Source organism: Halichoerus grypus, chromosome 14, assembly GCF_964656455.1.
Source record: "Halichoerus grypus chromosome 14, mHalGry1.hap1.1, whole genome shotgun sequence".
In the NCBI taxonomy this organism is placed as follows: domain Eukaryota; kingdom Metazoa; phylum Chordata; class Mammalia; order Carnivora; family Phocidae; genus Halichoerus; species Halichoerus grypus.
Window position 1 is genome coordinate 54,810,231 of NC_135725.1, and position 1,153,433 is coordinate 55,963,663.

General features: G+C 35.8%; 2 long non-coding RNA genes, 1 other non-coding gene and 3 pseudogenes across 5 annotated transcripts; 1 reads left to right on the forward strand and 5 right to left on the reverse strand.

Annotated features, from left to right (window-relative positions):
- Positions 1-1,670: 1,670 nt before the first annotated feature.
- LOC144380153 (uncharacterized) lies at positions 1,671-135,943 on the reverse strand. The gene is made up of 3 exons (XR_013443975.1): positions 135,901-135,943; positions 1,920-2,095; positions 1,671-1,762 (listed from the first exon to the last, which is right to left on the reverse strand). It is a non-coding gene; the product is annotated as an uncharacterized LOC144380153 (long non-coding RNA).
- A 140,624-nt stretch (positions 135,944-276,567) lies between these two features.
- Positions 276,568-968,036, reverse strand: LOC144380151 (uncharacterized). Of its 3 annotated transcripts, none has more exons than XR_013443970.1 (5): positions 967,865-968,036; positions 761,036-761,210; positions 574,570-574,659; positions 349,164-349,259; positions 276,568-277,830 (listed from the first exon to the last, which is right to left on the reverse strand). It is a non-coding gene; the product is annotated as an uncharacterized LOC144380151 (long non-coding RNA). The 3 variants fall into 3 exon arrangements; XR_013443972.1 differs by lacking the exon at positions 761,036-761,210 and adding an exon at positions 908,846-908,985; XR_013443971.1 differs by lacking the exon at positions 967,865-968,036 and adding an exon at positions 966,232-966,822.
- On the reverse strand, positions 378,195-415,713 carry LOC118544030 (ras-related C3 botulinum toxin substrate 1 pseudogene; annotated as a pseudogene).
- On the reverse strand, positions 417,918-418,681 carry LOC118544029 (calmodulin pseudogene; annotated as a pseudogene).
- On the forward strand, positions 601,973-602,109 carry LOC118555630 (U2 spliceosomal RNA; annotated as a pseudogene).
- LOC118533501 (U6 spliceosomal RNA) lies at positions 693,306-693,412 on the reverse strand. The gene has a single exon (XR_004916259.1). It is a non-coding gene; the product is annotated as a U6 spliceosomal RNA (small nuclear RNA).
- Positions 968,037-1,153,433: the final 185,397 nt, after the last annotated feature.

Consider the following 1,153,433-nt stretch of genomic DNA (forward strand, 5'->3'; position numbering starts at 1 on the left):
GGTTACAGTCTTTTAGCTGGACAACTACTAGTGTTGTTGAAAATACAGAGAAATAAGAATACAGATATACTGTTGGTGGGAATGTAAAACGTTGCAGTCACTTCGGAAAATTCTCTGGTAGCTCCTGTAATGTTTAAGGATATCGTTTCCATATGACCCAGCCATCCTACTTGTAGGTATATACCCAAGAGAAATTAATACATATATCCAGACAAAAACTTGCACATGAATGTTTATAACAACACTATATGGCCAAAGGTGGAAACAATCAGATTGGATAACAGAATGGATAAACAATATATGGTATACACATGCTATGGAATATTTAGACATAAAAGGAATGAAATACTGATATATGCTACAAGATGGATAAATCTTGAAAACATATGGTAAGTTAAAGTAGTCACAAAAGACCACATACTATTTGACTGCATTGATATGAAATGTCCAGAACAGAAAAATATATAGAGATGAAAAGTAGATTAGTGGTTGCTTAGGGATGAGCATGGGAATGGAAGGGACACAGGAATGATAGTCACAGGGCACAGGGTTTCTTCTGAGGTGATTAAAATGTTGTACAATTAACTGTGGGGATGGTTGCACATATCTGTGACTATACTAAAAGAACATTGAATTGCAGTTGATAAATGGGTGAATTGTATGGTATGCAAATTATATCTCAATAAAATCATTCAAAAATAGTCAACTAATACAAACTTCATTGTAAAAATAAAAAATATTTAACACTGTATTTCTGAAAGGTTAAATAAAGAAGAAAAATTCATGACAACACCACTATTAAAAGTAAATATATTCTTCTAAACTGTGTATGTGTTGCTTAACTTTCTCAATACCTGTGACATCACTGGTATGTTAAAATAAAAATAAAGAGACCAGCCTTGAAAATTCCCTGAGCAGACAAAACCTGTTTAGTTACACAAGCGACACTTCATTTAACTATTTTGTAAGACTATCTTCACCTGGGTCATTTCTTGTTTATGCCTCTGGAAATCATAAGCAAAATTTAAACTGTTTCCCCAAAAGGATATGAAGTAACCTCTAACCAATTCCCTATCATTTAAAGAAAAACTTAATATTATAACCAATTGCTATGAAGAAGAAACAGCCACGGCCTCCTCACTGCATAAGCTGCTTGAGAACAACATACCCCTGAGCCTCATTCCATGTTTGGTTTGAGTACTCCCTGTTGGCCAACTGTCTTTTTGTTGTGTGCACAATAAACTTTTACTAATTACTACTTCAGTGATTCACTGGTTTTACTTCTATTATTTCTGAACTTTTGACAGTTCGGATAAAGCATTTCTTAGTGATAGTCAATAGCTCCTTAAAGCTCTCGTGCAGATGCTTGGAAATCAATTCCCTTTTCTTTTTTGCCAAATGTAATACACCTGTACCATGGTGGCTGATACACTTAGTTGACTAGAGAGATTCCAGTTTGCAGTTCTTTTATCTTTGTTCCACTAACACTCTATTATTCCTATTTAATTTAATATTATCACTTGGCTATAAAAATTTTATTCTAGCTTCTATATGAACATCTACTGCAAAATATCAAATAGCTTGACAGCAGAAACATAAAACAAAATTTATTTCGACTTAACCATTAATAAGGTATGCCCCAATTAGTGGGGAAAAAATTACAGAACTTACTTGTCACAGGTTGGTTTCGTTGAGAAGTAGAGTCTGGGGCAGAAAGTAGAGAGCAGGAAATTTATTAATGAATTCTCCTGGGGTCAATAGCCTTGGATGAGGGGAAAAGGATCTTGAATCACAGGAAGAAGTCAAGCTGCAAAACACTTCCAATGGAATGGCTCAGCCATCTTTGGAAGGAGTGCTGAAGACGGAAAAACCCACCAGAGACATCCAGACATGAGACAAGAAAGCAGGATACTTTTTACCTGTGTTGAGCAATCACTGGATGTGAATCAGTCAAGGATGAGGTCATGACCCTTGACGATGATCTGCAACTGAGGCAACCATGCAACATCAAGGGAGTAATCTCCGATAAAGGTTGACAGCTGAGTGCTGGATGCCATCCGCACTCACAGCAGCTGGGCTGGTAAAACCTTTATTTCTGGAGAGGAAGAAAGGCATTACAGCTCAAGATCATCATACTGCTAAAAGAAATATTTATTGCTCAAAACACAATGTGGTAAACTAAATTAATACTTAATAAACTACTTCTAAATGAAATACAATAAAACATAAGGCTATGATAACTCCACATACAGGTACTTCTTTTGAAAATTCATCTGTCGGTCTTATAATTGACCATTTGAAGATAGGGTTGCTTTTTCTCTGCTTTTCAGATTTTCTGTGTTTTTCTTTCTTTTCTTTTTTTTTTTTTAGCAATTTACAAGAATTTTCCTAGGTGTTGTTTTCTATGTACTCATCATAATTGAGGATTGTAGCTTCCCCTGAATCTTTGATTTTTTGTTTTTTGGTTTTTGTTGTTGTTGTTGTTGTTGTTTGCCCTGCCTCACTCCACTTGGCCTTATCTCCTAGTACTTTAATCAGGATAGTTGACACTTTAATTTTTGTCCCAAATGTTTCTTAGGCTCTTTTCTCCATTTTCTATTATTTTCCTTCCCAGCCGTAGTAACCTATTTTACTTATAGTTTACTAATTCTTTTTGTTCTTCCAATCTGCTGTTAAAACCATATATTGAGTTATTAATCATTGCATTTTATTTTATTTTTAGATTATTTGATTTATTATTTGCTGTGTTCCAGTTTTCTAATGAAAGTTTTCATCTTGTTAGGTAGAGTGAGTTACAGCTATTTTAATGCTTTTAGTAACTCCCAAATCTTGGTCCTATGTGGGTCTATTTTTGTTGAATGTACTTCTGTTGGTTTTAGATAACTTAGTACTGCATTTAGATGTCTAGTAATTTTTCGTGTAATGATGGTCACTATTTGAACAATTTTACAGGTTCTGAATGATGTTATCTTCTTCTAGAAAGCATTTAATTTTTATCTGACAATTCTAAAGGTGTGCTAGAACCTGAAATTCAGACTTCATGGGACTGATCTATTTATGGTTTTTTTACTAGTAGTACATAGTTTTTAGGGGACTCAATTAGAGACCTGGAATATTGATTAGAGGTACTCACACTGGGCATCCTCAGTACCATTTCAAACCCAAATTCTATAAGACAAACAAAAATTCTGCTTAGTTTCCACAGCTCTTAGCTTTCTTCTTCTGTTTGCTGTCTTGGCCTCTTATTCCATGCAGATAAAAAATAGGAAAATGCCACAGAAGGATAAGTGGTATTGAATATTGAATTATCCTCTCTGTTGTTCTCTTTTCTTCAGAACCTTGGCCTCTCACTTTTTACCCATCTTTGATACCCTATCCTTCAATGTTTATGTTTTCGCCCTATGATAGTAAGGAAAGCACTAGGCTTCTACTTTCTTCTTGGTCTACCTGCTCTCTGTTGCTTATAGATGAGCAAATTCCCTAAGGGGAGAAATGGCAGCGAATGTCTGGTGTATTTTAATGAATCTCCCACTAAAGAAAATAAATATTCTTGGGGCACCTGGGTGGCTCAGTTGGTTAAGCGACTGCCTTCGGCTCAGGTCATGATCCTGGAGTCCCGGGATCGAGTCCCACATCAGGCTCCCTGCTCAGCAGGGAGTCTGCTTCTCCCTCTGACCCTCCTCCCTCTCATGCTCTCTGTCTCTCATTCTCTCTCTCTCGCAAATAAATAAAATCTTAAAAAAAAAAAAAAGAAAATAAATATTCACTTCTGAGCTTTTCATGAGATGAAAATGAGGGTGTGTGACCTATCCTGGGCTTTGAATCGGGAATAAGTGATACAAAACAGCAGTGAATACTGAAAAAAATGAGAGTCACAGCAACAACCCAACTATAGGGCAAGATTATATCCATCAGTTTTGGTGGCATTGTCATAATGCCAGCAGAGATGATGAGTGTCTAGGGCCTCTAATATTGGGTCAGCTGAATCTAGTGCTCAGAGTTCTGAGCGGTGATGTGCTCACTAGGCTGATTCTATGACATGTTTTGCTTGTGGTTCTGATGATGAGTAGCCTCTAAGCTACTCTCAACATTTCCAGCAATTTGGTGTGATAGCCAGTAAACTCACAATAAATTAGTTCCTGCTGTTTGTGCAGAATGAATTTTATTGCATTCAACTAATTTATACACTCACCAATAATATATGGCGATTTCCCAATACTCTATTATTGGACTTTGAGACTGTGGTCCATTAGACAGGTGGAAAACTACATCATTATGTTAATTTTTATCCAATTCAGTGAAATGTTTTACAGTAATCTTCCCATTTAACACTTATTAAAATCTTTTGATGTAGGTGCTAGCATCATCTCTGTTCTACAATTGAGGAAACAAATATCTGGAAATATAAAGTGATTTGCCCAATAAACTATAGCAAATGGGTAGGAAGCTAGGATTTCAACCCAAGTAGCCTGACTACATAGCTTAGGTACTATGCTTCAGTGGTTCATTTAATATAAAATACCTTTATTTATTCACTGTATTGATTGATTGATATTTTTCATGTTGTTGATTTATAATATTTTTAAAGTAAGAAAACAAAATGAAGGTAATCTTGTTTTATAATTATAATAAAGACAATAAAATTGAATTATTATTATATATATATATATATTTTTTTAAAGATTTTATTTATTTGACAGAGAGAGATAGCGAGAGCAGGAACACAAGCAGGGGGAGTGGGAGAGGGAGAAGCAGGCTTCCCGCCGAGCAGGGAGCCCGATGTGGGACTCGATCCCGGGACCCCGGGATCATGACCTGAGCCGAAGGCAGACGCTTAACGACTGAGCCACCCAGGCGCCCTGAATTATTATTATAGAACCTTAAATATATAATCAGTGCATAACTTAATACAAAAAAGTTCAAATTAATTAGAAAACTAAAAGAACATATAAATAATTAACAAATTAATAAATATAAATAATAAATTTGGTCTGGTATTTTAGGTGCGCCAAACTGGTAAAATGTATAAAACAAATACATAGTTGCTGAACACCTATGTTTTCTAGCAAATTTTTCTTTATATATATTTAGAAAATGTTGTACATGTATATACACAAACACATGTATATTTGATGTATGTTTGCATACATGTATATTTATATGTATTTTGGCAAATCTTTTGAACTATAATCCTGTAATCATACAAAGAGAGAATATTTTTAAAACATTAAAAAAATAATAAACATAAAAATACCTTAGCCTGAAAGGATTTCTTGTGGCCGGTCTTGAAAGGGATTATCTACTCTGCTAGAGAAACAAATCACAATAGGAATTTTTGGTAAATGAATCAACACTATACATCCTCTATGTAGAAATCAAATAAGAGTATGTTCTCTGAAAATATCTCCACTCCCTAATGAATTATAAATAGATGCTATACATGTTTACATGTTTTATCTGTGTCTTAAAGCCATTTTGAGGTTATGATGATACAATGTAATTCTTATTATATTTCCTCAACTTAATGTTTGTCCATTGTTAAAATTCTGAGTATAACATCCAGAACAAGATCTCAATTTTCTTATCCTTTCCATTGTTTTCTCTTCTTTGAAAATTTCTTACACTAATACCCAAAGCTTTATACTATGACAAACACCAAAGCTATGCCATGTTTGCAGATTGCTTATTCTTTTGAAAATATGATCATTCTTATTGCCATTACCTATGTTCTTACTTGGACTGCTCCATTCATATCCCCCATATGTGAAGAAACAAAATAATCTCCCAGCCAGAAGCTACTAACTCTTCTTCTCAATTCAGACATTACAAGCATTTTTAATTTTGACCAGAATTCTACCAATGTTTTGGTTTTGGGTTTTAATAAAAAGAGAAAGTGGTGAGAAAACATGATTTCAGCACACTACTGGATGTGGAAGGAAACACGTTTTCTATTTCTCTTGAGAATAATGCATTTCTGTCTTCCTAGGAAAAGACTGATTGCTTTTGGCCATAGCAATAAGTAACTACCTGAGTCAGTTATAAGTCCATCATATTTGATCAATGACAACTTCCTTCAGTAGTACACTTCTTAGAAATCAGTCAAGCAGCGATAGCTTTTTTTCCACAGCCCAGCCCAGCCTTTTAAACGTCAGCCAATTAGAAAGACACTCCACTTGACAAGATGCTTTCACAGCTAGGGTTCGGCCAATCCCTAAACACTCCCACTTCTCAAAGTCTGCCAATCCTTGAGGGCCCCACTTCCTTGAAGTCTATGTAAGATTAGCTCTTGGCTTTTCCTTTCTTCCTAAGAAAAGACTGATTGATAAAACAAAATAATATGGCTTTTCTTTCAGGCAGTGAGTGATAGTCTCTTCCCTTCTGCACTCTTCAATAAAACTATAACTAAATATTCTCTACTTTTAATGTCATACTGTGCAAGAAAAGGTTATGGGTTCCTTGAGTGAAGAAACCCACTCCTATACCTATATTTCTTCCTACATCATTAGGCATAACTTATTGAACATTGCGGGCTGTAGGTAACTCAACTCACTGAAAAATATTTGAGTCTCAAAGTATCTTAGGTGTCATACAATCCAGTGGTGTCCAAACTTTGGATTTTAGCAGGTTTCCTTAGAAGAAAATTTCATACCAAAATAACTTGTAACTAAAAAGGCATAATGTCTCTGGGAGAAGCTATGGAAGGGGAAGCTAACCCTCTCCTATTTGTTCTGTTATGTACTTCACCTTTCTTAGGGTTCACATGCTTCTTTATATCAGCTGAGACTTTGCTGAATAGAGTTTCAACCACTGATAGGTTTCTATCCCCTCAACTTAAAGATACAGAATGTCAGGCCCCCGTGACTTCCTCACAACCATATTAATTACATACAAATAAAAATCTTTCTTTCCTGGGACTGACTGAATATCCATTTCAGGCAATTCTTTTGATTATGCCTTTCTAAAATATATGATCATTTTTATTCATGTGGATTCATTGATGTATATGATGCTAGGTATATTTTGCTTAATTTTATCTTTTAAAACTATATTTAAAAACTATAGTAATCCAAACAGTGTGGTAGTGGCATAAAGATAGACACAGATCAATAGAAGAGAATGGGGAACACAGAAATAAACATAGACATATATGATCAACTAATACCTGACAAAGGAGTCAAGAATACTCAATGGAAAAAAGATAGTTAAATAAATAGTGCTGGGAAAACAGGATATTCACATAATAAAAGATAAAACTAGACCCCTACTTATTACCACTCATAAAAATTAGCTCAAAATAGATTATAGACTGAAAGGTAAGAGCTGAAACCATAAACCTCCTAGAAGAAAACACAGGTGAAAAGCTCCTTGACATTGGTCTTGACAATGACCTTTTTGGATATGACACCTAAAGCAGATGCAACAAAATAAAAAATAAACAAGTGAGACTACATTAAACTAAAAAGCTTCTGCAATGAAAAAGAAATAATCAACAAAATGAAAAGGCAACTTAGGAAATGGGAGAAAATTTTTGCAAAGCTGATAAGATGCTAATATCCAAAATATATAAAGAAGTTATATCTTAAAAGTTCTCATCACAAGAAAACAAATTTCTAATTATATGAGGTGATGGATGTTAACTAAAATTATAATGATGATCATTTCACAATATATACATATATCAAATCATTATGGTATATACCTTAAACTTATACAATGTTATATGTTAATTATATCTCAATAAAACTGGAAAAACTGGAAAAATGAATACATACTAGAATATTTATTTTGCTTCCTCTATTTACTCACATATTTTCAGTAAGTTTATTGTGATTTTCATCTTTGTTCATATTATCTAAAACTAAAATTTATAATAATTTTGCATGCATTTCTCTATTATATCTCATTGCATTGAGATAAACATCACAATATTAATAACAATGAAAGTTGAATCTCATTTTATTTGTAATTCTAGTGAGAAGTATATCTGATAAGGAAAATCTGTGAACTAAGATGGCTGACCGAGCCAGCAAGAGAGTCCTAGTCCTTGCCCCGGGGCTCTTCCAGGTTCTTCTCCCTGCTCTGCTTTCCACGTGCACCAATCCGGGTTCTTCTCCCTGCCCACTTCGCGCATGCACCAAAAGTGCCAAGTATGTGGAAGTAGAAGTGTATAAATTGCCCCCTTTGTCTGTTCTCGTGGCTCAGACCTTTGGACATCACTCTCCTCTGAGCCACTGGCATTAAATAAACCTCCTATCCTCCAAGATCTCCGAGTGCCACTTGGTTCTTCCATTGGGCGATCCAGTCCAGGTTCCGTAACATTTGGTTCCCTGACCGGGAAACCCAACCACGCTGGCCCATTGTTGCCACCAGTTTGGGGGCAATGGCAGGGCGGTGACAGAACGAGGGATCCTAACGGAGAAGGTGCGCCCTGCCTAATTTTCGGCAGTTTCCCTCCCTGGTCGTCTCAGGTCAGCCCCACTCTGCTGTTCCCACCAGACTTGAGGAGACTTGGCAGGTGAGGACCTGGTCCCAACGTTGGATTCTGGTAAGGCCTGGGGCCCCAGGACCCAGACAGGCCCACCCCCATTGGGGTGGAAGGGGAGGCTGATCACCTCCCAGAGACCTCTTAGAGGTCTCACAGGTAGGGATTCCCAGGGAGGGAATGTAATAACTTCTGGAGTGTGAATGTGTGAGTGTGCAGTCCAACCTGGCTTTCTCAAGCAGACTGATTCTGTGACTCCATGGGCAGGCACACTTAAGGTCCCCAGAAGCCTACGGAGTCTGAGTGGGCCCATCTGTGATTCCGTGGTGAACGGCACATGGTCTATGGCGGCATCGGAATAGTTTCCAATCATAAGTCACAACGCTGAGACCCCTACAGCTAAGCATCACCTAAGCTCCTTCAGGACATGGCCAGACAGGCATCTGATTGGTCTCCTCATCTCAGGAGGCACTCCCCACCACCCCCCACGCCACCACACATGGGGACATCACCATGGGGTCAGGGCAGAGTAAACCTACGGTTCTAGAGACCATGATCCAAAATTTCAAGAAGGGGTTTTCCGGAGACTATGGAGTCAGGATGAACCCCGGCAAGCTGAGAACCCTATGTGAATTGGAATGGCCCACCTTTGATGTTGGGTGACCTTCAGAAGGGACACTGGATGTCCCAATGATTCATCGAGTATGGCGAGTCGTAACAGGAGAACCAGGACACCCTGACCAGTTTCCGTACATTGACTCCTGGCTAGGAATTCCTCAGACCCTTCCCCCCTGGGTGTGATTCTCTTGCAATAGGCAGGGACAGGCCAGAGTCTTAATCGCCTCATCCAAGCAATCTAAAGAAAATCAGCAAAAGCCCCAGTCTCCACAAATCCTAGCCGGAAATCCCAAGGATGAACCGAACCTGCCCCCACCATATATACCCCCAAGACCATCTACACCTGGCCCTTCAGGTCCAGACACTCCACCGCCATCAGTTTCACCAGCACCCCCAGGCCCAAAGGATCCACTTTCTCCAGGACCAGCAACGAGGCTGCACCCCAGGCCGGGCAAAAGCGCCCTCCAAATGCCGGTAGGAGAGACGTGGGAAACCAAGAGGCGTGATGAAGACGGGATGGTCCAACCCGGCTGTTCCATGATGTATTATCAGCCCTTCTCCACCACCGACCTCCTCAATTGGAAACATAACACCCCATCCTACTCTGAGAAACCACAGGCCATGGTAGACCTCATAGAATCCCTCTTCCAGAGTCATCAGCCAACCTGGGAAGACTGCCAGCAGTTACTCCACACCCTGTTTAACACAGAGGAAAGGAGGAGAATAATGAAAGGTGCATGGCAGTACCTGGAAGAGCACGCACCAGCGGGAGTCATCAACCCTGCTGCCAGGGCTAATACAGCTGCACCGAAAGAGCGCCCAGCATGGGACTTCACCACAACCAACGGACAGGCCCACACCCACTGGTACCAGTTACAAGGAAGAACCCCAAGAGGAGGACCTCATAGGACTTGCAGGAATGGACTCAGACTGAGGGGGACTGGGCTCTTTCCTCATTGGCCCCCATGAGCCATGGTCAGAATGAAGGTGGGGGGCCAACCAGTGACTTTTATGGTTGATACTGGGGCCGAGCACTCTGTTGTCACCTCCCCAGTGGCCCCTTTGAGCAAAAGGACTGCAACCATCCTTGGGGCCACAGGACGCAGGTGATACAACAACCCTTTTGCCAGGCTTGCCAGTGTGAACTTGGGGGCCACAAGGTCTGATGTGAATTCTTTCATCTGCCTGATTGCCCCACCCCTCTCCTGGGCCAAGACATACTCTCCAAGCTTAGGGCTCAGATAACCTTTGAGCCCACTGGACACACTAGTCTCTGATTGAACCCAAGGCAAGAGGAGACGGGGTCTCTGAACAGGTCTGGCCAAATTGCCTAAGCCCAGTCGTGTGTGAAATGCTTCAGAACATTTGATGGAGACAAAGTGGAGCAACCAAAATTGAGATCATGAGACAGGCCTGGGGTCTGGAATTTGCGGAGGTTGGAGGACCTGGGGGTCAAGTCAGCCTTCTCTAACAAGGCAAGATCTCCAGCTGTTTAGGTTCTTTACCTTCACAGAGCACCTTTCCCTGTCATCTCTGGGTGGTGGGAGGTTGGGGCGAGCAACCTCGCCTCTCAGGTAGGGAGAGGCAGGGAACACTGGCTCTTCTGGAGAGGACTGGGGCAAGGAAGTCAGGGGAGGAACCCTACTAAGATGAAAACAGAGAAGAGGTCAGATCAAAAGCCAAGCTACTACACTGTTCAAAGGCAGATTCCAGTTGTCTGTCTGGGGTAGGGCTGACACTGGTGATTTAAACAAGATACCCCAGGCGATACAGATCCTGCTGGTCCACTGGCCGCACCCTGAACAGCAAGGCTTAGACACTGTTTCCAAACCTCCTTTATAAGAGTCACTGGGAGAACCTTGTTAAAAAGGCAACTATTTGGGGGATGGGGTAGCCAGGTGATGGGTATTACGGAGGGCACGTGTTGTGATGAGCACTGGGTGTAATACAATCCAGCCTATGCAAACCAAAATGGGTGGGATGGGGGGAATATCCCAGAAGCTGTGTGTTTAAAAAGCAACCCCCAGGGGCACCTAAGTGGCTCAGAAAAAAAAAATGTGGATGACCTCCTCCTCACCAGTGACACACAAGAGGCACAAAAGGCACCAAGGTCCTCCTACAGCTCCTGTCAGACCCGGGATACCGAGCCTCATGGAAGGCACAAATCTGCCAACAACAGGTCTGATACCTTGGTTTTCTCCTCACCCAAGGGAAAAGAGAACTAGGGCCGGAGAGGAAAAGGATCATGATCTCCCTGCCACAGCCGCAGACAAAAAGGGGCCTACGAGAATTCCTGGGGGCTGCAGGATTCTGCCACATCTGGATCCTTGGGTTCTCGGCCATAGCAAGACCCCTTTATGATCTCTTAGGGGGATCAGATTGAGAACCCCCCAGCCTGGACTGAAAAGGAAAAAATAGCTCTTGGGGTACTCATCCAGACTGTTGGACCCTGGCAATGGCCAGTTGTTTACCTGTCAAAGAAGCTGGACCCCATGGCAGTGGGATGGCCACCATGCCTCAGGGCACTGGCAGCCACAGTCCTACTCATCAAGGAGGCAGACAAACTTACCCTGGGGCAAGAACTTAACGTCAAGATCCCTCATGCTGTTGTGTCCCTCATGAACACACAGGGACACTGCTTCCTTTCCAACTCTTGGCTAGCACAATACCAAGGTCTAAGTCTACATGAACCGTCCAGATCTGCGGGATCAAGCCCTAAAGAATCCAGAGCTCACGCTGTTCAGTGATGGCAGCAGTTACCTACAAGAGGGTGCCCGGAAAGCGGGTTATGCAGTAACCACAACCACTGAAGTCCTAGAAGCTAAGGCATTACCAGCTGGATGGTCAGCTCAACAGGCTGAATTATATGCCTTAGTCTGAGCCCTCACCCTCAGCGAAGGCAAGCGAGTCAACATCTACACTGACTCTTGGTACGCCTTTGTTATTGTACATATACTTGGAGCCATCTGCAAGGAAAGGGTCCTCCTAACCACAGCAGGAAAAGCTATAAAAACAAGGAGATACTGTGACTCCTCTAAGCCGTCTGGTTTCCAAAGGAAGTAGCAATCCTGCACTGTAAGGGACACTAGAAAGGAGAGGACCCCATAGTGAGTGGAAATCGTCTGGCAGATGAGGCAGCCAAAACTGCAGCCAGTGAGGACATGGACAGAGCCCCTTCCCTCACCATGGCCCTAACAGCCCTGGAAGAAGTCCCTCCACCCAGTTACACTAAAAAGGAAAAGGAATGGGCCACGGCTGAGGGGGCCACCCTGACTGAAAAGGGATGGTGGATGATGCCAGATGGGTGCATCTTTGTTCCAACAGCAGCTGGAGGGCATCTAGTCAAGGAGCACCACTGATTCACTCATCTGGGAAAAACTGCATTAGAGGCCCTTCTCAAGAAGCACTACTACATTACGTCAGTCAGCTGCCAGTATTATGCTGAGCAATGAGTGAACAATGCATAACATGTACTAAAAATAATGCTTGGTCAGCACCACAGTGTCTAGAGGATGGGAGCAAACCCCTTCGAAGATCTAGAGGTAGACTTCACAGATGTGTAGCCGAACAGGGGGTTCAAATAATCTCCTAGTAATAGTATGCACATACTCTGGGTGGGTTGAAGCCTTCCCAACCAGGACGGATCAAAGCCAGGAAGTAGCTAAAGTCCTCTTGCGGGAGATCATGCCCCAGTTTGGCCTGCCATTAACAATCCATAGTGACAATGGACCCGCATTTGTGGCAGACATTGTACAGGCTTTGACCAAATCTCTCAACATCACCTGTAGACTCCACACCGCTTACCGGTCCCAAAGTTCAGGGGAAGTAGAGCGAATGAATCGCACCCTCAAGGGAACCTTAGCAAAGTTTTATCAGGAGACTAACTTCCATGGCCGGATCTGCTACCCCTAGCTCTCCTGCGTGCTCGCTGCGTGCCCAGGACATCAGGTTTCTCCCCATTCAAATTAATATATGGATGGCCCATACTTGGGAAGCCTTCCAGGAAACTTGCATCAGGTTGGAGATAAAGAGATAAAGGAGCAGCTTCAGGCCCTGGGGGCCACCCTAAATAAACTACAAAAGTACACCTTTGAGAGGGCCCCAATCTCCTTACGATCTCAGGTACACTCCTTCCAGACAGGGGACACAGTTTGGGTCAAAGATTAGAAGAAAGAAGAAAGCTCACCATTCAGATGAGGAGCTGTGCCAGTAGACAGTCCAGCCAGACTTCACGAACCCACTCCGGCTTCACCTTCGATGAGACCCCACCAACTGATGGACACATGCTCACCGTGATCCCTGGTTCTCATCAGCATGATTTCCCTCATCTTGGGAGTCGGACTCTACACTGTTGCCCCTCCTGACTGGACTTTCCCCCAGAGGCTTCTACCTAAGGTCATAGATCCCACTTTTATTGGCCCTCTGCTGTCAACTCCTGAGTGCATTTCACCATGGATTTCCTGGCCCCAGTCAGTCCTGGTCTTCTGCTACCTGGTGTGCTGTTAAATTTATGATTAAGTCCATGTTCACCCCAAGCCTTGCAGTCAACCCTCAGAGTCAAACAGAATGATGCTCTCTAAACTAGGTGTTTAAAGGGGCATCAAAGGGAGGTATGATAAGGAAAAATCTGTGTCCTAAGATGGTGGACCAAGCCAGCGAGAGTCCCAGTCCTTGTCCCGCGGCTCTTCTGGGTTCTTGTCCCTGCCCCGCAGTGCCAAGTATGTGGAAGTAGAAGTCTATAAATTGTCCCCTTTGTTTGTGCTCAGGGTTCAGACCTTTGGAGACCACTCTCCTCTGAGCTCGCCATCGTTAAATAAACCTCCTATCCTCCAATATCTCCGTGTGCCATTTGGTTCTTCCATCAGGTGATCCAGTCCAGGTTCCATAACGTTATCATTTACTTTGTTATAAATATTTTCATTCTTTTGTAAAAAAAATTCTGTATTTTTCTCTAGGAGATTTTATTAAGTGTTAAATTAATAAATTTTAATTAATACATTCAACAAATACATATTGACCATCTCTCATGCACTAGGAACTCGTATAAGCACTTGAAACATGTCATTGAACCAGACAGAGGAAGCCAGTGTGGCTGGGTAGAGTATACAAGGGGGAGAAAATAATACATGAGTTGAAAATGGTGAAATGAGGCCAGACTATGCAGCACCAGTCCTATATGCAGGCCTTTGATCTGACTCAAATGGTGAACTAGTGCAGGATATAGGGTCTGTGCTAAAGAGTGATCTGATACGCTCAGAACTGTTAGAAAGTTCTTAGAGTAAACTAATCAAAAGATAAGAGATAATGGTAAGCTTGGACCAGAATGGCCAATAAAGTTTGTACAGGAGTTGGGTGTAGGGCATAATGGGGGAACTAGAGAGGGAGAGGGAGGGAGAGGGAGGGAGAGGGAGGGAGAGGGAGGGAGAGGGAGGGAGAGAGAGGGGGGGAGAGAGAGAGAGAGAGAGAGATCAAGGATGGCCTTGAGGTTTGTGGTTTGAGGGAGTTACTAACACCTGAAGAAAAGGAATATGGAGGTAGATCAGGCTCATGGGGACAAGATTAGGAGACCAGCTAGATAGGCTGAGTTAGAGATATCAATTAGGCACACAAAAGGAGATGATAGTTCAACAAACCTGTCTTAATTTCAGGCTGGAGATAACATAAAATATATGGACAATCAACATATAAATAGAATTTTTAGTGATAATAAATAAACAAGAGTAAAAGACCAACAAATGAACCCTGAGGCACTGGGACTTTAAGAGGTCTGCAAAATCTAGAACTACAAAGGAGTCTGAGGGGCAATCAGGGAGGTAAGAAGAAAACCAGGAGAGTGGGTCCAAGAAGCCAAGTGAGGGACTTTTTTTTTTTTTTTTGAGTGAGTGTATCAAATAAGGCTTAGATGTCATAGAAGATTATACTTGAGAAATATTCATTAAATCTAATAACTTGAGGGTCACCGATAATTTTGACAAAAAGAGATTTGATGGTCTCATTAGAATGGGAGTATAAATGGTTCCTTCAGGGAGTTAAAGATGATATGATATGAATGGAAAATATTAATTTGTCAAGTGAATTTGAGCAATGCTGTGTTAAATAATATCGAACCTGTCTCTTTTGAATAACACTCAATAGACTTTCTAATACACAAATGCTGTGAATTTCCCTGGAGCTTATAGTAAGCAGTTCTGGTGACACTTAATGGCAAAGGTTTTTTTGTATTCCAAAACATATGCAGAAATAGTGTTTAATACTTTTGAAACTATAATCTTGTAGTCACTCATGTCTCTGGATTTTAAGAGAATCATATGAAAAGAATGATTGGCAAAGCAAAGCCAGCTTAAATACCTAGAGTTTTCTAATTATGTTTAATTGGCTATATAAATTATATGCTTTTAAGTTACTTGCGAAGTCTTCTTTAGTTCCTACCATGGTGTAGGTTTAATTCACCTAGTCAATTATATTTATGTCCTAAAATTTCTGAATTTAAATAATACCTCTACGTATTGCTAAGTAAGGGTATCTAAGCAAAATAAAGAAACAACCAGACTGAAAGCAATCTCCTGGTTCCTCAGCTGGGAAGATAACTAATCAAATGCCTGACATAATGACATTCCAATGATCTCACACTGTAATTCCAGCAATCCTTCACAAAACCCCTTAAGGTTTCATACTCTCAAGCTCATGGATTTTTTTTCTTTCCCGAATTAAATATACACAATGTATGACTTCTCATCAGATGTACTAGTTTTAAAATGGCAATTCTACTATTCAAGGCAGGAACTCATAATTGTGTTTCTAATAGCAACACCAGTCACTTTCTGATGTTGGCACCGATCTCTGTTCAGTTCATGTCCCATGCGGTACAAGCTGGAGCATTTACTGTGCATTCTCCTGGGTGTACAGAAGCATCAGACTACCTGTTCTCATAGATTATAATAAAACTACCTCAAGTGAACTTTTGCAGCAAGGCGGCAACCCGTGCTTTCATGTCACAGGTGTTAAAAAGGAAAGTAAAGGACATGAATAGAATTTGGCATGTAGATAAATTTGCCTTTTAGTTTTATTTAAGGTCCTAGGGAGGGGTTATGCAAATAAAAGAAAATGCAAATTGAGAAAATGAATTCAGAAAATTACCATATACTTTGTTATGCCCTAATATCTCCAATAGAATCAAATTTTACCAATTTAGGCCAATGGAAGGGACAGCCAGTCTCCATTAATAAAACCCAAATTCATGTATTAATTTATTCATACATACATGCATTATGTATGTATAAATTCATTCTACACATATAGACTGTCCTGAGGCATATTAAAAAGCATACTATCCCAGGTCATAATCATAATAACCCTTTGAGACAGGCATTATTCTCATTTAATATGTAAGGAAAATGAAGAAAAGGGAATATTTCAATTGTGTCATGTTCAACATCAATATTTCAATAGACATTGGTTGCCTAACCTGTAGGTTTCTGTCACCAAATTCCTTGTTTAAAAAATGCAACTCTAATTTTGACGAGTTATGGGAATATGTATGTTTCATGGTCCCGTCCCAGATAAAGGGGTTAAATGTTAATTACTGGAAACCAACCTTGGTAATTCTATTCCTGTGATCATAGGGATGACATAGCCTAAACTAATGAGATAGAAAGGAGACTTTTGGGGATGTTTTCTTTGCTTTTATAAACAACACAGGATAATGACTATCTTCTAGGCTTTGCACATATTTGTGTTTGGACATGATGCTGGGAACTGGTGTATCCAAATAGCAACCATACAACACAAGTCACGAGAACTACATAGAAGTTGATCAGACTCCTGCACCATTAACTTCCTTTATATTAATTGTATCAACTTATGCTATAACAGTTTACCTCGGACTTCTGATTATTTCAGATTATTGGTGTCTTTAATGTATCATCAGAATGTCTTTTACTTGCCAGTAGAAGCATCTGACAGAGCTACTAAATGTTGGAACAGTAATTTAAAACTATAACCTGTGATTCAAAATAGTGGGTTCTTGACATTGCAAAATGTGAGTTTATTTTAACATTTAACATTTACATGTATGTTGAAGTGGAATATTGATTAAAATAGTTTTTTTTCTGATTTTCAGTTCATATAGTACAATTAATGAATTTTGGTGCTTAAAAAGAGCATACATATGAACAATCCCAGCCACCTCTATTTAACTTAAAAAAAAAAACTTATGCCCAAATCTAGTTAGTTGAAAATTCACCTCTTTTGGGGCACCTGGGTGGCTCAGTCAGTTAAGCGTCTGCCTTCGGCTCAGGTCATGATCCCAGGGTCCTGGGATCGAGCCCTGCATCAGGCTCCCTGCTCCGCGGGAAGCCTGCTTCTCCCTCTCCCTCTGCTGCTCCCCCTACCTGTGCTGTCTCTTTCTCTCTGTCAAATTAATAGATAAAATCTTAAAAAAAAAAAAAAATTCACCTCTTTTGTCCCCATGTCATTAAATTAAGTAAAACTTGGGTTTAACCTACAGTGCATGAAAAATAACTATGGTTTATCAGGTAAAAAACACTTTTCTCTTTTAGCCTTATCATTATTAAGCATTAAATGGAATAAATAATATGTTAATATATTTGATGAGATTAAATGATATTACACATATAAAATTACTAGCACATATTAGCTGCCAATAAATATTATTTTTATACATACCCTTTTATGCAAAGAATGTTCTGTAAAATTATAATTCCAAGAAATAGGCTTGAGGAATGGGTACTGTGGTTAAATATATTTGTACTACACAATGCATTGCAGGTCTTTCCTTTAGAATTAAAAATCAACACATTATGGGGCGCCTGGGTGGCTCAGTCATTAAGCGTCTGCCTTCGGCTCAGGTCATGATCCCAGGGTCCTGGGATCGAGCCCCGCATCGGGCTCCCTGCTCAGTGGGGAGCCTGCTTCTCCCTCTCCCACTCCCCCTGCTTGTGTTCCCTCTCTCACTGTGTCTCTCTCTGTCAAATTAAAAAAAAAAAAATCTTTAAAAAAAAAAAAAAATCAACACATTAGAAGCACCTGGGTAACTCAGTTGGTTAACTGTCTGACTCTTGATCTCTGCTCAGATCTTGATCTCAGGGTCTTGATCTCGGGGTCATGAATTCAAGCCCCGTATTGTGCTCCACACTGTGTGTGGAGCCTACTTAAAAAACAAACAAACAAACAAAAAATCAACATATTAAAGTCTCTGAGAAGTTTGGGAGTAAAAGGATCTATATTTATTATCTACTGCTGCATATTTTTGTTACTTCAAAATTTAGCATTGAAAAACAATAAACATATAACATCTCCCACAAGTTCTCTGGATCAGAAATCTGGGAGCAGTTTGGGGGACTCTTTCTAGATCAGTCCCTGGTGAGATTGTCATCTGAGGGCTTGACTGAAGCTGGAGGATCTGATTTCAAGGTGGTTCACTCATTCATCTGGCATATCAATGCAGATCATTGGCATAAGGACTCAGTTGTTACATGGATCTCTCCACAGAGCTGCTAAAGACTTCACATGGTAGTTAAATTCTTCCAAAACAAGCAATCTATAGAATGAAGCAAGGAGGAAGCTACAACGTCTTTTATAAACTAATCTGGGAATTTACACATTTTTGCCATATGCTATTCATTAGAAGCCAGTGAACTAAGTGCAATCCATATTGATGAAAAGAGTTTTATCCCTACTTCTTAAAGGGAAGAAGAGAAAAGTATCATGGATATACTGTTTTTGTTTTTGTTTTTAAGATTTATTTACTTATTTTAGAGACACAGAGAGAGAAAGGGAGAGAGGGAGAACACATGAGTGCGGGGAAGGGCAGACGGAGAGAATCTTAGCAGGCTCCATGCCCTGGGCAGAGTCAACTCGGGGCTCGATCTCATGACCCTGAGATCATGACCTGAGCCAAAATCAAGAGTCAGGTGCTTAACCAATTGAGCCACCAAGGCTCCCCAAATCATGGATATACTGTTAAACAACCACAGGATCTGTGTGTAACTTAATTTAATCTAGATTTTCCTAAACTCATGTGACCTTAGAACTCTTTTTTAGGGAGGAGGGACAAATGGGGGAAAGAGAGAGAGAGGGAGAGAAAGAATCTTAAGCGGGTTCCACACCCAGTGCACAACCCGACACAGGGCTTGATCTCACAACCCTGAGATCATGACCTGAGCCAAAATCAAGAGTCAGATGCTTAACTGACTGAGCCACCCAGGTGCCCCCAGAACTCTATTTTAAAATGACATGGTTTAAGAATTCCCTTTAGGTACTTTTTTTTTTTTTTAACTTCCAAAATTTTTTTTTATTAACATATAACGTGTTATTTGTTTCAGGGATACAGGTCTGTGATTCATCAGTCTTACATAATTCACAGCGCTCACCATAGCACATACCCTCCCCAATGTCCATCACCCAACCACCCCATCCCTCCCACCCCCCACCACTCCAGCAACCCTCAGTTTGTTTCCTGAGATTAAGAGTCTCTTATGGTTTGTCTCCCTCTCTGGTTTCATCTTGTTTCATTTTTCCATCTCTTCCCCTATGATCCTCTGCCTTGTTTCTCAAATTCCACATATCAGTGAGATCATATGATGCATGTCTTTCTCTGATTGACTTATTTCGCTTAGCATAATACCCTCTAGTTCCATCCATGTTGTTGCAAATGGCAAGATTTCATTCCTTTTGATGGCTGCATAATATTCCATTGTGTATATATACCACATCTTCTTTATCCATTCATCTGTTGATGGACATGTAGGCTCTTTCCATAGTTTGGCTATTGTGGACATTTCTGCTATAAACATTGGGGTGCACGTGCCCCTTCGGATCCTTACATTTGTATCTTTGGGGTAAATACCCAGTAGTGCAATTGCTGCCTTTAGGTACTCTTGACATAACATAATTCTATCTGGTTTAATTAAAAGAAGTAAATGAGGAAACCGTGTCATGAGAAAATAAAGAGTTTGAATATTTCTAAAATATTTAAGGAGTTTCACTATTTGTTTTTAAATATTTCTTTGATATGTTTGTTACTCATTTGCTTCTAATAATTTATAACTATTGATCATGATCTGAATTGATAATCATGATTTTCAAACTATACAAATGGACATAAAAAGACACATTTTGGAGAACCACTTTCTAACTATGATTTGGTATATGCTGTTATATTTTTAAGTTTTAAATGGTATTATTAAGTACATTGATAGGGCCACTATCCTGGAATGTGATGACATTATAGGAAGAGGAAATAATTAGTTATTAATAGCAGAGTGGTTCTGTTTCCTCATCAGCTCTTAGATTAGTAAAATGGGACATTTGTTAATAAAATACTCTCCTTACCACAAGGCCAAGGAACACCTTGACTAATAGAATCCTAAAAATCCCGTAGTCCTGTCTGTAACATAGGATTTATAACCTGAAGAGATTCCTTGAAGACTTTACATGTCTACTTCCTGGTAGGCAAGAGCTTAGGAACATAAATGCCCTTGTCTTGAATAATGAGTTTCAGGCAGCTTGAGTTCCTCATGTCTCTCTAAGATGTATGTGTCAACAAAATCATAGTCACTTGGGATCCAGGATCATTAGGAGATTTTTAATATCTGCTATCATCAGAGGATAATAACTAGAAAAACAGCAAGATATATAACACAAATGTAAACATGCACAAACACAGGATGTACTCACTGGAATTTAGAAAACAAGATAAAACATAGTTGCACATTCTCTGTTTTGTAGAGAAGACAGAACATAAGAAAACCAATTGTTAGACTTTAACTGTCCATAGATTGCAGTTGCTTTCTTTATCTACTGTTTTTTTTCTTACTCAGGTTTTAGCTATTCTGTGCCCCATGTAGCCCCATCACTAAGAACTGTACCTCTGGGAAATGACAATTTTCCACAAGAGCAATTTTTATATCTAAAAGACAAGGGGAATATGAGAAGAATGGTTGTTGCTGTTAAAGATGTCCTCAGGATTATAAACTGCATTATGCAGTCATGAACTTCTGTATTAATGTCATTTAACCTTTGGCAATATTAGTCTAGAGAGGATCTTGTGAAGGATGGTACATTAACTTTTAGAAGTGATGGGCTGTGATATTCCTGCTGTGATACTGAATGGCATAGGCTGAACTTCAGCCCAGCCTTCTAAAGACATAAGATATTTTCTCTCCACAGGGCAAAGCTTACCTACAGAGGGCAGAGCTGTGAATTCAGATAGTTCGACCTGTCCTTTGAACAGGACATAATGGTGCCATTTTAAAATGGATTCTATAAAATATCTCACTTTCCTGGTTATGGGCCACCATATTTTTAACTCTTTCATCCATCAATTTATTTATTCTATAGAACCTGAGAACCCACAGTGCTTATATAATATAAATATTATTACTGCAAAATTCTACACATTTCCAAACTATTCAGAAAAAAAAACCCACCAAACAAATAGTTGAAACATAATGAGATTAAGGCTTTAGTAGCAGTTTATACAAATTACTGAGAGAATAGAAAAGATAGGTAGGATCAAGGCATGAAGAAAGCATTCCTTCTAGGGAAATTAATGATCAAACTGATGGGTGGGGAAAAGAACAAGGCAATGAATATGGACCTGGAGTCAGATCAAAATTAAATTACTGCTCTTCTATTTTCTGAACGACTTTTGACCTATTTCATTTGGTCATTTAACCTCATGGAATTTTAGTCAACTCACACTGCTAACAAATATTCCATTTCTTCATTTTTATGTCCCGGCAGCAACTTAAAAATGGAAATTCAACATAATTCCAAAAACTGTAAAGTATGTGTCCTAAATATTTCTCTGCATATCCTCTTTTTGTCTCAATGACTTGTAACTTAGTCCAGACTCTTCAGCAATTCACATGTGAGTTAGCACGGATTTCTAACCACGCAGTTCGATCAAAGTCCTCCTCCTGCCATGTAACATTCTCCACAATGTGATTCACATGATTTTTCTGAGAAATCTGTCTATATAAATTTTGCATAGAAACTGTGAATGACTGCCGGTTTTTTTTTATGATGAAGTCAATACTAACGTAGCACTCACAACCATTCCTATTTGACTTAGTTTTTCTTTTTCTCTCTTTTTTTAAAGATTTGTTTGTTATTATGGTTTACAGTTTCTATATATTTATATTATCTACTTTATTAATTATATTTTAGTCTTTTTATAGCTTTTCTGAGGCATAATTAATATAGGAAACACTACACATATGTAATACATACAATTTGATGAATTTGGACATACGCATACACTTGTGATACCATCACCACCATCAAAGTAATAAACATATCCATCATCTCCAAAGTTGCCCTGTGTCACTTTGTCTCTCCTCAACCACTCTAAACCATCTTCTGCCACAAACATTCCTCACTGCACCAGCCATAATAATAAATTATAGTAGCATTTATTGATTGCTTTCTCTCTGTCAAGCACTGTACTAAATATTTTACCAACTTTTCATGCTTAAAAGGAGTTTCTAGGTTAGTGAGTATATTTATCCTAGTTTCGTAGATGAAACCAGTGTAACAATTTAGTAACTGACCAGACTACACAGCAGGTATTTGGGTGGGGGGGTGGCACGCCAATTTGAACCTAGGTACTTTCCCTATAGAGTCCTTAATTGTACATCACTGTAAATACACTGATTTGAGGTCCTTTGAATGTCCTTATTTCCGCATCCATATCATTTTCAATACGCTCTTCCTGATAAGTCTTTACATAATTCTACTAATGCAAAAACTTCACAATTGGGCTCAAGTGCCTTCTCTTCCAAAAAGGTTTTCTTTATTCCCTGACCTTGTCCACACTGAAATCTATGCAAGTATCTAGCAGACTCCTCCATCAGCCTGTAACTATCCTGAGAGTAGCGGTGCTAAACTTTTACCTCTTTATTACATGGCAAAATCTCTCTAAATATTCACTGAGTTAATTTAGTAAACAATTATAAAACTTTATAGTATCATGTTAATTTATTTGTCCCACATACTTACTAACCATCTTTTTATGTGTCCTCCAACACCCTATTCAGTCCTTTTTCCATACATACAACTAGATGATCCCTTTAAAAGCATAAGTCAAATTATATTTTTCCCTTGCTTAAAAATCTGCTATGGTTTACTGTGACGTTTATAATAAAATCTACTCACTTCGTCCTTCAAGAGTTAAAGCATGCAGCCTCTGCCACTCTCTGACCTCCTTACTCTTCCCACCTTTTACTATCTTCAAGACATCCCATTACCTTCAAGACAGCCCATTCTCTCCCTGTTCTCTGAATATGCCAACTTTATCCTCTTTGCAACAACTGCAAAATAAGTTGTAATGTGAAGTATGAGAATTATCCATGAAGAATAATTGGAATAGGACAAGTGAGGATAACAGAGATGGAACATATTAAAAATTTGTAAAGGTATAATGGTTAGAGTTTAGTCACCTATTGATATGGAGAAGAGAGTATTAATGTTGATGGTTTATTTGCCCTGAGTGACTAAATTAATAGTGTTAATACTGAATCTTACAGAATTTTAAGAAAAGAAGCATACTTAAGGGCTAGAGTTTGGGGGATGATACTATTTTAGAACTACTGTGTTCTAAGTGTCTATGAAGCATCCTATTAGAGATGGACAATCTGGACTTGGCTATATTTTTCTGGAGCTAAGAAGATATAGTGAAGAGGAAATGTATTTGAAGCATTTGAAGTGGATGTGATTGTCCAAAAAATAGTTAATGTAAGAATGAAGTTAACAATAGACCTGGGAGAAGAAATGGGAACAAGAGAATGAGTGAGAGATCCCTTTTGAGATACGTGCTGCAATGGTGGTAGGCATGGTCATACACTACAAAAGGCAAGTACAAGCAGAATGGGCAAGAGCTAGAGATCGGGACAGATGCCACCTACGAGTGCACACTACTGCTTTCCTCTGTGCCGCACACCATGATTTTAAGTCTCAAAGAACAAAGGATCCTGAAATACAGGCAGGGGATGGGAGAGCCACTTCTCTCCATCTCCTTTCTCATTGCAATTCCACAAACACTTGAAAATTTTCCACATGCCAACCAGAGAACTACGTAGTCTCATTCGGCCTTTGTAAAGGCGTAACTCCTAGTGTCCTGAGGTTCTTTCTTTGTGATGATTTGATTTTTACCATGTCTTTTCCAGGTGCCAGTGAACTCAAAGATATTTTGGCTCCAGGCAAATGTGTCTAATATTGGGCATCTGCATACAGCCTCTCTTGAAGAAGCCACAGTTTGTAAAATGTTACCAATGAATTTTATTGTACTATTGTGCAATTACGGATGGGGATGACAGGATATATACAATCATGAAAATACTGGGTTTTTGTTTCTAGGCAAAGAATAAATTCAAAAAAGTTGACAATTACTAATACTATAAAATGCACAGGAAGCTGTAGCTTTCAAAGGCTTAAACAAATATTCAAAATAAAGATCATCTTGAGAGGAAATACATTCTTCTATTTGTGTGTGTTAAAATGTAATGCTCACTGCTTATGAACAATTTTGGCCAAAAAGGAAAAATAAAATAAAAAAATATATATCCATTATCATCCCTGGCAATTATGTTACAAAGATGTTTTTAAGGCTTCTAAATTCAAGTTGAAAAAAAATAAAAACGTAAAAATACATTTATTAAAAATGACAAAAATATTTTCATTTCAAGCAATTATTTGAAATAAAAGTAGAAATATGTATTATCTGGACACAGTATCTGTAGTCAATTACAGAAGTGAAAGTCTGACTTGCTAGACTGGCCTGAATTATTTGAGAGGTTAGCCATATTAAGTAATTAATATTCAGATTATCACTGTGACTGAAACTGGTGTGTAAATAGCTTAATTTGTGACTAACTGCCTCTATACCTTGGGAGTAGAACACTTAAAGGGACCAACCAATGCCTTCACTAGTTAGTGTTTTTAAAGTGTTTCCTGGGACTCAGGGCTCTGTGGGTACAGGAATGTCCTTCCACTCAGCCTTTGAACTCTACAGAAGATGAAAAGCCAGTGTTGAGAATACAGACGTCGTTTAATTTTAAGTCATAAGTCTTCTCTAACAGAGTACTGTATTTGATCCATAACGAATCTAGCATTTTAGACTGAGTGGAACTGGACCGAGAGACGAAATGTGAAGCAAATCTTTTGGGTCATTTGGAGAACTACATAGAGAGGAATTCCGGAAATATACCCTCACTAATCACTTGATACAATACCTGGAATAAATAGTGAAAAATGTGATTTATAGGAGTGAAGTTCAATTATGTTAGAGCGCTCCCAAATAAATGATATAAACCTCCAGGAAAAGAAAAATAAGTAAGGATAATGATAACAAATATTTAACTTAAGCACTTTACTTTATGACACAATGAAAACTTAAATTTCAATGGAGGAGCGCCTGGGTGGCTCAGTTGGTTAAGCAACTGCCTTTGGCTCAGGTCATGTTCACAGGGTTCTGGGATCAAGCCCCGCATCTGGCTCCTTGCTCAGCGGGGAGCCTGCTTCTCCCTCTCCCTCTACCTGCTACTCCACCTGCTTGTGCTCTCTCTCTCTAATAAATAAAAATTCTTTAAAAAAAATAAATTTCAATGGAAACACATTAAAAAATTCCTGTGTCCTTTTCCTTGTGATATTGAAAATATGAATTCAAATACACCTTCAAAAACAAGATGTACAAAAAAATGTTCACGGCAGTGAATGATTCACTAATTGGTTCTCTGCTAGAAACAACATGAAAACCAACTTCCTTAAAGTTTAAGGTTCTTTTCTATATGAAAATTTGACTCACTGTTCTCCAATAATTTAAAAACTGGAAAAAATCCTTCAAGACTTAAAGGAGAGGGGCGCCTGGGTGGCTCAGTCGTTAAGCGTCTGCCTTCGGCTCGGGTCGTGATCTCAGGGTCCTGGGATCAAGCCCTGCATTGGGCTCCCTGCTCAGCGAGAAGCCTGCTTCTCCCTCTCCCACTCCCCTTGCTCCTGTTCCCTCTCTCGCTGTGTCTCACTCTGTCAAATAAATAAATAAAATCTTAAAAAAAAAGACTTAAAGGAGACAGGCAGGGCAATAACATCAACTGCAACTGAAAAATAAAAGTGTCAGTTTGAGAATAGACTGTAAGAAAAAATGTATTATTCTTTGTAATGTAGATCAGCATTTTCTAAATCTAGATTAAACCCATATGGAATGCTCTGACAAACAGGAGCAGTAAGGGGTTAGTTTAATGTAGCCAAACAGTTTTAAAAATAATAAGAATTACTGTACTAATTTCTTAGACTATCATAGTGATCACTGAGTTAAGAAATCAGTTTTATTTTTTAAATTGTCAATTTCTAAGCTTATTTGACCACAGATCTCTCTTTTGTTCATATAACAACTATTATTACCACCCTAAAATTGTATTTGGCAGATGCATGTGAGAAACATTAGGCCATCACATTAAAAAATCATTGAATTTATGATGAAATTTGCTAATGTATTCCCATTTGGAAAGAAGTATATTTCTAGCTTTTTGGACTTACTTCATCCACTCTTTCTGTACCTTCATTTCATTACTTCCTGTATCTATACTTCCCTTTGGGTTTGCAGTATTATCTTCTAAGCCTAGACTTGTATTTCCACAAATACAGAATTTTAATAGGAGCTTAAAAGGTCCTAGGTCCCCAAATTATTTCTCTCTCCATCTGTCTTAACCAAAATTGAATAGTTTTACACACACACACACACACACACACGCAATCTTTATGGCACACTCTTGCTCAAAAGACACCAATAGATAACTATTAGTAACAAGGTCAAACCTGATCAAAGTTCCCACGTCCACCTCATCTCCCATTCTTGCCCACACAGATGTTGCAGGGAGCCACAGCAGTCTGCTCCTCATGCTATGAAGATGTGAGAGTTACTGAGTCTTCCTGAGAAGTTTTGATATACGCCTTCTCCTGCCTTGTAATAGTCTTCTCTATTTCAGATCTTGAGGTCCAACTTGCTGAGCTTTTTTCTCGAATCTGATTCTGACTCATGGTAGTGCCTTCTTTCTCTGAATCCATAATACTGCTTTCTATGCCCCAGTTGTGCGGCATTTAAACAGGCTTTGCCTTGTTCTATGTAATTGTTTCCTTATAGTGTTTCTTGAATTTTAAAGCACTTTTACTAAATCTACTTCTTGAAGTTTACCAATCCAGAGTTTACTTGTTCGTATTTATTCACTAAGCAAACATCGTTGAGGACCTGATATATTCTAAAAGTCTGCCACAAGTCCCCTGAAAATTCAAAGATAAAACAACCTTTTTCCTACTTTTGGAGAGCTCATAGTCTAATAGTGAAGCTATAAAACAAAACAAAACAAAACAGATAATTATACTACACTGTATTTCCTTGTCACAGAGCCCTGCATAGATGGTGTAATCTATGACTTTATATAGAGAGTAACAAAAATGTATTAAAAAGTCCTTATTTTCAGGCACTGTATAAGGCATTTATAGATAAATAACATGACATGCTCAATTAATAAACATGGTGCCAAGAATATAATAAACACTTCAAAAAGATCTGTTTTTAAAATGTGCATTTGAGTTATCATTAATGCTATTTTAGTTATTCCACTCTGCATACCTATAAGATAGAGGGTGCTTGTAACTTTTAAGATAAGGAAATTGGGCACAGGTCTATTTAAATAAAATTACTTAACCTATGATCATCCAGCTAGCATTTAACAGATGTAGAACTTAAACTCATCATCTTAATTTTAGAATCTGTATTTTTTTTCCTGTAAGTAACCTTGACAATTGACATTTCCCTCAGTGACACTCTTAAGTAAGAACGTGTCTGAGTAAACACCATCTTAATGTTCATATGAGGAAAGCTTCTTATAATTTTCTTGGTCTCTCATTTCTTTTTTCATGCTCTAAAAGAAATGTTTCAAACAAGAGGCAGAGAATGAAAATATTAGTATTAGAGTGTGGCTACCTTTTTTTCCCCCTTAGAGTTTAACCTGACTATAGGGTTCAATCATAGAGAGACCCATTTAGTTAGCTCTGAAAATAGTAGGTGTCATTTGAGGAAATTTAACAGAGAGGGAAGAGGCAAGATGATTTGAACAATAAGAGTAAATCCACCTGCACCATTTTAAATCAAAACCATTTATTTGAAACTGGCACTTTGGCTTTTTAAATGCTGAGATGATCAGCTAATTTTCTTCACATTTTAGAGAATATGTGGATCACATGACAACTAGGGAGATTCCTGTCCAATAGGACCTTTTTAACAGTGCAACATTCAGAGTCTCTCCAATTAGACCTAAATTGGTAAAAATCCTTTGAATTCCACATCCTAGTCAATCAGTAGTTCCTAAAAGATTCACTATAATCCTTCATCAACCAGGAAATAAATAAAATGTGTTTGTTAGAACCACCCAAAAGTGAACCCATAATATGTCTTTTTTATAATTAATATTATCAAATATATATAATTATTATCATTAATCAATGATGTACTTCATACCATGCCATGCATTAAACTGTATTAAACACTTTACAAACATGATCTCAATTTTATTAACTCTATGAGGTAGCAATTAGTATTCTCTACCATTTGATACATGCCAAAATGGAGCCTTAGTTTGATATCTAATCTAATCGGTGGCAGAGCCTCGTTATGGACCATGTTCGTTGATACCAGAACCTGAACTCTTAACCAGCTGTACAAACTATTTATAAATACAGTTAGTTAAGAATGTGTGTGGAAAGAATACATAAAAGAGATTGTTGAAGAAGAAAAATACCTTTTGAAAATGTAGTCTCAGCTGAAGTTTTAGTTCTTACTTATTTCATTATGTATCTAAGTTATTCAACTGAAATCACCCGGGTAAGCTCGGCTTGCTTTCATACACTTTCTTTTCTTCAGAGCACTGTTATACCAGTGAGTGCTAGAGAGCTTTTTCCTAGCTATCTGATCTTTAGGATTTCTGAATCTCTGGTGCAGAGTCAGCTGTAGTTTCATTAGAAATATGGGAAACTTAAGATTTGTTTTTCATCAAATAGGATGAAAGGTATTGGGAAGCATGTCATGTTATTATGTCTGCCTTATAAGATTCGAGTCATAGTATCCAGCAGGAAAAAAAAGTACATTCGTTCTATAGCAAGATCTTTTGGGCTATACACCACACAAATCCAAAACAAACTAAGAAATAAAGTTACGATTTTTTTTACCCACCATTATGAGATTTAAACCTTCATCTTTAGAGAAAAGCACCAATATATTTTTTTCACTCCTGATGCTTACTCAAGACAGAGTTGTGCGTGCCCAGGCTTTCCTCACAGCCAATCTCTGGCTCAAAATAACTCTAAAGCAAAATGGGTTACACATGGCATGCTGCAAGGGTTGTAGTATTAATATTATTGGAAGTTGAAAAAGGGCTAAGGATATCAGTATCTGATTTTTATGTATAAATATGAATAGTTAATTTTTCTAAACCACCCAGTCTAGAAGAAACTGATTTCTGTTAGCCCTATCCCCAACTAAAATATTAAATAATGGAACATGCTGTTCGCAATGTTCTTATCCTAATAAGATTTTAAAAAGTGCTACCCTTAAATTCCACCCTTATGAAACATTAGTCTGGAAAACTCAGTTTGCTGAACAAATATGAATACATGCATTTTCGTAGTTTCATGTTTATAAATTGCTTTTATACCCTTTATCTCATTTGCTTCTCACAACAGCTTGTAAATCAGACAAACATGGATCAGAACCATTTTATAGTCATTACTTATGCTCAAAGAAGTCATTACTTATGCTCAAAGAAGTAAAGGGACCTCCCTAGTACACACAGGTTGTAAAAACAAAGACGAGAATCTACCCTAGCTCCTCTCAGTGCATTTGTTCATCTATTATTCAATATTACTCTTCAAAAGAATAAATACTGTGTTAACGAATCTGTAATACTTACATAATCTGAAATACCAAAATGTATATTTTAAGCCAAAACTACCTCATAACTTTTTACATACATTCTAGACAGAGTCAAAAGAATAATTTTTATAGCTCTTTTTAAATTTAAAAAAATAAGGTCTATTTAATATCATAGTGAGAGATAGCATTGGCTAATTTATTCTATAATGTGGTCATGAATCATGCTTTATTTATAAAAAAACTCATTTACTTATGTTCTAAAGAAAAATACATAGCTATTTTGAAGCTTCAGGGCCATAATAAATGTATATTTTAAGATTTTATTTATTTATTTGAGAGAGAGAGAGCATAAGCAGGGGGAGGGGTTGAGGGGGAGGGAGAAGCAGGCTCCCTGCTGAGCAGGGAGCCCAACATGGGGCTTGATCCCAGGACCCTGGGATCATGAACTGAGCCGAAGGCAGACGCTTAATGTCTGAGCCACTCAGGTGCCCCAAGAGCAAAAGATTTTAGAAATAATTCCCAAATCTGCATTGCTCCTAAATTCTCAGGAATCAGTGCAAAGTTAGCAATATCAAACAATACAACAGATATCACTGTTAAAGAACTTCTGCCTAGTTTAAATGTTATTAAAAATCAATACACAGCTGGAAAGTATGGCTTAAGTATATGTAAAAAAATAAGTCAGTGGGCTTGTCTTAGAAGATAAGTCTGATGAACATATGACATTGGCATATGAATAACTTTCAATGCAATCTATATTGCAAAATATCCAACAATTTCTCATATGGTGTGTGTATTTTGTCATCACATCTGGCCTATTTGTGTTTTCCTCTGAAAATCCATGCAGTATAAATAGACACAATGGACACAATAAAGTAAGATGGAGAATAATTAACAGCTCTAAGCATATGGGATTACAAAAAGCTATGTCAAGGGTAACAGAAACAAAAGTTATACCACATGTTATTTGGTCTTTTAAGTTAATCTTTATGATGAATCGTTCTGTAGGAAAGTTATTTTCTTCAGGATCATCCTTGACTCCAATGAAACAAGAGAATAGACAATTAGAATTTCAAAAATGACAGGGTTCATCTTACCAAAGCAGCCAAGAAATATCTATCAATGGCCTAGTATGCATGGAAAACTATTCAAGACCCTGTAGTCTTAATGTTGAACAAGATGTAATTGGTATCAATTCTCAAGATGCCTGCTTTGGGAAAACAAATAAATTAAGTGCTCACATAAAAAGAAATACAATAATTAGAAATTATTCTCTAAAGAAAGCAAACTGGTATGGACTTAAAGGGTCTTAGCTTTTAGGATGATATTTAAACTAAGAACTGAAATTAAATGTTGGAATCAATAAAGTAGTTTTAAATCTGACAAAAAGAATTTTCGAGAGAACATGTACAAAGGCCAGCAGGTGATAAATACTTGTTATATTTGAAGAACTGATAGTAGACTGTAGGTAGGACAATAGATTAGAGCTGAGTGAGCAAGAAGAAAAAAAGGTTAAAAGGGCCAGGGGGTGAGCTAGGAGAAAAAGCATGAGAAAAATCATTCAGAACCATGGTAACAAGTTTGAATTTTGTGTTAAGCACAATGGGAATTCACTGAATGATTGTAAACAGGGGCGTGCTGTGATATCATTTATGCTTTTAAAAGACAAATCCGGGATTTCCTCTTACGCCTATTATGTAGAAAGCTAGACAGTGCATTGCTCCTGAAATAACAAAAAAAGATGATCTACAAATCAGAATTTTCTTGACCACATCAGAGAGCTCAGAACACTGGCTACTAAATTAGTCTAAAGTCCAAGGGGAATGTGATGGTTAATTTTGTGTCCATTTGACCGGGACACAGAGCATCCAAATATTTGGTCAAACGTTATTTTTGGGTGTGTCTGAGATTACGTTTCTGGACAAGATCAGCATTTCAATCTGCAGGCTGAGTAAAGCAGATTGCCCTTCCTGATGTGGGTGCATATCAACCAGTCTGTTGAGGGTAGAATTAACAGAAAGACAGAGGAAAGAAGAATTGTTCTCTGCCTGACTGGATGAGCTAGGGTATTGGTCTTTTCTTGCACTTAGGCTGACATTTACACCATCACCTCTCTTGGCTTTTTAGGCCTTTGGAATTGAACTGAAACTACACCAGCAGCTTTCCTGCACCTCCGGCTTTCAGATGGCAGATCATGGGATGTCTCAGCCTTTATAATGCATGAGGCAATTCCTTATATATTGAATTATATATATTGAGTCAATTCCTTATATATTGAATATATATCAAACTATATGACTATAACTGTAACTATACCTGAATGGATATATGAACTGCCAGAACTTTTGTAGAGTTCAGAAGATAAGGGAAACCACATTATAAGAAGTAAGAAGAAATAAGGTAAAATATTAATGAACGCTTTGGGTTCAAGTGTGGACTGATGTGTCCCTTGGAGTAAGTGAGTATCCAGACACAGGAGGATTTTGCATTAACTCACAGTCTTTTTCCACAAGCTGTCATTAGGTGCTCACAAGAAAAATCTATGAGGAAGAACTAGAGAGTGCCTCTCTGTGGTTCAGGAATGAAAATGAATAGCTACCACTTCAGAAAAACCCGGCAAACCCTCTGTCATGTGAAACAAAAGCCTTAGCTAGTAGAGGAGCGTAAGGAAACCCTTAAATTGATAAAACACTGGAAGAATCCCTTAAAGAGGGAAGGGGAAAAAAACTTTAATCCTGGGAAGAGGGACAGAAAAGCATCCTGGGCTGGTGTGAAGTCTAATAACGCTGGGAGAAGAGTAGGAAGGCCCATACCAGGAACAAACAGAGACACAAGGAACAGTTTGGCTGCCCCTAGGAGACAGTCAGGAACATTAACAAAGTCCCATCCTGAGATCCAAGCACAAAGAACCTACTTAAGGCTGAGGCTGTGGGGGCAAACAGCCCACCTCCACTGCTGCAGCTGGAACCTAGCACCAGATACCAAGCTGTGGTGAGCGGCTTACCACAGGACATGGAAAGAGACCTACAGAGCGCAGAGGCACAGGGACAAGTGAAGCTGATGCTGAAGACCGAATTTTAAGTTAACCCCTCCAGTAAGCCAGCCCTACCATACATGCAAGAAAATGGTAATATACTACTGTAAACATGTTAAGCCTATCAAATGTAGCCATAAAAACAACAAAAAAAGTAAAAATCCATTACTATTTAGTTGACTGGATTCTCCCTAACTGACTTAGAAAAAGGAGTGGGGATCCTGACAGTTGGAATGGGATGTGAGGGAAGACCCTGGTGAAGCAGGGGCATTGAGCTCCTAAATTCTGATGGGTGTTTGCCAGTGGAAGAGTCCTCTCCACTCCCACCCAGTGAAGTACCCTCTCCAGCCACAGTAGAAGTACACTCTCTGCTCCATTAAGGGGATGAATTCTGCAACCTAGCCATACCTCACCTCTTTGCTTCTATCTCTTACTAGACTCAAGTCCCAGCAGGCACCTAAAAGTGGGATAGAAAGTGTGACACATGAAGAGGTACACTATACTCCAAAAGAACTGCTTGAGTTTCTTCATTTAACAAAGTCATAACAGGACCCCATGTGGATGCTTATCAAAGGGTGATCTCAGCAGAAGGAGATTTTAATAATCAAGTAAACAAAATGACCCATTCTGTGGCCACCAGTCAGCCTCATTCCCCAGCTACCTCTGTCATTGCCTAATGGGCTCATAAAGTGGCCATGGAGGCAGATATGGAGGTTACGCATGGGCTCAGCAACAAGGAAATCTAATCACCAAGGCCAACCTGATTATAACCACTGCTGGGTGCCCAATCTGCCCGCAAAGTACCCTACAAAATGACACTGTTCACCAGTGTGATCAGCCAGCTACCTGATGGCAGGTTGATGACATCGGACCACGTCTATCATGGAAGGGCAATGTTTTGTTTCATTCTTACAGGAATAGATGTTTACTCTGGATACAGATTTGTCTTCCTTGCACACAGTGTCTTTGCCAAAACCATCAGTCATAGACTTACAAAATGCTTACCCACCATTATGTTATTCCACATAGCACTGCTACTGATCAAGGAACTGATCAGTGTTTTACAAGTTTTATAAGTGTTTTATATACAGATGGATTACATAAACTCATTTCATTCTCAATACAGCCACATGAAATGAGACCTTTTACTATTACAATATTACAAATGAGGAAAAACTATGACTGTAAGTGGGTAACTGATTTGCCCCAACTCACACATTTATCAAATATCAGTGGGTTGGTTGAAGATCCATGCTTTTATAGACATACTTTTAAGTAATGGGTTGGATATATGAATCTTGAACTCCACAAGTAAGATTGGAAATGTAATTTGAACTATTTTCAGAAACTGTGGTATTTTGATTCATAAATATGAATGAGATATTTTTAGGCCAGAGTGTTTGTAGAAAAGATAAGGAAGCCAACCTCTAAGCTCTGGGCCTAGAATTTAGGTAGAAAAGTGGAGGTAGCAAAGAAGGTTAAGAAGCAATGGCTCCTAATACAGGGGGAAAGTGGATAGTATAGTGTCATGAAATCAAACTAGAGGTATTTCAGGTAGAGGACAGTCAACTGGCTAATAACATCGAGAGGCTAAAATAGGTGGCATTACAGTATTATACTAAGGCAGGCCACTGTCACAAAAAAAGACCTCCTGAAAGACTGTTTTGTTGTTGCTGGTGCTTGTTTGAATGGTTTTTTTGCCTGCTGTCATGTTCAACTCTGAGGATGAGTATCCTAAGTCTGCAAAGAGCCCTGTTCCAGAGTCCTAGGTAGTTTCTTTTGTGTAGCTCTGTCATCACCTAGAGCACTGCATGCTTTTTAAGGGCTTTCCATTATGTTTAGGTTGCAGCCACTGGAAAGGGAGAAAGAATGAAGATGCCATACCCATAGCCTTGGGGCCTATATTCTACTTCCACTGGAGCTAAGTTACTTTTATATAGCCCTATATAACTACAAGAAAAATACAAAAATAAAGTCTAATCATGTTGCCTTAGAAGTAAGGGAGAATAGATTGTGTTTAACAGATAATCTTAGTCATAGTAACCTGTGAGTATAGTTTTGTAGAAATATTCAGATACCTAGTCATTAACTTAATCATTATTCAGTCACTCATTCATGTAACTGTATCAACAAACATTATCTTCCACCCATTACGTTCCAGGCACCCCAGCAATCTGATTATTTGAATAAATATTATTTGAGGCACTTTCCCCCAGATCCCCTTTTTAAAATAAATTGAGATTTCAAGTAACTGTATTCCCACTTCTCTTCCCTCCAAAACCCCTAAACTATGTATATATTTATCAATTTTATATTATCAAAAGATAGATTAAAAATTGAAAAAATCCTTCTGCCTAAAATGATATGGGCAATAATATTTAAAGTATACCAGTTGTTAAATGCATTTATGATAACATGAAATATCCACAGCAGAATTTAGCACATCATAAAAAACATAGCAACACAATTTTAAAGTAATTGGTAATAAACCAAAAAGATATTTATAAGAAAACTAATAAAAATTTCTGTAGGACATGAAGAATACATGAAGAAACAAAAGATTATCTGGATGAGACAATTTAATTTTAAAGACATCAGGTTTTTTTCCAAATTAATGTAAATATTCAATATAATCTCAGCCATTATTAGTATAAACATACATATAATTTTGTGCTGCTATGTTTCCAGGAACCTGTATTATGGAAATTCTTCTATACAACATAGATGTGTGTGTGTGTGTGTGTGTGTGTATGTGTGTGTGTGTGGTGTGTATGTATGTGTGTATGTACTGTGGCAGTTTATACATTTATCACAGTGGCTTATTACAGAAATGGTCAAAGACATTATACCACTTCTACAGCATTGAATAACTTACAGCTATTTAAATAATTGAATATAAAATATGTACAATATTATATGTGTATACATAGATATAAAGAAAGATGCATAGTAAAAAGTCATCAATTATACAAACCAAAATGGTAGGTGTTAGGTTATCTCCGAAGAAAGCAGCAAAGTTGCACAGGGCCAAGGGAAGAGAAATTTAACCTTTAATTCACACAGCTGGAATCTTTTAAACAAGCATGTGTTGCTCTTGAAATTAAAAACAAAATTTCTGAAAGGAGACATCTAATGTCACTCTTCTCTTGTGCAGCTATTTGAGGAACTTTTTTTTTTTTTTTTTTTTTTAGCTTCTTCCAAACTAATGCTCTGGATAAGAAGTTATGACAGTTTAAAACATAAGATGATTTATTTTATGACAACAAATATAAAGAATTAGATATACTCTTTATTTCATCTATAGAACTTATTTAAGGAAGCTTATGGAAGATGAAAAAATACAACCCAGGGCAGCACATGTCTTTTTTTTCACTTTGTCTCTTGGTTTATTATCTGCTTAGTCAGCCAAGGATAAAAGCTTATGATCTTAAATGGCATCAATCCTACAGATCATTAGATCATGCACCAAAATTAAAAATCAGGGAGAATATTCAAGGGGACCTGACCTCGTTGAGGAGTGAGGAGCTTGTCCCCATCATAGACAATAGCTGGATTTTACAATAAGATGATAAGCAGAGCTTTATATTAGAAGGAGCTTCTGCTTGCTCTCTAAAGGCTTATTACTACAGCCTCTGCAGCATTTCACGCCTCTTACAAAACTTCACTCTGTCTGCGTACTTCTATAATGAGTTCTAAATGCAAACTGAGGCTGGGAAAGGGAGAAAAAATAAAAATAAAATAAAATTACTGTGAAAGAAATTTATCTACAAATAAAAGTCAAATAATTAAAATACTGTTAAATAGGCCAAATGTTAGCTTACAATATTGACTCAATATTATTAAACTAGTCGATACTAAAAAGGTCAAATGAAGTTATATTCTCCAGTGGCTAGCTTTACTCTTAGATTCTCTAGTATGATGCACTTCATTTAAGTTTGGGGGCCAACCGAAAGTACTTTCCCAGGAAGTTTTTCTTCAAGACCTAATGTTGTCTGTGTTAAGGTTATTATTATAGGTAATTAAAACAATATCTTGCTACCAATGTGATGACGTTAGGAACAAGCTTGTGTGACGGACTTTTCTGGGTTCTGGGACTATAAAGGGAATCAGAAACTTGGTTTAGTAATCCCAATATTTTCCAATATATGTGTTTAATGCTCTAAGTTTCTATGTAAGAATTGTTTTGTTTGTTGGCTGCATCCCAGAAATTTTAAGTTCTATTTTCACTTGGTTTGAAATGGTTTTTAACTTCACTTGAGACTTCATTGATTCATGTGTCGTTTGAGAGTCTGTTGCATAATTTCCAAATATTTTGGAATTTTCCAACTATCTTTCAGTTATTGATTCCTAGTTTAATTTCATTGCTGTCTAAGAACATACACTATATGATTTCTATTCTTTTAGATTTATTAAGTTGTGTTTTATGGCCTGGTATATGGTCACTCTTGGTGAACGACTGTTTTGTGAGACCTTGAGAATATATATTCTTTTGTTGTTGAATGGAGCATTCTATAAATGTCAATTAGATCACATTGATTGATATTGCTGTTCAGGTCAACTATATACTTATTGATTTTCTGTCTGCTTGATCTACCAATCACTGATGGGGGGTAGTTTTGAGATCCTCAACCATGGTTATAGACTTATCTGTTTCTTCTTATTACACTCTTTTGCCTTACCTATTTTGATGTTCTGTAGATTAGTGTGTTCCCATTTAAGATCGTAGTGTTTTTGGAGAGAATAAACCCCTTGATCATTATCTATTTCTTCTCTTTATTTCCAATAAATGTCCATGTTATAAAGACTAGATTGTGTGAAATTACTCAAGCTACTTTATTTTGTTTAGAAGGTTTTAGTATGGTGTATCTTTCTTCATCCTTCTATTTATTCAGAATCATATTTAAAGTGAGTTTTGTATTAGGCAGCATATTCTTGGGTTTATACATACATATATGTATTTTATATAAATAAATCCATTCTAATAATCTGTCTTTCAATTGGTGTACTTAGGTAATTCATATTTAAAGTAAGATTTAATACACTTGCATTAACATATACTATATTTTTATCTGTTTTCTACTCATCCCCAGAGATTTTCTGCCTTCTCTTGTTTTTATTGAATATGTTATGATTCCACTTTATATCTTTTCTAAGTGGATCAATACTTCTTTGAAAAAAATAGTGGTTGCCCTAGAGTTTACAGTATACACTTTTAACTAATTTAAGTCTTCCTTCAATCAATACTATTTTGCTTCATATGTAGTCCAGATACCAAATAACAAAATATTCCCAATTCATCTCTCCTGTCTTGTGACATTGATACAATTTATTTCACTTATCCATGGGCTATAACCATTCAATAAGTTGCCACTCTCATTAGTTTAAACAAATCAATCGTGTTTTAAATCAATTAAGAATAAGAAAACTCAAGTATTTTAATTCACCTTCATTTATTCCTTGTGCAGTACTCTCTCTTTCTTATCTAAAACTGTATTTCTTTCTATCCAAAGAAACTTGTAACACTCCTTGAAAGGCAGGTGTTCTAGCAATGAATTGCCTTGGTTATTGTCTGAGAAAGTTTTTATTTCTCCTTCAATTTTTAAGGAGAATTTCACTGCATATTCTAGGCTGGTGTGCGTTTTTCTTCTTTTATCACTTTATGTATGTCACTCCACTCTCTTGCTCTAAGTTTTTGATATAATTTTGATGAAAAGTCTGATGTAATTCCTATCTTTGTTCTTCTGTAGATAAGGTTCCCCACCTCCCTACTAACCCCAGATTGTTTTCAAGATTTTATTTTTATATTTCCTGCACATGGACTATGATATGACTGGCATAGTTACTTTTGTATTATTTTGTTTTGTGTTCTCTGAGCTTCCTGGATATGTGGTGTGGTGTCTGTCATTAATTTTGACAGTTCTTGGTCTAAAGACTTCAAATATTTTTCTGTCCCATTTTCCCTTTCTTCTCCTTTAGATATCCTAATTATACACATCACACATTTTGAAACTGCCCCACCGTTCTTAGAAATTCTCTTCATTTTTAGAAGTTTCTATTGATCTATCTTCAAGCTCACTGCTTATTTCTTCAGCCATATTTCATGTACTAATGAGCTCATCAAAGGCATTCTATAATTTCTGTTTCAGGGTTTTTTATTTCTAGCACTTTCTTTGATTATTTCTTAGAATTTCATTCTCTCCTTATATCCATTTGTCCTTATATATTATCTATTTTTTCAATTACAGCCTTTAGTATATTAATCATATTCACTTTAAATTCCATGTTTGATAACTCCAACATACATGTCATAACTAAGTCTGGTTCTGATGCTTGTTTTATCTCTTTAGACTGTGTTTTGTTTGCTTTCAGCATGCCTTATAATTTTTTGTTGAAAGCTGGACCTGTATTAGATAATAGGAACTGAGATAAATAGATCTCTAATGGGGAAATTCATGTTGATCTACCTGGAATTTAGGCTTTTGTGTTTAATATTTGCTGTAGCTGTAGATGACAGAGGCTTAAAATTCCTTTAGCATCTTTGTTTTGGTCTCCTCTCCTTTGTGTGGGTTTCACCAAAATCTCTTCTTTCACAGAGTGTCTATGTCTTGCTGCAATTTCAGCTGTAACACACTTTTAATATATTAGAGCCTTGTTGATATGGTGGTAAAGTGAGGGTGAAGGGCCCTGGCTCTGGTCTGTGAACTTTACAAGTGTTTCTTTCTATATAGCTTTCTCCTCTCCTTCATTTAGTTCAGACAGGAAGATGGGAGAGGACTGTAGTGAGAAGAATGCCCTCCTCCTACCACTCTGGGACAGACTCAGATCAAGTCTTTCTCCTAGAGTAGTAGGCCTTTCTAATGGAGAAGAATCTGGATATATTTCACAAGGGTTACTTTTCTCACTCTCACTGTCATAGCCAGGAGGGGTCTTTCCCAAATTTCCCCTTTAAGAACATGGTGGCATTCATGGAGATAAAGTGTGACCTCCCCCACCTATGACTGCAGCCCCCAGGAGTTTCTCACTCTCTCACTGCTCCACACTCAGCCCCCAGCAAGTTTTTCCAAAATTACTACTTAATTTTTCCACCCACTTATTTCTCTAGCAGTTTCTACTGTAGGTAAATGGATCTTTGCTCTCTCTGGATTTGCCTGACTCTCCAGATCTTGGGATACATTTTCTTTTTTTTTTTTTTTTTTTTAAAGATTTTATTTATTTATTTGAGAAAGAGAGAATGAGAGAGAGAGCATGAGATGGGGGAGGGTCAGAGGGAGAAGCAGACTCCCCACCGAGCAGGGAGCCCGATGCGGGACTCGATTCTGGGACTCCAGGATCATGACCTGAGCCGAAGGCAGTCGCCCAACCAACTGAGCCACCCAGGCGCCCGGGATACATTTTCTTCCCTACAAACTTAGTTCTTTGATGGGCCCCCCCAAATTCCCTGATTTTTGGTTTGTCCTCCTTTTTCTTGGTGTAAGGATGAGAATGACAACTTTTAAGCTCTATATTTTAAAGCTCATTCAAAGTCTAATTTACTTTTGATGGTGAAGAGAGGCCTCATTAAGTAGATGCTAGTTAATTTAAGACCTTTATGACAAAGCAGTTCTAGCCTAGTGACAATAAAGGGGAAGAGCATTCTATGCAAAGCAAACATTACATCCAAAGCCTCTGAGAAGGAAAGGCTAAGCAAGTTCAAATCCAGTGTGCCTGGGACATAACAAGTGAGTGGGAGAGTATCAGAAAAATAAGTTAATGATGCAGAAGGGGGCAAGAAGAGATAAGTTACTCTAGGTCATGATACGAAATAGATTTTCTTCTAAATGTATTGGAAAATTACTGGAAGGTTTATGCAAGAGAATGACATTGTCTGGTTCATCTTTTAAAAAGTGGCTTTGGCTACTATGTGGCATAACAATTGTTCTAGGGTAAGAGCAGGTGAAGAAAGACTAATTGGGAATTTACTAGAATAACTTAATGAAGATGAGAGTCGAACTAAAGCTGTAGCAGTAAAAAAAGGTAAGAAAGAGATACATTGGAATTTTTTTTTTTTAAGATTTTACTTATTTATTTGAGAGAGAGAAAGAGAGATAGAGACAGAGCAAAAGCAGGGTGGAGGGGCAGAGGGAGAAGCACACTCCCCGCTGAGCAGGGAGCCTGACACGGGGCTCAATCCCAGGACCCCAGGACACCAAGATCATGACCTGAGTTGAAGGCAGACTCTCAACTGACTGAGCCACCCAGGCACCCCACTGGGAAATTTTTTAGAGACAGAAAGAGAACGGCTTTCCGACATAACTGACTGGGAAAAGTAGGGAGAGGGGGAAGCTAACTGGTGAACATTATTATGGGAAAAGACCTGAGAGGGATCCTAGATTAATTCATTGCCACATTAATCAAACAAAGTTGTCCACAGAGATTATAAAAATTGACCAAAGGTAAAAAACTAGCATGATCACTGCTCAAAATTCGATGATCTTCATAACAGTCAGGCCCTTCAGTCATCATTACACTTTGCTTTACTCAATTATTTCTGAGCATTTTTATTTATGCATAAAATAAGATATTTCTACCTCAACCTTATTTATATATACCATTCCCTTTCTTCATCACTTTTAAAATGAGCTGCAAGCTAGACTCTAGTTTCTTTAAAAGTTTATAAGTGTTAGATAATCCTTTCATAATTGACACAATGAGTTAATTTTGGCAAAAATTAAAGTGAAAATAAGACAAAGACTCAACCAGATAACATTAAATGGTGTCACTGTAACAATGACTCAGAAAGAAAGAGAAATTTTATACTACAGCACCAGGTAAATGTCTTAAACACACAGCACAGTGAACCTTGCCAATTACTTTATAAAGAACGTTATCTATAGTCCAATGTAAATTCAAATGCACCTATGAACTGTGATTGAATCAATTAAATGCATATGCAAAAGTGAAGGTTTAAGATATGCAATTGCAATTTGCAATGCTTGGAAAAGTATCTGCCTTTAACTTGTTCTAAATCTTCACACTCATTTTGGGGTTTGACCCTATCTATATTATAGTGCTTTAAATAATAAAGTGCTAGCATAATTTTGCCAATGGGAAAAGCCTATAGAAATAGTCCTTAGCTGTATAAAGAGAAATACTTATTCTGTAGGATTGGTGAATAGGCTAGCATAATTTTGCCAATGGAAAAGCCTCTAGAAATAATCCTTAGTTGCATAAACAGAAATGTTGATTCAATAGGATTTTATAGGATAGGTATACAAGTTACCCAATAACCTGTGAACGTTGTTATCTTAACTTTGAATATAACTGAAATTTTTGAAGAGTAAGCATTAATACTTCAGTTGTAAAAATAGCTATTATGTATTGTGTGCTATTGGCCAGGCATTCTCTTAAGTATTTTACATGAATTATTTAAATCTAACCTATGAGTGGAATTTCTTTTTCACCCTCACTTTTTAATGAAAAATATGAGACACTAACAGATTATATTACTTATATAATATCACACTTCCAGTAATTTTAGGAGCCAAGACTGAAACCAAAATAATCTGACTCCAGAATCTGTGCTCTCAATCAACTGCCATACCGCCTTCCTGTTGCATCATATTGTCTTCTTGTTCTATACTGGATTGTCCCCACTTTGTTATACTATTCTTCACAAAGGAATTGAAAAAAAAAAAAAGGACTACTTTTAGGTACAATTATGAAATAAGATTAGAACAAAGAGAATATATTTGTACTTATCATCCACCTGTTTCTTCATTCACCTATTATCCAACCAAAATTTCTTGAGCAGCTCTCAGGCATTGTGACAAGATAGGAGAACACTGAAATTAAAGACAGTCATTATATTCAAGTAGTTTTAAGTCCATGAGATGTCTACAGAAATCTGCATAATATTTTATTTTATTATGTTATGTTAATCATCATACATTACATCATTAGTTTTTGATGTAGTGTTCCATGATTCATTGTTTGCGTATAACACCCAGTGCTCCATGCAGTACGTGCCCTCCTTAATACCCATCACCAGGCTAACCCCTCCCCCCACCCGCTCCCCTTTAGAACCCTCAGTTTGTTTCTCAGAGTCCGTAGTCTCTCATGGTTCGTCTCCCCCTCCGATTTCCCCCCCTTCATTCTTCCCTTCCTGCTATCTTCTTTTTTTTTATTTTTAACATATAATGTATTATTTGTTTCAGAGGTACAGATCTGTGATTCAAAGGTCTTGCACACTTCACAGCGCTCACCATAGCACGTACCCTCCCCAATGTCTATCACCCAGCCACCCCATCCCTCCCACCCCACCCCCCACTCCAGCAACCCTCAGTTTGTTTCCTGAGATTAAGAATTCCTCATATCAGTGAGATCATACGATACATGTCTTTCTCTGATTGACTTATTTCGCTCAGCATAATACCCTCCAGAAATCTGAATATTGGTCCTTGGTCAAACAGTATCAGTACCGCCTGGAGGTTTGATAGTAATCCACAATCTTGGGTTCCATCCCAGATCTATTGAATCAGAACTTGCATTTTAATAAGAGCCCTGGATAATTTGCATGCACACTAAAGTTTGAGAAGCAGTGACATAAAGATATGGACGCTGAATGTCTATGTTCCACAGACACACTTGCACATGTTGCTTGTTAGAGCTCCCTTTTGCATTCATCAAGGTGCACAGACATAGTAGTACGTCTATGCATCTTGATAAGTAGTATCTCTTTGAGGACCTACAGTGAGGTCATGAGCCCCACTCACAGGGAATAGCTGATACTGCTCGAGTGGAAAGTATTAGAGCCAGGATAATTTTTGCCACGCATCTGTTCTGTTTATATTTGGCTTTAGTGGTCAGAATTTTCTATTATGCAAGATGAGAAGAAAGAGGTTAAGTGAAAGAGATGTCTACATCTAAACAAGAAGGATTTGGATTGTTCAGACAGCCAGCAGAATAATATTAACGTTAACAACAGGGCGCAGAAAATTATACCCAATGATAAGTTAGCATAATAATGACAGAGACACAATTAATATGCAGATACCAGCACCCCAGGAAATTCATCCCTCACTCCAAAATAATATGAAATTATTGAGCACGTGTGAAGTCATGCAATGAGCCATTTTAATTACTAGATCTGATCATTATAGAATGTAGGTTGCTATGTGACGAAAGATACTAAGAAGGGACTTTAATGTTGGAAGTGCTTAGATTACACAAGCTTTTGCAAAAGTTCATTACTAATACTTTGGGCTGTCTTTGGTTGACTTGTTACAAACAGCTATGCTATATGTGTGGTCAAAGTCAATAAAACAGATTTTCCAAATTAATCTGGCCACTAACCAAATGCTAAACCTTTAAACTGGTGATGGGTATTAAAGAGGGCACATTCTACATGGAGCACTGGGTGTTATACGCAAATAATGAATCATGGAACACTACATCAAAAACTAATGATGTAATCTATGGTGATTAACATAAAAAAAACTAGGACAAAATTTTGAAAGGTAAAAACAATCAAGCCTTTTCAGGATATTTATTGAGAAACTAAACTCTAGAGACATGAATAAGTGAAGGTCACCTCTATGATTCTTAGCCCCCAGATAAACTTCTACTATCTCTCAGGTAGTTCCATAAGACACTCTCTTCTCTAGCTATACAAAATTTCTAGATAAATATTGTAGATTTATTAGAATTGAAAAGCCAGAAGCTAAGAGAGAAGAGGAATGAAACATAGTCATGGACATGGATATTTGTTAGAAAATATTTACAGTATGCAGAGCAGGACCTGACACAAAGTGGAGTTAACAAGAATCCATCTTTTTGTGTGAAATTTGATAGTCAAAAACAACTAAATAAAGCCTCATTGCCCCACTAAAATGAATACAAAATTTTCTTTCTGCTAAAGCATTAGTAACTTAAAATTCAAATTGGTAAAAACATACATTTGCTTAGCATGTGTCATACCTTGCAGAATGTCTTTATGTGCATCACAGATTATTAGTTGGGAAGAGTAAATCATTAGTTTGTTGTACTATATTAGTGATTTATCTCAACTATGGAATTTACCAGTATTTTAAATGGAATTTAACTCCTCACTCTGCCATTTTCAGGGTGTGAGATCTTAGTTAACTTAGTTTCCTCATCTATAATCTAAGATCATAATATCTACTTCATAGAGTAGGTATTCAAAATATAAACCAATTCAAAAGGGTTAAGAGGCCCAAAGAGACAAACATGTAATGTTCTCTCAGGTGCTAATTCTCACATGTTAATAAAATTATTCATGTTCTGAGCTGCCATCTGAATTTTCTCTATCGATTACAATTGAATCCATCAGTTTCTTTTCCTATTTACCTTGGTGTGCATGACTAGTGCCCTTACTACTTCCTTTTGTTTTTTCCAAAATGACAACTGCTTTTCTTCATCACATAAGTGGGCATTCACTTTTGGCCCAAGGAAATAATACTCACTAGAACAACATTTAGTCTGAGTAGCCCTTTCAACGAATCCAAGGCATAGCTATCTGTCTGCCACTAAGAAAGTGGATTACTGCAAGGATTCTTACTATTATAAGAGTCATGTCAGAAAGAGTTATTGATTTATTGTCAAAAGAAACAAACTCATGTTGAAAGCACCTGGAAATCAATTTCATCATTTTTTTTAAAGATTTTATTTATTTGACAGAGAGAGACACAGCGAGAGGAGCACAAGTAGGGGGAGTGGGAGAGGGAGAAGCAGGCTTCCCGCCGAGCAGGGAGCCCGATGCGGGGCTCGATCCCAGGACCCTGGGATCATGACCTGAGCCGAAGGCAGACGCTTAACGACTGAGCCACCTAGGCACCCCTCAATTTCATCATTCTTAAATACAACTTTTCCAAATGAAATGTGCAATTGATACAGAGCTCACAAATTAGAGAGTGTGATATATGCATACTAATTTGAGGATACACTCTGTCCTAAATGCTTTCATATTCGCCAGTACCATGATCCTCGCTTTATAATGTTCTATCCCATGGATAAAATATAGTGACAAGGAGAATTTATGGTCTAGCTATAACAATCCATACTTACATATACACGCACATATACAGATATACAAATACACATACACAGCCATATGTACATTATATATATAAAACAAAAGTGTATTCATATATTCCTTCTCTAATTATGTTTTATAAAATTAGAACCACAAAACAGAGGAATAAAGAAATTTTACTATAAAAATAAGGGCTTATCTTCGTTTCTGTTCCCTAGGCCAAGGAATAAGATCTAGCCTAAGTTGAGCTCCCTTCTCTGCTATTTTGCTGATATCACCCAAGTATATATGTTTGATTATAATGTAGTCTTTAGAATAATACATTCTTTTTTTTAAAGATTTTATTTATTTATTTATTTATTTGAGAGAGAGAGAGAGAGAAACAGCATGAGAGGGGAGAGGGTCAGAGGGAGAAGCAGGCTCCCCGCCGAGCCAGGAGCCCGACGCGGGACTCGATCCCAGAACTCCGGGATCATGACCTGAGCCAAAGGCAGTCGCCCAACCAACTGAGCCACCCAGGATAATACATTCTACATGTGGTCCTGTAATTTGGGGGAAAATAACATTGGTGAACATATATGCATTCCCTTCATTTCAAGACTCTCAGAATTAACTGAATCTCTTTAAAGTAAATGTCCTACACTGGCATATGTGTACTCTTCTCATTATTACAGGTTTTCTATTCTAATTATTTTATGTTATCTCATATTTATGTACCTAGAAAGTAATGTAAAAATTCTTATAAATAAATCTAAGGTATAAATTAATACAAAAGAACAGGTAAGATATGTAATTAAGCTCAACTGAGAGTGGTAAATGTTTGCTGATTACCTAGAATAAAGTAATCCCTGAATTCTTCTCACACTTCCCATGAAGTCATAAGAATTTTTTTAAAAAACAATTTATGAGGAAAAAATATTTTAAACTAAAAATCATTATTAAAATCTCTATTTTGGAGAGCACAAGGGTCAACCACACCGTTAATAATATTTTGAGCTACCTTCAAATTACATCTGATGTACATAACACTCTGTAATTCTTTGTGCCATTTATCAAATTAGTCAAAGTCCCTTCTCTCAAAGAATACTGAAGTTTAAGCAAGCCTAAAGTATTTAAAATATAGCTAAGAAGATTTTCATAATTCATAAATAAGTTTCTTCAACTTTGTGCTTGTTAGTCACAGTGGGTATTGCTAGAATGATCACACTAGCACAGCATGTCCTCTGGGTTTATCTAGCACTAATTACTCAAGTGACCTTCTAGCTCACAAAGTCAAAATGTCACATTAACATTTGTATTTCCTTTGATGTGCTTGCCAGACTTAGAAATGCACAGTGCTATAAATTGTACACAAACGTGCTACACACATACCCCCTTCCCAGTGGCAGAGTGGGGACAATTTTCTGACACATTTGTAAAGTTAACTAATAAAAGCATTAACACAAATCTTCCAAATGTAAGACAATGAAGGGAGATGAGAACAACACATTTGAAAACATTTCCTTTTCCTAAAGAACAGCTTTTCAGAGCATATGCCAGAAATAACCCTAACTAGGAGGACTATTAGCTAAGAAAATTGTTAAATCCTAACCCTAGGAAATAGGCATTGATTTCTGTATAGAGACTGAGACTATAGCTTGCCGTGGAACTCCTTTTTTGGGGGCAAACATGACTCTGAGCATGGTACCATTTTTAGTGCCAATAGATATCTGCACAGGACATTTTGATGAAAGAACAAAGGATGTATTCTTCAGTTGGAGTGAGTTTGCTATTTCACTCTAATTGTAAGGTGATGACTAAATATATCTCCCCCATTACAAGTCAGAATAGCTGAAGAATTCACAGGAAATTTCATTTCAAAGACTTCATGAAGGCTGGGGAATGGTGAGGTGGGTGAGGAATTTTAGTCATCACGACATTCAAAATGAGACAAGATCTCCCAGTGGAATTCTAAGATGCGATGGCTCTAATTTTAATGCAAGTCATTTTAAAGTTAAAGTCTTCATTATTCATTAGAACCTTGGAGTTTCAAAATGTGAACTTTGTGCTTCTTACCACCCTATTAAACAGAAAAGTACTTGCAGATGGATATTTTTTAAAATTTAAATCTCTAAAGCTATAAACTGGATACCCCAAATGTTACCCCCAATTATGTGCAGTTCATATTATATAGATAGGATCCAAATATTAAGGCAGGATTTCTTTCTCTCACTTTTTTTTTTAATTAAACAAACTCTATTACCATCAGCTATTAGAAAATCACTGCATTACAGTTTATAAAAGAAAACTGTGGAAAGGTGGGAGAGTCAAAGGGAATAAAGGTGAGGAGATTCATGTTGAACACATGAGCACAGAGACTGATACCTGCTTCCTGTATAAAGATTTGTGAAAATGGAAGACCAACAAGCAGAGCACCAGGCAGTAAAGCAAACATCATGCACAGCATAGATGGCCTAGGTCCATGGCTGTTACAATCTGCCTCGTTCTTAGGCTCTAATGTTATTTCAGAAAATACAGTTTTCCTCAGTCATTCTTGTAATTCCATGTGCAGTCTCTGAGAAGAGTGAGGGGGCAGATGTAAGACTGATCAGTTGACTGCTGATATTATACATAGTAAGATACCACCCTTCATTTTTCTAAAAGTTCAAATAATAATATTGTATGTGAATGCATATTTTTATAATAGAAGTATGAAATCTCCAGCTCTATACATAATTCATCATAGTGATTTCCTCTAGGGAGGAAAAGAGAGCTTTGTGAAGGAAAAGGTAACATAAAGGACTTAACATTTATATCCAATATTTTATTTTATAATAAATAGTATCTGGATCAATTATAATATAATGATAGCATTTATTTTGGGTGGTTTCAGAATGAATGTTTGCAACTTTACTCTTGATACATACTGACTTTTTAAAATATAAAAGATAGGGTGCACTTTCCAATTCTGGGACAAAATGATATAGACTCCCATTCCCCTGTTTTTCCACTTGAAATACAAGTTAATACAAGTTAATCTAACAATCACAGAAAATAGAAAGGTGGAAATAATCTAAAAACTGGAAAGAAGACAGTGGATTGACTAGGAATGTTGAGACTTAAAGAATAATACAGTGGTGAGTTCCATGGGTTGTTAAATCTTCCATACAACACGAACTGCGCAGCAGAGAGACCTGCAACCATGAATGGCCAATAGGCATAGGCATAAGAGAGAGACAGAGAGAGGGAGCAGGGAAGAGAGGAAGTGGGGAGAAAGAGAGAGAAGAAAGAAAGAATAAAGGAAGGGAAGAAAGGAGGAAAGGGGGAAGGAAGAAAAGAGCAGAGGAAAAGAAAAAGCCTCTACTCTCTGGCCAAAAAAATAGGGAAGAGGAATTGAGGAGGTGCCTAATGGGAAGATCTATAGCTAGTGTCAGCAGTATCCTAATCTGCCAGCAGAAGAAGGGCTAACCTTTGTCCCAAGATGTTCCCAAAACAGTGCAACAGTGGAACTGGGCAGGCTGACTCAACCCATGCCTCACAGCCATAGACAGAAGACAAGCTCTTCTTATAGAACTGGAGATGACAACAGGTCCAGTATTTCCTGGACCTTCACCCACTTGCAAAAAGCAACCTTAAACCAATGTCTCCCTATCCTCTACACTAGAGTGGTGGTCACCCAGACACAGTAACTCCTGCCTTCTACATAGCTGCAAATGATGACTCAGGTCAGGTACCACCAACCCTCCACTCAATGGCAAAGGCAATTCCTTCCAGGATCTCCTGAACCTCTACCCAGTAACAGAGAACCACCCAACCACACAGCACCTGGTCCTCCACCCAGTGTTAGTAGGCTGTCAAGGTGGGGGCTTTCTCCCCAGCACTACTGGCAAAAATAGAATGGGAAGACAATTGGCACTGGATGGCCAGGGAAAAGGCCAGGGGAAACACTCTCTGTCATAAATTTCTGGAATCTATCAGCACCCTCCTCCAGCCTAAGGACACTGTGGACCAGGAAAATACCTTCTTCTCCACAGGTTGCACCAGCAGAAATCTCATCTGAGCTCAAGTGAAACCAGATGAAAATAGCATTGCAAGGGCCCAGTAAACTAAATTGCCATCAGAACTACAGCCCACAAATTAAGTCAAAACCAACATATTAAACAGGCAAATGCCTGCTAAAATAAAAGATTAAAATAGAACTAAGAATCTCCTAATATAATACAAAATGTCTAAGATACTTGAAAATCACTCATCATACCAAGAACCAGGAAAATCACAGTATGAATGAGAAAATACAATCAACAAATGCCAACACTAAAATGAATCTGATACTGGGATTACCTAATGAAGACTATCAAAAAAGTGCTTCAACAATCAATTGCACATTCTTCTGAAACAAATGAAGGAAAAAAAAAAACTCTCAACAAGAAGTTTTTAAAAGATAAACAAATGAATACTGCAGGATTGAAAAAAAATACTAATTCAATTACCAAAATAAAAATCTTTTGGATGGTTTCAACTGTAGAATGGAAATGACAGAAGACTCAAGGAAATTTATGATGATAAATATAAATTACTTAATTTTAAGGAGAGAAAGAAGATAGATTGAAAAGAAAATTAACAGAGGCTCAGGGTTTTACTGAACATAAGAACTAACATTTATACTTTGGTGTCCCAAAAGGACAGGAGAGACATGAGACTGACAAAAAGTGTGAAGAAACAATGGTTAAAATTTTCTCAAATTTGATGAAGACATAAAGACAGAGGCTCAGGAGGCTGAGAGAACTGCAAACAGGATAAATCTGAAGATATCTATGCCAATGTACTCCTTAATTAAACTTCTGGGCTAAAGACAAAGAAAGAAATGTTAAAAGCAACCAGAAGGAAATAGCATACTACCCGTGGAAACATGTTAACTCAAATGACCTCAGATTTCTCATCTGAAACGAGGCCGACCAGTGGGAAGTGAGAAAATATTTTTCAACTGCTGAACAAAGATAACAGCGAGACAAAAATTATTTATTTGGCAAAAATATACTTTAGGAGTAAGAGAGAAATAAAGACAATCTCAGAAGGAAAATTAAAATAATTTGTCACTAGCAGATCTTCCCTTAAAAAATGGCTAAAGGAAGCTGTCTAGTTAGAAAGGTAATGAGAGTTGGAATGGCAAAAAACGAAAAACAAAAAGACCAAACAAAAAAGCCCCAAACCAAAACCAAACCAAAACAACCCAAAAAGCAAGCAGATTAGGGACTAGAAGGGTAAATATAATAGACTATCCTCCTCATGAGTTTCTTAGATCATATTTGATGGTTCTAGCAAATCATGACATATACTGTGGTGTTCAATGTATGTAAGAGAATCTATTGACACAATTACATTTAAGAAATGGGGAGAGGAAAGGAAACTAAGTGGAAATAAGATTTCAACATTTACTAAAATTTGGAAAATGTCAAGAAGGATAGGCTGTGGTAAGTTACGTATTGTATCCCTAGAGCAACCACTAAGGAAATGAAATAAAGTGCTGTATTTAGAAATACCATAAATGTAAAAAGATGAAATTCTATAGAAACTCTCAAGTAACCCACAGGAAAGCAAGAAAAGGGAAACAAAGACATAAGAAATAATGAAACAAGCCAAACATAAAAATGTGAGACTTAAATCTAACATATTCATAATTACTTTAAATGTAAATGTTTTAAATATACCAACTAAAAGAAATTGAAAGAGTATATTCAATACTCCACTCAAATTAATTGATGGAACTAGTAGGCAAATAATTCACAATTCTAAGACACTCACCAAAATAGACCATATTCTGGTTCACAAAAGAAATCTCAATGAATTTTTAAAAAATGAAATCATATAAGGCATGTTACCTAATGATAAGTAAATCAATCTGAGAAAAAACAGGAAAATTTAAAGCAATTGGAAATTAAACAACACATCTCTAAATAATCCATGGATTAAAAGGAATTCTCAAACATAGCTTAAAAGATACATAGAACTAGGGGTGTCTGGGTGACTCAGTTAAGCATCTGCCTTGGGCTCAGGTCATGATCCCAGGGTCCTGGGATCAAGCCCCATGTCTGGCTCCCTGCTCAGCGGGGAGTCTGCCTCTCCCTCTGTCCCTCCCCCTGCTCATGCTCTATCTCTCTTACTCAAATAAATAAATAAAACCTTAAAAAAAAGATACATAGAACTAAATATAAATGAAAATACAAAGAGAGTGCTCAAGTAAAGCACTTGGGGTTGGGAGGCAGAGGGAGAGAAAGAATCCCAAGCAGACTCCCCACCAAGCCTGGAGCCCAACATGGGCTTGATCTCAGGACCCTGAAATCATGACCTGAGCCGATATTAAGAGTCGGAGGCTCAACTGACTGAGCCACCCAGGCGCCCCTTCCTTTTCTTTATCACCTAATCTGTTACTAAATTAGCCATTTCTTCCTTTGAAAGATTTCCTAATTAGATTTACTCATTAAAGCTTCCCCGTCTCTTATTCCATTCCAACTTCATGCTCAGTTTTTGGTTTTATTACTTTATGTTTCAACTGAAAAAAGAAAAAAACTAATTATCCTCTTTGATGTCTGCCTTTGTGCTATACCCTAAAATAGTCATGCAAGCAGCACACGGATCTTACAATGCTACTCCTCTCCTGTCATTCCACTCAAATGTAAGTACAGTGCTCCTCCTCTCCTTGGTGACAGTATCAGTTCCAAACCATCCTATCCCATCCCATTCCATCACTTAGCAGGATCTTATCACACAAAATATACTTCCTCTGTTCTTTGTGTCTGCTCCTCTTGGTACCACATAAGTATTATTCCTCAACCGTTGTGCCTTTCCATTGTAAATCATAACCAACATTCCCATGAAATTTTCTATTGTCTCTTCCATCTATAAAATTATACTTCATATATGAGGTTGTAGCTGGCATGAAGCTTTCACTTCAGGTCCTTCAGCTTCAAATATCATGCTCTTCATTCTATTTAACTAGCTAATAAAACATAATAATAAAGACTTGGTAAATAATTCCATTCTCTTAAAAATATAAACTATTATATTACATACCCTTTTGCTCTATGTTATTGTTCTAATTAAAATCTACCTAATTTGGGGGTGCCTGGGTGGCTCATTTGGTTGAGCATCTGCCTTCTGCTCAGGTCATGATCCCAAAGTCCTGGGATTGCCCTTCATAGGGCTCCCTGCTTAGCGGGGGGGTGGGGGGGGCGTCTGCTTCTTCCTCTCCCTTTGCCCCTCCCCTGACTTGTGCTTGCTCTCTCTCTCTCAAATAAATAAAATCTTTAAAAGAATAAAATCTATCAAATTTTGAAAGTTTGATGTCTCTATTGTCTGGATGTGACAAAATACTCTTCACAGGAATTCAGACTCTCCTACCCTAAACCATTTACTTCTTTTAAGTGTTAGCAAATAGATTAGACATCCATATTTAACATATTTTTAAATTGCAAAGCCAACACACACACACACACACACACACACACACACACACACACACACGGAAAATTGAATTTGAAAATGACAGACCTATTTTACTTCTTCTAATTTGATAATTTGCTAGGATATAAAGCCCAAAGTACTTAAGCATTCAATTCAAATGTAAAGTGCTTTATGGAATTTCAGCTTACCTCTAAGCAATAATTTTTTTTATATACATCATAGTTTATTAAGAAGTGGCTTTTTAAATCAGTACTTTTTTGCCAAATCTAGTGGAGTGGCAATTTAATCATTGGTCATTTAAAAATTTTTTAGAACCAGATTCATAATGTATTTTTATACATTTTGTATTGATTTCAGTTAAACTAATTTTTTCCAATATATGATTCATTTTCATTTCATATAAATGATACTCTGTAATCTAGAATGGCTGTTATATTGTCTTACATCTAAAAATATTTTTATACAAGTCAAAATATACATTTTGCCTTATATGATGCAAAATAAACAGACATATAGCTGTTCCATTTAACACAGTATTTTATAAATGCAATAACATATATAATTCTTATTCCATTTAGCACACCATTTCCAACCTCATTCTTTATATGGGTTTTTATTAGAATATTAAAAAATTGCTTAGATCAAAGACAGCATTAAAGCTCTGAACCATTTTTATGTTTATGAAAAATTAAAGAGCATTTCATAGTGACAGTGGTTGCCATTTGGTTAGAATCTGGCAATTCTAAGGTCTGATCAAAACCAGAAATATAAAATAGTAGGTGTTGCCAACCAAACTTAAAATCACACTGTAGATTGTATGGTAAGAACTGCGCTAAGGTGACTTTTTAAAAACTTTATACATTGTATTGTATTAAACTGATAGGCTAGGTTTTTCTTTTGATGTAGATTTCCATGTCACGGCACAATGACTATAAAGAGCTCTAAACCATATTGGATTGTTTTTATGCCTTGATAGTGTCTCCAGTTACATACATATATGATTATATCATGTTACAAAGTTCAAGAAAATTGTACAGGATTGTGTCATTGCAATGTCTTCTATTGGGGAAAGCAAGAATTTTTTTTTTTAAGATTTTATTTATTTGAGAGAGAGAGAGCACGAGCCAGGGGGAAGGGCAGAGGGAGAGGGAGAAGCAGACTCCCAGCTGATCAGGGAGCCCCATGTGGGGCTAGATCCCAGGACCCTGAGATCATGACCTGAGCCAAAGGCAGTCACTTAACTAACTGAGCCACCCAGGTGTCCCAAGATTTCCGGTTTTTTAATGCAGATCTCAGTATGGGTGTGACTAAAAATAAGTTTTATGAAATCAGTTTTCAAAATATAGTTGCTTTATATAGGTATATATCCATATAAATTTTATCTTTAAAAAATCTATTCCATTACCTTGGTTTCCTATTTTGGAAAACTAGGTAACTAAGCTCATTTTTAAGTTTGTGATTTTATGATTTTATGGCTGTCTACTTTCATTGATTTACAGGGAAAAACAAAATGGTTGTTTTCTAAAACTCAAAGAATGGATCTGCTTAAGGGGTATTCAGATATGTTCCAGGCTCAAGAGCATATTCCAAAACTGGAGGTCCATACACATGCAGATTTATTTAATTACAATAAAGTTGGAAACTAAGTTTCTGTGTTTTTCAGCCTATCTTACTACAGCTCTCTTTTCTCATACTACTCCCATTCTTGGAAACTTCTGATCTACAAATTTATACTATCCAATATTTATGTGCCTTGATTGTCTTACAGAATAATGTTGTGATGGATTTATTTGAGATCAAGTTTCAGAAATGCTGTAATAATATAGCCTTGCAGTTCTGAAACTGCCTCTTTTAATAATATCAGTTTAGCTGGGAGTAAACGTTCATAATTTAAATCTATGGTATAATTCAGAATAGACTAAAAGATTCATCTAAGGACTTACTTGATATCCATTATCATGAATATGTTCTTACAGCTGACTGTGCTCTTGTATTTAGAGAACAAAATGCCGCCTCTATTACTGGTAAGTGGGGAATGCAAAAACAGGACAAAAAGACTAATCTCTCATAATATCTGTAACAAGTCAAAATTTAATTGTTGAAAGCATTTGGAAGACTGCACATTTCCAATTGCTTCAAAGTAAGTAAGAAGTTGTAATGGTAAGTTTGTGAAAGACTTTCAGTTTGTTCTACATAATGTATATTTAGAAGTAATAAAGTATATGTATCAGAAGATAGGCCATCAACATTCTGGGAGTAAAGAAGCATTCAACAGAGAAATGCACACAAACAAGCATACATTCTGACCCTAGACATCTAAAATATTACATAAATCTATTGTAAAATTTGTACCAAGTCTGAGGGTTTGCAAAATAGTAAAATCATTAGTTAACATTTTATCATGCTAATAAATTATATATCAAAATGAAACTCAGGTTGATAAATTACATAACAAAAAGAAACTAAGTCCTAACTAATTCACTGCTTCTTATCTTTGTGACTCTAAAGACTACTCTTCAGGTAATCCATGTAATCAAGTGCTTATGATAATGCTTAATCAACAAAACATTCAATAAAAGAAAGCATTGTTCCTTTGATTTTATGTAACATTAGAGAATGACTGAATATTTTTGTTAGCAAAGTACAACGTATGTACAATGAAATGTACACATCTTGTATTCAACTTGATGAATTTTGGAAAAAATTGTGTGTACCCATAAAATCACCAGGCAAACTTGGGGCATAGAACTTTTCCACTATTCCCAGCAATTCCCTTCTGCAACTACCCAGACAATCCAACCTCCACCTAGGGGCAGTCACTGTTCTAATTTTGCTCTGGATTCTTTAAAAATTTTCTCTTCATTTCTCAGCCCTTTGATTATGATGTACCTAGATTTTTACTCCTTTGCATTTAATATTGGAATGTGGTGAACTTGGGCTTGTATGTTTTTGCATTGTTTTTCAGCAGATTTGGGAAGTACTTGCACACCAGTTTTTCAAATATTTTTATGTTACATTCTATCTTCATTCTAGAAATCCTATGTTTGTTATACAGTGTGATAATTTCCAAAATAGTCCGTGATTATGTACTCTTTTTTGTCAATGTTTTTCTCTCTGTTCTTGAGATTGAGTAATTTCCTCTTATCTTTAATTTGCTGATACTTTCTTCCACCATCTACAATTTACTGTTAGTTTCATCCAGTAAGATTTTTCTACTTTATATATTGCTCTTTTCAATTCTAGAACTTTTTTGACTCTTTATGGTTATGTTTACCAGTTGAAATTCTTCCTCTGTTTATTCATTATGGCAAATGTTTCCTTTAAGTCTTTGAACATGTGTATAATGGCTGCTTTAAAATTCTTGCCTGTTACAGTTTCCATTGACTTTTGTTTTTTTAAGATTATATTTATTTATTTGACAGAGAGAGAGAGAGCACAAGCAGGGGGAGCTGCAGGCAGAGGGAGAGGGAGAAGCAGGCTCCCTGCTGAACAGGACCCTGGGATCATGACCCAAGCCGAAAGCAGACGCTTAACCGACTGAGCCACCCAGGCACCCTGCTTTTGTTTTTCTTGACCTGGAATCATATTGTTCCTGTTTCTTCACTTGTCTGGTAATTTTTCATAGATACAATACATGGTGATAGATGGACTGTTGACAGTCCAGATACTGCTATTATCCTCTATAAATCTTTTATTTCCATTTTAATAGATGGTTAACTTGGCTGGATCTCAATTCCTAATTCTGGGTCTTCTGCTCCCTATTTTCCACCTTTGAACTATTGCTTTCTATTGTATTTCTTATTATTTTCTTCACTAATGAACAGTACAGTGGTCAGCCAAAGTTCTGATTTAGTTCCTATAAAGATTTTGGGGATACTTCCTCTGCAGTATCCTTCTCTAGAGTCTCCCCCCGCCCTTACTTTCCAGACATTCTTACAGTTTTGCACTCTGTTCTCTGACTCCCTAGGTGGACTGAAGCTTTCTCTTTGAGTTTCAGATATCCCATACCAAAGAAAGATTTCTTCATACTCCATTGACTTCAGATAGTTGGATTTTCTTTTTCTGGTTTTTGTTTTATGTATATTTTGTCTAGTAATATGTGAAGGAGAGTTAATATATTTCATAACCTGATCTCCCTTACTTTCATTGTTAGGTATTTCAAAAATCTGGAATTCTGGACTGACATTTATTTTTCTGTCAGCATTTGAAAAATATGATACCATTGTCTTCTGGCCTCTCTTGTTTCTAATGAAGAAGACAATGATGATACTTGTCATGGTTCCTTGGTATGTCATATTTTCCCCATTCTGGCTGCTTTTAATACCATTTTCTTTGTTATTAGTTTAAGAATTCTGATTATGATATGTTTAGGTACACTTAAAAAAGATTGCTGTCACTGAGAATCCAGCATCTTGAGTTGGGAACTTTAATAAATGTGAAAAACTACTGTTATGGGCTAAATTGTATGTCCCCCAAATTCATATTTTATGTCCTAATTCCCAGTACCTCAGATATTACTATATTTGGAGATAGTCATTAGAGTGGGCCCTAATTCAGTATGACTGGTGCCCATATAAGAAGGCATTAGGACACAGACACAGAGGAAAAGGCATGGGGAGGCCAAGGGAAAAGATGGCCATATAAAAGCCAAAGAGAGAAGCCTCAGAAGAAATCAACCCTGCTAACACTTTGATTTTGGACTTTTAGTGTCCAGAATTGTGACAAAAGAAATGTATATTGTTTAAGCAACCCCGTCTGTAGTACTTTGTTAAAGTAGCCCCAGCAAACTAATACAATTACTTTCAAACATCTGTTTGTAAACTTTAGGTCTATTCTCTTTTCTCTCCTCTAGGGCACAAATTAGATACCAGTGTGGTATAATTCCTATTGATAGCACATTTACTAAGACTTTGTTCTCTGGGCCTGATCTGGTCTTTTCCTTCTTTCCTTCCTTCCTTTCTTTTCCTTTGTAAAATCTTGATTTAGATATAATCTACAAAGCATACAATTGATTGGATGAAATTGTACATTTCAATGTTTTTTTAGTATATTCATAGAGTTGTAAAACCATCACAATAATCTAATTTAAAAAAAAAAATTTTAAACCCAAAGAAACCATGTATCCATTTTCAGCTACTCCCCATTACCCCTCTACCTCACAACCACAGGCATCCATTAATATTATTCTCTCTCTGTATATATGTCTATTCTGGGCAGTTTACATAAATGGATTGGATTCAATTCCTAGCAGCAGTGTATAGGGTTTCTAATTTTTTCTTCTTAACATTCTTTATTATCTTTCTTAGTATAGCCATCATAGAAGTTGTAAAGTTGTATCTTATTGTGGTTTTGATTTTCATTTCCCCAATGGCTAAGGATCCTAAGCATCTTTTTATGTGGTTACTAAACACTTGTGTATCTTCTTTGAAGAAATGTATATGCAGAGTTTTTGCAAATGTTTTAATTTTGTTTTCTTTTTAAAAAATTTTTATTTAAATTTAATTCACTTAACATATAGTGTTTATTACTTTCAGGGGTAGAATTTAGTGATTAATCAGTTGCATATAACATCCAGTGCTCATTACATCAAGTGCTCTCCTTAATGCCCATCACCCAGTTATCCCATCCCCCCTCACCTCCCCTCCAGCAACCCTCAGTTTGTTTCCTACAGTTAAGAGTCTTGGGGTACGGAGGTGGCTCAGTGGGTTAAGTGTCTGCCTTTGGCTCAGGTCATGATCCCAGGGATCCTAGGATCAAGCCTCATGTCAGGCTCCCTGCTCAGCGGGGAGTTGCTTCTCCTTCTGTCCCTCCCCCACTCATGCTCTCTCCCTCCCTTTCTCTCTCTCAAATAAAAAATCTTAAAAAAAAAAGTCTCTCATGGTTTGCCACACTCTCTGTTTTCGTCATATTTTTCCTTCCCTTCTCCTACGTTCATCTGTTTTGTTTCTTAAATTCCACCTATGAGTGAAATCATATGGTACTTGTCTTTCTGTGACTGACTTATTTTGCTTAGCATGTTCTCTTTTTATAACTGAATTTTAAGAGTCCTTTTATGTTCTGGATACAAGTCCTTTATCAGATATATGATTCATGAATATTTTTTACAATTCTGTGGGTTGTTATAATTTTATTGTTAGTATCTTTGTAGCACAAAATATTTTAATTTTGATGAAGTCCACTTTATCTTTTTTTCTTTTGTTGCTCATCTTTTTGTGTTGTATTTAGAAATGCTTTGCTTAATCCCAAATCATAAAATTGTACTTAGTTGTTTTTGTTTAAGTGTTTTATAACTTTAGCTCTTACATTTAGGCCCTTGCTCCATTTTTGTCTCTTATCATTATTATTATTATATTATTATTTGTATATGGTGTGGAGGGTCCAACCTCATTCTTTTACATGTGTGTATCCAGTTGTTCCAACACAATTTTATGAATATAATAAAAAACAACAACAACTATTCTTTCCCATTGAATCCCTTGGCATGGGGTTTATTCCTCTTATTGTGGTTTTCATTTCCTGGAATTTTCATTTACATCCTCATTTACATTCGTGCTGATTCACCCCCCCCCACCACCACCCAAAATTCCTGCATGGTATTCTCCTTTTCCAAATAAGCCTTTGATACATTTATAATAATTATTTTAAAGTCTCTATCTGCTAATTTGAATATCTGGGCTATCTCTGTATCTGCTCTGTTTGTTTCCCTTGTTAACCATGTGCCAAATATTCTTGCTTCTTCACATGTCTCATTATTTTTTTTTTTTAAAGATTTTATTTATTTATTCATGAGAGACAGAGAGAGAGAGAGAGAGGCAGAGGGAGAAGCAGGCTCCCAAGGAGCAGAGAGCCCGATGTGGGACTCGATCCCAGGACCCTGGGATCATGACCTGAGCCGAAGGCAGACGCTTAACCATCTGAGCCACCCAGGCGCCCTCTCATTATTTTTTATTTATGCTGAATAAAGTGGGTAAGTGAACAGTTGAGATCAAAGTAAGTAATATTTATCTCCAGAAAATGACATGCTCCCTCTTGTCAGGCTTCTAGTAATGGGTGAACAATTAATTTCATTTGTATTTTTCTTACTTTGTGTCTTTGCTCATCTTCAGATGGATTTACTTTGATACTGGCTCTAGACGTGTTGCGAGATTACACATCACTATCCTTTCAGAAGTGTTTGGAAAATGAATACCCACAAGACTCTGGAAATCAGTATCTCTCTCTCTCTCTCTGCTTTTTTGCTTTTTTTAACCCAGTTGCCAGCTTTTTGGATTACAGATGAGTTTTCTTCACTAATCTTATTCCGGCTTTTTTTACCACAGAACATCTTATCATCTCTTGCTGTCTTGTCCCCAGCTATTAGAAGCTGCTAACTTGGGGCGCCTGGGTGGCTCAGTCGTTACGCATCTGCCTTCGGCTCAGGTCATGGTCCCAGGGTCCTGGGATCGAGCCCCGCATCGGGCTTCCTGCTCGGCGGGGAGTCTGCTTCTCCCTCTCCCACTCCCCCTGCTTGTGTTCCCTCTCTCGCTGTGTCTCTCTCTGTCAAATAAATAAATAAAATCTTTAAAATAAATAAATAAATAATAAAAAAAAAAGAAGCTGCTAACTTATGCTTGGTTAGGTACAACGTTGCATTGATGGGATTTCTGAGACCTCTACTGCTATGCACATAGTCTTTACCAGGCCACTGTTTTGGACTTAATCCAGTTCCCAGAAGTTTCCAATGGTTTCTTTCAGCTCTTCTGCCCAGAACTTTCAGAATATACTTGGTGAAAGAATGTGGAAGAGTTAACAGATAGGTGCAGGTTTGTTCTGTGATTTGTTGCCTTAGTATGTAAATGAACTATGATAATGTAGCTTGTCCAGATTCCTTATATAGTAAGAGGTAAAGTCTCTTGCAACATTATACATCCTAATTAAAGTAGAAGTCTAAATCATTCTATATGTTTGAAAGTAATGGAAATTTTGGTTTCTAATTATACCTTTCAATATATATGCATCTCTTTTCATTTTTGGTTGTCTGTATTTTTAATAAGAATAACTTGTATGTCTTCAGCATAGGTATTAAAATATCTACCAGTTCACAAGTAAGGATAATGGATCCAAGGATGCTGAGAATATACTTCACTCTTAATAAAGAATTTGTAACAAAGATAGTTTAGAGAATTTAGTTTTTGTCAAAGATTTGAGATGACCAAAACAAGAGAAGCAGGCCTTGGGCAGTGGAGACATGTGGAAATATGTTCTAAATCATGATGCAGTGACCCTAAGTAACAAATCATAATAATAAACTTGATTGCAAGTGAGTACTTTTCTGAATGTTAGAGATAAATTGAATGGCAGACCATATAGAATCTACATTTTTTACTTCTATAATGAAATTCATGTTAGTTTAAACATAAATTTTGTTTCCTTCAAAGTTATAAATATAATTCTAATGTGAATTCAAGACTAATACTAAGGAATCCTACTTTACAACCCACTGAATGCTTCAGAACATGGGGGTGACATAATTGTGGGCATTGTCCTAGTCAAGGTCCAATAACACCTGAAATAGAAATGGACTTAACCTGATTATTTATATTTTTATTAAACTCATTTGACTATTAGCAGACTTTAATTATAGTAGCTAATAGCATATTATCTTCTTGCCCACAGACAATTTGTGTAAAAAAATGGATAAAAGCAATTTGAAGAAAATAAGGTGTTTTAAAGAACAATTTAACTAAAAAATAATAGAAAACATAACCTATTTTTTCTATTTTTCTACTTTGTCTACTATCAAAATGTTCAGCGCAAAATGGTAAGCATTTGTTCAACTGTTTAAGCATTTTATTCTCACCTATTTTTCAGAAATGTTTAGATGATTTTATTTTCTTATTTCTAATTTTTCCTTAGTTTCCATTTTACAAGACTTTATAAATTTGATATATGGCTGGTTTTTCTCAGTCACAAGTTCACAATATTTTAAGCATGTATTTTATCATTATCCATTAATGTAAAGATACACTCATTTTATATTAATGAACATTTTAGCTTAATTTTTTTCATAAATTCATCTCATTATAATTAAAAGTAAAAGTAAAAAGATAGGTAATACCTTTTTATAAAACTTAAATATCTTCAAAATCCAAATATTTTTTTAAAAAGCTCTCCATTTATATGACCCAAAATATCAACAATGAAGAAAAATGAACAGTAATTACTTCAACCAAATAGGCAACTCATTATTTAGATTATAAACTATGTTGTCACTTCCATTCTATCCACAAAGAAATTTTGAAAGTTGGCGTGAAGTATATACTGAATAAAAATGAAAATGAGGAAAGAAAAAAATGAATATACAACCAAAGACTCAAACTGGGATACACTTTCCCAGAAAACACTAATTCTACTTTAATTATAGAAAGTATGTGGATTAAATGAGAATATCATTATTACACACTATTAATTAACAAGCTAAACAAAAGAAAGTGGGTAAGAACAGATCTTTGGAAGTGTTTTCTGTCACAAAACTATCTGTGTTTTTCATTGATGTCGAATTGAAACATCCATCTTGAAAAAGCCTAGTATCCTCTTTCTCATGATTACCATTCAAATTCTCAAAAAGGCCCAGTTTTTGAAAATCTTATAAATAGTACGAATACCAAGAGTAGTTTAGGAGAAAATTACAGGATAAATCCCTTACTCTAACATCCACATTCAGGTTTCCAAACACTCCAAAGAGATAAAAGAAGAAATAAAGAAAAATGTCTTTTACATTGTATATCATTACAAAGAATTTCCATAAAAGTTATTTTTTTGTTGTAAAGACATGAGTTGGTTTAACCAATGTTTCTAGATCATAATTTAGTCTAACTACAAGGTAAGTAAGTAAAATGCATCAATGTTAAATAGTCTCATTTTTCACCTCTACTCAGCACAAATAAATTTTATACTATAAGTATAAAAAATAGACAAATATGTTCTTGCAAAGTGCTTCATAAGTTCATAAATCTTAAGTTAGTACACAGCTTTTAAAAAAGCTCTATTTAGTAAAATAGGCACCTAAGTTTTAAATGCTGTTACCATCAGGGAATTGATATAAAAACCTGCCTCACAGAATCTTCATCACTAGATTTGTTGAGAAAGTAATAGAAGATAATTATTACATAACTGTTTACTTATTTACTGGCAAAACTGGATTCTTCTTAAATACCTGGGATTGCATACTCAGTTTAGAATCAACATTTGCTCCTTTTGCTTCAGCCAAATTGAAAGCATTTGGAAATTCAAAATAATCTGAAAGCAGGATGTATCACTCATATTGTATTTAAATGTTGTCTCTAATCATAGTCAGCCCAAACTAAAAAACAAAAACAAAAACAAATGGGAATCTACGTGAGGCAGAGCAAATGGGTTGGAAACACTTAAAAAATGTATTGAAGCTCTGGAATGCACTACCACCATGTATAATCAACTCTGGAGTAAATGAAAAGTAAACCAGGCAGCTACATTTCAGAAACTCCTGTCATCCAGATTTATGTGGCTACTCTAAACGGATCCGGGCCAGCTTCATGAACACGTGACCATGCAGTGCCACATAGGGACTCAGAAAGGTCCCACACTGTTTAATGCTCTCCTTTCACTATCTTTAAATTCTTAACAACTTAATCTTTGAACTGTGTTTTGACAGTAAAGTCTGTTGGGACAATGAAACAAGAGCATGAGCAGAGAAGATACGTACAGTAACTGTGTCGTCACGTGAAAGATAACTTGTAGCTACTTTTCTCTTCTGTCCTTCCTTACTCATCAGTATGCTGAAGGTAGAGAGTGCTGGTAGAGTTTACATGAGTCAAGTAGTGAAATATAAACTGTTGAGTTAGTTTAGTGGAGCATTTCCATGGTTCTAATAAGAACAAAATATACTTGTATGCATGAGCTACAAAATACAAATTGTGTCATTTGGTTATTCCACATTATAAGCAAAATGCTCTTATATCTGTATTTAAAATTGGAATTCCACAATATAAAGATGAATAGTGAAATTCATACTAATTATTTAAAATTTTAATTTTACATTACCTAGAATGACTTTAAATAGCAAATGAAAAGCACCATGACAATTTGAAGGACAGACACCACGGAAGAAAGGGAAAAAAGCTTTATTTTGTAGTATCATTAACAGTATTTTTCTTGGATTTTAAAATAAGGGGCCCATATTTTTATTTTGGACTGAGGTCTGCAAATTGTATAGCCAGCCCCTAAAACTTACGGCTTGTGTTGAGAGTTTGGCTAAGTCACTCCATGCTCTTACTCTCTCAGTATTCATTTTGTTTGGCCAAAAAGCTTGCAGGGACCTTACACTGACATCAGCCCCCTCACTCAAGAGCACGCCCTATAGAGGAGACTGCAAAGTTACAAGCAAATGTAAGATCCTGATACGACTTCCCCAAAAGCCCTTGTGATCAATAGTCTCCTCTGCCCCCCAGGGCCTTCCCCTTTTGCACCCCTACAGAGTTTACCAAAACTCTGCTCTTTCTGGTTTGAACTGACCAATCCAGTCTCAGCCCAGGAACGCCAGCACTCCACCCACAGACCTCAATTAAGGCATCTGCACCAGATCCAACCTCTCTCTCTCCCTGCCACCTGCCTTGACCTCCCAGAATGGTTCCTCAAAGGGTGCTGTGTACTTCCTCCATGACCTGTGAGTAATAAACTTGTCTATTTCACTTTCTCTTCTGGTCTGTTGTTGAACTTCATTTCATCATTCAGCACCCTATGCTCCATGTAGTGAATGCTAATTCAACAAAGTTATAACAACTTGGTTTACCGTTTGTAATCCACCCCTGTTTATTCACTCTATGTCCAGGGTAAAGCATGTCACCATTCTTCATTTCCATCCTAATGCTAGTGTTTCTTTAAGGACAATTTCAAGTTTTTAATGGGTATTTCTGAGCAAGTTTCATTTTCCTTCTTTTCTGACTTTTTTTCATGGCCCCTGTCCTACTGTCTGACACTTAAAAATGTTTCTTTCATGGAGCACTGGGTGTTATACGCAAACAATGAATCATGGAACACTACATCAAAAACTAATGATGTAATGTATGGTGATTAACATAACATAATAAAAAATAAATAAATACATAAAATCTTCAAAAAAAAAGTTTATTTCACCATCCTGGCCTTGTGCGCTCTTCTTTTTCTAAATAATCTCACAAATTTATTTTCTAATCCCATGACCTCACTATATCTTGTTCCTCCATGTATCCTTATCAAACTTCTCCTTACTTCAAACTTATATTCCCTTATTCAACAATCATAGCTTTTTGATTCACATTTTACTCTTCCAGAATCATTATCGCCAATATTTGTCTATTTATTTACTTTATTAAAAAAAAGTCTTCTGCATAATGCTATGGGTAACAAAATATTAAAAGTTTAAATACCTTTCCCTGAATAAATATAGATTTATGCAATCCTTATCAAAGTACCAGTGAGTATTTTGTGTCAAGGTGATTTCAAAATTCATATGGAAACAAAACTGTCTAAAAATAGCTAAAGCAATATTGAAAATGGAGTATAAATCCAAGAAATTTAGATGATCGTATATCAAGATTTATCATAAAGTTAATATAATTAAGACAGTGTGATATTTTTGTAAGGATAAACAAAACAGACAAAATACGGAAAATAAAAATTTCACTTCATTTATGATAAAAAAAATAATAGCACTGTAGTGCCAGTGTCTTTTCCAAATGGAAAACACGAATTTTGACCATGAATTTTACTCCACGCATCACAATTCCAAATTCAATATTAGATCCAAATGAAAACATAATCAAGTTCCTAAAAGAAAACATTACAAGACTACTATCATGCTCTTAATTTTCTTACACAAGTGAAACAAGACAATAACCACAAAGTGAAAGATAACACTCTATTAAAATTTAAAACTTTCAATAAAAGCATGAAGAGAGTGAAAATGAGTCTCAATATGATAAATATATTTGCAATAGAATAAACAACAGAGGACCCATATACTGAAATAGAAACAACTAATACTGATGAAAGAGAGAGATAGAGAAATAATTTCTCTTTAATGCATGGTGGATGATTCCTTTGATCTACCTCTCACTGACCTGTCTTAACTAGTCAAAGAGTTAAAACAGACACTGAGTTAAAAGGAGAACGGACAAGGTAGTTCCTGAAAATAGATAGATTTATAGTAGGAGATAATTATAGATAGGTAAATACAGAAAATAGATTATATATTGCTAATAATTAGCTATTAATAAAATTGGTAATTATTAATAAATGAAATTTTTAATAGTTTAAGGCCATTACTTATTCTTATATCAATACGATTTTAATTGAAAATAAATAAAATTATTAATAATCAAGGTAATTACTCATTCATGTGCATTGCTAAAGTGTATCTTTTTTAAAAAAGATTTTTATTTATTAATTTGAGAGAAAGAGAGAGAGAGAGAGCATGAGCAGGGGGAGGGGCAGAGAGAGAGGGAGAAGCAGACTTCCCACTGAATCACTGAATAGGGAGCCCGATGTGGGACTCGACATTGGGCTCCACCCCAGGACCCTGGGATAATGACCCGAGCCATCCAGGTGCCCCTAAAGTATATCTTCTAAGAATCAGAAGTTTTAATCGAATTTCCACATGTCAAATAAGTCATTTATTGTCTGATTTTCTAGTCCCCACCTTATTACCTGTGTTACCGAATTAGTGGTACTTGATTTCTGATTATAGAATATTGAATATTTATTAGTAAAACCATGTGCATTACTTTTTCCCTTAACCTAAATTTTGGGAAACTGTCAATATATGAACTATTTTGAAATATTCTTCCCAGTGCTTCCCTTGTTTATTGAAACTTAAAAAAAAAAGACTTTTAAAGAGAAAATTCATTCAATGGACAAAAAGAATTAAAAATTACATGCAATTCAATATCTGGGTATATTCCCTGTATTCTCCATTTTGCAACAGTTCCTACTTTCTACCTTAGTATTTTAATGTCTGATGATTTGATTCTTCCTGTCCGTCTCCATTGGTACTTATTGGTGGATACCAACCCACAACTGTCAACTAAAAATCTTACTGAACCTCTGTACCTACATTCCTAAGATTAACTGCTTTCATATTATTCGAAGGTCCCTCAAACAACCATGTTTATTTAGGAAGTATTGTGTGCAGAACCCTTTGCTAGGCACTATTAAAATCTACATTTAACTGACACCTAGAAGATGACTCATGTTAGTTCACAAATAACACAAAATACTATTCAACTATTTAATTACTTAATATTAAGAGATTTTCCAGCTGATGTCATAGATTTCATCCATTTCAGATTCCATATTTTTATTTATTTCAGTGAAGAATAATTTTTCTAAATATAACTCCATAGTAATATACTTTTTGGTCTGTTTTCAAGTAGAGACATATGACTTTAGACTCAACAGAATTCTTTTTTTTCCAACTTTTCCTTTCACATACTTTTCAGAAGTTCTTTGGAATATGATTTTAAAAATTGAAATATAATTGACACCTACCATTATATTAGTTTCAGGTGTACAAAATGATTTGATATTTTTATGTCAAAATGATCACCAAAATAAGTCTAGTCAACATCCATCACCACAAACAGATTCAATTTTGCTTTTCCTTCTGATAAGAACTTTTAAGATTTCTCTTAGCAATTTTCAAATATACAATGTAGTATTATTAACTATAGTCATCATGCTGTTCATTATATCCTGGAACTTATTTATTTTATAACTGGAAGATTTTATCTTTTGACCCCCTTCACCGATTTCACCCACCCCTCATCCTCTCCTCTGGCACCCACCAATCTGTTCTACATTGTATCTATGAGTTCCTTTTTGTTTTGTTTTGTTTCTGTCCATTTTTAGTTCCACATATAAGTGAGATCATATGTGTGCCTTTCTCTCTCTGGCTTATTTCACTTAGCGTAATATCTTTAAGGTATATCCATGGTGTCACCTGGCAAGATTTCCTTCTTTTTATGGCTGAATAATATTCCATTGTAGCTATATACCACAATTTTTCTTTTTTTTTCTTTTAAGATTTCATTTATTTATCTGTCAGAGAGAGAGAGAGAGCACAAGCAGGGTGAGCGGCAGAGGAGAGGGAGAAGCAGGCTCTCTGCTGAACAAGGAACCTGATACGGGACTTGATCCCAGGACCCTGGGATCACGACCCGAGCCAAAGGCAGACGCTTAACCAACTGAGCCACCCAGGAGTCCCTATACCACACTTTCTTTACCCATTCCTCCAATGATGAACATTTAGGTTGCTTCCATGTCTTTGGTAGTGTAAATAATGCTGCAATAAGCATGGGGGTACAGATAGCTTTAATATATGAAACACATTCTTAGGTTTGTCTTTTGCTTTACCTACGATCCTGTTTCTTCTGCTTTTTAGATGATTTTATACTTACAGAATTATTAACAATTAAAAGGTTTTTTTCAGTAATAAAAATATGCAATGCCTTTTAGGTTCATAAAGAGCATCTTACACATCACACTTCAGTTAATAATCCAGCATGGTCACGCAAGTGGAAAAGCACTCACCATAAAATTTTATTTTAGCAATTAATATCAAAATAATGTTTATGGAAAAATGTTCCTTATTTTCTTCCTTCTGTATACTGACTCATCTTTCTGACGTTTTATATTTTACAATTTTGTTTTGTTATACCTGATAAAATAAAATTTAGGAGTTTTACAAATCCTCTTAAATTGTAAAAACAAAGGTTATCATGCCTATTTATCTATGCAATATTTGTTATCTTAACACGTATGTATATAACATTTATTTAAATCTAATACTTAAATTCATGTAAGCTAATAATCTACTATATACTTTAATATTCAATATCCTTTACAAGTTAATATCATCTAAAATGTTAGTCTAGTGGTAGCCTTAAAGAAAACTAAGTTTTCATTGTTTCATTTTGCTGCTAACCTATCTCTTTTGTTCTGCCATCTGCTACATATCCCTAGACTATAATGACGTTCAATTCTTTAAATTACAAATATTTATTTACCTGTCATTCTGGACCTCTTCTCTCTGAGCCTCTTGAGAGCAGGAAAATGAATGTTAGTTGGGTTTTCTTAACCCACACAACCTTGCATATAATAAGTTTTCTGCTAAGTTTTGATTAATGAATGAATGAATGCATGAATGGGAATCAATATCTGTCCTCTGCCTATGGGGTTTGTGTAACAATTTTTATGCATTTTAAATTGAACTAAAATTGTCATAGGGGATTTAAGGAATTATCTTTTTGGAGTGGAGTCTATATGAAAGTGTACCATATATAATGTCATATTTACCCAAATATATAGCATTCCAGGAATGCTCAGTTGATTTTGTATCCTTTAATTCTAGCAAATGCATTCTTGCTCATCTTCTTCTTTTTTTAACTTAAAGTTATATTTCTTTTTTAAATACACAAAAGCAATTCAGGCTATTAGTGGCTATGGGGAGTTGGAAGAGGAGAATAGTAGCATGGACAGGATGAGATATAAAGGCATGTTCTGGGATGCCGCTAATATTCTGGGTGCTGGTTATATGCATATGTTCACTTTGTAAAATAAATCATCATGGGGGATATACTCATAAATTGGGGACTCTTCTGTAAATACATTTTAATAAAAATTGTAACAAAAAAGTGTTTCCTTTATGTCTTTAAAAAAATACAACAAATCACTAGATTTTTTCTTTTTTGAAACTGTTCTCATACTGTTGCTTAGACATGGGACAAATGCTGCTACACAGAGAATAACTATTAGTAAATTAACTAATTGGGAGTGATTATTATGATTCCAATTTCTACCAGAAAAATTTGCTTCCTCAAACTGATGGCTACTGAGTTTATTGCTGATAGCCTTTCAAAGATAATGCGATTTCATCTTTCAAATTGCTCAATCTGCAATCAAACTGCAATCATTATTTTCAAATAATTTTAGTTCATTGACAAAAGCTTTTGTTTTTCTTTAAAATTTTTATTTTATGTTGGTAAGAACACTTAATCTTTTACCAAAAATCTACCTTCTTAACCATTTTTAAATGTACAATGCATTATTGTTGGCTATAGGTACAATGTTGTACAGCAGATCTCAAGAGCTTGTCCATCTTAAGCAAAATGTTGCTGTTGCTATGAAAAACAATACTGAGGTGCCTCAAAAAATTAAAAATAGAACTACAGCATATGATCCAGCAATCCCACTTTTGGTTATTTATCCAAATGAATTGAAATCAGGATCTCAAAGAGATAAAAGCATTGCCATGTTCATTGTAGCAATATTCACAGTAGCCAAGATGTGAACGGAACCTAAATGTCCATCGCGACAGATAAATGGATAGAGAAAATGATATTCACACACAGCAGAAAACTTTTCAGCCTTAAAAAAGGGAAAAAAAAATATTCTACTTTATGTCACAATATGGATGAACCTTGAAGATGTTATGCTAAGTGAAATACACTGGTCACAGAAAGACAAGTACTATACAATTCCACTTTAAGAGTATATAACAGGGCACCTGGATGGCTCAGTTGGTCTTGATCTCAGCTCAGGTCTTGATCTCAGGGTGGTGAGTTCAAGCCCCATGTTGGGGAACTCACTTAAAAAAAAAAAAAAAGCGGCATCTAAAATAGTCAAATTCATAGAATCAAGAGTGGTATGGTGGTTCCCAGAGGCTGGCGGGAAAGGAAAACTGGGTAGTTACTAAGAAATCAGTTTTTAAAAATCTTAATAGATTTTACTGTTCTTATGGTCTTCAGAATTAGTAGTAGAATAAATCAATTTGCTCCTGTTTACTCCCCTTTTAGAAACAATCTAATAATCAATTTTTATTTTGTGTTTCATCATCTTATCAGTAAATGAAAAAATAAGTAAAATTCTAGTTCTAGTCCTATGCTTGTGTTATTTCAATGATAAATGCATCAGTGTTACTAATTTTAAATGTTCACTCTGGCACTAAACAAGGATAATACAAACCTAGAGACTATCACTTGTGAAATGAATGTTATTAACAAAGGTTTCTTTGCATAACTACTAACATATAATTGAGAGTATAATTTTACCTATGAAAATTGCTTTCTACAACTTGTCATCGTTTTACACATATACAGGGTAATCACATCATTTTTTTCCAATGAAAGGAAATTGTAAAAATGCAGGAATGAGTTTACTTTGGAAGTTACAATCACTTAGAACAATTTAATCCCAATTATATGGATAAATTTATGCATGAAATGTTCTATTATATGTGAATAAAATGTTTCTTTTGACAGTTCTGGGTACAGAGATTGTCCATAAACGTAATCTCAAACAAACACATACACACACAAATACATAACCATAAAGTAAATTGTTTAATGATAGAGAATATATCTAATTTCCTACCTTAATTTTTTTCACATCTCTTTGTACATTGGTTTACCCTACTTGTCCAAAATAACCTTTGATGACTACAAATTTTCCTTATAGATCCAACTCCTACCTCTCATTTTCTCAGAATAAATCATCTATTTTTCTGCTTTGCTACCGTACCTCACACACACGTCTATAATTGTGCAGAAATACAATAATGCCATATCAAGTGGAATACATGTATCAGATTCCCCCTTGATATTAGAAGTACTGCTAGGAGATGATAAATCTTATTCTTGTTTATATTCATAGCTCTAAGGACAAAGCTTGGCATATACTTGTTCAGCAAGTATTTATTGATTAGATACATGTTCACTCTAACATTTAGAAAATAATAACTTTCAAAAGTTGATTCTATTAAAAGTCAAATTCATATCACTTTAATTATTTTATCACAATTATGATCTAGTATAAATACATACACACTAGAGTAATACAAATCCAAAGCACACATGATACATACCCTAAGTATGATATACAAATTTAATCAAGTATGGGAAATGGGGGCCACCATATCAGTACTGGGAATGGTCAAAATAGCACAAAAGGAGAATTCACTCATCTGAAATTAATTTACAAAGCAAGACTCTAAGTGCTTATTATGAAAGCAGAGTTTATTTTCTTTAAATGAAAATAAGTAACTCATCAATTCACCACCTCATTTTTTTGTATTCCTTTTTCTTTTTTATTATGTTATGTTAATCACCATACATTACATCATTAGTTTTTGATGTAGTGTTCCATGATTTATTGTTTGTGTACATGCCCTCTTTAATACCCATCACCAGGCTAACCCATCCCCCCCACCCCCCACCCCTAGAACCCTCAGTTTGTTTCTCAGAGTCCATAGTCTCTCATGGTTCGTTCCCCCTTTCAATGTTTATAGCAGCAATGTCCACAATAGCCAAACTATGGAAAGAGCCAAGATGTCCATCGACAGAGGAATGGATAAAGAAGATGCAGTATATATATATATATATATATATATACGATGGAATATTATGCAGCCATCAAAAGGAATGAAATCTTGCCATTTGCAACAACGTGGATGGAACTGGAGGGTATTATGCTGAGTGAAATAAGTCAATCAGAGAAAGACATGCATCATATGATCTCACTGATACGAGGAATTCTTAATCTCAGGAAACAAACTGAGGGTTGCTGGAGTGGTGGGGGGTGGGAGGGATGGGGTGGCTGGGTGATAAACATTGGGGAGTTTATTGCTATGGTGAGTGCTGTGAATTTTGTATTCCTTTTTAAAGTAAAAGCAATATATAAGTAATATATAACCATTGGTAAGAAATGCACAAAATATAGAAAAGAGTAAAGAACCAATTTTAAAAATAAACTGTACTCCTACAACATAGAGATATATATTCTAACGTAAAAAAAAATGGTGCATTTCAATTCAAACATTTGTGAATAGGTATATGTGTGTGTTCATGTGTATTCACAAAAATCGTTGGTATAATGTGAACCATATGGAAATAAGGTTTTTGTAGTCTGTTCATTGTGTCTCATTATCAAGTCCCTATTTAAAAGTAAAAATTAAAAAATAATATAAATATAAAGCTAAATGTAAAATTTTAAAGTATTTAAAAATTCTGTCATATTTCAATACCTGCATTATAGTTTATTACATGTATGAACTGCAGTTTAATTAACTGACTCCTTTAATTAGATTTAGTGCATACTTTTAAAATATATTTGTTTATAAATTATCCTCTTATTAATAATCTTTGCATAAATCTATGCTGAGATTTCTAAAATAATCCTTTATGGGACTCAGATTTAAGGCTATCTACATTTTTAAGGATAAGACTGAAGGATATCTACTTCTGGATTTAGAAGAGTCAATGTTTTCACTACACAGATCAGGTAAGCTATTGACTAAGCAGGTATTGTTATGAGTATCAGAATTCTGCAATGAACTCTGAGTCCAAATATTAATGAAAAGGTTTTACTGATACTCCATATACTGTTAATTGGAGACTAAATTAAATATATGTTTTGCAGAGTCAGAGTTTGATATTCATCAGCAGTACTGAGTATGGGAATCAATATCAGGCTTCTTCATCACTCAAAAAAGAAGATGCAGTTGATTATAAGAAAATCTATTCATTTTTATTTCCTTAAGGCTTAATGTAAATAGTATGGATCACTCTAACAGCAAAAGACATAATAGGAAGTAACATAAAATACATTAAATATACAAGAATAGGGCATATTATAGCACTGTGTGAAACACATAATGTTAGTGGGTTTTCTTGTTTGATTTTCTTTTATTTCAGTTTTAGTGCCTCTTAGATTTTAGAAACTACTTCCAATAGCACAAAATTGTAAAAACAGACTCTTTAGTTGGAATCTCCCAGTACATAATGACATGAAAAGTACCCTCATTTTGTGATTTCCTGTTAGAGAGATTAGGTTTGCTCAAATTTTCTTAAATCCCAAACTAGCATATAATAAACTGAATGAGAAAGAGTTTTGAGGGACTGGTGAGATCTACACTGCTTTTTAATATATAAACAGATTGATAATTACATAATTCAATTGTATCTGTGCTAACTGAAAAACATAACACAGATTACCTATTACTGTGTTCTAAGTATTTTCATAAGAGATCATGGAACAGAATTTATCTCAGAGGCTTGTCTTTCTATACTACACGATCACTACATCTATTTCTTTATACATATAGAAAATGTGAATGACACAGTCCTGAGTAACTAAGCACACTGTGTGAAAATATAATTACGCTAAAATTGCATTTTTCTTCCAGTTTTAAAATTACTTCTGATGTTAAACTATTGGGAAGCAAGGCAAGTAATATAGGTCCCAATTGCACAACTCTTTGACGTCATGGAAAATAAGCATTAAAATTAGATCCCAGCTGAACAAGGACAAGTCACTGGAGTGGAGTGAGCATTTTGATGCAAATGGAAAGAGAAAGACTTCCTGTAATAGTGAAAGAAGCAATGAACCTGAGCAAAGAATGACTATCTGTGAGAATCCTGTACTCACATATAGAATACACAGCTCCTATCTCTTCTTAGGCTCTGTCCAAACTCATTAGAAAGCTAATTGCAACTGTCCATTCAAATACTGGAGAACAGCAATTGTTTTTTCCCCTTTCCTTCCTATTCCATTCACAGGTAATCTCTCTACTATGTCTGCTTAAGATAAGGGAAGAACATGCAAACTTTGAATTCCGTGTAACCACTGGACTATTTACTGCTAGAATGAAATAGAATCTACTGTATTTAAAGTAGATTTAATTTTTTAAGGCACTATAATTCTTGGTGGGACTTAGGGTATGTTAACGGTAAAACTGTTAGGAGAGGATTTCTTTTCTGAGAAGCCAAATCAATGCAAGTCATTTTTAAATAGTCTTGGCATTCACAGAATTAATCCTTTAACATGCTCCATTGCAAAAATTTGTCTCTACCTTAGACATTTAAGGGTGTATTCCTCACAGCGATTATGACTGGAACTCAACTGTCATCATTATGACAACTGTAGTTTTATTATTAGCTTTCTAATATAATTATCATAATTACCCTACTGAGTTATTTTTTATGTAGCTAAAATATGTGATATGCTGAGCATTTTAAACTAACATGTAAATCTGACATAAAGGTGTGTTCCTTAATACAAATTAAAAATGATAGGGTAGAATAAACAATAGTTTTGGAGTTAGAGTCCTAGCTCTGATACCTTCTGTGTGATAGTTCATCAACTTTAAAATGGAAATAAAATACCAGCAACACAGTATTATTTCAAATTAAATAAGGCATTTCCAATGATGTCAGATAGAGCGATTTCCTATTATATATATTTTTATATCTTTACAATCCTGAAGCCCTTTCTCAAACTTCTCTTTCATGTATCAAATTTATGTTTTTCCCCCCAGATAACCATTTATATTTATGTTCTCCAGACTGTTCAAAACATTTTTTGAAGACCTTCTCAAATGTCACTATCCGCAGTCAAAGGACTTTTTTCCTACATAAGTTTCCATAGCTTATGGTAAACCATATAGAAGGAAAAAAGTGCTTATTTTCCCCCTATAATCTCTGATGGGCATCTTTTAAATAATTTTACCCCCCAAAACAACTACATATAGATTCCTTATCATCACAGAATACTGTATAACCACTAAAGTTGAAATCAACTGAAACACTGACATAACTGTAAATATGATCTTCAAGGCCTTCTTTAAGTCATTGACCACTTTATAACATTAATTCAGGATAATAAATAACTTTTCTTATTTATCTACATTTTCATGTACAACTCAAAAGTTGTTTGCAAGTTTCAAGACTATTATTATTTACCTTCATCTAATTTGACCATATTTTGCTTTCTTATTTCTTACTAACCCATAATTATATCAAATAGCAGAGGATAAACAAACTTTCTAAGTACTTGTTGCAGTCATTTTGTTGTTGCTGTTGTTACAGTCATTTTTAAACACCAAATGCTATATTATTTTGCTTTGCATAAAAAAGAAGATTCCTGATGCTAATTATAAATCATTATTTATCAGCCTTCAGTAGAAGATCAAAAATCAAAAAATCATCCTAAACACCCCAGAAATTGATCTGAAGACTGACAGAACAAACTCCACAACTAAAAGAAGAGAAGAGGCTACATCAAAGAAGGTAGGAAGTGCAGAGATGGAGTAAAAGACGTCAGTGAGACCCTTACCACAGAGATAAGAGAGTTAAAAAAGAATCAGTGAAAGATGAAGAATTCAGTAAACAAGACTGGAAATGGGCTTGATGCAATGAACAGCAGGCTGGAAGAAGCTGAGGAACAAATTAGTGACCTAGAAGACAAAATAATGGAAAATAATGAAGGTGAACAAAAGGAGGAGTTATGCAACACGAGAATAGACTTAGAGAACTCCGTGACTCCATCAACTGTAATAACATTTATATTATAGGAGTCCCAGGAGAAAAAGAAAGAGAAAAGGGGGCAGAAATTTTATTTTAAGAAATAATAACAGACAATTTCCCTAATTTGGGGAAGGAAACAGACATCCAGATCCAGGAGGCACAGAAAACTTCCATCAAAATCAACAAAAGCAGGCCAACACCAAGACATATTGTAATTAAATTTGCAAAATATAGTGATAAAGAAAAAAATCTTAAAAGCAGTAAGATAAAAGAAGTCCTTAACTTACAAGGGAATTCCCATAAAGTTATCTGGAGATATCTCAACAGAAATATGGCAAGCCAGAAGGAAATGGTATGATATTTCGAAGTGCTGAATGGGAAGAATCTGTAGCCAAGAATACTCTATCCAGTAAGGCTATCATTCAGAATAGAAGGAAAGATAAAGTTTCCCAGCCAAAAATTAAAAAAACAAAACAAACAAACAAACAAAAAAACAACTAAAGGAGTTCGTGACCATGAAACCAGCCCTGTAAGAAATATTAAAGTGGACCCTCTGAGTGTAAAGGAGAGACCAATGTGACAAAGACAAGAAGAAATCAGAGAAATCTCCAGAAACAATGACAAAACAAGTAATAAGATGGCACTAAATACATATTTGTCAATAATTACTTTGAATGTAAATGGAATGAATGCTCTGATCAAAAGATATAGAGTGTCAGAATGGATAAAAAACCAACACCCATCTATATGCTGCCTAAAAGAGACTTATTTTATTTATTTTTAAAGATTTATTTATTTATTTCAGAGACAGAGAGAGAGAGAGAGAACCACTGGGGGAGGGGCAGAGGGAGAGGGAGAATCCTAAACATACTCCCTGAGTGCAGAACCCAATGTAGGACTTGATCCCAGGACCCCAAGATCATGACCTGAGCTGAAACCAAGAGTTGGATGCTCAACTGACTGAGCCACCCAAGCACCCCTAAAAGAGACTCATTTTAGATCTAAAGACACATGCAGATTGAAAGTGAGGGTCTTCGAAAAGAAAATTAATAATCCAATTAAAAAATGGGCAGAAAACATGAATAGACATTTTTCCAAAGAAGACATACAGATGGACAACAGACACATGAAAAGACATTCAACATCAGTGATCATCAGGGAAATACAAATCAAAACTACGAGAAATCACCTCACACCTGTCAGAATGGCTAAAATCAACAACACAAGAAACAACAGGTTTTGACAAAGATGTGGAGACAGGGGAACCCTCTTGCTCTGTTGTTAGGAATGCAAACTGGTGCAGCCACTGTGGAAAACAGTATAGAGGTTCCTCAAAAAGTTACAATAGAATTAGTGCTACTATTTTAACTACTAAATAGTTAAAAATAATACTACTACCCAGCAACTGCACTACAATTACTCAAAGAATACAAATATACTAATTCAAAGGGATACATGCATCCTGACATATATAGCAGCATTATCTATAATAGCCAAATTATGGAATCAGTTCAAGTGTCCGTCAACTTCTGAATCAATAAAGAAGTGAGATACATATATATGTATCTGATATATATACAAATTGAACTGATTCCATACACACACACAATGGAATATTACACAGCCATAAATAAGAATGAAATCTTGTCATTTACAATGACATGGATGGAGCTAGAGAGTATTATGCTAAGCAAAATAAGTTAGAGAAAGACAAATACCAAATGATTTCACTCATATGTAGAATTTAAGAAACGAAACTTATGAGCAAAAGTAAAGAAAAAGAGAGAAAGGCAAACCAAGAAACAGAATGTTACCTATAGAGAACAAATTGATAGTTACCAGAGGGGAGGTGGGTGGGGGATGGGTGAAATAGGTGATGGGGATTAAAGAGTTCACTTGTTGTGATGAGCACTGGGTGTTGTATGCAAGTGTTGAATCACTATATTGTACATCTGAAACTAATATTACGGTGTATATTAATGAACTGGAATTTAAATAAAAACTTCAAAAAGTACGAAATAAAATTAAAAAATTGAAATCCAAAATTATTACATTATGTCAAAAAGTGTATTTATACTGGTTTTAATTTTTTTTAAAAAATAAAAAAGTTAAAAAAATAAATACTTGATTATTTAAAAAATAAAATGAATATAGTTTTTTAGCTGCAAATAGCATAGTATTGTTCTAGAATCTTTGGGGCCAATCCTGTGATTCTATGACTGTGGCTTGCCATAAGCTTCACATGGCATCTTTTCTAACCGGTGATACCTCAAATACCGTAGAGTCTGCCTACTTGTATGGCCCAAGCAATAGTGATGCTTGCACCTCAGCCTGAATGTGCTGTAAAGCCCTTTTATTCTACAAGCCCCACTCAAGTGGTAGTCTTTCATGTTATCCAGTATATGAATTGAAATAGTATTTCAATATATGGGATATGCTGCCTCCAGAATCTGAAAAGGCTTACTGGGTATTATATTTACTTTTTTTCTGTCTTCATGGTAGGAAATTCAAGGTATAATAAATTAACTCATACTTTGAAAGGGACATTCTAGTTCAGATCTGATCAATGGACCCTTAAAAATTTTACTGATGCCGCAGGCTACTGATTCTTCATAAGGATTATCTTTCATTTCTGGAATATATATATATATATATATGTCTTATCCAGTTCTCTAAGGTGCTAGCCACTTCTTGTTCATCTAACCTAATGAACATAATATGAAGGAGGTTGAGCAATATAATGTTCTACAGAATATTCAGATAGTTCAGATTTCTTCAGACTATATTATGACATATAGCTGGATAATTAACATACCTCTGGGGTAAAACCTTAAATGCACATTTTTGTCCACTCCATGTGACTACAAAATTTCTCATCCCTTTTTCTGATCTGAATAAAAAACAATGCATTTGTCAAATTAGTGGCCACATATTATGTGCCTGAGGCATTTTAAATCTACTCTAATGAAGATATACATCTAGCAGAGCGGCTTCAACTGTGGAGGAGGTGTGGTGAGGGTTTATTTCATTGAGTTTGAAGGCTGCTGTTATACTCCAGTATTCATCTGATTTTGAAGGACCCAAGTTGTTAATAAAATAAGGACATAATGAAGATAACCACCATGCATTATTAGATCTTTAAAGGTGACCCTCATTTCCAGAATCCCCTAAAGATACAGTATTAGTTTTTATTTACTGTAATGACCAGAGGTGGGAGTTTCAGAGGCTTTCACATGCTCTCTTCTAGTATAATAACCTTTACCTTGCAGGCCGTGAACTCAGTGGGTGGGTTATGCCAACCACTAAGTTTGCACATCCCAATTATACTTTTGGAAATGGGCATGTAATCATCAAGTGAATCTGAAGATCTAGTAGATCCAATGTGAACCAGACCTTCTCTAGAACTCCAGATATTATCCAGCTCTAATTTATCCCAACTTTGAGAAGGGCCATCAGTATCAATGTCAAACCAGACCTATGTTCCATAATCCTCAAAACCTTTGGGTACTTTATATTACCTTTGTATAATTACCTGAGTAAATGGTTTAACATCTCTTTAGGAAGGACTGGGAGATAATTCTAGCATATACCTGCTATGATGTTATGAGGTCCTTCTTCCTGGGACTTGGTTTCCTTTTGGCCAAATGGGTTTTGGAATTGAAAACTGGCTCAGAACTAGAAACTGGGCAATGGATCACCACTTCTTATTTTGGTGCCTGTTCTAAGGCTTCCGGTTATGCATCCTTGTGTCTTCTGATGACAAAGCTGAATTGTACTCTTTGGGGATGACTATATATATTTGGTCCTAGGGATTTTGTGTTCTTTTAACCGTGTCCTTAATGCTTTGCAGTTCTTGATCATTTGGCTGTCACTCCATCTATGTCATTTATAATAATTTTATCCATCCTACTTCTTGGGTTAACAACATGGCCTCTGTAATGTTAGGGTTTTATGGCCTCTTCCGCCTATAATCTTGCCACAGAGAAAAGAGCCACCGCTAAATTTTTTACCAACACATACCTTATATACTTTGTAAATAAGGAACCCTCTGTGCAATCTGGTGTGTCTTTTAGACTTATATAGTTTATCTATTTCAGAATGGCCACTTCTTGAAGCTTTTAAATTCCTTCCTCTACCATCTGCCACAGTGATCCTGGTATTTCAACTTTCCTGACAATATGCCATCACTTTCTCTATCTTCTAGGATCTATCCAAGTAGCAAGTTGAGATTATCTCCTAAGTATGGCTCGATTTTTCAATCCTGTCTCTTCAGAGAATTATCTCCCTATTCTACATGCGGGCTCCCTTGATTAAGCAATTTTAGATCCTGCCACACATGTACCCTCCTGCTTCTTCAAGTACATGACGCCAAGGTTTTGCAGCTCCTTTGGAATATAGTTCATTTCTTCTGTTATTAGATCTAGCACATTCAAAGCTAGGTTATGCTCCAACTTGACCTTACTTATAGCCCAGTGGATAGTATGGGAAGTAAGAACAAATACTATGAGGGACTGAAGAATAATTTTAAAGAAATTTTTAATAAAAATCTATTCTTGATCTTGTTCTTTTCAACACTGGCATAACTAATTTGGCAGAGAATTCATTCTAAAAATATTTGTGAGTGAGAAATGAAAAAGAAAAAAAGCAAATGCACTAAAAATAGATTGGGTTGCTAAAATAGAAGCATTTTCCAAGTTTAGCAAAACGAAAGTTAAGAGGCTTCTCACAGCAAAGGAAACAACTAATAAAGTGAAAAGACAACCTATGGCATGGGAAAAAAAATACTTGCAAGCCACATATCTGATAACAGTTTACAAAAACAAAAACAAACCAAAAAACACACAAAAACTAATAACACAATTAAAAATGGGCTAACAGACATATCCTCAAAGAAGACATACAAGTGGCCAACAGATATATGAAAAAAATACTCAGCAGCGGTAATCATCAGGAAAATGCAAATCAAAACTACAATGCAATATCACCTCCTACCTGACAGGATGTCTACTAAAAAAAAAAAAAAAAGAAAAAGAAAAAGAAAAAGATATATGTTGGTGAGGATGTGGAGAAACTGGAACCCTTGCACTGTTGTTGATAGAAATAAAAAAACAGCCTATCTTCTACAGAAAATAGTATGAGGAGGTCCCTCAAAAAATTAAATATAGAACTACCATATGATCCAGCAATCCCACCTGTGTGTATTAATCCAAAAGAATTTAAGTTAGAATCTTAAAGGTATATTACCATACCAATGCTCATTGTAGCAGCTTTCATAATAGCCAAGGTATGGAAACAAATGTCCACTGGCAGAGGAATAAATAAGGAAAATGTGGTATATACATACAATGGAATAGTATACAGCCTTAGAAAATTCTGCTATGTGCCACAACATAGATGAATCTTGAGGATGTTATACTAAGTGAAATAAGCCAGTCAAAGAAAGACAAATACTGCATGATTCCACTTATATGAGGTATCAAAATAGTCAAATTTATATAATCAAGGGTGGAATGGTCATTTCTAGGGGGTAGGGGGATGTGAGAAATGATAAGTTACTAATCAATGGGCATAAAGTTTCAGTTGAACAAGATGAAGAGCTCTAGAGATATGCTGTACCTATGGTCAACAATAATGTATTTAACATTTTAAAAAAGATTTAAGAGGATAGATCCCACATTAAGTGTCCTTTCCAACATAAAATAATAAAAGGGAAGTTAATAGGATCAAGTATTAAATACAAAATTGAATATAAAAAACAGCAAATATGCAAGTGAAATATGGAGGTACATGAATATGAAATACAAAGAGTCAAAATCATAGTGTTGTTTCCCTATAGAGATACTTAAACATCTGTTATACAGAAGAACTTCTTTTTCTCTCCTCAGTAAATAGGATAAATACATGCCTGATGCTGAAAATGTTGATAAGTCTCCTTCCTTTTAAATTCTGACCTTACCTACTATATGGGGATATTATCTAATATCCTTAAAGGCCTAAGATATTAGTTATAAATTGTCACTCAATTATAGCTTCCTTTTCTTGCATACACTGGATTGTCTTCATTCAAATTACTTACAAGAGAGGACTAAAGGTATAATATTTCATAACTCATTTATAGCAATAGCTATTGTCTTAGTTTGCTTCAGCTGCCTTAAGAAAATACATTAGGGGCACCAGGGTGGCTCAGTCAGCCACCGGGGTGGCTCAGTCACTGACTATTTACTCAGTCAGTTATCAATGCAGATAAGCGTCTGCATTGGGCTCCCTGCCTGCTCAGCGGGGAGTCTGTTTCTCCCTCTCCCTCTGCCCTCCCCCTTGCTCTTGCATGCTCTCTCTCCAATAAATAAACAAAATCTTAAAAAAAAAAAAAAAAAAAGAAAAGAAAATACCTTATACTGGGTGACTTAAACAACAGACATTTGTTTTTCACAATTCTGGAGCCTGGGAAGTACAAGGTGAAGGTTCTACCATTTGTGAGGGCCCTCTTTCTGACTCATAGATGGACACCTTCTTACTGCCTCTCACATGGAAAAGAGAGTGAAATCTGGTCTCTCTTAGTTTTCTTATAGGGACATAAATCCCATCATGAGCCCTATCCTTACAATCTCCTCTAAACCTAATTATCTCTAAGTCCCACCTCTAAATATCATCACACTGGGAACTAAGGCTTCAACATATACATTTTGGGGGAACACAGACATTCACAGATATGACAGCTATTTCTTAAGAAAAAAAAAAACAATTAGGAGTGACATTAGCATCATAGCTAAATAAGGCATCCCTTGTTCATGTTCCTCATCTTAGCTACAAAAAAGTAGCAAGCATCCATGGACAAAAGTGTCTATGTGAGAGCTATGGGATCCATCATCATATGCCAAAGGACCAGGAGGAGTCTTGCCCAACTATGTGTCAGGTAATAAATATACAGATCTCAGTCCTGGCAGTGGACTTTGTAGTGGCCCAGGAACTGGCATCAGCCCCTCTCAGCTCTAGCCTAAGAGCCCATGGCAAACACTATCTTAGACAGTTACCCATGGATGAGAGAGCCTTTGTACCAGAGGAGTGCCAGCATACCACTGGAGGAAAAAAAAAAAAAAAAATACAAGTTTGTTTGCATTGGAGAGGGCTACCTGGAATAGTTTTACTTTACCTACATCACCCCTACCCCAAGGTGGCACAAAGCTCAGGACTAAGGATCTTCCTGGTCTGTGATTTTTCCTTTGGAGGAAAGAGAATGTGTGAGGTAGCATCAGGCTTCCCAAACTGTGTGAAATGCTGCCGAAGGGGCTCATTTCTCTCTCACTCCATCAAAGGTACTGAATCACTGGCTACAAGACTGGAGGGCAGGAATGCTAAGAGGGTGTCAGATAGGACTCTCAAAAGGTATTAAAGGGATACAGATCCTATGAACTATGTTACAGATTCTATCAAGAAACATTAGTTAAGTCTATACCTATCGCTATTTACTCTAAATGTAAATAAATTGAATTCTCAATTCAAATGGCAGAAAGTGGCTGGATGTATTAAAAACAAAACAACCACCACCACAAAAAAACAAGACCCAACGATCTGCTGCCTAAAACACACTCACATCAGCTTTAAGGACACACATAGTCTCAAAGCTAAGACATGGAAAAAGATATCCTAAGTAAGTGGAAACCAAAAAAGAGCAGGAGTAGCTAAACTTATATCAGGGAAGATATTTTTTTAAAAAGATTTTATTTATTTATTTATGAAGAAAGAGAGAGAGCACAGGGGGAGGTGCAGAGGAGAGGGAGAGAAAGAATCTCAAGCAGACTCTGTGCTGAGCATGGAGCTTGTCTCAGGGCCCAATCTCACAACACTGAGATCATGGCCTAAGCCAAAATCAAGAGTTGGATGCTCACCTGACTGAGCCACCCAGGCACCCCTCAGGAAAAATACTCTTTAAGCCAAAAACTGTAGCAAGAGACTAAGACATTTTTTATATAAAGATAAAGGGGTCAATCCATTAAGAAGATATAACAATCTAAATATGTATCTAGGTAACATCAAAGCACTCAATTATGTTAAGTAATACTAACAAATCTGATTGGAGATATACACAACAATATAATAATACTGGGGACTTCAATACTGTGCTTTCAAAAACTGATAAATCATCTAGACAGATAATCAATAAGGAAATGTTGGACTTGAAACATATGTCAGAATAAATAGACTTAACAGGGGTGCCTGGGTGGCCCAGATGGTTAAGTGTCTGCCTTCGGCTCAGGTCATGATCCCAGGGTCCTGGGATTGAGCCCTGCATCGGGCTCCCTGCTCAGCGGGGGGGCCTGCTTCTCCCCCTCCCTCTGCTTCTCCCCCTGCTCATATTCTCTCTCTCTCTGTATCTCTGTGTCTTGAATGAATAAATAAAAAAATCTTCAAAAAAAATAAATAGACTTAACAGACATATACAGACCATTCCATCCAACAGCAACAGACCACATTCTCCTCAAGTGTATATGGAACATCCCCCAGGACAGGTCAAATAATAGGTCACAAAACAAGTCTTAGCAATATAAGACTGAAATATGTCAAGTATCTTCTCTCACCACAATGATATGAAACTAAATATTAATACAGAAGAAAAGCTGAAAAATTCCAAACATGAATATTGAACAAAGCACTCCTGAATAACCAATGTATCAAAAAAATCAAAAGAAAAAAAATATCTTGAAACAAACAAAAATCGAAATAATATACCAAATTCTATGAGATGCAGTAAAAGCAGTTCTAAGAGGGAAATATACAGTAATAAATGCCTACCTTAAGAAAAAAAAATATCTCAACTAAACTAACTTTATATCTCAACAAACAAGAAAAAGAACAAACTAATCCTAAATTTAACAGAAGGAAGGGAATAACAAAGATAAAAGCATAAGTAAATGTAGTTGAGATCAGAGAAACAAAAGATCAATAAAACTAGAGCTGTTTTTTTTTGAAAAGATAAACAAAATTGACACACTTTTAACTAGACTAAGAAAAAAAGAAAGAAGACTCAAATGAACATCATTAGAAATGAAAGAGGAGACATTACAACACAAAAGTACAAAAAAAAATCGTAAAAGGTTACTATGAACAATAATAGGCTAACAAATTGGATAAACTTAAAAGAAATAGTTAAACTGCTATAAACATCCAACCTACTGAGGTTATTCAAGAACTAGAAGATCTGAACAGACCAATAATGAGTAAGGAGATTACTAAATAATCCAAAATCTCCCAACAAAGTAAAATCAAGGACTGATTATTTCCCTGGTGAACCCAACCAAACATTAAAAAATTAACACCAATCCTTCTCAAAATCTTCCAAAGAAATGAGGAGGAGTGAACACTCTCAAATTCATTTTACAAGGCCAGTATTACCCTGATACCAAAGCCAGGTAAGGACACTATGAGAAAAAAGAGTATAGGCCAATATTCCTGATAAATATAGATGCAAATATTAGCAAACCAAATTCAACAGTACATTAAAAGGATCACACACCATGATAAAGTCAGATTTATCCCTGCGATGCAAAGATGATTTGCAAATATTTTCTTCCATTACTTAACATCCAAAATATATAAAGAACTCATACAACTCAATTGCAAAGACAATGATTAAAAAATGGGCAGAGGAAAACAATGGAAAGAGCCTAGATGTCCATCAACAGATGAATGGATAAAGAAAATGTGGTATATATATACACACAACGGAATATTATGGAGCCATCAAAAAATGATATCTTGCTATTTGCAATGATGTGGATGGAACTAGAGGGTATTATGCTAAGCGAAATAAACCAATCAGGGAAAGACAAGTATCATATGATCTCACTGATATGAGGAATGTGAGAAACAAGACAGAGTATCATAGGGGAAGGGAGGGGAGTGGAGTGGAGGGGGGTGGGAGGGATAGGGTGGCTGGGTGATGGACATTGGGGAGGGTATGTACTATGGTGAGTGCTGTGAATTGTGTAAGACTGACGACTCACAGACCTGTACCCCTGAAACAAATAATACATTATATGTTAATAAAAAAAATAAAAATAAAAAAATAAACCTTTAAGTGTACAACACTATTGTTTTAAAAAAATGGGCAGAGGAAGTGAATAGACATTTTTCCAAAGAAGGCATACAAATGGCCAACATTTACATGAAATGATACTCAAGATCACTAATCATCAAGGAAATGCAAATCAAAACCACAAAGAGATATCATTTCACACCAGGTAGAATGGCTATCAAAAAAAAAAAAAAAAAAAAGACAAGGGACAAGTGTTAGCTAGATGTGGAGAAAAGGGAAGCCTTATACATTGTTGGTGGGAATGTGAATTGGTGCAGCCACTATGGAAAACAATATGGAGGTTCCTCAAAATAAAAACAACCATCATATGATCTACCAGCCCTACTTCTGGTCATATATCCAAAGGAAATAAAATCACTATCTCAAAGAGATATTACATTCCCATGTTTATTGCAGCATTAGTCCCAATGGCCAAGTTATGGAAACAACCTAAGTATTCTACAGATGAAAGGATAAAGAGAATGGATATGACTTATCATTCAGTCATAAAAGGATATCATTGATATATAAATAGAGATATAGATAATAGATATAGATATCACTCAATCATAAGAGGAAGGAAATCTTGCCATTTGCAACAACATGGATGGACCTTGAGCACATTATGTTAAATGAAATAAATCAGACAGAGGACTAATACTGGATAATCTCACATATGTGAGATTTTAAAAAAGCTGAACTCGTAGAATGGGAAAGTAGAATGGGTTTGTGGGGTTGGAAGTGGGGGAAACGTTGTTCAAAGGGTATGAATTTCAAGTTATAAGACAAAGAGGTTCTGGGAGGTAATATACAGCATGGTGATTATAATTTACCATACTGTATTTATATTTATGAAAGTTGCTAAGAGAGGAGATCTTAAATGTTATCACCATAAAAAAACTATGGAAAGAGCCAAGATGTCCATTGACAGATGAATGGATAAAGAAGATGTGGTATATATATACAATGGAATATTATGCAGCCATCAAAAGGAATGAAATCTTGCCATTTGCAACGACGTGGATGGAACTGGAGGGTATTATGCTGAGCGAAATAAGTCAATCAGAGAAAGACATGCATCATATGATCTCACTGATATGAGGAATTCTTAATCTCAGGAAACAAACTGAGGGTTGCTGGAGTGGTGGGGGGTGGGAGGGATGGGGTGGCTGGGTGATAGACATTGGGGAGGGTATGTGCTATGGTGAGCGCTGTGAATTGTGTAAGACTGTTGAATCACAGACCTGTACCTCTGAAACAAATAATACATTATGTGTTAAAAAAAAAAAAAAGAAGAAGACAGTAGGAAGGGAAAAATGAAGGGGGGGAAATCGGAGGGGGAGATGAACCATGAGAGACTATGGACTCTGAGAAACTGAGGGTTCTGGGGGGGTGGGGGATGGGTTAGCCTGGTGATGGGTATTAAAGAGGGCATGTACTGAATGGAGCACTGGGTGCTGTATGCAAACAATGAATCATGGAACACTACATCAAAAACTAATGATGTAATGTATAGTGATTAACATAACAATAAAATAAAAATTTTAAAAAATGGTAATTCTATGAGGTCATGGAAATATTAACTAATGTTACTCTGGTAATCATTTCACAATACCCAATCAACATATTGTATAACTTAAGCTTACACAATATTACATGTGAATTATATCTCAATAAATCTGGAAAATGTTAATGCTACATTGAAATATTAAGGATGCAAACAACAGCTGATGACTAGAGACAATTTCACCATAGTAACATCCCTCCAAATATGATATATTGAGATCCTATGGTATTTATAATGTAAAATTTGCACATTACCAGACTGAGGGCATGAGAATATTTGGAAGGCACACCCTGCATCTAATGCTTTATTAGGATCTTATTCTTCCATCCTAATTTGCCACAGTCCTATATTCACTTCAAATCCTAAGAAGAATGAAATATAACACATAAAGAGGGCATGTATACACAGGGAATTTTGCACAAACTGACCATGTGTACATCTAATTATCTCTTTAAAATATTCAAGTCAGATTAAAAAAAAAAAAAAAAGTAACAAAACGTCAGGACCAAAAGATGCCCTAGGCTGTGGTTCAAACAGGAGGATAAAAATAGTAATAGGTCCAGATTCCTGCTGAAAGATTTGTTATTTTCTTCTTTTGAAACATAAACAATCTGCCCATAAGTAATCGTACAAGCAAGCTGTAAAACTACTCTTCAGTCTTTTTTTTTTTTTTTTTTCAGCAGGGCTTTGCAGAATTGATTTATACTCACATTGTACCTATCACTATGTCAAGACAGTTTCCCAGGAATCTCCATCAGTAACTGGTTATTTTAATACAACACTGAATAGGCTGATATGTATTTTATATATGCCTTAAAAATGCCTATTCAAGAACTAAAGCCTCTAATATCATTTACTACTTTACTTTTGTGATTTTGTTATATAAAAATAATGTAAAATACAAATGTATTTCTAATTTCTATATTGGAAGATGAATCTTTTTTTGGTATAGGGTTTCCCTCATGTCATTCAATTAAAATAATGCACATTATTTTATCTGTTGTCTGCTACATTACACTTTAGAACTCCAAAGACAGTTTTAATAGTCTACTGTGCAATCTGCCATTCCTGATATTTTGACATTCGTATGCAGGGTATTTATTCATATGTTTTTGCTTTGTTGCTCAAAAAATTACTTTTATACTCTAGAGTTCTGCATCATGACTCTCAAGCGGCCTTGGACAAGCATGGGTAAATCACTGCATTGGCACCATCATAAAGATAAGTGTTTTCTACACTCAGAGTGAAAGATCCTATCAAAACAATTACCTACCTGTGTTCTGAAAGAGAGAAAGAAACATGATGATGGAATCGGAGCAGTAGGTGCCATGTTAATCCCTGTCACTCTTCCTATGGGAGGAATAGTGGTGAGGTGTTTATACCATTTTTCTTTTTGTCAGACTGTCTCTTCATGCACATTTCAGCTTCATCACTTACTAGCTATGTCCTTCTGTAAGTTAATCGATATCCTTGAGTCTCAGGTTTTCAATAAAAATACTCTATCACTCCTTTCATCTCATGTTGTCTGACCAAAATAAATAAATACAAATATACATACATACATACATATGTAACAAAAAAAAATTGGGAAAATCACAAGTACTTGATTTCTCTGTTCTTATTTATACTAGGGCAGTTTTGTACTAGTGGATAAAATTGAATGTCAGAATAGATGGGTAGAAGCTAAGTATTCATGATCATTAACCTAGCTTGCCTATAAATTTTACTATGCTTTTATGGCCCCTGAATTACAAAATGCAATGACCATTACACTTTTATCTACTTTTCTTCAAATCTCCATGCATCCATCTGGATCCTCACCGCATGTCTTTCTTACTGGCAGAGGATTATCTAACATTGTATGTTCTATAGATATCTGGAGCTGTAGATATAAACTCAATTATCAGACATGTAAGTATAGCAATACCTGCACTCAAATTATCCTATTTGTTTAAACACAAGAGTGTTTATCAGTTAAATAAAGGCTTGTAAATTTTATTAGTATTTTCTTAGTAAGCTTGTTTTGTTAATATATTTACTGTTTCTATTCTCTATTTCATTATTTTTTGTTTTAATTTTATCATTTCCTTCTTTCCATTTATTGTGGGTGTAGTTTGCTTTTATTTTTCTAGTTTCTTAACACGGACTTAGGTTTTTTGGGTTTTAGTGTTTTTTTTTTTTTTTAGCTGAAAGATAATTAACATATAATATCCTATTAGTTTCAGGTGTGCATTGCAGTGATTGAACATTATTATATATTGTGAAATGATCCCCATGATAATTCTACTAGACATCTGTCATCAAAGTTAATACAATATTATTGACTATATTCCCTATGCATTATATCACCATCACTTACTTATTTCATAACTGGAAGTTTATGGCTCTTAATCCCCCTCACTCATTTGCCTACCCTCCCAAGCCCTCTTCCTCTGGTAACCAACAGTTTGTATTCTGTGTCTAGAAGTCTGTTTTTGTTTTGTTTTGTTTGTATTTTTTTAGATTCCACACATAAATGAAATCATGTGGTATTTGTCTTTCTCTGATTTATTTCACTTACCATAATACCTTCTAGATATATCCATGTTGTCACATGTGACAAGATTCCAATATTTCTAGTGATGGGGTAACATTCCGTTGTATATATATACCACATTTTCTTTACCTACTCCTCTATCAATAGACATTAGTTTGCTTCCATATCTTGGTTATTGTATATAATGCTGCAATGAATATAGGGGTGAATATATATCTCTTCATTTTGGTGCTTTTTGGTTTTTTCAGATAAATACTGATACATGGAATTATTGGATCATATAGTTCTATTTTTCAATTTTTAGTTCTATTTTTAAATTTTTTTAATTTTATTTTTAATTTTTAAGGAACCTCCTTAATGTATACCATAGTGGCTGCACCAATTCAATTAGCAATTTGAAATATCTCTTTTCTTCAATATAGCTAGTTACAGATAAGTATCCCTATTAGCACTGCTTTAGCTGCAATCCATAAAGTTTTAGTATGCTGTGTTTTGTTTTCATTCATCACAAGGTATTTTCTTTTTTTTTTTTTTTTTTTTTTAAAGATTTTATTCATTTGACAGAGAGAGACATAGCGAGAGAGGGAACACAAGCAGGGGGAGTGGGAGAGGGAGAAGCAGGCTTCCCGCTGAGCAGGGAGCCCGATGCGGGGCTCGATCCCAGGACCCTGGGATCATGACCTGAGCTGAAGGCAGACGCTTAATGACTGAGCCACCCAGGCGCCCCATCACAAGGTATTTTCTAATTTCTGTTCTGGTTTTCTCTTTGACCTGTTGTTTTTATGATTGTTGTCTTCAACATCCACAGAATTGTGAATTCTTCCAATTTCTTTCTGCTATTTTCTAACTCCCTTGCACTGAGGTCTAAGAACATACTTTGTATGATTTCAATCTTTTTAGACTTGAAATGTGTTTTATCACCTCATATACGGTTCATCCTGAAAAAAGTTCCGTGTATATTTGACAAGAATATATATCCTGCAGATGTGAGGGTATTCTATAATATGTGTCTGTATCTCTAATTGTGTTATAGTGTTATTGTATATATTCAAGGTCACCGATTCTTTCTTCTGTTAGCTCAAATCTGTTGAGTACTCAGTGAATCTTTTCATTTTAGTTATTGTACTTTCCAACTTGATAATTTCTATTTGGTTCTCTTTTGTAATTTCTGTATCTTTATTGACATGTTTTCTTTGTTGAGATATCATTCTCATATTTTCCAATAGCTCTTTAGAAATGGTTTCCATATTTTTAAACATATTTAAAATAGGCAACTTAATTTTTTTATTAAATCCAATATCTGGGCTGACCCTAGAACAGTTTCTATTGACTGCTTCTTTTCCCCGTGTATGGGCCATAATTTGTTTCTTTACATATCTCATATCTTTTTTATTGAAAATTTGAAATTTTAAATAATACAATGTGACAAGTATGGAAATCAGATTCTCCCTTCTCCATAAGGTTTGTTGTTATTGCTGTTTATTTAAGTACTTGCTTTCCTGAACTAATTCTGTGAAGCCTGAGTTCTTTGTTAGCAGTAGCTACTGAAGTCCTAGCTCAGTTAATGTAGTGGTCACGTAATGACTTCAGAGATGACCTCAGTTTCCTCAAATAAGTAAGTCTTCTAGTATTTGCCAAGCGAATCCATGTGCACTTTAGGCATGCCTTCATTGCTCAGGAAGGCAGTTTATGGCTCTGGTTAGATTTCTTTTCTGTTCTTTCTTTTTTTTTTTTTAGATTTCATTTTTGACTACATAAAGACAAAGTCAGCTACAGGTGAGAGCCAAGGGCCTTCTCGGCTTTCCTCAGGAGACACACATTTCTGGACGTGCACAGTCTTACATATGCATGTAGTTTTCTAGACTCCCAGGAATATGTTGGAGCCTTTCAAAGTCTCCTTTGGACATCTCCTTCCCTAGTTTTTTCCCTTTGAATAAGCATCAGTCTGACATTTTCCTCAACGTTTATTACTGTCTGAGGCAGCTGCAGTGTTACCCAATTAACTGCTGATTGTCTTTGAAAATGCACCCAAGGTTAGCTCGGGAATGTCTATGAATGAGATCAAATAAAGATAAGCCTGGTGAGTAATAGGGTTTTCCAGGGAAGTTTTATACAGGTCCAGTAATGACCACTCTCTGGATATGGGGCTTTGGAGGAGATTAAATTCTGTTTAGTTATCTCCTAGGCTTCTAGGCTGCTGGCTTACAGCATCATTTCTGGCTGTTGGTTTTCAAAGCTATCCCAGAGCTGAAGAAAAAAAGGACTAAAATAGAAAAAGTTACAATGCCACAAAGCTCACTATTCTTACTGAATTTAACCATTCTTTCGAGTAAATGCTCCCAGAGTTTTGCAAGTTTTGATTGACTTCTTAAGTTCTGAAAATATTGGTTATGACAATTTTTGCCAATGTACTGATGCTTTTATTAAGAAGAGGAGTTTTGGAGGTCCTTTCTCCACCATTCCCACTAAGGTCTGTATGTCCATCTTTTATACCTTTATATATATAGTGTTAGTTTAGGTTTTTTTGTTTTTTGTTTTTATTTCCATTTCCTTTCTTCTTCAAGAAAATAAGTTTTATATTTATTTTATTTTGTAGTCTTCCACATCTATTATCTACACTATAATTATTGTATACGTCTCTCCCACTTAAAGTCTTATAGTTTCTTGACTGTATTTGCAGTCATATTTGCTTTATTATTCTTAATTTCCCATTTAACTCTTAACATTTAAATTTTTATATAAATATTTATATTTTCACCTCTGCTTCTTTTAATCTCTGTCTCTTTTCTCAGAATCTCTTTTTGAGGTCATATACTCTTTGAAAAAAAATAGCCTGGAATTTCTTTGAAATTTTAGAAATAGTTCTCCTGAACTCTACTCCTATTTCACTGAAAATCACCTTCGGAAAAATATTTTTATCTCCCATTTGCAAGTGTTTGTTCCTGCCTTTTCCCCCCAGTATCAATGTATAAGTTTCTTAAAAGTTGTTAATCATTATTACTCATTTTTTGAACGGGGGCAGTTTTCCTGAAAACTATTATGATGAAGAATGAGAGAAAAAAATTACAGTTTCAATTCACATTTGTTGTACCCAACTGCATCTCACCAAATATGATTTACTTTGCCCTATGAGCTCACCTTCATTCAATTTTTAGCATTTAATATTCACTGTGGTTCTGGAAAAGCTTCTTATAACCACAAGCACTTGGTGTTGTCTGGCCTTTGCTACCTCATCTTTCCTTTCTTCACTTTGAGGAAATCTGGAAGTCTGAACCAGAGACTATTAACATGGTACTACCTCCCATCCACAATCACGTATTTATATAGATCTAGGTCTCTGCACTGGGACTTGTCCATGCTCCTTGATCTCACTGTTTTAGTCAATAATTTTTGGATATATATTTCCTTTCTTTCTCTTTCTTTCTTTCTTTCTTTCTTTCTTTCTTTCTTTCTTTCTTTCTTTCTTTCTTTTTCTTTCTTTCTCTCTCTCTCTCTTTCTCTTTTTCTCTCTTTCTCTCTCTCTCTCAGAGGGGGAGGGAGAAGCAGAGGGAGAGAGAGAGAGTCTTAAGCAGGCTCCCTGCCCAGTTCAGAGCCCAACATGGGGCTCAATCTCACAACGTTGAGATCATGACCTGAGCCGAAATCAAGAATTGGACGAGTAACCGAATGAGCCACCAGGTGCCCCTGGATATATATTTCTGTTTGGTGACATTTAATTAAATAATAATTGGTTTTAGGGGCACCTGGGTGGCTCAGTCGGTTAAGTGTCTGCCTTTGGCTCAGGTCATGATCCTGGGGTTCCTGGCACAGAGCCCTGAGTCAGGCTCCCTGCTCCGCAGAGGGAGTCTGCTTCTCCCTCTCCCTTTGCCCCTCTCCCCTGCTTGTGCTCTCTCTCTCTCTCTAAAATAAATAAATAAAATCTCTAAAAAAAATAATTGGCTTTACTGATTAATATCTGAGGAGGTACTGTTTTATCTCAATATTTCCTTCATTTTTAATCCATCTATTCCAGTATATGGCACATACAAATAACATTTTACAATTATGGATGACAGCTCCCTTCCTGTTTATTAAAACATGAAAATTGTTCCTCCCTCCCTTTCTTCCTCTTTTTTTTTGTTTCCCTCCTTCCTACCTTCTTTGTTTATTTCTTCATTTATTTGTTGCCATAAGTAAATTCCAAAAAATAGGCTTAAGGACATAATATCAATATTAACTTATCTTTAACAAGAAGTCTTCTTTAATAACAATGAAAAAACATTAATGAAAGGAAAAAATATCTTTCAGTACATCAGTGATCTTTACCAAACTCTTAAAACCTTAGTATTAAGACTTCCATTAAGTATTGCCACTTCTGTTACTTCTCATCTTCTCACCCCTCAACACACCCCACACTCAACAACATCCCACTGAAATAGGTCTCCTTAAATTTGATTGTTTTCTACATATATATATATATATTCCTTTACATTTATATATATATTATATTTATATATATATATATAATTTCACTTGACACTTCAGCAGCATTAAAAAATGATTTTTCCTTTCTCTTGAAATGTTATCTTTATTAGACTTGAAGAGATTAATTTTTATAGTTGATTTTTTCTATTGCACTATGCCTTCTTCTCAGTGTTTTTTTTACCTTGTCATATTTCTCTTACTTTTGGTCATCTTAATAATTCAGTCAAAGTCCTCTTTTTCTCTTATTCTGAGTGCTTTTCTTAATTTAAACCACAACCATTTTTTAGGCAAATCATTTATATAATGACACATACCATATTTATATTCCCTTTTCAAACTTCTCTGAAGTCTACATTTCTAATATCCTGACTACTCACTTCTCCACAGGTACCTCAGGTTTAATATGACCCAACAAACTCAGTATCTGCCTAAAGAAGAAAAATTTATTGGTCCTACTGGTATATTTTATCTGAGCGAGTAGTACATCTGTGAACATAATTTTACAAGTGAGAAACCAAGGATAATACAAAAGCCTCATATGTGATATCTTCTTGTATCTCAATAGTCATCCCCCCATCGATGTCATTTATCCATAATTCCTAAATATTTTTGAATTTCTAAAAACTGTAGTAAATATTCAGGCCGAAAAGTACATAAGTATATGTAGCTGGGTTAATATTCCCAAATTGATCAAATTGCTGTCGAATTTTGTCAAATGTTTTTGTCTATGTCTATTGAAATGTCCATAAATTATTTTTATCTCTTCATATAATGGCAAACAATTCATTTTTGAATGTTGAATGCATCTCGCCTTCCTAGAGTAATCCTGACTGTATCATAATATATGGTCCTTCTTAGAAATTTCTGGAATTGATTTACTAATACTTCATTAAGGATATTTACATTTATGTTCATGAGGGATATTGGTCTGCAGTTTCTTTGCTTATATTTTTATCTCGTTTTGGTATCGAGATGAAGCAAACTTATATAATGATTCACAGAAGTCTTCTTTTCTATTTTCTAGAAATTTCTGTGTAGAATTTTTTTCTTAAATGTTTGGTAGAATTCAACAATGAAACAATCTGGGCAGTGTTTTTCTTTATGGTCATGTTTAAATTATGTATTTAAATTAAATATATATATATATATAGTAGTAAATGGGTTATCAGGTTTTTTCTTCAGTGAGAGGGATATGTCTTTCTAGGAATTTGCCCATGTAAGTTATCAAATTTATTGGTATAAAGTCATTTATAATATTACTTTGTTTTTTAATATCTCTAGGATCAATCGTTGTAAGTCATCTTTATTTCCTGATACTTCAAACTCTTCTTTTATTTTATAAATTAACAAATTATAACCCACTCCAAGATTTTAAACATAGTTTTTCATAATCTTTTCATCAGTTTGATTTTTTGTTATTGTTCTGATACTGAAATAACTTGAAATTTATGTCTGTGAATGCAATGATTCAATTACTCCTTCACAATTCCTAATAAAATAGATGGCTAATTGCCATAAAACATAATTTTTCATACTCTATCTTCTCTACATTGATTTGAGTAGCTGTGCTCATCATACTACATTTACACATATTCAAGTGTCTGTTTCAAGATATATGAATCTAGTTCAATCACCTAAGAATGAATTTTTATTTCATTACTATATTTTAATCATTATATCTGAATATATTTCTTGTCAATCATCCTTCCGTTTTTCTTTTTTTTCTTATTCTTTCAAATCGTCTTTGCATTTCTTTGTCTTTTCTTTTGCTTCCTAAATTAATTTTAGAATTAGACTGTCAGTTTTACACAGGGAAAAATTCCTGTTATGATTCTAAGTTTAAACTGAAACAAAAAGATTAATTGAGAATTATGACATTGCTTTATTTTTTCATCTTTTAAAATATTTTAGTTATTTATTTGAGAAAGAGAGAGAGCGAGAGAGCAAAGCGCAAGGGAGACAAAGAAGCAGGCTCCCCACTGAGCAGGGAGCTCAATGCTGGGCTCAGTCCCAGGACCCTGAGATCATGACTTGAGCCCAAGGCAGGAGCCTAACCCACCTAGCCACCCACGCAGCCCAAATGATTTTTTCATTTAAATCACTTGGATATCTTTAAGGAATAGCTAGTTTTTCTATATTAGAGGCAGAGCCTTATGATTATCATTTAAAATTTTTAAATGCCTAATAGAGAGAAAATATTGAGACTTTACCAAACGTATAGCAAACCTGATAAAAGATTCCTCTCAACAGACAAAAGCTTTGGCAAACTTACCTAAAATCAAAATTAAATACTCAACAAATAATTTTAAAATAATTGTTAACAGGATGTACCCCTGTAACTTTTGCCAGCTACAAAATGGTTTGAATTCTTGCATAAAAATGAAAACATTCCTAGATGGTATATCAGTCATGGTTCAACTAGAGAAAAAGAGAAGAGGATATATATATATGTATGTATGTATGTATGTGTGTGTATATATAGAGAGAGATGGAGGGAGAGAGACTATGTACAGTGTGTTTGCATGTGCATATATGTGTGTATAGACAGATACATACATACATAGATACATAGATACATAGATACAGAGAGGGAATGGGAATAGGAGATTGAGAGGCTGATCGAGAGATAAAAAAGGAAAGGAATTTCCTTATGTAACTGTGACAGCTGGCTAAGCAAGTCCAAATCCAAAGGGCAGGCCAATCAAGAGGGGAACACCAGCAGACTGGAACTTACAATTACTGGTACAGGTAAAAGCTGCTGTCTACAGGTAGAATTTCTTTCTGTCTCTTTTTCTGTTCTTCTCTGTCTCTCTTGGGGAAACTTCAGACATGTTTTAAGGTCTTTTAACTGATTGATTCAGGCCCAGCAAGACTAACCAGGATAACTTTCCTTTAAGTCAACTGATCAGTGACATTAATTACATCTGCAAAATACCTCCACAGCAACAACTAGATTGTTTGTTTGAATAGCTGGGGACTTAGCTTACCTAACCTGTCACATATAAAAAGACCATCATCTCTACAAATACAGAGATGATTAAAAAAAAATGCTATTTCAATTGTGAAAATTTTGTCAGAAAATTATGTGGATTTTTAAAAGTAAAATTCTTCAGTAAGTCACCAAACTATTTTTCACAGAATATGAGAGTTTTCTAATAGTTTCAAAATCCAACAGATTCCCAATATGAAAAAGATTAAGTTTTTTCTTCTTCACAAAAAAAGACAAATAAAACACACATCCTCACCCTGAGGAACTTTGTAATCTTGTAAAGAGAGATACAGAATGAAACTCAGACACACAGACACCCGAACACACACACACACACACAAAGAAATAAAAAGAACTAAAACTCATGTTTCCTGATAATGAAATACTAGTTGAAAACTAGTAACTTAAAAGAAAACCTGATACCTCACAAATATGCCTTTGTTTTTAAAGCTTAGATTTTTTTTTAAGAGGTTGGTCTGTTCTCTCAAGAACAGTTTGGGAGCACGGTTACAAAACAAACAGCCTAATTAAGCCCTCACTGTATGTACGCTTTACTAATGTGGTACCATTTATAAAAGCAGATGCCTTTCTGAGGAAAGAAAAAACAATTAAGGACAGACCTTCTAACTGATAGGCGTAAAACTATGGAGACAATATTGTACTTGCAAAAACAAAATCATCCTTGTAAATACACATGGGGACATAAAATGAGGTTTTAACACAGTGGGGATTAAGTAGGAGCACAGTATCAATTGGCACTCTCCTTGTTTGCTTCTAAAAATGCCTGCTAGTGCGTCAAAATGTCATTAGACATGAAGTTTCAAAGATTAGATACAACTCCTCCTTTTAAAGTGTTTTATATATTTTAGGAAAAAATACATTATATATACAAAGGTTGTATAAAGCCAATGAAGAATTTAAAACAATATATTGAAAGTGAAAATTTGGCAATAAAACATTCCTTTTAATATTCTCAACTTCCCTACTCCCTAGGTGTGACTCTTATTGCAGGTCATCTGATACTTTTCCCCTTAGTTTTCTTTTTACCTAAATGATTTATGAATGTTTCTCTAGATCACATTGTGTAATTTGCCTTGTTTTGAACATTTTATGTGTCAAATCGTACTATACATATTCTTTTTACTTTTGACTCCTTTGCTCAAATTTATGTTTATGAGATTCATTTAATGTTCTTGCAGGTAGCTGTAATTTCATTCAGTCTCTTTACTTATAGTATTCCATTGTAAAACCACATCACACTTTGTTAATTTTGTTAATGTTGAACATTTAGATTTGCTGATGAATTTCATTGGCATTCCTTGCCAGTTCAGTTTTTTTTTTTTTTTTTTAAGATTTTATTTATTTGAGAGAGAGAGAGTGAGAGAAAGAGCACAAGCAGGGGCAGAAAGAGAGGGAGAAGCAGACTCCCCACTAAGCAGGGAGTCTGACATGGGGCTTGATCCCAGGACTCTGGGATCATGACCTAAGCTGAAGGCAGACATATAACTGACTGAGCCACCCAGGTGCCCCAACCACTTCAGTTTAAGTATGGTGTTTTAATGGTTTATATCTAACTTATTTTTGTTTTCTGCATTTCCAGCTATAATTAATAATGTTATTTTCTCAGACTCATAATTTTTTTTGTAAAGTAATAAATAATTTTACCATGTGATAGTTATAAAAAGTGAGATGTCTGGTTCAAAATAGGATATACCCAGTAGCTCACACCCAGTAACTCATAACTTCTCACAGGAAAAAAAGCTTACAATAATACTGAAATCTAGATTCACAAATTCATAGCAAAACCTAGGAGAAACTGAAATTATTTTTAAGAGAGATGGAGAACATTCTATGAGTGTTCAATTTTTAAATATCCTAAATTTGATTCATGAATAAGGTGATCTAAAACAGAAGAAAATTCATGTTTTCTTAAATTATTTTCCTCTTAGAATAAGTGACTGTCTCCATGCGATAGTGGAGTCCAATATTTGTATCTATGCAAATCTGATCTGTGCAGTGGCGAAGTAATATTTGTCTCTCTTGTTTTGCACACACAGATATTCACATAATGTAGTTCATTAAGAAATTCCATTAAGCATAAACTGTAATACAGTATTAATTAGAAATGAGTGAATTTCTTAGAATTCTCTCCACAGATACTTATAGCTTATATATGAGAGATTTCTTGTCTTTCAAGGGAGTACTAATGACTATCCCCCAAGGAACACATAACCTATCAAAGAAATGAAAATCTTACAACAACACCAACAGTTAAAGTATCAGGTGGTGGAGGATCCACTTCTAGGATGAGGAGGTCCATGGACTCAAACTTTAGTGAAACAGATATAACTGGCAAAAATTACTTAAAAAAAATGAAGTCTCTGGAAATTGTCTTAGAGGCACAGAACAAATGAATAAACATTTATTCAAGATAACCTAGTAAATCTTGTTAAGAACAGTGAGATCTGTAGCACTGGAGCTATGAGTTGCCCCCACTCACCCTCTCCCCTACCAGCCAATGGAACAGAAGCTCCATTCCAAGCAAAGGTTGCCAAGAAGGTGGGTTTACAAACTCCCCAGCTCCAATCCATGGCTACGGTAGCTCCCTGGGAGGGACAAGCTTTATCATTTCTCCTTACCCTTCCTTCTGAGTTGCAGAATCTATATTCCAGGTAATTATAATTGAGAGGTAGGAACTCCCCCCCACCTTCTATCACGCATGCATAATGTAAAGCTCTACCTCAGGCATAGCAAGCCAAGAATACTGAGGCCTTGATTGCCCTCAGCTTAGTTCATTCATAGGGCAGACGTCCCAAGTTTGGAAAAGCAATCTAAAAAGACCAGAGGTTCCTACTCCCACCAGCGTCCTGATTAGCAAGTAGAGATGTCAGTATGAGAGAAGCAAACTACCACTGATATACCCAACTTCAGAGCAGTGACTCTGAGAGATTTGGCTGAGGGAGAGAGGCAAACTGACTTTAAGTAGAACAGAGTGTAGGAAATTGAAGCCTAAGAGTGCCCTCAGAAACAACGGAGATGTTGTTGGTAAGTAATTAATAGGATACTGTTAGCTCAATGAAAGCAAGGAGCTAAACTAGGCTATCAGTTTACCAGAGAGACTAGACAAATAGCCAAGAAGAACTACACAGAAAATACATATAAATACATCTATGTGTGTATACATGTGTGTATAAATAAATATATATAAAAATCACACACAAAAAATGAAATATTACTCAGCCATATAAAAGAAAGAATCCTGATTTTTGTGACAACATGGATGGACCATAGGCACATTATGCTAAGTGAAATAGGTTAGACAAAGACAAATACTATATGTTCTCACACTGAGATCTGAAAAAATAAACTCAAAGAAATTAAGGGTAGAAGATGGTTGCCAGAGGCGAGGGATTGGGGAAATGGGGAGATGTTGGTTAAAAGGTACAAAATACTAACTATAAGATGAATAGATTCTGGGTATCTATGTACAGCATAGTGACTATAATTAATAGTACTGCATTATATATTTGAAAGTTGTTTAAGAGTAAATCTTAGAAGTTATCACCACACACACACACACAAATTATAATTATGTGAGGTGACTAACCTTTTCGTGATAATCATGTCCCAGTATATATGTGTATAAAATCATCACAATGTACACCTTAAGCTTACATATGTTTTATATAAATAATATCTCAATAAAACTGGGAGAAAAAAAAGAGCTATCCTGAAGTCAAAGACTGGACTCAAAAACTTCAAAGAAGTCTGAATTAATTGGATAAGACTTTTAAAAAAAAGAGTGATCAGTAGAAAATCAGTGGAATCAAATAGCTAAGTACCATGCCAACAGAGGCAAAGTGTTTAACAAAAAGATAAAGAAAACATATGTCAAAATTGATAAAACCACTGGAATCCCAGGTGACTGTATGTAGGCCAAGGCTGGATCCTCTAAAGACAGACAGCAAAAACATAAAAATACCAGGGATGTAGACTTAACATAAAAATGTCCAGCCAAGTCACTAGGCAAATAAACAACCAAACAAAAAAACACCACCACCATAACAATGAAGTATGTGTTTCAGTATCCAGAGTTGCTACAATACATAATCTTAAATGTCCAACTTTTAGAAAAGAAAAATACGAGACATGTAAGGGAACAGGAAAGTATCATCTCTATATAGGAAGAAACAAAACAAAACAGGAGCAGAAACTGCCTGCAAAAAGACCCTAGTGCTATGTATAATAGACAAATACTCAAATCAACTATTATAAATATGTTAAAAATTATAGAAAAACCATGTTTAAAGAAGTAAAGGTATGATGACAATATCTCATAAAATAGTAAATATTGAGAGACAGACATTATTTTTAAAATGGAAATTAGAAGTTGGAAAGTACACTAAATGAACTGCAAATTCAACTAGAGGAGATAAAAGGAAGATTTAAACCGGCAAAAGAAGCAATCAGCAAACTTGATGACAGATCAATAGAGATTATCCAATCTAAAGAAAAAACAGAAAAAGAAAGGAAAAACGAACAGTGCTCCAGAGAAATGTGTGACATTGTTATATACCTACATATGTGTAATGGAAATGCCAAAAAGGGAGGAGAGAAGGGTAAAAAAAAAAATGTTTGCAAAAATAATGGCCGAGGGGTGCCTGATTGGCATAGTTGGTTAAGTGTCTGACTCTTGGTTTCAGCCCAGGTCGTGATCTCAGGGTCATGATATCAAGCCCCGCAGTGGGATCCACACTGAGCAGGGAGTCTGCTTGGGATTCTCTCTCCCTCCACCTCTGCACCCCCGCCCCCGCTCATGCACGCATGCACTCTCTCTCTCTTAAAAAAAATAAATCTTAAAAAAAAAAAATCTTAAAAAAAAATAATGCCTGAAATCGCCCCCAATTTGATGAAAAGTAGTAATCTAGACATCCAAGATGGTCAACAAACTCTGAGTAAAATAAATGCCAAGAGATCCTTAGCTAGGCACACCATGGTAAAAATGTTGAAAATCAAAATCGAAGTGAAAATTTTGAAAGTAGCAAGAGGAAAACCAATCTTCTTGTACAAGAAACCTCAATAAGATTAAAGCTGACTTCTCTTCAGGAACAACGAAAGTGAGAAAAACTGTTGAAAATTTTTTAAAACTTGTCATTTATAAACCATATTCAATGAAACTATCTTTCAAAACTGAAAATGAACTGAAACATTCCCACATAAACAAAAAACTGATAAAATTTGTTGCTAAGAGAACTACTTGTTAAAAATATTAAAATGAATTCTTAAGGGTGAAATTTCATGACCTTAGACAATAACTTGCAATATACACACAAGAAGAAAGATCACCAAAAAGAGTAATTACGTAATAATGAATGACAATATAAATGCATATTTTTTCTTACTTCTCTGAAGTGAGTTAAAAAACACACACACATGCGTAAACAAACAAAAAGCAGAATCAGACCTATAAATACAGAGAACAGTGATAGTTGCTACAGGGGAGAGGGTGGGGGTGGGCAAAATGGATGAAGGGGAGAGGGAAGTACAGGCTTCAAGTTACGTAATGAATAAGCCACACGAATAAAAGGCACAAAATAAGGAATACGTCAATGATACTGTAATAGTGATATAATAGGGCAGATGGTAGCTACACACAGAGAAACAATAAATAATAAATTAAAAAATAATTGTAAAACATTACATATAATTGTATTATGGGGCATATAACATAGAAATGTAATATGTTTGATAATATCACAAAGGATATGTTTGGGGGCAAAGTCATCTTACAATTAGAAAATATCAAAAGATAATAACTTGAATCAATAAACACATAAAAACCTAGTAAATAATCTTATGTACTTGCTTTCCTTTGTTCTCTCAGCTTTTTAAAAAAGACATAATATTACAGACACCAATATTAAAAAGTAAGCTTGCAAGTCTCATTCTTTGCAGATGATATGATACTTTATGTGGAAAACCCAAAAGACTCCACCCCAAAACTGCTAGAACTCATACAGGAATTCAGTAAAGTGGCAGGATATAAAATCAATGCACAGAAATCATTGGCATTCCTATACACCAACAACAAGACAGAAGAAAGAGAAATTAAGGGGTTGATCCCATTTACAATTGCACCCAAAACCATAAGATACCTAGGAATAAATCTAAGCAAAGAGGCAAAGAATCTGGACTCAGATAACTATAAAATACTCATGAAAGAAATTGAGAAAGACACAAAGAAATGGAAAAATGTTCCATGCTCATGGATTGGAAGAACAAATATTGTGAAGATGTCAATGCTACCTAGAGCAATCTACACATTCAATGCAATCCCTATCAAAACACCATCCACTTTTTTCAAAGAAATGGAACAAAGAATCCTAAAATCTGTATGGAACCAGAAAAGACCTCGAATAGCCAGAGGAATGTTGAAAAGGAAAAGCAAAGCTGGTGGCATCACAATTCCAGACTTCAAGGTCTATTACAAAGCTGTCATCATCAAGACAGTATGGTACTGGCACAAAAACAGACACATAGATCAATGGAACAGAATAGAGAGCCCAGAAATGGACCCTCAACTCTATGGTCAACTAATCTTTGACAAAGCAGGAAAGAATGTCCAATGGAAAAAAGTCTCTTCAACAAATGGTGTTGGGAAAATTGGACAGCCACATGCAGAAGAATGAAACTGGACCATTTCCTTACACCACACACAAAAATAGACTCCAAATGGTTGAAAGACCTCAATGTGAGACAGGAGTCCATCAACATCCTAAAGGAGAACACAGGCAACAACCTCTTTGACCTCAGCCGCAGCAACTTCTTCCTAGAAATATCGCCAAAGGCAAAGGCAGCAAGGGCAAAAATGAACTACTGGGACTTCATCAAGATAAAAAGCTTTTGCACAGCAAAAGAAACAGTCAACAAAACCAAAAGACAACCGACAGAATGGGAGAAGATATTTGCAAATGACATATCAGATAAAGGGCTAGTATCCAAAATCTATAAAGAACTTATCAAACTCAACACCCAAAGAACAAATGATCCAATCAAGAAATGGGCAGAAGACATGAACAGACATTTTTCCAAAGAAGACATCCAAATGGCCAACAGACACATGAAAAAGTGCTCAGCATCGCTCGGCATCAGGGAAATCCAAATCAAAACCTCAATGAGGTATCACCTCACACCAGTCAAGAATGGCTTAAATTAACAAGTCAGGAAATGACAGATGTTGGCAGGGATGGGGAGAAAGGGGAACCCTCCTACACTGTTGGTGGGAATGCAAGCTGGTGCAGCCACTCTGGAAAACAGGATGGAGGTTCCTCAAAAAGTTGAAAATAGAGCTACCCTACAACCCAGCAATTGCACTACTGGGTATTTACCCCAAAGATACAAATGTAGGGATCCAAAGGGGTATGTGCACCCTTATGTTTATAGCAGCAATGTCCACACTAGCCAAACTGTGGAAAGAGCCAAGATGTCCACTGACAGATGAATGGATAAAGAAGAAGTGGTATATATATGCAATGGAATATTATGCAGCCATCAAAAGGAATGAAATCTTGCCTTTTGCAACGACATGGATGGAACTGGAGGGTGTTATGCTGAGTGAAATAAGTCAATCAGAGAAAGACATGTATCATTTGACCTCACTGATATGAGGAATTCTTAATCTCAGGAAACAAACTGAGGGTTGCTGGAGTGGTGGGGGCTAGGAGGGATGGGGTGGCTGGGTGATAGACATTGGGGAGGGTATGTGCTATGGTGAGCGCTGTGAATTGTGCAAGACTGTTGAATCACAGATCTGCACCTCTGAAACAAATAATACATTATATGTTAAAAAAAAAAAAAAGAAGAAGATAGCAGGAGGGGAAGAACGAAGGGGGGCAAATCGGAGGGGGAGAAGAACCATAAGAGACGATGGACTCTGAAAAACAAACTGAGGGTTCTAGAGGGGAGGGGGGTGGGAGGATGGGTTAGCCTGGTGATGGGTATTGAGGAGGGCACGTTCTGCATGGAGCACTGGGTGTTATGCACAAACAATAAATCATGGAACACTATATCTAAAACTAATGATGTAATGTATGGGGATTAACATAATAATAAAAAAATTTTAAAAAAAAAGAAGAAGATAGCAGGAGGGGAAGAATGAAGGAGGAGAAATTGGAGGGGGAGACAAACCATGAGAGATGATGAACTCTGAAAAACAAACTGAGGGTTCTAGAGGGGAGGGCGGTGGGAGGATGGGTTAGCCTGGTGATGGGTATTAAAGAAGGCATGTTCTGCATGGAGCACTGGGTGTTATATGCAAACAATGAATCATGGAACACTACTTCAAAACCTAATGATGTAATGTATTGTGATTAACATAACATAATAATAAAAAACAAAAAAATTTAAAAATTTAAAAAATTAAAAAAATAAAACACAAAAAGTATGCTTGCATTTGTAGCATATAGATATATAATGTGTATTACATTACTCACATAAAAACAGGGAAGAGGCAAAAGAGCTGTGTAAGAATAATATTTCTATATCTAGATGGAATTAAGTTTATAAATCTGAATGAAGTAGATTATAAAATAAGACATATATGGTAAGCCATTGAACAATCACAGAGAAAGTAGCTTAAAAAAGAGACTGAGGGGCGCCTGCATGGTTCAGTTGGTTGAGCTCCAACTCTGGGTCATGGCTCAGATCATGGTCTCAGGGTTGTGAGATCAAGCCACGTGGGGCTCTGTGCTCAGTGGGGAGAGTCTGCTTGAGACTCTCTCCCTCTCCTTCTGCCCCTCCCCCATCTCTAAAAATAAATAAATCTTTAAAACAAATAAACTGAGGGGCGCCTGGGTGGCTCAGTCGGTTAAGCGGCTGCCTTCCGCTCAGGTCATGATCCCAGGGTCCTGGGATCGAGCCCCACATTGGGCTCCCTGCTCAGTGGAGAGTCTGCTTCTCCCTCTCCCTCTGCTTGCCTCTCTGCCTACTTGTGCTCTCTATCTCTCTGTCAAATAAATAAATAAAATCTTTAAAAAAAACAAAAAAAACCCAAACTGAACAAAATCCTTAACAAAGTTAAATGTTACACTAGAAAATATTTAGTTAATGGAAAAGAAAGGAGTAAAGGAGGAACAGAGAGACATGTGGAAAACAAAATTAAAATGGCAGACATCAATCCAGTATCAGCAGGATTATTAAGTGTGGATGGTTTAAACAAGGCAATCAAATTGCAGAGTTTGTCAGGATTAAAAACAAGACCCAGCTCTATTTAGTCTGTAGGAGATACACTTTAAATGGAATATTATAAATTATAAAGAATGGGAAAAGATAGAATATGCAAACAGCAAACATAAGAAAAGATCAAATGGTTCTACTATCAGACAAAACAGACTTTAAGAACAAAAATTCTGGTAGTGATATAGAGGTATATTTTTGAGAGTTATTTTCAAATGATAAAATAATCGATTTATAAGAAAGATATAACATTGTAAACATATATTTTCCTAATGACAGAGTCTCAAAACACACAAAGCACAAACGGATAGCACTAAAAGGAGAAATATGCAATTCAATCATAATAGCTGAAGAATGAAATACTCTTTTTATTTTTTAAATTTTTTTTTTAACTTATTTATTTGACAGAGAGAGAGACAGCGAGAGAGGGAACACAAGCAGGGGGAGTGGGAGATGGAGAAGCAGGCTTCCCACAGGGCAGGGAGCCCGATGCAGAGCTCGATCCCAGGACCCTGGGATCATGACCTGAGCCGAAGGCAGAAGCCTAATGACCGAGCCACCCAGGCGTCCCACAATACTCCTCTTTAAATAGTGGCTAGAACAACAAGTCAGAAGATCAAAAAGGAAAGAGAGGAGTTAAAACACACCATGAGACAAGCAGACCTAACAAACATCCATACAGCACCCTGCCTGACACAGCTGAGGACACATTTTTAAATCATGAAATTATTTTCTGTGAACAATAAGTGAATTTAGAAGTCAATAAAGAATTTCTGGAATTCACAAATATGTAGAAATTAAACAATACACTCCTTATATAATCATAAAGTAAATCAAAATATGTTGAGATGAACAAAAATAAAAACATAGGATGCAACTAAGGGTGAATACAATGCTTTATAGCTATAAATGTTTATGTTAAGAAAGAATAAATAGCTCAAGTCAATAACTTAAGATTTGGAGGAAGAAAAGCAAACTATATCTGAAGCAAGCAGAAGGAAGTTAATCATAAATATTAAAGCGGAAATTAAGGAAATTGAGAATAGGAAAACAATAGAATCAAGAAAACTAAAATTTAATTATTTGTAATATCAACAAAATTGACAAAACTTTAGATTAATCAAGGAAAAAGAGAATAACAGCAAGACATTGTTGATCTTACAGATATAAAAATGACTGTATGAGATTACTTTGAACAACTGTATGTTAATAGATAACTTGGATGAACTAGAAAAGTTCCTAGAAAACACAGAGTACCAAAATTGACTCAAGAAGAAATAAAAAATATCAATAGACCTATACCAGGTACAGAGACTGGATTAGTGGTGAAATTATTACACACACACACACACACACACACACAGTCTAGGTCCAGATAGCTCAATGGCAAACTCTATCAAATATTTGAAGAATAATCAATAATTCTCCATACACTGTTCATAAAAATTGGAAGAGGAAAAAAAAAAAAAAACACTTCCCAACTCATTCTGTGAGGCCAGTGTTAGCCAGGTAATAAGCCAGGGAAATATCTCTCAAGAAAAGAAAGCTACAAAGTTCTTGTATTAATACTTTACAAAAATGCCCAATAAGATTCCAGCAAACCAAATCCAATGACATATAAAAAGGAATATATACCATGATCAAGTGGCATTTATCAAGAATAAAAGGCTGACTTAACATCCAAATATCAAAATAATATATTATGTAATGTAATATACTGTATTTAATATATGATACTATAATATAATGTGATATATTATATTACTAGGTATATTATATGTGTATCTATATACTATATGACTAGAATAAAGGATAAAAATCACATGATCATCTCAATATTGTGGTTCAATAAATTGTCCTCATGCTTAAAGATAGCTACTAGAGCTTCATCATACCAAGTTTCAGAGAGCAGGAGGTAGCAGTCAGGATATGGCCCTTCTTTTAAGAATGCTACATAAAATATACATATTATTCTGCTTATCCAATTTGCCTAACTAATTGCAGAACCTGAAAATATTGCAATAAGTTTGAAAAATTGAGTCTTTTATCTGAGGCAGCAAATTTAGGAGGCAATTAACAGTCTAAGCCACAGATAATTAAGGTTCCTTCAGAAAAGAACATGATTATTCACAATAAGTAAATAAACTGAAAAGAGAAACGAGACTATAGGGAGAAAAAAACTGATATTAAAGATAACAGCAGATTTGCAAGAAAGAAAAACTCAGAGACATAATCAAGAAGCTGCAGTCACACTAATTAGACTATTGAGGTTGAACACCAATAATCAATCAAAGTTCTAATATTAGAATGAAATTAGAAGTTAAATCAGAAATTTTCAAAGTAAGGCCAGATGAATTTCAATTACCTTACTCTGCATAATGGCTTCCTTGTTTCCTTCTGTCCCAGAAAATTGATATAAATATTAAATATGATTATAAATATGTCAGCATTTATAGCTCGGCTACGTAGAAGTGCTTAGAATTAAAAGACGGGGGAAAGAATGTGATCTATCTCTATATCTACCTCTCTCTCTATTAGAGAAGAGAAACATTTAATTAGAGAAACACTTAATGTTTGGAATACAGTGAATTGGGATCAGATCATGGCCTATTTGGAATATCAAAAAAGAAAAAGAATCCAAAAGTTACGAATTGTGAGGTAATTTATCCTGTCTTCCACAGAGTTAACATTCAGCAAGCTAAATACTATATACTCCAGCTTGCACTCCCCAGAGACTCTAAAGGCCACAGACATAGAGGAATGGAGCCTAAACATTTATTTAGTTCAAATGATGAAATATCTTTGCATGCATTAATTAAATGAACCTTCATCTATCAGGTTAGTACAAATATTATCTCCATTATGTAGCTGAGGCAATTGAAGAAGAATGAAATCAAGTAAATTCCCTAAAATCTTATAGCTCCTGCTTGGAAATGATGGAGCCAGGACCCAACTTTGTTTGAGTGGCTCCAGAGCTTTCTCTCAAATATTTCACTAATAGCCTACCCTGGTAATCTGAACATTTGCGAAATTAGGCCGTTTTTGTCATGGAAGCCAAGGAGAAGAATCATTTGAGGAAAGGAGTGATTACAAGTTTAAAATATTGCAGAGAGATACAAGATTGAAATATTTCTATGTAAGTGGCAACAAGGTAGTATAATGAAGCTGGGTAATTTTATATCACATTTAGATAGCAATTAATTATGTGAAGGAAGACATTTTAATTTCAATCAATCCTTCTGAAAATGAGAGGAGAGAAAGAGACTGACAGAAAAAGCTCCAGGGCATGAGTGGGGTACTGATGTAGGATTAAGCCAAGTATTTTTTAACATGGCTGAAATGTCATCATTTTAAAATACTGATGGTATGAAGCTTTCAATGGATGAGAGAGGGTGAAATTATTGGTAAGAAACTTGGGGTGCACAATATACAGTCTTACATCCAGTTAAATCATTGTTATGCTTATTATGCTTATTTAAATAGTTTACTGCCAAATCAAGTGGGATATATACCCATATATTTATTTAGTGAATAATACTGAATATATATGTATAGTCAATATATATGCATATATAATAGAATTATATATATGTGTATATAATAGATACACATATGTACCTCCCAATACACAAATATGTATGCTATATACCATTTTTAATCTGGATATTTCTCTCTTGGATATTTCTCTCTTAGGACTACCATCACCTTTTTCCTGTGTTGGGTCTAGTTTGTCCCAGACCTGATGACTACACACTTTATTCCCCCCCACCCTCACTTTGCTAAATCAAATCTCATATTAACTACTAAGAAGTGATTGAATGGAAAGACATTTTTGAACTCATGTGTTGGAAACTATCCAATTTTACCCTGAAATTGGATAAAGTTTGAGGCTTGGAATAAGAATTCTAGAATAAAAATAATTTTCCTTAGAACTTAAAAAGCATAATCCAAATCATCAATTTTCAAAAACTGCTACTTAGAAAACAAACATGGTTGTAATTCTGTTGCATTGTATGTGATTATGTTTAATCCTCCAGGACATTTTAGACTCTTTTTTTCTGTATTCCTAAAAGTCATAAGGAATCTCATGACTTTTTTTCAGGAAGACAATCAACCCTTATAAGAAATTCTTATATTCTACAAACTTTCCCCCTCCCCCATTATTCATGTATTTGTTTGTTTTCTACTATCTGCTTTTTGTCTCCTTCTGAAATCATCATTAATGTTTGAACAAAAACTTTATTCTCAACTTATTTGATCCCTTTTCACCTAATTGTTCATCTTTTTGTTTTGTGTGTTTCTTTCAGGAAAAGTTCTTTCATTTTATTCTGTAGCACTGCAATTATTATTATATTTAATTTGGCTAATATACTTTCCAAAAGATAGATATTATCTCTTAGCATTTCTTTTTATTTTAATGGATGATATAACTTCTCTGATGTCTTTGAAGATATGAATTTCATTTGATTTGTTAAGTGTTTATATATAAGTTTTCATTTGAACACAGTTTAATAAGAAAAAATAGTTCTGAATGATGATATATAACATCAGAAATCTCTAGACTAGATCATTCTATTGTCACTTTAACTAAACAAAGAGCCACATGTCCCAGAACTCCCTTCCTTGTATTATTCCAAGTAAAATTTGGTCAAAATAACTAGTTTGAGATTTGGAAGACAGAGAAAAAGCAAGAGATTGTACTCCCTGAATGTTCACATTGTTATATCTGTTAACAAATAGATGTAGAAATGCCCAAAAGATTCAAGATGGTCCTTGATCACCACTATGTGTATAGATCTTGCCAATAAGCCTGCTGAAAAAGTGTTCTCTTGTTAATCACAAGACATTTAGTTGTGGATCCTCAGAGGCAACAATTTCCTCTAGACTGCTCTTCCAGGTCCCCCTTTCTGGCTCTCCTTTGTGATTAAATTTTCTGGTCTTCTCAGATTGATAGATTGTTGGTATCTTTAATCTTCCAATTCTACCTTTAAGACCTTCATATCTTATATGGTTCTTCCCACAGATGTATAGGTCTAATGCCTATATTAAATAAATTATTTAATAACTCATAATAGACTCTGTGATAAAATACTTATAAACTGGGTATCCTTGTTTTGTGCCAGATTTTACAAGGCAAGTAAATAATATTTCAACATTGAGTGTGATTAGGTGTTTTGTAAATGCCAATTATCAGATTAACAATTTTCTATTTCTAGTCCGCTAAGTGTCTTTTAATAAATGACAGTGTAATCAAATAAACTTTTTTGAGATAATTAACATGTTTTTTATATCTTGTTTTTAATGGATAATCACACTGGTTTTTGAATAAACAAAACTCACATTTTTGGAATAAATCTTATATTTATTGTGACAATTCAGTTTGCTAATGATTTGTTTATGAGTTTTTATATTCATGTTCATGAGTTAAATTTCCTTTAATTTTCATATATGTGTAATGTCCTCAGGCTAGTATCAGAGTTATACTAGTCTCAAAATTTAAGATTAGTATTTTTTTAAAGATTTATTTATTTTGAGACAGAGACAGAGACAGAGAGAGAGTGCATGCACATGCATGAGCGGGGGAACTGGCAGAGGGAGAGAGAGGGAAGAGAAGCAGACTCCCTGCTGAATATGGAGCCTGACATGAGGCTCAATCTCACAACCCTGAGATCATGACCTGAGCTTAAATCAAGCGCTGGACTTAACTGAATGAGCCACCCAGGTGCCCCTTAAGATTGGTATGTCTTCTTTCAATAGTTATAGTTTTTCTTCATGGGGAATTTTTTTAATTCAAAATTTAACAACTATGAGATTACCTACATTTTTTATTTCTTCTTCTGTCAATTTGGTAAGATGTTTCTTCAAAAAATGTATCTATTTTGTCTGGATTTTTGTATGTATTGACATAAATTTAATTTTCTTATCTTTTTTTAGTGTGGGAAGGGCTTGAAATGGTTTCTTATTCTTGGCTTTGGAATTTATATTTTCACATTTTAAATCAACCTGACTGAAGATTTATCGATTTATTGTTCTTTTAAAAAACAACTTTTGACTGTTGATTTTATCTTATGTTCGTTCCCTATTTTATTTTAATTTACATTTGTTAATTTTCTTCTTTCTTTGGTTTTATTAGCTATTATTATTCTACCTTATTGATACAACAGCTTAAAAATTTTATTTTTATATATTTTTTCTTTTCTAATATGCACAATTAAACTTATGAATTTCTCTCAAGTCACTAATTTAGCCATATCCCACACTTTTTTTTAAGGATACATTTTTAGACAGTTTTAGGTTCACAGCAAAACTGAGGGGAAAATACAGATATTTCCCATATACCCCCTGCCCCCACATATGCATAGCCTTCCACTTATCAACATCCCCACCACTGTGCTACATTTGTTATAACTGATGAACATTATAATCACTAAAGTCCACAGTTTACAGTATGGATCAATCTTGATGCTGTACATTCTATGGGTTTGCATAAACATATAATAACATGTATTATCATTATGATACCATACAGACTATTTCACTGCTCTAAAAATCCTCTGTGCTCTGCCTATTAATCCCTCTCCCTTGCAACTGCTGATTGTTTTTTACTGTCTCCATTGTTTCGCCTTTTCCTGAATGTCATTTAGTTGGAATCATACAGTCTATAACCTTTTCAGATTGGCTTCTATTAAATATACATTTAAGTTTCCTCTACGATTTTACATGGATTGATAGCTCATTTTTTTAGTGCTGAATAATTTCCATTTTCGTATCACAGTTTATTTATCCATTCACTTATGAGTAGACATTGTGGTGGCTTCCAAGTCTGGCAATAATGAATAAAGCTTCTAAAAATATGTGTGTACAAGTTTTTGTGTGGGCATAAGTTTTCAACTCCATTAGGTAGATACCAAAAAGCATGATTGCTGGATTGTATGGTAATAGTGTATAGTTCTGTAAGAAACTGTCTTCCAAAGTGGTAACATCACTTGACATTTCCACCAGCAATGAATGAAAGCTCTTATGGCTCCACATCCTCACCAGCATTTGGTGCTATCAGCATGTCAGATTTTGGCCATTCTATACGTGTATAGTGGTATCTTGTTGTTTTAATTTGCATTTCTTGAGGACATATGCTATGGAATGCCTTTTTATATGCTTATTTGCCGTCTATATATCCTCTTGGGTGAGATGTCTATTCAAGCCTTTGACTCATTGATTAATCAAACTGTTTTCTTATTGTTGAGTTTTATGAATTCTTTGTATATATTAGATAGTCTTTTACTGGATGTGTCTTTTTTAAAAGATTTATTTATTTGAGAAAGAGAGAGAGAGCGCATGCACGAGAACAGAGGAGGGGCAGAGGGAGAGGCAGAAGCAGACTCTCTGCTGAGCAGGGAGCCCAATGTGGGGCTCGATCCCAGGACTCTGGGATCATGACCTGAGCCAAAGACAGACGCTTAACTGACTGAGACACCCAAATGCCTTGAACGTGTCTTTTAGAAATATTTTCTCCTAGTCTGTAGCTTGTCTTCTAATTCTCTTGACACTGTCTTTTGCAAAGCAGAAAATTGTAATTTTAATGAAGACCATCTTATCTATTATTTCTTTGATTTTGCCCTTGGTGTTATACCTAAAAAGTCATCATCAAACTCAAGGTCATCTAGGTTTTCTATTATGTCATTTTCTATGAGTTTTATAGCTTTGTGTTTTTAAATTGAGGTCTGTAATTCATTTTTTTTTTTTAAATCTTGTCTTTTTGGACTATAATCCATTTTGAGTTCATTTTTGTGAAGGATGTAAGGTCTGTGTCATGATTTATTTTTTATTTTTTTGCCTGTGGCTATACAGTTATTTCAGTGCCCCACACAATTTGATATGTTCTATACTCATATTCAGTTCCAAACACTTTCTAATTTCCTTTGTGTATTATTTAAACCTTAACTCATGGACTATTTAGTATATATACTTTTTGGATTGGAAGTTAATGTTTTTAATATTTTTCTTCCAAGTTTCTATTTAAATTCAAGTTAATTAACATATAGTGTAGTAATAGTTTCAGGAGTAGAATTTAGTGATCCATTACTTACATATAACACCCAGTGCTCATCACAAAAAGAGCCCTCCTTAATGTCCATCACCCATTTAAGCCCATTCCGCCACCTACTTCCCCTCCAGCAACCCTCAGTTTGTTCTCTATATTTAAGGGGCTTGTATGGTTTGCCTCCTTTTCTGTTTTTATCTTTTTCCTTCCCTTCCCCTATGTTCATCTGTTTTGCTTCTTAAATTTCAAATATGAGTGAAATCATATGCTATTTATCTTTCTCTGACTAATTTCACTTAGCATAATACATTCTAGTTCCATCCATATTGTTACAAATGGCAAGATTTCATTCTCTTTGATGGCTGAGTAATATTCCATGATATTACTAGATATTATAGTTTGGCTATTGTTGATAATGCTGCCATAAACACTGTGGTGCATGTACCCCTTCAAATCTGTATTTTTGTTTTTTTTTTTTGTTTTTTTTTTTTGCGAGAGAGAGAATGAGAGAGAGCACGAGAGGGAGGAGGGTTAGAGGGAGAAGCAGACTCCCCGCTGAACAGGGAGCCCGATGTGGGACTCGATCCCGGGACTCCAGGATCATGACCTGAGCCGAAGGCAGTCGCTTAACCAACTGAGCCACCCAGGCGCCCTGTATTTTTGTATCTTTTGGGTAAATATCTAGTATTGCAACTGCTGGGTCATACGGTAAAGTATATTTTCAATATTTTCCAAATGTAATCCCTGGAAGTGCTTGTCTACTTCTAGTTCATATATACTTCAAAAGTACAACTTTGGAGGGTTCAGTAAGATTTTATAAAACACATTTAGGAAAAGTTTTTTTTTAGATGAGGGATAACTACAGGGTTTTCTACCAAATAAACCAAAAGATGCAAAAAAAAAAAAAAATGGCAGAGACTTGTGATCTAGTAAGATATACCAGTCATAGAAGAAAAATTGCCATCAAGATCTGTGTTTAGGGATGACTCAATTTGAAGGACACAGATATCTAGAAGACAGTTATCATCTAAAAAACTGAATATTCTTTAGTGTGAAAGTATGTGCTCAGAGGAGATAGGGGGATGTTCCTCTACAAAAATTTAAAGACTATCAATGAACATGTTCTTGCAAAGCAGTTTCCATGTTCAAGAATGGGAACTTTCTTAGAAATTAAACATTTTTTCTATTGGACTAAGGCTGTCAAAATTTCTGCTGTGAAAAATATTCCTTGAAACAAAATTCTTCATTGAAATATGGTTTTGGATACTGGATAGAAGTGGGAGAGGATTTGTACAAGAGTCCTAGATATGGTAAAAACTGCTATATTCCTCTATCTTTTTTTTCTTTTAGTGTGTCTAGTTTTGAAAAGATAAAGGGAAAATAAAAGAGTGACTTACTATTGGGTCTGTGGCAACACAATGAAACATCTACAAAACCCTGAAAAATAAGGATCATATAACTACTCAGGAGACTTGCACCACAATCTTAAATAGTTCCCATTCTCAATTAATGCTTTGAGATTAAGGAGAGAAAAATTAATCAAATAATTAAAAATGAGTCACTAAAATTAAAGTAAAACATAAATAAAGATCCCTCTTTACTTAATTTTACTAGATGTAGGATATGTAATACAGATAATATTATCTCTGATCTCAATGAAATTATAGACTCAACCATCAGGCAACTGCCAATTACAAACAAATTATAAACTACAGGAGGATACAAAATGTAATCCTCCATGTCTACTGTGATTTAGGAAATAGAGTACAGACTTATAGAGGCATATGCTATGGTTACAAAGTTCAGAGGGATAAGCCTGATGTTTTATTGATCCGATATGAGTAATACAATTTATAACCTATTTAAAGAAATCTTGGTCAGTTTTTATTCTGTTGAAACTGAATGCCATAAAGAAATAGTTGAAGTGTCTCAACATGACCCTTTTTAAAGTCAGAATTAGTCATATAATATAAATGGATACTATTTATGAGTGCAAATGGACACACTGACATACAAATAACAATTATATTTCAGAATATATATTGTTCACAAACTTAAAATGTGTGATTACACTAGTGTTAACAAAGATTAGAAAGGAAAACATTTTTGTAACAGAAGACTAAATGTTACAATATTCAGTACTAGTTCAAAGTGTTATTAGCTATGGCTATAGCATACTTTTAGTGTTTATATTCAGGTTCACTAAAAAAGACAGTTTTAAATACCTTCAAAAGATTCCTCTCTAGTAAGTACATAAATATTGAAGATGTATAATTCCTTGCATATAACTTTATAAATATTTTAACAGAGAAATAAAAGAGAGATGCTGATTTAAAGTTACTTTGAATTTCCTGTATTTTCTTACCATATTTTACCGAATGCAACATTAATGTTATAGGATGCCTATGTATGAGACATAAATTGCTTGCAAATAGTTAAATTGAATCACTCACTCCTAGACAATTTATTTGAATAAAGTAAAACATGCTTCTGTAGCCAACTAACTTTTATATACTTGTACAAAGTAGGGAACTATATTTAATCACAATTGTAACAGTCTGACGTCAGAATATTGCCAGTTTTAATTTTTTTCTATAGTTTTCCCTAAAATTAAAAATGTATATGTAAAAAGTCTCTCCAACTATAACATAATACATGATACTGAAGCATAGTATATCAATTTTAAAAGAGTGAAAAATGTTCTTTGTTCTTCTTTCAGATTGGCTATAGTAAAACAATTGCCAAAATCGTATGTTGCAAGTGTATTAGAAAAGGGTAGGGAAAGGAGGAGCAAGATGGCAGAGGAGCAGGAGACCTAAATTTTGTCTGGTCCCAGGAGTTCAGCTAGATAGGGATCAAACCATTCTGAACACCTACAAACTCAACAGGAGATCAAAGAAAAGAAGAGCAGCAACTCTCTGAACAGAAAAGCGACCACTTTCTGGAAGGTAGGATGGGAGGAGAAGTGAATCCGAGGCGATATTCGGGAGGATAGACAGCGGGGGAGGGGGCCTCCATCGGCCGCTACCAGCAAGTGATGGAGTTGCAGAGCACAAAATCGGAACTTTTAGAAGTTGGCTCTGCTACAGTGGCTAAGTGGGGGTGGAACCCTCGCTGGGACAATGTGGTCTCAGGACCCTTGGGGTCACAGAAAGAGCAGGGGTGCCTGAGTGTGGCAGAGCGCCCAGGTATGGAAGCAGGGAGCCAGCTGCAGAGACAGAGCCGAGGAGTGGGCTCTCAGCTTGGGGTTGCCATAAACCATGATCCGCGGCACAGTTGGACAACTGCGCTTCCAGCAGGGACCCAAAAAGCAGCTGATCCGGGGAGACCCCCCTTCTTCCCCTGGAGGAGCAGTGCTAGAGTGCACCGCAGAGATCTGCTGGGTTTGGAGACTCCAAACGGGGTTGGGTGCCAGAGATAGAAATGCTTGGTCACAGGCTGGGTGAGCGCGCAATGCGGCCAGAGACCGGGGAGATGGGAATGACTGACTGCTTTTCTCTGGGGGCTCATTGAGGAGAGGGGCCCCGGATTCTCGGTTCCTCCAGGGCGGAGATTGGGAGGCCACCATTTTCACTCTTGTGCTCCAAAGCTGTATGGAAAGCTTGCAGGGAACAAAAGCTATGGAGAGCAAACCTGAGCAGATTACTTAGCCGGGCTGGCAAGGGCTGGGCAATTCCGCCTCCAGCAAAGACATTTAAGAACCATGGCAACAGGCCCCTTCCCCAGATCAGCAAGAACAGTCAGTCAAGACCAAGTTTACCAATCAATGAGAACGGCAGAACTCAGTGCTGGGGAATACAGAACATAGAATTCATGGCTTTTTTCCCCCTGATTCCTTAGTCTTTCAAAGTTAATTTTTTTCATTTTCTTTTTTTTCATTCTCTATTTTTTTTTGAATTTTTCTTTTTCCATTTTTCAACGAACATCTTATCAATCCCTTTTTAAAAAATCCTTTTTATTTTTCATTTTTTAGAGTCAGATTCTATCCCTTCATAGTAGTTAACCTTATCTTTGGTATATATATAAGTTTTTCTCTCTTTAAAATTTTGGGCTACAGTTTCTACAAACAGACCAAAATATACCCTAAATCTCTAGTGTATGGCTTTGTTCTAGTCTCCTGCCTGATCACATTCTCTCCTTTTTTTTTTAAATTTCTCTTCTTTTTTCAACCAACTTATCAATTCCTTTTATAAAACCTTTTATAATTTTCATATTTACAGTCATATTCCAATGCTTCATCATATTTACCCTTTATCTTGTACATAAATAAGCTATTCTTTCTTTAAAATTTTGGGAGGCACTTTCTTCTAACAGACCAAAATACACCCAAAATCTAGTGTGCAGCACTGATCTATTCACTAGCCTGATCATATTTGATCATATTCTTTTTTTTTTATCTTTTATCTTTTTCTTTTTCTTTTTCATTTCTTTTCCTTTCTTTTCCCCCGGTTTCAGGTCTCTTCTGATTTTTTCAGCATATATTTTTCTGGGGTCATAGTTACCCTGTTAGCATTTTGTTCTCTCATTCATCTATTCTCCTCTGGACAAAATGACAAGACAGAAAAAATCACCTCAACAAAAAGAACAAGAGGCAGTACCTAATCAATATAGATATTAGTAAGATACTGGAACTAGAGTTCAGAACGACAATTATAAAGATACGAGCTGGGCTTGAAAAAAGCATGGAGGATATTAGAGAAACCCTTTCTGGAGAAATAAAAGAACTAAAATCTAACCAAGTCAAAATCAAAAAGGCTATTAATGAGGTGCAATCAAAAATGGAGGCTCTAACTGCTAGGATAAATGAGGCAGAAGAGAGAATTAGCGATATAGAAGACCAAATGATGGAAAATAAAGAAGCTGAGAAAAAGAGAGATCAACAACTACTGGATCATGAGGGCAGATTTGAGAGATAAGTGATACCATAAGATGAAACAATATTAAAATAATTGGGATCCCAGAAGAAGAAGAAAGAGAGAGAGGGGCAGAAGGTATATTGGAGCAAATTATAGCAGAGAACTTCCCTAATTTGGGGAAGGAAACAGGCATCAAAATCCAGGAGGCACAGAGAACCCCTCTCAAAATCAATAAAAATAGGTCAACACCCCAACATCTAATAGTAAAACTTACGAGTCTCAGAGACAAAGAGAAAATCCTGAGAGCAGCTCAGGACAAGAGATCTGTAACCAACAAAGGTAGAAACATTAGACTGGCAACAGACCTATCCACAGAGACCTGGCAGGCCAGAAAGGACTGGCATGATATATTCAGAGCACTAAACGAGAAAAATATGCAGCCAAGAATATTATATCCAGCTAGGCTGTCACTGAAAAGAGAAGGAGAGATAAAAAGCTTCCAGGACAAACAAAAACTAAAGGAATTTGCAAACACAAAACAGGCCTACAAGAAATATTGAAAGGGGTCCTCTAAGCAAAGAGAGAGCCTAAAAGCAACATAGACCAGAAAGGAACACAGACAATATACAGTAACAGTCACCTTGCAGGCAAGACAATGGCACTGAATTCCTATCTTTCAATAGTTACCCTGAATGTAAATGGGCTAAATGCCCCAATCAAAAGACACAGGCTATCAGATTGGATAAAAAAACAAGACCCATCAATATGCTGTCTGCAAGAGACTCATTTTAGACCCAAAGACACCTCCAGAATGAAAGTGAGGGGGTGGAAAACTATTTACCATGCTAATGGACATCAAAAGAAAGCTGGGGTGGCAATCCTTATATCAGACAAATTAGATTTTAAACCAAAGACTATAATAAGAGATGAGGAAGGACACTATATCATACTTAAAGGGTCTATGCAACAAGAAGATCTAACGATTGTAAATATCTATGCCCTAACATGGGAGAAACCAGTTATAAGCCAATTGATAACAAAAGCAAAGAAACACATTGACAACAATACAATAGTAGTAGGGGACTTTAACACCCCCCTCACTGAAATGGACAGATCATCTAAGCAAAAGATCAACAAGGAAATAAAGACTTTAAATGATACACTGGAACAAATGGACTTCACAGATACATTCAGAACTTTCCATCCCAAAGCAATGGAATACATATTCTTCTCTAGTGGCCTTGGAACATTCTCCAGAATAGATCACATCCTAGGTCACAAATCAGGTCTCAACCGGTACCAAAAGACTGGGATCATTCCCTGCCTATTTTCAGACCACAATGCTTTGAAACTAAAACTCAATCACAAGAGGAAAGTCGAAAGAACTCAAATACATGGAAGCTAAAGAGCATCCTACTAAAGAATGAATGGGTCAACCAGGAAATTAAAGAAAAATTAAAATAATTCATAGAAACAAAAGAAAATGAAAACACAACAGTTCAAAACCTTTGGGATGCAGCAAAGGCGGTCCTAAGAGGAAAGTATATAGCGATACAAGCCCTTCTCAAGAAACAAGAATGGTATCAAATATACAACCTAACCCTATACCTAAAGGAGCTGGAGAAAGAACAGCAAATAAAGCCTAAACCCAGCAGGAGAACAGAAATAATAAAGATCAGAGCAGAAATCAATGAAATAGAAATCAAAAGAACAGTAGAACAAATCAACAAAACAAGGAGCTGGTTCTTTGAAAGAATTAATAAGATTGATAAACCCCTGGCCAGACTTATCAAAAAGGAGGAATGACCCAAATCAACAAAATCACGAATGAAAGAGGAGAGATCACAACCAACACCAAAGAAATACAAACACTTATAAGAACATACTATGAGCAATTATATGCCAGCAAATTAGATAATCTGGAAGAAATGGATGCATTCCTAGAGATGTACAATCCACCAAAACTGAACCAGGAAGAAATAGAAAACCTAAACAGACCCATAACCACTAAGGAAATAGAAGCAGTCATCAAAAATCTCCCAACAAGCAAGCACCCAGGGCCAGATGGCTTCCCAGGGGAATTCTACCAAACATTTAAAGAAGAATTCATACCTATTCTTCTGAAACTGTTCCAAAAAATAGAAATGGAAGGAAAACTTCCAAACTCATTTTAAGAGGCCACCATTACTTTGATCCCAAAACCAGACAAAGACCCCATCAAAAAGGAGAATTACAGACCAATATCCCTGATGAACATGGATGCAAAAATTCTCACCAAAATACTAGCCAATAGGATCCAACAGTACATTAAAAGGATTATTGTCCACAACCAAGTGGATTTATCCCTGGGCTGCAAGGTTGGTTCAACATCGCAAATAAATCAATGTGATGCAATACATTAATAAAAGAAAGAACAAGAACCATTTGATCCTCTCAATAGATGCAGAAAAAGCATTTGACAAAGTACAGCATCCTTTCTTGATCAAATCTCTTCAGAGTATAGGGATAGATGGTCCATACCTCAATATCATAAAAGCCATCTTTGAAAAACCCACAGTGAATATCATTCTCAATGGGGAAAAACTGAGAGCTTTCCCCCTAAGGTCATGAACAGGGCAGGGATGTCCACTATCACCACTGCTATTCAACATAGTACTAGAAGTCTTAGCCACAGCAATCAGAGAACAAAAAGAAATCAAAGGCATCCAACTCGGCAAAGAAGAAGTCAAAGTCTCACTCTTTGCAGATGATATGATACTTTATGTGGAAAACCCAAAAGACTCCACCCCAAAACTGCTAGAACTCATACAGGAATTCAGTAAAGTGGAAGGATATAAAATCAATGCACAGAAATCAGTGGCATTGCTATACACCAACAACAAGACAGAAGAAAGAGAAATTAAGGAGTCGATCCCATTTACAATTGCACCCAAAACCATAAGATAGCTAGGAATAAATCTAACCAAAGAGGCAAAGGATCTGTACTCAGAAAACTATAAAATACTCATGAAAGAAATTGAGGAAGACACAAAGAAATGGAAAAACGTTCCATGCTCATGGATTGGAAGAACAAATATTGTGAAGATGTCAATGCTACCTAGAGCAATCTACACATTCAATGGAATCCCTATCAAAATACCATTCACTTTTTTCAAAGAAATGGAACAAATAGTCCTAAAATTTGTATGGACCCAGAAAAAACCCTGAATAGCCAGAGGAATGTTGAAAAAGAAAAGCAAAGCTGGTGGCATCACAATTCTGGACTTCAAGCTCTATTATAAAGCTGTCATCATCAAGACAGTATGGTACTGGCACAAAAACAGACACATAGATCAATGGAACAGAATGGAGAGCCCAGAAATGGACCCTCAACTCTATGGTCAACTAATCTTCGACAAGGCAGGAAAGAATGTCTAATGGAAACAAGACAGTCTCTTCAACAAATGGTGTTGGGAAAATTGGACAGCCACATGCAGAAGAATGAAACTGGACCACTTCCTTACACTACACACACAAATAGACTCAAAATGGATGAAAGACCTAAATGTGAGACAGGAGTCCATCAACATCCTAAAGGAGAATACAGGCAACAACCTCTTTGACCTCAGCCACAGCAACTTTTTCCTAGAAACATCTCCAAAGGCAAGGGAAGCAAGGGCAAAAATGAACTCTTGGGACTTCATCAAGATAAAAAGCTTTTGCACAGCAAAAGAAACAGCAACAAAACCAAAAGACAACTGACAGAATGGGAGAAGATATTTGCAAATGACATATCAGATTAAGGGCTAATACCCCAAATCTATAAAGAACTTCTTAAACTCAACACCCAGTCAAGAAATGGGCAGAAGGCATGAAAGACATTTTTCCAAAGAAGACATCCAAATGGCCAACAGACCCATGAAAAACTGTTCAACATCGCTGGCATCAGGGAAATCCAAATCAAAACCTCAATGAGATACCATCTCACACCAGTCAGAATGGCTAAAATTAACAAGTCAGGAAACAACAGATGTTGGTGGGGATGTGGAGAAAGGGGAACCCTCCTACACTGTTGGTGGGAATGCAAGCTGGTGCAGCCACTCTGGAAAACAGGATGGAGGTTCCTCAAATAGTTGAAAATAGAGCTACCCTACGACCCAGCAATTGCACTACTGGGTATTTACCCCAAAGATACAATGTAGGGATTCGAAGAGGTACGTGCACCCCAATGTTTATACAGGCAATATCCACAATAGCCAAGCTATGGAAAGAGCCAAGATGTCCATTGACAGAGGAATGGATAAAGAAGAAGTGGTATATATATATATACAATGGAATATTATGCAGCCATCAAAAGGAATGAAATCTTGCCATTTGCAACAACGTGGGTGGAACTGGAGGGTATTATGCTGAGCGAAATAAGTCAATCAGAGAAAGACATGTATCATATGACCTCACTGATATGAGGAATTCTTAATCTCAGGAAACAAAATGAGGGTTGCTGGAGCGGTGGGAGTGGGAGGGATGGGGTGGCTGGGTGATAGACATTGGGGAGGGTATGTGCTATGGTGAGCACTGTGAACTGTGTAGGACTGTTGAAGCACAGACCTGTACCTCTGAAACGAATAATACATTTTATGTTTAAAAAATAAAATAATATAGCAGGACGGGAAAAATGAAGGGGGGGAATTGGAGGGGGAGACGAACCATGAGAGACTATGGACTCTGAGAAACAAACTGAGAGTTCTAGAGGTGAGGGGGTTGGGGGGATGGGTTAGCCTGGTGATGGGTACTAAAGAGGGCATGTATTGAATGGAGTACTGGGTGTTATATGCAAACAATGAATCATGGAACACTACATCAGAAACTAATGATGTAATGTATGGTGATTAACATAACATAATAAAATAAAATTAAAAAACATAAAATACAGACTTAAAAAAAATAAAAATAAAAGGGTAGGGCATGGCACAAATGAAGAAAAACACATAGGAGAATAAACAAATGAGTTTTCTCTCAGCCATGTGCCAAATTCTGCTTATTGACTGGCTCTTCTCCATGTAGTGATTCATGGAACTGTGCCACTTTCAGTGTAGAACCTAATGCCAATCTTTATCTACAGCAAGTCACCAGAAAAGAAAATGAGAAAATGTAGGAGACATATTTTTTCATTAAAAGTGCTATCCCAAATTGATAAGCCCTCCACACATCCATGCTGTCTTCTGTATATCCACAAAGGGGAGACCAGAGACAGTTCAAACAATCTACACAACCCTAGTTAAATGAGGACCGTAATCTCCCCAACCCACACATAGATCCATCAGAAAAGGCTGAAACACCAATTGGCTCAAAATGTTTGATCACAAACTCGAATCGATTGTTAGTCGACACCTAAGCAGTATAGACTAAGACCACTAAAACTCATCCTAGGCCACCTCTAAAATCCTAAATTTTAAAAATGAAAACGAGGTTAACAGCAACAGCAACCGCAAACTGAAAAGAGACATCAGTGGCCATACACTGCAGAGGAGACTGGGTAGATTTAGACAAGTAAAGTTACTAAAAACACAAACAAATCAAGAAACATTAAAACAATGAAATAAACACAGAGAAAATAATCCAAAATTGTTGATATTATCTAAAAATGCTTAGTTTTAAACAACTAGAAGGAATATGAAATATCCAGGGAAACAGAAAAGTGTGCCCAGTACTCTGAAAATATAACAGTCAAAAACACTCTCACCGAGAGTCCCAGATGTTGTATTTAGTGGATAAATACTTAGTAGGCATTAGGCATTTGGACTTCTCTCTATACATTCAAATGTATACATATCTAAATATTGTTATTTTTCACACCCTAAATACTAGTCTTGATAGTAACTTGCATATCCCCACATTTAGACAGATAAAATTTTAACATGGAAATTTAGTATGTATATAATATATTCAAATATTTTCTAATTCTTGGATATTTAGATTATTAAAGTTTTAAGAAAGCATTCTACAAACAAAATTCTTGTAATACATATTTCAATATCTACTATAATTTTAGACAATATACCAAGCACACAATAAAAATTAAACTCACAAATAAGCAGGAAAATGAGATTCATAGTTAAGAAAAAATCAATATACATACTTATTGACAATTTGTATGCTAAACATTTGGGTTATATTTTTCCTCCAATTTTTGAATATTATTAATAAAGCTACAGTGAACATTCTTATACTGGGATAATAGCATAACAGTATCATTACAGAGTAGATGTTTGTGCCCCCTCAAAATTCCTATATTGAAATCTGAACCCTGATCATGATGGTGTTTAGAGGTGGAGTCTTTGAGAGGTGGTTAGATTTAGATGAGGTCATGGGAATGGAGCCCTGATGGGATTGGTGACTTTCTAAAAAGAGTAAGGGACCAGAGCTCTTTCTTTCCTTATTATGTGAGGATACAATGAGAAGACAGGTGCCTGTAAACCAGGAAGAGGTTCTCACCAGAACCCAAACATAGTGCCACTTTGATCTCACACTTCCCAGTCTCCAGAACTATGAGAAATAAATGTTTATTTCCTGAGCTGCCCAGTCTAAGGTAGTTTTGTTACATCAGACGAAATTAACAAAAACAAGTATCTTTTGAGGTGGTAAGTGTTCTATATCCTGATGCTAGATTTAGTTACCCAGATGCATACTTTTTGGTTTTTATTTATTTATTTATTTATTTGGGGGGGGAGAGTGAGAGGGAGAGAATCTTAACCAGGCCCAGCATGCAGCCCAACATAGGGCTCTATCTCATGAGCCTCAGATCATGACCTGAGACAAAATCAAGAGTTGAACATTTAACTGACAGAGCCACCCAGGCGCCCCAAGATGCTAACTTTTGTCAAAACTCATCAACCTACATACTTTAAATATTTCATTTTATTTTATAGCTTATATTAGTAGTTGATCTAAGAATTTTCAAAAGTCAAGGATGAAATATTTACAACATTTAAAAAAGTTAATTTAAAGACTTTATTCAAAGCAGGAAAAGACCAGGAATAAAATGGAAAATTGGACAAAGAACTGAAATACAAAAATGTTTAAACCTATGAAAATAGGTTTAACCTTTTTTTACTCATAAGTTTAGCAAAGAACAAATGATCTGTAACATCACTGAAAAGATGCTATGACGGTCACCCTTGCATTTATAGTACAAATAAAATTGCCCCCACCACTACATAGGGGAATTCAGCAATATTTATTGGAATATAAAATGTATATGCCCTTTGTTTACCAGTAAAAGAACTTTAAAATTCATGCCCTCACACCTCTTACTTTAAAATGGAGAAGCAGCTAAGAGAGAAAAGTCATATATATAAAATATATATTATATATACTTATACATATTTTTCATATAACTATAACATAGTTACATGAAGAATTGAAAAGCAAGATAAGATAATTAAGAATCCCAGGGCTGCTGGTTGAGATAAAATGATGAAAAAAGTCTTTTCTGAGGAGGAGACTTTCAAGCAGTGATACAAATGAAGTCACGAGTGAGTTTCTAGGTTGATGGGACTAGAATGTCATGAGGATTGAATGAGGTTAACTTATTCAAGAATCAATAAGGAGTTCAGTGTGTTGGACACCATAAAGCAAGACATAAAAGGGTAGGAGATGACATTAAACATATTATCTGGGGATTAGGCCCTGTTAGGACTAATAGAACCTGGTAAGGATTACATTTTTAATATGATAAAAACATGATGGAGTGAGACAGTGATTTTAAGTGGATCTGTCCAGCTTGTGGAGAAAAGTTTAAAGGAAGCCAAGAGTGGAGGCAAGAAGATGGGTTAGAAGGTTACTGCATTATTCTCGGTAAACAAATATTTTGGTTTAGGATGGGATGTTACCAATTGAAGAGGTGAAATGTGGTTGAATTTAGAATATATTATGAATGCACTACTGACCTGATATAGTATGGTTTATGAGAGTAAGAGAGGAGTTTAAAATATTTTCTAGAGGACTGGAGCAAGATGGCGGAGGAGTAGGAGACCTGGATTTCGTCTGCTCTCAGGAATTCAGCTGGATAGGGATCAAACCATTCTGAACACCTACAAACTCAACAGGAGATCGAAGAAAAGAATAGCAACAACTCTCTGAACAGAAAAGCGACCACTTTCTGGAAGGTAGGACGTGCGGAGAAGTGAATCCAAGGCGTTATTCGGGAGAATAGACGGCGGGGGAGGGGCCTCCGTCGGCCGCTTCTGGCAAGTGATAGAGCCGCGGAGCACAAAATCGGAACTTTTAGAAGTCTGCTCCGCTGAGGGACGTCACTCTGGTGGCAAAGTGGGGGGTGGAACCCTCGCGGGACAGTGTGGTCTCAGGACCCTCGGGGTCACAGAAAGACCGGGGGTGCCTGAGTGCGGCAGAGCTCCCAGGTACCGGAGCAGGGAAGCCAGCTGCAGAGACGGAGCCCAGGCGCGGGCTCTCAGCTCGGGGTTGTCATAAACCGTGATCCGCGGCACAGTCGGGCCACTGCTCTTCCAGCAGGGACCCAACAAGCGGCAGATCCGGGGAGACTCACCTTCTTCCCCCGGGAGGAGAGGTGCGGGAGCGCACCGCGGGGATCTGCTGGGTTTGGAGACTCCAACCGGGGTCGGGTGCCAGATAGAAAGGCGCGGTCACAGGCCGGGTGAGCGCGGAGTGCGGCCGGAGACCGGGGAGACGGGAGTGACTGACTGCTTTTCTCTGGGGGCTCGCTGAGGAGCGGGACCCCAAGTTCTCGGCTTCTCTGGGGCGGAGACTGGGAGGCCGCCATTTTCACTCTCCGCCTCCAAAGCTGTACGAAAAGCTTGCAGGGAACAAAAGCTCCGGAGAGCAAACCCGAGCAGATTACTTAGCCCGGACCAGCAAGGGCGGGGCAATTCCGCCTCCGGCAAAGACATTTGGGAACCACGGCAACAGGCCCCTCCCCCAGAAGATCAGCGAGAACAGCCAGCCAAGACCAAGTTTACCGATCAGTGAGAACGGCAGAACTCCAGCGCTAGGGGAATACTGCACATAGAATTCATGGCTTTTTTACCATGATTCTTTAGTCTTTCAAAGTTAATTATTTTTTTTAACTGTCTTTTTTTCTTTTTTCCTTTTTTATTTTTTTTTTTTTTTTGAATTTTTCTTTTTCCCTTTTTCAACCAACATCTTATCAATCCCTTTTTTAAAAAAAAACATTTTTATTTTTCATTTTTAAAGTCATATTCTATCCCTTCATAGTAGTTACCCATATTTTTGGCATATATGTATAAGTTGTTCTCTCTTTAAAATCTTGAGATAGTTTCTTCTAACGGATCAAAATATACTCTAAATCTCTAGTGTATGGTTTTTTTCTACTCCCCTGCCTGATCACATTCTCTCCCTTTCTTCTTTCTTTTTTTTTTTAATCCTCTTCTTTCTTTTTTCAAACAACTTATCAAATCCTTTTTTAAAATTTTTTATAATTTCCATCTTTACAGTCATATTCCATCCCTTCATCATATCAACCCTTATTTTTGTACATATATAAGTTTTTCTTTCTTTAAAATTTTGGGAGGGACTTTCTTTTAACAGACCAAAATACACCCCAAATCTAGTGTGTGGCACTGATCTATAATCCAGCCTGATCATATTTGATCACATTCTGTTTTTGTTTTGTTTTGTTTTGTTCTGCTTTTGTTTGTTTTTATCTTTATCTTTTTCTTTTTTCTTTCTTTCTTTCCTTTTCTTTTTTCTCTCTTTCCCTTTCTTTTCCCACTGCTTCAGGTCTTTTCTGATTTGTTTAGAGTATATTTTCTGGGGACGTTGTTACCCTGCTAGCATTTTGTTCTCTCATTAATCTATTCTCCTCTGCACAAAATGACAAGACGGAAAAAATCACCTCAACAAAAAGAACAAGAGGTAGTACCGACTGCCAGGGACCTACTCAATACGGACATTAGTACGATGTCAGATCTAGAGTTCAGAATCATCACTTTAAAGATACTAGCTGGGCTTGAAAAAAACATGGAAGTTATTAGAGAAACCTTTCTGGAGAAGTAAAAGAACTAAAATCTAACCAAGTAGAAATCAAAAAGGCTATCAATGAGGTGCAATCAAATATGGGGGCGCTAACTGCTAGAATAAATGAGGCAGAAGAAAGAATCAGTGAGATAGAAGACCAAATGATGGAAAATAAAGAAGCTGAGAAAAAGAGAGATAAACAACTACTGGATCACGAGGGCAGAATTCGAGAGATAAACGATACCATAAGATGAAACAACATTAGAATAATTGGGATCCCAGAAGAAGAAGAAAGAGAGAGAGGGGCAGAAGGTATAATGGAGCAAATTATAGCAGAGAACTTCCCTAATTTGGGGAAGGAAACAGGCATCAAAATCCAGGAAGCACAGAGAACCCCTCTCAAAATCAAGAAAAATAGGTCAACACCCCGACATCTAATAGTAAAACTTACGAGTCTCAGAGACAAAGAGAAAATCCTGAAAGCAGCTCGGGAGAAGAGATATGTAACCTACAATGGTAGAAACATTAGATTGGCAACAGACTTATCCACAGAGACCTGGCAGGCCAGAAAGGACTGGCAGGACATATTCAGAGCACTAAATGAGAAAAATATGCAGCCAAGAATACTATATCCAGCTAGGCTGTCATTGAAAATTGAAGGAGAGATAAAAAGCTTCCAGGACAAACAAAAACTAAAGGAATTTGCAAACACGAAACCAGCCCTATAACAAATATTGAACAGGGGTCCTCTAAGCAAAGAGAGAGCCTAAAAGCAACATAGACCAGAAAGGAACACAAACAATATACAGTAACAGTCACTTTACAGGCAATACAATGGCACTGAATTCCTATCTTTCAATAGTTACCCTGAATGTAAATGGGCTAAATGCCCCAATCAAAAGACACAGGCTATCAGATTGGATTAAAAAACAAGACCCATCGATATGCTGTCTGCAAGAGACTCATTTTAGACCCAAAGACACCCCCAGATTGAAAGTGAGGGGGTGGAAAACCATTTACCATGCTAATGGACACCAAAAGAAAGCTGGGGTGGCAATCCTTATATTAGACAAATTAGATTTTAAACCGAAGACTGTAATAAGAGATGAGGAAGGACACTATATCCTACTTAAAGGGTCTATCCAACAAGAAGATCTAAGAATTGTAAATATCTATGCCCCTAACATGGGAGCAGCCAATTATATAAGGCAATTAATAACAAAAGCAAAGAAACACATCGACAACAATACAATAATAGTGGGGGACTTTAACACCCCCCTCACTGAAATGGACAGATCGTCTAAGCAAAAGATCAACAAGGAAATAAAGACTTTAAATGACACACTAGACCAAATGGACTTCACAGACATATTCAGAACATTCCATCCCAAAGCAACGGAATACACATTCTTCTCTAGTGCCCATGGAACATTCTCCAGAATCGATCACATCCTAGGTCATAAATCAGGTCTCAACCGGTACCAGAAGATTGGGATCATCCCCTGCCTATTTTCAGACCACAATGCTTTGAAACTAGAACTCAATCACAAGAGGAAAGTCGGAAAGAACTCAAATACATGGAGGCTAAAGAGCATCCTACTGAAGAATGAATGGGTCAACCAGGAAATTAAAGAAGAATTAAAAAAATTCATGGAAACCAATGAAAATGAAAACACAACTATTCAAAATCTTTGGGATACAGCAAAGGCAGTCCTAAGAGGAAAGTATATAGCAATACAAGCCTTTCTCAAGAAACAAGAAAGGTCTCAAGTACACAACCTAACCCTACACCTAAAGGAGCTGGAGAAAGAACAGCAAATAAAGCCTAAACCCAGCAGGAGAAGAGAAATCATAAAGATCAGAGCAGAAATCAATGAAATAGAAACCAAAAGAACAGTAGAACAGATCAACGAAACTAGGAGCTGGTTCTTTGAAAGAATTAACAAGATTGATAAGCCCCTGGCCAGACTTATCAAAAAGAAAAGAGAAATGACCCAAATCAACAAAATCATGAATGAAAGAGGAGAAATCACAACCAACACCAAAGAAATACAAACAATTATAAGAACATATTATGAGCAACTCTATGCCAGCAAATTAGATAACCTGGAAGTAATGGATGCATTCCTAGAGATGTATCAACTACCAAAACTGAACCAGGAAGAAATAGAACACCTGAACAGACCTATAACCACTAAGGAAATAGAAGCAGTCATCAAAAATCTCCCAAAACACAAAAGCCCAGGGCCAGATGGCTTCCCAGGGGAATTCTACCAAACATTTCAAGAAGAATTAATACCTATCCTTCTGAAACTGTTCCAAAAAATAGAAATGGAAGGAAAACTTCCAAACTCATTTTATGAGGCCAGCATTACCTTGATCCCAAAACCAGACAAAGACCCCATCAAAAAGGAGAATTACAGACCAATATCCCTGATGAACATGGATGCAAAAATTCTCACCAAAATACTACCCAATAGGATCCAACAGTACATTAAAAAGATTATTCACCACGACCAAGTCGGATTTATCCCTGGGCTGCAAGGTTGGTTCAACATCCGCAAATCAATCAACGTGATACAATACATTAACAAAAGAAAGAACAAGAATCATATGATCCTCTCAATAGATGTAGAAAAAGCATTTGACAAAGTACAGCATCCTTTCTTGATCAAAACTCTTCAGAGTATAGGCATAGAGGGTACATACCTCAATATCATAAAAGCCATCTATGAAAAACCCACAGCGAATATCATTCTCAATGGGGAAAAACTGAGAGCTTTCCCCCTAAGGTCAGGAACGCGGCAGGGATGTCCACTATCACCACTGCTATTCAACATAGTATTGGAAGTCCTAGCCACAGCAATCAGACAACAAAAAGAAATCAAAGGCATCCAAATTGGCAAAGAAGAAGTCAAACTCTCACTCTTTGCAGATGATATGATACTTTATGTGGAAAATCCCAAAGACTCCACCCCAAAACTGCTAGAACTCATACAGGAATTCAGTCAAGTGGCAGGATATAAAATCAATGCACAGAAGTCAGTGGCATTCCTATACACCAACAACAAGTCAGAAGAAAGAGAAATTAAGGAGTCGATCCCATTTACAATTGCACCCAAAACCATAAGATACCTAGGAATAAATCTAACCAAAGAGGCAAAGGATCTGTACTCAGAAAACTATAAAATACTCATGAAAGAAATTGAGGAAGACACAAAGAAATGGAAAAATGTTCCATGCTCATGGATTGGAAGAACAAATATTGTGAAGATGTCAATGCTACCTAGAGCAATCTACACATTCAATGCAATCCCCATCAAAATACCATCCACTTTCTTCAAAGAAATGGAACAAATAATCCTAAAATTTGTATGGAACCAGAAAAGACCCCGCATAGCCAGAGGAATGTTGAAAAAGAAAAGCAAAGCTGGCGGCATCACAATTCCGGACTTCCAGCTCTACTACAAAGCTGTCATCATCAAGACAGTATGGTACTGGCACAAAAACAGACACATAGATCAATGGAACAGAATAGAGAGCCCAGAAATGGACCCTCAACTCTATGGTCAACTAATCTTTGACAAAGCAGGAAAGAATGTCCAATGGAAAAAAGACAGTCTCTTCAACAAATGGTGTTGGGAAAATTGGACAGCCACATGCAGAAGAATGAAACTGGACCATTTCCTTACACCACACACAAAAATAGACTCCAAATGGTTGAAAGACCTCAATGTGAGACAGGAGTCCATCAAAATCCTAAAGGAGAACACAGGCAGCAACCTCTTCGACCTCAGCCGCAGCAACTTCTTCCTAGAAACATCGCCAAAGGCAAGGGAAGCAAGGGCAAAAATGAACTCTTGGGACTTCATCAAGATAAAAAGCTTTTGCAAAGCAAAGGAAACAGTCAACAAAACCAAAAGACAACTGACAGAATGGGAGAAGATATTTGCAAATGACATATCAGATAAAGGGCTAGTATCCAAAATCTATAAAGAACTCATCAAACTCAACACCAAAAGAACAAAGAATCCAATCAAGAAATGGGCAGAAGACATGAACAGACATTTCTCCAAAGAAGACATCCAAATGGCCAACAGACACATGAAAAAGTGTTCAATATCGCTCGGCATCAGGGAAATCCAAATCAAAACCTCAATGAGATACCACCTCACACCAGTCAGAATGGCTAAAATTAAAAAGTCAGGAAATGACAGATGTTGGCGGGGATGCGGAGAAAGGGGAACCCTCCTACACTGTTGGTGGGAATGCAAGCTGGTGCAGCCACTCTGGAAAACAGTATGGAGGTTCCTCAAAAAGCTGAAAATAGAGCTACCATATGATCCAGCAATTGCACTCCTGGGTATTTACCCCAAAGATACAAAAGTAGGGACCCAAAAGGGTACGTGCACCCCGATGTTTATAGCAGCAATGTCCACAATAGCCAAACTGTGGAAAGAGCCAAGATGTCCATCAACAGATGAATGGATAAAGAAGATGTGGTATATATATACAATGGAATATTATGCAGCCATCAAAAGGAATAAGATCTTGCCATTTGCAATGACGTGGATGGAACTGGAGGGTATTATGCTGAGCGAAATAAGTCAAACAGAGAAAGACATGTATCATATGACCTCACTGATATGAGGAATTCTTAATCTCAGGAAACAAACTGAGGGTTGCTGGAGTGGGGGGTGGGGTGGGAGGGATGGGGTGACTGGGTGTTGGACACTGGGGAGGGTATGTGTTCTGGTAAGCGCTGTGAATTGTGCAAGACTGTTGAATCTCAGATCTGTACCTCTGAAACAAATAATGCAATATATGTTAAGAAAGAAAAAAAGAAGAAGAAGAATGTAGCAGGAGGGGAAGAATGAAGGGGGGGAAATCGGAGGGGGAGAAGAACCATGAGAGACAATGGACTCTGAAAAACAAACTGAGGGTTCTAGAGGGGAGGGGGTTGGGAGGATGGGTTAGCCTGGTGATGGGTATTGAGGAGGGCACGTTCTGCATGGAGCACTGGGTGTTATGCACAAACAATGAATCATGGAACACTATATCTAAAACTAATGATGTAATGTATGGGGATTAACATAACAATAAAAAAATTTAAAAAAATATATATTTTCTAGAAGAACTTGTAGTTCTACTCACTGAGTAGGCTTTGTAGGGGGAAACAAGAGTTCAGTTTTATGGATGGTAACTTTAAGATGGTTATTATAGGCCCAAGTAGTGATGTACGGTACCTGGTTCCATATATGAGTAGTTAATTCAGGGCAGTGGTAGAGCTAGATGGGATCATCCAGTGAAGATGTGCACCTGAAAGGAGAAATATTTCATTGGCAAAAGCCTGGGACACTCCAACAATCGGAAGGTAAAGCAGTAAAAAGCAGATGTCAGCAGAAGAGACCAAAAAGGAGCGGCCAAAATTTCAGGAAAAAACAAAACAAAACAAAACAAAAAACATGAGGATATGATATCCTGGTAGCTGAGATTTTAAAAAAAAGTTTTTTTTTAAAAATTTATTTATCTCTTTGTTTTAATGTAGGGAGTGATCGACTGCCTCTAAATACTACTGAAGAGTTGACTAAGGTAAGAGCATTGGAATTTCACAATGTGAAGGTTACTGTTGACTTGCCATGAGCTGTTTTTGTCCAGTGATAAAGATAAACTCCTGATTGAGAAAATGAGAGCTGAAAAATTAGAATTAGCAAATATAGATTAGTCTTCAGTGAGTTTAGCTTTCAATAATAGCAAACAATAGCAGAGAAATGGCATAGGAGCCAAAGAGCGATTTGATGTTGATAAATGCTTTTCCAAATTTGTAGTCTGGTTAGAATGACCCACTAGAGAGAGAAAATTGGTGCTGTAGGAAAAGAAGAAAAATATTCCCAGAGAAGAACTGAGTCACTGAATGGGCAAAAGTGGATGGGATTTATTGTAGTTTTTTAGCTTGGGCTGCCATAACAAAACGCCATAGGCTAGGTGGCTTAAAAAACCGAAATTTATCTTCTCACAGTTCTGGTAATTGCAGATCAGGATGGCATATGGTAGGTTTCTGGTGAGAGTTGTTTTGTTTTGTTTTTTTTCTAGTTTACAGACAGTGACCTTCTCACTGTGCTCTTCATGACTAGAGAGAGGGGGAGGGGAGGGAGAGAGACAAAAAAGAGGGAGGTAGGGAGAAGAGAAAGGGAGGTCAATCTCCAGTGTCTCTTCTTATAATGGCACTAATTCCATCATGAGGACCCCCCCCCATGACCTCATTTCACCAAATTGCCTTCCAAAAGCTCCATTCCTAAATATCATATGAGTGGGGGTTAGAATTTCCACATACGAATTTTGGGGAACACAATTCAGTCCAAAGTGTCATTGATAGAAGCATAGGCATATTTTGGGGGGATATATGCCCTTAGGTTGGCAGATCCAGTAAAATATTTTATTTTTCTTATAAATGTGGTTATGTATTTTTATTTTGATGTATTTCTAAGCCATTTTTATTTCCTTCCCTTTGCCCAGAAAACTCAAGGTGTGTGTGTGTCTATGAATAGTTATATTTATATTTATACTTTTATTAACATAGAATACTGCTGAAATAAGAAAAATCCATTAACAGAGATCGGATCCACTGCATTTATTTCCTTATTATCTGTCTTACTCATAATTCTGTGAATTCTAAAAGTTCATTAACATATATACTTATATATACATATTATATATACAGGCATTACATATATTGTAGAGGAATACAAAGTAGAAAAAATGTGGAAGAGAGAAAGAAACAGAGATTGAAGCTTCTGCCATGCTTCCTAACACAATAGTCCTTGGTATATAGTATGCATTCAATAAATAATTCTAAAAATTAATAATAATGCCTAAATAGAGATTGAAATTAGTATGCTGTTTTGTAAGCACTTTTCAGAGCTTCTATTGAATGTGAAGCATTAATCTGTTATACATTTCTTTGAAATCAAGTTTAATGTATTTCATACATTTATAGTATAGAACTTTAATTTGAAGTGCAAAATTTCAACAAAATACCTTTCTTCCGCTTTACAAATTACGCTATGTTTCAACCACTAGATCCTACATCTCATATCTTTTGGCACTGAATTAAAAGAAGGAAAAGAGGAGGAAAAATAGACTACTAATCAGAAAAAGCAGGGCCACAGCAACCACCTTGTTAGTGTCAAATTTTAATTTTCTCATTTGCAAGGAATTTCAACTGCATCAGTAGATGGGTTCTTCATGCACATGCCTCTTCTGGCTTTGAAATGCTGTTCCAAGGGGCTCACAAAATAATCAGCCCCTTTGAAATCATTTGGCTAGAGCTAAGTAAGTCCTAGTTCCAATTATATTAATGAAGCAGTAAAGGGAACTGCTCATTTGGGAGCTGCACTAAAGCGTTCAATTGTTGCTTGTACAGCAGTCTGCAAGATATCCATGTCAGTATCTTAGAATTCTATAGATAAAACAATTTGTCTCGGTTAGTCTTTATATGTAATAAGATGCCTAGGGTTAATAAATCTGTATGATTTTATTAGTTTATCAATGAAATTCAAATTTATGTATTTAATGATTGTCCAAAGCCCATCAAAATAGAGAATTTATGAATTATAATATGCGGACCACTGTAGCCTTGTTGAATTATGAAGTTTTATATGAGTCTAATGACATTCACGGTGGTTGATGTGAATTAGCTTTGGGTTGTACTTCTGTAACCCACCACATCCTCCCTTCATTCTTCTGTATATCGTCTATTGTCAGCTATTTTGGCCATTGTGCTTGTCTTATCTGAAAGAGAGGGATTAGTTGCTTGCTGAAAGATTTTATTACTGATCTGATTTTAAAGATGAAATTAAATATAGGAAGTTTAATTATTTCTCATGAACTATGCGAAAGCTGATCACTCCATTACATCTCTCTAGGCCTAGTGGTCAGAGTTAATCTCATTCTTTCCCACATTCATATTTCACAACTTTTTCTCTAGTATGTTATTTCAACATTATGGAGGATTTCTTTTTTGGGTGAGTTATTAGGGAAACGTATGTCTTCTTCATTAAAGTGATCTTCAGGGGCATAGAAGACTACCTTTCACTTCAACTAACTGTTCAACTCAGTGTTCTCCATGGGACATCATCATGATGGCTCTGATTGATCACTGTACTACAGTAAATTACTGAAAGTTCTATGAACGAGATAGAGCACGGTACTTATACCACTCCACTATATCTAACAAGTATAGATCTTATATTTTCTATATTATACCACCCTAAAAATTCATTTAATGCTTGACCCTTTCTGGTTAAAAATCAAATTTTTTCCAGCAAGTTCTATATATATATATATGTGTGTGTGCATGTATACATACACATATAGTTTATATATATTATATATATATATATATATATATATAGAATTCTAATATATTGACATGGTTATCTTGCAGGCTGCCAGATATATATATATGTATTCCAAATACAAAGTGATGATCAGCTAATTCACATATGTCTGTGAATTCCTGCCTCCTCTTTTTCATTTGTTTCCATTGTAAGAGCATTGCAATAAAAGAAGGAAGCAGAACAAATCCGGGAGACTTTAGACTACAAAGATCAATAGGTTGTATGTTGTCATATATATACAGAAGCAATGAAACATGGATCTAAAGATAAATGATCACTTGTTAGGTCCTTATAAATCAAAAAGAAAGAAAATACAAGAATATTTAAGTTAAATAATAATTTGCTCAGAAATAGGTATTTAAAAGGTATTACCTTTAATTTTGATGTGGTGGGAATTATGCCTTCAATACACCTGAATTCTATACACACACACACACACACATACCTACATTAATTTTATATATACATATATAAACATGTTCAATTTAGGACGTTCATAAAATACTGGAAAGTTTAACACTCACTCAAAATAACCATAACCAACCCATAATGTTACCACCACAGGAAACATCATTAACAAATTTGAGGTATTTTGAATTTTTTGCAGATCTGACTCTCTGTAAATGGTGCTGAGTATGACCTTTGGAATCTGTCCAGCTCTTATACTTATTGACTGTGTTATATTGGATGAGTTATTTAACCACTGAATATTTAAGACTGAAATTTTATCGGAAAAATGAAGAAGGTAAATGTAATATGTGCTAATCAAAATGTGTGAAACTTTAGCTGTTGTAGCTCTGATACCAAAGGTGGGGATGATAACAAAGATGATGATGATGATGATGAATTCTGCCCCAAAGTAGCAAAATTGGAAAAAAAACTCATAAACCAACAAAATTATTCCTATAGGCATAAATCAAATGCATATCTATATAATAACTTTTATTTAGTTGAAGACTTTGGAAATGAGTTACAATAAATTAAAATATACTGGCAAGTGGGGTTAAGCTAAATAAATAAATAAATAAAATAAAATGTTGGAAAGAAATCCTAGGATTGCTCTTCTGAAAGCCTAAGACATTTGGACATGAAATTCATCTTGTATTCTACTGCTCCTTTTCTGTTCTTATAAGTACAGTGGATTCCCTCTTCACTAGGAAAAACCTGCTAAAGGTTTTAGTTGTATTTATTGCTTGGCCAGAAATAGTCTAAGGTCTACATTTAATGTGGGAAGCAGGATAACCAAATCTAGGCCAGTGTTGTTGGTGAAAGAAGGAGAAGACAAAGAAGAAGGGGAAGAAAGAAGAGATGGTAAAGAAAATGGGTTTGGGGGAAGGAGAGAAAGGGAGATAGAAAGTATGTTGGGAAGAAAAGGGGAAGAGATAATAATAAAAAGGCAGTAATAGGGGCACTTGGGTGGCTCAGTCGTTAAGTGTCTGCCTTCGGGTCAGGTCATGAACCCAGAATCCAGCCCCACATTGGGCTCCCTGCTCAGCGGGAAGCCTGCTTCTCCCTCTCCCACTCCCCCTGCTTGTGTTCCCTCTCTCGCTGTGTCTCTGTCAAATAAATAAATAAAATCTTAAAAAAAAGAAAAAAAGGCAGTAATAATTTTGTATATGAAAGAGCTTTACATCTTCAATATCCAATTAATATTTGATTAACAAGAATCAATTTCTTAAAAAAATTCTCTTATGCAAGTGGATATTTATGTACACATGACTTAAAGCAGCATTCTGGAGTGCAGTGGTTTTCACACTGTATTCCACAAAATTCTATCACTGCAGATGTACAACATGACTTCACATGGTAGGTTTAGGGGTTGCTATGAAAATCTGAATGAGAGTAGGTTCTTTATTACCACTCTAAGGTGCAGAAGTTTGTTAATTCCTTTGTAGATATTCAACTTGAAAAAAAAAAAAAAACGGTGGAGAGGAAAAAAATTGAAAATCCTGGAAAGAAGGAAAATTAGAATTTTTAAAGAAATATAAAAGCTCCTCATTTTTAAAAACCATAGCATCATTGAAGCCATATAATATATGATTTGGCCCCCTTGCATGTGGTATTGACATAAGTTGAATAAGGTATAATAAGTTGAATAAGGTATAATACTCACTTTTGTGGAGACAGAATATGAATCCATATGCTATCAGGTAACCCCTTTTCCAGAGATGTGTATTTTAAAAAACTATCATGCATAGTTACTATTGCTATATATGTACGTTTCAAAAAGTGTCTTGAATGTAAAAGGATGTGAGAATTTTTTTCATAGCCAATTAGTTGTACTGCCTACCAAAATCAAACAAACAAACAAACAAACAAACAAACAAACGTAAGTCCCAGTTCTTAAAAAAGTATGCAGCTGGGCATGCTGGCCCAGTATTAACCTCAGGGAACTCACCTCCCTTCAGTGTTTCAGAGATTCACCAATTCCAGCACTGATATTAAACTGCCTGACTTTCTGCCAGGGCATTGTGTTTTCTCATGCCTCCAAAACATGCAGAAGTATTTCTCTGTAATTAGAATGCTACCTTCCTAAGAAAGCAACTTTCTAGATGCAGCTTGAATTAATGCCCCAGACTGAGTTATACACTTTTTCCTTTGTGTTTTATTAGTATCCTCATAATAGTTGTATAACTAGTCACATTTTAATATAATGACCTGATAACTATAAGAGACTACTGTCTTTATCTTAGTATTTTTTCTGTGAAGACACTTGGCACTTATTACACAACATTTATGTTTTTGTGTGACCCCTGATACTCTCAGCTTTAATATAACTTTTTATATAATTTATTTTATCCACTAGATTGAGCTCAGAAAGGGGGATAATTTAGTTATACCTAGGGAGGTTTGGGATCCTATATTCCTGCACTGTATTTGAAGATGTATTTCAAAGTAATTACAGTACTCTAAGATTCCATGGGTGAGTGAGTACATTCTGAAATTATTAATGTAACACTCTAAGTCCTAAACTGTTCCCAACACATAGGTTTTATCACAGAAAGGAGTTTGCAAAGTGTGATTGTTTAGTTTTATGTGTCAACATGGCTGGGCTACAGTATCCAGCTATTTAAATCAAGCACTAATCTAGGTGCTGCTGTGAAAGCATTTTGTAGCTGTAGTTAACATCTACAATCAGTTGATTTTAAGTAGTTTAACCTTCATAACGTGGGTGGACTTTTTCGAATCAGTTGAAAGGCCTTTAGAGCAAAAACTAGAGAGGTTTTTCAAAGAAGAAATTCTGCCTCAAGACTGCAGGCACAAATCCTGTCTTGCTTTCAAATCATGCAGTTCTAATCTTCATGCTTGCCCTCCGCAGATTTTGAACTTGCTTGCCCCCACAATCACATTGAAGTCCCCACAATCACAATGCTTGCCCCCACAATCACATTGAACCAATTTAAGTGAAACACACACACACAGACACACACACACACACACACAGAGTTGACCCTTGAACAACAGGGGTTTAAACTAGATGGGTCCACTTATATAAAGATTTTCAATAACTATGGTACTATAATGTAAATGTATTTTCTCATCCTGCTTTTCTTAATAACATTTACTTTTTCTGGCTTATTTTAAGAATACAGTATATAATACATAAAAAATACGTGTTAATCAACTTTATGCTATTGGTAAGGCTTCTGGTCAAGAGTAGGCTATTGGTAGTTATGTTTTGGGGCAGTCCAAAGTTATATATAGGTTTTTGACTGTTAGAACCCCTAACCCCCACACTGTTCAAGTATCAACTGTATGTTGTATGTGTATGCATGTGTGTGTGTGTGTATATATATATATATTTGGGGTTTTTTTGCCCTCTCTGGAGAACCCTGATACACACAGAATAATGAGTTACAAAGAATAAAACAAACAAACAAACAAAAAACAGGTAGCATAATAAATGTTAATGTTTTCAGCTTCAGTACAAAGTGAAAAAAATGTAAAATTAATGGTCTGATAATAGCACTAAATACTCAAGATACAGACTTTTAAGACCATGCTTTGGTTGAGTCCATGTGATGCTTATATATCAAAAATGTAAATGTGCAATCAGATAACAAATGACCACCTTATATTCACATTAAGCAAGAAAACAAAGAACATAAAGCAAACATAACATTTCTTACTTTTAAACCTTGCAGTATTTAGGCTGCTAGATGTAGTATCTGGTAGTAATAATTTAACACATTGCACTAAGCTTACATTTAGATGTCAAGAAGTAAGCCGTCCAAATGAAATGCAGAAAAAACCATTATTATGCTCTAAAATATGTAAAGGAACAATATAGCATGTTCTTTTAACTGTTTATTACACCAGAACCTCTTGGTTTCTTTTCTCAAAGGAGACAGAAAGGGAGGGATGGAGGAGGAGAAGGGGAAGGGGGAGAAAGGGGAGGAAGAGGTGCAGGATGGGGAGGAGAAAAGGAAGAGGGGGAAGAAGGGGAGGAGGAGAGAAATGTATTTTTATTTTATTTTATTTTATTTTAAAGATTTTATTTATTCATTTGACAGAGAGAGAGAGACAGCGAGAGAGGGAACACAAGCAGGGGGAGTGGGAGAGGGAGAAGCAGGCTTCCTGTGGAGCAGGGAGCCCGATGCGGGGCTGGATCCCAGGACCCTGGGATCATGACCTGAGCGGAAGGCAGACGCTTAATGACTGAGCCACCCAGGCACCCCTTTTTATTTTATTAATAGAGAGACTATTTTTAATATTTAAGTGTCCTTGGGGACTGCATCATGTATTTATAAAAAAATTTACATTTTCCCACCCACTTTTGACAGTTATCATGTATTTCTATTTTTTTAATTCACATTGCATTCCCAAAACTGTATTGCATTTCTATGATTGTTTCTGACAGACCCTGGCCTGTTACTCAATTATCTGCACATAACTGATGACTTTCACACAAATGCTAAACCTCAAAGATTCGAAAACAAATCCTGGCCAAGGTATGAAATGTGTCAGAATTCTTAGCCTCATGGTAGGTTTACTTCAGATTTGGAATGGGGAGTATTTGTGTAGAGAGCCCTGTGAGTGCCCATGGTGCTCAGTCATTAGCCTGTTCCTATTCTTTACCATACTGACCCAAACCAAAAAACTAGGCTTCTGCCAACTTTTTCTGCATCTAGTTTTAGTTTTTCGCTAGGTGGAAATTCCTGTCAGAACCTCAGATCCTGGAAATAGTGTCCTTGGTGAGTAATACATTACCTACCAACCTAAATAAACACTTTCTCTAGGAAACTGTATTTTCTCCCCATTTCCCCGATAAACTGACCTTCTCCATGCTTTCAGTGGATGAATTTTTTAGACTCTTTGGGTAGCTAACTATATTCTTCAAGAATCTGAGAAACTAACAACTTAGCCCAACCAATCCTATCTAGTATCATCTTTCTTATTCCTCCCCACATCTTGGTGTTAGGGCCCTAGCATGCCTGAAACCTAAATCAAACTGAATAATAAAAGTATGCTTTCAATTACTTCAGAGATTGTAAACATAATAGAATATACACTATGAAGTTAAAATTATATAGACAAAAATGATAGTTTCAACAAAGACTTCCTATTCCTCTAAAGTTCGTAACTGTGCATTACTTAACTAACTAGAATATTTATCTTCAAGGTTAGTATCTATTGAATATAGACTTAAATAACTATCACTTATATCACTTATATCACTAGTAATAAAAACCTAGTAAAACGCCAATATTGTGTGAAAAAGACCCTGCAAAAATGGATTGTTTTAAAACACAAGAAAATTATATAATGTCAGGTTCATTGTTTCCAAGGAACTTATAAGTGAGGAAACAGAATAGTCAATGTGAAAGACTATATAGCCAGTTTTGGCACAAAAACAGACACATAGATCAATGGAACAGAATAGAGAGCCCAGAAATGGACCCTCAACTCTATGGTCAACTAATCTTCGACAAAGCAGGAAAGAACGTCCAATGGAAAAAAGACAGTCTCTTCAACAAATGGTGTTGGGAAAATTGGACAGCCACATGCAGAAGAATGAAACTGGACCATTTCCTTACACCATATACAAAAATAGACTCAAAATGGATGAAAGACCTAAATATGAGACAGGAATCCATCAAAATCCTTGAGGAGAACAAAGGCAGCAACCTCTTCAACCTTGACTGCAGCAACTGCTTCCTAGACACATCACCAAAGGCAAGGGAAGCAAGGACAAAAATGAACTCTTGGGACTTCATCAAGATAAAAAGCTTTTGCACAGCAAAAGAAACAGTCAACAAAACCAAAAACAACTGACAGAATGGGAGAAGATATTTGTAAATGACATATCAGATAAAGGGCTAGTATCCAAAATCTATAAAGAACTTACCAAACTCAACACCCAGAGAACAAATAATCCAATCAAGAAATGGGCAGAAGACATGAACAGACATTTCTCCAAAGAAGACATCCAAATGGCCAACAGACACATGAAAAAGTGCTCAACATCGCTCGGCATCAGGGAAATCCAAATCAAAACCTCAATGAGATAGCACCTCACACCAGTCAGAAGGGCTAAAATTAACAAGTCAGGAAATGACAGATGTTGGCGAGGATGCAGAGAAAGGGGAACCCTCTTACACTGTTGGTGGGAATGCAAGCTGGTGCAGCCACTCTGGAAAACAGTATGGAGGTTCCTCAAAAAGTTGAAAATAGAGCTACCCTATGACCCAGCAATTGCACTACTGGGTATTTACCCCAAAGATATAAATGTAGTGATCCGAAGGGGCATGTGCACCCCAATGTTTATAGCAGCAATATCCACAATAGCCAAACTACAGAAAGAGCTTATATGTCCATCAACAGATGAATGGATAAAGAAAATGTGGTATATATACACAATGGAATATTATGCAGCCAACAAAAAAAATGAAATTTTACCATTTGCAATGACGTGGATAGAACTAGAGGGTATTATGCTAAGCAAAATAACTCAGTCAGAGAAAGAGAATTATCATATGATCTCACTCATATGAGGAATTTGAGAAACAAGACAGGGGATCATAGGGGAAGGGAGGGAAAAATGAAACAAGATGAAACCAGAGGGGGAGACAAACCATAAGAGACTCTTAATCTCAGGAAACAAACTGAGGGTTGCTGGAGTGGAAGGGGGTGGGAGGGATGGGGTGGCTGGGTGATGGACACTGGGGAGGGTATGTGCTATGGTGAGCGCTGTGAACTGTGTAAGACTGATAAATCACAGACCCATACCCCTGAAACAAATAATACATTATATATTTAAAAAATTTAAAGAAAAGAATATATAGCCAGTTTCGAAGACAGTTTTGTACATACAATGAGTAATCCATAAGAACAAGAATTTCTCTACATCTCTAACTAACTAGTTTTCCTCAATTTTTACACTTCTGTCAAAGTATGTGGAAGGTAAATGCAATATTCATGATTTTCTAAACCAGCTACTTTATTTTACAGATGGACAGAAAGCCATCAATTAGAGATTATACTTTTTGAAAAGTTTTAAAATACAATGTCTGGTTAAAACCTTTGTGCCAGATGAATTTCCTACCTTGGCATAAATCAACATCTATGGCCACCTTATACTCTGTCAACCACTCAGCACAGTTAGGTGTTTATTAACATTTACAATGAATATAAATGAGTAAATAACCTTTGCTAGGCAAGAAACACCATGATGAACAGTAGTGAATAGTTCGTAATTTTCTTCACGGACTTCACTGCACTTCATCTTTTTATGATTAGATTGGGCTTATTATTATAAGACAGCACATGAACAAACAAATTATAAATTACAGATTTGAGATATGTGTTTTACACACTCCATAGTCAGCTTTCTCTTTTTCCTCATGGAATCCTATACAAGGAAAAGGCTTGTACAGAATGTAGGGTCCTACTCATATGCTTTGTATTCATTAGGATATTGGTTTGCTTTCTTCACCAGAGGCTAAACAGAAATCTGAGCTGGTAAGGCAGTCCAGAAAGATAACAATGTCCTGCAAGGTCCCACAAAGGCTCAGGCTCCTCTCTCTTAACTACAGGGTGTCCAGCACTCATAGTAGGTACTCAATAAATATTTTGAGTGAGTGAATGAATGCTTGAATGAATGATATAATCTATGTGCTTGCTCTTCCTCTCAAATAAACCCTCTCTCCTACACACACACACATACATACATACACACACACACAGTGGTAAAACAGGACAGACTTTAATTTAAACAAAGACTACCAAGCTCTGGCAGTGCTATAACACAATAAACGGATGATATGTTTATTTCACCCAACACTTAGTTTCATTAGGTAAATAGCTGCATATGCTAGAACTTCTAGTGTCTGCGAGTCTCTGTTTTCCTAGAATACACTACGGGATGTAATTCTTGTTGTAGATGACATGACCCATATCTATCTACTTGTTAAGGCATATGCTTTCAAAAGAAAGGATTTTATAAAATGCCTTTTATCAGGATCAAGGATGTACACAATCCGTTTTTCTTCAGATATAAGCAGGGAAATACAGAAATAATAGGAATTGGCTAGTCAGTTTTTGAAAAAAAAAAAAAAGTTACCATCTCTGAATCACTACACCAATAGTAATGTTTCAATTTTTATAGATATGATACTCCTTTAAATATGGACATCATAGGGGTGCCTGGGTGGCACAGTTGGTTAAGTGTCCAATTCTTGGTTTCAGCTTAGGTCATGATCTCAGGGTTGTAAGGTCGAGCCCCGCGATGTGCTCTGTGTTCAGCGTGGGGTCTGCTTGAGATTCTCTTTCCCTCTCCCTCTGCCCTTCCCCCCCCACCGCCAATAAATAAATCTTAAAGAAAATGGACATGATACTCCATACTATTGTGGCTTTCTTATCATATATATAAATCATGTTTATACCTCTTACATGTATTTATATTACACATAAACTATGTTTATACTTCTTATAATATATAAAAGTATTAAGGTAGGATACCTGCAGACAACTCAAAAATACAAAATATAAAAATATTTTTTGAGATAGGAACATCTTATTAAATCAAAGGCCTTCATCTCCAACATCTTATAGGAAAAGAGATTTTATATAAATTTTACAGGTTTCCAGAATGCTAAATAATGAATTTCCTAATCAATTTTTCCTGATGAGTTTTGGGTTTAACTACAGAAGATCTACAATCTTTATTTCTAATATGACTTTGGATAAAGTCCATTAGCAGTAATTTAGTAAACAAAGAAAGAATCTCTATGGATTCAGAATATGTTAAAGTAGGCACTCAATGATGCTCCTCAAATTAAATGCAAATTATTACATACATTAATTGCCAAATAACTCTAAGAGTTATGTCAGAAATCTCCTGAGAAATATTAAGGTTTAAATTTTACTAAAGTCATCAGGTTATAGGAAAGGGTCATGTTTAAGGAAATACTGTGCATAATTACAACAATTATTTTCAGAGAAATTTGATACTCTAAACAGGTATGATAAAAATTATAATTCTTTCTCTTTTATTCATTATTAATGCTTTAAATCAGTGGTTCTTGATGAGGGGTAATTTTGTCCTCCCCCCGCTTCCCACTAAGGAGACATTTGGCCATGTCTTAGAGATATTTTGTCATGACTCGAGAATTGCTACTGACATCTAGTGGGCAATACAATGGCACTAAATTCATATCTTTCAATAGTTACCCTGAATGTAAATGGGCTAAATGGCCCAATGAAAAGACACAGGCTATCAGATTGGATTAAAAAACAAGATCCATCAATATGCTGTCTGCAAGAGACTCATTTTAGACCCAAAGACACTCCCAGATTGAAAGTGAGGGGGTGGAAAACCATTTACCATGCTAACGGACACCAAAAGAAAGCTGGGGTGGCAATCCTTATATCAGACAAATTAGATTTTAAACCAAAGACTGTAATAAGAGATGATGAAGGACACTATATCCTATTTAAAGGGTCTATCCGACAAGAAGATCTAACAATTGTAAATATCTATGCCCCTAACATGGGAGCAGCCAATTATATAAGGCAATTAATAACAAAAGAAAAGAAACACATCAACAACATTACAATAATAGTGGGGGACTTTAACACGCCCCCCTCACTGAAATGGACAGATCATCTAAGCAAAAGCTCAACAAGGAAATAAAGACTTTAAATGACACACTGGAACAAATGGACTTCACAGATATATTCAGAACTTTCCATTCAAAGCAACAGAATACACATTCTTCTCTAGTGCCCACAGAACGTTCTCCCAAATAGATCACATCCTAGGTCACAAATCGGGTCCCAACCGGTACCAAAAGATTGGGATCATTCCCTGCCTATTTTCAGACCACAATGCTTTGAAATTAGAATTCAATCACAAGAGGAAAGTCGAAAGAACTCAAATACATGGAGGCTAAAGAGTATCCTACTAAAGAATGGATGGGTCAACCAGGAAATTAAAGAAGAATTAAAATAATTCATGGAAACAAATGAAAATGAAAACACAACAGTTCAAAACCTTTGGGATGCAGCAAAGGCGGTCCTAAGAGGAAAGTATATAGCGATACAAGCCCTTCTCAAGAAACAAGAATGGTATCAAATATACAACCTAACTCTACACCTAAAGGAGCTGGAGAAAGAACAGCAAATAAAGCCTAAACCCAGCAGGAGAAGAGAAATAATAAAGATCAGAGCAGAAATCAATGAAACAGAAACCAAAAGAACAGTAGAACAGATCAACGAAACTATGAGCTGGTTCTCTGAAAGAATTAATAAGATTGATAAACCCCTGGCCAGACTTATCAAAAAGAAAAGAGAAATGACCCAAATAAATAAAATCACGAATGAAAGGGGAGAGATCACAACCAACACCAAAGAAATACAAACAATTATAAGAACATACTATGAGCAACTACATGCCAGCAAATTAGATAATCTGGAAGAAATGGATGCATTCCTAGAGATGTACAATCCACCAAAACTGAACCAGGAAGAAATAGAAAACCTAAACAGACCCATAACCACTAAGGAAATGGAAGCAGTCATCAAAAAGCTCCCAACAAACAAGCACCCAGGGCCAGATGGCTTCCCAGGGGAATTCTACCAAACATTTAAAGAAGAATTAATACCTATTCTTCTGAAACTCTTCCAAAAAATAGAAATGGAAGGAAAACATCCAAACTCATTTTATGAGGCCACCATTACCTTGATCCCAAAACCAGACAAAACCCCATCAAAAGGGAGAATTACAGACCAATATCCCTGATGAACATGGATGCAAAAATTCTCACCAAAATACTAGCCAATAGGATTCAACAGTACATTAAAAGGATTATTCACAACGACCAAGTGGGATTTATCCCTGGGCTGTAAGTTTGGTTCAACATCGCAAATCAATCAATTGCAATACATTAATAAAAGAAAGAACAAGAAACATATAATCCTCTCAATAGATTCAGAGAAAGCATTTGACAAAGTACAGCAGCCTTTCTTGATCAAATCTCTTCAGAGTATAGGGATAGATGGTCCATACCTCAATATCATAAAAGCCATCTATGAAAAACCTACAGCGAATATCATTCCCAATGGGGAAAAATTAAGAGCTTTCCCCCTAAGGTCACGAACACAGGAGGGATGTCCACTAACATCACTGCTATTCAACATAGTACTAGAAGTCCTAGCCACAGCAATCAGACAACAAAAAGAAACAAAAGGCATCCAAATTGGCAAAGAAGTCAAATTCTCACTCTTTGCAGATGATATGATACTTTATGTGGAAAACCCAAAAGACTCCACCCTAAAACTGCTAGAACTCATACAGGAATTCAGTAAAGTGGCAGGATATAAAATCAATGCACAGAAATCACTGGCATTGCTATACACCAACAACAAGACAGAAGAAAGAGAAATTAAGGAGTCGATCCCATTTACAATTGCACCCAAAACTATAAGATACCTAGAATAAATCTAACCAAAGAGGCAAAGGATCTGTACTCAGAAAACTATAAAATACTCATGAAAGAAGTTGAGGAAGACACAAAGAAATGGAAAAACGTTCCATGCTCATGGATTGGAAGAACAAATATTGTGAAGATGTCAATGCTACCTAGAGCAATCTACACATTCAATGCAATCCCTATCAAAACACCATCCACTTTTTTCAAAGAAATGGAACAAAGAATCCTAAAATCTGTATGGAACCAGAAAAGACCCCGAATAACCCGAGGAATGTTGAAAAAGAAAAGCAAAGCTGGCGGCATCACAATTCCAGACTTCCAGCTCTATTACAAAGCTGTCATCATCAAGACAGTATGGTACTGGCACAAAAACAGACACATAGATCAGTGGAACAGAATAGAGAGCCCAGAAATGGACCCTCAACTCTATGGTCAACTCTTCTTTGACAAAGCAGGAAAGAATGTCCAATGGAAACAAGACAGTCTCTTCAACAAATGGTGTTGGGAAAATTGGACAGCCACATGCAGAAGAATGAAACTGGATGATTTCCTTACACCACACACACAAATAGACTCAAAATGGATGAAAGACCTAAATATGAGACAGGAGTCCATCAAAATCCTAGAGGAGAACACAGGCAGCAACCTCTTCAACCTCAGCCGCAGCAACTTCTTCCTAGAAACATCGCCAAAGGCAAGGGAAGCAAGGGCAAAAATGAACTCTTGGGACTTCATCGAGATAAAAAGCTTTTGCACAGCAAAAGAAACAGTCAACAAAACCAAAAACAACCGACAGAATGGGAGAAGATATTTGCAAATGACATATCAGATAAAGGGCTAGTATCCAAAATCTATAAAGAACTTACCAAACTCAACACCCAAAGAACAAATGATCCAATCAAGAAATGGGCAGAAGACATGAACAGACATTTCTCCAAAGAAGACATCCAAATGGCCAACAGACACATGAAAAAGTGCTCAACATCGTTCAGCATCAGGGAAATCCAAATCCAAAACCTCAATGAGCTAGCACCTCACACCAGTCAGAATGGCTAAAATTAACAAGTCAGGAAACAACAGATGTTGGCAAGGATGCGGATAAAGGGGAGCCCTCCTACACTGTTGGTGGGAATGCAAGCTGGTGCAGCCACTCTGGAAAACAGTATGGGGGTTCCTCAAAATGTTGAAAATAGAGCTACCATACAACCCAGCAATTACACTACTGGGTATTTACCCCAAAGATACAAATATAGGGATCCGAAGGGGTACATGTACCCCAATGTTTATAGCAGCAATATCCACGATAGCCAAACTATGGAAAGAGCCAAGATGTCCATCAACAGATAAGTGGATAAAGAAGAAGTGGTATATATATACAATGGAATATTATGCAGCCATCAAAAAAACCTGAAATCTTGCCATTTGCGATGACGTGGATGGAACTGGAGGGTATTATGCTGAGTGAAATAAGTCAATCAGAGAAAAACATGTATCATATGACCTCACTGATATGAAGAATTCTTAATCTCAGGAAACAAACTGAGGGTTGCTGGAGTGGTGGGGGGTGGGAGGGATGGAGTGGCTGGGTGATAGACATTGGGGAGGGTATGTGCTATGGTGAGCGCTGTGAATTGTGTAAGACTGTTGAATCACTGACCTGTACGTCTGAAACAAATAATACGTTATATGTTAAAAAAAAAAAAAAGAAGAAGAAGAAGAAGATAGTAGGAAGGGAAAAATGAAGGGAAGGAAATCGGAGGGGGAGACAAACCATGAGAGACTATGGACTCTGAGAAACAAACTGAGGGTTCTAGAGGGGAGGGGATTGGAGGATGGGTTAGCCTGGTGATGGTATTAAAGAGGGCACGTATTGAATGGAGCACTGGGTGTTATACGCGAACAATGAATCATGGAACACGACATCAATAATAAATAAATATATAAATAGGAAAAAAAATGCAAATTTATAGTGCATATCTGAAAAAAACCTAGTAGCGAATAGTGGCATCAATTAGTAGGACTTTGCATGCCCTATGACCCCAGCAATATTCAGGAATTGGAGGCACTATATATATTTAAAAATGAGGGCTAAAAATTTGTAGCTGAAAATAAGATTAGTTGTACATTTTTCTGAGAAAACTTTATTTTTCCCTATCTTCTTCCAATCCTCAAAAAAGCAGAATAAACTTTAGTCTCCTGAGAGTATTAACTGGAGAAATTGCAGTTATGAACACCAAGTCTAGTGTGAGATCAGGGGTGATGTTCTGCATTTAATATTAGTGCAACAATCATTCCCCCAACCCTTGACTCCGAAAATACTGTCTGGAAACTTATTATAACCTTAACCTCAATGCAAACCTACTAAAGATATACTATCATTCAACTGATCTGCCTAACAGAAAACATCTGACCTTAGGGGTTGATTAAATTAAAAAACCTAATTCACTCACAATGAGGCTTATCATGTATCACTTAGCCCATCCCTAAAGAAAGCACACCCACATACAAATTTTGTGTTTATTCTTCAATCTCAAAGCTAAGCCATAGTTTAAAAACGCCAAATATTTAAGAAAAGTCTGACATGAAAAGCATGGACTATGAGAAATAAGAGGATAAAAGGATTTTAAGATAAAAGGAAAATGCAAATAATAGAATACATTTTAAAACAATAATTAATAATTCAGAGAAAACATATGCATACATTAAAAAAGAATATAAGGAAATAATAAGGGAACAGAGAATGAAAAGAGGCCTTGGAAATTATATATAATTCCAAATATAATGACAAAGAACATAATAAGAATGTAATGACAAAACATAATATTCATAGACATTTGGAAAAATAGTGTTGCCAGAAACAGAAAAATGAAAAGAAAAAAAATCTATTAAAAAGTAAAGAAAAAATATTTTGTAAAGGTATAATCAGTCCAGGAAGGTCAATATACAAAGAAGAGTAGTTCTATGACTTAAATTGAAAAAATTATAAAAGATCAAAATGGCCTACATAATGTGGTAGTCATTATGTGATATTAATCTAAAGATACAAATATATTGAGAGTAAAGAGAAGAGAAATACTCACAAAGGGTGGTGGCAGGCTGAAAAAGAGTTAAATCCTTACCTTCTAAATCAAATTAAGATGTGATAGATTATATATATAGTAAAAATATCAAGTAGTAGCCCTACACATAAGGAGTAGGTGTATTTCATAGTTTACACTAATGAAAACTAAAAGTATTATGGTATATAAATTAAAGTATTATACAATAGAGTGAATGAAATAAGTTATGTATATTATCATATAAATACCATGGAAATACTGAATGAATAAAATTTCACAATAATCTCATATCAGTTTCATTTGTCTGCAAGTAAAAATAAAAACTTCCCAAATCATCTCAATAATAATAAAATTTGTCATTCCATTTTTAAAGAACTTTAGTACTTGTTCGAGATTTTTTTTTAAATTTTATTTATTTGAGAGAGATAACAAGATTGAGAGAATGAGTGGGGGGAGGGGTAGAGGAGCAGGGAGCCCGCAATGGGACTTGGTCCCAGCACCCTGGGATTATGACCTGAGCTGAAGGTAGATGCTTACCTGACTGAGTCACCCAGGCACCCAAGATTTTTGATTAAGTCAGTAATTCAATGATATTGGTAGGTCCCAATTCTTTCCACCTCTCTTCTTTGTTAGTTTTAAGAGATGGCTTCACTTTTAGGCTAGTAACAAATTGAATATGGAAATACCAGGCATTATGACAGATTTGACAGAATTAGGTGACAAGATAGAATGTCTTCATGTTTTTCTTAGTAGAGAAAAATATTTTCTGAAAGGAAACTCTCACCCAGGAAACTCTCCTATGTTATTGGTCCCAATTAAATCACAATGTGTAGTAATATGGAAAGATTCGGAGTTGTTCAAAAAAAAAGATGACCATGAAGGGAAAGTAGCACTCAATAAGCTTGAGAAAACAAAATAAATGTCTATGAGTATATACATACATATATATGTGTGTGAAAAGTCATACAGATATATACATCTGTGTCATAAAAATGCATGGCATATGCAAACTACAAGATAATTTACAAAGAGAAGGGAGGATATTAGGCTGTCAAAGAGGACACAAGGTGGACCTCAGTTGTGTGTATTGCACTTCATTGATTTAAAAAGATTTTATAAATCTGAAATAGAAAAATGTTAAGATATACTAAATATCGTCTGCACATAATGAGCAATCTTCCATGCATTTTATCTACAGTCGATATAGTAAATAGAAAATGGGAAAATATGAAGGAATGCCTATATATTAGAATGTTTAGAGGATTAAGAGTACACAGGAAAAATATTATATAAAATAATACCATTACATAAAGTTAGCCAGAATAAGTCTATCACATCCTAAAATTTTGAAAATTCCAAAGTAATGATCATTTGTTGTGCCACAAAAGTATATAACTTTTAATCATTAAGATGATTCCAGTTCAGGGGTGCCTGGGTGGCTCAGTCTGTTGAGCCTCCGACTTTTGGTTTTGGCTCAGGGTCCTAGAATGGATCCCCGCCGTATCCCCGCTGTGCTGCTTGAAAGATTCTCTTCCTCTGCCCCTCCCCCAACTCACGTGCGCACCTTTTTTCTCTCTCAAATAAATAAATCTTTGAAAAAACAGATGATTCCAATTCAATAATAAATAAGAATATAAATGAACCAATCCCACTGGAATGTAAATTGGTATAGCTATTGTGAAAACAGTATGGAGGTTCGTCAAAAAACTAAAATCAGAACTACTGTATGATATAGCAATTTCAAACCAAAAGAAATGAAATCAGTACCTCAAAGAGATATCTGTGCTCCCATGTTCACTGCAACATTATTCACGATACCTAATATATGAAAACAATCTAGAAAATATAGTATCTGGAATTATGTGACAAATTTGTTACAAATCTCTCAGTCTCCTCAAAATAAAATTTTTATAAGAAAACACAAACTTTACCTTTACCTCATGAGAACTAGCTATTTCAAAAACTGTGTAAAAAACTTGACAAATCTTCGCCCCAAAAAAAGTTTGAAAAAATTCTTTGACAAAAATGTCAAGAATTACCATTTAAGTCACCTATGTTAAAGAAGCATTGTGCAAAGTCAAAAACTACCATATTAAGACCATACACCTCTAGCGGTGCAGAACGTGTGCACCTGTGCAAGGCCACACACTATCAGGAGCAACAAGAGCGAAAACGTGTAAGCTACTGGTCCTTGACTAAAAGTGGCACAGAATTGTTAACTTCCTAAATCATGACCAAATGGAATTTATCTCAGGAATGCAAGGTTGGGTTAACATCAGAAAATGAATCAATGTTACATTCTACATCAAAAGAGTACAGAACAGGGGCGTCTGGGTGGCTCAGTTGGTTGGGCGGCTGCCTTCGGCTCAGGTCATGATCCTGGAGTCCCTGGATCAAGTCCCCTGTCGGGCTCCCTGCTCGGCGGGTGGTCTGCTTCTCCCTCTGACCCTCCCCCCTCTCATGTGCTCTCTCTCTCTCAAATAAATAAATAAGATCTTTAAAAAAAAAAAAGTACAGAACAAAAACTCCAAAATCATCTCACTGGATGAAGAAACATCTGACAAAATCCAATACTTACTTATAATAAAAATTCTCAATAAACTAGGAATAGAAATATGAAAATATAACATGTGAAGATGGGAAAAGATTAGAGCTAACATCATATTTAGTGTGAGAGACTAAATACGTTATTCCTAAAATCAGGATAAAGGCAAGAATAGCTACTCTCAACATTTTTATTCAGCATCATACTGAAGGACCTAGGAAAATAAAGAAAATAAGGCAAGTAAGGAAAATAAATAAGTGTAACCTGAATTGGAAAGGAAGAAAAACTGACTTTATCCCCAAATTACATGATTTTGTAGAAGAGTAACAGAAATAGTGATTTAATCCATTCTAACCCATTCTGTGGTGGTAGAGGCAGGGCTTCCAACCATAAATGTTTTACTAGACGAAATGGCACCTGAGCTTAATATTGAACCATGATTAATACTTTCAGTTTAAGAGGTTTTTGGAAGAGAAATCGAGAGAGAGAGAGGGAGAGGGAAAAAATTGAGAACATGGTATGTGTGAGAAATCCCAAGCTCTTCAATGTGGCCAAAGTGAACAGTGTAAGGTAAGAATGATTAGAAAGATTAACAGAAGCTAAACAAAGGATGAATATTTACCTCTGTACCGTGGTTGATGGAAATTACTACAGTTTTCTAAAACATGTGGTGTCATTCGCATTAAAAAAAAAAATCACTTGGGTGATTTTTGGATGATAATTTGAGAAAGACATTACTGGCAACACAAAGACAATGTAGCTAGGTGACAGAGAACTTCAGACAATGAATGGTGGGGACTTCAATCATGACTTCAGTAACAGAGATGGAGAAGAGGAAATATTTCTTCCGACATGTAGAATGTAATATCAGCTGAGCTTTATGATTAATGGGTTTGGATAGATGAGGAAAAGAAGAGACACTGATGCTTCAAGCTTGGGTGACAAGGTCAAGGTTGTCTCATTACAGAAGAAAACATTGGTTTGGAAAAGGATGGATCAAGAGGACACCTTTCATTTGAGATATGTTAAGCTTAAAATGCCTGTCAGTCAAAGTACAAATGTATGGTAGAGAGTTAAATATATAGCTTTAAAGATCTTAATAAATCTATGAATAATGTTGTTCTGGAAATAAAATTCTAAGGAAGTGGAAGTAAACAGCAAAAGCATGGTAACTGATACCCTATAATGAAATCAGAAGTGAGAAGAACAGAGCCAAATATAAAATACTAAGGAGTAATTACATATAAGGTCATATAATAGTGCATAAAGAGAGACCAGTGCATGAGAAGGAGGAGGAGAAGTGGATAGAGAGAAGGGGAGAAGCTGAAGGAGGAAGAGGAGAAGCATAAGGAGAAGGAAAAGAAGAAATGTTTAGATATATGTAAAGATAATCAAAATACAGAATTTTAAGAAGGTAGAAATGGCGAATCACCCAATATGGCAAAGAACAAACGAGATTCATTCCACGTAACATTAGAAAGTTTACTGCTCAACTTAGTAAGAAGCGTTTAAACAGAATGATGAGAGAAGCCACGTGACAGTAGTTTTAAGACTGAGACAAAAAAGAGGAATTGTTCAGAATGAGCTACCGGCACAAGTAGTTTAATTTAATAATCAACTACCCACAACTAATAATCATCAAGGGATAATCCAAGGGAATATAAGCAAGAGATTTCACAGCTGCCTGTGATGTATTTCTTCCTTGAGAACCAGTTACTCTTGTTATCACTGCTGTATTTTTGCTATTAATAGAGGAAAACGGCATTACAGAAGATGAAATAAGGAGCCCACAAATAGAAAAATATTCTGAATGTCAGACAGATATTAATGACTATTAAAAATTATATAAATCAGTTGCAAGTGAAGATCTAATAAGTTTTTTAAGTGTTTCTGGTCTTTGAAAAATTATTTTATTATAAATATTTTCTTGTTAGTCACAGATAATAATTTCTAAATAAGTGAGGAGAGTTCAATTTGAGTTTCATTTTTATGGGAAAAAGATAAGGCATTTAATTTGAAAATTCTCTTAAATGACAAAATGAATCATTTTTTTTCTAACTCAAACATGTATATAAATATGTAGGTGTTAATGTAATATAATACTCCACAAATAAAGCAATTTGGTGACAGTAATCATTTAAAGCAGTCTAAATTATGGATAGAATTTTAATCTGTTTATCTATAAGATAAATAAATGTAACTAATTTAAAGTATAATTACATTGGAATTTGGGTTATTATGATTCTGTTAACAATATGTTGGTTTATTGTGGATAAAATATCAACTGCATGAAAAGTTATTTCTTTTCGTGAGTTAACACTCAATAGAGTGGAAGGAAAAGCATAAAAATTTCTACTGAAAAGAAGCTCCTTATTCATGTTTCCATATAGTATAATTTATTTTGTAAAACAACAATGATAAAAATAATTGCAAGACTCCCACTCAAATAAATAATCACAGTGATTTCCCAAAGGAAAAAGAAAATTCCTCTAAAGCAGCTTGGGTGTACTCTACTGCTTTTATTTTTAATATGTTTGTGAATATATTATGTAATATTTTGAATTTTCCAGGTAATTCTTTTCACTCTAACATCTATCTTATTTTGTAAACTTTCACTTCAGGAAATAATTAAGAGTTATAATTAAATGAAAAGAGGAAAAACTTGATAAGGATTTCTGAGGGGGGACAAAATTGTTTGTTTTTTTTTTTTCCTTTTATTTAATCAATAATCTCTCCCTACTGAAGATACCCACGATCAAAAACAGAGCAAAACTCCCAAACAGCAATGCAGTATGTGGTGTGTGGGCTATTTTCCTAGTAGCAAATCTTATAAAATGTATCCTTTCATTTGCATGTCTAAAACATTATGCCTGTATCTAACAGATTAGAATAATAATTTTTCCACAGAATTGCTAGGTCACAATTCAAGGATTCCTGAACTGGGAAGGGACATGTAATTGCTGTAAGCCAGTTAAGGATTATGCAGTTCTTTAAACTTGTGCAAAGTTCACTGCCTATCACAAAACTCCACTCTGCATAATATGCATATAGCCTGGCATTTCCTTAGACCTCAGTAGGTCTAGTCATGCCCTTGGGAGAGCTATGTTGTGACAGCTGGAAGGCAATTAGTTGGGGTATAGAATAAGCTGCTGCAACGACAACAACAAAAAATCATAGAAAACAATGGAAAAAATTAAAGAGAATCTTTTTTTCTCACATAGTAGCCCAAAGTTAGGAGGGGATTCCCAGGTTTGCAACATAATTTTGCCATTGTCAACATGTGCTTCTATCCTTGCATCCAAGACAGTGCTCCAGTTCTTGCAATTTCCACCCAAATGGAAGAAAAGAAAAATAAAGGGTAGGAAGAATTCAAAAATTCTTTTTGAAATTATGGTTAAGCCAACAGTTCATACCAAAATAATGGTATATAGCCTAGCACAATTTCAAAATTAATTTTTCTTTCTTCCCTTCCAAAAACGGATCCATGTTTTAGAGAAGTTACAGTTGCTGGGTTACAGTTGGAAGAGAAGAGGGGAAAGTATTTCTTCTGCTTGCTAACTAGTCTGTCCTTGTTGCACAGACTTCTTTATCCTCAGTACAAAGTCTGGGTTCTGTCTGACCTCTGAATCTCTCCCACAACCACTCTCTAGGGTCTAGGGGCTTCCTAAATTGCCCCACCCAGTCCAAGATAGACAGCTTCTGCCTCCAAGGTATGCAGGCCCCTGCTCTTGCTAGCATTACCCTCTCAAGTGCCCTAAAGGAATCAGACCTTTAAGATCAAGTTCAAATTTAGAGTTACTGAGCTCCTCCGCAATTCTGCATAGGAACATGGTAATATAAGTAGAGCAGACGCCAGGGTCCCTTCTTTTCCTATAATCAGGTTCATTCCACAGATTTCAAGGGCTTCCTTCAAACCTGCCCAAATAGTTATTCTTTACCTAGCCTTCAGGTATAGATATTACAATTACTAGCTCCATCCCATAAGATAGCATGGGAGAAGTGGGCTGCACAAGACCTAAAACCAGGCTGGGGGGTTTGGGGGCAGAGACTTTCTAACAATTTCCCCAGAGACTGGTCTAAAAGGCAGGGCAAGTCCCTTTGACCCCAAGCTCCTTTGCTGCAGAGGAAAGCCAGAGAAAGGCCCCGTCAATACATGGAGCTACACTAGGACCCTCCTACTTGTCCACAGTCAGTGCTGATACTGTGGGACTGTAAAGGAGACACACTTAACCAGACGAAAACATGTGAATGGAACACTGCAGGGAGGCATGTGTGTGGGCTTGGCTTTGAAAGATGAGTACATCTGGGGGAAGACATCTCTTTTCTATAAACCCCAAACTGGTCAGGATCCATATTCCAGTTCTTGGTGGCTATTAATCTTCCAGCCATAACCTCCCTTCTCTGTTAGAATATTGTTTTGAAATATTTGAATCACTGAGTGTTCATAAGTTTTTCTCTTTCAGTCATTCTTATTTCTTCAGTCGCTTTTTTTCTTTGTTTTACTTTACGTTCTACTCAGATTTAATTTTAATTTGATTCTGCTTTTTCTCCTTAACATAAATATCCTCTTTCTAACTTTGATTCCCACTCTCTTTTTCCCACCCACACACTTTCCCGTAGTATCAATTTTCCTTCTAAAGATCTCCATTAACCTTTGTTAACACACGTTAATAAGTGTTAATCATCAACAATTTGAAATAAGGAATGTAAGAAATACAGACAGAGGGAACAGAAGAAGTGGACTGGGTTTTCTCCAATTCCTGTGATGATGTCTATCACCAATAATCATTAGTGTAGATACTATATGCCAAGACAATAGATTCTCAAATTAATAATAAATACCCTTTATTAAAAATAAACACATTAAAAATATTTAGAGCAAAAATCACAAATCTCTGTCTTACCACTCATTGGTTTATATTGTTTACATGTTTGAGTATCTTCACAGATTGTAAAGACCTTAGGTCTTTAAGTTTATCTTATTTACCTTTAAGTTTAACAAAGTACCTGGTACATGGTACATGGAGAAGGCTAATTATCTGGTATTAAGTTATGTGTTTCTTTAATTTATGTTACCCCCAATTTCTTGTCAACAAAATTAAAGCAGCTACTGCTAAGTATATAAATAGTAGCTTTAAGAAAAGGATGGTAAAAAAAAAAAAGTATAACTCTTTGCTTTTGAACCTTTCTAAACTTTCTGAAAATTGTTAGCAGAGCAAAATCTTGAAAGCCACATAATATTTGCCAGAACTAGTTCCTTAAGAGGTACAGGGGGAAATTATGAAAATCCCAGGCCTTCAAAAGGAATATGTAAGTAGTTGAAAGGATTGGAACAAAAAAGAAGGCCTTCAAAATTTATGAAAGAACAATTTAGAGTTTCTTCCACAACTAGGTGTTATCTAGGAGCATAGATTATAAGTAGATAATGCCACAGGGACAAAGGAAAACTGCCCATATACTTCAGGATGACTTAGAACTGAGTGGAGTCTAGCAAGAAATAGTACAACCATGGACAGCCACTTAAATCATCCCTGACCCAATGCTACATTGTAGGCCTCCTGGAAACCCACATATCACCTTACAGGATGAGCATGAATTAGAGAGAGAGATAAATACTAACTCATTTAATAGGGACAGCAAAAAGAGTGAGTATAGACCGGCAGTGCTGAAGTTAGGAAAATTATTCCATGAGCCAACTTAGTCTCAGTTACAAGAAATCAGGATTACATATATTTATACATAAAATTTATGTTTTTAGGATTTTTTAGCTACTATGAAACAACAGTGATATTTAAATGATTGGATAATTTCTTACAAACTTAAGTTTGACACAAGGTTTGATCTCCTGTATCTGACACAATCTCCCAAATGCAAATCTCATTTCAACTCACTCTTATGGATCCAGGCTCCAGTTTCTTTCCCAACATCTAATTGCTATCAGTATTAACATTTCCATAGGTTAAAGCCCCTTTATCTGTTTGCCAACCCCTTATTAAAATTTTGTCCCAGTTTTCCTTGCACATTTGCATCACTAAGATACATTTAGCCGCAAGCAATAGAAGCCTAATGAACGTAGGCATAAGTGCTATAGATTTGAGTTTTTTGTATTTACTTAATAAGAGGTTTGAAGGCTGATTATATCAGGTTTAGTGTAATACTACTGCCAAGGGACTGGGATCTTTTCAGATTCTAAGTGGACCATACATAGCTGTTGAGTTTTTAATCATGAAATTTTTCTACTCATGTGGTCACAGGGTAGCTGGTGTAGCTTCAGACACTTCTCAGGTACAAGGAAGAAAGAGGAAAAAGAATGGTGCCAGGGAAGAAATCTCTAGCATCTTTGTGTTAACGTTTGGCGAAGACTATCCCTGAACTTTCCTAGTAGGCTTCTCCTTATGTTTCATTGGCCATAAGTAGGTCAAATAATGATCCCTAACTCTCAGGGATGTCGAGGGAAAAAAAAACTATCTTCACAAGGATTGTTACATTAGTTTGATTTGTTTGTATTTTAAGATTTATTTATTTTATTTGAGAGACAGAACACGAGAGGGAGGGGCAGAGAGAGTCTGAAGCAGACTCTACGCTGAGCACGGAGCCTGATGTGGGGCTTGATCTCAAAACCCTGAGATCACCACTTGAGCCAAAACCAAGAGTCAGATGCTTTAACCAAACAGTACCACCCAGACACCCCGCTACATTAGTTTTGGACAGAATCAGAGTTCAATAAGCTCAGACAGCAACAAAGTATGTATTCCTCTTGTTTGTGATGAATTCTAAAGATCATGTCTCTAGCTTTTCTAACAGAAAGTTATATTCATTTTCTTCATTCTAAAAGTCTATAATTTCAAATGATATTCCAAATGAACTTGTACAATATCTTCGTTGTTTATGCATGCTGAGACATGTTTCTTATCTTTCCAGAAGTCAACATGGTAGCCCAAGGAAAATAATTGTATGAAGCCAATTGGAATAAGATTGTCTCCTTCCCAAACTACCACTATTTGGCTCAGAAGTAAATTCTACCAGATCGTACCACTTATCAACACAATACTTCTGGTTTCTAGAGGTGAATTAAAACTTTACAATTTAAATGCATATGAAAATACATGATTCAGATGGTTGCCTACAATTTCAATGAGTTCTGCCTTCTGAAAACTTTTCATCAACAATACCAAAAACACCCTAATTTTCTCTTTCACGGATAAAAGCCTCTAAAATTCTGGAAACATAATTTTCTGTATTGGTTCAAAATCTCAAGATAAGAATTATTTCTGTTTCACTGTCTTGAAAAACCAGTGCACCAAAGTTATCTAATACAGGATGTATTGTCACTTTAAACGCATGAAAATCAGATTACACATTCATTAAATATCATATTGTAAAATACTACAAGAAAATGTTACCATTTTTATATATGTATTGAGAATATAGATAAAATACCACCTTAACTTTTTTTTTAATCAATTACCTTTACCAAGTTTTACTGACAAAGGAAGAAAGATATTCAGATAGTGAATGGTCCAGAGATATTCCTTACCACTTCATAATTTTTTTCTAAGAGCAGCCCATACCCAAATGTATGTGGGAAAGAGATGAAGCAACCTGGATTATAACATGGAGAAGTTACATTATTAGTGAGTGACTGTTTTACTGTCATACAATTTTTAAAGTGAACAATTTTTAAATAGATTTTACTCTTACAGAAGATTAATTTAGAGTCTGAATCATTATAATCTTTAGTGAGTTATAAAGGTCAAATGCCACAGTCAACAATTCAAAGTTAGTTAATGTCTGTCCCTCAAAACTTTACATTTATTTTCTTAATATCTACAGTTTCCATTCTTTAGGCAAAATATATCAGTCACAGCACTTTATTCTTGTGCTTATGTGTTTCATACCTACATGTTTAGATTTGGTCCCAGATCCTCAAATGATTGCCTTAGTTCAGAAATGCTATTTTGCAGGAAATTTTAAAAAGCTCATAAATACTACTAGTTTCCACATACTACTTTGATTACAAATTGTTTTACCCTTTATCTACCCTCCACAGTTCTTACCTTGCCATCTTTTATTTATTTATAGCAATCCTGGAAAGCCAAACCACTGGATGCCCCACCTTGATTTTGATTATGCTTCCAGTTCTCAAATTAATCAGATAAAAATAGAGGGACCCATTTCACCAGTAAAGTCATTCAAGATATTCAAGGAATTCTTTCTTTGTCCCAGCCTTGGATTCATGTCTCTCAACTAAAAAAGATACAAAAGCTACTGTGAATGGAAGTTCACTCCAAATGACAATGTTAAACTAAGGCTCTCTCTAAGAGCCCCCAGAAGCACGTAATGGCATGAGGTAGAAATCTTCCCCAGAACCTTGGACCAAGCAGATGAAATCATGAGGTCATAATTTTCCATCCAAGATGTCAGAACAAGACACCATAGGATTCCCTTTCCTATTTTCGATTGTCACCATTTTTACTGTCCTTTGTATATCCTTTTTCTCTATCCTCATTGTAACTGCAATCTTCTATGATGAACCTTACATTGTACTATCTCCTCTTGCTCCTCCTCCTCCTCACCCAAGTAGTCTTTTTTTTTTTTTTTTTTAAGATTTTATTTATTTGCAGATAGAGACACAGCGAGAGAGGGAACACAAGCAGGGGGAGTGGGAGAGGGAGAAGCAGGCTTCCTGTGGAGCCGGGGTGCCCGATGTGGGGCTCGGTCTGAGGACCCTGGGATCATGACCTGAGCCAAAGGCAGACACTCTAATGATTGAGCCACCCAGGCGCCCCACCCAAGTAGTCTTTTAATGATAGCCATCCCTTGTCCCACCAGGGACCCCAGAATCTATGGCATTCTTTCACTCGACTTGTCTCAAAATCTTATAATACTATTTCTTGATTGCTGCTTATATACTACTTTTCCTTTGGAAGCCTCAGCTTCCCCCAAATTGCTAAACCTATCTCCAATTTAAGGGCATTCTTTGTGTTAACACTAGGGAACTTTGCTTTTTTTCTGTAGATTTCAAAAGGAATATTCTTCAACTTTAATACTTTTCAAAAGAATGACCTATGCTTCTACCTTAACATAACCAAGGGTCCCTTCTATGAACCTAAGTTTTTGCAATTACAACTAGTTTTCTGCCAATACCTACTCTATAATTATAGGAGGCATTCCTTACCTTGTTCTATGTATCTAATAATAGATTCTGATGATCTTGAGCACAATTTTACCTGGTATATTTGGAACTGTCCATCCTGCTACAAAAACCTGAGAATTCTTCTCATCCCAATTGTATGGGACAGTGTCTCCATCAAAAGAACTCATATGAAGTCTAAAATACAAATCTATGGGCAATTATTCTCATGAGCATTGCATAGCCCCTGATAAAACGTATTTTATTTGTGGCAACTGTGCCTATAAGTATCTGCCTATTAACTGGCCTAGAACCTATTTAGTTAACCTAATCAGTTCTTATCTAATCTTTATAAAAACTGACTTCTTTTCTTACCTTAACTACTTTGTTGCCTCTTATTTAAGTTTTCCCGACACTAAATGATCCCAAAGGTCAAAACTGTGTTACACCTATAAGTTTAGGTGCAAACCCTAGTTCCAAAAGGAGGATGTGGCCTTCTTTTTTTTTTTACTAGGTTCTCAAGAAGCTTTAGAACAAGAGTCTAAGAGACTGAAAGTAAACCTGTAAGAGTTAACTACCAAAGCAATTCATGTATGAGCAACTTTGGTGACTGCAGCTCTGGAAAATAACCAGGGCTATGGACAATCTTACCGAAACCAACATCATTGCTAGAGAACTATGGGAGCTCCAGTGAGTGGTTCCCTAAAATGGAGTGGCATCGGGTACGGCTGTGGCTTCTCATGGTAGCTGTCAGAAGTGACTGCTGTACATATATTCCCCGCAACTTCTCTGCTGTCTATGCCACCACCAAAAATATTCAGACTGTAAAACAGGAAATTTACTAGATCTCCACTGTCTTCATTCTATCATCTAAAGACATTTCAGGTCCAACCTCTTAGGATATTCTCAACTAGCTCCCTTCAAATCTCAAATTTTGTTTTTATTACTTTATTCAACCTTTAATAATTAATTAGTCTTTTGAGGCTAACAAGAACATGAAGGTCAGCCCCACTCTAAAAACCATGTTTGCAAAACTTAATTTCACAATGACTTGGATTCTTTTTTTTATTTTTTTAATTTTATTTTTTTATTATTATGTTATGTTAATCACCATACATTACATCATTAGTTTTTGATGTAGTGCTCGATTCTAACCATAGCAGTGTTTAAGGGCAGGTTTTGTTTTAAACAGCAAGGGGTAGGAGGCTGTTCACAATTACCTATAATTTATCCATTGACCCGACTTGATCAAACTTTAGTCAGGCTTTTCTCCTCCCCTAAGGCCCCTGAACTTTGGCTCACCAAGATTAAGTAAGCACTAAGGTGCAGAACATCTCTCCTTAACAGCTCATTCCAAGAATGAACCAACTTCCAAGAAAAACATTTCCTGCTGAAGCATCCTACTTTTCCACCTGTTCACTCCACCACCTATCCTTTTCACCCACAAAGTTTCTGCTAGGCCTACTTTCTCTTCTCTATAAAAGAAAAATCTTTCCCTGTTTGATTTTGAGACACTTTGTACATCCTGAGATGGAAGCATTCTCCCTACCGCAATACTCTTTTTGAATAAAGCTTCTCTTTATCTAAGTTGGGATTTATTTTTAAATCACACCAGTAAGCTTGGAAGAGGTCCTGCACCTCAGATGTTGATTGCAGCCTTTAAGACACTAATCGTCTTAGCTAGGCTGTGATTGGACTCCTGACACACAGAAATATAAGATAATAAGTGTGTGTTGTTTTAAGCCACTAAGCTTGTAGTAATTTGTTACATAAAAACAAAATCAATAAATGTAGAAATGCACATGAACTTCAGTCCCAGTATAGAACACAATTTAAGCCTGTTTTTTTTTTTAAACAGAAAAACTACCTTAAGCATTTAATATATTCCATGTAATTATTTTCTTCTGTGTTTTACTTTATGTTAACTAGAAAAATTCTTTATTCTAATTTACTATAGTTAATATAATAGTCTCTACTGATTCAAATCAAATTTACATTAAAAAAAAGCTTTAAAAATGAATTATAACATTTAAAATAAACTCTTCTGGGAGATGCCTTGGGAGTGATGATATTTCATGACTAAGATATTTCCCATCTACACATATGAAAAACTATTATAATGTTTACTTAAAATTGATATTGCATACATTATTTGGATACAGAAGTACTTCCCATAGTACATTACATCTACAAATGAAAAAAATGTTCTGTTGGTTGAACAGTAATATTCAATTAAAGTAAATATTAGCAGACATGATCTCCAATTCGTTTTCATTAGTGGAGCCTTTTCAGGCAGATTAGGAAATCAGGAGATCACTTGGTAGAGACGATAATGTGGGGACATAGTACAAAGATGGTTCTGACATTTAGTAAATATTTTTGTGAGACAACAAAGCTAAATTTTAGAAATTCAGTTTTGACTTGGTTAATAAGCAGATGCTTATTTTTACCAGTTGTGCAGTGGTTCTCACAGACCATTACTGTGGTGATTTATTGAAGTTCGTTTAATCTTATCCAGATGTACCTGGAGATATTCTTTAAATTGTAATTTTAGAAAAAAATATATTTAAATATTTGAACCGGAAGTCCATTTTATACATATTCTGTGACTTGCTGAACTGATATAGAATCCTGGATTCCCTTTGTCCCTTGCAGGAACTGTTAAGGATGTTCAAGGAAATAGCCAGTCATCCACTAGGACATACCCAAGTTCTTCATGCTAGCAGAGTGTAGCTCAGAGGAGCACAAGAGGCTGAAATTGTAACAATAATAATGAGGTTTTTCAATTGTATCCAACAATGAAAGAACTGAGAATATGAATGTTTCAGCATGTTCTTCCCTATTTGTTACAAGAAATTTAAGGATAGTCAAGGATGTGTTATTTTGTTAAGACAACAAATACACAACGCTTTCTCCAGTGTGCTGTGGATTAAGTTTGTAAAAGGGAGCTATTGTTATTTGTGCCTCAAGACGCAAAAAGTAAAGTTGACATAAAAAGGGTGACAAACTTGTATAACTACATACACAATTTTTAAACATGCCCACCATAAAATTCTTAAAAGGAAATACACATTTGCAATTTTTTAGTAACAGATATGTTCAATAAGCGGCAAACCGTACATGAACTTCAAATATCTGAGAGCTTGGCCTCATAGAAAACAAAAAGAAAAGCCAACGTATTGTAATGAATTCACCATATTTTGAATTGTTTTAAAATATTTTATTTATTTATTTGACAGAGAGAGACAAAGCAAGAGAGGGAACACAAGCAGGGGGAGTGGGAGAGGGAGAAGCAGGCTTCCCACGGAGCAGGGAGCCCGATGCAGGGCTCGATCCCAGGACCATGGGATCATGACCTGAGCCGAAGGCAGACGTTTAAAGACTGAGCCACCCAGGCACCCCTATATTTTGAATCTTTAATATAAATGATATAAAACTTATTTTTTTAGGAGTAGCATAAGGCAAAAATTAAAAGGACAGCTGCTCATAACAATGTCTTCTTTCCCAAGTCATCAGTAATAAGAAATCAAATAAATTTAGGTAAATGAATAGATGTAGCCTCTGTCACTGATAGCTTAAAAGAAATAGGACTTAAAAATTATTTTACGAATTTTCTAATGTAGAAAATGTAATGCATCCCTACTCTAGTGTCTAAGCTGGCTCTCATATTGAGACAAGAATATAACAATAAAAATAATATTCATTTAATGTTTGTCAGGTAAGTATTATAAGCATTTTAAATATGCTTTCTTTTTTAGCCTTCCAAACAACCTTATGAGGTAGGCACTGTTATTATGCCTATTTTACAGTTAGGGCAACTGAGGCTCAGAGAGATTAAGATTAATTTACCAAAGATTCATAACCAGTTGTAGAAGACTTCACCTACTCTATGCATTCTCACAAAGGTCAGCTGAGATTAGGCAAAGTGCTGCAAAATGAAGAACCGAAGAACCATTCATTCTCCGACCCTTGGGTCCCTTCCTGCTCCCTCATTAGCATCTATCCCATATTCTGTCGGGTTCCATGCGACACCAGGTGCCAACCAACATTCTCATATAAAGGGATTTGAGAGACATTCTTCCTTTCATTAAAACTCACTCATTGCCGTGTGTTTCTCAGAGAATGTGTAGTTTTAGTGCTTTCCCTATAATCATCCCATGAGAGTGGCCTCTTTTTTGAAGTTCCGTGCGACCCCCCCATCTATGGGGAAGTTATGAGGAGAGGGGATATGGGAGGCAGACGGTTTCGTAGCTGTGCACGATGGCACTTCTGAGAGCACAGCTGCCCTTTGCCGCTGCCTTTGCTCGGCAGCCTCGGGCTCTCTTCTCTCGCTTCAAGCCTGCAGATACTGCCAGCCATGATCCGGCTGCTGTGGTCTAAGAAGGGTTCATCCACACAGGTCCCAGAACTTCTGCTGCCTCAAGCCTGCCGAGAGCCGGGCTACAAAACAACTGTTGCGTGAAGCTATCACCTCACGGATGTCGATCTGTGAGAGGAACTGTACAAAGGTTTCTGAGGCCGGGAAATGCCAGGACAGAGCCAAGTCTTAATGCGGCTTCTTTGTCAGGTGACACTTAGAGGTGGTTTCAAAACTACTTTCTCTGGTCACCAAATCACTAGATTTTAGGCACGCTCCCCCTTGATAATCTATATCAATTTATTTATGAATTTTGCATCTAAAGTAGCCTCTTATGTTCATTCCAATCTCACAAATGGAATTTAAGAAGGATGAGATAAAAAAATTGTCATTTATTCCAGAATCCCTACGCAATCCTTTGTTTTTGTCAAAATGAGCACACAATACACTTTGAAGACTGCCACTCCAGAAGTCTCAAAGAGTCTGACTTCTCATAAACTCATTTTTAATCTCTCTTGATTTATTTCCTTTCTGGTACTGCTGATTTCCCCCTGCTTTATCCTAAATGTAGTCTGTCTTCTTAGAGTCACTTGGGATTGTCCACTTGGCTTTACTGTCAGTTTCATGTTATTTGTGGAATTATTTTAGATTCATGTTTTACTTCATATGGACATGCTAGAAAGAACTCCAGGCCCGGAAGTCATAAACATGACATTATCAAAACATAGGTGTATGAAAATAAATGTAGATGTAAAGTTGATAATGCTTTATTCATTCTCTGATTCTATAAATATTTGAGGGCCTACTATGAGCCAGACAATACTCTATTGAATGAGGGTCAGCAGTAAAAAGAAATGAAAAAGCAAAATCTGCACTCCTATAGAGCTTGCATCCTACTGGGCAGAGAGAAAAACATAAATAGATAAACACACACACACAAATATGCAAAGGGGCAATAAGTTGTATGAAAGTACAGATGATTTTATATGGTTACTTAGGGAACAAATTATGGAAACAGACTGTCGGGTTTTAACTGGCAGGCGCCAGACTGGCACCCCTCCCTTCACTTATAGCTTAGCTGTGTGACAAGGGACACGTTAAGTCTCTGCATGTCTATTCCCTAGTTTCTAAGTCATGGAATATCCCAATGTTGTTGTGGGTATTCAATAAATTAATATTTGTAAAACAGAACAGTGCTTTATGGGCTAGCTATATTGCAATAAGTGTTAGCTACAATTATAAATAAAGGAAAAAGAAAGTGTATTAGGAGAATGGTGTGAAGCTTGGGGAAATGCTATTTTACATAGGTTGGTCATGGAAGAAAATCCTTAGGATAATGAGGTCGTACTGTACTTGATCAAAAATATGTATAATGGATAGGGGCACCTGGGTGGCTCAGTTGGTTAAGCGACTGCCTTCGGCTCAGGTCATGATCCTGGAGTCCCGGGATCAAGTCCCGCATCGGGCTCCCTGCTCAGCGGGGAGTCTGCTTCTCCCTCTGACCCTCCCCCTGCTCGTGCTATCTCATTCTCTCTCAAATAAATTAATAAAAAAATCTTTAAAAAAAAATATGTATAATGGTATTTTATGTATAAGATCATGCTAGTGCCCTGGGTTTCTGAAATAGTAGTAATTTCTCCCTCTTGTAGTCTTAAAATTTGAATCTCAGTTTGAACAATAAATTGTGGGTTCACTCTATTGTATGTAATGGAGAACTAACGCCATGCAAAAAAGACAAAGCTACATAATCATTTGGGAAGTTACAAATATTGATTTTGTGTTAATGGATAAAATATATGCATTAAGTTGTCACCTGGAATAATAATACATATCTTATTACTTAATACTTCAGATAAACCTGAATATCATTTTTCTTTTTTTTTTTAAGATTTTATTTATTTGTCAGAGAGAGAGCAAGAAAGAGCATAAGCAGGGGGAGTGGCAGGCAGAGCAGGCAGAGAGAGAGAAGCAAGCTCCCTGCTGAGCAAGGAGCCCGATGTGGGGCTCGGATCCTGGGCTCATGACCTGAGCCGAAGGAAGATGCTTAACTGACTGAGCCAGCCAGGTGTCCCTCATTTATTTCTTTTTTAAAAACATGAAGCATCTTAATAAACTCTATATGTACTGATTACATACAGGACAAATCATACAGATCTCCCCACAAAGAAATTTATCATCTGACAGGTAGCATGTATCATCTATCATATAACAAGAAAACACATTTGTGAATAAAGCACAATAGACATTGTGAGAGAAATCTAGGAGAGAAAGTGAGCTGATTTTGGAAATGTACAGAATGAGAACACCGGCGCTTTGCTGTGAACCAGACTTAAACCTGTCCCAGCATCAAAGCGTATGCTATGAACTTCCCAGATTTGGGTTACGGAGCTATATTTCATTACAGTAAGTTTGGTACATATATGAATAGTCTCCAGATTTGGCTGCTCGAGCTGTACGTTTTTCCACCTCCAACAATCACAAAATTGGAGGTGTCATTAGTCTCTACCTGGTACCCTTTTTCTTTTGTTCTTCTAATACCACTAATATCCTTTCACAGACCTTGAACAGGAACACTAAGTGGGATTTAATTACTTGTGCCCAAAATTATACACCTTTTCCTCTATTCCTGCATGAGAAAGACTAATCAAACTGTCATTCAGCATTATCTTCATTTCGGATATGCGATGTCTTTGGAATTTTTTCCTTGGAATCCGGCTTACTGTCACAAGCCATGAAAAACAACCAATTTTTAATTTAACACAAGAACTGCAGTCTAATGTATTCTCCAATATATCACTGTTTTCAGAAACCCATGATTTTGGCCAAGTTACTCAAGGAAATTTTTAAAACATGAGATTCTTGTTACATAAGCTTACAAACATTTTATGCTGAAAAATACCCGATAATATGAATCAATAATTACAGAAAAACTAGAAGGGTACAAAATCCTCACTTTCCCCATGTAGGGAGCTTCTGTATTAAAGGGCACCTTACCTTAGCTGGTTAGCCCGAATCCAGAGCTCAGGACTCCGAGTCCAAGTCCTCTTTCCACTATTCCAGCTCAGGTTGATGATGTCTCTTCTCAAACCATGACAAGGAAAACGAAACAAAACACCACATTTTGTTGGTTCCTTAGAACCAAAGAGCTTTTCTGTGGTCTCCTTTAACCACAAAATAACCAGTGCCGGACGCTGGGCCCACCTGTGCTGTGAGGGGAAGGTGGGAGAAACGAAGGGCCTGCGGCAGCACAGAACAAGCCGGAAGCCCATCGGGCAGCTCCAGCCCAGGTGCAGCTCCTGCGGAGAGGGAGGGGTTGAGTTTATTGGAAGCAGCAGCTGAGCTGGCAGTTCCAGGAGTCCTCTATTAAGAGGAGGCAGAGAACTTGGTGAAGTTTGAGGTGAAGGAGGACAAACCCATTGTATAACCTCCAGGACTCCAACAAGATTTCCCAGATTTCCAGCTTGTAAGAAGCCTGTCCTCGGCAGATGTACGCAATAGGTCAGGAACAGTTCCTGGAATTTGAGTATCTGACCAAGCAAGTGGAGCTTCTGAGGCATCAAAAATAGCATGCAAAGGGTTATGGGCAATAGATGTCATAGCAAGGGAAGTGGAGAGAAACATCCAAGGCATTATAATTAAAGATTCTAAATCTAGCTGAAACAACTGCTGCCTACAAACCAATGTGGATAGTCTCCAGAACCAGTGAGAGCCATTGAAAACTTTTGGCCAGGGGGATCAGAACCAGGAGAGATGTGACCCGTAGAAATCAGAGCACAACTTCTCATGTCTGTCACAGCATCATGTCCCATGGGGAAAGGCAAAATGAAAACCACCACATACCACTGGGCAAATATCTTTCCATAGTATTCTTATAGAAGACAAAAGAACATCTATGAGAATTGGGTATCTGCAAAGATTATCATAAAGTATTGAAGATCAAACAGAAAATTTGGATGAAAGTCATTATTGGAAAAAGCAAAAAGATTTTTCTGAGTTAAGATTGGTTTGGTCAATGAGATGGCTGAGTTCCAAAAGATGTCTATACCATTCACTTTCTGAAAGTACGTAAGTATATAATAAAGACAACAAAAGCATGAAGGCCAAAGATGATAGCAATGTTCTGAAAATTGGTAAATTTTACATGCTATCGAATATGGGGTCAATAAAAGGATTCTGGTAAATCCTACTAGTAATGTAACATGGCTCTATGTAACACACTGAAGCTGATTTTTTTGTCTAGTGAAAATTCCATGAACAGTACTCATGAGACTTGCTAAATAAAGTATACCATCGAAAGGACAAAATGAGGGGCACCTGGGTGGCTCAGTCAGTTAAGCGTCTGCCTTCGGCTTCAGGCCTAGGGTCCTGAAATCAAGCCCCATGCCGGTAAATACTTACTAGTGCAATTGCTGGGTCGTAGGGTAGCTCTATTTTTAACTTCTTGAGGAATTCCATACTGTTTTCCAGAGTGGCTGCACCAGCTTGCATTCCCACCAACAGTGTAAGAGGGTTCCCCTTTCTCCGCATCCTCGCCAACATTCGTTGTTTCTGTCTTGTTAATTTTAGCCATTCCGACTGGTGTGAGGTGGTATCTCATTGTGGTTTTGATTTCTATTTCCCTGATGCCATGTGATGTGGTGCATTTTTTCATGTGTCTGCTGGCCATTTGTATGTCTTCTTTGGAGAAATGTCTGTTCATGTCTTCTCCCCCTTTCTTGGCTGGATTATTTATCTTCTACATATGACTGTCCAATTTCTTCATTTCTTTCATTACTTACCAGTGTGGTTTTCACTTAAGATAATTGTGATTCCCAAGAAATGTTTTGGAAAAATGGGGAGGAATGTTTTTAGTTATCACAAGCATTGTAGATAGTGGCTTTAACTAGGTGAAGATAATTTTGCTAGATATAGTTTGATACATGGATCACTTACTTATAAGTAATCAAGAATTGTTCTACATCCTCTCCAACCTTCCAGCATCACTACAGAAAATCATTTAGGTGAAAAAAAACACTGTAATTTTTGGAGGTAAAACACAAATCTCTTTCACATTTTTCCCAGTTATAAGTTGAGCTTTCAGAAATGCATTGATTGTATAGTTCAAGGAGATGTTGAATGTTTTGTTTTAATCTTACTAGAGATGATTACTCTAGCTGAAGGTATGTAACCTTAAGTAAATCTGCAGAACCCCTTTTGAGATGTAACATAACATATTCACAGCTTTCAGAGACACCTTTGGTGAGCCATTTACATGGACATCTTTGTTGGGTCATTCTGCTACAACAGTTGACTAGCTGTGGTTTGATAGCTGATCCTAACCTCTGGCCTTTATCTATTTCTTCTCTGCCTTCTTACCCATTCTCTGCCACACAAAGTCCAGGGCTGAGTAAGAACTGGAAAATATGCTGGAATGCCCATTACCAAGATCTTAATGTCCTATTCTTTCTTAAATGCACAACCTAATTTTGTGTTATGGTCAATGTCTTTAACATCTTTACAATTATTCTCTGTTCTTTCTAAGGTGGTTACTAAGTAAAAATGAGAACATACTTATATGTTGATATGCCATGAATAGCCCTCAAAATTATTTTTGCCCTTTAGAATCCTATGTAACATATGCTTTTTTAGGAGCAAAATTGTTTTATTTAGTAGGAACAATATTTTTTTTAAAAAGCCAGATATTCAGATTAAAAAAAAAAAGTAATGCATCTGAAATGCTATTAGGCAAGATAATTGTATTTTCTGTCATTGCAGTAAATGTAACAGTAACATGAAGCTATAGACATAAAATTTACCCTAATAAGTCATTATTCCAGGGACATGTTGAATATTTTCAATAGTAATTTTCAATTAATGCTCATTTGTACAGTAAAAGAATTAATAGTGAATAAGACAAAGCAATGAAGCAGTGTCAATGAAGTTAAATATTTTTTAAAGCTTAGAGAAATAAATTGTTTTTGAGTGTTTAAATATGATTTATATTCCTTGGAAATTATGTTTTCATTATTCTTTTTTAAAGATTTATTTATTTATTTATTTGAGAGAGAGAGAGAGAGAGCACAAGCAGGAGGGGCAGAGGGACAGGGAATCTCAAGCAGACTCTGTGCTGAGTGCAGAGTCCATCGCAGGGCTCAGTCCCAGGACCCTGAGATCATGACCTGAGCCAAAATCAAGAGTTGGAGGCTTAACTGACTGCACCACCCAGGCGCCCCTATGTTTTCATTATTTTAATGTAATCTGCTAGCCACAGAATTTCTTTCAACTCCTTGCAATTACGTCAGTATCATCTAAAGTCTGTGGATGTCTTAATTTTAAAAGATCTAGAAATACTAAATAAATCAAGAAATAAATCAAGAAATAATTTAAAAATTTTGAGTTTTATTCGTATTCTATCATAAATTTTACTTTTACAAAAAATATTTTCTTTCTTGAATAAAATATTGTTTCTAACATAATTGTAATGGCATTCATGAAAAAATAATTAACACTTGTTAGTCCTCTGCTATGGGCAAGTCATGAATTAGATGCTGTATAGAAGCAATTACTTTAAATCATCACAACAATTCTATTGGGCAGACGATTTATAATCACTATTATATTACTTAGGAAATTTTGGCTTGTAATGGTTAATAGAAGTCCAAGGTTTTGGAGCTGATAAGTAGAAGACCCAGGTCTGTTTGAAACCACCAACTGTGTTCTTCATCTAAAAGCAAACCTATCTTAAAATATGAATCTGCCTATCTGTAAAAATGTAGACAGAATGGTGATGTACTGACTAAAAATGTAACTAACTAAAAATGTAATAAAAAAAGTCTGTTATAATTTTTACCAAGCAGGCTGGCACTATTGGTAAAGTTCGGTGGGAGTGGAGAAGGTTGCCCTGTGGGGGTCATAAGTGCCTATGACCGTCCATTGTCATCACTGGATTCTGCTATTGATCATCTTTGGAACTTCACAGGGCAATGTGGAATCAACCTTACCGAGAAACATAATTTCAGATCACTATGTGGTAGAAGGGAACTGCTGTTACTTACTGAAAAACAGCTCTCACACTCATTTTTAAGTCTTTTCTTTTGAACAGTTATGTTATTTTTGAGGGGAAGTAAGATTTTTGTTTTTCACTCTGAAAACCTGTCACGTGCTATACACATTGAGTAAGTGGCATATTTTATTCTATTCCTATGTATAGTTTGTGTGTAGAGGATGCATGTGTCATGTGAATGAAATGAACTGTATAAATAACATTATTCCATATGATATTAAAGTAAACCACAAGGCTGAAGTGAACTTTAACAAGGTAATCTTTTCAAAAAGGAACACAGACTATCCTGACTCTATGTTTTATTAGTATTAAAATACAGATACTTGAGGAAGCCAAAAGTAAAATAAAAATGCAAGTTTTTCTTATTTGTTTTAGGGCTGGTATATTTTTTTTTCTTTGAAAAGTTGGTTATGCTTTATATATTGCAATTCCAAATAATAATGATTTTGATCCAGGTCAGATGATGCATGATTCTAGAAAATGCCAATAAGCAATAGATGATTTAAAAAAAAAAAAGCAACTTATTTTACTCTTTCGTTAGGTTAAAAAATATTTACACTCAAATTTACTCATACATTATGAGTTTTTGCAGTCAGTATAGATATATTGCATGTGTACCATCTATTATTATTTCAAATGAAAAAAGTCCACAATTACAGTCCTGGCTCCAACCTGCTCTCCTTTCAGTGCACTGACCATCTTTGACTTGGACTCAACACAGTGCCTTATAAATTTTATGATCAAAACTTCCAAAATACACATTTAAAAATTTTTAACATTAGTATGTGGTGTATTAATGTTATATATATCAATGTTATTTCTTGTCTCCTCAGAACTCTTGCCCTGAATTTCCATTGAGAGGTCTTGAAATGACCTTAAAACCAGCATTGTAGAAGTAATTTTTTATTTTCTTTTTTACCAACTCCAAACCTTGATTCTTGTAGTTCTGTTCATTGAACCACCATTCTCCAATTCTCCCAGGCTAAAAATGTGCTATTGTCATTGATTCGTCCATAGTCTTTTCTCCTGGTAGCTAACTAGCCAATAGATCTTGCTGACTGAGTCTGCCTTCAGCGTACCACTTGGAGTCATCTCTTTCTTTCTATTCCCCTTGCCACAACCAACATTCATGCCACTTTTACCTCTCACTCTGCATAGCTCCTTAAATTCACTGTCCTTTGAAACACACACACAAACAGTCCTATCTCTCTATCAATCTATAAAATAATTAGAATTGAAAGATAACTCCACTAGGGCTTTATGTGTGCTATAACTTTTGGAAAATTACTTAAACCCTTGAAATTCATTTTTTAGCCAGTAAATGGCAATGATAATATCTAACCCAAAAAGCTAATATGAAGATTAAATATTTTTATAAACATATTAGTCTTATGGAAATATGACCATAATTGGCAATATTATTCCTTCACTGTTTTGTCTTTAGTCTACTCTTTCTTCAATCAACCCATTATTTATTTAGTCATTTATTTATCTCTTCAACAAATAACCATTTGTTTGAGAGGCATTAAGTGAGGTTCTGGAAGTATGGATTGGGTTTATGTGAATTTGAAATTACACTGTTAAGTCTGTTATTTCTCACAACAGATTAAAGGCAGTTCAGTTCCAGAGCCCACAGCGTATAATTACTCTCTCTCTCTTTCTGATTTGGTCCCTGGCCTTAAGGAGTACATTTCACACCAGGGTAACAACTGTATGTTAGTCCTATAATGTTTAAAATACTATTACAGAAGTATTTACAGTATTTTTCAGTACATAGGGTATATTTAAATCAGAATAAAAGTTAGGGAAAGACTTTTAAAGCAGGTGACACTGGACCTGATCCCTAACAGACAGTATAAATTGGTTAAACAAGTAAAGGGTGCGTAGAAGACAGATAAAATTGTATGTAAGGATGTACATACAGGGAATAGTATCCAATATTCAAGCCCTTAATTCTAGATCGGGGCTATAACTATTAAGAGAGACTGGTATTGTTTAGAGATTATTGGAATCTAATCATGAAGATGATATAGATCATTTTAAGTGTGTGTGTAGGAGAGAGAATTATTTTTAAGGTGTTTTTTTTTTTAAGATTTTAGTTATTTATTTGACAGAGAGAGACACAGCGAGAGAGGGAACACAAGTGGGGGGAGTGGGAGAGGGAGAAGCAGGCTTCCTGCTGAGCAGGGAGCCCGATGTGGGGCTCGAACCCAGGACCCTGGGATCATGACCTGAGCCGAAGGCAGACGCTTAACGACTGAGCCACCCAGGCGCCCCAAGAGAGAATTATTTTTAACTTTGAGATGAATATATGCCAAATATGAACAGGTACTGCAAGCATTTTTTAGAAAGCAGCTTGTCTTAGTTTGTGTTCCTGGGAAACAGTCTCTGAGACAATGATTTGCCTGAAGGATGTTTACTTGGAGTACTCTGGGTAACAACATCTATGAGGGCGTGAGCGAGTGGACTAGTTATTTCATGTGGGCTATCTCTGGGGAAAGGATTTAACTGTGGGTAAGCTGTGAAGGGCAATTCCAGCAGAAGGATTCAGATGTCTACCATAAACACATACCCTTTCTGACTGTCGGGGGAAGTGCCTCAGTCCTTAGGTGAGATCTTTGTGGAAAAATACAGCATCCGGATGCCTGGGTGCCTCAGTTGGTTAAGCATCTGCCTTCGGCTCAGGACATGATCCCAGGGTCCTGGGATCAAGTCCTGCATTGGGCTCCTTGCTCAGCAGGAAGCCTGCTTCTCCCTCTGCCTGCCGCTCCCCCTGCTTGTGCTCTCTCTCTCTCTGACAAATAAGTAAAATCTTTTTAAAAAAGAGCGAAAAATACAGCATCTACAAGATTCTATATATTACCCACTTAGGACCCACTTACTGCATATAATACAGTCATCCACCTGGGAACAACTCTTACAGGGTTCATGTTGCTCTCTCTTTCTGGGTAAACTCAAAAAAGGAAGGATAGGAGGGTAAATCAGTGTCCCTGCCCCTGCCTCTAGTCTTGGTGCCTTCGTTGGTACCAGTCATCTTTCTCCATTATTCTAGATCTTCTTCATTAGAAGTTCCTTTCACCCTTAATCAGTACCTATGCTAGATTATATTACACCAGATGACTATAGCAGTGGTATGACTCAGACACAGATCCTCAGAACTGTCACCTTGCCCTTGCAAGATTGTAACTGCTGCACTTGTCCACCTAATGTCCAAAGTGGATAGGTAAGTAACAAGACCCACTCCCCATAAATCACCTTGTCACTAAAAATATTATTGTATAACAGCATCCCTACCACTGCCTAATGATCAGTTATTATACTGTTTATTTACCATTTAACGTAGCCAGGAGATGGCGACTCCTTTCTGTGACTGCTTTTCTCTTGCTGCAAGGAACTTAAGATTACCATGACTAAAATTAAATGGAACCCTTGAGGACCCCTGATGAAAGTGTTCCTTCTCCAGAACCAAGACCTATAGTTAGCAGTTCCTAGATTTGCATGGCAGAGGGGGGAGGGGGATAAATTCTCAAGTACGAATGAGAGTAAACAAGGTCGCTGTTACTTTCTTTTCTTGGTTTCTTCTACTCACTGGCATCAAGAAACAATATAATTTTATTGCTGCAGATTGTATACTATCTCCTAGAGGATGATGCCCAATTCTCACAAGGTATCATCTCACAAGCTGACACCTCAACTGCCTCTTAAAAGGACTCCTCCATCAGGATGTTAGCTTCTGGGTGGTATGCTATAAGCTAGGACCAGTGTATCCTGTAGTTATTCACCCATTCTTCATTTACTTTGCTGAATGCTGATCTCTTGATCCAAGGAAATGTTATGTGAAATATGAAGTCAGTGGACCAAGCACTCTGAAGTCTTCATATGCCAGTGCAGACTGAAGTATTTTTTCCTTATTCTTTATTTATAAGATTGAAATGCATAATGAGCCACATCTAAACAGCCTACACAAAATGTTCGTTCTCCAAATTGCATGTGCAAATCTCATTATTTCATTGAAAATCTATGTTTTTCAACCAAAGGTATTAGGAACATTACTGAACCCTGTTCTGCACAGTTTACATAATATTAATGCATTTTTTATTTAAAATAACTGAGCAAGAAATTTTTGGAATTTCTTTGGAAGAGAAATATCAATGAAGACCACAACCATTATCTAAACTGTAAGTACCTGGAGAAAGACAGAACAATGAATCAGAAGAAGAGAAACAGCACTTTCCCCATTGCTCTACTGAATTTATTATTTTCAGAAAATATCATTTACCCTCCACGAGTCAGACTGAAATTGAATTGTTTTCTCAAGATGCACTCATGATAATGCCTTCTATTTTCCCAACACATATAAGGTATTATGTCAGTTTGGTGGAGAATGTGATCTTTGAATTGAGTCTTTTGGAATGCACAGGAAAAGTAAAGGAAAAGGGAGGTAGGTGACTAAGGAGTTGGAAACAGGTTGGGAAAGTATATGAGAACCACTTTTTTAAGCAAGTTGAATGCCAGGCTAAGGAGAGTAACTTTTATCTTGTTTTAAAGAAAATGCATGTAAGGTCTCTAAACGGTGATCAGAATGCTGTGACAGAGATCTTAATCTGAAAAAAGTATAGGGAGTAGAACTTAGGAAATAATAATCTGCATGTATGTGGCGAACTCTTTGCTAGGTTACAAAGCTGATTATGACTGTTTCCTTTAGAAACTTATCACATGATAGGGTATCTGTGATTTTTGCATCACGCCACATCCTTTGTGTAATAATGCCATGTGCTCTGCCCCATATCTCCTTCCACTTTTTGTTTTTGCCACTGTTGCAATAATTCCCAGGTACAGCATGATAGCACCTCACACATCATCACAGCTGAACTGTCCTAGAGCTTTTCTGATTTAAAAGCTTAGGGATGCACAGAACAGTCCGTTAGGCACTCGAGACAAGTGCAACCTGAAGGGGTGAGGCAGTTAGCTCTGCTATAGGCCAACTATTGCCCTTGAATACAAGAGCTCTTTTTCCATCATTCAGGCAGAAAATTCTAAGGTGCATTCGACATTGCTCCTCTCAAGTATCTGAAAGGATCAAGCCACATTTGCCCACAATTGCGAAGAACTCTAGAATAGTGGCTTTCTTTCTTCTAATTCTCTAGACTCAGACTCCCACTCCTGTTTCCTAGGATCACTTCCTGACAAACTGCCTGAATACAGCTACATATCTAGTCTCCGCTCTAGTGGTGGTGGTAGAGGAGGCGCCAAGGCCTAGATGAGGTTTAAATATGAAATTCATAAATTATTTGGGATGCATCCTAGACCAATGCAGGCAATTCAAAAAGATTACCAAAATACTGTAAGATTAATCAAGCATCGAATTATATCTAGATGGTATAACTTCTGTATTTGTAGTTTAACTGATTACATTATATATGGTACCAAAAAATTCTCTTCCTCATTAAAGTATCGCAATTAAATATTTAATTACAACAGAAATTTAGTGCAATACTCAGAAATTACTATTCTTTAGAGAAAGACAATTAAAGCTAGTATTTTAATCCAACAGTATTATTACTCAACTGCTTCATTTAAAAAAAGGGAAAACACTGACTCTAGGGTCTTGAAGAAAAAGTTTTGAAAGCGGGATGGGGGCAATACCTCTAGCAGACAGCAAGTTGGCTACTGTGGAAGAGCCTTAGCAAAGTTCTCATAAACCACAGTGAGATACACAGCATGCAACCTTTGTCAGATGGCATCTCTGGTACATTTTTGTGACTTTTCTATTGTTGTTTCTTAGTTTTTCCTTCAGTATACAAGGCATAATGTTAAATATATCTCCAAAATTCCAACAACATCATCTTAGGAGAGAACATTTATGAAAAACCCATGAAAGCAATTTAGGTAACTAGATTTAGTGAAAAGTTGCAAAATGCATGGGATTTGGTGAGGATCTTCTCCTCTTACTCTATAATCAGCAGCAACTTACTTAAGGCCAAACTCTGGGGCTTCTGTCTCTGTTACATATAAAAGCTACTATTATACTTATTTTAAAGTCTAGTGTTCTTTAGGCCTGTAGGATATTAAAATCCTAAAGTGCTAAAAAAATCATCAGCACATTTTCAAAACTGCATTATTACTGCAATTACTGTTTTGTGTTTTAGAGTACTTTAAGGCTTATAAAGTATATTTGTATAAAATATTTGAACCTCACAATGATTTCAAAATGTAATAAGTAAATACTATTAATTTCACGTATAAGCAAAGCAACTTATGGTTCCAATAGGTTATGAGAAAAGCCAGTTTTGAACCAAGATCTTTAATTTTCTAAGTTTTCACAGATCTACAAAATGGAGGAATTCTTGGAAGAAGGAACGGTTCTCTGTGAGGCAAAATCAATACGTACAAGTTATCATCCAGGCAGCCGATGAACAACTTTGAAATGAAGTCTTTCATTCACCTCTCCCTCAGTTAGAGATAAAATTGGAAATCACTGCTGATGGCAAGGTTAGACTCTTACCAGTAAACAACTGTCCAGGTCTACAGGGAGATATAGTTATCATATAATTACAGCTTTTCAAGTCACTATTAAATGGTACCTTCTTAAAACAGACTTTAGAAATGTGAAAGGTTTGCCTGTTTGCCTATTTGATTTAATGAAACAATTTTTTTTAGCAAGGACTTTTTGTATACTTGCATCTCTGTATTGTTTTTAATGAAAAAATATACTCTAATTTCTTTTTTTAAATAATATATTGCAATCCTAGAAGATTGTCCTTTGAGGCCCCAAAGAGACAAAAGATACCATGGCCTCAAAATTAGGTTTATTGTGAATCATCAGCAGTAGGAGAATGTTCACAAATACCCGTAAAGCAGAAGATAGGAGGATCATTAGAATGGATTAATTCAATATTCATGTTTGAAATGCCTATTGAGAGAAACAAACTGCAACCTCTTTAACAATGTAGTATTGCTTTTTTAAAATGTGAACAATGTCTACTCAGGTTAATCACATACAAAATTAGCATTTGAAGAAGGAAGTGTATCCTCCCTTGATTTATAGTTAAGATTAACATGTCTTTATTCCATCATAGGCAAATGACATTTTAATTTCTTACATAATTCTTAAAAATAGGATTCCAAAAGTGACTGTTATAAGGAGTAGGGAACTTAAATCACATTAGCCATGTTTTAGTCCAGGCCCAAATGATTCATACTTACATTAATGGTCAAATTACCTAGCTCTCTTAAGTCTTATACTCCTCTTGTATGGGATTAGATATACTAATGTATTTTATGTACAGAATTATTTTATATTGGTATGAGAAAATGATTTTAAAATGTGTTTTCAAAAATGGTTAGCACTGTAAAAATAAGATATCCTATCTATTTTTATTATGAACAGTCCAAATTGTTTAACGAGGTATGATCCTCTGATCCACAATCCATGTTATATTTCAGAAATATCAGGTCTCTTCACTGAAATAAGAAAACCTTTAAGCATTTGGGTATGTCTTCCACCTATCACTAAACCTTGATTTCAATAAAAAATACGTATTACATTTTTCTTGCCCCTCCTTCAAGATGTGTTATGACTGTTGCCTTTAAATGAAAAGCCATATGCAGAATTATTAAAGATCGGTGCACTGATTTTTAATTAATCCTATATCACTTTTTCATTTTTGATTAGTCAGCTATAACGGACTAACAATTACCAAGCCAAAACAAAAGTGTCCCTAAAATGACCACAAAATGTACTACATACCTAATTCTTCTTGAATGTAGTGGGTATTGGGCTCACAAAAAAAAATAAATATAAGTGTGAGGATGGGGTTTTGGGGTTATTATAGGAGCTTTGCAACCACCTAACTGAGCGAATTTTGACAAGTCACATTATCTCTCTGGATCTTTTTTTCCTATGCGATCAAATCTGTACCTTTCTGTCTTGAAAGATATTTTTCTGTCAAGATATCATGTTCATTTTATTCTCATATTTGATAGCTTTTCTAGCCAATTAAAAGATTTTGTTTCCAAAACTAACTATATCATATGGTTAGTGTAAATATGATGGTATAAGTTTTTTTTTTATTATGTTATGTTAATCACCATACATTACATCATTAGTTTTTGACGTAGTGTTCCATGATTCATTGTTTGCGTATAACACCCAGTGCTCCATGCAGAACGTGCCCTCTTTAATACCCATCTCCAGGTTAACCCATCCTCCCACCCCCTTCCCCTCTGGAACCCTCAGTTTGTTTCTTAGGGTCCATAGTCTCTCATGGTTCGTCTCCCCCTCCGATTCCCCCCCTTCATTTTTCCCTTCCTGCTATCTTTTTCTTTCTTTCTTTCTTTCTTTCTTTTTAAACATATAATATATTATTTGTTTCAGAGGTACAGGTCTGTGATTCAACAGTCTTACACAATATGATGATATAAGTTTTAGGAAAAAATTAAGCTAAATGGAAATGAAATGTATCATTAAGAAATATTAGAGGAAGAGAACCCAGAAATGGCCCTCAACTCTATGGTCAACTAATCTTCAAGAAAACAGGAAAGAATATCCAATGGAAAAAAGACAGTCTCTTCACAAATGGTGTTGGAAAAGTTGGACAGCCACATGCTGAAGAATGAAACTGGACCACTTTCTTATACCACAGACAAAAATAGACTCAAAATGGATGAAAGGCCTAAATGTGAGACAAGAATCCATCAAAATCCCAGAGGAGAACACAGGCAGCAACAACTTTGACCTTGGTCACAGCAAGTTCTTGCTAGACACGTCTCCAGAGGCAAGGAAAACAAAAGCAAAAATGAACTATTGGGACTTCATCAGGATAAAAAAACTTTTGCACAGCAAAGGAAACAATCAACAAGACTAAAAGTAGAGTGATGAGGGGCACCTGGGCAGCTCAATTGGTTAAGTGTCCAACTCCTAATTTCATCTCAGGTCATGATCTCAGGGTCGTGAGTTGGAGCTCCCACCCCATCCCCACCCTTATCCCACATTGGACTCCTCACTTAGTGGGAGTCTGCTTGAGATTCTCTCTCTCTCCCTCTGACCCTCCCCCAGCTCACGCATACTCTCTCTCAAATAAATCTTTTTTAAAAAAAAAAGGTAGAGTGATGATACGTCTCCAAAAAAAAAAAAAAAAAAGACATAAGCCCTTTGAACTGAGAGGACTAGGAGAAAAGGAGAGGGTAGTACAATAGTAGTTTTTTGGAAAATGCAAAGTGAAATGGAACTTTAACTGGTAGATTTAGCTCATCCAATTAAGCAGAAACCCAAGCAGCACAGAGGAAATAGAGATTCAATTCTACTTACATGAAATAATTCCCTAAAACTTTAGTAGTTCCAGAAGTAAAAATAGGGAATACAAGAACAGAGAAAATCATCAACAAAATAATTAAAGACAACTTTCCAAAATTAAAAGTAAAAAGTTACCAGACAGAAAGGACCCACCTGATGCTCAGAAAATTAATTAAATAAAATCTCATGATCATTATTTCAGAACATTAGAGACAGAGAGATCAGAGAAAAGTCTGCAAGTTTTCTCATGGAAAATAGGGGTAAAGAATACATGTATAAGGAGTGTGAATGATTTTAACTTTGGAATTCCCATTAACAACATTGGATGTTGGAGTCATTGGGATAATGCCTTCAAAGTTTTGCAAAAGCTTATTTTCTAGCCTAGAATTCTATACCCAAACATTAGTCAAATGTCAGGGTAAATTAAAGACATTGTCAAATATTCAAGATCTGAAAAACTAACTGCCCACATATAGCCTTTCTGAAGAAGTGACTACAAATTAACCTCCATCAAAACGAGAAAGCAAATAAAGATCAACAAATACATGAGACATACAACCCAAATCCAACACAGGAGAGAAGCAAAAGCATATCCCCCAGGAACGGTAAATGCATATCCTGTAAATCAGATAAATGAGTCTGAATACCAATTTGGAGCAGGTCAAAATGCACATAGGGGAAAAAACAAACAGGTAAGCAGTCATCATAGAAACCTCTGATTAGATGGAATTGAAGAACTAGTCTCAATGTTCTAAAACATTATTCTGTTATTTAAGGTTCATGACTTTTTTTTTTTCTGTGACCAGCAATAAACATGATTAAGCCCACTGAATTTTAAACCAAATTACTGTTAATTATTCTTTATGTGAAAATTTCTATGTATTTCTCCTTCAGAAAGAATGTCACAGTATAGCACTATAGTTGTAATATCCAGAGAACAATAACAATGGATGTTTTTTATTTCTAACAGATAAAACATCCTTTAACTTGTTTATTGAGGTATTTATGATCCATCTAATATTTTTGTGAATAATAATAAATATACTTAGAAATGTGTATTGTTTGGATATTTTAAGAGTAAACTAGTGAGATATGGTCACTGAAAACTCCTTACGGCATAATGATATAACCCAAAGATTAAAGGAAGATTCAATATAATCTTTAATACTATCAAGACACTGTGTTTTAAATACTGGCAACCACAATGTATATGATCATGAGCTATAGTATGTGGTTCTTAAAACATTTAATAGTTTCATTGAAAGCCCTTTTCAAATTAACAAGAAATGAAATATTTTTAGCAAGAAGTCATTGTTTTGAAGTATCCATTTCCTTTCTTTTAGTCCTCAAATACTGGTTAATTGAGAAATTTTATTACAGACATGATGAAAAAAATCTGAATTATTAGGTACTAGAATTCAGAAGTAAAGCTGATTAATTATATTAAACTGAGTTGTCAAAAACTTAGATCCAAGTGGGTTTTCTTTGTTTTTTGTTAGTGTTTGTCAAACCAAATTTAGCTATATATCTCAGCAGTTAGGGAAATACATAAGATTTCCACTTCACTGTTATTTGTGCATGGAAAAAATAAAAGAACATTTATAGAAGATTAATTGGGTAAACAGAACTGAAAATTATTGTCTTCCAACATGAACAATTAGGTGTGCAGCAGAAATGAATATAATATGAAGAATCAAGGTTCATTTCTCAGCTCCTGCCACATACAGCTGGATTAATATTACTGTATCTCCATTTGCTGAAATAGGATTACATAAAGAAAATTCAAGCCTATGGGGAAATTCTATGAGATCAGCTTTTGAACAGGTTCAATTTAAGGAGTGAGTAGATCATAAATATATCCATTAAGCAATTGGATTCTAGGGTAGTGCTCATGGGAGAAATATGAATTAGGAAGTAGATACAAAGTCAGAAGTAGGTGAGTCCATTAAATAACCCAAAGAGAATATATAGATTAATCCTAAAATTGGACTAAGATATAATCCTGGGAAATACCAATATTTAAGTTGTGGTTGAAAAACTTAATGTCCAGATAGTAGAACACAATCCACAATAAAACAGCATTCTAGAAGCCAGTAGAAGAATGTGTTTCAAGGGCTAATGACCAACAATAGCAAGCACTTAAGAGAGAGAACTTTGTTAGTTTGGTAAGATTAATAATGAGTATGGGAAATAAGTTTTAGTGCATGATGATAAACAGAGGCACTGAACAGAGATAACTATTTAAATAAGCATGCCAGAAAACCACCTGTGACTGAGAGTTAGTCCAACTCTATAGTTCCAGAAAGGAGGGATGCAGCAAAGAAGTTGAGCTTCCAGAAACGTGTCATCATCCTAAAGGTGTTTTTTGGGGAAAAACAGTGGAATCATAAAAAACAAAACAAAACAAAACAAAAACAAACAAACAAAAAAAACTAGGTACCAATTCTCTGTTCCAAATTCTACATTATTTCTGATATTACAGGATACTTATATAGTGCTTACCATGTTCCAGGCACTCTTCCAAATGCTAAACACTTACTAAGATGTAAATTTGTGATAGGGCGCCTGGGTGGCTCAGTCCTTTAAGCGTCTGCCTTCTGCTCAGGTCATGATCCCAGGGTCCTGGGATCGAGTCCTGTGTTGGGCTCCCTGCTCAGCGGGAAGTCTGCTTCTCCCTCTGCCCCTCCCCCTGCTTGTACTCTCTCTCTCTCTCAAAAATAAATAAACAAAATCTTTAAAAAAAAATTGTGATAATTACTATACAAGGTAGGTTGTAGTTCTTACCATCATCTCTTATTTTACTTACTCTACACTTCAAAGGAAATGGATACTAGAACCAGGACATGACCCTAGCCTATTTGATCCAGAAAATATGCTCCTAAATGTTCTTAGCCCCTTTTTTCCCTTTTGTGTAACAAACTATATTTATTGGCTAACTAAAAGAACGAAAACATGGTAGATAGGAATTAGGAAGAAAGAACTATGGCTTGGTGCATGAATTAGCATCAATAATCCTGGATCAGTTCTTGTATCTGCCTTTCCTTCTCTCAAGTATTACTAATCATCAGACTTAAGCCTTTTACATAAATGATCACCTTCAGCTTCCCCAAATGGCAAGATCTTCTTCATTTATAAATGCTATAATCATCACATGGCAGGTTACTACATACCCATCAGTTCAAATTATAGTAATTGATTTTTGAAATTATTGGTCATATGAAGGAAAATGCTTCCAAACAGTAAAAGCAGCTTTGGTTTCTGAAAATAGAAAAAAAAAAAAAGAGCATGTCTAAGAGTAGAGAATGAATATTAAAAGTGACAATATTATAATATCCCAAAGCTTATGTTCAGATAAATAAATTTCTGAAAGAAATCATTTGTTTTAGAAAAAAGATTAATAGGCCATAATGTACAAAGTTGTCAAGGTGATAGTAGAACATAGCATATAAAATTAATAACAGTAAGCAGGGCATTATTTGACATATAAATAAAATAGATACATGATGGATGGATGGATATAAATAGATAAAAATATAGAAACAAAAGCAATAGATATTTATCACTACTATATCTCTGTATTAGTTTGCTAGGTTTCCTTAACCTAAGTGGCTTGCAAAAGGAAAGATATATCTAACAGTTCTGGAGGCCAGAAGTCTGAGATCAAAATGTGAATATATATCTGTTTTAAAAAGGGGTTAAAAATAAACATCAAATTCTGCATAATGGTTATTCCTGGGAAGAAATAGGGAATGGAGTAAAAAAAAAAAAAAAGAGAGAGAGTGCATAAGATAACAGTAATGGCTTAGTTATTAGGTAATACAGCCATTTAAAATATCATCCTTCAGAAACAACATAGTAGTTTTAAAATTATACTCCAGAGTCTTACTCCCTGAGTTCAAACCCTTGTGTTTATACTGAGTAGCTTTACATTTTCGGGAAATTCATAAATCTCTCTATATTAGGTTCCTTTCTAAAAATGTAAATAAAAGTAACACCTTCCTTCTGTATATATTTAATGATATGATAGTTGTAAGGCATTTGGAATTGTGCCTTACGTATTGTAAGCATTTTAGGAATGTGTGCCAAATAAAAATACAGCATTATATTATTTAAATAAAATCAAATACACGTCATGAAAATAGCATTCATAAAGAATTGTAATTAATTCAATTATTTGTGACTGAGTACCACAGGATGGGAAGAATGTGGTGAGGGAAAATAGCAAGAAACATGTTAACATTTATACAATCCATGTCTTTTTAGATAGAAATGTACAATTTATGATTTTTTATTTGGTGGAGGGACAGTTTGTAAAACTGTCGTTTTTCCTAAAATTAATTTTAACTATAAGGGTGTAAGCTGTTCACAGCAGGAGAGATGCCTCATTTTTCTGTTAACCTCCCTCAGACAGTGTTCAGAAATCTCTTCCACACAAGGAAAATTTAACCATTGTCATGCTCTTATTATTAAGCCTCAAATCACAATATTTGTTATAATCAGTTATTCAACAACAGACCAGGAATGGAGCCCTGGGCAATGGAAAGTGAGAGGCTAAATGTATCACCACCATCCATTCCCAAGAGCACACAAGAATGGACGGGATAGGGAATACAGCTAACATTATGCACCTTAGACGTTATATCATCTTTGCAACAGACACCATTTCCACCTCCAACTCTCATCCTTTTTCTAAAACTGAACAGCATGTGGCTTTGTATGTGTCTCTGTCTAATAGCTCCACTCGTCCTTTTGTTTATATCTGTTCTTGGGTCATAGTTTTCCTACTTGTATACTTTTTTAAAAATTTTATTTTGTGTCCATTAGCATAGCAATCTAACTGTAAAATTACGTATGGCAGATTGGGGGTTGGATCTAGGGCTTGGGATTTGTAGGAAAGACAGAGCAAATGCACACTGATAGGAAAGAACTGAAGATGGTGATGAGAAAATGGTCCAAATGATTAAGCAGATAGTTTTAAGGACAGCAAGACATGTTAGAATCCGAGTAAAAATTTGAAGTTCTTTGGTGTCTGAAGTCTCTAAGAAATCAGAGAGTAGTGAGAATGAAAAGAGTAAAGGGATAGCAAGACAGATTGCTGTGATCAAAAATTGGGATACTGAGGGGGTCTGAGTGGATCAGTTGGTTGAGCATCTGACTTTGGGTCGTGGGAATGAGCCCTGTGTCTGGCTCTATGCTTAGTGGGGAGTTTGCTTGAAGATTCTCTCCCTCTGCCCCTCTCCCCAAATAAATAAATCTTCAGAAAAAAAAAAAAAAAGATTGGGGTATTGAGTTTTAATATAAAGTATCCTTTCACTAGTTAATTGTGTTCATTGACCATTATTTATCAACTACTAATTTGTGCCAAGCCTTGTTCTAAACAAAGTCTTGAACATAAAAGACAAACATTCCTGAATTCCTGATGCTTATGTTCTATTAGAAGGAAATAGAAATAAACAAAATAACATATTTAGACTATGTTATTGGAGGAAAAGAAACACTGATGGGCATAGGGAGTATCAAGAGAGGTAGTAACATTAAATAGGGTGATTGGGAAAGGCTTCACTAAAGACACACTAGGATAAAAAACCTTAAGAATATGAGGGAATAAACTAAGCAGATATCTTGAGAAAGAGCATTCCAGAGAGAGTGAACAGAAGTGCAAAGGCTGAGCTCAGAGGGGGTGCCTGGCAAGTGTGAGCTACAGCAAACTGGCCTCTGTTATCAGCTGAAAGGGAAACATGTATTCTAACAGGTTTATCTGGGTTAGTGCTACAATGTTTCACTACTATTTTGGAAAAGAGAATGACAAACAAAAAATATAATTTAAAAATACATAGGGCACCTGGGTGGCTCAGTAGATTAGGCATCTGCCTTCAGCTCGGGTCATGGTCTCAGGGTCCTGATCGAGTCCCGTATCAGGCTCCCTGCTCAGCGGGAGCCTGCTTCTCCCTCTGCCTCTGCCCCTCCCCTTGCTTGTGCTCTCTCTCTCACTCTCTCAAATAAATAAATAAGGTCTTTTAAAAAGTACATTAAAAGTTTTCTTCTAAAAATAAAATCTACTTAAATTGTCCCAAGATTGTTTGACATATTCATTAAACAAAAAAATAAATGAGGTTTGGTCATGAGCCTTTGGTCAAATAACAGGTTAAGGGCGAAGTGGTCTCCTTTCCATTAGTGACATAGAGCAGAGTAGCAGAAGAAAGCCATATGAACACCTGAAGAAAATCACAAACAGGAAATAACATGCACTTTAAAAAAATCTTCCTTTTTTCTATACACAATTTTAAGTGCCTCTGGGGACCCTGGAGCACTCCTCCCTTCTGCCCTACTTTGGTTCACTGACTTCTATACAGACTGAGACTCTGACCTCCTTGGGGTATCTCATTTCAGATGCCAGCTAGGTCCATGTATAGCCATAATTGTTCTAGAAGTAAACACTATTTATTTTTATACCTCCTAACCTATCATCTATGTGACCATTCAAATTAAAACATCCTTAACATCCCCGACCTTTATACATAAGCTATTTTTCTGTGTGGCAGGGCAGTGATGAAGAAAAACAATTCGGAACATTGTCTGCCATTCCTTTGCTCACTCATTGGTCCCAAGGACACACAGTTCTTAATCGAAGGTTCCAAAGAATCCTGGTCCTTATGATCTAACAAACAGAGGATGAATGGAAAATGCTCTTCTGTGTACATAATCTATTATCTGAATACAACTTATCTCTCTATTCATTCCTACCAGGGGAGGTATTAAAAAGCCAGGGATAAAGGAAACAGGCAGAAGACACCCACTGCCTTGATCCTAACCATCTTAACCATCTCACCTTGAATCAGGGACTTAGTCTTTTATCACCTTTTTTCTTTAGGATTAAGGATGATTCTACAAAAATGATATGCAGAGATAGGATCACTACAAGATTAATAGATGTATCTTTATCTCTAATATAAAATTCCAGTATCTTTCAAATCAATATAACAGCAGGAGATAAACACAGAAGGTGCACACACATGCGCGTGCACACCCCTTTGAAATGGTTGTCCTGAGTGGAAGCTGGTACAAGGAGTAGGAACACTCTTTCCGACAGTGTGCAAGCAAAATATAACTGTCGAGTCTGTATGAAACAGACAAAGCAATTTTGTGAAAAAGTTTACAAAAGAGTTAAATAATTAAACTTACACGATAATATATGTGTGCATTTTTATAAAATAATTCAGTTCAGCTAATGCATCTTAATAGCCAATATTAGAGAATAGCTACCATTTTTTACTCTTAAGCTGCTTTATTTGTGTGCAGAATTGTAAAGAATTGAGAATGCATTATCGAAAAATTTCCCATAATAATGAAAAATGTTAAATGTTTAAACAAGTAGCCAGAGTTGGATATTAGTCCTCTTAGGTTAGGATACCTAAAAAAAAAAAAAAAAAAAAAAGAAGAAGAAGAAATGTAAAAGTGAGCTTACCAAAATTATGTGTCACATATTAACATTTAATATATGTTTTTAACAAAAATATAAAAATAAAATAAAATTTAAAACCCTAGCGTAGATGATAGTTATAGACAACCTAGCAGAGAAGACATGTTAACTAATAATCTGCAACGTAACATAGAAAGTACTATTCTAAAACTATAAGCGAATGTTATATGTGTACAGAGGAAGAAACACACTTGTTCCTAAGTTATAAACATGATTCAATTATTTGTCTTTGTATGATTTTCTTAAATATGTCTACCAATATCATCATATATTATAAAATTATTTGACACATAGCCTTTTCCTCAACTACAAATTTACCACTGTATACCATTTGAGGTCATTAAAAAAGTAAGCAAATTAAGTTTCTAAATCTAAACTTTATTGTAGAAAAATCCTTTCAATTTTCTCAGATTTCCCATGTTGATATGTTTATCATGGTTAGTAAATAGCTAAATGGTACTTACTCTCAGTTTCTGATCACCACTCACTTTTTTTTTTTTTTTTTGGCCAAATAAGAACTGGTTCCAGGAGCACAGAATTATGTGTTTTTTTAATTGTAAAACATTATTGGACAGTATAAGCAAAGTATTCATATATCAAAAATTAAAAATTATCTAATATCATTATTCAAATACTGCATACCTAATAAGCTTTGCCTGATTTACACAAAAATATAAAGGCAAATGGTTTTCAGTTATACTACATATCTCTTAAGAAAAAATAAGAGATTTGTGACTTTCTTAGGACAAATGTGTTTTAAAGGAGAAAATTCAGAAGAAAGTTCCACATCTTATAATTTTTATGTAAAGTGCTATTTTACCCACAAAAAAAGACCTTATACTGTCTTTCTCTCTTCCTCTCTCTCTCGCCTTTCTCTCTTTCTTTCCCTTTTTCCTTCTCTTTCTCTCTCTCTCTTTTTTTTTTCTGTGAAAAGGACCCAGGCTTTTGATAACTTATGGCTCTCTGGAAAAAGCCTATTCTATTCTTATATTCAGCTCCCTATGCTTTCTATACTAGATTCAGAGTATTCTAGGTCTGTTTTCAGGAAATAAAATGCATTTTTACTACTAATCTGTCTTTTCAAATATAAAATACTTAACATTTTATGTTTAAGCCAAGAAATAACTTAATTCTTGAGAGTTTTTTCTTTTTGATGTTACTGACTATACTCTTTCAAATCATTTTTTTCCTTGGATTTCCATTCCCTAATTTTAGACACAAAAATAGAATTTTAGACAATTTTAACGATTAATATTTTTTTTTTTTAAGATTTTATCCATCCAAGATTTTCTTTTGACACCACTAAGATGAGCAGACTACACTGCATAATGCATGTTTAATCTTCTGGAACCTTCAATGGTTTAAAAATGGCAGTGAATATAATGACAAACCTTGACCTAAAATAAGTGTAACTTTGTTTCTAGAATACAGAATTGTTTCTACTGGAAAACTATGTTCACAATTTCAGTTGTCTTTTACCTGAATGTAAACGTTATTGTTAATTAATACTAATATTTTTATTGACTAATTTACTATTTTCATAAAGACAGTGTTTCAGAAAAGGAGAGAAATTATATAGAACAACAAATACAATAGCCACGAAAATCAACATTACTCATAAAAGTGCCATCCACATGACGGAGACTTTAAGAAATCTTTTTAAGATATTTTGGAGTTAATGCCAAGTTAAAGATAGAATAGAAGGCATAACTAGAGAGACAGAGTTCAATATTTTCATGCAAAAAATATTAGTATATAGATCAGATCCACAGCAGAACCACGGTATCTCTCAGATGCACTCTCAGTTCTTCAGTTCTTCCCCCCCCACCCCGCCCACCAAGTCTTCATAGTTGGCTTATATCAGAGAAAACGACCTCTGGTTTTCTTATTATTTTACCTTTCTTGTTGCAAAGAGCCGCAGAGTGACCATATAACAATGCTTGGTGCAGAGCGACTGGTTATTCGTTCCCTTTTTTTTTCCTATTTCTTTTTTTTTTTTAATTTTATTTTATTATGTTATGTTTATCACCACACATCATTAGTTTTTGATGTAGTGTTCCATGATCCACTGTTTGAGTATAACACCCAGTGCTCCATTCAATACGTGCCCTCTTTAATACCCATCACTAGGCTAACCCATCCCCCCACCCCTCTCCCCTCTAGAACCCTCAGTTTGTTTCTCAGAGTCCATAGTCTCTCATGGTTCGTCTTCCCCTCCGATTTCCCCCCTTCATTTTTCCCTTCCTACTATCTTCTTTTTTTTTAAACATATAATGTATTATTTGTTTCAGAGGTACAGGTCTGTGATTCAACAGTCTTGCACAATTCACAGCGCTCACCATAGCATACACCCTCCCTTTTAAGCCCAGGTGAGGTCACAGATCAACTGCTACCAACTTATCATTCCCACACACTTACATCTTCATAAATGGCTTAAAATAATAAACCCTCCTTGAGTTATCTTACATTGACTTTTCTGATTTTTTTTTTTATATTGGGACACTGACTCATATCCTATAGTTAGTGACACTGAGATTACTAACCCAAACACCTCATTTTGCAGGTGAAGGTACTGAGTCTCAGCAATGTTAAATAACTTAAGGAATGGTCAAAATGCGCATTATTGATCAATGTTACACTTTTATCTAGTTTCTGCTGTTTTTAGCATCATTTCTTAACCTTCACCATCTGTCAGACTAGCCCTGTGAGTGTTGAAGCACACTGATTTCCCAGGTATACCCTGCAGATTTGCCTGTGGGCCAATGAGACTGAATCGCAATGTCTGGGTCATGTTATACCAATATCAGACCAAAACTTGGGAGATGGAGAATTTAGGACATTTATGGAATTACATTTAAATGCAAAACAGTCTGAAATTAATAATCCAATTATGATACTAGAGGATAGACTACATTAAAAGAGATAGCAAGACAGAAATTGTGATAATAAGAAAAAAATGTAATGAACCAGGTGACTAAGGAGCAACAGAACTTAAATTTTTTAAAATGTAATTCTTTTTCTGGAAAATCGATTACAAGACTATGAAAATTAACCAAATTACCAAGATTACCAAAGCACTGATTTTATAGACTAATGGGTTTACTAAATATAAGGCGAAGTAAAGGATATATTCTGATAAAATTCCAGTAAAATTTCTGAATTAAAATTAGAAGTTTAAAACCATAACAATTTTATAACCAAGAAACATAGTACTTCTACAATCAATGATATATAGGTAAATAATTGCAACTATAAATATTAAAACAAAGAACTAGAGATCATCCAAGAAACCGTAATGAATCTTTATTAAAAAACAAAACAGAACTATGGGGTGCCTGGGTGGCTCAATTGTTTAAGCATCTGCCTTGGGCTTAGGTCATGATCCCAGGGTCCTGGGACTGAGCCCGTATGGGGGCTCCCCACTCAGCAGGGAGTCTGCTTCTCCTTCTCCCTTTGCCCCTCCCCCCTGCTCCTGCTCTCTCTCAAATAAATAAATAAAATCTTAAAAAAAAAAAAAACTAAACTAAAAAACAGATGAAAAGAGAATGATGATATATAGTTGCTGGATGTACATATACTTCAGAAACATGATGGTGGAAGATCTGCTAGCGAGGAAGATTATGATACATAATCACAGATGTAGGGGAAGAATGAGAAAGGAGCCACATTATGTAGAAAGTAGAATGAAATTTCAAGAAAGCTAGATGCTCCACATTGGCAAATAGTGTAGAGTAAGTGAGAAGTAACAACATAAGTTTCAAGAAAAAAAAAAAAAAGGAATTAGTAAACATTCCTCAGGGAAAATGCAAATTATTTGGTTTCCACAAGATGCTTTTAAAAATCCATTTTATTAGTTATTCATGCATATTTTCCCATAAATAATGTTAATATTGCCAAAAATGTACACTTATTTTATTGTATGAGGAAAGAGGAAAGAAATACAGCTTTTGTTTAATTAGAATAGCAGAAAGCTCAGACCAAAAAACTGATGTTAAGGACTGAATTTTTACATTAATGTTCACTTTTCATAATAAGTATGGTATAAAAGCGTTAAAGTTAAAAAGGAACTCACTGCCTTGATTTTCTTCATAGTGTATTTCATTACTTTTTGTATGCTAATATCTTATAAGTGAGGAAAAAATAACCCTAAAGTGAAATATTCAGGTCATATAGGGGAGCACTTTAATACTTTCTTTCCTAAAACCACTCATCCTGTTTAGTATATTCACACATTATTTTTCAATCAACTCTTGCAATGATTCATCATGAAATCCCATAGCCATAAAAATGTATTTCTGTGTCCCACAGCAATAATGAAATTCTAAAACTAATTTTTCTCTCTTTTCTCCTTGGGTAGAAATATTCTATTTGTAAAAATGCAGTTGTCAACATTCATATTCAACTTGAACTGATATGTTGCTAAACCTTAAAATGGAAAAAAGAAAGTTAAAGCATAAACTTGAAGGCGTATAATTTCTTATTAAATACATAAATTCTTTTCTAGGAAATATGAATTCAATTATTGAGTGTTTCCTTTGATATGCCTACAATTTAATGTGGCTGATGTTATTTTTTGTTTACTTTTGAAGGCAGGATTAAAAACCAAATTGGTTGTTAAACCATTGTACACATTAAAATTATCCACATAAACACACTGGTGCTTTTATACACATTGTTAAAAATATGCTCATACTGTTAACCCAAACGGCGAGTAAATTATGCTCATGAAATAAAAATACACTATGGTCTGTGGACTTTCTACATTATCTAACTTAAACCCAAAACCTTAATGGAGTTTATTATTATTCTAGCTTTACAAATGAATAAACTGGGATTTAAAGTGTATTAGATTGCCAAAAACACACAACCATTAAACCATGAAAACACAACTTGAAACCGGGTCTTCATGACACCAGAATTCAGGTTCTTTATGGTGTATCTTGCTGTACCAGAAACCATTTTCTGCATTTGTTATATAAAGGAGTACAATTGACTAGACTGCAAACTCACAGTACTTTGTCTCTCAAATCAATAAAGTCAGCCGGCAAAACGGGTTAAGACTCAGTTTGAGTAACACTGCATAGTTTGTGAAGATCTCTCACATCCTTATTATCAAAATTCTGTGAGTTTTCATTTTTTTAGCCCGTTCTACAGAGAAGTCTGCTTGGACAGAGATTTTAGCTGAACTGCTTCAAGTTTCACAGCTAGTGATTTCTATATTACAGGGACTTAGAGACGCACTGTCTCCCTAATAACAACAAAAAGTCTAAATAAGACAAAAGAAGCCCTCTTTTCTTAACCCTACCTCTGCCATGTTTCCCCCACCAATAAATAAGTAAATAAATAAAAATTAATAATAATAAATAATAAAAGCCCTGAAATTACCAAAGAAAAATGTGTATATACCAAAGAAAAATGTACATTTGTTTAAGAAGCTATGAGTGCCAAAATTTTATGTCTACAATCAATGGGATCAAATTAAAGAACATCACTGTAAGCCAATTCTCCAAATTTGCTTCTGAGAAAGAAGTCTAAGGACTTGTCATGGCAGTTAAGAAGTAGAGATAATACACTGATTACCCTCTAATTTGGAGGCAGTAGAACTTTAAGCAAGTTTCATTTGTAAAACATATAAAGACCATTATTGAGTTGGCTTTATCATTCTAAAATGGAATCATTAACATTTAATTTTTCAAACTTAAATGTTTACTAGTGATTTTCTTTAACATATATCTTAGGACAAGATTGAATAATGAAGAAGTCCTCCATTAATTATCAGAATACCTTTTATTAATGTGTGGTTTAATGATATCTTTTCCTTACAATAGTACTCTCTGTCCATTTATAGACAGGCGTACAATAGATAGAGTGACTTGAGTCTGTGATTATTAAAAGGGAAAGGAAAGAAAAAAAGAGATAATGCACTACTTACCTTCTTTTTCCTCTATCGCACACCCTCCACCATATCCCATCCCATCCAGCCTCAGGGAAACTCCTTGAGGGTTCCAGCGACTAACTGTGAACACCTTTCTATAGCAGTACATCATTAATTTGTAATTCACTACTTCTCATACTGCAAATGAGAGCTGAAATGTTCCTCCGTGGTTGTGTTCTGATCTATTTATTGACCAGGTTTAGGTGTTGCTTTGTACCCCCAATTCCCAATACAGCATCTTATACAGAGTACTTATGCAATGTTTGTGGATTAAATTAATGTTGAATGTGAGGTAAAAATTTCCCCTGTAAATTAGGTTAAAATGTTTGCAGTCTTCAAAATGGTTGAGAAAATGCATTATTAAAATAAACAAAATATTTCTCTGCAAAACAAAACTTTGCAATATTCTAAAATCATTGCTGTCTGTTCTGTGACACATCTTTACTCAAGTCCAGATGTAGGGGTTTAAAATCTTTGAATATAATAAAATTAAAAGTTTCATATACTTATTTATATTCTGAACTGCTTTTGCCCTATCCATATTAATGAAGCAGCCAGATTCTTACTGTATTTGCCCTGATATGCCTTCAAAAGGTGGACATATTAATTTTGAGCCTTCTAGGAAACAATCTGGTTAAATAAGAAACTTGAATTAAACATTAAAGGAAAAACGCAACTTTATTGTTAAAAAAAGATATACAGGAAGTCTGCATACATATATCCATCATTTTTGTATTTCTATTAAGAATCAAGACAGTTTGTATTAAAGTGTGCTTCTATACAATATATGTTCTTCCCCAAAGCTAAGGGATCTCTGGTAGGGACACACAGATCTGGAAGTTGATAACCGTATTACATAACTATATTGACTACATTTCTCAAGATAGAAATTTACCATTTGTGAACCTAAATGTTCTCAAATTCTTTCAAGGCAGTGCTCCCGTATCCATTTCTTTTTATTATGACTAGTCATCTTCCCATGAATCTGAACATTACCTCACCCACTTGCCGCCTCCTTCTATCTCTAAGATTGATTATGGCTGACATTCTCAGCAGTCAAAACATCTTGCAAATGACTTCTTAGCCTGGAGAGCCCAACCAAAATGATGTTCACTTCACTGCCTGCCTAGCTTGTCTCCCATCTAGCCATTGAAGCATTTACAAGAACACTTCTATTAAATTTGTTCCAACATGTGTTCAATTAGATGAAATCTTCTTAAATATTGTAGTAGATGTGAGTTGGGAAAATGCTAAATTGCCTCTGTATTTGTTAAGTATAGTCTCAAAGGTAGAAGAAGCCCATATTATATCATTGGATTCAAGCAATAAAATGAAGATTTTTTTTAAAAAATTTGCTTATGTATATACATTGTTTTATTTTCTAGCTATAGTAGAATATATTAAAGAAGCTAAATATAAAGTGGTAGCCCTGGGTGAAATGTCATGCTTTATTTTCTATTTATTACTTTAATGAGAACATAGAAAAATGTACCTTACCATTTTGATGGTAAGAGTGACCGAATTAAAAATCAACTTAAAGACATCATTTAATCTCCTTATTCAATAAATAGTAAGCTAAATAGTGCCTACTTGTTTTGTCAAATAGAGGATACACTTAGGATTAATGCATTGTTACTCAGAGAACAGAGAGAAAACTTCAAATAACATGACAAACAGATTATATTAATACTACATGCTGTAGATCAATATTTGCTTTTCTTAATAGAAAATAACAGACATTATTTAATGAAAAGGGTCCTTTAGAGGTTATTTAAGATGGTAGTAAAATACCTGGAACTTCTGAAATAGTAAAATAAAAATGACCTAAAACATTGTGTCTGGTAAATTCACAATGCCTAAGGTGGTAGTGGTAGTAGTGGGATTGCCTATGATTGATTGATTGATTGAATTTGTTTGTTTACTAAGCTGATTCTTGTCACTTTTCTAATCTCACTATGCAGCACATAGATGCATTTAAATAATATACAGTGTTAAGTGTAGAAAACTGTGTACTTTTTTTTAAACAGGTTATTTGCTTCTTTTAAAAGATTTTATTTATTTATTTGAGAGAGGGAGAGAGAGTGAGAGAGCATGAGAGAGGGAGGGTCAGAGGGAGAAGCAGACTCCCTGCTGAGCAGGGAGCCCGATGTGGGACTCGATCCTGGGACCCTGGGATCATGACCCGAGCCGAAGGCAGATGCTTAACTGACCAAGCCACGCAGGCGCCCGAAAACTGTGTACTTTTTAATGAGACACTTTTCAACATTATTCCTTGCCATCCTAATGTTGGACATTTACTTATATATATTTCACTCTTGAGGATCTTATTTGTTAATCTATGAGCCAAAATTGAAAATATGGCTACATATTGGTGGATTTAAAAAAAAAATCTGTGTAAATTTTGATGATGCATTTTCTAGGGAGAATATTAGAGCTTCCATTAGATTCTTTAGAGGTCTGTGATTTTATTTTTTCTAATTTTTTAAAAGATTTTACTCATTTATTTGACAGAGACAGCAAGCGAGACAGCACAAGCAGGGGGAACAGCAGAGGAAGAGGGAGAAGCAGGCTCCCCGCTGAATAGGGAGCCTAGATGCGGGCTTGATCCCAGGACTCTGGGAACATGACCTGAGCTGAAGGCAGACACTTAACCAACTGAGCCACCCAGGCACCCTTAGAGGTCTGTGATTTTAACATAAAGAATCACTCTTCTAAGTATTGTGTGATTGATATTTAAGTCATAAATCATTTGGAATGTATAGTGCACAATTTAAGGTCAGATATTATTTTATTCCATATATGTAAGGACTCCTGAATTTACAATCTTTTTATCCTTTTTATTTTATTAATTTGGTTTATCTTTATTCCGAAATGATGTAAACTAGTTTTGAAACCATTTGTAAAAGACTAAAATGAATATGATGAATCCAGAGCAATGATAAAAAAAGGGTTTAAAGAAGAAAAAATAATAAATGTCTTGTTAAAATGATTAAAATGGTCTCAAATTTGGCTCTGAGGTTCCTAGAAACTAAAGTAAAAAGTATAATCAATTACAGAAAGCAAGATAAAATCATACTGACCTAGATTGGGAAATTATCTTTGGTGGTTTTTCCTAAGCATAAAACAATTACATTATAAGGATTCTCAGCCCCAGCTTTCCCTTACCCTGACTCTATGTAACTAGTTCCACGCACCAATCTACGTGGTAAAAACGTATCCTGGTAAGAACAGCAGACCAGAACCTTCTGCAGGATGATATGGAAGGAGAGCGATTATTCCGTATGTGAAAGAATGAAAGACTACACAGGTGAGGAAGAACACTAGCACCTGAGAGAAGGTAAGGTGTAGAGATAGCAGCTGCTATTATAAAGAGCAAATAAAAAACGATGAGGTAAGATACTCTAAAGAAAGTGTTTCCTCTGTACTTTGCAATGCACTTGCCACCTTCTGAAGAACGCTGGTTCCCTGAGAAACTTTAGAAGCTTCTGGAACTAGACTTTGGGGTGAAGTGATTGGTTACATCAAACTGCCTTAACCCATATTTGGGCTTACAGGAAAAGAATACCTGGGTTAAATGAAAACCACTGTTAATTTAAAACGTTATATGATACACCAAAAACTAATGATGTAATATATGGTGATTAACATAACATAATAAAAAAATAAAAAATAAAATAAAATAAAACATTATACGAGTCAGCTTGGCCAGCTTTCTTTCCCATGGCTCCTTGTTTGCGCTTTGAAAACAAGAGTATTTCCTCCATTCAAACAAATGTGCTTGAGAAAGTTTTAATAAAATGAGCAATGAATGGGCAGCAGAAGAAACCAGAAGCTGCTAATGACATACCAGATAACAAAACCTGGGTATTCGACAACTGCTCACATGAAGAAGATCTTTCTTACTTCATAACTGTTATGTATTAGCATATATATTCTTAACTCTTTGTGCTAGCACATATTCAAAGTTGACGGTTTTAATCTTTTTAAATCACATATATTTTTTAAATTATAGAAAACAATGAAAAAACAAAAAAAAATGTGTAACATTTTCTTGTATTTCCTTTCAGTATTTTTCTCTGTATCTGTATGTGGTACTAATTGTAGGTGCACGCTTTTATCCTAAAATGTAACATATGCAACTTCTGAAGTTACTCCAAAACTTAATCAATGTAATATGACATACAGTGTATTATTTTATACCATTATAGAGTGCCAGCCTAGGCTTTTTTTTTGGTTAATTAGATCTTAGTTTGAAATAAGAAAAAATTTTATGCAATTAGGTAAATATTGTCCCATTCACAGTCCAGCTAATATATGTTTTGGATAAAGTGAAAATATTAACATTAATAGAAATGTGATTTTAAATAATGACAGCAAGTCCCCTGAAATTAACCATGTGAATAGTAATTTTTCCTACAGGCAATGTAGATATTTAAACATTGTTCTTTTCAGGTAATGTTTTATATATCAACGGTATATGCTTTATTATCATCTTATAAAAACCCTGTTAATAAAAATGAACAAAAATGCTTATTTATATAACTATGGTTCTGCAAAAGCATCCAACATTTATAAAGCAGTTAATTTTAGTTTAGAACATTTAATTCCCTCTTTAATTTATAAATATACTTAACAAATGGAAACACTTAAAATGACAAAATCTTGTATGGTATATCTTTTGCCCAACTTGCATCAGTAATATAACAATCTGGACATTCTGATCAATAATTTTCTTTATTAACGTCTGTGCTGATAGAAGATAAAACCTCCTTCTATATACAGGCTGACTCACTGTCCCCGACGATTTTCCCATTTATAGTTTTTTTAAACAGTTTTTATTATAAAATTATGTATAAAATTGGATTGAAAAAGAAATTGAGACGACATAATTTCTATATGTTAGAGCACAAAATTCATCACTTGTTTCTCTTAAACAATGTCTACAGTAGTTCTAATGTGGAGCAAAACAATTAGTATTTTGTAAATATTGATATAGCACAAGGGATTAGGTTGTGAAATTAGCAACCTAATTTACAAGAATCAGATATAAAGTTAAGATAAAGCTTTACTAATAAATTTAAGGACAAGTATTTTACAGGCACAGATAAAACAGAGAGTAGCCTAGGACCACCTTCACATCTCCTCCGTATTTCCTTGCATCTTAGGATGTGCTCCGGCTCAGATTAAAATATGAAATTTCTAAGTGAGATATGTTGTCATTGCTTATCAAAAGAGTATTATTTTGATCATGAAAATCTCCATTTTATCTCCAGACTGATATATCTTGCTTGATATTTTATAGAAAGTCACGTGCCACAAATCTATAGATTCAGATTTACTTACCTTCAGTAATCCAGACAAACTAGGTACAACCTGCTAAAGCATTCTGTAGATGAGGAGAGTTTGCCAGGGACCTGTTATTGCAGATTTATAAGACATTTGACCATGTCTTTTTCCTTTATTTCCTAGAGACTCTCCCAATAAAAGAAAAGAATGGCTTGAAGGTCGGCTGACAATTTTTTTTTTCCTTTACAAAGATCTATTATGTGTCAGGCACTTACTGGATCATATTTTATTTTATTTTATTTTTTACTGGATCATATTTTAGATTAATTCTCAAAACACCCCTATAAAATTGTGCACATAACTGAGTAAATTTTTAAACATTTAAAAATATCTTAGTTCAAATTAAGTTCAGGCAAAATGTCCTAGAGTAGTGAATAATATTCAGCTCTCTGAACACCTGATATATCCTCCATAGGTGGGCTCAACAACAAGAAGAGATTAAAAGGAAAGAAGCAGATGGGAAGTGAAAAAAATGGAGAAACCAAGTAATGTGTACAAGTTCATATTTTAGGTAATTATATTAATTTTAGAATTAGAAATACTTTATAGTTAGCTTTTACTAATTAGCTTTAGCTTCCTGAACCTTTGAAAAAACAGTATTACTAAATTTATTGAAAATTACATCTTTTATTTTAATAAGAAATGATATTTTTATCAAAATCTCTTAAAATACATCTTTTCTAGTTAACATTTATTTTACTTTATTATATTTATTTGTATTATTATTTTTCTCAAATAATTCTAATCTGTTAGATATATTAATCCCATATCCTGACAGTGGATAGTCTCAAATGAATTCATTACAGAAGCGTTGTACAACCAGTGCTCAAACCTCAGTTTATTTATAAAAGATGATTATAATTCATCCTTTATGTTTTGAAAAGATAATAATAGGAATTCAATGGGAAAAATAATCTTCTTATAACTTCTGCATATAAACTCACAATATTTTCCCAAGGTCATGTGCATACATTATGCCTAATGTCAATCAGTAAGATCCCCAGTGCACCAAACATTAAGAAACAATCCTGGTGCCATATGGAATGTTTGCACTCTGTGGGTCCAGAACAGCATGAGAAGATACATTTTACTTCTTTTTTTCTGAACTCCTTTAAAATCATAAAAAAATATTTAGCTACCAAAATTATGAAGAAATAATAGAGTGCATTCTATAGTTTATGAAGAGTTGAGTTTGGTTAGATTGTATCCTGAAAATTCTATTTTAAAATTTCATGGTAGACAGTATTATTGTTTATACCTAGTCTCTTCTCTCCCTTGGAGAAAATTTTATATTCCATCTGGAAGGACAAAACATTTGGCATATGAATTGCTTTAGGTATGAAAGATGAAGAGAAGTGATATGTGTCACCTCTGGGCATAAATTTCAAGAGCTGAGATTTCCTCCCTTCACTTGAGTCCCAGGTTGAAGATGTGAAGCACAGCCATGGCCACATCTTAATAGATAAGTAGTTTGATTAAACTTGTATTGTTCTAAGTCACTGAGATCTTTTTTCTTTTTTTAAAATTTAAATTCAATTAGCCAACATATAGTATATCATTAGTTTCACATGCAGAGTTCAATAACTCATCAGTTGCATATAACACCCAAGCTCATCACATCACATGCCCTCCTTAATGCCCATTACCCAGTTGTCTCATCCCTGCACCCACCTCCCCTTCCACAACCCTCAGTTTGAAGGTTTTTTAAATTATCATGCAAAACCTAAGCTTCTTTGAATTATAGTCATGTTTATATATTTCATCTTTTTAACTTTTCCCTCATAGGTCTAGCATTCTCATATTCCCCACTTATATAATTTATCCATGAATATTAATTTGAGATGTACCTAGTGTTAGAGGCCATAATAGGAAACTTACATTGTTAAGACTGTTGGAACTCTGCTAATGATGATGGTGCTATAAGTCTCCAATGAACACTAGAAATCTCTACCAAGTAATTTCTCAGCCCCCCTCCCCCCATATCCTAAGTGTTAGTCATAAACTGATCATTTTAGGTTTGCTACCCAAATCTGATTCTCATATCCCTGATAATTTATCTCTTCTATATTTGGAAATCTATCAAGTGAAAAATGTTAAAATATTGTGAATTTCATACACACACACATACACACACACACACACTCACATATATATTACTTCATTTAATCCTCATACAACCCTATGAAGTAGATATACTGCATCTATTAAAAACATATTAGAGATGAGGACACTGCCTGGTAGTATTCCTTTTATCCTCAATCATAATATTTTACATTCCTCTGTCATAATATTCATCACAACTATACTAAGTCATTTACATCTTATGGGTTATTTTTCCTGCTAGAATATGAACTTCAATTAGACAGATCTTGACAATGCTAAGTGTTCAATTACTATTTGTTGCATGCATCAGTGGATTGGGAATGCAATTAATTAACCAAATATGTTGAGGTTTTTACATGGTATGCAACAGGTCTGAATCAGTCATCTTTGCATATTGTTCTGCGTTTGAGGCCATCTTTCCTTGAGGATTATATATTGACATAAGAAACATGCTTTCATGCTTTTGCTGTGTAATGTCCATCACAGCTGGAATCTCAGAAAGACTGAACCTACTGAATGACTCAGAACAAGCTCTCTAACCATCTTTTCACACTTCCATTATTTTAAATGAGTATGTTCTTTTCTAGGTTTCATGTTGGAAAACATTTTATAAATATATTCATATCAATTTGTCAGTAACTTACAGCATCATAATGACTATAAATAATGATATGCTTGATAGAGAAAATACTTTAACCCAAATAAACTGAATTTGAAGGAAAATCTCAGACATACGTGGACTACCTAGTTTGTGAAAATAAGAATACTCAAATTATCCTGAAAGCATACTGCAAGGAAAAGTATATACTTTATTTTGTTTCATTTGTATAATGTCCCTTCCCTTATCATGTCTAATATAAGAAAAGATGACATTCTAAAGGATTGAAGTCAGAGTATCAAATTTTTGTGTGAAACCTCTGATTTTTAAACCCTGTCACTAAGCCTTCTTTTTATGATCACAATTTACAGGGTTTTTTTTCTTTTTAAGATTTTATTTATTTATTTATTTGACAGAGAGAGAGACAGCGAGAGAGGGAACACAAGCAGGGGGAGTGGGGGAGGGAGAAGCAGGCTTCCCATGGAGCAGGGAGCCCGATGCTGGGCTCGATCCCAGGACCCTGGGATCATGACCTGAGTGGAAGGCAGACGTTTAACAACTGAGCCACCCAGGTGCCCCACGATTTACATGTTTTTACAAGAATAAATAGCACTTATTTTGTCATTTATATTTGTAAATTATGACCTAGAATTTCAGGGTTTCTTTAATACCCAGAGTTATATCACTAGTAAAAGCTTCACATGAGTTCTAACCATATTTAGCTTCATTCCAAATGTCACTCACAAATGTATAATATATATTGATAAAGAGAAATATAATATACAGGACCTATACTATAATTAGAGATTTATTTTTACCCATAGGAATACTAACAGGGGATAATAGAAAGGTAATCAGATTCTACAATCTGTTATCGGGATATATTTTTACCTAAAGCCATCAACAAACATACGTTTAATTTAGAGGCATGGCAAGCTCGACGGTGTCAGAATATAAGCTTCATTAGATCGGTATTTCATTAATTTGTTCTCTGCAGTATCTCCAACGAAGAATATGTAGCATATAGATACTTAATAAGTATTTCTCAAAAAGAATGATCAAAGTGGGTATCTGTTTCAAAAAGTTATTATTGTTGATATTAAACAGGTTGCTCTACACAAAGAAGGGAGAAAAAGTCTTCAAAACACTGAGATTAACAAATATTAAAAAATAAAGGTGAAAAGATGCTTTTGAAATTCAAGAAGTATCCAACTCTGTTGTAAATTTGGAATTTGAAGTGGAGTCAGAAATATGAGGCTGAAGAGAACATCTAAATGCCCCTTTTAAGTGAATCTGAGCGGTGGGGTCTGTAGGCAAGACCCAGGCTGAGGAGAGTCAGCAATGGACAAAGTCAAGAGGGAAACAGAAAACAAAACAGAGAATAATGCAAACTGCACGAGAGAATGTGGAAATTCCAAAGATTTAAAGGAAAAATCAGAAACGGGCTGGAAGTCAGGACAAGACTTCGGAATAGAAACAAAAAATGGTGTAGGGATAAAAACAGTCTAGGAAAGACTGAGGAATGCTTAGTACAAATGATAAAAAGAACAGAGCAGATTTTGTAATTTGCCCCTACTCGGGAAACCAGGAAAGGGCAGCCGTCAAGTGTTAGATCATGAACTATCTTGTGGCCAACCTAGGAAATTTGAACTTTATTTGGAAGACTATGGGGAGCTCTTGAAGGATTTTTAGCTGGGAAGTGACATGATTAGTTTTGTGCTTTATAAAGGTCACTCTGGCAGCTGTGCAGACCGTGTAATTGAGAATGGTAATAAACTTGGAACACAGAATTTAGACTTTCCTGGAGTAATTAAATTAAACCTTCTTTAATGAACAAGAACACTATTACTAAACATTCAGATCAATATATAAAACTTAATCAATAAAAAACACAAGAATTTCTGTTAGAGAAATCAAATCAACAGGCCTGTTTATGTAAGCAATTTCATTGTGCATTTAAAACCAGTAAAGCATATAATAAACTTGTTCTATCTTTGTCTTACCCTAACTCCAGCTCTGATTTACAAGTTGCTTCAGACTGGATACAAAATTAATATTATGAAAGGTGCTTTAAGTGCTTGCATGAAATTTGTTTCACAGATGTCCAAGCTCCTTGCAGTATACATGTATCCCCAACCTCCCTTAAATGGTGAAGGACTTCAAGTGGCAAGGACTCCGAAACCTCCATGGATAGACCACTGCTTCTCCAATCTTATATTAACAAAAACTTGCTGTTCTTTTCCCTGTACCTATTTTTTCAGTACGTGTGCTGGGGTTCAAAAAATGATGCTTTAGAAATGAATCTTCTGTTGACTTCTTGAAATAAGATGAAACATTTATTTTTTTCAAGTAATATCTATTCTTCAATAGCCTTTCAGTGAGCTATACATTTAAACGTTTCAGCAATAATTCTCAGTCGCAATGCATAATGTTAACAGAGAGAATAACTAAATTTGGTGCCTAAATGTTTATTTCTGGTTTCTATGGCTGACAAATAGTAAAATTTTCTTAAGTTAAAATTTGCAGTAGGAAAATAAGGGTCCATGCTGATCTCAAGAAATCTTAACTAGAAGCTTACTATCGTCACCTTTCCTTCAAATATTTAAGGAAATGTGTTATTGTGACATGCTCCACTTGGCAAGAAACTGGGGTAATCCAGCATCCTTGGGATTACTTATGTAAAAAAATAGGAATATAGATCTTACTGCTCAAGATTAATATTTTTCTATTTTTTATTTCTGTTTCTAAACAACAACAAAAGGATTCGCCCTCATTCAAGAAAATGGCTCAGTTCTTCTTAGGCTTAACTAATCTGCATACAAAATAAATCTAGGTTGAAAGCACTTGAGATGAACTGGCCTCACAAGCTAAACTGAAATATTGTATCTGGATGCTATAATTTTACCTTATATTTAACGTTCATTGAACCAATAGTAACTTTGTGTGCTATGGAAATAAGAATGGACCTCATGTTCAAAGCTAAGAATTAGAATTACAACCAAACCTTTTCTGTAGAATCGATATCTAGATTTGTTAGGGGTGCTGTTAAAGACGCAGTGAGTCCTTGGCTGAATGTGGTGTTAAATAAGGCCACAGCTTGCTAATTCGTATCGCCTCTGGCAGGAAAAGCAATAATTGTCCACTTTGAAAAATTTCTTTAAAAGTTCACATTTATGAAACTCAATGCACTTTCCAATAGAAATCTGGAGTAAATTGAAACTATCTTATTTTAAAATCCAATTTGAGTAGTTCTGCTTCCTTTCTCCAAGAAGAGCTTTCAATATATTATTCCATTCAGTGATAAAAGTGATGGTAGGGTAATAAAACAATTGAAACTTAATGAAAAGCTGTGAGCAACTTCTCTAATGCAACAGAACATTTTCTGTTCCCAACAGTGTCCTTGTAATTTCACAAGACTGAATAAAGAATTTAATAAACACTCAAATATAAATATGTGCCATTTTCGACCTTCAATTAAATTGAGTTGTATTAATAATGAAGTAATAAAATCCTCATCCATTTTTCTCTTGGATATGGAATTCCAAATAAGTATATGCTATTTGAGAACACATTTTCAAACTGAAAATTTAAAATTGTGAACTCTGTGAAATCATTTGAATGATCTAAGTAGGAAAAAAAACAAATAAATGTAATACCAAATTTCAGTATCTAATATGGAATAAGGTGAAATTTTCTTCTTGATATTGCCTCCTGGTATCTTAAGGAAAAGGCACTTCAAAGACTCATTCCACTTTCCCAGATCCTGTCATTATTACAAAAAACAAAACAAAACAAAAACAACAACAATAAAACCAATGGGGACATTCTTAATTTTAGAAAAAATAACTATTTAGTTAGTAAGTAATAATTTGCAATACAACAAGAATGCATAATAATGTAATTAAGATACTCTTAATTGTTTCTCTTGACCTCCCCTGGTGATCTTGTACCACAGAAAGTCAACGTCTTCCACAATTTTTCAGATATAGACAGACTGAGATCAGAAATTTTGTCGCTAAATGGTGGGCAATATGGAGAGCCCAGTCCTCTTAATTGGTTGTGCTAAATATGAATAATTTTTAGAGATCCTTTTTTAAAAAGATTTTATTTATTTATTTGACAGAGAGAGAGAGCAGGAGAGCACAAGCAGGGGGACCAGCAGGCAGAGGGAGAGGGAGAAGCAGGCTCCCCGCCGAGCAGGGAGCCCGATGCGGGATCATGACCTGAGCCAAAGGCAGTTGCTTAGCCAACTGAACCAGCCAACACCCCTAATTTTTAGAGATCCTAATTTATCATTCCCTGCTTAAAGGACACTACCATGTTCAAGTCCTGTCAGCTACCTGCAGAACGGATCAGAAAAGTGATACTATTATTTCTACAATGTCCTTATTTCTGCTCAGAGATAATGATAATTGCCTTCTGGAGTTTTATAGTTTTCCTATCCTTCTTTTACTGTTTAGCTTTGTACACTTTCCTTACCCTTTAAAAAAAAAAAAAAAAAGCTCAAATGGCATATAGTGGGTGATGCAGTACATCACTAGAATTCCCTCTTCAGTACTAAAATGCTGAGATGCTAGAAATGTTGCTTCTGATTGACTAAGTTGAATTATTTTGAAACTTTCCATGTGGAAGACTCCTCTCCAAGGACACAAACCCTCCAGAGAGCAGTCCATATCAAATGAGTGGCCATAGTGTGGAGTAAAAGGGATAAACCCCTTACCTCAAAGACAGATTATGAACAGGATCAGATGAGATCTTCGTTAAAACTGCATCAGAGTTCAGTGCTTACCTTTGCCCATTATTTACTTCTTCCTTCACTTCCTCACAAATCTCGACCCTGAGGCACTCCCTAGTATACCTGTTGCATGTGAATCCTCATCTTCCTCCCAGAGAACTGAGATCTACAACAAGTGGGGTCAGGCATGGTCTAGGGAACCAAACTCTAAAATGGGATTTGGGAGTTAGATCCCTTATTGGCTGGATGATAATGAGGACCACATTATGAGTGACAGGGGTGGCCCTGAAAATCTTTGGCATCCTGTAACAATGTATTTTCAAAAACTTTTAACAATAGTAGATGAAAGGATTCCAATGCAAAGAAGGCACTGATAGGCTTTACAAGGGCAAAATTAAAGCAGTAATTCTAAATACAATGGAAGTTAGTGGCACTAGCTGGGTAGAATTAATGCATCAAAGACTGGCAAAGAAAACCTGAAGGTGATTAATTGCCAACTAAAGGTGAAGTGTGAAAACCAGGAGACTTCTTTGGCAAGATATAAAGAGACAGTTACCTCCTATAGAAGGAAGTTTGAAAAGTCTAAAGATTGGAGTAGCAGATTTCCTAAAACTTGTCAAGCAAGGCTAAGTTAGACTCAAGTGGTTTTATCCACTCTCCCAGTCTCTGTCTTTTGGTTAGTGCATTTAGACCATATGCATTGAAGGTAATTATTATTAATATGTTAGCACTTGTCTACCCTTTTTAAAAATTTTCCTTCTGTTTGTTTCCTTTTGTTGTCTTCCCCTTATTTCTCTCTCTTTCTCTCTCTTTTTTTCCTTCCTGTGGGTTACAGCTTCTCCCTCCCCCATCTATTTGAACTTGATTTATTTATGAAATGTTTTGGTGTATTTCTCTGTGTGGTTTTGTATAATTTCTCTGGGCATTGCAGTATGTGACTTACTGCACATGTGACTTACTGCAATCTACTGATGTCTACAATTTATTTACACTTCATGTGAAGTGTGGAAATGAGGTCCATTTAACTTCCTCACTTAAAAATAATACTGTTTTGAGTATCAGATGGTTTTTCTCATAGAATATAATTTATAAAATACACAAGGAAAAATAATAGGCTATTGTATATACAAATATCTCTGTTCTTTCCATTGTTTATTTTTCCTTCCTGATGCTTCAAGTTTCTTTTTTTATCATTTCATTTTTGCTTGAAGAACTCTCTCTAGCCAGTCTTTAAAGATAGTTCTGTTAATGACAGATTCTTTTTATTTTCCTTTGCCTGAGAATGTCTTTATTTCTTCTTCATTTTTGAATAATAGTTTTAGCGGACATACAAGCCACAGTTGACAATTCCTTTTTTGCAGAGTTTGAAAAACACTGTGTAACTTCCGTCTGGCCTCCCTCATTTTGGATGACAAACCCAGAATCATTTGAATTTGTGTTCTCCTCAGGCATTACATTGTTTCCCCTTAACTGTTTTTAGGACTTAGTCTTTAGTTTTCAGAAGTTTAATTACAATGTGTATTGGCATGGATTCCTTTGGGTTTACCCTGTTTAGGGTTCACTCAACTTCTTAAATCTTTAGATTTGTGTCATTTGCCAAATTTGGGAAGTTACTTCTTTGAACACTCTTTTAGCCTCACTCTTTCTCCTCTCCTCTGGGACTCATGATATGAATGTTGGATCTTTTGTTGTTCCACAGATCCCTGAAGCCCTGTCCTTTTCTTTTTTTCCCATTTTACAATCTCTTCTCTTTGTTACTGAGATTGAATAGCTTTTATTGATCTATCCTCCAATTCACTATTCTATTCTTTGTCATCTTCACTCTCCTACAGAGCTCACCCAGCAAGATGTTTTTTTAAAAACTGTTAGTGTATTTTTTTAGTTCCGTATGTTTCATTTGTAGCTTTTTTTTGTAGCTTTTCTATGTCTATTTGCTAAAAGGTTCTTTTATTTTTTCATTTTCAAGACAATTTTTAATTGATTATTCAAAAAATTCTATTTGGGCTTCTTTAAAGTCCTTGTCAGATGCCATCAATATGGTTCATCTCAGTGTTTTCATCAGCTGACTGTCTTGTGTCACACAAGTTGTTATTTTCTTGGTTCTTGACACGACGGGTGATTTTTTATTTGTACTGGACATTTTTTCTATGATGTTAGGAGACTCAGGGTCCTATTTAAATCTTTTATTTTAAGAGGACGTCACCCTGTTTAAGTGTAGCAGGCGGGTCCTAACCTATATTTGTATGCTGTGGTTGCAATGACAGTTTAATTTTTAGAGCCTTTGCAGTGTTATTTTCTCTTTGGTATCTGATGCTGATGGTGCTCTCACTGATGTCTGCTGGTACTGCCTACAGGGGTTAAAGGGGCTTCCATAGGCTGAGTAATCATATGTCCTTTGGCGGTAAAGGGTAATCTCAGGCCTTCGAGCCTAAGAGACTTCCCAGGCTTGGATGCTTGCTTCTGAGGGTCCATCCTGCTGATACTTCCCACCCATCTCACTCTTTCTGGGTGTGAGAGGGAAGTCCCAGGCCCACAGGGACTAAGAGGCTTTCTGGGCCAAGCCAACTTCTGTGGCTGAGTACCTCCTGCCTGTTCCATCCACCTATGTCTGTCTCTCAGCACAAAAGGGAATCCTCAGGCTTGGTGAGTAAAGGAGCACTTCTTTGACCATTTCTCTTCATTAGCTCTCCCCTACCAATCCTCCTTTCAGGAGGTGTCAGCTCACCTAATGTCAGAGGGATTCCTGATCCATCTAGAGGAGGGAGGAGTCTCCCTGAGCTGCCTTTTGTTCCCATGCCAGGGATCAGACAGGAATGGGGAGGAGCAGGGAGAAACAGCTCTTCATCATCCTATACAGACTGAGAGGGCTCCACCAATGTTCAATGAAAGAGAACATTAAAAAATACCATTTTTTGGTATCTAAAAAATAGAACATTTTTTTAGAACAAAGAAGGGTTTCCTTGCCTAGAAAAAGATAATCTTATTCATTACCCTGAAAACACTGAATATTGGAGCCTCGTATGTAAAATAAAAGAAACCTCTTGGTATTATGCAGCAATTTATGCCATATAAAAATGCTTTACAAAATTTTTCTACATGTCATCCTCAGAGAAGCCCAGAAAGGTGGCCAAATATTGGAGTCAAAGTGGTTGTCACCTAAGGAAATGCAAAAAACTTTTATTCAAAGTTAAGGCAATATTTAAAATTCTTCCCGATGCAATTTTCTGCAATCTAAGCTTTCAGATGTTCTCAGGTCTGTCTCTGGAGTTTGGCCAAAGATATGATTAGCTATTGTCAATGTCTAATAATAGTCGTCCATCTGTCTTCTCTCATCCTAGTGACAAGGAAAAACTAAACTGCAACTGAATAAGGAGCACTACAACGGTGCCCATTGAGACTCAGAGTCCCTGATGACATGGAGGAAAACAAACAAACAAGCAGAAAACCACCTTGGCCATAGGGAAACCTGAGAAATAAGGACTACATGAGCCAGATGACAGAAGACAGAGGATTAAAGGACATCTGTGTCTGTGTCAAAAAGAGATATTGCTGTGCCAAAGCTACAGTTTTGCTGGAAAACATCTGTTATATGCATACTGTGCTTATTAATGCTTCAAATGAAAAAGCCCGGTTGCTAATCCTAAACTGAGACCAGTATGGTATTTGAAAATGGGTCAGAAAATTTAGAGTGTATACAGGGCTTAGATCTTGAAACTTGCTATTTAGCTTCTGCATGCAGCTACTCCGGCCACCCCAGCTGATATGCAGCAGTCTCTGTGATGTCCCAAGCAAGTGAGAGAATCAAATTCAACCAGACATCATTGAATCATTGCCTGCATAGGACTACGAAATACAGAGACAGGTGAGGTTTCTTGAACACTCTCTTTAGGCAATCTTGGAAGATAAGAGAGTAAAGAAGAAGGATGTATTCTACTTGGAAATCTAGGGAGTAACATAAATATCCATCCGCCCAAGATAGTTTATAGAACACCTCTGCCAATGGAATGGTCAAGGTAACCTTGAACTTTATTCCAGTTCAGTAGTTTCTGGTTCTTCAGCAAAACAGAAGATGAGGCAGGGCTCAAACTTAAGAATGCTGAGCCAACCATTCTGTGAGGCTTACCCTGACATCTCTCTGGAGAAACACCACATCTGACTGGCACTGGAAGCTTGTTATATCTCTGCCTTCCTTGCTTATCATATGCAGTTGATGTTTTCCTCAAAGTCATGGCAGGATGCTGTCTGTACTAAGGTGATAGATGTAAAACTACCTTATAAGAATTAGTCTGGATTACTGGTTTGAAATAGTCCCTGATGAATATGCCAACATTTGTGTTGAACGTGCAATATTCCTTGATATTCCTATAATGAGAAGTGACTTCCCTGGAGCCAATATTTCTCTAATTTTCCCAAGTTTCTCTGGTACCCTCGGGGATATGAGCCATAAGGCTTAGAAGCCAGTGCTTTGGGGCTGCAACCTGCTGGCCAGAAGCCTGAGACTGTGCACACCGCCAGCTAGCTTACTCAGGGCCAGCTGGCAGGCGGGGGTGTGGGGACAGATGCATCTTATAAATGGACATCTGTGGAAGGGCTGCACTCCAGGCCTTCCAGGCTGGCATGGGATCAAAGGGACCATTCTTCTTCCTTGATGATGGGAAGTGCAACCTAACCAAAGATGCAATATCTAGTTGGCAGAGGAAAGGCTGAGATACTAAATAGGTCAAAATTGCAATCTCTCAACCCCATGACTTTCACAGGAAAAAAAAATCCCCCTAGAATAGTGATTTTTTTGCCTTTCCTTCATCTACAGAATCAAAATAATAATGAGTTGCGGGGGAAAAAAAAAACTTTTTGTTTTGTGTAGTTCCCCAAAGAACAAATGTTATATATGTGTATTTACATACACTGCATATGTTGATACAGGTACATGTGTTTATGTATATAAGTGGATATATGCTCAGGTATATATATATATCTACACATAAACATCCATATATGTTGTGTGTGTGTGTGTGTAGAGAAAGAGAGTATATGTTCTTAATATTTCAGAGAAAATCCCAGTATGTTTAAGTTCTCAAGTTTTAAACATGTCTGAGCAATAACTGGTAAATGACTTTGTGGGACAGAACTCAAAAGCCTTTCATGAGAGACTGATGATATTCCTATGAGAGATTAGTCTTAGTAGAGCAAATTGTCAAGAAGACAACTAGGCCCATAGAAAAGCCCTAGTCCATTGTTTCCACAGACACAGACTCAATCAACATGCTTAGGTATACAAACATGCACACACAGAGCATCCTGAATAAGTTATGAAATGTGATGGATTAAACAAAGACATTCTGACTCCCTTAGGACAGCATTTCACAGAGGTTTTTGTAAGTGTGTGTGTGTATGTAATAAATGCCCATGATGAGGCTATTAGTATGTCCTGTTCCCCTGAATTTTTCTGATCAAGAATAGGGTCACAGAACAACATGTAGCAAATGCTGAACTGATAAATGGAGGATGGAGTGAGTCTTATTTATGGCATGAAGTTTAAGAAGGAAACATGTCTCTTGATTCAGTCTGGTAAGAACTGTCTGAGTACAAATCACAGGAGGAAGCAGCAGGGAGGGAAGAATTGGAGCAGGTACTGAACTGCTCAGAGAGCTGTGTGCCATTGCAGCACCAAGAACACCACGAACACTGCTGGGACCCATACTGTTGGGGTTTCAGTGCTTCCCTGTGGAAGACAGCTCCACTTGAGGACAGTGAAGTCTCCAGAGAACATGCTCTCCTTAGCACGTGGAAACCAGCAGAGAAGAGGAATGCCTCGTGGAAGCTGGCAGCATTCAACAGCATTGGTGTCTATGCCAACCAAACACCTGGGACGCCTAAGACCGTGCAGCTGGGCCCAGATGCGGTGATTCCTGGCAGACCTCTTGGTCCTCAGCAGGAGTTCTGGTGCATTAAAGAAAGAAGTAGCAATGGTAGTAAGCAGTTGTGACGGTGCCCAGGAACACACGATGCCTGATAAGATGCACCCATGCTCCGCAAAGCAGCTGGAAGTCTTCCCTGGAAGCAGTGAAAAGGTGAACCTTCCTGACTAACGGCCGTGATACCTGGTGGCTGGAATGCTATCTAGCCGCAGGGTCGATGACTACAGGAGGGGGTGCCGCCCGTCAAAAACAGCAGTGCTCAGGAGCAGAGCCAACAGGCCACAGCAGGTGCCGCAAGCACATTCAGGCCCTGGTGCGCAGCAATGTGGGTCTTGTCCAAGCAGATAGATACGGAGTTTAATTTCTTGTACGATATAAATTGCCTCCTGTTTGCGCTCTGAACTACTCTGGGCTATCTGTCAGTGGGATGGAGTCTAACTCAACAGACAGGATTATAATTTTATATGTCAAACTCTAAAGAACTGTTTTTTTTTTCCTCCAGTAAAATTTTATTTCTCACAATGTAATATCAATAATATGACTTAAAATAGAAATTTGGGGTATAAGAAAAAGTTATAAAATATATCTGGCATATTGATATAGACATTGGATGAGTAAAGAAGTCTGAGCAACTGAAAAACCAATGTTGGTACAGCTCATATTAATATAATTCTGCCTGAAAGATGTCCATTTATTATGCATATAAAGAGGGATATTCCTTTAGAATGCAATATTTGGCAATAACATAGTATATGTAAGTTTTCTTATTTTAAAAAATTGTACAGATTTTCAAGAGTTTCGCTGTTTGGCCACACTAGAATATGCTTGGGATAGGAAAGTAGGTATGTGTTCATGCATCCAAAAAACATTTCAAACATTAATTTAGAGCTTACTATATCTGAAGCTCTCTGCTTTTCCCTGAGAAGAAAAAGAGTGGTACAGAGTCCATGCAAGGCAGAACCTCAAAGATTAGCAGTGCTGTCAAACTGGGGGAGAGGGAAGGATACATAAATGGGCCACAGTGATGTGGGTGGATAGGTTCCGTGGTAGATATACATATAGATTACTCTGAGATTACAGAGGGAGGAAAAACTAATCAAGGGTATTAGGAAAGATATCAGAGCAAGGTGACATTAATGCTGAGCCCTGAAGGGTAATTAGAAATCTTGCCAGCAGAGAATGTGAATGAAAAGTAGGCCAAGCAGTGGGAACATTGCATAAAAGGCATAGTTTGTCAAAGGACACAAGACATTCAGGGAATCCTAAATAGATAAACAGGACCAGAACACAGGCTCTGTCCAAAAAGGACAGAGGGAGGAGGAGTGGACATTACATTATAGTAAATGAGAAGCAGTATAAATTTGAAGTTATATTTAAAAGTAAGCAGAGAAACAGGTTAAGGGATTACCGTAAAATGCCAGTTAAGAAATAATGAAGCGGTGAAGCAAGGTAGTGGAGATATGCGAGAGACAGAATCTAGATATACTGATGAGGTAGAATATGGCTTCGGGGTAATGAAGAGGGAGTCACGATGACCCCCAAGTTTTAGCTGGATCCTTAGAAGAACTCTCTTAAAAAGGTGTAAACTCAGGGGCACCTGGGTGGTGCAGTCGGTCAAGCTCAGGTCATGATCTCAGGGTTGTGAGGCTGGGCTCTGTGCTCAGCACAGGGTCTGCTTGAGATTCTCTCTCCCTCTCCTTCTGCCCCTCCCACTCATGCTCACTCTCTCTCTCTCTAAAATAAAAATAAATCTTAAGAAAACACTAAAAACAAGGTGTAAACTCTAAGGAAGAATACATTTGAAAGAGAAATATGAGCTCTGTGTTGGACCTACTAAGTTTGATATTTGCTGATTGATTGCCCTTGGTTTCACTGTCTAACTAAGATCTCAAAAACTGAGATCTGTAATCCACAAGGATTATGAGCACCAGAAAAATAGATTTTGAAATCAATTGACCTGTACACATATACAGTCATTGAAGACACAGGGATAGACAAGATGGGCTGGAGAACGTGTGAAGTGCAGGTGAGTGCTGTTGCATCCCTTATGACCCTTCCTCCTGCTTTTTAATGCTGCCTCCTTCCCAGTTGTGTTTGGATAATCCTGTCTTCCTCCTCATGGCCATGTGCTTGTCTGTACAGTGGTGGGGTTAGAAATAAGCATGTGTTCACTTCTAAACAATGAGAATGAAGAAGAATCTGTGCATTTGGGGGCAGGACTGGAAGGATCGGTGCTGGTTATTGGAAAGATGTCTTCTCTACAAAAAGAGGCAGAAGAGATGAAAGTTAAATAAAACATCCCAATTCTTCCCAAGAAATGTTATACAAGTTTATTTTAGGAACATACATCTAATTAGTAGTTTCAGTATTTTCTTTTATTAAATAGTTGTGTGTATATGTGTTGCGAGTATACATGTAAAGGGACAGAGATTAGTGCCCCATAAGTTGTGCATTTATTCAGAAAATATATAGCACTCATACCAGGCATGAGGTATATAGGCTATTATTAAACAAAAAAATAAATAAATATATCCTCTTCACTTTCCTAATAACTCATGATCCAGCAAGAGGAAAAAACATACATTTAAATAATTATAGTACATGGAATAATTAGAGAAATAAAGGTAAGGGGAATCATACACCAAGTGTTTTACACATAGTGTCTCATTTAATTTTCTAATCTATATTTTATAGGAAAATGATCAAAACTTGCAAGTGTGGGTTAATCTTCCCTAGGTGAATCAGCTATTAAATAGTTCCCTTGGGATTAAACTTTAGGGTTCTCTCTTGTCAAAGGAATTTTAGTGACTCAGAAAGGTGCTAAAGGCTTTATTCAGCTGAGGCTTGTGAGGGAGACATGCATAGCAGGTGCTCTCTGAGTAGAAGCTGGGTCGAACTTCTATGGGTTGAAAAGCTGAGAGGAGAACTTGTTCTGTGATATGGCTCAGTTAGTTTAGTTTTCATCTTTAACTGCTGGAAAACTTGTGCTTAGAATGTTTGGATATTGAGTATTATTCCAGTTTTTCATGCCTCTTACTTGGTATCTCTGACACAATCCCATCCTGATAATTGACAAAACAGTCAAGAGCTTTTTTCTTTTAATTGTTTTCAGCAATTATGGTTTATCAATGTTCAGAATCAGTGAGGGGGAGTTGCAAAAAAAAAAAGAAGGCTGGGGAGAGAAAAGAAAAAGGAGAAGGAAGCCAAGTTTGATGGCAAGGGAAAGTGAAGAGCCTGTTTTAAACATTTGCAGTTTGATACCCAAATCTCTTTTCTATGATAGTTCTTTGCCGCACTGATTTGACTTGCCCTTGACGTGTAGAATCTACCTGTGTGAACGAAGAAGCAGCAACAAATAACTATCTGAGAGAGAAGTTTCAGGCATCATAGAGGAGACGACATAGGATTTAAGGTTATAGAGATAAGTAGTAGTTCAGCAGGTAGACAAAGCAGAAGCAAAGGATCATGAGCCAGCACGGTATCTTGGGAAGAGTCTTAGAATCACTAGCAAAAAAGACATAGGACTGAATGATAGAAAATGAGGACATAAATATTACTTGGAATTACTAAAATTCAACATGACAAAAATGAAGACTAGAGACATGCTTGGGAATTAATAATTTTCTGATCAGGGGTGTCTGGATGGTTCAGTTCGTAGAGCATGTAACTCTTGATATCAGGGTTGTGAGTTTGAGCCCCACACTGGGTGGAGAGATTACTTAAAGATTATATATATATACTTTCTGTTCACAGTCAGGTTTAGTATGTGACTTCAAATCCATTGTCCTAGACAGGTAATGAAGGATCAATAAAAATTTAGAAAAAATCCATTCCAGAGGTAATGTGAACCCCAGAGCAAAGGTGAGCTAGAAATATCAGAGGGAAGAGAAATAGCACATGGGCAAAAGGTTCAGTGAGAGATTTTACTCATATAAATTCTTCTGATGCTTGAAAAGCAGCTTAATGTCACGATATAGCACATGGATTCTTGAGCCCTGAAGAGATTCCAGAGCCAGAATCCCTGGGTTCAAATCTTAGCATTGGCATTTACCAGCTATATGACATTGAGTTATTTAAATGTAAGGAAATTGCATAACTATTTCATATAGTTGTTACAAAGAGTCCCTGACCTAAGATACTTAAAATTCTTAAAATACTGTTGGACAAGTAATGCTTGTTACCGCCTATTAATTTAGCAAAGTGACCATATTTGCCGGAGAGCAGTGATTCTTAAAATGCATTTCCCAGACCAGGAGTATCAACATTTCCCGGAAACTCTCAGAAATGGAAATAACTTGAGCCCTATCCCAGACCTATGGAATAAAAAACCGCAGAGTGGAGAGCGCAGCAATTTGAGTTTCAACCTGCCTTCTTGGTGATTCCGTAAACCATAATGTTTGAGAACTACTGTATTAGAGCCCCTTAAAGTTATAGTAATACCTATGAAAAGTAGGGCCATTTTTAAAGCAGGTTTTAAACTAGAGTGTGGCAAGACTAATTATGTCAAATTATGGCCACAGTATTGGCCATATGTAAATACACACAAGATGTATGTCTCTCACTAAACGTCTAGTAATTTGTTGCTTTGAGTTAAGCAGTGCTGCTATAGATGTCCTCTTTTTATAATACAAATGGTCCTGAGTAAATAACATTGTTAGGGAGGCTGTAAGACAAATCCAACTTAACATTTAACAAGAATAGTATAATTTACAAAGTCATTCCTTACAATAGCTTTAAAATTATACATGGGAAGCATTATTATTACTTTTATTTTAAGATTAGAAAATGAGAGTTAGAAATTTAAAATGATTTGACGAGGGGCTCCTGGGTGGCTCAGTTGGTTAAGAAGCTGACTTGCGATTTCAGCTCAGGTCATGATCTCATGGGTCACGAGACTGAGCCCTGTGTCAGGCTGTGCCCTCAGTAGGGCGTCTGCTTGAGATTTTTCTCCCTCTGCCCCTCTCCCTCCCTCTGTCTCTCAAAATAAATAAATAAATCTTTAAAAATAAATAAATGATTTGACTAGAATCATAAGGTTGACAACTGGACTTGGGATAGTTGGTCAATATACCAAGAACATGTGACCTAAATATTGTTAAAATTTCCATAATACCCAAAGCAATCTACAAATTTAATACATCTCTATCAAAATACCAACAGCATTTTTCACAGAAATAGAACAAACAATCCTAAAATTTGTATGTAACCATAGAAGACCTGAAATAGCCAAGCAATTTTGAAAAAGAAAAACAAAACTGGAGGTATCACAATTCCAGATTTAAAGTTATATTACAAAGCAGTAGTAATTAAAACAGTATGGTACTGGCATAAAAGTAGACACATAGATCAATGGAATAGAATAGAAAACCCAGAAATAAACCCATAATTATATGTCAATTAATTTCTTTAAAAGGAGGCAAGAATATGCAGTGGGAAAAAGTCTCTTCAACAAATGGTGTTGGGAAAACTGGATAGCCATAGGCAAAAGAATGAAACTGGACCACTTTCTTTCACCACACACAAAAATAAATTCAAAATCGATTAAAGACCTAATGTGAGACCCGAAACCATAAAAATCCTTGAAGAGAGCCCAAAATCTGACATTGACCATAGCAAAGTTTTTCTAGATAAGTCTCCTCAGGCAAGGGAAATAAAACCAAAATAAAACTATTGGGACTACAAAAAAAAAAAAAAAAAGCTTCTGCACAGCCAAAGAAACAATCAAGACTAAAAGGCAACCTACTAAATGAGAGAAGATATTTGTGAATGAGGTATCTGATAAAGGGTTAGTATGCCAACAGAACTCAATACCCAAAATACAAATAATCCATTAAAAAATGGGCAGAAGACATGAACAGACATTTCTCTAAAGAGGACATACAGATGGCCAACAGATGCATGAAAAGATGCTCAACATCACTCATCATCAGGGAAATGCAAATAAAAACTACAATGAGGTATCACTTCATACCAATCAGGATGGCTAAAATTAAAAACACAAAAACAAGTGTAGGCGAAGATGTGGAGAAAAAAGAAACCCTCATGCAATGTTAGTGGGAATGCAAATTGGTGCAACCATTGTGGAAAACTATATGGATGTTCCTCAAAAAATTAAAAATAGAACTACCCTATGATCCAGTAATTGGACTACTGGGTATTTACCCAAAAATATGAAAACGCTAATTTGAAGGGATACATGCACTCCTGTGTTTATTACTGCATTATTTACAATACTCAAGATATAGAAGCAGCCCAAGTGTCTATCCATATGTGAGTGGATAAAGAAGAGGTGGTAGATATATACAATGGAATATTATTCAGGCATAAAAAAGAATGAAATCTTGCCATTTGTATCAACACAGATAGCTGAGCAAAATAAGTCAGAGAAAGACAAATACCATCTGATCTCACTCATATGTGGAATTTAAGAAACAAAACAAATGAACAAAAAAATAAGAGAGAGAAAGAGAGAGAGAAACCAAGAAACAGACTCATAACTATAAAGAACAAACTGATGGTTCTCAGAGGGTGGGTGGGGGATGGGTGAAATAGGTGATGAGGATTGAAGAGTACACTTATCATGATGAAAAAATAAAAAAAGAACAAGTGACCTTGTAGGTAAAACAGCTCCTTAATCCCATCCGACTTCCTTATATTCAAAGATTATTAGAACTCTGATTTTAGTTCTTTTCAATAAGTTAGGTGCTATAATTGGGTAGATTTCATGTACTTTGGGGCCACCAAAGAACTAGATTATCTCAAGTTCCTTTAAGTCCAGTTTTTCTTGTACCTACCGCCTCCTTGTCTCTTACCACACTCTGCATGCATGCAAGTGACTTTGACAAATAAAAATTGTCAGGTTCTAGTTTTGATTTTGCACATCATTTTACTACGCTATTTAGATAGTAAATAAATGCTATTCTATTAGATGTTATTCTAATGTTACTTAGACATTCACCTTTCATGTTGATTAGTTGTAGGTATTCAATATTTTCTGTCATTCCTCATATTAGATGTGCTTGTCCCATGATTGTCTTCTATCAGTGTTCAATCTAATAATTCAACCCACTCAAATGATTGAATTAATCATTTGGTCAAAAAATATTAAGTGCACCAGGTGCCACTTTGAAAACTAAAGAGATGATGAGCAATTCCAGGCCATATGGCAGACTGAATTGACAAAAAATAATCCCTCTCTTATTTCAAGCATAGCAAACCTCTCTACAGTAACTCCATGTGCCTTGAAATTGGAATAATATCTTCTAAATATTGAAGGGAAATAGTTACAGACTGAGAATTCTATACCAGTTAAACTGTCATTCAAGCTAAAGGAAACAATAAAAACATTTAAGACTAACAAAAACAGTTTTCCACTTAGAGATCCTTGCTAAAGGAGCTAATAACAAATTTTCACAGAGGGAAACAAGTGAGGAAAAAGAAGTGAGATATGAGAACCAACGGTGGATAATAAATTGGCAAATATAAAAAAATTAAAAATTAAAAATTAAATTGGCAAACATTGTGGAATCTAAATTAATACTGACTGTAAAAATAGATAGTATCTCGGGTTTAAAACTAAGGTCCTACTAATAAAATGACATGGAGAAATGTGATCATATTCATATTCCAAGGCCCTTATTAAATATAGTAAGATGAAAGCAATTTGATTAAAATATGTATATTAAAAATTATAAACATAACCACTTATAGAAGAGAAATTGAATGATTTCTCAGCCAGTATAAGAAATAAAAGAGGAAAAGGGAGCCTGTTCAATAGAACAGAATACTGGAAATATTAAATGTTTATTTAATAACAAATAAATGTTAAAATAAATAAGTGAGGGTAGCAAGGAATATAAATAGTAACTATTATTATTTATGTGTCTATCTTTATATATTAAATGTACAAAATGGACTTGTAGGATATCTTGTTCTGAAGATAGCAGGGGAGAGAGCTCAGGGAGGTAAACAAAGTTATTTAAACTTTGTATGCAATATTTAATTTATTTAAATAACATTTGAAAAAATAAAATGTCAACATTTATTAATTTTGGTTAATTGATACTCTATAATCTATTAAATATTTTCTGTACTTTCCTAATATAAAAAATTTTAATGCAAAAAACAAACAAAATTGGTTTTGTTTTTGGTTGTACTTTGTTTTTGACTAAAAATGTTAAGTTTATAAATTATAAAACAGTCATACTGTTGGATCTAAATTTGAACCCTATATAAGTTTGTTTTAAATAATTTTAGTTTCAATTATATAAAATTATTTTCTGATCAAGAAATTCCCCTGGACTTGGTAGAAATCAGAGCTAACAATGGCTACATTCTAACCTCAGAATCCTAGAAGTGTGGACACAGATCTATATGGCAGGGAGAAAAGTTTACTTGCATAATCAAGTATGAATGTTCTTATGTGTCCTTAAGAAAAGGTAACCTTGAGAGAAGGATTTCACCTCATTTTGCTAATTATTGTTTAGCACACTAGGTATCACTGTGCTGGGAGTTTGAACCACATGGGAATTTTTATTTTAGGATGATATAGTTCCAATACAGTGAATCTTGACTTTTCAAGATACACCAGTAAATCAGTGATATATTATTAAAATGGAGAAGTAAGTTCTCCATTAAATTAAAAATGGAGAATTAAATAAAGTTTGGTTGGGGCGCCTGGCTGGCTCAGTCGGTTAATTGACTGCCTTCGGCTCAGGTCATGATCCTGGAGTCCCGGAATCGAGTCCTGCATCGGGCTCCCCGCTCAGCGGGGAGTCTGCTTCTCCCTCTGACCCTCCCCCCTCTCATACTGTATCTTATTCTCTCTCTCAAATAAATAAATAAAATCTTTAAAAAATAAATAAATAAATAAATAAATAAATAAATAAATAAAGTTTGGTTGTAATAGCAACAAAAATGGAAGGGGGAATATATTGGGATAGAAAATAATTAGTACTTGTTATAAATAATGTGACCATATATTTATTATACAATCCAAAACACATTTGGCAACAAAAGGAAGTACTTCCTAGTTCCTCGTCAGATTACAAGAAAACAGGCATAAAACAAGAGTTTCATGTGCAAACTCTACCTATAAAATGTTTTCTCACATTTTCTAGATAATGCCCTGCAATGATATTAAAAGAGGAAAGAGGTAGGTTATATTTTAATCAGAGACAGGAACTCCAGGATATTTACAAATTAGAATAGTATATTGTACACCCAAAACTAATGTAACATTGTACATCAACGATACTCAAATTAAAAAATAATAATACATAAATTATTAATATGGAAATACTTCCAGTTATTTTATTTTATACATTTTGGGTAATAGGAGTTAAACAGATCCAGAGTAGAAGCAACAATCTAACAGTCTATATTTCATAATTTCTTGATTTCCAATATTCCTGTAGGTAAAAAGTAACTGGAACAAAAGAGCATTTATTTGTTGTGCTTATTTATTTAATCATTATTTATGTATGCCAGAATCTATTTAAAAAAATCATTTGAATTCACTTACAATAACCTCATATATATAAATAGAAAAATATAAAATATAAGCATCTAGGAAATATAAAAGCAGAAGAGGGGCCCAAATTAAGGTAGGGGAGGAGAGTTCACATAGATTTAGAATGTAAGGGCTGATGGTATTTCTGTGTTTGGATTCCAAATTTGCTTTAAACTTCCTGGCTACAATATAAAATACAAAGAAGACATGGTCAGTTTTGTTGTTTGCATAGCAGTGAAGAAAAAAAGACTATATATATATATATTATACATATATGTATATATGTGCTTGTAGATACATATCTTTTTCTTCAGGGCTACACAATGGGTATACACACACACATACATACGCGCATATATATACACACATACATACCTGTAGATACATGTATACGTACACTAGCGTGCACATAGTCACTAATACGCACATTATTTAAATAGAAACAAAACTTTTCATAGACTGATTTATAATTTGTAAATTCTTTTTTTAAAAATTTTATTTATTTATTTGAGAAAGAGAGAGAGGGATAGCACAAGCAGGGGGAGCAGCAGAGGGAGAGGAAGAAGCAAACTCCCCTCTGAGCAGGAAGCCCGATGCAGGACTCGATCCCTGGGGTCATGACCTGAGCCGAAGGCAGATGCTTAAATGACTGAGCCACCCAGGTGCCCCTGATTTCTAATTTCTAAAACAGATTTTTTAAAATGAGAGTTTCAATTTAGAGGCACTGAATGATGTAGTGGAAAATGTTCTCTGTTTTTGTTTTTAAAGCCGTTTTTTTTAGTATCAATCAAACATGGGAACACTCATTCATTTATTTGCTCAGTTATCATGTGTTCATTGATTGCCTGCTGGTTTGAGGCAACACACTAAGTACTTAGGTGCAGAAGTGAGCAACTTAGATATGTTTGGTATATCTAGAAAGTTAATCTATTTGGGAATCTAATTATATAACCACACAGATAAAATATAATTAAAAGTAAGGCTTATGTAGTAGTATGGGGATATACATATACATCCGAATAGATCTGCATCTACATATCACTATATATCTGTCTTTGTCTCTGTCTCTCTTTTTCGGTCTCTTTCTCTCCCTTCGTCTCTTTCTCTCCATATATATATAGATAGACAGACATATATAAGCATGCTGCCTCAGACCCTCACTAGTGTGTATAAAGATAAGATATAGATACAGATATGTATATACATATATGATGTTGTCAAATTCATATTATATTTTTCAAGGGAGAGGGACTCCACAATCAATTATAGTTTAAATTAGCAAAAGATATTCAGATATATGCTATGTCTATTCATCATAGATTATGAGATCAAAATAAAATTGATGTTGAAATCAATACTAAAATGGACCCCAATGACAAACTGTGCATTAGTTCACTGTCATGCACTTTGTATTTTTACTTTTATCCCTCATTCACCCTTGATGAGATGTGTTACTCCCCATAACATAATGTACACTCCAAGTACAAAGATTCTATCTCCTAGTAGTCATAAATATTATAAATAATAGATATCTAAACACATGCATTAGTAAGCTGAAGTCAATGATGATTAGACAAGTTGAATAAATGAAAAATAACTGTTAATAATCCACTACAGGAAACATAAAAAAAATTCCAAACCACAGCCATTTCATTCAAGTATAAGACAATGACACACAGATCACTTTTAAGTCAGTCAACATGCAGTGTAAAGATAAAAATCCAATATATAATTAGACATGGAAATGAATACAAAGTAGGAGAATATGAACGAGAAAAGGTGCTAAGAGTTCAAAAAATAATTTAAAAGACATGGCTTATTTCTTCTAGGTGAACTCTCTCATCTTGCATTTCCCTGACAACTGCTACTCAGAATTGTTCTAGATGCTACAAATTTTTAAAGCAGATATGGTTGTTATTTCTTGATTCTGTCATATGCATGTAAATCATGTATATGACATATCCATAGAGGAATGATTTCTGTCATTTATATAATTCTATTTCATATTCTCCCCTTTTTCTCTTGGAATTGGTTTTTATAACTTATCCATCTTTTCCCAGTTGTTTCTGTTAGTCTCTCTTTTTCTTTTTTTTTTTTTTTCACATTTGTGAGTAAGCAAAATGCTGGTTTCTCTTGCTTCACAATTTGATATTTTCATTGTTGCTGTCAGTGTTGCATCTCCAGACTATGACAACCAAGATAGTCACTTATTCTGAAAACCAATCACATTAATATTCTTTATCTCATTGCTCAGTGCCTCCTAAGGACAAACATGCCATAAAATAGTACCTATAAATCAAATTTAAGTGTACTGCAGAGGTAATGGGGATTGTAAAAATGTCATGCTTTGGCAGTGGTTGAGTGGAGAATGACCCATTATCATATTAAAGTGATAAAAACTATGTGATAAAACATGTAAAGATTGTAACATTTCTGCTTCTGGGTAGCCTAGGAGATTTAGATCAAAGTTATAGCATCAGATTGAGTTCCAATAATTTAAAAATAAATTGAATTTTCAAAAAATTGAGGAATTTAAAAGTATTTATTTTCCTCTGTATGAGATTTAGATTTATTAAAGTCAAATAACTATAGTATATTAATGTGTAATATATTTGGGAGGACGTTTGTGATAAAAAGTTTCCATAATCTATAAATTGCTGTGTAAGGTAACAGGGATAAGAAGAAATATTTGCAAGTGTTGTTAAAGGAATTACTTTCAGACCACATAGTGGCATTCAGAATAAACTACTTTCACATTAAAAAAACAAAAACATACAGCTGTCCATGCAATATATTGATATATGGTTTAGTCATCATATATGGTTAACTCGTGCTTGAACTGGAGGCAGATAAAGAAATGAGGCCTGTTAATTACAACCAGGTAGAAAATTTTCTCAGAACTTGGAAAAAAATCACAAATGTTACTGTGGACCAGAAGTGAATACTAACAAATTACTCCTGTCAATATAAAGCTTCAAAGGACTCCCAAAACAAAAACAAAAACAAAACAAGTTTTCTAGCCACAAGGAATTTCATCCAATAATGGGATATTGGATCATCTTATTGTCCAATTAGTTGGATCCTTTGGTCAACCAAATTATAGCAATTACATTGCTGACCTCACAAGCTTTAAGTAAAGAACAATTTTGTTGAGAGCATCTAATTGTATGGCATACATACACCCCATTATGAAATCAACATGAAATTAGAGTATATGTACATAGAAACAGGGAAAATAGTAGCTTTCTTTCCCAAATATCTAATTAGTTACAAATTATAGCTTACTGCTAAATAGACAAAATAAGGAATGTACTTCCTCAATAAATACAGATTTGATATTATGCTCTAACTAAATGTAAGAACACTATTTGAACAAAAATGGCTCACATATGACTTTATCCAAATATTACCTTTCAGATGAAGAACTGAACTAAATGATGCATTAACTGCACACATACATTTTGAAATGCAGAGAAATTCTTGTTTACCTTTTATACAGAAGTATACATGAATAAAACATACCCTTTGTAGCAATTACTGAAGTTGTAACATATTACTTTTTTCTGGCTGAACACTTCGGAAACAACTTGGTTTTCAAATCATTCAGGCCTGGCCTATAAAGCAGCATTGAATGAAAGATAAGTTATTTACTTTTTGAATCAAATTTACTCAGAATGAGCAAATACTAGAAGATGCGTGACTTTTAAGGAGCAGATACAAGATCCCTTTTCTTATTAATTTAAACTTCCCCATATTGGAACACAATTCTCTATGGTTTTCTTGCATTTATGCACATCTTGCGAGCAAAGACACTAACAACTTTTCTTTCACATTATCATTTCAAGAATGATTGAAGAGCAAAAACCTGAATGATAGAAATAGTATCACTTTCCAGACCAAAGGGAAGATTTCTTTTCTCTTCGTATTTCCCTGCGGGGAAAAGATCAGGCAGCTTTACTGAAGCTTATTATCAAAGGTTCATAAGTTGTGTTGAGTTCTTCAGCTGTGACACAAATCTACTGTGTGCACTGTACCCACATGGGCTTGTCCAAGTCTTCCCTACGGGACTTAAGAGACATCAGGAACCACCACGAACATGAAGCTCATGGGACTTGCTGTGCAATGAGTAATAAAATCTTTGTCTCTGACCCAGGAGACTCGAGTCTCTTACCAGCGTCCATGAAACTGTGTCAAGCTAACATGTTAGCTTGTAAGTAAGGTAAAAATCTCAGACTCTTTGCAGTTCTTGAAAGTACCCAAATACAAATTCCCAAATACTCAGTGGTTCTCAGATGATGGCATATTAGACAACAGGGATAAAAACCACATATTATGACAACAAATTTGTTAAAAAGAAATGCATATAAGTGGTTATGATGTGTATAAAGTCTACCACAGTTTGTAACCTAAAGCTCTGAAATTTAATTAAAAATGGGTTGGCATGTCATAGTAAAAATAAAAACTGTTTTAGCTGAATGGCAAACTGATTGAGATCTGTATAATTACCTGAATTACTACACTAAAACCAGAATTCAATAGCTCTGGGGTACTAACAGACCAAGTCATCTGAAGAATTGTCCTATTTTGGAAGGCACATAAAAAGAAACAAACGAATAAAAACAGTGCTTTTGTTCTGGCTTTTTTTTTTTTTGTAGAAAATTATAAACTGTATTTGCTAATGTAGAAACTGTTATTATTTAATTGGTAGACATATCCCCAGTGCATTTATGCTAAGACATAATTGATAGTTTACTCTTCTCTTAAATACTCCTGACCTATGCATGTAACAATTACATTAAGACATTGTTGCATACAACTGTGACTCTGTGGTTCTAGCATTTTCTGTTTCTGACAATTTGTTGGAGATAAATGACCTCCTTTTATCAGCTAAATTGTGCGCCCTCCCAAACTGTGCTCCCTTTTCACCTCCACTACCTCAAAATGTATTTGGAGATAAGTTATTTTAAAAAGTAAAACGAGGTCCTTAGGGTGGGCCCTAATCCAATGTGACTGGAGTCCTTGTAAGAGGAAGAGATGAGGACACAGACACGCACAGCGGGGAAAACCAAGTGAAGATAAAAAAGAAGATAGTCACTTGCAAGCTAAAAAGAGAGTACCATACTCAGAAGAAACCAACCCTGCCAACACTTTCTTCTCAGACTATCTAGCCTCTAGAGCTGTGAAAAAATAAATTTCTTTTTGTTAAGCCACTGGTCTGTGGTACTTTGTTATGGCAACATTAGCAAATGAATACACTTTCCTTATACCTATTTTTTTTGACATCTGTAAATAAAGAAATACCACTATATATGTTTTAATATTTATGGAAAATTTAAATAAGGCAATATATTCCAAGTATCTACTATATCCCTAACAGAGAATGAGTGCTCAGTGAAATCTTAGAACCCTCTTTCCTCCTCTAAGAATTTGAACAGAATTTTGTACCCAAGGAGAAAATCCTAAAGATGAGTAATGTGTGTCCTGCTGCCTTCATCTGCTAAAGATATAGTAAAGGAAAACACAAATACCTACTGGAATGAGAAAAGATATTGTAGGTATCTGACATGATTTAGACCCCAAGAAAGATGTGTTGGATATCACATCTGAGGGCAAAAAAATGGGTGTCAATGGGTATTCTGAAATTTCAAGCACAGGAATATTTAGAACTATAATACAAAGTCAGGATTATGAGAGAATTTTTTAGTGTAGACTAATGAATTTGATTTTTAAACAGTTCAAGTATAAAATGCCTAAATGTCTACAGGAATATTTGTTAGACCATCAGGGTAATTGTCCAGATTAAAGAGGTGCTGGCAACTTAAAAATAATCGCGAATTTAATATTTAGAGGGAGGGGTTGGTTAAAGTTTAAGGTCAGGTTATCAGAGGAAGGAGTTTAGAAAACAAAATCCTTGTAGTTTAAAAATGCAATTGGGAGATGTGAAGACACAGCAGCAGTCACACAAAAATAAAGGCTTAATGAAACATGACACAGTCTAAGAGAACATAGAATTAGACTCTAAACAGAGAAGGGAATCTTCAAGAATCTACATGTTTCTGAAGTAGAACTGCAGTTCTCAGGGAACAGGTAGAATATTAGAGAAGAATCTCAAGATTACAGTTTGCACCATTGTGATAGAAAATGCTTTGTCACTGTTTACTTGGTTTGCTCTTCCATCCCTTACTCTATTCATAGGGAGAAAGACATTGATGCCATGAAGGAGTCTCTTTTGCTGAGCACTTTGTCAGGTTTGTAGAGGTAAATTTGGAAATGGTATATTTCCCCATGACAGACCTGATGACACTTGATATCAAGCCTTTAGGAGAATGGAAAGATTCTTACATAAAAGGAGGAGGGTAGTTTTTCAAGTGCCTGAAAGTGAAATACATCTCTTTGTATTTAAATATAATTTTAAAAAGACCATGAAGAGCAGATACAAGTGAAATCTAAAGGAGGAACAACGAGTTATGTTATCAGTGTCTTTACTTAATCCCCCAAATTACAAAGAAATTAGACTAAAACTCATGCAATGGTTTTCACAGAGACATCTTTAACGTGGCTGACTGTGCACAGTGTGATACATTTTGGAAAAAAAGAAAATCTCAATACAAGAACACAGACACTATCCCCACAGAAAAATAAACAGCAGAAATCTCAAAAATTTGGGGAGAGGGTCACTCAGTTATAGGCTATAGAACTGGACCATATTTATGCCTCTCATACATGGATTCTGGAAGGTTGACACCAAGAGACTTCCTGATAGCTAAATTACAATAGAAAAAGTGGCAGAGAAGGCAGCAAGGTGGGATAGTTCAAGTAGTGTCACAGGGATGGTTGTCTATGCTTTAAATACTAATATTTGAAAATGCGTTTAAATTTCCACAGTTGATTTTTGTTGTTTATGGTAGGGGTGAGGTATGAGAAGGCTAACTTTGCTATGCATATTGAAAGAGACTGCTAGACTGCTAGTTATTTTGATTAAAAAAAAAGTGCTGCTTAGCTCAAAATAATAGCCTTTTTAAGGGCCATGAGACTTCATTGTTCCAAATGCAAGAAACAGATTAGGTCATAATTCTACACAAAACTATTCTTTACCCATGTTGTAATTTGCATGCATTTGAATTTTCAGCAAAAGTGTTTTTTTTCCAAAAAACTCGGGAAGCATAGCTATGAGTAAAAATAGAACTGATTTATTGGCAAGAATTACTAAGTAAAGGACTCTTAATTTTAAATGTATTTATACAGTTGCAAAGATAATTTACACATTCTCTGATCATAGACAAAGAAACCGGTGGGAGAACAAGGAAAGTAATTCTCTTCTACAAGATCCTCTTATCCCTGGTATAATTAGGACAATATTGGCCATGCTTTTCTGTGGTGATCAATACTGACAAATGAAGAATTTTTTTGAAATTTAGTGAAATTCCTTTTTGGACCACTGATAATTCACATTATTAGGTATCCTTCCTGCATCTGTTTGAATATTCTCCAGCATATTACGTTAATCCAGTCTTATGCATGTACATAAACTAATATTTACACATACATAAATACAAAGTACAAGCCTACTTCTTAATGTGCAACCAGTAACAAGATTAAGTTTTTCTTTTGACTATCAGATTTAGGATAAAGCTGCTTATTTACTACCTTTTTGTATTTTTTTCTGTGCTGTGTTTCTAATAGCCATTATGAATATAAAATAGCTTTGCCTGGTCATTGCCAGCCAGTTAAGATGTGTTCAGAAAACGCATTTTACACACAAGGCATTACAGTCTTCCTAAACTATGTCTGGAAATGAATTTTGGTTCACGGAATAGATGGGATAGAGGGACAATCAACAAATGAAATTGAGATTCTATAAAATAGAAAATTATTTCTTTTAAAACTTTCAAATATTGAATTAATCAAAAACTAAAACTACTGATTTCTTTCCTTGTCAACATCCCTTCAGTTTATACAAGGTATAAAGAAATGTCAAAAACTGTAAGATTAATCAACTCAACAAATACTTATGTTATAATTAAGTTCCAATTTCAATGCTATGTAAAATACGGAATGATAATTTTCACGTCGTTTATGTTTATACTGCTATTGGTGATGGAAAATAAAGGCTTAATTACAGTACCATAGAATAAGTGCTAATAAAAACAATTTTTATGGGGCTGTTATATCAGAAAATATTTATTGGGGCTAGAATCACAAATGTGGAATGATGTCTATAACCATAAGTACACTTTTAAGTGAATTATTTTGAAATACATGCCGGAAATATTTTCTTCCTCAAACTTTTATCATCCTAGAGTCATTAGTGCATGTCAAGTATGATATAATGTAAACAGTAGAATTAAAAAGCAAGATTCTAAACTCTATGCCTAGTCCTGCCAGTATCTCTTATGTTGTTCTCATGAATAAGTTGTCTTCATTTTTTAAAATGAGGTCACTGAAATTGATCAGTGTCTGTGGAGCTTTAGGATTTCCCAGAGATGCCTAAGTCCCCAGAGAGAAATTCGCTGCAACCCTTACTTTAATAAGATCAAATCTGCTTTGACCTATTTTTATAATAGTTAGAAAATATTTCACATGGAAAAGCAGTTTCATTGGTTAAATTAATTTGAAAAGAAGTAAATGATATTTAGGTCCTTGCTGATCCAAGCACAATGAGAATCTAGCAAACTAGAAAATGAATTTCTATGACAACCAGGTCAAAAAAAGTTAAAGTAAATTTAATTTTTGCTTGAAACTTAAACAAAATAAAAAAATAACATCTCTAATCAAATCAAGATAATTTGATATGATTTCATTGCAATATATATTTATTTGGATATCCAAATTGGGAAAGCTCAATAAACAAGTAAATGATTACAGGTTGCACATATATATATATATATATTTTTTTTTTAATATTTTATTTATTTATTTTGAAAGAGAGAGTAGGAGAGAGAGAGAACACATGTAGAGGGGAAGGGCAGAGGCAGAGGGAGAAGTGGACTCCTTGCTGAGCATGGACCCCCCCGGGATCATGACCTGAGCTGAAGGTAGATGCTTAACCGAATGAACCACCCAAACACCTTATATACTCTGTTCTTGTTATTCGATCAGATTAAGATTCACTCTGCCTTTGTTATAAGAACATGGCTATTTTTTATTCTAAGCCCTTATTAAAAAACATAACATATATCAAGTTTAAACCAACATTTAGAAACTTAGAGAATTAGCTATTTGTATTTACGTTGGAGGGATTGTACTGTTATGCCTTCCCCTAAGCACTGGCTCCCTAAAATTTTTGCTGAAGTGGCAAGTCCCTGACTTTACAGGGTTTATCACCCACCATCTACCATTCAGGTGTCTTATCATGGCATCTATTATACCAAGGCATGATGTTATTGGTGTATTAGATTAATGTGATGTTTTGATGTTTCTTGGGATATGTAAGTGGCCTAAATCTTTTGTAACTATAGTATGACAGAGGGCAAGATATTTAGCTTAGCCCTGGTTCAAAATTGTGAATGCATATTTTTGTTCATTCAACACAATGGCAACTGTTTGTCTCTCTTCTCTAACTGGAATAGAGAACAATACATCTGTCATATCAATGGCCAAATATCATATACCTGAGGTCTTATTAATCTGAGCAACAATACTGTATTCTGCAGGGTAGCTGTGATTTGAATTGCCAATTGGTTGAGTAATCATCCTCCTGAATCCTGGTTTCTACAGAAGCCAGACGGGTTAATTAGATGTAAAGTATGATAAGGACAACCCTCCTCACACCACTGAGATCTTTAAAGGTGACACTTATGCCCATTGTTGACATTTTCTTCCACTCTGGCATGCATATTATTTTTATTCACTATCTTGACTACTGGGAGGAAGAGATTCAGAGGCTTCCATCTGGCCTTCCTCACTATGACAGCTCTTATCCCACAGGCCAAGGACCCAGTGTCAGAATTTATATCTGGGGCCTGGGTAAACTACAACTAAGTAGGTCACTGAACCAGTGAACTTTATCTGGGACTTCACTTATTACTTGACCCCTATATATTCCTACTCCATGAGGGTGTGGGGTCAATGCTTCTAGGTCTCCAGTTATCAACGTCAACTCAGACTCATTGTGCAACAGTCTTGAAATGTCCTAGTTTTCCCCTGTGCTCACAATAAATACAACTAAGTAAATTGCTATAGGTCTCTTTGGGGCAGGGCTGGAGTAATCATTACAAGATACACATGATGTAGGGCGCCTGGGTGGCTCAGTTGGTTAAGCGACTGCCTTCGGCTCAGGTCATGATCCTGGAGTCCCTGGATCGAGTCCCGCATCGGTCTCCCTGCTCGGCAGGGAGTCTGCTTCTCCCTCAGACCCTCCCGACCCTCCCCCCTCTCATGTGCTCTCTCTCTCAGTCTCTCTCTCTCAAATAAATAAATAAAATCTTAAAAAAAAAAAAAAGATACACATGATGTAGTATTGTAAGGCCATTCCTCTTGGGGGCTGGCCACCTTTTCAGTCAATAAACTCCATACCCAAATATTGACTCAAGCTAAGAAACTCAAAAACGGATTGTGACTTATTATTAGGGCAATTGTTCTAAACTTCTCGATCCTAAAAGTGTGCCTTCTTCTACCTGTAGATGTTAAGTAGCATCTTCATTTGCTTCATGTATTTTGCCCCTGAGACAGAACACCATGTTCTATTAACCACCTCCGAAACTCTCTGCAGGTACAGCCCCATGGCAGTCCCTCCAACCTTGCCATTTGCTATGATAAGTTATGAGCTGCCATTTGACATTTATTACTCTGGAGATCTGCCAGCCCCATTGCTATTAATAAGCCAAACTCTGAGACTATCTTTCCTATCATCAGCCCTAATCTAAAGAAAAGAACCAACACTGGACTTAGTAATACTGTTATCCATTTTATCAGTGCATTCTCAAACTGACTGACATCATGGGAACTGTCTGAACCATCCCTGCAATCTTTCTGCCAATATAAAACTTTTCCAAAAATAAAATACTTATTAAATGTTTAGAAATCTATAAGATAGTGTTATAGAGGAGATTCACAGAAGTATTTATATTTAAAATGTATATATTTATTTAATCTCTGAAAATATATTACATAAAATGTAAAAATTCTTGAAGGACAACTATGTAATTTGGTTATTTCATCTTAATTAAGCATTTGTAATACTTTTGTAAGTAGGAAGACAGGACATTTCCAGTTCAGAGAACTTGTATAAAATGAGAAAGACATGATCAAAATTCTCTCCTGTTGAATTGATCAGAATATTTTTTTCCTTTTTTCCCCCATTATTATTCTTATGAGAAAACAAAGTTTCTTAATTTACTGTTGGAACTGTTGAAAGACACAGAAGTCAGAACATTTTCAGTTAAATTGTTTCATCTTCAAATTAAATGTTGCTGAATTTCCAATATACTTCATTTTAAGGACATTAGGGCTGGTTATAATCTTGAAATTGCTTGGAATAATTGATCCTTTGCTGAATCACTTGTTAAGGATGAGGAAATGAGCTTTCTTCACTACATATTATGTGCATAATTGGTGGCATGTTTATAGTTTCTGAATATGTAATGCTCTAAGGAGAATTATGAATTCTAGTATTATAGTGAGAATGTTGGTTGATATAGTGAAGATGTTAACAATACTTTATTTTGGCAAAACTTTGAAAAATCAATAGTGCCTAATCATGTGATTTGCATGGCTTTTCAAAACTTAGTGACTTTATAAATTGGTGAGATAACTTGAAAAATTACTATTGTTTCAGTTCAATGTCTTGTGAAGCAATTTCACTGATGAAAATAATAGAATTTACTTTGGCAAATTTATTCAGCTTTAACTTTGCTCTTTATGCCTTTTAATTTTAAAAATTAGGTGAAAATAACTTTAACACATGTATATTATGTGTACACACTCAACCTTTAGTGCATATATATTCTCATGTTAATTAATTGAAAAAAGTTTTCACTGAGCACTTACTCTAGACTATTCATTAAATACATTTGGGTATAAATAAATAAACAATATATCTTGTTAGCCTTGAATTACACTCAGTACAGTGGAGAGAAAAATACAGAGAAGCATATCAGGTCACTAATTTTTATGCTTGCCTGAAAATTACACCTTGAGGGATAAAATAAACTACTCTAAGAAATCCAGGAAAACTGTAAAGTAAGGGTAGACTAATTGTAATAAATAAAGAGTATAATAGGATGGTAGGCAGAAATAACATTTGATGCACCTGATTTGCTTGACCCAGAAGTTAGGACTTCTTATCAATAGGGAAAGTAAGACTATTGAAAGATGTTGTGGCAGTTTTAAGTTATGTTTTTAAAATCAGTACTTTTTAATGGAAACAACTTGACCAAAAATCTGTCACAGAATTTTGAGACCTATTAAAACAAAAGTTTAATGAAAAAAAAAAAACTATTAAAAGATGTGTACAACCAAAAAACATAAAATTTAAAAAGTTAACTCTTGCAGTTGTGCAGATAACAAATTATTAAACATTAGAAGTCAAAAAAATGCTGGCATTTATTGCAATAATTCAGGTGAGCAACATAGCAACGTTACGTAGACAATGTAAAAAGAAGATAGTGTTGATGTACATAAAGTTAGAAAGAAGAAAAAGAAATGAGTGGAGAGAAAAGAACATCTCAAGATATTTGGGCAGTAAACCGGAGATGGTATCATTGTGGAAAGAAAACAGAAGTGCCTAAAACAACTACTTTGGACATCAATAACCTTCAGAGAGAGCTGTTACGTCAACTGTGTTCAACCTTCTCTCCTAGTTTATCGATGTGTCCATATTTCTTAAGATCATTTTTGCAGTAATACACATGGTGTTTCTCAATTTATAATTATATAATTTGTTTAAAGGTAGCTAATAAAATGTTTAGATACTTAGTCTTTATTTTTTATAGACAGTATAAATATTTTTTAAAATATTTGAATTTAACTATTTAAAATGAAAATTCCATTTATTAGGACACCATTGTAATAATTTGCTGAACAAAATTTACACACACATATTTAATTTTTAAAATTAAAGTTATCGCATATGGTATGTTCCTAATAAACAAATAGAGAAAAATCAGTTGTCATAATTAGAAGAGATTATCAATAATAACTTACTTATATTGTGAAAAAGCAAAAGTGCCCATCATGTAAAACATCCTCAAACAAATTTTGCTAACTTAATAATGGAACATACATATTTATACATACAAGATGAGAAGTAAATTACAAGTTTATCTTTTTCAGGATATATGGAAAATGCAAGTTTTAACCAAACATCATCACATACACTTATATTCATAATTTAGAATAGGCTTTTCATGTATTCCTGAATGACCATATATATTTTGAAGATTTATTTATTTTAAAGAGGGTGCACGCACATGTGTGTGCGCACGCAGAGGGGTGGGGGAGGGGCGGAGAAAGAATTCCTGAACCGACTACATGCTGAGCCTGAGCCCGAGCCCATGGCGGGGGAGGGGGGGGGGTAGGCGGCTCCAGATCATGGCTCATGAAATCATGACCTGAGGAGAAAGCAAGAGCCACATGCTCAACTGACTGCGCCACCCAGGAGCCCCCTGAATGACCATATTAATATGCTAAAAAGTACCATTTTGATTTGGATTTCTTTGTTCAGGGAACCAATGGTTTAGATTTGCTCATTAATAAATGTACATGTAATGTAATCTAGCCTGAAAGCATGATGTAGTAAAATGTTTCTAGATAAGGTTTCAGAAGCCATGAATATGAACCGTGGTTTGCAATTAATGTCTGTGTGACCTGGGTAAGTCACTTAATTTTTCTGAAAAAATTTTTTTTTATTAAGGAAGTTTAGCATCCTTTAAGGAATTTGGTAATGGAGACTAAGAATGACAGTCCATAATACTACTGGACATAGCTGAATACATAGATCAAATAACACAGTAATTTTTGCTTCACACAACAAATAATTTCTAAGTGATAGATATGTACAAGGCAATATTGAAGTTATTGATGATTCAGCAAGGAAATAAAACAAAGTCCCTGTTTATATTTCCACATATTCTGAAGGGGAGATTAACGGGACTTGTTTTAATGTATCTTTTTAAATTTCTCTGTACATTTTATTGTCTGCAGTCCATTTAAGCATGTGTGAAATTGCCCCGGATAATAAATATCCTTGGATTTGTAGTTCTTAGTTCAACCATATTTTTAGTGTTGATTAGAACACAAAAGATTCTCAGCTCTGTGAACAGTCCCCATGTTGTTCAGTTTACACCCCTCCCAGCCCTGTAGCTCTTTGTGAAGCTACATGACGTTTCTCCCTATGCCTCATACACTTAGTAACATTCTCAAGAGCCATCTATGTAGATTTCTGGCCTTTTTTTCTCTATGTACCTCTTTCTTATTTATATTATTTTCCCTAAAAATCCAGCTATCTGTACCTTACCAAACTCCAAACTGTCTCTTAAACTCAGTGAAATTACCATGCACTACTTGCATCCTCCCTCCTTGTGCTGAAGTCCAGAAAGTGCCTCTCAGCAGAAGTTGGGTGATTCCTGTCCTAGCTTTTCAGTTGTCCAATGCTGGAAACTCATTTCTCCAATTTTCTTATTGTTTAGAGTAGGAGGTTAAGTATAATATCTGTTAATCCACCCTGATCTGACACAATTCTCTACCTCTTTTTCAAAATTATCTATTTGATTATTTTTATGAAGTTAAATTCCCTTTTGAATTGATCTACATATTCATCTAATTTGTCCATTTTTCTATATTTTCAAGAACATATCAAAGTTATTTTATTTATTTTTTTAATATTTTTATTTATTCATTAGACAGAAAGAGGAAGCACAAGTGGGGAAGAGGCAGAGGGAGAGGGAGAAGCAGGCTCCCCAGTGAGCTGGGAGCCTGACATAGTACTTGATCCCAGGACCTGGATGGAGATCACGACCTGAGCCAAAGGCAGACACTTAACTGTCTGAGCCACCAGGCACCCCCAAAGTTATTTTAAAGTCAATCTTCTATATACAACCTCTAAGTCATTTGTGGATCTGCTTTTTTTTTTAAGATTTATTTATTTTAGAGAGAGAAAGAGAGAAAGAAAGTGGGGGGGGGCAGAGGGAGAGAATCTCAATCAGGCTCCACACTGAGCGCAGTCTGATGCCCTATCTCATGACCTTGAGGTCAGGGCCCTGAGATCACGACCTGAGCTGAAACTAAGAGTTGGATGCTTAACTGATTGTGCCACCCAGGTGCCTCTGTGGAGCTGCTTCTATTGTTTCTATTTCCTTTTACTTTTCAGTAATGATTACTTGCCTCTTCATATGTCTAATTATGTTAGGTTGTATGGTGGGACTTTACAGGCAGAAGACTCCCTTGACCACATAATCATTTACTAAGAAGGTTTGTCTGTACATATATTAAAACAACAAGGAACTGGTAATCTCAAAACACTTAATGGGTTTTGTTGTGTTTTGTTTGCAGTTTTAGGAAAACCAGTGAACTGCTTTAGTCCTTTTTTCTGGTATGTGAATCTCTTAGATTTTCATTAAAAATTCACAGGGTTGTCTCTTCTTAGCCCTAAAAACTATGAGAAATTCAATTTGTGCCCTCCCTTTAAAATAACCACAACAACAAAACAATTTGCCCTTCAAATGTTTTCTCTAATTCTCCAGACTCCTGACCACTCAATTTCAAAACGTGACAGATTTCTTGAGTGAAAAAAAAACAGCTACGTGCTGGAAACAGGGTACCTCTCTCAGGCTGGTGTTTGCTTATGTAAACCTCAGGGGACTGTAGGAGATTTCATTCTGCCTTTCCTATTTATCTGGCTTAGCTTTCTGGCCTCCCATGTGGATCCACAACTGAACAAATGACCCTTGAGGAAAGCAGCTACATCTTTACAATTTGCAGCTAGTCACTTGCAACCACCACAGTGCTGGTTTTTCTTAAGCCCATCAATCAGGGGTCTTCCCAAGCCAAAACCAAATTTCAGATGATGCCTGAAATTAGCAAATGTCCAAGGGGAAAAAGTACATAGAAATAATAGATCATTTTAGAAGAGTTTTTCCTCTCTCTGATATTTTAAAATCATTTAGTTCTTCTTGGTGCCATAGCTCCCTAAGGACTATGATATGATTTTTGTAACTTCATCTCACTTTTTTTAGTTGTTTCAGTTGGAATGTTGGCATGCTATGATATACTATATCCTACTTGGAAGCAAAATTCTGTATTGTGTTTTTACTTTCAATAATTATATTTTTTAGATCAAGAATCTCTATTTTTCTTTTTTTTCTTAATTTCAGATCTTCTTGGTCATTCTTTATGGACTCTTGCACCTGCTTATGTTTTCAAGTTTTTCTTTTATTTTTGAATAAACACATTTTTTCATATCTAGTGTCTCATAAATCTCCTCTCTTAAAGTCTTTGTGGATTTTTTTCCAATATATGATGTTAATATTTGTTGTATGATTCTTTTATGCTAAATTGTTGTTGTTGTTGCTGTTTTAACTATGATCTGTTGTCTTCTTTAAGGTTATCCACAGGAATTCTTTTAGGACTGGGTGGAAGTTAAGCTTCTCCACAAAGAACTTAAGATTTTCTGCTAATAATCCTTCTGGAAGCACTACCAAACTGCAAGTACTTTAATATTTTTTTTCAAGATTTATTTATTTATTTGAAGGAGAGCCAGAGCACTTACACGCACGTGAGCGGGGGAGGGGCAGAGGAAGAGAGAGAATCTCAAGCAGACCCTGTGAGCCACCCAGGTGCCCCAATATTTTTTTTCTCGAGATTTTTCAGACAAAATAGCATGAAGTGGCACAAAAAATACTGTATATGGGCCATCTTATGGTTAGAAATTTCAGAAGTGATGGGATGGCTGGGTGATAGACACTGGGGAGGGTATGTGCTATGGTGAGCGCTGTGAATTGTGCAAGACTGTTGAATCACAGATCTGTACCTCTGAAACAAATAATACATTATATGTTAAGAAAAAAAAAAAAGAAGAAGAAGATAGCAGGAGGGGAAGAATGAAGGGGGGGAAATCGGAGGGGGAGACGAACCATGAGAGACTATGGACTCTGAAAAACAGACTGGGGGTTCTAGAGGGGAGGAGGGTGGGAGAGTGGGTTGGCCTGGTGATGGGTATTAAAGAAGGTACGTTCTGCATGGAGCACTGGGTGTTATGCACAAACAATGAATCGTGGAACACTACATCAAAAACTAATGATGTAATGTATGGTGATTAACATAACAATAAAAAATTTAAAAAAAAGAAGTGATTTACTTTCTCCTACTCTGTTCCAAGGTGGAGACATATTTTCTTTCTATTTTCTATTTCATATTTTATTTCATATTTTTCTTTCTATTATAGACTATACAAAATTAAAGATTGAATAAATTATAGACTACTTTGTAGTTGTTCCAGATTTGACACATGTAGTTGTTTCTTCCATTATGTGACATGTGAGAGTAGACTAATTTTTTTTTTTTTAAGATTTTGTTTTGTTTATTTGAGAGAACGAGTGGGGGTAGGGCTGAGAGAAAGGGAGGGGAGAAATAGACTCCCAACTGAGCTCGGAGCCAGAGGAGGGGCTCCATCCCCTGACCCTAAGATCACCATGTGAGCCCAAAACCAAAAATTAGATGCTCAATGGACTGAGTCATCCAGGCGCCCAAGAGTAGACTAATTCAATGTAACATTGCCTTTTAACAGTAAATGCATAAGGCTAAAGGTCCTTGTTAAAACACAACAAAGTGGGGAGCACCTGGGTGGCTCAGTCCGTTAAGTGTCTGCCTTAGGCTCAGGTCATGATCCCAGGGTCCTGGGATCGAGCCCCGCATCGGGCTCCCTGCTCCGCGGGAAGCCTTCTTCTCCCTCTCCCTCTGCTGCTACCCCCCTGCTTGTGCTGTCTTGCTCTCTCTCTCTCTGTCAAATAAATAAATAAAATCTTAAAAAAAAAATGACAAAGTGGATTTAACTTGCACTTCAAAAAAATCTGTCTAAAGAAAAGAATGCATAGTTTATAAGTTGTAAGGACTGCAGCTTTTGGTAAGATATTGTAGTTGAAGTCATAACAGAAAACCTGCTGGAAGCTGGAAATGTGAAATTGGTTTTCCAAAAGTGTAAAGTGAATGTTATTGCATTGCAATTTGGCAGTATAACAAAATAATATGAAAGCATTATTGTTTCTCATGCTGATCAAAATTCAGACAAAATAATAGATCCATACATATTGGCATTTTTATTACAATACTTTTTAATGATGTACTTGTTTCTCAAGTATAAGATACTATTCATTATGCCACAGATTCAAATAAAATTCAAAGAAATATCCCTTAAATTAGACATTTTACACAAAAGAAACATAACATGATTCTGGCCCAGTTTTTAACATTTTTCAAGAGTCATGCTTTCTTTATTATTAATATAATTCACTTTATATTTGCTATCCTTAACAAAATTTGAATTAAAATGTAGATGAGGAGTTACCCTACCGTTGAAACATTATAAATCTTAAATACCAGGTATTAATTATTTTATTTGTTAAAATATCACTTTACAAAATGTAAAATTTATGACTCTAATGGAAATATAAAATAAGCACATATAAAAAATAGTATTTAACTAAGTAACGATGCCTCCAGTAACATGTTAAAACCATTCCATTGAAGATTTAAGAAGCTGATTGTTTATAGCCAATGTTATAATTACATTGTTACAAACATAGTTCCTGTGCAATAGGACCAGAAGCATAATCTTTGGAGTTTATCTGTCCACTAGATAGAAATCATTTGCTTGTCTACCTGACAAAAATCTTTTTCTTTTCTACTACTTCTACACGTATGAATAACCCTTGATAGTTAAGGAGCTTAGCATGCACTGAAGAATCATCTTGGTGGTAACATCTTTTGCCTGTATTTATCTTTTAGCTTTATAAATTATATTTTTATTGTTTTTTATGTATGAAGTTTTCATTTATACACAGTAAAATGTATATTAAGTGTATATCTTGAGGACATTTTCATAGTTTTATTTATGTATAATTAACATATAACACATTGCACATATGCCAAGTGTACAGATGAAAATTGACATTTGTATTTCCATTAAATAATCACTCCACAAACAGAACATGTCCGTCACCCCAAAAACTTCCTAGTTCCCCTTGGCAATCCCCTCTCAATAATTTGCATATGGATATCTAATTGATTAAGCATTATTTGTTTAAAATATTATCCATATGCCATGAATTGGCTTTGAAACTTTGTTGAAAAATAAGTGTCCATACACAGAATCTATTTCTGGTCTTTTTATGCTGTTCTTTTTGTCTGTCTTTGCACTAGTACCACACCATCTTGATTGCTGTAACTTTCTAAGTCTTGAAACCAGGCAGTGTTAGTTCTCTCTACATTTGGTGGATCTCTTTCAAAGTGATTTGGCATTCTAGGTCCTTTGCATTCTTATGTGAATTTTAGAATAACTTTATTTCTAAACAAAACAAAACAAAACAAAAAAAACAAAAACAAAGAAAACCAACTAAATGATCATATGGTTTTTATCCTTTCTTATATTGATGTGGTGTATGATGTTGATTGATTTGCAAATATTGAACCACCCTGGCAACCCAGGAATAAATCCCACTTGATCGTGGTGAATGATTTTTTTTTTAATGTATTACTGCTTTGCTAGTATTTTGTTGAGAATTTTTTGCATCCATGTTCGTCAGGGACATAGCCCTGTAGTTCTGTTTTTCAGTGGAGTCTTGATCTCGTTTTGGTATGAGGGTAATACTGGCATCACAGAATGAGGTTGGAAGTTTTTTTTCTTTTTCTATTTTTTGTAATAGTCTGAGAAGAGGGGCGCCTGGGTGGCTCAGTCATTAAACGTCTGCCTTCGGCTCAGGTCATGATCCCAGGGTCCTGGGATCGAGCCCCGCATCGGGCTCCCTGCTCAGCGGGAAGCCTGCTTCTCCCTCTCCCACTCCCTCTGCTTGTATTCCCTCTCTCGCTGTGTCTCTCTCTGTCAAATAAATAAATAAAATCTTAAAAAAAAAAAAAAAGGTCTGAGAAGAATAGGTATTAACTCTTCTTTACATGTTTAGTAGAATTCCCCTGTGAAGCCATTTGGCCTGCAATTCTGTTTGTTAGTTTTTTGATTACTGATTCAATTTCTTTGCTAGTAACTGGTAATTTCAAGTTTTTTTATCTCTTCCTGATTCAGTTTTGGTAGTTTTATGTTTCTAGGAATTTATTCATTTCTTCCAGGTTGTCCAATTTGTTGGCATACAGTTTTTCACAAGGTTCTCTTATAATTGTATTTCTGTGTCACTAGTTGTTATTTCTCCTCTCCCATTTGTGCTTTTATTTATTTGGGTCCTTTCTCTTTTCTTTTTCATAAGTCTAGCTAGAGGTGTATCAATTTTATTATTTTTTTCAAAGAACAAGCTCTTAGTTTCATTGATCTGTTCTATTATTTTGTTTTGTTTTAGTTTCCATATCATTTATTTCTGCTCTAATCTTTATTATCTCCATCTTCCTGCTGGTTATAGGGTTCATTTATTGCTCCATTTCTAGCTCCTCTCAGTGTAAGGTTACTTGAGATTTATTTTGCTTCCTAAGGTAGACCTGTATAGCTATATACGACCCTCTTAAGACCACTGCTAATGTGTCTGAAAGGTTTTGAACTGTTGTGTTTTCATTTTCATTTGTTTCCATTTTTTTTTTTTTCATTTCTTCTTTGATTTCCTGGTTGACTCACACTCATTGTTTAATAGGATACTGTTTAACCCCCATGTATTTGTGGTCTTTTCAAATTTTTTCTTATGGCTGACTTCTAGTTTCATAGCACTGTGGTCAGAAAATAAAGCATTTGATAAAGTACAATATCCATTCATGATAAAAAGCCTCAAAAAGTAGGTTTAGAGAGAACATATTTCAACACAATAAAGGCCTTATATGAAAAACCCACAGCTAGGTGCCTGGGTGGCTCAGTCGGTTAGGTGTCTGCCTTCAGCTCAGGTCATGATCCCAGGGTCCTGGAATCAAGTCCCGTGCCAGGCTCCCTGCTCAGTGGGGAGTCTGCTTCTCCCTCTCCTTCTGCCCCTCCCCCTGCTTGTGCTCTCTCTCTCTTTCTCTCAAATAAATAAAATATTTTTAAAAAGAAAAAGAAAAACCTACAGCTAATATGATGTTCAATGGGGAAAAACTTAGAGCTTTTCCTCTATAGTAAGGAATAAGACAAGGATGTCCATTCCCACCATTGTTATTTAACATGTACTAGAAGTCCTAGCCTCAGCAATCAGACAACAAAAAGAAATAAAAGGCATCCAGATCAGCAAGGAAGAAGTCAAACTTCATTATTTGCAGATAGATGACTCTTTATAGAAAACCTGAAAGACTCCACAAAAAACTGCTAGAACTGATACAAGAATTCAGCAATGTCACAGGATATAAAATCAATGTACAGAAATCTGTTGCATTTCTATACACCAGTAATGAAGCAGGAGAAAGAGAAATTAAGGAACAAAACCCATTTACAATTGCCCCCAAAACAATAAGTTACCTAGGAATAAAGCTAACCAAAGAGGTGAAAGACCTGTACTCTGAAAACTATAAAACACTGATGAAAGAAATTGAAGATTACATGAAGAAACGGAAAAACATTCCATGCTAATGGATTAGACAGACAAATATTGTTAAAATGTCTGTACTACCCAAAGCAATTTACACATTTAATGCAATCCCTATCAAAATACCAAGAGCATTTTTCACAGAGCTAGAACAAACAATCCTAAAATTTGTATGAAACCACAAAAGACCTCAAATAGCCAAAGCAACCTTGAAAAAGAAAAGCAAAGCTGAAGGTATCACCATTCTGGACAGCAAGTTATATTACAAAGCTGTAGTGATCAAGATAGATGGTACTGGCACAAAAATAGACAAATAGATCAATGGAACAGAACAGAAAACCCAGAAATGAACCCACAACTATATGGCCAATTAATTTTCAACAAAGCAGGAAAGAATATCCAGTGGGAAAAGAGAGTCTCTTCAACAAATAGTGTTGGGAAAACTGGCAACATACAAAAGAAGAAATTGGACCACTTTTTTATACCACACACACAAATAAATTCAAAATGGGGAGCAAGATGGCGGAGGAGTAGGAGACCTGGATTTCGTCTCCTCTCAGGAATTCAGCTGGATAGGGATCAAACCATTCTGAACACCTACAAACTCAACAGGAGATCGATGAAAAGAATAGCAACAACTCTCTGAACAGAAAAGCGACCACTTTCTGGAAGGTAGGACGTGCGGAGAAGTGAATCCTAGGTGATATTCGGGAGGATAGACGGCGGGGGAGGGGCCTCCGTCGGCCGCTTCTGGCAAGTGATAGAGCCACGGAGCACAAAATCGGAACTTTTAGAAGTCTGCTCCGCTGAGGGACGTCACTCTGGTGGCGAAGTGGGGGGTGGAACCCTCACGGGACAGTGTGGTCTCAGGACCCTCGGGGTCACAGAAAGACCGGGGGTGCCTGAGTGCAGCAGAGCTCCCAGGTATCAGAGCAGGGAAGCCGGCTGCAGAGACGGAGCCCAGGTGCGGGCTCTCAGCTCGGGGTTGCCATAAACCGTGATCCGCGGCACAGTCGGGCCACTGCTCCTCCAGCAGGGACCCAACAAGCGGCAGATCCGGGGAGACTCACCTTCTTCCCCCGGGAGAAGAGGTGCGGGAGCGCACCGCGGGGATCTGCTGGGTTTGGAGACTCCACCTGGGGTCGGGTGCCAGATAGAAAGGCGCGGTCACAGGCCGGGTGAGCGCGGAGTGTGCCCAGGACCGGGGAGACAAGAGTGACTGACTGCTTTTCTCTGGGGGCTCGCTGAGGAGCGGGACCCCGAGTTCTCGGCTCCTCCGGGGCGGAGACTGGGAGGCCGCCATTTTCACTCTCCGCCTCCAAAGCTGTACGGAAAGCTTGCAGGGAACAAAAGCTCCGGAGAGCAAACCCGAGCAGATTACTTAGCCCGGACCGGCAAGGGCGGGGCAATTTTGCCTCCGGCAAAGACATTTGGGAACCACAGCAACAGGCCCCTCCCCCAGAAGATCAGCGAGAACAGCCAGCCAAGACCAAGTTTACCGATCAATGAGAACGGCAGAACTCCAGCGCTAGGGGAATACTGCACATAGAATTCATGGCTTTTTTACCATGATTCTTTAGTCTTTCAAAGTTAATTATTTTTTTTAACTGTCTTTTTTTCTTTTTTCCTTTTTTCTTTTTTTTTGAATTTTTCTTTTTCCCTTTTTCAACCAACATCTTATCAATCCCTTTTTTAAAAAAAAACATTTTTATTTTTCATTTTTAAAGTCATATTCTATCCCTTCATAGTAGTTACCCGTATTTTTGGCATATATATATATAAGTTGTTCTCTCTATAAAATCTTGAGATAGTTTCTTCTAACAGATCAAAATATACTCTAAATCTCTAGTGTATGGTTTTTTTTCTACTCCCCTGCCTGATCACATTCTCTCCCTTTTTTCTTTCTTTTTTTTTTTTTTAATCCTCTTCTTTCTTCTTTCAAACAACTTATCAAATCCTTTTTTAAAATTTTTTATAATTTCCATCTTTACAGTCATATTCCATCCCTTCATCATATCAACCCTTATTTTTGTACATATATAAGTTTTTCTTTCTTTAAAATTTTGGGAGGGACTTTCTTTTAACAGACCGAAATACACCCAAAATCTAGTGTGTGGCACTGATCTATAATCCAGCCTGATCATATTTGATCACATTCTGTTTTTGTTTTGTTTTGTTTTGTTCTGCTTTTGTTTGTTTTTATCTTTATCTTTTTCTTTTTTCTTTCTTTCTTTCCTTTTCTTTTTTCTCTCTTTCCCTTTCTTTTCCCACTGCTTCAGGTCTTTTCTGATTTGTTTAGAGTATATTTTCTGGGGACGTTGTTACCCTGCTAGCATTTTGTTCTCTCATTAATCTATTCTCCTCTGCACAAAATGACAAGACGGAAAAAATCACCTCAACAAAAAGAACAAGAGGTAGTACCGACTGCCAGGGACCTACTCAATACGGACATTAGTACGATGTCAGATCTAGAGTTCAGAATCATCACTTTAAAGATGCTACCTGGGCTTGAAAAAAACATGGAAGTTATTAGAGAAACCCTTTCTGGAGAAGTAAAAGAACTAAAATCTAACCAAGTAGAAATCAAAAAGGCTATCAATGAGGTGCAATCAAATATGGGGGCACTAACTGCTAGGATAAATGAGGCAGAAGAAAGAATCAGTGAGATAGAAGACCAAATGATGGAAAATAAAGAAGCTGAGAAAAAGAGAGATAAACATCTACTGGATCACGAGGGCAGAATTCGAGAGATAAACGATACCATAAGACGAAACAACATTAGAATAATTGGGATCCCAGAAGAAGAAGAAAGAGAGAGAGGGGCAGAAGGTATAATGGAGCAAATTATAGCAGAGAACTTCCCGATTTGGGGAAGGAAACAGGCATCAAAATCCAGGAAGCACAGAGAACCCCTCTCAAAATCAAGAAAAATAGGTCAACACCCCGACATCTAATAGTAAAACTTACGAGTCTCAGAGACAAAGAGAAAATCCTGAAAGCAGCTCGGGAGAAGAGATATGTAACCTACAATGGTAGAAACATTAGATTGGCAACAGACTTATCCACAGAGACCTGGCAGGCCAGAAAGGACTGGCAGGACATATTCAGAGCACTAAATGAGAAAAATATGCAGCCAAGAATACTATATCCAGCTAGGCTGTCATTGAAAATTGAAGGAGAGATAAAAAGCTTCCAGGACAAACAAAAACTAAAGGAATTTGCAAACACGAAACCAGCCCTATAACAAATATTGAACAGGGGTCCTCTAAGCAAAGAGAGAGCCTAAAAGCAACATAGACCAGAAAGGAACACAAACAATATACAGTAACAGTCACTTTACAGGCAATACAATGGCACTGAATTCCTATCTTTCAATAGTTACCCTGAATGTAAATGGGCTAAATGCCCCAATCAAAAGACACAGGCTATCAGATTGGATTAAAAAACAAGACCCATCGATATGCTGTCTGCAAGAGACTCATTTTAGACCCAAAGACACCCCCAAATTGAAAGTGAGGGGGTGGAAAACCATTTACCATGCTAATGGACACCAAAAGAAAGCTGGGGTGGCAATCCTTATATTAGACAAATTAGATTTTAAACCGAAGACTGTAATAAGAGATGAGGAAGGACACTATATCCTACTTAAAGGGTCTATCCAACAAGAAGATCTAAGAATTGTAAATATCTATGCCCCTAACATGGGAGCAGCCAATTATATAAGGCAATTAATAACAAAAGCAAAGAAACACATTGACAACAATACAATAATAGTGGGGGACTTTAACACCCCCCTCACTGAAATGGACAGATCGTCTAAGGAAAAGATCAACAAGGAAATAAAGACTTTAAATGACACACTGGACCAAATGGACTTCACAGACATATTCAGAACATTCCATCCCAAAGCAACGGAATACACATTCTTCTCTAGTGCCCATGGAACATTCTCCAGAATCGATCACATCCTAGGTCATAAATCAGGTCTCAACCGGTACCAGAAGATTGGGATCATCCCCTGCCTATTTTCAGACCACAATGCTTTGAAACTAGAACTCAATCACAAGAGGAAAGTCGGAAAGAACTCAAATACATGGAGGCTAAAGAGCATCCTACTGAAGAATGAATGGGTCAACCAGGAAATTAAAGAAGAATTAAAAAAATTCATGGAAACCAATGAAAATGAAAACACAACTATTCAAAATCTTTGGGATACAGCAAAGGCAGTCCTAAGAGGAAAGTATATAGCAATACAAGCCTTTCTCAAGAAACAAGAAAGGTCTCAAGTACACAACCTAACCCTACACCTAAAGGAGCTGGAGAAAGAACAGCAAATAAAGCCTAAACCCAGCAGGAGAAGAGAAATCATAAAGATCAGAGCAGAAATCAATGAAATAGAAACCAAAAGAACAGTAGAACAGATCAACGAAACTAGGAGCTGGTTCTTTGAAAGAATTAACAAGATTGATAAGCCCCTGGCCAGACTTATCAAAAAGAAAAGAGAAATGACCCAAATCAACAAAATCATGAATGAAAGAGGAGAAATCACAACCAACACCAAAGAAATACAAACAATTATAAGAACATATTATGAGCAACTCTATGCCAGCAAATTAGATAACCTGGAAGTAATGGATGCATTCCTAGAGATGTATCAACTACCAAAACTGAACCAGGAAGAAATAGAACACCTGAACAGACCTATAACCACTAAGGAAATTGAAGCAGTCATCAAAAATCTCCCAAAACACAAAAGCCCAGGGCCAGATGGCTTCCCAGGGGAATTCTACCAAACATTTCAAGAAGAATTAATACCTATCCTTCTGAAACTGTTCCAAAAAATAGAAATGGAAGGAAAACTTCCAAACTCATTTTATGAGGCCAGCATTACCTTGATCCCAAAACCAGACAAAGACCCCATCAAAAAGGAGAATTACAGACCAATATCCCTGATGAACATGGATGCAAAAATTCTCACCAAAATACTAGCCAATAGGATTCAACAGTACATTAAAAGGATTATTCACCACAACCAAGTCGGATTTATCCCTGGGCTGCAAGGTTGGTTCAACATCCGCAAATCAATCAACGTGATACAATACATTAACAAAAGAAAGAACAAGAATCATATGATCCTCTCAATAGATGCAGAAAAAGCATTTGACAAAGTACAGCATCCTTTCTTGATCAAAACTCTTCAGAGTATAGGCATAGAGGGTACATACCTCAATATCATAAAAGCCATCTATGAAAAACCCACAGCGAATATCATTCTCAATGGGGAAAAACTGAGAGCTTTCCCCCTAAGGTCAGGAACGCGGCAGGGATGTCCACTATCACTACTGCTATTCAACATAGTATTGGAAGTCCTAGCCACAGCAATCAGACAACAAAAAGAAATCAAAGGCATCCAAATTGGCAAAGAAGAAGTCAAACTCTCACTCTTTGCAGATGATATGATACTTTATGTGGAAAATCCCAAAGACTCCACCCCAAAACTGCTAGAACTCATACAGGAATTCAGTCAAGTGGCAGGATATAAAATCAATGCACAGAAGTCAGTGGCATTCCTATACACCAACAACAAGTCAGAAGAAAGAGAAATTAAGGAGTCGATCCCATTTACAATTGCACCCAAAACCATAAGATACCTAGGCATAAATCTAACCAAAGAGGCAAAGGATCTGTACTCAGAAAACTATAAAATACTCATGAAAGAAATTGAGGAAGACACAAAGAAATGGAAAAATGTTCCATGCTCATGGATTGGAAGAACAAATATTGTGAAGATGTCAATGCTACCTAGAGCAATCTACACATTCAATGCAATCCCCATCAAAATACCATCCACTTTCTTCAAAGAAATGGAACAAATAATCTTAAAATTTGTATGGAACCAGAAAAGACCCCGCATAGCCAGAGGAATGTTGAAAAAGAAAAGCAAAGCTGGCGGCATCACAATTCCGGACTTCCAGCTCTACTACAAAGCTGTCATCATCAAGACAGTATGGTACTGGCACAAAAACAGACACATAGATCAATGGAACAGAATAGAGAGCCCAGAAATGGACCCTCAACTCTATGGTCAACTAATCTTTGACAAAGCAGGAAAGAATGTCCAATGGAAAAAAGACAGTCTCTTCAACAAATGGTGTTGGGAAAATTGGACAGCCACATGCAGAAGAATGAAACTGGACCATTTCCTTACACCACACACAAAAATAGACTCCAAATGGTTGAAAGACCTCAATGTGAGACAGGAGTCCATCAAAATCCTAAAGGAGAACACAGGCAGCAACCTCTTCGACCTCAGCCGCAGCAACTTCTTCCTAGAAACATCGCCAAAGGCAAGGGAAGCAAGGGCAAAAATGAACTATTGGGACTTCAGCAAGATAAAAAGCTTTTGCAAAGCAAAGGAAACAGTCAACAAAACCAAAAGACAACTGACAGAATGGGAGAAGATATTTGCAAATGACATATCAGATAAAGGGCTAGTATCCAAAATCTATAAAGAACTCATCAAACTCAACACCAAAAGAACAAATGATCCAATCAAGAAATGGGCAGAAAACATGAACAGACATTTTTCCAAAGAAGACATCCAAATGGCCAACAGACACATGAAAAAGTGTTCAATATCGCTCAGCATCAGGGAAATCCAAATCAAAACCTCAATGAGGTATCACCTCACACCAGTCAGAATGGCTAAAATTAACAAGTCAGGAAATGACAGATGTTGGCGGGGATGCGGAGAAAGGGGAACCCTCCTACACTGTTGGTGGGAATGCAAGCTGGTGCAGCCACTCTGGAAAACAGTATGGAGGTTCCTCAAAAAGTTGAAAATAGAGCTACCATATGATCCAGCAATTGCACTACTGGGTATTTACCCCAAAGATACAAAAGTAGGGACCCGAAAGGCTACATGCACCCCAATGTTTATAGCAGCAATGTCCACAATAGCCAAACTGTGGAAAGAGCCAAGATGTCCATCAACAGATGAATGGATAAAGAAGAAGTGGTATATATATACAATGGAATATTATGCAGCCATCAAAAGGAATAAGATCTTGCCATTTGCAACGACGTGGATGGAACTGGAGGGTATTATGCTGAGCGAAATAAGTCAAACAGAGAAAGACATGTATCATATGACCTCACTGATATGAGGAATTCTTAATCTCAGGAAACAAACTGAGGGTTGCTGGAGTGGGGGGTGGGGTGGGAGGGATGGGGTGACTGGGTGATGGACACTGGGGAGGGTATGTGTTCTGGTAAGCGCTGTGAATTGTGCAAGACTGTTGAATCTCAGATCTGTACCTCTGAAACAAATAATGCAATATATGTTAAGAAAGAAAAAAAGAAGAAGAAGAATGTAGCAGGAGGGGAAGAATGAAGGGGGGGAAATCGGAGGGGGAGAAGAACCATGAGAGACAATGGACTCTGAAAAACAAACTGAGGGTTCTAGAGGGGAGGGGGGTGGGAGGATGGGTTAGCCTGGTGATGGGTATTGAGGAGGGCACGTTCTGCATGGAGCACTGGGTGTTATGCACAAACAATGAATCATGGAACACTATATCTAAAACTAATGATGTAATGTTTGGGGATTAACATAACAATAAAAAATTAAAAATAAAAATAAAAATAAAAAAAAAAACAAATAAATTCAAAATGGATGAAAGACCTAACTGTGAGTCAGGAAACCATAAAAGTCCTAAAGGAGAACACAGTTAGCAACCTCTCTGAGACCAGCTGTAGCAACTTCTTTCTAGATATGTCCCCTGAGTCAAGGGAAAAAAAGCGAAAATAAACTATTGGGACTTCATTGAAATAAAACGCTTCTGTACAATGAAGGGAGCAATCAACAAAACTAAAAGGCAACCTATGGAATGGGAGAAGAGATTTGCAAATGACATATGTGATAAAGGGCTAGTATTTAAAATATATAAAGGATTTATAAAGCTCAATACCCCAAAAATGAATAATCCTATTAAAAATGGGCAGAAGACATGAATAAACTTTTTTTCCAAAGGAGACAGAGAGATTGCCAACAGACACATATAAAGATGCTCAACATCACTCATCATCAGGGAAATATAAATCAAAATGACAATGAGATATCACCTCACACCTGTCAGAATGGTTAAACTCAAAAACACAAGAAACAACAGGTATTGGTAAGGATGCGGAGAAAGAGGAACCCTCTTGCACTGCTGGTGGGAATGCAAACTGGTAGAGACACTCTGGAAAACATTCTGGAAGCGCCTCAAAAATTTAAAAATAGAACTACCCTATGATCCAGCAATTGCACTACTAGGTATTTACCCAAAGAATACAAAAATACTAATTCGAAGGGATACATGCACCCTGATGTTTGTAACAGAATTAACTACAAATTATGGAAAGAACCCAAGTGTCCATCGATTGATGAATGGATAAAGAAGAGCTTTATATATAAGCTGCCATTAAATTAAAAAATTTAAAAATTTAAAAATAAATAAATTTAAAAAAATAAATAGAAATTATAGATATATACAATGGAATATTATTCAGCCATAGAAAGAATGAAATTTCACCATTTGCAACAACATGAGTGGAGCTAGAGAGTATTAGGCTAAGCAAAATAAGTCGGTCAGAGAAAGACAAAAACCATATGATTTCACTCATATGTGGAGTTTAAGAAACCAAACAAATGAGCAAAGAGGAAAAAAAAAAAGAGAGGCAAACCAAGAAATAGACTCTCAACCATAGAGAACAATCTGATAGTTACCAGAGGGGAGGTGAATGGGGGATGGGTGAAATAGGTGATGGGGATTAAGGAGTGCACTTGTTGTGATGAGCACCGATTGCTATACGTAAGTGTAGAATCACTATATTCTATACCTAAAACTAATGTAACACTGTATGTTAACTAAGTGGAATTTAAATAAAAACAATAATATTAAAAATAAATAAATAAATCATTTTTAATTTCTCTTAGCAATATTTTGTAGTTTTTAGTGTACAGATATTCTCCATCTTTTTTCTGATTTATTCTTTTTTTTTTTTTTTTAATTTACTTATTTGACAGAGAGATAGCACAAGTAGGCAGAGCGGCAGGCAGAGGGAAAGGGAGAAGCAGGCTCTCTGCTGAGCAGGGAGCCCGATGCGGGGCTCGATCCCAGGACCCTGGGATCATGACTTGAGCCAAAGGCAGCCGCTTAACTGACTGAGCCACCCAGGCGCCCCTTTCTGATTTATTCTTAAGTACTACATATTTTGATATTATTATAAATGTTATTGTTTTTTCATTTTTTTCTTATTATTCATTGCCAGATAGTTTTAACAGACAATTTAATTGGATGATATAATTGAACTTCAAAATTAAATATTTACATTTATATATATATATATTTTTTTCTAAGTCTAGGATACTGACTCTGTATCATATATTAAGTTATAATCTCATTCAATACCACTCAGCATGATTATAAGGTCAATGTATACACATACAAGTCACATTTCAGTGTATTTAACAACATTACAAAACTCTCAGATTGCCTATACTTTTAGAAAACTGGAATAATAAAAGAATATAAATACAAGCTCGAAGTAGATGTATCATTACTTATGAAAATTACCTATATATTGCTGTAACCACTTTTAAGTCTATGTTGATATTCTCATTCTTAATTTCGTCCTTTTGAATTTCTCTTGCACTGATTATTGACTTGTGTTTCAATTCCTCCTTTTTTCCCCAGAACCTACTTTCTAATGTTTTGCTATCTTAAAATTTAAAAAGCACAATAACACTGTATTTTACTTTGTACTAAAAATATAAACATCTCCAAAATAAATGAAATCAAGGAGTTGAACAGATATTTGCACACTCATGTTCATAGCAGTATTATTCACAATAACCAAAGGGTTACCAGAGGGGAGGTAAGCAATCCAAGTGTCTTTGGGCAAATAAATGGATAAACAAAATGTGTTATATACATATAATGGAATATTATTCAGCCTTAAAAAGAAGGAAAATTCTGACAAATACTGCAGTGTAGATGAACCCTGACAACATTATGCTAAGTGAAATAAACTAGTCACAAAAAGACAAAAATATTGTATTATTCCACTTATATGAGTTACTTAGAGTAGCCACATTCATAGAGTCAGAAAGCAGTATGGTGGTTATCAGGAGCTAGGGGAAGGGAAGAATGGAGTTAGTATTTAATGGGCAACAGTTTTAGTTGGAGAAGAAAAATGTTTTAGAGATGGATGGTGGTGATGGTTTCACAACAGTGTGAATAGAGTTAATGTCACAGAACTTAAACATGGTTTAAAAAGTAAATTTTATGTTATGTCTATTTTACCAGAATAAAAAATGCAAACCCAGCATAGACATAGAATATATTTTATAGAGTTTGGTGATAATATCTTAATGTTTTTAGACATTTAATAATTCAAGAGCCATAATTTCAGATAAGGCAGTCCAAGACTTCCCAATGTAGAGTGACCAAAAAAACCCTATAAACAGTTGACATTTTTCAATCAGATTTGTTAGGAAAAATTTATAAAAATTTATAAAACTGGACAATTTTGTTTATCCTTATTACTGTATTTTTTTAAAAAGATTTTTGTTTATTTATTTGAGAGAGAGCAAGAGCGAGAGAGCATGAGCAGGATGAAGGGCAGAGGGAGAAGCAGACTCCAGGCTGAGCAGGGAGCCTGATGTGCGGCTCGATCCCAGGACTCTGGGATCATGACCCGAGCTGAAGGCAGACATTTAACTGACTGAGCCACCCAGGAGCCCCTTTATTACTGTAGTCTTATTTCTAGTAACTGAAGTGTGAAAAAATACTATTAAGTGGACCAACGTTGCCTTATCATATAGCCTATGTCACATAAGTAAAATATTAAAGTAAAAAAAAAACTTTTTACCTACTATTAATTGCATTAATAGAATGCAATTCAAATAATACTGACCTGATCTCCTTATCTGATAGAATTTTTTTTCTTAATAGGATTTCAGCCCTTCAAACCAATCATCTAAACTTTATTTATGTTTAATGAGATGCTATACAAATTTGAGTTAATAGCACAGAATTTTACAAGATCAAAAATCTTCTTCTAGAGCCATTTCAAGTTCTTTCTAAGCTACTCAAGAGGCAACTGGTTCTCCATAAATTATATCACCTACCTTTACAGGATTAAGAAAAAATGTGTTGGGTATGCAATGTTAGCCTCAGTGTTAGCTAAGTAAATTAACGTGGAATAAAGCTTTGCTCTTAAAAAATTATTACAGGAAGATCTTCATATTTGGTTTCTTCAAGTGAAACATATTTATGAAGTTTAATACCCTTCTGGAGGAAAATGTCTGGGGAAAATACAGAAACACTGAAGGGCCTTAAGCATCTTTCCCAAAGCTTCACAACTTCTTTTCAGATAGATCTGTGTAATGCCAAGCTCCCAGGGCTCCCACGAATAAAGGTGGTTGAGATTCCTGACTGGATAGCAGAGATTCTCAGTGGAACCCTTTCCCCCTCTAGTGCCTATGTATCAGTATAAAACCTCTATAAACTGTAGTTAGCTATTTAACCTAAATCACAATAACAAAATATTTCATCCTAGATGAAGCAGTTCCTCTGATATTTAATTTTCATGATGGATACATTTGCTGAGCTCCAAAAATGTCTCATAGCTACAGGATTCTAAGTAACCTAGAAAAATAAAGAAAGAGAGAGAGAGAGAGAGAGAATGATGCTTTCTGTTATTGTAACTAAACATAATTATTTTCTGCTAATCTAATTAAAATTAGAGGTATTAACATTTGTATCTTCAAGATAAATTTAGAATCATGAATAAATTAATTTGCTGAAGTGTTTAAGCTGACTTGAAATCCCAGTGTCATGTTAAATAAAGCATATAAGTTGAAGTATACGATAGAAAATTTTAGCCCACATTAACCATAACCTCAAAGCTGGGTTGAGTTTGAGCCTAGCAACTCAGAGGCCTCCTAACATCTATGATGTACATTTAGCGGGGATTGATTTTCCTATCATCATATGTCCAGCATAGTGTGAATTTCAGAATTCCAAAAATCCTATGGTATTTGGGAAAATTACTCAATATTTCTATGATTCCATACCCTTCTTTAAAATACAAGGGTAATAATAGTACCTAGATATTCAGCTCTTAAAATATGATGTATATCAAATGAATCATAGTCCCTGGCATATAGTTATTTTTCAATAAATACTTACCATTGTTTTAGTACAGGCAGAATAATTGGGTTGTAATAATGATGACACTGTTCTCCTCATGCTAGCCCATGAATGAACACAAAAGATATATATATTTAACTGCCTCTAGAAAAATTTATTTTCACATTAGAGCACTACTATGCCCAAATTGAAAGTATTCTATACTCAGAGTAAAAAAAAACTATACATGAATGTTTTAATATCAGAATTCATAAGTGAACTTGAGAAAAAGGATAGAAAAATGTTGTAAGACCTTGTGGCATCAGAAGAAATTACAGGGAATCTTTCTACTCACCTGGGATTTGAAAAGGTTGGAAAAATCTAAAGGTTGACCCTGATGAGTTTTTGAGAAAAATATAGTCTATCACCGTTTAAGAGAGACTAATCAGTCAAAGCAATTTTTAAGAAAATATCGTGAAGGGAGAGAACATGAAATGGGGAAGATCAGGTATGTAATTATTATAATAATCTAGACATGAGATCATAAGCATTAAGAGTGGTGGTTTGTTGAAGGGGGACAATAGTTTGAAGAGCCATTTTTTGTTCAGTCTAGAGAGAATTTTACATTTTGAACCAGCACCATATGGTGCTAAGGTTAATATCCCAAATATACTGGCACTTTTAGTCTCAATCAAAACACTCTATTCACATAAATGATGACTATCTGTACCTGATTTGCTGCTGAAATACCAAACTGGGACTTAAGAAAAATAATGTCAGAGTTGTGAGAAGCTTAAATTGAAAATAATGATCCAATTCAACTTATCATTATTGAAATAAGAAAAATGAAGACACAAAATAGGTAATTATATGAGCATTTGCCTCTCTCCCAGGAATCAAATACCACAAGTTGATGAGAAAAGGGCAGGAAATTATCTGATACCATGAACCCAACAAAAGTCCACTGTGTCAGAGGGATAGTAGAAAAAAAACCACATCAGCCTTTAGAGAAGCTCAGGAAGGCCCACGTTACTCTCCCTTCCTCTGGTTCTGAGTCCAGGCAAAGGATCACTGCTCTGCAGGGAGGTATAGAAAAAAATACTTCTGCGCCATTAGAGGGACAAAAAAAATATTTTTGGGCCTAGTAAACTGAACTAATCAATGCAGAGATGTGCTACTGCTGTGGAGGGTGGGAACACCTCCAGCCAGCGGCCTCAGGCGAAGCTACCCTGCTCCTGATAAGGGAAAAGAAAAACTGTTTCCCCTTATGTGTGGAGAAGGAAACTTGCCATGATACAATGCAGAGGCTTATTACCACTGAGGATGAAGGAGGGATAATTTTTTTTTATTGCAAAAATGCAATATAGATAAAAGATATCATCTGGTTCCCTTGAGAGTGAGAGTTAGGGAATGCTGTGAATGACTCACTTGTGAGTCTGACTCCGAGGCTGGCTTATGAGTGCCCTGAATCATCCTCCTGCCTCCAACATGGATTTTGTGTCTTGTCACAGCAATGGTGTGCTATGGCTAGAGGAGTAGCTGGACTGTGAAGAGAGAGCATCTCTGTGACACAGGCATACATGCTGAAAGAACACTGTGCTGGAAACCTGGGTGACTCAGTGGGTTAAGCATCTGCCTTCAGCTCAGCCCAGGGTCCTGGGCTCGAGGCCCGTGTCGGGCTCCCTGCTCTTGCAGGGAGTCTGCTTCTCCCTCTGCCCCTCCTCCCACCCATTCTCTCAATCTCTCTCTCTCTCTTTCAAATAAATAAATAAAATCTAAAAAAAAAAAGAGAGAGAAAGAAAGAACACTGTGCCACAAGAACACTGACATGTACCCTCCCGAGCTCCATGCCACACACTAGGCACAAGATAGTAGCAACCTACTACTGGAGGAATTTTAATGATATGGTTTACTGAATGTTAACAACAACCACAGCAAAACCCAACCCAGGCCAACAACTGAATGTATTAACCCAACCCTTGCCCTGGGCATAAATATGTATTTCATGATTTACTATTCTTTTATACCTAATGCTCTGCCTCCCTTTAGAGATTAGGAGACTCATATAAAAGCAAGAAAAACAAAACAAAACAAACATTGTCAAGGGATAAAGATATCAACAGGATTAGACTCAGATAACACAGATGTTAGAACTCACATGCAAATACTTTAAAATAATAATGATTAAATTGTTAAAGAATCTAGGGGAAAAAACAGACACCATGCATAGACATGGAGAATTTCTACAGAGATGAAAAATAAGTCAAATGCAAATGCTAGAAACAAATGAAAACATGACAGCAAGATGAAGAATTACATCATATCAGCAAGCTCATTAACAAACTAGTCAGAGCTGAGGAACGAAACAGTATATTTTATAATACAAATTTGATTTGAATACAAATCAAAATAAAGCAAAACAAAACAAAAACATGAAAAGAATCCAAAAATTAAGTGATAATATAAAATGGACTAAAATACATTTAATTGGAAACCCAGAAGGAAAGAGTGAGACTGGGATAGGAAAAAAAAAAAATTGAAGAGATGGTAGATAATTTTGAACATAATTGAAAAACAACAAATCATAGATCAATAAACTCAGAGAAGCCCCAAGAAGGATTAAAAGAAAAATCAAACATACCAAGAATAATCATATCTAACATGTTAAAAATCAAAGAGAAAATAATCTTGAATTCAGACACAGGAGAAAAAAAAGGGACATTACCTACAGGCAAACAAAACAAACATTCCAATGACCTGCTTGCCAGCAATTCTGTGAACCAGAAGTCAATGATATAAAATGTTAAAACAAAACAAAACAAAACAAAAAAAGGAGAAAAGTCAACCTACAATTCTATACCCATCAAATATATAGCTCAAAAATAACAATGAAATGAAGACGTTTCCAGAGAAATAAATGCTGAAAGAGTTCACTGCCAACAGGTTTGCACTAAAATAAATGTTAAAAAAATTTTCTTAAGGCAAAAGGAGTATGAAAACAGATGCAAACTGAAACTACATAAGGAAATAAAGAGCACAAGAAAGGATAAAAATAAGAATTGAAAAAAACGCAACTCTTTTTCATTATTCTAAAGATAATTGATTGCCTACATAAAAATAGTGACTTTGTACCAGGGAGATTACAACATTTGAGAGTATGATGCATGACAAAACTATTATAGGATATGAGAGGGAAGAAACAGAAATTATATTTGAAAGATTTTATACCACATGACAGTTTGAATGATATAAATTTTAGGTCACTGTAATAGGTTAAAATATATACTGAAATCCCCAGAGAAACACATAAATTTTAAAAAGGTGGTTTATATAGTCATTTTTCTATTGAATTTAATTTTTATTTTTTAAAGTAGTTGTTTTGCTTTTACATATGTAGTGAAATGATTTCTTAAGTATCAATACTTTGACAATTCGTGACAATGACAAATTAATTTCTTTCCATCTAAATAATACTTTTAAAACTAAATATTAAAATAACTATTTAAAAATTCCATCGTAACATCAGGACGTATGTTCGAAGTAATAATTTACCTTGTTGCAAATGGCAAGGTTTCATTTTTCGATGGCCACATAATATTCCATTCTACCCACACACACACATACACACACATATATATATACCACATGTTCTTTATCCATTCATCTGGATGGACATCTAGGTTCTTTCCATAGTTTGGCTATTGTGGAAATTGCTGCTATAAACCATTGGGGTGCATGTGCCCCTTCGGATCACATTTGTATCTTTGGGGTAAATACCCAGTAGTGCAATTGCTGGGTCATAGGGTAGCTCTATTTTCAATGACGTGGATGGAACTAGAGGGTATTATGCTAAGCGAAATAAGTCAATCAGAGAAAGACAATTATCATATGGTCTTACTGATATGTGGAATTTGAGAAACAAGGCAGAGGATCATAGGGGAAGAGAGGAAAAAATGAAACAAGATGAAACCAGAGAGGGAGACAAACCATAAGAGACTCTTAATCTCAGGAAACAAACTGAGGGTTGCTGGAGGGGAGGGGGGTGAGAGGGATGGGGTGCTGGGGGATGGACACTGGGGAGGGTATGTGCTATGGTGAACGCTGTGAATTGTGTAAGACTGATGAATCACAGACCTGTACCCCTGAAACAAATAATACATTATATGTTGATTTAAAAAATATATTTAAAAAATTTAAAAAAGAAGTTAAAATTTAAAATTAGTATGGATCACATTAAAGTTTTCTGTTATTTTCTTAGGTCATTTCAATTAACTTCAGTCTCACACCTAATATCGACTTGGGGCCGCATAAAGGTTACATAAAGGAGTGCCTGGTATGAGCATTCTGAGAAGAGCTCTCACAGTAAAGAGTTCCTGAGAATATGTGCTGTTAGTTAAATCCTGCTACAATCTCCAAAAAGTAACACATTCTTCTTTCCTCTGAAGATAAATTCCGTATGACTTGGAGAAAGTCCTTATATTTTGATCTCTCTCTCCTTCATAATATTCATGAATATTTGAAACAAAGGCAGTAGATTCAACAGGTTCAAAGCCTAAAATAATTTGAGTTTCTCTGTGTGTGTTTCTTGCTCTATTTTTTTGCAGTACATTTTATTTTTATTCCACAACATACCAAATTTCTTTACTTTTCAGCTTCCTGGTGCAGTAACTTTATAAGAATTTTTATCACACTGAATACTGCAGCATAATCAGTCCTGTCATCACTTAAGGATTCTTCACAAATTCTTATTTTCTCAAAAGTAAGGTGTGATCAAGATGCTGTATTAGTCTGGGTTCTCCAGAGTATCAGACAATATGATATATAGAGAGATGTAGATATATATGAGATTTATTATAGGAATTGATCTGCATGATTATGAGGGCCAAGAAGGCTCATGAATGCTGTCTGTAAGCTGGAAGACCAGGGAAGTTGGTGGTGTAATTCAGTCTGAGGTGACGGCCTGAGAATCAAGGGTGCAGATGGTATAAGTCCCAGCCTGAGTTCAAAAGTTCTGAGAATCAGGAGCGCAGATATTGGAGGATGAGAGAAAAATCCAAGCAAGGTGCAAATTTCCTCTTCTTCAGCCTTTTTGTTCTATTCAGACCCTCAACAGATTAGATGATGCCTAACCTCAATGGTAAGGATGATCTTCTTTACTCAGCCTACTAGTTCAAATACTAACGTCTTCTAAAAAAAACCCTCACATACACATACAGGAATAATGTTTTACCAGCTGTCTGGGCAGTCCTTAGCCCAGTCAAACTGACCTATAAAATTAGCCATCACAGATGTGTACACTAATATAAAAATTAAAGTTCTGGCTAGAATATCAGTTTACTCTGTAAATTACTTTTCTACTACAGATGTCGCTTTTAAAGGTTATTGAAATTGATTGATATGAAGTCTCTGCTTCAAATCATGGTGGAATAACAGAGAGCGGATTTATCATTACACATGAAACAACTAAAATAACAGAAAAGACACATGAAACAACAGGTCCAGCAAAACACTAGACCTCTGGCAACAAAGCACAGTAATGCCAGAGATAAGAACAATGAATAAGGTAAGCTCTACGATTACCCCCGCTTATTGCCTAGACAGTTTCCAGGCTTCCGTGAAAAGTTTTGTGGTTGTGGGGGAAGATGGAATGTATTCTCCTTGAGTTTAGTAAACAAAAGTGATAATCTAGTGAGACAAGTGGGTAGAGGTCAGATAGCAGAGTCATGGAGACTAGAGAAGTGCCAAGAGTGAGAACTCTGAAAATCTGGAGGGAGCCCTCAAGTACTCAACAAAAAATGTGATCAACACACATGTGTGTTAACTAGCAGTAGCTGAGGAAGCAGACACCTGGAGGAATTAGAGATATAAGATGATAAGGGAGTACTGCACCTGCTGCTCACCAAGTACTGGATATAGCAATTGTTTCCACCAGCCAGAATGGAATTGCACCTCGCCTACAAGAGTCATAAGGGTTCTGTTTTAGTAGTGGGTGATTATTAGCCATAAACAAAACACTACTTTGTTCACACCTAACAATTTTTAAAAGCAAGATCTGACAAGATCAAACTTTTTCTAAGTAGTTTAACTGCCATATAGGATAGAGTTCAAAAATATTGTTAGGAATAAAAAAAAATTTAAAAGTCAACAAGGTGAAATTCATAGTGTCGGAAATCTGATGAAGCATTACCAGATATGCAATGGAAAAGAAGAATATAGCCCATATAAGAGAAAAACAAATGCATCAAAACCAAGTCAGAAGTATTTCAGGTTTTAGAAATATCCAACTAGTTGCATGATGTCATAGAATAATTTTTCCAACTGTATTCCAATTGTTCAAAAAGCCAAAGTAAAGATCAAACATATTCAATAGAGAAAGGAAATAGATATTAAAAACACCCAAATGAAGGTTAGTTCTAAGGATGAAAACTATAGTGTCTGGGATGAAAAGTACAATGATGGGAAATAACTTGAATAAATAAATAGCAAGAAAAACAATAAAAAATAACACAAAGACAGAAGACCCTCTCCTAAGGGTGGGGAGGGCAGTAGGAGAAGAAGAAAGTTTCAGTTACTGTAGTGCAACTTCAAGTTACAAAATATACATGTAATTGGACTTGCCTAATGGAGTAGAGAGAGGAAGAAAAGAAAAAACTAACCCAAGAATGATACTACACCAAATACATCAAAATCAAATTGCATAAAACCAGTGATAGAGAATCTTAAAGGCAGCCAGAGAAAAATGGCACAGTATGCACAGAAGAACAAAGATAAAAATGAGAGTAAATTTCTGGTTAGAAACAGAAGTGAAAAGACAATAAAGCAACATCTTTAAAATACTTAAACAAAAAGAATATCTGTCAATTTAGTATTCTATAATCAATAAAAAATATTTTTAAAATGAAGGCAAATTGAAGACTATTTCAAGTATACAAAAACTGAAGAAATTCATCACCATTACAAGAAATACTGGAGTCCTAATGCAGAAGATAAATGATATCAAATTTATATATATATATATATATATGGGTATGAACAAAGAAACAAATAATACAAGGCATAGTATACATATAGGTAAATATATTATTATTTTTCTTATTACTTAAATGTCTTTAAAATATAACTGTTTAGGGGCGCCTGGGTGGCTCAGTTGGTTAAGCGACTGCCTTCGGCTCAGGTCATGATCCTGGAGTCCCTGGATCGAGTCCCGCATCGGGCTCCCTGCTCGGCAGGGAGTCTGCTTCTCCCTCTCCCGCTCCCCCCCTCATGCTCTCTCTCTCATTCTCTCTCTCTCAAATAATAAAATAAAATAAAATCTTTAAAAAAAAAATGAAAATAAAAAAAATAAAATATAACTGTTTCAACAAAAATAAAAATAGTATAATATATAGTTTATACTGCACATAGAAGTAAAGTATACGCAACAACATAGACATTAAATGGGAAGAAATGGAAATACATTGTTTTAATGTTCTTATATTGGAATGGTTTACTGTTACTTAAGGTTAACTGTGGTAAGTTAAAGTTGTACACTATAAACCCTAAAGCAACCACTAAAAGAAAAAAAATGCTATTAGCGAATAAGCCAACAAAGATGGTCAAATCTGAATCATAAAAAAGAAAAATACTCACCTACAAGAAAGCAACTTTAAATACAAAAACAAAATTAGGTTGCATGTAAAAATACGAGAAAATATACTGTGTTTACAGTAGTCACAAGAGAGCTGGGTAGCTATATTAATATGAAAGTAAATTTCAAATCAAAGAATATAACCAGGAGAAAAAAAAAGTCATCTCATAATATTTAAGGGGTCAATTTAGCAAATAAACAAAGTGATCCTAAGCATTTATGCATCCAATAAAAAATGTTCAACATATATGTAGAAAAATGAGTAACAGTCTTTTCACCAAATGCTTGCTGGAACAAGAGTGAACTTCAATTGAAAAAAAGTGAACTTCAATCTAGTCATTACATTATATAGACAAAAGCAGTAAAAGTGGATGACACACCTAAATATAAAATCTAAAACTATACAATTTCTATATTAAAACATAAGATACAATCCTTATAAACCTTGGGGTTAGGCAAAGATTTCTTAGATTTGATATCAAAAGCCCAATCCATAAGACACAAGTTGATAAAATGAAGTTCATCAAAACCTTCTGCTCTTTGAGAGATAATGTTAAGAGAATTAAAAGTCAAGCCACAGACTGGAGAAACATTTGCAAATCATATATATGAAAAAGTACTTGTGTCAAGGATATACAAGGAACTCTCAAAATACAATAAGAACATAAACAATCCAATAAAAATGGGTAAAAATATACAGATGGCAAATACATACATTATTATTAATATTACCCAAAGAATACAAGAACACTAATTCAAAGGGATACATGCATCCCTATGTTTATAGCAGCATTATTTACAATAGCCAAGACATGGAAGCAGCCCAGGTATCCATCGATTAATGAATGGATAAAGAAGATGTGGTGTACATATACAATGGAATATTATTCAGTCATAAAAAAGAATGAAATCTTGCTATTTGCAACGACATGGATGGAGCTAGAGAGTATAATGCTAAGTGAAATAAGTCAGGCAAAGACAGATACCATATGATTTCGCTCATATATGGAATTCAAGAAACAAATGAGCAAAGGTGAAAAAAAGAGAGAGAGAAAGAGGGAGAAAAACAAGAAACAGACTCTTAATTATAGAGAACAATCTGATGGTTACCAGAGGGGAGGTGGGTGGGTGGATGGGTGAAATAGGTGATGGGGATTGAGGAGTGAACTTGTGATGAGCACTGGGTGATGTATGGAAGTGCTGAATCACTATATTGTACACCAGAAACTAATATAACACTGTAAGTTAACTAACTGGAATTAAAATTCAAACTTAAAAAAAAAAGCTTAATATCATTAGTCACCAGAGAAATGCAAATTAAATCCACAGTGAAACAGTATACCTGCTCTAAAGGCCAAAATTAAAAAGATTGGCTATATCTAATGTCAGTGAGAATATAGAGAGATACGGACTCCTAAACACTGTTGTGTGAGTATAAAGTGGACAAACTGTTTGGAAAATGGTTTGTCAAATTATTTATTTGTTGTTTTTTTTATTATTATGTTATGTTCATCACCATACATTACATCATTAGTTTTTGATGTAGTGTTCCATGATTCATTGTTTGCGTATAACACCCAGTGCCCCCCCACCCCCTTCCCCTCTAGAACCCTCAGTTTGTTTCTCAGAGTCCATCGTCTCTCATGGTTCATCTCCCCCTCTGATCTCCCCCTTCATTCTTCCCCACCTGCTATCTTCTTCTTCTTCTTTTTTTTTTTTTTTAACACATAATGTATTATTTGTTTCAGAGGTACAGGTCTGTGATTCAACAGCCTTACACAATTCACAGCGCTCACCATAGCACATACCCTCCCCAATGTCTATCACCCAGCGACCCCATCCCTCCCACCCCCCACCACTCCAGCAACCCTCAGTTTGTTTCCTGAGATTAAGAATTCCTCATATCAGTGAGGTCATGTTTTTTAATTAAACACATACCTACCATATATGAAGCCATTCCACTGCTAGTGAAAATGAAGGTATGAAACGTATGTCCATTCACTGGCTTATACATGAATGTGCATAGCAGTTTTCTTTGTAACAGTCAAAACTGGAAACAATCCATATGTCCACTGACAGATGAATATGCTGTCACAAACACAGTGGTGTATGTATATATAATGACATACTACTCAGAATTAAAAACAGAAATGGTAATACATGTAGCAACATGGCTAAATCTCAATTATGATGAGTGATTAAAAGCAGTCAAAAAGGGGGCACCTGGGTGGTTCAATTGGTTAAACATCTGTCTTGGGCTCAGGTCATGATCTTGGGGTCCAGGGATGGAGCCCTGCATTGGGCTCCCTGCTCAGTGGCAAGTCTGCATCTCCCTCTCCTTCTCCACCTCTCGCTCTGCCCCTCTCCTTCTGCCTCTCTCCCCTGCTCCTGCTCTCCCTCTCTCTCAAATAAGTAAAATCTTAAAAAAAAATAAAAGCAGTCAGAAAGCATACATACTGTATTATTCCATTTATATGGACATGTAAACTCATGTACAGTGACTGAAGGTGGGTTTGTGGTTGCCTGAGGATGGGGTGAGGATGAGCAGGAGGAGGGAATAGAAATTAAGAAAACTATTGCTATGTTAAAGATATGCTCATTGATTCTGTATATCCTGCTTTCTGATTCAAATAATAAAACACTGCGCTAATGGCCATTATATAGAATACTGCCACCTTTGCATATAGCTATAATTAGCCCTGATCTTATACCAACTGGATATCTTAGGATAATTAGGACTTTGTAAAAGAGGGAGGCATTGTAAAACTAGAAAATTGGACAAATAAGTAATAATGTAGAAGGCTTTTGATATAAGAAATGATGGCACTTCCTTTTTTTCTATTACCTTTACTTTAACTTGTGAAATCTCTCCTGTTCTTTATAATTAGCCCTGTTTGGAAATCAAAAAAATTTTTTAAAATGCTACTTAAAACCAAATAAATGCACTAACAGAAACGGTTTTACATAAGAAAATGGGCATTGTTGCTCTTTCTTCTAAGTATTGAGATAGCATTTCAATGTCTTTGAAATTAGCTGATAAAGAATTGAATTTTCAACTACATTATTTTGTTTATAAGATTGATTTTCTTACTACTTCTTTAACAATAGTCTTCAAACTATTGCCCACCTATTTTAAAGTCTACATGCCAAATAAATTGAAATAAACTTTTTTCTTTAAAATAGGTTATTTCATTAATCATAAAGTTCTTAATTTCCTTTTCAAGCAATTAATGCTATGCAGTTGTAGTTAGTACAGTGAACTGCTAAGAAACAGTGTCAGTCCTTTAAAGAGCCATACATATTGCAGTCCATTCTGTATCACTGACTTTAAACCTTTGATTATTGATACTTCATGTTGTCAGTAAGGCTCCTTCACAACAGCTGAGTGACTTTAATACATGCTTTTTTAGAGTAACATTTCCCTCAAGACCCTTAGTTTAATTCAGATTGACTGACTTCTTGGTCAGTAGAAGTTGCCAGAATCATGTCATTGTGCTTTGCATCTAGTCTTGGTCTTCCAGAAACCTACAGGGTTTTAAGATGTTCAGAAAACACCTCATGTTTTCTTTCTAGGTCCTCTTTTTCATGTCCCTCTCCACCCTTGTCAGTATCTGCACTGAGAAAATTGCCTAGGAACTCCCACTATCTTTAAAATGGAAAAACAAAATTGACTGAGGGAGACAAGCCAAGGAAAGTCTGCTTTGATTGACCTCCGGCCATGGTAGACAGCAATCACTGCAGAACGCAGCTTTCTGCGTTCTGATTTTTAAAAATCTGAAAAAAACTATAATAGCATGAACTCATTCCTTTGGGTACTAAACAGCTTTGCAATAATTTAGGAGATTAGGTGGTATTACTAGGTTAAAATAATATGGATAAGACATTTGGTAATAATATGTAAAAATTATGTAGATAAAACAATTAAAAGTAAATGTTATCAGATAATCAGGAAACAGCAAAAATATGTAGATGTATATCTGTAATTCTCTCTTAGTAGAAGTAATATTTAATATAAAATTTGTAAGTAAACAGCAATTATGCATATTAAGCTTTAATTTTCCATTCATATTTCTGCTCATATTCATATTCATCATATTTCAAATAGAAGAGGTGCTTCTTTGAAAAAAAAACACTTCAGTGTTGATTAATTCTGTAGATTAGGGGAAATGAGTGAAGTTAGTCTACATTTCTGTACTTCATGTATATCAGAGGTAAGGAATGTGTTTAATTTTGTTTGGATAAAACTGAAATATAAGGGTTCAATGAATGCGTAGAAAATGTGTTGGAATAATAGTTGGAATTCATCATTAAAACCAGACCTATGAAGACCTAGTGGTTTGCATTATGGCTTCTAATCTCTGAACATTTGGGCATTTATGAGTTCAATCCCAAAGAACCAACTATGAGTATGCACTTATTCTCCACAGGAAGCTAAGGTTTTCCTGTCCTAGGTCACACTGTTTGAGCTGACAAGCTCCTTTTCCATAATGAATGTAAGAGTTTTGTTCCTGATGTGGCAATACTCTCCAGGGGTTTAGCAATTCAGAAATGAAACATTTTGATTTTTAAAATGGTTCAGGGACAAGCCGTATAGCAGAGCTAGAGGCAACCAGAAGCTGCTCAGGGAAAAAGCTTAGATGCTCTTTGGGAAGAAACCCTAGCTGCTACAATACTGGCTATAATGTCAAATTACCCCTTTACAACCTCAGTTTCCCACTCCTGAGAGAGTTCTATAAGACTCTGGAATAGCTACTACTTCTTGGCAGCTCTTCTAATGTTTAGCAGCTGCTGACTCTTCAACGGCATGTATGGCAATGACACGTACTCAAGAACCTACTGACCTCTGGACTTAGTATTATCCACTTACTTCTGAGAAAATTAAACTAACAGGAAGGAAACAGGTTCCTACCACCTTGGGAGATGCCATCGGAGGACAGGAAAATGGGAGGAGCTTCAAACCCCTGAGCATTCTGGGAGATTAATGGACCTTGGCAGTCATTCTCAAACTGACAAACAAAAACCGTTGTTATTTTCACATTATTCAAAGGCTTTTTCCCTTAAAAATCCCAGGAGTGTCTCCACAGTAGCACTTCACTAATCATGTAGAAAGCATGGGCATGTATGCAGAATAAATTCAGATATTAAGCTGAAGTAAATTCTCACTGAGGCACTTACAGAAGACAAGCCGCTTGTGGAGAATGCCAACAATGTTACAATGGAGAGCAAATATTACTTACCCTGTCTGAATGCTTTGGAGAGTAATGACGTTCAGAATATTTTATTTCTTTTATGTTGTCCCAGTTGCAAAAAGAAAATAGAATTCCCAGTATAGATCTCTTAAGTTTATACATATTAAATAGCACAAAAGGAAGGACATATATCAGTGTTGTGTAAAAACAATAATAAAATAGTCAAACCCTAGCTAAAGAGAAGAAATTTGTCAGGTTTATTGTGAGAGGTTTGTGGGAATTTAATGTTGACAAATATTCTAAGAAGATTTCCTCTAATTTCTAAACTCTTGTTCTTTAAATAAGTTCAAAGGCTCATTTAATAAGTGAGTGGAAATGGAAAAAGATTAAAAAGAGAATTTGGATGGGATAGAATTTAAAATTAAGCTAACTACGTACATTTATTTCTATCCTTTAAGGAAACAGGTTTTTGCTACAATATGAGAGATTTACCCTGAATTAAAAATAAAGTCCTAAAATATGGGTTGTCTAAAATAGATTCTTTTTTTTTTTTTAGAGAAGGGTAATAACAGGATGTGGCCTTTAAGACAATAATACATTCTAAAATGATAAAAAAAGAATTAACACAGCATTATAAATGTAAGGTGTAATAAAGCCTTCTTTGCCTCAAAAGTCAATAATTGGAGAAGAATCAGAAAAAAAAGCATCAAATATTAGATTTTAGTTTAAAAAAATATTTTCTAATATTCAGTAGATACTTTAAGGAGAAAAACTGTTAAGTCATTTGCCCTGATCCCATTCCCTTCCCTTTGAGGAATAACATATTCCTTGAGGCTACTGGAGAAACCAAAAACAAAGGCAGAGAAACAGTAGACTTAATGGTATCAGAATTTTAGAGGAGGGGTCTGCATTGTCTCTCCCTGGGAATAAGCTTCAGTGGAAATGGTGAAAGCTCCCAAAGAAGTGACTTCCAAAACAGACCCACATCTCAATCCCAGGTGAACACGGAGGAGATAGAGCCTTCCTTCAAACCGCCTGAGCTACCCAAGCTTGAGTTCAGCAGAGCAAGGAATGATACAGTGAGGATGTCAGAGACAAAGAGGGCCAAAGACAACTCCATCATTCTTCCTGCAGTCCCAGGTTGGCAAAGGGTTTAGAACTAACATTATATACTCCAAGCGTGTAAATTTATAAAATTAGAAAGAGAGAGAGAATTAGGAAATACTGTAGTAGTGAAAACAGATACAATGGGGGTATGGTAGCCTATAAAGGGATGATGAGGAATACAAATACCAGTATGGAGGGATGACCATGTTTGAAGATCTTATCCAGTCATGTGCCCAAAATACCACAATGCTACCCAAGCACCTAGATACTTCCTTAGGATTAAAAAAAAAAAAAATAGATAATAGGAATTCTAAATAGGCTGAGTTTATTTTTAAATTGACTAGAGAATCCTGATGTTATTGAAATCATTATATGACAAGGGAAAGCATTCTATTTTTGGACAAAATATGGGCTTGAAATTTTAAAAAAGATAAAAGCTTTATTTCTATGTAATTGAATTTATGACCTGAGAAACTTATCAGCACAATATAATGATAACCAACATTTATTAGAGAATTAACATTTACAGAATATGGCAAGTTCTAAAGTACTAATTTATGTTTTTAAAATAAGCCATAAGATGAGCATTATGATTATATCCATTTTACAGATAAACATGCTCAGAGAGAGTAAATAACTACCCCAGGCTACTAAATAGGTAGAGAAAGAAGGTTTTGAATTCAAGCTGTCTGACTCCAGACTCTGGATTTCTAAGCACCATGTGTTGTATTATTATAAATAAATTGATGCATTATGGACTAAAAACTAAATAAGATAAAATAACAAACATAACAGAGGTAAAATATGTAGTATGAATACAATACATACAGGGATTTATAATAAACTACGATATTTTGAAACCTTGTTTAGTTTTGTTTATATTTTTAATATTCCCGGAGCCTTAGAAATAGAAGACAAGGTGTCATTTCCTGAGTGTTCAGGGTACTTGTTTATTATCAGGTTTTGTTTCTCTAGTTTCATGACAGCAAGACCTTGAAATCAACTGGCTGTGGATGAATGATTGGGATGGGAAAGTCATGTATGAATCCTAGTTTTTGTTTTCTTTGTTGTTTTTTCAGATCCAGAACAGTTGAATAATAATTTTATTTACTGACGTAAAGAACTGTGAAAAAGTGATACCTTTGGGTAGAAGATGTTGATTCCCGTTTTTAAAAAAATAGCATGTGGGGTTCCTATAATATAGATGAATGGAATTATTCAGTCATAAATGAATGTAAAGTTCCATGTCATGAGCACACTATGAAGGCTGTCTTTCCACATGATCAGCTTTATTCAATCACAAAGCAAAGTTAAATCACAACTATAAAGCAGGTTCAGGATTCCAAACTCATATGACACTTCACCATGTGATTCAACGTGGCTTCTTACACAGCACACAGAGCAGGACAGAAGACAAGCCACACAACAAACAAGATGACAGAGGGTGCAGGAAGTTAAGGAACCAGACGCGAAGTCAGTCTGTGGACGCGCAGTTGAGATAAGGCCTCCGTCTGGTCCGGGTCAGGTCTCCGCACTTACTGCTTCTGACGTTCAAGCAGTGAAGGATCTCCGCTCTGTTCGGAGATGAATGGAGCAGAGCCTTTGGGGCCAGTTGCCTTTTTTAAGTGGTCAGACATAGAGGGGTCAGGTCTGAAGAGTCTGACAGTTTGCTGCCAAAATCCTTCCCTTTTTAAAGGGATTTAATCAGCTAGGGTCTCTGCAGACCTCCTCTGGTTCTGCTCACTATCAGTTCTGGGGGGTCAGCTGACGTTGGTCCCGGCGGTATCTCCTAGCTGCGGTCCCTTAACTGCTTGCGTCATTGCTTGACACGGGCTCCTGCTTGCCCTGAGAGACTCCATTTTGCTCTCTAAACTCCAAGTTCAGGAGAGCAAGGCATAGAGTTGAGAGCGAATAGGATGTTTGGAGAGAAATAGAGAGAGTGTAAAGCTGAGGGCTTAGGACAGAGTCACGGGAATACCGATACTGGAGGAGTGGGCGCATGAGGATAAGGGGCTCCCAGAGACTCAGAAGTGGGAACACAGGAGGGAAACTAGGAGAGAACAGAGGCAAAGAAGTCAAGGGAGTTTCAAGGACAGAGTAGTCTGTTTTGTTTGCAATATCTAGCAACCTGATCTCAGTAGTGTTGTCATTATTGACATGTGGTTCAATGGTGATTTTGTGAGAATAACTGAACTTTTGGGTGCAAATATGCAGACTATTGAGTTGGAAATGAAGAAATAGATATATAAATTTGGACAAAATCTAACCATTGTATATCTTAAAAGACCATGCTGTTTTGTGTATTATCCTGATTCTGAAATTTTAAACTTTGAGCATGAGATAACAAATTCATTTTCCAATGCTCCATGGGATCTCTGTTTTCCCTACTATTTGGAGAAAGAGGCTACTCTATAAAATTGTGTTCCAGATTCCCTTTATGTTTAGTTAAGAGCCTGAAAAACATGGGATTGGACATGGAACTGGTTGTTTGGTGAGTGTCTGAGCAATCTGTGGTTAGAGGTGACAATGATAGTAAATTTATATCATTAATGAAGAAAAATATTTCTGACTTTTTAAATTAAAAGCACCATTTCTCAAAAAATTCCTGTCTAGATGGCATATTATAATTTGATTAGTATACAAGAGTGATAGTAAATAGATTGTTAACAATTGTGTTTTATCTTCTAAGCTTTAAACCCTTCAATCAAAAGTATCTTGAATTGCCTATGAACACTTCTAGAGGTTCTTAAAAAATTTGGGGAAAAGTCAAATAGAAATAAATTCTGGGGATAAAATTTCTTGGTATATGATGCCTTTTACCATAGAAAAAAATAAAGAATACAAAATAAAATTCACTAGGTCTCTTTTCTGATCTCTATTTCCATTTTCCAACTTTCTTAATTTCACAATTCATTGAGAAAACAATCACATTCACTCTTGCATTTTGTATGGATCCTTCTGTCCATCACATTTTTCAGAAACCGTTAGAGGTCTAAGATACTCATATTTAGGAAAATAATTTTTATTCTGCATTTTAAGTGTCAATTTATTTATAAATGTTTAATTTTAATTTGAATTTCATCTCTTTCTCTAAGTAATATACCCTCTAGAAATGCCAATGAATTCAGTTAAAATAAGATAACACATTTTATAAAATAGTTCTTTGCTCTTTATTTAATCTTTCTAGGTTTTTATTTCTGTCATCTTAGGGTTCTGTGAACATGGAGGACACTTTTTTTTTTTTTTCCCCAACAGATGGAAAACAGATATTGAGGAGATTAAAGGACACATCTACTCTGGAATGCTGTTTCTCCAACAGAATATGTCTTTGGGTGTTTGCAGACGTCAAAGCATGCTCCAGTTAGGCTTCACAGTTTCACTTTGTTGAACTATTTTGAGATTGATTTTCACATGTTCTTATTTCTTTTTTCTAAAACTAATTCATACTATAAGAGTATCTTGGCCAATGTGAGACTTGTAGTGAACATTCTTTTTTTTTTTTTTTTTTTTCCCTGCCTGCTCTACATTCTCCCCACCTTATGCTATTACTAGCACTTTATTTTTTACTTCGGGGAAATATCTTTTCTCTTTTCCAGTTGAGTCTGCCTTTGCTATCAGGCATGAGGCCCCCTCCTTAGAATTAACTCCACCAGAGAATCTTGACTCCAGCCTGGCTATTTCTATTACCTCCTATGTCTGTGTTATTACTGAGCCATTAGTCATTAAATCCAGTTTGGTGTACGAAGAACCCTCTCCCCACTTTTATTCCTTCAGCTGGTTTGACATGTATTTATTTTTACTTGCAAACAGAAGATTTTTCACTGACTTAGAACTCAAATTTTCTGACCTCTAAGACCAACCATTTTACATTATACCTCTATGAGAATAGTATCTTTTTGCTATATTTTGCATGTATCCTCTCCTTGGCCTTATCTCCCTATTCTATTATTTTGAAGTTATATTCAGGCATTCATGTCTCCATCATATAGGCAGCTATATGCATAGTTTTCATTTAAAAAAAAAGTCATCTTGGTGTTTTTTTTTATTTCATCATTGTAAATCATCCCAAGGACCATTATTTTTTCATTGATAGAATTTTAATTATCATAACTTAAACCTTCTATAGTAGACATATCTTTATTTTTTTTTAGGATTTTAAAATGTACTTATATTTAAGCACTAAGGTTCATCCCCCAAATAAGATTCTAGATATCATAGAAAACATGGAAATTGAAGCCCTAGATTGTTAATGGGCCTCCCAGAAATGATCTCAAGTTCACCATTGTACATAGTGGTGTAGTGGACATGAAGACTTGAAACGAAGTTGTCATCAGGCTGCAGGGCCAGTTGGGGAGTAGATAAGGTTGACGACATATCTTTCTCTTAATTCTGCGCTTCAGTTTGCATTTTAAATATAATTTTTAAAATAGTACATATTGAACATCTGTATCATATACCTGAGGCCCAAGTATCTCTTGATATAACAATATTGCCTTTATTCTCTTTATTTTTTATAGATTTCAGTTGTAAACTATATACAAGGGAAGTTTTTATCAATATATATTTTAACAATATATATTTTGTCAATATATATTTAGCAAGCCAGATTTAATTACCTAGGCAAAGAATCGCCTCATAATAATTCCTGATGTGGGGTTTTCAATCTAGTCACAATCTTTCTAAGTGATCATCTGAAGACAACAAATGAAATACGGAATTATTTCATTTTGATTTATTTCCATAACTCAGAAGACAAATTATAGCCTGTGACACCAATGTATAACAAAAAACCCTAAGTTATTTCCTTAGCATATGTCTGAAAATTAATGGATACATAATCAGAAAAGCACTTACTTTTATGAAGGTCCTCTATAAGATATAGATTATAACTAGAAAAATGGACTTAAACTATATAAAGCTAAATTACTATAAGTCCCATTTCTTCTTCTTGGTTGCCCATCTATGAAGCAATCACTATGGCCTGGAGAAGTCAGGTTGCTCAGGTTTGAGTCAAATGCTCTAATTTTATAAACTACGTAGAAATCTAATTTAACAGAAAAAGATGTCTTGAGGAGAGGAATTAGCATGGTTTCCCAGATGGGTTTCAGGTACTAATAGCCCAAAGGAAAGTAAATATATTGGAAGGACCTAAACTATGCATGTCCACTACAAAAAGAGAATGAGAGGCTTCTGGTTAAATATAAATCATCTCTCTCCGTTCTCTTACCTTGGTTAATGGACTGCTTGCACAAAAAGACCCTGTCTCAAACCTGCCTTTATGGAACTCTCACAAAAACCACATGTATGTTGTACAGACACACAGTTCATGGTGAAAATATTTTTTTATTAATTCGTTGTCAATCCCTAAGATAAGAGCATATTTATGTCATCTTTCCTAAATTTACTTAACAGAAGAATCATTTAGACATGTGGCATCATTGCATAGGAATGTGCCTTTGCCTGAAAAATTCTTAACCATGCTCTTGAGCCTGAAATACTAGATCAGATATAAAGAGGATTGCACATTTCAAGAAATGGTATATTCCAAGCACTCATTTTTAAAAAAACTAACTCTGTTTATATGAAAAGTGACTCCAAATATCTTACATATGCCTTTATATAATATGTCCTTTATAAACAAACTTATACATACTACCCTCAAAAATATCTCAGTATTTATCTATTTCAGAGTACTGATATAACTGACTAGATCATTTAAACTAATCTTATGAAATAAAAGGGATCCATACATTTCAATTTTAGGGTGGAAAAAATATAGCCTGCAAGTCATTTTACCAAATAGAAACATGCAAAATCTTTATCCAGTCATAATAAAATTGCTCCTATTTACTGTTAACACTCCACAGGTTTTATAAGGTCAGCAAAAAGAGATCATTTCACAATAAAACCTGATGGCCAAAAGCATCTACCTTACTTAAACTAACATAAGACCTATTAAGCATAAATTTCTTATGAAATACAACACACACACACACTTTCCCCAGAAATTTCTTTAAACCAAGATATGATATGTTTTACACTTTATAATTAGACCTAAAATCCATCAGTTGCAACATTATTTATTGCTAATTTTCAACTTGTAAACCAGGACTTTTATCACTGCTCTTCCATCCTCTTAGTCTAATTTCTTATCCGAATAAAATAACCTATCAGTGCAAACTGGATGAGACATCTTACTATCTTTTGTGAAACCATCTCAAGAACCTTCTGTTCTCACAGTGCTAGTATAAGAATGGAAATCTAGTAAATTTGACAATATCATAATTGTAAAACCCTTCCTTCTCATGAGCCACACAGTCAATCCACAGCATGATTCCAAAGATAGTTAACATAAAGCAGACAGTAAAATCTTATGAGGTAGTATTTGTGAGAAAACAATCACTATTCAATTTAAATATATATATACTATTGATTCATAAATATTATATACAGTCATATAACAAACACATATCACATAAATGAATCATGAACATTCAGAGTATATTATATTTAGTCACATAGAAATGAAAAGACCAAAAACACATATTTATATGACTTAAATGATTTGAAAATAACTTTATTGGATAGCATTGCTATATAAATGCTAGTGTAAATGCTGACAAAACTGATAATCTTATTTCCTACATTCAAATTAAATATTACATATTCCCTCACAGTATAAATACTGAAAAAACGCAACACAAATGGTTCAAGAAAGAAGGCAAAAACTATTGTAAGTATTTCATTATGGGGAAATTTAATACAAAGGATAGGCTTCATACCAGGAAAGGGCTTAAGAGGGAACCCAGGCATTAGTAACAGCAGGAAGCTCCTATCATCCTAAGAGCTAGAGGAACAGCAGGAGGTACTAGAACACAAAATCAGGGCCATCTGATGAGAACCCGGACATGGCCTACCGTGTGCTACAGAGAGTAAAGACAGGTAACAGAGGACTTAGTTGTTTGTTTTTTTTTCCTCCCCTTCCTGTCTTACCCTCCACAAATGCCTTCTATTGGCCAGACCTATCCAGGAAATAGGTGCACTACATATGGAAGGGACTGTTATCTGTGATAGAAAGCAGAGTAGGAGAAAGTCAGCTGTATAGCAAACAAGCATAATAAGTGCCTATTTGTGAAAGAAAAAAAAAAAAGAATAATGAGCCATTTTTCAGTTATCAAAGAAAATCTGGGATTTGGACAAAATGATATAGCCCATTTTGAAGTGTTTTAAAGCCCAAATAATTTACATTCCTTATTGTAGTAATTTACTACTCAGCTAACTTTGTTAGGAGGCAGCGTATCTTGGGTCTGGGGAGCAACAAACTGTTGTATCAAAAATCTTAATTAGAAATTCATTTCCAAAAGTATTCCTATTTTGAAATCACTGTTCACTTATAACCAGATTCCATCCAATTGAAACATTGATTTTTCTACTTTTTCTTAAAGAAGAATGAAAATTTTCTCCTATCCATTTCTGTATAATGCAATACATACTTAGTCCACTGCAACAAATGAGCATGTTGAGAAAGGTAAGAATTACACATTCTTTAACAAAAAGCTATGAGGGGCACCTGGGTGGCTCAGTCCATTGTGTGACTGACTCTTGGTTTCGGCTCAGGTCATGATCTTATGGGTGGTGAGATCAAGCCCTGCGTGGGGCTCCACACTCAGCCGGGAGTCTTCTCGAAGATTCTCTCCCTCTGCTCCTTCCCCCACATGCGCTCTCTCTCCCTTTCTCTCTCTCCCTCCCACTAAAATAAATAGATAAATCTTTTTAAAAAGCTATGAAAATGGAATTTCAAAATTCAAAGACAATTACCATTTAGAAAAGCACTTCAAAAAGGAAAAACTTTTGTATAAATCAAACAATATATGTAGTATCTATATGTTGAAAACTGTAAGACATTAATAAAAAAATAAAAAAGATATAAATAAATGGTAAGATAAACAATGCTCATAGATTGGAAGACTAAATATTAAGATGTCAACTCTCTGCTCTTTGATTTATAGATTCAATGCAATCTTGACCAATATAACAGCAAGACTTTTTTTATAGATACAGATGATCTAATTTTAAAAAGTTATATGGAAAAGCAAAAAGACTAGAGTACCCAAGACAATTCTGAAAAAGAAAAACAGTGTCTGAGGTTTCATACTACCCAATTTCAAGACTATGAAGCTACAGTAATCAAGGGAGTATGGTATTCACAAAAGGGGAGACACTTATATCAGTGGAACAGAATAGAGAAGCCAGAAATGATCCTACCTAAAAATGTCAACTGATTTCTCATAAAGTTGCAAAGACAATGCAAGGAAGAATGTTTTCAACAGACAATATTGGAACAATTGGATTTCCATATGCTATAATAATGAACCATGACACATACCTCCTTTACACAAAAATAAACTTAAAATGGATCACAGATATAAAAGTAAAATGAAAAATTATAAAATATACTGAAAAACACATGAAATAAAATATTTGTGACCTTAGGTTTTATGAAGATAAATTGAACACTATAAAAAATTAAAAACTTTGCTTTGTGAAACTCAACTGTTAATAGAATAAAAGAGAAGCTAATAACTGGGAAAAATATTTGTAAATCATATATCTGACAAAGGACTTATATCTAGAACATTTAGGTTTCTCTTAAAATGGAACAATAAATATAAATAAAAATTGGACAAAAGATCTGAAACAGACACTCCACCAAAGAATGTATACAAATGCAAATAAATCTATGAAAAGTTTCTCTACATCATTTGTCATTAGAGAAACTGAATTAAAACAATGAGACACTACAACACATAGATTAAAATACATAATATTAAAATAACTAGCAATATCATTGTTTTGGCAAGAATGTAGAGCAACTGAACTCTCAATTAATGCAGGTGGTAATGAAAAAATGATGTAGCTACTTTGGAAAACAATTTGGCAGTTTCTTATAAAGTTAATCATGTACTTGCTTTATAAAGCAGCAAAGCAACTCCTAAATATTTACCCAACAAAAAATATATAAATCTGTATCCATACAAATCTGTGTATAAGTATTTGTAGCAGCTTGATTTATTATTGCTCAAATCTGTAAATAGCCCAAATCTAAATTGACTGGTGAATGGGTAGCCATATCCTGGTATATCCATAAAGTAGAAGAGCACATATTATTATATGTAAGAATGTACTACTGACATGTTCAGAATGAATCCCAGCTGCATTATGGTATGTGAATAAAACTCTGCTTTTATCCTGTATAATTTAATGTATCTAACTTTCTGGAAAAAAGCAAATAACAGGGTAGAAAACAGGTGAGTGATAAGTGGCTGGGAGGGGGTATGGGATTAATTTCCAGGAACATGGAGAAACTTTTTGGGGTGATGAATATAATCTACACATTGATTGTGATGATGACTATATGACTGTATACCTTTGTCAAAACTTAGTGAATGTTACTATTGGTGAATAAACTTCCAGTCACCTGACTAAAAATGGAGTAAAAATAAATAAAACTAAATTACCATGTATTGCCAAGGTGTTGAACTGGATCACTAATGCAGTGTTAGTGGGGATGTTAAATTTACAAATAGTAGTATGTATTATTTGATATTATCTATAAAAGTTGAACACAAGGATACCTATGAACCAGTAATTTCATGAGAAGGTAAGTAATCAACAGAAATGTATATACAAAAAAACATACACAAGTGAAACCCATGATACTACTATTTCCAATAGTCTTAAATTGGAAACAACTGAAATGTGTATCAGGAATAGAAAGGAGCATCTGTATTTTTGATAATATTTCTTTGCTTGGGTGCTCTCTCATGCATGTTTTTGCTTTGTTAAAATTCATCAAATTGAATTACAAGGCAATTCATGAATTCAACTACCATGTAAGTTTCTTATGGATTCTTACATCTTCATCCATGTTTTCCTAAGAACTAATACAGTCCGTGGTACCTAATGGATGCACAATACATTTTTGAATAGTGAATTAATGCCTGAATGAAATGAAAGAGGAAGGAAGGAAGGAAGGAAGGAAGGAAGGAAGGAAGGAAGGAAAGAAGGAAGGAAGGAAGGAAGGAAGAAGGAAGGAAGGAAAGAAGGAAGGAAAAGGAGAGAGGGAGGCAGGGAGGTTGGTTGGTTGGGAGGGAGGTTGGGAGGGAAAAAAAAAGAAGGAAGGAAGGACTTTCAGACCTGTCAGAGCATTTTAAAAATTTATTTTAAAACCATATTCAAAATTATATATTTATTTTAATAAAAACTTTTTCTGGTCTAGAATATACTCAGAATTAATTCTGGAGAATAACATTACTTTTCTAAAGTCAAACTGAATTACATTATTATAAATATTTCATTTCAACACACTGATTTACATTCCAATAAATCTTTGTATATGTTGCTGAAAACCTGAAATAGCTGGTAACTAGTTTTATATATATACCTATATTTCTTTAAACTTTAAGTTATTTATTCATTGCTTGGCTTTTGCTAGTACTTCATTCAAACATGATATCCAGATACTAAAATTTAATCTACTATATCATTTTCTATATGTAAAAATTATTTATGTCTGCATAGTTAATTTTGTTAATACAAACAGTGCTTTTTCCATCTATGTTGAATGCAATGAATTTTCTTTTCTGTAAGCAGTCCCAGTAAGTAACACTGGCATGGTGAAATTAACTTTTATAGAAATTAAAATTATTGATTGAATCTGAAGCTGCCGAGCAAGGATTCTGTTCAACTTTTATAAAAAGCAAAGGTAGGAATGGAAGTAAAGGTTGTTATGTAATATTTATAAAATGAAGATGAAAAAACTGTATTTTTGTGACCATCACTGTCCAAGAATAAGAGGAGTACTACTCATTTCTGCCATTATATCTGAATGCTATCTTGAAATGATATTATATCAGTACTTTTCTGTGATCTTTTGCGTCCTCCTGTGTTAAAATAATTGTGACAGGTGTAGAAATCTTCTAAAAAGCCTATAAATCAAGATTAGGACTCTGAATTTTATGTCCAAAAATCCTTCAGTTGCCTCTAATAAATCTTACGCTTTTTTGTCTTTTTAAGAATAAATCTCTATTTTTCTATTTAATCATTGGATGTGTTTGTATAAAGCAAATCATTTTATTTCATCCATTTTGCAAAGAGGGAAAAATAATAAAATGACAAATTTTTAATTAATAAGTTAATGAGTTCTCATTTTTTACTGATCAGTAACCAGTAATATTAGTAATTAGTAATATGGTTATTTTCCATCAAAATAAATGATATAGTATGAAAGCTAAAAGTAATGAGTTAGCCAAACCTGAAATTTACTATGTGTTTTCCTACTCTCAGCCTCTGATGTAATTTTATGGAAGGAATTATTTGTCATGTTAACTTTATTAACTATGGTATAATGCCAGATTTCTGTAAAATGGCCTTATATTTCTTCCTCCAATTTTTAAGATAGAAGTTCAGGAACTATTGATTTTTTCAGTTTTTCCATTCATTAAAAGTAATGTCATAGACACTTAATATTTAAATTTCCAATCCTGAAGTATTTACATTTTTAAATAAGTGATATAATTTTATACCTATGATCATATAAAATGTATAAATTATTTATTATATTTTAATATGACATCTACATTTAATAATTAAGAATTACTGCATGCAATTACTGCAAATAACCTTCAGCTACTCATGTTCTTGTCATAATCAACTTCTTTAATTTCCCCTTTGATGTTTCAAAAGAAGTGATAAACTTCCCAAATGGCATTAATGAGAGCAATAGAGGAGTGGTTTTATGTGTTCATGGAAAAAATTAGAAATAATTTACACTCTAGGGAAAAGGAAACATGCATAAGACAATGTGGACAATAACTATCACTGATGTATTAAGCTAATTTCACAATTATTATATTATCCTAATTATATAATTAAATATTGTGCCAATTACATAATTAAACTTATTCTAATTATATAATTGCACAATACCTTTGAAATACTTAAAAACAAGATGTTCATGGCATTCACATTTGTTTAGGTACTAGAGTATCATCTGAACCCTAAATCATAGAAAGGAGTCTTTTCATTTATAACCTTGAAAATATGTTTGGATATTAGGTAGAACATAGTGGTCCCTGAAAATGCATGTGTTTTCCTGTTATTTCCTAACTCCCTTGCACTTAGGCAGGGCCATGTGATTATTTCTGGTCAATAGTCAGTGAAAAGAAGTGTCATTTGTCACTCTGGGGGCAATGCATTGAAGACCTTCAACTTTCTCTTATCCTGTTCTGGTGACCTGGAACTACATTCTATAAAATGCAGCTACAGCCTGTGTCCTTCAGTGATGCCGGAGCAAATTCCCAGTCCTCAGACATGCCTGACTGTGTAAGAAATAAGCAATACCTGAAGAGTTATTGAGGATAAAACTACTGAGAATTTATGCATGTTATTGTTGCAGTATAACCTAATCTAATTTAAACAATATAAACCAAAATTAAAAAGTCAGTGACCTCCCCTACACACACACACACACACACACACACACTCCTTTTACTCTAGTTCTCCTGATAATCTATCAATAATCTTCTGAAATATTTATATGGGCTAGAAAAAATGGAATTCGGTACCTATGTTATAAGCTCTTCTACTGCTTTTTTTCCCTTCAGAATTATCTTAGGTTTCCTAAATTGTTGAGGTGTGGGATTGGGGTTATAATATTATGTGTATTATATATTCTTTTATAATTTGAATAAATGAAAGACTTGTGTTTCTGTTAATCTAACTGTGAAGTTAATAATTATTTAGCAGTCTATGGAACATGATTGAAATTCAGCACTAAATAGTTAAGAAAATGTATTTAATTGCTTTAACAATAGAGAAGAATAGAGTTAGATTTAGGGACTCATCAATGTTTTTCCACCTCTACTTGTTAGCACTGCATTTCTGTGTTGGCTTGCTTTTTACCAAGTGCTAAAGCTTTTCCAACTGAAAGGAGAGAGGTGGGTGGGGACCCAGTAGCGACACCAAAAAGAAATAAGGAAGAGAATTCTTGATATTCTAAGTAAGTCTGTGGGGGGGGGGGGGCGCGGGGGGGGGGTAATACGGAACACTAATTTTTAATAGGGATTTACTGCTTTTTTCTTGAGGGTAACTTGAATGATCTTAACAGGAACACGTTTTTAGTTTAGTTTAGTTTTTATTATTTATATATTCATGTGTTCAGATTTTCTAAGTTTTATCTCTTGACCTAGTTGAACAAAGTGAAAAGTATAATTGAATTGGTAAATAAAGTAAGGTCACTTCTTATGGGAATTTAGGGTTTTCCTGACTGATGCACTGTTCTGAATACATTTGAAAACTTCTGATGAAATATTCAAAGTCTAAAGAAACTACCCAGATTTTTTCTGAGGATTCAGAGGAATCTATCTCATTGAAATTGGAAATAATTGTTACCACCATAAATATATTCACAAGTGTTTTATATGTTTTTCTATACAAATATTTCATAAATTAGTCCAGTAATTACTACATCTAAAGTCTTCTTTTAACACTTTTCACTGACTCATATAGTAAAGCCAAACTGTCAGAGATTCTATAGGGAAATATTTGGTATTAATGTGAATATAAAAGTCAAGACTTTCTGATTGATACATAAGCATGCTGCTTGGAAAAGGAGCAAAAGAAAGCCATTCTGTTACTTAGGAACATTATTGACATCATTATCATGCATTTATTGCACCGTTTATCATGAGGGCAACTTTAAAGAAGTAATTCTGTAATTTAATGTATTAATTAGTCATCTGTGGTCCTTTTATCCTTTGTTTTCCATGTTTTTATTTCTAAAACTTGTTTTAGGAGCTCAAGGCCAGGTTGGCTAAACAAAATACATTTAAAAACAATGCTAAATCTTGGAGTTATACCTCAAAATGAAAGTAGACAAATATATACACAAATATCTTCAAGGTGTGAGAAAAATGTTGAGGTTGATAGTTTTTGCATTTGGACATCTAATTGTTCCAACAAAATTTATTGAAAAGACAATCCTTTCTTCGTGAAACTAAAATTGAACTTTTGTTAAAAATCAGTTGACTATATTTATGTAGATTTATTTTTGAGCTCTTCATTCTATTCCATTAATATTTTTGTCCTTTGCCAATACAACGCTGTCTTGATGATTGTAACATTATGATAATTGTGAAATCGATTCACAGGAGTCCTCCAAGTTTATTTTACATATTTAGAATCCTCTTGCTTAGTCTAGTTACCTTGCTTTTCCACACAATTTTGAACTAGCTTGTAAATATCCATATACATGATTTCTAGGTGTTGATTGAGAAAGCTTAATCGGTAGCTCTAAACGGAGAAATTAATATCGTAGCAAATCAAATCCTACAGTTAATATGGATATGTGACATTTAAAATTATGTAAGTACTTGCCTTACATTTTCATTTTTTATCATTGTTCTAGAGCCTAAAAATACAGGCTTGATTTTTGGTTGAGGCCACTCTTTGAGGATTCCATTATAAAAAGAAAAATTTAATACACAGATTGTGTCAATAGATTATTTTAGCCTTTCTACATGCCTAATTATGCCGCATAGTATGAACAGCTTTCATTTTTCCTTTCCAACATGCATTAATATTTCTAAAGAAAACTGATGATGAATATGCAATTTTTGCACAGTGTGTGTCAAAATTTACCATCAACCCTTGGTTCAGTGTGTCTTGTCAAGATGAAAAGCATAAATTACATATCTGCTCATGAACTATTAGGATTTCTTTAAAAAGTGATTAGTCACTTTTAATATTGATCCATCGCCTATTTCCTAACTTCTATTTTGTCTTGACCAAACCATAGTCAGGTTTCTCTCATGCCCACCGATCCCTGTATTCCAGGCTGGCAAGAACTGAAATAGGAATGTGCCCTCTTATGAGCTTAGCCCAAGAACTGACCATAGAGAGACATATTTCTTGCCAAAACATATGTGTTCTGCTTACTCTTTCTTTTTGTTCAGCTTCCCCTTATTTATTTCTTATCCATGAAAGACAAAAAAATTTTTTTTTAGTTTGAATTGTTACAATCATCAAGGCAATTACAGTTCCTGAATTAGGAGCATCATCCTATTCAATAGTCTTTCTGTATGAATTCCCACCTTATCTGGATTTGTTTTTATTTGACAAAATAGTTGTATCAATGACAATGGTGCATTACTCTATCACTTTCTTACCTAGGATTTTTCAAAAAGTGAGATTTTTAAACTGAATATAATCATTTTTTATTTCATCATTTAGCATTCACATACTAAGAAGTGCTGCCCATCTTTAATGTTCCAGTTCTATTAAAACCAGAACTTCAGAAAAATTTTAATGCCTCTACCTTTACATCATTATAATTAGAGATTCACAAAGAATATCAGTGAATTCCATTATTTTTATTTTCATTCAAAACATAGATGTAAGTAAATGGTTTGGAGGGTTTTTTTTGTTTTTGTTTTTTCAGTCAAAGATATGCTTGACATTATTTTAATGGCTATTTCAAATTCAGTTAAGTTTAGTTTGACAAGAAAGTATTTGTTTTGAGTGATAATCTACCATAGCATTTGATAGAGAACCATGCTGTGGTAAATAAAGACCATACTCAATTAAGAAATATGACTGAATCAAAATAAGATGAAATATTCTACAATATAAAACAGAAAATACAGTTGGCAAAATTCATCCACTTACCTGCTTTAAAGCAAGGTCAGCTAACTTTCTTCAGAGAGCTTTGAGGGTCATTTGGTCTCTATAGCAACAGTGAACTCTGCTGTTACAGAATGAATACAGCCACAGATATGACATAAAATGAATAAGCATGGATCTATTTTCATAAAAATGGATGTATACTGAAATTTGAACTTTATATAATTGTAAATGTGTCACAAAATATTACTCTTTCCCACTTTTCCAACCATTTAAGTATGCAAACCTCATTCTTAGCCCTTGGCTGCTCTCTATCAGGTGGCACACCAGATTTAACATGGAGGCCTCGCTTTCTGACTCCTGCTTTGGGGAAACAGAAGGACAATTTTCTGTGATGAAGCTGATATTAAATAAATCTTTAAAACAAATCAGCATAGCAGTATGCACTATCTCTCTTTTCTGTCCATCTCCAAAGGGATTTGAAAAATGTCTGAGCTTTTAAAGGATTACTGTATACATCAAATACTGTCCTGCAATTAGGGTTGCTGGATAACAGGATGCCAGTTAAATTTCAATTTCAGATAAAAATCAAATAAATTTTAGTTTATTACATATGACCCAAATATTGCATAGGTCACACATATAGGTAACTTCAAAATTAATAGGTCCTTTTTCTCCTTCCTAAATCTAGCAACTTTGCCTGAAACAGTATTTAACTGTTAATATAATTGTGTTCTCTACATTTTGTTTGAATCTTGTTCAAAATCAATAGGAAATCTCTGAAATTATTCAAAGGATGAACAGCAAAGGAACTTCAGACATGGAAGACTTTATAGAATTTCCATTATCATAAACAAAGCTTGCAAAAAGGAAGTCATTAAAATTTATCCCTATGGGCACCTGGGGGGCTCAGTCGGTTAAGTGTATGCCTTCGGCTCAGGTCATGATCTCAGGGTCCTGGGATGGAGTTCCGTGTTGGGCTCCCTGCTCAGCAGGGAGTCTACTTCTCCCTCTGCCCCTGCCTCTGCCCCCACTCATGCTTTCTCTATCTCTATCTCAAATAAATAAAAAAATCTTAAAAAATAAAATAAATAAAATAAAATTTATCCCTATAATAGCAAGCAGGGAACTGCAGATTAAAGTATGAGAGGAACATACAATTAAAGTATGAGAGTCCAAATAAGTAAAATATTTAATTTGAACATCTACAATTAAACTTGGGGAGAATCTTTTAATGAAGTTTCTATTTTGAACTGGAAATTTATGATCTATACTAGAATAAAATGAAATTGAGAGAGCCTATGATTTTATAGCATTTATTTATGATATACAATCAAAATAATTCCAAATAGAGACAACTTATGTGATCAGTTTTGACTTACAACTATGTATCATTAAGAAAAATGCTTAGCATAAAAGCACAACTCTACTGAAATATTTAGACTAAAATATTCAATACAAAAATTAGAAGAATATCCTTCATATAGAATAGGTGATAAAGTATTTTCTCAAAACTACAATGATCTACAAAGAAAATTAATCAAAAATGTCAACATTTTTAAATGCATTAACCATACAAAGAAACTGAAAAAAATTGTAAATAAGGCTATGGAAAGACTAAAACTAGAAGACTATATTGAAAGGAAAATGTACTTTTTTCTGATGTCAACACAAAATACTGAGCTGATTTTAGACACTGATATGATATGGCTAGGAATCTGAAAACAAATGCATTAATATATAACAAGAATCTGTTTATGTTATTTTTAATATACATAAGATATGATGCAATTATTTTAGCTGTCCTTAATATACTGATATATATTTTATTTCATGACTACTTTTCATGTCAGAAATAGTTATTTAAAAGGATTATTTTCCTAATAGACTCACTCCATTGATATGCAAATATTTGAAAATTAGTATCATAAATATTTTAATGTTTCTTTTACTCTAAAAAAAAAGTTCTACTTTGAACAGTAAATCATATGGCTATCCTAACGTTTATTCATTCAAGCTCAATTTAATACTTTTCTGTAATGATATCCTTGATCAGGATGGACCAGCTTCTCAGTACTACTGTACTCAGAATAACAGATAAAATTATGTATATAATTGTATATATTTAAAATGTTATGTGAACAATGCATTTTATATATTTATCTGAATGCCAGCCTCTTCCATGAGATTCTTCAGGATATATTTAATTCCTATTTTTATTTCTAGCTTCTAAAATACTACATGCAATATTTCTCAATATATATTTATTGAGTTGAACTTGAGTCATAGTTCTAGAAACAGAATTAATAAGGTTTGAATTTTCAGTGTAAATTCATTTTCTGTTTAAGTTTTAGTTTTAAGATTACACATCTTTGGTTTTGGTATAATAATGAGCATACACTGTTGGAGATATATTGGATATAATTTTTCTTGCATGTTCCTACATAGAAAAATAAAATACTGGGGTTGGCAGAAATGGTTATATACCTTGAGATAGGCTGCACAGCCCTCTCCAGCCCCAGGCAAGAGAAAATAACAGGTGTGTTTTTATGTTTTTTTTTTTTTAGCCTATCGTGTCAAGAAATGGAGATGCCCTTACTGTCAGCATAGTATATTACATTTATTTATTTAGTGAAACTCTACCTGTTTCCACAATATATTTGAATATATTTACTACAAAGATGCTATTTTAAAACTAAAAATTGTATTTGTATTGGCAATATATGTAGTAAGGTCATACAAGTAAGAAAGTATTGATAGCATCATGCTTCTTTCCTTCAACTAATGCCTTTCTTACGTCATTTAATGTTTTCTTCGGTAGTTCATCCATATACAGACAATACAGAAGTTATTGTTGATATTGTATGAAATTAATTTTTGGTTTATAACCTTATTTTTTTATGTCTGACTTATGACATGCAGAAATTCAACTGTTTATCATCATCTGGGTGACATGGAGTCATGATAATATTTAAGTATATATACTATTTGTTAAAAGAGAAGGGAAATTTTAAAGAGAATCAACAAACTAAATTAACCATCTAGTAAGAAAATTCAAGTAAGTATGAAAACTTTACAAAATTATACTTGGAAATAAATGTATGCCATTTTAGGGGCACCTGGGTGGCTCAGTTGGTTAAGCGACTGCCTTCGGCTCAGGATCAGGATATATATTTTTTCTATTCCATGTGATTGAAAAAAATAAATTAATTCATCTACTACCAGCAGAATGGGCAATCATGACAATTAGAATGTGTTTCAATTTTATTTCAAAGCTAATCTAAGACATATTTTTAGATAAGAAAAAAGTCTTTGAAACACTGTGTGTTTTGGGGCAAAAAGCAGAGCAAAACTTAATATATGTATAAATTATGGGTTTTGTAAGTTTGTAGCTACTTAATTTTTACAGAACTGTAGCTCTATTTGGGCATATACATATGTAAATATACTAATTGTTTGCTCCCATCAAGGATTAGCTATGTATATACATGTGTACATTAACTGTTATCCCACAAATTCCTTGAACACATTTCATTAATTGTTGAATCTATCACCAGCCCCTCACAGAGTGTCTCATACGCAATGGAAGTGAAATGTCTATGTTTTTTTTTTTTAAAGATTTTATTTATTTATTTGACAGAGAGAGACACAGCAAGAGAGGGAACACAAGCAGGGGGAGTGGGAGAGGGAGAAGCAGGCTTCCCGCTGAGCAGAGAGCCAGATGTGGGACTCGATCCCAGGACCCTGGGATCATGACCTGAGCCAAAGGCAGACGCTTAACGACTGAGCCACCCAGGTGCCCCAAAATGTCTATGGTTTTGAATTAAACTTTTGACAAACTAATAGTCTTTTCCTTAACTTCCTTAATTCCTACTGTGTCTTTGTCTCTTCTTCATTTCAAATAAGGTTGACAAAAACAGTTCTGTAAATTCACTGATTCTGGAATAAGATAAGCAGCATTCTCTGAAAAGGCAAAGATTATTTGTGTCCTCTTATTCAATATAATGATAAAGGTTAACAGCAAATATTTTTCAGTTGGTACGTTAGTACTATGTAATTTGTTAATATATGTGCCTTATTTTAAGAGTTGTCATAAAATTTTTTTGAAGAGAAGTTGATTTGGTATACCTTCAAAGCCTGTCTCGGTCTTATTTTGTCATTAAATAATTTTAGGCCTATTTTAAGTTTTCAAGTTAATTTCCAATTGGTGGTAGAAAATTAGATTCAGTAAGTAATCCTGTAAATGGCATATTTGTTCCTTCTTGCTGTTTTTAAATCATAGCAAATCAGTAAAAAGAAAAAATTTCTCAGAGAAAGATAAGGAAGGATGAGGCAATAAACTCCTTTAATACTTATTTTTTTCTTTGGTAAAGAAAATGCTGTGTTAATACTTTAAGAGTAGAGTGGTTTTTTTCAACATTCTCCTAATTCTACAGAAATGAATTATGTTATTCACATTTAATTCAAAATAGATTTTGTTTCTACCTAATAATTTCCTAGGGTGTCAAGATTAATATAACCCGGAAAATATGTACAATATGGATACAGGATACTTAAAAATAATAGAAGCACTTCATTGTCATAGAAAATTCAATAGTTTTCCTAAAATTGATCTAATCTTCTGGAAGAAAATACATTTCTCTCAAATCAAATAAAGGTTGATTTATACTAATCAGGTTATACTAATCACCACCAGCACCAAAAAACCCAGCAGGTTATATGCCTAAATACAATTTACATATATATTAGCAAACCCAACTGGTATTCTTCGTTGTCCAAAGAGCTGATGTGCAAAACTAACGATTTAAAGAAGACATCCTCTTCTATCCCTTGACAGAACTTCACTTGAGCTATTTAATATTATTGAGCTTCCAACAATAACAGTTAGATTATTATCTTCCAGCTAGTTTCTTACAAGAAAAAATATGTTCTATCAGTCAGTCAGTACAAAAAATGAATAACCAAGAAATGGTTACTATTTCTGATTTGAAGTAAAGGTCAAGACTAAGAAATGCCTTATATGGAAATTTATAGCATGCCCGACATTATGATAAGAAAATTGTGTGCAATGCCTCAGCTATTTCATCCTATTTAACTATGAGAATGTACTATTATCATGCCTATTATAAGGATGGACATACTTAGATCAAGTGTGGTTTGTCCACATGATGTGTAAAAGGAATAGACAAAATTTATGTTCTCTAACCCAAAAGCTTCAATCTTAACACTCAACATTTAATTAACCAGAGAGAAAAACCCAATATATTTCAGTGAAAGAAATTTAGAAAATATAATTCTCCAAATGAGAATATATTATATGCTATGCTTCTTCACCACATCCAGATAATGAGGTAAACACTTTAAATCCTCAATGGACACAACTAGTCTATTGCTAGTAACAAAGCAGAGTCAAAGATGTATTCAAAATCAGTGATTGTTGAACCACCATACCTGTAGATGGAATATGACAGACTACTATGCTTCCCTCAAACAAACAAATAACAACAGTAAGAAACAAGACTGAGTTTTTTTTTAAATCTGCTATTTATTTCTTCTTGCCTTCCATTTTTATTTAAAATGAAAAACAATGCAAAAAGTGTATTCTAAATTGACAACTGAGAATATATACTGTAAAATTACATGAAATCATATTATTTATTTCCAAATAGTGTCTTGTTTTAGTGTTTCATTCTCCTAATTTGAATTTTAAATTATTATATAATAATGTAGCAACATGAAAGTAAGGACTTTGTCTTGTTCACACCTTGCAATACTCCATTACATTTATTGAATGAAAAAATTACAACAGTGGTCTACTTCTAATATACTTATTAAGAATTCAACATGTGGGACAATAATATATGATTTTAGTATTTCAAATATATTTGAATTGTTAAAAAAAAAAAAACAACTGAGGGTTCTAGAGGAGAAGGGGGTGGGGGAATGGGTTAGCCTGGTGATGGGTATTAAGGAGGGCACGTTCTGCATGGAGCACCGGGGGTTATACGCAAACAATGAATCATGGAACACTACATCAAAAACTAATGATGTAATGTATGGTGATTAACATAACATAATAATAAAAAAAACTGATTTCATTTTAAATAACTGAAAGAAATTCAAAAGATTATCTTTAAATAATGAGACGTCCTGGGCGCCTGGGTGGTTCAGTTGGTTAAGCGACTGCCTTCGGCTCAGGTCATGATCCTGGAGTCCCAGGATCGAGTCCTGCATCGGACTCCCTGCTCAGCGGGGAGTCTGCTTCTCCCTCTGACCCTCCCCACTCTCATGCTCTCTCTATCTCTCTCAAATAAATAAAATCTTAAAAAAATAATTAGATTTCCTAATTAATTCTATTTAATTGTATTTACTTGATTTGGTAGTATTTTAAAGTAAAAAAAAAATCCATTTTAAAAATGAAGTTCAGGGGCACCTGGGTGGCTCAGACAGTTAAGCGTCTGCCTTCGGCTCAGGTCATGATCCCAAGGTCCTGGGATCGAGTTCCATGTCGGGCTTTCTGCTCAGCGGGGAGTCTGCTTCTCCCTCTGCCTCTGTCTGCCACTCCCCCTGCTTGTGCTCTCTCTGTCAAATAAGTAAATAAAATATCTTAAAAAAATAAAAAATAAAAAAATAAAATAAATAAAATTGAAGTTCATTGAAACACGCATTGAAAGGTTATTTATATGAATTTTTAAGCAGTTAAATATTTTATTAATTACTTGAGTATCATATTTTCCCTTTTTTTCTAATAAACATCATCTTTTAGACTAGTGTTAGAGAAAATTTGCAAAGGTAATGCATGGAATTCTCTTAGCATTACGTCTCTTTCCCCTATTATAAACATCTTTTTTAGTATGACACATTTGCTATAATTGATACAATATTGATTTATTATTATTAACTGAAGCCCACACTTCACTTATTTCTTTAATTTTTGCCTTCTGTTACAGGACTTTTTTAGTGATTGCCCTTTAAATGTATTTTGAGTACATTTTTTATTTTGAATTAATTTTAGATCTACAGAAAATCTGAAATAATACAGAGAGATTCTCTTTTTTTGAATATTCATCATACCTTAATTTAAACCAATAAAAGTGAAAATTAAAACAAAAATATATAATTCTATATTGAACACTAAATGCTACTACCGTGTTATATGCAACTAGTGAATCAACACTACATCAAATACTAATGATGTACTATATGCTGGCTAACTGAACATAATAAAAAAGTTTTTTAAATGCTATTACCAAAAAGACCTATAAAAATGTAACTCACTGAAGAACTAGTCTTTATTAATAAATAAGGGTATAAATTATACTGACTCACATGAATATTTTTTGATAACTTAGTAAACATTTTAATTATAGCTGTGAATGATGGAAAGTAGGTTGGATCATGGACAGGAATATCAGGGTTTGAACCCAGTGTCTTTCATTTTCTAGCTCTGCTGGATTTGAGTAAGTCACAAAATATGAGTTTCAGTTTCATTCTTATAAAATGGGATAATCATTCCTATCCTATCTCACTGGGTTGTTGTGAGGGCCACATATGGAAAACAGTCTCAATTTTAAAGTTCTATAGAGCGCAAAGATTTGTATTTGCTAGAGATCAGATCAGATCCTTTCCATCCTATTTCCAAAATGTCTTCCTGGCACTGCACAAAATATAGAAATTCATACTGAAAATACAAAAACAAAGAGATCAAACAACATCAAAAAAATCATACCGTTATTGAGCAAACCTTGTGATGAAATGACTGCACACTGCAACAAAGGATTCTATATAACTGGGATTCCAAAGTCCAGCTAGATGCGTGTTATTGTCAAGCCTGAATTCAGAAATCTTCAACATTTAGCTTTTTCATAACTTAACCCATTGCCTCTTATAATTGTATTTCTGTAGTGTTGGTTATTATTTCTCATCTCTCATTTGTGATTTTATTTATTGGGTCCTTTCTCTTTTCTTTTTGATATCTGGTTAGAGGTTTATCAATTTCATTAATTTTTTCAAAGAACCAGCTCCTGGTTTCATTCATCTGTTCAGGAGAGATTCTTTATATTCTTCAACCAGTTCCCCCTAGTGAAGCATCTTACATTACCATGGTAACTATGTCAAAACAAAGCATTAGTACATTATTATTAACTGAACTCCATACTTGATTCAGACTTCACCAGGTTTTACATTAAGTCCCTTTTTCCTCTTACAGGATCCCATGCAGGACATCATATTACAATTAGTTCTTATGTCTCCTTAGTCTTTTCTAGTTTAAGGCTGTTTCTCTGTCTTTCCTTGTTTTTCATGAACTTGACAGGGAAGTAAATCATTAAGTCTAGCACATCTTCAAGGGGAGAATTAAGTTCTATTTCCCAAAGATAAGACTATCTACTCATGCAGATATATTTTATCCATTAGGTTATAATCCAATACCACATTATTTATTTTGTTGCTCAAATTTTTCCAGCTTTGGTCGTTTGCACTACCAGCTCCAGTTGGTTCCAGAAAACAAAAAAAGTGCTTAGAATTTTTGTGATGTGGCATTTTTGAACAGATTACATTTTCATTTTAATTTACACTGTGGTTTATGAAATGGTGTCAGAAATTAGTCATGACTTAATCACTTTTTCAGATGACTCTTTAAGAAGTACTCCACCATAAGAAATGCAGATAAGGAGACAAATCATAACTTTCTGCATTTATATATTTTATTTATCCTATTTTATATGGGAAAGCAGTGTGTCTGTGTTTCCATACATATTTACACCTGTAAATGTCTATATATGTTTATATGCAACAACATATATGATGAACATCAACAGAATAAAGAACTATAATCCTGCAGATGGGAAAACAGAATCTACTAAATAAATGCCTTTAGAATGTATCCAGAAGATTCAAGGAGCTGAGACTTGGAGAAAGAGTGGGGTATGGGCAGTCTGTCACCCAAGACATTGGTTGTAGAAAAGACCAGTTAGATCTGTCCCATGTTCTCAGAGCTACTGCCTTCCTGAAGACAGTTTAGTGTTTCCTTCTTTGAGGAAGCTGTCCAATAATATTAAATTCCATGAGAGCTAGTGACATATCTCACTTATTTATTGCTACAATAACAACTCATAATAAAATGTCTGTTTAGCGCATTTTATTCTGCCATCCCAGGTAAACTGGAACTAACTGTGCAGAATCCTCTTCATTGCATAGTTTTGGGGTAGCATAGGATATAAGAAACATTTTGCTCGTGATTTGGAAGGATGAGTGAAGCTACAGTCATCTTTTTGCATAGAGAAAGTAATGCAGAGCAGAAGGCACTCCTGCAGATCCTTGTCACCTATGTCCCAGTTCTGCATTTTGGCTCAGGAGAGCAGATGGTCCACAGCTCCTCCAACTCCTAACAGATCTTCAGCTCAAGCTTCTCTGATTCGTGGGCCAAGAGTTGGTAAGGCATCAACTTTGCCCACAAGACATCCTAGTCATTAAAATCGAGGCTTGGAAGAGGTGATATTACATTGAAGCTTCCATTTTGTCCTGATATTTTCCACTACAGCCTTGCAGCCTTCCAGCGGAGCCTTCCAGTTTGTGCTTGCTTTTTCTATTTGCTTCCAATTTCTGCTCCTGACAGCCTGACCAGTACCAGACAAAGAAACGCAGCTCGATACAGTCTTTTAACCAGATCCCAGCATTAGTTAGATCTCTATAATAAATCTTTGATTATTTATTTATTTATCTTTGATTATTTAAAAATCTCCAGTGTTCTGGTTTAACCATCACTGATAAAGTTTAATACTATTTTAAACTCCTTTTTTTAAATATTTTATTTATTTAATTAATTAATTAATTTATTTATTTAATTTCTTTATTTAAGAGAGAGAGGGGGAGGGAGGGCACAAGCAGGGGGAACAGCAGGGGGAGAGGAAGAAGCAGGCTCCCGCCAAGCAGGGAGCCTGATGTGGGGCTCGATCCCAGGACCCCGGGGGACCATGACCTAAGCCAAAGGCAGACGTTTAACCAACTGAGCCACCAAGGTGCCCCAAAACTTCTAATAAATATTAATGAAGAAATCCTTTAGATGATCTTTGTATCTCTAATGTCTAGAATGAAGACTGTCATGAGGTATAAGCTCAGAAATTCTTTTTTGAATAAATGTAAAATAAATGATTGACATAATCAATCAGAGCCCCCAAAAAACACATTAAGTGGGAAAACACATTAAAGTGGGAAGCAGGGGACCTTGGAGAGGACTGCCATGATTTATTTCTATATAAAAATCTCTAAAGAGATTTTCAGGCATATAATAAAAGAAGAATATTAAAGATTGGGTTGAGAAAAGATGGTTATTCAAAGAATGGAATTATTATTCACTATACTATCTGTCTAGTTTGCTCATTTATTTATGAAAGAATTAGTAAAAGAAATACTGGAGGCTAAATATTGTATGATTTGATGTATTATGAAATACATTAAGTGATGGACACAGTTGGATGCTCTCAAAGAACCACTGATTTTTCTGAATAACTGTCAATAAACTAACTGTAAAAGCACAGAAAGCCGTGTCAAAACCCTAGAGATGGTACTTTATCTTTATAGAAGACAAGTTATGCTTAAATGAATCATATTAAAAACCTTGGAGCAAAGTTTCAGATCACAATAATGTCTTCCTTCATATTTCTTTCAAAATGTATTCAAATGCATCAAAAGATAGTGCTGGAAAACAGTAACAAATGTTCAGACTATACTAATAAACACATCAGATTGCGGAAAGTTCTAAAATCCTCTTTATAGAAATAAGTATTTTAGATATTGTGATAAGAAGAAATCTGGATAACATTCTTACAATTGGTAAAGTACTGTGTTTCTATGGCAATTTTGGTCTTGAAAAGATTGTGAAAGGAACACATCTTACATGAAAATAAGCTTGCCATGATAAATACCTCCATAAGACAATTCTGTCCATTTCAAATGCAGTTCAAATTATATATATATTCTCATTTTTATAGAACGTATACATATACAAATATATCAACATTAATTCCAAATGAGAGAACCAAATTATCTGTCTAAAATATTATGAATAAGCAAACTATACAGTCATATAGCGATATACTAGGGAGCAATAAAAAAGGATGAACTACTGCCACTCAGGACAACATGGATAAATATCATAAACATAATACTGAACAATGGAATCAGATCACAAAAGAGTATATACAATATGCTTTCAATTATATAAGTTTCAAAACAGGCAAAGGGACCAATGTTATTAGAGATCAAGATAGAGAGTACCCTTTCTTGGGAATTAATGATTGGAAGAAGGCAACGGGGATTTGGGGTTCAATATTTTCTTTTTCCAAGTTCAGTCTGTAGAAAATCCATTGGGATATATATCTGTGATTTGTATATTTTATATGCTTACTCTACTCCAATATTATATGGAAAATATATGCAAATTGGAGAAAATAACAATGTAGCAAAAATGATTCTCAAGAAGTTTTATATTTCATCTTTTTCACTAAACAAATGAAATTTGTTAGCAAGAGATTATCTTGCGAACAAACTCAGCCAAATTTATTTGTGAAACAAGGAACTAAAGGTTTACTTCTCCTTAAAAAAAGATATTATCTTGCATCTTTATTATCTTGCATCCTTGTTAAAACTATGAATGTATTAAAGGGTATGTGCACCCCTATGTTTATAGCAGCAATGTCCACAATAGCCAAACTATGGAAAGAGCCAAGATGTTCATCGACAGATGAATGGATAAAGAAGATGTAGTATAATATATATACAATGGAATATTATGCAGCCATCAAAAAAAAAAACAAAATCTTGCCATTTGCAATGATGTGGATGGAACTAGAGGATATTATGCTAAGTGAAATAAGTCAATCAGAGAAAGACATGTATCATATGACCTCACTGATATGAGGAATTCTTAATCTCAGGAAACAAACTGAGGGTTGCTGGAGTGGTAGGGGGGTGGGAGGGATGGGGTGGCTAGGTGATAGACATGAGGGAGGGTATGTGCTATGGTGAGTGCTGTGAATTGTGTAAGACTGTTGAATCGCAGACCTGTACCTCTGAAACAAATAATACATCATATGTTAAAAAAAAAAAAAAAAGATAGTAGGAAGGGAAAAATGAAGGGGGGAAATCGGAGGGGGAGATGAACCATGAAAGACTATGGACTCTGAGAAACAAACTGAGGGTTCTAGAGCGGAGGGGGTGGGGGGATTGGTTAGCCTGGTGATGGGTATTAAAGAGGGCATGTACTGAACGGAGCACTGGGTGTTATATGCAAACAATGAATCATGGAACACTATATCAAAAACTAATGATGTATGGTGATTAACATAATAAAATAAAATTTAAAAAAAAAGAATAGAAGACAGAGAGGGAGGGAGGGTTTTGAATTCACTAGCAGCTAAAGAACCTGAAGAGACATGTTTTGCAACTAATGAGAACTGCATTTTAGTGTGAGTCAAAAATAACAATAAACTGGAATATACCACTTTAAAAAAAAAACTATGAGTGTATTGAAATGATGAATGTATTTGATCCCCATTACATAGTTTTCTCTGATTCAATAACATTTCGATGGTTGAGTAGTCAAATAAACCATACTATTTTCTCCAAGTATATGAATTATACACACATAGTTTCAACTTGTCATTGTTTGGTATCCAAATTGTTCTTTAATGAATTTGTGAAACAAATCATTTTTTTTTAATTATCAAGCAGACCTAATTTCTAAAAGAGAAGTTTAGATGAAAGATCTTAAGGTAAATCAATTATTTAAAAAATTTTTCAACATCAGATACACTCACACACACACACACACACACAAACACACACACACACACACACACACACACACACTTCATAATTGACCCTTCCTCTCCGCAGAGAAGCCCGGATGTCTCAAGAAGTTACCTTGCTTAATATCATGGGAAAATATCATAATACGTTTAACCAATTTACAACCCTTTAATCCAAGTAAAAGCATTTGCATATCAGAGTAAGTGGTATCTCAGGTTACTTGCAGGAGTCCCCTCACCCCCAAGGACCTCCTATAGCTAGAGAGAAAAAGCAATTCTGTGAACATAAGTATATGACCAGCTATATAATTTGTGGGACCTAGTGCAAAATGAAAATGTGGCACCCTTGTTCAGTATTATTAAGGATTTCAAGATCATAATTGTAGAGGATTAAACCAAGTGCAGAGCCCTCCTAGGAACATGATATCCTGAGACTGCACAGGTCATAAACCCATGATTCATCCATGCACAAGTATTTTGTTCCCTATAGTCTTTTCTGTATACATTTTTAAAAACTGTAATACTACTATACAAAATAAGAGAAAAATGCTGTTATTTGATGTCATTTTAGACTCAGTTTTAGTCAATAATACGCACTGCAATATTTTCTTTATTTAGAACAATTCCTCAATTGTACCTTAGTATGTTGTAGGCTACACAAATTTTCTCTGATGCTTGGGTTTGGAACAAGAATTTAAATGTGTGTCATCTACCATCACAAAAAGCTGAAAATTAAACTAAGAATAGCTACATTACTCATCTTTCACTGTTAACATATATTGTAGTCATGATTATGTTCTATGTTCAATTAAAAAGAAACCAAGAAATATTAAGTGCCAATTCTACATTCTATGAGGCATAAAAATCCCAGAATTTTCACTTCTCACAACTCTAAATAACCAAGAAGAAAAATCCATTCAAACAGCACACTGTTCCCTTTCATACTTTTATTACCTTTATACTGCTAGTTATATAAAGTACACTGAATTAGTAACAACAACTAAACCTCTTGCCTTTTTACAGAGTACTGCATATAGTATTAATGGCAAATAAATCTATTTAAACTATTTTAAATACAACTAATTTTGAGAAAAATGAATAGCTTCTTTTTTGTATTATAATATATAATCTTATTTAAATAATGAAAAAGAACATTTAAGGGAGGATTAAAAAGAAACACGTTGCTCTATCCAAGATTAACATTGATAAAGTTTTTAATGTGTTTCCTTCTTGACTTTTTTTAAATTTGGGAATTATTTAATAATTAAATTTTTTACTAAAATCTCTTTTTGATATCTTTCAGCAAATATTTAAAATATTTCCATACTTTGAACTCATTAAACACATATAACAGAGAAATAATCTTGGTAAGATGTAAATAATTCAATTTTTTTGGTATAATAATGGACTTCATTGCTTTAGATTCTGGAATGCACTTGCAAGTAGTCATTCAATATGTCTTAAATGATAGTAGAATCATCTTACTAGGTAAAGTAAAAGATAGGAAAATAATAAAAGCAACAAACCCTGCTTTTTAACTTCAAAGTGATAGTGGGTTTGATACAATTAACTGAGTCCCCTGAAATGTGACTCAGTGGCAGAAAATCTATTAGCAATTTTTAATTAATTAAGGCACCTCTTTGTCCATACTAAAGAAAACATAATAATAAAAGTGTGGAATACTGAATTTTAAACAGCTGTTAAGATTTGCATCAACCTCATTAGAAAAGCCTCAGGAAGGTTCTCCACAGATTTTATGGTTGTACAACAAGTGACAATAAAATCTGTGAGTTAGTGAAACTCCCAAAAGTAAATTTGATAGAAAATTATCTATGTTTCACAGAGCAAAAATAACATGTCCACTTAGCTCTTCAAAAATGAATATAAGGGGCACCTGGGTGGCTCACTTGGTTAAGCACCTGCATTAGGCTCAGGTCCGGATCTCATGGTCTGGGATCCAGCCTTGCATCAGGCTTCCTGCTCAGCAGGGAGTCTGCTTCTCCCTCTGCTTCCGCCCCTCCCCACCCTACTTGTACTGTCTCCTTCTCTCTCTCTCTCTCAAATAAATAAAATCCTTATATAATGAATATAGTGATATGTACATCGAGGGAACAAAATTTTCACTTTTCACAGTTCTAAATAATTGGAAAGAAAAACCCAACTAGGGGCGCCTGGGTGGCTCAGTCACTTAAGCATCTGCCTTTTGTTCAGGTCATGATCCCAGAATCCCAGGATGGAGCCCCACATTGGGCTCCCTGCTCAGCAGGGAATCTGCTTCTCCCTCTACCAGTCTCGTGTTCTCCCTCACTCTCTTTCTCTCTCAAATAAATAAATAAAATATTAAAAAAGAATAGAAAAACCCAACTAAACAGCACATTAAATGTTTCCCACTGTTTCTACTTTACCTTCATAATGGTAGTTATTAAGCAGGTTGAGTTAGTTACAAAAACTAGACCCCTTGAGGTTATACAGAATATTGTCTATATTATATGCATGTGGCAACTATGTCCAATATGGATGTCAACAGCAACATACCAATGTTCTAGGAAAGCAGGAGAATTACAACAACAAAAGAGCACTGAAAATACAGTTTATTCACTTAATCTTTCATTCAATGCTTATTGATCATTTACCAACAAGGGTGACTGTTCAAAATTCATTTTCCATTCTTAGCTTAAAATCCACCATGGGTTTCTAATGTCTTCACAATAAAAACTAAACTCTTAAACAGAGCCTCTAAAGACCCTTCCCTAAGTCATGGCTCTTGCCATCCTCGTATCTGTAAATATCTATATATGTCCTCATCATAGAATTCCTCAAAATCACTTCTTAGGATTAGTGAGGTATTTTGCTTTTATGCTTTTCTTCATACTGTTCCCACTTGTTTCTTTTTATTTAAAAGCTTGGAAGTCCTTCTAGACCTATGACTGTTTATAAGTCAAATAAATCATTAACTCTTTGGACAATTTTCAACTCCCTGCCACTGCACTGCATCCTCTTTCTGCACTGTCTCGATGGAAAAGTGAACCGACCTGGCAGGTGGAATTTCTTCCACCAACTTCCAGCTCTGAACTAGATCCCATTCTGCTCTAGCTTGACAGAGATAACACTGGGACCAGAGCAATTGTGAAACCCTTTATATACAATAAACTTATGATTAAAAATGGTCTTTTACTTGAAGCAGTCTAATAGAGATATTCTCAAGGCTTTCTTATGGTCCCCTCCTTAGCAATGTCCAGTTTGATTTTCCTCTTAGACTTCTCTCTTTTGTAGCTAAAAGCTCTGCTTTTTTTTTTCCTCCCCAGTGGGACACTTAAATTGTGAAATTGCAAAACAGCAGTCAATATTGATTTCCAAAGGAAAACTTAGGTTGACATAGAATAACTGCGTCATCAAACTAATTAAGAATAAATGAACAGATGTTAGGATAAATGAAATTACAATACACAGTTCTAAAATTATAATTTGAATAAAGCTATATTTTTTTAAAAAGAAAGAAGGTGAAAAGAAGGAAAGAATAATGAAAGAACGAAAGAAAGAACTAATGAACGAAAGGAAGGAAGGAAGGAGGGAAGGAAGGAAGGAAGGAAGGAAGGAAGGAAAGAAAGCAGCAAGTACAATAATTCAAGAAGAAAAAAGATCCCATGGTACTATTTGCCTTTTTTCCTTCTTATCCGTCACACTCAGAACTTCTCTTTCTAAACAGAAATAACAGAATTTAAAATACAAATGATTTATGAGAAAGCTTGAGCACCAATAAAACATAAACCAAAAAGACCTTAATCCTGAGAAAAACAAAACATTTCAGACTTCATTTTATGAGACTATGAATAGATACCTCAGCCAATTGAAGAAAATCTCTGTTTGACTCCTGTCTCCCCAAAGAATCAGGGCCTGCTTTGTGACTTTCTGTACTGTAATACCTTGCCATTCGTTATAGCTTAATTCAGATTTTTATTTTTCTGATGAAACAGAAATATGTGCAGATATATGGAAGTAGACTGTGCTAAAAAGTTTAATGTAGATTTATGTAAACTCATTATTGTTAAATACTATTGGAGATTGTGTTTGAGGACCATGCTAAAGCAGTTTTGCTCTGTTAGAAGTTCTGTTTTTAACTTCTAAGGCAGCACCTAGAGGACTGTGTCAAGTTGATTTTCCGAAAAAAGGATTTGAACATAAATTTTGAGTAAAACTCTAATTTTAAAAAATATTCTGTGGATGACATAATTATAATTTAAAAATATTTTGTAGCAGTATTGGATGACATGAAATACTTTTTTTTTCTTTTTGTATTTTTTCTTTGGCATAAATAACACTGCTGCCATACCTAGTACTTAGAGTAACGGGGACGTGTTAATTGACTCTCGCCTTCCAAAGTACAGATACAAAATGTGGATGACATCAGTGCAAACAAGACTACTTTTTAAGTGGCTTCTAGGTCAAGGACACAAGGCTATTTCAGGTGCTTTAGATCAACAAAGTACACATGCATCTGAAGAGGATCCTAAAATGTAGTTACATAAGTATATTCTAGACAAGGACTTGCTTTCAAAGGCAATTCTGTTCTAAAGTTTATTGATATTTTTATCGCCATTTCATTTCTACAACAGAGAGATCATTTCTGGCGATGTTATACATTGACTAAATGAGAAAATATTTTAGTATATATTTTAAATATGATGAATATACATTCAGCATTAGTTAATTTTAGTCAATAAAGAGTTAAGTTTCAAATTATAACCTCCGTAGATCAGTATATAATGGCCTAGAATTTAAATACCATGTAAGAACCGAGGCATAATTATGAAACAGATTTCTAATATTATCTCAGGAATTACAAGCATGTTAAATGAGTCATTAAATTAGACACAGAGAAATAGAGATATAAATATTGAAGCAATAATTTCTTCTGCAGACTTGTCAAATGAGCATCCCTACAGAACAGATTTCTATCACTAGTGCTCCATCATTTTCTCTAGGGCTGTGGGTCCTGCCTAACACTTGTTTTCTTACTTGAGCTTTATTTTTATCACTTATTACAATGAAAAGAGAAATACTGAATAACAAAATTATAGTTTATTTTTAAATCTTCTGAAGCAGTTGGAGAGACAATGTATATTTTAGCTGATGGTTGACATTTAATGTGTATATTTGTAGTGAACATGGCAACAAGAACATATTCTAAGATGTTTTGTGGTTAGAACCTGCTTGTATAAACAAATAGTATTTTGATTTTCTGACAAATTGTCAGTTAATTTCATATATTTATTAACTCTCACTCAGAAGGTAACACTTTATGTATTTACAAAATTGAGGTGAGACAGAGTGTTTATCCTACAACTATTTCCATAAATGCCTTTCAAATTCAAAGAATTAAGTCTTGAGATTACAATTTGCAGATCATTTTTAAAAGAATGCAATCTCTTGGGGCACCTGGGTGGCTCAGTCAGTTAAGTATCTGCCTTCAGCTCAGGTCATGATCCCAGGGTCCTGAGATCGAGTCCTGCATTGGGCTCCCTGCTCTGTGGGGAGTCTGCTTCTCTCTCTACCCTTCCCCCCTGCTTGTGATTTCTCTCTTTCTCCCTCCCTAATAAATAAATAAAATCTTTAAAAAAAAAAAGAATGCAATCTCTTGAAAGGTGTTTTGCAAACAGCAGTTTTTAATTTTATGCTCTGCCACATATTCCTACTTTTATGACTACAAAAAAGACACACAATCTATTTAGAGTGTATAATACACTAAAAGATGGAGTTCTATAATTCATAATTCAAGGTGATTTCAGAAATAAGATAGTACTAACTATGAGATTAGTTTCACTGGTTAGATGGTCCTCAACATGGGCTTCAGGGAATGCTTGTAATGATAACATGGTAACGAATATTCACATGCCTTAAAATTTACAAAGCACTTTCCTATACATTATATTCAATAATTTCATGACATTAGCAAATATTATCTGAATTTACTGCTTAGGAAACTGAGGTTCAGCCAAGTTGAGACCCACTCAAGATTATACAGCTAATAATTGCCAGTCAATATTTTAAACCAGTACTGGGGCACCTGAGTGGCTCAGTCGGTTAAGCATCTGCCTTCGGCTCAGGTCATGATCCCAGGGTCTTGGGATCGAGCCCCATGTCAGGCTCCCTGCTCAGTGGGAAGCCTGCTTCTCCCTCTCCTACTCCCCCTGCTTGTGTTCCCTCTCTCGCTGTCTCTCTCTGTCAAATAAATAAATAAAATCTTTAAAAAAATATATTTTAAACCAGTACTTATGACAGTAAAACCACATTCTATATGCTACAGTAAGTTGCCTCCAATTTAAATATTATATGTAACTAATGAATCATTGAACACTACATCAAAAACTAATGATACAGTGGCTAACTGAACATAATAAAAAATAAATATGATGGGGCATATTGGAGTGTTAGCATTAAGACCCCCATTCTAGGGGCGCCTGGGTGGTTCAGTCAGGTAAGAATCTGCCTTCAGCTCAGATCATGATCCCAGGGTCCTGGGATTGAGCCCCACATAGGGCTCTCTGCTCAGTGGGGAGTCTGCTTCTCCCTGTGCCTCTCCCCCCGCCCATGCATGTTCGCTCGCTCTCTAATAAATAAATAAAATCTTAAAAAAAAAAAAGACCCCCATTCTATTTTTCTGTTTGTTACGTTTTGCTCACTAATGCAACATGCAGAGAGTGAAGGACGTTATCATGGATAGTTACTAGATAAAAAAACAGGTTTATTAAATTGCTTTTCAAATATATTCATTAATGATACTACTTAATCTCATAGCTATGTGTTTTCAGTTAAAATTGAATTGAATAAGAATATTTGAATGCTAACCTAGTAGGCATTACTTTAATTGAAAGCCTGAGGGATTAAATAATATTTTTTTAAGGAGAAAGGAGAGAAGGAAAAAGAGGAAGAAAACTATTATATGATCTTTATGAGGAGTTAGCATTTTGCTTGTACGAGAGGCACTGATGCGTGGGGTTACGAGTACAGTCTCGGTATGGGACTGTATGTGCCACTTCCTAGCTATGTGAACTTTGACCCTTCTTTTAAACTCTCTTTGACCTAATTTCTTCACTTATACAACAGACATGCTAATATAAATAGCTCATGAAAGTATACACCTGCATCTAGGTGAAGAATTTAGAATAGGACCTGATACATACTAAGCATTCTGCAAATATCAGCTATTGATAGTATGCATGTTTTAGTTTGTGTGTAAATAGCTAAAACAGTTAAAAGTATGAAATGTCTAAACTTTATTGTTTTATCTGGCTAATGCTATCATCCTATTGATATAAACAAATTGTATGTCACAAAAGTATTCTACAAATTGCAGAAGTATGCACACATTGTCCGGGATAACAGATAAACTCCTGAGTATCACTCATGATACTCTGTTACTATACAGTCACTAGCATAAATTAGGTTTTGTGCTTGCTTTTAATAAGCACTATAGTAACATTTTGGATTGATTAATTAGCTTATTGATTGAAGAACAACTGGAAAATTTACTTACTACCTTATTTCAACTCTTTCCTGTTTTATTTTTTTTTTAAGATTTTATTTATATATTTGACAGAATGAGAAAGAGTGAGAGAGTACAAGCAGGGGCAGCGGCAGGCAGAGGGGGAGGGAGAAGCAGGCTTCCTGCCTGAGCCTAAGGCAGACGTTTAACCGACTGAGCCACCCAGGCACCCCTCTTTCTTGTTTTAAAACAAGATAGGCTCTAACAAGTATCATTCATTAGTCCAGAATTCTGAACAAGAATAACTGTAAGCTGTTGCATTTGAAGTCTGAAATAAAGTATGTTCTACATGTGTGTAAATGTAACATATAAAAAATAACTTTAAATTAATAGGCACAATCAAGTGCTTGTCATGCAACAAGTGCCTTACATACATGACCTTTATAAAGCTCTACAAAGGATATATTATTATCTATACTCTTTTGATGGCTCAGAAAAATAAATTTCAGAAAGATGAAGGGATTTCCCTAAAGCAAGAGCTAGAAAATTGAGGATTTGGGATTTGAACTGTGCCACTTTTACGTTTCCTTTGAAAGATAACATTGAAGAGTCTTTGTCTATTGGGACAAAATTTGGTGAGAATTTGGGTCAACTGTAGAAAATTATAAGCAAAATTGGAGGAAAATGCAATGGTTTATCATGAATTTGGGGGGAATAAAAATCCATAATATATAAGTCTTTAGAATATGTCTTTTGTTCCCCATGATTTTTTAGAATTCCACCTTAAAATATTTTAAAATACACTTTTTAATCCGTTGCATTTTTGGAGTAGCACTCCTTTTCTTGTTTTTGATATTTATTGATTAAATTTAATAATCTTGTATAAGTATAGTTGTTTTTAAACTAGATTTTAGGCTTTTGCTTTCAATAGGCATCCCATGGTTAAAAATCTTGTACATATTGTCCATTCTAAAAAATGTACTGTGATTTTAAACCTATGTTACATAAATATGCATAGACACTTAACCTACTTGTAGAAACTTTATCCAAAATATATACTATATTATATACAATAGAAATAAAGGCATATCATATATATGTATGTATTTTTCTATTTCAAATATTAGCTATCATGTTGATAATCACCTTAAAAGTATACAAACTTGATTATTTAGGGAGGGTTTATTTTCATAGTTCATAACTTTAGTATTATCTTTATTTATAAATATCTTCACAGTTTAAAAAGTGATTTCACACTTAAAATTGGATACTTATTTATTACAATTATTTTGTAAATAGCTTTACAAGAAACACTTTTATTTTTCAACCATAGAACTAAAATGAATTATACCACTATGTGACTCTGGGTCTACACTCAGATGCTATATTTGTGTGTGTTAGATTCCTTTTTTGTATTATGTATTTATAATAGCATTTTTGTTGGTAGGAACTGAGTGTAAAAGTTAAGATATAAATATTTGCTAAATTGTTACTCTGGATTATATTACTAGATTTTTAAAAATTCTGTGTATTTTTAGAAGTGTCAATTCTATAAAAGTACGCTTCTTCTATATAGACATAATTCTCTACATATATACGTCGTTTATACAGACATATATATATGCAAATGCATAAGTTTTCCATGTAATGATACGTAGATATTTATTTGTTTTGATTTAATGCTTTTTTTCTTCTGCTAGATTTTTTGCCAGTTACATGATCTCCTTGATTTTTTTCCCCCAGAAATAAACCAATGATCACAAACTCATGAAAACCAACAAAAACAGTAGGCGAAATTTAGACAGTCTTTGAAATAATACAGAGATAATTTATATTTTGAATCAACTAAGTCATAAAATAACTAATCTTGGGCGCCTGGGTGGCTCAGTTGGTTAAGTGACTGCCTTCGGCTCAGGTCATGATCCTGGAGTCCCTGGATCGAGTCCCGCATCGGGCTCCCTGCTCGGCAGGGAGTCTGCTTCTGCCTCTGACCCTCCCCCCTCTCATGTGTTCTCTCTCATTCTCTCTCTCTCAAATAAATAAATAAAATCTTTAAAAAAAAAAAAATAAAAAAAAAAAATAACTAATCTTATTAAAATTCATGGCCAATTCAATCAACAACAAAGAAACTCAAGCTGACGTCATCAAACAGTGCTGCACAGTTGCTTCGACACTAGCTTGCCATAATAAGACATGATGTATCACGATAGAGGTATGCACAACTAATTACTATCTTCAGTGGCAATTTTGAGGAATTTGAGATTTACTGTTATTTTATCTTTCCCTCACTTACATTTTAACCTCAGCAATTCCCCACCATCTGGTGAACCATGCTCTCCTGTCCAACAAAGTCTAGATCTCAGCTCAGGAGTTGGGGGCAATCTTCACTGAGTGGTTTATCTCAGATCTAGGAGTAGCGGCTGCTCTTTATATCTGTTATTACTGTACAGAGTGATCTCTACTTGTTATTTACCAATCCTTCATTACTCTTTTTGACATGGGTAATAATTCTTGTGGTGGCTCTAGAGAGATGAGGAATCAAGATTGGGTTTTCTTTTTTCTGTTTTAATGGGATAGAATTACATACTTTGGGGAATACTTCACCGTAGAAGGAAAAATAAATGGCACATGAAAGAGAAAGAAGAAGCAATATTCTTAAGTTGTCAGGGGATATAAGTAAGCTCTTTTGAATAAGATTAGGGGTTGTCCCTAGCTAAGGCACTGAGTATATTTACATAGTAGCAAAAGGGAAGGCAGTAGGTAGTCGTAAGTGAAGCTGGTGGGTGGGTATGATGGTAAAACCTAAACAGGTTCCCTTCTCATTAAATTTAGTTTACTGGTAAAAGAGGAAATAAGGCCAACATCTGAGAATACAAGAGTATAGTAGACGGTGTAAGTTTGAGGAAATAGGATGTAGTATTTTAGCAGGAGAATGGGAAAGCACATAGACAAGGGAAATATAGAATGATGCATTGGGGACCCACTTGTGGTATGCAAATCATGAATTTAGAGTGGGACCGGTCAGCGGAGTTGTGAGTATGTACTGTAAATGTTACATTTAGTTGCACTCATGCAGACTGGGGCTGTATTTTTAAGAAACTAAAGTTATATGATTGAGGAACAGGGGGTTTGTGTTAGTATGAATGCCATTAATGATAAATGATTGATCATGAAATTCCAAGTGAGGAAGAAGAGAGGTGAAGGCATGATTGGGTGGAAGACAATGAAAAGTGGTTGGATCCAAGGGTCAATGTGCTTGGATGTTTGGGATAGTGTTGGAGTTGGGAAATCAGAGAGCATGACCTGGAAATGCAGGGGGCGGTATTTGAAAATGCAGTGTTTGAAATTGATTATAGATAGGTTGCAGTTTAATGATAATGAAAAAGCTTAAGTCATATTGCTAAAAATTAAAAGATCACAAAAGGTGAGAAAAGTAACTTTAAGCAAGTGGAGTTCTAGATTATTGGAATTATCATCTCTATGGATGATACATGGTGATCCTTGAAAACAGAGAGACTGATTGCCTGAGAAAATTAAGCAAAATAATGCATGTAAAATCGTATTTTTTTATTTGTTGAGCTAGTTGAGAGTTTCAGTTGTATATTGATTTGATAAATTTATTAATATATATGCTACAAAAATAAGTCAGAATTTAGAATGTATACTACAAAGGCAATTTTTCTTTTCTGTTCATTGAATAACCAAACATTATTGATGAGAGTCAGGTAAAGTTTCCCCAGTACAGATATAAATATATAACACTATTTGACAAATCATAAATGATCAATTAAAACAAAAGGCTTTTTTTAATCTCATAAACTTATTTAAATGAATATGGGATATATATGAAATAAGGAAAGTTGGCAAATGTTAGGATTTTATAACCTGGTTATCAGAATTCTTAACCCATTCTAACCCGGTTATTAAAATTTTGGATGTTTTCTGTATCTTAGTTCTACATTCCTAATAAGTAGTTATTGCCATTTTTAGCCAAAAGATGATTGATTTTTTGCACTGTGTTACTATATATGTTTTAAGTAATTTCACAAATACTTACTGATCAGTAGGTCAAAAAAAATTCTAGTTGAAGCCAATGTCCTAAGTACTTAGATAATTTGCCATGAATCAGATAGCTTTCTAACTACCATTAAATCATTCTTTTTGTTTGTTTATTTTGCTGGTGGGAAAATGTTCTATTCCAATCACTTTTATTAGAAAATGTAAGAAATTATAAAATTATGACTCTTATACAATGGTATGCTTATCATTAGAGCCTTTAATAAATTGGAAAGTGTATTTAAGATTGGTTTATTTTTTATTGTTATATACTGAAAGAATACAAGCATGATCCAAATTTAATGTAAGAGCAATCTGGATATACTATTGATAAAAACATTTACATGTTGTTTTTCAGTTCCAGCTACCTTTAATAGCAAGCCAAATTAAATCTAAACCAAAGGGGCGCCTGGGTGGCTCAGTTGGTTAAGCGACTGCCTTCGGCCCAGGTCATGATCCCAGGGTCCTGGGATCGAGCCCCACATTGGGCTCCCTGCTCTGCAGGAAGCCTGCTGCTCCCTCTCCCACTCCCCCTGCTTGCGTTCCCTCTCTCGCTGTCTCTCTCTGTTAAATAAATAAATAAATAAAATCTTTAAAAAAAATAAATCTAAACCAAAGATTTTAATTTAGTATATACTATGTTCAAGTAATTTGCTTGATATTAGGAAATCCTTAAACATTGTAAAAGGGGTAGGTGTCATTATATATATCTTTGGTAAGGAGTAGAAAAACTGTAATCTTTGGGGAAGGATTTTAAGGCTTAGAATTAATGGAAAATATAAATAAATAAATATTAGGACTTAAACATTTCAAATGATATGTGTTAACACTTAAAAAAAAAGCAAAATTACTTTAAACAGAACAAAATCCAACCAAATTTTAATTTTTTGCAAATAAAGGGTGAAAAAAATATTAATGTCTTTGACATATAATATTCACAAAATTCAATAAAATGACCATAAATATTTCCCAATAGAAACACTGGTAAGGGAAAAGGAGGAAGAGGGTTGGGATCCAAGACTTAAGTAGAGCCTTCTCTTAAACTCTTAATGTAGAAAAGTGAGAAAGGTCAGTTCTCCAGCTTCTGTGAGAGACGAGAAAAGTGGCACTCTCTTTGAAAGGCAGCTTTAAATTTTAGTGAAGCAACTATGAAGCTCCAAATATTGAAGACATGAGTGCTTTGTAATCAATAAAATGTGATTACAAACAACAAAGTAGAAGATTTCAGTATGTTTTTGTCTCATGAGAGCAAATCCCAAGGTCATATAACTGATTGGATTTGGATGATGGTGGGGTTACTAATAAGATTAAGTTTTCATTTATGAAGCTATAATTAAATTAGAAACAAGAGGCTGAAGAAATTGTCACTGAGGGTGATGATTGGGCATAATATAATGCACAAATTAGAAGTGATTATATTAGTCAGGGTTCTCCAGAGAATAAAACCAGTAAGATAGATAGATAGATAGATACATACATACATATATACATATTATAGATGGGTAATACAGATACACATAGATATACAGATATGTAGATATAGATACACAGTTACATACATACATATACACATTTGTAGAGAGAGATTTATTTTGAGGAGTTGGCTCATGAAATTATGGATAATTGGAAATAAGTCCCACGGAACTACTACTATCTGTAAGCTGGAGACCCAGGAAGCTGGGGTTGTAGTTACAGTGAAATCCTGAAGGCCTGAAAACCAGGGGAGCCAATAGTATAAACCCCAGTTGGAATCTGAAGGCCTGAGAACTAGGACTGCCAAGTCTGAGGGCAGAAGAAGATGGATGTCCCAGTACAAACAGAATGCAATTCCCCCTTCCTCCATCTATTGTTCTATTCAATCCTTCAAAAGATTGGATGACGCCCACTCACTTGGTGAGGGCAATCTTTACTCAGTCTACAGATTCAGATTTTAATTTCTTCTGGAAACACCCTCACAGACACGCCCATAAATAATGTTTTACCAGCTACTGAGGTATCCATCACAATAATATAATAAGTATGCTGTTAGGGAGATTTTAAAATTACTGAATAGGCCTAGTTTAGAAATTAGTTTCAGGGTCTCAGTTCTAGCTTCACTGAAATTTTACACTGTTACATCTTACTAATGCAATCTGTTTGATAGTGATCACTTGCCCCATCTTCCAGTAGATATGGAGAGTGCTGATAATTTGAGCATGACAGCCATTTTCTGTGTCGTGAAACTTAAAAAACATTTATAAATCATTTTATTTTCCTATTCTCTAGGTTACTAATTGAATACTGTATTAATACTATATTCCAGCATTCATTAGTTTTAATACTTCTTTGTTAGCTAATTTACAAATATTTCTAATTAAAATAGTCGAGCGTAGTTCAACAATCTTTTACCATTCTGCAATACTGTAGAATATTATAATATAAATTATTTGTGTTTAGTTTCAATTGTCTTTAATTGTCCAAATATGTCTTAGGTAAGGGGTTAAGCTTGAAATACATCCTTCATTTTCTTTTTCTGGAAGCTATGTTTAAATTTTAACAGAGCAGACAGAAACTTGCTCCCAATAACTTTAGAAAAGTAATTTCACAGTATGACGCCTTGGTATTTTCAGAATTGATTTAGATTCAATAATTCAGTTACTAGGACCTTCAGTCTTGAATCAGTCCCTACTAGTGCTGCCTTTGACCATCATAGATTCCAGGTAGTCTATTTGCCTGCCAAGTCTAATGTTTCATCATAAATCTCTACCTTGTTAATTCACATAGCTGACCTTGTTCTTCCTCAAAATATTATGGGCTATCCTTACCCTTTATGTGTAGCCTCAGATTTCAGCCTGTTAATTTTCCTCTTTTAAAATGTCCCTACTCATCTGGAAAAACAAAGATTTTAGGCTAGTATTTTAGTTTAAATTCTTGCTGCAATTTATTACAGTTCCAAGCAAGTCCTTGAATCATTCATGCTAAGGAGGTTTGCTGTCAGACTGACAGCTGGATTTGTAATGTCAATAGAGGTAAACTATCAGAAATATGCCATTAGCTTTTCTTTCAATCCATTTTAAAGGAAAATACAGAAGGAAAGGGGGAATTTTAATGCACAAGAAATAAGTGAAGTATATCTTAAATGGTTTGTAATGGTTTTTGTTAACCACTGATTACCAAAATCCAATTGCAATCTTCTCAGTGATTATAAGGACCTAAATGTTCAAGAATTCTATTTGCTATAAATGCCACAGGGAAATGGTTACATGAAAGAGCAGGAACATAAACCAGCTGACAGCTATTTTGTGACTGAATTGACTGTAATGTCAATCAAAATATTCTGCATCCAAGTGGAAAAACTAGTCTTAAGTGCCAGTAGGTGTTTATGGGTTGATTTATCTTATATCTGCTTTCTTTAACCAGGAAACTCCATAAGTAGACATTAATTCTTTTAGTTCAAGTCATATATCCTGGAGTACCTATTTGATTGTTAATGCTATAATCAGTCATCACAACCTTAGGTTAAATCTGTCAACTGGACAGTCACCAAGATAGAAATGGAAAGTAGCCTAGTTTAATTTTATGCAAATTTCACAGGGAGAAGGGAGAACTCTAGCATATGGGGTTTTCTCTGGTGAGTATACACATATTTGAGACCTGATTCTGATCAATGCCACAATAGAGAGGTCGCTAATTAGGTGGATGGAGCCTTTAATATAACACTCTTCGTTTTAACCCAGCCTTACTACTCCCTTTGTATCCTAATGTTCAGACTTGGTCTTTGAAGTCTTTTGGGCTTGAGGACCATTCTTGACTCTACCATACTGACTCTAAATGCTTCTCAATTATTTCAACTTGAAGTCAATACTGGTTGCTTTGAGTAAACCCACTGAATTCATTCATCCTCTGAGGTTCAACACAATAACCAACCCAGTTAAGTCCACTAGGAACAAATTACTTCCAACCTATAATATGGGTAAAGCAGATTAATAATAAGGCAGTTTCTGTCTTTTATTTATATGAATTAAATTATGTAAGTAAATTAATTAAATTATATAAATGACCTCAATAAAGCATGATATATCCATACATGATAAATGATGCAAACTTATAAATATACAAATTTCTTAAATTAGAAAACATTTTTAAACAAAGATCAATAAAAGTAAAACTTGTTATTTATCTTTATCTCTTCATAAAATAGGCAAGGATGAAACAATAAAATGACAATAAATTTTCTTTAGGTGGTGAGATTATAGGAGAATCTAAGATTTATTGTTCCTAGAATTCTTTGTCATTGTCTTAAGTTTCTATTTTCTATAAATTTCGTTGATTACATTTATCCCTCCCCAGTACACACATACATAATCAAATGCTGTCAAATGAAAGACTATGAATACACCTCAAGTAGAGGGGTATGCCACAAGGGTACAGATATAAATAAAACTTTCTAGGGAAAAACCCTAAAAGCAGAGGAGTAGTATAAAGCACTGCAATAACCATAGCTCAGTGTCTCACACTTTAAGTTAGGTTTAGATAACCTGTATGCTCACTGGTCAACATTATAATTGTACACATTACACTCTGAACATAATGTTGTTTGAGAAACCTTCAATCTCAGCAGCTTAAAATGATAGCCTTTAATTTAGCTCATAAAGCTTCAAGTAGACAATTTACCTAGATTTGGCCAGGCAAATTTTCTGGTCATGTTTGGGATCACTCACATGCCTGGGACTTAGCTGGTTATCATTTGGGAAAAAAGAGGTAATTAGGCCATGCATTTCTTTTCTCCCAGCAGCCTAGTTTGGAAATCATCTTTTATTAGAGATGGAAAAGTTCAAGAACAGAAAATTGACATGTGAAAAAGCTTCTTATGGTATCACATTTACAATGATTCCTTTGAACAAAGGGAGTCATAAGACTTAGTTCAAAGTCAGAGAAGCAGGACTCTGTACATTTATCTGGCAAAGGGTACCTATATAGGGAAGAATGAAAAAATTGGGGCCATTAACATCAACCTAACACAGAATATCTATGTAGCAATGCAAATTTCCTAATCTGGGAACTGGCCTTATTAAAACAGGCCAGACTTTAGAACCCAATGATTGTTATCAACCTCTACTTCTCAAGCTAGCTCAGATGTGCTGAATCAGATCTGCTAAGTTACTAAAAAAATATAGTTAATGAGCTTCTAGCCTTATAAATTTGTGTCTCCTCTGTCCACCTTTGGTCCATGGGCACTCATTAAATATCTCTATTGGCTCTTATTTGTGACAGGTCATTGATTTTTCCACAGTGATGTCTGAGGGGGAGGCATACAAAAGACCCCGTGAAGCTGGGTCACATGGGAAGTAAAGTCTTTAGCCATACCAAGGCACCTGTCAACATGAATTAGGAGCTATCTGTCAATACTCAGAATAATAAAAAGTTATTCAAACTCTTTTGACTCTACACAAGTCTTCTAGGGTTACATATATGTGTTCATTCACAACCAATCAAGATCCATCACTTTATGCCCTATGATGGGATGAACCATAGTAATGTTTGTTTTTCCACAACAATCAATTCCACAGAGTTACTAGGATTTCCATTTCTCAAGGCAAGGTTAATGTTCAATTTCATATAAGTCTGTTATCCCAATCTAGGTAATACAAACCATGAATACATTCACTGAGGTCACATTAGTTATCCGTAAATCTACTGAAGTCAAAGCAAGCAAAAAATGAACTGTTGATCAGTTGAGATTTTTTAAAAAAGGAGTTTCTTTTTGTTTCTCTTTGGGGAAAAAATAAGCATAAAATGTTCTTCCAACTTCCTTCATTGTCCTCCTAATTTCCATGTGTAGGATCTCATCCAACATGGGGGGAGGTGCGGCCATGCTGATTAGAATTGCAATGCATTGATACCTTAATTTTTTCTAACTAATATCATTCCTACATTTCTTCTTGTTGAATATAGCTAGAGCTTTCATATCTCATGCAAATATCTTTTTTTTTTCCAGAATATATCACAATTTTCTTCAGGGTGATCTTTTTTACTCATTTCCTAAGACATTTATGTTTGTGCACTATTACAGAGATGTTCACACGCTAGAAGAAACTACAAACATACTTTCGCTTAAATTTGCCTTTTTTTTGAAATCAGTTCCATCAAGACTATCAAGTTTAACTGGGTAAAATGGTCACTATATTACCCCACCCTCTATGAGTGGGTGGAGTGACCACATGCTCCACTTGGCTAAGATCCTGGGGGTGGCTCAGAGAATTCTGCTATAGATACTAATATGGTGTCAGCAAAAGTATGTATCCACCACCAAAGATCTAAAGCAAACGGGTAATCTGAAAGTAAGTAAATCTTACTGTATAAGAAATTTCCAGCTTGACAGGCTACTGGTATGCAGAGAAAAGGAAGCAATAGTTCTAACTGTGAAGAAGAAGAAACAAGCAGACAAACACACAAATATACAAACAAGCAAATACCACAAGAATTTATGGGTTTTATGGCCAAAAGGTGAAGGATGGAAGTTCAAGAAGCAAGGGAAGTTAGTCAAGATGGGACATGCTATCAAAAAACAACAGCAAAACAGATGGGCTGATTAAGCACATACACACAATAGATGTGACTGCTCCACTAGAACCAGATTTAGACAAGCTAGAGTGAACTAATTAAAATGTATAATTGAGATGCCAATTGAGGGGAATCATATAAATTGCTCAATTAAACCTAGAGAAGGCAGAAAAAGAGGAAGACAAGAAACGGAGGACAATTACAGAATTAATGCTATGAATTAACTGCAGTGAAAACAATTACAAACATGGTAGAGTAGTTAGGGTCTCTTAGGCAAGGTTAAATTAGTCTGCAGCACAGCTCTTGGCTTCCCCTATCCAAAATGGCCAAGACAAGGTAATACTGATGATCCAATGCAGGCTGAAAAGTTTTAAAGAGGTGTAGTTGGAGTTTAAGTAAAAAAAAACCCAGTGGTCGTGAATATAAGCTCCTGAATCTGACACGTAAGATGATAATCTCACTTAGGTGAATTCACGTGGGTAAATCTCAAATGATCATCTTTATTCCCTTTCATAGTGGCAGTTACAACTTTTCTGGGGCATAAAATCAGTAACAATTGTGGTTAGAGGTGAACGGGAAGGATAAAAGTGAAGCTAAGAATTTCTTAACTTTCATTATTCAACATTGTATGGAAATAGGGTTGCTGATCACAAGGAAAACAGAGATTATCTTGTATTCCTTTACGGGATATGTTACAGACTTCTTGAAAATTGTGGGTTTTGTGTTTTTTTTGTTTTTTTTTTTTTGCAAGCCAATCTGAGTTTACTTTAATGAGATTCAAAGAATATTACCTCAGTAGTAATTTTCTATTTTTAAAAGGTCACATTTAATTAGAAATATGAAAATAACTAATTGAAATAATATACTGATCACTTAAAGATGTTACATGATAACACCTTATACACTAAGCATGATTTTATTTAAAAATGTGACCTTGTGGAAATGGAGCCATTTGAAATAAAAGGGGCATGACAATATGTCTACAAAATTATTAGAAATTCTTATCAAATAATATCTTCAAGAAATAGATGGGGGACACAATTTTATGGAGAGGGCACACACACAAAAATAGAAGAAATAAGTTAAAAATGAAAACTTTTGTTCTTCAAAGGCATCATTAAGCAAATGAAAATGTAAGCTGGATGCTGGTCATACGTCTGATCATGAACTTTTCTTCTAGAATATATAAAAATATAAATAACTCAAACAATTCAATTTAAAAAAGACATACAACTAAAATTGACAAAATATTTTCAATATATATTTACAAAAGAATATATTGACAGTAATCACATGAAAAGATGTTCAACTTTATTAGTCATTGGGGAAATTCAAATTAAAGTCAGAATAAGATAATTTTACCTAATACCCAGAATGACTAAAACTAAAAAGATAAAAAAGAAAGTTTTATCAAGGATGTGGAACAACTGAAGATCTTACTTTCACATTTCAGTGGAAATATAAAACGATACAATCGTTTTGGGAAACATTTTCACTGGCATTATTTAATGAAGTTAAACATAGTCCTACCCAATAATCTAGCAATTCTACTGCTAAGTATTTACCAAAAAAAACCACGTTTATTTTAAAAAGCCACACCCAAAATATACATGCAGCTTGTATTCATTTTCTATCACTGTAACAAATTACCAAAACCCGATCGACTTAGAATACCTTCCAATTATTATCTCACAGTTCTATAAGTCAGAAGTACACGTAGGCATGACTGAGTTCTCTCAGTGTTTCACAAGGTGGAAATCAAGATCTTGGCTAGGTTACTTTACAAAGTATCTGGGAAAGAGTATACTTCCAATTTCATTCAGGTTGTTGATAGATTTCAGTTCTGCATAGCTACAAGACAGACACCCCCTACCCCAATTTCCTTGCTGGATGTCATCTGAAGGTTTCATTCAGCTCCTACAAGCTAGTCTTGGTCCGCTTTGTGCTGCATTTGCAAAGCCTACAAACCTTCTTTTATAGCTTTAACCAACTTACGTTGGAAGTTTCAGTAATTGGCATTTAAGTAAAGGCATACGGTATTAGGGGCCTCCTTGAAGGGGCTCTGGGCATAGGTCTACTAAGCATATTGGATTGAATTTTATGCCTCAATTTTGGCATAAGCCATAGGTGACAATTTTAGCATTAGGCATGGGAACGACTCTTAGCCCATGAACTTGTTGTGTATCTCAGGCAGGCATCAGACCCTATTCTATAGAGTGCTCAAGAAAAAAAAAAAAAAAAGATAACCTGTGCAATATGTGAGCCTATTGGGTTGTTGCTCAAGTGAAAGAACAGTTAATGTGGCTTGCTGATGTCCACACTCCTGAAATCAAATAGCTCACTAGGATCCTACAAAAAGCCTCTGTTGCTGCCTATGCCTCCTTCACCAAAATAGAACCTGATCCTCAGAGTTATTGAGCAAAACCACCATGGTCCTCCCAAGGCATAGATTCCAAACAGTGGGCCACAGAAGTTTCACGTCCACCACTCTGAACGGGACAGAGAATGCTATCATTCTATCAAATAACTGGGAAATATACTGACAAAGGCTCTGGGTTTCATTGAGCAGCAGGGCTCATAAAAATGACAAGGGGTTAATTCAAACCCAATCTATAAACTCAGTAAACTAAAAATGTCTGTGGGGAAGGCCCCTAAATATGATGATACTGATTTGGAAGTCTCTGAAAGCATAATCTCCTAAGATGCATTTTACATACTTAGTACATAAAAAGGCAAAGTTACTCACAAAGGAAAAAAAAAAGACAATGAGCTATGGCGCCACACCAAATAAAAGGCCCCACCAACTTAATAAATATGTCTGTGTGTTATTTGGTCAGTCAAGGTCTGTTACATCATGACACCGTCAAGAAACAATTCCTGACCCCCTCAGGACCCACAATATAAGCCCAACTTAATGCAGGCCAGTTTGTGTTCTGGAGGCAATGCACTACTCATTTATACATTATACTTAAACCCACTTACGTGGATATTCCTGAACTGGCCCAGTTAGAATGTCACCACTACAACAAAAGACTAAAATCTGCCCAAACTGCAATGCAACAGACTGTATGTATGTTCATGACCCCATGAACTCCTTCCTTGCAGAAGCTGTAGCAGTCTACTTTTGTGTGTCCTGGGGTCTCTGGACCAACTAAGAATTTCTAGTACAAAAGGTGTCCTTCTTGGCTCTGCACTACACACCATTAGAACTCCAATTACTAGCTGCACAGTGGGTTCTTGTGGAGACAGAGGCTATTACATACCCTAAGCCTATGACATCCCATATCTTGCTGCCCATTATGCCTGGGGTCATGGAGGCGTCACCTGCACTTTTGGCAAAGCCATCGAGCCCTCCTTGTTAAAAAGAAAGTGTTACCTATAGCATAGACTAGAATTTGGGACTTCTGGTATAACTGTCTCACCTAGAGTGGAAAATGGTTTCCCTCGTCCTCAGTTTCTTGCCAGTTATGATGAAACTGTTGAAGTTCACTCCTCTCCCACACTCATCTCCCATGTAGGGAACACCTTAAGATTAAGTGTACAGAAAAAGGAACCTGTTTACTTTGTGAATGGTAATGGCACCACCACACATGATAAAACCTCTCAGCAGAGCTGCTGCCACCCATCTCCTTACCAGGATGTCCCTGATCAAAAACAGTACCCAAAAGTCAGAAAAAATGGCTGGATTTCCAGCAGTCACCTTACACCTAGAAGAGTCCCTGACTAACAATGGGTTCCATCTGAAATTTCTACAGATTCTTGGACCACTGCCAATGGTCTGCTGTCTGGTCCAACCAATGGCAATAATTCTTCATCCAATTTGCTCCTTTGGGGTAAAGGACTCTAGCATTTTCTTGCCCTAGAGACACACGAATATCTAAATTAAGGTCAAACATGTCTCTGCACTTCTAAAGCCATAAGGCAACAAGATGTTCCTTAGTCAGGCAGAAAGAAATATGACCTGATAAATATATAAATAGAAACTTTTTCTATTTTATTTTTCATGATTCAAATGCTTTATTTTATAAATTAAAAAGCACATAAAATAGTATGCATATTACAAACTTTAAAATATTATGCATAAACCCTATACATTATATTCATATATCACCTTATAAAGCCTATATTCATGTGTGCATGCACACACTCCTTATTGTGTGCTTTAAATTAGTTGATGCTCATTATTATAAATTAAAAACTCATGCCATTATCAATACCAGATAAAAATGCATGTAAGTACTTATCAAAGTGTCTAGCATATCATAAACACTAAATAAAAAGTAATTTCTATTATTTTTCTCTACCAATAGACTATTAACTCTATGAGAACAAAGACCTGTACCCCTTTTACTTAGTATTATAACCCTGGTACTTGACGTAAGACCTACAATATAATACATGCAATATGTTTGTTAGATGAGCACGAACAACAGTTCACACATACACATACACACACACATATGTATTTAGTTTTTCAACATGTGCTTTTTTTAGTGTAATTACTAAAGAGTTTATTGAAATAGTAAAATTTAGCATTTCCTTTACCATGTCTTTTTCAATTAGGCATAGCTCTTTACATTTAATTTCAAATTCATTTCTCTCAATATCTCTCAGACACATTTAGAATATGTAGATATGTAAAAAAAAAAAATGGAAGCATCATTTTAACAAATGGGTCAAATCCTTTCAAGAAATGCAAGCATCTCATCCAGTGAGATCTTGAAATAGTTCCATGAAGAATAAAACATACAGGGCAGCAGTGGGTATTATACGCAAACAAGGAATCATGGAACGCTACATCAAAAACTAATGATGTAATGTATGGTGATTGACATAACATAATAAAAAAAACATACAGGGCAGAAATGAAACATCCTTTGTTGCAAATAGGTTTTTACACACAGCATTTGAACACAATCAACTAACTTTTTGGGCTTCCATTTCTGTATTTGAAAAGCAAATTGATTCAAGTATCTTATTTCTATATTTTTTATTCCAATTCATTGCAATTCCATTGCCCCCAATTCAATCTATACCATTCTCTTTTCAATCCACACCATTTTGATGAAACCCTTACCACATTATCAGACACTGTCAGCTGAAGACAGGAAGGGTAAGACAGGATTCCAAGAAACATGGCCACACTGCTCATTCATTTATGTGCTATGGATGTTTTTGTGCTATGATAGCAGAGTTAAGGAGCTGCAACAGAAACCATGTATCCTTCACAGACTAGAATATTTGCTATGTGGCCCTTGAGAGAAAAGTTTGCCAAGCTCTGTTGTAGACCATAACAATAACCTCCCACATCTTAATCCATCCTCATTATTTATCCACAAACCTGGAGATTCAGATTTAGCATGTCTCAAGCCCTCGCCAATGGATTTTAAAGCATAGGTACCAAACTGATTCTGAGATTTCTTTTTTCTGTGCCCTTTCCCAAGCCCACCATTCCATGCTTCCAACTGAGGATCTCTGACCTAAACGTGCAATGCTCAGAGGATATGCATTAACACACCATGTAAAATATAAAAGCAGCCGTGTAATTTCACTAGAATGAGGCTACTTGGACATACTCATCTGTCCCTTAGGGGTTCAGCTATGTCTAGTCTGTAAATGAAAAATAAAGGAAAACACACAAAGCTCTCTAGTAACTACAGCAAAGCATTCAGCATAGAAGAGAACAAAGCAAAAAAATAACTTCAAAAAATATTAGCTTTACCTTTAAATATTTATCAACAAAATCCCCTTACAAAATTTGTTGCAAAAACACTGTCTGAAAACTCAAAATTTGCCTCTGAAGTGGATAAAATCTCTTCCTAAGTCCTTAAAAACACAAACCTTAGAGAATTCCAGAATCCACCTAACCGTTCAACACAAATAATCCTACAAGCCACCCTTCACCCATATATAATAAATTCTATAAATAAGTGTAGATTATGTTATTTTACTGTTCATCCTCTCATCTTTGGAAATGTTTCTTTGGTACATTTAAATATAATGTGGTATTGTGAAGTTGAAAATCAGAATCTGAATTACCAATACTATTCCAGATATTCTAAATTTTCCTTTTATTACTCTTTGCTGCTCATCTGTTTGTAAAAGGACCATAAAGACTTTTTTTACTACCTTGTAATTGTGCATTGGCAATATAACATTTTTTACTTCCCAACTCCCATTTTAATGCAAATTATCATAATATACCCATATTTAAAATTAAAGTATCATGCCCAAAATTCTGTGTTTGTGTGTACACACGTGTGCATGTGTGTTGGGGATAGTGTGTGTTTGCTTCATTTTAGGTCTCTATTATAAGTTTAATCATCCTCTTCTAATTAAATGGAAATATTTATAATAGGATCATTAAAAAGGAAAACTGGGTGCTAAATAAGAAATATTTCTAGGAAAGCTGACCTTTTCCCAAAAGCTGGGAGTAAGCAAAATGGATGTTATTTTGTTAACATTTCTCAAAATGATAGAGTTAACCTTTTATGGAAGATGGCAAAAATCTGAGCAGTTTTCATCTTGTTACAATGTAGCTCCAAAGTTTCTAATGTCATAGAACTGAGAGAGAGCAGTGCTATTATCAAATACCTACTATGATGGGTTTCCTTTCCTTTGGGGATTTGGGGAAGCTAGTGATGAATCAAATTATTAAAATTTCTTTATCATTCTTTTTTTTCTACAAACTCTGGTCTCACTCTTCTTCATCCAGACTTTTAGTACCTGCCATTAACTTACTTTGAACCAAAGAAGTAGGTTTAATTAAAAATGTATAAATTAGGGGCGCCTGGGTCGCTCAGTCGTTAAGTGTCTGCCTTCAGCTCAACATGATCCCAGGGTCCCGGGATCGAGCCCCACATTGGGTTCCCTGCTCAGCGGGGAGTCTGCTTCTCCCTCACCCTCTGCCTGCCTCTCTGCCTACTTGTGCTCTCCCTCTCTCTCTGGCAAATAAATAAATAAAATCTTTTCAAAAAATGTATAAATTAATAAAGAAAATACGTAAATTGCTTTGTAAGAGTAAAAAATCGTTCAAATATTTTTAAATGAAATATATACAATAATACACATACGTACATTCACATCTACAAATGCACGTTTTTATTTATATTTATTTTGTGCTTCTGTCTTAATATTAATTTCAGGGAGATTATAATAAAACCACAATGAGAGAAGACCAATAATTAATTTACCCAGATCAAAATAATACCTCCACTTAAATAGGTCACAGGGATGAAAAATACAGCATTGGGAATATATTGATAGTACTGTGATAACACTGTGTGGTTGCAGATGGTGACCATACCTAATCACAGTGAGCACTGTATAAGGTACAGCATTGTCGATTCCCAATGTTGTATACCTGAAATTAATATAATGTTGTACACTAATTATACTTCAATAAAAAAAATAGTAAAGATGTAGTAAAGAAGGAGGAACAAAATACCATTAATGTAGTAAAGAAGGAGGAAAAAACTCTAGCTTTCAGCACAAGCTAAAATTTTCCAGCATCATTCACTGAAAGGGAAACTTAATCAATTATACAGCTCTCAATTTTCAGTGAAAAAGAAAAAGAACCTTGCTCACCAGAAGATATTAACTGTTTTGTTTTGTTTTTTTCCTGATACTTATCTCTCAGGAAAATGTATCTCCAGTCTCTCTAATCTCTCTATAAAAATCACTGAGCAAAATAATGGAAGCTATCCTAAAGAACTCTTCTACAACTCTTAGGCTACTTAGAGAGCTGTTTCTTATATTAGCACCTGGTCACAGCTGAAGGGACAGAGCTCACTCATAATTCTCTCCATACCATGTTAGGGGAGGACAGGAAATATGATCTGGATTTTAATTTTCGATGTTTTACCTTAACACTTGAATAAAGATTAATGTTCTCTTTTATGTGTGGAATGTTGGTTCTAAATTTCATTGTTATTTCAGATAAGCAGACTATTTTGGATACTTCAGATGAGACAATTTTAAGGTAAAATGTAGCTATTTATGGAATTCAGCCTATCTGCGGACACAGATGTCAAATACTCCCAGGAATCTTACTGAAAATCTGGTTTCAAGGTGCAGTTTGTAATCCTTACTCTATAGCACAAAGAACCAAAGTGCATCTCTAAGTAATTTTGAACAGGCCAGCACCATGATGGGTATAATGAAAGATTTGTTAGCCAAATTCCATCCCCACATTGTTTAATAAATATACTATCATTTACATTTTTAAAGACATCATTTGAATGCTAAGGTACATGACTTTTATGAAAATATAATTTAGATATTCTAAATGACAGTAAATGAACAAAAGCTTTAGTTCTATCTCATGGTTTCCTGTGAAAAGTAGTATTGAAGGTATTATTAAAGATGTGGGTCTTCCTGCTGCTCATCAGGAAAGATGTGTCATTTTCAACTATAAATTATTCCAAATTATTTAGGCAAAATTTTATCTTAGAGAGCATTTGGATAAGAAATCTCAGAGCTGCTGCCTCTAAAAGAGAAACCTGGTGGGTTTCGCTATGAGTGGGGGGAAGTAGTAGAGAATATTCCAGTGGCAATGATATACTTTGGAGTTACTAATAAATAATGTATGGTATAGATAGGATAATTCTTTTTCCTATATTTTATGGACTATATCTGAGAACAATCATACTGAACATTTTTTTTTTCAGTTTAAAGCACTGAAAGCCAACATGTGGAACAAGAAAGAACTTACTAAGGCCTAAAGGAATTTTTTTTGAAAATAACACAAGTAATCACATTTTCCATAGTCAAAGATGTTCAGCTATATACAGTCAGGGAAATTCCCATTCATGTAAAAAAATGAGGAGAAATTGGGCAGAAAGTACTCTTTTGATATGAGTAGATGCATGTGTGTATGTACACGCAGGAGGGAGACCAGAGACACACAGGAGGACGCACAAGGACACACAGCACAGCACCGAAAATCTGCCAGGTATTCACAGGTTTATAGTAACATATACAGGATTTATGAAGTTCAAGACGTTGTTAATGCTGTTTGGGTATTCTCAAGGAGTTTCTGCATCTACATCTAACACATAATATTGCATTTGTTTAAACTGTCTTTTTTTATATTTTGGTAAAGTGTTCTGTAATGCCATTTTTAACTACTTAAAACTGGAAAAACTAGGACTGCTTTACAAATTAAAAATGAAAAGCAGCTTAAGTATGTCATCTAGTCAAGGTATCCTTTACTGGGCTAACCATTCATATTAACCCTGATCAGTTGTGACATAATCAAGCCCAGTTGGCAGGACAGATGTAATTTAGTGAGAGTGTTAATATTCCTAGCAAAAAACTATAATATATCAACTATACACAGACCTTATTGTTTCTTGTTCTTACAAACATTTGCAAAGTGTCCCTATCTATGCAGAGGTTTATCAATAGTTAGACGTAGATGGTATAACTTTGAAACCCAGCTAAACTTTAGTGACATTTCAGGTAAAAATTTTATCATAATTTATCTGGTATCTGTAATGGTACAAAAGTAATACCCCCCTCCTTTTACCCCTGGTTACAGACATGGGAAACCATTTAAAAAAATAAAAGGCCTGATCAGTTATAGGTGACTATGCTTTGGATATAAATAGACTGAAACTTTCATTTTCCCGGGACTTGAGCAGAGAATCAGTTTGTCAGTGACAAACTTTCCCCATTTGGGCACCAAGAGTTCATTCACCTTGTGGCTACATCATCCCCAAAAGCCTTGTCATTTTCTATATGAAGCCATTCAAAAAAGAAAAAGTATGAAAGCCCAAACATGGGAAGCTTCAATGTGACAAGCCTCAGGGCACACATCCCTTCCACTGTCATCTCATTACTTAACATTCAGGCAGATAGCCATACCCGAGAGCAAGAGAGTCTGGAAAATGCTGTCTAGCTGCATGCCCCACGAAAATGGGAGAACGGGTTTTGTTGACAGCTAACAGTCTCTCCCGCAGATTCTGAGTTAAATTCTATAATAAGCATACAAAACAAAGGACCCTTACTGTTATGGATCTTAATAATCGTGATTGTCTCATATTTTAACTTCGCTTTATGTTAAAGTACTTATTTTTTTTTAATGTTTTCATTGTAACTCACCCAATCCCTGCAAAATGTAGGTGAGGTGGGTGGTGTCAAGTCCATAGTTTAATCTAAGTGAACCGTGAACAGAATTCAAGTGTTGTCCCTCTAGATATACAAACACCATTTTGGAAGGTGTAGTCTATTCCTAGAAACACTTCCCCCAAAATACAGAATAATTGGGTTTTTCCTAGTTCTGATAAAACACGAAGGGCAATCACAGTGGGTATGAATACATGATGATTTAGCGTTCAAGGGAAAGAGAGATAGGAAGTAGGGTGATAAAATACTCTAACATCAGTAAATAATATTTTTAAAAGTTTGAGATACAAAATTCCAATTCTTTGGAAGAATAGCAAGTACTGCTTTCAGCAAAACATGGAGACTTTTACAAAACAAATAACAAAACCTAGAATTCTTTCAGCACGTTTTAAGTATTTAGCTGGTATTACTCCTAAGATTTGTGGCTTGGTATTGAGTATCCCAAGTTGAATTTAGACAACTTATTTTTTTTTAATTCAAAGATAATGGTAGTTATTGCAATTGTGCTTGATTAATTTTCTAGTTCTAGGATGAGAACTTGGAATAATTGCTGTTTAACTTAAATATGCCAAACACTCATTTAAGTTTTAAAAGTTCTTATATCATTGTCATTATTTTTAATTGCATTCCTGTATATTTTTAAAATGAAAATCCAGTTTAAATTCCTATCAAAAACATCATATGTGTGAATTACAGAATAATAAAACCATTTTGATCTTGAAAACACTAGGTCTTGTATTATTTCTTTCAAAATATAGTTACCTAGGAAACACTTCAAATTTCTTCATGAGGTGTGAACTGTGGACAAATTTTTGAAATGAGTATCTTTGCCTGAAAAATAGGAAATTTGGCCTTCAATGTTCTTTGTTCTTAAAATGTAGATTAATTTAAAACAAGAATGATGTTCTCTTACATAAGTAAATGAAATTATATCTTTGAAATTTTATCAGTGATAGCCTTGAAGCAATGCTTCTGAGAAGTACGGCAAAATGCATCTCCCTAAATAGGAATAGAATATAAATCCAGAGTTCCGGCCTGATTGTATAAAGTGCCAGACAGGGAAGAAGAGAACAAAGTCTAATGTTTCTGTTTTATGTGTGGAGTAAGTTTCTTACATCAGTCACATATAGCTTTCAATACCAATCTCTTCCCTGTGAAGTTGGATAAATCAATCCAATGAGTGGTGACATTTTAGTCTGTCACAAATTGCTGTTTTTATGTGTAACAAGTCATTAACTTGAAAATGATTAAAAATATAAGTACATGGATAATGAAAAAAAAGATAATGTATAACATCCATGCCTTTAAAGAGTTGACTAGTTAAAAAGAATAAAGGCCATGTGATAAAAATGCCAAGTGTGTGGTTGAAGCAATAGAATTTTATCAAGATTTGCATTGATCTAATTGATCTATTTTACAGTCCACTTCTATTTTTATTAATTCTTAAATAACTTAATAAAATGTTTTTGTGTTAGTTCGTTGTCAGCAAAATATAATTTTAAAAGTCCATGTCAAAATCCAAAGATTATCCCTTTAATAAGTCTATAATTTTAATTAAAAATAAATTTTGTACCAACCTCACAACCATTTCTTATAAGACATGATAAAATTCTTGACACTGTATCAGTGACCCTTCCCAGGTAGGGTCAAGAAATAAATTAGAATTTTTGAATCTTTGGTAGGGATAGATAGACCTGAAGTAAATGAATCCTTTGACAAAGCACAGTCAACAATTTTTTTAGAAGTACAAATTATGAAATACAGAGAAATTAAAATATTCTTGAGGGATGCACTAATGAGCAAACATTAGTGAGAAAAGAAATATTATATATTAAGGATAATTTTATCTTTATACTCTAAGTTGAGGTTTCCCATATAAGCTATCAGGCAACAATTAAATTTGAATTTCAGATAAACAACAAACATTTTTTCACTACAAGTATGCATCAAGTATTGCACAGGACAGGCTTATCCTAAAAAGAAAAAAAAGTACGTTATCTGAAATTCAAATTTAATTGTAAGTCTTGTATTTTTATTTGATAAATGTCACAACCCCAGAATCTTAAGTATTTCTGGTTTTTTTGTGTGTTACAGGGACACACAATCATTAGAAAATGCAACAATGTACAAACAAAAATCAAACACCAAAATCTAGGAACATATAGTCTTTTTCAGAATTTGGACTATTTTATATTTTAAAAAAGAATATATGCCATATATTAGGTAACACCAAAGAGTGGGATTAGCAGCAACACAAAATCAATCACTTAAATATTTCTGTAGCAAAATATGAACATTAAATGGATTAAATACATGTTTAAATAGAATAAGGTCCATTCAGATTTTGCCACCAAATCAGCCGTAGGTACTAAACCTATAAAGAAACTATTCTGAGGACTTTGAGATCATGGATTTCCGATAAGTGGCTTTAATTATGCAGACTACTTTAATGACACAATTTCCATCTTTCAATTATTCAAGCATCAGTTCTCAGGAATAGGTTAGTCTCTGTTTCTTTAATTTTCTCCCTTCCCTGAAGAGGTTGGCTTCTTCCCCAAGGATGGGATGTATACATTATGCTTTGATCATAGAGCAGATCTTGTTTGCCTCTCACCTACATGACTCTCAGGATCTTTTGCCATCCCAAGAAATTCTCTGATCTGACCTGATCCTTTTATCCCAGCTGGAGAGTAAGGGTAGAGGGAGAGACTGACTAGGCAGTTAAATTTATGATATAAATTCAGTTTGCTACTTGGAATGCAGGAAGGTCAGTTACTTAGCAATGGGGTATAGTTGAATGTGATGGTGAATACTGAAATTTGTCATGCTTACTGCCTTGTCATAGGACCTCTGAAAGTTACTTAACTCTTCTGTTAATTGGCCATTGTCAAATTCAGGTAAATACTGTACAGTGTAAGCAGGGTAACAGTCTTTTGCTCTCAACACATAGAAGATCTACACCTTCTTTATCAGTTGGGTAAGACATGGATATTCCCCATCACCCAAATAACACATTATTAGATATAAAATACATATTATTAGATATGAAGAACTGAAGACAGTTGACTTCTATCTGCTATAAAGTAGATGAGAGTGTAAGTTTTATTAATGTTAATGAATATGTTCTTTAATAGCTAGGAAACCATTTCCACCATGTTCTTGCCTCTTTCTCAGTTTTTCTCTTCCTTGTTATCTCACATCTAGACATCTAAGAAGTGACTCTAACATCATGAATTCAACTGAGATGCTAATTTCAGATTAATACTATTACAGGAAGACAGCTATAAGACAATTTACTAAAGTATTGAACTGAATGGTTTTTGTGTGTGATTATGTTATTGTTTTGTTGTTGTTGTTGTTTTTAATGAAAGTTATAATAGCGTCTGTAGACAGATGTATGGCCCAATAAGTAAATGGAAGCCAAGAATATTCAATAACCTACAAGATGAATAAAATAATAATGTTGATAGCTATCAAAACAGAATTCAAAGCCCCAAATTGCCATGCTGGGGTGGAAAAGTCCACTTTTACATTCATTATAGGAACATGGCCAAAGGTAGAAAGTATCTTTCTTTGTTAAGGTTTTCAAGTAATTTCAGCCCCTCTCCCATCTAAACATCTTGACACCATAAACCCAGGCTTCTTAAACTAAATACTTTGGAGATTTTAGTAATATCAATCTCAGCAGCATATAATTCCCACAGAAATCTCTGAGGTAGTTAATAACATTTAATAATATGGTATTACATATTAGGACATTTTCTTATAAACAATTTTGTATTTTGTTTGAGCATAATCAATGGCAAAAGAGTTTCACCATGATTATTCTATACTCATGTTTTAACTCTACTTTTAATTTGTCCATAAAGTATTGTAATGTCAGTTTTCAACCATATTTCCAACAATTTTATTTCACTTAGATATTTAGTAGGTTTTTTTTCACTTATTAGAGTGAAGAATTAAAGAAAAAATTCAAGCCACTATCCAGAACAATGAATACTTTGCAGAAAAAGACTGAGATTTAATATTTAGGAAGGATTGGGCGCCTGGGTGGCTCAGTTGGTTGAGCGACTGCCTTCGGCTCAGGTCATGATCCTGGAGTCCCTGGATCGAGTCCCGCATCGGGCTCCCTGCTCGGCAGGGAGTCTGCTTCTCCCTCTGACCCTCCCCCCTCTCATGTACTCGCTCTCTCTCATTCTCTCTCTCTCTCAAATAAATAAAATCTTTAAAAAAAAAAAAAAATATTTAGGAAGGATTTCTACTCACTGACTGAAGTTCCTTTCTTCCATAAAAGGTTGGTATCTTTTCAAGAGTGTGATATACTTTGTAGATTAAGTGTTTTTCTCTTACTTATGTAAACCTTGTGGTCCTTTTGCCATCTAAAAAAATTATCAAATCTGATCCAATCCTCTTTTACTTAAAAATCTTTTATTTATTCTACCAAGTAACTTTCAGCCTGGCTTCTCAAAATTTTTCGAGAATCAACTGAGATAATGTATAGGAACCCATCATGAAAACACTGAAGCACTAACAAAGTTAAAAAGTGCTATTTCTGGGGGTGCCTGGGTGGTTCAGCTGTTAAGTGTCTGCCTTCGGCTCAGGTCATGATCCCAGGGGCTCAGGTCATGACTCCAGGGTCCTGGGATCGAGCCCCACATCAGGCTCCCTGCTCAGTGGGAAGCCTGCTTCTCCCACTCCCACTCCACCTGCTGTGTTCCCTCTCTCGCTGTGTCTCTCTCTGTCAAATAAATAAATAAAAAATCTTTTAAAAAAATGCTATTTCTGGATAAGAGTGAAGTAAAAAAAAGTAAAGTAAGATAACGTATGTATGTGGAAATGTTTCGTTAAGCAACATGTACTATCATAAATCTAATAATAATGTTCAACAGGTAAAAAAAAAAAATCTAACTGCTGTATTGTTTTTAAAAGCACTATGCCCATTCCCAAGGCCTTGAAAAGGCATTATTATACCAATTCCCTCATTTTTTAAATTTCTTTGTTATTTATTATTTATTATTTATTACTTCCACCTCTAACATGAGAAAATACACACATATATTTTTTTAAGGATAGGATTCTGTCTTACTCTTATGCATTTATCCTCAGCACACAGGATGAAAAACACATATATCCTTAAAAAAAAAGTCCAGTCATTAAACATATTTTTGATAAATTTGGCTTGTAAGAAAATGTTGCTTCCAACCGAACAGTAAGATCAAAGTAGATAATCTACAAAATTTTGTTTTTGAGCCCATCATACACTTACAGTCACAAAGCAACCCAGTGAACTAAAATTCAAAGGATAACATTAGTTTCCTTTGACACTATAAGCTGTTTAAAGAAGGGGCATCTGGGTGCCTCAGTCAGCTAAGTAACTGGCTCTTGATTTCTGCTCAGGTCATGATCTTGGCTAAGGTCATGATCTCAAGGTCCTGAGATCAAGCCCCAAGTCTGGCTCTGTGCTGAATGTGGAACGTGCTTGAGATTCTCTATTTCTCCCTCTCCCCCTCCCCCCAACTCATGTGCTCTTGTGTGCTCGCTCTCTCTCTCCCTCTCAAAAAAAAAAAAAAATTAAAAAAAATTAAAGTATGAAGAATAAGGGGCACCTGGGTGGCTCAGTCAGTTAAGTGTCCAATTCTTGATTTCGGCTCAAGTCATGATCTCAGGGTCCTGAGATTGAGCCCTGCATCAGGAGAGATTCCACTCAACGGGGAGTCTGCTTGAGATTCTCTCTCCTCCTCCCCCTATCCCTCCCCCCTCAAATAAATAAACCTTTTTTTTTAAGTATGAAGAATAAAATAAATTTTAAAGCTTTTTTTTTAAGATTTTATTTACTTATTTGACACAGAGAGCAAGAGAGAGAGAGAGAGCACATGCAGGGGGAGCCGCAGAGAGAGAGGGAGAAGCAGACTCCCCGCTGAGCAGGGAGCCCGACTTGGGGCTTGATCCCGGGACCCCGGGATCATTACCTGAGCCGAAGGCAGATGCTTAACCGAATGAACCACCCAGGTGCCCCAATTTTATAGCTTTCCTACAACAAATATATATGAAAATAAGAACGTAAAGTACAGTACACTAAATACATTGTCATGAAGTCCATAAATTGGAAATCCATTATTATGAAGTCCTTAGCTTTTTTTGTTAGTATAGTAGCTTTTGATGCAGACTGGGATAACTTTAAAATTAATTTTGTAATGCCCAAAGAAACCAATAAAAAATAAGACAAAGAAGAACAGATAAAAATTCATTAGAGAAGATGAAAGGAAATGCTGTAAGTAATTTACCAAAAAATAACATAGAAAATTAAAAACAGAGGAAACAAGAGAATATGGAAAATATGGAAATCAAATATCAAAATTTAAAATCCAAATATATCAATAATTAAATTAAATGAATCAAAGATCCCAATTAACAGGTAACACATCATAATACATAAAAAGCACGAAGAACTACGTGCTTACAAGACATAAATTTAAACATTAAGAAACAGTAATTTGAAAGTAAATGGCTGGAAAAAAATTACCACACAAACTAAGCAGGAGAAAGCCAATGTGACTTACTAATATCAGACAAAATAAAATTCAAGATAGAGTATTACCATAGATAAAAGGAGTCCTTTTTTTAATATTTCAAGTTTTTGTTTACATTTTAGTTAATATACAGTGTAATATTAGTTTCAAGAGTAGAATTTAATGATTCATCACTTAAATATAACACCCTGCGCTCATCACAAGTGCCCTCCTTAATACTCATCACCCATTTAGCCCATCCCCACCCACCTCTCACCATGAACCCTCAGTTTGTTCTCATCCTTAATAGTCTCTTCGATTTGCCTCCCTCTCTTTCTTTTTTTTTCCTTTCCCAAACAATGTAAATGGAGCTAGAATGTATTATGCTAAGCAAAATAAGTCAGAGAAAGACAAATACCATATGAGTTCACTCATATGTGGAATTTAAAAGAATCATTTTGCAGTAAAGGAGTAGACGGTTAGTTAAGAAAACATCATACTAAATGTTTATTTACCCTAAAATCAATTTTCTGGGTATAGGAGAAAAAAAATTAACAAAGCTAAAGGGAACTAGGCACAAATCTCTCAATCATTATTGAACACATTATCATACCTCTTAATAAATATAAAAAGCAGAAAAAAATCCATAAGGATGTGGAAGATTAGAACTCTACCTACCTTAGTAGTTGAAACTCAACCTCATTAGCCATCATAGAAACGCAAAGTTAACCTCAGTGAGGCACAGGAGATACACACTAAAATGGGGAAATGGAAATGCTGATAACACTGTAGAAGATGTGGTACAACCAGAATTTTCATATAAGGCTGATAGGAACACAAAATGTTTCATATATATTGTATGTAATTTCCATTTTAAGAGGCTACATAATTCCACTCCTAGACATTTATCCAAAAGAATGAAAAACTAGGTCTACAAGAATCCTTTTAAGGAATGTTCATTATAGGCTTATTCATAAAAGCCAAAGACTGGAAATAATGCAGACTTCTACCATAAAGTAAATGTATAAGCAAATTATAATATATTAATACAGGGGAATACTACTCAGAACTAGAAAGAATGAGTTACTGTTAGATCTAACAGTATCAATAATCTCACAAATATTATAAAGAATGAATGAAGCTAGGAGTAAGAGTATATACTACATAATTCCACTTATATGAAATTACAGAAAAGGCAAAACTAAACAATGGTGTTAGAAATTAGATAAAGGGTTTCTTTTTTTTTTTTTTAAGATTTTATTTATTTATTTGACAGAGCGAGACACAGCAACAGAGGGAACACAAGCAGGGGGAGTAGGAGAGGGAGAAGCAGGCTTCCCACGGAGCAGGGAGCCGGATGCGGAGTCAATCCCAGGAACTCTGGAATCATGACCTGAGCCAAAGGCAGACGCCTAATGACTGAGCCACCCAGGTGCCTCTAGATCAAGGGTTTCTCATTGGTAGGGGTCTTGTCTGGCTTGACCAGAAAGGCATACATGGAAACTCCATAGGGTAATGGACATATTCTGTGTCTTAATATTTAGTCATCAAGTTTGATTAAATGATACGGTTAGGATGTGAGCATTTCATAATATGTAAACTACATCACAGAAAAGTTCTGAAATTTGTGTAAAATTTATCACTTTTTAAAAATATTATTAAGGGGGAGGAGCAAGATGGCAGAGGAGTAGGAGACCTGGATTTCGTCTGGTCTCAGGAATTCAGCTGGATAGGGATCAAACCATTCTGAACACCTACAAACTCAACAGGAGATCGAAGAAAAGAATAGCAACAACTCTCTGAACAGAAAAGCGACCACTTTCTGGAAGGTAGGACATGCGGAAAAGTGAATCCAAGGCAATATTCGGGAGGATAGACGGCGGGGGAGGGGGCCTCCATAGGCCGCTTCTGGCAAGTGATAGAGCAGCTGAGCACAAAATCAGAACTTTTAGAAGTCGGCTCTGCTGAGGGACGTTGCTCCAGTGGCTAAGTGGGGGGTGGAACCCTCTCTGGGACAGTGTGGTCTCAGGTCCCTCGGGGTCACAGAAAGACCCGGGGGGGCCTGAGTGCAGCAGAGCTCCCAAGCATCAGAGCTCCCAAGTATTGGAACGGGGAAGCCGGCTGCAGAGACAGAGCTGAGGAACGGGCTCACAGCTCGGGGTTGCCAAAAAACTGTGATCCGAGGCACAGTCAGGCCACTGCTCCTCCAGCAGGGACCCAACAAGCGGCAGATCCAGGGAGACTCCCCTTCCTCCCCTGGGAGGAGCAGCACGGGAGCGCACCGCAGGGATCTGCTGGGTTTGGAGACTCCACATAGGGTCGTGTGCCAGAGATAGAAATGCTCGGTTACAGGCCGGGTGAGCACGGAGTGCGGCCAGAGACTGGGGAGATGGGAGTGATTGACTGCTTTTCTCTGGGGGCTCATTGAGGAGTGGGGCCCCAAATTCTCGGCTCCTCCGGGGCAGAGATTGGGAGGCCACCATTTTCACTCTTGTGCTCCAAAGCTGTACAGAAAGCTTGCAGGGAACAAAAGCTCCTGAGAGCAAACCTGAGCAGATGACTTAGTCCAGACCTGGCAAGGGAGGGGCAATTCCGCCTCTGGCAAAGACATTTGGGAACCACGGCAACAGGCCCCTCCCCCAGAAGATCAGCGAGAACAGCCAGCCAAGACCAAGTTTACCGATCAATGAGAATGGCAGAACTCCAGCGCTAGGGGAATACTGCACATAGAATTCATGGCTTTTTTACCATGATTCTTTAGTCTTTCAAAGTTAATTCTTTTTTTTTTAACTGTCTTTTCTTTTCTTTTTTTTTTTTTTTGAATTTTTCTTTTTCCCTTTTTCAACCAACATCTTATCAACCCATTTTTAAAAAATAGTTTTTATTTTTCATTTTTAAAGCCATATTCTATCCCTTCATAGTAGTTACCCTTATTTTGGTATATATATATATATGTTGTTCTCTTTTTAAAAATTTTAAGATACAGTTTCATCTAACAGATCAAAATATACCCTAAATCTCTAGTGTATGGCTTTGTTCAAGTCGCCTGCCTAATCACATTCTCTCCCTTTTTTTTTTTTAAATGCTCTTCTTTCTTTTTTCAACCAACTTCTATCTTATCAATTCCTTATATAATATCTTTAATAATTTTCATCTTTACAGTCATATTGCATCCCTTCATCATACTAACCTTTATTTTTGTATATATATAAGTTTTTCTTTCTTTAAAATTTTGGGAAGCACCTTCTTCTAACAGACCAAAATACACCCAAAATCTAGTGTGTGGCACTGATCTATGCACTAGCCTGATCATATTTGATCACATTCTGTTTTGTTTTGTTTTGTTTTTCTTTGTTTTTAGCTTTTTCTTTTTCATTCTTTTTTCCCTTTTCTTTCTTCTTTCCTTCCCTTTTTTTTCCCCCACCAGTTTCAGGTCTTTTCTGATTTGTTTAGTGTATATTTTCTGGGGACGTTGTTACCCTGTTAGCATTTTGTTCTCTCATTCATCTATTCTCCTCTGGACAAAATGACAAGATGGAAAAAATCACCTCAACAAAAAGAACAAGAGGCAGTACCGACTGCCAGGGACCTACTCAATACGGACATTAGTAAGATGTGGGAACTAGAGTTCAGAATGATAATTTCAAAGATACTAGCTGGGCTTGAAAAAAGCATGGAAGTTATTAGAGAAACCCCTTCTGGATAAATAAAAGAACTAAAATCTAACCAAGTCAAAATCAAAAAGGCTATTAATGAGGTGCTATCAAAAATGGGAGCTCTAACTGCTAGGATAAATGAGGCAGAAGAGAGAATCAGTGATATAGAAGACCAAATGATGGAAAATAAAGAAGCTGAGAAAAAGAGAGGTAAACAACTACTGGATCACGAGGGCAGAATTTGAGAGATAAGTGACACTGTAAGACGAAACAACATTAGAATAATTGGGATCCCAGAAGAAGAAGAAAGACAGAGAGGTGCAGAAGGTATATTGGAGCAAACTATGCAGAGGACTTCCCTAATTTGGGGAAGGAAACAGGCATCAAAATCCAGGAGGCACAGAGAACCCCTCTCAAAATCAAGAAAAATAGGTCAATACCCCGACATCTAATAGTAAAACTTACGAGTCTCAGAGACAAACAGAAAATCCTGAAAGCAGCTCGGGAGAAGAGATATGTAACCTACAATGGTAGAAACATTAGATTGGGAACAGACCTATCCACAGAGACCTGGCAGGCCAGAAAGGACTGGCAGGATATATTCAGAGCACTAAATGAGAAAAATATGCAGCCAAGAATACTATATCCGGCTAGGCTGTCATTGAAAAGAGAAGGACAGATAAAAAGCTTCCAAGACAAACAAAAACTAAAGGAATTTGCAAACATGAAACCAGCCCTACAAGAAATCTTGAAAGGGGTCCTCTAAGCAAAGAGAGAGCCTAAAAGCAACACAGACCAGAAAGGAACACAGACAATAAACAGTAACAGTCACCTTATGGCAATACAATGGCACTAAATTTGTATCTTCAAATAGTTACCCTGAATGTAAATGGGCTAAATGCCCCAATCAAAAGACACAGGCTATCAGATTGGATAAAAAAACAAGATCCATTAATATACTGCCTAAAAAGACTCATTTTAGACCCAAAGACACCCCCAGGATGAAAGTGAAGGGGTTGAAAACCATTTACCATGCTAATGGACACCAAAAGAAAGCTGGGGTGGCAATCCTTCTATCAGACAAATTAGATTTTAAACCAAAGACTATAATAAGAGATGAGGAAGGACATTATATCCTACTTAAAGGGTCTATCCAACAAGAAGATCTAACAACTGTAAATAACTATGCCCCTAACATGAGAGCAGCCAATTATATAAGCCAATTAATAATAAATGCAAAGAAACACATTGACAACAATACAGAAATAGTGGTGGACTTTAACACCCCCCTTAATTGAAATGGACAGATCATCTAAGCAAAAGATCAACAAGGAAATAAAGATTCTAAATGACACTGGATCAAATGGACTTCACAGATATATTCAGAACATTCCATCCCAAAACAACAGAATACAGATTCTTCTCTAGTACCCATGGAACATTCTCCAGAATAGATCACATCCTAGGTCACAAATCAGGTCTCAACCGGTACCAAAAGATTGGGATCATTACCTGCCTATTTTCAGACCACAATGCTTTGAAACTAGAACTCAATCACAAGAGGAAAGTCAGAAAGAACTCAAATACATGGAGGCTAAAGAGCATCCTACTGAAGAATGAAGGGGTCAACCAGGAAATTAGAGAAGAATTAAAAAATTAATGGAAACAAATGAAAATGAAAACACAACTGTTCAAAATCTTTGGGATACAGCAAAGGCAGTCCTAAGAGGAAAGTATATAGCTATACAAGCCTTTCTCAAGAAACAAGAAAGGTCTCAAGTACACAACCTAACCCTACACCTAAAGGAGCTGGAGAAAGAACAGCAAATAAAGCCTAAACCCAGCAGGAGAAGAGAAATAATAAAGATCAGAGCAGAAATCAATGAAATAGAAACCAAAAGAACAGTAGAACAGATCAACGAAACTAGGAGCTGGTTCTTTGAAAGAATTAACAAGATTGATAAACCCCTGGCCAGACTTATCAAAAAGAAAAGAGAAAGGACCCAAACCAACAAAATCATGAATGAAAGAGGAGAGATCACAACCAACACCAAAGAAATACAAACAATTATAAGAACATATTATGAGCAACTCTATGCCAGCAAATTAGATAATCTGGAAGAAATGGATGCATTCCTAGAGATGTACGAACTACCAAAACTGAACCAGGAAGAAATAGAAAACCTGAACAGACTTATAACCACTAAGGAAATTGAAAGTGTAATAAAAAATCTCCCAACAAACAAAAGCCCAGGGCCAAATGGCTTTCCAGGGGAATTCTACCAAACATTTAAAGAAGAATTCATACCTATCCTTCTGAAACTGTTCCAAAAAATAAAAATGGAAGGAAAAGTTCCAAACTCGTTTTATGAGGCCACCATTAGCTTGATCCCCAAACCAGACAGAGACCCCATCAAAAAGGAGAATTACCAATATCCTTGATGAACATGGATGCAAAAATTCTCACCAAAATACTAGCCAATAGGATCCAACAGTACATTAAAAGGATTATTAACCACGACCAAGTGGGATTTATCCCTGGGCTGCAAGGTTGGTTCAACAACCACAAATCAATCAATGTGATACAATACATTAACCAAAGAAAGAACAAGAACCATATGATCCTCTCAATAGATGCAGGAAAAGCATTTGACAAAGTACAGCATCCTTTCTTGATCAAAACTTTTCACAGTATAGGGATAGAGGGTCCATACCTCAATATCATAAAAGCCATCTATGAAAAACCTACAACGAATATCATTCTCAATGAGGAAAAACTGAGAGCTTTCCCCCTAAGGTCAGGAACACAACAGGGATGTCCATTATCACCACTGCTATTCAACATAGTATTAGAAGTCCTAGCCACAGCAATCAGACAACAAAAAGAAATCAAAGGCATCCGAATTGGAGAAGAAGAAGTCAAACTCTCACTCTTTGCAGATGATATGATACTTTATGTGGAAAACCCAAAAGACTCCACCCCAAAACTGCTAGAACTCATACAGGAATTCAGTAAAGTGGCAGGATATAAAATCAATGCACAGAAATCAGTGGCATTCCTATACATCAACAACAAGACAGAAGAAAGAGAAATTAAGGAGTCAATCCCATTTACAGTTGCACCCAAAACCATAAGATACCTAGGAATCAATCTAACCGAAGAGGCAAAGAATCTGTACTCAGAAAACTATAAAATACTCATGAAAGAAGTTGAGGAAGACACAAAGAAATGGAAAAACGTTCCATGCTCATGGATTGGAAGAACAAATATTGTGAAGATGTCAATGCTACCTAGAGCAATCTACACATTCAATGCAATCCCCATAAAAATAACATCCACATTTTTCAAAGAAATGGAACAAATAATCCTAAAATTTGTATGGAACCAGAAAAGACCCCGCATAGCCAGAGGAATGTTAAAAAGAAAAGCAAAGCTGGCGGCAGCACAATTCCGGACTTCCAGCTCTGTTACAAAGCTGTCATCATCAAGACACTATGGTACTTGCACAAAAACAGACACATAGATCACTGGAACAGAATAGAGAGCCCAGAAATGGACCCTCAACTCTACGGTCAACTAATCTTCGACAAAGCAGGAAAGAACATCCAATGGAAAAGACAGTCTCTTCAACAAATGGTGTTGGGAAAATTGGACAGCCACATGCAGAAGAATGAAACTGTACCATTTCCTTACACCACACACAAAAATAGACTCAAAGTGCATGAAAGACCTAAATGTGAGACAGGAGTTCTTCAAAATCCTAGAGGAGAACACAGGCAGCAACCTCTTTGACCTCAGCCGCAGCAACTTCTTCCTAGAAATATCGCCAAAGGCAAGGGAAGCAAGGGCAAAAATGAACTCTTGGGACCTCATCAAGATAAAAAGCTTTTGCACACCAAAAGAAACAGTCAACAAAACCAAAAGACAACCAACAGAATGGGAGAAGATATTTACAAATGACATATCAGATAAAGCGCTAGTATCCAAAATCTACAAAGAACTTATCAAACTCAACACCCAAAGAACAAATGATCCAATCAAGAAAGGGGCAGAAGACATGAACAGACATTTCTCCAAAGAAAACATCCAAATGGCCAACAGACACATGAAAAAGTGTTCAACATCGCTTGGCATCAGGGAATTCCAAATCAAAACCCCAATGGGATATCACCTCACACCAGTCAGAATGGCTAAAATTAACAAGTCAGGAAATGACAGATGTTGGCGGGGATGAGGAAAGGGGAACCCTCCTACACTGTTGGTGGGAATGCACGCTGGTGCAGCCGCTCTGGAAAACAGTATGGAGGTTCCTCAAAAAGTTGAAAATAGAGCTACCATATGATCCAGCAATTGCACTACTGGGTATTTACCCCAAGGATACAAATGTAGTAATCCGAAGGGGTACGTGCACCCCGATATTTATAGCAGCAATGTCCACAATAGCCAAACTGTGGAAAGAGCCAAGATGTCCATCGACAGATGAATGGATAAAGAAGAAGTGGTATATATATACAATGGAATATTATGCAGCCATCAAAAGGAATGAAATCTTACCATTTGCAACGACATCATGGAACTGGAGAGTGTTATGCTGAGCAAAATAAGTCAATCAGAGAAAGACATGTATCATATGACCTCACTGATATGAGGAATTCCTAATCTCAGGAAACAAACTGAGTGTTGCTGGAGTGGTCAGTGTTGGGAGGGATGGGGCGGCTGGCTGATAAACACTGGGGAGGGTATGTGCTATGGTGAGCGCTGTGAATTGTGCAAGAGTACTGAATCACAGGTCTGTACCTCTGAAACAAATAGTACATTATATGTTAAAAAAAAAAAAAAAAAAAGATAGTAGAAGGGGAAGAATGAAGGAGGGGAAATTGGAGGCGGAGACAAACCATGAGATCGATGGACTCTGAAAAACAAACTGAGGGTCTTGAGGGGATGGGGGTAGGAGGATGGGTTAGCCTGGTGATGGGTATTAAAGAGGGCACGTACTGCATGGAGCACTGGGTGTTATACGCAAACAATGAATCAGGGAACACTACTTCAAAAACTAATGATGTAATATATGGTGATTAGCATAAAATAATAATAAAAAATAAATAAATAAAAATATCAATTAAAATGCCTTAAGGAATGCTGGCAGGAATGGTGGAAGCCTGATTTTACATAAAAGCTCCAAATATCAACAATATGACCCAACCTTAAATTTAGAAAAAAAAAGAAAAAAGATTAAGAAAGACAGTCACTTCCTTCAATAGCAAACAGAGTTGGTACCATTCCATGTATGTATTCACCTCCTCTGTGTTTCTCCATAAAAAGACTGTAACTGACCTGAGGATAGTCCTATTTATTTTAAGGGTGAAGACAGAACATTTACTAATACAGTAGATGGGACCTTCTGACTTAGGGCTTTTCAGTCAGAGATTTTTGATATTCATTTAAAATATTCTCCTAGTACCCTCAGCTTTAAGTTATTAACAAGTAGGAAAATACCCTAATCTGAGAAAAAGAAAGGCAGAAAGGGAAACAGAAGTCTTGAAAGTTATCACAGACCAAATGTAAAAACAGAAGCCAAAAATGATAGTCACTTTCTACTATGTGAATAGTATCTTTAATTATTTCTTTTGAAAATATTAAATTGATCAAACCAGATGTGTATCTACCTATAACATTTTCGGCTAAGGTAATCAAACAGTTACACTATTAGTGACAAATATATCTCACAACCAATACGGAGCCCAAATTCCAAAATAACAGTTACAGACAGACTGCTGTGTACTAGAATATTGAGAAATTAATGATGGTGCTGATGATAACAATGATGAAGAACAGGATATTTAAATCTCTTCCTCTTAGTGACCACTTACTATGTGCCAAGCATTCTCCAAACACTTCTTCTAATTCTTCTTCATTATGTGATTCAACTGTTAGCATAATCTTTCAGTGAAAGTATTATCTTCTTTTAAAATAGAGAAAATTGATGCTCTAAAATATAAATGCTTAAAGTACCACAGGTAATAAGTTAATAAATTTGAGATCAAACTTAGATTCAAACTTGGTTCTGTCTTATAACGTGACTATGTATTTAACCACGACTACATATAACCTCTCAAACAGTAATCACCATATCCTTGAAAAATAAAATTAATAATCATGCTTTATGCACTTTTGTATCCCTAGCATAAAGCATGACCATGGCAAAGAGGAGGTCACGTATATAAATAGTTCCTAAATTGATCTGTACAAAATTAAAAAAAATTAAAGAAAAGAAAGACAGAGGAAAAAAGAAGACACATTTTGGCCTCAAACAAGCAATATCATTTCCACAGAATATGAAGAGGAAAAAAAGGGAGCTTCTTTGCTTTTATTTTTTTTCCTTTAATCTTTTGATCTGAAGGTCAGGTACTTATAAGGGTGCTTGCAAAGACTTCAAAGGACTGTACTTGAAGTAGACTTTGGAAACAGCATCTATTTCTTCTCTGAGATTAGAATGAAAGGTTGCTCATTGTCTTACCTGTTCATGAGACTCAGAGAGAAGAGCAAATCTAAAAGTTTTGAAGATGAAATACAGTGGTAGCCTGTCTTCATTAACTTCCTTTAGCCCACAGACCTACCAAAGGAACAGAACAAAAATATACTTTAATGAAAGCTTGGAGTATCCTCATCCTGTGTTAAGAATACGTAAAGTATTTTCAACTTGTACAATTCTTCAGCATCCTAATTAAGTCATACTTATTTTACTATTAACACAATAGATTTCTGGGGTAAAAACAAAATAAAACAAAATAATCCAGATTTGGAATTGGCATATTTTACAAACAGAAGATTGGTTTATAATAACATTTAAAAATAATTTTTAAATTCATTTATAGTAATTTTTACTCTTGAAAAATGTTTAGGATCAAATGTGAGCATATTTAAATCCTGCAAAATTTTTTAAGATAAGAAACCTACAGGAAAATACACATTTCCAGATATTGCTAGGAGGTCAAACCCAGATTTTTTTTTTCCAAAAAAGAAAATGTATGCAAGATATTATAAAAATCATTTTTCATTTAAATGAAAAGAATCACAATGAAGAAAGTGGAAATTACAAGAGAGAACATCTATATTTCTAGTGATCATGTCAGATAGAGCAATAGTCAGAGAAACATGTACTCTTAAATTATTATTCATATATGAGGCATTTCATCTCATGTTTAAACTGTCTTAATTTGTGGATGAATACCCGTTTTGGAAGAGCTTAACACACACTTTTCCAGCAGGGTCTTTCTATGCCTCTCTGGTTATACAGTCAAGCCAAACTGAAAAAACAGACCAGGTGAAAGTCATCATCAAACAAACTGACCCAGAAAAGTTTTAGACTTTCAACAGGAAAGCTTTAGACTTTACCAGAATATTCAAGCTTATTTGTTAGATGGTTAGTTAATCCTTATCCTGACCAAATCAAAGCGAGATATCCAGGTGTGCTTAGAAGTAGCATAAATCTCTTCCAAACTAAATGTAATTCTAACCTTTCAACCTTTGACCGTAAGATACTAAAAAAGGAACAGGAAATTAAACCCAAAATAAGTAGGAGAAGTGACATATTAAATAGAAGAGAAATCAATGGCAAAGAAGGCAAATAATGAAAATTAACAAATTCAAAGTTAATTGTTAAAGATTCATAAAATTAATCCCCAGCAAGAATGAAGAGATACATAAAAAAAGAGAACAGAAAAAAGATGGAAGATGCCCATTGTCTGATTTCAAGGCTTACAAAGAGGTACAGAGGTCAATAAAGTGTGGTATTCATGTTAGGGTAGGGAAACATAGCAATAGGACATTATGAATTCTAGAACTAGACCTGCATATACATGATCAGTTAATTTTTGTGAACAAGACAATTTATTGAGGATAAGGCAGTATTCAAGAAATGGTTCTTGTACCTCACAAGGGTTTCCAATTCAGAACTGGTCTAATCCAGAAAGATGCTGATTTCATTATCTAATTTCATTCATTTCTGCCATTACACTTTTGGAGTCCAAAGTTGTGTTTGCGCACACACACACACACACATGCGGGCATACACATAATATATATAAATATATACTACATATACAGTTTTCATTTTTCTCACAACTCATTTTTTCATATGCCTCACATTTCATATGTATGTATATATGCATGTCTCATCAAGGAATGTGAGGTTTTTATCCTCTCTAAAAGTTTTTATTTTCCATTAAAGAGGAATCTGAGAGGATGGTCAATGCATCTTGAGAGTGAAATACGTTTCAGATCTTTTAACATCAGTCAAATCAGGAATTATTCTCTCCGTATATTCCATTTTAAATTGTTTCTACCACAGGCAGGATTTATAGATGAAATATATTTTCATTTCCCCTGGTATGGCAGATTAAGTGAGGTATGTAGTTAAGTTATTGGAAGTTCACAAATGAGTTTTGGATAGAAATCTATGTGGATTTTATCTCTAAATTTTTATAACACATATACCGTTAGTAGTGTCCCATTGTGTTCTATAATTGGTCACTGTTTTTATGCAACAAATACTTATTAATAGCTGTTCTATTCAAAACACCATTTCACGGATCACCAGTGGTAAACGTGTTCCAAAAAAGTTGAAACTGTTTTAGGACATCCGTTTTTCCCCCCTATCTATTTAAAGTTACAACAGAAGATTTTAAAGGCAAATACAGAAGATAACATAGTTGTGGACATAGCTCTTTTAATATTGAGAAGACTGGGTTTTCTTAAGCAATCAAAAACCTGACAAAAACAACATGAAGAACAGTCGATTGTTAAGTCCCCGAATTTTTGTTTTCCAGGTAGATTGCCCAAAAAGTTAAAAAAAAACTTTCATAATCTCTCATTAAGAGCAGAGTAGTAATTCAAGAAGACTATCCTTTTAACAGAGAAAAAAACCTAACCGTGTACCACTCTACTTTTGATATTAAAACTCATTAAAAAATCAAATAAATCCATTCCAATCTTAGCCAGTTTAACTACACATAAAATTACTTTCTCAAGATTCTTTTTCCACAATCCTTCCACAAGTTTTTTGTATTCATTCAGATTTTTATGTTTTTTCTCTTTCTCATTCTGGAACAAATGGTGATTCGGCTTCCCTTTACTTTTCTTTACACAATTGTTTCTTTACAGTCCTATTATTTCTAAATAGTTTTGATTTAATTATTTATTGATTAAAATTCTTAACCCTTAGAATCCTTAATTCCTAGTAAAAACTACAAAGTAAATTGAGAAATTTTATACCAGCATTCTGTGAATTGGCAAATTTATAAATACTTTCCTAATTCCCAGAAGTATTTTCTTCCTCATAGTAAATTTTTCAGTGTGGCACAAAGTATGTTTACTAATAGGCCCAATTAGCTTTAGTTCCTCTGTAAAAGTAAGCCAAAAGCAGATAAACCTATGTTCAGTAATTGATGTTTCAGTATTTTATCTTAGTTAGAAATGATCTACATAGTCAATAGATACCCATCATTCAACTATCTCATTATAGCTTTAGCTTTCAAGTTACCAAAAGGATTTTGGAAACTCTTTTTAAGTAGATATATCATAAAATATAATTATTGTTGAAAAAGTTCATATATAAACTTTAAATCTGTTTAATTTACTTGTTCTTAACAATTATGTTTAAATTACTCATGAAAATTGCATGAGACATTAAACAGCTTAATCACCGTAAGTTATCTCTCCTGCTGACAAATTCTATAACCTGCGTTTATCTGACTTTCAGTAAATCTAGGTAGAGTACTAGTTGTATCTGCATTACATTTAATATTGATAACTCTAAAAACATGCCTTAATGTCTTCGTAAGATTTTGCCATTTTTGTACGTATCTACAGCTTCTAGGACCTCAGTTCTTAACGTAAAATAAGTAAGTGTACTGAAAGGTGGCAGAAGTAACTCTTTGAAACTTGAGTATCTCCTATCTTCGGCTAAGCCTCGGGTATCTCAGAGACAGATTAATACCCAGGAAGTATGTGCTGCTGGATTGGGGATTTGACAATGTACCTCATTGCATAGACATTTTCTTGAGGTTGACTGGTGACCTAGTATCAATCTAACCTATTCCTTGGCCAACTTACCCTAGCACAGGAATTTTAAGGTAGATGGCAAGTACTCTAACAGCTTTTAAGTGCTAGACACATGCCCACCAATTTCACGGCTTTGGCTTTTAAGATTCCCATTAGCAATAGATCTATTATTCCTTTCATGAAGTTTATTTATACTGGCAGATGCCCTAATGGCTTTTAATAGTCTGACTTGTGCCTAGTTAGATTTTGATATGTCATTCGTCAAAAAAGTCTGAATTTCTTATCTTAATTGATTTCCCCAAGTACCCCAGTGGTTTATGCTGTGGACTTACTTGGAGGCTTTGTGAATCCCATAATGACTATCATGTTGCTTTCTTTAGATTGAGAGGCACCTTTTTTTTTTCCCCCCTTGTTAAAATAATCCTTCCTAATTCAACCAGACTTACTGTTTCTGGCTACCTGTGCAGTTTCTGAGACCTGTCAGAACTTCCCAAAGGTGCTTACCTCATAGATGAGTCAGCCACAAACCCAAATGTTTTGGCCCCCTAAGTCTCATTGTGAGAAATCTGGAGTCTCTCACACCCCAATTTTCCATCCTGAAAGATTGGGACAAACAAACTCAAAGAGCTCAGAAGGCAAAATAAGCAGAGCTCAGTCTGAAGGAAGCTTAGCAGAGATCCTGGAGAGCAGCCCGAGAGGCAGAGAACCAAAGGCCTCAGTGGGTATTTTCACCTGCATCTGGGAGCCATCCCCAGAATCTTCAGCAGCTGTCTTCCCATCTCATCGCCAAAACTGTCAAATGGCAAAACTAAAACAATTTTAAGAAAAAATAGTCCATGGATTAGGGGAGTACAGTGCCTCACAAGCTGCGGAGCACTCTTCCTAGGTGACGTGGGGCAAGAGCAAGTTTTAAAGAGCATTAGCAGAGGCAACACAGAAATGGAATGATTGGCTAAGAGGCTGGAGGTCTCCTTTTAAGGGGAGCAGGTCCTATTTTCTAGAGTAAGGCAAACTAGCTAGAGCTGAGTTGGAGGACTGTGATTGGTGGATGTTAGGTTTCCCTGTGTGCCAGGTGTTTCCTGTAAGTGTAGGCTGACAGGTTTAGATTTGTGATGTGGGCTGGGCCACTAGGGTGGCCTCCATTTGTGGGTCCCAACATACAAATTAACTTTATTACTGAGCAGTTCCACTCCTAGGTATATATTCAATAGAAACGCATTCATAGGTGTACGAAACTTCATGGTTAAAATATTCGTAGCAGCTTAATTTGACTAAAACTAGAAACAATCCCCTTGTCCATGAATAGTAAAATCAGTTAATTGTGGTATAATCTATACATTTGATTACTCTAGAGCAATAAAGAGAAAGAGACTCTGGCCCACCACAACAACATATGAATCTCACAAATGTTATGTTGAAGAACAGAAGTGAGACTTAAATGAATATGTAATTTATATTCCAATTTTATAAATTTTGTAAACAGATGCAATTAATCTATTGTGCAGACTGTTAATTCTGGGTGGTTAGTGACTGGGTGGGGGTAGTGAAATATATGTGATCTGGTTAGTTGTTTTTGGTAAAAATGTATGGATTCAAGTTTATGTAGATTTTTTATAGGCATAGATTTCAATGAAAGATGTGCTTAATAAATAAGTAAAAATATAATTCAGAGGAGAATGGTAGTTTGAAGCAGGGCAGTAATATGAGAAGTAGTTGAATCTATTTTGAAGGTAGAGGCAAATTATATTGTGAAAATTGAATGTGTACTATGAGATAAATTACAGTTGTCTTCTGAGAAGAAAGTTAAACGTGTCATTCAAAAGAAGAAGAAGCAGAGTTTTAGAAGATCATATACTTGGTTTGTAACATGCTAAATTACATTTGCTTTTAATAATCACTATAGATCAAGTTGGAAACTTTTATATACCCAGCCACAGTTCAGAAGGGAAATTTTGGAAAAAAATAAATAAACAGCAAAGATGAAAGAAAAAAAATAATCAAAAAGGATATACATAGCAAATATGAAACCAAAAGAAATTTGGCCTATCCATAGTAGTATTATGTAACTACTCTCCATTGTTTTGTGTGTGTGTTTTAAGAGAGAGAGAGAGGTGGGGAAGATAAAGAGGGAGATGGAGAGAGAGAGAATCTGAAGCAGGGGTCAACCTGGGGCTCAATCTCAAAACCCTGAGATCATGACCTGAGCCAAAATCGAGCCAGATGCTTAAACAACTGAGCCACCCAGCTACCCTCTCCATTGTTAAGAGAATTTTTACAGATCGAGAGGGCAAATACATACTTATAAAATATAAAGTTAAAATTCACAGAATTATTTACATACCTCTCTCAGAAAATAGCAATTAAGCAGACAAAAAGCCAAACAAATAATAGTTTGGATGTACTATACTTGAAAAGCACAAATAACACATTTGGTCTGACTGTATAGAATACTAACTATAACACAGACTATGTATGTTCTTTTCAAGCATGTTTGAAACATTTTTTCCAATGGAATACATAAGCCATAAAGCAAATATCAAAAATATGAAAGGCTCATACTCATCAGATCTCTAAAGACAATGCATCTTTGTTAAACGTTGGTAAGCTTAGACACTGGTGTAAAATGAGACAGTCTATTTTTTATTTCCAATATCCCATATCCATGGGGAGACATATAATAGGATACAATCAGGAGTGTTTCTGTATGGATGATGAATTATATATAACCATAGTTGTAAATGAATAATAAAATATGTACTTAAATATATTTGGGAAAAAAAACTAAATAAACCATGGATCAAAAATACCATAAAAATTGGGGCGCCTGGGTGGCTCAGTCGTTGAGCGTCTGCCTTCGGCTCAGGTCATGATCCCAGGGTCCTGGGATCGAGCCCCGCATCGTGCTCCCTGCTCAGCGGGAAGCCTGCTTCTCCCTCTCCCACTCCCCCTGCTTGTGTTCCCTCTCTTGCTGTCTCTCTCTCTCTGTTGAAAAATAAATAAAATTTTTAAAAAAAAAATAAAAAAATAAAAAAATAAAATAAAAAATAAAAATAAAAAAAATACCATAAAAATTATAAAATACTTAGAACTGAACAATAATAAATTTCTATAAATCATCTAAACTGGTTTTTTAAGGCAACAGTTTTTTGTTCTCAGAGCTCCTTTACAATCTTAGACATTACTGAAAAAACTAAGAGCTTTTGTACATATAGGTATTAACTTTCAATATTTTCAGTATTCAGAATTAAAGCTGAGAAATTTTTAAAACACAGTATTACAGAAGCACAATATATGAACATACTAAATAGCAACATGAATGAATCAATTTCTTTTTTTTTTAAGATTTTATTTATTTACTTGACAGAGACACAGTGAGAGAGGGAACACAAGCAGGGGGAGTGGGAGAGGGAGAAGCAGGCTCCCCGCTGAGCAGGGAGCCCAATGTGGGGCTCGATCCCAGGACCCCGGGATCATGATCTGAGCCAAAGGCAGACGCTTAACGATTGAGCCACCCAGGTGCCCCGAATGAATCAATTTTTAATTTACCAAAGCCTCATCTTGAGAGAACTCATGATCTCCATTTTTCTCCCAAACTGGTTACATCTATTTATCGTGCTTATTTAATATCTTCCTCCTTCTCATGTCATATTGCTAAGATTACAGTTTTAGAGCTGTGAGATATTGCTGATCCTAGCTACTTCAATGTTAAAATGTGGCTTGGCCATGAGCCACAGCTTGATTTGCCTTAGACAAGCCTGCCTACCAGCCCAGGGAAAGATTAATTGCTTCCATGGTTTTTCTTTTACAGTTCCTTACATGAGGCTTCACATTCTGGACCCCAGGGCCCTTGTAAAATAGCCAAATCAAAAATAGAAGATATTTTATTCTATCCTTCATCCACTTGGTTCCCATAGGCAGTGAACTGAAATTTTTAAAAATGTAGGAAATTAGGGAAGAGAAAATATCTTTAATAAAACCATGGCTCTCTTCCTATTTCAAGTGTTTTTGCATTCTGGCTACATATTATATTTGGCACAGGGGCCAATTCTTTAGAAGAGATATTCTCAAGGTAAACAAATGAGAAGTCATCAGCTTTGACACCACTTCAATATTTATAGATTTCAAGCAGGTATATAACTGCAATATCCCCTCCAGTGCCTACTTCCTTTTTTGGAAAAACTGAAACAAAACTGCTTCACTTGCTGCCATAGAGATGCTCAACAGTGGCTGTCTTTCATCTCGACAGATTATCTCTCCCTTAACTCTCCTTGCAGGTATTTTTGTTGTTTTTGACTTATTAGCCCTAGTAATTTCCAAAAGGTTCACTTAAGAATGGATCTTTTGGCCCTTGTTTCAGGTTTGCTTTCTCATTTAGGAGAGGACCTACTCAAAGTTCCTCAAGTATATTAAACAAATTAATGGAGAAATCTCATTAGCAGTGAACGAGGCTTTTTCAAGGCTCAAAAATCATTAAGTTTTAAATGATGGTCAAGACTCTCACAATATTCCCTGATAACTGGGGACCTCATTGATGACATTACTTTCTCCTGCTCGTTTAAACACAAATACAGTAATCACAGTGATGCAGATAGATCTTAGGGTGGCCCCTATGCATCCATCTCCAGGTGTTCACATGTTTGTGCAATCCAATTCTCTTGAACGTAGATGAGAGTTGTGATTTGTTTCCAACCAATGGAATACAGCAAAGGTGATGAGATATACTTAATCATATGTGTGTGATTACACAACAGTGTAGCACCATCTTGCCTGAATCAATCTCTCTGTCTCTCTGTCTCCCTCTCTCCATTCTTAGCTTTGAAGAAGCAAGCTTTCATGAGTCCTACAACTGTAAAGAAATTAATTTTCTGATAACAACCTAAGAAAGTTTAGAAGCAGATCCTTCCCCAGTCAAGCCCTTGATGAGAATCCAGCCCTGGATGACACATTGCTTATAGCTTTATGAGAATCTAGGCAAAGGATCCAGCCAAGTCATGCCCAGATCCCTGACCCACCATGACTGAGAGGAAATATATGTATATTGTCTTAAGCCACTGAATTTGTTGTAACTCGTTTTGAAGCAAAGAAAACTAACATACACAGCATCTTCACTTTCAGTCAAAAAAGTGATATTTTTCTGTTTTATTTTCCCCAAACTTTTTTTTTATTTAAAGATTTTATTTATTTCTTTGACAGAGAGAGACACAGAGAGAGAGGGAACACAAGCAGGGGGAGTGGGAGAGGGAGAAGCAGGCTTCCCGCTGAGCCGAGAGCCTGATGTGGGGCTCAATCCCAGGACCCTGGGATCATGACCTGAGCCAAAGGCAGACGCTTAGCGACTGAGCCACCAAGGCGCCCCCAAAGTAAACTTTTCACTGACCCAGTTCTAATAGTGTCTGTGCTATTTTAGTGCTGGAGACCATATGAATTTTTGGTTACAGTGATAGAGCCATTCCTTTTATTTATGCAAGAGTGCAGGAATGTAGAATTACTGAAAAGTAGATATCACACTAAAATCATTATTTAATTTAATCTTAAGAGGCTGTTGGAAGAATCATCAAAATTCCCTACCATTTCCCTGTACTAAATTATAACCTATACCATTTTAAATGTATTTATTCTATTTTTATTAAAATTAAACATATATTATGCATAGCTACATTCTAAATAAAAGTATTCTAATAGTTGGGGACCTCATGCAGAATATTTACAAATATTACTGACTTAACAATATTAAATTACATAAACAAGTAATATTGATAACTCAGTATTGTCTCTAAAATAGGGAAATTAATGGAACAGGCTTTTCATATAATTGCATAAGGAAAATCCCCCAAAAAGTCAATCCTAATTAGGAATTTGGTGCTCTTTGCAATAGATAAAATAATATTTGATGAAACATTATTTTATATGGAATTAAAAACATATATTTCATATAAAGACAGCTATCAGATTATCTATTTTAAGCATGTATTTTTATAAAACCCATAAATAAATAGAAATAAAAAAGATCTAGCTGGTTACTGAAGGTAGTCAGAAAGCTGGCCAAACGTGGAAATAAAAAGATCTACATTTAAAGGTCAAGAAAGCAAAAATGCACAATTATTTTCCACACTTAAATTCCAAGAAACAATATGTTGGTAAGAATTTCAAGAATAGATACAGGAGTGAGAAGCTGAAACAGACAAAACTGACAGCATAAAGCACCCATCAAACAGAACTTAGTCAAATAATTTTCATTTATTCAATTGTAACACAGGGGTGCTCTGAGAGGGCAGGTAAGCAATGGTTTCTATCTAGAGATAAGAGTCAGAGAAAGTATCCTGAAAATAGTGAAGGGTGAAGAGTGAAATTTAATGATTCTCAGGGTAATTAAAGTACTAGGCTGTAAGACATGACTCACCTGTTTAATTATCCCAATTATTTCTAAAAAGAAAAGACCTGTGGTAACAATACTAACTAACAGAACAATGCTCAGATACCTGGTAGACTAAAATTTGATGCTTCATTCATAGCTGAGTCTGCAAGGGAGTGTAATTTTCTACTGATTTTGTGTTTGTTTGATTTTTCTCATTATATCCTGTTGAAAATTCAAGTCCAGCTAACTAATATAAATTCTTCCTGGGGCAGAATTTATGTTTATAAAAAAATAAATACCAGTACAGACATAAATAAGATGCATATGGGAAAATACTAGGTTTGAGGTTTCACATGATATACAGTATCATATAATACAAAACTACAATAACTGATAGAGCTTTGCTTCAACAGCTCAGATGAACTATGTAAGAAGAACATATTATCAAATTTGGAAAGATGTGTTTTAATAACATTGATGATAATCACCTTTATAATATGAACCGGTATTTTTCATTTATTTAAATTCAAGTTAGTTAATATATAGTATATTATTAGTTTCAGGGTAGAGTTTAGTGATTTACCAGTTGCATATAACACCCAGTGCTCATTACATCAAGTGCCCTCCTTAATGCCCTTCACCCAATTACCCCATCCCCCCACCCATGTCCCCTCCAGCAACCCTCAGTTTGTTCCCTATGGTTAAGAATCTCTTATGGTTTGCCTTTCTGGTATTTACTAAGGTACATGTTTTACTCATCCTTAACAAGACTTGCCACTTATTTTTATTTTTATTTTTATTTTTTTTATTTTCATGCTTTTTGTTTTATTTACTTTTTTTTTAATTTTTTATTGTTATGTTAATCCCCATACATTACATCATTAGTTTTAGATATAGTGCCATTTATTTTTAAACATTTTATTGTTTAAGTATGTTTTATATATAGTGAAATGCAGATATCTTAAATGTTCAGTTCAATATAATTTGAAAATTTCATACACTGTTGTAACCAACCCAAAACAAGTTATTGAGAAACATAATCACCACAAAGAGTCTATTTTTGACAGTTTCCAATCAATTCTATTCACCTACCCAAAGACCACCACCTCACCATAGGCTGGTTATTATAAATAACCAGTGGAATCATACAGTATCCACTATTTTTGTGTTCGAGTTCCTTTAATCTGCATATTGATTTTTAAATTAATTTGTCTTTGATTCAGTTGTTCTTTTTATTTCTTCATTGTATTTAAATGTAGAAATTTATCTATACTTGGTCATCTAAATTTAAGAACATTCTTGAATGAGTTTGTGTGTGTGTGTGTGCACATGGGTATATACACTCATGTGTATGTGTACATATATTTTCATTTATCTTGAATAAGTGGTAGGATATTGAATTACTGAACCATAAAACAGGTGTATATTTAACTTTCTAGGAAACTGTTAACTAATTCTCCAAGGTGATTGTACCATTTTTACTACCCACCATCAATGAATGAACATATCCTATGTTTCCCATACACAAAAACATTTGACATTATTAATCTTTTTCTATTTAAGCCCTCCCAATCTGTATATTAAAAGACTGTAATTTTTATTTACTTTTTTAAGTTTTTATTTAAATTCTAGTTAGTTAACGTATAATGTAATATTGGTTTCAGGAATAGAATTTAGTGATTCATCACTTAACATATAACACTCAGGGCTCATCACAAGTGCCCTCCTTAGCACTGATCACCCATTTAGCCCATCCCCCGTCCACCTCCCTCCATCAACCCTCAGCTTGTTCTCTATTGTTAAGAGTCTCTTATGGTTTGCCTCCCTCTTTTTTTTTCTTTCCTTTCCCTTATGTTCATCTGTTTTGTTTCTTAAATTCCACATATGAGTGAAATCATATGGTATTTGTCTTTCTCTGACAAATTTCATTTAGCATAATACACTCTAGCTCCATCCACATTATTGCAAATGGCAAGATTTCATTCTTTTCTGATGGCATATATCATTGTGTGTGTATATATATATATACTAATCTTCTTTATCCATTCATTAGTCAATGGACTTTTGGGCTCTTTCAAGAATTTGGCTATTATTGATAATGCTGCTATAAACATCAGGGTGCATGTGCCTCTTCAAATCAGTATTTTTGTATCCTTTGGGTAAATATCCAGTAGTGCAGTTGCTGGTGGGAATGCAAATTGGTCCAGCCACTCTGGAAAACAGGATAGAGGTTCCTCAGAAAGTTAAAAATACAACTACCTTACCACCCAGCAATTGTTATTTTGGTTTTTTTGGTTGTTTGTTTTAAAGATTTTGTTATTTATTTATGAAAGAAAGAGTGTGAATGTGGGGGGAGAAGCTGAGGGAGAGGGACAAGCAGACCCATGCTGAGTAGAGAGCCCAACTTGAGGCTTGATCTCAAGACTCTGAGATCATGACCTGAGCCAAAACCAAGAGTCATATGCAACCCACTGAGCCACCAAGGCACCCCAATTATTATTTTGTTTTTATTGCATTTACCTAATGATACATTTTATCAACTTTTTCATGTGCTTATTGACTATACACACATTTTAAACCTGCATTCTAGTCATTTTTCCTTTTATTCCTCTACTGAATTGACTTGTACTTTGTTCAAATAAATAACTACATACTTCAGTCCATCTGCAAACAATCTGTTTCTGATCCACTGATCTAGTTTTTAATGCTTAAACCTTATTATACTCTCTTAATGATTATAGCTTTTAATAAACCTTTAAATCATATAGAAGTGGGAAAATATTCCATGCTCATGGATTGGAAGAACAAATATTGTTAAAATGTCCATACTATCCAAAGTAATTTACACATTTAATGCAATCCTATGAAAATACCACCCACATTTTTCATAAAGCTAGAACAAACAATCCTAAAATTTGCATGGGGCCACAAAATACCCCGAAGAGCCAGAGCAACCTTGAAGAAAAGCAAAGCAAAGCTGGAGGCATCACAATTCCAGACTTCAAGTTATAGTACAGAGCTGTACTAATCAAGACAGTATGGTACTGGCACAAAAATAGACACATAGATCAATGGAACCAAATAGAAAACCCAGAAATGAACCCACAGCTATATGGTCAATTAATCTTCAACAAAACAGGAAGAATATCCAGTGGGAAAAAGACAGTCTCTTCAACAAATGGTATTAGGAAAACTGGTCAGCAACATGCAAAAGAAGAAACTGGACCACTTTCTTATACCATACACAAAAATAAATTCAAAATGAATTAAAGACCCAAATGTGAGACAGGAAACCATAAAAATCCTAGAGGAGAACCACAGGCAGTGTGACCTCTCTGACACCAACCATAGCAATTTCTCACTAGATATGTTTCCTGAGGCAAGGAAACAAAAGCAAAAATAAATTGTTAGGACTTCATCAAGATAAAAAGTTTCTGCACAGTGAAGGAAACCATGAACAAAACTGAAAGGCAGCCTATGGAATGGGAGAAGATATTTGCAAATGACATATCTGATAAAGGGTTAGTATCCAAAATCTATAAATAACTTAGAAAACTAAATACCCAAAAATGAATAACCCAATCAAAAATCGGCAGAAGATATGAATAGACATTTTTCAAAAAAAGACATACAGATGGCCAACAGACACATAAAAAGATGCTCAACAACACCAATCAATAGGGAAATACAAATCAAAACGACAATGAGATATCACCTCACACCTGTCAGAATGGCTAAAATTAACAATATGATAAGCAACAGGTGCTGGTGAGGATGTGGAGAAAGGGGAACCCTCTTGCACTGTTGGTGGGAATGCCAACTAGTACAGTCACTGTGGTAAACAGTATGGAGTTTTCTCAAAAAGTTAAAAATAGAACTACCCTATGATCCAGCACTTGCACTACTAGGTATTTACCCAAAGAATACAAAAATACTAATTCAAAGGGTTATAGGTAACCAGATGTTTATGACAGAATTATCTCCAATAGCCAAATTATGGAAGAAGTAGTGTTATAATATTCCATATTATATTCCATACACGATGGAATATTACTCAGCTATAAAAAAAGAATGAAATCTTGCCATTTGCAATGACGAGGATAGAGCTAGGGAGTATTATGCTAAGCGAAATAAGTCAGTGAGAGAAAGACGGGGGAGGTGGGTGCAGGATGGGGGAAATAGGGGGTGGGGATTAAGGAGTGAACTTGATGTGAAGAGCAATGGGTGCTATATGGAAGTGCTGAATCACTATATTATACATTTGAAACTAATATTACACTGTATGTTAACTAATGGGAATTTAAATAAAAACTTAAAAAATACATAAATTAGTTAAATGAATAAATCAGTGAATGAATTTAGGCATTAGGACAAAGAGACTTTTAGTCTCTTAAAAAAATCATATACTCCAATTTTGTTCTATTTTTTCCTTCAAGAATACTTTTCCTGTTCAATCCTTCACATTTTCATATAAAATGATTTTTGCACTTCTTACAGTGAAGGAGATTTGGAGAAAAATTATATTTCTTTTTGAGTACATATGCTTTTACTTTGTTTTCATATTTGAATGGCATCTTATTTGGACATAGAATTCTACTTTTTCTTCCTTTTAACCATGACTCTAATATCACCAAGAACACACTTCTAGTCCATCGTTAGTGCAGCAAGGAAGGTTGTACATCATGAGGAAGCATGGGGCCTTTCTGTAGGAAATATAAGGAAGACTAGGGTGACTTTCCAAATCTTAATGAGAAGAGAAACTTGATATTATTATCTTTATTATAGTTGATGCATTTCAGTGTTTGCATATGCTATTAATAACTGAAGAGAAAAATTCAAAAGTTTCCATTGTTATAGGTGCTTCCATCACTGAACTACTTACACAGGATATATTTATTTTTCACCTCAACAGAAAGAGCTCCTGACATTTTCTTATAAAGAAAATTTATAGAAACTGAAATTGTTCAAAGCTTCTTCAGGGTAAGGAGGGATATGGTCACTCTCTGCTACTTGGGAAGAAATCAAGATAGAATTTATTTGATGCAAAAAAAAAAATATGTCATACCCATAAAGAACTTTGACTAACTCTAATAAAATCTTTTTATTTCTAACATTGTCAATGAAATTCTATGCAATGATGAGCTTCCCTCTAAGAAGCTGCTCTTAAAACATCTGTCTCAATAAACTAGTGCAACTCCACAGATTTTTTTTTAAATGCCTTAGCTTATTCCAGAGGGACAAACCAAATTAAATTAGATTCCAGAACTTAATCTTTTTTACTTCATTTTTATTTATGTTTCAAGTTTTTGTTTAAATTCTAGTTAGTTAACATATAGTGTAATATTAGTTTCAGGAGTAGAATTTAGTGATTTATCACTTATATATAACACCCAGTGCTCATCACATCAAGTGCCCTCAATATTTTAATGATACTTTGCTACATCATTTACTTATCACTTAATTCAATCAATCATTTATCATATCCTTCTAGAACAAAGCATTCCTGTACCTTCTATCTTCTCATTTCAATAACTCATCCTGGAGTTCTTATAGGAAAGATAATGAAATGTAGAATTGTGGTCTATCCATTGTTCCATTATATATAGCCACTAGGAGATATATTCTTTTCCAACAAAATCATTATTCATAGCATCAATAAAGAATTCCATTTGAGCAACAAAGATGGACATTGTACAAAATAGCAATCATGTAACAACAGCAGCCTCTTGTATCTTCCTAAGTTTGAGTCCCATTCCTGTGCCAAGAAGTACAAAATCACTTATCTTGACTCCCAGAGATTTTCTAAAACACATTCGTAGCTATACCTCCTCCTGCTCACTGATATAAACAAAACAAAACAAAAACCAATTAACCAACCAAACGAAAAACCTTCTTGAACACTGAAATTTGGATTGTCAAAAGACCAAATCTGGGGAGACTTTGAAAAGGCTGAATTTAAAGTATTAAGATAGAATCTCTCTGCCAGTATGCTCTCAAGTCTTCCCTTTACAGGCCCTCAAATCAGATTATGTTGTTGAGAAAATGTGAGAAAAATGTGTAACTTAGGACTACCACTGCTTCTAAATGACAGTTTTTCTTTGCCGGACTATAGCTCTTATAAACTTGCAAAGAATATAGGTTTATGATAGCAAGGAAAATATTCCTCTTAGCCCAGTATATTTCTGACTGGGCTAAAAGGAATACTTTTAACTTCTCTTCAGTTGTCTTATGTACTACATAACCTTAACAATTTAGATAACCAGAGATTTGGATTATTCCACTTAAAGAAATAGCCATGTATTTTATTCATGTCCTTAAATGCATTAATTTTTAAGTTTAATCTTACCAGTTGTATTCTTCTTTGAAATTCACCAGGCATATTCTAAAAATATTTTCTCACGCCATATTGTCTTCATCCCCTTTATTAAAGTTATTTTTGATTATTCAATAATATGGAAATAAATGCCCTTTGAAACATGTGATTGAATATTATTAAATAGACTAAATTAACACTTTTTTCCTGATTTTTGTAGAACTATTTCATTGATAAATCCACGTTTTCTGAAATCTGTACTTACTTTTTAAAAGATTTTATTAATTAATTTATTTATTTTAAAGGGAGTGTGCAAGTGGGGGGAGGAGCAGAGGGGGAGGGAAAAGGAGGGGGAAAGAATCTCAAGTAGACTGTGGGCTAAGCATGGAGCCCGACGTGGGGTTTGATCTCAAGACCCTGAGATCATGACCTGAGCCAAAACCAAGAGTCAAAGGCTTTACTGACTGAGCCACCCAAGCTCCCCTAAAATCTATACTTATTTTTAAACGTATGTGAAAGCTCAGAAAGAAAGATCAAGATTCTCCCTCCTCAATCCATCCATATTTATAAAATAAGGTAGTTTTTCCAGTTTCAATCTCCCTAATCCCCAAACCAAAATCTATACTAGTTGTAAAATTTGTATGTTATTACTTGAATGCAGTTCCCTATTGCCATATTAATTTCACCCATCTGGCCTCAGCAGCTACAGGTTCTGGTTGGTTATAATTGTGGGGGAAATTATGAGAAGAGTTAGCGTAATAAATTATATACCCTGATGCTCCAGTTGATCCTGATAGCATCTTTCTGTTCTGTCATCCATTCTAGATTTCCCTCAGACTCGGCTATTCCGTCAACTGCCTAGTTTTTTTTCTTAGTGAGGTAAGCAAAAATCATTGCTGAGTGGTCTAAGCCCATTATTACTATGATGCTGAGTGGTCTAAGCCCATTATTACCATGACCTTATTAGGTCATAGTTGCTCCACTTGCCAATTTACAGTTAAAATTGGAAATGGGAGAACAGTAAGATGCCCCATTGGATTAAGTGAGGGCTAAACATATTTTTTTTTTCCATCCTCATTATGTAGCAAAAGCCCTTCTTCCCATGATGGTCAGGGACCAATTTGTTGTTTTCTCTGGAGAGCTCTAATACTGATGTCAATAGCTGTCTAAAAGTTTTGAAACATTTTGGAAGATGTAAAGTTAATGAGTTTGAATTTATAGACAAGCCAGAATGAGAAATCCTCAAACAACACAGGATTATGGAATGAGCTGCTGAAACAATCAGTAACAGATTTCCAAACTGAGCCCTGAGAAAATCAGTAATTTGTCAGGACAGGAGCAGGAAATGGAGAGCAAGAGCAGATTCTGTAGCTGACTGCTACACAGGAATAATGTTCCCTCTAACAGTCAAAGGAATTTAAAATGAAATGTTATCTGATTGGGAAAAATGGTAACTTTCAAGATTGTTTTTATGAATACTATTATATATTACTGATAAATTTTGTTAAATTAGAACAAAAATTAATATTGGATATAATTCTAAATATATTCACAATTAATATTCACTCTGAAGATAATGATTGTGCTTTTGGTAAAATATGTTTTCATATGGAGAGAATTAAAATTAAGTGGTAGAAATACACATTGAAATTCAGATAATCTTGAATCTAGGCTTGGTTAAGTTCTTTTTTATTGAAAGTTGAAAGAAGATTAAAGTAAAAATAGAATATTATTTTATAGACTAAATTTTAGAGAAAAGTTCTATAAGTTACATAGCTTAACTTAACATCCTACATGATCTTAGAAGTCTGTTAAGCTCAGCTGAGTTTCTTTGTTACTCTGGAAACTGGATCAGTATGTTCTCCCCTATGCCTGAAACAGTTTTTAACAAGAGAAGGAACAAGATATACTTTTCTAGAGTTACCGAAGATAAGTATTTGAGCCTTTGAAATCAGATTTACGTTTTGCAATTAATACTCTTCAGCTCTTATTAGACTTTGTTTTAGAATTTGATTATTACTACTAGTACAATAGAACTATCCATATAGCATTTTACAAAAGATCATTTTATTATTATTATTACTAATTTACTGGTGTTTTAGATGTAGAAAACAGTCTGGTTACTATGAACATCTGGAGCATGCTGTCTGTTCACAGCCATTTGGAGACTTCTCTCACAGTGTGTGTGGGTAGTCATACATACATATATATGTTAAAGCCTGAGAAGATTCATTCTCCCTTGAATTCTGATAGCATCACTTTTGATAAATTAAATATGGTCACAATAAACAAGGCAGACACTTAGGAAATTTAGGAAATTTTATGACAAAAGCCATCTCCAAGTGAATTTTAACAGTCATACCATTGTAACTCCTCCACAAGGTGTTCACAATAAAAAAACGGCAGAATTTTTTAAGTTATTCTTATTTTTTTAATTTTTATCTCTTATTTTTATTATATGCATTATATGTATTATTTTAAGGTGGCAGTGACATAGGAAACATCTTTATTTGCCATCAAATACATTGTGTGGCGAAAACTATGTAAGTGAAATATGAAAATTATCCTAAGAGGTTTGTAAATTAATCAATTCAGTGATTGAATCTTAAGAGAAAGGTGCTTAAATTCTACATTCAAGTAGAATTATGAAAGTAATTACCAAAAATAATATAATTATATTTAATGTAAATACTACTGTACTATATAGCATTGCTTAAAATATATGAAGTCCTCAGTTTATTTATTAGTATTATCACCACTGATTTAAAACAACTGTTAAATTGTTAAGCATATGTCTATATCTGAACTCCATCTATATCTGTATCTATATAAAACATCGCAGTTAAAAATACAGGTTAGCAATAATGCCCTACTTATGTGGTACAAAAGAGGTGGGCAGAGATTCAAAAGGGAAATCAATTACTATACAATGCACAAAACTAGCAAAAATTTAGAAATTTGTTAAAAGATAAATTTGAAAGAAAGGAAACAGAGAAAGAACCCAATAGGCTTCTGGAATATTTTTCATTCTTGGAGTTATGGATGTAAAGTGAACCAAGACTTTAGAGGTGGACTGCACAAATTCAAAAACTCTTTGTGAAAATGTTCCAGGAGCAACTTGGTAGTGTCTGAATTGTTTCATTGTCTCAAAAACTGAATTACGTATGCAACTGACAAACTCAGTTTAACACATAGGGATATGTACTTCTTATTTCCCTAACTTACTTTGTCCAAAATATGAGTAGTTAACATCTATGTTGCCTCGTCTTGTTGACATCATGAACTGAACGGAGACTTTTATTTGATCAGAAGAACCCCATTATCAGTGTAAAGAGGCTTTGGAGAGGAGGCATTAAATTAAGCTGCTACTTAGATAATTTCCTTTACCTTTTAGCAGGTCAGTCCAGAGTGAGTGATGGAAACAAGTCAAAATGGAAAACACTTAATATCAGCTCTTGAAGTTTAACTGACACAGAAGCCCCGTTTGCTTTTGATTATTGTTTTAAGGGCTCGACTTCTGGAGAAAATAATTTGAACAATTTAATTCCATGGAATTAATTAAATATATCAAGAGACACAGATCTTTTGCCTGGTATGTGCATTAGCTGTCAGGGAAAAAAAAGAAATAAAATAGAGGGATTATTCAAATGACAAAAATAAAAATTCCATTTAATCCCTTCCCAATATAGGGAAGAGAAATTGTATCTGTGTACTTCTAATGAAGACTATCGCTGTGATATAGCTAAACATGAAAATTATCAGTAAGGCAAAGTGTCTATAGCCCTTTACAAATATAAGCATACAAACTCTCAAGAAATTTATCAGAATAATTATCACCTGTCTATACCATTTGCTATTAATTCTAGCAATGGGAAATAATCCTGGTGTTTTGTTGAGTTTGAGAATTTAATTCACTTTATTATGTGGTAGAGTTTATATGCACCAAATCTAAAAATAACCTGGGATCTAGAAAAATTGTGTTCTTTTTTTATTTTTAAGTTTTTACGGACAGGGACAATTTAGTTCCAGACAGTTTATTATGGAGAACACTTGAGAGTAGGGAGAGAATTAGTCTCTCTGCTACGTTAAAACTTTTTTCTCAAGGTGGTGTTGGGGAAGAAGGAGTTTTTCAAAATGTGTTTAAGGTTATATATTGATATGATAGATTAATAATGAATACTATAAAAGTGATAAAGAAAATAGCATAAAATACTATGAGAAAATTTGTGAAATGGTAGCCCTTTTTTTATTCTATCCCACAACCACTCAATATCTCAGATGTGCTTCTTGCAATGACCTGCTCCCAGGTTCCTTGTTTTATCTCTCTACAATATTAAAATCTCAGTCTTTGCCCCTGTTTCTGTGCTTCTAACATCCATTTATAAATGATTGATTCCATTTCTAATTTCAGCAATTTTCACGTTTAGGATTAGGAAGTTGGAGGGAAAGACGCAAAACATGATGATCACAGAAATTTGAGTTAAAAATTATAAAGGTGGAAAAAGGACTCTGAATCCAGAAAATGAGTTGTCAGAAATAAGCCAGAGAATCTGGGGCACCGCTATCCTATTCCTGCAAAGTCCTACTACCCACAAAATTCATTTAGACGGCTAGGTCCATTGAAAATTGGTTAGTTTAATGGACATTTTGTGCCTGTCAAATGGACATCATTCTTCTCCTGGTAGTCTAAATTTTCTTTTACGGCACTATCACACCTTCGTTTCTTTCTTATCTCTGAAGTATTTCATATTTTCCTTGACACAGGTGCAGCAGTATATATTAATGCTGAGTATCTATTTACCAAATGTAGCTGAAATTATAATCTAATATCATTTGTGACTCAAGAGTTTTGAAAGAGATTGACTCTACCTCACGGCAGCAAAAGTAAGTAAACATTTCTTGGCCAATAACAGACATTCAGAGATTTATAAGCCTCTGCCACTTTCATTGGTTAAGGTATAGTTGCTTAACCCAAGTCAGATAAGAGACTTAATAAAAGAACTTGGTTGGAATCACTGAGACAGAAAATCTTTATTTCCTTCACAAAAGCTAACTGTAAAAGTATTATGTATTTGGAGTTGCTGAGGGCTATTGGATAGAGAGGCACACATGACAATGAATCCACTCTGAGGAATTATGAAGCAGGAGATATAGAGAGAGATTCAATTGATGGTGTTATTTGAGCCTCTGCTTTAACGCAAATGAAAATGTCAAACTGAACATGAAATTTTAAGTTTTCAAAGGCTGCAATATCCCATTATTGCTTAAGTCAGTTTGGTTTTCCATCAAGGGAAGCAAAGAATCATGAGTAATGAAATAAATAATTACTGATGAAATGATATTAATATCTTTTTCTCAATTACAGTAATATTAACTCTATTAATCTACTTGGTCATAAATATTTTAAAATATTATAAAGCACAAGGAAATCAAATGTTGGTGTTTAGTGGAAGGTATTTCTACATTGCATAGCAACCATACAAAATTAAAACAAAGTAAAACAGAACGTATCAGTAATTTAAGACAAAATTATTTGATCAACAATTTCCCTTTAAAAAATTCTAAATATATCATTTGTCTACATTGGTATCTATCAAAAATAAAAGTTTATAATTATTATTTTAAGTTCCAGTAACATGGGCAGTTCATTTTTTTATTGATATAACTATATTCATGTAAAAGTAGTATTATCTTGTGTCTTGGCAATCCAAATCATAAACACTGAAAAGGAAAGCTATATCCAAATATATTTATTCTGCTTCATTTGTAAACTTGTAAATAAATAATTAAAAGTACAAAGTGAGTTCTAAGACTATATAAGAATAATCATTTTAATTAAGGAAAAATGTAGTTTAATGCTATGACAAATTTAACAACTATTGACTGCATAAAGCCTAACTTAAAACTTGTATTAATATGTTTTAGATTTGTTTTATTATATTTCCAACTTATACTTTGAACCCAATCAAATTGTAATTTAGAAAACCAATTTGCTTGTAGGTTTAGCTCTGAATCAGGTGCTGTATGTACTTGGTTCCTACCCACCAATCTGCAAGGAGATCATGGCATAAACTGACTTTAAGGTATAAATGTTTGTCAGTATCTAAGCATAAATTAGGTACCTCCTAAAAATACCTAATGTAATTTTCTCTTGGCAAATGCAAGACTTTACCCCTCAAAGTCTGATTAACATTTTGTAATTCAAGCTAGACTAATGTCAATGTACACCAAACTGAGATTAATCATTTTCTAATTAACAGTTTTTCATTATTTACTTAAACTAACTAGAGCCACTAAGATTTAGCTGTTTCTAATTTTCTTTTATGACATGTATAAGATATATGGCTATTTTGTTATTTTAATACAGCTTGGCAGATTTAGAGCTCCAGTTCTTTGTGAGTTTCATAATAGAGGGTTCTCATGTGTTTCTTTGTGTCTCCCCATCCTCAAGCAAAATGTCCGACAAGAGTTCAGTACATGCGTTTAATGAATGAATGAATACCTACTAAATCATATATCTTTGTGGTTCTTTATTATACATTATTTCTGTGTGTTTGTTAGAAATTATTAAGGACCTTATAACAAAAATGTCATCGACCAGACAAGTTGGTTTTTGATGAATGACTAACAGATCAATATTCCTCTGTGTGTGTGGTGTTATTCACATTTATTTTATTGAAAGCTGTTTTCCATTTATATGAAAGTACAAATATCTAGAGAGGGAGGAGCACTCTAAAATCATAACAATGATGGAAGCTATATCACTTCACTGAGAAATAGATAGATGAGAATTACAATTAAACAAAGGCTACATGCCAACAAAAGAATAATGAAGCAAAAGCCATAAAAGTCCTAAGTTGTTTTTTTTTAAGAAATAGAATAAAAAAACAAGAATCTGTTTTCCTTTAACTTAAGAGCCTGATGTATGTTAAGCATGTTTAAGCATGTCATATTACCAAGGTAAAGCTAAAATCTGTAGTAATACTGAAATCTTCTATCATTTTAAATTATTTAGGTTACTGAAGTAAAAAGAGTACTAGACTACTAGACTAGACTGGCATTTACAATAACCAGCTACGATTCTGGCATTGTGCATCACTAGGTATGTAAACTTGAGGAATACTTAAAGCTCAGAAGGACTCATTTCCCTCTTTTGTAAATTAAGAATAACATCAGGAACACAAAAATGATAATAATATTATCTGTTTAGCCAAACTTAAATATGGGGGTATAATGGCCTCATTGTTACACCTACCTTGCAAGGTATTCTAATGGGCATTTTTTTATACCTATGTCATTTAATAAGAATGAATATACTATAAGATACCAATAATTATCCTTACTGTACAAACAAGTTTTACAACACACTTCACCTACTATAAGTTCATTACACAGAATTATTAACATAATACATCCAGATTCTTTGTTGAATAAAATGGAGAGCAGAAATTACATCCATAATGTGTTTCAAGTCATCAGTTGTAACTCTGTCACCCATGCTTATTTATTCATGAAGCTTAATTAGTTATATTTGCCAGACTCCCAAGAGAGATCCTGAGCTTCATGAAGAAAGTATCACATCTAAGTTATTAACAGAGTCCCAAAGTACATAATAGAAACTAAGAGATAGAAAGTATTTGATAGGTGATATAAATGTCCACTTGGATTTTTGTTTGGTTTGATTTTATTTTTATTTTCCCCTCACTGGATAATGTAATCAGTTATAAAGTACATTTAGGTACCTCACATACAGAGGGCTTTTTTAATTCACTTTATCATTAACATCATGTATTACAAATTATGTATATATTTATATAATATTTTTCCTTTGGTTTCAAATACAACATTTACCAGATAGAAAATTCTTATATATAATTGACTGGTTACTTGAACTATTCTTGAACCAGAACCATGTTTATTAAGTTAAAATAATATTATAACATATTTGACACTTTGATGAGAAAAATTTCTTATTACTCTTCTTTTTTGGAGTGATTCTGGCTATTTTCACTTTTTAAAATTTGTCCAGATAAGATTATAATCATTTATAAACTTTAGAATTATGTTTGGATTTTTGTAATTTTATAAATGCATTTGGATTGAATTTACATTTAATAATTACCCATATAAGAACATAGTATACTTCCATTTATTTGGGATCTCTTTTGAGTCTATATTAAAGTTTTATTATAGTCACCATAGGTCTTGAACAATTTAAATTTTTTAACGTGTTTTAATTTTGTATTGTATTGAATGAGCTTCTTGCCCTCATATTCTCTAAATTTTTATGAATTATAAAGCTAGATGGCTACCTAAAAATTCTTACTCTATTACTGTTAGTTTTCAAAAAACACAACTTTTAATTGTAAGTATTAACAGTTTGACTTTTTATCTTTAGTTACCTATATGTCCTTAAATTTTATTTTATGTCTTTTTAAACAGCTTTAAATAGAAGATCTACTGCATACTCCTAAAGTCTGAGACCACTCAATATGTCATTTTGCACATCTCTCAAAAACAAAACAGAACATAAAAAAAACTTGTCCCTTTAACAAAAACTTAAGACGAAGTTGGAAGGTCTATGTATGGCCCGGACTCACTCCAGGCACTGACTACACAATCAGCAGTCCAGAGAACCACATTCTGGTCAATAAGAGAATACCCTTAACATGGCTGGAACTATTTGAGGTTTGCCTTCTTGTAAACAGAACAAAAAGTTCAAACAGAATGGGAAATTATAAAGGCACTCAGAGGCCTGAGACAGAGGGAAAGGTACTCTAAACCAAAACCTACACTTTGTAACACACTATTATGATCCCTGTCTCTCTTTTGTTTTCCTTCTGTGATAGTTTTTCAGGAAAATTCAGCCAAATGTTCTAAGATGATGCAATGAAATGGATTCTTGTCTCCCTGTTACTTACAACTTTATTTGAATTAAAGAAGAGTTCTACCCTTGGGTAGGGGGAAAGTGGGATACAGTTGGGGCAGAGGTTATCAGAATTTAAACACCTACAGTGCATTTGTTTATCACCAATTGACTTGTAGCTTTATATGACCATTGATTCCTCACAGTCTCTATCAAGTGTCTAAAGCCTGATTTCTTCTTTCCCCTCTGAATATATATTACTAATAAGTTCCCCAGGTATTGTTTGTATTCAGAATGTCTGCAAATTTAATGTGATGGGGAATGAGGATCACAAGAAAAACAGGCAATGCTGCTTTGTCTCATCCCTCATCATTTGATAAGGAAGTAGCTTCCACAGCAAGATCTTAAAGAGCCTGGGTCTTGTTTCATTACCTTGTTTGTGCTTTTTTCAGTTGAGACCTACAAGACTGCACTTTGGACCAGAAAATAGACTTACTGAAGACCATGGGGACCGTGGTGTCTGTTATTCTTCAAGATCTCTTATTGTTATAATAGGAAATCTATTCCCACTACCACCCTGAACTAGTTAGTGCCATTGAGAAGCCAAAGGTAAGCAGAATATGGACTCAAATTCATACAGGGGTTTTTAAAAGTTGGAGGAAACAGGCTTCTTTGGAAACTTTTTAAGTTGTAGAGGACCTTGTTTCTAAACATTTTCTGTCAGGACACATGTAGCACCCAGAAACCCAAGAAGTTTCCCCACCTCTGTGTGGGAGGTGGGAGTAGGACATGTTAGGGAGAGAAGGTAGAGATTCTGTCTCATTGCTTTGAATCTTGTCTGAACCTTGTATAAGGTAGTAGATTCCTCTACTTGGTAGCCAATTGCTATGTGACCTTTCAGAAGTCAACTTCTATTTATTTTGCTTAAAAATAGAGAAATTTATCTTTTATAATCACATGCCATTATTTTTTCATTCTTTTCTGTTTCATACTTGTACTTAGGAATAGTGGTAGAGAAACAGAATCTACAACTATCTGGCTATTACATAAAGGAATTAAAAAATGATTCCTATAGCTGAAGAGACTATCTGCTGTGGTGGTAGAGCACAGGAGCTTTTCAACAGCATGAATTGGAATCAAATCCAATATCTAACAAGTCTGTTAAGTGCCTGACATGTAACATTCCAAACATCACCATCATCACCACCACCACCACCACCACCATCATATCATCCACAATTATCTAACTACAGTGGAGACATGATGACACTGTTAGGTAGTTAGTTAGGCATGAAGGAGGAGAGATAAAGCAGATGATGGCCACACCCTCAGAATCCCCCCTCCTCCCCCCAGGGCTAACAGCCACACCTTCAGAGCCACCTCTAAGGGCTAACACAACAGGAAAGGCCTAGCCACAGAGCTGGCTCAAAAGCCACAAGGGGACTTCTAAGAGCCAAGCATGCATACAAAAATGCAACTTGCCCTTAAGTACCTTTAAGGTCACAAGGAAAGTTCATTAGACACTCATAAATATATAATACACAAATAAATACAATTATAACAGAATGCATCATGGGTAGGCACATGCGCAGAAGCCAAAATGTTGTATAACCACCAGCTGTCAATCAAAGATGTCAATCAAAGCAAATTTCCATATGCAGAAAGCAGGCTTAAAAGGAAGAAGCTAGAGCTTCCTACACCATTGCCACTCTTGGACCAGCAGTACACTTTCACCTTTGAAAATGTACTATACTCATCTACTCAATAAACTCCATCTCCCCATTCTGGTCTTGGGTCTCCAATGCTTTGGTGCATTTGCAACAAGAACTGAGCGACCCAGTAACATAACAACTATCTGTCCTTTAAGGTGAAATCCATCACATGTATTTTAGCGTTTCTGGAAAATCTTTTGACAATTTTTGAGTAATCTGTTGTTAGACTACTGAGATCTAACAGCCTGATATCCATCTTCTTCTGGTTAACCTTGCAAAACCATAGACATACAAGGCAGAAGGTGCTATGGGGACAGAAACTGTCTCAACCAGCCATTCTGGGATCTGTCTTTTAACATTACTGAGTCTAGAAACTTTTGTCTATCCAATCATGGTGAGGTAGAAAATACTAGTAAAGCAATCAGGGTTTATTGGCCCACTGACCCCTGGTCATCTTTTCTGCTCCCCAATTTTGTGTGAATTCAGAGCTCTTATTACTAATGGTTTATCTAGGGGCAGAGAAACTAGAGACCTTTTGCTGTGATATTGCTCCCTATCTCAACAACTATCATCAGCACCAGAAAATTATTAATTTGGCTGGGCTTTAAATCAATTCCCTAAAAATAAGTTCCCTGAAAACCAATGTTTAGAAAGTCAGTTTGCCAAATATCAATTTGCTGAACCAGAAACTTGTTCAAAACAGACAACTCCTTCAACGGTATTCACTCTAGCCATTCTACCTTTGAGTACAGGGACAGACAGTGGATGGGGTGAGGGCATAGTACAGAAAAGGGCAGCACAAAGGAAGATGGTGAATGAATTCCTAACAGAGCCCTAAAAGGCCTTTTGAAGAATGGGAAGCCTAGCCTAACATGGTGGTAACCTCACAGCATCACTCAACTTGGTCGTCAACTCAGTCAACCCTAGGAAAAGGCATCATGAGGAAAGAAAAGTGTGAAAGGCAGTTGCTGAAACACAATGCCACAAGGATGATAAAAATTTTCTATTTTTTCTCTAGGTTACATGCCTCAGGAAGCATGAGAGTAGGCAGATCTACTCATATCTGTATCCTTTACATGTGGGCCCATGTTTAATCTTTATCAGGCACTCAATCAAAATTAGAAAAATGAAGAATGAATTAATAAATAAATATACAAATACTGAATAAATTATTAAAAGTTATAGTGGATCTATAATTTGGCAGGCGGCAAGAAAAATCCCCTTATGATATGACAATTTTTGGATTCTTGAGTGGGATAAGAAGAGCTTTGATTAGTCTTCAATTAATTTTTTTCCAAAATTAAGGCCTGCTGGACATCTACCTAGGTTGAATAAATATTTTCAGTTTGATTATTCTTATGCAGAAGGTTTTCTTGCTACGTGACTGTTAGCTGAATGATTCGGTCCAAGGCTCAGGATTCTTGTCTAGTTTTTAGACCCAGAAAAATTGAGAAGGACTATGTTTGATGTAGATGTATATATTTTGTGGGGGGCAGATTAAAGAATCTGTAGTTTTTCTGTGTAATATAAAGAATAATCTGAAACAAAGGGAAAGTTTTTCTTCATCTCTTCCTAGCAGACTGTGGCCACCTGGGGAAATTACTAACTTTTTTTAAGATCAAAGTTTTATTTATTTATTTATTTATTTATTTATTTATTTATTTATTGGAAATATACAAAAAGCAATCCTATGTTCTTGAAATAACTGATGTTGATGGGTTGGCATGTATCCTTCTACAGATTTTCTGTATTCAGAAAGCAAGTGCTGGCTCTAAGTAGGACAAATGGATAAATGGGTTTCCTCTTTCTGTCAGCCCTGGCAATAGATCAGAAGCTCAGGATTTATCAGAAACTAGATGAAAATAAACAAGACATCTATTACTCACTAAGAGGTATCTGCTCATATACTGTACACAGTTATATGTCATTATTGTTTCTCGATGAGTTCATAAATGCACTATTGTCTGTTTAAACTCATCAAAGTTTGGGCCCCTTTCTTGTAGTAGTACATAACATAGGATGTTACCTATTTCATGAATACAGCAAATAAAAAAGCAGTTTTTTAATGGGCACAAGTGCGCCCTACAGGGCTATACACCTGGACACAATGCACAGGTAGCAAACAAAATGCCCATCTCCTGTTATCCCTGAAAAAGAATTGACTGCATACCTTCCCAGCTGCTGCCTGAGGGTCCAGCTTCTAATCATCCTACATCTGTGATGAGTCGGTATACCTTTAACTATTGGAAGCCACTAAGAACAAAGACAGAAGCTTGTACAGTCACAAAGGTTTGAGAGACAACCAGGAGTTCAGGCCAATCTGATTGACAAGGTTCATCTCCTCCAGGAGACCAATCTGCCAAGACTGGAAGAAGGCGCTGATTTATCTAATGTGCAGAAACCAATACAGAGAGTCAAGAAAAATGAAGGAAAAGAGAAATATTTTCCAAACAGAACAAGAAACTTCTTACTTTCAAACTATTTTTAAAGCTTAGTTTTAATCAAAACAGTATGGTATTGGCATAAAAGCAGACCCACAGATCAATGGAACAGAATGGAAAATCAAGAACTAAATCCATGTGTACATGGTCAGTCAATTTACCATAAAGTAGCCAAGACTATCAAATGGAGAAAAAAATAGTTGTTCAATAAATGGTATTAGGATCACTGGATATCCACATGCAAAAGCATGAAACTGGACACCAAACACAACATACACCATACACAAAAATCAACCTAAAGTGTATTAAAGACTTGAGTGTGACACCTGAAACCATAAAAATCCTAGAAGAAAATAGAGGGGGTAAGCTCCTTAACATTGGTCTTGACAATGATTTTTAGGATTTGACACCAAAATCAAAGGCAAAAAAGCAAAATAAACAAATGTGACTACAGCTTCTGTACAGCAAAAGAAATCATAAACAAAATAAGACAACCTAGGTAATGGGAGAAAATATTTGCAAATCATAAATCTAATATGGAGTTAATATGCAAATTATGCAAGGAATTCATTTGCAAACAAACAATAAATTTTAAAACTGGGCAAAGGACCTAAATAAACATTTTTCCAAAGAAGAAACACAAACGATTAACAAGTTTTTGCAAAGGTGCTCAACATCACTATCATCAAGAAAATGGATTCAAAACATTAAGATACCACCTCACACCTGTTAAGATTTCTATTATCAAAAAGACAAAAGATCAGATGTTGACTACACTTGTGGTGAGCGTTGAGTAATATATAGAATTGTTGAACCACAATGTTGTACATCTGAAACTAATATAACATTGTATGTTAATTATACTTCAATAATAAACATTTTAAACAAAACAAAACAAAAAAACATAACAACACCTGGTGATGATGAAAGGAAAAGGGAAGGCTTGTACCCTGTCTGTAGTAATATGGTACAGTCACAATGGAAAACAATATGGTGGTTCCTGAAAAAATTAAAATTGAACTACCATATGATCCAGGAATCCCACTCTGGATCTATATTCAAAGAAGACAAAATCATTATTTTATTTTATTTTTTAAGATTTTATTTATTTATTTGACAAAAAGAGAGAGAGTGAGAGCAGGAACACAAGCAGGGGTTGTGGGAAAGGGAGAAGCAGGCTTCCCGCAGAGCAGGGAACCTGATGCGGGGCTGGATCCCAGGACCCTGGGATCATGACCTGAGCTGAAAGCAGACGCTTAATGACTGAGCCACCCAGGTGCCTCATTATTTTAAAGGTATATCTGTACTCCCATATTCATCGCAGCATTATTCACACTAGCTGAGGTATGGAAACAACACAAATCTTTATTTACAGATGAATGTAGAAAGAAAATGCTGTATATATACATAATAGAATATTACTCATTTAAAAAAAAAAAGAAGGAAATCCTGCCATTTGAAACAACATGGATGAATCTGGAGTGCCTTGTGCTAAGTGAAATAAGCCAGAGAGAGACAAATATTGTTCAGTATCACTTATATGTGGAATCTTTAAAAATAAAAACAAAAATAGAGCATTGAATGGTGACTTCCAAGGTCTGGGGAGTTGGTAGAAATAGGGAGAACTGGTGAAAGTGTACAAATTTCTAATTGCAAGATGAATAAGATCTGAGGATCTAAACTATAACAAGGTGGCTACAATTTATAATATTCTACTGTTTCACTGAAATTTACTAAGAATATAACAAGTATTCTCACCAAAATTTTTAAAAAGGTAAATACATGAGATGATGTATATATTAATTAATTCAACTGGCAATCCTTTCATGATGTATATCAAATTATTACTCTTGTACAGAATAAATATACTTTTATTTGTCAATTATACCTCAGTAAGACTAAAAAAAAGAAACTTGAGAGAGCAAAAAAAATCACAGAGGTGGGTTAAGAATGCCATCTTTGTTCAAATATTTTATAAAGTTAGCTCTTCACTATGAAATTAGGGAGTAAACAGGTATTTCATAAGGCTCTGATACAAAGATATTATGAACAATGTGATATATATTTTGTTATATGAGTATATTTTAAGTATGTTCTGATAAAAGTAAATACAAAAAACACTGATATATTTCATGTAGGAAAGTGAATAAATTATTTAGGTTTGTATAAAGGTGCAAATTACAGAAGACCTGACAAAAAGTTACATAGAGAATTTATTTTTTTCATTGAAATAAAAATTCTGAAGGCACAAGGGCACCTGGGTGGTGAAGGTAGTTAGATGTCCCACTCTTGGTTTCAGCTCAAGCCATGATCTCAGAATGAGATCAGCCCCGCATTGGGGTCGGGCTCCACACTCAGCGGAGAGTCTGCTGGAGATACTCTCTCAGTCTCACTCTGCTCCTCCCTGCCGCTCTCTCTCTAATAAATAAATAAATCTTAAAATAAAATTCTGAAGGCACAAATCTTAAGCATGATGTAGCTCTTAAAGGAAGTCATAAAAATAAAACTACTTCTACCTTTCTGCCCCATCACTATCATCAGCATGTGGTGTTTGTAGCCTCTCTCTCCCTCTCTCTCCATATACAGATATCTCTATCTATATATTCCATTTTAGCAAAAGAGACCCAATAGCTTTTGATAACATGAACCAGCAGTATAAAAGTTCCCATTATAAACATAGCAATGGAAATCAGGTTGTTGGGTATGGGATGAAACAGATATTTGGTGAATGAACATATTTACAATAATAATTTTAAGATATAAAATATACTTTGGTTGTATTTCTTAGTTCCACTTCATGAAAACCACTAGTTTTATTGTGCATCCATTTATTCACACAATAAATGATTAAGCTTTTTTTAATATCATAATCTATTGTTCCATAATTTAAAAACAAACAAATTGGGGTGCCTGGGTGGCTCAGTCGGTTAAGCGGCTGCCTTCGGCTCAGGTCATGATCCCAGGGTCCTGGGATCGAGCCCCACGTTGGGCTCCCAGCTCAGTGGAGAACCTGCTTCTTCCTCTCCCTCTCCCTGCTGTTCTGCCTACTTGTGCTCTCTCTCTCTGTCAAATAAATAAAATCTTTAAAAAAAATAAAATAAAAAATAAATAAAAAATAAAAACAAACAAATTTACTGAAACAGTGGTCATACTTAAAAGCATTATATTACTTAGATTGATTATTAATTTAAATCCTGTCTCTCTTTCCAAGCCAGAAGTCTTATGAACTTTTTTTTTTCCAGTAGTCAAATGCAAATTCTGTTACAGTGACACTTTTTGGAGAATTTATCCTTGGAATTTAGATTTTGTTCATAAGCCCTCTGCTGAGGCTTGCTAGAAGCCTAGAAATAAACAGAAGAAGGCCTATCTGTTAGAGGATGACAAGGAAAAGACCTTGGCTAGATAGCTAAGAGGTTTACGAGAATTCCACTAGAAATATTCCATAGCCAACAGACCAATGTAAGCTCATAACCTAGGCCACATGCAACAATTTTATGTTGGTGGTATAAATAAAATTAAGTTTGGGTTTTTTGTCCAATAGTTCAATCTAATGGAAATATCCAGAAGGCAGTTAGAAAAATCAATCTAGAGTTCTACTGACAGATATACTTTGAAGTACAAGCTATAAAGTCATTAATATAGCAGTCAAGTTATCAGTAGAGATATGTTCACACAGATAATCAGACAAAAGAAGAAAGAAATTAATGAACTCAGAGGACACCAGTACTGTTTTGATTAGAAAATCTGACCAATTAAATAGTTTTCTACCAAGTATATATTTTGTCCATTAGCACTTCCCAATAGGAACTTGTTGGAGTTAAAAATAGTGTCAGTAGTCAGGACCATTATATTATACAACTTTAGAAGAAGCTATTCACATTATGCCATATATATATATATATATATATATTTTTTTTTTTTTTTTTTAATTTGAGTACTGGGGTGCCTGTGTGGCTCAGTTGGCATCTGACTCTTGATTATGGCTCAGGTAATAATCTCAGGGTTGTAAGATGGAGCCCTACATTGGGCTCCGCACTGGGCTTAAGATTTTCTCTCTCTCCCTCTCTCTCTCTCCCCCTCTCTAAAAAAATAAATAAATAAAAATAAAAAATAAATTTGAGTACTCATGTCTAAAGTATGTGCTAATTAGATCAAACCACATTATGTGCTTTTTTTTTTCCATTAAAATCCTACCTAAAATCCTTCCTATTTGTATTTCCATGTTTATGTGAGGTCTTTGAGTTAAGAGAATGTTCCATTCTTTATATCCTAACAAACAAACCAGAGTCAGCTGTAACTCAAGAGGCACACTCTATGTTTAGCTAACCAATGAGACTGAATGTTCATATTAAGATTATTTTTGCTTCTGACTGGTTTCAGCTCCTTAAAAGCATAGAATCGGTAACAAAAATTTACTGGGTATAGCCTAGACTTCAGCCACATATTTTTACTTCATTTTAATTATTGGTATTCAGGAAAATAGGCACTATTTTGTCACAAAAACAATACTTCAGTGACCTAATTAATAAATTAATTTCATATTTCATATTTTCTGAGATTCTAATGTGCATCAGCAGGGAAGCTCCTCTCTCCAGTCACTCTAGTTCCTGGGCTCCTTTCATCGTTTTATGCTTGTAGCGAGAAAGAATGGTGGTGGAAAAGGCATTAATTGCTTTTAAGTGCCTCAAAACAGAAGTGATGCATATTACTTTTTCTCTCCATCCACTGACAAAACTAGTCACATGGCCCCATTTTAAATGGAAGGGAGGCTGCGACATATGGGCAGAGGAATATTTGCTGAGCACTGAGTATCTGCCACAGCGTACTACTAGCTAGATTAGACTCATATGGATCTCCATTTCCTGTAAAACATTCCTTTTATCTGACAATATTTGGTTAAAGAACAGGCATAGAAGGTTCCTCAAAAAGTTGAAAATAGAGCTACCATATGATCCAGCAATTGCACTCCTGGGTATTTACCCCAAAGATACAAAAGTAGGGACCCGAAAGGCTACGTGCACCCCGATGTTTATAGCAGCAATGTCCACAATAGCCAAACTGTGGAAAGAGCCAAGATGTCCATCAACAGATGAATGGATAAAGAAGATGTGGTATATATATACAATGGAATATTATGCAGCCATCAAAAGGAATGAGATCTTGCCATTTGCAACGACGTGGATGGAACTGGAGGGTATTATGCTGAGCGAAATAAGTCAAACAGAGAAAGACATGTATCATATGACCTCACTGATATGAGGAATTCTTAATCTCAGGAAACAAACTGAGGGTTGCTGGAGTGGGGGGTGGGGTGGGAGGGATGGGGTGACTGGGTGATGGACGCTGGGGAGGGTATGTGTTCTGGTAAGCGCTGTGAATTGTGCAAGACTGTTGAATCTCAGATCTGTACCTCTGAAACAAATAATGCAATATATGTTAAGAAAGAAAAAAAGAAGAAGAAGAATGTAGCAGGAGGGGAAGAATGAAGGGGGGGAAATCGGAGGGGGAGAAGAACCATGAGAGACGATGGACTCTGAAAAACAAACTGAGGGTTCTAGAGGGGAGGGGGTTGGGCGGATGGGTTAGCCTGGTGATGGGTATTGAGGAGGGCACGTTCTGCATGGAGCACTGGGTGTTATGCACAAACAATGAATCATGGAACACTATATCTAAAACTAATGATGTAATGTATGGGGATTAACATAACAATAAAAAATTTAAATAAGAGAAATAAAAAAAAAAAAAAAGAACAGGCATAGACTCTCAACCAGACTTAATTAATCCTCATTTTGAAATCCAGGTGTATACTAAAAAAATTATCCAACAAATGTTGACTCAATAACAATTTTCCATAATTTCATCGGTTATTCACCTCAGGTTTCATTTATGCATCTGCTGTGTCATTATCTGAGTTCATTATAACATTAGCTTTCAAATTTAATAGACCATTACATAAGAAAGAAAGGTACTAATTATAGAGGTTTATTGTTGCAACATAGTTCACCACAGGAATAGTATTATATGAATGCTTTTATCTTTGAAATGAGCTTGCTATAAAATAATTAAAAAAATAAGTAAATATGTCAATAAAATCATAAAAATTTATTTTCATGTTTAAATATAACTTTCTTGTGTCATGACTATGATAAATAATTAGAAGTATTATTAATTAGAAGATAAATAATTAAAAGTATATTAATCCAAATTGGGATGATAAGTATTCACATGCATCATTTTTGAGAATTTAAACTTTAGGAAGAACAAATATAATCAGATTGGTCAAAATTATTCTTCATATCAGTAATACAGATTTCAAACAGTATTCCTAGTTAACCCAGCACCAAGTCCAATTTTGAGATCCTTTGATTTTAGTAGAAAATGTCTTATGATTTGTGAGATCCAGAAAAAGAGCAGCAACTGCTTTGTATGACTTAGGCTAAATTTATAAATCATTAAATGGAAAATATGACATTTCAATTTTTGATATTATATTTTTGGAAGTTAATTAAAGTATATTGCAAGTGCCTTTTCAACTTTAACTTCAAGGGTACTGCTACACAGTCATCACTACATATGTGTGTCACATCCTTCTATAGATGGTAAATCAATAGGGTGTAAAGACTTTTAAAATATTTCAATTATGAAAAAGGAAAGATATTTATAAAATGGGATTTGTCAGAAATGTATTCTGTTCTTCCTTAATTCAAATATAAATATCTATAAAACACTAACAAGAAGGTCATTTTAATGCTGTTAAATATGAGGCACATTTTATTAAAAACATTACATGCCAAACAATTTATTAGCAATGTAACATACAGTATTATTTAATCATATAATAAGATATGCGGTAAACAGTATTATTCCCACTTTTTTTCATTTAGAATATGGTGCAATTTAGTTAAGATCATATAATTATAAAAGTTATAGGCAGACCCTTTACTCATTTCTGCCTAAAGCCCATGTTTTTTTTCATTAACACATGTATTGGATCATCCAAATGAGACATCTGAAAAGAGGATTTAACATAAATTGCTAGTAAAACCTGACTTTATGATAGATAAAAAGGAGAGGAGCCAAATCACAGTATTGCTTAAAGGAATCATGCACAAATGGAATTATATATAGATATTTCACTGACCCTATCCTCGAGAAGTTAACAAATGTGTCAGATAGAATGCTTAAAAGAGAAGTAGGTGATTGAAAGTGTACATGATCATAAAATATAAAAGGGGTGGAGGAGCAGCTTCAAGAGGATGATCTGGTCAATTATATTAAATTATGGGAAGGTTGGGAAAGAAAAAGATTTGGCCCGGGAAGTCAATGTTATCACACAATTAGGAGACCACCAATAACTTTATCAGAGTTTGATGACAAACAAATATAACCATTTTAAATACAGAATGATTTAGTATATAGAGTTTACACAAACTATGGAAGGACTGGAAGAGAAAAGGACAGTAAACTGCTCTCAGGAAATATCAAAGTATAAATATCTCAACTCTGCAGCCAGTGAATCCAGCTCTCTAGAGCATTTAAATGAATGATTCTCCTGAAAACCTCCAGAATCAAAGAAAAGTTCCTGCTGATGTTCTGAGCTGTCTGCTCCTGGTGAGTGTGATTCCAACTGCTGGACTACAAGTGGTTCTCTGTAGGAGTCCAAAGTCAAGGGGAGCTACTACTGATATTCGAAACTGTCTGTCTACAACTGCCATCACAAAATACTAGCTTTTATTCCTCTTCCACTTCCCGATATTTGATTAAATGCTTCTCATTGGTTGACTCTAAGGGCCAAGATTCTGGAAAACGTAGTTTCAGCCTTCTCCCCAAAATGCAAAGGAGAATGCTGAAGGAGGCAACAGTGCTGAGTTGACAAAGGCAATTCAGCACAATGGCTCAGGAGGTGCTGAAATTGGAAGCCAGATTGCAAAGAATAAATAAACCAATTTGAAACAGAAAAGTACATGCACTGATAGAAGATTACTCTTTAGGGAGATCTGGCAAACATGGAAACTGAATAATGAAGGGAAAATTTTCCTTGATGCTTCTCATTGATTGTAGTGTGGCAAAACTTGTGGACAGAATTATAAGACCTGGATGATCTGGATGATGAGAAAAAAGGGCAAAATACCTGTTCATTGGTAGATGAATGGATAAAAAGGGTGTGAGATATATATATAATATATATATATGTTATATATGTCCAAATCACATATGTGATTTGTGTATGTATGTGTGTATACACACACACACACACACCAGAATATTACTCAGTCATAAAAAATAATGAAATCTTGTTATTTATAACATGGATAGACCTAGAGAGTATTACACTAAGTGAAATAAGTCATACAGACAAAGACAAATACCATATTATTTCACTTATATGTGGAATCTAAGAAACAAAACAAATGAACAAACAAAGAGATTTAAAAACCAAGAACAAACCGGTGGCTGCCAGAGGGGAGAGGAGTAGGGAAACCAGTGAAATAGGAGAACAGGATTAAAAGATACAAACTTCCAGTTATAAAATAAGTTACAGAGATGAAAATTACAACATAGGGGATATAGTCAATAATATTGTAATAATGTTGTATGGTGACAGAGGTGACTACACTTATGGTGAGCGCTGAGTAATTATCAAATCACTATGTTATAGAATGGAAAGTAATATAACACTGTATGTTATACTTCAATAAAAATTTTTTAAAGGGTAAAATACAATGACAATTGAAAGATTAATGCTTGAGGAAAAAAGTAAATATATGAAAAGCAAAATCAGAAAGGGAAATTTCATTTGATGAGTCTAACAAGGAACTCATTTTTTTCTCATAAAATTAATAGAAAACTGATTTATTTGGGACAATCTTTTGGCACTGCTAATTTAGAAGGATGTTTACATTGGGTGATACATTTTCCCTAGCCTCTTTTGTACCTCTAAAATTTCATAACGAATATAAATGTAGCAAGCAACAAGAGTACTAACAGTTGATAACTTTCTAATGTCTCGTAAGTGTCAAGGAATATACAGTACACATATACATCTAATGTCTCCTAAATATAAACAACAATATAATCTTAAATCATGGAAATGAAAATATTAAAATGAAGTTTTCTATTGATTGGGCACATGCCACTTTGGTGCACTACCCTTTTAGATTTTCAAATTACTAAGTAACAATCACCTCAGACACCTCTCTCCACTAGGAAGAAATTTAAGATGAAAAAAAATGGAATTGTGATATAAAAAGAAGGTGTAGCAAATACTATTTAGAATCTGAAATGCTGCTGCATTTTAATGTGTATTTGGACAAGACACTATAGGTTACAGAGAAAGGAAGAGGAATTTATGAGTTTCTGAAGAAAGTTGCATGATTTGAAATCTCTCAAGATCTCCAATGATGTGGAGTGTTTTAATTCATTAAAAAGACACTGTTCATCTTGAACATCATGATTACCTAGGATTATGCATCCCTTAGGCTGAAGTAAAGTCGTAACTATAGACACATGAAACAGGCTTTTTATTATGCAACACTAAATAAAAAGTGAAAGTGGCTAGAAGTTATCAAAAGGACAATTTCAGTTCAATGTAAATATACTCTTCTGAAAACTAGAAACTTTTGTATTTGAGAAAAATATCAATACATAGGATTGATAACCACCAAAAATAGTATTTCTTAAAATACGTTTGGTGAAGATTTAGTTTAGCTCATGCTCCACTGAATATAGTCCCATGACAGAGTAATATATATATTCATATATTAAATATGTCACATACATATGTACACCTACACATGATTATATCATATACTGCATATGTATAATTATGTTATCGACAATAGTGTATATACATATATGAACACACACACACACACGGTACAGCATAGCCACTAGCAATCAAAACAGACATTGCCATAACCACCTTAAGGTGATCGTAGAACCTCTTAATTATCAGTCCCAATTTTATGAAAACATGAATTTGTGAAATCTTGCTCTATATACACCTCTCTTAGTGATTTATAAATAACATTAGATTATTAAGGCTCTGGGAAGATCTATATTTATGGAACATGTTTAATTATAATACTTCCGTGTTTCCTAAAAGTATTCAGCTTGACAACTCATTTATCCTGATTTTTTTAAATCTATGCTCTATAAAACATTTTGGGGGAATTAATAATCTATAATTATGTAGTGTTTCCATTGGATAGTAATGTTTTTCTCAGCTTCAGTGGATCTATGTTTTGTAGTCAGTCAGCAGAATCAGGATAGACATCACCTGAAATTTGGTTCAGATGTAAAGGCTGATGACATTTTACATACCCAGATAATCTGAGAGGAAGTTTTTTAATCACATGAGGTATTTGTGGATAGACCTAGACACAAACTAGCAGGTCTGAGCTGGCTTGGGCAAAGCAGAGGTTGTAGGCTGGGCATTTATAGTGATGAGGAGATGGGACTGTGGTAAAATTCGTTACTGTGGTTTAAATTCCCTCTCTGTACCAAAGGAGGAGGTGCTTGTGCTTTATTATCAGCTTGTCCAGATACAAGGCCAAAGGAGAAAAGAAGAGTGAGGCATAAAAGAAGTTAGTAGTCAAATATCAATAATGGACTCATTTATTTTATTACATTTACTACAATTCACTCCCTGTTGCTTGATGACTGACATGTGCCATGTCTCATTTAATTGAAGCTGCATTTAAGCATAAATCTTGGAACCATATGCCTGTGTAACCATCTATAATGAAAGTGAGAAGACCTTGGAAGAACATAAGCATCCAATTACCCTAAATAGTTGAGGAGAGCCAGGAAAAGACACCCATGAAGTTCAAGGCACTTGTTTAAATACCCTAGTGATATTGTTGACTTTAACCTGTTGTCTCATTTGTTAGAACATTTGAGCAACTTTGCCTGTATTGTTTGTCCATATGCAGCAATAAGTTCAGTGCACCCAAACTCCATGCCCCAGTCACTAGAAAATTTTATTTTAGTATTTTTATTTCCAAAGCTTAGCTGGCTGGTGGATAGTCTAATGCTAGACCTTTATCAGCAACCATAGTTGCCTGAGAGGGTAGCCCTTCATTTATAATTTTGAGGGTATAAGTGTTTGAATCATACATGTGGATATTATTTTGGACAGTTCTTGAAAGGCATCAATTTAATTTTTTTGTATAATATTGTGGATTCTGAAAGCAGAACAGTGTCCCACAGTGTGATCAGCAGAATGGAGTAACTAGCAACAATACAGTACCCTTGAAAACAAGATTGGTGTGGTTTGTTTAGGGACAGGAGCTCAAGAGGATATAGTTAGCCCTAAATGCAGATGGTACAACTAAAAATAAGAGGAGAAATCTGAGGAAAATTAATAAATTAGCTCAGAAGGACAATAAAACCATTAACCTTTGGAGGATAAAACCTTGAACCAAGAATGTATGTGTTGCTATATCAGCTTTAGCATTAAATTGAGTCTGATGTGGGCAGAGACAGGTGAGATCTTAATTTGAATCTTTGTTACCTGGAAGTCAGGAATTCCTAAAATTCTTTACCCAAAAAGGGGCAGCCTTGAATAAAAAGTGTTTGTTTTTGTTGTTGTTATTGTTTGGGGTTTTTTGGTGATGGCCTGACCAAATGACTAGCTAGCCTATTGACAATGGCCTAGGAGTCTGTGAAGATTTACTATTTGGGCCAATTGTTGGCCAAGGTATCCCCCAATGCTAATGTGACTGTCTGGAATTTGGCCTATTATGCTTAGGATTGGGTTCCATCCTTTACCAAGAATGTTCTAGTTTGGGGATGAAAAGCAGCAGTTCTCTAGTGAGCTCTACAACGTGTGACTGTGGTACTTCTTCTCTTAAAGTATTATGAACACATTTACTCTTCACTCAGTTGATTCCAAGGGGCTCCTCAGGTAGCCAAGGAGTCTAGGAGAGAGGTGATCTCCAATCCATGCTCATGTCCTTAAACTCCAATATCAAAACTTTCAATTTAAGTCAGCAAAATTTTGAAAGAGGCTCAACAGGACTCAAATGCAGCACAATGCAGCACAACTCAAAATGAAAGCTTATCAGCAAGCAGCAGAGCCATTCCACACGTGTGCAGAGCAAACCAAGAGCCGCAGAAAAAAGATGTCAAGGAATGGTGGCCATAGCTTAGAGCATGCCAATACAATCCTCCTCAGTATGCCAAGCCTTCTACACCCCATGGAAGTAGAATGGACTGACACCTGAAATTTTGTTTACTATCAAAACTGATGACATTCCACACACCAACGAAATTTGACAGAAAGTTTACTATTCACAAGTGGGATGGCTGGTGAGAGCTGGTTAGGTATAAGGAGGTTTGGTCTCACTTGGGCAAACTATAGGAAATGAGTAGTTTGGGAAAAGGCTGGACTGGGGACAAGTTCCCGCGCATGGGAGGTTTAAATTTCGAATCAGTGCCAAAGGAGAAAATACACATGTGAGTACTTTCTCATCAGTCTGTCTAAATGTGGTACCAAAGGGAAAGGGAAGGAGAGACTTCAAAGTCAGTGGTTAAACATCAAAAAGGGAGTCAGATTCTTTATTATAATATTCCAAGTCTAAGAAAATGTAACTCTGAATATACTGCTGCTACAACTACTTATTATATTAGTGATAGTAATGATATTTATTGTGTGATGTCTAGTGTCTTCTATGTGCCAGGCAACATGCCACACATTTTAATACATATTATTATTTATTGTCACAACCTTAACAAAAAACTATTATCATTATTCCCATATTTGAGGAAGATGAGGATTGGAAAGGTTATTTGGAGACCACAAATTTTACTCAAGGCTTAAGACTCAACAATTATTCACAATCATATATTTTACTTTGTAAAATCCCCTTCTTTCTCAACTAAGATAGATGCAGATTTTAGAACATTATATTTCAATTGCTTAATATCTTCCTGGTTTGTATTTTATAGAAAATCTTATGAATTCTTGCTTTATTCATTTAAGATTTCTCATAATTTATAGCTGTGCTCATGTAGGAGTTTTTTTAATGTACATGTGGAAACAATTTGATTAGGAAATCTGTATTCGGTATAAATAAAATATATACACATATATACACCCATATCTAATATGTATATATGATATGTAGTATTTAATATATTTTATTTCATTTTTTCAGATATCTTAAATAAAATATGAATATCAAGGTATATTCAACACTAATGTGCTTACCATTCATATTACAACTTCTTTACCATTACTGACTAGCAGTCCCTTTAGGAGGTATAAGTTAGTAAAGTTTTCCTACACAAAACAAGAATGATCACGATTCACATTTTCTAAGGACATTTTATTTCCTATTTATGGTTAGAAGCTGTATCTTATTTGCAAAAACTAATTAACTTATTTCTCAGGATAAAATCCAGGCTTTTTATTTGCATAATATCCTGCTGGGAATGGTTAGAACCTGGCATTATTTCTCACCACCTTTTTCTTCCTTTTTCTTTTTTTTTTTTTTTTTTGCATCAGTGAATGTGAGTATGTTAATAAGGACAATACGGAATTTATTTGCAACTGACTTTTGCATTTACTTTTTCTTGGTGTCAAGGATTCAGAAGCTAATGAATACTAATTTAAAATAAATATGCTTTTAGAAAGCTATGAACTGCTTTTTATTATGTAACATGTTGAGGTCTTTACCATTGATCAGGGAGACTTGGCCCATTATTCTATCTACAGGTAGATCAGAGTAATGACCCAGGAAGTCACAGAAAAATAAAAATTTGCATAGCTTGCTTTATATTAGTCTTATCCCTACTGCTAAAAGTAGTAAACTTAAGGTGTACTGATTTTAGGCCAATAGAATGAATTCAGATTCTTAAACTGGTTTTATATAGTGCATTGTCTTAATATTGAAAAACATAAATGGGCCATGTTGTATACATTAACACAACAATGTTTTTAGAACTGATAAGAATTATTCTTATCTCTCCTGCATTTCGAATTACAGGATAATACTTAAGCCAGCAAGCTGCATAGTCCTGGGCATTAAGATAACTTTAGGTTGATTATGTGGTTTAGTAATTGATTAATGATAAACATTTTTATTAAAACTACATCTTGCTAAGCACATATTAAATATTATTTTGAATTTCAGGATATATTTAAAGACTAATTCATAATAGCTGACCTTAAAGACAAGCAATATGAGATTATCAGAAACCTGCAGGTATAAAGGAAAGGAGATAAAAATCACTCTGTGGGCTAATAATAAATTCAAATATGAATCCATGGTCACTAGCCTATGGAAGCAAAACTTTTTTTTTTTCTCCTTTTCCCTTCCTTTTATACAATCATATGTATTGTTTACACACGACTATATGTATTGAAAAAAATCAGTTTGAAACTGATTAAAACTACTAACACTAACTCAGATTCAACATTATTTGGAATGAATATAATTTCTGATATATTATTTTTGCTACTAAATATATTTGTTTATTAATGAATAAGAAGTCTATTATTCAGAACATACAATCTTGCTTGTGCATAATATTCAAGCAAGTTACTTTTACAAATACTACTAATGCTATATAACTTGTTACTAAAACAGGGTTTGGGTTAAACACAAATTTTACAGTTTGATATGGGTCATAAAATCTGGAGGAAAATGTGGTACATTCATATATTTTTAAACACTGGAAAATAGTTTAAATCAATAAATAATACCAATCAGTAAAACTATTGCAATTCTAAGCAAAAAAGAATATCTCTTGGTGCTACTGTTTATCTTGCACAATTTTCTTTTTTCTTTTTCTTTTTTAAGATTTAATTTATTTATTTGACAGAGAGAGAGAGAGAGCAGAGCAAGGGAGCAGCAGAGGGAGAGGGAGAAGCAGGCTCCCTGCTGGGCAGGGAGCCCGATGTGTGGCTCCATCCCAGGATCCTGGGATCATGACCTGAGCTGAAGGTAGACACTCAACCAACTGAGACACCCAGGCACCCCTATCTTGCACAATTTTCTATTAATTGCATTTTTTTCTTTAACATTTATTCTTCCCCAGAAAACAGGCAAACAAATGTTGGCACATCTGGGTTGAATTCTAATTTTTTGTTTCTCTAGAATGGGTTCTCTGGTACATTGAGGGCAGAGCCCTTTCCATTCCTTTGAGACTAAAGAAGTCACTTTGCTATGGTATTTTTAATTCACTCGGTCAAGGCTTATGGGTTTTAAGATTACTCAATAATTGTTACTTTTGAAACATGAGGTCACTCATTATTTACATTTGGCCAGATGCTAGAATATTTTAATTGTTTTGATTCTTGATAAAGTTCATTATTCAAATAATATTTTTAGATTATTGAGGCTTTTTAAATAAATATTGCCATACATAGGAGATCTTTTTCACAAACTATGCTGTGGAATGGGTAATCATTTATGTATAAATTTTAACATTCAGAGCATAAATGATTTGTGTATGACTAAAATATAAAACACTATAAACAGCACAGAAATACATCAATTCCCCATTCATGATTATTAGGGAAGAGAGAATTGCATAGATTTTCATGAAGCAAATATTTAAGAATGTGGTCTAATATTTTTAAAGTCTGTTTTTGTTTTTTTATTCCTATATATATTTTTATTATGATCAATTAGCCAACATTAGTGGTTGTATGGTTTTACACTTCCACCAGCAGTGTTTAAGAGTCTACTTCCTTTATATCAACAGTTGGTAAGGACAGATTTTCTTTTTTAATTTAGCTAATATATATACTATTTTAGCCTGTAGTACACTCATTTAGGTGTGCAGTAGTAACTCACTGTGCTCCTCCTATAGTTTTTGGCTAAGGCACATGATCTAGATTTCTTTCCAGCAGGCAATTAAATCTGAATTTAAAAAGTGAATAATACTCTATTTTCAAAATAAGGGAAGAATTACCTTAGTAACCTAGTAATTAACAAATATCCATCCCCCTAAGCTGTGAATTCTGTTTTAAATTTATTTATACTGTGGAAAGAGCCGAGATGCCCTTCAACAGATGAATGGATAGAGAAGATGTGGTCCATATATACAATTGAATATTACTCAGCCATCAGAAAAGATGAATACCCAACTTTTACATCAACATGGATGGGACTGGAGATTATGCTAAGTGAAATAAGTCAAGCAGAGAAAGTCAATTATCATATGGTTTCACTTATTTGTGGAACATAAGGAATAGCATGGAGGACATTAGGAGAAGGAAGGGAAAAATGAAAGGGGGGGGGAATCGGAGGGAGAGACAAACCATGAGAGACTACGGACTCCGAGAAACAAACTGAGGGTTATAGACGGGAGGGAGGTGGGGGGATGGGTTAGCCCGGTGATGGGTATTAAGGAGGGCACGTACTGCGTGGAGCACTGGGTGTTATATGAAAACAATGAATCGTGGATCATTACATCAAAAACTAATGATGTATTTTATGGTGACTAACATAACAATAAAATTAGATTAAATTAAAAAAATAAATTTATTTATGCAGCATGCTTTCTGAATATTCTTCTTCCCTTCCTCCGATAAAGAAATTCCTTTCTTTTTTTCAAACACAAGTATATTCTCACATTCTTAGTGAAGCTACTCTTGATTTACCCCTGGTCACAATAATTGTTTTTCAGCATTAGATTTTTCTTTTTCTTTGGTATCTACGAAATGCATATACACTATTGTTTCCACACCTGAGACAGTGAATTATAATTATTATTGATAAACCTGTTTCCCCCAGTACATGATTTTTGTATTCTTTTAATACCACCACAGATCAAACCAGACAAATGAGAACAGATTGTAAAATGTGAGGCAGTAATTTCTTAGAAAATCCTATAATTTTGAGACCTGAAAGGATAGTTTTTTATAAGACTGAACAAATTTAAGCTTAATAATTTTATCATTTTTTCCTGGCTATAAATTGCAAAAACATAGAAATACACAAAGTTTTTTAAAAAGTCAATGAAATCATCTGAATGCCACAAACTAGAAATGAACACAATTAACATTAACATATTTTTCAGATGCTAGACATATATTTTATTTTAACTGTTAACCATTTCTCTTTTTAGCTTTTTTGGTAATTATCATCAAAATTTTACATTTTTTATTTGTGACTCTTGACCTGAAGTTATAAAACTTAGATGCATTCTATTAACTTTGTATTAAAAGTGAGCTGTTCAGTGAGTTTATATCACCAGATAAACCTGCTTTTCCATGGGGCGCCTGTGTGGCTCAGTCTGTTGAGCATCTCACTCTTGATTTCAGCTGAGGTCATGATCTCAGGGTCCTGGGATCAAGCCCTGACTTGTCTCCCTGATAGTGGGAGTTCCTAGGCAAATTTGCTCAGTGCAGATCCTGACAAGAGTGGAAAGAGATATGAAAAAGAAAGAAAACACGAGGTATTTCCTGAACATTTTAAAATTATGTAGGTTTTTTGCAAGACTGAGACTATATCCAAAGCACAATGATAATTAACTTAAGATGTCCAGTTAGTATAATAAGATGAGGGCTAATTACAGCTATACGCAAAGGTGGCAATATTCTATATAATGGCCATTAGCACGTTTTATTATTTGAATCAGAAAGCAGAATATACAGAATCAATATCTTTAACATAGCAATAATCCCTTTCTATTCCCTACTCCTGCTCATCCTCACCCCATCCTTAGGCAACCACAAAACCACCTTCAGTCACTGTTCATGAGTTTAAATGTCCATATAAATGGAATCATACAGTATGTATGCTTTTTGACTGCTTTCAATCACTCAGCATAATTAAGATTTAGCCATGTTGCTACATGTATTAATATTTCTATTTTTAATTTTGAGTATTATGCCATTATATATACATACACCACTGTGTATTTTGACAGCATATTTATGTCAGTTGATATATGGATTGTTTCCAGTTTTGGCTATTACAAAGAAAACTGCTATGCACATTCATGTATAAGACACATTCATGTCCTTTCACATATGCTTACATGCCTTCATGTCCACTAGCAGTGGAATGGCTTCATATATGGTAGGTATGTGTTTAATTAAAAAAACAAATAAATAAAATGACAAAACACTTTTCAAACTGTCCATTTTACATTCACACAGCAATCAATCTCATTGACATTAGATATAGCCAATCTTTTTAATATTTGCCTTTGGAATAGGCATACTGTTTTATTGTGGTTTTAATTTGCATTTCTCTGATGACTAATGATATTAAGCATCTTTCTTTTTAAGCCTTTATTTTGATTCCAGTTAGTTAACCTATAGTGTTATATTAGTTTCTGGTGTACAATATAGTGATTCAACACTTCCATACATCACCAGGTGTTCATCACCACAAGTGTCCCCCTTGAATCCCCATCACCTATTTCACCCATCCACCTACCCACCTCCCTTCCGGTAATCATCTGATTGTTCTCCAGGATGCCTTGGTGGCTCAGTTGGTTAAGCGTCTCCCTTAGGCTCAGGTCATGATCTCAGGGTCCTGGGATCGAGTCCTGCATTGGGCTCCCTGCTCAGTGGAGAGCCTGATTCTCCCTCTGCCTGCAGCTCCCCCTGCTTCAGCTCTCTCTCTCTCATACAAATAAATAAAAAAATCTTAAAGAAAAATGATCAGATTGTTCCCTATAATTAAGAGTCTGTTTCTTGCTTTGTCTCTCTTTTTTCCCCCCTTTTCTCATTTGTTTCTTAAATTCTACATATGAGTGAAATTATATGGTATTCATCTTTCTCTGAATGATTTATTTCAATTGGCATTATACTCTCTAGCTCCATCCATGTTGTTGCAAATGGCAAGATTTCATTCTTTTTTATGGGTGAATAATATTCCACTCCATCCATCCACACACACACACACACACATCTTCTTTATCTATTCATCTTCTTTATCTATTCATAAATCAATGGACACTTGGGCTGCCTCCATATCTTGGCTATTACAAATAATGCTGCTATAAGCATAGGGATGCATGTATCCCTTTGAATTAGTGTTCTTGTATTCTCTGGGTGATATTAAGCATCTTGACATGTATTTATTTGCCATCTGAATATTTTTACCCATTTTTATTGGATTATGTACTTATTATATTTTGAGAGTTCCTTATATATCCTTAAAACAAGGATTTTACCATATATATGATTTGCAAATGTTTCTCCAGTCTCTGGTTTGACTTTTAATTCTCTAAACATTACATTTCAAAAAGCAGAAGCTATTAGTTTTAATGAACTTCACTTTATCAATTTGTGTCTTATGGATTGGGCTTTTGATATCAAATCTAAGAAATCTTTTCTTAATCCCAAGGTTTATAAGGATTGTATCCTATGTTTTAATACAGAAATTGTATAGTTTTAGATTTTATATTTAGGTGTGTTTTCCACTTTGAGTGCTTTTGCATATATAATGTGATGACTGGATTGAAGTTCACTCTTTTCCAATACTCTCTTGTTCCAGCAGCATTTGATAAAAAGACTATTATTCATTTTGTAACATATATGTTGAACATTTGTCATTGGATGCATAAATGCTTAGGATTCCTTTGTCTGTTTGCTAAATTGACCCCTTAAATATTATGAGATGACTTTTTTCTTCTGGTCATAATCTTTGATCTGAAATTTACTTTGATATTAACATAGCTACCCAGCTCTCTTGTAACTACTGTAAATACAGTATAGTTTTTCATATTTTTACATGCAACCTAATTTTTTTAAGATTTATTTATTAGAGAGAGAGAAAGAGACAGAGCATGAACAGGGGGAGGAGGAGAGGGAGAGGAAGAGAGAGAATCCTCAAGCAGACTCCCTGCTGAGTGTGGAGCCCAGCTAGGGGTTGAGGTCATGACCTGAGCCGAAATGAAGAGCTGGCCGCTTAACCAACTGAGCCACCCAGGCGCCCCTAATTTTTTTTTTTTTTTTTTTTTTTTTACTTAAAGTTGCTTTCTTGTAGGAAGCATGTTGTCAATTCTTGTCTTTTTATCCAATCTGACAATTTCTGCCTTCTGATGGGGGGATTTAGATCATTTATCTTTAATATAGTTTTTAATATGATGAAGTTTCATTCTACCAGCTTTCTCTTTGTTTCTTACCTTTCCCATAAGTTCCCCTTTCCCTTTACGTCTGATTCTCTGATTATTTCTCTGATTATTTTTCTTTTTTATGATTCAGATTTTATCACCTTTGTTGGCTTATTGGTGAATAGCATTTTTTTTTCTTTTAGTGGTTGCTTTAGGGTTTATAGTGTACAACTTTAACTTAACATAGTTAGCCTTAAGTAATAAATAAATAAACAGGTTGACTCTGCACTACTATAAAAGAATGAAAACATCATCATCTGTACACAAGACTCTATCTCCCTCTCTACCACTCAGATATAAGACAGATATATCCATTTCATAATGCTTTAATTTAGAAAATGGACTATCTCATATCTAAGTATGTTTAGTGTGCTTGTATAAGTGCTGATTATATAAATTAAAAACAGTATAAATAGCATCCCCAATATTATGAGAATTTAAATACACCTTTCTACTGAACAGGGTAATGCGATTACATCAATAAAAATAGTATATAATTTCATATGACTGTATTTATGAAATCTGAAAGAGACCAGTGCAGGTATGAAGAGCAGATGGGTGTGCTTTTTTAAAACACCTGTGAAAGCGGAGGAAGGAAAGATGGCAGAGGAGTAGGAGACCTGGATTTCGTCTGGTCTCAGGAATTCAGCTGGATAGGGATCAAACCATTCTGAACACCTACAAACTCAACAGGAGATCGAAGAAAAGAATAGCAACAATTCTCTGAACAGAAAAGCGACCACTTTCTGGAAGGTAGGACGTGCGGAGAAGTGAATCCGAGGCGTTATTCGGGAGGATAGACGGCGGGGGAGGGGCCTCCGTCGGCCGCTTCTGGCAAGTGATAGAGCCGCGGAGCACAAAATCGGAACTTTTAGAAGTCGGCTCCGCTGAGGGACGTCACTCTGGTGGCTAAGTGGGGGGTGGAACCCTCGCGGGACAGTGTGGTCTCAGGACCCTCGGGGTCACAGAAAGACCGGGGGTGCCTGAGTGCGGCAGAGCTCCCAGGTATCGGAGCAGGGAAGCCGGCTGCAGAGACGGAGCCCAGGCGCGGGCTCTCAGCTCTGGGTTGTCATAGACCGTGATCCGCGGCACAGTCGGGCCACTGCTCCTCCATCAGGGACCCAACAAGCGGCAGATCCGGGGAGACTCACCTTCTTCCCCCGGGAGGAGAGGTGCGGGAGCGCACCGCGGGGATCTGCTGGGTTTGGAGACCACCGGGAGTCGGGTGCCAGAGACGGAAATGCGCAGTCACAGGCCGGGTGAGCACGGAGTGCGGCCAGAGACCAGGGAGACGGGAGTGACTGACTGCTTTTCTCTGGGGGCGCACTGAGGAGCGGGACCCCGAGTTCTCGGCTCCTCCGGGGCAGAGACTGGGAGGCCGCCATTTTCACTCTCCACCTCCAAAGCTGTATGGAAAGCTTGCAGGGAACAAAAGCTCCCGAGAGCAAACCCGAGCAGATTACTTAGCCCGGACCGGGCAAGGGCGGGGCAGTTCCGCCTCCGGCAGAGACATTTGGAAACCACGGCAACAGGCCCCTCCCCCAGAAGATCAGCGAGAACAGCCAGCCAAGACCAGGTTTACCGATCAGTGAGAATGGCAGAACTCCAGCGCTAGGGGAATACTGTGCATAGAATTCATGGCTTTTTTACCACGATTCTGTAGTCTTTCAAAGTTAATTATTTTTTTCTAATTGTCTTTTTTTCTTTTTTTTTGAATTTTTCTTTTTCCCTTTTTCAACCAACATCTTATCAACCCCTTTTTTAAAAAAAAAACATTTTTATTTTTCATTTTTAAAGTCATATTCTATCCCTTCATAGTAGTTACCCGTATTTTTGGCATATATATATAAGTTGTTCTCTCTTTAAAATCTTGAGATAGTTTCTTCTAACAGATCAAAATATACTCTAAATCTCTAGTGTATGCTTTTTTTCTACTCCCCTGCCTGATCACATTCTCTCCCTTTTTTCTTTCTTTTTTTTTTTTTAATCCTCTTCTTCCTTTTTTCAAACAACTTATCAAATCCTTTTTTAAAATTTTTTATAATTTCCATCTTTACAGTCATATTCCATCCCTTCATCATATCAACCCTTATTTTTGTACATATGTAAGTTTTTCTTTCTTTAAAATTTTGGGAGGGACTTTCTTTTAACAGACCAAAATACACCCAAAATCTAGTGTGTGGCACTGATCTATAAACCAGCCTGATCATATTTGATCACATTCTGTTTTTGTTTTGTTTTGTTCTGCTTTTGTTTGTTTTTATCTTTATCTTTTTCTTTTTTCTTTTTTTCTTTCTTTTTCTTTTTTCTCTCTTTCCCTTTCTTTTCCCACTGCTTCAGGTCTTTTCTGATTTGTTTAGAGTATATTTTCTGGGGACGTTGCTACCCTGCTTGCATTTTGTTCTCTCATTAATCTATTCTCCTCTGCACAAAATGACAAGACGGAAAAAATCACCTCAACAAAAAGAACAAGAGGTAGTACCGACTGCCAGGGACCTACTCAATACGGACATTAGTACGATGTCAGATCTAGAGTTCAGAATCATCACTTTAAAGATACTAGCTGGGCTTGAAAAAAGCATGGAAGTTATTAGAGAAACCCTTTCTGGAGAAGTAAAAGAACTAAAATCGAACCAAGTAGAAATCAAAAAGGCTATTAATGAGGTGCAATCAAATATGGGGGCGCTAACTGCTAGGATAAATGAGGCAGAAGAAAGAATCAGTGAGATAGAAGACCAAATGATGGAAAATAAAGAAGCTGAGAAAAAGAGAGATAAACAACTACTGGATCACGAGGGCAGAATTCGAGAGATAAACGATACCATAAGACGAAACAACATTAGAATAATTGGGATCCCAGAAGAAGAAGAAAGAGAGAGAGGGGCAGAAGGTATAATGGAGCAAATTATAGCAGAGAACTTCCCGATTTGGGGAAGGAAACAGGCATCAAAATCCAGGAAGCACAGAGAACCCCTCTCAAAATCAATAAAAATAGATCAACACCCCGACATCTAATAGTAAAACTTACAAGTCTCAGAGACAAAGAGAAAATCCTGAAAGCAGCTCGGGAGAAGAGATATGTAACCTACAATGGTAGAAACATTAGATTGGCAACAGACTTATCCAAAGAGACCTGGCAGGCCAGAAAGGACTGGCAGGACATATTCAGAGCACTAAATGAGAGAAATATGCAGCCAAGAATACTATATCCAGCTAGGCTGTCATTGAAAATTGAAGGAGAGATAAAAAGCTTCCAGGACAAACAAAAACTAAAGGAATTTGCAAACACGAAACCAGCCCTACAAGAAATCTTGAAAGGGGTCCTCTAAGCAAAGAGAGAGCCTAAAAGCAACATAGACGAGAAAGGAACACAAACAATATACAGTAACAGTCACTTTACAGGCAATACAATGGCACTGAATTCCTATCTTTCAATAGTTACCCTGAATGTAAATGGGCTAAATGCCCCAATCAAAAGACACAGGCTATCAGATTGGATTAAAAAACAAGACCCATCGATATGCTGTCTGCAAGAGACTCATTTTAGACCCAAAGACACCCCCAGATTGAAAGTGAGGGGGTGGAAAACCATTTACCATGCTAATGGACACCAAAAGAAAGCTGGCGTGGCAATCCTTATATCAGACAAATTAGATTTTAAACCAAAGACTGTAATAAGAGATGAGGAAGGACACTATATCCTACTTAAAGGATCTATCCAACAAGAAGATCTAACAATTGTAAATATCTATGCCCCTAACATGGGAGCAGCCAATTATATAAGGCAATTAATAACAAAAGCAAAGAAACACATTGACAACAATACAATAATAGTGGGGGACTTTAACACCCCCCTCACTGAAATGGACAGATCGTCTAAGCAAAAGCTCAACAAGGAAATAAAGACTTTAAATGACACACTGGACCAAATGGACTTCACAGACATATTCAGAACATTCCATCCCAAAGCAACGGAATACACATTCTTCTCTAGTGCCCATGGAACATTCTCCAGAATAGATCACATCCTAGGTCATAAATCAGGTCTCAACCGGTACCAGAAGATTGGGATCATCCCCTGCCTATTTTCAGACCACAATGCTTTGAAACTAGAACTCAATCACAAGAGGAAAGTCGGAAAGAACTCAAATACATGGAGGCTAAAGAGCATCCTACTGAAAAATGAATGGGTCAACCAGGAAATTAAAGAAGAATTAAAAAAATTCATGGAAACCAATGAAAATGAAAACACAACTATTCAAAATCTTTGGGATGCAGCAAAGGCAGTCCTAAGAGGAAAGTATATAGCAATACAAGCCTTTCTCAAGAAACAAGAAAGGTCTCAAGTACACAACCTAACCCTACACCTAAAGGAGCTGGAGAAAGAACAGCAAATAAAGCCTAAACCCAGCAGGAGAAGAGAAATAATAAAGATCAGAGCAGAAATCAATGAAATAGAAACCAAAAGAACAGTAGAACAGATCAACGAAACTAGGAGCTGGTTCTTTGAAAGAATTAACAAGATTGATAAGCCCCTGGCCAGACTTATCAAAAAGAAAAGACAAATGACCCAAATCAACAAAATCATGAATGAAAGAGGAGAAATCACAACCAACACCAAAGAAATACAAACAATTATAAGAACATATTATGAGCAACTCTATGCCCGCAAATTAGATAACCTGGAAGTAATGGATGCATTCCTAGAGATGTATCAACTACCAAAACTGAACCAGGAAGAAATAGAACACCTGAACAGACCTATAACCACTAAGGAAATAGAAGCAGTCATCAAAAATCTCCCAAAACACAAAAGCCCAGGGCCAGATGGCTTCCCAGGGGAATTCTACCAAACATTTCAAGAAGAATTAATACCTATCCTTCTGAAACTGTTCCAAAAAATAGAAATGGAAGGAAAACTTCCAAACTCATTTTATGAGGCCAGCATTACCTTGATCCCAAAACCAGACAAAGACCCCATCAAAAAGGAGAATTACAGACCAATATCCCTGATGAACATGGATGCAAAAATTCTCACCAAAATACTAGCCAATAGGATCCAACAGTACATTAAAAGGATTATTCACCACGACCAAGTCGGATTTATCCCTGGGCTGCAAGGTTGGTTCAACATCCGCAAATCAATCAACGTGATACAATACATTAACAAAAGAAAGAACAAGAATCATATGATCCTCTCAATAGATGCAGAAAAAGCATTTGACAAAGTACAGCATCCTTTCTTGATCAAAACTCTTCAGAGTATAGGGATAGAGGGTACATACCTCAATATCATAAAAGCCATCTATGAAAAACCTACAGCGAATATCATTCTCAATAGGGAAAAACTGAGAGCTTTCCCCCTAAGGTCAGGAACATGGCAGGGATGTCCACTATCACCACTGATATTCAACATAGTATTGGAAGTCCTAGCCACAGCAATCAGACAACAAAAAGAAATCAAAGGCATCCAAATTGGCAAAGAAGAAGTCAAACTCTCACTCTTTGCAGATGATATGATACTTTATGTGGAAAATCCCAAAGACTCCACCCCAAAACTGCTAGAACTCATACAGGAATTCAGTCAAGTGGCAGGATATAAAATCAATGCACAGAAGTCAGTGGCATTCCTATACACCAACAACAAGTCAGAAGAAAGAGAAATTAAGGAGTCGATCCCATTTACAATTGCACCCAAAACCATAAGATACCTAGGAATAAATCTAACCAAAGAGGCAAAGGATCTGTACTCAGAAAACTATAAAATACTCATGAAAGAAATTGAGGAAGACACAAAGAAATGGAAAAACGTTCCATACTCATGGATTGGAAGAACAAATATCGTGAAGATGTCAATCCTACCTAGAGCAATCTACACATTCAATGCAATCCCCATCAAAATACCACCCACTTTCTTCAAAGAAATGGAACAAATAATCCTAAAATTTGTATGGAACCAGAAAAGACCCCGCATAGCCAGAGGAATGTTGAAAAAGAAAAGCAAAGCTGGCGGCATCACAATTCCAGACTTCCAGCTCTACTACAAAGCTGTCATCATCAAGACAGTATGGTACTGGCACAAAAACAGACACATAGATCAATGGAACAGAATAGAGAGCCCAGAAATGGACCCTCAACTATATGGTCAACTAATCTTTGACAAAGCAGGAAAGAATGTCCAATGGAAAAAAGACAGTCTCTTCAACAAATGGTGTTGGGAAAATTGGACAGCCACATGCAGAAGAATGAAACTGGACCATTTCCTTACACCACACACAAAAATAGACTCCAAATGGTTGAAAGACCTAAATGTGAGACAGGAGTCCATCAAAATCCTAAAGGAGAACACAGGCAGCAACCTCTTTGACCTCAGCCGCAGCAACTTCTTCCTAGAAACATCGCCAAAGGCAAGGGAAGCAAGGGCAAAAATGAACTCTTGGGACTTCATCAAGATAAAAAGCTTTTGCAAAGCAAAGGAAACAGTCAACAAAACCAAAAGGCAACCGAGAGAATGGGAGAAGATATTTGCAAATGACATATCAGATAAAGGGCTAGTATCCAAAATCTATAAAGAACTCATCAAACTCAACACCAAAAGAACAAGAATCCAATCAAGAAATGGGCAGAAGACATGAACAGACATTTTTCCAAAGAAGACATCCAAACGGCCAACAGACAGATGAAAAAGTGTTCAATATCGCTCGGCATCAGGGAAATCCAAATCAAAACCTCAATGAGATACCACCTCACACCAGTCAGAATGGCTAAAATTAACAAGTCAGGAAATGACAGATGTTGGCGGGGATGCGGAGAAAGGGGAACCCTCCTACACTGTTGGTGGGAATGCAAGCTGGTGCAGCCACTCTGGAAAACAGTAGGGAGGTTCCTCAAAAAGTTGAAAATAGAGCTACCATATGATCCAGCAATTGCACTCCTGGGTATTTACCCCAAAGATACAAAAGTAGGGACCCGAAAGGCTACGTGCACCCCGATGTTTATAGCAGCAATGTCCACAATAGCCAAACTGTGGAAAGAGCCAAGATGTCCATCAACAGATGAATGGATAAAGAAGAAGTGGTATATATATACAATGGAATATTATGCAGCCATCAAAAGGAATGAGATCTTGCCATTTGCAACGACGTGGATGGAACTGGAGGGTATTATGCTGAGCGAAATAAGTCAAACAGAGAAAGACATGTATCATATGACCTCACTGATATGAGGAATTCTTAATCTCAGGAAACAAACTGAGGGTTGCTAGAGTGGGGGGTGGGGTGGGAGGGATGGGGTGACTGGGTGATGGACACTGGGGAGGGTATGTGTTCTGGTAAGCGCTGTGAATTGTGCAAGACTGTTGAATCTCAGATCTGTACCTCTGAAACAAATAATGCAATAGATGTTAAGAAAGAAAAAAAGAAGAAGAAGAATGTAGCAGGAGGGGAAGAATGAAGGGGGGGAAATCGGAGGGGGAGAAGAACCATGAGAGACGATGGACTCTGAAAAACAAACTGAGGGTTCTAGAGGGGAGGGGGGTGGGAGGATGGGTTAGCCTGGTGATGGGTATTGAGGAGGGCACGTTCTGCATGGAGCACTGGGTGTTATGCACAAACAATGAATCATGGAACACTATATCTAAAACTAATGATGTAATGTATGGGGATTAACATAACAATAAAAAAATTTAAAAAAAGAAAACACCTATGAAAACTCAAAATTGTGTCATGATTTTGCTCTATATTTTCAATATTTTCTATATGTCTTGGTTATCTCTTAGATTTTTAAATGCCTTTCCACTGACAAAATTTACATATATTTTTAATTATAACGTTAAGGTTTTTTCATTTGCTTTATCATACAATCACCTCTTTCACATGCTGAATTGAGCCAATGGCTATGGAGGTCCATTGCTTCCCTCTCTGTTTTGCTTGCTTTTTGTTGCATTCTAGTTGTGACTTGCTATTTTCTGAATCACAATTATGATCATTCTTATATTTCAGTTTCATTTTGGTAATGTATACCTTTGACTAATATTTCAGAATAGTTTGGTGAGAGAAAAACTTTCCTCAGCCTATGAATCTTCAATACCTTTATTCTGCATTCATATATGAATACCATCTGGCTAAGTATATAAGTCTAAATTCAAATGTATTTTGACTCAGAACCTTGAGGGCAAAGATTGAATGCCTCCTGAAGACTCATATTGTTGAAGACAAATCTGGAGCCAAAATGATCCTATTTTTTTATAAAAACTTTATCAGGAAGCTTTGTAGAAATTTTTGCTTATCCTTAGATATTATTTAATTTTACTACGATCCATGGATCTCTCTTCATCGTTTTCTTTAACTCATTCTGCTTAGCATTTTTTTATGACTCAAGAATTTATTAAGTCATACATCAAAACATACTGCTAATTGCAGTAGCAAAAGATCAATGTAAAACCACTTGAGAATTCTGCAGCTGTCAATTTAAAAAAATTTGTTCTAGCGGTTGAAAGGTCCAACCTTGTATTCTTGCCAGTGGGTAAGCTGTACAGAACTGCATTAGCACGGACTTACAGAACCCTCACAGAATGACCACCTCAAAGATGAATTAAATGCCCAGTTTCAAGAGGGATGGCAGTCAGGTCTAAGAAAAAGGAAAAGCCTAAAGACAGTGATAATACCAACCTTTCTTCATCATTTACTGCACTTGACAGAAATTAACCTTTTAAAATTTTACCCATGACACTTTTACTCAGCTTAATTATGACATGTACAACGTAGTGTAAATTAACCTCCAGATTTTGTCAAAATACTGTCTTCATTCTTTGATCATGACAGGTGCTGCACACATCCCACCCCAGTCGGCCCACAGCTAGAGCAGATACTTCATTAGAAGGACAGGGGAGTAAGAGGTCTATTCAAAATCTCAGCAAAAGTGAATATGCAGTTTTGTTGTTGTTGCGGTTATTGCTGTGTGTTTTTTTTTAAGTCTCACTACAAAATCAAATAAAAAAGATTGATTCAAAGAGTTGAGTCATTACACTCATTCCATTTTGACATACAGTACAGTGTTAGGGAATGGACAAGGGTTGATAAATTATGCGGGGTTAGATGGCAACATTTCATAAAGGAGGCTGTGCTGCTCTCGTATCAGAAACTAGTTAAGAAGTATCTGCATTGCCAAACTTGGGAAGCAGAAGTCTCTTCTTAAAGACAAAGGTCTTTAATGGTTTAGTGCTTAGTGTTCTCAGCACAACAATGCAACGTGGTTATTAAGGTAATTTGGCAACTCTTAATCTGAGCAACAATAGGGGCTTTAGAAAAATAAGGCTTTAAGAAAGCTTGCCATTTTAGGACAAAATTTTAATTTAATGTGAAAGTTTGAAGTCTTACACTTTAAACAAATAAAACTTAAATATTACTGACTGGTTCAAAATGTTTTTTTTTTTTTTTTTTTTTTTAATTTTTTTATTGTTATGTTAATCCCCATACATTACATCATTAGTTTTAGATATAGTGTTCCATGATTCATTGTTTGTGCATAACACCCCGTGCTCCATGCAGAACGTGCCCTCCTCAATACCCATCACCAGGCTAACCCATCCTCCCAACCCCCTCCCCTCTAGAACCCTCAGTTTGTTTTTCAGAGTCCATTGTTTCTCATGGTTCTTCTCCCCCTCCGATTTCCCCCCCTTCATTCTTCCCCTCCTGCTACATTCTTCTTCTTTTTTTCTTTCTTAACATCTATTGCATTATTTGTTTCAGAGGTACAGATCTGAGATTCAACAGTCTTGCACAGTTCACAGCGCTTACCAGAACACATACCCTCCCCAGTGTCCATCACCCAGTCACCCCATCCCTCCCACCCCACCCCCCACTCCAGCAACCCTCAGTTTGTTTCCTGAGATTAAGAATTCCTCATATCAGTGAGGTCATATGATACATGTCTTTCTCTGTTTGACTTATTTCGCTCAGCATAATACCCTCCAGTTCCATCCACGTCGTTGCAAATGGCAAGATCTCATTCCTTTTGATGGCTGCATAATATTCCATTGTATATATATACCACATCTTCTTTATCCATTCATCTGTCAATGGACATCTTGGCTCTTTCCACAGTTTGGCTATTGTGGACATTGCTGCTATAAACATCGGGGTGCACGTACCCTTTCGGATCCCTACTTTTGTATCTTTGGGGTAAATACCCAGTATGCAATGGCTGGGTCATAGGGTAGCTCTATTTTCAACTTTTTGAGGAACCTCCATCCTGTTTCCCAGATTGGCTGCACCAGCTTGCCTTCCCATCAACAGTGTAGGAGGGTTCCCCTTTCTCTGCATCCCCGCCAACATCTGTCATTTCCTGACTTGTTAAATTTAGCCATTCTGACTGGTGTGAGGTGGTATCTCGTTGAGGTTTTGATTTGGATTTCCCTGATGCCAAGCGATATTGAACTCTTTTTCATGTGTCTGTTGGCCATTTGGATGTCTTCTTTGGAAAAATGTCTGTTCATGTCTTCTGCCCATTTCTTGATTGGATTCCTTGTTCTTTGAGTGTTGAGTTTGATAAGTTCTTTATAGATTTTGGATACTAGCCCTTCATCTGATATGTCATTTGCAAATATCTTCTCCCATTCTGTCGGTTGTCTTTTGGTTTTGTTGACTGTTTCTTTTGCTTTGCAAAAGCTTTTTATCTTGATGAGGTCCCAATAGTTCATTTTTGACCTTGCTTCCCTTGCCTTTGGCGATGTTTCTAGGAAGAAGTTTGGCGGCTGAGGTCGAAGAGGTTGCTGCCTGTGTTCTCCTTTAGGAGTTTGATGGACTCCTGTCTCACATTGAGGTCTTTCAACCATTTTGAGTCTATTTTTGTGTGTGGTGTAAGGAAATGGTCCAGTTTCATTCTTCTGCATGTGGCTGTCCAATTTTCCCAACAGCATTTGTTGACGAGACTGTCTTTTTTCCATTGGACATTCTTTCCTGCTTTGTTGAAGATTAGTTGACCATAGAGTTGAGGGTCCATTCCTGGGCTCTCTATTCTGTTCCATTGATCTATGTGTCTGTTTTTGTGCCAGTACCATACTGTCTTGATGATGACAGCTTTGTAATAGAGCTGGAAGTCTGGAATTGTGATGCCGCCAGCTTTGCTTTTCTTTTTCAACATTCCTCTGGCTATTCGGGGTCTTTTCTGGTTCCATACAAATTTTAGGATTATTTGTTCCATTTCTTTGAAAAAAGTGGATGGTATTTTGATGGGGATTGCATTGAATGTGTAGATTGCTCTAGGTAGCATTGACATCTTCACAATATTTGTTCTTCCAATCCATGAGCATGGAACGTTTTTCCATTTCTTTGTGTCTTCCTCCATTTCTTTCATGAGTATTTTATAGTTTTCTGAGTACAGATCCTTTGCCTCTTTGGTTAGATTTATTCCTAGGTATCTTATGGTTTTGGGTGCAATTGTAAATGGGATCGACTCCTTAATTTCTCTTTCTTCTGACTTGTTGTTGGTGTATAGGAATGCCACTGACTTCTGTGCATTGATTTTATATCCTGCCACTTGACTGAATTCCTGTATGAGTTCTAGCAGTTTTGGGGTGGAGTCTTTGGGATTTTCCACATAAAGTATCATATCATCTGCAAAGAGTGAGAGTTTGACTTCTTCTTTGCCAATTTGGATGCCTTTGATTTCTTTTTGTTGTCTGATTGCTGTGGCTAGGACTTCCAATACTATGTTGAATATCAGTGGTGATAGTGGACATCCCTGCCGCGTTCCTGACCTTAGGGGGAAAGCTCTCAGTTTTTCCCCATTGAGAATGATATTCGCTGTAGGTTTTTCATAGATGGCTTTTATGATATTGAGGTATGTACCCTCTATCCCTACACTCTGAAGAGTTTCAATCAAGAAAGGATGCTGTACTTTGTCAAATGCTTTTTCTGCATCTATTGAGAGGATCATGTGATTCTTGTTTTTTCTTTTGTTAATGTATTGTATCACGTTGATTGATTTGCGGATGTTGAACCAACCTTGCAGCCCAGGGATAAATCCGACTTGGTCGTGGTGAATAATCCTTTTAATGTACTGTTGGATCCTATTGGCTAGTATTTTGGTGAGAATTTTTGCATCCATGTTCATCAGGGATATTGGTCTGTAATTCTCCTTTTTGATGGGGTCTTTGTCTGGTTTTGGGATCAAGGTAATGCTGGCCTCATAAAATGAGTTTGGAAGTTTTCCTTCCATTTCTATTTTTTGGAACAGTTTCAGAAGGATAGGTATTAATTCTTCTTGAAATGTTTGGTAGAATTCCCCTGGGAAGCCATCTGGCCCTGGGCTTTTGTGTTTTGGGAGATTTTTGATGACTGCTTCTATTTCCTTAGTGGTTATAGGTCTGTTCAGGTGTTCTATTTCTTCCTGGTTCAGTTTTGGTAGTTGATACATCTCTAGGAATGCATCCATTACTTCCAGGTTATCTAATTTGCGGGCATAGAGTTGCTCATAATATGTTCTTATAATTGTTTGTATTTCTTTGGTGTTGGTTGTGATTTCTCCTCTTTCATTCATGATTTTGTTGATTTGGGTCATTTCTCTTTTCTTTTTGATAAGTCTGGCCAGGGGCTTATCAATCTTGTTAATTCTTTCAAAGAACCAGCTCCTAGTTTCGTTGATCTGTTCTACTGTTCTTTTGGTTTCTATTTCATTGATTTCTGCTCTGATCTTTATTATTTCTCTTCTCCTGCTGGGTTTAGGCTTTATTTGCTGTTCTTTCTCCAGCTCCTTTAGGTGTAGGGTTAGGTTGTGTACTTGAGACCTTTCTTGTTTCTTGAGAAAGGCTTGTATTGCTATATACTTTCCTCTTAGGACTGCCTTTGCTGTATCCCAAAGATTTTGAATAGTTGTGTTTTCATTTTCATTGGTTTCCATGAATTTTTTTAATTCTTCTTTAATTTCCTGGTTGACCCATTCATTCTTCAGTAGGATGCTCTTTAGCCTCCATGTATTTGAGTTCTTTCTGACTTTCCTCTTGTGATTGAGTTCTAGTTTCAAAGCATTGTGGTCTGAAAATAGGCAGGGGATGATCCCAATCTTCTGGTACCGGTTGAGACCTGATTTATGACCTAGGATGTGATCTATTCTGGAGAATGTTCCATGGGCACTAGAGAAGAATGTGTATTCCGTTGCTTTGGGATGGAATGTTCTGAATATGTCTGTGAAGTCCATTTGGTCCAGTGTGTCATTTAAAGTCTTTATTTCCTTGTTCATCTTTTGCTTAGACGATCTGTCCATTTCAGTGAGGGGGGTGTTAAAGTCCCCCACTATTATTGTATTGTTGTCGATGTGTTTCTTTGCTTTTGTTATTAATTGCCTTATATAATTGGCTGCTCCCATGTTAGGGGCATAGATATTTACAATTGTTAGATCTTCTTGTTGGATAGACCCTTTAAGTGTGATATAGTGTCCTTTCTCATCTCTTATTACAGTCTTTGGTTTAAAATCTAATTTGTCTGATATAAGGATTGCCACCCCAGCTTTCTTTTGGTGTCCATTAGCATGGTAAATAGTTTTCCACCCCCTCACTTTCAATCTGGGGGTGTCTTTGGGTCTAAAATGAGTCTCTTGCAGACAGCATATCGATGGGTCTTGTTTTTTAATCCAATCTGATAGCCTGTGTCTTTTGATTGGGGCATTTAGCCCATTTACATTCAGGGTAACTATTGAAAGATAGGAGTTCAGTGCCATTGTATTGCCTGTAAAGTGACGGTTACTGTATATTGTTTGTGTTCCTTTCTGGTCTATGTTGCTTTTAGGCTCTCTCTTTGCTTAGAGGACCCCTTTCAATATTTGTTGTAGGGCTGGTTTCGTGTTTGCAAATTCCTTTAGTTTTTGTTTGTCCTGGAAGCTTTTTATCTCTCCTTCAATTTTCAATGACAGCCTAGCTGGATATAGTATTCTTGGCTGCATATTTTTCTCATTTAGTGCTCTGAATATGTCCTGCCAGTCCTTTCTGGCCTGCCAGGTCTCTGTGGATAAGTCTGTTGCCAATCTAATGTTTCTACCATTGTAGGTTACATATCTCTTCTCCCGAGCTGCTTTCAGGATTTTCTCTTTGTCTCTGAGACTCGTAAGTTTTACTATTAGATGTCGGGGTGTTGACCTATTTTTATTGATTTTGAGAGGGGTTCTCTGTGCTTCCTGGATTTTGATGCCTGTTTCCTTCCCCAAATTAGGGAAGTTCTCTGCTATAATTTGCTCCATTATACCTTCTGCACCTCTCTCTCTTTCTTCTTCTTCTGGGATCCCAATTATTCTAATGTTGTTTCGTCTTATGGTATCGTTTATCTCTCGAATTCTGCCCTCGTGATCCAGTAGTTGTTTATCTCTCTTTTTCTCAGCTTCTTTATTTTCCATCATTTGGTCTTCTATCTCACTGATTCTTTCTTCTGCCTCATTTATCCTAGCAGTTAGCGCCCCCATATTTGATTGCACCTCATTAATAGCCTTTTTGATTTCTACTTGGTTCGATTTTAGTTCTTTTACTTCTCCAGAAAGGGTTTCTCTAATAACTTCCATGTTTTTTTCAAGCCCAGCTAGTATCTTTAAAGTGATGATTCTGAACTCTAGATCTGACATCGTACTAATGTCCGTATTGAGTAGGTCCCTGGCAGTCGGTACTACCTCTTGTTCTTTTTGTTGAGGTGATTTTTTCCGTCTTGTCATTTTGTGCAGAGGAGAATAGATTAATGAGAGAACAAAATGCTAGCAGGGTAACAACGTCCCCAGAAAATATACTCTAAACAAATCAGAAAAGACCTGAAGCAGTGGGAAAAGAAAGGGAAAGAGAGAAAAAAGAAAAGGAAAGAAAAAAAGAAAAAAGAAAAAGATAAAGATAAAAACAAACAAAAGCAGAACAAAACAAAACAAAACAAAAACAGAATGTGATCAAATATGATCAGGCTGGATTATAGATCAGTGCCACACACTAGATTTTGGGTGTATTTTGGTCTGTTAAAAGAAAGTCCCTCCCAAAATTTTAAAGAAAGAAAAACTTATATATGTACAAAAATAAGGGTTGATATGATGAAGGGATGGAATATGACTGTAAGGATGGAAATTATAAAAAATTTTTAAAAAGGATTTGATAAGTTGTTTGAAAAAAGAAAGAAGAGGATAAAAAAAAAAAAGAAAGAAAGAAAAAAGGGAGAGAATGTGATCAGGCAGGGGAGTAGAAAAAACCATACACTAGAGATTTAGAGTATATTTTGATCTGTTAGAAGAAACTATCTCAAGATTTTAAAGAGAGAACAACTTATATATATATGCCAAAAATACGGGTAACTACTATGAAGGGATAGAATATGACTTTAAAAATGAAAAATAAAAATGTTTTTTTTTAAAAAAGGGATTGATAAGATGTTGGTTGAAAAAGGGAAAAAGAAAAATTCAAAAAAAAAAGAAAAAAGGAAAAAAGAAAAAAAGACAGTTAAAAAACATAATTAACTTTGAAAGACTAAAGAATCATGGTAAAAAAGCCATGAATTCTATGTGCAGTGTTCCCCTAGCGCTGGAGTTCTGCCGTTCTCATTGATCGGTAAACTTGGTCTTGGCTGGCTGTTCTTGCTGATCTTCTGGGGGAGGGGCCTGTTGCCGTGGTTCCCAAATGTCTTTGCCGGAGGCAAAATTGCCCCGCCCTTGCCGGTCCGGGCTAAGTAATCTGCTCAGGTTTGCTCTCCGGAGCTTTTGTTCCCTGCAAGCTCTCCGTACAGCTTTGGAGGCGGAGAGTGAAAATGGCGGCCTCCCAGTCTCCGCCCCAGCGGAGCCGAGAACTCGGGGTCCCGCTCCTCAGCGAGCCCCCAGAGAAAAGCCGTCAGTCACTCCCGTCTCCCCGGTCTCCCGCCGCACTCCGAGCTCACCCGGCTTGTGACCGCGCCTTTCTATCTGGCACCCGACCCCGGGTGGAGTCTCCAAGCCCAGCAGATCCCCGCGGTGCGCTCCCGCACCTCTCCTCCCGGGGGAAGAAGGTGAGTGTCCCCGGATCTGCCGCTTGTTGGGTCCCTGCTGGAGAAGCAGTGGCCCGACTGTGCCGCGGATCACGGTTTATAGCAACCCCGAGCTGAGAGCCTGCGCCTGGGCTCCGTCTCTGCAGCCGGCTTCCCTGCTCCGATACCTGGGAGCTCTGCCGCACTCAGGCACCCCCGGTCTTTCTGTGACCCCGAGGGTCCTGAGACCACACTGTCCCGCGAGGGTTCCACCCCCCACTTCGCCACCAGAGTGACGTCCCTCAGCGGAGCAGACTTCTAAAAGTTCCGACTTTGTGCTCCGTGGCTCTATCACTTGCCAGAAGCGGCCGTCGGAGGCCCCTCCCCCGCCGTCTATCCTCCCGAATATCGCCTCGGATTCACTTCTCCGCACGTCCTACCTTCCAGAAAGTGGTCGCTTTTCTGTTCAGAGAGTTGTTGCTCTTCTTTTCTTTGATCTCCTGTTGAGTTTGTAGGTGTTCAGAATGGTTTGATCCCTATCCAGCTGAATTCCTGAGAGGAGACGAAATCCAGGTCTCCTACTCCTCCGCCATCTTGCTCCGCCCCCCTTGGTTCAAAATGGTTTTATGAAAAAAATAATCTGTAACAAAAACTTGGCACTGAGCGTAGGGCTTCACCATTTTTGAGCAAAGTCTACAAAGATTCTGAGGAGGACAGACCAGTAGGCATTTTCTCTTCCTCGTCTTGACTGGAGGAGGGCACAGAACCACTGGGAGAGCTACATCAAACACTGTCGAGGCCTTACTGAGTGGGGAGCGCTGCAAGTATTTTATAGCATCGATCTCCTTAGCCATGGCCAAAGCCTGTGGGTAGGTGGTGGGAGTCTTCTCCTTCGGTTTCTCAATCGTGTCTGTGTGGTCTATGAGATCAAGTTTAGTCTGAACCAGGATGACGGGGGTGTTGGAAAAGTGGTGTCACACTTTAGGTTACTGCTTTGCTCAAACATTTTCAAATGATACAGGACACATAAAAGAAAAGCAAAACAAGAATACATCCATATGCAGATAGGATAAGGGACAAAATCTGTCATAATCTTCTTGTCCAGCTGTAGCTCGTAAACCCGGATTCACTGGTTTTTCATCTACCATAACATTGGCAGAATAGCTGTCAAAGACAGCGGGGATATATTCCCTAGGAAATGCATTGGCTATGTAACTAATGAGTAGGCAAGTTTTACCTACAGCTCCGTCTCCCACCACCACATACATGATGGCTGACATCGGGCCCATCGCTGGGCCACAGTGGTGGCAGGATGCTGAGGCGAGAAGCTGCAGGCTCAGGGTATAGCAGGCGGGCAGAGGGGCACCAGGTGGGGGCAGTGGACTTTGAGACGCCAGGTTCTGGGGCTGCTGCCTCCACCACCTCACCCTCCAGCCCACAGGAAGCCAGAGCCCAGCAGTGGCTCCCACCCAAAGCTGGGGACAGCTGCAGAGAAACAGGAGTGTTGTTGTTGTTAATCTAAAGGCTTAAGTTAGTCTTTAACCACTGATTGACTTGACTGTTATTTATAACACACCCCTTACGTACTAAAGAATGTTCTAGATTCTGGGATTCTCGCTATTGAATATAGCAGACTAATATCCTTATCATTATGGAGGTTACAGTACATTAAGAAAAGAGAGACCAAAAAAAAAAAAAAAGAGACAAAACATAATAAATAAATGTATCATTTAGTATGTTAACAGTTTAAGATAACTAAGAAAGAAGTTAAGCAGCATAATGGCATTTGTGGAGGTTAACAAAGGATGAAGTTCTCTCTGTTAAATCTCGAAGTTAGGGTAGACCTCACTGAGACAGTAAGATTTAGGCAGACATTGAAGCAGCATGAGTGTCAAACACGTAAGCATGTATGGGAAAAGCAGTATGGGCCAACCAAAGCATCAGTTCACACAACAGGAGTCCGAGGGTCCTTAGCCTATATGAATATAATAGAAGGCTGGTGGCGGGGCGCCTGGGTGGCTCAGTCATTAAGCGTCTGCCTTCGGCTCAGGTCATGATCCCAGGGCCCTGGGATCGAGCCCCACATCGGGCTCCCTGCTCAGCAGGAAGCCTGCTTCTCCCTCTCCTGCTCCCCCTGCTTGTGTTCCCTCTGTCGCTATGTCTCTCTCTGTCAAATAAATAAAGTATTTAAAAAAAAAGAAGAAGAAGAAGAAGAAGGCCGGTGGCCAGAGGCGCTGAAGCAAGGAGGAGAGTTGTAGGTGAGGAGGTCAGAAAGAAGGGTCATGTTGATCCCTTAGGGCCTCAGAGGTCACTCAAGGAATGTGGCTTCTGGTTCTAGAGAAGCAGGAATGCACCTGCTTTTGACAGAGAAGGAACATGATCTGGCTTTAAGTCTTGCACTACAACTGTCTTGAGAACTGACTCTTGGGGCTTGGCAGGCAAAGCAGGGGACCTGTTTACTGCAGTCCTCCAGACAGAGAGGTGGTGATTCAGACCAGGGCTTTTGCAGTGCAGGTGATGAGAAGTGACTAGATCCCACATATCTGTATTTGGTACTGAAGCCAACAAGGTTTTCTAATCTTAGAATGAATGCACACTTGAAAAAAAAAAAACAAGCCCCATCTTCTCTGAAACTTTCTTCAATGTCATTTTTGACCTGAAGTTTTCATCTATTTAGGTTTAAATGTTAAAATGATATCATGTGCTCCCTCTCTTACAATAACTCAGTCTTGCCTCCGCAGAGGACTTTTTTGTTTTTTTTCTTGTTTTCTTTTTTTCATCTTTTCAGTATGGCTACATAGCTCTAAGTTACTTCACTCTAAGTCACTGCAGTGTTACTCTGGGTAGATGGGAAGGCAAATACATGTTCTAGGCTCTGGCATTATGAAAAATAATTCCTGCAATAATTTTTTTAAGAGTGTATTTTTTAGAGCTGTTTCAGGTTGATAATAAAAGTAAAAGGAGGTACAGACATTTCCCGTAAGCACCCTGCTGCCAGAGGTGCACAGCCTCCTCCACTATCAACATGACTCACTAGAATGTATAATTTTTTATCAGGGATAAACCTACATTGTTATATCGTAATCACCTAAAGTCCACACTTTACATTAGAATTCACTCTTGATGTCATATATTGTGTGGGTTTGGGCAAATATATAATTACATATATCTACCTTAACTATCATACAGAGTATTTTCATTGCTCTAAAAATCCTCTATGCTCAGCCTATTTATCTCCACAGCCCCCCAAAAGACTTCATAGATATTTTGTTATATAGTGCCACATTTTCTAAAGCACTAACAATTTATTCTCCCTCCAAAACCGGGGGTGACTATATTTCATTGTCCACACTTTAGTTACATATAGTCTATAATATCTTTTTTTAAAGAAGTTTTAAATTTGTTTTTTCATTTTTCATTTTTAATACAAATGCCTGACTGTGCTCAATTATTAAGCTGCATGCAAGAAAAACTGGCCAGCTCAAACAGTGTATTAATCATGAGCAAATGGAACTGCAAGGAGTCCACTAGGTGCTTCCTAATCATTAAGGTAATACAAGTATTTATATAGTAAAACTGATGTGTAGCTTGATCTTTAGGGGACAGGACCACCAACCAATACATGCAGATTTTGTGTGTGTGGACAGAAGGTACTTTTGACATTCAGTTTTGCTATATAGAAACAGAATGAGTAAATGAACTTTTTTTTTTTTTTTTTTTTTTTTTTTTTGCAAGAGGTAAGTAAAAGATTCAATTTGGTTCTTCTAGAAGGGGGGAAAGGAGTTGAAAGTAGGCCTTCATTTTGCAGTCATCATCTGTACAAATTCCTCAGAGTTGACTTGCCCATCTCCATCAATATCTGCTTCTCTGATCATTTCATCTACTTCTTCACCTGTTAGTTTTTCTCCTAAGTTGGTCATGACGTGACGTAGCTCCGCCGCGCTGACGTAACCGTTGCCATCCTTGTCAAAGACTCAGAATGCCTCGCGGATTTCTTCTTCACTGTCTGTATCTTTCATTTTTCTAGCCATCATAGTCAAAAATTCTGGGAAGTCAATGGTGCCATTTCCGTCAGCATGCCCATCATTGATCAAATCCTGCAATTCGGCTTCTGTTGGGTTCTGACCCAGTGACCTCATGACAGTTCCAAGTTCCTTTGTTGTGATGCTGCCATCGTCATCTTTGTCAAATAGGGAGAAAGCTTCCTTGAACCCAGCAATCTGTTCTTCGGTCAGCTGATCAGCCATGGTGCGAAGGATGATCAGCCCTGGTGCGAGCGAAGGGAAGAGGAGCAGAGGGAGCGAGGGTGGCTGCACCAGTGCAGGGGCTGTGCGGGCGGGGCGCCTCCGCTGCCGCCTCCGACCGCGAGTAACGGCGCCGCGCCCGCGAGGCTCCCAGCACCACTGCCCTATCTTTTTTAATTATTAGGAAAACATAAATATTATTAAATTGACCTTGATGGTGTTTAGCTGGGTAGTACGGAGAGATGTAGGAAACAGTGATAATGGTGCTCACTGCATTTCCGTTACTGTAAAAACACCCATGGAGAACTGATGCTAATTAATGCAAGCCAAGGGCTTATTCACAATGGCCACAACTGGTCCTCTTTGGATAAAGTTCACAAGAGTAACCATATTTAGGTAAGAAAAAACAATGAATTGAATATCCTGTCATAATTTGATATATTAAAGCATTAAAGAATATAAGCTGAAATGTGTGGAATATGATGTATATGCTAATTGATTGCAAAATGTAAATTTTTCTATAACTTTAATTTGATCGTAAAATAATGAATTATCGTCTTAAATTTTCATTTTGTTCTCCTTTATACTTCAATTGACTGAAAATCTTTAGCACTATTTCAGTGTGAGCTCTCTTATAACATAGTTACATTATATAGAGTAATTTTTAGACAGCTTTTATGAGACAATATTTAATTAAATTTTCAAAGCTGAATCTATATCAGGTTTTTGATGATGTAGCACTTAAAACACAGTATGTGTTTTATTAAGTAAAAATTAACAATCCATTTGTACACTTAATCATTAAGGAAAGCATTATCTCCGATTATTGAGGCAAAACAGTAAAAAGGCAGTCCAAGCTAGAAAGATTTAAAAGTAATAATTCCAGTTATATTAACAATCTGCTGTCTCCTATTTGCCACAATTACTTTGTCAGTCCTTCTTTATTTATTAATTCAGTGAACTTCTACTGCTGCTTACAGTGCTTGGTACTAAAAAGAGATACCACAAGACAACTCACAGATACCTTCCTCAAGATGCTGACAGCTTCAGATAAAACAAAAGATTAGCAGAGACACATACTGTAGAACGCATGTACTACTAGGGTGTGCAGAAGGGCTAGGAGAACACAGAGGACCAGGAGTCCCTCACGTAGACTAAGGGTGAGGAATGTGTGGTTTGCCAAAGAATGCTTCCTCCCCACAGTGACAGGGCTCTGTGTGTTGAAGAGTAAGTAGGAAGTGAGCACGTGGGTGAAGGAGTCAGCTTTCTAGCCAAAAAAAAATGTCTGGCAAAGTCTTGTCTGCATTGGCAAGATAGCAGATTCACAGACTGCAAGCTCTGTATGTCGCCCATCTGTGGCTCTCTGATCGGTCACTCTTCAAACTGGATGCTTCATCCTTGGTACCTTTTATATTTTCAGCAACCTCCTCAGTGTGTCCTCCCCCCAACCTGTGTTTCTGTCTTCCAAGTTAATCTCTACAGAGATGAAAGAACTATATTTTTCCTAAGTAACACATTCAAGATAAATCATGTCAATATTGTACTTTAAAAAACATCCCTGACTTCCCACACCCCATAAATAAAATCTCAAGACCGCAGGTTGACACTTGGAGCGTGCTCATCCCTTTGAACTCAGGCTGCACTCCCATCCCGAATCCCCACTCTCTTAATCCCACACAAGTGACCACTGTGGACAGCTGTCATTGCCAGCGCACGCCGCACTCGGTATGAGTCTGCAAATGCTTGTTTTCTGAGTACAGAATCCTTTCCTCTCATTTTCCTCCATCCTTCACCCTGTTATCTTGTACCTGGAAATTCCTATTTGCTCTTCAAGATTCATCTGAAAAATCATCTCCTAGTGAAGCATTTACCATCCCCCTAGATGTTAAGACAGAATTAACCACACCCTTTTTTCAGTCCTTGAAACATTTTGTTCATATTCATACTTTTCAATGTTTCAAATGCCAATTATTTCTCATATATTCAAGGCCTCTGCATTGAGAATTATACAAAAGAAATGTTATGCTTCCTACCCCTATGGAGATCACATTTTAGGAAGAAAAAAAAAGACATCAATAATAGCTAAAATACATGGTGATAAAGAACATCATAAGAATATATAGAGAGTATTCTGGACACAGATGAGGGAACATTTAATTTGAACTTGGGCAGGAGATGGTCAGAGATAGCTATAAAAGGAAAGTGATATTAGCGCTGGCCTTGTGTATTTATTAACAGGAGTTACTGGTGAGCGTAAAGGCAGAGACTGGACCCACACAACTCAGATGGCAACACCGACTAAGACTGAGGAGCAGCTGAAGAGCAGCTGTCCAAATGAACCAGGGCATGCACCCCACTAGGTTCATTTTGTTCATTTACATCTCCTTCCTGGTTCTTGTAGACATGAGATATCTGACCCCCACTAAAGAACTCAGCAGTTGCTAGGTCATGAAAGAAAAGATAATCCATGACAGGACGTTAGGCTTTATCATGGAGCAATGGGGTGATTCAAAGTTTTGAACAAGGACATTGACATAATCAAGTGACTCTCCAGAACTATTGCTTGAAGCAGTGTGGGGAATTCATTCCAACACTTGAAAATATTGCTTCTTAGGATAGGGGTTGGGAGTTTTATTGCAGGAGTTCAGAAGTTCAGCAAAGAGAAATAAGAGCTTGACCTAGAGTTGTGACAGCTAGAATGAGGTAGAAGATTTGAGCCTGAGAGTCTTTTTGGAGACACTATTCACCAAACTTTCTGACCCATAATAGCTAAGGGATAAGGAGGTACAAAGGGGACTGGGTTTCTATTTGGGTTACCTGGCTCACAGCAATACAATCAAGCTAAACAGAGGAAGACAAATAGACAATCACACTAAAGAGAGGAGATGGGGGAGAAGAGACACTCATAATTGCGCATCTTGCTCTTTTGATTACATTATACATGTAACAGGTAAAAATATAACTTTATAAAAAATGAATTCATTATTTTTAATAGCTGGATATACCAATTTAATTACCTTTTTTATTACCATTTAGGTAATTGGCAGATTATTTTCCCTACTACAAAATAAAATATATTTTTGTGAACAAGTGTAAGAATAACTTCTGATGTAAATGCCTTGAAGTAAATTTCTGAATCAAAAGGAATATGCATTTTTTGATAGACAAATATTGGTTTTTTAGGGAACAGATTTGGAGTATAATAAAAGCTCAGAGAAAAATCTATAATTTTGTCCTTTTGCAAATAAGCATCCATCATCCATGAGTGATGATAGATGGTTTGGCTCCTGATAATAAGTGGTCATGGGCAAAAGATGGTAGTCAGAAGCTATGACATCAGGGTATTGGATGAGATGATACCTTCAACTAAGAACATGATAACGATTATCATGATAAAGATTATTACGCAGCCAAAATGATTCAATCCCCCAACTATACTTTATTATATGAAATATATACAATAACCTATACACAAATAAAAATCTCAATTCTATAAAAGAGCTAACGACTATTTTTTTCATAAGTGCCTTATTTATAAATGATGTCTAGGTCATGCAGCTTAATGAGGCATGTCTCAATTTCTTGGAGTAGAGGAAAAACACTGAATTCAGAACAATGCAGTATCAGTTGAGTACTCGAATTGTCCTTAGTTGACTATATATTTTAAGCAACCACTTTAATTCTCTAAATATCCAATTTTCTCATTTTATTCATTGCACTGTGTACAATTCCACCACAGTAGGCATGCATATTGAATATTACTGAATACAGTAGGATTCAGTAAACATATTCTGTAAAGGGTTAGGTAATAAATACTTTAGGCTATGTAGCACATTCAGCGTCTGGTGCAACTCCTCCCCTCTGTCACTGTGGTGCAAAAGCCGCCAGAGACCATACACAGACCGATGCGGTTGTGTTCCCATAAAACATTACTGAAAGGTGGCAGTCTAGATTTGGTCTTCAGGCTGTGTAGTTTGCTGACTCCCAAAATCCAGGAGTGAAGGAAAAGCTTAAAAAATAATATTTTATATGTTCTCCAACCCTGAGACACCATGATCCTAAATAGTTTGTCTTTTGGTAATAAAATGTTTTAATTAACAATTTTGGTATATTTATAGATATTTTTCAAAGAAGAGAATATGGATAATAATAAAAGGTGCGAAAAATAAAAATATTCCTAGATCTCCACTAACAAGTTTTGAAATTCCTCGATTACTTTCTACAATTCTATCTTTCAAACCTATATGAAACTCAAACAGCAGCAAACTGCATTCTCAGCCTCTTTCACAGAGGATTTTAAAAGCTGCCATTCTCTCCCAGCTAAGTTTCCAAGGCCTTCCTTGTCTTATTTTGAAATGCAGGAATGAGCCTACAGAGACCAACTTGAACAGAATTGCTTGGTTTGAAATGGGTGTAACTGTCTTAAGTCTTGCTATGGTTCCACCTTTGAATTATGGTTACATTCTAGTTTTAATAAAGAAGTGGACCTGAAAAACAAAGACTCAAGGCTTTACATTAACCACAAGTGGCCAAAACAATGAACTAATCTAATAATGTACATGTATAGACCAGTGTCTCTTTTATTTATTAGTAATAGTTATGTTATTTCCCCACCAAAGGAAAGCTACATTTCTTTCCATCATGTATAAGATGGAATAGCCATGCCACAAAATTAAACAATATGATTTATGGGACTTATTAAGTGTAAAAAAAAGAGTGTAATTAGTTTTCCAGTGCCAGAGGCATGTCTGAATTATTTGAATGGAATACGGCTGGTTATGTGATAAACCTATAACTGTGAGTCAATGAAACCTCTCCCTTTTGATATCTAGAGCTTTTTAAATATTATTGTTGTTATTGATTGTAACTGGAAGATGGAGTCATTAAAGGTGATAATTCATCTTTTTTGAGGCTCTTTGTAAAAACTTAGTGAAAACATGACCTGGCTAGCACTTATCTGAACCTATAGACAGTTTAATTAATCAAACAAAATTGACAAAAATAATAAAATTAGGGAAAGTGGCATTAACAATGAGCTTACTCCTTTATCATGCCATTTTTTAGACTCATATTTCTTACATGATAAAATCTATTAGAATTTCTAATGGTGGTAAAATCTGACATTCTGCTCCCAGCTGGTGGTTCCCTTCTCCAGAATAAAGTTCTACTAAATGGCTTTGGTCTTCACCATTTTCATCATTCTGGGTCTGAAGTTGAAGGGATACCCAAGGGAAGCTGTTCCTGTGGTAACCTTAGAGGCATACACACACACAAAAAGAAATAGACTCATAAGAGTTCCCTTATGATCTTGATTCATCAATGGTTCATTGTCATTTTCACACACATATCTTTGTCCAAAACAAATAACACAGTTAAATCCACAATCTAGAAATGAGGGGGAATGCCGTCCATATGATGAAGCAAAAACAAAAGTATGGATATTGGTAAAGATGAACAATTATAGACAATGTTTCAGTCTATCACACTTGCCTACTATGCAATAATATGATTTACATTTTACCGTATGTCACTTTTTTCAGAATAATTAAGACAAGTAACAATATTAAATTTAAAAATTGTAATTATAATTTATTTACCAAGTCTATTTAGGAAGTTAAAGCTAGCTTACAAAACTATTAAAAATATTTTCAGTACTGGGGTGCCTGGGTGGCTCAGTTGGTTAAGCGTCTGCCTCTGGCTCAGGTCATGATCTCGGGATCCTGGGAAGCCCCATGTCTGGCTCCCTGCTCAGTGGGCAGCGGGGAGTCTGCTTTTCCTTCTCCCTCTGCTCCTTCCTGCCCTCATGTGCACTCACTCTCTCTCTCTCACTCTCTCTCAAATAAAATATTTAAAAAATATATATCTTCAGAACAGATATTTAGTTTGATTAGATTATTATTGGTTATTGTGCAGCTATCAGTACACTTATAACTATAAAGAATACTTACAGACACAGTTTGTGCTCTCAAGGAATTCACGACTTACTGAGAAGCACAGATGTGTAACTGAATGATAGTATATTGAGCCAAAACACTGTGATAAGTCCTAAATTTGACAAAGTAATATGGAAGTTTTGGGGAGATAATAACACAGCTTTGAGAATACAGTGAAGTCAAATACTGAAACAGAAGTAGAACTTCAAAGGCAATGGTAAAGGGCATTTCAGGCAAGAGGTAATAACCAGAGCACAGACACAGGCATGTGGGTGAGGGCCTGCCTTGTCCCCTGACATGCATGTCATACATTGGGCTATGAAGACCATATGCGAGATCAGGCAAAAGTACAGAGATGGAAATTACTATCACCTGTTCCAGAATATCAGAGACCTCAGTGTGGTTGCTGTTTATGTGACTGGACTAAAAATAAATGGCTAGAAATAAAAGGAGGTTAAGTGCATAGAAGGCATTTTAGATCACGTGTCTTGCTCTGGGGTATCCCCCAAAAGTATATCATCAGACAAAGATTTGGGGTAAGTAATTTATAAGATAAGCACAAGAAGAAGAAAAAGTGGAAAATGAGAAAGGACTAAAGGAAAGAAAACAAAAATAGCAACAAAAACAGTGTGTAAATGAATGTGTCACTGTTGTGGCCAACTCTGTTTATTTCTTCTAGGAATGCTCAAAGATGTTGTGAAATATAACTCAGAATCAATGAATACTTGTGGTATGAATACATCAATAGGAAAATGAGAGACAGCAATTAAAGAGGAACTCAGCCTAATTCAGAACCTTAATCCTTGAACAGGTTTCCCCTCCATGCCTTAAACTCCTTTTTGGGCTCTTAGATTGTTCACACAAACTAGTTTTGTGAATTTTGCTTTATCTGTGATCCTCCTGTATATCATTTGGTTAATATTTTTCTTTAAATCCATTAACTATTTGCTCTCCTTCTGGAAATAATGACTATGAAATCATGGTTGGATGTATTAACCTCATGTTTTCCACCAATCTCTCATTTGTTTAGAGTTGCTCCAGGGGTATTAACTCTTCAGCACTTCTGGCCTGTTATGGATGAGTTGAGTGCATTTCCAAAGACAGAAAAAGTCCTCAGATAAAAAAGCAAGGATGGAACACTGTTCCACAGACATAAAATGGCTTCAGACAAAAAAGCAGGAGAAGAAAACAGCTCCCTGACATGGATTTTGGTAACTAATTTTTGGATATGATACCTAAAGCACAAGCAACAAAATAGAAGATAAACCAGTGGTACTACATCAAATTAAAAAGCTTCCACACAGCAAAAGAAGCCAAACCGTCAAGTGAATGGGGAAAGATATTGGTAAGCCATGTATCTGGTAAAGGGTTAATAGCCAAAACATACAAAGAAGTCATACAACTCAACAATTAAATGAGCCAAGGATCTGAATAGACATTTCTCCAAAGCAGACATACAGAAGGCTGGCAGGTATGTGAAAAGAGGCTCAACATCACTAATCATTACGGAAATGCAAACTATCATATGATCTAGCAATTCCACTTCTGGGAATATATCCAAAGTAAATGAAAACATATGCAGAATAACTTGAAAAGCTATCTGCACCACCATGTTCATAGCAGCATTATTATCAATAGCCAAGACTTGGAAACAATCTAAGTGTCCATCAATAGATGAATGGATAAAGAAGTTGTGGTATATATATACAGTAGAATATTACTCAGCCATAAGAAAGGAAATTCTACCATTTGTGACAATATGGATGAATCTTGAAGACATTATGCTAAGTGAAAGAAGTCAGACAGAGAAAGACTAATACAGTATGATCTATCTCACTTATATGTGGAACCTAAAAACAAAACAAAAACCCAACTCATAGAAAAAGAAATCAGAAATTGTGGCCACCAATGGCTTAGGGTGGGGTAGAGGGAACTGGAGGAAGGTGGTCAAAAGTACAAACTTCCAGTTATAAAATAAATAAGTTCTATGCATGTAATGTAATTTTTTCAATATATATGGCAATACTGTATATCATATGTGGAAACATAGGAAGACGGATGGCATAAAAAGAGGCTACAAAGAAGCTTAATAACTTTAAGATGGTAGTTGCCTCTGGGGAGAAAATGAAAAAAAACAGACTATTTTGTTTAATGGAATCTCTATTTTTATTGTTTTAAGAAGAGATCTCAAGTAAATATATTAATACATAAACATGCAAAACTGCATGAGTGCAGAGGTGTTTTTGAAATATCTTCTGTCCTTTTTTTATGTTTGAAATATTCTGCAACTTTCAAAATGTATAAAATAAAATGCTTGAGTGTAATGAAGGAAATTTGTTTAAATTCTACCAATAACCAACATCTGAACTACATTATCAATTTTCATCATTCACAGAGAAACAGTATATTTAAACTGTAGTAAAATTTAACTCTAACCAATTATCCTACAATTTAAATTACTATAGCCTGAATTTATAACATTTGAATATGAGTATGGTTATAAATAACGAGTGCAACACAAATTTCTTTATGCCACGACAATCTGTAGGTACAAAGAGCTCATATAACCATCAATGCTCAAATTTACTAATAACTCACATCTGCATTTATGAAAGATCTCAGCTCTAACCAGATACATATGACCTCTACTATGTTAGCTATTCCTCTCAGGAGGCTCAGGTTGATGAATAGAAGCTCTTGGGGCAAAGTTTGCTTTTGTCCTCTTACTATCTTCTGACCATTTTGTTGTCAGATGCCTGCAAAACAATCGGGAAAGCATTTGCTTAGGTGGACCAAGAATTAAAAACCCTGCAAGATGTTGAGATGTCAATGAATTCTGTTTAATCTTCTTTTGGACTCTCAAACAGATCTATTGGTGCCCTGGAGTCTTAAATGCTTTTTATGATCTCTCTCTCTCTCTTTTTCTTTTTAGACAGAGAGAGGGTGTGTGCAAAGCAGAGGTAGAGGAGGGGAACAGGGAGGGATAGGGAAAATCTTAAGCAGGCTCCATGCCCAGGGCAGAGCCTGACACAGGGCTCAATCTCACAACCCTGGGATCATGACCCGAGCTGAAATCAAGAGTTGGACGTTTAACCAGCTGAGCCACCCAGGTCCCTTAAATGCTTTTATAGCTCTCTTAGCCTTTATTTAAAGTTTCCCATGCAAAGAATCAGATCTATTTGGGGGGAAATGCTTAGATACTGATACCACCATGTCTTCCTTGGTTGGCCCCTAATAAATACTTGAAAACTTAGATACTGGATCAACTCAAGCAAGGGGAGGAGTAGTGGGCAGAGGGAGTGTGCACTACTAGTTCATTAGATACCCGTTCTCTACCTCCTCATGTAGGCTCAACTGGGTTACCACTCAGTGTCTAATACTATTAACTGTGGAGATAACTCTCTTTGCATTTTATAATTCAGGGAGCCTTTGCTGAAGATGGGATACAATTTGCAGGCAGTGCCTTATGATATAAAAACACAACACCAAATCTTCAGTATATTCAGGAAACAGAGTTGACTCTTCAACAACAGGGCCTTGAACTATGCGGGGCCACTGACACATGGATTTTTTTTTCAATAAATACAGTACAAAACCATAAATGTATTTTCTCTTCCTTATGATTTTTTAATAACATTTTTTCTCTAGCTTACTTTATTGTAAGAACACAGTATATAATACATAGAACATACAAAATCTGTGATAATTGACTGTTTATGGTATTGGCTAAGGCTTCCAGTCAACAGTAGGCTATTAAGTTTTGAGGAAGTCAAAAGTTCCACAAAGAATCCAACTACATGGGGGGCTTGGTGTCCCTAACCCCCTGTTATTTAAGGGTCAGCTGTACATAAGTAGCTTAATGTGGTCAGTTGTATTTATGTTTAACTTTTCATTCTTACCAATATTGATGTTAATGTGGCAGTTGCAAGCAGCTTTAAGATTCTTGGCAACTAGGGGCGCCTGGGTGGCTCAGTTGGTTAAGAGTCTGCCTTAGGCTCAGCTCATGATCTCAGGGTCCTGAGGTTGAGTCCGCATCCAGCTTCCTGCTCAGTGGGGAGTCTGCTTCTCTTTCTTCCTCTGCCACCCGCCCTGCTCATTCATTCATTCATTCATTCATTCTCTCTGTCATAAATAAAAATAAAATCTTAAAAAAAAAGATTCTTGGCAACTCAATGCCATAGTAACTAAATTTATTATTTGCTGAAAAGCAAAGAGGGAAGTTGCAAAGTATACCAGATAGTGGTTAGTCCTTTACAGAATTAATGAAGGAGAATGAAGAACCCCTTAATGCAAACCCCCTAAATGCACTTGGAGATAACCTTTCTGAAAATGTATTATTGTTTAATCACTGGCAGAACTAACTAAAGCTCTGAGTTTTTCATTGAGGATCTACTGAAATTATAGTATATGCTCAAAGGCCACATGAATATTTCTGACAAAGATAAGCAGTGAAACGAGTTGATTCTTCTGTTGAAAAGGAATAAAACCACTCTACTGGTGAGCATTTATCATTACAGGAAAAAAAGTATCAGTAATTTTATTCCCTATTCTGAGATTATCACTCACTGCTATGGTCTCCATTATTGCAATAACAAATTGAGAAATAATATTTCCCCCAGGAAAATGTGGGATGTTTTAATGTTTTATGGCAGAAAGACATTTTTGCAGACATTGCAGAAAGCTAATGTCTCCTTTAAATTGGGCTATAATTCAAAGAGAACTATGAAATGCAGCTGCAAAAAGTCAGCCAAATAAGTAAGCTTATACTTTCTAGTTTATTCTTTAAAAATTTTTTAATTTTTTTATTGTTGCTCATTTTGTGGCTACAGGACTTAGTACAATTGGTTTATATCATATCTGTTCTTGGTTAGAGAAAAATTAAGTATCCCTAAATAATAAGGTGTAAGGCTCAATATAAACAGAGCCTTATATAGATATATACAGGTATATATCTTATATAGATACATATATCTTATATAAATACAGATAGATCTAGTAATATCTCCACTTGCATTTCACTATTATTTAATGCATTAGCCCATTAACAAATGTATGTTGAGCAAGTACTGCTTGCCAGACAATATGCTACATGTGTTGTACACTTTCTCCATCACGAAGCCTAAAATTAGAGGAAAAGACCAGCAAGAGCGGGATGCCTGGGTGGCTCAGTCGTTAAGCGTCTGCCTTCGGCTCAGGTCATGATCCCAGGGTCCTGGGATCGAGTCCTGCATCGGGCTCCTTGCTCAGTGAGGAGCCTGCTTCTTCCTCTCCCTCTGCTGCTCCCCCCTGCTTGTGCTCTCTCTCTCTCTCTCTGACAAATAAATAAATAAAAATCTTAAAAAAAAAAAAAAGACCAGCAAGAGCAAGTTAAAAATAAAAAAATATATAATGAAAATCTGTGATAAAATGTCAAAGAAAACATAAGAGCAGATTATTTCAGAGAAGATATGTCTATTTTTAAAATACTAGTTTTCTACAGAATCATTTTATTTTCTAATTGAAATAAAGTTTTACTACAGTCAGCTTTATAGTAATACATTTATTATTTTAAAGTCTTTATTGTGGTATATATTAATTTAGAAAACTATATAAATGTAGAACAATTCAAAGACTTATAATAAAACCCACACTCATATATACCCAGGTTAAGAAGTAGCATATCCCAACACATGTCATAACCCTCTGTATCCCACCCCCAAAGCATTACGTACCCTACCTCTCAAAAGGAACCATTATCACAAATAGTTTGCCAATCCTACTGCATCTCTTCATAATTTTACTACCTACATGGCTAATATCACTATCATTAAAAATTATAAAAATGGAATCATAGTATATGTATTGTTCAGCAATTTACCTGTTTTGCTTAATTTTTTGCAATTTCTCCATTTCTACATATGTAGCTGAAGTCCATACATTTTAATGCTTAATTGTATAACAAAATTGGGTTTTTCCACTGTACTTTTTGATAGATGATGGTTTCCCAATTTTCTTTTCTTTTTTTTTTTGGCAATTATGGACAGTACTTCAATGAGCAGTCCTGTACATGTCTCCAGGGACAGGGGCATAATCATTTTGCCCAGGATGTATTTACTAGTTTATATTTATATTAAATTGCATGTTCAACTTTACTATCTAATGAAAAGCAAAGCAGTTTTTTTTTTAAGATTTTATTTATTTATTTGACAGAGAGAAAGGCAGCAGGAGAGGGAACACAAGCAGGGACAGTGGGAGAGGGAGAAGCAGGTTTCCCGTGGAGCAGAGAGCCCGATGTGGGGCTGGATCCCAGGACCCTGGGATCATGACCTGAAACGAAGGCAGACGCTTACCGATTGAGCCACCCAGGTGCCCAAGAAAAGCAGTTTTAAAATAGAAAACAAAAATATTTAATGCACGATATTAACAGGATAAGATAAAAATCTTATAAACATCTTATTAGATACGGAAAAATCATTTGATGAAATGCCGATTCATTCAAAACAAATAAAACTACCATACTAAAAAAATAAAGTATAATATCTGATAAAAGATATCTTAAATAAAAACTAAAACAAACATTGTACTTAAAGACAAAATTTTGAAAGGTTTTCCTACGAGAGCAACAGTAAGATAGCAATGGCCACTATTGCCATTTCTAGTCAATGTTTTACTGAAAGTCCTGATAAAAAAAAGGCAATAAAATTTATGATAATTGGAGGAAAAAACCTTAAATCATCTTGGACTTTCTACATAGATAATCCTATCATTTGAAAATTACGAGATTTTTGTTTTTCCTTTTCAAACTTTATACACTATATTTCTCTTCTCATGACAATGTTGCATAGATATGTTAGATCATAGACATCTCTGAAATCGCTTTGACTAAAAGGAAAGGAAATGGCTTTGTTATTTCAAAATTAAGCGTGATATATGTATAGGTGTAGTATAAATGCTCTTTTTTAGTGTAAAGATGTTCCCTTTTCTTTTATTGACTAAAATTTTGTGTAAAAGATATCTGTCCCACAAATGATTGACTTCGCCAGTGAAGCAGCTAAACATAGTATTTTCATTACAGGAAGACTTTTAACTACTCATAATTTTCTTTAATGGCTATAAAAGCATTCTGTGTTTTTAACATCTTTTTGAGTCACTTTCAGAAAGTATTTTTCAAAGTAATGATTTTTTTGAAAAATTTAAATTATTGGCCTAAATTTATATTTTTGTTAGCTCTATGGTTGTGTCTCCTTTTTCATTTATATTTTGTTACTTTCTCTTTTGATTTTGATTAATCTTAAGTTCATGTTACTATTTCAGAGAACCAACTTTCAGCTTTGTTGTCTCATTTAAAAAAAAAAGATTTATTTATTTGAGAGAGACAGAGAGAGTGAGCACAAGCCGGGGGAGGGGCAGAGGGACAAGTAAACTCTCCACTGAGCAGGGAGCCCAACTCCGGGCTTGATCCCAGGACCCTGATATCATGACCTGAGCCAAAATCAAAAGTCAGATGCTTAACCAACTGAGCCACCCGGGCGCCTTCCCGCTTTTTTTTAAAAGATTTATTTATTTATTTGAGAGAGCGAGAGAGAGGATCTCATTAATTACAGATTCGATCTTTGACATTTCCTTCTTTCTATTGTCTGACTTTATTCCGCTTTCTTTTAGTTAATACCTTATTATGGACTCTTAGCTGAATATTTTACTGTGGGTCTTGTTTCTCAAAGGAAAGCTATATATGTCCATCTAAATACAACTTTATCTACCTTTCAGACATTTTGAAACATAATTCTGCAGTTATTGTTTTTATTTATTTATTTTAAAGATTTTATTTATTTGAGAGAGAGAGAGAGCACAAGCAGGGGGGAGAGGGAGAAGCAGATTCCCCGCTGAGCAGGGAGCCCAATGTGAGACTTGATTCCAGGACTCCAAGACCATAACCTGAGCTGAAGGCAGACACTTAACCAACTGAGCTACCCAGGCGCCCTTGCAGTTATTATTTTTAATAATTTATTTCCATTCTGATTTTTCATTTGTGGTTAGAGTTGTATTTTTAACTTTTATAAATGCATTTTTAGTTGTTTTTAAAATTAATATCTAATTGCTTCTGTTCAGAAAATGTCTACAGGAATACAGGTGTTTAAAAATGTGTTCAAGCTAACGTGTCATCGCAGTAGAACCTCGACGTCTCCAGACCTTGATGATCTTTTAACCTCTACCTTTCCTTTCACTTCAGCCTAATCCTTGTTTGGATTCCTCATTACACTGCTAGCTTAGTGACTTATTTAACAGTTGTAAATTACTGTTATTCACAATTTTACTTATTTTTGTCAGGCATTCTTTGGTAGTATCTATTCTACAGGCTGGCATAACTTCAAATTGTCTATTTTCTTTTAATCTCAGAAAATGAACAAATCCTCTGAGTTAGTCTGTATTTAAGCTCATTTGTGTGATTCCCCCACCTACATATTTTCTGTTCATTCGTTTATTCAGCCGAGATTTTTTGAGCCCTACTATTTCCCAGACACTGTTTTACATGCTGTGATATAACTGTGAATGTTCAAAGTTTGTCCCTGTAAAAAATAGAAATAAATACATTAAATTAGATACTAGTTATTGACAAGTCCTAAGAATGAAAACAAAGCAGAATTAATAAATGATGAGTGAAGGGGGATGCCCCTTAGATAGTCATAAAAGACCTCTCCAAAAGGTGATATTTGAGCTGAGATCTGAAGGTTTGGCCTGAAGGAGTCAGATGTCTATTTGTAGGAAGACTAATTCAGCTAATAAAAACATACAAAGATAATGAGACAGGAAGACATGTGACATGTTCAAACTTCAAGGAAGCTGGTATTGCTACACCTGAAGGATCTTTTGGAGAATAGTCAGAGATAAGGGAGAAGTAGTAGCTAGATACCTGTGTTAGAGTATCTACTGCTCTCAAATATTAAAAGCAACTTTTGTGAATATTGCTGGCTCGCATTTGATTTTTCATAGAGAAAAGGAAATTAATTCTGCTTTATTTCTCTTTTGTTTCTGTTTCTTTTGTTTGTTAAACCTCTTTACCTGATCATTTGAGATTATTTTTCTTTAATCTTCAAAATCTAAGCATCTTCCCATAGCCCATTAATTTTGCATTAATTTTGCCAACAATAAGGTGAGCAGTTTTGTCCTACGGATTCAGGTTATTTCAGAATAGAGATATTTTTGTTTAATTTTCACTTCTATTTATCTATTTGTTTTGTGTACTTATTGGGCTATTTTATTTGTAATTAGGATATTTTCCTCACCAATCCTTGATTTTGATTAGCTTCCCTTCTCCTATTTGTCTTTTTTTTACTGCAATCATTCTACGGGAATGAAGTTTACCTTCTAAAATTTCTATTCCCATTTCTTCAATTTCCATTCAAGATTTTATGGCCTCCAATGAGAATTATAATCATTATTGTATTTTTCATTTCCCTGCATTGTGTTCTTAATTAAACAAGTTCTTTTTCTCTTTGCAACCTGCTCCTCAGATTTATGTCTTTGCATTTCTGCTTGCTCCCTTCTTATGTTACTGTTTTATTTTTATAGAGGCAATATCACCCTGCACTTACTGAGAATGCAAAGCAGATCTTCTGTAAAACTCTTGTTGTTATTTTCTATCTTAGTTCTTATTCAGAGGTATTATTCTCTTTAATTTTTCCTAGGAGTGGTCCTCCTTACTGCACCATTAATCGTGCTGCAGTATATTTTTCATTTGCCTTATATTGTCCTATTGTTGCTTATTCACATTTAAATGAATAAATAAATATACAAGTGCTTATTTTCCAAATACCAAGTTGTGGGCTTTTGCTTATTTATTTGTTCTAACAATCTTGTTTCCCTTACTTATTTTCCACAGGCTGTTGGAATGGAGATTTGGAGATACGCCATGCAGGAAAAGGGTAATACACAAGGGATGAGAGAAAAAATAAAAACAAAATAGAGAAGCTTTCTGAAACCATGGAGCCACTGGACTGCTTATACTCATAACAGGAAATCCTGCACTTTCTAAGGATATTAAAGGAAAAGCTGAATCCATATCTTTTTCAATCATAAAAAATAGACATCAAATAAAGAATGATTAGAAATGTGGCACTACTGGAATCACAGTATGAAAATATCCCAGGTTAATTAATTGATTGAACTACTTTTTAAATTATTATTTGTAAATACACTCAATTTTATTAACTTTGAAGGTTTATATTTCTTAATATTAATTTCATATCTTGTATTTAATAAAAAATGGAGACTGAAGGTTAATATAAAATAGCCATACTTCCCCGACATACCTTTCACTTCATTTGGAATAAATGTTGCATCTGGGTTGTTCATCTTTCTATTAATTTATATCCTACTAATTTACCTTCAGAAAATATTCTTCTCAAGTAATGTGAAAATAAACTTTCTAACTCATCCCTTTTGGATATGCCTTTTGAAAGTATTTTTTCTCTAAACCTCATATTTCGGTGACTATTAATCTTTTTTTTTTAAGTTTTATATATTTTAGAGAGAGCACACTGCAGGGGTGGGGGGGAGGGAAGGTAGAGGGAGAGAGAGAATCCTGGAGCAGACTCCACGCTGAGCAGGAAACCCATCCTGGGGCTCCAGCTAGCCTTTAACCACTGAGCCACCCTGGCGCCCCCTGTGGCTATTAGTGTAGCTGTGGCCTTCAGCGAGGACTTTGAGAACAAGCTTCTCCTTTTAGCAACGGTTGAATTTCTTTTCTGAATGACTGAATTTTAAATATAATTTTATGATCAAGTTGTAAAATGTACAGATGGAATTGTGAAGGGTGATCTTAAAACAAATTCATAAAACTGAGATACCAGTGATTTCTGGCTATTAAATTGCTCATATTCTTAGTACTAATAATAAAAATCTCACTGTGATTTTTTTTTCTCTCTCTCACATAGAAGAGAAGAGCTTTTAACCTTGGCATCCTGGCCTAATTCCACTTATTTATCTACTTCTTTTTAATTCTACTTACCACCTTTTCAAACTGCAGCATTTCTTTAAAAAATATGACAATCTCAGATCATCCTTCCCCAGATGTAAACCTCACAAACAGCTGAGTGATATTCTTTGTAACTGAGTAAATAGTTAAATAGTGAAAAATTGGATTGGGTATTTTAACTCTAGCTGCTGTAACATACTGATCCAGAACTAATAATGGTTCAAACCCAATAGTTTATTTCCTCGAATGCAACAGCCCAAAGTAGGGGTCCATGTTGGAGGGGAGGTCCTGCTGTAAACAGTGGTTCAGGAACCCAGGCTGGCCAAGGTGCTACTCAGAATCTGAATTCCAAGGTTGCTGTGACCTTCCTCATCCCAGTCAGCTAAAAGGGAAATGGGGCCTTAAGGAGTACGTGTGGGAGGTCTCAGTGGGCCAGGCCTGAATGTAGGACACATTACTTCCTCTTCTGTAACATACACGGTTGCATTTAACTGCATGAAGAGCTAGAAAATAGAGTCTAGCTCTGTGCCCAGGAAGAAGACGGAACAAGAAGTTGTAGAAAAGGGAACAAACCCTGCTACAAAACACTGAGAAGCATGAAACATTCCTACAGGAATAAGTCCATCAGCGGTTCTGGTTTGCCTGGGACTATCCTGATTTTAACACTGAAATTCTATGTCCTGGGAATCTCCTCAGTCTCAGAACCAGGACAATTTGTCACTGAATTTAGAAAATTAATGTATTTTAAAAAATTAAGGAAAAATGGCTTAAATAATGATTGAATTTGAATCAATTTTGTCATAGGCAGAGTAATCTAAAAATGAGTTATTCAAGGGGAAATAATCCTTTATATTTTTTCAATATCCTAAATATAGCATACAAACTGGGAAAAAAATCTTGAGATCTATGACTATTTGGCAATATACTTAAAGATTTTGCATATATTGACACTTTTTAACAAAATGGTCATAACTAACAAAATATAGGAGCAAGTTTTCCCACAAAGCTAGTTATTTTATATCATTTCAATGTCTTTGCACATGTATTCATTCTTAAAAATTATTCAAATATATTGAGATTTTAAAAGAGACAAGTCCACCAAACAAATAAAATAATACCATTCAGATTCCTTTTATACAAACAATATCTGGAAAATATTTCATAAATATTTTAATTCAATGATAAAGGACTATTCATGGTATAATGTTAAAGAAAAAGCGATGTTTGCCCAATAGTATCTCTACTATTTAAAGATAAACGTTAACATGTATATAAAGATTTTTTTTATTTATTTTATATATATAGAGAGAGAGTGAGAGAGCTCACAGGGGTTGGGGGCAGAGGGAGAGGAAAAGACAGAAACCTCAAGGGGACTCTCCACTGAGTGCAGAACCTGACATGTGACTCAATCCCAGGGCCCTGAGATGATGACCTGTGTAGAAATCGAGTCAGCCACTTAACGGACTGAGCCACCCAGGCGTCCCTGTTTACATTTATATAAAAATAAATACATGAGAATGAAAACAATGCGTACTTCCAGATGCTAATATTCATGGGTTATTGAATTTTCATTTGACACCGAGTATACATTTCTTTATGAGAAAATGCAAACATTATTTTAATTAAAAAATAAACTTCAAAAATCTTACTATACAAGTAGTAAATAAATCTGCACTTATACACCAGATACAAGGCTGAATAAGTCTGATTTTCTTGTTTATTTCTCTGAAGCACACTAGACTACAGTATATTTTTCTTATTTTTGAGAAGTTCTTTTTTTAAACATTGGTTTATTATTTTGATTTCCATCTGGAAGTCTTTAATTCTATAACCAAGTATTAGTGATAATTTATTTTGGAAAATACAATGTTCCTTTGCATTTTCAGAAAACACATAAGAATGCAAACATTCTTAACAGGTAGAAAACCAGGGGCGCCTGGGTAGCTAAATTGGTGGAGCATTAGAGTCTTGATTTTGGCTCAGGTTATGATCTCAGGGTCGTGGATCGAGCCTGCTCAGCATGGAGTCTGCTGCAGATTCTCTCTCTCCCTCTTCCTCTGCCCCTCTCCCCCTTGCACGAGTTCTCTCTAAATAAATAAATATTTTTTAAAAATAGGTAGGAAGCCAGTTTTTAAAAAATCTCATGTGACCATTTGATATTCAAAACTGATATTTTAAAGTACAAATTTGAGTATAACTGTAGTGTGTGTGTATATGTATTAAAATTTGTTTTCAAGAATATGTAAAATGATGTAGCCAAGTCTGATCTAGTACGAACTCTTGTCTCCTGCACAGGTTCCCAATCATCAATAAAACATTTTTTTTAAATAAATATCTACTGAGAGGGCGCCTGGGTGGCTCAGTCAGTTAAGCGTCTGCCTTCGGCTCAGGTCATGATCCGGGGGATTCCTGGGATCGAGCCCTGCATTGGTCTCCCTGCTCAGCATGAAGTCTGTTTCTCCCTCTCTCTCTGCTGCTCCCCTGCTTGTGCACGCTCTCTCTCTGTCTCTCAAATAAATAAAATCTTTAAAACTAACTAAATAAATATCTACTGAGTGTCTACTTAAGGCCATGCTAAAAACAGATTTAAAACCATGAAGTTTCATATTCCTTACACTGAAGGGAGACTGAAAGTTACAAATTTATTACAAATAATGAATTTAGGTGTAAAGTACTGTGGACCCACAGGACAACACATATTAACTATGCCTGAATAATAAAGGAAAAGCTTCTTCTATTGGTGTTGGAACGAAAATGGAGTAGAAGGAATTCCAGAAAGCAGAAATAGCTTGTATAAAAGAACAGAGTTGTGGGCAAACATGGTATCACATATCACATATCCTTACCCTTTTCACACAGCTGCCCTCTTTCATGGTGCTTTGTAAATGCCATCTGGCCTAGCCTGCCGTCCACGTCCTATAACCTCATGCTGTCTTCGTCATCTCAGGGATTAGCGCAGAGTTGCTCCCTGCCTCACCTAGGTAATGACACCAGTCCTGTGCTCATCATCCTTTTTAGGTGTCAGTGATAAAATAAAGGTCTCCACTTTCAGTGTAATTATCATAGGAACATGATGCTGAACCCAAGAAGCATGGGAAGCATCCTGATCATCTAAATTTGAAGTAAATTAGAAGAAAAATATAAGTCAAGGAAAAACAGAAGATACTTTTGGACACATGGGCATATTAATAAGCTTCAAATAGCACATGGTAAATAATCCCCTACTGCTTTTATACTCTAGATTTAACTTTCTTCTCAGTGCAGGCTGAAATTTTAATAGGAAGAGAGTATTCTTATCTGCCTCCGTTGACATGTTTTTTTTTCTTTAAATAATTATGATAAAAGACAAACAGTGACATTTTACGTGGAACTGTTGTTTGTCCTAAGTGCATCTAACTGATTGTTAACTATCCTTAAATAAAGAAGTTCCTGCTGCCACTTATTTGGGATAATGCTAAAAAAAGAAAAGAGTTTTCTCTGCCAGGAGCATCTTAATCACAAACAAACCTGCAATTTGGAGTAATATCCCTTGCAACAGAAAATGTGAGGAGCATGCAAGAAATCACTGTTTGTTTTCTCTGTTGACACTGAATTAGCATGTGTGACAGTCTCCAGTCCAGAGCCCAATGGAACCTTGTTGGAAGGCAGAGTCACTGTGCTGGAGGATACATGTCCATCTTTCAGTTGTCCTTGAGGTTACTCACAAGCCATCTCTATTAGTTTCTATTGCTGTGCAAATACACTGTCCCAAACTTAACTGCTTAAAAAACACATATTTAGGGGTACCCAGATGTCTCAGTTGGTTAAACGTCTGCCTTTGACTCGAGTCATGATCCCAGGGTCTTGGGTTCGAGCCCCACATCTGGCTCCTTGCTCAGCGGGGTGAATCGCTTCTGCCTTTCCCTCTGCTCCTCCCCCAACTCATGCTCTCTCTCTCTCTCTCACTCACTCTCTCTCTCTCAAATAAATAAAATCTTAAAAAAAAAAAACCTATTTTCCTATAGTTTCTTTGGGTCTGGAGACTGAGCACAGCCTACCTGAGTCCTGTGCAAACCTGCAATCAAGGTGCTGGTCAGGATGTAGTCTCATCTGAAACTCAACTCAGGAAAGATCTGCTTCCAATTTCATTCAGGTTGTTGGCAAAATTCATTTCCTGGTGGGTACTGAAGATTCCCACCCCACCGCCCCCTTTTTTTTTTTTGCTGGCTTTTCATTGGAGGCTGCTTTTAGCTGCTAGAGACCACCCACAGTTCCCTTCTATATTGGATTTCCCAACATGGCTACTTGCTTCCTCAAAACAACCAATAGAGAGCAAGAGACTCCTACAAAATGAGTGCTACGGTCTTCTGTAACATAATCCCATAATCATGTAGACATAACCAATTATGTCCTGTCACCTCTCTGTGTTCCACTGGCTAAAAGTAAATCACAGGCCTCCCATATCCTTAAGGAGATGAGATCACATAAGAGTATGAACATCAGGGGCGCCTGGGTGGCTCAGATGGTTAAGCGTCTGCCTTCGGCTCAGGTCACGATCCCAGGGTCCTGGGATCAAGTCCCACATCGGGCTCCCTGCTCCTTGGGAGCCTGCTTCTCCCTCTGCCTCTCTCTCTCTCTCTGTCTCTCATGAATGAATAAATAAAATCTTTTTTTTTTTTTTAAAGATTTTTATTTATTTATTTGAGAGAGAGAGAATGAGAGGGAGAGAGCACATGAGAGGGGGGAGGGTCAGAGGGCGAAGCAGACTCCCTGCTGAGCAGGGAGCCCGATGTGGGACTCGATCCAGGGACTCCAGGATCATGACCTGAGCCGAAGGCAGTCGCTTAACCAACTGAGCCACCCAGGCGCCCGCGAATAAATAAAATCTTAAAAAAAAAAAAGAAAAAAGAGTATGAACATCAGGAGTTAGGATAATGGCAGGCATCTCTACAGTCAGCCCCCTACAACAACTCTGCAACCTCCCAATTATATTCAGTCTAGTGAATATATGCCTAGCTGTACCATTCGATACAATAACAAATTGCAACCTAATGTATATAATATATATATCTTAGATATATTTACTCTATGTCATAATCTAAGAAAAACTCAGAAAATAATACTACCCAACATTATACATATTCAATCAAATTTATTCACACAGAGGTGAAAGACAAATTGACAACTGTATTGAAAACACCCATCAATCTATCTTTTTTTATTTTACATTTTTTATTTTATTATGTTATGTTAATCACCGTACATTACATCATTAGTTTTTGATGTAGTGTTCCATGATTCATTGTTTGCGTATAACACCCAGTGCTCCATTCAGTACGCGCCCTCTTTAATACCAACACCAATCTGTCTTTTGAAGTGGAAAAGTTAAATGATTGCCAAGGCCTCCACTATACAGAAGAAATCATCTGGATTAAATGAGCAATCTCACATGCCAACAGATAGAATTAAGGAATAAAAACATTCAATTGATTACTGTAATAAAATCTTATAAAGCTTTGAATTTACTAGATTACTTAATATATGTCCTTATGCCTATTTATTAGTGAATTTTTAATGAATTATAAAGTACAATCTACCTTCAATCCTAATTCAAAATTGTGAATCTGACTAATATGAACACACTTTTTTTCCCGATTTATTTGAACTATGCTTTTGGTTGACTATATGACTTTGGTGAATTGGACTTCCAGATATTATTAAAATACTACAATAAAAATATCCATACTTTTATGCCTCTTTCTATATATCTCACAAATCTAATCATGTATACAAATCTTTCCTCCTGCCAATTTCTTTGCCTTAGTATCATCTCCTGTTTTTACGACAAGAAATGTCTTAATTTCCCAATTTATTTTCTGCAGAGAAATGAACAAAAATATATTCAATTAACACAACCTGCTTTTGTACTCCCTTAAAAAAACAAAACAAAAAACAACAACAACAACAACAACAACAAAAAACCTTTAGAGGCTTTAGGTTCCTTTTGGAGTAAAATCCCAATTCTTTAACTTTGTCTCTGTAGTCCTATATAATCTGCCACTTTGTGAGGAGTCTCCCACAACTTGCCTTATTTTATATGCTGCAGCTGTACAATTTTCTTCTAACTACTGAAAAAACCATACTCCCTGTCACCTGATTGATCTTACACATAGTATTCCCTTGTTCACATCACCCCTATTGTCTTCTCCTCAGATAATTACAGCTCACTCTCCAGGTCTCAGAATATGTGTTACTTCCTATAATTAGTTATACAATGATAAAGGGGTGTCAGTGGTAGTAGATTTAGCAAGTCAACATTGGTAAGATGCTTGTTCTGTGATAGGCACGTTCCAAAAATGGAAAGTGGACCATCTTTGGGGCATAAGCTAAATACAGTAAATATGTTTTAGTTAAATGCATATACGGTGTGATTCCATTATGAACAAGTCATAACCTACAGTATAAAAACATTAGATAACTAATAGGAAATATGTCATCTAGAAAAGATCACTCATGACATTGTTATTTACCATTCCTGACCATTTTCTGCACATTCATATTTTTATATAAAACCAGTTCATAGTATATATATTATTTCCAAAATTAACTTTGAAAAATCATTATCAAATATTAAATATCAATATATTTCCATATATCAAAATTCATAACAAAATATAATTTCATTCTTTTTTATAGTTGAAAAGTATTCCTTTGGACTATAATTTATTTAAACCACCCCTTTTGGTTGAACATTAACTTCTTCCTCAAAAATTGTATTATTTTAAACAGTACCATATTGAACATTCTTATAGGTAAACTCTTTGCGTGTCCTTGTTTTGTTTCTCCCCCTGAAGTTCACTATCTAAAGATCAAGTGGGTCAAAAGCATAGGTATTTTTAAGCTGTCCATTATGTTGATACTAATTTATATCCTAATAAATAGATCGTAGCATAATTTTGAGTTATTTAAATCCTCAAAAGCTCATGATTCTGAGTTACTTCGGGAAGGTTAATCAAATGCAAAAAAACAATAATTCCATTACATATAGTATCATTTTAAGGAAAATTAATTTTTAAATACCTTGATATTTTATATCCCTTCTCAGTATAAAATAAAATGCATAATAGCATGATTAATTTACATAATATTTCAAAGTTATTTTAAGTTAGAGAGACTGCAGTTCAACAAGCTATGGTAATAAATTAGAGAGATGCTAGCTAGGAAAGAACAACCAGCACATTAGCAACAACCCTCAGAGTTGCATTAACTTGATAATTTTGCCAACATCTCAGGTCCAGTAGTCTTAAGCATCTGATTTTGACAGGACAGCATGAGCCAATCCATATCTCAGGGGAAGATTCCAATTATTTTTGTGTTGGTGACTAATGGATGAAAAGAACATTCTCTTTCATAAACATGGTAGATAAACAATCAGGGACAATCACATAAACATCACTTCTGTATCTGTTTCTAATTGCAGACCTGGAGAGAATGTCAAGTTTTAATAAAATTAAAATAGGGGGTGCCTGGGTGGCTCAGGTGGTTAAGCATCTGCCTTCGGCTCAGGTCATGATCCCAGGGTCCTAGGATCGAGACCCGCATTGGGGTCCTGGCTCAGCAGGGAGCCTGCTTCTCCCTCTCCCTCTGCCTCTCCCCCTGATCATGCTCTCTCTCTCTCTCTCTGTATCTCTGTGTCTCAAATGAATAAATAAATTTAAAAAAAACTTAAAAAAAATAAAATTAAAAGAGTACTTTTGTAGCAGGAATTGTGTGTGTCATGTTGGTGTTAAAGAAATCTGGGTTGGTGGGGAGGATAGTTCACAGTGAGTCAATGCTTAGAATATGGCTTTATTTTAGCTCTAGAAGATCCCAGGAATAAAAGAAACCTATGAGAAAGGTCAAGATGTTTAGCTCTCTAAATAACTTCCTCTTTCCTTTGTGCCCCATATTTCAAAAAAGTTTGTTTTATGACAAGCTTGTCATACACATATGGCATATTTTAATGTTTTATTTTCTAAAGGAGTTTACATGCAAACAATTTAATTTCATACTGGATGTCCTAATCATACAGAACATTTACCATTACACACTACTGCTCTATGTCAAGGGAATGTAGCTTAATTTATACAATCACCTGAGTAAAGTAGGATCCAAGAAATATTGTGGGAACAGACTTCCAAAGCACATGATATTTAGCCACTGTTTTGGATTATCTGCATTAATACTACACTTCATTAACATAGACAATCAAGAGTTGGCAGTATTGATTGGTACTGATGCCAAGAAAGCAGAGAGGTAGCCTGAATTTACATGAATAAGAATGGATTTATGAAAAACCCTTGGGCATAGGAGTAAATGTGAAATTCATTACAAAGCAAACACATTAGTGAATAGTTTGACACAAAGCTCTGTGTAAATGACAGCTGCATTTTATTTAAATAATAAAGGCAGTGGCCTTGGTAATCAATGGTTTATCTCTACATTTTCACAAGTAAGAGGGAAGAATATCTGTGTAATAAAACAGCATATACTACCCCAAATTTGGGATTAAGATTATTAGTTGGAATTTACTGATTTCAGATTCTGACAGAATTTTTATGATTTTGCAACAAAACCCATTTCCTTATTACTATAAAATGGTTGGTTAATAAATTAAAAATAAAAAAGATACCATTTATTCTAATTTAGAGAACAAGGCCTAATATATTCCATTCTATACTTTGGTAAATTATTGACATCTCTGAAAAACGAAATCTTTGGGAACGAAATGTGCCATAGCCTGAAATTAAGAAAACTACAACAAAACCCAGTACCTCTAAAATCAAATTAGAAGATGATTTAGATTAAATTTTAAAATTTTAGACTATGAACTTTTAATCTGTCAAGGGTTTAGGAATACAAGCTTGTGATGGATGAGTTACATGTGATAAAGTTTCATTTATCAGAAAGAGGAATTCTCAAATTCCCATCTTTGTATTCATTGATCATGTACTCTGGAAATGAATCCAGGGATTCCTTTAATCCCAGTTCTATGGATAGTTTATTGACTTTTAGATAAATGAACACTAATTAGATAAAATTGGTCCTTGTGGTAAAACAATAGCTTGAGGGGAAAAATATAATACTTGAAATGCTTCACTGAGGACCAGAAAGGGATATTAGACTTCGCAATATTTTGTACTCACGCTTCACAAATCCCTGAGTGAGGAACTAATAAAAGTACATAAAAAACTAATACATGCATTTTCTTGATTTCCTATATATGATTAGTTAACGGACTGTTGTATATAATTTATGCCTTCTTTATAATAGTTTCTTTCAAAGCTCATCTGTTCAGGCATTTTGCTGTGGTTCACTGCTGCTTCAGACATTGCCTAAATGAAAGAATAAATGAATGAACAAATGATTCTTTGTAAATTTGCATTTTTGTACTTGTAGTATTAAAAACAATGAAACAACATGATTGTCAAGGTTTGGATCACAAGGATTACTATGGCTTTGTAACTTCCAGTGTAACAAGACCAGATTGGGTGGTTGATGGATTATTACATACAAGAAGTGGTGCTCTTGCATACAGAGAAAAGAAGAGATGCCAAGAAAATGAAGCAACAGATGGCCATTATATCTCCTATTTTATTCTTGTTTTCTTTACTAGAAGTTCTGAACACTTGCTCTTGTGTGGACATGGATATTACACAATTTAGGAACATAAAAATAAGCAGTAGAGTACTACACTAGTACTAATAGCGTACATCTAAGTATAATTTAATAATTTTCACTGATTTAATTGGTCTACATACTGGAGAAAACAGGAGAGCGCTAAATACATGGTGTATTCAAAGTTCCTGTTTAAAATTAAAAAAAATAAGTAAATCAAAAGTAATTCCTTAGTATTTATGTCATCTTATACAAAGTACTTAAACCCAGAGTCTCATTCATAAATTGGGCATAGTAACGGTTCTAAATTCATAGATTTGTCATTAAGATTGCATGGATTAATACACACAAAGTGCTTGGAAATGTGGCTGGCATGTATTTAAGCACTTATTAAAGCTTAGCTATTTACATTACTGTCACCATTATTATGTTTATTTTGCTATGATTCAGTCATATGGCCTTGTTATCCTTGCCACATGGGACTGAAAACCAGCATACTATCTAAAGACTCCCATAGATAAATTAGGGAAATAATATCTTAGTTTTACTAAGGTGTTGAACAAGGTAAATCTCCCCAAATATATGAGGACATTCTCATCAGCCTCTGTCTCAAGTGTTTTTAGTGTAAAATTCACATAGGGAATGCAGCAAAGTTAGGAAGAATTATACAAGCAGAAAGAAACTCAGACTCCAAGAGAAGCTGAAGCACACATCAGAAGAATCAGGAGTGTAAAAAGGAATTAATACCTACTTCAGAGGAGACGACAAGAGATGAGAGTAACCAAGGATACTGATAGGCCACCAGATCTATTATTTAATCCTGAATATAAATAAATTATATTTTATTTCTCTGCCAGGCTACAGAACTTTTATATCCTTGCAATTAGCCTTTATCCCCTGAAGGAAAGAATTTTCTGTTGCCTAAAACACTAAAGAGCCAAACTAAAATACATTCTTTCATCTGTTCTCACAGGGATCAAGATGGAGTCTAGGGCTATGGATTGAATACTATAGTCACATAACCATGTCTTTGATATGCCAAGTCTTGATTACTCCCTGAAAGTCCATAATCTTCTTTCACCTCAGAAAAGCAAGGTCATTATACATTAGCTTTTCTACATTAATGAGTCATATGTAAAAATATGCACATATTTTTGAGAAAGTATAAGCTATGATTATTTTTTTAAATAAAGAGGCACAAAATATTTCAATCCAAATTGGTTTAGTGACCTCTGAAACTGCTTTCTCCTTTAAGAAAGATTTAAAAAAAAAGTATTCTGCAACAATTCTCTTCCAGCCTAGAGATGGAACAGGACAGACATGACATGGAGATTTTAGGAGCACTATAAAAAGACAGAACCTCCCCAAGGCCATCCTGGTCAGGGTCCACCTGCTGAAATTGCCCTGTAACCAACTAGGTTTGTGATGAAACAGAAAGAACAATATTTGACCCATGTATATGTATATATATATATACACCCACACACATACATACCTGAGGTATGGTGAAAAGACAATGATACTGGAATATATAAGGCTGGCTATATTACTAATTATCTCTATATCTTTGAAAAAGTAATTTAATTTCCCTTATCCTCAATTTCCTAGCCTCTAATGAGATGTGGTTATAAAAGATCGTCTATAATAAACTCTCCAACACTTCAAATCTATAAATTAGCTTGTCAAGCTCCTGACATATCCAAATATGCTAAAGATGTTATTACACTGAACATTAATTTTATATCAGGGATTTGTTTAACTCAAACAAGCAATCGTGCTTTGAATCTGGTAACTTCAAAAACTGATACACGGGGGCGTCTGGGTGGCTCAGATGGTGAAGCGTCTGCCTTCGGCTCAGGTCATGATCCCAGGGTCCTGGGATCGAGCCCCACATCAGGCCCCCTGCTCAAGTGGGGAGCCTGCTTCTCCCTCTCCCTCTGCCACTCTCTCCACTTGTGCTCTCTGGCTCTAGCTCTCTGTCAAATAAATAAATAAAATCTTAAAAAAAAAAAAAAAAACAACACTGATACATGAACTCAGCTGAGATGTTGAGATGTACATTTAATCACTTGAAATGGACACAGTTTTGTCAGCATTGAATACATTTGGTAATACATTAATAAGTTATGCAAATAGGTAACTATTCACATGTTTTGTTAATTCTTGGGAAAAAAATGGGGAATTTTAAGTCAATGTGCTTTTGTAACATGAGAAGAAAGGACCTTTTCCCTGAACTGGGTTTCAGTTTTAGACTGCTTGTTTGCTTTTTCCCACCGAATATTAAACTGGAGAAAATGTTTTTAGGTAAAATGAATACTCCAGCATTTATTTGATAAGATTTGGATTGTTATGACATTTTAAGGCATGTGTAATATGATTTTCCAATTGCAATTAAAAAGGACTTAGGTTTAAATCTCAACTCTACCTTTAGCATTTTTTTCCCACCCGATTGCAGGCTCTCGTTCTTAGTGATCACATGTACTTATTAAGGCAAAAACACTAGGGAAGCGATGCACACACTGAGGTGGAAAGCAAAGGAAGGAGTTACGTCAGCCCAGCAAAGGGAAGTACAAACATTTCAGCATTCCTTCCCTACTTTTCTTGGCCTTATGAACCCTCTTTATTTCATGAGATACCCCTTCATGGTAAATTTGAGGAAAATCTCCTCCTTCCTTCTCAGTATTTCTCTGGAACCATAATTATGCTTCACCCTTAGTAACTACAGAAACACATCTTAAAGTAGTTATATTTGTGAATTTTCTCCACATAGATTATGAATTCCTTGAAGACAAGAAATCAATCTCAGTTTTCTCTGTATAACTCAGCACATTTTCCTAAAAAATAAGATCACAACGAATATTTGCTGAATTATATTGGACCTGGAATCCTTAGGCTTAATTTTCTCTGTTGATATTCAACTCTTTCTCAGAGTATCTAACTCAGATTATAATGGAAAATACCTAATGGTTCAATGAGTGAGATAGATTTATGTATAGGGCAGCTATGCTTAGTAATAAATGACCTTCAAAGCTCAGCTAGTTGCAAATGTGATTATTTCCTGCTCAACTTAAATGGTGATTTGTGGTTTGACTATAACTGCTATCCCTGCAGTTTTTCTAGGTGGTGTTTGGCACTGTTCCATTTGTCATTTTTCTAGGAAAAGAGGGCAACCCTAATGTGAGATATGCCAATTAGCATGGAAAAAGGAAAGAAAAGATGGCTTACATTAATCACAAAATGATACTTAAAGGCTGTGACCAAATGAGCTGGTTCTTAGAAAAGATCGACAAAATTGGTAAACCTTTAGTCAGATTCGTCCAAAAAAAGAGAGAGAGAGAGGGAGAGAGGAAGAAAAAGGACCCCGATGAACAAAATCAGAATCAGAAATAAAAGAGGAAATATAACAACTGGAACCACAGAAATGCAAAGTATATAAGAGAATATTATAAAAAATCATATGCCAACAAACTGGATAACTTAGATAAAATGGATAAATTCCTAGAAACATAACCTCTCAAAACTGAATCAGGAAGCAATAGAAAATTTCAACAGGACAATTACGAGCAATGAAATTGAATCAGTAATTTCAGAACTCCCAGTCTACCAAACATTTAAAGAAGAGTTAATACCTATTCTACTCATATTAGTCCAAAAAAAAAAAAAAAAAATAGAAGAGGAAGGAAAGCTCCCAAAGTCATTCTACAAGGTCAGCTTTACCCTGATACCAAAACCAGATAAAAATACAACAAAAAAAGAAAATTACAGCCACTATCCCTGATAAACAAATGAAAAATCCTAAACAAAATATTAGCAATCCAAATCCCACAATACATTAAAAAAATTATTCACCATGATCAAGTGGAATTTATTTCTGAGATGCAATGTAGTTCAATATTAGCAAAGCAATGAATGTGATATATCACATTCATAAGAGAAAGGATAAAAAGCATATGATCATCTCAATAGATACAGAAAAAGCATTTGACAAAGTACAACATCCATTCATGATAAAAACCCACAACAAAATAGGTTTAGAGGAAAAAATACTTCAACATAATAAAGGCCATATATGAAAAACCACAGCTAACAACATACTCAATGGTAAAACACTGAGAGCTTTCCCCCTAAGATGAGGAACAAGACAAAGACACCCACTCTCATCACTTTGATTCAACATAGTACTGGATGTCCTATCACAGCAATCAGACAAGAAAAAGAAATAAAAGGCATCCAAATTGGTAAAGAAGTAGAACTTTCATGATTTGCAGATGACACTATACTACATATAGAAAACCCTATGCACTCCACCAAAAAACTACTAGAACTGATAAATTCAATAAGGATGGAGGATACAAAATCAATGTACAGAAATCCGTTGCATTTCTATACACTAATGATGAAACAAAGAGAATTTAGAAAGCAACCCCATTTATGATTGCACCAAATGTAATAAAATACTTAGGAATAAACTTAACTGAGGAGATGAAAGAACAGTACTCTGAAAACTATAATACTGATGAAAAAAACTGAAGATTATATAAACAAATGGAAAGATGTTCCATGCTCATGGACTGAAAGAACAGATATTGTTAAAATATCCATACTACCCAAAGCAATCTATAGATTTAATGCAACACCTATAAAAAGTACCAATAGCATTTTTCACAGAACTAAAAGAAATAGTCCTAAAATTTGTATGGAACTACAAAAGACCCCAAATAGCCAAAACGATCTTTCATCAGAAAAACAAAACTGGAGGTGTCACAATTCCAGATTTCGTTATACTACAACGCTGTAATAATCAAAACAGTGTGATACTGGAACAAAAATAGACACATAGATCAATGGAATAGAACAGAATGCCCAGAAACAAATCCATGATTATATGATCAATTCATCTTCAACAAAAATGGCAAGAATATGGGGGGGGCGGAGCAAGATGGCAGAGGAGTAGGAGACCTGGATTTCGTCTGGTACCAGGAATTCAGCTGGATAGGGATCAAACCACTCTGAACACGTACGAACTCAACAGGAGATCGAAGAAAAGAATAGCAACAACACTCTGAACAGAAAAACGACCACTTCCTGGAAGGTAGGACCTGCGGAGAAGTGAATCCGAGGTGATATTCAGGAGGATAGACGGCGGGGGAGGGGAACTCCGTCGGCTGCTTCTGGCAAGTGATAGAGCCGCGGAGCACAAAATCGGAACTTTTGGAAGTCGGCTCTGCTGAGGGACGTCACTCCAGTGGCTAAGCAGGGGGGTGGAACCCTCGCAGGACAGTGTGGTCTCAGGTCCCTCGGGGTCACAGAAAGACCGGGGGTGCCTGAGTGTGGCAGAGCTCCCAGGTATCAGAGCGGGGAAGCTGGCTGCAGAGACGGAGCCGAGGCGCGGGCTCTCAGCTCGGGGTTGCCATAAACCGTGATCCAAGGCACAGTCGGGCCACTGCTCCTCCAGCAGGGACCCAACAAGCGGCAGATCCGGGGAGACTCCCCTTCCTCCCCTAGGAGGAGCGGCGCGGGAGCGCACCGCAGGGATCTGCTGGGTTTGGAGACTCCACACGGGGTCATACGCCAGAGATAGAAACGCTCGGTCACAGGCCGGGTGAGCACAGAGTGCGGCCGGAGACCGGGGAGACGGGAGTGATTCACTGCTTTTCTCTGAGGGCACACTGAGGAGTGGGGCCCCGAGTTCTCGGCTCCTCTGGGGCGGAGATTGGGAGGCTGCCATTTTCACTCTCGTCCTCCAAAGCCCTACGGAAAGCTTGCAGGGAACAAAAGCTCCTGAGAGCAAACCCGAGCAGATTACTTAGCCCCGACCGGCAAGGGAGGGGCAATTTCGCCTCCAGCAAAGACATTTGGGAACCACGGCAACAGGCCCCTCCCCCAGAAGATCAGCAAGAACCGCCAGCCAAGACCAAGTTTACCAATCAATGAGAACAGCAGAACTCCAGTGCTAGGGGAATACTGCACATAGAATTCATGGCTTTTTTACCATGATTCTTTAGTCTCTCAAAGTTAATTTTTCTTTCTTTAACTTTTTTTTTCTTTTTCCCTTTTTCAAGAAACATCTTATCAACCCCTTCTTTAAAAAAACATTTTCATTTTTCATTTTTAGAGTCATATTCTATCCCTTCATAGTAGTTACCCTTATTTTTGGCATATATATATGAGTTGTTCTCTCTTTAAAATTTTGAGATACACTTTCTTCTAACAGATAAAATATACCCTAAATCTCTGGTGTATGGCTTTGTTCAAGTTTCCTACCTGATCACATTCTCTCCTTTTTTTTTCCTTTTTTTTTTTTTAAATCCTTTTCTTTCTTTTTTCAAACAACTTCTTATATTATCAATTCCTTTTATAAAATCTTTTATAATTTTCATCTTTACAGTCATATTCCATCCCTTCATTATATTAACCCTTATTTTTGTACATATAAAAGGTTTTCTTTCTTTAAAATTTTGGGAGGCACTTTCTTCTAAAAGACCAAAATACACCCAAAATCTAGTGTGTGGCACTGATCTATGCACCAGCCTGATCATATTTGATCACATTCTGTTTTTTTGTTTTGTTTTGTTCTGCTTTTGTTTGTTTTTAAGTTTTTCTTTTTCTTTTTCTTTCTTTTTCTTTTTTCTTGCTTTCCCTTTCCTTTCCCCCGGTTTCAGGTCTTTTCTGATTTGTTTAGAGTATATTTTCTGGGGACGTTGTTACCCTGTTAGCATTTTGATCTCTCATACATCTATTCTCCTCTGGACAAAATGACAAGATGGAAAAAATCGCCTCAATGAAAAGAAGAGGCAATACTGACTGCCAGGGACCTAGTCAATACGGACATTAGTACAATGTTGGAACTAGAGTACAGAATGATTTTAAAGATACTAGCTGGACTTGAAAAAAGCATGGAAGTTATTAGAGAAACCCTTCCTGGAGAAATAAAAGAACCAAAATCTAACCAAGTCGAAATCAAAAAGGCTATTAATGAGGTGCAATCGAAAATAGGGGCTCTAACTGCTAGGATAAATGAGGCAGAAGAAAGAATCAGTGAGATAGAAGACCAAATGATGGAAAATAAAGAAGCTGAGAAAAAGAGAGATAAACAACTACTGGATCACGAGGGCAGAATTCGAGAGATAAGCGATACCATAAGACGAAACAACATTAGAATAATTGGGATCCCAAAAGAAGAAGAAAGAGAGAGAGAGGCAGAAGGTATACTGGAGCAAATTATAGCAGAGAACTTCCCTAATTTGGGGAAGGAAACAGGCATCAAAATCCAGGAAGCACAGAGAACCCCTCTCAAAATCAATAAAAATAGGTCAACACCCCGACATCTAATAGTAAAACTTACGAGTCTCAGAGACAAAGAGAAAATCCTGAAAGCAGCTGGGGAGAAGAGATATGTAACCTACAATGGTAGAAACATTAGATTGGCAACAGACCTATCCACAGAGACCTGGCAGGCCAGAAAGGACTGGCAGGATATATTCAGAGCACTAAATGAGAAAAATATGCAGCCAAGAATACTATATCCAGCTAGGCTGTCATTGAAAATTGAAGGAGAGATAAAAAGCTTCCAGGACAAAAAAAACTAAAGGAATTTGCAAACACGAAACCAGCCGTACAAAAAATATTGAAAGGGGTACTCTAAGCAAAGAGAGAGCCTAAATTAACATAGAATAGAAAGGAACACAGACAATATACAGTAACAGTCAACTTACGAGCAATACAATGGCACTAAATTCATATCTTTAAATAGTTACCCTGAATGTAAATGTGCTAAATGTCCCAATCAAAAGACACAGGCTATCAGATTGGATTAAAAAACGAGACCCATCGATATGCTGTCTGCAAGAGACTCGTTTTAGACCCAAAGACACCCCCAGATTGAAAGTGAGGGGGTGGAAAATCATTTACCATGCTAATGGACACAAAAGAAAGTTGGGGTGGCAATCCTTATATCAGACAAATTAGATTTTAAACCAAAGACTGTAATAAGAGATGAGGAAGGACACTATATCCTACTTAAAGGGTCTATCCAACAAGATCTAACAGTTGTAAATATCTATGCCCCTAACATGGGAGCAGTCAATTTTATAAGCCAATTAATAACAAAAGCAAAGAAACACATCAGCAACAATACAATAATACTGGGAGACTTTAACACCCCCCTCACTGAAATAGACAGATCATCTAAGCAAAACATCAACAAGGAAATAAAGACTTTAAATGATACACTGGACCAAATGGACTTCACAGACATATTCAGAACATTCCATCCCAAAGCAACAGAATACACATTCTTCTCTAGTGCGCATGGAACAGTCTCCAGAATAGATCACATCCTAGGTCACAAATCAGGTCTCAGCCAGTACCAAAAGATTGAGATCATTCCCTGCCTATTTTCAGACCACAATGCTTTGAAACTAGAACTCAATCACAAGAGGAAAGTTGGAAAGAACTCAAACACATGGAGGCTAAAGAGCATCCTACTAAAGAATGAATGGGTCAACCAGGAAATTAAAGAAGAATTAAAAAAAATTCATGCAAACCAATGAAAATGAAAACACAACTATTCAAAATCTTTGGGATGCAGCAAAGGCAGTCCTAAGAGGAAAGTATATAGCGATACAACCCTTTCTCAAGAAACAAGAAAGGTCTCAAGTACACAACCTAACCCTACACCTAAAGGAGCTGGAGAAAGAACAGCAAATAAAGCCTAAACCCAGCAGGAGAAGAGAAATAATAAAGATCAGAGCAGAAATCAATGAAATAGAAACCAAAAGAACAGTAGAACAGATCAACGAAACAAGGAGCTGATTCTTTGAAAGAATTAACAAGATTGATAAACCCCTGGCCAGACTTATCAAAAAGAAAAGAGAAAGGACCCAAATCAACAAAATCATGAATGAAAGAGGAGAGATCACAACCAACACCAAAGAAATACAAACAATTAGAAGAACATATTATGAGCAACTCTATGCCAGCAAATTAGATAACCTGGAAGAAATGGATGAATTCCTAGAGATGTATCAACTACCAAACGTGAACCAGGAAGAAATAGAAAACCTGAACAGACCTACTATAACCACTAAGGAAATTGAAGCAGTCATCAAAAATCTCCCAAAAAACAAAAGCCCAGGGCCAGATGGCTTCCCAGGGGAATTCTACCAAACATTAAAGGAAGAATTAAACCTATTCTTCTGAAACTGTTCCAAAAAATAGAAATGGAAGGAAAACTTCCAAACTCGTTTTATGAGGCCACCATTATCTTGATCCCAAACCAGACAAAGACCCCATCAAAAAGGAGAATTACAGACCAATATCCTTGATGAACATGGATGCAAAAATTCTCACCAAAATACTAGCCAATAGGATCCAACAGTACAGTAAAAGGATTATTCACCACGACCAAGTGGGATTTATCCCTGGGCTGCAATGTTGGTTCAACATCCACAAATAAACCAATGTGATACAATACATTAATCAAAGAAAGAACAAGAACCATATGATCCTCTCAAAGATGTAGAAGAAGCATTTGACAAAGTAGAGCATTCTTCCTTGATCAAAACTCTTCAGAGTATAGGGATAGAGGATACATACCTCAGTATCATAAAAGCCATCTATGAAAAACCCACAGCGAATATCATTCTCAATGGAGAAAAACTGAGAGCTTTCCCCCTAAGGTCAGGAACGCGGCAGGGATGTCCACTATAACCACTGCTATTCAACATAGTATTAGAAGTCCTAGCCACAGCAATCAGACAACAAAAAGAAATAAAAGGCATCTGAATTGGCAAAGAAAAAGTCAAACTCTCACTCTTCGCAGATGATATGATACTTTATGTGGAAAACCCAGAAGACTCCACCCTAAAACTGCTAGAACTCATACAGGAATTCAGTAAAGTGACAGGATATAAAATCAATGCACAGAAATCATTGGCATTGCTATACACCAACAACAAGACAGAAGAAAGAGAAATTAAGGAGTCGATCCCATTTACAGTTGCACCCAAAACCATAAGATACCTAGGAATAAATCTAACCAAAGAGGCAAAGGATCTGTACTCAGAAAACTATAAAATACTCATGAAAGAAATTGAGGAAGACACAAAGAAATGGAAAAACATTCCATGCTCATGGACTGGAAGAACAAATATTGTGAAGATGTCAATGCTACCTAGAGCAATCTACACATTCAATGCAATCCCCATCAAAATACAATCCACTTTTTTCAAAGAAATGGAACAAATAATCCTAAAATTTGTATGGAACCAGAAAAGACCCCGAATAGCCAGAGGAATGCTGAAAAAGAAAAGCAAAGCTGGCCGCATCACAATTCCGGACTTCCAGCTCTATTACAAAGCTATCATCATGAAGACAGTACCATACTGTCACCAAAACAGACACATAGATCAATGGAACAGAATAGAGAGCCCAGAAAGGGACCCTCAACTCTATGGTCAACTGATCTTTGACAAAGCAGGAAAGAATGTCAAATGGAAAAAAGACAGTCTCTTCAACAAATGGTGTTGGGAAAATTGGACAGCCACATGCAGAAGAATGAAACTGGACCATTTCCTTACACCACACACAAAAATAGACTCCAAATGGTTGAAAGACCTAAATGTGAGACAGGAGTCCATCAACATCCTAAAGGAGAACACACACAGCAACCTCTTCGACCTCAGCCCCAGCAACTTCTTCCTAGAAATATCACCAAAGGCAAGGGAAGCAAGGGCAAAAATGAACTCTTGGGACCTCATCAAGATAAAAAGCTTTTGCACAGCAAAAGAAACAGTCAACAAAACCAAAAGACAACCGACAGAATGGGAGAAGATATTTGCAAATGACATATCAGATAAAGGGCTAGTATCCAAAATCTATAAAGAACTTCTTAAACTCAACACCCAAAGAACAAATGATCCAATCAAGAAATGGGCAGAAGACATGAACAGACATTTTTCCAAAGAAGACATCCAAATGGCCAACAGACACATGAAAAAGTGCTCAGCATCGCTCAGCATCAGGGAAATCCAAATGAAAACCTCAATGAGATACCACCTCACACCAGTCAGAATGGCTAAAATTAACAAGTCAGGAAATGACAGATGCTGGCAGGGATGCGGAGAAAGGGGAACCCTCCTACACTGTTGGTGGGAATGCAAGCTGGTGCAGCCATTCTGGAAAACAGATGGAGGTTCCTCAAAAAGCTGAAAATAGAGCTACCCTATACCCAGCAGTTGCACTACCAGGTATTTACCCCAAAGATACAAATGTAGGGATCCGAAGGGGTACGTGCACCCCGATGCTTATAGCAGCAATGTCCACAATAGCCAAACTATGGAAAGAGCCAAGATGTCCATCGACAGATTAATGGATAAAGAAGAGGTGGTATATATATACAATGGAATATTATGCAGCCATCAAAAGGAATGAGATCTTGCCATTTGCAACGACGTGGATGGAACTGGAGGGTATTATGCTGAGCGAAATAAGTCAATCAGAGAAAGACATGTATCATATGACCTCACTGATATGAGGAATTCTTAATCTCAGGAAACAAACTGAGTGTTGCTGGAGTGGTGGGGGTGGGAAGGATGGGGTGACTGGGTGATAGACACTGGGGAGGGTATGTGCTCTGGTAAGCGCTGTGAATTGTGCAAGATCTTTGAATCACAGATCTGTACCTCTGAAACAAATAATACATTATATGTTAAAAAAAAAAAGAAAAAAAAGAAGAAGAAGAATATAGTAGGAGGGGAAGAATGAAGGGGGGAAACCGGAGGGGGAGACAAACCATGAGAGACTATGGACTCTGAAAAACAAACTGAGGGTTCTAGAGGGGAGGGTGGTGGGGAGATGGGTTAGCCTGGTGATGGGAATTAAAGAGGGCATGTTCTGCATGGAGCGCTGGGTGTTATATGCAATCAATGAATCATGGAACACTACATCAAAAACTAATGATGTAGGGCTCCTGGGTGGCTCAGTCGTTATGCGTCTGCCTTCGGCTCAGTTCATGATCCCAGGGTCCTGGTTTCGAGTCCCATATTGGGCTCCCTGCTCGGTAGGAAGCCTGCTTCTCCCTCTCCCAATCCCCCTGCTTGTGTTCCTACTCTCGGTATCTCTCTCTCTGTGAAATAAATAAATAAATCTTTAAAAAAAAAAAATTAATGATGTAATGTATGGTGATTAACATAACATAATTCAAAATATATATATAAAAAAATTAAAAAATTAAAAAAATGGGAAGAATATGCGATGGAAAAAAAGGTAGTCTCTTCAACAAATGGTATTGGGAAAACTGGACAGCAACAGGCAGAAGAATGAAACTGGATGACCTTATTATACCATACACAAAAATAAACTCAAAATGGATTAAGGACCTAAATGTGAGATAGGAAACCATACAAATCCTAGAAGAGAACACAGGCAGTAATTTCTCAGATATCAGCCATAGCAACATTTTTCTAGATATGTCTCCTGAGGCAAGGGCAATAAAATCAAAAATAAATTATTGGGACTACATCAAAATAAACAATTTCTGCAAAGCAAAGGAAACAAAACTAAGAAACAACCTACTGAATGGGAGAAGATATTTGTGAATGACATACCCAATAAAGTGTTAGCATCCAAAATATATAAAGAACTGATACAACTCAACACCCAAAAACCAAATAATCCAATTCAAAAATGGGCAGAGAACTTGAACAGACTTTTTTCCAAAGAGACGTCCAGATGGCCAACAGACACATGGAAAGATGCTCAACGTCACTCATCATCAGAGAAATGCAAATCAAAATCACAATGAGATATCACCTCACATCTGTCAGGGTGGCTAAAATCAAAAACACAAAAAGCAACAGGTGTTGGTAAGAATGTGGAGAAAAAGGAACCTTCGTGTACTGTTGGTGGGAATGCAAACTGGTGCAGCCACTGTGGAAACAGTATGGAGGTTCCTCAAAAAATTAAAAAATAGAACTACCCTATGATCCAGTAATCACACTACTGGGTATTTACCCCAAAAATACAAAAACAGTAATTCAAAAGGATATATGCACCTCTATATTTATGGCAGCATTATTTAAAATAGCCAAATTATGGAAGCAGCACAAGTGTCCATTGATAGATGAATGGATAAAGAAGAGGTGGTATACACACACACACACACACACACACACACACACACACACACACACTGGAATATTACTCAGCCATAAAAAGAACAAAATCTTGCCATTTTAAACAACATGGGTGGAGGTAAAGAATATAATGCTTAGCAAAATAAGCCAGTCAGAGAAGGACAAATACCATATGATTTCAGTCATATGTGGAATTAAAGAAACAAAGCAAATGAACAAAAGGAAAGACAGAGAGAGAGGCAACCAAGAAACAGATGCTTTTTTTTTTTTTAAGATTCTATTTATTTACTTATGAGAGAGCGCACACAAGCAGGGAAAGTGGCAGGCAGAGGGAGAAGCTGGCTCCCTGCTGAGCAAGGAGCCTGACATGGGACTCTATCACCACAGAACTGGTTCGACCATTATCATTCTTATCAGGATTATTATGACAATCTTTCAACTCATCTCCCTAATTCTGTTCTTGTCTTTATCCATCCATTTTTACTCTAGCAGCAATATTATCCTTTTAAACCATGGGTCATATTATGCCACTGCTCACAATCTGATCACTGCTCACAATTATCAAGACAGTCTGGTACTCCATCACCTCTTTGGACTCACCTACTATTCATTCTCCCACTTTCTCAGCTACATTTGTATTGACCTCCATACATATTGCAACATCATAGTCTTTGAGCTGGCTCTTAAATTTGACTGGAATTTCTACCATATATCCTCATTGCCCATTCATTCATGTTTATTTTTGTTCTATCACAGATTTTTCAGTGAGTTTTCTCCTAACCAACCTACTTAAAAATGAACTCCCCTCTGTACTCACTCTTCACCTTCCTGCTTCCTTTTTCCTCCTACAGCACTTATCATTCCCTAACATCATACATGTACACAGTGTACACACATACACACATACATATTGTTTGTATTTACTCTCTAAAACATGTTCTCCATTATAGCAGGGTATATGTGATTAACCACTTCTTCATTGTTCTATCCCAAGTGCCTGGTAAGATAGTAGGTTCTCAATAAACATCCTAAATAACTGAATGCATTAATGAATCCAAATTATACTTTCATAGTTACTGTTGTCATTAATATAATAAGATCCAGTTTCTCTTTGGCTTCATTTCCAATGAAGTGGATATTTTAAATGCACAGACATAAAACGTATCTCTGATTTTCTGTGAACCATTAAGTCTTTCAAATAATGTAGAGACTGAAACTACCTCATAAAACTTACTGAGGCAATTTATTGCTCTAAAATTACAGAAGATAAATGAAGAAACGTAGAATGTTGAAAACATTTCACCAAAATGAACATACAAAAACTGTAGGTCAAAACATATACCAATATTGCACTGCATCTACTGTTGAAAACTAACATACTCCAGAGTTGAAACATTAACATTAAATCACTAAATATATCCTCATAATGGTTATATGACCAACTCAAGCTTTGTACAGCACTATGTACTAAGTTGCTTCCATATAGTTTGTCATGTGCAATGATATAGAAGTTGTTTTGAATGAGATTGTACTAGTCTTACTTTATTCTAGCCAAATACCTAAACTATATTAATAATCAATGTGTAAAATAGTAATCCAATACGACTTTCAAAACACTTCCTCAATATATCCATGGCTTAGCCACTATTCCATATTGACTTGTCAACTACAATATGTTGCTTGTGACCCAGATCCATTGTAAAAACAAACAAAACACACACACACAAACTATTCCAGGAAACTCTTGGTGTGGGATGGGGTGATAGTTAATTCAATGACAGAAGTGAACAAGAAAAAGGCTATTTTACAGAAATGGAAAATATGTTATTTTGTTAATAATCCATTCAGAAAATGTAATTTTCCAGGCAGGAAATATCAAAAACTTTTTCTAACTGAACAGTAGAAGGAATTTGGAAGGCATGAAGGGGATATGTTCATGATAGGCATATCCTTAATTGCTTATTTTACAATGTATTTGATTAAAATGTAATATTACTTAATATATAATATAAATATTTAGTACTCTCCTTATTCTAAAACAGAGTTCAGGTCACTTAAGAGACCTTATGAGGCATAACAAAAATAATTATAAAATAAAATTATTGTAAGAAGGAAAATAAATCAAGAAGATTTTTGAAAAATATATGAAAATACTTGACATACAAGCTAATTACATATTTATGAAAAATAAACAACTCAGTAGGTAAACTTTTGTCAAATTAAACTGTCTGCAGAAATGTAGTAGGTGAATCACAGAGGAGTAAGACTGCCATAGATATAACAAGAGCATGAACCCAAAGCAACAGCATCTTCCTACCTATGGGTTTCACAGAACATACTTTAGAGACCACTCTTTTGGGACGCCTGAGTGGCCCAGTTAAGCATCTGCCTTCAGCTCAGGTCATGATCCCAGAGTCCTGGAATTGAGTCCCACATCGGGTTCCTTGCTCAGCGGGGAGCCTGCTTCTCCCTCTGCCTGCCGCTCCCCCTGCTTGTGCTCTCTCTCTCTGACAAGTGAATAAACATCTTTAAAAATAAAAATAAATAAAAATAAATTTAAAAAATAATAAAAAAAGAAACCACTCTTTTAACCTAATGTAATATGATAAGGAGCAGTGTACACGTGTAATTATTGGAAACATGAGGACAGAATGCATTGTTATGTTTTGATGTGTTTTTCTAGTTAAAAGATGGAAAATCATTTAAAAAAGTTGGCAAGCTGGCCAATTAACCTATCTTAAAAAGTTTAATCTCTGAATTTTCCTATACACAAATCCACACACAAAACTTATTTTCTATTATAGAAACACAAATACATGAAAAATAAGATAATAAACATATAAAAACATCCATATAATTTTGATGGAATAAAGTTTTATCAAATGCTTTATATTTCTTAATAACCTAAAAAACACAAAATGTATTATTCTGATAATGAAATGGAAAATTGAATCAAAATGGAACAGAAGAGAGAAGATTGTAAATTTGAGAAAGAAGTCAGGACAAAATACAGTAAACAGGGACATTTGTGACAGCAATATAAACTAAGGCAATAACAGTGGGGAGGGAAGGATTCAACAGATGTTAAGAAAGTAATGTCAACAGGACTACGTGATACAAATACGGAATAGGTAAAAGGGATGTGTATGATTGATTTTGGGTAAAATATTTGATGAACACTATAACACTGATTTCTAGATTGGGTTGGGTTTACCTCAATTATTTATTTTGCATTCCTTACAAAAGCCAGTTAACAAACTCATTCAAGAATTACTAAGGATTTAGATTAACCCAATCAACTATCAAATGAATTTATAAATCAACATATCTCTTTTAGAATGGTGACAGAATTACCACTCTTTGTGTTGCCCATTTGCTACATTATACAGAAAAGGAAAAAAAAAAAAAAAAAGGTATAGATTTGAGCATATAGAGTTTTGGTCCAAAAAAGTTAAAACTGACATCTTGCTTAGAGACCTCATGGAACATATAAAGGAAGGTAAATATAGTCATCTTGAAAATGAAATTTCTTACCCCAGAAATAGTTTATTTTAAACAAAATTTCTCAACCAACTACAAAATTTAAGTGAGAGACTGTAGTCAATTCAATAGAAAGCATATAATTCCAAATATTATTTATAAACATTGTGTGTTATATTAGATGTGTGAGTTTATAGTCATTCATATCCTTAATTCAAAAATTCAAAAATATTGCTGTATTTTAAGAAACAAGCTGTTAGTATGATTAACTTAATTTATCCCAGTATAGTTTGATAGGGATTTGTGTTTGTTCTAACACATATCCTTCATGATTTAAATAAGAACCAATATCATAGTTGCACTGATGTTCATTTACAGTTATTTTTTGGAATAAGAAAGAATTTGGAACATTTGAGTCAATATGTTCAGAGTTCAATTGTCCATTGGAGAATTCCTTTCTTGGGGAATGAATTAGCAAACGAACATAGATTTGCAAGTTCCAGTTAAAACAAATTATCCATTTATTTATATTTATACAAAGAAAAAATATGAGAATAATTGAACAAACCCAATTAAATCTTTAACATATTTAATTTTAGTCTTTAACACACAATTCATTCCCTAGGTTTTATTTGTGCACATATACATTTTCTGCATGTCTTTCTGGTTTTGTTTTAAATTAACAGATAATTCTGTCCTTAACTACCAATATTAAACGGCAGAAATAAGACACATGGGAGCAAGGCTTTTAGCAAGCTATACCCGGGCAAGAGTTATTTTCCTTTAACTATATCCTATCTCATTACAAACAAGGTTTCAATATTACCACTCTAATATTTTTAAAGTTAAAAAATTAAATATTTAAAAATTATCGTTAAAGAGAAAAATCTATATCTGTTGCCATTTTGCCATTTGACTTTAATCAGTTAAATTGTCCTTTTTTATTATATAGTAGAATCTGAAAGTCACTCCAACAAGTAGTGCTCTTAAAAATATGAACCTACTCATTTATTAAATACATGTGACAAGAACTGTTGGCTAATAAATCTATTATTCAGGGAAAGTGAAAATCCATCTGACTAGTCTCAACTATAAATCAGGATGTCTTAGCTTACCACATACATCTAGTGATGATAATTTTTATTATAAGAGATTTTCCACTTCTGAAGAGAATTCATCTCAAGACAACTTCAAATATCAAACAAAATTTGGTCACTTAACATAACAGTTAATTTGCAATATTTTCTATATTATTTTCAGAAAAACGGCTTTACAAACTGTAAAGCCAATGTAAAGAAATAATAAAGAAAGAAAGGATAAAGAATCACTAGCATCTTTCAAAAAATAAACATTAGGTTTAAAAAACAAAGGTAACTACCTAAATATCTAGGGGCTGTTTCTAATTTTAGTCCTTAGTCATTCAGAGCAATGTCTGCAGATATTAGTAATTCAATTTAAGAATTTAAAAAGGCACTTATTTTAATAGGATTCAAACCAGAAAAGGGAAATGAACCTAAATTGTTAGAGCTACTTAAATCATTTTTATCAGGCTATCTCCCTAAAGGAGGATAATTTAATTTGAAAAGATCAGAGTATTGACTGAGACATAGATCCCTAAGTATTTAACAGATAAATTAAACAGATTAAATGAAACCTATCCAGTGTGATAACACTACACGTGGATATTTATGTTTAGGACTCTGTCTTAAGACAGTAAATTATCTAGAATAAAATAGTGTTTTTGACATTAACATTCACTGGATATATTAAGAAAGAAAATAGCAATTGCTGACATAAAAAAAGAGTAAATATTAGATGGTGGTCATTACTACCTAATCTGAATGTAGGTCTGTTATAAGTTACATAAGAGTATAAACTTCTTTCTCCATGTGACTGAAGGAGCATTTTAAAATTCTAATATTAGGGAAGGAAGAGGTGATTGTTAGTAATTTGCACACTGGATTCAAAGGTCCTGGATGTGTTCTTACTAGCTGAATGATCCTGGGTGAGTTTCATACTACCTCTAAGCATCAACTTTTTCATCTATAAAATGGTGGTGTTATGGTGACATTATGGTTAATAAGAGCAGCTACCTCAAGGTGGAGATTTAATGATATCATACTTCTAAAACACTTAGCATAGTGACTGGCATAAAATAAATACTTAAATGATTTTTTTAAAAAGATAGCTCTTGGTTTTATTGATGGTTTTATTGTATATGTATCTCCCCATCAAGCCAAAAATATGTCAAAAATTTCCATCAACTGTATCACTGATTAAAGTCTCCCTTATTTCTGTTAACAATGAATAAAGGCTAATAAGTAATCTGTTAAGTAGATTATCTAATTAATAATTCATGCTAAAACAACAAATCACATCTCTGCAACAGGCTTGCAAATGCTTACTATGCCTGCCTTCATTAATCTTGGGACTCATTAATTAATTAATTAATTATACAAGTATTCTATTGTCTCTTCTGTTGCAGAGCTCATAGTATGATTCTGACACTAGCAACTGTTTAATTATTGTGTTTGATTTGTCTCTGAATTCAAACTGGTGGTCTCCAAATGCAAAAGATGGAAAGGGAAACATGGTGAGAGTTAAGAGGTTCTCAAGTAATAAAAGGACTGGTGTTTTAGTCAAATTACCATGGAATTGCAGTTGCAAAGCCTGGAACTGCTGACTGAAAGATAGGGAATCTAAACCTGGTGACTATGTATTGTAAGTAAAGCTGTAAAGCTAAAATTGGCTGAAAGTAAAGGCTGATATGAGATTTAGATGTGAAAAAAGATGTAAAACAATCTTCTTTGAAATTATGAGAGTCACATTACTGAGGCAGTTTTGCTTGTCCATTTGATTTCCATAACATTTGTGGCTCTGACCCTAAACATCAATTTCTGGAGCTGTGGAATTTTCAACAACGGTACTCAGCTGCATGTTTGAAGACACAGAGAAAATAGATGACTATGTTGCTAAATTAGGAAAATGGGAAAACAGAGGGAAGGGAACTAAAGATTTTTGGAAAAGAGCGCTTATAACGATGGACTACTGACTACATGATGGATAAAGAATTAAGGGAATGTAAGGGGAAATTTACTTATGGATAGAAAGTGGATTCATAGGGTCAATAAAAAATTATTTTTGCTAAGAGTGAACTATAGTATATAATGCTGGAATTTATACATTTAGAAATAATAAACTCTCTGCTCATCCAGAAAAAAAAGTATACACATCAATTCATGCTAAAATTGGCACTTAAATAGAAGAAGGTATGAGTGCTTTAATGAGATCAATGACTTAAGTTACAGATTTGAGTGTTTATTGGTGTCTCATCAGAAATTAAATGTTATATGACTTTTCCCCTAATGGGGAAATTTCTTATAAAAAAGAATAGTAATCACGTCTATAAGTCTGGTACTGTCGTACTTAACGTATGATAGTTTATGCACCATCAATTTGGAACTATCACCAAATGTATTGTCCTACTATATCAAAATTCAGTATATGGAAGCCAGTGCAACATCTGGCAACCTTCCACGAAAATAACCTAATTGAAATAATTACATATTTAAAAACAAGGATAGATTTAGAAGATCAGCATACATCTTTATAACTCAGTGATTATTCATGCTTAATTTTAAAACTTTACATAGTTTATGATTTATCAAGTACAACAGAAACCAAATATGGATGAATTTGTACCTTATCAGGAAACTCCTGCTTTCAAAGTAAAAACATCTAAAACTGTGGAGAGAAAATATTAAAAGAATAAAAGCATAAACACTCATATAAGGAATACTGAAGAAGTGTAGGCAGTCGTTATAGTAAAAGTAAATAGAAGAGTTTATAATTTCTACTAAGCTGCGCGTAGGAAAAGTAAGTATTTGATGTTCTGTTTTACGAACATATTATAAGAACCTTGGTCTACCATGACAAAATGACAGCCTGCAATATAGCAGTGTTTCAGTTCTGCAATATAAATTTATGTTTTCTTCAGAAGTAAAAATCCTTTGGCAGAGAATTGAGGAAGAGAAAAAAAGAAAAGCTCCAGAGACAAGAAAATAAATAGAATAGATGTGATAACTCAGTGAAAGCTTTTGCTTCGATGTTAATTTGTACTACAATGAGAAGGTTATTGGCAAGGACACAAACTTTGCTTTTAATATTTTTAAGAGTTATAATATGTTGTATGTTTATTTGAAAAAGGTCAAATAGGCACTCCCACTCTCTCTCTGAGATCACTAGAATAAAAGGAAGCACTTTGAGCAGACCAGGTTGGATAAAACTATCAGATTTCTGAAGATCTTATTTTCATCACACACCCTATCATTTTATCCAATGCTGCCAAATGACAGAAAATTTCTCCAGTATAAGAAAGTTTTAATTTGAAAGAAAGCACCCAAATGTCTAGAATCAATTCCACCCCAGTGAAATATTACCTGCTTTTTCTTTTACAACAAAAACAAAAGACATTGCAAAATTATTGGAATTACTTTCTTCATTTCTAGAGAAATAGGTAAGAATAGGACAACGCCCCCCCCAATACTTCAAGCAAATCCTCCTACGCTTGCATCCATGCCTATTAAAATCACCCCTCCTTCCCACCCGTAGTCAATAGAGCAGCCTGCATATGTGGATGGTGGATGAAGATTCCAAGAGTCGCTTTCTCATTAAGAAAGAGGTAAAAGACCTAAATGTGAGACAGGAGTCCATCAAAATCCTAGAGGAGAAGAGAGGCAGCAACCTCTTCGACTCCAGCCACAGTAACTTCTTCCTAGAAACATCGCCAAAGGCAAGGGAAGCAAGGGCAAAAATGAACTCTTGGGACCTCATCAAGATAAAAAGCTTTTGAACAGCAAAGGAAACAGTCAACAAAACCAAAAGATAACCAACAGAATGGGAGAAGATATTTGCAAATGACATATCAGATAAAGGGCTAGTATCCAAAATCTATAAAGAACTTATCAAACTCAACACCCAAAGAACAAAGAATCCAATCAAGAAATGGGCAGAAGACATGAACAGACATTTTTCCAAAGAAGACATCCAAATGGCCAACAGACACAGGAAAAAGTGCTCAACAACACTTGGCATCAGGGAAATCCAAATCAAAACCTCAGAGATACCACCTCACACCAGTCAGAATGGCTAAAATTAACAAGTCAGGAAACAACAGATGTTGGTGGGGATGTGGAGAAAGGGGAACCCTCCTACACTGTTGGTGGGAATGCAAGCTGGTGCAGCCACTCTGGAAAACAGGATGGAGGTTCCTCAAAAAGTTGAAAATAGGGGCACCTGGGTGGCTCAGTTGGTTAAGCGACTGCCTTCGGCTCAGGTCATGATCTTGGGGTCCCAGGATCAAGTCCCGCATCGGGCTCCCTGCTCAGCAGGGAGACTGCTTCTCCCTCTGACCCTCCCCCCTCTCATACTCTCTCTCTATCTCATTCTCTCTCAAATAAATAAATAAAAATCTTAAAAAAAAAAAAAAAGTTGAAAATAGAGCTACCCTACGACCCAGCAATTGCACTACTGGGTATTTACCCCAAAGATACAAATGTAGTGATCTGAAGGGGTACGTGCACCCCGATGTTTATAGCAGCAATGTCCACAATAGCCAAACTATGGAAAGAGCCCAGATGTCCATCGACAGATGAATGGATAAAGAAGATGTGGTGTGTGTGTGTATACACATACACACACACACACACACACACATATATATACACACACACACACACACACACACAATGGAATATTATGCAGCCATCAAAAAAATGAAATCTTGCCATTTGCAAGGACATGGATAGAACTAGAGGGTATTATGCTAAGTGAAATAAGTCAATCAGAGAAAGACAAGTATCATATGATCTCACTGATATGAGGAATTCTTAATCTCAGGAAACAAACTGAGGGTTGCTGGAGTGGGGGGTGGGGTGGGAGGGATGAGGTGGCTGGGTGATAGACACTGGGGAGGGTATGTGCTCTGGTGAGCACTGTGAATTGTGTAAGACTGATGAATCACAGACCTGTACCTCTGAAACAAAGAATATATTATATGTTTAAAAAAAAAAAAAAAGAAGATAGGAAGGGAAAAATGAAGGGGGGGAAAGCAGAGGGGGAGACGAACCATGAGAGACTATGGACTCTGAGAAACAAACTGGGGGTTTTGGAGGGGAGGGGGGTGCGGGGATGCGTTAGCCCAGTGATGGGTATTAAGGAGGGCATGCATTTAATGGAGCACTGGGTGTTATACACAAACAATGAATCATGGAACACTACATCAAAAACTAACGATGTAATGTATGGTGACTAACATAACATAACATAATAAAATTAAATTAAAAAAAAAAGAAAGAGGTAAAACAAAATTCCCACTCTTGGCCTACAGTGAGGTACTAAGGACACAACTGAGCTACTCACTGTTGAGAACAAGTTCCCCAGCCCAACTCCCAGGGTAATGTGCTAAACACTCCTTCTTCTGAAAGAACAATTTGACAGATTAAATAACAGTTCTTAACTTGGAAGCTATATGCAATATAGCTCATGCAATAGTCACTCATGAATCCTTTAAGTTGATTGTTTCTTGACCAGTAGTGATGTGTATACCTCTGAATAGTTTCTAGTGGGTGAATGATTGGAGGTTTGTGCAGAATCTGGTGTTTGTGATTCACCTGGCAATGGTAATACAAACAGAACCTACTCAGCGCTGTTTCTAAAATCTCTTTGAAATCCACTATTTTGTGGTTTTACATTTTTAAATTTTTATTACTAGGTAAAATTCAGCATGTATTACATGATGTGCATTTGCCTAGATCATTCTTTCTCTATCCATACATTTTTATAAAGCTTGAGATTTCTAGGTGGTACTATAGTTTGTTTTTTAACTACAGGGAGCATCAATCTGGCTTTGGTAAGAAAATAGCTTTTGTTAACATATTTACATATTTGCCAAGCTTTCCACTTGATTCAGCTTTTCTCTATTTATGTGACCTCTTTTACAGGAATAGTATTTGCCTTGCATGACTTGGTTTTTTATTTGAACTGTGAGTTTATAACCATGCAGTTTAATGCTTTGGTCTTTGAAGAAAGAAATTTCAAAATAAGCCTAACCCTTATTCTGCCAGAGCTCTTAGCTCAATTATTTATTTTTCACTGAAATTATTGATGTTGCAATTAAGGAGACAGAGCTTACCGTTTGCATAAACGATGTGGTCTCATTTTATTTCAGAACACTACAACACTAAAACTACTCTTTGAAAAAGGAATATAAAATATCACACATTAACCAAGGGGTGGCTGGAAAGGACCCCATGAAACATCCCTCCTTGCATCCAGCCATTCCTCATTGCAGCTCAAAATGCAGAGAGGACAGAGCTAGTGCTAGAACTGAAAATAACTGCAATGAATGCAAAAGCTATGGGAGAAGTCCACCAAAAAGTGTAAGAGACCATCTGGGTGCTTTTAGCAGAGGGTTGGGAAAAAGAGAATTTCAAGATGGGCCTTATGTTCCAGACTAGAAAGAAGAAATACAATGGCAAGAAAGAAACCTCTTCCTTCACAGCCAGAATGGAAAATCTTCTCAAAGTATCAAAGTTACATCATTTATTTTTAGATACTTTCTTTGTAAGTTTCTATTAATTTTTCAGATTCTAATTTGGGTTAGGGATTTTTTTTTTTCCTGTATGTCATTTGATTATTTCCAATGAAGAATTTGAGATTGAGGGTCTACAAAAGCAATTTCATTAATTGCCATTCCATAGCAAATCCGTATTTTCCAGGTGGCTGGTGTTAGAAACGGTGTTAATTTTCAGACTACTGGTAGTAATGAAGGCAAAAAAAGCTAATACAGACAAGATTGGTTAGCCACATAACCTTCCCATATTTGTGCTTTGTGGGGAGGGTGCTATTTCTAACACTGAAGATGGAATCTGTTACATATGCTTCCTTACTTTTCCCACTGTGTTACCATCATAATCACACATCTTGCATGTGATATACAATGTGCAATCAAATACCGTTAACATGGAAAGGGTTCAATCACTTATTATGAATTCTTGTATTCATTTTCTTCATACACTGGGAGATTCCTGAAGACAGAATCAATACCTGATTCACTTTAAATTTCCGCCACTGAGACAAGCGGTTGTCACAAAGTAAATAATAAATCTTTAATGTATATTGAGAGAATAAATGGGTGAGAAAATGAATAAACTGAGACCCAGGTATTTTAACTGAAGACGTGACCCCATGTTTTCAAAAGTATTTTAATTATTATTTAATTTTTTTAAATGTTTACTTTGTTCATATCAATATACTTAGGTGACCACTAATTAAATCAAGATGATAGGGATTTTCATACCTATGGGCAGTTTCCTTATGCCTTTTCCCAGGTAATGACCTCTTTAAAGGTATTTCTAGTCATACTAGATTAATATAAACTAATTTCCACAGTTCTCAAGCTACATGTTAATGAATTCACAGAGTTTGCATTCTTTTTTTTAAATTTTTTATTGTTATGTTAATCACCATACATCATTAGTTTTTGATGTAGTGTTCCATGATTCATTGTTTGTGCATAACACCCAGTGCTCCATGCAGAATGTGCCCTCTTTAATGCCCATCACCAGGCTAACCCATACTCCCACCCCCTCCGCTCTAGAACCCAGTGTTTGTTTTTCAGAGTTCATGCTCTCTCATGGTTCGTCTCCCCCTCTGATTTCCCCCCCTTCATTCTTCCCCTCCTGCTATCTTCTTCTTTTTTTTTTCTTAACATACATTGCATTATTTGTTTCAGAGGTACAGATCTGTGATTCAACAGTCTTGCACAATTCACAGCACTCACCATAGCACATACCCTCCCCAGTGTCTATCACCCAGCCACCCCATCCCTCCCACCCCACCCCCCACTCCAGCAACCCTAAGTTTGTTTCCTGAGATTAAGAATTCCTCGTATCAGTGAGGTCATATGATACATTTCTTTCTCTGATTGACTTATTTCGCTCAGCATAACACCCTCCAGGTCCATCCACGTCGTTGCAAATGGCAAGATCTCATTCCTTTTGATGGCTGCATAATATTCCATATATATATATATATATATATATATATATATATATATATATATATACCACATCTTCTTTATCCATTCATCTGTTGATGGACATCTTGGCTATTTCCACAGTTTGGCTATTGTGGACATTGCTGCTATAAATATCAGGGTGCACATACCACTTCGGATCACTACATTTGTATCTTTGGGGTAAATACCCAGCAATTGCTGGATCATATGGTAGCTCTATTTTCAGCTTTTTGAGGAACCTCCATACTGTTTTCCAAAGTGGTGGACCAGGTTGCATTCCCACCAACAGTGTAGGAGGGTTCCCCTTTCTCTGCATCCCCACCAACATCTGTCGTTTCCTGACTTGTTAACTTTAGCCATTCTGACTGGTGTGAGGTGGTATCTCGTTGAGGTTTTGATTTGGATTTCCCTGATGCCGAGCGATGCTGGCACTTTTTCATGTGTCTTTTGGCCATTTGGATGTCTTCTTTGGAAAAATGTCTGTTCATGTCTTCTGCCCATTTCTTGATTGGATCATTTGTTCTTTGGCTGTTGAGTTTGATAAGTTCTTTATAGATTTTGGATACTAGCCCTTTATCTGATATGTCATTTGCAAATATCTTCTCCCATTCTCTCGGTTGTCTTTCGGTTTTGTTGACTGTTTCTTTTGCTGTGCAAAAGCTTTTTATCTTGATGAAGTCCCAAGAGTTCATTTTTGCCCTTGCTTCCCTTGCCTTTGGCGATGTTTCTAGGAAGAAGTTTGGCGGCTGAGGTCGAAGAGGTTGCTGCCTGTGTTCTCCTTTAGGATGTTGATGGACTCCTGTCTCACATTTAGGTCTTTCAACCATTTGGAGTCTATTTTTGTGTGTGGTGTAAGGAAATGGTCCGGTTTCATTCTTCTGCATGTGGCTGTCCAATTTTCCCAACACCATTTGTTGAAGAGACTGTCTTTTTTCCATTGGACATTCCTTCCTGCTTTGTCAAAGATCAGTTGACCATAGAGTTGAGGGTCCCTTTCTGGGCTCTCTATTCTGTTCCATTGATCTATGTGTCTGTTTTGGTGACAGTACGGTACTGTCTTCATGATGATAGCTTTGTAATAGAGCTGGAAGTCCGGAATTGTGATGCGGCCAGCTTTGCTTTTCTTTTTCAGCATTCCTCTGGCTATTCGGGGTCTTTTCTGGTTCCATACAAATTTTAGGATTATTTGTTCCATTTCTTTGAAAAAAGTGGATTGTATTTTGATGGGGATTGCATTGAATGTGTAGATTGCTCTAGGTAGCATTGACATCTTCACAATATTTGTTCTTCCAGTCCATGAGCATGGAACGTTTTTCCATTTCTTTGTGTCTTCCTCCATTTCTTTCATGAGTATTTTATAGTTTTCTGAGTACAGATCCTTTGCCTCTTTGGTTAGATTTATTCCTAGGTATCTTATGGTTTTGGGTGCAATTGTAAATGGGATCAACTCCTTAATTTCTCTTTCTTCTGTCTTGTTGTTGGTGTATAGCAATGCCACTGATTTCTGTGCAATGATTTTATATCCTGTCACTTTACTGAATTCCTGTATGAGTTCTAGCAGTTTTAGGGTGGAGTCTTCTGGGTTTTCCACATAAAGTATCATATCATCTGCAAAGAGTGAGAGTTTGACTTCTTCTTTGCCAATTTGGATGCCTTTGATTTCTTTTTGTTGTCTGATTGCTGTGGCTAGGACTTCTAATACCATGTTGAATAGCAGTGGTGATAGTGGACATCCCTGCCGCGTTCCTGACCTTAGGGGGAAAGCTCTCAGTTTTTCCCCATTGAGAATGATATTTGCTGTGGGTCTTTCATAGATGGCTTTTATGATACTGAGGTATGTATCCTCTATCCCTATACTCTGAAGAGTTTTGATCAAGGAAGGATGCTGTACTTTGTCAAATGCTTCTTCTACATCTATTGAGAGGATCATATGGTTCTTGTTCTTTCTTTTATTAACATATTATATCACGTTGATTGATTTGCGGATGTTGAACCAACACTGCAGCCCAGGGATAAATCCCACTTGGTCGTGGTGAATAATCCTTTTACTGTACTGTTGGATCCTATTGGCTAGTATTTTGGTGAGAATTTTTGCATCCATGTTCATCAAGGATATTGGTCTGTAATTCTCCTTTTTGATGGGGTCTTTGTCTGGTTTTGGGATCAAGGTAATGGTGGCCTCATAAAACGAGTTTGGAAGTTTTCCTTCCATTTCTATTTTTTGGAACAGTTTCAGAAGAATAGGTATTAATTCTTCTTGAAATGTTTGGTAGAATTCCCCTGGGAAGCCATCTGGCCCTGGGCTTTTGTTTGTTGGGGACTTTTGATGACTGCTTCAATTTCCTTAGTGGTTATAGGTCTGTTCAGGTTTTCTATTTCTTCCTGGTTCACTTTTGGTAGTTGATACATCTCTAGGAATGCATCCATTTCTTCCAGGTTATCTAATTTGCTGGCATAGAGTTGCTCATAATATGTTCTTCTAATTGTTTGTATTTCTTTGGTGTTGGTTGTGATCTCTCCTCTTTCATTCATGATTTTGTTGATTTGGGTCCTTTCTCTTTTCTTTTTGATAAGTCTGGCCAAGGGTTTATCCATCTTGTTAATTCTTTCAAAGAACCAGCTCCTTGTTTCGTTGATCTGTTCTACTGTTCTTTTGGTTTCTATTTCATTGATTTCTGCTCTGATCTTTATTATTTCTCTTCTTCTGCTGGGTTTAGGCTTTATTTGCTGTTCTTTCTCCAGCTACTTTAGGTGTAGGGTTAGGTTGTGTATTTGAGACCTTTCTTGTTTCTTGAGAAAGGCTTATATCGCTATATACTTTCCTTTTAGGACTGCCTTTGCTGCATCCCAAAGATTTTGAATAGTTGTGTTTTCATTTTCATTGGTTTCCATGATTTTTTTAAATTCTTCTTTAATTTCCTGTTTGACCCATTCATTCTTTAGTAAGAGGCTCTTTAGCCTCCATGTATTTGAGTTCTTTCTGACTTTCCTCTTGTGATTGAGTTCTAGTTTCAAAGCATTGTGGTCTGAAAATAGGCAGGGAATGATCCCAATCTTTTGGTACCAGTTGAGACCTGATTTGTGACCTAGGATGTGATCGATTCTGGAGAATGTTCCATGGGCACTAGAGAAGAATGTGTATTCCGTTGCTTTGGGATGGAATGTTCTGAATATGTCTGTGAGGTCCATTTGGTCCAGTGTGTCATTTAAAGTCTTATTTCCTTGTTGATCTTTTGCTTAGATGATCTAGTTTGCATTTGTTTTTAGCTTATTCTACTCAAAATGTTTTTGAAACCTATCTGCTGTGTTACTTGTATTACAAGTCTGTTCATTGTTATTGCTATGTAGTATTACATTATATTACTACATCACTATTTGTTTATTCTCCCATTGAAACGCATTTGGAATTTTTCTTGGTTTGGGTATGAAGACTAAAACTGTTATATAAACATTTTTGTATAAAACGTTTTATAGACTTCAGCATTCTTGTTAGATATATACTTAGGAGTAGAAATATAGGGTTAGAGTAAGTGTATGTTAAAACGAATAAGAAACTGAAAAATAGTTTTTCAGAGTAGTTTCATCAGTTATACTCAAACTAGAAATGTATAGAAACTACTGTTGTTAAACATTTCATTCTACTTGGTATTTTTCAGTCCACTCTATTAACCTCTGTTTTCAAATAAAATGCTTACATAGAATGTTATTTGTTCATATAGCACAAAGTGTAAGTCTGGATTGTCTTCCACCTTCCACTCAATGTATTTTTCCCATTTCCCAGACTGGTTAATTAAGGGCCAAAATAAAAACAATTTGTATTATTTAGCTTCACCAACAAAAACAGTATAATAAATATTCTGTTGTTAATTAAAAACATAAAAGCTTATCATGTATCAGCATTCCAAAACCAATCACTGATATTTTTCTTTTGTTTTATCACTTTCAAACACACACACACACACACACACACACACAATCACAATGAAGCATCAAAATATAGTTGTTGGACTCCACTGGAGTTAGTATAATTCATAATTCTCACAATATCAACACTGGATATAGAGTTTTAAAACAAGAGCTAAACCAAAAAGGCTCCTGAAAGAGTGGTTACTTTATTAGACACTGAAGATGTAAACACTTTGAAAATATCAACAGGCATCTTTCCAATGTACTCCACAGATTTACTATAGATTCTGGAACAATATCTGTAACAGAGACAATAAACAGTCTACCAAAATTCATGCTTACTGTTCCATAATGTAGAGTTGTCACTAGAAGAAATCTGTCCATTCAGGGAATGAAATAATAAAATCTTCATTAGCTAGTACCAAGCGTTATTTATTATTTTATCCCTGGTATTGATGCTAAGCCTAACACAAAGTATGCCCTTTACTACATAATGAACAACTCTAGGAATCCATAGATAAATAAAATTCTTTTAACTTCAATTATTAAAGTGGTATACATTAATTAATGTCATGCTTATGAATGCATGCCTTGTTTGTACTGAAAGAAAGTCAGACACAAAATATGTGATGGGTCAAATATACTAGAACTTTTATGCTCAATCATTTATCCATTAATAACAGATCTGATTGGGGGTCATCTTGCTGCTACAAAATGCTAAAGGGACATTAGTGACTCTCCTATTTCCCCCAAGCCTTTGTGTTTCCTGAATGCCACCAGTGGAAGAAGAAAATGCAGTGGGCACACTTACTTCATAAAGTCCTGGCCTGGCAATGTCACATTGTAATTCTACTTCATTAGCAAGAACACAGTCATATGGTCTCATCTAACTGTAAGAGAGTCAGAGAACTTCATTTCTGGGTGCCCAGAACTTTATTTCTGGGTGCCCAGTAATAAAAGATACTGTGAAAACTTAGGTCTAAATCATTATCAGTGTGTACTGATTTATATACTCTGTTGCTGAGTCATGATATAGTAGGATTCCAGTGACTTCATTTTTAAGTGTCAATTACACAATGAATTTGTTTTATTTACACATTTTAAGGTTTACTTAAGATAATAAAGAAATACTTAGAAATGAATTTGCTTTATTTATGCGTTTTAAGGCTTACTTAAGATGATAAAGAAATATTTAGAATACTTTAAAACATCGTATCATTCTACTGTAGTCAAGCATTGGCAATAGAGCATTTGTGGAAATCCCCTGAGTGTTGACACTTTGTTAATCAGACAAAATTCGATTTAGTTTCTCTGAAAAAAAAATTTTTTTTAACTAATGTGTGATCTCTTGAGCTTCCTGACCAAGGACAGGTACTGATGAATGACACTGATGTGAGTCATTGGAAAATGTCCAACTTTAATTTAATATGTTGCTTACATACTATATCTAACATCACACATTCCTAATTGATGGATATCACATGTTACTGACATGTTGAATTTTGTGAGATTTTTTGGGGGAGTTTAGGCATTAAATTTATGATGGTCAAAAATCAAACTATTGTTCAGGTAAAGCCTGGTAAAAATCTAGAATAGCTAGATTTTGTTTTCTCCTTGACTACAGAAAGACTATATAGAAACTTTAAATGGTATCTTTATAATTTCCTCTAGTTAAATGGTTGTTTTGTTAGGGAGAGGGTATTCGAACTCCTTATTCTTCCATTATGAAGTTCTGTTCCTTCTACACTATACAGGGGAAATTGAAGTAGAATTTCTGGACTTTAAGAGAACCTATATAGGGTTATATTAGGAATTTTGGGTGGCATATTGAAATCCTGATATAAGTTTATTTCTTATTATGAGTGGAAATGAATAAATCAGTGAGATTTTCATAATTTTTAAAACTTAAGGACAGAGATAATGCCCCACTTGCTTTTGGAATTTCAGTAGCTAGCATCTAATAAATATCCAATATATTAAATACATATTTATTGCATTACTGAATGAGTGAGGTGATGTAGTATAATTATTTTCTAATATTATTTTTAATATACTAAACATTGCATGAGAATAATAAGTGTGTACATTTCACTATATTCCAAGGTTGTAATTCAGTCCTTAGCATATAGTAGATATAGAAGACCTCTCTGTTTAATCATTGAATGATGGATGATAGATAGGCCCCATGTGTAGTGTGAGCAAGCAAACTTGTTTAGCCAGGACAGTCTTTCTGAATTAAATTCTCTATGTTGGACAGAGTGGCTGATCTAAGGCTAGACATTAATTTTAGAAAAGCAACGCAAAAGTTATTGCTAATAATGTTTGAAAACAATTTCTTGTTTAGGTGATGCTGCCAGACAGACTGTCAGATTGCATCAGTGCAACTTCTCATTCTCTGAGCCAATTTGGAAGAAAAAGATGAAAAGAAGGGGTGTTGCTCTCATTCTTGGACTAGGACTGGATGGAGTGCCAATTCTTGTTGGCAGCTGTGGAGACTTTTTTTAAAACACATCTAAGAAAATATTATAACTATAAAATGTTCTTCTGTATGTAGCAGGAAAGTAAAATGAGATTTTCTTTCTTTAGTTCCACCTTAAGCACAAGTAGATTAGCAATAAAATAATAGATAACAAGTATGCCCCAATTCAGAAGTAAAGTGCTAGACCATCCACAGAGGACTCTAAGAGAAAATAGTTTAAAGTTGATTTTGTAACACTTAACCAGCAGCCAGTTTAAGGGTAATGTAGTAGATTGTAGGTTCTCGTTTGTTTTTGTTTTTTTTTAGTCATAAGGAAGGAAAAAAAACAAAGACAACACAAAACAACAACAACAAATAAAACTCAAGCTCCTTGGAGCTAAGCAAAGCCATGTGACTAATTCTAACCAATGTGCTGTGAGAGAAATTGGCATGAAGCACTTCTAGGCTGATGCAGGGGTAAGCAGTGTTAAGTACCTTATGTGCTGCTTTTCCTAGCACTTGAGGATCCTGCAAGTTCTAGATGGTACAGCTACATCATGGAGGAGATTCTATCACACTTGGCCCCTGAGTGAGAAAACAGAATACCTCCACATCAACCTAAATGAACTAATAGTGTGAAAAATAAATTATTACATTAAGTTTTAAGATGTTACCACAGAATACACTTATCCACCTTGATCAATACTGTGTAAAAGAGACGGGATTGAAGTGACTAAGAAAGTAAATCATTTTAAGAAAATTTGTTGATCTACTCAGAGACAGCATGATGATTACCCTGACTGGCTGAGGCAGAGGAGCTTCACGGCTACCAAAATGAAAGCATGACTTGGGTCATCTGGATCTTATTAGGATACAGAGATACTTAATGAAAGGAGGCAGGACTTGGCTGATGTAGTCTCTGTCATTAAAAGAGCAGGGCTGCAACTGTCTTCCAGAATTGCCAAGATAAGTATATTTATAAATTTGTTCTCCCTCAAAACAAACAAAAATGTAGACAAAATTTCTAAAACTGACATTTTCAGAACTCTGGAAACTAACCAATGCTACATAATGAACTAAAAATCAGTTATCCCAGAGAAAATACTTAATCTTGGTAAGATAGTGGGGTATGTGATATTTTAACTTGGAGCTATTCCCACCCATCCCCTCTCCCATATCAGTGGAGTGGGGAAGAGCAGAGAAAAGCCAACAGGTTTTAGCCAAAGATGATGACTGACCTCTTCTGAGTTCCATTAAAAGCACCATCCCCATGGCACAGTCAACATTTTGTCCACACTCTCAGATTCCTGAAAAATCTCTTCTCGAGGTGTGGTGCCTATTTCATTTGACAAGCCCTCAAGTGAGCCAGCTTCTAAGGCATTACTGAAACAAAATAAAATTGCTGCTAACATCTCAGCTGCTTATAGCTGTGATTTCAATTGGAGTAGTTTGGCCAGAAATTTAAAAGTCTGGAGAATGAGATGACAATAGGGAACTTTAGAAAGGTCCAACATATACCTGAAGATCTAAAATGTTTGTTATATGTGCAAGGCTGTGTGCATGCCCAGGAAAAAACATGAGAAAAGAGAAGGCTGACCTTGAGACACTACAAAAGCAAGCAGTGAAAGTTAAGGCTGTCGTAAACTGCTCCAAGTTTGAAGGTGTTCTTCTCACATAGATCCCTTTGCAAAGGGTAGAAAACCTATAGGCGAAGTAATTAAAGAAATATTCTGACTAATCATTGGATGAACACAAAAGTATACTGACCTAGGTGTACCGCACAAGAAGCCAGGCTTAAAAGGGAAAACAAGAACTTAACAACAATAATAACAAATAGCTAATAAAAAAACTCAATGGCCACAAACTACAGGGAACACAGAATCTATAAAAGTAGTCCACTACAGTTGACAAACAAATAAGCAGGAAATGGAGAGGAAAAAAAAATATATAAAAAAATATAGTAACAAAAAACCTTGGAGGTTAGGGGGAGAGTAGAGAAAGCTGACACCAGAGTTGTTATGTTAGCTAGAATATCCTGTGTTCAAAAAATTATGAGATGTGAAACAGAAACAGGAAAGTATGCCACATATATGGGGCGGGGGAAGACAGATAAAATATCACGGAGGAGGCTCACATTTTGAACTTAGTGGACAAAAACCTTAAGCTTTTATAAACATGTCCGAAGAACTAAAGAAAACCACGTCTAAAGAAGGTATGCCAAAAATGTCTCACAAAACAGACCACACCATTAAAGAGATAAAAACTGCAGGTGCACCTGGGTGGCTCAGTCAAGCATCCAACTCTTGGTTTCAGCTCAGATCATGATCTCAGGGTCCTGGGATGGAGCCCCGAGTCAGGCTCTGTGCTCTGCGGGGAGTCAGCTTGAAGATTCTCTCCTTCTCCCTCTGTCCCTCCCCCTGCTCATGCTCTCTCTCTCTCTAAAATACATAAATAAATCTTCGAAAAAAAAAAAGAGATAGAAATTGTAAAAATTAACCATATAAAATTCTGCAGTGGAAAATCCAATAACCAAATAGTATATCCGCTAGAGTGGCACTTCGGGCAAGAAAAAAATTTCAGTGGGCAGAAAAAAAATCAGCATGAAGATAGCTCCATAGAGATTTTTAAATCTAAGATGCAGGAGAAAACTAATGAAGAAAAATAAACAGGGCCTCATTGACCTGTGAAAAGTACACCAACATACGCACAGTGAGAGTCCCTCAGAAAATATTTGAAGGAATAATGGCCAAAAACTTCCCAAATTTGATGACAAATGTTAACTGATACATTAAAGAAGTTCAACGAACTTCAAAAGGGAGAAATTCAAAGTTATCCACATCTAGACATATCATAGTCCAATTGACAAAAATCAAAGATAGAGAAAAATACAAAAGCAGGAAAAGAAATTAAGACACTCTTGGATAAAAATTGAGAGTAAACGGCCCTAAAAGAAATACTAAAGAAGTCCTTCAGATTGAAATGTAAGGCCATTGAAGAGAAACTTGAATTCACATAAAAAACAATTTTAAAAAGTCCAGTACCTTTTACGATAAAAAACATTCAACAAGCCAAGACTATAAGGGAACTCTCTCAACTGAATAGCAGGGATCTTTGAAAAACCTATAATTACATTATACTTAATGGCAAAGACTGAATGCTTTCCCCTTAAGTTGAGGAACAAAACAAGAATGCCCATTCTTGCCATACCTATTTAACATTCTATTAAAGGTTCTAGAAGAAACATTAGGCCATAAAAAGAAATACAAGACATCCATATTGAAAAGGAAGAATTATGTCTATTTGAAGGTGACATGATCAAATAAATACAAAATCATAAGGAATCTAGTAAATAAAACAAACTGTTAGAATTAAGAAATGAGTTGGACAGCATGGTAGGATACGAGATAAATACACAAAGTAATTGTATTCCTATGCACTAGTAATAATCAACTCAAAAATGAACTAATAAAGCAATCTCATTTGTATAGCAGCAAAAGGAATAATATACCTAGGAATAAATTTAACAAAAAAAAATTATAGGACTTTTACATTGAAAACTATAAGACATTGTTGAAAGAAATTAAATAAGATCTATGTAAGTGGAAGATACTCTGTGTTCATGAATGGGAAGACAACATTTTCAAAATAGCAATAATTGCCCAATTTACCTTCAAATTCAAAACAATTCTTATCAAAATACCAGTACTTTTGTGTATATCAATAAAACAGAATTGAGACCAAGATATAAATCCTTACACATACGATCAACCGATTTGCTGCAAGTGTTCCAGGATAATTTAATGAGAGAAGAAAAAAAAGTCTTTAAAAAACCTTTAGTCTTTTGAAGGAATAGTTCCCATTACTCAAAGTTTAAACCATGCCTGTACAGAATTTCATTGCCACTGTTCCAGAAACATACTTCAGTAGTCTTTCTGTTAGGGAACCTGGATTGGATCACCCGACAGAAGAACCAAGCGGCACTTGGAGATCTTGGAGGATAGGAGGTTTACTTAATGTCGGCGGGCTCAGAGGAGAATGATCTCCAAAGGTCTGAGCCCTGAGCACAAACAAAGGGGTAATTTATACACTTCTACTTCCGCATACTTGGCACTTTTGGCACACTCGGGAAGCGGGGCAGGGAGAAGAACCCGGAAGAGCCCCAGGGCAGGGACTGGGACTCCCTTGCTGGCTCAGTCAGCCATCTTAGGACACAGATTTTTCCTCTTCATTTCTATTATACCTGTTCACAAATTAAGAATACCAGGAAGAAAAAAAATGTTCAATGGACCTAACCTTGCCTGCTACTATTTTTTTGCTTTTATTTTTTGTTTATTTTTATTTTTTATTTTTTTATTATGTAATGTTATTTACCATACAGTACATCATTATTTTTTGATATAATGTTCTTGATTCATTGTTTGTGTATAACACCCAGTGCTCCATGCAACCCCTCTAAAACCCTCAGTTTGTCTTGCCTGCTACTATTAAAACAATTTGTCCCGGCACCTTTGAAGTTAGTTTAAGCTGGCACTGGGTATTACTTTCTTTTGAAATGCCAAACAATTCACATTCAATTAATTATATTAGTAAAGCCTCCTATCTTTACCCTTCAAAACAAAACAAAATAAAACTTGTGCTTTAAGAAGCCATTTAAAAATCTCTAATAACCGGGACACCTGGGAGGCTCAGTCAGGTGAGAGTCTCACACTTGATTTCTGCTCTGGTCATGATGTCAGGGGCCTGGGATTGAGCCCTTAGTTAGGCTCTGCACTTAGCGTGGAGTCTGCATATCCCTCTCCTTCTGCTCCTCCCCTGCTCATGCTCTCTCTCTCTCTCAAGTAAAGACATAAATAAATAAAATCTTTTTTTTTTTTAAACTGCTGTCTTTTTTTTTTTAAAGATTTTATTTATTTATTTGACAGAGAGAGACACAGCGAGAGAGGCAACACAAGCAGGGGGAGTGGGAGAGGGAGAAGCAGGCTTCCCGCGGAGCAGGGAGCCCGATGCGGGGCTCGATCCCAGGACTCTGGGATCATGACCTGAGCCACCCAGGCGCCCCAATAAATAAAATCTTTAAAAAAATCTTCAAGAACCAGTTTGGCAGGGTATGAAAAATACAAATTGCTTTTTTTTTTTTAAGATTTTATTTACTTATTTGACAGAGATAGCTAGAGCAGGAACACAAGCAGGGGGAGCAGCAGGCAGAGGGAAAGGGAGAAGCAGGTCCCCACCGAGCAGGGAGCCCGATGTGGGGCTCGATCCCAGGACCCTGCTGAGATCATGACCTGAGCTGAAGGCAGACACTTAAAGACTGGGCCACCAGGTGCCCCTACAAATTGCTTTTTGAGGAGAGTCACATAATATGAGGATTTTATCATTGTTACTCTAGCAATGCTGTTGTGATGACAGGATTTGTCTTCTCTACCTTTAGAGTAGAACACAAAGAAAGAGGGAACATATACCAATAAAAATCTATGTTTCACAGACTATTTCTGAGCCTTCAAACAAAAACTCTTACAAGAGGCATACCCTATATATATTTAAAACACAAATTGTTTGCCTCATTTGACTCACTAATAAAGATGTCAATACATACAGAGATAGGGGATCTTGATTTTGTTATCATATCTCATCCCTATTTAAATTTTTATCCACATTCTCCTAGACAAAGACCTTTTTTTTTAACTTCAAAGAAAAGAAGGAAAGAAAAGGAAAAAAAAAAGAAATCCTGTCCCTTTCAGTGTAGTCTTTTGAAATTTGTGTCCTAATCGATGTGCTTCTATAGGATGTAAAAAGTTAACTCTTTAAAATAATTGTATCTCTAATTTATTCTCCATTTAAATTTGTTTTCTTCTTTACATTCACTCTTGAAAGCACTCATTTAGAGGCTTTTTTTCTTTACTACTGCTCTTGTCAATGTTACTGATTATCTCCATGCTACCAAATCAATTGCTCAATTCTCAGTTCTCATTTCAGTGGACATTTAAGTGAATTTGATGTAATTAATAAAAAGGATATGCTTTCTTCAGCTGTGTGTGATTCTCTTTTGGTTCTATTCATACATTCTCAGTCTCTTTCATCCAGTTCTCCTATATGTTGATCTGTAAAGGCTAGAGCAGTTAAGTCTTCAGAGTTTCCAGTCCCTAGGGAGATTTATCAAAATTTACTGCTTTACATATTATATATCATCTGATAATTCCCAAATGTATATCTTTAATCCTGACCCTTTCCACCACTCCAGGTTCTTATAACCAATTGCTCATAGACATCTAGACTTGAATGCCTTGTAAACATCTTCAAGACAATATATTCCAAACCAAACTCTTAACCACTCATACCCAAATCTGATTCATCTCAGATTTTCTATATTTCAGTAAATGGCAACAGCATATTTCTAATTTCTCAGTCAAAATACCTTGGGGTATTTCTAAACTCATCTTTTAACATTACAACCTACATCTAATCCAACAACAAAACCATTTTCCTATGTTTTCAAATATATCCAGACTCCAACCACTTCTCACCACCAATACTACCACCCTTGCCAATGCTATTACATTTAATTGTGTTTAATAATATTAACATTTTAATGTTTATCCAGTTTCTACCCTACTCTATTCCTAGTCTTTTCTCCATACACCAGCTGATATTCCTAAAGTCATATGTCTACTTTATGCTCCACACTTTTCAACGGTTTTCCATCTCATTTAGAATAAAATCAGAGGTAATTTGCATAGCCTACTAGGCTCTATATAACATACATCTACTGGACTACTTTTCTAATCTCATCTCCTGATATCCTCTTCTTTGTTCACTCAACTCCACATCCACTGGCTTTATCACTAAACCTCCAATGTAGTACCATATTCTAACCTCAAAGCCTCTTCTCAGTGTCCAGAATACTACCCTCCCCCATATATCCATATGGTTTATACCATATCTGATAAACATATCCAAAAATGATTTCTTTTGTTCCAGTTCTCAAAGTTTGGTCTCTGAAACACTGACATCAAAAAGAGCTCATAGCAGTTGTTAAATACATAAATTCTATTCTTCCTCTAGACCTATGGAGTTAGAATCTGTAGGACTGGGATCTTGGAAACTGTACCATAAAATATCCTCCAAATAGATTTTAATACCTCACCAAAATTGAAAACCACTGACAGAAATCTGGAGCCTGAATCAATACAACAAACACAACAATAAAGCTTATTTCCATGTGGGAGGTGAGTTTCAAGAGGTTCTGAATCCATATATCCATTCTTCAGCCTCAGACTTGTACATTTCAGCAGTAAAGGAGATGAGAGTTATAGAAGAAAAGGTAAATAATTTATAAAGTTGATTAACTGGGCTACAGCTCCTGGATTTAAAGGTAATGATTTAATATGTTCCTTTTTCCAGTTTCCCATGAGATAATACTGACTGCCTAATTTTCAAAAAATCATATAACAAGGAATGCAAGTAATTATGTCTATAGCATAATTGGAGAGAAAACACTAAACTTCAATTTATACCTAAGTGGAGATGTCAATGTATATATAAGTAAAGGAAATACCTAAAATCAACAGTGCTAGGTTCAGAGCTCATGACAAACAAGTATTCTGAGACACTGTACAGGGAAGAGAATAGGGCAGTAGAATCTTAGCAGAAGCAAAACACAGATATAATTGCCCTCAGAAAGAGAATCTCAACCTGTATGTCAAATACCAAGAACTAGTCTGAGATATGACAGAGCAAACACATGCCAACTGAACAACCCAAAAGAAAGGACTTCAAAGTGAATGGGACGAGAGGTGGTAATCTTGGAAGGCAATGTTTCATGAGGAGAGAAATATCTTGGAAAAGGAGATATCTCTTAAGAGAACCAGTAGTAAAAAAAAAAAAAAAAAAAAAGTTGCAATGGGTAGAAATTTAAAGTTCCCTAGAAACTGAATAGCACAAAATTAGTAGAACTCTCACCCCCAAAGAAAAACAAAACAAAAGCATCATTCATTAATGTGAAGCTTCATTGGATGAAACAAAAATGATCTGGGACTTCAGTAACATAGAAATATGGGACAAAAACCAGCTTTGATAAAGTTTGATTTAGATGTTTTCCTCAGGGAAACATCTAAAATATCAAAGACTCAGTGGAAACAAAAGAGGTGAAGCCCATATATTATGCTGTAAATAAATGTCAGGTCATAACTTTAACATTTGTATGAAGAAGAAGCCAGTGTAAGGAAAGTCCTTGGTTATTCCTTAATTTTATATTGTGTAACACAAGAAGGTATATGTATATTCAGAAATAATGTTAGATTCCCAAAAGTTATTTCAAAGAAAATATAAGATATATCTAATACAAGTTGCATAATTTATCAGGATTTAGGGATGCCAGAGATGTAAAGAAATTAATCCAAATTACCAAGAACATTGGTTTTACTGATCATCTTTGGTTGATCTCAGTGGACCTCAAAGCATGACCCTAAAGTCATAAGCCTAACTGTCAATGAGGCTCAAAATCTTGTGACATAAAACATTTTCACTCCTTTTAGATAAATCAGAAGTCCTGGTCTCTTAACCCCTGTGTTAGAGAAAAATTCAGTGGGATCTTTTGTGTCTCTAATTGTATAAAAGGTTTTCTCAGGTGAGTAGTCATTTGTGATACTCTCTTGCTCAAGAAAACATCCCTTTTTGATTGATGGTGCCCTTGTGACATTGGGCAGAAGAGTAGACTAACTTTGATGAAAGAGAAGAAACTGTACTATATAAGAATATGATATAGAGGAGAACCTGTGATTATTGATTCCTGTTATATAATTTTCTTTTTCCAGCCTGCTAAAGTTCCTATAAACACACATCCCAGGAAAAAAAGATTTGTGTCTACACTTATATAGAAATATTAGGATCTTATTAAATCAAAACAAACTCTCTAAAATACATCGGATCTACTTTCATTGTTAGCTGCTCTTAGAAAAAATCTGTATCTCATCTTCAATAGACCAGATAATATTATATGCACAATACAATCAAATATATGCCCCCCAAATTAATATTCACAAGAAACTTGTATTTGCCTCGCTTAGGTTTCAAAGACTTAACAAATTTATTGATTCCTAGGAAACAAACAAATGTCAACAACAGAAATACACTGATAAACTGGGAAATACATAAATAGACTCATAATAAATGCATTCATGGGTAATACTAATTTAGTAAAATGTCACACTCTTAACTGAATCTGGGATATTAATATTGTATATTAGAAATCATTACATTTAAGAAATCCCCTTAGAGGGGTGCCTGGCTGGCTCAGTCAGTACAGCAAGTGACTCTTGATCTTGGTGTTGTGAATTTGAGCCCCATGTTGGGTGTAGAAATTACTTAAAATAAAATCTTTAAAAAAAAGAGAGAGAAATCCCCTTAGAGATAACAATGCAGTGTCTTTTAATCCATTATTTTACAAATTTATATAATCACAGATTTGACCCCTCTGCACTGTACCATACTATTATACACACACACACATGTATAGCACCCCACAGACTAGGAATTACATATTATACTAATGACATCCTAGAGCTAGTGTCAATCAGAAACCGTTCTGTGTGACACTGCCCTTACTGAAGGTTATAGGATTCTGGAAGTAGTTAACTATGGAGAATCAATGTCAAAGGGGGTAAAATTTCTATTTCAGTTATGCCACCTAATTTATGAGAAGCATAAAGAAACATGTGGATCAATTCATTTAGATAGATAAGCAGAATTCACTCAACTTAAAATAAAGGTACAGAGCAGAGGTTCAACTAAAATTTGGAAGCCTGCCCAGAATCCTTTCATTTGCAACATATTTAAAAATCCTAGTACTTGCATATGTATCCAGTAACTTCATTAATTAACTATTTATTGATTCATTTAGCAAACATTAACTGATCAACTTTTGTGTGTCAGGTAATCTGTAAAATGGTCTCCAAGGAGACAGTACTTGGCATTAAGGATCTCACTGTTAGTGGCAATTTCATTCTTTCAGGAATGATGAAGTTGAGAGATTTGGAGCTCTTAATTGCAATGAACACTTTATTTTATCTATCATCTATCTATCATCGGCTCCGTAGCTCAGGGGTTAGAGCACTGGCCTCGTATCATCTATCTATCATCTATCTATCTATCTATCTATCTATCTAATCTATCTATTGTATACTTGACACACAATGTTACACTAGTTTCAGGTATACGACACAGTGATTCAACTTCTCTATTCATTATGCTATGCTCATCACAAGAGTAGCTATCATCTTTCACCATACACTATTCCAATATCATTGACTATGGAAATGGATGCTTTAAATGTAGCAGTTTATTGATAATAATAGGCAGAAGGCTAGTTTTCAGAAATGATACTATATTACAAGTAAAGTCTTAAAGCTAATGCTTAGTTAATTCCTTATAATTACTACTGTGAATTCCCAGAGGGATTAACATTTAAGAATATATAGCAATGGCCTAAGTGACAACAGGATAATATATTGAAACATCTACTCACTTTCTTTTCCCAATTTTAAAATACTATAGCATAAAAAACATGATGTTCTATATAGCTATCTCATTAGATTAATTAAATTGAAAGTCATCAGGAAAGCTCTACTTCATTATCTATGTATTAGAATAGTTATCATTTATTGCATTCTCCCTTATTTATTATTTAATATTTATTAATACTATTAAATCTGACAGCAATAATGAGAAGTAAGTGCTAATACTTTTGCCATTTAATACGGGAGTAAATTAAAGTCAGGTTAACTAACTTGCTCTAGCCTCACTTACTCTATAAGTAGGGGAGCCAGTATTCCAATATTGGCAGTCTGATTCCACTGACCATGTCTTAATATTTTCACTGTTTTGTACAGATGTATAAGTATGCATATTTATGCATATTTACATAGTATTTTGTATATTTAAGTGTTATTTATCCATCTACATATATGTGTGTGTGTGTGTGTGTGTGTGTGTGTGTGTTGTTTTTGTTTTTGCTCCTGGTTAGGAGGCAATAATATGTCGAATAGCATATCATAAGAGCCTGCAAGTCAAAGTTCAATAAAAAAATTAATAAAACATCTTTGAATATATTTTAAATCAAAGCAATAAGAAAACCTACTGAATAGAAGACAATGGGAGGAGACAAACCATGAGAGACTATGGACTCTGAGAAACAAACTGAGGGTTCTAGAGGGGAGGGGGTGGGGGGATGAGTTAGCCTGGTGATGGGTATTAAAGAGGGCATGTACTGAACGGAGCACTGGGTGTTATATGCAAACAATGAATCGTGGAACACTACATCAAAAACTAATGATGTAATATATGGTGATTAACATAACATAATAAAATAAAATTTAAAAAAAAAAGAAGAAGAAAGAAGACAATAGGAATCTGAATACAGATCTTAAAGGAAATTTACTTCTCCTTGCAATGAAAAAACAAAAACAGCATCACATTCACTTAGATTCCACATCTTTATGTTTTGATATGATACATGTAGTTTTTCAGAAATATCAATGGTATTGATGTTTACTTGACTTCTTACGATTAATTTCTTAACTTTTCCTTTTGGACTATAAATCACTTTTAAAAATAAAATCTTAAAAAAAATAAAAATTATCCTAAGTTGAATCATCTTCCAAATATTAAGCCTTACTAATATTGTCTGTCTAAATCTCATAAGACTATAAATAGACCATCTTTATTCATACCTTCCCAATGTGATAAAAGGAGAAGGCAGCATGGGGTTTAAGGAGTATACTGAGTTTGAAAACAGCCTGAATATTGACCATGCTAATGAATACAAATTAGCATATATTCTGATACTTTCCAATACTGAGATCAATACATTGCTCTTATGAAAGTGGTTCTCATTAAAATATACATCATTTTAATTCCATCTATTTTTATAAAATACTTCAATTTTATTTAGTTTAAATGATTTAATCTTTGGTAAGCTTTATCTTTTAAGTCTAAAGGTTTTAGGATTAGAAAGTAATTTGATACCATCCGATCCTTTTAAGGTTTGAAGATTTTTACTTTAACCTTTAAAATGTTGTTATGATTTATGCATTACTGCATCTTTCCAAAGGTTAAAAGCAAGGTACAACCATACATGGTACCAAGAGAATAGCCCACATTTCCTGCTTTTATCCCATCTTCAGAATAGATTGTCTCATACATTTCAATGGAATTTAATTATATTTTTCTAACTCCTTGAATATTTTTATTAAACCAAGAAGTTCATAAGTTAACAGTTCCATTTTATCTTACTGCTTTTTCATTTTAAGAATATAATGGCAACAAGGAATAGAAATTTCTACTAATTAACACATTTCTTCCATCCAATCCTATTTTAAATCAGCACATAGGCTAGCATTTCAATGCTAAATATGATGTGCTTTGCTTTCACATACTCTGTTTTCTCAGGAAACCCAAAATTTTGTGATAGGGATGACAACAATCATTCATTTTTATATTCTTTGCTTCCAATTCAGTTTCACTGTAGTTTGGAAATTATATCCATCAACTCTGCCAAGTTATTTATATTCTAATTTGACATATTACGTAGTCCCTTTTGAATCATTATAATGGCCTCTGTGGTAGTGTCATCTTAATTTTTTAAAGTATATATTTTATATATTTTAATCACTTGTCTGCGGGACTACTGACCTGTCTAATCCATGAAAGTCTATATGCTCATAATTTTTAATGGATAATCATTTCTGCTTCTATGAGTCCACCTTTCGAACAATGACACAACATATGATGCCAGGCTTTACCACACTCATCAATTGATGTTCTGGGTCTAAAAGAGATTAGAGCCAAATCTTTATCAAGTATATTAATTCATTTTCAACAGCAAAACTGAAACAGAGTATAAAGAAGGAAAAAACTACACATGCAGCACAAAAGTGTTTGAAATCTTTTTTTTTTTGGAAAAAAGAAAGGGGGGCTCCTGGGTGGCTCAGTCAGTTAAGCAACTCCTTCGGCTTAGGTCATGATCCCAGGATCCTGGGATCGAGTCCCGCATCAGGCTCCCTGTTTGTTCCTCTCTGTCTGCCCCTCCCCTTCACTCATGCTTGCTTTCTCCCTTGCTCTCAAATAAATAAAATCATTTAAAAGAAAAAAGACAAAGTGGTTAAAACAGAGAAAAATAAGAAAAAAATACGATCTCTTATCGTACTAGGCTCTTTTTTATTCCCTCATAGAGAACCATCAACTTTGCTTCTGGTAATTCTTTTAATTCTCACCTTAGATGCCATTTTCTCTGAAAAGCTTCCCTTTATTTCCAATATTAAGTTGTTTGCTTATTCCATGTTCTTGAATTTCACACTTCTGTATCAGATTATGGAATATTATATTTATCTTTTTTCTTGCCTGTATGACCACTCTGTAGGCAAACTATATGAGAGAAATCAGACACTATTTTTTTCTCTGTTCTATACCTGTTTATCCTCCAAAAATTGTATAACACATGGATAAACGGGTGGATGGGTGGACACTTATACAGAGAAGTGAACTGAGGCCTGTATACCTTCTCTGTCTCCTTTTACCTTCTAAGGAGTCATTATCTTAGGAAGCAATAGGCTCTCTCTAGATATTTACATCTGGTCATTATCTCTTTCTATTACATAAGGTTCTTCCCTCTATTTCCATTATAAGTAGACATACTTAGAAAAGGGATACTTTGGACATGCTAACATCTTCCATAAAACTAATATGACTGTAAAGGTTCTAGATGCTTTTATTCAAACTTGTTCCTATGCAATAGGGGCCAAAACCATACTCATTTCAGAAAGCAAAATATAATAAATGATAAATACTTTACATCTAGCTTCTGACAGCTAACTTTTGTTTATAAATAAGTTATGACAATTTGTATATTGAAAATAATAAAAATAGGAATAATAGCAATTACCCAATTTAAAATAAACTATATGAAATGTTTTATATACATATTAACTCTCACTAGCTTCTCTTTGAGAAATATTTATTTATTCTCATTGCAAATCTAATAAATGCATTCTAGCTTATTCATTCTTAAGACAGCATAATTAAATTTATCTAGAACTATAAAAGAAAATGAAGAGATAAATCTTCAAACATATGTTCCCTTGTACAACTATGTATATATAATTCCAAGGATTCTATGTGAATATTTTTAATACTTTTATTCAAGTTCAAGGCTCTTCTTAACTGTTTCTGTTTCAAGATTTCTTATAAGAACTATTTTTGTCTGAAGATCTCTGTGATTAACCCAGCCACCCCACCCCTCCCACGCCCCACCACTCCAGCAACCCTCAGTTTGTTTCCTGAGATTAAGAATTCCTCATTAAAAAAGAAGAAGAAGATAGCAGGAAGAGAAAAATGAAGGGGGGGAAGCAGAGGGGGAGACGATTGGACTATGAGACTATGGACTCTGAGAGACTCTGGACTCTGAGAAACAAACTGAGGGTTCTAGAGGGGAAGGGGGTGGGGGGATGGGTTAGCCGGTGATGGGTATTAAAGAGGGCACATACTGAATGGAGCACTGGGTTTTATATGCAAACAATGAATATGGAACACTACATCAAAAACTAATGATGTACGGTGATTAACATAACATAAAATAAAATTAAAAAAAAAAAGATCTCTAACTGTGGGCACTGAAAGTTTATCAGACTCCAAAGTTGTTCTTTTAAATTTCTGAAGAAAACATGTCTATGAAGGAATACATTCCTAAAGGAATGTATCTCATGAGAGGGAAAGTCAAGAATTCTATGAAAAGGGAATTTAATGAGGTCTCTAAAGAGATTATGATAATTCTTACTAAGGCTTAAAGAGAAATATAATGGTACATGCAAGTGAGATAAATGCTAATGCAAATAAGTATATTTTCAATTAGAGTGTACAACTTCAGAAATATAATTAACGTGATATCAGTCAGCAAAATTATTTTGGTATGCTTTTTTTTTAGTAATAACAGTCTACATGAGGAATTCTGTGTGTGCATGTGTGTCAATATGTGTATGGTATTGATGAAGACCAAGAACAAGGGAGAGTTCCAAGACATCAAGGAAGAGACTGCAACTTTCCTAGTCATCACGTTACTGCTATTTTTTTTATTATGTTATATTAATCACCATACACTACATCATTAGTTTTTGATGTAATGTTCCATGATTCATTGTTTGCGTATAACACCCAATGCTCCATGCAGTACATGCCCTCTTTAATACCCACCACCAGGCTAACCCATCCCCCCACTGCCCTCCCTTCTAGAACCCTCAGTTTGTTTCTCAGAGTCCAGAGTCTCTCATGGTTCATCTCCCCCTCCAATTTCCCTCCCTTCATTCTTCCCTTACTGCTATTTCTTCTTCTTTTTTTTTTTTTTTAAACATATAATGTAGTATTTGAATCAGAGGTGCAGGTCTGTGATTCAACAGTCTTACACAATTCACAGCACTCACCATAGCACATACCCTCCCCAATGTCTATCACCCAGCCACCCCTTCCCTCCCCCCACCCCACCACTCCAGCAACTCTCAGTTTGTTTCCTGAGATTAAGAACTCCTCATATCAGTAAGGTCATATGATACATGTCTTTCTCTGATTGATTTATTTTGCTCAGCATAACGCCCTCCAGTTACATCCACGTCGTTGCAAATGGCAAGATTTCATTCCTTTTGATGGCTGCACAATATTTCATTATATATATATATACCACTTCTTCTTTATCCATTCATCTGTCGATGGACGTCATGGCTCTTTCCATAGTTTGGCTATTGTGGACATTGATGCTATAAACATCGGGGTGCACATACCCCTTTGGATCCCAACATTTGTAGCTTTGGGGTAAATACCCAGTAGTGCAATTGCTGGACCACATGGTAGCTCTATTTTCAACCTTTTGAAGAACCTCCATACTGTTTTCCAGAGTGGATGCACCAGCTTGCAGTCCCACCAACAGTGTAGGAGGGTTCCCCTTTCTCTGCATCCCCGCCAACATCTGTCATTTCCTGACTTGTTAATTTTAGCCATTCTGACTGGTGTGAGGTGATATCTCATTGAGGTTTTCATTTGGATTTCCCTGATGCCAAGTGATGTTGAGCACGTTTTCATGTGTCTTTTGGCCATTTGGATGTCTTCTTTGGAAAAATGTCTGTTCATGTCTTCTGCCCATTTCTTGATTGGATCATTTGTTCTTTGGGTGTTGAGTTTAAGAAGTTCTTTATAGATTTTGGATACTAGCCCTTTATCTGATATGTCATTTGCAAATATCTTCTCCCATTCTGTCGGTAATCTTTTGGTTTTGTTGACTGTTTCTTGTGCTGTGCAAAAGCTTTTTATCTTGATGAGGTCCCAATAGTTCATTTTTGCCCTTGCTTCCCTTGCCTTTGGAGATGTTTCTAGGAAGAAGTTGCTGCGGCTGAGGTCGAAGAGGTTGCTGCCTGTGTTCTCCTTTAGGAGTTTGATGGACTCCTGTCTCACATTTAGGCCTTTCAACCATTTTGAGTCTATTTTTGTGTGTGGTGTAAGGAAATCGTCCAGATTCATTCTTCTGCATGTGGCTGTCCGATTTTCCCAACACCATTTGTTAAAGAGACTGTCTTTTTTCCATTGGACATTCCTTCCTGCTTTGTCAAAGATTAGTTGACCATAGAGTTGAGGGTCCATTTCTGGGATCTCTATTCTGTTCCATTGATCTATGTGTCTGTTTTTGTGCCAGTACCATACTGTCTTGATGATTACAGGTTTGTACTAGAGATCGAAGTCCGGAATTATGATGCCACCAGCTTTGCTTTTCTTTTTCAGCATTCTTCTAGCTATTCGGGGTCTTTTCTGGTTCCATACAAATTTTAAGATTATTTGTTCCATTTCTTTGAAAAAACTGGATGTTATTTTGATAGGGATTGCATTGAATGCATAGATTGCTCTAGGTAGCATTGACATCTTCACAATATTTGTTTTTCCAATCCATGAGCAAGGAACGTTTTTCCATTCTTTGTGTCTTCCTCAATTTCTTTCATGAGTATTTTATAGTTTTCTGAGTACAGATCCTTTGCCTCTTTGATTAGATTTATCCCTAGGTATCCTATGGATTTGGGTGCAATTGTAAATGGGATCAACTCCTTAATTTCTCTTTCTTCTGTCTTGTTGTTGGTGTATAGGAATGCCACTGATTTCTGTGCATTGATTTTATATCCTGTCACTTTACTGAATTCCTGTATGAGTTCTAGCAGTTTTAGGGTGGAGTCTTCTGGGTTTTCCACATAAAGTATCATATCATCTGCAAAGACTGAGAGTTTGACTTTTTCTTTGCCAATTCAGATGCCTTTTATTTCTTTTTGTTGTCTGATTGCTGTGGCTAGGACTTCTAATACTATGTTGAATAGCAGTGGTGATAGTGGACATCCCTGCCACGTTCCTGACCTTAGGGGGAAAGCTCTCAGTTTTTCCCCATTGAGAATGATATTCGCTGTGGGTTTTTCATAGATGGCTTTTATGATATTGAGGTATGTACCCTCTATGCCTATACTCTGAAGAGTTTTGATCAAGGAAGGATGCTGTACTTTGTCAAATGCTTTTTCTGCATCTGTTGAGAGGATCATATGGTTCTTGTTCTTTCTTTTATTAATGTATCACCTTCATTTTTTTGCAGATGTTGAACCAACCTTGCAGCCCAGGGATAAATCCCACTTGGTCGTGGTTAATAATCCTTTTAATGGACTGTTGGATCCTATTGGCTAGTATTTTGGTGAGAATTTTTGCACCCGTGTTCATCAAGAAATATTGGTCTGTAATTCTCCTTTTGATGGGGTCTTTGTCTGGTTTGGGGATCAAGGTAATGGTGGCCTCATAAAACGAGTTTGGAAGTTTTCCTTCCATTTCTATTTTTTGGAACAGTTTCAGAAGAATAGGTATTAATTCTTCTTTAAATGTTTGGTAGAATTCCCCTGGGAAGCCATCTGGCCCTGGGCTTTTGTTTGTTGGGGACTTTTGATGACTGCTTCAATTTCCTTAGTGGTTATAGGTCTATTCAGGTTTTCTATTTCTTCCTGGTTCACTTTTGGTAGTTGATACATCTCTAGGAATGCATCCATTTCTTCCAGATTATCTAATTTGCTGGCATAGAGTTGCTCATAATATGTTCTTATAATTGTTTGTATTTCTTTGGTGTTGGTTGTGATCTCTCCTCTTTCATTCATGATTTTATTTATTTGGGTCCTTTCTCTTTTCTTTTTGATAAGTCTGGCCAAGGGTTTATCCATCTTGTTAATTCTTTCAAAGAACCAGCTCCTAGTTTCGTTGGTCTGTTCTACCGTTCTTTTGGTTTCTATTTCATTGATTTCTGCTCTGATCTTTATTATTTCTCTTCTTCTGCTGGGTTTAGGCTTTATTTGCTGTTCTTTCTCAAGCTCCGTTAGGTGTAGGGTTAGGTTGTGTACTTGAGGCCTTTCTTGTTTCTTGAGAAAGGCTTGTATTGCTATATACTTTCCTCTTAGGAATGCCTTTGCTGCATCCCAATGATTTTGAACAGTTGTGCTTTCATTTTCATTTGTTTCCATGAATTTTTTAAATTCTTCTTTAATTTCCTGGTTGACCCATTCATTCTTTAATAGGAGGCTCTTTAGCCTCCATGTATTTGAGTTCTTTCTGACTTTCTTTTTGTGATTGAGTTCTAGTTTCAAAGCATTTTGGTCTGATAATAGGCAGGGAATGATCCCAATCTTTTGGTACCAGTTAAGACCCGATTTGTGACCTAGGATGTGATGTATTCTGGAGACTGTTCCATGGGCACTAGAGAAGAATGTGTATTCTGTTGCTTTGGGATGGAATGTTCTGAATATGTCTGTGAAGTCCACTTGGTCCAGTGTGTCATTTAAAGTCTTTATTTCCTTGTTGATGTTTTGCTTAGATGATCTGTCCATTTCAGTGAGGCGGGGGTGTTAAAGTCCCCCAGTATTATTGTATTGTTGTCGATGTGTTTCTTTGCTTTTGTTATTAATTGGCTTATAAAATTGGCTGCTCCAATGTTAGGGGCATAGATATTTACAATCGTTAGATCTTCTTGTTGCATAGACCCTTTAAATATGATATAGTGTCCTTCCTCATCTCTTATTATAGTCTTTGGTTTAAAGTCTAGTTTGTCTGATATAAGGATTGCCACCCCAGCTTTCTTTTGGTGTCCATTAGCATGGTAAATGATTTTCCACCCCATCACTTTCAATCTGGGGGTGTCTTTGGGTCTAAAATGAGTCTCTTGCAGGCAGCATATCGATGGGGCTTGTTTTTTAATCCAATCTGATAGCCTGTGTCTTTTGATTGGGGCACTTAGCCCATTTACATTCAGGGTAACTATTGAAAGATATGAATTTAGTGCCATTGTATTGCCTGCAAGGTGACTGTTACTGTATATTGTCTGTGTTCCTTTCTGGTCTATGTTGCTTTTAGGCTCTCTCTTTGATTAGAGGACCCCTTTCAATATTTTTTGTAGGGCTGGTTTCATGTTTGCAAATTCCTTTAGTTTTTGTTTGTCCTGGAAGCTTTTTATCTCTCCTTCTATTTTCAATGACAGCCTAGCTGGATATAGTATTCTTGGCTGCATATTTTTCTCATTTAGTGCTCTGAATGTATCATGCCAGTCCTTTCTGGCCTGCCAGGTCCTGTGGATGTCTGTTGCCAAACTAATGTTTCTACCATTGTAGGTTACAGATCTCTTGTCCCGAGCTGCTTTCAGGATTTTCTCTTTGTCTCTGAGACTCATAAGTTTTACTATTAGATGTTGGGGTGTTGACCTATTTTTATTGGTTTTGAGGGGGGTTCTCTGTGCCTCCTGGATTTTGATGCCTGCTTCCTTCCCCAAATTAGGGAAGTTCTCTGCTATAATTTGCTCCAATATACCTTCTGCCCCTCTCTTTCTTTCTTCTTCTTCTGGGATCCCAATTATTCTAATATTATTTCGTGTTATGGTATCACTTACCTCTCAAATTCTGCCCTCATGATCCATTAGTTGTTTATCTCTCTTTTTCTCAGCTTCTTTATTTTCCATCATTTGGTCTTCTATATCACTAATTCTCTCTTCTGCTTCATTTATCCTAGCAGTTAGAGCCTCCACTTTTGATTGCACCTCATTAATAGCCTTTTTGATTTTGACTTGGTTAGATGCTAGTCTTTCATTTCTTCAGAAAGCGTTTCTCTAATATCTTCCATTCTTTTTTCAAGCCCAGCTAGTATCTTTAAAATCATCATTCTGAACTCTAGTTCCCACATCTTACTAATGTCCGTATTGATTAGGTCCCTGGCCATCGATACTGCCTCTTGTTCTTTTTTTTTGAGGTGATTTTTTTCATCTTATCATTTTGTCCAGAGGAGAATAGATGAATGAGAGAATAAAATGCTAACAGGGTAACAACATCCCCAGAAAATATACACTAAACAAATCAGAAGAGACTCGGGCGCGTCGGCTGTGGTGGCGGGTGTGCAGGACCATCAGCGCGTGGTGGGAGGAGGAGGCTGCAGGCAGCAAGCGTCCGTCGGGACCGAGCACGGCTACCCTACTGCTTTTATCTTGTTTTAAAATAAATATATTTCTCTTCTCAACTTTTTTATATATTTTATATACTTTTATATTTTTATATTTTTTTATATTTTTATATTTTATACTTTTATATTTTTATATACACTTTTTTTCTTCTTTGGAAAAACTGAAAAATAATTCTGATTAGGATAATGATAAAAATTATAATTCTGTTTCTCAGTTAATTAAATTACAATAAAATAAAGAAGTCATCATAAAAATTGTTTACTATTAGAAAACAATGTGTTACCTAGATCTCTAGGTGAGAAAAACAAAGACAGTCTATTAAGTTTTTCTAAATATGAGTATCTCCAGTTGTACTGGTTATTTTTCCTATTTATAAACAATATTAATGCACTTTGATTAAATTGACTGGTTATTCAACTGAATTGGGAACCATTTTTATCCAAATTGTTGAAAGGTGTTACATTTTGACAAAGTTATGGTAAATTCTATCATAATGGTTGCTTTTCCAATGCAGAGAGATTAGATAGATAAGTAGATTGACACAGATATATTTATTTCCAAACAAATATGTTTATACATACACAATACTGTTAGTATCTTATCCCTGTTGCCGACAATGTAAGCCCAAGGTGAATAAATGACAGTGACAGAATGACATCAGGTCAAGGCGAACTTAGGTGACTTTGCTGAAAGTTTATAGTATTCAGAATCAGAATAGCCAACTAAGAATATGTTTTGTCCAGGTTATTTTGTTTTGATCTCTCAATATTCCTCTTGTTACCATGCCATTGTCTCAATGAAACAAAAACAAGAAAACATACTACCTTTATCCACCCTATACTGAAAGTATTATTTTGTTTATTTGGTTATAACCATATTTTAATAATAATGGAAGATGTTCTCCTTAATGTGTCCCTGCTTCCATCTGTCACCTTTTTTTGATAGTTTTATAGTTATTCATTGCTTCTTTCATTCATTGGATGGACTTTTCAAGAAATTGCTTATAAAGCAAAGAGTTATCCATAGTCACTTTTCAATTCACTGTAACTGGATTCTCATTAAATACTCTCATCAAGGTCACCAATCAAGACTTGGAGGAAGGAGCAGAATAAGACAGTCACAGACTGTCAGGTGGTGTCTCTCCAGTCAAGAGAACCACTCCTTCCACTTGTCCCCTTAAGTAACAGGAAATGATTGTTAATAATGGCCCCACTTACCCTGATTGTAAACCTGGGATACTTCTTCTGTTATCCTGCACATTGCCTAAGTCTTTTAAAATTACTACTTTATTAAATTCTTTTCAAATTACCAAATTTGTGTTTGCCCCTTGTTGCCTCCAGGATCCTGACTGACAATCCATTTCTTTTTGAAACATTTCCTCTCATCTGCTCTAGTAGTACCCACTCCCACTTTTCTTTCAATAATCATGGTTCATGGAACCCATCCTTTTCCATACCCTGGCCCTTGCATTTTAGTGTTTTCTAGATGTCCCTCCTTATATTTCTTTCTATAACTCTCTATTCATTCACTGTCCTGTTGTTTAAATTACCATCTATTTTCAAATAAATTATTTAAATCTTTCTTCAGCTTGGATGTCACACTTGAACTTCTGGCCCAACGTGCATATTAAATGACTCCTCCTATGTGTTCCAAAACTGACCACACGATCTTCCACCTCACACATACATTTATTTCTGAATTCATTGAATTATACTCCATCTACCAAGTTGGTCAAGTTAAGAAACTGAGATATCATTTGCTAATCCTTCTAATTCCTTACCTCGCCTCATGAAATTCTATCAATTCTTCTCTTAATATTCCTTCAGTATTATCTCTTCACTGTACTTTCATTATTATTAACTTAGCTCAAGCACAAATAACACTTCCAGTACCTTTGTTATTAAAACCTAGTATGGTGTTTGTTCCATGCCTCAGGGTTTCACTCAGGCTAACACCTGAGCCCTTATCTCTAAATATTGATCTTTAGTAAATGACCCACTCTGACTCCCACTTATGTGCTCAGCTTCAGTGAAGCCACCATTCCCTATAGAAAGCTGCCTCTTGCCCTCCCATCCTTAGTTACATGCTTAAATGTGGTTCTATAGACATTCTAAAGATATATATTCATATTTCTACTAACACATTTGCCATGGTGGTTGATAAATATCTGTTCATTAATCTTTGAAACCAAGAATATTGATGTATGTATCTTTAATAACTGAGATAGCACCTGCAATGGTGTAAGCATGCATTCTATTAACTATTACATGAAAAAAGAAAAAACATACATAAACCCCACTCTAAAATAACTTATTTTGGTAAGCGTGCAGATACATTAAAATTGCTGTAAGTTTTGCTAACTTCACCAAAGTTAGCAGATTGCTCCTGCAGGTGCTATAATGCCCCAAGATGAAGTATTCCATACCATATGGACTGGTTTTTAAACATGAAATTCAAAATAGAATAAGGAAATTTAAAATCATTTTGAGGTTATGCAAGTAAAGAATTAGATGTTTAATATATTTTTTTCTCTAAATAAATTCTCTTTCTTCTTAATGGATACATCACTCTAGAGAGTTTATACTGTATAGTGAGAGAAGAAATTGGCACAGGAAAGAGCTTTGGATTAGGCTAAGATTGTACTTAACTTTATTTCTCTTCTAAGTTCCCATTAATGGGCAGTATCTCTTTCCTTTGAAATGATAGTCTAAGTAAACTAGGGCTAAGATCAATTCTGCTTTCAGCCTGCAATAAAACTGTCATAGACATTTACCAAATAAAATAAAATAATGATCGGCAAAGAGTAGCAGGATCAGCAGCTCAGTCAGACTAATAATATCAAAGAGTCTTCCCAGCCTGAAGAAAGAGGCAACTTGATGGTAATATAAAAAGTTGCACTTGTTATTGTGTGTTGATTTTTGTGTTTTCTTTTCAGCTATAAATTGCAGAATTCAGACTTTTAAGTATTTGTAGATGAAACAGGTAACATAAGCTTAAATACTTCTCCTTGAAGAAAAATCAATAGTTACAGTTCTCTCTTTTAAGTCAATATTTTATACTCTCACAAAAAGGAGTGTCATATCAATACTTTAACATCAGTGTTGTACTCATCCTTATTTAGCCACTTGTTCATTAAGTGTCCTCTGATGATAGTAAAAATGTCTGTGATGGTTTCCAAATAAAGCTCCACAGTAAAAAATAACAGACCATTAACGGTAACTTAATGAGGATATTTCTGCTTCCTAAACTTAAACTTTAATGATCACTTAATTATACAAGCATTATCTATCTAAAATAAGAAATGTCACTAACTTTATGATGGAGGATGCATCTTTCCCTTTCATCTAAATGCAAAGACAATTAAGAATTCAGATTTAAGTGTCCACAATTTTAATCTAATGTAATCATTGAATATCAAAACCACAGTATCTCAGAAATTTGACTTTAATTACTATGTGGATATGATAAAGTAAATACATGATGAATATTATTCAGCCTTATAAAAGAAGGAAATCCTGCCATTTGTGGCAACATAAATGAAAGTAGAGGATATTATGCTAAGTGAAATAAGGTAGCCTCAGAGAGACAAATACTGTATGATTCCACTTACGTAAGATACCTAAAAGAGTCACACCTGTGAATGAAGAAAATTTAATAAGTGGTCACCGGCAGTTGTAGAGTGGGGGAAATGGGGAATTGTTATATAATGGGTATAAAGTTTCAGTTATGCAAGATTAATAAGTTCTAGATATCCACTATACAACATGGTGCCTGTAGTTAACAATACTATTTTGTTCACATCAAAATTTGTTAGGATGATAGATCTGATATTAAGTATTCTTACCACAAAAAATAAACACACACACACACACACACACACACACACACATCACAAAGGGACACAAGGAAACTCTGGAAAGTAGTGGATATGTCAACAACCTTGATTGTAGTAATGGTATCATGGGTGTTTGCATATATTCAAACTCATCAAACTACACACATTACATATGTACAGTTCTTTGTATATCAAGTATATGTGAATAAAACTGTTAAAAATAAAATGAATTTTTTTTAAGTAAATACAAGCCTAATGTAACCTACGGAAATATTTAGAGGGGTCAACTCACTAAGGCTGTGTGTGTGTACGTGTGGTGTATGTGTGTATGTGTGTAATAGCCACTAGTTTTTGATGACTGATTAAGTTATATAATCAAATAATTCATTAGTCATTGATATTTTCACATTCTACTAAGCTGATTTATTTAGGTCTTTATTAAGACGAAATGACGAAGGTAAACACAGCCTGAAGGCACAGTGGCTTATAATAAAATCAACCAGGATCTTGGTAGTGTTCTCATCCTTGCACTTCCACTGACAATATTTGGTCTCTCTTTTAACTGAACTCTTCCCTCAGTACCTTAAATAGATTTTGGAATTTATATGTACCTGAGTAGCCCAAGACTCATTTTATATACCTCAACAGTAAATCACTTCACATTTTAATTCTATTCTAAGGAGGGTTTCATTTCTGATAATTCAACTTGCTCACCATTTTAAAGCCCCAGATACTAATAATATGATTTAGTTTTTGCTAACTAAATTTTGGCCTTATTCTCTATCCCCAAATTCCTATTCTAGTTATCTGACCACTATCTTAGATCATTTCTCTGAAAAGATATAGCTCTACTTTTACTATCCTGGAACCTACAGAATAAAAAGTGAGAATTGTATGTCCCAGTGCCACAGAGTATGAAATATATTGACAAACCTATTGGATGCTTGTCTGAACTTTCAGGTGCTCTAAATTACTATATCACATTTAGGGATATCCTTATTTTGAATTTTAAATCATATCTGGGAGGTAAGATTTAACATATTCAAATATGTCTCACTGTATTTTGGCCCTTGCAGTGCAGAACCATTTCAGAAATGATACCTGTTTCCTAAAGCATAGCCCCCATCAAGTGCTAAAGTCAATGAATTCTGGTCTAATGCAATGATGGCAGATGAAGACTGATTGTCATTGGTCCACCACATTATAAAGAAGCACTGGGTATTATACGCAAACAATGAATCATGGAACACTACATCAAAAACTAATGATGTAATTATGGTGATTAACATAACATAATAAAATAAAATTAAAAAAAAAAAAAAAGAAGAAGCAGCAGCCACAAGATTCAGACTTCAATCCCCTGACCATGACAGATGATGGACTGCTGCTATTCCCCCAACCATGCATTCTGAAGAAGTGGCAGAACAGGGATAGATGCAGTTTTGTTTTGTTTTGTTTCATAATACCACAAGATTTGATTGCAATTTCTGTTTATACCAGGCAAAGAGATGGTTCTTTCTCAAATCAGTATGTGCCAAATTGGCGGAGCAGGGCTAGGGACCAGATTAAACAATGTCCTATAATGGTTATCCCCAAGGAACCTAGTAGCCTTTATATCACTTTGCATGAGGTGGCTTTCTGCAGCAGAGGCAATTTCTATATGGGCTGGCAATTAAATACTGACTTTCAGTAACTGGAATACAAATCTGCCTTTGCAGGAGGAGCAGAGCAGCATACCCAGTGTCCATGCCATGTTTTGAATGCCACCTATGTTTTGAGTCCATGTTAATTGGGTGCATACCTATTTAGAACTGTTATATCTTCCAGGTAGACCAAACCCTCATCTATATAAGATATCACTCTTTACCAAAAGTAATGCTTCATTCCTTAGAGTCTACCTTATCTTATATTAACACTTAGAACAGCTTTCTTAGGTGGGTATATGTGTGGTTTATCTTTTTCCATCAATTTACTTCCAAGAATTTTGTTTCTGTATATTTAAAGCCTGCCTTTTAGAAGCAACATTTTAAAATTCCCATTTGAAATATTCATCTTTTAGCTGAAACTCTTACCTCATACTCATTTGATGTGCTGATATATTTGGTTTCAGATGTACCTTCTCACCATTTTGCAATATTTGACTTATCTATCTTATGTTTTTTCCCCCTTGTTTGCCTCCTTTTAGATGGATCAGTCTAATTATTATTTTAATTTATTATTTTAGTTTAATATTACTTTTGCCTTCTTTTAAAATAAAACACTTTTATTTGTTGTTCTTTTACTTGGTAAATGATTCAACCATATATTCTTTACTAATTATAGTACAATACAAAGGTTAATTTTATCCTGCTTTACTAACAGTGGAACTTAGAACACTATATTAAGCCATCTATATCCATCCAAGTTTGGGCGTTATTTTATATTATTTTACATGTTTGAATGCTACATATATTTTAACTTCCAAAGTGCATATCAATTATTGTTTTATAAGGAAATATTTATTTATATTTGGTGCCATGTTCAATTTTCATTGCTCCTCATTTTTTCCACATTACCATGGTTCTATATGGAACCATTATTTTTCTTGTCTAAAGAACTCCATTTAATATATGGTTTAATTTGGGGATATAAGTAATTAATTCTCACAATTTTTGTGTCTCTGGAAATATTTCTCTTTTCTCCTCTCATTACTTCACTTTTTTTTTTCCTTTTTATTTGGTTTTAGACAATAGGCCAAACTGGAAACAACCCAACATGCCATGCATGGTATAGATAAATCTCAAAATCATTAGGTTAAATGAAAGTAGCACACAGGAAAAAAAAATCCTACATGATTTCATATATTATCTATTTTCAAAACACTAGAAAATGGAAACTGTAGTGACTAAAAGGTCAGTATTGCTGGAACTGGGAGCAGGGAAGGATGGACTATAAAAATATCTTAAGGATAGAGAAAAAACTGAGGGTTGCTGGAGGAAGGTGGGCGGGGGGATGGGTTAAATGGCTGATGGGTATTGAGGGCACTTGTGATGACCACTGGGTGTTGTATGTAAGTGATGAATCACTGAATTCTACTTTTGAAACTAATATTACATTATATGTTAACTAACTGGAATTAACTGGAATTTAAATTAAAACTTGAAATTAAAAAAAATGAAATAAAAAAAATGTCTGAGTATCTCTTCTGGGTGATCAGCGTTCTGAAACTTGATTGGGATTGTTGTTTTTTCATGGGTGAAACTATTGTCAGAACTCACTGAATTGTACATTTTATATGTATGTGGTTTATTGTACATAAATTAGATACTGATAATTTTTAAAAGAAGGCCGAGTTAGGAGGATTAGCTCTCCTAGTTATTAAGAATTATTGTAAATCTGTATATATTAGGAAAGCATTCTGTGACATGAGAGACAAGTCAATAGAAAATAATAGAAAGCATAGAAATAATATAGTTATATAAATGCATGTAATATAATTGTATATAAATTAATGTAAAGGCATACACACGTATGATCATATATACTATGAGTATTGTATTATATATACTTTATATGTGTATAATATATAATGTATATTATAATAATATATTATACATATTATATAATATATACTTTATATATGTATAAAGTATCTATTATGTATAACATTATATATAATAAAACATTATATATACATATAGTAATACAATATAACAAATAAAACACATTATATATGTTATATAATATATACAGACATATATAAAATCATGCATATATCTATACTTTGATACAGTATATCAAAACTTCCAGTATTTTATTTTAGAATGCTGTCATTTTGTGTACATTTATATTTATTAACTTTTATTAAGCCAAAATTCTGATTACAACTGAGAATTATCTTTTACTTGCACTTTCTAAATTTCTTTTTGTGTAAAAGTTTTTAAAGATAATGTAATGACTTTTCACTAAAATTTTAGACTGCCTTATGTTGTATTATTTTGGATTTAATCAACTTAGATTGGAACAATACACTTTATAATTATTATTTTAATATATTTATCAAACCTTATAAATGTTATAAAATGTTAATTTATATAATACATTTTTATTGTAACTACTTCTAAATGGAAATGAAGTATTTCATATAATATCTAAACATTTCTTACCATGAAATTCCAAAAATTATATTTTTAAATATATGCTTACATAGCCTTCCTGAGTATGTTTCTATATTTCCCATTGCTTTATCAGCCCAATTTATCAATTTCCTTTTCTTTCTATTTTTCATTTGTTATTCCTTTTCAACGCAACTACACAGAATAGGCAAACATACTGTTATATCCCACTAAGTCTGACAGGTCCTGATAAGGAATTCAGTTACTGCTTATTGCTTATTATTAATTGCCCCCCTAACTGATTTCTCATCCATGGTTTTAAAGTACTTGAAAACTAGTCACAGAATAAAGAAAAAAAAAATATGCCTTGTACATTGGAGGAAATTAACCTCCTTTGAAGGTTTCCTTATGAATTGTCAAATATAAACACACAGGCACACCTCAGCCTTTTCCATGTAATACGTGATGATTCTTCTTGCCCCCAGATTCTTCTATCACTATACACCTTTACCCAGCCTGGCTTTACAAATTTATTTTTTTATTATCATTTAAAGGAACAAATATTACAGATAGTTTTAGATGAGGTTAACTTAACTTGGAATATCAAGCAACAATTTAGTTTAAAGTTTAAACCCACTGGAGACCCAAACGCTTGCTAAATCAGATAAATCAGTGTAGGGTGTTTATTTGCCATATGAAGGAAAAGAGGATAACAAATTAAAGTACTGTTAATCAAGTTAGATGAAACAAAAAAAATGAGATAATAGTATTCCTAAAGAGAAATATGGGATTCTATTAACAAGGGTTAAAAATACCAGTAATCAATTCTGGTACATGGTAATTTAGTATGCTAACATAATTCTATTTATTCTTCTGTCAAATTCACTCAATATTGTTCTCCCCAAATCTAGTTCTATAAAAAATTTTAAAGTTCCCTGATGTAGTAAGCTTGATTCTAAATAAATATTAATGATCATTTGGGGGAGTCCCTTGAAATAGATATGTGTTGTTTTAGTAGATATTTTTTAAGAAGCAGAATATATGTGTGTATACTGTACTCCACACACACCAGGTTAATCAAATACAATTTCTGTAACCTATATAATTTTGATGAAATAATAACTTTATGAACAATTATCCTTCTACAAAATTTCTCTTTACGTTTAAAAAATGTAGACAAACTACCAAACCAGTTCCCATAATTTCATGTTATTTTAGATAATGAGCTATAATTACATTCATTCATCTCTTTCAGCATATCCTACACTTGCAAATCCCAAAATAAATTATCATTCTGTGAATAGTTTTAAGAAAATATATATGGCCAACTACATAACTAGATGAGAAGGTTTTGTTTTGTTTCTTAATAAATTACAAGAAATATTTAAATTAAACTAAGGATTTGAGCATGAGAATCTAATAAGGAAACAAATACTTAAACTGAATGTGTCAGGTTTTTCAAAAAAGTACAAATGTCATACATACAAAGTATACTATTTATATTATAATAGAAGAACATCTGAAACATAAGTGGTGTAAATAATGATCATTACTGTTTTTACTGAACCAAGTGAATCTACCATTCCAATCATTTTAAAAAATAGGCCATATGTCTCTTTCACAGAAATTCTTGACCCTAAATTTTCAACCTTTTCCCTTCCAGACTTGACCAACTAGCCAAGCCATTTGCCACTGCCCATGGTTCATACACTTACACACACACACACACACACACACACACAAACACACACACACACACACCCTTCCAAAATGAATGGCCATTTTAACTATTAGAAGTTCTACTCAGTGAGGGCTTATTTTCATCCTTCTCTTTTAAGGTTATCTTTAAGCTGGGCTACAGTACATTTTGGCTTATAATAATACATGCATACCATACATTCATGAATCAAGTTTGACTTCTCTCCTTCATCATTTCTTCATAATAGAAATTCTCTGCCCCAATACAGCCATAGGTTTGAGTTGAAAGGGTCATTAATAGTTGTCTAGCCTACTTACTCCTGCAGTTTATGTTTGCTTTCTAACTTTACTTGTAACTAATCTATGAAATAATACTTTCATCTTTCAATGGCCTGACGCTCCATTTAAACTTAAGGCAGAGTAGTCTGATACCTACAGTTCTTACAGCAGCTCTGGCCACATGGTCACTTGATATTCTATAGTAAGATGTTTCTCTACCAAGGCCCAATAGCATACTGAGTCTCCATGGATCCACTGTTTATGGACTTGGGACAGTACCCCATTTTATTACCTAGCACTCATATGTCCCACCTCTAAAGGCAGAGTAGTGGTAGTGGAGCAGTGACAAAGTTTTAACATCAACCCAAACTTTTAATCCAAAATACTAGAGTTGTATTCTCCCTTCCCTATTATCAGTTATCATAGTAATTGCACAGAGGTCCATTTGCGAAAGAACAAAGGGAAATCATTATCTGGTCTCTCCTTCAGTCAGTGGGTTTCAGGTCTAAAAACTGGATCAGGGTTGGAAACTGGACAAGAGTTTATGATGTTTTTTTATTGCAATGCCTCTCAGACTCCTGATCATTTATCCTGATAACATATGTTGAGCAACATTATAAATCTTGGATACTCATCTTTACTTTCTTCTATTAAGTATCTGCATAATACTTTGGCCCCGATGCCACGCTGACCTTACTGTTCATTATAAAATATCAACACCATGCTTTGATTGTTAAGCACCGCTACCTGGCCTCTATTATTTTGGGATCCTATCATCCCCATTTCTCTCAGAGTCCTTGATTCTTAAAATAATCACTTGCTGGTAGTACTAACCAACAATGACCTTCAAAGTGATGTTGGTATGCTCTTCATGAGTATATCACTTATTACTTTAGTTAGCAAATTTTATTCCACCTCTCACTAATCTACACTCAATATCATAAGGATACCAAAAAGAGGACTGAATATTCAGCCATCTTCCTTATTTCAAAAAGGATCAAAATATGTCCAAAATCAAAACAAAATGAAAATGAAGAAATAAAATGCCCCATAAATTTTGGAAAGGAAGTCAAGGAGGCACACACAACAAATTAAAGTAGAATGGGAATAGTATACAATGAGCAGTCTCAAAAGAGACTTGAAGAAAATATAATTACAAAAAAATAAAATATAATTCAAGGAATAAAATAATACTCCATGCTGTAGAATATCTTAAAAACAAATGAATTAAATAAAACAAACATCAATTATAACATCATAAAAAACAGAATTAAATAAAACCAATGATCAGTACTGAGGAAAATAAGCAAGGGCCAAAACAACATCATTCAAGAAACATTTAATAAAGCAGAAACTAACAGCTGTGGCCAAAAGCAAAAGTATGAACATAGAGGAAAATTTTGCAAAACATGGTTTCACAAGACAGATTAACATAATTATAAAGAAGTTAGGAGACAAAGCTGATTCATCTGATGATAAATAGAAAAGAAACAGACAGTGAGAATGGAAGAAAAGTACTGAAAAATGAATAAAGAACTGAAACTACAGATATACACATATCTGACACACATACACATATATAAAACACCAAAGCATACCAGGGAACAGAGTGAGTTATTTACTTATCTGAGAGCAAATACTAAATAATTCCCAAAGGTTAGAAATCAGGCTACCTCACATTTCTCCTAAGGAACATCTAATGCCAAAGACCAATGGAAACTTGTCTACAAAGTTCTGAAAGAAAAAAAGTGTAAACTGAAAATATTACTGTCAAGGACCAAGAAGACATTTTTAAACATGCAAGAAGTTAAGGCCATGTATAATCCTGGATGCATACTAAAGAAAAGGCAAAATAATGAAAAGAGTATATTAATACATGACTCAAAAAAATGAGCATGCATATAAAAATAATTCATAGAGATCAAAGAAAACATTTAAATGTAAAATTAATCTAAAACATCTTTGTAAATTATGGTTATAGAAAGGAATATAAATGTTATATCTCTGGTCATACAAAAATGAATAATCAAATATATTGGTGGGAGGAAGGTGGAGTGGATTTGGGAATTATTAATTTCATCCACTTTCAACACAGCAAGTAAAGAGCTAATATCATAACTATTAAAATAATTAAAATTCGAGAAAAGTAAAATTACAAGTTATTTTGTACTCAATGTTTTTATGATATTGCAATCAGTAAAAAATATTCAGGAAATAATTTCTCTTCGTATAGTTAAAAAAAACCTTATTTAAAACTTTAATTTCTTTTATTTCTCTACTTCCTCTTTTAATTTCAAGAAAATGAATAGGTTTAATTCATGTTTTTTAAATAACATATATATTATTATCCAGTTATCTTTCTCCATATTCAACCATTACTCCCTCTCTCAATTATCTTCCAGCTATTTTATCTAGCTAGTCTCTTATTTCTTTTATCTACCACATACCCTTTCTACCTATCATCTATATATCAATCTGGGGCCACTTATCTACACATCTTTCCATTATTTTTTACATATTTATCATCTGTCTGTAGCCTATCTTCTTCTCTAAAAAAGATTTTATATTTATTTATTTGAGAGAGAGAGCATGAGAGAGCACTAATGGGGGTGGAGGGGCAGCGGGAGAGGGCGAAACAGGCTCCTGGCTTAGCAGGGAGCAGGACAATGAGCATGATCCCAAGACCCTGGGATCATGACCTGTTCCAAAGGCAGATGCTTAACCAACTGAGCCACCCAAGCACCCCTACAGCCTGTCTTCTATCTCTCTTTCAATCTACCTGCTATTTATATATCTATAAGTCCATCCATCCCTGCCTTTGATTTATCTAGTTATTTATCTCTGGTGTTTTTACAATACGATGTTTTACTTGTTAATAAGTTATATGACATATAAAACATTCTTTAAAGTGTCAATTCCTCAGCCTAAAATACTATAAGAAAATATGATTAAAATCCATTAAAACAAAACAAAAAATCCATTAAACCATAAAAATTTATTTAAACAAAGTCCTGAAACAATGGAAGGCAGAAAAAAACCTGTTACTTGAAAAAATTTTGGAAAGGGGTAAAAAAGTAGAACAAATAAGCACAGATTAAAAATAGCTATCACGGGAGGAGCAAGATGGTGGAGGAGTAGGAGACCTAAATTTAGTCTGGTCCCAAGAATTCAGCTAGATAGGGATCAAACCATTCTGAACACCTACGAACTCAACAGGAGATCCAAGAAAAGAATAGCAGCAACTCTCTGAACACAAAAGCGACCACTTTCTAGAAGATAGGATATGGGGCAAAGTGAATCTGAGGCAATATTCGGGAAGACAGATGGCGGGGGAGGGGGACTCTGCCGGCCGCCAATGGCAAAAGATAGAGCAGCAAAGAACAAAATCGGAAATTTTAGAAGTCTGCTCTGCTGAGGGACCTCACTGCAGTGGCTAAGAGGAGGGGGGAACCCTCACTGGAACAGGGTGGTCTCAGGACTCTCGGGGTCATAGAAAGACCGGGGGTGCCTGAGTGCAGCAGAGCTCCCAGGTATCGGAGAGGGAAGCCGGCTATAGAGACGGAGCCGAGGCGCGGGCTCTCAGCTCGGGGTTACCATAAACATAAACTGTGATCTGCGGCACAGTAAGGCCACTGCTCCTCCAGCAGGGACCCAACAAGTGGCAGAACAGGGGAGACTCCCCTTCCTCCCTCAGGAGGAGCGGCGCAGGAGCACACCGCAGGAATCTGCTGGGTTTGGAGACTCCACATGGTGTCGGGTACCAGAGATAGAAACGCTGGGTCACAGACCGGGTGAGCGTGGAGTACGGCCGGAGACCGGAAAGATTCCCATCTTTGGGAATCTTTTTGTTTGATTGACTGCTTTTCTCTGGGGGCTCACTGAGGAGTGGGGCCCCAAGTTCTCGGCTCCTCCGGGCGGAGATTGGGGGGCCGCCATTTTCACTCCTGTCCTCCAAAGCTGTACAGAAAGCTTTCAGGGAACAAAAGCTCCCTAGAGCAAACCTGAGCAGATTACTTAGCCCAGCACCCAACAAGGGTGGTGCAATTCCGCCTCCGGCAAAGACATTTGGGAACCCCGGTGACAGGCCCCTCCCCCAGAAGATCAGCAAGAACAGTCAGCCAAGACCAAGTTTGCCAACCAATGAGAACAGCAGAATGCCAACAGTAGGGGAAATACAGCACATAGAATTCATGGCTTTTTTCCCATGATTCTTTAGTCTTTCAAAGTTAATTTTTAAAATTTTTTTTCTTTTCCTTATATTTTTTGAATTTTTCTTTTTCCCTTTTTCAACCAACATCTTATCATTCCTTTTTTTTTTTTTTTTAAAGATTTTATTTATTTGACAGAGAGAGACATAGTAAGAGAGGGAACACAAGCAGGGGGAGTGGAAGAGGGAGAAGCAGGCTTCCCGCGGAGCAGGGAGCCCGATGCGGGGCTCGATCCCAGGACCCTGGGATCATGACCTGAGCCAAAGGCAGACGCTTAACGACTGAGCCACCCAGGTGCCCTTAATCATTCCCTTTTTTAAAAAATCTTTTTTCTTTTTCATTTTCAGGGTCATATTCTATCCCTTCATAGTAGTTAACCTTATTTTTGGGGTATATATATTGTTCTCTCTTTAAAATTTTGGGAAACAGTTTCTAAAAACAGACCAAAATATACCCTAAATCTCTAGTGTATGGCTTTGTTCTAGTCTCCCACCTAATCACATTCTCTCACGTTTTTTTAAATCCTCTTCTTTCTTTTTTCAAACTTCCTATCAATTCCTTTTATAAAATCTTTTGTAATTTTCATCTTTACAATCATATTCCATTGCTTCATCATATTTACCCTTACTTTTGTACATATATAAGCTTTTCACTCTTTAAAATTTTGAGACTTTCTTCTAACAGACCAAAATTCGCCCAAAATCTAGTGTGTGGCACTGATCTACACACCAGCCTGATCATATTTGATCATATTTGATCATATTTTGGTTTCGTTTTTTGTCTGTTTGTTTTTTATCTTTTTTTTTTTTTTTCTTTCTTTCCCTTTCTTTTCCCCCAGTTTCAGGTCTCTTCTGATTTGTTTAGTGTATATTTTTCTGGGGTCGTTGTTACCCTGTTAGCATCTTGTTCTCTCATTCATCTATTCTCCTCTCAACAAAATGACAAGACGGAAAAAATAACCTCAAAAAAAAAAAAAAAGAAAAAAGAACAAGAGGCAGAACCAACCACCAGGGACCTAATCAATATGGACATTAGTAAGATGTTGGACCTAGAGTTCAGAATGACGATTTTAAAGATACTAGCTGGGCTTCAAAAAAGCATGGAAGATATTAGAAAAACCCTTTCTGGAGAAATAAAAGAACTACAATCTAACCAAGGCGAAATCAAAAAGGCTATTAATGAGGGGCAATCAAAAATGGAGGCTCTAACTGCTAGAATAAATGAGGTAGTGGAGAGAAGTAGTGATATAGAAGACAAAATGATGAAAAATAAAGAAGCTGAGAAAAAGAGAGATAAAGAACTCCTGGATCATGAGGGCAGAATTCGAGAGATAAGTGATACCATAAGACGAAACAATATTAGAATACTGGATTTCCCAGAAAAAGAGAGAGAGGGGCAGAAAGTATATCGGAGCAAATTATAGCAGAGAACTTCCCTAATTTGGGGAAGGAAACAGGCATCAAAATCCAGGAGGCACAGAGAACCCCCCTCAAAACCAATAAAAATAGGTCAACACCCCGACATCTAATAGTAAAACTTACGAGTCTGAGAGACAAAGAGAAAATCCTGAAAGCAGCTCAGGACAAGAGATCTGTAACCTACAATGGTAGAAACATTAGTTTGGCAACAGACTTATCCACAGAGACCTGGCAGGCCAGAAAGGACTGGCTGGATATATTCAGAGCACTAAATGAGAAAAATATGCAGCCAAGAATACTATATCCAGCTAGGCTGTCATTGAAAAGAGAAGGACAGATAAAAAGCTTCCAGGACAAACAAAAACTAAAGGAATTTGCAAACACGAAACCAGCCCTACAAAAAATACTGAAAGGGGTCCTCTAAGCAAAGAGAGAGCCTAAAAATAACACAGACCAGAAAGGAACACAGACAATATACAGTGACAGTCACCTTACAGGCAATACAATGGCACTAAATTCGTATCTTTCAATAGTCACCCTGAATGTAAATGGGCTAAATGCCCCAATCAAAAGACACAAGGTATCAGATTGGATAAAAAAAGCCCCATCGATATGCTGCCTGCAAGAGACTCATTTTAGACCCAAAGACACCCCCAGATTGAAAGTGAAGGGGTGGAAAATCATTTACCATGCTAACGGACACCAAAAGAAAGCTGGGGTGGCAATCCTTATATCAGACAAACTAGACTTTAAACCAAAGACTATAATAAGAGATGAGGAAGGACACTATATCATATTTAAAGGGTCTATGCAACAAGAAGATCTAACAATTGTAAATATCTATGCCCTAACATGGGAGCAGCCAATTTTATAAGCCAATTAATAACAAAAGCAAAGAAACACATCGGCAACAATACAGTAATACTGGGGGACTTTAACACCCTCCTCATTGAAATGGACAGATCATCTAAGCAAAACATCAACAAGGAAATAAAGACTTTAAATGACACACTGGACCAAATGGACTTCACACATATATTCAGAACATTCCACCCAAAAACAACAGAATACACATTCTTCCCTAGTGCCCATGGAACAGTCTCCAGAATAGATCACATCCTAGGTCACAAATCAGGTCTCAACCAGTACCAAAAGACTGGGATCATTCCCTGCCTATTTTCAGACCAAAATGCTTTGAAACTAGAACTCAATCACAAAAAGAAAGTCAGAAAGAACTCAAATATATGGAGGCTAAAGAGCCTCCTACTAAAGAATGAATGGGTCAACAAGGAAATTAAAGAATTAAAAAAATTCATGGAAACAAATGAAAATGAAAACACAACTATTCAAAATCATTGGGATGCAGCAAAGGCAGTCCTAAGAGGAAAGTATATAGCGATACAAGCCTTTCTCAAGAAACAAGAAAGGTCTCAAATACACAACCTAACCCTACACCTAAAGGAGCTGGAGAAAGAACAGCAAATAAAGCCTAAACCTAGCAGAAGAAGAGAAATTATAATAAAGATCAGAGCAGAAATCAATGAAATAGAAACCAAAAGAACGGTAGAACAGATCAATGAAACTAGGAGCTGGTTCTTTGAAAGAATTAACAAGATGGATAAACCCTTGGCCAGACTTATCAAAAAGAAAAGGGAAAGGACCCAAATAAATAAAATCATGAATGAAAGAGGAGAGATCACAACCAACACCAAAGAAATACAAACAATTATAAGAACATATTATGAGCAACTCTATGCCAGCAAATTAGATAACCTGGAAGAAATGGATGCATTCCTAGAGATGTATCAACTACCAAAAGTGAACCAGGAAGAAATAGAAAACCTGAACAGACCTATAACGACTAAGGAAATTGAAGCAGTCTTCAAAAATCTCCCAACAAACAAAAGCCCAGGGCCAGATGGCTTCCCAGGGGAATTCTACCAAACATTTCAAGAAGAATTAATACCTATTCTTCTGAAACTGTTCCAAAAAATAGAAATGAAAGGAAAACTTCCAAACTCGTTTTATGAGGCCACCATTACCTTGATCCCCAAACCAGACAAAGACCCCATCAAAAGGAGAATTACAGACCAATATTTCTTGATGAACATGGATGCAAAAATTCTCACCAAAATACTAGCCAATAGAATCCAACAGTACATTAAAAGGATTATTCACCACAACCTAGTGGGATTTATCCCTGGGCTGCAAGGTTGGTTCAACATCCGCAAATCAATCAACATGATACAATACATTAATAAAAGAAAGAACAAGAACCATATGATCCTCTCCATAGATGCAGAAAAAGCATTTGACAAAGTACAGCATCCTTTCTTGATCAAAACTCTTCAGAGTATAGGCATAGAGGGTACATACCTCAATATCATAAAAGCCATCTATGAAAAACCCACAGCGAATATCATTCTCAATGGGGAAAAACTGAGAGCTTTCCCCCTAAGGTCAGGAACGTGGCAGGGATGTCCACTATCACCACTGCTATTCAACATAGTATTAGAAGTCCTAGCCACAGCAATCAGACAACAAAAAGAAATAAAAGGCATCTGAATTGGCAAAGAAGAAGTCAAACTCTCACTCTTTGCAGATGATATGATACTTTATGTGGAAAACCCCAAAGACTCCACCCCAAAACTGCTAGAACTCATACAGGAATTCAGTAAAGAGGAAGGATATAAAATCATTGCACAGAAATCAGTGGCATTCCTATACACCAACAACAAGACAGAAGAAAGAGAAATTAAGGAGTCGATCCCATTTACAGTTGCACCCGAAATTATAGGATACTTAGGAATAAATCTAACCAAAGAGGCAAAGGATCTGTACTCAGAAAACTATAAAATACTCATGAAAGAAATTGAGGAAGACACAAAGAAATGGAAAAACGTTCCATGCTCATGGATTGGAAGAACAAATATTGTGAAGATGTCAATACTACCTAGAGCAATCTATGCATTCAATGCAATCCCTATCAAAATAACATCCACTTTTTTCAAAGAAATGGAACAAATAATCCTAAAATTTGTATGGAACCAGGAAAGACCCCGAATAGCCAGAGGAATGTTGAAAAAGAAAAGCTAAGATAGTGGCATCACAATTCCAGACTTCAAGCTCTAGTACAAAGCTGTAATCATCAAGGCAGCATGGTACTGGCATAAAAACAGACACATAGATCAATGGAACAGAATAGAGAGCCCAGAAATGGACCCTCAACTCTATGGTCAACTAATCGTCAACAAAGCAGGAAAGAATGTCCAAAGGAAAAAAGACAGTCTCTTCAACAAATGGTGTTGGGAAAATTGGACAGCCACATGCAGAAGAATGAACCTGGACCATTTCCTTACACCACACACAAAAATAGACTCCAAATGGTTGAAAGACCTCAATGTGAGACAGGAGTCCATCAACATCCTAAAGGAGAACACACGCAGCAATCTCTTCGACCTCAGCCACAGCAACTTCTTCCTAGAAACGTCGCCAAAGGCAAGGGAAGCAAGGGCAAAAATGAACTCTTGGGACTTCATCAAGATAAAAAGCTTTTGCACAGCAAAAGAAACAGTCAACAAAACCAAAAGACAACCAACAGAATGGGAGAAGATATTTGCAAATGACACATCAGATAAAGGGCTAGTATCCAAAATCTATAAAGAACTTCTTAAACTCAACACCCAAAGAACAAATGATCCAATCAAGAAATGGGCAGAAGGCATGAACAGACATTTTTCCAAAGAAGACATCCAAATGGCCAACAGACACATGAAAAAGTGCTCAGCATCGCTCAGCATCACGGAAATCCAAATCAAAACCTCAATGAGATACCACCTCACACCAGTCAGAATGGCTAAAATTAACAAGTCAGGAAACGACAGATGTTGGCGGAGATGCGGAGAAAGGGGAACCCTCCTACACTGTTGGTGGGAATGCAAGCTGGTGCAGCCACTCTGGAAAACAGATGGAGGTTCCTCAAAAAGCTGAAAATAGAGCTACCCTATACCCAGCAGTTATACTACTGGGTATTTACCCCAAAGATACAAATATAGGGATCCAAAGGCGTACGTGCACCCCAATGTTTATAGCAGCAATGTCCACAATAGCCAAACTATGGAAAGAGCCAAGATGTCCATCGACAGATGAATGGATAAAGAAGAAGTGGTATATATATACAATGAAATATTATGCAGCCATCAAAAGGAATGAAATCTTGCCATTTGCAATGACATGGATGGATCTGGAGGGTATTATGCTGAGCGAAATAAGTCAATCAGAGAAAGACATGTATCATATGATCTCACTGATATGAGGAATTCTTAATCTCAGGAAACAAACTGAGGGTTGCTGGATTGGTGGGGGGTGGGAGGGATGGGTTGGCTGGGTGAAAGACATTGGGGAGGGTATGTGCTATGGTGAGCGCTGTGAATTGTGTAAGACTGTTGAATCACAGATCTGTACCTCTGAAACAAATAATACATTATATGTTTTTAAAAAAAGAAGAAGATAGCAGGAAGGGAAAAATGAAGGGGGGAAATCGGAGGGGGAGACGAACCATGAGAGACTATGGACTCTGAGAAACAAAGTGAGCATTCTAGAGGGGAGGGGGTGGGGGGATGGGTTAGCCTGGTGATGGGTATTAAAGAGGGCATGTACTGAATGGAGCACTGGGTGTTATATGCAAACAATGAATCATGGAACACTACATCAAAAAACTAATGATGTAATGTATGGTGATTAACATAACATAATAAAAAAATAAAAATAAAAATAGCTATCACTTCTTAGGCAATAAACATACATCATATATCACATCCAATTAATTATCTAAATCTCACAATATCCCCAAGAAGTAGGAATGAGTAACTATTGGTAGAACTAGCATTCCAACCAGGACTTGCTGAAATAACAAATGGAATATGTTTCAAAGTTCATTAAAATTAATATTCTGAAAACCTGGTATAGTATAAAATAAGGAAGATTTTCAAGATTTTGGAAAAACTCCTTCATTTGAGACCATGATGGCTCACCTCAATATTTGGTAGCATCTACCAAATTCCTGAAGTCAACAGGAGAGGAAAAAGTCATAATCCTTTATAATATGCCACTTGATATCTCCATCAGAGACTCCACAGACAGATGAAGTTGGCCATGGATTTGACTGAGTGTAGCCAAACAGTAGGCTACTATGTATGGTAAGTTGCAATTAACAGGCTACCAAATATAGATGAACTTTTTTATTTTATATTTTATTTTATTTTTTATTTTATTTTTTATTATTTTATTTTATTTTATTTATTTTATTTTATTATTTTATTTTATTTTATTATTTTATTTTATTTTATTTTATTCATTCATTTTAGGGGGAAGGGACAGAGGGAGAGGGAGAGAGAAAATCCCAAGCAGGCTTCTCACCCAGAGTGGAGCCTGATGGTGGTAGGGGCGGTGGGAGGGGGGAGCAGCAGGCAAGGTCCTTGATCTCATGACCCTGAGATAATGACCAGAGCTGAAATCAAGAGTCAGATGCTTAACTGACTGAGCCACCCAGGCACCCCTGAACTTTAAGTAAATAAGTATAACATGTTATAATGATAAGTAAATAATTACTTTATTTCTATTGGAATACATTAGAATAATTGGCTTATACTCTGCTATAATTTAGTTTAGTAAACTGACATATACTACATTAAAAAACTGCATATTTTATCCAAAAATTCTAAAAAAAGAAGCTAGGAAATAAATACTCTTCACCATTTTGTTTTGTTTTGTTTTCTTTTAACAGGAGAGCTAAATCTCAAGAACATTCAAACATTTACCAAGGATATACAGGGAGCAAACAGGAAAGCAGGGACTCAAAATCAAGAATTCTGATTATATATCATTCTGCTATATTAGACCACTAAATATATTAGATCATGATGGGGGGAAATGTGCTCAATCCCCCAAGAACCCAGCACTTTTTCCTGTATAAAGGTCCCTGGGTAATACCTTGGGTAATAGTAATACCATCTGGATCAGTCAACTTCCACTGTTTCCTCCACACACACTATCCAATCCAACATCCTTTACCTAGAGCCAGCACCATCCTGACACCGAACAGACACACATACAAAGGAAAGCAGCAGCAGTGGTTTTTCTGCAAAACAGCCAGAAAATTGCTTCCTAATTATTTTGAAACATCAACCTAGGGAATTCTTGGGCTTGTATGGGTATGGCTAACTGAGAAATCAAGAAAGAGGTGGAGACAATCCCAGAAGTCCACAGAAGGAAAGGAGCAAAGAAAAGAATTATTATCAGGGCTGTGATCCCTCAGGAGACTCTGAGCGAGAATCCATTCCTTGGCTCTTCTAGCTTTTAGTGGCTCCAGGTATGCTTTGAGGTTGCTTGGCTTATAATGTTATCTCTGTCCCTGTCTTCATCTTCATGTTGTTTCTCTTCTTTGTATTTTTGTGTCTGTGCTCTGTATGTCTCTCACTAGGATATCTGTATGGATTGTATGGATTTTTACTTAGAAATAGGTATCCATCTAACATATACGTGGTATTTAATCAAAATGTTGGTATGTATCTTTTCCTTCAATATTCTTCCAGATCACAGGTCTGATGAAATTATTACTATGTGGCTCATTTAGAAACTCAGTATGATTCTGATTCGTTCTTCATGTGCCTATGGCTAGTCCCACCATAACAAGTATTTAAGCAAGTATTCTTTATGTGGAATACCCGAAAGACTCCATCCCAAAACTGCTAGAACTCATACAAGAATACAGTAAAGTGGCAGGATGTAAAATCATTGCACAGAAATCAGTGGCATTCCTATACACCAACAACAAGACAGAAGAAAGAGAAATTAAGGAGTCAATCCCATTTACAATTGCACTCAAAACCATAAGATAACTAGGAATAAATTGAACCAAAGAGGCAAAGAATCTGTACTCAGAAAACTATAGAATACTCATGAAAGAAATTGAACAAGACACAAAGAAATGAAAAAACGTTCTGTGCTCATGGATTGGAAGAACAAATATTGTGAAAATGTCTATGCTACCTAGAGCAATCTACACATTTAATGCAATCCCTACCAAAATAACATCCACTTTTTTCAAAGAAATGGAACAAATAATTCTAAAATTTGTATGGAACCAGAAAAGACCCCGAATAGCCAGAGGAATGTTGAAAAAGAAAAGCAGGGCGCCTGGGTGGCTCAGTTGGTTAAGCAACTGCCTTCGGCTCAGGTCATGATCCTGGAGTCCCTGGATCGAGTCCCGCATCAGGCTTCCTGCTCGGCAGGGAGCCTGCTTCTCCCTCTGACCCTCCCCCCTCTCATGTGCTCGCTCTCTCTCATTCTCTCTCTCTCAAATAAATAAAATCTTTAAAAAAATTTAAAAAAAAAAAGAAAAAAGAAAAAGAAAAGCAAAGCTGGTGGCATTGTAATTCTGGACTTCAAGCTCTATTACAAAGCTGTAATCATCAAGACAGCATGGTACTGGCACAAAAACAGACACATAGATCAATGGAACAGAATAGAGAGCCCAGAAATGGATCCTCAACTCTATGGTCAACTAATCTTCGATAAAGCAGGAATGTCCAATGGAAAAAAGACAGTCTCTTCAACAAATGGTGTTGGGAAAACTGGACGGCCACATGCAGAAGAATGAATCTGGACCATTTCCTTACACCACACACAAAAATAGACTCAAAATGGATGAAAGACCTAAATGTGAGACCAGAATCCATCAAAATACTAGAGGAGAACACAGGCAGCAACCTCTTCAACCTCAGCCGCAAAACTTCTTCCTAGAAACATCGCCAAAGGCAAGGGAAGCAAGGGCAAAAATGAACTATTGGGACTTCATCAAGATAAAAAGCTTTTGCACAGCAAAAGGAACAGTCAACAAAACCAAAAGACAACCAACAGAATGGGAGAAGATATTTGCAAATGACATATCAGATAAAGGGCTAGTTTCTAAAATCTATAAAGAATTTGTCAAACTCAACACCCAAAGAACAAAGAATCCAATCAAGAAATGGGCAGAAGACATGAACAGACATTTTTCCAAAGAAGACATCCAAATGGCCAAAAGACACATGAAAAAGTGCTCAACATCACTTGTCATCAGGGAAATACAAATCAAAACCACAATGAGATACCACCTCACACCAGTCAGAATGGCTAAAATTAACAAGTCAGGAAATGACAGATGTTGGCGAGGATGCAGAGAAAGGGGAACCTTCCCACACCATTAGTGGGAATGCAAGCTGGTGCATCCACTATGGAAAACAGGATGGAGGTTCCTCAAAAAGTTGAAAATAGAGCTACACTATGACCCAGCAGTTGCACTACTGGGTATTTACGCCAAAGATACAAATGTAGGGATCCAAAGGGGTACGTGCACCCCGATGTTTATAGCATCAATGTCCACAATAGCCAAACTATGGAAAGAGCCTAGATGTCCAGCAACAGATGAATGGATAAAGAAGATGTACATATATACACAGTGGAATATTATGCAGCCATCAAACATGCAACGACGTGGATAGAACTAGAGGGTATTATGCTAACTGAAATAAGTCATTCAGAGAAAGACAACTATCATATGATCTCACTGATATATGGAATTTTAGAAACAAGGCAGAGTATCATAGGGGAAGACAGGAAAAATGAAATAAGACGAAACCAGAGAGGGAGATAAACCATAAGAGACTCTTAATCTCAGAAAACAAACTGAGGGTGGCTAGAGTGGAGGGGGATGGGAGGGATGGGGTGGCTGGGAGATGGATAATGGGGAGGGTATATGGTATAGTGAGCACTGTGAATTATGTCAGACTGATGAGTCACAGACCTATACCCCTGAAACAAATAATACACTATGTTAATAAAAATCTTTTAAAAATTTCACCAAAACAAACAAACAAACAAACAAACAAAAAATAACCTGAGGCTCTTCAGAACAGAACAGGACTGTGAGGCACTGAGGGAAGTCAGTGTTTGATTACCCCAGCTCATAACTCCTTTGCAGATCTAATACTGGCACTAAAAGAGCTAAAATTAGAATAATGGTGAACTTAGGAATTAGTATTCCTGCTTAATTAATGTCCCTTGTTTCCTCAATAAAACATCCTAAATATACCAATGTCTAATTATGTATATCTCTTTCACAAATTATACTTGATTTGAAATTTTATGTATTATTTATCTATATATCTCCATGTCTGTCTATCTATCAATCTTACTCCTTGGAGAGGAGTCATTCCTCATGTTTAAAAAAATGGTTTCTAAAGAAATTTCCTAATTATTTTTTAAAGGGTGATGATCTTTACGAAAGACAGGTAAATGTCAATGTAATTTATAAGGTGTGTAGAAAGTAATTATGACAGAGGCTAACTGAAATTTATGGAAATATATTGACATAATTGAACTCTCAGAGATGCCAGAGAAAAATTTAGAAAACACAATCATCAACTCCCTTACCTATAGACAGTACTCTATACACACCACACACACACACACACACACACACACACACACACACACACATACACCCCATCCTCATTTCTTAATGTGTGAATGCTGGCTCTCTTTAGTATTTAGGCTTATTTTTATTTTTCAGAATGAAAAAGTTCTATTTTTATACAAATAATAGATGTGATCCTTTCAAGGAATATTGAAAAGTTTTTCTTATAATTGCTCTTACTCCCTATAGCTGTTTCTGAATTATGCCATAATCTTTAAGCTTCAATCATTTTCAATCAGATTTCAAATTCTGACCAGGCACTTGTACCTGGACATAACTTACTTTTGCTATGGATCTCATTTTTGCTTACTTTCTCAAGATTTCACTCCACTGGGTATTTATGAAAGAAATAATACAATTTTGGGTATTTTCTTAAAAATAACAGCTGGGATTTGGGGAGGGGGAGGGAAGCACAGGAAGTATGGATGAAACAAGATTAGCCATCTGTTGAAAACTTGAAACCAGGTTAGAGACACGTGGGAGTTTATTACACTATTCTTTCTACTTCTGTTTATATATAAAAATTTTCCATAATAAAACATTTAAAAATATATCTTCCTTTGGCAATATCCTCTTTCCTACCTCCACAAGCAGCCTTCTCTTTTTAAATAATTCCCTTAACATTAAAATATACTCTATTATTATCGATTTAAAAACTGAGCACCTCAGGACTTGTTCCACGTGCTCTTCTCTTCCTTATCTACATTGGTGAGCCATTCTTGAGTCACTAACTGCCAAGCGTATATATCTTCTTTATGCTTGAGAATCAGTATTCGGATGCCTTATTTCCTTACTTTTACCTTATTTAGATGTCTTCCACATTCTAAGTTTTTAAATTCCTAAGTTGATCTATTATTTCACACATATACACACATACACACAGATTCTCTGGTATCACCTTCACTCATCCCTATGTCAGTAAATGGCACTTTATTTTTTTTCACCATATCAGTCAAGAAAGCTAAAATTTCATCCTTGGTCCTTTTTTCTTATTTCACTCCATCTACTCCATGAAGAAATCATTTATTTCCTACTTTTAAAGTAAGTCTCAAATTCAATCATTTCTACCTCAATATTCTGGCTCAGACACTATTATTAAATACCTAGATTGTTCCTGTAACAACTTGTAAATTGATCCCTGATAACAACCTGAATCACACTCACACTGCCAATCCATTTTCCTCACACTAGCCCCAACTTAGTGTTTTTTTTTTGTTTGTTTAAATCCAAATCTTAAACAAAGGTTAAGTCACACCACTACCTAAAAATCTTCAGTTGCTTTTCATTGCATCTAGGATAAAATACAAAGGCCTTACTAAAATCTTGAAAGTTTTGCATGTTTTTGTCCATATCTCTGTGACTTCATCTGTTTTCACTCATCTTTCTTCACCAAATTTGGGTTACTTGACTTTTTTTTTCTTTACTTGTTTTCATGTTCTTTACTATATCAAGCTCTTATTTCAAAATATTTTGCATTTTCTATTTCCACTCCACAAAAAATGCTTCATCCTACTTTTGAAGGGGTTATATTTCTTATTAGTCTTCTCAATTGATATGTTAAATATTTGAGATATTTTCCTGAAATAGTTCCTTCATTAACTTTTTAAAAAAATACTATTTCCTTAATGCACTTCAGTTTATAAATAGTTCACTTAATTGATTACTTTGTTTTCTATGCTCTCCCTTACTAAACAGTAACCCTTTTGAGAGAACATATATTTTTTTATTGCCTAAAACAGTATATCTGATTAATCTTTATTTTTTTAAAGATTTTATTTATTTGACAGAGAGAGAGAGAGTGAGAGAGGGAACACAAGCAGGGGGAGTGGGAGAAGGAGAAGCAGGCTTCCCGCTGAGCAGGGAGCCTGATGCAGGAGTAGATCCCAGGACCCTGGGATCATGACCTGAGCCGAAGGCAGACGCTTAACGACTGAGCCACCCAGGCGCCCCCCTGATTAATCTTTAATCTATTTGTTGGGTGAATTAGTTTCCAAAAAGTAAAATCTTTAGAGAATATTTTAGTATTAATCTATATGCTAATTAGTATGTGGTATAAATTCTTCTAAGGTATAAATTATAACACATCTATTAAAATAAAAACTATTTTTTTAAGATTTTTATTTATTTGACAGAGAGAGTGCACAAGCAGGGAGGGAGTGGCAGGCAGAGGGAGAGGGAGAAGCAGGCTTCCCACTGAGGAGGGAGCCTGATGTGGGGCTCGATCCCAGGACACTAAGATCACGACCTGAGCCAAAGGCAGATGCTTAACTGACTAAGCCACCCAGGAGCCCAAAATAAAAACTATTCTATTTTTTTAAAAGTTATCTATAAATTTTATGTTAATATGATAACTTTTAGAAACTGTACTAATAGACTCTTTAGTACTGAAAATGAATTTTTGGAAATTGGACTTCAGGCATTTATATGGAAAGGTGGATCAAGTTGTTTTTTGGATATGGAAACCAACTGTTACTTAAATATAGAATGATCATAAACACTAAAATTATTTTATAAGGTGATTTTACATAAAACATGATTTTTACACACAGTAATTATTCTACCTTATAATCCTGTGATCTGGAAATTATTTTATTCTTATGGTACAAGAGCTTGAGTTTCAGAGTTGTAATGGCTTGACAATGTTGACATAATTGGTATGTAATAGACATGTCAGAAGAATATGTGAAGGTCTCTAAAATGGGCAAAAGATTGGTAGGGGTCCTTTCAATGGTATCTTCAGCTTTATTATACTTTTTGGACTTACCTAATTCTATGGGATCTGTAACTTTCCTTTTCTTTGACTATAACTGTAAGTTACAAAAAATTGAAGATAATGCAAGTGGGTCTTTTTTCTGTCCATAGAAATGCAAATTTCAGGCAGAGTTTCAGCTGTTTTCTACTCAAAAAGGTGATTTCAAACATTTTATTTTATAGCCCTATATATTTTAAATATTTTGCATCTTTTGGCAAATTTGGTTTGTTTCTCATTGACCATTTGTGTGTGTATCAGTGTGTTTGCTCTTCATATATTCCTTTGAACTGACTGTAGCACCTTATTGGTTCCTTCATTAATTAATGTGTTAAATAAAAGCCTTGACTGGTGACCACTGTATAAATGTTATAATTTTATATTTAAAAATTATTCTCTAGAAGCCAGAACACAAATCCTAATGAGCTGACTACTGATTTTGGGTGCTCTTCCCATTCATGCCAGAGTTACTTGTCAGTGTGGGCTGTTGTTACCTGCCTGAAGTTGGAGAACTTCAGATAGGAAGAGTTTGAAAAGACAGGAGAGGAAACAGAGAGTACTTCTTTTGATGAGTACTAAACATATTTTGCTGAAATATTCTCCTGGATGCGAATAATTCCTCATTAACTAGTGATATGCTCCTTACACTTCATCAGAATTTTGGAGAGCCAAGTACTTTTCCTGTTTTAACTTCACATATTGAAAATGTACTGCTTGCCTTGACAATTTTTTGACTAGTATCTGGAAGCGACTGAAAAACACTGTGTGCCCCACCATGCAACTTTTAAGAAAGGAGCCCTTGTGACTCTAGACAACAACTAAAAGTCTATTAGACTCAAATACTTAGTTTTAAGTCTAGAAAGAGGTGTCAAGTAGTTCAGATTGTGTCCCAGTAACATGTTCTTACCCCTCTTTGATGACCAGGACTTTCACATTTCCTTTAAAATCTCATACATTTTTATTTGGACTTCTTATGTCTGACACACTTTGGTTCATGAACAGACCTCCCAGATTCTTTAGATTCAGGTTCCAGCAGTTATGCTTGCTGCCTCGGAAATCCACTTAGGGGCAATGCTTCACTGTTGCCATAGATGGAGCCTACCATCATAATAAGGATTTAGCAGCAATGATCAGTCTTCTGAAGTGCTAAAACTGCAGATTTCTTTTCTTTTTTTAAGGATTTATTTATTTATAAGAGACAGAGAGAGAGCAAGGGGTGGGAAGAAGGGAGAGAGAGAACCTCAAGCAGACTCCCCACTGAACACGGGGCCCCATGCAGGGCTCCATCTCACAACCTTGAGATCGCGACCTGAGCTGAAATCAAGAGTCAGAAGCTTAACCAACTAAGCCATCCAGGTGCCCCCAAACTGCAGACTTCTTATGCTTACAGAGGTAACCTTTTTTCACTGTGATTTTTTATTGGATTTAAAAACTGTGCTCATTTCTATGACCAATGTGATAGAGTAAGTTTCTCCTCTATTCTGTGTTATATTTTGTCACTTAAACATCCAAGTGACACTCCTAGGCCACCCAAATCTGTGACTTAAAAAGAACTCTGCTCTTTTCATAGAGGATTCAGATTGGGGAAGGTTGTAATGGCAATCCCTTACAAATCCAAGCAATAATAAGCCCAGCATTCCACTCTTGCTCCTCAGTTCTCTCTACCTCACCCCTACCCTTCAATTCACAGGTCTCATCTCCTGTTACATCCCTTTTTTGGATGCAAATTAACCCTCAGAGTAGAAGTGCATGAAAGGTCTGATGTTCAGGGAGACTCCATATTCTTCATAAGTAGTTATGGTGACCTCCCAAGGATCCTTGCTGTATTAGTTTTCTATGGTGTATAAAAAAATTGTTACAGACGTAGTTGAAAACAACACACATTTAGTGTTTCAAATAAACAGGAATTTATTATTTTACATTTCTGGAAGCCAGAAGTCAGAAAATGGTTTCAATAAGCCCAAATGAAAGTGTTAGCAAGGCCATACTTTCTCTGGAAACTCTAATCTGATTCTTTGCCTGTTCCACCTCTTAGAGCTGCATTCCTTGGCCCATGGCTCCTTTCTCTGTGTTCAAAGCCTGGAGCAACATTGTGTTACCTTCTCATCTTCTGTCTGTAGTCAAATCTGCCTCTGTCTCCTTCTTATAAGGACACTGTGATTGCATTCAGGGCCCACCTCAGTAATCTAGGATCATCTCCCCATCTTAAAATCTTTACCTTAATGATAACTGTAAAGTCAGTTGTGCTATATAGGAGAGCATTCACAGGTTCTAGGGATTAATATCTGGATATCTTTGGGGACCATTATTCAGCCCACCACACTTGCTAACTTTTTACTACTGTTATGGTTGCTGCCAAAGCATCAAATAACAAACTACCAAACATTTGTCAGTGCTTTCATGCAAAACATCCAGAGGGAATTAAATGTAAACTTAAGGAAGCAAAAATTAAAAGTAAAAATTAATAAATTAGAAGTATCACATACTACAGGGAATACATTAATTAAAAATTATGCTGAGGAAAGATGATGTTTGGCATTTTTATAAAGGGAAAACAATACATGAAAATACAAAATAATTTTAATTGCTAAAAACTAAAACACTAAATAATATTTTAAAAGAATAAACAGAAATTTAAGACGTATTTCTGGAATCCTGAGGGGAAGGAGCAGTATGTGAATCATAGAGCAGATAATGAACAAAAGTTTGACTCACTTTATACAAAGCAAAATTGACCATAGTCCCAGAAATAACTACTGAGAAAAATAGAGGTTCATATGTAGATTTATATTATGTAAGAGCTGAGAAAGGAATTCAGTGAAAACAACAGATGAAGATATGTTAGCACAATGCTTATTTAAAAAAAATCTTTAACTGGAAACTTGCTCAGAAATAGAATGATATAAGCAGATTTCATAAATTTAAATAGACCTCAAACTTTCACAGAACATTAACCTGAATCTTCCAGATTTTATCTTAAATAGAATAATATTTTCTCTAAAATTCTTGACATTCCTTCTATAAGTCACATTAAAAGTATTTGCTAATATGTATAGAAGGTAGACATAAGACTGTTGTTCAGGATAACCCAGCAACTATACTATTAAAACCTTTATATTTATCATTAAAATATTTTATTTCATAGCAATTTGTACATATACATGACTATATTTTAAATATACATATACATGAATATATATAAATATATCAAGGTGTCAGCAGAGTTGGCTCCTTCTCGGGGAAGTGAAAGATAATCTGTCCCATGCTTCTCTCCCAGTTTCTGCTTCAGGTGATTTGTGGCTTGTTAGCATTCCCTTGTCTTCATATCCTGTTCCCTCTATGCATTTTTGTCTGTGTCCAAATTTTCCTTTACATATATTTTTATCAGGTCCCCTAACAATGTTATCCTAACTTGATCACCTGCAAAACTAAATTTCCAATAAAGTCACATTCATAGGTACAGAGGTTAGCATTTCAACATCTTTGAGAGAGACACAGTTAGTTTATTCATTTGTTGGGATATCCACTTTCTCTTACTATCAGAGAAAGTAGGCAAGCCAACATTTTGATAAAAATTATGAAGAACATATTGAGATGGAGAAAAACTGTATTTCTCTTTTTTTTTAAATGTTTTATTTATTTATTCATGAGAGTCAGAGAGAGAGAGAGAGAGAGAGGCAGCGGCAGAGGGAGAAGCAGGCTCCCCGCCTAGCAGGGAGCCCGATGCGGGACTCGATCCCAGGACCCTGGGATCGTGACCTGAGCCAAAGGCAGAAGCTTAACCATCTGAGCCACCCAGGCACCCCGAAAAACTGTATTTCTACTCCCTAGGAATTGGAATAGGACCGAGTTCACTGTACTTCAAGCAGTAAGATACCACAATCTAGCTTAATAAAAAATATAGATTTGAAATCAATTTTCTCATGGGGGATTGGAGTTTCCTAAACCAGACTGAATTAAGATGAATTTCAAGTGTTTGTGATAAACAAAGCCACAAACTGAACTCTAAGGGAGTTTGTCTGTGTGTGCAAACTCATGACCACATTGATTAAGACTCACATTTTCTACCACCCACTTTCTTCAAAGAAATGGAACAAATAATCCTAAAATTTGTATGGAACCAGAAAAGACCCCGCATAGCCAGAGGAATGTTGAAAAAGAAAAGCAAAGCTGGCGGCATCACAATTCCAGACTTCCAGCTCTACTACAAAGCTGTCATCATCAAGACAGTATGGTACTGGCACAAAAACAGACACATAGATCAATGGAACAGAATAGAGAGCCCAGAAATGGACCCTCAACTATATGGTCAACTAATCTTTGACAAAGCGGGAAAGAATGTCCAATGGAAAAAAGACAGTCTCTTCAACAAATGGTGTTGGGAAAATTGGACAGCCACATGCAGAAGAATGAAACTGGACCATTTCCTTACACCACACACAAAAATAGACTCCAAATGGTTGAAAGACCTCAACGTGAGACAGGAGTCCATCAAACTCCTAAAGGAGAACACAGGCAGCAACCTCTTCGACCTCAGCCGCAGCAACTTCTTCCTAGAAACATCGCCAAAGGCAAGGGAAGCAAGGGCAAAAATGAACTATTGGGACTTCATCAAGATAAAAAGCTTTTGCAAAGCAAAGGAAACAGTCAACAAAACCAAAAGACAACTGACAGAATGGGAGAAGATATTTGCAAATGACATATCAGATAAAGGGCTAGTATCCAAAATCTATAAAGAACTCATCAAACTCAACACCAAAAGAACAAAGAATCCAATCAAGAAATGGGCAGAAGACATGAACAGACATTTTTCCAAAGAAGACATCCAAATGGCCAACAGACACATGAAAAAGTGTTCAATATCGCTCGGCATCAGGGAAATCCAAATCAAAACCTCAATGAGATACCACCTCACACCAGTCAGAATGGCTAAAATTAACAAGTCAGGAAATGACAGATGTTGGCGGGGATGCGGAGAAAGGGGAACTCTCCTACACTGTTGGTGGGAATGCAAGCTGGTGCAGCCACTCTGGAAAACAGTATGGAGGTTCCTCAAAAAGTTGAAAATAGAGCTACCATATGATCCAGCAATTGCACTACTGGGTATTTACCCCAAAGATACAAAAGTAGGGACCCGAAAGGCTACGTGCACCCCGATGTTTATAGCAGCAATGTCCACAATAGCCAAACTGTGGAAAGAGCCAAGATGTCCATCAACAGATGAATGGATAAAGAAGATGTGGTATATATATACAATGGAATATTATGCAGCCATCAAAAGGAATAAGATCTTGCCATTTGCAACGACGTGGATGGAACTGGAGGGTATTATGCTGAGCGAAATAAGTCAAACAGAGAAAGACATGTATCATATGACCTCACTGATGTGAGGAATTCTTTATCTCAGGAAACAAACTGAGGGTTGCTGGAGTGGGGGGTGGGGTGGGAGGGATGGGGTGACTGGGTGATGGACACTGGGGAGGGTATGTGTTCTGGTAAGCGCTGTGAATTGTGCAAGACTGTTGAATCTCAGATCTGTACCTCTGAAACAAATAATGCAATAGATGTTAAGAAAGAAAAAAAGAAGAAGAAGAATGTAGCAGGAGGGGAAGAATGAAGGGGGGGAAATCGGAGGGGGAGAAGAACCATGAGAGACGATGGACTCTGAAAAACAAACTGAGGGTTCTAGAGGGGAGGGGGTTGGGCGGATGGGTTAGCCTGGTGATGGGTATTGAGGAGGGCACGTTCTGCATGGAGCACTGGGTGTTATGCACAAACAATGAATCATGGAACACTATATCTAAAACTAATGATGTAATGTATGGGGATTAACATAACAATAAAAAAATTAAAAAAAAAAAAAAAGACTCACATTTTCCCTTTCATTATTTCATTATTTCCATTTGAGAAAAGAGGAAGAACATGAATGAAACTCAGCTTCTAAAACTTTTTTTATTAAAATCTTTAACACATTTTCCTTCTTAGAGGATTCTATACATACTTCTTTTAATACATTTAAAATTTTTCTTGTGATGTTGTTATTTTTTGTACACTATAATTCACTCTGCTATATAATTCGGCCAAAACTTACTTCCTATTTTGCTTCCCAAGTCAATTACCTTGCCTAAACTCAGTTGAGAACCCTCCATGTCTGGTCCATGCATAGTTTGAGCATTCCTATGAACTCAATAGTTCATGCTTTCCTACATTCTTAGACAACCTTAACTGCTTCTTTTTTGCAGGTATAAGTTTATACGATGCAAACCATTAACTTTTGGACACAAAAATTTGCAATTATTTCCTGAAGTCTCTAGGAAGTATTTCTTATATATTTTTCAGAGCCTATATTCTATATAGCAATTTACCATTTGGCCATGAATTAATTCTTTCAACATTTAGCTGATGTTTATTAGATGCATATTCTTAGCTATTCATTGTGTCAGTTGGTGCTATTCCTTGCTTCCAGATAGATAATTAAAACAAATTACAGGACTGTAACTCCATACCTGCTCATGGTTAATAGATAGGCTGTAGTTTGCTCATGTAGATGATAACCTTCACTTACAAGTGAGTTCCTATAATCCATTGCTCTACTATAAATCAGAGCAGGAAGGCAAATTCTGCATTAAAGTAGATCAATAGAATTTAAGAGCTCACTAGTAAGTGGTGGCAATTTTAGACACAAAGATATCAATTCAAGGACTATAAATTATTGAATAGGCCACCCTACTACAAGGCAGCATCAATACAAATTGATATCTTTGATATATATGCTTTGTTAAATTGAAGGATATATCCCACAATTACACCATAGTTGAGTAAATCACAACAAAGAATTGCATGCTATTAACAATTTTTTATTTCTTGGCCTTTTCTGAGCAAAAGGCCATAATTTCACCATCCCATGCATAATGGTCCTCACAGGACTTAATGAAAGTACACTTCTAGAAACCCTACCCCAAGTAAGCATGGTCAATAGAGAGTAATTTATATTGTACAACTGCACAGATCACAAATCCTTCAGTGTACAAAGTTTTCAGTTACCTAATAGTAGGTCATCTCAGAGATAAATTAGGAAGAGAGAATATGCAAAAAGTTATTTCTGGCTTAGTAGTCTTTATAATAATGGACGATATGTATGAGCATATCTGAAATTAAATACCAAATCCTTAAGGTTAACTTTTTTTAACCTGTGAATTATCTGTAATTTTACTTATCTTGTCTATTCCTTATATGTTCTTACTATGGAAAATGTCCACTCTTTTGTTAGCACTTGTTATTACTGCATATAAAATGGGTTGGTATAACGTGATGGCAGACATTTGCTACTTTATTAGTCAAGGTTCTCCACAGAAACAGAACCAATAAGATATATTTATGTTTATACAGAGAGAGAGATGTTTTAAAAAATAAGCTCACAAGATTCTGGGGGCTAGCAATCTGCAGGGCATTCCTGTAGGCTGGAGACCCAGAAAAGAGTTGATGTTGAAGTTCAAGTCAGAAGGCAGTCTACAGGCAGAATATTTTCTTCTGGGAACTTCAGTCTGTTTCTCTTAAGGCCTTCAATTATCTGGATAAGGCCCACACACTTCTTGGAAGGTAATCTGACTTACTCAGAATCTACTGATTTAAATGTTGATCATATATAAAAATACCTCATAGCAACATCCGACTCATGTTGACCAAACATCTGGGCACTACAGCCGAGCCAAGTTGACACATAAAACTAACCATCATAGTGGCTTATTCTCCTATGTGCTCCTATAGGGTAAAGATTCTTTTTTATCCATGCCTCTTATCTGTGACAATATCACTATAACCAGCAAATAAAAAGTATATAAAAACTGATGTATAAATGTACAGTTGGTTTTTATTATTTGCAGATTCCATATCTGAGAATTTCCCTACTTGATAAAATTTATTTGTAACCCAAAAATCAATGCTCATATTGTTTTCTCAGTCATTCACAGACACACACACAATTGCAAAAAAAAGTGAGTTGCCCAGTCATGCATGTTACAAGGTAAGGTCTAATAAGGTAGTGCTCTGCTTTCTTATTCAATCTTCATCTTATAAACAAATGTCATTTTCACAACGTATTTAGTGCCATTTTTTTTTATTCCTGTGCTTTTATTTGTGAATTTGCTGTTTAAAATGATTCCCAAGGGGTGCCTGGGTGGCTCAGTCGTTAAGCATCTGCCTTCGGCTCAGGTCATGGTCCCAGGGTCCTGGGATCCAGCCCCACATCGGGCTCTCTGCTCGGCGGGAAGCCTGCTTCTCCCTCTCCCACTCCCCCTGCTTGTGTTCCTGCTCTCACTGTGTCTCTCTCTGTCAAATAAATAAATAAAATTTTAAAAATAAATAAATAAATAAATAAATAAATAAATAAATAAATAAAATGATTCCCAAGTGTACTGCTGATGTACTGGCTAATGTTCTCAAGCGCAAGAAGGCTGTGGTATGCTTTATAGAGAAACTGCATATGTTACAGTTACTGGCTGTGATTTCAATGTTAATGAATCAAGAGTATATTTTTTAAAAAGTAGTTTTAAACAGAAACACACATAAAACAAGGTTATGCCTTGATCAGCTAAGGAAAATGTGACCAGAGGCTTTTAGAAACCTAAGCCTAGATTTCTCCCAGGACCAACACTTCAGTGTTCATGAATTCAGTGTTTGCAGTGACTTTATAGAGAGCATTACTACTATGAATAATGAAAACACATTGCAGAAATTCCTTGTCTAAATGCACTAATGCTCTTTTTCTCTAAGTGCATTGTGTTTTTTTATGTTTTAAATATGTATTATTATGAGTTTTTAAGAAGAATTTGCTCTACATAAGAGTTGTATTTATTCTGAAGAGATAGAGATAAGATAGATGAATAGATTAAGAATGATTGAGAAATACCTAAATACACAAATATAAGCCAATACACCCATACATTTATTTTCTATTTAACTGAAAAGGTCTCTAAGCAATGGCACCCAGTAAACTTGAGCACCCCTAGTTCTCAGTTCCCAATAATTTTTATTACTGAAAGAAACAGACCTTCATGGAGAAATGACCAATTCTGCGGCCAAGAAAGTAGAAGTACAAAATGAACCTATAATATATTATGTCAGAAATTAAAAATGTGTTCAAATAATGATAAAGATATGTCAAAAAATTAGAGGAGCCAGTTTCAAGTTTCCTTTACTAGACCAAACTGTGACAATTTGACATCCCATCAAATAAACTTAGAATTCATAAAAATCAAATTGTACATAAATGAATAAATACACAGGAAAGAATGGAAACTTGGTATTCACAGAAGAATAACAAAAAATAAATATATTAAAAATGATGAAATTATAAATTCATCATTCAGCAACCATCATAATAATAATTCAGACTAAGAATCAATGAATTTTAAATGAGTGGGTGAAAGTTGGATAAAAGATATTTGTTTTCTTTTTTTTAAGATTTTATTTATTTATTTGTCAGAGAGAGAGAAAGCACAAGCAGGGAGAGCGGCAGGCAGAGGGAGAAGCAGACTCCCTGCTGAGCAAGGAGCCCGATGTGGGACTCGATCCCAGGACTCTGAGATCATGACCTGAGCTGAAAGCAAGATGCTTAACCTACTGAGCCACCCAGGTATCCCGAAGATATTTATTTTCAACATGAATTTAACTTAATGAAGTAAAAATAGTAACTATTTTGTGGAGAAATCCAACAGACAAGTCCTTGACCAAGTGACAAAGTTAACATCGCCAGAAATATGAGAAATCATGTGTCCCTTATGTGTCCCAAAATCACTTCTGTGATACTCTGCCAAGAATCATGATCAGAATTTAATCATGAGGAAAGATCAGGGAACTCCAAATTTAGAGACATTCTACAATATTTACTCTATATTTGTCCAAAATGTAAAGATCATTAAATAGAAAAACTGAGGGACTGTTCCAGATTAAGAGATATTTTTTCTTTTGATCGATAATAAATATTATCACCAAATTGTCTATCTTTAACCTGCTCCAAAATCAGTGACTGTTTCCTGCTAGTGTAACTGTAGGTTAAAATAGAATATGTAAAATATGACAATTTTGTCTGAGTCCCCAAATTATAAAAATAAAACAAAAAATCATGTAGTATATAGCCCAATATTATATGAGAAGTGTTTTCATAGAATATATCAAAAGGCAATTATGGTAGCATTAACTTACTTCTATTTCGTGAATATTTAAGAAATGATTTGAAGATGTTAAAGATACAGAAATTCTATCATTAGAATTTTTAGCCTGGGTGGCTCAGTAGGTTAAGCATCTGTCTTTGGTTCAGGTCATGATCCCAGGGTTCTGGGATAGAGCCCCACCTCGGCGTCTGGCTCCCTGCTCAGCAGGGGGGTCTACTTCTCCCTCTGCCTGCTGCCTCCCATGCTTGCGCTCTCTCTCCCTCTTCAACAAATGAATAAAATCTTTAAAAAAAAATAAATTTTAGCTACATTGTTGATGGAGCAGTGTCTGCTCCAACTACTCGCAGGCAAACTGAATGATGTCATAGGAGAATCAATAGGAGAGTTTGGAATCTCTTTTGGACTTTGGAAGATGTAGCAATTGGTACCTGGAATAAAACCTAAGACTTAGAGGCTGATACCAGAATACCTGTAGTAGCAGAACAGAGAAAGAGCAGCCTGGGTTGGAAGAGACCAAGCACTTTCACCAATTATATTATCAACTAACCAAGAGCATCATAAACTCTCCCTCTCTAGAGGACTTCATACTGAAGGAAGGTCTCTACTAACGAATTCATCAAGTATACTAAGCACCATCCTAAAATCAAAATACCATCCAAAACACACACACACACACACACACACACACACATTACATGCCTTCACAAATCACCAAACATTCCCAAATGTGAGGCCATCCAAAAATAAGACTGCTAATAACACAGAAACCAAATGGAAAACTTAAAAGTATCTATAATTATTTCAACCATAAGTAAGGAATAAAAATTTGGTAACATTCAAATTTATGGTTGTGGAAAAATGAAAATTACATATTAACATGTAATAACATTAATATTAAATATTAAATTGTTAGTTAATATTGATAGAGTAACATATAATATTAATATTATATGTTAATAGTATATTTGCCTTTTCTAAAGTCAGGTCACTCAATAAAACAATGCATCCCAAACACTACAAAAATGTGTTGTTTTCTCACTTTCAGAACCCTTCATAAGGCAACCCAAAATTATTTTGCCTTAACTTCCAAAATACGATTCCCTTTGATGAAGCAGATGTCTAAATTACCCTAAGCCTACAAAGCTCACCATATTCTTGCTTATTTTTGCTTTTGAGACTTTACTTGCTTTTATTATTTATCTTTCCTAATGCTTTCTCACTTTCAAGAATCAAAGTCCCATTGCTTTCTTAAAAGCCATCATATGCTTCTGACTTAATACTTTAAAAACACATAATTACATTCTTCTTCACTGAACTTTTGTGGGTTAGGTTTGCACATTTCATTAGAGAGTAAGTTTCTGGGTGTGAACATCAAGTTCTCCAACCCTGAATGAAAGAGTCTTGTGTGCATAATGGAAATTCGGTATTTATTCAATGATGGTTATTATTCTGATCCATAATTCAAAATCATTGTAGAAGATGTTCAATGAGGAAATACCTTAATGACTTTTGAAAGTATTTTAATGGCTCTACTTTGAAATTTTCCTAATTTCAATGTCTGTAGAGTATTTATTTTTAAAGTGACAATGAAAAGTTCAATATATTAACGGTATGAATTTTTGAGCTATATATTTTTAGCAAAACAAATTACCCAGAAGAATTCTAAATGCTCCAAAGTATACTGGCAGGATAACTAATGTCTACATATATTAATGTACTATTAATAAACTCCCAGATTTTATAAGTTTTATGAATATTTCTATATGCTTTTTATATCCACAGGAAGTAAACAGGTAGTAAGATAAAGTAAATACAAATTATGGTATTATTGACCTCAAAATAAATGTTTTCTAGATGAAATATAGTTACATATGTAAACTGTCTAGATATAGCCAATATGAGAAAATCAATTTTGAAATCTTATAAAATCCTTGTACTAGGAATAGACTGGTGGTATATGCCATTGTGCATTTTTTTAAAAGTGTGAGCCTCTAATGTGGAATTTATTTTATTTTTTTTAAAAGATTATTTATTTATTTATTTGACAGAGAGAAAGCACAAGCAGGAGAGCTGCAGAGGGAGAAGGAGAAGCAGTCTCCCCACTGAGCAGGAAGCCCAATGTGGGGCTCAATCCCAGGACCCTGGGATCATGACCCAAGCCGAAGGCAGACACTAAACCAACTGAGACACCCAGGTGTCCCTCTAATGTGGAATTTAGAAAATAAATGCATATTTAATTGGCAAAGACTCAGTAAATCTATAAATTTGTGATTCATCCAATCACTCATTTATCTATCCATCAATTTATCTATTTATCCCTTCATTTATTCCTGGAAATATGAGTGCATAAGTTATTCAGCCTAAATCTCTTAGGGTACCAGTTAGATGCAATGGTTAAGGCAATCATTTGTTTATCCTCTTCTTTAAAAATAAAACATAAATTTTCAATTCTCGTGATTCTAATTTTTTTCTTGTGTTACCTATCTGCATTTGTTCTTCACATAAGAATATTTTAACTTAATAAAAGTACAAAAAAAGATAACATTTATAGCTATCAAATAGCATTCAATAAAAGCATGCTGAACATAAAAAATGTGTGTGGGTATAATAAATACTCTACTGTAATAAAATTATAACATTTATACTAGTAAATGAAGAAGAAACATCTTTACTCAGAAATAGGGTGAGAAAAGGAGGAAAACTGGGCCTATAGTCCCACTATCTGAGTTGAATATCCAGTTTCTATAAATTAGACTAATTTGATGATCTGGAACACTTTATGAAAATTTTAAAATGTTCCAGAAATAAAGACTATAAAATAAGAAAGTAGACTGTGTCTACATGAAGATAAAGTGGTCTGTTTTTGTTTACCCTAATAGCTCTGCTTAGGATTGATAACAGGGATATAATTTATTACTATGTTTACTATATTAATGACAATTTTAAAGAACAATCTTCCAAGTGAGATCTGCAAATTGAGTATATTCATCACTAAACATATAAATTAGTCTGTATGCTGACAAACAAATGCAAAATGTAAAACTCATTCCTGCATGCAAAGAACACTAGAGCTGGAAAATGAAGGATCCTATTTCAGTTTATAGATAAAGAAATTGAAATGCAAGAGATTAAATGATCATGTGAGACATTCAGTTAAATTTCACAACTGTCTATAACATTATAATAAAGATATTAACAATGGTGATAATGGTGATCTGTTGCCAATATTTTATAAAGAAAAATGTGTAACCTAACAATAGAGAAATTATTTAAAATGAATAAATTAAAATTTTCTAAAAACTCTCTGAATAAGAGAACACTGAAAGCTCTGTGACAAGCCAGCACTAATATTTCAGGTAGTATCTGAGTCATAGATTTCTTTTATTAGTGCATAAACTATCTCTCCTAACCAAATTTCCTAACTTCTAGTTTAAATTTCCCAACATACCGAAGTAACTCAGGCAAGATCTTTGTCATTTTTCTTCTTTTGAAGAATCTTCTATTATGTTTCTGTCAATTTGTTCTAAGATCAAACCCTGAAAATTTTCTTATAACAGAAAGCTTATTGGTTTTTTTAATTTTTTTTAATAATTTAAGTTGTCTTATAAAATTAAATCAGAAAGTATTCACATTTCCAGGTGTATGTACATTATTGAATTAATTCTACCCTCCGTAAGTGTCTATATTAACTTTCTATTTCTGATATGACAAATTGTCACACACTTGGTAGTTTAAATATGAATTTATTATCTTACAGTTATACAGGTTAAAAGTCTGATGCATGTCTCATCAGGCTAAAAGCAAGGTTTTAGCAGGGCTGCATTTCCTTGTGGAGGCTCTAGGAGAAAAATCTGTTTCCTTGCTTTTTTCAGTATGGAAGGCAGAAAAATGTTCTCTCGCTTTAGAAAGAAAAAAAAAAAAAATGCTCATATCCTAATCCCTAGAACCTGTCAACAAGTAATGTTCTGTGAGGAGGGGAAATTAAAGTTGCATAGAATTGAGATTGCTAATCAGCTCATATTGAGGTGGGGAAATTATCCTGGATTATCTGGGTGGGCCCAGTATAATCACAAAATCCTTAAAAATGAGAAAGGAAGGTAGGAGAGTCAGTGTAAGAGCCAAAGATTTGAAGATACTTAGTTTCTGGCTTTGAAGATGGAGGACGGGGCCACCAGTCAGGAATGCAAGCAGCCTCTAGAAGCTGAAAAAAATAAGGAAATGGATTCTCCCTTAGACAATCCCTTAAGGTATTTTCAGATCTTTTCTAAGCCTGCAACTTGTCCTTGGCATGCATAATGACTTCTAATTTCCCACATTCATGTGGTTGCTTTTGAATATCATAGTCTTCAATCTGGCTCTCAAGAGGAAAAAAAAAGAAAAAATGGGGGAAAAAGACACCAGCCCTTTAAATCCCCAGGAAGTATCTCAGCCACAGGAGGAAGGGCTTGCAAAAATAGGGGAAAGTGCAACCACAGTGGCTTGAGGTCTCCTCACTTGCACCTTTGTGATTAAAGAGCCGCAATCAGAGCACAGCTCTCTGAACTGGAAATCTGGGTCCTCTTTGCCTAGCATGCTTTTCTCAATCTGCGTGAAAACTGCTCCAGTAGTAGGTACACAGCTGCCTACAAGAGGGTTAAGAGCTGCAGGATGGGCTGGGTTGCTGCTACTGTGCTAAGAGCTGAAATTGACAAAATTAACTGCAATTTACTGTCCAAGCCTTCTGCTCAGGGTTGAAAGCATTCAACAGACCCCAGAGTTCCAAAGTAGTTAAATCATACAGTTTCTCCTGGTGTAATTGTTGTATAGGTGCAGAGATAGATTTCTGCTGCTTGCTATTCTGGGGCTTGGAGGTGTGCTGCAGAAGTTCACCACGAAGGGTCAACATAAGGCAATCTGGGGGGTGATGAGATCATTCTATATCTTGACAGTGGTGGTAGTTACACCACAGCACATATTTGTCAAAATGGATACACTGTACACCTCAGTTTAAAAAAATGATGACATTTGATCCTTGACTAAACAGTTGGTGATATTAAGGAATTATTGTCAATTTTAGAAAAAACATGACCAATAGATTTTGTCTTCCTCTCTTCAGAGGCATATACCATACTTTATTAAGTGTATTCTTTTAATTTTTATTATTATAATTTTCAAACATGCACAATCAGAAAGAAAAATACAGCAAGTTCCCATGTACTCACCTAACTTCAAAAATGATCATTTTTCTACTTGTGACAATATCTTATTTTTTTTTTTTAATAAAAATGTAGTAGTTTAATTGTATATTGCATCCTACATTCCTTGGAGGCAGTTCTAAGGAACCTTCGTCAAAACTCTCCAGCCCTAGGCCTCTTCCAGGTCTGTGACCACCACCATCTGTTATAGGTTGAATTGTGACCTCCAAAAAAGACACACTGACATCCTAACCCACAGCACCTCAGAATGTGACCTTATTTGGAAAGAGGGTCTTTGCAGATTTAATTACTTAAGGTGAAGTCACACTAGAATGATTTAATATGATGGGCATCATTATGATGAGATGGTTATATGAAGTGAAAGACACAGGGAGATGTGTAGATGGAGGCAGAGAGTAGAGTTATGTTACTATAAGCCAAGGAATACTTGGGGCTACTAGGAGCTAGAAGAGACAAGAAAGAGTCCTCTTCTAGAGACTATGGAGAGCACACCATGCAACTGACACCTTCATTTTGGACTTCAGTCTCCAGAACTGCTAAAGAAAAATTTCTACAGTTTTAAGTCACCCAGTTTGTGCCACTTTGTTTACAGAATCCCTAGTAAACTAATACAATAAATACAGCAAACTAATCTGAAAAACACACTTGTCATATCAAATGTCCAAAATCTTGGTAAGTGGCATTCAGCAAGATATAGAGGCTTAGGGTATCAGCTACACCATGCTTTTTGTCAATGCATTCTGTGGTATGGTTCTAATGAATTTCCTCAAAACAACATACAAGGAAGGCATCTGACAAGAGCAATTTCCTTTCCACACACAATAGTATACTCCCTTGGTCACCTAGTAACAGGAGTGTTAAAAAAAATGTAAATATGGTTAAACTTTAGATCTCAATATAAATGGCTTTTTGATGTTGATGAGAAAATCTAGTCCTCATATCTAAAATAAGAATGTGGGGTTCTAGTTAAACATTGCTATGGAAGACATATTTTGTTCCCTTTCTTTTCCAATATTCCATTAACTTGAATAAATAATAAAAGGATGATCAGAATGGTTATGCCTCATTCCCTCATCAGCTCTGAGGACCGATTCAAGAGAATTCTCTCCCTCAACATACAGGGAAAGTCATGTGACAAGAGCAATTTCAATGCACAAGCATGTACAACCTTTATCACCTGGTAACTGTAGTATGCAAATAAGTAAATAAATAAATAACTGTAAATGGATTGATAAAGGAGAAAAATTTTAAAAACACATTAGGGGAATCCAGATTTCCACATGTAGAAATCACCCACCAAATACTACACAAAGGATACTTAGTATCTTTTCATGATTGATTATCTCCTAAATTATTTATCAAACTTCTGTCTTCTCCCCATTAAAAACAAACAAAAAACAGTTTATAAATTGTTATACATTCCAGTCAATTGTGTTGAGGTTCATAATGCTAAATTGGTATCAATCCAATTTTGCAAATTTAAGTTCCTTGACATTTATTTCACCATTGGGAAGAGAATGGACAAGCTACTTTGGTCTGTTGTCACTGATAGGTACAGCATTTTCTAATCTAGAATGTTTTATTTATTTAAGACAGCTACATATATTATTTCCATCTTTTTTTGTCTTACTTCAACAACCCACTCCTTTGTGTGTTTGATTTTGTACAAAAATATACTGTCACATCACAAAACATAGTTATGTTTATGCATACCCTTAAATTATATTTAAATATTTAACAAAAGATAGGTAAGGTACTTTGCATCAAGCACATACAAATGGTATAAATGGTATACAAATGTGGGTGTAAAACAGAGAACTTATGAAAAGTAACTTTCTATTGTTACAGGAATTTACTACAGGAAATTTGTTTATCTATAAACTATACTCTCCAATACCAGATAGCTATTATTGCTACAAGAAGTGCCAAAATTTCTCTTTTCAAGTGTGAAAAGAGTTTTTGAGAATAAAACAGAACAGGCATTTTTCTTGCTAGTATTTTTTATAAACAGGAATAAGTTTCTGGATATATTTATAAAGGAGATATAGAAAGCATTATTTTGTCTCAACACAGCTACATACAATTACAAAAACTGAAACCATTCATGTAGGAAAGATATAATTAACAATAACTAAACACCTTACTTTCGTAATTAAATGGAATAAACACTGGAAATAGGAAAACACTGCACTTCTCCCCTCAAAAAGGTGACATTATGTGCTGAACCATTACAGTTATAGGAATGAGATTGTTGCTAAGCAACGAGTCTTCTGTAATCTTGTGAGGCTTTTGTATCTGAGGAAAATTGAGGCAAAGAAAAGTTTGGAAAGCTAATGAGGAAGAAATGGCTTCAGTGAAAATCGATCAATAGTGCACCTGACCAGAAAATCAACTATTAATGGGACTAGAGGAAGAAAACCTACTTAGAGCTACTTGAGAGCAAATTTATTATCACCAGGTGTGTTTAATTGTCTGCACCCTAAATCTATGTTCTCATGTTGTCCTTCTGTGTGTGTAGCAATACCTTCCTGTGAGGAAGTTCAATAATATGGAGCAGCATTTCTAGTCAGGGAGTTTAACAATAACCCCAAATAATGTTTTGATCACTTCATTTTCTGTATCATTTAAGAATTCAATAATTGGCCTTTCATGCTATGGTTATATGAATGGCAGAAAGTACAATTTGAACCGAGCTCTGCTGCCTACAAAAATGTAGTCATGTCTGATGTTACAGAAAATCAAACTTGGAGACTTTTTCTCTAATAAGTTTGGAGCCTGGGGGTCTGGATACGGATAGGAGTCAAGAACAGGATTATAGGCAAATTCCGTGCTGTTCTCTTAGTTCTGCCTGTGATGAAAATGAAGGACGGCCAAATCTGAGTGGACAAACCTTTAAGCAATTGCAGAGGGACACCAAACAAGCTCAAGTGTTAAAGCTTAGGAAAGTTCTTCCATGTCCTGAATTGGTGAGCTGAGCAGGATCACATGTTAATTATTAACATTCTTTTAAACTGGAGTAGAAAGGAGCATAGTGGTCTTAAACAAACAGGAGATCTTTGGGGATTATGTAAGCACTCACCAAGGATTTTCAGAAGTGCTCAGAGAAAAAAATCTTGATAAATCAGTATAAATCCCTAAGGTACCTAAGAAAGCAGCTTAGATTAGGTGATTTGGCTATTAAAGAAAATCATGACCTCTGTAGGCTGCAGAATTGGAAATATATGAACTAAATAAAAATAACCAAGAATCTGGATGGTAACACAATTTGGGAGATCAGACACAGAAGACAGATGAATGAGAAGCTGGGAAAATACAAATCCAAAATGAGGCCCCAAAGGAAAAAATTGATGGGGCTTTTCTCTTCTATCTAATCTCATTAATGCTCAACTCAAACTCAGAAGCGCAGCGTGCTGTCTCAAAATGTGCACTGATGCAGACCATCTCGTAGAATTTAGGTCACATCTGATTTTTCAAATAACTACACACTGCCAGCATTGGTGTTACATAGAACACTAAGGCTGTGTATATTTCTTTCATTTAAATATAATGTTTAATCCTAACAATGTAGTAGAGCCATGCTCACTGCCACACAGAGACCATGTCACTAATAGCATCTTACTGATGGTTACATTCATCATTTTCTTCTACTCAACATTTAACTTAATTGTTTGAAATGAAAAGAACCCATACATTTAAAAAAAAGGAAAATACCATCATTGTTTAACGTTCACTTTAAAACACATTTCTTTCTGTCTATAATTGTCTATAACGTTTATATGAGCATTCATTTCATGAGAAACCAAAGTTCTTTGATTATAACCATGTAAATAATTTCAGAAACTTTACATATTGCAAAATAAATACTTTTTCTTTTTTTTTTTACAACATGTGGGGGGTAAAAACAGGCCTGATTTCCATTTCTAGCTCTGCCAATGGCTGGTTTGATTTTGCAAATCATTTTTGGGGACTTTATTTCTTCCTCTATAAAGTAGAGCGCTTGGATTAAAAGACTGCAAAAGTTAGATTATACGGCTAGGGTAAGCGAGGCAGAAGAAAGAATTAGTGATTTAGAAGACCAATTAATACACAAGAAGGAAAAAGAGGAGACCAAGGAAAAACAACTCAAAATCCATGAAAATAGAATCAGAGAAATAAGTGACACCATGAAGTGTTCCAATGTCAGAATTATTGGAATTCCGGAGGGAGTGGAGAGAGAGGACTAGAAGATATATTTGAACAAATCTTAGCTGAGAACATCCCTAATCTGGGGAATGAAACAAACATTCGTGTCCTAGAGACAGAGAGGACCTCTCCCAAGATGAAGGAAAACAGGCCAATGCCCCTCCATGTAATAGTAAAACTCGCAAATCTTAGAACTAAGGAAACCATCTTAAGGGCAGTTAGGGGGAAGGAACATCAGAATAACGTCAGACCTATCCACAGAGACCTGGCAAGCCAGAAAGGCCTGGCAAGACATATTCAGGGTACTAAATGAGAAGAACATGCAGCCAAGAATACTTTATCTGGCAAGGCTGTCATTTAGAATGGATGGAGAGATGCAGAGCTTCCAAAAACAGCAGAAATTGAAAGAATATGTGACCACTAAGCTGGCCCTGCAAGAAGTATTAAGGGGGGGGTTCTATAAAAGGAGAAAGACCCCAAGAGTGATATACAACAGAAATTTACAGAGACAATCTATAGAAACAAAGTCTTCACAGGCAACAAGATGACAATAAATTCATATCTTTCAATAATCACTCTCAATGTGAATGGCCTAAATGCTCCCATAAAACGGCACAGGGTTGCAGATTGGATAAAAAGACAGGACCCATCCACATGCTGTCTACAACAGACTCATTCTGAACCTAAAGATACATCCAGACTGAAAGTGAAGGGATGGAGATCCATCTTCCATGTCAACGGACCTCAAAAAAATCTGGGGTAGCAATCTTATATCAGACAAATTAGATTTTAAGCTAAAGACTGTAGTTAGAGACGGAGAAGGACACTATATCCTTCTTAAAGGGTCCATCCAACAAGAAGATCTAACAATTGTAAATATCTACTCCCCAACATGGGAGCAGCCATCTACATAAGCGAACTGTTAATCAAAATACAGAGTCATATTGATAACAATATGTTAATTGTAGGAGACCCCAATACTCCACTCTCGGCAACAGACAGATCATCTAAGCAGAAAATCAACAAGGAAACAAGAGCTTTGAATGATACATTGGACCAGATGGACCTCATAACATTCCACCCTAAAACAACAGAATAATCATTCTTCTCGAGCGCACATGGAACTTTCTCCAGAATGACCACATACTGGGTCACAAATCAGGTCTCAACCAATACCAAAAGACTGAGATTATTCCCTGCATATTCTCAGACCATAATGCTTTAAAACTGGAACTCAACCAAAAGAAAAAATTTGGAAGAAATTCAAACACTTGGAAGCTTAAGATCACTCTGCTCAATAATGTTTGGGTCAACCAAAAAATCAAAGAAGAACTTAAACAATTCATGGAAATCAATGAGAACAAAAATACATCGGTCCAAAACCTACAGGATACTGCAAAGGCAGTCCTAAGGCGGAAATACACAGCCAACCAAGCCTCACTCAAAAAACAGAAAAATCCCAAATTCACCAGCTAACTCTACACCTTAAAGAACTAGAGAAAAAGCAAAAAACGATGCCTAAGCCACACATTAGAAGAGAAGTAATTAAGATTAGAGCAGAGATCAATGAATTAGAAACCAGAAACACAGTAGATCAGATCAACGAAACTAGAAGCTGGTTCTTTGAAAGAATTAATAAGATCGATAAACCACTGGCCAGACTTACCCAAAATAAAAGAGAAAGGACACAAATTAATAAAATTATTAATGAAAGGGGAGAAATCACGACTACCACCAAGGAAATAGAAACAATTATTAGAAATTATTATCAACAACCATATGCCAATTAAATTGAGCAATGTGGAAGAAATGGATGCCTTCCTGGAAACCTATAAACTCCCAAGACTGAAACAGGAAGAAACTGACAACCTGAATAGGCCAATAACCAGTAACGAAATTGAAGCAGTGATCAAAAACCTCCCAAAAAATAAGAGTCCAGGGCCTGATGGATTCCCTGGGGAATTCTACCAAACATTCAAAGAAGAAATAATACCTATTCTACTGAAGCTGTTTCAAAAAATAGAAACAGAAGGAAAGCTTCCAGACTCATTCTATGAGGCCAAGCATTACCTTAATCCCTGAACCAGGCAAAGACCCCATCAAAAAGGAGAATTTCAGACTGATATCCCTGACGATTATGGATTCCAAAATCCTCAACAAAATCCTAGCTAATAGGATCCAACAATACATTAAAAGGATCATCCACCACGACCAAGTGGAATTTATTCCCGGGATGCAAGGATGGTTCAAAATTTGCAAATCAATCAGTGAGATAGAACACATTAATAAGAGGAGAGAGAAGAACCATATGGTCCTCTCAATTGATGCAGAAAAAGCACTTGACAAAATACAGCATTGTTTCCTGATTAAAACTCTTCAGAGTATAGGGATAGAGAGAACATTCCTCAAGTTCATAAAATCCATCTATGAAAAACCCACAGCGAATATTATCCTCAATTGGGAAAAGCTGAGAGCCTTTCCCTTAAGATCAGGAACACGTCAAGGATGCCCACTCTCACCACTACTGTTCAACATAGTACTAGAAGTCCTAGTAACAGCAATCAGACAACAGAAAGAAATAAAAGGTATTCAAATTGGCAAAGAAGAAGTCAAACTCTCTCTTTTAGCAGAGGACATGATACTTTATGTGGAAAACCCAAAAGTCTCCATCCCCAAATTATTAGAACTCATACAGCAATTCAGTAATGTGGCAGGATACAAAATCAATGCACAGAAATCAGTTGCTTTCTTATACACTAACAATGCAACAGTAAAAAAAGAAATTAGAGAAAAGATTCCATTTACAATAGCACCAAAAACTATAAGATACCTCGGAATAAACCTAACCAAAGAGATAAAGGATCTATACTCTAGGAACTACAGAACACTCGTGAAAGAAACTGAAGACACAAAAAGATGGAAAAACATTCCATGCTCATGGATCAGAAGAATAAACATTGTTAAAATATCTATGCTACCCAGAGCTATCTATACGTTCAATGCCATCCCGATCAAAATTCCAATGACATTTTTCAAAGTGCTGGAACAAACAATCCTAAAATTTGTATGGAATCAGAAAAGACCCCGAATCACCAAGGAAATGTTGAAAAAGAAAAACAAAGCTGGGGGCATCACGTTGCCTGATTTCAAGCTATATTACAACGCTGTGATCACCAAGACAGCATGGTACTGGCACAAAAACAGACATATAGACCAATGGAACAGAATAGAGAGTCTAGATATGGACCCTCAACTCTATGGTCAAATAATCTTCGACAAAGCAGGAAAAAATATGAAATGGAAAAAAGACTGTCTCTTCAATAAATGGTGCTGGGAAAATTGGACAGCTATATAGAGAAGAATGAAACTCGACCATTCTCTAACACCATACACAAAGATAAACTCAAAATGGAAGACCTCAATGTGAGACAGGAATCCATCAAAATCCTAAAGGAGAACATAGGCAGAAACCTCTTCAACATCGGCCACAGCAATTTCTTTCAAGATACATCTCCAAAGTCTAGTGAAACAAGCGCAAAAATGAACTTTTGGGAATTCTAGATAAAAATTTTCTGCACAGCAAAGGCAACAGTCAACAAAACAAAGAGGCAACCCACAGAATGGGAGAAATATTTGCAAATGACACTACAGATAAAGGGCTGGTAGCCAAGTTCTATAAAGAACTTCTCAAACTCAAAACCCAAAAAACATATAATCAAGTCAAAAAATGAGAAGACATGAATAGACACTTCTCCAAGAAGACCTACAAATGGCTAACAGACACATAAAAAAATGTTCATCATCGGGGGGTGGAGCAAGATGGCGGAGGAGTAGGAGACCTGGATTTCGTCTCCTCTCAGGAATTCAGCTGGATAGGGATCAAACCACTCTGAACACGTACGAACTCAACAGGAGATCGAAGAAAAGAATAGCAACAACTCTCTGAACAGAAAAGCGACCACTTTCTGGAAGGTAGGACGTGCGGAGAAGTGAATCTGAGGCGATATTCGGGAGGATAGACGGCAGGGAAGGGGCCTCTGTCGGCCGCTTCTGGCAAGTGATAGAAACACGGAGCACAAAATCGGAACTTTTAGAAGTCTGCTCCGCTGAGGGATGTCACTCTGGTGGCTAAACAGGGGGTGGAACCCTCGTGGGACAGTGTGGTCTCAGGACCCTCAGGGTCACAGAAAGACCGGGGGTGCCTGAGTGCGGCAGATCTCCCAGGTATCGGAGCAGGGAAGCCGGCTGCAGAGACGGAGCCGAGGAGCAGGCTCTCAGCTCGGGGTTGCCATAAACCGTGATCCGTGGCACAGTTGGGCCACTGCTCCTCCAGCAGGGACCCAAAAAGCGGCAGATCCGGGGAGACTCGCCTTCTTTCCCCGGGAGGAGAGGTGCGGGAGTGCACCCCAGGGATCTGCTGGGTTTGGAGACTCCACACGGGGTCGGGTGCCAGAGACAGAAATGCCCAGTCACAGGCCGGGTGAACACGGAGTGTGGCCGGAGACCGGGAAGACGGGAGTGACTGGCGGCTTTTCTCTGGGGGCTCACTGAGGAGCGGGGCCCGAGTTCTCGGCTCCTACAGGGCAGAGATTGGGAGGCCACCATTTTCACTCTCCGCCTCCAAAGCTGTACGGAAAGCTTGCAGGGAACAAAAGCTCCCGAAAGCAAACCCGAGCAGATTACTTAGTCCCGACTGGGCAAGGGCGGGGCAATTCCGCCTCCCGCAAAGACTTTCGGAAACCACGGCAACGGGCCCCTCCCCCAGAAGATCAGCGAGAACAGCCAGCCAAGACCAAGTTTCCCGATCAATGAGAACGGCAGAACTCCAGCGCTAGGGGAATACTGCACATAGAATTCATGGCTTTTTTACCATGATTCTTTAGTCTTTCGAAGTTAATTTTTTTTTTTGAATTTTTCTTTTTCCCTTTTCAACCAACACCTTATCAATCCCTTTTTTAAAAAAAACATTTTTATTTTTCATTTTTAGAGTCATATTCTATCCTTTCATAGTAGTTACCCGTATTTTTGGCATATATATATAAGTTGTTCTCTCTTTAAAATTTTGAGATAGTTTCTTCTAACAGATCAAAATATACCCTAAATCTCTAGTGTATGGTTTTTTTCTACTCCCCTGCCTGATCACATTCTCTCCCTTTTTTTTTTTTTAAATCCTCTTCTTTCTTTTTTCAAACAACTTCTTATCAATTCCTCTTATAAAATTTTTTATAATTTCCATCTTTACAGTCATATCCATCCCTTCATCATATCAACCCTTATTTTTGTACATATATAAGTTTTTCTTTCTTTAAAATTTTGGGAGGCACTTTCTTCTAACAGACCAAAATACACCCAAAATCTAGTGTGTGGCACTGATCTATGCACCAGCGTGATCATATTTGATCACATTCTGTTTTTTTTTTGTTATGTTCTGTTTTTGTTTGTTTTTATCTTTATCTTTTTCTTTTCCTTTTTTTTTCTTTTTCTTTTTTCTCTCTTTCCCTTTCTTTTCCCACTGCTTCAGGTCTTTTCTGATTTGTTTAGAGTATATTTTCTGGGAACGTTGTTACCCTGTTAGCATTTTGTTCTCTCATTCATCTATTCTCCTCTGGACAAAATGACAAGACAGAAAAAATCACCTCAACAAAAAGAACAAGAGGTAGTACCGACTGCCAGGGACCTACTCAGTATGGACATTAGTACGATGTCAGATCTAGAGTTCAGAATCATCACTTTAAAGATACTAGCTCGGCTTGAAAAAAGCATGGAAGTTATTAGAGAAACCCTTTCTGGAGAAGTAAAAGAACTAAAATCTCACCAAGTCGAAATCAAAAAGGCTATTAATGAGGTGCAATCAAAAATGGGGGCGCTAACTGCTAGGGTAAATGAGGCAGAAGAGGGAATCAGTGATATAGAAGACCAAATGATGGAAAATAAAGAAGCTGAGAAAAAGAGAGATAAACAACTACTGGATCACGAGGGCAGAATTCGAGAGATAAGCAATACCATAAGACGAAACAACATTAGAATAATTGGGATCCCAGAAGAAGAAGAAAGAGAGAGACAGGCAGAAGGTATAATGGAGCAAATTATAGCACAGAACTTCGCTAATTTGGGAAAGGAAACAGGCATCAAAATCCAGGAAGCACAGAGAACCCTCTCAAAATCAATAAAAATAGGTCAACACCCCAACATCTAATAGTAAAACTTACGGGTCTCAGAGACAAAGAGAAAATCCTGAAAGCAGCGGAGAAGAGATATGTAACCTACAACGGTAGAAACATTAGATTGGTAAGAAACCTATCCACAGAGACCTGGCAGGGCAGAAAGGACTGGCAGGATATATTCAGAGCACTAAATGAGAAAAATATGCAGCCAGGAATACTATATCCAGCTAGGCTATCATTGAAAAGAGAAGGACAGATAAAAAGCTTCCAGGACAAACAAAAACTAAAGGAATTTGCAAACACAAAACTAGCCCTACAAGAAATCTTGAAAGGGGTCCTCTAAGCAAAGAGAGAGCCTGAAAGCAACATAGACCAGAAAGGAACACAGACAATATACAGTAACAGTCACCTTACAGGCAATACATTGGCACTAAATTCCTATGTTTCAATAGTTACCCTGAATGTAAATGGGCTAAATGCCCCAATCAAAAGACACAGGCTATCAGACTGGATTAAAATACAAGACCCATCGATATGCTGTCTGCAAGACACACCCCCAGATTTAAAGTGAGGGGGTGGAAAACCATTTACCATGCAAATGGACGCCAAAAGAAAGCTGGGGTGGCAATCTTTCTATCAGACAAATTAGATTTTAAACCAAAGACTGTAATAAGAGATGAGGAAGGACACTATATCATACTTAAAGGGTCTATCCAACAAGAAGATCTAACAATTGTAAATATCTATGCCCCTAACATGGGAGCAGCCAATTATATAGGCAATTAATAACAAAAGAAAAGAAACACATCGACAACAATACAATAACAGTGGGGGACTTTAACACCCCCCTCACTGAAATGCACAGATCGTCTAAGCAAAAGATCAACAAGGAAATAAAGACTTTAAGTGACACACTGGACCAAATGGACTTCACAGACATATTCAGAACATTCCATCCCAAAGCAACGGAATACACATTCTTCTCTAGTGCCCATGGAACATTCTCCAGAATCGATCACATCCTAGGTCATAAATCAGGTCTCAACCGGTACCAAAAGATTGGGATCATTCCCTGCCTATTTTCAGACCACAATGCTTTGAAACTAGAACTCAATCACAAGAGGAAAGTCAGAAAGAACTCAAATACATGGAGGCTAAAGAGCATCCTACTAAAGAATGAATGGGTCAACCAGGAAATTAAAGAAGAATTTAAAAAATTCATGGAAACCAATGAAAATGAAAACACAACTATTCAAAATCTTTGGGATGCAGCAAAGGCAGTCCTAAGAGGAAAGTATATAGCAATAGAAGCCTTTCTCAAGAAACAAGAAAGGTCTCAAATACACAACCTAACCCTACACCTAAAGGAGCTGGAGAAAGAACAGCAAATAAAGCCTAAACCCAGCAGGAGAAGAGAAATAATAAAGATCAGAGCAGAAATCAATGAAATAGAAACCAAAAGAACAGTAGAACAGATCAACGAAACTAGGAGCTGGTTCTTTGAAAGAATTAACAAGATTGATAAACCTCTGGCCAGACTTATCAAAAAGAGAAGAGAAATGACCCAAATCAACAAAATCATGAATGAAAGAGGAGAGATCACAACCAACACCAAAGAAATACAAACAATTATAAGAACATATTATGAGCAACTACATGCCAGCAAATTAGATAATCTGGAAGAAATGGATGCATTCCTAGAGATGTATCAACTACCAAAACTGAACCAGGAAGAAATAGAAAACCTGAACAGACCTATAACCACTAAGGAAATTGAAGCAGTCATCAAATATCTCCCAAAAACCAAAAGCCCAGGGCCAGATGGCTTCCCAGGGGAATTCTACCAAACATTTCAAGAAGAATTAATACCTATTCTTCTGAAACTGTTCCAAAAAATAGAAATGGAAGGAAAACTTCCAAACTCATTTTATGAGGCCAGCATTACCTTGATCCCAAAACCAGACAAAGACCCCATCAAAAAGGAGAACTACAGACCAATATCCCTGATGAACATGGATGCAAAAATTCTCACCAAAATACTAGCCAATAGGATCCAACAGTACATTAAAAGGATTATTCACCATGATCAAGTGGGATTTATCCCTGGGCTGCAAGGTTGGCTCAACATCCACAAATCAATCAACGTGATACAATACATTACCAAAAGAAAGAACAAGAATCATATGATCCTCTCAACAGATGCAGAAAAAGCATTTGACAAAGTACAGCAGCCTTTCTTGATCAAAACTCTTCAGAGTATAGGCATAGAGGGTACATACCTCAATATCATAAAAGCCATCTATGAAAAACCTACAGCGAATATCATTCTCAATGCGCAAAAACTGAGAGCTTTCCCCCTGAGGTCAGGAACACGGCAGGGATGTCCACTATCACCACTGCTATTCAACATAGTATTAGAAGTCCTAGCCACAGCAATCAGACAGCAAAAAGAAATCAAAGGCATCCAAATTGGCAAAGAAGAAGTCAAACTCTCACTTTTTGCAGATGATAGGATACTTTATGTGGAAAACCCTAAAGACTCCACCCCAAAACTGCTAGAACTCATACAGGAATTCAGTAAAGTGGCAGGATATAAAATCAATGCACAGAAGTCAGTGGCATTCCTATACACCAACAACAAGTCAGAAGAAAGAGAAATTAAGGAGTCGATCCCATTTACAATTGCACCCAAAACCATAAGATACCTAGGAATAAATCTAACCAAAGAGGCAAAGGATCTGTACTCAGAAAACTATAAAATACTCATGAAAGAAATGGAGGAAGACACAAAGAAATGGAAAAACGTTCCATGCTCATGGATTGGAAGAACAAATATTGTGAAGATGTCAATGCTACCTAGAGCAATCTACACATTCAATGCAATCCCCATCAAAATACCATCCACTTTTTTCAAAGAAATGGAACAAATAATCCTAAAATTTGTATGGAACCAGAAAAGACCCCGAATAGCCAGAGGAATGTTGAAAAAGAAAAGCAAAGCTGGCGGCATCACAATTCCAGACTTCCAGCTCTATTACAAAGCTGTCATCATCAAGACAGTATGGTACTGGCACAAAAACAGACACATAGATCAATGGAACAGAATAGAGAGCCCAGGAATGGACCCTCAACTCTATGGTCAACTAATCTTCAACAAAGCAGGAAAGAATGTCCAATGGAAAAAAGACAGTCTCGTTAACAAATGCTGTTGGGAAAATTGGACAGCCACATGCAGAAGAATGAAACTGGACCATTTCCTTACACCACACACAAAAATAGACTCAAAATGGTTGAAAGACCTCAATGTGAGACAGGAGTCCATCAAACTCCTAAAGGAGAACACAGGCAGCAACCTCTTCGACCTCAGCCGCAGCAACTTCTTCCTAGAAACATCGCCAAAGGCAAGGGAAGCAAGGTCAAAAATGAACTATTGGGACCTCATCAAGATAAAAAGCTTTTGCAAAGCAAAAGAAACAGTCAACAAAACCAAAAGATTACCGACAGAATGGGAGAAGATATTTGCAAATGACATATCAGATGAAGGGCTAGTATCCAAAATCTATAAAGAACTTATCAAACTCAACACCCAAAGAACAAAGAATCCAATCAAGAAATGGGCAGAAGACATGAACAGACATTTTTCCAAAGAAGACATCCAAATGGCCAACAGACACATGAAAAAGAGTTCAATATCGCTTGGCATCAGGGAAATCCAAATCAAAACCTCAACGAGATACCACCTCACACCAGTCAGAATGGCTAAATTTAACAAGTCAGGAAATGACAGATGTTGGCGGGGATGCAGAGAAAGGGGAACCCTCCTACACTGTTGATGGGAAGGCAAGCTGGTGCAGCCAATCTGGAAAACAGGATGGAGGTTCCTCAAAAAGTTGAAAATAGAGCTACCCTATGACCCAGCCATTGCACTACTGGGTATTTACCCCAAAGATACAAAAGTAGGGATCCGAAAGGGTACGTGCACCCCGATGTTTATAGCAGCAATGTCCACAATAGCCAAACTGTGGAAAGAGCCAAGATGTCCATTGACAGATGAATGGATAAAGAAGATGTGGTATATATATACAATGGAATATTATGCAGCCATCAAAAGGAATGAGATCTTGCCATTTGCAACGACGTGGATGGAACTGGAGGGTATTATGCTGAGCGAAATAAGTCAAACAGAGAAAGACATGTATCATATGACCTCACTGATATGAGGAATTCTTAATCTCAGGAAACAAACTGAGGGTTGCTGGAGTGGGGGGTGGGGTGGGAGGGATGGGGTGACTGGGTGATAGACATTGGGGAGGGTATGTGCTCTGGTGAGCGCTGTGACTTGTGCAAGACTGTTGAATCTCAGATCTGTACCTCTGAAACAAATAATGCAATATATGTTAAGGAAAAAAAAAAAGAAGAAGATAGCAGGAGGGGAAGAATGAAGGGGGGGAAATCGGAGGGGTAGACGAACTATGAGAGATGATGGACTCTGAAAAACAAACTGAGGGTTCTAGAGGGGAGGGGGGTGGGAGGATGGGTTAGCCTGGTGATGGGTATTGAGGAGGGCACGTTCTGCATGGAGCACTGGGTGTTATGCACAAACAATGAATCATGGAACACTACATCTAAAACTAATGATGTAATGTATGGGGATTAACATATCAATAAAAAATAACTTCAAAAAACAAATAAACCAGGAAGTGTATTTCAAAAAAAAAAAATGTTCATCATCATTAGCCATCAGGGAAATTGAAATCAAAACCACACTGAGATACCACTTTACACCAGTTAGAATGGCAAAAATTGACAAGGCAAGAAACAACAAATGTTGGAGAGGTTGTGGAGAAAGGGGAACCCTCTTACACTGTTGGTGGGAATGCAAGTTGGTAACAGCCACTTTGGAAAACAGTGTGGGGGTGCCTCAGAAAATTAAAAAATAGAGCTACCCTATGACCCAGCAATTGCACTACTGGGTATTTACCCCAAAGACATAGATGTAGTGAAAAGAAGAGCCACATGCACCCCAATGTTCATAACAGCAATGTCCACAATAGCCAAACTATGGAAAGAGTTGAGATGCCCTTCCACAGATGAATGGATAAAGAAGATGTGGTCCATATATACAGTGGAATATTACTCAGCCATCAGAAAGGATGAATACCCAACTTTTACATCAACATGGATGGGACTGGAGGAGATTATGCTGAGTGAAATAAGTCAAGCAGAGAAAGTCAATTATCATATGATTTCACTTATTTGTGGAACATAAGGAATAGCATGGAGGACTTTAGGAGAAGGAACGGAAAAATGAAGGGGGGGAAATCGGAGGGAGAGATGAACCATGAGAGGCTATGGACTCTGAGAAGCAAACTGAGGGTTTTAGAGGGGAGGGGGTTGGGGAGATGGGTTAGCCCAGGGATGGGTATTAAGGAGGGCATGTACTACATGGAGCACTGGGTGTTATACGAAAACAATGAATCGTGGATCACTACATCAAAAACTAGTGTATGGTGAGTAACATAACATAATAAAATTAAATTTAAAAAAAAGACTGCAAAAGTCACTTCAAAACCAAATATTATATGACCTTTTGTATTCTAGGACTATAGAACATAGCATTCCCTATGTCTAACTTATGTCCTTTGTGATGCAGTTAAAAAAAACATTACCCTCTAGGGAGGAAAGGAGAAAATATGAAGAACTGTATTTTAGTAGCAAGAGAGAGGGGGAAAAAAGAGACCTCATAACTTTATAAATGTAATTCGGTTTTCATAAAGTATTTTAAGGATTGTGTTTTGTAATAAATATTCACTCCTAAAAAATATTTTAAGATCTGTGTAATTGGAAGTATACACATCAAAAGAACTTTTCATATAAAATTTGTCTATAATATACAGAGGCTGGCATTTTAAAAAACATAACAGTAAGCAGTTTAACTTACCTAATCAAGGTTTGTTATGTTTTTATAATTCCATAATTAACATTTTATTTTTAATTATCTGACAATTATCATTTTGGTAGCTGATCAGGGAAAATTAATTTTAAGATTAAAAAATTGCCTACATACATATAAGCTCATTCTTTAGAAAGAAATTTTATACTGAAATCTGCCCCAAAATAACAAGTGTCAAAAATCTTTCATAGTCTGAAGGTACATACATTATCAAAATATTACGGTAGGTTACTATTTGATATTAATTATTTGCAGTGATCTTATATCTCCTCCCAGTAAATAAAAGTTCACAAACTAAACACAGGGTTATACTTTTCTAAATTGCATTATTATGTTTTGTCTTCACGAAAACTATATCCTAGGGAGAATAGATAATTGTTTATCTTTACTAATTAAATCATGCAAATATTCCAGTCTGGTTTGTAGCTGTTTTTTTTATTAAGTTACAGAAGCAGTATTTAGTTTTATAGAGGTACACAATGACTAGAAACTAAATTATTCCAAATTATCATAAATAATTCTGAGAAATAACCCCTGTGTCCTTGAGTCCTGGTTACACTTACAGCTATTACACATACTAATTTATCATTACCTGGTATTACATAGTGATTTTACTTTATGAGCAACAAGAATTATTTTATTTCACCCACATAACTATACAAATATTTATTAAAGTTATTATTACACTAACTTTACATTTTAATATCAATTAGCTTATTCTCACAACAGATCTATATTATAGATATTGTTAATATATCTTATGGATGAGGATACTGAAGCACACAAAATTTAAATAACTTGTCCAAGTTCATGCTACAACTTACAGGAATTTGACATCAGCCAAACTGCCACTTGATTTTTGTGCTATTAACTATCAAGGTACCCAGGCTCCCTAGTTTATAAGAAAACAAACTTGTTTACCAATTCAAATGTAATTTGTTTTAAATCCTGCCACACAGGAAATTTAAACCCAGTGTTTATTTGGGATTCCTTTACTCCTCCTCCTGTGTGGTTATATATGTGATTTTATACACACACATATGTGCACATACACAAACGCATGCACATTCACACACACCTATGTACATATATATTCAGTTCAGAGAAAATGGTGGCGGGTGCTCTGGCTCTGTAGTTCACATTGGTCATTGCTCATGCTCACATGTCACATGAATACATGGGTCGGTGGACACTTCAAAGCCTTGTCTTGCTTGTGCTTCTTTGTCTGCTAAAAAGGTACTCAAGACCCATAATTCTTATTCCCACCACTTCCTCCCTTCCTTTCCTTCTAGGGAAAATCCCTTTCCAGTGTACTGGGTGTGAACCCCTTTAGAAACTGAACATCTTTCTCTTTTTATAGAAACTCTACTTCCCTACACCCTAATCCTGTCACCTCTCCATCTTCAACTCCAAGCCCTGGGTTCCATTCTGACTGGGAGAACACATCATTGTAGGTATTTATTTTTCATTCTCACCAATGAAGTCAGGTTTTATATACGAAAAGAAAAGGAAAACTTTAATTTATTTCAAATTAAAAATTTTAATTTCTAATTCAATTAATTATCCTACTGTGGTTCTTAGAAAAGATGGAATACCTCTCTCATCTAAGAAGCATCCCCTAAATTAACATAACCAGTGAGCTCACAGAGGTCTTTGTTTCAGAAAACCACACAAAGAAACAAACTAATTAAGCCACTGCCACCAACCCCAACATTGGGTGATAGAAGTTTGTATGAGTGGCAGAACTGTGAATCAGAAAAAGATGTGCAGAAATCAAAAAACATAGTTTGCAATTCGCTTTTCCTTTCTGGGTGTCTTTGAAAAAATTGGTCCTTAGTTTTCTAATTTCAAAATGTAAAAGAAACAGATAATGGTATATACTGAGCACTCTCATTGACCAAAATACTGCAGTAAGCCTTCAAAAATCATATTATCTCAATTCTACATAACCTCTTTTAGGTATGTATTCTTCCTACTCTCTATTTTTCAGATGAGAAATATTAAGGGTTAGAGATATAAAGTGACTTACACACTTAACTAGCACAAGACCACATATATGATAAATTAAAGAGCTGAGATTCGAACACAGGTTTCTTGGGATCCAAAGCCCATGATCTTAAGCCACGTGCCACTCACCTTCCAGAGTTTCAAGGACAAAATAAAATCTCAAACATTACTGCATTATGGACTTCAGAACACTTCATTAGAGCAAAACTTTCTTTTCATATTATGATATTTTTGGCTTCCTAAGTATATCATAATCATGTTAATTGCAAGATACATGACTTTTACTTTTGTTAGTTCTCTTTGTCAATTTTCTTAACTTAACAAATACATACTAATGTATTCACAACTACTCAGTGATCTCATTATATGATTATATATTGTACTTTATGGGATTGTCATTTTAAAGAAAACAAAAAATTTATGAAATAGTAAAGCCTTTATCTGCCACACACTCAGATTAATATTTAAATTGTTTGCTAAATAAAATCAAGACACCAGATATAACTGAACTGGCAACCATACACATAATATGTCCTGGTGCATATGTTTTTGTTATTAATGGATCTTTTTAATACATAAAAGCAAAACTTAGATTTATTAGCAAGACCATCAAGATTATGACTCTACTTTCTGTTCTGAAATTTTCTACCTCCCTGTAACATAAAGGTATTAAATTTGAAATTACGGGTTGTTATTAATTTTTAAAAGCTTCTAGAAACATGTATTTTTTTAGAATTAAAGAATTACGTACTCTTTAAGTGAAAGCTCTCTTTTCTCCACATTTAAATCATTCCATTTACAAATTATCCTACATGGTCTATATCAAGATGATTTTCCCCTTACCAGGGACATATACAATATGCAGTGTAACCAACAAAACGTTTTTTTCCCCTAAATTTACTGTGGGTGAGAGGTTGTCAGTTAAAACTGTTCTGAAGATTGTACATTACTCCCCTGCCCCTTACCTCTGTACATTGACTAGTTCTCAGGCAAGAGTCATTTTGGTAATTTTCATTTATAAATATACATTTTATAGTTGGAGTTCCCTTGATAATGAACATTAAACTTCAGAGCAAACCTGACTTTGGTGTCATAATTGATGAGTCTAAACTTTCTGCTAATTGAGGTTTCCAATTCTCCCTAGTTTTCCCTTTTCCCTCTTCTGCCCTCCCTCCAAAGCCCACCTGACCAATTAACTTGGGTATCTCCCCAGTATCCAGAATTAAGTCACTCTTCCTGATTCTCTTAATCACAAGATCATCTATATCAAAGTTTCCTGGTTACTGGAGAAAATTATGTATTTTCAGGTGCTAAGTCCTCTTTATACAATGGTAGTTTTTAGTTTTTTTAAGACAATTATTCCAAAAAATTTGACCTCATTAGATTCATCACAGTCCCTGAATTACCTAATAAAGTATTGTTTCAATTCTTAGGCTTTTCAGTGTTTTCTGCCAGAACGTGCAAGTTATTACAGATACAGTGGATATAAAATTTTCTTCTGCCGATACAAAGCAAAACTTTACTACGTAATAGTATTATTTTTTAAAGCAAGGTTATGAGATGCAAATGTTAGGCACTAAAACAAAATAAAGATTTTTGTAGTCATCTGCATTTTTTTTAATAGTAACTATAAGTGCCATACTCTTTTTCAAAGACGTTTTTGCCCCAAAACAGTTTGAAAGCCATACTGGACTCAAAGATTTACCCTTTTAACAGAATTTTTTACTTGACTTAGATTAGTGAGAAAGAAAATAAACACAACTGCTTTGATGATATATTGCTGTAATGCATCATCAGAGTATTGCTCATGTGATAAACTACAATATTACTCTAATTCATCATCAAGAGTGCTGTCACTCTAAAAAAGTATTAGTGTAATACATCAGCAGCCACCACCATGCACTGCCACATCCAACATGGTTTAAGGAATTCTCCTGTGCTATCATCTGCCGGCGAGAAAAGAACACCCATCTAAGCAGGAGCATAATGGATTAATTGTATTTTAAAATTGTCTTCAGAAACACACTTTTTCCCATATCTGTCTTCTCAACTTTTATTTTTTTTATTTTTTATTTAAGATTTTATTTTATTTATTTGACAGAGAGAAAGACAGCAAGAGAAGGAATACAAGCAGGGGTAGTGGGAGAGGGAGAAGCGGGCCTCCCGCCGAGCAGGGAGCCCGATGCAGGGCTCGATCCCAGGACCCTGGGATCATGACCCGAGCCGAAGGCAGACGCTTAACGACTGAGCCACCCAGGTGCCCCAGTCTTCTCAACTTTTATTAACTCGTTACTCCTTCAACTCTTTATTGTACCTTATTCACAAAGTAATCCATGACATACAGCACTGAAGAAACTGTCTTTATATCTCCCAGTTTTCAGACAGTGGATAGATAGCCCTCTATTCTGCACCAAGAAGGCCAATGAGGGACAAGTGATAAGCACCAGCTTGGCTTATCTCTAACATGGCTTTATGTACCAGACTCATTCTTACCAAGCCAATTTTTTTTTAATTTTTAAGTAATCTAGGACCCAATGTGGGACTTGAACTCACAACCCTGAGCTCAAGGGTCTCATGCTAAAAAAAAAAAAGAGTTGCACGCTCTACTAAGTGAGCCAGCCAGGTGCCCCTTCTTAGGCTATTTTATAACAGCTTCTGGAATTCCATAGGAGATTCTCAGAAAATAAAGCCAGAAAATTCCTAAGGCCATGGGCACACATTTATATGAATGGTTCCCATTCTGTACATGTCACTAACTTTTCCCTCTCATACTACCCCACTCTTCAGTAAACAAACGCTTCTCTAATTACTTCTGTTCACTCTCCCCTGAAGAGTTCAATGTCTACTGTCAGTATTTTACTGGTTTCCTGCCAATGATGAGTGTCTTTTATCCTGTCATTATGGTCTCATGCCCTGAATGATGTGCATTTGTTATATATCTCCTTTCCAAGCCGTTTTTAGGGGTTTTGACTCACATCTGGTCATAATAACATATGCATGGGTGCTGTGGTAGCCAGGGCTGAAGGTCGACTAATACGAGGGCATTTTTTTTCACTCACTCACTATTCAGCATATACCTCTCTGCCATTTCATCCCAGCTAAGTCAAAACACCTTAGAAATATTAAAATGAACCGGGTATTAGACATAAGTAATAACTATTTTAGGTGTCTGTGGTATAAAATATGTTGGAGAATATTTTTTTCATGATGTTTTATGAGTATTTAGAGGGTGTTTGGATCTTTGCAATTTACTTTAAAATAGTTTAGCAACAAAGTTAGATGATTAGATAGATTTATTAAATATAGCAAAATGTTAGCAATTGAATCTAGTTGCCAGGTAAACAGATGTTCATTGTTCTACCTGTTTCTACTTTTTATACATGTAAAAATTTTCCCAAAAAGTTTCACACACACACACACACACACACACTCTCACACACACAAAACTAGAGAAATATAATATAAAAACTTTGTTTAAATCCTAGTCCTAACAAACCAAGTGTACAACTATTTTATAAACAATTAGTAAAATTTTTAAAAATCCATGAAATATTAACTAACTTTAGGAATTGTTAATTTGGTGACTATAATAATTGTACTGTTTTGGGGACACCCTTAATTTCAGAAATACATATTCGAGTATTTATGGATGAAATGATATGATTTTGTATTTTGTTTTTAGATATGGATGGATCAGAAGAATGCAACATACTAATAATTAATAAATACTTATTATAATAAAATTAAAATAACTAATTATTTTTATCAGTAATAAGTACTGATACTTGCTGGATGTGTATATAAGGGTTATTTACATTATTTTCCATTGTTTTCTGAATGTTGAAAATTCATTTATTAATACCAAAGGAAAACCTGGGGTAACTTTCTTCTAGCTAAATTTCAAAGATTAGTAACAGAGATTTCTACCATTGATTGTTTCTATCCTAATTTCCAGGTAATTAGCTGATTTATTTATATTTGCTTAACTATACATAAAGATGACATGAAAAGATATCCTCACTCTGTCTCCGAATAAGAAAAATGACGTCAGAGAGGTTAAGCTATATGAAGCTATATGAAGGAGGAATCTCAAGTGGTCAAGTGCATCTCTGCTTCAAGCCGTCTCTCCAGAATACACAGTGCCATGGCAGGCCCCACCTGGAACGTCACTTGTCTTGGTCTAGAGGAAAAAGGAATGTGACAAGCTCTACTATTTTGAAAGCTTCTGCTCAGAAAAGATACCATCTTTCATGCTTACAATTTTACTGGCCTTTCATACCATCATTCATGCTTACAATTTTACTGGCCAAATTAATTTGTATAGGCAAGAGTGTCATCAAAGAGTAAGGGATAACATAACCCTCTTATAGAAAGTGATCTAACAGGTAGGAGATGAGGAACATTTGGTATAATAGTACTGCTACATCACAACCATATTACCTAAATTATTGAACATAAAACTATCATAAACATTATTGCCAATGTATACAAAAAGCATATGGTACCATAAAGATTACATGAAATATTGTGCAAGTGACTTCTACTGAGCTACTCACACTACAGAAGTAGAAATTATTTTAGAATTTATTATGTCAACTTTTGTGTATGAGTCACATGCCAAAATTTGAAGTTTAAGAGAAAAAAATGATAATAGGTCTTAAAAAGTTTGAGTTTTTTAAACATTTTCCTTAAGTATAATCTATTGAACCCACCCAACTCTCTATGAAATACCTACCTATTAAAGTTACAGTGTTCTGAGATACGCACTTTTGCCAAAATATGGACTGCAGACCACTCTAAACACTATGATAAAATATAATCATTATTTTGAATAAATCTTTTAGAGTGCAGAGTGAAAGAATTCCAGACAGCTGTTTGGAGGTTCAGATTTTTTTAATGCTTTTCATGTATTTCTCTAGCTACTGAGAAAAGAAATACTTTATATAGCTAATAATGAATTTAAAAGATTAAAATCACTTGCACTTGTAGATTAAAAACAAATTTAGACCATGACAACAGATGAAAGAAATCATGGTTACAAATTATTTTGAGATCCTTTGGAAGAATTTACATTGTCTTCAAATAATTCACTTCTATTCTACAAATGTGTTAGAAGCAGTTTATGAAATGATATAGGAATAAAAATGTATGGAAAAATTTATTTATTGAGTCCATACTATGTGCCAGGCAGTGTTTAGATTCTGGGAATAAGATAATAAACAAGACATAGTCCTGTCCTCAATTAGATAGTATAAGGAAGAATACAAGATTATGGTCAGGTTTAATAGTGGGTGATAACTGCTATATACAGAGTACTCTGAAAAGGTATGTAAGTGGATGGTAATACAATATTGAGTCATCTGCTAAGGCTCCTGGACCGAGTGACAGAAGAAATATGAAAACTGAACAGGAATTATTTCTGTGAACATCAGGGGCAGAATTGAGCCAAGCTGTTTAAGTCAAATGGAACAGTTTTGCAAAGGTGCCAAGTTAAAGTAGGATACATTCTGGGAACTTCAGTAACAGCCCATGGGTAGAGGGCTGATTGAGATACTAGGCTAGAGGAAAAAAAGGGAAAACTGAGTGAAATAGTCAAGGTCTTTGAACGGTACAACTGGACAAAAGAGGAGGCATTAAAAGGTTTTAAACAAGCGTAGAAAATGATCATATTTGAAAAAATGTTAGAATGCTTTCCCTTATATCCAGTTTATTGGGAAAAATCTCAGATATGATAAGATAATCAGAACTAAATTGGAAATGGCATTTGTGACTGCACTGAGGATTTAAAAATGCTTCTAGACTTTTTTAAAGATTTTTTTAAAAAAATATTTATTTGAGAGAAAGAAAGAGCACAAGCCGGGGAAAGGAAGGGGACAAGCAGACTCCACACTAAGCACAGAGCCCAGAGCTCCATCCCAAAACCCTGAGATCATGACCTGAACCGAAATTAAAAGTCTGATGCTTAATTGACTGAACCACCCAGGTGCCCCTAGATTTTATCATTAAAATACTTTTTTAACCCCTTCTTGATCCTTGGTGACGAATTACGAAAACTAGTATTTTTTTTTTAACTATCTCATTTTTCATAAGAATGCATATTTTAAGACACAAAAGAACACTATATTGAGCTCAGGGCTCCCTTTTACAATGTTACTTTGAGAAACTTCAAATGATTTAAATGCATTCTAATTATTTCCTTCTTTACATATTTTGTATTTTTACAGTATTTTTATCAGCATGTGTCAAATTTTTCTTTGTTTTAAAGTTAGATTATAGAATTTCATATTGTGGTGACAAAACAAAAATTAGAAATAAAATGAAATCATAATAGTGCTTCATTACATGTATTTAGGACCAATGGGAAATATGATTTTCATTAAACTTTCCTGATAACCTAAAAACAATCAAGGTGCTGTATACATAAAAAAATAGAGGTTTTTTTCCCCAAAATATATATCAAAAACTTTACTATTTCTCTAAATAAACTGTATTGAAAGTAAGTTACTTTATTGATAACTTAGAATCACTATGGACATCAAATATTAATTCCATTATAAAATCAGTTATCCTATTATATCCCATTGAGATTTGTAGGGCATTTCTTTTCTCATTTATGCTGAGAGTTTCATTTTGTTTTGTTTTCCTTTCCTGTTCTGGTCTCTTCTTTCCTTCTCCCCCTCCCCCATGCTTGGAGTAAAGTTTCATTGTTCTCTGACTCTGGACTTACATGTTACCAGGTTATTTCTATTTCCTTCTTTTTTTTTTATTTTTATTTTTTTAAGATTTAATTTATTTATGTGACAGAGACACAGCGAGAGAGGGAACACAAGCAGGGGGAGTGGGAGAGGGAGAAGTAGGCTTCCCACTGGGCAGGGAGCCCGATGCAGGAGTAAATCCCAGGACCCTGGGACCATGACCTGAGCTGAAGGCAGACGGTTAATGACTGAGCCACCCAGGCGCCCATCTATTTCCTTCTTTTTAATATCACTACATGTTCCTCTGTCATTCCCTGTTACAGATGGAATTATCTCTCCTAAAAAAGTATGTTAAAGTTCCAAGTCCCAAAATCCCATAGTGTGATCTTATTTGGAAATAGGATCTTAACAGAGGTAATCAAATTAAAATAAGATCATTAAGATAGGCCCTAAACTGATTGGTGTCCTGACAAAAAGGAGAAATTTGAATACAAAAAAAGACATGGACAAAGGGAACATGATGTAAAGATGACCATGTGATGATGGAGACAGAGACTGCACTGACACAGGTGCAAGCCAAGGAACACCAATGATTCCTGGAATTTAGAAAGAGGCAAGGAATAATTCTACCCAAAGTCTCAGAGGCAGCATGGCCTTCTGATGCCTTGATTTTGGGCTTCTAGACTCCAGAATTTTAAGACAATACATTTCTGGTATTTTAAGCAACCTAGTTTGTGGCACAATGGTATGACAGTCCTAGCAAACTAGAATATATATATAAATGTTTCAGTAAAGTTGTGCATTGAAAATAGATAAACTTGTTAAAATCTTTATAAAACATTAGTAAATGGTCCTAAGTAAACTTAAAGGGTTTTCTAACAACTTATTTTATAATACAATTTCTGTAGATTTATTGACCTAATTTTCAGATTCCTAGAGTTTCAAAAATTATAAATTTTATTTTATTTTATTTTTTTAAAGATTTTATTTATTTATTTGAGAGAGAGAGAATGAGAGAGAACACATGAGAGGGGGGAGGGTCAGAGGGAGAAGCAGACTCCCCGCCGAGCAGGGAGCCCGATGCGGGACTCGATCCAGGGACTCCAGGATCATGACCCGAGCCGAAGGCAGTCGCTTAACCAACTGAGCCACCCAGGTGCCCCAAAAATTATAAATTTTAGATAAGTGAGTTTTAATGAGTTCATGTTGAGGTCAGCTTTATGATAATGTGCAATGGAGGATAAATATGAAAGAGAAAAAATTGTCTTAATAATACCATTATGCTTTCTGAAATAACATTGTCCTGTCCAAGTGATCAATATGCTGTTTGATCCGTACTTTCCTAACTTAGAGAATCACATCAAACATAAAAATTAAATACAATATTTCAGAACCTAAAAACAATATTGCTAGTGATAGCCTAATTTATTAGGCTTCTAAGGTTTGATTTAATACAGCTTATCATATAAAGGTAAATAAAGTTGAAATTATTTACTCCTGGAAGAAAATCAAAGAAAAAAATATCCTAAGTATTAATAGCTTAAAAGTTTAGAAAATTCAAAATAATAGCTTAGTATCAATTAAACCAATGGAAGACACTATCTAGTTATCTTTCCTCTAGCAATTCTACACATATGCTCTTACTATGCACAAATGTACAGGTTCATCTATACTTACATATACACAATTATATATAACATATGTATATAAAACTGCTTGAAATCCATTAGGTACTTTCTATTTCTGCTATTAAGTAAAGTGTCCCTGATAATTCAAACTGCACCTTTAAAATAAATTAAGTTGAAAGAAAATACATATTAAAACACCAAAGTAAGAGTGCAAATACTTTTCAATTAAAAATGTTTGAAAATTTTGCCTTTAATGGTCTGGAAGTGATTATGTATTTCTACACTGTATTATAATCTTAATAGATTTTTTTTTTTTTTTTTTTACAATAAAGATCAGTAACTCTCTCTCTCTCTCTCTCTCCTGCTGTGACAGAAAGTCATAAGCTTGACTTAGTGGTCATTTTAAAGGTCTTTTCTTCTTTAACTTCTGTGATCTCTGAATTTCAGAAGCATATACTGCCATAAAGCATGAATGACTTGCTAATTCCCAGTTCAAAAGGATGGCCTTTGAGGAAAAATGACTTGAGTAGAAAAAAAAAATCTTTATCAGATGTTTATAAATTTTTCTGCTAATGGGATAGTCTCAATTCAATTTCTTAATTATATCAATTATCAGACTTTATGTAATGATGAAAATGCTAATTCTATAAAAATAAAATATCCACTGCATTTGAAAAAACAGGTGTGTTTTAAGATAGTTGGTAGATATATGACAAATATTGTAAGGGGACATTTAGAAAAAAAATCTTCACTAGAAAGGATGTAACCTGATTCACACCAGGCTATATCAAGATTTCTTCCGCATGAAGAGTGACATTTTAATAAAAGTGGGTGCTATTCAGATGATAGTTCCCTGAAGAGAGAAGTATCTGAGGATTTTACTTTATAAAGGAAATCTGATCATTTTAATTACCCATCATCTATTTTGACTTCAGATAACAATGATTTTTCAAAGGGGAATAGCCCTCCCTGACTCATATAGCACATCTGGTTTGGCATATGTAACTACTTCTACACTCTGAATGTTGGAAATAGTATCTTGCTAATCAGAGCATTTTATCTCCTTGGCCACAGTGGATACTCAAAAATGTTACATATGACCTAATATAATCTTCTATACCCCAATAATGAGAATTTCATGAAATTATTTGCAATAAGACTATCTCCTGAGACTATTCATGACAAAGGTGGTGGAATCTCAACTGTGCTGGGGCTACCATGGTATCTTATGATAATGCCAATAAAAACAAAACCACTGCCACTGATGAAACAGGATCCTGTGGATGAACAACATCCTTTATGTCTTTGGATCCATCTGGGAAATTCCACCTATTCTATTGCCATAGATGCCCAAGATCAAATTTACTAATATACACTAGTGTAACACCTTAGGAATAAATTTCAGCCAGGTTAAGAGTAGGATGGCTGGAGTGATGGTACACCTGGGAAACTGTTGTTGGACTCCTCCATGCAGGGTACACTCAAAATATGCTGGGCTTTTTTCCTGTTCATTGCCCTGGACACTCTGAGTGCTCTCTGTTAGGAAGAATCCAATATCAATTTCCCAGGTCTACCATAACTCCAGCCAGCCCACGTTCAGATCTGGCTGAAAACAATTCCTAAAGGTATTATGATAACCAGTACACTTAGTTAAAGGTAAACAGAATCTCCAGAACAGATGACAGAGACCAGTAGGGTCAAACAATGCCGATAAGATAGTAAGAACTTTTCAGACAGCATCTTCAAGCCTGTTGATTGGTGTTTAGTAATTGTATCTTTTACTAAATCTTTTATCTACATTCAAGTAAGTCATATCCATTTGCCTGGGTTATGTTGGCCACATTCTATCAATCATATCACCTTGGAAAAAATCATGATATAAGGTAACCAAAAATTTTTCAATACAAATTGAAGTCTAATCAAGCATAATTTTATGTTTGCTAATAAAGTTCCACTAACTGTAATGCATTTCTTATTTTGTTTCCTATATTGTCTTCAGTATTAGTTACTTAATTTGGATCTAACAAATCTGCAGTAAAAGAGAAAACTGTTTAACTATGTTCAAAGGTTAAACAATCTAATATATTTTACCAGGAAACTTTTTTCTATTATCTTCATAAGGCAAAGTTTTCCTTTACCCACAAACTGGAAATTAACTCACTCAAGGATGCAATCAATACCTTTATAACTGTTATTTCATATGTTCTTTTCTTGACTGACTTTGCCAAGTGAAATGTACCAGATCATTTACTCAATTTTACCAGCTAAAAAGCATGTATTCCTTTAGTTCTCACTTCTAGGATTATATATATTGAAAAATTGGGGATCACCCTAAATTTACCTTGTCACATAAACATCAGATAACATTTTTACTACCATATTTGTTCCTTCAAAACAAAACCAAATAAAACAAACTCATTCCATGCATCCCAGGAAACACAAAAATATTTACAACTGAATGCAAAGAAAAATATTAGATTTTCTATTCCCATTGGTTTGTATCTTATTTTTATCTCTATTTGTTTATACTCTCTAATGTTCTTAACAGATTAGCACAGTAGTACATGTATATAAACATTCATATACCTAGGGTGGGGATGTTCCTGTACATATTTTTACTAATAGGGTGGATGGTGTAAAGTTTGGGAAACATTTCCACGAAAAATTAAAATTATTTCCCTTTAAATAGAATGTTTTCTTTTTCATTTGATTACTCAATCATTCAATAATTATTTACTTGATATCTACCATGTACCAATTACATAAACTGAGATATTGTAGGTTTATCAGTTAAGATAAAACAAGGCAAACAAAACAAAATTGTCAAAAATCTCTGCCTTCACAGAGCTTACACTCTGGAGCTTTACATATAAAACTCTTAAAATGAGATGGCATTGGAATTATCTGCTGACTTGCCTTTCTTCCCCACTGAGGTATCAGCCAGCTTCTGTGGGGCAGGGGCTGAAAACGTCTTACAACTATTTCATATTCAGTGCCGTATTTGCCATTTGATAAATAATACATGTTTTTTTGAATTATATTGAACTAAGCTTTCTGCTTCTCTGCTTAAAGGACCCCAAAAAATCTTAGGACTTTTTTATCCTGCTAACCTTCTTGAGTGTTTAAATAATTTTGGAAGAGTGCTTCACTTTGCCACTTATGTTTGGTGCTATTCCTTTAAGAAAATTACCTCGGCTCTTAACAATTTCTCTAATTTCACCAAACCTTCTATTAGAAGATTTTTTCTTTTTTTTCCTCCCCACAGACTGTTTACCCACTTATGAAAATGCACATTTTTACATCAACAATAATCACTATCTGGACAATAATTTCCACTCTTACTTTTTCATCTATTTAGAGACTCCAAGACAAAATATGCCTACATTTCACTATATAAGTGATTGACTCCATTTTGGTTATTGTCAATGCAAAATTACTTTGGACGATGGAAATTCTATCACACTGTTTTTCGCTAAATCTTATGGTGTATTTAGTTTCTGTAAATTACATAGTTCCTTAGTTAAACGAGCAAATGTTAGTGAATTGTTCTGGAGTTCTTAAGAATAATTTGTTCCCAATTACTAGGAGAGAATCTTGAGCTAAAAAGAAAAGAAAGGAAACTGCGTTTTATTTAGCACTCTACCATGTTTCAGATCTTTCATATGGATTTTCTCATTTTAACCTTACGAACCTAAAAATAAGATTTGTAATACCTCTTAGATGAAGAAGCTTGTCTCAGTTCACTCAGGTATGCAGTGACTCTGAAGACCTCGTCTCCTACCTAGAACTCTATTCCACATCACACCAATCAAATTTGCAGTTAAGAGATTGAATTTGACACAAGTAGCCATACCTTTCAGCCACTTTATTTCACTTTAAAACATACTCTCTTTATTCATTTTGAATTGCTCCATACAACAGATTTCCTCCCATCTCCTTAATTGAAAGGTTGGGTCTGAGAGATTGCTTATTTTCTGTGTCTGGTGGGAACAAAATGCTCAGTGGTGATTGCAGGACTGTAGTTGCATTAAATTTATGTCTTATGACTTTAACAACATTGGCTATTTCTGTAACCTCACTAGCAACATTAGGAACTGATCAGCACGGCTGTCTAATTTTAGGAGCTTAAATCAAAATTTGGCCATTCTGAATTTCCATTCACATCAATTCTGTCTGCTTTCTTTACGGGTTATACATCACTGGTCACAGACCTTACTCTGTACAAGCAGAAAAGGCGTCAGGCAGTGCTGTGACTGAGTACATCTGACTAGAATCATAAGTAATACAGAGTTTGTGGTAATGATTTCATTTCTAGAAATATATGTGTAATTTTCCTCCCTTAATTTATTGATACACATCTATCACATGCAGGCAATTAATTTGTTCATGTGTTTTTAGCAGAGGAAAAGGAAAAGAGACCAATAACAAAATACAAGCAGTCCAGTAAGCAATGTGAGAGCAGGGACAGTAAATATGAAATTTAGAAATTGCTATATTGTGCACAAATATGTACAAATATTTAAACTAAACTGCAAAGGAGACAAAGTAAACTGCATGTTAATTTCTTAAAGTTGCTTTTTTCTATTAACATAATGAAAGACATTTGATCATGTGTATATAATAGCTAAATCATACATTAACTGCAAATCAGAAAAGCAAAGATGAAGAGATATATAGATCAATGCACATTATAACTACAACATTCTTGGTAACATAAAATTAAGGGAGTTTGGTAAGTTTCTCTGATAATATATGACCTGCCACACTAAGGTCTCTAGCTAATAACCTCACGGTCTCCTCCTTTTCTCATAATTGTTCATTCCCTTTTGCTACCCTCCAGCCCCATCAGTTAGAAAACAAAGAACACAACTTTGTAATTTGATTCTTGATCCCAGACCCTTAAACGCAGGTTGAGCCAGTAAAATATCTTGAGTCATCCCTGTGCTGAACCACCCGATTTGAACCATCCCCAAAACACATCCCTCTGTAAGTTACTGTTTTACTCCCTGTATGCTGTGTGGAAATCTCAGTACATTTCTAGAGGCAAAGTGAAAAAGGTTTTTGCAAAAACAAAGCATCTGCATAAAGTCATAGGTAAAAGATTTTGCTATGTTCCCAATTGTTTGCAGCTGAGCTTGCTTGTCCCCACAACAGATTATGGGGTGTATTACACCAGGGAGTGCTTGGCTTTTCCTTCCTATAAATGCTTTCAGCAATGTTGGCATACAAGCCAAGTTTTTCTGCTCACCTGCATGAAGCGACTACACTGATTCTATAATCAACTATGTCAGATTCATTTTCACACACCACACACAATGAGAGCTTAATGCCATTCAGGGTAACCGGTTCAGCAATGCGTTCTTTCTTTTCCTACTCTCCCCTGTTTTTCTTGGAAATATTTCAAATAAGAATAAAAATAAATAGGTCTCACAATCAAAATATTAGCTGTCCAAAAAGCATTAAAAGAGAGGTGTTTTGTTTGTGTATTGTAGTTGATATATTTGTCACGTCGTCAAATCCAGGTTTAATTCTAAGGGGTTATTATTTGGTTGCCTGATAGGCTTCATTTTTCTATCTCATCTTCATACTTTCTAGACACTTATTACATAAACTTACAAACATTTTACTTATGGTAGTGTCCATTGCAAGACTGAAAGTAGTGGAGTGACACGATCTCTTTTCTTTTAAAAAGATCTCGCTAGGTGGTAGTGGAAAAGGATTCTGGATGGAGGTGAGTGCAGAAGAGGGAAAAACTGGAGGAGACTTAGCTAGGTTAGGCTGTGATCTAAAGTAGAATTGATGGGGCAGGGAGGGAGAAAAGTGGATGGCTTAACGAAGTATTTTGAAATAAGGATCAAGACATTTTACATGGGCAATTCTTCCCAGAGGCTAGAACACCCTTCCACCTCTTTGTCTAGCTAAGTAATACTCTTCCTTCCAAGCCTTCATACCCAGGGAGTCTCTGTACTGAACTGGCTGAGTAATGGTCATGGGAATGATTCCTTAGCGTTATGTCTTCACCTCACAAGACAACTCTCTCCAACTCTCTCCAACAAGTTTCTTTACTTGTCACCCTCATGATACTCTGAAGTGTTCAGAATCAAAATCAACATTTTCCATTTCTGTAACCTCAACAACAAACAATATTTTTGAGATACATTAAGCTTATTAATTAAGATTGGATTTGGCTGCATTAAACAGAATACTTAACTTTCAGTGACTTAAATATTTGTTTTCATACAACAACATGTATAGAGGAAGTGTGCACTGGAGTTCATTCACTTGCCCAAGTGCTGGAAGATGTGTATCTGTGATGATTTTTCCTTTCCCTAGGAGCCAATATCATAACTACACTGAAAGTGAAATGAACTGGGAGATCGAGAGACCAATGTTATCTTTTCTTTTTATCAGGAAAATCAAAACACTTCCCAGAAGCTCCCCCCAAACTGCCATTTATGTTGAATTAGACAGAATTGTTTCACACAGATCTATAGGTTCAAAGGAGGCTAGAGAAGCAAGAATATAGTTTTTTCTGTCTTCTGGTATAGAATAAGAAGGACAAAGGGCATTTGAAATCCTTAATAACTTAGTGAGTCAACCATAGTTACTTAACCAGATGCTCAAAACTGTATTTCAATAAATTATTGAAATATTCAGTGGTTAGTAATTTTCAGGTAATATAAACAATACAAATACTAAATTAATAAAAGACAATTATTACTACTCTTTGATGTAAAATTGGGCTCAAACTAAATAAATTTTAAGTACCCTTTTTTGCTCTAACAAAGTATTAACTCAAATTTGATGTCAACTCAAATTTGACAATCACCATAAAACTTAAAACTTAATTTTCACACTTTAGAGATCATGGCCTATGCATTCATATGTAACGATTGTATTAGTTAGCTTGAAATATTATAACAAAATACCATGGACTAGGTGGCTCAAACAAGAGAAATGTATTTACTCACAAGTAACTCTGCAAGTCCAAGAGCAGGGGGCAAGCTTGGTTGGGTTCTGGTGAGAGCTCTTTTCCTGGATTGCAGATAACCACCTTCTCACTGTGACCACATAGAAAGAGATGTAGAGACAGTGTGGGAATGGGAAAAAGAGATTTCTTCTCCTTCTTATAAAGCCACAGTACTATTAGACTCTTGTAACTTCATTTAACTTTTATTACCTATTAAAGACCCCTATCACCAGATACAGTTACATTCAGGGTCAGGGCTCCAACATAGGAATTTTGGGAGAACACCATTCTGTCCATAGCATCTATACAGCCAGTTAGTTATTTTCCATGAATTTGGGCGGCAGGGGAGGGGGGAACCACATTTTTTCTTCTGCCAGTCCATGAACAGGTACATTTGGATATCTAGCATTAACTTATTCTGTATCACTTTTTGTTTTTTCTGAGCTTTTATATTCTGTATCACTTTTATATTCAAACATTTCATTTAGAATGGTGGAGTCAAAGATACTGTATATCTTCTCAGAAGTTTTACTGGGCAATATAATAAGATTTAACATCTATCTATCTATATATCTATATCCCTGAGAAACCATCATCACAATCATGTATACCTGAATATGTATACCTGAAAACAATTATTCTGTTGTTATCAAGTTGAGTGTTCTACAAATGTTAGTGAGGTCAAAATTCTGTTACTAGATAAAAAAAAAACATTTATAATTATTATTTGTTTCAGAGGTACAGATCTGTGATTCAACAGTCTTACACAATTCACAGCGCTCACCATACCACATACCCTTCCCAATGTCTATCACCCAGCCACCTTCTCCCTCCCAACCCCCCCCCCACTCCAGCAACCCTCAGTTTGTTTCCTGAGATTAAGAATTCCTCATATCAGTGAGGTCATATGATACATGTCTTTCTCTGACTGACTTATTTCGCTCAGCATAATACCCTCCAGTTCCATCCACGTCATTGCAAATGGCAAGATTTCATTCCTTCTGATGGCTGCATAATATTCCACTGTATGTACGTATGTATGTATGTGTATGCATATATATATATATATATATATATATATATATATACACCACTTCTTCTTTATCCATTCATCTGTCGATGGACATCTTGGCTATTTCCACAGTTTGGCTATTGTGGACAATGCTGCTATAAACATCGGGGTGCACGTACCCCTTCAGATCCCTACATTTGTATCTTTGGGGTAAATACCGAGTAGTGCAATGGGTAACTCTATTTTCAACTTTTTGAGGAACCTCCATACTGTTTTCCAGAGTGGCTGCACCAGCTTGCATTCCCAACAACAGTGTAGGAGGGTTCCCCTTTCTCCGCATCCCCGCCAACATCTGTCATTTCCTGACTTGTTAATGTTAGCCATTCTGACTGGTGTGAGGTGGTATCTCATTGAGGTTTTCATTTGGATTTCCCTGATGCCGAGCGATGCTGAGCACTTTTTCATGTGTCTGTTGGCCATTTGGATGTCTTCTTTGGAAAAATGTCTGTTCATGTCTTCTGCCCATTTCTTGATTGGATCATTTGTTCTTTGGCTGTTGAGTTTGATAAGTTCTTTATAGATTTTGGATATTAGCCCTTTATCTGATATGTCATTTGCAAATATCCTCCCCATTCTGTCGGTTGTCTTTTGGTTTTGTTGACTGTTTCTTTTGCTGTGCAAAAGCTTTTTATCTTGATGAAGTCCCAAGAGTTCATTTTTGCCCTTGCTTCCCTTGCGTTAGGAGATGTTTCTAGGAAGAAGTTGCTGCGGCTGAGGTCGAAGAGGTTGCTGCCTGTGTTCTCCTTTAGGATGTTGATGGACTCCTGTCTCACATTGAGGTCTTTCAACCATTTGGAGTCTATTTTTGTGTGTGGTGTAAGGAAATGGTCCAGGTTCATTCTGCATGTGGCTGTTCAATTTTCCCAACACCATTTGTTGAAGAGACCGTCTTTTTTCCTTTGGACATTCTTTCCTGCTTTGTTGAAGATTAGTTGACCATAGAGTTGAGAGTCCATTTCTGGGCTCTCTATTCTGTTCCAATGATCTATGTCTCTGTTTTTGTGCCAGTACCATACTGTCTTGATATTACAGCTTTGTAAAAGAGCTGGAAGTCCAGAATTTTGATGCCACCAGCTTTGCTTTTCTTTTTCAACATTCCTCTGGCTATTTGGGTCTTTTCTGGTTCCATACAAATTTTAGGATTATTGTTCCATTTCTTTGAAAAAAGTGGGTGGTATTTTGATAAGGATTGCATTAATTGTGTAGATTGCTTTAGGTAGCATTGACATCTTCACAATATTTGTTCTTCCAATCCATGAGCATGGACGTGTTTTCATTTCTTTGTGTCTTCCTCAATTTCTTTCATGAGTATTTTATAGTTTTCTGAGTACAGATTCTTTGCCTCTTTGCTTAGATTTATTCCTAGGTATCTTATGGTTTTGGGTGCAATTGTAAATGGGATCGACTCCTTAATTTCTCTTTCTTCTGTCTTGTTGTTGGTGTATAGCAATGCCATTGATTTCTGTGCATTGATTTTATATCCTGCCACTTTACTGAATTCCTGTATGAGTTCTAGCAGTTTTGGGGTGGAGTCTTTTGAGTTCTCCACATAAAGTATCATATCATCTGCAAAGAGTGAGAGTTTGACTTCTTCTTTGCTGAATTGGATGCCTTTGATTTCTTTTTGTTGTCTGATTGCTGTGGCTAGGACTTCTAAGACTACATTGAATAGCAGTGGTGATAGTGGACATCCCTGTTGTGTTCCTGACCTTAGGGGGAAAGCTTTCAGTTTTTCCCCATTGAGAATGATATTCGCTGTGGGTTTTTCATAGATAGCGTTTATGATATTGAGGTATGTACCCTCTATCCCTATACTCTGAAGAGTTTGATCAAGAAAGGATGCTGTACTTTGTCAAATGCTTTTTCTGCATCTATTGAGAGGATCATATGGTTCTTGTTCTTTCTTTTATTAATGTATTGTATCACATTGATTGATTTGCGGATGTTGAACCAACCTTGCAGCCCAGGAAGAAATTCCACTTGGTCGTGGTGAATAATCCTCTTAATGTACTGCTGGATCCTATTGGCTAGTATTTTGGTGAGAATTTTTGCATCCATGTTCATCAGGGATATTGGTCTGTAATTCTCCTTTTTGATGGGGTCTTTATCTGGTTTGGGGATCAAGGTAATGGTGGCCTATAAAACAAGTTTGGAAGTTTTCCTTCCATTTCTATTTTTTGGAACAGTTTCAGAAGAATAGGTATTAATTCTTCTTTAAATGTTTGGTAGAATTCCCCTGGGAAGCCATCTGGCCCTGGGCTCTTGTTTTTGGGAGATTTTTGATTACTGCTTCAATTTCCTTAGTGGTTATAGGTCTGCTCAGGTTTTCTAATTCTTCCTGGTTCAGTTTTGGTAGTTGATACATCTTTAGGAATGCATCCATTTCTTCCAGATTATCTAATTTGCTGGCATAGAGTTGCTCATAATATGTTCTTATAATTGTTTGTATTTCTTTGGTGTTGGTTGGAATCTCTCCTCTTTCATTCATGATTTTATTTATTTGGGTCCTTTCTCCTTTCTTTTTGTAAGTCTGGCCAGAGGTTTATCAATCTTATTAATTCTTTCAAAGAACCAGCTCCTAGTTTCGTTGATCTGTTCTACTGTTCTTTTGGTTTCTATTTCATTGATTTCTGCTCTGATCTTTATGATTTCTCTTCTCCTGCTGGGTTTAGGCTTTATTTGCTGTTCTTTCTCCAGCTCCTTTAGGTGTAGGGTTAGGTTGTGTATTTGAGACCTTTCTTGTTTCTTGAGAAAGGCTTGTATTGCTATATACTTTCCTCTTAGGACTGCCTTTGCTGCATCCCAATGATTTTGAACAGCTGTGTTTTCATTTTCATTTGTTCCCATGAATTTTTTTAATTCTTCTTTAATTTCCTGGTTGACCCATTCATTCTTTAGTAGGATGCTCTTTGGCCTCCATGTATTTGAGTTCTTTCTGACTTTCCTCTTGTGATTGAGTTCTAGTTTCAAAGCATTGTGGTCTGAAAATAGGCAGGGAATGACCCCAATCTTTTGGTACCGGTTGAGACCTGATTTGTGACCTAGGATGTGATCTATTCTGGAGACTGTTCCATAGGCACTAGAGAAGAATGTGCATTTTGTTGCTTTGGGATGGAATGTTCTGAATATATCTGTGAAGTCCATTTGGTCCAGTGTGTCATTTAAAGTCTTATTTCCTTGTTGATCCTTTGCTTAGATGATCTGTCCATTTCAGTGAGGGGGGTGTTAAAGTCCCCTACTATTATTGTATTGTTGCCGATGTGTTTCTTTGCTTTTGTTATTAATTGGCTTATAACTGGCTGCTCCCATGTTAGGGACATAGATATTTTCAATCGTTAGATCTTCTTGTTGCATAGACCCTTTAAGTATGATATAGTGTCCTTCCTCATCTCTTATTATAGTCTTTGGTTTAAAATCTAATTTGTCTGATATAAGACCCCAGCTTTCTTTTGGTGTCCATTACCATGGTAAATGGTTTTCCATCCCCCTCAGTTTCAATCTGGAGGTGTCTTTGGGTCTAAAATGAGTCTCTTTCAGACTGCATATCGATGGGTCTTGTTTTTTTATCTAATCTGATACCCTGTGTCTTTTGATTGGGGCATTTAGCCCATTTACATTCAGGGTAACTATTGAAAGATAGGAATTTAGTGCCATTATATTGCCTGTAAGGTGACTGTCACTGTATATCGTCTGTGTTCCTTTCTGGTCTATGTATTTTAGGCTCTATCTTTGCTTAGAGGACCCCTTTCTTGTAGGGCTGGTTTGGTGTTTGCAAATTCCTTTAGTTTTTGTTTGTCCTGGAAGCTTTTTATCTCTCCTTCTATTTTCAATGACAGCCTAGCTGGATATAGTATTCTTGGCTGCATATTTTTCTCATTAGTGCTCTGAATATATCCTGCCAGTCCTTTCTGGCCTGCCAGGTCTCTGTGGATAGGTCTGTTGCCAATCTAATGTTTCTACCATTGTAGGTTACAGATCTCTTCTCCCAAGCTGCTTTCAGGATTTTCTCTTTGTCTCCGAGACTCGTAAGTTTTACTATTAGATGTTGGGGTGTTGACCTATTTTTAGTGATTTTGAGAGGGGTTCTCTGTGCCTCCTGGATTTTGATGCCTGTTTCCTTCCCCAAATTAGGGAAGTTCTCTGCTATAATTTGCTCCAATATACCTTCTGCCCCTCTCTCTCTCTCTTCTTCTGGGATCCCAATTATTCTAATATTGTTTCATCTTATGGTATCACTTATCTCTCGAATTCTGCCCTTGTGATCCAGTAGTTGTTTGTCTCCCTTTTTCTCAGCTTCTTTATTTTCCATCATTTGGTCTTCTATATCACTAATTCTCTCTTCTGCCTCATTTATCCTAGCAGTTAGAGCCTCCATTTTTATTGTACCTCATTAATAGCCTTTTTGATTTCGACTTGGTTAGATTTTAGTTCTTTTATTTCTCCAGAAAGGGTTTCTCTAATGTCTTCCATGCTTTTTTCAAGCCCAGCTAGTATCTTTATAATCGTCATTCTGAACTCTAGTTCCAACATCTTACTAATGTCTGTATTGATTAGGTCCCTGGCAGTCGGTACTGCCTCTTGTTCTTCTTTCTGAGGTGATTTTTTTCCGTCTTGTCATTTGTCCAGAGGAGAATAGATGAATGAGGGAACAAAATGCTAACAGGGTAACAACAACCCCAGAAAAATATACACTAAACAAATCAGAAGAAACTTGAAACCAGGGGAAAAGAAAGGGAAAGAAAGAAGAAAGAAAGAAAAAGGAAAAGATTTAAAAAAAAAAAAAGAATATGATCAAATATGATCAGGCTGGTGAAGAGATCAGTGCCACACACTAGATTTGGGGCATATTTTGGTCTGTTAGAAGAAACTCCCTCCCAAAATTTTAAAGAAAGAAAGGCTTATATGTGTACAAAAAATAAGGGTAAATACGATGAAGGGATGGAATATGACTGTAAAGATGAAAAGTATAAAAAATTTTATAAAAGGAATTGGTAAGAAGTTGGTTGAAAAAAGAAAGAAGAGAAATTTAAAAAAAAAAAGGGAGAGAATGTGATCAGGCAGGAGACTCGAACAAAGCCATACACTAGAGATTTAGGATATATTTTGGTCTGCTAGAAGAAACTGTATCCCAAAATTTTAAAGAGAGAACAACTTATATATATACCAGAAATAGGGTTAACTACCCAAAGGGATAGAATATGACTCTAAAAATTAAAAATAAAAAAGATTTTTTAAAAAAAGGGATTGATAAGATTTTGGTTGAAAAAGAGAAAAAGAAAAATTCAAAAAAAAAAAAAAGAAAAAGAAAGTTAAAAATAAATTAACTTTGAAAGACTAAAGAATCATGGTAAAAAAGCCATGGATTCTATGTGCAGTATTCCCCTAGCGCTGGAGTTCTGCCGTTCTCATTGATCGGTAAACTTGGTCTTGGCTGGCTGTTCTCGCTGATCTTCTGGGGGAGGGGCCTGTTGCCGTGGTTCCCAAATGTTTTTGCCGGAGGCGGAATTGCCCCTCCCTTGCCCGGTTCTGGCTAAATAATCTGCTCAGGCTTGCTCTCGGGAGCTTTTGTTCCCTGCAAGCTTTCCGTACAACTTTGGAGGACGAGAGTGAGAATGGCGGCCTCCCAATCTCTGCCCCAGAGGAGCCAAGAACTCGGGGCCCCACTCCTCAGTGCGCACCCCCAGAGAAAAGCAGTCAATCACTCTCGTCTCCCCAGTCTCTGGCCACACTCCGTGCTCACCTGGCCTGTGACCGAGGGTTTCTGTCTCTGGCACACGACCCTGTGTGGAGTCTCCAAACCCAGCAGGTCCCTGCGGTGAGCTCCTGCGCTGCTCCTCCTGGGGGAGGAAGGGGAGTCTCCCTGGATCTGCCGCTTGTTGGGTCCCTGCTGGAAGAGCAGTGCCCCAACTGTGCCGTGGATCACGGTTTATGGCAACCCTGAGCTGAGAGCCCACTCCTCGGCTCCGTCTTTCCCCTGAAAGAGAACTGCATCAAAGGCAATATAATTCTGGATTTATGGGCTTTTAAAGATTCACCAAGTGGGAATCCCTCTCAGAAGAGTTTGGGAGTTTTATTTCCTCTTACAGAGGGTTTTATGGTTTGCCTAAGAGTGAAAACCATACTTTTTCAGTGTCTGCTATATTAGGGAAAGCAGAACAACCTCCAAAATCCTCCAGAAAGGACAAAAATTGGTAAAGAGGTATCTTATGTCAATAATGACAATGACATTTGAAAGCTGGAAGTTTTTTATGGTATAAATATTGATTGTTTATACATATTGTATAAATCTTATTGGCGACTGTCTGGTACTCCCATTGCCAGTACAAGCAGAGCTTATTAAAAAGATACATGACTGATTTAAAGCACAGGTATTGCTCTTACCCAAACAGAAAGATAAAAAAGTGGGAAAGAAAATCACGATGAAAAAGAGATAATCCAGGTAAGAACAATAAATATTTTGATTCTCCAGGGAACTGACTGTGAGCTCATGGAGGGACTGCAGAATGCTTGCCCTCTATATGCTTGCATGACCTTGTTATTTCAAAATATCGTATCAATATCTGATGAGTGGCCCTGTGAAAACCAAATACGTAACAAGGTAATGAAAATTATGGAGACTCTGCAAGAGTCCTTCAGATTTTTTTTTTTTTTTACATAAAAGCCTAGTTTTACAAATCAAAATATGTGCAGAGTAAAGCCAGGCCATGAGATACATGTATTTAACCCATAATATCTGGGTTATACATACATAAAAGTTAATTTCTAAATAGCATTACCCCATTACTACAGGCTAGGAGCATTATATTAAGTCATAAAAATTATGTGGCCAATTATGGGCATTAGGATGGGAGATTTTTCTTCTATATTATCTCTAAGTCATAGGTACAGTTTAGGAATCTGGACTGGCCATTTAATAGCATTTAGTCAAATTATTTCAACTATCTGTGACTTTGTTCCCTCTCTGTAAAAAGAATATCTACATCAGGGGATTATCATAGGCTTAAATGAGATGATAAAAGAAAACACATAGCACTCATATTATGTCAGGCACAGTTCATGCGTTACCTCATTAAAACCTCATAGCAACTCTATGAGGTAGGTTTTATTATTGTTCCCATGAACAGATGATAAAACTGAGACACAGAACAGTTAAATAACCTTCCCAAAGCCCATTAATAAGTGACAAAGCCTGACATGAACCCAGGCAGTCCAGCTCCAAACTATTTATCTTCAACTATGATTTCTATAAAATTGGGCATATAAGCATATAAGCACAATGACTCATGCAGAGTAAGCTCTCAAATGATATCATTATCATTATTATGAAAAATTAATACACTGTAATTTTTAATTTGGTATAACTTTTTGGAAGCAAAATTTCAATGTAACTTCTGGTTTCAGTTCCAACATTCATGTAAAGAGCTTAAAAGTCATCAATCTTCCCCTTACAGTAAGAAAGGATGAAAAAGAAAAAGTCACTGAAAATCAATGCTTTTCCTGGACTCATCAGAGGATTGAGGTCACAGGGCAAACTGCTGTCCTGAAACCTGTAGAGACAAGCAAATCCATAGAGTCATATCAGAGACGTGTTTACCAGAGGAGAAGCTCCTGAAGTCATAAACTGGCAGGAATACTTGAAGAGTAATGCTGACTAATTGCTAGAGGCTAGTGAGTACGGACTTGAGAGTGAGGAACTCTTGGGGCTTTAAGGAGGTGCCAACATTTTCCCAGGCTTTTACCTCCAGGGATTCCATGAGATTCTCAAGATAAATAGCCAAAAAAGGTCCCCTAAGGATGCTGGCAGAGGAGAAGTCACCACTGAAAGATGCCAAGTGTTCTCTCCAGGTAGAAAGCCCTCAAGAGCCTTTTCTCACTTGTAGGAAAGGCATTTCTCCAACTCCAGCCCCCCTCACCTTCCCATTTCACCTAAGGTGTGGGGAGCTAAGAAACACCTGTGAAGGCCACAGCCTGGGTACATATAACTGTCTGCTAAAAAACTGAGATTTAATCATAAGATTATCAATGCTTCCCCCATCCTTCACACCTTACCCACCACACCAGCAGGGCTCCGGTGTAATAACAGTGGCTTAGATCTGAAAAAGCTACGAGACAAGACTCTATCTGAGGAGCAGCTGATGGGGAAATCCAAAGACAAGAGAGGAGACAAAAATAAAGACATTTATTGGAAGCCTCTGGCACCTACAGCTACAGCAAACAAACACAGTCCACGTCTCAGCCAGATTAACATAAAACCTTCCACTGAAGGCCTATTTACCTCAGTTGCTATTACCTAGTTTTCAACAATGATTTACAAGGCATGCCAAAAGGGAAAAAAAAAAAAAGAGTCTAAAAAGAGAAAGCAAGGAATGGACAATGGAAATACTAGAAGAAGAAAGAGAAAAGAAGATGAAATATTTTAAGTAATAAGGGCAGAGAACTTTCTAAAACCACAGGTCCAGAAAGCTCAGAGAATACCAAGCAGGATAAATCCCAAAAAAACATATACCTGGGCATATCATATTCAAATTGCAGAAAATCTAAAACAAAGGAAAAAAATCTTAAAAGAAGGCAGAGGAAAAAACAAAAATAGAACTATGCTTATAGAGGAACAAAGATAAGAATTATATTCCATTTCTTTTCACAACACATGAAGACAAAAAGTGTGGAATGAAATTAAGTGTTGAAATAAACATTGTAATATAATGGATATTTATTATCTAAGTATACATTATGCAGAACTGAGAAGCAAAAATAATCATAACATGAACATATTTATTAATAATCTGAGCATTCATAATGTTAGTCCCTGTTGTGGACTGGACTGTGTTCCCTCAAAATTCATATGTTGAAGCCTTAACCCTCAATGTGACTGTATTTGGAGATAAGACCTTTAAAGAAGTAATTAAGGTTAAATGAGGTCATAAAAGGGGGACTCTTAACACCTTAGGACTTGTGTCCTTTTAAGAGGAAAGGACACCAAAGACCTCTTTCTCTCCATGCATGCACAGAGAAAAGGCCATGTGAGGACCCAATGAGAAGGCAGTCATCTACAAGTCAGGAAGACAAGTCTCACCAGAAACCAACTCTGCTGGCACTTTATCAGCCTCTAAAATTGTGACAAAATAAATGTCTGTTGTTTAAGCCACCTAGCCTATCGTATTTTATCATTGCAGCCTAAGGAGACTAATACAGTCTTCCCCAAATAAGCCATCTCTATTTTACAATATGTCTATCCCTGCCTGGTTAGCCAGTCTAATTTTTTCTATATGTTAAATATTACAAAATATAATGGAAAAGAAATGAAAATTGATTATCAAGTAAAATGGCAAATTCTATTTAACATATAAGATTTCAAGAAGCTGATAAAAACACTGGAGAACTTCTGGAATTACATAAGAAACCATTATCCAGCAGAAGTAAGCCTTTTAAAAATGAGAATAATAACAGATTTTTCTTAAGAGAATGTTTTCATCATTAACGGATCATGAAAGGACAATAAAAAGTTTAATAATGCCCTAATACTTTTATCAAATCACTTTATATCATGTAAAATAATCAGTTTTTTCATAATAAAATTGTCCAAAAAATTCAAGAAAAATAGTAAAGTACTTAATTTTACCGAGATGTTTGTATATTTTAATCAATTACCAGTTGGAGGTTTGTAATTAAAATATATATTGTGGTATTTTAATAAAGTGTTACTCGCTTACTTAAAAAAATTAAACTGGAAATATTTCATTAATTATTTGTTGACAAGGACCAAGAAGTATCTTACTGAGATCTTATCTAGAACTTGTTTCAATTTGCATAAGACTTTCTGAATTTGAAATAGAAAAATAATAGAAGGTATTCTTTCTAAGGTATTATATGTCAATAGGTTTTGTGGGGATAGTATTAAAAATATATATATAGTTGAATATACTCTTTTATTTAGACATTAAGTAAACACTAAACCAGAAGCAAATTTGCCATATACCTAGTGAACCTTAAGCTTCAGGGATATTTGCTTACATAGCTTCTTCCAAAGGTGAGACCCTAGCAATTGCTTCACACGGCCCTATAATTATGTTAAGTCTATACAATTTAAGTATTTTAACCACAGTTAGTTAAGACTGATGATCTCTTCAAACAACTTCATCTCTGTCATCAATCTCTTCTCATATCAGGGTGCATTGGAGCAGCCAAAGGCAATTTTGTTATCTGGCTAGCAGAAATTGAATTGGGAATACATAAAATTTGTATTTAGTAGATGAAACCCCTTTCATGTATGGTTAAGGCATTTTGAATACACTGTATAAGAATGGTGGATACTCCAAGGGCCACTGTGTTGAGACACCCACCATCATGTCGCAAAGGCTTAGGCCATACATAGATCATGACAGTATATAAATATGTCCCAGAACACTCAACAACAGACGTATGTAAATAATGGAGGTATGAAAAATACAAAGCTCAGAAGTTGTTGTTGTTGTTGTTGTTGGAATATTCTTGTAGTCCTAAGTATAAAATTGGAAGAGGAGTATTCAGTTCTTATCAGCACGGAATCACAAAGAATTTCTCTGTCAGGCATATACTCAATAATGCATATGACTACAAAGGCATCATGCATTTGAAAAAATGAGACTTATATGAAATAGTATTTATTAAAATTGCTGTGTTGATAGGACACAGACTCGTAACAATAGTACAGAAAGTACATTTGAAAGTATTACTTTTGTATACAAAAGAAACATGATAGAAGTTTCCCAAGTGTGAAGATAACCTTCAAAATCCACATGACATAATATTTATTTGTGAACTGACAGAACCCTTTTAAATTGTCATTATTAATTTAAAAATAATCAACCATGCTAGTAGAAAAGATGGAATTATATTTCCGTTCTCACTAAAGAATTCAAATGTGTTACAACATAAAGAAGTTATTAGAGAATATACAACCAAAGAAAAAGTATAACAAAGGATGTATCAGGCAGTTAATTAATACAGTTTAGACTTTCTTATGTATGTGGAATTTGTCAGGTTCTTCAAATTTAAATTTCGTTGTGATCTCTTTGTTAATTCTAAATAAATGTTCACAATCATTTGTTTTGTATTCTTTTCCCTAAAAAGCACTCCCAAAGTGTAGCTTTAAGTCCCACAAAACCCCGATCTGTCCCTGTCTATGAAGCAGATACAATTTTATCATTACTGAGACAGAAAAATTAAGCATCCAACCCTAATTTACCAGGAAATAATTATTGAGACTAGAATTTGAATCCAGGATTAAGTCATTTCAAAGCCCATGATAATGCCACCACTCTTCTCAAATAAGGTGAGGGACATAATAGCTCTCTAATGGAAAGACAGAGGCACAGGCCGGGTTTATCTCTCTGAACCCTTAGCCAGTTACCTATCACTCACTGGTAAAGATTCCTATTACAGATACATTATGGGACACTCCGGGCAAACAAGGGCTTTCTATTAGGGACTTCATTGCTTTGAATAATAGGTCACAGTGTGGGTAAATCCACTGAGATGATATGCACCAAGTCTTAAAAAGCCAGTAAGCTGTAAGGTTTTTTGTTGTTTTTTCCCCCCCTTTAATGCATCTACAGTGTTAAGAATGAATGAAATGTGAAGTAAAGCCCTCAAATATTCTTTATGTTTTATTGCATGGGAAGTATTTTGAACTCAATGACTATTTACTGTATCATAATCTATGATGTATTCTGTTCACACCTCTTAAGGTAAGCTGTGCCATGATCCACTAATAACCTAATTGCTTTAATTAAGCAGTCAATGCTATCCTAGCATTGCATCTTAATTATATACTATACAGAAAGGTACTTATTTTACATATGTAAACTAATTAGTTGTCAAAGCAAATGCAGATTGTATTCTGCACGTAAAGATTTTAATTTTCTCTAAAATTCTATGAATATTCTTTAAATGAAATTAATATTCACACTAAAACTTTTAGTTAAAAAACATGAATATAGATTAAAGTTTCTTTGTACCTTAAACATAAGCAAGTGTACAGTTATGATATTTCATTAATGCTATCTAAAACAGTAGAATTTCTACTGCCTCTAACTTACAAGCTTAAAAGCATCTGAGGCAGAGAACAGAATAGTGGTTTTGAAACCAGAAATTGTGGGGTTTTATATGAATACTTCAGAGATTTATTTTATGACTGTGAGCACTTAACCTTTCTAAACTTTATATCCAACAATCATAAAATCGGCAGAATGAGTCCACATCAATGCTGATGCCTTCACCATTTTAAGAATCTTATCATAAAGCACAATGTAAACTCATTTCTGGGCCATCTTTGACCTGTTTTATACACAAACATACACCAGCATTTCTGTTCGTAAGGTTAACATCAAAGCAAACACCAGAAAGTTGGTTATATCCTTGATGCATTCTGTCAGAATCATATAGGTAAGAAATAAATGTGCAAAGACAAATGATAAACACTTCTTCCGAAAGTATGAAGTCCTTTCCTTTTCTCACTTGCCAAGGAATCACAATATTCCAATCACCTTTATGCACATAATTGTATTCTATTTTAGCTAGAAATTAACTTTTTATTGTTTCATTGTTTTAAGTGAACATTGTTCTACCTCTCCCCTCAAGTCTTTATGGTCCTAAAAATTCAACAGAGAAGTAAATAACATTTCCTTCTGCTTTTTTCTGCAAATGTTATATGCCCTAACATCAAGGTAGATACATAATTTGAACTTAAAGGAAAGAACCAACTAGTCTTCCTTCAACCAAAAAGTCTTCCCAAACTACTCCAAGACTACAAAAAACTCCTCACATGTCTTTAATACTCAACCAATCCAACACATCTCTTTATTTCTCCATGGTTCAGCTTCATTTGGAAGAAGATATTCCCTATTTCACCCATAATTATACCCATAATGAAGACAATAGCAATCAACTGAAACCAATCTAGAACTAACACAGGTATTAGATTAGTAGACAAGGACATTAAAACAATTATAGTAACTGTATTCCATATGTTAAAAAAATTTAATTAGACAATGCAGAAAAAAAAGATTACTGAAGCTGAAGATACAATACAAATGATCTAAAATGACACACAGAAAGGAAAAAAAAAAAATGTAGTGAACTGTAAGACAACTTCAAGTGACCCAACATAGGCAATTGGAGTACCTAAAGGAAAGAAAAGAGAGGGATTTTGCTATGACAGAGGAAAAGTCATAAAAGAAAGGAAGGAGGCTACTATGGAAGACAAATGAACTTGGAAACTGATGGGCTGTAAGGAGAAGGAAGATGTGGAAGAACACTTGGCAATTCTGTTGAATTAGTACCTAACCAGTAAACATATATATATGAAAGATTAAAATAAAAAAAAGAACCTAACCAGTAATAAAATCATAATCCCAAACATACTCCAGAGTTAAAGTGAATCAAATAATAGGAAAATAATAAAGCATCTAACAATTTATAAAGAGGATGGGAGGACTGATAGAAATTCATATAGATCTTGTTTGGTTCTTGCCTATACTCAGACTTGGATTCTTTTAGCCTCCCAATACTTCATGATGATTTCTTTGCAAATGAGACTTTTGAGCTCTGTGATAAAATGACCAGGATAAAATACGGCACAATTTGAGAAAAATGAGCCATAGGGATATTGAGATTGTGATCCCATATTATTGCCTAAACTTCTGATTGACACTAATTTTTCACCCCGGTTATATGTAACCTAGTATTACTAATCACTGTCAGAAAAATTTTATCATGTAAATTTTTCTCAGTTATACCTAAATCATCTATTAAAGAGCCTTTCTTTCTCTAAATATTTATAAGATACTTAGAAAAAATAAAGAGATCTTCACAGTTAAGAGCTTAAAACTATAAAAACTCAGGTATCTTTTTTTAATTGAAGGGAGAATAGAAGGTAAATTCACTTGCATACAACTATAAACTTGTCCAACAAACATATTTTTATACACCTAGTGGAGTTCCTGACTAAATAATAATGCCCTCAATCTGTTGGACACTTTGTGCCATCTCCATAATAAATGTTTACCATGAAATCATGATAATCTAACCAAAAACAGCAGCAGAAAAAATCTTACTTTATAATGCAGATAAGTAAATGGGAAAACTGCTAAGTATATTTTTCTAAGTACTCATAACTTCAAATTTTATATTGTTTACTACATCAAATAGCATTATAATGGTTTTTTATGTGAAAATCCCATTTTATAAATATGAATATATTCATTTGTATCTAAGTCGTAATGATAAATCTATTTACATTAGGATTTTGATAAATTTTATAATGCATGATCTTGGGAAAAAATTTCAATTGCTAACCATAATTCTTCGACACAGAAATAATCAATTTTAGCAGTTTGATATATAATCCTCCAGAGTTCTCTCTGTCAGTCACACACACACACACACACATTTAAAAATGTATCGTGGACATATTTCCTAGGTCAGAAATTATAGATGCATCATTTTGAATAATATATACTGTTTATTATATTATCACGATACTGACGGAGATTAAATTATGTCTTTTATTTCACTATTATAAATAGCTCTGAGATAAAGATTGTAACATGTATATTTTTGCACATATTCCACATTCATTTATGCACATAACTGTTGTCTACATTTTTGGTTCATGTCCTTTTTCAGTGATATCCTGATCTCAATAATCTTGCTTGATTTCTACTCTTGCCAACAGAGTGAGCCAAAAATGATTCTCAACAATGTGTACTTTGGTTTAAAATTGGAAAAGTCTAAAATACTGTTAGTCAAAATAATTCTATAAACAGGTGATGATAACATATATTAAAGCAATGACCACAAAATGGACAGAAGGCCTGAAGGCATTTCTGACATGGAAAAGAGATTGGAGATCTTGCTCACTCTTCCTCATTCCCAATGCTTATTATGCGTGGCATATACTAAGGGATCAAAAAATGAAAACAAATGAACAAACAAAAAAATGGTATACCTGAAACAAATGTAACATGGCATATTAATTATACTTCAATTTAAAAAAAGAAAAGAGGGAATTAATGAAAAGGAAATTTATAGTAATAGATATCTAAGTTATGTAGATACTACGAAGATTGTTTTTCTTTGAGTGCCTCTGCTGTGAAAATAGGAGGAGCCATGCTCACATTGCTATTCCACTTTGAATGCGTTTTTTTTTTTTTCATCATAGCATGTATGCATAAAACACCTTCTAAGAACCTTTCTCTGTTCTTCAAATCATTACCCCAGGGAATGTAAATTTCTTCTCTTCCAAATGATAATAAACATTTGCTGTTAACTTCTACTCTATACTATAGTGATATATGTGGTTTCCACTACTTGATGGCAATGTACTACAAGTACCTTGTTTTCATACTTAAATCTCCTAGCTCTTTGTGTAATAGCAAAAATACTATAAATTTTTTTAAATTTGTAAATAAAAGGACTATGTATGTGTGGCTAACTGTATTCCATATATTACCAAAGTTATTAATGATATTGGTTATTTTAAAAATAAATGAATCTAGGTTTTTTTTCATTATATTTTGTGAGTCAGGGAACTGTGTTTCCCAAACACTCACCTGCTGTTTGATTTATGGCATACTGAGTCACACTGAGACTTCCCACAATCTGTGCTCAGGCACCCCTGTAATCGACTCACCAATCAATCTTATTTAGAAGCCGGAGGATTCATAATAAAGTATGTGAGAGCAAAGACAGGGAACAAAATTCCGTAAGATAAAGATATTCTGTGTACTTTTAACACGTTTCTTGTAACTATACATTCATTTCTCAATTTAGCCTTTAAATGTCTTACTTAAGACTTTGCATAGTTCACTGTGGAGTAAGCAAAACAGTTACTTCCCCATATATAAAAGAGTTCAAAGATTGTTTACTTACTGTATAGGCTAGGACAGATCATGTTATACAAATAATTGATATCACTTAAAAATAATATAAATTTTCTCTTGCTAACTTGTACCTTCAGTAATTATTCTGGATACCAGTGAAATACACTGTTAAAAGCATTTCCATCTTTTATTTTTTTGAGAGGTGGGGGAGGGGCTGAGGGAGAGGGAGAGAGAATCTTAAGCAGCCCCATGCCCAATGCAGAGCCCCATGCAGGGCTTAATCTCATGCATGACCCTGACATCATGACCTGAGCCAAAATCAAGAGTTGGATGCTTAACTGACTGAGCCACCCAGGCGCCCCCTAAGCATCTTCATCTTTTTTTTTTTTTTTTTTTTTAAAGATTTTATTTATTTATTTGACAGAGAGAAACACAGCGAGAGAGGGAACACCAGCAGGGGGAGTGGGAGAGGGAGAAGCAGGCTTCCCGCGGAGCAGGGCGCCCGATGCGGGGCTCGATCCCAGAACCCTGGGATCATGACCTGAGCCGAAGGCAGACGCTTAACGACTGAGCCACCCAGGCGCCCCCCTAAGCATCTTCATCTTAATGAAGTATTTTTACACACAAACACAAAAGCCCCAAATCCTGATCTTTGTATGTAAGTGTGGGCTCTCTAATCAGAATACATACTTTCTTGTTGCTTGACTCTATTATTTGATTTAGGTCATGGGCAAGTTACTTAACCTCCCTGGGTATTAGTTTTCACAAATCTGTTCACAGAGATAACAATATTGACAGAGACTGTGGTTTTAAGTATTAAAAAAAATAAAATAGATGATGTTCTCACACTGTCTGGCACACCAAAAGTGATGAATAATAAATATTAGCTTTCTATTTATCAGTGGATTCCTGCCACAGTCGCTGATATATTTCAGGGTGTATAAATACACATTTTCTTGTCTGTACTCTCTCACTACTTAACATATTGAAGCATATTTTATTCCGGGAGTTACTGCACCTCAAATGTAACCTTTATTAAATGGATTACATTAGTTAATTATGGCTCTTGCTTGAGAATGCCCTAATAGTATTACAGGAAATAAATAATCAAGAGGTCACTGTAGAGAGAGAAGTACCTTTCTAATATAGAGAACTACCTGTGTTTAGAAAAATGTCCAATGAATATGGATGAGTACAGAAATAACATCCTTCAGGCTTGGTTTGAATGAGCTGGAATGAAAGGTAAGTATGGCTGGAGAGAGACAATAAAGGAGAAAAGCAAGTCTACAGAAATTCTCTGTGGGAATATATGACTGAAGATTTAAGAATGGAGAATATTTTATATATTTTTATTGATATGCTACGGTTTATATTTTCTCTCAAATCTAAAATTATACTAAAAAACATGCTTAATATTTTTAACAAAAACGGGATGGGTTTCATATTTGGCTAAACTTATGGCACAGAGAAGGCTTTAGGCATTATTGTAAATGTAATTATTATTAAAATGGAAACAAGATATTGATAAGAGGGCACTTTGGAAATGAGAATGTAAGCCACTAGTAGACATCTTATATTGGGTATTAGATTTTTCACAGGATATAGATGGGAGTTCAAGCCAACTTTATTTAAATTGAATATGTCAAGTTGACCCCAGGTCATATATCTTCTTCATACATACAGTTTATAGGATATTATAGTCTTTAAAATTATGCTTATTTTTTTTAAAGATTTTATTTATTTGACAGAGAGAGACACAGCGAGAGAGAGACCACAAGCAGGGTGAGTGGGAGAGGGAGAAGCAGGCTTCCTACTGAGCAGGGAGCCCGATGCGGGACTCGATCCCACGACTCTGGGATCATGACCTGAGCCAAAGGCAGACGCTTAATGACTGAGCCACCCAGGTGCCCCTAAAACTATGCTTTTTAATTTAATGACCTGTGTTATTGATTATTAATCTTCTAGTAGATAGATATTATTGTTGTAATAAATATCTTGCATACCCTTCTGAGTAGGCTTAGAAAATGTTCATTACTGCTCATCATTTATGTAGTGATATGTACTGGATATGTATTTCACGTCTCCTAAGTAATAATTATATTTAAGCAATTTGAAAGATTTTTTTGTCCCCCAGAGGCAACATAATTTATAGAATACCAGAACTAGATGATGTACATTTTTAGGGGTTAATCTTTCCACAGTTGCGTTATATATGTGTACTCTGAACAGTCCTATTTAGACAACCAGCTTGCCCCTTCAAGTATATTTCTTTAATAGGAGTACATATTGTCAAGAGCAGAACTGAGGTGGAGAGAGATGAGCTGCCATATGTTGGAGGAGTCGATTAAAACAACAAGCCAAAACCAAAGTAACAGCCAAGCCTTTAATCACTTACTGCTACTATAGTATAAGAGGCTAAATTCCTCCACTGTTTCATTTTTCCCCATGGAACTGCACTGGGCAAGGGTGAGGTGGATTAGAACAGATGTGGGATCCTCTCACTGCAGAAGGTGAGAACCTTTAAATAAAAGGTTCCTGCCATTTTATGGATGAGGAGCAGGGAGGATGGAGAGGGGAAGGGCTCAAAAGGAAAAGGTACTTGGGACTGAGTTTGTGTGGAGAAAAGTTATCTTCAAGCTTCCCCTCCAGTTAGGACACTTCCCAAAGGAGATGCCTAGGCTAGGAGTAAAGATGTGCATAAAAGCATAAACAGCCACAGGTGCCTGAGTCCTTGACTGATAGACTGTAATAACAGGTGTACACCAAGTGTGCTGAGAGTTAGCTTTTTCCCACAAGGCACTGCCAGGTAAAACCTTTTTAATTGTCTATGGTCAAGACTGAAAGATCATTCACCAACCATGACCCAAACTAGTCAAATATTTGACCCAGCTATTAGGCCTACTACCTATTATTATCTAGACCCTGACCTTTTGTCCATGGTTGATGAGATTCATAGTAAGATACCTAATCTCATGAAAAGATAAATTCCATTTCATCTCAAGGGGCTAAACAAAATCATAAAATATGGAGCTACTAAAAACAAAAAAAAAATCTATTCCCCCAACCCATGGACTAAACAAGCAGAAATAGATAGTTATTAAAGAAAAAGAAAATTGAAGTAAATGCAGTCAATTAGTGAGGAGCTGAAAAAAAGAAAATTCCAATTTTCATCTTAAAACCTGGTTCTAGTTAATTCTTGAGGTCCAGTTAGATCTTTATATTTCACCTCAATGGATATTTCTTATTACTGTAATATGCATTCTACCACTTTGTTTGAAGCAGCTAAAATGCTTTTGTTATTTGAAATCAAGAGCCCCAGGAAACACAAATGCATACATGAAGAGAAGACCAAAACAGTAATGTGCTCTCTGAAATTTCTAAAACATATGTAACCACTTCTTTAAAAATTTTCTCTGAAAACTCACTATTTGGCAAAGCCTTTTATTATATATAGAGATTGAAATCTATAGATTTCTTTAAATCAATTATGTCTCCTGAAAATTTCATCCTAAATATCTTCATTCAGTCCTCTGCATTGAACAAAATCAACTATAATTTTTCCATATGATCACTGCTTAATGATCTCAAAAGAGCTAGGTTTAATAGGCTTTTGTCAATTCACTTGGAATCCTGACTATAGTAGCATACCAGGTCAGTGAAAAAATTTTTCAAGCTTTGGTTGTGTCTTTTCTTCCCCCAGACATATTTAATAAATTTACACTAGAATTAACTGTGTGTAATCTTTTTAAAAGGATAAACAAGCAAAGTAATATGAGTTGGGAGTATCTTAGAAAGAAAGTAACCTCCTCATAAAGCTGGCGGTAAGACTGCATGTAGTCACTGAGAAGTCTCCTTAGATGAATGGGTAAATAGCCTCATTGGTGGAGAGAGAGTAAATAATGAGACATTCTGTGTAGATTTATAAAGAATATTTAAAAATAGGAGATCCTTAAATTTGTCAGTGAGATAGTAGTTGTATGTCTGTGAAAGACAGGATGCTAACACTTTCATGATTTCATGATTCTGAAGTGCCAGGCACTCTAAGAATTCCCAGTGTATGAGAAATGAAGCAGCTCCGCATGATTTGGGAAATGAATGAAGGGCATTTTTAGTGGATTCTATTAGAATCCTATTTTTTTAGAAAAAAACTTGAAAACCTGCAACCTACCATCACAGAATGGAGGAAAAAATTACCTCTTAAGTCTATGTAAGATTTATCTTCAAACATGACACTCTATAGGAGAAGCAAGGGTAGCAACCTAATAATCAGACCTAGGTCTTCTCTCCATTGTGAGTGGAATCTGGGTAGATGTTTTCCTGGAGAAGTCTGAAGAGGATGGTAGTAATCACCAGAGTAAGATATTGAATTTTCTTTTTTAAATGTTTTATTTTGAAGTAATTGTAGATTCACAAGAAGCAGTGAATATTGTGCATAACATCTGGTGTACCCTTGACCTAAATTTCTTCAGTGGTAATATCTTATATAGCTGTAGTACAGTATCAATACCAATACCAGTAAACTGGCCTCAGTACAATGCTGTTAAGTGGACTATAGCCCTTACTGAGTTTTGTTTTTACATGCGTTCTTGTGTATATGCGTGTGTATGTACATAGTTCTAAGCAATTTCATTATCTGTATGAACTCTTGCATCACAAGAGAACTCCCTTACACTATCCCTTTATATTCACAAGAACATGCCTAGTCCATGTCTCCTGACCACTACTAATCTATTCTCTACCCCACAGCTTCAAGAATGCTATATTATGTTACATAAAATGAAATCATATGGTACTTAAACTTCAGAAATTGAATTATTCACCAATAATGTCCTAGAAATCCATCTAGATTATTGCACGTATAAATAATTGTGTTTATTTGTGTTGTTGAGTAGAATTCCATGGTATGAAATGTGGCAGTTATTTAAATATTTACCTCTTGAAAGACATTCGGGTATTTACAGTTTAGGGCTATTAAAAATATCTGGTATGAACATTCACGTACAGGTTTTAATGTAAATATGTGCTTCCATTTTTCTCAAAAGTGTAATTAACTGAGATGTATGATTGATACATGTATAATTTATAAGATATTGTCAAATTATTTTTCAGAGTGGTTATACTATTTTATATCACCAGAAATGTATAAAAGATCCAATTTATCCATATTCTCACCAGCCTTTGGCTTTGTCACATTTTTTTCTAATTTAAATGTTCAAATAAGTGTGTAGTGGTATCTCCTAGTGATTTTACTTTGCATATCCTTAATGGTAAATTTTATCAAACATATTTTCATGTGTTTATTTGCCATCCATCTCTCTTCTTCTGTGAACTGCCTTGTATGTGTCTTTTGCTGATTTTCTAATTAGATTTTTTTAACTTCAGCTTTTGAGAGTTCTTTACATATTCCAGATATAAGACTTTTATCAGATATGTGATTTGCAAATATTTTATCCCAGTCTGTAGTCTTGTTTTTTCATCCCTTCTTTGGGCCTTTCACAGTGCTGTTCCTTTTAACCCAGCAGAGTTTTGTCTAATTAATAAGAAAAGAAATAAAAGCAAGCAAATATAACTGTATTTGCACGCTGAGTTTGAGGAGTTGTTCTTATTTAGTAACATAACCACTATTAATTATATTATAGCAATGGAAAATATATTCCACTTTTCAAATAATTGATTGACACATCACTATTTAGAATACAACCCACTCATAAGTAGGAAGCTTCCATTTAAATGAACTAAGTTGGAATGAAAACTGTACTTTCTTTTCCTAAACACAAATATTTTGAATTTTACTCCGAGTCAATTAAAATGAAAAAAAATTAATGCCCCAAATATCTTTTCATAAATTTTCCCTCTAAGACAATATTTTGACATTTGTGTGATATTCACCTGGAAGTATCTAAAATTTCTATTGAAATTAATATCCATTAATATTCCAGATTCTTTGTAAGGAATATTTGTAATTCTTTTCCATTTTTAACTTAGCTTTAATAAGATTAAGTTTCTTAGGTGGTAGAAAAAAAAGTGACATATCTACTTAAACCGATGTACAAATTTAAGATGTTACCCCTAACATTATTATCCATTGCTCTTTCCTTATACTCAGAAGACATTAAATTTCCACATATCTGGCATATATGTGATTCTAAGTTCACAACTGTTCTATTGTGATGAGGTTTCATCTATGAAGAATTTACATTTTTGTTTCAAATCTTAAATTTATTGACCATCTCTTCTCTGGCTAGTATTATGGCAAATATTTTGAATGCCTAAGGTTAAAATCTGATCTCTGACATCAGGAATATTACTTTCTTGCATAACTAATATGAATCTGAACCAATTTATCATCAACTAATTCAGTTTGTAATAAAATGTTAAATATTCATTGCCAGCTAATATTTTTTGAGACTACAGAGGAAAAAATGTACTAATGAGAAAATAAAGCTTAAACTGGGCCCTATCAGATTAGGAGAATTTGGATTACCAGGTCACAAGCATTAAAAAAATACCTAAGGAGTTGCAAAGGTGGTAGTTGGAGAGAAAAGGAAAGCAAAGATATTTCCTTTTTCTACAAAAAATAATTTCGCGATGATATAAATAATGTGGAGTTTTCTATTTGTTTTTCCTTTAGGTATCAGTTTATCTGTAGTTTTAAAGAGAAACATGAATGTATATACACAGTATCGTCAGAGAGAACACCCATATGACTATAAACTCATTTAAGGATTTTTAAAAATCGAAATAGCATATGCTTATTAGAGCAAAAAGTTAGACTTTGTGTTAATCTAAAAATAAAAACTGAAATATTGAAAGTTCACATTCAATGAGTATTTTAATTCTACATTGGTAGTCAAGTTTGTTGGAAGCAAATGCTGTATAGAATCAAAACCCAATCATATCAACAGAATGACTCATTGCTCTTAAGTGTACAAATATATTTTAAAATAAATGTATATCAATCGGCTTAAGCTAGGTTATGCTGAATTAAAAAGCAATGCCAGGGGCACCTGGGTGGCTCAGTCAGTTAAGTGTCCAATTCTTGATTTCAGCTCAGGTCATGATCTTGGGGTCATGAGATCGAACTCCTGTGTTGGGCTCCATGCTGGGCATGAAGCTTAAGATTCTCCCTCTCCCTCTGCCCTCTCCCCACACCCCCTTATCTCTCCCTCTCTTAAAAAAAAAAAAAATAGCAGTACCAAAACCTCAGCGCCTTACATCAAACATTCATGTTATATTGCAAGTCAGCAGAAAAAGTCTCTTTAGGAGAAAAGGCTCCTGTGGCAGAGAGAGAGAGATAACGATGAATAGTGGCACTCCCAGAGCTTCTGCTCCCTATCACCAGTTATTACATCCACTTCCATTTCATGGCCAAAGCAAATTACATGGGCAAGCCCGATGTGAGAAGAGTGGTTAAAACAAATCTTATAGTGGGAAGGGCAGTAAAATAATTGGAAATACTAAGTCAATAAACTACGGATTAATTAGAAAAAGTTCACCTTCCAAGTAGAAAAATATTCACAGTACATAAACATGTGTTTCACAGAAGGAAGTATTCAAATGACCAAAATAACATAAAAAGCAATTTAAAATCTTTAGTATTAAAATAATAGCAAATTAAAATTATGAGATATAATTTTTCAACTATCAGATAAAGTTTAAAATGTGTAGCTAAAATCTAGTGTTAGAGGTGTTATGAGGAATGAGATATTTTATAATCCATTCTGACTGTAGCCTATGTACTACTCTGAACATGCTCAACATACTTTCTTTTAAAAAAGGGCGAAATTGATACTGATTCTCTTCAAGAAAGGGTTGACTTCTACACTCCATTACCTGTGCCAGTCTGAAAAATTGAATGCTAGCCTGTTCTGTGGCATTCTGGACTCTGCAGAGAAAGCCCTTCACAATGCCAAGTTAGACAAGCCACAGATACATGTCCTGATCCTGAAAGGCTTTCTGTGCAGAGTTCAGAATACCACAAAGCAGGCTAGCACTCACCTCTCTAAGAAAGATATCTCCATGCAAGTGTTGACTTCTATACCTCTATTATCTTCAATGGAAAACAAATGAAAAGAACATAACCCCTATGAGGCTATTGTTTAAAAATCACCTGTCCAGGAACTTATCTGACAAGGTTCAGGATTTGTTGTTCTTGGATATCACTACGTTTTCTACTGGTATTGAAACTCCTGATGGGGTCAAAATTGCAATGATCAAACACAATAGCAATATGCCCCAAAACAGACATAGACCTTCACTACTTAGACAACCAGCTCAGGGAACATCCCCTAGTTTATAAAGGTGAATGTGCCATGGCAACCTGCTTGGCAAGTTTTTATTCATAGGCATATTACTGTTTTCCATAATGTATCTCAGATTATAATCTGTGATAACAATACAGAAAAAAAGAAAAAGATTTCCATCACAGAAGACATCTTCCTTTGAGCAAGGAAGACACTGAAGGTGTAATTCAGGACACTAAGAACCACAAAGTTGAAATGAAAAGCAGAGACAAAGGCCTTCTAAGTATTCTTTTAAGTCTTAACAGTTCAACATGAAAGCCATGGTTGAAGGTAAAAAATATCAAAAGCATTATCAATGATTAGGACAAATATAAGATGTTTGACAAGGACAAGGAAATCATCAACTGGCTCAATAAGAATCATATTGCAGAAAACGAGACATTTGTGTATCAGCAGAAAGTGATGAAGAAAAGTCTGCATCCCTATCGTTACCAAGTTGTACCAAGGTAGAGAAGCATACCAGAAAAACACATTTAGGTGCTTCCCTGGGGCAGAGATCTTTCATTTGGACTTGCTTCTTCTGAACCATCACTGAAGAGACTGATCAAGCCAACAAAAGCATAGAAAACTTAGCATTTTTCCACAGTAAAAAAATGAAAAGCCCACAGGTGAAGCAAATTCAATGATAAATTGTTGAACTAATACATCAAATTTTCAGCACTCTCAATACATAAATGAGTACAGAGGGAAAAAAGATAACTGTGCAGTATATCAACTGTGTTGTAACTTAGTAGAAAATGCAGTATCCTCAATGAAAATCCTGTTTAAAATTTGTACAGAAAATTATAGTAAGGGTTACTAAAAAAAAAATTGTAAATAAAAGCCAGTAAAATAAAAACCAACACATACAATTCACATTTAACTATTGTATTCCAAATCATAGATAATTGCTCAATTTTATAAAATTTACATATTAATCTATTTCCAAATTGATAAGGAATCAGTGCACATGGCTGTTCACTGCTGCCTCTTTGTAGATCCCGCAAGTTGAAAATAAAGAATAGAGGAAGAAGACAAAACAAAAAGAAAAACATTAAAAGATGAACAATCATTTTAATCATTACCATAATTACTCTACTTCCTATTAGTAATTTTCTATTTTTTTTTGAAATAACTTAGTAAACTTAACAAATTGATACTAGAAGATAAAATTAAGAATTTATCTTTTAATGTGGCATTTGGCTTACTAGATTTTCTCCTTTCCTGATAGTAATATTGTTGATAAATGAATTAAACACATGATACTATCAATTAAAAAAGCAGAGAAGATACCTCCACACATTTATCTCATTTATGGTTATATTACTTCTGGGCATATAAGGAAATCAAGGACTGGAAAAATATAAATATGTAATGCTTAGCACTAGATATGCACAATGTATCAGAAAAGGGATTTTTTAATTTTTTTTTTCATTTTGAAATGTAAAATTGCTCTGCTTTGCTGCCCTTGTCAGTAGGATCAATAAATAACAGTTTAATGGTGTGAAGGATTTAACACAAGAGAAGACTTATGTGCTCTCTGTAGCTGAACTGCAGCCAGACTATTTCTCATCTGTTTTAGGTACTCCTATTAGTTTCATCTGCTATAAGTACACAAATGGAAGATTTGTATGCATTTATTCATACATAACTCAAACACATGCTAATAAACATATTTTAATTGGACAGAAACTGTACTACTAAAAAAAGTAAGTTTATCGCCAACATATATTCATAGATCAACTTAGTGTGAATCATCAAGAATAACTTAAAAAATACTTTTTAACTGTATCTCAAAAAGTTCTTCTACATATTAACCTAGATGCTATTTTTTTTTGCAAAATTTAGATTGCACTTAAGAGTGATAGTTATAGGGGCGCCTGGGTGGCTCAGTCGTTAAGCGTCTGCCTTCGGCTCAGGTCATGATCCCAGGGTCCTGGGATCGAGGCCCGCATCGGGCTCCCTGCTCGGCGGGAGGCCTGCTTCTCCCTCTCCCACTCCCCCTGCTTGTGTTCCCTCTCTCGCTGTGTCTCTCTCTGTCAAATAAATAAATAAAATCTTTAAAAAAAAAAAAAAAAAGAGTGATAGTTATAGTCTAGGGAAAACACAGAGAGAGGAAGACAAGTCAAGAAAGAATATTAGGGGGAGATTTAGTGAAAAACATAAGATATATAGAAATGTAAGGAGTACATCGCTTCTCGGCCTTTTGGCTAAGATCAAGTGTAGAAATGTAAGGAGTACAGACATCTGTAATCTTAAGATTTTAAATTAAAATATTTTACATTTTAATAATGATCCATTCAGGGCGCCTGGGTGGCTCAGTCGTTAAGCGTCTGCCTTCGGCTCAGGTCATGATCCCAGGGTCCTGGGATCGAGTCCCACATCGGGCTCCCTCCTCGAGGGGAGGCCTGCTTCTCCCTCTCCCACTCCCCCTGCTTGTGTTCCCTCTCTCGCTGTCTCTGTCTCTGTCAAATAAATAAATAAAATCTTAAAAAAAAAAAAAAAATGATCCATTCATTAAAAAACAGAAAAAATAATCCATGATAGAAATGCCAATTAAAATTGTTAAAATTTATTGAATAGTTGAAATTGTCAGTCACTGTGCTCTCCCTTCCAGAGACTTCATATTATTTCACAAACACACATACACACACCCATGAGAGTGTGTTATTGTTTTCCCTACGTAGTACATATATAAATGATAATTCACATACATAAGTGACTTTCCACTACTTCCTTGCCAAGCCTGAACTTTGAAATTTGGGGATTTTTTGTGACATTGAGGACTTTTTTTTAAATATTTATTTATTTATTTGAGAGAGAACAAGAGAGCACCCTGAGATCATAACCTGAGCTGAAATCCAGAGACTGACGCTTAACTGACTGAGCCACCCAGGTGCCCCAAGGCTGAGGATTTTTTCTTCTTGCTTCCCCATACAGCCATCATTACCTGGGTTTAACTGTCTGCCTTGGGCACTGTCAAGAATCAGGGAAACAGTCTCCACTGCTCAAGTCCTCCACAGACTATTCTCTTTTCCATTACTGCATGGAATATACACATGCTCCCTACAGCTTTTCCCTGTCCCATCAACATTTTGCTTGGAATTTAGTCAAAGGTATTGTAATAGCAGTGTATGGTGGCAGATGATAGCTACACTTAAAGAGAGCATAGTGTAATGTATACACTTGTCCAATCACTATGATGTATGCCTGAAACATCGTGTGTCAACTATACTTCAATTTAAAAAAATCTAAAAGATTGCCACTAAAAACCAGGAAACAGATTTAGTGTCCACTTAACAAAAAAGATCCCCCCCAAAAAAGTAAACCCCTTAAACATGCAAACGTTCACATATCATCATGTCTTAATGATCACATACAGCAATCTGGGTTAGAATGACTCCAGAGTCAAGAGTTCTTCACCACAGCAAACTTCAGATTATTTAACACTTAAATACAAATTCAGAAGTAGACTGGTTAGCTTCAGTTACCAGCTTTACCATGTGTTCATTTTCTCACAATGGTTGATAATCACTTTTTGGATAGAACGTGTCTTTCTTGGTTTGTTGCGATAAAGTCCTCTAAAATTAAAGTGTGGTTTTTTTGTTCTAGGAAAAATAAAAATGCACACCTGCCCGATTGTTTCTCTTCATCAATTCTCATGCAGACTTCAACCATTGATGCAGACTACCTCATATCCTGTGTTTGTCAGACTTTGATTTTGGTAGACAATATTGGAGGGTGTGAGGAGCATAGGTTTTGGAAAAATATCGAGTCTGCTCTTTTTATTTTTCTTAATTGAGATAAAATTAGCATATAACATTATATTAGTATCAGGTGTACAACATAATAATTCGATATCTGTATACACTACAAAGTGATCACATTGCCATCCATCACCATACAACTGACCCCATTCACTCATTTTGCCCACCCACACCCCTTTCTCCTCTGATAACCACAAGTCTGTTCTCTGTATCTATGAGTTTTGTTTTACTCGTTTTTTAAATTCCAAATATAAATGAAGTAATATAGAATTTGTCTTTCTCAGTCTGACTTATTTCACTTGGCATAATATTCTCAAGGTCCACCCATGGTGTTCCCTCCTTTTTTTTCTTTCAATACTGAGTAGTATTCTAGTGTCTGTCTGTGTGTGTGTGTGTCCCACAACTTTTTATTTATCCATCAATGGACACTTTGGTTGTTTCCATTATCTCAGCTATTGTAAATAATGTTGCAATGAGCAAAAGGGTGTATCTTTCCAAATTAGTGTTTTTGTTTTCTTCAAATACCCAGAAGTGGAAAATCTGGGTTACATGATAGTTCTATTTTTAATTTTTTGAGAAATCTCCATACTGATTTCCACTTTCCAATTGAAAAAAGAAGAATACAAAACCTCAGAAAAAGATCTTAATGAAACAGAGATAAGTAATCTACCTGGTGGAGAGCTGGAAGTATTGGTCATGAAGATGTTCCCCAAACTGAGGGGAAGAATGGATGAATGTAGTGAGAACTTTAAAAAAGAACTAGAAAATATAAGGGAGTGCAAACAGAAGTCACAGAGTTGAAAAATAAAATAATTAAATTGAAAAATACACAGACCAGATGAAACAGAAAATGGATCAATGACTTGGAATACAGGTAAATCTGTATGACTGTGGATAAGATATTTCCAACTTCACCATCATATTCTTCATAAGTAAAATGAAATTATAATACTAGAGTTTCGGTGAGGATAGGTGAGCTAATGAAGAACTTTTCTCAGGTCATACTACCACCACTACCACCAATACATCAGTAGCAGCAGCCACAATTTGGTGACCACTCTATACATTCTAGATATCTTTGACTCATTTTGTAAAAACCATGACATTTAACCCTTACAAATATTGGTTTAAGAAGTTATTAGTATTGACACTTTAAAATAAAAATTCTGACCTTCAAAGAACCATTCCAGTGTTTGATTTGTCCAAAAAAACTACTTATTCAACCTTAAAATAATGCAATTCTGAAGTCCATATTCAAGTTTTACATAGTTATATAATTCAAGCTAGTGGTCACTATTATTTATATATTCTAGAAACCGGGAAAACTTTAAGTTCCTGTTGATATCTTAGTATATCATGGTTTCTGACTCCAGACAATCACTAACCAGTTTGAGAAGAAACATTAGAAGATAATTAAAGGTTCTCAGACTCATTGATAGGATCCAATTATCTTGCCCTTGGTTGGACATGCACCCTGTACCCCTGCAGATCACAACGCTCATCCTGAGCATTGTATAGGAAAATCCCCAATGCTCCTGTTACTTCTGAAAGCCAGACTTCTGTGTGCCATGACACCATAAATGAATACCCTGGTGTTGCCTGCATATTGATCTCTTCTGAACTGATGTCTTATCTGAATCTATCTGAGTGGCAGACAAGCCATTTTTCTGCTACTTGGCCTCAAAAAAGGATAGGAAACAAGTTGTATCTCTGGAAGATGGGACTCATGTGAAATTTCCCATGCCTATGAAGACTTTGGAAAATGCCAAGAGGCCAAGATTCATGATGATTTTCCAAAACACTAATAAAACTTCAAATCTGTTGTTTTTATAGTCCAAGACAAATTTTTAAATTAGCCACACACAACGCCTGTGCAGTTTTGGGGTCACCACATTTCCTAAGATTTCTATCTGCCACAACCTCTTATAAAACAGATTGCTGAATAAATGAGTGTTCAAATAAATGGCTTTACAAAACTACTTGTGTCAGCACAGGTTTACAAGCTATGCCATAAACTAACATTGTTATCCTCAAAAAAAAAAAAAATAGCTGAGGTATACTATTTTGGAAACAATACAACCATGTATACATCTGTTTATACCATAACTGACACCACTACAGTTACTAAGAATACCTGTGCTACCCTCCTCACCAGAAATGAATGTGCTTGTGTTGCCTAAAAATGTCCTTTTCTGAATTAGTGTTGTTATAGGTCATGTTCAAAAAAAAAAAAAACTAAGGGACTCCAAACATCTTTTTCTCTCATTAAAAGTAAATGCCTATAAAAATCTCTCTTACTCATAGAAGATATATTCCTTCTTCCTTTCCCCAGAACAACTACTAACCAGGTATGGAGAGCAACCTCAAAACCTGCCAAGTGGTTTTCCTCACCAAAAGCTGAGATCCATGAAGGTGTATACTTTTTATGTGGTAATTCTTTAAAGGTAAGAATTAAGAAGGGCAAGTTCTCCTTTCTTATCACACTAAGTAATCCCTAAAAATGTCTACTTTCAGTTTGATGTTAAGAAACGAACTGTCATGGGCACCTGGGTGGCTCAGTTGATTAAGCGACTGCCTTCGGCTCAGGTCATGATCTTGGAGTCCCTGGATCGAGTCCCGCATCGGGCTCCCTGCTCAGCAGGGAGTCTGCTTCTCCCTCTGACCCTCCCCCCTCTCATGTGCTCTCTCTCATTCTCTCTCTCTCAAATAAATAAATAAAATCTTTAATAAAAAAAAAAAGAAACGAACTGTCAAATGCTAGAGCCATTACATAGTAGAAATCAAGCCTATGACTGTCTTTGAATTATTTATTTATTTATTTGCAAAGAATTCCCCTGGGTAATTACTCAAAGTCTTGTATTCATCATATGATTCAATACTTATTTTTTTTACTCTTTTGTTTTTTAATTTTTTTTTATTATGTGATGTTAATCACCATACATTATTTTTTGATGTAGTGTTCCATGATTCATTGTTTGCATATAACACTCAATGCTCCATGCAGTATGTGCCCTCTTTAATACCCATTACCAGGCTAACCCATCCCCCCACCGCCCTCCCCTCTAGAACCCTCAGTTTGTTTCTCAGAGTCCATCGTCTATCACAGTTCGTCTCCCCCTCTGATTTCCCTCCTACACTGTTGCTGGGAATGCAAGCTGGTGCAGCCACTCTGGAAAACAGTATGGAGGTTCCTCAAAAAGTTGAAAATAGAGCTACCGTACGACCCAGCAATTGCACTACTCGGTATTTACCCCAAAGATACAAATGTGGGGATCTGTGGAGGTACATGCACTCCGATGTTTATAGCACCAATGTCCACAATAGCCAAACTATGGAAAGAGCCAAGATGTCCATCGACAAATGAATGGATAAAGAAGATGTGGCATACACACACACACACACACACACACACACACACACACACACACACACACAATGGAATATTACGCAGCCATCAAAAGGAATGAAATCTTGCCATTTGCAACGACATGGATGGAACTGGAGGGTGTTGTGCTGAGCGAAATAAGTCAATCAGAGAAAGACATGTATCATATGACCTCACTGATATGAGGAATTCTTAATCTCAGGGAACAAACTGAGGGTTGCTGGAGTGGTGGGGGGTGGGAGAGATGGGGTGGCTGGGTAATGAAGGGGGGGAAATCAATACTTATTTTTAATAGGTCAGACAGTGACTGAAGAGTAAAAGGACTTTGATGAAGAGTAGTCAGAAAAATGATGCTTTTCAACCTTCCTGAAGAGCTACTTCCTTGGTAAAACCATTAAGTGAAAAAGTAACTTTTAAAGTAGTTCATTGAAAAAGGCCAACACTTATATAATTCCTTTAAATTGAATTCCATAATTTTTAATGCTACAGTCCATCATATAGAAGTTACAATTGTAGTTTACACAGACTTTAAAATCCCAGTTACATTGCACAATACATAACAACGTGTAAACAACAGCAGAACAATTCTTATATGACTGTTTTTTTTACTGAGTAGCTATAGGAAATCTCAGAGCTGGTAGGAAGTTCAAGAACTTTATTACTACTTCCAATTAAGACTTATATAAATATTCAAGACATAAAATTATTTTTAAAATATTATAGATGAAACTCATGGAGTGCTTACTTTACATCAACCACAGCTCTAAATCTTTTGCATCCATTCATGCATATATTAATTCAACAAGGTTGGCATGACCATCACCATTTAAAGATGAGAGAAGCAAAACAAAACAAAATCCTAAGCACAAAGATTAAGATAATTCTAAAAGGGTACATGATAATTCATTATGAACCTCAAAAGGGCATATGATAATTCATTACGAACCTCTTAAAGCACTCTACTATAAAGCACTCTACTCTAAATTAAATACTATGTTAATTTTTAGCTATTTTGCAAAATTTTTGGAATGTGCACAAAGTATTTGCAAAGTATGGAAGGAAATATACAAATGTATAAAACTTGGTTCTTGATTGTTGGCCTTTATTAAATTCAAAATGAGTGGTGGATGGAATATGTTGAGAAACAGACATCTATTCAACGTGAATAATAGCATGCCAGTAGTATATTCTTAAAGTGGAAGTAATCAATTCTGTCTGTGGTTAAGGAGGTGAACTGAGCCTTCAGGGATAAGTATTTGCCAGGCAGAAAAATGGGGGAAGATGAAGAAGAGGTGGTGAGAAAACATTTCAGGACTGTTAAGTATGAGATTGTAAAAACACAACTAAAATCCTCAATATGATCATAGCAGTGTCTTTTTTTAATTTTTTATTATTATGTTAATCACCATACATTACATCATTAGTTTTAGATGTAGTGTTCCATGAGTCATTGTTTGTGCATAACACCCAGGGCTCCGTGCAGAATGTGCCTTCTTTAATACCCATCACCAGGCTAACCCATCCTCTCACCCCCCTCCCCTCTAGAACACTCCGTTTGTTTTTCAGAGTCCTTCATCTCTCATGGTTCGTCTCCCCCTCTGATTTCCCCCCCTTCATTCTTCCCCTCCTATCTTCTTCTTTTTTTTTTCCTTACCATATATTGCATTATTTGTTTCAGAGGTACAGATCTGTGATTCAACAGTCTTGCACAATTCACAGCGCTTACCAGAGCACATACCCTCCCCAGTGTCTATCACCCAGTCACCCCATCCCTCCCACCCCACCCTCCACTCCAGCAACCCTCAGTTTGTTTCCTGAGATTAAGAATTCCTCATATCAGTGAGGTCATATGATACATGTCTTTCTCTTTTTGACTTATATCGCTCAGCATAATACCCTCCAGTTCCATCCATGACGTTGCAAATGGCAAGATCTCATTCCTTTTGATGGCTGCATAATATTCCATTGTATATATATATACCACTTTTTCTTTATCCATTCATCTGTCGATGGACATCTTGGCTCTTTCCATAGTTTGGCTATTGTGGACATTGCTGCTATAAACATCAGGGTGCACATACCCCTTCGGATCCCTACATTTGTATCTTTGGGGTACATAGCCAGTAGTGCAATTGCTGGATCATAGGGTAGCTCTATTTTCAACTTTTTGAGGAACCTCCATACTGTTTCCAAGCTTGCATTCCCACAAACAGTGTAGGAGGGTTCCCCTTTCTCCACATCCCCGCCAACATCTGTCATTTCCTGACTTGTTAATTTTAGCCATTCTGACTGGTGTGAGGTGGTATCTCATTGAGGTTTTCATTTGGATTTCCCTGATGCCGAGCGATGCTGAGCACTTTTTCATGTATCTTTTGGCCATTTGGATGTCTTCTTTGGAAAATGTCTGTCCATGTCTTCTGCCCATTTCTTGATTGGATTCTTTGTTCTTTGGGTGTTGAGTATGATAAGTTCTTTATAAATTTTGGATACTAGCCCTTTATCTGATATGTCATTTGCAAATATCTTCTCCCATTCTGTCGGTTGTCTTTTGGTTTTGTTGACTGTTTCTTGTGCTGTGCAAAAGCTTTTTATCTTGATGAAGTTCCAAGAGTTCATTTTTACCCTTGCTTCCCTTGTCTTTGGCGATATTTCTAGGAAGAAGTTGCTGCGGCTAAGGTCGAAGAGGTTGCTGCCTGTGTTCTCCTTTAGGAGTTTGATGGACTCCTGTCTCACACTGAGGTCTTTCAACCATTTGGAGTCTATTTTTGTGTGTGGTGTACGGAAATGGTCCAGGTTCATTCTTCTGCATGTGGCTGTCCAATTTTCCCAACACCATTTGTTGAAGAGACTGTCTTTTTGCCATTGGACATTCCTTCCTGCTTTGTCAAAGATCAGTTAACCATAGAGTTGAGGGTCCATTTCTGGGCTCTCTATTCTGTTCCATTGATCTATGTGTCTGTTTTGGTGCCAGTACCATACTGTCTTGATGATGACAGCTTTGTAATAGAGCTGGAAGTCCGGAATGGTGATGCCGCCAGCTTTGCTTTTCTTTTTCAACATTCTTCTGGCTATTCGGGGTCTTTTCTGGTTCCATACAAATTTTAGGATTATTTGTTCCATTTCTTTGAAAAAAGTGGATGGTATTTTGATAGGGATTGCATTGAATGTGTAGATTGCTCTAGGTAGCATTGACATCTTCACAATATTTGTTCTTCCAGTCCATGAGCATGGAACGTTTTTCCATTTCTTTGTGTCTTCCTCAATTTCTTTCATGAGTATTTTATAGTTTTCTGAGTACAGATTCTTTGCCTCTTTGGTTAGATTGATTCCTAGGTATCTTATGATTTTGGGTGCAATTGTAAATGGGATCAACTCTTAATTTCTCTTTCTTCTGTCTTCTTGTTGGTGCATAGCAACGCCACTGATTTCTGGGCATTGATTTTATATCCTGCCACTTTACTGAATTCCTGTATGAGTTCTAGCAGTTTTGGGGTGGAGTCTTTTGGGTTTTCCACATAAAGTATCATATCATCTGCAAAGAGTGAGAGTTTGACTTCTTCTTTGCTGATTTGGATGCCTTTGATTTCTTTTTGTTGTCTGATTGCTGTGGCTAGGACTTCTAATACTATGTTGAATAACAGTGGTGATAGTGGACATCCCTGTCGGGTTCCTGACCTTAGGCGTAAAGCTCTCAGTTTTTGCCCATTCAGAATGATATTCGCTGTAGGTTTTTCATAGATGGCTTTTATGATATTGAGGTATGTACCCTCTATCCCTATACTCTGAAGAGTTTGATCAAGAAAGGATGCTGTACTTTGTCAAATGCTTTTTCTCCATCTATTGAGAGGATCATATGATTCTTGTTCTTTCTTTTGTTAATGTATTGTATCACGTTGATTGATTTGCGGATGTTGAACCAACCTTGCAGCCCAGGGATAAATCCCACTTGGTCGTGGTGAATAATCCTTTTAATGTACTGTTGGATCTTATTGGCTAGTATTTTGGTGAGAATTTTTGCATCCATGTTCATCAGGGATATTGGTCTGTAATTCTCCTTTTTGATGGGGTCTTTGTCTGGTTTTGGGATCAAGGTAATGCTGGCCTCATAAAATGAGTTTGGAAGTTTTCCTTCCATTTCTATTTTTTGGAACAGTTTCAGAAGAATAGGTATTAATTCTTCTTTAAATGTTTGGTAGAATTCCCCTGGGAAGCCATTGGCCCTGGGCTTTTGGTTTTTGGGAGATTTTTTAAGACTGCTTCAATTTCCTTAGTGGTTATAGGTCTGTTCAGGTTTTCTATTTCTTCCTGGTTCAGTGTTGGTAGTTGATACATCTCTAGGAATGCATCCATTTCTTCCAGGTTATCTAATTTGCTGGCATGTAGTTGCTCATAATATGTTCTTATAATTGTTTGTATTTCTTTGGTGTTGGTTGTGATTTCTCCTCTTTCATTCATGATTTTGTTGATTTGGGTCATTTCTCTTTTCTTTTTGATGAGTCTGGCCAGGGGTTTATCCATCTTCTTAATTCTTTCAAAGAACCAGCTCCTAGTTTCATTGATCTGTTCTACTGTTCTTTTAGTTTCTATTTCATTGATTTCTGCTCTGATCTTTATTATTTCTCTTCTCCTGCTGGGTTTAGGCTTTATTTGCTGTTCTTTCTCCAGCTACTTTAGGTGTAGGGTTAGGTTGTGTATTTGAGACCTTTCTTGTTTCTTGAGAAAGGCTTCTATTGCTATATACTTTCCTCTTAGGAATGCCTTTGCTGCATCCCAAAGATTCTGGACAGTTGTGTTTTCATTTTCATTGGTTTCCATGAATTTTTTTAATTCTTCTTTAATTTCCTGGTTGACCCATTCATTCTTTAGTAGGAGGCTCTTTAGCCTCCATGTATTTGAGTTCTTTCCGACTTTCCTCTTGTGATTGAGTTCTACTTTCAAAGCATTGTGGTCTGAAAATAGGCAGGGAATGATCCCAATCTTTTGTTACCAGTTGAGACCTGATTTATGACCTAGGATGTGATCGATTCTGGAGAATGTTCCATGGGCACTAGAGAAGAATGTGTATTCCGTTGCTTTGGGATGGAATGTTCTGACTATGTCTGTGAAGTCCATTTGGTGTAGTGTGTCATTTAAAGTCTTTATTTCCTTGTTGATCTTTTGTTTAGATAATCTGTCCATTTCAGTGAGGGGGGGTGTTAAAGTTCCCCACTATTATTGTATTGTTATCAATGTGTTTCTTTGCTTTTGTTATCAATTGCCTTATATAATTGGCTGCTCCCATGTTAGGGGCATAGATATTTACAATTGTTAGATCTTCTTGTTGGATCGACCCTTTAAGTAGGATATAGTGTCCTTCCTCATCTCCTATTAGTCTTTGGTTTAAAATCTAATTTGTCTGATAGAAGGATTGCCACCCCAGCTTTCTTTTGGTGTCCATTAGCATGGTAAATGGTTTTCCACCCCCTCACTTTAACTCTGGCGGTGTCTTTGGGTCTAAAATGAGTCTCTTGCAGACAGCATATTGATGGGTCTTGTTTTTTAATCCAATCTGATAGCCTGTGTCTTTTGATTGGGGCATTTAGCCTATTTACATTCAGGGTAACTATTGAAAGATAGGAATTTAGTGCCATTTATTGCCTGTAAGGGGACTGTTACTGTATATTGTCTGTGTTCCTTTCTGGTCTATGTTGCTTTTAGGCTCTCTCTTCACTTAGAGGACCCCTTTCAATATTTGTTGTAGGGCTGGTTTTGTGTTTGCAAATTCCTTTAGTTTTTGTTTGTCCTGGAAGCTTTTTATCTCTCCTTCTATTTTCAATGATAGCCTAGCTGGATATAGTATTCTTGGCTGCATATTTTTCTCATTAGTGCTCTGAATATATCCTGCCAGTCCTTTCTGGCCTGCCATGTCTCTGTGGATAGGTCTGTTGCCAATCTAATGTTTCTACCATTGTAGGTTACAGATCTCTTCTCCCGAGCTGCTCTCAGGATTTTCTCTTTGTCTCTGAGACTCGTAAGTTTTACTATTAGATGTTGGGGTGTTGACCTATTTTTATTGATTTTGAGAGGGGTTCTTTGTGCTTCCTGGATTTTGATGCCTTTTCCTTCCCCAAATTAGGGAAGTTCTCTTTTTTGCTCCAATATACCTTCTGCCCCTCTCTTTCTTCCTCTTCTGGGATCCCAATTATTCTAATGTTGTTTCGTCTTATGGTATCGCTTATCTCTCGAATTCTGCCCTCGTGAGCCAGTAGTTTTTTATCTCTTTTTCTCAGCTTCTTTATTTTCCATCATTTGGTCTTCTATATCACTGATTCCCTCTTCTGCCTCATTTACCCTAGCAGTTAGCGCTCCCATTTTTGATTGCACCTCATTAATAGCCTTTTTGATTTCGACTTGGTTGGATTTTAGTTCTTTTATTTCTCCAGTAAGGGTTTCTCTAATAACTTCCATGCTTTTTTCATGCCCAGCTAGTATCTTTAAAGTGATGACTCTGAACTCTAGATCCGACATCATACTAATGTCCGTATTGAGTAGGTCCCTGGCAGTCGGTACTACCTCTTGTTCTTTTTGTTGAGGTGATTTCTTCCCTTGTCATTTTGTCAAGAGGAGAATAGATGAATAAGAGAACAAAATGCTAACAGGGTAACAACGTCCCCAGAAAATATACAGTAAACAAATCAGAAAAGACCTGAAGCAGGGGAGAAAGAAAGGGAAAGAGAGAAAAAAGAAAAAGAAAAAAAAAAAGAAAAAGAAAAAGATAAAGATAAAAACAAACAAAAACAGAACAAAAAAAAAAACAGAATATGATCAAATATGATCAGGCTGGTACATAGATCAGTGCCACACACTAGATTTTGGGTGTATTTTGGTCTGTTAGAAGAAAGTGCCTCCCAAAATTTTAAAGAAAGAAAAACTTATATATGTACAAAAATAAGAGTTGATATGATGAAGGGATGGAATATGACTGTAAAGATGAAAATTATAAAAAATTTTATAAAAGGAATTGATAAGAAGTTGTTTGAAAAAAGAAAGAAGAGGATGAAAAAAAAAGGAAAAGAAAAAAAAAAGGGAGAGAATGTGATCAGGCAGGAGAGCAGGAAAAAACCATACACTAGAGATTTAGGGTATATTTTGATCTGTTAGAAGAAACTATCTCAAAATTTTAAAGAGAGAACAACTTATGTATATATATGCCAAAAATACGGGTAACTACTATGAAGGGATAGAATATGACTCTAAAAATGAAAAATAAAAATGTTTTTTAAAAAAGGGATTGATAAGATGTTGGTTGAAAAAGGGAAAAAGAAAAACAAAAACAAAAAAAAGAGGGTAAAAAAAATTAACTTTGAAAGACTAAAGAATCATGGTAAAAAAGCCATGGATTCTATGTGCATTGTTCCCCTAGCGCTGGAGTTCTGCCGTTCTCATTGATGGGTAAACTTGGTCTTGGCCGGCTGTTCTCGCTGATCTTCTGGGGGAGGGGCCTGTTGCCTGGTTCCCAAATGTCTTTGCCGGAGGCGGAATTGCCCCTCCCTTGCCCGGTCGGGGCTAAGTAATCTGCTCGGGTTTGCTCTCGGGAGTTTTTGTTCCCTGCAAGCTTTCCAAACAGCTTTGGAGGAGGAGAGTGAAAATGGTGGCCTCCCATTCTCCGCCCAGAGGAGCTGAGACCTCAGGGTCCCACTCCTCAGTGTGTCCCCAGAGAAAAGCAGTCACTCCCGTCTCCCCGGTCTCCGGCCGCACTCCATACTCACCAGGCCTGTGACCGAACATTTCTATCTCTGGCACCTGATCCCGTGCAGAGTCTCCAAACCCAGCAGATCCCTGCGGTGTGCTCCCGCACCACTCCTCCCAGGGGAGGAAGGGGAGTCTCCCCGGATCTGCCGCTTGTTGGGTCCCTGCTGGAAGAGCAGTGGCCCAACTGTGCCACGGATCATGGTTCATGGCAACCCTGAGCTGAGAACCCGTGCCTCGGCTCCGTCTCTGCAGCCGGCTTCCCCACTCCGATACCTGGGAGCTCTGCCACACTCAGGTACTCCCGGTCTTTCTGTGACCCCAAGGGTCCTGAGACCACACTGTCCCGTGAGGGTTCCACCCTCCGCTTAGCCACTGGAGTGACGTCCCTCAGCAGAGCTGACTTCTAAAAGTTCCGATTTTGCGCTCCGCGGCTGTCACTTGCCAGAAGCAGCTGATGGAGGCCCCTCCCCCACCGTCTGTCCTCCCGAATATCGCCTTGGATTCACTTCTCCGCACATCCTATCTTCCAGAAAGTCGTCGCTTTTCTATTAGAGAGTTGTTGCTATTCTTTTCTTCGATCTCCTGTTGAGTTTGTAGGTGTTCAGGATGGTTTGATCCCTATCCAGCTGAATTCCTGAGACCAGATGAAATCCAGGTCTCCTACTCCTCCGCCACCTTGCTCCGCCCGAGCCGTAGCAGTGTGTTCTTAGGACTATTTAAGGAAATGGAAAGGAATTAGGAAATATAGCTTGGGAAATTGGCAGAGGCTAGTTGGGAAAGTAATTGGAATTTTATATTTTAAGCAACTCTTTAAGCAATAAGGAGAATGATCAGATATTTAGACACACCATTTTGACCCTGACAGCATTTTAGTAATATATTTTTAAAGACCAAGTTTAATACTTAAAACTATATTACCACTAATTAATCACTATTGAAAATATATTAAGCCATTTCCATCTATTACATTTTCATTTATTCTAGTTAATGTTACTGAAATGTTATTTTCTATAAATATTTTAAGATTTTTATTTTTTCTACCATTTTGAATTTTTTTCACTTTAAAATTTTACTCTTTATAGCCTCTGCTACTATTAGTTTGTGTGCATGTGTGTTTATGTACCATATCTGATGGCTAAGGGTACAAATACTGCCAAATTCATTTTTACAATGAGAAGTTTTGGTCATTATTCTCTTTACTTTATATTAAAGACAGGTGCGAGTCATATTCTTTATGAGTGAGGTAGTGAGTACTTCTTCCCTATTTAACCAATGAGACAAATATGGCAAACTATCTTCGTCTTTATTGACCAGACTGCATGTGCTCTGCCACTCACTCTATTCTTCACCTGTCTTCTTACTGCTTTGTATATAGTGCTGTAATTCTTCCTACCAGTAGCAGGGCAAAGATGAAACAGAGTCAAGCAGTGAAGTCAAAATATCCCTGAGTGTAGGGGCGCCTGGGTGGCTCAGTCGTTAAGCGGCTGCCTTCGGCTCAGGTCATGATCCCGGGGTCCTGGGATCGAGTCCCGCATCGGGCTCCCTGCTCGGCGGGAAGCCTGCTTCTCCCTCTCCCACTCCTCCTGCTTGTGTTCCCTTTCTTGCTATGTCTCTGTCAAATAAATAAATAAAATCTTTAAAAAAAAAAAAATCCGAGTGTAAAAATGAAAAGGTCAAAATATTTTGCCATAAAGTGATGCTATCACAGTTGCTTAAAAAGGGAAATATTATTTAAAATTTTAAGGACAGATGGTGGCATCATGGGGAAAGGCATGAAGTAAAAGGAAATTTAAAACAGGAAAATAATAAAAAGAGTGTGATGGCAGCTAAAACCAGTGATTCTGAATTGTCCTTAAGAAGCAGAGTCAGACAGGTAAGTGAGAGGGATCTGCCCAAAAAAAAAAAAAAAAAAAAAAACTGGTAACAGAATAAATGGAGTAAGTATTGCTAAGACAGTTATTTAAAATGGAAGCAGAAGGACACTGAGGAAGTGGGGATTTGCATGTCTTCTGTCTCAAATTCTTGAAATCACTACTGAACTCAGCTAAAAGTGCAAGTTTTAGACATATGCTACATGTTAGAGTGGACATACATGCACTTTCTGCTTAATCTAGCACCAACCATGTATAGATTAGTGCAACTGTACCTATATCAGCACCAATAACATTTTGTTCAAAATAGTTTATGTAAAATGCCTCTTTCCTCTTTAAATCTCTAACCTCCTTTGTCTCTCCAAAGCACATTTCTGATTTTGTCAAACCTATGTCTCCTGGATTGTAATCCCTAATATCCAAAATAAACACACATACTTTATTTGCAGCTTGCAGTTTTGTCTTTCAGCAACATGTCATTAAAGGATAGTGATATGCAACAGAAATCACTGTTTTTCAAGTGGCTTAAACTACAGAAATGAAATTCCAACTAAACATAATTTGAAAATGGAAAAAAAAGTCTCACATAGAATTGGCAACTCTTAAGTGCAAAAAGTCAGATTTCTATTGATACTAGTTTTGTCCAGATAACATTTAAAGGTGTATGTTGTACACTGTTCCCAAGATTCCTAAATATTTTATGACTTATATGACTTTAGGACTTGTATATTCATGATTTTCATATTTTATAGCTTCTGACTTCACCGTTCTGATTCCTTCTAACTTTCCAACCCAATTAAGCTTCATGTATCCATGATTCTTTTTAAGTCTTACTGAATTGACTGTCCCTTTTAGATACACACTCATACATACATACCCTGTGAGGAGAGGAATTTTATATCAATAATTTACATCAATGGTTTAACAGACTGTGTATTAAGCAACTTTTACGATTTCTTCGTTTTTATCAATGACCCAAGAAATTCTACTTTTTCCACAGGTTTCATATTCTTTTTTTTTTTAAGATTTTATTTATTTTTGCAAGGTCGGGGGAGGGAGCACAAGCGAGGGGAGCGGTCAGGGGCTGGGGGGGCAGAAGGAGAAGCAGACTCCCCACTGAGCAAGGAGCCAGATGTGGGACTAGATCCCAGGACCCCGGGATCATGACCCAAGCCAAAGACAGATGCTTAACCCACTGAACCACCCAGGTGCCCCAGGTTTCAGATTCTTCCCAATAACTAACATTCCCTAGGTCCTCCTTCTCCTTTATTTGCTGCTCCTTTTCCTCTCCTAAATTCCTATTTATTTATAATGGAAGTTGCATTAGCTATCCCTTTGGATCTCTCCCTAGCCCATCACTTAATTAGTGCCCTACCTTATAATGCCCAACAATAACTGCTCCTAAACTTGACAGTTCTCTCCCTCAGAAGGATTTCTTATTATTTACTTTGGGTGTTTAGATATATTTCCAAACTTTATACTGTTAAGCTTTGTGATCTGCTAATATTTGCATGTTATATTTCTACTTTAGAACTTGATTAGGTATTTAACTTCCTTGTAAAGACAGCGATGTCTCTCCACATCCAAATGCTAACTTCTTCATTTCATTTCATTTCAACCTGTTTTACCAATCACCTGAAGGAGTTTATTAGTGATGGTTTAACACAGGTCAGCAAGAATTGCTGATATTCCTGAGGATAATAAACGCCATCCTAATGAGGGTGAGTGAAACTGCTCTTTCTATACAATGCAGTCCTTTCTTATTTAAAATCTTATTTTTAATTAAGTTTTCATTCATTATTCATTTGAGTGAGGATTCTGAGCAATGGCAGTTATGTTGCTGCTCCTACAGCCTATATAAAAAAGGAATCCTGACAAATCTCCACTAGCATCATAGTGTTGGAATTTTCAGTCCACATGTCCTATGAAACTAACTTGAACAAAGTGATTTAAACCTGACAATGCTAATGCTTACTTCAGGAATCTACGTAGTTTATTCAAGTAATCCCAAAAAGACCCTGGGTGACCAAAGTTGTGAACATATTCCAGATAAATGACCAAGATTTCAAACTGCTGCATCCATAAAGCCCAGAAAAATAGGAACTAATCAGTGCCCTCTTCACAAAAAAAAAAAAAAAAAAGTTAATTCATTAAGTCAGGAAACACTGCAAAGCCTTGGGAACTAGAAGGCTGAGATCTATTAAATGTTATGTTTCTAAATAAATCGATTATCAGATCTACATATCAAAAATCTGGGGTTGGTTTTATTTGACCTTCCCATTTCTCATGGTATGCGGTGAGAATGAATGAGATAAGGTAAAAGATTGGTTTTGAATTTCTTGAAATAAATGTCCTATATCTATTCTAGGAACGATTTCAAGAGATGGATTTCAGAACCTAAAATCTTAAATTGCCTGCTGTGTGACATGCCGCAGCATAATGTCTTAGATTTTTCTCTTTGCCCTGGGGCAGCACTGCCCAATATTTTTTCAGGCTGTGACACAGTTATGAACTTCTGGGGGCACATTGTATAAACAAATAGAACTTCTCAGTTGGAGTTGCCTCAACATTAAGGGAAATTGTATTTATAGACCCTCTACCATGCAAGAGGCACCATATAAAGCTTGTTCCATATATACACTTAGCACTTCCCACAATTCTATGCAATGGGTATTATTTTAGAGCAAACCAGGGTACAGACTATTTTAATTGTCAAGCTGATTTCCAGCTTACCAGTTATATTACATTGAGAAAAATTTCCTAATTTTTACGATTGACTGTGAGGCTGAGGATGTTCTGCCATCCGTCACACTGATAGCTAAGTGCTTTCACCCTCATCCCTCAATTATTAATATGCATTCTCTGACAAAAAGGCCAATCTACTCAGATTGAGATCAGTTATTTAGCCAAGAATTGGTTAAGGTAAAGAATTAGCTAGAACTTCCAAACAGGGTCTCAAGAACCATTTCTCAGAAATGTATTAAATCTTACTTTCTGTAGTTCCAAAATTCTGGTAATCATGAAGCTGTTATGTGATTCAAGTTAAATCATATACATAAATGTGCATGTTAACATTAAAATCTAATACAAGTATAAAATCATGAATAGTCATTAAACTACAAATAACAGAGGAGAAAATGAGTTAGAAAGAAAACAACTCAAAACAAAATGTGGGTAAAAAAGCTAAAATGCATGTGCATATACAGGTGAAAGATTCTTGCTTAGAATTCTGACCACAATTTCACAATCAAAGTCACCAGTCAGCCTAGTCCCTGCTATGCATGGATCTTGGACATGGACTTGAACAACCTTACATACTGCCAATCTTCCTGCCACAAAGACAAATCCAATGTGACCAGCCAATTAATTAAAGACTTACGAGAGCTGGGACAGTCACAGTTTCCAAGTTTGGTTTAACATAATTAGAGTTTATCATTCCCCCTCCAAAAATCAGCAAACAATATGGGGTATCAAGAAAGCTTCAAGTCATATAAGACAGTATCTCCTATTTCTTGCAAAACTGATTAGATTCTCATCAGATAGGTGCTCTACTGTTCTTTGCTTGATAAATCTAAATATAGTATATAAAAAAGGCTTAAAAGACATATTTCCCTCCTTACTGATTAGCCACTGAATTATAAAAATGTTTATAGAGCAGCCAAGCATGGCATTGTGTTTATTAAAAATTATGGTGCTCAGTGTGCAATCCTAGCAAAGCAGAGATCATGTGGAGTTGAATAATAATTATCCAATCTAAGACTTAGTGGGCCAAGGCTATGCTTAATGCTTAAAGTCATTATTAAGTATATTAAGTATAATCCTTTTAATACCTCAGTGAGGCAGGTATTACTATTCCTTCTTTATAGATAAGGGAACCAGTATACCTAGTTTTATGTATGTTGCCTCCTCCCTTGTGGAGTCAGTAGCAGAACTGCTGTTTGAAAGGGTATGTCTAATTCTGAACCACTCTAATACTGGAAAGCATTTGGGGAGTCAAATCATATTCACAAACTACTATTTCTAAAAACAGCCCTTTTGTAACCTTGCTATATATTTTTTTCACTTAATATATACATTGTTTTATATTTTATAAAATTTGAACAAAATGATTTTTACATAAGCACAAAGATTTTCAATAATGTTAATTATCTATATATTCCTACATTGCACTTATTATGTGTATGACGTTTTTAAAATGTGACAAAATATTTATGCCAGAAATAAAAAAAAAATGCCATTATATGCATTCTAAAATATGGATTACATTTAAAATTCTAATTGGACTTTCATCAAGTTGAAGTCAATATCATATCATTTCTCCTAATTAGATATTAATTTAACTAATGCCAAATCTAAATATTTTCATAGACCTATACATAATTATATATTACGTACTGACATTCCAAAACTAAAGATGATAAGTGAGTCACAGTACTTAATGTAAAAAAAAAAAAAGATTTTTTTTCTTAATTCGGTGGCTTTCTTGTTCTAACAAAATTATTTGTTAAATTAAAAGATGCTAAATACCACTAACCATCAGGGAAATATAAATCAAAACCACAATGAGATGTCACCTCACACTTGTTAGGATGGTTATAAACCACAAGAAAAAAAAGGTAAGAGTTGGCAAGGATGAGGAGAAATTAGAACTCTTGTACACTGTTGGTGGGAATATAAAATGGTACAGCTTTTACGGAAAACTGTATGGAGGTTCCTCAAAAAATTAAAAATAGAACGACCATATAACCTGCCAATCCCACTTTTGGGTATCAATCCAAAATAACTGAAATCAGTATCTCAAAGAGATATTTGCACTCCCGTGTTCGCTGAGGAACAATAGTCAATAGGAAGGATAAACCTAAATGTCCATCGAGGAGTGAGCAGATAAAGAAAATGTCATATACATATGATAAAATATTATTCATTGTTAATAAGGAAATCCTGCAATATGTGACAACATAATGAACTCTAAAAAAGGACATTACACTAGATGAAATAAGTCAGTCACAGAAAAAAAAACACTGCATTATTCCACTTATATGAAGCATATAAAATAGTCAAACTCACAGAAACAGAAAGCAGAATGGTAGTTGCCGGAGACTGTGGGGAGGACTAGAGGGGGGTTGCTTGCTGTTCAATGGATACAAAGTTTCAATTATACAAAATGAGTAATTTCTAGAGATCAGCTTTACAACATAGTACCTATAGTTAACAAAACAGTACTGTGCACTGCAAAAAATTTCATATTAAGTGCTCTTACCACATATGCACACAAAAAAAGAGACGTAAGGGAAACTCTGGAAGGTGTTGGATATGTCTACTACCTTGACTGTGGTAATGGTACCACAGGTGTTTGCATATGTCCAAACCATTCAGTCTGTACACATTAAATATGTACAACATTTGTATTTAAAATTTCAATAAAGCAGTTTTAAATAAATAAATAGCAAGTCCTTCTGTCCCACCCCCAAAAAAATAAGAGCCTAGAGAAAAAGTTGAGACATCTGAAATAATGTTGGAAGGTTTTATAGTGGAGTAAGATTATGCATTATTTTCTAGGACATCTTGACCTCTTTTGAAGGGCATTTGAAAGCAACTGGAGCCTTGAGAAGGAGAAGGATTGGAGTGACACAAAATTTGCTTTTTGAAAAGATAAGGGATCACTGTGACTATATAAAGAGAACCAATCAAAGAGGGGCAAAACTTGATGTGGAGAAACTTGTTAAGAGATTATATAAACAACACAGGTGAGAGATGATTGGGCATTGGAAAAGGGAATAGTAAATAAAATGTAGAAAAGGAAATGGAATCAAGATTTACCATAGAATGACTTAGAGAATTGACAGATGAACTCAAATGGATGGAAAGAAGACATCCAAATGGGAAATGGATGGAAAGAAGACATCCAAATAGATTCTTAGATTTTGACTTGCACAACTAGATAGATGGCCTTGCTATTCACTTAGAAAAGGGATCCAGAAGAAATCTCAGTGTAGTGTGAATGAGGGATCATGCTTCTTTTTGCCTGTTGTTTAAGTGACACCAGAGAATACATTTCAAATGAATATAAGGGTCTAGATTTCAGAGGAGATACAGGCTAAAGATATGAAACAGTGATGGGTATTAAGGAGGGCACATACTGCATGGAGCACTGGGTGTTATATGCAAACAATGAATCATGGAATACTACATCCAAAACTAATGATGTACTGCATGGTGACTAACATAACATAATAAAATAAAATAAAATTTAAAAAAAGATATGAAACAGTGAGTCATTTGAATTTTAAGTATTAATTAAAGAATAAAGGAGAGGTGATTTTGAAGAAAGAGATTATGTATTGAGAAGAGAACCTAGGACCAAGTCTTAAAGAACTCCAACTTGTAAGAGCTGAAAAGATAAGAACGAGTCTGTAAGACATGAAAGAGAAGTGTCAGGATGCCAGGGGGATATAGTGTTACTAAAATTAAGTAAATACATTATCCTGAGAAGGAGGAGGAAATCAATGAATGCTGCCCATGAGTCAAGAAAGAATAAAAATTTAAAAAATTTATACTGATGACCTTGAGATCATAATTTGTCAGAAACCAAACTGAAGTTAACTGAGCAATAAATGAGAAATTATGAAATAAGAAGTAAATGCAATTCTTTTCAGAAGTTTTCTTAAGAGAAGATAAGAAAGAGATAGAGATTTGTGTCTGGGAGTTTGGGGGTCAGTGCTTGTTTGTTGTTTCCTTATGCAAAAAGAAATGCAAAAACATTTGCAAGCATTGTGTAAGATCCAATCAAGAAGTAATGGTTAATAAACACACAAACAGGAAAAAAAAATTGTATACTTTCCTAAGGTGGTAAGAGGAACGGATCAAAACATAGGTGGCAGGATTATTTTTAGATAGTAAGGCACTTCTATTGCAAAACGTAAGAATGAGGAAAGGTACAATTAGAAGTAGGCTGGTTTGTTTACTGGAGGGACAGTCACAGAAATCATGATTACTGGCCAATTTCATTGCCTTTTAAGTATTTTCTTTGTAGAAGATGACATCACCTGACTAAGATGTGGGGGGAAATTTTAGGCATTTTAGGAATTTGGGGAGAGTGAAGAATAACTAGTTGTAGTAGGGAGGGTGAGAGTGTGTTGAAAAAGAGAGAAATAATAGAATGGCCAGAGAATAATAAGGCCTTGCATTTTGTGACCATAAAGTTGTAATAGTACCAAATATATAACTCTTTCCCAGCAGGAGTGAGATACTTAGAAAGAGGTATGGTTAAAATGAATCCTTTGGTTTGATCCATGTTTTGAGATTTGCCAGAGGGTATGGGTAAAAATGAATGAACAAGGGAGCCTACAGTTTTGTTTAAAATGTCTGATTTTAAATAAATTAATATAAAAATTAAAATGAATTAGAATATCATTTATAATTAAATATATGCAAAAAAGTATTTGTACTTACATACCAATTTGACAAACTGTGTAATTTATGATAATAAAAGCTCATATATAAATTACATGTATTTTAATGCTAATTTTTACCAATCAAGATTTAAGTATTTTACAGATATGAGTCATTTCATCCTCACAACAATCCTATAAAAGACGTACCATTACTGAGAACACTAAGGAAAAGAAATCCGAGCACATCCATCTAGACAGGGATGGGATTTGAACCCAGATTTTGTGGCTACAGAGTCCATGCTCTTAACAACATGCTGTGACATTTTCTGAAATGGAAAAGAGTGCGGCACCTGGGTGGCTCAGTCGGTTAAGGGGCTGCCTTCGGCTCAGGCCATGATCCCAGGGTCCTGGGATCGAGCCCCACATTAGGCTCCTTGCTCAGCAAAGAGCCTGCTTCTCCCTCTCCCTCTGCCTGCCGCTCCCCCTGCTTCTTCTCCCTCTCTCTCTCTGTGTCAAATAAATAAAAATAAATAAAATTTCAAATGGAAAAGAGAATAAGATTATAAGTAAGATGGATAAGATGGGAGATAAAGATTTGAGTGATATATTTTGAACAGATCAAAGGATGTTAGACTGAAAGTCTCAATGAAGCTGTAAAAGACAGCTTCCAAAGGTGGGAGTAACTGGACAAGCAAACCGCAAAAATAAAAAATTATAATAGCAGGATGTAAAGCTTGACAAAGAGATTTTTGGAGATGAATTAGAAATGTTTAATTACAATGTACAGAATGTGGGCAGGTAAGTGGGGAGCTAAGACAGAGGATCAAAAAGTGTCTGGAGATCAAGAAGTCAAGAATGGCTAGTTTACTTGGGTATAAAATCATCCAGCATGATGCCAGGTTTAGTAAAGTAAAATATGGGAAGCCAGGTATCAAAATCTTGGCTGAATCAAGATGAATGGCAGGGTGGTTGACAAATGGTAGGATAACGAAGGACAGAGGATATTCAATAAATCAAACACTAAGCATTTTAAAAGATAGTCAGAAAATAATGACTGGGAAAATACAATACAGTAAGATGATGGACACCAACTCCATATTCTGACCCTGAGGTTTAAGGGCTATGAATACATAGCTACTTCTTTTAGAGAGGGCATGATGATAATCAATTCCTCAGGTAAAACCTGGCTTTTATTAAAGCAAAGGGATAAAAGAAACATCCAGACAGAAAGCTGAAATTGAGCAGTTTTGGGATTATGGTAAAAAATATGCATTTGTCTGTTGAAGGGCATCTCGGCTCTTTCCACAGTTTGGCTATTGGTCCATATATAGAATGGAATATTACTCAGCCATCAGAAAGGATGAATACCCAACTTTTGCACCAACATGGAACTGGAGAAGATTATGCTAAGTGAAATAAGTCAAGCAGAGAAAGTCAATTATCATATGGTTTCACTTATTTGTGGAATATAAAGAATAGCATGGAGGACATTAGGAGAAGGAAGGGAAAAATGAAGGGGGTGAAATAAGAGGGGGAGACAAACCATGAGAGACTATGGACTCTGGGAAACAAACTGAGGGTTTTAGAAGAGAGGGGGAGGAGGGGATTGGTTAGCCCAGTGATGGTATTAAGGAGGGCACGTATTGCATGGAGCACTGGGTGTTATACACAATGAGTCATGGAACACTACATCAGCCGCAGCAACTTCTTCCTAGAAACATTGCCAAAGGCAAGGGAAGCAAGGGCAAAAATGAACTCTTGGGACTTCATCAAGATAAAAAGCTTTTGCACAGCAAAAGAAACAGTCAACAAAACCAAAAGACAATCAACAGAATGGGAGAAGATATTTGCAAATGACATAACAGATAAAGGGCTAGTATCCAATATCTATAAAGAACTTCTTAAACTCAACACCCAAAGAACAAATAATCCAATCAAGAAATGGGCAGAAGACATGAACAGACAATTTTTCCAAAGACATCCAAATGGCCAACAGACACATGAAAAAGTGCTCAGCATCGCTCGGCATCAGGGAAATCCAAATCAAAACCTCAATGAGATACCACCTCACACCAGTCAGAATGGCTAAAATTAACAAGTCAGGAAAGGACAGATGTTCGCGGGGATGCAGAGAAAAGGGAATCCTCCTACACTGTTGGTGGGAATGCAACCTGGTGCAGCCACTCTGGAAAACAGGATGGAGGTTCCTCAAAAAGTTGAAAATAGAGCTACCCTACGATCCGGCAATTGCACTACTGGGTATTTACCCCAAAGATATAAATGTAGGGATCCGAAGGGGTACGTGCACCCCGATGTTTATAGCAGCAATGTCCACAATAGCCAAACTGTGGAAAGAGCCAAGATGTCCATCAACAGATGAATGGATAAAGAAGAAGTGGTATATATATACAATGGAATATTATGCAGCCATCAAAAGGAATGAAATCTTGCCATTTGCAACAATGTGGATGGAACTGGAGGGCATTATGCTGAGCGAAATAAGTCAAACAGAGAAAGACATGTATCATATGACCTCACTGATATGAGGAATTCTTAATCTCAGGAAACAAACTGAGGGTTGCTGGAGTGGGGGGCTTGGGAGGGATGGGTGGCTGGGTGATAGACACTGGGGAGGGTATGTGCTATGGTGAGTGCTGTGAAGTGTGCAAGACTGTTGAATCACAGACCTGTACCTCTGAAACAAATAATACAATATATGTTAAAAAAAAAGGAAGAAGAAGATAGCAGGAGGGGAAAAATGCAAGGGGGGAAATCGGAGGGGGAGACGAACCATGAGAGACGATGGACTCTGAAAAACAAACTGAGGGTTCTAGAGGGGAGGGCAGTGGGGGGATGGGTTAGCTTGGTGATGGGTATTAAAGAGGGCACGTTCTGCATGGAGCACTGGGTGTTATACGCAAACAATGAATCATGGAACACTACATCAAAAACTAATGATGTAATGTATGGTGATTAACATAATAATAAAAAATGACATAATAGATAAAGGGCTGGTATCCAAGATCTATAAATAACTTATCAAACTCAGTATCGAAAAAAACAAATAATCCAGTCAAGAAATGGGCAGAAGACATGAACAGACACTTCTCCAAAGAAGACATACCAATGGCCAACAGACACATGAAAAAATGCATCTCTTGCCATTAGGGAAATACAAATCAAAACCACAATGAGATACAACCTTATACCAGTCAGAATGCCTAAAATTATCAGGACAGGAAACAACAAATGTTGGCAAGGATGGAGAAAGAGGAACCTTCTTACACTGTTGGTGGGAATGCAAGCTGTACAGGAACTCCTGAAAACAGTATGGAGGTAACCTCAAGAAGTTAAAAATAGAGCTACTGTATGACCCAGCAATTGCACTACTGGTTATTTACCCCAAATATAGAGATGTAGTGAAAAGAATGGGCACCTTCACCCCAATGTTCATAGCAGCAATGTCCACAATAGCCAAACAGTGGAAGGAGCCAAGATGTCCTTCATCAGATGAATGGATAAAGCACAGGTAGTTCATATATTTAATGGAATATTACTCAGCCATCAGAAAGGATGAATACTTACCATTTACACCAACATGGATGGAACTGGAGGGGATTATGCTAAGTGAAGTAAGTCAAGCAGAGAAAGACAATTATCATATGGTTTCACTCATATGTGGAACATAAGGAATAGCGTGGAGGACCACAGGGGAAAGGAGGGAAAACTGGGAAGAAATCAGAGAGGGAGACAAACCATGAGAGACTCTGGACTCCGGGAACCAACCTTAGGGATACAGAAGGGAGCAGGGGACTGAGTAACTTGGGTGATGCGTATTAAGGAGGGCACATGTGGTCATGAGCCCTGGGTGTTATTCACAACTAATGAATCATTGAACACTACATCAAAAACTAATGATGTACTATATTTTGGCTAATTGAACATAAATAAATAAAGAAAAGAAAGAAAGAAAGAAAGAAAGATGTACTGTATGGTGACTAACATAATAAAAATAAATAAATAAATAAATAAATAAATAAATAAAATATGATTTTCCAAGGTTGTACACTAAAAGTAAATTATTCTGTGTGTGGAAAGATCCTTTATGGGTAGGCTTCTCAATCTGTCAGGTTATGTTCTTTCAAGAAGAGGGCAGGCAACTGGGAGACTTTTGTTATTGCAATGAACTATCAAGAAATCATCTGGCTGCAAAGGCTGAAGCACCAGCTGTAAGGTTCAAGGACCTGAAAGATCACTTTAGTAGGTTGGGCATGCATCGTATGCAGTAATCATTCCAAACTGAGAAGAGGTAGACATAACTTTTTCCGCACTTAGGTAATTCTCTAGCAGCCTTCAAGGTGGGGTGATGATTTTTCTCACAAACCAGTTAATCATAAGGACCACCATTGTTCTGTGATCATTTGTGTTTGTTCTCTTTGTTGCTTGCCTTCATGTCTCCTGAGTTTTGAAAATGTCAACAATGCTCAACTCAACCACCAGTGAGGTGAGATTGCCATTGTTTTCCTATAACTCTCCTGTTTTCCTGGTTGGTCCTTTATTCTTCTTAAACCTTCTGATGCTTTGTAACTCATTCCTTTTTTCTCTTGCAGACAAACACCTCTCTCTTCTAGATTATAACTTGGGGGAAGCAGAGTGGTACAGCCAAGGTACTGAGGTCCTTGGCAATAGTCCCCTTTTTTTTTTAACTCATAGTCCCCTCCTCCTTGTAATAAGCAAGTATTTAAAAGGAGGTGATAGTTGGTGTGATGCCATATTAGGATGTACTCAAATGCAATGTTATACAGTACCAGTGACCACAGCTCACTCACCACTCTCAGAGCTACTGCTCATTTATCAACCCTGCCAGTACCATTTTTCACCATGATGCTTGTATTCTCCTTCACCTCTCTCTAGACACTACCTTCCAGCACTCTACCCCTGAGATAAAATATAAAACTCAAAATGTTAGGTGTGTTACGATTTATCTGAATGGGATTCCTGTTGTTCACCACTGGATCCCTGGATCTTATACAAGAAATTTGCGCAGACAACTGTTTAAACATCCTTAAACATTCTCTGTGAGTTAAAGAGGATGTTTTTCCCCCTCTTCTGTAGATACCCTTATTTAGATGGTTTTATAAAATAAGTAGACTGTTTCTAACCTAGAATAATTTTTAAAGCAGTTTTAGCAATTTTTACTACTCTTATAAAACAGGATATCATTAAAACATTAGAATACAGATGGAGAATGCTACCAATGAGTAATTTGATCAAATTTTACATAAAGTCCTTTTTTTGTTCTGCCAACTGACCCTCCAGTGGCCTTGAGAGGTTGAATTAGCTCTAAGTGCTTTCACAAGCCTTTGTGCAATTCCAGTGTTTTATAACAAATGCCTAACCCCATCATTTTTTGCCTTTTCTAAAATGGCTAAAGTCACAATTTTCCTTTCATGTCTGAGCTACAACTTTGATTTTCCATCAGCACAAACATGTGGATAAGCTAAAATAGATCTAGAGCTAATGCTCAACACCAACAGATCGAGATGAAAACACATACACACATGTAGTATTTGTTATCAGCTTCATCTGAGCAGAACAGGATGGAACATTAACTTCAACCTCCTCACCTCACTGATCCTGGGCTAAAGCTTTCAAATGCGGTGTTGATTTTGAACTCCATTAGTCTTTTATGCTCAGGCTGTGAGAAGATTCATTCTCATGCAAGGCCTGGAACTGGTTGCTAATAAAATCCTACCCTGACAAATAAATGGACTGTAATATAACCTGCTTTAGGGCAGTGAAATCTCAACCACTCAAATATTATCTGTAGCAAAGCAATATGCTGCTTACTACTGTTCCCCAGCAATTCCCACAGAATGGTACTCTATCCCTTTGCTTGTCCCAAATTTCTCCATTAATGAAACTAAAACCATACATCATCTGCCATAGGATTGCAATGTTCTTTTGTTATGATATCTGAGATATGTTCGAACAGGATAGCTATTAAATTTAATAAAAAGCTCCTGTTAGAGCTGTATACACAAAATTTTAGGATTTTTTGTATTGACCAGCATGACGGAGACTGAATCAAGTATAATATAGGCTCTCCAAACAAGCTGAAAAACCTGAAATTTTCTATTTTTTCATTTTATGTATGAACTAAAATAACATTTCCATTAAAGCAGATGGCAACTATTTTTCTAAAATTTGTAATTATAATTTACCAAACTCTGAAAGACACAAAAAGGGAGAGTGAGACAGGTGTGGAAAAGATGATTACGCTGATGGGGGCAGGTTCAGAAGATTTATAAAGTACACCCTATAGAATTTTCTTCCTTGCTTTCCTCTCAGGGATGCTGTGAGGATCAAATGTGGCAAGGCATTGAAATTGTACTACACGTTATGAAGCAGTAGACAGAGGCAAGATATTATTTTGACCAAATAGAATACTGTCAGTCCTTAATAAACATAACCATTCATTAAATTCTATTTCAACTATGAATCTGACACCATAAAATATAACAGTTTTACAAAAGGAAAAAGAGTCTGAATGCATAATTTATTATTTAGGCCATTTTCATAGTTCTCTACAGGTATAAATAATAATGTTTACCTTTCTCTCTAGTAAACCTTTCTGAACAGCTCAATTAATACTCATTACTAGTAAGCTTTTTTCCTACTTGTATCACACTAAGGAATTCCCAGGTACCACCTTACAGTAACTACACTGTTTTCACTGAGTTCTGTACATGGATTCAGTTTAGAATTGTGTAATTTCGTATTTTCTTCACAGAGAGGTTTCAACAAAGTAGGTCCAGTCAATGAGTACATCAACAAAACCAGAACATCATGAAGCAGACTCACCTGCAAAAGGAAAACAGAGAAACATAAAAGAAGAGGATGTGAAAAATCAGGAGCACCAATCAAGGTAAGCTTTCTAAGTGAGTATAGCCATGAAGGAAAAGGAAGTGGTAGGTTCAGGAAAAACAAGGATGAGGGCATAGCCAGCAGAGATAATGCCATACAACATGTATAAGCAATTTATGTGAGATGGGTATAAGATCAGCTGGTCACCCTGTATCGTAGCTGGACAAATAGATGAGCATCAGTGAAAGACTGGTAAAATATGAAGTGGTAGAAGTTATTCAAATGTCTCAAGATCTCGGAATCTTTTGAAGTGAAACAATATATTTTTAATTAAAAACAATGTGTGTGACCCTGCATAGATCACTTAACATCTCCAAGTCTTGGTGTTCTCAGCTATAACATGAAGATAATAATAACTGCGGTCAGGATCATTATGAGGTGCTCACTGGCTAGTAACTATTACTACTTAGCAATTATTGGATAAGACAGTGTTTAAGGAAGATAAAGACAATTATTTGGAAAAAAATTATTTCATTTTCTTCCAATCAAGTTCCCCACTCATAACTGAATCACTTAAGAATCATAGGTCATGGGATTTATTTTACTGGGAAGTTTTCCAAGGATTAAAAATATCATATATCAGAAAGAAAATAGACTTAGTCATTTATTATGTCATTTTGTACAAAATATTTCTTATTTGTACAGTAAGTTACACAGTTGTATTTGTAACTAATGTACAGTATGGTGACTATAGTTAACAATACCATGTTGGGAAAAAAAAAAGAAGCTATCTGGCCCATAATTCCATCAATGTGGACATTTAACTTGATGTCAATGAACATTAAATGTAGAACAAAATTCTTCTAAAAGAACTCAGTAGCCTTCATCAGAGAAAATGGTATGCCTCATTCAAGAAGAAAAGAAAAACATCTATTTCAGACTTCATTAGCCAGAACATGTGAGGTCCTCCTTTAATATCTGGCAGCATTTCAAGACATTACTTTCCTACTTTCCTCCATTTCAAGACTAAACCCTGCTTTTAGCATAGGCTTTTGGAAGGGAGATAGAGAATACAGAAAACGTTATTTAACCTGAGATCTTTGGTTCACTTCTATCTCTGGCAAAATTCAAGTAATACTATTTCTAAGAAAAGCAAACAGTCTTTAATGCTCTACACAGAGCCTAGAAAATTAATCTCAAAATGTTATCAGATGACAACTTGAAATACTTAATTGAAGTCATTTACTGTTTTTGGTAACAGTACATCATAATTTAGAACTAACTTTTTATAAAAAAAAATTCAAATTAACTGGGATGAAAATGTAAGGATTATTACATAATGGGTAATACTTAAATATTATAACAAAAAGATGCTGAAAGAGTATTACACATGTTTGAAAATGAGGCATTCGGGACTTTGAGAACTGCTGCCTTGTCAGCACCTGATGTTAGGCTCAGAACTATGCATAACTGGGCCTCAACTTATTTATTAGTTACTTATTATTTATTAGTTATGATGTGTTATTTATCACATAATTAGTTCAATCATAATCCTTAGTCACTCAATTTTTTAGACTGTGAGCACCTTAAGAAATGCACTCTGCCTTTTTTACTTGGCCCTGAGTTCACCTCTTGTATTTAGTCAATGAGTAAATCAACCAACATATAGGAAGTGACTCCTATATGAATCTTGGATTAAGAAATTCATTTTTTAAACATGTTTAAGTAAATTCTGCACTAGCTGTGGAGAAAAGGCACATGTATATGATGAGAAGAAATAAATTAGTGATCAAATTTGAAACTAAAATTCATATAGCACTCTGGTTGCAAAAGAATATATATTAACTAATGATGATGGACTCTTTTGTATGTAAAACCCTCAATTATACACTAGATTCTGCCTTGAGATTTTACATACAGAAATAATAGTTGTAACTGAGACATATTATTTTGTGTGGCCTTTCAGAGCCAAGTATAAAATGGATCCTGATTATGTAATTTACCCATTTTCTGATTTGACAGTTCTGTGACAGATATGGGAGCTCTTTGGATCAAATATTAGAAAAGAAAAAAAAAGGTTTAAAGCAGTTATTCCTGATTCACCAACAGCCATCCTTTAATATCTCTTCACTGAGTTCCATATCATGAAAGATTATGCCACTAATCATTAGCACTGATTAAGCAATAAGTAATTTATTTTCCTTTTAAATGAAAAACATCTGTGTTTGCTTAGCAGCACTTGTGCCATTAGCTACACCATAGCTTTTATTATCACAGCAAGTAGAAATAATTTCTACTAACGTATTTTATGATACTCACAGACTCTTAAGCTAGTCACAGCAGGTTTACCAATGCTAAGCGTACTTTGACCTACAGGCTCTTTGCAAGACCAGATATTGCTTGTGTACGTCCTCCCCTACACACCGGCCTTTAGCAGACTAAGAACACATGAGCTCACATTGAGAAGCACGGACTTATAGTTCGTAGACAGAACAGGGACTAATTTGTAAATAAGAAGAATCCAGGGACAAACTTTAAAAGGGGTATTGTAACACTCCCACAAATCCTAAAATTTTACAGGCACAGGACTGTGAGGAAATGGAATAACATGTATAACATATTGTTAAATGATGACATCCTATTAATTTGATTAAATTTGGAAATCAAAGATATAGATGTTATTTCACCATATCAAGCATGGAGTTCCTCATACACCCATCATTTCAGTCATCAACAGACAGTAAGGAAACAACTTACTTATTTGGGTGAAAAACAAGGTTATTGTGCCAGTGTTCAAATCTTTGTAATGTGGACTTTAATATAGAACTAGGTAGTAATTACACACTAATGCAGTATTTAAGAAATAATCAGGTACTCAGTTAACTATTGAATGATAATCTATGTTCTTTCCATTTTTCATATTCTAATGCCTACATTGAAACCAGAATGCTATTTTAGTTTTTTAAAGCACATTTCAAAACTAAGTATATAAGAGTAAAAATACAGCATTATACCCCAATACTGTTTTAGTATCTAGTTGTACACATATTTGTATGAATATGACATTTAGGAACCAAAGAAACATGTTTCAGATATGTGTTACTACTTACATTTATTCAAATTATTCCAAGTAAATAGAATACATTGTAAGTAATAAAGGTATCCGTGCTCATAAAGAAATCTTTTATCTCAGCCCACAGTCTCCTTTAGCCATTATTACTACAGCTTATCCAAAGAAATGGCCTTGCTCTCTAATGGATTCTTCTAATGTTCTTCTACAGTACAAACTAAACACTGAATCAAAGATGAAAATGAAATTGGCCCAGAGAAAGTACAATGCAGGAGATATTATTTATGGATTTTCCAGTATAGACTTAATGGCAATGAAGGCTGTTATTAGATAATAAAAGGAGGCAACCAGAAGCCTAGAATTCTATAAATGTAAGATTCTTGGTATTGTGGAGAACACAATGTCAGCCCAGCCCAACCGTCTCAATGCCCTTGAGCAAAACACTTACATATCCTATGCCTCTGTTTATATATCTTCACAATGAGGAGTTGGATGAATTGGCCTTTTAGTACACTTCCAGATCTAATACTTTACACTAGCCTATCTTTTACTTTAACACAAACAATCACTTTTATGCTCCCTTCTCTTTTTGTACTCGGGAAGTAGCCAAACATTCCCTTTCTAAAGGATGTGTTGCCACCTAAGTTAGAGAAAGAGATGGTTCATCATTATGGAGGAAAATAAACTACATACTAGACTATCTCTGCGCAGAGCAAATCAGGAAATACCCCACTTAAAAACAAATGTTCTACTACTGTACTATCTTCCAGTTTGAATAAATGTTTTTGCAATGATGTGATTAGTCCCTCTAACTTGTATTCAACAACTTATTCTAAATGCCTAAATCATACCAAAACCAATGATTAATGGTTTACAGAATCTCTGATAAATGTACAAACAAGTGCTGATTCATCCCGTGTCTCACAAGTCACAGGAAGCAAAAGGGAAGCAAACAGAGAATGCACCTCCTGCTCTGGGTCCTGACTAGCTATTAGATGAAAGTTGTCTTTCCTTTCTTTCCACAGTTGACATACTGGATAAAAGAAATGCTCTTTGACGGCACACCCTCTCCCTGTGCTCACTTCAGCTATGTAAATATAGAGACACTGCGAAAGCAAGGTCAGAAACAAAGCCCAAATCTATCATTCTTTTAGCTTCTCAAGCAGATGCTTATAGCTCCCTGGCTGGGAGCTATTTCGGTTTTCTTTTTGAGGCTCCCATTCCCCTAAGATGAGGCGCACATGACCCAAGCTGGGAAATGCTACTCAGAGAACCATGGCAAGAGGTATTTCAACAATGTTTCAGGGAGAAGTTGCCAAGATATTAAAATCATCTTTTTCGCTGTGATTGTTGTGATGTTTGCACCCTTTTCCCTCAAGCCCTAGAAGAAAATGTAAATGGAAAAGCATTCTTTATACTCTGGCATGGCAAGAACAGGACAGTAATGAACTCAGGACACGCTCCATTGCAAGGGTATTTACTGGAGCTTTGGCAGCATAGGAATTTGATTTGGTTTTTGAGAGCAAAGAAAGCTGGTTAGAGGCTTTGGGGTTTTTGTCTCTTTCTATGATATAGGAACAAATGATTTCATCAAAATGATGAATTTTGACCATGTGGTAAAAATGTAATATTTTATTTTTTCAAGGACATCTGTCTCTTAAAACATCAATTTCATTTGGAAAAATAAGCTGTACAACCAAAAGAAATGTTCTGCTGCTCTTTTAATAAAGCTATAACTGATACCTGTAAGCCAGATGTGTTTTAATGATAAAAGGACAGTGACAACTCTCTGATAAATTTCACAAAAACTGAAAAGTGTGGGCATGCTGGTGGGACACAGGAAGTTAATGGACATGGCTGTCTTTTCAATTAAGCTTCTATGAATATAAATTATTCAACCTTTACCTTAAAACAACCACCTAAGAAATTTAGCACATGTTGTGAACAACAATATCATCAGTATCCTGTAAGTAGGTCCTTATTTTTCCAGGTATCATACTGCAGATAAATCTTTAGTTGATTTTTAGTTCACCTTTCAAAGTTCTAATGACCTTTAAAATAGCTTACTATAAAAAAGAGAGAGAAGGAGAATAAAATTGAAAAAGGGTTGATGGCAGTAGTGGGGAAAAAAAATCTATCAATAGAAATCAGAAAGGAAAAGAACCCTTGTCGAAAAATGGGAAAAGTTCAAATCAGGGAAGAACTTCATGTTCCCCAGGGCTTCAGTGAGAACATAACGAAACAACTGCGTTAACAAAGTCACAGAAACAGTATCAGATATTGAAATCAAGAACTTGACTAACTTAATTTCAAAACTGATCTTTTCACCATCAGGCAAGGAATGACTTGTTTTCTTAGTATATAGTGGAAAGCCTGAAGCTACCAGGCAAATTTTGGCCCAGAAGCCCCTACCGTCCCTACTGACAGCATATGCTCTTTCTACATTTCACTTCCTGCCATTTTCATCACAACACCGCATCACACTGGCAGTCACTGAAGTGTCCCATATTACTTAATTGAAATCCTCATTTCCTATAAACGGGCTACTGTCAAACTCAGGAGATAAGCTCTAAACATATATACAGATTTTATTTTTATTTTAAAATTCTTTTTCACAGAAAAATACAAACTTTAAATGTACAAAAGACATCACCCAAAGACCTGCTAGCCACCAAAATCCACGGTGGACTTTTTATCATATTTCTTCTTAAGAAAGAATTTTTAACATTTATATAGTCACTGGTATATACTTTTGTAGCCTTTTCTTGCTTAGATTTTTCTATATTTGCCAGAGTCGTGGCAGCTTTATTTCTAATAAAGTTTCTATATGATATTAATAGAAATACTCTATGCAAAATGGGTGAAGGGGAGTGGGAGATACAGGCTTCTAGTTATGGAAGGAGTAAATCACGGGCATAAAAAATACAGAGAAGAGAATATATTTCATGGTTCTGTTAATAGGTTTCATGGTTAATAGATGGTAGCTACACTTGTAACGGCCATAGAAAAATGGATAGAGTTTTTGGATCACTATGTTGTATACCTGCAATGAATGTAACATTGTGCACTAACTATATTCAAATAAAAACAAAATAAAACAAAATAGGAATATTTTATGACTTATAAAGAGCTCTAATCATCATTTTATGCATATCGTACTACCTTATGTAACCATTCTGAAAATGTCAACTATTTAGGTAGTTTTTCTCCATTTCAGTAATACTGAAATCAATTCTTTAGTCTTGTGCCAATATTAATTCTCAAATATGGTATAGTTTCTCTCACTATGTCAGGCCTATCCAGGTTAAAATAAATTTACAATTAGATATGTAAAAATTATATCTCATTTTAAAATTTTCATTATCAAATTATTTATTAAATTAACTATTATGTCTCAGGGTTATTAGTCATTTGCATTGTTTATTAATTATTTTTATTCTTGCATTTTATTAGAATTAAGGTGCCAATTACTTTCTGGTTTATAAAGTACTCTATGTTTTAAAGCTATCAATCTTTACGGTAAATATACCTTCAGTGTCCAGTTTAGGTTTTAATTTTGTTTTACAATATTTTCTTCTACCTTTTTTGCATCACTAATCTTTCCAAATCAGAAAAAAAAAAAAAGGAGGGGAGGAAAAGAGGGGAAGGTTATCATTCTAGGGTTCACAAGATAATGACATTTTTACAATTGTTAACATGCTCTTATTCACACGCTGTAAAGGTGATTCTTAGGTTGTTTGGACCTTTTCAGATATAAAGACAGTTGTGGCTACCTGAGCAATAGGTAGGCTGCCATTTTGATCTTGCAAAAGGAAAAGCAATCATACCTCCAAGGCAACAACAAGCTGACTTTGTTCCTGCCATAACTCTTTTTATAATCTACCTCCAGGTAGTCTTCAAATTATTAACTAAAAACACCAGCTATCAGGGTGATTATACTATTTTAGTTTTCTAGTTATTCTATGATGAAACACACATACATGTATCCATTAGAACACTTAAAAATCAAGTCTATAATTACTTATTTATAGCTGTTTCTTCCCAACAAACTATGAACTACTGAGGAATGTGTATTCTTTTTTTACTCCAATATTATGCCTAGAAGAGAACAGGTGTCCAATTAATGTTAAATGAAGAGCATAATTACCTAATTATTTAAAGAAGTAATTAGAGAATGAAATACAGAGGGGCAGGAATAGAGTAAATACATAATTATACCATTCTCTGTCATGGCACAGAAGGACTAGCAAATCAAGATACTTGGAGGCACCAAATCAAGAGAAACTGTGGTCACTCAGTCACCTCTTCAGACAGAAAGGAACTGGCTGGATTTCCAGCAGAATGTGCATTTACCCAAGCCTCTGGTTTCCTGTGGGAGATACCATCATCATATCTGGGGTTAGTCAGCTTCACTGGAGCAGGGTATCTTAGGAGTTATGCTCCTTCTAGAACCTGCTTTCTCACATTTCTGCTACTATGATTATGATGAACAAAAAACAGATATCCCTTTAAGTGGAATATACTTCCATTCCCTATGTAAAGACCCATAGAGATGCCTCACATACCATGTGGTAGCCCACTCACTCTCCCACAAAGACTGGTCTACCATAAGATCAGTCTCTTTTAAAAAAGGAACAAGGAAACTGCATCATAAGGATGTTAAAAAAAAAAAAAAAAAAACCAGGAAATAAGAATTAAATCAGTGAAAGAGATAAAGTAAAATATTGTGATAATTAAAGAAGTAAAGCAAAAAATGCTCTTCAGGGAAAGGAAATATTAAGTTCCAAACAGATCAAAAGCCAGGATTTCTATGGAGAGTTTCCTGAAGGAATAGATAGATCTATTATGCTATTCTTAAGATGAGTTTGATACTCACAAGCTAATATGAGAAAACAATCTACAGAAATCATGACCTATATGTAAAGTTCCTATGATTAACCAACTAGTATGATCTAGGAAGACTAGTTAGAGATGTTTCCTTAGATAATACAGAGCTTCTCATCAGTTTAAGCATTTCCAATCATACCATCTTTTATGAAACATAGATTTATTAATCTTAATAGGAAATCAAAATTTATATAATACAACTGATAAGCAAAAGTATAGCAGAAATTACTGCAAATGGACACTGCTTATTTATCATCTCTATATTCGTTTTGAGAAGAAAAAAAAGTTTCCAGGTAAGGCATTTTGCCATGTACAAGTTTAAACTTAGTCTCATTGTTCCAGTTTTAAAATGGCAGTTACAAAAGAAAAAAATAAAATACCCCATTTCCACCTGGATTCCACACAAAATCAACAAAGAGAATCAATGATTTAAAAATACCATCTTCAAAGAAATTCTGATATATCCATAAGACCAAATTTAATAAATGAAGGACTGACACATTTAGTGAAGACAGATAAGGATGCTCATGATTATAGGTCTCATAAAGTTAGGATTTCATCATGAAAACTACAGCCTATGTACCAAACCAATTCCTTATTTTTAACAATGGAACCCAAGGGCAGGGCTGTAGCAATGAATTCCACAGACCCCATTCAGCAAGTCTGAAGAGGCAGGTAAAATATAAGCACCCAGACAAGTCATTTTTGTAGAAAGCAAACTAGCTGTGTATTAGTGTAGAGAGAAAACACTGCATTTTTACCAACTCTGCTATTTTCAGTTTGCTGTGTAGACAAAAAGCTGAAAAAGACACACCCACAATAACGAGATCATGAAGTAAAATCTGCTACCACGGGACCTCCCTGAAATAGCTGGTCCAGGAAAATCCCAGTACTTCCAAAGAGGAGTAATATTATAAAATGGAACCAAAAATAGATCTACTCAAAGACACTTAGTTGTCTAAGAAAAAAGAAGCCTGAGGACGGGAAAGAGAAAAGGAGAAAAAAAGGAAAGGAATAAAAAAAAAAAAAGTGCTGCCAAGAGAAACTGAAAATCATAACCAAATTTATATATTTATATTGACACATATATGAAGCAGGGAGGATATAGTATCAGTCTCAGTATACACTACACCTATCCTACCAGAGGGTTTCTACAATGCCCTCCTCATTCAGGGCACTTGGAGCAAGGCAACAGGTGTGCTGGCTGCTGGCAAGGAGGCAGGCTAGCTTCTATACCACATTCCTGTCTCCCTCTGCCTCTCCAAGAGGCTCTTCCCTCCAATCTTAGAAGGGGATTTAATCTCTTTTCCTAGGGTCAGAATAGTGCCAACCTGCCTACTATATGGCTTACTGAAAACTTCTTTGCTCTATCTTCCAGGCTTGGTGCTCTCAAAATTAATTGTTTGTACTTTCAAAAATTGTTCTTTGCAGATTAAAATGCTTGTTGGAGATACGCACTTTGAAAACCCTATTTCCAACCCCCAACCTGCATGTCTACCTTTCTCAGGCTCAAACTGAAGAACACTGAGGCCACGAGGAACAAGCATAAGTTACTGGAAATGTAAGTACTTCAGCTTAAAATATTCAAAAATAGTATTTCTGATATAATAATATAATAATTAAAGTTTTATCTGCAGTGGAAAATCTGAATATATGAATATCATAATAAATTAATTTCTTATACCATAATACAAATATGTTGAGAAATGACTATGAAGAAATTTACCATTTCTAATGTATATATTAATTCAAAAATATTTGCTGCATTTTTACTATGTTCCAGGTATTATACTAGGCACTAGAAACAAAAGGATGAATAAGACACACTTACCTTCTTCCATTTCTTCCTTCACCGGCCTGGAATTTAGGGTTATTCTCAACCTCCCTCATCCTTAGTAACTTATCTTCACTCTGCCTTTTTATTCTGGCGAGAAGCATCATATCACCAAGCAACATGTTTGGGAAACATGTTTATTTCACAAATTGTATCTCTTTAAAGTCGGTAAACAAGACTTTGAAAATACTAGCCTGTGGACATGGTACTAAATGTACACTGAGATATGATGCAACTGAAATATGTATTTACATTCACATCCCATAAATGTAAAGTATTTCCCCACTCAGCCTTCAGGATATTGTTCCACATTCTCTTAGTATGTTCACCTGCTGATCCTAACCACTCTCTAACATTAAATCAATCCTATTTATTTCTTATGGTGCATACACTATTGACTGACATCCTAAAAGAATACAAAGTCAGAAACATTTTGCTTATCACTGTACCCATTCTCTTGGGGCAAAACACTCCTGACTGGTGATTACTTCCTATCAAAGCTCTTTCGATTTATGTTCTTTGAGTAATTGCCACAAGTAAGTTCATCTATTTTGCAAATGCATGCAGAATTGGACATGACTCTCTGTAGTTCTTATGGTTTCCCCTGTTGTAAAGGTTGAGTTGCCTATTTTCCTGAGAGGAAGAGAAGAAACAGTATGATAATCATTTGATTGTCACAACATCCTCATGTAGTAAATACTACCACTACCCTTCTAAAAAACAAACAAAAAAAAAAAACAAAAAACGAATGGGCAAGAAGTTTGCTTGCACTTTGATCATAATCATACAATTAATTAGTGGTAAATTCAAGATTTCAACCCCGAGATCTGGCTTCAGGTCCAGTGCCAAGTTTCTACATTACTCCTCCAGTCTCCCTGTATTCTCTAGTGGTCTTTCAATCTCCTGGGTCCTTGGGATCCTAAAAAGGTTTTCCTCAGAAAGGAAGAAGAAAATGTAATCAGGGAAAAAGGAGGTCTGGAGGTATGGAGAAACCACTCATACAGTCTAGGATAAAGCACGTCTACTGACGAGTGGGAATAAAATATTTAGCTTTAAGAGAAAAAAAAAATTCCCTAACTAGGACAGGAATGATAGAGTATTTTTGTCACCTCATCTCACAAAGAAGTTTCTAAAATCACTAAATAAAGAGGAGACAGGGAATACTTTTCATCCCATCTTATAAACAAAATTCCTATGTCCTCTCCTTTTTTCAACTTGATATAAAATGCATGGACTACAAAGAGAATTCTTGATATTGAGGATTTCAAACTCCACTATTTTGAACAAATACATCCAATGCATCTTCTATGTAATTGAAAAGATGGAATTAACTTTAGGTTCCTGCCGAACACAGTGTTCTACTATTTGCCAGGTACAGTTTTACTGGTACACACAGAGATTTTGAACAAAAGAGATGTACATCTCTGAATTCACTGAATTTATTTTCCAGTGGATATACAGTAAATAGTAATAATTAATACAATATGTCAGATGGAAAACTACATTATGGAGAATAATAAAACAGAGAAGGAGAATAAGCAGTGCCATCTTTTTTATTGATTTTTTTTTTTTTTTTTCAGAGAGGGAGACAGAGAATCTAAAGCAGACTCCATGCCCAGCGCAGAGTCTGACATGGGGCTCAATCTCACAACCCTGAGACTACGACCTGAGCTGAAATCAAGAGTCGGATGCTTAACTGACTGAGCCACACAGGTGCCCCAGCAGTGCCATCTTGGTATGAATGCCATTTTGGATTGGATGGCCAAGAAAAGCCTCACTGATATTTGAGCACACACCTGAAGAAGATGAGAGTGAATCATACAGATAGGAAGTAAAAACAGCTTTTCATCATGAGGAAATAGAGTTACAAACCAAAACAGACTGTCTTCATTTGGGAGAGAACAATATATAATAATGTAATATTCAAAACCAAGATATTTAATAAAATTGCTATAGTATTAAAAAGTCATTTGTTCTATTGTCTAGTGCTGTCTGGCTATTTCAAATGGAATGAATACAAAATAACTGTAAATATATTGTTTCCTAAGTTGCAAATTCACTGATATCTGAAGGAAGTAACTCCCAAAGGGGAGATTAATATGGAAGAAAGTTGTATCCAAACATCACTATTGTCATACACTGTACCACAATGCCCTTGCACTTTTTCCAGAAAATAATTTTACCCTAAACACAGTGTTGTGCATCATAGCAATCCTGTCCAGAAATTCTTAGTTGTTAACTATGTAAAGATTAAAAAATAAATAAGGACTTAAAAATAACCTATACCATATACTAAAAACAAAAAGCTTAAATGGCCACATACTGTGAACATTTTCTAGGATTATCTGATTTTTCTTCTGTTAAAATTAATACATTTTAGGATTCATATACAGATAGAAAATACCCTATAAAAACCACCAACAGCAAGAAGTGGAACAGCAAATGCCTAACCCAGTGCTCGACCCCCAGTAGGGCTCACTTATTGTCTGTTGAATGAAGAAATGAATAAATAATGAATGGAGGTAAAAATATTTACATATTGAGAGATTTAGTGACAATTGCAAATCATGATTAATCCTTGCAATTCATTTCCCTATAGCAAATATATTTTCTTAATGACCCTCCACCTCTGTAATGTATTTGTGTATTAACACACTATCACAGTACACAGCACACTTCTAATTTGTAGATTTTTCACACTAACCCTGTAATCAATACCTTGTTGATAGACTAGGACCTGTTTTTAAAAATATGAATGATATCAAAAGTGCAGAGCCAAGCTGAAATCTGGCTGGAGAGAAAAGGAAATATTTCTAGGAAAGAAAAGGAAAAATAAAAAGAGTAGTACATGAAAATAAATTAAAAGGTAAATTATTAATTTTGGTTTCAGGGCGGAATGATGATGGAATGGCACTTCAATTTGTTATCATTACCTTCTCTCAAAAAATAACCCATATCATGAATTGATTTCATATATGTACATAAGGAATTTATTCTCAAAGGAAAGGAAGACACCAGATCACCTCTTCTCTGCTAAGATTCTACAGACAAGCATTCTAACATATAACCTTAATTTTATAATTTCTGGGCCAACTGGAAATTAGGCACTACTTAGGACTAGCTCATTCAGTTATACCAGAAGGCCATCGATACCAAAGTCATGGTACTGAGCTTTTGTTGTCACTTTAGCTCTGATGTCTTCAATATTCTCACCTATAAAATGTCTCTTGCCAAACCTAAAAATATGGAAATGTGCTCTGTTGATCATAAAGATAATGGATAAAAGTTGCAGTTTTATTTCAAAATAAAGAAAATAATTCAATTTAGAGCATAAGCCTCAATTTCTGAAGATTTGTATGTACCTTTCTACCAGAAAGGGTAGAGAATGATCACTGTTACTAACATAAATTTTTAAAAGTCATAAAACTAAACTACCATTTTAAAACACCTGTCCAGGGTGCCTGGGTGGCTCAGTTGGTTAAGCGACTGCCTTCGGCTCAGGTCATGATCCCGGAGTCCTGGGATCGAGTCCCACGTCGGGCTCCCTGCTCAGCAGGGAGTCTGCTTCTCCCTCTGACACTACCCCCTCTTGGGCTCTCTCTCTCTCTCTCTCAAATAAATAAATAAAATCTTTTAAAAAAATAAATAAATAAATAAAAATAAAACACCTGTCCATGAGCACGATGATTTTATTTAAATACAGTAAAATATAGCAGTAAACTCAATGGCTTAATAAACTTAAAATAGAGTATTTCTTTGTATTTTTTTCTAATGTTAAGCATCCTAAATAAACTGTCATGTGAATCAAAGTCTAGAATGCAATGTTAATCTCTTTTTTCTTCTATTTCTCCATGTGTTGCAATTAAGGAATTCCATGTGTGTCTTAGTGGGGTTTTGTGTTATTTAGATAAACTCTTTCCCCACACCCACTCCCTAAATTTGTTTATTTTAAAATGCACATAAAAAATATAAACAGGGAAAAGCATATATAAAGAAAAATAATTCTCCCACACATTCCAGGCTTCATTCTCACTGAACAGTTTTACCAGTATCACTAAATTATTATGAAAAGTTCTACACATTGTTCACAAATGTTCATCTATATATACACATGTGGGTGCATGTGCATAAATGAGAGGATATCTCATATAGCATTATTTAATTGACCTTTTGTCCACTAAAGCGTAACTATATTTCTTTTCTAAATTGTGTTTGCAGTTATGCCTGATTCTTTTTGATAGCTGAAGACTATTCCATTTTTGGTTGCTATAATAATTTATGTAATTTTTATTTTAACAACTAATGCTGATAGACCTTTAGGTTGTTTTCAGGTAGATTTCTATTACAACTGAAATTGTATCATGTGCATACATTTTTGCTTTTATGTGAAAGTATATGTAGTATATATTTGTAACTTTCGAGCTGATCTGATGATTATTGTTTTGTTTTACATAACATACTATAGTGAAAAATGAAAGAAGACTTGTAAGATCTGAGATGAGATTCTCATTCCTTAAAGTAGATGGTTAATATAAGAATTGTGCTAACACCTTTTTATCCTCTGTGGCATAACCAGTCTTACCTCAGGTTAGCTATCTATTCAAATGAAAAGATTGGCTATGCGATCTCTAAATGTCATTTGGAAAATCCTTTTGATTAAATAATGTTTACTCAATGTTAAATAAATATATGATCCCACCAAAGTATTTAATTTTTATTTCATCCCTCAAGAAACCAAAATACAAAATACAAAATACAAAATCCCCCTTCCATTCTCTTTTTTTAAGATTTTATTTATTTATTTTTCAGAGAGAGAGTGAGAGGAAAAAGAGCACAAGCAGGGGCAGTAGAAGGCAGAGAGAAAAGCAGACTCCCCACTGAGCAGGGAGCCCGACGTGGAACTCGATCCCAGGACCCTAGTATCATGACCTGAGCCAAAAGCGGATGCTTAACTGACTGAGCCACCCAGGCATCCCATTCCCCTTCCATTCTTGATTACAAGTTCCAAGAGATCAAGTGTAATGATTATTCTCTTTATTTCTTCTATACCATGTAGCTCTTCCCTGCTAAGATTCTATGGTCAAGCCTTCTCAAATATAATTTTTTTTTATTTTACTGTATTTTGTGGGGACTGGAAATTAGGCACTACTCAGGACTAGTTCATTTAGTTATACTGTAAGGCCTCTGATTATTTCTTTAGAATTTTATACTTAGAATGATATACTAGTATCACAGAAATTATAACATGCATTATCAACTACTTAAAGTCTATCATAATTTTTTTTATGAATTTAAAACATTTCAATGTTAAGTGCTATACTACAGCACGTAGCTCAGTACTTGGTGGACTCAAAAATTCTTTCCTGAGTTAAAAACCACAATACTTTCTCAAAGAGACCCTAACATAAAAGATGGAAAATAACATTCTATAGAAACAAGGATCATTCACTGTGCCTCTTTTTAGCTCCTGTGCTTCACACAATATCCAACTAGCACAGAACAGTCAGGGTCAAAATTATGTATGGATTTATAGTTTCCTCTTTCAAGATTCAGGAAAATAGTATTAAATTCAATTAACAACAGGACAACATATTACATCATAACTTTACATATTTATCATGTTTTCTAAGTTGGGGGCACAATAAGTATTTATATATGCATCAATGTAAAGAAAAAAGAAGGTAGAAGACTTCATGAGAAGTTAAATAATATTAGCAATATTAATCTTCTAATAATCATTCCAGATGTTATTTTAAAATGCTGTATCTGTAATACATGTTTAAACAAAAAGAAAGATAGGTCTTTCAATAACAATTGGGTGACCCAACTTCACTTTTAATGCTTATAAAATTAAACAAATAAGATATCAATGTTATTATTTAAAAATGAATAAATTTTTAAAGATTTATTTATTTATTTTAGAGATAGAGCAGGGGGAAGGGAAGAGCAAGGGGGAGAGGAAAGAATCTCCAGCAGAATCCCTGCTGAACATGGAGTCTAATGTGGGGCTGGATCTCATGACCCTGAGATCATGATCTGAGCCCAAATCAAGAGTCGGACACTCAACTGACTGAGCCACCCAGGCACCCCAAATGTTGAATAATTTTTGATAAAACTTTATATGGAGACTGGGTAATGAATTCAGTGAAGTCTTACAGGTATTATATATCTCATATGCCAATAACAGTTAATAGAGTTATTGCTACCAATTAATGAAAAAGAAAAAATCTTGAGTGTTTACAAGTAAAAGCTAAACACAATGAATTGTTTGTTTGAATGATTTCTGTTCTCATCCAGAGTGACTGACAACAGTGGAATAGCTTGTTTCAAAACATCTCTTCCATCAAGTTCAACTAGAGAAGTTTGAAAAAAAAATTTAAATAAGAGAAAAACAACTGTTTGAAGATGCTGGGAAACTCCAAATCAACCAGGATTTTGAGGGCCAAGATCCTAGAAATAAGGGAGGCCCAAGGAAAATTTAATTTAATTTGGTGTATGTAGCTTTTACACTTGTGAAATTGAGAGACTGAGAAGTTGCAAAGAAAATGGAAGCTTAAACACTGAGAACATAAAAAGACCTTTAGATCATCTCACAGACCTGAGAAAATATTTTGATTTCAGGGTCCTCTGAGGAAGAGGGCTATTGGTAAGGACCTCAGACTTTCAGCTAAAACCTCCAGAATGCTATAATCCAAAGGGTTAAAGGAAACTAAAAATAGATAAACTCTCAAACAAATGCTAGAAAAATGACCGTCAACCTCTAAGTGTATGTCTCAGTTAGTTAAGTGTCAAACTCTTGATTTTGGCTCAGGTCATGATCTCAGGGTCATGAGATTGAGAACCCCAAGTCCAGCTCTGCATTCAGTAGGGAATCTGCTTAAGATTCTCTACCTCTCCCTCTCCCTCTGGACCTCCCCTCCACTTGCACATGCTCTCTCTCATTCTCTCTCAAATAAAATAAATAACTATTTAAAAATAAATAAAATGGCAACAAAACAAAGATATTTTTAGACAAACAAAAACTGAGGAAATTCATTATGTATATGCTAAAACCAAAGGAAGTGCTAAAGAGTGATTTTCAGGCAGAAGAAAAAGGATCCAAGAGAAAAGCATGGTGATATATTAGAAATGAGAAGCAAAGAGTAAATATTCAAAGAAATCTAAATGAATATCATATATACACACTAACAACGATAATGATATGTGTGATTTAAAATACAATTAAAACACATAGCAATAGTAACTTAGATGCCAAGTGGCAGTGAATTAATTTAAAATGTTAGGAAACTCATAGAATTTATGATAGATTTTAAGTACTTAATGTTGCATGTTGTAATTTCTGTGATACTAGTATAAAATTCTAATGAAATAAATAACAAGAAAGTTAATGGAGGAAAAAAGGAATTTTCAAAATAACTTAAAGAAGTGAAAATAATACAGTAAAATAGAACAGACATAAAAGAAAAGCATAATGGCAGATTTAAACTTAAGTACATTAGTAACTATATTAAGTATAAATGGCTTAAAAATAAAATGCTCCTTCAATTTATATATAAAATAATTGGGGCACGTGGGTGGCTCAGTCAGTTGAGCGTCAAGCTCTTGATTTCATCTCAGGTCATGATCTCAGGGTCTTGAGATCAAGTCCCATGTTGGGCTCCATGTTCAGTGGGGAGTCTGCTTGAGTTTCTCTCTCTCCCCCTCTCCCTCTGCCTCTCGCCCCCACTCACACTCTTTCTCTAAAAATAAATCTTTACAAAAAAAATATATAAAATAATCATATTTCTTGAAGTCTACTCTTATAAGGAAAAAGTGCTTTATTCAACAAAAACTAAAAGAAAGAAAATGAAGAGGGACATACACAATGCAGAAAAGGAAAAGAAAACAAAAAAAAATTTAAAAAGAGAGAAAGATGAATCACAGACCTGTACCTCTGAAATAAATAATACAGTATATGTTAAAAAAGAGTAAGATAGCAGGAAGGGAAAAATGAAGGGGGGGAAATCGGAGGGGGAGACGAACCATGAGAGACTATGGACTCTGAGAAACAAACTGAGCGTTCTAGAGGGGAGGGGTGGTGGGGGGATGGGTTAGCCTGGTGATGGGTATTAAGGAGGGCACGTACTGAATGGAGCACTGGGTTTTATACACAAACAATGAATCATGGAACACTACTACATCAAAAACTAATGATGTAATGTATGGTGATTAACATAATAAAAAATAAAAATAAAAAAAGAATATAATTGGCATAAAAAAGAGAGAGAAAGAAAATAAAGGACAGTGATTCTTACAAAATATTATTAAATAATATGCAATATATTTTTGCTCAAATCACTAATTTCTGGGTTTGCATAACTTTAAGTGGAATGTCAGTCACTTTCAAAACTAATTTGCTATTCTTGGGAATATAGCAACCTCTACAGATAGATGGGTTAGTGAGCAAATCTGTGCTTTAAATCTAATCTGTTAAGTGAATAATTTCCATCATGAGCTATCAACTGTGCTAGTAAGAAAAAAAAGATTAAAGTTAAGATAAATAGTATCATTTACCTTATTTGACATAAGATCCTACAATTATGTATAGGATGTGTGTGTGCGTGTGTGTGTGTGTGTGTGTAGGTCTGGGTATTATATTTTAATTAGCGTGATCAATGAATCAGCAAATGTGGGAAAATATATCATATTAGAAAGCCATTACACCTATAGCAAACATTTAATATTAGGCCAAATAGAGGATTAACAGAAAATAGTATGAAAAACACAAGCTTTAAATCTGCAGAATATTGTGACAATTGAAAACCCTACCAAATTCCAAGCACACCCAAAAGTATCTTGCATTAAACTCTCATAGTCAATGGCAATGAGGAGGATGTTTGACAATGGGTTTTATGCCTGTGATACTACTGTAATTATTAAAAGCAGTTTTTCAGTTTCTAAAGTAACCACTTTGGATAATAAATTATCTGTTCACCCTAATTTTACATCTATCTGACCCTCCCTAAATCTCAACTTCTTATTATTTATGCCCTGGTTCTTTCTTTCTCTGCTTTATACATTATGTCAAAATTAGCAATTCCTTGTGACATATTTTATAATAGCAGAAGTGTGTGGGTGAAGGGAAGGATGCAGGGAGTTGTTTGGAGGAGGAAAAGTTGTTTAAAGGATGCAGGGAGTTCCCCAAAGGAGAAGAAAACCTATCATAGTGATCAAACTCCAGAAGAGGGAATCATAAAACACAGGTATTAGAGAACATCAATTTTATCAAATTAACACTGGCTAATTACTTAATTAAATACACTTAATAAAAATTGTTCAAATACACTTTTATAGTTAATAGATCTTATTTATGAAATTAAATAAAGGAAACTCAAACAGCATTTTAACTTACAGTGAATTGAGTAACACTAGGGCAATTTAAATGTTAAAGATTTATGTAGGAAATGTTAATAGGCAAGATTTGAATTCATGCAAAAATTTCTTGCCTTATAATAAATGTCTTATTAATAGCACTGTGAATATACTCTTCATTATTTCTCATGGAATGTGAAGCCTATTACTTATTACTGAAGGAAAGTTTTAGAGCTGAGCTCTCAAGGTCCTTCAACAAAACTGTCCAATCTTTTCCACAATATTATTTAAAATACATGCTACTATGGTTGAAACATATGCAAATATATGGATTTCCATATTCTGAAAGGTTCATTAATTTCAATTGCATACCATGTCAATATATCTTTTCACTGCAAAGATCTTACTCCAGAGTATTGGCTCAATAAAAGTTTGCTGGATGACAGTACCAGAGAACAAATTCCAGTGACTCAAGTATGTGTGGAATGGCAGTGCTAGAAACTAGGAGGGTACAGTGATTTTCTTACACAAAATATCACCGATTGTGATACAAATATAAGATGATACAGTGGAAATTAAATTTAATAAAACAGGAGGGTATGTGCTATGGTGAGCACTGTGAATTGTGCAAGACTGTTGAATCACAGATCTGTACCTCTGAAACAAATAATGCAGTATATGTTAAGAAAAAAAAAAAAGAAGAAGACAGTAGGAGGGGAAGAATGAAGGGGGGAAATCGGAGGGGGAGACGAACCATGAGAGACTCTGGACTCTGAAAAACAAACTGAGGGTTCTAGAGGGGAGGGGGGTGGGAGGATGGGTTAGCCTGGTGATGGGTATTAAAGAGGGCACGTTCTGCATGGAGCACTGGGTGTTATGCACAAACAATGAATCATGGAACACTACATCAAAAACTGATGACGTAATGTATGGTGATTAACATAACAATAAAAAAGTCAAAAAAATAAAATAATAAAATAAATAAAAAATAAATAAGTAAATTTAATAAAACATACACAGTCAAGTGAACTGGAAATAATATAACTTGCAGGTACCACCAAAAGGTGTCATGTATAAATCTAGAAAAATGTGAGCACAAATTCAGTGTACTGAATGCTTTGCCAAAAGACTAAAGGCCTGACACCTCTCTGAACTAATTGCACACCACCACCAATTTTGCCTTGGTCACTGTTTTCTCAAAATTAAATATTTGATATCTGGTAAGGTATAACTCACTCTTAAAATCTGGTTTCATAAACTTGATCATTGCAAAGCATTTCTGAATCATTTTTAGAATCCTCAGAATATTTCTCTCAGGTGAGAAATATTGAAACCTTAATTCATATCTGGAGACTGAAGGATGAGGGTTTTGTTTTGTTTTTCTTTTTTGAAGATTTATTTATTTGAAAGAGAAAGAGAGAGCCCAAGTGAGTGGGGTAGAGGCAGAGGGAGAGAATCTCCAAGCAGACTCCCCGCTAAGCAAAACCCCCTCAGGGCTACATCCCACTACCCATGAGATTACGACCCATGAGATCACGACCTGAGCCAAAAACAAGAGTCAGATGCTCAACCAACTGAGCCACCCAGGTGTCCCAGAAGGATAACATTTTTAAATGAATTATCTGTTCACAGTTAAGTAGCAATTACAAAGTGGGACTGATTTTTTGAGGCTTTTTCCTGGAGGTAACAAAATACATACTTTTAGAGATGAATTCGATGACTGACCCTGAAAAGTGATTCAAAAGAAAAGTTCATTCATATGCACACCATCATGAAGATGACACTAATGACTATAAAACATTCAGATGTTGATCAGCTTCATATATTTGGATTAATATTTACCTTTAAATTATCACATTAGCCCTATCTCTTAAAATTAATTTTAATTACTGTTTGTCAAATGATTCCCCACTTCTGGTTCTAATTAGATAAAATGCATTAGAATGCAGACATTTTAAAAAATCAGGTAGTCTTCTTTTTTTAAGATTTACTTATTTATTTGAGGGAGAGAGAGCATGAGAGAGCAAAAGCAAGGGAAGGGACAGAGGGAGAGGGAGAAGCAGACTCCCCACTGAGCAGGGAGCCCAAGGCAGGATTCCATCCCAGGACCCTGGGATCATGACCTGAGCTGAAGGCAGACACTTAGCCAACTGAGCCACCCAGGCGCCCTAAAAAAATGAGATAGTCTTCTAAGAGAAGACTCAGTGTTAGGCAGTGATCGAAGCATGACTGAACTATCACAGACCATGCTGGGTATGAATCTGCAAAGAATATATAGTTTTGTATTGCATCCATATAGCTGGAGTTGCTGAGTCTATGATATGAGACAACAGTCAAAAGCAGTGGTTCTCAACCGCAAATAAATTTTACCCTTAGGGACATCTGACAATGTTTGAAGACAGTTTACTTGTCAAGACAGGAAAGGCATTCAAGTGGCATCTAGATCAAGTGAGTAGAAGCCAGGGGTGCTGCTAAACAACCTACAATCCATAGGATAGTCCCCACAACAAAGAATTATCTAACCCCCAACGACAACATAAAGGGGTTGAAAAACCTAGGTCAAAGATAAGGGTTCTAAGAATAAGTCAATAGCTAATAAAGAACATTTAATTGAGAGCAAGCAACTGCGTTGAGCCTCTGAAACACTTAATCGTGTCAAGCTTTCTTAAGTGTCAGTACAAGAACAGTAAGTTGAAGACGGTATCAATGTATTGTTGAAATAACTGCTCAATATTACACAATATGCCTATTATAAGATTAATGTGATAAAATTATACTCACGATTAATAATGAAAAATATTTTTCTTTCTTGAGGAATCTTTCATTTCACTTGAGAGTTGCCTTTCCTTTAATTTTGGCTTGACAAAAATATGAATGATTCATATTATCATTAATACACTCTCAATAACTATATTAAGTCATCAGTGTCTCTTCTTATGTCTTTTATATATTCTCTTTCTTTTACCCCATTTCTTGCCTTTTTTTCTCTGATTATAGTTGAGACACAATGTTACATTCAGGTGTAAAACATATTGATTTGACAACTCTATATGTTACACTATGCTCTCCACAAGTGTAGCTACCATTTGTCACCATACAACACTATTACAATACCATTGATTATATTCCCTATGCTCTACTTTTCATCCTCATCAATATTTGGAGCAGACATGATATTATACATAGAAAACCCTGAAGACTCCACCAAAAAACTATTAGAAGTAATAAATGAATTCAGTAAAGTTGTAGGATACAAAACTAATATACAGAAATCTGGTACATTTCTGTATGCTAAAAATGAAATAGCAGAAAGAGAAATTAAGAAAACAAGTCCATTTACAATTAAACCAAAAAGAATAAAATACTTGGGAATAATCTTAGCCAAGGAGGCAAAAGACCTGTACTCTAAAACTATAAAGCAATGATGAAAGAAATTAAAGTTGACACAAACAAATGGAAAGATATTCCATGCTCTTGGATTGGAAGAATTAATATTTTATTAAAACATCCATACTACCCAAAGCAATCTATCGATTCAATGAAATCCCTATCAAAAGGCCATTTCTTGCCTTTTACATTATTTTTTACATAAAGGAATCAATTGTACCCAGACATAGAATAAATAATATAAATAATTTGAAGAGTTTTTAGCATCTTGCCTTATTAATTAAATTCTAAGTTAAAAAATCATCAGTTCATCATTGTTTGTAAACTTGGAATTGTTATATAATTATTAAGGTCTGAAGAGTTGTAATAAAATTATCAAAGATCATAAAACTGCTAATTCACAAGTCTGTCAAAGTTCTAACTGGTCAATGTTATTAACAGAAAAAAACATCAGTAGGGAGAAATACTGTTTTTTTTATTTTTTTTTTAGATTTTATTTATTTATTCATGAGAGACAGAGAGAGGCAGAGGCAGAGGGAGAAGCAGGGTCCCCACAGAGCAGGGAGCCTGAGGCGGCACTCAATCCCAGGACCCTGGGATCATAACCTAAGCCAAAGGCAGACGCTTAACCGACTGAGCCACCCAGGGGCCCAGAAATACTGTTTAGAAAGTTTACAATGAAAATGTAAAGACTGAAAAGAGATTGAGAAAAGCATTTTTCAAAATTATGATTTTTCACATAGATGAAGCCAAATAAGCATGCTCTTCTTTTGACACTAAGAGCTAAAATGTTACTAGTAGGTATACATAAAGTAGCCATCTAAAATTGTTATTTTTTAAAAAATGAAAATAAATATGTATGCATATTTAAAGTACATATGAGTATGTTCCATATATTAGAACCACCAATAGTGAAATAGGTAAGTAGACAGATGAGATAGAGATAGATCTCTATGAGACAGATCTACATATAAACATCTATCTCATTATTGGTGGTTCTAATATTTGGAAAATTTAGGTTAAAAAATTAAAAATACAGTGTAGAGATATGATTCAAGGAAAATCAGGAGGGACTTGTTCCTCAAACCTGCCTTCCTAAGAGAGCTCCTCCCTCCTGTAGTTAGGAAGGAAAAGCGAGGGAAAGGATTTAATCCTGGAAGTAATTTACTTACAAACCTGATTAAAAAAAAAAAAAAAAAAAGGCTGAGGGGCAGGAGGTCTTAGGAGTCTCAGGCACCCTGTCCTCAGCTGGCTGCAACTCTAGAGCAGTGAGGCTCGTCGGGTGCCCAGCAGAGCTGTGAGCCTGCCCTATGCTGCCAGAGAAACCACAGCTCCCATTTTCCTCCTTGGGAAATGCTTGAGAGAGAAAAATCTAAAGTAGAACCTGGAATTGCAGGTCAGTGTCAGTGCATCAGGAAAATGTAATTTTGACCTTTTTCAACCCTGTGACACAGAGAGGAGCATCTAAGTTGGGTGGGTTTGATGCAAGATGCCAACAGGTTATCAAGCACTCTGGTATTGCAATGGAGTGGCGATTATTGCTTCTCAAAATGACAGAATTCCTCATTTCCAGTTTATAATATAGAGCAATTATTGCTTAAATAATTTAAACTTCCAATTCTCAGATCAGCCCAAGACAAAGGAAAAAGAAAATTTTCTTTCTAATAGGGTTGGCAAAAGTCAATTCTTGGTTTATAAATGTTAAAAGCATGTTGCTTTATACTTTCTAAAATCATTTTTTCTGGTATCATAACCAGACATCACATCGTACGGGACAAGAACCAAGATACCATTGTTTCTTCTGGAAGCACTCTGTTTTGGACTTTCAAGTCCCAAATAAATGGGACATTGATCTGTTTCTCTGTGGGAGTTACTACTCTAGTCTTGTGCCAACCTCCCTGGGCTCTTTCTCCTAGATAGAGCTCTGTCTCACTCTTTAGTGTCAGTGTATCTATCTGCTCTTCTATTTATCTTCTCAGAAACCTAATGTTTTGTCACTGAGCTATAGGTTTCCTGAGACTGGACAATTCCTCACAGTTTTCCCCAATTTCTCAAATCCCATGCAGTTTGCCAATTACTTAGAATATTATTAACTGCTTTTTCTTTTTGTTTTTATTATGTTCAGTTAGTCACATAATTAGTCCTTGATGCAGTGTTCAGTGATTCATTAGTTAAGTATAACACTCAGTGCTCATCACAGCACATGCCCTCCTAAATACCCATCACTCTGTTACCCCCTCCCGCCACCCTCCTCCCCTCTGAAACCTCCAGATTGTTTCTCGGGGTCTATAATTTCTCATGGTTCATCTCCCTCTCTGATTTCTCCCCCTTTGGATTTCCCTCCCTTCCCCTATGGTCCTCCGTGCTATTGCTTATGTTCCACATATGAGTGAAACCATATGATAAATGTCTTTCTCTGTTTGACTTACTTAACATAATCCCCTCCAGTTCCATACATAAAGGGCTGATATCCAAGATCTATAAAGAAATTCTCAAACTCAACATTCAAAAAACTAATAACCCACTCAAAAAATGGGCAGAAGACATGAACAGACACTTCTCTAAAAAAGGCACACAAATGGCTAATAGACACATGAAAAAAATGTTCAACATCACTACCCATCAGGGAAATACAAATCAAAACCACAACAAGATACCACCTTACACCAGTTAGAATGGCAAAAATTAACACAACAGGAAACAACAAATGTTGGTGAGGATGTGGAGAAAGGGGAACCCTCTTACGCTGCTGGTGGGAATGCAAGTTGATACAGCCACTTTGGAAAACAGTATGAAGGTTCCTCAAGATGTTAAGAATAGAGCTACCCCACGACCCAGCAACTGCACTACTGGGTATTTACCCCAAAGATACAGACATAGTGAAAAGAAGGGGCACATGCACCATAATGTTCATAGCAGCAATGTCCACAATAGCCAAACTGTGAAACCGAGATGCCCTTCAGCAGATGAATGGATAAAGAAGATGTGGTACATATACACAATGGAATATTATTCAGCCATCAGAAACAATACTAACTGCTTTGTAGGAGACTGGACTAGTAACCTCAAAGAGGTGAGGTTAACTTCTGATCTAGAATTCTGACAGGGTATAAGAATGGGAATTTGCAGGCTGCCCTGAGCTATGGGGCTCATGCAAAGCAGAAATAAAAGCCCATCTGTCAAGGAAAAGTGGGCTCAGGGAGAAAGGGTGTGTGCAAAGGTTTGCAGATGAGGATATATGAGAAAACAGATGGAGCTGGGAGATGGAACATTGGAGATTACCTGATCTAGTAGGAGGCAGAGAGGAGATTTTGTCAAATGTTTCCCAGTAGACCCAAGGGAGAGATACATTAGTAGGGTACATCTGGCTAGGGGCATTTATAGGATATTAACAACTGTCAGCATGGCCCATGCTTGGAAAAAAACAGAGAATTTTGTAGAGTGGAAACATATTTGTAAGTATGCCAATCTGCTGGTGGGTGATTTCTCTCTCATGCTTGCCTGTAACTCAGGTCATTGCTTCTATCGTAACTTGTGGCCTGACCAGACAACCATTTCCAAATTATCACTCTTCTTCTCTGACTAATTCTGCAATAGCTCAAATTCCAGTTACAGCATATGACTAGAAACAAGTTCTAACAGAATAAAAAATGAAGATTTTTCTGATTTATTGTAGTGTTTGCTCCAATAATCTTAAAGGCAAAGTTAATACATCAAAGGCAAATAAGTGGAAAATTCACACACAAAAAATGCAAAGGTGAAGTAAAAAGTAGCATTTCTTTGGAAAGGGTAGAGTATGGAGATTTGAGTTAGAGTAACTGATTAGAGTCTCTCAAACCACCATTCATCATACTAACCAGTTTGGGAAATAAAACTACTTAAGATAACCCTTTGAAGAGGCTTAACTAAGTCACTATACTATAACCTTGTTAATTATATGCATATCTAAACTGTAAAATCATACTCTCATATCGGAACAATTTTAACGTTGTTTTTTAGTTTTATACTGCTTATTCTTTCAATTATTTATATTTGAAGGTCCTTGTTTATTCTCTTAATCATTTTTATCATAGTCACCTCTTCATCTTAAATTATTTTCTAATTCTTGCTATTTTAAATTTCTGGTTTAAATTTAAACACATATTGAGATTCTTCATGGAACATTTTTTTTTTTTCCTTAGACCCTTTAGGTCTTCTGGTTTTCTCTCCTTCCAATAGTTCTCAATTCAATGTCAAAGCAGTGTTACACTAATCTCCTTTATTTCTCCTGTGGAGGTTAAGGCACAATTCTCTGTGAACAACTACTTTAATTATAAAGTTTGAAACATATTTTTATCTTTCTGTCCTTGACTCTTCCATTGAGAAAGATCCTCTACTGAAGATTTTTCTTTCTCTTACTGTCAGATGACGTTGATCAGCAATACTTAAATTTATCTGTGTCTACAAAGACAAATCACTTGATGTGGTCTTGCCTTTTTAAGGTAAATAATCCAGGAGTTAGATATTCAGGTAATTCAGAGGATGCAAAAAATTTAACAAGAGTTTTTGCCATACCTACTCTTTCTTAAGTTAAGTAAGACTGGTACAATGAAGTACTATACAGAAGTCCGCATACATAAATCTCAAGGTCTTAGCATAACATTACTTTTGCCAAGACAACAATAATAAAGAAAAAAAGTTTGAAAATCTAGAAGAAAAAAAAAATAATGAAAAAGAAGCCTTTTATATTTCTATCAGTTAAGTCTCCATTTGTCTAGTAGGTGAACAGTGCAAGTGAAAAAAGGATAGAATTTTTTTTCCCAAAGACTGTAACATCTTTGGGTTCTACAAACACTGGCAATGTAATAGAAGCAACGGTGTTAGTAAGATATAGACACAACATTCAAATGTCATATTTAGCCATCATATAGTCAGATTTGCCTATTGTAATACACATACATTTCATGCATCACATTACTGAGATGAATGATGACATTTTTTTCTCCCAGATTTACATCCCTTTCCCCTTTCCTCCCCATTCCATTCTCCAGTTTGATGAAGCAACTCTCTGAAGCTTCCTGACAACTTGGAACTTGCTTGATCATGCTGGGCTCTTATTCAAGACTCATCCAAACTCAACTTAACTTTATCACAGCAACCCCTTAATGACTGGATTGGCTATGTTTCCTTAACCCCTAAGGAGTAAGAGTTTGAGTGGTCACTGGTGGGGAAAAACAATATAGTAATACAGAAAGGGAAATACCTTGCTAAAAGTCTCCAGTATCAGTTGCAACAGATCACTCATAGATCACCACGGTCATACCTCTCACCTGGGTTACCAGGGTAAAAGGAAGGCAGCATCTTCAGAGCAAGAATATGAGATTTTAAAATATGTTTTATCTATGAACAGAACTCTCAAATATACTATGCAATTTTATTGCTTTATTTTCAAACATGTTTTTAATAACCCACTGCAGATGAAAGTATGGGCCCACCCACAAGCGCCATCACTGTAGCCACTGTAAGTCTAGAAACTGGAAGGTAACTTTCTCTCCTACTACTCATAATAAGAGGATCATTTTAAACACTGAGGTTTTATGAGAAAAGGGAATTTTCAACTTCAGGTTTCTTATGTGAAATCTTCTGTTAATTAAATTTCTCAATACAATTTTCTGCTCAAGAGTGATGGCTAGTTAAGGTGTTCATGTAAAGCTATCTAGGTTCTTGAGTAAAATAGATTCGATTCAAAATTTATTAGAGAGTTATTGCAACCATTTTAAGATAAAGGTACATTGCAAGCATGTTCACAATTCACTTTACATGTATGTAGATACTATACATACATGTACATTTATATATATTCTATGTATGTATCTTTCCCAATATGTAGTCATTTATTATTATTACTTGATCAAAGAATTAAAAAGGATCAACTATCAGCCATTCCTAATTATTGTTTGCAAATTTACACTACTTCATATTCTAAATGTTAAATGTTAATCTTTCCAGAAAAATTCACTGAATCCTTTAAATCCCTGAAATATTTTCAATGCCCTTTAAGGAGTTATTTAAGATACCGCTTTCAGAATTGAACATGATAAATTATAAGAAACAAAACCATCAGGTCAAAACTAAATCAAATGCCTTAATTACTGCTGGATGTCTTTAATTCCCAAGCTAGAAAAATATTTCCATGTGTTAGATGTATCTACAGTATTTAAATGTCAGTGGAATTATTTGGGATTATAGTGAAAATCAAAGGCCTGGCTACCAGCTACAGAGGAATAGTAAATGCCACTAAAAGCAGAATAAATGTGCATGATGCTGAACACTATTATTTCAATATAAAAGTAAAAATGAAAGCCTAACAGTGAAGAGCAAGTTTTCAGTTATATTTATTTCCTGAGCTCATATTTACTTGCCATTTTTACTTAGGGATGAATAAATATAGCAGTACATATTCAATAAATATTGTTAATAAATGACTGACATATTGGTATTTTATTGAAATTGAAAAATAGGATCATGATCAATAATGATAACCTCTATCTTTGTATTGAGGAGACAAGGTGGTCAAACACAAATTTCATACATACATGAACATGCAATTCACTGAATGAAAAGAAAAGCAAAAACAAAACATAGGAGAAAATTACAAAATATACTTGAAGGAGATAGGTTTTTAAAAGGGACAGTAGTTTATTGAGATGACATCCTGAAACCTTTGAACCTATGGGTAGTAAGTCTTAAAATGGGTAGTATTATCCTAAAATCAATATCTTATACCTCGACTCATAAATTACGATTGATACTCCATTGTGCAACATATATTGCTGAAAGCCTCTGGGAAATGACTAAAGCCTGGTAACCTTCCACAGTAAACACTCAATTTACAGGAATTTCACAAATTCTTGACAAGCCAAAGCATGAAACATCAGGAGCGCTGCCACTCCTTTTTTCAGCCCACCTCTCTCCAATTCTCCTGTTTGTTCAGTAACACACACAAAAATATGAACATGTATAATGCCTAATTAGATGTCCAATCCAGGAAAAAAAATGCCATCCCACTCCTCTTTTAGATACTTTATCCAATTTTTGTGAGTACTTCCTCTCACTTGGTTTTGGCAGGGGGAATCATTCTTAGTTTCATCATATTTGAACCTTTCACCACAAAGATGATCATTCAATTATCTCTCCCACCCTTGTCTTCAAATATACAGAAGGGAGATTTATAGGATAGTTAGGTTGAATCAGACATGGCATAGTAAATGCCACATGTGAAATCTTGGGAGCTGGTTGGTCATTTTCTTGAGAATGACCTTTCTTCCTTTGGGCCTTAGCCATAATTTCAGAACATGAGGAAAATTTTCAATCAACATATTATTATATTAATAATTATTTTCAAGTTTTCCATCCAAATAATCCTTGAGTTTCATATGGGCAGATATTTCTCAAGTATAGTATTCCCCAAAATCACTGGTTCAAAACTTATTCGTATAATTAGTATCAGAATTCCTACATAGCACATTTTCAACCTTGACAATTATTAGATTGCTTCTTGGCGTATGGTTTTAAGTTGAATCACTGTCAATGGAAATGTCAATGTTCAATGTAAATTTTTCACCTCCCTATAAAAAACAATTTTATAGGATTCAAACTAATATTTAAGAGGAATAAAAGAGCTAAGATGGCAGAGGAGCAGGAGACCTGGATTTCGTCGGGTCCCAGGAATTCAGCTGGATAGGGATCAAACCATTCTGAACACCTACAAACTCAACAGGAGATCGAAGAAAAGAATAGCAACAACTCTGAACAGAAAAGGAAGGTAGGACATGTGGGGAAGTGAATCCGAGGCGATATTCGGGAGGATAGACGGCAGGGGAGGGGGCCTCCGTCAGCCACTTCTGGCAAGTGATAGAGCAGCAGAGCACAAAATAGGAACTTTTAGAAGTCGGCTCCGCTGAGGGACGTCGCTCCAGCGGCTAAGTGGGGGGTGGAACCCTCGCGGGGACAGTGTGGTCTCAGGACCCTCGGGGTCACAGAAAGACTGGGGGTGCCTGAGTGCGGCAGAGCTCCCAGGTATCGGAGCAGGGAAGCCGACTGCAGAGAGGGAGCCGAGGAGTGGGCTCTCAGCTCGGGGTTGCCATAAACCATGATCCATGGCACAGTTGGGCCACCGCTCCTCCAGCAGGGACCCAACAAGCGGCAGATCCGGGGAGACTCCCCTTCCTCCCCCAGGAGGAGCGGCACGGGAGCGCACCGCAGGGACCTGCTGGGTTTGGAGACTCCACACAGAGATAGAAACACTCGGTCACAGGCCGGGTGAGCACGGAGTGCGGCCAGAGACGGGGGAGACAGGAGTGACTGACTGCTTTTCTCTGGGGGTGCACTGAGGAGTGGGGCCCCGAGTTCTCGACTCCTCTGGGGCGGAGATTGGGAGGCTGCCATTTTCACTCTCGTCCTCCAAAGCCGCACGGAAAGCTTGCAGGGAACAAAAGCTCCCAAGAGCAAACCGGAGTAGATTACTTAGCCCAGGCCCGGCAAGGGCCGGGCAATTCCACCTCCGCAAAGACATTTGGGAACCACGGCAACAGGCCCCTCCCCCAGAAGATCAGCAAGAACAGCCAGCCAAGACCAAGTTTACTGATCAATGAGAACAGCAGAACTCCAGTGCTAAGGGAGTACTGCACATAGAATTCTTTAGTCTTTCAAAGTTAATTTTTTTTTTACTTTTTTTTTTTTAATTTTTCTTTTTCCCTTTTTCAACCAACATCTTATCAATCCCTTTTTTAAAAAACATTTTTCATTTTTAGAGTCATATTCTACCCCTTCATAATAGATAACCTTATTTTTGGTATATATATATATATAAGCTGTTCTCTCTTTAAAATTTGGGGATACAGTTTCTTCTAACAGATCAAAATATAACCTAAATCTCTAGTGTATGGCTTTGTTCTAGTCTCCTGCCTGATCACATTCTCTCCCTTTTTTTTTTTTAAATCCTCTTCTTTCTTTTTTCAACCAACTTATCAATTCCTTTTATAAAACCTTTTATAATTTTCATCTTCACAGTCATATTCCATCCCTTCATCATATTAACCCTTACTTTTGTACATATATAAGTTTTTCTTTCTTTAAAATTTTGGGAGGCACTTTCTTCTAACAGACCAAAATATGCCCAAAATCTACTGTGGGGCACTGATCTATGCACCAGCCTGATCATATTTGATCATATTCTGTTTTTTTTGTTTTGTTTTTGTTTGTTTGTTTTTAACTTTTTCTTTTTCTTTGCTTTTTCTTTTTTCTTTCTTTCCCTTTCTTTTCCCCCAGTTTCAGGTCTTTTCTGATTTGTTTACTGTATATTTTCTGGGGACGTAGGTACCCTGTTAGCACTTTGTTCTCTCATTCATCTATTCTCCTCTGGACAAAATGACAAGATGGAAAAAATCACTTCAACAAAAAGAACAAGAGGCAGTACTGACTGCCAGGGACCTAATCAATACAGACATTAGTAAGATGTCAGAACTAGAGTTCAGAATGACGATTTTAAAGACACTAGCTGGGCTTGAAAAAAGCATGGAAGTTATCAGAGAAACACCTTCTGGAGAAATAAAAGAACTAAAATCTAACCAAGTCGAAATCAAAAAGGCTATTAATGAGGTGCAATCAAAAATGGAGGCTCTAACTGCTAGGATAAATGAGGCAGAAGAGAGAATTAGTGATATAGAACACCAAATGATGGAAAATAAAGAAGCTGAGAAAAAGAGAGATAAACAACTATTGGATCACGAGGGCAGAATTCGAGAGATAAGTGATACCATGAGATGAAACAATATTAGAATAATTGGGATCCCAGAAGAAGAAGAAAGAGAGAGAAGGGCAGAAGGTATATTGGGGCAAATTATAGAAAAGAACTTCCCTAATTTGGGGAAGGAAACAGGCATCAAAATCCAGGAGGCACAGAGAACCCCTCTCAAAATCAATAAAAATAGGTCAACACCCCGACATCTAATAGTAAAACTTACGAGTCTCAGAGACAAAGAGAAAATCCTGAAAGCAGCTGGGGAGAAGAGATCTGTAACCTACAATGGTAGAAACATTAGATTGGCAACAGACCTATCCACAGAGACATGGCAGGCCAGAAAGGACTGGCATGATATATTCAGAGCACAAAATGAGAAAAATATGCAGCCAAGAATACTATATCCAGCTAGGCTGTCATTGAAAAGAGAAGGACAGATAAAAAGCTTCCAGGACAAACAAAAACTAAAAGAATTTGCAAACACGAAACCAGCCCTACAAGAAATATTGAAAGGGATCCTCTAAGCAAAGAGAGAGTCTAAAAATAACACAGACCAGAAAGGAACACAGACAATATACAGTAACAATCACCTTACAGGCAATATAATGGCACTAAATTCCTATCTTTCAATAGTTACCCTGAATGTAAATGGGCTAAATGCCCCAGTCAAAAGAAACAGGGTATCAGTTTGGATAAAAAAACACAAGCCCCATCGATATGCTGCCTGCAAGAGACTCATTTTAGACCCAAAAACACCCCCAGATTTAAAGTGAGGGGGTGGAAAACCATTTACCATGCTAATGGACACCAAAAGAAAGCTGGGGTGGCAATCCTTATATCAGACAAATTAGATTTTAAACCAAAGACTGTAATAAGAGATGAGGAAGGACACTATATCCAAAAAGAAGATCTAACAATTGTAAATATCTATGCCCCTAGCAGGAAAGAATGTCCAATGGCAAAAAGTCTCTTCAACAAATGATATTGGGAAAATTGGACAGCCACATGCAGAAGAATGAACCTGGACCATTTCCTTACACCACACACAAAAATAGACTCAAAATGGTTGAAAGACCTCAATGTGAGACAGGAGTCCATCAACATCCTAAAGGAGAACACACACAGCAACCTCTTCGACCTCAGCGGCAGCAACTTCTTCCTAGAAACATCACCAAAGGCAAGGGAAGCAAGGGCAAAAATGAACTCTTGGAACTTCATCAAGATAAAAAGCTTTTGCACAGCACAAGAAACAGTCAACAAAACCAAAAGACAACCGACAGAATGGGAGAAGATATTTGCAAATGACATATCAGATAAAGGGCTAGTATCCAAAATCCATAAAGAACTTATTATACTCAACACCCAAAGAACAAATGATCCAATCAAGAAAGGGGCAGAAGACATGAACAGATATTTTTCCAAAGAAGACATCCAAATGGCCAACAGACACATGAAAAAGTGCTCAACATCGCTTGGCATCAGGGAAATCCAAATCAAAACCTCAATGAGATACCACCTCACACCAGTCAGAATGGCTAAAATTAACAAGTCAGGAAACCACAGATGTTGGCGGGGATGCAGAGAAAGGGGAACCCTCCTACACTGTTGGTGGGAATGCAAGTTGGTGCAACCACTCTGGAAAACAGGATGGAGGTTCCTCAAAAAGCTGAAAATAGAGCTAGTCTATGACCCAGCAATTGTACTACTGGTATTTACCCCAAAGATACAAATGTAGGGATCCAAAGGGGTATGTGCACCTCAATGTTTATAGCAGCAATGTCCACAATAGCCAAACTGTGGAAGTAGCCAAGATGTCCATCGACAGATGAATGGATAAAGAAGAGGTGGTATATATATACAATGGAATATTATGCAGCCATCAAAAGGAATGAAATCTTGCCATTTGCAACAACGTGGATGGAACTGGAGGGTATTGTGCTGAGCGAAATAAGTCAATCAGAGAAAGACATGTATCATATGACCTCACTGATATGAGGAATTCTTAATCTCAGGAAACAAACTGAGGGTAGCTGGAGTGGTGGAGGGTGGGAGGGATGGGGTGGCTGGGTGTTGGACATTGGGGAGGGTACGTGCTATGGTGAGTGCTGTGAATTGTGTAAGACTGTTGAATCACAGAACTGTACCTCTGAAACAAATACATTATATGTTAAAAAAAAAAAAAAGAAGAAGAAGAAGATAGCAGAAGGGGAAGAATGAAGGGGGGGAAATCGGAGGGGGAGACGAACCATGAGAGACTATGGACTCTGAGAAACAAACTGAGGGTTCTAGAGGGGAGGGGGTGGGGGGATGGGTTAGCCTGGTGATGGGTATTAAAGAGGGCACGTTCTGCATGGGGCAAACAATGAATTGTGGAACACTACATCAAAAACTAATGATGTAATTTATGCTGATTAACATAACATAATAATAAAAAAAAATAAAACCTGAAAAAAAAAAGAGCAATAAAAGGGCCAAATAAGAACCAACATAGTAAAATGATGTAGTAGATAAATTATAAGTATAGGTGAAACTATGAATAGCTACCATCTTTTGTTTTTCATACAAAATCCTTTGCTTACCTGTCTGATTAAAAAAATACTCTATATTTCTATTATAAACAAAAACAAAACTATACATGACTATTGTGTCTATGACTTTAGTAGATGATGGGAAAAAGGTGAAAATAATATGAAGGAATATCAGAGAGAAGCAGTAAATGAAGGGCTCAAAATATATGAGGAAGAAGGGCCTGCTATTCTCTCTTGGTTTCATGAAGACCATGTCTGTCCATATTATGTCCCATATCTGGTCCTACTCTCCTTTCTCACATCCTTATCCATCTAAGTAGATGGCTATAGACAGAATACAGGACTACCATTCCCAAAATACATCTGACTACGCAAGAATTTTGAATACATGTATTTTTAGAGCTCAGAACCCATAAGACCTATTTTATCTTAGCCAAAAAAATTCTAAACTTTGGATTAACTTTTTACTGAATCTTATCTATTCTCATATTTGTGCTTTTAGTTTGTCAGATTATCTTTCTCTGCCCTTCCAATCCCTTTCTATCTCTATTTCTAATAAAAATAGCTTTAATTTGGGGCGCCTGGGTGGCTCAGTCGTTAAGCATCTGCCTTCGGCTCAGGTCATGATCCCAGGGTCCTGGGATCAAGCCCCACATCGGGCTCCCTGCTCCACGGGAAGCCTGCTTCTCCCTCTCCCACTCCCCCTACTTGTGTTCCCTCTCTCACTGTGTCTCTATCAAATAAATAAAATCTTTAAAAAAAAAAATAGTAGCTTTAATTTTAAAATTCCTTTTTGAAGATCTCAAGGATGAACTTTTCCAAAGAGTTACATGGGTATGTACCACCAGAGTACTGCCAGATGCTTTCAGGTGCATATAAATGAATATATAACGATTGCTTTTATTGCATTTATCTTTCTTATTTTGTATTGCCCATCTACCATTCAAGGTTCTTAGTTGTGTGCAACAAAAATGTACTTTGCTTGATTAATGTAGAAAAATATTTTACCAAAAGTAATTGGGAAAAATCATTGAATTATTAAGATTTTGAGAAAACTGGGGTGCCTGGGTGGCTCAGTCGTTAAGCGTCAGCCTTCGGCTCAGGTCGTGATCCTGGGGTCCTGGGATCGAGCCCCGCGTCGGGCTCCCTGCTCCGCGGGAAGCCTGCTTCTCTTCCCACTCCCCCTGCTTGTGTTCCCTCTCTTGCTGTGTCTCTCTGTCAAATAAATAAATAAAATCTTTAAAAAAAAAAAAAAAAAGATTTTGAGAAAATTATCTCAGAAAAAAATCAGAGGAGGACAGATAGGTTATTCAGACAAAACTATCAGCAAAGCCATGCCAGAAAACGAGTCACGAGGATTCTGTTTCTGCTGCTGCAGCTCTTAAACCACCTGCCACAGTGTACAGCATGGCCACCTCCACCTTAGCCTTCAGCTGTGATTGCTCCTAGAAGCTGGCTGTTGGGGCCGCCACTGCCTCAAAGAAAATAAATTCTCCTGTAAGGAACTAGCTCCAGATTAGAAATCCAATTCAGGTGCCCCAATTATCACCCAATTATCACTTGATGGCTAAGAAAGCATTTCCAATTTCTGTGGTATAAGGTATATTCTGTCTCACACTGGAGAGACAAAGGATGCAAAATGCAAAAAATATTTATTCTTCACTATGGCACTAAGATAAAATTTCTGTTATAGATATTTGTTTACATACATTCATTTAGATAAAATTTATTTATCTAATTTAGATATTTTTTTATTTAGATAAAAACATCTTCATTTATAAAATACAAGTAATTCTTATGGTGGTATGCCAATATGGCAATATTTATAAGGTGGTACTGAAATGCTTGGATTTTGAGTAAGACGGATGTATTACTCTGGCCCTCAGTACTTCGCAGTCTACTACTAAGTCTATCAGGAACACAGGATTTTTGGTCCTGTGCGTGTAGTGACTGCACTCTGATGTTAACTCTTCTTTTAATTTTTCCTCTGCACGTTAACCTGACCCAGTTAAGATGCTAATCTGAAGAATTCTGGGTTCTTTACCTTTAAACCTAAAAGCATCATGGAAGTAGCATACTTGAGGTATTAAAAGCCATTTTAGTCACTGGTAAAAGGCATGATAATGGCTGAGATAAAAAGGATTTCATAGCTTTGAAATATATGTAATGTTGAACACTCAATGCTAACCTAATACTCAATTTTCATAATTACTCAGTGGTGAGAGTAACCAGAGGTGTCAAATGCATAAAAATAAACAGAAAATCTATGTGGTTTGCCTTAATTTTCATTATGGAATGGAAAAATCATTCATATTGAGTGAAATTTAAAGGATAGTGGAAGATAAAAACAAAGTTTTACATTTGTACATAAACACAAATAGTGTTTGTTCATGTCACCAGTTAAGAAGATTTGGAAAACACACAAAAATCTCAAGGAGATGGAAACTGATTATCAGTTTCATTCCTAAAAAGGCTCTTGGATATGTGACTACAACTAGGTTTTAATCTATCATATCCTAATACCTGATATCCCAAGTACCAGCTGGGAGTAGTCTTCCAGTAGACCCTAATCTAATCAGTTGTGAGAATTGCTACCTCACCCTCATCTTCCCCAACTAGTGAATCAGTTAGAGATGTATCTCCCGACATGTGTCTGGATATCCATTCTGCACCGAGTGTGCAGATGGCATGGAAGCCAGAAAAGGAGGGAGAGTATCTTTATCCTGTAGGCAGCCTACCCTAAAAAGAGAAGTAAATAGTTACTATATTATATTCATAGAATTTGTTTGCAATATTGTTAATAAGATCAGTGTAACTGCTTCTAATTATGTGAAATGCAAAAATGAAGCAGAAACATAACTCATATTTTTCTCTGAAAGCAGCAAATCCTTTCCAGAATTAGGAGGACAAGAGCATAGTGTTCTTTTTAACACTGACTGGATTTGGTTCTCTAAACCTATCAGGCTTAGCAGTTCAGGTTGTTGTTAATCCTAAAGTTGTCCCCGTGGAGGAAGAGTGCAAAAATATTTAATGCAAACTTGCTCTCACTTTTATGAGACCACCCTCAAAAGCCAAACACAGTTCCTTCATGCATCTTCCAGAAAACATTGTTGAGCAGTACAACTTTTGCCCTAGAACACTCTGATACATTATATCAATTAAATTCACTTTAAGGCCAAACTGCCCTGTGGGCCAGAGCTTCATTTCCTCTTCTATTACTCATTTTAGATTATGCCCAGCCAAAATGTCCAATACAGCTCCCCAGACATTATGCAATGACAAAAATCAGCAATATAAACCTGATAGAATTTGTTCAATAGAACCCCCTCGCTATTATCAAATGCCTAGGGTGGCAAAGAAGTTCAATAAGAATTAGCCTTTTCCTTGTAGAATAAGACCAAAATAAATAAATGTCTATATTTATTTCCAACCTACTTTCTTAACTCAGATCAATCTCGGCCATCGTTAGATACCTGGGTGGAACTGGGCTATGGGTAATTTTTGGCTTAAGATTTTTAGAGTTAATTCAGAATCTTCAATATGTTCATTATTTAAAGAGGCCAAAAAAGTGATAATGCATATAGGACTATTATAATTCACAAAATGATAAATATGCAAGAAAATTCCCAGGCCCTACAACAATTACCCTAGGAAAAAGCAATGTTTCCATACCTTAATACATAGTATAATCCAGACTCACATTGCTTACTATTGTCAAAAAATGAAAGAAAGAGAGACTCAGAAGTTTCTAAGAGATAGAAGGGAGTAGTGAAAATCTTGAAGAAAAAATATGTATTTTCTTACATTCAGTCTCACTAGGATTTTAGTCTATTGCAATCATTAAAATATCAATGAACCTAAACACAATTGTGAGAAACCCCCCCATCAAGTAGTTGATCATGATATTATGATTAACATAGCTGCAGGAAAATCTGCCTTTGCTTCCTGCTTTATTTCATAGAGAATAACATCCAACAGATCTTCCTTCTTACAAAATGCTACAAAAGTGCAATGATAGTCCCCTTTGTCAACTGGTTACAGGTCAAATCTTCCCCATGCCATAGACATAAAATCTTTTTATTCATCTTCCTCCTTGGAACCATTTTTTGGACATTCCAATGCTGCATGAAATGTGGTCTTCATTTGAGGTCATTTCCTTTCTCTCTCATGAGCAAACTTTTTCTTTTTTTTTTTTGGTACTTGGGACATTGGTTTTTGCTACCTCCTGCCTCTTGTTTCTAATTATTTTAAAACTAAAAAACTTTTTTAGTATGGTTTTCCCATTGTTCTCCCATTTCCTTCTGGTATTGAAATACCTACAATAGAATCCTGGACTGAAGCCTCTCTTAGGATTTCTGAAGATGGGGGTTTCTAGTGAGAACAAACATCTCTGCTGCATGCTTCTCCCCCACACCTCCCCAAAAACAAGTTCCCTAAGCATGCTTCTCCCCCACACCTCCCCAAAAACAAGTTTCCCTAAGATCAGCAATTTTCCCATTTTCAGTTTTCCCATGAGTAACTTTTGCTAACTTCAATGACAGCAGAAACATTTTGCTATCCAAAATGCATCATCCACCAGTGCTCCATTTTTCTACTGTTCTACCCACATCGCTTTCTAGAAATCTCAGCTGAGTTTCTTAATTCACTCCCATTTCTTTTCCACTAAGTGTAGGGCTGTTACTGCTCACTGATTGTTTGATTTCATTTTCTTTTCCTTTTATTTATAATCCAGAGTTTTTTCCTAGCATGCTTTCCTAGAAGTCAGAGTTTAGAATTTACCAAAATTATTCATTTTTCAAATGTATTAAACTCCCCTGCTTTGTATGGCCCCAATGAGGAAACATATCAGATCCACAGCACACATCATAGAGTAACTCCAGACTTACTCTAAACCCAGTATTTAATGTGTTAACATCATCTCTGGATCCTCTGTGGTGTCTCATCATGCCAGTGCTTCCCCTCAGCGTTCAACGCCACATGGTTTCTAGTCAAGGTCTCTTCGTACCAGCATCACCTCCTGAAATAACTGTGTTACCTTGAAACTTAGGTAATAATGCTCTCAAATGCTCCCTCAATTCTGTCTACATTTTTTATCTATACTTCACAAAGTTCTCAAAAATTTAAAGTGTGAATTCCCAACTGTTCATATTGCCTATCTGTAGCTTTAAATATTGTGCCATTATAATTTCCTCCTTTCTGATTTCTTTCTGAATCCTTTTAATTCAAAACCATGATCAAAACCTACATATAACAAACCCATCATGTGCTAGCAAGATATAAGAAGGTAATCAACGACCATAGGACATATAGCTTCTACTCCCATCCCTTAAAAAAAAAGATATTCATATTCTCTTAGTCCTAGACAGAGTTTGAAATAATATAGAGAAGAACAGAATTTAAGACTGTCAGTAAGATCCCATCCATGAATGCTTACCACTAGAAAACTATAGCTAAATGTATCATATGCTATTAATCTCTATCTCCTGTACAAGTTAACTGGCTCCTGCAGTTTAACTTCTGGCCTACAACCTAAGTGAAAAACCACAACACAATATAGAGAATAATTAGGGATTAAAAGATAACTCTTTGCAGACTAACTCTGTGCCACTCCTCAGGAGGCCAATGACAACAACTATGACTCAGTTTTAAGTACCAAGGCCTAAAAACATCATACCAGTTAAAAAAATAACCACATGATGATGTAGAACAGTGGCTTTATCCTGTCAAAGAAAGGCTTGTGTCTCTTACTAATGTCTCTTTCATTAATGGCTACACTTTGAGCTATATACATAAATCTGTTTGCTCCAGTTACTAAACGTTAAGTCCCACTCCATTTTTCATTGTTTTCCAGACAAAGCATAATTTGTGGTGGATAATTAATCATATCCTTTCAACGACTAATATTGCTGGTACTAATGGAGGAAAACGTGCGCGCACACACACACACAAATAATCATAAAAGGGAAATCAACAAGTTAGCTTTAGAATTATATAAATTGAATTGATAAAAAGGAATTAAATCTGTGATTACAATTGGTTTTCTTAATACTGTCTCTATTCTCTGTGGAAGAGTATTTCAATACATCACCGGAACAATATAATTATCTTGCCATTTAAAGTGATGAGAGCATAATCTAAAGAACATAATGGCCCATGCTCACCAAGCTCCAGTAATCAGGAATACAGACAGACCTCAATCCCAACTAAATGAGTTTACCGTGTAGACTCAGAGAAGGGAGAGCAATGACCTCCATCTTGTGTTCAGCCTGGACTGATAGAGAGAAAATGGAGCTTAGTGCAGGCAGGCAGTAACCTTTTATCCCAATTAGAAAAAGCCTTTCTCTTTGAAAAGAAGAAAGAGGAATGGGTGAATGTATGGGGTCAGAAGTGTTAATTTAATGACAACATGGGGACAGTTTGTGTGGCTGTGTATTTGCTTTCTTCTAAGTGTGAAGACCAGACAGGAAAGACTGACCTTTAACTTCCTTTGCTATTTCTTATATGCCGCTTAAAAGAAAACTCAGGAGAGTAGCATCATCAAAAATGATAGAGTAGGAAAAAAAAAAAATGATAGAGTAGGGAACTCCATGGCTTTGTCCCTCCACAAAGCAACAAATGAGCTGGCATAACAGCAAAAGTCAACTTTCACAGAATTATAGAATCAGCCAAAAACTTACACCAACCAGGCAAAGATTAGGTGAAAAAAAGAAATTGATGCTTTGTGGTAAGAGAGTGCTGTGGCATTTCAAATAGCTCACATGCCATCCCTCAATTCTCATTTTGCAATGGCCGTCAGATGGCAGCCCACACTCCTGGTACATGCTGCTAGTACCAGAGCTAACAACTATACCTTATTTTCAAGGAAACGTGGTTGGTCATTTTGACCTGTCTAGTGGCCACCCAGGAATTTGTGCCAGGGCTTGCCTTTATTTAATCCATCCCAGAGTATTCTCAGGGCTGGGGTGGCTTTCTGCGTATCATATGCCAAAGCACTGAAGGCACAAGTATTGGCAGCAGCAGATTGAGACAAAGAGCAACAGTCTGGATGAGAATGTAAAGAGAAATCTGAAGTAAGTTCAGAAAAGGGATGTAACTGACCAAAATAACAGCCTTTTGGGGGCATGTTTTATGATTAGGATCTATAGGTTAGTGTGCTCCATTCAGCTGTAATTTCAAATGCAGCAGTTCCCCAGTGGTTGTGTGCCTGATGAATGAATGGATCACTACAAGAATGCCTAGGTAGATGAATGGAATGAAAATAGTCTACATTCACTACTTATTTATTATAACTTGATTCTTATTTATCCTTTGTCCATATTTCTGTTTAATACATATTTCCATACTAAAACCTTAAGACCCTCTTCTATTACTTTTACAGTAGCCAATGTTATATATATGTATACATATATACCATTTTTTAAAATGCTGTCTACTTAAGTTGTGACTTCATACTGCTTTCTGTTTTTCTAATTTATGGGGTAAAGTCATAAAATGTACAGTTGAATACAGATTATTACTAAGAAAAAGCTACCAATTTCATATGACCAGATTAAATCTTCATAACGACCTGTGATGTATTTATTAGAGATGTGCTACAGATGTGGAAGCTAAAGTTCAGAAAGTTTAAGAAAAAGAAACAACAACAACCAGGATAACACACAAAGTAGCTCTACCTAAAATTAAAAGTAGTTCTACTGGAATTTGAAACCAGGTCTGTCTTTCCTTAAAGCCAGGATATTTTTATACACTATCTCCATGCCCAATATAATAATTGAGAGAATTATGAACAAACATAGTATTGGCATTAATACTTGAAGTTTAAATCAAAGGCTTTTGATTGCATTATGTTTTCATGACAGTTTTATTCAAGTACAAGATTTAAAGATTAAGTAAAAATTAAAAAAGAAAAAAAAAAATTTGACGGGGTACCTGGGTAACTCAGTCCGTTGAGCATCTGTCTCTTGATTTCGGCTCTGGTCGTGATCTCAGGGTCGTGAGTTCAAACCACGTGTTGGGCTCCACACTGGGAGTGGAGTCTACTTAAGATCCTCTCTCTCCCAGACACAAACAGACATTTTTCCAAAGACGACATCCAAATGGCCAAAAGACACATGAAAAAGTGCTCAACATCGCTTGGCATCAGGGAAATCCAAATCAAAAGCCCAACAAGATACCACCTCACACCAGTCAGAATGGCTAAAATTAACAAGTCAGGAAACGACAGATGTTGGCAGGGATGTGGAGAAAGGGGAACCCTCCTACACTGTTGGTGGGAATGCAAGCTGGTGCAGCCACTCTGGAAAACAGGATGGAGGTTCCTCAAAAAGTTGAAAATAGAGCTACCCTATGACCCAGCAATTGCACTACCGGGTATTTACCCCAAAGATACAAATGTAGCGATCCAAAGGGGTGTGTGCACCCCAATGTTTATAGCAGCAATGTCCACAATAGCCAAACTATGGAAAGAGCCAAGATGCCCATCGACAGATGAATGGATAAAGAATAATAATACACAATGGAATATTATGCAGCCTTCAAAAGGAATGAAATCTTGCCATTTGCAACGACATGGATGGAACTGGAGGGTATCATGCTGAGCGAAACAAGTCAGTCAGAGAAAGACATATATGATCTCACTGATATGAGGAATTCTTAATCTCAGGAAACAAAATGAGGGTAGCTGGAGTGGTGGGGGGTGGGAGGAATGGGTGGCTGGGTGACAGACACTGGGGAGACAGACGTGCTATGGTGAGCGCTGTGAATTGTGTAAGACTGTTGAATCACAGACCTGTACCTCTGAAACAAATAATACATTATATGTTAAAAAAAAAAAAGAAGATAGTAGGAAGGGAAAAATGAAGGGGGGGAAATCAGAGGAGGAGACGAACCATGAGAGACTATGGACTCTGAGAAACAAACTGACGGTTCTAGAGGGGAGGGGAGTGGGGGGATGGGTTAGCCTGGTGATGGGTATTAAAGAGGGCACATACTGAATGGAGCACTGGGTGTTATACGCAAACAATGAATCATGGCACACTACATCAAAAACTAATGATGTATGGTGATTAACATAACATAATAAAATAAAATTTAAAAAAATGCATAAAAAAAAAGATCCTCTCTCTCCCTCTGCCTCCCTTCTCTCTCTCTAAAAAACAAAAACCAAAAAACAAAACAAACAAAAAAAAAACCTTGGAATAACTAATACATCTAGGAAGTTTAAATTTCCTGTGCAACAAAGTAGATACTTAAATGTGAATAATAAGAACTAAATAAATAGCATTTATCTAGGTGCTATGCTCTTTCACATACTTCATTATTTTTTTTTTTTAAGATTTTATTTATTTATTTGACAGAGAGAGACACAGCGAGAGAGGGAACACAAGCAGGGGGAGTGGGAGAGGGAGAAGCAGACTTCCTGCGGAGTAGGGAGCCCGATGTGGGGCTCGATCCCAGGACCCTGGGATCATGACCTGAGCCGAAGGCAGACGCTTAACAACTGAGCGACCCAGGTGCTCCTTCATTTCATTATTTTAGATTAAAACTCTAAACTGTAGATATCCAAACTCTTAAATGATAAAACTAAATTCCAGAGAGTATAAACTGAGAGGACAAGATGACATTCAAACTCAGAGCTAACACTTCCAACCGAGATTTTTTTTCCTTTCAATCGCAGATCCTGAATCTGCTCCAACTTTAAGTAACATGTTTTTTTTAATAATGCATTGACAAATAGAGTAAATTTAGTGTTGCTCCTAAATATAAAGATAAATTAGCCAAAAAAGGAAGTGTTAATATTATATCCTATAATCTTAAAATAGATTAAATCCTATTTTGGGGATACCTGGGTGGCTCAGTCAGTTAAGCATCTGCCTTCAGCTCAGGTCATGATCCCAGGGTCCTGGGATGGAGTCCCACATCGGGCTCCTTGCTCAGTGAGGAGCCTGCTTCTCCCTCTGCCTGCCACCCCCCACCCCCCGGCTTGTGCTCTCTCTCTCTGACAAATAAGTAAAATCTTTAAAAAAAAAATCCTATTTTCAAATGAAACCAGAGTATTTCTTCTCACTTGGATTATGTCATTACCTGCTTAATAATGCAGGTTATGTTTTACAAATATGCCAACATATTTTATTTGTCATTATTTATTCCTAAATAGTGAGAATGTGCTTGTACCCAAGGTATGTGACATAACCAAGGGGAAAGGACAGGTTAACAATATACACCATGAATGAGTTAGGTCCTACACATATGATATCTGATTTTATCCTCATTATAACCCTATGAGGTAGCTATTTTAAATTATATTTAACTGAGAAATACTGATAACTGAGAAATAGAGAAGTTCTAAATCTATTAGTATATATCACATTTTCCTAAGTGCTCAAAATCACACCCACACAATATATTGTAAAATGTCACAGTTTCCCTTCCTATCACCAATCTCTGCTTAACCTACACTCCCTGACATCCTAAGGGCTACAGGGATTTGGGAGCTGTGTAGCCTGAAGGGACTATAGACTTTGCATGTCAAGAGTTATCAAGATGAAGATAAGAACGTGCCTGGTACCAACTCCCATGCACTGGAAAAAACTGTAACAAAATGTTTCCACTTGCTTCTATGCCCATTTTTACAAGCAATATATCCACACACACACACACAAAATATTTTATGCCCACTTTTATAAATAATATTTGTTAAAACAAATAATCACTTGAAAATAATGAGGAAACATTGGAAAATATACATTGTCAGGGGCTTATCTACAAAATTTTCGTGAATAATATCCTCTCTAGGAAAGCTTGAAGTTGTTCTCTCTGCTACCAGACAGCTTCATGAGAATAATAAAATCTGTCAAGTCCCTGCTACCTGGGTTGCTGTTTGCCCTCATTATGTTACTCTAAGTCTCTACAGAGATTTGACCAGAAAAGGGTACTGTATGGTGATTTATTTTATCTTATTAATCTTATAAATTATCACATTGAACTAAATCTACATGTTCACATGTCTGACACTCCCACTATCTGATAGATTTTAAGTTCCTTAAAAGCAGGAGACATTTCTTATTTTCTTTGTTTCATAGCACTTAACCCAGTTCTTGTTACAAAGAACTTATTCAAGAGTTTATTGACCTAAACTACATAGAATTCTTTAGTGAGAAAATAACTTTGTCTTAGAAATAATGAACCAATTTTCTTTTAAACTACTTTGGTGCTTTAATATTCCCTCAGGAAGCTGATATACAGATGAGGAATAATTCTGAATCCATAGAGGACTCACATTGACACACACCCTGTAATGGAGGTCAACCTTTTGACTTTCCCCAAATAGAATACAATTTCTTTCTTGCCAAGGGGAGCTATTCCACTTATCATTAGATCCATGGGAAATCCAGAAGGTGGTAATAATTTCACAAAAGTATCAAGTTTAAATTTAAACATACATGGGAAGAACCGGGCCTTATTTGAGATACATACTTATATTCACTAAGATAATTTTATTGGGATTGATTGATACACAGGGTCTCTCTGGACATAGAGTCTCTATATATGCTTTAAGAGATTAGAAGTATTTTCTTCTAACAAAGGAATTATCTTGTAGATATACTGCCCTGCTAGAATGGATGTATTACTATTTTAAAGTAAACGAATCAAGACTGGGCAAGTAGTTAGGATTTAAAAAATTAGTAATGATATACTGGATACAAGTATCCACAACCAGTCTCAATTCTAAAATAAGTGTAAAAAAATGGTGGATTCAAGCAGAGTCACATGTCATAATTGTTAGTTTCTTATATATTATAATGCATGAATGGAATGTCCATTTTGATGGAGTAGGCAGGAATTCCTTCTGAGGAAGATGGATTCTGCATTTAAATATTGTTATTCCATCTTTGAACAAACAGTTATTAGGGGGTGATGTTTCTCAATAATGCTTCTTTATATTTGGTGTCTTGCTGTAGAACTAAAAAAAAAAAAAACGTATGCATGGTTTCTAGAAATGTTTCATGAATAAATAATAAAATCTGTTCCGCATACAGAAACATACAAAACTAAGAAAAGTTGGAAGGGAGTTTTTACTTAATGTTTTCAAAGGTTTCTTCCTTAACACTTATTCAGTTCACCTTGGATCAGATAATTGGACAAATTTACAGTAAATACACATTGAATAAATGAATCCTTATCAAATACTATGTGTGAAACTCTGTCCTAGAATCTCGGATTACAGACATGAACAAAACCAAGACCTATCATGGAATTTAACTGCAGTGCAGGGGAGAGGAGATAATATAAAAAGGAGATTAATGAATAGTTAATTTAATTCCCACTTGTGATATCTATAAAAAAATAAAGGCAGGTGAAACAGTGAAGAGTTTTACACAGAGTGATTAGAGAAGGCCTACTTAAGGGATAACACGTGAAAAGAGACCTAAAGCATGTAAAACCATCAGGTGGCTAGAGACCTCTGAGAACAATTGTGACAGTAGAAACTATTGTAGCAAAGACATAGAAACAAGAACTAGCTGGCAGGTTTAAGAATAGCAAGAGAGCCAATGTGGAAAAGTAAGGAAATATTAGAACATGAGATGGGTAAGGTAGTCAGGTTTCAGATCATAGATATTCTCCCAGGTTATGGGAAGTGTTTATAGTTTAAACAGGGAAATTAAGGAATCAGATTTCGTTTGAAAATCTCTCTCTAGAGGTAGTGTGGGTAAAAGCCAGAATGGGTATAAGAGGCTGGGAGATTAATAAGGAGGATATTATAGTGTCATAGGAAACTGATGATGATGATGATGATGAAGTGAGCTTATAGCAGTCATATTTGATAAATATTTTGTATGTAGAGAAAGCATGACTTACTGCTGAACTGGATGTGAGGTAAGGAATAAAGAAAAGGACCGAAGATGACTCTATGAGACATCAAAGCACAGGGGTTTAAAAGACAGTTAAAGATATGAATTTGAAGCTCAGTTGAGAAGAACACCAAATCTCAAATTTAGTTGTATATCCATGATATTTAAAGTTCCACACCTTGATGAAATCATCTGGTAAATGATGTAGATAGATAAAACAAGAGAGCAGAGGGATCTTCCTAAAAACATCTCAAATATTTTAGCAGACAGTTCAGAAATAGAGATTGAGAGGGAGTAGCCATGAGTAAGATGAAAATATGAAGAGTATGGGATCCCAAAAGCCAAAAGAGTTAAGATGCAGATACTACTAAAAGGACAATGTGACAAAATAATAACAATAATAAGATGATTTGACTTTTATAGTTGTCAAAGGGAGGGGCTGGATAACCTTGGTCAAAATAATTTTAGTGGTCAAATAAAAGCTTATTAGATTGAGTTACAGAAAGAACTGTGAAATGTGGGAAGTAGACACAGTATAGACACTACTTTTGGGGAACTATCTTGTAAAGGTTGGCAGAGAATTGAACAGTAGCTAGAAGAGAACTTGAAGGCAGGATAATTTTTAGTTTTTGGTAGGGGATGTAATACATTTTCATTATGACAGTAATGAACCAAAGGAGAGAAAATATTTGTAATATGGATGAGAAAGAAGATAATTGCAGAGGCAAAGTATGAACAAAAGAGAGGGCTAGAATCTAGTGCACAGATGAGAGAGTTGGACTGAAACAAGCACAAAAACTAATATTTCACTGTAAAAAGATTTTCAACATCTATTTACAACATCTGGAGGCAGGAGATAATAGTGAGATATTTAAAAATCAAGATTTCAGATGTGGTAATTATCATCTGTAAGGACTGGATTTCCACAAAGTAGGTTATTGAAGGAGAGGGAAAAGAGAACTTTGGAGGTGAGGTGGTCAAGGACAACGGATAAGGATATGGACAATGTATGTCAATATGAGAGCCACCAGCAATACCAGGAAAAGTAGAAAGATGGTATATAAAAGGTTAAAATATTCAAAATAGAGGGTATGTAACTATGAGGTCAGTAAATACAGCAACAAAGACAAGCAGCAATTACAGAAATCTAATGTATACATTTCAAATAGGGTTTCTGAGAAAGAAACCATGAACTATGACTTAGAAACTGCAATAAGGAGCAAAGTAGACATCTCCAAGACCCAGGGCATGAAGGATGTGAGAGTGAAAACAAACACTCTTTGAGAAGACTGCAGGAATCACTTCCCACAGGGAAAGAACTTTAAAGATCCTCTTTTCTGAAAAAGAAAAGGCTAAATAAATTACAAATCAGAATTACTTCACCTTAAATTCTTATATTCAGAAGTGTTATGATGATATGCATGGAAAAAGGTCTGTTAAATGAATGAGTCAATTTCCTGACCCTCAGCCATGAACAACTGATCTACTTTTTTGAGCATATTTGAAAGATTATTCGGTGACACCAATTCACAAGATGCTACAAAATTTATTTCTTGCTTTCATAAGGTTTCCTATTAGCCCCTAATCTGTGGTGTATTTGAGGAAACATATTAGTTATGCTATTAATATTATGCTGACTTGCTGAAAGAATGAAAATGCATTCTAAAGCTCTAAGGTGAGATAAATGTTTAAATACAATTAATACAGAAATCAAAAGGTAACTTGATCTGCCCACTGAAAAAACAAAAGCTGATCAGGAAAAGAAAATCCACACAACTTAAATCAAAAGAAAAATCTCAACTCTGTGGGCCTTGAGACAACTATAAATGCAGCCCCAACAGGCCCTGATGTAACCATAAATCAAAAGCAAGATACAGACAAAAGTGAAATATACTATATAACATAATATATATATTTCTCCTTCAGTCTGTTCTATAATCTTTTGATTTTGGTCAAGCAGCCTGATTGCTTTCCTTAGGCTGGGAATAAAGTTTGATCTTCTGCAGTATTAGATGTGTAGCCCAAGAAAAATGAGTTACATCCTGGGATTCAAAAATAAGTTTATACAGCCAAGGAAGTTAAAAGAATTCAAATTTAGTTCTAATTAAGCTCTTTGTTGAATTCTCCAACTTCTGAACAATACCCCAAAAATGTTGAGTATGTTCTAGCTCCTAGATTTAAATAAAACAAAGAATGGTAATATAGTATTTTTACTCAAAACTTTCTCCACTGAGTGAGGAATGTAATAGATAAAGACAAATGAGCTTCAAGAAATAAATTTTGCTTGAATCACTATTTCATCTCCTGTTTTCTGTCCAGAGAATTGATACAAAGAACTAAATGGTTTCATGATTCTTTTATTTTTCTTACTTAAAATTTGAAAATTAGATTGCAAATAAAGCTATGGGGAAAAGGGAAATACAAGTGCAAGTTGTCAAGCTGGTCCCTTCAGAGTTGTTTAATTTCATTTGAGGATATACATGATTTTGCATCTGGGTTTTCTATTAAATATTTGACTTTGTTCTAAGAAACACAACTGGATATTTTCCTGGTTTGTGTTATGAATTTCAATGCGCAACTAGAATCTACGGTGATTTACAAACCTATTCAACAAAGAACTGAAGTAATATGAATTGAAGTCAAAGAACATGAGAGGAATGTTACCTTGGTCTACTACTGGAGTTCATTTGGCAAGATTCACAGTTATTAAATGCAGTACTTTTTCAGCATAAGTCAAAGAAACAACTACAGTAGGCAACGGTTTCAATAACAAAATAATTACCCTAATCCCAATTACCATAATTTCTATACCCAAAGGACTATAAAATATTACACTCTCCCAAACCTAAAATAGTATCCGGCATAGATAAAATATTTAGAATTCTGGAGGTCTTATCTAATTTACCTACACTTTTATGCTTCTCATGTGAATTGTTTTTGTTTCAAAAGTTTTAGTTTCTAGCAGTTTTGAACTTTACAGACTATTTTTATTTACCTGATTAAAAATAAAAATTCAAAAAAAACAAAACATAGGCCAAAAGTATAAGGTGAAATGATTCACTCCCACCTCCGGCCCCCATCCAGCCTGTTCCTATATCCTGTTCATTGGTAACTATTCCATTATTTTTCAAATAGTCCCTAATTTATGTATGTAAAAACAAACATGATTTCCACTCTGAAAATACTCCCACCATAGCTCGTATCAAGCTACCAGCATGACACCATAAATGGAACTGAGAAGAGCTGAGTAGTAGTACACCCTAATATAGAGAACTTTCACTATGCTGAAACAAGACAGTAAATGTGTTAACTCTGAGTATATACTAAAATATAGAGAACTAATTAAGAAATCATGAGTTTCAAGTATTAACTTGTTTTTAGTACAATTCAATTCTAAATTTATGTAATTTAATTTTTAAAAATGACTTATTTTATAAACCAGCTCTCAAAATTCCTGAAAATTTAAAAATTGGCTTTTGTGAGCTGGTATAATCTGGCTCCAGCACACCATTTCATCAAATCCTTACACCTTAGGGTAAGGTAGTAAGATGGTCGTCATAAGCAATTATTTCAAATTTTGATAGATATTGACACATTGTACCAAAAAGTTTATTCAGTAAATTTCCATCAGAGGGGGGATGGTTTGGCACATAGGTGAAATAGGTGATGGGGATTTTTTCTCTATATTAAAAGTCCATTTTTTTGGTTAAAAATAAATAAATAAAATTTCCATCAGTTGAATCTGTTTATCAGTGCCCTCTATAAAATTAATAATGGTGTTTAAATTTTTCACTCTTATGACATTTCATTGTTATAATTTTCTATTACTTTACAAATTCATAAGATTTGTGTTTATTAGCCCTTTGTTTTTACTTCTGAAGACATCAAGTTATAGCGTTAAAATTTTTTCATAGCAATTGTCTTATTTTTACATGAAATGTAACAGTCATTAATAAGTTCTATCTTTTCAATTAATTTATGGTGAATTACATAGCAATAAGCTAAAATCTGTCAACATTTACCATTAAGGCTTTCCGTTTTCACATCAGGTATAGAGAAAACCGTACCCATCCACTAGAATCTACAATCATTCTCTGCTATATAATTTCATATTATTTTATGTTTAGTAAGCTATTATGTTAACATTTATATGCATATATTATGAAAATTGATCTAATTTCTCCCAAAGCAATAGTTTTAGTATTTTATTATTTTTTATATCAAGGGTATGCCCAGATACTACCTTCTGATAAAAAAAAAAAGTACCTTCTAAAGTAATTTCGACCATAGTTAATGATATTTGTATCATAAAAATACTGGATTATCCAATATATTGTGTTAAGGCTATTGGCAGTTTACTCTGAAGAAGGCAAAATATTTAGGAGTATTGACATTGCTTTTTTCTGAAGGTGAAGAAATCAGTGGAAAATGAAAGCTAAGACTTGACCACATCAAGAACAATAACATACTATAATTACCCACCAGATATTTATGTATTTCTCAGAGATAATTTAGGGGAGACACCGGATATACAGGCAACTGGATAAACAAAAATAAAGGAATGTGATTGTGGGACTTTTTACCCAAGTAAAATTGATAATATAAAACTTATTTCGCATTTAAATATTTATTGTACCAGTCATAATATTTGTATTTTCTAATGAAATCTCTTCTTGATAACAAGACTACTAAAGGCTCTCCCAGAGTAGTAAGGCATTCCAACTTTGGATAGAGGGTTTAAGATGGCCTCACTCACATGTCTGGATCTGGATGAACTATCAGTTAGGCTCTCTCTATATACAGTCTCTCCATGTTGCACTCTAATCAAAGGGCTCCTTACTGTTACAGGAGTGTTTCAAGGGGGAAAAACCCCAATGCTCAGGAGCTTCTTAAACTTCTTTTTTTGTCATGTTTTCTGATGCAGAACACAAAGCAAAAGATACAAAGCAAAGAACAGTCATGTGAGTGAAATCTGCATAAAAGCTTGGATACTGGAAGCCAGGATTCATTTGAGAAACCATTAAAGTAACAATCTACAACAGTGTTCTTCATAGTATAAATATCATCTTCCATTTCATAAAAGATATAGTTTAAATTTATACTTTGCCTGATTTGAGGTAAATTCTGTTATTCAAGACTATAGAGAAGGCTGAACTATGCTCAGGTATTTTATGCCAAGTAAGTTTCCACAGTTATTCATTACTTTAATTATTTGATGATCTCAGTGGATATTAAGGTCCAAACCATTATAATAGTGTATAACAGGTCAAAATTATCATTATCAAAAACAATTCAAGTCCTTAGATTTAAAAGTCAATAGCTAACAATTTTCACAGATTTTGTGAAATTAAAAAAAAATAAATAACCCAAATACTTCTGTAATGTTTGTAGAGATATATCACGGGAAAATGATAAAGGCAAAAAGAACAAAAATAGCTATGTGGTTTTTCATTTGTGCAGCTGCATTTGGAATCATGGGAATGAACCTAGACTCTATTGACTATGATGTTTGTTAAAACACCTGCTTTACCACTAAATGGAAGTTAATGATTTGTGATGTATATTGGTCCAAAATGAGCCATGGGGCTAAAATCCAGGGCTGGTACATTCTGGAGGCTCCAGAGGAAAATCCTTTTCTTTCCTCTTCCAGCTTCTAGTGGCTGCCAACATTCCTTGGCTTGTAGCCACACATCTCCAATCTCTGGTTCAGTAATCAGTACCCACATTACCTTCTCTTCTATCGTCAAAGCTTCCTCTGCCTCTCTTGTTATAAGGATGCTTGTGATTATATTTAGAATACATCCAGAGGGGTGTATAATACCCATCTCAAGATCTTTAATCACATCTGAAGTCTCTTTTGCCATGTCAGGTAACACGTACAACTCTAGAGACTAGAATGTAGATATATTTGGGGACCCTTATTAAGCCTGCTATAAACCCCATAATCATGTGAAAACAATCAAAATACAAACATTGTCCAAATCACAAAAATGACCAAACATCCCCCTGGGTAATATTAGTGACTGGTACTTCTTTATCAATTACAGCTTTAGCCTCACGCTTTATTTTCATCTTCCCTACTTCCAGATTAATATTTCTCCAGTTACCAAATCATAGAATTACCCCCAATTCTTGACAGAATCCAATCTTGAACTAAACCTCACTTCCTTAAACTCTCCCAAAAATCACCTAACAGGAGTCCGAATCCTATAATAAGACCTTTGCATCTTTCTCTTTCTGACATGTCCATGGTTCCCATGCTTTGGGTTCTCCTTCCCTGCAATGAGCAATGAACAAGCAAACCTGTTCAACTACTGTTGTGTCCTGGTGGTCTTTGGCTAGAGGGCTTTGACAAATGAAAAGCCATAAAATATAAGTACATATTTGAAATTCATAATTGAAAAAAAATAGAATCCTGACTTTATTAAAATATTGCTATAATACAATAAGAAAAGGAAAAACAATATAAGCATTGACAAAGGACATGAACTTCACAAATGAAAAACACTAATGGTGAAGATAATATGAAGAGATATTTGACCTCAATAGTAATTAGGGAAATAAAATTAAAACCACAAAAATAAGTTATACCACCACCTTGACTAGAAGAACAAAATTTTGAAATTTAAATAAAAAGAAACTTGTATATTGCTGGTAATAATGTAAATTGGTCAGTCACATCACATCACAATGTAAATAGATTGAAATTACCTTGTATACCTCAACAGTAGTTTTCCTGATAAAATTCTTTTTTAAAAAACCCAACATTCATTAGAGTAGAATATTCTTTTAAAGAATTAGAGTCTTTCCATTTTACAGAGAATTATTATAGTGAAAATGAATGAACAATAGCTGTAATATGAATATGAATGAAGAAACAATTATTAGAAGAATACAGTGTAACACCATTTTTTATAAATTCCAAATTGCAAAACTAATGTGTTATTTTAAATTATTCTTATATGTGGTAAAATTATATATATAAAAAAGAAGAAACAGAATTATAAAATTCAGAGTGAGGAGGGGCACACAGATTTTTTTCAATTGTGTCATATTCCATTTTGTAGTGGGTATGGGGTTGCTTAGTTAATTATGTGTTATTGTATACATATATGTATACATATGTAAATGTATTCAATTGTATATATTCAATTGCATATATTCAATTGTATGGGTTAATATCATACATTTAAAAAAATACTCCAATTTGGAGCCAGACTTCTTAGCTAAATGTTAAGTAATGTCAGTGCTGAGAAGCCTTTCCTTAACTCCAATTCTTCCCTGCTCAAAATCTAAAACCACCGACATTAATTCAGTTTCACCTTTCCCTGATCCCAGTATTTCTACTTGCAGGGGTCTCTCCAAATTTCCCCTGTAGGCTGAGTCCCTTGAAAAAGCACCACATAATTTCTCTAGCTACTCTTCTATTTACTTTAGCCTTCCTCTCGTCTGTGACCTACTTGATGAAGGAATTGTGGCCTCAAACACAAGCAATGTGACTAAGAGAATTTGCCAGATTCCCTAACCCTCAGGCTTATGAATTATTTTACTCTTATGGAAGATTATTATATTTCCTAGCTCACAACATTTACTTTTGCTTTCCCACATTACCAAGGGTCCACATGTTTTAGAATGGGTGTTTTGATAATAAAAAAATTAAATTTTTATTTATTTAAATTTAAATTTATTTAAATTTAATTGTGACGCTCTTATTTTATTTTACCTTATTTTTTAAAGATTTTATTTATTTATTTGACAGAGAGAGAGAGTACAAGTAGGCAGAGCAGGAGGGAGAAGAAGAATCAGGCTCCCCACTGAGCAGAGGGCCCAACTCAGGGCTCCATCCCAGGGTCCTGGGATCATGACCTGAGTCACCTAGGCACCCCTGTGATGCTCTTATCTTGAATTATAGGCTTATTCTATTCTGTATCTTCTACTTGGATATTACCTCCCTGATAAAACCTGTACCTTTATGATGTGGCCCTCAGGTTACCAATAAACATTTAACTTTGATGCATGCTATCAGCATGTAATGACAATTTGTTTAATTCAGCCAAAAACAATTTTGGTTTCAATATTAACGTCTCCCTAAATTAAGAAAATTATTTACCTGATTTTAAAGTTACTAAGATTTAAATGAAATGTCAATACACAGAACCAATATAAATCTGACCACAGGTGAATCTCTTAAATGGTTTTTAAATATATTGAGAGATTTTCACCGAAGCTCTATTTTAAAATATGAAACATAACATTGCCCGAGGATAAGAGTTGGGAAAAATCAAAATAGCGGCCTTCATTTAAATTGTCCTCTGGCACATAACAGCTGATGTATGTATATTAGAATACTGATTTTCAAACTTTCATAATCAAAAGACCTCTTAACCTTATCACTATTTGTTTGACAACTGAATCATTTCAGTGCGTAGAAAATGAACAGACTTTAATAGGCTTAATGAAATGCTATATTAATCAGAAGTAATTGTAACACCCAATTCAATAGCTTCCATTTCAAAAGGTCAATGGAAATATATAAAAAAGAAAAACAAGCATAGAAAAAATGTAAAAGCAAAAAAATTGAAGAGGGAATGGCAAACAAATGGGCACAATTGTTGCAGTTTTACTCTACCCCAAACTGCTTTAGAATATTTGGTTCTAACATAGTACTTTTTCAAAATGAATAAAAAAGGAGATGAAACAGACCAAGCATTTAGAAAAATATACAACAGAAAACTCACTTACGATTCTAATAGTTTTCAGATAATCAACAGAATCAAGATCCCAAACCCAAGAATCTAGTCTGAAGGTCTGTGCGTCTACGTAGTAACCAGTAAGATGCTGCTCTGTTCTTTCAGTGCACACCAGAACTGTCCTGCATGATCACCCATGACAATGTGCTCATGTTTCTGTTTTGTATTTTTATTTATTGAGTATTCTTTTTTAGAGAATTACATATTTTTGAGAAATGGTGTTCTCTTTTCTCTTACAACTGTGAATAGAACATGTGAGTAAAATAAAGATGGGATTTTAAATATCTCCTTGATTTAAACATAAGTAACACCAAATGAAATTGTGCTATGTTTGCTTTTTTGGACAAATTTTTCTCCCTCTAAACACTCTCCCTGGGTAATTTTATTCATTCCATATGGGTAATTGTACCTGCATATTGACGAATCTCAAATCTTTATCATACCCTTCTCCTAAACTTCAGATCCATGTATCCGAGTAGGTACCGGAATTTTTCACTCAGACACCTATAGGTACCTAAATTTCAAATCTGTCCAAAAGCAAATTGGCCATCTTTCTCCACATACCAGATTGTTCTTGATGATTACCTCAGCATTTAGAAAGGCCATTCACTGTATTGCTGAATCCATTAACCAGGACACAATCCTTAACACCCCTTTACCTTCACCTTCCAGCCTTTTCGGAGATTCTTCTAGTTTAGATAATTGCGCCATACAGTCTGATCTTCAGTACTGAAGGACCTAGAATCTAGAAAAGCTGCATGCTGACAGTAACCAGAGGTCAGCTCTGTTCAAGGACTGCTCTCAGATGACTTCTCCCCAAGCTCACCACCTTCCTTGGGGTAGCCTGCCCCTAGTGACTACTCCATGCAGATACAGAAAAGCAAACATTGACTCCAACCCAGAACTCTGAACACTCAGCTCAGCTGGAGCTAAATCATGTCTTGGTGATGAACTGAAGTTCAGCTTTACCCTCTGCTCAATCCTACTTCTTTCTCCTCCCCCACAGGTGTTATTTATTCTCAAGAACACTACTTCCTAATCATGTTCCTGAATGTTCCTTGCCATCTCAGAGTCAGGCTCCTGAGAAAGCCAATCTACAATACCTTCCAATTCAATGTCCCAAATATATTTTGAGTGTATCCAGTAACTCCAAATCCACTTCATCATCCAAGTACTTCACATTCATCTCTCACCTGGATCTCTGCCTTATCTTCACTTCCCACCCCTCCAATCAGTGCTTTCTTCAGACAAAAAGGGCGTTCGAAAATGTTAATCTAATGACATTAGCTCCATTAAAACTTTTTAGTTGTCCATTGCATTTAAGATAACGTCCAATCTCTTTAACATGGCTTTTCATGATCTGGTCCCCGATTACCTTGCAAGGCTATGCTGAATCTTCTCCTTAAACCATAGGTCCTCAGACCCTCCTTTCAACCCTCTTCTTTGCTCCAAATATTGTAAATTTCTTTTAGTTCTTTTATCAAGTGATATAATATACAGACATAAAATAGTGTAATGTTTAAGGACCCTGGCTCAGGAGGCTATCAGATCTGGGCTTCACACCTAGGAGGCTATCAAATCTGGGCTTCACACCTAACTAAACAACTGCATCTGTAAAATCACCAGCAGACATATCACACAATCTGTATGTCTAAAATGACAATAATAACAGTTACTTCAAAGAGTCATTGATAATTAGATCTAATTAGAAATATTAACTAGAAAGTACAAAGATTAGACCTAATACCCAAGTGCTTGGCAAACTTCCCAGCACAAACTCAATAACAATTATGTTAGCTTCATCATCATCATCATCATCATCTTCAGGTATTGTCTTTGCCCACTCAAAGGCTCATGCCTTTTTTTTTTTTTTTTTTTAAAGATTTTATTTATTTATTTGACAGAGAGAGAGGTAGCGAGAGCAGGAACACAAGCAGGGGGAGTGGGAGAGGGAGAAGCAGGCCTCCCGCCGAGCAGGGAGCCCGATGTGGGACTCGATCCCAGGACCCTGGGATCATGACCTGAGCCGAAGGCAGACGCTTAACGACTGAGCCACCCAGGCGCCCAAAGGCTCATGCCTTTTGACGCCAGCTTCATATCACTTATAAACCTCAGGTCATGCAGTTACTCTCTGGAAACACTTTTTTGGCCCACTTAGGTTAGTTTTAGTTAATATGTGGTCACATTCCTTACTATATTTTCCTTATGTTAATATTTAAAGTTACTCATTAAATAATCTTAGCTAGATCGCTAACCATGTTTGTTTTTGCTTTGTATATAAGGGCCTAGCATAGTACCTGTTTTATTTATTTCACTGCATAATTGACAATGTATTATTCCATGCATACTTTCTTTCCAAAGGCCTTTTTGAATTAAAATCCAGTAACATTTTGAAGGTTTTAGAATGAACATCATTTCATGATATAATTCCTTGGGAAATAATATAATTACAATCACATTCATAATATGTAATAAATGATATTCATTATAAAATTACAATGCTGGTTTTTATTTTTTTTTTTTTTTAAGATTTTATTTATTTATTTGAGAGAGAGAGAATGAGAGAGAGAGAGCATGAGAGTGGGGAGGGTCAGAGGGAGAAGCAGACTCCCTGCCGAGCAGGGAGCCCGATGCGGGACTCGATCCAGGGACTCCAGGATCATGACCTGAGCCGAAGGCAGTCGCTTAACCAACTGAGCCACCCAGGCGCCCAACAATGCTGGTTTTTAAATCGAAAATAAAATGCACATTGACGAAGAATCACAAGTACAAGAATACATATCCACTGAATTAGATAAGCAGATAAATGCTTCATACTCCAGATCACTGAGACCCTAGTTCTCAACTGGGGAGTAGCAGAGGTAGCCCAACTAGAGGACACTTAATAATGTCTAAAGACATTTTTGGTTGCCATAACTTTGAGGCGGAGTAAGTGGTACTGGCATCTCTAGGGTAGAGGCCAGGGTTGTTGCTCAAGAGTCCACAATGTGCAGGACAGTCTCTATCAACAAAGAGTTATCAGGCCCAAAATACTAATAATACTAAAGCAACTCTGTGCTTAGAGTAAAGAAGACAGCATTTAAAGAAAGGATAAAAATTCAAAATGTCCAGAGTATGTTGTAAAGTCACAGACTTTGTAATGAGATATTTTAAGAACAGGAATGGTGATCTTTCCAACCGGCTGAAGTAAAGAGCTTGATTAAGGACGTTGCTTACTGACCCTTGTAAAAGGCATTCCAATATCTAATTCTGAAATTAAATTAAATGTGAAAATTAATGTGTACACATGTATTTCAAAGAGGAAAAAAGGAAAGAAACGTGAATAAAATTATGGAATCATAACAGCTGACAAGGCAAATGAGTAAATGTGGTCATACTACATATTACTTATCTTACAAGACACACCCACATGTACCATCAAATGTCTTAACCAGTCTTACCCTAGAAGATTAAAGCAAACTATTGCCACCACAAAGTGATACAACTGCAGGACAATTTTCTCAATAGACTAATTATAAAGAAAATTTTAAAATATAAAGAAGTGAGCTCGTTTTACTTTTTAGAAAGCTCTTTAATAAAACTGGCTATAGTCAGATTGAACAAATACCTGTGTAAGTAGACAGCTGCCATGAAATCCTATATTAGGTAGAAAAAGCACTGTTTCAGGAATAGAATGTTTCCCCACTCATCCTAATGAATAATTCACATAAAGCTCTTTTCTCATCACTGACAGCTAACATGGCTTAGCTAAGTCCAAATGAATGGTGAGTTAATGAAAAGATAGAGCCATGTGCAAACTGAGCTAAGCCAGATTTTTGCTATCAAAGCAAAGTGAAAATTTGAGACAATTATGAGAAATTCACATATATATATCACGTATTTATTTAGTACGAAATTATCATATATATTTTTCTGCATTCAAGTTACTTAATGTCTTTGAATATTTACTTTCTCAAGCATGAAATATAGATGCTAATATTTTTATGATCATTTGTAGTTTTTGCTTAAAATGTACAGAAACTCAGTGCTTCCTAATGATGTAGATATTCAATAAAAGTTAAAAATTATAGCACCTAGTGGAGCATTCTCAAAAGCTTAAAGTTAAAAGCTGACACTTAAGTTTGCTTGTTTTATTCACATAACCATCATGTTTTTATAAATTATAAACAATGTCCCCTAGTTAATCAGGAAAAAAAAAAAAAAAAACTTCTTACTTTAAAGAACAAGAAACAGATAATTTTTAGTGAGACACATGGAGATTTGTTGCCACACCGTTCAGGAGAACCATCCAATCCAGCTCACTTTTTTTTTTTTTTTTTTTTAACATCTGAGGGCTCTTTTATGTTGCCTTAGTCTATTTGGGCTGCTATAACAAAATGTCATAAACTGTGTGGCTTACAATTAACAGAAAATAACTTCTCATAGTTCTGGTTCCTGGAAGTCCAACACCAGTGTCTAGTGAGGTCTCACTTTCTGGTTCATAGATGGTATCTTCTTGCCATGTCCTCACATGGTGGACAGGGGCTAGATCCCACTGGAGTCTTTTTTTTAATTTATTTTATTTTATTATGTTATGTTAGTCACCATACTGGATTCTCTTTTATAAAGGCACTAATTCCATTAATGAGGACTCCATCCTCATGACTTAAGTACCTCTCAAAAGCCCCATCTCTTACTACCATCATTTTTGGGGGTTAAAATTTCAACATATGAATTTGGAAGGCACACAAGTCTTCATACCATAGCATATGCACAGAGTCTAAATAGAATCCTTCTTAATAAAATAATAAGAATAACAGGGTCATTGTATTCATTTTATTTAAGAAGGAGTTAGCTGAAAAGGGGAACTATACTTTGGGGAAGCAGCCAGAAGTAAGATATTGTGGAATCCGTGCCACAGAAACTTTATCATATTCTCATAAAGTCAAGTATACCATAGAATCTTCACTGTTGGTGGTGGTGGAGATGTATATTCTTCCCACCCTAATTTCTACTTCAGCTGACCTCTGCTTTTCAGACTAATATACCACCACACTCCCTAGTTACCACCATCCCTACAGCTGGACACTTCTGTTACCTTCATTGGATGCTGCAGTTTCTGAAAGACACAAATTCTTCTGCAAGGTACCATTACTGTTTCTCAATTCACCTCATCCACTTAAGTCTCACAATTTATGCTCAGTAATGTTACTTCTTTAAGCAATACTGTCTCATCCAGGTCCCTCTGCCAAGCATCTTTTCTGCTACACTGCTGCTGACACTTAGCTTCTGCCAAAGACTCCCTGCAAACTTTGCACTCCTGTGGCTCTTCTGTGCGCTACAGTGAAGGAGGAGAAATAGTTCTGTCTTCTCCTACCAATGTTTTAATTCCTATCAGGAAGTAGCATATATATCTCCTATATCTAACATAGTAAACCTTTATTTCTTATATTTACAAATAAATCCTTCCAATCCTAGCTGCTTCTCAAGACACAGACATGGGTTCATTGGAAGTTAAACAAGAGGTTAATGGGTGTGAGATGTCAACAGGTGACCCAGTTTACATGTAACATGCAGCATGCATATAAAGGCAAAGCTTGCCTCTGCTGCCTGCTCATCAGGGACAATTTGCCAGGCAGGGTGGTTCTGCTGAATTGGTCTTTGCTATGTCTTCAGAAATGAATCACAGAACCTTTTAATTTTAGGAAAATAGTGCACTTGCTTTTTTCAAACATTGTAGAAGCTGATATAAAGACAATCATGTGTTACTTTTATTCTGAAGTTTTCAATATTCAGTTCCAAAAACTACGTTAACCTTACCTCCTTGGCTAGACCACGTGACTGGGTCCTTTTTTCCTTTCAGCTCCAGGAAGTAAGCAGAACCAGAAAAGAACCTGCCTAGAATTAGGTGTGGCTGATATTCATCATTCTGTCTCTCTACCAATATACTGTCAGTGGGAAGAATGATACAATTAGACACCTGGGCTTTTGAGATTTAACACATCATCTTTTAAGGTTCCCAGAATTTTGGCAGTCTCAAAGGTAGGTGGCCTTCATATTTTCATTACCATAGTAAAAAGAAATTTTTTTGTTAATATGGAACAATTCAGGAATTTGCACATCACCTTTGCACAGGGGCCATGTTAACCTTCTCTGTATCATTCCAACTTTTGCATATGTGCTCCCAGAGCAAGCACCCCCCAGTAAAAATTCTCATGTCCCTTCTAGGAACAGAGTTTGATTACTGGGTCAAGCTTATCAACTGACTCTTCCTTTCAGATGTATTTTTTTTCCAGTGTTTTGGGGTTTTTTTAGGATATTTTTATTTCCAAGTTCAATGTCAATCTCTGAGATCTACTGAAGCTGGAATCTTCTTTCACATTATGCTCATTAAGCTAAAGATGAATACTTGCTCTAGTGCTGTTTATGTTTCCCCACTTTTGTAACAGAAAAGAATACAAGCCATAAGTAAGTTTGATTCAGAGCTTTTCAAGTTGACTGGAAGAGGGAATTCTTCAGAATGACTTAACTCTTTAGTAAACCAACATAGAGAAGAAGATCATACAAGAGCTGAAATGTCAATTCAATTGGGATATATGATAGAGAACAGTAATAGTGGTGATATTAGCTGCATTTTCAAATAGAAAAACTAAGCTGCAGGATATTATATACTGCTCTTACTTAAAATTGAAAGCAACCTAGAGAAACTTATGCATTTTTAAAATGACTTTAATTGGCTCATTTCACACCAGGAAGTCAATGTTTGTTAAATTATTAAGAAAAGATATCATATAATGATACAGGTCAAGTTCTTTTATAAAATGTCTTTACAATGAAAAATTTACTACAATGAATATATTTTCAAGGCACAAGTTAGTGAACTATAATGCTTTGGGGGTCTTAAAATAATAAAATCAAGAAACTGGTAATTCAGTATGACAAATGCTTCTCTTTTTAACAGACTGCTAAAAATTCTCATCATATTTCATTTTTATTCTATTAGCCCTCATTCAAATGTAAAAGTATGGTGTGGGAAACAAACCTGAAATGGAACACTCTTAGCTTTCTGGAAAATTATACTAATCATATTATCTTATTGTCCAATTAAATAAATCATCTTTCCCGGTAGTAGTATAATGACATTATCACCTTTTTAATATCTCAGGAACAAAATGCACAGCTGAAACACTTCTTCCAAACAAAAGAATATCAGCCTGAGCCCGAATAGGTCTATTCCAGTATACCTCTGATACTCTATAAATAAGCTTTCAAAAGATCAAAAATGAAGATGTCGATGCTACCTAGAGCAATCTACACATTCAGTGCAATCCCTATCAAAATACCACCCACTTTTTTCAAAGAAATGGAACAAATAATCCTAAAATTTGTATGGAACCAGAGAAGACCCCGAATAGCCAGAGGAATGTTGAAAAAGAAAAGCAAAGCTGGCGGCATCACAATTCTGGACTTCAAGCTCTATTATAAAGCTGTCATCATCAAGACAGTATGGTACTGGCCAAAAACAGACACATAGATCAATGGAACAGAATAGAAAGCCCAGAAATGGACCCTTAACTTTATGGTCAACTAATCTTCAACAAAGCAGGAAAGAATGTCCAATGGAAAAAAGACAGTCTCTTCAACAAATGGTGTTCGGAAAATTGGACAGCCACATGCAGAAGAATGAAACTGGACCATTTCCTTACACCACACACAAAAATAGACTCCAAATGGTTGAAAGACCTCAATGTGAGACAGGAGTCCATCAAAATCCTAAAGGAGAACACAGGCAGCAACCTCTTCGACCTCAGCCGCAGCAACTTCTTCCTAGAAACATCGCCAAAGGCAAGGGAAGCAAGGGCAAAAATGAATTCTTGGGACTTCATCAAGATCAAAAGCTTTTGCACAGCAAAAGAAACAGTCAACAAAACCAAAAGACAACCGACAGAATGGGAGAAGATATTTGCAAATGACATACCAGATAAAGGGCTAGTATCCAAAATCTATAAAGAACTTATCAAACTCAACACCCAAAGAACAAATGATCCAATCAAGAAATGGGCAGAAGACATGAACAGACATTTTTCCAAAGAAGACATCCAAATGGCCAACAGACACATGAAAAAGTGCTCAGCATCGCTCAGCATCAGGGAAATCCAAATCAAAACCTCAATGAGATACCACCTCACACCAGTCAGAATGGCTAAAATTAACAAGTCAGGAAATGACAGATGTTGGCGGAGATGCGGAGAAAGGGGAACCCTCCTACACTGTTGGTGGGAATGCAAGCTGGTGCAGCCACTCTGGAAAACAGGATGGAGGTTCCTCAAAAAGTTGAAAATAGAGCTACCCTATGACCCAGCCATTGCACTACTGGGTATTTACCCCAAAGATACAAATGTAGGGATCCAAAGGGGTACGTGCACCCCAATGTTTATAGCAGCAATGTCCACAATAGCCAAACTGTGGAAGTAGCCAAGATGTCCATCGACAGATGAGTGGATAGAGAAGAAGTGGTATATATATACAATGGAACATTATGCAGCCTTCAAAAGGAATGAAATCTTGTCATTTGCAATGACGTGGATGGACTGGAGGGTATTATGCTGAGAGAAATAAGTCAATCAGAGAAAGACATGTATCATTTGACCTCACTGATATGAGGAATTCTTAATCTCAGGAAACAAACTGAGGGTTGCTGGAGTGGTGGGGGGTGGGAGGGATGGGGTGCCTGGGTGATAGACACTGGGGAGGGTATGTGCTATGGTGAGTGCTGTGAATTGTGTAAGACTGTTGAATCACAGACCTGTACCTTGGAAACTAATAATACATTATATGTTAAAAAAAAAAAAAAAAGAAAAAAAAAGATCAAAAATGAATTTGAGATATTAAGTATGTTAAAAGCTAAATCAACTTAAATCAAGAATTTTTACTTGACGTTCATTTGTAACCTTGAAATGGCACATATTTCATGTGCATGTGTGCATTTGAAATTTTTGATGGAAAGAATTCCTAACTTCAATCAAATTATCAAAGTAATCACACAAAATGCTTAAAAATTATTTTCTCAATCATTTCTGGATTGAAGTACTACAATGTCCACTTCGATCAAATATGAGCTAAAGTGTTGAGACTTAAAATAAGCTCATGACAAAAGATTTCAAGAAGCATCAGGTTTAGTCAATACAGTATGGATGATACCTGCATAGCAGTAGTCTCATGACTCCAGGTACAATTTCTGACATCCCAGCCCCTCCGCACTAAGGAAAATGGTGGTCAAGGGAGATGGGACTAGGTGAACATGGACCATCTCAGCTCAGAAAAGCCATGAACTCAGAGGTACCTCAGGAAGACATGACTAGTTCCCATTCTCTACTATATTGCAACAATCCTGGTTACTCTTCACTTTATCAATAATACCTACAATAACAATGCTGCCTGGCTCAGTACATGGTCCTTAACCAGATTCTCATTTATCTTGAAGTCCATGTACTCTCATTAATGTCTTGACATAGGATTACAAGGAGGATACACCAAGTTATTGGTCCACTGGCCAGGAGAAGAGATGGAAACAGATCTTGAAAGATTAATAATGCTGCCTTGTTGCAACAAACTCCTCTATCATTGTCAAGCCAGAAAGAGGACTAGCCTTACCAAAAAGGAGTGGGCCACTTCTGCTTTCTCAGAGACTTAAGATGATATGGATATTAAAGATTTTCAGGTGCATAAACCCAAATATCCTTATCACATGCACAGAGTTCCCTTCTTCCCTAATCAAGGTTCTTTCCCGACCATTACAGACCTGTCTAGGCTGAGAATGTAAAGTTTGTTGAAGCTCTTTTATGCTTACAGTTAAGTTCTGGACCTGACTCTCAACTTTTCCTCACCTAAAGCTACAGGGATGCTGTGACCTATTTATATGAACCCAGAAGTTCCACTGGCTTTTACTCTGAGCTTTTAATTGATGATTCGTCACCTGCCATCTTTTACTATCTTCTTCAGAACATCAATGACCCCCATCAACAGGTATTTTCTTTTTAATTACTGTATCTCCTAAATGTCTCACGGATCTTAGATTCATTCCCTAGTATAATATTCAGTTCACCACCAGTGAAAATTTGAGCAACAACATTCCTACCTTGGGCTACTGTCTATTCATACTCAAACCAACTACCAGGGATTCTCCTTGCCAGCCTCTGGCTGTTGATAGTTCCAAAATTCCTTCACATCTTCTTTCTGGACCCATACCTAGCACTGTCTATAACAAACTGAATTTCCTGGTATGCAAACTCTGAGGTGGATTTGAGTACAGTGAGCTTACTGGGGTGTGTTCTTGAAGGGTAACAGCAGGAAATAAAATTGGGCTGAGGAAGAAATTGGACTACAGTGAAGTCATACAAGGCCTCCTCTATTCCCACAAGGGGTTATGAAGCAAGAACGGTCCTTCAGAGCTGCCCCAAGTTGGGACATGGAGCCAGGTTTATATACTCTCACAATAACCAGTAACATGTTTCAGAAGAAAGCATTAACTCCAGGAAAAGTGGCTCTCTTTGGCTGAAGGCAACTTCCAGAGAATTGGCAGATGAGGCTGTGCTATAATCTGAATATTTAAGTACCCCCCAAATTCTTATGTCAAAATTCTAACTATTAAGGTGATGATTTTAGGAGGTGGAGCCTTTGGGAGGTAATCAGGTCATAAGGATGAAGGTCTCATGAATGGGATTAGTGCCCTTGTGAAAGAGACCCCAGAGAGCTAGTTTGTCTCTTGCACCACATGAGGGCACAGCACCGTCTATAAACCAAGAAATGGACTCTCACCAGCCACCATACTCAATGTGCTGGTGCAAAGATCTTTGCTTTGATTTCCCAGCCCCAGAACTGTGAGAAATAAGTATTTGTTGTTTATAAGCCATCGAACATATAGTAATTTTGTCACAGCAGCCCAAATGGACTGAGATAGGCTGTGACCCCGCAGCACTCCAGCAACAGATGGAATCATTCCTTTAGTTCTGAAAAGTAGTATGAGAGTACAACATAGCATACACTAAAATGCTGCAATTAAATTAACTAGTACAGTCGTCAGTGACCAAAGGTTTAATAGTTCTGCTCGTTGATGCCTAACTAAATTAGACCTAAGGATCCTTTTATTTTCCCATGATTAGAAGAAAGTAACTATTTAGTTAAGAAAATTGATAAATCGTTCAGCTGGTATGAAACAGAACCAACATATATGTGAAAAAGAAATGAAATGAAATGAAATGAAAACAAATCAAAACGAATGTCTATTAAGACCCTGATTATATAATCAATACTTTTTGCATTATAAAATTCTTGGGCACAATTAACTAACATTCAAATGACACCACCTTTATATATACTCAGGGGGCCTCTTTCTATTTCCTTCTCTCCTATTCCTCCACCCTAGGGCAAGTGGGAGGCAGGAGGGCAGAGTAAGTGGCTGAGGGCAGCTTTAGGGAGGGTCCAAGCATGGGAAGTGATGCAGCATGAAGAGCCAAATTTGAATTTGAATTTTATCAGGCAAAAGTGACACATAAGCACTGAAAGGTGTAAAGAGAAGAATTAGGTGGACACTCCCAATAAGGTCAGGGGGTTAATATCAGGTATAAGCTCATCAACTTCATGCTGGTAAGGCCAATATGATATTGCATAAAAGAGATGTTGCATGAGAAAGATGGTAGAATTCAAAGAGATAATCATTTTGAAGTTCTTGTTAACTGTATTAAAAATTAAACTTTAGTTTCTAGAACAATTTTAGATTAACAGGAAGATTCTGAAAATAGTGAAGAGAGTTCCCATATAACCCACATCTGGTAACTTTGTTACATTTAATCAACCAATACTGATACATTGTTATTTTATATTGCTATTCAGATTGCCTTAGTTTTTGCATAATGTCATTTTTCTCTTCCAGAATCCCAACTAAGGTACCAAATTCCATCTAGCTGTCACATCTCTTTAGACTCCTCTTGGCTATATCAGTTTCTCAGACTTTCTTTGTTTCTGAAGACCATCAATTTTGAGGGGTCCTGGTCAGATATTTGGTAAAATGTCTTTCTACTGGGATTTTTCTGATGTTTTCTTCATTATTAAAATGGGGTTATGTGATTTGAGGAAGAAAACCACAGAGAAAAGTACCATTCTCATAACATCGTATCAGGAATAAATAATAATGTGATATCACTGTTGATCTTAACCTTGATCACCTAAGGTAGTGATTATCATATTTCTCCACTGTAAAGTAACTCTTCCCCCATCCCTTTTCCATACTGTATTCTTTTGAAGTTACTGTGCACAGTCCACATGTAAGAAGTGGGAAGCGATACTCCACCTCCTCATGGGTAGAGTGTCTACATAAATTTTTTTGAATTCTTCTGCATGGGAATTTTGTCTTGTCTCTGCATTTATTTATTTATCCATTCATTTCTTCACATCATCATGGACTCATAGATATGTATTTTATACTTCTAGTTACAAATCAGTATACTACTTTATTTTGTTGGTCAGATTATTCCTGCTTTGACCACTAGGAGCTTCATTCAGTTGGTTCCTGTATTCCACTAACATACCTCCTCATTTTGTTTTCATTTTTTTGTTTGTTTGTTTTGATCACATACTTCCTTTTTTCTACTATAAAATGCCCCAGTCTCATCTTATATATTCCCTGCTTCTCTCAGAATCAGACATTTCTCCAAGGATCCCCAACTCATTTCACTGGAGAATGGTAATAGAAACCAAGATTTGGGGGCTAGGTGTGCGCATAGTTACTCAGGTGTTATTTTTTAAGTTATTTTCAGTTGACAAATAAATACATGCATGTGTACTAACCTATGTATATCTACAAATATAACTGTCAGTATATATATCTAATTATGAATTTAGTGTGATCTCTGATTCTAAACCATTGCCACATGGATCATTATAGCTTGCTTCACTCGTTTATCTGCAAACTCCCACTTCAACACTTAGAAAATTGATCATTTGCCATCACTTATTATAGTTTAATTCTGGTATACATGTATAGAAGCTTCCAGGATAGAAGAAGTATACATGTATAGGATACATATATAGAAGAATTATTAACTTGCACTTATTCATAAGAAATAATTTCATTAACTACAGTTTAGCCTATGTTCCTTCTCTTGTTTTTCAGTCTTCATTTATTTCCAAAGTTTTAAGATCAATACATTTTCCCCCAGGTTATTTCATACATTTGTAAGATAGACTGTTTTCATATTATGCCCTCCATTCTGTGATTCCCATGAGCTCCTAAATTATTTTATAAAATGTGCATACAATAAGGTTTACTCCTTGTGTTACAGAGTTCAATAGATTTAAATGAATGGTGTCTTACAGCTAAAATTATAGTATCAAATAGAGTATTTTCATCACTCAAAAAAATCTCCCCTTCTTCATCTATTCAGTCCTTGTCTTCCCTTCCTGAACCACTGGTAATCACTGATATTTTTACTGTCTCTGTAATTTCGTGTTTCCAGATTGTCATACATTGGAATCATTCACTATCAAGCCTCTTCAGATTCGCTTATTTCACTTAGCATTATGCATTTAAATCCATCTAAAAATGTTCATCACTCAATTCATTTTTATTGCTAATATTCTTTTTTGTTGATTTACCACAACTTGTTTATGCATTCATCTCTTCCAAGATACGCGGCTGCTTCCAGTTTTGGATAATAATGAAAAAAGCTGTTATAAACACTCATGTGTGTATTTTTGTCCAGAAATAGTTTCAAATTTATTAGGTATATATTTAGGAACATGACTGCTGGATTGTACTTCAACACTACCTTTGGATTTGTTAGACCCTGCCATACTGTCCCAAAGCGGCTGTACCATTTTGTATTCGCACCCAGCATGAATGAAAATTTCTGTTGCTCCACATCCTCAGCAGAAATTGACATTGTCACTATTTTTATTTTAGCCAATCTAAACAAAATAATCTAACACTATCTAGCATACATAGTGTTACCTCATTGCGATTTTAATTTTCTATTCCGTAACGACCAAAAACGCTTACTATCTTTTCATATACTTGTCATCTACATATCTACTTTTGAGGTGCCTGTTCACATCTTTGTTCTTTTTTAAAATTGGGTTGCTTGTTTTCTTAATGTTTAATTTTAAGATTTTGTATATTTTAGATATTGCTGCACTTTTTGTACAATCGTAACTTTAAATCCTATGGAAAGCATTTTCTTACAAATTTTAATCTCTAGCAAAATTAATTTACTGAAAATTCCATCACCCTAAAAGACTATTGAGAAAGTTTCTCTTACCAGAAAGGTCACAAGAAGAAAGATTAATAATCTCCTAAACAGAACTATCTTGACTACCAATAGTAGTATATGCACTACAGAAGTTGGTGAAACAAAGAAGCACGTTATTGTAATGACCCAAATAGTTCCACCAAATGTGTGGAAATTTAAGTAACATTAATAGTATTAAATATTTCTATTCACAACACCTCCAATTCCTTCTTTTTCTCCATATATTCTTTTCCCCCAACATCTCCTTTTTCCACAGAATTAACAAAAATGCTATATAACTGCAATTGTAATATTTTTAAAATTCTTCCTTATTCCCTCTAGATTTGTTTATGTCAGGTTTCCTACTCTGTTTCATCACTGTAGTGTTCTTCCACAGTAGGAATAACAGTCTTGAATTCTAAAGAACACTTCTGATTACCAAAGATCCCCAGAAGCTTCCATGGTTTGATTTTCTGATTAGGCATTCAAGTCAGAATTACCAACAAAGATTAACTGCTGCTTAGAATACAGGTGAAGCAAGAGGTCCTGATCAGACACAGAAAAACTATGTATGTTTGGAATATTTGTAATGGGTCTAGATATTATTTTAAGAGATGTGTAAAAGAAACTGCATGTCTTATATAATTGGATTTCAAGACCAATAGTTATTTCTACAAAGTATATTGAATAAAGACTGCAAGTTGGAATTAAAAATGATTGAAAAAGTATATACTTGGAACTAAGCTGAAATTAAAATAAAATCCACCTATTATTATGCAAAGTTTTGCTTAGTAAGTTGAAGATGCCCATACAGAAAAAATAATAGAGAATTAGCTTATCAAGAGGCATTGGATATGGCCCAGAAATGCACCCATTTATTATTAAGTGAGAAATAAAGAAAGAATAACCATAATATTAAATAAGTAGATTTGTGATGATACTGAAATAAATCATTATAGTTTAATATCGGTTGAGGCTTATGGACAACTTAAACTATGACTTTAAAAATAAATTTCAAAAAGTGCTATATGAAACACTGGTGTAAGTCAGTATACAGGTGCATGTAGTTTACCATTCTTAAAATCACAACCGAAGAACAAGTAAACATGTTTTATGAAAACATTTCATTGAATCACAGATTTACTGAACATTACAAGTTGCTGTGAGATTGAGTATTAACTATTTTAAAATACATTAATACATAAGGTAGGATTTGTGAAAAACATAGAATTATTGAATATCTTGTTATATTTAATATTGAAAATCAATTAAAAACATGTTTAATAGTATGATACCACTGAGTAGCTTTAAAATGTAAAAAAGACTTCTGCTTCCAAGAACACAGACTTTTCTCTATTCCTCCCACTAAATACAACTAAAAACCCTTGATACTGTGTATAAAACAATCTTAAGTAGACTCCGAAACATGGAGAGAGGGCAGAATGGCTACAGACTTTGAAACCCAAAAAACAGAACAGTGGTGAGTTCCCTTCGTGTTCTGTTTTGCCTCACAAATCTCAGACATACTGCTGGAGAAGAGAGTAACCTGGCAACAATAAATGGCACATCAAAAAAGCCACAACAAAAGTTTCCTCTCTCTAGCCAAAGACCAGGAAAAAGGCAGTATGGGTTTAGAACAGAAAAGTTTTAGACAGTAACTGCTCTATTTTAGCCAAACACTAAAGGAAAAACTGTGGCTCCAAACTCCTGATGTCAATAAAGGCTAATGGAGACTTCCACAATTGCCAGGTTTTATCTAGGCGTAACAAACTCAACTTTCTCTACTAAGATAACCAGAGAAGGCTAACTAGGGAGTCAGAACTTAGTTTTGGTTAGTAACAAGCCCCATCCCATTTGCTGTGTTAGTGGAGATAGCATGGGGAGCAGGAACTTACAGCTCCAGCTGCCAGTAATGAGACCATAAATCATGTACGTTAATGTAAAATATAAAACAATAAACATTTTAGGAAAAAATCCATAGGAGAAATTCTTTGGGATCCCAGACTAGGCAAAAGTTTCCTAGACTTACACCAAAAGCACCACTTATAAAATGAAAAAATATAAATTGCATTTCATCAAAATTAAAAAGTTTTGCTCTGTGAAATGCTCAGTTGAGGATAAAATACAAACTAAACACTGGGAGAAAATATTTCTAAACTATATATCTTAAGAAAAAAAAAAACTGGTATCTAGAATATATAAAGAATTCTCCAAACTCAACAGCAAAAAAAGAAAAAAAAATCCTGTCAGAAGACTGGCAAAAAGTATTTCAGAGAAGAGCACATCCAAGTGGGAAATAACCAATAGAAGATATGTCCAAAAGCATTTTTCATTAGGGAAATATGAATTAAAAATAAAATATCACTACATATCATAATGGCTAAAACTTAAATAATGACAAAATCAAATGCTGGCAAAGATGTAGAGAAACTGTATTCTCACCTTCCTAGTGGGAATGTTAAATGATACAGACACTGTGGATAAGTGCATAGAAGTGTGCTTACCATTATGAACCAGAGATTGTACTGTTGAGCATTCATAAGAGAAATAAAAACTTATTCACACAAAAATTTGTACATAAATGTTTATAGGGTTTTTTTTAAGATTTTATTTATTTATTTGACAGAGAGACAGCGACAGAGGGAACACAAGCAGGGGGACTGGGAGAGGGAGAAGCAGGCCTCCCACGGAGCAGGGAGCCCGATGCGGGGCTTGATCCCAGCACCCTGGGATCATGACCTGAGCCGAAGGCAGACGTTTAAAAACTGAGCCACCTCCGTGCCCCTGTTTATAGCAGTTTTAATTGTAATAGGCAAAAGCTGGAAACAATCTTGTCTACAGCAATAGGTAAAGTGTTAAAACTATGGCATATTCCTAACACAGAATGCTACTCAGTAATAAAAAGGGCAAACTCTAGATATACACAGTGACTTGATGGATCCCCAGGGAATTATGCTTAATGGAAAAAGCCAATCTCACAAGATTACATACTATAGGATTCCATTTATATAGAATTCTTGAAATGACAAAATTCAAGAAACGAAGAATAAATTCGTAGTTGGCAGAGTTTAAGAATTCAGGAGGGGAGGGGCGCCTGGGTGGCTCAGTCGTCTTGTGTTCCCTCTCTCGCTCTCTGTCAAATAAATAAAATCTTTAAAAAAAAAAAGAATTCAGGAGCGGTTCCAAGAGCAACAGAGGAGGACCCTGAACTCAACTCCTCCCACAGGCACGCCAAATCTGACCGCAGGGATTTATAGACCCTGTGGTGCCCGGATGTTTGAGTCAGCTGGAAGAGCAGCCTTGATTCCCTGCCTCTGGAACCCTGAATGTTGACCTGTAATTTTTAACTACTTAGCAATAAACTAATTCAAGTTGATTTTGTGGTTGGAGCCAGCTTATACAGTTATTTACCTTTTTTTTTTTTTTAGAAAGCGAGAGGGGGTGGTTAGAGGGAGGAGAGAATCTTAAGCAGACTCCAGGCGATGCAGACTCCATCTCAGGACCCTGAGATCATGACCTGAGCCAAAATCAAGAGTACAGCTTAACCGGCCGAGCCGCCCAGACACCCCCAGAGTTATTTACTTTTAAACACCTATTTTTATGAAAGTGTTTTTCAGGGGCGCCTGGGTGGCTCAGATGGTTAAGCATCTGCCTTCAGCTCAGGTCATGATCTCCAGGTCTGGGATCAAGCCCCCAGCCGGGCTCCCAGCCTCTCCCCCTCTCCCAGCCTTTACCCCTGCTTGTGCTCTGTCTCCCTCTCTCTCTCAAATGAATAAAATCTTAAAAAAAAGAAAAAGTGTTTCTCAACTATAAAATGCTAAGCAACACATGGTTTTAATCCCATTTTCATCCAGCTTTAATCAATTGATGAAAAGCCTCAATGTGGAATAAAAAAGAAACATCCATAATAACAAAATTTAATTTCAAAAAATGGCTGAATTTTTATTATACCTGTGGCTTCACTTAGAGGTATATAACTTGCATCTGAGATTTTATGAATACATTATATATTTTTTTTCTTTTAATAAACACAGAGATGTTCATGAAAAGAAGATACTTCCTAATTTTATAGAAACCAGAAGGAAGTAAGGAAATAGACAAAGAAATCTTTCATCAGCCTCATAGTACAGGGGCTTTTAATCTTTGTCTCTTGTGATAGGCTTACCAGAATGATGAATCAATAGGAGAGTGTTCATTATTCTCCCAATTCATTTGAACCAGCCTTGTGAGTTGACTATGAAGTAAAGAAACAATTGAGTGAAGTCAGATAGTCCTCTGAGCAGTAGTTTTAGTATTGTCCAAAGCAGAACCTATAGATTTATAGATCCTAAATTGAGCAAATAAAAAAAACAAAGCAAACCAAAACAGTCTCAGTGATAATCTCAGAAGCACACACATTAAAATTATGGTCCTTTCTAATTGTGATGTAAAATATCAGAGATGGAATGAGTTGATGGAAAATAGATGTAGACATATCAAAAATTAACCCAATAATTATTTTACCTATTGTGATTGTGATTTTTTTTAACTGGAATTTATAAAATTTGGAAAAGTGAAAACTGCTGACATTAAAAACTTGCATTTGTAAGCATGTTAACAGATTGAAATATAATCCAAAGTGATGAACCATATTCTTTTTCTAAAACAACAAAATTTTGAAGCCTACTGTAAAAAAAAAAAGTTTCCCTTTATCTTTTCTGACTCCTTCAAATAAGCTGTGCTTCATTCTCTCCATTTCCAATTGGCTTATTAATCAGAAGACTCTACATGTTTATATTTGCTTTTCCTAGAATTCCATGTATTAATTCAATAAACCTGTCTGTCCACCAACATCACCTAAAAGGTTTGTTAAAAATGCAGATTCTCAAATACCCAACTGTATTTCCTGAATCAAAATAATAGACATGGAACCTAGAAATCTGAATTTTTAAAAAATCTTCCCAGGTTACATAGCAAATGTAGAAATATAGATCAAAGACTAAATTTTCAATAGGAGACATTTCTGTTTGTTGCTCGTCTGCTTGTGGAAAGAAGAAATGGGAAGAGTGATGCGTATAGCAGGAGCTCACCTCCCCAGTCTTCATGGAAACTGGTTTTTATACCTCCTTATGTGGAATTGGTTAGGTGTGTGCTGATGGAGGTTTTCTTTCTCCTGGCAGTTACTCTCTTTTATTGTCTTTTCTTCAAGAATATCTTTCCAAAAAATGGTTCATTGACAGAAATAACCTGTGGACATGGAGTGACAGCTCTGGGCACTTCTGGGGTGGGAATACATGACACATTTAGATACCAGTGTATGGATCAAAATCTGCTAACTATTGGCTTGGATTATTTTTCTTTTACTTAAATTATCTAGGTCCTTAGTCTCATCTTTCACTTCGCTTCATCTCCCCTCTAAAAGCACTAGGACATATGAACAAGTACTTAGAGACTTGGATACAGCCATCCTCACTTAACGTGTCTATTCCTGGGTACGATGTTTGAGCACAGTCTAATCTACTCCTTTTGATGGACCTCAGATGTAAAATGTCCAAAAATTTTCTCAGGGTTGTGTCCTCTGCCAGCCTCTCCTACCCCCAACTTAGCAAATGTTCCTCATTTTTTTTTTTGAAACCCACACATTTACACATACAGACACACAGATATTTATCACATCCTGTAGGGTTGAAGAGTATGGAGAAGAAAAGTATAGGTGGAAAAGGATATGTATTCATTTTTTCCTTGTAAATCTACAGCAGAAAGTTCATACACGTACATGCCTGTGTGTATGCATAAAGACTTCCACACTAATATACTCCTGCACTCCATTACACTAATATACGCTAATTGCATATCTTGGTATAAAACAAGGACTAGAAATCTAAGACGTGCTTATCATAGTCCACAAAAGTGAAAATATAGCATAACAGAACTATAGCAAGCTCTAGCATGACAGATCTAGGCAACTTATTATGGACATCATCAAACATTCTATCAGCATGAACTTCTGCTTCCACACTCCCTCAAAGACAAGACATATTTGTATTCCTTCACCCCTCCACTTCAGTACCCATTCCAGCTGCCTCTCTGATGGGTATTAACTTATTTCCTGCTAGGAGGTGACAGATTACTGTTAGCATTCCAGAATATACACAATTTGAATGGAGACAATTTAAGAGCCATGTGTGGATTTGGAAGGGAGCCAAACTAGACAATTTCCAAGGCAATGCACTTGGCCCAGCCACATTTTGTAGTGGTTTCTTCTTTGGGCATGAGTATGCTGTCTTATGTGTGTATCTGCCCCCTGACTAGCCTCATCCTCTAACACAAAATGAATGTTCACCTCTCCTGTGCTCGTGAAATTGTGAATATATACACCTATCAAACTTTGCTATGGTCTGGTACATATGCAGGCCACTGTTAAAGCAGCAGCTATCTGGTAGACAATGAACACAAATACTGGTTGTGATCAAACAGATGAGACATGTCAGTTATATTAAGACTCTGCTTTGCCAGTGATGGAAAATCCAACTCAAACTGACCTATGTCAAATTGAATTTATGTACTCAACTGAAATTTATAGGGCTATCTACCTTTGTGTTTAGCTTATTTAAATTTATATAATCAGGAATTAGTTTTGTTCCATTTTTCACTCCTCTTACCACTTGGCTTTATTCTAGGATTCCATGGATCATTTTTTGTAGCGATAGGCTCACATTCTAACAAGTTCACTTTAACCAGACAGACAATAAGCCTCTCTTTTAAAAGATCCAGCCCAAATCTAAGTCTTATATCATTGAGTAGGTCAAATGCTCACCTCTGAATCCAATACCTAGTGCCAGAGGAAATAACTTTTGTCTTATTAAGCCCACGGCCCTTGGCTATTCCTAGAGTTTGGGGGGTAGAGTCAACTCTACCTAAAATTCATGAATTAGAACTGGAGGATGAGTTGGTGGCCATGGAAGAATCTGCATACTGTTTCCCAGAGGAAAAGTGTTTGAATGTTGAACGGCAAATTTAAATAGATACCCCCTATGTCACCAGTGGCCATAAACTGGCATTCATGCCAGCACTAGCCCACATCCATCCATGGCAGACATTTTTATTAATCTTGGCCCCATTCCTATTGTACTCATCACCTGTCTCATAATTCTCTTCAATGCACTCCAGGAAACAACTAGCAGTTCTCCTGTGCAAATTTAATATGACATCCTTTGTTATGCTACACATGATAATATATTTGATGACTGTGGGTAAAACCCTGAATATGTGTCAATAACTCATTATTGATCTCTCACCCTCAAATGTATCTCAGTCCTTCTTGAGTCTACTTATAATTTTGACTTTTCCACCTCTCAGGATAATTAATTATCTTCATGCCTCTATTTCTAGAGGCATATCAAGTAGTTCAGTCTATTGCCTGTTCTTCCTGGCTTTACATCTTCAATTTAAGATTGAATTTTTGGTTAAATAATAGAAGCATTCAGATGTTAAAGAGCCAAATGTCAGAAAGATGCAGGCAAAAATGGAAACTTAATTTTGATCTCCAATGATATGTAACTAATCAAAAGAACACAAAGTTGATGTGTGTTTAGATGCACATATAAAGGAACAAAAATTTATCTCACATTATAGAAAATGACTTACAGATAATATTTGAATTGCTGCAGAACTCTTAAAACTGTATAAAGATTTATATGATGATGCACATCCATATAATTTAACTTTCTGACTTTAACATGTTAAAATGTCATCCACTGACTTAGAAGAATATATTTGAAAATTGAAATTTCTATGCTTTGTTCCAACTCTAACAACTGAGAAGATAACAAGTGACAGAGGTAGGAAGGCATCTCTATAGCCACTTAAACTATCATTATTACATGAAACATCATACTTTGCTCTGAAATTATACAAATCTATTTATTAAAATACATCCCAAGTGAAATGCAAATCAAAGCAATTCTGATATTGGTAATGGAAAAATTCATAAAATGATTCCCTTTACAAGCTTCCAATATTTTTAAATATATAAATATTTGGTTACTGTGTGTGTGTGTGTGTGTTTATATACTCTTGCATACAGAGCATGCAAGAAAGAAACTTAATAGCTAGATTTCTTATGTAAGTCTATAAATGACATATGAAGATGGTAATAGTGTTGTAAAGGTGACAAGAATCGTTTCATGGTAATGTTTGGCATTATAGTGTAACTAGTAACAGCTCTAAATATATTGTGAATCTCTAATAAAATGTTATGACTTCCCTTGGAAGGTTACAGTTGGTTTCTTTTCTATATATCTTTAAATTGGGGATTGTGAATGTCATCTAATTAGTCGACTTTGCTTAACTACATGCAATATCATGTACCTCTATAATATCACTTGTTTTTTTAAAATTGCCTATTCTTTTCAAGGTCACAACCCACAGTTATTATGAGAAAAACAAACAGCTTGATATTTAGTATTAGTAAATACAGAAAACAGTTTTTTATTTCTTTGAGGAAGGGGCAATTATTCTTATTAATAATTTTGTCAAAAGTAATAAGTATCCAAATGACAAATAGATAAAGGATTTGAAGTCTGTGTACCAATGCCAGCTCTTATCTGATGCCCCCAGACAGGATCAATAACTCCAACACTGTCATTCCTAAAACAACTCATACAGAAATCTCCTATGACATTAACTAGGTTGTATAGCAAATGTACACATCTATGTGTGTATTCACCCCATATTGTATCTTACAGTTCAGAGATCCTTTTATCCTTTCCTGTATTCTCAGCATTATTCAACATATAACAGGTATTCAAACAACATTTTTTAACGATATAAAATAGAAAGGAAATGTAGGTGATAAAATTTCCAAATCGAACTAACCATTTACCATCAGATTTCATCCTAAAAAAAATCAAAATGTTGGTACATAGTAATATGAGCTCACTTTTCCAGGCATAAAAGCTTAGCATTAGCTCTCACTATGTCATCCTCTCTATCCATTCCCAATATGTCACTATATTCTTTTGTACTTCCCTTTATGATATTTGTCATATCCAAGCTCCTGATTTTATTTTTAGGCTCCCTAATTCAATATCAATTCTACCACATTACCCTGGCTTCATCTAAATGTTATCTACAAACTTATGATCACACACCAGTATTATTAAATTTTTCACTGATCACCCATTTCATGTATATATATGTATATGTATATATATTTATAAAAAATAAACATGTACTAAACAACTTTGGTTGACCCTTGAACAATTGCAGAGGTTAGAGGTGTTGACCCCCTGTGCAGCTGAAAATCTAAATATAACTTCTGATTTCCCAAAACCTTAACAACTGATAACCTACTGTTAATTGAAAGCCTTACCGATAATATAAATAGTCTATTAGTACATCTTTTGTATGTTATATGTATTATATGCTATATTCTTAACAATAAAGTAAGCTACAGAAAAGAAAATGTTACAAAGTATATCATAAGGTAGAGAAAATACATTTACAGTAACTTACTATAAAAAAAATCTACTTATAAGTGGACCTATGCAGTTCAAACCTGTGTTGGTTAAGGGCCAAATGTAATATATAACACATATTCAAAATAAAAGTAATTATTAAAAGTATAAAAATAAAATAAATTTTAAAAAAGTTCTTTCTGCAACCTAATGAATTGAAATATGTGCCTTATGGGAATGTAACATAGTTTATAAGATAATTGATCTAAACTATATTATATGATGACTTATAAGTTATCTTATGACAGATTTCTTGTTTTTAATTTCTCCCAGTCTCCTGTGCATCCAGCACTCACTGTCTTTTTAAAACACTACTGCCTGCATAATAGTGTCCTGATCAGAAATCTGTAATGGTTAAGCTCAACTTAGATTCCTCAGTATGGATTTAAACATTTCTATATCTAGGTCCTTCTTCGCTAATCCAAATTTATTTCCTGCTCTGTACTCTTCAGCAACACACACATATTAATTCTTCTATGTTATGTAGCATCTCTTATCTTTCTCATGTAGCTTGCTCATTTTCTCCATTGTGTTTTTACCTATACCATTTATCTTGCCTATGTTACAATAGCACAATAGCCCGAACCCTACCCTATATCACGTACCCTCCTGATCCTATGTTACCCATTCTCAAAGCCTAATTGCAAAAGCAGTTGCTCAATGAAGTTTTCCTCATATACTGATGCAATTTAGCCATGCTTTTAAAATAAGGGTACATTAGGTATCTATCTCATCCCAGACAGATAATATTCTTGTTTCTTTTTCATGAATACATCTACCAGAGTCAAACACCTCCTCTTTTTGGTGTTCTAGAGGCTCAATTTCCAACAGTGATGGTGGTGGTGGGAGTGTCCCCCCACCAAGCAGTGCTCAGGACACCAGCTGGGTTTCCTAGAATTCAAATCAATTCTGACATTATCCACCTGCAGATAGCATCAGATTTTACAGTTTAAAAGTTCAGTCCTACAAGAAGACTGACCCCACCGCCCCACCCCCACTTCAGATGCCAATCACAAGCCCAGGTCGTTACCTGTACTTCTGACAGACTGCCTATAAATTAGGTTTCCAGGACCTCCTCCTTGGTTTGATTAATTTGTTAGAGCAACTCACAGGACTCAGAGAAGTATTTTACTTACTAGATCACCAGTTTATTATAAAAGGATGGAAGTCAAGAACAACCATATGGAAGACATGCATAGGGCAAAGGCATGGAGCTTCCATGACTTCCAAGAGTGTCATTCTCCAAGACTTTCAAGTGTTAACCAACCCAGAAGTTCTCTGAACCCAGTCCTTTTGGGTTTTTATGGAAACTTCATTACATGGGCATGATTGATTACATGACTGGCCATCTGCAATTGATTCAACCTCCAGTATCTTGGAGGGCACCTTGGAGGGCAGGAGATGGGACTGAAAAATTCCAACCCTCTCATCAAATGGTTTCATTGGTAATCAGCCCCCATGCTTAGGCGTGACTCAAGGTCACCTCATTAATATAACAAAAGATACTTTTAGCACTCTCAACAATTAGGAAATTCCAAGGACTTTAGGAGCTGTGAGTCAGAAACTGAGACCAAATATATATGAGAAATACATTTTAGTTATATGAATGACCAAATATATATTCCTTATAAATCACAAAATTGCACCTCCCAAGCATAAAACACACACACACACACACACACACACACACACACACACACACTTTAACCTATAAGTGTCAGGAAGTGGTGGTATCAAACACACAGTTAGATCTTCCATAAATGCTTACTTTTACTGATAATAATCTTCTTAGGATATATTCCTGCTCCCAACTTCTAGTGAAGTCTTAAACAAGCACCCTCAAACTAGTATAGTTATTCTCAATAATATTTAAATGCCAGTAAAATTTCTCATTGTAGGATAAACAAATAAAACTGTAGGGTATCTGGGGCGCCTGGGTGGCTCAGTCGTTAAGCGTCTGCCTTCGGCTCAGGTCATGATCCCAGGGTCCTGGGATCAAGCCCCGCATCGGGCTCCCTGCTCGGCGGGAAGCCTGCTTCTCCCTCTCCCACTCCCCCTGCTTGTGTTCCCTCTCTCGCTGTGTCTCTCTCTGTCAAATAAATAAATAAAATCTTTAAAAAAAAAAATAAAAAAAACTGTAGGGTATCTGATCATTTGTATGCAGCCAAATATTATCTGGGAATATTTTAATGCTTTATAGGGACTCTAGACTTTCTGAAATATTCCTAGACACATTTTGTTATCTGAAGGAATCCCATTATTTGTTTTTGTGATGTTTGTGGACAAATACAGAATTAGCCAAAATCTTCTTCTGAATACCGGTGACAATAATCAAAGACCCAATCTTTCTGGTAACAAAACACAATAATCTTATTCTGGAGTTTAATGAATAATTTTCTATCAAGTTGGGACAGATGGATAAAACAGAGCAAACAGATTCCTCTGGCTAATCATTACATGTTAAGAAGATAAATTTTTCTTCATTTCTTTGAATTTAATTTTTGCTGAGAATATCATGCCAGTTGGCATGACATTCTAGTTTTTATTTTTAAAAGAGTGGTGGTGTTGGCAAATGTAACTATTAGTCTGCCTGCTTTCAAAAATGTAAAAGAAAATAACACTTTAGAAATTTCTAAAACATTTTGTTAAATGATTAGTTCTGCTAATCTCATCAATCTACCTATTCAAGTGTCAACATATCAGAGCACTTTCAGAAAATTTTCCAAGATCTTAGCCTCTTAGCAATGGTCATAATCACATTTGCTCAAAATAGACATCCCTGGAGGAGTCACTCTGATGTCCTTTGCCTTGATTCACACCTTTATTTAGCCTCTTTGATTGAGATTATTATCGGTTTCCAGTTGGAATCTCAGCTTTGGCCTCATTACTGGACACTATTTTTTATTTTTTTCTTATAGAATTTTTTTTATGTATTTTAATTTTTCATTTTTAGCCAATGTCATAAAACTACCTTTTGTAGGATCATCTTCTTGGATCTTTGCTCACAAAAAGATTTTTAGGTCTCTGTTCAAGAATAGAGTTGGGGCTTTAATCCAGAGAGTTTTCCATTAGATAAAGCTAACAATTAGCATGATTATTTTGTTTACTTTATATTACTGTTCCCTTCATTTTAGTTCTTCCTTTTCAACATTATAAGCAAAACTTATAGCATATTTCTTCTCTTAGTTTTTAAGCTCCATTTGATGGAACTCCAGTTCAGTGGTCCTCAAATGTGGCTTGGACCCCTTTCAAGGGGTTAATAAAGTTAGATCTATTTTTCATAATTGTACCAAAACAATATCTTCTATTTTTATTCTCATTCTTTCACAACTATACAGACGAACTTTCCAAAAGGTAGATGATTTATAATATCACAACAGACTGAATGCAGAAGTAGAAATAATAAAGAAAATTGAAAAAATAAACAATGCCACTCTATTTACTAATTTACTTATTTTTAAAAATATATTTTATAAATGTTATTTATATTAATATGTAATGTTTATAATGTTATTTAAAATAAAGTATTACAAATATTTAAATTTTCTTCCAGTTTTGACTACAGCAAATAACAATATATATAATACATGTAAACAAAAGTTCTTGGGGCTCTCAGTAATTTTTTAAATTGTGAAAATGGGAGCACGTGGATGACTCAGTCGGTTAAGCGTCTGCCTCTGGCTCAGGTCATGATTGCAGGGGCCTGGGATCAAGTTCCAAATTGGGCTTCTTGCTCAGATGGGAGTCTGCTTCTCCCTCTGTCCCCCTACCCCACTCATGAGTGTGCATTCTCTTTCTTTCTCTCTCTCAAAAATAAATAAATAAAATATTGAAAAAAATAAAGGGTATTAAAGAGGGCACGTACTGCATGGAGCACTGGGTGTTATACGCAAACAATGAATCATGGAACACTACATCAAAAACTAATGATGTAATGTATGGTGATTAACATAACATAAAAAAATTAAGAGAATAATTAATAGCAACTTACAATGACATGAAAAAATAATTAAATACGTAATGGTAAATTTTTAAAAATAAATAAATAAAATAAAATTGTGCAGATGTTCTGGGAACAAACTTAGGCACTGTTATTCTTGTCCATAAACAATATAACTTGCATCCCAAATATAAATACATCTAAGTAAAATTTATTTCTTAAAACTGAAACAACAGATGGAGTGTCTAAGTCCTCAAAACTGACTAGTGTTCAGGTGACAATAGAACCCAGAAAACCTAATTCTAACTGAGTTCTTTGCTCCACCAAATTACAATGGATTAGTAATAGAGAACACACTATGGTTTAATAAAGAAAGAGTGACATGAAAAATTAGGTTAATTAGGTAATTGTGGAGATTCCACTGGCAAACAAGTGATAAAGAAGAGTTGGAATCAATAAATCCCCTTCAGTGTCATTTGTGTTAGCAAATGAAGTCAATACACATGACTACACCCAGGCCTTTAAGAAATAAATAGGTCTAGATGGAAGAAATCTAGAACTACATAGTCATCCGAAGTAAATGTATCCCGTTTTGCCCCAATAGAGTGCTTAGTTCCTGAACATGCTCTTTTAGAAGTCTGCTAATTCAAATAACTCATATTGTTTTCAAGTCAGGTTTATTGAGACAGAGCATAGCAAAATTACTACCTAAAACTCAAGCAAATTTCATTTATTTCTAACTCAACATCTAGAAAATGCAGTCAACAAATCAACTTCTTCTGAATTTGTTACTCTGGTATTTCCTGTTGGTCTCATCCTGAAGGTCAGTTTCTGGACTAGGAGAAACCCAGGCAAGTATAAGCTGCCAGCCTTATAGATGTCGTTATTATGCTAGGAATAGCCTCTTACACACCTAAGATAAAATTTCTGGATGTGTAAAAATCAAGCGATTGACAAAGAAAATACATGATTCCTGGGGAACAGAGAGGAGTATATTTATATAAAATTAGGGCATTTGTTAGTAGATATAAAGGAAATGTCCCATATTTTTATTTTCCACAGAGAAATTACCATTTTGTGTATATTGATTCTCATGTGAATAATGCAGTAGACATTCTGTGAGAGGTTTGCATGGGTCATCTATTTTTTTTTTTTTTTTAGAAAATCTCAGATATTCAGCAAGAGTAGAAAATACTGTGAAATTTTTTTAAAGTTAAATAAAAATGCTTATATATAACATGGCCATCATTAAATGTGATTAATGTGGAAAGGAATATGAAAGCAGTAGTGGGACTCATTTAGAAAGACCAAATAAGTTCTGAGGCATTGGTGAAAATTAAACTTAGCAATATTTTTAGAAAGAAATGCAGTTCTGGAAGCATTTCATCAAACCTAGAGCTTGATGCTTTGGATTGCATATATATTTTGGAATTAGATTGTTTTAGGTGAAACTCTCCAATCAGTCATGTTTACAGTTTGGGCAACCTATCATATTACTATGATTATTTTCCTTTGTTCCTCCATTCTTTCTTCAACGCTGTTCTTTCTCTCCCTCTCCCCCCACCTCTCTCTTTTTATTGGTATACTGGGATTGTGGAATTGAATTAGTCATAATCTTTTTTTGCATCAAATACCTTTATTATTGGTTGATGCAAAGCTCCATTCTCTCCCTCTTCGTCCCTTCCTTCTTCCCATCCCGTTTTTTTTTTCTCTCTCTCTCTCTAATTGTGTAACATTGCACTATTTTACCCGTCTTATCCTCATTTTCTTGATTTGTTAAAATCAAAATATGAACATCTATCTACCTTATTGAAATGCCATGGATATTGTGCTTGCTGAGTGAACTCTCTCTTCTGCCTTCCTGTGAATTGGCTGATGTGACAGGGACTTGTGTCAGAGTTGGCCCAGTAGGTGCAGTGCATGAGATTATAGTCCTCTAGGCCACCTTTGCAGTGGGTCCCTGGGTGCTCACTGAGCAAGTCCTAATAGCCTATCAGTTTAGTCTTTTACAATTCAATAGAAAAACACTTACATTTGGGGGGGGGGGAAAGCCAAAGTAAAATCTGGATTAAGAATTTATATTTTTTTGCCCGGCTAGGCATCTGTTTCCTATTAGCCACTGACATCCATGATATAAAGCAGTTGCTTGATGTCATTCTCTAAATTATCACAAAATTCAGCTTATCATGGCTTATATTGTTATTACAACTGCATACACTATGCATGCATATAAAGGGGAAATCATCATAAAAATACAAAGAATATCATATATGTTTCTATGGGATTTATCATGAACACAGAAATCCTTTGTTTTTCTTAAGATTTTATTTATTTATTTGAGAGACAGAGAGAGAGAGAGCACACAAGCAGGTGGAGGGGCAGAGAGAGAGAGAGAAATAGATTCACTGCTGAGCAGGGAGCCCGATGTGGGGCTCGATCCCAGGACCCTAAAATCATGACCTGAGCTGAAAGCAGACACTTAACCAACTGAGCCACGCAGGCACCTCCAGAAATCCTTCGATTAGTACTTTGTTCTTGAAAATATCTAACGTAGCTTTTCCCTCACGTGATGTAATTTTTTGTGGAGACAAAAATTTGACCTCAGAATCTGAGTAGACATAGGGTGGAAATCAAATATGACCAGCAATTTCCACCCTATGTCCCAGCTGTTGCTCTGCACGCTGGTATGAGCATTATTACCAAGGTCTCAAACTGCCATCATCATGTCTCTCTTGTACTGTACAAGCGGTGGAGTGGAGAACACCCACCCTTATCTGCTAGCCTCATGGAAATATGAAGAGCATAGATTAACTTCACTGAGCATACACTCCCTTATCCTCCCCTTCTACTTATTATTCATCTACTTGTATGATTAGGAATGGAACATGAAATGTAAAAACACTTCAAAATGGTTTTATTGGGTATATATTCATTTGGAAATTTTTTATCAACATCTATTAACTAGAGAGCTAACTCATCTAAAAGACCTTTGAAAATTTGGGGTGCCTGGGTGGCTCAGTCGGTTAAACCTCCAACTCTTGATTTCGGCTCAGGTCATGAGCTCAGGGTTATGAAACCAAGCCCTGCGTCAGGCTCCGTGCTGAGTGTGGAACCTGCTTAATATTCTATCTCTCCCTCTCCCTCTGCCCCTCTCCCACCTGCCCACTCACTCGGGTGTGCTCATTCTCTCTTAAACAAACAAACAAAAAAAAAATTTGAAAATCCAATTTGGATTAAAATGACAAAGTGTTAATATCACTTATTGCAACTTTAGTTGTTTTTTGCCACCAGCCTTTAAAGTATCTCTTGTGCTATATTAATTCAATTCCAACATGCATGCTCAAAGTCCCTCAAAATACCTTTGTCAGCAATTAATTCTGATAGTCTCTCTTTTCTTTACTAAGGAATAAACTTTATCCTCTTCTGTTTTCTTTTTAATCCCAAACAATAAATAAGGTTAAATGTATAAATGCCCTGTATGTCCTTATTGCTATTTATTCATATTTTGCACCCCCACTTCTAAATATAGATGTTTTGAAGTGTCCTTCTATTTTTACTGATAGCTCTGTCCAGTGAAGAAAAAAAAGAAACCATAATATTTTAAAAGAAAATTAAAGGCATACCTTTTGAAAGGAAGATATAGATCGATCTGTATTCACATGATAGCCTATATTTAAAAAATTCTAGAAATTCACACACATATGTACACATACACAACAAATAACTTTCCGAACAAATAAGTGAGAGTATCAAGGTTTCAGGACCAAATTAACATAAAAAATATTCTTATCCTAAATACTAGCAATATACATTTGAAAATTCAAAATCACATAAAAAACAAAATGCGTAAGAATAAATTTAACAAAAGCAAATTTAGTGTGCAAGACTTCCACACTAAAAATTCCAAAATACTATTGAGAGAAATTGAAGATGATCTAAATTAATGGAAGGATATTCCATATTCATGGAGTGAAAGACCCAGTATTATTATGTTAACAATTCTCCCTAGTTGACCACTACATTCAACAAAATATATCTCAAAATTACAGCAGGCTCTTTCTGTTGTTACTGTTATTTATAGTGACAAGCTAAATCAAAGCTTTATATGAATTAAAACAACAATGTGATACCACTACACACCTATACGCAGGGTTTTTTTTTTTCCTTGATAGTTGGGTCAAGCAAAATTGGATAATTCCTGCGTCTTTCAAGAGGAAAAAAACTTGTATTACCAAATTTTATTTAATATGTCTTCCCATACCAAAAATTACTACCACTTAATGATTACGAGAAAAAAAAGAAAAAATTAACAAAAGAAAGACAACCTACCATAACATTTTCTAATTTGAATCTCTAGCTATTAAGTTAAGCTTGTTGGGAGTTCTTCAACAATAAAATTATAAAATATCAGTAAAATTGTAAATAATAAAAAGAATAGCAATATTATGATCTATTAATTTTATTGCATATCCATTATATCCATTACAGTTTTTAGCACAGCTATGGGGAAATCATTATTACAGGTGTTCTCTGGAGTGTATAAAGGCAACACCTCTTTTTATTTAATCAATAAACATTTCCATAATTTTCAATATTTGAAGCAATTTATTCATAGAATACTAACCATGGAGCGCAATAATTCAATATGCTTTGAAAAATAACATTTTAATCTTCTAGACTCAATGTTGCATTTTGCATTAAATATTAAGTTTGTAACGCCAGAATTACTTAAGCAATAGAATTATAAATTTGCACATACATATGGATACACCATTTTTATTTAATTTGTGGCCTTTCTCTTCATCTCATCAAGTTCTCTGATTTTTCCATGCCTATGAATTAGTATAGCAAGTCAGATTCTTAATATGTTAAATGGTAACTATGTGAATTTAGAAAATCTATACTTCTAACATAAAGCATCTGTTTCAAACTCTTTTCTGCTTATGGGCTATAGTCATGTTCTCTCCCATAATGCCAGACAAAAATAGTCCTGAAATATTTGAGATTCAAAACTGATCAAAGACAAATTTGTTCTATTTAGAACTACTTATATTTGCTATATCAATAAGACTCATGGCTTGTCTTTGAATGTAAAAGGCTCAAAAAAAACATGATTTCAGTGAGAAATAGAAATATATCTGTTTCATATGTCTAAAATCCTGGTTATCCATTAAGATGTGTCATTGATTTATCAATGTTAATAGTTTCAGAGTGATATAATGTGAAAATCCAGAAAAATATAACTTCATAAAGGATAGCATCTATTTGAATAGATGTTTTGGAAATAGCTTTGTCTAATTTATTATCCTTTTTCCCTCCACCTACCGCAGGCATGAAGAGATTTTTCTAATATTCACTGAGAGAACTAGGTTCAGTTCTTGGAGATAAAACTCATGCAAAGCTGGAGATGCCCTATGACTGGGTTTCCCTGGAGTTTTTAACTCTCAGAGATGCCCACAGCGAGCCTCCAGTTACAGTTCAGACTTCTTTCTAATAGCACGGGGTTCCTACATGTGTTTCTGCCCGGGGGTCTTTACTCCTACAAGTAGTCATTCTCTCTATTCACCTGCAGTTTTCTCCAAGTTGGAAGCACCTTTTCACTCTGTGACCTCACTTTTCTTATGAATCTCTGAGGAGTTTTGATTTTTCACTTTGTTTCGTTGGTTTTTTTTTGGGGGGGGGGTTGTTGTTGTTGTTTTTTACTTATTAGGACAGATTGTGGACTTCCAAGGTTCTTACACACCAGACCAGAAACTTAGTCCCTTTGTCCTGCTTTGAACTTTAAAAAATTTTCCAAAAATATTTAAGATGCTATTCCATTCATCCATTCTCATCTATTTCCTAGAGTTTCTCCTGAGATGTTTTAATTCTACTCTTTTGTATATTTATCATGTGCCTCTTGCCTGATATTGTTATATACACATACACACACCTTCTAAATATTTGAGAAAAATATCTATGTATTGCTTTCCTAGCTCAATCAAGTAGTAAAGTAAAATGAGGATATTTTCTGTTAAGTTTCAAAGAATATGCCTAACACAAAACTTATTTGAAGAGGCTATTGGAGAATATGCTCTATCAGAATGACGAAGCACACCTAGAGAGAAGAGGATTCCAGAAACAATAATGTAACACATAATATAGCCTGATTAAATACTCAGATTGCCAATTGTATAATCACTATAGAGAGTTATCAGCCCAAAGTTTAGCACAAAGAATCAGGAAAACAAGGAATCAGTAGACTGTCTGCCTCATATCTCCAGGTGGAAAACTATATTGAGAATCATTTAATAAAGCTGTTTAGACAAAGAGAAAAACTATAGTTCAAAGAAATAAGAATATGAAGAAAAAAGGGGACTAATGGCATCTATAAAAACTAAAAAATATAAACAAAAGAAAGCATAATCATAAAAAGATTTTTCTTTTAACAGTGATCAATATTTATCAAATCATGATATTTACTTATCAAATAGTTGTGATATATTGAGAGGATGAAGAAGAAAAGAAGAAGGGGAACATACCAAAAAAATAGGTTTAAGGGAGTTAAAATTCTCATCAACTATAAGATAAACTAAAAACATGATGTCTAAAACTGGTAACAAAAACTTCAGTATATGCAGAAATATGGAGAAAATGGAGATACGGAGAAATATGGACATATGGAGAAATATGGAGAAAACTGCTAAAAATAATAGCTAATTTTATGACAAGGGTTGGCTCTAGGAAGCAGGGTGGAGTTGACTGTTAGAAGCCTGCTGAATTTGGTTTAGCCTTATAGTGGTAGTAGTATGTGAATTTTGTGAAGTATACATGTATATTGATTAAAAACATTAAAAATAGTCCCCAGATAACCAACAGAGGAATCTCTCACTGTAGCCTAAATAAAATACTTTATCCCACCAAAGATACTGGCATACCTCTCCTGGTGAAACTTGATCCCCATAACTTCTCCATCCCACACATCATTTTTACTTTTATCTATGCTTGTGCATTTTGCTCGGTGTTCTTGTTCACACAATTAGACAGTATGTAAATTACTACATTTTAGCATTCTAGAGTCAATCTTTTTCTCTTTAAGGAGTGACTAACATTTGACTGTGAATATATCATAATTCACTGTATATTACTTCACCTAAAAATGTGCTTTTGTTTTGTTTTCCCATAAAATATTTTCAAAGTGCTGCAATTAGCAACTTCATTCATCTCTCTTATACATCACAAGTTGTGTAAATATTAAAATTTCTAAAAGTAGAATTGTTGGTCAAGGAAATTGAATTTTTAAATTAGATCATGTTTTCTAAATGCCTTTTATAAACAATTGCAACAATGCACTCTTTAACCAACAGTACATAAGAATGCCTGCCTATTTCCTCATACATTCACCGTTACTACAAAACACATACATACAGGCCCATCTGAGAACTGAAAATAGCATCTGATTTATTCTGTATTTACTGAATTTTGAGTGAAGTTGAGATCCCTTTAATATGATTATTAGCTATTTTTATTTCTATGAACTAATTCTTATCATTTATTAGGTTGTATGAGTTTCATTACTCTCAATACCAGCCTTACCAGATATCAAAGCATCATATATAATGTGGTGTCAATCTCGTAATTCTACATTACTTTTTTTACATCGATTTCTGTGCCTACTTTTGCTCTAGTTACACACAGCTTTAATCTATGTTTGGGTTTTTTTTTTTAATGTTATATCATAATATCAAGTGGCACAAATTTCCTTTCATTTTTCTTCTTTGCTGTCATTGTCTGTAAATCTTTCAGGAAACCATTAACATTGTGATTAAACTTATTATTTTTAAACTCAAGGTATGTGGCATTTCTGTTTAAGCAGTGATTTTCCTCTATACCTTTCAGACTCATCTGCATTAGTCCATTATTACTTGCATGTCTCAGGAGGAGTATAAAGAAATTGAGAAAAATCCAACATTATCTTAATAATTAAACAAACATAAATATCCCATATTGGCTAACCAAACTAACAGAGGTTTGCTGTTTTCTTTTGAGTCAGACAAACATGGGTTTAAATTCCATTTGTACCATATAATAACTTAGCAACAAAGAGAAAATGACATCATTTCTTAGGATTCAGGTTTCCTTATCCATGAAAGGGAGATAAACTATCTTGCTCGAAAACAAGATATGTATTTGAGAGCGCTGTCAAATACTGGTTAAGAGCTCAGATTTTGAAGACAGACATTCGCAGGTTAAATTCTGGTTCTCACTTTTTATGTTAAGAAAGCTTGTATAGGTCACCAAGTCAACACCTTGTCTCTAATCACTTCTAAATTTGTGATCAAAGTTAGGAACTTGTTTCCTAATACCTTAATTTCCTCATTTGTAAAGTGGGGATAATAGTAACTAAATGAGTTAATAACTAATGGTACTTACAGCAGGACATAACGCTAAGTACTCAATAAACTCTACTGAGTATGAACTCAATGAACTCTATTACTACTTGGACTTACTTGACATTTTATGTGGGTCTTAAATAAAAAATCAACAAGTTAACATATGTTGGAAAGAAGGGCTTTACTGACTCTTTTGTGATCCTTCCTTGTGAGTCCACTGTGTGTTTCTAATACCTGGAAGGAAGATGTATCTATGATTTACACATCTTTTTGACCTTGAAGCCCAAGGACATCCTATGTGAGCAAAATCCAGTGGCCTAGACTCCCCTGCGTTATGCATCTAAGGACTGCAAGTGAAACCCACTTACTGCATTTTCTTTCCAATATATGAGGGATGAAGATGAGCATGGCACATATAATACTTTCCTCTCCTCTTTCCAAAGCCATGAGAAAGAAAACTGTGTATATATTTGTAGTGTGGGTGTGTGTGGGTGTGTGTATGTATAACAGAAAAAGAATACATGTTGACCGATTTCTGCATTTGGCCAGAGTCGGTGTGCATAAAAGGACAGGGAAGAATGACAATTTGGAGTCATTTCAAATTTGTTTTGATTCTGGCTTACTCTTAGAGCAGCTAATAAGCATAAAGTTCCAAACAGCATGTACGTGGTTGGACCTGGCTACCATTTCCTACCTTGTGTCTCGTGGAGCTGTGCCAAGGTGTGGTAGCCTCCACAACTCAGTTGTGGGGGTCTTACTCCATTAAGTCAGAAAATCTGTAGACTTACATCAGGAAAATACGAATCTGTGGATCATCTCGGCACACAGAAATTACTTACTTATAACTGTAAATAAACCTTTTACCAGCATGTACACCAGATTTAATGTTAGGGTTACAGGCCTCAAATATCTGGTTTTGTCTGCACAGGGTCACGCTCTCCTCATCTGCATACATGCTAGTGACTAGAAGATTCTCCTTTATGTTTACCTGTAGATTTTCAGTGGTCAGGCCTGACCACAGCTCACCACAACCTCAAGCTCAATTTTTCTACCCCAGCACACAGTTGGTCAATGTGTTGCTTCACAGCAAGAATCCAAATCAAATGCCTATGAACAAAGCTTGTTGTGTAGGAGGCTCCTGACTTGCTTTTGAACATTAAAAGAGAAAAGAAAAAAATATTGCTGAATGTGCCTCCCACAGTTTTTCATAGCACTGACCTCCAAACCTGACCCATCAGAAATGAAACATCCATTACCTTTTGTCTAAAGGTTTCAGAACCCTATGTGACTGAACAGGGAGCTTTGTGAGAATTGATTTTGCCACAGAACTCACACCTGGGTATTGCTTAGTATCATTCTGAAATCACTGGAGGCTTAAATCATTTAGGGAATGTTTACTAGGGGGTTTCGTTAACAGTCAGTGTAACTAAACATAGAACATATATACATGGTTAAAACAAGACTATTTTTTTTTTACATTTGCTAATGACCTTTCTACTCTTAATGAAATTTCCACATTAAATCTGATCTTTGTTTTATTTAAGATTTCAGAGGTTTCATATTTTAAAATATTTTACATAGAAATATTATAATAGTATCATATCAACTCCAAAAGAGACACTATCATCAGCTGGACTACAATACTCACTGAAAATTTAGAATAAATTGTAGCTTGCAAGTACTACCATATGACAATTTTCTGATCAGTTGAATAGATATAGATACAGATATAAATGGCAGACTTTTAAAAAAAATGTTATACACCTATTTTGAAAGAAGTTACTCCGAAATGTGAATATAAAGTTTAAAATCTTATCATAAGTGATTCAAAGACATTCTTGAAATAGAACATAAAAAATCAGAAATTTTTATAAGGAAATCAAAATGTCTTACAGAAATTAAGGCCAAGAATTCAGACAGCTGGGCATGAGAAATGGCTCCAAGTCTACAAAGAACTTTCTTTCTATCAACTGACTCCTTCCCTCTCTACATGTCCACTCTATTCTCTTTCCTCACCTACTTTCTTTATTTTTCCAGACCACATGGCCAGGGATGGTCACCTTAGTGTCTGAATAATGCCAGTTACACAAAATAATAATTGGTTTAATTTGAGTCAGAGACATGCTCCCTCAAATCCTGTGTGAATGGATTGTATACTATTAAAAAAAGAAAAAGAAGTTATGGCAGGTAATGATTAATAGAAAGACAAAACAACAGTTATACATCATTGTATCATTTAGTCATGACCTCTTCCCTTACCTGTCACCTCCACCATTTCTTCCAGGCAATACATGGCTCCCAAACAAAAACCTACCTTCTATATTTTAAAACCAAAAATAAGGAGGACTGAATATGCCCATTTTGTTGGATCTTTTAGAACACAAGTTTTTTTCATCAGAAGTCACCCCCTTTTTTTTCAGGCAGACTGTCCTGGAAGATATTAAAATGTCACTAGCGTAATGGCATGGTCTTGACTCAGGGACTCTTACAGTGCAAAGTCAATACTGTCTTTTAAATAAAACATGCAGACACTTCCTAGATTTCACTTAAGTTCCTACTTTCTGAGGTCATCATCCAAATATACTGGAAAGGGAACCAAAACAGATTTCATGCTCCACAAACCCTTATGTATGTTTATGCAGTCCCTTCTGGTAGCTATTACCACTGCTCTGAATATCTCCTTCTTTGAAGATCCAGAATCATCCTTTTTTATGCCATGCCCTTTCACATATTTACGTATTTTAAAAACATGAAGGTAATTGCTTTCCAGGTTTGCAAAACTCAGTCATTTAATATGTCTGGAATATATAAGGACTGTTTTGGTGGAGGAACTAGAGTGGCGTCAGAAGAGTTGGGAGGGAGTTTCCAAAGGGCTGACCAACAGAGAATCAGAAGGCAATCTAATTGGATATGTTGGTATTTATCAAGACTAAACCTATTAATGCTTCCTTAATCACATTTACACAAATAAAAGCAAGTATTTTAGAACTCCTAATAAGACTCCATGAAGAATTAATAGTATGTCAAACCTGTAAAAATTTCCAGGCTATTAAATTCACATCCCAAAAAGCCTCTTTTAAGTGCCTGATGCTATCAACATACATCAATTCAATAAGACTAGTTATCAGGTCTATTGTGAACACCACTATATCCCCAGTACTTAGCCTATACTCTGGTAAATAAGTAGACACTTGATAAAAATATTTTGAATGAATAAATAAGCAAACACAAGCCATAAGTTAGTTAAAATAAACATGAGGGAGAACAGTAACTTTGAAGAATCCACTCATTATATCAGGAGCTTTATTATAATAATGGTTCCAAGAGCTAGCCTGCTGAAGAGTACTTTCCTGAGCCTGGAAGCAGAAACAAATACGACTTATTTGGTAAAGCAAATCTATCTTTTCTGTGACTTTCTGAGGCATGCAGGAGTGACACAGGGAACATTCTGGACTGGGATCTCAGCAACTATCTTTTGGCTCCCCCTAGGGTATGAACTAGAGATGTAAAACTGCCAGAGGTTTTGAGTTCTGAAAAAATATGTATACTGAGGTGTAAAATAAAAGGTATGACTGTAATATGATGGTTGAGTCATGACTGAGTAGTTAATAAAACCCAGGGTTGCTGTGGTGAGGAAGGGTATTGATACTGATGAAGGCAGTGCCACGCATGACCACCTGAAATTCTCCACAGTAAATGTTCACAAACGTGACTCAGTCGGGAAGCTATTTGTGCTCTACCAACACCATAGTGGCAGATAGAATGAGGAGTCAGACGCAGCTTTAGAAGAATCATATTTAAAAAATGAAGCAGTAAGAAAGGCAGTGAATTAATTAAGTGCCATTAGCCCTTTTTATTTCTAATTCTAGCAAAAAATAGTTTTTAATTCAAGTAAGTAACTGAATTACTCTTAGTTTTTGAGGATCTACTTATGTATCAGGGTTGTTTGCTAAGTTTATTTATGTTTTATCATTTAGTCTTTACAAAGATTCTGCTCGCCAAGTATTAATATCTATAGCAGCGTAATTCAATATGTTTTAACCCATACTTGTTTTTATATTATAAAATAAGGGTTGAGAGTTTTGAACCCAGATCTCTTATTTCAGAGTCAGTGCTTTCTTCCACATTGCTGTTGGGATGTATAGTTGTTGCCATGACAACTTAGTGACCTCCTTAATGATAACTATCTTTTCACAAATAGGTCCCTGATGGGTCATGAGGCACCTTCTAAGCTCAATTAGTCAAAGACTATATTCTGCTTTATTTATGTTATAAATACATTATAACTCAAAGATCTTATACAAAAGAAGATGAAGAAAACAAACTAATTGCCAATTTAATTTACATGGTCACTAGGTAATCTGGCCTTTTATTTTTTTAAAGAAAAAAGTTTTGGTATGGCAGCTACATAATACTTATAATCTGTTCTTATGGCTACTTGTTGTCACTGTAGTTTCCATAGGGAATTAATTTTTAACAATATTGGTATGAAATATCATCTGGGTGCTAAGGAAAAGAGATAAATATTATTTAAAAACATCCATAAATTCAAAATGATTTATAGGGATCTTTATATCTGTTGGTTGAATTCTAAGCTTCCAAGTCCCCTTCCCTCTTCTCAAGATGTAACTAATTTTAATCAGGACTCCATCTAAAAACTGATTGTCCTTAAGCTCCAAATTCTAGTCCATGTGAATTTGTCTAAGTCTGTCAGCAAATTCCATTTTCATGGCCAAAGTGATTTATTTAGGGGCTGGAAATGTGATTTTCACCAGTGCAGTAAGAGTGAATGTCAGGGCTTTCTGTAGGATCTACCTAAGAAACCTCTCTATTTATGTGACCCATCCATTACTTGCAAGCAAAAATATCTGAACTGATTCAGAATTTAGTATAGGGAAATAGGGATTGGCAGTAACAGACCCAACTAAAATGAGATAGAACAAAGGGTAGTAAAGACCCCTCCTCTCCCTCCTCAACGACAGAAGTGGGCAATCCTTATGTGTTAGTAAAATAGCTGTGAATCTGGGAGCACTGTGCAATGGGACCCAGATCTTGTGTCTCCAAAGCCTGCAAAATTGGGGTTGGGGCAGAAAAATGTCTTAATGTCTGAGTGTGTTGACTCATTCTGCAGCTTTAAGTAAGGTCCTGAAAGATACAAGCTTTTCCTGACATCAGCCCATCTGAAAGCAGGAAAAAAAGAGAAAAAAATAGAGCTTTGCTAAAAGCTTTGCCTATGGACTAAAGAATGACTAAATTCTAAACATTTTGGAAAATGTTGGAAAAGGCAAATTCTCTATATAAAACTAAAGTTAGGGCAAAGTTATATTAGATAGCTTTTGATAGGTAGGATATCTGTCAGGCTATCAGATAAGAGCCTAAGGGAAACCTGATACTACCCCCTACCTCCAAACCCACAGCCTAACTGAGAAGCTTCAACCTTGTTATTAAAAAGAGGAGGGGGGAGGAGAGGGAGGGAAGGGAAGGAAGGAGGAACAGAGGAATAAGAAAGAAAATTACTTTGGAGATGTGTACCGAGAGCAGGGACTATGTTCGCGGCAACCGGCCACCCACGGTTTTGCAGAGACATTATGAATGGCAGGCTACGGTACAGAGCATGCGCAGGACTTCTTAGCTTCACAACATTCACAGCCCTGAATCCAGGTTCCAATGTTATAATTAAATAATGTCTTTCTAGGTTTGCTTTCTAGCACACATAATTGCCTCAAATCAGGGAGATGTGAAGCTTGTTAAAGTTTTAAGGGAGTAGTTTTTAAAAGGAGACTCCAATTTTGGTACATAGATACCTGTGATTGTGCATCTCCCTAAGCGAGGGTCGCACTGAGAGGAGGATCTTTAGGGCGGGTTGGTTCCTAATACGTGTAATCTCCACTCAGTGCACCTCTCAGATATAAAAAGGAAGGACAATGTGTAAGGGAGAGTTTCCTGGAACAAACGAAACCTGTGGCGGCCAGGCACCCCCTCTACAATAGGTAAGAAAGGCTCTGGTATTTCCAACAAGCAGACCGTGAGAAGGTCCACGGGGGAGACGCTGGAGGGTATTATTTCCATCCTCTCCTGTTTGAATGGAAACTTCTGCCATCGTTGACAACCAAATGTGTCCTAACTGCTCCATAAACGTAATAAAATGGTTTCATTCAGAAGGCCTTTGTGGGGTAATCAGATCCTTATATTCCTGAGGGACAGAAATGGGACGTATTAATGATGTAAAGGGTGGTTTGAAACTTCAAGGCAAAACATTTTAGATCGCTGTCTTGGTACCAAAGACGGTATGCATTAACTCTTTTCTGTCTTTTTACATGTGGCAGTTTTTATTCTTTTTGTGTTAAAGTCATTATCAAAGGAACATACAAGATTGCCATTGATTATCTGTGCTTTATAAAGTGTAAAAAGGTGAAAATCTATGCTTCTTTGTCATATATTTTTCCAAGGAAGTATTACCCAATGCATATTCTGAAAAGCAATAGATATATGATCCGTTCCTTAAAGACGGGAGCCCCTCATCAAAGAAATTATGTAACTTTGCATATATTTATTTCATTTTTGTGTGTGTGTGGAGCATTACTACACTAAGTAATCTATCAAACTTTGTGAGAAGTCTTAATTTTTTTTAAAAAATTGCCAAATTTCAATAAGCTATAAATATGTTTTAAATTTTCATTATTATTCTTTGACCTTTGAGTTAGACTTTTTTTTTAATATCTGAATTATAGACTACAGATTCAGAGATGTGGATATAGATATGAAATGAAAAAGAATATAATAATTCCATGTACTCCTAAAAGATCATTCTTAAAGAATATAGGGATTGTAAGAAGACATAATAAATAGTGTCTAATTCAAGATAGAAGTAATAAAATCTATTCTAAAAATTAGAATTTTTCACAAGATAGAATTATAAAAGTTTTAAATTAAATGCATGAATTAATGTTATTTAACAAATTCATCAGTTAGAACTAATTGCTAATATCAAGTAATGTGAGCTTCATTTAGACATCTGAAATATAGTTATATGGAACACTTTCTTTAGAGTAAAATCACTAATCTTTTCTCCAAATGTAAACATGGAGACATATTTTTTCCCTTTTAATATTTTATAGTAGCCTATACTAAAATGAAAGCTAATATACAAAACAACTAGTATTGTTGGGAAAGGATTCTAGTCAACACTTGTCAATGTAATTATTCCTTTTCTATCTGAGCTACTGCAGTATAGAGAAAGACATTTTTTTAAATAGGAACTTTGTAGCAGATATTTACCGTAGGAAAGTCTTATTTCTTATAATCCCCCAATATCATGTGTTTGGCATTAGTAAGTATCAATAGACAGATCTTTAACCATAGAAACACTGATCACTATCCCTAGAAAGGTTGAACTATAAAAGTACTTGGCTTCAATAGCTGAGAGTGACCCATTTAGAAACTCATATTTTGTTTGGGGAATAAATACACTGATAATGACCAAGTGGATCATTGATTAATAAAGAACCACAGAGGCCATAGTAGAAAATCACCCATCCCATACCATACATCTAAATTAGGTTTCAGCACTAACCTAAGGGAAAGGGAGCTGTAGTTTATGCCAAACTTTGCTGAAGTAAAACAAAGAAAGTAATTAGAGAGAACAAACTGAGGGTTCATGGAGGGAGGTCAGCGGGGATGGGCTAAATGGGTGAAGGATTTTTTTTTTAAAGATTTCATTTATTTATTTGACAGAGAGACAGCGAGAGAGAGAACACAAGCAGGGTAAGTGGAAGAGAGAGAAGCAGGCTTCCCGCCGAGCAGGGAGCCCGATGCAGGGCTTGATCCCAGGACCCTGGGACCCTGACCTGAGCCGAAGGCAGACGCTTAATGACTGAGCCACCCAGGCACCCCGGGTGATGGGTATTAAGGACACTTGTGATGAGCACTGGGTGTTATATGTAAGTGATGAATCACTAAATTCTACTTCTGAAACCAATACTACACTGTATGTTAACTAGCTAGAATTTAAATAAAAACGTGAAACAAAAAATTAATTAATTAAAATAAATAAGTGTGTGTATGTAATGAGCTAAAAGCTTCATATGAATTATCATCTGGACACTTCTCATTGCTTTTCTGTTTATGTCTAATATTTATGTCTGAAATTAATTAGTATTAAAATAATGTAACGTGAGCATGCACGAGACAATACACAATAAATTATGTAATTTTGATTAAGCATTTCTAACACCAAATGAGTATATAGAAAGCTAGGAAAATAACAATGAATGCTCCATACTGAAGAGATATGAAATGCATGGGACCATGTGAAATAAATGTATGTTTTAGGACAAAGACCACTCAGTGCGCAAATGTAAAGAGTAACAAACTTGTTGGACAAACGTGGAAAGAAACACACAAATTCCAAGCTAGAGAATCTCAGGATATATAATAATATTCTATTGACTAATTGGGAAGTTGCGACAACTCTGCACATGGCAAGGGCTGCTTTAAAGAAATGAAATGTAAAAGGCATAAAGTTCTCATACAAAGTCAGCTTGCCAAGGCCAATGTGGTTGACTCTTGATTCCTTCATGAATGTTCCAATCAATCAGATTTAGATCTGCCTCAATACTTCCATTCCTTCCCTGTGTAAAAACTACGTTGTCTCAGAAGTGATTTAAAAAAGGGGTGGCTCATTTTATTGGTTATTTCCTGGGTCAAAGGCACCACAATCCTAGTAGTCCCTGGCAATTAGAAAGGTCATTTATCTTTCTGTGGGACTACGGAATATAGAAAGGTAATTGGAAAATTCTTTCATGCTATCTCTTTTAACTACTTCACTCCAATTAATAGCCCTTTGCATTAGTTATCCAGAGTATTACTCATATTAACCTTTCATACATTAAAATACCAAACACAACCTCACAAAAACAGTCAGAGCAAATGTTAAGATTGTCACTCAGAATAAGTCCTGAGACGTCTATATAAATGCATGTCACATTTTTATTATCTTAAGTAAACAATGCATTTCATATTGTGTATTAGTCTTTCTCAATTAATCTTTCTATAGCCTTGGGTTAAAAATAATACTTTTCAGTTTTACTGAGAAGAGTAATTTGAATCGAATCGATCTCACAGACCAGTTTGGTTGATGCACTGGACAGCTCTTGCGCCCCACCCCACATTTCTCACAGCCCACTTTTTACTTTGGCCCTGGCTGCAGCAACCAGCTTCTTACAACTCAGACATGTCTGCACCTACTTCAGCTGCTCACACCACTCTGGCTTTCTGCTTCTTGCTTTCTGATCCAGCAGAATGGGATGCCTTGGGAAACTCTCTAAAAAGTCACACAGACACAAAGTAGTGCTGCAAAGGATATGGGAGGGACTTCCGTGCATAAATAATGAGAGAATCTTTAAATACCCCCTTTTAGTCCCTTGCACAGACCATTCAAAGTATCTTCTCTGTAGGTCCTTAGAAGATTCTGGCAAGATTGGGCACAGTTACTCAGAGGCAACCTTTGAACATGCACCCTAATATTGGCTTTTCCTCTTTACTGTGTAATTATTCCCAGTCCTTTGTTTTTATTTCTTGAGATAACTTTGCGAAGTAAGCTTACTTCTCTATAAGCTTGTCTCGGGATTCTGCTTTCCCAGGAAAAGATAAGCTCAGGCACTTGATATCCTGACAGACAGACTGGGGCAAATAAGTGAGCAGCTCTACTTACAAAATGCTGGTTGGCCAGGCCTTCTTTTACTCTACCTGTTTCATAAATATTGTGGGATATTCCCACTAACATACCAAAAATTGAAAAGTACAATTGTGGCTTCCAAGGTCTAGCTTTTAGTAATCCTAAACCCATTGCTAAAGGGAGATGTGTGCTGAGGGATGGTAGAGGCCGCTGCTCAGATAAATGCAGGAACAGTTTGTCGAGGCAGTGTATTGAATAAGTTACCGAATCTTTGGTTTCTTCACAGTTTCAAGATTATATATATATGTGTGTGTGTGTATATATATATATCCTTGATATTATTTTGTCTTGCTTTTTGCATAACATTTTGTGGAAAGACAAAAATAAAACTACAAACAGTTATAAAGACATCTGTGAAAAGAGGGTGCACCGTCTGTTCTGACTGAAAAAGCATATAGAAGAGTTGCTTCATAAGGTATGCATCTTGCTTGAAGAGCACCGTGTTTGCCAAAAAGCAAGCACTTTTGTGTTCTCGTTGTCCCAATATTTCATGTGAAAAAAATACCTGCTAAACACAGGAAATTTGACTACAAGCTATCCTCCAGCTTAAGATCTGAAACGGATATACTGGGTTGTCAATGAACAGTTCAGAACACTAACCTGGTGATAACTCTTCACTGTTCATTGGTGCAGCTAGAATTTTCTACTGTTCCCCTTGGAGGGTTACTCATGGTCTAGAAATAACTCAATTAGCCAAAAATGAGCAAACAAATAAAATTCATCGAAAACAATAATATAGGATTTACAGAAATAGTCTATGACATCATAAAACGTATTGCCCTAACTGTACCCTGACATCACTGGCCTTCCTTGAGATAAGGCTTCTTGCTGTTGGTCTTCGAGCGGTGGGATCTGCCATTCACTGTTGTGTAGCTCAACCTTCTGGTCTTTGGGCATGGTTCACTGATTACCATGGCTCACTGATATCAGTTCAGTGGTCTCTCCTATGGCCTCTGGATGCAAAGTGTAAACTCTCAACCCTACCACAGACTTTATTCGGTTTATTGGTGCTCTTTGGATCTCCACATTTTTTAACATTATCAACTCTTGACTATTTTCCCTACGGCATTCTGATTTTGTCATTACCCGATCCACATCAATACCACTCTTTGTCATTAATAATCTACCTCCTATATGCTCTCCTTTTTTGAGGGAGAGTCTACAAATTTCTAGGATTCTGTCCTGGGTAATATACACAAGCATTCTCCTTTTCTCATTCAAATAAAAAGTGCCTTGGCTTTCAAAACACAGTTTCTGCTATGCACTAAAACTCATACTTGAATTTCTAAACTGAGACAAACTTTTCTGTGGGGCAATAATAGTCATGGCAAAATCCTAATGTCGGATGTTTTGTAGAGGATAACAATTACAAAGCATAAACAATCTTTTAGACTATTCTGATACAAGTGCTAGAAAATGTGTTCAGACTGGGACTACTTCTTGCACAAGATAAGCAGTGTCTCATACAGGTTTATATGTATATCATTTTTTACTTCTTGTTCTCAATAAAAGGGGAGCCCTTTCCATTGTACATTGAAAATTAGTAAGATATAATCCATATAACATAACTGGTGGGATATTGAACATAAGACACACTATTAGTGGTGAATTTGTGTTTAATGGGAGAATAAAATTAAAGGTATCTTTTGTTTTCATAAGTTCTTATCCTTGCCTGAAAAGCATTTGATTTAAAATTTTATACATGCAGATATTTGTGTATATACATGTGTATTCCATTAATTATCTAGTAGTAGAATGAAAGATTCGATGTATTCACTTCTTGATCTTTGTGCCCACAATTTTGAGATCTAGAGACCACGTTAGGGCAATAGAATAATAAGTAATGTGAAGAGCAATGATTTCAAATAGTTTTTATCTAAATATCATGCAACTATTGTAATATCATGCAACTATTATAAAAATAAATCTGATGAATACCTTTAGGTCAGCCAGGGAAAGATATTCAACTTTAAATAAAGATGGATTAGTCAGATAAGTTGTTGTACATATGACACAGAATAAATTTGATATTCACATATCCATGCTAAAAATTTCAAAAACCTTTACCCTTTTTTGATATGTAAAAAATGCTAAAATTTGAGAATGCTAAAAATAGGTATCTTTAAACTGTCTCTTGTAGACTACCATCTGCTGCCTTAGATGTGTAAATTATTATTGTCATTAGTATTATTTTGAATTCTTTGCTACCTTCTTCAAGAAACATGATATCACGTGTACCACCATTTTGTTTCACTCATCATTTTTTTTTAAGTAGGCTCCATGCCCATCACAGAGCCCAACACAGGGCTTGAACTCAAAACCCCGAGATCCAGACCTGAACTGAGATCAAGAGTGGGACGCTTAGCCATCCAGGCACCCCTCACTCACCAAGTTTTAAAAAATGGATTAGTAGTAAAAATAAAATTATTTCTAAAAGAGTTTATTGGAAGAATTCATCCTTATCAAGCCACAGACCAATTATAATATCCCATGTGACACCATCAGTGTCCCTTTGTCTAGTGACAACTGTGGCCAACCCAGTCCACCTGCTGTTTTACTGATGCTTATATTATGTCTTGCAAAGTCATGTTTTTCTGATAAACAAAGTCTACACAATTCTAGTCCTTTCTGTTTGGGCAATTTAAAAACTGAGTACAATGTAACTGAGAGGAAAGCATTTCTCTAAGATGGAAGTTGAGGTCTATGGTCAAAAACCATTGAATTAGAGTTCCCCACAGCCTTATTGAGGATAAAAGCAGTTTTGCTAAGGCCCTTAATAGTGCTGCAGTGTAGCTTTCAGCAAAATGATTCTACTGTTGTCTCTCAAGGGAATGAGTAATGGAGAATGACAAGGAAAACAAGCATACACACATGCACACATACAACTGGATATTTTTTCCTGTTAAACTGTGAGTTATACCCTTCTGGGAGCTTTTCTCAAGGGTATGACTAATAACTGCAAAGAGAAAACTCTCCTCTGACCATAACTACTCAAGAAGCACATATATAAGGAAATTAAGGAAGCATTGCATGATTTCATTACTGTAAGCGATATTCCCCCACCTTTTTTGATATGAAGATCCACAGGGATCAAGTTAGATTTTAAAAAAATGTTTTTTTTCTAACATTTATATCTGCCAAAACAGATTTTTAAAACATAATTCTGCCTTTCTTTTAAAAAAGAAAAGAGAGCCAAGTTATTATTGACTCAAAACAGGAGGTCTGGTTGTTTTAAAAGCTTGACCTTATTTGTGGAACATAAGGAATAGCATGGATGACATTAGGAGAAGGAAGGGATAAATGAAGGGGGGGAAATTGGAAGTAGAGATGAACCATGAGAGACGATGGACTCTGAGAAACAAACTGAGGGTTTTAGAGGGGAAGGGGGGAGGGGGGAGGGGTTAGCCCAGTGATGGGTATAAAGGAGGACATGTACTGCATGGAGCACTGGGTGTTATATGAAAACAATGAATCATGGATTACTACATCAAAAACTAATGACCTAAATGTGAGACAGGAGTCCATCAAACTCCTAAAGGAGAACACAGGCAGCAACCTCTTTGACCTCAGCCGCAGGACCTTCTTCCTAGAAACATTGCCAAAGGCAAGGGAAGCAAGGGCAAAAATGAACTCTTGGGACTTCATCAAGATAAAAAGCTTTTGCACAGCATAAGAAACAGTCAACAAAACCAAAAGACAACCGACAGAATGGGAGAAGATATTTGCAAATGACATACCAGATAAAGGGCTAGTATCCAAAATCTATAAAGAACTTATCAAACTCAACACCCAAAGAACAAATGATCCAATCAAGAAATGGGCAGAAGACATGAACAGACATTTTTCCAAAGAAGACATCCAAATGGCCAACAGACACATGAAAAAGTGCTCAGCATCGCTCGGCATCAGAGAAATCTAAATCAAAACCTCAATGAAATATCACCTCACACCAGTCAGAATGGCTAAAATTAACAAGTCAGGAAAGGACAGATGTTGGTGGGGATGCGGAGAAAGGGGAACCCTCCTACACTGTTGGTGGGAATGCAAGCTGGTGCAACCACTCTGGAAAACAGTATGGAGGTTCTTCAAAAGGTTGAAAATAGAGGTACCCTACAACCCAGCAATTGCACTACTGGGTATTTACCCCAAAGATATAAATGTAGGGATCCAAAGGGGTACGTGCACCCCAATGTTTATAGCAGCAGTGTCCACAATAGCCAAACTATGGAAAGAGCCAAGATGTCCATCGACAGATGAATGGATAAAGAAGAAATGGTATACACACACACACACACACACACACACACACACACACACACAATGGAATATTATGCAGTCATCAAAAGGAATGAAATCTTGCCATTTGCAACGACGTGGATGGAACTGGAGGGTATTATGCTGAGAGAAATAAGTCAATCAGAGAAAGATATGTATCATATGACCTCACTGATATGAGGAATTCTTAATCTCAGGAAACAAATTGAGGGTTGCTGGAGTGGTGGGGGGTGGGAGAGATGGGGTGGCTGGGTGATAGACATTGGGGAGGGTATGTGCTATGGTGAGCATTGTGAATTGTGTAAGACTGTTGAATCACAGACCTGTACCTTGGAAACTAATAATACATTATATGTTAAAAAAAAAAAGAAGAAGATAGTAGGAAGGGAAAAATGAAGGGGGGGAATAGGAGGGGGAGAAGAACCATGAGAGACTATGGACTCTGAGAAACAAACTGAGGGTTCTAGAGGGGAGGGGAGTGGGGGGATGGGTTAGCATGGTGATAGGTATTAAAGAGGGCACATACTGAAGGGAGCACTGGGTGTTATACACAAATAATGAATCATGGAACACTACATCAAAAACTAATGATGTAATGTATGGTGATTAACATAACATAATAAAAATTAATTAATTAATTAAAAAAACTAATGATGTATTTGACTAACATTACATAATTTTAAAAATTAAAAAAAAAAAAAAAGCTTGACCTGGATTATGTAACTTCAAGCTCTTTGAGTTTTTTAGTTTGTTTTCCTGAATGTCTAACTCAAAAGTGTCAATCTCTTGGTGGGCCTATACCACACAAGCAAACATTACCATTTTACAAATTGGGATAAACCAAGTGTAACGCTGATCTGTCATATGAGCTCTCCTCCACACAGGTCTTCAGCAAATCTCAGCAGGTCCCACTGCTTTCCAGCTTGTGCCAGATACCCTGCAGATTAATTGGTAAACTACATGAAGTCTACTTTGAATCCCTAGTAACACTGAGAGTGAATGAACTCTCTACAAGAAATAGCTCCCTGCCTTCTTCAGTTTTGCAAGGACCATGTATGGTATAGTGTGACAGTCAAGAATAATTTCTTCATATACCTATACAATACTTATGAAACATCCACTGAAGTCAGTTTTGGTTTAAGCATAAGAAGTTCAAGGGCCAAGTACAAAAATAATCAAAACAATAGCACTTAAAATAATGTTCACTATGAACTAAAGCAGTTGCATCAACAACATGTGTTTGATTTCTTAGATATGCGTGTGCTTGCTGCGTGTCCTATCTGCCCTTGGAAGAGTTACACATAGTCAAATCTCCCTTTCTTTTGTTTTCTTTGCAAACTTCTAATATTGAAATTGCCTCTTTCTGGAATTGTATTTGCAAATCACCTTTAGTTCCTGGAGAGTAATAAAAATACACAGTAATTTTAGTCCTAGAAATAATAATAGGTACTTCAGATTAAAGAACTCATTATCAGAAATTGCACTATTTCTTACATCTTTCTATTCAATTTATTCAAATGATCCACAAAACTGATTTCACAATATCTTGATAAAATGGCTATTAATAGAGAATATAAGTGTTTGCAAATTTATTTACTTTCATAGAAGAGATTGATAGAGGAGCACATTTTGCAAAATTTATGATAAAAATCATCCCATCTATAATTTATATCAATTTTTCAATATTGGAATATAGCTTTGGTTTTTGTTTTGATTACTGCAGACTTTTCACAAACAAAATAAAAAGAGCATATTCTTGAAGAAAGTAGAAAGTAGCAGAACTTTGTAAGTAACAACTTGTGTGAAATGACCTATTTTAATAGGAAGAATGTTTAGGACTATTTCTTAAAGGCTAAATAAAATCTATTAAGAGTTCCTGATAAACATCAAAATTCAACTACAATTATGTGAATTTTTTCCATTTTTTGGCATTTTTACCTCTTACTGAACATTATAGCATTATCCTTTCTTTATATATCATAATATATCTAATTCTAAAAGGATAAATTCCTAAGATCAACTTCTGGATTAATCAAATAACTTCCCTAATTCACAGATTATGATCTTAAATCTATAATTTAACAAGTAAAATACATTAGTATTTGACTTACTTGTTTTTGTATTCACCATAACTAAAATCAAGAAATGATGAATGAATAAATGAATAAACCTGTCTTCAGTTAAAAAAAATAATTTGTAGACAAGTATAATCTATCACTACTATTAATAAAACTGTATGCTCAAATATATCATTTGATATATATCAAATATATCATTTAGCTCAAATATATCATTATGAACAAATATATCATTATGCTCAAATATGTCATCTTTCTTGAATATGATGATCAAGCAAAATAATTTTGTTTGTTATTCCTATGTAAACCATGTTAGGGTTAGGTAATTTTTGTAACTTGTTTTTAACAAAGTAAACAAAAAAAGAATGAAGTTTTTATTGAGAGTTTACAGTCTTTTAAGTATTTAAGATCTGGCAATGATTTTGTCATCAAAGATAGCCAGAGACAAACATGTACTACCCAGTCGATAGAAGAGGATTTTGCTGAAGATATAACTTGGGTTCAGTTACTTCAACTCTCTTGCCTTTATGGTACAAGGGATTCTTTTTTAACTTGGATTGCTTTAAACATGCCAAAAATATTACATAGTAAATGCTAATCACACATTGAAGTGATCTACTTATGATTTCTTGAAATTTCATATTAAAGATATACACCTGTCAAAAGTGATAATATATCACTTAAACTGAGGGTTGCTCTGGCATTAACCATAAACCTACTCTCACTAGGGAGATTTTAAAAATAATGACAAGGGGAAAATTTTCAGTTCTGATGAAATTATTTTTTTTTCACCTCATTGACCCATTCATTACCTGTTGACATGATTCTGAAACACTCCTGGTGTCTTCTGATGTGACCTTATTTTTTTAAAGATTTTATTTATTTATTTGAGAGAGAGAGACACAGTAAGAGAGGAAACATAAGCAGGGGGAGTGGGAGAGGGAGAAGCAGGCTTCCTGCGGAGCAAGGAGCTTGATGCGGGGCTCGATCCCAGGACCCTGGGATCATGACCTGAGCCGAAGGCAGACGCTTAACGACTGAGCCACCCAGGCGCCCCTGATGTGACCTTATTAATATACAGGTGGTAACTCAGCGGAAATTGCTCCGAATCCACCTTCCATTCTTTGTTGTTATCAACTCTACTTCTTGTTGTTGTTGTTCCTTTGGCTATTGCCAAAATTCATGCAAGTGCTAGAGCCTCAAGCAGCAATTTTCCTCATCCTTAAGGAATTTTCTTCATAAAATGCTATAAAGTGTGTTTATACTTTTGTAGGGAGCTATCTTATAAAATTTCTAGGCCTTATATCACGATCCTTATTTGGATGGTATGCTATTTGGAAAAATTCCTTTCCATCCTCTATTTGAATATAAGCTGTATAAAAGCAGCTCTATATGCCTGCTTTGTTTTCTGGTGTATATGAGGACTTAGAGGAGTGACTCGCATGCAGTGGGCACAAAATAAATATTTTTGAATGAATGAATTCAGAAGTTATTTATAATTTTATGAAGACATACAAATAAGTAAAACTAACGTATCTGTAAATGGACTTCTAATTGGTTAAGTAAAACTCCAATTTGAACTATTAAAATCAATGTTTTAGTAAATTAGATGCAATAGCATTTTACTGAAGAGACAGATTTGTGGGTGGGCATATAGATCATACATTTTCACAGAGCAGGCAAGACCTGAGCCAAGTTTAGATTTGAAAAGTTGATGGGAAAGAGTAATTAAGGATGGGGTGTCTTTGTGCAAAGCCCCAGTGATGCCATATTTGATGTAGTCATTACAGTTTGATAAACTGTCCTATTTCTAAAGATTTTATACGGAAATTATAAAATCTCTTTTAACTCCACTCTCTAAACCCCTTTCTTAATAAGATGATGAAGGTGAAAGTGCATTTTGGCAAGGTTATTTTATTAACACATCCCTTCAAAAAGGGCAAGATGGATCCCCATCTTAATCAGTTAGATTAATTAAATTTTCTTTAGTGAATATTGTCCTATTAGGTATAACATATTATTGGTCCATTTTATGTACCATAGATATGTTGACAAATGAAAACTTTACAAAAACATGAGTATTACTACAATTATTACTTAAATAATGTGTGTTTTTTAAATAAAAGATAATGGTGTATCTGGTTTGGTCATAAAGACTGATGGAGAATTTCCATTTAAGCCATGAAATTAGTGGGATAGCAAAGAAGAAATGAAATAAAATGACAACCTAGGCAGAACTGACCAGATGCTAATGGCAGATGGAAAACTTAAAGTGAAGTATTAAAAGAGCAGGTTTATAATGCTACAGCTGGTGATTAAAATATCTCAGTATCTAATCAGGCAACAACATCTGGCCCACTGCTATTCAGTGTTTTTCAAACAGTAAGAACCACAATATAATTTAATAATCAAAACTGAATTTCTAAGACTAGCCAATGAGTAGAAACTCAGAAGACCCTGCCATACTCTCTCTTGACTGTTTAAAACAAGAGAAAGAAAATATTAAAACTTGCCTCTTGATAATTAAATTCCATATATTGTGGAACTGATGTTGGATAAAAGTTTAATCAAACTTTGTGGGTGCCATTAAAAAGGCAATAAACAAATGATTGCATAAATAACAAAAACTTCTGAGTTCTCCTCTAACTGTCTAAGAATAAAATTAACAAGACAAAGTGTCACTTGGGTAATTGGCAACAATATACAGCAGTAAAAAATATTCATATTTAATTTTAAAAAGTTACGGTGGTCATAATTTCTCCATTTTCACTTGTGATTTCTTTATTTTCTATTAATTTGAATAAGAAATATAAAGCAATAAGAGAGATAATGGCTCGGTAATGTTTAACATGGGGGAGATCAACATGAAAACATTTTTATTCTGGAAAATCAAAACTAATTATTTCATTAAGGATACTATATCCTTAATTAAGGTAAAATAATATCCTATGAATTATATTACATCTCTCCTTAAATCTTGTTATAGTACTCAGTTGACTCAAAGCTTATATCCAAAGACTTAAGTGCTATGTAAAAACCTTTCTCTCTCTGGTCTCAGCCTAAATATCTAACCTCGTGAACCAACATATCCTCCCATGAATGGTAAATGTGGCATGCATTAAATTAGTTATAATTGTAGAAAAATAACATCATCTTCCACTTCTTTATATTCTTATTCATAATCTCTAAGCTTTCCCCATCTCTCTGCTTTACAATCTCTTCTCTTCATGATTTAAGCCCAAATGTATTTCCTGAGAAAATCCCAGGTGGGGTTTGTCTCATTTTGTCATTTATCACAAATCATTGCCTTTATTTATTCAAATGCATATTACTGTCCAGAGTTGCTAAAACCTGAGTAACTTGTAATTTCATTATGAAGTATTTTAAAAAACCTAGTCCATGGCTGCCAAAACCATGTAATACATTACATTTACAATGAATAAATGAATTAAGTAATTTTATTATAAAGTCAACTTACATATAAGAATGTATTAAAGACATTTCTGGCCAAGTAAACTGCTTTACTTGGCATGAAAACAAATTTTAGGGTGGACGTATTAAATAAACTTTATTGTATTCTGTTTCTCTTTATCTATTACTATATCTGAGATACCCATTATCTGGTCACATAGAAAATTAACTTCTGAAGTTTATAATTATCTTACTTTCCAAAATTTCTTTTCAAATGTAAAACTAAAACCTGATTTTTTTCAGAAAGACTTTTATTTGGGAGGTTGGGTGGTGGTGGCTGAATTTCTTGCATCTAATTGAGTAAAATGTAACCAAGTTTACAGTAAATTGCTCACTTTGAAGAAGCGATAATCACCACCTTTCCTCCATCAAAACCCTTCTCTCCTCTGATTTGACTGACTCATTTGATAGTCAGCTCTGTATCCCTATCAGATGAAGAAAAAGAAACACATCGCTGACTTCCAAACATGACTCTGATGAAAGTTACTACAGTGTCTCTGACAGCAATTTTCAAGGTTTGTTTTCCACAAACCTTTAGTCTCTATGTCTACATTAATTTAAATAATACTGAAGTGCTTCCAGAGTGCTGCTAGATAGTTGCCATTTTGTCATGATCCCTATATGTATTACTTGGACTTCTATGCCTCAGAAAATAACAAAGGAAAGATAAGGTCTGTAGGAATGGATGATGGAAATTAAAAGTGACAATGCAATGACACATTGTAAGCTGTATGTGGAAAAAACATGAAAAAAAAATCAGAAAAGCTGTAATATCAACAGTAAACTTCCCTCTGTGTTAAGATGGTTTGTGTCCAAGAAACTTAAAAACTTGGGGCACCTGGGCTCAGTCATTAAGCGTCTGCTTTTGGCTCAGGTCATGATCCCAGAGTCCTGGGATCGAGCCCCGCATCGGGCTCCCTGCTCTGCGGGAAGCCTGCTTCTCCCTCTCCCACTCCCCCTGCTTGTGTTCCCTCTCTTGCTGTGTCTCTCTCTGTCAAATAAATGAATAAAATCTTTAAAAAAAAAAAAAAAAAGAAACTTAAAAACTTGAGTCTCTAAATTTTATTGTACTTCAATGAGAAGAAGTCTGCATTTTAAAAGTAATGTTTAATTTTCATTGGAGGATATAAAACTTTAATAATCAACACATATTCCATTGGATATCTTATTTTCCTGAGAATATATTTCACCATATACCAATTAGAGTAAGGTTGCCATATTCTCCTTATACGACTACTCGTGACATCATTGAGTTTTAAGGAGTGGTTATAGGACTGTCTGAACATCAACCTTTTTTTCTAATGGCAATCTTTCTACCTACCCGCCTTCACCACCCCGGACATACACAGTGATGCTCAAACAGTCTTCCTAGCTACAATTAAAGACGCTCAGTGTGGAAAAGTGACTCAGGGAGGGCCAATGTATCTCTTCACAGAAAGCATGAAAACAGTTTCTTTTTAATGGTAATAGATATAAATCACAGTTCTTAGTGGCCAAACTGTCTACAATGAGGAGATTTGGAGCACAACGAGGAGAATGGGAAGCAGAAACTGGGAAAAACAGAGACTGCTCATAGTTCAAAGGTTCCTGATGCTCAGGCGAACTTGTGTCCTTACTTGAAGCTGTGTCCAATCCCTTTTTGGATTCCATAAATCAGTTTTATTAGTTTTGGGATTTATTCTGCTCCATTTTAAACATATTTTATGTTTTGTCGTGCACTTTTTTCAATTAAATTTTAAATAATAACTAAAAGCTAATATTTATGATCAATTATTACGATCCTGGTAAGTGGGCAAAATACATGTTTAATTTTTAAGTACCGCTATGAAAAAGGTGTTACTGGCTTCATATTAGAAAAGATGAACCAGAGCTTAGTATCCTTTGTGACATAGTTTAGAACCCAAGTCTTCATGATTGTAAGCCTAACAATTCTAAATTGCAATCCTACCCTCTAATTATTTTCTGGTATTATTACAAAATGTTAGTATCATTTTGAAAATTATTGAATAAATTTTTAAAAGATATAAATATAAATAAATCAATATAAATATGTTTGAGGACAAAACAAGTAGTTCTGAGTCATACAACAAAATCTGAGACTAAAAACTATAAGGTAACTAGTAAAATCTCAAATATTCTTATGCATTTTTTTCATATACAACGAATCATGCTTTATAAGTGTATATATGTTTTACTAGCCAAACAATAATGGATGGATAAAAATGTACTCAATAATGTAAATAAAATTTCTAATTTAAAACAATATAGGCTCACACACACAAAAAAGTATTCCTTCATTACAAATATTGTTAGGATGGTCTTAGTCACAATTTCATAAGCAGAATAAGTTTAACAATTTCCATTATTTGAGTCTCTACTGTGAATTGGCTGATTTTGACCAACAATTGTTGCCATTTATCATTCTTTAAACAGTTTGCAATTTAAATTTGGATAATCTGATGCTGCAAATACAATGATAGAAAGTATAAAATAATTTGATAAAGAATACAGTATGCACTCACATCTTAATATTATACCAAATTCTGCTGTAGCTTATTTTTATTGTATTTTAAGTATTATGTCAATATTTTAAATTTTACAGAAATGATTTTTAAATCTTATTTTAATAACATTTAAAGGCATAACTTCAATTTTGTATATTAGAATACAACATAATATTTTTTATATTTTGTGAAGTTTGCATATTTTCACAAATTCTAATTAATCAGGTGGGACTTATAGATGCAAATAATGTCAATGAATATAGATGGCCCTTCAAATCTTTTGTTGGTCTTAAAATAGATAGTAACTAATAGAAAACATAAAGTATTTTCTTATTGCTAGAAAAACTATGAAAGTTTTAAGAATAATTGGCTCTTTGCCATAGGTGTGTCAAATCAGAGTATACTTATCATGGTCAAGTAATGTTGATGAAATCTTAGACAAGGGTATCTGTTTTACATTGCTCCTCATACCCAAATGTGATTTCTAACAGTTTTAGCCTAGCTTTTAAAATAACAGCATACAGTTTTTATACTATATGCTATAATTTATATGTGGGTATGTATATATATTAGAGATTTGTTATATTTTAAAAATATACATATGTAATTCTGGCAAAGCCTCCCAACTGTGGTTAAAATTTGCTCCTTAATATTGTCATCTAGTGTTCATGCCTTATCTGTATCAATAATTTCTAGGTGAAATGCTTGATATGTTCGTATCAGATGAACTCCAATACAGTGCATAGGAAACATCAGCTTAGTTCCACTTCAGACAGAAAAATACAGAAAGAGTGGAAAGTGAGAAGGGGAAATTCCTCTTAGCAGACAAATTTTAGAGTCGTCAAATTTGAGTGTTGGCATATTTCATATTTTAAAAATTCTTCCTGTTGTGAGGATACTTTGGAAAAGTTATCTGACTAAAAAGAAAAGATATTAGAAGAATTTTATTGTTAGTGTACACTTTTTTAAGGAGCTTAGTGACAATGAGTGAATAATGGTGCATCTTCTAGCATAATTTCACTTTTGCTTACTGCATGCTACTTTCAAATGATGCCCTCGTCAAGGAATACTTCTGGAGTTAGTTACTTATTTGAGACCTTTAGAAAAGATTGGTTGATTTTCATTTCTATACCAACCATATGGACATAAGATAGTTTGCATTTAAAATAATTTAGCTAGGGGCGCCTGGGTGGCTCAGTTGGTTAAGTGTCTGCCTTCTGCTCAGGTCAGGATCCCAGGGATCTGGGATTGAGCCCCATGTCAGGCTCTCTGCTGAGCAGGGATCCTGCTTCTCCCTCTCCCTCTGCTCCTCCCTCTGCCACGCTCTCTCTCTCTCTCTCCCTCTTTCTCTCTCAAAAAAATACATAAATAATCTTTAAAAAAAATAAAATAATTTAGCTATGTTAAAGTTAAGCCCAGGAGGTGAAAGTGCTATGGTAGCTATAAAATGTACCACTAGGTCCTTGGCTTATAACTGTACATTGTGTCAAAGCTCTTATGATTGACTAAAGGCTTTTTCTTTTCTCTAAAGTGGCTTATATTACAGCTTTCATGAGATCGTATTTACCCTATGTCATAAATTCTTATTTATAATAAAGTTCTCTTTCTAATTGCCCATACATGGTAATAAATAAAAGGACATTCAAATGAGTTAGTCATTATTTACTGTTTTTTCTTTTTTTTTTTTTAAAGATTTTATTTATTTATTTATTTGAGAGAGAGAATGAGAGAGAGAGAGAGAGCACATGAGAGGGGGGAGGGTCAGAGGGAGAAGCAGACTCCCCGCCAAGCAGGGAGTCTAATGCGGGACTCGATCCCGGGACTCCAGGATCATGACCTGAGCCGAAGGCAGTCGCTTAACCAACTGAGCCACCCAGGCGCCCTATTTACTGTTTTTTCTATTCTTCTGAATCAGTTATTGCTTCTTGACTCTCCAACCCTGTTCTCTATTTCAAATTCTACCACATGAATATAGATAGATGGGCATGCCTTTGAAATAAAGTTTTTGGAACATCAAGTGGGAAGTATTTTGTAGGTATAAAAGACAAACCTGACTGATGAATTTTTCATGATAGTTCATTATAACAAATTTCAAATACAAATATGAAAATTGTTACAGTTATTGCCTTACTATGTAAATTTTAGAATACTCTTTTCTATATTTAGAAAAATATTGCTGGTTTGTGAAAACAATTTTGTCAAAGCTTTTTTTATTATTATTTTGGGGCAAATTAACATCTTTTCCATATCAAGTCTTTAATGCATGAACAGGTTATATCTATTTATTTTGATCTTCCCTGGTTTCTTTGTTTTTACCATTGGATATTATTACACGTAATGTTTGAGGCAACAGTCCTGGTGTTGGGTAAGTAAGAGTCTTAATGCAAACCAGAAGCTTTATGAGGATTCCATGGCTTTTTAAGTGTTCATTTACTATAATGGAATAGGATTTAGAGGAAAATTGATACACTATCTTGGCCTTATTAACATATAGGATGGACTTTAAGATGGCGAAGTCATTTACCAGTTTTCCAGATTTACTAAGATTGGTTCTGAAATCCCAGCATCCTGCCTCATGGTAGATTTTTTTTTCCTGCTGGGTTGCCAAGGGACCAGCAAATACAGAGGTGCTATGCCATCTTGTGGCCTGTGTGTACGCACACTCTGGAGTCTAGTCCTTGCCACAGTGAGGCAAGCAAATTGATACGCAGCGTCCCATAGCTCCTCCCTGAGGTTTCTTAGTAATAGTGTACGAAATTAAGTTAACAATTCTACCTGGAAGAAAAGCTGAACTATTACATTTGCTTGTCTTAACATTGTGATTTTATCTAAAATATGCAGTGAATTAAAAAAAAATCCACACACTGGACAAGTAAACTTTATCCATTCACATATGTACTAGAGGTTATAGCAATAATATCCTGGCTTTGTGTTATGCGTTCCTTCTTTGATTTCTTTAATCTGCATTTTGTAGTTTTCAACATGTAAGTCCTGTACATATTTTGTTGGCTATACCTAATAATTTCATTTTTTGAGTGACTGTAAATGGTATTATATTTTTAAATTCAGTGTCCATATGTCCATCACCCTTATACAGAAATAAAATTGATTTCATATGTTTATCTTACGTCCTAAAAACTTTATGAACTCACTAGTTCTAAGAGTAGTTTTGTAGATTTGGGAGGATTTTCGACATACACAAACATGTCATCTGCAAATAGGGACAATTTTATACTTTTTAATTTGTATGCCTTTTATTTCCTTTTTATTGACTATTTGCATTGGATAGAACTTCCAGCACTTTGGTGAATAATAAAACAGTCATTCTAGTCCTGTTCCCAATTATCGGAGGAAATGTTCAACCTTTCACCATTAAGGATAACATTAGCTGGATGTCTTTTCTTTCTTTTTGTTGCCAATTGCTCTGGCTAGAAATTCCAGTATGATGTTGAAAAGAAGAGATGAGAGCTGACATCCTTGTCTTGCTCCCCATCTTAGGGGGAAAGTATCCGTTCTTTTATCATCAAGCATAATGTTAGCTCTGGGTTGTTCATGGATTATCTTTAGCAGACTGGAGAATTTCCCATCTAGTTTGTTGGGTTTTTATCGTGAAAGGTGTTGGATTTTTTGTCAAATGCTTTTTCTGTATCTATTGATATGATCGTGTTTTTATTCTATTGATATGGCATATCACATTAATTGATTTCTGGATGTTAACCAACTCTACCGTCCTTGGAATACATTTTAATTAGCCATGGTATATAATTTTTTTAACATGTTGCTGGATTTGGTTTGTTAATATTTTGCTGAGGATATTTGCTTCTGTATTTATAAGAAATATTTGTCTGTAGTTTTCTTGTGACCTCTTCGATGGTTTTGGTTTCAGAGTAAAACTGGCTTTTTAATTGATTTGGAAAGTATTCCCTCCTCTTATGTTTTGAAGGGGTTTGTGAAATTGGTATTCATTCTTATTAAAAGTTTAATAGAATTCAACAGTAAGGGTATAGGCTTTGCTCTGTGGGTAGTTTTAAAAATTATTTTATTATTATTAATGGTAAATAACTAAATAGCGAATCATAAAAAAAATTTTATTACTATTTTAATCTCTTCACATGCTCTATGTCTGTTCACATTGTTTATTGTTTATTGTCTTATTTCTTATTATTGAGATACTTTTGGTACTTTATGTCTTTCTAGGAATTTGTCCATTTCATCTGTTAAGTAATTTGTTGACATATAATTATTCATAGTATGCCTGTATAATCCTTTTTATTTCTATAAGGCCCATGTAAATGTCTCCTCTTCTGTATCTGATTCTTGATATTTGAGCCTTCTCTCTTTTTTCTTGGAAGTTTGGCTATAGTCATGTCAATTTTGTTGATCTTTTCAGAGAAACAACTTTTAGTTTCACTGATTGTTTATATTATTTTCTTATTTTTTATTTCATTAATTACCACTCTAATATTTACTATCTCTTTCCTTCTTCTCCCAGTCTTTTAAGGTGGAAGGTTTAAGTACTTATTTGAACTATTAAGTATTTATCTCCTTCTCTTTAATATAGGCACTTGCAGCTGTAAATTTCACTCTAAGTACTCCTTTAGCTTTATCCCATACACTTTATACGTTTTGCCTTGAGTTTCAATTGTTCAAAGTTTCATTTCAAAGTATTTTCTGATATCCCTTTTGATATCCTCTTTGACTCACTTGTGATTTCTCGCTGCATTTAATTTCCACATGCTTGGGAGTTTCTAAGTTTTTCCCTGTTATTTATTTCTAATTTTATACCACTGTGCTCAGAAAATAGACTGTGTATTGTGTCTACCCTTTTTAATTTATTGAAGTTTGTGTTATGGCTCATAATGTCATCTATTCTGGAGAAGGTTCCATGTTCACTCTAGTAGAATATATACATCCTATCACTATTGGGTGGTGTGTTCTATAGATGTCTACTAGGTATAGTTGGTTTACAGTATTATTCAAGACTCCTATTTCCTCGTTGAATCTTCCATCTTGTGTGTATACACTATTGAAAGTGGATTACTTACATCTCCTATTGCTATTGTTGAATTTTGTATTTCCCCATTTCTTTCAGTTTTGTTTCATGTATTTTGGTGTTTATTGTTAAGAACATATGTGTTTATAACTGTTTTATCCTCCTATTATCTTTATAAAATAAGCCTCTGTATTTTTTAGTATTTCTTTGTTTTAAAGTTTATTTTATCTGACATCAGTATAACCAGTCCAGCTTTCTTGTTTGCAGAATATCTTTTTCCCCCTTTTATGTTCAATCTTTTTATATATTTGAATATAAAGCATGTCTCCTACAGACAGCACATATTTGGATCTTGTTTTTTGCCCCCAATCTGACTCTCTGCCTCTTACTGAATTGTTTAAATCGTTCATATTTAGTATTATTGTTAACATAGTTGGGTTTATATCTGCCATTTAAAATCTTGCTTTTTATGTGTCTAACATATTTTTTAACCTCTTTCTGTAGCTCTCTTCAAGAAAGTAGCCACCCTAAAATTTAACATGTATTTCACATGTAGTTTTGCTAATGAATCTATACTGAATCTACAAATTTCTCAATTTCCACCCTCCACCACAGTCTCCACTGTTTTTGAGAATACCCTTAGACGTGCTCTTTTGTTAATGAACTCAATTCCTTTGCAAAGAGATTAGGAGCTATGTATTTTACTGTTTACTTCTCTCTCCATGCAAAATTTCTAGGCCAAGGTTCTGGGGGTGGGCATGATGGCAGGCTTCTCTCCAAGTGACACCTTCAATCTATGAACTGAACACTCAAGAGGAAAGGGGCAGTAGCCTGAATTCTTGTTGGATTGCATCACCTGGTATGGGAACTAACAAGCTGGGGCAAGAGCATATTCTCAATGGTTTCAAGTCCAAGACCAGAGCCTCTGTTACACAGATGGGTCCTGAGTAGAAGAAGGTAGTCCCTGCCTCTTAATTGCACTCATTCATCACAGCCTAGGCAACAGGTAGCTGGGGACAGGATGAGACATATCCTCCTGAGAAGATATCCCTGACAGGGAGCTAGAGGGAGAAAGAGCCCATGTTTCTGTTTTTGGCTGGAACAGTTTGGAGTGGAATTTCTATCTTGCTGAGCTTATTTCAAATACTAGGCTCTTATTTTTCTTGCTGAATTTTCATACATTTTCTTGAATAGATATTTATTCGCTTGATGTATGCTCTTTGGAGCGTTTTCAGAGGGTACAAATGGTTGCTTATAAATATGTTGTTATATTTATATTATACATAATAAATGTTATATATAAATATATATTATTGCTTAATTATAAACATATGACTATATAAAATTATATGTATTTGTATCTATGTTCATATATAACTTTATATTTATTCTTGTTACATATATATTGGTCGTTTATATATATATATGATGTCATATATGTATATATAAATTTTCACCAGTTTTATAGGGAAATGGTCTGAAGAGCTCATCATGCTCTCATTCTGGGAGTAGATCTCCTCTATTCATTTGTTTGTTTTGTTTTGTTTTTGAGGAGGAATAGGAAATATATGTCCATATCCCAGAAGCAGAGTCCTCACATTAGTTCTCATTTTTATGTAATCAAATGTAGCAATCTGCCTGTTTAGTGCTTCTGGTGTTCTTTCTGAGAAAGTGCTTTATCATCCCAACAGTAATAAGTATTTTATCCAATTTAATTTCTGTAGTACATAAACAATTTGATTAATGTAAATCTTTTATTTCTTTGGAAAATATTTTTATACTAATATTGATCCAACCTAGCTGATTGAGTATTTCTTTCTCTGTCTCTCTGAAATGAAAGGCCAGGACAATTTTCAGGACAATTAAAATTCAATATGTTTGTCCAACTAGGCTTTCTATTTTCTTTCATTAATTGTCCTGTTTCACTATCTATCTATACCAATATAGTTAATATTTTTTAATTATATGATAGATCACTACAGTAGGTTGCTCTCCTTTCTTGTATATGACTACTTTTCTCTAAATAGTCTTCTTTTTCAGAACTATTCTGAACTTTACAATTAGGTTATCTACCAAATGAAACCACAATAAGTTTAAATTTACTTCTTAGAGTAGTAAAATATTTTAATAGTAAATTTTTCTATCTAAAATCAAGGTATGGTCATCCATATTTACATGATTCACACTTGAGAGAATTGAGAGTTTCTATAATTAGATATTTAACAAATTCCCATTGTAAATATGTTTCTTTTATATGAAAAAGTTATAAAATGTTAATATTATGCTGATTTTTCATATTATTTATAATAATGTTTTATTCATTCACATGAGTGCTCCAGTTATTCTACTATTATCAGTGAGAAATATGGACTGAATTTTTTAATTACAAATTTTTATATCATCCATTTCCCTGATCTGTGCTTATACTACCCAGAACAATGATACACAATCATAACTATTTGTGTGCTGCTCAGTAGAACTGCACGGTGTTTGCATGTGTGTTAAGTACTACGCTAGTTGCAAATAATTGAATAGTGAACATATCTGATGTAACAGCATAAAAATGTTGCAGAAGTCATTATATACAAATGTATTTTTATTTTAATAAACATTTTATCAAAAATATTAAATTTTGTCAGATCTATTTTTAGCATTTGTTGAAATTTTTTTTAACTTCTGACCCAACAATAATCCAAAAAATATATACAGAGTCTAAATGTTTAACAACCATTGAATCATGGCTACAAATTCTGTTTGGCTATAATACACTATTTTTTATTATGTTGCTGCATTGTTTTTGCTAATAATTCATATAAGTTTTTATTGATATTAATATGGAATATCAGACATACTGTTGTATTCTTATAAGTGATTTTTCCTGCTTTTAATAATTCAGTAGTCATAGATTTTTTTAAATAGCTTTTCCTTAGATCCTGGAGTCCCTGGATCGAGTCCCGCATCGGGCTCCCTGCTCGGCAGGGAGTCTGCTTCTCCCTCTGACCCTCCCCCTCTCATGTGCTTGCTCTCTCTCATTCTCTCTCTCTCAAATAAAAAAAAAAAAAAAAAAAAAAAAAAAAAAAAAAATAGCTTTTCCTTACATCATTCATAAAAAGACTTAGTTTCTTCTTTATGTACTTGACCCCCTTCAGTTTCATGCACTAATTGCCATACTTTGTTCTTCTCTGACACCTATTTAAGATTTTCTAATTCTTGAATACTTGCTTTGTCCAAACACTCTTTAAAGCCATGTGCATTTAAAAATGTTGATTAATGTAAATCTTTTATTTAAGTATATCATACTGTATATGTAAAATAAAATAGTATGTAAACCTTATAGAACATACATGCAAGGAGAATTTAATGATATGGTAAAATTCTTGCATTACATGTATAAATGAAAATTTTAAAGCTGCATAAGTAGTGACGGAAATTTGACTTAAATAATTGAATTTTTTTGTGTACATATACTTAAGGAAAAAAGCAACCAAAAATATAATAAGTGTTATGTCTGATTTGTCAACAATATAGATTTTGTTTATCATCCATGTGTTGAATGCTCTGTGTCAAGACATTTCTAAGTATACAAGTTAATATTTTTTAATCTTATAATTACTTTAAAACATTATTATTTTTGCTAATTTAAGTAATACTTGACAGTAAGTGTGACTTTTTCATTAAAGTTATGTGGCCAGTAATAATGGCATTAACAGTTCCTACTTAGCCCATAAATCATACCAGGCCCTTTTCTAAGCACATTTTTGGTGAATTTGTCACCACTCCTCACCACAAATCTGTGGAGGAGGCATTTTAAAACACAGTGGATTCAGTCGATGAAATTCCAAAATTTTAAAGCTACAGTACTAAAATTTTTTCCTGTGTCCATGTGACACTAAAGCCCATGCTTTACAGCACTAATCTAGCTCCCTGTTCTTTGTTCCTTTTTTGTAAAAATAATACAGTGTTTCTCTATTTAGTATGAGTGAAGTATGATGCTAAGTAACAGATAATATACTGTTATCTTTGCACTTCCCCTCACTGATCCTATGTAAGTTTTGTTATTAATTATCTTCTATTACCACTACTACCCCCACCACTACTGCTACATTCGACAGATTACGGATTGCCTAACAAGGATTAATAAATAGAACTAATTGGTTACTGATGTGCCATCATCTCAACTGCCAAGGCCGCAAAATTGACTTCTCTTGCAAAGGCAAATGCTTTTGGAATATGGAATGACAGGTATCAAAACGTTATTGTGACTATACAAAGCTTAAACCACAGCCCTTAAAACATTATCTGGATTTTTATGATTGCTCTTTTGTTATCCTTCCTGTCCCCTTCATAGTCTTTCATTAGCTGAGCCCCAGAGGTGATCCATTCTGATTAAAAATTATGACACTTCATTTTCATAATAGAGACTCATTTCAATTCTACAACCAAAAGAGTTTGAATGAATAGAAAAATTCTCAGTGAAAAGCATGTCATCAAAGAAGAACGCTTTACAAATCTGAGCTGATAGTCAAGGCACAAACAAAGAAATTTCTAAGAAGCTCATATTCTGACCACAGATTTGTATGTTTTGAAATTCAGTTGTTTATTATGTAGAAATACTGTTTTCAGATTTCTTCATGTCCTGAAGACCTTGGCTTGTACACTCTTTCATTTACAAATGAAACAAAAGTTTCTCTCATTGTCTCTTAAAAGACCAGGACTGCTTCCTGATGCGTATGGCAAATATGAGAATGACTGATAATCTGTGCAAATCCTAGTTTTACTCAGCTGTAAGTCCTGAGGGCTTAAAGCCAGAGTCAGATTCAAATCTGCCTCATTGCTGACCAATGAAAATCAAATTTGTATGAATTTTCGGAAGTCCATCCTCCTAAATTCAAAGAGGGAAGGTCTTGAACTTTCCTCCTTAATTCAAACAGGGAATGTCTTCAACAGGGTATTGAGTGATCCTCTGTGACTGCATCAGGCCTTCCCTTCTCTGACATCTCATGTCCTAGTGTGTGTAGACAATCCATGTACAGACACATTCTTAATAGTTTCTTTTGCTTTGGAAGGTAAACTTGATCACACTGTCTTTGAGAGGTTGAACAGTGTCAAGTTAACTCATTGGTTCAGTGTCAGATTGCCTGGGGTAACAGTGCTTGTGTAACTGTGTGACTGAGAATTAATGTATATTCTCAAAGGATAATCTCCTCATATGTAATTTAAAGTAGTTTTAACATCAAGAATAGGACTTTGCAAAGATTAAATGAGTTACTATAAGGTAAGATGCTTAGAACTGCACCTAACCAATACAATAGTAGGTGCTTAATATAGGTACAGTGGCTTAAAAATATGTACTTGAATTATTTGATGATACTTTGACAGTCGGGTAGAACCTAATTCTCCTACCCTTGAGTGCAGCCAGATTTAGTGACTTGCACCTATAGAAGAGAGTTGTAGATATGATAAATTCTGGTTTCTTAGGATGGGTCACAAGAGACATTGTAGTTTTCATCTCTGTCTCTTCCAGATCACAGGCTCTGGGGAAAGCCAGCTGCTACGTTATGAGGATACTCAGGCAGCCCTATAGCGGGGCGCAAATGGTGAGGAACTAAAGCCTCCTGTCAGCACCCAGTAAGGAGCTGATATATTCTGTCAATATTCTGGTGGGAGGGAGCCACACATAACATCAGCCAAGCTGTTTTTGAACTCCTGATTGATAGAAAATGTTAGGCAATGAAAATTTATTGTTTTAAGCAACGAGGTTTGGGGGGTAATTTGTTATACAGCAATACACAATGAATCTAATGCTTTAGCTATCATTGGTATTATTCTCCGGCCAACATTTCTCAACCAGGCCCAGTGTACCTTTCATTGGCACTTGGTCCAGGCCTTTTTGTAGATGGACATTCTCAGAAACAAAACCAAGCACTACTGTCATTTCAACTGGTAGTTGTCTGGTCCACCAGCTTGAAATGCCTATACACTGACACTGCTCTAGGCAGATAGATTTTTTTTTCATTAACGATGAAATCTGGGGAAATATTTGGGAAAATATATCATTCATTACAGAACAATCAAAACATAATTTCCTAATCATGCCACTATTCCTCTGTACCTCAATTCACTCCTGCCCGTAATGTTACGTACCTCCTTCACTTTATATTTACAGTGTCTTTTCCAGCCAAGTGATTCGTTTGATTCTGAACTTCATTAATCAGAACCCCCTAATATGTTTCAACCTTGAACAATACATCTACTTCCTAATAAATAAGAAAATAATTTCTCTTTGATATGGGTCTAGAAACTCTTACACCTCTGTGTGTATCGTAGTCATAGAGCAGACCAGATGTAATGTGTTTTTTTGCACATTGTAGTTTATGTGGCTACCCACATTCCCGGTGGGTCATCTTACAACATCGTCAGTCTCCAGTACTCACACTAAAATGTTGTCTCAGCTCTAGCTGAGCCCCCGATTATGCCTTAAACTCCCAGTATGTCTAAGGGCACAATACCTCATGTTAACAGCACAAAAGCCTGAAACTCTTTTGACCCCTTCATACCCAAATAATTTTTCTGGCACTCTCTTGCTGGGATCATACTGAAGACAATCTAACAGCAAATCTGTCACTTCATTCATCGTTGAAGATGTTGAACAAAGTGATGTAACAGGTTGGGCAGTGGCGTAATTCAAAGATTATTAACTTTCTTTTTAATGATCTGTGCTTATTAGAAGCAGCTTACCTGGTGAATTCTACCAAACTTTAAAAAAGAATTAACAGCAATTCTTCAGAAACTATTCTAAATAAATAAAAAAATACTCCCAATTCATTGTGTGAGGCCACTATTACTGATATCAAAACAAGACAAGGCATCACAAAAATGAAACAAAACTGCAGACCAATATTTTTTATGAACATAGATCAGAAATTCTCAAAAAACAAGCAAACAAAACCCAAAACTAGAAAACCAAACCAGCAAAACATGAAAGGCATTGTACAACCTTAGCAAGTGGGATTTATCTTCAGAATGAAAGGTTGGTGTAGACATCCTCAAATCAATCAATGCAATATACCATACAAATAGAAGAAGCACACACACAAAGAAAACCCATGATCATCTCAAGAGATGAAGAAAAAACACTAGAGAAAATAAGACATTTCCAAATAAACATACCAAAAAAAATCAGGAATATAAAGGAACTCCCACAGCCTGATAATAAGTATCTACAGCGACAGACTAACAAACACAATAACCCACAGCTAACATGATACTTAATCATATACAAGATGAGGAAGAAGACGAAGATGCAGGGCTTCTTGCCATTTCTATTTAATATTATACTAGAGGCTGTAGCAAAAGACTGAAGAAAAACAAGTAATAAATAAAAAGCATCCAGATAAAAGAAAAGTTTAAAACTATTTCTGGGGCGCCTGGGTGGCTCAGTCGTTAAGCGTCTGCCTTTGTCTCAGGTCATGGTTCCAGGGTCCTGGGATCGAGCCCCACATCGGGCTCCCTGCTCGGCGGGAAGCCTGCTTCTCCCTCTCCCACTCCCCCTGCTTGTGTTCCCTCTCTCGCTGTCTCTCTCTGTCAAATAAATAAATAAAATCTTTTTAAAAAATAAAAATAAATAAATAAACTATTTCTTTCCATTGTATATAGAAAAGAAAAAAAAACTGCTAAAAGAATTTACTAAATCTAATAAACAAGTTATGCAAGGTTATTCAATACAAGATCAATAATCAATGGTATTTATACACACATATAATAATCTAAAAATTAAGGCAAAACAATGTCATTTAAAATAGTATCTAAAATGATAAAATATTTAGGAATAAATTTAACAAAAGAAGGGCTAGATTTTTACTCTGAAAACCACAAAACACTGTCTTAAGATCAGTGGTGTTCTAACTAAATGATAGAACTTCCATGTTTATGAATCAGAAAATTTAATATTGTTATGGGTGACAAGCCTCCCAAAACTGGTTCACAGAATCCATGCAATCCCCACCAAATTCCCAGCTTTCATTTTGTAGTAAGTGTCAAGCTGATCCTGAAATTCATCTGGAATTGCAAGGGAGTCAGAATAGCCAAAACAATATTGAATGAAAACAAATTTGGATGACTCGTACTTTCCTATTTCAAAATTTCCTTACTTAAATATAATATTTAGTTACTATTTATAGTAATCAAGACAGTATAATCCTAGCATAGAGATAGATATGTAGAATTGAGAGTCCTAACTGAACCATCAAATGTATTATCAATTGACTATCCATAAGGAGGATATGGTGGAAGAATAGTGTTTTCAAAAACAATGCTTAATAGCTGGGTACCTACGTGAAAAAGAATGAAATTTGACCCCCTACCTCATACTATACAAAAAATTAATTCAAAATGGATCAAATATTTAAATGTAAGTGCTAAACTTAAAAACTCTTAAAAAATAAGTAAATATTTGTGTTCTTTCATAAAGAAATGTCTTAATATGACACCAAAAACACAACTGATATAAGAAAATAGATAAATTATAATTCATCAAAATTAAAAACTTTTATACCTCAAAAAACACCATCAGGACAGTTTAAAGTCGACATGTTAATTGTGTTCCAAGCAGCTTAAAGGTTACATATCTCTAACTCATTAATCTGTGACCTCTAGTTTATAGCATAACTAATTATAGCTTCTTTGAGATCTCAACAGAACACTGATCCTGGGCAAATAAGGAACCAGGTGTTCCCAAGATCAAGCTTGACCACACTAGAAGATAGACTTTCCTAATGCCAGCAAGTCTGCTTGAGATCATACTGAGAATGCTTTCCCTGCAAGTCAGCTCTCACCACTTCTCTGTGCCTCACCTTTAAAAATGTCCTGCTTGAGCCATCAAAAGGAATGAGATCTTGCCATTTCCAACAACGTGGATGGAACTGGAGGGTGTTGTGCTGAGCGAAATAAGTCAAACAGAGAAAGACATGTATCATATGACCTCACTGATATGAGGAATTCTTAATCTCAGGAAACAAACTGAGGGTTGCTGGAGTGGAGGCGGGAAGGGATGGGGTGGCTGGGTGATAGATATTGGGGAGGTTATGTGCTATGGTGAGCACTGTAAATTGTGCAAGACTGTTGAATCACAGATCTGTACTTCTGAAACAAATAATGCAATATATGTTAAGAAAAAAAAAAAGAAGATAGCAGGAGGGGAAGAATGAAGGGGGGGAAATCGGAGGGGGAGACGAACCATGAGACGATGGACTCTGAAAAACAAACTGAGGGTTCTAGAGGGGAGGGGGGTGGGAGGATGGGTTAACCTGGTGATGGGTATTAAAGAGGGCACGTTCTGCATGGAGCACTGGGTGTTATGCACAAACAATGAATCATGGAACACTACATCAAAAACTAATGATGTAATGTATGGTGATTAACATAACAATAAAAAAATTAAAAAAAAAACCATACAGTGGGAAAAAAAAAATGTCCTGCTTGATCTGGGACTTTGGACATGGTCTTTGGACCTTTGTATGCCATCTGCCCAGGTTGCCTGCTTCCTGAATAAAGCAACTTTTTCTTTCCCATCAACACTTGTCTCTTGAATATTGGCTTTCAAGCGATGAGTGGCTGTACTTGAGTTTCATTAACAAACACAGGAATGGAATAAAATGTTTGCAAATCATATATCTGGGAAGAAACTTGTATCTAGAATATTTAAAGAATGCTTACAACTCAATAATACAAAGAAAAATAACCTAATTTTTAAAACAAGCAAAGGTGAAGAGACATTTCTCCAAAGAAAGTGTTCAAATTTACAATAAGCACATGAAAAGATACGCAGTATCATTATACATTAGGGAAATGCAAATCAAAACACAAGGGATACCACTCCATATCCATTAAGGTGGCTATTTTTTTAAAATACAGAAAATAAAAAGTTGGTGTGAGTATGGGGAGTAACTGAAATTCTCGGGCATAGTTGATGGGATCACAAAAATGGTGCAGCCACTTTAGAAAACAGTTTGGCAGTTCCTCAAAATGTTAACCATACAGCTACCATATAACTCAGTAACAATACTGCTAGGTATCTACCCAAGAAAAATGAAAAATTTATCTGCACAAAAAATTGGACGCAATGTCCAAAGAAGGAATATTCATAATAGACAAAAAGTGAAAACAACACAAATGCCTATTAAATGATGAATGGATAAGTAATAGGCATATGTTCTTATAAAGAAATATTATTTGGCAATAAAAATGAATGACACACTGATTCATGTTACAGAATGGATGAACCTTGAAAACTTAATGCTAAGTCAAAGAAGCCAGTCACAAAAAAGCCATATATTGTATCATTCAATTTATATTAAATACTCAGGAGAGGCAAATATAGTAGCCCCTCTTATCTGGGGGTGGGGGGAGATACATTCCAAGACCCCCACAGATAACCAAAAATGCAGATAGTACTGAAACCTATATATGTTATGTCTTTTCCTATATGCACATATCTATGAGAAACTTTAATTTATAAATTAGGCACAGTCTGAGATTAACAATGATAACTAATAATAAAATATAACAATTATAATATATACTGTATATATATAATACGTGAATATACTGTATTGCAAAAAAATTTCATGAATGTGGTCTCTCTCAAAATATCTTATTGTACTGTACTCACCCTTCTTTTTCTTGTGATGATGTGAGGTGGTAAAATGCCCTTGTGATGAGATGAAGTGAGGTGAATGACATAGACATTAGGACGCAGGGTTAGGCTTCTATTAACCTTCTGACAATATGTCAGAAGGAGGATCATCATCTGCTTCTGGATCACAGTAGACTGTGGGTAACTGAAACTGTGGAAAGCAAAACCATGGATAAGAGTGGGGGACTACCGTGCCTAGAAACAGAAAGAGGGTTACCAGAGGCTGGAACAAAGGAGAAATAGATAGTGAATGCTAAACGGGTATGAGGTTTCATTTTGGGGTGATGATAATGTTCTGTAATTAGATCGTGATGACAGTTTTTATAAACCTGTAAATATACTACAACTACTGAGATTCACTTTATATATATCTGAATTTCATGGCATGTGAATTATATCTTAATAAAGGTGTTATTTCAAGAAAAAAATTAAGGAACCCACTAGAAATGCCCTAAAAGCTGGAGATGATACATACCTCCTAATTCCTGTACTAAATAATCACAATTCCTACACTAAAATTGCTCACTTACTAATTAAAAGACAAACAGGTATTAGAACTATTCATTCTAACATAACATAATGAAATAAAATTTTTTTAAAAAGTTGATTTTTGAAAATACTTCTGTTAAATGGAAGAATACTGATAAATGCTTTTTACATTTTTTGCCTTCTTGTTTCTCAATGTGTTATTTTTGAACATAAAAAAAAAAGAACTATTCATACAGTTGTGCAGCACTGTGATAGAGCTGTGAATTGGGTGCCTGGGGCACCCAGGACAGAGTGACAGAGACACAGAAGAGATGGTTTGTGGACTGGGTCTTGAAGGATGAGCTGTTATCAGCTAATGAAGAAAGGAAGCAGTGATGTCACAGCAGCATGGTATAAGAATGAGAAATGAACAATTTGGTAGAGGGGATCATAAAGGAGATAGAATTTTATCCTGAGAATTAAGAAAATTCCAATGAGAAATGTAGGTGGGAGGGGGATTACCCAAACAGATGTTCCTTAAAAAAAAAATCCCTTGAAGGAATGGATAAAGAAGATGTGGTATATATACACAATGGAATATTATGCAGCCATCAAAAGGAATGAAATCTTGCCATTTGCAACAACGTGGATGGAACTGGAGGGTATTATGCTGAGAGAAATAAGTCAATCAGAGAAAGACATGTATCATATGATCTCACTGACATGAGGAATTCTTAATCTCAGGAAACAAACTGAGGGTTGCTGGAGTGGTGGGGGGTGAGGGATGGGGTGGCTGGGTGATGGACATTGGGGAGGGTATGAGCTATGGTGAGCGCTGTGAATTGTGTAAGACTGATGAATCACAGACCTGTACCTCTGAAACAAATAATACATTATATGTTTAAAAAAAAAAAAAAAAAGAAGAAGATAGTAGGAAGGGAAAAATGAAGGGGGGGAATTCAGAGGGGGAGACGAACCATGGGAGACTATGGACTCTGAGAAACAAACTGAGGGTTTTAGAGGGGAGGGGGGTGGGGGGATGGGTTAGCCCGGTGATGGGTATTAAGGAGGGCACGTACTGCATGGAGCACTGGGTGTTATACGCAAACAATGAATCATGGAACACTACATCAAAAACTAATGATGTAATATATGGTGATTAACATAACATAATAAAAAAAAATCCCTTGAAGTACGATAACTGGTAAAAAAAAAAGCAAACAACAACAACAAAATGGTAGGAACCAGCATTTACAGATAAGGGAAGAGCTAGAACTGAACCTTCTGCTTTGAAATCCTGTCTTTACATTTATGCCTTCTTTCAATGACTTTCAGTTAATGGTGATCTTTCTTTTTCTTTTTTTTAAGATTTTATTTATTTATTTGAGTGAGAGAGAGAGAGAAAGAGCAAGGGGGAGAGGCAGAGGCAGAGGGAGAAGCAGGCTCCCGGCTGAGCAAGGAGTCCGATACAGGACTCGATCCCAGGACCCTGGGATCATGACCTGATCTGAAGGCAGACGTTTAATTGACTGAGTCACCCAGATCATCACCACCAATCATCCAATGGTGATTTTTCTTTCTTTCTTTCTTTCTTTCTTTCTTTCTTTCTTTCTTTCTTTCTTTCTTTCTTTCTTTCTTTCTTTCTTTCCTTCCTTTCTTTCTTTCTTTCTTTTCTTTCTTTCTTTCTTTTTCTTTTTCTTTCTTTCTTTCTTTCTTTCTTTCTTTCTTTCTTTCTTTCTTTCTTTCTAGATATTTTATTTATTTATTTGACAGAGGGAGAGAGAGAGCACAAGCAGGGGTAGCAGTAGAGGGAGAAGCAGGCTCCCCACAGAGCAGGGAGCCCCATGCGGGGCTTGATCCCAGGACCCTGGGATCCTGACCTGCCTGAGCCGAAGGCAGATGCTTAACTATCTGAGCCACCCAGGTGCCCTGCAATGGTGATTTTTCTTAATGTTGATTCTTATCCACATTTTTTCCAACTCCAGACAAAAAAGTAAAATTGCAAAAATGCAATTCTAAAGAATGATTCAAAATACATTTAATAAATAATGTTACTACCTAGAGTCTACCAAAAAATATTTTAGAAATACCACATACACTTTATATTACCCCCCTCCAAACAAATTATTTCTGTATGGGTGAGTATAATGGTTCAATTTCATTAAACGTCAACAGTTTCCTTGATTAAAATGACATTTAGTTAAACCTTCTTTCTTTGCCATAAATTTCTGTAGCAATATCTGACACCTTTCCATAGTTAAAAAGAATATTTTAACCAGAGAATATAAATATAGTCAGTAAAGATGAAAATGAATCATTACAACCTGTTAATGTGTAAGAAAAGGAATTTAGTTCTGCTCCTTAATTGTTATCCTACTTCAAATTTTGTTCACTCATAATATTCAGATAATGCATTTCAATAATTTTTATGGTGACATGCTATAATTTACAAAATTATTAAATTATATGTTTTAAAAAGAAATGAACAGGGGCTGGCTGAAATTTCTTTAGGATAATTGTAGAGTGAATTTCCAAAGTGATTTCAATTGCCTGCTTATTCTATAGCTTGCTTATGATATAATCCTAATTGCCACAAAGAAAATTTTTTTCAACAAAGATTGCTAACTGATACTCATATAAATTTAAGAAATGTTTCACATCTTTAATATATATTTTATATATAAAGTATATCTTTCCTTCAGTCTTTCACCTCTATCTTTCTTCATATCACTGTCAATCAAATCTAATTGAATTTAAAATTTATATACATATATTGAAAACTGGGGATACAATTTTCAAAAAAAAATTTAGGTAGTATATATACAACAATATAACACATTGATAATACTAAAATTAAGGGAAATAACTTGCCAACATATTACACAAACCCTATGGAAATATTTCCTTTAAACATGAAATGAACAAAGATATTCTCAAGAAAACAAAGCCAAGAAAACTTGCTACCAGCAAATTGATCTACAAGAACATTGAATACAGTTCATTAGGTTGAGGAACACCAACACTGGATTAGAATCCATAGTCCAAGAAGAAAGGATTAAAATCTGCACTTTAAGAAAGTGCAGATAAGTGAATAAATACAAAAGACAGTAGAATGCATAAAGCAACCATAATGGCAATATCTTGAAAAGTTTCTAACATTTTCAGAAGTAAAATATATAACATTTGGGATTTTTTAAAATGGATAAATGAATATAAATTGTTACAAACTTCTTATATTGTTTGGGATGAGATAAAAGTAGTAGCTTAAGATGTCAACAATAATTTAACAAATTTTGAAATAATATGAGAAACCACTAAAGAATGATGAAGATATTACCAAAATGCTAATAGAGGTGTTCAAATAGAATCCTAAAAAACTTGATTAATATAAAAGAATATAGGAAAGAAGGAATCAAGAACGAAGGACAGATGTGACAAATAGAAAATAGCAAGATGGTAGATTTAAACCCAATTATATCAATAATAACATTAAATATGAATGGACTAAAACAACCAACTAAAAGACAGAGATAGGATAAAGAGAAAGAGAGAGAGAAGAAAAACCTAACATCCTGCTTATAAGAAAAACGTTAAAAAGATAGGTTGAAAGTAAAATAAATTTTTATTTTTTTTTTTAAGATTTTATTTATTTATTTATTTGACAGAGAGAGAGATCACAAGCAGGTGGAGCGACAGGCAGAGGGAGAGGGAGAAGCAGGCTCCCCATTGAGCAGGAAATCCCATGTGCAGCTCCATCCCAGGACCCCAGGATCATGACCTGAGCTGAAGGCAGACATTTAACTGAGTGACCCAGGCGTCCCTAAAATAAATTTTTAAAAAACCATGTGACAAATAATCCAAGGGAAGATAATGTAACTATGTGAACACTGAACTAAGGAGATCCTGGGGTGCCTGGGTGGCTTAGTTGGTTAAGCTACGCCTTCGCTTGGGTCATGATCCCAGGGTCCTGGAATGGAGCCCAGCGTCCAGCTCCCAGCTCAGTGCTAAGTCTGTTTCTCCCTCTTGCTCTACCCCTCCTCCCCACTTGTGTTCTCTCTTACTATCTCTCTCTCCTCTCAAATAAATAAATAAAATCTTTAAACAAACAAACAAAAAGGAGATAAGACATGGATGGCCAAAATATGAACAGTCCTCAAAAACACATTTTAAATACAAAACAAATTGATAAAAGAAAGTACAATGATGGAAAAATGTATACCCAAAATAAATCAGAGTGTCTCTGTTAATGTCAGATAAAGGAGGCTTTAAGCCAAGAAGTATTATGAATGATAAAGCAGAACATTTTACAATCATAAAAGTCAATAGAATGATATGGCTGTAAATTTGGGGACAGATAGTACAGTTTTAAATTATGTAAAGTAAAAATTAACATAAATAAATAAAGACAAAATAAAAATCGTAAGAGAGATTTAACAAGCTTCTTTTGGTAGAGATAAGAAATAAAAACTTAAGAGTATTTTAAAAACACTGTTAAGCAAACTGATTTACTTGATATATAAAATATACATTCTGTATAATAACTGTAAAATATACATTCTTTTCATATGGTCACAACACACTTAGCAAAATAAAATATATTCTAAGGCACAAAGCAATTTTCCAAAAAATTCCAGTTAAGGAATAATAAAGTATAAATTCTCTAACCATTGTAGAAATAAATTAACATTCAATAATGATAGGTAATTAGAAAACACTCAAGTATTTGTTAATTAAGCAACTAACTGCTAAATAATTCATAGGACAAAGTAAAATTCCAACAGATATTAGAAAATATTTTGAGATGAAAATAATAAAATTATGATATTCCACAAAATTTGTGGAATGGAGGTAAAACAGTTCTGAGGGTTAAATTTTATATTTTAAAATGCACATATCAGACAGAAAGAAAGTTTAAATACCATGATTCAAGCTTCTAACACATGAAACAAGAAAAAATATGCAAATGACCCACAAGATAACTACAACACTATAGTAATGAAAATATTTGATACTATACCATCCATACTCATTTAGGTTAATGAAACAGAATTTAAAGCCCAGAATAGCCCTACATATTTACAGGCTTTTATGACAAAGGTACCTCAAAATGTATTATGATAAGTTTTTCCCCCCTATGAATAGTGCTAAAGCAATTAGATATCCAGACAGATAAAAGTCAGTAAAGTCACATCCTATCTTACACCATACAGAAAAATTAACTTGAGTTTGATTGTAGATTTTATCAGATTAATCAATAAATATTAAAACTAAAACAACATTCTAGGGGGGAAAAAACAACATTGAGGAGAACATCTTCATGCTGGACCTTGGAGTAGCAAAATATTTTTTAAATATTAATAAACATAAAACACTAATCAAACAGGAAAATCATTCATATAGTACATTCACATTCATTAAAGTACTTCTGGTCATCTAAAGAAATCATCTTTAAAGCTAATGAAAAGAAGATAGTCTGGATAAATACATCTGAAAATGACTTGTATCCAGAATATATGAAGAACATTAGAAATCAAGAAAAGAGGCAAAAAAAATACAATTAAAAAGTGGGGCAAAGCTTATAAAACCACATTACAAATGAGTGTATCTAGATAATCAATAAGCATATGAGAAGATATTCAACATCATTATCAGCAGTGAAAAGAAGATCAAAATTACAGTGAGATTACAGAACACACCCATCAAAACGGCTAAATTTAAGAAACTAACTATAGGATGTATTGATGAGAAAGTAATGCTACTAGAACCCTCATACACTATTGATGAGATTATTTGTTGATCAATTTTTTAAAAAAATTCTTAGCAATATCTACTAAAACTAAATATATATATATCCCCTATGACTCAGATATCACTCCAATGAAAAATTAGTGCAAAAATCTATCAAAAGATATTTACATAAGTATTTACAGGAAGTTTAGTCAGAACAGATAAAAATTGGAAAAACTCAAATGTACCAAGGAAAGGATAGACAATTTATAATATATTTATAGTGGCATTCTATTACACAGCAACACATAAAAGAACAGTCTCCTGACATGAAAAGATGCTCAACCTCACTCATCATTAGGGAAATGCAAATCAAAACCACAATGAGACATCACTTCACACCTGTCAGAATGGCTACAATTAAGAAACAATAAATGTTGGAAAGGATGTTGAAAAAAAGGAACCCTCGTGTACTGTTGGTGGGAATGCAGACTGGTGTAGCCACAATGGAAAAGAGTGTGGAAGTTCTTCAAAAAATTAAAAACAGAATTACCATACAATCCAGTAATTCCACTACTGGATATTTACCCAAAGAAAATGAAAAGATATATGCACACCTATGTTTACTGCAGCATTATTCACAATAGCCAAATTATGGAAGCAGCCCAAGATGAATGACTGATAAATGGAAAAGGAAGAAGTGGTATATATAATCAATGGAATATTACTCAACCATAAAGAAGAATGAAATCTTGACATTTGGAACAATATGGATGGATCTAGAGGATATAATGCTAAGTGAAATAAAGTCAATCAGAGAAAGACAAATACCAAATGATTTCATTCATAGATGGAAATTAATAAACAATACAAACGAAGAAAGAGAAAAAGAGACAAGCAAAAAAACAAAAACAAAAACAAAATAAAAAAAAAAACACAAGCCAGAACAGACTCTTAAATATAGAGAACAAACTGGTGGTTACCAGACAGGAGATGAGTAGGGGGATGGATGAAATAGGTGGAGGAAATTAGGAGTACATTTATCATGATGATAATAATGATATATTATCTGAATAACATATAGAATTGGTGAATAATATATAGCACTGAATAATATAAAGAATTGGTGAATCACTATATTGTACACTTGAAACTGATATAACACTGTATGTTAATTATACTGGAATTTTAAAAAAAAGTCTCCTGATGTTTATTACAACATGGATGAACATCAAAATATCCTGTTGAACAAAAGTAGGAAAAAGAAAAAAAAAACACAAAATAGTTATACTTTTATTTGAATTTCAACTATAGGACAGCTAATATATACTGTTAAAAGTTAGCATAGTAATTATGGCAGGTGCCTCTAAGGTTTACTGATAGTGTGAAGGAAACGTCTGAGAAATTATTGTATTTTTTAAATCAAAATAAACAATAATGTAAAATAAAATATATTACTTTCAACACTGGAAATTCTATTAACATCAAAATATAAAAACAGATCAAATATATGATTATATAAATTAGTATAAGTATTTTAAGTTATACTAGGAAAAAATAAAGGTCCCTTTTCCAATAACAATAATAACTCTAAGGTATCTAGAAATAAATTTTTTAAAAAATGTCTGTGAACTTCCTGGAAAAAAATTGTAAAACATTATTAAAAAAACAAGACAAAACAAAAACATAAAGAAGGCCTGTGCATAAGTAGAAGTTACATGTTCATAGATGGGAAGATACAGTATCTAAATGATAATTCTTTTAAAAATTAATCTAGTTAAAATCAATGCAATTTCACTTAAAATTCTGTCAGGGTTTTTCATGAAATCCAAAAGGGATGAAGATAATTCCTTATCAGACATCAAGATTTATAATAAAAATTTGGGAATGAACACTGTTCAATACTGCACTTAGATAAACAGACAAAAGAATATAACAAAAATACATAAATAGACATGATAGTATATAATAATTCGATATATAAAAGAATCTATATCAATAAACAGATGGTAAATAGACCATTCCACACCAAAATAGGAAAAGGAAATATAACTTTTAAAAGACATTACAAAAACAGAACCTAATCATATTAAATTACTAATTTGCCTTCTTAAAACATAATATAGACATGAATGCGAACAAAAAATAATGCCACCATGCAAATGATAACAAAGATCAAATATCCAAAATATTTATTTAAAAAAGATACACGAGGGGCGCCTGGGTGGCTCAGTCGGTTAAGCAGCTGCCTTCGGCTCAGGTCACGATCCCAGGGTCCTGGGATCGAGCCCCACATTGGGCTCCCTGCTCAGAGCGGAGTCTGCTTCTCCCCTGCCTGCCATCCCCCCTGCTTGTGCTTGCTCCCTCCCTCTCTCTCTGTCAAATAAATAAATAAAATCTTTAGAAAAAATAAATAAATAAAATAAAAAAGGTATACAAGGTATTGACAAATCAGCCCGAGAACATGAATAGTAAATTACAAAAGAGAAAGCCTAAATGGTCAATAAATATAAGACAATTTGTTCATTTTTTGTAGTCATATGTGAAAGCAAATTAAAAGAGCACTGAAATAATATTCCACACTTAAGATTAATCAATGTTAAATATTCTTACAATATCCAATGTGGTTAAAGATGTGGACGATAAGACATCGTCATTCACTTGGATAAAGATTTTGATAATTAACAAATTTGGGGATGATGTTTCAAGTGGAAGAAACTAAGGAAACTTATCCATGGGATGGGCCATTTGAGATGGGCTTGATTGATATCAGACATTAAAGAGTCAGGGGGATAACAGGAGAGCTTTACAGAAAGAGAGAGAGAAAAAAAAAAAAGCCAGAGAAATATTACAGGAATGACTGCTTCTCCACCAGGAATCCTTAGTGTTGACCCCTCCCTTCGACAATGTGGGGCCTCTTATGTGGAAAAGTATACATATTAAAATCATTGCAAAACAGAGGTGAAAATAGTGGTACCTGAGGTCCTTTCTGGAGATGACACGTGCTATAGACCACAGTCGATAGAGAAGAAATTGTAGGCATGGAGAATATAGAATGATGTATTAACTGGAGCTTTCATATTTGGAAGTGAAGAAATGTTCTGGGAAGCAGTTGGCTGGAAGGGTTTTCCATCTGTGTATATCTGAGCTTTATGTGTCCCGAGAAAGTGACTCAGAGTACCCAGTGGACATTCAATACAAAGCTGACATCCAAAGCTTATCACCCTCCAGAGGTGCTTTGACCAGAATGTTAGGCTTTATCAGTTTTACATATTAGATTCCAATGTGTTATTTTATTTTAACATAGGACTGCAACACAAACAACTTTGATAACTACCTGTTCATATTTATATAATGCCCAAAAGGAGACACTTTGGCTCAAGGTCTCCAGCCAGGTGATTGGCTGTAATTAGAGATACAGTCTCCTGAATCTCAGCCCTAAGAAAAAAAAATCTCAGAAAAATCAGTGAGCACTATAGAGTGGAATGAGCCAATGGGCCTTATTTGTGCATCGCTGCTCTGTGTATATTCATTTGATCGTGAAAATGTGGTTTGGGTAGAAAGTGCTGCAAAGGAATCACATGTCAGCACACAGACCCGGTTAAGGCTTGCAGACTGATCCTGTGTATTAGCTGTGACTAAGAATTTCAGTGACAGTGGAAATTTTGAAAACCATTTGGGTGAAATGAAGCCAAACAATACGCTTTCTATATTTCTACTTCACAGATTTCAACCTGCGATTTTCATCGTGCCCATGGAGCTTACAGTCATCACCTTCCATCTTTGGTCCAAGGGCTGTACTTAAAGTCCTCAAACATGCCACTCTGAGTCTTCCTTTCTTCCCCAAGCTATCTCTGCTGCCTGGGACCCTTTTGCTAGTTTTCTCTCCCCATAAACCTATCCTCTGTCTGTTCTACAAGATACCACTTAAGGTTTTCTTTCTAGAAAACTTTACCCTGTCTTCTTCAGACGTGGATTGATTTTGTTCCAATAGCACTATGGGTATTACTTCTTCATGTCACTTATCTTACTGTAAAATAAATATTTGCGAACATTTTCGTTTCTCCAATTAGGAGAGTTGATTAAGGGAAATTCTCAGCACCCGATGCTATCTTTGTGCAAGTAGCAAAAAAAATTTGTAATGAATATATGAAAAGGAGGAGGTAAAAATACTGCATGGATGATGAAATTAGTGATCAATAAAAAGAACTGCTACTTATGTAGTAAAAAAAATTATACAGGGTATTGACTAATTTTAAAAGATAATGTAGGATCAGTTTTAGTCTTTTTCATAAAGAGTGGTCAAGCAACAGAGACTTAAAAACATACATTTCTGTCAGACAACTTTACTATTATTTGAAATAATTACTCAGTATATACTATATCAGACTGTCTACCAATATCATATTAGGAAATTACATACATATATGAATGCATATGGATACGTGAATATATGTATGAATTATGAAGACTTATTGAATCCAAATATGTGGAGATGGGCTCCCCCAGCTCAAGTCAATCACTGACCATTTTGTTCTTACCTATGGATGGTATATAATTAACAATAGAACAGTCAGCACAAATCAAGAAAAGATTACACAAATTTCATTGTAACAATAGTAAGAGACACTGCAGTGTCTGTTAGCATCTTAGACTCTCTCCCTATCTCCAGTGTTTCTCTACTATAGGACTTTGTGAACATTTCTCTTCGATTAAACATATTTGGCTGAAAGCAGCTATAGAACCACTTCAACCCACCAAGAGAACTTTTTTTCCTATCTCTTAGAATAAGTGTATTTCTCTTTGACCATTATTTCCAAAGATTAAGTACTTAAACAACATTACTAAGCACATCTTGTCTTGAGCCTTTCTGTAGACTGGGTAAATTTAATTCTTATGCTAGATTCAATTATTTATATTTCTCTCTCAAACACTGTGAAGAAGCCCTCCTGTGTATTTTTATGCATCTTGCTGTATAGTAAACCCCACTATAGTTACGGTTTATTCTAAAGCCATGTTTAATAGGATGATCATGTCACTTCACATTCAGACATATATAATTATCTTTTATGGGTGACTGGTCACAAATTCAATAGAATTTACATGAATGCTTTGCACAGTTCCCCATAGAGAAGGGTCATGACCTATGAGTTGCTCAGAAGTACATCTATTTGGTCATGCTCTGCTGCACATATTCTTCTTTTATGGAAATCAATAATTCTCTTGGTGGAATCTTGGATTTGAAATTTGCATATATTTAGGCAATAACTGTTTGCATAGCAGAATTATGCAATGAGGTAAACAATTTCTGAATTAATCAACACCTAGATTGTTGGTCTAGTTGTTTATTGATTTTTGAGTCATTTTTTCCTATTGCCAAAGGAAAAATAAAAAGGTAATAATTATTCTGATAATGTTCCCAGGACAGATTTACTCTTGTGTCAGTGATCTACAGAAATCAAATATGTTTAAGAGATATAACTGCCTCTTGCTCATTTTGTAATTTTTCATGTTTCCTATTCAGCAACCTGGGTATATCACACATATTTCAAAAATAACACTCAAGTTTCTACCCCTTTGGAAAACACACACATTTAGGATATCTTATAAAAAGCTAAATATTATTATGCCTTTACTCTTTTAAAGGATTTATTTGAGAGAGAGAGAGAGAAAGAGGAGAGAGAGAGCATGAGCAGGAAGAGGGGCAGAGTGAGAGGGAGACAAGTAGATCCTGGCTGGGCTGAGTGGGAAGCCCAATCTGGGGCTCAATCCCAGGACTCTGAGATTATGACCTGAGTCGAAATCAAAACTTGGACACTTAACCAATGGAGTCACCCAGGCGTCCCTGTGCCTTTTTCTTTTCGGCATGGAAAAAAAAGGGAAAGCAACTTGGAGATCATATGTGACATCTAAAATTCTGGTATGAACTAAGTGAATAGGATGTTAATGCATAGAAATCTAATGAATGTTAAATGTTTAATTTCCCAAGTTATCTAGAACCTTTACAAGTCATGGTAATTATTGGAAATAAGTATAATCATAAACATAAAAATAGACACATTTGTATATGTCTTTCAGATAACTATTTCTGAACTTCTCCAACCCATGTAGTAACGGTGAGCTCAATAAACTCTAAGCATACTGCAAGTGAGTGCCAGTAAGGAGATCAGAGAGAGAAATCTAGGAAACATTTCTTTTTTTTCAAATAAGCAACATTTTTCTATGATCAAAGATTTAAGATGGACTATTATACTGTATGATGTCTATAACAATCATATAATATGCTAGCATTTACTGGAAGTAAACTGACATTAAGAAAGGTATAAAAAGATATATAAGAAGAATTTTTTAAACTTACTTGAATTTGACATCTCATTTTTAAGGAACACTTCATTGGAGTAGTGTTCTATGAAACACATTTTGGGGATACATTTATTTAATGGCACAAATAGCTCTATGACCATGTCTACTTAGAGATGTTCAAGGAATTGAAGCAACGGTTTCATAACATACAGTGAAAATCAGGCCCAGGGCAGCTGGTTGAATATAGGAAACCTCCCCATGCCTATATACAAAAACAGAGAACAGTCAATGATGAAAATGAACAGTAGAATAAGAAAAGGCATGGAATTAAAGACATAAACTTGATGGAAAATAAAGTGGAACCCAAAGGAATTATGTAATCCAAATTGAAAGTTAAAGGTATGATGAACAGCACAAGGAAAGCAGGCAAATCTAGGTTAGAACCTAGGCTTCATAACTGGTTTGACAAGTAAAATAAATTCCCTGACCTCCATTTCCTTGTGGATAAAATAGAACTATTATATCAAAAAGAATAATTAAAATCATACAAGCCACAGCATGGCACATGGCAGTTGGCCAACACAAAAAGTTATTATAGGTATTAAGGTGCAGTACTGAGAGGTAATGATTATTTTCTGACTTCTTAATATATATTCTTAAAACTGGAACTACATATCCAGTGCCATTTTTATAATCTTGCAAGCATGCGTCTGAAACTTTACCAGGACTGTTTGAAAAACTGTGGCTGGGCTGTGGAAATGTATCCCTGTAACTGGCAATGAATCTAGTGGTAGAACAGAACATTTATGGGAAAAAATAAAATAAGAACAAAAGGTGGAAGATAGATGAGAGGTTCCCCAAGTTTGGTAAAGATACTATTCTTTTTATGGCCACTAATATTATGTATGTAATAGAAGGGAAATACAGTGACAAAGCACAGATATGGTTAAATGTGAGCAATTTTCTTAAAGGCCTAAGGTATTTCAATTTTGTCTGCTATCACGACATTTCCTAATAACAAACTTTCAGCGTTTTAGTGATGGTGTTTAATCAGAAGTGGATAAACAAACTCTCTCTGATTGCAATATATGATATGGAAATTCAAAAGAAACAAATAACATGAATTACAGTATCATATGGACATAGATAAAGGCTTTCAAGAACGTATTTTACAGTTTTTTTTTTTTTTTGGATTTGCTCTATTGCTCCTTAAATTAAAATTCAGCTCACTGATCTATTAAACTTTTTTATACACACTTAAAGCCAAAAGTTTCCCTACTTATATTGCTTTAGCTACATCCCACAATTTATTGATAGTGTTTTTGTTATTCCATTCAAAATATTTAAATTCCCCATTATGATATTTCCTTTGACTTATGAATCACTTAGAAACGTTTATTTTTTTAAATACTTGCATAACACATTTTGGATATCTTTTTAGTTCTCAATTTTGTATTCTGATGATTCCAATCCTTTGGTTTTGTTGAGATTTCCTTTATGGTCAAGTATGTGACCAATTATTTTTATTTTTATTATTTTATTTTCTTTTAGAGAGAAAGCTCATGCACGGGTAGGGGAGGAGCAGAAAGAGAGGGAGAGAGAGAATCTTAAGCAGGCTCCATGCTCAGCGCAGAGCCCAACCTCACCACCCTGAGATCATGACCTGAGCCAAAATCAAGAGTCAGATGCTTAACCAACTGAGCTACCCAGGCGCCCTGTGACTATTTTTAAATGTCCCTTGAGTGCTTAAAGCCTGAAAGTTACATTGGGTGGCCCACTTGCGTGGGGGCTGTGGGACTTAGAGGGTCACCTACTATTTCTGTTGAGAAACATAGGTTTATAAAGTCTTTTTTTTCTCCCTTTCTAGTAACACTGTAATAAAATACCAATAACTAAAAAAAAAAAAGGTAAGTCTATTTTATCTGGATAATTACTATCCCAGGACTATCACCCTTGGAGCTCTCCTGCTCTGCTCTCTTACTCCCTTTAATGTTTATTTTCTGTGATGATTTTGCATCTCTAGTTTTACCTTTCTCTTACTATTCCTAGAAGAATAATTCTAGAGGTTTAAATACAATAGGCAGAGTTGGACATATTCTACAACCAAAACCTTTTTGTAAAATTAGGGGTGAATAACATAGAGATTTTTCATTGTGCTTGAAGTGTCATTTCCTTTGTAAAATTCCTGAGCTTCAAAGGAAACCATTACCCTATTTGTCTTCAATTTTTATGCATAAAGATTTTATTAAAACATGGTCAAAAAGTCAAAGCACTGATTAAAACTGCATGCTTTTATTAGATAAAAAGTAAATTTAGATAAAAAATAAAATCCTTTTCATGGCCTACAAGTGTGTACCAGGCTGGGCCCTAACACATTCTCTTTTCCTCTTTCCCTCTTGTCTGTGTCCCAGCTATATTACCCATTTTTGTTGAGGTCCATTTTCTTAAAAATAATTTCCCTGAAATCAATAACACATCTATTTCCACTTTGTTGTCCACAATGTCCTGTATTTTGCCTTCATAACCTTGATCACAGTGCATAATTGTTTTTGAGATTTGAATCATTACTGCATTCCACTAAAATATTAAGACCAAAAAGTACGCAAGGACACATAATAGCCAATAACAAGCTTGGAATGAATAAATACACTGCAACAATTTTGCAATAGCTCAACCAAATCTATAATACCTTCAAAGATCAAAGATCGCAGAAATTTTCGAATGTTGAAAATTGGTCATCAAAGTAAAGACAAAGATATTTGACTTGTCATTTTAAATAATCCATAATTTGAGCCTAACTCTTTCAGTTTCACATTTCTTGATCGTTTTGCCTCATCTATCTGAGATTCTGATTTCATTAAAACTGAATGACAATTCTAGATTCATTCAATTTCATTTTGACACCTAGAAATGAAAAGAGGCCATCCAGGAGGGCTTCTTAAAAGTACTGAGGATCTGACCTTTGGTTACAAAAAAAAAAAACAAAACGAGTTTCACTTTCATCTCAAGGTCTCCACGGCTTGACAGAAAATTTCTCTACCTGTCATTTATCTCCCTCTCTTAAGTAAATTAAGTTATTGCTGTGACTGCTCAGGACCGTCATCTCTTCTTTATAAGCATATATCAGATCAAGATTTTTTAAAACTGGTTTTGTGTGACTTATAGGTGGATGACAAATTTAAAGGAGTCCTTGTGCAGTGGGACAGCATTGTGCTCACTCTGGAGTTCATATGAAGTACTGACAGTGGGTCTCTGGCTTTAAAATAGATTTTGTTAACCAATTTTTTTTAGCCGGCTTTACAAAATATTTTAAAAAGTGTAAAGATAGGTAAAACTTACATATGACCACATCAGAATATTATTGTCTTTTATTTGACCACTTATAATAAATTGTAAAGTTTTCATTCAACATTAAAAAAAAAAGTATTTTCTGCGAATAAAACAGCTAAGCTCTTAGAGTGGAAAGTAAAATCTAAGAAAAATCTCTTTTCATTCATGTCTTCAACCACATATACACAGACACCCACACAACAAGTGAGTTGTGTGTGTGTATATATATATACACACATACACATATATATAATGTTTCATGTATATAGAACTATATATACATATATACTTCCGTTATCTAATTCATATATATACATATATGCAACATTTAATATATATGCATATATAGACATGATCAACTCTTTGCTCAAGATATTTAGAAGTTACTAAAGAAAGGGTAACGTGCCAGTTGTTTGTCTGAGATTAGGTTATGACAGAAAGAGTAGGAGAAAGGGAAGATGGGAAGTCAGCTTACACCTAAGTAGGAAAGGAGCCACTAGTGATAAAGGAGGTAATTAAAAATATTTCCTTACATATTTGATATTGTCTTTGGATTATAGCCACTTGAGTATGAACCTGATATCTCATTTTGGTTTTAATTTTTATTTCCTTAGTAACAGAGACAATGGCTCAACTCACTGCATAGTCAGTCTTGCACAGCAGAATCTAGCTCTCCGAGAACAGGGACCACGATGGTGTTGTTCTGTTAGGGTGGCTGTACACAGAAGGCACTAAATAGTCATTTCATGATTAAATGCATCTCTATAATATATAAGCATTAAAGTGATTCATATGAGGAATGTTAAATTCCCTTCACATTGTCTGCGTTATAATCAGTGAATTAAAAGTGGGTCATAAAATATGTGCAGGCTGATTTTATTTATAATTTGTAAAATATATAACATATCTGAAGTAAAATGTTAACGATTATTTCTAGATGGTATATTATTTGTAAGTTTGTCCCAGATGTCATTTATAAAGCAAAAGGCTTAAAAATTGTGGGTTTTTAAAAATTTTTTTTTTTAGAGACAGAGCAGGAGGAGGGGCCGAGGAGAGGGAGAGAGATAATTTTAAGCAGGCTCCCCTCCCAGTGTGGAGCTCAATCTGAGGACCCTGAAATCATGACCTGAACTGAAATCAAAAGTCAGACATTTAACCAACTAAGCCACCCAGGCGCCCCTTAAAAATCAATATCTAACATCTACTCAGTTCAGGAATATCCTCGTGAGGCCATTCAGCATGTATGTGAACACTTACTGACACAGAGCTCATCATCTGCTACTCATCCACATCACAAATTCTGTTGAATTCCTTTATAGGGCACTAAAATTTGACTACTTGTAAGTTCCTCTGTTCCTGCATCTATTCTCCAAACCAACAGGTTTCTGCAGTCATGCAAAGAGCCTTCAGGCTTTAGTCTATCTCCTCAAGTCCATCATTAACAGATTCTTCAGTGAGGTTTCATCTGACATTGTTCCCAGATATCCTGCCATTCTTGTTTGCCACCTACAGTCTCATTTTACATTATCAAAGAATTATGACATATAATAACTATTTATGGAAATAATACTCAGAAGAGCATATTAGGACTAATAACAAAATAATAACTACAGTTTTGAAAAATGTACTGTATGCAGTAAATTATACCAAGTGTTTGAGGTACATATGTAATACATTTTATAAATACTTGTATCTATTATCATCCCCATTTTGCAAATGAGAATGCTGAGGTTTGGGAAAGCAAGAAAATCATATGACATCTAACAAATAAGTAAAAGAATTTCAATTTTTATTCAAGTGTGTCTGATTCCAAGGCTCTTGTTTTCTTGACCTGAACACTGGGCTTGTGTTCTGGTCTTCTGAACCCTTACAATGTCAGGATATACACCTCAGTGAGTCTAAGGTAAGAAAGCCTCTTTATATATTAGGATTTTTTTGCTGAATAATCAGATTCCCATTCTCAGGCCTGCTTCCAAAATCTGCAAAGATAAAACATGTTACTAAGAAAATCAACTTGAGAGCAAATTGGTTAATAGCAGAACTCTAACACTGCAGAAGGGAGTAACAGGATTTTTGTTGTTAGAGATGGGTAAATTTCCCCTTATTCCAACTGTCTTAGAGATAGCCTGTTACAAGCCCAAATCCTGAGCCTAACTAGGCCCCAGGATACTCTGTGACCTTCCCACCCCGAGGCAGCTTGGTTGTCCTCTTCCCATTTGGGGACATTATGGCCTTGTTCCCAAGGAAGGCAAGACACATCTTTTTTCCTGGCTCCAGGCCACCAAAGATACTACTTGGAAATATCAAATCTAAGCCCCTTCTGCTTCTTTTGATAGCAAGGGCTCTCTCATATTTGAGGGCAAATGCAGACACCATAAGATAAAGGATCCTTCAAGCCTTTGCAAGTCTGTAACCTAACGCTGCCTTTTCCACACCCTTGGGTTCCAGCTACATTCTGGTCTCTAAGCCTCAATTGCTCTAAGGATATAAACATGGAAAGCATGTATAAAACAGGCAAACATCTAAGTGATCAATCTCTTAGAAATCCTCAGAGACTGCTTTAATTCTGAGATCTTAATATTTAGACCCAAATATTCTCAGAAATAATTGCCTTGAGCAGCTATAAATTTCTAAAGCCCCTAATTTCATTTTTTTTTTTCCTGGATATGAAAATCTCTATGGAAGCCAGTGCCTCAACACTTTTGCAGGAAAATCTCTGAGCTGGGATAAGCCTGGGAGCCACAGGCTGGGCTGAACGCAGATTTCTATATCGGCTTCGATTTCCCACTTAGGAGGGACTTACAAATTATCCAGCAATGGTGGGCACCTCCTTCACTGCTGGCTCAGCTCTTGAGCTTCTCTCCGCTTCTCTACAAATTTTTCTAGCCTTTAGCATTATTCATTCACTACCATTTAATTTCCTATGTCATGTATTATCTGAGGAGAGAGAAAAACACATCTTTTACTTTGATTTCCTCACCCAGAGGAATGCCATTTGGACGGAATGCTCTCTTTCTTTTCTCCTATGAAGATATTAGCAGAGACCAGCCTGTCTCAGCTCAGCACACTAGACCCAAGACACTTCTGTCAGGAGGTGGTGAGGGCCTGACCATCGTCCTCTGTTTCAGTCTGTTCCAGCTCAGCTCTGCCCTTAGAACCCTACCTCTCTCCCCAAGGTGTCTGTACTCCTCTCTCCTAGAGCTACCTCCCACCCTTTCCTTTCTCTCTGCTTTGTTCTCCGAACCTTCTTTCTCCTCTGTCTGATCACTAGTTATCTTAGTGGTTTCTGCTATTCTGTTCCTTTCCTGACAGAGTGATGATGAACATCACTATTCTAATCCCTTGTTAAATTAATATATCTTCCCTTATTATTTACTTATGTCCTGGGGCCCCTGGAATAGTGAGAGTAGAAACTACTGTCTCAAGCCAGGACCCAGAGAACAAATGCAGAAAAGTCTCAGCTGATACACACCTAAAAGAAAGTTTTAGGTTAAATTGCAGATAATCCTCAGCTTCTAGTACAATGACTGCAAAAGTGGTGAGTTCATATATACTATGTATCAAGTTTTTCTATTTTATTTTACCCTTTAAGTTTGATCTTCATGCTACACTTTTTTTTGGTAGACTATGTTTCAGTATTTGACCTAAGCAACAACCAGAGTGACCTGCCCCAAGCCCCATAGCCATTATATGTGTAGGAAGTGGCCCAGCTGAAAGAGTGTTTGGGAAGCAAAGGGGGCTTTACCTTTAATTCCTGAGTGACACGTCACCCTATGTTTATCCCCGCATCCTTTCCAACACCCCAATTTATCTGAAGAATTGACCTACCCAGGGTCCCGTTTCAAATCCTAGCCATATTTTCTTATCCCCTGACCCTCATGTGATCCACAGGCCTTCTGACTCCCTTTGTCAAGCATCTAGTATCCTTCTCTCTCCAGCTCACTTATTAAATATATATATAGATATATATATATAATCTTCCACTTATTAGCATGCCCCTTTTGCACTCACGGTACTAGTGAAGAATAGGAAATAGCGAAACTCTGCTTCAAGATAACCTTGATTAAGTTCCCGAAAATGTTTCTTTCTTAGGTTAAACTCCACTATCCTTAGTAATGCACATGAAAACTCCAGTATCCTAGGAAACCAGAGAACAAGCTGAGATTTTTACTTGGCCCCTCACGACATGGTAGCATGTCTATTGGAAGCAGGGAGTTTGCTGAGCCCAGTTCAAAGCTGTCCTCATAATCCTCCAGCCCTTACCTTGCTTCAGAACGACCGCCACCTCCTCTTCTCTCTGCTGCACACCCCTCTCAGAAATGGATCTGGGGATGGTGACGGGGGCGCCAGCCATCTGAAGTAAATCTTCTTGCTCTCTTTAAACCTCTGAGCTGAGAGTAGCAGATGATGTGCTGCAGGGGGAGGGAGTTTCCACCTATGCCCTTTGCTCGATGTCGTCCTTTTCCACATAGGCCTCATTTGGGAGCTGAAGACGTGTATGCAGACCACTCAAGTAAGCAGCTGGGAGGAAAAGGCCCCCCAGGACACCAAGAACCTCTTTCCTTATGTATTATATCCTCCCTCTAACTCATCTACTTGCTCTTTACCATTTGAACCTGCATATAATACATTCTGTTTAATACCTATAATACAACCATTGCTCTCTTTAATGGTTGGCTAGAGCAAAGATGTGGGTATTACAGGAGATACAAAGAAGAATCAATCAATCATCTCCACAATGATGGTGTTTTTTGATCAGGCTACCTCCAGCAGCTACAGCGTGGCAGTCATCTTGTAGACCGGTTAGCTGAGAAGAAAAAAAATGGAGGACAAATTAAATTTTATGTTTTGGGGCACCTGGGTGGCTGTCGGTCAAGCGTCTGCCTTTGGCTCAGGTCATGATCTCGGGGTCCTGGGAATGAGCCCCTCATTGGGCTCCCTGCTCAGTGGGGAGTCTGCTTCTTCCTCTCCCACTGCCGCTCCCCCTGCTCATGCTCTCTCTCTTTCCCTCAAATAAAATCTTTTAAAACATTTTTATGTTTTAACACACACAGGTATTGAATATTTGCAAATTATTAGGCATCATGCTAGAAACTTGCACATGCCGACCTCGGCTTTGGTGAAAGCTTGGCATTGGCAGGGTTTTCTTCTTTTGTTCTAATCTTCTTTATTCCTGGCCATCACTGCTAGGAACTGAAAGCAGAGAGCCCCGTGGGCCAGACCACTCCTTCAGACTGCGTCAGAAATAGAAGGGCTTCTCCATGAGAGCAGCGTTTGCCTATGGAGCCCTTCTGTGTGCTCCATTCTAGCCCCCTCCCAGCACCTTTCAGCTCCAGGCTGGCAGTTATTTTTGCCTCTGACAGTTAACTACTCAATCTTTTCTGCTTCCAGCAAATGCCCCTGGCACCCATAGCTTCACACACTCCCCAAATCAATGCCTTTCTTTTGCCATTCACCTCTTCTATCACATTCCCCATGTAATAGAGACTCGTCAGGTAAGACATTTTTTTTTTTCCCTCTGAGAAAATAGCCTCAGGATCTTGATATAATCCAAAACCGGAATAAAATATATACCCTATCTACCTAGCTACCTATAATTTATTCCCATGTTACACAATTTCAGGTTTTATCATACTGGCTCTTATCGAAGAGACTTTCTGTTGATACCCATGTTTGCTCCAGTCCAGTCTTTTAAAAGTTAAGAAATTCTAATCTCACTTTGGGCAATAACTTTCCGGGCTGCATTTTCCTTTTCTTAAGGTTAGATGATTTTTCATTCTACTTTCCACTTTCCAGATCATCACAGATGAGTAAAGGTGAGAAAGAAAATAAACCAACATAAAAGGCAGCAACCATCACTCAGGTGGATAGTGAATGCATGGCAAAGTTACTTCACGAAAACTGTGGTGGACGTGAGGCTCCACCAAGGAGTACCTCAGTTATTTGTAGGTTCTGTTTCTTCAGGCATAGTTGATCTCCTCTGGAAGGAAAACGATAACCTTAGCCTTTCTCCACTCAGTGACTTGGGTCTTCTGTACTCCCTCCTCATTGAAAGTGTATCTCAATCCACTCCCATCTCTGCCCAAGAAACGGTGCCCCAAAACTTACTTCCAGACCAGCAGGAAGCTGCTCTGATACCCTCAACTTCCAGATGTTTCTCCATTCAAGTGTTTCATTGCAGCTGGCTTTTTAAGGCAGGGTGCACTGATCCTGTAGCTGGTCTATTCATGGTGCTCAGATATGTGGCTGACTTCAGTTCTTTTCCAACCCTCTAAGACATCATGGGTGTCCCAATTTCCAATCATCCTTTTCTCTAGATGGCTGTTGGGATTTGAATATTGCCCAGAGTTCTGGAGCTTTCTTTACCTTGTCGGTTACTCCTCAGGATTCTGCCATCCCAGATTAAGTTATATAGACATAAACCAACTGCCTCCGAAAGATAATTTCTTAAAGGAAATGCTCTCACTCACTTTTCATCACATGCTTAACGACTTCTGTATTTGGACATGCATGAATGTTTGGCTTAAGGAAAAAACTATCCTCCTGGTCAGAAATACCCTACACCCCTCTATCCTCCTGCATGTCACTTCAGGGAACAACTCCTCGATAAATAATACAGCTTCCTCAGTCACCAAAATGAAATGAGTGACCTATTTTTTTTTCATTTATATAATTATAGTAACCTAAGAACCTTATTTTTACAAAGACTACTATACTATTGTACAAACACTACTATATAGAAAAATGAAAAAATTTAAAAGATTTTATTATTAAAATCCCATCATCTTCACAATCCATTCTTTTGTATTTATCTCTTCCCGTATTTATTCTAACAAGGAGACATTTATGTAGATTTTAAGTAGCATATGTGAAATTTTAGAGGCTTCATTTCTTCATGTCACAGCTTCATATTTAGACAATATTTAGAGAAATTCTTCAAATTTAGACAATATTCTAAATTTCAAGTGATTTGAGTGAAAAATATTTTTTTTTAATTTTTTTATTGTTATGTTAATCCCCATACATTACATCATTAGTTTTAGATATAGTATTCCATGATTCATTGTTTGTGCATAACACCCAGTGCTCCATGCAGAACATGCCCTCCTCAATACCCATCACCAGGCTAACCCATCCTCCCATCCCCCTCCCCTCTAGAACCCTCAGTTTGTTTTTCAGAGTCCATCGTCTCTCTTGGTTCTTCTCCCCCTCCGATTTCCCCCCCTTCATTCTTCCCCTCCTGCTACATTCTTCTTCTTTTTTTCTTTCTTAATATATGTTGCATTATTTGTTTCAGAGGTACAGATCTGAGATTCAACAGTCTTGCACAATTCACAGCGCTTACCAGAACACATACCCTCCCCAGTGTCCATCACCCAGTCACCCCATCCCTCCCACCCCACCCCCCACTCCAGCAACCCTCAGTTTGTTTCCTGAGATTAAGAATTCCTCATATCAGTGAGGTCATATGATACATGTCTTTCTCTGTTTGACTTATTTCGCTCAGCATAATACCCTCCAGTTCCATCCACGACGTTGCAAATGGCAAGATCTCATTCCTTTTGATGGCTGCATAATATTCCATTGTATATATATACCACCTCTTCTTTATCCATTCATCTGTTGATGGACATCTTAGCTCTTTCCACAGTTTGGCTATTGTGGACATTGCTGCTATAAACATCGGGGTGCACGTACCCTTTCGGGTCCCTACTTTTGTATCTTTGGGGTAAATACCCAGGAGTGCAATTGCTGGATCATATGGTAGCTCTATTTTCAACTTTTTGAGGAACCTCCATACTGTTTTCCAGAGTGGCTGCACCAGCTTGCATTCCCACCAACAGTGGAGGAGGGTTCCCCTTTCTCCACATCCCCGCCAACATCTGTCATTTCCTGACTTGTTAATTTTAGCCATTCTGACTGGTGTGAGGTGGTATCTCATTGAGGTTTTGATTTGGATTTCCCTGATGCCGAGCGATATTGAACACTTTTTCATGTGTCTGTTGGCCGTTTGGATGTCTTCTTTGGAAAAATGTCTGTTCATGTCTTCTGCCCATTTCTTGATTGGATTCTTTGTTCTTTTGGTGTTGAGTTTGATGAGTTCTTTATAGATTTTGGATACTAGCCCTTTATCTGATATGTCATTTGCAAATATCTTCTCCCATTCTGTCAGTTGTCTTTTGGTTTTGTTGACTGTTTCCTTTGCTTTGCAAAAGCTTTTTATCTTGATGAAGTCCCAAGAGTTCATTTTTGCCCTTGCTTCCCTTGCCTTTGGCAATGTTTCTAGGAAGAAGTTGCTGCGGCTGAGGTCGAAGAGGTTGCTGCCTGTGTTCTCCTTTAGGATTTTGATGGACCCCTGTCTCACATTGAGGTCTTTCAACCATTTGGAGTCTATTTTTGTGTGTGGTGTAAGGAAATGGTCCAGTTTCATTCTTCTGCATGTGGCTGTCCAATTTTCCCAACACCATTTGTTGAAGAGACTGTCTTTTTTTTCTATTGGACATTCTTTCCTGCTTTGTCAAAGATTAGTTGACCATAGAGTTGAGGGTCCATTTCTGGGCTCTCTATTCTGTTCCATTGATCTATGTGTCTGTTTTTGTGCCAGTACCATACTGTCTTGATGATGACAGCTTTGTAGTAGAGCTGGAAGTCCGGAATTGTGATGCCGCCAGCTTTGCTTTTCTTTTTCAACATTCTTCTGGCTATGCGGGGTCTTTTCTGGTTCCATACAAATTTTAAGATTATTTGTTCCATTTCTTTGAAGAAAGTGGATGGTATTTTGATGGGGATTGCATTGAATGTGTAGATTGCTCTAGGTAGCATTGACATCTTCACAATATTTGTTCTTCCAATCCATGAGCATGGAACGTTTTTCCATTTCTTTGTGTCTTCCTCAATTTCTTTCATGAGTATTTTATAGTTTTCTGAGTACAGATTCTTTGCCTCTTTGGTTAGACTTATTCCTAGGTATCTTATGGTTTTGGGTGCAATTGTAAATGGGATTGATTCCTTAATTTCTCTTTCTTCTGACTTGTTGTTGGTGTATAGGAATGCCACTGACTTCTGTGCATTGATTTTATATCCTGCCACTTGACTGAATTCCTGTATGAGTTCTAGCAGTTTTGGGGTGGAGTCTTTGGGATTTTCCACATAAAGTATCATATCATCTGCAAAGAGTGAGAGTTTGACTTCTTCTTTGCCGATTTGGATGCCTTTGATTTCTTTTTGTTGTCTGATTGCTGTGGCTAGGACTTCCAATACTATGTTGAATAGCAGTGGTGATAGTGGACATCCCTGCCGCGTTCCTGACCTTAGGGGGAAAGCTCTCAGTTTTTCCCCATTGAGAATGATATTCGCTGTAGGTTTTTCATAGATGGCTTTTATGATATTGAGGTATGTACCCTCTATCCCTATTGAGTGAAAAATATTTTTTAATTTGAGAAACACTATGATGTTTATATTACATGTTAATTTTCTTCCCTTTACTATTCTTTAGCTCAATTCTTAGAAATTAGAACATACAATGAGAATTTGAACATTGTAATAACCCCAAAATATCTTACCCACCCTTCCAAAGTTGTATTATTTTTTCCGTTGCAATCAAGAGTATAGGTATGACAATTCCCATTGTGCCACGTAGTGAGGAGGAAAGTTAATGAGGGTTCCCAAGGTAAGATTGGTAAAATTATTTTTTCAAATCCCCAGAGTAAGGCTCAAACATTTTTGAAAGCAGAGCAGGTGACTATTTAACCAAACTATTTTTCTTGAACTTCCCACATGCCAATTTATTTTCCAGAATCAACAGTTCTCAAACTAATATCTGAGTGGCAGCTTGAAAATACAATCCTCTTCTCTCCTTGTATCTTACCTTTGTTCTAAAAAAGAAAGCAAGTCTTGAAAATAATTTTTCAACAATAAAAATTATTCTTTCCTGTGGAAACCACTGGACAACTTTACAACTTCATTTCATAAAATATTTCAACATACCAAGACATGTTTCTAAAAGTAAACATATAATAGTTTTAGAATGTATATGTATGTATCCGTATATAGATATCTCATCTTTACGGTATGTGAAGATTCAAACATATGTAGACAATGCCTGACATAATGTTATAACAAACCACTCTCCTTGAACTCTTAAGAAAATACTAAACAAAAATTTCAGAAATGCTGTTTTACTTAAACTTTATGAGTCATATGTGCATAGGCAGCACTACTTTAGTTCCTTAGAAACTAACGGAAACAGATTTAGAGGAAGAAAAGTAGAAAGAGAAGGAAAAGGAGACTTTCTCCTATCCCAATTAAAAATTGACTGATGTGGGGGTGCCCGGGTGGGTCAGTCGGTTAAGCATCTGCCTTTGGCTCAGGTCATGATCGTGCGGTCCTGCTCAGTGGGGAGCCTGTTTCTCCCTCTCCTTCTGCCCCTGCCCCCGCTCATGCTTGCTTTCTCTCTCTCTCTCAAATAAATAAATAAATAAAATATTGTTTAAAAATTGACTGATGTCAAATAGTGGCACCAGGAAAAGTAATGGGCTAAGTTATGGTGCTCTTTACTTACATAATTACTGTTAATATATTTACACAGTTGTATCTACGATTCCTCCAAGGGAAACCACTTGTTCCTATAAAGCAGTACAAAGTGTTAGAGATCTTGGCTGGACTGACATATCAGTGCTGACCCTGAATGGAAGATGAGGACTAGAAATATGCATATAAGAACCCTTGAACCAATACTTGAACATTAGATTTCAAACAGGAGCGACTGCATGAAATCAGATTGGTTATATTCAGATTTCTGCTTCTGAATATTGGTCTTGTGATTTGAACTTAACTTCTGTCTTTTTATGGGTGTTATGGTAAGTAACAATAAAGTGCTGTTTTAAGGTTCAATTCTAAATTTTGAAATTTCTTATCACTTAGTATGGACACAGTTTTGAGGGAAATTGCAGCAAAACAGCAAATCTTACCATTTTGTTGCATTGTCCAGTAAATGGACTCAGGTCACTTATGTAATAAAGGCCATACATGTGAAAATGAAGAAGAAAGGAAAAAAATAAGAAAAGAAGGCAAAATAAAGGGAAAAAAAGTGAGGTTTTTCCTTTAGATTATTTTTAGCCTAGCTTAAGGTAATGTGCCTAGGCTTCTTAATTTCACATGTAAAATATTTTTGTTCCCTCTTCTTATTGTTCCCTTCTTTGTATAAAGGCTCTGTAAAATACACATTATTATCAATATTTTCTTCTTTTTTTAAACCACTAATAATTCTCCATAGTTATGTCAGTTCGTCTTATGTACTGATTTCTCTGCACATCCAGGAGTGTGTATAGAGGCTACTTAAATCCTCATTTTCTCTCCTCATTCATGTCTCTTTTCCATTATTTTTGTCATTACCACTCTCTTCCTTATACAGCAGAAATATCTAGATGATTCTTCAGACCTTTTCTCCTTTTGGAAAGAAGAACTTAAAAACTTGCTCATATTAAGCAATGAAATAAGAGAAAAGAAAATTTTCAAAAAAGGAAAGTAGCCCAAGTGCTTGGAAAAATGATGAGTGACATTTAGTAATCAGCAATATCAATTGATTGGTCAGAACTATACCTAGGTTATTATTAGAGAAATCAAACTGAGTGTGTTGTACTGACCCCACTGAGGCAGGATGGATCTCATAACTGGCTTGAATGTTGAGACTGATAACGTCACACATGCACCCAGAGGAGAAGAAAATATTCTCTCCCAAGCATGTCCAAATATGGTTTGAGAGACAAAGAAGAGGCAACTGGCTTGGGGTGTTACCGTGGCTGGGGACACAGCTGGGGTGACTTTGTGGGATGGGGCTGGGGTGGAATTCCTACTGGTGTCCTAGGAGGGAACACTCAGTCTTTCTCTCAGATTGCCCAGACAGACAGAAGAGGAAAGGGGAATGTTGGGACTGGAAATCTGTCAGCAGTCAAATGTTCCAAATGGAATCAGAATCTTTATTACAAGTGATAAGAAGGATACTAAAGAGACTTTGGGAATGGAAGAAGCTATAGAAATTTATGAACAAATAAAAATAAATTAGCTTTGAGTTCAATGGTTACATGTGATTGATTACCGCTTGCCCTTTCAATGTCTTATAATTGTCTTCTTTATCTATTTAAGATACAGATGTGAAGGTTATTAAAGCTGCTATGGCACCTCTACTCTTGTCAGGGTTCATTAACTCATATGGCTGGTTGGGTACTATCCTTTTACTCATCACTCAAGGATCAATGAGAATGAAATACTCAGAGAACAAAATTTCAGCTGAGAATGTATATGATATTAAAATATGAATTGTGTCTGCTTAGAAAGGGCTATCCTCATACTAGATAATTTGTAATGAAACAAGCCCTATTAATTAATGAGTTAAAAATTACTAAATTAAAATAGCTGGGAGAATTGTTTAGAATGTGAAAAGGGAAAAAAAACTTCTTAGATTCTTACCTCATACCAACACCAATATTGATTCCAGATTTAGGATAAATACAATAAATTTTTAAAAGCTTCAAAGCCGAGAATATTCAGCTAATAGAAACAGAAAATACAACATCCCAGCCTAGAAATCAGCATCCCGGGAGACTGGCAGACCTGATTCCATGAAAGTACCACCTGTGCTGGTCGTAGTCCTGGGGATAACAATGACAATAAGAATAAAACCCCATTCCTTTATTTCCTTAATAGGCAAAGGGGATTAAGAGGCACAAATACCCAGTTATAGAAAAGTCATGGAGGTGAGATGTACAGCAGAGGGAATATAGTCAATAACACTGTAATAACACCGTATGGTGACAGATGGTGAGCACATTTATCATGGTGAGCGCTGAGTAATGCATAGAATTGTCAAATCACCATGCTGTACACCTGAAACTAATATAACATTGTAGGTCAAGCATACCTCAATAACAAAAAATAAGAACAAAACTCCCACATCAAGAGGTAGTCGTAATGAAAGAAAAACAACAAATTCTAAAAAATGTGTACAATTAACATTTTATGTACTTAGAGCTTAAAATTTGTAATAAGACTTCAGTAGTTAATTAGACACAGAAAAATTATAAACCATTTTAAATGAAGAAAACAAAAAGTAGTAGGAGACATGATGATCTCAATACATAAAACAGAAATGCAAAAAGAGAGAGAAAGCCCTGGCACAGCAGTTTTTAACTACAGTAACTGGAAAAAAATTATATAATACTCTATCCAGAACAGTGTAAAGAGATGGACACCCTCGTTATGCTGCTATTAGAAACATGAACAGGGACATTTGTATAAGCAAGTTACCAAAATATACCCAGAGCTTCAAAATATATATCAATTTAGTCCCAGTGATTCAACTTCTGGTAATAACTTAGGCTTAAATAAAACAGAAATCTAGAATAAAACAACTTCATGAACAAATACGCAAGTTATTTATAATGACATTTTTAAAAAATTTTATTATGTTATGTTAGTCACCATACAATACATCATTAGTTTTCGATGTAGTGATCCACGATCCATTGTTTTCGTATAACACCCAGTGCTCCATGCAGTACGTGCCCTCCTTAATACCCATTACCGGGCTAACCAATCCCCCCTCCCCCCTCCCCTCTAAAACCCTGTTTGTTTCTCAGGTCCATAGTCTGTCATGGTTCATCTCTCCCTCCAATTCCCCCCGCCCATTTTTCCCTTCCTTCTCCTAATGTCCTCCATGTTATTCCTTATGTTCCACAAATACGTGAAACCATATGATAATTGACTTTCTCTGCTTGACTTATTTCACTTAGCATCATCTCCTCCAGTCCTAGCCATGTTGATGTAAAAGTTGGGTATTCATCTTTTCTGATGGCTGAGTAATATTCCATTGTATATATGGACCACATCTTCTTTATCCATTCATCTGTTGAAGGGCATCTCGGCTCTTTCCACAGTTTGGCTATTGCGGACATTGCTGCTATGAACATTGGGGTGCATAGGGCCCTTCTTTTCACTACATCTGTGTCTTTGGGGTAAATACCCAGGAGTGCAATTGCTGGGTCATAGGGTAGCTCTATTTTTAAATTTTTGAGGAAACTCCACACTGTTTTCCAAAGTGGCTGTACCAGCTTGCATTCCCACCAACAGTGTAAGAGGGTTCCCCTTTCTCCACAACCTCTCCAACATTTGTTGTTTCTTTCCCTGTCCATTTTGGCCATTCTAACTGGTGTAAGGTGGTATCTCAGTGTGGTTTTGATTTGGATTTCCCTATGGCTAATGATGATGAACATTTTTTCATGTGTCTGTTAGCCATTTGTATGTCTTCTTCAGAGAAGTGTCTGTTCATCTCTTCTGCCCACTTTTTGACTTGATTATTTGTTTTTTGGGTGTTGAGTTTGAGAAGTTCTTTATAGATTTTGGATACCAGCCCTTTATCTGTAGTGTCATTTGCAAATATCTTCTCCCATTCTGTGGGTTGCCTCTTTGTTTTGTTGACTGTTTCCTTTGCTGTGCAGAAGCTTTTTATCTTGATGAAGTCCCAAAAGTTCATTTTTGCTTTTGTTTCACTAGCTTTTGGAGATGTATCTTGAAAGAAGTTGCTGTGGCCGATGTCAAAGAGGTTACTGCCTATGTTCTCCTCTAGGATTTGGATGGATTCCTGTCTCACATTGAGGTCTTTCATCCACTTTGAGTTTATCTTTGTGAATGGTGTTAGAGAATGGTCGAGTTTCATTCTTCTGCATGTGGCTGTCCAATTTTCCCAGCACCATTTATTGAAGAGACTTGTCTTTTTTCCATTGCATGTTTTTTCCTGCTTTGTCAAAGATTATTTGACCATAGAGTTGAGGGTCCATATCTGGGTTCTCTATTCTGTTCCATTGGTCTGTATGTCTGTTTTTGTGCAAGTACCATGCTGTCTTGGTGATCACAGCTTTGTAATATAGCTTGAAATCGGGCAACGTGATGCCCCCAGCTTTGTTTTTCTTTTTCAACATCTCCTTGGCAATTCAGGGTCTTTTCTGATTCCATACAAATTTTAGGATTGTTTGTTCCAGCACTTTGAAAAATGTCATTGGAATTTTGATCAGGATGGCATTGAAGGTATAGATTGCTCTGGGTAGCATAGACATTTTAACAATGTTTATTCTTCCGATCCATGAGCATGGAATATTTTTCCATCTTTTTGTGTCTTCTTCAATTTCTGTCATGAGTGTTTTGTAGTTCCTAGAGTATAGATCCTTTACCTCTTTGGTTAGGTTTATTCCGAGGTATCTTATGGTTTTTGGTGCTATTGTAAATGGAATCGTTTCTTTAATTTCTCTTTCTACAGTTGCGTTGTTAGTGTATAAGAAAGCAACTGATTTCTGTGCATTGATTTTGTATCCTGCCACATTACTGAATTGCTGGATGAGTTCTAGTAATTTGGGGGTGGAGTCTTTTGGGTTTTCCACATAAAGTATCATGTTGTCTGCGAAAAGAGAGAGTTTGACTTCTTCTTTGCCGATTTGAATACGTTTTATTTCTTTTTGTTGTCTGATTGCTGTTGCTAGGACTTCTAGTACTATATTGAACAACAGTGGTGAGAGTGGGCACCCTTGACATATTCCTGATCTTAAGGGAAAGGCTCTCAGCTTTTCCCCATTGAGGATGATATTCGCTGTGGGTTTTTCATAGATGGATTTTATGAGCTTGAGGAATGTTCCCTCTATCCCTATACTCTGGAGAGTTTTAATCAGGAAAGGATGTTGTATTTTGTCAAATGCTTTTTCTGCATCAATTGAGAGGACCATATGGTTCTTCTCCCTCCTCTTATTAATGTGTTCTATCACATTGATTGATTTGCGAATGTTGAACCACCCTTGCATCCCGGGGATAAATCACACTTGGTCGTGGTGGATGATCCTTTTAATGTATTGTTGGATCCTATTAGCTAGGATTTTGTTGAGGATTTTGGAATCCATATTCATCAGGGATATCACTCTGAAATTCTCCTTTTTGATGGGGTCTTCGCCTGGTTTGGGGATTAAGGTAATGCTGGCCTCATAGAATGAGTTTGGAAGTTTTCCTTCTGTTTCTATTTTTTGAAACAGCTTCAGTAGAATAGGTATTATTTCTTCTTTGAATGTTTGGTAGAATTCCCCAGGGAATCCATCAGGCCCTGGACTCTTGTTTTTTGGGAGGTTTTTGATCACTGCTTCAATCTCGTTACTGGTTATTGCCTATTCAGGTTGTCAATTTCTTCCTGTTTCAGTCTTGGCAGCCTATAGGTTTCCAGGAAGGCCTCCATTTCATCCAGATTGCTCAGTTTATTGGCATATAGTTGTTGATAAGAATTTCTAATAATTGTTTCTATTTCCTTGGTGTTACTTGTGATCTCCCCCCTTTCATTCATAATTTTATTAATTTGGGTCCTTTCTCTTCTCTTTTGGATAAGTCTGGCCAGTGGTTTATCAATCTTATTAATTCTTTCAAAGAACCAACTTCTAGTTTCATTGATCTGATCTACTGTGTTTCTGGTTTCTAATTCATTGATTTCTGCTCTAATTTTAATTATTTCTCTTCTAATGCATGGCTTAGGCATCGTTTGTTGCTTTTTTCTAGTTCTTTAAGGTGTAGAGTTAGTTGGTGAATTCGGGATTTTTCTATTTTTTTGAGTGAGGCTTGGATGGCTATGTATTTCCCTCTTAGGACCGCCTTTGCAGTATCCCATAGGTTTTGGACCGATGTGTTTTCGTTCTCATTGATTTCCATGAATTGTTTAGGTTCTTCTTTGATTTCTTGGTTGACCCAAACATCCTTGAGCAGAGTGGTCTTTAGCTTCCAAGTGTTTGAATTTCTGCCAAATTTTTTCTTGTGACTGAGTTCCAGTTTTAGAGCATTGTGGTCTGAGAATATGCAGGGAATAATCTCAATCTTTTGGTATCGGTTGAGACCTGATTTGTGACCCAGTTTATGGTCTATTCTGGAGAAAGTTCCATGTGCGCTCGAGAAGAATGAGTATTCTGTTGTTTTAGGGTGGAATGTTCTGTAAATATCTATGAGGTCCATCTGGTCCAATGTATCATTCAAAGCTCTTGTTTCCTTGTTGATTTTCTGCTTAGATGATCTGTCTGTTGCTGAGAGTGGAGTATTGAGGTCTCCTACAATTAACGTATTGTTATCAATATGACTCTTCATTTTGGTTAACAGTTGGCTTATGTAGATGGCTGCTCCCATGTTGGGAGCATAGATATTTACAATTGTTAGATCTTCTTGTTGGATAGACCCTTTAAGAATGATATAGTGTCCTTCTGTGTCTCTTATTACAGACTTTAGTTTAAAATCTAATTTGTCTGATATAAGAATTGCTACCCCAGCTTTCTTTTGAGGTCCACTGGCATGGAAGATAGATCTCCATCCCTTCACTTTCAGTCTGGATGTATCTTTAGGTTCAAAATGAGTCTCTTGTAGACAGCATATGGATGGGTCCTGTCTTTTTATCCAATCTGCAACCCTGTGCTGTTTTATGGGAGCGTTTAGGCCATTCACGTTGAGAGTGATTATTGAAAGATATGAATTAATTGTCATCATGTTGCCTATGAAGACGTTGTTTTTATAGATTGTCCCTGTAAATTTCTGTTGTAGATCACTCTTGGGGTCTTTCTCCTTTTATAGAACCCCCCTTAATATTTCTTGCAGGGCCGGCTTAGTGGTCACATATTCTTTCAACTTCTGCCGGTCGTGGAAGCTCTGCATCTCTCCATCCATTCTAAATGAAAGCCTTGCCGGATAAAGTATTCTTGGCTGCATGTTCTTCTCACTTAGTACCCTGAATATGTCTTGCCAGGCCTTTCTGGCTTGCCAGGTCTCTGTGGATAGGTCTGACGTTATTCTGATGTTTCTCCCTCTGTACGTAAGGAATCTCTTCCCCCTAACTGCCCTTAAGATGGTTTCCTTGGTTCTAAGATTTGCAAGTTTTACTATTACATGCCGGGGTGTTGGCCTGTTTTCCTTGATCTTAGGAGGGGTCCTCTCTGCCTCTAGGACTCGAATGTTTGTTTCATTCCCCAGATTAGGGAAGTTCTCAGCTACAATTTGCTCAAATACATCTTCTAGTCCTCTCTCTCTCTCCACTCCCTCTGGGATGCCAATTATTCTGACATTGGAATGCCTCATGGTGTCACTTATTTCTCTGATTCTATTTTCAGGGATTCTGAGTTGTTTTTCCCTGGCCTCCTCTTTTCCCTTTTTATCTATTATATTGTCTTCCAGGTCGCTTATTCTCTCTTCTGTCTCAGTTACCCTAGCTGTTAGATTATCTAGATTGGATTGGATCTCATTGATAGCATTTTTAAGTTCTGCCAATTCACCTTTTATTTCTGCCCTTAGAGACTCTATGTTGCCATTAATTGATTTCTCCATTCTAGCCATTGTCTTCACAATTGCTAGCCTGAATTCCATCTCCGACATCTTGGTTATATCTGCATCCATTTGTAAATCTGCAGCATAAGTCATAATCTCTGAGTCTTTTCTGTTTTGGGGGCTCCTCCTCCTAGTCATTCTGTTGATGGGTGTTTGAGGGAATGTATAGAGTCCAAATTACTGACCAGAACCCAAGCAAGATGCACCTGTTTTCTTGGGACCTTAGGGTTGCTGGCCTCTTGTTTTCCCAGCCTGTCTTCTGCGGGAGGGGCCTGCCACGCTGTTACTCAGGCAACCCTGTTTGGGCGGAGTTGCCCTGCACCCCTGTGGTGGGGGATGGGCTCAGTGGGAATCAGTCTTTGGGGTTTTTGTTCTCTGGCGCCTTTCCTGGGCGGCTTTCTGCATCTATTCCGCAAGTCAGAGCAGAAGAGACCGTTTCCAACCCTCTACCTCAGAGCAGAGAGACCTCAGTCTGTTCTTCAGTGAGCTCTCCAGGCCACACCATCTCCGTTTCTCTCCATGCTGCTATAAACTGCAGCGTCCTGGGTTGTGCGCCCCTCCGCAGCGCTCCCAGTCCTGCCTCCAGGTCGGGGCACGTCTCTGCCCTTTGTGCTTCTAAAACTGCCAGCCGCTCCCAGTTCGCGTGCAAACGATTCCGCTGCTCGGGGTTTCCACTCCCGGGGGTTGCAGTTCACCGGCACGACCCCGGCGCACAGGGTTTCCGTCTCGGAGGCTGCAGTTCGTGTGCGCGCGACCCTCGCTCCAGGTTTCTGTCCGGGGGGGGCTGCAGTTCGCATGAGCGTGACCCCGCCGGTCTGGTCCTCCACCCTGGGGGTTGCCCTAAAGTTCTTTCCCAATGCTACCGGTCTGCGAGTCTGTGCCCGTCCGCAGTGCGCGAGGCTGTCGCTCACCAGCGGTGTAGGATCCCCACGGCCAGGCACCCTCCCGCTGCCGTTTATCCTCCGATATCTGCCCACAGAATCACGGCTCTCCGCTTCGTACCTGAAGACCAACTGCCTGCGATATTCTGTTTGTAGAGATCCAGATCTTCTTACATCTCAGGCTGGTTTCGTGGGTGCTCAGAGTGGTCTGGTAGATATCCAGCTCAATTCCAGGGACCAGTTGAAATAGGGTCCCCTACTCCTTCACCATCTTTCCCCCCCTATAATGACATTTCTTATTATGGAAGACATGAACAACATCCAATATGAGATTAAAAAAACAAATGATTTTTAAAAATCTAACATATATCCATTATATGGAATGTAATACACGTATTAAAATAAAATAGTCTTTATAAAATTATGTAATAACATGAAAATTCTTATCATATATTTTTTAAACGAAGTACTCATTTGAACATTAAGGATAATCATTAGAATGTAGACTCCCCAAAGGATGGAAGTTTTGGGGTTTTTTGCTATTGTTGTTATTGTCATTGTAGCTGACTGCCAAATCCCTACCACATAAAACAGAGCCTGGCAACCAAGCTGGCATTCAACAAGTATTTATTGAATTAATTACAAAGATGTTCTGCATTGCTTTAGCATATAGAAATAGACCAAATTTATTATCTATAATCATCAATGTGTAATGAGATTATGGACATTGTCTTCTTTCTCCATGACTGCATTTCAAAAACCTTTTCAAATTGATTTATGAAAATAAAATTACTTTTGAAAATAAGGTAGGAGGAGAAGGTTAGGGGACCCATGTGCCTTCACCTTCCTACTAGGAGCCAAATTTCTGGAGGTTTACATGGGTTAGGAAGTACCAAACACAAAAAAGGCAATTTACCTGGGTTGGCATAGAGGAAACACAACATTCATTACACTAGTCATGATTTTCATTATTGGACATCAACAAAAATTTCAGTAGGGTGACCAGTATAATCCCACCTGAACAATTTCCAGTCACTGCCAACTTGAATATAGATGTCAGGGCAGAGCAAAGGACAACCTCAATCCCATTAACATAAGGCCACTTAAGACAACTCCCATTTGGGACTGCAGTAGGGAGAAGGAGATAGAGAAGAAATCTGAGAAAATCATTGAGCCCTAAAAGCCTGCAAAAATTATCATAGTTGATTGAATTTATTGAATTGGACAAACATACTTAAATGCATTGCCCAGCAAGTATGTAGATTAAGGTTTTATAAGAAAAATATGATCATTTATAGAAAAAATACATAAAGATGCATTTTATCTACAACTCTTAATATAAGGGAATCTGTGACCCTACGATACAGGAGGTATTTTTTTAAGATTTCATTTATTTATTTATTTATTTATTTATTTATTTATTTATTTAAGAGCGAGAGAGACAGAGAGAGAGACAGAGAGACAGAGAGAGAGCAGAGGGAGGTAGAGGGGGAGGGAGAAGATCCCAAACAGACTCTGCAGGGAGCGTGGAGCCCAAGGTGGGGCTTGATCCCAGGACTCCAAGACCACGACCTGAATGACCTGAGCTGAAACCAAAAGTCTGATGCTCAACCTACTGAGCCACGCAGGCGCCCCCCAGGAGGTATATTTTGATTCTATGATTTCTAACCCCCAACTATATAAAATTATGAATGATATCTCTACAAATTAAAAAAAAAAGTTTACTTTAAATAGTCTTATGTATGGACTTATTGGAGAGGATGAGTACCCTCCCTTCTGAAGTCCTCAAGAACACACTGTGCAAATCCTTAGTGAAAATATGTAAGGAATTCATGAATGAAAGATCTGGTTACATACAGATCAACTAGTAACCTTCTGATTCCATATTTATGTCCTATTTGGCTTTAGTTTAGAATTTAAACTCTATCAAACTAAACATTTAAAAATATCTCAATAGTAGCACTGAAATGTTATTGGAAACTTAGATCTTGTGAAAATGATATGTATATGCCACATTTTGATAAATATAAATATGTATGTGTGTGTGTTTTGTGGGTGTGTGTGTCTGTGTGGATATGTGTACATGTGTATAGTATAACAGAAGGGAAATACTGTTGGTCATTTTAGTTGTAGCTCAGTTTAGTTTAGATGGCTTTAAGTGTTGACACCAGGAATCCCAATTACTAGGTATAAGATCCTTCAGAGTAGAGACTTAAATTATGGGGTTTTTTTGTTTGTTTTTGATTCTACAGTACTTAGCCCAGGGCCTGGTATGACTTATATAATACTTATAAATAAACTGATAAATAAAAAACTATACAATACATATTAAAATTTTTTGTCTACTTGTCCTATATTCTTTCATGTTTAGTTAGGCATAATTTCTTAATATGTATTAAGTATTACAAAAATTTAATTTACATAAAGTATATAAAGAGAGATATTACAAAAACTTCTCTTCCTTTTTGAATAGCTCCATTATTTTGGTTTTCTCTCAAAAAATAAAAACAGATTTTAAAAATAAATTAGTTATGCCAATATTTATTAAACAGGCATACTTTGTCCTTAATTTATCATTCTTTTTCTCCATCAATATTATTCAATATTATTCCATTCAACATGCTATAAAATGAAGCATAGGAAACCCAAGATTATTGTCTTCCTTTTCCCTCTTCAAAATTTAAAATTTAATATGTATATTAACAATTTTATACCTAAAATGGTAGTTCATAGTATTATATAACACAGATACGATATAGAAAGTATTATATGCTTTCAAACAGAAGAGGGATAATTTTTCCTTTCGAAGAATGGATAAGATATAAATGAGTACTGGAAAATAAAGAGATTCTTGAATAGCCACTTAAAGAATCTGTAATTTACTTGGTAAGTGATGAGTAGGCTTTGAAAATTTTAGACCAAGAGAGAAATGTGGAATCTAAAGATAGTGGATGTAAATGCAGTTGATAGACTGAAGTAGAAAAAGCTTGGAGAAGAGGAATCGGAATAGAATTCTCTGCAAGCAATAGCTCCAGCAGAAGCTGATTACTGTCTGAATGATGGTCGTGAGGCAAGACTGTGAAAGAAAATGAAGAAAAAGGCAGCAAAACTTGGGTAACTATTTACTTTCCTTGGTAAGAGAGAATTGAATATAACATTTGGTTTTAAAGGCACAAATTTTACTTTAGCTCCATTAATCTTCATCTGGATGGAAATTCTCTTCAGAATTTGGCACTACATCAGTTTCCTATTTCTTCTGTAACATATTCCTACAAACAGTATCTTAAAAAACATTTATTATCTTATAGTTCTGGAAGTCAGAAATCCAAAATCAGCCTCACTGAGCTAAATTCAAGATGCTGGCAAGGCCGGTTCCTTCTGCTGACTCTGAGAAGAGAATGTCTCCATAACCTTTTCAACTTCTAGAGGTCATCTTGAGAATCCCTTGTCTCATGGTCCCTTCCTTGTTCACTCCAACCTATTGCTTCTGGTGTCATATCTCCTACTCCTACTCACTCCAATCCTTCTGTTTCTCTTATAAGAACCCTTGTAATTACATGAGCCCACCTGAATATTCCAGGATACTCTTGTCATCTCAAGATCCTTAACTTAATCACATCTGCAAAGTCCCTTCTGCCATATCAGGTCACCCATGCACAGGTTCTGAGGATTAGCACATGGATATCACTGGGGCAATTATTCAGCCTATCACAGCCATGGATTCCTGTGTTTGGGGAAGAGGTGGGGCTTGAGATACAGATTTGAGAGCCATTAACTTGGTCTGAGAAATGATTCTCTGCATGTGAATAAAATCTCCAGAATAAAGTACTAAAGAGAGTTGTTAAAGATGCATGGCAATGACTCCAGGTAGTAGGAAGAAGACTAGGAGTTGGAGTAATGGAAACATCGGAAGTGGAGCCTGGCGTGATACTATCCAAGTAGGTTTTGTGAAATGATTTGATCAACTTTGGCAGCTAATGAAAGATTAAGGGGAGAGAGCTGATAAAATCTTACTGAATTTAGCCTAAGAAGCTCGGTGTCAAAGCAAAGTTGTAAGTTGGGAATCAGATTGATGAACATCATGTTATAGAGCTGAGAGTGTAAATTTCAACATAATCTTGGATTACACTGAATGACAGATCTTTTAGTTGATAAATATAAATATGTGTGTGTGTGTGCGTGGGTGGGTGTGTCAGTGATAATTTATTTGAATCTCACATTCATCAGATTTAAAATGGAAATAATGATACCTGTGTTGCAGGACTGTTGTGAGAGTAAAAGGTGGTAATGATTATGAAAGAGTTTAGTACATTGTCATCAAATAGAGGTTTGCCACTGGAAAGAATGGCATTATAGATTTCATAAAAAAGATTAACCCTTTTTCTCTGGTATGAAAAACTTTTAGGAAACATAGAGAATATTAACAGAGGAAATGTCACAGGAGAATACATTATGAAAATATGTTCAGCAGAAAGTCTGGTGTGGGTTTGTTGTAGGTATCATTGAAGCTATCCAGCTGAGAGTGGCCAAGATAACTCTCGGGAGAACTTAGTAATGAGAGGTCCCTGTAAACCATTCTCCTGCTTCTAGAGAAAACGAATGCATGGACTGTTGACTTTTGTGATTTTTAGCTGAAGAAAACTATCTGAAGTAGGAATAGTTTAACACCCTGGCACTGACTATGATCTTTAAGATTTATGAAAATAAGGATTAAAGAAACATTAAGTGGGAGGGTTCCTGCAGATTGTCAGTGGAGATGGCAATGCAGAATGGATGTAAAAGGGACAGAAGGAAACATGCAAATCACAAAAGGATCATACTTATTAATGACCTGCTCTGTATTTAGCACATTGCAGGTTTTAGGAATATATTATTTAGTTCTCAAAACAAATCTTTGAATTAGACGTTATTACTCCCATTTATTGTGCATGCAGTTAAAGGAGCTAAGAAACATATCCAAAGCCACAAGACTAAACGACAGAGCCCAAATTTGTGTAGTTTGCTCAGATTTCATGCTTCTGCTCACATTTTAAATCAAGTGCTGAAACCATGTAGAAAATTGGAAGTGTAAACAAAGTAGAAATTTCTTTTATCTAAGACCTGAGGACATCATAAGCAACTGTAGAAAAACCAGAGGTGGAAGTACAGGTTTTTATTAAAGTCAGAAGTTATGTAGGTTATCCAAAAAGATATTTTGCCTTTGTATAATGATTTTTTAAAATTGCTTGAATGACAGTTATCTAAGAACTCTTTCCAGGAATTCTGGCATTGAAAACCTGTATCATATTTTGGTTTGGTTAACATTTCAAAATGGGTAATATTTGATCCTTAAATAATTTATCTGTGTTTGTGAAAGGCATTACTGGAAGATGATTAAAATCATATCACTAAGTTATTGACATTTGTCCTTCAAGATCCCACTGAAAATTTTACAGAGGGCAAACTGCCAATAAGGATAATGTTTCAGACAATAGGAAGACATAGAAGTTAATCTCTATATTAAGTAATATATTTAATGCTAAATCAGTTTGTATATAATTGTGTTTTATAATCTTATTCTTTCATTCACCCAGGACTAGAGAGTTAATCCATAGGTTCTTGTGATATGATTTAGCTTTTTCTGAGATAGCCCACCATCTTGAATGTGCTCGGCACATCACATCCACTTATGCTGTCTTATCCAGGAAATCATAAGTGCCTTACATCATTGGCAGCTTTCAGCCCCATCCTCTCCGTAAGGAGTTCTATTCACAGGAGTCACCATTCTTGTTATTACCTGGTTTCAACATCGCATCCACAGTTGACTATATCACTGATTAACTTTTAACCCAAAGTTATGATCAGTGGGTTTATGTGGAAGCAGAGATAAGGAGCAGCTAAGTCACCAAAGTGGCTGACCATGATAGAAGTAGTGTATTCATGTCTCCAAAGTGTGTATAGCTTCTGGAGAACCTATAAGGTTTTCATTCAAAACAGCCTCTAGTGACTTACTCAATGGCCAACCCAAGCATATGTTAAAAAGCAGGCTTCTCTTTATAAGCAAGTTTATATGGACTAAAGAAGCAATCCCTATGTTCATATTTAAATATCAGAGAGAGTCTGATTTTTTTGCTAACCCTTTAAGCATTTGCTGGGATCATAAGTGAGTATGGTGGGTAACAGTTTTTATGACACCTACTTGTCGTTTAGATTAGTGGGAAATATTGGTTTATGGAAAAACAAAAACAAAACAAAAAGCATCCCTGTTCTTGTCTCTATTGCTGCTGAATCTCAATATTGATTCAGGATGAGAATCAGGCTCAATTCTGTGCTATCTAAGGGTAGATTGCTTGTGAAAATTGTAGGATAGATATGGTAAGCATTCAGACTTCCACTGCCAGGTTTTATGGATTGAATTTTATCCCCCACCACCTCCCTAAAAATCCCAGGTATAATAGAGTCTTAACCACCAGTACCTCAGAATATTACCTTATTTGAATAGAGTGTCTTTACACAGCTAATCAAGTTAAAATGAGGTCATTAGAGTGAGTCCTAATCTAGGATGATCTTATCAGTATGTCCTTATAAAAAGTAGAAATTTGGACACAGACACACCTACAGGGGGAAGACAATGTGAAAAGAGAGGGAGAATGCCATCTCCAAGCAAGGAACACCTGAAGCTACCAGAAGCTGGGACAGAACAATGGAAGAGATTCTCAGTCACAGCCCTCAGAAGGAACCTACCCTGTTGACACCTTGATTTTAGACTTCCAGCCTCTAGAACTGTAAGAAAATACATTTCTGTTGTTTTAAGCCACCCAGTTCATTATACTTTGTTATAGCAGCCCTAGAAAATAATCCATCAGGTTATTGTGTTTTAAACATGAGCATCTGTCAGGCAAGGCAGTCATGTGCTGCGTCCCGCCTCCAGCACGGTCATGTAAGAGTGACTGTAGGCCTGGAACATTTCCTTGTTGGGAGAGAAAGACCCCTCATAGCTGGGTGCTGGGCTTGTCCCATTGTGAGGGAATATATTTCCCTGTTGCTGATGTGGTGTATACCTCTTGTTCTGCTTAAACATGTGCATGTCTATGACCCTCAGGCATGCCACAAACTTTCCGTCTCCCAGACCCTATGGGGGAGAAGTCACTATCATTCTACTGCCGTACCAGATGGGGTGTGTGCAGTGTGTGCAGCTACATTACCCCAGCTGACTCCAGAGTGATCTGCTGTCCAGGGATGGAAGGATCAAAGCACTCACTGCAAGTGGCTGGGTACTTCTTCACCCCTCTTGCTATAAGTAAATGTTGGACCACTTGAGCCTGACATGTATATTGTCCATTCTCAGCAACCTTGAATCATCTTCCCCGAGTTGCAATTAGCTATTTTTGAACCATGGTCACAGAGCCTGGCCATCTAGTGAACTGGAAAATAGCATCAAAAAGCTTGGAAACGCCTGAAGGTTGCATTAAAAAGCAGTACAGTAAATACTGGGCTAAGGGACCACATCTCTTAATGTTTCTGAATCGGATTAGTAAGACCACTGCCCGGCTGTGTGGTAGTCAAGAAATGTTGTCTTCCTTAATCCTTGTCTATTCTTGCAGGAAAACTTCAATCTTAATTTATGTCTAATTATTTTTATACATAACTCCAGCATATTCGTTATTTAAAAATCTCATCATATAGTTGTATCATGATAATAATTCATTCCCCCAATGATGCTATTGAGGTTATTTCAAATTATTGTTTTTTTAAATATGCTTATTGACCTATAAGACTTATAAAATTCCCTTTTAAAAGTGTACAACCCAAATGTTTTTTTTAGTTTTTTTCACAGGTTTAAAACCATTATAACTATACAATTTTAGAGCATTTTCATCACCCAAAAGATATCCTACATTCAGTAGACGTCACCTCCTTTCATTGCTAAGTGCTGGCAACCACTATCTAGATTTTGTTCCTGTGAATTTGCCTGGACATTTCATATAAATGAAATCATATAAATGTGACCTTTAATGACTGGCTTGTTCTGATTAGTATAAAGTTTTCAAGGTTCACCCATGCCTTAGCATGTACCAGTACTTTATTCTTTTTTTATTGCCAAATAATATTCCATTGTATGCCACATTTAGGTTATCACTTACCACTTGATGGACATTTGGGTTGTTTCCATCTTTTGACTATTATGAGTAATGCTACTATAGACATTCATGGACAAATTTCTGTGGGACATATGCTCTTAATTCTCTTGGGTATATACTGCTGGATCATTTAGAAACTATGCTTCATGCTGTGAGGAACTGGCAAAATACTTTTCCAAAGCAGCCCCACTATCACCAGCAGGGATGCCTGGGTGGCTCAGTCAGTTAAGCCTCTGACTCTTGGTTTCGGCTCAGGTCATGATCTCGGAGTCATGGGATTGAGCCCTGTGTCAGGCTCTGTGCTCGGCACAGAGTCGGCTTCAGATTCTCTCTCCCTCCCACTTACATTCTCATGCTCTCTCTTTCTCAAATAAATAAATAAATCATCTTTAAAAAATAAATATTACCAGCAATATATGACTATTCCACTTTCTTGACATCCTCAACATTGTGGTTATTATCTATCATTTTTTTTAGCCTTCCAACTGGGTATGATGTGTCTTGGTATTTTAATTTTTAATTTCCATTTCCCTAAGGATTACCAATGTTGAATAATCTTTCAAGTGCTTGTTGGTGGCCATCTGTGTGCTTTCTATAGAGAAATGTCTATTCAAATATTTTGCTCACTTTTTAATGGATTTGTCATTTCAGACAAGGCAAGCCCCACAGTGAGAGATACAATATATATCCTGCAAAGGATTCATATTCATAATATATGATTTTTATAAACCAATAAAAAAAGATGCTAAAATAGAGAAAGAAAAGCAACTACTATAACAGACACTTTTTAAAAGTGAATATCCAAATGGTTAATAAACTTAAGAAAAAATAATCAATTACACTACTCATAAGGGAAATGAAAATTAAAGTCACAATGAGATACCAAGGTATAGTAAAATACAAACACACATCTACCAGAATGTCTAACATAAAAAGGTAGAAAATACCCAATGTTATCTATGATATGATGAAAATTGAAGTCTCGTGTACTACTGGTACAACCACTTTGGAAAACTGGCATATTTCTAAAACTGAATGTGCCTCATGACCTAAGCATTCCACTCCAAGTAAATATATACCCAGGAGAAATGGATATATATGCTTTCCCTTCAAAAAAATATGGGTATTCATAGCAGGACTATTACTAATATCTGAAAACTGTAAACAATCCAAAAATACCCATCAGCAATAAACTGGAAAAATAAAGTATGGTATATTTGTCTAATGAAATGCTATTCAAAATTAAAATAAATGAACTACAACTTCACACAATAATAATGACCAATCTGACAAACAAAAGACTGAGCAAAAAGAGCCAGACACAAAACAATACATTCTGCATAAATATATATATACTTTGACATGGCTTCAGAAATCACACTAGTAATTATCTCCTGATCCAGGTATTGCAGGCATGGCTGTATTTAATCTACAAAATTCCACTGAGCTGGACACTCAGGATTTGTGTACTTTATGTATGTATATATGTATGCATATATGCATGTGTATATATATACATATATTTTCCTTTAGAAAATATTTCTGTTCCCTTGCTTTATTATCTTTCCTTTTCAAGTGACTTTTTCTATCCTACTTTAAAACACAAACTTTCTAAATACATGATTCTTTCCCTTTTGCTCTTCACTGAAGAAACTAGAACTATGAACAGCTACTAGGAAACTAATTTGGTAAAAAAAAGGCATGATGTGATGTGGTCCCAGACCGAAGGTGATAGGGGATTTTTAAAAAAAAATATATGAGACAAGAGAAAATTTCAGTAAAATATGATGGGAGCAGTGAAGGATAAAGGACATCAAAACTATGTCTTTATCCCAAGATCCCTAATGGACTCACACAAATTGTATTGAACAAACAATAAATCCACACATGGGTAAATGCCTATACATCCACCTCTCGTTATTCTGGAGCTTTGTGTAAATGGTCAACGTGGAAAAAGTTCTTATCATGAGTTCACTCAAGATTCCTGGGCACATTACATACATTACATCTGCTGTTAAATGTTTACTGACTGAAAAGAATCTTAATGAAAACAGGAGCTAATCAAGGGTCCATCAAAAGTTTGTGTTGAGAATATATGTGACTCCAAGAACCAAAATAGCATCTATGTCTGTTAGAGAGTTAGTATGTTATATATAAAGTCCTTGCCAAACATAATGTGATTACAGAGATTATTATTTAGCTACTGGCTATCATAAAGCATGGAGAATGTACGGCTAAAGTGGTTCTCTCCATAATCATCTGCATTTTATCATGCACTTATATATCCATTCTGAAAGACAGGAGAGTACAATTAAGGCCAACAGATAGAGGAAGATTGCATTGGAGACACATACCAATCATCTTTTATTGCTAAACTCTGCTCTGTCTCTGATTTGATTTTTAGCAAAGTATGCTTTGTAGTCTCAATGATGCACTTTCAGGTTTGAAGCAGATGACATTAGTTACATTGCTTACAGCTGCATTGGAACCTCAGAACAGCGTTATTTCAAGAGACATCTTTCTTTATATACAAATGTGTATAAGTTCATTAGATGACTTCACCTATCTCTTTATTTTGCTTTTTGTGTGTCAGGGAAGCTCTGTGTTATCATCATCAGAATGGCCATGGAGGTGTCACATACTGCAGATAATGAGGCAATTATGAAGTTCATTTAGGGCTTCTGAAAAGGGTAAACAACAATATATTTACAACACACCAGATGGCAAATGGATATCATGTTTATTTTATATTTTCATGCTAAAATCTTCTGTGTAATGTGTATTCCACTCATCAAGGTAGTTTTAGAAAAAAATACACTCTGTGCTGTTTTAAAGGTGACTCTGCAATTTCTGAAAATGTATGTAGTCATATCTCTATAATCAGACATATTTTAATCAAATTTATGTAAGTTGCCTTACTTAGTAGTAATGTATTCAAGAGATATTTTAGCAAAGCCTTCTTTCATATATACCTATTCTCTGATTTAACCTCAAATTATGGGTATTGTTCTGGGGGATGGGTGAAATAGATGCTGAGGATTAAAGAGTATACTTATCATGACAAAAAATTAAAAACTATGGGTATTGTTCCTTTAATACTAAAAATCAGGAACGAGTACACTTGTAAGGTCAGTCTGTGTTCAGTAGTGGATTTAGTTCTAATTCCACCAGAGACATTTCAGGATATTTCTTAGGCTATCTTCTTTGGCCTTTATAAATTTTAAAACACTTGAAATTAAATTTAATTTTTTTTTAAATTGTTAAAGAATTGTCTTTCAGCAAACGGTGCTGGAACAAATGGCTATATGCAGACATGCAGAATAATGAAGTTGGACCCCTACTTCACACAATACAATAAAATTAATGCCAAATGGACAACGGAGCCAAATGTAGGAGCTAAAGCTATAAAACTTGATCAACAAAGTGAAAAGGTAACTCAGAATGGGAGAAGATATTTTGATTGATTGATTGATTGATTTTTAAAGATTTTATTTATTTATCTGAGAGAGAGAGAGTGTGCAGGAGCAGCTGGGGGAGGGTGAAGGGGGGCAGAGGGAGAAGGACATTTTTAAATAAAATATCTAACAAGGTCATTGTATTTAGTCTTACAACTAATAATAAAAAGACGTATAACTCACCTTAAAAAATGATCAAAAGATTTAAATACCTATTTCTCCAAATAATATACTGAATGAATGAGTGGCCAAAAGGCACGTGCAAAGATATTTAACATCATTAATCATTAGCTAAATGTAAGTTAAAAACCACACTGAGGTACCACTTCACTAGGATGGCTATAATCAGAAAGGCAGATAAATATTACAAGTGTTAGTGAGAATGCAGGGAAATGGAAATATTATATATTATAAAATCATGCAGCCATTTTTGTAAAAACATTTAGGAGTTCCTCAAAATGTTAAACATAGAGATACCATATGATCCAGCACATCTATTCATAGGTATATACCCAGAGAAGTGAAAGAATATGTCCACACAGGAACTTGCACATTATGTCACAGCAGCATTATTCAGAATAACTGAAAACCAGAGACAACATAAATGCCCATCAAGTGATGAATGGATAAACAACATGTGGTAGAGGCATACAATGGAATATTATTTGGAAGCAAAAAGGAATATAGTACTGATATGGGCTACAACACAGAACTTCAAAAAGGTTATGCTAAATTAAAGAACAGTCACAATAAAACACATCATTCAAATTATATTAAATGCTCAAAATGGGCAAATTCATAGAGAAAGAAAGCAGATTAGCGGTTGCCAGGTGCTGGGGCATTGGGGGTATGGAGACTGACTGCTAATGGATATGTGCTTTCTTTTGGGGACAATGAGAGTATTCTGAGGTTAAATAGTGGCGATGGTTGCACAACTATGCTAATATACTAAAAGCCACTAAAAGTGCACATTATAAAAGAATGAATTTTATAAAATGTGAACTGTATCTTAATAAGGCTGTTGTTTAAAACAAACAGCAAATAGAAGTCTCTGTATAAACTGCCATTAAATGACTGCACTGGGATATATTAAAAAAGAAAAAAGTGTATATAATATACACTGTTTATCTAAAAGAGAGAAAAGGATATGAATATATACACATATTGGCTTATTTTTTAATAGAAAAATAAATCAAAAATCTAATTTAAAAATCATGGTTACCTATGGGTGAAGAAAAAAAGCAGGACTGGGGGGATAGAGATAGACACTAACACTCTGTATATATACTCTCTTTTGTAGATTTGACTTCAGAACCTTGTGAGTATTTTACATAGTTACACAACAAAAGTAAATAAAAAAGCAGTCCCTCAATATTGAAAGTAACATTAAACAAATGAAAGTGTATATAAAATTAGTGGCATAACCACACAGAGAGAAACTATCTCTGTCAGTTTAAGAGTTTAAGATATAGTAGTAATTCCATCATGCATCCCAATGGGATATGCCCTAAGGATAAAAATGATTAAAGGAAAAATCTTCAACTCTTTTCAGAAGTTCTCCTGTGAGTAGTGGTGTCGGTATTCTCACACTAGGGCTGCCATATATGTACTGTGGGATCGAGCAAAGAGTAATTTATGCCAGTAATTACTGAGGTCATTGAGAACTGGAACTTTTGGTGCAGAAAAAAAGGAAATACAGACATAAGATTATTGAGGTTAAATAAAATCTCTGTAGTCCTCAGTGGAAGGACCAGTGTGAATAGCTCATGGTATATTTCATCTTAAAATAAAATTCTACCTCCCTTAACCAATCAGAAAATTCCAGGAAACGTCCATTGTCACACTATTTGAGTTTGTCTCAAACTTCACCCGCATCGAATGATCTGGGTGCACTTAACAGTTAGTGTGATACCACATTAGAGTCGACGCAACAAGATACAATTCTCAGTGCCTGCTTCCCCTCGCGTGCATCTTCATTCACGTGTATCTTTGAGAATTTCTGGCCCTTACCACCCACCATAGAGCTTCTTACTGAGGAACAAGAATGCTTATTCCTGCTCACACAAGTACAGAAGCGCACTCACACAGAGGCTGTAAGGGAAACACCTCAGCTCTGTCTGCCCTACTCTGAACACTATGACCACACCCACAGAGAACACGTTTGACACTTCTGGTCACCAAATTCCATTCTCAAGTCCAGCTTGTTACCTCTGTTTCCGACTGACCAACTGCAGACTGGAGGTTCCCAGGACCCCCTCTTTGTACCCAGATGTCAGTCTCAAAACCAGCTTGTAATGGGTACTCCAGACCAACTGGCTATAAACCAGATGTTCCCACAACCACCTCCTTGGGTTTGGTTAATTTGCTGGAGCGGCTCACAGAACTCAGGGGAACACTTAAGTTTGCTGGTTTATTATAAAAAGATAAAAGAGATGAACAGCCAAAGGGAAGGGATACATAGGGCAAGGGATGGGGAGAGGGGCACAGAGCTTCCATGTCCTTGGTAGGTGCAGGGGCCTGCTCATCACATTCATTGCTCTCCCAGCACCTCCATGTGTTCACCAATACCAAAACTCTCCGAATCCCATCATTTTAGGATTTTATGGAGGCTTCATTACATAGGCATGATTTATTCAATCAATGCCCATTGGAAACTGATGATTCAACCTCCAGCCCCTCTCCCCTCCCGGGGGGTAGGAGGTTGGGACTGAAAGTTCTAGCCCTCTAATCATATGGTTAATTCTCCTGGCAAGCAGCCCCCCATCCTCAGGTGAGCCTCCAAATTCATCTCATTAACATAATGGAAACATCTTTATAGTTCTCATCACTTAAGAAATTCCAAGGATTTTAAGAGTTCTATGTCAGAAACAGGAACCGAGACCAAATATTTATTTCTTACTATAAATCACAATATCACAGACGCATACCATGAGTTTTTTATATTAGAATATTATTAAGGAACGTGTGTTGAAGAAAGAAATAGACCCAGGCATCCGAAGAAATGAGCTCTGACTAGAATCTGTCATTTTCTAGACATTTCCTTTGGAAGGACCAGTCATCTCTGCAGGCCTCAGTTTCATCACCAATAAAATATAAAATTTGAAATAATAGTACCCAAGACATTTTTGCCTCTGAATTCCATGATTTTATGTACTTATTATGATATATAAAATGATACCAGATACTTCTCACCAGAAATTCTTCTTGGCAATATAAGAGCAGTATCGAGTCAATGAGATGGATATAAAGGTTCAAACCCAGTGACTAATACATCACAGACACTCAACCTGTGGTATGTACCATGATGGTGGTGATAATTTCAAAATATTTATTGTTATTTCTCTATGCTTAGACAAGAAAAATAACAAATGCATTTGTAGGTGCAGGTTCTGCTTATCACATTATTGCTAGAGCAATTTGCTACATTCAAGAGATATACCAGGGTTTTCTTGTTCCCAGATTTGTTTACATTTGATAAGCCATGGCTAAATGGTGCTTTCTATTTGCCAGAGATAATAATAACAGTATACTCAAACTCATTCATCAATCATTGGCTTCCATAATTTATCACAGGAGAGGAATGTGATATATCTTATGTTCTATCTTACTTTTGATTCTTTGAAAATATTTAATGAGACTTGATCTGTAAGTAATCGATACATAATTATTTGCCAATGATCTTGAGTTCATTACTCTTGCATATATAAAAGCAACAAAACTTACACTTTGCATAAAAACATTCTTAAAGTGAGTAGCTCTTCAGAGGGTAGGCTCTAAGAAATATCAAAGAATTTCACTTTATTGTTATTTTTAATTTGGTCTAAAATGAAGGTATTTGTTTTAAATTTAGATATAATATAGACTTTGCTTTTTAAGAACATAATCCCAAGGAAGGAAACTATGTATTTAGCAGCATTATGGCAAAAATGGAACTTGCCAATATATATGCAATTATTTTTATGCAGAAAAACTAAGCATTCAGAAATTGATCAAATATGCAGCTTATTTATTGAAGGCTTTCTTAAAGATTAGAATTTATTTACATGCAAGTGTTTCTTAGATCATAAATACTGAGCCTGGTCAATTTCAAGCTCATGGTATTTAACTAGTTTATAGTTAATTATTTAGCCAAATTTAACTATGAAAAATCACATTTAAGTGACAGAATTAGACTCTTTAATCATAAAACTGGGAAATTATAGCGAATGCATAGGTTTTTGTTTTTTTTTTAAGATATACCATATTGAGAAACAATTAGTTTGAAAGTACTGAAACGTGTACCTTTTAAGATTAATAAGGGTATTATTGACTTAGTTTAGAGCAAGTTTCAAAAAATTATTTTGTTTCAGTCCATTAAAAAACAAAATTCAACTGAATAAGTTTTGAAGTTGAAGATCTAATTGGTTTTATTAAAAAGTTCATGAATCAGCAGCACCCCATCTAGCAAGTAGAGGTAAGAGTTGTATAAAACAGAAGGTTTTTATAGGAAGAAGGGTGGGGCAAGAACATTATTTGCAAAAGAAAGGATTGTTTTAGGCAAGATCACCTTCCCTCAGAGGAAGGGCAAGGGTGGGGGTTCTTATTATGTGGATTATCTCAATTTCTGGTGAGGGGATGGGAAGGCCCACGGGACAGATTCCCTCACTGATGCTGATCAGAAAGTTCCTGACTGACCTGGTTAAGACTGTATTTCTGGGAGAAGTTGAAACTGTAATTAGGTTAGGTATTAAATCCTGATTTGGTGACTTGGTCTGACTCAAGGCCCATTTTGGGCCTATATTTGTTTGTTTGTTTTATTAAGTCTCTAAAGTAGAGACTAAGAAAATATCTCTTCATTATTATAAAAAATTGTTATACTTTTAATATATTAAAAGTCTAAGTTTTCTATCTTAGTTAACGACACATATGGGGAGTCCAGATCATGAGACCATACATTTCATCTTATCGTAAATGAAGTTATTATTTGCAATTGTCTATTTTGTCTATGTAATGTCTTTCTTTTATAGTTCTGTATCTGCAAATTTACATTTTACTCATTTTACACCAAACATGCCAGCATTTGTTTCTGTTTTTTTGACCACAGACATGCTCTGTCTCAGGGAGTGAGTGAAAATTTTTCTAGGAGTAATACCTCTTTTTCCCTCTGCATCCTTGTACATTCCCTGCCAAGAATATTCCTGAAAAGAAGTCACAGGAGAAGGAGAAAGGGGAAGAGAATAAATAAAAAGGAGAAAGAGGACAAGGAGGAGAGAAAGACTGTTCTAACTCAATAATGATAATGGCAACTGCTGTTTGTGAAAGACTACTTGTGATAGGGATTATGCTTGTTGCCTCAATTATGATATATAATTTCACTTAATCCCAACAGCAATCCTGGAATATAGGTGTCAATATCCCCGTTATAGAGAGGAAAATAGGATTACAGGGTTTAAAGTATTTCCCTGAGTTGAAAGAGACATTCATCTGTTTATATGGTATTTCACAAATATTTTGAGACGTATCCTCTCCATTTCCAATGTCACCTTCTTGTGGAACTAGATTATTTGATTATTTGGGCTGGGTGTTGGACAGAATTAATGCGGACATGCTGGGGTTGGGAGCAAATGCTCAAGAAAGAATTCTTGAGACATCTTTGGTGCAAAAAGGTGGTTTTATTAAAGCACAGGGACAGGACCCGTGGGCAAAAAGAGCTGTACTGGGGTTGTGAGGACGGGCCCATTATATACTTCCAAGTGGGGAGGGGGTTAGGGATAGCACACCCAAGGTATTTTGGAAACAAGGTTTCTAGGACCTTGAGGGGTTAGCTATTGTTAGAAAAAGGTCATTTACTACTGTCTAGTAAAACCTTAGTCACAAGACCCTTCAGATGTGTATCAGGGGGCCATATGCTTGGAGGATGATTGCTAACATGTAGCTTGGGGGGTAGAGATAACGGACGTTTCCAAAGGAATTTCTATATGTTTAAAGTAGACATAGGATCCTGGAGGGTTGGGCTAAGATTGCCTTCTGCCCTTAGCAAAGTGTCAACATCAAGGCAGCTGAGCTCCCAGAGGAAGGTCACTCTACCCTGTTTCACGGACTTGTCAATGGGCTGTAAGTAGTAAGGAAATTTAATTTTTTCTTTTGCCTTTGTTTCCCACAGCAGAATCTAAATTTAAAAATTAATATGTATAAAAATCACAAGCACAAACAGGACAATTACTATAATAACAATCTAACACTTTAAGCCAGATAATCCTGATAGAAACGACCATCTCTCAGCCATACCAACAGCATTAAACTGGCATACGGCCTTTTATGGAATCTCCTGATCATTAGTAAAGACATGTGATACCAATAATAAACTGGTATATCACCTTGTTCTAAAATGTGTTCATGAGTACATCAAAGGAAATCTAAAATTTACTTAAAGATTCTGAATACAGTAGAATCATATTATATTGATGATTAATATGGTGGATATTATGCTACCTTGGATTTATTTCCTTACACTTCAGTGTGTATGAATACATCTAGAAAATGCATGTGAATATCAAACTTATCATTAAAGTCATGTGGGTAATTTTTGGATGCCTCCTATAAATACATAGCATAAATATATGCCCAAAATATATAGCTAATTCTTCCCCTTAAGAATTCAGGGTGCTGCTAATCTAGTATTCACTCCTCTCCTGATTGAAACAAAAGCGAGACCATTGCCAGGAAATCACCATTTTCCATATTACTTATCCTCAAACAAGGTTGTGTAAGAATGTGTTAACAAAGAGACCTGTGGCTCCTTTTAATTTTTCAGGGAAAGCAGAGAAACCAGGTCATCAGGGATGTGGCAATTAAATAAGCAAACCTCCCTCTGCGCATAGTTCCCTTTCAGGAGAGCTTTCCCTCTTGAAAGAATGTTTTTTCCCAAATGTAAAATGTGTGAGGGTGACATTTTGTAGCCAATTAATCACAGGTGACTATTTGCCAGGGTCGTCCTCTAGGATGGACTCTAGGCTCTGTTTACATATAAAAAGCCTTAGTCAAAAACCATACAGGTGATCAGCAGCAGGGCTGGATGCTGTCAGCGGGTCTCCGGGGATTTTTTTGCTTTAAAACCTAAATACTTTAGCATTCAAGTAGCAGTAACATTACCAATACCTCACCCTTGATTAAAAATGTATATTCCTTGGGGCTCATGGTCAAGATTTTAGATCTTTCTCCAACTTTCCCTCAGGCATTGTGATAAACTTGAGAGAATTGTTTCTCTTTCTGGTGATTTCAAAGAAATAAGGCCAGAGGTGCTGTTTAAAGGAAAACAGTTAAAAGCATTTTGACACATTCATATCAGGTCCTTTCGTATTTCACCAGCCAAAAGGTTTTTCTCCACAGCTTTCTCTTCCCAGAATCTTCTCCCACTTCAGTGTACCCTGTACCTATCCCGTGTGAACATTATTGTATGAATGAATTATAGGCTGTTTTGTTTCTTCTATGATTTCTTTTCTATTATCTATGTTGAATTTTGGGTTGGATCTTATATCATTCTATAAAACGTTATCAGGTACTTCTTCCTAGGCCACTGAGTTAAGACTCCAATTCTTCTTGTGGTTGCTAATTTTAGATCAGCTAGTCTGCTAAATTGGCCCTCAAACTAGGATTGCAGGTTATACCCATCTAACTAAATTTCCCATGAGCACCCGGTTTTTGTGCCTACCATGACTAGAGAGGCCTAGCCTTAATATCTCAGACTACAGACATCAAGGTTCTGAAATGTTTTTGGATCTATGAAGGTAGGAAATGGAGCTCAACCAGACTACCTAGAAGCTGTGGTCCTTAGCCCTGGATATGATCAGGGAGTTCAGACAAAGCAGAAATCACAGCAATATTTTGAAGCCAAAGCAATTATGGTTCAATGCTAGTCCGTGCCTGGTCACGCTAAATGATCTGAAAAGGTTTCTCAAGGTCTTATTGGTCTCATCAATCCTACATCTCTTCCATATCATTTGCATTAGAAATGATTTAGAAAATGAAACTGAAAAAGCTGCTTAAGAGCTGGTTTGAACATACACATAAGGTGGATCCTACTACTATTAATAATAGTAAACATCTATGAGGCCTACCACGTGCTACTGTTCTAAGTGCAACTCATGTATAAGTTACTTTAATAGTAAGACAATTTATGTATTTTGCCCGTTATCTTTTATAATACTCAAATGACCCAATAATTTTTTTTTTCCCATTTTAAGATGAGGAAAGTTTTAAGGGCACACAGCGAATATGTAACAAGTTGATGTTCAGCCATTGGTCTATCTCACTCCAGGCTCCTTACCATCAGCATTTGCCCTCATTCATAAAATGTACTGAACACATATATGTTAAGCATCTGTTTTGCTAATAAAAAAAATGAGATATTTGTGTCAAGGGCCTCAGGAATTTTATATGTGAATCATTCTTCTAAAAGTCCATGGCTTGAGTAAGATAGTTCAGTTATCCTGATAGACTTAAAAGGGATGGACAGGTATTGGGCATGGGATGAATGCCTCCAAAGACACCCAGCACCTACACAATGAAAGGATTGAATTACATCAAGAGAAATGCATACTTAAATATATGCGAAATATTGTGATTTAACCGACTGTATACAAAATTCACAATCAAAAAGAATTTTATTACTGGATTTTGCTGGATCTCTTTTCTAGGTTAAAATAAAGAGCAAAATCTTAGAATCTAATAAATAAATGGTGCCTTTTCCCGTTAGGAACAAAGGAACTTGCACAAAGTGAATTTCATATGATTGCAAATAATTTAAGGCAAGAGGGTTTAGAATACTTTGTGACTTTGAAATGATATATATTTGTAGGATACAATTTTATATCAAATATTTAGCATGTTTTTCATAAATCAATGCACATGCAATGTAATATTTTCATATTCAGAATATTAAATGCACTCTCTTCATTGTTATTTTTAATCACGTATTTGACAAGAATACTTTGAGAAAAAATAACAAGCATGCTGACTTTCAGTTAGCAGTTTTCTGTATTTTCAATGTTTACATTTTGCCTCTTAGAAATGTGTAAAATCAACCCAACTGAGAGAAGGAAAATTAATAGTAAGGTAGGCTTTTCATAACACATTGAAGAGTGTGTTGACATAACCTAAATGAAAGTCACAGAATCATATATTGAGCTACAACTTTTGGCATTAGTTTTATATATTCACTCATTCAACAAATTTTTACTGAGAGCCTTCTGTGATCAGGCATTTTACTCAGGTGAGCCGATAGAGACAGGTCTCTGTCTGCACTGAGGCCAGTCTGTATGAGTACAACACGTATACCTACTTTTCTTTCTCTAATAATATATAGGCTTGTCTGTGTGTGGAAGGGTAGGTATGAGTGCATTTAATTTGCTTTAAGCTTGCAGTGGATGTTCTAGCTAAACCCACAGTGCAGTTTCACTTAGGTTGAATACAGAACTATTTTCTCCACACCCCCCATTAGTACCTATTTGCATGAGTTGATATGTATAGAGGCTTCAGTTTTATAACAACAGGCATGTATAGAGGCTTCAGTTTTATAACAACAGTTTTATAACAAAGACAAAATGGAAGATGGGCGGTTGAAGATGCCTTGAGCTAGAGTATAAGGTAAGAGATGACCCTGGACAGACTAAACCAGGGAATGCCCTGAATAACCATGTAACCAGTAAATCATGGTGAGATGTTGGGATCTGATCTGAGAGCACAGCAAACCATCCTAGATCTTTAACAGAGGACTATCTCCATTGATTTGAATTTTTAGAAAGACTTTACTACAGATTAAGTACACACTAGAAAAAAGGAGCTGCTGAGGCAAGGAAGGGTGAGCTTAAGAAAGTCTATGGAGGCAATGTGGAAATAGAATAGGCCCAAATACTTCTAAAATCTAATGACAGACATTTTTGGCTACATAATCTGATATTCATAATACACTAAATTAATTAGTGTATGTCTACTTTTTGATGGTTTACAACAGTATAAAGAGTTTATTTGCTGTTGGTTGTTATAGAAAAAAGGCATATATTCAAAAACACACCTTATATTTTCATGGTTTTGTAGGTTCTATCATGGCTGGATTCTTTTTAATGTTGGAAAGAGGCATTGATCCAGAGATCTGCATATTTACCATAACATCATTGCATGGTTACTTTCAAATGGTTATTTCAAACTAAGATTTTCTTTTGTTGTAACTGCAACTTCTTAGAATAGATTTTAATTTGAGGTATGTCTGATTAGCACCAGAGTTAGATTTGGAGAAATCACATTCTTTTGCAACCAGAGACAGGAGGAAAATAGTTCCATTTGGGGATAATGCTTTTAGAACTTGATATAAAAGGGGAAAAAATAACTGCATAAAACCGCAGCAAAGCCTGTGTCAGACAAAGATATCAAACTTTCTAAAGAATCTGTGTCTGCCCCAATCCAGGAACTCTCTCACTATTTAGAGTGACCTCTACAAAAGTGTTACAATTAATTCTAGGAAAACAATGTCTATACACTTCCATGATACTCATTATCAGGGCTGCCAAGAGCCCCAATTCTCAGCGAGTCAAATTTGTCTTTGAATTTCTGCATCTTGCCTGCAATTGCCTACTGCAGACTTTGTCCCTCAGCCCCATGATGCATTCAGAGCTATGAAGGTGCCTAGAAATCCCTGCCCTTGCCTCCTGGGTATCTCTCTAAGGCAGAACCTCAAGATATGGAGCTTATCTGGCCTTTCACCTGCAATAAAACACACTGCTTTCTTTTTCTTTGACCCAACTGTCTCCCAATTGGCAGATAATGAGTAAGCGAACCAATCCAGGCTAATGTGATAATGGGGACAGCAGGAGAGCCTTTATTATACAAAGGCCTGGAACACAGGGCCAAATTACTCTATTCATTGTAGATTGCATCTTAGAGTAGACACAGCATAAAGCTTCCCAGAGATTTATATAAATTGCTTCTAACAGGGGAACTTCAGTTTGAAAAACTGTGTGGCCAGGGGTCTTTTTCAATGCCTCTTTTATCATACCAAGTCTTATTCCGTGTTCTTCCCATCCTGCTTGTAGAACTGTCTAAAATACCACAAACAGGGGCGCCTGGGTGGCTCAGTCGTTAAGCGTCTGCCTTCGGCTCAGGTCATGATCCCAGGGTCCTAGGATCGATCCCCGCATCAGGCTCCCTGCTCCGCGGGAAGCCTGCTTCTCTCTCTCTCCCACTCCCCCTGCTTGTGTTCCCTCTCTCGCTGTGTCTCTCTCTGTCAAATAAATAAATAAAATCTTTAAAAAAAATAAAATAAATAAAATAAAATAAAATACCACAAACACACAGGTGTGCCTCCTACATTAATGCCATCTTCAAGCTTTCTGTTTGGGTTCCCATTCACGTTTCCTGTCACTTTTCTCTCCGTCCCCATCTACTTTTTTTTTTCTCTACCTCACTTACTTTCTTTCTATTTCTCCATCCAGAGAGTTGAAATAATAAAATTGTCAGTAATCTCCCAATTCCTAGGGTTCTCCTATTTTTTGTATTTTTTTTTCAAGTTATCAAATGACTTTCATCCTTTTAGTGAAGAGTCAGGAGAGAGTATTACAGGTAGTCTAGTTGGCATTAATACAACCATGTTTGTGGATAAAAGAAATAGTTTAAAGTGTATCTGACTGATAGCTGGTACATGAAAAAAGGCTATAGATCCTGAGAAAAATAAAAAGCAATAAAACCCTGGCAATGACCATATTCACATATACACATATATACACACACATACATACATACACATATATACACACATATATATGTGTATATATATTTATTTCATGTATTTATTTTATGAATAATGTTCTCTCTCTATATATATATATATACACACACACACACACACGTATATGTATATATATATATGTAGCACATTATTCATTCAGCCCATGCGAAAGAAGGAAATCCTGTGACAACACTGGATGGACCTCGAGGGCATTATGCTAAGTAAAATAAGTCAGACAGAGAAAGACAAATACTGCATGATCTCACTTATCTGTGGAATCAAAAAAAAAAAAAACACTAAACTAAATATTTTTTATTTTATTTATTTTTTTTTTTTAAAGATTTTATTTATTTATTTGACACAGAGAGAGACACAGCAAGAGAGGGAACACAAGCAGGGGGAGTGGGAGAGGGAGAAGCAGGCTTCCCGCGGAGCAGGGAGCCCGATGCGGGGCTCGATCCCAGGACCCTGGGACCATGACCTGAGCCGAAGGCAGACGCTTAACGACTGAGCCACGCAGGCGCCCCTAAACTAAACATTTTTTAAATGGAAAGCTTGATATGTTCAATGGAAACTCTTCCTCTGGTGGGTCATCCTGAACTGAGTTCTGCTGATCCACCGTAGTAAAAAACCAAAAAACCAAAAACCTGCTGTTGTTCTTTTTTATATGCTTCTTGTTTCGACTTTTTAGGTTCCTTCCAGTTAATTTCATAATTTAACCAATAAACAGAGAAGAAAATTATCAGTGCAAATGAGAGCCTGCAAATCTCTAATAGATTTACTTCCAGTTCTCTGTGGCCTGTTGGAATCTCTGTCCTGCAACAATGACCTCTGCCCAGCTAAAGGTCAATATTCTTAGTCACTGGCCAGTATTGAAAGCACTGGTAACTTCCTTTAGCAAAGGAAGCTGAAGTTCCCCACAAATCTCTGTGTGTTTCTATTCTCTTAAGAATCTTACCCTACTGGGTGCCTGGGTGGCTCAGTCGTTAAGCATCTGCCTTTGGCTCAGGTCATGATCCCAGGGTCCTGGGATCAAGTCCCACATTGGGCTCCCTGCTCAGCAGGAAGCCTGCTTCTCCCTTTCTCTGTCAAATAAATAAATAAAATCTTAAAAAAAAAAAAAAAAGAATCTTACCCTACCTGTAATAGACATACTTACGGGCAACATTAAATGTCTTTAATTGACACATAGGAAATGCACAATCAATGTTGGTTTTTATTTTTACCACCACCATCACTACTGCCACTACAACTATAATACCATCAATATCATTATTACCAACTTTATTCCAACCCACTACTTTCCAGAACAGATAAAATAGAACTCCAAGCATTATTTTGAACAGCTCACTTTTTCATATCAAATATGTTATTATAAACAACCGCAGCCCTGGACCTTAGAAGGTTTACTCTTCATGAACTAGCATTTCGATGATAGGGCCACTTATGCTGCAACTATTATGGGGTGTATCTTAAAATGCATTAATAATATGGTTTTCATTTTCCTTGTTTGAGTGTCACAAAAAGCTCTCTGGCTACTTCCATCTGATTATACAAAAGAACACAATGACCTACATTCAAAGAACTTTCTCTGCTCTAAGGATTATAGCCTTCAAGGATACAATTCAGCAAGTTCTACATGACACTTTGTAAGATATGTCACAGCCAATATATCATAGTGCAGATTTTTCATGGTTATTATTAAATCGCCTAAAACCATTGACTCATGGTGTCCTTGACATAATAAACTTCCTGTTCCTTAAAAATTCGTTACACATGTGCAGTAAACCAGAATTACACTTGCAAGTTACATTTCAATCTTGACACAGAAAAACACTTTTCCCTCAAGTTCAGTATATCTACTTTTTATTCACCCTTTTCTATTCCAAAGCTTAAAAAATACCAGTTAGTAAAAATATGTTTTCTTCTTCTGTTGATTCTCTACACAAATTTTCAGTCATAGAATAAAATGTATATTATTTTCATAGAAAGTGAATTGGAGGAAAATAAACCTTGGGGTAACTGGACCCCAAAACAAACTAAAATCTCACCTATCCTAAATATTAATTACCACCCATGAGAAATTTTGCTGAGAAAATAAAATATGGATACAGCATGAAGTAGTGTTGTTTTGCTACTGGTACTGAGAAGAGATTGCTCCTCTAGGTTTTAATGTCAGGAAAGAGAGAATTTATTTCTCAAGCTATAGCAATCACATCCTCTGAACCTCTGCATTAATTTTGAACACAAATGTCTTAGATAATTAAAATATTGGTCATCTATCAGCCTATTCAAATGCACTGTTTCATCCTTAGTGCTTCTCTGTGCATCTGAGATTTTTAAATATCCCTTACCATAGATCCTGACACTTAGAGAAATGGCAAAATTGTGCTCTAGATTCTAGATCTAACTCCATGTCCTAGCTCTGCCATTAACTGGGTAACCTAGGCCTCTTTAAACTTTGTGCCTTGGATTACCCAGAGATGTGCCAGTGGTTTAATGAATTATATCAGATAGCATCAAGAAAAGTGTGTATCAGCATAAACACACTATAAACATACCAATTACACTATAAACAGTAATTCACTCCCCCCCCCCCCCCCCCCGGATTTCATTTATTTATTTGGCAGAGAGCACGAGAGAGTGAGAGAGCAAAAGCAGGGGAGCAGTGAAGGGAGAGGGAGAAGCAGACAACCTGCTGAGCAGGGAGCCTGATGTGGGGCTCATCACAGGACCCTGAGATCAGGAACTAAGCCAAAGGCAGACACTTAACTGACTGAGCCACACAGGTGCCCCAGTAATTCGCTTTCTCACTGAATTCCACTGCATTACAATATTCAAAATGAATCGCTCTTTTACAACTCTGGAGCTCCATTGATTCTTCTCAGTGACTTTTTAAAGATATTTAACAAGCTGTTCAACAATATGAGTGGATATTATAAAGGAATAAGGTTACGCATTTAATAATAAAAGCAGTTTTTAACCACTGCAAATAAAGAATAAAAATGGAAGTCATTCCTGCAATTGTGATCTACTTATGCAAAATTATAATAAAATTTACAAAATAACTTGATTTGTCATAATACAGAGATGAAAACTAAAATTAACTAGTGCCATCACTCTACGAGGCATTTTCACATGCATTACCCGATTTAATCTTAACAAGAAATATTTGAGTTCTTATTTATTACTTCTACTCATGAAATAAGATCACAGAAGCTCAGAAAGTATAAGTAATTTGAAGAATATACACACTGTAATTAACATAAATGGAATTCCAACTATGATATATTTGAATCTGAAAGCCCATATATTCTCACACTATATTTCATGCTTCTATTCGTTGAAAAATAACAGATACATCTGAAGAAGATATACTACAACAGAAAACAAATAACACTAGATTAGATCTGTAAACATTTTTATTGTTGTTTGGTAGGAATACCAAATAAATATCAATATCATTATAGCCCAAAACACACTAATCTTAAAAAATAAATAGGACATCATCGTTTCACATCCTGTTTTGTATTATTATCCTGGTAGCTAGGTTGTTACCTTTTAACACTGTTATAAAATGTTAGTGTGCTCCTTGTTTGAAGAAACAGATATGTATCCAAATAGATGTGTGTGTGTATGTATGTATATATCTATATAAACATGTGTGTAGAGATCCAAAATCAGTGTGGGGTTAAGTTTTAATGACTTTAGAACATAAATGCCACTACCTTACAAAATATCATTGAGGTATTTTATTATGTAAATCCATTTGAAACTTACATAGCTTTGTGAATTTTTGTAGAGTTAATAGTTACTTTTTACTCAAAATTTGTCATTGTCAATCAGAAACTCTGTAAAAGTTTTACTTCTGAAGTCTGCCTATTAGTAGAGTGTCTACTTCTAGCCTAACTAGTACCAAACTAACCGTCCAACTACAAAGAACTATAAGCCTTGACAAAGTAAATAAGGGAATCCTTTTGATTTCAGTTATTAACCAGGAAGCTTTTCAAGACTATGATCCACGGCGTAACAGTAAGACATCAGGTGAGTCTCATGGTCATTCTGGCTTTCTGCATGGGGGTACTTTCTGGACCACAGATGAAGAAAGTGGAGTACAGAAGAACAGAGACAATACACTAAGTTGAGGTGGTAGAGAATAGGGTTAAATGCTGCTGCTGAAAATATAACTTGTTATGTTTGTCCCCCAGGAAGAAGGAAGAATGCAGAGACCGGCAACAGAAGTATGTGGGGAGGTCCTAAAAGGTATTTGACGGAGAGCTTCTCATTCATAAGAGGAGTCTTAGCTGAGGACCCTGCTGGCTCTCGGAAGCTGAGAAGTGAACAGAGCTGAGAGTGATGAGGCTGGGAGCATTTTGCTTTTCCATCTACTAGAGATTGAAGAGTTTTGTGAATTAATTGCTTGTGGATTAAATGTAGATCCCGGAACGGCCACACCTTATAAGTAAAGACCATATACGAGAGTAAAGGTTAAGCTCTAGACCTAAAAATACAATTAAAGTAGGCCAGCCCTAACAAGAAATAAAAGCAAGCACATCATATTCATAGAATGGCCAGTAATTTAATGGACTCCTAGTGACAAAGCTCAACACCTTTTAAAGGAAAACAACATAACTCATACTCCATCATTAAAAATGTCTAGAATGCAATTAAAAATCCCTAATTTATAAATCAGTTGGAACATGTAATCAAAAGAAAAATCAGTCAATTAAAACACACACCACGATGCTACAAATATTGGGTTTGGCACACAAAAACATTTTTAAAAGATATATTAGAAATATATTTAAGAACCTAAGGGGAAACACTGACAAAATGAACAAACACGTGGGAAATAGCAGAACAACTGAAACTATACAAAATAAACAAAGAGAAATTCTATAACTTAAAATTTTAATACCTAATGTGAAAAATTCACTGACTGAAGCTGCAGAAGTACATAAATGTGAAATTTAAGAGGCATTAATAAATTGACCTAATTTTAAGAACCAAAAGAGAGAAAGAAAAGAGTGAGAACAAATAAGAAAAGATACTTACACAATTCACAGTGCTCACCACCCAGCCACCCCATCCCTCCTACCCCCCACCACTCCAGCAACCCTCAGTTTGTTTCCTGAGATTAAGAATTCCTCATATCAGTGAGGTCATATGATACATGTGTGTAAGACTGTTGAATCACAGATCTGTACCTCTGAAACAAATAATACATTATATGTTAAAAAAAAAAAGAAGAAGAAGAAGATAGCAGGAGGGGAAGAATGAAGGGGGGAAATCGGAGGGGGAAACGAACCATGAGAGACGATGGACTCTGAAAAACAAACTGAGGGTTCTAGAGGGGAGGGGGGTGGGAGGATGCGTTAGCCTGGTGATGGGTATTAAAGAGGGCACGTTCTGCATGGAGCACTGGGTGTTATACGCAAACAATGAATCGTGGAACACTACATCAAAAACTAATGATGTAATGTATGCTGATTAACATAACATAATAATAAAATCAATCAATCAATAAATAAATAAGAAAAGAAAATATACTTAGAATCCTGTGGGGCAATATCAAGTGGTTGAAGAGGGACACTACCCCATGATCCTAAAAAGAAGGAAGATTAAATGATGCAGAAAAAAACCTGAGGAAATCATGGCCAAATATTTATTTTCTTCTAGCTATAGAAGTTCAGTGAACACCAAACAAGACAAATACAAAGAAAACTATACCCTGGGACATTATTATATAACTTCAAAAAGCTAAAGAAGAATTACTGATAGAATCCAAAGGAAAAGGACAGTTTATACATAGAGGAACAGTGATAAAAAGAATTCATGGATTCTTACAAGAAAAGAAAAAAGCCAGATGACAATGGTATAATATCTCTGAAGTGCAAAGAAGAGCTTATTTTAAAGGAGTCTGGCGGGGTGGGGGTGCCTGGGTGGTTCAGTAGGTTGAGCTGTTGAATGTCTCTGACTCTTGGTTTCGGCTCAGGTCATGATCTCAGGGACGTAGGATTGAGCTCCGTGCTCAGTAGGGAGCCTACTTGATATTCTCTCTCTCCCTTTCCCTCTACATCTTCCCCTGAGTGTGCTCTCTTTCTCTCTCAAATAAATAAATAGAACCTTTAAAAAAAAAAGACTTCTGGATGTGACCTTTGTCTAAGGGATATATTATAACTGAGTAATAAAACCCACAAAGTTTTTATTTTTCTTAATTTTTTTTTTAAGATTTTATCTATTTATGAGAGAGTGTGCATGAGTGGGAAGAGGGGTAAGGGGAGAGGGAAAAGCAGACTCCCCACTGAGCAGGGAGCCCAACTCGGGGCTCAATCCCAGGACCCTGGGATCATGACCTGAGCGGAAGGCAGACATTTAACTGACTAAGCCACCCAGGCGCCCCAAATGCACAAAGTTTTTAAACAATTTACATCAGCTTGTACTAAAAGGGACAAAGACAGCAAAAATGAAAATAGGCAGTTAGACCCTTGAGGTACCGTGGGCAGGAAGCAGGCTGAGAAAGCTACTCAGTTGCAAGCATACATGTTTTCTTACAGGAAGGGGAGGAGGACCCATGAGGTAAAATCCCAAACCCAGAGGGCGAAGAGCAATGGAGAGTCATTCAGCAGAATTAAGACTGTGTTGTGATTAGGGAAACAAGCAACTGGCAACCAGTACTCAGTTGGGTTTCAGAATTCATAGGAGTAATGACTACTGTATGTCTCCCATTTCCCCCTTTGTGAGTGGAAGGGTCTACTGCAGTTATCTTATACTCGTCTCTGTACTGAATGTTGAATAGAAGGAACAGATACTTTGCCTTATTAGTTCACAGATTTTCAGATTGAGAGAAAATCAATGGATCTGTGATTCTTGTACCACGACCCAACAAATTCATCCACACCTGGCCTTGATTCAGGTAAGAACCTCACCTGAGCTTCATTATCTGATGGGATGAGATTTGGGGGTGGTGGGGTAGGATACAAGGTGATTGTATTTAGCAGGTGGGAAGGATCAGAACCTTTTTGTTGAGAAGGCAAACTGTGGAAGATTTATGTTTCTTATAATTGCCATAGTAATATTTCAGTTCACCCTTCTCTTCCAGAATTTTAACTTTTTCCCGTCAAGAGGCAGACAGGGCTTTGGAGACCTGAATTATAAATAGGATATAGAAGAAGTGACACTAAGTCATATCTCAGGACAGGTTAGAAAGACAATTCAGCTTCCACTGGGCTTTCTCTCTTTTAGGATGCTTGCTTTTTGGAACCTAGACATCTTATTTTAGCTCAGACCACATGGAGAGGTCATATTAAGGTGTTCAAACAGATAGCCCCTACTAAGGTCTCTCATGACAGACAGCATCGATTACCAGATGTGTTGACTACAAACTTTGAGGTGATTTAACTTCCAACCTTTCAGCAAACTAGTAAAATAAAAGCCAATTAGAGCAAAAAGAGGCTGTTCCTGTTAAGCCCTACTCAAATTGCAAATTGATGAAGACAGAAATATTGTTTTTAACCACTGATTATGAGGATGGTTTATCTTACATAGTAATAGGTTACCAAAATATGCACATAGCAAAATACGTATCCTCAAAATGATACATCTATATAAATAGTGTGATATAAAACAGAATACATACTTTTGGAAATTAAAGATATAATTTGTAAAAATATGAAATAAAATGTTATATATAAAATATGTTTATCAATATAGATAGGCTTTTAATAGATCATTTTAAAATCAAAATGGTAGGGGCGCCTGGGTGGCTCAGCCATTAAGTGTCTGCCTTCGGCTCAGGTTGTGATCCCAGGGTCCTGGGGTCGAGCCCCGCATCGGGCTCCCTGATCGGCAGGAAGCCTGCTTCTCCCTCTCCCTCTCCCCGTTTGTTGTGTTCCCTCTCTTGCTGTATCTCTCTTTGCCAAATAAATAAATAAAATCTTCAAAAAATAAATAAATAAAATCAAAATGGTAATTTTCTTAAGTATATAGATATATATGTTATTATAACAATATGCAATACAATAAATTGGTTATAAAACACAGAATTAGTAAAGTATATAAATACTAACTGGAAGAATTTATATAAATTTACGAGAATATTTGCCTTTGAGGGAAATGGGAAAGGAATTTTAAATTTATTTAATATGCTATTTATTTTACATAAAAATTATGGAAAGAAAAAAGAAGATATATGAACTTTGATTTTTTCTGGTTTTTTTATAGGTGAATATTTATGAAAAAAATTTTTTAAAGTTGAAAAAGGACAGAATTAACATGGCCAGTTTGCCCTGGGGTCCTCTCAGAAGGCATAGCAAAGACACAAGGAGATTGGAAACTAAATGTTCCAAAAAGTGAAAACAGGGGTAGTAATGGTAAGAAATAAAGATATAATATCACAAAATGTAAATCTAAAGGACACCAAGGCATAATCCAGTGAAACATAAGAACTTCTAATATGAAAAGAAACTTCAAGAAAATTACACAAGTAGGGGACCAAAACAAACAAACACAAAATGATTCATCTACACCCAAATGGTATTAGAGTTCCAACAACTTTTTATGAGTAAGCATGATTCTAGACTATAACGAAGGGCATAAGAACTTTGGAGAAAAAAATGAAATTCTTGGTCCTGACAAAATATAAATCAAGTCTAAGGGAGCAAAATATTGTCATTTTCTTACAGGCCAAGACCCAGAAATGTTATTACCAAATAACCATTGCTGAAATAATTTCTTGAAAATGTAGTATGTAGGTAGGTAAGTAGATAGATCGAAAGATAACAAGACAGGTTTGAGATTTAAAACAAGGGTAGAAACAAAAATAAATAAAACTTGAAGTAAAGCCTAAACAATTGTTGGTTAATAAGTTTAAAATATCAATCTAGTATTAAAACTTTAATTATTTTTTATTAAGTAGTTTGGGGTAGAAAGAAAGTTTAAAGCAGAAGCCAAGCTCTGATAACAAGATTATTTCCTTCACTGGGAAAACGCACTTATTTATTACTTCTAAATATTTATGAAAAACATGTAAATGTAGGTTAAATATTTAAGATAATTAAATAGGTATATGATGTTTAATAAAAATATCCTTGAAGAAAGGGTGCTGGAGGAAACAAAGAATAAGTAAAATGAGCAAATAATTTACTCAAGTGCAGAAAATATAAATCAATCAGTCAGTAAATTATTATAGAAAAAACAAATAATGATTTAAAATGAGGTTTACACAGGGTGCCTGGGTGGATCAGTCAGTTAAACATCCAACTCTTGATTTCAGCTCATGTCCTGATCTCAGAGCTGTGGGACCAAGCCCCCGGGCTCCGCCCTCAGCTCAGAGTCTGCATGTCCCTCTCCCTCTGCTCCTCCCCCCGTCTCTCTCCCTCTCTCTCCCTATGTGTGTATATATATACACACATAGAGCATACATACATACATATATATATACATACACACATATATAAAATCTTTTTTAAAAAATGAGGTTTACCCACAAATATGCATAAATATATTATACATATAGCAAGCACAGTAAAGGTAAGCCCAACACAACCCTTTGAAAACAAAGACTTACAAAAAATTTTTTTTTAAGATTTTATTTACTTATTTGACAGACAGACAGTGAGAGAGGGAACACAAGCAGGGGGAATGGGAGAGGGAGAAGCAGGCTCTCCGAGGAGCAGGGAGCCCGATGCGGGGCTCGATCCCAGGACCCTGGGATCATGACCTGAGCCGAAGGCAGACGCTTAACGACTGAGCCACCCAGGCGCCCCATATTTTTTAATCAATTATAGATATTAGAAAATAGCCCTCAAAAGAAAAAGACAGAAAAAAGATGTAAATGTAGACATAGAAGCAGAAAAATCAGATAATTAAGAAAAAGAACAAAACAATATCAGATGAAAAATAACTACAAGTAAAAGGAATTCAATGAGATATGAGAAGGAAAATTAATAATTGAAGGACATTTACCTTTATGCACCTATAAATATAATATGGCTTTGAAATTTATAAGGAAATATTGTTAAAACTATGAAAATCAAGGATATAAATATATGTTCTGGGCACTGTAATTCAAAATGGAATTTTTCTGAAGTATGTAATATAGTAATTCAGATGGAGATGTCTTAAGTTATTTTTTACTCAATAATGTTCTCTTTATAGGTTTCTAGTCAACTCTCTTCTATTATCTGTTTTTCTTTTTTTAAGATTTATTTATTTTAGAGAGAATGCGAATATGAGCCAGCAAGTGGAGGGAGGGGCAGAGGGAGAGGGCGAGGGAGAGAGAGAATCTCTAAACCAGACTCCCCACTGAGCTCATAGTCCGACACAGGGCTCTATCTCAAGACCCTGAGGTCAGGACCTGAACCAACTGAACCACCCAGGTGCCCTCCATGATTTGTTTTCATAACTGAACTACTAGATTTCAAGCTCCAACTTCCACAATTGTATTACTAGAACAAATGATGATGATGAATGGCTGACTTTACAAGCATTTGTGTCACAAGAGTGGACAATTTGTCTTAAATATAGAAAGATTTGAGGCATCAATTATAAACAAAATTATGCAACTATAAGTATTTTTAAATATCATATTTATAATCATCATAGTATAACCTAACTGAATGTATTAGAACAAATTTATGAAAAATATGAAAATGAAAAGAGGGGGATATTAAATGTTTGACATTCCCAAATTTATTGATTCAAATCTGGGATGAATCAATAGCCAATTTAGATAATCTTCAATAAATTTATTTAATCTCTGTTTTGTTGTTGTTGCTTTTGTTTTGTTTGCTTTCTATGTAAAATAGTGAGACATCCCTTATAAAAGCAAACATCAATTCCAGAAAGACAAGGAGATTAAGTGAATTATTTCAGGTGAATTAATATACATAATTATTTACTGATTTTACCTTAAAAAAACTTAAAACTTAAAAAAAAAAAGACTACCCAAGTCACAGATGAAATTTATTTTAATTGTATTCATAGAGTATGATTTTCATATTTAAAACTTACTTCAATCCTCTTGGTAGAGGAATTCCATGGGGAAAGCAAGGATTTTATACAGCACAGAAATTACAGCATACATTAAACTATAGATAGTTGCATAAATTGTCCATACTCTCACATAATGCCACTAAAAAATACTCTGAAAATAAAAATTTAAATTAAAAAAAAATCTGCTATCTATAGAATTTTACTGCTTTCCATTCAAACTGGATAATACCCGGAAAAGAGCTCTGAGGGAGCATCATTATACATGTACACCTGCATTGCTAAAATTGCTTAAACACTACTACTTCTGGTGGCAATGCAACTGCAACAGCAGGTAGTTTATTTTTAATTGCATCTGGTGTTCTAAATGCTCTTAGTGACACAGAATCTGGTGTATGAACCATTCCATACAGAAATATGTAATGTGAATATTTAAAACCATTAAGTATTTTTTTCCGTCACTGAGTCTTATATATAAAATCTTTGCTGTGTTAAGGTGAAGCAGGTGTTTATAAACTCATATTTTAAATAAATGATTTTTAGTTTTCTCAATTTAACAAACATTTACTAAGCATAGCTTGTATAAAGAGAAATGAGAAAAATCAAAGAATATTGAGTGTGGTTATCATAGCAAAGTTTCCAAACTCAAAGTTTCTAAACTATGGTCCAATAAATACAGTAGATACATCCTCATACTAACAATTATCCTCATACTAACATATTATTCTCATACTAACAATTATCAAAAGTACATAATGAAAAGAACCACAAGAAACTAACCTCCAACTTGAATCCACATCTGTTCTGCATCCAGGCATAAGTGACTTATATCAAACATTAATTACAATGACTACAGCATTCACTTGAAACAATGCACTCAAATTATCACAAAATGATTTTGTGGATTTCTATAGATACAAAAATGGAAAGTGATAGACTTACGAAAGCTCTGAGTTAGGACTACATTTTAATACTATTACAAGTCTTGATTTCTCATCTTTACTGAGGTTGATAATTAGTAGCCTCAGATGGAAACAATTTATGAACTATAATGCAAACCATTTACATTGTTTTGTCTCGGAAACCACTTTCAATAAATGTTTAGATTTAGCACAGGTGCTGGATATTATGTAATAACATTACTTTCTTGTATATTTCTTCATTTATATGTCCTTCTTCCCATCATTTTTGTCTAATCATTAAAAACCATATAGACTTCACTCAGAACATGCATTTTTTTTTAAGTTCTATGTTCCTCTTCATTGAGGCCATCTAAAATACTAAATAGCATTCACTGCAGAAAACTGAAACCACTTTTCTTTGCAATATCTCATGCCCCAGACTCCTATATTTTACCTCTAAATTATTTGCAATCTGTCTCCCATATTCTAAGACTACACTTTTGATAGCAATCCCCTTTCATCTTCAACTAGTAAATGCACAGATGAATTACTTCCCTACAAAAATGATTACCTCCTGTTTCTTTTCCTGGCTTTCATGGAGTTTGAATTAACCTCACATGATTCCTTTTGTCAGATTTCTATGAGTTTAAATTTGTCTTTTTCAAATAAATTTATTTTTCTTGTTTTATATAATACATATCTATAAGAGAAAATGTAAGAAACCCAGAAAAATTGAATGGGAGAAATAAATTATGCATTGCCCAACTAAAACCATTCCTCGTTACAGTTGGGTGTACAGCATACCTATTTTTGCATGTGTGTTTGTGCACATTTAATTTTCTACTTTGTTGTGTTTTAAGTGAATTATACAAAATAGCCAAGCTAATAATTCTGATTTTAAATATAGATTTGGAAAATAAATAAATAAATATAGATTTGGTTATGATAGTTAAAACATGGTCTTTGTAGAAAATAGATAGAAATGTATAAAATTAGGGGCGCCTGGGTGGCTCAGTCGTTAAGCGTCTGCCTTCAGCTCAGGTCATGATCCCAGGATCCTGGGATCGAGCCCTGCATCGGGCTCCCTGCTTGGCAGGAAGCCTGCTTCTCCCTCTCCCACTCCCCCTGCTTGTGTTCCCTCTCTCGCTGTATCTCTCTCTGTCAAATAAATAAATAAAAATCTTAAAAAGAAATGTATAAAATTATTGTAAGCTACCCAGAGGAAAGCATATTAATAATTCTATATAATGAGTTACATAAAAGAATGTGATAAATATTTTGATTTCTAAAGAGCATGAATATATACAATATAATATATAAAATATTATGCTGAGTCGGCTAAGTATTTTTTTAATTTGGTTTCTTTTTAATATTTTTCAATGGAGAAGATGGACAGATACCTAATGGCAATCGATGTTGGTCATCAAATGATTCTTTATACATTCTTCCAACTATTACTTGTCAAAATTCCTTTCCAAAATATATTGACAAATCAGTGTCTGTATAGTAAGATTTTAAATGGTGAGACAAGAATAAAAGTTCATGGAACAGTTTAAAAAGTGTTATAAAATCAATTCTTTTTCTTTTCTGTTTTCCCTCAAACATCCTCCCCCTACAAATGCAGGTAAGACCTCAAACTGTGTTCTTATTTGTAATGTGTCATTCGATGGCCATGTGGCTACACAGCATGAGGTAGCTATGATGAACCATGATGAAAAACGACAGGTGCAAAATGAGAAAAGTTTGCACACAACAACCTCAGCTTTATGAAGGCTTCAGGTTTACCCACCATTGGAGAACCTTGATCTGCTGTGGCTCAAAACAAGGAAGGGAGTCCACCTGTTTTGCCTGAAGCAATAATTAAGATCAAACAAAACATGCTTTCCAACAGTAAGACATGACAAGTAGGAGAGGAAAAGGCTTTTCCAGCAATGGCAATAGAAGTCACTTTCTCCAAAAAGAGTCTAGGTTATTATCAAGTAAACACTGTGGGGATAACCCAGCGGCAAATCAGATTAAAGAAAAGCAGAATAAGCAGGTGGTAGAACAATATTTGCATTTCCACAGAATAAATAATTTTAAACATTCAGGCAAAATGAAAGGACAGAGAACTCATTAGTTTGAGATATTTCCTGTGGCCATATCTCCACATTTTCTATGGCACCTCACTGAGCTTCAGGAGAAGTCTGAACTGGAGTCCATTTGTTAAATCATAACTATAAACATCTGACAGGTTAGCTAGTTGTAATGGGTTAATATTTTTTCTTAAATATGACATGTATACATATGTATATATGTATACATGTGTATATATGTGTATATATGTATGTATGTATGTGTATATATATTATATATGTATACATATATATGTATACACACACGGTTGTAAAATACCTATAATCACATTATGCAATTGAGATGAAAGAGGCGCTTATATAAAGGATACTTCAGCTGCATCTGTTGGATATGAGATTAGAAAGCTGACCTAGAGACTGGCAGGCACAATGAATGATTTCACTCCACCCCTCCCGCCAAGTGAAAATGTATTTATAATGATCAATCCGTATCCTCTCCCTAATGAATCTTGTTTTTGTCAGGGCCAGAGAAGTATGGATGGCAGTATTCTGTAAGATGGAGCAAACTGCCTCATAAAGGAATCAAGCTCAAAACCCTATGCTTCTACAGATTCTAAACAACTATGATAATTGGACCTAAAAAATAATAGGTGCCTGTGCACACAGATAACAACGATGACAAATAACAGCATAATCTTACTGAGTTCAAGCCGAACCTAAAATCTGACGGCTTCAAACTCCAACATTGAAAAATAAATCCCCAATGCAAAACAATCATGACACTCTTCCTCTCTCCTGGAAAATGGAAATCAAAATATCATAAATGAAGTATGCCTATTGTCTATTCATATTAATTATAATGGTAAATTAACACTTCCTAAAATTTTAATTTGAATTTTAATAAATACAGTTTAGTATAATTTGAAAATATGGAAATAAAAATATTCTTTCAAATTTCAATGCAAGCAAGAAGACGTTTTGAGTATTTGGAAGATATTTCTTTTCAATATTTTTTACATGAACATGAATTACAATGAGTAAAGCACTCATAAGAGTTTCTGGTATATCACAAAAACTCTGCAAGAATTTATGTAAAAATTAATGAAAAAGTTTGCACACCACAACCTCAGCTTTATGAAGGCTTCTGGTTTACCCATTAGCAAAGAACCTTGACCTGCTCTGGCTCAAAACAGGAGAGTCCACCTGTTTTTATCTATATTTACAATCTTGAGGTACATATAGTGTTGTGTCATGTACTTTTTTTTAAAAATTAACATCTGGTTATAATCATTTTTATGGAAAAGACAAAAGGACAACATATAACATGTACACATACAAAAGGGTATAGAATGAAAAATTAGCTTCACTCTAAGATTTTCAATCTCACTTAAGAGACATAAATACTAACATATTTTCTTGTATACCCTTCCACACATATCCCTTATATACCTTACACATATATTCATATGAATGTATACCTTACATATATATTCATATGTATGTATACATGTTTATGCATGACTAGACTAATTTTTCATTAAAAATCTGTATATTATAACCAATGTATTTTTACAAACCAGTGTGTTTTGGAAGTGTATCATATATGTATGTATGTATATATATTCATATTTGAATGAATAAAACTCTCACCTAAGTAGGAACAAAAGAAGTAAATTCTTACTCTGATAGGCATCTTTAAAAGAAAAAAAAAAATACCTATATCTAACTCTACTTACAGGTCAAATACTGAATTATCCTCTCCTGAACTCAAAAACAAAACCTGAATATTCACTATCACTACTTCAATTCAATTAGAGGAACTACATAATAAAACAAGAAAAAGAAAAGCATGCAAATTGGAACCCAAAGAGTAAAGGTGTCAATATTATAAGATGACATAATTGTATACACAGAAAATCCAAAATTCTTTACAGAAAAGTTACAAGTATAAGGGCGCCTGGGTGAGTCAGTCCATTAAGCGTCTGCCTTCAGCTCAGGTCATGGTCCCAGGGTCCTGGGACCGAGTCCTGCGTCGGGCTCCCTGCTCAGCGGGGTGTCTGTTTCTCCCTCTGACCCTCCGCCCCTCTCATGCTCTCTCTCTCTAATAAATAAATGAAATCTTTAAGAAAAAAAGAAAAGCTATAAGTTTGGATGAGTAAATTTAGCAAAATTCTTGGATACAAGTTTGCTGTATACAAATGAACTGAATCCTCTATGTAGTTAGCAGACTTTCTTTAAAGGACAAGACAGTTAATATTTTAGCCTTTGCGGGCAACATGGTCTACTCGATTCTGTCCTTGTAGCATTCCTTTGGTTTGTTCCACACTAGAAGATGCTATAAGCCTCTGCTGCTCGTAACTTGTGCTGTTGTGTCCACAGTATATGATATGCCAGTACTCTCTGTACTGTGGTACTGGGTCCCATTCACTTAGTTCTCATCAGTCCCGTCTCTACCTATTTTGATATTCAATCAGATTTGTTTGTCTTACGATAAAATCCTACCTACAACATATTTTTAGATATCCATGAATATTTCTGGTCAATTGATAATAACTTTACCCATCTGCTGGTGATAATTCAGTATGGTTTTTTTTCCCCCTTGGTTTCATGCACATTTACTTCATTGGATATCAGGGATTTTAAGCAAGTGGGATCTGTCATTTTGAAACCAGTAGTCTGGCCATCAATTACTCATCCAGAAAAACACTTCTGTTTATCTAAAGGGAAACATGGTAAGCCTCATTATCCAAGCTTCTGCCTGATGTTACAAGCACATTTTGAGAAATTGATCTAATGATTTCTACACTGAACAGGAATATCAACCCAGTTTTAAATACCAACAACCGCTTGTTCTCAATGCTGCTTAACATGTGGAGGAAATTGACTGCAGGGGGTACAATCAGCTAATACTTTATTTGCAATACTCCATGACCCTGAAACACTAGCTCTTTCACATGCATATATTTTAGTGCACAGTCATCTCGGGGAAGAAATTAGATCATACAGAGCAGGTTTGTCCTAATTTCTGTCTTTATGTACCATTTGACTTCATAAGAAAACATCACCAGAAACTATCCTAAGCATGCTAATAAACTCAAAGTTCCATCTTCTTTAAAAGGATGATATTAAAAGAGTAATGGAAACCCATTCTGTTAATAGGAAATAAGGGGAATTTTGGTCACCAGCAAAGGCATATAAGATATGGCCCAATAAATCATTGACAACTATATTAACAGTAACAACTCTACCCAGTAAGTTGAACACAGAAATGTTTATATTTTTATCCCTCATAAAATGCAGGGCTAAATGCTTACATTTCCAGTCACAGATAAACTGGGATGCATTCACTGGGCTTGCCTGACCCTCTAGTCCCTGCATCATTTTTTTTTCCTCAAAGCTGAATCTACTCAATCTCAATGGTAAATTCAATGTCTCTAAATTTCCAGGGTTAATGCTCACTGGAGACAGGAAGAAGGAAAGGGGCTGTGACCTATTACTCTGTGACATTTCCTTCCCATCCTTTGAAACTCTCCAGAAAGAATATTTTTGCATAGTTCTTAAGATATAGTGTCTATTAGTTTCCTCCATCGTGTTCAATGTTTATTGTCCTAGTGTTAAAATCCATATTCTGCTTCCTTTCATGGTCTCTGATGAGCCTGAATCTAGGATCTTGTCTTCCTCTTGACAGTCTGATCTCCAAGGAGCTTTTCTTGTCAGATCTATCCAAGGCTTTTGTTATATTCTGGGTCAGACTACAGCTCTTCTAGACTTTGAAATCTGGCCTCACTTTCCTAATAAAAAAATGTCTAATGTCAGTCGCAGCCTTCAAAATAGGTATTATATAATGGTGTCTTAACTTATAATAAATCAATGTCTTAGCCTAGAAAAGTAAATTACATCTTATAAACATCTTCATGGTGATAATCTAAATATGTATCATGTAAATGTTAACAAAAATCATTTTTAAAAACAGACTTCTACTAAACATACTCTAATTATACAGTCCAGCAATCACACCCCTTCGTATTTACCCAAAAGAGTTGAAAACATATGTCGGCACAAATAGCTGCACACAGATGTTTACAGCAGCTTTATTCATAATTGCCCAACTTGGAAGCAACCAAGACATCGTTCAGTAGGTGGATGGGTAAATAAACTGTGGTACATCTAGACAATGGAATATTGTTTGGTGTTAAAAAGAAATGAGCTATCCAAGCCATGAAAAGGTATGGAGGAATCTTAAATGCATATTACTAAGAGAAAGAAGCCAATCTGGAACCAAAAATGCTGTTTGATTCCAACTATATGACATTCTAGAAAAGGCAGAATAATGGAGACATTTTGAAAAAGATTAGTATTTGCCAGGGCTTAAAGGGGAGGAGGAATGAATAGGCAGAGCATAGAGGATTTTTAGGGCAGTGAAAATATATGGTGGATACATGCCATTATGAATTTGTTCAACCCCATCAAACCAACACCAAATCAACACCAGGAGTGAAACCTAAAGTAAACTATGGATTTCGGATGATGTGTCAGTGTAGGTTCATCAGCTGTAACAAATGTACTACTCTGGCAGAAGATGTTGATAATGGCTATGCGTGTGTGGGGGCGGAGGGTATGTGAGAAATCTCTTTACCTTCTGCTCAATTTTGCTGTGGATCCTAAAACTGCTTTAAAAAAATAAAGTGTGTTTAAAAAAACCTGACTCTTAACTGTGGCATAATCCACCCTTTCTCCTGATATAAAAACCATAGCATCATTCATAAATTCTCTTTTTCATCCCACCAGCGTGTAATATTACTTAAAATGTTATATAATAGCTTTCATTAGTAACGATCTGAGAGAAAGCCATTTTACATGATCAGAAACTGAATTATTAAGTAATATTTAGAAATTTAATTTCAATATTTGAAGGTATGTCTAGTAACTCAAGTAATAATAACATATTTCTAATTGCCGATTCTACAAAAAAAAATATTTTATTAAGTAAAACATACTTCCTTTCACCTGTCTCCATCAGATGTTTGAATTTCAATTGATGATTCTAAGATAGTTTAAAATGTTTATAAATTTCCTCTTCATATTTTAGTCTTCTTCATATTATTGATTGGTATGCATCTTTCACCTTTTTGAGTAGATAACCATAAAATTTAGTTACTTCTGACATGAATAATAAGGAATTCTTGAATTTCTAGGGCCTGGAAAAATAAGCCTGTTTTGCAGTATATAACCTTCCCAACACAATAGAGTTTTCTGAGTCTGGCACAAAGTGATGATTTAGCTTTTAGAGCAGCAGTTTAAAGGTATTTTTAAAAATAAGAGATACCATAACAAAGACTGTTATTATGTAGTTTAAGTATTGATTTAATTAAGCATAATAATTTTATCAACTATATTTTTATTTAATTATATAGTAGTTACTTAGTACTTATTTAGCTATGTTAATCATATTATACAACATAATTATGTAATTAACTTAATTAGTATCTGGTTATCATGGTCATCACTAAGTGTCAGCAGAAATGGCCACAGTTAAACACATTGTCCTAGGTCATAAGTAACTATAAACATAATCGGTAATATATTTGCAGAGGCTTGAAGCGTTGGTGAGAACTATTCTATCTCAAGGTTAGTCTGTATTTATCCCAAAGTCTTCATAAACTGTACACCTCAGTGATAGTTCAGACTTAACCTCAAGTTGGCACAATGGCTGGAAACCTTGTAAATGTAAAAGTTGTTCACTGGATATTAAGTGGAAAATATTCTTTTAAGTAGGAGATCATCCAGTGTCTGTCTGTACCTGGATGATAACAAATCTACCTACCTCCCCTCACACTTAAGTTATTTTATTGATCTCTACAATAGAGTTTTAGAGTTTCCTCTACAGTTGCAATTATTTTCATCTTTTTAATCCATTAATTCCTGCTTTTCTGTAATTTATCAATACCCCCTTTAGATTATGTCTTACTGCTTTTAGGTATTTGATTAAATTATTTAAATTTTATTTTCAATCATTCTTTATAATAATCACAATATTTATAGCTATAGGAGATTTTTCCAAGTAAAGATTTGCTTACATTTCATGTATTTTAATAATTTTATTTACTTTTCCTAAATTTTTTTCTAGTGGTATTTTTTTCCATTTACAGCCGCAAAACTATTGAGGAAGAAACATTTAAAATAAAGCTAAAAGTGTTTGGGCTTTTCTTTCTTGGTCTTATTAAATCAATATTAGTTGGATTAAAAAATTAAATATGGTTGTATTATGTTCAGAGAATGCATACAAATTTTACCTTTTAGAATCAATTAAAGTTTTATTTATAACATAAGATATTAATTTTCTAGATCACCAAAGGAATTTACTGTGATGGAAAATAGTTTATTTCAATCATTCTCAACCCATCTTTATGGATCAATTACTAATACAACAATAAGCTTGTAGAAAAGGAAATGGTGCATGTATATTAGTTTTAACGTAGAAAGAAAAAAGTAGAAACCCTCTCTTCTATCCTAATTTACTGATACACAGTATACTGACAAGATCATGGCATTCTACCTCAAGCTGGATATGAGAGATGAAATAGGAGAGATATCTTTACACCGTGATTTGATCACAATTGGGTTCCTTATTATGTGACTTGTCTACAGGGAGAAAGTTTAAGTAGGATTTCATTCTCCAAACAAGCAAGGAATCACAGCAAAGTAGAACCACACCAAATTTACATTTTATCGATCTCAGTCTACTTTGCCTACAATCATCATCAGAATAGGGCTCTCTGCTCATCCATGAATGAAGAGCCCTCATTCATCTTCCCAAGGTTGTACATCAAAAGTAGGTTTTTAATTCCAACTAACTTACACATTAGGAGATAATCAGGGGTTAGTTATTATTAGATCAAATACTCTTATCTCTCATTGGGGTACAACATGGCAGTGACCTTTTAGTAGTCAGGCTATCAGTGAAGAATCAAAGATGAATTAATAGTTATAATCACAAGAAAATTCTTAAGATATGACATAGCATTTAGCATTTGTATATGTTTTTAGTTGTATGGAATGAACCTCTCAGCTTACTTGGCAGTGATGCTGAAAAACTAAGTACTTTGGAATGATTTTTATATGACTTTTTAAGGCCCACCTCCAGAAAGAATTCTAGTTGTTCAATACTCGTATTTCTTTTTTAATTTTATTTTATTATGTTATGTTAATCACCATACATTACATCATTAGTTTTTGATGTAGTGATCCATGATTCATTGTTTCCGTATAACACCCAGTGCTCCATTCAATACGTGCCCTCTTTAATACCCATCACCAGGCTAACCCCTCCCCCCACCCCCTCCCCTCTAGAACCCTCAGTTCGTTTCTCAGAGTCCATAGTCTCTCATGGTTCGTCTCCCCCTCCGATTTCCCCCCCTTCATTTTTCCCTTCCTATTATCTTCTTTTGTTTTTTTAAACATATAATGTATTATTTGTTTCAGAGGTACAGGTCTGTGATTCAACAGTCTTACACAATTCACAGCGCTCACCATAGCACATACCATCCCCAATGTCTATCACCCAGCCACCCCATCCCACCCACCCTCCACCACTCCAGTACTCATATTTCTTACCAATATGCACACTAGGCAATCTGTAATGGATGTGTCTTTAACATGAATTCTACTATGAGACTGAGAAGAAATCAAAATAATTTGGTCTACAGCGACTAACCTGCTTCATCACTTCCCTAACAGATTTGTTTATGAAGTTCTTCCTTCAGTAGTTCAAAACTTTTACTGTCATGGAACTCTGGCAGTTTTAGTTAAACAGAGACACACAATTCAAAACTGTGGACCCAAGGCTCGATTCTTTAATGTGTTATTGTTATGCTTCATTTGTATCTTTTTCCCCACAAATTTCTCACTGAAAAAAACAATGACAAACTCATCAAAATCTCATAACATGCATGGCTTTTCCACTCATTAACCCATCTAACTGAATATAAATGACTGTACCTAAGGCATACATAAGTTGGGCATCAGATAAATTACACCCCAGCACAAATAGAAAGGAGTAAAATGTTGTTTCTCTCCACATAAAATGGAAAACATCATGCCAATGATAACACAGGTAACAAATAATAATGATATTTCATGACTGCTGAAATAAGGTATTAGGCTGCTTTTTTTCTTTAGTCACTTCGCTTAGAAAAGTGTAGTTTATATATGTTTAAGTCTTAAAATTAGATGACTGAGAAGGAACACTTGTAAGTAGAGGGTGGGAAGTCAAGCACTATTTCTTTCCTCCTTTCCTCCTTCCCTTTTTCCTTCTATCCTTCCTTCTTAATTCTTTTTCATAAACCCTCTGTTCAAAACCAATGAGGGGCTGGAACTTGTAAGAAAGCTTAATAGAGATATATTATTCTATGGCAAAAACAGCAATAAGAAGGCACATACACTTTACTCTTCAATGTTTTTGCAATCTGCTGAGGAGAAAGATATATAAGTTAAAATATTACATTATAGTGGGATAATATAGCAAAAGAAAACTCTTCAAGCTGAAGTCTCACTACAGAAAAAAAAGAATAAACTTATTGAGGGGCTTAAGGGAGTTTTCAAAGACTGATATTTCATCATGCTTTGGAGGGGAAAATAGACGTTTTCCTGGTTGACAAGCATAGCAAAGAATACTCAGGCAGAGGAAACAGAGGTAAGATACTAAGTAAGAGTCAGTTCCTTTCAGGGAAGTCTGTGTCAGTGCATCAAAAACTTGGCTGGTTTTTATCTTTAAAATTAGAAACATCTGGAGATCTTTGGAGGGTGGGAGGAGAGAAAGAAATACATGTCATTTCTCTACTCCAGGCTTAAAAAATCAGAATCTCTATTTTGGGGGGAAAGTGGGGATAGGGTGTAGAGATCTGTGTTTAAACTAATTTCTAAAATGATCATGGTAATGATAGACATTTATAAACTATTGCTCTAAACTAAAGAACTCAGTATCTCTAGAATACAATATATGTAAGTGGGCGTGTGGGGAGGGGCAAGAGTAGGGATAGGTAGGAGAGCAAGAAACATCTATAAATGTTTTTGTCAAATTCTCATGGCCATTCTGGGATAGATTACCATTTTTGGCCACCTATGACATGAAAAGTTGGCAGTTTTAGAGTCACTAAATGATTTCCACTATGAGATCAGTTAGGAAGGACACTAATTGAAAAAGAAATTGGATACAGAGTTTGATATCATTGGTTTTATGCTTGGGGACTTTGAGGTGTCAATAGTATACATAGGCAGAAACATTAAATAAACCTATCAACATGCATGCTAGGAGCTCAAGAAAGAATGCTAGGTGGCATATAAAGGTTTGGTTTCTTTCAGATATACCTTTAAAATGTATCTAGAATTGGAGATACTGTCACTACTTCTACTTTAACATCTCAGTCCAAGCACTGCTATTTCTTGTTTTGACTATTTTAATAATTTTTTATTGGGTTACCTGCTTTGACACTTACAAACCTATATTCTAAACTCCATAAAGCCACCAGGGGAATTCTTATATTTCAACTTACTGTAAAATCCAGAGTTTTAACATAGCCTAACAGTCCCTAAATAATTTCTCCCTCATCTCTTACTAGTCTCCAAATATTTACATCTCCACGACTCCATTGTCCTGCCTTCTATGCCTGCACATCCAATGCATGGTTCCCCATCAAGGATCTTACACATAGTATCTTCCAGGCCATTCATTTACCTCTTTTAGGTCATTAGTAAAATGTTACTTTATCGTACAAATCTTCTCTGACCACCTTATAAAAAGATATCACACTCTTTGCCAGTCTTTACCATCTAAATCTGCCTTATTTCTCTTTCTAATTCTTTCCTCACCTGATGTTTACTTTTTTTTTTTGTTTGTCTTCCCTCCTTAAATTTAACATCCATTTATAGGCAGGGGATTTTTTGCTGTCATACATTGTTGTATCTCTAGAGCCTAGAATAATGCCCAGCACATAGTAGATATTTGGTATATAAAATAAGCAAATGAAGCAAATACCAGTAGTTTACAGATGAGAATAGAGGGTATGGATGAAAACACTCAGTGATTTGGATGAATGAGAAGAAAATAGATGCATTGAAGAGAACTTTGAAAAGTTGGCTGAAGAAGAGATGTACATAGCAAAGGTTGACGCTGGACAGTCACAGGGGCCAGAGGGAAACCAGGGGGAAACTGGGTCAGAGAAAACAGAGGAGAGAAAAAGAGAGCATTTGAAGGGGATGATCAGAAGAGCCTAATGCTATGGAAACCTCACAAAATTTCAGAGTGTACTGGGGGTCATTAGTGAATAGGTGGTACTTTATCTGGGAGGAGTAAGGACAGTTAGTTCATTTGGCTGAAAAGTACAAAGTCTTTCTGAACATTCTTTTACATGGCTTTAGAACCCACAACCAGGAAAAGTGTATAAAGCTACAAATGATGACATGCAAAGAGACTTATATAAACCACAGAGAGGAGGGGAGGGGAGGAAGGAGATGTGAAAAAGAGAAACAAAGCAATGATAAGTCACCAACTAAGGGAAAAGGAAATGCATTGATATTAAAACTAAAAATAAAATTCTTGTCTTAATATTTACTAACTTTGTGATATTTTATCTGTGCTGCTGCTTCTTAAACCATAGTTTTATTTACTTATCTTTTCATTCATTGATTCATTTTAATAAAATGTAGGTAATACCATTCTCTCAAGGCTGTTTTGAGAAGTAGATATCTCAAGTACCTAACACCATGCAATAAATATATAACATATGATAAAGTGTTTTTTTAAAAGAGAAAATAGAGAAAGAGTAGTTTCTATACAAGAACACACAAAAGAGAGGTCTCAGAGATACTAAAGAGGAAAACCAGAAAAGTGTTGACTTTGGAAATAGCAGAGCATGAGTCCAAGGAATAGGAAAAGGTCAATGAGGACTTAGAATTCTCTCATCTGAGCAAAGACCTTCTTATCTCTCATTTTAGCATCTCTTTGCATTTCTCTTCCAATTATTTTCCCCTGAACTCATTCAGCCATTAAATATATTTATTGAGCACCCACTATGTGCTTTCATCTCTGTCCTAATCACTTTGAAGATAGAAGTGAACAAAAGACACACGGCCCTGTCAAAGCATAATTTCTGGTGTAAGCTTAACAGAAGTCCCAACTGCATCAAACTTGCCACCCACCAGAAGCCACACAGAACATCTAGGCGAACAAGAAATTAACTTCCATTTTGTTCAAGCCATTATACAGTTTGGGGTGATTTTGTAAAAGCAAAATCAATGCAAGAGATAATTTACAAAATTATTACAAAATAATAATCAATGCAAGAGATAATTTACAAAAGTAAAATAAAAATGACCACCAAATAATTAAGCTCTTTGAACATTTGCATCTAAGAACGTATTTCAAGATCAAAGAAAAATGCAGTTGTTAGTTGTTTCACCATTTATAATCATGAAAAATGAAAGTAACCTAAATAAACAATAATAGAAGTCTAATTTAATAAATTAAGGAGAAATTACTAAATGTAATGGTTTGCAATAATAAATTAGTATTTCTAACAACATTAAAAAATTCAAGCCAATATGGGCAAGAGATTTTATAAAGCAAACCATTTAACCTCAAAATGCAAGGCAGAGGTGTAGCTCTGTTCAGAACTTGAAGTATCTTCATGAAGAAGAGGAATAAGTTTTTTCTATTTTGTTTGATAGGATAAATCCTGAATAAGTGGGTGGCATTACAAGACAATATCAAATAGAGTAAAACAGAAGTTTTGTATCAGGAAATGCTTAATCCAAAGCTAATTAATCATCACTAAGGGTATTATAGAGATGCTTCTTATGTTGGTTCTAATATTCTTTCTAAGATTCTAAAATTTTATGAAATGTATAACAGCAGTTGAGAAACTGCTAATTGGAAAAGCCTAAGATTTGCCTGCAATAATATTAGGCACAAATCATGTAAGATCTGAAGCTATTGTTATTCAATTTTTTTTAAAAAGAAAGTAGACTCACAGACTTTTTACTTCCTCTTAATTGAAGTCTATGACCACCAGAGACCATCACATTTAAGATGTACCTTTTTCAGGGCTATATCTTCCCAGAGGAGAAATAAGTAAGAAGGCATGGATGCTAACAGGGATATAAGACCTAGAGAATCTCTGGACATCTGTAGTAACAGGAAATAGAAAAATGCTAAATTCTTTGTCTCTCTAACTTTTCCTTCCTCCCTCCCTCCCTCCCTCTCTTCCTTCCCAGAATTCTTTAGGCACTAAATATTTGGCTTGAGAGAATACTCAAGTGGAACATGTATAAAATTTCAGATTCTTGCCCGAGGAATAAATGAGATACAACTCTTTTTAGATAATGGGTATCTTCAATTTAGGAATGTAACCTGAGTATGCCACGTAGCTTTTTGTTCAATTATATACATTTCTTAAAACATATAAATCATAAAAAATAGTAAAGAAAACTTAGGAACCTCTTAATATGTCAGTTATAGGACCTATCTTTTGTTGTCATAGTATCAGTTGCATTTATAATGCTTAGTGAGGCTTTTAAGATTTTGTCACTGCCTAATCAGTAAAAACAAGGAAAGTCACTCCTACTTCATTGGACAGTGGTCATTCTCTCTTTGACATTCCTCTGTTAAAAAGGCCCACTATCCATAAAGCCTGATGATTCACACTTTTGGAATATGCAACTGACACATAAGAAACTTTTTAAAAATTAAGTGAAATCTTGTAGAATCCAAAACATTAATCTTTTTCCTTTTCTGCTACTTAACCCATACCCATTTACTGGAGAGTTAAACCCTGAATCATGAGACTTACAAAATATAACTTAGGTTATATTTTTCCAACTAAGATATGGGTTCTAGCAAAAAGCAAGTTTGTTTTTATTCTTTGACCAATTAGAGGTCCACCAACATTTGTGAAGATCATTCTCTTTAACAAGTATTTTTTTAAAATATTTTATGTATTTTTTTGAGAGAGAGAGAGACAGCACATGCAGAGAGAGGGAGAGAGAGAATCTCAAGCAGACTCCATGCTGAGCATGGAGCCCGATGTTGGGCTTGATCCCAGGACCCTGAGATCATGACCTGAGCTGAAACCAAGAGTCAGATGCTTATCCAACTGCACCACCCCGGTGCCTCTCTTTAACAAGTATTTTGATGAGAAACACCAGAACAGAAAACACGAAACATATGCCTAACTTTCTTATCCCACTAGACTCAATTCTGAAATGTGTTTTGGATGTACTGTTTCCTCACTTGGAATCAAGATGGAGAATTTGAGTCTTAAAAGAAGAGCTGTGTCAATAAATTGTTGCCTTGTCATTTCACACCACTGAATAATGCAAATGAGCATAAAGTGTCTATGTGGTTTTTTTGGTGAAAGAAATAAAAATCACATTGAATAATGGAGAAAAGAATGATTTTTTTCCCACAGGTTTCTCTGTCCAACCTGTTTGAGGCCACTGATACCCACTGTGGTTTTCATCTCTGTGTTCTTTTTGTGTGTGACATCAATATGTCACTTCTCTCCCTACAGCAATGTCCATGCATTGAGAAGATTCAAATCATATTCTATGAATGATTTGTTTCCTATTAATTTTGAATAGGATACAATTGAACAGGATACCAAAAGATGATTTTTATGAAGTAAATATAAACAAGCTACATTCATTTGCTTTATTTTACACTTTTCTTCATTTCTAGACATATATATGCTACATAAGCCCTCTTCACAACCACTTCTCTCTCTCTCTCTTCCACACACACACACACATACACACACACTCACCAACATTAACACTTGTTATTATTTTCTTCAGGGTAGTAGTATTACCTATTTGGAGATGGATGTGGGAGGAAAAAGACCAGAGAAAATTTAAAAAGTTTATTTTGTTTAGGAAGAATGTTCTCTCAGTATAAAAACTCAAAATATTCCAGGTAACTGCTGTTTTAGTTTAAAACACTTCCCATTAGCACTCCTTGAAGTTGTGGAATTTTGTTTCCCACTGACATGAAAACTTGCAAGTTATGTCTATTGACACCAACAGATACAAGGTTTTAAGGAATGGCTTTCAAGTAGAACTTACATCAACTTGAAGGACTTTATTTTCCAGTGTTTAAGTATGCCCCAAAATTTTAAGTAATAAATTGAACTGAGATTTAAAAAATAATAGCTTTTTGCACACGCACACAAAATCGAAATGTCCCTTTAATTTTCTTTGTGGGAACTCAAGACAATGATATAGTGTGACATTGTTAAGATTACTACTTTGACTAATGTCTAGTAAGGCAAAGGGAGTTATACATTAGAACAGGTATATATACACCAATTTCAAAGAAGAATATTAGGAAGAGGAAACCTAAAAAATCAAAAAGGAAAAGAAAAAATCATCGTATTAAACATAAACACTGCTTGTTAATAATTGTGGTACTCTACAATGCATGTACACTGGCTAATGTAAGAGTGTATTTCATAAGTAGATTTAACAGCATATCATAAAAAAATTCGTTAAAGTAATGATGAAGGAGGACAAGGTAATGTATCCTAAGGGAGTAGACAGTACATATTTTTGAAGGCCTAGCATTTGCATGGCATCGTGTTTTAAATTGTAAGGATATAAAAAATTACCATCACTTTATTTTCTTCATCCTTTTTTCCTCCCCCTCAGTTTGCTTTTGTTTCTTCTTTCTTTCCTTCTTTACATTTCTTATAATGTAAAGTCCAAGAAGATAAAAATTAAATATTCATATTAAGTATTAAAGACTCGTATTATCAGTACTAAGAGTATATATTTATGTCTGAGGTCTCCAGAAGCCAAAGGGCAAAGAAAAAAAAACATATTTAGTTACAGGTCTTTAAGTTTTAAGATTGGTTTTTGCCTATTTCTCAAAGGAATCAAAACATTTCTGAAATTCTGATTTTTTTTTATTTCACTCTTTAACTCCAGAATTCCTTTTTGGAATTCAGTTAATACATTGTTTGTACATTATTTATACATTATTTTCCTGTTTCCCTTTAGTGTTTGCACATGGCTTCCTTTAGGTTTTTATGTATACTTAAGCCAGTTTATTGAAAGTCTCTGTCTATGAAGTTCAAAGACTAGACTTCCTCAATTATGGTTTTTGTCAACTTAGTTTTTTTCTTTGAATGGCCTGTATTTCCTGTTTCTTTTATGCTTTTGTGGGGGTTTTTTTGTTGCAAATTGGACATTTGAATAATATAATATGTGATAATTCTTGAAACCAAATTCTCACCTCTCCCAGGGTTTCTTGTTCTTGATTTTTAAAGGCTACAATCATTCCTTTTTTTTTTTTTTTTACAGTATCTTTTCAAACTATTTCTGAAAAAAACTATATTCCTTGTTGTGTGTGGTCATGGAAGCTCTTATTCCTAGAGATCATGATCACGCAGTGTTTTGACAGAGACTTCCTTGAATGCTTGGAGTTTGAGCCAGTGGTGAAGCTGAAGTGGTGAGGATTCTCTCATGTATTTTTCTGAGCATTCGTCCTGGGCTAGGCATGCATATGGTTCTCTAAACTCCCCAGTATACAAAGGCACTTTGAAATTTCCTAATTTCCCAAAGAATCTCTCTCCGCTGCTTTTCCTCCCATGTTTTAAGTGGTCTCTTTTTTGTCTCAAATGTAATCCTTCACCCTAGGTAGCTGCAACTTTTTTGTACACCTTACCATGCTTACCACATGTCCACCTGGAATGGGTTCTGAGTTAGGTGAAACAGATGAGCACATGGTGTCAGTGCTTTTGACAGCACCAAGATGAATGGGAATAGGCAACCATAATGATTTGTGAATGAGGTCTGCTCTGCTTCCTCTAGAACCAATGATCAGGACCCCATACTGGTAACATGGGCTGCTATCTTCAAGACTGCCCCTGAACCTGGGAGGATATAAGTCAAGGGCTACTAAAAGTTATAAAGGTTTGCTACCAATTTTAAGTTGTCCTTTTCTTAGTAAGTGTTTGTTTGGTTTCTATAAAACTTTGACTATTTTTCAGAGTTCTGAAAAGGTTGGTTCTTACTGAATGGACTGACTGTTGAAATCCTACACCCTCCACCCCTACCCCACTTCAATGATATTAGGAGATGGGGCTTCTGCAGGGTAATTAGGATTAGATGAGGCTGTGGGGATGCAGCCATCATGAATGGGAGTAGAGCTCTTATAAGAGTCAGGAAAGAGCTTGCTTACCTTCTCTGCTCCCTTCTATGTGAGAATATAACAAGTCAGCTATCTACAACCAGGGAGAGGGCCCTCATGCTTTGACATCAGACTTCCAGCCTCCAGAACTGTGAGAAATAAATTTCTGTTGTTTATAAAGCAAGCAATTTGTGGTACTTTGTTACAGAAGCCCCAACCGATGAATACAGATACTTTTTCTTGTTCTTCAATGTTTCTGTGAGAGGGACCTTGTTTGGAGCAGCCTACTCTCCATTTTGCTGGTGTTGAAAAAATATAAATGAGAAAATGTCTTCAGTTAGCAGAGTTGTCTATTTATGAAGCAATGTTCAATAATAGGACTACTATTTTGTTTTGTTTTGCTTTTAATTTTATAAGAAGATAGAACAAAAGTAGATATTAGGTGGATAAATTAACAGCAAATAAAAAAGACTAATAATACAGAAAAAAGATCTCAATGCACAAGTTACTAGCCAATATGATGTTAATCAGTTACTAATGGGGAACATATTTAAAGAGAAATAACACTACCTACTTAGAATTTTTAAATATTCAAATGATTCTTAGAATTTGTAGGATTGAAAATTTGAGAACAATTTAGTATATATCACTAAGTAACTAAGAAACCAAAGCTAATGCACTGGCTCTCTTACTTTTGCATGTACAAAAGCACTAATGAGTTGACATTAAATATTTAATAATTTCCTCCTCCTCTCTCTCTCTTATTTTTCCTTCTCTCTCTCTCCCTTTCTTCTTACACTTGCAGTCTATTTATCTACCCACCCCTATCTATCATGGCATCAAATCTTTACAGTTGGCCAACAATGATTAAATTTCTCTTAAAGAAACAGATTGTAAGAATTCACCAGATGTTAGATATTTGAACTGCAAAATCCCTGTTCCACATAGGCTCACAGTTTCTAAGGAGTACACAAATAATTGTAACATATTACATTATACAAATAAGATATAAAATTGTGCCTATTGATTGTCCATATTTGAAAAGTGACCAAAACTATTTGTTGATATTAATTTTATTGACCTCTGCTTAGTATGTAAAAGGACATAAATGACTGCATAAACACTGCCAATTGCTTATGCCCTATATATGTGTGAGCAAAACAATGTTTTAACAATTGTTTGTATGCATATCACTTAGCTATTGTTTCATAACAAATCATCTTATATTTCAGGGGTCAGTCGGGTGGTTCATATGTGGGCTGTTTCATCTCAACCAATCTTGAACATGATTCTACAGTCAACTGGATGGTCACCTGGGCACTGGCTGATTTAGAATGGTCTTACCACCTGTTTGGTGGCTGGTTGACTGTTCATCTGAGTATTAGGAATGATTGGGCCAATTTCTCCCATTATTCATCAGACTAGTCTGGGCTACCTTATAAGGTTGTTGCAAGACTCTAAAAAACGTGTTAAAGCAAGCGTTTTTGAAGATTAAGTTCAGAACAGGAACACCATAAAATCTTCTGAAATCCACTGGTGGAGGTAAATAATAAGGCTAGCCCATATTCAAGAGCTGTGAAAATAAATTCTATCTATACCATTAGTAGGGGTATAGATACAGAGCCAGGAAAAACATTGCAATCTTTTTAAAAATCAATATAACTACAATATAGTTTGTGCTTATTTGTATTTGGAAAGCTTTGTAGATCTAATATATATATCACACATATATATTACACACATATATGTTATATGTTATATATATGTATATGATATATATATGTGTGTGTATATATATGTAATGTTGAAGATACTGATTTGGGTTCACCATCTAGTGTTTTCTAAGGTAAGAATATTGCCCTTTGTTATAAGGGTTATTACATTAAAAGTCTTTAATTCCACTGTGCATTCTAGTCTTTTCCTATACAGAAAAGCATACTGTATTACAGTAGACACTTGACACTTTCTGGGAGGCATATGAGCACTTTGCCAATCTCTAAATTAGTAAGCATCAGAATAGCACATAAAAAAACACAAAAGTGACTTTTGCACTGTAGCGTACCATTTCTAATGTACACAGTTCATAAGAAAAGGTTACTCTTTATTATTCCACACTTAAATTTATCAAAAATGTACATATAACACTAGGATTAAAATGAGTCATAAGAATTAGCAAAATTATATTGGCATCAGATAACCCCATCATCTTAAATTAAGCTTTAAGGTCACCAGGATTATGTTAAAAGATAAAGAATTTCTCCCAGCTTTAATGATCACCACCCTTAGGTCCTGTCACAATTGGAGCAGTCAGTGAGAAGGAAATTAAACAGAATACTTCTTTATATATCTTTGAATCTTTTTTATATCTTTGACAAAGATGACAAGTTCAGAGTTGGATGAGTAGAAGGTGGAGGGACACTGGGAAGTGTGTGTGTGTGTGTGTGTGTGTGTCTGTGTGTCTGTGCGGTGGGGGGGGGGGTCTTCTTCATCTTAAGCCAAATGAGAGGAGTTTCAAGGAATCTTATTGGAAATATCTATTTCCTGGAGTTTTACAAAATTAAAAAAAAATAAAAACAACGTAGATGGGGAAAGAGAGTAGTGAGAAGGTCAAACATCCCACTGTGGATTTCTAAACCTGAAACAAAACTGAAATAGGATAGGGAAGAAGCAAAAGAAAAAAAAAAGAAAAGAAATTGAGAATTGTGATTATTTTACTGAAATTGATACCTTAATTTCTTAAATGAGACTGTTCTTTTGACTAAAATAACATATGACTCATGGAATGTGCTTGCATCTTATAAAGGTGGGGAATAACTAACATTGACAGAGGATTTGAAGAAAATATGGAAAGAAAGAAAACCAAGGTTGCTTCATATTTTTATCCTATGAAGTACAGTTCATTTAATAAAAATGGTAATTTTTTAACATTGACACATAACATGTTTTTTCCCCTTTCTTGTCACTTTTCATACTAAAATTAAGAGTCAGGTTCTGTTATGAACTGAATTATATCCCCCAAAGTTAGTAAATTGAAGCCCTAATCCCAAATGTGACTATATCTGGAGATGGGGTTTTTAAGGAGGTAATTAAGGTAAATGAGATGATAAGGGTGGAGCCTTAATCTGATGGGAGCAGTGTCCTTTTAAGAGGAAAAAACACCAGAGATCTCTTTCTCTGTAAGTGCAATATTTCAGTTGATGAAACAGACATTATGTCAGCTAACTCCCTCTACGTAAACTCGTTCTATACAAAAGTATAAATATGCAAGTGATTTAATTTAATACTTTGGGTAAAAACGGCAGACAGAAACAGAGTAAGAGCACTATGTAGCCAGTTGTTGAGTAACTTCATGGACATTTGCAAACAGTATCTGAATGCTAAATATAAAAATATTGATGATATGCATTATCTGATGTACTGATGTATATTTGACCAATTAAGTGAAGTCCCACTTCTTTGTCTTCTACACAATTCCAAATGATTTAATGTCTGAATTTTCTAAGGACTGTTCCTAATCTACATGGCTTAAAACATATCTCAGTATTTTACATGAGAAGATGTTCATTGAGAAAACCAATTAAAGCTGCTCTGTCTGGCTGCATATGCTATCTGCCAGATGTTTACAAAGCTGAAATTCCCAGGAGTATTGTAATATAGTCTAGAATGCCTGGAGGATTACTGAAAGAACTTGAAATTCCACTGTAAACTATGATGAATAAAATTAAGAAGTAATAATACTTTAACTTATTCTTTCCATATGTCATTATGTATGTCATAGAAATCACCCAGACTATACTCGTATATATCACATTTTACTATTATTTACCAATAACTATAAAAACCACTTTAACATATGTTACATGTAGCTAAGTATGTATGAGAGGGGTCTATGTGGGATGTCCAGAATAATTCATCATCTTTTTATGTCATATTTAATACTTACACATTTTCTCTTCGTGTATTGGTAATTCATATTCTGTACATCAGGCAGCACCTCAAGTTTGGGTAATGTTGCAATAAATTATTATCTTAACTATATGACAAACTCTCTAATATATTTGATTGATATGCTATTCTTGTGGATCAATGAGACTGACTGCATAATTTGTCATACTTTTATAATAAGAACTATTCAACCTATCACCAGTCTGAAGTGTTGAGGTATTATATATCATTGCCAATAGTGTATAATGCTCCAAGCTAATGATGTGAATAAAATATATGTAGCTTTACTTCTGCTTTAATTTAGTGTGGTGTTTAATCCCATGACTAAATCCATTCCTAAATCACCACCACCTCCATCAACCCAACTGGCTCTCTCTCCTGAATCATCCACCTCTACCACCCCCAAACCTGCCATCACACCTTATGATAAAACCAAGGTAAACATTCCACTGGCTCCACGGACAGAAAGGCTTCATTTTATTGGAAGTAGAAGGGCCTGAGATAAATAATTTTGTAAAATATGAGAAGATGCAAAATCATGTACAATCTCCATCACTTTGTATAGTTGATGAAATTTAAGAAGTGCCACGAACCCGGAATTGAGTAAGATTAATCCCTTTTTTCACTTCCTAAAGTAATACAATTAGAGCTATTAACATTATAAAAGGGGTAATTTATGATGTTATAAAGTATTTTTTGTCACTGATTTGAACACTTTTAAACATCAGAATTAGTTTTATATTTTAAATTCCTAGAATAAGAATACACATACATAAAGAAATGACTCTCTAGAGGGGAGGGGGGTGGGGGGATGGGTTAGCCGGGTGATGGGTATTAAGGAGGGCACGTATTGAATGGAGCAGTAGGTGTTATACGCAAACAATGAATCATGGAACATTACATCAAAAACTAATGATGTAATGTATTGTGATTAACATAACATAATAAAAAAAAAGAGAGAAATAAAAAAAAGAAATGACAATGAAAATATTCATGTAATCTGATATTACTTTCCCATTTTATAGGTGACAAAACTGAACCTCAGAGAATGTATCAGTTTATTTCAGTAGAATAGAACAGTGAGAAAAAAATCTGGAAGAGTGATATTCAGTATAATGTAGGGCAATACCTAATTAAGCTATTACATACAGATCTACCTACTTTTCAAAATCCCACTATAACCATCTTAGTTCATGTCAACATCATCTCTTGCTTGAATTACTATATAGCTTCTTGTTGTACTTCTCCTTTCTGATCTTACACTCAATAAAGTCCATCTTGCAGCCATATTTATCTTTTTAAAAATATAACCCAATTATGGAATTCTACTGCTCAAAATATTCTAATGGAGGGATTATTATAGTCATGCCAGTCTTACTATTTTAGCCTCAGCCTCTTGCTGAGTGGTAGAAATGAAGCCAGACAGAATAGTTTGACTCACAATTTTGTGTTTTGTTTGTTTTTATTTTTAAAGTAAGCTCTACACTCAACATGGGGCTTGAACTCATGACCCCAAGATCAGGAATCATGAACTCTACTGACTGAGCCACCCAGCTGCCCCTAAAATTTTGTTTTTGAAACTTCAGAGAATATCAAGAAAATTAAGAGTTCCAGATACAAGATCTGGAGGAAGAAACTCAAAAGGGTGATGTGAATATTGGAGTCACTTTATGGAATCACTTGTAGATTCCTAAAGTAACTGATTAGACATAAAAACCTGATGGAAGCTTTTGGCAGATTCACAGACTCACATGGATACAATTAGATTTCAGGGAGTGGTAGTGTGGGTAAAACTCCCAGGTATTGTATTGGAAATGTGAGAGCAAAACCCTAGGAGCAAGAGTGAACTGGAAAACTTCAGGCCCTCAAATAGCCTCAAGAAACTCTTTAATAAAATTAAGGTGATATGGAAATATTATTGTCCCTAGCATATTTTCTAGGCAAATAGAAAAAAAAAACCCAAACAACTCTGAAAAGTGATAAAATCATTCAAATTTTTATAATTTTTCTAGAATTTTTAATAATGTCTGCCACTCACACAAAAGTAACCAGTCATAAAAGGGAAGAAAGACAATAATATGAACAGAATCCAACAGAAACTGAAGATAGTAGAAACAGATCTACAAGAGATCTAGGTAAGAGTTATAAAACAAGGGCAAAACCAAAACAAACCCTTCCTATTTTTAATATTTTCAAAGCAAGAAGAGTTGAAGAATTTCAGTAGATTGGAACCTTTAATTAGCAACATGAAATTATAGAAATAAAATGCACAATTACTGAAATTAAGAATCCCATTGATGGTTTCAATGGTAGATTAATTATACACAATGGGAGTGAAAACTGGAGTAAAGACTATCAAAAAAAAGAGTTTAAAAATAAAAATGTGTAAGAAAGTGTAATAGGTGGTATGAAGTCATAGCATATATATAACTGGAGTCTGAGAAAAACAGGAGAAAAAAATGGGACAGAAGCAATATCTAAAATGACAATAATGAGAAGCCCAAAGAGAATAATGCTCACACAAAAGTGCACTCACTCACACGCTCTCTCTCTCTCTCTCTCACATACACACCATTGCCAAGCAGCTCAAAATTAAAGTAGAAAATTCACAAGGGAATACATTTTTAAAGGACAATGAAATTATATCTAGCCATATGCCATAAACAACATAGTTAGGCAACGAAATAGTATCCTCGAAGTTGTAATCTAGAATCCTATACCCAGTAAACATACTCCCCCAAAATAAAAAATGAAGTAAAGACATTATCAGGGAAAACAAAATAAAACAAAAATCTGTGAGAAGGTCAAAGCAGATTAACACTAACAGAAACATTAAAATCTGTCCCTCAGGAGGAAGGAAAAGAGTATCTGGAGCTTCAGAAATAAAGAGCAAGAGAGGACAAATATATTAATAAATCTAAGTCTAAATAGTACAACTGAAAAAAACAGTAAGGTTATAAAAATTGACCATATAAAATAATGTTATAATAATATAAATTCCAGTTGTTACCATTTTTAAAAAAATTCTTATGATACGAATATTGACAATATAAGCACTAATAATTATGTTGACAAAATAATACCATAAAAGTTGCAACATGGGAAAGTGCCCTCCCTGCCTCCCAGATACAAGTATTTGGGGCCTGCTGAAATCTGAAAGCAGAGCAAAACTAAGGGAAGCTATAGACAAAGTCAAGTTTTGAAACTGATCATGAGGCAACACTTGCCTCATGCTGGGGAAATGCAAATGAATTTTGAGTTATTGTGTCCATTTGGTGAAGGTCTTTAACCAGATGGTTAAGGGCAGGACAGAAAAACTGAGATAGAATGGCATGCTATTAGATCCCAAACATGCTCAAGGGAAGTTTGTGATTCTGCTCTCAAATAATTTTTAGACCGTAGCAAACTAAATCTAAATAAAGTAACAGAAAAGTTCAGACCAGTAGAACCAGAGATTTGATTAACTCAAACCACCACCCAGCCTACCATTGGCATGAAAGAAGACACAGCCCATGTCTTTGAAGAGAATACAGTATTTACTTCAGTCTTCCATGTTTTTTTTACACACAATGTCTGCTATTCAATCAAAAAATAAGATATTCTTACATGAAAAACATGAGAATATATAACTCATTGACGAGAGGGACCAGACAACAAAACCAAACCTACACATGGCTCAGATTTTTGAATGAATAAAATTTAAAATAAGTCAAATATATAGGTTAAGTGATCTTGTGGAAAAGGCAGAAAACATGGGTTAAGAGGCAGAAAATTTCAGCTAAGAGCAATTATTGTAAAAATTGGAAATACTAGAAATAAAAAATGAGGTATCAGAGATCAAATTTTATTTTAATTGATTTATCAACACACTAGACACATCAGAGAAAAGAAACAAGTATACTTGAAGACCAGGATACAAAATTTTTCCAAACTAAAACACAAGTTGGAAAAAGAATGACAAAAGGGAAAAGAGCAACCAGACATTTTAACACATGTATATCTGGAGCGCTACAAGAAGAGAGCAGAATATCGGAGCAGAAATAATTGTTGAAGACACAATGGCCAATGATTTTTCAAAAACAAGTAAAAACATCGATTCATAGGTCCACAAAACTTAAACTTCTAAAGTTAACCCTGTAAAAATTTAGGCATAAATTTAGGCACCCCTCATTTTTATTTTTATTTTTCATTTAATTTCATTTTTATTTGTATTTACATTTCATTTTTATTTTTATCTTCTCATTTTTATTTATTTTATATTTATTTTCATTTTTATTTTATTTGCTGGGCATAGAATTATAGGTTCGCACCTTGATTATTCGAAGAAGGGATAATAAGATCTAATAGTTGGAAATTATTGCTATTGTTCTTCACATTCCCTGAACCTAAATTTTTGCGTCAATTTGCTTATTGGCAAATTTGGGGTTCTGATTTCTCTCAAATTACTTTCTTATTCTCTGATTTATTTTTTTTAAGTTTTTTCTTCCTTTTTAATACTTTTGCATTTGATTGTTTTTCTTTATTGTGGTCACAAACACATAAAATTTACCATCTTAACCATTTAAAGTGTAAAGCACAATACTATTAACTATATGTACCTTGTACAACAGATATCTAGAACTTTTTAATCTTGAAAATCTGAAACTGTATACTCAGGGAACACCAATTTCCTTTTCCTCCTTCTTCTTGCCACTGGCAGCCACCATTCTACTTTTAGTTTCTAAGAGTTTGACTACTTCAGATACAGCATACAAAAGCAATCATGCAGTATTTGTCTTCATGTTGGACTATTTCACTTAGCATAATGCTCTACAAATTCATCTGTGTTGTAGGATATAATAGGATTTTCTTCTTTTTTGTAGCAGAATAATATTTTCTCATATGTATATATCACATTTTCAGTATCCATTCATCTGCTGATGAGCATTTAGGTTGTTTCTACCTCTTGTCTACTGTGAACCATGCTGCAATGAACATCATTGTTACAAATACCTCTGAGATCCCATCCTGTTTTCAGTTCTTTTGGATATATACCCAGAATAGGAATTACCGGATCATATGTTAATTCTATTTTTAATTTTCTGAGTAACTTCTGTACTGTTTTCTATAGTCACTGCTCTATTTTATATTCCCACCAACAGTGCATGAGGGGCCCAATTTCTCCACATCCTTACCAACACTTGTTATTTTCTGTTTTTTCTGGTAATGGCCAATTGCACAAATGTAAGGTGATATCTTACTATGGTTTTGATTTGCATTTCCCTGATGATTGTTCATGTTAATGAATATTTTCCTGTACTTGTTGACCATTTGTACATCTTCTATGAAGAAATGTCTCTTCAAGTCCTTTTCACATTTTTAACTTGTTTGTTTCAAATGGGTTTGTTGTTGAGTTGTAATTCTTCATATGTTCTGGATATTAACCTCTTATCAGATATATGGCTACAAATACTTTCTCCCATTCCATAGGTTGCCCCTCCACTCTGTTATTTCCACTGGTCTATGAAAATTTTTTTTAAATTTGATGTAGTCCCATTTGTCTAATTCTTTTTTTTGCTTTTATTATCTATACTTTCAGTGTCACAACCCAGAAATCATTGCCAAGACCAATGTTATGAAGCTTCTGCCTCTGCTTTCTTCTAGAAATTTCACAGTTGCAGGACTTATGTTTATACATCTTCAATCCATTTTTAGTTAGTTTTTGTATATAGTATAAGCCATGGGTTCAACTTCATTTTATTTTCACAGGCAGATCGTTTTCTAAGCACCATATGTTGAAGAGACCATCCTTTCCCTATTGAATGATCTTGGCACTCTTGTCAAAGATTACTTGACCATATACACAAGAGTTTACTTCTAGGTTCCGATGGTTTGTATGTCTATCTTTATGCTAGTACCATACTGTTTTGATTATTGTAGCTTCATAATATGTTTTGAAATTAGGAAATATGAAGCTTGCAGCTTTGTGTTTCCTTTGTTTTGGCTACTTGAGGGTCGTTTGAGATTCCATATGGATTTTAGGATTTTTTTTTCTATTTACAAAAATGCCATTGGGATTCAGATAGGGATTGCCCTACATGGATAGAACACGTTGGGTAACATGGACATTTAAAATATTAAATCTTCCAATCTATGGACAGGATGTCTTACCATTTATCTAGGTCTTATTTAATTTTTTCAGTAATATCTTTCTAATTTTCAGTGTAGAAATCTTTCACCTTCTGCACTAAGTACTTTATTATTTTTGATGCTATTATAAATAGAATTTTTTCCTTAATTTCTTTTTTGGTTTGTTCATTGTTAGTATATAAAAACATAAGTGATTTTTGTGTGTTGATTACCCTCTTGGTTTATTGATTACTTCTTTAAATACTCTTGATTTCTTGTCTTGCCTAACTTCCTAATGACATTTATATCTTTACAATCCCCAAAAAACCCACCTTAAGTTGTTCCCTAAATTATTAGCTGTCTCATCAAGAATTTCTTTTAGGGGGCGCCTGGGTGGCTCAGTCGTTAAGCGCCTGCCTTCGGCTCAGGTCATGATCCCAGGGTCTTGGGATCGAGCCCCGCGTCGGGCTCCCTGCTCAGCAGGAAGCCTGCTTCTCCCTCCCCCACTCCCCCTGCTTGTGTTCCCTCTCTCGCTGTCTCTCTGTCAAATAAATAAAATCTTTAAAAAAAAAAAAAAGAATTTATTTTAGAAAAGACCTTTTTAGGATCTGAATAACTGTCTTTGATGTCTTCTTGTGAAAATCTTTTTTTTTTTAAGTTAACAAAGTTGCTACCACCACTTCACAAGGAGTAACAAATTCAATGAACTAACTGCTTTTTAGCAGGTATATACAAATTTTTTGAGCAGTCCCTATAAATGACTTATCACCCAAGTCCTGGGCTGCCATGAAGTGTGAGATTATTTCTGTTTCCACTTCTGTAAGGACATAGGTTATGACGGTTCCTTGTTTATCAGCTTCCTTGAATTCCTGTGACAGAATATCACAGTGATATTTTTCTTTAGTTGTGTGCAAATCCTACTTTTCCCATGAATAACATTCTAAGGCAGTAAATCTTTGTTTCTTTCAAAAACCATTGTTGGCTTTTTGAAGATACTTCCTCCAGAGCAGCCTCTTCCAGTGATAATCCAATAGTAAGCAAATCTGCATGTCCTCTGAGGACAGTGTAGTACGCCACACATGTCTTTTTGTGGCCAAGAATTGTAATTCCTTTTCATTGCCCAGTTATTTTTTCCTGTTTTCACTACTCACTATTACTTTTTAAAACTTGTAAGGAATGGTGATTAAAACCATCTCTACTAATTTTCAGGGATTATCCCTGTAACTGCAATTAGCCCAAAGCATAATGATTTGGAAGTGAAATGCCCATTATATTTACTTAGGAATATATTTACTTAGTTATAGTCTGTGTGATTTAATGGGAAGGGAATCTGCACAGCATTACACATCCCTGAACTTACACCCTGGATCTGCCACATGCTAACTGTATAACCTTGAGCAAATTAATTTCCTCATGTGGATATGCCTGTCTTGATAGGATAGTAAAATGCTCAATAGTAGCAATTACCATTAGACGTACTCAGGCTGTCTTTCTACCTCTTATTTCTGTGTCCTCAGATCCAAACCACTCAACTGCTCTGAAGCTCAGTTTCTCATCTGTAGAAAATGAGTGATGCCTGCCCATTCAATCCCACATAGCGGGGATGTGCAGATCAAATGATATAATAATACATGAGATTGGTGTGTAAATTGAAAAGCTACCATATTAATTGATGAGCAACATAATGCATTATGATGAGATGATGATCATGATCCAGACGAAACAACATGTCCAGGAAAATTGCTGATAGCTGATTCTCTGCTGTATTTATTTTTAAAAAAAGTTATTACAGGTAAAGTTCTCATATTATAATTAGCATTAGCAGGATGATTTCAAGTAAAAATTACTGCAATTAATAAATATTTTCATATTACTAAGGCTGAAATAATTGTAACTAAGTGTTTATTTAATCAGACAAAGGGAAAAATATTCTGAGGCAAATGCCTCCTTAATCAACTGGCAATTTAAAAATTATAATCAAGTGACTATATGACAGAAGTGATAAAATTGTTAATAAAGTCAAGCACAAGGTAGATGGAATTTGAAAAATCTCATGTTTTTCCGAATAATCTGGATGATGTTGTGTAGTTAAATGTTTCTTAGTTCAACCTGACAGACCCAAAACAAAATGATTCACATAATTTCTTCACATTCCTCAAGTTGAATGTTTGTTGAAAATGTCCTAACGTGTAAAAATGAAAAATTATAAACCCCATGTTACTTATTTGTTGTAAATTAGAATCAGAGACACACAAGCTCCTTTTAGCTATTGTCAATGACGATATTTACAAAGAATGGAAAGCAGATGACCCAGGTTCTTGACATGCCTTGAGCTATAATTTACATTCTGTTAGGCAGTGAAGAAAATGTTAGCTCAGATTTATACACTAATTCTATATCTTAACATCAAGTTCAATTTTCATTTAAAGTGTTTTGCTAAGAACAAAGAACTTTCTCATAATCACTGACATTTTTGTACGAAGAAAACCTTGAGAATACAATGAGTTTATTAGAAGAATGCACATTGCTAGAACGTTAAAACATTGTGTGTCACTGGGCTGTAAACTATAATAGTCATTACGGAGTCATTTTACCAAACAACCTTAGTGATAATTAACTCATTAAATGATCACTGATTGGGTCTAAGTAACCAAGCTTTTACAAAATGACTATGCAGATGCCCTCAAGATTAAAAACAACATGAAAATTATCTCTTTCTTGTGAATGTGTTTTCAAACTAAAATTAAGTATCTTAAGAAATTAACTTTAATAGAGGTGCAGAGTCACAATTTGTTTCAGCAAAGATATTCTACCTTTTTCTGGAAAAAAAAAAACTACTGTAATTTGTTTAAAAACTTCAGCCTTCATGCTAAAGAAATGAGGAATTCTCTCTAGTATATCTTAAGCTTTTTTGGTGGCATTATGCATCTTCATTGTTTTTTTTTTTTCTCCCACAGATAAACTACTACAAAATTGGTTGAATTCTTTTAGGACGTTAAGGCTAATCTAAAACAGTTTTGTAGCAAAAATAAAATCAGTACACAGAAAATCATAACTAGAGTACTAAAAAGTGATAGGAAGTGCAGAATACCAAGAATACAATTATATGAAACCATATGTATACTTCACTTAGTTTTTGGCAGACCTTAAATGTTAACATCCGTATTCCATGGAGATCACAAAGATATGTGGTCTATAAAATCGGTCCAGATTGATTGAAGCTCATTCACATGTGAGTGACCAGATACACCCTTATAAATATTACATGAATATACATCTATGCTTGATTTGTTTTCATAATATTCCTTTTTATAAAGGCCATATTTTATTATTTTTGAAATGGAAAAGAGATAATAAAACATCAACCCAATTACACTGTAAATATGATGCTATAAAATATACTAGAAGCTTATTTTTAACCTAAGGCTTATAAAAATGATTCAGAAGATATCCTTAGTAATGGTAAAAACCATCAAAGGAACTGAGTCATAGTTAATTTTGTTGTGTCACAAAAAATAAAAAGCCTTTAGGAGGCAGTATTCTATGCTCATTACATGATCTGTGAAATCAGAAATATCCTGCTTTAGACCACAGCTTCACTATTTGTTGTATGACTTTGGGCAAATTAAAAATGTTTTTTCATCTTCAGATTTCTTATCTAAAAGATAAGGATATGAATAATAGTGCCTAACAGGTACCAACTAAAAAATGAGGACATAATAAGAGTACCTCATGGCCTTGGTATGAGAAATAAATACCATAATATATGTAAAACACTATGAGAACTGCCTATGATACAGCAAACAATAGTTATTATTATCATCATTATTATTACTATTACCTGCAGTAGCAGCATAATCATTACCATTATAATTTTAACAACATGATCATGCCTATGCTTTTCTTTCAAAGTACTATGAAAAGTACAACCTCAATGTAAATCAAATGCTCTAGTCTCATCATTATGGTGGCCGCATGAAGAGATTAATTTATACTGAAAATAGCTACAAATCAATTTATCAAAAATGTCCTTACTCATCAGACAATTGATGCACTGAAATGAAGGTGCTTAGTTTCCCCTAGATGCTAATGTTCCATGAGATGCCTGATGTGAATTAAAAAATTAAACATACTCTGTAGCCTAAATAGAAATAATTTCTTCAGTAACAATAAATAGGTTTTGTGTGGCAAAGGAAAAAAAACTGTAAAATTTAACTTGGTTTATCAAATACCCTAGTTCACATCAGAGAGGTTTAAGACTAAAAAATGTTAAGAATGATGAATATCATTGTAACTCATTACTTTTAAGCCACTTTCCATGCATTGATAGCAACCAGACGATCACACAAGGATGCAATTTAATATCAAAGGACACTATTGTCTATTAGGCAAAACAAGAAAGAATAATAGAGCAATACCTTCCTTATCTGGAATGTATCTAGGAAGCATTTAAAATGTATCTTATCAGTGAAATTATAAATTACTAAGTCTATACACTAAAACTTATGTAAGTTAATTATATGCATATCCATTAGCCTTCATTTAGAGACTACTTAATTTTTATCACAAGTAAAATACACGCGGCTAAGGTATTTGGTTTATAAGCTTATAACTATTGAAAGAATTGTCACATTTACTCCAGTATTATATACATTACAAATGACTTCAAATGACTAAAAATAGAAAAAAAATTCTGCAAAAATAAGTCACAACTCAAAATGCACAAGCTTATGAAAAAGGTATTATAGCACAGAATGGTAATTGATATCTATAATAATGACCTTAACTTATTTAAAAGGTCATATTGCATTTAGTATGCCATGTTGAAGAATGCCAAGAAATGTACAGCTCATTATCAAAGGATTTCCATCCAAAACAGTCAAAACCCCAGCAGGTTGCACACTCCATGATTTGGAAGTGCTATCAAGAATGATTTATTTTTGTATACAGTGTAAGAAACTGGTCCAGTTTCATTCTTTTGCATGTAGCTATCCAGTTTTCCTCAAACCACTTATTATTTAAAGACTGTCTTTTCCCCATTGCATATCCTTTCCTCCTTTGTTGTAGATTAGTTGACCATAAAGGTGTGGGTTTATTTCTGGGCTGTCTATCCTGTTCCACCGATCTATGTGTCTATTTTTGTGCTAGTATTAACTAACAATAAATCATTCAGTCTTTCAGAAGACTAAAGAGTAGCCCTAACTGAATAAGAAGTACAATTCTTAAGTAATGATAAATAATCCAAAGGCGGGATTAAGGAAAGGATAGTTATGTGTAGAAATGGAATTATTTATGCCAATCTTCACTTCCTTTAGTTGTATGATATATCCACACCCTCACCATAGACTTATGGTGGACAGAATGTTCCTTCCCACCAGTGGACTTGCTGTTGTCCATGTATCTTGGTCAATGAGACATTGGCAGATATGAGGCAACAGAGACATGAAGTATATTTGTGCAGCTGAACTTTCCCACTTGTACCACTGTTATTGGTGTGAAAAAAACCGACTGGGCCACCCAAGCGCCCCTATGGTCATTCTTTTTGAGTAAAACACACTTATATAACGTATTTGATTACCTCTAGCTGGAGATGACACCTAGTTAATCTATTCAAACACCTTTAAATGAAATTATACTACTACTTATAATAGTAGGAACTCAACTAGTTTTGTAATTTTAAATAACTTTCTTTCATAGATCATTGTGGAAAAAGAGTAGATTTAATAGAAAGAAGTTCAGAGAGAGGAATGATAAGGTAACTTATTTTAGGTCAGAAGAAGCTTAGAGTTTTAGCAAGTTGTTGAGATGTGTTCAAAAGTACTCACAAGTACCAATAACTAAGTACAGTAAATACAGTTATGCTGTGACTGCAAAGCCATCTTGTGAATAGAATCCACAGGCTTAGGATAGCAGAACCAAAAGGTAGAAGGAATCAGGCATGACGTTTCTATGGAATCCCAAACTAAGCAGCCTTGGATTGGCTTCCTCTAGATTTTTATATTTTATGTTAAGAAAAACAAATTTCTTCCTTGTTTAAGCTACTTTCATTTTGTGTCCTCATTAATTTTGCAAACTACAGTCCTAACAGATAACACACATATACTAATTGAGCTTTTCATGTTTTATCTGTGATGTTCATGAGACACTGAATGACTATATATTGATAACAATACTTTGTAGGTTTTTTATAAACTTTTATGATTTTTGTTATAAATCATATATTTCTTAGTATGTCAGATCGATTTTAATTGCATGCTCTGTAATTATTCCAATACATTTTAACATTGACTTTTACTATATCAACCAAATACATTTAATAAAAAAAATACAGGCCAAGGATTTTCTGCAGAGAACTTATTTTTCTTCCAAGTTTTTATTTAAATTCAAGTTAATTAACTTATAATGTAGTATTGGCTTCAGGAATAGAATTTAGTGATTCATCACTTACATATAACATCCACTGCTCATCACAACAAGTTGCCCTCCTTAATGCCCATCACTCATTTAGCCCATGCGCGCCCCCCCCCCATCAAAAACCCTCAGTCTGTTCTCTATAGTTAACAGTCTCTTATGGTTTGCCTCCCTCTTGGTTTTTATCTTTTATTTTTTCTTCCCTTTCTATGTATATCTGTTTTGTTTCTTAAATTCCACCTATGAGTGAAATCATATAGAATTTGTGTTTCTCTGACTGACTTATTTCGCTTAGCATAATGCACTCTAGTTCCTTCCACATCATTGCAAATGGCAGATTTTATTATTTTTGATGGCTGAGTAATATTGTAATATTTATACATATACACATATACACACACACACCACATTTTCTTTATCCATTCATCAGTCAGTAGACATATTTGGGTTCTTTCTGTAAGCTGGCTATTGTTGATAATGCTGCTATAAATATCAGGCTGCATGTATCCCTTTGAATCTGTATTTTTGTATACTTTGGGTAAATACCTAGTAGAGCATTTGCTGGGTTGTAGGGTAATTCTATTTTTAACTTTTTGAGGAACATCTATACTGTTCTCCAGAGGGGCTGCACCAGCTAAGAAGTTTGCCCTTTGGTCTAAGAAGTTTGCCCTTTCTCTGCATCCTTGCCAGCATTTGTTGTTTCCTAAGTTATTAATTTTAGCTATTCTGACAGGCGTGAGGTGGTATCTCATTGTGGTTTTGATTTGCATTTCCCTGATGATGAGTGATGTTGAGCATTTTTTCATGTGTCTGCTAGCCATTTGTATGTCTTCTTTGGAGAAATGTCTTTTCATGTCTTCTGCCCATTTCTTGACTGGATTACTTATTTTTTGGGTGTTGAGTTTTATAAGTTCTTCATAGATTTTGGATACTAGCCCTTTATCGGGTATGTCATTTGCAAATATCTTCTCCCATTCTGTCAGTTGCCTTTTAGTTTTGTTGATTGTTTCCTTTGCTGTGCAAAAGCTTTTTATCTTGATGAAGTCCCAATAGTTCATTTTACTTTTGTTTCCCTTACCTCTAGAGACATGTCTAGTAAGGAGCTGCTGTGGCTGAGGTCAAAGAGGCTGCTGCCTGAGTTCTCCTCAAGGATTTTGATGGATTCCTGTCTCACATTTAGGTCTTTCATCTCTTTTGAGTTTATTTTTGTGTATGGTGTAAGAAAGTGGTCCAGTTTCATTCTTCTGCATGTCGCTGTCTAGTTTTCCAACACCGTTTGTTGGGAAAAAGAGACTTTTTTTTTCCCATTGGATATTCTTTCCTGTTTTGTCAAAGATCAGTTGACCATATAGCTGCGGGTCCATTTCTGGCTTCTCTATTCTGTTCCATTGACCTATGTGTCTGTTTTTGTGTCAGTACCATACTGTCTTGATGACTACAGCTTTGTAATAGAGCTTGAAGTCCGGAATTGTGATGCCTTCTGCTTTGCTTTGCTTTTTCAACATTACTTTGGCTATTCGGGGTCTTTTCTGGTTCCATACAAATTTTAAAACTGTTTGTTCTAGCTCTGTGAAAAATGCTGGTGTTATTTTGATTGGAATTACATTGAATGTGTAGATTGCTTTGGGTAGTATAGACATTTTAACAATATTTGTTCTTCCAATCCATGAGTATGCAATGTTTTCCATTTCTTTGTATCTTTTTCAATTTCTTTCATAAGTGTTCTATAGTTTTCAGAGTACAGATCTTTTATCCTTTTGGTTAGGTTTTTCCTAGCCATCTTATGGTTTTTGGTAAAATTGTAAATGGGTTCAATTCCTTGATTTCTCTTTCTGCTGCTTCATTATTGGTATACAGAAATGCAACAGATCTCTATATCCTGTGACTTTGCTGAATTCATGTATCAGTTCTAGCAATATTTTGGTTGAGTCTTTCAGGTTTTCTACATAGAGTATCATGACATCTCTGCAGAGAACTTTTAACAGCATACACATGGGCTCATTTCTGACAGCTAATAATAATGTTTGGTAAATCCATGGTCATTGATACAGTGTTTTTTCTGATTACACTTTCATTTACGTTTTGACTAGGTGCTATATTTTATAAATTTCCATGAATAACTAAATGTCTTCTTTATTCTTGTGATATAAGTAATGATTATCATGATCTTCATCATCACAATAAGCTACAGTTAAGTAACCTGCTTGTTTACTTATAAATTAACTATCACAAATCTTAGCTAAACCAATACATTGCTTGAAGTATTTTCTCCTTCCTGCCTGCTTGCCTTCCTTCTCTTTTAAAAATATAAAACACCATAACTTTACTGATATGAAAAAGGGACAAATAATCACTATTTCTTGAACTGAACTAATGAAACTACTCACATAAATTGTCCATTTTATATGATCTTTATGGACAATATAGCCCTTGTTTGTATGTTACAAGCAACAGTTTTCTTAGTGATATACTGAGGCTGTATATTTTTTTTGAAACTTTTAAAATGATACATAATAAAGTCAGCACTACTAGTTTTTAAAAAGTTCTATTTGCAGTTTAAAATGAGCCAGAGTATCAACCACTCATGAACATTCTGCCAGGGGATGATCACAAAAATCTAAGAAGACAGGTAAAAACAGTATCTTATGACAGCCTTATACCCTAATGTTTGAGGAGAAAAATAATTGTTGACCTATCGATGCTGGTCCTCATGAAACAGGTCAACATTCTGAAAGTATATATTTCCCAGGGCTGTGCATGTCTCCTGGATAAGAAACATGGAAATTGGGGAACCATAATATCATAATAAGGATGTGGAGTATTTAGAAGTGGCCATATACTAGTTCCCTACTATTCTTTTCCTTATTTTTGACTAAGGAACAGCATCTTCTAAAAAACAAGGTGATAGTGAAGGATTGTGATTCACTGCCTCCTAGGCATCCCCAGAACTAATATGTGTATTTGTAAGAAAGTCCTTTAATATTGAGAAAAACTGAACACAAAATAGATTTGTCGAACTAATATGTGTATTTGTGAGAAAGTCCTTTAATATTGAGAAAAACTGAACACAACATAGATTTGTCAAGTACCATTTGTTGGAAGTGGTTTCCATGAATTAAACCTGTATTGGAAAAGATCTAGTTGAAAAATGAACCCACAAGGTAGTCTCGTCTCAAAGACTCTCAAAAACAGGGACCATGTAATCAGGACCTCTTTCCCCAACTCTCAATATCATTTATCTTACAATGTGGATACATTTTCTCTTACTGCAAAACAATAGCTATCAAAAGGCAAAGCCATTCCTATCTCAATACTTATTTATTGTACTCTTACTTTGGTCAATACCATGTTCTAGGCTTTGGGAACTCAGTGATGAACAAAACGGAAAAAACTGCTCTGATCTCTCCCATTATAGTAGAGGAAGACAGAAAATTAACTGATAATATATTATTTAGTAAGTCAGAAGGTGATAAATGTTTCTGGGGGGAAAAAGCAGGGGCAGGGTGATAAAGAATTCTTCCAGTGGAGGTAGGGGCTATATTTGAAAAACGTGGTCAGAAAAAACTTCTTAAATAAAGTAACACTTGAGTAGAGATGTGCAGGAAATGAGAAAGCAGTCCATGTGGGTTTCCTTTCAGCCCAGGAGAATGGTTCATGCAAGGGCTGCATTGCAGAAGAGGATTTGAGGAGTTGAGCAAAAGCAAGAGGCCAGCATGGAGAGACCTGGGAGAGTGAGCAGTGGAGTGGAATGGAGAACCTGCAGGCCATTTAAGAACTTCTATATCACAAGAGATGGATTTTATACCAAAAGAAATGGAAAGCCACTGGAGAATGTCATAAATGATCAGGCTTAACTTTAAGAGGGTCACTCTGGTTTCCCCAATGAGGCTACTCTAGGAGAGTAAGGAGACCAGTTTAGAAGTGAGGCAGAAAAATCAAATGGTGGCAAGGACCATAGGAATAGCAGTAGACATGGAAAAAAGAGACTAGATTCTAGTACACATTTTTCTCTCATAACAACTATTTAGCTAGAGTTTTGCTATAAGGACTTTCAAATTATACTACTTTCCAGATACTTCTTTGTTTTTTGTTTTTGTTTCTTTGTTTTTAAATAGTACAACGTCTCTCTTACCCAATAGCACACACTACATAAATATGCCATAAGAAGTAATACTTCAACATCATGGAACCAGTCTAGGACATTCACCAATTTACTTGACACCACAGTTTCTAGTCAGAGAATGTCCTATGGAACAAAAGAGAACTGTTCCATGTTTGGATGAACCTGAAATGTTTTGCTTCATATTCTTATTCCAAGTAGGAAGATTGTAAGAGCAGTATCTTTTGCAAGTCTTTAGCCTATCATTTAAATGGACTTTTCTCAGGTATTTTTTAGTGCACTCATGTTTGTCTCTAAAGTTTTTTGTTTTTTTTTGTTATGACTTTACATTTATTTTCACTTTATATTTAGGTGAAGTTTGATGTAAAGAGCACCATGACCCCTAAAAGATTGCCTCTACTTCCCTTTAAAGAGACTCCTTTGCATCCCTTCCACAACACCCACCATCAACTGGTCACTTCTTCCTTTGGAAAATATAGTCAACCATACAGAACGCACCCGAGTGTATAAAAACATATCTTCATATCTAATTACCAGGATCCTATCCATAGTCTTGGCTGAACTCTGTGCCCTGTAGCTGCCACTGCTCTTACCTATCCTAACTCTTATTATTTTTTTCATTATTGTTGGGGGAACAAAAGGTGTCTTCTGAAGGCTTTTCTTAGCATATAACTCACCACGTGGTCATTCTCAGGTCATGGGATATACTCTAAAGCCATAATTCACAGGGTTTATTCAGAAATTTAATAAATGTACACACAACAAAAGCATATAACAGGTGCTTACTAGGTATTCAGTTTTCATGGTGGCTGACCCTAAAACTAAAGTTATTTATAACAATAAAGTTATTTAAAACCTAAAGGGGGGGGCATCCTCTCTCAGGGGTGCGGCGCTGGCATGTGCACCAACCGGAAGCCGAGTGCCTCCTTACACGTTGCATCCTGGTGCCTGGCTTGCCTCACCCTAGTCCTGGTCCTGTCTTTTCCATTAATTCTTATTCGCTATTATTATTAATTATCCTTCTCATTATTTTTGTGTGGACAAAAAGAAACATCCCCTTAACTTATTTTCCTCATCTATTCAATGTAGAAGCTTAAGTCAGGATTAATATTGGACTTTAGAGCACTGTTGTCTGGGTTCAAAACTTGACTCAATTACCTACTTGTAGTACCAATATGGACAGATTACTTAAACCTAATTATGCCTTGGTTTTCTCATCTGCAAAATAAGGATAACATCCTATTTAACATAGTTTTTTCCACAGCTCAGCTCTTCAATTTCACATACAACAAACCCTCACTTAATGGCTATGTTTCATCAAGGGTGTGTAAATAAATTTTTCTCTTTCTCAATCCTTTTTTTTTTTTTTTTAAGCTCAAATGATTCAATTCATACATATTAATGGGGAAAAAAGTGAAATCCCCTTTTGGACACCTGCAAAGTAACTGTTAATACAAATGAAATAAATGGAGAGAACCCTGCATTTATATAGGTAGATCTCTAAGTCTAGGATTGGTGACTGCATCTTTCCAATCAATCTGAAGTCCTCTTAAACAACACAATCATTCCTTCAATCTCACATAGTAGGTGAATGCTATTCTCTTTGAAATTATTTTCTTTTAATTCCAGTATAGTTGACATACACTATTCTATTAGTTTCAGGTGTTATTTTCTTTAAAGTTTAAGTCTATTTTCAGGAATAAAAACCTTGGGGCTGGTTTCCTTAACAATGATTCAAAGTAGAACCTGATAGATGCTTTTATCTAGTACAATTGTTTTATGGAAAAAAAATAGTTTGTGCATTATATTTCTTCATATAACATAACATTTACCAAAAAAATCAAAGCATCTAACCAAATATTTAAGGTTATTCTATAATATTCTCAGTCTTTGACAAACCAATGATAACAAAATAAAATGCACAGGAAAATTTAGCCACAATCATATTTCTGGTATTAAAAATAAGTCTCTTGGGGCACCTGGGTGACTCAGTCAGCTAAGCGCCCAACTCCTGATTTCAGCTCAGGTTGTTTTCTCAGGGTCATGGGATAGAGCATTGGGCTCCGTGCTCCGTGTCCCTCTCCCTCTGCTCCTCCCCCTACTTGCACTCTATCTCTAAAATAAATAAATTAAATAAATAAAATCTTTACAAATAAATAAATAAACCTCTGATGACCCCATAAAGGAAATTGGGATTTCTACGCCAATCTCTTCAGGATTTGTTGGTCATAACTAGTCTCCAAGAATAAAATCCACTTGGGAAGAGATGATAATTCATGCCTATAGTCCTACCAAATGAAGAACTGATGCAGAAATGTGGAGTATACACCAGAGTGCAGGGAGCCTATTAGGCTTCAGTCTGTGTAGCTAGAAATCCATTCTGTATCTCTGTACATATTGTCTCCCTCTAATTTCACATATGCAATTCTTAAGTTTCCTTGTTATTTCTACAAAGAAAATTTGTATGTATAATAAAACCATGCCTTAATTAAAATTTATGGAATCTTTTATAGAGACATGTGCACAGCAGATGTTAAAGAAATATTTATTAAATGGAATAAATTAACAATTACTGGGGCAAAAGCCAGTCTGAACTAATAAAGATTTGGAATCATGGAGTCTTTAGAAATTCAGGTTTTTTAGGGTTTTTTTTCCAGTTTTATTTGCTGTTTATCAGTCTGAACTAATAAAGATTTGGAATCATGGAGTCTTTAGAAATTCAGGTTTTTTAGGGTTTTTTTTCCAGTTTTATTTGCTGTTTATCAATTAAACACAAAATACATAAAGTTGTGCTTGGTAGCTGTCCATAGGGTGATTCTACAATTACTAAATGAAAAAAAGTTCAATTTAGCACATCAATTATTTTAAAATAAATTCTTATTATATTTTATTGTTTGAAAAGTGTGTCCTCTGAAGAAGTTTTAAATAGTCTCTCTGCAATCTTGTTTGCATTATTAATTTCCAGAACTAAATCTAAATGAACATTAGTTTGCCCATATTCCAATTAAGGGAAGTTTAATTCGCTTTTACTGTATTTCCCTGCTTTCCTTTTTTCGAACCAGGGACCTGGGAATATGGCTTTGTTGCTTGTATAACAAACAGCGTGTAACACCACAGGGCCTTGTCGCTGTGAGAGAAGCAGGCAGTTGCTGGTGAAAAGTCTGTGGGCAGTCCATGCTGCTGTGGGTAGTCTGTATAGAATCTCTCTATTGCTTGAGAAACTACTTACGAAGTACTGATCTGTGTGCTCTCTTTGCCAATTTTTCCCCCAATCTCTCTTTTCTTTTTCCTTTGCCGTATCCTTGTCTCTAATGTTTTAGTAGCATATGTTCCAAGTCAGGACACAGGAAAGTTGATGAAAGGATCCTTCTTTCCTTGCCATTAAGTAAAAAAATTTGCTATATAAATCTCCCCCATTTAAAAAAAGTTTAAAGACTTAACTGAAGGGGGTGCAGAGTATACCAGTCAATCTAAAGAATGGGGAGACAGAAGTCTAGAAGCACTTAAAAGGCTAAAAAAAATCAAGACCTTAATCATTAAGTTCCTGAAGCCAGAGCATTTTAACAGTGGAGAAGTAGTAACTCATCAATTTCAAGGTGCTCAAATCATTTTCCCCATTGATATAAATAGGGAAGCCAAGGTGATTCATTGAAAAAGCTAAAGGAAAATCTTTACATAAATTCTGTGCAAACTCTAGTGGCTGATCCCAGACTCCTAAACAGGAGTAAAAAAAGGCCACAAGTGAATGATTAAAACATCATTCTTCTCATTTTTTAAAATGCACTGAAAAAAAAAAAAAAAACCTCAAATCTGAATTTAAGATTTACATGGAATCAACTATGCCCCATGCTTCCTGACTTCCTGAATGTGCTTTCTTCCTTTTTCTACATTCAGTATAAAAAATCCAATGGAGCAGCCTGCAAAGTTCAGAGGAAAATCAAGTGTGACTCAAGAAGAGAATACTCAACTAAGGAATGGTTAAACTCTAAAGGCAATAGACAGACATTCCTAAACAAGAAATAATATCCCTGAGTCCTTCTTTAAAAAACAAACAAAAGAGAGAGAGAAATCTTTTTATCAAAACCCAGACAATCTAGTGATCAATAAAATATATAAGTCAGGAGGAGAAAAACTATGACAATATGATATGGTGAGTCTACATCCAGGATTAATACTCACAACTCAGAGGAAACGTATTAATATTTCTATAAAATGGCAATACATAAACCTTATTAAAATGAAAATGTTGTCATTCAAACATGAGGACAGGGTAGGTGAGAATCAACATTGGAGGAATAATTTATCTTTCACAGCAGGGGGAAAATAGTACTTTGTAAATTTGAAACATGGTGTTTAAAAAATGACTACAATGTATAAATATGTTCTAGAATCTTTTCAATTTGCCTTGGAGGAATATTCAAGTAAGTAATCTATTAAGATGAAGAAAAATTTATTTGAAATTCAACAGTTAGTTTGGTTTCACTTGTGTTGTTTCTTTCTTACAAATTAAAGCAAAACTAAATTTGATGACTTTGTATTAAACAGTTTCTACAGTATATAATTTTCATTTGAGTATCTGCCTGTCTAGTTCTCTCAGTGTTTCTAATCTGCATAGATGTAAAGTAGTGTCTGAAAGTATATTCAATTGAGTTAATGATAATTATTTTTCAACAGAGGAATTTGAAGTTAATTGTTTACCATTTGCATTTTCTGCATTCTTTTAATTCCTAAAATTGAACATAAGTAATATTTATAGAATTGTGGAATCACTATTCTTTTTTTTTTTTTAAGATTTTATTTATTTATTTGACAGAGAGAGACACAGCAAGAGAGGAAACACAAGCAGGGGGAGTGGGAGAGGGAGAAGCAGGCTTCCCATGGAGCAGGGAGCCTGATGCTGGGCTCAATCGCAGGACTCTGGGATCATGACCTGAGCCGAAGGCAGACGCCCAACGACTGAGCCACCCAGGCGCCCCTGGAATCACTATTCTTACAACAAAATGTACACTCTCATTGAAGGTCCACTTAGGATACAAGGAAAGTCTGAGAATTTTTTTACTCCATCTTTGAAATATACCTTAGTGTGAAATATTCCACTTTTCTCATCTTTTTTAAATGTGCTTTTGGGAAGTTTTTCACACCTTCACAAACATGAGCTCTTTCTGTCAGTGTGGAATAAATAGCTTATACTCAAAGTTACATGATTTTGCATTAATCACTATGTTTTGTCAACTCATCCTCTAAAACATACATTTATACATTTCCCCCCTCTCTTGCTCTTTACCAAAAAAGAAAAAAGAAAAAAAGGAGAAGGAAGAAAGGAATGAAGGAAGGACAGAGAGAAAGAGGGAGGGAGGGAGAAAGAAAGAGGGAAGGAGGGAAAGGGAAGGAATAAAAAGAGGAAAGAAACCTCTACTAGTACTAAAACCATCCTGATAGTAATTTAGAGTAGTAACTCCTCTTTCTTCATTTCAATTAATATTTTACAAAATATTTGCCTTTGGATAAGCTTTCATACTTCCTACACACACACACACACACACACACTGAATGTACTAAGGTGTATTAATTCATTATAATTTGATGCAAATATTCTATGTACTTTATTTAACTTAAGCAGAATAATACATAATAAATTCAGAATAATTTATTATTTTATAATACTCTGATATAAATTTCCAACACTCTGTTCTAAGGAATTAGTGAACGCACTTTATCAGGTGTGACATAAGCACATTCTGAAATTTTATTTTAATTATATATATATATATACATTTTATGTTTCAAGTTTTTATTTAAATTCTAGTTAACATATACTCTAGTAATTGGTTTCAGGAGTAGAATTTAGTGATTCATCACTTAAATACAACACCCAGCGCTCATCACAAGAAGTGCCCTCCTTGATACCCATCCCCCATCTAGCCTATCCCCCACCCACCTCCCCTCTAGCAACCTTCAGTTTGTTCTCTATCTTTAAGAGTCTCTTATGGTTTGCCTCCCCTTCTCCCTTTTTTTTTCCTTCCCCTTTGTTCATTTGTTTTGTTTCTTAAATTCCACATATGAGTGCAATCATATATTTGTGTTTCTCTGACTGACTGACTTCACTTAGCATTCTGAAATTCTATATCCTAAGTCACTGATTTTTATCGACTTCATTTTTAAAATAACATTTTTTTAATTATCTGTTGAGATAAATTTGAATTCATATAAGGTAAAATCCAGATGCTACACATGTTCTCAGTTCATTTTTTCCACATGTCATTTGGATGGTTCTCATATTTGACATAAAATGTGTCATTCAGTTGCTCTGTGTCATGCTCCCAATCTATACTACTGAATGTATGTTCTGTTTGGTGTCTTCTCTCATACTTCTAGTCTCTTCTGAATATGTCTTTATCTATCTTGTTCTGCTCCTTAGGGTGCTCAGATCCAGAGGATAAGTCCAAGCATTTCTCATTTGATCTGCTGAGGAAGCGGGCATGGGGCAGGTTATAACCTGAGGAGCTAGAGAAAGCCTTCCTGTCGGTTGATCTCCTCAGGGGCTTGGGCCCGCAGGGGTAAGAGGTACTTACCCCTCATTCAGCCATTTCAAGTCCTCTCTAAAACTAAGGAGAATGGAGACAATTCTTAGGAGCTGTTGTTAAGCATTCTTCATAGAGGTCACAGGGACCTGGGATCAAGCACTTCCCCGAAACCAACACTTTATATTGGGAAAGTACTAATTTCCAGAGGCTAGCCCAGCTTCAGTAACACCTAAGATTTTGTGGTAATCATAAATCAAGAGATGGTCATAATATAATGGGCATTCCACAGAAAATAAATGTAGATCTTTGATATCATTTTAACAGTGTTTATAAATAAAATTTATATTAAATATAAAGTTAACAAAATTTAATAGCATTTTAATGTATTATATAAATGCACAATAATTTAACCATATCTAAATTATTTTTAGCCTTCGGCAAGAAAAAATGTTTATTTGAATAAAACAAAGTTTTCTATTATGGCAATAATTAAAACTAGCCTTTACACAGTGCCTATAATAAAAATTATACCAATCGAAGTTATATGTGGATAATTCCTTCTACTGCATGGAAAAAATTGTTTAGACCATGGTGTACAGAGACCATGCTGGGTCCTCTTCTTGGCTCATTATCTATATTCCATCCTGCTTATTATTAGATGCTTTTGTTTACCTCATACTGCACCTCTCCTTTTTTTATTTTTTTATTGTTATATTAATCACCATACATTACATCATTAGTTTTTGATGTAGTGTTCCATGATTCATTGTTTGTGCATAACACCCAGTGCTCCATGCAGAACGTGCCCTCTTTAATACCCATCACCGGCTAACCCCTCCCCCCACCCCCTCCCCTCTAGAACCCTCAGTTTGTTTTTCAGAGTCCATAGTCTCTCATGGTTCGTCTCCCCCTCCGATTTCCCCCCCTTCATTCTTCCCCTCCTGCTATCTTCTTCTTCTTTTTTTTTTCTTAACTTATATTGCATTATTTGTTTCAGAGGTACAGGTCTGTGATTCAACAGTCTTGCACAATTCACAGCACTCACCATAGCACATACCCTCCCCATGTCTATCACCCAGCCACCCCTCCCTCCCACCCACCCCCCACTCCAGCAACCCTCAGTTTGTTTCCTGAGATTAAGAATTCCTCATATCAGTGAGGTCATATGATACATGTCTTTCTCTGACTGACTTATTTCGCTCAGCACAACACCCTCCAGTTCCATCCACGTCGCTGCAATGGCAAGATCCCATTCCTTTCGATGGCTGCATGCTGCAGCTCTCTTGCAGCACAGATTTGTTTCTCCATTTGTTTGTTTGTTTCCATGATTCATTGACCTCGACCTCATTTCCTTTCTTTCTTGCTTTCTTTTTTTTTTTTTTTTTTTTTTTGCTTTGGGTTAAAGTACATCTCTGAGTTTACAGGAAACTTTACTTTTTATCAAAAAAGGGCAGGGCTATGAGTTGTGTCTAGACACCCCTTTGTGTGACTGGGATATTTATAGAAGAATAGAAAGTATGCACAATAAAAATGATAGAAGAACAAAAAATAAGCTTTAAATGTTTACCGGAAGAGGAGCAGCATCCTTTCGTCCAACAGCTGCTCTCCCTGCCCCTCGCTCTCAAGTACATCTTTTATTCCCAGAATATCACACCTCTCCTCATTCTACCAACTTTCCTTATTATCTGTAAATCCTTCAAATATCCATTTCAAACCAGTCTACCCGACAGCACATTCTCCGTCACCACACCTCTATACCTCCAGCCTCTAAAGAGGACTGCTCAGCTGCTCAGTGTATTTGGAAGGCAATCATACCCATTTTATCCTAATCACAAAGGTATGAAGCCTCAGGAAACCAAAAGCGAATGAAGAAAACAGTACAGGAAGTACTGGAAATCCCACAGGACATTTCAGATTCGAGACTTCCTCAGAACTCCCTAAGCCCTGCTCCTGGACTTGCCCATGCCACTTCGAGTTCAGTCACTTGGCTCTTATGTCGTCTGGATTGTCCATGTGTTTCTTCTTACTGTCTCTTTCTCCTCTCCATTGCCCTGATCTCTCTTTCCTCTCTCTCTTACACACCTATTTCTCATAAGCCTGCATTCATTTTGCTGACAGAGAGTTTTTCCTTTTATCTAAGAAAGAGCAACCTCTAGTCAGTATAGAAGTCCCCCTTCCCAGCAGTGCTCACACCCCAGAGTGATTCAGAGCATAGAGAGGGGAAGCTGGATATTCTGGGCCTGACTCCCCAAACTGCCTTTACTTTTTTGTATTCGGCAAGTTACTTAAATACTCTGTTTTTCAGCTTCCTCATATTTAAAGAAGAGGTGATAATAGAAGCTACCTCACAGTATGTTTGTGAGCATTAAGGAAATTACACATGTTCACATGTGGAATGGTCCCTGGCATATGACAGTGTCAATTGCTGTCATTATTACCACTAAGAAGGCATGTATACCTGAAAACAAACCATCCCTTTCTAGGATCTCCTATGTCTTTGAAACAAAACAAAACAAACAACAGGGAAATTCTCAGTTTTACGACACCTTTGAACATAGCCCAAGGTCAGGAACCAAATAGGAAAAAGCAAAGTAGTCATAATTTGAAAGCACCTGTTAAATTTAAGGTTTTGCCATAAGGGCCAAGTGAAAACTAAAAATTCCAGGTCAATCAATCCGGTACATATGGGGAACTGTCTTCAAACACCAGTTCTGTTGTGCAAAGACTATTTTTTCCTAAATGCTCAGGCACTTGATACACAGTTTTTGGATTGCAGTGTAATTTGTACTGTTCCCAAATCATCTCTGCAAATATTATCATTTTTCTATTTCTGCAGTAAAATAAAAGCTTTGAAAACTATTTGCTTCACACGTGGTGTAATAATAGCTCTCACATAAATAAACAAGTTACTTTTATTTCATTATTTTGTGAGTAGTTATTTTTATTCTCACAAGTTTAGACTCTATCTTGGTAATGTGTCATGGGCAAATAAAAATGTTTCTTGTAATCTAAAAATGAAAAATAGAACATTTTTTTTTTCTGAGTCTGGCTGTGTTTATTGGCAAAGGAGAGTTACAACAAAATGCTTTGGCAAGATTTCGTCAATCCATGCTGCTAGAATATGTCACACTGGAGAACAATAGCAGCATGCAGAGAAAAAAAAAAAAAAAACATGAATTAAATACTTTTTCTTCTAAATAGGTTTGAGTATAAGACATTTTGCCAAATATTTTAATTGTGCCCTGAGATTAAAACACAAATCCAAATTCCCATCTCCATAAGCACTTGTCCGTATTTGTATAAACTGTGCTGTATGGCACTGAAGTTCCTTATTATGGGGGTATTTAACCTCATACTGTTTGCCACAACTGGACAGCTGGGCCTGACACAGAGCACCATCAACTTGGTAACATTTTGCAACACAGTAAATGTTTTTTAAATTAATGAGAGCTACAGTGGATGGGGCAGATGCTGAGACCCTTTTGCTCTACAGACATATTTCTATAGCCATGCATCATTAGTCAACTCTCTCTGTTTGGATGCTCATCTACAATACATGAGCATGATTTGCGAACCTGCATCCTCCAATCCATCCAGCATACGCTAAGTGACTGGTTCAATGAATCATTATTCCCAACTTCAAGGTTAATAAAGAAAGAATAAGGATTGATATTAATCTAATTAAAGCAAAATTCTAAAGAGATATACATGGTTTATAATACATGTGTATATATGGTTGTAGATTTCATATGAGAAAATATTATGTAAGAATAGTTTTCATGGATCTCTAAGTACAAAGCTATATAGGAATATCTATATATATATTGTTATGTATATGTAGATAGATCTGACATATACTAGCTTTAATGGCATATTGGATAAAAATTACAGTACTGTTTGACATACTCATTAGTGCATATTTTTCAAGAGGAGTAATACATTAACTAGTTGGTGGTATGTATATGAACAATACTTTTAGAAAACTAAGATGAGTTAAGAACTAGCCAGGCCCACATAACTATCTTTGTCAAACTATTCAATGTATGCTATTTGGAGAAATTGTTGTCCATAAAAAATTCTGCTATAAATTTCCTAAGTCAGTGGGAGATTGGGATTGATTGGAAATCATTTCAGTAAATTGTCTTTTAAACAGATTCAAAAAGTTCACTAGCACAAGGCTCCTGGTTAAATTGGAATAATTAGAAAACCATATGTATTTTCGATTGGGAATAATGATCAAGTTTTGCCTAGTACAGGTATTTAGGAAATAATCCTATTTAATAATGATGGTGATAAAAATGATAAACATTAACTTAGTACTTAGTAGTTGTTAGTCACTACTCTATTTATTTATTTATTTATTTATTTATTTATTTATTTATTTATTTATTTTAGAGAGAAAGAAAGAGCATGAATGGGAGGGGCAGAGGGAGAGGGAGAGAGAATCTCAAACAGACTCTGTGCTGAGTGCACAACCCTACATGGGTCTTGATCTCATGACCCTGACATCATGACCCTGAAATCACAACCTGAGCTGAAACCAAGAGTTGGATGCTTAACCAACAGCACCACCCAGGTGCCCCACTGCTACTCTGTAAATGTATCAACATTTATAATTCTCACAGCAATTCTGTAAAACAGATCTAATTGTATTTCCCATTTTACAGTTGAAAAATATGAGGAACAGAAAGTTTAAGTAATTTGGCCAAGGCTCAATAATTACTCACTAGCGGAATGGAGGTTTAGACCCTATCAGTTTGGCTACCAGTTCTCACTCACTGCCCCTTGTGTTGTAGAGGAACAAGCAGGGGTTTTGATCCAATGACTGTTAATTATCAGAAGAGCTGTACAGTTCAGAAATACTTTTCTTAACTTAGTTTGCATAATATACAAATGGATATATTATCATTAGTATCAGAAAGGATAAGAAAGCTTGAATGTGATGATCTATATGAAGAGCTATTTGTAAAACATTTATTTTGTTATAAGTGTTTTTAATAACAAAAAAGGAAAGGACATCTCAAAGTCCTCTTAGGGCATGAGTGTGTGCATGCGCACCCCTCTATGGGAAATTTGCTATTTAAATAATTCATCCTATTTTCTTATTTGAATTTTCTTTTAGCCTTCCTCCATGGCATTCAATATTATTATTCAAAAAAGTCAGTGGCTACATAATCCTCTGTAACTACTATTTATTTAACCATCATCATCTTGTAGAAAATGTAAGCCTTTTTACAATATGTGATTAAGAACACTGTAAATAAATCTTAGTCCACATTTCTTATGGAGTCCTTAAAGTACATTTCTAGATGAGAAATTACTACAGAAAATGATATAAAATTGTGTGTGACCCTTGATATGTATCATAAAATTACCTCTAAAGAAAGGATGCATAAATTTATACAAGAGTATGAAAGCCCCTATCAGCACTAATAATATGTTTCAAAAATGTTTTGCTAATTTAGAAGGCAAAAAAATCCAATCAATGTTTTAATTCACATTTCCTTCATTCCTACTGAGGTTGTACATATTTTCCCATATTCTTAGCTACTTTTATTTCTGTAAGAATCAATTTGCACTCTTTTATTTGTAATGCCAAATTGATTTGAACTTTTTAAAATGCCAGTGTTAACTTTTTGTTTCATGTATTATATTTTTTTCCTGTAGGTTGTTTTTACATTTTATTTATAATTAGAATACATTTTATCATGAAAGTAATAAATTTACCTTGTAGAATTGTCAAGTGTCACTAGATCATATAAGGATACAAATGAAAGTACCCATTTTCAAATCTACCAATAACATTTTAGTCCATCCATATACAGATTCTCTCTTTGTTCTTTTCATCACTCCTTTTGACTATACTCCACCTTGTCTTACTCACCTCTGCCCTCACTTCACATCTCTCTCCTCCTATCTCTTCCCTTTTAAACATACCTCTCTCTCTTCTTCACTCTGCCTCCCTCCCCTCATCTCCCTTCCCTCTCTCCTCTCTTTTTGGGAGAACATCTATATATTCACAAGCACATACAAAATGGGATCATTGGTGATTATACACTAGTTAACTCCTCCACCACCCACTTCCTCCCCCACTTAATAATGGGTATTGTTTAGTGTCAAGACATATGGTATCACCTAATTCACTTTAGAAGTTGAGTAGTATATCACTGAACAGATGTATCATAAACTTTGTATCCAGTCTCATAATTATGGACGCTTGGACTGTTTCTATTTTATAGCTTTTATAAATCAATGCTTTTATAATCAATGCTAAAGATGAATTATCAAACATATCTTTGTGTGTTTCCATTTTTATTTTGTCATGATTCTTAGGTAGAAAATTAAAGCTTTATATAGCAAAGTTTGACTTCACAGATATTTCTGTTAGAATCAATACTTAGTGGAAATCCTTGTACCTAAATTTTTGTACATTTGGTGAAGCATATTATAAATTTTGAGGTGCAAAAGTCTTAAAATTCATACAGTTAAATTTATTTTTCATTTGTGATTATCTTATAAAAACAAAATTTTCTTTATATAAGCTTGGTTTTAGCACATTTATTTTAATGAAAATGGAACTAAAAAATATAAATGAAAATAAGCCTTGAATAAGAGGAAAAGGTCAATCAATGCCTGTTTTCCTCAATGATATTTTGGAAAAAGCTAAAATTGATTCAAAACCATAATTCATCCAATTTAAGTGGATGTTTAATTCAGCATTAAAATAGAAAAAGCTACTTACACGTTTTTATTTTTATTTTTAAAGCTATTTTAAAACTTTTTTTCATATAGAAGTAAAACATTCATTTTTTAAAATTAAAAAATAGCATACAAAGAAAAAAATTAATTTCACCCATAATCATGACACTCAGAGGTAATCTTGCTGGTATTTGTGTATCTCCTTCCAGATGTCTTCTTTACACATACAAACATGTGCAAATAAACTACTCACACACACACATTATACATATACAATTTATTGCATACACAAACGTTATACTATACTTATTATATTATTGCATTTTGAGGGTCTTACTCTTATTAGTGTTCTATTTTGTTTTTTAAAATATATTTAAAGATTATTAAAAAAATATTTAGCAGAAAAGTCATGATATTGTTTTGGGTCACCAATTGAAAAAATTGTCTATTTATTTATTCTAAACACAGCATGTTCAAGACATCCCTGTTGCTATATTTGTGTGTACACTAACTGCATTCAAATCCCTGAAAATGAGAAAGTTCACTTAGGTTCTTCAACCTGAGCATTGGGACTATGACACTGACATGACCTAAGCTACTTGGACTTCAGAATATTGAAAATGGGATTAAGTTTTATAAGACAACTGATATTATTATATTGTCAAATAATATTAAACCCCAAAACATATATTTACATCTGAATGAGGAAATACCATAAAGCAGTGAAGACATATGTTTAAGACAAATGAAAATAACCAAGAGAACTGATCAGCAGGTTGTTGTGATACATTTTATTTATATGAGCAAAGAAATCCTGATTTTGTATGTATAAAGAATGTTTCTTCAAAGACTACAGCTAGCAGAGGTGTGAAAAGTATCAACATGATATCTGTTCTGTAACTTAAACATTCCAAATGATTCTGGAAAATAGAAAACTAAAAAGCCTCATCCCAATGAAACTGCCATTGGAGTTAGGGTCAAGGTGATAGGAAAAGTGCAGGAGAACCTCGAATAGTTGAAGTAGGAAGAACTTCAGTGTCACTAAAGGAAGAATGAAATTCAGCAGAGGCAAGAACACACTATGGCTGAAGTATCACAATTCAAGAGATATCAGAGCACATCTATGAATTCTGCATTCTCTACAAAACATTTCTCAACATAGCAACAAAGAAACTGACAGTCAAATATTCAGGAAGACAACCATATAATTTTTATCAATTATTGGATTTAAGCTAAGCATTGGGAAGTACATCATTTAATCCTGAATGACACACGGTGGCATCTTATGACAGGTTGAAAATAGCCAGATGCAAAATAGTTACCTTTTATCATCTTAGAGGTAGAACCCAAAGAATCTTGGAAAATTTGAAGCTAGCAATGAATGGGAATGATGAACATGCAAGGAGAAAGTACTGAGGTAAACATTATGGCTATCAGTAGGTACTGACATTAATGAAGCTAAGCCAGTTTTGTTCTGGGAGTCCCAGGGAAATTCAGTTACAAGTCTGCAGTAGGAAGCCTGTGGTGAAGATCAAAACAGCAACTAAGGAGGGTAATAGGCAAACAATTTTGATATTTTGACCTTTAGATCAGAATGAGATCTGGGGTGACCTACAGATATGCTAGCTTATCCCCATGATTTTTAAAGAAGAAGAGACATGCATGGTGCCTGGTGATTCTACACGGGGGTTCTTTAATCTCTTTCAGTTCTGTGTGCGGTCTGGGAAAGGGCTAGAAGGAAAGCTGCTCTCTAACTGAAAATTTCCGGAAGCCTTAGGAACATTATGTGATGTGAGGTGTATCAAGGAGGGCACTTATGTGCAGCACTTACTTAAAACTGACTGGAGCTAAAATAATTTGTGATAATATATTATTCTGTTATCAAGCAGTTCACCAGGATAATTCGTTTGCATTTAGTATTTTAGAGAGTTTTTGAGGGTGGTTTACTTTGATTTCAAATAAATGAACAAGTAGGCCATGTTTTCTAATTACCTTATAAGATACTAAATTGTGTTAAAAATCACATATGATTTCTAAACATTAATGTTTAAATTGGATGAACATTTCAGTAATCCTAATTTATGTTTCATCCACTTTATGTTCCATTTTATGTATATATGATGGAAATGAAGTGAATAGTCAAAAAAAAAAAAAGCAATCACCCTTTAATTTGTGTTTCACTTTGAAGGTTGGAAATATAACAGAGAAACCATTCTAGCATAAAAAACAATATATAAATATTCTGTATCATTATTGAGATAGGCTTTTGAAACCATGGCTGATCTACTATACTTTCCTTACCATTTCATTCTAAATGTATTGGGTAATACAGAAATGCTTCCTTTCTGGATTATTTTCATTTTTCATCACTTGGGTATTTATAGGATTTGATTATCCCTTCTCTCTGCTAAATAAATTAATGCTGCTTCTAGTACTGTTCCGGATTCAGAACTTAATTAAATTTTTTTTTTTTAATCTTAATCATCAGGGTTTGCTTAAGAGCATCTCTTGGGGGTGCCTGGCTGGCTCAGTCAGTAGAGCACAGGACTCTTAATCTTGGGGTCATGAGTTCAAGCCCCACGTGGGGTGTAGAGATTACTTAAATAAATAAAACTTTAAAAAAACAGAGTATCTTCTAAAGTTGGATTCATTCTTTTCCTAATAGGTCTTTCCCTTCTTCCCTTAGGTTGATGAACTTTTTATCCGTGAATAAATTCTGAGAACTGTCAAACTACAAATTAGCTTCTAAGTCCCTTTAATATGTAAGGATGTCATGGTCATAGGGTTTTGCTTTTTAAAATTGCTACCATGTAAAAGTAAATTCTGTGGAAAATAAAATGGGAGTGTGTGTGTGTGTGTGTGTGTGTGTGTGTGTAGTCACAAATCTTAACATTGATCCAGTAATCGTATTTCTTGGAAATTATGCTATGAGAAGTTTTCAAAATATATATATTGACATTCATTATAGCATTATTTATAATAGTGGAAATGGGAAGTAACACATAACGTAAATAAGTCAGGTATTTAGCTCAATATAGGAAATTGATTAAGTAGTTTGTGGTTATTTATGAAGTTTCCTGTTTCTCTCAAGATTGTAAACTGACAAGGGTACCTGGATTCTCACCATAATTGAACATGGAAAACTATAGAGACAAACATAGGTTAACAGAATTAATAACAATAAACTCACTTTAATCCACACCAGCTCAAGTGGTCTGTTAACCATTCCACTGGCTTCTCCTTGTCCCAGCAGACTCCCTTCATGTTTGGCAAGCTTGATTCTCTACCCACCCATGTTCCAAGATTCAGCATAAGCCTGAAGAAAGAGATGAGCCACTGCTCTATGGTTCTGGAAAATTCTGATACCTCTCTGGAATGTAATTTTTAATTTATTTTTTTTAAATCTCCAGCTCTTTGTTGGCTTTAACACTTATGACTTTTAATGTGTCCAGTTGTTATCTAATTTTTAAAACACAAACAATTCTTTGGGAATTCAATATCGTAATTGGGAGCAAAGTATCTGGAGACAAAAAGCTCTCATTTATTATAATAGTGATAACTGCTGATGTTTTTTGAATACTGCTATGTGTCCAGTTCTAATCACTTTATACACAATATTTCAATTAATGCTTAAAAATAGGTAGTTGTCCCATGTTAAATCAAGAAATGTGAGAATAGAGATTAATAACTATATAAATATCACACATCTATAAGAGACTCTTAATCTCAGGAAACAAACAGTGTTGCTGGAGTAGAGGGGGGTGGGAGGGTTGGGGTGGCTGGCTGATGGACACTGGGGAGGGTATGTGTTGTAATGAGCATTGGGTATTATGTAAGACTGATGAATCACAGACCTGTACCCCTGAAACAAATAACACATTATATGTTAATAAAAATAAATAAATAAATAAATATCACACATCTAGAAAGCTGTGCCACAACTGAGCTTTGAACCCAAATAAAATTTGCTCCAAGCATGATGCATGGTATTGACTTTGCCTGATGTAGACAACACATAATACAGTGTTATCAGCCCAGAACCTATCAAAAAATCTTATGGACAGAATCAACGGGGGCCTAGGGAGTTAGAGCTATTGCTCAGTATTCATGTAGACACACATGTGCCTTCTGACACACCCAAGATGGGAGAACCATCTGCCTTAAGCTATTGATGATGCTGAAAGCATTCTCAGTGTGCTGAACAGCATTATATTCATGGAATCAGAAAATGGGAAAAATCAACCTTACATGCTACATTCTTTCACCCCCTGTGGCTAGACAGGTTAGGGACAGGCAGTGATGTACAACAGCTACTGAAAATTAACAACTGATTCTAGGCATTCTATAGATGATTGTTAATTTGGGAGCATTAATTAGGTATACTGAATTACATTTTAGAGATAGGTATCAGAAGAGTAGAAAAAAAATTCCACTGGATCTGAAGAGTGTTACAGCAATTGAGAAACAGATAAAAGTTGGATAAAATTGCAGAAGATGCAAGCATCTCTTTGAGTAAAATGGATCCAATCCAAACAACAATGTTTCATTAGCATGAAACAATGTAATAATATGAATGAGAGGGATCTTTAAAAAAAAGTGTCCCAAGAGGAATAAAACTCTAAAAAGGAAAACAGAAATAAAAATATTTTTCTCTGAGGGGTGCCTGGGTGTCTCAGTTGGTTAAGCATCTGCCTTCAGCTCAGGTCATGATCCTGGGGTCCTGGCTGCTCACTCAGCTAGGAGCCTGCTTCTCCCTCTTCTTCTGCCTCCCTCCCCCCCACCCCGCTCCTATTCTCTCTCTCTCAAATAAATAAAATCTTAAGAAAAATAAAATATTTTTCTCTGAATCAATACTTTACAGTGGGAGAATGATAATTCTTTAAATTGACATTCAGATTTTCAAACTAAAATTTAGATCTTTATCTTTCTGGCATCCATTTTATCTTCTCTGAGCCAAAATCATAAAGATAAATGCAGCATATGTTAGAGATGGAAATGATCATTTTGTCAATGTCTACAATACCCTGAAGCTCAAGGAAAACTATGTTTTAGTTGTCTTTCTCATGTTGGCATAAGTTCTCAAGGGTGGGAAGGGGATATTCCTTCAAAAGTTGAAGTTTGCCTTTAATCTAAAAAAGAATTCCACATTCTTAGTTTTCTGTATGCTTGATTTAAATGCCATTACATTTTAAAATTCTTGTTTTTTGGTTTTAAGCCAACTCCAAGTTAAATCTTTTAAAATTTTCTGTTAACATTTAATTAGCTGCTGTGATGGAGCAATATATAAACATTATACATTACAAATTATACATAAGATTAGACAAATTAACCAGTATGTCAATAAATTCTCCCTTATTCAGACTTACATTCCTCTATCCCTGGTTCAGTAATCCCAAGGTCTTTCCAGATGTGTTCCCTCATTCCTGCCAGGACATATACATCAGGTATATTTAATCAACTCCTGTAGTGAGTAAACTATTCCTTAAAATAGCAAGGACTATACTGCTCCCCACCATCAAAATATGCTATGAAGTGATTCTAGTTATTGGTCTGGAGGCAAAGACTGGAGATGGTGCCATATCTCGTAGAAGGCAAGCATTAATTTGTGAGCTTCTGGTCTCAGGTGAGGTTCTAGTAAACTCTAAGCCAGGGGTGCTCATCTCATCTACCTCTTCAAACTGTACCTTATGGCTGGAAAGTCCAGGAGAAACTGGGGTTTAAAGATCTTCAGGTTTTTCTATCAAAATATCTATATTCCAAGTCACAAAGTCACATTCTCTCTCCATTTGGGGCGCAGAATTTGGTCCTGAAGACTGACAGAGGCCTGCCTTCGTCTCTGCAAAAGCTGTGCTCCCCTTACAACAATAACCAGCCACCTTTTCACCAGACATCCCTGAACCTGCAGAAATAAGGTGCTCTTCATACACTGCCATGGGGGTTTTCCAATTTTCCAAGGAGCCATGAATTAACAGTTGACTAGTAGGGGATTACCATTTTCTTTCCTTCCCTTCTCCTTTCTCTTCTCCCCTCCCTCGCCCTCCCTCTCTCTCCCTCTCTCTCTCTCTCTCTCTCTCTTTCTTGGTTTCTAAGGCTGCTAGCCAAAGCCAGGTAATATCACAGTCCTTAAAAATACCATTGCCCCATAATGTTTAAATGCCACGACCATTACAGAAGCCAGAGTTTCAAACTTCGCCGCATGGGATTCCCACCCACCACAAACAATTCTTAGTAACATATTGTACAACCTTGTTGAGACTTTTGATACTGCCACAAGTCAGGGATGGTTACCTTCCCACTTTATCAGCAATAGAGTCTTTATCACTGACACCAAAAGATCCAGATCCAGAATCCCATAGGGAGCATGTGCTTCCTGTGGCCATTTTCCCCCCCTCTCTTAGCCTAGGCTCTCCCCCAAAAGGTAACACTTTTAAGTCAGTGGTGACTGAAACAGCAAATTGAAGGAAGAAAAGCAAAATCACAGTGTGTCATGGAGTGGGTTATTGTGGGGTGAGGATGGGATATGACGGCACCTAGGACACTGTTAAGAGAATGTAGCCTGCACCTTAGACCCAAAAAAGGCTCTTTTTCCACTAGCTCTCATATGTCATTAATCAAGTCTTACTCTTAATAATTTCAGGTTTGTGAATGTGTCAAAGTTAGATGGTGAATTTCCATAGTTATCACGGCAGCAAAAATACAGAAAATCTCCCGAAGGAGGATGCCGTCCTGTTGAAGTGACATGACTTCAGTTCCTACCTGCAGAAAGCAGGTGGCTGTATCAATGGCCGAGGGAAGCAAGCAAATAAACAAAACAAAACATACAAAAACTGCTCAGGGGACTTGAGACCGTGTACCAGAGGTACATATTTTCTGCTCCATGAATCTGCTAAGAGATTCAGGGCCTGAATTGTAATAATCTCACCTGCTTTGTTATCTATAACCTTAGCACCTTTTCATTTTCAATCAACTGTTATGCAACATCATCAATTCCCTCTCTGGGTGGGTAACCAGATTCCTCAAACCTGCTAATGGCAGGAAACTGTCTTATCCTATGGAATCAGAAACCCATGGCTCCTTTAGAAGACCCAGACCCTCTGCAGCATTTTCAGATTTCAATGTTACAGGATTCTTTCTTCCTGTGGCCATTTCCTTACTCACCAGTTTGACACTGAGTGTGGTTTCCCTCCATGGCCTTGGATTTCATCTTGTGTCCTGGAATCACCTCATTTACTCACAAACCAGGGCCCACAGAGGATTTTCTCATGATTTTGGGTACGTCTAATCTAACCACAGCATCAACTTGCAGTTACAGGACACGGAAATGACTGCTCTTAAAGGCAAAGGCGTGAACACCTCAAATCTAATTTTCAAGTAACTGGAATTTTTTCCTCATTAATGGTATTTCCTATAATTTCTCAGGTTTCTGTTGGTTATTCCCTGACAATTTAGTGTTTGTGTCATTTCTAGGAATTCATGCTCAGGAATGTCCACTTTAAAATAGTAAATTCTAGGGGCACCTGGGTGGCTCAGTCGTTAAGCATCTGCCTTCGGCTCAGGTCATGATCCCAGGACCCTGGGATCGAGCCCCACATCAGGCTCCCTGCTCTGAGGGAAGCCTGCTTCTCCCTCTCCCACTCCCCCTGCTTGTGTTCCCTCTCTCGCTGTGTCTCCCTCTGTCAAATAAATAAAAAATCTTAAAAAAAAAATAAAAAATAAAATAAAATCGTAAATTCTACACCTGAAGCTACTATTGCATGGTATGTTAACTTACTGGAATTTAAATAAAAACTTGGAAAAAAAATTTGTTTTAAGCCACACTGACCACTCACCTCCATTTTCCTATTAATAATAATTAACCTGTTACTCTTGCTTTCTTAATTAAAAAAATAAATAAACACCTCCTGTTTTCTATATCAAGTGCTACGAGTAATAAATATGTTATCCCCATCTCTTCCTTGGAGGATATTACTATTGAATTAGAAGAAAAACATTATTCAAAATGAAATCATGATGTGGAAAAGAATATAGAGTGTGATGTTACTAGGCTTAAAAATGTCAAATTTTATAATTAGACTGGCACATAATTTTAAAAACTATGTGAGATTTTTTTTTAAATGAAGAACCACTTTTTCACAAAAACAAAATCATTTGTACAATATTTTAAGGAAACAGACGGAAGAAAAACTATTTCTTTATACCAAGTATCTTGTATTGTTTTGGCTGTTTGTCATACACTGTAATACTTCATTTTTACAAAAGAATATCAAACTGTCAAGATAAGTATATTATGCATCCTGTCTTATAGATGAGGAAACAGAGATTGATATCAGATAGCCAAATGATTTAAGGCCATGCAACTATTATGTGGCATCTCAGATTTTTCTTTTTACAATTAAACAATCACTAAACAATATGCTAGTTTTCTGATTTTGACTTTCTACTGTCAATTGCTGGAAATCTTAATTACATTTATATTCTATAACTACTATTTTCACTACTCCCACCAGTACTTTTTGGTTTGCTTCTCTTGTTCCTCTACCATTGCCATTGATTCTATTATTACTACTATTACTACTGCTATGAGCACTCCCACCACCCCAAACAAGCAACCTCAGCTATGTATTGAGCACTTTATGAATTTCAGACATATGCTAAGTGTTTGGAACCCTCCCGTAATTCACATGATATTGTTGTGCAAAGTATGTATTAGTAAACATGAGTTAAACGGACCTAGGTTTGAATCCCAGTTCTGTATTGTATACTTATTGTTTTATCTTTGTAAGTTATTACTTGAAAATAATTTATACTATTATATAAGGAAATTTGCTCATGAAAATACCTATAATTTCCTCACTCAGAAATATTAATGTTAAATTGGGGCACTTGGGTGGCACAGTCCTTAAGTGTCTGCCTTCCACTCAGGTCATGATCCCAGGGTCCTGGGATGGAGCCCCGCATCGGGCTCCCTGCTCCACGGGAAGCCTGCTTCTCCCTCCCGCACTCCCCTTGCTTCTGTTCCCTCTCTCGCTGTGTCTCTCTCTGTCGAATAAATAAATAAAATTTAAAAAAAGAAAGAAATATTAATGTTGACATTCTCATGTATTTATTCATTTTTTCCTAATAAGATTGTTTGTAAAAATGGGATGTTGTGAATAGATAAAGAAAATTAATGTATTTGTGCATATTTCTGGTAATTTCCTCAGGATAAATCTTAGAAGCATAAATAATAGCTCAATGGTTATAAACATGTAAATGATTCTTTTTAATATTTTCACATTGCCTCATAATATGATTTTATCTAATTTCTTAGTAGTGCTTTTTAAAATTATTCTTGTTCATGTTATCTTTTTTTCATATGTTATCTGATTAATCAATAACACTGTACTTTGTGGATTTTTTTATTTAGTATATCTTCATATATTAGTGAGTTTGAAAGTGTTTTAGTAATGGTGGCTTGAATCTGAAAAATCTGCTTTCATATGTTGTTCACTGTTATTGGTGTATTATTGTTTTCTAGTTTTCAAATCTTATTCTTGACTTGTGAAATTACTAGTATCTTATGACCTTGACCCTATATTTCCAATATCTTGAAGATATTTATCCTAATTTGTCCCTTTTTTCCTCATTTTATTTGAAAGTTTACTATTTTCTTTGTTACGAATTTTTCATGTTAAAGTTTTGTTTTCCTTTATGATATCTTACATCGTTTTATGCTTATAACCCCTTGCCTTTTACTCTATATTTATTTTTATATATTCTTCTAGTTCTCATGAGATTTTATCATTGAAAGAACAATTCTTAGAGTTTTTGGATTTAATTTTAATTTGGTACATATTGTGAGAATTGGAATATAACATCATTGTTACTTTTAATCATTCTAAAATCACCAATTTTCCGTCTTTATATATGGTAAATACTCATATAGAGACCCAGATCACTTCTAAGATTTCTATTATTCTGTCTCCTTTTTCAGGACAACTGGTATTCTTTAATAATTATTTACTGTATTTTAATCGGTTTAAATATATGATTATGCTATCCCCACTCATACAGTTTTAAACATTTTTTTAAATATTCCTAGATATCAATATTTAAAATTATCTAAAAAGTACTCATGGATGTGGCCATCACCAACTTAGTAGGGTTCCTCCTCCAATTCAATGAGCTCTAAGTTCCTATGAGGACAGACCACTGACTAACCCTGTGACTATGGGCAATTTACATAACCTTCCTAGTTCTTTTCCATCTGCAGGAGGAAGTAATGCTTAGTATTTCTTTCATGGGGTTGAATCCTAAAGAACACTAAATGAGACAGGACACTGCAGTACTTCAAACAGTGCTTGGATAATTGAAATTCAGTAACTATCACTTCTTGTGTGAGCACAGTGATGAGGAGGAGCGTCCAGCCTGCACATGCTTGCAAAGCCTTACCTTTACCGTGACTTTCATTTCCATGTCCCCTGCCAACAAATGTGATGACCATGTCAAGGTTTCTAGTTTCTCAAAGTCTCAACACTGGTACCCCTTAATACCTTACATTTATACATATATTCATTACTTACTCTTGCTGATCAGAAGTTCTGCCCTTAGCTGTCATCATCTCTGCTTGTTTCCCCCTCTGTGGGAACAGACTGGAGCCTCTTCTGCAGTATTTGTCAAATGCTACCCCCCTCCCAGATTCCAATTGATTCACAGAGCCAGAACCCCCAAGTGTACATTAGCCCTTTATTCTGATTGTCTACATTTCTTTCTTATGTTTTCTCCAGAGAATTCAATGCTTATGTACCTATTGCTTCCTATTAGTCACTGAATATGCTCATTATTTCTGTAAACTCATTATATCTTTGAAAGGAAATAATATTATTATTTTCTCATCATTGCCTATCATGGAATACACAGATTACTCAATAAATACTAATAAACTGATAGAAACAAATTCCAATCCATGAAAGACGATGGAGAGATTGCACTATCTGTGACAGATGATGATTGGTACAAAACTAAGATAACATTTCCCTTTTTTATTATGCTTTGTTGCTATCTCATAATTTCCAAAGACTGTTATAGGACATTAAAATGTTTTAATTTTAAAAATAAACATTGTTTGTCAACTATACTTCAATTAAAAAAAAAATTATCTGAAGGATTGCAGTTTCCATGGGGAAGCAAAGACACAAGGAGCACCAAGTGAAGGATTTAATTATAGCTGACTTTTTTAAATGTAAATGAAAACTCTCAAAATTGATTTGTGTTGCACATCCCACATTCTGGGTGGTGTACCTAAACATTATTTGTAATTTTAAAAAGGTTTCAGGCACATAAAGGTATTCCATTGAGGCAAGGAAGAAATTAAAATAATTCAAAGAAAGATCCAAGAGAATATGTTAGGTTAAAAAGATCAGCACACTAATAACTTTTTTTTTTCACATTAATGGTTTGGTATTAGTAATTTAAGTACAAGAAAAATAACTATTCAAGCCACAAAAATAATTTACATCCTTTACTTATGTTCTGCATTAATAGTGTCGTTTCATCATTATTGCCCTTGACCATGGGTGTGAAATTAGATGAATCTTATTGTGTTTACAAGTGATAAAGAGAGTTATGTCTGCAAATATTATTTTATTAGGAAAAGAATAAAGAAAGAAAGAAAATGAAGTGTCCTGTGAAGGTCACTATTTACACAGATGAATTCATTTGCAAGAACACATATAACAAATCTGTCCCTTTATGTATTAACAGAGTAATTTCACGGTTGAATAAATTTATGTAATTAGCTATCATGTTTCGGCATAATAGTGCCTTTATCCATAGCTGGTGAGTGATATTTAAACTTAGAATTCAGAAAGGTAGCCTCTGAGTAACACAGTAGCAAGTGTTTCTTAATAATGGTGAAATATGTGTATAGCACATTGTGGTTTACAAGGCACTTTCACATGCATTATCCAATGTAATCTTCAAAATAATCAAGACAGTGTCTTAGGGTGGGAGTTTTCTTCCTAGTGAGCAGGTGTAGAAAATGAAGCACAGGAATATCAAGGACATCTTTTTCCAGAGTGACTTGCTACAGAGTTAAAACTAAAACACACTTCTCCTGGTTCCTAATTGTACTTTATCGAGTACTTTTCCTTTTCATCTTTGTGTCCTGGGTCTTATTAACTAAAAATATATATTTGATCTGGAAATAGGGCTCTGACTTATTTTGTCTCATAACTGGACTGAAGCTTTTTCCCCTACCTTTCTAGATCTTTATTCTGTCTTATAAACTGTCCACTGTTTTAAGTCTTATTCAACATTATTGGCTCACATTGACTCCATTCAATAACAGTACCTAGTTAAGATACAGTTTGATATTTTTAGTAATCTACAGTATATTGAAATTTAAATCTTATATAACCAATTTTAATTTTCTGCTTTGCCCTTAAATATCTACTTGACTGTGAGGAGTATCTCTTGATGTATTTATTTTCAATATACTATTTATTTCTGTATATTGTATTTAGAAAAACTCCTCCTTATATTGTGATAAGAATATGTTCTACAATAAGAAATTTTTCTAATTGTCACAACAACCTATAACTAGTTGATAAAATTCTATCCTGAATTGAAAGTATTAATTCATCAAGAATACATTATTTTTTTAAATGACAAAATCACTGCTATTTTTTTGGCATCATCTCATTTCTTGTAAACAATAATAATGTTTAGACATAAAAGTTAAATTTCTTCCATCAGTACCATGAATATTAAAACTGAGATTATATTAAAAACATTAGCATCTCTATTTGTTATCAAGAAATGATAAACAAACCAGACTAATACTTTTCAGTGAACTATTAATAAATATAAATAGCCAAAAACATAAGATATAAAGCATGTGAAGGAACAGACAAATTGTCCGAAAATGAACTGTATTCAGAGGGCCTGGTTATTTTTGTTGTTGGTTTAGTTTGACTTTATTTGGTTACTGATTTTTACACACAAGAATTTATTTATTTTTAATTTTTTTTTTTTTTTTTTTGGTCACACAAAGGAAACTTTATTTGCAGCAAATAAGGACATCCTGGGGAATAACTTCCAAAGCCATGACTCCCCAAGCAAGGGTGAATGGGTTCCTATGTAGAGTCAGACATAAGGTTGCTGGTGCGCCTTTTTTGTTATTATTATTAACATATAATGTATTATTTGTTTCAGGGGTACAAGTCTGTGATTCATCAGTCTTACACAATTCACAGTGCTCACCGTAGCACACACCCTCCCCAATGTCCATCACCCAGCCACCCCATCCTTCCCACCCCCTTCCACTCCAGATTATTTTTAATTTTAAGCAATTTATCATTAAAAATTATATAGTCAGTAGCTCTGACTATTAAAAGTATGACTACTTTTGAAGTTTAAAATATTATTTACTTATGTATGCTTACATTAAGAACATGCTATGAAAAGATATTATACTCATCCTTTAAAACTTAAAATCTATCTTGAAAAACATTAGACTAAGCTTTGAGTATACCATGGCCTTGAACAATCTGAGGTATGAAAAACTCTTCTGCCAGTAAATGTAGTAGATTCATAAACAGTTGGGGTTTTGACAAATTATCATTGAAAATTTTTCCAACTGAAAAATTAGCTTTATTTGCCTTACATTTTCACATATAGCACTATAAAACCAGCAATAAGTAAAAGGGAATATTTGTATATATGTTAAAACACCTCCACACTATGCAATAGAAATAGTTCTAATTTAAATCATGATAAAAATAATGATAATTAAGATTCCTTGGGATCTTTCCACATCAAAAAATAGTTATTACAATGGAAGAGTCAACCATCCTGATGTGTTTCGTGCTAATTAACCTTTCTTTTTCAGAAGTTTTTCTTAACAACAGCATGGAGTGTATAAACTAAAAAGAGCATTAACATATGTTTAAAGTATCTTACATAATCAAAATATTTTAGTATTAGCATAAAAGACACATAGATCAATGGAACTCATTAAATATAAACTCATTTATAGATGGACAATTAGTTTTTGACAAAGGAGACAACACTATACAATGGATAAAGGACAGTTTCTTCAATAAATGGTGTGAGGAAACTGGATTGCCATATGCCAAAGAATGAAACTCAACTTCGATCCTACACCATACAGAAAAATCAACACAAAATGGATTGAAGACTTGAACATAAGGCTTGAAACCATAAAATTCCTAAAAGAAAATATAAGGGGTAAGCTCCTCGACGTCATTCTTGGTAATGACGTCTTGGATTTGACACCAAAAGCAAAAATAAACAAGTGGGACTACATCAAACTAAAAAGTTTCTACTCACCAAAGGAAACAAGCAAAGGAATGAAAATGCAACTTATAAAATGGGAGAAAATATTTGCAAACCACATACCTGATAAGTGGTTAATATCCAAAACACACATGGAATTAATATAACTTTTTTTTTATTTTTAAAAAATTGAAAATGGGCAAAGGACCTGAATAGACATTTCTCCAAAGAAGACATACAAATGGAGAACAGGTACAGGAAAAGGTGCTCAATACCACTAATTGTCAGGAAAATGCAAATCAAAACCACGATGAGGTATCACCTCATACATGTTAGGATGGCTATTATCAAAAAGACAAAAAAGATTACAAATACTGGTGAGGATTTGGAGTAAAGGGAACCCTTGTGAACTGGTATACTGTTGGTAGGAATGTAAACTGATATAGTCACTATGGAAAACAGTGTGGAGATTCCTTGAGAAATTAAAGATAAAACTACCATATGATCTGGCATTCCCACTTCTGGGTATATATCCAAAGTTAACGAAACCATTATTTCAAAGATATACCTCTGCTCCCATATTCATTGCAGCCAAATATGGAAACTACAATAGCCAAAATATGGAAACTACTTAAGTGTCCATCAGTGGAGGAATGGATCAAGAAAATGTGGTGTATGTAAACAGTGAAATATTATTCAGCCTTAAAAAAAGGAAAATCCTGGGGGCGCCTGGGTGGCTCAGTTGGTTAAGCGACTGCCTTCGGCTCAGGTCATGATCCTGGAGTCAGAGGATCGAGTCCCGCATCGGGCTCCCTGCTCGGCAGGGAGTCTGCTTCTCCCTCTGACCCTCCCCCCTCTCATGCTCTCTCTCTCTCATCCTCTCTCTCAAATAAATAAATAAAATCTTTAAAAAAAAATATTATAATAAAAAAAAAAGGAAAATCCTGTCATTTGCAACAACATGGATTAAACAGGAGGGCATTATATTAAATGAAATAATTCTGACAGAAAAAGACAAATTCTTCAAGGATTCAACTGTATGTGGAATCAAAAACTAACTAGTACAACTCATAGAAAAAGAGAGCAGGAAAGTGATTGCCAGGGGCAGCTGGAAGGTGGGGGAAATAGGTTGGTAAAAGGGAATAAACTTTCAGTATCACATGAATAAGATCTGAGGAATTATGCACAACATAGTGACTGCAGATAATACTATATTGTATAGCTGAAATGTGCTAAGAGAGTAGAATTTAAATGTTCTCTCTCTCTCTCTCATACACACACACACGCACACACACGGTAAATATGTGAGGTGATGGATGTGTTAAAAAAAAAAAAAGGAAAAATTTTTAAACCCTCCCCAGGAAACTTCTGATTCTCTATGCCTTCCTTAGATGGGAGTTCAATGCCTAAACTGAACTTTTTCTCTTTGTGTATCTCTGGGAAGTCATAATTGTCATCTCACACTATAATTATTGTAATCGCTATTGTTGCCAGAGCTACTAATTATTTCAGGTACATTATGCTCCAGTGCCTTAATCTTCACAGTTAGTCCATCTCATGACACAATGGATAATTTGAAAAAAAAATGTATGTCATTGCACTTGCAAATTACAATGGTTCTTTTTCTACTCAACAAGGAAGCTACAAACACACTCTTCAAAAAATTAACTAACCCACTTTGAAGGTCTGCCTTCTGGAGCTAGTCCTGGCGCCAATGACTATATCACTTGGGATATAGCAGAAAGTAGATGGTATACTAAAATGTGTAACTGATGAGAGTTAGAGGAAGAGATTATTTACAGAGGTGTTTCCTAAACATAGGGATGGGAAAATGCTCAAGACTAAGAGCAAAATGTATTCACCAACCTGAGAGGGAAGAGCAAAGGACAACACTGTCAGAGCATGAAAAGACTATGAAGCCTAGAAAAGAAGCCACTGAATAGGAGGTGTAACCATAGAACATTGGCAATGCCAGAGGAGGAAGTAACTACCTTAATTTCTTGTTCCACAGTCACTTCTATTTTCTAATAAGCTCTATTCTTAGCAAAATCCAACCAGATATTTAAATCCCAAAATGTATAGAGTTGCAGTCCATAAAAGTCAAACTTCTAGTAGCTTAAACAGGACAGAAAAAGTCAGAGGACGAACTTGGAGATGGAGCTTGAATAGAGAATAACCATAAAAAGAATGATGTTCCACCTCATTAGTAGTGAAGATACTGTGAATTCAATGAGACAACACAAAGAAGTAATACTAGATACCAACCAGAAAGTTAAAGATCAAAATGTCTATTGATACCAAGTGTTGGTGAAGTTGTAAAGCAAAGAGAACTGCTGGCAAGAGAGGAAATTGTTACAAACACCTCAGTAAAGCGTTTTCGATTGTTTACTATCATTGAAAGTATCAATACTCCATGATGCATCAGTCTACCTTCTCGGTATATATCCAACAGAATGCATTCACAAGGTAACCAGAAGACATCTATGGAAATATTCATAGCAGCACTGTTTTTAATAACTAAAAAAAGGAGCTATTCATATGTATATCAAGAGTAGGATGAATATTATACCTCAGTAAAGCTACAAAAAAAGAGTGGATAACTAAATTGTGATTTATTCAATTAACAAAGCAGCAAAGATCAATGAAAAGGAAGGAAATGTACCTACATACAACAGCGTGGATAAGTCTCACAAATGTAATAAGAGAATGAAATGTGCATGAAAGAGCATGATGGCTGATTTTGTTATGTATAATTTTTATAAATAGAAAACTGATTTGTAGTAGTTTAAGGATTTATTCTTATACAGTAAATCTAGTAATAGAAAGCAAGGAAATGATTATCCTAGCAATCAAGATAGTGAGTACATTTTGGAGAAGGTGGAAGTTATAGCAATCAGAATGTTACATGTGGACCTTTTGGATTTCTGGCAATATTCCATTTTTTTTTTACTTATTTGGTAGCATATTGCCATTCACCTTGTGATTAAAAAATATTGAGCATGGCAAAAAAAAGTCTTACAAAATACAATTATATTTACCATTTGAAATGGATTTTAAGATGCATAGAGGAAAGCCAAAATGAAGATTTTCTCATCCATGTGATCCACACTTTAGTGACCACTTCTGCTTTCAGTGTTTTACTTGCACAGCCAATGAACAAATAATGCCAATGGTCTACCTCAAAAGTTCTTAGTATCAGGTGGCAGTGTGATGTTTGGAAGAACAGATTTGGGAGGTAGAAGATCTGATTTCCATCACCAGTCTTTTTACATTAGTTAACCAACATTAGTTGGTAACAGGCAGTTTACTTAAGACAAATGGATCTTTCACTTCTTTGCGGATAAAGTGGGGATAAAGACAACTAACTTCCAGAGAAGCTGGGATGACTAGGTGGGACCATCTACTTGTAAAGTAGCAGGTGAAATACATTGTGAACAATCCTTGACTCCAAAATGGTGATCAAAAGTTGGAAACCAAATTCAGTAATACATTCCTTATGCAATTCTCTAAATCTGGTAAGGGATTCTTCCTCCCTGTCCTCCTGTGGTAACTGACCTCTTTCTCAGGAATATGTTCCCTATGACAGTAGGACCTTCCCTGGTCCTCACAGCCTGAACCAACAGCTCCCACTCCAGTACTCTCAGCCCATGCTTAGCTCTCTGCTTGATCCCTTCTCTAACACTGCCTCAGGTTTATTTTACTTTGAATTTCTCTATTAAAAATCTTAAGGTCAGAGAACATGTCTCATCTATTTCTACATCTCCTGGAGAGTGTTTTCTCACTTAAATAATAGGCGCCCAAAGAGCGAGCCTTCCTGGAAGAATACATGGATGATTGCCCCCCAAAAGCTCTCCTAGTGTTTTGAAAGAGGGAAGTGAGATAACAACATAGATTTAAAAAAAAAAAAGAATACTTGATTAAACATATACATGCCGTCCCTGGTCAGACCAGAAAGATGTAATCCTCACACAGATGGGATTTTTATCTTCTTCCTTGCCTGCTGTTCACCCAGATTATATTTTATTTTCAGAAATTAAATACTCCCAGAATCAAGAGATTTGGAGAATCAGATCCATGGCGGGGGGCGGGGGGATCAAAACAAAAGGAAAGAACCTCTACTGCCTTATGTGGAGATAGATGTAAAATCTATCTTCTCCCAAGACAAGAAAGAATTTTTTTTTAACCAATTCCAAAGTACAGAATTAGAAATGTAAAATTCATGCTTTTGATCTTACATCTCCATTTCTATATTGTCAGGTAAAGGTTTGGGGCTGTTCGAGAATACTCATGGACTTAGAGACAAAAAACAGTTTTAAAAAGAGCCTTGGAAGCAGAGGTTAAGGACAGACTTTGACACTTAAAAAGACAGAGGAGAGGTCAATGCATTCAATTATATATTCTATGTGTATATCTGTTTTCTTGTTATACAGAGAAATTTAAATTTATTTCTTCTCTCATCTAACGCTGGATCTCTTCCACCCTTAGTAATTTAAAAATAAATAAATAAATAAAGCCTCTCTACATTTGCTTCTTTTTATATCAAATGTGAATGTGTAATTTAATGAAGCTTTAAGATCGTCTGGATCTCATCCTGTTTTAATTTTATTTAATAGCAGTGATTTGTCAGACAATTAGGCTGCACAAGGCCAGTGAAGAACTACAGTAAAGTATGGTTTATATAGATATAATACATAGATAGATGTATAGATAGATAATAAAAAAGCTTTTTTATCATGTTTTCCTTGGTACAAATTGATGTATTATTTTTTTAAATCTATTTGCACAGTTATTTCTCTTCAAAAAACCTCACAGAATATTTTAAGTATATCATTTCTCACCAAGTGTAATATCTCTAATTATGTAGTCAATTTTGTAATGGAAAAAGATATGATACATAGTGGGAACTGTTTCTTGTCACAACATTAAGGTATAATGAGACTTTTCTAGCTAAATTCAACATATTAAACTAACTGATAGCAATTAATTCTTTTCCATTAATAAGAAAAGAGCCATGGGCCTTTTCAGTTATGGGAATGCTTACACTCCCATGAAGTTATGTTTTTTCCTTGTTTGAGAAAATAATGAAGGATGAAGGCATGATTAGTATGTAATAATAAAAAATAAATAGTTATTGAGTGATACTTCAGTTAGAACATGAGGAAGTTGACATGATATCTAGAATTCCTTATAAAGGATTTGTCAAGATCACTGTTTTCTTTCACCCAACAGAGTTGGCTCATTAATGATGTGTTTATTAGTTACTATCATCACAAGATAATTAATAAGTGCCGATGTGCTTAAATTTGATCAATTTCACTTACAGAGGACAAACTTAAAATTAAGTTAAATGAAGCAGCAGATATTAAAGCAGGTAAACTCATAGATTTCAGCATTTTTTCCAATTTAGAATATGCATTTTAAAGCATTCTACAGAGAAGAAATGATGACTCATGGTAAATATTCCTTAAAGCAAAGCCTGGGACTGATGGTAGAACCATGTTATTATTTATCTTGTTTATATCACCATTGTATTTCCATACCAATTTTGCTATTTTTCCCTATCAAAAATTTTCTTTTTGCTTTTTTTTTTTTGGTATCTGATAATCTGCTTTCTTTACTATTTTTCTAGAAATAAAAATTTGCATCTTCAGAAGAGCAACAGGTTAATGGCTTTCCATAACACAGGACTGAAGCAGATTCTGCTTCATTTGTGGAAGGCTGATCAAAAGTCATTTTTATTTTGATAGCTGATTTCCTCTGTACACAAGGATTTTAATTGTGAGATTTTAGTAACTGGTAGAAATGTAGTAATACAATGTAATAATCACAACTCCAGGTAAATTATTACTATGTTTCTCCATTGCCATATTTGTAGAATAAAAAAATGTTTACAATATTGCCTGGTATATCACAGTAGTTGTGCCTAATGGAGTTAAACTACAATGATCATCATTACATAACATAGATCCTCTTCATACATACATACATAGATGTAAGCATGAGCATTCATAAATGTCATACCAAATGCAACTCATTAAGACCTCAAAATATTGTGTCTTCTTTAAAGATACATTATGAGTACAGTTAAGAATTTTATACTTTTTTATTATAGCATGTCTCCATATGGAAAGATAGCAGAATCTCAAAATGCCATTGTGTGAGAAAGCAGAATAAAGCAGTCCTGATTATGTAGTCTTATTTTAGCTGGAATTTTTGTTGACCCCCCAAATCCACCCATCAAACCCACCTTCCTTACTTTTATAAGGAAAAAAATTAAAAATATACAAAGATATGGGTACATAATCATTCATTGCAGCATTGTTTATAACACTAAAAATTTGAGAAACAACCAATCCATTCCATAGTAGCTTGTTAAATAAATTCAGGTGCATCCATCCATTTACTGTTGTAATCATTAAAAACTCTTGAGAAGGAAAGGTCATGTTATTGACTTAAAATAACCAGATACACAGCCATATATCTGCATTTGATAGATCTCTCTCTTCTTTCATATACACGCACATACACACACAGAAATGCACATAAATGTTTTGAGTCATCTATAAAAAGCATGTTTAGAAGAGTTTTCAATATAATGAAAAGAGAAGTTATATTTAAAGATGGAATTTCAAGTGATTTTCAACATTTTTCTGTTTAATTTGAATATTATTTTCTAAATGAGCCCACTGCATTTTGATGATCACAGTAAAAAGATTTAATTATTTAGAGGCAGAATAGAAGATTCTGCAAAAGAGCAATTAGATAGCATCTGACTGGGGGAAAAAATGCAAAAAAATGATAAACAAATTGATGTCTTAAAACATGGTCACAAAACTGAAGGAATCCTTACAGTTCAGAGTGAACCACATTTTAAAGTAGAAGTGCATCCAAAGACCCCCATATATGGAAAATATCAATAATTAAAAATTTGAAAATATATGAGGAGAAGATGTAAGGTTAGGAAACCAGAATGCTATTTCAATTTACAAATAAGTAAGTACTTAGGAAAGATACATAAAGCATAAATGTAATTTCCAAAGTATATGGTTTAGCTCAGAATTCCAAAAAAAAAAATTAGAGATAGCAATATGGAATGGAAAGCAAGAGATTTTCTGTGAGAAGAAAAGGAGGTAGATTTTAATACAGTAGAAACTAGCCAATGCAAATTCTTTTCTGGACTTTGATGGGTAGGGAAATTTGGAGATAAGATGGAAGCATTCTGTCAGAGGTCCTAATATTGTCAAAGTCAACTCAACATAGATAAACATGGAGTTTGGTTATATAAGGTGACTAGTTTAACTAGAGTTGAAAATATATGTTGGGCAATAGTGGAAATGAGATTGGAAATTTAAGATGGGCAAATTTGAAGAAAACTTGAAAAATATAGTTCAAGCTTAATTTGGTAAACAATAATATCAGAGTATCACAGTGTGTGAATGCTGAATAGGATATCAGACATTCACTCCAATTCTCTGTAATGTTTAATGAGAAAACTGGTACTCTTAAAGGTTTCAATGGCTGGATCATAAGGATGGTATCAAGATCTAAAATCATATTCTCACCTGTAACAGAAATAGTGGGATCTTGTATTGATAAATTCTTTGGGGGACAGTAATCTCTAACTATACTAAGGAAATATTAGCAAGAGTAATGGAAGTAAAAATGAACTGAAAAGATCCAAGAGCACTTCCAAAGGTAGGTGTAAACATAAATATTGAATATATCACTTGGAAATGAGAGTGAGGGGTGAGTCCTAAAGAATTTTCAAATGAAGATGTGATTGTAAGAATTAAAAAATGAAGAAAGAGCCATCAATTCTATATTTCTGAGCTAGAAGACTTTGATACAACTAGTCATACTCAAAGCTAAATTGCTGACAGCAATAACGTATGTATGGGAAACTAATGTACAGACTAGTTATTATGAGGAAATAATCATCCAACTTAACCCTTAGAGACATATATCAAAATAGTGTGATTTCACACTGTTTCCGCAGGTTTCTTTAAAAAAAAAAAAAAAAAGTTGTTTTCCAGAAAATCTTGAACCATACACATAATCACCAAGAGGATATTGGGCTTCAAGGAACACATTTCCAAACATGCAGTTTACTTGTTTGTTTCTTGGAATTAGTCATGTTTCTAGGGAACAAAGATTAAATAAAATAACAATTATTATGTCATTGGGCTTTTCATCCCAAAGTGGAGACCAAAGTCCAAACTGGGATATTCAGAAGATATCAATGAATGAATCAATCTCAATCTCTCTCTCTCTCTCTCTCTCTCTTCACCTTCTACTCTTCTCCTCTCCTTTCCCGTCCCTCATTCCCTTCCACCCTCCTGCCCCTTTTTTATACATACACACTGATACCAGAAGTTTGTTAGAAAAAGTAAAAATATTACACTGTAAGTAAATATTGGCTTGACACATTATAGTTATGTAAGTTACAACTACAACTTACGAAATTCAAATTGCCAGTGTGCTCTGGCTTTTGCCCTTTATTTTCCTCTTCATCAACTTAATTCATCCTTGCTCCTCTAAATACCTAAGACATAAAATTATCTATTTACTTTCATCTACCTTCATCTCTGGGGAAATCAAGTGCTCTTATTCTGGTTTCAGGAGGTCTTGCCCTTTTGTTCAAGCTAGCCGACATCCAAAACAGCCTTTGACACTGCTCGACGCCATCTCTTATCAGCATTTCTCATGACAAATCTCTCCTTTTCTGGCTTTGCTGTATCCTTCACCATTTCTCTTAAAACATTTATAACTGATTTATTTCTCCTTTTTCAGACAAAGGTCTATTTAATTAAGAACAATTGCATTGCCTTCTTTGGTCGCAGAGCAATGGTACATGTATGAGGGCATCTATGGAAGGTACAGGCATTTGAATTGTTAGGTATAATTTGAAAGTTGTACAATAAAGAGATCAGAAGAAGAAGCAAGAAGGCAATGAATAATCTATCAATGAAATACCTTCAAAGAAATACTCAAATCATTTAAAATGTGTGGAACATATAAATATAACTCAGAACACGTACCCACAGTTGTTAAACTTTACATTTTAATTCACTGAGAAATACTCTATCAGTTATATATTTTTACTCTGAAAGAAGTCATTAGTAATATCAACTCATCATGTGGAAATATAAAATGGAATGTATAGTGACTTTTACAGGCCCAATAAAAAGTCATCCATAAATAATTATAAAAATTGCAAAGGATTAAAAAATAAATAGAATAATGTTCAATTCTCTAATTAGCAGAATACCAGAACAAAGTAAGATATTAACATGTAAATCATCTATTTGGAGGGTAAAATATACATGAGATCAAACTATAATTTGATGCATAAAATACTAATTTTTCTTCCAGAAGTCACTGAAGTAATATCCATAAATTCTCAATTTTTAAACAAATTTTTTATCAGTAGATAATATATGTCAGCACTTATCTACATTGTTGATTAAAATTAAACAGGATAAGCCAAAGGAAAAATCCTTCCATTTGACAATAACTGATCATTTATGCAATTGTTTCTGGATAATAGAGTTCCAGCAAAACTTTTAAAAATTGCACATACCTATATCATATATCTCATTTTTCAGTCTCTCACCCAAAGGTAAAGTAAGAAACTAAGAGAGTATTTTGCTAAAATATAGAAACCCTATCTTTTGGGTATTAATCCTGCTGGAAATCATATAATTATGGTATTACTTATACCTGGTGGTAAAAATTGTACAGGTATACTATGCTTTTTCCTGCTCTGTCCAGTTACAAAGTGGGACTAATGACTCATTCTGTTAAATGGGCTATGGGTAGAGAGGTCATGTGTCTATTCCATATCAAAGCATTAAAGGGTCAGCATGAGGCCTGCACAGTGCCTTCCCTTGGTGCAGCACTTAGCAGGATACATATCCCAGACAGTGATGTTATTAGATGCTGAAGCTTCTTTTGGAAGTCAGCCTGGATCCCTGAGTGACAGTGTGGAGCAAGGAACTCCTGGAATTATGTCGATACATTTTTGCTGTGTCAAGCCACTGAGATTTGGGGATTGTTTTTTATTACCAAGTATCCTAGCCTAAGAAATATGTACTTAAGTATTACTACTTTCTACATACCACGTACCAGGTACTCTTATTTATTAATCTGTGTTAAGATTTCTCCAGAGGGTATGTCAATCTTACCTACAGCTGTCTTATCTAATTATTTGTGGGTTTTTTTCAATTATTTAAATTTGTAGAGTCAAAATAATATTCCTATTTTTACTTCCCTATCCTGCCATAACATAGAACAGAAATTTCAGTTGTATGAAAATCTTTATCTAAAAACTTCTGAATCCAAAACAGCCATGAAGTTATATGAAAGCAGACTTGCCATTTTATGGATTGTTGGGGTTAAACTGGGCCAAGTTCTATATAAGAGGTGTAGTAGAGCAGACGAGTTAGTCACAGCGGTAGAGAGAAAGATCGTTCTATGTGATTTCTTGGAAGGTTTTATAATGTAAATGGTGTAAAAAGACATTTATATTTAGACCGCTTGAATTTCTGTAATATGGACATGTTTTATTTTTAAAATATATATTCTTTATTTCCAGTATTTTGAATAAAATGAACAAATTTACTAAAAAATGGTCCCAGAGACATTGACAGAAGAGATGTGAATAACCTCAAACCTGTGAGCAATGTTCAACTCACCAGAAACAAAATAAATAAAAATTAAAACAGCAATGAGATACATATTTGACTATCATATTGGCAAACACTGAAAGAGTTAGAAAAAACAGAGTTGGCATGGTATGAGGAAGCTAACTATTTAAAGATAGCTTTTTGGAATGAAGAGTGGTGCAGATTTTCCTTCAATTTATGTCAAAATACAGCAAATATTTTCCAGAAAGTTCTAATTATAATGGAAATAAATGGAAGCAGCTATAAAGTCCAAAGTAAGAGATTCAAAAAATAATAATAATAATAAGAGGAATTCATATGGAATACGTATTAAAGGATTCAAAATACATTTAAAAACAAAATTTATTCATTTTTAATAAATATTTATTCATCCTCTATTTCTTATCTTATAATTGTGTCACAGACATTCTGGTCACCGAAGGTGTAGTGGTGAATAGACACATACCTGTTCAAACGTAAAGCATAAATTCAAACAGTGATCAAGTAATGCAAATGGAAATCTTGATGATGTGACAGGGAATCACGGGGAGACAGAGAGGCCAGTGAGGTAAAGCTTTGCTGACAAGGTGCCATTTAACTTCAGATCTAAAAGACAAGAAAGAGCCTGACATAGTCGAAGGAAAGGTCATCTGGACAAATAAAAGCAGCAGCTCTACAAAGGAAATGAGCTTGGTGTTCAAAGAACAGAAAGTAAGCGCGGGTTTGAGCCTCATGGGTCATGGCAAGAGTCCTGGGGAACAAATTCCAAGGTAAATAACCAAATCAAGGTACTTGAAGGCCATGGTAAGAAGAATGGACTTATTTTCAGGTGATAGAATTAAGAGCCAGAGGATTTTCACCAAGGGAAGTGTTGTAGATGTGTTGGCATTTTAGAGATCATTCTGGCAGCTGTACCGGAAATGAACTGTAGAGGGAGCTAGACAGAACAGTTCAACCAGGACCGTGAATGCGGTAGTACTAAGAAATCAAAATGGTTTGGGCCAGGACAGCAGCTGTGAAAATGGAAAGAAGTGAAATAACTCAATATACGTGGTTGCTCCAGTCTTAGATACAGGATTTGGTGGAAGCGAGGATTCTGCATGTTTTGGATAGAGCCACTGAGGGTGTTCTTTGTTGCAATGGGGAAGACTTGGGGAAGAATACACTAGGGGTCTGTAGAGGCGAGAAATCATGAGTCCTAACTTGGTCATTCTGAATATAAGCTGAAATTGTTAAGTAGGCTACTATATAAATAAAGTTGGGGCTCAGTGGATTGGTCACAGAATATGTTTGGGAGCCCTCTGCACAGAAATGATTTTATCAGCCAAAATAATAAATGAGAACACTAAAGGGACAGTGTAGAAAGAGAAACCTTTTGGAAGTTTCCTAAAGTCCCCTTTAAAATCTAAGCCCCTTAATATTCACCAGAACGCAATTATGTTTTTTTTTCTCTTTCCAGAAAAATATGAAATTGAAGCTGTTAATAAGTTATAAGTAATCCTCTAGTACCACGTTTCATATAAAGACTGTTAACCAATATTTCTGTTTTTCTTTTTTTAATAAGTAATTTAGAAGTGAAGACTTACTTTGCTTTCTATTAGAGTAGAAAAAATCTAAAAGAATTTTTTTTAGGTTTTGTTTTTGGGTTTTTGTTTTTTTCCAAACACTATGGGCACAAAGCTATTTTTTTCCCCTAAGACTAACCTGACTATACCATGGATAACACTCCCTCTGTGAGCAGAAGTCACCCTGTTTTTTATTTTATTTGAAAAACTGGATGGTAGCACTCATTTGGATGCACAGAACATTTGAATTTCCTTTTTGTCTGAAGTATTATCAGTAGCCATTCTTCAAAAATTTCATGATCCTATTGACTACTTTCCTTAATGAGAACACAGACATGAAAAGCACTGATGTGTGTTTGTTTTTTTAAGAGAGACAGAGAGCGCGGGAACACACAAGTGGGCGGGGAGGTGCAGAGGGAGAGAGAGAATCTCGAGCACGCTGCACACCAAGCACAGAACCAGGACGCGGGGCTCGATCTGACGACACTCAGACCATGACCTGAGCCAACATCAAGAGTCTGACGCTTAACCGACTGAGCCACCAGGCGCCTCAACACTGCTGTGTTTTGAGAAAAAAAACAATCTTGCTTTGCTGAGGGAAATTTAGAAAACTCTGTGGAGGGGTCACAGTGCCTCAGACCTGACTCTGTTGTCTCCCTGTGTCTCGCTTCAAACTGCCTCCAGGCTCTGCCTCTGCAGAACACACGGATTTTACTGTTTTTTTTTCTTTCTATATTCCGGTTAAATTATTAGGTTGTAATAAAATCCTCTGGGAAAAAAAAAAATCTTATCATTAAAAAACTTACGTGTGAGGATATCACCAAGGCAAATTGAATATGAGCTGATACCACAGTCAAAAAGGGCTTTGAGAGTGAATGTGTTCAGTTGGTTTCTTGCTATTTTGTATTGTGTGTGTGTGTGTGTGTGTGTGTGTATGTGTGTGTGTGTGTATTTGTCCTAATTTCTTAAACTCATTGTCTTTTATGCCTGAGATTTCTAGAGAAGAAAAAACAATGGCTTCATTGTAGAGACTGCCGTGGGAGGAAAAGGCCTTCATCTTTTTCGTTGCCATTATTACATGTAAACATGATTTAGTGTCTGATATAGAGAAAAATAAGTGAAATTACAGAAAGAATAAAAGAAACAAAAACTATACTTTTAATTTAATAGAGTTTGAAAATGAAATCCTATTTATTTTTACTGAACATATCAACATGGAGATAAGCAAAACTTTATTTTCAAAAAGACACGGTATCCTTATAAGGAGAACTCTGAGAACATAACCTACTCATTATCTTCCTTCTTATGTTGCAAAGGACTTGAATTCCTCTGTTTAGTTCCATTTAGGCAGCACATAGAGCTGTAAGCATTATCGGTTGCCACTGGAACAAACTTTAAAAGAAGCAAGCTAGAAATATCATTGATTATCTTGTCCAGACAGTAAATTCTAAAATCACTTTGTGTATTCACTCAGTATACTGTATACTGGAATTTATGATTATGCATCTTCAAGTGTTAGATTCCCATTGTTCTAGAATATAAACGTAATTTTCCATTATTTTGTAATGGACACCAAAACATACTCATCATCCTAAAACCCAGTCTTTCTTCTTTAAGAAGATACTGCTGAATGAAGCCAGCTACCTCAACCTCTGTTCAAGTTTACATAAAACACTGGAAGATGAACATAAGTAACCATGTGAATCTCAGGGGTGGGGGGGCTGAGCCTCTGTTATGAAATATGCCCTCTACAGTTGTCTGGATATGATTCCGTACTTCCCTTCCACTCCATTGCCTGGCGGGACTATTCAAGGCAGTCTGAATTGCTGCCTAAGTGTCATGCTAGAAATTCCACAATCAATGCACTCACCAGGATGGACACCTGACATTCAGTGGTAGAAAGGAGCAATAATAACATTTTAGAGGCTGCTTCTTAAAAGACAGTTCTAAACAGGCACATAAAAGATGTATTCCCCTATGATCCCTGGAAGAAAACTGTTGGTTTAGGTATCTATCTCATGATGCCTCTCCCATATATTGAGAAGTTGCTGGAGATTAAGACCTATCCGAAGGAGGATAGGAAAGAGATGTTTTGCAAATTTCAATTCTTATCCAGATTGCAATCTCCTTAATTACAAGTGAGCAGGCCATCTCCAAAAGACCCCTCAGAGTGTTTCAATCACCGAAACTCATACCCAGGAAAATGACAAAGTATAATTCTTTTACTCTCGTGGTCAAAAATCTGAAACTTCAAAAGTCTGTCAGTGGATCAACTTGTATCCCCTCTAAAAATCTATTAGCAAGTCAGAACATTGAGATGATTATGCTCTACTGTCACAAAATTTTAAAATGATGTTACTGGTGCAAATGAACTCTAGTTTATGATAGCACCCTTTGCGTAAAGCACGGGGCAGATTATATATAATCTTTCTGGTATCTTCCATTATTACCTGGGTTTTAATAGACCTGCTGCTTATTGATTTCTCTACCTAAGTAATCATTCTTGAATTGATGCATAATGCTGCTTGTGCTAAATAATTGATAGCATGGAGATTTACGGGGAAAGCTACGACAAGCCAGAGGATGTGGCAGAAAGAGGCTTGGCAGTATAGCAATAAATGTAGTCAGAAGAGGCCGGTGCTGTCAGGATGGGAATATCGTATGATTAATTGCTCTATTACTTCCCCTTGGTCTACAGAACAGCAAGAGGGGAATAAAAAAGGAGTAGAAAATAAAGCAGCTTGTTCAATGTAGCTTCCTTTTATTTATTCATTGGAGTAGAGGGTGAGAGGAGAGTGCCTTAGTTTCTATTATATCTTTATTTACCAAAGGCAGAGTCAGGAACTGATCTTGTTGAAGTTTAATAGAAAAGCATTGTTATTCCATAATTAGAGATTCATTAATGTTACAAGACTATTCATAAAGAATGTCCATTTCCAATGAATAGCCATCATTTTGAATGTGGGTTACTGAGGGAAAACAGTAATACCAAAATTGTTAGTATGGTGGCCATGAACTGCATCAGAGAACAGTTATAGTGCTCAAATGAGGTTTTCTGTTTAAAATATGTGTTGGTTTTGTTTCCATGTATTGATGAAAAATTGTACTGAAATTTGCTATATTTATGTATGGGTGTGTGATTATAAAGGTATACTCTAACTTCGTTATATACACACATTCATGACTTTAACAGAGAGAAAGAAAAATCAGTTTTACATTATAACATATAATTTCAATATCATGAGTTTCCCAGATTTATCCTTTTTATGTAATGATATAATAATTAATCAAAATTATTTGTACTGAAATTAAGAAAAATAAAATTTAAAAAACTTTTCTATTGGAATCTCGTTTCTCAGAAAGTCAATTCTAAATTTTAATTCAATTTTTATCAAGGTTATCAAGAGTCCAGAACTCTTTGCCAGAGGGACAGGCTTGGTTATATGTACACCATGCAGAACAGACAGAAGGATATACATTAAAGCCACGTGCAGATTTTAGAACACTCACTGCTGACGTGAGAACTTGGTACCTTGGTTCTGATAGAGTGGGTAGGGAGGGGATGGAGTTTCATATATGCCTTCTGTAGTTAACTTTGTTTTGTTTGTTGTTGTTGTTGTTGTTGTTGTTCGGTTTCCCTAGCCACCATCTTATAATGTGTGCAAATTTGACCACCTAAACTACTCCTAATTACTTCACTGTTCACAGACTCATCTTTTAAGCAGAGTATATTACAAGAGAAAACAGCACAGCTCATCCATTTAGTACAGCGCAACCAATAAATGTGGACCATTTTCTCCCATTCATCGAATAGCATAAATTTCTGATATTATTTCTTTCATCCATCTCCTGCCAATCTTATAAATTTTTACCTATATATTTAGAAAATAAATCTTGTGAAATGGTTGCCTACCCATAAATTTAAACAAGAGCAGTGGTTTTGAACACTTTAATATGGTATGATTGGTTTTTTTCTCATTTAGGTTTAATATAATGGGGGACCCCAGACACTGGGAACAGGGATTTGTTAAAAATATATGTGAACAGGGGCGGAGCAAGATGGCGGAGGAGTAGGAGACCTGGATTTCGTCTCCTCTCAGGAATTCAGCTGGATAGGGATCAAACCATTCTGAACACCTACAAACTCAACAGGAGATCGAAGAAAAGAATAGCAACAACTCTCTGAACAGAAAAGCGACCACTTTCTGGAAGGTAGGACGTGCGGAGAAGTGAATCCGAGGCGTTATTCGGGAGGATAGACGGCGGGGGAGGGGCCTCCGTCGGCCGCTTCTGGCAAGTGATAGAGCCACGGAGCACAAAATCGGAACTTTTAGAAGTCGGCTCCGCTGAGGGACGTCACTCTGGTGGCTAAGTGGGGGGTGGAACCCTCGCGGGACAGTGTGGTCTCAGGACCCTCGGGGTCAGAGAAAGACCGGGGGTGCCTGAGTGCGGCAGAGCTCCCAGGTATCGGAGCAGGGAAGCCGGCTGCAGAGACGGAGCCCAGGCGCGGGCTCTCAGCTCGGGGTTGTCATAGACCGTGATCCGCGGCACAGTCGGGCCACTGCTCCTCCATCAGGGACCCAACAAGCGGCAGATCCGGGGAGACTCACCTTCTTCCCCCGGGAGGAGAGGTGCGGGAGCGCACCGCGGGGATCTGCTGGGTTTGGAGACTCCACCGGGAGTCGGGTGCCAGAGACGGAAATGCACAGTCACAGGCCGGGTGAGCACGGAGTGCGGCGGGAGACCAGGGAGACGGGAGTGACTGACTGCTTTTCTCTGGGGGCGCACTGAGGAGCGGGACCCCGAGTTCTCGGCTCCTCCGGGGCAGAGACTGGGAGGCCGCCATTTTCACTCTCCACCTCCAAAGCTGTATGGAAAGCTTGCAGGGAACAAAAGCTCCCGAGAGCAAACCCGAGCAGATTACTTAGCCCGGACCGGGCAAGGGCGGGGCAGTTCCGCCTCCGGCAGAGACATTTGGGAACCACGGCAACAGGCCCCTCCCCCAGAAGATCAGCGAGAACAGCCAGCCAAGACCAGGTTTACCGATCAGTGAGAACGGCAGAACTCCAGCGCTAGGGGAATACTGCGCATAAAATTCATGGCTTTTTTACCACGATTCTGTAGTCTTTCAAAGTTAATTATTTTTTTTTAACTGTCTTTTTTTCTTTTTTCTTTTTTTCTTTTTTTTTGAATTTTTCTTTTTCCCTTTTTCAACCAACATCTTATCAATCCCTTTTTTAAAAAAAAAAACATTTTTATTTTTCATTTTTAAAGTCATATTCTATCCCTTCATAGTAGTTACCCGTATTTTTGGCATATATATATAAGTTGTTCTCTCTTTAAAATCTTGAGATAGTTTCTTCTAACAGATCAAAATATACTCTAAATCTCTAGTGTATGGTTTTTTTCTACTCCCCTGCCTGATCACATTCTCTCCCTTTTTTCTTTTTTTTTTTAATCCTCTTCTTCCTTTTTTCAAACAACTTATCAAATCCTTTTTTAAAATTTTTTATAATTTCCATCTTTACAGTCATATTCCATCCCTTCATCATATCAACCCTTATTTTTGTACATATGTAAGTTTTTCTTTCTTTAAAATTTTGGGAGGGACTTTCTTTTAACAGACCAAAATACACCCAAAATCTAGTGTGTGGCACTGATCTATAAACCAGCCTGATCATATTTGATCACATTCTGTTTTTGTTTTGTTTTGTTCTGCTTTTGTTTGTTTTTATCTTTATCTTTTTCTTTTTTCTTTTTTTCTTTCTTTTTCTTTTTTCTCTCTTTCCCTTTCTTTTCCCACTGCTTCAGGTCTTTTCTGATTTGTTTAGAGTATATTTTCTGGGGACGTTGCTACCCTGCTAGCATTTTGTTCTCTCATTAATCTATTCTCCTCTGCACAAAATGACAAGACGGAAAAAATCACCTCAACAAAAAGAACAAGAGGTAGTACCGACTGCCAGGGACCTACTCAATACGGACATTAGTACGATGTCAGATCTAGAGTTCAGAATCATCACTTTAAAGATACTAGCTGGGCTTGAAAAAAGCATGGAAGTTATTAGAGAAACCCTTTCTGGAGAAGTAAAAGAACTAAAATCTAACCAAGTAGAAATCAAAAAGGCTATTAATGAGGTGCAATCAAATATGGGGGCGCTAACTGCTAGGATAAATGAGGCAGAAGAAAGAATCAGTGAGATAGAAGACCAAATGATGGAAAATAAAGAAGCTGAGAAAAAGAGAGATAAACAACTACTGGATCATGAGGGCAGAATTCGAGAGATAAACGATACCATAAGATGAAACAACATTAGAATAATTGGGATCCCAGAAGAAGAAGAAAGAGAGAGAGGTGCAGAAGGTATAATGGAGCAAATTATAGCAGAGAACTTCCCTAATTTGTGGAAGGAAACAGGCATCAAAATCCAGGAAGCACAGAGAACCCCTCTCAAAATCAAGAAAAATAGGTCAACACCCCGACATCTAATAGTAAAACTTACGAGTCTCAGAGACAAAGAGAAAATCCTGAAAGCAGCTCGGGAGAAGAGATAGGTAACCTACAATGGTAGAAACATTAGATTGGCAACAGACTTATCCACAGAGACCTGGCAGGCCAGAAAGGACTGGCAGGACATATTCAGAGCACTAAATGAGAAAAATATGCAGCCAAGAATACTATATCCAGCTAGGCTGTCATTGAAAATTGAAGGACAGATAAAAAGCTTCCAGGACAAACAAAAACTAAAAGAATTTGCAAACACGAAACCAGCCCTACAAGAAATCTTGAAAGGGGTCCTCTAAGCAAAGAGAGAGCCTAAAAGCAACATAGACGAGAAAGGAACACAAACAATATACAGTAACAGTCACTTTACAGGCAATACAATGGCACTAAATTCCTATCTTTCAATAGTTACCCTGAATGTAAATGGGCTAAATGCCCCAATCAAAAGACACAGGCTATCAGATTGGATTAAAAAACAAGACCCATCGATATGCTGTCTGCAAGAGACTCATTTTAGACCCAAAGACACCCCCAGATTTAAAGTGAGGGGGTGGAAAACCATTTACCATGCTAATGGACACCAAAAGAAAGCTGGGGTGGCAATCCTTATATCAGACAAATTAGATTTTAAACCAAAGACTGTAATAAGAGATGAGGAAGGACACTATATCATACTTAAAGGGTCTATCCAACAAGAAGATCTAACAATTGTAAATATCTATGCCCCTAACATGGGAGCAGCCAATTATATAAGGCAATTAATAACAAAAGCAAAGAAACACATTGACAACAATACAATAATAGTGGGGGACTTTAACACCCCCCTCACTGAAATGGACAGATCGTCTAAGCAAAAGATGAACAAGGAAATAAAGACTTTAAATGACACACTGGACCAAATGGACTTCACAGACATATTCAGAACATTCCATCCCAAAGCAACGGAATACACATTCTTCTCTAGTGCCCATGGAACATTCTCCAGAATAGATCACATCCTAGGTCATAAATCAGGTCTCAACCGGTACCAGAAGATTGGGATCATCCCCTGCATATTTTCAGACCACAATGCTTTGAAACTAGAACTCAATCACAAGAGGTAACTCGGAAAGAACTCAAATACATGGAGGCTAAAGAGCATCCTACTGAAGAATGAATGGGTCAACCAGGAAATTATAGAAGAATTAAAAAAATTCACGGAAACCAATGAAAATGAAAACACAACTATTCAAAATCTTTGGGATACAGCAAAGGCAGTCCTAAGAGGAAAGTATATAGCAATACAAGCCTTTCTCAAGAAACAAGAAAGGTCTCAAGTACACAACCTAACCCTACACCTAAAGGAGCTGGAGAAAGAACAGCAAATAAAGCCTAAACCCAGCAGGAGAAGAGAAATAATAAAGATCAGAGCAGAAATCAATGAAATAGAAACCAAAAGAACAGTAGAACAGATCAACGAAACTAGGAGCTGGTTCTTTGAAAGAATTAACAAGATTGATAAGCCCCTGGCCAGACTTATCAAAAAGAAAAGAGAAATGACCCAAATCAACAAAATCATGAATGAAAGAGGAGAAATCACAACCAACACCAAAGAAATACAAACAATTATAAGAACATATTATGAGCGGGACGCCTGGGTGGCTCAGTCGGTTAAGCATCTGCCTTCGGCTCAGGTCATGATCCCGGGGTCCTGGGATTGAGTCCCGCATCGGGCTCCCTGCTCCGCGGGGAGCCTGCTTCTCCCTCTGCCTCTGTCTCTGTCTCTCTCTGTCTCTCATGAATAAATAAATAAAATCTTAAAAAAAAAAAAAAAAAAAAAAAAGAACATATTATGAGCAACTCTATGCCAGCAAATTAGATAACCTGGAAGTAATGGATGCATTCCTAGAGATGTATCAACTACCAAAACTGAACCAGGAAGAAATAGAAAACCTGAACAGACCTATAACCACTAAGGAAATAGAAGCAGTCATCAAAAATCTCCCAAAACACAAAAGCCCAGGGCCAGATGGCTTCCCAGGGGAATTCTACCAAACATTTCAAGAAGAATTAATACCTATCCTTCTGAAACTGTTCCAAAAAATAGAAATGGAAGGAAAACTTCCAAACTCATTTTATGAGGCCAGCATTACCTTGATCCCAAAACCAGACAAAGACCCCATCAAAAAGGAGAATTACAGACCAATATCCCTGATGAACATGGATGCAAAAATTCTCACCAAAATACTAGCCAATAGGATCCAACAGTACATTAAAAGGATTATTCACCACGACCAAGTCGGATTTATCCCTGGGCTGCAAGGTTGGTTCAACATCCGCAAATCAATCAACGTGATACAATACATTAACAAAAGAAAGAACAAGAATCATATGATCCTCTCAATAGATGCAGAAAAAGCATTTGACAAAGTACAGCATCCTTTCTTGATCAAAACTCTTCAGAGTATAGGGATAGAGGGTACATACCTCAATATCATAAAAGCCATCTATGAAAAACCTACAGCGAATATCATTCTCAATGGGGAAAAACTGAGAGCTTTCCCCCTAAGGTCAGGAACGCGGCAGGGATGTCCACTATCACTACTGCTATTCAACATAGTATTGGAAGTCCTAGCCACAGCAATCAGACAACAAAAAGAAATCAAAGGCATCCAAATTGGCAAAGAAGAAGTCAAACTCTCACTCTTTGCAGATGATATGATACTTTATGTGGAAAATCCCAAAGACTCCACCCCAAAACTGCTAGAACTCATACAGGAATTCAGTCAAGTGGCAGGATATAAAATCAATGCACAGAAGTCAGTGGCATTCCTATACACCAACAACAAGTCAGAAGAAAGAGAAATTAAGGAGTCAATACCATTTACAATTGCACCCAAAACCATAAGATACCTAGGAATAAATCTAACCAAAGAGGCAAAGGATCTGTACTCAGAAAACTATAAAATACTCATGAAAGAAATTGAGGAAGACACAAAGAAATGGAAAAACGTTCCATGCTCATGGATTGGAAGAACAAATATGGTGAAGATGTCAATCCTACCTAGAGCAATCTACACATTCAATGCAATCCCCATCAAAATACCATCCACTTTCTTCAAAGAAATGGAACAAATAATCCTAAAATTTGTATGGAACCAGAAAAGACCCCGCATAGCCAGAGGAATGTTGAAAAAGAAAAGCAAAGCTGGCGGCATCACAATTCCGGACTTCCAGCTCTACTACAAAGCTGTCATCATCAAGACAGTATGGTACTGGCACAAAAACAGACACATAGATCAATGGAACAGAATAGAGAGCCCAGAAATGGACCCTCAACTATATGGTCAACTAATCTTTGACAAAGCAGGAAAGAATGTCCAATGGAAAAAAGACAGTCTCTTCAACAAATGGTGTTGGGAAAATTGGACAGCCACATGCAGAAGAATGAAACTGGACCATTTCCTTACACCACACACAAAAATAGACTCCAAATGGTTGAAAGACCTCAATGTGAGACAGGAGTCCATCAAAATCCTAAAGGAGAACACAGGCAGCAACCTCTTCGACCTCAGCCGCAGCAACTTCTTCCTAGAAACATCGCCAAAGGCAAGGGAAGCAAGGGCAAAAATGAACTCTTGGGACTTCATCAAGATAAAAAGCTTTTGCAAAGCAAACAGTCAACAAAACCAAAAGACAACTGACAGAATGGGAGAAGATATTTGCAAATGACATATCAGATAAAGGGCTAGTATCCAAAATCTATAAAGAACTCATCAAACTCAACACCAAAAGAACAAAGAATCCAATCAAGAAATGGGCAGAAGACATGAACAGACATTTTTCCAAAGAAGACATCCAAACGGCCAACAGACACATGAAAAAGTGTTCAATATCACTCGGCATCAGGGAAATCCAAATCAAAACCTCAATGAGATACCACCTCACACCAGTCAGAATGGCTAAAGTTAACAAGTCAGGAAATGACAGATGTTGGCGGGGATGCGGAGAAAGGGGAACCCTCCTACACTGTTGGTGGGAATGCAAGCTGGTGCAACCACTCTGGAAAACAGTATGGAGGTTCCTCAAAAAGTTGAAAATAGAGCTACCCTATGATCCAGCAATTGCACTCCTGGGTATTTACCCCAAAGATACAAAAGTAGGGACCCGAAAGGGTACGTGCACCCCGATGTTTATAGCAGCAATGTCCGCAATAGCCAAACTGTGGAAAGAGCCAAGATGTCCATCAACAGATGAATGGATAAAGAAGAGGTGGTATATATATACAATGGAATATTATGCAGCCATCAAAAGGAATGAGATCTTGCCATTTGCAACGACGTGGATGGAACTGGAGGGTATTATGCTGAGCGAAATAAGTCAAACAGAGAAAGACATGTATCATATGACCTCACTGATATGAGGAATTCTTAATCTCAGGAAACAAACTGAGGGTTGCTGCAGTGGGGGGTGGGGTGGGAGGGATGGGGTGACTGGGTGAGGGACACTGGGGAGGGTATGTGTTCTGGTAAGCACTGTGAATTGTGCAAGACTGTTGAATCTCAGATCTGTACCTCTGAAACAAATAATGCAATATATGTTAAGAAAGAAAAAAAGAAGAAGAAGAATGTAGCAGGCGGGGAAGAATGAAGGGGGGGAAATAGGAGGGGGAGAAGAACCATGAGAGACAATGGACTCTGAAAAACAAACTGAGGGTTCTAGAGGGGAGGGGGTTGGGAGGATGGGTTAGCCTGGTGATGGGTATTGAGGAGGGCACGTTCTGCATGGAGCACTGGGTGTTATGCACAAACAATGAATCATGGAACACTATATCTAAAACTAATGATGTAATGTATGGGGATTAACATAACAATAAAAAAATTAAAAAAAATATATATGTGAACATTTTGTTCTTAATACTATTTGAACCTGTGAGACAAATGCTAAATATAATTAGCTGTACTGAAAAAAAAAAGAATACTTACATAAAATAATTAATAATTTAGCCAATTTGACTTATCTTTCCAGTATCCATTCTAAATCTCATACTGGATCCTTTTCCAAAATTACTATCAGAAAAGGAATACTTTGTTAAATAATATTGGAAATATATTAGTTTACTAGCTTATTAGTTTACTAGTATACTTAGGACATAATAGCCAAGGCCCATAATAGGTGCTATGGAGAAGAGACAGCTATACTTTATTATCACAAAACAGCCAGATGTTATTTTATTTTTGAAAGAAAGATAAAGACAGTGCACGGGGCAGGGACAGAGGGAGAGGGAGAATCATAAGCAGGCTCCATGCCCAGCGTAGAGCCTGACATGGGGCTCAATCTCACATCCCTGAGATCATGACCCGAGCCAAAATCAAAAGTCGGACGCTTACTCGACTGAGCTACCAAGGTGCCCCAGCCACATGTTATTTTTAAACATAAATCAGATTGTCTTTTCTTTCTTTTACAATATTTTAAAGATTTTATTTGAGAGAGAGAGAGAGCACTCAAGAGAGAGAGAGCACGCATGAGCTGGGGGGAGCAGCAGAGGGAGACAGAGAAGCAGACTCCCCACTGAGTAAGGAGCCTGATGCGGGGCTCAATCCCAGGACACTGGGATCATGACCTGAGCCGAAGGCAGACACTTAACCTACTGAGCCACCCAGATTGTCTTTTCTTTCCTTAAAGCCTTCAGTTGACTCTTCACTTCAGTTGATCTAAAGTAAGTAAATCAGAGCAAATCAGACACTAAATAAGCTAATAAATCCGGACCCTAACTAACTCTCTAGACTCATGGAATACTACTTTCCCCTTAGCTTTTTAGGATCCAGTTCATTTATTTACCTTCTTTCTATTCTTCCACTTTGGGCATTTACATTGTCTTTGCCTTTACCAGAAAGGATCTGCCCACGTTGCAACATGATCTGCATTTGTTACTAGTCCCAACTTAAATGTTCCTTCCTTAAGAAGAACTTCTCTTACACACAGTCTGTGAGCAACTGTCTATTCTGTCACTGCTTTATGGCTTTTCACAGTATATAGCAGTGTCTGAAAGTATCACTTTTGCTTATTTATTTGTCGTGTATTTTTCTCTCCCATCATTTAGCTCTTGTGGTAAGCAGAAAAATGACCCTCCAAAGATGTCTACATCCCAAGCCCTGAATCCTGTAAATATGTTACCTAATATGACAAAAGGAACTTTCCAGATGTAATTAAAATTAAGGACCTTGAGACAAGGAGGTTATCCTGGATTATTCAGGCAGGCTCAATTTAATCATAATGATATGAATTCTTAAAAATGGAGGACCTCTCCTGGCCGTAGTCAGTCAGAGGGAGATAGGATTATAGCAAAGAAGCCTGGAAGAATGCAACATCGCTCGCCGTGAAGATGGAGAAAATGAGTCACAAGCCAAGGAAAGTGGGAGTCCTCCAGAAGATGGAAAATGCAAGGAAACAGAGTGTCTTCTAGAGCTATCAGAAAGATGTGGAGTCCTGCCAATACCTTGGTTTTAGCTCAGAGAGCCATGTTGGACTTCTGACCTACAGAACTGTAAGATGTGTGTGTGTGTGTGTTATGTTACCAAGGTCATGGTAATTTGTTAGCAACAAAAAACTAATACAATGATAAAATCCTTAGGATCAGAAACTTCATCCATCTGATTCACTCTGGCCAGAGCCCAGAGGTGTGCCTGGCACATAGATAGAGCTCAATAAGTAGTTGTTAAATACATAAATGTATGTAGTGATTAACTAGGAATAAATCTTTCCTTAAAGGTACATAATTGATAAGACATTTGTTCTTTTTTTTATACAACTAATATTTTATTAGGTAATTTCTATTCTCCATTTTTCTCTAGACATCATATATTACATGAAAGTCGTATAATTCCTATACCAAACAGAGTCAATTATCACTAAAGATAACCCCTTCTTCCTTAGTGCAATGAATGGCTAATAAAGGCTCCCTCCCTCCCCAAGCATTTGCTAAAGTGGAATAATAAGCACCATATACCCACCTCCCAACCTCAATAGTTATCAAGTTGAGATACTCATGAGAAATATTCATGATCAATCTTACTTCCTCTCATTCCCTTACATTTCCCTCTTTTCATATTATTTTGAAGCAAATCTAAGAACTCATATAATTTCAACAGCAAATATCTCAGTTTATAGCTTTTTTTAAAAGACTTTATTTGAGAGAGAGAGAGAGAGGGAGCATGAACAGAGGGGGGGGTAGAGGGAGAAGCAGACTTCCTGCTGAGCAGAGAGCCTGACACAGGACTCAATTCCAGGACGCTGGGATCATGACCTGAACCGAAGGGAGACACTTAACTGACTGAGCCACCCAGGCTCCCCTCAGTTTGTATCTTTAAAAGGTCAGGACTCTAAATAATTTGATGAACATTTTCCAAAGTTACAAGTTGTTTTTATACCTTTTGATTCTGAGCTAGGCCCTCCCGGCGATTTGGGCAAGGAATGGTAATGGATGGGATGCACAGCTGTTTGCATCAGCTTCGACATGTTCCCTGAGACTCACGCTTTCCCCCTGCCACTGCTCTGAGAAGATGCTTAGAGCAGTGCACCAGAGGGTGAGAGACACGTGCAATAGAGCCAACTCACCCCAGGGGACCAAGCTAAAACCATCCTAGATCAGCCTCTACCCACCTGACCCCCGACTGGGGAGTCCAACTAAATTGAGCTGAAATTACCCTCCTACAGACTTGTGAGCTAAATAAATGCTTATAGTTACAAGTCACAGAAATGTGAGGACAGGTAACAAACATTATGATAGCAGTAGGTAAGTGATACAAGGGCTCTATTTTATAAATCAGTGATGGGGTAATGAGTATCCACAAACTCCTTTCTCCTGGGGGAGAAGATCCAGGTTTGGAGAGACCAAAATCTTATGAAAGCTGAAGAGTCTCATTTTAGAAAAAGAATAATTACAAATACAAAACTAGGTATGAAAGGAAATACAGTATTAGAATAAGAAAATAATAACAGAAGCCTTGTAAATCTAAATAACTTTCTTCTGAAGTTTGCTTAGTCATTCTACTGAAATGGTTGTACAGAATTGCTTCTTAATTGCAATCTGGCTTCTCCTCTCTACCCAGAACACTTTATAAACTCCAGCACTCACAGAGGCCCATGCACAGAAATAACCTAAAGCTTAAATTCATTAGTTTCACTTTATAATTTACCTAAGGAGAAGGTTAAAGGAAGCACTGTTAAAATAAGATAGTGTTGTAACAATTGCCTTTCTGGTGTCTGCAGGAGTGATTCTGAGGTAAGGAGCGAGCAGACAAGACTCCTGGGTACACGTGGAATTGTCAGGTTCATGATGGAAGCTATGTTGTTCATGTTTCAGAAGGGCTGCAGAGTACAAAGTGAAGAGTTGCTTTTGTCATTCCATTAGTTCTGCTTTCCCCATTCTTCCAAACTTCTGGTACTTTTATATACTTTATTTAAGAATGAGCTCCACGCTAGTGTGTTCAGTTATGATACTACGAAAGACCTGCCAGGACCGCTGGGAGGAACACCATATTGGATCTTAACAGTGTGCTAATTACTTATGACATTTATGTAAAAAGGCAATTGTGCCTATTTAAAAAAAATTGAATGTATTCTTTTTACTGATTGCCTTCCTAATCTCAATTGCATATGTCACCTGAGGTAGGATGAGATATTCAAAATACAGCAAACACTTCCTTCCTGAAAATGCCAAAATCATTAGCTTGATTTGCGTCAGTAGATGGGAGTACAAAGCTGAGCCCTGACTGATGACAATATCAGTGATTTGAAGGTTGATTAATTTTTTTATTTTTACACCTTTGATTTAGCAGAGCCTAAACTTTTTCTTAGCAGAGCCTAAACTTACAAAATTTGATTGTGTAAAAAGAAATTTTGAACAGACTTTTCTATGGAATCTTTTGTTTTAATCTTTATTTTTCCGTGCATATGGCAAAGCAGATACTTATTAAAATTAATATATTTCAGAAATATAAAACAAAGAACATAAAAGTGCCCAATAATTCAACTCTCACTCCATTCTGTTAACTGGAACTCTGCTAAATTTATTACTGTATTGAAAACTTTAATAACCCTTACCTTTTCTCAGCACATATGTGTTTAGCAAGATGAGCAATAGAAGTACTCATAAAATTCTCTGTAAATTTTTCAAAGTAGTTTAAAATGAATGATTAATTTGATGGGCGCCTGGGTGGTTCAGATGATTAAGCGTCTGCCTTCAGCTCAGGTCATGATCCCAGGGTCCTGGGATCGAGTCCCACATCGGGCTCCCTGCTCCTTGGGAGCCTGCTTCTCTCTCTCTCTCTCTCTGTCTCTCATGAATAAATAAATAAAATCTTTTTTAAAAAAATGAATGATTAATTTGAATGTCAGATTTTTTTGTGTTTATTAGAAAGGTTATTTACATATGTATTATTCCTTTTCCGGTAAACAGGTTGACAATGAATTATATTCCACATTAAAACAGTCATTTATGTTGTTCTGGTTCAACTTATATGTGTTTACAATTTTGAGTATGTCTTTTCTTACCTTTTAACCTATGGACACACCTCAATTTTATTACTACCCCGGGAGTGTAACAGTACATATGGGCTACTTTATGCTGTGGTGAATAACAACTTTCTCTCCCAGTGGATTTACCTAAACGAGGTCAATTTCTCATTCACAGCACGTGTCCAGTACCAGCTTTGCAGGGACATTGTTCCTTGTGGTCGCTCAGGGACCCAGATTGATGGAGGCACTATTATTTTATAATACATCATATGAGCCCAGGATTCCTGGTCTGCCATAGGGAAAGGGAACGAAGAGAATCACATAATGCACACTTGGCGCATTGAACTCTGAGAATGGATGGTACAGTTCTCTCACGTGCCAGAAAAGAAGGAGGAATTGGTGAGCGGTAATGATTTACCACAAGTTTTTAGCCCCAAGATTGTGATTCATTATATCTCCTATTATTTCCTTCTTGTGAATAAGCCCCAATAAACTATTTGATTTGAGCCTCATATATACAATTATTTATATTATGCAGAGGAGAGAACCAAATTTAAAAAAAATTTAATTAAGTATTTAAAATCATAGAGCTAGCCAATTATGCTCCAGGCCTTTTTTTTTTTTTCAAACTTAGAAGACAGAACCCTCCTTTATCACATCATTGTTCCAAAGTAAGGAAACATATTCTGCCAAATTACATTAATATTTGCCTTTCTAATAAATCATGTGGGTAATTTTACTGCTGTATAAAATATATTTTTAAAAATTACACTAATAGATTATGTGGGAAAACATTCTATTGGCAATAAAAAGGGGGAAGGTAATATCAAATTGGAGACTTTAATTATTGAACAATATTAATTATTATTACAGAACATAATACAATTAAAGATGTCTTACATATACAAGTTAAGTGTTCAACCCAATCGAGACTGATTAGTAATGGCTTTTCCAGTGGAATTTATCTAGTTTCCTTCTCATAATTGAATTACACTTAATCTCCTCAGTATCTTAAGGATGATGAAATCAATATTGGGGTGGTGGAATGAAGACAAAAAATTTCTACCTAAAGCTACATAAATCATCTAGATAAAAAAAAAAATACAAGATAATGACAGCTACTCTCTTATATGCTGTTTTTGCTGTCCATGTGCTAAGTTCAGCATATTTTGCCAACTATTTCTTTAAGGTTATGGGCTTCGATAATCTGATTAGTCTGGGTCCAGAGAGTATAAATGTTTTAGGTTCTACCTGTAGGAAAATAGAAACCAAAACAAAACCATGGGTTCCAAGAATAAGGCAGAGGATTTGATCACTGGAAAACTTAATTTAAGTATTATTAATCTGTGTTCCATTTTGGTAATGTGTAAATCAGCTCATTTTTTGATAAAAAATTAAAACCAAGACCCTGAAAGAGATGAGGTTATTAACCCTTGCTCCCCAGCCAATTCCCATTTAGATAATTGCACTGTGCTGCAGAGCTGAATTCTTCCAGTAATTTCGTTTTGAAAAATAAAATTAGCAGACTCTGGCACCCTTTTCCAAATCGTACTGTAGTTCTATAAGTGTCCTGTTCAACAGCTGCTATGTTCCACCCCTTAAGTGGTTATGTTCCCAATTTTCCAAAATAATTCATTTTTGTAAAAATAATACATCTCATTTATATAGAGCACTCCATTTCATGATGACAATGTTATTTCCATTCAACCCACATAAACAGTATCAGTATGAGACTGAGGATAATTTCACAGATAATGAAACAGATGCCCAGAAAAGAGAAAGTAAAGGGCACTTGGGGAGCTATAGCTCTACTTCTTTTAAAAATGTTCTCCTAAACCCTCTCTAGGATGCGTGTATTTGCCCACAATGTGTCTCTTGATTAGGTCTCTACATAGAATGATAGGGGGAGTCACCTCTATCACAGGGCAGATGAAATTAGAAACTTAGGACGCATGAAAAATGCAAACAAATATGCACAGAAGTCCAAGAATATTATCCAGTCTTTTAACAGGCCTCATATTCATGATTAATTTGATAATTCTAAAAGATATTAAAAGCATGCTTTTTAACTTAATGATACAAATGAGTAAAATCCACTTGACTGTCCCAAGGTGACCGTGACATTGTGCAGGGAAGGCACAATAATGGGTAGAGGGGTGAGGCTGCTGTAACAATAGGGTTAGTGCCCTAAACATGTTGTTCTCTTCTCCTCGTTGCCCATCAGCCTTCCCCGGGGAATGTGATCCAGTGGTAGCAAGACTTCCATCTAGTTTATCAAAAAGAAACATAAGTATAGTGGTGGAAGTCATCTCTTTCTCCCTAACAAAGTCAGTGCGATTTTTCTCTCTTCCTTTTCAACTTATACGCCTCTAATTGTTTTCATTGGTCTGTTTCACTGGCTGATACTTACAAAAGCATATGAAATAGAAGCAAATCATAGATTACTCTTTTCTTGGAGTTTTGGATAAACATCTAATAACTTCTATAAAACAAGATGTGAGCTCAAAAGCTACTTTGTATTTCATCATGTAAAAATCCATCTGTTCTCATTTTATGGAGTGTTTTCATTTAAGGAATGGGATTTGACTTTTGTCAAATTCCTTTTCAGCTTCTAGTAAGATGATCCTATGTTGGGTTTTTTTCCTATTAGATTAATGTAAAATAGATTAATGGATTTATTAATCCTGAATTACCTTAGAATTTCTAGAACAAACCCCACTTGGTTATAATGTGTCACAATCTTAGTATACTCTTGGTTTCTTTTTGATTAAATGATAGGTCAGATTTTTGCTCCGCTCTTCATAAATGAGGTTGGTCAACAGTTTTCTTTCTCGTGCTTAACATTTTTTAGGTTTGGGCACCAATCTTACACCTGCTATAGAAAATTTTTGAAAGTTTTACTTAATTTTCAATGCCCTTGAGTAGTTTAAGTAGCATTTGGATTTTAAAAAAATGCTTAAGTATTTGAGAATCCCCCTGTGAAACTATTTTGGGCCTATTGCTCTCATGCATGAGAGATCTGCCACATTTTTCTGTTTCTCCTATGAAATTACCCTGTTTGAACTTTCTATTTTTATTGAGTATATCTCAACTGGGGCATATTTTATTTTGCCAGAAAGTTATGCATTTAATCTAGATTTTCAAATTTATTTGCATACAATTATGCACATAAGTCTCTTGTGATTTTTGTAACGTCCTCTCTTCTGAGGCCATTTTCTCCTTTTCATGGCTTACTTTGTATATACAGGTTTCTCCCCTTTGTTTTGTATAATTGCTTTATTTCGTGATTTTTAAAAGTTGTTCAACTCAGCTGTTTATTAGTTCTACTTTGTCAACAATAACATTAAGTGCTGCTTTTATACTAAGTTTCCTCCATCTACTATTTTGGTTCAATTTTTTTAGTATCTTAAATTCTTTGTGTTTGGTATTCATTTACTTTTAAAATTCTGATTGCATAGATATTTACTTTGACTTTGAGGGTAGAGTCTACTTTTATTGCATTATGTTCAGAGAATGTTTATCATTTCTGCATTTTTATATTTATGGAGATTTTCTTTAGGGCGTAATATATTGCAAGCATTTGTATATCTTGCATGTGCGTGTTCATTCTTCATTGTTGGGGTTTGGAACTCACTATAAATCTCTGAGATCTACCTTACTGATTATGTTGTCACGGTCTCATTTCCAATATTGTTTTTCTACTGATTCTGTCTTGATCTGGGAGATACGTGCTAAATTCTCGTAGAATTGTTGAGAATATTTCTGATTCTTCTTGCATCTTATTACTTTCTTTTTTATGCAGTTATTGTTGTATTATTGAGTACATAGATATTAAGAAATTTCTTCATTGTGAATTTTTGCCTTTGGTGTTATAAGGTCCTCTTTCTATTAAATAATACTTTTTTGGCCTGATTTACATCATGCCTGATTAGATAATGGTCGCTGTGTATTTTCCATGTGCCTTTTATTTTTAACCTTTCTGAACGTCTCTTTATTTCAGGTATTATCTTTTGTACAGGCCACAGAGATGATTTCTGTTATAAAGCCTTTCACTATGTGTTTTTTTATTTTTTCATTTTTCATTTAAGAAAGTTCATAACTTCCTTTCTAAAATTTACTCTATATGACGACATATTTATGTAGGGGGGCTCAAAAACATAAATATTGAGCCATACATATTAATTCACTTAATTTTTATGTTAGCTTAATGGACTAAAAGAGATAATGTCCACTTTAGGAAGCTCATTTTTAAAATAAGACCTAAAATCTGTATTTCTCTGATTCAATTCATATCTACATAATCCTAGTAAAAAAGGAGAAATATACAGAAGACCTGAGGGGCCACATTTTCTATTTTCAAATTAAAATTCCAAGTATGCTTTCACTTAAAATTAGTTATATTTATAACACATTTAAAAATAGAGAAAAACTAATAGAGAAAACTATTACTCTAAAGAATCATTGAAACACTGTAAAACATATATAACTAATACATATGGATTACATATAGTATGGCTATGTATATTTATGCAATTCATAAACAATTTGCATATGTTTTTAAATGGGACATGAAGTAGGAACAAGCAATGAGTGGATAAGTTTGATGAATTTAAATTTACCATGATAACAGAAAACATAGAAGAGCAAAGATAGAATTTAAATATTACAAAAAAAAAATTAAAATCTCGTATCTTTGATCTTGTCATTTGCTCCACATATCTGATAGTATGTATGTTTTCTCTTCAGAAAGTGACAGGAGTTAGTGCCGTATTTCAAAATATAAACGCTTGTGAGTGCCCGAGTGTTTGCATGCACTTACACGTTTACATAATTATGTGCTTGACATGCTATTTTTCTCCGCCTAAATTCTTTTTTTCTTTTTTTTTAAAGATTTTATTTAGTTATTTGACAGAGACAGAGCGAGAGAGGGAACACAAGCAGGGGGAGTGGGAGAGGGAGAAGCAGGGGAGCCCGACGTGGGGCTCGATCCCAGGACCCTGGGATCATGACCTGAGCCGAAGGCAGATGCTTAACGACTGAACCACCCAGGTGCCCCTCTCTGCCTAAATTCTATACAGTCCTTTAACTACATCACTTTTTTTTTTTTTAAAGATTTTATTTGTTTATTTGACAGAGAGAGAGAGAGACAGGGAGAGAGGGAACACAAGCAGGAGGAGCGGGAGAGGGAGAAGCAGGCTTCCCACTGAGCAGGGAGCCCGATGTGGGGCTCGATCCCGGAACCCTGGGATCACGACCCGAGCGGAAGGCAGACACTTAACAACTGAGCCACCCAGGCACCCCTAACTACATCACTTTTTTTGGCCATTTCTTTTCTGCTTCTGTCCCCTAACGCAACAGAAGAATGGGAATCAGAGGCTGTCTGGAAGGTGCATTTGTGCTAGCTCCTTGCCCCCTCCTAGGAAGGTGCATTCTGCACCAGCGAGTCTAGCGCCCCCCAGAGGTGAGTGAGGAAAAGCTACACAGAAAAATTAACATGCATTCTTGCTGTGCAAAGCATAAATGTCATCTAATTATTGTTTCTATTTTAATTTATATTTTTCTAAACTCAAAAAAGAAAGTATCTTCTTGTCCAAACTGTTATCTGTAGCACGCACCAATTCTAAGAAATAAGGTGAAACAGATATAAATTATTCCAAATTCACTTTATAAATTATGCTTAAAATATGAATATAACTTATCCACAAAGACAAATTTAGACTAATTTGTTTCATGTGCTTAGGAAAACAAAATCATCAAGCCCTGCCTAGGTCTCAAAACTTACTTCAGTTTTATTTTTCCAACTCTCATCTGCCAGCCCTTTTACTGCCTTGTTCAGCTTTCTTCTCCATGGCCTTTGATCACTACTTTTGAAACCAAAATAGGATTTTAAATATATATAACAGAAATGCTTCACCTTGACCACTTTGAACTAGGTCAATCTGAAGTGCAGACTTGGAGGTGAATGATTCAAAAACCTATTAATCTGTAAAGGCCCCGAGTGCCTTTTTGCCATTATTCTTTGCTTTACTCTTTTATATATAAGCCACACATCCGACAGGCAGATTCTGAAAAGGTTGTTTTGAATCTGCTATCCACAGTCCTCTTCTGGTTCAGGAGAAAAATGAGATTCACTGAAGGAAGAATTTTTGTGTCACATCATGACTGGAGAAATAGTCACTCCTCTAAAAGGCAGAAGAAATAAATCCGCAATCACATGAATTAAACTGAAGAGGCAAAGTGCTCCCTCCACATTCATGGTATCCATTGTGTGACTGTGTCATTTCTGTGGCTTCCTTTTTATTTTTATCAAAAAAGAATCTTTCGGGTAATACGCTGCGCCAATTAGCCAATCTGGATGGCTGAGGACTAAACTTTCAGAAAGAGGTTATATAATTAACAATTTCAATAGGAATATTTTAATGCCTTACCAAATCCCACGTGGCTTTTAAAAAGGGAAAGCTGGAGAGAATATTACTTAATTTACCAAAATCTTTCAACAAATTATTTTTGATCATCAATCTATGTCAGTACTGTTTTAGGCACCAGGTTTAGAATAGGGATGAACAATAAATCCTTGCCCTGACTGTGCTCTCACTCTAGTGGGACATGATCTACTAGTGTGGGAACAGAGATCCCTCATCAAATGTCACCTTTCAGAGAAAACTCTGATCAACTTACATAAATTAACATCACCCCCTAGCAACTTATCCTCCTTTATTTCTCCTCATGACAATTTTCTGACACAGATGATTTTATGGTTTGCGTGTTTATTTATTTGAAGGTGGAATTTCTCAGAAACAGGCATTTACAGATCATACAGGCAGAGCTGCTAGCGGAGAGAGGCCTGGGGCTCTCAGTCAGGGTAATGGGAGATACAGAGAGGGGGACCAGAGATAGGTCTCCAGAGTTGGATGACTGGCAAATCTTCAGAGTGGTGAGACTAGTGCTTTTCCTCAGAGAAGCAGGAATTCATATGAAAATTCTGGACCAACCTTCCTTGCCTCTTGGGTACTTGATAACAGAAGTCTAGCTTCCTGTCTTTTTTCACAGAAGGTCCACCGCCTTCTGTCCTATCATCCGTCACTCTGGGACAGCCCTTTGGCTGCCTGCCATTTCTTACTTTTAATGCATTCATCTTCCTAAACAATTTCACTTTCGTGCTGCAAAGGCTCTGCTGGAGAGCTCAGAGAGCTGGGCTCATCGACAATCTGAGAAATACCTATGACAGAAAGTGAGACATACCAAGCAAGAGGCAGAAGAGAAGGGGGAAGAAATAAAAACAGTAGAAGGAGAGTTCTAACAACAACAAAAATATATGATAGCTGGTCCACTCCCTCATCTCCTCCTCTGTGGGCCCAACCACATCTGCAGTGTCTCTGAAATGCAGTATTAGAGATAAAAGAGAGAGAGAGGAAAAAAAAAAACAGCTTGGAGGCACAGGGGACATGCAACCGCTTCCTGAAATCAATTATGGGCTTTTTTTATTCCAGGAGTCTCTCCCATTCACGTGGTTTCAGGTCTCACTTATTGCTGGGAATTTAGTGTTTAATACAAATTAAATATTTCCACTTATTCTCTCCTGCTGTTTTATTTTATGCTCATCATTTTATTGGTTAATAATAGAATATAAAAGCTATGAATTCAAAAAGATTGGTAATTTACGGATATTACTATAGAATTAGACATCTTCACATGAGCTTTTATTATATTGAAAGTATTGTAAAGTCCAATATATTTCAATTTAGCAGCTGCTCAAATGTCTGTTTACATAATATACCATCTGTTTAACTTAATCCTTGACTATTAATATTCAAAAATACAAAAACAGCCTCTTTTCTGAAATGGAACTACCAAAACAGAATGGTTATATTGCCTATATGGATAAAAATACCTATACATTATATTTAATAATAGATATGCATTAGCCACATATTGTATAGAAAAAAAAACTATCATCAGCACTAGAAACACAGCAATGAACAAAACAGGTACAAATCTCTGTATTCATTGGACTTGCCCTCTAGGGAGGGGAGGATGACAGAAAACAAAAGAAGTAAGAATAATGTAGAATGTGCCATATGTTGATGAGAAATAAGGAGGACACTGAAGTGGAGAGAGGAATCCAGAATTGGGGATGAAAAGTGATTTGAGAGGTTTCCCAAAGGAGGGGACATTTGAAGTCAAACCTGAATAAGATGGAGAAAACCAGGGAGGCATTTTGAAAGAAGAGTACCTCAGAAGAGCTATTCGCTAGTGCGGTCTGTCTCAGGAAACAGCAAGTAGGCCAGTGGGCTAGAGCAGAGCAGGAAGGAGGGAAATTCACAGGACAGGAGGTGGAGAAGACAAAGGAGCCAGATGGTATGGGTTTTTACAGGTCACTGTAGGTATTAAAAACATTGTGTATTAGAAATATTTTGTCATGTCAGCAAGCATTTTCTTTTCTAAGATAAGTGTCTTAATTTCCTGAGTGAAATAGAATGTCAGTGAAGGTATTAATCCCTTTGTGTATTAGAAAAGCTTTTTTTCGTGTCAGCTAGCATTTTCTTTTCCAAGAAATGTGTTTTTCATATTTCTCGACACTCCCAAGTTTTCAATAACACCTATTTTATGCATGGTTTTCTTAATTTATGATTTTTGTAAAGATTTTATTTATTTTAGAGACAGAGAGAGCATGTGAGCAGGGGGAGGGGCAGAGGGAGAAGGAGAGAATCTCAAGCAGACTCTGTGCTGAGTGCAGAGCCCGACAGGGGGCTTGATCTCACGACCCTGAGATCACAACCTGAGCCGAAATCAAGAGTCGGGGGCATAACTGACTGAGCCACCCAGGCGTCCCCTTAATTTATGATTTCTAAATGGAGTTCTGGATCCTGGTCAAATGGATAATTGCCTGGGCTAGGGCAGGAATCACCTAAAAGCCAACAGTGCCTCATTTCCATAAAGTGTGAATTTCCTTCAGAAAATCCACTATGTGTTTTCCCATTGCACCATTTTCACTGTATTTACTGTGAATGGAAGTCTTGACCTCTCGTAACCTGAGTTATTCACAAATCATCTTTCATTCTCTTAACATAAGGAGAACAGGCCCAGTATATTCCCTAGTCCTAAAAGGTGAAATGAGCAAGAGATGATAAGGACAAATCTCTAATGACCCTGAAATATTTGATTCACTAACACACAGTGTTGTTCTAAATAGGAAGTGAAGAAATGTATGAAAACATGCCTAATTTAGTTATGATTAGTTACTTTATTATTAAAATCACTGTAATCATTATGCTTTATCACATTAGACAGCCTACAAATGTGGTAGATAATGCTTTGGCTACTACATCTTACTTTGGGCTGATAATAGACATGTAGTCAATACATTACCATTTAGCTAATCTTTATTTTTACAGACATTTTTGGTTAATGTAAGTGTAAATCTTCATATTCCCCCTAATAAAATTTATCTGGTTATACTTATTCCACTTTTCCATCCCCCTGAGGCTTTTTTAGCTACTGATGATCTCAATCCATGTAGTTTTTATCATTCTAGTTCCCTGCCACCTGATAATTTGTTCTACGTGTCATCTAAGGCCTCATTCACATTATGATAAAAAGGTTTTAACACAGTGCAACTAACAATAAAACTCTGCTATTTAAAACTAGATTATTCCCTGTCCATTGAAGTTGACTTAGATCCTTAATGTGATACACCAGATAAGATTATTTAATCAGTTTAAAATTCTCTGCAAATTCATCTCATAAATAAGACCCCAAATCATTTTTATCACTTATATAAGTGATACAAATAGCATTTTTGTCACATCATTCCCAAATCCAAAACTTGATTTTTTTTTTTTAATATTATGCCACAACAGGACAATAAATCAGGATGGTGCATGATACTGCAATAGACCTAGCTCTTTATAAACCCATTTTGTCTTTGGGGGATCGTTCTTTCCTCTGTATACAGTCACGATCATAATATGCATTGAAAATTGACATGTTTTAATTTGTCCTCCACATCACTTCCTGATTCTTACTGGTACTTCTTGAGATACAATTTTATTGTTTGCAAATGGAGAAATCATCCTCTCTACCTACTCATCTCAGAGCCCAATAACATTAAGTAGGTCCTTTGTGAGATCTATGGGAAAAGGGCATTGCTGTAACAACCTGCTGTTATTGTTACAGCCTCTTAATAACTCATTTTTCCTTGAAGAGTGCTATGATCTGGATGTTCCCCAGCTCCTTAAATACCCATAACAGCTGCATAGCCACATCTTCTAATAAATGTGCTAAAAACTTAAAAGCCATCACATGTTTCAAAATCTTTAGTTTACAGCTATTCTGCTGATAGTACAAAATTATGTCAAGTGGTCAATTTCAGAGGATTCCCAGGAGCCTTCCAAGTGACTTCATTTAGAAAACCCTTGATGTTAGCAAGTACACTGACTTGGACTTTTGTCAAATTTTTACAAGAGCTTGGCTCTGTTCCAGTTTCAGGGCCTATGTGTTATATTTAACACCTTGCGAACTCTGCTAATAGCCCCTCCATTGGTTTAAAAAGGTGCTAACTCATAAGTTGCAGAAGATCCTGTCAATTAAGACATTGTAATGGTCTGCATATTTAGAGAAAGACTTCATTAGTATCACTTTAATATTATGATATCTAGTGGGGGGGCAACACATTTTATTTATATTCATAACAACTTTTAGATTACAAAGTTTTTGGCTTTATCTATTTTAGAAAAAAATTTAAGAAGAAAACAAAATTCAGTTTCCTACCACCGAAAGAAGAACAATTTTCGTCAATTGTATACAGTGTTGAAGCTATTAAAATATGTTATCTAAAATTAGTATCATGATCTATATATAATTTTAGATCACATCTTTTTACTTAATATTACATAATGATCTCTCAACAGTAGAAGATATTTACAAAAGAATGATTTCAATGGTTGGTTATATTTTAACATTTTCCTACCTCAAAATTAACTCAAGATTGATAATGATTAGACACTTGGATCATTGCCCATTTTTCAATATTGTAACTACTTTAGCAGACAATATATTTTTACATAAAATATTCTGAATATGTTTAATGTTTTTACAAGATAACTTCTCAGAAGAAAAATTACTTCAACAACTGAAAATACAATTTTAAAGCTCTCCATACAAAACCATCAAATTATATTCCTTGAGTGTTTATGCTTTCATGCCTTTGTTGATAGCAAGTAGTAATTATGTGCTTCACACCAAGACTAACCATGGTAATTTTAATTACATTTAATTGTTCGCCTTAGGGCGCCTGGGTGGCTCAGATGGTTAAGCGTCTGCCTTCGGCTCAGGTCATGATCCCAGCGTCCTGGGATTGAGTCCCGCATCGGGCTCCCCGATCCTTGGGAGCCTGCTTCTCCCTCTGCCTCTCTCTCTCTCTCTCTCTCTCTGTCTCTCATGAATAAATAAATAAAATCTTTAAAAAAAATGGTAATTGTTTACCTTAGTTCACATATTATTGATTACTGGCAAGATTAAAAATATTTGCAGTTTACTTACCAATTTACATTTCTTCTCTGTAAGTTTTCTAAACTACTTTTGTATTACACTAAAGTTTTTTTCCTTCTCTTTGTCCATTTTAATGATTCCTGTCTTGAATTACATTTTTTGTTGTTAAAAATGCCATCCTATTCTATTGTTTCTCTTTCCCGGGTAGTTCAATTACCACTCTTTTGAGTCTTAACTTCTAATATCTTGTTTATGCTGTCAGTTTGCTTCTTTTTTTTTCTAGGGATTAAATGTTTTTTCTGTTGTCACCTTTAAGTTATTTAAACTTCTCTTTCTCTATCAAAGTCAAAAAGCATACCTATTAAAACCAGTTTTTCACTCATATGTGGAACATAAGGAATAGCTCAGAGGACCATAGGGGAAGGGAGGGAAAACTGAATGGGAAGAAATCAGAGAGGGAGACAAACCATGAGAGACTCTGGACTGTGGGAAACAAACTAAGGGTTACAGAAAGGAGGGGGGTGGGGGCATGGGGTAACCGGGTGATGGGCATTAAGAAGGGCATGTGAGGTGATGAGCACTGGGTGTTATACGCAGCTAATGAATCGTTTAACATTACATCAAAAACTAATGACGTACTATATGTTGGCTAACTGAACATAATAAAAAAAATAAAAAAATAAAACCAGTTTTGTAACATGAGCATTTTAGCATTTTAAGGTATGTTGCTTGTTCTGTCTCACTTCACTACCCAGTGTTTCCCAGCATTAGATGGCCTTTTTTTATTCAAGTTTTTATTAATTTTAGCTCAAGTATTCTTTCATCAATTACGTTTGATATTCGCTTTATGTTCCACGTTCACACTAAGCCAAAAGAAGAAGGTTTTCTGTTTTCCTTGTTTTGGCATTTAATTTAGGTCCCTTCTTTTTCACTCTTGCTTCTCACATTATACTCATTTCCAAGTTGCCTGGTGTATTTTCTGGTCAATGTTCAGACATGGCACTGTGGCCGTGTATCCAGAATCCTTCCATGTCTTAGCTATGTTTCTATTGATTTTACAGATCACTGATAATGAGGGGGATGAGGAGAGAGAAGGAAATGATATACTGAAGACAAAAGCTTAACACCCCACTCAGAAAACAGTACATAACACACACACACACAATAAATGTGAACTATCATTGTATCTCAAAGTGAGGCTATTCTTATTAATTGCACTTATAGTTAGTGAGCTCACTCCATCTATGTACTCTAGGTTATCTTCAACTTAGTTATATTTTTCACAATACATTTACTCCTTGAATTTAGCACACCCCACCCATAAGGAAGCTAATGTCACTGATGTGCATTTTATCTGCAGTTCCCACTCTTCTTTTGATTTTGGCAATTCAGTTTTTCATATAAAATCAAGCTTCCCTTAATTATGTTGTCCTATATATAGCCTCCACTTTCACTACTTTAACACCTTACTTGGTTTTAATCTTCTTTGCAGCACTTACGACCACTTGGCAAGTTATAAATTTATTGTCTATTGACACACTTCAGAATAGGGACTCTGTTGGTTCATTCATTGCTGCATTCACTGTTTAGCATGGTTTCTGGCATCAAGCACCATTCAATAAATACTGCTAATGAATGAATAAAAATCAATAAATACTCAAAATTTAATTTACAACCATTAGCTAGTATCCTATTGCTTATTGTCTATTCCAGTGAAACAATGTGTTTTAACTCCTGAGCCTCATACTCTCTTGAGCTTTCACATAGCTTTCTTAACAATTTGTTAGTATATAAGCCGTTGTCATAAGGAAGCTAATGTCACTGATGTGCAGTTTTTCTCTTTGCTTATTTCAAGGGCATCTTGAAGATAGTTGGGTGACTTCCCAACTTCTCTAATTGATATGATTATCCCCAGCAGGAGCACTTTGTGAAAATGTAGAACTCAGGCTACCAAAGTCAACCATGTTATACTCGGTCCTACCTGCAAGAATACTCTCCGCAGTCCCCTTCATAGTACTTAGGTAATCAAAATCTAAATAACATAATGTTCGATGGTCTGATCTAAATTGTAACTCCTAGCACACAAAATCAGATGAGCTTGGAATACCTTCTGTGTCTTCATAAGCCATTCCATATTTTTATGAGGACGAATTATGGTTCACTGTTTTCTTCCCAAATATAAACTCATTTGAACATATCTTACAGGAGAAAAAAAGAATGTTTAATTTCACCAGCATATGAAATGTCCTCTTCTCTGTTTCAACTACCAAAGCACCTTTTCCCTCTTTTTCAATAGTGCTTTGTAATTTCAGTTGAAGTGGGGTGGGGATTGGTGAAAAGACTTAAAATGAAGTAAACGATAGTTATCATCATAAACCAGTAACCTATAACTAAGGTTTTCTTAAGGGTTCTTGTTGATTACTATAGCTCTTCTAATGACTCAGGAATACTCATAATTTTATTGGGATCTTAATATATCTATAGCCATATTTTATTACATAAGTCATATTCATTTAGAAAATCTTACTAGTGAATGCATTAATTACATTAGGCCATCATTAAATCAGTTATGCGTAGTTTATGCAGTAGCTCTCTCTCATAGATGGAAAGAAAAGAAAGATGTTAACAGTTACCATGCTGAGCAGAGCTACAAGAAGCTGTTGCACAAATAAACATTTACATTACATGTTTGAAATACCAAAATATTTGACAATTTCTAAAAAATGTAGCAAAAACCTAAGGTGTATTATAACATAGTATGTATGAAATTTAATAAAAGTTAATCCAATATTTGGTTAAGTTAAAGCTATGGAAAACAATAAATTTGACATTCGTATGTAGTTTGGTAAATATAATAATTTATGCTGTGTCCTTGAAAATGAATAAAAAAACAAATATATTCCAGCTGTATGCATCAATACTAATGGATGGTTAAGCTAAAGGGGAAAAATTTTTAAATGCAGTACAGATACCATTTACATAAAGTTTAAAAACAAGCAAAATTAAACACTTTTATTTGTATACATGAAACATATATGGAGAATAAGAATATGCGAAACGCAAAATTCAGAATCATTGCTTTCTCCGGGTCCTAAGGCTATACGAGGGAAGCTATACAGAGTTTGGGGGGCTTTATGAGAATTTATTCAATAATCTGTTTCTTAAGTGTGATGATGGGTACGTAAGTATTTTCTGATTCTTCTTATTTTCAAATACAAATATATACATAATTTGTATAATAAAATATTTTACTATTACAGGAAATGGAAAAATCTTCATATCAGTTAAATAATGTTATTATTTAGCAAAAATTTTAGACTAAATGAATTCATAAAATGATTAATAATTTCCTATAGCTACTCAGATCATTTCTTTGCTCTTATATTCTCTCTCTTTTCTCAGTCTCTGCATTTCCAACATCTCACCAGTTTCCAGTGGATACAGAGAAAATTTTATCCAAAAAACCTTCATAATTTGTCTAGTAGGTTGTATCTCACTCATATGTCAATTTATCTTATGTTTCAACATTGTAACTACATTATTTCCTTATACATTTTCATCTAAAAAGATAGTATTTTTTCCTAAACATGGACTTCTTTACAGAAGTTAATAAAATGCCTCACACATAAGTACAATGATAAAATTTTGAAACATCAATGAATGAATATAAAACAGAATTTGAAATACATTTTTCTTGCTTTTAATTAGAGAGGATTTTTTTCAAGTTTTTATTTAAATTCCAGTTAACATATAGCATAATATTAGTTTCAGGTATAGAATTTAGTGATTCAACACTTTCATACAACACCCAGACCTTGTCACAAGTGCCCGAGAGAGGATTTTTAAATGAACCACTATATTATATTGATGCAAAGATGACTTTTTCACTTATTAGTGTCTTTAAAATCAAAGGCAGTATAGATTTAAGAAAACATAGTACTTGAATGCACATACAGAATTTGATATTCCAAACAGAAATTTCTATTTTTCTGTTTCTGTGGGGTCTCCAAGACCATATTGCCATACGATTTTCAAAAAAAAAAATGTAAAGATTATACTTATAGGCTTTTTTATAGTGCTTAAAGTTAAAGAAGAACATTCTTCTCTGGAAAAGGAGAGGGTACTGGAATTATCTAGGCATTACAAAATACCACTGATTGTTATTTAGATAATCAATCCTGATAAATACCCTTTGTTTATAAAAATAGATAAGCTACCTACTCTAATAATAGTTCTATTCCCAGGCTTGCCATTCTATACTCTTTATTAGTACTTCCTCTCCAAATATATGTTCTAGGTATGATTGCTTGAAATACCTGAATATATGTACAGAGTAAATTTGAGGTAGTTGATCTTCATGAATTTACTTAACTTACCACTACAATAGTAACATACTCATTTGACAAGGTGAAACCCACGTCTCTCTTGGTAATGACTTGATTTAGGAATTTAGCACACACTGAGGACAACCGCATGTGGAGGTGAGCATAGGGAACCTAGCCAACTTTGAGGTAAATGTCTTGAAGTCTTCCCGGAAGAGGGACTCTGCTGAGTTGTACCAGGATAACCCATTCAATTTCTCTACTTTGGCCAATAAAAACACAGGTAGAATAAATTGAAAATGCATTCTTCCTCCCAAGGTTACTTTCTTGAGTGACACTGGGAGATATTCCCAGTGTTTCACCCCTCTGCATATGCAGACACAGGACGATTGGGAGCCAGAGCATCAGATTGCTACAAAAGCAAAGTTTTCCTGCCATCTCATGATTTAATTTTCTTCTTGAATGCTGTGGTTTTATATAAAGTAATGAATCTGATTGTTCACTAAGAATGTACCTATTTTTATTTTTCACTGGCACTCTGAGAACCATTTCCTCGGAAAAATAGGAAAAAATGCTGATGGATCATCTTATTGAAATATGTGCAAAAGATTCCGAATTTTTACAAAACTAGTTTCTCATTCTCTAGAGAAGATGAAGTAGTGACAAGGAGAAGAAGGAGGGAAGTTGGAGGGGCTAATACCCAAAGGAAAGATAGAACAGGTAAGCGGAGGAATATTTGAATGGAAGGAAGTATTTCCCAACTTGATGACCAATTGATAGGAGGAAAAGGACTCAGGAAAAGAAGTTTCCTCAAACATGAAACTCTCATCAGCACTACTGCCAAATATCCATCATTGTACGTAAGTCAGCAAACCTCACCCTCCCTTCACAAACAAACAAGTTTTAAGACATACAGACCTTGTGTATAATGGCACATGAAATGAAAAACCCCTCCCTGAACAAAAGAGAACGAAAGAGAAATGAACAAAAATAACCCGTTGTTTCCCTCTGAATGGAGTAGTAGGTATCTGGCCCCTCTTAAGTGTAACTGACTTCCACTGTATAAGTACTCTTCGCCTATCCCTTCTCTTTGAAAAGCAGCAGCAGATCATCACTAGTAGTCAATGCCCTACAAGCTGCATGAGGAAGCAAATACGGCCACCAGGTACAAGTACCTAAGCACACTCAGTACCACTCATTTCAGCTTCATTGGTTCAATGAAACGTATTCAGTGTTACAATGTCAACCAAGTTATGTTGCTGAATAGCTTGTGTTAATTTTAATTTTCAGGTCCACTTCTATGTTGAGCCTTGCCTTTCACTCTGTATCTCTTGGCCTGCCTTTGACTATGACTATATAAACTGTAGAGTCTGAATAGATCTTGAAATTTTCTGTTCTGGCATGATCACACTTGTGATTTCCTTCCTTAAATGAATCAGAGTGAAAAAACAAATTCCCTATGATCTCAGATCCAGTGCAGTAATTATGCATATAGTCATCAGGGAACAAAAACTTCATGCCTAAGATTCTGAGTATCAGCTTCTGACTTCCTGTAGAACTTCAGGTCCATAGAGTGCTGCCATTAAAATGTATATGAATGTTCTGCTTCTGACAATATTTTAAGATAGGTAATCTGCAAAACCAGGTAGTTATGAAAAACCTGCATGTACTAGGAAAATATGAAAAATATGCTTTAATCCACATAGTAAGTCTCATAAGTCAGTAAGAGAGTTCATTTTTTTGTAATATCAAAGTAGCTTATATAGGAATAATCTTCACAAAGATAATTATAGAGATTAGTCAAAAGAAAAACAAAATTATTTGAGGCACTGTAGAATTATGAAAACTAAGCACAAAACCAGGAGAAACATGATCTTAGAAAGAAGGAATCCTGTATTCGCTTTCTAGAGCTGTGTAACAAATTACCATAAACTTAGCTTAAAACAACATTCATTTATCATCTCGCAGTTCTGTAGGTCAGAGGACTGCACGTTAGGCTGGGTTCTCTGTTCTGGTTCTCACGAGACTGATATTATGGTGCCAGATAGCTGTGTTCTCATCTGGAGCACAGTGCCCTCTTTCAGGGTCATTCAGACATTGGCAGAATTCAGTTACTTGCTGCCTATCATCAGGGAGTTTCTCCCAGCTCCAGATCCTGCTCTTATGTTCTTGCCACATAACTCCCTCCATCTTCAAAGCCAACAACAGAGGATTTTGTGTACATGAAATTCTCCCTTATGCTTCAAATCTCTTTCACCAAGGGAAATTTCACCAAGGGTTTATGCAGAGCGGATACACCAGGGGATAGAATCTTGGGCGCTATCTCAAAATTCTGCTACCCAGAACCACCCTGGATAAATACTCATTTTAGAAAGCTTTTACCATGACAGAATTCTACAGAACCCAAGAATGCTGAGTGACTATAACCCAAGTAGAAAGTCAGCAGTTTCAGTGTCTTAAGATACTAGAGAACAAAGATCAGAATGTCTAGAACAGCTGGAAATTGAGGGGATAAATTTCAGAAAGGAAGAAGTCATAGAAAGGAAAAAACACCTGCATATAAACTGTCATATTTTGGGGTGACCCCTATTTTATCATGTTAATATGGTAAATAACGTTGGTTAATTTTCAAATGTTGAATCACTCTTGTGTTCCTGAGATAGCTCTCACTTTGTCATGCTGCATTACCTTCACACATTCCAGATTTTATTTAAAAATATTTTGTTGAAGACTTTTACATGTATGTTCAGAGGGATATTGATCTGTAGTTTTCCTATAATATCTTTATCTGATTTGGTATTAAGGTAATACTGACCTCATGAAATGAGTTGAGAATCATCCCCTGTTCTGTTGTGTAGAAGAGATTATATGGAATTGGTATTATTTCTTTTTGAAATATTAAGTAGAATTTGATAGTAAAGTCATCTTGGCCTGAAGTTTTCTTTTTTGGAAGATTGCCTTTGCTTTTAGTGTCAAATCCAAAGAATTATTGCCAAAACTTTATCAAGGAGCTTACTCTCTTGTTTTCTCTTAGGAATTTTATAGTTTCGGGTCTTAAATTTAAGTCTTTAAACCATTTTTAGTTGATTTTTTTGTGTGTATAAGATAGGGGTCCAGTTTAATTTTTACATGTGGCTGTCTCATTTTCCCAACCATTTATTGAAGAGACTATCCTTCACCCATTGTGTATTCTTGGCTCCTTTGTCATAAATTCATTGGCCATATTGCATGGATTTATTTCTCGGGCCTTTATTCTGTTCCATTGATCTATATATCTGTTTCTATGCCAAAGCGTACTGATTTGATTATGGTATCTTTGTAATATAGTTTGAAATCAGGAAATGTAATGCTCCTGGTTTTGTTTTTTTTTCTCAAGATTGCTTGTCTATAAAATGTCTTTTGTGGTTCCACACAAATTTTAAGATTTTTTTTCTATTTCTTTGAAAAATGCTGTTGGAATTTTGATAGGGTTTGCACTGAATCTGTAGATTGCTTTGGGCAGAATGGATATTTTGAAAATATTAATTATTCTAATCCATGTGCACAGGACATCTTATCATTTATTTGTGACTTTCTTCAATTTCTTTTATCAGTCTTATAGAATCTTTTATCAGTCTATTGAAATGATCATGGGTTTTATCATTTCTCTTGTTGATGTGATATGTATCACATTAATTGATTTACAAATATTGAACCACCCTTACATCCCAGGAATAAATCACACTTGATCACTGTGTATGATTTTTAAATGTATTGTTGGATTTGGATTTAGATTTAGATTGCTAATATTCTGTTGAGGATTTTTGCATCTATGTTAATCAGAGATACTGGGCCTGTAGTTCTCTTTTTTTGTAGTGTCTTTATCTGGTTTTGGTATCAGGGTAATGCTGGCTTCATAGAATCAATTTGGAAGCTTTTTTTCTCTTCTATTTTTGGAACAGTTTGAGAAGAAGAGGTATTAACTCTTCTTTAAATGTTTAGTAGAATTCCCCTGTGAAGCCATATGGTCCTGAACTTTTTTGTTTGTTGGGAGTTTTTTGATTACTGATTCAATTTCATTGCTGGTAATTGTTCTGTTCAAATTTTCTATCTCTTCCTGCTTCAGTATTGAGAGGTTATATGTTTCTAGGAATTTATTCATTTCCTCTACATTGTTCACTTTGTTGGCATATAATTTTTCATAATATTGTCTTATAATCCTTTTTATTTCTGTGGTATCAGTTATTTCTCCTCTATCATTTCTGATTGTTTGAATTATCTCTCTCTCATTTATTTATTTTTTGATGAGCCTGACTAAAGGCTTATCAATTTTGTTGATCTTTTCAAAGAATCAACTCCTGGTTTCATTGATCTGTTCTACTGTTTGTTTTAGTGTCTGTTTCATTTATTTCTATTCTAATCTATTATTTCCTTCTACAGGTTTGGAGTTTTGTTTGTTCTTTTTCTCCCTCCTTTAGGTATAAGGTAGATTTTTGAGGTTGTGTAGTTGAGATTTTTCTTGCTTCTTGAAGTAGTCCTGTTTTGCTATAAACTTCACTCTTTGAACAGCTTTTGCTGAATCCCAAAGATTTTGGACCAGTGTGTTTTGTTTTGTTTTTATTTGTCTCCATGTATTTTTTGATTTCCTCTTTGATTTCTTTGTTGACCCATTCATTGTCTAGTAGCATGTTATTTAACTTGCATGTATTTGTGGTCTTTCCAGATTTTTTTCTTGTGGGTGATTTCTAGTTTTATAGTGTTGTGGTCAGAAAAGATGCATGGTATGACTTCAATCTTTTTAAATTTTTTGAGACTTGTTTTGTGGCCTACTATGTGATCTATTCTGGAGAATGTTCCATGTGTCCTTGAAAATAATGTGTATTTTGCTGGTTTAGGATGGAGTGTTCTGAAGAGATCTATTAGATCCATCTGGTTCAATGTGTCATTCAAAGCCATTCTTTCCTTGTTCATTTTCATTTTGGATGATCTATCCATTGATGTAAGTAAGGTATCAAAGTCCCCTACTATTACTATATTACTATCAATTAGTTCCTTTAGGTTTGTGATTAACTGCTTTATGTATATGGGTGCTCCCGTATTTTATTCTTTTTGATATAATTGTAAATGGGATTTTTTTTTTAATTTCTTTTTCAGATCAGTCTATCTTTTATGACTCATCCCCCACCCTCTCACACTATTAAAAGCTTTCCATTATGTCCTCTGGAACTTATGTCTCATCATTGACACAATTTTCTATAATCTTAACCTACTATCTCAACAACTCTTTCAGCACCTTATTTATTATTAAAGGATTATAGGAGAATATTATGAAAAATTATATGCCAACATATAATAAATTATTTTACCTAAAAGCTGAATTATCTCATGAAGATATTGACTCTCTTATACCTCTCTTAAATGTTTAATATTTTTATTACCACACCACATTTTATCACTAGCTTTTGAGGTAGATAGGTGTCTTTATTTCTCTTTAGTAATACTTTTAGATCATTTCTCTCTTCCCTCTCTGAAAGTACCTAGCTTTGAATTTCACGTCATGGGATTAATATAGCCAAGAACTCCTCCTAATTTTGGTCACCAACAGACTTCAAGGTCACTCTGCCTCATTTTTCAAATGTACTAACTCCTGAATTATTGTCACTCTCTCCTAGTCCTAGTCCTATTACTTTTGATATAAATATCTGGACGATCTGTCCAATCTGGTCTATTTGATCCTTGAACTTCTCTCCTCCAGTGATGTTATACTCTACTTTTGACTTCAGCCCTTATTTTCAAGGTCATACATTGGAACTTATCATTTTCTTTATCTTCACTGACTATAACTGCAGTTTCCAACATTCCGTTCTGTGAGCACCATCTCTTCTTGTTCTCTCTCAGTTCTTCTAGTTCCACAAATTGAGGAAACACTCAACTCCATTGGAACTTATATTCTATTGATACCACCACCCTTTTATCTCCCCTTCACCTCCTCATTTCCTTTCCCTAACACTATTAAATCTAATGGTTAAGCATTGCAAACTTTCTGCATATATCCTTAACTCTCTCACTCATCCCTTTCTTCATCTAACTGTGCTGACAAACATGCATGCATCTCTGGTTAAATCTGCATCTCCACTGCTTCCATATCTGCACTAACATAGCTTAAATATGACTGGATAAAAGTAGTATTATATTGACTGGCTTTGCCTTTAGTTTAAGAGCACAACTTTTAATGATGTTATTATAGATAATGCGACCACATATTTTATTGTCAAAACTGAAACACTTTTGATAGTGAAAAAAGGTGTTATTGGTAATTACCATAAATATAAATCAGTACTGTCCAAGGTAAATTGGGACTGTCCTGGGCCAACTGTTATGTATGGTCACTCAAATTTTTGATGAACTGCCCATAATACTATCTGAGCCAAGTGGGCATCTTTTGTATAACTGACTTCACTCAAGGGCTTCACTGCAATAATTCCCCCCTTCCTCCCATATAATTTTCTTCATACAAAGGATAGTTATTCTCAATGACCTCTACATTATTAAGTCCAATGGGAAATTATCTGTGTTCATATGACTGTACTTCCCAGTAGCATTTTACAAATATTGCCATACTCCCCCTGAAACACTTTTCTCAGATGACATCTAGAACACTACACACTTCCAGATGTCTCCTTAATTTACTGGCTGCTTCTCTGCAGAATCCTTTGCTAGATCCTCTTCATCTCCCAGGCTACTTAAAGTTTTGTGCCCTATGGCACAAACCTCAGTCCTTTTACTTTCTCTACCAACACCCATTCCCTTGTTGACTTAATCTTGGTTCTTGGAGTTAAATACTAGCTAGATGGTAATGGTTTCACATTTGTGTCTCCAAACAAGCTCTCTCTCCTTAATACAAGATGTTCATATTCAACTGCTTATGTTCTCTAGTTAGATGTCAAAAAAGTATCCAAATGTAACAAAGTTAAGATTTCCAAATCTAAACTCTTGACTTTCCCTCCAAAACTGCTATTCTCTCAGTCATCTCCTATCTTTGTTAAAGAGGGCTGGTATCCAAGATCTATAAGAACTTCTCAAACTCAACACCCCAAAAAACAAATAATCAAGTCAAAAAATTGGCAGAAGACATGAAAAGACACTTCTCTGAAGAAGACATACAAATGGCTAACAGACACATGAAAAAATGTTCATCATCATTAGCCATCAGGGAAATTCAAATCAAAACCACGTTGAGATACCACCTTACACCAGTTAGAATGGCAAAAATGGACAGGGAAAGAAGCAACAAATGTTGGAGAGGTTGTGGAGAAAGGGGAACCCTCTTACACTGTTGGTGGGAATGCAAGTTGGTACAGCCACTTTGTAAAACAGTGTGGAGGTGCCTCAGAAAATTAAAAATAGAGCTACCCTATGACCCAGCAATTGTACTCCTGGGTATTTACCACAAAGACACAGATGTAGTGAAAAGAAGGGCCATATGCACCCCAATGTTCATAGCAGCAATGTCCGCAATAGCCAAACTGTGGAAAGAGCCGAGATGCCCTTCAACAGATGAATGGATAAAGATGATGTGGTCCATATATACAATGGAATATTACTCAGCCATCAGAAAGGATGAATACCCAACTTTTACATCAACATGGATGGGACTGGAGGAGATTATGCTAAGTGAAATAAGTCAAGCAGAGAAAGTCAATTATCATATGGTTTCACTTATTTGTGGAACATAAGGAATAGCATGGAGGACATTAGGAGAAGGAAGGGAAAAAGGAAGGGGGGGAAATCGGAGGGAAAGATGAACCATGAGAGACTGTGGACTCTGAGGAACAAATAGGGTTTTAGAGGGGAGGTGGGAGAGGGGATGGGTTAGCCCGGTGATGGGTATTAAGGAGGGCACCCACTGCATGGAGCACTGGGTGTTATACGAAAACAATGGATCGTGGATCACCACATCAAAAACCAATGATGTATTGTATGGTGACTAACATAACATAATAAAATTTAAAAATTAAAAAAAAAAAAGAAAGTCTTTCAGTTGTTCAAAGCAAAAACTTGAAGTTAGTTTTTAACTCTCTTTTACTCTCCCACTCCATCTTAAAATCAACCAACAAGTCATATTCACTTTACCTTCAAAATATATCCAGAGTCTGACCAGATATTACTATCTCTACGATTACAATTCTGATCTAACTCTTCATTATTTCTTACCTAGATTATAGCAACAGATCACCTTGCGTCCTTTTTCCTCTGTAGTCTGTTCAACATAGCACCTACAGTGACTATTTAAACCTAAAACACTGTCACTATTTTGCTCAAAACCTCTGCAGGCTTCTTATTTTACTTAGAGTAAAAGTTGAAGTTCTTTGGTAGACCAACAAGCTCCTTCATTATATCGCTGCCACTTGGCGGTACCTGACATGATTAGTGTCCTCAGATTATTTTCAGTCACAACTGCTGTTTCTCAAGCATAACCAGAATACTTCCTCAGAGTACTTGTACTCACTGTTCCCTTTACCACAAATATTTTTCTTCCAGCTATCCATATATCTTTCATATGTTGCTTACATTTCACTCTCAGGAGATTCAATTCTTATATTCACAAACCACTAAAAATGCAATTTCCGTAAGAATAGTGATTTTAATCAGTTTTTTTCCTCACTGTTCTATTGCAATCACAGAGTAGATTCTCAATAAATACTCACTGAATAAATTAATGGGTGAATTCAATATTTCTTTGTTTCTTAGCAGGCTCTGATAGCTTCCTGATTTTATAATATAAAACAACGGTTGATCTCTCTAATAGTTGATGACATAATTGAAATTTTACCCCATTGACTTGGAGCAACCGTATGGTTCAAGGTAGAGAAAAAAAATCTGTCATATTTCTAAAAGGCGAGTATCCCAGAGGAACTGTAACACCAGCCTCTCTGTTGAAGTTCAGGGTCTCTTTTTACATGGCTCTTTCCTGGTCTTTCCTAACTTCAGAAAGATATGAAATCAAAAGCCAAATTCAAAAAATAAGGCCTAGACCCAAGGCAAATGGAAAACAGAAGGATGTTTATCCTATTTAAAGTCCTGAACAAAAATTTAATGATGTTTCATTAAACATTAAATGATGTTTCATTAAACATGAAACATTAATAAATGTTTCATGAGGCAACCACAATGACAGGTGTTTTTATTCTTAGTGTGTATAAGAATCCCATTGTTACTTCTTCAAAATGCAGATTACCTGACCCCATTTCTAGAGGTTTGTCTAGTGAATTTTGGGTGGGGACCAAGATCTAGATTTCTAACAAGCAACCAACCCTACCTATGATGTCAACCAAATAGCAAAACACATTGAAAAAGACTGACATACATGTTTGAAAACTGAATCCATTACTAGTCAATAGTGGTTATTTGGAGAATATGCCATTTATCTTCTTGAAGAAGCTACAGTTACAGCACACAGCTAGTTAAAGATGCAGAAATTCTTATTTCAGCCTTACATTTTCCGTCTGAGGCATCTCTAACAAAAACATGATCCCTAACTATTGAGAAAAATGTTAATTTTCTTCATTATCATCTATTTATTTAAGGATTGGTCATAAATTTGCAATTAAAATCAATCCATCTATTTGAAGTTGGTATTTCTAAATATCAACTCCATTCCAAAACAAATTACTTACTTTAAAGCACAACAAACCATATCACACCCAAACATCTCTAGGGGTCACATTGCACTCAAACCGAAGGTAGGATATTACTGATAATTAAAAAGACTGTTCTGGTAAAGGATAGGTTAATTTATTGGAAATCAACATGGAATGTCAAAAAGAATAAGGAACCTCAATTAGTAGTGCTGGTTCTGCCATTGGCAGGACTTATTTTCTATATCTTTAAAATCAATAAGCTTGACTAACAATTTCTACTTTTCTACTTGCTCAAGGTTGTATCTTCAATATAATATCTTTACAAACCAAGAAAATAAATTCATGAAAAATTTTGTCAAATTTTTAAAATAAACACTAATTTTTAGATGAAATAGTTTTAGTGATCTGGAGAATTAATTCCTTGGGAAATAATTCCTCACTTAATTCCTTATAAGTTGCATACAGAAGATCTCACTATAAATTTATGCAAATTAATTAACAGTATATATTCATATCCTTCATAATTACGAATATTGGTCAGAGGAATAAAATGTATTTAGAGAACCTATCAATGATCTCTGCTATTGTCAGCAATCTAGCACTGATTCTCAGAGACCACAAACCCTTTGAACTAAAATATATAAATCTTTTTACTTCAAAACCAAATCAATCTCGGTTTCTTTTAGAAGGTCTAACGTTATGTAATTGACCTCAAGACAAGAAGTCGTAAAAATCTGTTCAACTGATTGCATTAAAAAAGGAGAAAAAAAAATCCTCAGAGAAAATCACTAATCCTATTGCACCAAACCTGGGTTGTGGTGGTAGTTTATGTGAATATGGTTCCTATGTGTATACTAAAAATTACATTTAAGAAAAATAAAGCTACACAAATCACCTTGAAATCACATACCACATCGTTATTATTATAAATTCCCAGACCATATTAGATAATTATTCATGGTGATTATAAATTAATGAATGATTAGTATGCAATAACTAGCTAGAACCATTATTTTACCATTTATGAAACAAAGGACTTTGTGCGGAATTGTCAACATTTGTACGTGTATTGGATTTTTCCTTCTCTCAGGAAGTTCTGGCATACCAGTTGGCAGGCGATCTGGAAATATGTAGAATTTAGTATCTGAAAGAACTGTAAGGCACCACACAGAGTCTCTAATTTCCCACAAAGTGTATTTGTAGCAATTTGTAAAAGTAGTGCTGAGTTAACCCAGGTGGCCCTAATTGTTTCATAATTTGCTTCAGGATCCCCTGAAGCAATTTGGAAACAGTTGAATTTATACAACAACGTAATTTCCCATGAATTCTTTGGACCTTTGCTACCAGTCCAGATGCCAAGAATGACTCCTGGAATCTTTACAGCACTGCACTTCACTGTCCATGAGGCCTCATCATTTTTGGTTCAATAATGGTAAATAACCATTCAATAAAAAAATGAATAGGTATTGATTACATTGTAATTAGATGCCCATTATAAGATATATAAAGATTAATTCATCCTGATATTTACAATCAGGGAAAAGGCCATTATATTTTACTATAAATCATGTAATACTGTATTAGGTTCCAAAAGATTATTTCAGATAAATTCATTGCTAGTTCAGAGATGAGAACTATATATTTCTCTGTAGATATTTGTCTAAGGGTAGCATGAATTTGAATTAGACCTTGAAGGATGGGTGGATTTTGAATATATGAGAATTGGGTGGAACATATACCAAACAGAGAACAGAGCAAAAGAATATAGGTCATTTATGTATAGGAGAGTAACAAAATGGATGAGATGGGGGACATTAGGGGAGAAAGAAAGAAGAAAGGGAAGAAGGAAGGAAGGAAATGAAAGCAAAGAAAATTTGTGAAAATGCAGTATAAGTTGAGTAGTTTGAAAAAGATTGTAAAGTCATATTAGGGCAACGTCATGGAGATCTTTGAATGACTGAGTGAGACACTTAAGAGTTGCAGTTAGTGACCTGAGATTTAACAATCTGTGGTGAACATCTCGTGACCTGTTCATCCTGTATGTTCCCAATGTTTGTTTCTTGCCAAATGAAGAATCAAACCAAGATATGTCCATTTGCCATGATTATAATTGCTGCAACAATTTGGCTTATTTTCTTTGACTGTCATGTCAAAACCTAATAAACATAGATTTTCTTTATAAATGTCTACTGAAAAAAGGGAGGAAGTGAAAAATATTAAATTTATGGTTTTCACTTTCTCATATTTCCTGTAGCTCCACAGTTGTTTTTGTTTTTTTTGTTTTTTTGGGGTTTTTTTTGAAACATTTGCTTCATGCTGTGAACTGACAGCCAGTCTTCAAAGTGCAATTCTCCTTAAGTGAGGACCGTTCAACATCTTTCTCCTTTTGGCAAGGAATCAATAGTGCATTAAATTCTAGAATGTGCATTCTGTTGGCAAAATCTTGCCATTTGCAATGACATGGATGGAGCTAGAGAGTATTATGCTAAGCAAAATGAGTCAGAGAAAGACAAACACCATATTATTTCACTCATATGTGGAATTTAAGAAACAAAGCCAATGAGCAAAGGAAAAAAAAGAGAGAGAGAGAGACAAACCAAGAAACACACTCATAACTATGGAGAACAAACTGATGGTTACCAGATGGGAGGTGGGTAGGGGGAGGAGTGAAATAGGTGATGGGGATTAAGGAGGGCACTTGCTGTGATGAGCACCAGGGGTGATGTATGGAAGGGTAGAATCACTATCTTGTACACTTGAAACTAATATTACACTGTATGTTAATTAACTGGAATTTAAATAAAAACAAAAAATTTAATTTATTGTATTGTTTTTATAAGACTTGAAATCTACTAGGATAAGAAGATGGTTTCTGTCTTGAATTAGTCAAAGCTAAGAGATCTAAGCTAGCTTTATATATGTATGATCCTGTTTCTAGTTTTCTCTGTCCCTGAAAAGTTTAGAAAACCTAGAGATAGCGAAGATGCTCTATCACGATCAAGAGTTTATACAAGGAAGAAGAAAAAGTTCACTAATACAATAAATAACCCCAGAAAATGAGATATTTGGTTTTGTTCTTGATGAATTAGGAGATCTCCTCCCTTGTTATGGGTAAGAGAGAGAGGAGGTTTAGTTAATAGACTGTTTCAGGAGCTGTCCTGAAGGAAAACCCCGCTTGGGCCACGATTAAGTAAGATAAATTGTTCAAGACAAGAAGAGCATAGTGCATGGCTCTTGGAGGTCAATACTAGGGTAGACCAAAACTGGGTGCAAATGAAAGTTTACCAGGAGATGATACGGACCTTTAGAGAACTGGGACAAGAAAAAACAAAGCAGCACAATAATTTTATATTTAATTTATGTAAGTGGAAAAGTCCAGTGTGAGGTACTACCACTGCATCAGTCTTAGATACGTAGGAGATGGTGGGGACTTGGATTTGTAGACAGATGAGGGGCCAGTGTGTCACTGGCAAGCTTGTGGAATAACTGGGACTATCACACTTGCCCCGTTCCTTCACTTCTATTCTCCCTCTTGGGAGCACAATGAGGGGATGGCATGGTCTATATGCAGAATAATATGGTACAATATTATAGATAGAAGAAACTAAATAAAGAGTTATTTAAAATGAAGCTAAAAATTTACTAAAATTCTAGATTGGTTATATATCATACCCACATATAAGACCCTCATTTTTTTATTCCTTTTCAATTTTCATGTTAGTTAAGAAACTTCACTCCTAAGTTATTTTATTGATTGTAGTTCTTTTGCTTTCTCCTGTGAAAATGCATATACATGGGTCAATAATTTGTTAGTTTCTGGGCAATATATTGATCCTTCTATTTGATTTTCTGTTGTCTTTGTCTTCCCATGTACTCTCATCTCTTTGAATAACACTTTCTGGAGTAAACTAATATGCTCTAACAAGGAGTTTAATTATATCTGAGCTGCAGAATATTTTGGGCAGTTTATCTACTTGAACTCAAAGTGAACCTGAACCTTTAAAGCTGTTGTTGAGACCAAACTGCTGATGGAAACAAAAATATGCATCTCTGGTTACTCATTAAATGCAAGAGTGTACAGTTTTTAAAATCATAACTAGAAATTCATGATCATAAAGCTCATTGAAATTCATGTATACAGAGTGAACACGACTATTGATGGTAGGATATCCTAAAAATTCAAGTTCTATTAAAGAGGCAGAATGCTTCACAGATTGAGTGATTTTTTTTTAAATACTAAATTACAAATAAACTAAGTACAAAAAAAATTTTCAAGGAAGTAATTTCTGTAACTGAATTCAATGTTTCCAAATTTTTTTAAATAAAATGAATTTATATACAGAGAGAAAAAATACCTTAAAAAGTTTTAGTTCTGGAAATGGTGGCATATATATATATATATATATACACACACACACACATTTTTTTTTAATCAGAGTGATACTCCTTCATTTGGCAATTAAATACTGGAAAGGGAGCCTGTCTGAAGTCACTTGAGAGAAAACAAGAACAGACAAAAACTAGAGGAGATCTCACCCTAGGGAGAAAGGAAATATTCATAAGAGTCAAATTTATATGGATTTTCTGAGGGGATGATAGGGTCTATGAGGTGCTCTACACAGTTCAAGTCAAAATCTTCAGACTGATTGGTCTCAAGTCAGAGGAGATTGGGACTTTCTAATTGAGTGGAAATTGAGATTATATAAATCAGGAAAAGGATAAAGCCGTAGCTGAGGGAACCCCCAAATCTGTGTAAAAACTTCCACTAAATACTTGATTAACCCCTGAACTGTTCTTATGTGGGCAAGACTCTAATGAGTTCAAGGAAAAACAGCATATGGAAAGGTGAAAAAGCTGAGGAGAGATTTCAATTGCTGCCTACCACAGGGAAGGCAGAATTTGGTATTTGGTTCCCTTCAAGTAAACATAATTTAGAAAATACCTCTTGTCCTCTGTTGACACTCCAAAGAGCACTGCCTTAGGAGCAAAAAAATGTATCCTTGGACAATGAATTCACTGTAGGATAATGGGTCAACTGAACACAAAACCACCCTAACAAAACAAAACTAAAATGTAAGCCTACAGGACTCTAAGGTTACCTCCTGCAAGGTTACTGGCAGAAGAATAAAACAGAAGCAGAGTTTCTATAATTATCAGAAAAAACATCCAGTAAATAATACAAAGTTACCACCCATGTGGAGAAACAAGGAAATAGGAACCATGAGCAAGGGAAATGCCATTCAATAGGAAAACAATCCACAATCTACAATGTTAAAAGTAGCACAGATGAATATGAAAGTGATAGTGTTAAAATCTAAGAATTTATACAAGAATACGGATAAAATGGGTAAGGAAATAGGAAATTTAAGGAGAGATTTAGAATCTGTAAGAAGGAAAATGGAAAACCTAGAACCGAAAACTAAAATACAAATTTTTTAAATCACTGGATTAGATTAACATCAAAGTAAACAAAACAGAGGAAAGAAAATCAATATAGGAAATAGTACAGAAAACTAATACATATTTAGTTAAGCCAAATATGGCAAAAAAGAGCAGAAAAAAGGTAAAAGGTGGAAAAATTATACTATGCAGGAGTAATATTAACAAAACTGTTAGGATTCTATAAATTCAAAATAGAATTCAAGTTGAGGAGTGTTACAAATAAATAATTTCATAACAAAGAGTCAATTAGTTAAGATGACATAACAAACTAAATGTGTAATATAGCGGAAATATGTCTAAAAAAGAAAAGAAATACATTTTCTCTAGTGAAAGAGGGAAGAAACTTCCCCTCTTCCCATTCTTAGAGCATTCACTTAAGAAAACTTGTAATTGTGAATTTTTTTCTCTGCCACTCTGAGATGTATATAAATTTTTTACTTTTAAAGATTTTATTTATTCATTTGAGAGAGAGAGAGACAGAGAGCACAAGTGAGGGGAGAGGCAGAGGGAGAGGGAGAAGCAAATTCCCCAATGAGCAGGGAGCTCAATGTGGGTCTAGGTCCTAGGAGATCACAACCTGAACCAAAGATAGATGCTCAACCATCTAAGCCACCCAGGCCCCCATATGTAAATCTTTTTAAAAGATAAATAAAGCATCTTGCCAGTGTTATAAGCCTAACCCTAGCCCTCAAGGACTTGGGAGCTGTCTGGTAATGTAATCATCAAGGAAGAGAGCACCCCTCCCATGGGAGGGTAAGGGCCTAACTTTAGCTGGCTTCAAGTTCAAAACCTATGACCCATCACAGAGATGGAAGAAATTCACTTTCTTTAGATAAAGGCAGTTAGCAAACACAAGTGGCTTCCCAATTACCAGATAAATTTAGGATGTGTATCAAATGTGCTGTCAAGTCCTCTTTCTTGAGTTATCATTGAGCTTGAAAACATGTATGAAATGGGCTGCATCTGCCTGAGTATATAAAAGGATGAAATTTCTGTTTTTGCAATTTAATGGGTTACCTGTGATATACATCACATTCCAGATTAATGCTTATTTAATACGAAAACTGTGTTCTTTTTTTCCCACTTCTGTGGAGAGGTTTGCTACAGTGTCAAGAGACTTTCTTTTAAATTATTTTTTCCCAACTGTATGCACCTAATAACATAGCTTCAAAATACATGAAGCAAAATTGGTATGACTAAATGGTATAATAGAGAAATCTATACTTCTATTTAGATTTTTTTAAACTTTCCTTCCTCAATGAGTGATAGAAAGTTGACAAATTATCAATACTATACATGATTTTAAAAACACTATAAGACAAATAAAATATAAAATATATATAGTTAATAAAATATTAATCAATTTTTGTAAAACATTACAATGAGTAATTGCAGAGTACTCATTTTTTCAAGTGCAACTAGGGTATAAGATGAGCCATAAAATATTCTCAGTAAATCATTTCAAACACTGAAATACGAAGTATGTTCTCTGACAAAATGTAATGAAATTGAAAATAAGTAAGATTTCTAGAAAAGCCCAATATTTGGAAATTAAGCAACACACATCTAAATGAACCAAGGGGCAAAAAGGAAATCATATAATTTGTGGTTCTAAGAGGGAAATGTATAATTTTATACTCATATTAGAAAAAAATGTATTAGACCCATTGTCTCAACATCAACTTTTAGAAACAAGGAAACGAAGAACAAATTAAAATCAAAGCAAGTAGAAAAAGGATATGACAATGAATACAGAAACTAGTGAGTTAGGAATAGTAGTAGAAAAAATGAACAAAACTCTCATTTCATCCTTCAAAAAGTGCAAGAAAATTTACAAACACATAGAATAATCATGAAAAAAGGGAATATAAATATTATAAAAAATAAGAGAAAGTATATCATTACAGACCCTACAGATATTTAAAAGGCTAAAAGAGGAACCCACTATGAATAAATATATGATAAAAAATTTTACCATTAGATAAAATGGACAAATTCCTTCATATGATGATTTAGGAAAATTAATGCAAGATTTAGAAATATTGTCCCTTTTCAGGCCTATTTGTCATCAAGCATCATTCTATGATCACAAAATTTATTTATGCACTAACTAATATAGTAATATAATTATATAATATAAATATTATAAATATTTTGTTATATGTGTTTATTATGTTTTAGTAATTATAGTCTATCTATATTTACTCAATTTATTTGCTATTTTATTAAAAGCCTTAAGTTTGGTTTCATAGTGACAGAATCTGATTTTAGAATCCCAGTTTCTTTACAGCTCTGACTGCTTATTTAAGACACCTAATTGACACTTCAAGCCATAGCATTCTACTCAGGCAGTCACTTGATTAAAAAGGATATTAAAGACATGCATTTATGCACATGTGTGTCTATACATAATTTATACATACTAAATATTGTAAGGTATGGATGTGGCCTAACACAACTCTATTTCATAGTATCTAGATAAACCAATCATATCACTATGGTAATTAACTCTTAAAATTGTGATACTTAATATCAAAATAGCACCTTACACAGGGAATTTGTTGCAATTTCTATTAAAAAAACTGAACTATTAAGAGCAGAGTCGCATGATATTCTGTGGACAAAGCTACTGATGCAATAGCCTCTCTTCATATGAACTCATGTGAACAAATGTAAGGCTATAATGTCTCTTAACTTGCTCAGCAGTTTCTACTGGCATTACATTATACTGGCCCATCAGGGGGAAAAGCCGGTTTATTAACACAGTCACTTACTTAGAAATACAAAAGTGGTAGAAATGATTGCTGTAACTGTCCAAGGTTTCTCTGTAGGAGATAATGATTTGCAAAACCCCTTTGAACAAATCCGATTAGGATATAGTTTTTCACACATTATCTCTGTAACACATGGTAAAGAAAACAAAACCTCTAAACACCTCAAATGAGTAAAATCTTTAGGGTATTAAATATAGTCTCCCTAACTGGGTAATGAATAGTGATTTTAAAAACTCAGAATTATCTATTTAGTAAAGAAACAAATTTAAACCTTATTCTAGTCGGTGAAAAACACATCACATTGTGAAACAAAATTGTGATTCCCATTCTCTTCATTAGTTCAGAAACCCAGGGAGTCCATACTGGGTAACTGGCTACAGCAGGAAATTCCACAGTTTAACTGTTCACTCTCAAAACTACAAATGATTTTGCTCGTTTACTTTCTATAGAAACACGACTAATTATGGGATGGTCTTAACATCTTCTAAATAAACATTTTATTTTCTAATAGCCCACATAAAACATTAGGAGGTTTCACAGTTAACTCAAAGTTACATTCTATTTTATCGTATTTTATTTTTTAGAGAGAGAGAGAGAGAGCATGTGCAAGCCGGGGGTGGGGGCCGGTGGGCAGAGGGAGAGGGAGGGAATCTTAGAGAATCTTAAGCAAGTTCCATGCTCAACACGGAGCCTAACTTAAGGCTTGATCTCATGACCCTGAGATCATGACCTGAGCCAAAATCAAGAGTTGGACACTTAACTGACTGAACCACCAACCTCAAAGTTACATTCTATTACAGAGGGTTGCGAAAATGCACTTTCAGTTTTGGTTAAACTATGACAAAAATGGGAATAAGTTAGCTCTTGATGGAACAAAGGGATCTGCATTTTCAGATATAAATACGGTGCATCTACTTCTCAAAAACAGGTGATGATGAGAAAAATGATGCATTTATTTAACCAGCATGACAGTGATATGATTGGCACATTTCAGGCACTGCTGTTTGTGTTTTTTTACAAATCCATACCTTATCATTCTTTATGTATATATTTATCAAGTATTGACAAGAGTTTATTTAACATATGTGCAAATTATGAATAAAGTTGCTATAAACACCCATGTGCAGGATTTTGTGTGAGCACAAGCTTTCTACTCCTTTGGGTAAATACCACAGAGTGTGATTGTTGGATCTTACAGTAAGAGTATGTTTAGTTTTGTAAGAAATGACCAACTGTCTTCTAAAGAGACCATAACATTTTGCATTCCCTCCAGCAATGAATGAGAGAGTACCTATTGCTTCACATCCTCCAACATTTAGTACTGTTGGTGTTAGGGATTTTGGCCATTCTCATAATATGTAGTGGGATGTCATTACTGCTTTAATTTGCATTTCTTTCATGACATATGATGTGGAGCATCTTTCTGCATGCCTATTTGCCATCTATCTCCTCTGGTGAGGTGTTATGGCTTATTTTTAAAATCAGGTTGTTTGGTTTCTTACTGTTGAGTTTTAAGAGATCTTTGTAAATTTTGGATAACACACGGCTATTTAACACTTAAAACGTGGCTAGTCTGAATTGAAATGTGCAGCAATTGTAAAATAGACACCAAATTCTGAAGGTGTAGTATAGCAAAAAAATCTTACTAACATTGCTTACATTGTTTGTAATTGAAATAATATTTGAGTGAACTGATTAAATTAAGCACATTATTAAAATTAATTGCACTTTTTTCTACTTCTTTGTAATGTGGCCACTAGAATTTTCAATTTAACTATGTAGTTCACACTTGCAATATGTTGAGGTATATATGTTCTATAATATGTTCTAATATACACATACACAGCCCTCCTGACCATAATAACATCTATGCATGAATATGATGTCTTAAATATAGCACTTCCACCTTTGACACGTATCTACATTGTTAAAATCCAATTTCAGTTTTGGTAGTTTTAGGACTGCTTTCAAACAAACAAATTTAAAAACTTGCATTTTAAGGTTGTCTTGTGGCCAATGCTACATCTCACTTCCTTGCTTATAGTGTTCTGGATGAATTGTTAAACTAAAAATTATATACCTTCATGAACTGAATATTATGCATGAAAAAAGTGTTTGGTATCTTATGAAGAAAAATTCACTACAGTTTCCAGTTTTGAAAATAATCAGATATAATTAGATAATAAAATAAAGACATACCTATACATATGAAAATGAGAAAATTAGTAAAGGAAATCTAAGATACCAGTAATCTACTGAAGAAGGAATCACCAACTATATTTTACATACTTTCTATCATTTTTATTTTAAGCTTTATAGTATAAGATATAAAATTGAATGATGCATACTTTCTAAGTAACCAAGAAAAATCCCAAACTTGTTTTTAGAACTGGTGTTTTCACTTGAAATAAACCAAGTGTCTATTGTAATGCTTATTAGCAGAAACCTCTCTTTAAATTATTGTTTGAGGGAGAGAGAGAGAGAGAGAGAGAAAGGAGAGGGATAGGGATAGGGACAAGCAGACTCCATGAAGAGCACAGAGCCAGACACAGGGCTGGATCTCATGACCCTGAGATCATGACCTGAGCCGAAATCGAGAGTCGGACACTCAACCAACTGAGCCACCCAGGTGCCCCATGTACTTTAAACAATCAACACTATTGCTAGGTATTTTTCATTGAAATATGTTTTTATAAAGTTACAAGGATATTATGGATTTAAATTTGACTAAAACCTATTAATTTTAAAGAAATATCATCAGAACCCCATACTTTAAAAAACTTCTACTTAACAAGAAGTTATTTCTGAAATCCTGCCTAGGACCCTGGTTTGTTCCACAGTCAATTTATGTTGACTCACAACCCAGTTAAGCTGCTAAAACACATCTTCAGACTTGCAATTTTTAATTCTGTGTAATAGGTCTAATTGAAAAAGAATTATTCATTTATATAGATAGCACGTGTCCATTAACCCAAGTATCTACTTTTAAAAACTTGCTGTCCGAATGGGAGAAGATATTTGCAAATGACATATCAGATAAAAGGCTAGTATCCAAAATCTATAAAGAACTTATCAAACTCAACACCCAAAGAACAAAGAATCCAATCAAGAAATGGGCAGAAGACACGAACAGACATTTTTCCAAAGAAGACATCCAAATGGCCAACAGACACAGGAAAAAGTGCTCAACATCGCTCGGCATCAGGGAAATCCAAATCAAAACCTCAATGAGATACCACCTCACACGAGTCAGAATGGCTAAAATTAACTAATCAGGAAACGACAGATGTTGGCGGGGATGCAGAGAAAGGGGAACCCTCCTACACTGTTGGTGGGAATGCAAGCTGGTGCAACCACTCTGGAAAACAGGATGGAGGTTCCTCAAAAAGTTGAAGATAGAGCTACCATATGATCCAGCAATTGCACTCCTGGGTATTTACCCCAAAGATACAAAAGTAGGGATCCGAAGGGGTACGTGCACCCTGATGTTTATAGCAGCAATGTCCACAATAGCCAAACTGTGGAAAGAGCCAAGATGTCCATCAACAGATGGATAAAGAAGATATGGTATATATATATATACAATGGAATATTATGCAGCCATCAAAAGGAATGAGATCTTGCCATTTGCAATGACGTGGATAGAACTGGAGGGTGTTATGCTGAGCGAAATAAGTCAATCAGAGAAAGACATGTATCATATGACCTCACTGATATGAGGAATTCTTAATCTCAGGAAACAAACTGAGGGTTGCTGGAGTGTGGGGTGGGTGGGAGGAATGGGATGGCTGGGTGATAGACACTGGGAAGGGTATGTGCTATGGTGAGCGCTGTGAATTGTGCAAGACTGTTGAATCACAGATCTGTACCTCTGAAACAAATAATGCAATATATGTTAAGAAAAAAAAAGAAGAAGATAGCAGGAGGGGAAGAATGAAGGGGAGGAAATCGGAGGGGGAGACGAACCATGAGAGATGATGGACTCTGAAAAACAAACTGAGGGTTCTGGGGGGGGGTGGGAGAATGGGTTAGCCTGGAGATGGGTATTAAAGAGGGCACGTTCTGCATGGAGCACTGGGTGTTATGCACAAACAATGAATCATGGAACACTACATCAAAAACTAATGATGTAATGTATGGTGATTAACATAACAATAAAAAATTTTTAAAAATTAAAAAAATAAATAAAAACTTGCTGTCCTGTGGAAGGATTTCAACAGCTCTACTCAATCATGGAAAAAGTATCGATATCAGTATTTATTATTTAACTGTATGATTGCTAGATCAGATTAACCACTACCCTATTTCACATGATCTGTTTACCGTAGACTGAAAGAAAAAGAGAGAGAGAGCATGGCATATTTTTCTAGCTAAAATGTTATTTTGCACTTTATTTATTTATTTTTAAAATTTTTATTTATTTATTTGACAGAGAGAGACACAGCGAGAAAGGGAACAGAAACAGGGGGAGTGGGAGAGGGAGAAGCAGGCTCCCTGCAGAGCAGGGAGCCCGATGCGGGGCTCGATCCCAGGACCCTGGGATCATGACCCGAGCCGAAGGCAGACGCTTAACGACTTAGCCACCCAGGTGCCCCATATTTTGCACTTTAATAATGAATGGCATAATATCCTGGAGCTACTCATCCATCTTACATCAAGGAGAGTCAAGTCTCTTTTTCTAACCATTGAACTTTTTGAATTAGTAAAGTTCATGGTACCAACAAAGACAGTCAACTCAATCATGGTCATGGAAAATACTGCCAACATTAAATAATGTATTCTCTATTTCCAAAGAACCAGTGATAGGTAAGTAAAGAAGTTACACCAGGAAGATTTATCTACAAATGCATATTCCAGTCATGAACAACTGGAAGAGGCTTAAAAAGCATCACCATGTTTTATAAACCTCATTTCCAACAAAATGAATTGAAAATGACCTGCCAGAGTAAGAACAGAGTGGCATTACATGAACAAACTAGTATGAATAGCCACCAACTCTGATATTATTAAGGCTAATATGATACCTTTTTAAAGTGCTTTTATTTCATAAAAAAAGAATTGGTTTTATTTAGTATAATGAATGCTTCTTGAGTGTTTTTTGAAAATTCAATTTGCCATCAATATTGATCCCATTTACTGGCTGCCCCTAAAATCACATGAAGAGATGCAAGAAGATTTGAAATTGAATTGCATCATTTTGCAAAGTGCACACGGTTCAAAGCAAGTTCTTTTCAAAGCCCTTCGCTGACTCCTTGAAGTTCTTCCCAATTCTGATACTTTCGAGTTTCAATGATTTCTGATAGCTGACCCCCTTTACATCAATTTTATATCACAAAAATTATATATTACCTCACATCAGACACAAATCTTTTACACTCTGTTCCTATGTGTATCACTCTTATATTCTGTGCTCCACCATATCCCATTCTCGCCCTCACAAATCAGAGTCAACCCCTATGCACCAGCTTGCCCTCCTTTTCATCTCTCAATTCTGCTCTCTTCTACAAGTCAGGTGCCTGTACAAATGAACGAAGTTTCCACCAATTTTCCTACTCCACACCTACTATAACTGTATCAACAAAGAATACTACAAATTTAAAGCAGGAAATCATATCTGCGTGCAGATAGGAGTTAAAATATTAAAAAATGAGTTTATAGCATATGACCTCAGGGACTTGGTTTATGTGGTATTACTGGTCAGTTAGTAGTGAGGGCCAATATTTCATGTGATCATACCACGAGTTATTTGGGTCCAAAAACGATTAGGTGAATATGAAGTTTGCTTCAAGTGAAATTCACGTCTATTACCAAGGAAAATCTATGTGTAAATTTACAGACAATAGAACAGGAAGAAACCTTAGAACACAAATATTCTAATTATCATCTGTTGTTCTATTTTCTTCCACAGTATCTCTATCAACTGAATGTCAAATATCTGCTTGAATACTTCCATGGAAATTGTACTCAGTACCTCCTCAAATAGTCCATTTTAGAAAGCTCAAATCTGTCACAACATCTCCAATCATCCAAGGGCCTAGGACAACTAAAATTTTAAAAGAACTCCATTTTGCCCCCACCAACCACCCTCTTTATTCAGAAAAATTAAAAATAAACAACAAAATCATCAAATAGTTTACTATTTTAATGTACAATGTCTCCAGGAAATTTTTTTTGAAACTGCATTTCTATAAATGGAGAAAGGGATCTCCATATATTTGAAGAAGAAGCATCTGATCTCAGGTAAGAAGGAAGAGATATGAAAAAAATAATAATGTTGAGAGAATGGCTCTAATTTAAGAGCTGCCATCACCATTGAGGTGGGAGAGAGAAGCTCGGGCCTACATGTGTCCAGAAGGAGAAAACGGGGAAGGGGAGACATAAGACCATTATGCTCTCGGATCTGCCTTTTCCCATATGAAAACATGCTCAAGAGACAGTCCTTAAAAATTAACTGATGTGTCCTCAGGTCTGCAAGTAAGGAGCTTAGAAGTCACCACTTCATCAAAACAACAAGCAAAAAGCTGAACAAACTTAAAAAACCCACAACTTTTTTTTTGGATCTAGAAGACAGGAGGATACAAGGCAAACCACTGCCTCCAAGGTTGGAGAGAGAGCAGAAAACAAGATGCCATGACTTACCCGGGCAGACAATCATAAGTGGAAGCTGCCACAGGGGCCAGCGCCGAGTAGCAAAACCAGAGCTGTGTTTGATGACTTGCTGGAGGCTAAGTGTGGACAACTCAGAGGGTTACATAGTTCAGGAGAACTGAGTCATGGGAGGCCCCCATATTTTGTGAGGTTTACCTCCAGGAACTCAACCAGGTTCTCACAGTGGAGATCAGAGAAATCTCCCCTCGTGTATCTGGCAGGGGGAGGGCAAAATAACAACTCTGAAATCCACCAGCACACTCAGTTCTTAACAAGACCTGCCCTCAGCAGAAACTACTTAGGGAGAGCCCAACCAGCAGGGGCATTATTAGAGCTTAACTGACCTGGAGGAAGGGAAATACCCAACACCGGTGAGCTGTAGCCTCCCACGTGAGGGAAGGTCTCCAGCCCACACTAGCCATCCTATCTTAGTGGGGGAGAAATAAAAAAACTGGTAAACACTTGTGAGGTTTACCATGCAGAAGCAGAGGCTCACTAAAACACTGAGGCAAATCATAGAACGTGTCCCATCTCCCCAACCTCAACAACACATGACTAAAGGCCTATTTATAGCAGTTCCTTTTACCCAGTAGACTACATCTGGCTCTCAGGAAGAAATTACAAGGTATCTTAAAAGGCAAAAAAACTCCATTTGAAGACATAGATCAAACATCAGAACCAGAGTCAGATACAGCAGGGATATTCGAATCATCAGACCAAAATTTAAAACAACTGGGATTATGGGCTCTAATGGATAGAGTAGATAGCAAGCAAGAGTAGATGGACAATGTAAACAGAGAGAGGGAAATCCTAAGAAAGAAACTAACAGAAATGCTAGAGATCAAAAGCACTGTAACAGAAATGAAGAATCGTGAAGAGAGCCTTCAATAGGCTTATTAGTAGACTGGATGCAGCTGAGGAAACTACTCTGTTGAGGATATAGCAATAGAAACATCCAGAACTGAAAAGCAAAGAGAATAAAGACTGAAAGGAAAAAAAAAAAGACTATCCAAGGACTGTGGGCCAACTACAAAATATATAACATAGGGGCACCTGGGTGGCTCAGTCGTTAAGTGTCTGCCTTCAGCTCAGGTCATGATCCCAGGGTCCTGGGATCCAGCCACGCATCAGGCTCCCTGCTCGGCTGGCAGCCTGCCTCTCCCTCTCCCACTCCCCCTGCTGTGTTCCCTCTCTCGCTGTCTCTCTCTGTCAAATAAATAAATAAAATCTTTTATACACACACACACACACAATGTAATATTACTCAGACATAAAAAAAAAAAATGAGATCTTGCCATTTGTGACAGCATGGATGGTCCTAGAGGGTATTATGTTAAGTGAAATAAGTCAGACAGAGAAAGACAAATACCATAGGATTTCACTTAAGAGTGATATCGAAAAAATAAAACAAATGAACAAACAAAAAAACAGAACAGACTCATAAATACACAAAACATACTGGTGGTGCCAGGAGAGGAGGTGGGTGAAATAGAAGAAGGGGACTAAGATGCACAAACTTCCAGTATAAAATAAGTAAGTCACGGAGATGAAAAGTACAGCACAGGGAATATAGTCAATAATATTGTAATAATGTTATATGGTGAGAGATGGTGACCACACTTACCATGGTTATCACTGAGTAATGTGCAGATCTGTCAACTTGCAATAAAAAGGAGAAATAAAGACTTTCTCAGAAAAATAAAAATTGAAGTTTTGTTGCTAGTAAACCAGCCTTGCAAGAAATGTTAAAAAAAGATCGTTAGAGAGAAAGAAAATAGCTCTAACTCAGATCTACATGAAAGTATGCAAGAGCATCAAAGCTGTGAATTGTGTAAGACTGTTGAATCACAGACCTGTACCTCTGAAACAAATAATACATTATATGTTAAAAAAAAGAAGATAGTAGGAAGGGAAAACTGAAGGGTGGGAAATCAGAGGGGGAGACGAACCATGAGAGACTATGGACTCTGAGAAACTGAGGGTTCTAGAGGGGAGGGGGGTCGGGGATGGGTTAGCCTGGTGATCGGTATTAGAGAGGGCATGTATTGAATGAAGCACTGGGTGTTATACGCGAACAATGAATCATGGATCACTACATCAAAAACTAATGATGTAATGTATGGTGACTAACATAACATAATAAAATAAAATAAAAAACCAGTTACATCAAACAGATTTGTTCTGCAAGTTTAAGATTCTTTAACATTTTATTTTTTACTAAATGACATAATGTGTTAGTGTCTAAATAAAGTCTGGACTCCAGGCATGTACTATGTGACTCTGCACCTCAACTTCAGTTGCTGTGTTTCTTTTCACTGAGTCATGCAAAGTGTCTGTCGTCCTGCATATCCTAGGACATTGACTGATTTAATTTGATGCCCTCTGTAGATTTGAAAGAACTTTCTGAACAAGGCATAAGAGCATTTGAGACCTACTCTGATTAAACAGTGGGAACTTAGCAAGTTACCTGGTCACTATGGGCTGTGGGCTGGAAGCAGATGGTGTGATCTTTCCCACCCACTTTGCATATGGCAAAACCAGTTTGTGAAAAAAACAAGTTCTAAATAAGTGTATTTATCATTTTCGGAATAGCCTAAATAAAGAAGTAAACTGAGACAAGATCAAAATTGTCAAAAAAAAAAAAAAAAGGGTGAGTTCACTTGGGAATAGCAAGGAATCGCAAGCTACAGGTGAGTCCATGACTTGGTAATGTTATGGAAACAATGCGGTTTCCTCGTCCAGTGAGACGAAACTTTAAATGATCCTTATGTCCAAAATCTGTTAGGTGCTATACTCCTGCCAGCAGGTTTGAGGTTTGGTAAATGAAATTCATACAACTGCCCCCCATCTCATGGATTAAGTATGTTCTAGTAACTGTTTGCATGTTTTCACATTGGACTGAAACTTTATCATGTAAGCAGGCAACTGTCTGTTCTGTAGCTAACATCCTATTAGAAAAGATTATTCCCACTTAGGAACAGCCCTTGAACTTCACGGTGATCGGGGAACCCACTTCATGGATCAAACAGCTCGACAAGTCTGTGCTGTCTCGCCAGCTCTGCCGCACTTTCGTTGTGTCTTCAGGACTGGTCAACAGGACAAATGGAATTATTAAGACTCAGCTAAATTAGTGGAAACCCTTCAAATACCCTGGCCAAAAGCATTACCCTTGGTTCTTCCAAATCTTAGATCTACTTTCTTTGGGATACATAAATTTCAGCTTTTGAAATAATTACAGGACAGCCCATGAACTTAGCCCCTGCTTCTCTTGACCCACAGCTAATAAAAAGGGATACCCTTCAATTTTGCTAAGCCCTGATCAAATCAATAGGAAATAATTATGCTCTGGTAGAACAATTTTTCCCACAGTGAGCTCCTGGGAGACAGAGGCATCAAACATTACAGCCTGGAAATTTCATCTATTAGAAAAGACATCTCCAAGGAGACAAACCATAAAGACTCTTAATCTCAGGAAACAGAGGGTTGCTGGAGGGGAGGGGAGGTGGGAGGGATGGGGTGGTTAGGTGATGGACATTGGGGAAGGTATGTGCTATGGTGAGCGCTGTGAATTGTGTGTAAGACTGACGAATCACAGACCTGTCCCCCCAAAACAAATAATACATTATATGTCAATAAAAAAAATTTTGAAAAAGAAAAGACATCTCCAGACAGACTCTTTTCAACCTCACTGGAAAGGACCCTGTCATGTGTCATTAACCCCTGTGTGACAAAGCTTGAAGGAATAGACTCCTGGATTCATGTGTTACATTTAAGAAAGTCCCAAAACCCGAATGGACATGTACCCCATCTGGTGACCAGAAACTGAAAATTTCTAGGGACTGGAAATTTCAAAGTACTCAACATCTGAAACAGACAGCTCATCCAAGATATCTGACCAGGTCTGCATAACTTTCCTACTTTTTCTCTCTTTCTTCTCACTCTACATTCAGTTAAATCACGTCATCCAGACCTTCAATTATTCTTTTCCTGGTTTTCTTATAGTCCTTTACTTTAGCTCCAACACATCCCTTTATCCCCACCCTACAAAAACTCTCTGATTCTGCTAAATTTACTGATTGTTGGATTTGTTCCAGAGCAAATATTATTTTTTAACATTTTTTTCTTTATTGGAGTGATGGTGAAAACAAAATAGCTAACATTCAACTTGGAGGAAAAATAAAAACTCAAGTGAGTTTATTTTAAACACTTGTGGACTGTTGTTCTCCCACATATTTAGGGAAGGAAAATCTATGAAGCATACCAGTAGGACAAAAGAAAGTGACAATTGATCCCGTCTTTAAAAAAAAAAAAGGTCTTAAATTCTTTTTATGTATATAAAGTTGCAATTCATACCATCACGCTTGGTGCTGTGAAATGGTTGTATTCACTAGTAAACTCCGACTATCAAGTTAGTCTAGGAAAAACTAACACAAAATAAGTTTGTATAGAATAGAAGCAGAGCAAATATTGATGATTCTGAATTGGTGGCCCTGACACTATCTTTAGATGGACGGCAAAATCTATCTGGTAAAGATGTAGGATTGTCCTTTGGTACATTGAAATCACACATGTTCTCCTTTCCAAAAGACTGGTACCAAAATTATGGCTTTCCATAAGGGGATAACTCATAAGGGGATAACCCCTCACTCAGATCTGGACTCTTAATCAAAATGTTTATGTTTCAAAAAAAAAAAAGTGATAGGAATGGCAAAAGCTTAGGATATCTCTCACAAAGTATCTGTAACTATACTAATTTATACAACACAGATAAACATGAAATCACTCCCTGTTGGAATTCACAAGACTGTATCATCTCTTCCATGATTTATGGAGCAAGGGTGAGGCAAGGAAAACTGTATTATTGGTAAATGGGAAGCTGATGTGCTCCCCACTCAGTGGTGCTTCATTAGGAATTAACCAAAAATGTGGGGAATGATGGAAACTTAATGCAACTTACTGTTCCCTAGAGATCTTCCAAACATCCACCAAAATCTTCCTCATACTAGATCAGCTACTTGTTACTTCAGATCTATAGACATAGGATGCTCATAACTATTCCCAGAATGCTAGCAAACCATACTATCATGTGCTGTGTATAAATGATTATAATTCTGATCATGAGAGCCTCTCTTTCATTCCAAGGAAAAGAATTTGGGCAAAGGACCCCAACTATGCCTCATCCTTAGAAGACACTGGGTATCTCCTTTTAAGGAGAAGAAACATTAATTGAGGGGCATTATGGGATTGTTGCCCTCACACTTGATGCTAAAATTAGAAAAACTCTTCCTTCTACTGCTAATCTGGGGTCTTTCTCCTATGACTTATTGGAACTGGGAAGGTAATGACAAAAATTAACAAACAGCTGAATGACATAATTGATCAGTGATGTTTTCTTTGATCAAAAGGAGGAAATGTGGAAGAATTTCAATCTAAAATGGAACCAGAGGATATAAAATGGAAAATCTTGGGTATGTGCCCTCGGGAAACCTAACTTAAGGACTAAGAGACTGATGTCGTGTAAATGCCTGATATATAGAAAAATGCTAATATTATTATAATATAATATTAATATTATAATATTTAAGAAAATATCACTTTTATTAAGTGATAGGTAGTTGGTCAGGGGTTGCCTCATATTAACCCTGGGAAGTTTTGCATATGGTTTCCAGAGACATGAACAAGAAATGACCCGGGTTGGGTTGGTGTCGCAAAATCAACTGAATTGAGCTTTGTTTGTATGACTGCACCAGTTCTGTCTGCTCAGGGAATTTTCAAAGCTGGTCTCGTTTGTTTTTGATTTTCACAGACTGACTGAGCTCTTACCTCTTTAAATTCCTTGCTCATAAATACAGCCTACCTCAAACCCTCAACGGACTCACCCGTAATGTGCTACAGTTCGTGTGTCCTGAATCCCAATTCCTCTGCTATTCCTGAATAAACTGTTTTTGACGATTTTGAGCTTGCTTTAGTTTACACCTCTTTATTTTGGTCGACAGCCCTTTCTATATATTACTTTCATTATCCAAAAAATATGTTAATTTTGCAAACATTAGAATATCCACAGGGACAAAATGAAATGGAAACTTCAAAATATCTTAAAACTTAACTCCTCTATAGAAGTTGTTTTTAGTCCTTTGAGAAACTTTCATATGAAAATGCATAGCCACTTAAAAAAAACAAAAAACAAAACAGCATAATAGGAGAGAGATTCTGTTTCATTTTTTCAAATGCCCAGTACTCAGGAAATATTTGTAATGAACACCCTGCTTTTTTGGAAACTTCACTAAACAATGAATTGTTAACATCTTTCTAGGTCAGAAAAGACATATTCAAAAAGTCACTTTTAATGGTACACTGCATGGAAGTGTCTTTTCACTTTTCTATTTATTTCTTCACACTACATGTATCTTGAGTCTTCTCATGTATTTAAAATCTATCCAAGAAAATCTCAAGTATTACCGGTATTAGTTGAATATGCAATAAATATTTAGGATTTGACTTATTTACTCTGATTTTTCCAGGTTAAACCTCCCTATATGAGTCCTATTAAAGACTGACCCTAGTGCTGTAACCATTTATACTTACTTCCTAACGTCTAAGAACATTACAACTAAAGCTCACATTGAAACTATAGGTTTCACTTTTCCTAGATGTTTTTCCCATTGCACACTGGAAAGCTGTTTAGCCCCACCCTGCCAAGTCTATACGGAAGCAGGTAATTTGCTGTATGAGGTTTCCCCTTTCAGGCTCCTTATTTCAAATACATTCCAGGGTTTCGATATTTCATAAAATATGGCATTCTCCTAAGTGTTTTCAAATTTCAGAATAACAACATTTTAGCCTGATCTCACCTGTGGAAGACTCTTAAATCCTTGTTCTAGATATTATATTCCTTCTGAAGTTTTCTATGCTGGCATATTCTATGATGGTATATTCTATGATGGCATATTATATTGGTTTTAAAGTTTTATTCTTTCTGCATTAATAATGTAACTCTAAGCAACCAAGTCACTCAAGATTCCTTGACATATGAGTTGTCGTTTTTATTTTTGAATTCATCTGACAGCTTGCTGTCTGGCTCATTGGTATATTTAGACACTTCTCCCTATTTCTTTCTCAACATATTTGTATGCACTTTCCTACTTTCCTTTTTACATCCTTCTATCCCAGAACTACTTTTTTTTTTCTTCATAAGAATGCAAATAGACTCTATCTATCTGTGGCAGATTGGTGAGATGCTCACAACTCCATTTCATTTTCTTGGTCCCACTAGAACGTTTACATTTCTCAGCCTTGCTTGCAATACGTTTGGGCCATGAGTCAAGTATTTTGTTTTGCTTTGCCAAGGAAAAATGAAAAGAATACATGTTTTTCAACACAGGGGTATTTAAATGTGAGTCTAGCTCTGTCACTTGTGAATTTAGTTGAGTTATTCACTCTTTTTTTAAAAATAAATTTTCTATACACCTTGTATCATTTGACCTGAAGATTGAACAGGGTGCCTTCTTATTCTCATTCCTACTTCCGAAACATTTCCCTGTTCCTTGCAAAACTCTTGAGCTTTAATCTGCACTTCATCAGATTATACCAGATGCTAGTTCTCTCAGTTTTGGCCTTCTAAATACCCCAAAAGCACTCCATTTTGTTCCTTGAAGGTTTTAGTACCTGGGTCACTCTCAGTCTCCCTAAAACTACTGTCTTCATCCTTGGTGATTTTAATATCCACTTGGATGATCCTTCCAAGACACTTAACCTTAATTTTTTTGAACTCTTCTCCTCCATTGACTTTGACTTCTACCCGATTTTAGCCACTCTCAGCTGTGGTCACACTCCACCTTTCAATCACTAACAAAATCAATAATTTGTCAACATACTCACCCATAAATCATATTCTTGTACTAATACCTCCCATCTTACTAGCTTACTTTCACTAGCACTCTAACAGAAATAACTTATCAATAGACTTACACTCTATTTACATTCCTCATCTTCCTCATACCTTTACTTTCCCCTTTAAACTGGTTAAAATCCATAGTGCACAACTCAATTACTCTCTTGCACATGTACTCAACTTTCATATCCCAGGTTTGCTTTTTCACACACAACCTTGTTAAAAACAGTTTCCTACAACCTCTGTACCTACCTTAACAGCTAAAGATAAGCACAGAATAAGCCAAAATTATGTTGATTGGCCCTGTTTTCAACTTATGACAGACAATCCCAAGGAGGCCTTAATTCTGCAAAGAATTTGTAATACATTTCCCACCAGTGGGAGGATATGATAATTTCAGTCATGGATGACTATTTCATAGTATTTCTTAGAGGCTGTATAATGTAGTTGTTAATATCCCAGATGTCTATTTGACATCTTTACTTGAATCTTGAATATTCAGTTTGAACTTGTCATCTATAAAAATGAACTCATCATCTTTCCTCCAGATGGGTCCCTTTCTTCACATCTTATTTAAGGCCCACATGGTCTGCCCACCCTCCTCATATGGAGCACATTTCCTCCACATGTTCACTCTCCTCCAGCCATGCTAGCCTCCTTGCTTTTTACAAATACCTTACTGATTTTCTGCCTGTTTGATTAATCAATTGTCAATTTATCACATTGAAGCCTCCAACTCTAAAAATGGAATTTTCTATTTCTTTTTTTTTTTTTTAAGATTTTCTTTCTTTATTCATGAGAGGCAGAGAGAGGGAGAAGCAGGCTTCCCATGAACTCGATCCCAGGATCCTGGGATCAAGACCTGAGCCGAAGGCAGATGCTTAACCAACTGAGCCACCCAAGTTCTCTGGAATTTTCTATTTCTTATTTCAGTTCTATCAGATTTTACCTGAACATCACCATCAATCAAGTTGATGAAATTAACATTTATAGACTTAATCCCAAAATACCAAAACACACATTGTTTTCAGATTACAAGGAACATTTACCAATAAGACCACATTCTGGGCCATAAGGATGCATTAACAAAATTACAAGTAAAGAAATCATACAAAATATATTCTCAGACCACAATGAAACTAAATTAAAAATCAGTAACAGTAATATAGCTTGGGAATCCCAAAACATTTTGAGATTCAACAAAGTACTTCTAAATAACATATGGGTCAAAAATAAATTTCAAGATACATTTAAATTATTTTCAAATAGATGAAAATAAAAATTCAACTTATCAAAATTGTGAGATGCAGCCAAAGCAATGTGTACATAGAAATTTAGAGCATTTAATAGATCTATTAGGAAAAAAAGGTGATTAAAAGCAATAATCTAAGATTTCACTTTAGGAAACTATAGAAAGAAGGGCAATGTAAACCTAAAGCAAGCAGAAGATAGGAAACAAAAATTGTAGAAGAAAGCAATGAAATTGAAAACAGAGAAACAGCATAGAAAATCAATGAAAATGAAAGCAAACTACCAAAACTCACACAAGGTGAAAGAGATAATCTGAAGAGGCCTTGTATCTATTTAAAAAGTTGAATCAATAATTAATAACATTTCAAAAACAAAATACCAAATCAAGATGGTTTCAGTAGTGAATTCTATAGAACATTTAAGGACAAAATGATACCAATTATCTATTATCTCATCCAAAACACATAAGCAGAGGGGATACTTCCCAACTCATTCTATAAGGCCAGCATTACCTAATACCAAAAGCAGATAAAGTCATTACAAGAAAAAAATCAATAGACCAATATCTCTTATAAACACAGATGGAAAAATCCTCAAAATATATTAGGAATTAAATTCAACAATATATTAAAATTATTATGCATAGAACCAAGTGAGATTTATCCCAAGTATGCCATGATGGTTTAACATTCAAAAATCAATAAAGGTAATCCACCATATCAACAAACTAAAGAAGAGAAATAATGTTGGGACACCTGGGTGGCTCAGTCATTAACTGTCTGCCTTCGGCTCAGGTCATGATCCCAGGGTCCTGGGATCAAGCTCTGTATCAGGCTCCCTGCTCAGTGGGAAGCCTGCCTCTCCCTCTCCCGCTCCCCCTGCTGTGTCTCTCTCTGTCAAATAAATAATTAAAATCTTCAAAAAAAAAAAGAAGAGAAATAATGTGATTATATAAATTGATGCTGAAAAGCCTTTGACAAAATTCACCAACCATTTAGCGATAAAATCTTTCAGAAATTATGAATAGAGGGATACTCTCTCAATTTGATAAGGAACATCTGAAAAATTACAGCTAACATCAAACTTGGGTTAGTATATACACATATATTTTTCAGCTCTGATAGCTGAAAGGGCCTAAAAGAAATGATACCCAGTAGCAATGAGCACCCTAGTACCCAAATTTTGTTTCTAATACTATTCTCCAATAAAAATGACGAAGTCTTCAAAGGCAAAGGACTGATTCCAGGCTGGGGCAATAAATATACAAAATGACCATGGTACATCTCATAGTGCCAAAAGATAATGAACTGCTAATATAGATAGATGATAGATAGATGATAGATAGATAGACGGATGGATAGATAGATAGATAGATAGATAGATAGATAGATAGATAGGGATATGTCAAAGGGGCACAAAATCCAACTGAAAGAATTCCTAATAACCAAACTGGAACAATTAAGCAACCAAGTGAATAAGCTAGTATTGGATTATGACAAAAAAGTCTTTAAGAAATATTTATGAGTCTAGGGGCGCCTGAGTGGCTCAGTCGGTTAAGTGTCTGCCTTTGGCTCAGGTCATGATCTCAGGGTCCTGGGATCAAGTCCGTGGGGAGCCTGCTTCTAGCTCTGCCTCTGCCTCTCTCTCTCTGTCTCTCATGAATAAAGAAAGAAAATCTTTAAAAAAAGAGAGAGAGAAATAGAAAATTCCATTTTTATAGTTGGAGGCTTCCAAATATAATGTGATAAATAGATAATTGGTTAATTTCTTAGTTTCTTAAGCAAAAGAATTCCAAATAATTTATGTAGCTACTCTGCACTCCACATAGTAACTGCCTTCCAAAGAGTATAGCATGGAAAGAAAGATGGAGTATCTTTACAGTGGAGAAACCTGGCAAACACTACCTCAGCTGGATGGTCCAGATGAACCTCAACACTAATAAATCATGTTGATAGTATATACCTTGATATGATGTGATGAAAAAATTAATTTACCTCTACAAATTTCCTCCCCCAAACCCAGAAACCCCATCTAATCATGATAAGAACATCAATCAATCATCAATAGAGGGGCATCTTATAATAAATTTGAGCATTCCTCAAAATTGTCAAGGTTATCAAACAGGAGCCTAAGGGGACACATGACAAAATATAATGAGATATTGAAGATAAGATCCTGGGATAGAAAAAAAAAAAAGGACATTAGGTAAAAACTAAGGAAGTACAACTAAACTATGGATTTAATTAATACTATATCAGTATTTGTTAATTAAGTGTAATGATGTACCACTCTAATGTAAGATGTTAATAATAGGGCAAATAGAGTGTGGGGTTTATGGGAAATCTCTCTACTATCTTTACAGTTGTTTTGTAAATCTAAAACTTTATTTTTAAAAAAAGTCTTTTTAAAAAAATTGCATACTGCAGGATCCAATAAATGGTGCATCTGTTAGTAGCCAACACTCATAATGGAGTTTCCTTGTCTTTTTAAAAGATTTTTGGTAGTGAATATAAGCTTAAAACTATAAAACTTAAAACTATAGTGGCTGGAATAAAACCTAAACAGTATTAGCCAATATTTAGTTTGTTTAAATTAGAATAGAGCACCCTGTTATCAACCACAGGAACTACAGAACATTTCCACTGATACAGATATGACCCAATTTTCAAATACCAAATCCTATCTTACATATGTTACAAATAACAGGAAGGGATTCTGAGTAATTTCTCAAGGGATAGTTCCTGCCACTATAATTCACCCAGGGTGATATTATCAATATATTTATTGCATGCTAGTGCTCATACCACTAGGTAGTAAATATGTGATAGACAAAATGTATGCCAGAAAATATCCTCTAAGCAAGAAAGGTGCAAACCATTGTCAGGAAAGGATTCAAGATGGGCGTAAAATTCAAAGAGGATTAAGAGAAAGAATCAACTTAAGACAAGACAGACATACAAAGGGGTAAAGTAAAGTTACATACAAGATCATGGAGCGGTTGAAATTAGATAATTCAATATAGGATGTAAATTCAGGAAAAATGGCATCTGATGAGACTTACTCTTAAATAGGACTGGACATACTTGGCCATTATGGACAGAGAATCCAGAGAGGCAGACTAGACTACTTATTCTTTTTTTTTTTAAATATTTTATTTATTTATTTGACAGAGAGAGACACAGCAAGAGAGGGAACACAAGCAGGGGGAGTGGGAGAGGGAGAAGCAGGCTCCCCGCTGAGCAGGGAGCCCGATGTGGGGCTCGATCCCAGGACCCTGGGATCATGACCTGAGCCGAAGGCAGACGCTTAACAACTGAGCCACCCAGGAACCCTAGACAACTTATTCTATATAGAAATAAACAAAGGAAGTTTCCAGGATTTGATCTAGACTTAAAGTGAAAATTATTAAATAGGAATGTACATTTGTCTAAAAATAACATCAAAAGGATCATTTCAGGGCGCCTGGGTGGCTCAGTTGGTTAAGCAACTGCCTTCGGCTCAGGTCATGATCCTGGAGTCCCGGGATCGAGTCCCATATCAGGCTTCCTGCTCAGCAGGGAGTCTGCTTCTCCCTCTGATCCTCCTCCCTCTCATGCTCTCTGTCTCTCATTCTCTCTCTCGCAAATAAATTAAAAAAAAAAATCTTAAAAAAAAAAAAAAAGAAAGGATCATTTCAGATATCATGAATAGTAGAGGTGGTTGTTTTTACATTTTCAAGAAAAACCAAAACTGCTGAAAAATACCATTCTGACAAAGCAAAGATGATCATATATGGAGATAGAAAAGAACCTATGAATTTAAAAATGATAAATAGTCCTGAATGCCCTCAAACTCTGAATGTCTATATATAATCACGAAAGAAAGGAATGATTCCCTGATCAAAAAGATATATGGCAGCTACACAGACATTAGCACTGAAATTAATGAAACAATATTCATAATCTAAAGTTTGAAAAAATATTTGCAACAATTTGAATTATGCCAACAATAATATCATCTTCCTAACTTATTATTAAATTCTGGGAAAAAATCCAACATAAATGTTTTGATGAGCCAATATATTTACTGAAGGCTTATTTTTGTGCATTTCACACACATTTAATTAATGTTCTAAAAATATTACTTCAATGTGATTTGTAAAGATGCAGGGGTAAATAGAGACATAAATTTACCAATGGATTTTCAGACCAAGTAGGGTTTATAATGCGGTGCTGCAAAGGCTGGTGTTGTTGCTTCTTATGTCCAGAGGCAGAGGTAAAAATGCTTCAATGTAGCTCGAAATACTCTAATTTGATTCTTAACTACTTTGCATCTCTGACAAATTTCAGAGCCTGATGAAACTAACATAACCACAGCATATACTCTGAGCAACTGTATAATGGTGTCCTCACCATTGTATAAACATTCAGTATCTTCAATTTGTGTAAAACATTAAAAGTCCACTTCTTTAACCAGCTTTCCCAAATCAATATCTAATTTTCCTTCCAGAAATATATTATTTGTGAATATTAATCTTCTACATGCCATTGAGCAAATATGTATTTTCTGTTTAGCTTAGACTCACGTGTAATAGAGCAGAATAACAATACCTATCTCACAGCATTGTTAGTAAAGACAACACATGTGAAACATTTAGGAGCGTCTGGTTCATGGCAATCTCAATAATTAATAGCTACCGGTGTCATTTTTATTAATCTATTAGCATAAACTGGTCTTTGAATATTGTAGCTTTTGCATTTTTGCCCACATGGTTCCACCAAAGAGAATACTCTTACCATTTCTTTCTGCCAATCCAAATTTTATACCTCTTTAGAAACTGGTTTAATCCCTATCAGCACTCCTGCCAATAGTTCTTTAACTCACATCACTTGGTTCCTGGACTATTCTTATGACAACTCAGTACCTTCTTACTGCATTTCTATTACTATTGCTTTTGTTCATGACTATGAATTTTAATGAACTGTGTTTCATTTTACTTATTGAACTTTAAATTTGTTAATTTGAGTCCCATCTCATTTTTCTTGTCTCTATTCTCCTCAGTTGTCCCAAAATTGAACTAACTTCTCTCTCCATCCAAGGCTTCATTGCCAGTAATTGAAGCAAGATAGCAATACATATCAGGCAATATTAAATAACCCCCTGCCCATCATTGCTTCTACATACACACGTACTTACATACATATGGATGTAATGTATGTGCGGATGTAATGTGTGTGCGGATGACGTATCTTAGTTTGGGTTCCCCAGAAGCAGAAAACGGTTCATGTGTCAGGGATTTATTAAGAATGTGCTCTCAGGAGAAACTTATAAAAGAATAGTAATCTTATAACCCAATAACTGGAAGACAAATGACCCACTTTACTCCCCCCTTTTTTATTTAATTTCAATTAATTAACATATAGTGTATTATTAGTTTCAGAGGTAGAGCTCAGTGATTCATCAGTCTTATATAATACCCAGTGCTCATTACAGCATGTGCCCTCCTTAATGTCCATCACCCAGTTATCCCATCCTCCCACCCCTCCCCAAGAGCAACCCTCAGTTTGTTTCCTATGATTAAGAGTCTCTTACGGTTTGTCTCTCTCTCTGATTTTGTCTTGTTTTATTTTTCCCTTCCTTCCCCTATGATCTTCTGTTTTGTTTCTTAAATTCCACATATGAGCAAGATCATATGATACTTGTCTTTCTCTGATTGATTTATTTTGCTTAGCATAATACCCTCTAGTTCCATCCTCTAGTCATTGCAAATGACAAGATCTCAATTTTTTGATGGCTGAGTAGTATTCCATGGTATATATATACACATCTTCTTTATCCATTCATCTGTCGATGGACGTCTCTGTTTTTTCCATAGTTGGGTTATTGTGGACATTGCTGCTATAAGCATTGGGGTGCAGGTGCCCCTTCGGATCACTACATTTGTATCTTTGGGGTAAATACCCAGTAGTGCAGTTGCCAGGTCATAGGGTAACCCCATTTTCAACTTTTTGAGGAACCTCCATACTGTTTTCCAGAGGGGTTACACCAGCTTGCATTCCCACCAAAAGTGTAAGAAGGTTCCCCTTTCTCCACATCCTCACCAACATCTGTCATTTCCTGACTTGTTAATTTTAGCCATTCTGACTTGGTGTGAGGTGGTACCTCATTGTGGCTTTGATTTGGATTTCCCTGATGCCGAGTGATATTGAGCACTTTTTCATGTGTCTGTTGGCCATTTGGATGTCTTCTTTGCAGAAATGTCTGTTCATGTCTTCTGCCCATTTCTTGATTGGATTATTTGTTCTTTGGGTGTTAAGTTTGATAAGTTCTTTATAGATTTGGATACTAACCCTTTATCTGATATGTCATTCGCAAATATCTTCTCCCATTCTGTCGATTGTCTTTTGGTTTTGTTGACTGTTTCCTTTGCTGTGCAGAAGCTTTTTATCTCGATGAAGTCCCAATAGTTCATTTTTGCTTGTGTTTCCCTTGCCTTTGGAGACGTGTCTAGACATGTCATGCTGCAGCCGAGGTCACAGAGGTTACTGCCTGTGTCCTTCTCTAGGATTTTGATGGATTCCTGTCTCACAACAAATGACCCACTTTACATTGGCAAAAGTTTTGAATAGACATTTAATCAAAGAAATATGAAATGAGCCAATTGACAAAGGAAAAGATGCTCAGCATCGTATTTGTAAGAATGGAAGTTAAAGCCATAATGATATACCACTTTATACCCACTAGATTGGACTAGAAAAGACAGTGGGAAGGGTAGAGAATTACTGATAACCTCATACATTGAAAGAAGACAAGTAAAATGGGAAGCTTCCTTTGTGAAACAGTTTGGTACTTTCCAAATAAATGTAGCTTTACCACATGACCCAGCAATACCACTCCTAGGAATCTAACCAAACGAATGAAAATACATGGCCACACAAAGACTTATATGTAATGTTTATAATGCCTCCAAACTAAAAACAACCAAGTGTCTATCAACCAGTGAGCAATTAGCGAAATGTGGCTTATCCATTCAGTGGAATACTATTCAGTAATAAAAAGGAGCAAAGTACTGATATCTGCTATATGGATGACTCACAACAGTATTTTATTTTGCAAAATAATTCAGGCACACATAAAAAAACAAACAAACAAACAAAAACCTACCACATTCTTTGATTCCATTTATATGAGTTGTCCATAAAAAGGCCAGGAAGTACAGTAGTGGTTGCTTAGAACTAGGGTTGGGAACATGGGGTGACTAGGAAAGATAAATGGGATCTTTTTGGAGTACAGAAAAAATATTTTAAAATTGGATTGTTGTGACAGTCATATAACTCTGTAAATTCACACACAAAAAATAAATTCTATAGTTAAAATAGGTCAATTTTATGGGATGTGAATTATTTTTTAATAGAACTGTTTTAAAAAAAAAATTGAAGTTTGTGGAGACTTCTCCCTATTTCACTGGTAGTTACCAGAGTTACCAGCTGAAAAGGGGTCCTCTCATTTTGCAAGTGAATATCCACTGGCAAATTCTATGTTCCTGTGCTTCTTAGATTGTTAAAGATCCTTTGTCTCTTCACTCCACCACCTATGCACTATTGGTAAACCTGGGTTGTTTCTTTTGAGGGTGTGGGTTCATCTCTCCCATTCATCTTGTGTTTCATGGAGATTCCTTATCATACAGTTTTATTAATGATGTTATCCATGTAAAATTTATTTGTTTTGCTATCCCGGCTTGTTTTTCCTGGAGGATTTGGAAGATAGAGTAATTTAAAACTGCATGCTATCATCATCCTTCCCCATAAGGAAGTCTGAATTGTTTTCTAAGTCGTAAAACAAAAAATAGTATCAAAAACAAGAGACAATAAACATGATAGCATTCACAATGCTAGCCAAGCATGCAATAGAGAGATAAAAAATGCACAACGTTGCAAACGTCAAGTGAAGGAATCAGAAACTAGTTACACAAATATTTACAAGACAGTGCCAGGGTGCCATTATGGATGAATTGACATGCTTGCAGAGAAGTACATTCATATTGTTCCAGCCCTCACTTCAACTGCAGAAGTCCTGCACATTTTCAGCAGCCACTATAGAATCCACCTTTCTTTCTTTCTTTGTTTTTCCAAAGAAAATTGCCCTTGATCTACAAATGCTGAGTTAGCTGTACCCACATTTATGGTATTCCCTTTTAAATTTATCAAATTTATTAAAAGTGGTTGTTTACTTATTTGTTTCTCCCTCTAAAATGTGAGTGATTAGAAGCTAGTGGCTGTGTTAATCTTATTTATCTTAAACCCAGCAGCTCAACATATGTTTATTGAATTAATTAGCCATCTAATCATTCCTTCCTTACTGAGTCTCGATATTTGTAAACCTTCATATTTCTTCATTTTAGCTATATTTTCTATGGTTATTTTGACTTAACATTTTTGCGGTTCTCATTTTTGCCTCATAATTTTTTTAAACTTCTGATTTTTATTTTCCAACAGAAATTTCTATATTTTCGTCCTGCTTTGAATGTCCATGGCATATTGTTAAATCTGTCTTGTGATATTTATTTTATACCATTTTGTGCAATAGTTGTCTTTTTCTCTCATATTGCTACTAAAATCTAAACCATCTGTGGAAACAACTGGGACTTTCTAACTTCTGTTTCCTTGCTAGATTTTGCATGCAGTAACTATACACTATGCGTCTGATTAATTTAGAATAATTTAACTTTATTGAGGACATAACGTGTGCTAAGCATGTGTTAAACATGGAGACACAGAGTATGTATTCTCTCAATTTCTTGATCTGACAAAATATGTGGAAGCCTGTTTACAGCCTGTTTTCTTCTAATTAGATGAATTAGAAACCATATTATGAAATAAGCCTAGGTAAGAACTGCTACTTTCTTATATCTATTTATTTGTCATGCAGGGATCTCTTATCTACATTCTGTGTCTTGACAAAGCAGAGTATGATTATTAAGGTAGCAAAATGAACCCTTTAACTATTAGGATTAAAAAGATAAAACCACAGTTTTTTTCTCTTTAGTGGATAAAATTCCTTCAAGATATGCTTTATACTCCCTATGAAACTACCCAGGAGATGCATAAATCCACCATTGATTCATTAATTCTCAGTCAAAAAATTATATATCAAATGCCATATGATTTATTGAACCTTGTTGTATTTCTTATCATACAGACTCAACATATGTTTGTTATTTTGGCCAGTTGTTTTTCCTAGTAAATATATATACAGGTCATTGAACATTTCTTGTAGTATTTAATGTGAAGTAAAACTATTTTATTGCTTACCTTCACCTTGGTGTGCCTAATATCTTCCAAGATTTAATGATCTTCTTTACATGAACGAGATGCTCCAGCTTGCACACTTGAAAATTATTGGTGATTAATATCACATTTGTTTCAATTATTTCCAGCCATAACAAAATAATAAAAGTGCCTCAATCCAGTTTACATACTGATATACATCTCATTCCAAAACTTGCCAGTGATAGGCAAAAAAGAAGTATTTAGTCTATATTACTTATAAAATAGATGCAGCAGCCCTAAAGGCGACAAATACAGTCCAGCAATGTATCAATTAAATATTAAATCAAAATACTCAAGAGACATTTCAGAAAAACACAGACGGCTAAAAATTAATAAAACATATATACAACATATAGATATGATGTCTATTCACACACATATATATGATGAGTTGCTTATTAGTTTTTATATACTTATCAGTTTTATATACTTTCTATCATAGAGTTAATCAAGAAAATATATTACCATAAACTGGAAGAATTGAGAGAAATATTGGCTAATAAAATATATCCTTCAAAATAATTTTAAAATAAAGGCAAATAACTGAGAAAAATGATGAATTGATTTACTCTATACATTGAACAGATAGAAATTTATACAGAGAATTTTTACAGATTATTATGAAAACCACTATAAAAAGCCCAGTATAAAAATCAACAGTAGCAGTGAATTGCACACTTACAATTCATTTACAATTTGAAAAATAACATAGTAGATAAACATGCTAAAATGTTCACTGTATGGGATAAGAAACATTCAAAATAATTTTGCCGTTCTTGTGGCAGCTGGGAAAGTGAAGATTCAGCTGAATCTTTGAACCTGATTCATCCTGAATCATTGTCTTAGAGAGGTTTATTCTACACTGTAGATGAAATTTCCATTAAAGTTTTAATTTTAATGTGTCCCCTGAACCAGAGAAAATAGCTGAGTCAATAAAAATGCAAGTTCTAGCTTTTAATATGGGACTTTAGTAAAAGAAAATAAACCACTTGGAAATTATCACACCCTTGCAAATTGAAAATGAGGGAGACGGAAAGTAGGTAGGAAGCCCTCAACTCCTAGAACAAAGTGAAAAGGGAACTGTAAGAAAGCTGAGCCCATGCCTGAGCCCAGGTCCACCCCTCTGCCTGGAAAAAATGTGGCTAGACAGCTCTGCAGTTAGTGATCTAAAAGCAGCCATCAGCATCTGCAGGGGACTGGATGTTTTATGTTCCTCCAAAATGCATATGTTGAAATCCCAATCTCCAGCGTGATAGTATAAGGATGGTATAAGGCCTTTGGGGGATGATTAAGTCATAGGGCAGAGGCCTTCTGTCTGGGCTTAGTGCCCTTATAAGAGTGATCCCAGAGAGCTTTCTTGTCCTTCCACCATGTGAGGACACAGCAAGAAGAAGTCTGTCTATGCAGGAGGAAGCCAGTCTCACCAGGTGCCTTGATCTTGGACTTCCCAGCCTCCAGAACTGAGAAATAAATGTGTGTTGCTTCCATGCCACCCAGGCTACGGTATTCTGTTACAGCAGCCCAGATGGACTAAAATAGCATCCATCGTCTCTGCTATCAGCCACATCTATCTGATAGGATGCAACAGACACAAGGGGCAACTGCCCTGCGAACATTCATGTCGAAAGCAGTGATTTGCCCTGATGTCTTTTTTATACACTGTCATTCAAAGAAGAGTCTGAGTCTCCGACTCTCATAAATATAAATACATATATTTAATGTAATACAGTTTGTGTCCTGTGATTGAATTGTAAAGTTGGAGATAATAAGTTAGTTTTAATCTGAAACAAATGTGTTCTTATGAGCTGTTACCAAGTCTAAAACCTTCAGATTTAGGAGAATGCCTCAGGAAGGCCAAGGTTCATGTTCTTGTGGCTGTAAGCCAAGTGACTTCAATAGCATCCTGTGACAGGAAATGCTGGTGTACCATGTGTAAGAGAAACTGAATAATGGATGTCAGAAAGTTGGCAAACCACCCACCTTCCCTCTCTCTCTCTTTCTCTCTCTCTCTGTCTCAACAGCCACTAGTGAAGAAAGCAGAAAATGAGTAGGGAGAAAGCCAAATGCCTTATTCTCTGAAAGCTTGCTCTGAAAGCATGCTTTTCTAGCAGAAGGGGGAATATTTGAAATTAAACCAAGTTCAGAGCTTGCATTGTATTATTTGTTGACCTGGGCATTCTATTTACAGGATTGACATTTTGTTTGTGATTTTAAAGTGATTGCAAGCATGCCTTCTATCCTAAAGCAAGCAGAAGTCATAGTGAGCTGGAGTACTGATACAAGGAAAGGGGAAGATTTTCTCCGCTTGGTAAAATTATAACGGAAAGTGGGAGGCGAAAATCTATGCTATGATTTGAGCACAATAAACACTCAGACTTGTTAAAATACCAATTACATTTTATAAAGACAGAAGCCTATGGCAAAGGACTCCAATTCTCTATCGTCTATGCCTGAATGGGCTAATTCTATCCTGGGGTATAATAGTGGAAAAAAATTCTGATGTTTCAAGTCATGCCCCACAACCTAGTTTAGAAACAATAGAATTGAGACATTTTTTTCTCATTCTGCTTACCTCTTCCCCTTTCATAAACAGCAAAAGAAAGAAAAGAAAAAAGAAAAAACAAACTTTTATTCTCCTTCAATTGCAACAGATATTCATTTATTCATTTGTTTTTTAACTGTTGAGTCTAATATCTAGTTTATGCTCAGTCTCAGGAGGAATTTGGTGCTGAGCATATTCTCAGCCAGGAAAAATTTGCCTTTACAACCAACTTTATTAAATGATGATCACCATGTACAATAATGACCATCATAGATGCCTGGATAATCTTATAAACATATCCCTTTTTTCTATTTGTTTTCTTCACAGCATTCATCAGTACCTTCTGATACGCATGCACACATGCATACATATATGTGTGTATGTATTACATATTTATATATGATTGTTTATTGCCTACTTCTTCCAGAAACCAAGCTTCATGAATTTAGTAACTGTCTAGTTTTTTTCAGCACTATAATACCTAGTCCTACCTAGTTCTAGATCACGGTGAGACTCATGGTAGAAACTCAGTATATACACAAATAATAAATAAGCAACATATATGTGTTCAAATCAATAAAGTTGATCTACAAATAAAATGCAACTTATGTAGCTAACCTATGAGAAACAAAGCTTCCAATCCCAACTGTTGGAATCTTAACTAATTCCTATACATTTTTGAACCTCTTATTAGAGGTTACTCTTTAATAATAACTCAAATTTATCCAACCTTTGGTAACTGTCTCTTATGTGGCAAAATGGTAGAATAATTATTGTCCATTCTGTATGGTTTCTCAGAGAATATTGTTATCAAATTACCAATGGTTCTAGTTCTAAACATTGATGTAATGGTGATAAAATTTAGAAGAATAAAATAGATAAGATAAAAGTGTAAATTATTGCTAAGGTACTGGGGTTAAAAATAGCCACCAAAAGTCAAAGTTTAAAAAGCCATCCAAAGTTCATTCTAGTTACTTATTGTTATCACTTTTGAGGGGAAAACACCATATTACACCTAATTTTAAGGGTGAAATTGACATTTTCAGCACAATTCTACCATGGCCAGATCTAATAGGGTAATCTAATAAACATTAATGTCAGATATGCATAGAAAGCAAGCTAAGAGCAGTTCTCTTTACAATAAAAGTTCACTTCCATAAAGGCTACAGGTAATAAATTTAATCAATATTTTTAATTTAAATAAATTTGCTCTGACAAAGGTTTGGCATTAGCTATTTCACAAACATTTAACTAGTTCTCAAACAAATCTAAAAAGAAATAGGTGTTGACATATGGCTCTTTCTTGTCACATCTACTTGTTTTTCTTTAATTGGCTTTGGTCTCAAAATCGATATGAGTCCAAATCAGTTTTTAAATAACCTTCTACATTGCTGTGTCCTGTCTACTTCCATTTTGCATACCTTTTAAATATGTTTTTGCAATATTTAACTGTCGGCCTCAGACAATAAATAACCTTTAAATTAATTACAAAGTTGAATTTGTTGCATACTCTAAAAGGGATGGGTCACTATAAATAAAAATATATAACTCCAATGCAAACTTTAAAATGGATAGTTATATAAAATCCTATTATAAGTGTTCTGATTTCTACACAAATATATTTAAGGCTGTCTTTCTTTAGAAATCACAAAGCAATGTGTCTTGCCCACTTTGATAGTGATAAAAGATGTCACATGCAAGAAAAATTTAACTTCTTTGAATCTAGCCTTCCCTTGGACTGTATCAATACACTTAAAAGAAGATTTTAGTAATATCTCATTATTTATAATAACCTTCAAGTAAATAAAGCTTATTTATAGGGCTAGTTAAATAATGACACCGGTTGATAAGAAGAGTATAATTTCCAAGTCAAATCTGAAATAAATCCAAACAAGCACTTTGAAAGATTCTTAATTCTTTCATGATGGTAGATATCATTATATTTTATTTGTTGTTTTTAAAGAACACAACATAACAGGACATATATAGAAAGATAAGGGATATTCATGTGATTTTTGTTGAAACAGATGAAAAGAATGAAGAATGTTGATGGCTTTACTCTAACAAAGTAAACAAAAAAAGGAAAAAAGTAAAACAAAAGAGATACCCTGTACTATTGGGATCTGTTGATCACTGTCCTTATGTTACTGAACTACTTTAATTCTTAGGAGGTCAAGAGATGATTAGGGGTCAAACGCATCATTAACCGGAGTATCACTTTGAAGACTTTAACAATGATTTGTAACATTTTATGGGTAAAAAAGTATTCATATTAAGTACAGAAAAAATATCGCCCCCCCCCCAAAAAAAACCCAAACTAATACCAGAGCACATGCCCAATATTCAGAGTTGTTAGTGACAACCTATGGAGAATTTTGATGAAAACTTCTAGGAAAATCTGGAAAATATCTTGACTATAATTAACTTGACAGTACCAGAAAGGCACCCTGTGATGAGCATCTCTTAATACTACTCTACCAACTCCTCCCTTTTATTATATCACTTACCATGTTCTAAGACAATTACATGGAAGTACAATGAAGCTAAGCATTCACTTTCAACAGTATCTTTTGGTTGCCACCACCGTAGGGCCAGATATTAAACTACTCTACCAAGGAAAGGCACCTCATCACACCAGGGACTTCTGCCTCTAGCCATGCTCCACATTCTGCGCTGCATGCTGTAGATGAGTTGTGCCTTGGGAAAAATTGTGTGTTTACCCATATGTTCAGTTGTATTTCTGGGATACTTGCAAATGAGGTGATGCTTGTAAATGTTACAGGTTTATGGCTTTATACATAATGCAGTGTTGTCAAATGTAAAAGAAGAAATAAAATGCAGCTTTTGCAAAAAAAATTAAATACGTTTATCACATCTGTTGATATGGTTGAATTTTATTAACTTTGGAAATTTTCTTTTAGAAAGTATAATCGTTTTCCAAGGTTTATTAAAGATAACTTACTCCTAATAATGCATGGTATTGTGCCATGAAATTATCATGAAAAAAATAATAAAATATGTGCTCTAAAAACAGTCACATAAGCGACCTTCACGTTTATTCATGAAGAAGCAGCAGGTTCAGAATTATGGAATGGTTTGTGTCCAGGCAGTCAATTAAATGGTAGAGTATACTGTTAGACCAAAAAGTTTTAGTTCCCAAAATGCCTTAACTTGTTAACTGAAGGTAACCTAACAAAACATCTCAGGTAAAATTCCTATTAATTTGTAATCATTCTGCATATTGTTTCTGCACGTGTACTTCCTTTTAGATACAAACTTCATTTGTATTTTCCTTTTTTCTTCTCTTTTTTTAATCATTGCTGGATTATTTATTTATTTATTTATTTATTTATTTAGCTAGCTACTCTATCTTTTCGTTGCCAAAAAGTATTATGCCAGAGAGTGGAGCTTCTTGCCCATTTAAGGTTTGAGAACAGGTTGTGACCATTTTGTCCCTAAGAGCTCTAATCATCCACTTTACCCAATAAAACTGTATGAGTTCATGCGCACAGCTGCAGTTATCCTGAGGGAACCTTCAGAGTGAAGCAGCTACTACATGGTTCAATTACTTTTTTGCCCCCGAATTCAGTTGTGATGACCGATTTGCATAACAGGACCACTAAGGACCTCCACCAGAGTTTCCTCTGCCCCTGCCCCGCCCACATACAGCTGTCAACAAGAGTGCCGAGAATACTCAGTGAGGAAAGGACAGTCTCTTCAACAGGTGGTGTTGGGAAAACTGGACATCCACATTCAAAAGAATGAAATTGGACCCTTATTTTGTACCATATACAAAAATCAACACAAACTGGATTAAAGACTAAAATATAAACTCATAGGAGAAAATATCAGGGAAAATCTCCTTGACATTGGTTTTAGTGATTTCTTGGATATGATACCAAAGCAGAGGCCACAAAATAAAAACCAGACAAGTGGGACTATATCAAACTAAAAACTTTCACACAGCAAAGGAAACAATCAAGAATGAAAAACTTTCACACAGCAAAGGAAACAATCAAGAATGAAAACAATCAAAAATGAAAATGGAATGGGAGCAAATATTTGCAAATCACTTACTTGATAAGGTGTTCATACCCAAAACACAGAAGGGTCCTACAACTCAATAGCAAAACAAACAAACGAAAAACAAAACAAAACAAAACAAAACAAGTCAGGGTTTATCCAGAAGCTTCACTGGAGATAGAAGAGCAAATCTTAAGGAGGTCTTGTGCCTATAGCCACCAGACCTGTTCTCCTTCACTCACCTCCAATAGATAACAGTTACTGGATAAATGGAAATATATCTTAAATAATTTCTTTGATTAAAAACATAATCAAGCCTCATACTCCAACAGGCACACACCATATTTCACATATAATTAGCTCATAAATAAACTTAGCAATGTGTAAAAAATAAAAATAAAAAGGGGGGGGTACCTGGGTGGCTCAGTTGGTTTGGCATCTGCCTTCTGCCTTTTTAAATAGGAGTCTGTCCATTTAAAAATGGGCAAAGAACTTGAATAGGCATTTCTTCAAAAAAGACAGACAAATGACTACCAGGCATATGAAAAGGTGTTTGGCATCCCTAATCACCAGAGAAATGCAAATCAAAACCATCACAAAGAGACATCTCCTACTTGCTAAAATGGTTATTATCAGGAAAAAAAAAGATAACCTGTTGATGAGGATGTGGAGAAAATGAAAACCTTGTACACTGTTGAGGGGAATATAAAATGGTGCCATTAATATGTGGAGGTTCCTCAAAAATATAAAAATAGAATTACCATATGATTTAGCAACTCTATTTCTGAGCATATTCCAAAAGAATTGAAATCAGGATCTTGAAGAGATGTCTGCCCTCTTATGTTCACTACAGCATTATTCACTATAAGATATAGAGACAACCCAAATATCCACCAACAGAAGAATGGAAAAAGAAAATGTAGTATACACATACAATAGGATGTATTACGAATGAAACATGGGCAAGGTTGCAGCTGTTTTACTTTTTCCAAAATCATCATGATTAGAGAACTTACTCTAAGATTCTGAAAATCTTAAAAACTTATCTCTTTTTTCCCTACATTTTGCAGGTATTTTGAGGTTGAGAGCATCTCAGTCAGGAACTGTCAACTGACAGGTAAGTACTTTTAGCTTCTTCCATGATGAGACCTCATAGATTTGTCCATGAATTTCTTACACTGACAGGCCATAGGAAATCTCTAAACAATGGTTTCACAAACCACATAAAGGAACAGAATAAAGCAATAAAACATAAATTTTGATACTACAACTTCTGCTAAAGTAAGTGTGCCCTTTCAAAAGTAGTGTATTTTTTAGTATAAAACCCCTCCTGATGCTGAAAGAAGATGAAATCCAGCTATCCTGGAGACTTGCAATTTTTATGGAAGCTATGTTGACATGTGGGAGAACTTTTTTTTTCTTGTTTCTTTTTTCTTGAATTTTGTTAGTTTTCTTGCTATTTTGACAGTAAAGAATCCTATAAACACTAAAGCAAAAAAATAATCATAATTAGGTTTATCTATAAAGAGGAATAGAATTAGGCCATTTATGAAATTATTCTCTATTAATATTGGATCCCAGCACACAAATAAATAATAATTATAGTTTTATAGTAAACTAAAGGGGCTTGCAATTTCTTTAATTATCCAGTTTGTCTTTTACTTACCAAGATAACTGAAAGCCATTCTCAGATATACAAAGGCTCAATGGAATGCTAGCTATAATTTTTTTTTCTAAAACACTTATTCAAAATTTATTCTGGGCAGAGGCAGTGCCAGAAGAAGAGACAGCTGGGCAGTAACTGGGCAAAAAATAAATAGATAAATAATGAAGATAGATAGATGATAGATAGATAGATAGATAGATAAGATGGATGGATGGATGGATGGATGGATGGAAGATAGATAGATGATAGATAGATAGATAGATAGATAGATAGATAGATAGATGGATAGATGGATAGATAGATAGATAGATAGATAGATAAAAGTAGCCAGAAGGATACTAAGTAATCAAGAGGCAAATGTCATAATATGCATTCTGAAAGAACAGATTTGCTAAAGAAAAGAAGACTAAATACAGAAAAGTGGCTAAGGACTGTCACAGAGAGAAGTGAAAGTCTGTATTGCTCCTAAAAGGGAAATAAGAGGGAATAGCAAGGACCCCAGTGCACCCAATAAGCATTCTCTAATCGTTTTCTTGTTTTGTTTTTAGCATCACCTCCAAACCAAAGAAAGCATCTGAGCCTAACCAATGGCTATGTTGCAAAGAAACTATAAGATGTGAAAATACTGCTGTAGACAACAAGTGGCCGTACTGTAAAAAGAGGCTAGTAAAACAAAGGACAAATAAGAAACAGATTTTACTGCATACCAGACTGGAAGAAAATTTGATGTGGAAGTAAAAGAAATTGCCAAGGCTGAAAAATACAAGGAAAAAGAAACCAAGAAAAGATGTGATACATGAGGAAAACAGAAGGAGGAAGATCAAGATTATGACACAAACTCGGTTAGTTCCAGTACATTCGTTTTCCTGTCCGGAAGGAAGAAAATCCCCTTCTTTGGAAAGAAAATAAAACATTGAAATACAAGGCTGTATCAGATATATATAATTAGCATGTATTATATCTTTAAATAGTTCTGGCCTCGTGCTATATGAAATAGCTACTCACTTCACCTGGTAGAGTATGGGAGTGTGAAATTGGGTAGACACTGAAAACATTTCCTGTTGGTGGACCGTAAACAACACAAATTAATTATATGTGGAGTATTTTTTTTCATTTTTAATTGTGTTTGAAGCAGCTTACATAATTATTGCTGTTTTGTTACCTGAATACCATTCTGTGATTATAAAAATAAATGTAGCTCTTATGTTGATATTCTGAAGTATTTAAGAAAATATAGTTTTACATAAAAGCACATAATCTGGCTAAAAAACGTACCACAGTAAGGAAGTCAGGAACGCAAATGATAGGAGTAAGCCTGGAGTCCACGGATAAAATTCTAACTCAAACTCTCTCTTTGGCTTTGGGGACTTACTTAAAGTTGTAAAGCAGGGCTAATTACAGTAACATCTAAAAAATACTTAAGTGAGACAAGGCATACAAAGATTTCAAACAGAGCAAATGACAAGTAATCAAGAAATACACTTATAGTGTAGCTCTTGGTCTCTAATAATTAGTCTATGCTTATTTAAGAAATTACATGTTAGCATTAAGCATAAGAAAGAGAACATGTGCACATTTTAGTTTTTAGTTCAGAGATGCCTTTCAAAGCATGAAATTGAAAGAGAAATAAGATATTAGCATTACATCTCAGAAAACTTAACCAAGAATGGTTACAAAACGTAATTAAATGCCACAGCCACATACACACAAATTCAAATGTTCCCTTAGCCACTGCTCCAAAAAATGATCTCCAGTGAATGTGTCAGGGCAGCATGGGAAATACTGGTGCATAAAATAGAAGTTCATCCAACATCTTGAAGGAAAATGAGTTACTCCCCTCCAAGTGCCATATAAGTGCACATCCTTTCTGGAAACCATACTATTTGCCTTGAAGATCGAAAGAACTCATATTTCTTGAAAGATTTACAGTGATATTTACTTAAAGTATTCATTTAGATTCTAGCCACTGTAGAGTCTGTGATATTTGGATGGAGAAATAAAAATAAATATTGCTTTTTCCTTCTTCTGAAAGATTAAATATGCTTTTTCATTAAATTAATTCTTCCAAAATTCATGCAGATTGAAATGTGGAAAAGGTGTCAAACTATAACATAAAAATACACAGCTTGCATAAGTAGGAATTACACAGCCTCCCACTGATTTCTCACCCCGCTGCCCAGTCAACCTTATTTCCACTCACTTCTAGCTTTTGCTCATCACCCCAAACTTCCATTTTAATCTCATTGGGAGGTAGCTTTGATTTAGTAGAAAAAACGGGTAATTTGAAATCATGTAGATGCGACTTTTAATAGCATTTCTTGTTCATAAAAGTTTTGTGAGCCTGAGAATGTTAGTTACCACAGGCTTGAGTCCCCTCACTGCTCTTCTCATACCTAAGACGCAACCTTAGGTCACCGCGTGTCGTTATTAAAGGCACAGCCTCGGGGATTAGTCTGCCACTAACAGCTGTGTAAATTTAGTGAGTTAGTGAAACTCCCAGCCTCAGGGCAAAAATCTAGAAGTGGACGAAAAGGAGAGTCTTTATTTCATGTGATTTTCTGTGGGTTAAATGAAATAATTCCTTGAATGCTCATAGCTGAGCTCCTGGCCCCCGATGAACAATCTATAAACATTAGTTATTATTTTTGTAAGGTTTTTATGCTCAATAAATGAAATGATATCAGTTTCACTCCCCACTTTTCTCTCATTTATCCCAGAATATGTGGAAGAGGTCATTCCCGTTGCAGTTTCCCACGTGAACGTCATGTGATTTCAATCCCTTCACTTTGACACCCAGAATCTCGTGCTTCTCTTCACCCAGTATCTCAAGTGCCTGGTGTGAAGCCCGCACGTCGTGGGCGCTAAACACATATTAATTGTATTTGCTCCATTATCCCACTTGGCACTTTTAAGTAGCGCTGCTTCCACATGTCTGCTGTTATTACTTAGTATTTCTGTTTGTAACTTTCCTGAAGTTTGGTATATCTTCAAAGTTTGTTATTTCTCCCTGTCTCTAGAGACTGCTACAAAAAAGATGGTAAATATATTTTGATGACTAACTGGTTAGCAAATGAATATATGGGGTGTTTTTTTTTTTGAGTATGTATTACCTTTGTTTTATTTTTAATGTAATTGTAAGTTTATAATTTTATTTTATAATTATAAAATAATTTATAATTATTTTATTTTATAACTTTATTTTTTTATTATTATGTTCAGTTAGCCAGCATATAGTACATCATTAGTTTTTGATGTGTGTTCACTGATTCATTAGTTGTGTATAACACCCAGTGCTCATCACAACACGGGCCCTCCTTAATGCCCATCACCCGGCTCCCCACCCCCCTCCCTTCTGTAACCCTCAGTTTATTTCCCAGAGTTCAGAGTCTCTCATGTGAATATATGCTTTTTAATAATCCTAGGAGTACCTGAACAAAGATCTCATTTGCTTTTCTATAAGTATTTTGTAATCATACTTTTCAAATGATTAAATTTATTTCCTGGGAACCATTTCATACATCAAAATGCCGAAAGATACCTGTAGAGTGACTTCAAAAGGTTATGTGTCCTGCAATAACTAGATGGAAATACTTATTGTACCATTAAAATTTAGAAATACACTATTTAAATACCTTCTTTTTTGAAGGAAAAGAGTTTATTTATTTATTTTTAAAGATTTTATTTATTTGAGAGAGAGAGCAGAGAGGGAGAGAACATGAGCAGGGGGAGGGGCAGAGGGAGAGGGAGATGCAGACTCCCCACTAAGCAGGGAGCCCGATGCAGGGCTTGATTCTGGGACCCTGAAATCATGACCTGAGCCCAAGGCAGACGCTTAACCAACTGAGCCACCCAGGCGCCCCTATTTATTTATTTATTTCAGAGAGAGAAGGAGAGAGCAAGCGCAAGCAGGGAGGGGTAAAGGGGAGGGAGAGGAAGAAAGAATCTGAAGCAGACTCCACGCTGAGCATGGAACAGGAGGGGGCTTGATCCCTGGATCACGAGATCAGGACCTGAGCTGAAGCCAAGAGTCATATGCTTAACCAACTGAGCCACCCAGGCCCCTAAATCAAATAGTTTCTTTAAAATGTAAACATATTTCCTGAAAACTGACATATCTTTGAAGGCTTATAGTAGGGACACTATCCACGGTTTATTTTCAGTTCCTAACAACTTTTCTTTAAAACTCAACTTGTAAATTATTGTTTCCATAAAAGGAATGTGGCATAGAACACATACCGCTACAAAATAAGGATATGTAAGAACACTCTGAGAAAGATGGAGAGCCACAGGGCTTGCTGGGAGAAAGAGAGCCTAACCCTAGAGCTTGGGATGATTGGAAAGAATTAAAAACTGGCCAGAAACCAGGTAGGCCATTGCAGAAGAAAATGACTAGATCTTAATACATTTCAGAACACATAGGAGGGAGAAATTGATCGTTATATAATGAAGGTGTATAGAACTAGAGCTTGTAATATTTACTTACCTTTGGTACCTAATGGGGCAGAAAAAGAGGCTCAACTCCACTGAGTCACACACCAAATGCATTATGATAATGCCAGTCCAACTGTCATTGCCCAGACCTACCCAAGATGCCAGGGGCTGAAGGCAACACAGGGAAACCCAGCAGAATCTAGGATCCTTGGAGTCAGGGGATCAGTGAGCTCAGAACCTTTCTGAGAAGACAGGGAGGTGGCAGGAGGCAGACTCTTGGAGCTCAGGCTCCAAGACCTAGACACATACTTCATTGTCTAATTGGACTTCACTTATAATGCAAACTCAAAGAGAAAATCATTAAGAATTACATTCAAGAATTACATTTCAAAGAGTGCCTGGGTGGCTCAGTCATTAAGCATCTGCCTTCGGCTCAGGTCATGATCCCGGGGTCCTGGGATCAAGCCCCGCATCGGGCTCCCTGCTCAGCAGGAAGTCTGCTTCTCCCTCTCCCACTCCCCCTGCTTGTGTTCCTTCTCTCTGTCTGTGTCTCTCTCTGTCAAATAAATAAATAAAATCTTTAAAAAAAATTACATTTCAAGATAGCAACTGCAGAACATTAAATTCCAAGTATGGGGGCCCTTCTGAGTTCGGGGCTGCTTGCAATTACACTGGGCACATGAACAAGAAGTGCTGGTGCTAAGCAGTGTTCTAGGTATGGCCGACAGTGTACTGATACAAAAGAAGACAAGAAAACCTCGCCATGGGGCGCCTGGGTGGCTCAGTCAGTTAAGCGGCTGCCTTCTGCTCAGGTCATGATCCCAGGATCCTGGGATGGAGCCCCGGATCGGGCTCCCTGCTGAGCGGGAAGCCTGCTTCTCCCTCTCCCTGCAGCTCCCCCTGCTTGTGCTCGCTCTCTCTATGTGCCAAATAAATAAATAACATCTTTAAAAAAAAAGAAGAAGAAAGAAAGAAAAAACAAGAAAACCTCACCAACGCAAAGTTTGTATTCTAGTCACTGAGCACACCTTAAACAAAATCAACACATTTTACAATATGTTAGAAGATGGGAGGGTCCATGAAGAAAAATGCATCAAGGAAGGGAGAAGGATATGGAGTTATGGGCACAACAATTTTAAAGAAGTTGTTCAAGGAGGTCTCACTGAGTAGTTGAGAATTGTGCAAAACCTGAAGGGATAAGGGAGGTGAGACTTTGGATTATCTTGAAGAAGAATGTTCCAGATAGAGGGAGGAGCAAATCCATGGTCTGGAGCATTCATGAATCATTTAAGAAAAAGAAAGAGGCTAGTGTATTGGAGAATGAATAATGTGAAAAGCAGGAGGGCAGTAATTTGAGACCCAAATTTTAAAAGACTCCAAACTGTGGTGATCTGTAGACCACTGAAATGACTTTAGCTTTTCCTTTGAATGAGCAAGGGAGTTAGTGGAGAGTTTATCAAAGAATGAAATAATTCCTCTGCCTTTTAAAGGGATCTCTCTGCCTGCTTTATTGAGAAGAGACGGGAGTGGTTCAAGAGTTGCAGCAGAAAGCCAGCAGCAGAAAGTTAATGCAACGATACAATCAGGAAGATGACTGTTGGCGCTCCAGCCATTATTCTCACATCCCAGGCAGCAGATTCAGTGGGAGAAGGTCGTGCCCATCTAACTTCTGAGTGAATTTTATCACAATACAGTAGCTTAAGAAGAAGCAGAGCGAAATCACGATGAGGTGATTAAAAGGAATAAAACCTTTCCCCAAACCTTGGAGCTTCAAGAACAGTCGGCTTGGTGTCTACAACCACTAGGATAAGGGATCATACCTTTTAATGGACTCACATGAGGTACGGTGACTAATCGGGGCGCAGACTCGAGGATAGCTAAGTAACTGATATCTGTCCATAAGGGGCATAAAATTTCAGAGCATAATTTGAAAACTTTGTATTTAGTCACACATGTGTGACTTACATAGAATTAAAGAAAGCGGGACTTCTTTAAAAAAGACAAGTCTCAGAACAGGGCCTGCAAACCCACTCTAAACAAATGTCCCTTTGTGCAGACACAGCTGCCAAGTTGTCAAAAGCAGAAAGTCATTCATCCATATTCCCGTCTAGAAATGTTAGTCACTATCTGATAATCCTGCTCCCTTATAAAAAGGCTTTCTTGCCCATCTCATATATATATATATATCCATGCTGGTAAAACCACTTAAAAGTTATAGGGTGTATTTTACAATGAGTCTCAATATGCAATAGCTGTACCAACACGTAACAAGCAGACTGCCATGCGGGACTGACCAGCTCGTGTGCACACCCCCCTATGTCTATAGGTAAAGTAGATGTTGAACTTCACGGAAAGTCCTTTGATCTTTCTGTCAATGTCACAGAAGAGAAAAAAGGGATAGCCGAATTTTACTTGGGTATCTCCTCTATTAATTTTAATAACAACCTCAAGCAAGAGAGTCCCACTATCTCCTAAAGTAATATGGGGTAAATTTAATCAAGCATATTCTGTCATACTGTAGCCTTTTCTCTGACCTCCCGTACTGTAGCTATTTCCCAGACTGCTCTTTACTTCTAGAGACAAACCCAAATCTGAAAATCCCAAACCCCCACATTAATGAGGAACACTTTCTATGTGTAGGAGGAAATTTTACAAACTGATGCAGAGCCTGAAATAGACTGACACAAGTTTGAAAGTGAGTCACCTCACTTTCCAGCTTTGTGACCATAAGAAAATAAAAATAAACCCACCTAATGGTTTTTCTGTTAAAGGAAGCATGTTAAAATTATGTTTAGTATTTTCCCAAATACAGTGGTAATGCATGATCTTTATTGAAAAAATTAAAGAATGCTAAAAAGAGAAACATTTTTTAAATTGTCCCTTTAACTCATAGACAACCATTATTAACATTTGGGGACTTTCCAGTCCTTCTTAAAAAAAAAAAAAATCTATCCTTGATGACAAGTTTTTTTTTTCCTGGAGTTCTCTGACAATTAAATTCATGCCTCTGTATCTGAAGTTTCTTTGATCCCTCATGACACGTGTGACTTAATATCTTGTCTTCAGAAAATATTTTATACCATGTGGTTCCCTCAGATATTCATCCATGGTTCTGAAAGTGAGTTGTAGTTTAGAAAAATAACCTCTAAGCCTAAGGGATGAATTTCCTATTTCTACAAAAGAGGCAAGATCACAACGTTCAGTGACAAATTAAAGCAAGGATTCTCCACTCCCCCACCCACAACTCTACCCCTGTGGTTCCAGTGGCTCCTTACCCTTTAAATTTATAACCCGAGGGAAGATCTACCTTCAGTCATTATGGTTGTGGCTTATGCAATAACAACCTTAAAACTGTGGCAGAAACTAACTTACCCTCAATTATCATTCAGTGTTTATTATAATTAAATATAAACAAAGGCGATATTAGAAACAAAAATCATCTCAGTCTAAGCAGGTAGTTTGAAACAGCTCAATTTTTATCTATTAGTTACCAGAACACACTCTAGAATGTTGTGATCTTAGAGTTATGGGAAAAGTGCCTAATCTATTTTTTTGTTGTTGTTGTTTCAAGTTTTTATTTAAATTCCAGTTAGTTAACATATCCTAATCTATTTTAAATAAGAGTCTCCAGGAGATTGTGATGCAGCTAGTACATAGAACCACTTTGGGGAGCCACTTAGTTTAATCTAACTAGATTTGCTTTATAGTTCTTTCTACATTTGCATATTCTTTCGCAGTGCTGTGCATTGCTTGAGCCAAAATTTCAGATGCTGGTTGTTTTGTTAATGGGAATAGGATTCTACTTCATACTGAGAAATGCATAGCGAATATAAGGAAGGACCCAGGCAGTGAGTGATTCTCAAACTTTTTCTTTAAGAAGCAAGCATTTTAAAAGCACAAATTCTAGCCTCTATTTCCAGACACCATAATTCTGTAGACATTGACTTGGTAATCTGCAACTTTAAAAAATGTCCAGGGGATCCTTATGTAATATTTCTCTGAGACATACTCAAAGATTAGACAATGCTCCATTTGCTTTGGGTGATTAATTTAAGACCAGTAGGAAGCATGTTCCATATATCATTAATATATGTGAAAAACATTATGTGAAAAACAACAGCATTAGCTCAGCATTATGTGAAAAAACAACAGTAAAGTAATAGTATTGGAGCCTGGTCTTTTATAATATCTATTTCTATGTCAATTCAACACACCTTTCTTCCTATAACTGTACATACATAGGGTGATGATTGATAGATGGGTGCATTTACTTATATTGATGTGTGTGTGTGTGTTTGCATGTGCATCTGAGGAGAGGAAAAGGGAGAGGGAGGGAAGAGAGAGGGAGAAGGCAAATGCCAGTATTACCTAAAGATCAGTTTGTTTTTCTTTTTTCTGTTTTATAAAGTTAGTGTTTTTTCTTAAAAGATTTTTGCAAGTTTGTTTGACTTCATCAATCTCTTGACTCAATCACATCAGAAGAGTCGTCCTTGAGAAGACGTTTAACTTTGTAAACAGGTCCTTGGAGGCAACCTTTGGAAAAAATAACCCTTAGATTGATTTTCCTATCATGCTTTGAAATAGTGTTAATATTGATTCCCAAAGGAAGGTGGCATAAAAATGGTAACAGAAGAAAAGTCATGATTAAAAAAAAAAAAAAAAAAAAAGCTCTGATAGTAAGTAAATCATTCTGCCACGGTGCAGAATAATTTGAAGTCACTATAAAGGCTAGAGTGCTGCTTTGTGTCACTTTGAACAGCGTGCAAAACAAATAAAAAATTTGCCTAATGATATAATTCTATATTATAAAAATATATTTATTACATATTTATTATAAGAAATATATATTACAGTTTTTAGAGGTTTCCATATTTTCTGGCTTTTTATAATTTTCTTCATTAAAAGAGTAGCTCATTATTTTTAACTTAGCGGATTATATTTGGTCTTTTGCCATTAGATAATAAATAGTGTCCCAAGCAGAACCAGGGTAAGCTAGAAAGTATAAAATGGGTATTGCTGTGTCTCCATCTTCTCCTTGTCCCCAGAGACTGTTCCCCGCTTCCTTGCTCCTCCACCTCTGTGCAAACTACAACTCCGTGCAAACTACAATTCTGTGCAAACTACACCTCCGTGCAAAGCTACGTTAGGAAGCAGCTGATAACATGGAGCACTCCAAATTAAAAAGGCATGAAAGCATTAAAATGTTATCATGCAAGGAACACTTACATCTTTTAAAAACTATTTTTACTTTTATTTAGAATTATAATTGAAACTATTATAGTTTATTATGTCAATACAAAAATGCATTTAGTACGTCTTGCAAAAATGCAAGACATTTTTATGAAAAACATTTACTCTTTTTCACTTTCTCTTCCTCAGGGACCACCCATTTCAACTCTTTTAGTTGATAATTTGGTATTTAACTACATGTTTCTAAATAACATATTTATAGTATTGTTTCTGATTTTCAGTTTTTAAAAATATCCAGTATAGATTTAGCTGGTTTCTTACATTGTAAACTGAAACACTCTTTCCATGACTCCATCTCTTTAATAGAGTGATTAATAATGTTTGTTAAAGTCAATGTTTGGTGTCACTGTCATTATTACATTGTAAATAAAATGCATTGCTGAAGTACATTATGATTTCATTTTCTTTTGTGTACAGCTTTCCTCATTTTCCTTGAAGAGACAGTCATTTTTATTTTGTTTGCTTTGTTCTTTGTATCTTAATGTATCCACCAAACAACCAATCATAATTGTAAATTTGCTTGGTAAATATTAAAAACCATCAAATATCCTATTTGATGTGTTTTATTTTCGAAAATACTTCTTATGGAGTCCTAAATCCTTCTGCTCAAATCCAGACTCTGCTTCTCCAAATTTAGTGCAAAGTTGATATCCCGGGCTCTTCAGTTTTAATTTTGGGGGAAGATTGTTTCCTAGATACAGTTTTAATCTTCTGTTTCTTAAAATATATTTTACTCTTTTAATTCATTATCTCAGTTGAGATAATACCTCTTTCAGTAGAGTTCTTGGAAAGACTGCAAGAGAGGAAATTTTTAGATACCTTGCATGTCTGGAAAATGTCTTCAAGCTACTCTTCTAACTAGTTGGTTTCTTGGTCAAGTAGAGAATTCTAGGTTCAAAACAATTTTCCTTTAACTATTTTAAAGTAATTTAACCACTGATCCACTGTCTTCTAGATTTGAGTATAGTTCTGGAGACACTCAATACTATTTTGATTCCAAATATTTGTAATATGACTTATTCTCTCTCAATCTCTCTCTGCATCCCCTCCCCCTCCCCTCCCTCCCTCCCTCTCTCTCTATACATATATATCCTTTAGGATTTTCTCTTTGATCATATTCTTTTGGATGTGTCCTTTTAAAATACATTTTCTAGACACTACTGGACCTATTCAATCTGGAAACACATGTTATTCAGTTCTTCAAAACATTTTAAAATTATTTGTCTGATAATTTTCTCCCCTCTAGCTTCTCAATTCTCTCTCTCTGGAATTTTTATCATTCAGATGCTGGACAACCTATATTTATTGCCTAAAATCATTATTTTTTCACTTTTGCTTTTCATTGCATGACCTTTTTTTCCATATTCTTTGAGAGAATATCTCAATTTTATTTCCAATTGTTTCATTCTTAATTTCTGCTCTCATATTTTAAATATAAGCCTTTTTCTTATCTTATAAATTTTTATCCTTAACATCTTCTTTCTTAGGTCACAGAATATTTTCCAATTTCCTCTGAGAATATTAATTATATAGATAGATATATAAGTAAAACATTTATTCCAGCTTCCTGCTTGCATGCTCACTTGCACTCAAGGATCTTGCTCTCTCTTTCTACATATCTATGTGTATAGATATACTTAATGTCATTTCCTTTACACCTCTTCATTTTGGTCTTTGCCTTTCAGATTCAATTGTTTACCTAAATTTCTTGCCATTCTTTGCTATGAATTCCTATTTAGTAGGAAGCACTGGAAAGCATATCGGAAGCTCTGAAGGCAGGAGTAGGGCTTGCAGACTGGTGGGAGGTCCAGCTCCAGTCTACATACTTTGATGGAGGAACTCCTACTCTCTGTATCTTAAAGAATGTTATCTCATACAGGATTGTTTCTAGAAATGAAACTTTCACACTCCTAATTAGAGATTTTGAGGCTGACAGTGATAAGTAACTGTGCAAATGGGCTGATAAATCTGACAGTTTAGCATATTGAACTTCACTTAATACCCCTTTTATCATCTGTGACTAATATCCCAGAGTCCAGATTCCTTCTAGTTTGACTATTGATAGAGTGAACCTTCTTTCTTCTGCTTGCACTGAGCAAGGGTAGTTGCGAGCTGTGACAGATATGGAAAGGGATCAGGTTAACAAACAGCATCTTTTTTTTTTTTTTTTTTTTAATTTATTTATTTGACAGAGAGATAGCACAAGTAGGCAGAGCGGCAGGCAGAGGGAAAGGGAGAAGCAGGCTCTCTGCTGAGCAGGGAGCCCGATGCGGGGCTCGATCCCAGGACCCTGGGATCACGACCTGAGCCAAAGGCAGCCGCTTAACCGACTGAGCCACCCAGGCGCCCCAACAAACAGCATCTTATACAATTTTTAAAAACTCTTCTCCACCTGAATCTCCATTTATGGAGATCCCTGTCGCCTCTTCTATCTGAGCCTTTCCATGGTTGGGTATGTGACTCTGTCCTCTGCACTTCCCTGACCATTTGTTTAGATTTCAAATTTCCCTGCTCTTTTAAATCATCGAACATTTATCTATCTGCTTTCCCTCTTCCACAAATATATTGTGGTCACACCATCTCTCATTCTCTTAGTCCCTGTGCATCTTGCTTTACTGTAGCAATTGTAGTGAGTATTTGGAGAAAGCAAAGGTAAAAGCATGAATTCAATCCTTTGTGCTTAGGGGACTCTCTGCTATTTAATTCTATTTTTGATTTCAGACATAATTTAGCTGGTAAAGGAATAATTTCATGTTTCTTAAAACCATGGTAAACGCGTGGGTGCCTATTTTTCCTGAGTTAATTGTGAATAAAGCCACTATATGCACTTGATTTCCATTTGCATCATGTATTTATAGTGTAGCCCTTTTATGAATTTATGTGACTTTCATATATGGCGATCTCTTGTTATTTTAATATTTTTCCTAATTTGTTGAAAAATGTGTTTTCAATTAGATCGTCCCATAAATGCTTTTAGTATCAGGGTTACAGAAACAAAATATTTGTTGATCATTTTCTTTAATTACATCTTCTAGTGATCATATTCGCAGACTTGGGAAAATTAGATATATTAGAAACAAAATATCATCCCATAACTGTGAATTATTTAAGTTTCAGTCTACACAAAATTATACAAAACAAAACAAACTGCAATTATGGAAATGACCAAAAGGAAAGAATGAATAGCTGATTCTGTAGCCCTTCCCTCTAGTCTGAGGGACATATAAGAATTTGACCCTTAGTCAATTCCTCTTTTGCTGCATATGGATCAACTCAATCTACCATCACTATCAATAAAAATTCACATAACTTATTCACAACTGTACATACTATCAAAATCATTAAAGCTGAGGACCATGTTTCATTGCTCCAGGATCTTTCCTCATTGCTTTTTCTGAAATACCAATTTCAGAGTGTAAGAAATAAAGGTCAGACTGATAAGGGTGGATTATAAAACAGATGCTTGAAAAGTATAATGAGGAAGCGCAGGATTTAGCACCAGGGTGATATTGTTTGGGATGCTCAGGCCAACGTGTACTGGATATATGAGTCAGCAATGGTTTGTTGATGGAATTAAAGATATTAACCAGTATTAATTATACTGACCAATAACATTATTTACTAGCAAGCAGAAACTCTAAAGTGCCACCCCTCAAGTGTTGGCCTAGACTCTTCAATACAGAATAGCTTTCCCTGGGATAGGAGTATATATGATGTCTTTTCTTCTATTGCTTGAGGAATTCCCAGACAAATGAATTTAAAGCCAAAGTTAGGGCTAAGATTTTGGTTCCATTAAAGTCAATTGCAGAAAAGATGGGGGGAAAGGTGAAATATATATCTACTCTCTTTGATGACTTGCTTTTGTTCAGTTCAAATTAGTTTCAGTTTTAGGTAACTAACAAACCAGCAAAGCTACAAAGGCCTAATCGAGGTAGAATTTCCCTCTTACAGAAAAATTCCAGTTGTGGGTAGTCCAGGGTTGGTGTGAGCATCATCAAGGAGATGGAGTTTGTTCTATCATTCTGCTTCCACACCCAAGCTTGGCATCTGTGCTCAAGTGTACTTCATGGTACAAGAGAGCTTCTGGAGCTCTGTCCACCACATCCAAGTCCAGGTAGCAGGGTAGAGGAGGAGTGGAAGGCTACAGAGTGCTTCTCCCAACTGAGTTAATGCTATTAGCCACCTTCTAGTATTTCTTTATTGGTTCAGATTTGGTCTCCATAGCATATCTAGACACAAAGGATGGGAAATGTCATCACTTAGCTGAAAATATTGAGCACCCAAGTGATATTCAGGATCTGCTCCTAAAGAAGGAGGAGGAAATAGATAGGGTGCAGCAATTAGCAGTCTGAGAAGATGCTTGCATTCTTTCCCCTGCAGTTTTTCCCCACTAATACATAAACCTTGTTAATTTGCTATGATCCTGTCTTTGCCCTCTTATTTTCTGCTTCTATGGCTTCACTTTCTTGCCTTATTTATTACCCCCATGTTCCTTCCATTCCCTTACCTAACCATAATATAAAACCAATGTGTGTGTGTGTGTGTGTGTGTGTGTGTGTATATATATATATATTTTTTTTTTTTTTAAGAGAGAGCATGTGTGAGCGGGGGAAGAGTCAGAGGAAGAAGGAGAGAGAGAATCTTAAGCAGACTCCCCCCTGAATGTGGAGCCGAACTTCGGGCTCAATCTCACAACCCTGAGATCATGACCTGAGCCAAAATCGAGTAAGATGCTTAACCCACTGAGCCACCCAGGCACCCTACCAATATCTTTTATATTCATTTTATTCACTGTAGGTAATTTTATGTTTACATTAGTTTTGAAAGTGGCAAGACTAATTATTTAAAGTTTTTCTTCTAAGGTAATTGATAAAATGAATCATGATGCCTTTAGCTCATATAATTGTGTTACCTTTTCTCCCCTTTCAGTTGTGCTAGCTATGAAATAAGGAAAACTAACCTTTTCCAATGATACGGTAAGAACTTCCTGGTCTCTTCTCCTTCATCCTTTCGGAATAAAACTTTTATCCTCTGTGTTCATGGCCATGAGTCTTCTTTGTTTTTCTTTAAAGTGTTAATTCATGTTTGTAAACTCCAACACTTGGGGCGCCTGGGTAGCTCAGTCGTTAAGTGTCTGCCTTCGGCTCAGGTCATGATCCCAGGGTCCTGGGATTGAGCCCCGCATCAGGCTCCCTGCTTGGCGGGAAGCCTGCTTCTCCCTCTCCCACTCCCCCTGCTTGTGTTCCCTCTCTCACTGTGTCTCTCTCTGTCAAATAAATAAATAAAATCTTAAAAAAATAATAATAAATAAATAAATTCCAACACTGAATCATATGTTCAATAAAATGCATCTTTTAACACTTGAGTTTTATATGTATGATTATATTAATATACTAATTATGTGATACTAAAAATATATTGTAAATTATAAAGAGTGTGGAGTGATAATGTATTATTTGCAATTTCAGAGGAAATAAAAACAAATTTTGATTTTCATCATAAAGATTAGCATCAGGGTAAAAAAGTCTAGAAAATTATGTCCAATCATCTGTCCCTAGAACTATGGTTGTCAAACTATAGTATGCATAAAACTTACTTAAAACCCTTGATAAAAATCCTCAAGCTTTATAGGCCTCATCCCTAGAGACCTCTGATTCAGTTTATATAATGTGGAATCCAAGAAACTTTTAAATCAGCACACCAAGGTTCACAGGCAGGATGCCGACAGGAAAAGTGGGGGCGGGGGGGTGATGTGACAGAACAAGGAGAACCCTCCTCATCAATAGAGGTTAAAACCAAATAAACAGCAGAAAAGGAAAAGGTAAGTACATCTATGTTAGAGTCTTTTGTTGTTAAAGAAAAAATATTTAAAAAAGAGTGATTTTAAAAGATAAGAAAAGAACTTAACAATTTTAAGAGAAGATTAGAGGGAGAATATGATTATAATTTTGTACTTGGTGAGAAACTGAAGCTACATTATGTAAAATGTTAGAGATTTATATATGCCCAATATAAAATTTGGCAGACAGTGATTATATTTTGTAACCAATCAAAAAATAGAAGCAAATTATGATAAATATTGCTATCAAACAGGAATAATATAATGATTAGGTCAGTGACATTCTTTTTTCTTCATCAGAAGGCTATGCACTAATTTTCTACTATGTATATGTAATACTTAAGAGCTCTACCTCCAGAAACAATTCCATTACCTATTAATTACATTATAAAGACATTTTTTTTCTATTTCTCAGTTGTTTCAACCCTAAAATTAGGATGAATTATTAATCAACTCATGAGATTGTGATGACAATTCACTATAATACATGTAAGTATGTAACAGTGTCTACTGCATGCATGCCCAGTATCATTATACTTATAACATTCTCTCTCATATCTTCCAAAGCTGTGACTGAAAAATAAATAAGGGTGATAAGGGTGGAATCAAACAATAAATCCTCATACTCTACAACTCCTGGGGGAAAAACAAAACCCTGCTATACAAAGGCTTTGCCTAATCATGGACTAAGGATGTTTTATTCTGTAAGGATTCAAATGCCCTTAAGGTTTTGGCTGTCTGAAGGCACCTGGGTGGCTCAGTCAGTTGAGTGTCCAACTCTTGGTTTCAACTCAGGTCATGATCTCATGGGTCGTGGGATCGAGCCCCACACCGGGCTCTGCACTTAGCAGGGAGTCTGCTTGAAGATTCTCTCCCTCCACCCCTCCCCCAGCTCATGCTCACACACACATACTCTCTCGCTCTCTCAAAAATAAATAAATAAAATCTTTCTTAAAAAAAGATTTTGGCTGTCTGAAAAAATCCTTTAGTTTGGAATGAATGTGGAGATGAATAATTACTGAAAATCCTTTGTCTATGGATTACCAAGCTTCTCTTCCCTATTACTACTGCTATTATTCATTCCTATATGTATTCTCTCCTGGAAAAGGAAGAAGGACTAGACCACTTTCAAAGGAAACCCTCCACTTATGCATCTATTCATCTGATTCCCCTCCAGAGTCATGGGTTTGCCTGGATCTGAGCAATTAACTGAGCAATGCTATCCCTAAGGTCTTTCCTGCTTGACAATCTGGATTCATGAACTGGAGAGAATGTTTATTTATCCTACCTCATAGCCCAACTGTATTTATGAGTTGCCTGCATCTAGTTTACTTGCCTTCTTAAAGCAGGTATAAATTATCCAACTCAATTTTACTTGGTGTTTTTACAACTGAATGCATCAATCAGTCACTAGAAGGAGATAGCAAAAACTAGTACAACAGAGCCTTCGGGGTTCATTTAGTGTAGGATATAATTAAATGTCCTGTAAAAATTAAATGGCTGTAATTGTCACCTCTCTGCTGGTAGCAACCAAATCTGCATTCCAATCCAAATATCTCTCCTGAGTTTCAGATCAAAGAATTGAGTTGCTTCCTGGACTACAAAACTGTAATCTCACAAGCAACTCCTACTCCACAAATCATTCAGGCCTCCCCAGAGCTGTTTCTTCCACACTGCTTTTCAGTAAATGACATCACTAGAATCAGTTACCAAGCCCTGCACTTTTCCTCTCTGTCTACTTCTTTATATTCAGATTAGACATCTTTAACTATGGTCCTCTTCACCTCTTGTCCAGATTGCTAAAACTGAAACCCAGATTATTTCCTTTCAGTCTGGCCCCTACACCAATGCATTTTCCAAACCACCACCAAAATGATGTTTTTAAACAATTCTGAAGTGCTCCCTCTTGCCTATTATATCTTCCAGCGACCATCCATGGCAGACAAGATGAAGGGCCATTTTCTTGGCATTAGGCATTCTACTATGCCTTCATCATCTCATTCCAGCATAGAATCATCTCCTGCCACGACTGTGAAAGCCTACCAACCAATGATCACCACGCATCTCTCCCCAAACACATTTGGGGTTATTTAGTTTCTTGCAGCAAGGGAGAACACACATCAGAGGAACACTGAAGTGTCTCTCTAAAAGGGAGTTAGGAGGAGCTTATTAGAGTATTTGGACACATGCCAGAGCTGCTAAGTAGGATTTAGAGACATGTGAAGAATTCAGAGTGGGATGCTGTCAGACAGCACAGAGAAATCAATCACTGGCTATCTTCATTTTTTTTTTTTTTTTTATCTAGGAGGCAGAGAGTTCAAAGCGGAGCTAGACTTGTCACTAGTAAAGAAACAAGAGTCATGCATGCCTTCATGAAGAAGAGGATGTTACACTTGTGGTTGCAAGCATAACATCTCTGTCTTACTCTATAGCAGTCACAGAGTGGTCTTCTCTGAGTATTGATTCTATCCTGAAAAGTTGTTTATGTTTACTGTGGAACATTTCCACCATGCTGTCAGCTTCCAGCAGGCTGCTAGGGTCATTTTCCACTTTCTCACCACCGTGCCAAGTTCTACTTCCTCGTTTACCCAACACTGCGCAGCCCCCTGAAAGCCATGTGCTATTCCTAGTTTATGAGTCTTGACAGAAGAATTTATCAAAGCTTGAAAAACTTCAGTTGTACTTTTTCCAGGACTTCCTCCTACTTCTTAGGATTCTTTTCCTTAAAATATAGAAGAATACATAAATGTATGAACATTGGTTTTTTAAAAATAAAATAAACTATATAAAATTAAGGAACATAAAGTGTCCATTCACTAATCCATTCAGAAGCCATCTTATTCTTCTTCCCAGTTTCAAAATGAGAATAAGATTGTTCTATTCAAGGCTAACACCTTGAAAAAATGTTAATACACCAACAGCACAGAGATTCTCATTTTGCTAGGGATGGATAGGCAACCAATGAATCTATAAGTTATTTATTTGAATTTCAGAGGTTTTTATAATATATTTAACAATATTGAGTTATGTTTATTCATGTGTCTTTTTTTAAGCTGTATTTTAAAGGGAAATGATTTTCCCAATTCAACTATTTGATGGATAAGATTAAAAAAACTAATCTTGACTTTGAAATCAAATTCTCTAAAGATATGTCAAAATAAAATATTTTGGAACTATACAAAGAAAGTATCCCCACGAATTCTAACAACTGGGACAAATGCATTAGAATACATAATGTGTATATATATACACATATATACATACATACGTATATATATGTATGTTCACCAGAGTACTACTAACAGTACCTTAAAATCCAAAATATTTTGGGGTGCCTGGGTGGCTCAGTCAGTTAAGTCTCCAACTCTTGATTTTGGCTCAGGTCATGATCTCAGGGTCCAGAGGTCAAGCCTCACATTTGGCTCCATGCTGAGCACGGAGCCTAAGATTTTTCTCTCTCCCTCTCCCTCTGTTCCTCCCTCCACTCACTCTCTCTCTCTCTCAAATAAATAATCTTAAAAAAAAATCCAAAATACTTTGTAATGCTTTAAACTCCTCTAAAGAACCCTGTTCTATAATCAATAAATCTTCATAACCACTTGTTCATTTAACCAGCATGGTGCCATTTCAGCAAACTCTCAAGAGTGATGAAATAATGACAAGAATTACCGTAACAATGTTAGATCAGTATATATGGAATGAGCTACATTTCTCTGAGTCCATTAATAGTACCTTTGGGAAACCGAGAAGTTAAAAGTAAATTAACAACAACAACAACAACAACAAAATAGAATCAGGCCTTGAAGTGTGCACATAGCTCACCTTCCTCGAACAGAACTCCAAACATAATATGAATAAATTCAAATAAGTAATATTAATCTAAAGTTTAGTACAATAAGTCGGTAATGCAAAGGTTAATACAACAACGTAGTAAGGGGAGCTGCCCAGAGCTGGCCTCCTTGCTCCCCCTGGCTGAGCACGTGGTAGAGACCCTAGAGACAGGAAGCCGCTCTTGCACCACGCGCTGAGCTCGCCTGTGCTGGGAGTGCGGCTCTGTAGCTCCTCCCCCCAACCCCATGTGCCTCGAGTTCTGTCACCCGAGATACCCGAGGTGGTATCTGGAAGGCTTCTGGAGGTGGCCACTGCCTTGCTTCTGTTGGTTCAGGTGCCCAGAGGGTGGACTGAGGGGTTTGAGCATGATGAGGAATTTCTAAGGGAGATGCACCGCCCACTGCTGGAGAAGGATGTGTCAGAGGGCACCTTGCAATGCCCAGAGTCTGGACATCTGTTCCCCAACAGCAGCAGGATCTCCGCCGTGCTGCTGAGTGAGGAAGGCACCCAGAGGTAATCGTGCCACGTACCAGTTTTCATCCTGTGCCCCTGTGGATCGTTGTTTATGTATATCCTGTTTGCTGGTGCTGCCGTGTGTCCCCAACCCTTGACACAGTGACACACCAGATTCAGTGCTCCTGAGCTCCATATTCTATCTTTTTCCCACTAAAGGCTCAAACCCCTCCCCTTGTCCCCCCAAAAGAGGAAAGATTAAATCTTACATTTTGGCGTAATGAATTAACTAGAACATAATAAAGAGAACTTTAACTTAAAACGTAGACCATGTAGGAGCTACTTGTAAACAGTTAATAGGGAAAAATTCTTCTCTGTGACAAAATAATGACAAGGATTTACAGACAGAGGTAAAATAAAATATAGCCAGGTGACAGTTGGTTATCCAAAGCAGAAGTTAAGTTTAACTTTGAATTTACCTTAAGAATCAATCCTAATGTAAATTAAATGTTAATCAGAAGATGTAGAGATCATTTGAAATAGGATAAAACCTTCCTCCAGAGTAATTACTTGTAAAATTATAATTGGCTTAAGGGCAGCACCAATTACAAATGCATTCCAGCTCAACCATAACTAAATACCTATAAGCAAAATCATCTCTTAATACTATATTGGATTAACCTATATATGCAGAGAAAAAAGTACTATAGTAATAAATACTGCTTTGAATAATCCCTTATGAAAATGGATGAGCCATTGATTGAGGATAGAAAAAAACTTATTAATATATTAACATACTGTTAATCTGAAATATAAATGCAGTAAGGAATGATTAAAAGAAGTTAAAGTAAATGAACATTCAACCTTCCTTTTATTTGCTAAAGGAACCCATAAAAAAAAAAAAACTTAAATGTATTAATTGAATATGAAAACTAGTATTTACCAAACCAGAGGAATAATTATCTGAATCAATTATTTTGGTTGAGTGACCTCAGAACACAGAAAAGCCAGCAAATGGTCAAATCTAGACTAATCACTCAAAATACATCACCATCATTAGTTGCACCAAAATTTTTATCAATAGAACAGATTTCTCAAGTGGAAACAATGAAATCCTATTTTAGAGATCAAATTGATGTTAAAATGTATGGTTTTATTGTTGCATCCAGACATCCTAAAGATGTAACTTCTAGTAAAAATATTCTTTTGTTCCATCATTAAAATTCTGCGTGGCCTAAGATCAAATCAGAGCAGTTCCTTTTGGTTTCACTTCATATAAAGATACCTCATACTATAAAAGGACTTGAGAAATAAGGTCTATTCAACATGAAAGACTGATATTAAATATCAGTGGACATAAGAGATTATTAAAATCCCTCTGTAAGAATTGGGCTCATTGAGGTGATAGGTAATAACATAATAACATAGGTAATAACATAAATTTAAAACTTTGTTTTGGGGGGCTCAAATTTTTTATTTTAACAAACATGTTACCAATTACTTTGCAGTTACTAATTACTCCTATCTATTAGCCTTGGCCTTCTCAATGCTTAACCAAAAAATTTAGGTCACATTGAATTTCAAAAAGAACCAAAGATTGTAGGTCCATTTGGACTTCAGCCACTGGCAGATGCCATCAAATGATACAACAAAGAACAACTTTGACTTCTAACTTTATCAACACTAATATAGATTATTGCACCTATTATCATCCTGACCTTGCTTAAACAATCTGAACATCCACACTAAGATCATATCCACTAATAGAATTAAACTTCAAACTACCATTTGTCTGTATGAAGCTTAGCCGTGCAGACAGTTAAGCTTAGAGTGTGCCCTCTAACTGGAGCTGTGTGAGCATAACAAAACTTCCACATGAGGTCATGTTGGCAATTATTCTGTTATAGGTAATAATAACTACATAAATATATGCACATGTGCCCTTTGCATTAACAACTACCTTCCCTAAATAACTGGCTTTGATCTACTTGTAACTTTTGGGAAGAGAGGCAGAAGAAGCCCAGACAAGGTTTTATTTAACTGCTTCTTGGAATGTGCAATTCAGTACATAAGTTAAACCTCCCAACTTGGTAAAATGAAGAATTATCTTCTGCCCTTACATTTGCTGAATGAAGCTTATTCTTAGCCATTTTACATAGACTTACCTACTTTTGACTATACTCAGCAAATCACAAAGTGATCACTATATTGACTACATGGTTTTTAAACTTAAATAGAATAGTAGAGACAACTAATTCAGGCTGACCTTAATTAGTGAGGGTTTTTATTAGGAGATGTTTAGATTTATGGCTGATTATAATTGATTATTATTGCCCTTGTCTTGATAATAATTTTCTTTATAGCAATGCTAAACTCATTAGTGGTATCATGTCTTAATATTTTTATCTCTTTAGCTGATGGCATATCTATCACTGAGCCCCCACAGCCTAAAGGAAATAAATTTTAAAAAATATTACAAACACTATTTATCAACACCATCTTAGATGTTTACATTCGAATTATTATGAAACATCACACACTAATTCTGACAGCATCTATGACTCATGACTACTTATAAAAATAGACTTCATGGAAAGTGTGTAATTACTGGTAAAACATTCCCCAACCATGTTTTATATGCCAAATAAAGCTTTACTTCACACATGATCACTTCACTTTTGGAACTGACCCTAATACTGACCCTTCTAATTGCTCTTTATGTCTTTATATACTAATGTATTGATACTGATTCTATTCTTCTTGTACTAATTTAGTACAACTAACTCAGAATCTTAGTTTTGCTTTAAACCCAGTGAAGAGCAATTAATCTATTAGTATCAAGATATTTAACATTATTCACTTCCATAATTAGTAATTTCACTCCTATTACCACAATAACTACCTATATACAGAAAAATCAAGAACATGTGAATTGGGTTTGAAAATCTAGAACTGTCCACCTGTAGTTTACAACAAAATGCTTCCCATATTAATCAAAGTGTTACTGTTTGACCCCCAAATTTTATTGTTACTAACACTGCCTTGGACTTCCCAGTATATCAACCTATAACAGAAGTAAATAAATAAAATAAATAAAATAAAAATAAATAAGTAAAAATAAAATAAAATAAAAGCTATGAGTCACAGATTTAGCCTAAAAATGAGTTATAAAAAGTCTTGTAAGAGTAAAATTAGTTAGTGTAAGCACAAGACAAATAACTTTGACACCTTATATTATGGGTTATACCATAATTACCTAATACCCTTATCCTCTCAGTTACACTCATAATAGCCTTCCTAAGTCTTTTAATTCATCCCATATAATAACTTCATTATAATGTTTAGTGGGCATCATTTTTATTTATTGTAATACTTTCTTAGAACTGAATGCTTAGCACTTCTTCTAAGACTGATAGGTATACGCATGTTTTTTTAATTTCAAAATTCTCAGTCCGTATCAACTTTAAAAATTGCTTTCCCACCTTAAGTATGGTGCTCCAAAACAAATAAAATCTGAAGTAACTACCTCTTAAAACCTCATTATTTAATAAACTTATTACATAAAGAAATAAGCTTTACGTTTTTATTGTACTATTTTTCAACCCACTATCTACATCTTTGCAGTAGATACAAGTAGATTATCACTATTCATACTAGTCGCTAGCCAATTTCACCTAACGTGCCTGAAATCCCCAAATAATGCTCTATTTCAATGTTTATTTTAGTTCAAATAGTTTTAATCAAACATTCACTAGCACAAAACTTACCTTGTTCTATATATTATTTGAAGCAATATTAGTTCCAATATTTATTATTGCCATTTGATAGGAAACGAGACCCCAAAAAATGAATACAGGATTCTACTTTTCATTATATAAATTAATAGGATCCTTTCCACTTTTAGTAGCACTGATTTATATTCAATATCAGAGACTCACTAACTTTACTTATAATATAATGCTGTACTTCCAGATAATCCCCAATAGGTGATCTCATAAATTACTATGACTAGCACCCATAAGGACATTTATATTTAAAAAAAAACCCTATAGAGGCTTTATCTTTGACTCCCAAAAGTGCACATCAAAGCACAAATTGCACCAATTATGGAATGAGATTATGGAGACAATGCCCCTATCATTTTTTTCCTAACATTTACTATGCCTTAATATGCCTTAGAAAATGTCTTCCACTGATGGATACCTAAGACATTGTTTAAATATTGATTAATTAAATTAAAATATGCTAAGTAGATTATTTTATCTATTTGCTTTTGGAAAACATTTCTTTTGAATTCCTATCTTTCTAGACTCTAATGAACCTCCAAAATTAGTAGATATACATACTAGCCACCCCTCTTCCTAACAATATTCCAATTGATCATGCTCCCTGTATGTACTTACAAAGAAAATTCTCAATGAATACTACTATGGAAAAGATAAAATTTTCCATGCCATTCTTTATTCTGTGGGTAAGAAAATCTGAACAGGTGTTATTACCAAAATCAGCAATTTAAATTATTAAATAAAACTACTCTCTTATTCTTTTAGCCCCAGCTTCTGTTCAGTTTAAATGCACTAGGATTCTGGTCCCTGCTGTGGGAACACAAGTGTCAATAAGTATCCTAGATCCATGTTTTAAATAAATGGTTTTATGTCTGTAGCCTGAGTGTCCCTAGTATCCTCCACACTTACGCACGTCTGAACAACAAAAATAAAGAGTCTCTCTTGTTTGGATCCTTTCCTTTTATGATTTTCCAGGTGTACCTAATCAAGTAATCATCATACAGGCAAGAATCTCCACTGAATTCATTGACTCTAAATAGGAAAGAACGTTTTCCTAATAATAATGATCCTAATCCTCTTCTAAACAAAATGGTCATAATTATGAATTAGGGATAAAAGTGAGGAACAAGGGAGTGCATTATAAAGCAAATATGTAATGTGAATGTCAGAGAGGATTTACATTGCTAAAGATAATGGACAGTCTGTGTGCAAGGTGTTAAAGTGTTTTTCATAAGACCCGCTGTTATGCTTTCTCAATAATATAACACCGGTACTTATTCATCTTGGAAATAACAATGAAACCTAACTGAGGGCTGTAGAGTAAATAACTAGCTGACAGTCACTTAGCACACCTGCTAAGGCAGGTCTTTACCAGTTTGCCCACTGTAAATCTCTTATACAGGTGACCCTTAAACAACACGGCGGTGCAGGCCACGTGCACCAACCCACCTCAATCCCCATAGTTGAAAGTTCACCAAAAAAGTGCACAACCAATCACATCTCCTCCTTAAAATATTTTCTCCATCTGGTTTTCAGTGACATACACTCTTCCATTTTCTGCCTGTCACAATGGCTGCACGTCTTCAGTTCATGTTGTTTCTTCTTCCTCATCTACCTGATCTCTTCACAACAATGTAAAATGGAAACAGCTGCAAGAATTTATAGCACTGAAGACTATACAGAAAAAAAAATCTTGAAAATTAGTATTGATAGAATTATTTTAATTGGAGAATTTAATATGCTCTCATTTCATGGTACTTGAAGAAAAACAGGGAATATAAAACACTTGGATTATACAATTATAATGTTCGTAGAATATACATGTGTTAAAAACAAGGCCTGGATGACTGGTATTCAGGAGGAGCTCCCATCTCCCATACTGGCACGTCAAACTGGGGGAGTTGCTATACCCAAGCTCTTAATATCCCTCCTTCTAACTCGTATGTGATTGTTCATATTGTTTACATGCAGTCTTACTCTTAGACACATGACCTTGTTGATTTGTTTGCATTATTTTGTTTTTATTGTTTCTCTCTGTTAAAAGAAAATAAATAGGGGAAAGCAGGAAGGATCCCATTAGCTCTAAGGAGAGGAGCAGCCATTTCAACAGTCTTTAGTCTGTAAAGAGTTTCCTATCTGCCTCTAACATTGGGTGTGTATTGTGGGTGCAAAAAACCACTGGAGAAAGACATTAACCATAGTATGCCGAGATGAAGGAGGATCTAGGAGATGTGATTGGTTGTGTCAAGTGCTACTGATAAGTCAGGTAAGAGGGCTTGGAACTGACCTTTGGACATAGTGATATGATGGTTAGATGATGGCCTTGACAAGAGCTATTTCAGTGGAACCATGTAAAAGCTCAAATGAAGTTTGTTCAAGAGAGACTGAGGAGGGAGGAATTACAGACCTCAAGTATACAGAGATCTTTTGAGGAGCTTTCTTGAAGGGGAAAAGAGAAATGAGCAAGATTTGGAGATGCATGTGAGGTCAAGAAAAAAATAACATAAAGTGGGAAAATTAATGGCATGTTCTTAGGCTGACAGGAATGACCCCAAAAAAGAAAAACTTTGAAAATTGAGGAAAGAAAAGATACAGTTGTTAGCCAAGTTTCCAGGAGGGAGAGATGGTGCATTCTAGTGCATGAGGGGAAGAACTGAGAGCCGCCGAAAGCACAGACAATTCTCCCCTAACAACAGAAGTGAGGAGAGTATGTGGTGCAGACGTAGGAAAGTTAATCTTCTAGAAGTGAGGCTAATTGCTGAAGAACTAAGAGGCAAGGTCATCAACTGACAGAGTATAGCAGGAGCTTTGAGGAGAGTGAAGGCACAAAAGGATAACTTCAGGGAGTAGAAGAGAAAATAGGCTAAGGAAATGTCATATGGTTATTGTTCTAGTCTGTTATTTGCTTTGTTTTCCTCTTTCCCAATATTTAAATGAGAATAGGTCAATTCTACCAAGCTTGATATTTGAAAAAGAAATTTTTTTTAAAAATGGAAGAAAAAAAGAAAAAGTACTTTCCGTATATTCTACTTAGGTCTCCTTCATGTCTGTCTGAACATCATTTGAATTCTCCCTAAGGTATGGTAGGGCTGGATGTTGTAGATTTTGATTATTCATTCAGATAGCAGAAAAAAACTATTAAGGGAGCTGATATTATGTGGGCAGTCACAATTGGAGAGATACATTTTTGCTTTCTGTCTCTCTAATTCTGCCTAGAGAGAGTTTTAAGCTTAGGAGTTGTGGCACTCAGCCCACAAGATGGACTCTAATCATTCCTGACTCCTTGTATTCATATTTTTGTCTAGTTTCTTCCTACATTGAATCAGCATGGGTCTGTGTGACCAATAGATATGGTGGAAGTGTGATTTCCAAGGCTAGACCATAAAAGGTATTGCAGTTTCTCTTTTGGCTTTTCAGATTGCTCACTCTGGAGGAAACCTATCATGATGTGAGGACATTTAAGCAGCCCTAGAAAGGGCAGGAAAAGGCACTGAAGCCTCCGACTAATACTGACCACCAATATACCAACATTGCAACAGCATCTCCTATAAGTGGATCCTTCAGCTCTCTGCAAACTTTCATGTGGCTGCAGCCCCAGGAGAGGCCCTGAGCCAAAACTTCCCAGCCAAGTCCCTTTCAAACTCCTGACCCAGAAAAACTGTGAGAGATTTGAAATTATTACAGTTGGGTTAAGAAGCTAATATTTGGAAGATCTGCTACTAAGCACTAGATAACTAATAAAGGAGAATTTATCCCATTGGAGAGATATGTAACTTGGTGAGATTTCATGGTAATGGAAACTTCTATGGCTCCCTGATTTTCTCTTTTCTTCAGACTGCATGCATTGCTGGTAAGAGTCTGTTGGAATTTGGCTCCAAATAGGTTGTTCTCCCTTTTTCTTAAATTCTCACAATATTTTCCCCCATCTCACATTTATTTTTTAGCTAACTCTAGATTAAAGAAAGCATTGTCTTAATCCTTTTAGCATGAATTCCACATTTCAAAATACATTAAAAATGCCATGCTGGTATCAAAGTAAATATGCCAAGTAGACTATAAAGGTAAAGAATGCGAAATATCCACCATATAAAAATGATCCATCATTACTTTAGGAACTCAAATAGGGAGAATATAAAATACAGATATGTTTAAAAAATAGCAAGCTATATAAGCAATATGCAAAGAGAGAATAAATAAGGTCACTTTGACTGAAACTCTCAGATTGCCAAATACAGGGAGTGAGCTGATAAAATCACGCACTTTCCCAATTGCCAACACACCCCAGGGGGATCATCTGCTGAACAAAGATAAGCCATAAAAGGAAAAGCAAAGGTATTAGATAAATTGAAGAGTATTAAAGCAAAACACAAAATGACGATATAGCACTATCTTCAAGAAATCCAAGAAATATTTTTCATTTCATACAGAGCTTCATCTTGTTTATATTTCAAGATTAAATATCTTGACATCTTCATCACTTTCTCCCATTTTTTACCATGAGAGTTTCTAAATACTATTCATTCAATCAACATGTATTTTTTATTGAGCACCTACTATATGCCAGCACTACTGTAAGCACTGGAAATAGAACAGTGAATAAGAAAGACAGTCTCATCCTTCACGGAGCTTAAAACTAGTGCAGATAAAATTAATAAATAAGCATATCACATCAGATGAGTATTAAGTGCTATGGAAGAGAAATTGAAAAGGTAAGGTGATACGTAGTCAAGATGGATGGTTTTGATGCAGGTTGGCTGGGTCCAAGAACCCAGAGGAGGTCCTGCAGGACCAGCCAAGAGGGTCTTTGGCTTCACACAGGATGGAAATCAAACACAAGCTGAGAGGAAGTGAGAGTAGTTTATTGAAGACATAGAGCAAATACAGAGTGTCTGGGAGACTCAGAAGGGAAAGGAGAGAGAGTCTTGTCCTTGTTTGGGGTCCAGAGTTTTTACTGAGGACTGTGGTCTCTTTAGGCATCCAGGAACAAAGACGAGTGTTTAGGTGTTCTCCATAAGTCACTTATGCCCTGGAGCCAGGGGTCTTGGTGAATCAGTGGTCTTGGAAAATATTCATGATGATCCCACCTGGTCACTCCTTAGATGCTACCTATTGTGCTGGAAGACTCCAAAGAAATCATTAACTCCTTGACCTTTACAAGGAGCACATCCATTATCTGTTCTATAAGGCAGGTGTAAGGTGAGGGTGTAGGTCCCAGCAAGAATAGAAGCAGGAAAAGGAGCAAAAAAGCAGTTTTTCATTGGGTCTCTTTAGTTTCCCTGTCTCAGCCTATTTAAGAGAACATAGTCAAAGTCTAACAAAGTCAGTTACTATTAAATGTAAAATAGGTATAAATTTGATTCTCAACACTTGAGTGCATAAACTCTCTCTCCCCATGTTCCAAATTGAGTTCAATTTGTCTTTGAGGACTTCCTTATCTCTACCCTCTCCTTGAATGTTTAATAAGAAATTCAATCAATCATTTTGCAGGAGACTCTTTCACTTTCTTAAGGTCATTTAGGACTCCAAACATAATAACTTTGGAAAGCTTAAAGGAAGACCACAGATCTATGCGTCGTGGCCCCCACAAAGATCTTCATTGTCCAAGGCTGCATGGGTCATTCAAAGGCATACAGTGTCGATGCTCTAGACCAAGTCCCAGCTTTCTCATTACTATGATTCTCAAGACTCTATCACTTATTCTTCAGTTCCTAGTAACCCAAATGCCCCCTTAAATGTGCCTACCACCTCTGGGTAAAGTACAAGTCTGTCTTTAACCTCAAAGCACTCAATTTACAAAACTTAGGGAATCCATATGTCCTCAGGGTCTCCTCTCTCCTTTTTTAAAAACCAAGAATCCTACCAGGCTCAGACAGTTCAGCTTTTACCTCCTGAAAACTCTTATTCCAAGAGAGTAAGAGAAAAAGAGGCAAAGAATTCCCGTCATTCTTTCCTGATAAGCCCAGAGGAAGTTACTACAGCAAATTTTTCAGTGAGGTTGTCTGCCACAGATACAAGAATAAAGAGGAATTAAATCCGCTTCCTCCAGTTTTTATAGAGTTACACTTGTCAGAAATCAAGATTTGACTACTAGATGTCACAGTGTATTTGCAGCAAGACAGAGTAGGCTGGAGGAAGATTGGGGCATAGCACTAAACTTACATATTTGGAGTCAGTGAAACAATTTAGGTTACAAAGCCTGTTGTAATCAGTACAGAAATCTCTGTTCCTCCTTAAGGTAAATATTTGAAAATGGGAAATGAAATGAAGCATCAAAGAGTCTTAATATTCTAAGTCAGTAGAGCAAAGCAGGGAAAGTTTGGATGCCCAGACAGCCCAATAGATGGTCTCTTTAGGTATGGTCAAAAGGAACCATGACCAGAAGCACTGGGCTTTGGATCAGGGGCAAGACTGCTAGTCTCAGGGAAAGAAATTGATAATAACAAGACTATGGATTTCTAAATAAGCTCTTGGCAAAGAAGGGTTTAAAAAATAAAACAAGCAAATAAATATAGATTGTTTTACATGGAATACAAAATAGAATATGGTTAGGGCTTAGACATTCTTGACAAGGTGGGTAAAGGCAAAACACTGTATCTCATGGAATGGGTCAAGAATACCCTTTATAGGGGAAACCTATAAGCCCCAAGTTACCAAGTGTAGACGCATACTCCACCATTCTCTCATCATACCACAGAGAAGCCAGGTGAGGACACGATGAGGCTGGAGGTAATAGCCATGCAGTGGTACTCCAGGGAAGGGCCCTGTTTTCTCTTCCATACCTACTTATAGTACAAGTTGGTGCATAGTCTTGGAAGCAAGGTATAAAAAGGAAAGTACCTAGGCACTAGAGAGTCTATAAATGCCAGTGCATTTGTCTGAGTTGTCTGAGAAATTGTATTTAAGCCACTAAATCAATGTTCTTCAACCAATTTTTATTAGTGCCCCACCCCAAAGAGCCTTTCATAGACTTTGCTCCTAATAACATCCCTGATGAAATTTTAATACCCAATATACTATATTTCTGTCTGTGTGATATATGTATATCTGTGCTTTATGCTTAAAAAGAAGAAGATTTTTCTCAGTACCCCCCCAAGAACCAATTTTTACCCCCTTGGGGGTGTATTACCACCACTGAGAATGCATATACCAGAGAAAGGAAGGTAAGTTCCTATCTCACTATCTGAAGGTAAGTTCGGGTGCAATTCCTTCCATGAAGGAAATGTGGCCTTGCTCATGGTCCACCTGTGATGGGACAACCTGAGCTTCTAGGGTCATGCATATGATAATCCTGCTTTTCCTCCTCTATTGTTTGTCAATTAAATGAATAAATAAAACACTCAGTCTTAAAAACTTAGCAATAAAAGCCAAATTGCTGATTCTGTGTTATTACAGTGGTTTCGGGTCTTCTTGCCTATCTACTAGTGGTCATAAAATATTTTAACAACTTCTCTTATGATATTGATGTTGCAATTTCTAATTAAGTTAAACAGACACCTAGTTTGTGACACACAGCAATTCCATTCTTAGATATATTCCCAAGAGAATTGTATCATGTACAAGAATGTTCAAACCAATTTTATTTGTGATAGTCCCAAACTGGAAAGAGCCCAAATATCTGTCACATAGTCTATAGCATATTAATGGGATAGAAGACTACTCATCCATCCATTAACAAAAATCAGCTACTGATGAGTATAAACCTATGTCAAAAACATTATGTTGAGCAAAAGAAGCTAGGCACAGAAGATTTGTGATGTATGATATATATATATGTGTTATCCAGAATATATGATGTATGATTCCAGTTATACGAAGTTCAAGCCTAGGCAACACTAATCGATGTAGAAAAATCAGAAGAGTGAATGCATAGGGAAGGGGGTGGATTGATAGAAAAGGGCCATGAGGAACATCTATTAGGTGATGAAAATATCCAATATCTTGATGTCAACATTTGTCAAGCTATGAACTTAAGATTTGTGCATTTTACTGTATATAAATTGAACCTCATAGATAAAAAGACATTGCCACCAAAGTGATGTTGTCAGCAAATGTCATGGTAGTTTTCATGGTGGAATCCATTTTTAGTTAAAAAGTAACTTTTTCTGCCAAGAGGAAAATACTCTGTAATTGCTATTTGCTGCAACATAACAGAAGATGCTGATGGAGCAGGCCAGCATGCTCCAGATAGAAAGCTGCCAAGCAGACTGACAAAAGACATTCCTGACTTAAAAAGGCACCTGTTTTGTACACAGCCTAAAATCAGCAAACAGCCTGTACACAAAGTGAACTTTGAACATTTAGAGCCTACATAAAAGGACTATGTGAAATCACATTTCGGGCCATGAAATGAGGAAACATTATCCCAACAGAAAATGATAAGTGATCAGATCCCACAGGACTCAGAACAAAAGGGTCAATTCAATGGATGCAATGAAAGAAAAATGGAGGTCCAGCCTCATCCAGACCAAGGATTAGGATTTTAACCCAACATACTAAAGAGAATTACTGTTTCCTCAATGGCAAAAAGCTGGGAATTCATGAATAAATTTATGTTCATGTGAATAAAATTATCCAAAACATAAAATGTACATAATAAAAGCACCATTTTCTTTACATTCTTTTGAATGGGTTCAATCCATTTCAATGAATATATTAAGTAATATCTACAGTGAAAGAACTTCTCCAGCCATTGTTGCAGAGTTACCTGGACTGAGTGTATCCTACCTATTAATTCTACCTGATTGTGCTAAACATTATCCTTTAAAGCACAAAGCATAGTGCTTCGTCCCTGAAATCCATACAGGCCTGGGCATTGGAGCAGGACTGATCCAAAGGCAGGAAGTAGACCACAGAGCAAAGAGAATGAAGTGAGGGGCTGATTTCTAATTTACCAAAGCCTTGCTCAGCTCTATATCTAATTAGATGTTAATAACAAAATCAGAGTCAGGCCAGAATGTGTTTTGTTAGCACGTTACAAGTGAAAGAAAATAAAATAGAGAAAGAAAAACAGTATATGTTTCTATCATTTTATAGTAGAAGAGGAAACCATTTGAACCATAAATGCGTAAATGTGGTCATCTTATAAGGAATACATTGAATGTGTGCACGTGGCTTAACACTTTCACCTCGATTTTATTCTTTTCTTAGGGAGCATAAAATGAAATGTACCATTTTCTTGGGTAACCGGCTTTCTCAGACTCGGTCTAGTGAGCAAAGTTGAGATTTTCAAGACTTTGGGGATCACAATCATTTTAAAATCTACCTAATCTGTCGATCAATCTTAAGCTGGCCAGGTTCGTGTGAAAATAACTATTAAGGTGAAAGAAAGCAGATAAATATTAGAACTATTTGGTGACCATTCTTTCCATTGCAGGTACCAAGGAAAGCTTTATCTAAGACAACAGTTGTCTGTTTTTCCATTATGACCTAAGGAACCCTTTCAATGAATCCTTCAAAGGGGAGGCCATCAGTGTTTGGGATGCTATTTAAAGGATTCATATATTAATAAGCAAAAGATGAGTAGGTAAACGCATTATAAATTTGGGGGCCAGGTAGACAAACTCTTGTAATTTGACCCTGCTGCTATGTAGTTATGGGACTTAGAGCAAGTTATAGCAGCTTAGTTTTCCTCATCCATAAAATTAAGATAAAAATAACCATCCTCACAGTACAGATAACCCTGAGGAATAAGTAGGATAACATAACAAAAATACCTACCATGTATTTAGGCCTAGAACATGGTAGTTTCCTGTTTTATTTTCCAGTGGCTGCCTGAACCACCACTATAATACCATAAACCTGGTGGCTTAAAACAATAGAAGTTTCTTTTCCCACAGTTCTGGAAGCCAAAAATTCAACATCATTTTCAGTAGGCCAAAATCAAGATGTCGCAGGACCATACTCACTCTGCGGCTCTAAAGGAGAATCTGCTCCTGGCTTCTTCCGGCTTCTGCTGGTTTCCAACATCCTTTTGCTAGTGTTCACATCACTCCAATCTCTGCCTTATCTTCACAAAGACTTCTTTTCTCTATGTATCTCTTTTCTGTCTCTCTCTTCACTTTTGATGGCATTTAAGGCTCACTCAGATAACCCAAGATGATCTATTCATCTCAGGATTCCTAATCATATCTGAAAAGACCCTTTTATTCCAAGTAAGATGACATTTATGGGCTCTAGGGATTAGGACATGGACATATCTTTGATGCATGGGGGTTACTGTTCATCCCACCTCAGTGCTCAATAAATGCTAAGAGGCTTTCTCTGACATATATATGTGAGCATGAGCAAGAACTTTATCCTCTTCAAAGCCTGAAGCCATATTTGTGGGACTGGTCTAACAACAGTGGGTGCAAAAAACATATTTCTTCACTAAGGTCGAGAATAACCAAAAGTCAAGGAAAGCCTTAGAGATATTTTCTTTTCCAGCCATCAGAAGTATTCTCTTAAGCAAAAAAGAAGTATTAAGATTACCTTATCAAGAAATAAGCACTCAACTAAATACAGCTTAAAGAGCAGTATTTCTTAAGTAATAATAGTATGTATATTTTCTGTGAAGCTTATATTTGTATAAAAATGTGGAACATTCACACATTCAGTTATTTGAATTTGGTGTCTGTTGAAAACAAAACCGGAAAAATGTTGAGACTTTCAAAGTAGGCCACATATGTAAAACAAAGCGTGGTAAAAGTACCTAGCTTGGCAGATGGTTCGGAGTGAAATCACAAAGTGGTGTGGTGAGACATTTAATTAAAAAAAAAAAGGCAATGATAAGCTGTCAGCTAATGCATTATTAATTGCACTAAAAACTTCTTCTCACCAAAATATACTAAAAGGCAAAATCTTTTGCACACAAATATATGCTAAAGCACTTTCCTTTTCACATCCAAAGAGGAGGATTTTTTTTCAAATCAGTAGATTAGAAATCTTAAATATTAGACTTTCATAACCCATCTACATAATAATTTGTAAGGTTTTTATGCAAAAACAATTTTTCCTAAAATGTCTGAAGTAAGTAATGCTTACATAACTAAAAGAAAAGATAAACCAATAGGGATTCTCAAACTAAATTTTCCTTTATTCAAATGAAAAACAGTGATGATGGAAAGTAGAATGGGAATTTCCTTCCATCTTTTGATAAATGCATTTTTTTCAATCAACAAATTCACATTCTGATGATATGCTATCAGTTCCTTTCACAGATAATTCCTAAAATGTCCAAATCTTCAATGACACAAAATTCAGCCTAGCCTCAGTATATTAGACATGACCCTTTTAAAAACATTATGGAACACTCTGGAAGGTGTTCCTTCTAAGTTTAGATGTATCTCCCTTACAGCCTCCTGCTCTCAGATACACTCCAGATTCACACACCCATCATTTTGTAACCGAACTCAAGGGGTTCCTACTTAGGTGCAGCAGCAACAAAATGAACACAACCCAAGGTAGTATTGAAAGCAAACAAGTTTTTATTACTTGTCACAAGTGAGGAGACAGGAAGATAGCTCTCAAAGTACTGTCTCTCCATGGGGTTAGTGCAGGAAGCTTTCATCAGTCTACTACTGCGTGGGGGCAGGGAGCTTACATGGGTACTTTTGGTTCAATTGTGCATGTCCAGGATGTCATCATGCTAAGGCATACGTTGTCTGTTCAAAAAATGGCAGAAACCTCCACCCATAGGAGATCTTAGTATTATAATGAAATAAAGCTAACTTTAGAACAACTGCATCCTAACTAACAACTTACAATCTTAATTGTTCACAGCTTCCAGCCCCCTCTCCCAATGTCAGAACATTTGGGTAGGTGTGTAAAGTTGAACATGACTCCTCTCATACCTTGAGATCTATAGGCAAAATGGATTTATGCATGCCTTGAAAAAGTTGATCAGAAAGACTATTCCAAGAAGTCACTAGCCTTGCTAATACTGTAAGCTAGGTTGCAATGTGAAATTACTCCAATCAGAGGCCTGACATCTATCAGCAGAAGGGAGGAGAGAAAGAGACAACAGCAGGGAAGGAATGCGTTTTGTTTTGCAGAACTAGCAATTCCCTATAGCCCTTTATGTAAGCCAGTTTGGAGTGGACACCTGCACAGAAGCCCCACAAGTCGTCTTAAAGTTACCTTTAGCTCATTAGAATAGTAAGATTCCCTCCTATGGGCGGAGTTTTCTGCCATTTTTTGAACATAGGATGTATTCCCTAGCATGTTGACGTGCTAGGCATGCGCAATTGAACTAAAGTGCCTAAGGAATAGAATATGTGTAAGTTCCTTAATGCACATGCAAGCTCCCTGCCTCCACTTCCTAATACACTGAATAAAAGCTTTCTGTACTAACCCCACAAGGAGACAGTGCCCTGAGAGCTATCTCCCTGATGTGGGTCACCAAGGGCAAATGTCAAGAAAGAATTCTTGAGACATTTTATGATGCAAAAAGGTGCTTTTATTGGCAGAAAGAGCTGCACTTGTGATTGTGAGGAGCAACTCATTATATACTTCTGAGTTTTGGGGGGAGGGGTAGAGATAACTACATCTCTAAAGGGATTTCTGCCTGTTAATGAAGAAGTATAGGATCCTGGAGGGCTGGCTATTGTCAAGATAAGGTTGCTTTTAGTCTCTAGCAAAACATTCACATTAAGGCAGCCTTGAGTTCCTTGAGGAATGTCACGCTCTGCATGCCTCAGGTATTTATCAGCGGGCTGCAATTTTTAAGGAAATTTAATTTTAGCTGTATTTCTCTTGCCTTTGTTCTCCTCATCATCCCTGCCTCCTTACTTGTAACAAGTAATAAAAGTTCTTTGCTTTCAACACTTCCTTGGGGTTGTGTTCCTTGGGTTGTGTTCAATTTGATGCGCTGCAGGCAGCAAACCCCAGGAGTTTCATCAACTACTACATTTAAAGTACCTCCTGGTTCCATCACTTCCTCTGTATTTTAAGCTGCTGCCCCAGAGACTGAGCCTTTGTGATGTCATCTTGTCATCCTCCTCAACACCTTCCTCAGTTTTTTTTGTGTTTTGTTTGCTGTGCATTTGTTAGCCTTATTATTCCTTGAGTAAACAGAAAGATCTAGTTTGCCTTGGTGGCACACTCTGTTCCCGATTTGGTAGCCTAAGGAGAAATGAGCTCAGCAGGTCTGATATAGCTTCATTGCCTTAGGAAAGGTCAAGGACGTGAGTCTGTTGATGACTAAGCCCTTGGGTCTGCTTGCCAGATAAAATACAAAATGCCCAGGTACATTTTTATTTCACGTAAACAAGGAATACTGTTTTAATGTATGTCCTAAATATCATATGAAGCACACCTAGACTCAACAACTATATTCATTGTTTGTCTGAAATTCGAATTTCACTGAATGTCCTCTTATTTCTTCCCCCTAAACTTAGCAACCTTACCTTGGTCACATGTCTTCCCCTCTTTGGTAGCTCAGATAGTAGCTCAGCAGGTCCATGAAAGATAGCTCCATGGAAGCATCCACTTGAAAAAAGGTAAGCAGAAGAAAAAACTTCTCTCTATCCCACCTAACATAACCCTGAGAAGGTTCCATTGCTTTTGATTCAGAAACATATCTGCTTTCATCCATACAATCACAGCTTTCATGTGACTGGCATATTTTTATAATTAAGTTTATATCTTTCTGTTATAAATGTAATTCATGCTCATTAGAGAAAACTGAAAATTCAGAAATGTGTGAAGTCACTTTGTGCTCCTGCATAATAATACTATTCACAGTGATAATAATACTATTCATAGTTTATAAGTTATTTCATGATTGCATTTAATTCACACTGCAGAATGTTATATAATGTTATATAATCTACTTTTACTGAGGAAATTGGAGCTCAGAGAATAATCTGTTAGAGAGAATGAAGCCAGTAAACAGCAGAGAAAAGCTCTAAACCAAGATCTCACTAACTCTAGAGTCTACTCCACTGTGTTCCCTCTGTACTATTAACATGTTGCTATATTTCATCCCGGGGTTCTTTCAAGGGCTATTCTGCATATTATTAATTATAATAAATATGTCGTTTTCCAAAACAAAGGACTGTTTAAAAAACTTTCTCTAAGGATGTATAATTTTACATACAGTAAAATGCCCCAGCCTCTGCCATGAAGCTTTCCTTTATTCTCTTGGCCACCCTGACCTCTCCTACTCAATATGGTTAATGTGCACATTTGGTTTTCCACAAATAACTCATAATCTCCCAGAAGGCACATATGATGGATATAATTCCCCATTCACACAGAGCTGAGCACAAAGCAATAGTCCTACTATTCTAATAGCCTCTAATGAAGTACCTCTATGGTGAGAGGCTCTTCACACACATTCTCTGCAATCGTAACAACACCCCTGCAAGGTAAATATTATGTACATCATAAAGATGAAGAAACTGAGTCTCAGAGATGTTAACAAGCACCCTTGGGGCACAATGTACCTTTGTGGGAATGAAACAAAGGATTCCCTACTTCAGGGTGGAAGCAGCTCTGAGCATCTCCTGGCAAGTAGACCTTGGGCTGAACCCTCATTGACCGAGAGAACCTGAACGGGACACAACCTGCACAACCGTACACAGCAGCTCTGCGCAGTATGACGCAGCTACTAAATAGCTGTGTTTAAAGTCAAGTTGTCTGACACCAAAACACATATGTATCCACCATGCTATGCAGTGTCTGACTCTCTGATTCCTCCTATTTCACTCTGAAGTCTGAAGTCTGATATATAAGTTTTGGAGCTACTCTATCGACATCCCTCTTACAATTCTCCCACAAGTCTCCAGTTCCTGCTCCAGACTTACTGACAACACCCATCGCTGCTGCATCTCCCCACTTCTGCCTCTGAATCATATTATGCTCAATGCCTCAGGAGGAAAAAGACATTCTTCCCTCTCCAGACTAGGTTACAGTGTATAAAAATAAGCTCTCTCAGGATCATGGGCTCGCCTAACATGGTAAATTCTATACTTTTGGTGAATTCTCAAATTTTAACCATGGAGAACTAATCAAAAGCGTAGAAGTCACATTCACTTGTGCCATGATTTGTCTTTGATCTTACATTTATGCAGAAATTCTTTGCGTAAACTTGTTTGCTAGTGAGTTGCAAAATTAATTAATAGATTCAGCAAAGATCTGATGTTGTTTTCATCAGTACTCAAATCTGATCCAGTTTTTTGGTCTTGCCCATCACACAGTATTTTACCCTTTGTACATCAAGCTTAACTTATTTAAGTTTGCTTATTAAGTTTTCTAAAAATGATGCACAAATATATTTAGGAAACATAATAAAATGTTCATATAGAATCATAACCTTTTTGGGTTTGAAGGACTTTTTACAGAATCCAGGTTAATTTCTAAAATAGATGAGCGTGCCACCCCTAGGGCATGTGGGGCCCTGAGCAAATATTTTTTGTGGGGCAACCATCTATATAATTAACTTGGTTAAACATTTATTAGAAAAACTATGGAACCTTAAGAGTAGTAATTTATTGATGAAAATGTAGAACAATGAGTAGAGAAGAGTTATTTATGTATTTATTATTGTCTCATCAGTGGTCGGGAAGATTCTACATAGTTCGCAAGCACTATCTCTTTCCCCTCAAGTCAATAAATTCTTTTATGTTCTATATTGTGAAATATGCAGTTCCTGGCTAATTTTACATCTCCCAACTTAAGAAAAATGCAGCAACAGTTATTACTCACAATGCAATGGCTTTTTAAACAGGTTTGTACTGAAATAATATACAACTTAATATCCCTGCAGTTCTATAATACCATTTATTTAATGCTAATTACATCATTTCTCATAATGCTATGTTATCCACTATGCTACCCATGAACACTGACTTCCATTGATTCTCTCAAAAGTTATTACTCTGCATTGTTGACAATGACCACAAATGCAAGTGATATGCAGATTAAACAGAAAAATGTAAATAATAATTCACTATATGAGCATGTTGAATTCACCATTCAGAATCATACATATCAAAAATATAGAATAACACATCTTCCAATAATATATTCTCTTGAACTCTTTAGGTCTTGACCACTGTTTTCTCTCTATCTGATACCACCCATTGAAAAAATTTCATGCTGGTCAGTGGGAGCAATCAAATTGCCAGTCCTGGACTCAAACATAGACCCTTAAATAACTATACACATGCCAGTTATGGAGATCCCTGGGGTACCTGGTCAGCCTCTCACATGAAGATAGAGTTCAAGAGCATCCAGAAGTGGATTGGAGAGTGGGGTCCACACAGGTCCTGGCACTGGCTTGGGCAGGATACTGCTGGATACTGGTCCCGCTGGATATTGCTGGCCATGGCCAGTCCCAAGTAATTGAAGAAAAACTTAAAATTTTCAGGAGAGAGTCTCCAAAGTGCATTCATGTTTGAGTGCTTGTGTAGATCTACAGGAAACACTAAAAATAATGAAACTGTGCTTAAGTGACGTGGCCAACAATTCTCAAAAGCCTGTGAGAGAACTAGTTCTACATCTCAGGTCTTCAACTTCCAGGGCTCTCATCCTGTCAATGATTATTTCACAAAAATCCAAGACTTGAAAGAAATCTAAAGTTCATTTTGTCAATCCCCAAAATTGATTCCTACCTGTAACATCTCCAGCAAGCAGTCTCCTATTTCACACTTAAATTATTCTAGTTATAGGAAACTTACCACCTGCTAATACAACATTTCTTTTCCAAAGGGTAAATCAAAGAAGGTGATATTAGACCTTTGTGTTCCCATGGTTCTTCGCTATGAGTTCCTTCCAATATTTGAGAACAATTACAAGCCTTTTTATAATCCCCTCTTTGGTAAATTAAATGTCTTGTTCCCTTAGTGTTATATGATATGCTTTTGAGCCCTCTCAACATTCTGTTTTATCTACTTTGTCAGTACTCATCTTAAAATATGAACAAGATGAGTTCAGAAGACCTGAATCTTTCATTTTCAACAATAATTATCAGGATTTTCTTATTGGAGAGTTCTTATCATTTCATGAGTTACCCTATTTGACCGAATGTTAACCTTTGAATTCCTTAGTGTTTATAAAGCAACTGATGAAGAAACCAAAGTATAAGTTTGCTCTAGGTCTAAAGGAAATACCTATTCAATATTATATAAGAACTATATGGACAACTGAATGAACATAAAATGATACTGACAGAGGATGAGGAAAAAATCATATGCAATGTCTTGATTATATCATGAGAAAGACTCTCAGTACTGGCACTCATGTAAGCCAGTTATATAAAAGAATTTTAAGGTTAAAAAAAACCCTGAATTTTGTCAAGCAGTGCCTGAAACAATTATAAAATAAGCACATATGGTTTCTCTTAAGTCATTTTCTTTCTAACAGCTGTGAATGAAATCCCAAGAGCATTCACTCCAGGCAAATATGCTTTAATACTGAAATTGGACTCAATGTAGTCACATTTCTCTCTGGAGGTCATGGAAAAGTTGGTTGAGAAATTATAGGCTTCATGTAGTCACCTCCCTTCTACTTTTTTGCCAATAACCCCTTCCTTGACATGCTCTTAGTCATGGCATAGGAAGGTAAAAAGCAAAGAATACTTCACTGTAATGATCCCAGCCAGCCTTTAGCTGTAAAAGAGAGATTAGATATTAACAAAAAGTTAAATAGTGTATACCAAATTCTTAAAATAAGTTTCCCATTTTGTTTTGGACTGTACTCACTGGAAGTTTTGATAGGCTAAAATATCTTCAATGCACCAATTTGAGCCAACAAGAAAAAAAAAAGAATTATTTTGTGTGAAGAAGTTGGCCATCCTTACGTTGCCTAGTTTTGGTAGCTACACATGAACTACAGCAAAATGACTACAATTACAAGCCCTTGAGTCAGACTGCTGGGTTGAGATTCTAGTTCTCCTATAATAGCTCTATAACTTTGGGCAAGTCACATGAAAGTGTTAAGATCTAATAATAGTAATTTGTAATGTATTTTATAGTTCAAGAGATATTGTCACGTCTGTTAACTTATTTGTCCTCATAGCAACTGTCTCAGAATAATAAAATGGTTATTCTTTTTTCCATCCAACATGTTTATTGAGAATCTACTTTGTGTCAGGATATAAGGAATCAAAAATGTGGACAAGGTCTGAGCTTTCATAGAAATATGCTAACAGATATAATCAGGCAACATCATGTAAATAGTGATATATAAGGTAATTTCAGATAATAATAATTGTTAAGAAGCCAATAAGGTTAGGGCTGAGTCAGGTTTATCATTTAAAAAAAGACCTTCCATGAAAAGGTACTATTTAAGATGAGAACTTGAATGGAAAGAGGAAGTCAGGGAGAATATCTGGGTGGACAGGGGTAGGGGGATGGTAAATGTTCTAAGTAGTAAAGTATTAGGTAGTTTTCAACAGACAAAAATCACCGAACATTAAATATATGTAGGGTGTTTTTTTTTTTGAATATCAATTATACCTTAATAAAGCTGTGTGGGTTGTTTTGTTTTGTTTTTATTTTAAAGTCAACAGAAGGGTAGTGAGGACAGGAAGAATGGAAAGAGAGTGGGTCAGGGAACTAGCTAGGACCAGAATCCTTCTGCAGTGTGCAGGTTCATAATCAGTAAGAGACCCATCCCAAGGTCACTTGAGAGCCAGGACTAGAGTCTAGGTTTTCTTGCTCCAAATACATTGCTCTTATCCTTGATAAGATGCCTTCCTTGATAAATCATACTGCTGGATAGAACCCAGGAAAAACACCTTGTTCACTTTAGAATATCTTTGTTGAAAAACATTTATATCTTCTCATAAAGTAATACTCTTATTATCTTCCTCAATTATTATCGAGTAATTCTAATGTAGCACATACTCACCTAAACATTATGCATGTTAAGGTTACTTGTCCTACCAATAACACTGTGAAGATAGTAATTAAGTTCTTTTTTTAAATGATGAAACTTAGATACAAAGTATTTATAACCTCACCTAAAGTAACACATCTAATAAATGGTAGGCTTAACATTGGAATTTAGTTCCTGTAGTGGACATTTTGACAGAAGACACCTTAAATGCTTACGGGAAAATAAAAACATATTCATTTCACCAGACATTGCCCAGGTACCTTATTCAAACATCCCTCTTAAGCATTTGAGAGCTCGTAGGGGTAGAATTTTATGATTGTTACGAAGTTTGTCTTAGAAAAGCTCAAAGTATAGCCAACGTATGATCAATACAAAGGTTGCCAGACAGTGATCTTACTACCAATAGGCTTACGTTTACCTCAGTTGACATTACAAATGGTGGGACAGGGACCTTATTTTTCAAGCATGAAAAAATATGTCAAAAAATGGTTCAGATTGCTGAGGTTATGTGGATCAGGTTGTTTGAAGGGTAGGTGAGTGGGCTAAGTGTGGACACAATAGTGGTGAGGTTTATCTTGTGGTGAGGTTTATCTTGCAGTGAGTAACTGAAATTAATTTTGATCAACCAGTAATCAGGATATTTATCAATTTTTCTACAGTCTTTTTCAGAATTAGATGCATATTTATAAGACAAACACAAGAGCATTCTACTGCTTTCACATAATGAAACCAGTATATACAACATTTTGCAATATAATGATTAAAGTTATGGACCCAGGAGTCAGACTGCATGGGTTCAAATTCTAGTTAGAGAACTAGAGAGGTAATAGCTGAAAAACTGGGCAAATTACCAACCTCCAAGTGCTTTGGTTTCCTCATCTTAATTGAAAATAATAATATATGTACTTTATGACAGTATTCATGAGAACAGTATTTCGCATGTAAGCATACTAAACAGTACCTGACACAGAGCCATGATTGACTCCAGAAATAGTAGGTGTTATTATAATTGTTATCATTGTTACCGTATTTTATGTATTTTATCAACATAATATTGTATTTTCTAGTAACCATAAGACTACTCAAACTAATTGCCGAGCACTAGAGGGGATGTTATGGGAAGTGTGGAATTTTCAGATGAGTCCAGTGCCTTTTTCTTCCACATAAACAGTACTTCTCTTCTCTCAATCCTGTTCTCCTTGCAGTGCTTATCCAAAACTAGCAGAAGAAATAGCAGTTACAGAGAGCAGCTGAACGTTTGATTATTAACTATGACTCCTAATGCTTTTCCATTGTCCACAAAATGATGAAAACAATTTTCCCCCCGGCCACTATAGCTATTAAAGTAGAGGCAGGAGAATATTTGTGTTTAGTTTAACAAAATTTTATTGTGCACTGACCATGTGCCAGACATGCTTTGGCTTTGGATCACAGAAATAAATGATACGGAGTCCCTCAGCTTTATAAAACTCCAATTTTTCCCCCTTTCCTGGTAATTTCATTCTTCTGTTTCTCTCTTTTAGTCTATCTGGAAATTAACAAAAAGTAAAATGAAATCATAAATCAACCCTGTCAGGTGTTAGTTCAATAGCCACTAGAACAACAGAAGAGTTAAAAAAAAAAAAAAAAAAAGCTTTAAAAAAAAAAAAACCAAAAAGATTAAAAGTTGCTTGTCTGAAAGACAAGTTCCTGGTTTCTCTTTAGAAATATGCGGCAACAACAGGATCCAATTATGATTTCCCCTAATCTTATTAAAGGCAAAGTATGGGCCATATTTTGACTCTGTATCACCTTTAATCCTTCGGATAATTAAATAAATTCTTCTCATTCTGTGCACTGAGGACACTGCAGTCTAGGTTCTAGTGACTCTCCTAAGGTCACTGGTTGCAGGGGCAGAGCCAGAGTCAGAAACCCTGTCCTTCGGATTCCATCCCTTGCCTTTCGTGCAGCACTTCATTCAGGGAGTTTATGAAGACTGAGATTAAATTCATGAAGCTCTGAGATTACTTAACATCATCAACTTCTAGAGGGTGGTGAACGCGACTTAGCCAGGTTTATATTGCCACGCCTAGCATACTAGTCAGATAAATGAATGCTCAACACACACCTCCTGAATGAGGCAACTAGTGAGCCAATAAACAGGAAGGAGGAGCTGAGACTATGAGGAATTTACTCCTTGATGACAAAGAGCCCATCATTAAGTATTTTAAAGCACTCTATTGGATATTTTATAAGGTCTAAACAACACATAGTCTGTTGCTCAGTGTATTTGTGGTACTTTTAGAGAAGAAATGTTATCACGAGCCAAATTTTGATATTATAACGCAGAGAGAGAAGAAAGTAGAATTGTATGATTGTCTCAAATATTTGTGATAACTTGAACTTGGCTGCAAACACAGACTGACTCTCAGTATTACAAAATATCTTCCCCTTAAGCCAAAAAGCACTAAGGACTGAATTTGCCCAAGACAAATAAGTGCATAGAGATTAAATGGGAAAATATGGTGACGATTATCTTGATATGAAAATTCATCTAATGATGACAACTTTTTTTCCTTTTACATTCCATTGGTTTTCAGCTAGTAATAAAACACAACTTGAAAAAAAATATATTTATCAGCATGATTCGACCCTTGCAAAAGAAATGAACTGCTCCACAACACTCGGTTTATAGACTAGGCCGAGGCCATTTCTGAACTATTTGAATTAAATAGACAGAAAGCACAGACTGATGGCTCTCCATGGCCTTCCCAGGACCATAGAGAGCTCATAATCCATAAAAGCAACCAGATAAATATAAATATAGCTCTTATGAGAACACCGACAAATTCACCCCCTCATTCAATAAAAAGCCACCAAGTGAGATGATATTCCCAGGAATGGTGCAAATGATCCACTGTGGGGATGAAAAAAACAAAGGCCTGGGTGTTATATGCAAACAGTGAATCATGGAACACTACATCAAAAATTAATGATGTAATGTATGGTGATTAACGTAACATAATAAAATAAAAAAATAATAAATAATAATTAAAAAAAACAGAGGCTCAGGACAGATATTTTCTATATAAAACCAGAAAGTATCACATTTGTAGGAGCTGTTGGACTGATGAGCTTCTGTCAGATAAATACGCACCCCTGTTTTTAGCAAGGCACTGAAAGTTTACATTCGAGAATGTCAATCAAGTACACGGCTTAAAAGTCAGGTACTTTAAACACACACAGTTATTTATTTGTTAACATGGAAAAGGTTCTATTCATCTGAGCTTTTGTGCAGATGACATCGGTGTAACATGGCACCGCTATTTTTCATTTAATCTTTTGTGAACTTGGCTGGGGAATGGAAATATGCTCACACTCACAGGCGGAAGAAGGCAAGCAGTTTTAGAAGCAGAACGTAACTGTACATCTTTTGGTTGCAAACAATAAACTGAAGGTCTGGAGTCTAGATGCAGTGGCCTATGTCATAGACAGGGTACCCGTGTTGTCTCAACTAAAACTTTGGTTGAAGCATCGATAGTTTTCGTTTTTGTTTTTTAGTACTTCAACCAACTATTTTGTGATGTGGACCTTTTAACAGAGATTGAAAACTGGTTATGGGCTTAGTCCCCACTTGGGTCAGAATATTGTTTTTGTTCTGACAGGTCTGCACGTGAGGCTCACCTCTCAGGCTAGGTAAGAAAGGTCAGGAGTTGTCTGCTGGTTATTCCACTCTATTCCAAGGCAGTTGACTGTAGCCTGAAACTCCAACTGTTTTGCAAATAAGGAGGGTTTGTAATGGGGATAGTGGCCCAGAGTGGTTATATGGATTCCTACAAAATCTTCAGTGTTGCTAGAAAAACACTGTGAAATGATTCTATAGGAAGGATGGAGTATTTTTATCTACCCAGTGTTAAGCTCTTTGAAATAAAAGCCTCCATGGAGCTTATCTAAAACCATTATGAGTTTCATAGACTGATTTAAGAACTTCTGTTTCCCAGAAAATAAACACAATATGGACAAATATAGCAACAAAAAATCACAACTCTATCCTAAATCAAACAAATACATCATACCACTTCTCTGACTTACTAAAAACAAGAGGCCCTCACAGGAGTCTGGATTTGGAAAGATTTTCTTTGTAGTCTGACAAGAAGTATTTTCCTACTGATGATCAGGTTTAAGGGAAAAGTGCTGCCAGATAGCTGAGCTCAAGATTAAATGGATCAGGGTCAGATAAAAATTTCAAAATGATTTTTTTTGTTTCATTTGATCTTTTCTCTGAAAATATCTGACTTAAGAACAAAAATATTGCAAATGTACTATTTTTTAAAGAATGGGGTAGACAAGTGACAATCACAGGGTTTGTAACATCTTTTTACTTTCAAACACACACAAACACACACACGCACAGGAAAATAATGGTCTTACTCCAAATGTTACTGGGTTTTTTTCATCAAATACATGATCAGGGTTGTGATGTTTTTTTTCCCCTTTTATAAAATAAGACTCCTGGGAATGTTTTTTTATATTTATATCTTGCTCAAACATTTCAAAAAATTAGCATTATTCCTACCTTTTGAGGAAATAGGCAAGAATATAGTTTTAGAAGATAATTTAAAACCTTGATTATGCTGTCATCATTAAAACTTATAATACCTGAAAAGGTAATGATCCTATACTTAAAAAACAAATTAAATCAATAAACAAAAATGATTTTAAACAATCTCAGAGGAAACATGAGGAACTTGAACTTTTATAAAGGTAGTTTATTCTACTTTTCTCCATAACATAAAAGCATTTCTCCAATTAACAAAAGACAAAACAAGGACCTGGGACAGAGACTCCAGACAAGCTTCTCAAGTGAATATGTTGATGAATGAAAGACTCTGGTTCACATGTCAATTTAAGGCTTATCAGATCATATACAAATCAGTCAGTATATAAAGCATAGCAAGTCAAAGAACTTTATCAAGTGTTTAAAAATATGCCTTGAAATTAGGGAGAAGATATTTTAAAACTCATTTCTCAGACATATTTACCATATTTTGTAACACTTTAAAACATGTTTAAAATGAAAAGGGGAAAAAAATAAAATGGAAAGGGAGCGATCAGGTTTTTTGTTTATTTAGCATCTTTGTGGAAATGGAAATCGCCTTTGTAAAATTGGGTTCATGTTACAGAGAAAACATCCGTTGTATGATCTGTCCTGATGAGCTATCTCAGTTGAGGTAACTGTGCATATTTAGAGGTAGAGAAACAAATGACAAATCGGAGTAGTAGCCTCTTTTCTCTTTGGGCTGCCAGCACAGTCATCAGCCTGAGGCAAGCTCCCACTTGTGGAGGAAGCCAAATGAGCCTCATTTTCTTGGCACTTCTTACCTCGAGGCTGATGTTGCAAACCACAACGTGACATGGGCATGAGATTGTGTAGTTAAAAAAGTTGGAAGGGAAAGCCTCTATGTTTACACACCCCGGTTAAAAAGAAAGCTCTGCTTTGGTATGTGAGAGAAAAGACAGGTCTATGAAGAAAGAAGGAAAGAAGGAAATCTGTTACTTGGATTTCTGTGGCATTATTATCTCCTGTGCCTCTGTGACACGTTCCCCTCGCAGAGACTTCGTCAGGGACACTCCATGGGATCAGATGGGAACAAATGAAGATAGAATCAAATACAAGCATCTCCTGCTTAATTGTAGTAAACTACTAATAAACATGTTTCTAGTAACTTGGAGCTTATTTCCATTGTGTTGAAGAAAAATTATATTACTTTCCCAAACCTCTGTTTTCCTAAAATGTTACCAAAAAGTAATGGAACCAAATTATCATTAAACAGGTAAAATGATTAAAACATCACTTCCTGATCACCAAACAAGACGGTTAAAAAACAGGGATTTTGGCGGCATCTGGGTGGCTCAGTCGTTAAGCGTCTGCCTTCGGCTCAGGTCATGATCCCAGAGTCCTGGGATCGAGCCCCGTATCAGGCTCACTGCTCAGCCGGAAGCCTGCTTCTCCCTCTCCCACTCCCCCTGCTTGTGATCCCTCTCTCGCTGTGTCTCTCTCTGTCAAATGAATAAATAAAATCTAAAAAAAAAAAAAACCAGGGACTTTTGTTTTGTTTTCAGTTATGTGGTAACAAGCAGAATTTTTGTGTTCTGCATTTATAATTCAACATGGCAGAAAAATACTCAGTAACAAGTATATTTGATAGAAAAAAAATGCAGAAAATTTTACAATAAAATACGAAGCAATCTATGTATCTAATTCCTTTGCTTCAAGAAAGTTTGAAATCAGGGCTAAAGCAAATTCTTTTTTCATTCGTTCATGTTGTTGCATGTTGGTTCTTTTTTGTTTGTTCTTTTCAATTGCTGAATAGAATGTCACTCTATGATTGTAACAGTTGGTTTATTCATTTTCTAATTGATAGATACATGGAAGTTTCCAGTTTGGGGCTATAATGTAGTGAGCGTGACAAACATTTTATACACATGGTTTATGCTTCAAATCTTTTGAGTAAGTACCAAGAATAAAATTGTTGAATCACAAGGCAAGCGTGTGTTTAATTTAATAAGATATTGCAAAAGTTTTCCATAGATGTTGTACCTTCGTGTGTTCCCCCAGCAATATGTAAGGAAAACAATTGTTCCCTCTCCTCTCCAACATTTGATTTGTTAAATCTTGTTAATATTAGCTATTTTAGTGAGTAGTGGGATTTTACTGTGGTTTAAGATGCACTTCTCCAACAACTAATGATGTTGAGAATCTCTCCATGTGTTCATTACATATTTGTGTTTTCTTTTGTATGAAGTGTCCATGGAAGCTTTTTGCCCATTTTTTACTGAGTTGTTCTTTTTTTTATTGACTTGTAAGAGTTCTTTTTGTAGTGTAAATATTATTCCTTTGATGAATACATGTACTGAGAATCTGATTACGCAGTCTACGATTTTCTTTGTGTTTTGATGAGTACAGTTTTTAATTTTGATGAAGAACAGTTTGATGTTTCTGCATTCTAAGAAATCTGAAGACTCATTCACATTGCAATAATATTCCCCTCTGTTTTCTTTTATGAACTTTCTAAATTTAGCTTTTACAGCGAGATCTGTAATCTACCTTGAGTTAATTTTTGGTATGGTGATTTTGTGTATAATGTGAAGTATAAGTCATGGTTCAACTTTTTTCCCTACAGATATTCAATTGGTCCAGAGCCAGTTGTTTAAAAGATTTCTTTCCCCACTAAATTATATTGGTGCCTTCGTCAAAATTCATTTGTATATACGTAAGTCCATATTCTGGGTGTTTTATACTCCATTCTTTGTTCATCTATCCTCACCCCATTACTGTTTCTCTACCTCTTTTCTTCTGACCCAGCACTACTCCTGTTCCTGTGCTCTACTTCTTGCAACCTACTCATAACCTCTCTATCATCCTTAAACAATACTTGAAAGGTCTCCTTCACTTTGCCTTAATTTATTCCTCAAAGGCATGGCTAGATCTCTCATAATGGATATCACCCCATTGTCTTCTGGTTTGCATTGTTTGAGAAAAATTCAGTAGTTATTCTTTTTTTAAGATTTTACTTATTTATTGGAGAGAGAGAGTGCGGAGTGAGAGAGAGAGAGCATGAGCGAGAGGGGCTGAGGGAGAGGGAGAAGCAGGCCCCACTGAGCAGGGTACGCATTGCCAGCCTCCATCCCAGGACCCTGAGATCACGACCTGAGCCAAAGGCAAGCGCTTAACTGACTGAGCCACACCCAGGAGCCCCTCAGTGGTTATTCTTATTGCTCTTTCCTTGTATAGAGTATTTAACCACTAATCCTGAGTAGTCGTAGAATCTACTCTTTTGTCTTTAGTACACTGTAATTTGAAAATGATGTACCTTGGTATGTATTTCTGAACATTTATTCTGTTTGTGATTTGTAGTGCTTAGATTTGTGGGTTAAAGTCTTCAACAAATTGAGTAGGTTTTAGTCAATATTTCTTCCAATGTATTTTTTGCCCCATTTTTTTCTCTTTCTAAGAAGAAATTACAAATTACACATACTTTAGACTGTTTGATACTTTTCTATATATCACTGATTCAATTCAGCTTTTTTAGTCTTTTTTTTTTTCTCTTTTTGCCTCATTTTTGGACAGTTATTTGGCCTGTCTTCACAGTAATTCTTTCTCTTATGGTAGTCATTCTCCTGTCAAATCTTCCAAAGTTGTGGATTTCAGTTATTTTATTTTTTTCAATTTATGGAATTTAGAATAGAATTTATAGATCTATTGCTTCTTCCGTGGTTTCCATTTCCATGTTCATTCACTCATTTTCTACATTTTCCTGCAATACTTTGAGCATATTAACAATAGCTATTGTAAAGTTGTCTGCTACATCTAATATCCAAGTCGTCTCTGAGTTGGTTTCTGTTACATAAATTTTCCTTAGGTAGATGTTCCATAGTCTTGTGGCTCCACATAATTTGTATCTTTTCATTGGAATACTAGATATGGTGTTGATAAGAAGAGTGATGGCTGGATGATAATACTGCATATTTTTCCTGGAGAATAGAAGCTCTTTCTTGTCTCTCAGCTAAGGTGAAAAGTACTAGGAAGAATCGACCTGGTCTGAGATTTCACTTTAGTTTAGGAAGTTTGAGTACAGGGGGACAGTCCTGGAGAAGCAAACTAAAACCTCCAGCTGCAGTAATCAGCCACTACTGCTGGGTCTGCACAGGGGTGATGCCACTTAAAAAGTGTCTGAGCTTAGGGGCACCTGGCTGGCTCAGTCCATTAAGTGATGGACTCTTGATTTCAGCGCAGGTCATGATCTCAGGATTGTGAGATTGAGCCCCAAGTAGGGCTCTGCACTGGGTGTGAAGACTGCTTAAGATTCTCTCTCTCTCTCTCCCTCAGCCCCTCCCCCACTGCACATGCACTCTAAATAAATAAATAAATAAATAAATAAGAACAGTTTGAGCTTGGAACCAGGAGGATATTGAGACAGTGTACGGTTTTTGTGTTCAGAGGTTCTATGAATCATGAATACTTGAGACTGCGGGGGCTTCCTTTGCCTTTTAGTACCACCTTCACTTCTTTTTATTTTATATAATTAAGGAGCTATTGATAAGATATTGATATTAAGGATGACAGATATATCAAACAAGTTATTGCTACATTTGGGCCTTCCAGACATGAATAAACCACTTGTCCCTGCCTTTTTTATTTTAATTTTATTTTTAAATTTTAATTCCAATTAGTTAATATACAGTGTTATATTAATTTCAAGTCCAATTCAAGACTTCCATACATCACATAGCACACCTGTCTCTGCTTTTAGTTATAATTCCGCTAGCCCCTCTTTCCCCAAGACCTTCCCGGACCCAGTGTTTGCCCACCGTGACTGACACTGTTTGCCCAGGGAGCTCACTGCTCAGCTCAGAAAGACTCCTTTCTTGGAAACTGGAGTTACAATATGGGGAGAGTTAAGGACAACACATCTGTGAACCTTAGGCAAAGAGGCGATCAGAGAAATAGTCCAAGTAATAGTAAGGAAACAGTTAATGAAAGGGAAACAAGTGGTTGAGGAAGGAAATCTTTTCATATAGAAAATATAATATAGTCACATATTTCTGGTCATGACACAGTAGAGAAAGAAAACATGATAATTCAAAAGAGAGGAGAAATTTGAAAAAAAAAAAAAAAAAAAGAAGAAGAAGCCCTAGAGTATTACAGGACAGGTGAATGGATTGGGCTTCAGTAGGAGAGGAATCATGTCTTCCATTAGGAAAGTAGGGTAGGTGGTCATTACATATGTAGGTAAGTTTGTATCCCTGGATTCCATTTATTTTTTCAGTCAAGTATTACATCAGCTAACAGCAATGGAAGAAAGAATGTGTTTTTGTTTGAGAAGGTCTGAAAAAGTCACATTGGAAAATAAAGCAAATATATTAAGGAAGAATGAGGTCAGTAGAAATAGTGGGTAATGATCTCCAAAAATCCTCTCCTCCATGAAAACAAGGGGGAACACTGGCAAAAATTGTCAAAATCATCTCTTTATGAACTCTGAAAATTAAAAAAAAAAAAAAAAGCTCGCAACACCGGGAAGCAATTATTCAAGAAAAACAGCTGCATCTTGGTAAGAACAATGAGGCTTTTGGTGTTTAAATTACGATAATGTCATCCAAATCTCTCTGAACCATGGTAGCCTTGAAAACCAAGAGCCCCACAATCATGATAAAATCAACCCTCTACCCACCTCTGAAGAGGGATTTAGAGTTCCTCCAAAACCCAGTTCCCAGATAATTTTCATTATTTGATGTGTTTGGCAGATCCCTGAGAAAATCCTGTTTGCAAGGTTTATCTTTATTTGACCTTACTCAGAACTCATCCAATTCAGACTGACCTCACCTGCTCACTATAGACAGCGTTATCTCTGGGAGGGGGAGACCATACAAAACTATCAGTGGTGATCATTTAGCATTGCTGCTACCTAGGGTGATGACAACTGTGGGGATGAACAACAATCTGACTAAAAACATAAAGGAAAAACTGGGGAAAGAGATGTAACTGGATGTCTTTGAAAGCTAGAACATACCCCTGAAACTCCAGAAGACCATGCAAATATGTAGATGTGTGTCCATGTCCAGGACTGGATAAGTGCCCAGAAAAGACCTACATGTTTACCTATGTCTGACCTAAGGGCTCTGTACAAACAAGAAATGAAGGTTAAGGTGGAGTTGTAAAATGTCATCCTAGCATTGAACACACACTCCACGAGTACCTAGAGCTCCTTGACAAAGTTTAGATCGTTTACTTGTTCCAGACATTTAAGGGAATCTCTATACAATTATTAGATAATCACTAAGATAATTGAGCAAAGATTTCAGTGGTCTCATATGACAAAGAATGCAGACTTTACAGAATTATTTAAGGGAAATCACTATTTCATCCACATCCTCTAGCAAAATTAACAGATAAGCCGATGTTAATAGTTTGCTTAAGTATGTAATGCCATTTAATTTGCAGTTCTCTCTACTTTAATGCTAAAAACACATGGAGACACATTATAAGACATGGGAAAAGCACCTATGGGTAGAGTGAGAAGAGAAGCCAGATGAGGTAGCTGTAGGAGGAAAATATGGATCAGACCATCAAAAGCCTTGGATGTAATGTGAAGATATTTGCATTTGAACTTCAGAAAGATCTGAGACTCTGAGATGGTAAATGAATAATTGAGTTGGTGAGTGTGCTGGATATCTTCAATTTGCCCCCTAGCCCTCCACTCTTCCCCTTTAAGGTTGATCTGTATGAGCTGTATCGATGGGCTCCCTTATCCTATGGCTTCTGGTTGGATTTTACCAAATGGTAGCACTGGTAGATCAGGGGGAGACATGAAAGACGTGTTGGAGTATTTGTTCACATTCTACCTTTGGGAGGAGTGGGGGTAACAGTGGGCAGGCTGCCTCCTTCCATCAGATTCTCACTTGAAGGTCATAGTATCCCTTTCCACATGCAACTCTATCCTGGATTTGGGAACATTCCTCCTCTGCTTATTCCAGCCTGTGGAAGGTGGTGGAACCTGGTAGTTACTATCCCTTGTAGATACGGCTTTTTCTACATTCCACTCACATCTTTGTAAATGGTCCTCTAAATTCTTCCCAAATTACCCAATTTAAGTCTGCATCTGTTTCCTGCCATAGATCTGGATAACAATAGGCAGAAATAAATTGATACATACGATTGCATAGTATCACAGTGGACAACAGACTGAAGTAAAGAAATGTGCACAGAAGACACTACTTTATGTCTGCTCAATTAGCACACTTGATGATAATAAGCACAGGTACCTTTGTATGAAGAAAAATCTGCTACTCTCTCATGGCAGGTGAAACTCTACACCCAGATGCTCTGCCTGGTGAGCTAAGCATGGGCTGGTTTTCCAGCCTCCAAACTTTAAGTTTCTAATATTTATGATTTTGTGTATAGTGACACCATTAACTAACAAAGAAAATACAGGAAGAGGAAATTTTATGTGGTCAAATTTGTTGAGCTGAGTTCCAACGTACTAAATTTAATATACCTGTCTGGCCACTAAAGGGAGAGAAAAATTAGGAAAGAATACCATCAGAAAGTCAAAAGAGGGGGCCATTTCCAAAATGAAATAGCCTCTTGATGTCTAAAGCTGCAGAGATTACATAAGATAAGGACTGCTGGGCACCCACGTATTTTAGCAACTTAGAGATCACTGGTAACCTCATCAAAATCGTTCTCTCCTGATCAGAGGGAAATCTTGTCTTCATTGGTTTGAAGAGTGAAAAGGGGTGATCTCATAAAAAGGGTAAATAATTTGTCTTTCAAAACTTAAAAGAGATGAAAAAAATTTATCAGAACGATCACAGGAAAACCTGGAGGACAGGTTACTCTTTCATGAATAAGTAGACCTTCAAAGATCAGATGATTAGGTCCAATACCTTCATTTAAATGGGGAAGCAGAGTCCTCCCTACCCCCCTGCCAATAAAATTAGGGTAGTTTGTTTAAGATCCCACATCTAGGTCAGAAATTTTGATTCCCAAAGCAATGACCCATCAACAACATTATATTTTCAAACCACTGGAATTTTGTTTATGTGATTGTGCTACATTTAACTGTGTTTTTATTTAAGGTATTCATATTTAGCTTAGCTTGAAGGTCAGTTTGAACTGAACAAAGTGATGCACTGTAGACACATTTTCATATTCTGTATATGTTAAAATAAACATCTGAACCGCAAAGTAGAGTGTCAGTAGAAATTACAGGAATTTCACGTGCTTTGAGGGCTAAAGTTTTATTTACAGTTAGAAGTACATTGCCTCAACTGATGTTAATTTTGAAAATATTAGGAAATCATTTTACATTTTAAAACTTTATTTTCCTTAATTTCTAATAGTTGGTGATGTCTTTTTAATTTTTTGGACCATATTTGACATATAAAATTTTTTTTAAATTAAGGGGTACGTGTTGTTGACACATTTACATATTATAATCTGATTGCCATTGTAGCCATAATTGGCACCTCTACCATATCACATAATTATCATTTCTTCTTTGTGATGGGAGTAATTAAGATATAGTCTTAAGATATAGCAAGTTTGCCAATTATAATGCAATATTGTTGTCTATATTTATTAGAGAACGCATTAGGGCTTATTTGTTTACTAGTTGCAAGTTACATGAAAGTAAAAATTCTTTGATTTACTTATATTTCTTAGATGTGAACAAGCCAACCAATGGCATGTATGTTGGTCAAACTTGCCATGTGACATAAGATACTATGTTGTTTATTTCATGAGCACCTAAATAACAGGAGTCTCTAAACAATCTTCATATTTCAGAAATTTTGCCTCTTTTTGTCTTTCAAAATAAATCATAGCAACTGCTATTTTGTTATTCTTATTTCTTTTAAGGATTAAAGTAATGATACTCATGATAAATTCATGGTCTGGGATTTTCATAATTTGCAAGTGATTTGACCTTCTAAGTCAGTAAGGTTGCCTGGGTAATCCAATAAAACAAAGTAAATCCATAATTTAAATATGAGAGTTCACAAACTTTATTGAATGTGAATATACCACAACAAAATCTGTTTAGATCTGTTCTTACCCCATGAATAGGGATTACTTCTTAAAAAGAGTTTGGTAAAACTTTCGTATAAAACCCCATTACGCTTTCCCTGTAGAGGAGTTTCTTACCCACGCTGGGTGTTATAAAATTCTGAAGCTTTATCCTTCAACAGAATTGGGTGTGAACATTTAAATGCAGTGCTACTATCATTTAATTTCAATATTTCAAACTCTAAATGGACAATTATAATTTTGACCAAGTGATTAAATTTCGGTGCAGTTTCCCTTACATGGAAATTTTATTAGCTGTCATCAAAGACTCCAAATCCTATTCCATAAAATAACCCAATATCTTTTCTGAACTACTTATTTAAAATTCCAGCTAGACAGAAATGCATTAGGATGCAATTAAGTACTGGAAAATCAGTGCTTTTATTGGGTTTTTTTTTTTTGACCTAAAATCAGACGTTTGAACCAAATGATTAATATTTAAAGTGTGAGAATTAAGTCTTTGGAGTTAAACTATATTTTAGGTATATAATTTGCATAATGTGCTTTGCCTAACTCATCATGAATCATTTTTTAATATATTTGAAAACTGGCTGAGCACATCGCACAATTATGAGCACCTGAGACTGTCTCATTGCGAGGAAAAAAGAGACACTTTTCCATATTTTACTGGCTTACTAAATGCTATCTGCACAGAGCTACTGAAATTCTTGAGATGTGTTAATTTGCAACAGGGAGAGCTGCTTTGGCAGGAATACTGTGGTGTGCCACACAGAGATACTATGTCTCAGGCTCTGGCATGTTTAATCGTCACTCATTCAACTAACACTTACTGTTATTATGTCCTTCTACGTGCCCAGCCTCGTGGTAGGAGGAACAGAGTGGAGGAATGATCACAACTTGTACTAAGGTCAGGAAGGGAGAATACTAGGAGGTGAACCTAAGAACAGAGTAAGTCCACTGTGGGGGAATTAAATAAGAGGTGGGCCCATAATAAAGAGAAAAACTTCCTCACATTCCACTGCCTCCTCATTTCCATTCCCAGTGGGAACAGCATCAAAACTCATCAAAAACTTAAACAGAACACTGTACACAGTATGTTATTTTTTATGTGAGTGTATATAAGAATATATAGAGATATTTGTTTGCATTTGCCTAAAGAAACACCGGAATCATAATGAAACCCCGGAAATACAAAAATGGTTATCTGTACTGGTAAGTGGAAACAAGGTAGGAGCAGGACTTCTCTGTTAAGCATTTTTTAACATGATTGTGACTCTCGGGTCATGTAATTATACTATTTCAAAGCAACTAGCAATTTGTAAGGACACATAGATAAAGAAAAGAGTGTTGGGATCTTGAAAAAATGGAAAATGTGCTAGTAGTTACTTAGGAATAAAATCTGTTATTTGTGTTATAGTGTGCGTTCATGTATGCCCCGTAGCTGTCCGATCTCTGGGGAATAGTGTTTGGGATGCAGTAACAGATACCATATATTCAGGACAATTTCTGTGCCAACCTGCACAATAATGTTTCACTTAAGATATTCAGCAAGTTCAAAATGTTTTTATTAACTTCTGGGTTTTTTTGTTTGTTTGTTTTCAGGCGAGGAAACCAAGTGGAAGAGAATGGATAAGTCCCTAAAAGCTCGGCCTGTGTTGCCTGAGCTGCTGGAAACTAGAGCTCCCGTTCTCCAAATGCCATGAACTAATCCAAGAAAAACATTCCAACAGAAACCGTGACTTTCTCCCCCTGAAGAACACCCTTCTGAGACCCCAAGCGCCTTTCACAGACGGTACCTATCAACAGCTGGCTCCCAGTTCTTGATTTTCCCTAAACACAGAAAAGATTCATATTTTTATACCCTAATCCCCACCCACACCCCCCGGAAAAAGAAGGAAAATAAAACTCATGAGGATAAAGAATTTCTCTGCTAGGGCACCTGGGTGGTTCAGTTGGTTAAGCGACTGCCTTCAGCTCAGGTCATGATCCTGGAATTCCAGGATCCGGTCCCGCATCGGGCTCCCTGCTCAGCAGGGAGTCTGCTTCCCCCCGACCCTCCCCCCTCTCATGTGCTCTCTCTCTCTCTCATTCTGTCTCTCAAATAAATAAATAAAATCTAAAAAAAAAATTAAAGAAAAAGAATTTCTCTGCTAGAAAACAGACCCGAATACGAGGATCAAGCAGAACACCCTAGCCCCCACATGCCTTGATGTCAGATACCAGGAGATGGGGACTCTGTGCCTTCTTTTGTTTCCTTGCTGACTGTGGTCGGCTCTGTTTTTCCTTCCTTCCTAACCCTCCCTGAATCCAACTGGTGTGATGTTGCAGAATTTGATTCTAATCTGGAAGTATAGCAGGTAGGGAACAGATGGGACCTAACCTCTCTTGATGATACCCACAACTAGGTTTGTACCGACCTTGTTTGATACCCAGGCTGAGCATCAGTCTCTGCTGGGCTTCCTAGCACTTTCAGAGGTGGGTCCATAACCAAATGGAGTGTCCGTGCCTGAATCAGCTAGGGAGCGTCAGATGGCTTCTGCACAGTGGCTGCTTCCAGTCCACGTGCCCATTTCAACCTCTCTACCTTTCAAAAGAGCATACTATAAATACGTACCTCACTAAAACTCCACTTACTAGTATAAAACTGTTGCAGCATAGTTCAGTGGAGGTCAAGATAAAAGAGGTACAGCCACTTTAAATGCATGTATGCTCTAAGGAGGGATACAATTTAGCAGATACCTTTCAAATGCCAGACTCTATGCTAAATCTTTTGCAAGTATTATCCATAATCTTTACTGTTACTTCAAGATACTATTACTGCATTGACCCCTTTTACACATGAGGAAAACAAACCTCTCCCAACTAATACTGTTTTTTGGTTTTGGTTTTGGTTTTTTTCCAAGTGGCCCATTAGTTACCACTTGGTAAAACCAGAAATCAGCTCATGGTGTTTCAGATGTCAAGGCTATGTCTTTTCTATAAATCTCAGGCTGTTATTCATTTAGAAGAATAAATCCAAAAAAGGATTATTAAACACTAAATTTGGAATCAGTCATAAGACAGAGCTGCCAATGGCAACTACTCTGAGTATCACTTGCAAATAAGCTAAACAAAAACTGACTTCATAAAAACAGAGCTTTTATCTCATAAATTTTGAATCTCATTTGGGACGATGATAATCTCCAAAAGGCTCACAGAAGCCACATGCTGACAATGCCGCATTTAATGAAGGTTCTGATCAGTTAACATGAGCCCCAAAGTCAAATTGCATGGTGCAGGTTCTAGAAAAACAATACTCATCATTTGAGCTATAGATACAATTCATTTGGAAAAAAATAGGGATATATGAAAAATGCCTTCAGAATGTTAAAGTGGTATTGTGGGGAAAGGGAGGAAGATGTTCTCTCTCTCTCTCTTTTTTTTTTTTAAGATTTTTTTCTTTGAGAGAGAGAGAGAGGACACATATGGGTGCTGAGCCGAGGGAGAGAGAGAATCTTAAACAGGCTCATCACTCAGAGTGCAGCCGGATGCCAGCCGGATGCCAGACAGACCGGACAGACGCCGGGCTCAATCCCAGGACCTGAGATCATGACCTGAGCCAAAATCAAGAGTCAGACGAATCATGGAACACTACATCAAAAACTAATGATGTACTGTATGGTGACTAACATAACATAATAAAATTAAATTAAATTTTAAAAAAAAAGTCAGACACTTAACCAACTAAACCACCCAGGCGCCTCAAGGAGGAAGATGTTCTATGTTATTCCAGAGCAGTGTTTGCTTACCCTGGCTCAGTACTGGTCATCTGAGGAGCTCTTAAAAAGCTCTCACAGCTGGACCCAATCCTAGAGATATTGATTTAAATGGTTTGAGGTAGGGTTTGGGCTTTTGCAAAGTATCCTAAATAGAAGCCAAGGTTGATAGCCAATGCTTTAGAAAGAAATGAAAGGACAAACAGGTAATAGTAATATTGAGGGAGGTTTTACTGATCCCAGGATTGACGTCAAACTCAACAGTGATGCTGAGTACCTAAGAAAGGCACAAAGATAATCCCATGAATGTAGCATAGTCCTTCATAGTCTTTATCCACTAAGAACTTATACACCAGGAAGAAAATGTGTTTACGTGGAACTTTAATACACTGCATACTATAATAAGAGTTGTGCTAATTTGTTTAATGGACATCATAAAATCTAATGAACAAAGAAGAAACCTTAAGTGTATTTAAATCAATTTTAGAGACCACAGGAAAATCAAGTTGGAGTAATGATTTTTACTATAAAGCTTGAAATATAGAACGTTGAGATAAGTCCATCAATACAACAATGTAAAAGGCTAAGTTGAGAAGCAGGGTGCTTTCCAAAAATGAAAATACTTGAAAACTGGAGGACATTTTATCAGATATATAAAAGCAATTTCTTCATTGTGTAGGAAATCAGACTAGACAGTAGTATCAGCCAGGGTTCTCCAGAGGAAATTAAAGCAGTAGGAAATCAATCTATTGATATATAGATGATAGATAGGTAGATGATAGGCAAATAGACTGATAGTCATAGAGAGATAGATCCATGGATAGATTAGCTAGATGGATGAATGGATGGATAGATGGATGGACAGACAGACAAAAAGAGATTTATTTTAAGGAATTTGTTTATGCAAGTAAGGGCTAGTGAGTGAAATCTGTAGGACAGGTCAGCAGGCTGGAAGGTCTTGGACAGAAGCAGAAGCTGACGCTCTAGTCTTGAGACAGAATGTCTTCTTAGGGAAACTTCAGTTTTGCCCCTCAGACCCTTCATCTGAGTGGGTGAGGCCCACCCACATTATTGAGGAAAATCCCCTGTACTTAACATTGACTGAATGTAGATGTCAGCTGCATCTACAAAATACCTTCACAGTAATACCGTGATTAGTGTTTGATTAAATAACTGGGCATCATAACCTAGCCAAGTTGACACACAAAACTAACCATCTAGCAACCTATAATTGTTCTTCCTACTCTAGGATTTTATGATTCCAATTAGAAAAACAAAAAGAAAAAAATATTCTTTTCACATGTAAGCCACCTGTCCAGAAATAGGATGTGCAGTTGCCGTGCCCACTACCCACTTTATGTTCTAAATGACTGTCATCCTTCATTATTGTCACACACCTCATTTATGCAATCTAATTACACTGAGATACCAATAGAAAATTACTGAGAGATCCAGGTCTGTCCAAATGCTGTCCTTTCCATTACTTCTTTTTCCTTCCTTCCTTCCTTCCTTCCTTCCTTCCTTCCTTCCTTCCTCTTTCTTTCTTTGAGTATAGCTGACACAATGTTACATTCATTTCAGGTGTGCAACATAGTGATTCACCATCTGTGCAGGTTAAGCTGTACTCCCACAAGTGTAGCCACCATGTGTCACCACACAACACTATTACAATATCATTGACTATTCCCTATGTCTTTCCATTACTCTTTTTTTTATTTTTTATTGTTGTGTTAGTCACCATACATTACATCATTAGTTTTTGATGTAATGTTCCATGATTCATTGTTTGCGTACAACACCCAGTGCTCCATGCAGAACGTGCCCTCCTTAATACCCATCACCAGGCTAACCCATCCTCCCACCCCTCTCCCCTCTAGAACCGTCAGTTTGTTTTCCAGGGTCCATCGTCTCTCATGGTTCGTCTCCCCCACCGATTTCCTCCCCTTCATTCTTCCCCTCCTGCTATCATCTTTTTTTTTTCCTTAACATATATTGCATTATTTGTTTCAGAGGTACAGATCTGTGATTCAACAGTCTTGCACAATTCACAGCACTCACCATATTTCCATTACTCTTTATCTCCCCCTGGATGCTGTCAATGTTGACACATGCAAGGAACAATAGTCAGTTCTGAAAATAAAATAGTAAGTTATTTATTTAAAGATTATTTATTTATTTGAGAGAGAGAGCATGAATGAAGGGGCAGAGGGAGAGAGAGAAGCAGACTCCTTGCTGAGCAGGGAGCCCAATATAGGACTCGATTCCAGGACCCTGAGATCATGACCTGAGCCGAAGGCAGATGTTTAATGGACTGAGCCACCAGGGTCCTGGGATCAAGCCCTGCATCAGGCTCCCTGCTCAGCGAGGAGTCTGTTTCTCCCTCTCCCTCTGCCCCTTTTCCCCCCACCCATTCTCTCTCTCTCTCAAACAAATAAAATCTTTAAAAAAAATAAAAATAAATAAAATGAGCATTATCCCAATACAGGATCCTGGTAAAGGTAGGTTTTAGTGGTTTTACATCAGAAATCTAAGCGAAGCTTCCTCCCTCTTTCTAAGCTTACACCTCAAGTTAAATCTTGGATTCTCATGACCTTTGCTTGTGTGCAGAGTAACACCTGGAGGTGCAGACCCCCAGCTGAAACCTGAGTGCAGCGTGATAACTGGTAGAACCCAAAGCAGGTAGAGAGGACAGTAAAAGCAACTGAGCTGGGGATGAGCCTATGACACTTTTTTTCTCAAACTGACATAACCTAAGAAGGAACAGATTTATGCTTATTCAGATTAGTAGTTTCTTCAAAATATAGAAGAGATACTAAAGAATAAAGAATAGGTGAGAAAAAGGCCACTTGGGCAAAAACAAAAAAAAAAAATTTAGGAACTGGGACATCCTCACATATCACTGCAATAGAAAAAACTAAGAAAAACTACTGCAAATATTCCAAATCACAGAAAAATCCAGCCAGCTGTGTATTTTGGTTTGGCTTTGGGTAGTTAGGAGGTAGGCCTTCATACAATTTTCTAATTCAGGAAGTTTTAAAGATCACTGGGTTGGGACATGTTGAGGGCATTAAACATCAATGTTACTAGGTTACAGTGAATAATCGACTATGCTTTCCTACAATTGAAGCTTATTTTAATTTTGCGCTCTTACTTTTAATTTGACTGGAATCATGAAATACCCACAAAGGTATTACTCACATAAATGTACTTGGTTTCGAAAGGAAATGGTGCAAATGTAAAACTCCGAAGAGAGAATTAAGAAGAAAAAGAGGTAATTTATAATAGAAGGAGCACAGGTCTGGGACCTGGGGCTATATTCTGGCCCCAAGGCTACCAATAATTAGCTGGGGAGCACAGGAAAAGTTGCTGAGCATCTGGAGCCTTTAATTTCTTCCTATAGAAGTTGAGTACATGAACCACATCTCTAAGACCCTCCTATTTCTAAAATATCATAAATCTTTTATCTTGAAATAGGTGAGTAGATAGAGGTTGAGCTTCTGAATACAAACCTCCCCTATTAAAAGTTGTTCAGAGTCCCCATTGTCTTTATAACAAAACCTGTGATATGAAATATCTATATACAGTACTCCTATCTCTTTCTAGTTTATTCTCCATTGCACTAAGTTCCAAGCATGCTGAACTGCTCACATGTTCTCATATGCCCAGTTTCCTCTGTCTAGATTCACCCTCAACAAACATTCAGAGGTCAAGCTACATTTTTATACTGAATGGGACAACTTACAGTGGTAAAAAGGAAGGACCTGAATTTGTAGTCCTAATTTTTGCTGGGGATTATTTTGTTCTCGTATGCGGATCCCTGAGGTTGTCCTCTAGGGAAGAAAATTAGTTCAAAGTATGAAAGGATGCATGTATTCCCAAGCAACACCCACTATGGACTTCCTGAACCATGAAGAGCCTTAGGAAAAGAGAGTATCCTTAAGATAACTGCACCTATATAAAATGTCTCAAAACCATTGTCTGTGACCTAACAGAAGCAAAATGTCCTGCTACAGGAATTATTTTCTCTGCACTCAGGGATGATGAGGTTCCAGTAAGAGTAAGTCGGATCATCTCAGTAGCATTTGGGGGTAACACAGGTTCCATATGCCTGACTAACAACAGGGTGAGCACGGGATGCTGAAATGTGGTCTTCCCGTCAGCTAAAATCTTAGAAATTCCCCTTAGGTCTGAAGAGATTTGAGACATAGCCACAGGTAAAGAAAATAACAGAGATTTAGGATTGAGGGGAAAACTCCAAAGTTCCATTGCAGTAATCAAGGATAAAGAGGAGAAATATTTTCTGTACACTTTAAGAGTCTGAGACATGATAAAGTTCTCAGTTATCAAGTGGGGATTTCAGTTCTACCATGTCCTACTGATGATGTCTATTACTTAAATTTGTCAAGTTTGTCTTCCTGGAATGAAGCATGACCTAAATGAACTGCAATTCCTATGAAAAAGGTTTTTAAACAGCTAACACTTATCAAATATTACTATGAATCAGACACTATACTAAACACCAGATATATATAGTGTTATTCGATACTTAAACCTCCAAGGTAGCTGTTACAATCCTCATTTTACATATGAGGAGACTGCGACATAGAGAGATTAACTAATTTACCACACAATTCACAAAAGGAAAGCCAGGTTATGGACTCAGAAGCATCTGGCACAAAATTTGTGTACTTAACCACTATGCATACTTACATTACACTTGGAATAACTGTAACAAACTGTATTATTCAGGGCAGACTTATTTATCTAACACCCAAATGTAGAAACATTATTGCTCATTCACATTACAGTCCCATGTTCAGTGTGTGTATGTGTGTGTGTGTGTTTGTGTGTGTGCGTGTGGTATGGTGTGTATGTTGGAAGGAGAGACAAGAGGGACAATGGCCCCTTACAACTTTTGACCCACCATGTATCACACTGGGCTTCCAGGGTGTCTACAGAAAGGAGAAGAGAGTGGAACTGCTTGAAGATGATTTGAAAGTAGATGTAATACCATCACTTATACCCCTTTTTCATTGGCCCAAGGTCAGTGCTATGGTCAGCTAACATGCATGCAGCTGTAATCAGAAAAAGAGCAGAAGATACCCATTTCTGTCACAATGAAACAGGGGTTACATAGTGACGAAGTTAAAACAAATCTAGGGAAGTGACACCATCATACAACATTATTATTCACCAAGAATATCTCTTTCTATGAAAAATCCATTTCATGCTTGTCTACTTTGGTAAATCGCAAAATTGAGTTTAAAATTGGTTAAAAATGAAAGTGATCACAAGAAAACTAAAAGGCATTTGATGTTGATAATCAGAGGCTGGCATTTGCCCAGATGTTAACATAATCTAATTCCAGTTCATGATCATAATCTGTGCGATTTCTCTTCTTGGAATGGATGCTCACTTCTTGTCTGCTGTTCATGTCCTAATAAATGCTGAATTTTTTTTTCAAAAACAGGAAAAGTTGCACAATGAATACTACTGAAAACTATAATCTTTAGTGTCTAGTCCAACCTAGGCAGCATTTAGGATGTATGTCCAAAAATATCAGAGCAAAAAACCAGTTTTTTTGTACTTGCTATAACCACTGAATTCTAACATCTTAGCAACCATGCAACAAATGAAAGATTTACCCAGATAGTTGCTTTCACACCCACCACAGAGCAAATCAAATGATTTGAAGAGGGGGATAAATGTAAAGTTTATTGTTTCATAACTACTATAATGTAATAATTTTCTCATTTATAATACTTTATATTCATAGTCAACAATGTAAGAAAGTATCTTGCTATTTATGATTGGTACATTATAATAAATGAACCATCAAACATTTTCCTATTCATAAAATTTTGTATTCATGTTTGATGGCATCATTTGAAGATCACTGCAATGTACTAATGATAAACAACTTTTTAAATTTAAACCCGAGGAAATGTGATTTTGTAAAATTGTCAGTCTACAGAGATAAAGAACTATATACAAAAAAAGAGTAGATTAAAAGACAAATACAAAACCTGAAAAAGGAGTATTGGAACCAACAGGTAAAACTATTGCTTTGTATTTATTTACTTCTTTTCTGGTAATTCAGGGTCCAAAGACTATGAAAACTATACCAATCCTAAGACAGTTGCCATTGCTTCTTTTTATTGTTTATTTTTCCCACTATGGGAGGGTGGGTAGTGAATTTGAGTTTTGTGTGTATTTTATACTTTTTTTACAAACATAAAATAACAGCACAGTGAAAGAATAATGGCATATTGGTTAAAAATTAGACTCTCTGGGGGCGTCTGTGTGGCTCAGTTGGTTGAGTATCCGACTCTTGATTTTGGCTCAGGTCATGATCTTAGGTTCATGGGATGGAGCCCCAAGTAGGGCTCCACGCTCAGTGCAGAGTCTGCTTGTCCCTCTCCCTCTGCTCCTCCCCTGATCACTCTCTCTCTCAAATAAATAAAATCTTTAAAAAAAAAAAAAAAGGAAAGGAAAGGAAAGAAAAGAAAAAAAAATTAGACTCTCTGATCTCCCATTTACTGGTTGTGTGACCTTTGAGATGTTGGAATCTTTCAGAAGCTCAATTTACTGGTCACCGGTCACAAAAAAAGGGGATAAGAAGAATCATTAACTTACAGAAGTATCATGAGTCTTAACTGAAGTAATACATATAAAACACTTGTAACATAACAGAGCAGATGTTATGATCTCAAAGCATGTATGTTATTAATATTATCATTATTAGCTATTATTATCAACCAAAAACATTCACTACATTATTATTATATTATTAATAACTACCATTATTTTCCCATCTGCATCTCTTTGTTCAGGGTGTGGCCACATAGCATTAAAGCAGAAACCTGTTTTATCCAAAACACTTAAGAAAAACAAAAGGTGGTGACAAGTAAAAGGTCATATAGCCAGGAGAGCTCTGGATAAAGCCTACAGGCTGCATCCCCTTCGGTCCTATGTCACAGTACTAGCATGATCTGTAGGAAGGAACATATGCATGGGATATTTTCAACAATATTAAGTCTGGAACTTTTGAAAAATCTGTAACTGAGAAAAACAGAATCAAAATTGATGGAAAAGTCTCAGAACTCTGAGCCCAAAATACCAAAATATAATTCTGCTGGGAAGGATGCAAACTAATATCTCCAGGGATACATAAATAGTAATAGATATTCAAAGAGCAGAGAAGACAGAAAACCTTATTACTGGGTGATTCCTAGGAGTGTTAATGGGAAACAAATTAAATGTGAATTTATATTAAAACATAAGAGTTTTAAAGAATGAAGTGAAATACTAAAGGCTTAATAAAAGCAAAGTACTGGGGCGCCTGGGTGGCTCAGTCGTTAAGCGTCTGCCTTCGGCTCAGGTCATGATCCCAGGGTCCTGGGATTGAGCCCCACATCGGGCTCCCTGCTCGGCGGGAAGCCTGCTTCTCCCTCTCCCACTCCCCCTGCTTGTGTTCCCTCTCTCGCTGTGTCTCTCTCTGTCAAATAAATAAATAAAATCTTCAAAAAAAAAAAAATAAAAGCAAAGTACTTATTTCGCTGGAAACAACTGATAGGATCCATGATTAGACAATCATGTACAGGCAACTCTGTTTTCTGAGAGAAGTATCACAGAGACAAAAACCTCATAAGTAGGATTATTTTACTGAGGGATGGTGAGAAAGAACTGGCAAAAGGCATAGTCCCCACTGACCAATGGGCATTGGGAGAACATCAGAAAGCCCTCTTGTTGGAAGATAAGAGAGTATAGTGAATAATCAACATAACTCTTAGGGGAAAGTGATTTTAGGATGAATTCTCATAAGAAGCCTTCTTAACAAGACCCACTGTATCAGTTTCCAAGAAAGTAAATACAAATTAATCCACTGAACTTGTTTATAATTTGACTGAAACATTACCCAGGAAATGTGTGTATGGGAAAAAAAAATATATTTCACTAGGTAAATAAAGTATCTCTATTTTTGGAAGGTGAAAACATGTTTTAGAACCTGGAAATAACCAAAACAAGAAGAAAACCCTACGTATCGTTATAATTTATTTCACAAAGACAATTCTGATCACTAGAAAAACGGCAAACTCGGGCTTCGGTGTAAAGATGGTGGCCAGCAAGACGCACTGGCATGGCCTTCCCCAAAAGTCTCAATAAAGTACTTGGATTCCATTATTTCATATCTTGTTTCCATCCATGTCCAACACTGGCATGGTACCACCTCACCCAAGCAGCTTCCGTAGTGGCTCCTGTGCTCCATTCTGCTTTAATGTCTCTCGACTCCAACGCAGGTTATAAAACACAGCCTGACTTCCCAACTTCGATTACTTCTTTGTCACTAATTTGCTCAAATCTGTTCATGGCTCCCTACTGCTTACAGATTCCTTAAGAAAGACAAAATTCACATGAATGTTGAGATTGCCTCTTGTCAAGTATCGGGCCAAACATTTTACATGTTTCATCTTATTAAAGTTCACTGGAGTTATAGATGGGGATTGTTGTCCCTAGTTTACGGATACAGAAGGTTATATACCTCACGGTGACAAAAAACCTACTCCATCTCAGGGCACTGTGATTTAAAATCCACAGTCTTATCACTACTGTACCTTGATATTAGTGTTTATTTATCTAAGGGAAGATGGTCGATGTTTTCTCCCATTATTAGGAAATTTCTACTGTCTGTGGAAGTCAGCTCTGGAAAGCCTTGGCAAATATTTAAACACATACAGACATGGAAGTAGTTAGACATGATTTAAAGTTCTGCCCCACCAGGCACCCCACCACACATATATTAATCCAAAAAATACCTCCAGTAATTGCTATCTTTCATTGATAGTTTTCATCAATGTAGCATATCACCAGGTCTTTTTGGGGTTGTGTTTTTTATTTATTTTTTTTTCTTTTTTAAAGATTTTATTTATTTATTTGAGAGGGAGAGAGAGAAAAAAAAACACACACAAGCAGAGGGGAGGGGCAGACGGAGAGGGAGAAGCAGGCTCCCCGCTGAGCAGGGAGCCCAATGAGGAACTCAGTCCCAGGACCCTGGGATCACAACCTGAGCCAAAGGCAGATGTTTAAATTGACATGGATATATCCCTCCTACAGCTCAAACCTACAAAAATATATCTGCAGTTCCAAAGAAGGAACAAAAGGAATGGACTCAGGAAGAGAATTGATGCATCTTTGATAATTTCTACAGAATTCTGATCTTGACTGCTATTTCAGATTTTTTTTCTTTTAGCTTTATCCCTTCAGTGAGGAAAAGCAGCAACTCTTTCCAACCATCCTGATTTAGAAAGTTAAGGCTTTTATTTAATAACCGACAGACTTCTCATCATTTCCAGGACAGAAAGAGAAGTCTCTAAATCTCTGATCGCTTATTTCAAATAGCTAGAAGAGATAAAATTACAACAAGGGATCACAAACTTTGTGAACTTGCTGGATTGCTGAAATGTAATGAGCTGGGCTGAAACAACTGAGGTAATAATGTGAGGAGACATAGTTATTACGAATGTTAGATTATATTTAGTCTTTTTTTTTTTTTTTAGTAGACTCCACACGCAGCATGGAGCCCAATGCAGGGCTCAAACTCATGACCGTGAGATCAAGACCTGAGCTGAGATCAAGACCTGAGCTAAGATCAAGAGTCAAACACTTAGGGGTGCCTGGGTGGCTCAGTTGGTTGCCTGCCTTCGGCTCAGGTCCCGAACTCGGGATCCTGGAATCAAGCCCCGTGTTCAGGCTCCCTGCTCAGCTGGGAGCGTGCTTCTCCCTCTCCCTTTGCCCCTCCCCCCCACTCATGTTCTCATGCTTTCTCAAATTAAAAAAAAAAAAAAGTCGAACACTTAACCAAATGAGCCACTCAGGTACCCCAGATCACATTTAGTCTTAAATATTTAGTTAAATAAGGGGTGCCTGGGGGGTTCAGTTGGTTAAGCATCAGACTCTTGGTTTCAGCTCAGGTCATGATCTCATGGGTGGTAATATCGGAGCCGGAATTGGGCTCTGCACTCAGCAGTGAGTCTGCTTGAATATTCTCTCCCTCTGCTCCTCCCCCTACTCTCTCTCTCTAAAATAAATAAATAAATGGGGCGCCTGGGTGGCTCAGTCGGTTAAGCGGCTGCCTTCGGCTCAGGTCATGATCCCAGGGTCCTGGGATCGAGCCCCACATCAGGCTCCCTGCTCCGCGGGAGGCCTGCTTCTCCCTCTGCCACTGCCCCTGCTTGTGTTCCCTCTCTCGCTATGTTTCTCTCTGTCGAATAAATAAAATCTTTAAAAAAAATAAAATAAAATAAATAAATAAATCTTCAAAAATATTTATTTAAATAAGCATTTTTTAGATACATCTATGGGCTAGACACTTAGCTCTATGTGCCCATATATTTCCTAGATGTGTAGGTCACTTTGTAATGAAAAAAACATTCACTTCAATTTCCAAAATGTCATGAGACATATATAAAGAGGATATTCTCCACATTTTAGTAATGCTTCTATAACCAGCAATCACCTGATTTCAAGTTCATTCTTCATCTCTAATTGCCATTATCAATCCAAAATATGCATGAATTATGTCATCATCAATAGACCACTTGAATATATTCAAAATTATTGTATTAAAAATAATAAATTCTCAAGAGGCAGCGTATTACTGATTTGCATATGCTCATGTGTTGAGATGTCCCCTCCTCCCACTCTACCCTCCCCCTCAAAATTTTATTAGTACTATAAGTTCTAAAATCTTAGATTAGTTTCCCCAATTGGTTCTTACACTTCTCATTACTCCACACCATTTCTCAGAGATTTTATCTTTATTGCAATATTAGAGTCATATGTACAGACATCACAACTGACATAGCCCATATCCCATGAGCATAAGAATATGAAATAAGGGCTTATGTGGGGCACCTGGGTGGCTCAGTCGGTTAAGTGTCTGCCTTTGGCTCAGATCATGATCCCAGGGTCCTAGGATTGAATCCCAAGTCGGGCTCTCTGCTCAGTGGGGAGCCTGCTTCTCCTTCTCCCTCTGCCTGCCACTCCCCCTGCTTGGGCTCTCTACCTCTCTCCCTCTCTCTGTCAAATAAACAAATAAAACCTTTTTAGGAAGGAAGGAGGGAAGGAAGGAAGGAAGGAAGGAAGGAAGGAAGGAATTTATGTAGTAAAATAATTAGAAAGTGGTCCCTAGGAAGCAAGAGTGAGGGACCAGGGAAGTGAAAGGAAGAAGGTAAGTAAACAGCATAGCCAATACAAAAATATTCCCTTATTGGCTGTGTCTGTGAGCAACTAGAATGTTTGATCCAATCACAGCATTATTCTTTTTTTTTTTTTTTTTAAGGGCAAAAAGAAAGGGAGAAGCAGACTCCTCGCTGAGCAGGGAGCCCAACACGGGGCTCGATCCCGGGACCCTGAGATCATGACCTGAGCCAAAGGCAGATGCCCAACCAACTGAGCCACCCAGGCGCCCCAATCACAACATTCTTAAGACATATAGAACATGTTATAGATTCATCTATCACTTCTTGTCCTCCATTGTTTAAGAGTTTACCCACAAGGCAATCGTTTCCTGACTTTTGGAGTTGCATATATATGAGTGCACTGGTTCTTTGGCAGAGTCAGAGAAACTTCTGGAACAGAAACACAAGGTTCTCTAAACATTTGAGGCAAGGTACTTAGCACTAAAGAAGTGGAAGCCTGCAGGGAACATTATAGCTCTGACTGGGCTCAGTGACGAGGCCAAGAGAGTGAACTCTTAAGTATCCAATACAAAAGCATAGCCATGGATGCCTGATAAATGTTTTATGTTTATGCCATCACAACGAGCAAAGATTACTGCCACTTATATTACAAATATCTTTATTGATCCCAAATATTACCCTGCTTTATTTTTCACACATTCACCATGCTCCCTGCTCTTGTCTGGGTTGTTAAGATATTATTTCTGATATAATGGAGGAAGAATGTACAGATCCCCTATCCCTTCACTTCATGCCTATGTTTGATGCTATATGAGTGTTGCATTGACAGCTAATGGCAATAGAGACAAAAATACTGATGCATCTCTCTAAACTTTTCCTCAGAAATACGTCTTCTTTTTGTCTGAATTATTTGGTCTTTGATGAACATAATTCCTATAAATACATAGCCAGTGTGGAGAAAGGAGTTGGTAGAACTTGATAAAATCAGACAATGCAAACTAAATATCAATTTGATGCCTGAATTAACCAAATAATTACTAACCCTCTCCTTCTTTCTGCACTACATGTACTTTGCCTAAGAATTATCCTGGGGATTTATGCATGTGGATGCCAACCACTGTAAGGCGTTTCAAAGATAAACTATATTTAAAACACACGCAAATTCTGTTGAATTGCATTTAATTAAAACATTTATAGTGTACACATGAGTGGCAGTGATATTTTGCAAATTACTAAGTGCCAGAGAAATTCCTAGCCAACCCAAGTAGTTACTGTATTCCATGCTTACAAAGATTCTGATTCATCCAGGGAACATTTATATGCAGACTATAACAAGTAAGCAAAGCTTTGTCACTCCTCTGATTAAAGGAATTGATTTGACTTTAGAAAGAGTGACTTTAATTAGCTGTGCAAATGCCATTAATTCCAATTAATCTTCTCACACTGTCAAGACAAAAATCCTAGGAGAAGATAAATTGCAGCAAATCAATATAGCCCTTGTTTTTACCAGGAACAGGTGCTCGAGGAAAGAGGAATGTCATTAATGAGTGTCTATATCAAGAACTAGTTAAACAAGACAGTAATTCAATGTGAAAAGCTTCTAGATGATTTCTTATATCCTATTTATATATCCCTTAATTGCTTTCAATTGGATAGAAAGTATTTACCATAGAGATTTTGAGAATTATTATTGCAATTCTATGGAGAACTCTACTACAAATTCAAATCATTCTTGCTACTGTAGAAAATATTAAGATAAAGACATATGTTCAAATGCATTGTACTCTCCATGTGTTTTTAGTTCATATACAAATATAATTGTTTAACATGGTAACAATGATTAATAGTCACCACATCAAATTAAAACATCACAGTAAAATATCAATGAGTGTAAATACAAGTGTTTAAGGTAAAAAAGGTTAAAGTAAAAACTTTCCATATGCTGACGTCAGAGAGATTATCCATGTCAATACAGAATATTGAAAGAGTATATATTCTTAGACTACATATGGTATTTTCTAAGCTCTAACTTCAATTCTTACCAATTTCCCTCTCATTCATTTATTCTCCCCTCAATTCAGTTTTCTCTATTCCAAAATATAAGCTAAATCCATTGCTACCATCAGGACCCTTAAGTTGGTTTCTCTGCCATCCGAGCCTTTCATGAGCCTTCCAGCAAGGACCTCTTCCCACGGAGACCAAGTGCCCCCAACTCCTTAGTCAGTCTGTCCCTTGGTAATTTGGATTGTATTTACAATTTAGCACTTACCTTACCTGAGATTGTCAGTTTTCTCTTAACTAGTTTCCTCTATGGCTCTTCCCAGCTCTGTGAGGCTACCCTGTAGGCTCCCAGAGCTCACGACTGTATATTCTATATCTAGCACAGTGCCTAAACCATAGTGGAGACTATGCATAAATAAATAATGAGTAAAAAAAATTGACTGAACTGTAAACACAGACACCTTCTTAAGGGTAGTACATAATGTGGACTCGTGGGTCATGGTCCTCTAAGCCACCTTCAGGCTCAATGCTTTGCTTGAACTCACAAAACTCAGGATAGCTATTATACTCATGGTAATATTTTATTACAGTGAAAGGATAGAGATGAAAATCAGCAAAGGGAAAAGGCACAAGGGATGAATTCCAGGAGAAACCAGGAGCAAAGTGCCAGGTGTTCCCCTCCCAGCGGAATTGTACGAGGACACATTTAACTCTCTCAGCACGAATGCATTGACAGCTGGGCGAAGTGTTGCCAAACAAGGGAAAAATTCACCCACCCCTTAATGCCTAGAATTTTTATTAGGGACGCAGGCAGCACCCAAATGGCTGGCCTCAGATATTCAAACCCCAGCCCCCCAGAGCAAAAACAGGTGCTCACGATAAATCTAAATCGCGCTGTTGGGATTAACTTCTCTGGTCACATTTATCGCCATACAAAAACACTCTAAGCCCCAGGGAAGTGGAGGTCCAGGGGACTGGGCCTTCTCTTTTGTCCCTAAGAGAAGTCAGCCTTCCAATCTACTCCTGAACTACTTTTTTTTAAATATCTGTCTCTTTCTGCTGCTGACATTTTATACTTTGTTACTCCTGACTGAAATTGAGCCCTTTCTCTGGGCTTCCTTCCCTTTCACCACCTTCGGGTCCTTTGTCATCATCACACCTGCTTGTTGGGTATTCCGTTCCCACCCACCCCACCCCCGGGTTCCTGCTTGTAGTCATCACCTAGATTTCTTAGGCAATATCACTTTTAAAACTAACTGAAAAAGCAAAGTAGCAATGACAACCACAACAAAAACCCTCTTGAGACCTATGTTTCCTTTTTTTTTTTTTTTAAGATTTTATTAATTTACTTGACAGAGAGAGAGAGCACAAGCAGAGGGAGGGGCAGAGGGAGAGGGAGAAGCAGGCTCCATGCTGAGCAAGGAGTCCAATGCAGGAGTAATCCCAGGACCCTGGGATCATGACCTGAGCCGAAGGCAGACGCTTAACCTACTGAGTCACCCAGGCGCCCCTGAGACCTGTGTTTCTTGAGTAATTATTCTGTCTCAGGTTTGCATCAAGTTTCCGCAGATGGTGCACATTTGCTGATCAGCCTCCTCGCTTTTACTCTTCCTCCGCCTCTAGCACCCTGATCCCTTTATCTGTCTTTCCACTACAATGAATTTTACCAAGTTCACCAGGAGTCTTTAATTACCAAAGAGTCACTTCCGTATCTTGCCTTACATAATTTCTCTTTGATATTTGACTTTATGGACCACTTCTTTCAAGAAGATCTTTAATACTCCACTTGCCCTGCGACCATTTTATTCGGGTTCTCAGCTCCTTCCCTACAGCATCACTGGCTACATACTCTCCCTGTGCTCTATCCATTCCTTCTCAGCCTCCTTGTGCAGTTTCCTCATTTCCAAAACAAGGATAATAATACCTACTTCACTGGCCAGTGGCTGGGAATCTGTGGGAACAAAAGTGAGGAATCACCTAGCATATCACCGTCACTGGAGCACCGTTATTACTGGGATCCCATCGGTTCATATAGCGTATAGCAAAACCATCCTAAATCATATAATTTACTTAACTAGCAATAAAATTTCTCTTTTCCTTAGAAAGGTACATCTTATACAAACATTGTAGTATCAGTTAAGGCCTTACTTTAAAATTGGAAAGAACAAGGTGCAACAAACATGAAACCATTTTCAGGATCACAGATCAGTAATGCAAACAGCGATGTGGAATGTTGGTTAACTGTCCTGGGAGCACTATCAATGCAACTGCACTAACTGATCTTTTGAATGACTGATTGATTTTAGCTGAAAGTTCTTCCAGGAAAAGTAATTTACATAAACCATAGAACAGCTGGATAATGAATTACAGTTCTGAGAACTTGTTGGGAACACATGGTATGTTATTCAGGGGCACACAGAGCTCCCTTGTTATATTTTATAAACAATGATGAAAGTTTTTCGATTTACAAGGAGCTATTTTTCCTTTTTTTTTTTAGGAGATTTTTTTCTGAAAATTTATACTTAACATTAATAAATTTATACTTAATAATTCAAACGGGCAAATAGAGTAGCTGCTTTTGCATTTTATAAGATTTTAAGAAATTAAATTCATTCATCTAATACATATTGAGTACCTTCTATTCCTTAACACTGGAAGTATCATGTGTTGCACCATGAAAGATACAAAGCCAAGTCAGAAATAATTATTTCTTAAGTTAAATATTTAAGTACTTCACAACATATGTAAAGTTCAACTTGTATTTCCTGGAAAGGCTCACATTGGTCTCTGTTCCATCAGAGAGATCAAGACTGAAGACAACTGTTTCAAATTTGTCAGCATAGAATGGTAGTTAAACCCGGGAGGTGAAGGAGATCACAGAAGATATTATGATAAGTGAAGAGTTAGTAAAAATGAGGGTTGATGAGTGATATTGCCAAGATGGTGACACAGGTTATTCCTGACTTCACTTCCCCTCACAACAACAACCAATGTCTATTCAAGAACAAGATACTACTGAGAGGACCCTAGAACATGAGGGTGAAGCTGAAGCATTCCCCCCTGCACCTCAGAGACCAAGACAAAACTGCATCAGAAGGGTAAGGGGAGCAGCTATGCACTGACCACATTGCCTTCCCTCCAGGACAGTGTAGCGCCACATGGAAAGGTTCCTCCAGTGGGAAAAGAGAACCTGGGGAGGACTACAAAGCCTTCCTCAGCATTTGGGGGTCACTTTGTGGGAGCCCCTACTCTGAATTTGCACCACAGGGATTGCAGGGGAGTCTGCAGGTCTCAACCACTGGGAATCTGACTGATGGAGAAGAGAGGAGGGGCTTACAACAACCAGTACACAGATCTTAGCAGACCAAGTTCATCCCTGCAGTGCCCAAGTAGTAATTTTGCTCATCCACAGAACCAAGTTGTGGGCACACTCTGACCAGGGAACCTGGTGGAGTAGAGATCTGCCTGATTTGGATCCTCCAATGACAAGTTTTGCTGGCCCTAGAGCCCAACTTGCTCACATCCAGGCAAGGTGCTGAGTCACAGTCCCACCCACTGGGGAGACTGCCTTCCAGCCCCATCGGACCAGTAGGGCTGGTGACAACCCCTAGAAGTTGTGTGGCCTGGTGGCTCTTGAGCCGAGAGGTGGGTCAGCAGAGCTGATTGTTCCCAGAGCAAAGCCACTACCAGGCATGGATGTTTCCCCTGCTGTGCACACACAGGGGGATTAACTCACAGTCAAGGCTGAGAGTAGCTCGCAGCCCCTTCCAACCCGAGAGACTGAGAAAACGAGAGTAGCTTGGGGCAGCCCCTCTCCCTCCTGCCCAGGCGAGAGGACTGAGACATAGTCCCACTGACTGCACAGAATGCCTTCTGGCCCCATCGAACCAGAACTGCTCACAAAAGCACCTGAAAACCATGTGACCCAGGACTGCCTGAGCCAAGAAAAAGGAAGATAGTTGATAGTTTCCACATCAAATTTGCCTTGTTCAGCTTGGGAACTCAGGTTGTTGGTGAGCTTGAGTCAAGACAACAAAGAGCTTTACCAGTTTTAGAGGCTTGTTCCATTACACTCAGGCAGGGAATCTAATCTGTAGCCCCTCCCATCATCAAATACAGCCCTCAGCCTGTCTGACCGGGGAGCTTGACCAGAGAACTCAGGGCTCACTCAGGCCTGATTCTGGCCCCCAGACAATGAGCTATACAGGCCCTGGGCCCTGGCCTGTTATCCTGCCAGGGCAGGGACGCTAATTCACAGCCTCATCTAATATGATTATAGTACTCAGTCCCAAACATCTAGTAAGCTTGACCAGAGAATTCAGGCACCCATGGAGCCCATCCTACAGCCTCACTTGGGTAGGGAACCAAACCCACAGTTCTATTCAACTGTTCTCAGTCAGTTCTCAGCCCCCATCCCTGTCCTCAGAACTCAAACAGTTGCCTCACCCCAAAATTGAACATAAGAGCAGGTCCCACCAAAAACATTACCAGCAGACACACCCAGAAATGCAAACTGAACTCACTGGTGAAGAACTGTCTCTGCCAAAGCAAACATGTAAGGTCTCAAAGAGGAACCCCAGTACTCAAATGCACAGATACCAATGTAAAAAATCAAGGATCATGAAAAATCAGGTAAGTATGACACCACAAAGGAAATTAATAAAGCTCCAATAAATGACCCTAAAGAAATGGAGATCTATAAACTGTCAGACAAAGAATTCTGAATAAGTAACTCTTAAGGAAGTTTAGTGAACTACAGTAAAACATAGATAACTAAGCAAAATCGGGAGAAAAATGCATAAACATGAGAAGTCTGACAAAGAAATAGCAATCATCAAAAAAACAACACAGAAATCCTAGAGTTGAAAAAACAATAACTGAACTGAAGGATTCCACAGAGAGTTTCAAAAGTAGACTTGACCATACAGAAAAAGGATCAGTGAAATGGAGGATAGGGGGAAAGATGGCAGAGGAGTAGGGGACCCTATTTCAACTGGTCCCCGGAATTGAGCTGGATATCTACCAGACCACTCTGAGCACCCACGAAACCAGCCTGAGATGTAAGAAGATCTGGATCTCTACAAACAGAATATCGCAGGCGGTTGGTTTTGAGGTAGGAAGCGGGGAGCTGTGATTCCGCGGGCAGATATCGGAGGATAAACGGCGGCGGGAGGGTGCCTGGCCGTGGGGATCCTGCACCACCGGTGAGCGACAGCCTCGCGCACTGCGGATGGGCACAGACTCGCAGACCGGTAGTGTCGGGAAAGAACTTTAGGGCAGCCCCGGGGTGGAAAACCAGACCAGCGGGGTCGCGCGCACGCGAACCGCAGGCCCCCCAGACAGAAACCGGAGCGACGGTCGCGAGCATGTGAACTGCAGCCTCCGAGACGGAAACCCGGTGCGCCCAGGTCGTGCGGGTGAACTGCAACCCCCGGGGGTGGAAACCACAAGCTGCGGAGTTGCACGGAGTTGGGAGCGGCTGGCAGTTTTAGAAGCACAAAGGGCAGACGAGCCCTGACCTGGAGGCAGGACTGGGAGCGCTGAGGAGGGGCTCACAACCCAGGCCGCTGCAGTTTATAGCAGCACGGACAGAAACGGAGACAGTGTGGCCTGGAGAGCTCACTGAAGAACAGACTGCGGTCTCTCCGCTCTGAGGCAGAGGGTTGGAAACGGTCTCTTCTGCTCTGACTTGCGGAAGAGACGCGGAAAGCTGCCAGGGAAAGGTGCCAGAGAACAAAAGCCCCAAAGACTGATTCCCACTGAGCCCATCCCCCGCCACAGGGGCGCAGGGCAACTCTGCCCAAACAGGGTTGCCTGAGTAACAGTGCGGCAGGCCCCTCCCACAGAAGACAGGCTGGGAAAACAAGAGGCCAGCAACCCTAAGGTCCCAAGAAAACAGGTGCATCTTGCTTGGGTTCTGGTCAATAATTTGGACTCTATACATTCCCTCAAACACCCATCAACAGAATGACTAGGAGGAGGAGCCCCCAAAACAGAAAAGACTCAGAGATTATGATTTATGCTGCAGATTTACAAATGGACGCAGATATAACCAAGATGTCGGAGATGGAATTCAGGCTAGCAATTGTGAAGACAATGGCTAGAATGGAGAAATCAATTAATGGCAACATAGAGTCTCTAAGGGCAGAAATAAAAGGTGAATTGGCAGAACTTAAAAATGCTATCAATGAGATCCAATCCAATCTAGATAATTTAACAGCTAGGGTAACTGAGACAGAAGAGAGAATAAGCGATCTGGAAGACAGTATAATAGATAAAAAGGGAAAAGAGGAGGCCAGGGAAAAACAACTCAGAATCCATGAAAATAGCATCAGAGAAATAAGTGACACCATGAGGCGTTCCAATGTCAGAATAATTGGAATCCCGGAGGGAGTGGAGAGAGAGAGAGGACTAGAAGATGTATTTGAGCAAATCGTAGCTGAGAACTTCCCTAATCTGGGGAATGAAACAAACATTCGAGTCCTAGAGGCAGAGAGGACCCCTTCTAAGATCAAGGAAAACAGGCCAACACCCCGGCATGTAATAGTAAAACTTGCAAATCTTAGAACCAAGGAAACCATCTTAAGGGCAGTTAGGGGAAAGAGATTCCTTACGTACAGAGGGAGGAACATCAGAATAACGTCAGACCTATCCACAGAGACCTGGCAAGCCAGAAAGGCCTGGCAAGACATATTCAGGGTACTAAGTGAGAAGAACATGCAGCCAAGAATACTTTATCTGGCAAGGCTTTCATTTAGAATGGATGGAGAGATGCAGAGCTTCCACGACCGGCAGAAGTTGAAAGAATATGTGACCACTAAGCCGGCCCTGCAAGAAATATTAAGGGGGGTTCTATAAAAGGAGAAAGACCCCAAGAGTGATCTACAACAGAAACTTACAGGGACAATCTATAAAAACAACGTCTTCACAGGCAACATGATGACAATTAATTCATATCTTTCAATAATCACTCTCAACGTGAATGGCCTAAACGCTCCCATAAAACGGCACAGGGTTGCAGATTGGATAAAAAGACAGGACCCATCCATATGCTGTCTACAAGAGACTCATTTTGAACCTAAAGATACATCCAGACTGAAAGTGAAGGGATGGAGATCTATCTTCCATGCCAGCAGACCTCAAAAGAAAGCTGGGGTAACAATTCTTAAATCAGACAAATTAGATTTTAAACTAAAGTCTGTAATAAGAGACACAGAAGGACACTATATCATTCTTAAAGGGTCTCTCCAACAAGAGGATCTAACAATTGTAAATATCTATGCCCCCAACATGGGAGCAGCCATCTACATAAGCCAACTGTTAACCAAAATAAAGAGTTATATTGATAATAATACGTTAATTGTAGGAGACCTCAATACTCCACTCTCAGCAACGGACAGATCATCTAAGCAGAAAATCAACAAGGAAACAAGAGCTTTGAATGATACATTGGACCAGATGGACCTCATAGATATTTACAGAACATTCCACCCTAAAACAACAGAATACTCATTCTTCTCGAGCGCACATGGAACTTTCTCCAGAATAGACCATATACTGGGTCACAAATCAGGTCTCAACCGATACCAAAAGATTGAGATTATTCCCTGCATATTCTCAGACCACAATGCTCTAAAACTGGAACTCAATCACAAAAAAAAAATTTGGCAGAAATTCAAACACTTGGAAGCTAAAGGCCACTCTGCTCAAGAATGTTTGGGTCAACCAAGAAATCAAAGAAGAACTTAAACAATTCATGGAAATCAATGAGAATGAAAACACATCGGTCCAAAACCTATGGGATACTGCAAAGGCGGTCCTAAGGGGGAAATACATAGCCATCCAAGCCTCACTCAAAAAAATAGAAAAATCCCGAATTCACCAACTAACTCTACACCTTAAAGAACTAGAGAAAAAGCAACAAACGATGCCTAAGCCACGCATTAGAAGAGAAATAATTAAAATTAGAGCAGAAATCAATGAATTAGAAACCTGAAACACAGTAGATCAGATCAACGAAACTAGAAGTTGGTTGTTTGAAAGAATTAATAAGACTGATAAACCACTGGCCAGACTTATCCAAAAGAAGAGACAAAGGACCCAAATTAATAAAATTATGAATGAAAGGGGAGAGATCACAACTAACACCAAGGAAATAGAAACAATTATTAGAAATTATTATCAACAACTATATGCCAATAAACTGAGCAATCTGGATGAAATGGAGGCCTTCCTGGAAACCTATAGGCTGCCAAGACTGAAACAGGAAGAAATTGACAACCTGAATAGGCAATAACCAGTAATGAGATTGAAGCAGTGATCAAAAACCTCCCAAAAAACAAGAGTCCAGGGCCTGATGGATTCCCTGGGGAATTCTACCAAACATTCAAAGAAGAAATAATACCTATTCTACTGAAGCTGTTTCAAAAAATAGAAACAGAAGGAAAACTTCCAAACTCATTCTATGAGGCCAGCATTACCTTAATCCCCAAACCAGGCAAAGACCCCATCAAAAAGGAGAATTTCAGACCGATAGCCCTGATGAATATGGATTCCAAAATCCTCAACAAAATCCTAGCTAATAGGATCCAACAATACATTAAAAGGATCATCCACCACGACCAAGTGGAATTTTGATCGGGATGCAAGGGTGGTTCAACATTCGCAAATCAATCAATGTGATAGAACACATTAATAAGAGGAGGGAGAAGAACCATATGGTCCTCTCAATTGATGCAGAAAAAGCATTTGACAAAATACAACATCCTTTCCTGATTAAAACTCTCCAGAGTATAGGGTTAGAGGGAACATTCCTCAAGCTCATAAAATCCAACTATGAAAAACCCACAGCGAATATCATCCTCAATGGGGAAAAGCTGAGAGCCTTCCCCTTAAGATCAGGAACACGTCAAGGGTGCCCACTCTCACCACTGTTGTTCAACATAGTACTAGAAGTCCTAGCAACAGCAATCAGACAACAAAAAGAAATAAAAGGTATTCAAATTGGCAAAGAAGAAGTCAAACTCTCTCTTTTCGCAGATGACATGATACTTTATGTGGAAAACCCAAAAGACTCCACCCCCAAATTACTAGAACTCAACCAGCAATTCAGTAATGTGGCAGGATACAAAATCAATGCACAGAAATCAGTTGCTTTCTTATACACTAACAATGCAACTGTAGAAAGAGAAATTAAAGAAACGATTCCATTTACAATAGCACCAAAAACCATAAGATACCTCGGAATAAACCTAACCAAAGAGGTAAAGGATCTATACTCTAGGAACTACAAAACACTCATGAAAGAAATTGAAGAAGACACAAAAAGATGGAAAAATATTCCATGCTCATGGATCAGAAGAATAAACATTGTTAAAATGTCTATGCTACCCAGAGCAATCTATACGTTCAATGCCATCCCGATCAAAATTCCAATGACATTTTTCAAAGTGCTGGAACAAACAATCCTAAAAATTGTATGGAATCAGAAAAGACCCCGAATCGCCAAGGAGATGTTGAAAAAGAAAAACAAAGCTGGGGGCATCACGTTGCCCGATTTCAAGCTATATTACAAAGCTGTGATCACTAAGACAGCATGGCACTGGCACAAAAACAGACATACAGACCAATGGAACAGAATAGAGAACCCAGATATGGACCCTCAACTCTATGGTCAAATAATCTTTGACAAAGCAGGAAAAAACATGCAATGGAAAAAAGACAAGTCTCTTCAATAAATGGTGCTGGGAAAATTGGACAGCCACATGCAGAAGAATGAAACTCGACCATTCTCTAACACCATTCACAAAGATAAACTCAAAGTGGATGAAAGACCTCAATGTGAGACAGGAATCCATCCAAATCCTAGAGGAGAACATAGGCAGTAACCTCTTTGACATCGCCCACAGCAACTTCTTTCAAGATACATCTCCAAAAGCTAGTGAAACAAAAGTAAAAATGAACTTTTGGGACTTCATCAAGATAAAAAGCTTCTGCACAGCAAAGGAAACAGTCAACAAAACAAAGAGGCAACCCACAGAATGGGAGAAGATATTTGCAAATGATACTAGAGATAAAGGGCTGGTATCCAAAATCTATAAAGAACTTCTCAAACTCAACACCCAAAAAACAAATAATCAAGTCAAAAAGTGGGCAGAAGAGATGAACAGACACTTCTCTGAAGAAGACATACAAATGGCTAACAGACACATGAAAAAATGTTCATTATCATTAGCCATCAGGGAAATCCAAATCAAAACCACACTGAGATACCACCTTACACCAGTTAGAATGGCAAAAATGGACAGGGAAAGAAACAACAAATGTTGGAGAGGTTGTGGAGAAAGGGGAACCCTCTTACACTGTTGGTGGGAATGCAAGTTGGTACAGCCACTTTGGAAAACAGTGTGGAGGTTCCTCAAAAATTCAAAAATAGAGCTACCCTATGACCCAGCAATTGTACTCCTGGGTATTTACCCCAAAGACACAGATGTAGTGAAAAGAAGGGCCATATGCACCCCAATGTTCACAGCAGCAATGTCCGCAATAGCCAAACTGTGGAAAGAGCCGAGATGCCCTTCAACAGATGACTGGATAAAGAAGATGTGGTCCATATATACAATGGAATATTACTCAGCCATCAGAAAAGATGAATACCCAACTTTTACATCAACATGGATGGGACTGGAGGAGATGATGCTAAGTGAAATAAGTCAAGCAGAGAAAGTCAATTATCATATGGTTTCACGTATTTGTGGAACATAAGGAATAACATGGAGGACATTAGGAGAAGGAAGGGAAAAATGGGCGGGGGAAATTGGAGGGAGAGATGAACCATGAGAGACTATGGACCTGAGAAACAAACAGGGTTTTAGAGGGGAGGGGGGAGGGGGGATTGGTTAGCCCGGTGATGGGTATTAAGGAGGGCACGTACTGCATGGAGCACTGGGTGTTATACGAAAACAGTGGATCGTGGATCACTACATCAAAAACTAATGATGTATTGTATGGTGACTAACATAATATAATAAAATTAAAAACTACAAAAATAAATAAATAAATAAATAAATACTCCTTTGGTACCAACTAAAAAAAAAAAAAGAAAGAAATGGAGGATAGGATGTTGAAAAATACCTAGTCAGAGGAACAAAAAGAAAAAAGAATGAAAAAGAGTGAAGAAAACCCATGGGAATTACAGGGCACAATGAAAAGAAACAATATTTGCATTACGGGAATTTCTAAAGGAGAAGAGAGAGAGAAAGTATATTTAAAGCAATAATGGCTGAATCCTTCCCAAACCTGGGGAAAGAAACAGACATCCAGATTCATGAGGCCCAATAGGGCTACAGAGAGACACATTATAATTCAATTGTCCCAAGTCAAAGACTTGGCTCAGAAGGTTAAACATCCAACTTCTCATTTTGGCTCAGGTCATGATCTCAGGATTGTGGAATTGAGCCCTGCATGGGCCTCTGTGCTCAGCGTGGAGTCTGCTTATACTTCTCCCTCTGCTCCTCTCCCCACTCTCTCTCTCCCTCACTCTCTCTCTCTCCTATCTCAAATAAATAAATAAATGAAATCTTAAAAAAAAAATTTTTTTCAGGCCAGGAGAAAATGGGATGACATTCAAAATATTGAAAGAAAACAACTGTCAACCAAGAATGTTACACCCAGTGAAGCTGTCCTTCAAAAATTGAAGGCAGGATAAAGACTTTCCCCAAACAAACAAAAGCTGAGGCAGTTCATGCTACCAGACACACCTTACAGGAAATTGCTAAAGGGAGTCTTTGAGTATAAATAAAAGAACTCTAATTAACATCATAAAAACACCAAGAGGTCACATAAATCTCACTTGTAATGGTAAATGCATAGTCATAATTAGATTCTGCAATATGGTAATAGTGTTGCCTAACTCACAACTGCAGTTTAAAAATTTTAAAAAAATCAAAAATAGCAAAAATAACCATAAATACAATCATCCGTTATTAGTTACACAATATAAAAACATGTAAACTGTAACAGCAATAACCTGAAATGTGAGGGGGAGGAGTACACGTGTAAAGTATATGAATTCTATTGAAGTTAAGCTGTCGTCAGTTTAAAATAGGATGTCCTAAGTTTAAGATACTTTATGTAAGCCTCATGGTGACCACAAGGGAAAATCCTTTTAGCAATTATACAAAAGAACACAGTAAAGAAGTCAAAAAATACTGTTATCAGAGGACATCAAAACACACATACAAAGACAACAGAGTAAGAAAACATATCTCCAGGAAGCCATCTAAGTCTAGGAAATTAGCTTTCTTTATTCTCAGGATATTTCTGTCAGGGTAAGGGCAGCTGGTCTTCTAGAAAACACACACCTGTCTGCTGGATAGTACTGGAAAACGGTGACAAATGCCATAGGTACCATCTCAGTGTGCCAGGAAAGTGACAGAGCAGTTGGACAGGAAACCATTTCCTTTTACATTAGTGACATTTAAACCATGTCTTCCTCTACAGTGGGATTAGTCATTTTCCCCCTCTCCCAACAACATGTGTAAGCTCTCTCCTCAGCTTTCAGTGTTATGATTACAGTGCTTTCTATTTTCACTTTCAGAAGATGTTCTTTTCCTTATTCTCTCCTCACATGCTGGATATTCTAGTGTAGTCCTCCGTGTGCCAACAATATTCAAATTTTAAGAATGACTTTAAAGCTGTGTGCCAGAACCACTGCATTTACTAAGAATTCACCAGGTTCTTCACAATGAAATTATTCAAACTAATTATTGATGTGTGTAAAGCTACTGAAATGTGATGACTTACATGATTTGGGAGGGCATAAATGCTCCGTGGGCCCTGAATTCTAATTAGTATATGGATATGTGTTAAAAATCAAAGAGGAAATAAATTTATACAGATCATACTTATTCAGTCCAATGATTTTTACACATCTGGAAGAAGTCTGTATTATTTTTGATCTTGTAGCAAAGGCTATGCTGACATAGACGTGAAAGTAGAGAGCTGGAAAATTATGCATTAAATTAGATCATATAACTTGATCATGTGTGTGTGACTTTGTTAATTTTTTCTTAATGAAACAAGTATTGAACACATAAGTTATCTTGAATATTTATAGAATTTGGCAGTATATAAGGTAAAAAAGTATAAGCTGATTTTATGCTCTGGTCTGCTGTGAATTTGTTTTTTAAACATGAATGGGCATTGACCTTTCTAAATTATTATTTTGATATCTTCTGAAATAACCACATGGCTTTTCTCCTTACTCTTTCAGTATAATAAATGACACAGAATGATTTCCTAATATTGAACTGACCTTGTTTATTTGGAATAAACCCAACTTACTGGTATAATATACTGGGTGAACAGTATACTTGTTAGGCAGATGAAGATGAAATCTCAAATAAGGTAAAGTGGGTGGCCAGAGAGCCTGACCAAGGAGAATGACCAGCAGGGTTTAAGGGCACCAAAAGCTCAAGTAAATGAGGACAGAAATGGTTCCTTATTTTAACTATGTGATGGCTATCCCTTCATTACCACTAAAACCTGTCACTCACATGATCAGTCAGTGCAGTTTAATTGTTCATGCTCTTGGAGTTGTTTGTTTTCTTTCATGTGTTACTGGAAAAGAGCCATGAAGAAAGAAGCCCGATTGCAGGGGATTTGGGGTGATGAATAGGAAATGAGGAAGTGGGCACAGAGCTTTGTCTGTGAAGAAAGGAAAGTTTGCAAGGATACATGATTAGATGTGTGTTTTTGTTACTCTCTTCATTATGAAACGATACATGAAAATTAGGTTCCATCTGCATTTCCCTGGAAACGTCATCAGTTGTTTCAATCTGTACCTCACAGAGACGGTCAAGGAAGGGAGACACTGGAACGTAATTCCAATGTCTGCTTAAGTATGGCCCTGGCTCCCGAGTAGCAGAACCACTCTGCAGTTTTTCCTGAGTACATGTGTATTTCCTAGGTATTACTTTAACTTGGGGTGACTATTTGGAAAACTGTTTCGTTCATACGCTCGGGTCATAACTGTCATTTCAACTCCACACCGTCGGCTTTTAAAAAAGTCCACGAGCAAGAAGCTTATGGGGAAGGCTTGACAGCCATTTACAAACATGATCCCGATGTACAGGCTGGAGAGTCCAGACAAGCATCATCGCCTAGAAGACCTGTGCCTGAATATGTACGACCTAATCACAGCATTGCCAAGTTGGAATAATAATGATATTAAACAGGCACATAACACCTACTGTAGGGCAAGCACTCTTTTCTGGCACGCTGTGATTCATTTAATCACAACAACTCTATGAAGTAGGTGCTGTTATAACCCCCATTTTACAGATGAGGGAAGTGAAATTAAATAATTTGTATACAGTCACATTAATAAGGATGGAAGAAGTGGGTATTGATTCTGGAATCTAGATCCCACACCCTATTGTCTCTAGATTGGCTGTAATGTGGCTATTTTTAAATCCTGCCCCCGCAACATGATTTTGCCTAAAAAGTCGGAAAACAAGAAAGATGTCAAAAAGGAAGAGTTCCATTCGCATCCCATGCCAGGGCCAAGGTGCTGATATAATGTGAAAGGTTGGAAGGAAAACTGAAGATACTATTCATACCTTGAATTGATATCAACAAATTTTATTGTAACATAATTCTCAAAAACTAAATACCATCAGACTGTATTCAGCTCTGAGTACCGGGCATGAAATCACTGAACTTGGAACCAAGCTCTGTGCTCTTAGACAACTGATCTAATTTCTATGAGCCTCAGCCTTCTCATCTGTGAAATGGGAATAATAACTATCTCCTAACCCTCTAGAGGTGGGGCTAACCACCAAATCGTGACTGTCCATCACCTTAAGGATGCTGCTTCAGGAACATTGAGGAATAAATTGTTTTAAAGTAAATATTGTGATATTTTTGAGATAACTCATAAATTATTTTTATGAATGAGTTCCTTTAAAATATATTTATAGAAAAATAAACCTAGAAAAGTGGAAGATATGCATACATTACAACCTCTCAATGCTATATCTGCTATAGGAAAACTTTGCTCAGGTATACAGTAGGCGTAAAATTCAAATGGCACTGTTTTGTTTAACAAAACAACAAAACAGGAACACAACGTAACTGCCCCTCACTCAGTAAATATTATGAAATACCCACCAAGCTATATACTGCTCAAATGAATAAATTAGATCTAAAAATATCAAAAGAATAAATCTAAAAAAAAATGTTGCGTGAAACAAGTTAGTAGCAAAAGGATACATGCACTGTGATAATATTCAAGTGTATATATCTATAGATACAAATGTAGCAAAATCACATACACTCAAAAGCTAAGGAAAAATACCTGCCTTCCTCAGAGTGATTCTTTCTGTAGGGGAGGTAATTACTGGGAGAATGACCAGAAGTGGAGTCTGAAACTGTGGATGAATTTGTAACATTTTCTTTTTTGATATAGAAAAGATAGCTCAACCAATTTTTTTTTTTATTTTAGACAGAGAGGAGAGAGAGAGCATGAGGTGGGGAGGGGCAGAGGGAGAGGGAGAGAGAGAATCTCAAGCATACTCCATGCCCAGCACAGAACCCAAGGTGGGGCTCGATCTCACGACCCTGAGATCATGACCTGAGCCAAAATCAAGAGTTGGATGCTCAACTGACTGAGCCACCCAGGCACTCCTCAAACAAGTTTGATCAAATGCTAATGTCTACTTACAGTAATGATGAGAATTTGGGTATTTCCTTTTCTTTGTATATGCTTGAAATGTTTTGCAAGTTAAATAACTATTACAAAAACAATAAAAAAGAGACTAACAAAGACAGCTACTATAACTATCCTATTAGTGACTTGTCCAACATCTAGATGGCACTACTTGCCTAGATATTTGCAGGAGGGGATATCTGAAGCCAGTGGGAGATTGTCCATAGTCATTAAGGTTCTTTCAGCTTCCAAAATATATGATTTTATGAAATAAATCTTAGAAAATCCTTTAGGTCCAATTTAGTTTACAAAATTTGTCTCCTTTGAACTCTAACGCATATGAAATTCTAAAATCTGTTGGGCCTTTTATGACTGTTGGCTTCAGGATTGTTTTGTTCTTGTATTAGGAAACAAAGACAGCCACCCACTAATGGATGAGTGTAGTTGACCCTGTCAGTGCTGGGCCATGATCCCCTGGGATACTGTTAACCCTTTCTGCGCACACCTGCCATGGATTTTATATACTTTTGCTTCTAATGTCCAGCATCTGTGACTCAAATGTCTCAAATGACTGTCCCAGGCTGCTGAAGCCATTTGTCCTACTCAGACAGCTCCAAGTGCCTTGGGAGTTGACTTCCCCCAAGTCAGCCCCAGGGCAACCTTAGCCAATGACTAATGGAAAGTATGAAAGCCCAGCTCCTCTTAGGAGAAACCATACTTTGCACATCACAGTTCCCCATAGGATTAGGCTGGGGCTGAGACTGTATCTGAATCCTGCCTTTGCTCGGCCTCTTCCGCTTTCTGGTTCTGCTTTCTGCACTCCCTTACTGTTATCTCCCTGGAACATTTAAATTACTTGCTCGCAAATCCTTGTCTCAGGGTCTCCTGAGAATCCTGACCCAAAGCAAGCAGTTAAGGAATTTATTCGTTCTTTTTTCATTACAACTCATACATCAAATCATTGTTGTAAGGTTAGTCATTCAAATCTGACCATCTCCAAACTCCCATGAACTCATATCTAGGTCTTAGGCAAAAACAGGGCTTTGAGGAAGAAATGAACAAAATCACAGTAAGAAATAAGAAATTAGGACCCCATTATCAGAGTATAATATTAAGGTATGTAGTGGGGCTCACTGTCCCCCATGTTATCACAGATCACTTTATATGTTTGAATTTTGGAACTTTCTTTCCAGCAACTCTTGGAAAGAGATGGCAGGAGCCACAGTGCCAGGTGGTCCACTGTCGGGCCTGGCAGGGGATGTCAGCAAGGCGTGGCAGGCATGGTGGCACCGAACGAAAGCAGCAGAAGGGCCCAGCAATTGGCTGACACGTGGCCAGCCCAGCAGGGCACAGTGGCTGGCAGAGACGCCTGGTGGGCACACATTTCCTAGCAGAGGTAACAAAAGCAGTATCTGACAGATGCCGTATGGTACCTGACTGGGCTAGTCTGAGAGCACATGTGAGCAATTCCTTGGCTGAGGATTTTGCACATGGCTGTGGGACGGCCCGAAGAGGTTTCGACAAGGGCCAACGAAAGGGGCTGCTGGTACTCTGGCGCATTTATGCCCACAGCATCGGAGAAGTAGGCCATGCTTAAAAGACTTGCCATCAGGAAGGAGAGAAAAACAGTGTTGGAAGCCCATAGCCACAATCATTTTTTCTAAAAAGTCTAAGAGATGACATTGTTTTTTGAGAAGCATTTACACTCCTGAGGATGAATGGTGGGTAGGTTACTTGTACTTTGTCATCAGACTTTTTAATATCCAAAGTGGGAAAAGAGAAAGGGAGGTAATGAAAGAATAGATATAAGACTGCAAACATCAAAAACCAGGTTGTAATCAAAAGCCATAAATGTGAGCAGAATAATATTATTTTCCCCATTAACGTTAAATGTTAAAATGCCAGAGATAGGTTTGAATTTCTTGAAGTTTAGGAATGAGTAGGCAGGTGTGACATAAGAATTCTTGGTCACACAAAACTTCCTTTGGGCCAAAAAGCACACAGCTATAACTCAAGTTTGTCATCTTCTTGTGTAAAAGGCACTCTTGACCATTTCAAATGACAAAAGAAAGTGGATTGCCATGCTGCCATCTGAATAGAAGTCTTAGCTTTCTGTCACTTTAACATAACTTCACCTCTCTGTTTTGAATTAATGTGTTACATAATAAGAGATCAGGCTATTGGCTCCTTAGTTAAGGATTATCTCATATTTCAAAATAATAGTTATTGTTTAAAAAAAAACAGAGTTCCTTCCACTTGCTGATACTTCTATGCAGAAAATAAATATAATTCACAAGAACTTCTGTTACTTTCAATATACATTTCATTGAACTGGGCATATAGTAAAACTATGTTTGGCCTAATTTCCATGATACACCCCTCCTTTTATCAATAATTACAATAGATGCTCTACTCTAGATGTTATACTATATATAACACTTTTACTTTCATTTTGGAAATTTTTTCTATAACATACAATAATTCAGAAGTTAACATACAGTGATTCCAGAGCATCAGGTGTTAAAAGGAAGTGTTGAATCATGATATTATACACCTGAAACTAATATTACACTGTATGTTAACTAACTGGAATTTGAATAAAAACTTTAAAAGAATTAGCCAAAAAAAAAAAAATACAGTGCTTCTTTATAATCTCTCTTAACAAGGACTTTTTGATACCCATTTGGAATGTGCCTTCTGGAGATGTGTTCTCTTTGGAAATTATGAAAATGGAAATTGTTCAGTTATCAACTAAAATTCTTACACCTAGGTACCAAGTGTCCATACATCCTGAGACCATAGTCACTAGATTTTTGATAGTACCCTGACAATAAGGCTTTTGTAATACTCTTTCCCCTTGGATATCTCCTTTCAGACATAACTATAAAGTGCAAATTCCATTACAGAATATGCATTGTAGTGTAATGATCTTCACAATGAGAGTGTAAGTGTCTCTCAGAATTCAGTCAAACATCTATCCTGCTAATATCGATACATTAAGCACATACTCCTTCGTGAATTTTTGGCTTTAAAAGTGAAAGCATGAATATGTTGACTATATAATATGGGCCCATAAAAACAGTATGTTAACACACATACAAAAAATAAGTCCAACCTCTTTTTTGGAGGGGGGGGGGTTAGCGGGAGGAATGCTAAAACAACTTAAATTATTGAAGCCTGGGCCATTTGTGAGACAGAACTGTGGGGTATTTTTTTATACTCTACATTCCTCGTGTCATTGGCACCCAGCTAAATCCAGACCCAGGCTTGAGGAGGGAGGCCTCACCAAGGTTTGTGAATTTTCAAGTGTCTCGACTTCCCTTTTCACCTGTTCTCAGGATTCTGCCTCCATGAAACAGAAGGCTCAGAAGAGATACTCTCATATCTCTTTGATATCTACAAAGATGGGCAAGTTTCACTTTATTAAGGGCAGTAGCAAATTGCCTGAAGTGATGTGATATGAAAGACAATGCATCCTGTGGCCAGAGAATGAGCTTCTCTGTTAGAGAGATGAAGTGGGAGTTCTCCTTCTTCCTCGTGGTAACTGTGAACTTGAGCATTGCCCAAGGCAATGACCCTTCACCATATACATGAACCTATGGCGATCATTTCACTTTGTAGTTCTCCATATTAGCAATTACTATATTACATAATCATATATGATCAAAAGAGTCAGTGGGGTGCAGTGAAAAGCAGACATATTATGATGGCTAATTTTATGTGTCAGCTTAGTGGTGCTCCAGGTATGTATGTGGTCAACCATCATTTCAGATGTTTCAGTCCACTGCGGAAGTATAAAATAAAACTGTGTACACATTTATACTCAGGAGGCAATACTGCAATCACTTATTAATTTAAAAAGGAATAGAAGTACTATGAATTCAAGCAACTATTTTACACTACAAAATGTCGGGACTGTGCAATCTAGCAGATTGGACAGATTTACTTGTCATTTTAAAAGTACACTTAAAATAGAATTTGATAAATGAGGTCCTCTTTAAGTGACATCAGCAACGAACTGCAGAAGTTATAGTAGTTTGAGCAGCATTAAGACAACATAGTATTAAAACATTTTAAATAAATGTGTTTTCAAATAAAATTTTTCATTTGATTGGGATTATTAGCATTCAAGGTAATTTGCAAATTTCTATCATAAAATAAATATTTTCTAAATTAGTGTGTCCACTAGGAATAATCAAAATATTTTCATAATGGGTATTTGTTTAATATTAACAAATATTAGTATTAAATATTTTCTTCTAAAAGAAAAACTTTAACTTCTGAGAAAATGAATGCAAAAAAGATGAAACAATCAAAATTGTTTCACTATCTGAAATGTTGACTGTTAATACTTTGAATTACTATAGATAATTGAGAGTATATTTAATAATGACATTATACATATCATTTTTAAATAATTAATGACAAAATATTAATGTATCTATGCATTGCAATGTTTCATTTAATATACAAAACTATTTAATGTGTTAGATATTGGGCACTGGAAAGTCTGCTTGGATTGCCATCACAAATTACCATAGATTGGATGGCTTAAAAAACAGGAATTTATTTTCTCACAGCTCTGGAGGTTGGGAGTCTAAGGTTAGGGTGCCACCATGGTTAGGTTCTAGTGAGGGTTCTCTGTCTGGCCTGAAGACAGCCCCTTTCTCACTGTGGCCTTTCCTCAGTACCTGCAGGTAGAGAGAGACAGAGAGCATTGCTCACTGGTGTCTCTTGTTATAAGGGCACTAATCTCATCATGAGGACCCCACCCTCACGAACTCATTTAAGCCTAAATATCTCCCAAAGGCCCATCTCCAAATACTATCACTTTGGGGGTTTAAAGTGTCAACATATGAATTTGGGGGAGACAAAATTTGGCTCATAACACATGCTCTCTCATAATTAAGGTCAAGGTAAAAAGTGGCAGTCACTGGCCCCATGAATAGAGGGGATATTGGATCAAGCCTTTTACAGTGACTCCATAAGGACAGATACTTTTCCTAAACTACATGAAATTCCAGAGTGGTAAGAAATATAAAATGTCTATCCACACCATGTAGGGATAAAGAAAAGAACAAAAAGTTTAACTAAAGAAGAAGAGGATCTAGAAGACAAATACAGGAATTAAGAAGGGGGATTGTTGAAGGACTAGAGAAATAGGGTCTGGGGCACTTAGCGGAGGCTTCCTACAAAGGCTAATTGTCAGTTCTTCTTTTTTTTTTTTTTTTCTTTTTCAAAATGGGAAAGAGAGAATATTCTAGTATTCCAGTGAGAAACATATGAAGGCATGAGAGACAAAGGATTATTTCTGCAGTATAGAGCATAGTACAGATTTACCACTATCTTCACTGCACCTTTTACAGAAGGAATGTATAGAAACATACTGATGAGCTTTTCTCTTTTTCCCTTCTGCATACTTGGCTTCCATCTATGAATCTAGGAAATAGATTTGCTTGTGTATGGTATTGTAAGAGTTGGCATTGGAAAAGGGGTGGTAGGTATAGGACTGTTATAGAATGAATATAAAAAGAAAAATACATTTATGATTTTGCAGTAAGCCTATAGAATTGAACCACTAGGCTGAATATCATTATATATGAATCTAACAATACGAGAGTACATAACTATAACTAACAACTTGATACCCTAGATGAAGTTATATTTTTCTATCTGTGAAAACTCATCTCATCTGCTAATTATAAAGTAAAAAAGTGGATATCCATGAACAGGTGAGCAGGAAGAGTGAACAGCCAGACAAGCCAGACCAACCTGGCAAATCACAGCCACCAGAATCAGACAATAGAGATTAATGAGCATAATTTTTGTTTAGACATCTTCATTTCTGTTGGAATTCTATTGTCTCTCTTTGTTTCATTCAGCCATTATCACATTATTCAATGAAAAACTATATTATTCCCAGCTAAGAGTTTCTTCTGGATGGAATTTGAAATTTGAAATAGCTCCCTGGAACTACACCGGAATGATTAAAAAATGAGGCTGTCAGAGAAGCTCCATTTTATTCCTAAGCCTCCAAACCCAGAGACGTGTGTGCATGAAATGTTCTCTTTCAACCCCCAGGGTCTCCACAGCAGATATAAACAAGGATTAAAAAGAGGAGAGATTAGTTCATCATGATTATTCTTGGTCTTTGGTATTTAATTCATAGCTTCTTCCTGGTCACAAAGATATTTTAATCTTTGGCAGTCTAGAATCCAGTGGATAATGATTATATCTTAAAAAGTCAGATGTGTAGGTATATATACCACAGAAGAGACATACCTAAAAAATCCAGCCCTTATGACTGATCCAGATACAACTATTAAAACTCTGAAATTTGATCTATTTGTCATTAAATAATATTCATTTAAAAACATTAAATTTAATGTTTTTAAAACATATCAGATTTATAACATTCACTACTTTATTTGATGCTTACAAATCATTTTAAGGAAAGCCAATATCTCTCTTTAATAGATACAGATACTGAGTTTCTTGAAAATTAAACAACTTCCCAAGATCATATGGTTCAAAATTGTTATGGAAAGTTCTCAAAATCTAATCCTTTTATTCTAAATCCCACACCAACTCTATGAGGTATTACCAAAAGTCCAAGAAACAGAGAGGTTTCAGGGAACAGAGCACCAGACCAAGGCTTGGGTGAACTGAGTCTCTATGTCCTGGGTCAATGTATCATTTCATTTAACAAACATTTACTAAGTACTTACAATGTAAGAGGCAGATAATAGCTGTCTGAGAGATATCAAGATGAAAGAGATATGAATTCAGACCTCATTAAATTTATAATTTAGTGGATCAAGATAGCCATGCATGCATTTAATAATGTGAGATGGAATATTGCTGGTTTTGCAATGAACAAGTAGGGGTTCTAGGAAAAAATGCAAGGTGAGACCGTCTTTAGAGAGTTAGAGTGACTTTTTGAAAGATGTCTTGGGTCTAGGCTGTTTACTGCTGTTTGAGTTTTGACTGTCAAAGAAAATCAAAATGTTTTCCATGTGGAAAATATAGATAGCAGTATTAGTCTTGCTCACCAAATGTGAACAAGTTAATGGCACACAGGATTACTCGGAGTCTACTTCTAATTAAGTTATTAAGCCAATTTGGCAATTGAAAGGAAAAAAGAAACCTTATTGATGAGAACTGAGATATAATAATCACTGTTCTACTGTATTCCACAAGAATATTCTAATTATGACCTTAAGGTCAATCTACCAACTCAAACAACATGTCTAGTGTGCTAAAAAATAAATTACATGGAGGTAAAATAAGATTACAAAGGACAAAAGGTAGGCAATGCATGGTTTAAAAGTTGAATATAAGAGATACGGATTATATAAAAACAATTATCAAAAAACATAAGAAATACAGAAAATTATTGGCTAATTAGATTTAAAAATTCACACGCAAAAATTAAAATCATTAATAACATAGTGAAAATGTATATACAGAAACAGCATTGGAAAACTAAACATTTAAATGATAGAATTATTTTTTTCATTTTGAAAAAAAAAAAAAGACCAAATAGGAATGGTCAAATCTCGAAAAAACTATAAAAAGCAAAGGTTAAACTTACATGTACTTATTTTCAAATATAAGTTTTAATATTTTTTAAAAATCAGCAAACAGCAAAGCCAGCAATTACAAACACATGATTTCCTAGGAAGGATCTCTGAACTGAAGCAGGTCCCAATGAATGGGACCTCTGGGGAATAATTAAAATCTTCCTTAAAAAAACGTGGAGCATATTTTTCTCTACCTTTGACCTAGTTGCCAGTTCCCAGAGTACATCAGAGAAACAAAAAGATCAATTCTTACAAATATTTCCTATGGAAATAGGCAAAATAACAAAACAAGTTTCATTGACCTTATATCTTTAGCATTAACTATTTATTTGTTTTTCTTCTAAACCACTGTTTTTTTAACTCTATAATCATATAGATGCATTGAGGGAAAGATGGCTGGTGCAATCATTGCTTTCTGATACTCTGCTTTTTGTTTTTAAATAAAACCTGAATATCCAATTATTCTTTTACTATTTTGTCCTCCTATGTTGCTATTTAATCATTACCTGTTTAATTCTTTAATTTATTTTCTTTTAAATGAAAATTTCCCCGTCCCCCTCTCCCCCACCAAAAAGTGAAAATTCCCCTTGCCACATCCCATTGTCCTCTGGTCCAGAGATAACTTTACTTGCAATAACTTCCTCCCACTAACAGACAAAACATTACTCCAAACATTTTCCTTCCATTTCAACACAGGACTCAGAACCCCTTCTCAGTGTCCATCTTAAGACATTACCCAAATCCGTGATTCTTTTATCATAACAACACACATTAATTCTTAAATAAGGTCACTGAATTCATAGGTATGTGATTTTAAGAGGCTCAAATAGAGAAGTGCTTGTTCTTCACACGTAAATTGCATAATCTAAAAAAGAATGCCTTTTCCATCATTTAAAAAGACACATTGTAGTCCTAGTTCCCTTTAATGTTTCCTTCCTGCTAGCTTCTATTTTCTGGTTGAACTCACTGTTACCATTCAATGCCTGCTTCAAAACTTGGCCTCCACATCTCTGTATTCAATCCTTGGACATCTCTGCACCGCCCTTCCCCCCCCCCCCCCCCACCACACACACAGACCTGCACACGTACGGAAATTTTACCATATGTTCATTTCCCTCTAAATTCTGACCATATGTTCATTTCCCTCTAAATTCTGACAGTCACCCTCCAACTTTTGGAACATAACTCCTGATGACTTTGTAACAATATCCTTAAACTTACCTTACTTTTTACTGCTGTTTACTTAAATTAAAAGCCATACTCTCACTTTTATGGGTCAATAAATTAGTAACTACAATAATAAGCCAAGAAAATACATGCTACTTAATGTAGTTAAAATAAATTTCTGTGTGCATATTCAAATTTCATAAAATTATTATAGTATCAAATAAAATTATGCATACACAGTACTTATCACAATATATGGGACACACTAAGCTATTAACAATGACTGTAATAATTGCTCCTACTACTACAATTACCACCACTATGACTATATATTACCATACTAAAAGATGTCCATCACTGAAAATAGAATTATAAAACACACAAAAATTTTAGGTGTATGAAAATGATGATTAAATGTATGTTTTCTCATAAATTCTGAACTCTAAAAATAAATACAGAAGTTTTAAGACAAAAATACCAGCTTAACCATTGGTAAAACAGAGCTAGAAAACACATCTTTGCTTGATGCACCCATTATCTTTCTACTTATTTCTGTTCCCTCAATTGTCTTATGCATTAGTCCCTGGCCACCCACTGGGCAATGGCTCACTTATTTTGCACAGGTAGAGCTAGCCTGATTAATCTCTTAATATCACAGAAGTGGCAGGAGCAGGGAAAAAGAGCACATACGAACTGTGGCAAGCTGCATAAAGGAATAGGAAGGGAGGCAAGAAGGGAGGGGGGTGGACACATTGACTTCTCCCCATTCAATAGTGTTTTCCCCATGTCTTCCCAGTCATTTATCATTGATTACATGATCTTCAGTAAAGAGAAAAGAGTGTGAGTTGAAAATAATCAGAAACTCTGTCACATTTCCTAGGGGACCAAAGTTCCTATTTTATGGGTAGAAGAAGGAAAAGAGGAGAAAGGATGGCTTCCCTACAAAATATTTTATTTATGAAAACAGTAACAAAGTTTTCTTGATCACCTACCTGTCTTATTCATTCTGAGCAAATTATCCACAATAGTTTGAAGTCAGAGCTATGGGGGAATCACTTGGCAAGTTCCTCCCCTTGTAGACACCCTCCCCTTCCTTATTCACACAGGTAACATTAATGTGATAGATTGGTTCTGTCTCTCACTGGCTCATCCAATTGATGAATGAGAAAAGTAAGAGATATAAGGAGAAACAGAAGGTTTGTAGGGTGAAATTTACAACAAGAAAGTTTTCTAGACTCTGATGCATGTACTATATTTATGGCAGAAAATCATTACCTGAATTTCCCACTTTGCATAATATTTACATGCTATTTACCTAGATGAGTAACTGTTTATGTGACTTTTCTAGTCAAGTGCTTGTACATCAGTCATGAGTAGAAATTGTGTTTGGTATCTCATTTATAGCACCAGATTCCCATTTTGCTGCCATGACTTAGAAAGTTCTGGTGGGTTCTCCATTTATTATATCTTAAGTAGAATATTTATAACAAGTTTCTTTCTATGTGAAACATATTTTAAAAAACTATTTCTGAAAAGAATTTATGTCATACTTCATATTTTTCCTTCACATTCCTATATTTTGAGAAAAACTAGGAATTCTAAGGGAGTCTTAGTAGACAAATTAGTTTTGGCTTCCAGGACTCTGTCACCCATTTTTGGAAACTCTACCCTGATTTCCCACTGGGACATCACCCACTTTCTGACTTTCAGCTCATGCACTTCACCTAGTCTCCTCCACCCATGTCTTTTTTTTTTTTAAGATTTAGTTATTTATTTTAAAGAGAGAGGGGCAGAGGGAGAAGGAGAGAATCTCAAGTAGACTCCCTGTTGAGTTGGGGGGGAGCCTGATGCTGGGCTCAATTTCACGACCCTGCGATCGTGACCTGAGCTAAAATTAAGAGTTGGCCCCTTAACTGACTGAGCCACATAGGCGGCCCTCTTCTATACATGTCTTGAGGGATGGAGTGTGTAATCCACTCCTAAACCAGTCTATGCATCACATGCTTCCAGCCAAATTGAGTAGTTTATGGATACTCACATCCCTCAATCTATTGCAGTCATCTTGCCAACAAAAGGAGCCTGTGGGAAAAAAAGAGTTTTAAGAAAGAAGAGTAAAGATAGAGGAGTGACCTTACAGATAAAAGAAAAAATGAGGAACAAATCTAGGGAATGCATGGGGCTCATCTAAAAGTTGAAGTTCTCAGAGTTCTTCTACACGCTATTCCCTCTACCTGGAATGTTCTTTCCCAGAGAACCATACTGCACCTCACTTCCTTCAGGAGCTTCAGCAAATGCAACTTTATGAGAGATATCTTTCCTAACCACCCTACCCTGGTTTCTCCTTCAAAAACTTTATAAGGAACTACTATACAGCATATTTATTTGTTTTGTGTTTATTCTTCTCTCTCTTCTCTGCTCAACAGAGGAGACTTTGCTTGTTTTTCATTGCTGTATGTCTGGTAACTAGCGCAGACCCTGAAATATGGCAGGAGTTTAAGAAATATTTATTGGATGAAAAAAAATCAGCATCTGATTTGAGAAAAGTACAAATAGGCAGTCTTTTTAACTAATTGAAAAAATAAACCCACAAAAAAAGTTGCAAAAATGTACTAAGAATTTAAGCTTATCTCTCACCTAAAATTCACAAGCTGGTTACATCTTGCCATAACTGTTCACCTCCCCATCTCTGTATGCATCTGCTTCCCTTTGCCAAGCCATCCAAGAGTATATATTTTCTCCCCCAGACACTTACGACACCTTCACAGTTAGCTAATGAATAACTTCATGTCAGAGAAAAAGCAAAAACAACAAAAATATTCCTACAAAATGTCAGAATCACATTGAGCAAACTCAAAAGAGAAAACAAAAGAGACCATTACAATTAGGCATTTTTTCCTATATATATGGATTTTATGAATTGTGACAGAGGATAAATCTGAATGACTATTAGGCTCTAAATTTTTTAGGTAATTAAGTTGGATGGTGAAAGGATGATTTTGCATAGCGGGTCATATTGCTGGGTTTTTAATGTTTATCTTCATTAATTTTATTGTGCATGGGCGCACAAGGTATTTTGAGTCAGAGAAAGATTTCTCATTAAATGCCTCATAGTAAATGATAAGTGTGTTAACCCCTTCACCCCAGGCCTCACCCCTAAGGGACGTGAAGAAAGCCAAGGCAAGTATCCTATGCAAGTAGCTAGACCACCATCGGTGAGTCAATAGGGAAAATGATCTTTTTCTGCTTAAAAAGGAGGCTCTTGTTCTCTCCCCTCCTAAAAGGGGCTTTTTCTTACTCCAGCCCTTTGCTGTGTGAATAAAATCTCTTGGTGGGATCTAGATAGCTTATGTGTCTCCAGCTTTTATGACCTAGGAATGTCTCCAAATTCTAGACTACATCTCTTCTGACATGTGAATACCTAGAAATGCAGCCAAACCAGTGCTCCTGGCATCAGTTAGTCCTGGGATCCTTTTCTGGCACAGAGCTCTAAAACCATTGGAATTTCCCAAGTAGTGAGAATTAGAAAGGTGTATTTTATTATGTTAATGAGGTGACTTTCAGAAAGCAGATAGGTAATCTAAGGATGGGGGGCTGGTTGCCAGGGGAGCCAACCATGTGTTTAGAGGGTTAGAAATTTCAGTCCCACCCCTAACTCACCTCTGGGAGGGGAGAAGGGCTGGAAGTTCAATCAATTGCCAATGAGTTAATCAATCACACCAATGCAATAAAGCCTCCATAAAAACCCAAAAGGATGGGATTCAGAGAACTTCCAGGTTGGTGAACCAAACTGCTTCCACATGCCAGACTCCAAACTCCACGAGGTTAGAAACTCCCTTTGTTCAGGACCTTACTCTATGCATCTCTTCATCTGGCTGTTGATTCTCATCCTTTCCTCTGTAATAAACCAGTAATCTAGTAAGTAAACTGGCTTCCTGAGTTCTGTGAGCCACTCTAGCAAATTAATGAAACCCAAGGAGGGAGTCATAGGAACCTCTAATTTAAAGCCATTCACCCGAAGCAGAGGTAATAAGCTGGGCTTGTGATTGGCATCTGAAGTACAGGGCAGTGTTGTAGGACTGAGCTCTTATCCACTGGAATCTGCTGCTATCTGCATGGAAATAGCATCAGAATTGATTCGAATTGTAGAACACCCAGCTGGTGTCAAAGAATGGCTTGATGTTGTGGGGACTCTCCCCTTTATCCACACACATGTTGGAATTAGGTGCAGAACCCTCTATTGGGGGTTTCATGTAGTGACTCTGTCTAGGCTGTAACCATTTGGCCCTTTCTAGGGTATAAGAGAGGTAATACTATTCTTTTAGATCAAAGCAATTAACAAAGACTACAGATCTAATTCTCATGGTATATGAAGACTCTCGTGAGGCCGGGATCTACCACCAACGCTGAGAAGTCCAACCATATTTCATTTCCCCACACATGTTTAAATAATGGATTTTTTCTTTAAAAGAATCATTATAAACATGATTGTGCATTATTTTATAACGAGAACACTATAGCAGCTTATAGATGAAAGATTTCACCTACATAAAACAGATTCATAAGAATAAAGTTTTAAACCTGTTCAAGGACAATATTGGATTTTATTACCTTATAAATAAACCCTATAAAAATCCTAAGTGATAACAGAACTATATAATTTTAGTAGGTTCATTCAGTGAGGGTAATGTCAATATTAAACTAAAATAGTTGGTATCATAAAAACAATCATCTTTCAGTTCCAAACCAATCATTTAATATTCTACCTTGTGATGCGGGGCTGGGAGTCTGAGAATCACATTTCTCCTTTGCTGGCTGGTGACCCGCTAGGCTTAGCCAACAGAAGGCACTAGAGGGAGCCAGTAGGTCAGAGGGAGAAGAAAGGACTTGGGCCCCGTTGCCCATTGCTTCTGTCAGCCTCATTTCAGCCATGGACCTTTACCCTAGTAATGGTGGTGAGCTCTCATATTAGCAGATGGTTCCAGTTACCAGCATTTTTTTCAGACTCCTCAAACGAACCTCATCCCACCCTTTCAGATATACAAACACTAGCCAGACAGCACCCATACTTAGTGGTCTGAGACCCAGGTTCTGAGCTTCTGAGGCAACAGTACTGGTTGGACCCCAACCTTGTTCCCTCAGCCTAAAGGGTAGATTTTTCCTGCTGTTACCTCTGTAACCTCTTTTGCTTAGTTAAGTATCCAATATGTATTTCAACAACCTCCCATATTAAATTTTTTCTTTAACATAACTGGAATGAATGGCTTCCCTTTCCCGACTTGACCATGACTGAGAGTTAAAAATCGGATCACCCCAAATAGAGGAGATGTGAGCTTCCAAGTCAGTAAGATAAAGGTTCAAGACCTGTAACCAAGACGTATTCATATTATGATCAAGATTTTATTAACTCTGAGCTCAAAATATATGGATTTCAGTGTCACGTAAGCGAATATCTGATGGTGATTTAGATAAGATGATTCAAATAATTTGGATCTATTTGTTTTTTATGTGAAATATTTGGATAAGAAGATTGATTCATCTTGAGCTCCAAAATTCCATTATACTTGCTGCAAATTTTTCAAGGATAAGTTAAAATGTAAGTCACATGTGAGAAAGTTCCTAATCAAAAGAGATTTAATCTCAGAGGCAACAATATCAAATCTAGAATACAAAAACATGCACATGCTTACACATACACACATTCACACACATTCGCAGGGACACAGACTTCTCAAGATTAAACAATTCGCAGAGGTTAATAGATTTAGAATCACTAGAGTTAATCATACTTTTCACTCATTATAAGACAAAGCAATTTTCTTTTCACAACTGGAATTTCAAGTGAAAAAAAAGCACATCATAGATACTTCACAGATATCTGGAGCAGTTATAATAAAATCTTTGTTATGTGAAATTTTCACTTATGATAAAAGACTTCTCAGATTTTTTTTTTAAAAGGTATTAGAGCTAAGACTTTTTAAAAGTTCCTTTCCTAGGGCACCTGGGTGACTCAGTCAGTTGAGTGTCCAACTCTTGGTTTTGGCTCAGATCATGATCTTGGGGTCTTGGGATCAAGTTCCATGTCGGGCTCTGCACTCGGTGGGGCATCTGCTTAAGATTCTCTCTCTTCCTCTCCCTCTGACCTTCACTGCTGCACATTCTTTCTCAAATAAATAGATAAATCTTTTTTTAAAAAAGTTTGTTTCCAGTTTTATTTAATCTGTTTGGGAGTGTTATGTTTTTATATGATACAGTGTTTCAGTTTGGTGAATTTTCTTGCTAAATTATTGTATCCCCTAAATGCTGATTCACATCAATTTTATATGCAATCTGTCTTTTATGAGAGATAAGAGTAGGTAAAATAAAATATATAGAAGTGCCAAAACCATGTCCAAAGGTAAGTTACATACACTATCAGGCACTAAATTCTGACAGCAGATTTGTTTTTCCTTTTACATCCCTTATTTCTAAAGTGTCCCTTTTTAATGGATATTTCCAGACCAACAGCCTGATGATTTTAAACAACTGCTTAGGGTTTTCACTTGGCTCTCTCTCAATAGTCCATGAGTCTATTTTCTATAAAAATATAAGAATCTCAGTCATGTTCAAGTCTCTTCCAGTAGAAGAGGAGTCTCTTCATCTCCACAGAGGGTCTGAACTCACATTTCCTTCCTTGAATAGCCTACTTTTTCTTTAAAGAAGAGTTGATATACTTCCTTGTTTCTTTTCATTTTTCATGAGTTTTTGGTGAAAACTGGACCTTTAAGTGACAGAACGTGGCTACTCTGTAAACCAGACCCTCCAATCCCAGGTTTTGGTATTGTCACCGCTTGTCATTGGCAATGATGCTGCTGTTTGCTAGGTTAGTGACTTTTCTCAACTAATTCTGTGAAGTCTGTGTTCTTGGTAATGTGTGGCCAAGGCAACCCCCACCTGGTTCACTTAGTGGTCAGCTGACGATCAGACAGAGATTACATTAAATGCCTCGTGCCCCTTAGTCCACCAGCCCTTGCTAAGCGGCTCCATGTGTCTCTGGGTTGTGCGCCTTTAATGCTTCCGTAGACAGTTCATTCCTCTGCTTTTGCCTTCATTTCCCTACATATGGAAATGTCTACGAAGAGACATTTATGCTTTCCAGAATCTTTTCCAACCCACACTTTCAATCCTACCTTTCCTCATTTTACTTGAAGAAAAATACTCATACAACTGAGATCATTTTTTAACAGACATTGTTACGATGAATAAACATGTGTGCTCACTTTGGAGAGAGTTTGTAATTGATCTTTGGAAAAAAGGGAATCAATTTCTAGGAAAAAAATTCATGTGACAGAGGTATGTATTTTTTAGAATTTTCTAGCTTGGTCTTATTGCAGGACTGGGTAGATGGCATTATTGATCTTTTCTATTTCTTACATTTGTAAGAGAACTCTGGGAACTCAATAAACACTTGTTGACTGATGACTTGAAAGTTCTTACTGTATTTCAGGGGAGCTAGTCACTGCACATCATCTTTATTCATAGCACTGGATGGTCTTCCTTTGTGTTCTGTCTACAAATCAATTTTGAGGGCAAATATACCAGGATATGCACACATACGCAGCTATAATTTCTTGTATTTATATGTATGCTGATCAACTATAATAGGTGTGTATATGTAATAGTAGAGGTGAGATGAAAAACAGGCAAAGGGAATGTCATCATTTGTCATATATGAATCTGTTTTTAAAAAAATAACTGCCTATATAATTCTCATCAGTATCGAGTATCTGAGGAAAGCAGGATACTCATTTTTCTGCAATACAAACTGCTCATTCATTCTGGATTATTAGTTCCTTTATTAGAAAATATTTGGGATAAATTGCCTACAGATAATTTATATATCTTAACATGACTCTTATTAATGACAAAACCAGCACTAGGACATCATTGGTAATAAGCCCACATGAATATTGTTACAGCAGAGTTAAATTTAAACCCTTAACTATAACTACAAAACCATTGCTAGATATCTTTGCATTATTTGCCCAGTGTGGTGTTTGTGTACCCATATGCACCATATATACATAGATGGAATTTCATATGTGTGTATATGAAAATTTACTTCAAATTGATTTATCAGAAAAACAAAAGTATTTTCCCCAAATTAAGAGACTTCTCTCTGTATGTCAACACAGACTTTCTTTTTCTCTGAAATAACAAACAACAATTAGCAAAAAATAAAAAGTGGTTTTGAAACTCAGGCTTACAAATCCTTCTCTTTAGACTTTCTGGGGAGGGGGGGGAAGTTTCTTTTGCTATCATTTTTGAAAGCTCAACCCATATTCCACTTCTTAAGTATTTTCTAGAAAATGTTTACTGGAAGAATGAAAAATTTTAGGCATTTACCCTTTCACTAAGGTCTCATTTTATTCCTTCTTTTATTTACCACCTTCTAGTTATATGACTTCAGCCAAGCTATTTAATCATCATAAGCCTCAGTTTCTCTTCTGTAAAAGGAAAAGATAATGGCAATATGTATCATACCTCAAAATATTGTTGAGAAAATTAAAAAAGTCCTGTTTCATCTGTGCTTAGCTCCTGGTAAGGATGCAGTAATGCTAATATGTTTTTTTTCCCAGCTTTACTGAGGTATGACTGACAAAAATTGTATATACTCAGGTTGTAGGATGTGACCTTTTTTTTTAAAGGTATCACATGATTTAATATACATATACATTGCAAAATGATTACCAAAATCAAATTAATTAACACATCCATCACCTCACATATAGTTACTTTTTTACATGTGTGGTGAGACCACTTAAGATCTACTCTCTCAGCAAATTTCAAGTATACAACACAGTACTGTTAACTATTATCACTATTCTATCATTAGATCCCCAGAACTTATTTATCTTATAACTGAAAGTTTGTATCCTTTGACCAACATCACCCCATTTCCCCCACTCCCCCAGGCCCTGGCAATCAGAGTTTCTATTGAAGGAGTGGGGTTTCTTTAGACTTCCTTTGGCTTAAAATAATAGAATTCTTTTTTTGTCACCAACTTTCTATACTTCAGTTTTCTTAAGATTTCAAACTACACATCTTATCTACTTTTTAAATATAGCTATTTCTAGGGACACCTGGGTGGCAGTCAGTTAAGTGTCTGACTCTTGGTTTCGGCTTAGGTCGTGATCTCATGATTGTGAGATCGAGCCCGGCATGGGGTATGCTCGGCACAGTCTGCTTGAGATTCTCTCTCCCTCTCCCTCTGCCCCTCCCGCTTATGCTCTCTCTTTCAAATAAATAAACCTTCAGAAATAAATAAATAGGGGCGCCTGGGTGGCTCAGTCGTTAAGCATCTGCCTTCAGCTCAGGTCATGATCCCAGGGTCTTGGGATTGAGCCCCGCATCGGGCTCCCTGCTTAGCGGGGAGCCTGCTTCTCCCTCTCCCACTCCCCCTGCTTGTGTTCCCTCTCTCGCTGCCCCTCTCTCTGTCAAACAAATAAATAAATAAATCTTTTTTAAAAAGTAAATAAATAAAGCTATTTCATAAAAAGAATATTTTAATTATTCTTTAAACAAACTTGGATTGTCTCAAGTTAAGAAAACAAAACTTCCTTAAATGGTTACGTCCTTTCATAAAATTGGGCAGATTTTCTTAAATATTTTAAACTTCAGTTATAGATTTAAAATATTTGATTTTTCCTCTTTTAAGTACTTTGTTTTTTTAAGGTTCTTTATTTTGTTTGTTTTTGTTTGTTTTAATTCCAGTGTAGTTAACATACAGTGTTACATTAGTTTCAGGTGTACAATATAGGATTCAACAATTCCATATATTACTCAGTGCTCATCAACATAAGTGTACTCATAATCCCCTTCATCTTTAAGTGCTATGAACGTCAGACAGAATTTAACCCAAAGAAGCAAAACATTTAATCAAATCTTATAAATCTAATAAATTAAGTGTAAAGTAAATAAAACAATTTATTTTATACATTCAATAGTTTATATATTTAGTCAGGTTTTCTTTATCTTTTCTAACTTAACATCACAAATGTAATATCAATGGCATATTTCTCTTTTTTTTAAGTTTTTTTTTTATTTATTTGAGAGAGAGAGAGAGAGAGCACAAGCAGGTAGAGCAGTAGGCGGAGGGGCAGAGGGAGAAGCAGGCTCTCTGCCGAGTCAGGGGGCTCGATCCCAGGACCCTGGGATGATGACCTGAGCCGAAGGCAGACGCTTAACCATCTGAGCCACCCAGGCGCCCCATATCAATGACATATTTCAAATTGAAGTTTCAAGATTAAAATGTTAGATTCTTTAAACAGACATTTAACAATAAACACACAGATCATTTTGAATTTATATAAAATTAGTATTTACTTGATTTAGTTTACCAGTCCCATACTTAAATCTTTACCTTGCATACTTAAGAAAACAGAATTACTATCTCAGATAGTCTAAGATTATTTTAACCTTTAAGCAACTGACTTCAGTCCCCACTCAGCCCTCTGGTGGATACACTGAGTCTTTTATCCTTAGTACCTCTACAGGAATTGCCAAGTATCCAACGCCTCACAATTCAAGTTTAGATACATGATTTTATTGAACATTATTCTCCACCCACATTGAGTTCAACTAATTTCTTTACTGAGGGATTGGATTCTGCATTTTCTTTTACACTTTTCTCGGTTGCTTAACCACAATCTGTGACATTTTAATGCCTTTTTTTTTAAGCAAGTTTTTGACATGCCCCTGCTGTCACTTCAGTACTCTACAGTCTTTATGATGGCTTTTGACATTTCTAACATTTTCATTTTTTTCACTTTTATGAAAACACTTTTGTATCTATATATAGCCTCATCTTTCATTACTTATTTTGACTGGACACTTAATAATATTTAAGTATTCGTGAAGTCTTACTACAGATAGACAGGCAAATTGTGTTACAGAAACACTTTCCTACCATCATTGAAAAAGACACCGTATTTCAAGTTATCACTTGATGGTAGGCCTGATTTAACCCTGGGGAGCCGTGGAGTTTTGGGGATTTCTCATAATCCATAACTGCACCAAGTATTATTTATGAACTTAATAAATAATGTTTCCTAGATAATGTTCTGCCTTTTCTAAAGCTTTTAGATATTGTAACTAATTAAATATAATTTGTTTTAAACATTTCTAGATTTGTAGTCTTCTGTTTTTACGTACTTTTCAAATGGATGTTAAAATGTAATTGCAAGCATCTGGGATTCCACAGAATATTTTGATATTAAAATATGGTCTTTATATTTCAAAGTTTGTAAGCAAAGATGAATAATACATAATTCCTGATTTCAAGGAGTTTACATTTTAGTAAAAGAAAAATTTATCTATGAAATGGACACCAATAAAAAACATCCTATGGCAGTAGGGTGCATGGTATGATAGGGAGAAATGAGAAGAGATTAATTCAGACTGGACAGTTTTTAAAAGACTTCATAAAGTCTTTGTAAGAATTGAAATAAATATAGTGCACAATTGCTTAAATTAAAATAATCACTTTCTGACTAAAACTTAGCATCTATCAACACATTTAAATCTATTCTTTTGTGCAGACTTGCTAAAAATATTATAAATGTTTATTTATACTTTATTAGCCAGAGGGTGGCAAAATACAGACCAAAATACAAATCCAGCTACCCTATTCATTTATTTATCATCAAAACCTCTTTTGCAATAGTGACATATTTGAACAGTGTAACTGAAACCAGATGGCTGGTGAATCTGAAATTATTTGTTCTCTGGTCTTTAATGGCAAACAATTGCTGAGTCCTATTCCTTTTATATTAATATTAGGCATTCCTGAAATGTTAACCTAAAACTTCTAGGTGTCCTAAATCACAATGCTCTGGTTAATTATCACAGCATCTGGCTATGGAATTGGTCTCATTTTCCTGAACCTTATTCCCCTAAAACATTTAATGAAGAAAGGGCAATTTCCTACATTATATATATATTTTTAATGATGGAATTGCTCCCCTTCTTTCTGCCTGAACTAATTCACACCAAAAGCTTAATTAGTTCCCTAACTGAATCTCCTATATGCTGTCCTCGCAACACTGAGAAAATGGCCACATTTTATTGCCCTTGAAAAAGGCTTATTCAGAAAGGAATAAAACATTTCACATGGAAATATATAGAATTCTTGAATAGGGTCAAAATAGTCCTGACCTCAGGGAGCTTACCACCTGAATAGATTGAAGACTGTGGAAATAAACTAGTCTTTTCTAATAAACAACAGATCCTTCAACATAAAGAAATATGCACCTGTGAACACAGAGTAAATAGTGATTTTTATAGTCTCAAAGTCTTCATTCATAGAATAGTAAATATGAGCTTGATTCAAGATTTCTGTGTTTTGTGTCTTTTTGTAAAGCAAAAGGTCAATGTGTGAACATTTATTAAAGGCTTACTCTTTACCCCGCATTAAGAACACTGAATCAAAGTAAGCAAGATATTGTCCTTAGCTCTAAAATGCTTATATATTTATAGAGGAGACACATATTTACTGAGGCAAGTGTGACAAAACAGTCTTCCCTAAGTGTTGCAAGAAATATATTTTGCATAATGGGAGCAGAAGAGAGTCACTTAGACTGGAATACTGGAGTGGGTTCATTGAGAAAGTGACATTAAACTGGACCTTAAAGCGTGGGCAGACATTTTTTCAAGTGGAAATGAAAAGGGTTTTCCAGATCAAGGGAACAAGTAAATCAAATATCTAGACTAAAGATGAATGGTTTTGGTGTTACTAACTTCTGGATATAGCTATAAAATGTTATTAATAATATCCGGGCCAGTAATGAAATTATTTGGTCAGTCTTGTATTCAAACTTAGGCATTATGTTTAAATGCCAGTTAATTCATTTGCAAGATAAAATTCTGACTTAAAGAGCTCTTTAAAGTTAAAAGTAGGAATAAATGAGCAATTGGTCTTTCCATGGTATTGTTTTAGAGAAAGATTAACCTCCTTCTGCAGCATTTCAAATATAACATCAACAGGGGCACCTGGATAGCGCAGTCAGTTAAGCGTCTGACTCTTGGCTTCAGCCCAGGTAGTGATCTCAGGGTCGTGAGACTGAGCCTGCGTGGAGCTCCACACTCAGTGCAGAGTCTGCTTAAGACGTTCTCTCTCTCCCTCTCCCTCTGCCCACCCCCCTCTCTTTCTCTCCCTCTAAAATAAATAAATAAATCTTTAAAAAATATATAACATCAGCAGACAGCACATCTTTTGTTCTCATCTGCCCTTTTAGACTCTGTCCTATATTCTCAATAGTATTTATTGACAAAATTTCAATAATACTATTTAAGGATATATATACTATGAGTGCTGCATATTCTCTTATATTTAAAACTAGAAAAAGGTGAGCTTTGTATTTTCTTAAACCATATTTCATAAACAAAGAGCTATTTTTTTTTCTAGAAAGTACTGATCTCACCTTAGATACATGTGCAGTACTCCAGTTACACATAGACACAAAGTGTCTCTCACTCAGGAAGCCAGCTGAATTGAAGGAACCACAATACCATCTAGTGTCAGCTATGCAGTCTCTCCTAACACGGAGAAGAATAGTAGACTACATTAACATAGAGAAAATAATGGAAAACAAAACCTGTGCCCTCTTTCTTCAATAATCTGAGATACAAATGTGTTGTCTAGCACTAAGTGCTCTCTGCACCTCCCCTATCTTTCATTTATTTTTGAATCAAACTTGTCAAGAAAAAATATCAGTCTCCTCAGGATGATAGTCTGCCATGTTGCTGTTAAGATTGACCTCACAAATAATAGCCCATCAGATTACTAAGGCAGTATTTCTCAACAGTGTGATCTCTTGGGTTGAGACCATGCTGCCCACAATAATGTCACTCAGCAAAATTACCTATGATACAATTCAGCCATTATTCATCCCTATTTATATTATCTATGCTGAGTCTACTTTCATTGATTCTTGCCTTTTTCCCTTCATTGCAGTCTAGAAATTGACATGTCCCTAAATTGGACTGAGCTGCTTTAGGAAGTTGTGCATTTCTGGATGTATTTAATCTAAACTTAAGTGAGGTCTCCTGCATGGAATTTATAAAAGGGAGTCATGTCCTTATACCTGAGGGTTTCTGAGTGCCAGAGCCCTATCTTTTTAACATATCTCTCCTAAAATTTGTGCCAGTGATTGCTTTCATTGATTGGGCATACAATAAATATGTTGAACCAATTTATAATAAAATTTCTCATTTCATGTTTGTCTACATCATGCAATGTCTTCATAATCAGGCTGTGAGATCTCTGATTTCAGAAGATTTGTATACTTACAACTAACAAAGGTTTGCCCACAAGAGCCACTCAAAAAATAGCTGTTAACTGGCATCTAGCTTGGAATATATCCTGCTATATTAAAGTGATATTTATATAACTTATACTTCTGCTCTAGTGCATCTTACAGAAGCTCAAGCCACATCTCCTCTAACATATTTTGACAGCTTTAATGATCTGTAATTGACACATAACAAACTGTATATATTTAAAGTGTATAATTTGATCATTTTTAGCATACCTATACTGTCGTGAATCCATCATCAGAACCAAGATAAGGAACACCTCCGCCACCCCCCAAAATTTCCTCCTGTCCCCGTGTAATCCCTCTCTCTACCCTCTTTTCCCAGGTGCTACCGGCTGAATTTTTCCACCCTCAAAATTCACATGTTGAAGCCCTAACCTGCCGTACCACAGAACATATTTGGAGATCGGCCTTCAAAGAGGTGATTCAGTTACAGTGAGGCCATTACCATGGGCCTTAATCCAATCTGCCTAGTGTCCTATTGAGAAGAGGAAATTTGGACACACAAAGAGACACAAAGGTCACATGTGCACAAAAGAAAGACCATGTGAGGACACAAGGAGAAGGCAGCCATCTGCCAACCAAGAGAAGAGACCTCAGAATGAAATCAACCCGCAGACAATTCAACCTTGAACTTCCAGCCTCCAGAGAAAATAAACTGACGTTATTTAAGCCACCCAGTCTGTAGTATTTTGATAGCAAACTTACACCAGGCAACAACTGACTACCTTTCTGTCACTACAGATTAGATTGAATTTTCTAGAGTTCTATATAAATGAACTCTTTTGGGTCTGGCTTTTTTTGTTGTTGTTTTTTCATTCAGCAAAATATCTTTGAGATCCACCCATTTTGTTGCTGTAGCAATACATTTCTATTCATTTCTGACTTATATTCCATTGAATGGATATACCACAGTTTATTCATCTATTCACCTATTGCTGGACGTTTGTGCTGTTTTCTGATTGAGATTACTACAAATAAAACTTCCATGGACATTTATTTACAAGTTTTTAAAAGATTTTTATCTTGTGTAAATATCTCAGATTAAAAAGGCTGGGTCATACAGTACCTGTGTAGCTTTTTAAGAAATTGCTAAACTTTCCAATATTGTACCGTTTTGCATTCCCATCAGTGGCCAAGAATTCCACATCCTTGCCAAAAATTGATATGGTCAATAGGTATGTGACTACATTTTTAAATTTGCATTATGTTAAGACAGTGGTGTTGAGCATCTTTTCATTCGCTTATTTGCCAAAATCGAAGTATCTATTCAAATATTCTGCATCTTGTGTTGGGTTGTTTTCTCATTACTGAGTTCTGAGAGCTCTTTATATATTCTAAACAAATGCTTTATCAAATAGGTTATTGGCAAATGTGCTCCCTCAGTCTGTGGCTTATCCTTTTATTCTTTTCTTAGTATCTTTCACAGAGCAGAAAATTTTAATTTCAGTTAAGTCAATTTATCAAAATCTTTTATGGATCATCCTTTTGGTGTTGCATCTGGGAAATCTTCGCCTAACTTCATGTTAAAAGGATCTTCTCTTGTTCTTCTAGAACTTTTTTAATTTCAGGATTTAAATTAGGTCTATAACCGATTCTGAGTTACTATTAGTACTCTTTTTTGCTTTTACATGTGAAATCATTGAAAATAATGATGCTTTCTATCTTAAATGTTTTACCACCATGCTCCCCTGTGTCCATACTCACTGCACCTCTTTCTTCTTCGATCACCTCCTTTTAGCCAAACTTTGGGTCCCAACCCCTTCTAAGTCATCATGCTTCTGGCTGCATCAACAATACTAAATATTCAAACCCTATCCCTCCCAGTTTCTTTTCACCTATGTGCAAGTTCAAGTCTCTTCTACCAAAAATAAGAAGTAAAATAACACTTTTTTGAGCCTACATAGCTTTCTAACAACATTAACTTGCCTTCTTCTCTCCCTATAAAACTATTCTCTCAAGAGAATTGCCTACTTTTTCATTTTCCTCTCCCCCAACACAATACTGCCAGGTTTCTGCCCTAGTCATTGCACTAAAACTGCTCTTAATAGCAGCATCTGTGATTTCCTTTTGCCACGTACACAGGTCCCTGTTCACCTTTTATCACAAGGCTCTCAGGGAGGCATTTACATGGCTGACCTCCCCTAATGGTGGGAATTGCCTTAGCTTGTATGAATCCACTTTGCTGGGTCTCCTCCTCCCTGTTAACCCTCCTTAGTCTTCCACATCATCTCCTGATTTTCTCCTTGAGACATGTCTTCCCCACATTTTCTCTTCTCGTTCCATACATTCTACCAGTGATCATACTCAGAAGCAAAGATTCTACTGCCATCTTTAAAACAATTAATCTCTTATGTATATTTCTAGTCCAGACTATTATAACCAGACCTACATAATTAACTTCCTGCTGTATATTTTCAGTATACAATATGGGCCAAACTTAATTCATTCTTCTTTTTATCCAAACATGTGGTCCATTCTATATTTCCTGCGTTGGTAGATGGCTTAGCACTCACTCTGTCACCTAAATCAGAAACGTGTGATTCATCCTTAACAACTTCCTCTCTCCATTCTCCAAGAAAAACAGTAAAGATCTTTCGGTTATGTCTCTTACTTAACATCTTCAATCCATGCTTCCTCTCCATATCCATTGTTTCTCCCCTCATTATATCTCATCTGAAGTTCTGGAACAGACTTCAACTGGTCCGACAGACTCTAGCCCTTACTCTCTACAAATCCAACTTTCATACTGATGCCCCGGTAAACTTTCTGAAAGGCAAATCTGCTCATGGGAACAATATGTAAAAACATGTATCTCTACTACCTGTAGGCAAAATTACACCCTTTCTCATACAACATAATCTGTCTTCTATGATCTGAATACCCTAAACTTGCCATTCTTTCTCTTAAATCTTATCACTAACAATCACCCCTCTACATGAATTCTGAGATCCATGCATAACTATCTTCTTAGCGTCTCCTGAACATGGCATTTTAATATACCACCAGATCTTAATCCAGGATATATACATCTTCTCTAAATGCCCTTTCCTTTCATGTCCATTGGTGACCAACACATCCTGAAAAGGGTAGCTCATTCCTTCTCTTGCATGGAGCCTTCCATGACTCAATAAAACCTAGATGTGTATTCCTTTTATCCCCAACCATACACTTGTATGATAATTATATTTTTACCTATTTTTCCCCGACTGCTACACTTGAGGTTACAAGCCAGCTCAAATTTCTGTTTACAACCTCAGTGCCTAGGACAGTGTATGGCACACAGAAGGTTTTCCACATGTTTGTTAAATTAATGATCAGTTTCCCTCTTTTCCTGCAGACTCTTGCTCAATAGAGATCATTTGCAATCAAAGCCCTTTTTCTTTAAGGGGATAGACATTAGGTATGTTCTAATCTAGAGACTTTGAAGCTAGAAAATACTTCCTGAATCAGGTGTGATGAAAAGTAATTCGATGCATTGAGAATACCATAAATGTTCAGCTCTTTAAGGTTCAGTGTGCGATCATAAACTCAAAAGGCGCTAATGGTATTCAATCTTTGTAAATGTTTCTACTCACCCTAAAAAAGGTAAAATCTTTTCTATCTGCATAGAAAATAAATGCTGCTTTTGCCATTTTGCTCCCTGTTATTTACAATTATAGAAGAAAAACTTGGTCATTTAAAATGTAATTTTTTAATAACAATTCTAATAATTTGCTTTTAACTTGATAGCTAATGGTTGGACATAACTTAAAAATTAGAGCATGTGTAAACTTAAGAAAATAGTTTATAAGACATAAATCATTAATATAATATTCTCAAAGTACTTTGTGAAAAGCCTACATGTTAAGAAGAATGGCCTCTACTCTTTAGGTATGAAAATATAGAGAAAGATAAAGAAAGTTAAAACAATCATAAATCCTAAGCTGTTTTATTTCCCATTATTTTTATCTTACTGTTCAATATTAAAGGCCCTTGTCATCACGAAACTATCAGAGAGGAAATGAATTATTGAATCCAGGACTGACAAAGGTCTAGATAGAAAAATACAGTGAGAATTCACATACTAAAATCATTTCTTCCATTTCAATTACCATCCTAAAGCCAGCTAGCAGTACTCACTAGAATGACCTGTGAAAACAGAATGGGGTACAAATCTGAATTCTACTGCTTACTATTTGTGTGACAATAGGAAGATCATTAACCCCTGACTCTGTAAACTCACTTGTAAAGGGCCAAATTAGCAAGGCCTACTTAAGCAAAAGAATTTAATGAAATATATGTGCTAATCAGGACAAACTGGGCTATGCTGTGGCCGATAAACAACTCCAAAATCTAGCGACTTCAAACCACAAACTTTATTGCCCAATCATGCTCCGGGCACATCATAGTTGGGCAGCAGGCCACTCTACTCCATATTCACCCTCCTCTCCCCAGGACCCAGGGTCACACAGGATCCACCATCTAGAATGTTGCCAGTCTGCGAGGAAGGAAATGGAAGTGGGGCAAGTTGCATATTGACTTTTAAAGTTTCGCCCCAGAAGTAACACGTGTCACTTCTGCTCATATTTCATTGATCATATTTCAAGAGGGAAGTGAAATCCTACCATATGCTAGAGGGGATGGCCAGAAACATTTATTTTATATAAATGTTTTATATTAATACATGACATTAAAGTCTATGTTACAGCATTTTGACGCACTCAGCGGTACTGGGCAGAGAGTAACAGTCATAGCTCACTGTAGTGAGGGCTTACTCTGCTCAGAGCGCTCTGCTAAGGGCTTTGCTCCCATTATCTCATTTAACTCTCATATTGGCCTATAAGGCAAGTAGCTGCATCTACCAGACACTGCAATTTGCCCTTCCAATAGCCACCCCCACCCTTTTCTTTTACTAACACAGCTGAGATTTCACTCAAGGTAACAGTGTATAAAGTTCACATTATCCTGACAGCTACCAGGGACCAGGTGAAAAACTTCTGGCCAAACCATGATACATGGAATTCTCTGAACACAGCATCACTTCTTGAAAAAAATATATAAATAAGTAAGGCAGAATTCTATCTTCTTTCCACATTTCTGCAGAAGGCAGAAATGATGCCAAGTGATACAACAGCCATTTGGGAACAGTGAGGTTGAAAAGCATGCGGTTGGGAAGATAATCATGGAAATACTGGCCATGACATCATTGCTGATGATGCTGATCTGAGGCCAGCAACCACTTATCTCTGGCCTTCCTGTGATGTGAGCTAAATAAGCCTGTTCTTCTTTGAGCTGATTTCTAAAGAGTTTTATCTTATTTTCATCTGAATCATTTTTAATCAATGCAGTGTATATCCCCATGGCTTAATAACAAAACAAAACGAGTTAAGGAGAAGTTATATACACGGGCCAAAATAACAAGACCAATTAATGTCAGAGCTGGAACTTAGATCTGTAATGGCCTGACTCGAAAACTGGGCGATTCACAAGGGACTTTCCAATCAATTCTAAACAGCTGTGAGTCAAATCCTAGATACTTGACATTTCAAAACATAATGTGAAAATCAAGTTATTAATAAAATGAAAGTATCACTAAGGAACTGAGAAATTCTCAATGTTTATAAAATAGAGCTTGCATAAAATCATGCTTCAGTTCAATGTATCCAAGTTTTCTACTGATATAACTTGGGCATTGTGATTTCATTGCTTAAATATATTTTTAAATGAAAGATTAACAATATAGGATAACCATGACCTTCATTAGGCTTCAGTTCCCTCACTTATGAATTGTAGTCATTGATTAGGTAATATTTATTACTTTCTAGTCTGTGTAATCTATGATTTTAATGACGTGATGAAAGCAGGTAAGTTTTAGGCACCTAATAATACTTTGCACACCATCCCTGATAGAATAGGAATTATTTGTTTTAGTATCTGTCTTCTCCAGGGCTGCAAACTTCCTGAAGGCATAGTGAGGCCTGCCTTGGTCACTCTGTGCTTCTAGCATTTGATAGAGGATCTGCTTGAAGTATATTAGGTCATGGGTAAAATGTTCAATATTATTCTACTTGAAAACAGGGACAGAATAAGAAAAAAATATCATGTTGAATTAGTCACAGCAATTTCTATTGATTTTTTTTTTAATTTGGAACCAGTTGTGAATATTGCAAATAGGCAAACGTAGGCTTAACTAACTAAAATTTTCCTTACCAGTTAGAGCTTCTTTTTTTTTTTTAGGCCTGCTTTTTGATTAATGATCTCGTGAGTTCTCAGTCCCAGAATAAAAATAGTAATAAATACTAACCTTGAAAAAGAGACATTTTTCTGAATTGAGTGAGGATAGACTGGTAGTATTTTATTGATAGTAAATAGATTCTAAGATTTGAATAGCTTAAAAAAATAAAATTATTACTTGTTCATGTAATGGTCTTGTGTATATTCTCTTCAGTAGTGTGGCTTTCCTCCCTGAAGTAATTCAGGAATCCAGCCTCCTTTCATCTCTGACTCCACCGTTTCCTTGGCCTCCTCTCCATCTGTATCCACTTGGCAGAAGAGAAAAAGCAGGAGGGAGGGTCCATCGTGGTGTTTTATGGTCCATGAAGGAAAGATGTTCAGGAGCACTCAGTCACTGGTAAGAATGTGGGTACAAGCCATATTCAACAGCAAGGAAGACTGGGAAATGTAGAACATCTCCTCAAAAATCAGGATAAAGGATTTCAGTAGACAACTGGTCTCTGCTAGTCATATTATAGTTCTGTGATCTGTAATTCTACATGAAATAATATAGGCAACCCTTCATGGAAGAAGAGGGAGCTACCCTTTGTATATTTACTCTGGTCTTTCAACTCCCTGAACCCATCTTGAAGCGTTGCTGTTTTTCCTTGATGACATTAAGGCTTGGGAAAATAAATTTAACTCATTCTGAGAATTTTAGTGTGGGAGCTGCCAATAATATTCTTAATGTTGCTTGTGTCACATGTTCTTATTTCCTTAGAAAGCTCATCAATAAAAGACTGTGTGATGCTAATTCAGTCTCAGCCTCTGTACTAATTCACATTATTTCCATTAGAAGTTCTATTCATTACGGAGACTGGATAAGCACAGAAAACACAGAATTGAAAAGACATTCATTTAAATTGACTGTAATGAGTCAGTGGCTTCTATATTCCCCTTATTATCTTCAAATGCCAAATGAAACTTTTAGTAATGGGCACTGGCCATTGTTCAGTTTCATGATTATTTCACATTTGTTCAAAAGTCAATTGAAATAATTACCTTGATTAAAGTAATTGAAGGTCATCTGTAAATTGATTTATCTCATGTATGTGTGTATGTGTGTGTGTGTTCTCTATAAACAAGCACCTACAACAAATTCTGGAATTTTTTTTGATATTTAAGGGAAAATAAAAAGCAAACAAGTAATAAAAATAAAGGGAAAAATATTGCAATGTTATGTTACATTATTTTTTATTTGCTCCTAAAATTTAGACTGGTAAGTCTGATGTTGATTTTATAAACTTTCACATACATGTCCTTACCCAGGCTTTTTTATTTTAAGCCACTTTTCACCCAATTACTCTTTAATTCTCAAGGGTCAGGGATCATGTCTCTCTTGCAAAATTATGCCACATAAAACCACATTATAGACACTCAATAACTTATTTTCAATGTTGATATATATAAAACTTCATTTCGAATATGTCAGGCTCACCCTGACATACATCTACATCCACAACCCTTTTCCTTCCTCTCCCCCCCCCCCCACACCCTTACCTCACAGGTTATTTTCTGTGAAATAAAAGACAAACAAAAAATGACAGCTTAAGTTTCCATTATTTAAGTTTTTTCTGCTGAATGGCAAATTTGAAGGGTTCTTTCACAATACCAATGCCATTATTGGAAATCTTGAGTAAGTAGTTTTATGGACATGTGAAATATTTTGATCACAGAATATTATTAAAACATTTTGAAAGGAGGAAAATATTCATAGGGCTAAGAAAGTACTTTAAGGGAAACTACATTTAGCAACCTTGACGCAAGAGCCAGCATCATTATTTTATAACCTACAAAATACATAAGATTATTTTATGTGAAAACTAACTTATAAAAATATTTTAAAAAATCAACTTACTTATTTGAACTACTATAAATAACCATACACCTTTAATAATTTTGCATTTTAATTGTGTTTATCCAAAATATTTTCCATTTTTAATACTCTAATATTCCATTATGCAATATTCTAATATGCACACACACCAAAGACATCCCTCTTCTCCTTCCATTCTCATTGTCTTAATTACCACCATCACCCCACCACCACCTCTACCTACCTTCAAAATTATGTTTACAGAGAAGACAAATTAGAGTGTGGCTTATCAAGGATATATATAATCTTGGGAGGAGTAGGAGACCTGGATTTCGTCTGGTCTCAGGAATTCAGATGGATAGGGATCAAACCATTCTGAACACCTACAAACTCAACAGGAGATCAAATAAAAGAATAGCAACAACTCTCTGAAGAGAAAAGTGACCACTTTCTAGAAGGTAGGATGTGCGGAGAAGTGAATCCGAGGCGATATTCAGGAGGATAGACGGCGGGCGAGGGGGCCTCCGTTGGCTGCTTCTGGCAAGTGATAGAGCCGCGGAGCACAAAATCGGAACTTTTAGAAGTTGGCTCCACTGAGGAACGTCGCTCCAGTGGCTAAGCCGGGGGGGGGGGTGGAACCCTCGTGGGACAGTGTGGTCTCAGGACCCTCGGGGTCACAGAAAGACCGGGGGTGCCCGAGTGCGGCAGAGCTCCCAGGGATCAGAGCGGGGAAGCCGGCTGCGGAGACGGAGCCGAGGCGCAGGCTCTCAGCTCGGGGTTGCCATAAACCGTGATCCGCGGCACAGTCGGGCCACTGCTCCTCCAGCAGGGACCCAACAAGCGGCAGATCCGGGGAAACTCCCCTTCCTCCCCCAGGAGGAGCAGCACGGGAGCGCACCACAGGGATCTGCTGGGTTTGGAGACTCCACACGGGGTCGGGTGCCAGAGATAGAAACGCTCAGTCACAGGCCAGGTGAGCATGGAGTGCGGCCGGAGACTGGGGAGATGGGAGTGATTGACTGCTTTTCTCTGGGGGCGCACTGAGGAGCGGGGCCCCGAGTTCTCGGCTCCTCTGGGGCAGAGACTGTGAGGCCACCATTTTCACTCTCATCCCCCAAAGCTGTACGGAAAGCTTGCAGGGAACAAAAGCTCCTGAGAGCAAACCCAAGCAGATTACTTAGCCCTGACCGGCAAGGGTGGGGCAATTCCGCCTCCGGCAAAGACATTTGGGAACCACGGCAACAGGCCCCTCCCCCAGAAGATCAGCAAGAACAGCCAGCCAAGACCAAGTTTACCAATCAATGAGAACAGCAGAACTCCACGCTAGGGGAATACTGCACATAGAATCCATGGCTTTTTTACCATGATTCTTTAGTCTTTCAGAGTGAATTTTTTTTTAACTGTCTTTTTTTTTTTAATTTTTCTTTTTCCCTTTTACAACCAACATCTTATCAATCCCTTTTCTAAAAAAACATTTTTATTTTTCGTTTTTAGAGTCATAGTCTATCCCTTCATAGTAGTTACCCTTATTTTTGGCATATATATATGTTGTTCTATCTTTAAAATTTTGAGATACAGTTTCTTCTAACAGATCAAAATATACCCTAAATCTCTAGTGTATGGCTTTGTTCTAGTCTCCTGTCTAATCACATTCTCTCCCTTTTTTTTTCTTTTTTCTTTTTTTTAAATCCTCTTCTTTCTTTTTTCAAACAACTTCTTATCAATTCCTGTTATAACATTTTTTATAATTTTCACCTTTACAGTCATATTCCATCCCTTCATTGTATCAACACTTATTTTTGTACATATATAAGTTTTTCTTTCTTTAAAATTTTGGGAGGCACTTTCTTCTAACAGACCAAAATACACCCAAAATCTAGTGTGTGGCACTGATCTATGCACCAGCCTGATCATATTTGATCTTATTCTGGTTTTAATGGTTTTGTTCTGTTTTTGTTTGTTTTTATCTTTTTCTTTTTCTTTTTCTTTTCTTTTTCTTTCTTCTTTCTTTCCCTTTCTTTCCCCCTGGATTCAGGTCTTTTCTGATTTGTTTAGAGTATATTTTCTGGGGACGTTGTTACCCTGTTAGCATTTTGTTCTCTCATTCATCTATTCTCCTCTGGACAAAATGACAAGATGGAAAAAATCACCTCAACAAAAAGAACAAGAGGTAGTACCGACTGCCAGGGACCTACTCAATATGGACATTAGTACGATGTCGGATTTAGAGTTCAGAATGCTGATTTTAAAGATACTAGCTGGGCTTGAAAAAAGCATGGAAGTTATTAGAGAAACCCTTTCTGGAGAAATAAAAGAACTAAAATCTAACCAAGTCAAAATCAAAAAGGCTATTAATGAGGTGCAATCAAAAATGGGGGTGCTAACTGCTAGGAGATAAATGAGGCAGAAGAAAGAATCAGTGAGATAGAAGACCAAATGATGGAAAATAAAGAAGCTGAGAAAAAGAGAGATAAACAACTACTGGATCACGAAGGCAGAATTTGAGAGATAAGCGATACCATAAGACGAAACAACATTAAAATAATTGGGATCCCAGAAGAAGAAGAAAGAGAGAGAGGGGCAGAAGGTATATTGGAGCAAATTATAGCAGAGAACTTCCCTAATTTGGGGAAGGAAACAGGGATCAAAATCCAGGAGGCACAGAGAACCCCTCTCAAAATCAAGAAAAATAGGTCAACACCCTGACATCTAGTAGTAAAACTTACAAGTCTCAGAGACAAAGAGAAAATCCTGAAAGCAGCTCGGGAGGAGAGATCTGTAACCTACAATGGTAGAAACATTAGATTGGCAACAGACACCTGGTAGGCCAGAAAGGACTGGTATGATATATTCAGAGCACTAAATGAGAAAAATATGCAGCCAAGAATACTATATCCAGCTAGGCTGTCATTGAAAATAGAAGGAGAGATAAAAAGCTTCCAGGACAAACAAAAACTAAAGGAATTTGCAAACACCAAACCAGCCCTACAAGAAATATTGAAAGGGGTCCTCTAAGCAAAGAGAGAGCCTAAAAGCAACATAGACCAGAAAGGAACACAGACAATATACAGTAACAGTCACCTTACAGCAATACAATGGCACTAAATTCATATCTTTCAATAGTTACCCTGAATATAAGTGGGCTAATGCCCCAATCAAAAGATACAGGCTATCAGATTGGATTAAAAAACAAGACCCATCAATATGCTGTCTGCAAGAGACTCAGTATAGACCCAAAGACACCCCCAGATTCAAAGTGAGGAGGTGGAAAACCATTTACCATGCTAATGGACACCAAAAGAAAGCTGGGGTGGCAATCCTTCTATCAGACAAATTAAATTTTAAACCAAAGACTATAATAAGAGATGAGGAAGGACACTATATCCTACTTAAAGGGTCTATCCAACAAGAAGATCTAACAATTGTAAACATCTATGCCCCTAACATGGGAGCAGCCAATTATATAAGCCAATTAATAACTAAAGCAAAGAAACACATTGACAACAATACAATAATAGTGGGGGACTTTAAGACCCCCTCACTGAAATGGACAGATCATCTAAACAAAAGATCAGCAAGGAAATAAAGACTTTAAATGACACACTGGACCAAATGGACTTCACAGATATAGTCAGAACATTCCATCCCAAAGCAACAGAATACACATTCTTCTCTAGTTCCCATGGAACAGTCTCCAGAATAGATCACATCCTAGGTCACAAATCAGGTCTCAACCGGTACCAAAAGATTGGGATTATTCCCTGCATATTTTTAGATACAATGCTTTGAAACTAGAATTCAATCACAAGAGGAAAGTCGGAAAGAACTCAAATACATGGAGGCTAAAGAGCCTCCTACTAAAGAATGAATGGGTCAACCAGGAAATTAAAGAAGAATTTAAAAAATTCAAGGAAACCACTGAAAATGAAAACACAACTGTTCAAAATCTTTCGGATGCAGCAAAGGCAGTCCTAAGAGGAAAGTATATAGCAATACAAGCCTTTCTCAAGAAACAAGAAAGGTCTCAAGTATACAACCTAACCCTACACCTAAAGGAGCTGGAGAAAGAATAGCAAATAAAGCCTAAACCCAGCAGGAGAAGAGAAATAATAAAGATCAGAGCAGAAATCAATGAAATAGAAACCAAAAGAACAGTAGAACAGATCAATGAGACCAGGAGCTGGTTCTTTGAAAGAATTAACAAGATGGATAAACCCCTGGCAAGACTCATCAAAAAGAAAAGAGAAATGACCCAAATCAACAAAATCATGAATGAAAGAGGAGAGATCACAACCAACACCAAAGAAATACAAACAATTATAAGAACATACTATGAGCAACTATATCCCAGCAAATTAGATAATCTGGAAGAAATGGATGCATTCCTAGAGATGTATCAACTACCAAAACTGAACCAGGAAGAAATAGAAAACCTGAACAGACCTATAACCACTAAGGAAATTGAAGCAGTCATCAAAAATCTCCCAACAAACAAAAGCCCAGGGCCAGATGGCTTCCCAGGGGAATTCTACCAAACATTTAAAGAAGAATTAATACCTACTCTTCTGAAACTGTTCCAAAAAATAGAAATGGGAGGAAAACTTCCAAACTCGTTTTATGAGGCTACCATTTCCTTGATCCCCAAACCAGACACAGACCCCATCAAAAAGGAGAATTACAGACCAATATCCTTGATGAACATGGATGCAAAAATTCTCACCAAAATACTAGCCAATAGGATCCAACAGTACATTAAAAGGATTATTCACCACGACCAAGTGGGATTTGACCCTGGGCTTCAAGGTTGGTTCAACATCCGCAAATCAATCAACGTGATACAATACATTAACAAAAGAAAGAACAAGAACCATATGATCCTCTCAATAGATGCAGAAAAAGCATTTGACAAAGTACAGCATCCTTTCTTGATCAAAACTCTTCAGAGTATAGGCATAGAGGGTACATACCTCAATATCATAAAAGCCATCTATGAAAAACCTACAGCGAATATCATTCTCAATGGGGAAAAACTGAGAGCTTTCCCCCTAAGGTCAGGAACGCGGCAGGGATGTCCACTATTACCACTGCTATTCAACATAGTATTAGAAGTCCTAGCCACAGCAATCAAACAACAAAAAGAAATCAAAGGCATCCGAATCGGCAAAGAAGAAGTCGAACTCTCACTCTTTGCAGATGATATGATACTTTATGTGGAAAACCCAAAAGACTCCACCCCAAAACTGCTAGAACTCATACAGGAATTCAGTAAAGTGGCAGGATATATAATCAATGCACAGAAATCAGTGGCATTCCTATAAACCAACAACAAGACAGAAGAAAGAGAAATTAAGGAGTCGATCCCATTTACAATTGCACCCAAAACCATAAGATACCTAGGAATAAATCTAACCAAAGAGGCAAAGGATCTGTACTCAGAAAACTATAAAATACTCATGAAAGAAATTGAGGAAGACACACAGAAATGGAAAAACATTCCATGCTCATGGATTGGAAGAACAAATATTGTAAAGATGTCAATGCTACCTAGAGCAATCTACACGTTCAATGCAATCCCCATCAAAATACCACCAACGTCTTTCAAAGAAATGGAACAAATAATCCTAAAATTTGTATGGAACCAGAAAAGACCCGAATAGCCAGAGGAATGTTGAAAAAGAAAAGCAAAGCTGGCGGCATCACAATTCCGGACTTCAAGCTCTATTACAAAGCTGTAATGCTCAAGACAGTATGGTACTTGCACAAAAACAGACACATGGCTCAATGGAACAGAATAGAGAGCCCAGAAATGCACCCTCAACTCTATGGTCAACTAATCTTTGACAAAGCAGGAAAGAATGTCCAGTGGAAAAAAGACAGTCTCTTCAACAAATGGTGTTGGGAAAATTGGACAGCCACATGCAGAAGAATGAAACTGGACCATTTCCTTACACCACACACAAAAATAGACTCCAAATGGTTGAAAGACCTCAATGTGAGACAGGGGTCCATCAAAATCCTAAAGGAGAACACAGGCAGCAACCTCTTCGACCTCAGCCACAAAACTTCTTCCTAGAAACATCTCCAAAGGCAAGGGAAGCAAGGGCAAAAATGAACTATTGGGACTTCATCAAGATAAAAAGCTTTTGCACAGCAAAAGAAACGGTCAACAAAACCAAAAGACAACCGACAGAATGGGAGAAGATATTTGCAAATGACATACCAGATAAAGGGCTAGTATCCAAAATCTATAAAGAACTTATCAAACTCAACACCCAAAGAACAAATGATCCAATCAAGAAATGGGCAGAAGACATGAACAGACATTTTTCCAAAGAAGACATCCAAATGGCCAACAGACACATGAAAAAGTGCTCAGCATCGCTCAGCATCAGGGAAATCCAAATCAAAACCTCAATGAGATACCACCTCACGCCAGTCAGAATGGCTAAAATTAACAAGTCAGGAAATGACAGATGTTGGCGGGGATGCGGAGAAAGGGGAACCCTCCTACACTGTTGGTGGGAATGCAAGTTGGTGCAGCCACTCTGGAAAACAGTATGGAGGTTCCTCAAAAAGTTGAAAATAGAGCTACCATACAATCCAGCAATTGCACTACTGGGTATTTACCCCAAAGATACAAATGTAGGGATCCAAAGGGGTACGTGCACCCCGATGTTTATAGCAGCAATGTCCACAATAGCCAAATGGTTAAAAGAGCCAAGATGTCCATTGACAGATGAATAGATAAAGAAGATGTGGTATATATATACAATGGAATATTATGCAGCCATAAAAAAGAATGAGATCTTGCCATTTGCAACAACGTGGATGGAACTGGAGAGTGTTATGCTGAGCGAAATAAGTCAATCAGAGAAAGATATGTATCATATGACCTCACTGATATGAGGAATTCTTAATCTCAGGAAACAAACTGAGGGTTGCTGGAGTGGTGGGGGGTGGGAGGGTTGGGGTGGCTGGGTGATAGACACTGGGGAGGGTATGTGCTATGGTGAGCGCTGTGAATTGTGCAAGACTGTTGAATCACAGATCTGTACCTCTGAAACAAATAATGCAATATATGGTAAGAAAAAAAACAAAAGAAGAAGATAGCAGGAGGGGAAGAATGAAGGGGGGGAAATCGGAGGGGTAGACGAACCATGAGAGACGATGGACTCTGAAAAACAAACTGAGGTTTCTAGAGGGGAGGGGGATGGGAGGATGGGTTAGCCTGGTGATGGGTATTAAAGAGGGCACGTTCTGCATGGAGCACTGGGTGTTATGCACAAGCAATGAGTCATGGAACACTACATCAAAAACTAATGATGTAATGTATGGTGATGAACAATAAAAATTTTTTTTAAAAAAGGGATATATATAATCTTGACCACTCATTTGGCAAAACCTATTTTGAACAGTTTGAGATCATATTCAGCAGGATTGTGACAATCCTCTGACCTGGTCCCCTAAGGAAGTAGTTGTCACATGAAATATTTAAGATCAGAAATATCTGTGAGATGGTGTTAAATATCTTCTCCAATGATTCACAGTACATTTCTTTCATTCTCCAAATGTTCTTCAGTCCAATGCAAAGAAAATTCCTCTTGGAAAGCTTTTGGAACCATTAAGATCAAGTCTGAGTCAGACATCACTTTACAGCAAACTGTATTCTCATTAGTCATTCATTATCTTTTAATTTTTTTAAAGCTGACTCACTGTCATTCATTACTATTATTTTTGAGAACCAGACAAAATAAAAGACGAGCTTACCTTGACAATTCCACTATTGATATTCTTGTTATAAGTAAACATAACAACTCTAAGATACTTGTTAACAATAGAAAAATGGCAGTGAAAAAATCTGGCAAGTCATTTCTCATTGTTGCATGCATTTTGGTACACTACAGGTCAAACAAGTGCCCCCAAACAAAACTTCAAAACTTCATAGAGAATATAGGCAGTGTGGTAGGCAAAATTCTGACATCCCCCAAGATCCTGATCCCCTGGTTATTTAACCAAACACTAAGCTACGCACTGCTGTGATGGGACTTTGCAGATGAGGTTACTAATCAGTTGAACTTTAACTAGGATTATCCTGGATTTTCTGGTGTATTGATGTCATCACATGAGGCTTTAAATGCAAAAGAGGAGGGGCGGAAGAACCAGGTGCAGCAGAAGAGCAAGGCAAGAGAGATGAGGTAGAAGGGAAAGTTGGAGAGATGTGCAATCTGAGGACTCTTGCTGCCCTTATTGGCTTCAAAGGGGCCTGGCAACCAGGGAATACCAGAAATCCCTAGAAGCTGAGAACAATCAACAAAGAAACTAGAACTTCATTCCTATAACCACATGGAACTGAGTTCTGTCAACAGCCTGAATGAGCTTGGAAGCAGACTCTCCCTCAGAGCCTCCAGAAAGGAGCGTACTCTTGCTGATACTTTGTAGGGTTCTAAGTAGAGAACCGACTGAGCCACCCTGTGAAATCATGAGATGATATATATGTTTTGTTTTAAACCACGAGATTTGTGGTAATAAACAATAAAAACCTAACACAGGCAGCTCGATAGTGTGTGTGTGTGTGTGTGTGTGTGTGTGTGTTTATGTGCATGCATGTGCCTTTATTGTTGTTCATGCAGTATCCCTAACACTTAATGCAGAGGTAGGGCATGTGGATTGAAGCGCATAACTATTTGAGAGAGAAATTTCTTTAACTGCAGCAATTACTTAGTGCCTAAAGTTAGGCAAAGTTACTCTAAGGACAACCAGACTGTTACGCTAGTATACATTTGTTTGTGTGGAATCCAGCCATCCTTATGACATTCCTAAAGTGAAGACACTGGTACTTCTATGTTAGAAAGGAAAGTTAAGGAAGGAAAAGAAAGTTAACAAGGTTGTATCAGGAATGGGTATTTCCAAGAGACCCAAACTATCATTATTCTTTAAGTCTTTGAAAGAAATGTGGCATTATTAAGGCATGATAATGAAAAACAAAATGTCTGGAAAACTTAATAACCCCCTGAGAAACATCAAGTGCATTAATAGGGCAAAGTCTCTTAAAAAATAAATATAGTAATGCATAAAATTAAAAATGCTACAAAAGAACTCAATGTCTCTGTTTTTATAATTAATGTAGATTAAAGCTGGAGTCATTCATTATTCTCCAATTAAACATTTCAAGTATAACAGAATCTACTAAGCCTCCAAGAACCAAGATACCCAAACACAAAGTGAGACCTGCTAGGTAAAGAATGTATGAAACACACACACGCTTATGCATGTACACCCTCAAATGCATGCATTTCCTGCCTCCGGAACCAACTTATTTCATCAAGCCCCTTGATGAAAAGGCTAAAACTGGTATAGCCAACCCTTGAACAAGGCAGGGCTTAGGGGTGCTGACCCCTTCTGCAGTCAAAAATCTGCATATAGCCTTTGATTCCCTAAAAACTTAACAACTAATAGCCTACTGCTCAGCAGAAGCCTTATTGACAACATAAGTAGTCGATGAACACATGTTTTGTATGTTACATGTATTATATACTATATTCCTATGATAAAGAAAACTAGAGAAAAGGAAATGTTATTAAGAAACTCCTAGGGGAGAGAAAATATATTTACAGCACTGTACTGTATGAAAAAAAAATCTGCGTGTAAGCAGAACTGTGCAGTTCAAAACCACGTTGTTCAAGGGTCAGTTATAGTTTTTTTTTTTATTCTATTATGTTATGTTAGTCACCAGACATTACATCATTAGTTTTTGATGTAGTGTTCCATGATTCATTGTTTGCGTATACCACCCAGTGCTCCATGCAGAACGTGCCCTCTTTAATACCCATCACCGGGCTAACCCATCCCCCCATCCCCCTCCCCTCTAAAACCCTCAGTTTGTTTCTCAGAGTCCATAGTCTCTCATGGTTCGTCTTCCCCTCCGATTTCCCCCCCTTCATTTTTCCCTTCCAACTATCTTCTTTTTTTATTTTAACATATAATGTATTATTTGTTTCAGAGGTACAGGTCTGTGATTCATCAGTCTTACACAATTCACAGTGCTCACCATAGCACATACCCTCCCCAATGTCTATCACCCAGCTACCCCATCCCTCCCAACCCCCACCACTCCAGCAACCCTCAGTTTGTTTCCTGAGGTTAAGAATTCCTCATATCAGTGAGATCATATGATATTTGTCTTTATCTGATTGTCAGTTATAATTCTGATAGGGGTACTTGATTTTCCCAGATCTAGTGAATGATATCTACCTCTCTACCTCTGGTCAGGTTAAACCACTATACATAGTCCAGACTATCTAGTGCCCATGTAGTCCTTGGAAAGAAAATACTCATCTGAAGAAAAGACTCTACCCTCCTCTCCTAACATCCTTGAAGTCTAGAATGTGACCTGTTCCATTCCCCCTGGGAACATACACCCCAATAACTTAATAACCACTTGAAAAAAACACATTTTAGAAAAGAGAGCTGAGCTGGTGCTCAAACACTCCAGGGTGAGGAGGTGGCAGATAAGGTGCTCTTGCTGTTGGGGCACTGGGAAGAGAGCCCAAATATGTGAGCGTGTCTCGGGAAGATGTTTGGAAATGTCACTCTAAGCTCATCTGTCACTGTCCTGCCAGGACTCTTGAACCTGCATGGGGCCTAACCAGAGCACAAAGCAGATGCCCAATCCATACAGCTGTGGAGAGTGAGGCCTGTTGTAGGTCCAGGCTGGACCTAGAGACAAATGAAACCCTATACACATGTTTATTCAGGGATTTTTTTGTCTGATTCTTTCTCTAGGAGATCTCAGTTCATGTATCCTGAGCCAGTATTTGGGGATAAGACAAGCAGCTGGGGAAATAAATTAGGGCAAAGTGGGGATAATAAAGAGTTTACATGTGCTGAAAATATTGGGACGAGAGTAAATTAATTCTTACCTGTCAGGTTACGCTTTGCTGCTGACATTTTACCTATTAATTTCCATGTAAGTTCTAACCTTATGGAGAAAGAGATTATTCTGTTATAAAATGATGGATTGAGAACTCTTCCATTTTTATGGTTCTATTCCCCGTCCAAGAGTTAGCCATTGCCTGACTTTTTTCTCTCTTTTTCCGTCCCACAGTTAGACTCAAACACGAACTCTTGGAACTCCGTGATGACACTTCATCTTATTTCACATAGCAGCTAACTCAATGTTTGACAAATAAAAGAAGCTTAAATGCTGAATTGCATTCTAAATATATACTCATGGAATTAGAAAATCTGATAATAGGAGAAGGGAACCTTTACCTCCTAACTCTCCGGTTCCATTATGCAGCAGCCAAGGTAGGAATAGCAAGTATGTAGTACCCACAATGACTCTACCCAATTCAGTGTCTACCGTGGACACTACTAATCTACCACAATAGTTTCCCATTGAAAAGGCAATTGCATCCATCTCAGTACAGAGATCCAGAGGGCTATTCTTAATTGATTACATATGTCATGTGAAATAAAAACAATATATCCATCATAGAATATTTTATTCCCTCATTGAGAGATAAGGAAACCAAGTTACAAACAGTAAGTACTTTAGACACAGCCACGAACTAGTAAGTAACTGAAATGGAATTTGAATACAATCCTGTGGAGATCCTTAGCCTTCACTCGATCTACCCTCCCGCATTATGTTTCTAGGCAAAACCAACCCCGAAAATCTATTAAAATATTTCATAATGTATTCCAACAGAGAACGATCTCTGGTCTCAGAAATAATTGATTCATCTATTACCTTTACAACTTATTATTTCTGTAAGCTGGACATAGTTACTTAGGTTCTCTGTGTTTAGTTTCCTCATACGGAAAAATAGGATAATCACAAAACCTACTTAATTGTGCTTTTATTAGGAGTAATTGAGATAATACATGTAAAATGCTTAGTCCAGTACCTGAAATCTAGTAAATACCCATTAGAAGTTATCATATATCATTAGTATTGTCACCTGCTACACTGGGTGAATGAAACCAGCAATATAATGCAAATGTTGAGATGGAAATTATGACTGTGCACTAGAATAATCAAATACCAATTACTCACCTTTAAAAAATAGAGCAAGTTAAGCATTATAAACATTTTTCTCTGCACTGGTTCCAAACATAATCTTCTACCATAGACAAGTGCTCAGGGTGCATTGAAATCATATGTAAAGGCCCTATACTCCTAAAAGAACTTCAGAAAATGTATAATTGGATAATGTCATGCATAATGGACAATGCACACTTTATCTGTTTGCAAAGCTGAAGAGTTTGTTATCGGGAATCACTACGAGCTGATAATGCAGATGGAGGTGAATTCCTTTTTCCTCTGCTTTGGGCCGTGGGGATGCCTGCCAGTTCTGTGTAAACTCAACAGCGGCTGCTGACGACGCGTTGGTGGGCACTGCAGGGGGCTGGCGGCACATAAAAGAAAGGATTGGGATGGGAAAACAGGCATCAGGACCCCCCCCAGGAGGGACGGAGTAGTCATTCAATATGAAAGCAAGAGATCAGACATTCTCGGGCTAGGACTCTGTACTACCATGCTGTGTTCTGCTCTTTTGAAGGAACCTATAAATGACAAGGACAATCCTAAAAAATACTAAAATCTCCCCAAATGCCTGTCATCTAGTGTTGAAATATAGCCTTATGGACCTGAGCTACTACCATCTAAAGAAGCTCCAGGAGCACAATTCAAGTCACGGGCACATTACAAGTGCCCTGGGAATTCTAACCAGTGTGAGGCTTTTTAGAAGGGAAAAATTAAGCTCTACTTTTTTTTTCACCTTTGTGCAGTTATTCTTTTTTAAACTTGGAGGAAACTGCCACTTCTGTCAGCGTCTAGCAGGAAAGGACAAGTGTGGACAAAGTGCAAAAGAAAGAAAAACTGGTAAGCAGCACAAAAAGGGGATTCTTGCTTCCTAAAAACTAACGGATCGGGTCAGAAAATCGGAACAACAGGGGTCATTACCATTTCCAGACAAGAAAACTGAGGCCCGGAGAGATAACGGGACTCGCATAGTTAGTGGCAGAGCTGCCACTGAATGTCCAGTCTCACTCCCGGCACACCAGGGCCACACGGCAATACGCTCTGACTCGGGGTGGGAGGCCAAATTCTCAGACGACCCCCAACGTTCCTCCCTCCCCCAGCGTAACATAATGCCTGCATTTGCACTATGAGCTTCCGGTTACTCAGTTTAAAAGTAGTCTAGGTGCTACTCTGAAGGGGTTTTCCAGAGGTAAGTAAGGTTCCAAATCGGATGACTTTAAGATAGGAAGATTATTCTCAGTGGGTCTGACCTAATCAGATGGGCCCTTAAAATATCTGTATTTTCCCTAGTGAGACAATTCAAAGCACAAGGGAATTCAACAAAGCAGGAGGGAATTTGACAGGGCAAACTAAATTGTGACCACCACCCTCCCAAATTCATATGTTGAAACCCTAATCCCTACTGTGACTGTATTTGGAGACAGGACCTATAAGGAGATTAAGGTTAAATGTGGTTATAAATATGGGGCCTTAATTCAATATAACTAGCGTCTTTATAAGAAGAGAAAGAGCCACCAGAGAACCTTTCCCCCAACACCTGCACACACACACAGAGGAAAGGCCATGTGAGGCCACAACGAAAAAGCAGCCATTTACAAGGCAGGAAGAGAGGCCTCACCAGAAACCAACCCTGAAAGCAGCTTGATCTTAAACTTCTAGCCTCTGAAACCATGAGAAAATAAATTTCTGTTGTTTAAGCCACTCTGTCTGTGGTGTTTTGTCATGGCAGCCCCAGCAGACTAACACAGAAAGACTGCCCACTTCATGTTATAAAGATTAAGAGGGTCATGTGACAAGAAATAGGAAAAGTGGTGTCCAGCTGACAGCCATCAAAGAAACAGAAACTTCAATCCTACAGCTGCAGGGAACTGAACTCTGACTCAAATACATGAGTAGAGGAGAACCTCGGGATCCAGATGAGGACACAGCCAGCAGACACTTAGATTTCAGCCTTGTGAGAACCTAAGCAGGTAACAGCCACACTATGCCCAGACTTCTGCCCTCTAGAACTGTGACTTAATACAGAAGTTTTGTCTTAAGCTACTAAAATGTGGTAATGCTTTTAAAGCATAAAGACAGAAAACTAATACACCTACCAGCATTAATTTTATTTTTAAACAGCTTTATGAAGGTATAATTGATACACAAAAAACGGCACATATTTAATGCATATAATTTGATGTGTTTGAGCATATGCATACTCTTGTGAAACTACCACCATAAAGTAATAGACATTTCCATCGCCTCCAAGTTTCCTTGTGTCCTTTTTTTAACAACAGATCTCTAATTTATGTACTTCATTTTGCATAACTAAAACCTTATATCCACTGAACAACTTCCATTTCTCCCTCGCTCAGAGGGGGCTACCTCCAGCCCCTCATAACTACCATTCTGTTCTTCATTTCTTTGAATCTGGCTATTTTTACTGCCTTATGAGTAGATTCATGCAGTATTTGGCCTGCTGTAATTGGCTTATTTCATTTGACATAATGTCCTCCAGTTTTACCCAGGTTGTCCCATATTGTCCTCTAGTATAAAACTAACAGACAAAAGTACTAAGAATAACTATAACTATGAAACTTGGTTAATGGATATACAATATAAAAAGGTGTAAAATGTTACATCAATAACATAAAGTGCAGGAGGGAGAGGTAAAAATATAGAAGTATAGAGTTTTTATATGCAATTGAAGTTAAATTGTCATTAAAATAGACAGTTGTTGTTATAAGATGTTTTATTTAAGTTGCATGGTAACCACAAAGAAAATACCTATAGATGACACACAAAACAAAAGAGAAAGAAATTAAAGCGTATAACTACAAAAAAATCAACAAATTGCAAAAAAAAAGGTAAGTAAAAAAAAGAGACAAAAGAATCACAAATCAAACAAAAAAAGAACAAAATGGCAATAGTAAGTCTTTACCAATAGTTATTTTAAATGTAAATGGATTAAACTCTCCAGTCAAAAGTCAGAGAGTAGTTGAACGATTTTTTATAAAAAATCCAACTATACACTATCTAGAAAAGACTCACTTTAGAATTAAAGACACACATAGGTGAAAAGGAAAGGGATGGAAAAAGATATTCCACGCAAATGGTAAGAAAAAGAAAGCAGAGACAGCTATATTTATATCAGACAAAATAGACTTTAAGTAAAAAATGGTTATAAAGTCACAACAATATATGTATATATATCATTATATATAATGATAAAAGGCTCAATTTATCAGGAAGATATAATAATTATAAATCTATAAGCACCCAACATCTCTATAACTAAATATATAAAGCAAGCATTGACAGATCTGAAGGGGGGAATAGACTGCAATACAATAAAAGAAGAGACTTCAATACCCCACTTACAAAGGATAGAACATTCAGGGAGAAAATCAATAAAGGAAGAGTGGACTTGAACTATACTACAGACCACGTGGTTCTAGCCAACATGAACACAACATTCCATCCAGCAACAGCAGAATACACGTTCTTTTCAAATACACATGGAACATTATCCAGGACAGATCACATTTTAGATCATATTTTAGATCATAAAACAAGTCTCAACAAATTTATAAAAAGGTTGATATCATATCAAATATCTTTTCCAACCACAATGGAATGAAACTAGAAATCAATAGCAGAAGGACAACTGGAAAATTCACAATATGTGGAAACTAAACAATACACCCTTTAACAGACATTGGTTCAAAGAAGGAATCAAAAGAGAAATTAAAGAATACCTTGAGAAAAATGAAAATGAAAATAAAACACACTGAAACTTAGGGGATGCAGCAAAAGCAACTGAGAGAGCAGTTTATAGTGATAAATATGCACATTAAAAAAGAAACAGCTCAAACAAACAACCTAGCCTTATACTTCAAGGAAGCAGAAAAGGAACAAACTAAACCCAAAGTTTTCAGACTAAAGGAAAATTAAAGATTGGAGCAGAAATAAATGAAACAGAGACTAGAATCACAATAGGAAAAAACATCAATGAAACTAAGAAGACTTTTTTTTTTAAAGATAAATAAAATTGACAAACTCCTTAGCTAGACTTACTAGTTCTAAAATTTGATACTTAGGAAATAATCAGAGATATAGGCAAAAGTGTTACTTAATAAAAAATTTTCAAAATAGTGAAAAGTTTAAAACCTCCACGTCCAATGATAAGTGATTGATTACGTCAATTGTGGCATATCTGGATGAAACACTCTATAGCCATTAAAAATGTTTAAGAAAACAACCATAAGAAATGGGTAAATATGAATAATGTGATCTCTATGTATGTAATGTATGTACGTATGTGTTATATATATACACACACAGATATACGTATGTATACATTTCAAAATGTTAGTAAATATTAGCTCTGGTAATTGGATTACAGAACATTGATTGGAACTTTTTTGTGCTTTTCTGTATTTATCGATGCTTCCAAAATAGTAGCTATTATTTGCAATAAAAAAGAAACAATACTAACAAATTACATTTTTTAAGGCTGCCGTAAGTGAAAATGTCTTTTCATATACCTACAACCCTCCAGAAAAGAGACTCACAGATATTTTTTAGTGGGTTGTTCAACATTTTTCTGGAGAGAAGCTCCTTTTTTTATTTTGTAAAGTTCTATACGAGGTGAGCTCTGAGGTCTGGGCTGCAGGCGCATGCCCAAGTGGGGTATGAAATGAGTGTGGAGAGCCTCTGGACACATTTTTCGTGCCAGGGGTTAAGCTTCAGGATCATGGGTTACTTACTTCACAGGGACTAGGCAGATCGATGCTGACATTTATTTTTTGTGGCTCCTAGCATTTTAAATTACATTTTAAAATACTTTTCTGATAGCCCATAGGCTTGAGAAATTAACTCAGATGGGACATTTTGATTATGTTAATCTGTTAGATAGACATGTAACTGCTCACAGCGACAGATGAGGGGGGTGGCAGCATCAGCAGGAATGCCCTGAATTTTCTCACATGTGCAGGGTCCCGCAGTACCTGAGTGCCAACTGATAGCATAGAAAAGTTCAGTGATGATTTAATTTAAAAGTTCCCTGTGCTTTATCATTCACATGTAATTATAGTTAGTTCATTAATTACCTTCTTGAGAAGTGAGACTGGAAAGAGAATTAAATGGTACTTTAAAAAGCTAATTTTGCAAACAATTAAATGAAGCCAAATATAATTGATAATTGCTGTACCAACTGGCCCGGAGGCATTCCTCTTTAGAAAAATTGTTGTTTAGACTTTGGTAATATGAGAGAATGGAAACTCTCTCCGTAAGTTTAAATACGCATGAAAAAGTCAAAGTAAAAACGATTAAGCTTTTCATAAAATTTGGCTCAAGCTAAAGGGGGCAGCCTTACCAATACGAATTTTAACAGTGTCTCTCTAAAAAAATATGGTTGACGATGACCAGGTCTTGAAGTTGGGAAATAATATATTTCAATCACAAAAGTACGGATTTGAAAAAGGCAGTAAATCTGTGACTCTCGTGCCTTTCTGAGGTAAGCATGACTCTCCTGAACCTCTCTTTCCTAGTACTCTTGGCATCCTGGAGAGTTTTCAAACTGGAACCATTGAGCATACGGTTGAGTATTTGATTGTAAAATATCATTATCAAACACCTACTGTGTGACAGGCCCTCTGCTAAATGTTAGGGATCCATCTAACCCTTCCCTCAAACAGCTTAGAGTCCAGCAGAGGAAAAACATCCTGACACAGCCAAGCACACGAAGGGCAAGAAGCAGAGTAGCGCAGGAAGAAAGCGCACACATTTAGTCTGGATCCGCCAGAGCAGGCTCAACAGAGAGGTGGCTCGGGACTGCCAAGAGCAGGGTGTAGAAGGCGTAGATAGCACCTGACGCACAGACTGGGTGATGAAGGGGATCCCGATAAGGAAAAGCATTCCAGGTAGAGGCAGGAGCATGGGAAAAGACTGGCAGCTGGGAGCAAACTCTGTGACAGCTCCTCAGGCAGCTTGCAAACTTTTCCTAGAAGGGATTCGGAGGTTTCGAAAAGGATCCTGGCATCAATACACATTTGGGTTAACTTATTCATTCCTGTAATAATCAATTATTTCTGACTATCCATGTGCTTGACACTTGGGTCAGGGGACCAGAATGTTCCCAAGACCAAGTCTTTCCCTTGGGGATCGCATGAGGCACTGAAGAGAAAAGGAGGAAATCAAGCAAAAAGCAATGTAGGGCAGCATGAATGTCTCAGAGCACAGCTTTTTTTTTTTAAGCAGCAAAATGACAGCCTTGGTGGATGAATTGTGGCTGGTCTAAACCATCGTGGTAATCCCAGTTCCCTTCACCTAAAGCTCCTTTCCGAGCCTCCCTTGCCGTTGGGAATAGCAGAGAACAAGTGAGTACTGAATGGTAAAGCTGGATCCTGGTTGTGTTTCGGTGTTACATTTACATTGTATGTTCTATTATGCACGCTACACACACACACACACACATTCACGGTGTACATATAGCTATATTTATATGTACATATTATATATATATGCATATATTATCTCTTCCACATAACAGCTCTTCAGCAATCTACTTAAAACTACCAAAGCAATAACCATGTGCCACATGATAAAGTCTGCACCCTCATTTCCCATGCTAGCCCTTCTAGAGACATAGGTTGCTATGTGAGTGCTTTTCAAGAAACGTGTGTCTCAGATCAGGGCCTGCCTTCTGCATGACCTACCAGAGCGCAGGAGAACTACTTGCTTCCTTGGTAGCATAGAATAGTCCTTACTTTTATCTAGAAAGGAACTCTATCACTGAACTGAGATAGGCCGAAAAGCAGTCATTGCCTTTGACAGTTTTAATGTTTATGGGTCCTTTCTATCAGAATTTTGACTGCCAAAATCCTGGACTCACCTTTGTTATAATGATATCAACTTTGAAAGCAAACATCACCATACTAATGAGTAATACTTTTATCTTGGATACAACTCACACATTGCCAAAGTTATAGCTGCCTCTCCCCTGGTCAGATCCATCTTTATCATGTGCCCTGAGGCCTGGCATCCTCCTGCCTCCTAGGACTGGTGCCTGAAACCCATTCAGAGAAATGTACTGATTTGGCTTCTGCTGTCACTGTGTCCCCCTGGACCCCCACGACACTGCGCGTGGGCTCAGATCGTAACAGTGTCTGCCCCAGGGACACTCTGGGACCTAGCTCAGTAAATGCACTGGCTGACATTCTTCCTCTTCACCTTGGGTTCTTTCTAGTTCTCAGGAGTCTGCTAAGACTCCCTCTCCGTGAAGCACTGAATTTCTCTCTTTCTGCAGCTGGTCACCAGGACAAAAGCATTCTGAGAAACAGCACAGCAAAGACAAAGCAGGCCACACACTCTGTCCCTTGGTGTCCCATTCTCTGTAAGGTCTTCCTGTCATCAGGGAGGAGGCCCACGTGTAGACCCACGCTGTACAGGGCCCAGGTCACACGGGAAATAACTTCAGCCTGAACCCGGGAGCATGAGTGGATACGCCACCCCCTCTCATCTCCGAGGCACTGGAATGGTCTGGTGCCGGAGAGAAGAAAAAAAATGCTTTCTCCCACTACGATCTGATCTGATCATTGTCAAGAGTAGCCGGAACAAATGCACTGCATTATATACATAGGAAATAGAATCAAAGTGACCGAGAGAGATAAGAAACACTCTAGATGTACCCCTCAATGACTCCAAACCTGGACTATCCTACTGGAAGAAACGTAGCTTCCACAGCAAAAGGAATTAAGTGTACTCTCTCCCATAATGGTAAGTAAGGAATGTGTCAAGGTTCTGGGCTCTGAAAGGAGCAAGCAGGACAGATAACAATGATACAACAGACCAGAGATGAGAGCACAAGGGCAACAGAGCTATCCTAGTGGGGGGATGGGTGGAAGTTACACTTCAACACACGAGTCACTGGCAAACTGCTCTGCAAAGAAAAGTTTTATCGATTTGCAAACTCACTAACAGTATATGAGAGTAAACAGTTCTCCTACCGTCACCTACACTGGATATTAGAGTGTTTTAAATGTTTACTAATAGGATAATAATTGTATTTTGCTTTATTTTTATATTCAAGAGCTAGAAAGACTTTTCATACATCTACTGATAAATTATATTCATTTCTCTGTAAATCGGTGAAAGAACTGACAATAGATATTTCAATAATAATAACTGATATTGAGTAAGAAATTCCCCTATGCGTCCTGGAGTCAAGTCTTACATGGCCATGCTGTTCAGTCAACAAGGCTCCCATGGAGCCCACCCTTGTCACAGTTGTAAATGAGGTGATGGACATTCTGCTAATTGGATGCGTGAAGTGGGAATTACCTGCTTCACATCCCAGCCACCAAATTTAGTTTACCTTGCTTATTGTTTTGTATCAACACATCTGCTTATGTCAAGATGCCAGATTAGACTCAAGGAGCAAGAACAAGACCTAATTCAGGATATGGGTATATTTATGATGCTTTAAATCTAATTGTTTCCTGGTAACAAAGGCAGGCACAGGCATTATAATTGCCTTGTGTTCCTTTTCTGTAATTGCTTTGAATCCTTTTTGAACATAGGTGCAATAAGTTCTCCTTGACTGTGAGTTTCTCTAGAGCCAATTACATTTGTATTCTCAAGGTTTAGAACAGTGCCTGGTACAAGGCAGTTGTTAATCAGTATCATGAAATGCTTTCTGATCATACGAATGGGCTTCAAAAATTAATGTAATAAAATAACAATATCTGTGACATCTAAGACTATAAATTCTTATGAATGTCAACAAAAAAAGGCTATTCTGACATCTCTTTTTCATGCAGTTGAAATTCTAAAAATGTCATTCTAGTGACATAGTGCTTCCCTCTTCTCATCATTCATGACAATGCGTCATTCTCGCTCATTTTATGGGTAGAAGCTATTGGCATTTTTCTATAGAAGCATTTGCAGGGATTATACATTCTCACAGTTTGGTGCATTCTTTGATAGAAAAATATGCTGCATTGACCTGATAGTTGTAAAATACTTGAGATTTATTGTCTTTCTCTTCTGTGAATGATGAGAAATAGCTCCTTTTCGTTAAATAGTAAAGACAAATTATTTTTCTACATAAATATCATCAGTCATAACATTTATCTTCTTGATAAATATGGAAAATAATGTTTATCTTTAAGAACTTCATGAAAAGCAGGTAATTCAAGGCAATATATGCCTTAAAAAACCCATTAATCTTTATGAATTGAAAATAAATCCTATGGGAAATGTATTATAATTTCCCCCTTTTAAAAAGCATTCTTTTCTGATTTTTTGATGACAAAGGAAACACAGTTTCATTTTTTCTAATTAGAGACTACCAATTTGTTTTCAAAATAAATTAAAAACCACATATAACCCATTACTACCCCGGGTAACAGCTAGTAACAACTTATTATATGTTCTTCCTATATTTTCTTACATATGAGTATATATTTATAAAAGAGATAACATTTTGTGAATATCATTTGCAAGTCTGTTAAAAAACAAAATTGTTATTTCATGACCTTGTTCCCATGTCAATAAATACTGATTTAAAAGACTTTGTGGGGACTTAACTACAATTTATTTAACCATCTGCCTACTGCAGGAAATTTAGATTGTTTACAGTGTTTGGTTATAATAAATAACACTGCAGTGGATATTTATGACTCTGTACCCAGGCCACCCTGAATATGAATACTTAATATCCCTGACAACTCATTATAGGCTTTGGAGTACTTTCAATTTACTCTCCTCAAAAGAAGGCAGAATAATTTTAAAAATTTTAAGTGCTTCATACCTAACATCAAATTATTTTCCCAGAAAACATGCATATTTACATATATAAATATACATATTTATACATATTCACATTGCCATCTATGGTATATGAGAGTATTCCCATAAGATTTAATAGTTCATTTTAATAATAATATTTCTCCCTGAAACCTCAGCTACTGGCTACATTTTCAAGTAAAGACCACAACATATGCTTTGGTATAATGTCTTAAGTGAAAGCACAAGTCTATGGCATATACTTTTCCTCTCTAATAACAAATAGAAGACATTTTTTAAAGATAAATTAAAATCACACAATTATACATAAAATAAACCATGAAATCATCCCTCATGGCCCAATACTGCTATATTACTTTCCCGAGAAAATAAATGTATGTCAGTTTTGTGTATACATATATGTTTGTATATACATATACACTCTTTCTACACATACTCACATAAATACACACACAGGTTAGATGTGTTTGTAGAAGTAGCTTTTCTTTTTCCAAAATTGGGATCATACCCAATGTATTATTCTGTACTTTTTGCTATTTAACATTGAACATTTCATGAATAGTTGTCATATTGTTGTTATAGCTTTTTATAATATGAAACTCTTTTGAATATAATTTTTTTTCATTTATTCCAACATGTCCAGCTCAGATCTCCTATCTCAGCAATCACAACTTATCAAAAAATAAGTACTTTGAATTTGCTTATAGACTCCATTTTTATTCTTACTAGCATCATCAGAAAAGGCCAAGAAGTGAATAAAAGCAAAATTGTTTTATCTTGTGAAGCTACCTCTACCTTAAATATTTTAGCTAGTTATGCATTACCAACAAAATTACAGTAGTGTTAGTTTTGCACAGGATTTATTTTAAAAGGAAGAAAAAAGAATTCTGCACTTTTGTTGTTAACGGTCTTCAGATGGTGAGTTGGAATAGTGTGAAGAGGTGAATTTCTTCACTTAGTCCCATAAACTAAACTGAGGGCCAACATCCTCAGGTCAGATTGTGTGTTTTTATTTTAATCAACAAGAATACAGCAAAAATGAAGGAATGAAGTGTGCATACTTGCTACATGTGGATGAGCCTTGAAAATAGGCAGAGTGAAAGAAGCCAAACACAAAAGGACGCCCAGCTTGCCCTCTTGTTCTTCTAGGTGTGACGTCATTTTTCCTAATCACTCTTCCAGTATCACAGGCTGAACAGGATCACTTCAGAAGTGAGGAACACAACCAAACATTCTTCTGATGTGAGGAATTCTCCACTAACTACAAATGCCATCTATATGTGCCTAAAACAACCAGCTCTGTACCATCCCTAAGTCATGCCATGATTTATTTCCTCTGACCCACCTGCCAACCCCAGTCTAACCTTATCTCCCTCTTACCATTCCCATCCAAGGTTCTACTCACCCTATGGGTCTTCCCTGCACGGTCTTGCCCAGAGTGTCGCAGGACCTAGTCTTCAGCTGAGAACATCTTTTCCTACCTGTTCTTCTTATAATTTAGGTATCGGCTGGATCCATGTGACCAATATTTCTACTGAAGGAAGCTAGTCCCAGAAGAGAGTCCTGTGGTCTCTACTCAGTGATAGGTCAGCACCTAGGAAACAGAAACATGGCCATGGGTTTTCTTTCTTCTGAATATTTTCTTCCCCATTTTCACCCATTTGCACTCTGGGGATCTGCTGCAAGGTCAACCAAATTACTGAGCTCTTAATCTAGAGCCAGTAAATATTCTCTTTACCTTCAACATATTTATGCATTGAATAAATGTGTACTGGAAAATAGGAAATAGAGGAAAAGTGTGAGGTCCAACAAAGTGCCGGCAGGTAAACATATTCCCCAAGGAGTCACACAAAAAGAAGTATTTTCCCAAATACATTTGTCCTCTTATTTATAAATTATTAAAAGGGAAAAGGAGCAAATAGACCAAAAAAGTAGAGTGACAAGACCTCAGTTTTAAAATATATTTTTATTATAAAATAATGCAAGTGATTTGCTAAAGATATAAAAGTGTATTTCTAAGGTCTTTGCATAATTATTCTTACTAATCATTTCGTCTATACCCTTCTGTTTTTTTCTTTTACAGATCACATGATTGTTTATACGTTATTAGCCCTTTTCAAATGTCTTGCAGTACGTTTTTCTTTATTGCTTTATTTAGTGTGTGTGTGTGTGTGTGTGTGTGTGTGTGTGTGGTGCAGCATGTTTCTATTTTTTCCCTTTATGATTCATAGGCTTTGTGTCATGCTTTGAAAAGCATTTCCTACTCCCAAGATTATATGATTTTTTAAAAAATAATTTGTATATGGTCAGAGAGCAAAGGATGATAGAAAATCTTTCCTTTCTTATAACAAGCTTTTTATAGACGCTGAAACCAACTAGCCCCTGGGAAAAGAATGACATTGCATTTAATGGAGCTGAACATGTTTGGAATCATCAAGTATAAGATCAATTAACCAGAAAATTGATAGCCCCATAAATTTATATAGAAGCCTCTCAATGAACCTACCTACAGTTTATGAGTACTTGGCAGGAAGGACACTTAGAAAAATAATCTGTACATTTTACCATTAAGTCACATTGAGATTTATTTAGAAATGTTGTAAACTATATTGAAAACTAAGCACAAAGACATACACAAAGCTGGCAGACGTAAAATGGCTTCTTAACTATTCTCAGAAAACTTATAGTCACTATATTAAACTCAGGTTTAATATTTTATTTCCATTTGTATATGCAATTTGTTGGCTTTATTCATCATAAATTAAACTTTCTGATGTCACCTCTCCAATAACTTTATAATCAATTAGCAATCTAGACTTGCTCCATTTCTGGTTAACATCTTTTCTTTTTTTTTTTTTTGAGTATACTTGACACATAACATTACATTAGCTATAGGTATACAACAGAGTGATTCAACGTCTCTATATGTCATGCTCTGCTCACAAGTGTAGCTACCATCTGCCACCATACAACACTATTACAGTTTCATTGACTAGATTCTCTATGCTGTATCTTTTATTCTGATGACTTCATTCCAAAACTGGATGCCTGTATTTCCCACTCTCCTTCACCCATTTTGCTCATCTCTCCTCTACAACCATCAGTTTGTCTCTATATTTATATATTTGATACTGCTTTTGGCTTGTTTATTCATTTATTTTTTAGATTCCACATATGAGTGAAATCCTTTTTCTCAGTCTGACTTACTTCACCTAGCATAATACCTTCTAGGTCCATCCATGTTGTTGCAAATGGCAAGATCTCATCCTTTCTTATGGCTCTGTAATACCCCATCATATATGTTCCACGTCTTTATCCATTAATCTACTGATGGACACTTAGGCTGTTTCCATATCTTGGTTATTGTAAATAACCAAATAAATAAATATCTGCTGCAACAGACATAGGGGTACATATTTCTTTTTGAATTAGTGTTTTTATTTTTGGGGTAAATACCCAGTAGTGGAATTACTGGATCATATAGTATTTCTATTTTTCATTTTTTGAGGAACCTCCCTACCAGTTAATAACTTTTAACACCCATCTCTATAAATTCAGAGAAATACAATAATTTCAACTTCTTGCTCTTTCTAAACACCTTTTCCAATTATGCTTCTTTCTGAACAAGCTGCTTTGGTCTGACATCAGCTAGGTTGGGTACCTTATTACTTAAATTACAATAAATATGTCATCTGTTTTCATTAATAAAATTGTTTAATAAAATATGGGCAGAGGGGCGCCTGGGTGGCTCAGTCGTTAAGTGTCTGCCTTCAGCTCAGGTCATGATCCCAGGGTCCTGGGATCGAGCCCCACATCGGGCTCCCTGCTCAGCAGGGAGCCTGCTTCTCCCTCTCCCGCTCCCCCTGCTTGTGTTCCCTCTCTCACTGTCTCTCTCTGTCAAATAAATAAAAAAATTTAAAAAATAAATAAATAAATAAAATATGGGCAGATTCAGAACTTTGCCACAAACACTAACCTACCTACTTTCTGATGGTCACTTAAAAACTATGACACCATCTAACCACACTGAAATCCTGCCAACACATTAATGAAGTTTTACAGATACCGTGAGAAATACTCTGCTAAAATATAGATATACTACTATATGTACGTTCCCTAGCTTTATCATCCTAATAACTCCATCAATCTAAATGGATGATATTATCCATGCAATTGCCTTTCCATTTGTGGTCAAAGTTAATGACTGTTCTTGTAACAAGAGAATTTTCTGAAAATGGGATTAAGCCCTCCATTTAATCTGTTTTTTTTCTTAGTAACTATGTAAATGTCTCATTAGTATAAATAAATAATTTTTCATACTGTGTGTGATTACACAAATCATACATGCTGACTATAGAAACTAGAATGATGCAGAAAAGCACAAAGATTAAAATAACTCATAATTTTAATATCTGCAGGTAACCTGTATTAACATTTTGTTGACTATCCATCTAAGTAAATAAGTATATTTATAGCTATATTTTTCTTTATTTCAAATATAGTCCTACCTTTACCAATTGACATACTGAAAACAAACAAATGCACCCAAAAGCCAAAGCCAAAAAGCACAATGACATTTTTAAAGCTAAATCTAAATACAGAGACCTTAAGGAATGTGTACATTCCAAGTATCTACAGAGGCTGCTAAAGAAATCTTTTCTTCTGGTCAGGAGCAAGATGGCGGAGGAGTAGGAGACCTGGATTTGGTCTGGTCCCAGGAATTCAGCTGGATAGGGATCAAACCATTCTGAACACCTACAAACTCAACAGGAGATCGAAGAAAAGAAGAGCAACAACTCTCTAAACAGAAAAGCGACCACTTTCTGGAAGGTAGGACGTGCCAAGAAGTGAATCCGAGGCGATATTCGGGAGGATAGACGGCGGGCGAGGGGGCCTCCGTTGGCCACTTCTGGCAAGTGATAGAGCCGCGGAGCACAAAATCGGAACTTTTAGAAGTCTGCTCCACTGAGGGACGTCACTCCAGTGGCTAAGCGGGGGTGGAACCCTCGCGGGACAGTGTGGTCTCAGGACCCTCAGGGTCACAGAAAGACCGGGGGTGCCTGAGTGCAGCAGAGCTCCCAGGTACTGGAGCAGGGAAGCCGGCTGCAGAGACAGAGCCGAGGCGCGGGCTCTCAGCTCGGGGTTGCCATAAACGGTGATCTGCAGCACAGTCGGGCCTCTGCTCTTCCAGCAGGGACCCAACAAGCGGCAGATCCAGGGAGACTCCCCTTCCTCCCCTGGGAGGAGTGGCGTGGGAGCTCACCGCAGGGATCTGCTGGGTTTGGAGACTCCACACGGGGTCGGGTGCCAGAGATAGAAATGCTCGGTCACAGGCCGGGTGAGCACGGAGTGCGGCCGGAGACCGGGGAGATGGGAGTGATTGACTGCTTTTCTCTGGGGGTGCACTGAGGAGCTGGGCCCCGAGTTCTCGGCTCCTCAGGGGCGGAGATTGGGAGGCCGCCAGTTTCACTCTCGGCCTCCAAAGCCAAACGGAAAGCGTGCAGGGAACAAGAACTCCTGAGAGCAAACCCGAGCAGATTACTTAGCCTGGACCGGGCAAGGGCGGGGCAATTCCGCCTCCGGCAAAGACATTTGGGAACCACGGCAACAGGCCCCTCCCCCAGATGATCAGCGAGAACAGCCAGCCAAGACCAAGTTTACCGATCAATGAGAACGGCAGAACTCCAGCGCTAGGGGAATACCGCACATAGAATTCATGGCTTTTTTACCATGATTCTTTAGTCTCTCAAAGTTAATTTTTTTTAACTGTCTTTTTTTTTAATTTTTCTTTTTCCCTTTTTCACCCAACATCTTATCAATCCCTTTTTTAAAAAACATTTTTATTTTTCATTTTTAGAGTCATAGTCTATCCCTTCATAGTAGTTACCCTTATTTTTGGTATATATATATATAAGTTGTCCTCTCTTTAAAATTTTGAGATACAGTTTCTTCTAACAGATCAAAATATACCCTAAATCTCTAGTGTATGGCTTTGTTCTAGTCTCCTGTCTAATCACATTCTCTCCCTCTTTTTTTCTTTTTTCTTTTTTTTTAAATCCTCTTCTTCCTTTTTTCAAACAACTTCTTATCAATTCCTGTTATAAAATTTATTATAATTTTCATCTTTACAGTCATATTCCATCCCTTCATTGTATCAACACTTATTTTTGTACATATATAAGTTTTTCTTTCTTTAAAATTTTGGGAGGCACTTTCTTCTAACAGACCAAAATACACCCAAAATCTAGTGTGTGGCACTGATCTATGCACCAGCCTGATCATATTTGATCTTATTCTGGTTTTTTTTTGGTTTTGTTCTGTTTTTGTTTGTTTTTATCTTTTCCTTTTTCTTTTTCTTTTCTTTTTCTTTCTTCTTTCTTTCCCCCTGGATTCAGGTCTTTTCTGATTTGTTTAGAGTATATTTTCTGGGGACGTTGTTACCCTGTTAGCATTTTGTTCTCTCATTCATCTATTCTCCTCTGGACAAAATGACAAGATGGAAAAAATCACCTCAACAAAAAGAACAAGAGGTAGTACCGACTGCCAGGGACCTACTCAATACGGACATTAGTATGATGTCGGATCTAGAGTTCAGAATCATCACTTTAAAGATACTAGCTGGGCTTGAAAAAAGCATGGAAGTTATTAGAGAAACCCTTTCTGGAGAAATAAAAGAACTAAAATCTAACCAAGTCAAAATCAAAAAGGCTATTAATGAGGTGCAATCAAAAATGGGGGTGCTAACTGCTAGGATAAATGAGGCAGAAGAGGGAATCAGTGAGATAGAAGACCAAATGATGGAAAATAAAGAAGCTGAGAAAAAGAGAGATAAACAACTACTGGATCACGAAGGCAGAATTTGAGAGATAAGCGATACCATAAGACGAAACAACATTAAAATAATTGGGATCCCAGAAGAAGAAGAAAGAGAGAGAGGGGCAGAAGGTATATTGGAGCAAATTATAGCAGAGAACTTCCCTAATTTGGGGAAGGAAACAGGGATCAAAATCCAGGAGGCACAGAGAACCCCTCTCAAAATCAAGAAAAATAGGTCAACACCCTGACATCTAGTAGTAAAACTTACAAGTCTCAGAGACAAAGAGAAAATCCTGAAAGCAGCTCGGGAGGAGAGATCTGTAACCTACAATGGTAGAAACATTAGATTGGCAACAGACACCTGGTAGGCCAGAAAGGACTGGTATGATATATTCAGAGCACTAAATGAGAAAAATATGCAGCCAAGAATACTATATCCAGCTAGGCTGTCATTGAAAATAGAAGGAGAGATAAAAAGCTTCCAGGACAAACAAAAACTAAAGGAATTTGCAAACACGAAACCAGCCCTACAAGAAATCTTGAAAGGGGTCCTCTAAGCAAAGAGAGAGCCTAAAAGCAACATAGACCAGAAAGGAACACAGACAATACACAGTAACAGTCTCCTTACAGGCAATACAATGGCACTAAATTCCTATCTTTCAATAGTTACCCTGAATGTAAATGGGCTAACTGCCCCAATCAAAACATACAGACTATCAGATTGGATAAAAAAACAAGACCTATCGATATGCTGCCTGCAAGAGACTCATTTTAGACCCAAAGACACCCCCAGATTGAGAGTGAAGGGGTGGAAAACCATTTACCATGTTAATGGACACCAAAAGAAAGCTGGGGAGGCAACCCTTATACCAGACAAATTAGATTTTGAACCAAAGATTGTAATAAGAGATGAGGAAGGACACTGTATCATACTTAAAGGGTCAATCCAACAAGAAGATCTTACAATTGTAAATATCTATGCCCCTAACATGGGAGCAGCCAATTATATAAGCCAATTAATAACAAAAGCAAAGAAACACATCGACAACAATACAATAATAGTAGGGGACTTTAACACCCCCTCACTGAAATGGACAGATCATCTAAGCAAAAGATCAACAAGGAAATAAAGACTTTAAATGACACACTGGACCAAATGGACTTCACAGATATAGTCAGAACATTCCATCCCAAAGCAACAGAATACACATTCTTCTCTAGTGCCCATGGAACAGTCTCCAGAATAGATCACATCCTAGGTCACAAATCAGGTCTCAACCGGTACCAAAAGATTGGGATCATTCCCTGCCTATTTTCTGACCACAGGATCATTCCATGCCTATTTTCTGACCACAATGCTTTGAAACTAGAACTCAGTCACAAGAGGAAAGTCGGAAAGAACTCAAATACATGGAGGGTAAAGAGCATCCTACTAAAGAATGAATGGGTCAACCAGGAAATTAAAGAAGAATTTAAAAAATTCATGGAAACAAATGAAAATGAAAACATAACTGTTCAAAATCTTTGGGATACAGCAAAGACAGTCCTAAGAGGAAAGTATATAGCAATACAAGCCTTTCTCAAGAAACAAGAAAGGTCTCAAATACACAACCTAACCCTACACCTAAAGGAGCTGGAGAGAGAACAGCAAATAAAGCCTAAACCCAGCAGGAGAAGAGAAATAATAAAGCTCAGAGCAGAAATCAATGAAATAGAAACCAAAAGAACGGTAGAACAGACCAACGAAACTAGGAGCTGGTTCTTTGAAAGAATTAACAAGATTGATAAACCCCTGGCCAGACTTATCAAAAAGAAAAGAGAAATGACCCAAATCAACAAAATCATGAATGAAAGAGGAGAGATCACAACCAACACCAAAGAAATACAAACAATTATAAGAACATATTATGAGCAACTATATGCCAGCAAATTAGATAATCTGGAAGAAATGGATGCATTCCTAGAGATGTATCAACTACCAGAACTGAACCAGGAAGAAATAGAAAACCTGAACAGACTTATAACCACTAAGGAAATTGAAGCAGTCATCAAAAATCTCCCAAAAAACAAAAGCCCAGGGCCAGATGGCTTCCCAGGAAAATTCTACCAAACATTTAAAGAAGAATTGATACCTATTCTTCTGAAACTGTTCCAAAAAATAGAAATGGAAGGAAAACTTCCAAACTCGTTTTATGAGGCCACCATTACCTTGATCCCAAAACCAGACAAAGGTCCCATCATAAAGGAGAATTACAGACCAATATCCTTGATGAACATGGATGCAAAAATCTCACCAAAATACTAGCCAATAGGATCCAACAGTACATTAAAAGGATTATTCACCACAACCAAGTGGGATTTATCCCTGGGCTGCAAGGTTGGTTCAACATCCACAAATCAATCAACATGATACAATACATTAATAAAAGAAAGAACAAGAATCATATGATCTTCTCAAATCATGCAGAAAAAGCATTTGACAAAGTACAGCAGCCTTTCTTGATCAAAACTCTTCAGAGTATAGGCATAGAGGGTACATACCTCAATATCATAAAGCCATCTATGAAAAACTGACAGTGAATATCATTCTCAGTGAGAACTGAGAGCTTTCCCCCTAAGGTCAGGAACGCAGCAAGGATGTCCACTATCACCACTGCTATTCAACATAGTATTAGAAGTCCTAGCCACAGCAATCAGACAACAAAAAGAAATAAAAAGCACCCAAATTGGCAAAGAAGAAGTCAAACTCTCACTCTTTGTAGATGATATGATACTTTATGTGGAAAACCCAGAATATTCCACCCTAAAACTGCTAGAACTCATACAGCAATTCAGTAAAGTGGCAGGATATAAAATCAATGCACAGAAATCAGTGGCATTCCTATACACCAACAACAAGACACAAGAAAAAGAAATTAGGGAGTCGATCCCATTTACAATTGCACCCAAAACCATAAGATACCTAGGAATAAATCTAACCAAAGAGGCAAAGGATCTGTACTCAGAAAACTATAAAATACTCATGAAAGAAATTGAGGAAGACACAAAGAAATGGAAAAACGTTCCATGCTCATGGATTGGAAGAACAAATCTTGTGAAGATGTCAATGCTACCTAGAGCAATCTACACATTCAATGCAATCCCCATCAAAATACCACCAACGTCTTTCAAATAAATGGAACAAATAATCCTAAAATCTGTATGGAACCAGAAAAGACCTTGAATAGCCAGAGGAATGCTGAAAAAGAAAAGCAAAGCTGGCGGCATCACAATTCCAGACTTCAAGCTCTATTACAAAGCTGTCTTCGTCAAGAGAGTATGGTACTGGCATAAAAACAGACACATAGATCAATGGAACAGAATAGAGAGCCCAGAAATGGACCCTCAACTCTATGGTCAACTAATCTTCGACAAAGCAGGAAAAAATGTCCAGTGGAAAAAAGACAGTCTCTTCAACAAATGGTGTTGGGAAAATTGGGCAGCCACATGCAGAAAAATGAAACTGGACCATTTCCTTACACCACACACAAAAATAGACTCAAAATGGTTGAAAGACATAAATGTGAGACAGGAGTCCATCAAAATCCTAAAGGAGAACACAGGCAGCAACCTCTTCGACCTCAGACACAGCAACTTCTTCCTAGAAACACCACCAAAGCAAGGGAAGCAAGGGCAAAAATGAACTATTGGGACCTCATCAAGATAAAAAGCTTTTGCACAGCAAAAGAAACAGTCAACAAAACCAAAAGACAACTGACAGAATGGGAGAAGATATTTGCAAATGACATATCAGATAAAGGGCTAGTATCCAAAATCTATAAAGAACTTCTTAAACTCAACACCCAAAGAACAAATGATCCAATCAAGAAATGGGCAGAAGACATGAACAGACATTTTTCCAAAGAAGACATCCAAATGGCCAACAGACACAGGAAAAAGTGCTCAACATCGCTCAGCATCAGGGAATTCCAAATCAAAACCTCAATGAGATACCACCTCACGCCAGTCAGAATGGCTAAAATTAACAAGTCAGGAAATGACAGATGTTGGCGGGGATGCAGAGAAAGGGGAACCCTCCTACACTGTTGGTGGGAATGCAAGCTGGTACAGCCACTGTGGAAAACAGTATGGAGGTTCTTCAAAAAGTTGAAAATAGAGCTACCATATGATCCAGCAATTACACTACTGGGTATTTACCCCAAAGATACAAATGTAGGGATCCAAAGGGGTACGTGTACCCCGATGTTTATAGCAGCAATGTCCACAATAGCCAAACTGTGGAAAGAGCCAAGATGTCCATCGACAGATGAATGGATAAAGAAGATGTGATACACACACACACACACACACACACACACACACACACACACACAATGGAATATTATGCAGCCATCAAAAAGAATGGGATCTTGCCATTTGCAATAACGTGGATGGAACTGGACGGTATTATGCTGAGCGAAATAAGTCAATCAGAGAAAGACATGTATCATATGACCTCACTGATATGAGGAATTCTTAATCTCAGGAAACAAACTGAGGGTTGCTGGAGTGGTGGGGGGTGGGAGGGATGGGGTGGCTGGGTGATAGACATTGGGGAGGGTATGTGCTATGGTGAGTGCTGTGAAGTGTGCAAGACTGTTGAATCACAGATCTGTACCTCTGAAGCAAATAATACATTATATGTTAAAAAAAAAAGAAGAAGAAGAAGAAGATAACAGGAGGGGAAGAATGAAGGGGGGGAAATCGGAGGAGGAGACGAACCATGAGAGAATAATAAAAAAAAAAGAAATTTTTTCTTCCTTTGTCATCCACATTACTCATGACAAACGTCCTACTCAGCTACATACTGGTTCTTGAAAAACACAGTATTTTATTGGCTCCCGTGGCTTCTCTCTAAAGAGTATCTTTCCACGCTGGTAACTCAGGGAATTATATCCAGTCTCTTCAGGAAATTAAATTCATTTCTTGCTGAGATCTTCATTTCAATCATTTTGCATATCTACTCAGAAGTGGGATTGCCAGATCATATACATAGTAGTACCATTTTTAATTTTTTGAGAAAACCCCATACTGTTTCCCACAGTGGCTTCAACCATTTATATTCCCACCAACAGTGCACAAGAGTTCCAATCTCTCCAGTCCTCCCTGACACTTACCTTTTTTATTTGATTCCTGATAACATCTATCTTAAAAGGTATGAGGTGACATCTCATTGTAGGTTTGATCTGTACTTCCCTAATGATTAATGATGTTTTTTTAAAGATTTTACTTATTGGGCGCCTGGGTGGCTCAGTTGGTTAAGCGACTGCCTTCGGCTCAGGTCATGATCCTGGAGTCCCGGGATCGAGTCCCACATCGGGCTCCCTGCTTGGCAGGGTGTCTGCTTCTCCCTCTGACCCTCCCCCCTCTCATGCTCTCTGTCTTTCATTCTCTCTCTCTCTCAAATAAATAAATAAAATCAAAAAAAAAAAAAAGATTTTACTTATTTATTTATTTATGTGAGAGAAAGAGAGCCCACGAGTGGGGAGAAATGCGCAGGGGGAGGGACAAGCAGACCCCGACTGAGCATGGGGCCTGACGTGGGGCTCAATCCCAGGCCCCTGAGATCATGACCTGAGTCAAAGAGAGACCCTTAACTGACTGAGCCACCCAGGCGCCCCCACTGATAATCATCTTGAGCAAGTGTTCATGTAGCTATTGGCCATTTGTATGTCTTCTTTTTTTTTTTAATTTAAATTTTAGGTAGTTGACATACAGTGCAATACTGGTTTCTGGAGTAGAATTGAGTGATTCATCACTTAGATACAACGCTCAGTGCTCATCATAACAAGTGCCCTCCTTAATGACCATCACCCATCTAGCCCACCCTCCACCCACTTCCCTCCATCAACCCTCAATTTGTTCTCTATCCTTAAGAATCTCTTTTGGCTGGTTTCCTTTTCCCCTTTTTTTCTTTTTCCCCTTCCCCTATGATCCTCTGTTTTTTTAAATTCCACATATGAGTCGAGATCATATGGTATTTGTCTTTCTCTAACATATTTCACTTAGCATAATACACTCTTGCTCCATCCATGTCATTGCAAATGGCAAGATTTCATTCTTTTTGATGGCTGAGTAAAATTCCATTGTGTGTGTATATATATACATATATATACATACACACACACACCACACACACACACACACACACACACACACACACATATACCACATCTCTATCCATTCATCAGTCAGTGGACATTTGGGCTCTCTCTTATGGTTTAGCTATTGTTGATAATGTTGATAATGCTGCTATAAACATCAGAGAACCTCCATACTATTTTCCAGAGTGGCTGCACCAGTTTGCATTTCCACCAACAGTGCAAGAGGGCTCCCCTTTCTCCACAACCTCACCAACACCTGTTGTTTCTTATGTTTTTAATTTTAGCCATCCTGACAGGTGTGAGATGGTATCTCATTGTGGTTTGGATTTGTATTTCCCTGATGATGAGTGATGTTGAGCACCTTTCCAAGTGTCTGTTAGCCATTTGTATGTCTTCTTTGGAAAAATGTTTACTCATGTCTTTTTAGCCAAACAGGTGTTGGAGGTGTATGGAGTAAACAGTATGGAGGTTCTTCAAAAAGTTAAAAATAGAACTAACTTACAATCCAGCAATTGCACTACTAATTATTTACCCAAAGGATAGAAAAATACAGATTCAAAGGAATACATGCACCCTGATATTTATAGTAGCATTATCAACAATAGCCAAAGCTTTTTAGACAATGGCAATTTGCCCACCACTACTAACGCATTGACCTGTGAGTAATAAGTCAATTGGATGCAATAATTCTAAGGGTGATAGCTTCTTGAAAATCGGGCACTACTTTTGATGACAAGAGCTTTGAGAAAGGAGTAGTGTGAGTAGGGGCTGGTTAGCATGGGGCACAAAAGGTGTGTAGACACAGGATAAAGTGACTATATCCTGGCCACTAGGTAGGACTACTAGCACATTCTGTTTCTACGAGGCTTTGAGGCATTATCCATCTGGAGGACGCTGAGGTATCCCGGAGTGACTCTGGAGGAGTAAGCATTTTTGGTGTATGTTTCAATTCTTATCTAGCAGCCTCTAGAGGGAGAAGAACAGGTTGGAGTTGGGTATTCCCCAAAAGCCCCAGAAGCCTTCCCCAAAAGCCCCACCACCAGAGAATAGTTACTATTTGAGCTGCCTGGAAGATCCCGGAAAAAAAAATCCCATTCACAGGACTTTTTTTTGACCTGACTCAGAACTTGCTTAGTGTAAACAGTCCAATCCCCATGGCATTTGTCAAAAACAATCAGTGGCATCTGCTAAAATCACAACAGCCTGAGGTGGTAAAACCAGTCAGGTCAAACAAATGTCTTACCAGAGAATTTAAAACAAAACACTGGTGAATGAGAATACACAGGGGACTTTTGAAAAGCTCTGATTTTTCCCAGGAGATACAGAAGTCCACTTGCAAGGGTAAGGCTAAGTGCATGCCCAGGAATAACATGCAAAGCCCCTCAGCTCTCACCTCTGGCCACCCTCAAAGGCCAGGGCAAGCAGCAAGTGAAAGCTAAGATGGTCCGTGAACACACATGAGGAAGAATATTGAATTTTAAGAATTAGCTGAGCAGTCACTAAAAGAATGTTGACAACAACAACCAAAACCCTAAGGAGAAGGGAAATCAGATTTCCAGGATCACAACGTTGCATTATTCACAATGTCCTGTTTCAAAAAGAAGAAAGAAAGAAAAGGAAAGAAAAGAAAAGAAAAGAAAAGAAAAGAAAGAAAGAAAGAAAGAAAAAGAAAAAGAAAGAAAAAGCACAAAGAAACAGGAAAGCAAGGTTCACACACAGGAAAAAAAAATAGTCAATAGAAACTATCTCTGAGGAAGCCTATTTGGCGGAATTATCAGGAAAAAAAAAATGACATCAGCTCTTTTCAATATCTGCAAAGAACTAAAGCAAACCACATTTAGGAACTAACGGGGGACTTCTTGTTTCTAGTTCCATATGTCAGTAGCTTGGAAGTAACAACAAAAAGTAAGAAACTGAACAGACTGAAAAATAAACAGCTGTTCTTGGATCTGGAAGAGAGGGAAGACACAGGGGAAACTGCTGCCCCCCAGACAGGCAGATATGGAGAGTCACAGTTCACATGCACAACTGTCACCGGAACCAGGGCTGAGGTAGGAAACCTGACTGGTAATGGACTAATGGAGGTTCAGTGTGGACAAGTGATTGTAAAAGACGCCAGGAGGACCAAATCTGAGGGGTGATACCTGGGCTTTACCTCTAGGATCTTGGGCAGGTTCCAACAGTAAGTATGAGAAAAAAATAATCCCCTCATGCTTCCAGCAAGGGGAGAGGGGAAGGAACCATCTTGAAAGACAGAGCACTGGGTTTTTCTTAACAACGCCTGTCCTGAGGGGACACGAGTTCACCATAGCCTCACCTGATGAGGTATTTTCAGAGCCTAACTGACTAGGGGAAGGGAAATACCCAACTCCAGCCCACTCTCACCATCCTGTCCCACCCAAAGGGGGAAAAAAATCACTTGTGAAGTTCACAGTCCAGAGGCAGAAGATCATTAAAAGCCTGAGGCCTATTTATAGGGCCAGAGAATGCATCCCCTCCCTCTACACCTCCCCACAACATTATGAAAGGACTACTTACAGTTCTTCTTAGCCAGTACATTATGTTTCGATATCAGAAAAAAACACAATTTGAAGGGACAGAGAAAACATCAGAACCAGACATAGCAGGGACATCGGAACTATAAGACCACAAATTTAAAACAATTATAATTCATATGTTAAGAGCGCTAAATGGATAGACAGCATGTAAGAATAGATGGTCAACGTAAATAGAGAGATGTAAATCCTAAAGAAAAATAAAAAGAAAGTCAATAGATAAAATACACTGTAACAAAAATGAAGAATGCCTTTGATGGATTGTTTGTAGATGGGGTACAGCTAAGGAAAGAATCTTTGATCTAGAATAGAATCCTCAAAAACCAAAAAGCAAAGAGAACAAATACTGAAAAAAATCAGAACAGAATATCCAAGGATCGTGGGACAACTACAAAAGGTATAACAGATGCATAATGGCGTAATGGAGATACTAGAGGAGAAAGAGAGAAAGAAACAGGAGAAATATTTGAAATCTCAAATAACCAAAAATCTTCCCCTTTATTAAACCAGAAAAAAAAAAAAAATGAAACCCAAAGTAAGCAGAAGGAAGGAAATTATAAAGACGATATGTAGTGGAAATAAATGAAATAGAGAATAGAAAAATAATAGCAAAGATCAATAAAACCAAAAGTCAATTCTCTGAAAAGATCTATAGGATTGACATAATTTAACTACACTGATTATGGAAGAAAAGAATCAAATTACTCAATGAGTAATGAATAAATACAATAATGAAAGATGAGACATCTTCACCAACTTTACAGAAATGAAAAGGGTTATAAAAGATTACTATGAACAACTTTATGCCAATGAATTAGATAACCTACATGAAATAGTCGAAGTCCTAAAAAGAGAAAAACCACCAAAACTAACCCAGGAAGAAATATAAAATCTAATTAGACTTATAACAAGAGATTGGATTAGTAATTAAAAAGAGTAATCCCATGAATAAGTGTCCAGGACCAGATAGCTACACTGTTAAATTCTTTTTTTTTTTTTTTTTTAAAGATTTTATTTATTTGACAGAGAGAGACACAGCGAGAGAGGGAACACAAGCAGGGGGAATGGGAGAGGGAGAAGCAGGCTTCCCGCTGAGCAGGGAGCCCGATGCGGAGCTCGATCCCAGGACCCCAGGATCATGACCTGAGCCGAAGGCAGACGCTTAATGACTGAGCCACCCAGGCGCCCCTACACTGTTAAATTCTTAAAGAAAAAAAGAAAACGTTTAAAGAAATATTAAGGTAGTAAAAAGCAAAAAATTAAAAAATTAAAATATCTTGTGTTATAGAAACACAAAAAAAAGAAATATTAACATTAATTTATCAGAAACTCTTGAAGAACTTTATGAAGAAAGAGGAAAAATCACTTGCCAACTCATTCCATGAAGCCATTATTACATTGATATCATTATAAGAAATAAAACTGCCGATAAAGTTCCATAATGAACAACAACACAAAAATCCTCAGAAGATTAATAAACCTAGTGCACCAAACACAAAACAAATGACACAACATGACCAAGTGGGATTTGTTTCACTAACGAAAAGTTGGTTAGACATCTAAAATCAATCAATATAATGCACTATATTCATAGAAATTAAGACAAAAATCACATGATCACTATCACTGCAGTAAATTTGGAAAAAACATTTGACAATACTCAACAAAGCAAGAATAGAAGGGAACTTTTTTTTTTAAAGACTGAGAAATTCAAGCACTTTATTTTTTTTATTTTTTTATTATGTTAATCACCATACATTACATCATTAGTTTTTGATGTAGTGTTCCATGATTCATTGTTCGCGTATAACACCCAGTGCTCCATTCAGTACGTGCCCTCTTTAATACCCATCACCAAGCTAACCCATCCCCCCATCCCCCTCCCCTCTGGAACCCTCAGTTTGTTTTTCAGAGTCCATAATCTCTCATGGTTCGTCTCCCCCTCCAATTTGCCCCCCTCCAGTTTTCCCTTCCTACTATCTTCTTTTTTTTTAACCTATAATGTATTATTTGTTTCAGAGGTACAGGTCTGTGATTCATCAGTCTTACACAATTCACAGCGCTCACCATAGCACATACCCTCCCCAATGTCAATCACCCAGCCACCCCATCCCTCTCACCCCCCACCACCCCAGCAACCCTCAGTTTGTTTCCTGAGATTAAGAATTCCTCATATCAGTGAGGTCATATGATACATGTCTTTCTCTGATTGACTTATTTCACTCAGCATAACACCCTCCAGTTCCATCCACATCATTGCAAATGGCAAGATTTCATTCCTTTTGATGGCTGCATAATATTCCATTATATATATATACCACATCTTCTTTATCCATTCATCTGTCAATGGACATCTTGGCTCTTTCCAGAGTTTGGCTATTGTGGACATTGTTGCTATAAACATCGGGGTGCATGTACCCCTTCGGATCACTACAAATTTATCTTTGGGGTAAATACAGAAGGGAACTTCTTCAACCTGCTAAAGGACTGGAGTTTCTGGCCAGGGCGATTAGGTGAGTAAAAGACAGAAACATCTAGATTCAAAAGGAAGAAGTAAAACTATCTGTTTTGCAGATAATATGATCTTGTGCATAGAAACTCATAAGAAAGCTGCAAAAAATCATGAGAACTATTGAAGGAGTTCAGAAAATTTGCAAGATATAAGATCAATATGCAAAAATCAATGTTATGTCTACACCCTCGCAATGATTTGCAGGAACTGGTACAAATAATTCCATTTACAATAGCACCAAGAATAAAAAACTTGGGAACAAATTTAATAGAAGAAGTACAAAGCTAGTACATTGAAAATGACAAAGCATTGTTGAAAAAAATGAAGACTTAAATAAATGGGAAGACTTTTCACAGTTACGAATTGAAGGACTTAGTAAAGTTAAAATGGCAATGTTCCCAAATTGATCAAAAGATTCAACCCAATTGCTACAAAAATCCCTGCTGATTCTTTTTCAGAAATTGACATGATGATCCTAAAATTTACTACTATTCTAAGAATTTTTGCATGGCCATTCACTGGAGAACCTCATTGGCAGCTTTATTTCTTGTAGGGTATTTATCTGGTTTTGATATATCATAAAATTCACCCTTTTAACGTGTATAATTTGGTGACTTGTAGTACGTTCACACACATGTGCAAACATGAACATTATCTACATTCAGACCCTTGTCACCACCCCAGAAAGGAATGCTGTCATCCATCAGCAGCTACTCCCCACCCACTTTTGTTTTTCCCGACAATCTACTTTATGATATATAAATTATGTCTCAATAAAGCTGTTATTACTTAAAGTGTGCACACACCCAGCCCATAAGAATATATACACATT